At 49.1% G+C, this 1,147,176-nt stretch overlaps 4 protein-coding genes and 4 long non-coding RNA genes across 19 annotated transcripts; 4 read left to right on the plus strand and 4 right to left on the minus strand.

The window, feature by feature from the left end:
- Positions 1 to 96,716: 96,716 nt before the first annotated feature.
- Positions 96,717 to 97,391, minus strand: LOC135190191 (uncharacterized). The gene is made up of 2 exons (XR_010308447.1): positions 97,088 to 97,391; positions 96,717 to 96,950 (listed from the first exon to the last, which is right to left on the minus strand). It is a non-coding gene; the product is annotated as an uncharacterized LOC135190191 (long non-coding RNA).
- Positions 97,392 to 211,818: 114,427 nt separating this feature from the next.
- On the plus strand, positions 211,819 to 434,898 carry PAPPA (pappalysin 1). The gene is made up of 22 exons (XM_064171661.1): positions 211,819 to 212,700; positions 242,282 to 243,350; positions 275,819 to 275,964; positions 284,093 to 284,386; positions 288,465 to 288,657; positions 296,949 to 297,070; positions 305,330 to 305,837; positions 331,568 to 331,696; positions 333,281 to 333,372; positions 346,772 to 346,968; positions 369,499 to 369,612; positions 370,023 to 370,158; positions 374,263 to 374,476; positions 387,925 to 388,093; positions 396,343 to 396,526; positions 399,151 to 399,361; positions 399,960 to 400,131; positions 405,304 to 405,451; positions 408,111 to 408,220; positions 416,003 to 416,074; positions 419,848 to 419,946; positions 432,662 to 434,898. The coding sequence occupies exons 1-22, from the start codon at positions 212,304 to 212,306 to the stop codon at positions 432,767 to 432,769; spliced, it is 4,884 nt and encodes a 1,627-aa protein (XP_064027731.1). The 5' UTR covers positions 211,819 to 212,303; the 3' UTR covers positions 432,770 to 434,898.
- LOC135190347 (uncharacterized) lies at positions 398,484 to 400,220 on the minus strand. Its single transcript, XR_010308484.1, has 2 exons — positions 400,156 to 400,220; positions 398,484 to 399,301 (listed from the first exon to the last, which is right to left on the minus strand). It is a non-coding gene; the product is annotated as an uncharacterized LOC135190347 (long non-coding RNA).
- Positions 434,899 to 438,687: 3,789 nt separating the features above from the next.
- LOC135190345 (uncharacterized) lies at positions 438,688 to 445,056 on the minus strand. Its single transcript, XR_010308483.1, has 3 exons — positions 444,701 to 445,056; positions 440,689 to 440,847; positions 438,688 to 438,793 (listed from the first exon to the last, which is right to left on the minus strand). It is a non-coding gene; the product is annotated as an uncharacterized LOC135190345 (long non-coding RNA).
- A 5,374-nt stretch (positions 445,057 to 450,430) lies between these two features.
- ASTN2 (astrotactin 2) lies at positions 450,431 to 922,133 on the minus strand. Of its 10 annotated transcripts, XM_064171672.1 has the most exons (24): positions 922,074 to 922,133; positions 921,300 to 921,367; positions 838,765 to 838,952; positions 787,672 to 788,056; positions 763,308 to 763,457; positions 751,384 to 751,491; positions 730,557 to 730,703; positions 713,263 to 713,430; positions 701,449 to 701,533; positions 701,212 to 701,286; positions 699,915 to 700,052; positions 651,321 to 651,471; positions 631,531 to 631,697; positions 629,095 to 629,283; positions 604,491 to 604,615; positions 604,012 to 604,116; positions 599,670 to 599,849; positions 572,971 to 573,236; positions 561,691 to 561,824; positions 560,382 to 560,530; positions 492,983 to 493,124; positions 461,968 to 462,068; positions 459,622 to 459,805; positions 450,431 to 451,330 (listed from the first exon to the last, which is right to left on the minus strand). In XM_064171672.1, exons 3-24 carry the CDS (start codon positions 838,948 to 838,950, stop codon positions 451,093 to 451,095), a joined length of 3,573 nt encoding a protein of 1,190 aa, XP_064027742.1. In that variant the 5' UTR covers positions 838,951 to 838,952; positions 921,300 to 921,367; positions 922,074 to 922,133; the 3' UTR covers positions 450,431 to 451,092. The 10 variants fall into 10 exon arrangements, with proteins under 10 accessions (XP_064027742.1, XP_064027732.1, XP_064027737.1 ...); XM_064171662.1 differs by lacking the exon at positions 922,074 to 922,133 and having other exon boundaries at positions 921,300 to 921,726; XM_064171667.1 differs by lacking the exons at positions 838,765 to 838,952; positions 921,300 to 921,367; positions 922,074 to 922,133 and adding an exon at positions 809,777 to 810,044.
- On the plus strand, positions 573,232 to 573,931 carry LOC135190344 (uncharacterized). The gene is made up of 2 exons (XR_010308482.1): positions 573,232 to 573,410; positions 573,514 to 573,931. It is a non-coding gene; the product is annotated as an uncharacterized LOC135190344 (long non-coding RNA).
- Positions 582,456 to 590,372, plus strand: TRIM32 (tripartite motif containing 32). 3 transcript variants are annotated; one of them, XM_064171673.1, is made up of 2 exons: positions 582,456 to 582,509; positions 585,349 to 590,372. In XM_064171673.1, the coding sequence occupies exon 2, from the start codon at positions 585,410 to 585,412 to the stop codon at positions 587,351 to 587,353; it is 1,944 nt and encodes a 647-aa protein (XP_064027743.1). In that variant the 5' UTR covers positions 582,456 to 582,509; positions 585,349 to 585,409; the 3' UTR covers positions 587,354 to 590,372. The 3 variants fall into 3 exon arrangements, with proteins under 3 accessions (XP_064027743.1, XP_064027745.1, XP_064027744.1); XM_064171675.1 differs by lacking the exon at positions 582,456 to 582,509 and adding an exon at positions 582,859 to 584,514; XM_064171674.1 differs by lacking the exon at positions 582,456 to 582,509 and adding an exon at positions 584,555 to 584,892.
- A 130,144-nt stretch (positions 922,134 to 1,052,277) lies between the features above and the next one.
- TLR4 (toll like receptor 4) lies at positions 1,052,278 to 1,056,763 on the plus strand. Its single transcript, XM_064171047.1, has 3 exons — positions 1,052,278 to 1,052,400; positions 1,053,181 to 1,053,347; positions 1,054,504 to 1,056,763. Exons 1-3 carry the CDS (start codon positions 1,052,278 to 1,052,280, stop codon positions 1,056,761 to 1,056,763), a joined length of 2,550 nt encoding a protein of 849 aa, XP_064027117.1.
- Positions 1,056,764 to 1,147,176: the final 90,413 nt, after the last annotated feature.

The raw sequence follows: 1,147,176 nt of genomic DNA on the forward strand, positions 1-1,147,176 counted from the left end.
CAAAACGTCTCTTTGTTCATTATTTGTTATTGTTTCACCTGCCTTGAAATGTTAATTGTTAACTGCTTTGATTCATGGATTCCAAAGCAATTTAGTTTCAGTCGTTGCAGGCTCTCCTCCTGGCTACCAGAAAGGTTTTGAAAACCTCCCCATCAGCAAAGCCCAGCAAAGTCCCCCTGCCCCTGCTGCTGCAGTGGCAGAGAAAAATGATTGTAGAATGGTTTGGGTTGGAAGGAACCCTAAATATTAATTAGTTCCAACCCCCTCACCATGGGCAAGGAACACATTCCATTAGAGCAGGTTGCTGAAGGCCTCATCCAACCTGGTCTTGAACACCTCCAGGGAGGGGACATTAATCACCTCCTTGGGCAACCTGTGCCAGTGTCTCAGCACCCTCACTGGAAAGAATTTCTTCCTAATATTCAGTCTAAATCTCCCCTCTTCCAGCTTCAATCCATTACCTCTTATCCTATCACTACAAGCCCTTGTCAAAGGTCCTTCCCCAGCTTTCTTGTAGCCCACTTCAGGTACTGGAAGGCTGCACAAAGGTCTCCCTAGAGCCTTCTCTTCTGCAGGCTGAACGGCCCCAACTCTTTCAGGGGAGGTTCTCCAGCCCTCTGATCATCATGGCCTCCTCAGGACACACTCCAACAGTTCCATGTCCTTGTGCTGGAAGCCCCAGAACTAGACAAAGTGGTCCAGTTGGGGTCTCACAGGAGCGGAATAGAGAGGATAGAATCACCTCTCTCATCCTGCTGGTCCCACTTCTTTTGATGCAGCTCAGCATTGCAGGATATGGGCTATAGGGAAGGATGTAGGTGTAGGGAAGGTTGTCTCTGTTAAGCCATGGCCTTATGGTAGTCCTGTCCCATATTTTTCTGGCACTTTGTTATTTAGCACGCTTTCTTTGGCTTTCATCTTCCAGGAAAGAGTGGTCCAAACCTGGCTGAGGGGAAGCTGTAGCACTGTGCTGAGCAGCAGCTGAGGATCCTGCTTTCTATTCACCCTATTGAATTACACACTTGGGGATTTGCTGTACCTCAATTCATGTGGTTTGTTTTTTTTCTCATGCCGTAGCAGAAGCAACCTTAACTCAGACTAATAATTTCAGTTAAAGCAGTGAAATGTTTAGAAATGTTTGGTTTTGACAGTGGTAACATCAGCAGTAACCCTAATTTCACAGTGATGTTACCAGCAGGAGAAAGGCAGTGTGCTGGGGCTTGTTTCTGACTGCCAGAGAAGAACTTTTGTGTTTAGCTGTTGGACAAGCTTGTGCGTGATGCTCTGTAAACAAGCTTCGGTGTTAATGGGAGAGGAACAGTTCCAGAGCTCAACACAAGCCTGGCAGGGACCTGGAGATATGTCATTCAGCCTGCTGCTTCAAGACAGGATCTCTTGTACCTGGCTTACTCCTGACATACCTGCCTAATCTGCTTTTAATTTGCAGTGAGGGAATACTTGAACAGCCTGACTGAAGAGATTTTTCTCTTCCTAATATTTCACCTTAATCTCCTCCGGTTCGAATTAGTGTTGTTATTCCTTTCTTATCAACCAGGAGCAAAGAGAAAAAATGATTTCTGTTCCCTCTTGCCTAGTTGAAGATTGAGGAGAGCTTGATCTTTCCTAAGCAGGACACTCCTTGATTGTTCAGCTGTGTCTCCATCGGTTTTCTAGGTGCCTTATTTTAACTCCTTTCCTCTGAACTTGCTCAGGTTCTGTGCTTTGCTTACAATGCAGCACCAAATGCTGGATGTGGAAGCCCTGCCTGAGGCCTGAACCAATGCAGGAGAATAAATATTCATGTCTGCCAGGAATCTTTTTTTGTTTATAGGTGTTTAGCTTTGTTCCCCTCTCCTAGGAAACCCAGGCAGTCGCAGTTCAGCTCTGCTTGGCCAAGCAGAGTTGTGGGATGCTGATATCTCCCCAGTGATTCTACAAAGTTTCCAATATCATTTGAGATCAAGGAAAATCTGAGGTCACGTATGCAAAACAGAGATCCAGGGGATCCCCTAAAGCTTGGGAGTCAGTAATACTCAGTTTTGGATAGGAAATTAGTTCATTCCTTGGATGCTTATAGCAGCCCTGAACGTATTGCTGCTATGATGCTGTGTGCTTTGCCACAGCTTGCTGCAGGGGAGCTGATTTGAAGGTCAAGTGCTGCAGAGCAATTAGTTTCAAGCCAGCCCAGCCAAAGTAACTCTGACAACTCGGCACAAGAGGGTGCAATAGGTTTGTAATAAAACCTAAACACCTCTGCTGCAATGGTGCCAGTGGAGTTCTTTGCTGAGACTTCTCACAAACCTAACATCCTGTTAATTGGTGGAGTTCGAGCTGTGTGAGTTTGCCTCATTATTTTCAAGTCCTTTTGACTCTGAGTACTTCCATAATTATGGTAATTAAACTTGGTGGGTTTTTAATTATTATTTTTTTTTCAAATAATCAGTACTGTAGTTGAATTATGAGAGTGCCAAAATGAGCCTGGCAAATCATAATTTTCATTTGCTGCATTATAAATCAAAAGCAGACTTGATTTCCCAGCTTGCTGGATGTTTTGTTAACCAGATCACTCCAGCTCTCCTGAGGCCTCCTATGCCAAGAGCTGTCCCTGAACGAACAATCAGGCTTTATAAATAGCAGCCTTAACAAGAGCGTCACTGCCAGATGCTGCTGCAATAACTTAGGGACTCGTGCACAAAGGAAACTCCCTCATCTGGGGGCAGCTGGGCTCCCGGCCATTATCTAGGACATCCCCCTGCTTGTGAAATCTCAGAGAAGCTGTTAGGATGCCTGCAAATGGGGTCACAAGCACATTCCCATGTTTCTCAGATGCTGGGCTTGCCAGCAGCTCCTCCTGACATGCTTTGTGTTTACTACAGGAGTTCAAGATCCGGGTTTGATCTATTGCTTCCACTCGTGTCTTGCGTAGAAGCAGCAGTAACTCCTCTGCCTAATTAGCCCTGAGCAGAGTGTGGCTGTGCTCTGCCTTAGCACAGCCATGACTGAGCTGCCTTCTGAGGATCCCTCAATGTTTAGCAACAATTGCAAGGGGTGGTCCAGGCTCCTGCCTTCTCTGAAGAATCAAGTTCTGTTCTCAGAATCCTTTTGTGTGCCTGTTGGCACTTCCCGTGGCTGGTGACACCAGCCTTTCCCAGCAGTTAGGGTGGCTGGTGGATAACATATTCCAGTTCGTAAGTAAACAAGGATTTGTAGCATGTGTCTGCACATCTCTGATAAGGCACTATTTGAGAAGCAGTCTGCTGTGTCAGAATATAGTCAGAAATTACAAACTTCACCTTTCAGACATCTGGGAAAGGTACTAAGGACACCTTGGCACTTGTACTCCCTTGGATTGCATGAGAAGGCAGATGTCTTTCAGAACAAACTGGCAAAGACTCTCCAGAGGTGATGGAGACAAGAACCCACATAAGCTCTGATTGCCTTTGTCCCTGTTGTGTGACTTCTTCTGCACACAGCCTGTCCTTTGCTGCTGATGGTCCCAGTCCAGCCAAGCTGTGACCTGCTCAGAAGCGTCCTGTGGTAGGAAAAGAGGACTGGGAAGAATGACAGAGATGAACTCCGGTGTTGGGCAAGCCGTTTAGGGTCAGCATCAGTTCTGTCTCACAACTGAAAGATGGTTAAGTGCCATTCAAGAGCTGAGTCTTGGTTTCCCACATGTGAGGGCCATTAGGTCCTCGCAAGAGGAGGTACTTTGGGTGCAGTGACAGTGGACTCATGTAATGCTATGGATGGAAAGGAAGGGCACTGTACTTCAGTGATCAAGGGCGCTCTTCCTGAAACACTGCCTGCCTCGTGTTGGATCTTACATAAGCCTAAGGTACAAGCTGAATGTCTCCTGCTCTGTCCCACCAAAGGCTTAGAAACACAGGGCTGGAATGGGCAGAACAACCTAAACTTATCTGCTTCCATCTTTGGCTATCCCTGTGTACTAGGGATGTGTTGCAAAACAAGTTCCTCTTTCCAGAGAACTGCACATTCTGTAGTTATTTTGGTAGGGCTTTTTTCTGGTATATTTGAACGTGTTCCACGTTGCACACACTATATAATTTCATCTGTTTCCTGGCTGTGCCTCTGCTAACTTTAGTTTTCAGCTTTCTAGGTAGAGGAAGAAGGGAGGCATGGGGGAAGCCATCTCTAAAAAGGGAAGATAACGCTCTTTCACATCTGGAGCAGTCAAACAGTTTGAGGCTACCCAATTCCCAGCATGTGGCGTGCTAGGCTTCAAACATTAGAGGCACAGTGTATCCCAAGTAACTGCTGATCGTGCACCACAGGGTATGTAAACACATCACCCCATGAGTGGAAATATTTGGCTGAGGAACACTTGTTTGCAATCCTTAAATACGTGCAGCAAGCGCACCCTGTGCTAAGCAGCTTCTGTGCCTCTTTGTCTACAGGAAGTTATCAAAAGGGTGAGGAAAACAAATCTCCTTTCAGCCTTTCATCTGGAATAGGTTTATAAATATATGTGTACAACACGTCTGAAGAAAGTCTGAAGACCTTATGCGTACCCACCGGGTTCCCTGATCATTTCTGGGAAGATGCTGTCAAGAGGAATGCTGTCAACACACTTAGTCATAACCACCACGATCTGTGGACTGTTCTGCTCGGACAAACAAGAGCAGGAGTGACCAGCTGGGTCACCACAGGGCTCTGAGAACATCTTGAGTTAACAATCAAAACATTCTCTGCCTCAGCCTCTTGACCGTGTGCATCATTGATGTCTCCTGAATGGGTGGTACTTGCTATGAGAGCTGGAGCTGTTCTGAGGTGGTGACAGTGAGCTAGGTCCTGGGGACGGGATTTTCTCTCATCATTACTGTTGTGGAGTTCTGATAGGCAGTACAAATGGAGAAATTAAATTCCTGTCATTAGGCCTAAAGTAATTATTTCCAATGGAAGTGAGAGACCTTCCTGTAGTACTTCTGTACTTTAGGGGGATGATAAGAAAGACAGAATCGCAGAATGGGAAAAGACCTCTGAGATCGAGTCCAGCCATCAGCATCAGACCACCATATCCCACAGTGCCATATCCACACATTTCTTTAGCAGGGCTTGTTGTGACAGCACAAGGGTTTAAAGTAAAAGAGGGACGTTTAGACTAGACAGATGGAACAAATTGTTTATCCTGAGGATGGTGAGCTGCTGGCTCAGGTTGCCTGGAGAGGTGGTAGATGCCCCATCCCTGGAACGATTTCAGGTCAGGTTGTTTGGGGCTCTCAATAATCTGCCCTAGTTGCAGATGTCCCTCCTGACTGTAAGAGGTTTGGACTAGATGACCTTTAAAATCATAGAATCAACCAGGTTGGAAGAGACCTCCAAGATCATCCAGTCCAACCTAGCACCCAGCCCTATCCAGTCAACCAGACCATGGCACTAAGTGCCCCAGCCAGGCTTTGCTTGAACACCTCCAGAGACGGTGACTCCACCACCTTCCTGAGCAGCCCATTCCAATGGCAAATCACTCTCTCTGGGAAGAACTTCCTCCTAACATCCAGCCTATACCTTCCTTTGCACAACTTGAGACTGTGTCCCTAAACCCTTCTGTAGAGGTGACTTCAGAAACTGCAGGGCTGGCAGGTCAGGTCATGCGTAATTTAAGTCCCCATTCTTTGTTTTTTTTCTGGTGTTTCTGCCCAGTGCAGTTTGCCTGCTGCTCTGACCTGTCTTATGCATCCTGCTATGAAGAGAAATTCCTGACTGTAGTGCATGGGCTAGAGGTGTTTCACAAGGAGGATCTGTGGAAACTACTGCAAGGAGTTGGGAGCTGCTGCTATTTCCTAGTAGTAAATGACTGCAGGAGTGGGGGAAATGAAGACACTGAACTTGTAGCTTCCAGAGGCTGAAGTGTGCATTACTAAGCAGGTGTGTGTCTCTGGTCAGCACTTTTTGCTCTTGGAAGACTGGGTAGAGCAATTTCTTGATTTAGTCCAGAGCAAATGCCAGCAGAGCCTCTCTGAACTGACAGCTTTGCTTGTGTGAGTTCTGCAGCTAACACACATGCATAGGAGTGAGAAATAGGGAGCAGTGTGTTGGCAGGTCTTCTTAGCATTAAGAATTCTATATCCAGTGAATGGCATCTAACTCTTCTTCTGGCTGCCTCTGGGTTCCTGAAGTGATATACTTATTAGTTGGAAAGTTGCTAATTGGGCCCCTCAGTTCTCCAGAATTGTTGCCATGGTCTAGTGACTGTAACTTCTTTCGAATTCTCCTTGTGTTCTCCTTCATCCCTGTCTGCTCTCCCTTCAGGCTCGCACTGCTCTGTCCCTTTGATTTAGGTGTGATGTTAAGCCAATCTAGTTTAGTCTGAGCTTGCACTTTTGTGACGGGAAGCAAATGCTTGCAGTCATCCATATCTACTGGATCCAGTTTCCATCTGTCTTTGTGTGAAAGTCCATGATGTTTTTACACCATTCCTACTCACACCATGGTGCAAGATGTCCCTTTACACCTCTCTCACAAACAGCTTATGTGGTGCTGTGACCACATTTAGTGATGGTGCAGCTCTCTGAAACCATATGGAGCTAGGCTAGCCTGCCTTTGCCTGGTGAAGCTTGCTGCTCATCACATTACATCAGTGATGGAGAGGAAAAAGAAAGCCCTTTGCATTCAGACTGGAACAGCTGGCTGCAATCCTTTCCCTCCCAGTGAAACAAATCTCCTCTTTGAAGCAAACTGCTTACACTAAGCAGAAGTCTGCAGCAAATCCTTTACTCCGTGGCTGTGTGCTTGTGTTTCAGCTTCTACACCCCAGACTTGCAGAGGTCTCTTGGGGTTCTTGCTAGGCAGCAGCTATGCTGCCCCTTTGCCTTCCCTATGCATCACCAGTTCCTGTGACACTTGTTCTTCTGCCACCTGCTTTCTGTTTGAATGTGGAATTCATCCCTGGAAAAAAAAGAACATTGGATGACTGAGTCCATCCTAGTTAGGGCTCCAGTTCAGCTGCTGGCTTCAGTCTACCTGTGCAGCTGACAGATGGGACTCTTGTCATTTGCCCCTTGTGTCTGAGGAGAAGGAATTTGTTTACTAATGGATCCTCAAGCTCTACTTTTAAAGGATAAGAGGTTGGAGGTAATAAAAGGATGCTTCCCAGGCAGTGCAAGCTGTGTTTAGCTTACAGTGGTTATTTTCTGCTTGCTTCAAGCCATTCACCTATTACTTCTACTGCTCTTTAACCTAAACCCTCGACATGCAAAGCTTGACAACCCCCCTCTGGTGTTACTGCATACAGCACTCTTTGAGTACACAAAACATTCTTAGCATGTGCTAAAAATACACTGAGTACTAAAATTAAACAACTCTTCCCAGAGCATCTTCCTCATTTCTGTAGATGTAGTGCATGTCAAGCAGCGATTTAAAGGGCATCTCATTACCTTATGTTTGCTTAAAAAGAAGTGCTGAAGGCTAACATTTTGGCAGATGCTTACTATGAGTTGTGCACTTTGTACTTATGGGTTGAGTTTTTTTTTTTCTTTAGGTAATGTTGGGTTTCCATCCTATGGAAGCAATCAGACTGGAGCTTGATTTGAGCAAGAAAGGGTATCACAAATCTTGTGCAGAGCGTAAATAGAACCGAAAAGGCGAGATGTAATTTGTCAAAAGCCTCACACTAATTGCAAATGAAAATCTTTACCAATTTTTTTGTGTCCTTGCCTTTTTTGTTGGGTTTTTTTTTGTTGTTTGTTTTTTTTTTAAAGCACACAGATTGTGTAATGTCTTGCTGATGGCTGGAATTACTGTTGTCTGACGTCTGGCTGCACAGGTGGGGTAGCAAAACCGTCGATTCCTGATGGAAAGAAATGTGCGGCGAAGTCATACAAGGGCACTGCTGAAGTGCAGACTTTTCCCTTGAACTCCTCTTTACCCCCTGAATTTGAGGCACAGATGTTCCATCCATCTGAGCAGCTGAGGTGAGATGGGAGGATCTGCTTTTGTGTGGAGTATTTTGAATAGTTGGGGAATTTATGAATCATAGAATCAGTCAGCTTGGAAAAGACCTCCAAAATCATCTAGTGTGCCTCCATCCACCCACCCATCATACATCTTCTCTTTTCCCAGTCTCCCTGCCCATCTACACAGTGCTGGTGATGAGAGGGAACCCTGTCCTTTCCACTGCAAACCTCATTTTTTCATAGAATCAGCCAGGTTGGAAGAGACCTCCAAGCTCATCCAGTCCAACCTAGCAACCAGCCCTGTCCAATCAACCAGACCATGGCACTAAGTACCTCATCCAGGCTTTTCTTGAGCAACTCCAGGTACAGTGACTAATAGCTTCCAAAAGGATCCTCCACAGCATTAGGATACCTACCTGTATGCCTCTTGTCTACAGGAGGATACCAATATCCAGTGATATTAAAGTAAGAGGCAAAAGTTAAGTGGATTTAATGCAGATCTTGAAGTCTTTTCTCCAACCTGTCACCCAGCCCTGTCCAATCAACCAGACCATGGCACTAAGTGCCTCATCCAGGCTTTGCTTGAATGCCTCCAGGGGTGGTGACTCCACCACCTCTCTGGGCAGCCCATTCCAATGCCAATCACTCTCTCTGTGAAGAACTTCCTCATGAACGTATCCCAAAGCCTTTGCAATGGGTCTGGAGTGGTGTAGAAGGGAAAGAGAGAAGCCTGCAGTCAACAGAAGTTTGCTGCAGACTTTCCTGAGCTAACCCCAGTAGAGGAACAAGAGCATGAGCTGTGCTGCTGGCTGCAGTGACAGGGCATTGTAGAATGCATGAGTTTGTTTCAATGGTTTTGAGCCAAATGCTACTTTCACAGTGGATCTGGAGTATAACTTTATTTGTCTTAATGGAGACGTTTTCCAGAGCTAGAGTTGTGACGGAGAGAAGAGGTAAAAGACTGTGTGTAGAATGGGTGGGTGGTGGAAAAAATTGCTCTTTCCCCCACCCCCACCCTCCTTCTACCACACTTTTCAATAATAAACCCTCTAGACAGCAGCTTCTTGTCTGCCAGTGCAAAATGAGACAAATTAGAGGGTAGATTAACTAATTATTATAATGTCATAGTAGCAATGCCACAGTTCAAGCTGCAGAAGGCATTTCATTATCACCTCTATTCTTCAGCTACCTTTTAATTGGTGATGTATTTGTATATAAATTAAGGCAAGAAAGCCTCTAGCCTTTTGGCTTTTTATAGCCATTAAAGAAATGCTTCAGTGGGTTTTGGACTAGAAGGAAAGAAGGACCCTTTACAATGATCAGAACAGACGGTAATGCCCCACAGGGGGGACATTTGTAAGAATGGAAATTCCTCTTTAGACCTCACAGTGGAATAGGAGTTAGATACAGATCTGATAAACAAGCTATTTTAAATCTCTGTTTGGGGATATGGGAAAGTGAAATGTGCAGCTGGCAAGCGAAATATCATCATGCTTCACTTCTTAGGAACAGGGAGTCGCCAAACAAAGGGCCTTGTTGCAGTTATTCTGGTAATAACTAATATACATACCTGTATGGCTATGTATAGCTCCCTTCAGAGTACAGCTGCAGGAAGAAGCTGTGCAAGAAGATAGTTTTGGTTGTCATTTGGTTTTTGTTTTTTCTTATTCTTCTTTTGCAGTGCTTTTGGAGGTGACTGAAATCCTCCACCATTGAAAACTCAGCCTGTACTTTGGGTGTAAATGGAGTTTTGTCTCTTAATGGACACATTGCTTTGTCCTGTTTGAAAGATGCTGTGGCCTTGGACAGCATTTGTATTTATTTATGGGTTTTAGATGTTGTTTTGAATTGGAATGTAGCAAAACTGTGCTATGGTTCTGTTATTGACCTCTTCATGACAGGATGGTTTGATTTGGAAGGGACCTTAGAGATCATAGAATCATAGAATCAACCAGGTTGGAAGAGACCTCCAAGATCATCCAGTCCAACCTAGCACCCAGCCCTATCCAGTTAACTAGACCATGGCACTAAGTGCCTCATCCAGTCTTTTCTTGAACATCTCCAGGGATGGTGACTCCACCACCTCCCTGGGCAGCCCATTCCAATGCCAATCACTCTCTCTGAGAAGAACTTCCTCCTAACAGCCAGCCTATACTTCCCTTGGCACAGCTTGAGACTGTGTCCCCTTGTTCTGTTACTGGTTGCCTGGCAGAAGAGGCCACCCCCCACCTGGTTACAATCTCCTTTCAGGTAGTTGTAGACAGCAATGAGGTCACCCCTGAGCCTTCTCTTCTCCAGGCTAAACAACCAGCTCCCTCAGCCAGTTCATCCAGTTCAAACCCTTCCACCGTGGGCAGGGACACCTGCCACTAGCCCATGTTGCTCAAGGCTCATCCAGCCTGGCCTTGAACATCTCCAGGGAGAGGACATCTACAGCCTCCCTGGGCAAACTGTTCCAGTGTCTCACCACTGTCGTTGGAAAGAATTTCTCCCTAACCTCCAGCCTGAATCTCTCCTCTTCCAACTCAAAGCTGTTTCCTCTCATCCCATCACTACAAGCCCCTGTAAAAAGTCCCTTCCTGGCTTTCCTGTAGCTCACTTCAGGCTGCTCTAAGGTCTTCCTAAGGCCTTCTGTTCTCCAGGCTAAACAACCCCAACTCTTTCAGCCTGCCCCCACAGGGGAGGTTCTCCAGCCCTCTGATCACCTTCATGCTCTGCTCTGGACACACTCCAGCAGTCTGATGTCCTGCTTGTGTTGGGGGTTCCAGAACTGGACGCGGTGATCTTGGGGGGGGTCTCACAAGAGCAGAGCAGAGGGGCAAAATCTCCTCTCTCATCCTGCTGGTCACACTGTTCTTGATGCAGCCCAGGATTCGGTTTGCCTCCTGGGCTGTGTGCACACAGGCCTCATGGTCTTGCCTGTGTCCCCTCCCCAGGCCTTTCTAAATGAATTTAAGGGAAGCAGAATCTTTGGGATCTCACCTGTCTACATGTCTGTCTCTCTCCCTCTCTGCCTGTATGTTTCTAGAAACAATTATGTGTGATCATCTTGGAGCCATTAGGTTTTTCTGGAAGGTAGCTTAGATAAGTGCAGCGTGGGGAAAACCTGGGCGGAACATGACATTTCCTTTCCAACTGGAACCTCCTTGCTTGCCTTGACTCTTCCAAGAGGCTGTGCCTGTCTACGTGAGGAGAGCTGGGTGGTTTGGGCTGTCTTACTGACACACTTCTGGAGCATCTATTTGGTGAATTACCTCGGGGCAAAAGCACTGGAGGCTTGCTGAATGGGAATGAGGTCATTCTGCCCCTGTACTCTGCACTGGTTAGACCACACCTTGAGTACTGTGTTCAGTTCTGGGCCCCCCAGTTTAGGAGGGACATTGAGATGCTTGAGCGTGTCCAGAGAAGGGCGACGAGGCTGGGGAGAGGCCTTGAGCAGAGCCCTACGAGGAGAGGCTGAGGGAGCTGGGATTGGTTAGCCTGGAGAAGAGGAGGCTCAGGGGAGACCTTATTGCTGTCTACAACTACCTGAGGGTTGGTTGTGGCCAGGAGGAGGTTGCTCTCTTCTCTCAGGTGGCCAGCACCAGAACGAGAGGACACAGCCTCAGGCTGTGCCAGGGGAGATTTAGGCTGGAGGTGAGGAGAAAGTTCTTCCCTGAGAGAGTCATTGGACACTGGAATGGGTTGCCCGGGGAGGTGGTGGAGTCGCTGTCCCTGGAGCTGTTCAAGGCAGGACTGGACGTGGCACTTGGTGCCATGGTCTGGCCTTGAGCTCTGTGGTAAAGGGTTGGACTTGATGATCTGTGAGGTCTCTTCCAACCTTGCTGATACTGTGATAAAAGATGGAAGCTTCGTATTTATCAAGGGTTCCTTCTCTCTCTCAAGGCATTGGGATCTGGCTCTCTACCTGTCTGGCATGGGAGATGTGAATTGTCTTGGTAGTTCAGTGGGCACAGAACTGGTAACCCAGGTGGGCAAATAGACTTGAGGCTGCTTTAAAAACGGAGATGTTCTTGCAGGGCCTTGATGAATCCTTGCTTCTTCTCAGGAGAATAACAAAAAGCCTGTCAGCTCTGTACATGCTGTGCTTGCACTTAGAGTAAGAGCACCAGGACCCGTGCCTGCTCCTGGGGGCTTTACATTTACTGCAGTAGGAAGGACTGTTAAATTAAGTATGCAATTGATACATGTCATCCAAATCAAAACATCTTGCATGAATGTGATTAAATGAAATTCCTCAAGTATGTTCTTACCATCTGGAACAACTTTTCCATATTTTGTTGTCTCATTGACTTTTCAAAATTTAACTGAAAATGTATTTTCACTACTTTTTTTTTTTTTAACTTCTTTTCCCCTTTGGTAATGCTTAGTTTTCATCTCCACTGCACTTCTATGGAGATCTGCAAAGCATTTTGGAATTAAGCATTAAGGGGAGGGAGCTCTTCAAAGTCAGACTGCAATCCTCTTGGGTGCTGGAGGTTTTCACTGCTCTGAGAGCCCATCTCTATCTCTAGGGAAACTGACATCTCTTGGTTTTAGCCCAGGAATCCTATCCAACAAACCGTCCTGGAGTCATGTGGGAAAGACAAGGGGCAATGGGTACAAGCTGCTCTCATTTGGAATTCAGAATGAGTTTTTTTCACAATGAGAACAGTTAGAGGTTGGAATCACCTCCCAGGAGAAGCAGTGGAGTCCCCTGCGTTGGTCAGTTTAAAGACTCAGCTTGACAGGGTGCTGGGCCAGCTCATTTCAGCTGCACTGTCATGTAGAAAGGTTGGATCAGATGAATCTTGGGGTCCCTTTCAACCTTGCAGTCTATGATTCTGTGGTTCCACCGAGTTAGATAGGAAAGGATGTGTGGATAATGTGATGCCCACAGCCTGACCAGCTGATGCTACCTCAGCCTTCCAGGAGGCAGAGTGCCTTTGTTGTGGAACTGCAGTCTTCAAAGAAGCAGGAGTTAAAGCACCCCTGTTTGGGATCCATGTTGCACACTCCTTGCGTTGGACCATCCTGTTAGGGACAGCAGCCTGCCCCGGTCTGCTTCTGGGGAAACTGGGGTCAAAACAAGTTTGCTGATGACACCAAGCTGTGTGGTGCAGCAGACAGGCTGGAGGGCAGGGATCCATCCAGAGGGATCTGGACAGTTGGGCACAAGCCAACCTCATGAGGTTCAACAAGACCAAGTGCAAGGTCCTGTGGCTGGGTCGAGGCAATCCCCAGCACAAATCCAGGCTGGGCAGTGAGTGGCTGGAGAGCCCTGAGGAGAGGCACTTGGGGGTGTGCTGCTGGATGAGAAGCTCAACATGAGCCAGCAGTGTGCACTTGCAGCCCAGAAAACCAAGCAGAGCCTGGGCTGCATCAGAAGTGTGGCCAGCAGGGCCAGGGAGGTGATTCTTCCGCTCTGCTCTGCTCTGCTGAGACCCCACCTGGAGCACTGCATCCAGTTCTGGAGCCACGATTACAAGAGGGATGTGGAGATGTTGGAGAGTGTCCAGAGAAGGGCCAGGAGGATGCTCAGAGGGCTGCAGCAGCTCTGCTGTGAGCACAGACTGAAAGAGTTGGGGCTGTGCAGTCTGGAGCAGAGGAGGCTCCCAGGTGACTTTCTTGTGGCCTTCCAAGGTCTGAAGGGGGCTACAAAAAAGCTGGGGAGGGACTTTTCAGAATATCAGGGAGTGGCAGGAGTGGGGGGAATGGAGCAAAGCTGGAGGTGGGGAGAGTGAGGCTGGAGGTGAGGAGGAAGTTGTTGAGCAGGAGAGTGGTGAGAGGCTGGAATGGGTTGCCCAGGGAGGTGGTTGAGGCCCCATGGCTGGAGGTGTTTGAGGCCAGGCTGGCTGAGGCTGTGTGCAGCCTGCTCTAGGGTAGGGTGTCCCTGTCCATGGCAGGGGAGTTGGCGCTGGCTGATCCTTGTGGTCCCTTCCACACAGCCCAAACCTGGCTGATTCCATGAAAACACTGTGGGTATGAATTCAGCCTGTAAACTACAAAGGAGCACAGACATGGCTGCTCAGCTTCAGGCTTGTTAAGACAAGACTTGCTGTAAATAAGCTACTCATGAGTTCAGTGTTCTGCTTAGCAGAGAGGAAGTGCCAGAGCAGGATCTGGGAGGGTTCAGAGGCAGAGATCACTGTGCTCATTGCCTTTCAGTCACCTGTTTAAGCATGGGAATATTGACAGATCGCTGTGAATTGTGTCCCAGGGGAGATGCATGCCCCGAAGGCAAATCCTATCCTAGACTGCATCAAGATGAGTGTGGCCCGCAGGTCAAGAGAGGTGATTCTTCCCCTTTGCACTGGTGAGACCTCACCTCTAATACTGAATCCTGTGAGGAGAGGCTGAGGGAGCTGAAGTTGTTTAGCCTGGAGAAGAGGAGGCTCAGGGCAGACCTCATTGCTGTCTACAACTACCTGAAGGGAGGCTGTTGCCAGGTGGGGTTGGGCTCTTTTCCCAGGCAAGCAGCAACAGAAGAAGGGGACACAGCCTCAAGCTGTGCCAGGGCAGGTCTAGGCTGGATGTTAGGAGGAAGTTGTTGGCAGAGAGAGTGATTGGCATTGGAATGGGCTGCCCAGGGAGGTGGTGGAGTTGCCGTGCCTGGAGGTATTCAGACAAAGCCTGGATGAGGCACTTAGTGCCATGGTCTGGTTGACTGGCTAGGGCTGGGTGCTAGGTTGGACTGGATGATCTTGGAGGTCTCTTCCAACCTGGTTGATTCTCTGATTCCAGATCTGGTGTCCCCATTGTAAAAGGGACACAGCTGTTGAGGCAAGTCCAGAGCCAGGCCAAAGATTCAAAGGACTGGAGCACCTCTGCTGTGATGATAGGTTGAAGGAGCTGGGGTTGTTTAGCCTGCAGAAGAAAAGGCTCTGGGGGAACCTTAGAGCTGCCTTCCACTACCTGAAGGGATCCCACATGAAGGCTGCAAAGAGACTTCAGTAAGAGCATCTAGCAGTAGGACAAGGGGGAATGGTTTGAAGCTGGGGGAGAGTTAGACTGGATCTAAGGAAGAAGTTATTCAGTGTGAGGGTAGTGAGACTCTGGAAAAGGCTGCCCAGAGAGAGGCTATGGATGCCTCCTCCCTGGGGGCATTCAAGGCCAGGTTGGATGAGGCCTTGAGCAGCTGAATCTAGTTGTGGGGCATCCCCTGCCCCTGTGTAGTCCCTTCCATCCTAAGCCCTTCTGTGATTCTGTAAAAAACAACTGATCCAGCTGAAGCTTTTGAACCTCCAGCCTGAGGAGCTTCAAGTTGACCTGGACTTTTTGGCCACTTGATTTCATTAATGGAATTTATCAGAATATTGTTTCAATTTATTCATTTCTTTTTACTAAGTTTTGCTTTGGATTTTTTTTTCCAGTAAACCCCCAATTCCCTCCCAGTCCTGAAGCTTGCTTTGCTATGGATGCTGGCTGGGTAGACTCTGGAAATAACAAATGGAGAGACCCAGCAATCAGCCCTGTAGCAGACTGAAAATATTGAGGGATTCTATCCGGTAACATAAGTAGCTATTTATGTACTTTTTTGTGAGTCACTATTTCTGATGTGAATAAAATACAAAAATAGTAATGAGGGAAGACTAAATAAGGAGAAGTATAAGAGCTGAAAAGGAAGAATCCAAAAGTTAAGGCTCAACTGGAACTGTTTGCAATTTGCGATGTCTATGGGTTTAGGCAACTTAAACATTTAAACCACAAAGTGAGGAATGACTGGCTTGAGACTTGGCTCAGATTTGGAACCTAATGTAGCCCAGTTAACTCTTGTTTGAATTCTAGTCTTTGCCTAGCTCTGATCCTGCTGAAGGCAGTAGCAAAATCCCCATTGCTCTATGTCTCTCCATGTAAAACTGGGCCAGTGCTTGCAAGATCCTGCTGATGGTATAAATTAAAACCCCAAAAGTCTATTATTGTGTGACAGAGGGAGAAAAGACTTCAAGATTTGCATTAAATCTCCTTAACTTTTGCCTCTTTAATATCATAGAATCAGCCAGCTTGGAAGAGACCTCCAAGATCATCCAGTCCAACCTGTCTCTCAGCCCTATCCAGTCAACTAGACCATGGCACTAAGTGCCTCATCCAGTCTTTTCTTGAACACCTCCAGGGATGGCAACTCCACCACCTCCCTGGGCAGCCCATTCCAATGCCAATCACTCTCTCTGCCAACAACTTCCTCCTAACATCCAGCCTAGACCTACCCCGGCACAACTTGAGACTGTGTCTCCTTGTTCTATTGCTGGTTGCCTGAGAGAAGAGGCCATCCCCCACCTGGCTACTGGATGACAGTTGTTTTGGTATCCTCCTGTAGACAAGAGGCATACAGGTAGGTATCCTAATGCTGTGGAGGATCCTTTGGAAGCTATTAGTCACTGTCCCTGGAGTTGCTCAGGAAAAGCCTGGATGAGGTACTTAGTGCCATGGTCTGGTTGATTGGACAGGGCTGGTTGCTAGGTTGGACTGGATGAGCTTGGAGGTCTCTTCCAACCTGGCTGATTCTATGATTCTATGAAAAAATGAGGTTTGCTGTGGGAGAGGACAGGGTTCCCTCTCATCACCAGCACTGTGTAGATGGGTAGGGTGGACTGGGAAAAGAGAAGATGGGTGGATGGATGGATGGAGGCACACTGACAGATATTTAGAATCACAGAAGGGTTTAGGTTGGAAGGGACCTCAAGACTCATCCAGTTCCAACCTCCCACCTTAGCAGAGACACCTCCCACTAGAACAGGTCACTCAAAGCCTCATCCAACCTGCCCTTGAACACCTCCAGGGAGGGAGTAGCCACAACCTCCCTGGGCAAGCTGTGCCAGTGTCTCACCACCCTTACTGCAAAGAACTTCTTCCTAATATCCAGTTTAAATCTCCCCTCTGCTATTTTAAACCCATTACTCCTCATCCTGTCATTACAAGACCTTGTCAATAGTCCCTCCTCAGCTCTCCTCTAGCCCTTTGAGATACTGGAAGGCTACTTCAAGGTCTCTTTGAAGCCTTCTCTTCTCCAGGCTGCAGAGTCCCAACTCTCATAGCCTGTCCTTATAGCAGAGCTGCTGCAGCCCTCTGAGCATCTTAGTGGTCTCCTCTGGACTTGCTCCAACAGTTCCATGTACTTCTTGTGTTGGGGACTCCAGAACTGCACACAGGACTCCAGGTGGGGTCTGATGAGAACAGAGTACACAAGGAGAATCCTCTCCCTTGCCCTGCTGGCCACACTGTTCTTGCTGCAGCCCAGCACACAGTTGCTGTCTGGGCTGCACTCACACTGCAGGCTCCTGTTGAGCTTTTCATCACCCCAGACCCCCAGGTCCTGTTCCTCAGGGCTGCCCTTAGCCATTCCCCACCCAGCCTGGAGTTGTGCTTGGGCTTGCACTCACCCAGGTGCAGGACCTTACACTTGGCTTGTTGGATTTCACGAGGTTGGCCTGCTTACAATGACAAGTGGAGGGGTACGAGGTGCCACGTGGCTCTGGCTGGTGCCTCAGGCAGGGTGAACGCAGACCTGCGCCAAGGTGGTTAGAAGCTGAAGAGTGTTCAGCAGCTCATAACCATCCTAGCTGGGCAATAGAGAAGGGCTTGCTACCAAAGGCTAGGTTGTTGCCTAGTGAGGAGACATCATTTGATCACTCCTTAGTCTCTTGACTCCTGAAATTGATACATATAAGGCAAAAATTTGTTTGGCATTTTTGGCCCACTCAGCTGCTCTGACCCCAGTGGGAGTAGGGTGAGTCCTTGTGACATTCCCACTTGCAAACGTTCAAGCAACTTCCTTTCTTTTCCCTTGAGCCCTCTTAATGGTGGTAGTGCTGGAGCCATGCTGTCATGTTGTCAGCTCCCAGTTCACATTTGCAAACTTATCTCCTAGAAAACCACTTGTGTCCTATAAATAGAGATGGCCAAGAAGGGTTTGATGAAAAGTTTGTTTACAGTTTGAAGTCTCCCATTTGTGGAAAGCATTAAGCCAGTTGGAGGAGTAAGTTTTCCTGAAGTGCTACTCGTTAGGAAGTGCCCTCAGGTTGGAGTGACAGAGCTGTTGTCTTGGGAAGATGGATAAGGTGCAATTGCTTTTCTGATTAAAGCAGATTGAAGTCTCTGTTCTCAGCCATGTCAGTCACTCTCTCACCTCTCTCTAAGTCTCTTGCAGAAGCAGTGATGTGGAATGAAGCTAAATTTCAAAATGCTGGAGGGTTTAATAGAGCAGAACTGTTGTTCTCTAGCCAGTCCTCCTGCTAAGCAACTGGACTGAAGTCTGGGCAACAATAAATCTAGATAGCACAATATCTCCTTCTCTACCCTCCCATCCCTCCTGTCTAACCTAGCACCCAGCCCTGTTCAATCAACCAGACCATGGCACTAAGTGCCTCATGCAGGCTTTGCTTGAATGCCTCCGGGGATGGTGACTCCACCACCTCCCTGGGTAGCCCATTCCAATGCAAATCACTCTCTCTGTGAAGAACTTCCTCATGAACGTATCCCAAAGCCTTTGCAATGGGGCTGGAGTGGTGTAGAAGGGAAAGAGAGAAGCCTGCAGTCAACAGAAGCTTGCTGCAGACTTTCCTGAGCTAACCCCAGTAGAGGAACAAGAGCATGAGCATGGAATAGGAAAACATTGTGAAGGGCAAGATACTTATTTAAAGGCTTTAAAAACCAGGGTACTTATTTATGTTCCTAAATTTGGATGTAAGTGGCCAATGCTAAGCACTCATCTTGGAAAAACCTGGGCTCAATGGACAAGCTGTAGGTTGTCTTTTTAAAACTGCAGACAGATTAAGTGGAATTCTGTTTACCTGCCTGGAAGCCTTGGAGGAATAGGATGGCAAAGCCACAAAAGGAAAGAAATGTTCCATCATTTGCAGGGTGACATCATCCTGCAAGCCAATGAGTGATCTTCCATTTAAGAACTTGCATAAATGGCTGCTAATGGTTGCTTGGCAGACTTTGCCAAGTTGGGTCTGGATTAATGTGGTCATTGTTCTAGATTTATTATTCCTTTTTTTGGTAAAGAATGTTCTGATAAATTCAGATAGAGCAGAGGCAACACTGCTGGTGTGCAGTGCAGCTCACCCACTTGGGGTCACGTCAGGCACTGCAATTCCCCTCCTCTGTTGTGGTTTTCTTTATTGAAAGAAGAGTTTTAATCTGAGTGGGAAGAGTTCCTTTGAACCTTTAACCATTCTTAGACCTTCTAATTATTCATTGACTTAGGTACACTTGCACCTGTACCAACCTGAGCTCCTTTTGGCCGCCTGTACCAACCTGAGCTCCTTTTGGCTGCCTGTACCAACCTGAGCTCCCTTTGGTCACCTCTACCAACCTGAGCTCCCTTTGGCCACCTGCATCAAACTGAGCTCCCTTTGGCCACCTCTACCAACATGAGCTCCCTTTGGCCACCTGTATCAGGCTGAGCTCCCTTTGGCCACCTCTACCAAACTGAGCTCCCTTTCGACACCTCTACCAACACGAGCTCCCTTTGGCCACCTGTATCAGGCTGAGCTCCCTTTGGCCACCTCTACCAAGCTGAGCTCCCTTTGGCCACCTGTATCAAACTGAGCTCCCTTTTGCCACCTCTACCAACATGAGCTCCCTTTGGCCACCAGTAGGTACCAAGCTGAGCTCCCTTTGGCCACCAGGTGTACCAAGCTGTTCTCCCTTTGACCACCAGTAGGTACCAAGCTGAGCTCCCTGTGGCCACCTCTACCAAGCTCAGCTCCCTTTGGCCACCAGTAGGTACCAAGCTGAGCTCCCTTTGGCCACCTGTACCAAACTGAGCTCCTGTATCACAGTTCCCTGAAAACTTGGGTAAGTTCTAGTTCAGAATTGGATCTCAGCTTTGTGGCTTCATCCCTTTGCCAGATAATGTTAGCATTTATGAGCAACACAAGTAGCTAGAATTTCCCTGTCAGTTCCTATTATAGGATGCTGATTGTGGCTGGTTTTAACTCTGCCAGACTTGTACTGTGGAGCTGACATATTCCATACTTGTATTTGGAAGTTGCAGTTAATGTGGCTCATCTGTCTTGTTGCAAGGGAGGGAGCTGGAAAATACACTGTTTTGTTCATGTTCTCCATTTTGAACTAGTAATTTTGGAATTAGGATTTTTCCTTGTATAAGGATGTTCAGATGTCAGCTTTTTTGCTTGATGTGACGCTGTTGACTTCACCAAGAGCTAGAAGTTGGGGCTCACAGCAGATAGGTAGCTCACTGCTAAGAGGCAGACACGAGGGGGGCAAGGTCTGGTATTCCAGAACTGCAATAGTTATATCACCAAACTTCTAATGCTTGACTAAAGAGCTTTATCCTTCCTTATTTGCAATTTTCACTTGTGGACTGTAGAAGTTTGGGTAGGAATCTCTTGTAAATTGGATGCAAGATGTGAAAGCTGGAGAGGTTTTTTTGTGTTGGTGGTAGCAGAGTAACAAAAGATTTCTAGCCATTTATTCTGCATTAAAATTGAAATCTGTGATGGTTTGGGAGTTCCTTGCCACCCCACTCTTAAGAAGTCACCCAGACTAGACTCAGACAGATGGAAATTAAGGAATGAAGCTTTATATTTACAGCTTAGCACAATATGCAACCAGATATATCTGCAGCTATAGACAGAAATATACAAAGTCAAGGTAATACAGAAGCACAACAGCCCTCCCAGAAACCAAAGTCCCCAAGAGGGGCTCCCAACCACCCTTCCACCTCCTTTCCACCCCTCTACTTTATCCCAGACTTTGCCTTATGTGCAAGGTGAGTTTGAAGGGTCAGCTGGGAGGTTAGAGAGCTACACAGAAAGCAGGCCAGGGAGAAAGGTACAGGCAGAGACACGCAGCCACTGCCTTACCTATATTTATGTGCTTGTTTGATACATCTCAGCAAGCCTATGAGTGAAGCAGACATCACCATTGTTTCCTTTTCCCAAACTATAATCTAATTCTTCTCACCAAAATATTCCAGCTAGGCTGAAACTAGCACAAAATCTCTTGTTGGTTTTGCTTATTTTGGGATCTTGGATTTGTATTTTGGTGTTAGCTGTACCCACTTTACACCTCTGGTAAAGCTTGAGAATAGAGCCCTGCTTAGGACAACTCTGGTATGGACTTGAGCCCTGGGTGTGTTTACTTCTGTTCCTAGGTTGCATTGCTGAATGCAGACACTTGTGGAGATGCAAAGCAGCAGTGGAAGTAAAAACGAACTGAACTTAGTTGAACTTTCAGAAGAGAACTTAAAACTCATTTAAAATGTGACTTTGACTGTCCATGTCTGGTCTTATGTTGTTTGGATAAATGTTCCTCTCTTTAATCACAGCAGAGATCAGACACAAGTTCTTTGTATGTAAACTCATGCACAAGGGCTTAGATTGAGGGTGAAGTTAGGGGAATGATGTTCCTGGTCATAAAGCCATTAAATGAATATGTTCTGGAAGAGGATAGAAGGGAAAAAGGGATGTCCTTTGGCTGGCAGTTACCCTTCCAGCCCTGTACATTATACGAACTGCTGGCTTAGCACCACACAGCTCTTCTCCTCCACTGTCATTTCTCTGCAGTGCTCTTTAAAAGCTGAGAATAATTTATCTTAGCATATGTAAGTTTATTTTTTATGCAATTACATGTACCATCTTGTTAACTTTGTGAAAAGGTTGAGCCTATTGTCCTTAGAAAACCAAAGTGATTATCGGTGGTTTGTTTTGTTACACAATTGTTTAAATTATAATAAGTTACCATCATTGTTTCTTGAGTCCAGCTGTGTTTATGGATTAAGATCTACTGAGTCAAATATTTACAGTGTTCCAAAAATTATGAGAACATGCAGTGCTGGGGGTTTTCCATATGCTGCTTCCTTTGACTGAGAGACTTCTCCATCACACATGGAAAAGAAGCTTTGGTCCAGAGACTTGTTGGGTACTTCAGTCAGCCTGGGCCAGCACTGTCTGTCCCTCTGGTATTGGTGTGTATAGAGGCACTTTCAGGTTTCCAAGAGAGACCAGAGCTCTGGCAGTGGTGGGTGTTGAATCCTGTGGAAAACTTGACCCTGTTAAGGGGTACTGACTCAGTCCTTGGTGTCTAGCTGAAGCTAGTGGTAATTGCATCAGACTACTGTCTGATGCAGTAGAGTCTGCCCAGGCCATTCCAGTGTTCGGTATCTTCTTGATGTGGGTTACCTGCTTCAGCAAGAAGTGTGTGTGCAGAGATGTGCATTCAAGGTCTGGACTGAGACCTCTTCAGGGCGGATTAGTGTCTCTTTGTCTAGGGCAGGCCAAGAGTTGCATTTGTACTTGTGCTGTCACTATGGACCTGGTCTTTTTGATGAGAGGAACTGGCATTGTTCACACAAGCTGTGTTTCTTGCAGGGAAAGAACAAGCTTTCATGACTTGAGCTGCTCAGCTGCAGCTGAAGAGTGACTCTGTAAGGAAACAGCTCATTGAAGTCTGTGGGATTTGAGCATGTGCCTGTAAGCCTCTGTTTAATGCTGCGTTTGTGTTCAAATGCTTCCTCACGCAGGGTTTGAGGGTGCTGCTGCTGAAGCCATAAGCCAATATCAAATGGCAAGGGGATTAGGAGGAAACTCTCCCTCTCCACTAGCTGTTCTATCACTGCCTGTTGCAGAGTAGTTGTGCTTTTCCTTTGTAGCACTGAGTACCAGCTTCTGCTGACAGCAGGGTATTAAATGGTTGGGCCACTCGTTGGTCACCATGGCAATTCCTATGCTTTGGAGAGGGGAGAGGAAGGGAGGTGACAGGTCCTTGTACTTTGCTGTAAATAGAGCAGGGTGAGTTTGTTGGAAGAGCTGAATCAGATCTTGCCCTGCCCTCCTGGAATACGCCCTGTCCGGGCTGGGCTGCTGGCTGTCACCCTCTGCCATGGCTCTCCAGACTTCGACTGTGGATTTCTACAACTTACATTGAGCACAACAGACCTCATCTTCTTTTTGGCACTTTTTTTGTCTTGGCAGTGATAAGTCAGCCATCATTTTGCTGTCATCGGTAAAGCACAATCTGGTTAAGAGCAAAATTGTCATGAAAAGCAGGTGAGATGCGTGCAAGACACTGCCCCAGCATCAGTGTGGATGCTGATGGGAATAGAGTCTTGTACACCCTTCCATAGGTTGTTTATCCTTGGGCTTAGTTCCATGTCAGTTTTTAAACTGAGTAGAAGTGACCAGGAAGGTCACTTCTGTACAGCTTTTTGTGTACCAAGTCTCTTGAATTAGGTCATATGAGCACATGCTCTTACCCACAGCCCTGAGACTACAGATTCCTTCACTGCTGTCAGAAATGTTTGCTGGGTTTATTTTTTTGCATCTGTAACTCAGTCTCAAGAGTTTTTTTCAGGAACCAATCTTTTCTGACCCATTCATGTGGCAAAGCCTCAGTCATGAGCAAACCTATAGGAGCAAGATGCTCTCAACATTGGCAGGCAGATTGCTCTCTGCATGGCCTTAGTAGAGCTGCCCCAGGTCACACCCTGTTTCATAGAATCAACCAGGTTGGAAGAGACCTCCAAGCTCATCCAGTCCAACCTAGCACCCAGCCCTATCCAGTGAACTAGACCATGGCTCTAAGTGCCTCACTGAGTCTTCTCTTGAATACCTCAGTGCAGGGCACTGTCTTTCCCAGAGCTGTGTTCCTTTTGTTTTCCATGTGTGATCACCTTCCTTTCTCTCACTGCATCTCATGACATGAGTGGTGCTCTCCTCTCTACATTCCTAAGTTCACTGTGGGTGTAGATGGAGCCAGCACTCATCCAATGCCATTTAGTTGCACAAAACATTCACGAAAGATGTTGAAGCTTGAATAAAAGTAGGTTTGTGACAGCTTTTTAGCCAGGCTGCTTAAAAAGAGCAATTCTGTTGTTCTTTCTAGCATTGAAATGGGACATTGAGTTTGTAGCCAGGTGGGGTTGGGCTCTTCTCCCAGGCAACCACCAATAGAACAAGGGGACACAGTCTCAAGTTGTGCTGGGGGAAGTATAGGCTTGGATGTTAGGAGGAAGTTATTCACAGAGAGAGTGATTGGCATTGGAATGGGCTGCCCAGGGAGGTGGTGGAGTCACCGTCCCTGGAGATGTTCAAGAAAAGCCTGGCTGAGGCACTTAGTGCCATGGTCTGGTTGATTGGCCAGGGCTGGGTGTTAGGTTGGACTGGATGATGTTGGAGGTCTCTTCCAACCTGGTTGATTCTGTGATTGTCTGTTTCTTCATTCTCCCAAGTCATCAAGCCTGTGCTTAAAGTTAACGAGAGTTAAGTCTTCTCCTGACGAATGACCTCTGTAAACTCTGGAGTTTGTGGGTTTGAGGTTTTTTTACATTCTCATCTCTGCTGCACGTACTGGACCAGAAGTTATTCCCCTGTGTGCAGGCAATATCACTAATGGAGCTGTGGACGCTTTGTTTTCCTCTGCACCGTGCTGAGAACTCACCTCATTGTGTCTGCCTAATTGCAGAGTGAAATACAATCCTCCGTCTGTCTCCTTGTTGTTAATCACTGGGTCTGGATAAAAATATTAACCCAAAGTCTGAAGCAGTGTTAAGTATGAAAGCAGTATGAAGACAAAGCAAGAAAGCCATCTGTTCTCCCCTTTTCTTCCTTTGGCATATGGAGGCATGTTCCTGCTGCTCAAGTCCACGTGTTCTTCCTGAGATGTTTGTTTTCTTTTCATTTGGCCTTACTGTTAGATTTTTTTAATCACAAGAGTTTGTGTGCCTGTCTAAGTGTGAATATCAAGGTAATGATTCAATGGAAGATGGCTGAGAAAACTGATGTGCTGAGCAGCTGTGCTCTACCTGGGGGGGAGGGGAGGTTAAAAAAAAAAGGTTGATGCGCCCAAAATGTATTCAGCACCTCTGAGGCTTTGTTTATAGTGAGAGTTTGAAAAGCTGGGATTGAACGGAGGGAAAACAGCAGCAACATCTCCTTTCGAGGGTGTTGGATAGTGCTGCTAATGGTATCTCATGTTCAGAGGCTAAACTTGGGATAGTCATTTGGCTAAGGGCTATGAGCACACTGCAGATGGGTGGGTTTCTGGAGCTTTGAGACAGCAGATCTGTTTGACATTTACCACTCTATGGTTTAATACATGTCTAGAAATATTTGAGGGCTGGGGGTCAGGACGGGGGGACAGGCTCTGCTCACTGCTCCCTCTGACAGGACAAGGAGCAATGGATGGAAGCTGCAGCACAGCAGGTTCCACCTCAACACAAAGGGGAACTTCTTTACTGTGAAGGTCCCAGAGCACTAGAACAGGCTTCTCAGAGAGATTGTGGAGTCTCCTTCTCTGGAGCCTTTCAAGGCCTGTCTGGATGTGTTCCTGTGTGCCCTGAGCTAGATTGTATGGTCCTGCAGGAGGCTTGGACTCTATGATCTCTTTGGGTCCCTTCTAACCACTAACATCCTGTGAACCTGAGATGAATGGTTTGCCCATGTTGAAAAATATATAGAAATACAGAATGGTTTGGGAGGGATGTGGAGGTGCTGGAGCATGTCCAGAGAAGGGCCACGAAGATGCATAAGGATAGACTGAAAGAATTGGGGCTGTTCAGTCTGGAGAAGAGGAAGCTCCCAGGTGACCTTCTTGTGGCCTTCCAGTATCTGAAGAGGGCTACAAAAAAGCCGGGGAAGGACTTTTTAAACTCTCAGGGAGTGCCAGGACTGGGGGGAATGGAGCAAACCTGGAGGTGGGTAGGTTCAGGCTGGACATGAGGAGGAAGTTGTTGAGCATGAGAGTGGTGAGAGGCTGGAATGGGTTGCCCAGGGAGGTGGTTGAGGCCCCATGGCTGGAGGTGTTTGAGGCCAGGCTGGCTGAGGCTGTGTGCAGCCTGCTCTAGGGTAGGGTGTCCCTGGGCATGGCAAGGGGGGTTGGAACTAGATGATCTTTGTAGTCCCTTCCAACTCTGACTCATTCTGTGATTCTATGATCATCCAGTTTCAACCCCCCTGCCATGGGCAGGGACACCTCCTACTGGACCAGGTTGTCCAACCTGACTTTGAGCACTTCCAAAGCTGAAGCCTCCACCACTTATCTGGGCAGCCTGTTCCAGTGCCTCATCACCCTCATGGGGAAGAATTTCTTCCTACTAATCTGAACTGAGCCTCTTCCAGTTTGAAGCCATCACCTCTCATCCTGTTCCTACGTTTTCAATAATTTCCTAACTTTTATTTTGATATATATTTTTAACTTCAGTGTGTTGGAGTACTTGAAATAAGGAGGAGGTCCTGCTGACAGTTGGTGAGCTCTATCCTGTAGATGTATGATCATGTGTAGCTTCAGCCTTGTCAACACAGGTCAGAAACCAAACACAGCCCTACACAGAGGTGTCAGTGGAGGCAGCTGCAAGTGATGGGCAGGGTTTTCTAGTTCAGTGCTAGTGTCCTGTCTGAGTGGGTTGTAGGCCTTTTCCAGAGACAAAGGTATGTGCTGCTCTTTGTGAGCTTTTGCTTGCTAACATAGTTGTATTCAGCAGAAAAGTCTGGTGCAGTGAGAGAACAGAAGTTGGCATGAGTAAATCGTAGCGAAAGCAGAGTGCTCTTGTGAGACTCCATCTGGAGTAATGCATTCAGCACTGGAGCACCCTACCCTGCTGGTGGGAGCCCAGGGGAGGGCCACAAAGCTGATCAGAAGGCTGAAGCACCTCTCCTGTGAGGACGGGCTGAGGGAGTTTAGTCTGTTCAATCCGGAACAGAGAAGGAGCCAGGGAGACCTTATAGTACCTGAAGGGGGCTGGAGAAGAGCTGTTTGTAAGGACCTGTGGTGATAGGACAAGGGACAATGGTTTGAAAGTAGAGAAGGGTAGATTTAGGTTAGACATTAGGAAAAAGCTCTTTACTAAGAGAGTGTTGAGACACCGGAACAGGTTTCTATAAGTGCCTCATCCTTGGAAGTGTTTAAGACCAGGTTGGATGAGGCTTGGAGCAACCTGGTCTAGTGGAAGGATTCCATGCCCATGGCAGGGAGGTTGGAGCTAGATCTTTAAGTTCTCTTCCAATTCACAGTATCACAGTATCACCAAGGTTGGAAGAGACCTCACAGATCATCAAGTCCAACCCTTTACCACAGTGCCCAAGGCTAGACCATGGCACCAAGTGCCACATCCAACCTTGCCTTGAACTGCCCCAGGGACGACGACTCCACCACCTCCCCAGGCAGCCCATTCCAGTGTCCAATGACTCTCTCAGGGAAGAACTTTCTCCTCACCTCGAGCCGAAATTTCCCCTGGCGCAGCCTGAGGCTGTGTCCTCTCGTTCTGGAGCTGGCCACCTGAGAGAAGAGAGCAACCTCCTCCTGGCCACAACCACCCCTCAGGTAGTTGTAGACAGCAATAAGGTCACCCCTGAGCCTCCTCTTCTCCAGACTAACCAATCCCAGCTCCCTCAGCCTCTCCTCGTAGGGCTTGTGCTCGAGGCCTCTCACCAGCCTCATCGCCCTTCTTGTCCTGAGCCTGATCCTTGTGACAGCCAGTGTGGGCATGTGAAAGAGAAGCAGATCACACACACACAGAAACACAGAATTAACCAGCTTGGAAAAGACCATCAGGTCCAACCTAGCACCTAACCCCTTCTAATTAACTAAGCCATGGCACTAAGTGCTTCATCCAGCCTTCTCCTAAACACCTCCAGGGACAGTGACTCCACCACCTCCCTGGGCAGCCCATTCCAATGCCAATCTGTCTTGCTGTGAAGAATTTCTTCCTAAAGTCCAGCCTAAACCTGCCTTGGCACAGTTTGAGACTGTGTCCTCTTGTTCTGTCCCTGGGTGCCTGGCAGAAGAGACCAACCCCACCTGGCTACAGCCTCCCTTCAGGTAGTTATAGGCAGCAATGAGGTCTGCCCTGAGCCTCCTCTTCTGCAGGCTGCACACCCCCAGCTCCCTTAGCCTCTCCTCACAGGGCTGTGCTCCAGCCCCCTCAACAGCCTTTGTGCCCTGCTCTGGGCACGTTTAAGCACCTCAACATCTTTCTTAAATTGAGGAGCCCAGGACTGGACACAGCACTCAAGGTGTGGCCTGAGCAGTGCTGAGCACAGGGGCAGAAGGTCTTACCTGCTCCTGCTGGGCACACTACTCTTGATGCCAGCCAGGATACCATTGACTGCTGGCTCATGTTCAGTCGGCTGATCAGAGGGGTAAGCAGGGGGGAAGGTGTAAACCATCCTGATGTTGGTTAACCTCTCAGTGTTTGCCTTCCCTCAGTTGCTATAATGTCTTTCCTTTTTTTGTTGTCTTGCTTTGTTTTGTTGTTTGCATATGGTATTAGATGTAAAGTCTACTCATGTGAAATCTGCCTCTTTCATCTGGGGGATTACAGAGATAAATACCAGTTTAACACTCCAGTAATTATCTAGCACACTTTTATTTTGCTGATTAGAGCTGTGAAACTTCTGAAAGTTTGCATCAAATTTGACTTGTTCATTAAATCTCTGTCGGAACTGTGGCAGGAGTCAAAGTCTGAAGGTGACAGATGCAGCAGTTCAGTTATGCCTGCATAAAACTTGTTTGGCTTTCCTGGATGATATCAAAGTGTATGTATTTATTAAAAATAAGGATATTTTTAACCCTGATGAATGGGTGAGAAACTTTCAGCTTTAGAAACTGCTGGCTTGGAAGATTCACTTAAAACTGAGCACTAATGAGCATTATCATGCCAACTGTGCAGGGAAGATAAAAGAGGGAAAAGAAAATAACCTATAAATATCTCTGATAAGTCTTTCAAACTCCTGTTTTTATCAAGTTGTAGTGGATGAACATTTGACCAGCAGTCACTGTGAACATAAGACAGAAATAGCATTCATAGAAATGTTAGATGATAACACATCACTGGCTTCATTGTATATTTTCTGTTTCATGGTAACTACAGAGGACCAGAGTCCACAAAACAGGCTGTGCTCATACAAAAGGCACCCCTGTATAGCAAATGAACAAAATGTTCTTGGATCAAACTCCAGCTTTTTATTTTATTTTTTTTTCTTTTCTTTAAGGCCAGAAAAAGTTATTTGAATGCTCCCACAGCTTTCCTCTTCACCTCTTGTACTGTTACATCCTCTGACATCATACTGTGCTTCCAAGGAGAAGTTTATGGTGTCACGAAAAGGGCCTCAGAAGTTCAAGATGCTGTGACACTGAGAGAAAGTGTCTGTATGTTTTCAAACATTATGGAAATTGTAAGCATGCTTTCCAGAGCTGTCAGAAATCTCTGCTTTGAAAAGATGAATGTCTGTGTGGGATTAACTCCTCATGTTACACATGTACTCTGGAGTGTGTTGTTTTCTCCCACCGGTCTCTGGAGCCCAGTATCTCAAATGGAATCTGACACACCACACCAGATGCTAAATGAGGCCTTTCCAAATTGAGGTGTGTGTTTGCTGTGCTGAATGTAATCTTTCCAGACCTAGTTTGTGTAAGTCTGATGGGAGTTGTCCTGCTGTTTTGGAACAATTCACCTGGCTCGGCCAGAGCCCATCTCTGTGTTTTGGTGTTAACAAATGCATGGGGATGGGTCCCTGCTCCCACTGCCTCCACATCTGCCCCATTTGCTGTGCCTTGCTGGGGTAGCTGGAGTAGCTGGTGTAGCTAGCTGCTGTACATATGGAGCATATTTCTAGGAAACATTGCACAAACCAGTTCCAAAAAAGAGGCAGCCATAGGAAAATGATGTTAATGTTATCCCTAAAGCAGATAAAATTCATTTCATATGTTATTCCTCTTCTTTTTAAGAAAGGAGAAGCAAGTCATTATAGCAGCTGTATGTGTTATAACAAACTGGCACTGTGTATTCATAGCTAACACTAACCAGCTGATCTGTAGCAGATCCCAAGACTCTTCATAATAAGGTCTTGAAAGACAGAGTTTACCTGGATATGAGACAAGAAATGCTCTGCTAACATTGGCACTCACTAACTCAGAGTACAAATGGCAAGTCAAAATGAGCATAACCAGCTATGACAGATCCCTGGCTGGGGCAGCAGATGTCCCATACCTCATCTGGAAGGAGCGGGGCCATGAGATTGCCTAAGTTTGTGTAGTTTGAAGTACTCCTGTGGTAGATGGCACAATGTTATTAAGCCTCCTCATATTTGACATAAATTGGTCTGTGTCAAGTTTTGGGCTCCCTAGTTCAAGAGAGGCAGGGACCTGCTGGGAAGAGTCCAGCAGAGAGCCGTGAGGATGAGTGGGGGGACTTGAGCATCTCCCCTATGGAGAGATACTGAGAGCCCTGGGGCTATGTAGTCTGGAGAAGAGAAGGCTGTGAGGACACTTCATCAATGGCTACAAATATCTGAGGAGTGGGTGTCAAGTGCATGAGCCCGATCTCTTTTTGGTGATCAGCAGCAATAAGACAAGGAGCACCAGCTACAAACTGGAACAGACAAGGTTCCAACTCGACATGAGGAGAAACTTCTTTACAGTGAGGGTGACAGAACCCTGAAGCAGGCTGCCCAGAGAGGCTGTGGAGTCTCCTTCTCTGGAGACTTTCAAACCCTGCCTGGATGCATTCCTGTGCCAACTACCTTAGGGGATCTTGCTTGGCAGGGAGGTTGGACTGGATGATCTCTGGAGATCTCCTTCAACCTCTAAGGTTCTGTGATTCTATGAAGCATTTTGAGAAGCGAGTGCCCTGTAGTTCCCCTGTTGAGGTTGTCCAGAATTTCTAGGTCGAGAAGGGAGGAAGATGGATGAATATGAAAGTTTATTTTAGTTTTCAGTGTTTCTAGGCTAGCAATCAGGGCTCTGAGAAGAGACCTGCACTCTAGGGACTCATAAATACATAAAGGTTCACTAATCGCTGAGTCCAACACAGTGCCTCTGCCACGTTCAATGTGGCACTGCATGAATCTGTCTTTTGAGGCTGTCGATCTGTCTGTTATGCTGTCTTCCAGATAAAGTGCTGTTAGCACATCATTTTTTACAGCACGAGGCTTTCCCATGGCACTGACAGGTAATATATACTTGTTTCCCTGAAGAAAAGGGATCTTTTCCCTTAGCAATGACTTGCTGATTGCCTATTTATTTTCACAAATCTTCTGGTGTCAAAATATTTTGATAAAAGCCTGGCCCATATTAAATAATCAAGAAAATAATTACTGCTTCCAATTTCCTTCAATTTGGTTTTTTTTTTTGACTGTCAAACAACCTAACAAGCTTATTTTTAGATCTCAGGAATACATCTTTGCAAGGTGCTGCAGTGAGTGAGCAAAGATGGTTTGTACTCCAGGGAGGCTGGGGAATGGAGGGAAGTGGCTGGTTTCAAAGCCTGGCATGTGTGAGGATTGAAAGAGAGAGAATGCAGGGAAGGAAGAAATACTTTGTGTGCAATCCTGACCCAGCAACATTGGGTTAATGATCACAAAGTGGCAGCCAAATTGGTTAATTAGAGAATAAGTGCCTGCTGTTTGCATCTGTCTTATTAAGTCTGAAGAATAAAGCTGCTGAGGAGAGGCACTGAACGGTGCTGGAGAGCAGGGTGCTGCCTGTGGGCTGCTTTGAGAGCTGCTCTGCTGGAGCTGCTTCAGGAGCTGTTGAATGTGACTTAGAATCATAGAATCATAGAATCAACCAGGTTGGAGGAGACCTCCAAGATCATCCAGTCCAACCTAGCACCCAGCCCTAACCAATCAACTAGACCATGGCACTAAGTGCCTCAGCCAGGCTTTTCTTGAAGACCCCCAGGCACGGTGCCTCCACCACCTCCCTGGGCAGCCCATTCCAATGCCAATCACTCTCTCTGTGAAGAACTTCTTCCTAATATCCAGCCTATACCTACCCTGGCACAACTTGAGACTGTGTCCCCTTGTTCTATTGCTGGTTGCCTGGGAGAAGAGGCCACCCCCCACCTGGCTACAATGCCCCTTCAGGTAGTTGTAGACAGTAATAAGATCACCCCTGAGCCTTCTCTTCTCCAGGCTAAACAGGCCCAGCTCCCTCAACCTCTCCTCATAGGATTTGTGCTCCAAAACTTCAGTGGTTATTGTACCAAGTTGTATACAGGATCGAGCACTGAGCTGTTCAGTCTTAGTTTGATGAGCTGGGCTGAAACGTTACTGCAAAACCACTTCACTCTAACATGCAGCAGCAATTTCCTGTAGTTAGGCCGTTCACCTTGAAAATGCCAAAGTGGCAGAGGAAAGTGATGGAGAGAGGAGAGGAGTTAAGGTAAAATGGCAGATTAAGGGGTTGATGGGTTTTGGTTGTTTTATTTAAAGGAAGATGTGTGAGCTGCTTGAACGAATCTTGGGGGCAGTTCCCAAACATCTGCCAAGTGTGAAATTCCTCTTTGAACACCACTGTGGCTCTTCAGGGACCAGTAGGGTAGTTTGTGTTAAATAGCTACTGTGAGATTGGCAGGTACCATGCCTGAGTGGATGAGACTGGAGAAACTGAAGTGCTTGGGATGTATCTTTTGCTTATTTAGAATCATAGAATCAGCAAGGCTGGAAGAGACCTCCAAGCTCATCCAGTCCAACCTAGCACCCAGCCCTAGCCAGTCAACCAGACCATGGCACTAAGTGCCTCATCCAGTCCTCTCTTGAACACCTCCAGGGATGGTGACTCCACCACCTCCCTGGGCAGCCCATTCCAATGCCAATCACTCTCTCTGCCAACAACTTCCTCTTAACATCCAGCCTAGACCTCCCCTGGCACAACTTGAGGCTGTGTCCTCTTGTTCTGTTGCTGGTTTTGGTTTTTGGTTTACGTGGTTTGGGTTTTGTTTCCAGGGAGGTGGTTGAGGCCCCATCCCTGGAGGTGTTCAAGGCCAGGCTGGATGAGGCTGTGGGCAGCCTGCTCTAGGATAGGGTGTCCCTGCCCATGGCAGGGGTGTTGGACTCAGTGATCTTAGGTCCCTTCCTGTGATCCTGTATGGAAGTGGTACAGGTAGAGCATGGAAGGTTAAGATAAAGTCTGTGGAACCATTATCATGTTTCCCCTCCAGCCCTTGCATGCATGGGTTAGGATTCAGGCAGTCATTAAATATGCAGTAATATAGGTCTGGAGAGGTGGCATGGTGCAGGGGACCCCAAACCAGCATTGGTGACAGTGAACTGAGGGAAAGCAGTCCTGCTACCCACTAACAGGCAGCTGCAAAGTGAGACTGCTCTCTTAAGGCTGCTTCTTGTGATCCTTTTCCTCTCAATGTCTGAGCATTAAGTGAATTTGGAGGCCTGATATGAGCAGAAGGATATTCTGCTTCATGAGGAAGATGCTAATTCAGGGCACTTCTTTTTTTCACTGAGGCCATTAGGGACCTAGGCTAAACGACAATCTGTCTCCATTGACTTTGAATCAGGTTGTTGTATCCTACAGCTGAAACTTCCAGCCCTCTTGCAAGGATTTTGGACACTTAGTCCCCCATGGAAAATTAAAATGAGATTAGAAAAGCTCAGGCTGCTATTCTAAGTGGATTGAATCAAAAGTAGGAACAGGCTTGGGGTTTTGTTAACAATCAATTGAAACTTAATACTGCAATCACTTTCAGCATCCACAGGGAGAGAAGGCAATATCTCTGGAAACAGACAGGATTGTGTATCACAGAATTGAATATTCTGCATGGAATATTTATTGGAAAATTATTTACATTCCCCTAATTTTCCCCTACAAGTGCCTGCCCTTTTCTAGCTGGGATTGTCTTCCTAACCACATCCCTCTTTCTCAAACTGCTAATAGACCTGATAGAAGTTGTTCCTATGAAATGCTTCTCGTGGAGAAAAGAATTGTTCTTAAAGTGCATCTGACTAAAATTATGCTCAGGTTATTAGCACTTCACGTTTTGCAAATGAATTCATATCTTATCTCAAATTCTAATTGGATGTGCGTGGTTTGCTTCTTCAGCCTCTCTGAAAACATAATTCTTTTCCCAATAAAAATCAGACTCTTGCTCACTAAAGGAAAAAAAAATCAAAGGAAAATTTGAGGTAGATTATACTTTCCTGCAAAAAAAGAGATGTTTAAAGAAATAAAATAGAAAAATAGGTCTCTGTGGGCCCTTGCAAAATGCAAATATCTCTTAATGGGCAGGTTTTGCTTGGCTGTTAACTGGTTGTAGCTGTTCTCGCTTCATTTGGTTTGCATAACCATAGCCTAATTCAAACCTCTTTTTTTTGCCTAATGTTCTTTTTGTTACTGCTTCTGGGCTAGTATTTATCATTTACCTATTTCCTTGGTAGCTTCATTTCTCTTTCCTACCTGACCTACGGCTGCAGTGTGAGTGGCAATGACATCGTGCCTGGTGTCGGTCTTTGCAGCATGTCCCTGTGTGGTGGGTTGGGAACTTCCCTCCTCCTAGACCAGCTCAGATGGATTGGAAGTAAGATAAAGCTATATTTGCAGCAAAGCTAAAGTTATGACCATGGATGAGCTGCCCAGGGAGGTGGTTGAGTCACCCACCCTGGACGTGTTTAAAGGTCGTGTGGATGTGGTGCTTAGAGATATGGTTTAAGGTGAATCTTGTGGAGCAGAGGTATAGGTTGGACTTGGTGATCCTGAGGGGCTTTGCCAACCTGGATGATTCTGTGATATACAAAATACATAGAATCATAGAATGGTTTAGGTTGGAAGGGACCTCAAAGCTCATCCAGTTCCAACCCCCTGTCATAGGCAGGGACACCTCCCACTAGAACAGGTTACTCAAGGCTTCATCCAGCCTGGCACTGAACACCTCCAGGGAGGGAGCAGCCACAACCTCCCTGGGCAACCTGTGCCAGTGTCTCACCACCCTCACTGCAAAGAACAACTTCCTAACATGTAGTTCAAATCTCCCCTCTGCCATTTTAAACCCATTGCTCTTCATCCTGTCATTACAAGACCTTGTCAGTAGTCCTTCCCCAGCTGTGTTGTAGCCCCCTTCAGGCATCCAGGGACAGAACAAGGGGACACAGACTCAAGCTGTGCCAAGGCAGGTTCAGGGTGGATATTAGGAGGAAGTTCTTTGCAACAAGACAGATTGGCATTGGAATGGGCTGCGTGGGGAGGTGGTGGAGTCCCCGTCCCTGGAGGTGTTTGAAAGGAGGCTGGATGAGGCACTTGGTGCCATGGCTTAGTTAATTAGAAGGGGTTAGGTGATAGGTTGGACCTGATGGTCTTAGAGGTCTTTTCCAACCTGGTTAATTTTGTGATTCTGTGACCTTATTCATCTAGATGCAACCTCTTTGAAAAAGCTTTCATCTCCACCAGCACGGTGTGGAGGTTGAGTATACCCTTGTGTCTTCTAGCACAGGAGTGTTTTCAGTCCATCCTTACAGGCAATGATCAGAGAATCCTGCCTTCATTAAAATCCAGAAAGATTAAATCAGGGAAAGTCCAGAGAACTTTGATGGCAAACCTAAGTACTCAATTTCCAACAAATAGTCATTGTGGATTTAATTCTTGCCATATATAAACAAGGGCTCCACCAGTTGTGCTTTGATATTGGAATTAGTTTGATTTGAGATCAACCAGAACACTTGCATCCTGGCAATAGATCACTTTTATGTTGCATGTGGTTCCATTAGGAAAGATTTGATGTCACTGTTGGGGTAAAATTGCTGATTTCAATCTTGTCTGGTTTCCCTCTTTGCTCTTTGGCAAGTAGAGAAATACTTTGCTTTTCTGTGGAGTTTTCCACTGACTAACTTGGGCATCTCAGTAGTCTCTGGGAAAAAAAAAAGAAAGACTGGGAGCTGCCATCTTAATGTTCTCAGAGATAAGTGGCTTAAAGATGTGTTTTTCTCTGCTGACTTGCAGCTGCTGTGTTCATTTATCATGGGAGGCTTCTATAGGATTCAGTCTTTTAATTAAATTAATGTTGAAAAGTCCATAGAGTGGGTGCTGGACACATCGCCACGAGGCAGGATGATGTCTTTAAGGGTTTTGGCTTAAAATTTCTATGTTAAAATCATAGAATCACAGAATCATAGAATCAACCAGGTTGGAAGAGACCTCCAAGCTCATCCAGTCCAACCTAGCACCCAGCTCTGTCCAGTCAACCAGTCCATGGCACTAAGTGCCTCATCCAGGCTTTGCTTCAACACCTCCAGGGACGGTGCCTCCACCACCTCCCTGGGCAGCCCATTCCAATGCCAATCACTCTCTCTGTCAGCAACTTCCTCCTAACATCCAGCCTAGACCTCCTCTGGCACAACTTGAGACTGTGTCCCATGTTCTGTTGCTGGTTGTCTGGCAAAAGAGCCCATCCCCACCTGGCTACAACCTCCCTTCAGGTAGCTGTAGACAGAAATGAGGCCTGCCCTGAGCCTCCTTTTCTGCAGGCTGCATACCCCCAGCTCCCTCAGCCTCTCCTCACAGGGCTGAGCTCAGGCCCCTCACCAGCAGCCTTGGTGCCCTTCTCTGGACACATTCCAGTACCTCAACATCTCTCTTGAACTGAGGAACCCAGAACTGGACAGGGTTCCAGAACTAAGTACAGGGGCAGAAGAACCACCATTGTCCTGCTGGCCACACTGTTCCTGATCCAGCCCAGGATGCCATTGGCTCTCCTGCCCATCTGGGCACACTGCTGGCTCATGTTCAGCTACTATCTACCAGTACCTCCAGGTCCCTTTCTGCCTGGCTGCTCTCCAACTGCTCTGTCCCCAGCCTGTAGCACTGCTTAGGGTTGTTGTGACCTAATATTGCAGAAAAGGGCAGACCTGCAGCCCCAGCTTCTCCCAAAAACTGAGCAGAGGGGTAAATGCAGGGCAGCAGGGACAGCTGGTGAAAAGTGGTGTCATGCACTGAAATGTGGTCCCAGTTCAGCACTGCTCTGCCAGCCCCAGAAGTGCACCAGAGGCAGGCTCTCCTTCCCATGCTGTTGTATGACAGTGTCTATGTTCACGCTGATTTCTTTTTTCTCCCTCGGATTTCAAAGAGGATATAAACACTGCCAGACCCTTGTTTGTATGGCACATATGACTCCTGTGCTGTTGCTAGGATATTGGCCTGTCTGTTCTGAATGACCAAAGCTCCAATTCCTACCTCCTGCAGAAATTAACTACACATCCCAAGTGGGATCTCACCACGTTTTCCCCTGACTCACAGGCAGGAGAGGTTCTTTGGACGAGTTTGAGAGAAGTAATGTCCTGGGAGGCAATGTCCTGAGTGAAGTATTCTGGTGTTGACAATCTTTTTGTTACCATGATTCAGAGAAATCTATGTGGAATATAATTGGTTTGGATTTACATTGAAAACACAAACCTAAACTGAACTGTGAATTTCCAATCATCTTCCAGGCACTGATAACTTTTGACTCAGGCTTAGTGCTTACGTGGCCCGTTATTATCAGTGATAGGTTAAAACGTTGTGGCCCAGGACCATATTCCCTGTGATGTTTAAATAGATCACATATTTGGAGTTCTTTGCTTATACTTCTAGTCTTTCAGCAACCTTATACTTTCTGACTTCTCTCTCAAACTAAGGACAGGCAGGTTTTTTTCTCCTTCATGGGGGAATTCTGTTTTCAATCAGGTGTTGTCAGCAGCTCAGGCTTCAGGGATACTGTCAAGCGGTGCAAGATTATTGATAATTTTGTAAGAGTGACCACGCCAAAACACTGTAAATGTTTGCAGATACTCTGAGGCTGTGGCAAGAGCAGGGATAAGTGCTAACATGCCAGCAGATTCACGTGGGAGATCTGTGTTTTTTGCTTTAGTAAGTAAAGAAAACGAAAAGTCCCACGAGGAGCCATTGCTCTGAGCTCTTCCTTTCTTCCTTCAAGCCAAGTATCATGTCGTAAGGTTTGGATCTGACAGAGAACCCGAACCTTTGTGAGTACTGTGGAAGACTCTCTTGGAGCTGGGTACCTGGCAGGGGCCCATTTCTTTTCAAGTAGCTCAGTCAAGTGTTGAGACCCTGCAGCACTCATCCCTGTTGCACAGAACTCTCTGTGCAGCTGGTTTGGGGAAAACATTGCATGGAGCTCCAGACCTATTTTACACCTGTCCCTCTGATACGCCTGTGCTTCCAAGAGCCTCATCAGGCAGGCATAACTCATCCTGATGGAAATGACTTCTGCTGATATTAATTGATGACTATTCAGTGGATGAAAAGTGCTGATAAATGTGCTTTTATGTGAATGCATTGGAAAAGCTTTTACTGGCACACACCACGAGAGCTGACCCCATTCCTCACTGTAATTGACATCGATGGCCAGACTGGCAAGTTTCTCCTGTGGATTTAGGATCCATGCTGGAGTCAGGTATCTTCCAGACTTTCACCAGGGCTCCAGCTCTTAATAATTTGGTGGTTGTGGTGGGTCTTTTTTGAAAACCAGACCTTAAGCATAGTATATGTGAGGCATGGTGTGGTAATCCCCTTTCTTGTGCCAGGCAGGTTGGCTCCAGCTCTGCACCTCCCTGGCAGTAACTCTGGTGGGCTTGAATTTAGCTCTTGGAAAATGTTGTGCTGGAGAGTGAAAGAAAAGGAGTTTGGCGTTTACAGGGCCCTGAAAACAAAATGCTCCTTTTCACAGGAGGCTTTTAAGATCGGTTTGGGGGAGGGAAGCAAGGAGCTTGTTGAGAGGTAAAGGGAATATCTCATTAATGATTTACTAATGAGCTGTAAAAGTTCTGACTCTCTATAACTTTTGAGGATGGAAAATGTTTCTTGGAATGCTGCAGCCCCACAAAGGCTGGGGCAGATCCTGGCTGCCTCTGTGTAGGGTCTTTGATAGAGTCTGACTTACCTCTTTACTCCAGTCCCTTAGGCCTTAGAAAAGATTAATCACAGAGTGGTGGGAAGCACATGGAAATAGCAAAGAGATGAGAAATGAGAGCGGGAGAGAGGAGGAAAAAAGCCCCAACATGAAACACTGTTTTCTTTCTGGTTGGGCTCGGGCAGGAATAAATTGCCAATGATCTCACTTTTGAGCAATGTCAGTTTATTTGTACTGACTGAACTGACCATTTAGCAGGGGCTTCTCACTCTGAGGCCCAACAGGCTTCTCTGCTCCAGCTTACAAGGGATGAGCCCTATAATGACACAGGTTTTATGTGCAGTGCAGCAGTCAGCAGGAACTTGGTTTGAGGAGGTCCAGCCAGAGCCCAGTGCAGTTGGTGTAAAGGACACTTGGCTTCAGCCTGTCAGCTCTGTCCCTGTCAAACTGACTCAAGCTTAAAGGTAATGCTGCACAGATCCAGTCCATAGGTGGGCACAGCGTAGAGTGCTGTGGCTTATAGGGAAGGAATGAGGCAGATCAGAGCCTAACGAAATAGAGATAATTAAGTGAAATTTGACAACTCTGCAATCAAAGTTCCTGGAGTGTTAAACAGCAAGGGCTTGGAAAGGGTCCAGGAAGGGCCAGGGTATGGTACAGATTTGCCTTTCCTGCAGTTAGAGTGCTTTCCTCTGTCTTATGTCTCTAGCTTGGAAGAATTCGAGTGTGTTTCTGCAGACAATTCCTGTGGTCTTTGTTTCTCCAGTAGTAGCCAAGGAGAGTGTTGGAGTTTAAGACATGGATCCTGAAATTGATGTGGCAGGGTTCAAATCTGGGGTCTGTCAAAGACTTGTGTAGTCATCAGTGAGTCACTTCATTCTCTCTGGATGTCAAATTTCTGCCTTTGAAATGTGGTTAACAAAGCTTTTCTTCTGTCTCTTGTCAGCACAGCCTGCAACTCGCTGGGCTGGGGCCACTCCTGACCAAGTGCAGCTGAAGTGCCTCACAGAGCAAGGCTGTTGCTTTGTTCAGACCTTGGTGGTGGGGTTTTTTTTTGTTAGATTTTTTTTTTTGGATGAAACATTAAGAATAACACAAGTGGAAGGCCCTGCTTGGGTTGGCTGTGAAATTTCTGTGGCTTCCAGTTTGCAAGCAACTCTTGTCGAGTAAGCACAGCTCAGAGAGAGGCTGTGACCTCCCCAGAGCCCTGTGTGCACCTTTCCTTGCGGTGACTCTTGCCTGGGAATGGCTCTAACACCATAAATCCTCCTGCACGTGGCAGCACTCCCCTGTCCTTGCACCGTCAGGGAGAGCAGAGGCTGTATGAAGGTGCTGCACATTCACAACCTCCTCTTGCTGAGAGAAGTTGGAAGGTACCCAAGCATCTATCTAAGCAGTGTTAGCACTTTGTGTTTTCTTGGGTTTAAAGCTTGAGTGTTTAGTTAATGTCTGCACAGGTGGTTACTTACAATGACTCCCTCTGCCAAGTTACAAATCTGGAGTTTACTGGAAAGAAAACCATAAATCACAAAGTCAAAGTTTATTAATGAGTTTTTTTAGGTTGTAAATGTAAGGAAATGAGACCACTCATGCAGATGGCCATAATGTGTGCCTAGTGTGACACTTAAAAATGCCACTCAATAATTATAGACCTTGAGACTCAAAGCAATAGACAGGAGTCCCCTTTACCATTGTAGTCTGACACACCACTTGGCTTTTACAAACTGGGTATGTGCAGTCACTGTAATGACGTTTTGCAGGCATTGCAGCAGAGAAGCTCTTTACCAGCAAAGCATTATGTATTGTAACCTCAGCCCAAACTCTTCCTGAGGAAGGGCTGCCAGGCAGGGGTGTGAGATTGGTGGAAGAGGTTTCTGTGTTTGTCTCGTAACAGCCTGAGAAGTGGCACTGCAAGTAACAGTTCAAGCTGTGAGGCACCAAAGCTACCCCCAGTTCTGTGGTTCTGTCATCTTGATTCTGGGAAGAGCTAAATAACAAACACAGATCTGAGTGTCCTTCAGGCAACAGGCAATTCTTCCTCTATTTCTAAATGCAGAGATGTGAGTATTGCTTACTGTGAGTGTAACATATGCATCTATCTGCACGTTTAGTCTGGAGAAGAGAAGACTGAGAGGAGATCTCATCAGTGTGTACAAATATCTGAGGGGTGGCTGTCAAGTGGATGAAGCCAATCTCTTTTCAGTGGTCAGCAGCATTAAGACAAGGAGCAACAGATACAAACTAGAACAGATGAGGTTCCACCTCAATATGAGGAAAAACTTCTTTAGGGTGAGGGTGACAGAGCCCTGGAGCAAGCTGCCCAGAAAGTCTCCTTCTCTGGCGACTTTCAACCCCCTCCTGGATGTATTCCTGTGTGAACAACCCTAGGGGATCCTGCTTTGGTAGGGAAGTTGGTCTTGATCTCTGAAGGTCCCTTCAAACCTCTAAGGTTCTGTGACTCTTTTCCCATGACTGATTGTTCTAGAGGAGAGCTTCCCTCTTAAGAAAGGAGGGCTCGAAAGCTTGTAGGTGATGGAGTCCTGCCATGTGTTCAGCCAGATGCTGCTGCTGGGCTGCTTTAAGAACTGAGCAAGTTCTGCAGATCCTGGGACAGAGGGACCTGTAACAGGCTGGTGGAGACCCCCCTGTGCAGGTAAGTGGTGGGAGAGAGGGCAGTCAGCTTGTACCAGGCAGCCCTGTTCACCTTCCTTTGTGTAGCACCATGGAAGGAGGAGCTCAAAGCTACTGGGGATGTGTCCTCTTAGGAAATGGTGTGAAAATCATTCATCTGAAGCATCCCTGGTGTCACTGCTGCCTTGCCACTGCTGTGGTGGCAGATAGCTCCTCTAGATTTCTAGGCAGAAAAACATGGGTTTGGTTTTCTCCTGCATTCTGATATTCATGGCATCTTCACTTTAGAGTGTTATGAAAGAGAGGCAATTTAATATTCCTGTTCTGTAAGCTCCTTCTGTAGAGCTACCTGCTGCAGTGTGAGTGCAGTTGCATATCCATGGGTAGCAGGCAGTGCCGTACGTGGCTGTCAGGCCTTTGAAACCAAGGCTTAAGAGGTGCATGAGATGTGCTGAATGAGCAGAGCACGATGGCAGGATGAGCTTCTTGGGAGAATTATTGTTCATAGAGTCCTAGAACATTCAGCTTGGAAGTGACCTTTAAAGGTCTGCTTCCAACTTCCCTGCCATGGGCAGGAACACAGGTTCCTCTAGACCAGGTTGCTCAGAGCTCCATCCAGCCTGGCCTTGAATGCTTCCAGGGATGAGGCATCAACAAGTCCTCTGGGCAGCCTGTTCCAGTGTCTTGCCACCCTCGCAGTGGGGGACTTCTTCCTAGTATCTAGTCTCAGTTTGAAGCTGTTACCCCTTATCCTGTCGCTACATACTGCCTGAGGAGTACCTCCCTAGCTTTCATGTGGGCTTCCTTTAAGTGCTGAAAGGTCTCTCTGGAACCTTCTCTTCTCCAGGCTGAAGAAGCTCAACTCTCTCAGCCTAGCCTCCCCGCAGAGGGCTTCCAGCCCTGCCAGCATTGCTTTGGCCTCCTCTGGCCCTGCACTGTCTGTGCTGAGGACTCCAGAGCTGCATGGGGCGGCCTCAGCACAGCAAAGCAGAGTGTTGGTATCCTCTCCCACCACCTGCTGCCCACACTGGTGGGGATGCAGCCCAGGACATGGCTGCATCTGGGCTGGGACTGCATGGCGCTGGCACCACCACCAGCACCCCCAAGTCCTCTGCAGGGCTGTGGTATTATTGCTGATGTCTCTTCTGAAGATACAGTGCTCAGTGGCTGTGTGTCCTCACAGCCCCTAAATGCCCAGTGTGGAGTGATGACCCAGCTCCTGCACACTCCTGTAACAGCCAGGCAAACCTTGATGATCAATCAGTGAGACTTTTCTCAGTGGATGAGTTAGGAGGCAAGCAGATACCTTCCCTGCCCTGGTCAGTTTATGTCATTTAGGTATCAGAATCTACTTGAGCTTTCTCCAAGGAAAGGATGATTAAAACAGCCCCCAAGTGACACATGTTCCTCTCAGCTGCTTCACAGAGGAAGGCTCCAAGGTCTGTTGGTGAGATTGAGCTTCCTGCTGAGAAGTCAACTCAAGCTGGCTAGAGATTAAATAACACTTTTAACTGCCTGATACTGTGAAGCTTAAAAGAAGGGGGGAAAAAAGACATGCAGTGTCACCTGTGGAGTAAACCAAAGCTTGCTGAAGCCCATTGAAAGGTTTCCATTGAATTCAGCAGGTATTGGAGCAAGCTGCCAGCAGCATGCTGATATGACCTCAGGTTACAACTGTGCCAGTGCCACTAAAGGAGTTTGTTCAGGTTTGGAGCTCAGCATCTATCCCAGCAAAGGCAACTGAAAGAAAAGGGGTGGGATTGAACGTGGGGCTCATTTTGATGCTTTTAGTTTATAAACTGGATTTATCACCCCTAGCTGAAATGATTTCTCAGTGTTAGACACCTGCCCTTCCCCGTGGCCAGCTCATAAATGACACTGCTCTTTAATATAATGGTTTTAAAGGTACAAAGGCTAACTTCCAGCTGAAGCAATGTTTAGTTTGGCTTTTGTGGTTCAGACAGCTAAGGAGCTGTGGGCATGTCAGTTTGAATTTGAGCTGCAGTTCTGTGTCAGGCACCCAAAGCCAGCCTCAAGCATGTACCACTGTGCCCCCTGTACAGGGCCTCGCGCTTCAGGCAGCCCTGTACTTCAGGGAGCACTTAACATATGAAAGAATTTATTCCTGGTTTGAATTTGAGCAGCACTACAGCACATTGTGCTTTATTACAATGCTTCTGAATTGCTTTCATAATTTCCCCTGTGCCACCACCCGAATGTAATTCTTCTCCCGTGCATGCTCTGCTCTGGCTTCGCACATGGCTGGCTGCTGCAGCTCGCCTGCAGGCTGCTCTGGCCTGCCTGATGCTTGACATTCCCATATCAGCTCTCTACCAGTCTGACTAAATTGCAGTTCACGGTGGTCCTGTATGGGAACCAAGTGTGATTCTGCCCTGTAAGTGAACAGCAAGGTGAAGAGAGATGAATGCTGGGCACGAAGGCAGTGGCAGCACCTGGCAGAGGGAAACTGCAAGCTGCCGGCTGCATTCGTGCTACTGATTTTGGATTGGCCCAGGTGTTAACTGGATTGCAGGGAGAAAAAACTTTTGGTTGCCTAGAGCTCATGCCTATTCTGGCAGAGGCAGTGGGCAGCTTTCAGTACACATGTATTCCAGTTGTAATTACACATCATAAACTTAAGCAGTTCCCTCGAGGCATGGTGAGTCTTCTGTTTGAACCTCTGGAAGCAGGTTAAATGAGGAGATGAGTTTTCTTTAAAATGGAGTATTTCATAGAATCCTAGAATCAGGCAGGGTTGGAAGGGGCCACAAGGAGCAGCCAGTTCCAATCCCCTGCCATGGGCAGGGACACCCTACCCTAGAGCAGGCTGCACACAGCCTCAGCCAGCCTGGCCTTAAACACCTCCAGCCATGGGGCCTCAACCAACCACCTCCCTGGGCAACCTATTCTAGCCTCTCACCACTCTTATGCTCAACAACTTCCTCCTCATGTCCAGCCTGAACCTACCCACCTCCAGCTTCATTCCATTCCCCCCAGTCCTGTCACTCCCTGATAGCCTAAAAAGTCCCTCCCAGCTTTTTTGTAGCCCCCTTCAGATACTGGAAGGCCACAAGAAGGTCACCTGGGAGCCTCCTCTGCTCCAGCCTGCACAGCCCCAACTCTTTCAGTCTGTGCTCACAGCAGAGCTGCTGCAGCCCTCTGATTTGTCTTCTTGCTCTCTTCTCTGGAGCTGCAAAGTCCTTCAAGGTGTTAAATCTGTCAGTGAGGTTATTAGTCACATCTTGCTGCCATGAATAAATTTGGAATATTGCACAAGAAAAGTGCTCAGCATACAGACCCCATCCTCTGCTGTCATCTGAGTGGAGAAAACTGAATGCAAAGTTCCCTCTTAATAAGTCTGTCCTCATTTATCATCATTTACTGTCTTTGGAAAATGAGAGATTGTTTTTCCAACCTATTCTGCAGCATTGGGGAGACTTCTGCAGCTTTGACTCATTGTGATTATTCCCAAGTGTTGTCATCGGTTCTTCCTGTATTCATGTGAAATTGCTTTTAGCCCATGCTTGGCTCCCAAAGCTGATCATATTCAGAAGTTCTTTGAATAGGAGAGAGGGGGGAAAAAAAGCACATCCCCACTCCCTGTTTATGGTCTAAAATATACTTTGCTTCAGTCAGTGCTGCTGGGAGATGCCAAACTGAAACTTTGACAGCGTTGGATGGGGCTCTGGGGATCATTCAGTCCAAGCACCCTGCTAAAGCAGGGTCACTCACAGCAGGTTGCCCAGGACCAGTGTCCAGAAGGGTTTGGAATCTCTCCCTCTCAGGCTTCTCTTCTCCAGGCTCAACAGCCCCAAGTCTCTCACTCTGTGCTCACAGAGATGTTCCACTCCCCTCATTTTCATAGACTCTGCTGGACTCTCTCCAATAGTTCCCTACTTCTCTTGAACTCTAGGGAGCCCAGAACTGGATCAGTGCTCCAGGTGTGGCCTCACCAGGGCAGAGCAGAGTGGGAGGAGAATGTCCCTCAGCCTGCTGGCCACAGTCTTCTTAATGTACCCAGCAGACCATTGACCTTCTTGGCCATGAGCCTGCATTGCTGGCTCGTGGGGAACTTGCATTCCACCAGCACTCTTAGGTCCTTCTCCAGAGCTGCTTTCCAGCAGATGAGCCTCTCACCTGTACTGATGGTAGCATACAACTTAAGCATGAGGGGGAATTGGCTCCGTGTACCAAGTCCTGATAGAAGCTGTTACCTCTCCAGACTCAGTACAGTTAAGAACTTCAAAGTGCAACTGCTTGTTAATGCTCAGGGAGGTGTAGGGCTTGCACACTGAGCAGTCCTACTGGCAGGTGCTTTAACCTGTAGCCCCCAACACTCATTCTGCTGATGAATTACAGCTTCTGAAGTTCCCAGGCCCGTGAGATGTCACAGGATCCCCAAGCACGAGCAGCATGCCGAGACAACAGTTCCAGTATTGTGCAAAGCCCCCCATGAAAGGTGAAGTTTATTTCTGTCAGCTCAGTTTAGCTTGGAGCTTGAATGTATCTGCTGATGGCAGCCATGATGTGAGGCCACAAATAGTTCCTGCCTGTATGAGCTGGGCAGAAAAATGTGCTGTATTCTCTTCAACAAGTAAACACTGCCTTTTTACACCAGGGCTTCTCATAAAGGCTCCTTTCTCCGAGTCCCTCTCCTTCCAGATGTTTCTCCATTACCAGTACAGCAAAGAAACATCTTCATCTCTTAAGGCCACCACCAAAACATTCCCTCTGCTCATCTCTGTTCTGTTTCTCTGTACCAAGCATGCACTGTATTTTTCTTTTTAGAAAAAGAGTGTAGCTACTTCTAAGAACCTTTTCTCCCACCCTGGCTATCTTTCCCAAGCATGAGAACATTCTACCCTTTCATTTGCTCACCAGACAACGGAAACTGGCAAGGACATTTAAACCAATACAAATAAAAGCTGGGATCATCTCAGAACTGGAGGATGAGTGCATTTGCTGAGATATGTGCAGGGGTTTGGAGCACTGTGATTGAAGTCTCCAGGAATGTTAACTGAATTTTAATTTGTCAGGAACAAAATGATATGCATGGAGTGTGCTAGAGGTCAGAGGAGGGTGAGGGAGCCTGAGCTGTGCAGGGGAAATCAGTGCTCAGTGCATGCTGGATGGGTTTTTGGTTACTGCAGCTTTCAGACTCGTGCTCTGATGTTTATTGATTTGAGCAGGGGATCTCACAGTAATTAATGAAGCAGTAGTTGTCCTCCTGAAAAGCTGTGTGCTGTATGTTAGTGTTACCTCTGCTGATGTAGGACCTGCCATGGCTACAGGGGCTGGAATGGGCAAAAGTGTGTGTGTGTGATGGTTTGAGTGTTCCCCACCTCCCCCCCCCCACTATGGAAAATCACCCAGATTAGACTCAGCAGCTCTGGAAAATGAATGAAGCTTTGTATTTACAGCTTAGCACAAGATACAGATAGTTACAATCCATACAGCTATAGACAGAAATATACAAGTTAAAAAGTAATACAGAAACATAGCAGCCCTCCCAGAAACCAGAGTCCCTAGGAGAGGCTCACAACCACCCTTCCACCTTCCTCCCTCCCCTCTACCTTGCCCAAGACTTTGCCTTATGCTCAAGGTAGCTTGGAGGGTTGTCCAGGGGGTTTAGGAAGCAGATGGATTAGTCACACAGATGGCAGGTTAGGTTAAAGAGAGAAGTTCAGCCTCAGAGAGACATCAACTCTGTTATCTATATTTATGTCCTTGTTCTTATACATCTCAGCAAGCCTGTGTGTGAAGTAGACATTATCATTGTTTCCTGTTCACAGCCTGTAATCTAATTCTACTCAGCAAAGCATTCTAGCTAGGCTCCAACCAGCACAATGTGGATCCTTGGACTAGATGATAAATGGCTGCTCAGGGACCAGGTGAAGTGACACTGCTTTCCCCATCTGCCTGCTTTTCATGTATGCTTTGTGAGTGAATCATAGAATGGTTTGGGTTGGAGGACACCTTGAAGATCATCTAGTTCCAGCCTCTCTGCCATGGGCAGGGACACCTTCCACTAGACTAAGTTGCTCAAGGCCCCATCCAGCCTGACTTTGAACACATCCAGGCATGAGGCCTCCACAACTTCTTTGGACAACCTGTTCCAGTGCCTCACTACCTCATGAGGAAGAAATCTTCCTCATGTCACATCAAAATTCCACTTGGAATACATTAGCCCTTGTCCTGTCTTTGTCCATACCTTTGTCAGTTGTCCCTCTCCAACCATAAATTCCTGGGAAGTGTTTTCTTTTTGAATGGCTGTTTCTCAGAACCCCATCAGACCTTTGGTATAGCTTTGTGCAGCATTTTGTTTCCTGAAGATCTCATCAATTCTAATTCAAAAGAAGTCCATAGCCTAGCTCTGCTCAAAAGAAAATAAGGAATTGGAAGAAGGTGTTTGGGACAGCCCCAAACTTGAGCATTAATTTTTCAACAGTAGATCAGACTCAGTTCCCCTCTGTTACTTCCACATGCTGCAAGGCTGAGCAAATAACTCTAATCCAGTTCTCAAGGGCTGAAAACCTTACATGAAAAGCTCCCATGGGAGCAGCATTGAATTGCTATGTGCGAGACCACTCAGAAAGCAGGAGGCATCTGGGCTTTAGTGGAATTGGCTCTCTTGTAAGCAAGAAGCTGAGCTGTACTTGTTCTGCTCGAGCTTCTTTAGGGTCAGAACCATTCTTACAGTAGCAGGCTTTTGTTTTATACTGGTGTGAGGAGGTTGGTATGTGATCCAAAGAGGTCACCACGCTGTATCACGTAATGCCTCACTCAAGTTTTGTGAGCTTCTGTCATTCTGTGAAGTTGTCAGGAACTGTTTTGGACCACATGAGTAGCTTTGCTGAGACAAAACTAGTAGAGCTCTGTGTTGTTTGTTGTAGGTAGGTCAAGGTGAATGCTCTCTCATGAAACAGCCTTTTATGCAGCTGACCTTCAGACCTTTCTATGTAGTGCACAGCATCCTCCATAAATTACATCATCTCCTCCATTTTCAGCTCTAAGCATACAAACCTGTCACCTGGCTTGGAGCTTTCTCCTGCTGTTTTGTGCCACAGATCTCCAACTGATGGAGCAGTGAGGAGGAAGGGTCATGTGGCAAACGTGGCTCTGAACTGAGGCACAGAGATCAAGAGGAGTAAAGGGTTTGCTTCACCAGCATTGTTAAACCTTATCGACTTCTCTCACTCAGTTCTTAATCCATAAAGTGAGACTAAAAACACCTCCCTAAATGCTGGCAGAGCCAAGGGGCTGATTTCAGTATCATTTGTGAGATGTTAGAGCCCAGATCCTTGAAGTATTTCAGCATCTTTTTTCTATTTAACAGCTGCTGAATGAAGCATCTAAATAAATCAATCTCATGGTTTGGGGCTGGCTTTATTTGTGATTTTTGAGCCTTTTGGTTTGGCAAAAGCATGATAAACTCTTTTTGGACGGAGGCCACCTTTGCCTTTGAAATGCTGTGAAGCAGCAGACAAAGCTGTGCTCCTCTCTCAGTGTTCTGCAGCAATAAGGGGGCGATGGACTGGGAGCTGCGTGGAGCGGTCCAGCTGTTCCCACACAAATCCTTCATTTGGATGAAAGGAGCCTGTCGCTGTTAAAATGATAGCAGTGAATGGCAGCAGGAACACGACAGACAGATGGGTGTTCATCTAACAGCTGTAAAAGGCTGAAAAGTGGGATAAAGGCTAATTTATTCTACTTCACTTGGATTGCATTGTTGTTGCTGTTGTTTGGGGTTTTTTTTCTGAATGATTGGGTACTTGGTGATCCAGTGGCAACATAATTTCCAATTGTGAAGTGATGATGAACAATTGCCAAAGCTGTCAGGTACTGCCAGCTGGAGGACTGGCTGCTGGGAGCCTACATGCACCCAAATAACTGGGAAGTGTCTTAGTGAGACGTAGCTTCGGGACGTGGGTGCCTGCTGAAGTGCAGAAACATTTGTTGTTTCCTTCCTTTTCAAGTCTGCCTTTTTCTCATGATGTACTTGGGTGCTGAAAACAGCTTCGGTTCCCCAATCTAAAGGAGAAGATCCAGCACACAGCTATTGAGATGACTGGGAGCCAACAGTATGTGACCAAGCAAGGAGCTTCACAGAGCTGGGCTTGCTTGGCTAGGCAGAGGTGAAGCAGCTCCCTACGAGCAATCTACAGCTGCTTGTAGGGGAGTTGCTAAGATGAGGAAGATGTTAGTGCCAGATAATAAAACAAGGGGGCAGTGGCTGTAAAACAGCTATTTGGAAAGTGCAAGTTGAATATTAGGAAAATAGTTTTCACTAGAAAGGAAGTGCAGGCCTGGGACGGGTTGTCTAGACAGGCTGTGGAAGCGCCATCCTTGGAGGTTGTTGAGTCTTGGCTAGACAAAGCCGTGGCTGACCTGAGCCAAGGCTGGCAGGGGTCCCGTGTTGAGCGGGAGGCTGAGAGGTCCCTCCCAGCCAATAGTTCTGTGATAAGAGATATTGGAAGGGAAAAGCTATCTGCAAAAACACTTATTTTAATACTCAGCCTTGGACAAAACTAGTTGAGGGACAGGAATCATGAGGAAAGCATTTCTTAACTGTGTGGGGAAAAGAACAACTTAATGCAATAAAAGAAGTCCAGACACTGTGTTTTACCTCAGGCTTAGAAGTTGTGCAGCATCTCAAGCTGGAGCTATCCATTTCCATATATGTAAGCCCATACATCAGTGCATCTGTCACAGCTTTTCTTCACTTTGAGACAATTAAGCATAGATTCTATGGGTTGCTTATTCCCAGCACATTTACTGTATAAACAAAACTTGGGTTTATTATGTTTACTCATTTGGAAAGCAGAGAATACTTTGGGTGAATATTCTAAGATTTTGTTGAACTCACTTCAACATTTTTTCCTGTGTCATAATAGTTGGCTTGTCACAGCAAAGTGTAGTGATGGGGTGATTGTGGCTGAAATCAGAACCAGATACCAGAGGCTGGTTGGATTTTCTGTCAGTTTTGGCTGCTGCAAAAATTTGACTAATTGGTTGATCCTGAAGATAGAGAAAAATCTCAGCAGAAGATAAAAAAATGGGATACTTGGAGCCAGTAGTAGTTCCCATGCCTTCAGATGCTTAGAAGTTGCCAGAGCTTCCTCCTTCTCCTTGGAAAGCATGAGCTGGTGATGAGTTTGAGGAGTCATGGGGGAAACAAGCAATGAATCACAGAATTAACCAGGTAGGAAAAGGCCTCTGAGATCATCAAGTCCAACCTATCACCTAACACCTTCTAATTAACTAACCCATGGTACTAAGTGCCTAATCAAGCTCCTCTTAAACACCCCCAGGGATGGGGACTCCACCACTTCTCCGGGCAGCCCATTCCAATGCTAATCTTTCTTGCTGTGAAGAACTTCTTCCTAACATCCAACCTCAACCTGCTCTGGTGCAGCTTGAGGATGTGTCCTCTTGTTCTGTCCCTGGGTGCCTGGGAGAAGAGACCAACTCCAGCTGGCTACAATCTCTTTTCAGGTAGTTGTAGACAGCAATGAGCTCTGCCCTGAGCCTCCTCTTCTCCAGACTGCACAGTCCCAGCTTCCCTCAGCCTCTCCTCACAGGCTCCAGCTCCCTCAGCAGCCTTGGTGCCCTTCTCTGGACATGTTCAAGCACCTCAACACCTTTCTTAAATTGAGGAGCCCAGAACTGGACACAGTACTCAAGGTGTGGCCTAAGCAGTGCTGAGTACAGGGGCAGAAGGACTTCCCTAGTGCTGCTGGTCAGACCCTGTAGGACTGGTCATGTTTGCTTCTAGGCAGTGGCAGTGCTCAAGCAGATCTCCTAGGCAAGACAAATTCTACCTGATCTTGGTGCCAACGTTGTGAAGCAAAGAGGTGATATTTTTCTGCCCATAGGCTTCTTAAACTCTCCTGTGTTGAATCTTTCCAAGCTGCAGAATAAGGAATAGAGTTTAAAGATCCATGTGAAATGACAGAACTCCTGGGGCTTCGGTGGAGCAAGAATTTCAGCTGTATTTTCAATAACTGCTATCCTCTCTCCAATTTGTCTCTTGAGGGCATGCTTCTCACGCTTGCTGTGGGGAAATTACCTTGAAGGTGTTCTGCCAGAAGCCTAATTCTGGGCTGGTTCCAGTTTGCTTCGCTAATGGGTAAACGGTTGAGTTATCTTGGGAGCTTAGTCACATCAAGATACTGCTCATACCAAGCACTAATTCATTTAGTTGCATAGAAGGCTTTTGAGATGATGGCTTCATCATGAGTCAGTTATTCATTATCACATTCCTCTGACGTTACACAGCAATATTGGAACTGCCACAAGAAAACAGATGAATGATACAAGATTAGATGGACCTTGTCTATGATAATGGCTAACGTGGCATGCCTCAGACAGACACAAACAACCGGGGTGTTGCATCAGGCTGCTCATGCTAGGCAGGCTGAAGCCTTCCTCAGCCCCTGCCTGTGGTTAGCTTATATCTAGAAATGGGAAAGTGACTTTGCAGCTTGATTTCAGCTACTGGCATGGTGAAATGCCTGCTCCAAACCATGCCTAATTATTCCTTTTGAAAATCTTGTTAAGGTATTCTCTTCAATTAGCGCTTGTTTCAGTGAGCTGCATGGATTAATTAGATGTTGCATTACAAAAATAATTATGCCTTTTAACCATTTTCAGTTATTTACTTCTTTAAATGTTAGTTTTGTGAGGCAGACTGGCTTGGTGCCATGATCATTTGAGCAGAATCTAACACAGATTAATGAAGGAACTTGAAAAGCAAGCAGTAAGTCCCCCAGCATTTTGTAATTAAGCAGTTTGATTAAAAACAACTGGAACAGCTCTCTACACTGAGACACAAAGTGGAACAGCTCTCTGCACTGAGACCTCTGGAACAGCAAATATCAGAACCAGGACTGAAAGTAATTTCAGTAGCTTAATTTTTTTCTTTGGCTACCTGATAGTTTCCAAGGAGAGGCTTTTGAAGAGCAGGCATGTAGGCAGTGCAGATATTATTCCCCAACTTTCTGCTTTGCAAACACAGAATCACAGAGGGATGCAGCTGTCTTTCTTATGAAGAAGGAACTCAAATGCATGTGCTGACATGCTTCTGCAGCTCTGCAGACACAGATTGTGTCATTCATAGAAGGTGACTTTTTAATATGAGCTGAGAATTTGTGCCGTCAGCTTCAGCAGAATGCTTCTGCCTTACAGTGACGCCAGTGAGACCTAACCCAGGACCTCTGAAAGGACCTGTGCACAGATGGCTTGTGGCTATGAAAAGCTGTTGCCTGTGCTGGACTAAAGGTGTAAAATTGCTGCTGGGGTAAAACTCCAGCACTGATTTTGGGGAAACTCTGCTGATCTACACTGACTGAGAAGTTGGCTCTGAGTAAAGCTAGGCATAGTAAGTAATCTGACTCTGACTATCCCAGGGCTTCTCTGGGCTGGTTGCTGTGTGAGTGAGCAGTCCTGTAGCTGATGTGAAGAGGGCTCATCTGAAAAAGCTGATGGTGCAGCTTAGGTGCCAGATAGTGCTAAATATCATTCACCTCATGTTAAGGGCAAGTCAGGTAGAGAGAAAAAATACAGATGTGCTTCTGTCTTTGTCCTAGCATCACCTGCCTGAACCATGTTTCTGTGGAAATGTGCCTGAGATCAATTTTCTCTCATTTTCTAACCCATTTAGCTCTCTCTTTCACAGGCAGATCTTGCTTAGAATCAATAGCTCCCCACTATCAGCCCATTTGGAGTGTATTCATTTATTGGATTTTAAGAAAAGGAGAGGAAGAAAACTTGAAGAGGAAATATGGGGTTTTCTTTGGCAGTCTAGTCTGTGAAAGGCAGAGCATTTTCTTTCAGTGTTTAGCATTACTGTATTACAAAACACAGTTGAAATGATTTATGCTCCAGCTTGGCTTTTAGAAAATGTTGTAGTCTGCTGATGGATTTTTCTAACATCCCCCAGGCCTGAGACATCAAATGCTGCCTGGGCCCTTTAGTCCTCTCCTCAGGTGCATCTTCCACAGATTTGCAGCAGGTCATGAAGTCTTTGAGATCTGGTCTCTACCAAACTGTGACACTAAATGAATTCCTGAGGACATTTGACAGTGACCTGTTCCATCATTTTGCTGTTGGTCTGCAGAATGGTGGTCACCTCCTGAATTGAAAGTAGCTTCTGTGGCCTCTGTCAGGCAGCCATTCTGCTCAGCTGGCTGGGATGTAGATTTGTCAATCATTCTTGCAAACTTCAGAATTAATTTGTTAGCTTTAGCCAAGAATTGACAAGTCTCCTGTCTCCATGCTTAAAATTGGGAGGCTTGGAGGAGAAAAACAAAGTGTATAGAGGAAGCTGTGTCCTTACCAGTCAGCCTCTGCCTTTGCATTGCTGCTGTGCTGCACACCGCAGGAGAGGAGAGTGTAAAACTCCTGCACCTTGCAGCAAACTTGACTAAGTCAAACAGTTCTTTTATTGATAAGGAAAGATGTAGCTCTTTATCCATCACGACCTTCCACCTCCCAGGAAGCAGGCAGAGAACTGCCACTGGGGAGAAGCAGTCATACTTTTGATGTTGCTTGCTCTTGAGAAACCTGCAGGTAAAAAGCATGCAGGTGTTGGCTGGCATTACTCTTCTTGGAAACTCGATGTGCTTTGGCAGGAAAAGATCACAGAATCACAGAATTAACCAGCTTGGAAAAGTCCTCTAAGATCATTGAGTCCAACCTATCACCTTCTACCCCTTCTAATTAACTAAGCCATGGCATTAAGTGCCTCATCCAGCCTCCTCTTAAACACCTCCAGAGATGGTGACTCCACCACCTCCCCGGGCAGCCCATTCCAATGCCAATCACTCTTTCCATTAAGAATTTCTTCCTAACATCCAGCCTGAACCTGCCCTGGCACAGCTTGAGGCTGTGTCCTCTTGTTCTGTCCCTGAGTGCCTGGGAGAAGAGACCAACCCCACCTGCTACAACCTCCCTTCAGGTAGTTGTAGACAGCAATGAGCTCTGCCCTGAGCCTCCTCTTCTGCAGGCTGCACACCCCCAGCTCCCTCAGCCTCTCCTCACAGGGCTGAGCTCCAGGTCCCTCACCAGCCTTGCTGCCCTTCTCTGGACACATTCAAGCACCTCAACACGTCTCTGGAATTGAGTGGCCCAGAAGTGGACACAGTACTCAAGATGTGGCATATCAAACCAGCCTGCTCTTAATGTCAGTCTGTGTGAACACTTCTTCCTCTTTATGGACTTATAAACCAGCCAGCTCAACACAAGATGCATCATCCCTTTTCCCATCTGGATTATTCTTTTGCTCTATGCAGGATTGTTTGTGCCCTCCTCTTCCTCAGGAGGAAAATATGCTGATTTTCTGTCTTATTGGCCAAGTACTTGAGGAATTTGAGTGGGTATGGAACAGAGTGTTTTAAGCAGGGTGTATTTAGCCTCTTCATATACCTTTGCATGGAAGTCATTGCTTCTGCATTCAATGAATGTTTTCCATTGCATATCCATACATTGCAGAGTGTTTTAAGCAGGGTGTATTTAGCCTCTTCATATACACCTTTGCATGGAAATCATTGCTTCTGCATTCAGTGAATGTTTTCCATTGCATATCCATACACTGCAGAGTGTTTTAAGCAGGGCGTATTTAGCCTCTTCATATACACCTTTGCATGGAAGTCATTGCTTCTGCATTCAGTGAATGTTTTCCATTGCATGTCCATACATTGCCTTTCTATTCCATTGCATGTGCATGTATAAGCTACATAGGTCTATTGCAAACCAGAGAGCTTTTCTGAGCTCACAGGAAAATGCTTTGTCAGACAAAAGGATAACCAAGAGACTGCTCTCTGCAGTAAAACAAACATAAACAGCATGTACAGCTCTATTACCTGATTTCAGTGCTGTTGTTCCTGATTTGCCTGAATATAGAAACAGCAGCAGCAGGTCAGTCTATCCTCTCTCACACACTGTGAATGCTGACAGACTCCATGCTGGAGATCTGATGGACTCGGTTTTAATTGAGTAGATCCAGCAACACAGAAGAGATTTCCTATAGAGGCTAACTTCCACCACATGTGGCTCTTTTAAAGCCTTCTGTGCCATCTAAGAAGGTTGAAGAAGAAATTACTTTAATAATTAGAGTTTCTTATGTCTTTAGGAGGAAATGCATGCTTGTCTCTACAGTTCTCCTAAGTATGAACACTTGAAAGAAGCCGCTGGTACCTAGGTGCAATGCAGTGAGCTGCCCAGGAATCAGGCCAGAACTCTTATTGTAGCAGCAATGACTGAAATGGGCCAGCACAGCTCTCTCCTCAGCAGCCTTTTTCCTCGTGGAGGGGTCCAGAGAAGAGAGACACTTCTGCAACTGCTGTATGCAGAAGCCTCAAACACTTCAAGCACCAGAGGCAAAAGCCTTCCTGTTATCAGGTATCCAGCCAAGCTGCTGGAGAGGCTTTTGATGATGTCAGAGGCTCCCTGTGTGTGAGAATGGTTAGTAAAAGGTGCCTTGAGTTTGGGACCGTGTTTTTTAGCTGAACATGGTGATCTGACACAAAAATAAGTTAATTGAAGGTAAGGTAAACAGAGCTGGCAAGATAGGTTCAGTGCAGTTAATACAGGCGATCTCTTCCATCCTTGCAGAAGGGACTCTGCTCTGGAAGCAAACATAGTTTTAGTCCAGGTAGCTCAAGGGCTCATAGATCTGCTCTTTAGTAGTCCAGGTTTCAGTGCAAGGTGCACCACATGAATCTGAGAGGTTTTGTGCTTGTGTGGGACTAATCTTTGCAGGTCTTTGTTCACTGCACTTAGTAGTCAGGCAAACCTTGAGTATCTTTTCACTCATACCTCCTCTGGTGACTTTAACAGGTGTATTTTCACTGAGACCCACACGTAGAGCAGAGATTACTGTGAAGCAAATACAATCACTGTTTGCCCCCACTTTTCTCCAACATGTGCCTATCCATTGTTTTAATGTGAGTTTCTCAGAGCAGGGGTTCACCTCCTTACATTTTTTGAAAGCATCTGTGAAATAATAGATGCAAGTGTGTACAGCCAGTACAAGCTTCACCTGGTTTAGATTGCTTTTTATTTAGTGCTTTCTGCTCAGGGTGGGAACCAAGACTGGAAAACATAAAATTTCCAAACGCAAATGTTATTTCCAAGCTCCAGTACAGTGGCCCTGAACTCACAGCTCTAAAACCTCCTGTTATCCATAAAGCCCTGAGAGAGCTGAGGAATGCTGAACTGCATCTTCCTTGCATCATGTCTTTCTCTTCAGTACTGTTGCTTATGGCCCCCATAGTTTAAGGGTCAATGCATGTACATAGAGTTGTAGAATCAGCCAGGTTGGAAGAGACCTCCAAGATCATCCAGTCCAACCTAGCACCCAGCCCTAGCCAGTCAACCAGACCATGGCACTAAGTGCCTCATCCAGGCTTTTCCTGAACATCTCCAGGGATGGGGACTCCACCACCTTCCTGGGCAGCCCACTCCAATGCCAATCACTCTCTCTGCCAAGAACTTCCTCCTAACATCCAGCCTAGACCTTCCCCTGCCACAACTTGAGACTGTGTCCCCTTGTTCTGTTGCTGCTTGCCTGGGAGAAGGGCCCAACCCCACCTAGCTACAGCCTCCCTTCAGGTAGTTGTAGACAGCAATGAGGTCTGCCCTGAGCCTTCTCTTCTCCAGGCTAAACAACCCCAGCTCCCTCAGCCTCTCCTCATAGGGTTTGTGTTCCAGGCCTTTCACCAGCTTCGTCACCCTTCTCTGGACACATTCCAGCACCTCAACATCTCTCTTGAATTGAGGGGCCCAGAACTGGACACAGTACATAAGATCTGAGTCTGTGTTTGGGTGAAGGCTTCCACTGATGTGTTGTGTAAACTATCCTGGTTGGTATATTTTCCTGCACCTTGTTCACTGCATTCTGTTTGCTTTCTACCTGAGATTTAGAAAACAAACACCCCCATTACCTTGGCCCCAGATTAGTCACATTCTATGGCTCAACATGAGCAAGGGCTGCCACATCTGCCAACCTGCTTAGGTCCAGCTCACAAAGCTCACATGCAATGTTAGCAACACAAGCATGAAGTCTGCACTCATGTATTCTGATGTGATCATGAGCAATATGAATTCTGTTTTGCTGTTTATCTAGAAAACAGACTAATGTGAAGCAAAGAGGTGTCAAAAATATTGTATGGATGGCCATGATAAAGTTTGTCCCAAAACAGTAAAGTCTGCATAGGCTAGTAAGAAGTTCACCTCGTTGCTACACAGATGAAGCTGCTGAATGTGTAAAGGCTCTACTCTTAAGCATTCCCTTAAGAGCAAACAGCCCTTCCTGGGGAGGTTGGAATAATGATCCATTTAGGCTTTAATTCGGAGTTTAAATTTCACCTACATCTCTCTGCCTAGGCTATATCAAAATGCAGGCACTACTGAAATCCTCTGGAGACCCAAACAAAGATCTGAAGACCTGAATCTGAAGCCAGCCAAGAGGCAAAGGGACTCGGGAGAAATCTAGGCAGCCTGAATATGCTCTTTAGTGGCTATTCACATCTTATGTGTTCGTTAGCCAGCAACTTACATCCAAGAATGTAATATCCTCCTCCACTCTCTCCTCTCTTTCTGTCCAGTCCTACAGCCCTTATGTGAACTTTAAGTAATTCCCATCAAAGTCAGCTGGTTTGCTGAGTGGAGTTACAATCCCTCTTGGCTCTGTGTATAGTGCAGCTTTAAATCCTGGTAATAAAAGAGATTGGGAAATCTTCAGAGAATTAGCAAACCACAGGCCAAGTCCATATCCTGCTCACTGCCTCATCAGCCCTTTTCTGAAGAAAAGGTAACTCACTGTCCACTCTTCCCAAGTCCAGCAGAGAGACCTTAAAGCCTGCTACCTTTCAGCTGAAGATCTGTCTTGAGTTCCTCTTCCCTGAGGCCTCAGGATAAATTATAAAGCAACCCTCTTGTCCCAGTCCTAGTGAGGAGGTTAATAAAATACCTTCTCAAGACTGACAGTCTTTCTTGACAGCCCTCGTGGCATCCCTTTGATGCTTTCCTGACAATAGCTTCCATGGTAGTAAATGATAGCTATGCACAAAGCCTTCACTGAGAAATGAGGGCTGTAAGATTTTGCACTTACTGGCCCTAAATGCAGAAAGAGGCAATTCTAAGCCATGCACTTATCAGGCTTAGCTTGAGCAATGATTCAGGCTTCCAAGGAAGACACTACTGAAGTGGTTTTATTGCTCTAAATGGGATGAAAATTCACTTTTTATCAAAGCATCAAGACCCCTAAACAGATCTTAAGCATATACTTAATCAAGGCCTAGAAAGCAGCCTCAGTTGTTCTTTGATAGAGCTTTCTAAGTGAACCTGATGCATGCTAAACAGAAGAGGGCAAATGCCTCTTAAACACTGTAGCTGTTGCAGTTACTGTCCTGTTCCCTGAGCTGCTCTTGAACTACAGCTGGGCCTTTTCTCCTTGGATTCTGGGTGCTCTTCATGTTTGAAAGCACTGAGTTTGTAATTGTCTTGGTCTGACAGTGTGTGCTGATGGAAGCACCTTAGAGAGGAGCCCAACTGGAGTAGAGGAGAGAAGTCCCTCTCCAAAACTTCAGGGCCCTGCCAGAGAGATCTGAAACAGGGCATTATCTTTCAGGCCTTCTTTATTGATGTGTCTGAACTGCATCACTTACCTTGACCGGCTTTAAGCTAGGGGAATTGATAGCAGTGTGAATCAGTGCCTGGACCCAGTTTCTGTGACTGAAATACAGAGATGCTGTACCGGGGGATGGCAATAGGAAACTGCCAGCTCTAATGCAGCTTTCTTTTCTCCCTACTAATTGTTTTAGATAATGAGGGGGCCGGAAGCACTCATCATGTTTAAGCCTAGAGGGTTGAATCCCAGCGGAGCTGACTCAGCTGTTCATCTTTGCAAAGCGGCTAAGCTTGGTGCTGTGTGTGGCAGGAAACCAAAGCCCTGCTTCTCGTTGTGAAAGAGGGACTGCATTTAACAATGCTTAGGAAGGTGTCCCTGCCCTAACTGAAGTGGGGAAAATGGCTGTTAGAAAAGATGCATTTGCTCAGAATCACTGTTTTAACGAGCTAAAATAGAGTGGTAATGTTCACAGCGTGACAGAACCTACAGAACAAGGAGAGGGAGCTGATCCATCCTGCCTGTGCAGTTGCTGCCCAGCAGCCTCGCTGCAGAGCTGTTGATGCCCAATGTGTGCACTGTTCTGGCTTGGTAAAGCTCCTACCTCAGTTTTGCATTTCTTACAGTTGAAGGTGCTTATCTTGAATCTTACATCCATGCTGCTTTTATTGGCTTCTCTGAAATACTTGTCTTCAATTAACAGGCACTCATCATGGCACTTGGTGCCATGGTCTAGCCTTGAGCTCTGTGGTAAAGGGTTGGACTTGATGATCTGTGAGGTCTCTTCCAACCTTGGTGATACTGTGATACTGTGATTCTACCCTGGTGACGATATAGAGTCATAGAACAATTTGGGTTGGAAAGGCCCTTGAAATGTCATCTGGTCTCTAACCACTTTGCAATGAGCAGGGACATCTTCAACTAGATAAGCTTGTGTGGGAGCTTGGTTTCTCTGTGACATGCTCTTCAGGTAGCTGCTTCTGTGGTGGGGCAGAAGGATGTGCTGTGTTGTCTACAGGAGCATGTCCCACTCTATGATGTGCCTGTGTGATCTGTCATAACAGGAATGAGCTTCTTTTACACCACAGAGGAGCTGAACCAACATTGCCTTGTGCAAACTGTGAGTGAAGTCTGTGCTATCATGTGAAGGTGCACGAGTGACCATCAGCTGTACCATGGGGTGTGGTGGCACAGGGTGAGCCCTGGGAGGCTGATGGTTAGGATCCTGCATATTGTCTCTTACTGGTGCTGAGCAGGAATTTCATTTGGTGACTAAATTGGAGTGAGGAATTGTGACTGGATTGAGAAGTTAATGCTCAGGGAAGGAAATTATGTTTGGCCATACTAGTTCAAAGCTATGTTGTGTGATGATAGCTTTTGGTGGGGCAGAAGCATTGTTTTGCCCCTTCCTTGTCCACTGATACTGTCCTGGCTCACAGCAGTTTTACGGAGCCTGCAATACCTGTGTGTTAACATCTCCTAGATGCAAGGTAAAATGAGTTCTCTGTGTCTGCTCAGACATGCTCATCTCTGCAGTGCACTGGTCAAAGCCCAGAGTTTTTTCCTAGTACCTGAGAGTTTCTTTGGTATCTTTTCCTGAAGTCTTTTTTGTTTTGTTCTGTGTTGTTTCCCCAACAACTTTTACTTCCTATTTTGTAGCTGTAACTCCTTTATAGGAAGACTACAGGACCTACCTAGCAGCTATCTTTCTTAATAGGATGCTGTAGGTCAGAGGCAAAGTCCTTTCCTCTATATATTTTTGTTTACAAAGACCCCATTCTGGTTATCTTCCCTTTGCCCCTGAGTGTTGCTGTCTCATGTGTGTTTATTTTTTTCTGCATTTCCTTGAGGGACTTTGAGGAATGTGTCTGTTTTCAGTGGGGAGGGATGCCATTGTAACAAGTGTCATGTTTACCCTGGGACTCTCCTTGCTGGAAAAGGAGAATTTCCAAGGAGGAGTGGGGATGTCGTTCGGGGAATCCACTTGATCTGTCCCCACAGTTTTGTGCTTTATTTCCCTCCAGGGGGTTCTTACTCTAGTTGGAATTGCAGATTGACATAGCTGTTTGCTATTCTTAGCTGCTTTTGAGAGAAGCCAAAATGGTGGTTTCCATTAGTCATTTCCCATGCTGACCATCTAAAGGCCATGACAGGGCATACTGCTGGCCCTCAGCCCATTGCCAGCATCCAGGAACTGGGGTGGAGGATGCTCCCTACAGGCCCTACGTTAAAGGGAATTCCTTCTCAAGGGTGAAAGTTCACATTTTTCCTGGGGCTGGGGATTCATCCTGTTCTCTCATCCAGGGATTAAACTATGCTAGGCAGCTTCCTCAAGTTTGCCATGTCTGGGGCTCCCAGAGTTTGGACTCTGCTGAGCCACTGAACTGCAGTACAACATGGCCTGACACTAGGGGTAGCATCAGCTTTGGTATAGAGTCAGAGAATCAGCATGGATGTAACAGTAAGGCTAATCCAAAATCTGTATCCTTTCCCTGTTTGTTTTCTGTTCAGATTGTTTGAGGTTCACAAAACTGTGGTTAGTTATGTTTCTGTTTTCTCTGCTGCTTTGCAGATTTGCCAGCTGCCTTCGATCTTGTGGCATTCCTGGTACAAGCGGCAGGGCAGGCACTGAAAGGCAGCTTAAAGGCTGCTTGTGAACATCTTGCAGTCCAAGTTGGCAGCCAGGAGTGGCAGAAAGACTGGGTAAGTGTTTAAGTGCTTTCCTTGTGTGAACATAATGATCAGTGCTGTGTCATAAGCTGTATGGAGCATCCACCTGAGCAAACACTTTGTTGTCTGAATCAGTCTGTTCTAAAATGATAATGGCACTAATAATGACCCAAAGTTGTGTTAGCTTTTGGAGATGGTGTTTTTAAAGCAGATAATACATTGTGATAGAGAATGCTGTTGCTTAGTGGTAACTTGGCATTATTCTTTGTTCTTGCACTACTATCTATACCTTACAGCTTCAGGTGTATTTTTCTGACTTATTTATTGCTGCTTGAACTTTTTTTGTGTGTGTTCAGGAGGCCTTCAGATGAGTCACTTTAGTCATAGCTTAGTGGAATCCTTGGAATCATCTTTTATGTTCATTTAATCATAGAATCAACCAAGTTGAAAGAGATCTCCAAGCTCATCCAGTCCAACCTAGCACCCAGCCCTGAGCCTCCTCTTCTTCAGGCTGCACACCCCCAGCTCCCTCAGCCTCTCCTCACAGGGCTGTGCTCCAGGCCCCTCACCAGCTTCATTGCCCTTCTCTGGACATGTTCCAGTATCTCAATATCTCTCTTGAACTGGGGAGCCCAGAACTGGACACAGCACTCAAGGTGTGGCCTGACCATGCTGAACACAGGAACAGAATAACCTCCCGTGTCCTGTTGGTCACACTGTTCCTGATGCAGGCCAGGATGCCATTGGCTCTCCTGCCCACTTGGGCACACTGCTGGCTCATGTTCAGCTACTCGCTACCAGCACCCCCAGCTCCCTCTCTGCCTGGCTGCTTTCAGCCACTCTGTTCCCAGCCTGTAGTGCTGCTTGGGGGTTGATGTGGCCAAAGTGTAGAACCCTGCACTTGACCTTGTTCAGTCTCATCCCCTTGGCCTCTGCCCACCCATCCAGCCTACCCTCCAAAAGATCCACACCTGTGCCTAGCTTGGTGTCATCTGCAAACTTACTGATGCTGGACTCAACCCCCTGGTCCAGATCATCAATAAAGATATTGAACAGGATCAGGCCCAGCACTGATCCCTGGGGGACACTGCTAGTGACAGCTGCCAACTGGCTTTCTTGACACCAGCAAAGTGTGTTGGAGCCTAGCAGGCAGCAGTGATTGACCTACACCACAGAGAACACAAGCTGAGCTCAGCTGTGTTTTAGAGCAGGCTCCAGCCCCCCGTGCAGAGCAGACTTAGCTCTTCTGCTGCCCCGAGGTTGCTATCTGTGTGGAGAAGGTGAATCACCCCTTCAACCTCAGCACTTCCAGCAAGCTTCTGATTCGGTTGTACTCAGCTGCATATTCAGACATCTGGAGCAACTTGCTTTCTCTTTACCCACTTTAAATGCAGGAGGTTGCATTTTCAGTGTGGTATCAAACCCTTCTCTATACTGCTAGATAAGCACAAGCACGTAGGCACCAGAGTAAGATAAAGGTGAGAGCCATCAAGGGTGGCTTCTGTCTTGGTGTGCAGTTCTCTACTCTCAGCAATATCTTAGCACTGGGCAAGGAAAGCAGTGAGGGTTTTTTTTTGTCAGTGATTGTACATTCCATCGAAACAGCAAAGACATTTTGAGAGAGAGATAAAACAAAGAAGCTTGCCAAAAGAGCCCCATACTTGAAGAGATAATTTTTAGTGCTTGAGAAAGGAAGCAAATTCAATGAGAAATTGCCAGAAAGTGTCTGGAGTCCAACATGTGATTCCTCTTCCCCTTACTGCCCGTCCAGGCCTTTCTTCCTATTCATTTCATTCTCACCTGCTCTTTCTAATTCCATTTAATGGCACCATTTACCTGGAACTGTGGCTTGCTTGGCAACTTGGAGCCACAGAAACTGTTGGGTCTGCTGTTTCGCAGGCTTTAGCTGGAGCAGGCTGAAATGTGATACTCCTTGTAGAAGCGAGAGCACCACCACAGAGCAAGTTTCTTTCAGCCTGTGTGGTTCCAAGTCACCTCCGTGACTTGCAGCCTATGTGCCAGCTCTGCTGGGCTGTGAATGATGATATCCAGGGGGAAAAGTGGGATGTGAGTTTTAGCTCAGTGAAAACACTTCAGATTTTCTAGAAGTGCAGAAGAAAAGAAGTGATAAATATTTTATGTTAAAAAAAGAAAAAAGCCAGCATTGGGTGTGTTAATTTAAGTAATTTTTCGTGTAGTTAAGGCTTATTGCAGAGAGCAAAGACTTGTGGTGCTAATCTTCAGCTGGGAAAAATTAGTGTGTTTCCACAGACAAATGAATCTGCTCTGACTTCTTCCAGCTCAGCATTTGACTTACTACAAATAATGAAGCTGTGAGGTAGGGATGTAAGGCTGAAATTAGCCAAGTTGCAGCTTGGCAGGAACCTCTGCGCTGGTTTTGAGAGCCCTGAACGCTCAAGGCTCGAATTGGCCCAAACTCTCCTTGCAAACAGGATTAACAACTTAATGCCTTTCTAGTTGCTAAGTGGTGGCAGATCAGCCCTGCTCCACGTTCACAGTTGATTGTTGTTCTGCAATTACTGGGAAGCAGCTCGGAGGGGTCGAGTTCAGGCTTCGGGCCCCAATCTGTTTTCTATTGCCACCGCCCGCGGTGTGGTTGGACGTCCAAGTGAGGTGGGATCACTTCTGCTCCCTCATTGGGCAGCTCCAAGCATTTTAAGCACGACAATAATTAATCCCACACTGATGTGCTGATGGAAGCTGCAGGTGGTTGATGTTTCCCAAACCTGCATTTCTAGAGGACGTTCAAATTCCTTGGTGGTGTAGCTCTGAGGGGCTTCCACCACGGACAAGACCCCCATTGTACTTGGCTCCAAAGAGCTGTCCCCTGCTCCAGAGCATTTACAGGCCAAGTAATTTTTAATCCTATTGTTAAAACTTACAATGCATCGTGCCTTACAACTGGGTAACACAATGTTCATGAAGCAGAAACAAAGATGCACAGAGAGACACAGTGCCCACTTGAAAACCATACATCTGTCAGAAGCACTTGACCTACTTTACATTAACGACCTTCAAAGGTACTGTCACGGATATAGATTGGGAGGGGTAGGGAGGAGGGGGAAAAAAGAAGATTGCCTTTTGAGTTAGTGTTCTTAGGTCTGAAATCACTTTGCGTGCAGCCAGCTTCACGTCTGAGCCCTTCGCTTCTCACCCCCGGGATGTCCATTGAAGAAAATTATTAGCAGTGACTTTGGAGGCATGAAGCATCTTTGAAAGTCTTGGTGCTTTATAAGCTGCCGTCGCTGCTCATGCCTTCCCCGGCTGTAGGCACGGCAAATGCGGTTGTCTTTCTCCTTCCTTAGGAGCACGCAGCTTACAACTGCCACTTTATCGCCTCTTCTCCCCGCCCTGGCTGTCGTTCACTTTGTTTGCTTTGTTTAGGAGTCCCTGTGACAAACAGTTTTACTCTGGGTTTTGTGCTGAGTAGCCAACGGGGATTTCAAACTAGCCAGAAGAAAAGTGCTGCCGAGTTGCCTTGGAGAAGCTACGTGGCTGAATCGCGCTCCCCTTTATCTCTTTCCTACAAAGCTGATGGACGTAGTTACAGTTGGCACAAAGCTGCCGCGCAGCTACTGCAGCCTCAGTTTTCCCTTCTCATAGACAGAAGCAAACAGCCCCAAACTCTTCCCCTCTGCTCTGGTGAGACCCCACCTGGAGTACTACATCCAGTTCTGGAGTCACTATTGTAAGAGGGATGTGGCTGTGCTGGAGCATGTCCAGAGCGGGGCCAGGAGGATGCTCAGAGGGCTGCAGCAGCTCTGCTGTGAGCACAGACTGAAAGAGTTGGGGCTGTTGAGTCTGGAGAAGAAGAGGCTCCGAGGTGACCTTCTTGTGGTCTTCCAGTATCTGAAAGGGGCCTACAAAAAAGCTGGGGAGGGACTTTTCAGGCGATCAGGGAGTGACAGGACTGGGGGGAATGGAATGAAGCTGGAGGTGGGTAGGTTCAGGCTGGACATGAGGAGGAAGTTGTTGAGCAGGAGAGTGGTGAGAGGCTGGAATGGGTTGCCCAGGGAGGTGGTTGAGGCCCCGTGGCTGGAGGTGTTTCAGGCCAGGCTGGCTGAGGCTGTGTGCAGCCTGCTCTAGGATAGGGTGTCCCTGTCCGTGGCAGGGGGGTTGGAACTGGCTGATCCTTGTGGTCCCTTCCAACCCTGACTGATTCTAGGATTCTAAAATAAAATGGTAATTTCACAAAGATTTCTTCTTGGATTATATATATATATATATTAATTAAAGGAGAGACTTAAAGAGTGTGTCTGGAATGACTCACTTCTGGGCAATGCCATATAATCATAGAATCAACCAGGTTGGAAGAGAGCTCCAAGATCATCCAGTCCAACCCATGCCCTAGCCCTATCCAGTCAACCAAACCATGGCACTAAGTGCCATCCTCTGTAGCAAAGAAAAAGAAATCCCATTTGTTTTGTATCAAAAGTTTTTTGGCTTTTGCGTTTTCCACAGAGAAATTAATATTTTTTTTCCTCTTTTCCTCCAAAATTTTGTAAAGAGCTCTGAATGTCTTCCAGAGCTCTGCCTTAGAGATGAGGAAAACTAGATTGAGCCTCCTGAGAGCAATCTATGGTTGGGAAACTCAAAAGCATCCTTTAAGAAACAGAGGAGGTCTACTTGGTTAAATTAAATGCAGTTCTTAGGATGAGGGAATGGACTGTGCAGAGTATCTTTTTATCTGCCTTGGTTTTGTAAAGAAATGAGACAATTTAAAGCTATGCTAATCTGTCCCATTATTCTGCAGCGAAGAAAAACTGCCTTTCAGACACAAGTGTCACAGTTAACACCTCTTTATAAAAGATAAATGATAACGGAAGGGGAAAACAATTCCTGTAGTACTTTCAGCCGAGAGGAAAGCCCTTGTGGGTGAAGCAGAGGTTCTCAGAGGAAGATTGTAACAGACAATGCATCATAAAACAAACAACCACGAATGAGCAAAAGCTAAACTTAACAGAAAATCATTTCCTTTTATTTTCATTTCACTTGACTTATTTTCCCGTGGCAATCAAAATTGATGCTTCTGCCGGAATCCTCATGTTTGTGACACTCTCTTGCCATCATAAATGTACTTTTGCAAAGAGATTTAAGGACCTGCCAGAGCTCTGAAATGCCCTGTGGAGCATCTTCTGTCTTTCTCTATTGACTCTAAGGAAGAGAAACTTTCTCCAGTCCATGCTGGTTTGATGCCTCTCTTGTGCCCAGCTCTGCAGTCTTGGAGCTGAAATTTTCAAGACACCCAGTGGGGATTCCACATTTTTGGCAAGAATTGGCCATAAAAATACCTTTAGACCCATTTGATGTTTCCAGCCTTTGTGTTTCATTCTCTCTTATCTCAGCACGCAGCTGGCAATGGCAAGGGTCAGTCAGAAGGCCCAGATCCAACAAAGCACTCTGGCATATGGTTGCATTTAAACATTAAATAGCAGGGACATCAAATCATATGAAATAGGAAGAAGGATGATGTTGGTCAAAGCAATGAACCCCAGTGCTTTGGACTGGGGTGGTGGATCTGCCACAGGATCCCTGTTGGAGCTTGTAAAACACCTAACCTTGCTTGCTAATCATGCCATTTTTTTGTGTCTTTGTTTCTAGGTTATTCAGATCCAAATATTCAGGACCCTGTGAGCTTTATCAAATGAGACATTTCTAACTGTGAAAAAGCATCCAGTTGTTCAAAAGTGTCTGCAGGATTCCTCAACCCCTTCAGTTTTCTGGACAGATTAGTGGTGTAGGGAATTTGGTCTGCATCAAGAATGGTGTGGTCAGCAGGTGCAGGGAGGTCATTCTGCCCCTGTACTCTGCACTGGTTAGACCACACCTTGAGTCCTGTGTTCAGTTCTGGGCCCCCCAGTTTAGGAGGGACATTGAGATGCTTGAGCATGTCCAGAGAAGGGCGACAAGGCTGGGGAGAGGCCTTGAGCACAGCCCTACGAGGAGAGGCTGAGGGAGCTGGGATTGGTTAGCCTGGAGAAGAGGAGGCTCAGGGGAGACCTCATTGCTGTCTGCAACTACCTGAGGGGTGGTTGTGGCCAGGAGGAGGTTGCTTTCTTCTCTCAGGTGGCCAGCACCAGAACGAGAGGACACAGCCTCAGGCTGTGCCAGGGGAGATTTAGGCTGGAGGTGAGGAGAAAGTTCTTCACTGAGAGAGTCATTGGACACTGGAATGGGCTGCCCGGGGAGGTGGTGGAGTTGCCGTCCCTGGAGCTGTTCAAGGCAGGACTGGACGTGGCACTTGGTGCCATGGTCTGGCCTTGAGCCCTGTGGTAAATGGTTGGACTTGATGATCTATGAGGTCTCTTCCAGCCTTGGTGATGCTGTGATACTGTGTGATACATTTGGAGCTGGATCATGTCTACAGCCATCCCTCACAGAGAGGTGGAAGTGTGGCATGGTGAACTGCATCTGGACACCTGTTCTAGGGCCATGGTGAGCATTGGGTTTGTGGTCTGCACAGCAAGCAGCAAGCTCAACTGAGGTCAGGCCAGGCGTGGTCTTTGGAAAATAATGGACCATGTTTACTTGAACATATCCATCTGCTTTGCTCTCTGCAAGTTTCATGTGTGGTTACCAGAGAGGTGGTCTGTAGGCTGCCACTGAGGGAGTCAGAGCCTACAGAGTGTAAATGCCATTGCCTGACAATGACAACTGTAGCTAATAACTTCCTCCTCCCTTAATGCACTGCAAAAATCATAGAATCCCAGCGTGGTGGGGGTTGGAAGGGACCTCTGAAGCTCATCTAGTGCAACCTCCCAGCTAAACTAGGATCACCAAGTCCAGGATCATAATGTCCAGGCAGGTTTGAAATCTCTCTGGGAGAGACTTGACAGCCTCTCCTGCAGCCTGCACCCTCAAAGCAAAGGCAACTTTCCTTATGTCTAGGTAGAACATCTTGTGTTCTAGTTTGTGATTTTGTCCATTGTCTTGTTGCTGAGCACCACTTAGATGAGTCTGGCCCCATCCTCTTGACACCTGCCTTGTAGATACTGTAAGTATTGAGAAGATCCTGTCTCTGTTTGATCTTCTCCAGGCTAAACAGTCTCAGGTCTCTCAGCCTTTCCTCCTCACAGAGATGCTCCAATTCCCTCATCCTCCCTTTAGTTTGTGCAAGCTGAGAGGTACAATGCAAATACAGTGAGAGATTATGCAAATGTGTAAAGAGCTGTGATTTCCCCTGAGACTTTCTCAGTGCCATTTGGTGGAGAGGCTGGAATGAAGAAATACTGCTCAGCACTCTTTAGGTATGTGAGATCTGACCAATAATACATTATTAAGAGAATACCTTCTCATTTCCTAGGTATGCTGGGAAGATTGATTAGTCTTTGCCTGTAATACGCTGCGAAACTGGGAAGCATTATTTGCCATAAATGCTAAGTACTACTCTTACTGAGGCATCTGTGACTCAGTGTTAAATAAATAAAAGCCTGTGTCATTAACAACAACAGAACAAATGTGCAAGGGTTGACTCAACTGCAGATTTGCAGTTGACAAATCTGAACTGACAAAGCTCAAGTAATTAAAAGCATGAGCTGGAAAAGATCCTCAAACTTCAGAGTAGGTCTGAGACTTGCAACTCTGCAGTGCTGAGGGCTTTTAGCTTCGTATCTCAGTGTATGTTTTCCCTCCTCTTTCTTTGCAGCCAGATTGATACCTTGGCTTTTGTCTGGCCTCTTGTCTGAACACGGGGACTTCCCAGGCTCTATCAGCACAAAGTGCTTCGAAGCATTGCAAAGCGATAAGCAGGAGATATCTGCACAAGCATTTGTGTCATCTCACATACAGAACTTATACCTGGAGCAATGTTGTTTTGCATCCCTTCTCAGCTTCATTAGTCTGGAGAGTGAATGGGATGGGCTCAGGAGATAGGATTCATTCATGAAGCTTTGGTGAGCACTGAGAGAAATTCCCCCAGGAAGATGCTCTATAAAAAAACCTCTTTATGGAGTCTCTTTCTCTAGCTAGGCTAGGATTTGCAGAGAGACTAATAGACCTGGGTGGCCAAACTTCTTTGCTTATCCTGCCCCTGCTAGGAAATGTCCTGTGAGACACTGAGCAGCTGGAAAGGGCTGACCATCCTTGGGGTCATTCCAAAAGATCCACCTATTGATCATCATGTTCTGCCTTCTCTTGGCTTCCCAGAGTTCTGCACTTCTCTGCCTCCTGGTTGGTGTCCTTTACCACATCACATCAAATCATTAAGACCCAGTGGATTGTTTTTCTGTTTCAGTTCCACAGATGAACTGACAAACAGCAAAATCTGCACACTCTCTCATGGGTCTTTCTAGTGAAGAGATAAGCTCAGCATCTTAATGTGGTATTGATCTGGGCTCTCTGGAATTTGAATTTGCTTGACTTTGTGAAGTTTGCATAGGTAGGATATCTGAACATCAGATGCCTGTCAAGCTAGAGACTGGCCTGTTTGATCTGGCTAACTCATAATTAATTGAGCTGTTAATGTGAGTATTTGATAAGAACACCTCGGGGTGGGGGGAGGTTGGCACAAAAGGTGCTGGAGATGTGGAGCTTGACAGATGGATGTTCTCCAAATTTAAATCAGGTAGGTCTTAAACAATGATTTATAGCTGGTGAGAGTGGAATGTAAAGTGATGTGATATTTTCCAAGTGAAGCAGTCTGGTTTTTCTTAATCTCAGGATGTAGGATGGAAGTGATCTGAGTTGTCTGTTAGCAGCTTTCATTTCAACTGGAACAGGCTTTTCTACAGTGCTTTTTGTGCTGAGTCTCCCTAAGCGCTTTGCTGTGACAAACCACATTGCAGCTCAGTTTGTGGAGGCAACCAACACAGCAGTGATAATGGATGTAATACCTCAGTACTGGTTTAGGGGTGTGCTTTGACTTACTGGCAAACTTCACACCCCAGGAAAATTGACTGCAAGCCCTATCACTGAACTTAATCTCCAGCAATAGGTAGAGAGAATATGGAGAGCTCTTACTCTTTCCAAGTTACATCTAGAGAGATGATCAGCCAGGTGCTGTTGGGATTTCTGTAGCAGCTGTAGCAATGTGTGCTGCAGCACACTGGTGTGTTAGCCAGCCAGCTGAGCAGCTCCTCTGTAACACAAGTGGGGCTGGAGAAAGAGGATCGGTTTTCATTTATGTGGCATGTATCACTGGTGAGACTGCAGCATGCAGGGGCTGGAAATGAATGGTGTGGTCTGGCTGACTGGTTGCCTCCTTTTATTTTCTGACAGTGAAGCAGCTTTCCAACTGCAAATGGTTCTTGCTTACTTCTTTTGGTGTTAACACCCACCAGGAGTGGACCCAAACAGTGCTGTTATCACAAAGCTCTTTCTTCCTTCAAAGTTTGGACTTGCTGTTGCAGATCCCTTGTCATCCTGGGCTGTTCCAGCCTGATTTGGCTGACTCTGGCCCTTGAACCTGAGCATGTGCTGTATGAAAAGAGAGAAGAGCTGACAACCTCCACATAGACCATCTTACTGTGTGGGTGGAGGGGTCCATACAACAAGAACTTATTATCCTCTTATTACATCATCCCCAAATACTTTTAACCTCAGTTGTACTAAGATTGTACCCAGAGCTGATAGAAACACCTGTTTTAACACATTCTTGGCTTGTTTTGCTCCTCAGACTGGAAAATTCCTCTGGGGAATGAATGCATTGCTTGAGGAGGAGGGTGTAGGAAGCAGAGGTTGTGCAAGGCACAGGGAGCACTGCCTGCCTTCCCCGTGCAGGACGTTATATATAGCACTCAACGTGAAAGCCCACTGCAGGGCAGCAGGAAGGATAGAGGCTTCACTGTTGGCTTTCTGATCAAACTCATCAGCTGCTGAGCCACCAGAAATGTTCATTTACTTCATAAGCTTGCTACCTTTGTGTCTGATTGCTGTTGAAGTTAAACCAGTGCCTGCCCATGCAGTTTTGGACTTTGTGCTGTCGCTGTTCAGAGAGGATCTGAACTCACCACTGTGCCATTGTGAAGAACATGTTGAAGCTGAGTTTCGCTGCCAATGTCTTCTCAATTGCTTTTGTTCCTTCTGTCTATATCAGTAAACCAAAGGCATCAAATTCCACTACAAAGCGTGTTCTTATTTCACAGGAGGTTCTGTTAAGTGTACTCACAGTCAGGGGCACTGCTGTATGCTAAGTGAGATGAAAAGAGGTTTGGTTTTTGTATAGAATTGTGCTCCTATTCAAGTCTTAGCACTTTCAAAATTAATTTCTGGTGCTAAAAGATTGACTCCTTCCTCTCTTAGGAAAAATACTGTCTCAATAGAAGATGAAATATATCACAGAATAACTAGGTTGGGTGTAAGGAGGAACATCTGAGTGTTTCTAGTCCAACCCTCCTGCTCAGATCAGGGCCAAGCTTGAAGTCAGATGGGGCTGCTTAGGGCTTTGCACAGTAGGAGTTTAGTTAAGGATGGAGATTGCAGTCTCTCTGGGCAAATGTGTTCCAGTACTTGCTCTGAACTGTTCTTTTCTCCTCTTTGCTAGCTGCAGTGTCTCTTACTGCAACCTCTGTGTTTCCTCTTGCTCTTTGTCTGTACACCTCTAAGAAGAGCTTGGCTCCATTGTCTCATTAGTCCCCTGTTAGGTGCTTGAAGACTCTGATGAGACATCCTTTTTAGCCCCCAAGTAGAGCAAACTCCACTTTTCCCACCACTCTTCATACTTGATATGCACAGACCGTGGTCTGTGACCGTGGTAGTCATTCTCCTTTGAACTTGGTCCAGCTCAGCCTCATTTTGCTGACCTTGGTTTCCTCCCTCCCTGTAGTTATTCCTGAGACCTGTTTCTAGGTTGATGTAACTAACTTAAGGCTCTCTTCCATTCTTTCATTCTTGCTAAAGTGAGTTTCAGCTCTACTGAGATTACTTGAAAGTGGCTGTTGCTTTATGAAGGAGCTGAGAGTGGAAACAGGAGAGACAAACACAGAGGTAAATGTTCTCGAATTACAAGTTCTCATAACTCGGTGCAAGCATCACAGTGAAGCAGGCAGGAGCTTGCAGAAATCTGCTGGGGTTTTGTGTGTATCCAAACACAGATAGAGTGCTCTGGCTTCCTTGTCCCATCCTGGGGCTCAGCATCTGACATAGCTCTTAATCCAATCAGATCTAGCCCGTGCAGCTGACAGTCTTGTTTCCTCAGGCCCAGCGTGGTGGTAGCCATGCATCCTTCTCAGAGGCAACTGGGAAATAATTAAAATCTGGAAGTCATCATTCAGGCAAGGATGGGAAATATTTTCCATTTCCTAAGTAGCTGTGACAGTTTTCACTTGAGTGCTTGCTTGCTTCTGAAAGCCTTTGCTTTTCTCTTTGGCTACTCAGTGCTCATCGTTTCTCCTCAAACAAGCTCTATCCTGTGAGGAGTGCAGGCAGCACTGGCTAAGTCTATCAGAGAGGCAGGAAGGCAGCTGCCTTCTGCCCTGATTGTGCTCATCATAGAATGATAGAGTGGTTTGGGTTGGAAGGGACCTTTAAAGGTCTTCTTGTCCTGTAGTGAGCATGAACATCTTCCCCTAGATCATGTTGCCCAGAGTCCTAAACAACGTGATCTGGAGTGGTTCCAGGGATGGGACATCTACCAGCTCTCTGGGCAACCTGGTCCAGGGTCTCATCACCCTCAGTATGAAAAATGTCCTCCTTCTATTTCGTTACAATCTCTCCCCTTTAGTGTAGAGCTGTCACCTGTTGTCCTGTCACAGCAGGCCCTGCTAAAAGGTCTGTCTCCAGCTTCCTGTTCATCGCCTTTAAGTACTGGAAGGCCACCAAAAGGTATCCCTGATGATCTCTTCTTCAGGCTGAACAACTCCAGCTCATAACTGTTCTTTTATCTTCTTTCTTCCTGTAGTGTCAGTGCTGCAGAATCTGGAAGCTTTTCTCATTGTTCCTCATCCATCTCCCAGCTCTTGGATGTGATGGGTTTTTCCCTAAGCTGCTGCCAAGGGTTAGAGTAGAGAGCAGCTGACGCTGAGTTCAGAGCAGATGGAGGAAGTTTATCGAGGCATAAATGTGGCAGTTTCCAGATCTGTGAGTGTGCTCTGCTCCCTGAGCAGCTCAGCTTGTTCCCCTGCACAGCCTGGTGCATGTGTCTGAGCAGAGCCTTCCCAGCCTCGTGGTGCAGGTGACCCACACACTCAAGAGTGTTGGGTGACCTGGAACAAGAGACCTCTGCACAGACATCACCCAGGGTCTTTGCACAGCAGCTCCTCCATAAGGTGCTTAACCAGTAGGATCCCACTGAAATGATGGAACAGAACCACAAGACCTGTTTTAGGGACCTGGATCAGGTTTCTATCTATATAACCTTTTTTGTTCCTGGCTCTGCTTGCTCAGAGCGGTAGAAGGTGCTGTTGTTTTTGGAAGTGACTTTTGGTCGTGCAGAGTTGTGTGTGTGAGGAGCTGAAATACAACTGCCCCTTCCTTCAGCTGGGGGCATTTCCATCTAAGAGCTTCTTTACCTTGTTGCTGTATTGTACATTTATTTGGGGGGGTGGGGTGTTAATATTGAAGTCTGCCCAGCAGGTAGTGTTGGTGAGGGTGAGATTACACAGATATGAAATGGAGGAGTTTAAATATTTAAAGGGCACTAAATGAATTAGGTTTCATTCTCTCACTGAAGGAGCCATTCTTTGTGTTTCTCCCCACCAGTTTCTGCTACACATACATTACAGTTTCAGACTGAAGACACATAATGCATTCAGGCACACTGTTTCCAGTTTCTCCCTTTCTTCAGCCCACAGTGTCACACTTAGCTAGAAATCAATTTGTTATTACACAAATTCCTGCAGGACATAAAGCTGTCTGTGTAGCTAGCCCAATTAATTAATATTTTTGTACTGTATTTTAATCAAATGTAATAGCCAGGCTGTTAAATATGACTGCTCATCAGTATTTTACAATGGAGCTTATTTTTGATGATTAAATTATTACTGCAGTTTATCTCTTTGTGCTCTTCCACTACCTTCATGTCGAAAGGAAATGTTCTTGGTAGCAGCAGAGGAAAGCTGGGAATAGAGAGCAGGGAGCTGAAGAGTCTGCCTGAATCTTCAGTGAACAAAATAGTCCTTGGTATCAGGATCACAGGATGTGTTTGGTTCAGAGAGACCTTCAAGATCATCCAGTCCAACCTTTGAAACAGCGCTGCAAGGTCAGCACCAAATCATGTCCCTAAGCTCCAGGTCCACACACCATTTAAGCACCTCCAAGGGTGGGGACTCCACCACTGCCCTGGGCAGACCATGACAATGTTTGAGAGCCCTTCCAGTGAAAAACTGTTTCCTAACATCCAGCCTAAACCTTCCCTGGCACAGCTTGTATCCATCTCCTCTTCTCTCTGGTGACAAGCAACATGACAAGAGGCTGCCCCTTCCTCACTTCAGGCTCTTTCCCAGCAGTTGTAGAGAGCTCCTCTTGTCATGTTGCTTGTCACCAGAGAGAAGAGACTGACCCTTCCTTGTTCAGACTCCTTTCCAGTAGTTGTAGAGAGCGATGAGGTTTCCCCTCAGCTTCCTCTTCTGCAGACTGGGCAAGCCCAGCTCCCTCAGCCACTCCTCACAGGACATGTGCTCCAGCCTGAAGCTATCTGTGAGTGCTTTGGTTCCATTTGTATGTCCATCTTTGCATAGAAGCTATGTTCTAGAGTCACTTTAGAGCCATCTTAGAGATGGTTTGCTCCTTGCAGAACCAATGGAAACACCTGAGGCCTGCTCATTCTGTAGGTGACTCAAATTTACTCTGGTTTTATAGAATCATAGAATCAGTCAGGGTTGGAAGGGACCTCAAGGATCATCGAGTTCCGACACTACTCTTTTGTTACAGTATTCAAAGCATCCAGATAGTTGTGGCAAAGCAAAACATCTAAGCCCTCCAGTTGTGCCATTCCTCCTTGGCTCTTCTCAACCCTGAGATCAAGGATTGAATTTAGATGTAAATCTGCTTTGCAAGCAGAGTAGTGTGGAGAGGTGGTGGTACCAAGCTGATTATTCTCCTATTCCTGGTGGAGTAGAGAGGCTGAGACACAGTCATATAAATAAAAAGAAGGCTTATACTTTTATTGTGCATTCTCCTGCAAGACAAAACACCTGAGCTGGATAATAAAGGAAGTTCTGTCTCTCAGATCTCAAGGAGGAGAGAGAATGAGACCAAGGGATTTTATCTGGTGGTGGTGGATGATGTTAGTTGCCTGAAACAATGACAAAGCTGAATATAGAAACAAGTTCCTGGAGCTGTTTGCAGTAGCAGTTTGCATTTTAGCTACAGCTCTTAACGACCGACCCAAAGAACTTGGGAGCATTTTGGATGTGCTCAACCCATAGGCATTTGTGTACATGTGGCCAGCCAGAGGACTGCAGAAAACCAGAGCTAGAGAGAGCCTTGGTAGCTTTGGAGCCTGACCATTCACCAACTATTTTAACTTAAGAGCTATCTGGACTACTTAAGCAATAAAAATAATACAAATGCTGTCTTGACCAGCTTTGCTACCATTGTTTATTGGTTAACTGAAGCAAATATTAGGCTAAGCTACAAATATTTATGTATTGCTATTTATTTGCATGCAGACGTGCATGTACAAGAGGTTTTTTACAATTGCTTTTACCTACAGCTTCCAGCACCCCTGAGGCATTCACTAAGTTTGGGCTTGGAGGAATTCTGTGTTGATAGGCTTTGTTTTCTTACAGTCTTTCTTTTTTTCTGTTGTTCTCAGTCTTTTTTTTCTTCCATTTTATGAGTAGAGAAAGGAGGAAGAGATAGACTGAGTAAAAATAAAATAAGAGGTAGAAAGGAGAGGGAACTTATGTCTAAGTGCCTAGCAAAGAACAGTCCAGTTCAACCATATCCTCAGTGTCTCCAATGCCTTCAGCTTGCCTGTAAAAGAACAGTCCAGTTCACCCAAATCTCAGTGTCTCCAATGTCTTCAGCTTGCTTATAAAAGAACAGTCCAGTTCACCCAAATCCTCAGTGTCTTGGCCAGCAGTGTGCCCAGGTGGCCAAGAGAGCCAGTGGCATCCTGGCCTGCATCAGGAATGGTGTGGCCAGCAGGAGCAGGGAGGTCATTCTGCCCCTGTACTCTGCACTGGTCAGACCACACCTTGAGTGCTGTGTTCAGTTCTGGGCCCCCCAGTTTAGGAGGGACATTGAGATGCTTGAGCATGTCCAGAGAAGGGCAACGAGGCTGGGGAGAGGCCTTGAGCACAGCCCTGTGAGGAGAGGCTGAGGGAGCTGGGATTGGTTAGCCTGGAGAAGAGGAGGCTCAGGGGAGACCTCATTGCTGTCTGCAACTACCTGAGGGGTGGTTGTGGCCAGGAGGAGGTTGCTCTCTCTCTCAGGTGGCCAGCACCAGAACAAGAGGACACAGCCTCAGGCTGTGCCAGGGGAGATTTAGGCTGGAGGTGAGGAGAAAGTTCTTCCCTGAGAGAGTCATTGGACACTGGAATGGGCTGCCCGGGGAGGTGGTGGAGTCGCCGTCCCTGGGGCTGTTCAAGGCAGGACTGGACGTGGCACTTGGTGCCATGGTCTGGCCTTGAGCTCTGTGGTAAAGGGTTGGACTTGGTGATCTGTGAGGTCTCTTCCAACCCTGATGATACTGTGATACTGTCTCCAATGCCTTCAGCTTGCCTGTAAAAGAACAGTCCAGTTCACCCAAGTCCTCAGTGTCTCCAATGTCTCAACTTTTCCTTTTGGAAACAAAAAGCAGTTTTGACTTTCAGGAAATTTGGCGCTGGCATCTTGAAACTTTGAATGAAAGAAGTCCTGTTAAGCCTAACTTTTCATTATTATTATTTAGTCAGAAAGACCCTCTGCTGAGGAGTTTTCAAACGAAAACTACTTGAACAGGGCAGGCTTCAGCTGCTGCTTCCCCGGCATCACCTGCTGCACAGAGCTTCCCCGGCCCATGCTCTGATCAAAGGTGCTCTGGGTTAGCAGTTCAGGTCACTGCTGCTCTTCACGCCCTCCCCAAACACAGTTGCAGAGCTTGCATTAATTAAAGTGGCCTTTTTGTTGTCTGCAGAAGTGCTGTGGCTGTGCAAAGGCAGCCCGAGGGCTCTCTCTTTCCCTCTCGCAGCGAAGATTGCATAAGGATCGCTCGCACGTGGAGCCAGTGCGTGGTGTGCGGCAGCCAAATAATCATGGATTTAAGAGTCCCTCAGCACTCATTCACACGCCAGACCGTAACCGCTCTGATTTTCCCCTTTCAGCAGCTGCAATACCCAGGCACAATGGGGTGAGTTAAGGTTAAGGATGTCGTTTCAGCTTTAACTTGGAATGTCCTAGCTTTGATGGCCCCGAGCCAAATCCTTAACATTATTTTAATGTCGTTTTTCTTCTTCGTTTTATGTTTGCATACATTTAAAAACAGAGCAGGGGTTACTTATGTCACAGCTGTGCATACTTTCTAAGGCCAGTGGATAAATACTGGCTTTATGCTCCAAGAGGGAGGGTGTTTTTTTTTTGCCTAGGACCCAAAATACAAGTTGATTGAGAGCTTGGTCGGTGGGTGAGATTGGCAGCTAGTGCAAAGAGCTGCATCTCCCTTGCTTTTGGTGGAATTGGGCTGATTTAACTCTGCTCAGGATCTGGCTCTCTCTTCCTCTCAGAGCCAGAACTTTTTTTTTCTGGCTGCTTGACATATATTTTTGTTTGTATAGAGCTATCTGTGTCTTCCCACCCATTTCCTAAATCCTGTCTTTCCAGATTTTGGGTTTGATTGTACACAGATTGAATCTATTTATCTGATTCTTTATTTTTTTCTAAAGAGAAAGGAAAATATGTATTTGTTTTGAAGCCAAGCAAGTGCAGTGTGTTTTCCTTTGGTACCCAAGTGGCTTGGTTGAAATGTTGGCTGAATGAAGCGTTTCAATTTGTTTACTGGAGTCTTCCCCACCAACTTGACTAATTCTTCCTTTTCTGATCAGGATTAATGATGTGCTAAGAGGTATTCCAGTCTATTTTTCTCGTATCAAAGCGTTGAGCCAATATCTGTAGTGCGAAGTGTCAAAGTACAGGAATGCTTTAGGAAAACTTCTCAGACAAATTTCTTAGCCAAATAGTAAAATATTGTTTTGTTTTCTTTGGGATTTGTTTTGGTTGTTTTCTTTGTAACAGAATGGAGATTTTTAGGATTAATGTCTCTTCTTTGTTTTTTTTTCCTCTTACTTATCTTGTTTTCAGACTGGGCACAAGTTTCTCAACTCCTTGTTTTCTTTAGAATCAGAAAGCCTTTGAAAATCTGGAAGCCATTTTTTCTGCCAAAACAACCTGGGAGTTTAGTGAGGGAAGGTCACAGGGACCCAACAACTACAACTTTAATTAGGTACATGAAGTCGCAATGGGGAACACGAACAAGAGTGGCTCTGGTTGAGACTAAGTGCATTGTGTACCTAGATCAAAATTCAGAGAGATCAGTGGAGGGCTTTCCACTGACCTTAATAAGCTTTGGGTCAAGCCTTGGACTTGTAAAATGTAATTTATTTCTTTGGCATCCTTCTAGATGCTGTGAAGCCTTCTCATAAGCTTAGGAGCTCAGCAACAGCATATGTCCCCCATATACTGCAACATGCTCTACTGCTCCCTTCGGAGAAGCAGGAGGTTTGAATAGGATCACCAAATTGCCTAGACTGGAAAAAACCTTTGAGATCATGGAGTCCAGTCGTTGGGCTAACACTGACAAATCCGTGGCTAAACCATATTCCTAAGCACCACATCTACACAGCTCTTCAATGCCTCCAGGGATGGACATTCTATCACTTCTCTGGGCAAGCTGTTCCAATGCCTGAGAGCCCTTTCAGTAAGAAATTCTTCCTAATATCCAACACAAACTTGATGCCATTTACTCTTGTACTGTGACTTGCTAATTGCTTGAGCATTTCGACCCCCATCTCCCTCCAGTCTCCTCTCAGGGAGTTGTAGAGAACAATGAGTTCTCCCCTCAGCCTCCTTTTCTCCAGACTAAACCACCCCAGCTCCCTCAGCTGCTCCTCACCAAACCCTTCACCAGCTTCATTGCTATTCTCTGGACCTGCTCCAGCATCTCAATGTCCTTCTTGTAGTGAGTGGCTCAAAACAGAACACTCTAGATGCAGCCTCATCAGTGCTGAGTACAGGGAGACAATCACATCCTTGGTCCTACCAGCCACAGTATCGCCAGTACAGGCCAGAATGTTGCCATTTGACCCTCTTGGCCGCCTGGGCACACTCCAGCTCACGTTTGTCAGGCTATCATCATCAAGACCCCCAGGCCCCTCTCTGCTGAATGGTTTTTCAGCTACTCCCTCCCAAACCCATAGCACTGACAGAAGTTGTTGTGGCCAAAGCACAGAACTCAATGTTTGACCTTATTGAAACTCTTACAGCTGGCCTTGGCCCATCATCCAAGTCTGTCCAGTTCCCTCTGCAAGGCCTCATTGCCAATGCACAGCGCAGGTTCCACCCCAGAGCTCCTTCGTGTGGTTCCTCTCCCCCAAGGCAGAGGGAGATGAAACATTGATGGCTGTGCAGCCCCTGGGCGTAGCTGGCTGCGGAGGTGGATGCTTGTAATGCAGTCACGCTATGCCTGCCACGCACAGGCTTCTCAGGTGAGCAGTAATGCTCAGCCCAGAGACATAATTGTGGCGTTTATGGTCAGCATAATCCTGACTCAATTCCTGGCAGATGGATTTCACAGGCCTTCCCTCCCTGCCGCTGCTTGTGCAGCAGTTGCTGCCTTCCTCGGGGTGGGGGGGGAACGTTGCCTTCTGGCTTCTTCAGAAATCGGTGTTCTTATTAAAAATACATATCCTCTATTTAGTGCTGAAAGTAAGAAAAAGAGGAAGCGAGCACAAAGCTGCCAGGGGGAGAAAAGTCCTGTTCTGAGCACCAGGAGGGTTTATTCCTTGTGGCTGTTTTGTTCGCACCGGATTCCCCCTGAGCCGGGAGCGCAGAGCGGGAGGAAGCTTGCAGGCAGCTCTGCCTGCGTGCTGCGGTCCTCATCGTGTCTGCCTGTCCATGCCAGAATAGGATTTGTCTGAGCAAAGGGGGTAAGTGAGGTAAAGCTTCAAGGGGCAGTTTCCTGCTTTGTTGGAAAGAGGCAGAAAGACATTTTGTATCCTGTCAAACTGTTTGCCTTTTCTCTTTTTCCCCCCGTTGCTTTAATTGCTGCATCTTGCTTAAACACAAAGCACAGCCAAGGGGCTGCAGCCTCCCCAGAGCGGGCCCAGCGTGGTGGGGCTGGAGGCACAGACCCCTACTAGGCAGCTTTGCCTTCTCCAGTTAAGCCTATTCTGATTTCAGGGCACTGGAGGGTGTTGGCAGTGAAAATGTTTGTGCTGCCCTGGTCAGCTGAGCCCTGTTTAGTTGAGCAGTTGCCCTGCGGATGGGTGAGGAGCCGGCAGGGTGGGTGTGCTGGTTTGCCCTCTGTGTTCTAGAACATTTGAGTTCTGCTGCCCTCTCTCTCCAGTGCTCCTGAGTCTTTGTGAGCCCACCAGCAATTAGGGCAGCTTTTTCTTTGCATGATTTAGTAAACTACATCAAAACTATTTGGAGTGCTGAGCTGTGTGCTGAGAGATGAAACTCTCTATTCTGGAGGATACTGAAGCACTCACTCTGGCAAGCAGATGGAAACCTTGTTGCTTCCTAATGTGTGCATCTTTCAGTCATGTATAGTGGTCCTGGTTGTGTATTGTGAAACTGCCACAGCTTTCGTTGTCCTGGCTCACCGCATTGCTTCAAAGGTGGGTGAGTGTTGGGCTTGGATTCCTGTCATTTCTGCACATGCATCCACATTCTTGCCTGGCCCTGCAGGTGACATCTTCTGTCTCATGCACCACTTCTGCGGCTCCTTCAGAACCTGCCAGCAGCTTTCACACCTTGTGTGTGGGTCTGTGTTGCACTTGCAAGAGAAAACACAGAGGAATCATAGAATCAACCAGGTTGAAAAAGACCTCCAAGATCAGCCAGTCCAACCTAGCACCCAGCCCTATCCAGTCAACTAGACCATGGCACCAAGTGCCTCATCCAGTCAGAGCAGGTAAAGCCCAAACAATCCAGAATTAACATCGTGAAACCTTTACGTGGTTTTGCACTCTCATTACAAGGCCTTGATCTGCAATTAATTCTTCTTCCCAATAAAGGGCATTCAACAATGTCACCATTTAGCCCCAAACAAGCAAGGCTGTGTTTGGATGAACACAACTGATTAATCTGAAAAAAATCAGAATTTGGCATCCTGGCCTGCATCAGGAATGGTGTGGCCAGCAGGAGCAGGGAGGTCATTCTGCCCCTGTACCTTGAGTGCTGTGTTCAGTTCTGGGCCCCCCAGTTTAGGAGGGACATTGAGATGCTTGAGCGTGTCCAGAGAAGGGCAACGAGGCTGGGGAGAGGCCTTGAGCACAGCCCTACGAGGAGAGGCTGAGGGAGCTGGGATTGGTTAGCCTGGAGAAGAGGAGGCTCAGGGCAGACCTTATTGCTGTCTACAGCTACCTGAGGGGTGGTTGTGGCCAGGAGGAGGTTACTGTCTTCTCTCAGGTGGCCAGCACCAGAACGAGAGGACACAGCCTCAGGCTGTGCCAGGGGAGATTTAGGCTGGAGGTGAGGAGAAAGTTCTTCCCTGAGAGAGTCATTGGCCACTGGAATGGGCTGCCCGGGGAGGTGGTGGAGTCGCCGTCCCTGGAGCTGTTCAAGGCAGGACTGGACGTGGCACTTGGTGCCATGGTCTGGCCTTGAGCTCTGTGGTAAAGGGTTGGACTTGATGATCTGTGAGGTCTCTTCCAACCCTGATAATACTGTGATACTGTGAAGTAAGTTCATCTCTCACTGGCATGTTGCAAACCTCCCTCTGCAGTAACCTAGAGTAACCTAAATACCCAGGGAACTGAGGATTATTATTCTTTCCTCGGAGAATACTGCATGTTTGTTGAAAAATAAACAACTCTGCTGTACAGGTGCAGCCCACAAAGGGACAGGATCTGTGTGCAGCCTTGCAGCACAGGAGTTTACACTGACCTTGCAGGATGCAAATGGTTACTTCTCATCTATTTTAGAGCCTTGCTCTTTCTCCTGGTTTAAAGGATAAAAAAAAGCCATCAGTGATGTGAGAATCTGAATAAAAAAGTCATTGGTGATGTGAGAATGCTGCTTTTGAGTAGTGGGATCCAGTGCTAAGATTTGTGTCACTGCATTCTGATTTAGGAGGTGACTTTTGCTGTTCTGACTGATTGATTTGTATTTATTTGTTTATTTATTATTTTCCCATGGCACATGGTTTGTGGGGGTAGGAAAAGCAGTGTGTCACAGACATCAGCTGGTGGAATGACTGCTTCTCTTAGGCAAAAGAAATTCATCTCAATTTACTCAATCTCACAGCAATTTCTTTCTGAAACAGCCCCACTTGTGATGTACATGATTTTAGCTGTTAATAAAAATTGAAACTATGTCCAAAAGCTTGAAGCTGTGACTGAAAGGAAAGCTAAACCCACAGATTTCTTGGCTTAAACTCATACCCTGTAGCAGTAATGGAGTTGAATTCTCTGTGGTATAAACAAATTTCACTCAGGTAGCTTATGGAGCAAAAGTGTTTGCAATAGGTGGCTGCATAGGAGTAAATCCATGGTCTAGCCTTGAGCTCTGTGGTTAAGGGTTGGACTTGATGATCTATGAGGTCTCTTCCAACCTTGGTGATACTGTGAAATCCTGTTCTCAAGTGAACTGAGAAGTACTATCCAAAACCCATCTCCAGTGTTGTCCTTAACTTGAGGAAGCAGGACCAGGGTTGCACTGCAGATGCTTCAAACAAGGGCATTGCAAATGTCAGTTTTAGTTGTGGCTCTTTGAGGCTGCTGACCTGTGTCATGGATTAAGTCCAAAACTAACAAAATGCTGGGAAAGAGTAATCTGAGTATTTCTGACTGTGAAGAAATAGCAGCATTGTCTTGATCTGTTTACTACTGATGCTGTACTTACTGTGGCACTGCATTTGTGTGTGTTTTGTAGTGGTGGAAAGTACCAGTCACGTTAAACTGGTCAAGACAACTCTTTTTCTCAGCCTGAAATCTCATTAGATTTATGGCTGTGGAGGGGAATATTTGTCTTGATGATTGAATAAATAGCACCAGCAAACTTGCTGTCATTGTAGTCTGGATGAAAACCTCACAGTTTTCAAGAGGAGGGAAGCAGATGGACTCACCCAGAGCTGTGTCCCTTTGCATCAGCCACTGAAATGTATCACAGTCAGAAGTTCAGTGGATAGAGAAATGACTCACTTCTTTCTTTCTCTCTCTTTTTTTTTTTTCACTCACAATAAAGTCATTCAGCTGAAGTGGAGACAAGTCATATCTGATATCATATTTTTATATCTTTTTTTGCTTATTATAATTTTTTTTCAGATTGATATTGCACAGAGAAATATGAGGCATTGTTCTGAAATTAAATTTGAATCCGTATCAAGGCAATTTAATCCCACTTGGAGCTGGTGGATGAAGGAGGGAGCCTAACCTTCGGTAATTCCCTTGCTCACAGTTGGCTTTTTCTCATGCACAACAATTTAAAACCAAAATCACTTTCTCTAATGAGAGGCTATAAATTACTCCTTTAATGAGACACGTGAAGTTTGAGGAGTTGAATTCCCACATTCCTCTTATCTGCAAGCCTGGGTACCTCCAGGGGATGGGGAAGGATCCATAGTGCTGAATTTCTGTGTTATAACATCGCTCAGTATTAAGATGATTATTACAGTATCATGAAATCCCAGATGGGAATCTGGCCTTCAGTATGCTGAGTATTGTTTCCATCTAATGTGAGAGTCTTAAAATGCTTAGAATTGAAACAAGAATTGGGAGGAGAACTTGGATCTGCCCAAAACCAAAGAGCAATGTGGTGACATAGTTTCTCACAGTTCCTCCTACGCTGTTCCTACAAGTGCACTGCTTTGTGTTTCAGCAACTTCTTTTTTGTATGGATATTGACATCTACATTGCAAAAACATTCCCTTTGGAAAGGCGTGCTTCCTTCTTGCCTTAGAAAACCAACAGCTTGTGACATGGCAAAAAGATCAACAACCCAAAAGTCAGTTTTAGAATCACAGAGTGAGAGGGGTTGGACTGGACCCCTGAAGGTCATCCAGCCCTACCCCCATGTTCCATAGGCATGCAGAGGTTTGTCTGTGTGTGTACATATACACACACACACACAAATAGACAATTGTTCCATAGGCCTTCTGTAGCACAGACTTTGGTAGCTCCACAAAGAGAATCCTTCCTGCTCAGGAACAAAGCTTTTGGGGTGTCAGGAATCTTGTTCTGACTTACAGACTGGTAGGAGCTGAGAATCTAGCGCAGCCTTTGGTCAGTTATCCTCATCGTTAAGTGTCCATAATACCAAACTCAACCCTAGTTTTCCCCTGAGCTGTGTTTAGGATGTGCTTCTAGGTCTTGGCAGGTCTGGTGTTTGATCCCCAGGAGTGGCAAATGCTTTGTGGCTGGTGTAAGGGTTGAATGGGATCATCCTGGTGGAGAGCAATCTACTCTGTGTGTCCTTAGGCTCTGCATTGTGGCTGCTAACTTCTTCCTCTCGTGAGGTTGCTGTGAGTTTCTATTCTTGACCTTACCCTGCAGTATGTGTGCAAGATAGCCTGTGGGAAGGGCTGTTTGCAGCATCACCACTGTTAGTGCTCCATGCTACTGTGGCTCACCAGGCTTGGCAGGGGATTGCTCTCATCTGTGCAGGGAGCTCTCCCTTCAGAGGCTTTTGGAAGCCAGCTCAGATGGATGCTGAGCAGGGAAACCACAGGAGTTTGTGGATGGAGCCATGTAGCTGCACTATGGTTAGCAGCAGGCAGAGATGTACAGCACTGAGTAGTCACTCCCCAGGACTAGTGGCACTTGTGGCCAAAAGGAGCCTTCCAGTATCTGAAGGAGCCTACAGGAAGGCCGAGGAGGGACTCTTAACAAGGTCTTGTAATGACAGGATGAGGAGGAATGGGTTTAAACTGGCTAGAGGTGAGAGTTAAACTGGATGTTAGGAAGAAGCTCTTTGCAGTGAGGGTGGTGAGACACTGGCACAGGTTGCCCAGGGAGATTGTGGATGCCCTCCCTGGGGGTGTTCAAAGCCAGGTTGGATGAGGCCTTGAACAACCTGTTCTAGTGGGAGGTGTCCCTGCCTGTGGCAGGGTGTTGGAGCTGGATGAGCTTTGAGGTCCCTTCCAACCTAAACCATTCTATGGTTAGGAGGAGGTTCTTTACCATGAGAGTGGTGGGACAGTGGAACAGGTTGCCCAGGGAGGTAGTCGAGGCCTCATCCTTGGAGATATTCAGGGATAGGCTCGACAGGGCTCTGGGCACCCTGATCGAATGGAGGATGTCTCTGCTTGCCTCAGGGGCACTGTTGGAGGTCCCTTCCAACCTAAACCATTCAGCAAGTCTGTGTTCTTCAGTCCCAAGTAACACCAGCAGCGTATGGACTGTGGTTCCTAGGTTGTTGCTCTCTCTTGAAGAAAGGCAGCTTCACTGATGTTCTGCAGCCTGTCCACAGTATCACAGTATCACAGTATCACCAAGGTTGGAAGAGACCTCACAGATCATCAAGTCCAACCCTTTACCACAGTGCCCAAGGCTAGACCATGGCACCAAGTGCCACATCCAACCTTGCCTTGAACTGCCCCAGGGACGACGACTCCACCACCTCCCCGGGCAGCCCATTCCAGTGCCTAATGACTCTCTCAGTGAAGAACTTTCTCCTCACCTCGAGCCGAAATTTCCCCTGGCGCAGCCTGAGGCTGTGTCCTCTTGTTCTGGAGCTGGCCACCTGAGAGAAGAGAGCAACCTCCTCCTGGCCACAACCACCCTTCAGGTAGTTGTAGACAGCAATAAGGTCACCCCTGAGCCTCCTCTTCTCCAGGCTAAACAACCCCAGCTCCCTAAGCCTGTCCAGTCGCTGGTATCTCAGCAATACAAGTGAAGGAGTTAGGATATTTATGAAGCAGCCTGTGTCCCTGTGTGCCATTTCTGCTTGCAATCAAACCTTGTACTGGTCCTTTGCCAAGACCAACCCAAGGCAGAGCTGTCTCAGCAGGCTTTATGCATGTGTCTTCTTTACAGAAGATGTGTTCTCTCCCATGTAGGCTGTAATTTATGATGTATTTATACAGCACTTAGCATCGTGAAAATCCTGATCCGATTGATTTCTAGCACTGGGGCAAAAGAAACATTATGCAATAACAATCATTGTCCCTCGTTGCCTTTCAGACACTGCAAAAAAAAAATCTAAGCAGACTACATTCTTAAAAGAGGGCTAATTAAGTTGAGTTGCTGTGCACAGAGAAGCAGTGTTTCTCAAATGCCTTCAAAACCATAAAACAATCTGTGAGTAGCCAACCAAAAAAAAAAACCAACCCCAAAACCCAGTATGTCAACAATGGCCAAATCAAACAGTGATTCAGAATTGGAATTAAAGGTCATAAAACCCCTGTATGCATTCATCAGAGAGCTCTGGTATGAATATTAATAGAAGCAGAGTAGTGGAATAGATGGTTTAGCTTAATTTTAAGCATTAATTAAAGATTTATTAAAACTTCACTCTATAAATACTTTATAGCTAAAAGGCTATAATAAGGGCTAGGCTGATCAGAAGTGTTGGGCTCTTAGTGGCTGTTCTTTTGAGTTAGATCTGTCACCAGCACCACTCTAATTGGTGGGAAAATACCATTTAGGAAAGCCTATTTGCAGTGTCTCACAGAAGTATACATCCTGGGGTAAAGTCTTTGCAATACTGGGCTTGAAGATATTTGTTTAAAGGTTGACTTTTCAAGCTACTACTACAGCAGTTATCAAAATGATTTCTGCATCAAGATTCTATCCATACCATCTCCCCCCCCGCCTTAACCTAGCTCTTAAGAAATTCTTTGTGGGCTAGATTTAGTGTGAGAGATAAATGATACCTCTTCAGAAGGGATGGTTTGATGGCTAATTTGGTCCTTCTCTTTAAATCTGTGGAAAAAAAAAACAACAAACCAAAACAAAACACAAAAGAAGTGCCAAAAAACTGAGTCAAACATGTCAAGTGTTGTTTACATTTATGAATTTGCTGAAAACACAATTGAGATTGGTTTTGCAGACACTGAACATTTTTTGCTCTCTGCAGAAATATAAGCCTGAACTCTTCTTTCCTTGGCACATCAATGTCTCTGCAGATCGTTCCTTTCTGCTTCTGATGTTCATTGTTATTACAAATAGAATCACAGAATTGTTTTGGCTGGAGGAGACCTTTAAGATCATCAACTCCAAGTGTCAACTCCACAGTGGCCATTAAGCTGTGGCCCCAAGTGCTGCGTCCACACACTTTGTGAACACCTCCAGGGATGGTGACTCCATCTCCTACCTCAGCAGCCTTTCAGTAAAGATTTTCTAGTGTCCAACCTAAACCACCCCTGGTGCAACTCAAGGCCATTTCCTCTTGTTCTGTCCCCTGATACTAGGAAGAAGAAACTGGCCACTGCCTCACTCCAGCCTCCTTTTAGGGAGTTGTAGAGAGCAATGAGGGCTCCCCTCAGCCTCCTTTTCTCTGGACTAGACAAACCCAGTTCCCTCAGCTGCTCCTCACCAGACCTGTTCTCCAGATCCTTCACCAGCTTCATTGCCCTCTTCTGGACACACTCCAGCACCTCCTTTCCTTCCATATGATCTTCATGTTATGGTTTAGTGTTGATATATCAGAAAGAGAGACAACAGCCAGTTAGATAAGCCTGGGGACTAGATGGCAGTGGCCCATGAAGGTAGAGAAAACTGACCTGTGGAACAACGCTGTGTGGTAGAAAGTGCTGCTGAGGGGGCTGGGAGCCCTGCAGCACTTCTCAATGTGTCTCTGATGGAGCACCACAGACAGGCAGGTATCTGTGTTTGCAATGCTTAACAAAACAGGATTCCAGTTAGGGATTGAGGCACTGGGTGTTTGCCTAATGAAGGCAATGGACATTTCACTGTTAAGGGGGAGGAGATGGTTCATGTCAGCAGTAGGCAGCAAATGTTCTTTCCTAGCAGCTGCACTTACCAAGGCTCCTGATCAGATGGAATGACCAAATATTCCTCCCCCCCAAAATCCTGCACTATTCACTGACTCACTGTAGGGATTTCCCAGTAGCATTTCCTGATGAGCTGTGAGAATGCAAAGGGTGCAAGTGGCTGAATTTGTGTTAAGAGACGTTGTAGGGGCCAGTCCTCTGTTTCATTACAAGAACTGCTTAATAACAGTGATTCACAGCTATAAAAAGATGATTTATGGTTTCAGGTCAAAACACCTTAAAATGCATTGGATGCCTTTTTTTTTTTTTTTTTTTGGACAATATGTGATTCCAGAGCTCAAAAGCTTGCTTTAGGAAGCAAGAGATTTTTTCCATGGGGGATTACATACCCAAAAGACCTTGTGCATCTTGAAAACCTCAGCTCAGACATCTGCTGGCATATGTCTATAGCCAGGAGGAAATCTATGTTGTTTTGCCCACCTTGCACATGCACCTGAACCACAGCCAGTGGAGAACTCAGACAGGGGATGTTTGCAGAATGAACTATAGACTGGATGGTGGGAGAAGAAGTTTGAGTAGCAAGACAGTGTTCCTCTGTGGCTTCATGCTGCATGTACATGGTGCTGGAGTTTAGGAGAGATCAAAGAATGCTTTTGGTTGGAAGGGACCTTTAAAGGTCATCCAGTCCAACTCCCACTACAGCCAGCAGGGACATCTGCAACTGAAGCAGGTTGCAGACAACTTGACCTGGAATGGTTCCAGGGATGGGGCATCTCCCTGAGCAACCTGTTCTGATTATATAGAAGTTACCTTGGAAATCTGTGAAATCAAAATCCTACCTCTGGCTTGCAAAATGATCTTTACAAATATTGAGGACTTAGAATCACAGAATCATTCAGGGTTGGAAGGGATCACAAGGATCATCTAGTTCCAACTCCCCTGCCATGTACAGGGACACCCTACCCTAGAGCAGGCTGCCCACAGCCTCATCCAGCCTACCTTAAGCACCTGACCTAGTGCTAGTGTGCTGATTACATTCCAGAAGGTGCAAACTTTATTTGTGTCATGCCTCCTTTGTGGAATTTCCAATGGATTTGATAAACTTGATCTATTTTGCTGTACCTGAGGAGCTGCTGTGCTTGAGGTGGCTGCATTTCGATGGCAAAGTGCTAAGTGTGTTCCATTTGGGTCCTTCCAGATAAAAATGCCATGCAAATTTATTCTTTACATTAGACTTATTTACGTCCCAGCTGACATGATAGTAGAGGAGAAGAGGATCCTCAGGAGATGTAGATTAGTGAATGCTCATTTCTATCTGCCAAGAATCTGTCCAGGATGTCTTCAGTCATACTGTTCAAGTTGTAATCAGACAGAGGCATATCTCAGTCTCCCAAGGTCTCTTTGTCAAGCACTTGGTCTTTCATTTAAATAATTTTCTGAGTCCAGAAGAGCTTTCCTTTGCTGGCCAAAAAAGACAGTTACCTTTAAAATTGCTCACTCTTCCCTGTCTGCCCCTGCACGTTCCTATCCCCTGTGCTACTGCAGCGTGCTCTTCTGTCGAGCACAGAGCATGTTCTGTTGTGTGGAGGCTGAGACATCCTTCTGTTAGGAGGCAGACAGACAGCCTGGCAACACCCTACAGCAAGGCTGGATGTCATCCTCACCACACAGAAACAGGAGAAATCAGCTTTGTCGAGGCACTCTTCAACTTCCCTGGCTGTCTAGTCGAGATCTCCAGCACTGCAGGTGAGCCTGCAAAACACGAAGCCCCCTGAAATCCTTTACAGAGTGCTTTATTGATAGACTGTTAGGTTATACCGTTTGAGTGCAAACAAAGATCTGTGGGAACTGAAAGGTCATTTAGGCTGCAAAAGTCAGCATCTGAAACTTATGAAGAGCTCTCCCTCTTCTGCCTAAAGAGGCAGAACTGGTTTGGAAAAAAGTCAGTACAAATATTAATATCTTCATGGGCAGGAGTAATCTGGATTATTCCAAATTTCTCATGAGAAAGGCTCTGTTTTTTTATAGATCCTCTTTTATCCAACAACAAAGAATTCTAAATTATATAATAGCTGAAATTAAGCTAAATATAGAGAAAGAGACATCAAGTCAAAGCGATCTAAAGCAGAACAGGCTATCTTTAAAGTTTAAAAGGAGAGCATTCCACTTTACCCAGACCTTTTTTTCCTCCCCCCCACTCCCCTTTTCCTCATTAGCTTTTTGCTCTGTACAAACTTGCTGCAATTTCAACTTTTCAAAAAAAAAAAAAAAGTGTGACTGGTTTGGGCATCTTCAAAATCCTGCAGACTTTTTCTTCCCAGAGCTAACAGCAAGAGAGAAATCACTCCAGGTTCCTGAAAGGAGCAGATAGGACATGCCCACTGCCCTAAGTACTGCGCAACTTGAGTCCACCTTTACACAGATATAAATGGAATTATCTTCCCTCTTGCCCTTGGTGCTGTGTTTTTCATGGCTGCTGTTTCAGCCAGGTGAAGTATCAGTTCAATTAGTCCTTAAGGTTTCCTGTGGAAGTTCCTTCATTCTGAGGTCTGGTGAAAAGTTTCTGAGGCAAGAGGAGCCAGCAAAGCAGGGAGCTTGTTAGCAAAGCTGCTCTATGCTTTGGATTGATTTTGTTTTCTCTAATGGCTTGATCATAACAGTTGCACTCTAATTTTTGTACAGGGTTGTGCACATTTCAGGCAATGTAAATATATACATTGGCATGCTTATTAGCTCTGCTGTTGAAGTTAGGGATATTTGATAGTGTATAATAAAACCAAGTGGTCCTGTGTACCATTTGTCATGCTGAGCTTGGACTCATCTCTTTGTACTCCCACTCCACCCTTTCCAACTTCATTATATTCCAAATGCTCCTCCTTGCTTGGAGCAAAATCAATCCTCATTTTGCATTGGGTGGAAGAGGAGAAATGTGTGCTGGGACTTTTCTCAATGCTCAGAGCTGCATGCAGACTTAATCCTTGCTTAAACGATAAGCGTGGGGCTTCCCTGGTGGGGGGAAGCATTGTAAGACAGCTGAGGTCATGGTCGCAGCCTCAGCCCCCATCTATTAAAGTGCAGAAAGAAGTGGAAATATGAGAGGGCCCTTTCCACTTATCAGGAAGGAATACTACTGTGAATGCTGCTTCCCCGAGCTGATGTCCGCTGCAGGCTCCCTGCAGCTCTGAGAAGTGATTTTGTTCAATCATCCCTTCCTCTCAAAACAGCCTTTCTTCCTGCTAGCCCAGTTCACCTTTCCCTTGCCAAGGGAGTGGCTTCTGTCACTGGCTAGCTGCATCAGTTCTGGCCAGGTGGCAGAGGATGTATTTTTCAAACAGAGGATGAAAATCACTAGGGGAGGTTTAGGAGATTTGTACCCACAGGACCTCAGAGAGGTTAAAAACCTGTGGTTTCCTAGTTCCACTGGGAGACAGGTGCTGAGTTACTGTATAACATACTAAGGTGAGATGCCAGTGATGAAACGGAGATAGGACAATCTCCACTATAGATGCCAGAGGGCTACAGTGGTCCCCAGACTCTGTCCTGTCTTGCAGGAGTGCATGCTCCACAGCTCATGCCAATCAAGAGGGAAAAGTGCCCTAGAGATCTTCTCCCTGCCATAGTACTCCCAGTGTGGGTAGGCTTTTGGGATGTACATTGTTCTCAGAGGTGTTCTTGGCCTTCGCTCCCTTCTTTTCCTACAAAGACCAATGGCTCAAGCAAACCCTCTGAGTTTTACTCTGAAGCTCTTGAAATTATCCAGCATTGCCAAAAGAAAGGATTTGCTGACAGGCAGAATCCTATTGGCAAACCTAGGTGGATTTATGATCTTGGGTGGAAACCAATTTGAACTCTAATTTTACATGAATCTGATCCCTCTCCTGAGCCAGGCAAAACTTCATGATTCTGGCTGATTTTTCACACTCAGCTTTTGAGCACTTCTGTTCACATTTGAGCTGAAGATAGTCCCGTGGTTCTCTGCAAACCCAAACCTCAAGCCCGTGCAAATAGATACAGCTGTGCTCTCTCTCTGCTTCTTGATGTAAGTTAAATTCCTTTTTGGCTGCCTTTTCCCCAGGGGAGCATGTCAGGAGTCCTGTGTATGCTCCAGAGCATAAACTGAGTTGCATGTTTAAAGGATGTGCCACCAACTCATGTTATTATGACAGTAAGTTCAGCCAGGCTTAGTGTCAGATCCTACACTTGGCTCACGACAGCCCCATACAATGCTCCAGCCCTGGGGAAGAGTGGCTGGGAAGGATCTGGAGGTGTTGGTCTACAGCTGCCTCAATGTGAGCCAGCTTGTGCCCAGATGGCCAAGAAGACCAACAGCATCCTGGCCTGGATCAGCAACACTGTGGCCAGCAGGAGAAGGGCAGGGGTCATCCCCATATAGTTGTCACTGGTGAGGCCACACCTTGAATGCTGGGCTCAGCTTTGGGCCCCTCACTCTGAGGAGAACACTGAGGTGCTGGAGAGTGTCCAGAGAAGGGCAGAAAAGCTGATGAAGGGTCAGGAAAACAGGGATGATGAGCAGCAGCTGAGGGAGCTGGGGTGTTTAGTCTGGAGAAGAGGAGGCTGAGGGGAAATGATCTGGCTCTCTACAGCTCCCTGAAAGGAGATTGGAGCTAGGTAGGAGTCATTCTCTTCTCCTTAATAACAAGTGAAAGGACAAGAGGAAATGGCCTCAAGTGTCACCTAGGGGAAGTTTAAGTTTGGACACTGAGAGCAGTTTCTTCCCCAAAAGGATCATCAGGCCCTGGACCAGGCTGCCCAGGTAGGTGGCAAAGTCTCCATTCCTGGAGGGACTGGAAAGCTGTTCAGATGTGGTGTTGAGTGACATGGTTCAGTGGTGATCTGGCAGTACTGGGTTAATTCTTGGGCTTGATCATCTCAAAGGTCTCTTCCAACCTAAACAATTCCATGATTCTATGATAATTGTTACTATTACTAAAAGCATTGCAATGTTACCTTCCTTACTCCTCTTAGCTCTTTCCGCCACTTACCTTCAACATAAATCCTGTGCAACTAGGGGGTCAGTAATTCTATTCCAGAAGGCCTGGCAGTCTGGTGCAGTCCCCACTGACTGGAAAAGAGGAAACATAACTCTTGCTTTCAAAAAGGGTAGGAAGGAAGAGCCAGGGAACTCCAGGGCAGTCAGTCTCACCTCTGTGCCCAGTAAGATCATGGAGCAGATCTTGCAGGAGGCGCTACTAAGACAGAAGAATAGTGAAGAGGTGATTGGCTACAACCAGCATGGCTTCACCAGGGCAAAATCCTGCCTGACAAATCTGGTGGCCTTCTATGAACAGGTCACAACATGAATAGCTGAGGGGCGAGCAGCTGATGGCATTTACCTGGAGCTAAGCAAGGCCTTTGGCACTGTCCTGCACCACATCCTGGTCTCCAAACTCTCCAACACATGGGTTTGAGGGGTGGACCACTGATGGATAAAGAACTGGCTTGATGGCTGCACCCACAGAGTGGCTGCCAATGGCTCCACGTCCAAGTGGAGGCCAGTGCCAAGTGGTGTCCTTCAGGGATCAGCCCTGGATCCAGTTTTGTTCAACATCTTTGTGGGTGCCATGGACAGAGGCATTGAGTGCAGCCTCAGCAGGTTTGCTGACCACACCAAGCAGCAGGTGGTGGTGCAGCAGATACACTGGAGGGCAGGGATCCATCCAGAGGGACCTGGACAGGCTGCAGAGGTTGGCACAAGCCAAGCTCAGGAGTTTCAACAAGACCAAGGGCAAGGTCCTGCAGCTGGGTCAAGGCAATGCCAAGCACAAATGCAGGCTGGGCAGTGAGTGGCTGGAGAGCAGCCCTGAGGAGAGGGGCTTGGGGGTGCTGGTGGATGAGCTCAAGAGGAGCCAGCAGTGTACACTTGCAGCCCAGAAAGTCAACCAGAGCCTGGGCTGCATCAGGAGAAGTGTGGCCAGCAGGGCCAGGGAGGTGATTCTCCCTCCCTACTCTGCTGTGGTGAGACCCCACCTGGAATGTTGCATCCAATTCTGGTGCCACTATTACAAGAGGATGTGGAGATGCTGGAGTGTATCCAGAGAAGGGCCAGGAGGATGCTGAGAGGACTGCAGCAGCTCTGCTGTGAGGACAAACTGAAAGAGTTGGGGCTGTTGAGTCTGGAGAAGAAGAGGGTCTGAGGTGACCTTCTTGTGGCTTTCCAGTATATGAAGGGGCTTACAAAAAAGCTGGGGAGGGACTTTTTAGGCTCTCAGGGAGTGCCAGGACTAGGGAGAATGGAGCAAAGCTGGAAGTGGGGAGAATCAGAGTGGATATGAGGAGGAAGTTGTTGAGCATGAGAGTGCTGAGAGGCTGGAATGGGTTGCCCAGGGAGGTGGTTGAGGCCCCATGGCTGGAGGTGTTTAAGGCCAGGCTGCTGTAGGGTAGGGTGTCCCTGGGCATGGCAGGGGAGTTGGAACTAGGTGATCCTTGTGGTGTCTTCCAACCCTGACTTATTCTGTGATTCTAATCTTGGCTATTCTGATTTTGGAATCTGCTTCTGCTCCAGTTGCTTGCTATGAGGGTGGAAGATGACTCTGGGGTTGCCTACAGGCAGGCAGGCACAAGGGTTAAGTGGGTGCAGTCAAGTGCCCTGCAGATTTTCTGCTTGCTTCAGCCACCGTTTGTAAACAGGAATACACATAATAGGTTGGGAAATCAGCTCCAAAACAACAGGCATTGTTTGTGTGCTGAGTAACTCTAGTGATCAATTAGGATCAGGGGCAAAAAAACATGTTGTGTCCAGATGAATGCAAAACCAGAGCCTGCCCTGCCAAAAACTCCAACTGATACCTTTGGAACTGATGGAAAGTTTAGTTAACATTTTCCCCTATATTTGATTTAACTTGTGAGAGTATTTTTTTTTCATTAGTTCAGCAAACTAATGAGAAATGTTATAAAAATAATGAAATACCAAGTGAGCCTTGGCTGGGTGCCCCTCTCCCTGTGCCACAGCACTGGGCAGAGCTCAGCCCTGGGAGCTGCACCAGCTCCACGTACGCTGGGCGCAGATGGGCTTAGGCTTGATATGCTGCCATGACCTGTCAGTGTGAGTAGTTTCCTACCACCCCATCAGGATCTGTGCCAGGAAGCTCTGTCAGTTAGTGTTACAGATGAGAGACAATATACAGCGTGTCCCCTTATTAGCAGGTGATACTTGTGGTCTGACTTGTGGGGGGTGTTGAGACCCCAAAACAAGCAGTGATGTTTACTGGTGTAATGGGAGCCCACTGGTGCCTTGTAGCTATCTGGAAACTGATGAAATCAGGCTTTGGTGCACCTGGCTGTGTCCAGAACATCTACAGATAGTAAAGATACAGGTTCATGCAAGCTACTTGAGTTTCAGCTCTTTATTCCCTATAGGAAGAGGGAACAGCTCACAACATTTCTGCCCTGTCTGTAGCACCTGTGGCCTTCAGGGCTTTGCCTCTGACTTGCTCCCACGTTGTTTCACACAGGGGTTATCTTCTGCCCAAGTTATACCTGTGGCAGTTCTTTCCTAAGCTGCATTGATGACTTCAAAGCCACTCAAGGTCAGTGACCAGGCAAGGACAGCAGCAGCAGTATTGTTTGTGATCTGAGGAAAGTGCTTCAGTTGCTAAATGGATTTGAGTTGAGTTTGTTTTTTATCATCCTGAAATAACCACTGCTCAAACAATTGTAATTCTTCTGATGTCTTTCTGGAAAACATTTGGCTTGTTTGGCAGTGCAGTGTTGTGTAAATAAATATGTACCAAGCATCAAAGTCAAGGAGGGGAGGGTGAGTTCTCCAATAATTATGTAAATAAATCCACCCAGCGTGCAGTGATATTGGCTACCATGAGCATTTATATTAATCAGTGCGGACATTACTGACAAGTGAATCTATTCTGCTTCCTTCTCCTGAAGCCTTCAAAGTTAATGCTTCATTCTGCTCCTTCTTTCGCTGTAAGGGATGCAGGGGGAGGCCAAGGCTCTCAGCATCCTCTTCAGGTGTCTCTGGGAGCCTGAGACAAATCACACCTTGCATGAATAAGAGCTGCTTGGCATGAGAGAGTTTGTAAGTGTGATCCAGCTCTTAAAAAAAATCCCAAACCACATTGGGGAAAAAATAAATATGCTCATTTGCTGGAGTGACATTTATTTGTTGCTCTCATCTTGACCTCTATGGGGAGACCAGAGGACATTCAGTGACTGCAAAGTCCAAACACTTCTTGTATATATCCCCAGATGAACTTTTTCGATGCTCCATTGACAGCATCTGTAATTCAGCCAGCTTGAGTGGCTCTCCATTTCTCCTGATCCAAGGAACTCATTTGTTTGTCCAAGATTTGGCATCTACACTTAATCACAGAGAAAGTGAGGAAAAGCAGTTGCTCTTGCTGCTTCTGTGATATTTCCCCCCTGAACTATCAAGGCCTTGCAATGCATTGTAAGGAGATGGGAAACCTGCCAGTTTGGTGGCGACACAGGCAGCTTGGATTGTAGAGCTGGATCCTCGTTGAGGCTTCCACCAAACCTGGGGCTGAGAACTGGCCACCCCTGTCCCTAAGGAAAAAGAGAACATCAGTAATGTGTCAGGAGGTGAGGGTGGGCAGGAGTAAGGTGTGAGGGTATGCTTTTGGAAATCAGGGATATAATGAAGATAGCAGTTGGAAGTTTGAGCTATGGGGCAATCAACCCACTTGTTAAAGTTGTGAGGGTGGAAGCAGGGAGCAGGAGGTGGAGGAATAGGTGATTGTTTATATCTTCTACTTCGGAGTCCTGGAAAACAGGAGCTTCACTCATGACTAGGGCACACAATCATGGCAGATGAGGAAGAGTTGAGATAGTATCTTGCTGCCTTTGAATTCTTGAAGAGAGGACCTGTTGCCCTCTCGGAGATGCTCGTTGTTTCAGCACCAGAAGCAAAAACCTGGGTGACTGCAGAGAAAACAAATCAGTGGGGCAGAGAAGGAGTGGTTTGGAACCACAGAAGTCTCTGACTTGTTAGAGTTTACCCAGATTCTCTTTTTCCCTCTGCAGCTTTATAGCAGGTCCCAGTTCAGGTGTGACTGCTGATTAGATGAGACCATCTGCATTCGAGTAGGGCAAGCATAGTAAGGCATCAAACTGAAGCAGTAGTGGGAATCCTCACGTTTCTGTTTTCAGTTGATGCAGAATCATTTGAGAAAGGCTGTGCTTTATTTTCTTGATGTGAGACCAGCACACAGATTTATTCATGCTCTTGGCTCTTTTTATTGCTGGGGATGGAGATCTCTGTTTCTGTTATATCCTGGAGGCGAACGCGCAGGTGCTGCATGTGTCGTTAAAATCTGCTGTGTCTCCAATCAGTGAGATACTCAGCAAGGGTTGCATTGGTAAATTGATTAATTAGATCAATTACTTAAGACTTCCCCCCTCCCCCTGCCCCTGCTGTCACAGTATGCTTCAAATACCAGTCTTCAAAACAACATTGCCTGCGTTAGAGGTGTGAGTGATTCCTTCCCTGGTTAAAACACTTCATATTGTCAGTTTGGAACTATCTGTTCAATCCCTACTGCCTACCAAACACCTGTGGCAATGTCATAGAATCAAACAGGTTGGAAGAGACCTCCAAGATCATCATGTTTGTACGGGACAATGTATAGGTAAGCTGAAAGACTTGAGATTCACAGAATCTGCTCCTACTGCTGCTTACCACTGTTTGTTTCTGTTCCTCCTACATAGAACCATAGAATCAACCAGGTTAGAAGAGACCTCCAAGCTCATCCAGTCCAACCTAGCACCCAGCCCTGTCCAGTCAACCAGACCATGGCACTGAGTGCCTCATCCAGGCTTTGTTTGAACACCTCCAGGGACAGCAGCTCCACCATCTCCTTGGGCAGCCCATTCCAGTGCCAATCACTCTCTCTGTGAAGAATTCCCTCCTAACATCCAGCCTAGACCTCCCCTGCTACAACTTGAGACTGTGTCCCCTTGTTCTGTTGCTGGTTGCCTGGGAGCAGAGACCAACCCCACCTGGCTACATCCTCCCTTCAGGTAGTTGCAGACAGCAATGAGGTCTGCCCTGAGCCTCCTCTTCGGCAGGCTGCACACCCCCAGCTCCCTCAGCCTCTCCTCACAGGGTTTGTGATCCAGGCCCTTCACCAGCTTCGTTGCCCTTCTCTGAACACGTTCCAGTATCTCAACATCTCTCTTGAATTGCTGCATTTTACTGTGTGTGTTGTATGTAAATGAATGTATTTCTTGATTGATTATGTGCTGTTTACAAAGGTTGTAGAGGCAAAATGGGTATGGTTTATAGAGTGAAAAATCACAGCAAAACTTAAAAAGTAACTTTCAGAAAGGCAAGGTAACTGGAATAGACTTTAGGAACTGGGAGAAAAGATCTCCTGAGAGGCTGAGCTAAGGGAAAAGTGGCTTCAGGAGAGCTGGCAAACCCTTAGGGAATCTTAAGGCCACAAGTTCAAGCTATCCCATTCAGAAAGTATAGTAGGGGACTAAATTGGTTTAATCGTGAGCTCATCGTTGACCTCGAATGCAAGAAAGAAATGTGCAATAGGAGGAAACTAGGTCAGGCTCCAAGAATGAGAACAGAAGTGTAGCAGGAGCATAGGCAAAAATCAGAAAGGCCAGAGAACTAAATAAAGATAGGATGTTTGAGAGCCATTGGCAGTAACTAGACACCATTTGTATCATTGTCACAAGAGGCTGTTCTGCTATACAATAGGGAAAGCAAGCTATCAACATAGCAGCACTGGAGATAATTGTTTAATGTCTTTTCTTCATAGGAAGTTCGACACTAATTAGATGATGTCTGTAATTAGGACTAGTTACAAAGCAATGAGGTCCCAACCCTAGGTATATGAAAATGGGGTTAGAGCCAACCTGGATAATTTTGGTGATTTCAAATGGGTTGGAATGATGGATTTAATTTTAGAATGCTTAAAAGGTGATATTTCCATGCTGCAAGTGGGGTGAACTTGCAAAGGAGAGAAGCCTGCAAAAAGACTAGCACAGTGAATGTTCCCAAAAAAAGAAGAAAGAGGAGGAGTCAGGGAGCTAAAGATCCAGCAAGTTAACATTGACTTCTGGAAAAGTGCAGGAACAAGTAATCCAGCAACCTTTTTAAGCACCTAGAAGAGAAGAGGATAAAAATAGCAGGTCAAAAATGCCATCAAAGCCATCTGAACGCCCTTGTGCCATGTGGCCAACAGGTCCTGCGGACAGAGGAGCAGCAGCAGCAGAGTTGTGCATTCAGCTTTCAGTCAGGCCTTTGGCAGCATCTCAGTGATGTCATAAGTTACAGTAATGTTGTCTTTAGTCACAGTATCACAGTATTATTAGGACTGGAAGAGACCTCACAGATCATCAAGTCCAACCCTTTACCACAGAGCTCAAGGCCAGACCATGGCACCAAGTGCCACGTCCAATCCTGCCTTGAACAGCTCCAGGGACGGCGACTCCACCACCTCCCCGGGCAGCCCATTCCAGTGTCCAATGACTCTCTCAGTGAAGAACTTTCTCCTCACCTCCAGCCTAAATTTCCCCTGGCACAGCCTGAGGCTGTGTCCTCTTGTTCTGGTGCTGGCCACCTGAGAGAAGAGAGCAACCTCCTCCTGGCCACAACCACCCCTCAGGTAGTTGTAGACAGCAATAAGGTCTCCCCTGAGCCTCCTCTTCTCCAGGCTAACCAATCCCAGCTCCCTCAGCCTCTCCTCGTAGGGCTGTGCTCAAGGCCTCTCCCCAGCCTCGTTGCCCTTCTCTGGACACGCTCAAGCATCTCAATGTCCCTCCTAAACCGGGGGGCCCAGAACTGAACACAGTACTCAAGGTGTGGTCTAACCAGTGCAGAGTACAGGGGCAGAATGACCTCCCTGCTCCTGCTGGCCACACCATTCCTGATGCAGGCCAGGATGCCACTGGCTCTCTTGGCCACCTGGGCACATCTAGGATCTTAATTACTTTCAGGAGGGTCACTGTATCTTCATTAATTGCGGTGGGGATCTGGAAGGCTTACCCTAGGCTTTGCCTCCTGGTGTTTTTACTTAAAGACTTCAGTAAGTGTATAGAATGGGATCAATCCAGACCAGTCTTCAGTGCTGTCACTTGAAATAAGTCTGTTGGCTTTATGGAGTTTACAGCGGAACCATGAATGGAGATTGCTTCATGCTTAGTCCAGTAGGTGGCCTGCTCAGTGCTCCCCAGGACAGAGGAACCCCATCTCTAGGTGGTTCATGTTTGCCTTGCTGAGAGTGGGTGAAGAAAGATTCCTTGGTAGATGTAGGGAGTAGGGAATGAAACCACTCTTGGATTAAGGATCTAGGGTGACGTGGAGGTGGGAGCTCCTCCATCCAGCTTCTGCAGTGCCCTGACTTGCACTGTGGCTGAATTTAGCTTTGTGCTACCTCCCATGCCCCAGCAACCCAGAGCAACAGCCTGGTTATTCAGTCTTAAAATCAGGCCTAATTGCAAACCAGACCCAGTGGCCAAAGGACAATAAATGCCAAATATTTGTAAGAAGCCAACTTGTCCCAGGGAGGGACAGCTGCTCCTAATTTGCCTGAGAGAATCATATTTTAAAGCTTAAAAATACAATAATTTTTGTGCATAGCAGGGCAGCTACTCCCTACCCAGAAGGGTTTAGTATTTGTGTGCCTTGGCTTGCCAGCTGTGAGATGGGAAGAATACTTGTCTGCTCAAAAGGCCACTTTGAAACATGCTGAATTATTTCAAAATATATCTTTGAGGCCTTCAGAAGAAAACTGCTGAGTTGGACAAAGTTTTTAGGCACTGGATCCTGCAACAGGTTAACAGTGTCCAATCTGAATTAAGCCAAGCCTGCCAGTCCAGAGGGACCTCAACGCTTCTCCCTGCATAACACCAGGAGGTAAAGATTGTGGATGTTTCACTCAGTCTTGGACTGAAGGAGCTATTATTGGAAAGGTCTCATCTTCCTAAAGAATGAGCCTGTCTTGAGAGGCAGGAGGGGAAGGAAGAGTCCAACCGGGCTGTTGGCACAGCTTACACCTAAGGGAATTGGGCAGATCTGGAGCTGGGGCTTTATGCAGCGCACAGCTAAAGCTGTGGCTGCCATTGCTTCTCTCACAGATGGAATATCCTCTCTCAGCACCAGTTTTGGTCACTCAGGTGCTTCTACATGGGACAAATCTCATTTTGCTTAAGACATTTTACTTGTTCTTGAAAGGGGTTGTCAGCCCTTGGTGGGAAGGAGCCCTGCTGCTGCAAGCAGAGACTAATGGGCAAGCTGGAAAGTGATGCCTGTGCATGGCCCAGGTGTTCAGATGATGGCTGCATGCTTCCAGCAAATGTCAGTGCTATGGCTTGGGAATGTGGTTTGTGCCTTGGCGGCAGTCTGGCTGTGTGCTTCAGCTGCTGCTGTTGCTTCTCTGAAGGTCTGGTGTGAAAAGATTACAGGAAATGAGAGACAGGGGATCAGATGAAAACCTTCATCCCTCTCCCAAGGAGACTCCCCATCCACCTGCCTTCTGACTGGATACAGAGAGAGGATGCAGTAGACTGAAAGAGTTGGGGCTGTTCGGTCTGGAGAAGAAGAGGCTCTGAGGTGACCTTTTTGTGGCCTTCCAGTATCAGAAGGGGGCCTACAAAAAAGCTGGGCAGGGACTTTTTAGGCTGTTGGGGAGTGCCAGGACTGGGGGGAATGGAGCAAAGCTGGAGGTGGGGAGATTCAGAGTGGATGTGAGGAGGAAGTTGTTGAGCATTAGAGCGGTGAGAGGCTGCAATGAGTTGCCCAGGGAGGTGGTTGAGGCCCTGGAGGTGTTTAAGGTCAGGCTGGCTGAGGCTGTGTGCAGCCTGCTCTAGGGTAGGGTGTCCCTGCCCATGGCAGGGGGGTTGGAACTGGCTGATTCTTGTGGTCCCTTCCAACCCTGCCTGATTCTATGATTCTGTGAATTCTCCATCACTGCACCTGTGTAATCTTCCCCACATGGCACTGTGAGACACATCCAGATCAAACAGTAACTGCAGGCATCCGCAGATGAATTTGGTCCTCCTGCAGCAAGTGTTTCTCTTGCAAACGTGGTACTGGCAGCTCGGGTCAGTGACCTACGATTTTGTTTCCAATCTTGAAGCGCCTTTTAAATGTGTTCATTGTTTATAGCCACAAGGTGGCATTGCAGATTAAAGGGAAAAAAAACATTTGTTGTGTAGGGAGATGGGAGAGAAAAAACATCTACAGCCCCTCTGAAATTCTTTCCCTGTCTTGAAGATGCAGGGAAGACTTTTCCTTTCAACTCACAGGCCTCCAGTTTTGATAGCAGCGAGCACACTGTTTGTTATGTTATGATCACAAAGAGTTTCAACTGATTCAGCATCTGCAAATAGGTTTGAGCTGTTCAGAGCTGCTGCTTTGCTCTGCTCCTGCCTTAGGGGTGGGATGTGGTGTTTAGAGCTGTGAGGACGATGGTGTCATCGCACAGGCTCTTTTGTTTCAGTTTGCATCTTCAGATCCCAAAGAAAACTTGTTTTCTCCTCCTGCCTCCCCAGTCACACTTCTCTTGGTGTCTGTACAGGCTCAGTTTTGGGCTCAGTGAAAGGATGGCAAACTGCAGGGAGTGAAGCTAAACCCTCAAACAGAGGTTTGAAGCTAAATGAAGTCTTCAGGGCAATTATATGTTGACTGAGAAAGAGGAAGGTAAATGGAGAATGCAGTGGACCTTCCCTGTACTTTCCAGGTTTTACTGTGATCCAGGGCTCAGCCTTTTCCATTAAGGGTAAAAAGACTCAGATGAGGATGTTCAAAGGTGTTTGCTTCTCTGCTTGTAGAATCATAGAGTCATTTTGGTTGGAAAAGACTTCTGAGATCACCTAATGCTACCCCTGAGACCAGATCACAGTATCACAGTATCACAGTATCACCAAGGTTGGAAGAGACCTCACAGATCATCAAGTCCAACCCTTTACCACAGTGCCCAAGGCTAGACCATGGCACCAAGTGCCACATCCAACCTTGCCTTGAATCTGAGGAAATCCCTTGGGAGCCTGTCTTTCACCCAGGAAATTACACCAGCCCCCTTTCCCTGGATGTACTGACCAGTGAGATCAGAATGTGCTTCACTCTTGTTTCCTTGGTATCTTGTGAGGAGTTCCTGTCCCAGGGAGCATGTCGTTATTCTGCATGACTATAAGGGCTCACACAAAACAAGAGCCTGATTCTTGCTCAGTCCTCACTATGTTGCTGTAATTGAACTGATGTGTTGCTGAGGGCTCCTTTCAAGTCCTAACTGTTGTTATCAGCTCGAGTTGCCTTTTTGTCTGCATATACTTTCCATGTAAACCAGGAAAATTAGCTCTGCTGAAGGATGGATCTTCCCAGCAGTGGAAACAAGTGCTAAATGCAGGGAGGGAGCAGCAGGCCAGCAAAGGAAAGTGTTATCTGTTTTGGAAAGAAACTGAAGATAGTTTTTGTTTTTACCTGTGTTTTGAGGAAGCAGTGAAAGGCAGATTAAATGTTAAAAGCCAACTTTTGCTCAAAACCCACTTCAAGTGTTTGTTACGAGTTTTGCAGGTAAATGGAAGATAATTGACAGTGTTTTTTGGGCTGCCCAGGGAGGTGGTGGAGTCACCAACTCTGGATGTGTTTAAAAGTCATTTGGATGTGGTGCTCAGGGATATGGTTTAGGGTGAACCTTGTAGAATAGGGATATGGGTTGGACTTGGTGATCCTGAGGGGCTTTGCCAACCTGAATGTATCTGTGACTCTGTATTTCTCTAGGCAAGAAAAATACACTTGTTCTAACTCTTTTTCTGGGGAGGAAAAACAGTGAGAGCTTTTCATCAACCTTGCCATGCACATGACAGCAGAGAGAAATCTCATGTGTTATTGCCTGGACAATTTTCACCTGGTTGAGAAAGCTATGGCATGTAAATACAGATCCACAGACACATGCATGTATGTATAGGAGATTCTTGCTATATTAGGCTTATCTGATTCCTTTTGTGACCAGCTTTTGTCAGATCCATTCCTGAAAAAGATTCCTATTGTCTTCAGCCAGCCATCCTAGCTTCCCCTGTGTGCCTGCCTTGAGGTTTCTGCAGTGAGTGGAGAGACTTTTGCACAGAGCAGCTGTCCCCAAGCTGTGAAACTGCTTTCCTCCATGGTCCAAAAGACCATCATGAGCCAGCCACAAAAGTGTTGTTGATCTAGGTAACATGGGAAAGACTTTGTGCCAGTTCCTTGTTCTGTTACAGGCCTTGCAGCTGACTTTGCCCAACGTATTCATCTGGCTGTTTTTCTCAACAGGCACAAAGCTGCTCAGCACTTCAGACTGGACAGTTTATGTTCCTGCTCCAGCAAACACTGTCTCTTGCTATCTGTAAAGCATGGTCAGACTTGGACTGGGAGGCCCTGCTGGAATATAAACATTAAATATTTATTAAATATTGTGAATATTCTGCCAGTGACGTGTGAAGAAGCAGTTGGCATTTTGATTTATGGGACGATGGAGCACGGCAGAAATGCGTAAGGCTAATGGGAACATCCAGTTATGTTAGGGTGATTGAACAGGGAGGTGTATGGGTGCTGTGACCTCCTGGGTATAAGCCAGTTTACTAAATGATAGGGGTTAGGATGAGGCTAGCAGGAAGCCTCCTCTGACCAAGGTTATTTCATAACTGCCTACTGCAGAGTTTCACATTTACCGCTGGAGCAGCTGGTGCTGGCTCAACTCATCTGTCAGGCAGGGTGCCGAAAGAGATGTATTAGTGGACTGACCTGAACACTGAATCCCATGTTCTTGGCATTTTTTTTTTTCAGTCCCCCAAGCTGAAGGGAGAAGTGAACCCTTTGAAAAAGAAAAGTTGTACATAAAAAATTCTGTGCAGTGCACATTTCTGGATGAATGTTCAGGCCAGCATTATTTAATGCTGAAATCAAAGCTTTGGGGATTCATGGGCATCTCCAAGGCTGCTGTGATACCACAACCTGTGTCTCACCTCGTGCTTAACACAGGGCTTTTATTCACCTTGAAATTCTCTCTTGCTCTTCAATCAGTTCTGCCCTGGGAGGAGAGTGGAGGAAGGAGCAATGTGATTTAGCAGGATTGCTGGAGAGAAGCAGTTGCCAGTCCAGCTCTCCTGGAGCAGAGATCTTTATTCCAGCCATGGATGTTTGTATTCCAAGAGCTGGTCAAATAGTTTGGGACAATATGAAGGTTTTCTGGGGAAAAGTTTCTATTTACCTCCCATCTGTGTATAGCTCTTAAGTAGTCTGCATCACAGGAGAAACCCAAACTGTGCTGCGTCCTGGAAAACAACCTCCTCCACTCTGCTCTAGTGAGACCCCACCTGGAGTACTGCATCCAGTTCTGGAGCCCCTATTACAAGGGGGATGTGGAGATGCTGGAGTGTGTCCAGAGCAGGGCCAGGAGGATGCTCAGAGGGCTGCAGCAGCTCTGCTGTGAGCACAGACTGAAAGAATTGGGGCTGTTCAATCTGGAGAAGAGGAGGCTCCCAGGGGACCTTCTTTTGGCCTTCCAGTTTCTGAAGGGGGCCTACAAAAAAGCTGGGGAGGGACTCTTTAGGCTCTCAGGGAGTGCCAGGACTGGGGCGGATGGAGCAAAGCTGGAGGTGGAGAGATTCAGGCTGGCCATGAGGAGGAAGTTGTTGAGCATGAGAGTGGTGAGATCCTGGAATAGGTTGCCCAGGGAGGTAGTTGAAGCCCCATGGCTGGAGGTGTTTGAGGCCAGGCTGGCTGAGGCTGTGTGCAGCCTGCTCTAGGGTAGGGTGTCCCTGGGCATGGCAGGGGGGTAGGAATTGGATGATCTTTGTGGTCCCTTCCAACCCTGACTGATTCTATGAACTATGTGAGTATGTTTGATAGATGTAGTGTAATAAAGATGGGATCACTCCTGAGTGCTGCTGCTGAGTGGTAGCACCTTGGGGCTGTCTCAGCCTTGCTGATTTCTCATCGGATGCTTCATTAATGGGAGAGCTGGCTTTCTGCTAGAGGCCCTTGCTTGGTGGCAGAGAGGTTCAGATATGCATTCTGCTACAGAATGAAATCACAAGCTAGATTGAATTTTCCTTTTCTTTTCCAGTCTTCTTCTGCTTCCAAAAAGGAACTTTGCTGTTTTCCCTCTCCAACCCAATATGTTGTATGATGGTTGTCAGGCATTGACATAGCATGGAGAAAGCTTTATCTCAGGTGCTTTCTGTACAGCAGACAGGGCTTCAACACGTACAGATCTGAGCATTGTCATCACTCAGCTGCTGCTGCTGCTTAGTTTGAATTAGGGGCAGGAAGAAACATCTCTCTTCTCTTGCTGAACAAGTGCACCTCTGGAAATCACCTTTGGTTTTGACAGATCAGTATCTTCTTCAAAACCTTCCTAGTGTGTGTTGCTGAGTTCAAATCCTAAGGCCTTCCTCAGGAATGGCATAGAGTTTGGAGGTTTAATTTGTCCTTCAAATCTATAAGTTGCTGACACACTAGGAAGATCTGAGATGGCTGCCAACACCTAAGCACATTTTCCAAGCACAAACAGTGACTTCAGCCATAGTTAAGTTGCATGAATCAGACCATGCTGCCTTGGACAGCTCTCTTGAAGAGGAACTTTGTTTAAATTTCCCTTTATTGTACATCTGCAGTTTGTGCTTTCATATGGGAACATTTTTTTGTGTGCATCAAGGAGAGGTGAGTAAGGGAACAGTGACACACTGCTCTCACAGAAGCTCTCAGGGAATTTTCTAGAGCCTTGAGCTGCCTGTCTGGAGGGCTTTTGTGTGTGTGTTACTCCAGTCTATCCCTGTTCCTCTGGTTCTCCTATGATCACCAGAACCTGCATCCCTGTCAGTGGGTCTGAAGACACAGAGCAGCCTTCCCTGCACGGCAGAAAGCCCAGGTATTTTGAAGGTGGGTGCTGAGAAGCAGCCAGTCAATGGGAAGAACTCTATGCTATTGCTATTTTTGTTCTACCTGCTGTGTAGATGCAGAGGAATATACTCTCATCAGCTGTCAAGTTGGCAATTTCTGGTCTCAGTAGATTCACTTCAAGGTTGAAGGCAGAGCAACTACTGACCTTGATTTCTGTGGCATGAAACCAGAAGTCTCAAAGGCCCTGCTGTTGGCCACTTGAGAAGAAAGTTTGATTTCCACAGCTTGAAATGACACCAAGAGATGTGGGCATCTGTTCCTGAGGGATACTCAGCTCCTGTTGGCATTCCAGAGATGTTTCTGCTCATGCACACTCTCCTCCCTGTCAGACACTCAGCTTAGCTGGTTACCAAGTTCATGCTCAATCACTTTGGAGAGCAGAATACATTGCTCTTCACACTCATCCTTTCTGTGCAAGATTCAGATGGCTAAAAAGAATCTATTCCCTTTTGTTCCTATGGAAATTAGGGCAGACCCAGACCAGAGGTAGATCCATTTGTGTGCATGCACCTGGCTGTGAGAACATCTGGGAATGGGGCCGAGTACCACATGTAGGCAGCTCTCTTTGGGGAGCAGCAAGTTCAGTTCAGGAAGGTGAGATTAAGGGAGAAACTTTTGCATCTGTTTTGGACCACAAAAAAAATTGATATGTAAAAGAATAAAATGAATTGCTCACATTTTAGATCTCCCCCTGCCTGGCTGCCACTTTTCCTACTGCATTTTGTATAGGGGTGAAATGGAAACAAGTTTGAAGGCTCCTGACTGGTCCTTAAGAAGCTGACAGGGAATTGACAGCACAGAAATCTTGTGGTGATAGCTGAGCTGAAGAATACAAACAGTTACTGCTGAACTCAGAAGAGGTGATCTGTACCAAGGTGTGGGTCCAGCTGCAGAGCAGCATGAGATCTGTTCTTGCAGTTTTGCCTTGGGTTTGGTTCACTGCAGAATCACTGTTAGGAAATGCAAACACTCTCATGTACTTAGCTGAATTGCAGCAGTTTGTCACTGAATTGCTTTGTATTTTATACTCCACTCCCTTAGAGTGCCTTTCTGTGAAGACCTGAGGCTCCCTTGCTCCTTCTTTCCCTCACTCTTTTCACTGCTCTATTGTTGGTGGCTCGTCTGGGACAGGCAGAACTGTGTTATTCTTTGTAGTCTTGTAGCCCAGGAGGAGAATTTTTGGTGAGATAGTCAGTACCACAAACCTGGAAGCCTCCAAATAACCCTGTTTGTAAGCCAGTTATGTTGTCTTCTCATAACTTCCTAGGCCCCATGACACCCCAATACCTCCCTGAATTGATGACTGTTGGGTAAGTGGCTGTTGTTGGATGAGCTCAACCTCACTGCTCTGCCCATAGGAGTTGGTCATACATATGACTAGCTCTTGTGGTTGAGCAGGGCTCCTTCTGGAATGACCAGTGCATTAGGAGGTGATTTTCTCTTCTCTCTCTCCCTTCCCACTGACCTTCCCCAGCTTGTCCATGACTAAATATGTAGTGCTGCACACGAAAGGAAGGAATTTAGAAGTGTGTGAAGTTCTTGCAATTAAATGTCATGCAAGCCACATGTGGTTTTGTTGCTCCAAATCCAGCTCAAATAAATGGAAAAGATTACAAAATGAGAGAACAACTTGGGTCAACCTGGACAAAATATGTTTTCCTTCAGTAGCACCTAGGAGTATGTGGTGTGTTTTACCAAAGGAAGATGATAATATGGAACCCAGTCAGGGTGCTCAGGCAAGGTGTAGCTGTCAGAGGACTAAGAAAGTTGGGTAGATTTGCTTCGTGAGCCTTGCTGCTTCTGCTGCTTGAAATAGTTGCTGCTTGCTTGCTTTGGCTTGTGCTGCTGCAGAGAAGGGAATGTTTTCTGTGCCCACTGTGATGGGACAAGAAGGAATGAAGGTAGGAGTCCGAGGCGAGGTGATGGCTCAGGTTCACTAGTGGAAAATTATTATACAATCATACTATGGTTTGGGTTGGAAGGGACTTCCAAAGGAAGGAGTCTTCATGTTGAGCTCTCAGTGAGTCAAAGCTTAGGGGAATCCCAGGTCTTTAAGACTATTTGAAAGCCTCTACTACAAGAGGAGTTGTGAAGCCCCTATTACAAAGGGGATGTGGAGATGCTGGAGCATGTCCAGAGCAGAGCCAGGAGGATGCTCAGAGGGCTGCAGCAGCTCTGCTGTGAGCACAGACTGAAAGAGTTGGGGCTGTGCAGTCTGGAGAAGAGGAGGCTCTGATGTGACCTTCTTGTGGCCTTCCAGTATCTGAAGGGGTCCTACCAAAGAGCTAGGGAGGGACTTTTTAGGCTCTTGGGGAGTGCCAGGACTGGGGCGGATGGAGGTGGGGACATTCAGAGTGGACATGAGGAGGAAGTTGTTGAGCATGAGAATGGTGAGAGGCTGGAATGGGTTGCCCAGGGAGGTGGTTGAGGCCCCATCCCTGGAGGTGTTTAAGGCCAGGCTGGCTGAGCCTGTGTGCAGCCTGCTTTAGGGTAGAGTGTCCCTGCCCATGGCAGGGGATTTGAACTAGATGATCCTTGTGGTCCCTTCCAACCGTGACTGATTCTATGATTATTTCCCCTGGCTGGACCTTGCAGTGACTGAGATGTGCCCATATGGGAGATTTTATCACCCCTCCTGGGGAGATGAGTGCAGCTTCTCACTGTGCTCACTCGGATCTCTGACATTCCTCTGATCAGATCAGCTTAATCTTCCGATTAGGAAATTTTCCACTGGTTTTAATTAAGAACTACTTTACCCTGGCAGAACTATCCCACTCCTTTTGTGAGCCAAAAGCCCATGGCAAACCTGATACGGCCCTGCAGTCTTCTGCACACCGAGTCCTGAAAGGTTTGGTAGCACAGGTGATGGAGGTAGGATGTGTGCCTGTTCCTGAAAAGCTAAGGAGAATTGTTTGTGCTGGGGATCAGCAGTGCCATTGCCTTTCCCAGTCAACTGCTGCCAGCTGTGGAAGTCACGTTCCTTCCTGCCAGCCCTTCATTGTGCTTTTGCAGTAGGAAGAGGGGGGATGGAAGAAATGGGGATCTTAATTGAAAAAATAGGCCTAGGGCTTCTGGGACATAACAAAGTCAGTGGGAGTGTGTGAACAGCAATTTATTTTGTCAGTTCAAGTTACAGTCACTCTGACATGTGAAAATTGCAGATGCCAGTTTCTCAATGTGTCACTGTGACACACAGCATCCCAAATAAATAAATAATGAAACTCTGGACTTGGTTTGCAGAGCTTTGGAAAGGCCAAAGAAATGGGATATAAAAATCAGCAGATAAAGCGAGGGAGTTTTGTTTGCTGTAAGGAGCATGTTCCTAGCTCGGCCTTTCACAAGATGATCTTCACACTTCCCATTGCTTTGATCAAGTGTTCCTATCATCATCATAGGCTTCATAGAGTTTATGGCTTTCATAGCCTCTTTGGGCTTTGAAAATGGAGCTGCTTTCATGAAGAATGAGGCAAAGCAGACCTCTTCCCTTGAAACTGCAAGGGATTGGAAGGAGTGTTGCTGAAGTGTTGATCTGAGAATCATAGAATCAACCAGGTTGGAAGAGACCTCCAAGATCATCCACTCCAACCTAGCACCCAGCCCTATCCAATCAACTAGGCTCTTTGGCTGGGAGAGCTTTGCAGGAGTGTATAATGCAACACAAAAACAGGCGCAAGGAACTGTTCAAGGCAGGATTGGACGTGGCACTTGGTGCCATGGTCTAGCCTTGAGCTCTGTGGTAAAGGGTTGGACTTAGAATCATAGAATCAACCAGGCTGGAAGAGACCTCCAAGATCATCCACTCCAACCTAGCACCCAGCCCTATCCAATCAACTAGGCCATGGCACTAAGTGCCTCATCCAGGCTTTTCTTGAACACCCCTAGGGATGGTGATTCCCTGGGCAGCCCATTCCAATGCCAATCACTCCCTCTCTGAAGAACTTCCAACTCGTTAAGGCCAGGTTCCAATTAGATTACTTCTTGCCCTGACTGCTTAGGATACTTTCAAATGTTCCATTCTTATATTCTGCTCATCACTTGTAAATATCACCTTTGGTTGCATTCTGCACCTCCTGTCTTGGCTGATTTACTTTAGATGTTTTCATAGAATTGTTTCAGTTTCAAAAGATCATTTCTTGGGCACCCCCAGGGATGATGACTTCATCGCCTTCCTGGATAGCTTGTTCCAATCCCTGACCACTCTTTCAGTACAGAAATTTCCACCAATATCCATTTGATAGAGCAGTTCATCACCTTTGGCTGCACTACCATCTTGTCATGGAAAATAGGGCATGGCCTCTCAGGATCTGAAAGCCAAACTGCTCTTCTGGTGCCACCAGGGCCAAAGGTAAATTTGGTTGCCATGAAGCTGAAGATAGAGATGTGAAACGAGGGATCAGCTCCTGAAGACAGGTCAGTGAGCTCAGCCTGCACGCTTTGCAGGGCATGCTTGAATATCAAGTTCTTTTCCATGGAGAAGCATGCACTGACTTTGCATCAGTGCTCCTAGGGGAAGTGCTGCACTGCCCTCCTCACTTTAGAGAGGACCTTATCTGAGAGTAGCCAGGAGGAAAGGGACCTGGAGGTACTGGTAGATAGCTGAACATGAGCCAGCAGTGTGCCCAGGTGGTCAAGACAGCCTGTGGCATCCCAGCCTGGATCAGGAACAGTGTGGCCAGTAGGACAAGGGAGGTTATTCTGCCCCTGTACTCAACACTGGTCAGGCCACACCTTGAGTGCTGTGTCCAGTTCTGGGCTCCTCAATTCAAGAGAGATGTTGTGGTACTGGAATGTGTCCAGAGAAGGGCAGCAAGGCTGGGGAGGGGCCTGGAGCACAGCCCTGTGAGGAGAGGCTGAGGGAGCTGGGGGTGTGCAGCCTGCAGAAGAGGAGGCTCAGGGCAGACCTCATTGCTATCTACAACTACCTGGAAGGAGGCTGTAGCCAGGTAGGGTTGGTCTCTTCTGCCAGGCAAGCAGCAACAGAACACGAGGACACAATCTCAAGTTGTGCCAGGGGAAGTCTAGGCTGGATGTTAGGAGGAAGTTCTTGCCAGAGAGATTGATTGGCACTGGAATGGGCTGCCCAGGGAGATGGTGGAGTCATCATCCTTGGAGGTGTTCAAACAAAGCCTGGATGAGGCACTTAGTGCCATGGTCTAGTTGACTGGCTAGGGCTGTGTGCTAGGTTGGACTGGATGAGTTTGGAGGTCTCTTCCAACCTGGTTGATTCTATGATTCTATGTTTCTACCTGTTTCCTTGGTGGGACTATGGGAAGAAACTCTATGAATTAGAGTACATCTAAATCTTAGGACTTTTCTTGGATGTTCTTCATCCCCAGCTGCCCTGGTCACATTCTTCTGAGTTCATCCTTAGATGGACAGACTTTGAGAGAGCTGATGCAGTTACTTGAGAGACCACTTAACATGATATTAGCTCTGTGCTTGTCTATACTCTTAAAACATGCGTCATTGTACACTAATTATTAGGAGAGCTAACTGGCAAGCAAGGATGATTGCATCATTAGACACTGGAAGAGGAATAACTAATTCTACTGTTAACTCCTTTTGCAACCTTGGCTGTGGCACTGAAGATCAATTTTCTCAAAGGGGAAAAAAAAATTCCCACCTTATTCATCTTAATTTCTTGTATTGTGCAATGTCTCTATCTACATAATAGTTTGAAGGGACAGAAACTGCGTCTGCAGCACGAGCAAGGAGGAGCAAATTAAAACTGGGACCTGAAGCAAGCCTACAGTTGGCCTGCAGTAAAAATATTGATGTCAATAATAATATTTATAATAAAAACCAGTTGCAAAGAGTGTGGGAGATGAATCATAACAGAAACAGCTCAAAGAAAAGTCTGTAGCATCTCATAAGAACCTGGTTAATTCCTTGTGTCAATTTGCAAGCCTGACATCTCTCACCAAGTATTCTGGCAAGCTCCTAGCACTTCCAAGAAAAGATCTAGCAGCCAAGTTACGGCACTGACATCTCATGTTGCTTTTAGTTTATTATTATTGTTGCAAAATGCACTACTGAACACTTAGCAGTGCATCACGGAACGAAAGGCTCTGGAATTACAAATGAGGCTGTGCTGGAGTCTGTGATCCCAGAATCTTTGATATCAATATCGTTGATGCTTTCATGCTACCGGTGAATGCAAGGCGGGGGGGTGTGTGTGTGTGTGTTTAATATGGAAGTTTTGACACAATTTGGAGAAGGTAAATCTTGGTGAGAGTCTTTGTAATCTTTTTCTTGGAGAGTTCAGCCAGCTGTGAAAGCAGAGGAGTTTTGTTTGGGTTCTCCCCCCTTCAAGCTTTGCTGCTTCTTCCTCTTCTAGACCAAATGGACTTGATGATCTGTGAGGTCTCTTCCAACCCTGATGATACTGTGATACTGTGTGATACTGTGAAATGTTGCTTTTTTTATAAAGACAACCTTTTTCTGCCTCTGCTCCTACCTGCCACACTCCTGCTTTCATGCACAATATTCCACACTCCCCTGGGGCTCTGTTCCCCTTTGGTGATGCTGGCATGAAGCTGTTTTCTTGTGCTGTCTTCACAGTATCACAGTATCACCAAGGTTGGAAGAGATCATCAAGTCATCAAGCTGGTGAGGGGCCTGGAGCACAAATCCTATGAGGAGAGGTTGAGGCAGCTGGGCCTGTTTAGCCTGGAGAAGAGGAGGCTCAGGGGTGATCTTATTACTGTCTACAACTACCTGAGGGGGCATTGTAGCCAGGTGGGGTTGGCCTCTTCTCCCAGGTAGCCAGCAATAGAACAAGGGGACACAGTCTCAAGTTGTGCCAGGGTAGGTATAGGCTGGATATTAGGAAGAAGTTCTTCACAGAGAGAGTGATTTCCCATTGGAATGGGCTGCCCAGGGAGGTGGTGGAGGCACCGTCCCTGGGGGTCTTCAAGAAAAGACTGGATGAGGCACTTACTGCCATGGCCTAGTTGATTGGATAGGGCTGGGTTCTAGGTTGGACTGGATGATCTTGGAGGTCTCTTCCAGCCTGGTTGATTCTATGATTCTAAGTCCAACCCTTTACCACAGAGCTCAAGGCTAGACCATGGCACCAAGTGCCACATCCAATCCTGCCTTGAACAGCTCCTTGCGCCTGTTTTTGTGTTGCATTATACACTCCTGCAAAGCTCTCCCAGCCAAAGAGCAAAGTCATCACTTTCAATTCACAGTGTAAAGCAGTAGGGTTTGGGTTTTTTTTTTTAAACTTTGCTTAAATATTTCAGACAATGCTTTTATCAAAATGGGTCATTCTTCTCTCCGGTCAGTGTATGCTGCTGGCAGTGGCCGGTTCTAGGTGCAAGAGCTGCTGCAGTGGGCAGTAATGGATTAAATATGTCCACCATGAAATATTCTTCCTTAACTGCATTAGTTTGAAGTTTATTTTATGCCCTGATACGTGGCATTGAGCCAAAGAGACCACAACACACCTTCCTTTCCAAGGTCCGAGGGACGAAAAGTATCCCTTTACAAGAAGGGTGCTTAAGTGCTTTTCTGAATCAAAGCCTGACTCAGTGCTTTAATGTACTCTGTTCATGCTTGGAAATGGCTTATATTCCTCTGAGCAAATTTCCTTTAAAGAAGCTAAGCCTACTACAGTGTCTGAAGAATTCAATGTCACACTGAAAACTTATCCCCCAGATCTGTGTCCAAAGGGATCCTGCTTAATGGATGCTACCTATTACTTGCTGCCATGCAGCGTTCCTCATTGGAGCACTGAAACAGGCTGTTCCCTCTGCAGGCAGTGTGTCAAGTTTTCATCTGGTCGTCTGTGGTGTTTGCCATTTATATTCAAGGTTCTAGAGAAGGTCACTTCAGTGCAGCATCAATAGCACCTCTGTACCATGATCTCATACGTGTATTTGAGGCTGGCTCTGAGGCAAGAGTATGGTAGAGCTCAGCCTGCCCACTGGAAAGTTTAGGCAGCCATCTCGTGGAGCAGAATGATTTAGGGACATGTTCACCTCACTTTCAGCACAGTGGACCACACTGTCCTGTCAGAAAGTTGGAAGCAGGTGCCTGACCTGCTGGATGTGGTGTATCGTGGTTCATTTGCAGCCTTGCTGAGTGCTGTTCCTGGGCTGACTGTTGCAGCCCTCGAGGAGGACTCAGCCCCTAGTCCTGCTGGGCTATTTTAAGGCAGTGCTTCTGAGCATCTGTGTGAGCCCAGTGCTTCAATTAGCTTTTGTCTGGCTCGAACTGGTTTTGTTATCACCCTCTTTTTGCTGATAAAGCATAGAAACGTTTTTAGAGGAGATTTATTTCCTCCACCCCACCCCCACCCTGCAGGAGCCCAAGGATGGATGGGAATGAACTCTGAAATATATCAGGTGCTCAGAGTAAAAGGATTTGTCAGGATACCTGGCTCCCTGTCGGTCCTGACAAATTGCTTGGGGGCCTTGTGTCTTGGGTTCTCCATCTGCAAATCAGGGCTAATATTTATTTCCATTATATATATTAATAGCACTTAATAACTTTGAACAAGGTCGGCACTTCACTGCATTACATACTGTGCTAAGACTCGCATACATTAGCTCTGTCTCATGCCTCCCATAAAGAAGTGATGTAAGAATGCAGTGCCTGGGAGGTGCAAGGAGTGATCCATAATGCATGATGTATTCAGAGGTTCTGTCCTGTCGCTCTGGCTCATCGTGCACAGTATGGACAGGAGGAGGCTTGAGCTGGCCTGTCATAACTCAATTATCTTACTTCAGTGTTAATCCTTATGATAAGGATCCATGACTAAAGAGAGACAGGTCTGAAAAACCTCTGCAAGGTTTCACTGCTGCTGCTGCTGCTGGTGTAAACCAGCAAGAAGAAAGCAGCAATGCCCAGACATGTGTTACCTCCATCAAAGCCGACCCATGGCTTCTCTAAATGTAAGCCTCTTGCTTTCATCACTGCCTTAGGTACTAGAGTCACTTTCTAGATCACAGAATAAAAACATAGAATAGTTTGGGTTGGAAGGAACCTTTAAAGGTCATCTAGTCCAACTCCTCTGCAGTGAACAAACCCTGTGAGAAGAGGCTGAGGGACCTGGGGTTGTTTAGCCTGGAGAAGAGGAGGCTCAGGGCAGACCTCATTGCTGTCTATCTGAAGGGAGGCTGTAGCCAGATGGGGGTTGGTCTCTTCTGCCAGGCACCCAGCAACAGAACAAGGGAACACAGTCTCAAGCTGTGCTAGGGGAAGTATAGGCTGGATGTCAGGAGGAAGTTTTTCCCAGAGAGAGTGATTGACATTGGAATAGGCTGCCCAAGGAGGTGGTGGAGTTGCTGTCCCTGGAGGTGTTCAAGCAAAGCCTGGATGAGACACTTAGTGCCATGGTCTGATTCACTGGACAGGACTGGGTGCTAGATTGGACTGGATGATCTTGGAGGTCTCTTCCAACCTAGTTGATTCTATGATTCTATGATTCTGTGATTCTATGAAGAGGATTATCTTCAACTAGGTCATGGTTGCACTCCTTCACATTCAGCCCAGTGGTTCTCTGAATCAGTGAATTAGTAGACAACAGCTCTGTAAACCTACACTATGAAGTAATAAATTGTCTCCAACCACCATTAATGCATCCCAGATTTAGGGCTGCCTGACAGCCAGTGTTCTGCCATTGCCACTGTGACTTTGTTCTTTACTTCAGGCTTGAAAGCGTGGTTAAAGTTAAGCAGAATCTGGAACTTCTGGTTGTTAAATCACTGCAAGCTCCTATTGTGGACACAGTGACTCTGTGGTTGCTAATGTCCATGAAAGGGCTTTGCAGAAAGCAGTTATTCTGGTGGGACCCACACTCTTAGTTCCACTGCAGGCAAAATGAGGGACCTGTGCATGCAAAAGTGATACGTTGGCGTAGCATTGCTGACGTTATGGAGATATGACTTTGGATTTGTGATGGGATGTGGGTTTTTTGGCTCCAATAAATGGACAGTATTGATAAATGGTGTTTCTAGTATCATCATGCTCGTGTATCTGGTTTCATACTTGGAGGCAATATTTAAAGTTCAAGGTGGGAACAAAGGCAGTTGGATCACTTAACTTCGTTGGTGACCAAGAGACTGCACTCAGTCCAGTCTGCTGGACCACTTTTAGGGATGGACTGAAGTGGAGTGGGTGCTTGCCTCTGGAATAGTAAAGCAACTGCTGCTAGCACTTGAGGAGAGAGAAGTGTCCAGGCAAAACTACTAAATTATCCCTTGTAAGGCATCGAGATGGACCTGCAAAACCAGAGCTAAAGCTTTGTGTTGGACTGCAGCAAGGCTGATGGTGCCCTAATACAGATGTCAGCAGTACTGCAATGGATGAAATGGAGCAAAGTCAGAGTGTGTGAGCTCTGAAAGCAGAATGAATCTGAGATTAGCAACAATGTGTACAGAGAGCCACAGCTTGATCTTGTATGAAAAGATGTGTAAAATAATTTATGAAGTGAAGGCCTAGTTGTGAAATATTTGTTGCTGAGCTGTGATCTGCTGGAAGTTTGTTTAATGTGGAATTAGTCACATGTCTTTTAAATCAGTGGTGCTTAAAGGATCATTTGAGTTCTCCATTTCTATATAGTTTAAAATCATATAACCCCACTTTACAAAGTTTGAAAGTAAGGTGCAAGTTTAGTGAAATCAATGAAAGCAGTTGGAGAGATGCTGCCTCTTGATGTCTTGCAGTCATGCAGAGCAGCACCTGGGGGGAGGAAAAAGGAAAGTGATCCAGGGTCTTGATTTCAAGAAAGAGTCTAGACATGAAGCCACTGCATAAAAAGCTGCTGGAAATTCAAGGATTTCCTTACAAGTACTTGCATCTTTTTTTCCTGGCTTCTTCTGGAAGTTGCAGAGAGGTCCATTGATTTCTGAGAGATTCACAGTACCACATAAATTAGGTGGAAAGACTCCATGGGAAGTAGGCCAAAGGAAAAGACAGTTTTAAAATGTATTATCTATTTGACTTGTCTCCTTTATAAGTTTCTCTCCACAGCAACTTTTTCTCTGTACTTAGTGAAATCTACTTGAAGCTGCATTGCCAAAAAAGTGAGATAAACTGCCAAAAAAAGGTTGTGTTTTCATTCTCCATGAAATAATACAACAGAAGCAGTAAATACAGCAGTCCTATTACTTCAGTGTTGATGCAGTGTACTGGGAGGTCACCTCAAACAGTTCTGCCCATCTCTAAGTGTTGAGGTGACAACAGAGCAGCAGAGAAAGCAGAAGGTTCTGCAGAGCAGTTTGAGTGCTGGGTGTCTTTTAGAGCTGGTGGCTGTTTAGCTGAAGGAGCTCATGGAAATAAGGTACAGCTGTACAGTTGGTACCCACAAACAGTCCTTTGGAGCAGAGGGTTTGCTAATCACCAGTGGGATGTCTATGGCTGGTAGCAAACAGAGGCTGTCCACGGCTGATAGAAATGTCACTGTAAGTGTAACCTTTTCCTATTGACTGTTCCAGGGTTTAGGGGTGTGAATGTGGCTGCCTTCTGATGGCTCCTGTTGGCCAGCTCCCAGCTGCTTTTGGAAGATACTTATTTTTGTAACTTGCATTTATCAGGGTGGGTTAGCCAAGCCCACTGCCTTCAGTGCTTTGGCATAGGCTGTCAGAAATTATTTTAGCAATGCTCTGCCCTGGACAAAGTGCATTTACTTTTCAACCTCTGCTCTCACTTCCAAGCAGTGAGCTACTGAGGGTTTAATTTACAGTCAAACATTCAGTGGAGTTCCTATCTGCAGCTCTTTGTTGTACATTGAGTTTTTGTTTGTTGAAATCAAAGAGAAAAGGAAAGGACCATCTCCACCTAATGGCTTCTGGCTACCAGTAAATGGTGGCAATTCCACAAGGAGGTATTAAGAACAGTAGGATGTTTTCAGAGAGGTAATAAAGCTGCTGGGATTGTCACAAGGAGTGCCAACATCGTTTGAGAGAGAGAAACTTGTGGCATTTCAATCTCGGGCATCATCTCCACAAAGGTTTGGCTGCATGAGCCAAATTCTCTGCTCAGCAGTTCTGTCATTTTCCAGCACTAAAGGGCTGGGCCCATCCTCTGCAAACTGTTCAGGGGAGTATGATGGTTTGCTTTTGCTGCCAGTGGAAGTGAAAAACCAGCCCTCTACTGGGGTGAGCTGATTGACCTTTGACAGCACCTTCAGGGCTGTGAAGAAGATTTCAATGGGAAATATTCACCCTAATGTTGTTCAAAGTATGGAAGAATTTTAATCTCATCGATTCAGAGACCAAATATCCTCTCTCTGCCACTTCCCTCAGCAAGAATTTTAATCTCATCGATTCAGTGACCAAATATCCTCTCTCTGCCACTTCCCTCAGCAAAAAGTTCACTGATTTTCTGTGGCATGATTTAGGCTAACCTTTAGGATCATGTATACCTTGAAAGTAGATGTGACTACTCACTCCAGAAATGTGCATTAATTTGCTCCTTCTCCTAATAATCCCACTTGCCTCCTCTGCAGATGAATGTCACTGCAACCTCTGTGCTGCCATGCTAAAACCTGATCCCGTCACTCACTTCAAAGATGCAGTTCACTGCCAAATACCTCACCTTCATCCATCTCAATCTAAACTCAGCAAAATGACCTCTCAGAAAGTACTCTACAGAGGCACTCTTTAATCAACATCTGTTTAGAGCTTTCCCCGTTAACTTCACATTGGCAGATTGTTTTCCATAATTAGACACAGATACAACCAGCTGACATATAGAATACATATTCATTTCTCCCTCTGACTTCTTGAAGGATCTGAGTAATGCAGAAGGAACACCTAGTGCATTTAATACTAGTCTCAAGAGCTGCAGACTTGTCTAAGAGTCACTGAAGCACTTCAGGTAAAACTCTCATCTCTTGTTCACATGAGAGGCTTAGGACAGTGTGATGCTCTTGATGAACTAAGAGGCTGTATTTAGATAAAGAATGGAGAGGAACTTGAAGCTTGTGTCTCCTCATTTCCCTTCGCTGGATGGGCTCTGAGGGGCAGAAATGTTCTTTAGGGACAAGAGCATGATGACATTAATAGAGCTATCACTGTAAAGAGTTGATGGTTTTGCAATTACAGCCCCGAACAGCTACTCGGGGCTCATTGATGCTCACTGCTGTGGACTTCGCTTGATCTGCATTGTCTCAGGCCATTGGTGGAGGCTTTAGTTCAGACAAACGCTTCAACCTACGCTTAAAGTTATTCATATGTAAAATACCCCTTAAGCCCAGTCTGCTAAACATGACCTTGATCTCTTGGTGCTGCAGCTCCCCAGTGAAAAATAGAAATACGATAACAGCTTTATCAGTCTGAAAACTGCCAGCAGCCCCACGCTACTATTTCTCATGTAACATAACAAAACATATCTATAAACGTGATAGTATTTACTGGCTCGGTTCTGCCCTTTCCCTTCAGTGAAATTAAATAACAGCTGACTCCAGAGGCAGGCTGATTGATTTCAGTGAAACTAATGCTACTATTCAACGAGAGTAAAGGCAGAAGTAGCGGAGTCAGGCACCAAGCAGGTTCTGTTATTCCCCTGTTACTGCCAAGAGCTCTGGTTATTTTGAGAAAGCCTGTTCATATTTTCTCTTTCGCTCTCTCCTCCTGATCTTTTCTTTTCACCTTTCCCCAGCTTCGTAGAATAGTCTCAAAAGTTATCAATTGACTGCCAGCTTCAAAAATCTCCTATTTCTGGATTTGTCAGGTTCCTCAAGTGAGCATTTAGAGCCATTGTATCTCCAAACCATCTGCTGTTATTGAGGGGAAAAAAAAACCCAACAACCAACCAACACCTCCAAGACACTTTAGAAGCTGACAGATGACTTGAAGAAGTCTTTAGTAATTGCAGCCTCTGTTGAAATTATTGAGAACTAATAGGCTGAAATGCTTTGGAAAGTCAGGGCGTGGAAAGGTTCATTTGCATTCTGCTGCCTCCAGCCCCGTGATTTTCGACCGTCTTTAAGGTGTTATTGTTGAAGGTATCAAAGTTTGGAGGCGATTAAAACTCCGCAGTTTGTTTGCTCGTTCACAACTTGTTTGCAGACGTTTCCAGCAGAAGCAAAAGCTTCAATCCCGTTACATTGGAGGCTGAATGCCTTAGGTTTCGTTGCAAATCCTTCTGGTAGGCATCAGATATCAAACAGACAAACCAAAAGAAATGAAGCTGAAGCCAGGGTATTTTTCTTTCCCTATGGGGAAAAGGGCGTCCATTATGCAATGAATCTTTTGTAATGGTCTGGTGGCTTTGACAAAATCCATTTTAATTCATTGTCCTTTTACTTTACATAATATCCATAAAAAGGCAGAACAGAGGCTGGTGCTGCTGATCAGAACAATTAGTACAAGGCTCTTGAGTAGAGTAACGGTGCAGAAAACCCCAATCTTCTGGGACAGAGCTTTTTTAGGAGCTGTGTTCTACATGAAGGGGTAGGAATTGTCCTGCAGTCCCCCAAAGCAGTTTTCATTTGTTGTCTTCATGTCAAGGGGAAAAAACCAAGGCAACCAAAGAAGTGGCTTAGTTCCCCTTACATCGTAACTCTCAGCACATTGCAGGACACCAAGATAAATGCTACAAGACAGGTAAAGCTTAATTCTACCTTGACCCACCAGTAAAGTAAGACTCTATGAAATTGAAACAACCTTTTTAACATGAGGCTTGGAAAGAGCTGAAATGGATTCCCTTTGGGAGACTCTCCCTGGTGGTTTCATAGAGGAGTTCCAGCCAGGTGCAGGGGTGCAGCCATATGGGTGAAGTTACCAGGAGGCTTAAAGAGCTTTCAGAGTAGAGAGAAAAGTAATAAACCTGTAGTTCATACAACCTGGGTTTACTTTGTAGCACACTAGACTTCCATAGGTAAATCCCTGTGGTGCAGAGGGCACATTTCAGTGCTAAGATGATAGACAAGTTCCCACTGATTGTTACTGGGACTCTGACTCACGTTTGTCTTTGATTATTGTTACAACCACCCTGCTCTGGTATGAACCCTCCCTTGTTCACCTGTGTGCTGTGGTCTCCTCCTGTTATGTAACCCTCAGAGCAGGCTTTGAGGAGCTGTGCCGAGAGCCCCAGGATAGCTCCTGGACAGAGACAGGAGGGAGCAAGGTGCTGTGTCTGATTGAGAAAACGGCCGAGGTCTTGGTGGGAGATGCAAAGTCGTTGTGGAAGGCTCTGTGATTGGAGCAGAGGGCTGTGGTTGGTCACCTCGCTGGAGAGCAGCCCTTAATTCACACGGAGCCTCCAGAGCAGGCTTCCTCAGCGCTGACTTCCATCCTCCCGTCACGTTTGTGTCTGCACACATCAATCAGATCACTCTGCTGCTCTGTCCGTGGGGTGAACACGGGGACTGATTTCCTGCCAGCTTTTGCACAGGCTAAAGCCGAGGTGTTTGATGTGTGCAAGCCGGCAGAGCTGCGGCACGCTGCAGAGAGCAGGTCTCGGTCTCCGCAGGCTGCTTCCCTCTCTCCATCCCTGAGCCTTCATTTCCTCGGATGTCATCATTCCAGTTCGAACAGAGGGGCCAGGCTAAGCAGGCAGAAGTTTGTTTGGCTTTAAGCTCGGGCAAGTGCAGGCCTGTCCGGACATGTCCAGGGACGTTTCACCACGCAGGAGTTTCTCCAGCAAACGCAGCATGTCCCTGCCCCCTCCCCAGCCTGAAGCTGCTTGGCCCCAGTTCATTCTTCTAACCCTCAGTATTTACACAGCCTCAGTGGCTGAGTTACTCAGGGTCCAGCTGCTGCCACTCCAGTTTTCTGAAGGAAAAGGTGGAAAGCAAAAACTGCAGGAGAGCACTTCAGCTTGTCAGGCAGGACAGACAGAATCACAGAATCAGTCAGGATTGGAAAGGACCACAAGGATCATCCAGTTTCAACCCCCCTGCCATGGGCAGGGACACCCTACCCAACCTGCACAGGGACGTTTACCTCCCCCAGCCTGTTTGAAGCCACATAGGGTCTCCCAAGACCACATCCACATGGGATAACATCCTGAAGAGAGAAACAGAGGTGCCTGGAAAGGTGAGGCTGCTGCCCATGTGTGAGCAGCCACCTCTCCCCATGGAATGTCTTGGCACACAATTGCTTTGTAAAACGGATAGAAGGTGTTGTTTTTTTCCCCTGGCATCACACTTTCTGCCCAGAGAAGGACAGAAGAGAAGCAGCATGTCCAAAGATGACATGTTGCAGTCAGCACACAGGTCCTAGTGTTTTTTAGGAGCAGGAAAGAAGTTCTTAGGCTACAGGAGGACCTGCACAATGCAGTTCTTCAGTGCAAAAGAACAGTGTGAAATTGGCAGATACATCTTGTGTCTCTTAGAACTCTGTTCTAAATCTGTAATTTTCTTTTTTTTGCTTCTTTTAAAGAAGATTTTCACTGAACTTTTGATCTTGAAGTTCTCAGTTTTTGGTCTTTCAGCTTGGGGTGGAGAAGAAGAATCCTCCTCCTCAGAGGTATAATCCTTAGAAGTGGTCATTTCTTGAAAAGGAGGAGTTTTGCCCAAAAATCTTGAGGGCTTTTATCCATGAGAAGAACACCTTTAAATAATAATGCTAATCTTCCAGAGGGGAAAAAAAAAACCCAACCAAATCCTATTTTCAAGTAATACATTGGAAAAACCCCATAATATTTTAATTAAATGAAATCATAATGAAATGCAGAGGGCTTAAATAGATTGTCTGTCTAGCAGAGCTGCTAATCCGTCTCATGTTCAGTGAGCTCTGCTTCACCCAGCCTAACCATAATCTGGGCTGTGTATGTTGCTCCAGACCTACTACATCCCCAAGTATTTTTCAGAGTTAATCAAATGCAGCCTGAAATTCAAAGCAAAAGGAGAGCAGTTAAGCTGTCCATGCAAGAGGTGAATGTATTGCTTTCAGGTACAGCCTGGAAACAGATAAAAGACCTCAGATCTATAAGGAACCCTCTCAGAGTTCCTGTGACCATATGCAGTAGCTCTTGTAAGTGCACAAAGGATTGAGGTGGTTCCAGGTGCTCTGCACTTTGGTTTATGTGTCTGGGGTCTATGAGTTAATAAGGAGATGACAGAAGATCATCCATCTGTGGGCAAGCAGAGTTCAGTAGTTAGGTTTCTTTCGTGCTTGTAGGGTGCAGCTTGTCTGAAGAAATTGCCAGTTCTGCCTTGGAAATCAGCAGCATCTGATCATAGAACCATAGAGTGGTTTAGGTTGGAAGGGATCACAAAGATTATCTAGTTCCAATCCCCTGCTGTAGGCAGGGACATCTCCCACTAGAACAGGTCACTCAAGCACTCATCCAACCTGTCCTTGAACACCTCCAGGGAGGGCATCCACAACCTCCCTGGGCAACTTGTGACAGTGTTTCACCACTCTCACTGTAAAGAACTTCTTCCTAACATCTAATTTAAATCTCCTCTCTTCCAGTTAAACTCTTCATCCTGTCATTACAAGATCTTGTAAATAATCCCTCTCCAGCCCCCCTGAATCTCCATTCAAGTAGGGGAAGGCTACTCCAAAGTCTCCTCAAAGTCTTCTCCAGGCTGATAATCTAATAAGGTTGATACCATCTAATAAGCCAACTTCTTATCCAGGAATTCTAGGGTGGAAGAAGCCTTGAGCAACCTGGGCTAGTAGAAGGTATCCCTGCCCATGGCAGGTGGGTTGGAACTAGATGATATCTAAGGTCTCTTCCAGTCTAAACCATTCTATGAATCTCCATTGCCTTCACACCAACAACAGTGATTCACACCAGTTAAGAGTTTAGGCTGAGACCTCCAAATGGAGCTCAGTACCTAATTAGCTTTGAAAATCTGGGATTTTATTCCCAGGTGCTTTGCAGAACTTTGGTGATTCCTATAATTCCACTCCCACCTCAGTCTCCTCTGACCCAGCCTTATCCTTCTTTCCTATCTTGATGCCTTCAACCAGTTTCTGAACCATTTGCTCATCTCCTTGATCAAAATAATTTTTGGCCTGACTTTGAGAAGAAATTTTTTAGTCTGTATCAGAAAGACTTGGCCACTTTGGAATCCCTTCTTGAGTTTTTTTTTCTTAACTAGATTTGGAATAATTATTATTTCATAGTCAGATTTATCATAGAATCAACCAGTTTGGAAGAGACCTCCAAGATCATCCAGTCCAACCTAGCACCCAGCCCCATTACATCATCATTAGTTGTTATTAGTTGCACATAAACCTGATTGAAGTAGAAAATTGGACAGAAGCAAACCTGTTTCCTTCCAGACACAGCATTCAGAAGTCCTCCAGTCAAATTTCAGCCATTTCTAGTTAAGAGCTCATCAAATCTCACAAACCCTGCAGGGTTTCCAAGGATCTCTTGCTAATGGATACACTTACAGAAAAAAGCAAAACTCCTTAACTTGGAGTTATTTTTTTTTTCATTCAAAGTGCACTGACTGCTTTTGTCATCCTCTTCCTTTTCTTTCTGTGACATCTGTGGACAAAATGGAATTGGAGATGATTTGTTTTTCAGTTAGATGAGAAATTATATGTTGAGCACATTAACAAAGAAATTTGCTTTTCAAAATGGTTTTGGTCTCCAGCTTGTGCAAGGATTCCAGCTTGCAGACACAGTCTTATGTATACTGGTTCCAGGACAAACTCTCTTCGAGGAAAGCAGAATCCTTTGCACATCTATTTATATTATTTAGACCTCTGTTAATTTCTAAAGGAATGTTGGAATTTGGTTTTCTATTTATTTATTCGTTTCAATGGTTCTGAGTTAGTTTTGAAGCCAGGAATTATGCTTAAATTCATCTGCTCACTGTATCTGACTTGTTAGATAATACAGATCCTGCTCTTGCATTACTTTACCCCCTCATAAATCAGTCCCTGAGTCAAACCCCCTTAAAAGCATAAATGCAAACATAAAAACAACAAATGCTGGGTTAGTTAGTCCATGACTTAAAAAGGAAGGAAAGGAAATAACAAATGATAAAGAGAATGAAGGATTCAATGCCTTTTTTGGTTGCTTCTCCAAAAACCAGTTGACTGTGGTTGTATACTAATGCAGTGAGTTTTAGCAAGGGGATCATCTAAACCAGCAAAAGACTCTGCTGGCTGAAATAGAGATAATTTAGATGTTCTGCAATTCAGCAGGACCTGATGAAATCTACTCTGGAGTACTTTAGGATCTAGCTGAAACAATCCCAGAGTGATTAGAGATTATCATTCAGAGTTCACAGATGACCAAGGTGGAGTCAGAGGCCCAGGGAAGGGTAAACATAAGGTCTATTTTTAAATAAGGGGGAAATGAGAAGCAGGGGGATTATGGAACAGTAAAACTAACTTCAATACCCAGAAATTCTCTAGAATTAGCTGTTACAAGCACTCAGAGAATAAGAATTTAATAAGAACCAGTAAATATGGGTTTGTCAAGAGCAGCTCACGTCAAGCCAGTACAGTTTCTCTTCAGAGTAGATGGTCTAAAAGTGGATGTGATGTTGGGGGTTTTGGAGTGCTGTCATCCATGGCATCCTGATAGTCAGAGCAGATGAGAGCACAACTGGTTGCAAATTAAGGCTCAAATAGTAGATGTAGACATTTTCCTGTCAGGGTGGGAGGACACATCCAGTGGTGCCCATCAAGGGTCTGCCTTAGGTTGGGACATGCCCAGTACTTGATGCCATCATGCAAGACAGTCACTAGAGTGCACACTAATAAAGTTCCTGAAGGTCCTGTTGGGTGAGATCACAGCATTTTGGAAAGAAGCCTGAATGGTTTTTATGTCTGGTTATATGAAATGGATAACTTGCAATGTGATAAAACCAGGGGAAATTTAGGCTGGAGGTGAGGAGAAAGTTCTTCCCTGAGAGAGTCATTGGACACTGGAATGGGCTGCCCGGGGAGGTGGTGGAGTCGCCGTCCCCGGAGCTGTTCAAGGCAAGATTGGACGTGGCACTTGGTGCCATGGTCTGGCCTTGAGCTCTGTGGTAAAGGGTTGATGATCTATGAGGTCTCTTCCAACCTTGGTGATACTGTGATACTGTGAATTGTAGTGCTTAATGGAATAAGTGCAAGTACAGAGCGGAGCTCGAAGCAGAAAATATTTTGCAGGAGAAGCAATATTTTAAATTAAGACAATTAAGGATGCAGAGTAGTGGAAAATCATAAACTGAATGTGACAGAACACCATGAAACTGCTTCAGGAAAGACAACTTTGTGCAACAGAGAGTCTTAGTGGGACCTGTGGGTAAAGGACATGGGGGTAAATCTGTCTTCCCAAGCAACCTTCGTACAGCCTTGGCTGAGCTCTGCTTTGGTTGTGCAGTTCAAGAAAAATCTTGACAAATTGGAGAGGGACTAAAGGAGAGCCTTAGGAATGATAAGAGCTTTGGAAAATGCAACCTGTGAGGAAAGATTGAAAGAATTGGATTTGTTTAGTCTAGGGAAGGGAAGACTGACAGAACTTGATAACATTCCTCCAACATGTAAAACATTGCTAGGAAGAGAATGGTGATGAATTGTTCTTCCTAGCAGCAATGAGGAGGAGAAAAATAATTGGTGTAATTTTGAACAGAAAGGGTTTAGTTTAGATATTAGAAAAAGCTTTCTAGCTTCAAGGATATTTCAGTATTAAAATAAGCTGTGTGGGAAGGTGTTGTGGAAGCTTTTGCCTAGCTTCCATGGCAGAAGGTTACTGGATCTGCTTCTTAGGAGGTCTTTAAAAACAAGTCAGTCATCTGTTAGGAATGGCCTAGGAGTATTTTGTGCTGCTTTCTGTCTGAGGCACCAGGCTAGACTGCAGCTTTGCCTATCTCCTGCTCTTACACCTTAGTTTGTAGTAGGAAGTGCATGTAAAGGTTAGACTGAATAAAGTCTTAGCAGCTGGCAGGTAGATGGAGTGTTAGTTTGTTGTATTTTTTGGAAGGGTGATGCCCTTGTGGCCAAGAGGTGCATTAAGAAGAGTGTGTCCAGCAGATTGAAGGAGGTTCTCCTCTGCCTGTATATATGTATAAAAAGAGAGAAAAGAGAGACAGGGATCTGCCCAAGAAAGTCCAATGTAGGGCTGTGAGGATGATGAGGGGACTGGAGCACTGCCTGATGAGGAGAGGCTGAGGGACCTGGGGCTGCTTAGGCTGGAGAAGAGAAGACTGAGAGGGGACTTAATAAATGTTTATAAATGTCTGAGGGCTGGGGGTCAGGAGTGGGGGACAGGCTCTGATCACTGCTCCCTGGGATAGGACAAGCAGGAATGGATGGAAGCTGCAGCACAGGAGGTTCCAGCTCAGCACAAGGGGGAACTTCTTTACTGGAAGGGTCCCAGAGCACTGGAACAGGATCCTCAGAGAGGTTGTGGAGTCTCCTTCTCTGGAGACTTTCAAGGTCTGTCTGGATGTGTTCCTGTGTGACCTGAGCTAGATTGCATGGTCCTGCTCTGGCAAGGGGGTTGGACTGGATGATCTCTTTGTGTCCCTTTCAACCCCTGACATGCTGTGAACCTGTGATGCTAGAGATGCATGTGAGCTCTTATATCATGAATGGTTTTGCTTATCCAATATTTGTGCAAGATGACTCTTACATGTCCTACAGTAACCAAGGAACAAGGTGGATCAAGTAGATTCAGGGTTATTCTCTAGTCTATAAACTAATCAGTTGACATAACTAGGCCAGCTGCCCTTTCAGCTAAAAGATCCTTCAGAGTTTGTGCCTATCTCATCCCTGGTTATTTGGGAATAGTTGTTTCATATGATCATAGTCTTCCTCAGTGGTTGTTCTGTGATTCTCAGAATCAGAGAATTAACCAGATTGGAAGAGACCTCTAGGATCACCGAGTCCAACCTACCCCCTAACCCTTCTAATTAACTAACCCATGGCAGTAAGTGCCTCACCAGCCTCCTTTTAAACACCACCAGGGATGGTGACTCCACCACCACCTCGGGCAGCCCATTCCAATTCCAATCTCTCTTTCCATGGAGAATTTCTTCCTAACATCCAGCCTAAACCTGCCCTGGTGCAGTTTGAGACTGTGTCCTCTTGTTCTGTCTCTGGGTGCCTGGCTTCTCTGTAGCTCTGTTTTATTTTTCTTCTCCTTCATTGTGCTGTGATTAGTAGTTAGTGTGCTTAATGTGTTGTTTATGGTTGCCTGTGAGATAACTGGGACCCATTGGAAGTGCTGTGGTGATAGATAAACAACTTTGTATTCCCAAGGTCAAGTAAGAGGTAAACACTGCTTCCTGCAAGCAGAGTCCTCTCATTTTAAATCACAGATAACTTTTAGATACAGAGGTCAAGGGAGGCTGGGATTTTCAAAGTCTCTGGACACTTACAGGTTCCTAAGACTAATGAACATCTCAATGCTGAAAAAAGGATAATTCAGGATGTAGTCCTGGCTTCCTTCTTAGAATTGTGACTAGAAGAATCTAAACATTATTGTGTGCTCTTTGGCTTTCACACCCGACCCCAGAAGTCTAAAACAGATATAAATGTAGTGTAAGCACGGCTGTGGTAGATGGGATGTGAGTAAATGGAAGAGGGCTGGGTGATAGGTTGGACTAGATGATCTTGGAGGTCTCTTCCAACCTGGTTGATTCTATGATTCTATGAAAAGATGAATATATTAAACTGGTCAGCGTTTGAAATTTGATAGAATCATGGAATCATTTTGGTTGGAAGGGATCTTTAAGATCATTAAGTTCAAACATTAACACAGCACTGCCAGGTCCCACCAAACCACATCCTCAGCACCACATCTCACCACCCTTCCAGGCTTGGGGATTCCACCACTGCCACTCCTGGTGCAACCTGAAGCCATTTCCTCTTGTCCTGTCACTTATTCCCTGGGAGAAGAGATCAACACCCAATTGGCTTCAACCTCCTTACCGGTGGCTGTAGAAAGCCAGCCTCCTTTACCAGACTCTGAACAACCCCAATTCCCTCAGCTGCTGCTCACAAGACTCAGTGCTCTAGATTCTTCCCAAGCTTTGTTGCCCTTCTCTGGACCTGCTTCAGCACCTCAATGTCCATCTTGGAGTGAGGAGCCCAAACCTGAACCCAGTACTGAGTTGCAGCCTCACTGGTACTTTTGCTAAGAGATCACCCCGATGGTGAGCTGAGAAGCAGCAGAGATTGGCAGTTTTTCTGCCTTCCCAGCATGCTGCCTTCCCTTACACGATGTTGCTTTGTGTGTCTGAGCAGCAGGAAGCAATTGTCCAAGTAACAAGAGCTGAGTCCTCGCCACTGATGTGTGTTTAGCACTGGGACTGCCGTTTTTCGTGCCTTGGGAGCAGAGAAGCAGAGTTAGGTAGCCTGATGGCAGGTTTGAGGGAGGCTGCACGGTGTAGCTGGCTGCCCCAGCAGATGACCTCCACTCGGGCTGGATCAGCAGAGTCCAGATGGGATGTTTTCCAGCTGCACCGACTGGTTCCCAAATTCCAGTTTTAAGCCTGGGACCAAACCAAGTGCTGTCCAGAAGCTTTCTTGTTTGGGGTGCGTGTGTGCTTGTGTGTTGTTTTGCTGCACAGCTGCATCAACCCAGAATAACCTACCCTAACCAGGGACAGAGACTGGGTGGACCGTGGAGACCTCTGTGTCTCAGAATTGGGCTGTGCAAGCAGCAAGTCCCTGTAACATCTCACCTTCACCCTTTGCCTGGGGAACACAGAAGTTAAAAAGCCAAAGCTGAGTTGCTTTCCTGCACTGAATTTACTTATTTTACCATAGGGTAACAGGAGAGATTTTTTTCCCCCTCCCCACACACACCTTTTTTTTTCATTCTTCCCCTCCTTGCTGATCCCTTCTCCTCACCCCTCCACTGCACACACCACTTCTTCTGTGCTACAGATTATAAGTGGGGGGAGACTTCTTGAACCAGGGGCCTCCTGCTTAATGCACCAAGGATTCAGTCAGGCCAAAAATGCCTGTAGCATATGGGGAAGGAAAGGGCCAGCAGTGAGCAAGCTTGGACAGATGTGCTATAGAGGGAGTGTGGTGTTAGTTGGGGTGGAGAAAGCTCTCCACCCCCCCAGCCGTTTCAGGGGGTGGCCAATCAGGAGGAATGGACCCTTTTTAGGACCCCAACAGTGAGGGAGAGCCCCTGAGGCATTTTTGGCCGGGAGGTTGCGCGCACACACACACGGAACAGTTCAGCAGCAGTCCAATCCCCAGTGACATGGAGCTTTTTCTTAATTCAGAGCATATTTCAGGCTTCAATTTAAGGGAGGAGGGGGGAAACACCACCAAAACCCAACCCATAAACCATAAAGAATCTATTGAAACAATTGTAAGGGGAAAAAATAGAATGTGGCTGCAGCCGAAGTTGTTAGGGAGGAGATGTAGGGGAGAGATGAAAACCAAAAGGAACAATTACCCTTTTCCTCACTGGCTTCAGATCAGCATGGCAAAACACAGAGCTGTGCAGCCACCTTCCAGAAAGCCAGTGGGGTGTCTGCCCCAGAAGCAGTACTGCCCTCAGGTGAGCTTCTGCTTCACACGGGCTTGGAGGTAGAGGTGGCTCTGCTGGTTCACTCCTCTGTTCATGGCAGCAGCTCTGGTGTTTGTCAGGGTTGGTTTTCAAACAGAAGCCTGAAGCTGGCTGCTCAGGAACTCATCTTCTTGTTTGTTTGCTCTTACTCAGCATCTTCTCTGGGGGGGGGTCTCTGAGCACATCCAGCAAGAGGCTCACAAGCATTTTAGTGAAGCGAGGCTACCCGCTGAGACTCCACTTCACAGAGGCAGAAACAGCCTCTGCATACGGTCAGGTGGGTTTTAAAGGGTGCCCTGGCAGGCCTGGGAACAGCACCTACATAACCCCAACCTTGCTGCAGTGTGATCTGGCAGACAACAACTTTCTTGTTTTGTTTGCAATTAGGAATGAAGTGTCTGGAGGTTGGCATCCTCCATAAAGAGCAATTGAGTTGGTCTCAGCCCCCAAATACCTTCCAGTCTTTGCTCCCAGGGACAATTTTCCTCTAAAGGCAATTGAGATGCACATGACTCTTAGTGCAGCTTGTTCATTACTGCCAAGGACCTGCAGTGCAGGATGCGTCTCCTCAGTTAACATCTGTTTTTTGACCAAATTGCCTCAGTTTCTGTATGGGCCCACAGCTGATATAAAATGCTGAGAAATTATGACTACTTCTGTTGTTTGGGTGTTCTGATTGTTGGGATTTGGAGGGTTGGGTTTCTTTTGGTTGTTGTTAACCCTGCAGTTCATTTTGGCACAGGGAGCTGCTTTTGCTTACAGTTGTACCCAGCGTTAAAAAGAATTACTCCCAACTTAGCCCAGTGCGAGAGGAGAACAAAAAGGGGAGGTGTGTGTGTGTCTCATGAGGGGATCTTTGGCATCAGACCAACAGGAGCAGTCGGCTTTTGGAGGGGAAAGATGCATGTGCACATTAGAAGGCAACATCTGGTCCTAGGGCCATATGTTCAAATGCTGGCCTGGAGTCTGCTGCCACACAAGAGAAATGCTCCTTCGCTGCTGTCATGCTGCGGGTGGCATTGGGTCTCTGTGCTTTGGGGATGAGTGAAACGTCTGCATGGGAGGTTGAGGCACGCTGGCCCAGATTTATAGTTGTTTTTCTCTGTCAAATAAGTCAAGAAGAAAGACTTGGTGATCATAAACATCTCTTTTTTTTTCCAAATGATTCTATGCTTCTAAAGCAGGCAAACAAAGTCCAATTTTGGAAGCGAACTGGGCACCTGAGATGTTTCTGACACCCCATTTTTAAACGTTTCTTGTGCACTTAAAAGCTTAAGGACTGTGTAAGGGATCCCTTGGCTGCCTTCTGGGCTCTAATTCCAGTTCAAAGCAGTGAGAAATCTATAGGAGTTAGATGCCTGGGAGCTACTCGCCTGTTGAGGACTAGAAACAGCAGGTGAAGTGCTGCTTGTGTCTTTGACAGTGAAGAAGTAGTCTGTCACCCAACATTAATTGTCCCATCAGCCCTACAGCTTTGTTCCAAGGAGCTCCTGCCATAGTGATTTCTGACAGCATTTTGCTGCTGTGCTGTTCCAGGTCTCGGTGCTCACCAGGATCGTCCAAGGCAGATAGGAAAACTTTGATCTAAGTGCAGCAGCGAGAGTTTCCTTGGCTCTCGTGGCAGCCTTTGGGGTACCAAACAGTGCTGGTTTCATCTGCAGTTAACATTTGGATCTAGTGGCCCTGGTTTAGGACTCTAGATTCAGCTTTGCATCACCTCAGGCAATAAAATGCCTGGCTGCCTTGAAGTCTAATTACTGGGATTAAAAGGAGACAATGTGGCTTGCTGCCTTTTCCAGGGGGATGCAGGATACATGAGCTCAAAAAGACATTTTTGGTCAGTCTCTGTAGTGACATTGGAAAGCCTGAATGCAGGACAGAAAGAAACCAAAGTGCAAGGACAGGGGACTTCTTTCCCTTGTCCTTGACTTGATGTTATAGAATGAGTTGTTAATTTTTGTACTCTGCATTTCCTTGCACCTTTGGGCATATTATGCTTCTTTATGTAACTCCCTTTGGACTCTGTCTGGATTACCTGCCAGACCTCCTCAGTTTAGCTTTAACTCTGTGTTGTGTTTGTAGTACTGTGCTGAACTCTAGCTCTTGTTTTGCTTCAGCCCTGTCTTTTGCTCATTCACAGAAGTCCTGATTGTAGGGCAAGCAGGGCTGCAAGCTGAATCCTTCTGGGCAGGGAGGTGGTGGAATCACCATCCTTGGAGCTGTTTAAAGAATGTGTAGGCATGGCACTTTGGGACATGGTTTAGTGGTCATGGTGGTGTGGTCAACAGGCAGATTTGATGATCTTAGAGGTCCCAGGTAAAACAATCCTGTCATTCTGTGCTGTTGGGTAGAAGGGCTGAATGTGCCTATTAGAAGACTTCCAACATGTTTTAGTCCTGTCAGCTTTTGCCAGTGAGGTGTTACTGCACAGTGCAACCATCCTCACCTGAGGAGCTCAGTGTGACCAAGCTGTAATGGAGACCAACTTATAAGGCAATGGTGCTGCCTCTCCTTGCCAGTCCCCATCTTTTGCTCCAGCCTCACTTTCCCTTCAGTGGGGTTAAAGCTGAGCACATCGCTGCTGCCTTGGCTCTCACAGGCTTGTGGTCACAGTGCTCTCTGTAAGAGTACCTCTGTTTTCATGGTCAAATATCTGTGTGGGTAACTCCATACTTCCTTGCTGAATTCCTCTTGGAGTTTTGCTCTTATTTGTGTCTGCTCCTTGTGTGATTTACTTGGTCTTGACTGTATTTTTTTCCTCAATAGTGGTAAAAACCTGAGTCTGGGAAGGGAAAGGTTTTGGGAAGGGGTTGCAGATTGCTGCCTCTTCCCCTGTGCTCTTCATTTTCACCCACTATGAGGGAAGGGGATGGTGAGTTGACTAAACAGGCCTGGAGGAGTTTAGCAAATGCAAAATGAGTTAAAAAGCCAACACCATAGCAGGTCAAGGGCTGGATTTGGGATCTTCTGGATATCCAGATATCTGGATATGCTGGTGAAATCAAAGAACTGTAAGTTCAAGTGAGTGTTTACAGACTCCCAAATTCAGTTAATTTATGACATGTTTAATATGTTTTTACAAATGTTTGCTGTACTCAAGTAGTGACGATGCTTTATTTGGTCAGTAAAATTCCATCCTGCCTGCAGTACGCAAAGACCTGAATGTCACAAGGATGTTCTGTGTCTAAGGAAAAATATTCACTCTCATTTTAAACAGAGATTCCAAATTCTTCTGCTGCTGCTGCTGCTTTTTTTTTTTTAGTAGAAACTTAAACCTGTCACTAAAACCACCAACAGGACTTTCTAGTTCTCACTGACATTAAAGGTTATTTCTGGGTTTTTTTTTCTGGTTCCCATTCTTCTTTTCCTTTTCTTTTTTCTTTTTCCCCTCTCCTCTTTTTTTCCTTCACCCTCTTTCTTCATCATAACAAGATTGGAAATTAGTGCTGGCTTGAAGCCATGGCTGCTTCTACGAGGCCATTTAAAGTTATTGCTCTCTACTCCCTCTGGGCCAGTAGAGCGCTCAGCTGTGATCATAGAGAAGAGGAAAAAAAAAACCCCAGCAACAGAAAAATGCACCACCCCAAAATGCTAGAAATAATAATTAAAGAAAAATCAGGAGAGTCTGGAGCTGCTTTTCTGCACTCTGAGTTTTGGGTGGAAAAAAAAGTAGTGAAAGCAGCTAGAAATGCTGAAAAGCAGCTTTTTTGTACTGAGGTGCTGGGAGGGCTCTAGTGAGATCTGTGGTCCTGGACAGAACAGCGAGTCTGTTTTGCTTTGGAATGAGTTTGGGTTTCTGGCCTCTGACTTTTACATAGGAATTATCAGGAATAGTCCTACTGAAGCTGGTGAGGTTCAGCTGCTGTGCAGTTGGAGTGAGAGAAAGCTCTGAGCATCCAAGCCAGTGGGAAAGGATTTGCAGTTTCATTCCCATTCTAGTTCTCAATTTTGCAAATCATCTTATGCAGGAACTTGACCTTGAGCAAACCTTTTATTACAGCAGCATGGCTTGGACTGGGATTTGGGAAGGTGGATGTGAGATTGGTTTGTGTGGGCTAGAATTGCAGTGAAAGAGCCTGCTGTTCTAGGAAACATTGTCTGGTGAATAGAAGACTCCTTGGCTGCAAAGAGGGAGCTGCAGATGAGCAGCCATGGACAGACATGTTCACACAGTTAACCTTTCTGCGTGTTCAAGTTGGTGGCTTTTCAGTTTGTACACACATCTGAAAGACTCTGGCTTGGTCTGATAGGTATGAAAAGAGCAGATCCTGGCTTACATGGGTACTTCTAAGCCCTCACACTTCTTCTGGCTGAAGTTGAATGACCTGGTGCTGTGAAATCTATCCCCACAAGCTTTTCACTTTTGTACAGCAGTAGCTGCTGAGCAATATTTGGTCTAGTTCCTCTTGGGATATGAGTGCAGGTTTTGTTGTTGCAGACAGAAGTTTAGGAGGGAATAAAGGGAAACCTCAAGCATATTCACTTTCAGTGAAAAGGTGAAGGAGTTTTCAGGTTCTGTATGATGAGGGAGGAATGTTGTTTAATGGATGCAGACATTCTTCCAGCACCAAATATAAAACCCATGTCCTAGATCCATGAAACAGGTTGTGGGGAAGGGAAATGATGGAACTTTAAAAGCAGTGAGGCACTGGAATACTTTGGGTCCTCCTGATGTTTTCTGGCTTGTAGTAGCTCTGGGTTTTCACTCCTTTAAAAATTTCAACTTTCTAATCAGTTCTAAAATGGTTAAATGCAGTCACTGATGGAGCTACAACCCTGTCTTACTCTGGCCTGTCCAAATGGCTCCACAGTTGAGAAGCAGCTCAAGACAGGATGTGATGATTTGGTATTGTTTTGGTGTTATTTCATAGACTCATTAAGGTTGGAAAAGACCTCTAAGCACAAGTTCATCTGTCAGCCCAGCACCACCATATCCACTAAACCCCATCCCAAAAGTGCCATGTCTGCAAGATTTTTTAACACCTCCAGGGATGGTGACTGCACCACCTCCCTGGGCAGCCTGTTCCAATGCCTGACCACTCCTGCAGGAAAGAAATATTTTCCCAATACCCAAACTAAACCTCTCCTGGTGCAACTTGAGGCCATTTTCACTTGTCCTATTGCTTGCTACTCGGGAGAAAAGATCAACCCCCACCTCATTCCAACCTCCTTTTAGGTAGTTGTAGAGGGCAAGAAGGTCTCCCCTCAGCTTCATTTTCTCCAGTTGCATCACAGAACCTCACACAGATTGACACCACAGAACCTCTGAGGATTCTGATCTTGTTGACAATCCCATTCTCAATACTGTGCATATGAAGTCAGTGCTTCTCCTTGCTCCCCAAAATTTGCAGTCAATATAGGTGAGTCAAAAAGAGTCTTAAATCCACGTCTTTGGTTGACAGCAAATTCAAACTGTTCTACTTTAAGACTACTTATTCCACAGCTCAATTCAGTGCCACATCCATTTCTCAGACTGTTGTAAATGGGTCCAGGCCATCTCCACACTGAACAAAGATTTTGCCATGAATGTTAAAGTTTAGAGGACTCCTTTTTATTTCCACCCTTGGGTTTCCCATTTCTCTCATGGTCTTCAGCTGGCAGATACTGGGTAAGAAATTCCTTGTTATGAAGGGTTAAAGAATAAATAGCGGCGTGTATTCTGGGGTGCCAAACTTTTTCTTCTGCTCCTTCTCCTTTTGATTTAAAAGCTTTGTTTATCTCTCTGTAAAGTCACTGGCAGGCCATAAAGAGATATATTGCCTTGGTGCAGACAGCACAGACTCCACTCCTGGGAAAGCAATGGACTGTGAAGTTGAGTGTGTGCGTGTGTGGGCCCGCTCATAATTCAGGAAGGGTTCTCTTTTGGGAAGCTCCCAATGGATGCTGCCTGCAGCCACTTGCGGCTCCTTGTAGAAGTGGTTTTGTATCCAGGAGGGTTGGTCAGGCTCATTGCTTTTGATGTTCTCATAAACCCATCACTCCAAAGCTTGGAATCATAAGGCTATTGAACTCAGTTGTGATGGAGTGGATAAACTGCTCCCAATAGTTTTCCTTTTTACTTTATCGTTGTTTTTAATAGAGCAATAATGTCATGTCAGAGCCCGGCGTGCTCGGGCACTCCTTGAGCCAGCACTCTGCAGCCAGACTCAACAGCAGCATCTCTGCTTTGCTTCCCAGCCATTGCCAGCAGTGGAACCAGCCATTTGCTTCCCTTGACAGGAGCTCCACTGGCTTGTGTGTCTGCAAACTGTGTGTTCCCTGCACATCCCCAGCTGCTCTCCTGGGTGCTCCTGCAAGTGCAGGGAGTGGCTCTTTGGCTGGGGTGAAAGTCAGCCAAGGGCGTTTTAGTAGGAGAGATGGAGTAGGGGAATTGCTGCTGTCTGGCATTTAGACTGCAGAAACTGCTTATGTAGCTGAGCAGAGGACACTTGGGTTTAATCTTCAATGGAATTGCCTTGTAATGTCCTTTTTGCTTATCACCAGAGGAGGAATCTACTGTAGAAGAGGGCAGAGCACCAAGCGCAGCTGAACTGCTGCCAGCAGAGAGGTTATTGATTCCCTGCAAGAGGAGATGGGTAGCTGCCTCCCTCTTTTAACAGCAAGTCATGGTTTGTGGGAATCCCCTTCCTGCAGTCATGGATTTCCAAAGACCTGAAGCTGAGTTTTGAGAAGGGTGCTTGGGAAGAAGCAGACCTCTCTCTTGGAGGGTTTCCTCTGCACAGAGTAGGTTAGCAGGAGAACAGCAGATCATTGCAATCCTACTGTCTTTCTCAATACATTGAGTGACACATAGCCTAGAGGAGGCCCCTGAAGATTAGTGCCTTCACCAGTTCAGTTTATCTTTGGAAGCTCAACCACCATCTGTAGAACATGGGCCCTCAGCCTGCCACCTCCTCGTCTCCAGCAGGCCATACCCACCCTCTTTTCCCTTGTGGCTGACCCAGAAGGGGTTCCAGACTCAGTGTGCTTTCTGCAGCCCTGGGTCACTGTACTGTAAAGGCTGTTAATCAAAGGCAGTCTGTAAAGCTTGTTTGCCTGGGGAGACATCATTAGTACCTTTTTACAGTCAGGGTAAATCTGAGAATTGCCTGAAAATCTGCAGGAAATTACTTTTCAAGTGACCGATGAGATGACCTCTAATTTCCTAATGATCTAGGAAGAGTTCAAGCCCAAGTGCTTGTGTATGCAGAATGCCAAATTTATATATACAAAGCATCATAATTACTGTCATGGAGATTTACAGCTCTTTACAAATCATTAATAATCATAATAATAATATTTACCATAACTCTTTCTGGCAGATTCATTGCAATTCTCTTTGACCATCCTCGAACTACTTTTCTTACAACATCTTTCCCATTGGCATGAAAACGAAGTACACAAACCATAATTTACTGACATAAAGGGTGGCTTTAGTTGCATGTGTTTATTTGAGACCAAAACAGATATTTGCTATTGAAGTGAAAGCATAAGCATCAATGAATCAGCAGATCTCCTAAGGCACTGCCGCTTGTTCATCACACGGGCACAGAATGGTAGAGGTTGGAAGGGGTCTGTGGAGAACCCCAAATCCAATCCTTCTGCCAAAGCAGGTTCACCTAGGGCAGGTTGCCCAGGAACATGTCCAGGTGGGTTTTTAAAATCTCCAGGAGACTCCACAAGCTCTCTGGGCAGCCTGCTCCAGTGCTCTGAATCATAGAATCATGAATCAACCAGGTTGGAAGAGACCTCCAAGATCGTCCAGTCCAACCTAGCACCCAGCCCTGTCCAGTCAACAAGGCCATGGCACTAAGTGCCTCATCCAGGCTTTGCTTCAATACCTCCAGGGATGGTGACTCCACCACCTCCCTGGGCAGCCCATTCCAATGCCAATCACTCTCTCTGCCAACAACTTCCTCTTAGCATCCAGCCTAGACCTCCCTTGGCACAACTTGAGACTGTGTCCCCTTGTTCTAAGGGGAACTTCTTGAATTAAAGTTCCCCTTCAGTTCCTCTTGAACTAAATAATGGTTTGGGCTGGAAAGGGCCTTAAGATCACCTAGTTCTTCCCCCTTGCCATGAGCAGGGACACCTCCTACTAAACCAGATTGCTTAGGGCCCATCAAACCTGACCTTGAACACTGCCAGGGTTGGAGACTACAGCCTCTCTGGGCAACCTTTTCCAGTGCCTCACCACCCTCATGATGTGTGAGTCCAGAGCAGGCCACAAAGATGCTCAGAGGGCTGAAGCACCTCTCCTGTGAGGACAGCCTGCAAGAACTGGGCAGCCTGGAGAAGACTTCAAGGAGATCTTGGAGTGGCTTTCCACTATCTGAAGGGGGCCTACAGGAGGGCTGGGGAGGGACTCTTGACAAGGTCTTGTAATGACAGGATGAGGAGGAATGGGTTTAAACTGGCAGAGAGGAGATTTAAACTGGATGTTAGGAAGAAGTTCTTTGCAGTGAGGGTGGTGAGACACTGGCACAGGTTGCCCAGAGAAGTTGTGGATGCTCTCTCCCTGGAGGTGTTCAAGGCCAGGCTGGATGAGGCCTTGAGTTACCTGTCCTAGTGGGAGGTATCCTTGCCTATGGCAGGGGCTTGGAATTGGATGATCCTTGAGGTCCCTTCCAACCTAAACCATTCTGAGATTGTAAGAATTTCTTCCTAGTTTCTTCCAGTTTGAAGCCATCACCCCTCACCCTGGCACTCCCTGCCTCTCTCAAAAATCCCTCTCCAGCTCTCCTATCATCTCCTTCAACTACTGGAAGGCTGCTCTAAGGTTTCCCCAGAGCCTTCTCCAGGCTGAACAGCCCCAACTGTCTCAAACATCTTGCTGTGTTTCAGTGTGCCACTGGCAGGTGGTGTGCTCTTAAGTGCTTGTGACATGCTGGTGTGAGCCTGCTGCTCATCTAAGCTATCATTTGCAGCTTGAAGTGTAGAAAAGCTGTACACAGTAATTTGCATGAGAATCTTGCAGTCTTTTATGCCTGTTTTGGAGTGGAATATGTCAAACTTGGAAGTTTAATGTCCCGTTTAGGCTGCAGTGACTGATGTATAATTGATGGATCGAGGGGATAGCAATTTCTCCTTCTTCTAAATGCCATCATAATTATGAAATTTGGAGAAAGGGAAAAGAAAAAAATCTATGAAAACATTTTCCCATTTCCTCTGCTTTCCCACTTCTCACTATACAAAGTTAATAAGCAATTTCAGATGGGATAGGAAATAAATGCTGACATGCCATGGCATTGTTTCAGTTTGAAATGTTATGGGTTAGCATATTTCTTTACATTTCCTTATTTCTATGAGATAAAAGTATCTAAAAGGTATTTTCTTGTAGCAGATTAATGAATTTTCCTGCCAGTTTTTTTTTTAGACAGCATGCACTGTTCCTGTCCATGCCATGGGGATTGTTTTTCTTCTAGGAATTATTCTGTCCAGGTCTGGTCTTATCCATTATTAGTAATCTGACATTAGTAGACCTTTATCTTACAGCAAATACATTAATTTGAAAGGGCAGCTAAATTATTATTTATGCTTTTTGATGTTATCTATTCCAGAGGGGAAAAAAACAACAACTCAGACAATATCAACATTTTGTATCTTAGTTTCATAGGTGTTGAGTTTTTTTCAGCCAAAGCATATTTTGGTTGTACAATGATCATAAAATCATAGAATGGCTTAGGTTAGAAGGGACCTTAGAGATCATCAAGTCAAATCTCCCAGCCGTGGGCAGGGATACGTCCACTTGCTATGGTAATATCACACTTACCATGGAATTGTTTTGCTTGGGAGAGAAGAGAGAGCTTTAAGATCATTGTGTCCAGCCTTCAACATAAGACCACCATGGCCATTAGAGTCATGAGTTAGGAGGAAGTTCTTTACAGAGAGAGTGATGGAGTCTGCCCAGGGAGGTGGTGGAGTCACCATCCCTGGAGGTGTTCAGGAAAAGACTGGATGGGGCACTTAATGTCATGGTCTGGATGACTGGATAGGGGTGGGTGATAGGTTGGACTGGATGAGCTTGGAGGTCTCTTCTAACCTGGTTGATTCTATGATTAAACCATGTCCCAGGGTGCCATGTCATGTCCACATGTTTGTTAAGCATCTCCAGTGATGGTGACACCACCACCTCCCTGGGCAGCCTGTTCCAGTGCCTGAATACTTCCACTTGCTGTGGGGTAAAATAAATGCTCTGCTTAGTTGTGGAGAGGAATGCTGCCTGCTGCTTAAGGGCTGGCAAAGGTCTGGCTCCACAGTATACCAACCACTCACATCTCTGAACTCACTGGGAGCTGCGAGTAGCCTACATGAGTCAAGGTTGTGAAAACATCGAACCTCATATTGAAACAGTGCTTCAAATACATGATACAACAATTGAATCATTTGTCAGACCAACACAAGCCATGACTCTGTTCAGTGGGGCTGCATCAGACTTCCTGCTGAGGTACAACAACCTGGCTGTTAGGAGAACTTCCACAGGATGACAAACAGAAATCTCAGACACTTCTCAGCTCAGCTCTGTCTCATCAAAGTTTCACTTCTATGAGACAATTCCAAAAGCTCGTGTGTTATAATGCCAAACATTGAACTATTAGTGCCCACTGACATGGAAATGAATGGTAATAGTATTTCTCTCCCACCTGCCTTTCCTTCAATTTCATTTTATAGAGGGTGTCTCATCATTTTTTTTTTTAAGTTTAAAACCAAAAAAGGACTTAAAGAATCCTTTTTTAACAGAAAGTGCCAAGCAAGCTAAATGTGGAAGCTACTGCCAAATCTGCCTTTAATGCTTTTAAAACAAATACAGATTTACAGGCACACTCATAGCAAAGCTGTGTGCCAAAGGCCAGCGGAGCTGAAGCCATGGTTTAGCATATGTATGTGTAAAGTGGGTCTGATGAGTCACATCGTTTGATGCCCAGAGACAGAACAGATTTACATGATGTTCTTTACTGGAGATTTATACCATGCTCCTTGCTCTAACCTGATGGTTCCCGTGCTGTGTGTCCAGCAGTAGATGTGTTTGTGCAAGGCACAGGGACCTTTCTATGTTTCTTCATATAGTCTCCCTTCATTCCAGAGAGATAATTACCCCTGAAATGTGTTCTCCCTTCTCAAGTAAATTAAAGGGTTTCCCAGATGGTTTATCCTCCTGAGACCACAAGGAGTTTCCTGAGGATCTGCAAAGGTTCAGGTACACGGAGACTCCCAGCTTAGCTGTAACCTTTGAGGTCCTTCCTATTTTCATACCAACACCTATGTCATCAAGCCCATTACAGACAGATTCCTCAGATCGGAAAACCCTGCTGGTGGAAAACCTGTGCTCATCCTATGAAAAGTAAGAGGTACCATGGGGATGTTTTTGTTGTTAGTGAATCATATCTGGTAGGAGTTGTTTCTTTTTCTTGTGCCACACCACCAGCCCCCTCCCAGCCGCCTGGCCAATTGCTTTGGCTGAGGCAGCCCAGCGAAGTCCAGGGGGTGGTAATTGCTTCATTGTGTTGCTTTAAGAGGAAAGGAAAATAGCTATTACTGGGAGCAAGTGCTTCTGGGTGTTGTTTTTTTTCCCTTATTGCTGTTGTGTCTTTTACTTACAAAACATCTCCTATCCCAAAACTGGTTTTGAGACTGTTGTTCAAGTGGCAGGTTGAGAATAGGCATCTGTTGGTAAGGCAGCCCTTGGTGAAGAGAGGAAAACATTGGTTTAGAGACACACTCTTCATGTATGAATAGGAGGCTGAGCTATCACTGATTAATTTTTGCCCCAATCTCTCCATGGAAGGACACAAAGCAGCATGATTTTGTTCCTGGAAAGCATGCTGAGATTAGGTTTGATGCCTGTGTGCTTCCATCTCGTCCTCAGTTACATAAAAGTTAATGGAGACTTGACTTTTAGAATGACTGTACTCACTATAGATGTAAATACGGAATGTGGTGGTCAGCCAGTGGCTGAGATAAAGCTCTAGAAACTCAGGGTATTGCCTATAGAGAGTCTCTTCTTCCATAAACCTGTTCTGAGGAAAATGAACCAAAAAAAGCCCAGCTCCAGTAAACTGAGGTCAGAGGTGTTACTGCAGGTATCTGGAAATCTGTGACTGGAAAAGGTATTAGGTTGTGACCTGATGGTCTCTTGCTGCTGAGGCTCCAGAGGTGATTAGGAAGAAGTGATTTCACTGCTATAGGAAGGCTGCTGCCCTCATCCCTGGCTTTTTTTTCCCCCATTGAGAAGCTGAACGTGGTATTCATGGCTAAGAGAAAAAAAATGCCTCCCCACACGTACACAGCAAGTGTGATCACTGCCAGCTCCTCATCTTCAAAGACCCCTGACTGAAGCTCTGTGTGACTAAGTCCACTTAATTCCCCACCTAAGAGAAAAAAGTAGAGTTCAGAAGTTCAAGGAACTCCTTTGCTAACCACATGCTTGTGGTTGTCTGGGCTGCAGGGCAAAGAGGCTGAATTGCTCAGTGTTTCAGACCTGGTGACAGTCATGTAACATCTTCCTTCGAGGCAATGCATGGCCAGAAAGGTGGAAGGCTTCACATGCTGCTGGTAGGACCTGGCCCTCTTGGAAATGCAGTCTTAGATGTCACCTTGGTAGATGTGAACTATCTGGAAGTCTCATCCCAAGTTCTGGGAATGTTTAGCATAAGATTGTGTATTCATGGTCTTGACAGGCTCATATATAACCCTGCCTAGCATCCCCCTTTCCTCCCAACTTGTGTAACCATTAATAGCAGTAGTCTCCTATAAAGCTTGAAGTACATGGAGCATTTAAAGCTTATAACATTTATAGATTGCTACCATAGCAGGAGAATCAGGCTAATGAAAGGATTGGGTGGGTGCCCTGAATTAATATGGCCATAATCTAATTCATTTTAACTTCTTTTTTTTTTTCCTGCATATAAAACCTTCCTCTCCTCCAGCAGCACACTTAGAGCCCTATTCACAGGCTCATGGCAGATAATGGGAAGGTTTCCATGCAGGGTGAGAGTCAGGTTCCGAAGAGGAAGCCCTTGGCGAGTGCAGAGTAGAGGTGGCAGAGGGGCAGGTGTCTTTTGTAGAGGAGGAGGTCTAGGAAAGGGCAACTCAGGGTTTGAAGCGTGACTGTAGAAGAATCAGTGCCAGGAGGTGTAGATAAAGCAATGAGCTTTGAAAGAGATTCCCTCCTGTGATTTGAACTAGAGATAATAGTATTTTTTTCCTTGAGAAAATTCCATAGTCTGGAGCCTGCTTGCACCCAGAGATTGTCTTGTAAGCGACTCCTTTCCTTTTGTGACCGTACAGCATTTTGCTCTCCCTTCTCTGCCCTTGCCATTGCCTGCAGAAATTGTATTTGGGGAATTCTTCTTGCATTTATAACTCTTAAGTGCAGCAAAATGTATTTGACTGTGCTGTCTGCTTTGGCTCTTTGTTTCATCTCCATCTCCCATCTGTTCTGTTTATTTCAGCCAAAAAGGAAGGGTTATTGAGTGCTCTGTAGATCATCCCTTGGAAGCTTGGAGGGTGTGGAAGAGGGCTCAGGACCTGCAAGCAATCAGGTTGAGGAGCTGTAGGGAAAAGTGTTGATGCTGAGTGTGAGGAAGGCATGGTGCATTGTTCTGACAGGTTTTGTTGAAGTGTGTTGTTGGATCACTGAGTCCAAGAAAAGATTACAGCACGTGTCTGTGTAACAGCCAGTTCCTACTTCTGACCTCCTCATGTTCTTCTCAGAAGCTATGTATGACTTTGCCTGCAGAAGTACTTTGACAGCCTTCCCTATCTACTAGGCAGTTATGGAAAAGAACAGAATACTAACACCATAATAACATCATAAAGGACTATCAGATTCTTAGTTCTGAATCTGTGTATAGCATGCTAGGGTTTCATGGCTTCTGAGTGCTCATAAGCTAAGGGCTGGGCCTCTTCTAGGATATGGAAAATTCAGTGAAAAACAAGGCACTAAACAAAGTAATAGCTGGACACGATTGAATGAGGAGCACTGTTCTTCATGGACCTGTCCTGAACTCGTGCCCCAGCAGTTTGAAGACTGGTGTTGTGCTTGGAGTAAACTGAAAACCAAAGCTGAAGCCACTTACACTCATTAAAGAATCTGTGGCAGCATTCTGTGTGCTGGATGAGCAACACCTTGCCCTGGTCAGACACTTACTCGAGGCAGTCTATTCTATGTGTTGATTGCAGCTATTTATAACACCTTATTTAGGAGGCTATTCCATCACTTTTTTTCTCCATTGAGTCAATGAAGGGAGAGTGCATCTAAATTAAGTTTCTTTTCTCACTAGCCCTCTGGAAGTATGTTTCTTCCCTTCACTAAGTACATAAGAAGTCTAGAGAGATTAGACTCCTAATGTAGGCTCAAATAGGTATCTGAAAGTAAGTGGTGTTTACACCTCCATTCTCTGAATGTGCCCTGCAAGCCTCATTCAGATAAGATATACCTCATCTCTTCCTCCTAAATTGCTCTGTCACGTTAAAGTGTTTCCAAGGCAGCTGCACATCCATCCCCATCCCACGTGCTTCTGGGAATATCCAGATGTGCATGGGAGTGATAAAATCTGCTCTGTCTGAAGGGACTTGCAAGCAGCAAAATACTGCCTTCAACAGAGAAAGGCTTGCAGGGATTTGCATGTACAAAAGGATGAAGAAATGGATGTAGCTGAGGAAAATCATGGTTGCACCTCACATAAGGCAGTTAGCAACCACTGCCTGTAGACTTAGGACTGGATTAAAGTTTAAGTGGATGAATGCAGAGTTGTGCCACCCAGACCTCCTGCTCCCAACAAGGTGAGAGCTGGATGGTAGGTTCTGTGGGGATGGAGGAGTCTCTCTGCAAGCAAAGATGCTACAGGCATACAGAGCTCTGCAGTGTTTTCATTTCCAGGCTCTGTCTGCTCCATCCTGGATCCCACTGGCATGTGACAACACAGACATCTCTTGGAGGGCTTTCTGTGCTGCCTCAGCTGCAGGTTCTTGTGCTGTCAGCCCTGCAGACAAGGGTCCACACACATCTGCCCACTCCACCTGGTAGAAAGGTGATCCTTTGGGTCTCTAGGATGCTAGCAGTGAATACCATAATTAGCATTTGCTTTGTCAAGCCCTTGTGTAATGCTACAGAAAATACAGAGGCATGGATTTTCTACAAGGGAGAGGCTCTCAGCAAAGTGCTGTGAAGATCTGTGGGAGAATCACCATAAAAACACGATGTGCTATGGTGAAATGGGCCCACTCTGGGCTGAAACCTGCTCACTTTCCTTGTGGAAGAGCCTTGTTATGAGAGACTTCCCTCAAACAAAATATCTGCAGGCAAAGTCGATGAGATCCTACCTTTGAGGAACACCTGCAGGACCAGGCCTGTACTCACCAGGCCATTTCAGGAGCAGAGCTGCTCAGCCTGCAGATGCAACTGGTTGTTTATTCACAGAGAGGATGCTTCCATGCTTCCTGTTCTTTGCTGAGCCTTGCACCCAGAGCTTCATCAGGGAGTGTGCCTGCTGGTTTGGGCAGGAAGCATGGCATTGGAGTGGTGGGGGGACACCTGACCTGGTTGAAAGACAGCTCCTCTGACTCATCAGCTGCAAGCCAAAGGAGCTGTATGTATTTAAAGCAAAGCTCTAGTTTAAAAATTAATGATCTGCAAGGGAGAGAGAAGAAACTGCATCTCTGTAATGCAGAAAAAGGCCCTGATGACCACAGCCTGGGTCCTTTTCCAGATGATGTCATCATCAGTCGAAATAATAAATTTTTAATGATGTGGAAAGAAAAAAATAGAACTAAAAAAGGACAAAAAAAAAAAGCCCCAAAGAAAGGAGAAGGAAATACAGAAGAGGGGGGACTCTGTTTCAATGAGGAGTAAAAGTAGCTGGTGGCAACAGGGTCTAAGGAAAATATATGGTTGGGTGAGGTTTCTGCCCTGTGTAATTAGATTACCCCAAGTGTAGGAGTGTGCTGCAAAAGGCACATTGAAATGCCAGTAATTGAGTGCTCTGTGTCTTCCCCTGCCACGGAGCCCTGCAGGATGGAAATGTGGGGTGCTGGGGGTCTATAAGGCAGAGGAGCCTCCTATAAACGGGGCTGTTAATCGTAGGCAGTTGGGATTAGCAGGGAAAGTTCGGGCTCACTTCAGCCCCGGAGGCTAGGGGATATTTTCCCCTCATAAATAACAGGCCACAAGAAATGTGTTCAGATGGATTTGGCTGGGAGCTGTGCACAGTCTGTTAGCAGCGAGATGCTCGGGCTGGCTCCAGAGCACTCGCGGGGTGCTCGGTTCGAGACACGCTCGCTTGGCTTTCAAACCACCCCCTGGAAATGTGCTGCCCCTTGCTGTGAGCAGGCCAGGAGGGCTTGGGGACAGCCAGGCTCGGGGACAGCCAGCCAGGCACCAGCAGTGTGGTTTTTGAGGGGGGTCGTAGCACCACATGCTGGACTGAATGGTTTGATTTGATTTGATGTACTTTTTTTCTCGTGCGGGGAGCCCTCAGGCGTTTTCCATGAGATTCCAGCCAGAATTCCCCCTCCTCCCCAGAAAAATAAAAGCTCCAAATCAAACCTTAACTAATACTGGAATTGCACAGGATGTCAAAACAGATCTGATGTCATTTGAAGCTGTATTTTGAGTGACCCGACTTCCAGATCTTGTCTGGGGCTCGAGCCGCAGTGTGCTGTGTTCCTGTAGTGATGACCCTTTCCATGAAGAACGTAGCAGCTAAGGAGACAAGACAGCAGCTATTCCAACCTGGCAGGCAAGGGGGCTTGGCTGGCCAAAAACAACAACAAAAATTCATGTCAAAGCCATGGCCCAAAAGTGCATTTCTTGAATCTCAGTCTTGTGTTTTCCTGACTTTAAATGTTATTAACTCAAATCAGAGTTTTCAGGAAGCTATCTGAAAAGTCAGGCCCTGAGAGGAGCAGATGTGTTTCATGAGGTCTGGGGGTTTGTAATGGGAGATTTTGATGGGTTTAATAGCTAAATCTACACCTTCTCTTCAAAACTGCAAGGGACAGATTTACATCATGTTCTGTAGTGGGCTGCTCCTAATACCCTTGTTGTCAGACAGATTTACTGTAGTTGTCAAGACTGATTTGCTGTAGAAGTCAATATCTTGGCCCGCCAGTGCCTGAAGGAAGAAAGACCTGGGTCTTTAGTGCCCTAAATATTTTATCCTTGCTGTGCCATACAAACCTTGCATGGCCTTTCCAAAACAACTTCTCTTATACCCCGGTTTCTCATGAGTTAAATGGACATAACAACGCTTCTGAGAGCAGAGTGAGTGATGCTGATCAAATAAGGAGGTTTCTGGCCAAGAAGATGGATTTAAACAACAACAAAATAAAGTCTTTTTTTTTTTTCTCTACTAGGGTCTACTATGTTGTTTAAATGAATTCTTTCCTTTTTGCTGTTTTCCTTGCTCCTTAAGTAATCACTTTAATTTCCTTTCAGTTTTGTTCTGGCACACAGAAGCACAGCATTTAGACACCCTTGAGCTTTTGGGGGGTATTTGGTGTCTCTCTCTGTTGTTGCTACTACTACCTTAGCAAGAGGAAAAGGCTGAGGTTGTGGATGCTCCTTCCCTAGAGGTGTTCCAGGCCAGGTTGGATGAGGGCTTGAGTGACCTGTCCTAGTGGGAGGTGTCCCTGCCTATGGCAGGGGGTTGGAACTGGATGATCCTTGAGGTCCATTCCAACCTAAACCATTCTGTGATTCTGTGAAAAGGCACCTTGGAGCAAGCAGTGTGCCCAGGTGGCAAAGAAAGCCAATGGCATCCTGGCTTGTATTAGAAATGCTGTGTCCAGCAGGAGCAGGGAGGTGGTTGTCCCCTTGGACTCAGCTCTGGTGAGGCCACATCTCGAGTGTTGTGTTTGGTTTTGGGCACCTCAATACAAGAGGGATGTGGAGGTGCTGGAGCCAGTGCAGAAGAGGACAAGGAAGCTGGGGAAGGGCCTGGAGAATAACTCTTAGGAGGAGCAACTGAGGGAGCTGCAGATGGTTAGTTTGAAAAAGAGGAGGGTGAGGGCAGATCTCATCACTGTCTACAGCTACCTGAAGGGAGGTTGTGGAGAGGTTGGTGCTGGTCTCTTCTCGTAGGTAATTAGAGATAGAACAAGAGGGAATGGCCTCAAGCTGCAACTGGGTAGGTTTAGACTGGACATTAGGAAACTTCATTTCATAGCAAGAGTGATCAGGCGTGGGAATGGGCTACCCAGGGAGGTGGTAGCCACCATTCCTGGATGTATTCAAAGGTGGTTTGGATGTGGTGCTTGGTGATGTGGTTTAGGGTGCAGCTCATAGTGTAGGGATATTGGTTGGATTTGGTGATCCTGAGGAGCTTTTCCAACCTGGATGTTTCTGTGGTTCTGAGGGTGATGTTCACAGAGATGCTGAAGTTGACAAATTCAGCATGGGTCTTTCTACAGCTGTCTGGTGGTAGTGCAGATGATGATAACAAATATTGCCTTTACTGTCAAGTATTTTTGCTTGCCCTGGGTCCTCTGTGAGAAGTGCAGCATTTTCTGCTGGCCAGGCAGGAGGAAACCGAGCAGGACTTCAGCTCCAAAGCCTCCAACAGAAGAATGATGTGGATCTGTTGGAGGTAGCCTAGAGGAGGGCCACAAAGTTGCACCTGAAGCACCTCTCCTGTGAGGACGGGCTGCAGGAGCTGGGTCTGTTCAGCCTGCAGAAGGCTTTGTAGCAGCCTCCCAGGACCTGAAGGAGGCCTGGAGGAAGGCCTCAATGAAAGCTGCTTAGGGACTTTTTATAAGGGCATATGGTGATAGGACAAGGGGCAATGGTTTTAAACTAGACAGGGTAGATTTGGATTGGACATCAGGAACAAGTTCTTTACTATGAGGGCGTGAGACACTGGAACAGTTTGATGAGAGAAGCTGTGGTCTCCTTGCTCCTGGAAGTGTTTAAGACCAGACTGAACAAGACTTTGAGAAACCTGGTCTACTAGGAGCTGTTCCTGCCCATGGATTGGAACTAGATGATCTTTAAAGTCCCTTCTGTCTCAAACTATTCTATCCTGAAGTCACAGATATGTCTTCCACTACAATGAAGGACACATTGAGCTTTGGGTTTTACATTGGGCTAATGCCACTCTCATCTGAGTCTGCTACAATCTAAACCCCAACTCACTTTTCACTGGTCTAATACGGACACTTTTGGGCTCCTTTTTTGTGGTTAGCTCACTCAGAGTTTGCTCAGCTTGTGTGTGCTGTGTCTGTCTTTGTTTTGATGGAGCTGGGAGCTTTGTCAATGAGGAGCTTACAGGGTAAATGTTCCTCTTTCTGTACAGGGTGACAGAGTCAGTCAACGAAAAAGATGAGCAACTTGGAGAGAAAAAGACATGGAGTTGGCAGTGAAAAGTGACAGTGCAAGCTGACCCTGTCTGGTGGAAAGAAACAGTGCTGGTGGGAGGACTGGACTCACCTCGCCATTCCTTCTGTGTTCTGCACCAGCTGCACTGGAGTCTCTTTGCCAGCACTGGATGTAGAGCTGGGAGAAGCAGAGCCTGAATTGCCAGGGGCTGTCTGGATGGATACGTGTGCAGAGGAAGCGTGAGCCATCGCACCAACTATTTGGCAGTTGAGGAACTCATCTGCAGCAGCTAAGCCTTCTCTGAAATGTGAGTGATACCATTTCTCAAAACTCTGTGTAGCAAGAAATGACTGGGAGGCCAATGATTCATTCTGGGTTAATGTAAAGGTACCAGAGGGGCTAATACAAGGGAAGAAAATTGATACTGGCTTTGCAGTGTTTGTGGTGCAGAAACGTGTACAAATGTTTCCCAGGGAAAGAGAGGAACAATCTGATGCAATATTGAAAGCAGAAAAAAATACCCACCCAAACCCAAAAGCACAGCCATGGGGATCCAGGGGCTGGTGACAGTGTTTGGAGATCTGTAAATTAGTGCAGACTGCACAGGTATTTGCTTACTGCTGCACACTTCATTGCAGCTGAGAGGAAAGGGCCCTTGTGTGGAAGCTCTATGGAGAAACTTAGCTTGAACTGCAGCACTGTGATTATTGTCAAATACGCTTTGGTGTGTGGAGTTACACGAGGGACAGATTTGACCCTTTGGGATGAATTCTCTGGGGAAATTAAAACTAGCTGTAAAAGCTATATATAGTTGAAAAGCCCATGGTAACATTTTATGTGGTATGAGCCATGTTCTATTCTTTACAGAAAGCCATATCTGTAAAAAAGCAATTAGAAGTGCTTCCCTGGAAAAAAAAAGAGAGAGGCAATTGAACACAGTGAATGAACTGCAGGAATTGTACAGTTTCCAGAAAATGGTGGTAGTGAAGCATTTGTGGGATCCATAAAGTCACCATAAATTCCTAACTGAATATGGATTCACTCTCCAACTCTAAAACCACAAGATTTATTTCCTGCTGGCAGGGGAGGTGAAGTTCGCAGAGCTAGATCTGTCTGGAGCATGCCAGCAGGTGGTGGAAGCAGTGGTGTGCTCCCAAGTGTGGAATGTTCCCAACATCACCTTGATGGGTTGTGTCCTTTCAAGACAAGAAGGGAAGACAGGCCTGGGTTGGGTTTTTTTTTGTTGTTTTGATTTGGGTTTTTTTTGGTTTAAGACCTGTCTGTGCTTTCAACACACATAATTGTGTGGGTGTAGGAAGGTTTACTAGCACGCAACGTGTCCTGCTGGAAAAGGTAGTGGATACACTACTGGTTTCAGTCTGGGAGATCTAATTTTGGCTTAGGTGGTGACTTTGAAGTCACAGGAGCTCTGCGTGGTGGGGATGCTCACTGGAGATGCATGTGTTTTGTGGTACCGACCTAAACGATACAGTAAAGGTTGCTTTGTTTCCTGCCCATCAAATATCTGTTGTCCCTCAGCCCCTGGGTGCTTTGTAGACATGTCCTTCCAGGATGGGATTTAGCTGTGGATTCTGGAGAGTTTGTTGGTTTTTTTTTAACCTCTCTCAGCTTATTTCCATTGACCTGTTCCTCTGGGTCCTGGTTTCAGTGCAGTTTACTTCAGACTCTTTTGCTTTAGCTCTGCTTCTCCTGCTGCTGAACGTAAGGCTGACATCAGCTCCGCCAACCAAAGCTTTTAGTTGTTGACTGCCTGCAACAGTGATGGAAATGAGGGGTGGGAAGACCGGAGGATAAGTCACAAGTTAAGGTGAGATGAAGTAAGACAGGGAAATATGGAGTAAGACAAGGAGATACGGACTAAAAGTCAGGGCACTGAAATGGAGAAGCCTGTGGCTGCAGAAATTTGTCATGATTTGTGCCCTGTCAGAGCTGAAAGGCTGCGTGTGTCTTTTTGAAGTGATCTGCATAGCTGGGTGAACGTGATTGCCCTGATGTAGCATGTCTTCATGAGGCTTTTTGCAGCCACAGAAGCCAGAAATGCCTTTTGTTGTTGTTTCTCTTTTTTAATGAAAGCTGACGTTCTGGAGCACAAGTCAGCAGGAAATGGGGGTAAGTTTATTGGCTGTTTTGGTGGGGTCTGGAGAATAATTCTGCCTTTCTCCTGCCTTTTGTCTATTCAGACTGTAAATTCATTGGAGCAAGGGCTGCTTTCTACTGTTGTGTCTTTATAGCTCTGGCTGCAATGGATCTGCACTCTCAGCTAAACCCCTGAAGGCTTAACAAAAAGTAAATTAGGAGGATGGTATAAAAAGTTAAACGTTAAATGGTCATGGGGGTGGTTTAGTTACATGAATTAGCACCTTTAATAAAAACCCAAAACAAACAAAACAAAACAAAAACAACCCCCCCAAAACAACAACAACAACAACAACAAAGTCCTTCTGAAATCCTGGTGGGAGTTTAGCTTTGTGACAAACCTGTGTATTATCCTAGAGCATGGAGGAGGTGAGGCAGTCAGATGGTGGCTGATCCCTGCTTCGATGGAGAGGACACAGGCTGGCAAGAAGGCTGGTAAAGGGCCAGGAGAACAAGTCTTATGAGGAGCAGCTGAGGGAGCTGGGGTTAGTCTGTCCTCTTTAGGACCTGAAAGGAGATTGCAGTGAGATGGGGGTTAGTCTATTTTCTCTATTATCAAGTGACAGCACAAGAGGAAATAGGTTCAAGTTTCACCAGGGGAGATTTAGGTTCAATGTTAGGAACAATGTCTTTACCAAAATGGTAGTCAGGCATTGGCACAGGCTGGCCAGGGACATGGTGGAGTCACCATCCCTGGAAGTGTCCAAAAACCATGCAGACATGGCACTTTGGGATGTGGTTTAATGAGCATGGTGGTGTTGGGTTGACCATTGAACTTGATCTTAGAGGTCTTTTTCAACTGAAACAATTCTGTGATTCCTGTACCAAAGACTTCTCTCCACTGAGTTTGCTCTTAGCAGTGGAAAATTACTCCCTGCAGTTTCTTTCCACAGAATTCAATGATGCTTTGTGTTACACAGTGCCTTGGGCAGAGCTTTGACACCCAGGAATATATCCTGGAAAGATATAATAATTTCTCCCTCCTTCAGCTCCTGAGCAAAGGAGTCTTGCTAAGATGGGCATATGTGACAGAGTGAAGAGTGCAGCAGAGCTGAGCAAGCCTGCCGTGGTGTCAGACTGGTGCAGGATTTGTACCTTTCCTTCCTAAGAGTGCAAGTCTACAAATGGCAGCAGTTTGGGATTCAGGCTGTTGTGAGTGTGTAGCAGCTCACAAAAAAAAGGTGCAGTAGGGAAGTTCCTCCAGAACCCAGAGCACATTAGCTGTTCTACAGTGTGAGAAAGATGTTAATCCCAATGCTGCTCAGCAACCAGCCAAACCCAGGCCCTCACAGTGGCTTGTTCTGCCTGCAAACCCACAGCCTGTCCTTTGCATCCTTGTAGGTGCTCTGCCTAGAGCATTGCTGTGGGTCCATCCATAGTGCGAGCTTGTGGAAAGCTGATCTGTAGCTCTTGTAGAACTTTTTGGTGCTCAGATATTGGCAGTCCTCCTGAAAGTCAGTGGCCAGCATGTCTGTCTGCCAGTATGGCACTGGTTACTTGGAGGTGACCTGCCAGCTGTGGTGTCAGGTCAGCTGAAGACATCAGCTTGTAGGCTTTTCAGGATGAGGCAACCTTAGAATCATAGAATCATAGAATCATAGAATCAACCAGGTTGGAAGAGACCTCCAAGATCATCGAGTCCAACCTATCACCCAGCCCTAGCCAGTCAACTAGACCATGGCACTGAGTGCCGGCAAATTGTACTACTACCAAATGCCCCTGTTTGCTGGATTCTCAGTGCAGTGAGGTGGTGCACATTCCATGTTTCTGGCTACTCCTGGATAGCTCTTGGAGGCCAGAACACCCCAGCTGCATTTTAGCACTGTTTGAGTCAAGCATTTGTGTGCCTGTCTCTCTGAAGCACCCACTTCAGTGATAGATCACTCTTGTTTTCCCACTTCCAGAGCAGGCAGCTCAGCTCAGACACACCAGAGAGCCTCACTCTGAGCAAACCAGTGTCGGAGAGCCGAGCTGAGGCCAGTGGTCTATCAGCAGATCATCCAGCTTGGGATGAGGCAGGATTTGCTGTCAGCTTGGTGCCAGTGGCAGCACCACAACATTACTTGCTGTAGATTAATGTGGGAGAAGGTCTTTGCCGAGAACCCCTGCAAAACAGTTCAGTTTCAAGTGGAATTACAGTGGTCCTATTAGATAAGTATATTTTTGCCAGCTGATCCCCAACAGCACTCCCAGTGGTGGGGAAAGCTGAAAGTATTACTGTAAATACAAAAGGGAAGACATACTTGGCATCCCTTTACATTAGAGCTGGCTCAGAAGAGCGTCTGCGTAGCTGTTCCACTGCCAAGATGGATTGTAGTCAGATAGTACACATTGCAAAGGAACCAGAGCACACACTGAGATCTGTTGGGGTTTTTTTAACAATAGTTTATTTGTGTTTCAAAGGGATAGTTACAGGAATCCAGATCAATATGCTTGTCCAGAACTGTGCCTTCCTATTTTAGGGCCTGGATGAATAGGAGGTTACTTGAGTTCACATGCATATTGAGGGATCGGTGCCTCGCTAACGCAGCCTCCCGGGCTTGTTACTTTTCCTTTCTGAAAGTGAACGTGAAAGAGCTGCAAGGCTGAAGTTGCCATTGTCCTGGTTCCTGGAGTGTTAGTTTTTCCCAGTGAAGTCCTCATGGCATTGCATGTTGTGAGGCTTTTTATGCAGGGTGAGGTCTTGCCTCCGCAGGAGGCATTGGGAGCTCAGCGCTCCCCATCCAAGGCGTTTAAATAGACTCCGCTTGTACCATTTTAAGTCTCGTGTCCTGGAGCATGTTTAAGGTTTGGACCAAATCTAACACTTCTGAAAGGGAAGGAAGTTTGCCTGTTTCACTTCAACGTTCTGATGATTTTTTAATGGAAAATCATAAAAAAACCAAGGAAAAAAAAATCTTTGGCATGTCCCAGTCTGAGGTTTTGAAACCATCTCTGTGTTTTCATGGTTTGTTGGGGCAAGAAAAATGGTTGACTGATGGAGTTGGTTGAATGGGACTGAAAAAAAAGTTATGCCTGATTAGCTCTGTTTCTGAGAAGCTTTGAAATGAGTTCTCAGACAACCAAGTTGTAAGTGTTTGAGAATTAGACCCAAAATTGCTTTGAAGAATCTTGGTTTATGACCTGTTTTTTTTCCTGCAGTCATCTTGATATTAAGGGATGCAGACAAATCAGGACTTTGAATAGATAGAGGTGCTTCAGTGCTCAGGGTAAGAGAAACAGACTTTCCTATAGAGCATTTCAAGCCCTGGATTACAGACTTCACAGAGTTGTGAAGGTTTTAAGCAAGCTGCACCTGGGGTTGTGAGGGCAAAACTGCATCCATTACTTGAGCATATATGGTAGTAGCTGCTGCTGAATGGTGCTGCTCATGCTTTGAATGGTGCCACTGCGTTTCTTGTGAAGTGTAGACTCAACAAAGTCTATCAGCAGACAGGGTCACTTTCCTCTGAGTTTCAGCCTAAGGCAGCTTTCCCAACACGCTGCTCCACGCTGATCCAAGGGGGCTATCTTGACTGGTGCGTTCCAGCACAGCAGTGCCTCAGAGTTCAAGTTCTGGTGTCATCTGGCACATTTCTGCTGTCTCTGGCTCTAGTGATGACATTCTGTTACATGAAGAATTTTGGCTGGTGCATGGTGTTCTCCTTTCAGCTGTTTTGCATAGCTGAGGAGGACACCATCCTGTCTAAGTCAGTGTGGCCTGCAGCAGCATGTCTGGTCTTTGCTGTGAAAAGGGCTTCTTTAGTCTTGGCTTACTATTTTTATTCCTTCTCCTATGTGTTTGTGCACTGTCCAGCACTAAAGGTGAGGCAATCACTGGTGGTGGCATTGTTGCAGGAGCAATAAGCACTGCAGCAGTCCCAGTGGAGGGCAAGAGAAAGGAACTGTGCTTCAGCAGGGATTTCACAGCCCTCTTAATTGCATTAGAAGATGAACGATGGAGAAGATTATGAGAAGGATGTGGATTATCTCCTGCTGTGTGCCACTGGTTTTGTTGGTTTGTTTTTACCTGCATGCTATTTCTCATCAAGCCAAGAAAATAGTCCCTCACCCATTTTATTCACTGATATGAGCATCATCATAGCAACTTTTTAGGCTCTCAGGGAGTGACAAGACTAGGGGGAATGGAGCAGAGATGGAGGTGGGGAGATTCAGACTGGAGGTGAGGAGGAAGTTGTTGAGCAGGAGAGTGGTGGGAGGCTGGAATGGGTTGCCCAGGGAGGTGGTTGAGGCCCCATGGCTGGAGGTGTTTAAGGCCAGGCTGGCTGAGGCTGTGTGCAGCCTGATCTAGGGTAGGGTGTCCCTGGGCATGGCAGGGGGGTTGGAACTGGCTGATCCTTGTGGTCCCTTCCAACCCTGACTGATTCTATGATGGGATGAGGGGAGTGAGGAAGACCTAGGCATTGCAGCAATATGAGAGGAAGAAATGGTTTCAGAGGCTTTAAAAGCAGCAAAGCAAGACTTCCAGAAATACAAAAAGTAGGAACTGGCCATAACTGGGGGGTGTAATTTTATGGAAGACATCTTCCCAGATCCAGGCCACTTTAAAAAGAAAGCTTCAGCATGTTTCTGACCCCTCAGAATCAGTGTCTGGTCCACCACTGCTGTGATGAGAGGGACAGTGAGAGCATGGTCCAGGAGATGCTTGCACAATCCTTCCTGGCACTGGTTAGCACTTGAAGTCCCTTGTTGTCCTGAGCAGCACAGTAGAAAGCTCTGCACACTGACATTGTCTTGCAGCTAACTGGCTGGGAAAGGAGTTCTTCAGGGCTTACACTCCACCTCCACCCACACTTGCAGTCCCAGAGTCACTAAAGAAAGTTTTAAAATCTTCTGCCAAATGTTTGCTCAGTTAATTTTTTTAGGTCTACTTTAACCCCTGGTTTGATTCTTCATAATTGCTTTTAAAATCCATCCCTCCCTTCCCTCCCTCCCTTCCTCCCTTCCTCCCTTCCTCCCTTCCTCCCTTCCTCCCTTCCTCCCTTCCTCCCTTCCTCCCTTCCTCCCTTCCTCCCTTCCTCCCTTCCTCCCTTCCTCCCTTCCTCCCTTCCTCCCTTCCTCCCTTCCTCCCTTCCTCCCTTCCTCCCTTCCTCCCTTCCTCCCTTCCTCCCTTCCTCCCTTCCTCCCTTCCTCCCTCCCTCCCTCCCTCCCTCCCTCCCTCCCTCCCTCCCTTCCTTCCTTCCTTCCTTCCTTCCTTCCTTCCTTCCTTCCTTCCTTCCTTCCTTCCTTCCTTCCTTCCTTCCTTCCTTCCTTCCTTCCTTCCTTCCTTCCTTCCTTCCTTCCTTCCTTCCTTCCTTCCTTCCTTCCTTTTTCTTTCTCATCCTTGTCTTTCATTAAAGTTTCCCTTCTGGGGAATGATCCTTAGGAACTGGATATGAGACTCACACAGAGGCTGTCTTTGCTGTAGTCACTTTGCAACTATCAAAGATTTGTCAGGGTTGGAAGCGACCTCAAGGACCATCTAGTTCCAAACCCCCTGCCATGGGCAGGGACAACTTTCTGTTAGATCAGGTTGCCCAGAGCCACATCCAGTCTGGCTTAAAAGCATCCATGTGATGCTCTCCTCTCTGTGCACTTGTGATCTGGGAGTTTTTAGTACTTTTCGAGGGGAATCAAATCAAAGTTGGATTTCAACATCTCTTGAAGAGAGGGAAGGCACAGCACAGACTGCATTGCAGGGAAAAGTACCCACCGTGTCACTCCTTCTTATTCTTTTGGTTCTTACCACTCTTTTTGTTAGAGGACCAACTTCTCTTTGCCCCAGTACAGGTGTCAAGTTGTTGAACCAGAGGGGTGACTGAAAGTCAGAGGACTTTTTGTTCTGGCCTAATGAGATAGTCTTCTGCTACCATGTTTTTGTGCTCTGCACAGCTTTGGGAAGAAACAGCAGGCACCCACATTTCTTGTACCTCCAGTAGGATGCTGTGAGATCCACGTGTCAACTTTAGCTGTGTTTCCAGCTGAAGAGGGCAGGGAGCAGCATCAGTCTCAGCCCAAGGCATTTGCCCCCACCTTCAGGGCCTGAGAAGTGTGCTTGGGATATGCTTCCAGACCCTGCTGGGTCTCAGACGTAGAGGATCTCAGTCTGTCCCAGCAATGCTTCCCCCCACCACCAGTGAGCTAGAAGTACAGGGACTTTGATATCCAGTCAGCAGTTCTTATAGGAATTTTATAGCCTGTTCATTCATCAAGATTTTCAGTGTGTGCATGGCTGGAGAGGGATGAAAGCAACAGATTTATTCCTTCAGGAGGTGAGTTAATCCTGTTTCAGCAGTTCCTGGGCCGGGGTGGGTAGGGAGAGAGGGAGAGCTGTTGCTGTAGGTCCAAGGCAGCACTTTGTGAGGTGCATTCAGATCAGTTTCACCTCAGTGTGTGCACTGCATCGTCTTGGTTTCCTTAGGCAGATCTGCTGTTCAGCATCCCAAGAGAACTTCCAAACAAATTACCAATTAGATTTTGTGCTTTAATTAAACAGAAAGGTGGGCATGCACTCTAGCTTCATTCTGAGCCACGGCGTTAAGTAATCTCTTGAATACAGACCCAGCAAACTGGGACACTGCTCACTGCTTTGCTTCATGTATCAGTGGTTTACCTCGAAGATTTCTCTGTGAGTGGTGATTTTGGTGGTCTCCTAACATGCCCCAGAGAGATTCTGAGACCTGAAAATGGTATGGAGAGCCTTGAGCATCTGTTGAAGTCAGGGGAAGTCCTGTGTTGCAAGGGCTGGCTGGCAGACACTCAGAATCCTACAGCATCTGGGCCCTGTGTGCAAGACCTGATATTAAAGCAAGGGGCATAGCCAAATTTTGTGCCACAGAGGGGAAGCATTGGCAACATGACAGGAGCCCAAAGGTTGTGCTTCATTTGCATGTGCATTTGCATAATTGCAAATGCATGAGGTGCACATTTATAATCACTCTTGCATCTTTATCATTCTCAATAAGTATGGAGGAAAATGCTTGCTCTCGGAGTTCATCAGCAATAAAACCCTGCAGTGTCCTCGTTCTGCAATGGCAGGGAACTAGGGACACCTTGGGAGGGAGGTGTTTCATCTTTCAGTGGATGAGGCCTGCCCTTAGATCTGTCCATCATAACGTTGAACTCTGGACTAGTTCTGGGCAAGAGACTTGAACTCAGCAGGGGAAAATACTTTGAAGTCTTTATACTGGTGGGGATATTTTGAGGAGCCTGCAAAAGTTGGCACCTGGATACTGCTGAATCTCAGTGGATGTCCCACCAGCTCTTGCTCTGTTTAAAGGCTCAACAAAACCCTATGGGGCATGACCAAAGATGAGGGTAATTCTTTTGGGGTGTTCTGTGTTAAGACTTAATGGGACAGACTTAGAGTGGTGTGTTGGATGGAGCCGGTTCTAGTGATGAAGGATGCTGGGGTGAAGATTGGACTGGCTGATCCTGGTGATCCTTTCCAACCATAGCGATTCACAGTGATTAGATGTTGTGTTGAGGGATTTGGTTTAGTCAAGGACTTGTCAGTGTGAAGCTAATGATTGGACTTCATGATCTTGAAGAGCTTTTCCAATCTAAGAAACTCTGTGATTCTGTGGTTGCTCAGGATGTGCACTCTGGTATAGTCCCTGCCACAGAGACTTCCTTTCTCAAGTAGGCAGAACATAAAAAGAATTGGAGAAGGGAATGTGGAGTCAGGATTTTCCTATCAGCAAAGGGTCCTCTTTACCAGCTTGTCTTTCTTTAACTTTATAAACTAAATCTCTCTCATTCTCAAGCTTACATTTACTTTGCAGAGTTGTTCCCTCTGACACCACTCTTCTGCATTATACTACCATGGCTGCAAATTGCAGTGGTTTCAGAAGGGAGAGGGAGAGATTGCTGCAAGTGATTAAATGATGCAGTTGTCTGTTGCAGAAGAGATCTGACTGGAAGAGTCTTGATCTAGTGGACTGGCACTGTGTTCCAGCCTGGAAAGTCTGGGCTTTGCTCCTCATGTACTTCTACAGTGTTTTGTTACAGTTGGCCTGAAAGTGAGGACTCTGTTCAGCAGAAAACATTTTTTTGACTTTCTAATGTTTGTTTTCATTTTTTCTCAGATTTAAAAGTTTTAACATTGTTCAGGATGGGGAAGATGGAAGGATATGATTACATCCATCCAAAACCATCACTGTCCAGTGGCTTGGATTGAGATGACTCAGATTCAGAGCCCTTATTCTTTTTGTTTGGGCTTTGAGTCAGGTCTAGGTGGTACCTTAATCATCTTAGAGGGCATTTGGGAACTGATTCACGAATCCCATCTTGATCTTCTTTTAAAACAACAGAGTGACTGAAACTTATCACTACAGTGTTTGGTTCAACAAATCTTCATTTTCTCTGAAAACAAATAAATATCACTGGGATCTTTGCTCTTGGTATCTTCTCTGCTGTCTGGGCTGGAAGCATGGATTGTTGCCTTAACTGGTAAAGACAGGACAAGCTGTGTGTTTACTGATGCAGCATCTTGGTGTAGTATCTGTCTTGGGATATTGACTCCAGAGATTTCTCAGTCAAAAAGGAAAGCATTAATTGTTCAAGCAACAGTCTGAGGAAGGGGTCAAGCTACCTCCCAGCCTTGCTCTGTGTGACAGTCCCATGATTTTTCAACAAGGATTGCCACGTTTCAGGCACCTGCATTGCCTCAGCAGGATGAACTTGTTACTTGTTCTTGTCTGATCCACTGGATGGCTGTCAGAGATCTGGGGAAATGCTAAGCTCTTGCATAGTTATCTTTACCCTTCCAGTTCAGATGTCTGTTGTTTGTTTGATGCATTTCTAAATGTAACACATGAGAGACTGGGCAGACATTGACTGGTTTCTCTAGATCAGAGACCTCATGATTTTCTTCAATGGAACTTCACTTTACCCTTCAAATACTGTTTGTGCCTTCAGAGTCATGTTGGCTTCCATGCTTCCTTTGAAACTGTATTGATCGTGTAATTAAAGTGTCTTCTGACCAGCTCAGGAATCCAGCCAGATTGAGATGTAGGCTTTCTCAGCTGGCTTGAGAAACCTCAAGCTGTCCTTCATTTTAATCTTAACTCCCAACATGATTCTTGCAGTTACAAATCTTACAGCCCATGCCCCTCAAAGTCTTCAAGCATGCAAAATTCAGATAACTAGAAGATGTAGATGGAGCTGAGTCCCACACTGTGTTTGTTCCAGTCTTGCATTGCAACCATCTCATTTTAGTGGCAGTAGACTTCTGGCTGCAGAGCCCAAGGGGGACACAAGGAATCACTTCACAGAAGCATGGAGCTAGAATCATAGAATCAACCAGGTTGGAAGAGACCTCCAAGCTCAGCCAGTCCAACCTAGCACCCAGCCCTATCCAGTCATCTAGACCATGGCACTAAATGCCTCATCCAGTCTTTTCTTGAACACCTCCAGGGACAGTGAATCCACCACATCCCTGGGCAGCCCATTCCAATGCCAATCACTCTCTCTGTGAGGAATTTCCTCCTAACATCCAGCCTAGACCTCTCCTGGCACAACTTGAGACTGTCCCCCCTTGTTCTATTGCTGGTTGTCTGGGAGAAGAGGCCAACCCCACCTGGCTACAACCTTTGGCTTTTGCTGACCTCCAGCAAAGCAATGAATATGATCCCAGTACTCTTTGTTTAACATACAGCTGATATAAAGAAGGCAATAATCAGCATTCACTCTTAAAAACATCAGTGGTTCACTTTCTGTTGGCTGTGAATAACACCAAAGGTGCTTACACACAAAAAACCCACTTTGTAAAGGCATGAGGTTGATTGACTAAAGGAAAGAGTACTCCAGAGAGAGCCAATAAAAGTGACTGTTAACCATTCGATCTCTTCATCTCCAGTCCCTTTCACAGCTGCTGCTTCAAAGCCCTTCACAAAATTATCAATACTTTTAAAAGCTGCTCAGGACAGAGAGCATAAATTCTAGACACAGCTGAATTGTTTTGGGAAAGGCTTTCAAAAAGCTGTTTTAAGGAATAAACTACACACTAGTAACAGGAGGAGGCAAGTCAAGAGTGAATGTGAGTACACTCTGGTAGAGATCTTCCCAGCTGAGGGATATAATGCAAAAAGCCTATTGGCCAAAAGGTATTGTCCAAGACTTCTGAAGTCCAGCATTACCTATAACCATGTCCAAGCTCTTGCTGATCCAAAAGCCAATTTTTCAGCTCAGTTCTGGCTGAAATTAGATAACTCATGTAAAGATTTCAGATGGGTGAAAAAAGCCTGTTACCATGCATGCCAGAGATCATTCCTGCTGCCACATTCTGGACCAAGTGCAATTTCTTCTAATAAAAACATTGCTGGCAAAGCTGTGCATTAAGAGTTAGTGTAATCGAATCTGGATGTGAGGAAAGCATGCAAACCTGCTTCCAAGTCAGCAAGAGTTAGGCAGGATTTAATCCTCCATGTATTTTTATTATGATATAAAAAGCTGTTGTATTGGTATTTTTAATACATTTATCAAAAGGAAACTTCAAATCCAAAGGCACTTCCAAATTTCCCACTGATACAGGAATGAGTAGCTGAGACAATTCTGAAGTGAACTGAGGCAATGGGATTTTGTAATAGGAGTTTAGCTGCCAAGAGACCAATACTTGGGTTTGACTTTTAACCAGTTCACACTGGACCTGTGCAAACATTTTCCCTGAGCATTTGCTGTAGCATGAAGCTGTTTATATATATATATTTTTTTTCCCCCTCATTTTTTCTTGTTTGTGCACATTTTTCTGTTGGCATCTCATGAACATTTTAGCAACCCATAGGATCTTCTAGGATGACAAAGCCACTCACCAGCCATGCACCGGCAGCTCCCACCACAGCCAGCACCACTTACTTAGGGGGCCTAAGAATAGGAGGCAGCAGACATTTCTATTAAACCCTCTGTTTTAAAGGGCTTGGCTCTCATTTACTCCTCTAAATAAGGTCCAGATTTTCAGAAGAGCTCAATCGGCTGCGTGCTGAACACTTGTGAAAATAGAGGCTGCCTTTCACGTCTGCTCTGGGGCTCAAGGCTTTCAGAAAGCTGGCCTCAAATTTCTTGTTCTTGGACAAACAGGGGATGTTTGGGGATACCTTGGGGTTGATTGTGCCTGTGGTGTGACACCATGCAGTGTGAGTGGCCAGGCTGGTGTGACATCCTGAGGGATGCTATGCGAGGAAGTGGTAAGGGGCTTCAGATACAGGAGATGGGCATTTCATTCCCTCCTCTGCCACAGCTGGCCTTCAGGGTCTTTGGCTGAGATTTTCAGACTCTTTAATGCATGTTTGAGGGTCAAAAGGAAGTAATTCAGCTTTTGAGTCCTAAAAAAAAGGATATGTTTGAAAGAACCTGGTTTTGAGACCTAACTCTGCTCTCTTTAATATATATCCCATATCAGGCAGTGAGAGTGGAGGTCTTCACGATCACAGAATCACAGAGTGGTAGAGGTTGGAAGGCACCTTTGGAGATCATCCAGTCCATGTCCCCTACTGAAGCAGGGTCACCTAGAGCAGGTTTCACAGAACAGGTTTTGAATGACATCAGAGATGGAGACTCCATTACCTCTTCCAATGCTCAGAGCCTATTTCAGTACTTTACCACCCTCAAAGTAAAGAAGTTTATCATTGTTCAGAGTTGGTTTGCTCTGCCTTCTTGGTTGGTTTGTTTGCATTTAAAAATTCTTACCTCCTAGGGATTTGTGAGAATAAATATGTTAGTGCTGTAAAAAGTGTTTGGGAGCTAAGCAGATAGAGACAATGCAAATCCCATGGACCAATTCTGAAGCTCAATTTAGAGCAGCCTGGGGGGCATCTCACCATCTTTTTATCCCTTCTCAGTACCAATTACTTCTGAATGCTCGACAACCTGTCCTGGAGCCTGACTGTACTCCAGTGTCTTTCATCCTGAAAAATAAAAACCTAAAACTACACAGCAAATATATTACATAAACCACACAGGGATCATTTTACCCAACTTTAGAAAGCAGCTTTTGTGGGTTTGGAAAGTGTGAGGACAGCAGCCTTATGCAGGAAGCATCATTTTTAATCAGGATGCTTTCATCTGCACAGTGAAAGCCCCTTGCCAAAAGCACTCTCATCTCTGACCCCTTGTGTGGTGATATAATGTAGTTCCTCCTGGGACGTGAGAGATGCTGAGGTCAGCCTTGCCATGTAGTCTGAATTACTGATATTAAAGAGGATAATTGACATTTCTACCACCTGGTACAGTTAATAAGACAGCATCCAGATCAACTGTCTAGAGCACTGTAAAATAATTGTAAGGAGAATATAGCTCTTTAATAGCAATAAAACTATAATAAGATCCTCTAAATAGAGTTAGAAAAGTTGAAGGAACCCAATGTTAAAGCACTCTGTGTTATTGGGCTTTTTCAAAGTCCTGAAGGAAGTCCTTTGGCACACACAGGCACAAAATCAGATTTAACAACCCACCTAAATAAGCGATCAGGAGTGGGGATTTCATTTTTTCCCCCAGTCTCAGCTGTTGTAATTCAGCAGAAGTGGAGATCTGCCTTGTGCACTGCAAACCCTCCCTGCTGCCAGCCATACCTGAGCAGCGGAGTTACCAGAGGCTGGCTTTACTGGGGAAAAAAGACTGAAGACCCAAGACTCAGATGCCCCAAAGTGGCCTTTTCTTACATGACAGCCCTGTGTCTGAGTGTTTAATCAGGATGATGGAGACCCAGATTCAGTTTTCTCTTCTGCCTGGGAGAATTTGGACACTGGAATGGACTGCCCGGGGAGGTGGTGGAGTCGCCGTCCCTGGAGCTGTTCAAGGCAGGGTTGGATGTGGCACTTGGTGCCATGGTCTGGCCTTGAGCTCTGTGGTAAGGGGTTGGACTTGATGATCTGTGAGGTCTCTTCCAACCCTGATGATACTGTGATACTGTGATACTGTAATTCAGGCTGACATCTCCTTCTTTCCAGAAAGATCTCAGCCCATGGATTTGGTTGCTTCCCATTGGGTGCATTTTCCAGTGCTGCAGTTAGGTTTCCTGGTCTCTTAATAAGAATTCAGAAGTCATTGGATAAGGGAGAGGAAAAAAAAATTGAGGCCTTGTAAAAATTGCCTTTGCCAGTGGTAGGAGACCTGAGTTCCAGCCGTAACTCCAAGGTTGTTTAAGTGTTTTTCATGGAACAGCTGAGCAAGCAAAGAAGGAAAACCGGAGGAGCTTGGGAAGTTCAAAGGAACCGAGTGAGGTGCCTTTAGGGTTGACGGAAGTTTTCAGGTTGATGCTTTGAGCATAGAAATCTAAACCCAGAATCTAAATCTGAAGCTCCAAGTCCTATTTTGGTCTTGTCCTGATTGCACGCTCAAAAAAAAAAATTACCTTTGTCTTAAAAAATGTGTATGCAGCAGGCAAGAGGCATATTTTCTGTTGGATGAACTCTCCCAGGAAACCATAGTCTCTCTTGCGCAGCCACCAGGATTTTACTGGCAAATTGCACATCAATGTGTGAGGTCCCTTCGGATGCTGTATGTTGGAGGAGCTCCATGACTGATACTGCTGGTATTCATGTCTGCACCACTGCCATCTGAAGAATTTGGTCACTTAGAGCCATACAGAAGACAAAGCCATCCTATCTGCTTTTCTAACTGGCGAATCTGCTGTGGATGTCCTTAAAAATAAGGTGGGATTTTTAAGCCATTCTCTTCAAGTGTTGTTGCAAGAGGGATTTTGCAAAGCTGCCATCCCTGGCAAATCTTTGTTGATGATGGACTCCATCACCTTTCAAGTCTCTGTTTCTGCAATTATTAGAAATACTTGGGCTGGTCACTGACCGGCAAACTAAAGACAACCAACTGTTGTTGGTTGTGGAGGAGTGCAGTGTTTCAGCCACGTTTTTGCTTTGCCATTTTCATACAGCATCTGTCTTGCTCAGGAGCGTGTCCTGGTTTTAACTCTCTGCTCAACAGCAGCAGAGCAGCCGCGCTGGCCCTGCAGTCGGTGCTAGAAGTATCCCTCCTCGTTCTCCTTTGTGCGACTGAATATTTCACTTTAGCTATATATTTTCTTTTCACTAAGAAACTTGTATCTGTAGCCACACGTGCAAAACTCTCAACTGGGCTGTTTTGAATCTAGTCAAGGTCACTGGGAAAAAAAAAAAAAGATGTTTTTAAGGTGGCTAGGGCTCTCAAAAGTCCTTTTGGATTCCCCAGAAGCAAAAAAAGGAGCATTTACCCTGTAAGCCTTATAGATCAAGGACTTGAGTATCTTTCAACCTCCTAAAGCCCATGCAGACTTTAAACTGGTATTCCCAGCTCATTCGCCAAAAGAAGAGGAGGAAAATAAAACGACCTGAAAGCTTTTGCCTTGAGGTCTGCTGTATTTTAGGCCTTCTGAAGTCTGGACTCGGAATTGTTTCAATCTATGTAAATATCGGGAAATTAAATTCCATATGTCCCATGCCAGATGCTCCCAGCTGCTGCTGCTGTGTGGGGAACGGTAAGTAGACAGTTTAGCCTGGTCAGGCTGAGGAGAGGGGAGGAATAAAAAATAGAAAGGGTGGGAGGGGTAGATTGTTGCGCTGGGGTCAGGAGGGTAATGTGCACAAGCGCCTATGCCAGTGAGCTGACAAGGCAAATCACTGGACAGTCCTAAGTGCCGTGTGAGACTTCAAACTGGAAGAGCACAGCGAGAGTGTCACAGAGCCTGGCGTGAGAGCTTGACTCTAATGTGCGTTGTTTATTTTGAAGTGTATGGAAATTGCATGCATATGGCAACCAGGCAGGTTTGCAGTGCCAGCGGCTCGAGTGGGTAAATCCACCCTTGTTGTCGCCTGGGAAGAATAGCCAAGAGCAGGCATAGGTCCCTCGCCCAACCAGTGATGGCACTGGGCAGCATCCCTGCTGCTCTACGCCTGTGCTAGGCCATACCCCACCAGCGTGGTTGTCCATCAGCCCAGCTTCAGCCTTCTGACCAGGCCTTATTCCGGCCTTAGGGCAGGCTGGCAGGCTTGTTCCATAGGTCTGTTATTTATATCACAGGCCTCGCACCGTGGAAGGGGAAGCAGCAGAGCGACACAACCGCAAGTTTGAATGACCTGCTCCTAAAAAAGCACCCCCGCCCTAATGAAACTGGAGATTTAAGAATCCTCGTGGAAACTCCTGCTGCCTAAAAATAGGCAGAACCCCCTCGCACCCGCACCGGTCGCTCGCCGTGCCCCGGCTGGGCTGGAGGCGGGTGGAAGTGCCACCAGCCTGGCCTGGAGCAGCCGCTCTGCCCGGTGACGAACGTGGCGACAAGTGGCACGGGCTCTGAAAGCCAGCAGCCGTGCTCTGAAAGCCAGCAGCCGGGCTCTGAAAGCCAGCAGCCCCGCGGCTTGTCCCGGCACCGCTGCAGACGCTCAGTAAACACGAGGGAAGCCGGAGCCCTGTGGCCAGGGCACGGGAGGGCGAGGGCGAGGAGGGCCGAGGGGTTACTCAGCGTTTGCTGTCTGAGAGGTGAGAGCTGGTGTGGAAAATCCCTGCTGCTTTATTGTTCTAACCTTTATTTAAGTATAGAATCTATAACCCCTTTTCCCAGAGAGCTCAGAACAGTGGTTTCTGCCCCATCCAGCTCCTGAGGTATCGCATACTTATGTATTATTTTATGGAGCTGGTGGAGGGGGGGTCCTGGGGGGGGGGGGAAGAAAATAGCTGGAATAGCCAGTGGCAGCATGTGGAATAAACCCATGTGTGCATCCCGGGAGGAAGGTTGACTGCTGCTGGCCTGCCAAAGCCTCCGCTTGCGTTTCGTGAGGTCACCATCCTCCTCCCGCTGCTCCCTGGCATGAGGGGCTCAGGGCTGCCAACACAAACCACCATGCAGCACCCATGAGGAGGGCTCGGGGTGGGTGCTCTCATCCCCCACCATCCCATCTGGAAGGGTTATTTGCGGAGCTCACCAGCGGAGGCATATCATTAGCAGTGATATCTTCTAATGGCGTGATTGGAAAAGGAGCAGTGTGAGGGGGAGAGGGTTTCAGCTGAGTGAGGTGGTTTTCTCGGCGCTGCCAGAGCGTAGTCTGGTGAAGTCATGCTACTGAGAGGGGGTTTGCCTGGTTTGGGGATGTGGAGTCGTCTCTGATGCTGCCCATCTGAGAAAGGCAGCAGTGTTTTGGGCTCTTGTATGTCATGTCAGAGGAATCCCTTACGACATCCATTCCTGCTCCCCCTCCGTTTCCTTTCGGCATATTTTAATAGCTTACTGAAGACTTTTGCTGTAGAGTAAGCAGCAGAGAGGCCATGAGGATAGACCTTCCTTATTCTGAAGCAAACCTCCACATCTGTGGGGCAGCATTTAGCCTGAAGCAAGGCTTTTTAAAGCTATGAACGCTCACACTGTGGTAGTACCTTGAAATTCCTGTGGCCTCAGGCAGGTAGTGCTGTTCTGACTACATGGGCAAGGAAAGTAGACAAGCTGCATGCAGGGAGGTTGATCAGCTAAACTGCTGAAGGGCCTTGAGCACAAGTCCTGTGAGGAATGGCTGAGGCAGCCGAGGTTGTTTAGACTTCAGAACAGGAGGCTGATGAGAGACCTCAGTGTCCTCTACAACTACGTCAAGAGGTTGGAGCAAGGTGGGGGTCGGTCTCTTCTTGCATGCAGCAAGTGACAAGACGAGAGGAAATGGCCTTAGGTTGTGCCATGGAGATTTAGGTTGGGCATTAGGAAAAGTGTCTACACAGAAAAGGTTTTCAGGCATTGAAGAAGGCTGCCCAGGAAGGTGCCAGGAGGAGGTTGCTCTGTTCTCTCAGGTGGCCAGCACCAGAACGAGAGGACACAGCCTCAAGCTACGCCAGGGGAGATTTAGGCTGGAGGTGAGGAGAAAGTTCTTCCCTGAGAGAGTCATTGGACACTGGAATGGGCTGCCCGGGGAGGTGGTGGAGTCGCCGTCCCTGGAGCTGTTCAAGGCAGGATTGGACGTGGCACTTGGTGCCATGGTCTGGCCTTGAGCTCTGTGGTAAAGGGTTGGACTTCATGATCTATGAGGTCTCTTCCAACCTTGGTGACACTGTGACCTGTGGAGATATTTGAAAGATGTGTGGATATGGTGCTTACAGACATGGTTTAGTGGTAGTGGCTTAGTAGTAGTGGTGGGATTGGCATGATAGGTGAGCAGTTAGACTTGATAATCTCAAAGGTCTCTTCTAACTTCAGCAGTTCTGTGATTCTGTGATGTAGCTTGCTGAGGGTCACAGCAGAGCTCGGTGGCAAAGCCAAGTCTGTTCTGCTGCCAGAATGGTGCCCAGGGGCAGCTTGGGGATTTTGCATGTTTGCTATTTTCTCTGTGTTTATGCCACATGCTCCCAGTGATGAGTGCTTTGTTCTGATAGAGTGAAGTTTTTCCTCTCAAATGAGTGAATTAGTGGTTTAGACTTCATCGAAGTAGTCAAGGTGTGGGGGCTCCAGCAGAATCCCAATGGATGTACTTACCACTCACATGCCTGTTCCCCTGGTGCTTCCCTCCCCTCTCTCTGCCCAAGTATCCCTGATGTCACAGCATTTAATTCTTCATTTTCTGCATTTTGGAAAGCTTGTCCTTTTGATTATCTGATGGCTGGTCAAAAGATGCCACCTGTCTCCCACTCTTGATAAGTGGGGCTGCAGAACTCCAGAAGTGTTTGAAAATCATGGCCAGGAAGCATAAAATAAGCCTGAGTGATCCAACTGGGTTAAGCAGATCAAAATGGAATGAAGAATGTAGGTTGATTGTGCATCCACTTCACCAGAGTGGTTTTCAGAGAAATGGGGTCTGTTTGTGAGGAAAAGTTGTACTGCTGTGTTTGAAGAAGAAAAATGAAATGGTTTACAGGGAGTTGGTTATCTCAGGGTGAAACTGTAGTTTACAAAGGGCATGAAGAACTTTTCTTTCCTGAGTTTGAGCAGGTCTCTCCATGGATTCTTCCCAAGGAGGTTGTTCATATAGGCAGTGATTCTTCTTGGCCATCTGGTGTTTTACATGATAGTGGTCATCTAGGAAAGCTGTCTGCAGAGGAAGCTTTTGGAATTGTTTTGGCTCTCACCTAGGCAGAGGTATAGTTATTGGTCCCTTACTCATCCTTGCAATGGTTCAAGTTGAGGTAAAAGACTGTTCATGTTTACTGCTCACAACTTGTATTGTGTAGTAGAATATTAAAGCCTCATTGACACTACTGCTATAAGCTTCCAAAGAAAGATCACAGCAGCAGGTAACTCAGCCAGTATCTTCTGGTACAAGTTCTTAGCTCAGTCATCATTTATTATGGGAGTCATCAGAAGTGCCAAGAGAATATTGTGTACATTACCATGGACAACACAAAAAACAGGAAAGAGAAGGAGACTGCTCATCTGAACAGAAAGTGCAGAGATCCAGGAATGGAGCTGACAGATTTTGGAAGATCTCTACCTCTGTTTCCTCTACAGCTGCCCAATCTGGCATCTAAAGTATTCACAGGAGAAAGTGACTTTTCTGGGGAGTCCCTGTGTGAGCATAAGTTGCTCATAACGAGAGCGTCTTTCTGACCAGCGTCTCTAAACATGTGGAATGCTAATGGAACCTTTTTTGGCTTCTGCAGTCACATGGGATTTAGGTTTCCTTTGAAGTCCTTAGTGAAAGTTCAAGTTGGTTTTTATTTACCATAATTTATTTACCTACTTCTAACTGTGAAGAAAGGGCACTTCTACCATGATGTCAGGGGGCCAGCCTTCCTCTCTGCTCCCCTCCCACAATGTGACCATTATGTCAACATATGGCAAACATTTCTCCTATTCTGTGTTTACTCCCAGCAGTAAAAAATCAGTAAAAAAGCCAAGGGCCTTCCATAGAGAGAGGAAAACTCCACTACAACCTTCAGGACGGGAAAAGCAAATACACTTTTAACAAGAAAGTTATTGGGATGTAGCTAAATATTTCCAAGAAATAAAATAACAAAGGAGCTTGTATCCAAGAGGAGTCACATATCTTCAGAAAGCATAAGCATCATGGAAAAAAAAATCCTGAAGGATTATTATTGAAAGGTTAGCTAAAATTAAAAGCACGTTTATGTGGCCAAAGGAGGTTTTGGGCTTTAATTCATTAGCTCAGGTTTCACCTACCAGGATTCCGCCCCCGGCACGTGTAATAAGATTAGTTCATTAATCGTTGAGTCCTTGGGAATTAACATACTGGAGGTGCTTTTCTCCCCTTCTGAAAAGTCCCCCTGGATATATAAACACAGCAGTGATTTTGTTGAACGTGGGATCAGAGTTAGTCGTGCCAGGTTTGGCTTGATGAGAGTGACTGAGTCCAATAAACAAGTGAACAGTGGGAGAAATGTATTAAGAAAGAAAAAAAGCCTTGTTTTGTCTTCTCGAGTTGTACTGCAGTGTTTGGCTGAATGCAGGAGGAAATCCAGCCTATTAGCTCTTGTACAAAGAAAGAAAGAGAACGAGTTTAAAAAGGGAAATACAGAGTGGTTTGTTTTACAGAATAATTACCTTGGAAACTCTGCTCCCTACCTGCTATCCCACTAGAAAGTTGAGGACGAAAGGTCAGAAGTGACCCAAGCTGTGCAAGTCTGTGTATGGGTGCTCTGGGGCTTTGGCAGAGCCATGCAGAAACACTTCTGCCTCCCAGAGAGGTTTGTTCATCCATGCAAGGGACAGCAGCACTGTCCTAGGGCAGCACCGTCATTGCTCAAAGGGCAGGGCAGTCTGCTTGCTTCTACAGTAGAAGTCTGGAGATAGTTGGAGGGTGGAGGGAGTTGCATGGCCAGCAACCTAGGAATAGTGTTCTGGAGTCTCTTGTATTCTTCTCTTACTCAGAGTTTCAACGAGGTCAAGGCAAGATGTGGCCCAGTTCTTTTCACTGACTGAATGGGAAAGAACCACCTTTGTAACAAAGCCTTTTGAAAATCACTTGGGTCACAAAGGCATTTACCTTGTGCCATGTTGTCATGCAATTTAAACAGATTAAAAACACATTTAACAAAGTGCAAGGAAGGAAATGCCCTGATCTCAGGTGGCAAGGGTCAGCAGTGACATGAGTGATTAGGTGCCTTATTGGGTATTTGGATACGTGGTTGCTTAGTTTTGAGGTTCTGCAAGGATTTTGAAGCTGGGAACATAAGACATAAGGCTCTGGACTCGTGGGAGTTTTACCTGCCAGAGGATATTCAGCTTTCCTGTTCTTGTAATTTCTGAATCTTTTCCCCCCCCCTTCTCTTCCTCTCTGCAATCAGATAGAAGCTGTTTTGTAGCAGAGGTATATTTCATTTCTGGACCTATAGGAAAACATTCCTGGCTTTGGCAAAGGAGTCCAGGGCAGGATGATTTACGAGTAGAAGATGAAAAAGAGCTAAATATGGCTGCTTGGTTTAAAATTACTGAGTAGCTATATGATAACTATCTTCAAACACATAAATAACTAGAGAGAAACAGAAATGTCTAGTTTAAGCCAACAGAGGCAAACCTGTAGGCAATGGTAAGAAAATAAGTAAAAGCCAGGCAGAATATCAAGAGAAAATTCCTTGTACAAGGTACAACAATGCTCCAGTTGTAATAATGTCGTAAAAGTGTCCCAGTGCTACAAATATTGTGGAGAGTGCTGGGGATTTCCCGTTCATTATGCCCAGGTGGGATTAAGTAACCCAGGCAAAGGAAGGCTTGATTCAGTCATTAGCCCCTGCAAGGATCTGGAAGCAGTGCAGGAGCAAATCAGGTAAAGCTCTCGGTGCCAACGAGCAGAGGGAGACAATGACCAAAGAGAAGGTGAATGTGAAATTATCCTGTTTGGGCTCCAAGTGCAATCTGAATGGTGAATGCTCTTAATGAAAGCATGGCTGCTTTGGTAACCCAATGCCTCCATTACTATTTTAGGCTGTAATTGGAGCTAATAGCCGGAAATGGATTTGTATTTTGCTTGAATGCATTATTTATCAGTAAGAGTTTTAGGATTCATACAGGGTTGCGGTGAGAAGTGCATGATAAAGAGAGCCTCAATGGACCCAGTCAGCTACAATGTCTGAGATGGGGTTTTGGGTGTAAACCTTAAGTCCAGAACAAAGCAAGGAACAAAAAAAGAAAAGAGAATAGTTCTGTATCAATGTGGCCAAATGAGACTTTGTTGAGTAACTGCAGCAAGAAATACAGGATGAAGGTGCAGTGTTGCTGTGGGGTATAGAGCATGTAAATAAGGAAAACAGGGAGCAGGAAGACAACAGAATCTCCTGAGTGCTCCTAAATCAAGGGGACAATGCGTACAGAAGGACTGAAAAAAACCAACAATTTCAGGGTTCCCTTCCAAATAGGCTGAGCTGATGACCAGGCTCTCTAAGATCATAAAGATCCAGGGACTGTCCAGTTCCTTGGAGCAAAATCCTGTGTTTATTTCCTTAAAAGAGAAACTGTCACTACAGGATCACAGGATGTTAGAGGTTGGAAGGGACTTGCAAAGATCATCGAGTCCAACCTCACTGCCAGAGCAGGACCATAGAGTCCAGCACAGGTCAAACAGGAGCACATCCAGATGGGTCTCAAAAGTCTCCAGAGGAGACTCCACAACCTCTCTGGAGAGCCTGTTCCAGTGCTCTGTGACCCTTACAGTAAAGAAGTTCAGTGAAGGAGGATAAGTCATTTCAATCCCACCCAGGTGAATCCTGCTGAATTTGAATTCTAAGCCATCTGCTTGACAGAGAAGGACCAGTCTGGAACTTCAGGAAAGAAACACAAGAGATGTGGTTATCAAGAAGTGCTGCTAGCAGAGGGCACGGGGCTGTGAAGGAGTCACAGCAGCACGGTGGTGGAATCCCATTGTTTAGGGCTTTGTTCAAGCAATCTGGACAAGATCCTGGAAAACATCCTTGAAGACAAACCTGCACTGGCAGGGAAATAAGCTGGATGATCTAACTGGACTTCTCCACCTCCAGCTCTGATGATTTGAGCATGACTTCCCAGGAGGACAGCTGAAGCCCCTCTGCCTGAATCACTTCAGCAGCTGGGTCAGGCCCACAGCCCCTTCCACTCAAGACGGGCGTCTCCCAGCTCTGCCCACACCAGTGGGACTGCAGTTGGGAATTCTTCCATGGGTAAGGACTTGTTGCACAACCTGGCCCCTCCGCTAGGAAGTGAGCCACCCTCATGAACCATTAACCATGCACATCCTACACGCAGTTTCTATACAACCATTGCTCTTTTATCATCATTACTTACATTTTTTTGGCTGCTGCTGCTGCTTTAAAGAACAACTGAAGAAAACAAAGCGAGCTCTTCTGTGCTCTGTTTTTCTTAGTAATTGATGATTAATGGGGTAAGGCTTTGGAATCCTTGCTCCGGGATTTTCACTTTGTGTTACCCAAGTCTTCTGTTTATTCATGTTTTGTAACAGAACTAAAAAGCATTTCCTTTTAGCCCAAGGCACCTCATCAGGATTAGGCCTGGAGCAGAATATTTTGCATTCTTACGCTGCAGGAGTACCTTGATGTGGAGTTATCTTTTGTCAACTGCAGATTGAATATTCAATTACTTCTTTTTTTTTTTAGGTATTTTAGGGCCTATCTGATCAACTGACACCGAATGCAGTTCTTCTCTACACCACATTTCATGGATGTGGGTGCTCTTACAAGTTCATTAGCTGGAAGGCAGTAGATGAGGAGGAGTTTGGTTTGTGAAGCTCTGTGGGGTTGAGGGGTTGGATGCTGCTTGTGGCTGGCTAAGCTGTGCAGCAGCCTGCTCCTGCTTCACAGTTCGTGGGGCTCCCTCCTACGCTGAGCTCAGACTAGCACCTCATGCTTTTAGTCCTTGGTTTATGCAGTATCTGTGGCACAGGGGTCACCAGATCTTCCCTTGCCAGTTGGCACTTCAGCCTCTTTTGCAGACCAGTCAGGTCTATAACATTTACAAGAAACTGTGATCATACAAAATCGAAGCTCTCTTGAAACAGCAGCTGATTGCAGTAACACCCTGGTCCTTAATCTCCAGTGGGCAAAGATGACTTGGAGTAAGACATATGAAATCAAGGTAGAGCGTGTCCTGGATGCTTCTTAGTCAATGAGGAGCCCTGTGAGGAGAGGCTGAGGGAGCTGGGGGTGTGCAGCCTTCAGAAGAGGAGGCTCAGGGCAGACCTCATTGCTGTCCACAACTACCTGAAGGGAGGCTGTAGCCAGGTAAGGGTTGGTCTCTTCTGTCAGACAGCAGCAGAACAAGGGGACACAGTCTCAAGTTGTGCCAGGGGAGGTCTAGGCTTGATGTTAGGAGGAAGTTGTTGGCAGAGAGAGTGACTGGCATTGGAATGGGCTGCCCAGAGAGGTGGTGGAGTCGCTGTCCCTGGAGGTGTTCAAGACAAGACTGGCTGGGGCACTTAGTGGTCTGGTTGATTGGACAGGGCTGGGTGCTAGGTTGGACTGGCTGATCTTGGAGGTCTCTTCCAACCTGTTTGATTCTCTGATTCTATGATTGCCTCACTGATGCCACGCCACTTTGTAGAGCTTCCCTGCAATCACAATAATAAGCAGCTTTATTTAAATGTAATTGCTTTAACTGAAAATACCCTAATGCAAGGGGGGTTTTGTTCTGTCTGGTGTTTGGAAAACTCTCCATAGCTTTGAGTCACCTGTTTTGAATTTTTGAAAGGTTTGTGTCTAGTTACAGTACAGACTGTATTATTACACAGCGAGATCTTAGTCATTTCGTTCTGCTCTTGCTTCCTGGTGTAGCTTATTCACTTTGGTTTGTCTGAATAGGGAGGGAGGGAAGCTGGAGGGAGTGGGAAGGGTACACATATTGAAGGAAAGGTCCCACTACTGTTTAGAAACAGCTGGCCTTTACTTTTGTTTTAGATTATTTTTATCTCATTGGCTTAAATAATGATACAACTGTGAAAGAATGAGGAGTCCACAAAGCCACTGCTTTTCTCTAAGCCAGCTTTCCGAGTTGTTTGCCGTGCTGGAGAATCCCATTGAGTTGTAACGTCAGATCTCACCTCTCCAAATAGCTCTTCTTTTCATAGTGCATTATTTGCTTTTATTTTTATACAAAGGGATTACTTGTTCCCTTTTTATTATTATTTTTCCTTTTACGTTCCTGTGCCTGTCATGTCCTCAGAGCACTGGGTTGTTACAGTAGTGCTTGGCAGACCTTGCTAGGAACTGAGCAAAACTTCCAATCCCTTGACCTTTGGTTTTCCAAAATGAAAACTTGCAGCAGAAGTGTCTGCGTTAGGCTTAGCACCTAAACATCCAGGCTGATGCTGCACTGAACCTTCTTCTTCTCTGCTCCCCACCCTTATGTTCAGCCATGCAAGAGATCTTGAATCAGCTCCTGAACCTCCTCTTGACCCTGTGCAGGACTCTGTGTACACCATGAGTCACTTCACTAGTCAGTGAAGTTTGGCCTTGTTTTGCTGGAGTGTTGGGCAAATTACATCAGCAGGCTCTTGCCGGGACAGCTGTGATCTCTGGGCCTTCCTGGCATGGAGAGAGCAGCACTGAGATGACAGGGAGCTGATGCTGCTCAGCACAGACTGCCAGAGCAGTGTCCCTCGGGCAGCCTATGTACCTGTGGAGCTCTCTGCCACTTTGTCTTCAGGCAATGGTGAAGTTATGTTAAATGTGAAAAATAAAAGAAGATTATTAAACAAAATTGGCAGGAGAACTTCTGGGAGCTGAAGTAAGCACAGCTTTTGTCCACTCCAGGAGAAAAAGCATTGGCCAGGTACAAGGATAGGGCATAGGAAAATGGAGATGGACACATCTGTAAATGGATATGAAGAAAGGAAGCAAATTTGCTTTCAGCCTGTGCTGAACACAGCTCTGTTTGCTCGCTGCTTTTACCAACAGGGCAATGGCAGCCTTTTAACTCTCGCCCCAGCTGTGCAGGTGGCAGCGTAAGTAGCATAAACCAGAACTTGTCAAACCCAGGAATCTGGCTTGTGGAGAGCAAATTTCAGAAAGAGAGAGAGAAAGAAAAACAAAACAAAACACAAAAACACACCCAAAAAAAAAAAAACACAAAAAAAACAAAAACCCAAACCCAACACAAAACCCCTCAACCCCAAACCAAAACAAAAACACGATACCTAAACCAGACTTCCACTTCTGGGATCAGATCAAAACGACTAAAAGCCCAGAAAGATTAAAACTAAGCTCAGCTCAAATTAGTTTATTGTGTTGCATGTTTCTCGGGGCAAAAGAGTTTACTTTGGAATTAAAGCTCACTCAAAACATAGCCCTCGACTGGACATTCAGCCTGCTAATGGTTTGCAGAGGAGTTCAGGGAAGTCGACTCTAAAAAATAGATGGGTGTCGAGAGGCACCGTTGAGGTCTCTGCATTCCTCTCCACCTACCGACATGGGCTTGTTGTGCTGGGATGGTCAGAAACTCTGCAGCTGTTTGATTCCCCTGCTTAAAGAGCTCTGCACACGTTACGGCTGTCTAACACCCTGCAGTGCCCTATGGATCTTGTAACATCGACTCTGCCAGGGACCAGTCCTGCTGCTAGCATGGGAAGGAGAGAGAGGATGCTTTAGGGGGGGGCTGGAGACATGCTATGGGGAAGCATCGACAAAATGCTCTGGGTCGTTCTTCCAATTCTGCCTCCATCGCTTCTTGTGGCTGCAGGACTCTTGTGTGAGAATTTCCCCCCCAAGATTTCCCTTGTAGTATAATTTGGTAGCATTTTGTAACGTTTTGGCAGGCAGGGTGCTGGCCACAAATAATTACTGCAGAGGTGGCATGAAATTGAAATAGGAATTATGGAAATATTTGTTTCTTAACTTTCAGTAAGAGCCTTGAGGATAGTTCCTGCTTGATTCCAGCTGGGTTGAAGTTTTTTAACGTCTCTGGTTCATTCATCTTTTGAGATGAGAGAAGGGTGATGTTTCTTTATGCTGGGACATGTGAACAGGGAAAGCATGGGATGCCACAAACCACTCTGCGCTGGTCCTACCATGTTCACAGCAGATGCTGCTCAATGGGGTCCACAAGCCTTTGACAAGCTTACATCAAACGATGCTTCCAGGGGGAGGTGAAGCCAATGGTAAAACTTGGAAACTACTGTCCCAGTGCTCCCCTTCTGCAGTAGTAGAGGGTGCAGCATTCCTGTTACTCTGAGGACTGGCAAAAGACTGGAGATACTGCCAGTCTTGGGTTTCTGGTTTATGTTACTCTGAGGACTGGCAAAAGACTGGAGATACTGCCAGTCTTGGGTTTCTGGTTTATGTTACTCTGAGGACTGGCAAAAGACTGGAGATACTGCCAGTCTTGGGTTTCTGGTTTCACAGTATCACAGCGTCACCAAGGTTGGAAGAGACCTCACAGATCATCAAGTCCAACCCTTTACCACAGAGCTCAAGGCCAGACCATGGCACCAAGTGCCACGTCCAACCTTGCCTTGAACAGCTCCCGGGACGGCGACTCCACCACCTCCCCGGGCAGCCCATTCCAGTGGCCAATGACTCTCTCAGGGAAGAACTTTCTCCTCACCTCCAGCCTAAATTTCCCCTGGCGTAGCTTGAGGCTGTGTCCTCTTATTCTGATGCTGGCCACCTGAGAGGTTTATGTTACTCTGAGGACTGGCAAAAGACTGGAGATACTGCCAGTCTTGGGTTTCTGGTTTATTGATTCGTTGCTCAGGCTGTGGTCTTGGTGATAGGAAAATGTCGACAGCTATTTGTGCAGGAGCTGCTGAGTTCCTTCCACCTGCCTGCACTGAGAAGAGCATCTCTTCCAAGGTCATCTCCTGAAGACCAAGACAGTCATCCTCTTCTCTCTTTCAAGGCTGGTCAGATGGAAGAAGTGCCCTGAGATCTTCCCAGTCTGACCAACTTGTAGGGCTGGGAGATGGCAGATGAGAATGAAGGACACTATGGAGATCAGGAGGAGTAGCTGAGGTGAAGAGCTGGCTGCTTTTTTATTCTATTTCTACTGGTACAACCTCAAGCTTCTCCTTTACACCATAATATCTCCTATCTGGTCCATTTGGGGAAGGCACAGGCAGGATTACAGGGCTCTCTGGGAGCAATTAAGAAGCCACCCATGAGGTCTCTGACAGCACTTCCTCATTGCCTGCAGCAGCAAAGCTCCTTGCTGCTTCAGCTTCTCCAGGTCTGAGGAGAACCTGCCAATGCTGTCTAGCAACTAGAAGGAAGGTAAGAAGCAGGGGTTGGATGGTGAGGTGCTTGAAGACGAGTTTCTAAGAAGATCAGCAGTTTAGAGTCAATGGACAAGGTGGCAGAGCAGTGAGATGCTTGAGGAAGGGACAGCCTGCTTTTCCTCAGTTTATTTTCACATCTGACCTTTAGGTTGAGGAGCTGAATCAGTCCAATTTCTTCCATAAAGACATTGAATTTAACTGGTGCCTGGCAGTGGAAGGTTGTGTTTTTGGACTGAGGATGTGCACTGAGGGAACCTATTCATTAGTTTTGCTGATATTCTGAATATTAGTTGCTGCTATTCCTTTATGATCCTGCCTTGGTGAGCAATGTTTATGTTAGCACCCTGCTTTGATGGCATTGGATGGATTCCCCAGCAGCAGTTCCTAAGGTATGGTAAACCAAGGTGGAGCTAGCACATGATAAATAGAACCACTTGACTTTGCTATGGCCTCGAATGCCCTTGACTCTCTGCTTGCAGTCAGTTGAGTTGTGATTTGGGGTTTCTCTAGCACTAAATCTTTGATTTTATATGGAGTTTGAGGCAAGAGGGGGAAACTACTTGGTTGGGTTTGTTTGTGTTTTTCTTCTAAAGATCTGGCTCTTGGAATACCACCTAAGAGTCAGTAGATTTGCTGGTAGGTACAGCAGGGATTATTAACCCTATTTTTGCAGATGAGTGGCACTTAGTGCCATGGTCTGCTTGGTTGGATAGGGCTGGGTAATAGGTTGGACTGGATGATCTTGGAGGTCTCTTCCAACCTGGCTGATTCTATGATTCTATGACAGATTCATGGATAGATCCTCTCTAAACTATAGCTGGGATAACACAAAGCTTGATGTTCTAACCAGTGTTTTAGAAGTTTGGTGTTGTCTCCATACTTGTGCTTCTCCTAGGGACTTGGCCACAGGAAGGGCTGCATTTATTGACTGTTATGTTCAGGCCCAGTGAAAACAGAAAATCCTTAGGAATCACAAGAAATCCATCCAAGTCTCATCCATTAAGCAAAATAGTGGGGAACCAAACTGCTGATTCTTCCCGACATTACTTCTGGCAAGGTAGTCCCTGGAATCAGCCAGAAAGGATAGAAACTGGTGGACTGCAAGCTGGGAAGTGGCTCTAGTGAGTCTACAGGCAGTGAGGCTGAAATGTTTCTTTCTCCTTTACGTGTCTGTTTGCTGTTCATCCAAACTATCTCCACGTACCATATTGTGGCATCAGGTTTTATAATTCCTCATTGATTTGAGGGAGGATTTGAGTTTCCAAATCAATGGCTGAGGGTGGCTTGCAAGGGAGAGGGAAGGAAAGCCCATTTTGTGTTTGTGTAACATTTGCTGGAATTGGTTAAACAGGCACACATCAAAATAAATGCTGTAACCTTTCAATAATGTTTAGTCTCCCCAAGAATGAACATACTGTAAGTGTGTGTGTGTTAAGTATACACCATTAATAGTCTCTGTGACATTTGGGCTGGCTCCACAGGAGAGATGAAGGGCATGCACTGAAAATGGTATCAAAAGGGAAAAATAATCACCTCAAGTCACAGAAATAAAATTTGCCAGCAGTTGCAGAAATAAAAATAGATTATTTGGGTTCTCTTGATTGAATTTGATCTTTGAGATGTCGCCACCAGAGGACACAACTTAGGTCCTTTCATAGCCCAGGTTTCTTTTCTGAAGTTGTGACAGGAATGAGTCCAGAAATTCTTGGAGAAGCATCACAGATGATGGATAATTTTGGTGTAAGTTACTGATGTTACTTAAAGGCAGTAATTTTTTTCTTAAGTTCTGTCTCTCTCTGTCAAACTTTTCTGTCTCTGTTTGAAATGGTGCAGTCAGGAGCATAAATATCTAGGGACAAATTCCCACTATGGGAGACTTTTTGCCCAGCTGATTCACCATGTTAAAGGAACCCAACAGTCTGCCAGTGGAAGCACTCTACTGCTTCTGGAAGCAAGTGAATGATCACAGTCCTCTGCCTGAAAATACATGACAGCAGAGAAGGAGAGGCTGGCCTAGGTGTCAGTGTGCTAGTTTGAAGCTAGCTGGGATGTTTTAGTGAGAGGAATTAGGCTACCGGCTATGGAAAGGTGATGGTTGGACTGGATGACCTTCCAGGTCTTTTCCAACCTTCTTGATTAGGAGGGAGTTCTTCACAGAGAGAGTGATTTCCCACTGGAATGGGCTGCCCAGGGAGGTGGTGGAGGCACCGTCCCTGGAGGTCTTCAAGAACAGACTGGATGAGGCACTTGGTGCCATGGTCTGGTTGACTGGATAGGGCTGGGGGATAGGTTGGACTGGATGATCTTGGAGGTCTCTTCCAACCTGGTTGATTCCATGATTCTATTCTATGATTCTATGAAAGGAAACAATGGCAATGTCTACTGCACTCATAGGCTTGCTGAGATGTATAAAAACAAGAACATAAATATAGATACCAGAGTTGCTCTCTGGCTTTGGACTGCCTCCCTTCTCTCTCTCTAACCTGCCATCTGTGTAACTAATCTGGCTGCTTCCTAACTCCCCTGGCCAATCCTCCAAACTCACCTTGAACATAAGGCAAACTCTGGGATAAGATAGAGGGATGGGAAGAAGGTGGAAGGGTGGTTGGGAGCCCCTCCTGGGCACTCTGGTTTCTGGGAGGGCTGCTGTGTTTCTATATTACCTTTAACTTGTATATTTCTGTCTATAGCTATTGTAGCTGTCTGCTTTTATCTTGTGCTAAGCTGTAAATGTAAAGCTTTGTTCTTTAATTTCCATCCACTCAGTCTAGTCTGGGTGATTTTCACAAGTGTGAGGGGGCAGGTAGCGCCCAAACCATCACAGACAGTTAGGTAATTCCATGAAGGAACAGCAATTTTGATGAAGGTGTTGATATCCAGCCACTGAAGAGTTCTGCTAGTATCAGTGACCCTGAATACAGCCTTGGAGGAGCATCAACAGGATTTTGTTGTTGTCATTGTGGTTGGGTTTTTTTTCCTCCTTTTAAGAATCATGCTCAGTATTGTCTGCAAAACATCTCCTATCTGGTGGGTAGGGTTTTTGGATGGTGCCAGTGGTATTTTTCTGTTGGGTTGTTTTCTTATGAGTGCAGTGGCACAAGCTATTTAGTTTTATTTCCTCTAAGACTGAAGCTGAAGGTCTGAGCTGTATCTAGTTTTGCTTAGACTCCAGAAAGCTGAGTTCTTGTCTCCCTTTACCTGCCAGCGATAAAACCGGTTATTATTTCTGGACCATTGAATTAGGACTATTTAAACTGTTTGTTGGTGTACAAGGGCAGATGTGGTGCCTTGTGGTGGATCATATCATTTTACAATGAACAGATAAAGCAAGGTGAGATACCTCAACCAGGTGGGTTAATGGGGAGTTTTAACAGAACAAGAGTTCCATGTGGTGTCCTGAAAGCTCCTGAGTTCATCCAAACAGAATCACAGAATCAGTCAGGGTTGGAAGGGACCACAAGGATCAGCCAGTTCCAACCCCTCTGCCGTGCCCAGGGACACCCTACCCTAGAGCAGGCTGCACACAGCCTCAGCCAGCCTGGCCTCAAACACCTCCAGCCATGGGGCTTCAACCACCTCCCTGGGCAACCCATTCCAGTCTCTCATCACTCTCATGCTCAACAACTTCCTCCTCACCTCCACTCGGAATCTCCCCACCTCCAGCTTTGCTCCATTCCCCCCAGTCCTGTCACTCTCTGATACCCTGAAAAGTCTCTCCCAGCTTTTTTGGAGGTCCCCTTCAGACACTGGAAGGCCACAAGAAGGCCACCTTGGCACCTCCAAATTGAACAGCCCCAACTCTTTCAGTCTGTGCTCACAGCAGAGCTGCTGCAGCCCTCTGAGCATCCTCCTGGCCCTGCTCTGGACACACTCCAGCATCTCCCTCTTGTCCCAGGGGCTCCAGAACTGGATGCAGTACTCCAGGTGGGGTCATGGCTGCTTTGGACAGTCTCTAGAGATCAGGCTGCCAGGATGGCTGCAGAGCACAATTCTTTCTCAGTTTGGAGGAGGACTGCTCTGCTCTGGTGCACTGCCCAGCCCTGGGGTGTAGTTTAGGTGAATGTAGCTGTCACGAGTTTATGTAACTCCACCACATCAGCTACGCACATCTCGCATTAGCCACGAGGTTGGATTTGATGTTTTTCTGTGGCTCTTAACATAAACTGAACTGACAGAGAGGTGCTGCAGGTGAAATCTTAGGGCCTTTCTGGAACACCCCAGGCAGTAGGAGGACTGGGGAGTCAAATGCAGATCTATTAATTTTGTATCACCTTTGCGTCAGCCCTGGCCTTGGGGAATGTTCCAGGGTGGACTGGAATAGGCTGAGATGGGGGCAAATCAGGACATGGCTCAGACAGACCTGCATTTGGCTGTGGCTCTGCCAACAGATTAAGCTGGTTTTCCAAGTGATTTTATCATTGGTGTGACTCAGCATCATTAGACTTGAGAGCAATAGTGATCAGAAAGAGGACTTGGGGACCATCACTCAAAGTGTGATGGCCTATAATGTCAGAGTGGCATTCAGATGACTCATGTGGTTGCAGGTCTGTAAGCCAATGTTTTTTAAACACAGAAAGGGGGTGGATAAGCTTCTGAATTGGATTCAACCTTCCAATGGTTTGAGGTTCACCTATGACTATTTTCTAACTTAGGCAAAGGCTTAAATTTAGCAAAATAGCTTAGTGTGTAAATATGCAGCACTTTGTTTAAATATTAAGCATTGAAGTTGCAGGTTGTTTTTTTCACTTAAGCATGGAAATAGGTAACCTAACATACAGAGATGTGGAAGCCAAATCAATTTTGGGACTGGAGTGAGCTCAGCTCATTGCACTTATGATGTGTATATTGCTTGGAGCTATAACTAAAATGTTCCAGTTCTACTCTGTGCCATGGACTTGCCAATATTTGGGACAAAGGAAAAATTATTTGCAATTTTAATCTTCCACTGGTAGGAAATGAAGTTGATAATGGTTTGATTGCATTTAAATAAGTGTATTAGAGGACAACTCCCTAATTCTGTGAAGGCTTTTGTGTGTAAGCAAAACTTTTCATCCCAGGAGTAGTTGCATGAGAGAGCAGTCCTGCTGTTTTAGTATAATGTCTATATGTCCTTACAGCACTGGGGATGTGGATGTCCTCCCTCTGAAAGCCAAAGCAGGATGATATAAAGGTACAGAATTTGCCACTGTGGTGTTTGTTTGGGGATGTTTTGGAAAACAAGAAACTATTGCGTAAAGCCTTCCTCTTTGTTGAGGCTTGTGGTTTATCCTCCTCCCTCCTTCAACAATTACAGTTTCTCAAGAGCAACCTAAGAATTGTTGAGTAAAGGCTGTTTATCTGCTATGGTTTCTCCTGGGGTTGCTTTGCATTTTGGCTGTCAAAAGGATTTGGTGCTGGAAGCTGCCCTGGTTCGTTAGAGAAGCTTGCTAATGCAGGGCTTGGATGTGAATGTTCAAAAAAAGGAGAGGTCTTGTGAGGAAGTGGTAGCCTGGTTTAGCTTCACCTCAGCTGAGGGCCCAGAACTGGACACCATAGTCCAGGTGTAGCCCTACCAGGGCAGAATAGAGGGGCAGTACAACCTCTCTGGACCTACTACCCACAGCCCTTCTAATACACCCCAGGATTCCACTGGCCTTCTCAGCCACAAGAGCACATTGCTTGCTCATGGCCATCCTCTTGTCCAACAGGACCCCCTGGTCCTTTTCCCCAGAGCTGCTCTCAAACAGATCAGCCTCCAGCCTATGCCAGTCCATGGGGCTGTTCTTTCCCAGATGCAGGTCTCTACCCTTGTCCTTACTGGGCTTCATTACATTTCTTCCTGCCCAACTCTCCAGCCTGTCCAGGTCCCTCTGACTGGCAGCACAGCCTTCAGGTGTGTCAGCCAGTCCTCCCAGTTTGGTGTCACCAACAAACTTGCTGACAGTGCCCTCTGTTCCCTGATCCAGGTCGCTGATGAATATGTTGAAGTCTATTACCTCCTTGCTTGCCATACTGGTATCCAAAGAGCAATATCATTTTACAAACAAGAGCAGCAATGGCAGCCAAATGGAAACTCCTCCTCATTTATTTAAGACACCATCCAGGCCTACCCACTTCGATTACATTTGCTGCTTTTTGACCTGCTTGCTCCAGGCATTGCATGGATTTAGTAGGATTTGCCAGAGCAGACCTTCAAGCACTGCCAGCAGGAGCAAATCTGACACTGCAGTATGTGAAGCACTCAAGAGGTCTTTTCTAGCTTGATGCATTTTCCAGAGGTGCTTTTTTCTGCCTTGTATTCTTAACAAAGTACTTTCCCACAAGCTGTCATGTCTCCTGCAGTGTGATGCTCTTCCTCCAAATGCATGGATCTTTCAGTATGTGGGAATGCCCAGAATGGACTTGAATGGAGAGTGAAGCTCTGAGTCAGGGACTTGGACAGCCTTAGCACCATCTATCATTAGCTTTCCTCTAACGAGCCTGTCATTCAAATGTGTCTTGAGTTGTTGATGTCTGAAGGTTGCTGCCAGCTGATGATTGTGCAGGCATCCAGGTGGCTTCAGCTCCGTACCTGTCGGAAGCAAATAAACAAATGCTGTGGTTTTTGGCTGTTCTGGTTGTTGAACTTTTCAGCAGTTTCAGCCAAAGACTGTCTTCCAGTCACTGCCAGTTCTCAGCTGCAGGCATTTCTCAAGGCCTGAGCTTCAGGACTGGTTTGAGGCTGTGGTTATTTGGTGTTGTGTAGGGAAAGGCATCTCCACAAAAGCTGTCACTTCCCAGGAGATCAGACCTAGCCACACAAGACTACTTATTGACTGCACCTTCATAAGCCTGAAATCCAAAGACTCCTTGATAGCAATGAAGCTGGTGAGGGGCCTGGAGCACAGCCCTGTGAGAAGAGGCTGAGGGAGCTGGGGGTGTGCAGCCTGCAGAAGAGGCGGCTCAGGGCAGAGCTCATTACTGTCTACAACTACTTGAAGGGAGGTTGTAGCCAGGTGGGGTTGGTCTCTTCTGCGAGGCAACCAGCAACAGAACAAGGGGACACAGCCTCAAGTTGTGCCAGGGCTGGCTGTTAGGAGGAAGTTGTTGGCAGAGTGATTGGCATTGGAATGGGCTGCCCAGGGAGGTGGTGGAGTTGCCGTGCCTGGAGGTGTTCAAGCAAAGCCTGGATGAGGCACTTAGTGAGTGCCATGGTCTGGTTGATTAGCCAGGGCTGGGTGCTAGGTTGGACTGGCTGAGCTTGGAGGTCTCTTCCAACCTGGTTGATTCTGTGGTTCTATGAAAAGGAGGTATATGAGCCCAAGTCCAGCTCATGCAGGTTTTCCTGGAGTGTGATCCTTTATAGCTGCTTCTGCAAGGAACCTGAAAAGGTTAACCTAGCCAAACCAGGGACCATCTGGGTCAATGCCAGCTGCCATCACACACGCAACAAAACTTTGCAGCCCCTCTCCAGGGTTCAAAGTGACAGTGCAAGGTGCAGGACCCTGAGCTGGTGGCTGGGAGGGAGCGACGCACGCATGGCAGCTGTCTGGACTGCACTTATTACGTGGATAAGCAATCAGCTTCTGTCTCCAGGGCTGTCAATCTGGAACCTTTCACCAGCACTAAATTCACTTTAGAAAAATAAAATAGAGAGACAGAGAGATTAGTCAGACTTCTAAAATGCTTCAAGAAACTTTAATGTTATTATCTAAGCAGAAAGATATCCAGCAATTCCTCAGCTATTTAACATAATAGGCAGTTGCTGACAAACGACGTTATCGAGCTGTGCTCTTGAGTGAGGGAGAGTGATACAATCTTGCTTAAATTGTATTTTAACAAACATGCCTATCTAACAATTAAGCTGGAGCAATTTTATTCTAATAGATGCTTTTGCTGCTTAATATAGAAATTTACATGTTCATTTGTAGCCCCCAGAGATCACACAGCTGCCAGACTCCCAGCTGCCACCACCCCATTCCTCCCCCTACGACTGGCTCTCAGCTTTGGCTATGAGCATTTGATCTAAGGAAGCACTTTAAAATACAAATCCCACTGTTTTCTTGGCTGTGGAGCTGAGCTCGTTGAGCTGTATTTGAAGTTGGCTGTCTGCCAGCCAGACACCCTTACTCACCTAAGCTAATTTTACTCCATCTGATGGCAAAATCAGTCGTTCCCCTTCCCTCCTTATCAGAGCCCTGTTGTGTTACGTGCACTGCTGTGAAAGCCTGCAAAGGGCAATCCTCCTTGCTGTGCTTGCCCCTTCACCCTGTCCCTCCTCCTGTGACGAAGTCCAGGGGCTGTCCTGTCTGGGACCAGCTCCTTGGCCATGCTGGGCACTTTTGGGGCAGGATAAGCACCAGAAGAGGCAGTGGTTCATCAGTGAAATCCTGCCATCCGATTCACAAGGCATTTCCCAGATAAGGAGCTTACAGTGGGAGGTGGCAACAGGCAAGTTGGGCACTGGCAGCATTTTTCCATTCTCCAGTTACTCTGTAGTTCAGCCTGGGACAGCCACGAGCCTGATGTAATACGCTATGTGCTACTCCAAGGAAGTGGAGCCTGTGTCCTTCAGGCCAGCCCTTGGAAAGCTTAGGAGAAAAGAAACCCCACTCTGAATGTTTCTTACAGTCTCAGATGAGAGGAATAGGCAATGCTTTCTTTTAACTCCCCCAGGCAAATGCAGTTATTTCATCTAAAGCCCCAGAAGTAGGGTGCCCCTAGCTCAGTGTTTCATCCACGCACTTGCTTTTGACATTGATCTGTCAGAAGGCAGCAGGTAGAAATGAGCACCTGGCTAGAAAAATGGGAGCTGTGAGGGAAATGTGAAGTCAGTTACCTGTGGACTGCAATGCTGAAAGTGGCATGGTGATGTAGGTACTTGACTCCCTTTTCCTTTGGGATAAAAAGCAGAAAGCTTTTGGTCTCATCTGTTGTTGCATCTTCTGGTCCTGGTTCTGCCTTCTGCCCCAGGACAAGCCTGAATGCAGGATACTGAGCTAGATGGAGGCTGTGTCTGATCATGAGGTTATTCATATGCAAGAACCAGCAAAACTGTATCCCCAAGCAACAGCAACAAGAAAGAAGCTCAAACTTCTCTATGAATTGATTTGGCATGAATAATTCTGTAAGCTGTAGACAAAGGGACATGTTCTCCAGAAGAAATCAATTTATGTTTTCTAGGGATTTGGCCTAGAGCTTTCTTCTCTGACTTGCATACCACTGTGGCAGTTTGGTATTTGGTACAACACTGTCAAACATAATTCACTGTGGATTATCTTGTGTTATAATCAGCTGTCCATATCATAACTAGGGACCTCCAAACCTGTTATTTCCTCCCCCTCAGCCTTGCTGAGTGATAAACCTGATAGCAAGGGTGCCTGCAAGTCCTTGAAGGCCAGAGAATCTGTTCCATTTGTTTTCTCATTTAAAACAAACCCACTTTTAGTTAACCATAGTCAAGGAGGGAGGCAACACCGCTCCACTTGGCAAAAAAGGTTGTAGTAAGTGCACTTGCTGGGGAAAAAAAACCTAGTTCCTGAAAAATAGACTGAGGGTATTGTTAGCAGAACCCAATCTGAGTGGTGTTTCCTGCAAGGTGACAGGAGTGAGCTTGGTCCCCAGGTCCAGCACTGACCTTCTCTGCAAGGTGCCAGATTGCCTTTATTTATAACCAGGCCCAATTAGAAGCAGGGCGATAGAGCTGGACAGTGAGTTTGGGGGACTCCTCCCCTCCCACAGGGAAGAAGTGCATCTTCTGAAATGACTTGTGGAGGCAGTAAGTTATCCCTGGAAGAAGTGATTCCCGAGCTACTCTGAGGACAGGCAAAACACCACACTGATACATTTTCCATGAACACCTTTTCCCCAGTCTTCTGCCAACTTTCCAGAGATGAACCAAAATGCCCTTGCAGAGAACTGTCCCAGCAAACTGGGCGTTGTAAGTGGAGGTCAGCATTGGACAATTGACTACCAGAAGGTGCTTTGGACCAACCATTTAGCCAAACAGAGGTGTTAATGCAGACAACAGCGACTGCAGGATGGAGGAGGATGTCTCTGGAAAGCATCTCCCAAACCACACCCAGAGAAGGAAAGCAGAGTGTCAGATAACCAGATTCTTGGAAATATTTTCCTCTGCTTAGTGAGTGTCCAAAAACTCCTGGAAAGAGCCTCCTGCAGATCTCACATAGGAAAGATTTCAGCCTGTGGAAAAAACTCTGCTGACATTTGTCCTATGGCCTCTCGTCACTGTCACCTTGTGAAGTGCCTTCCCCTCAGGACGTGGAGGCCACCAGCTTAGATAACAATTCTTATGTAGCTGAAACAAAGCATTGTATGGAGGCATTCAGGGCTTTGAAATTAAATGCAGGTAAATTTGGTCTCCAAACTTCACATGGAGTGCAAAATTGAGTCTCTTTGTTTTGAAAAGCTGGAATTGAATCAGCTGGACTCTTTCAAAAGCTTTTGTTTTCTGCTCTTTTTCATCTCCTTTGGCCAGAACAATTAGCTTGATTTTAGAGAGCTTCAGGAGAAATTGTGAATGGCTCAGAATTTCACTTCCAGCTTAAACAGAACCCAACAAAAGCAAACCAAAACCCCAAACCTACCTTCAAATGAAAGCCCTCAGGTGTAGATGCTTCTGAGAATAGGCCATGTGAGAGGTAACAGCCAAGTGTAGGATTTTCTAGTGCTTTCAATATAAAATGCTGACTTCTATCCAGTTACTCATCAAGCTGAAACTTTTCCTTCTGGTTCATCTCTTAAAACATATGAGCCAAAGTAGTCTTCTCTTTCCAGGAACAAACTGGGAGGAAATTGGTTTGTATTACCCATTAAAATCAAACAAACAAAACCCAAACCCAAACAAACTCACAGCTGTTCCAATGTGAAACTCTCAAACTTCCACACAAAAAGATTTGACATTTGTTAATAGGAGGTGGGGGGGCTTCACTCTGCTGATGTGCATATTTCCACTCCTAGGTTTGCAGCTAATTCTGTCTCCAACTGTGCATGTTGTGTGTTTCTGGAGCCTCTGCTCAGAAGCTATCAGTGCATGGCAGAGGAAGAGACTTCTGTCCGTGCTCACGTGCCAAAAGTAGAGCTTCATTTGCTCACCAGCCCAGTTCATTCCTGGGGCAGGGATCTGTGTGCTGAGTGAGGCAGCCCAAAGTTAGCATGTGATAAAGGAGCATGTGATGGTAGTGCTGGGGACAGTGTTGTAGTGTCTGTGCATGGGGAACAAACTTTGATTGCACAGTCAAGCATAATTCAGGGATTTCCTAATCACTGGAATCTTGACGCTGCAAGCCTATGAGTTTTCTTCCATCTGTGGTGGTGTAATTCCTGGCTGATTGCAACAGATGGCTGGGGATGGTTTGAAACCATGATGTGGCAGAAAAACTGAAATAGTAAACATTTGACAGTCTTGGGTTCTGTGGCACCGTGCACTGTGTGAAGTGTCAGGGTATGATAGGAGTGTACATTTGGCACTACCTGGCTGATTTCCTAACCAATGTCAGCAAAATCTCTGCTTTGGTTTTCTTCTCTTTTGTTGGTAGCTCACAATGTGCTGCTTTCTCCTGGGCTGTGGCCAGGTAGAAGCCACTTGTCACTAAAGACTGTTAAAGCATGGCAGCTTCATGTGGGTGTGCCATCACCCTTAGGAAACAAGTTCTGTACCATGAGGGTAGTGGAACGCTGGAACAGGTTGCTTAGAGAGGTAGTTGAAGCCCCATCCCTAGAGATATTCAAAGTGAGGCTCAACAGGGCTCTGAGCAACTTGGTCTAGTTGAGGATGCCTCTGCTGACTGCAGAGGGGGTGTTGCAGATGACCTTTGGGGGTCCCTTCCAACCCAGACCCTTCTATGATTCTACACTGAGCAGAGGCAGAGCACACGAGGTCGGAAGGTACAATCAAGCCTGTCTGGCTAGCAGGGTGCAAGCTAAAGATAGGTGATGCTTGTCTGCAGAAAGGAAATGCAACTTCTCCCCCTAGCCTTTGTGAGCCTGGTGTTTTAGAGGAGATCCAAGTTACCTTTTCAGAAGGCTTTAAAGGCTGTTTTAGTGGCATTGTAGTTCAACCAGATGCAAGATGTAAATCCTAGGAAAGCTGTTCTGCCCTCCTGTGAATTTAGAGGAGTTTTGGACAGCGTAGAGCAGAGGCAGTATATTATCTGAAGTTTTGTGAGTGTCCTTTGAATAAACCTCTGAACTTCTTTGTCATTTTAAGTGATCTGAGAAAATGTCAGAGTTTACCTAATTTGATTTTTGGATAAGCCAACTGGAGAAAAATAGAGAGTGAAGATAGGGAGCAACTCCTAGCATATGCAAGAAATGTTCCTGCTCTAAAAGCTGTGACCCAGAAAATTATACTTTTTGCTTATCACTAACCAAATGTTATCTTTGTGCCTTGTTGTTCCAAAGTCTTCTAGGTAGACCCTGTACAGGTAGTAGAGGATATGAAGAAATCAGTGTCTCTAAACATTCCATAGCTGAAGGAGAATATTGCCAACATTAAAAACAAAGCCAGAGCTGCTCACAGAATGCTGGTAGGGCCAGTGGCATTAACATGATGTGCTGAACCCTTCCATGGGAAGGCAGGCAAGAAGTTTTGACTGGCCCATGCTCCAGATGTTAGGCAGTGACTGGCTGGAGAGAAATCCTGAGGAGATGGACTTGGGGGTGCTGGTAGACAAGAAGCTCAACAGGAGCCAGCAGTGTGCACTTGCAGCTCAGAAAGACAACCAGAGCCTGGGCTGCAGTAGCAGAAGTGTGGCCAGCAGCGCCAGGGAGATGATTCTCCCCCTCTGCTCTGCTCTGGTGAGACCCCACCTGGAGTGCTGCATCCAGTTCTGGAGCCCCTATGACAAGAGGGATGTGGAGATGCTGGAGAGTGTCCAGAGCAGGGCCAGGAGGATGCTCAGAGGGCTGCAGCAGCTCTGCTGTGATCACAGACTGAAAGAGTTGGGGCTGTGCAGGCTGGAGCAGAGAAGGCTCCCAGGTGACCTTCTTGTAGCCTTCCAGTATCTGAAGAGGGTCTAGAAAAAATCTGGGGAGGGACTTTTCAGGATATCAGGGAGTGACAGGACAAGGGGAATGGAGCAAAGCTGCAGGTGGGGAGATTCCGAATGGAGGTGAGGAGGAAGTTGTTGAGCATGAGAGTGGTGAGAGCCTGGACTGGGTTGCCCAGGGAGGTGATTGAGGCCCCATGGCTGAAGGTGTTTAAGGCCAGGCTGGCTGAGGCTGTGTGCAGCCTGCTCTAGGGTAGGGTGTCCCTGGGCATGGCAGGGGGGTTGGAATTGGCTGCTCCTTGTGGTCCCTTCCAGCCCTGACTGATTCTATGATCCTGTGATTCTAAGATTCCAGCTTGAGAGGCAGCACAGGGTAGCAAAAGAAGACTCGGTTAGAGACAGAGTAAGAGCTGATCTAGATGCCCACAGAAGTGTCCTGCTTGGGCTGCTATGACATTGTAGTGTGATCCTTTGGACCCTGCTTGCTGGGAATTTGATGATTTAGTGGCAGCTTTTGGGAGCTGTTTTGTTTTTCATGCCTTGTATTACCTGACAGAGCTTGCACGTCCGTAGTACTGTACTTGTGCCGCTCATTTTGCGTTTCTCTTGCATGAAAGTTTTTTCAGCACCTTCAAATAGAGTTAAAAGAAACTTTGTGCCAGCAGTACCCTCCTCCTGACACAGGGTGCAGAGCTCTCCTGATTCTCCCTGCTGCTCATAGGCCATGCTACAACTGCAGACAATGATGTTATAAACCTGACGTGATTCTCAGGATTTCTTTTTTGCACTTAATACAATCACTTGGCTTTATAATTGAGGCTGCCTGTGACATCCTTTTAATCTAGTAATGGTATAACTCTGTAACAGTCTATTTGAAATGTCAGCACTAGGGAGGGAGAGCGAGCTGGAGGGCCGGGAAATGTGCTCATCCCTAATGCAGTTATTAGTGCTGCTAAATAACTTGTTCAAAAAGAGGGAGACTCAGTTGCTGCCTGCTCGCTCAAAGGTTTTTTTTTCCCCCTACCTTGGGATCCGTTTTCAGCCTTAGTGGAGGTGTGGAAGAAGGGAAGCCAAAGCAATGACATAGCTTCTGCCTTTAGCCCTCGCTAGACAAACATCCTGTTACACCTAATATCCTCCACAGCAATCGCTTGGCTGGCCACAGCCCAGAAAACCTTCCTGCTGGTGCCAGAACCTCCTGCGTAACAAGAACAGACACTGGTGACAGCCACTTGCAAGGTGTGGCTCTGACTCAGGCTTCGTGTTTGTGCCTCTCTTCATGCACACCCACCCCAAAACATGGCCATGGAGCTGAGACTCGTGGTGCCTTCATAAACTTGGTGCTACGGCCAAGCCCAGCATCCGTTCCAGTGTTGCCATCTTCTTCTGAGCCTGTCCTGTGCTTTTTTTTTTGTTTCAGTTTCTCAGAATCATAGAAATCTTTTGGTTGGAAAAGCCCTTTAAGATCATCAAGTCCAACCATTACCTAACTCTACTGATTCTACTGCTAAACCACGTCCCTCAGCACCACATCTTTGAAACACCTCCCAAGGATGGGGATTTAACCACCTCTCTGGGAACCCTTTCAGTGATCAGGTGCCAACCTAAACCTCCCCTTTATGCAACTTGAGGGCATGTCTTCTTGTTGTATCACTTGGTACTAGCGAGAAGAGACCACCCCCAACCTGGTTCCAACCTCCTTTCAGGGAGTTGTAAGAGAAGAAGGCTTATAGATAAGTGAAGGGAGAATGTCAATAGGAAGGGGCCAGTCTGTTTTCAGTGGTGCCTTGTGGCAGGACAAAGAGCAGTGAATACAAACTAGAACACAGGAACTTCCACCCCAGAATGAAGAAAAACTTCACTGTAAGGGTGACAGAGCACAGAAGCAGAGTACCCAGAGGGGTTGTGCAGTCTCCCTCTCTAGAGACTTTCACGACTGGTCTGGACACATTTCTCTGTGACCTGCTCTAGATGATCCTGTTTTGGCAAGGATATTGGACTTGATGATCTTCAGAGGTCCCCTTCCAACCCCTACCATTCTGTGGTTCTAAGGTCTCCCCTCAGCATCCTTTTCTCTATAGCAAGCAACCACAGTTTCCTCAGCTGCTCCTCCCAAGACCTGTTCTTCACCAGTGGCCTGTCTGGAGGCCTTGGCTGGGCCTCTAATTGAAAAAGCAGATCAATGTCATTCAAAGATCATAGAATCAAGCAGGTTGGAAGAGACCTTCAAGATCATCCAGTCCAACCTATCCCCCATCCCTATCCAGTCAACTAGACCAGATGTGACTGGATGACAGTGATACAGGGCAAGGTTAGGTGATAGGTTGGACTGGATGATCTTGGAGGTCTCTTCCAACCTGCTTGATTCTATGATTGCCCCTGCCCTCTGTGTTTTACTGACAGTGGGGTTGGCAGAAGCTCTCCCTTCCCTTGTCTCCTTTGGGCTCTCCTCTGAAAACTTGAGGACAGAGTTCTTCTCATATATATATATATATATATATATATATATATATATATATATATTTTATTATTTTTCAATTGGTTGAGGAGCTCAGGAGGAAATCAGTAATGGTAGACTTGGGATTATTTTTGAACCATGTTTTATTCCCTCAGTCAACTATAATGGGACTGCAGGAGGCTTTATGATAAGCTGTAAAAACGCAGCGCTGAGTGTGGTGGTTTAATGGCCACAGGGACTTTGACAAAAGAACAGAGTTTATCTTTATGTAGCATCCTTTAAATAAAAAAAAAAAATACAAAAAACTCAGGAAATATTTTACAGGAGAAGGTAAAATAGGCACTGAATGCTTCCAGGAGCTGGGTGCTGCTTTGGAGGGAGAAAAGGTGAAGTGGTAGATAAAGGACAGGGACTGTTTGCAAGTGGGAAGGATGAGGGAAGAGAATGGAAAGTGAGAGTAATGGCAGAAAGAAAATGAATGTGGAGGAGTTGGGCAGTAGGAGAGAGGAAGGGTGCAATTACAGGATGGGAAAGGAGAGGTGAGTGTTATGTTTAGGGCTAGATGCAGAGGAACAGTTTTTGACAGGAGGGGTGAAAGTTGGTGGGAGGTGGCTGCTGAGAAGGACCAGGGCTGTGAGAGCTGGGTTGTATCTGGGCAAGACATTGACCTGACCAAATTGCTGGGTTCCTGTGCTGCTTCTGAAGGTGATGGTTGTACCCTGCTGTGTGATTTCTGGAAATGTAAGGAAACTTGATTCCAGTATTACATTCTCTGAACATGCCACTAGTTTCTGGCCAGGAACACTCTCCCCAAAGATGGTCTTTGTGCGGGGTTTGTGTAGAAAGAAAGATTGCTAAGCACAAACACCCTCAGGCAGACCAAGTGTCCAAACACCACTCTTGGAGATAAGATTATCCAAAGGTGGCACTGTCAAAGATAAGCCTTTGTGGTTTTAATCCAGAATGATTGTACAACTTCTGCAACGTGGCCTGTGATGACAAATCTCAAAGCAAGCAAGGACTCCTGTGAGCTAACAGACTGCTCTTGTGTTTGAAATGAAGCTAGAAAGTGGCTCTCATGAACCCACTGAGCACTCAGGGCATGAACACTCAGACACAAAAGCTTGGCATGTAGCAGGATCAGAAGGGCAGAAAGAGATAATGGTATCTGAAGGATGACACCTCCTGCCCTTCCCATTGAGAAAGGAATCTCCCAGCATCATTTTAACATCAGCATTCCAACAACCAATGTGAAGTCCAGCACCAGAGTATTCCTGTTGCAGGTTGTGTCCACTTCTGTTAGAAGCTCCTTATTAAGCCTTGAGAATGCTGTTCCTACTTCAAAGACCTGCTGGAACTTCAAGACATGGAGAGATATGGAGGTCTGTAGCTGTTGGTAAATAGAGATGAGAAATAATTTCCATGCCTGTGCAGACTGTAAAGGCATGGATTACTTCTATGCAGATGGAGTGCTTAGTTTAAAAGAACACTCCTGACACTACCACCACCTCTCACACATACAAATTCCCAAACAAAAACCAGGATCTCATGTCTGCAGAAGGAAATAGTGAGAGAAAATACTAAGGAGCCTGAAGGCTGAAGAGCTTTTATTCCTCTCTCTGAAGAAGAGTAGTGTAGATTTAATGGTCTCAGGAGGAGGGATAAGGAAGCTACAAGCAACAGAAGTAATTATAGTAAACTGTGCAGAAAATTAGCCTTTCTGAATGGGTTTATGTCTTGGCCATTTGTCAGTGAATAATATTAGCTTTTCCTTTAGATCTTCCCAGTCAGAGTTTCTTACAGAATGAAATCCTTGGAAGCCTGAAGCTTTCCTTAGGGTGCTTCAAGTTCCTTCCAGGTCACTGCCCTCCAGGGAGCATCATGTGGGGACACCCAGCAGGAGCCAGATGGACTGGGATGCTCTTCGTGCGAGCCTGGGATGTTGAGCTGTGGTACAGAGATGGAAGTGCCACTGTGGATTTCCAGTTGGTGCCTTTTTACCTGAGATGAACCACTGCAAAAAAACAGGAAAATATCCAGGAGAAGTGCTGTATCCCTCTGACCTGCTTCCTACCCAGCTACGTGCGTGCTGCCTACCTTAGACATTACGGCTGTAAAAGCTCATTGTCAGATCAGTTCCGCTCTTACTGAGACCAGAGAGACCAGGAGTGCGCCTTGAAAGACTCCAAAACTTGCCCCTCCCTGATGATTTGCAAAGTTTAATTTCTGTAATGGGCTCTGGTGACAGAGGCATTCACTGTTTTTCCAACAGGAATTGCTGAATGGATGAATGACTCACGCTGTAGGCGGGAGATATAATGGCAGCCTTCGATATCCTGATCTTAGGGTGGGGAGGGTGTGTGGGAGGGGAGGAACGAGGTACATTTGAAGTTAAATTATCCACCTTCCTTCCTCTTCCTCAGACAACCCCTCCTTCTCACCAAGTGTCTTCCTGGCCTGCTATCAGGATAATGCTGAAAAGAGGGAAAGGGAAGGCTGAGGGACCCTCCTGTGGGAGATGAAGTTTATAATGTATGCATTTGCCTGGAAATGCCATAAGAAATTCATATTTGTTACAGAAACAGTGGGACTGCATTAATATTTTAATATTAAATGAATATTTAATTTGAAAGCTTTGATTTGAAAGTGAAGGAGACAGCCATGACATGAACAGTGGTGCTGTTCCTGTTAAGAAATGTTAATGATTTATTGACAGTGTCGGTAGCGATAACTTTACACCGTTTCGGTTACATAATGCCTTTGAAATATCAGTGCGGTGATTACTGAGAACAAAAAGCAGGCTGGCTGCAGCAGCCCTGTGGGGAATGGCTTCTCTGAGAGAAAAGTGTCCTTTTCTCCAGAAAGAGGATCCCACCTGGTTGCTCAGAGCCAGGCTGACTCCTGTTGGGTGGTCGACAAAGCTGGTGAAAGGCCTGGAATACAAACCCTATGAGGAGAGGCTGAGGGAGCTGGGGTTGTTTAGCCTGGAGAAGAGGAGGCTCAGGGCAGAGCTCATTGCTGTCTATAACTACCTGAAGGGACATTGTAGCCAGGTGGGGGGTGGCCTCTTCTCCCAGGCAACCAGTGATAGAACAAAGGGACACAGTCTCAAGTTGTGCCGGGGAAAGTCTAGGCTGGATGTTGGGAGGAAGTTCTTCACAGAGAGAGTGATTGGCATTGGAATGGGCTGCCCAGGGAGGTGGTGGAGGCATCGTCCCTGGAGGTGTTCAAGAAGAGATTGGATGAGGCACTTGGTGCCATGGTCTAGTTGACTGGATAGGGCTGAGGGATAGGTTGGACTGGATGATCTTGGAGGTCTCTTCCAACCTGGTTGATTCTATGATTCTATGATCCTACACCAGTTTTAGCCATTTCTCTTGCCTCAAGTTGCCCCAAGCCAACCCATTGCTCTGGCAGTGGAGTAGGGCTGAACCCAGAGGGGCTGAAACCTTCCCAGAGTCAGGCTCCTCAGCTGGGTTCCCACAGTGACTCCTGCCATGGATCTTGGCACCTTTTATAGCTGAAAGTGGCCTGCTCCAGGCTGTCATAGGTTTTTTTCTGGCTGAAGATGGCTCAGGGGTATCTGTTAATTTTCATGCATTAAGTAATCTTAAACATCAGAAGCATCCTAATCACTCAAGCAGGTTTATTTTGTACATTTTAAAGGGTTGTTGAAGCTGTACCTGTAGTTTCTGGGAGCTTTCTTAGGGTTTTACTCTGAGGTGTGAAGGCAGTGAGGGAACAGAGGATATCAAACAAGTCTGATACCTCATAAGCATCTTAAATTGCAACTGAGACTGGATGTCCTTGGCTGAATGTGGCTTCAGTGAACCTGTCCTTGATGCCTACAACCTGTGTAGGCTGTGAGGACTTTTCTGCCTATACTTTTAAAACCCCCCTTGAAGACTCTTAGGAAAAGCTCTCCTCTGCTGAATAAATAGGCATGTGGAATATTTCTGTGACATGGTCTGTTACCCATTAGCTCAGAACAAGGAAAATTCATCTAAAAAATAATTAAAGAGACACTTTGGCATGGTGTCTTGAAAGCTGTACCATGCTGTAGGTTCCCAATTCCAGAAATGTGTTTCTTCTTAAGGCCAATCTTTGCTCAAAATTAAGAGAAAAATGAAACCTAAACTCACAATGTGACCCAATCTAAACAAACAGAGAGTATTTGTCTTCCTTTTTTTGTCTTTTTTTTTCTTCCTTTCCCCCCCCTCTCTCTGTTAATTTCATGCTATTGTTACAGCCAGCCTTAGTAAAAGTAAGTTAGTGGAATGAGGAAACAAGAAGCCCCTATAGGATGTGGTTTGAAGGCCTGGTTCTTGAGCATGGTAGTCTGTCTCCTTTTTCAGCTGTGTTTTTCTGATGGCAATCGTGGTGAATTTAGTCTTGGCAAAAGATGCTAGACATAGAAGGATGGAGGCTGGAACTTGGAGAATAAATGCCAGCACATGTGTTTGTCTGCTGCACCCCTCTGCACCAGTCCCTCTTCCACCTCCTGGTAGCATCAGGCAGATTCTAGGTGAGGTTTTGAAGAGTGAAGGCTCATGATAATAGAATCAGAGAGTCATTAAAGGTTGGAAAAGCTCTTTTAAATCACCAGGTCCAACCATAACCCAGCTACCAAGACCAGTCAGCTACATCATGAAGCACCACCTCTGCACATCTCTTGAACACCTGCAGGGCTGATGACTCCACCGCCTCCCTGGGCAGCCTGTTCCAATCCCTGACCACTCTTGCAGCAAAGAATCTTGTCCTGGTATCGCATCTAAACCTCCCCTGGCACAACTTGAGCCTATTCCCTCTCATCCTATTGCTAAGATGATGTCCTCCAGCAAATCACAGAATTGTTTCAGTTGGAAAAGACCTCTAGGATCATTGTCAATATAACACCACCATGGACATTAAGTGATGTCCCAAAGTGCCACATCTGTGTGGTTCTTGAGCACCTCCTTGATAACCTTGCTTACACTTGACAAGGTAGAGAAAGAGCAGGTATCACTGCAACCTGCTCAAAACCTAGCAGTTGGCAATGCAAGCATCAGCTCCTCTTCACTTTCTCTGGTATGGCTGGAAATACAGGCACCAACATGTGTAGCTCCTGATTTTGGTTGATTTGCCCCAGCCTAAGCAATGGAGCACATCACCCCACTCACCTTTGGTGAAATAGCTGCCCCCATTGCCCATGAGGTAATGGCTGCAAACCCCACGTACAGCTTTCCCATGAAATGTTGGCAACACCTTCCTGGCCACAAAGGCAGCACTGTTCTGGAGCACATGGCATTGGAAGGGCTGAGATCTTCTCAATGCTCCTATCAACGCAAGTTTGCTGACCACACCAAGCTGTGTGGTGCAGCAGACACATTAAAGGGCAAGGAGGCCAGCCAGAGGGACCTGGACAGGCTGGAGAAGTGGGCACAAGCCAACCTCAGGAGGTTCAACAAGACCAAGTGCAAGGTCCTGCATCTGAGTTGAGGCAATCCCAAGCACAAATCCAGACTGAGCAGTGAGTGGATGGAGAGCAGCCCTGAGGAGAGGCACTTGGGGGTGCTGCTGGATGAGAAGCTCAACAGGAGCCAGCAGTGTGCACTTGCAGCCCAGAAAGCTAAGCAGAGCCTGGGCTGCATCAGGAGAAGTGTGGCCAGCAGGGCCAGGGAGGGGATTCTCCCTCTCTGCTCTGCTCTGCTGAGACCCCACCTGGAGTACTGCATCCAGGTCTGGAGCTCCTGGGACAAGAGGGATGTGGAGATGCTGGAGAGTGTCCAGAGCAGGGCCAGGAGGATGCTCAGAGGGCTGCAGCAGCTCTGCTGTGAGCACAGACTGAAAGAGTTGGGGCTGTGCAGTTAAGGAGAAGAGGAGGCTCTGAGGTGACCTTCTTGTGGCTTTCCAAATCTGAAGGGGCCTACAAAGAAGATAGGGAGGGACTTCTTGATCTATCAGGGAGTGACAGGAGTGGGGGGAATGGAGCAAAGCTGGAGGTGGGGAGATTCAGGCTGGATGTGAGGAGGAAGTTGTTGAGCATGAGAGTGGTGAGAGGCTGGAATGGGTTGCCCAGGGAGGGGGCTGAGACCCCATGGCTGGAGGTGTTTAAGGCCAGGCTGGCTGAGGCTGTGGCCAGGCTGCTCTAGGGTAGGGTGTCCCTGGGCATGGCAGGGGGGTTGGAACTGGCTGATCCTTGTGGTGCCTTCCAATCCTGACTAATTAAACAAAAAGAAAAAAGAAGATTTAGTCTGTGGCCAGAAAGCCTCCCTCTTTTTTCCTAGTAACTGTCCAGTAAACTACTCTGACAACAACTCAAATCCAATCAGGTTAAAATCAGTCCAACCTTATTTTTAGCAATGAGCCCAACTGCAAAAAATTTGGTATCCTAGAAAGAGTTGCTAACCTTTCTGGGCAGTTCCTACAGCATTTCACAGCAAAGGCTATCTTCTTGTATAAATATTGTGACCTGTGGAATTTGGGGAGATTTGTGTTGCACTATAGAAATTGTACTTGAGAGAATTAACTTTGAAGTCTGTAGGTTTAAATGTTTTCTAAAAATAGCCTGGGATATATACAGGGCTTTGTGCTTCCATGCCTATTTCCTTTTGGAGCCTGTTTTAATGTATTATTTGGGGTTTTCATTTGATGCATTTTTCTTTTTTTCCCTCATTCTTTATTTTTTTTCCAAGCCTTGGTGGCAGAGGAACAAAAAGAAGCTATTTTTTGCCGCAGGAGAAAATTTTGATATTTCAATTCCAGGTGGTTTGGGGTTTTTTGTTTTTTTTTTTTGCCTCCTGAGGAATTGTCTATTTTCTTGAGATTCTTAACCAGGTCATTCACATAGTCATGGGTTTAATTACCTGCCTTAGCAGGTATCTGAGCTGCCATTTCAACAGTCCAGCCCGCTTAGCATCTGCGGTTCTGTGCAGGAGATGTGCTGGGGCAATAGGGAGCGGTTTGAAAACCAGGATGTGTGAGAGATATCCTCCAGTACAAACAAGGTTATGGGTTTCTCAGATCCAGTTCTCTGCAGCTTTTATAGCTGTCCACATGATGTTTTCTGTTTTTCTCTGCTAGTGGGCAAACAGGGCTTGACACTCAATAGTGAGCTGGACAGCATCAGAGAGCTCTGCTACATCTCACCAGAGGAGCAGGTATCACCTCCCAGAGCAAAGGGAGTTTCTGAAAATCCTGTTAAATGCATTAACAATGAGCTGGGGATAAAGTCAAAACCCCGCTTAGACCTTTCATTGAGGGTTGCCACACAACTCCAGCCGGTGGTGGGTCTTGGCTGAAAATGCATTTGTGCATTAAGGCAGCTCGAGATGGATTTCACCAGTTTAAATGCAGCTTTAGTGCAGACAAAAGCAATAGGGGGTGGCGGGGAAAGCACAGGCTGCCACCACCCTCACATATGGCACTTGTTTCCTCCAAGGTTTGCTGTCTCGTATTTGTTTCATGCAGTGACATATTAGTGCCAAATTCTTGACAGTCCCCCCCCTCAACCTGCAGCTTTTAGTGAGGGCTCTCCTCCAAATTAGTTGTGTTTTGTTGTTGGTTTTCTTCTTCCTTCTGCTTTTCATCTGCCTGGTTTCTATTTCCACGCTTTCTGTTCTTTCCTTCTCCCTTCTGTTTTATCTTGTTTGGGGTTTTTTACTGTATTTGTGGAATCTCAGTTGCACTGAGAAGCCTGGGAGGTATGAGTGGAATGTTTTGATTTAATACATCCTTGCCTGAAATTTCTTTTGACAAATCAATTAATATCTCTGGATTCTGGGCATAGAGCACTGAGGGGGGCACAGGGAGATGAAGCCACCGGGATGCAAGGCTGGTGTGAGGATGGTGAAGGGGTCAGGAAGGGAGAACTCTGGAGTCCTTGCTTCACGTACAAGGAGATGACAGATAAAGTTATGAGATTATGAGATCTTTGGAATTCTGAAGCTAAGCACATGACAGAAAGGGTGAGATAGATCTCCTGGGCAGGCAGGTGATCGCCTCGCTCTGCAGTGCCGGGTCACAGAGTCACAGAACAGTAGGGGTTGGAAAGGACGTCTGCTGTCTACAACTACCTGAGGGGTGGTTGTGGCCAGGAGGAGGTTGCTCTCTTCTCTCAGGTGGCCAGCACCAGAACAAGAGGACACAGCCTCAGGCTGCGCCAGGGGAAATTTAGGCTGGAGGTGAGGAGAAAGTTCTTCCCTGAGAGAGTCATTGGACACTGGAATGGGCTGCCCGGGGAGGTGGTGGAGTCGCCGTCCCTGGAGCTGTTCAAGGCAAGGTTGGACGTGGCACTTGGTGTCATGGTCTGGCCTTGAGCTCTGTGGTAAAGGGTTGGACTTGATGATCTGTGAGGTCTCTTCCAACCCTGATGATACTGTGATACTGTGAGATCATCTACTCCAACCTCCCTACCAAATTAAGTACACATAAACCAGGTTGCCCAAGACTGCAGCATCCAGATAGGTTTGGAATCTCTCCAGAGAAGGAGACTCCACAACTTCCCTGGGCAGCCTGCTCCAAGGCTCCAGCACCCTCACAGTAAAGAAGTTTTTTCTTTAAGTTGAAACGAAGCCTCTTGTGTTCCAGCTTGTACTCATTACCCCTTGTCCTGTCACTGGCCCCCACTGAAGAGAGTCCAGCCCCATCCTCCTAACCTCTGCCCTTTAGATTTTTATATGCATTGAAAAGATAACCTCTCCAGTCCTGCCTGCCTAGCTCTGATGCTCAGGTTTCAGGTGCAGTGTGCAGTTTGGCAGAGGTTGGCTCAGATGCTGTGCACGTTGTGTTTGGGCTGATAGGCTTCTGTCTCAGCTTGGGGCAGAAGTTAGCTTTTGCCTGCTGGTTTATGGAGTGATCTTGAGGACCAGATCTGGATGAGGATCAGATACCTCTAGAGGCTTGGGAGTGTTTGAGTCAAGGACTTGACTTGGGCTGTGTGTGCTGTGAAGACAGGACAAACTGCTCCATTCAGATCTGCTGCTGAAGGCTGCATCGGCCTGGCTGGGAGGGTTCCCCACTTGGCTCCACACCGCCTGTGCATGGGACTCTGCAGCTGTGTTTTTCAAATGCCATTCAAATGAAAGCAGAAGGGGAAATCCCATTTCTCTGGGAATAGCTCTCAAATGCAGAGAGAAGCTTTTCCTCTGAATTCTGTCTTTTGGCTTTCTTGCTGCAGAATGACACACAATGTCTTTCTCTTGATCAATTTGTTTATCATTTGCTTGATTTTCTCCTTCAATAGCAAGACACGGCAGGTTTCTCCTGCTGATCCTGTTAGTACTGGCATTGGAGCAGAACTTTGGGAAAACATTTGGGTATGTTAAGCTTTCTTGTAGATGATGCCTGTGAATACCAAAACATGGCCTGATATGTCTGAATTTTCCAGATTGTTCCTGAGCCCTGTATTTCCATCTGTCTGTCTGAGCCCTGCTCCTTGTCTTACCCTCTGCACACTTGCATGCTAGCACCAGACTTCACTACTGGTTTTCAAAGCAGCTCATGTAGCTCTTCTGATGTTATACCACGATGTGCTGACTTTGGAAGAGTTGAGAGAGCAGCAAGCAAAGCAAACCTCTCCATCCATCCATCCATCCATCCATCCATCCATCCATCCATCCATCCATCTATCCATCCCACCTCCTGAATCTACATCTCCTCCAGCAGCTAATGCCATCCTGCCTGAGGGAGCCCACCCTGCTACGTTTGCTGTGGTCCTCCTCTGGGACAGTTGATAATGACCTCTCCCTCTTTAATGTTTTGAAAGTGATGTATAGCTAGAGCAAAATGTCAGAGCAGAGCACTGGAAGACTGATGACCTCCCATGTATCTTCTGAACAGGTACCCAGCTTGGCAGAGGCCCCATGAGCCTTTCCAAGACAGCTCCCTGACCTCCCTGCAGCCATGCTATTTATCTTGTGGGGAAAACAGTAATAGGTCATAGAGCATAGTTTAGGCTCCAGAGCTTACCCAGTCCTTGACCTCTTGGCTGAGACTTGCCAGTGGGGCAGTGACTAATTAAGGGCAACTGCAGTGGTGCAGTTTGTGCTGTGGTACATGCCTCTTTGGGTGGAACCTATCTGCTAATGTGGTATCTGTTTACAAGACAGACCCCCATGTCATAAATGAGCCCTTGTCTTCTGTGTCTTTGAGTTGTTTGGCTCTCTGGTACTGTCCAGCAAGTCTTTGGTTCAGTGAAACAGTATTTTCTCCTCCCTCATCACCATCCTGATTTGGTCTTGGCTGGTATGGGAGCCTGTGCATCCCAGAAATGGATATGAGGTGGTGCCAGCAGATGTCAGGGTGGGCTTGTGGGTCCTTTCATGGGCATCTTTCTCTTGAGGTACAGACTGCAGCCAGGAAGCCCCAGCAAACAGAAAATGCTCAGAGCTGAATAAAGCAATGGCAAAGGGTCCTCCTGTAGGCCATAAACCAACTACCAGTGTTTGAAAACCATTAGGAGATGCAAATCACGGGGGCTGTTTTTCCTTCCTGCTCAGCTGACTGCTCATCTTGGTCCTCTTTCCTTCCCAACCAGATCTAATTCTTTTCCCCCAGCATTTGACCCAACCTTTGAAACACTTTTGGGTGAGATAGTTTGTGAACCCCATAATGCATCTTGTGTTTTGGAAAACCAAGGTATCTCCTCGTGCATTCTCCTGGGTTTTAGTTCCTGTTTTGTCAACTTCTCATAGTTCCTTCTCTTGTCCCCTCATTGGGCAAGAAGTGCAGAAGTGACAAAAATTGCCTTCTGTCATTCTGGGTTTCAGCATCCTGGTGTCATCTCAGTATATTACATCTCTGGGCAAACAGACATTCAAAAGGGGCAGAGGTCTCTGAGCAAGACTTTTGATTCTTGGGAAGCTCCAGGAGGGTCTGGGGAGTGTGCTGGGAGATCACTCCTGCCATGGGCACACAGGGATGGCCTTCAGCCACTCCAGTGGTGTGGGGCTGGCTGGACATGGTGCTGTGGGCACTTGCAGAGACCCAGGAGATCCTTCTTCCTCTTAGGATCCTTTACTTTAGGCTGTGATTTTGCTGCCCCCATCAGTCTGCCGGTTTAGGAACCTGCCTCTTGTGCCTGTGTGGTGCTCTCCCAGAGAGTGGGGACTTGGCCTTGCAGAAGTGAGAGGCAATGAGCCTGGCCCCATAGTCTCCTCTTGGGACCCACTGGGGCTGCTTACCTAAGCCTTGGGCATCTTCATTTGTGCATCTCAAGTCACGAGCATGCGGCCTTGGAGTGATGGTGACTGGGTACCATGTGAGGTCAGGAGGTGCTCTTCTTTTTGTGCAGAGTGAGGATTTCCTCTGAGCACCTAGAACTGTACAGTATGCAGCCCAAATGAAACTGGACTGGCTGAATTCATCAGCATTTACATGGTTCAGTTGAAGAGAAGTAGTGTGCTCCGTCGCTTACATCATCTGCTGTGCCTTCTGGCTCTCACCACAGCATTGTAGGATAGAGATCATGGCCCCACCCCCAAGAATATTTCAAGAATGTGGTGAAAAAAAACCAAAGAATATGTAACTTTTCTGGAAATGTGATATTTCATGGGTGAAATTCAAAGGATAAAGTAACCAAATTCCAGGGGAACAGGCATCCATATTGTTAGGAAATACAGCTCTCTGCAGGGCAGAATGGAGTGCTATGCCAGGTCTAAAGAAGAATTTATAGCCACTGACTGCAAACTACCTTATAAAATTACTGGTACCTTCATAAAGCCATCAGTTATATGTTTAGTCTTGATTGTCATTTATTGCACTGCTTAATTGTTCAGTAAACTTCTCTGGATTAAGTGGTGTATCTCAAATTGACACAGAGCTGGTTTATTGATGTGAATTAACAGAGTGGGTATTTTACCTGGGGGACCAGCAGTAGAAGAGTCTACTATCCACTGGTAAAGGCAATGCAGTGCTGGTGTGGTGAGTTCTGCTCAAGCTGTATGGCATGAGGAGTATGCAGACCATGGTTCTACAGAGCCCTTGCAATCAGGTTGTTAGGAGCGCAGCAGTGAAGCAGCACAGGGATCTTTAATGGTTCATCCTTGTTCAAACAGGAGGAGGAGGAGGAAGGACAGCTAGAGAAAACATTTGAAAACTGTCAAATTTACCCCAAGTCCAAATGAGTTCTTCTGTTAAATCTTCTCCCAGACAGAATGTTTGATGGATTTTTTGATGGTTGCTCTTTCAGTTATTAGCATTTCTGTATTTTCTTGGGCTCGGGAGGAGCTGTGGCTGCGTTCCACCTTACACAACCCATTTCACCATCGTGCAACCAAGTGAGTGGCTCATTCTGTCTCTTAATAAGTGCTGGACTTTATGGGCTTCACAAGCCAGAATGCCCAAATCCCTTTTTCTTTGAAGCTATTCTCAGCTCTTTGGGTTTCATTCCTCGCTGTTCTGTGGAGGCAGCGTGATTCCTATCATACCATTGTTGATTGCATAAAATATTCCCTGAATCCAACACGTTGCATTAAAATCTGGTGTCTGGGCTCTGTCTGATTCTGAACAGAGTAGCTGTTGGATTGTGTTTCAGTCATCCCCAACCCAAGCCAAGTTTGGAGAGACTTGATTGGGATATCGGTGAGGGGTAAAAACCATGCAAAGCTCTGCTGTGATTGATGGAGTTGTGCACTGTGAAGACAAATATGTACAAATACTTGCCCAAAATAGTAGGGCCTCAATTCAGCTGTAACTGGCAGACTTCTCAGCCTGACTTTCAAGAAACATTGGTTTTAATTGACCTTCTTGTGAGTAACTTGAAGAGTCAGGCTCCGCTGTTCACAAGGAGAGTTTCAAGCAGTGGAGTCTCCCATCCTATGTAAAATTAGTACTTTTTCTATATCATGAGTGATTCAAACTGACCCCCAGGGAGCCAAAAATAATGCTGTGTGACTTCCTTGCCTAATTAACACAGAACAAATGTGAAAATGTGTACATTACAGTAAATTGTGTGCTAATTGGCCTTGCAGAAGTACTAAAAATGAGGAAGAAATAGGCACATAATTTCAAACATATTTGAGAGGTTTTGCAGCCCTGCTTACAAATAGGAGGGGGAGGTGGGGAGTGGGGGGGGAAGGTCCAAATTTGACAAACCCATTATTTGTTATGATTTATTCACTCAGCTCTGGTCTTGAACCTGGGAGTTACTGGCAGCTCAAGCTAAGAGTCCTGCTGAGCATTTCTTCTTCTAATGACTGCATACAGCATGTAGCTGAATGCGATTCTTTTGGCATAATCTCACAAATATCTGTTTTAATTCCTGTCTCTGTCTCTGTATCTAGGGTTTGGTGCCTTTTTTTTTTTGCTTGTGAAAACACCTCTAGATGCAGGACAATATCCTGCTCCCTTCACTTAGGAGAATACTCCACTGGAGTTCAACAGGAGGATTATTCTCCTTGGGTAGAAACCCCTCTGCCAGAAGGCCTGTACATCACTTCAGTACTGGCTTAAGCAGGGAATAAGTGTCCATCTGTGCAGGGTAGAATTTCATCTGTTGTCAGGGAAGTTCGATCTGACCCATACACTTAAGGAATCCCAGATTTACTCACTATTCCTCAAATCACATCTCTTTTCTATTCTCTGTTGCTCAGAAGAGTTTCTGACTCACGTTTGTTTTATGCTTTTGCTGTATCTTAGAAATGAAACTGATCGAACTTTGTAGTTCGTGCACTAGAGTAAGTTCCATCTTCTACTTTCTTCTGTCTTTGCTCACTACTGAGCTTTAGGCTTTCCCTTTGTATCAAAACAACTCCAGAATTAGTTAATGAAGTCATAGTCTGATGCACTGAAGCGTTGCCTTTAGGTCGTGCTGAGACCCTTTTCTTTTGCCAGTAATATCGTAAGAGATAGAAGGTCAAGTGCGTTCAAAACAAAATCATGCAGTGCCATCAAGTTGCAATGTATCAGTCACTTTCCATGATGATTTCAGCCAAATCATAATGGCCCTCAGAGGCATTGCTGTTTCACCCAATAAGCTTTTTCCACTGGAAAAACTGGAACCCACTTTATTTAAGCTAAGGAGCCTGCTCCTCCAAATATGATGTGGGCACAGCTCCTGAGGAGTTCAGGGGAGTCGTCGAGTGGAGAAAGCAGTGTGTGTGTCCCCCTAGCAGGATGCTCCCTGGGTTAGCTCTTGTTTGAGGGTGTAGAGATCCCTGTTACATTTTTGCATTCTTTGATTTGCCCTTTACAGGTTAAAGTAGAACAATCAAGTGCAGTACCTGGCGCTGATCTTACATTGTTTCTGCTGAGCAGGCACATACACAGAAGTGTCTGTTTTGCATCTCTCTGAGTTCTTTGGGGTGTTTATGAGTATTCAGACTCTGATACAGTTTGCTTGCTCTTGATTGTTGAGAGGCTTAATGGCTCTGAGGTCTTCCATTAGAAATACTGTAGGTGTCACCAGGTTTTTGTGCCTTTCCTCTAAGCAGAGTTGTGGAGGGAAGAGCTCTGTATTGTTAGAGGAGCTGGCTGCCTGGTGCCTGATGACTTCTGGTGGAACTTTGTGGTTATAGTAGCCAACATCTCTGAAATGCCAACTGTACATTCTTGAGCATTTGCAAATTAGTAAGACACTGAGAACGCCTCTCTTGAAAGCTTTGCAAGCAGGCAGCAACTCCTTCCCATTGAAAAAACTCCCTTTTGTTAATTTTATGGGGCACGTTTTAAGCGTAAGCAGAGATAACAACCTCACACTAACAGGGCAGTCTGTGAAAGCACCCAGAGCCTAGTCCCAGGAAGCATTCCCGGGTGATTGCTGTTAGAGGTTTAGAGGAAACTGAGGTGTGACAATCATTGAGGTGGAGGTAGAAGGAGAGGGCGCTGTGGGTTTACTTGGGTCGTGGCTGAATTCGGTGTGATATAACTTAGTCCTTCTGGACTTTTTTCTGAGCGGAATAGTGGCCTGTAAAGTCAGAGTGTGCTACTGCTAAGTCATTTCCACTTACGAAGTACTTAGAAAAATCCTTTTTGTTGCCATCAGGGGGAGCTTTTGAGAGCGTTCAAGAGTGAAAAAATAAATTAAACCAAAAAATAAAAAAAAGGAGGGAGGGTTGGGGGGGGAGAAAAAGAAGGAACCGTCCCAGTTCAGAAACAGAGCTCTCCAACCCAGCAAGCAGCCAGAATCTTACCTGTGGCTACACCTATGCCAAGGAAACCAGGGGAGCTGAATTCTTTAGGCTGAAAAATTAGCAGCATGGAAACAGGATTTTTTTACTAAATCCACAAATAAAATTAATAATTAAAAATTATTATTATTATTATTAAAACAACAACAACAACAAAAAGCCAACACAACAGGAGTCTCTGGAGCATTCAGAAGCCAATCCCTGCTCTGTTGCTGCAGCTTCTGGAAGGCAAATGCTCTTCAAAAAGCTTCTCTCCTTTTAGCTCCTGATGATTCGATGGGGACCTTTGATGCAACATTTGGATTAGCTGCACACAACTGCACTGAGGGGGACCACAAAAGGGGAGCCTGGCTGATTGCATAACTTTGACAGAATAATAAGAGGAAAAGAAAGAATTAGGAAAAGAGAGAGAGTGAGAAAGAGAGAAAGAAAGAAAGCAATTAAAAGGGGAAAAAAAAAAATCTGAGACTCAAGTTTCAAGACTCTTTATGTGCTGCAGAGGAGCATAAGGTTTACCAGCAAAGTGCAACGGGGAGTCTGAGAGGAGAAATAGCTTTCTCTTTTGCCAAGAGAGGGGGGAGAAAAAGGAATGTGTGTTTTGGACTGAACTGTGAAAGAAAGCTGGGGAGACTGCAAAAACGGGGGTGCAGGATTTTTGTCACATTGACCCATTCATCTTGGTTATCTCCTTTAAAAAAATTAAATAAGAGAGAGAAGGGAAGTGATAGGGGGAAAGAGGAAGAGAGGAAAAGAAGAGGGAAAAAAGAAAGCAGCAGAAGTGTTTGAACCTCTGGAGCTATCTGCTCCTTCAGGCTGATTGATTAGTCATGATCCCTGCAGTTTTAATGGGAATCATTCAATTGGGAAGGTGGAGCACCCTGGAGTAGATTAGCATATTCTTGTTTACTCATCTTCTGAGGGGCTTTTTCTCTTTTCTTTCATTTTGTAGAGAAGAAGGGAGGGGGGGAGGTTGGGGGGAAGGAGGGGGTTGTGGCTTATGTTATAAAGGAGTCCAAAAAAATAAATAGATTAGAGCATCTTTTGGGGGGAGGGAAATCAGTGGGTCTGAGTCTTGGAGAAAGCTGTGGGGGGTTGTTTTGGTTTTTTGTTTTGGTTTTGTGTGTGTATGTGAGAGTGTGTGTGTGTGTGTGCTTTTTTTTAAGAAGAAAAAAAAAATAAAGGGAAGAAAATCCAGCAGAGAAAAGAAGAGAGAGAGGAATTCCAGCTGTGGAAGGAATAGAGGAGAAGAAGACAGATAGAGGAGGAAGAACAGAGAAATACATTTCAACCAAGAAGGAGTTTTGATTGATTTCAATTTCTATTTGTTTTAAGGGGGTGGGGGGGGAAGGAAAAAAAAATCTATAAGCAGGAAAAAAAGAAAGAAAGAAAAAGAAAAAAAGACAAGAAAAAGCAACTGAGAAGGGTTATAAAAAGAGCAAATACCAAGAAGGGTGAACAAGAGAAGAAAGTCAAGGCAAGGAGGAGCCCAAAGCTGGCAGATCGGGAGGATTTGCAGGGGAGAAGGGGGGGGGAAGATTGGAAATGCAGCTCTGGAGTTTGCTGCTGCCTCTCGCGCTGCTCCGCACAGCCCTGGCCAGCGGAGCCGAATGTGGGATGGACGAACGCTCCCGCCGGGCGCGGAGGGAGGCCCGGCCCGGCCGCCCGCTCCCCCGCGCTGCCCCGGGCACCTGTGCCACCCGCCTGGCCCGCGGCCGGCGCTCCACGCCCGGGCTGGAGCCGGGGCATGGCCCCCGCGGGAGGCGGCAGCGGGAGGTGCCGGCCGGCCAGGAGTCCCTGAGCCCGAGCAGAGCGCTCTACTTCACGGGAGACGGCGACCAGCTGCGGCTGAAGGCAGAGATCGAGCTGCCCCGAGATGCCTTCACTCTGCAAGTGTGGCTGAACGCCGAGGGAGGACAGAGATCGCCCGCTGTCATTGCAGGTGGGTAGCTGGCGTGCCTGGGGCTGCAGCATCCCTTCCACCTCCGGGGAGCCGGCGGAGCAGCCAGCTGCAGGCGTGCGTGTGTGCAGCCGGGGCGTGTGTACAGCCAGCTGAGAAGTGCATGCAGCGGAGGTGTGCGTACACCCAGCTGTGAGGAGTGTGTGACGGAGGTGTGCGTACACCGAGCTGCGATGCGTGTACACCGAGGTGCGCGTGTGTGTGTGCAACGGAGGTGTGAGTACACCAAGGTGTGCTTGTGTGTACACCGAGCTGTGTGTACACAGAGCTCCGCGTGCGTGTCACAGAGGTGTGTGTACACCAAGGAGTGCATGTGTGTACACCGAGGTGTGTGTACACTCCGCCGTGAGAGGTGTGTGTAGTTGAGGTGTGCGTCTGCGTACCCTGGGCTGTGCGTGCGTGTAGCAGAGGTGCGTGTAGACCAAGGTGCGTGTAGACCAAGGTGTTTGTACACCGAGCTGTGCTTGTGTGCCTCGCAGCATCCATCTGCCCGGCAGTGCCTGTGGGATCACTCAGGGCTGCCTCTCTCCTGCGTGCACCGGGTGAGAGACACCGGGGCTGGGCAAACTGGCTGGAAGTGTGTGCTGGCAGGAAAAGTTATGTAAACTTTTGCATAGGCAAATGGCAGCACCCTGGGTAGTTTCTTTCTGTCTTTCTGCGTGCACGGGTTAAGGAGTAGATAGGAAAGGGAGCTCTTACGGTGGGTTTTTACCTCCTTTTCTGGTTGGAAAAGTGTAAACAGAGCGTTTGAAAGTAGCTTGTCTCTGTGTGTGTGTGCAAAGCGAGGCGTGTGCCCAGCGTGTGGCTGCAGAGGAACGCACATCTCGGGTCCCTCTGCGATTTCCTGAGTTTTATCAGCTCTTAAGTGTACGTCGCCATAGCCTTTTGAGATGCAGTGCTAGCGTGTGGTTTCCAAACTGCTATAAATGAACTTTTGGCTATTGTGAAAATCTCAGATGAATCAAATGAGTTTATAAAGTTCCCAGCCCCTCAGCACTCAGTGAGGGCTGGGACCGGCACTGCAGCCAGAGGATGTCTTGAGTATTTTTGTCTTCCCCTTAGAAATGGCAAGTGTAGCACACATGATTGTAAGGTCAAATAGCCCTATAAAATCATTTAGCACTCAAAGCAGCTACCAGGCTGAGCTGTCTGAGCTGAACAATAACGAGGAATATTGCACTTTTCTGATTTAAATTTTATGAGCCCATCATGAATTTGGGTCCTTTTCTCCGCGCTCGCTTCCCCCTCCCTCCTCCCGTCACCTCCCGCCCTCTCCCCGCTTTAGTGATAAAGTGCAGCAAAGTTGTCGTGAAATCGGATACTTTTCGGAGGGTTACAAACCCTTATAAATGTCGCCACATCCATCTTTGCTCTGAAGGAAGTCATGGAAAAATGGAAATGCCCTTAAAAAAAAAATAAAAAGGGAAAAGGAAAAGAAAACAAGTCAGAAAGCGAAATGGGTATTAGGCGGTGGGGGGAGGAAGACATGTTTTACAGTTCTTTTGGCAAGGAGATTCCCTGAAAGTACAAAGTTTCCATGTCCTAGGATGCCTTAAAGAGACAGGGAGGATTTCCCCTTTCCCTTTGACTGAAGTCACTTCCTAGCAGGAGGCAGCAGATGCTTGTGCCGGTGGCACGGCGGCTGCTCCAGCCAGCTCAGCTCGATCCCGCGGCTGCTCCGCTCAGCCCAGCTCCCTCTCCCCTGCCACTCTCTCTTCCGCGGTCTTCCCTGTCCCAGCTGCCCCATCCCTGACCCGTGCGACTGTCCTCTTGCAAGAAAAGTTGCTTAGTCCCGAGGAAAGCAGAAGCAAAGATGATCTCAGCAGTGCATTTCTTTAACTTTCTCCAGTCACAGCTGTTCTGCTTGCTTGTGAGGAGGGGACGTGGGGTGTGTGTGGGTGCTGGGGTGGGCAGGAGGTGCTGAGCATGGACTAATCGCTTTTGCCCTCCATAGCACAGGCAAATGAGTAATTTCATAGGTGAAACAGGTTATTTCTTTCTTTATTTCCCTTGACTTTCTCATAGCCCTCTGATTCTTAGTCTTAACCCCTCAAGCTGAAAGTGCTTCTCTTCTAAGTTGGGAAAAGCAGAATTTGGGTTTGCACAGATCTCATCAGTGGCAAAACTGTCAGTGTGTTTTGTAGTGTGTTTAACCCAATACCTTAGCCCCCGTGTGTGTCTTTGCTGCAAGTATCTTTAATTTGTACAACAGGGAACCTAGACAAACACACACAAAGATCATTTGTAGTAAAATACTTTAATTGGATGGGGGAGGTTGGGTTGTTGCCTGTATAAAACACTTGACCCATTTTATGCATGGAAATAACATTCCACTGTGAAAAATGAAAAGAAGTGCCCCAGTTTAGCACCATGGAGCTCACAGCTCAGCTCGGGAAGACTTTGTGATTTTTACTTTATTTTTAAGCTCCCCCCTCCCCCCCACTCCACACACTCTTGAAGAGGAGCCAGGTTTGGCTCTGTGTGTAAACACCTGGAAGAGGTCCAAGAGGAACTCACTCGGAGTATCCTCTGCACACCACAGCCTCCCAGACCTGCAGCTAGCTTAGGGAGAGATTACGCTTTCCTCAATGAGGAAATCAAGGGTTCTGGCTGCCAAAACTCTTGGCTTTCTCATTTTCACTGTTTTGGGACGTGAGAGACTCAGGAGCCCTGTTCTGCCGTTGAAGCTGCATCTGTAGGACCCCACTGAAATCAAGAGCCCTTCTGGGTGTTGGAGAGGGGGATCGACACCAGGACAAATCTGCTGACTATGCCAGAAGTGAGTTTCTCCCGAACTTCCATCCCAGTTACAAATTGGGAAACTTTGTGATGTACGTATCAGAGGGAGAGGGCAGGGTTGACTGAAGAAATCTTTTATCGGAGTCCTCTGTCTTCGTCTACTTTCTACCCCCTGCCCTCGGCCTGTATTGACTGTTCCCCTTCCACCTTTCCTGGCTGCCTTCCAAGCCGTATAGGATCTCCATGTGTACCTATAGGAGAAGCCTGTTGTGTCTGTTAAAAACCTCATGCAGGACCCGAGTTGTATCAGCTTCTCTGCCTGAGCCCTGATACAACGGAGCTCTTCTGTTAATCCAGGCTACAGGAGTTTCTGTCTGGAGCCAACTCTCCTTACGTCACCCTCTGCTGCAGTATTCAATTTGTTTTCATAAATGGCTAATTTTACAGCGTGGTTAAGTGGGTTCGTCACTGTGCTGGGCCATGTCCTGTCTCTCTTTGATAGGCAGTCCTCACTGCCAGGCTCTGCCAATTTTCACGCTGGTTGGCAGCGATGTTGTTGCTGCCCTGTTTGACTTCGCTCATATCTGCTCTGGCATTTGTCAGGGAAAGCTGCTGGGGAAGGAGAAGCCTGACCCATTGATCTGCCTTACGCAAAAAGCTCAGCAGCGGTTTCGGCGCCGGGCTCGGCTCCGCCGGTGCAGCTGCCCAGCGGAGGCAGCTCCCGGCTCCTGTGGTCTTGCGTCCCCTGCCCGGGCCACATAGTTCTTGGACAACCGCTCCTTGGATGTGCGTACCTACCACACAGCACAGTACATCCCTCTTGTAAACACACACATGTGCACATGGTATTAATCATGCGAGTTTGTGCTCTTCTCCCGAGGAGCCTTTGAGTGCGTCTCCAGTTGTGGAGGAAGGAGTTAAGGTCCAGACCCCAGTCCAGAGAGATAATCCACTTGCCGTGCAAACCTGGGCGCTTCAAAGCACCGTTGACCTTGCTTCTGGTGTAATCAAAGCTATTTCACTCCTACTGTGGAAATGTAACTGCATCCTAAGAAAGGGGATCCTCTGAGTCCCTGACAGTGTGTTTTCTGGTATATGGCTCGGGAGGCTCATGTTTTCATAGCAGTGAGATGTTGACTCTTTACTGTCTGGGAGCTGAGAGGAGCGGGATGAATGATCGGCAGCGGGAGCTGGAGTAAGAAGGCGTGCCTGCTCTGAACAGTGAGAGTTATTTGTGTTGTGTTGTGGTTTGGGCTTTTTTTTCCCTGCCTGGTTTCATTCTCCTCTGTCTCTATTCCTCTGTCTGCCAACAGAGAGCATGATCCCAACTTAATAAAGCTTCATATGTAAGGGAGTGCCTATATTTTCCCAACTTCGGTCCTTGATGAACATAAAACTGCAGCAGAATCCAAAGGGAAAGAGATGCCAAAATCAGCACAGTGGAGCTCACTTAAAGCCACAGCTTTTGCATGTAAGAGGCTGAGAAACGTCTGGGTTGGAGTCCAGTAACTGGGCAATTATAAAGGGATGTAACTGACACTGCGTAGGTCTGTTGCCTCCACAGGGTTAAGAATATATGTTTACTTTGCGGGGGTTAATTTGTTTGCCTTCTGAAGATTTGGAGCCTGATACGGGTTTAATACCCTTCAGGTAGAATTGGTGAGCTGGGTCCTGGCCCCAGGGCTGATCCTTGTAGCTGATGTGCTGGGAACTTGTCCTTTTCAACAGAGAGTTTCACTGGTGTTAAAATAACAAATGCAGCACTTTGGAGTCGTCAGCAGCCTGTTACCTTTTAATTGCCTGAGTATTCTTGTTTTGGCACTAATGAAGTGCTAGAATGAAGGACTATAGGATAAGTCATAGCTAAAGCTTGTAGTTAGATTGGTTATTTAGCAACTGTCATGTGCCAGGTCCCGAGGGATCGTAGACACAATGAGCTGAAAAGAGTAACGGCTAAACAAAAGTGCCAGGAACTTGAACACCTGTCCAGATGTTTCTTCAGGGTAATAAGCCTCCAACGCACCGTTGCTGAAGGTTACAGATAGCTGTGTGGTCTTGGCTTCCCCGTGGATGGGTTCAGTGATCAGCAACCTCTTGACTATGGATCTGGAGAAAGTTTGACTAATAGCCTGCTGATACATACATCACAGGGTGACATTTACTAAATATTTGCGTTTGAACAGCACATTTCCTTCAGCATGGAGAAGTTGGGACCAGAGTAGGAGAGTGGAAAAGAGAAAGACTTTTCTTTCTAAGATTTCCAATTTTAACCAGTCTTGTTCTTTTGACCAGTGACCCAGTAGAGTCAGAACAGCACAGGAGAAGGTTGGTTGGTTGTTTTCTTAAATCACTTACATATAGGCTGCTCTGATGAACAAATTGATGATAAAAGAAAGAGGGAAATCTGACCTTGTGTGTGAAGGATGGTAAGTTTAGATTCCTAAATGATGGGTGGTCATCTCTGCAAGCATGGAGATGTGTCCCAAGCTGAGCTCTCCTCTCCAAGCGTCATTTCAGCCTAATTTACTTCAAGCTGGCCTGTTTCAGTTAGAAAAAAACCTCATGTGAGGCAGAAAGCAAGCTGAGGGGCTGGTGTTTGGAGAGAGAGCAGGAGCAGAGCTCTCCCCAGGGGTTCGTGGAGATGTCTGGAGCAGCGCGCAGCAGAGCTGCGGTGGGCGGGCCCCGCGGTGAGGGCGAGAAGAAGCCCTTGGAGAGCCTTCGCACGCAAAGCCATCACGGAAAGGCAGCCCCGCTTGGTGATTCAGATGCCTGGAAGTTATTGCATCAGGTAGAAGCTGCTCTCCAGGTCCCCACGTCACCTCCCCCTGCGACACCATGGGAGCGTTGCAGGTGGCCGAAGGGATCCTCAGGCCATGGGCAAATCAAGCAGAGGTGGAGAGGCAAAGTGAGGGATGCACTTAAAGCCCCAATCCCAGAGGTCTCACTACAGCGACTGGGAGAGGTGATGCTGGCTCCCTGGGGACCCTGCCATGAAGGTAGGTGCCACTCACCTTTCTCATGAAGAACATAACAGGTCTCTGCTTTCAAAGCCAGCCCAAGAGTTTCTTGTTACTGTTCCATGAGCTTTGTGTTCTCATTAGCCTTTGCCAAGGGAGGGAGAGATCCTTGGCTGGGTGCATCGAACAACAGAGAGCTGAACGGCTGGCAGGCACCTCCCTGGTCGCTGGGGCCTGGATAAATGCAGCAGAGCCATGGTAGCTGGGTGGAGCAGGCATTTTTGGTGGAGAAATGCCTTCTTTGGAGCCCAGGTCTGGCTCCATCAGGACGTAGGTGCCAAATTCTTTAGGTGTGTCACAAAGAAGTGCAGACATGACACTGGCTTGAGCAGCTTTAACACAAAAGTACTGCAGGACCAATAGATTCTAGGGTGGGATGTCCCTGCCCATGGCAAGGAGGTTGGAACTCAATGATCCTTGTGGCCCCTTCCAGCCCTGACTGATTCTATGATTGTATGATTCTATGATAGGTGCTCTCAAGACCTGCAGGACTAAGTAAGTGCTTTCACTTAGGGTTTTCATTGCTCAAGTTGGCCCGAGCCAGAAAAAAAAGGAGCCAAAATATAGTGGCTTTTTTTCAAAAAGACATATTGAAAAAAACAAAAACAAACCCTTCCATGACTGGGGTCAGCTGAAATGTTCCCATATAATAGTTTTGCTTCCAATTTTATCCCTTGTTTTTTCAGCCTCTCTTTTCTTTTCTGTGATAAAAATTATAGGAGCAGAAGCAGAGAAGGGACCACCTGGGTTGCCAAATTCAGTCCCCTGCAGTGTCAGGGATATAACAGCAGATAATTAGTCCAAACATTCAGAGAATATCCACTTTGTAGGTTCTGATGTAGCACAGGGCACAGAACATTTCCCAGTGCTCTACTATAAACCAAAGATTTTTAGCTCAGTCCAGGAGTCACCAGTATAATGTCAGACAGGAAAAGAGAAGGGTAGATTGACAACATCTTAAGTACCTAAAATCCAAAGAATTGGTTTAGAGAAGTGTTAAGTATGAGAAAGAAAAACATTTGCTGGCTAAAGGTATCAGCTTTCTTATTTTCAGAAAGCGAAGAACGAATCAGGTGTTTTGACAGTTACGAAACTTCAATTGAAATTTTAAGTCAGAATATATGCCAGAACTGATTCTTTCCCACAGATAGTCTGTTTTGATTAATTTCCCTTTTTCCTGAGAAAAATATTTGATCAAACATTTCCCACCCTTCTCTGGTCTTGGTCTGCGTGGCAGTTCCCGCATCCCATCACAGGGAGAGTGACCGCGTTCACTTAGTTGCGTTTTTCCTTCTTCAAATCCTATATCCCAGATTGTTCTGAAAATGCATCAGGAAAGTCTTGTTTGATTAAACACCCCCCCCCCCCCCCCCCCCCCCCCCCCACACACACCCCTTTTTCTTTCAGCTCTATCATCTTGTCTAGTATCTTTTTTCTTCATTTCACCTCTTTCTGTAGTAGCAGATTTTCATCTAATACCATCTCTACACGATCAGGTAACACCATCTCTACACAGTCAGATAATACCGGCTCTACACAGTCAGGATCTGTTGCTCTTTGTGTGTCAACTATGCAAAAGAAATTGGACTTTTCTATTTCCTAGGTTCTAGGCATTTGCTTCAGGCATTGTTCTGGGCACAGATGACTCTGCTGTCCTTTTGGTTTGTTTATTTCCCCCAAAATAAGGCTTCTAAAACTGAAGGCGTACCTTTCTTTTGACCTTGTACTTACACTGCTTCCATGGGTATTTCCCTGCCTTGAGGTAGCTGACATCTGCATAGGCTTCTTAGTTTTATTTGACTTTTCTGTGGAGGAAAAATGCCTGCTTGTTGCTTTGCTAATTTCTGCTTGTCCCTATGCTTCTCTTCATTTTCTCTGGTGTGAGCGCGCATGCACAGTACGCACAATTTCCAAAGCACCTTTGATTTTTTTCCCCAGATCAATAAGGCATTTAAACTGCAATGATCAAGGAAGAGCAGCTTGTTTATTTCTCCACATATTCCAACACAAGTGGCAGATCTTGTAAACGGCTTTGATTTGATGTTAGTGCCTTTTATAAAGCTTACTCTCCCCAAAGCCATCCATGGAGTGAAAGAACTCATTTTGTACGCACACTCGTCCATGAAGTCCAAGTACAAAGAACATGAGCACAACTCAGAAAGGCAAATTAAAAAAGAACAAGAGTGAGCAGCTTATCCCACAATATGCTTTCTGCTATCCTTGTTCATAGTGACCAGAACAATTTGCTTGATTGGGGACTGTTCAAAGTCTGTAATGTTGCCAATACCCAGTGAGGGTGCAGTATGTGTCAGAGTTAAATCTGTGGACAAACAGCAATACAGGTCAGGTTATCCCCTGGTTGAGAAGAGGGCTGCATTCAGGTCTTAGCTTTATGCAGGCAGAAGAGATTTGATTCTAAGCCTGTTCAAAATCATTAAAAGATACCATTGACTGTGACTGACTCTGGGTTGGGCTGATTTCCAGAGAGCCTTCTGCATCCCTCCTCTACAGCCTGCACCCTTCCATGACCTTTGCAGTAACATCCTTTATTTTGCTATCCTTTCTTGCTTTGGATACAAGAGAAGACAGATTGCAAAGCCCTAGCGTCAGAGAAGTTGGCCAGGGGAAGGGGACATGTTTATTTTGGTTGGTTTTGCTATACTCTGCCTCTTTAACATCTCTTTTTTGGGTTGGAAGGGTTTTTGTGTTACTTCTGTTTTAGTGTTGGTTTATTTTTTCTGAGCACAAACCTCACTGTTCAGTTTTCAAGTTTGCTGAATGATGTAAGTGTATAACTCACCTGTACAATCTCTCCACCCTCTCTTATCACCACCACAGTCTTGGTTCTTTCTCTACTATCTGGAGTCCTCGATTCCCCTGTCTTTCCTTTCTTCCTGCTCCACACAGTCTCTGGTTTCCTTCTCCCCAGCAAGCGTGTGCCATGGATAACTCTATGCTCTCTGGAGTTCTTCATCTTCTTTTGCCACAGGAGGGTGGTAACCTCTCCTCGCCATCCAAGAGTGGCCGCCAGGTTGGTGGCTTCAGCCAAGTGGTGCTGGCAGTGCTGTGGGAGCAGAGGGCATGCAGGCTGTGTGTTTGTGTGCTCACTCAGGCATATGCTCATGCATATTTTCCAGGAACTATTGATACTGTTCTGTTTAATATCCATCCTGACGGTGCACAAACAAGAGCGAGCGTTTGTTCCCACAAAGAGAGAGTAAGGGTGAAGTGAAACTGAGAAGCAGCTGGAACTGGCCTGGTGAGGCAGCATGAGAGATGTGATACCAGCTCATGAAAGCAAAAGAATCACTGTGTTCAAGAAGATGGCCACTCTCTTGTTTGCTGATCAGCTCCTGGGGGCTGGTGGGCATTTCTTGGGGCTTCCTTTTGAGTCATACTCAGGGCTCTTGTAGCTCTTCTCCTTCCTCCCTTTTGCTGTGTTTTTGGGTTGGGTTTTTTTTTTTTTCCTTTTCCTTATCTAATTTATTGTGTCTGTATTTCCTTTAAATCACTTTCCCATATGGATTTCTCTCCTCCCTCATCTTGCTGCCTAGGAGTCTTCTGTCGTCATGCAATTGGGAGAGGAGCAGTCCTGTTCTTGACACTGAGCATCAGCTGCAAGCTCCTTTCCTCCTTCATTTTCTTCCTTGCTTATTCTCTGCTGTTAGTGTTGGAAGCATATTCACAAAGATCATCCATTGGATTGAGGAAAGAGATCTTATCACCATTGTTTTGTTTGTTTTATTTAAGACAGGGAAAGAAATGGAAAGGAAAGGCTTTCCCTGTTAGCAGTGTGACTTAGTCTTCAGTGCAGTGTTTTTTGTCCTGTACTAACATATCCTACTGCTTTTGTTTTTGTTCATCATCACAGTAAGACTGCGGTTTTGTAGTCCTGATAACTGCTCCAAAACATCCTGCTGATAGTGGTGATAAGCTCCTCAGGCATGAGAAAACACTGCCCTTAAAATCAAGGAAACCAAGGAATGGAGGGATGCTCCAGTTTGTCCAAGATGTGGCAGTGGCTGGTGACAGAGTCAGAAGCACAGCCTGGCAGGTTTAACCTTCTGTTAAAGTTTTCCTTAGGCATGCTGGCTGTTCTTCCTCAGCCTGGGCTGTTCTCCCTGAGAAGTCAACACACCTGAATTCCAGTAGGATGTTCCTTCATAGCTGCTGCTGGTTTTTCACTGGGTAGTTGCTGTGCTGAGCTAATGGTGGTGATGAAGTCTTCTACTTGATGTCACACTGGGAAAGCACTGGTGACACGAAGGATAGGTTGAAGGCAGTTGACATTTGTGACACGAGCTCTTTGGAGCTGGCAGAAAATCAGATGGTCTGGAGTCTGAGCCAGACATGTAGGTGATGCTTGAATCAGCATGAGTGATTTAATTTCTCAAATGGATCAGTGTATACAACCCACAATAGGAGAAGGAAGCAGATCTCACCAAAGCCCTGCAGTTCAGAGTGCTCTTATTTCAATTGGAACACTTTGATATTCTTGGTACATCTGCATATTGATTGATATATTGACTTGCTGAAACAGCTTATAAAATATGTAAGGTGAAACTGCTTGTCTTCCTAGGAAATGCTGGAAATCTCTCTGGGTATCTCAGGTTATTGATTAAGGGCAAAAGCAACATCATAGTTAAATCCAGACCAGGTGAGAGGCTGCCAAAGGGGCTTTGCACACAGCATGTTAGTGCCCCAGACTGTTTTTTTTGGGGGGTGGAGGGAAACTATCATCTAGTACGTACCCTTATGGCTAAAGGACCAACCTTTCTGTCAGGAGGGTCAAAAGGGAGATTGTACATCACACAATCCATGTGATTTTGGTCAGAATTCAGCAGCATCCGTGCTTGTGAAGTCTGAGGTGCTGAGGTTGAAATCTGGAGCTTGCATTAATTGTGGAATCATAGAATCAAGCAGGTTGGAAGAGACCTCCAAGCTCATCCAGTCCAACCTAGCACCCAGCCCTGGCCAATCAACCAGACCATGGCACTAAGTGCCTCATCCAGGCTTTGCTTGAACACCTTCAGGGATGGCAACTCCACCACCTCCCTGGGCAGCCCATTCCAATGCCAATCACTTTCTCTGCCAACAACTTCCTCCTAACATCCAGCCTAGACCTCCCCTGGCACAACTTGAGGCTGTGTCCCCTTGTTCTATTGCTGGTTGTCTGGAAGAAGAGCCCAACCCCACCTGGCTACAGCCTCCCCTCAGGTAGTTGCAGACAGCAGTGAGCTCTGCCTTGAGCCTCCTCTTCTGCAGGCTGCACACCCCCAGCTCCCTCAGCCTCTCCTCACCAGCTATGTTGCCGTTCTCTGTACGCATTCCAGTATCTCCACATCTCTCTTCAATTGAGTGGGCCAGAACTGGACACAGTACTCAAGATGTGGCCTGTCCAGTGTTTGGTATAGGGGAAGAATAACCTCCCTTGTCCTGCTGGCCACACTGTTCCTGATCCGGGCCAGGATGCCACCTGGGCACACTGCTGTCTTACACTGCACCTGCATTCTGGGCAGAGAGAGCAGCCTCTCTGAGGCACCTTTTATCAGTGTTGCTTTAATGGGAATTATTTTCAGCATAAACTGGACATGAATTGGAAGCCTCCTGTGCTGTGGCTTATGAATGGAGATGTTGAGGGAGAAAAGGAGTACTGGGAGAAGAAGCAAATATTAACTAAATGCATTACACACACTATTTTGAAACTGTTTTGGCAGAGGGAAGGACAGGCAGCACAAGCCAGATTCTGCTGTTGAACACACCAGTGTAAACCTCGAGTAACTCCTTTGGAGAGGAAATCAGGGGGGCTGCTGCAGACCTGTGAACATGTCGAATCCGGGGCAGACCCAGAGCACTTGCAATGGGGAAAATGAACAAGCCGAGCAGAGGATGTCATGGAGAGCAACCTGGTTTCATTTGGGTGTGTAATGGTTATGGTGATGCAGTGGGAAACGTTTGTACAGTGTGGAGCTGGTTTTACTCTTTGGAGCATTTTCTTCATATACCTGTCTTAATCCCTGCAGCCTGTGAAATTAGGCCATACCCCAGCTTTACAGTGAGCCCTTTGTGTTTCTAGCAACAAACACTTCTGAACTCTACTCTCCAGTCTTGTGGCTCTAAACTTCTTCACCTCCTCCCATACTGTCCCATATCCAGCAATAATATTCCCTCCTCTGTTTATAAACAAACAGCCTCAGAGGAAGCTCACAGGAAGGAAAGTTAGTTAATGAAAATGAACCACACACTCAGGTCCAGGCTGTGGGTTGGAGCCAGCAGCATTGCTGGATGTTTCCTGCTCTGCATCTGCTTGTGAGTTTCTTTGATGAGAGAAGTCTGCCTAACTGTGCATCTCCTTCTTCTTTTCCCTTTGCCACAGAAAACATGAAAAAAGAGGGAATGATGTTACAGTCTCACTTTGCTTTGAAATCAGTGTGGACAGCCCAAGGTGGCTTCAATGAATGTGTAGAATTTCTTCTTGATAAATCCAATGGTTTTCTCTTTATTTGTTCCTCCCATTTTTTCCTCTTTTTTTTTCCTTCCTTTTCCCTCTTTTTCCCCCCCTCTTCTTTTTTCTCTTTCTTTTTTTCCTCTTTTTCCCCCTCTTTTTATTTCCTCTCTCTTTTCCCTCTCTTTTTTCCTCTCTCTTTTTTCCCCTCTCTTTTTTTCCCCTCTATTTTTCCTCTCTTTTTTTCTCCCTCTCTTTTTTCCTCTCTTTTTTTCTCCTTTTTTCCTCTCTCTTTTTTTTTCTCTCTCATTTTTCTTCTGTCTTTTTTTTTTCCAACACTAAAATGTAGATTGCTTTTGAGTTGCTCAAAGGATGTGAAAGGACTAAATTAGTCCAAATGATGATTATCCTACTGTAGTAGGATACACCTGTGTTGGACATCGCTCTCACAGAACCACCAGGTTAAGGAGGTAGGAGCAAGCAGGACCCAAGGAAGTAGATAACACAAGACTGTGTCCTTGCTGTAAGCTCTGGAGCAGGAAGCACATAGGCATGGTAATAGTGCTGTCAACTGAAAAACAGAAGGGTTTAACTTGCTCCAGAAGATCCCCAAACCCCCTTACAGCAGAGGAAAAAACTAGAAAAAAAAGAAGTCCACTTTCTTATGACTGCTCCTGGGGTGTGCCTGCAGTACTGCACTTTGGTGGTCTCAAATGGGAAGTGAGGGTAGTAGGTGTTTGTTTCTTTCCAGGAGATGCTGGGAGCCTCTAAAAAGGCTTTTTGGCTCTATAGAATGCATGGACAGATTATCCAATCAGGAAAAGTTCTGACAGTGGGGGAGGCAGCACTGGTCAGGGCTGTGGTTCCTCACTTGTGCAGAGGGGTGGAATCTGTGCAGCATTCAAGGCACCATCTCAGGCTCCCACTCTTCCATAAGGAGAGCCTTTGGAACCTGGGAATAAGAGAATTTTTACAGATGTAACAGATGTGGGAGTTGTGGCCCAGTGTTTAGTTCTAACAGCCTTGAAGATTTAGATGTATTACAAAAGGTCTCTGGTGCTGGCAGAATTACCTTAAAATGTGATGGTTTAAAACAGTCTTATCTGTTGCTTTTTGTGGAAAGAGCAATTTCTCTTACTGTACAAATATTTTCTGTCATGTAATTAATAGCCTTGTCTGTAAAGCTATCCCAGTGTGGTCTCTCCACCTCCCACCCCACAAGGGGAGGAAGGCAATCAGAAATGAGCGTTTTCTATTCCAGTGGGCACAAAGTTTATCAGTTGTTGCACAATGCCTTTGCCTGTGCAGAGATTAAATAAAGAAGGGGGCTGGGGGTGGTGGTGATGAGTGTGGACCTGATCCTGGTGAGCTTACTCCAAGAGTTCTAGAATGGCTATCAGCAGTTCCTCCAAGAAGGAAAATTGAACGATTCATTCTTGCTCTTTGAAGAGCTGGGAATTAATGAAGAGCAGAGCAGTATCTTCTGCTCTTTGCAGTGGGAAAGACTGGAATTCCCCAAAGCCCTCTTGCTAGAGATGGTCTAATCAGAGTGTTTACATCCTGTGTCTCACTGGAGGCAATGCTCAAACAGGGGTGGTCTTCAGAGATACTCTGGAGTAGCAGGGGTTTGTTTTATTTTGAACATCAGCATACCACCACTTTTGCTGTGAGATGGCCACCTCCAAACACCTGCAGGCTCCATAGAGCAGGCCAGAGAGGGAAGCAACAGCAGCTGCATCTCACAGAGACAAAATGATGCTGTGAGGGGTCTGTGTATCTCCTCCAAATGCTTCTGCTGTGTTGGGGTTTGGCAGCAAAGGTGGGATAGGAGCACATGATTATCACAGGCTCACAGGATGTCAGGGGTTGGAAGGGACCCAAAGAGATCAAGTCCAACGCTCCTGCCAGAGCAGGACCACACGATCTAGCTCAGGTCACAGAGGAGCACATCCAGACAGGCATTAGAAGTGTCCAGAGAAGAGATTCTACAACCTCTGTGGGAAGCCTGTTCCAGTGGTCTGTGACCCTTAAAGTAAAGGTTCCTTGTGTTGAGGTGGAACCTTCTGTGCTGCGGCATAATTATGGAGGAAGACACCTTGCAGTGGTAAGAAGATGAGCCCTGGACCAAACTCTGCCTCCAGTACAGATGGCAGAGGAGCCAAGGACCTTTCTGCCCCAACTGTGTATTTTGTCTCATGCTGTGAAAACCAAACTGTTGAGGTGAACAGTTTTTAGCCCTCCAGTGCTTAACAAGGCAGAAAATGGAGAGGTTTAAGATTCAGCTTGACAGGATGCTGGACCATCTCATTTAAATTCTACTGTTGCCTAGAAAGATTGGACCAGGTGATGCTTGGGGTCCTTTCCAAACTGAGAGGCCTTGAGCACAAGCCCTATGAGGAGAGGCTGAGGGAGCTGGGATTGGTTAGCCTGGAGAAGAGGAGGCTCAGGGGTGACCTTATTGCTGTCTACAACTACCTGAGGGGTGGCTGTAGCCAGGGGGAGGTTGCTTTCTTCTCTCAGGTGGCCAGCACCAGAACAAGAGGACACAGCCTCAAGCTAAGCTGGGGGAGATTTAGACTTGAGGTGAGGAGAAAGTTCTTCACTGAGAGAGTCATTGGACACTGGAATGGGCTGCCCAGGGAGGTGGTGGAGTCGCCGTCCCTGGAGCTGTTCAAGGCAGGATTGCATGTGGCACTTGGTGCCATGGTCTAGCCTTGAGCTCTGTGGTAAAGGGTTGGACTTGATGATCTATGAGGTCTCTTCCAACCTTGGTGATACTGTGATACTGTGACATTCTGTGATTGTGCGATATGAAACGGGAGTGCTGTGTTTCAGGAGACAGAGGGAAGGAGGATGAACATCTCTTGCACCTATATCAACAAACCAACACTTTACTGCACAACTCTATGTCTGCAGCGGGCCATAAACATTGACTCAGGATCTAAGCCTGTGTTCAGATCGATTTTTTGGTTTTAACCCACCCACCCACCCCCCCTCCCTTCGGTATCTTCTGGAAGTGTGTCGCAGAGGGATATTCTGCCACCTATGCCAATTGTGGCACAGGGGAGAAATTAATGTGAGAGGATATTTTATAACAATATATAGATTTATTAACTTCAATATTTCAACTCTCACAACCCCCAACCACTGAACTTTAGTATTGATATTTGTTCTACATGGTTATGAGGACATTATGGGAATATATCAAACATCAACTATTATAACAACTAGCATACATTCGAGCTATTAACAGAGAGAGTTTTCCCCGTGGCTTAATGCCACTTGGGGTCTATATACTACTTGCCCAGCAGAGTGGGCTGAAAACTGGCAGGAGGCAATAGAAATTTCAGAGGCATTAATTTACAATTCTGATTAATCAATAATCACCCTCCAGGGCTATGTCACAGCCTATGCCTAGTGTCCAGTTCTTCAGGGTCTCTGCCTGTGGACTTTGAGGCTGGAATCCTTTGGCTTCAGGGGAAATGACAGTCTCTGACCTTATGCTGCTGGATTCTTCTGGATGCTCTCTCCAGGGATAAGTAGGCAGGATGTCAGGTGCAGAGACAGGATTCCATGCAGTCTGAGCATGGGTCCAACACTGGCTACTCAGGCTGATCGAATGCAGGCAGGAAAGCAAGCAATGTGGGGGAGCAAGCACGTGAGCCTGTGTACCCCTACTTATTGAATGTGGGTAGAGAATTAATAGCCCATTGGCCACCAAAATGACCAATCAGGTTGGCAGTCAGCCAAACCTTACCGTACCAGGCAAAAGCTGCAGGCCTGGACTCCAAATATGGGAATCACATGGGCCTAGCACTAGGCAGGCACGAGCTGGGCGCGTGGGAGCTTACACAATCAGGTGTCCTGGGCAACTGACTTTATGGCCCCGGTCTGTTGTGCCCCTTTGTGCTCGTTTACCCCTGGTGCAGGCAGAGAGACATGTCCAGGCAGGGCAAGGCATAGATAAGCCTATTTTCGGACCTACAAGCCCTCCACCACAAAGTGATGCATTTCTGCTCCCCATGCAGAGGATGTGCTGTGCCTCAGCGAGGAGGATGCACGTAAGTAGGCAGCGTGGCCAACATTCTCCCAAACCCAAGCAATCCAACCAGCTGTTCAGCAGGGATGTTATTTATTGAGGGCTGCCAATGTGTTCAACACATGGTGTCCTCTGCTCTGACGAGCTCGCAGAGCCTGGCTTTTATGGGCTTTCTCTGACACTTGTCAAGCACTGGTGACAGGGCAGGCCTGAGGAGGCACAGGGGCTGTGGGAAAATTACTAGAGAAGGGCATTGCAACAAGATGTTCTGCGAGGGAAGGAAAGAGAGATGAGCTGCCAGAGAAGAAAACAGGCGGTTGCGAAGGGTAGAGGTTTCCTTTTGGCTGGTGGTTTGGGGAAGAGAGGAGAGATTTCATTCAGTGATGAATGAGTTGCTTTGGGAAAAAGAAAGGGTGTTTGTTTCAGCAGTGATGGAACTGCTGTGTGAGAGAGAGGCAAGCAAGCTCCCTCTCCTGATAAGCTGCTCATTTTGTGGCGTAGTGGTTGAAGGTGCAAAGGTGGCTCTGGGATTTTAGTTCCCGCTTTGCAGTTGCTCTGAGGTGCCTTCATCTCTGTCCTTTCCCTTTGTGAAGGTGGAATAACGATTCTCAGCAGCCCTTAGAGAGATGCTGTTTGTAAGGATGAGGTAATATCATCAGAGCAGCGCTTTGATCACGTCTGATGCTGTAAATGGCAAATGTCACTCTATTGTACCAAAAAGAGCTGCTCAGCTCAGCAGTCCTCTTAGCCAGGGTCGTGCTAGGTCCCTGCTGCACTGTGCTGCGCTGAAAGCTGAGGCTGTGGAATGCCAAAGAGACAAAAAGACAGAGGCATATCTTCACCAATCTCCTGTTTATCTGTTTGTCCCATCTTTTCTCTCTTGGCTTGTGTAAGCTCATATTCATGAGTGTCACAGGTATTTCTTTTCCCCTACTGAAAAACAGGGCTGTTGCCTGAACAATGTTGCTCTGGCCACATTCCCTCCTGTTCAGCACGAGGTGATCTTGGCTCTTTACTAGTTAATATTTTCTGTCAACAACCTGCAAGAAAACCTAAAATCAGTGCTGGTAAAATTTGCAGATGTTGCAGAGCTCAGGGAGTGGTAAACAATGACCAAAACAGGACTCTCATTTGGGTGTTTTCAGAATCTGAGAGCATGCAAACAGTAAAGCCAAATGTGAAGTCATAGATATAGGAAGATGGGCAGCAGGTCATATGTAAAGGCTGGGTGGTGGGGGAAGGGTCTTTCACCTGGAAGCTAAATGTGTAGGAGTAACTGCCCGGTGGAAGAGATAAAGCATGTCAATGTGAGCTGCCAGGGTGATGCTGTGGCCAAAGGTTTAAAGTCATCCTTGGCTATGTAAACAAGGAAGCATTGAAGAGGATCGGGGAGGTTGTGTTATCCTTGTAGTGACGCAGGAGTAGCTGCTGATGAAGTACTTGTCCTGGTCTGGTGTCCAGAGTTTAAGAAGGATGTTGTGTGAAAGAGGATTTAGAGGGGGAAAAAAAATTAACAATGACAATAATTATGTGATTTGTAGCAAGCCTTTTGCAGTGCTTGACCCAAAGAAGATTAAGAGGTGGCTTCATCATTATGATCTCTGAGTATTTGTTTGAGGAATATTAAGCTGATAATTCGAGGTTGGGAATCTAGTAGCAGATGATAGGTGTAAATCCAGTAGATGCCTACAGAGACTAAGCAGCTTCAGAACAGAGAGAAAATGGAGGAGTTTAGCCCTGAGAGTAGTCAGTCATTGAAATAACCTTTCTGAGTAGAATGATGGAACATCTGTCACCAGAACTCTAAAATACAAGTTCAGGGTTTTTCCACATCACAAGTTCTTTAAAGGAGGAGTTGATTCAGTCCCCACCCATGTTGTGTCTTGCCTGCTTCTAACATCAGGTGGGTCTGGGGTCCTCAGCTATCAATGTAAAAATAGCTGACACCAAGAGCAAAGCACAGGTAGCAGGAGGATGCTGATTTCCTTTGATTCTCCAGTGTTTGGATGGATTCTCCTTGACACTGGCAGGATATTTCTAGCTCTTTGTAGGGTCTCCTGGACGTCACTGTAGTTGAATTGTCAGGCTGACTTTCATGTGCTGCTTAGATGTTGTCACCTTTAACTAGCAACAGCTTGGCTTTCCCCCTTCAAAACAGTCCAGTGTGTCCAGCCAGTCTGAAGACAAACAGAAAAAGAAGGCTGATTTTTTTTTCTCGTTGAAGGTAGTAAAAGTTTTAATGTTGGCTTCGACCAAGCCAAGAATTTACCTTCAGATTGCAAGCTCTGGGGAGCAGAATCAGGATTTCCCTCTGGAAGCTGGAATATTGGCAGGGCCAGGGCTGTGGAGCTGTCAGAGCAGACGTTCATTAAAAACAGAAGATGTGAACGAGATAGCTTGGGGTTACTTCTGCCTCTCGTCTCCTTGCTGGGTGGTGGGTCTCAATCTCGGGGCAGAAGAGCAGTCCAGAGTGGTGGGTAGGCTGTATGCTGAAATGATGTCACTCCTGTGACTTTGGCTGAGCTGCAAACAGAAAATAAAGACCAAAGCCTCACTGAAGGTAATTAGTGTTCCGCGGCAGGATTTTGTTTCATTTGAGCCATCCCCAGCTAGAGCCTGTTCCTCAAAATCCCAGCTTAAGCCAAGTGCTCAAAATGCAGCAGTCTGCTGCCTGAAACCCATGTGCAGATGTGTGCCTGGGCTGTGCACAGAGGAGGCAGTACATGTGCATGCTGTTTTGTTAGTCTTCACTTCTTTGGTTCCAAATTTAACCAGAAGTGGAAGGGCTGAAATAACACAAGGAAGGTTGGACATATGATATTTCCTGCTGCTCAGCTAAACACAAGAATTGCCAAAAATTTTCCAAGGTAGCTTGTTTCTTTTACATTTTTCTCCCAGTTCTGCAGACTTGAGAAGGTCAATTACTTCTGAGAAGCATTTGACTTTGGCAATGCTTACGGAAAGCCAAGTAGAATTATGACCTCTTGGAGGTTTGCCCATCGCTGTCCCATCTTGTCCTTTAAGAACTAGAGGCTGAATTTTCAGCAAAGGCCTTTGGTTTAATAGGTGTGAATTTGTTTCTGTGTGCTCCTAAGCTCTTGTGAGTATCTGTGTGAGGACTGCCTTTTAGATGTCTGTCTATGTGTGCTCACAGATATCAAGTGATCACTGATATTTGCTGTGCACAAACACAGGCTCAGGTATTTCCAGGAGGAAAATCATAGCAAAACAAATGGAATTGGATTCAAACTGAGCAGAAAAATAGAGCTCTAAAATTATATACTTCTGGTTAGTATGTGGTGACTCCAGCCTATCTGGAATGCATACTCTAATAGCTATATCACGTTAGAAAGGCAGGGTTGGGTTTTTTTTTTCAGCAGGATGTTTCCTAGAAAGCAGAAATATCTCTGTGGTTTCTGTATGGGTTTGGAACTTGTATGCAAGTATGGAACAGGGAATTTGAGGCATGAAATAGTCATGATTAGAGAGAGCTTAGATCCCTTTCAAAGCGACAGCAGAAAACAGACAGGATCAGTTCCCTCCTGCCTGCTGTTGCTGTGTGCCGGTCTGGGCGTCCATGGGAGTTGGTTCTTTTAAGGTTGGTGAGCTCCTTGGTTATTTCTGTCAGGACAGAAAAGATGCAGTCGTATGGGAAAGGCAGACTCAGTGAGATAGTTGAGTCTGGATAAGATCTGAGATATTTTTACAGTAAGATACTTAATTCTCACTGCAGCCAAGACCTTGCTTGGTGTATATCAGTGTAAGTGCACTGCAACTGCTCCGTTTTGCACTCACAAAGTATCTGCCCAAGAATGTTCTCAAAATCCAATTAAATAACTAGAACTGTTTCATGTGGAAATGCCCCTCAATTACAAAGACAAGCCTAAGCTATCATGATGTGATTTTTACAGTCTCCTCGCAGGGTGCCCTAGTTTGCATTCATGGAATTTTTGGGTTTTGTTTTGTTTTTGTAATAATGTGGATGTTGGCCATCTGTCTGATCCTGCAAAGGTTGTAAGGTTGTCCCTGCTCCCCAGGTCCTCTTCCCACTCCCTCATTGATCATAATGTTTGATTTAGGTGCCACTAGATTTCCTCCTTTGTTCTCTAGCCCTAACCTACCTCCCCCCACAACCACACATGCATTGTGCAATGGTGTAAAAGCTCTTTTCTCTGCAGCTGGGAGTAGTAACTGCTCAGCTGGCTCCAGTGCTGCCCTAAAGCTGCTGTAAAGGTCAGAGACAAGGGAATTCTAAAAAGCAAAACAAGCTGTGTTGTTGTCCCCCTTTCAGTCCTGGCTGTGTATTTTGATCAGCGCCACAGCGGTCTCAGGCATAGACCTCCATTTCTTGCTGCTCCACGTTTCTGGCCATGGAAGGGGTTCTGCAGGACAGCATCCTGGGCAATTTTCCAGTAGTCTAGGGGCCTGGCTGCTCTGCAGCTGATTGACTTGCAGTGCTTGTCAGGCACAAAGCACATTGTGAAAGGAAATGCCATATTGAACTCCCAGTGAGCTGATGGGTATTGTGCACGGTCATCTGATGGCACAGATGTGCCCCTAATAATCCTTCCAGGAGAATGTTTCCTCCTGGGATGCTCTGGCCATCTGATCTGCTCTGAGGTATGCTGACCTATCTTGACCCAGTTTATGATCAATTCTCTCTCTGCTATATTCCAAAAGAAGCCAGAAATGCCACTTTATCATCTAGATTGCCTGGAAGCTGTGGTACGTACGTGTCTTTTCCTTCCGTAGCAGATACTCTGTGTTTACTCTCACCTCTTGCAAACAAGAGGGAAGCCACTCCACATTAGCATGCACAAATTTCTTTGTAGAACTTTGATAGCTAATCAGTATTTGGCTGATAGTGCAGGAAGGAGGAGGAGGAGGAGATGTGGCAGCATAGGTAATGTATGTTCTGGCCAGCACGTACATTCACCTGTGCATGCAGAGCGCCCCTTCTGCTGCTCTGCCACTGTATTTGTGTCCTTTTTTGTTGCAGGTTTGTGTGTGCATCCAGTTTTGTGTGTGTTGTGCAGGCTCCTGGGGAAGTTGGATGGTTTTCATGTGTGCCTCTTGATATGTACCCTTGTGTTTTGCAGCATCTGCTTTCAAAGTGAGAGGGCTGCTAGTGGTGGGTTTCTCTGAAGGTGAATACCTGCCTCAGCTACAATGGGGTGGTTAATCCATAACCTGGTTCTGCTGCTCAGCTGGCATAGATAAGCTTGGAAGTGGAGAGGTGTGTTAAGGTCCCTTGGAGCCAAACCAACAAGGTTACTGAGCTCTTTCCATTCCCTGGATTTGAAGGGTGCCTGAGTTTTCATAAACATTAGATTTGGTGGGCCACACTAGAATGTCTGAAACTGGTAACCCCCAACCTGAGTTCTTGTCTGAATCAATCCTGAATTAAAGCCTCCCACATTTGTGACAGACACCAGTGGTTCTCTGAAGGAATATGCTGATGGCTGCAGGGTTTATGACTTAGTAGTTTCCAGGGGAAGCCTGCCTGGACTATCTTAATACACGTGTCTGCGTGTGTTATGGTTCTCGCTGATAACATGGACACATACTGACTTTCCAAGCTTCAACCAAGAATACTCAGTTGTTTTTGAAACAAGGCAGGAGATACTGTGTAGAGATTAGAAAATCCTTACCCTTGTGCTCTGGAATGTTCCCATGGTCCCAGACTTTATAGAAGGGACCCTTGTGAAGGATGTGCTTTTTGCTATCCAACTAGAAGCCCACCTAAACCTAGTTCTTAGATCATAAACAGCCAGTTTGTTAACCAAGTACCAGTCTCCACTGGTTCTGCAGCTTTATTGTGAAATGCTTGGGGAGATCTAGATAAGAAGCCAACCTTCCCACTAGTGCTTGTTTACGCTGACACTTAGACAAAAGAGCCCTTGCAAAAGCCAGTACCCAGTCCAAGGATGACCCTGCCACAATACTACAAGGACTGAAGCTCACTGCTCTGTGCCATCTGCTTATGCAGTGTTGTGTGTTCACTTACACCTCAAAATCCCCACAGCCTAATAATTTCTTGCTAAGCCCAGCCTAGCAGGTCTTTTTGCAGTAAGCTCTTCTATACTGTTAGTGGGTGTACTCTCACAATAGGCTCAGTGAAGTGTCACTAATATGATTGTCCATGCCAGTGGCTGCTCTGTTGCAGCCTACATGATTTTGTTATCAGAAGGGAAGGATTTATGTAATGTTCATAACTAACCAGCCACTACAAATTTGTGCTTTGCTGTTTTGACTGTTCTCACCTCCCTGTTTTCAGACTTCAAGGTAGCTGTGGAGCATATGAGTGACTGGGAATTTCAGAAACAGTACAGCATGTATGTGCAATTTAATGCTTAATTGCAATGAAATAAAGAGAAGAGGAGGCTCAGGGGTGACCTCATTGCTGTCTACAACTACCTGAAGGGAGGTTGTAGCCAGATGGGGGTTGGTCTCTTCTCCCAGACAACCAGCAATAGAACAAGGGGACACAGTCTCAAGTTGTACCAGGACAGGTCTAGGCTGGATGTTAGGAGGAAGTTGTTGCCAGAGAGAGTGATTGGCATTGGAATGGGCTGCCCAAGGAGGTGGTGGAGGCTCCGTCTCTGGAGGTGTTGAAGCAAAGCCTGGATGAGGCACTTAGTGTCATGGTCTAGATGACTGGCTAGGGCTGGGTGCTAGGTTGGACTGGATGAGCTTGGAGGTCTCTTCCAACCTGGTTGATTCTATGATTCTATGATATTGCAGAGAGCCTTGGGCCAAATTCTCAACATTAAATAGGCATAGCTTTATCAGACTCTATTTCTGCACTAAGATCTTGTCTTCCACATAAAAAAAAATCTAAAACCTCTGTCTTGTCTCAGATCTGAGTCGTGTTGGATAGCTTGTAAATATCTGGTGTGAATTCAGCTAGATGGACAGCAGCAACAAAGATTCCCTTTTTGCTTTCTTTAGTACATTGCCACCTGAGTGAGGCTCAGGTGGTTTCCTTGGGCCACTCTTTGTCTCAAGGGGTGACCTCAGGAGGCCTCTTATAACGGTGCTGGAAATGATATAGACAGAGATGCTGCCTTAAGTACTCTGAACTTTGAATTATTTAACTATTGTGGAAGGAAGTGGGGGCTGGGGGAAGCATGGCAAAGGAAAGGAGAGATTATTTCTTCCCTTTGTAAAACTATATTGGGTTCAACGTCACACCATGAAATATCCAGCGCAGAACTCAAGGACTGCTCCAGTGGATCTTCGCTGACTTATCCAATTGCATGGAACATGGGGATACTTAACCCAAATCTGTCGGGTTTAATTATTTTCCTCTGGACAGATAAAAGCTTTCTATAGGTTCCTGTAGAATATTTGCTCTTTCAAGCGTTCCTCTGTGCTTTGATACTAAACGATTAAAGCATGCTAAAGAAAAAAAACAGCCCCAACCTTTAGCTCCCTGTTCTTGGGCCCCCTGACTGCAGCTTTGATTGTTGACCTAAATTCCCCTTTCATAACTGAGTCCTGTCACCTCTGGTTGGAGTCTCCCAGCCAAACAGGCACGGCCAACTTTCAGAAGTGCAGGGCACTGTTTTCCGTTCTGCCTTGCGCGGCTGTGACGGGCTCCACAGCACACCTGATGTGTTCAAAGTCAGGCTGACCTCCTGCTTCCCCTTCCCCCAGCCTCACCCTCCTGGAAAGGAAAGCATAACAAGGCTTCTTTTTTTTCCCCCCCTTTTTCTCCTTTTGCTTCCCATTGCTCAGCAAAATGAGGAAACTTCCGTCCTAGAGAATGACATTCGCAGGTAGTTCTGTGGCTGCTTAGCAGGGAGGCTGCTGCGAGCCAGACGTGAGCAGGGCGCTGAAGGGAGGGAGGGAAGGAGGGAAGGAGGGAGGGAGGTCTGGCGTCTGTTATTGATAATATTCAAGTGGATTAGAGCAGCTCGCAGGGGCTACTTCGGCCTCTCCCCTTTCAAACTCTGCCCACGGTGCTACTGATGACTCCAGCAGCTACAGCCTCTAGCTGTGAGTTCCCATTTCTCTGTGGCTGCTGCTGATAAACATCTGCTCCCGTCTCAGCCTCAGGAGCGTGGCTACGGGAGGGCCTCCGGTACTCACCCAGGACTTTGTTCCACAAGCTCAGCAGCTGATGCTGCACGCTGGGCTCCTGCTGCCAAACCCTGTCAGGCACACAGTAGTCACACGAGGATGTGATTCTATCAAGGTCCCCGGCAAAGCCCTGGGGATGTGAATTATACACTGGCTTAGGTTAGGGTCTCCTGGAAGAAGACAGGGGCACAGTTGTGTATGGGAGCAGTTGAGGATGAGTGGCCAGAGAGCAGAGATTTCACATGTCAAGCACTGACAGAGACTGTATTTCTGGTTTTCCACGTTTGGCTTTTGACCTCTGGCGTTTGATTTTCCAGCTTTCCCTGCTCTTGATGCCTAGGAATTTCCTTCTCCTATAAGGGACAAACATCACGGGGCCAGAGGGAGCCTGGTGGGCCATCAAAGGCTGTCTCTGACCATGCACACAGGAACGTGGCATCTCACACTGCTCAGGCACTCCTCTAGGGTGACTCACCCCTTTGTGGGAAGAGAAGGTTACCAGTGCCTCTTACTGGAAAGCCAGCTAGCACCTCTTCTCTTTTTTTTAGTGAAAGATAATGTTGTAAGCCCTTGGGTTTCAAGAACAGAACAGGGGAAAAACCATCCAGGCTCAGGATTTAGAAGGGCTGTCAGTGTTCTTCTCAGCTGTAGCTCCATCCCTTTCTTAGCAGCTCAGGGCAAGCAGAAGTGAGGAAAACTGTTTGCTGCTGTATGAAACTTGTACATATTTTTTTAATCTAATTGCTGTGGGGAAAACAAACATCAGTTTTATTTCACACCATTTCTTGGCTCGGAAACTTCAGGCATAGTCGCCAAATTGCGGTTTTACAGTCACTGGGCTTGAGTCTCATTTACCATGAGGCCTCTTTACACCACTCTTGGTTTGTTAAAGGATATGAAGTAGCTAAAAATGTCCTTCACCACATTATTGTAAAGCATCCTGAGTGTAAATGAGAATCTAAACTCTGTATGTTTTTTCATGTAAATGCTGGTTGCGGTCACAGCTGAACTTGGAAATTTGGAGTGTCAACCATTGTGATTTTGCTCAAGACCAGCCTTGTTTGGGGTAAAAGAGGCCTCTTCTTGTTTAAAGTGTTCTTAATTACGTCTGCAAAATAACTCATGGCCATGGAACCTTTTACTAAATTGAAGTAAATTGTGAAAACAGCAAATTATTCAGTTTTCAGAAGTTCTGGCAATTATTTCTCGTGTCCCTCTTCCAATAGCTTTGCCCTTATTAGCTGTCATAGAAGAAGTAATAAATTCTTTTATTATGACATCCCAAGTCCCAGCTGAAATTAGTTTCATTGTGCTGGGGACAAAACAGAAAAGTGACACTCCCTTAGCCAGAGGATTCTTAGTCTGCAGCCAAAAGTAAGCAAAGGATTGGAAAAGTAGGTGCAGCCTATAAGCAAAAGAAGGTCATCAAGAGCTGGTAGGACTTTGCAAGTTATAGGGAGTGTGGGTTTCTTATCCCTTTCCTCACTCTTTTTCTCCTAAGAATAAAGCAAGTCTTGCAGCTGAAGGGCTTGTGTTCAGTCCATCTTTTCATCAGGAGTTGGATGTCTGTAATAGTAAAAGTTTGAGAAAAGAATCCTGTACGTGGCACATGGATTCAGTAATGACCTCTGCCCTAAACTAGAAAATGTAAGGAAGTGGCATAGTAGACTGTTTTAGCTCAGCAGCTTTCATAGTGGCATCTTCAGCGGTGTCCCTATTGTCACTGGGTTTTTTTGTCTTTTTCTGCCCTCCTTTGGCTCTCTGTAAACCTTGAATTGGTGGCAGCTGTTTGAGCCAAACTCAAGACACGTTGCATCACATCAGGGTTTAAATGCTCAAAGGCAAGGGAGGATTGCTACTATTCTGTAGTATTCCTCCAGCAGCTCCCTCTGTTCAGCTGAGGTCAATCACTAGCATCATGCAGCACTTCAGAGAGAGAGAGGAAGATGTTCTGTAATGCTGGCCCGGAGTCTGAGTTTCCATTCCACAATAATTTATTAGTTCTTTGGGGGAATATTTCCAGCCCTGGTCAGGACAAAAAGCCAAAATCCTTGACCCTTGAAGACTGTATGGTGGACTTCCCCAGAGCGGGAGACCCCAGAAGCCTGTTCAAGGGCTTCCAGCTGTCCATCCAACAGCAGGGATCTTGGATGCCTTAAGAAACAGGTGGAGCAGCTATTGTGTGTGCGGTTGTCCTGTTATCTTGCAGGCCTTGCAGATTGGGTCACTGGGTGGCAAAGGTGGCAGGAGATGGTGTGGAGCGTGGCTAGCATGAGTTGACCTTCTGTACTCGCAATCAAAACAGCTGTGGGAGTCCCAGGGCTTCCCCCTGGCCTTGCATTGAAGCCCCACAGCTTCTCAGAGAGATGTGTTGGGACTAGCATCCCTTTTTCTGCTCTCACCATGTTGGCATTTCTTGGCAGGCAAAACAGCCTCTTGCAAAATGTCTGTCCAGCTCTGATGGTCTTACCATGATAAGTTGAGATTTTTGTAACTTATTTTGTAATGACATCTTTGGAAGAAGGATTCATCCTGCCAGATGCCTTCTCATTCACTGCAACATTATCCACCCACTGTCACCGGACAATACCCACATTTGAGCTGCATAGAAATGCAGATGTTTATATATCTGCAATGAGATGCTTTGTAAAAGTATTTATGCCATAAAGAAACCACTTTAAAAGCAGACTCCAGAAGGTCATTGATGGCTTTGGCTTTCGTAGCACAAATTTCTGAGGTAAATAGCCATCCCAGCAAACATACTTGTTTGGTTTTTTTTTTAGTGTAAATGTTTTTTTGTTTTGTTTTGTTTTTTTCCTGCTCTGCTTCTCCTCTTCTCCTTTCTCCTGATCAGAAGTAGCAGTATAAACTAGGAGCTGGTCTCCAAAAGGTTTTGAACTGAGTGCGCCCTACAGATGAATAAACACATTACCTTCTGAACCCTGGGATCTCTCTTCCAAAGGAAACAGGAAAAGGGGGAGCTCAGAGTCCCTAGCAAAATACCAGCCTGCAGGAGGAAAAAAATACCAAAAAAGAGAGAAAGAGAGAAAGAAGGAGAAAGAGAGGGAGGAAGGGAAAGAAAGACAGAAAGACAGAAAGAAAGAAAGAGAGAGAAAGAGAGAAAGAAAGAGAAAGAGAGGGAGGAAGGGAAAGAAAGACAGAAAGACAGAAAGAAAGAGAAAGAGAGAAAGAGAAAGAGAGGGAGGAAGGGAAAGAAAGAAAGAAAGAAAGAAAGAAAGAAAGAAAGAAAGAAAGAAAGAAAGAAAGAAAGAAAGAAAGAAAGAAAGAAAGAAAGAAAGAAAGAAAGAAAGAAAGAAAGAAAGAAAGAAAGAAAGAAAGAAAGAAAGAAAGACAGAAAGAAAGAAAGAAAGAAAGAAAGAAAGAAAAAAGAAATAAAGATAGAAAGAAAGAAATAAAGAGAGAGGGAGTAAGGAAAAGAAAAGAGAAGAAGGGAACAAAAGGGGGGGGGAAAGGCCTGTTTGATTTTTTTTTAACTTTCCCATGAGAAGGCTGTTTTTTACTAGCGGAGGAGGAGGAGGAGAGAGGAAGGGTGTGAAGAGAGTGGGGAAGGTAGGTGCTAGGAGAGGGGAGGGAAAATAGAGCGAATGCTCCTGTAACCTTTGCTCTGTCGATAGGAGACAAGACTGGGCTGTTAATGAGTGATTGTTAACAGATGGCTGTTGAGCAACTGAGTCAGAAGCAGAAGATGTTGTTTGGTTGTAGTGCTGGGAGGGTTAGGGTGCAGGGGTGAGGTAAGGGGATATTTAGTCTTTTCAAGAGGACTGCACTGCCAGAGATTTATGATTTCTCCTCTAGGCTTTTGGAAGTGGAGGCTTGGGGGAAGGATTGTTTTCTGCGTGCTGATAGTAGCGAGGCCGTTTGGTGCTGAAGGCTCTAACGATTGCTTTTTTCCGTTGAGGTGTGTCCCTGCAGCCCTTGGCCCTTCAGAACAGGGAGATGGAAATGCCTCTTTAGCTTGCCAAACCTCCTGTCTCAAACTGAGAAGCAGTGGGCTCTTCCCACAGCTTGGAGCTGTCTGAAGACTGCTTGAGAGAGCCATAGGTGTGGATCCACACTTTGTATGAGAGAAATCATTAGCGCCCTAATGATCAGTTCCCATAATTATATCCCTGCAGCGCACTAAATTGTTAGTAACTGTGTGAGGAGCCAGGAATCTTTCTGAATGTGTGTGTCCATCCATGCATGCTTCTTGCCCTTTTCAGCTGTGGTGCATACCTTGTTCAGTACATCCAGCATACCATTATATACTGGTTTTTACTGTGCATGAATTTGATGGTAGCCTGGACACATCCCATTCACTCCCTGGAGGATTTGTGTGCTTGTACTTACCGAGATTAGTGCAGCTGCTCAGTGCTTGTGCAGTACTTAGATGTTATGCTTATTTCTTCTCAGGGTCCAATGGTATGAGTGAGATCAGTAAGGATTAGTTCTCCAGACTTTAAAAAGCTGGTGAAGGGTCTAGAGCACAAGTCTTGTGAGAAGCAGCTGAGGGAGCTGGGGTTGTTCAGTCTGCAGGAAAGGAGGCTCAGGGAATGCCTTCTTGCTCTCTACAACTGCCTGAAAGGAGCTTGGAGGAGATAGATCTCTTCTCCCAAGGAACAAGTGGAACAAGGACAAGGGATAACATCCTCAAGCTGCCCGAAGGGAGGTTTAGGCTTGACATGAGGAATAATTTCTTCCCCAGACAGGTCATCAGCCCCTGCAACAGGCTGCCCAGGTCAGTGCTGAAGTCACTGAGGGTGTGAAAAGATGACTGGATGTGGTGCTGATGGACACTGTTTGGTAGTGAGCTGGCAGTGTTGACCTAATGGTTGAACTCAATGACCTTAAAGCTCTATTCCAACCAAAACAAGCCTATGATCACAGGGTAGTTCTTGTTTTCAACCAGCGATGTATGGCTTCTCTGAAGGTAAGAACTAAACGCACATGGCAATGTTTTGCTGGTAGGAATTTGCAGGAGTTTTGGTCTCTAGTCAGGAAAGGAGAATCCCATTTGTACACACCACTGGCAAGTCTTGACCTTTACTATCAAGTCTTAACATGACCTCCCACAGTCATCCACTGGATGATTTAGTGTCTTTACCCTAACTTTCTAACAGACGTAGGTGAGTGTGTGTATATACATAGCGAGCGCGAGAGAGATTTATACACTTTAAAGACTAATTTCTGTATTCTGTCATCCTTATTTATCCATATTTCTTTTTTGGGGGCACTTAGGACTGTATGACAAATGTTCTTACACCTCCCGTGACCGAGGATGGGTCCTGGGGATTAACACCGTCAGTGACCAGGGGAATAGAGACCCCCGCTATTTCTTCTCTCTGAAGACGGACCGTGCTCGCAAAGTAACCACCATTGCAGCACATCGCAGCTACCTCCCCAACCAGTGGGTGCACCTGGCTGCCACCTACGATGGGCACCTCATGAAACTCTATGTGAATGGTGCCCAGGTGGCCACAAGTGGAGAGCAAGTGGGCAGCGTCTTCAGTCTGCTGACCCTGAAGTGTAAGGTGCTCATGGTTGGAGGAAATGCCCTGAACCAGAACTATCGGGGTTATGTAGAGCACTTCAGCCTCTGGAGGACAGCCCGGTCTCAGGAGGAGATCTTGTTGGACATGGGCCAGGCAATTCACAGGCAGGACATGCCTCTACCTCAGCTAGTTCTTCAAGACAGTTTACTGAATGTGAAAAGCACCTGGTCTCCCATGAAGGATGGCAGCAGTCCTCAGAGCAAGTTCAGCTATCATCATGGCTATTTGCTGGATACCAGCCTGGAGCCTCCTGTCTGTGGCCAGACAGTCTGTGACAACACAGATGTCATCGCCAGCTACAACAAGCTCCCCAGCTTCCGCCGCAACAAAGTCGTTCGCTACCGTGTGGTAAACCTCTACGACGACAAGCACCAGAACCCCACCGTCAGCCGGCAGCAGATCGAGTTCCAGCACCAGCATCTAAACGAGGCTTTCAGCCGCTACAACATCACCTGGGAGCTGGAGGTGCTGGAGGTGAAGAACTCTTCCCTTCGCCACCGACTCATCCTGGCCAACTGTGACATCAGCAAGATCGGGGACGAGAACTGTGACCCTGAATGCAACCACACCTTGACCGGGTACGACGGCGGAGACTGCCGGCACGTGCGCCACACGCTCTTCAACAAGAAGAAGCAGAACGGGGTGTGTGACATGGATTGTAATTACGAGAGGTACAACTTCGACGGTGGGGAATGCTGTAACCCAGAGATCACAGAAGTCACCAAGACCTGCTTTGACCCATACTCTCCTCACAGGTAAGCAGTTTCTTAAGCCAGTTGATGATACTGATGAATGTGGCTCTGGCTATTGATCAGCACTGCTGGCTGTTGGACCCTTGTGTTGTTGCCATTGTGGGCTTTGGAGTTTGGAATTAATTTAGATTTTGGCTCATGTTGCAGTTCTCCAGATGCAATCTCACTAATGGTCTCAACAGCATCTCGCCGCTGAATTGGCATTCTCCATCTAGGCTAAAGAAAGTTAGTGCTAAAGACTGAAGCAACCGACTCCAGGAGACCTGTGAGCTGTTGGTTATGAGCAGCATATTGTGGCATTGCACAGTTTATTAACCACAGACTCTCAGGAGTGGGGATTGGATGTCACAGAAAGCTCAGATGTGTTTGGAGAGGGAAGAGCCCCGCAGGCATGGAACAGAACATGAGTCCTCTTAGGTAGGCTTTAATTCTGCAGGACTTCTTTGAAGGCAGATAGGCTATTCTATATTCTTGATGCTCTGAGTACAGCTCTCTGTAAGTGCTGTTGCGGAGGGGCAGCTGAGTCTGTGGGGTATAAGGAGGGAGATGGGTACCAGCTCTCTGGCAGTGATGTTGCCCACATTGAGTGGGGAAATGAAATCTTCTGCATCCTTTTTAAGATATAGTAGCTGGAGGTAACACCACTTCACTGCAAGTGGCAGGGCAACTGTGGGTGGATGTGAGTCTCTAGAATCCTGAGTTCCTCAGCTACAGGTTTCTTTGTGTCATAGTTTGAAGAGGGGCATCCAGTCGCAACCTGGGTTGCATCAAGATAAGTTTGGGCAGCAGATTGAGAGAGGTGATTCTGCCACTCTGCTTTGCTCTGCTGAGACTGCACTGGGGCCCTCAACACAGGAAGGACCTGAACCTGATGGACAGGGTCCAGAGGAGTACTACAAAGGTGATCAGAGGGCTGGAGTGCCTTTCCTACAAAGACAGGCTGAGAGAGTTGGGGTTGTGAATCTGTGATTGTTCAACCTGGAGAAAATCCAAGGAGACCTTACAATGATCTTCCAGTACCTGAAGGGTGCCTACAGGAGAGCTGGAGAAGGACTGTTTACAAGGGCCTGTAGCACTAGGAGAAGGTGCAATGGTTTGAAACTGGAGCAGGGTAGGTTTGGATGGAACATTAGGAAGAAGTTCTTTACTATGAGGATGATGAAGCCCTGGAACAGGTTGCTGAAGGAGGTGGTTGAGGCCCCGTCCCTGAAGGCATTCAAGCTCAGGCTTGAAGTAGCCCTGAGCAATAGGGCCAAAGTTGGGACTGCCCTTAATTATTGCAGGAGATTTCAACTAGATGACCTTTAAAGGTCCCTTCCAACCCAGTGCATTGTATGATACTGTGAATCAATCTGTCCTTGGGTAACTTGCACCAGTTGAGTATCATGTGCCTACAATTACTCCAACTTGCTTTTGGTCATCTTCAGATAAAAGTAATAAACTGTTCCCTGTGGATGAATTAGAAATATAAACACACTGGAGATGAAGGTTAAAGCTGGAATCCTGTTGTCTGTATCCCATGTTACAAGGGTTTTTTTAAGGGCAATTCATGGGGGAAAACCTCTAGATGGTCAGAACACCCTGTGCTGTCGACACTAAAGTTCAGGTTAAAAAGGGAAGTATGAGCTGTTCTGGAGTCCCTTCCATTACAGCAATTCAGGCTATATTTGTAACTTCCCTAGTAGAGAGGAGCTTTTAAATAACATTATCAGCTCTACTGGAGCTTTAAATACACATAATTAAGCTGCAGAGAAATGCTTCCTTTCCAGTTTGTTGTTTGGGGCTTTTTTTTGGTTTCTTTTTCTTTTTCTTTTTGCTTTTCTTTTTCTTTCTTTCTTTTTTTTTTTTTTAAACTCCAGTGAGGTTGTTTAAAAAAAAAAAAAAATCCTTACAGCTCAGCTTGACTCCAGTCAGTTCCCAGTGAACAAAGCTCAAACAAGGAAGGGCTTTAAATACTGATGATTGGAAATATCGAAGGGAGAAACAGCAATCTTCTAACGCCGTTCAACTGGAGAGGAACACAGCTAAGCAAATATCATCCATCCAAGGCATCATGCAAATTGGATTGGTTTAACACTGCAGCCCTGAGAACTGGAGGTGTTAGTTCTAGCAGCTCTGACAGGTTTTAGAAAGTGGCTGGAGTTTTCATTCGGTGGTACCCTTTTTGTCACTTGTTCTGCGACCAGCGTCGTTCCCACACAAAATGAAACAAGCAAAAAAAAGCCTCGTAGATGGTAGCTGACAGGATTGAAGGCTTCTCCTGAATGTTCTTCTAACAGACAGAGACGTTTCTATTTCAGATGAACTCTTTGTGCTGCACAGTTTGTATTTGCACAAGCTTGAGGAAGAAGTTTAGTTGCAAAAACCATAGATACCTTAGCACGGTGTAGTTGCTTTTCATACGCAGTGGTGTGTCCCTTTTGGGGACCTTGCAAACTTGCATTTCATGGCATTGAGCTCACAGATCTTCTAAACAGAACTACAGGATCATAGAATTCATAGAATCAATCATAGAATCAAGCAGGTTAGAAGAGACCTCCAAGATCATCCAGTCCAACCTAGCACCCAGCCCTGCCCAGTCAACCAGACCATGGCACTAAGTGCCTCATCCAGGCTTTTCTTGAACACTTCCAGGGATGGTGACTCCACCACCTCCCTGGGCAGCCCATTCCAATACCAATCACTCTCTCTGCCAACAACTTCCTCCTAACATCCAGCCTAGACCTTCCCTGCCACAACTTGAGGCTGTGTCCCCTTCTTCTGTTGCTCATTGTCTGGAAGAAGAGCCCAACCCCACCTGGCTGCAGCCTCCCTTCAGGTAGTTGTAGACAGCAATGAGCTCTGCCCTGAGCCTCTTCTTCTGCAGGCTGCACACCCCCAGCTCCCTCAGCCTCTCCTCATAGGGTTTGTACTCCAGGCCCTTCACCAGCCTTGCTGCCCTTCTCCAAACACCTTCCAGCACCTCAACATCTCTCTTGAACTGAGGAGCCCAGAACTGGATACAGCACTCAAGGTGTGTCCTGTCCAGTGTTGGGTACAGGGGCAGAATAACCTCTCTCGTCCTACTGGCCACACTGTTCCTGATACAGGCCAGGATGCCAGTGGCTCCCTTGGCCACCTGGGCACACTTCTGCCTCATTTTCAGCCTACTATCCACCAGTGTCCTCAGGTCCCTTTCTGTCTGGCTGCTCTCAGCCACTCTGTCCCTAGCCTGTAGTGCTACTTGGGGTTGTTGTAGCCAAAGTGCAGAACCCTGCACTTGGCCTTGTTCAATCTCATCCCATTGGCCTCTGCCCATCCATCCAGCCTGTCTAGGTCCCTCTGCAGGGCTCTCCTACCCTCCAACAGATCTACAGCTGCTCCTAGCTTGGTGTCATCTGCAAACTTACTGATGCTGGACTCAATCCCCTTGTCCAGATCATCAGTAAAGATGTTGAACAGGACTGAGCCCAGCACTGATCCTTGGGGCACACCACTGGTGACAGCTGCCAGCTGGATGTGGCACCATTCACCACCACTCTCTGGGCTTGGCCATCCAGCCAGTTCTTGACCCAGCACAGAGTGAATCTGTCCAAGCCTGTCTAAGGGTTGGAAGGAACTTCCAGAGCTCATCAAGGGCAGCCCCCCTGCAAAGCAGGACCATTTAAGGCAGGTCACACAGGAATGCATCCAGGTGGGTTTTGCAGAACTCTAGAGAAGGAGACTCCACAACTTCTCTGGGCAGCTTGCTCCAGGCCTCTGACACCCTCACAGTAAAAAAAAATATTTTTCTTATATTGAGATGGAATTTCCTGTGATTGAGTTTACATCCATTGCCCCTCACCCTGTCAGTGGTTATCACTGAAAAGAGCCTGGTTCCATCCTCCTGAGAACCACCCTTCAGATATTGGTAGTCCTTGATACAGTCTCCTCCCAGCCGCCTCTTCTCCAGACTGAACAGTCCCAGGTCTCTCTGTCTTTCCTTCTAAGAGAAATGCTCCAGTGCATGTTGATTTTGACATGAGAAGCATCTCCTCTTCCTGACTTATTGAATTCAGTGAAAAAGGTTTGAAGGTCTTCTTCCGCAGTGTAGAGCCTGAGAAAAATCCATCTGTCCTGCAAAGATTATTTTTGCAACAGACTTCATTTATTGTCTTTGCATGGAGATTTTAATGCAGCATTGTTCATGCAATGAAACCAAGAAGGGCAACAGAAGAGATTCCTTCTCTCTGGAGCCTCTGTTTGGTGACTGTTGTGCTTAGGTTGCACTCCTAACAAACACCATGATGGGTGTTTGCACTCAGTGTGGCAAAACAGAGCAATTAGCTCTGTGGACTTATCAGTGAGGTTTGTAAGGCTGGCAGTGCTTTGAATATTTGAGTTCAGAAACACAGGTTTAGAGCAGATGCTTTGGCAGCAAAGCTTTGATTGACTAAAAGGGTGAAGATTCAAACCCTACATCTGGCTTTGGTATTGCCCTCAACATCATCCTCTGAGAGACATTGCCATGCCAATTAGTGACTCAGTCAGAATCTGCAATTCAGTTGGCACCCTCTGGGCCCATTTTGCATCACCAGCCCCTCTTGTCATCACTTTCATTGGCAGAGTCCTTGGTCCCTTCTAGTGCAAGCCTTGCACCACATCAATGAAGACGTCTTCATTGCCACTGATTGCTCACATTTAATTCCAGGTATTTCCTCTGCCACTGTTAAGCCTAACAATAGCAGAAGAAAGGAAAAGAGCCTTCAATCTGGTGAGGAAAGGGGAGATAATGGTGAACTGGTCCCAACAAAAGTTTCATGGGGTTTATGCTGTGAAGATTCTTCACAGGCTTTCCTGGTATTGGGTTTTGTTCAGGATGCTGCTGGGTTTTGTTTCGACTACATCTACATCCATCTGCTTCTACATCTACAGCAGTTGTAGCCAGCTGTTTGCCATGCAGAGTTTATTCCTGAAATACCTCTGTCCTTTGGAGCTAACCAAAGCGTGTTCATGCTTGATTAATGCTGTTATAAACACAAACCCTATCCAGTGCCCCAAAAGAAGAGGTATCCTTTTCCAGTCACTTTTCCTCCTCCTGACTATCTCAGTCCCGGTGCATCAAGCCTCCATCCTGGGAGAAAGTAATTTTGAGACTTGACTAAATGCAACCACAGCTGTGATATCACTGAAATAATTTCAAGACAGCTTCACTCTGCATTATAAGTATGTTGAGATCCTTTTTGGCACCTTGGACAAATTGTTCTGGTACTTTCTTGCTGTCCTTCAGGCACTGTTGTGGTGCAGCTAAGGTGATTTTAATGCTGATCAGAGCAGCAGAGCTGGGTTGTTGGTTTTTTGATTTGTTTGGGTTTTTTTGGTAGTTGTTTCCAACCTCTCTTTCTGGCACCTCTCCAAAACTTATTTCCCCTCTAAGAGATGAAATTCTATGTCATAGTCAGGTAGCAGGGACGTCAGTGCATAGAGTACAGTGATATACCCATAAAGAGGCTCGCCAGAGGAGCAACATTGTTGGATGGGGACTTGGCTCAGCAGAAAAGCTGGAAACATTGTGGTACCAACTAGATCATCTTCTCTCTCTTTTAATAGCCTACAGGGAAGGAACAGGGGCCTGGTTATCATTAGCCACACAGCAGGCTTTATCCAAGAATATCTGCCTCTCTTCTTTTTATTAATTTCATGAGAGTGGGACAAAATGTATTCAGTCCCAGTACAAGACTTGCAAACAGTGTTCAGCTTTTCTTTATTTCTGCAGTTCTGGGAAATTAGAGCATGTTAAGATCATAGAGTCTGGCCAATACAAAGGGAAGGAGCAAGGATAAACACAAGGACACATTCCTCGTGTTATTTGGGATTTTACTGGTTACAAAATAGGGAAGACTTTGAGCTCATGGCACCTACCATGGTTCCTTCTCAAAAAACTTGAAACAAGCAGTGAGGAAGCATAGGAAATCATGCTCTGGAGGTGCCATTTGATGTGGCAAGTTCTTACAGCATTCTATGGTTAACTGAGCCATCCCTTTTATGTAATACTGGGCTTGCTCACCAGCCTTTACCACAGGATCGTGTGGACAGATAAGAAAACATTCCCCTTGGTGCCTTCTTAGGAAAACGCTGATGCCATTCCTGAAGCAGTAACAGCTACTGGAGTCTCTTCAAACTCCTTGGATTCATGTTGTCTGCTGAGTACTTGCTGGAAATCCCCGCAGAATAGGTGACCATGGGGACAGACTTCTTCAGCGTCCACATGCGTGCCCTGGAGTCTCTTACAACCCTTCTGCACAGCCTAAACAAGGGACAGCTGTAATTGCTCCAGAGTCTATTCACAGCAGCTGCCTGCAGACTGAAGGTGACAGCAAATCAAAGGCCTGGAGTACAACTCTTTGCTGATCCTACCCTCTTCCATATAGTATAATCATAAAATCAGTCAGGGTTGGAAGGGACCACAAGGATCATCTAGTTCCAACCTCCCTGCCATGGGCAGGGACACCCAACCCTAGATCAGGCTGGCCACAACCTCATCCATCCTGGCCTTAAACACCTCCAGGGATGGGGCCTCAACTACCTCCCTGGGCAACTCGTTCTAGGCTCTCACCACTCTCATGGTGAGTGTCCTTTTCCAACACTTGTGTTGAGCAGTTCAGCAAAGCTTAGTATTGTGTCACATTGTGGAATGGTTTGAATCAGAGGGGACCTTCAAAGCTCCTCTAGTCCAACCCGCCTGCAGTCATTAGAGACATCCTCCACTAGATGAGTTTGCTCAAACTCCCATCAAGCTGGACCTTGAATATCTCTAAGGATGAGGCCTCAACTGCCTCCTTGGGCAGCCTGTTCCAGTGATCCACCAACCCTATGTTAAAGAACTTCCTCCTAATGTCCAACCTGAATCTACTCTTCTGTAACTTCAAACCATTGCTCCTCATCCTATCTCTGCAGGCCTTTAAAAACAGTCCCTTTGCAGCCTTCTTTGTAGCCTCCTTTCAGACACTGGGTGGTTGATATTATGTCTCCCCAGAGTCTTCTCTTCTCCAGACTGAACAACCCCAGCTTCCTCAGCCTGTCCTTCTTGGAGAGGTGTTCCAGACCCTCTTCACCAGGTCCTTTTTATGTTGAGGGCACCAGAGCTGGGCACAGTACTCCAGGTGAGGTCTTACCAGAGCACCTTACCACATCACCTCACTGAAGATGAAGGGCACTGGCACACTCCAGTCAGGGGTAAATTAGCCTTTGAGTAAATGTTTGAACTATCTGTAGAACTTTCTGTTGTGGTTTTGAGCAGCAGCAGGTATGGTAGAGCCTTGGACAAGGAGCACACCATGCTGTGCCTTATGGATCACAGCAGCAGCGCTAGGAGGAGACAGATGACTAATCCACAGCCCGGGGCAGCCTTGTGCAAGTAACCCAGCAGTGGCTGCCCTTCAGGGCTCCTCCGTGGAGTCTCTCATCAGATCAGCCTCTTACCTCTTTTTTCTTCTCTTCCACTGGAAACCTTTTCATGAGGCTTCTTTGAAAATTATGGAGCACTTACTCCAGGGGAGGGAGACATACTTAATACCCACTTCTAGGGGCTAGGAAAGTTGTAAGAAGTAGTTCTTGATTCCCGGTAAAAGACTAATTTCCATCTAATCCTGGACACTAAAAAGAACAGAAGAAATGCATCAAAGCTCTTCAATTCAGGAAGCTTGAGAACTTAATCCCTGCCTGGAAGAGAGCATTGTGCAGCTCTTGAGATCAAGGATTTCTGTATTCACACAGGTATCAGGCAGACATACAGCAAATACCGGAGTTTTTGTCTAGGGATTCAGTGCTAAATGTCCAATTCCTTAATTACCAGCCCCAGGGCTGAGTAGGAGGTGGGGAGGTACCACTCTCAAAGGCGAAGCTGCTCTATCTTGGTAGTTGTCACCCAAAAGCCGATCCCAACAGGAAATCCTCTGTTCGTTCTGTTTATTCTGTCCTCTACTCCAGATGTCAGGGATGTTAATCAGCTGGGAGGAGTTGCATCTGTTCCCATGCTAGCCACTGACATTTATAAGTCTAGTATTGAATTCTGATACAGACAGGACTCGAGTACTAAGGAAACTCTTCCTTCATATACGACTGCACACCCTAGGAACAGTAGGAGCTTGCTGGATTTAGCTTGACCCGCAGTCATCTTTTCCAATAGCTTTTTTTTCTCAGGAAACATTTTTTCCCCAAGACTCATAGGACTCATGGTTTCTTTCATGGATATTATCCATTATGTAAAAAGATCACTGTCTGGTCAAACTGCAGGATGCTTGGAATGAAGACAGCCTGTAAAATCTATGGAGTAAACTGTCAGAGAGCATTAAAAACCCTTCTGAGAGACAATAGATTAAAGTGTTATTGTAGTCTCCGGTGCTAACGCAGACCCCTCTGGCTCTGGAGCCCCACATGTCAGATTGGCAGGCAGAGAGACTGCAGATTTGGGACTCAGTTTGCCTCTCTCTGCTTTGCAGCTCTGTGTCTTTCAGTGCTCTTGCCAGGCACTCTTTAAGCAAACAAGGTAAAGCTCATCCCCTGCCATCCCCTGAAAAGCAGCAGTGGGTATGAGCTGTTCTATTATCTTTGCTGATCATTCAAGCCATACTGTCTCTCACACACACACAGTTTGATCATGTCCAGCATGTCTCCTTCAGGAGCTGCAGGGCTGTGCATTCATCCCCTTGCTTTTCTCCCATACCCATTTGTGTACGACCTCTCTCCAGGTGTGGCTGTGAGGTGCCCTTTGAGCCTTTAATTAGCAGTGGCTGAAACTAAATCCAGGAGGTTGCACCTTTCATGCAGAGAAAGATGCAAAGCACAGGCAGTTTCTGTGGCAAGCTTAACCAGGTGCAATACTTAGGTTTGCAGTTCCCCCATTCTATCTTGCAGACTTCTTCTCTGTTAGGGACTTCATTCTAGTTCTTGCAAGCAGTAGCTGTTCCTTGGGGAACTACAGAGCAGCCACCTCCACTGTGCTCCACTTACAGCATCCATGAGCATGATGCATTTGGCTGTGACTCTCAGGTGGATTGCTGGAATTGGGTTGGGTTGAGGTTTTGTTTTCTTCCCTATCAATTCTTTTGGTGTTGCTGTCAGTGGAAATGTGCAGAAACCTTTCAGAAGAGATGATGGTGACTTGTGCTGTGTCACACACACAGTAGTAGGGGCCGGGAGGGACCCCTAAAGGTCATAGAGTCCCAACACCACTGCCAAGGCAGGGTCACCTAGGGAAGGTCACATAGGAACATGTCCAGGCAGGTTTTGGAAGTCTCCAGAGACTCCACCACCTCTGGGCAGCCTGTTTCAGGGTTCCATCACCCTTAAATTAAAGATGTTCCTCCTCATGTCTAGATTTGTCCTGGGGGAGTTTGCTCTGTGCCACCACACTTCAAACCCACAGCTTCACTGGTGCCTTCACATGGTGTGGTCACAGGGTTCAGGAGAAGGGGTGAGAAGGAGAAGGTGAATTTTCTTTATATAGTCTGAGGTGAAAATGTCACTGTGAGCAGAGGCCCAGCAGCTCTGCCTTTGCCCAATATCTGTGAACTTACTGCTGGGGGACGAAGCCACCCCAAAAGTGTGATTACTCAGAAGTTTCTGTAAGTAATTTGTATTTGGGAGTTATCATAGAATCATAGAGTCATCCAGGTTGGAAGAGACCTCCAAGCTCATCCAGTCTAACCTAGCATACAGCCCTGCCCAATCAACCAGACCATGGCACTAAGTGCCCCAGCCAGGCTTTTCTTCAACACTTCCAGGGATGGCGACTCCACCACCTCCCTGGGCAGCCCATTCCAATGCCAATCACTCTCTCTGACAACAACTTCCTCCTAACATCCAGCCTAGACCTCCCCTGGCACAACTTGAGACTGTGTCCCCTTGTTCTACTGCTGGGTGCCTGGCAGCAGAGCCCAACCCCACCTGGCTACAGCCTCCCTTCAGGTACTTGTAGACAGCAATGAGGTCTGCCCTGAGCCTCCTCTTCTGCAGACTGCACACCCCCAGCTCCCTCAGCCTCTCCTCACAGGGCTCTGCTCCAGGCCTCTCACCAGCTTCATCGCCCTTCTCTGGACACGTGCAAAGACCTTTATGCCACCAGGGACTTGTCTTCAGCCTCAACAGGTGTTATGAAAAGGCTGGGAAAAGAGATGCAAGTTCTGATCAGCATGCACAGGTAAATGTGCTGTGCCAGGTTTTGGTGCAGCGATGGTTTCAATGCAGCTGGCAGGCTTCAGCAGCAGAGAGGATGCCTTTACTGAAGCCAGTTACTAGTGTTAAGGAAACAAATAATAATGCTAAGAAGGGTTTAATAGCTTGAAAAGTTGTCTTTTTGGTTTTCCTCAAGTTAATCTGTTGCTCTGTTAAAGGATGAAAACAACCAAACAAAACCCCACACCATAAAAAAAATCAGAGTTCTCCCAAGAAATCATTGCTTATGATTTTTGGGTAGTCTTTCCTGTTTTCATTTGTTGGCCTGTTGGGGGATTTCAGAGGGATGAGGAGTGTGTGTCAGGGGATTTGGCTATGTATGTATGTTTAAATTTGATAGCTGGAACAAAGTGAGGAGGGGATTAACTAAATGGAAACGTGATGGAAGAGAGGAAGGTCTTGGAAAAGATTGAAGGGAAAGGATAGAGAGGTAGATCTGTAGGCAACAGATGAAGTACAGTCTGTGTCTACTGGCCCTTGTTTGAACTTCTTTGGCACTGGTTCCTGCTAGTTTAAGTCCCTGTCTGCCTCCTCCCTATTCTGTCTTCCTTCTTTCCACAAGTCAAGTCACCATTTCAGTACAAGTTCTCTCCTTCATCCAGTTTTGGGCTAGAGGAAAGCCAAGATATGGGTATCTCAGTTTCTTTTCTCCTAGCTGCAGTGGGAGGAATTAATTGTCCCTTAAACACCCCAGGATCAGAACCGTGTGGAGCTGTCCCATCACTTTTGCAGCTGTCCACCACCAAGATAAGCCTGTGCCGAGTGACTGGCGAGGGCACGACCAGTTTTAATGTAGTTGTGATGTCTTCTCCATTAGCTGTGTGTCAAGACATCCATTCAAATCATCATATAATCCCCAGAACTTTCTCTGTGTGCATGTTTGAGAAGGATGGGTGAGTATGGCTGATCAGAGGGGCTACAGAGAGTTGCTGGTAATAATATCCTCAGAGCTCTCAGGAAATGCAATGGAGCAGAACCTCCCAACAAATCTTTTAGGATTACTGAGGTATGCTGGACTCACTTCAATATTTAACATGTTCATTAAAGCTGTGTGGTAAAAAGCCATAGTCATTCTTCATCCATTAGAGCCAGATTGATTGAGAAGTAAGATGGGTATATCCCCACCCCACAACATGGAGAGTGTTTAGACCAGGAGCACAAACCACTGCTGTCAAAAGCAATTCTGTGTTGCCTTGATTGCAGCCCTTGGCAGATGCAGAGTTACAGGACCCACATACTGTGGAGGGAGATTAGGAGCACGTGCTCTGCTGGGGTCAATGAAATCCTGTCCTTCACTTTTCTTCTGAGCAGATTTGCAGGTTTGAAGTTTCTGAGGGTAACTCAACTGAAACTACCTGCTTTGCACATCGTTTCAGCACTCCAAATTAACATAAATCAGCAGGAAAGTGTTTTCAGGTTCATTACTAATGGATGAGCGTCTGCGCCATCGCAGTGCTTCTTCTCTGCTTCCAAAAGCATCAGGGTGAGCTGCACAGAGGAAACTTCTTGGAGTACTTAAATGTTTGGAGTATGAAACTCTAATAAACCTCCCAAAAGCCAGGAAATTTGGAGTGAAGGCTGAAACTCCATACCTAGTGCACCCTACTGGTCTTTGTATTTCAGAACACGTTATATTTGTTCGCTGAAATATCTCCAGGATGGAGCTCTTTAGGGTGGAGTTTCACCTTTAACTCTAAATTTCCTGGCATGTGTGAATTTGAAGTACACTCTTAACTTTTCCCCAGTGCTGTTTTTCAGTTTTAATTTCCTTTTTCTTTTAAAGGAAGGACCCTTCTAGAGGGACCCCTGCTAAAAAGAGACCTCACTGAAACCAGAACTAGAAGTTTTGGCCTAATTTGATCTTTCTGAATTTCTTCAGGAGCACTCAGTTCAGCAAACTTCTCCTGCCTTTGTTTTAAAGACTCTTGTGGCCAATCCCCCCTTGTGAAAAAGGTGGATAAAACCTACACCCTGCAGACCAGCTAATTCAGAAGGTACCCACATGTCAGAGTAGTACAGAGCAAACCTTGGAAGCATAGAAAGATCTTGATTAATTCTAGTTAAAGATCCCATCATGGCTATTCATACTTGTGAGCTGCACATTGTGGAATGGATTATTTCCATTAAGCCAATAATAATTGCAGGGGCAGCCCACGTTTGCTGTTGACACTTGTTAGGTGACATCAGTGATGGTAAAAGGGTGGAAAGGAGCCGTGGTTTGGGCTGAGAGCAGGAGCAATTACCTGCAGTGCTTTCAAAAATAATTTTGGCCCTAAGCATTGAAAAGATGTGTCATCAGTGATTGGTGTGAGGGCAGCTTCAGCAGGGTTGAATTGCAAGGCTTTGGAGAATAACATTCTTCCTGCTGCCTCGAAATGCATCTTTTCAGCTCTAGTGCCAGTAGATAATAAGGAGTAAATTCGCTTCCCGTGCGAGAACCTTGTCGTGGCCAGAAACCAAGGACTTCAGTGAGAAGCTGTGGTAGTTTGATACCCCAGCACGAGACACAGTTGGTTTTTCACATCATTCCCATCAGCTTTTCCAAGGGAATTTATTTTAGTGGAATGTCCCCGGGGAAGCTGGAGAATTGCTGAAGTGATGTGGCACAGGCTAAGTGCTGCAGCCTCAGACCAGGTGTGCTCTGAGTGCTGACATCCCAAGCCTGGTTTACAGAGGACTCCATACTCCCATTACATTTCCCTGCTGATCTTCATGGTGCCTGTGGCATTGGACACTTGGCGTGGAAGTACCTGAAACTTAGCAACCTGCGAGGGTGTTCAAGAACTTTAGATCATGACAATGAAAATTGAGAGTGAGATATGGGGAGGAGGCCTGCTGCCTGGAGCCAGGTACTTGTCTCTGACCAGCCCCTCCTTGATGGGACTGCTACCCCACAGCACTGAGAGGACGAGGAACTCCCTGTGTCCTCTGCTAAGCTGAATATTCCTCATTCTGACACATCAAGCACTTTGTCACTTTACCAGGAGACAATATTCCTCTCCTTTCACCCTTTCCACTATGGCCCCATCAACATCCTTGTGTCGCATTCCCAGCCTTGACTTTGTAATACAGATCACAGCTGGTTGGTTTGAATTTCCCTTGAGTTACCCAGGATGCTGCTGAAAGCACAGGAAGAGCAGAAACGCTTTAATCAGTTAAATCAATCACACACACACCAAAAGTAGCCTAGACCTCAAAATGCACCCCGCGACCTTCGGTACCCACGGCGGTGACGTCTTTGTCCTGTTTCTTGAAGCGCAAGGTTTTCATTGGGGCTTGGCAGAAGGGTGGAGCGAGGGAGACACGGGAGGGGGGGTTTGCAGAGTTTAAAGAAAGGCAAAAGAAAATGTCAGTGAGAAAATGGAAATAGCCTGATGTTTCTCCAGCCTGGTGCTGGAGCCGGCCTCTCTCCCCCTCTCTCGCAGGGAAGGGGCTCCTTTTCCGTTCGCTTGACTGTGGCCTTATTTAATCGGTTTGCTCTGACACGGAGCCAAGAAAGGGCTTTGCTGTGTGTGATGCTGGGTCCTGCGTGCGTTCAGGCCTCCACAGCTGTTCCCTAGCAAGGATTGGCTTTTGACTACTGAGGTATTTTTTTATAGCCACAGAGGGCAACTATTAATAGATGAGATTTACCAAAACACGGAGCTACGCAGCGTGGTGTGGAGGGGAAGAGGGAAACCTGTGTGATTTATGCCAGGAAAATTCCATGTCGGAATTAGACTGAAAGACACAGTAAAGATGAATATGCCAAGACAGGGATTTAATCTGTTTCTCAGGCCGTGCCAGCGTTTCTCCTCCATTAAGGCTCTGAAGTATGTTGCTGAATTATTTCTTCAGCATTCAAGAGCGCAAATTGCACAAAGGATAAAGATAAGACACATAGGCAGAAAACACTGCTTTTTTTTTTTCTTCCTGAGCTGCCATTAGACTGAGAAAGAAATACCAGAAGGAAGCAGAGGCATTCCTGACCCTGAAGACATTTCGGTTTGATCAGACGAGGGATTAGGGGTAAAATGTGAAGAATTCCACATTGTGTGGTAGGAACGAGCCGGTCGGGACTTTGCTGCTTTGTTTATTGATTCATTTCTAATTTCCTTGATATGATGTAATGAGACTCGTGCCCTTGTCAGCCTCACAAATTCTAGTTGCCTATCGAAGAAGACAGGTTAAGGAAGGTTCAGCAGAAAGGAATGAGGCTGTCAGTTTAAGCTTCTTTTGCAGTCAGAGCCCAGACATTGATTAAATAACAGCAAATCCAGATGATATCAATTAATAGACCCATCTCTGTAATCAGCTGCATGGGCTTTGTGCACCTTCCAAAGGCAAAGCAGCAAACTGTGTCCCCTAGATGAGACCCACTGACTATCCATAGCCTGTGGGTATCAGCATCCCCTTCGTGCTCTGCAAAGCCTTACCTTAAGCTGTTTTGCTTGCTTCACTTATTTGTTTTGTTTAATTAGAAAAGAGAGAGGGAGAGATTAACTGGTGAGCAGTTCTGAATAAATACAGACATGTGATACATTCATGTAGAGGATGTGAGTAGATGTCAAAAAGGCCTGAGTTTAATTTGCCTCACGTGAGCATCAGATCAGTAGGGATGTGTTTCCAAACCAAAGTGCTCAGGTTTGCAGAACTGGTTGAGAGCAACTGCAAACCAGCATTTCTTTGTCATCTCCTGATTTCCACGGGCATGATGATGCTCTGTTCTCTACCTTCAATCCCAACAAGTGCATATGGAGACAACCATAGGCATTCCTGAGACATACTTATAGTTACATGAACTGATATTACTTGAAATACCTGAATATGTTTGTGTGATGGTTTGGGTGTTCCCTGCCCCCCCCCTCCCCCTCCCCCTCCAATTAAGAAAATCACCCAGACTAGATCAGCACCTGAAAAGTAAAGAATGAAGCTTTATATTTACAGCTTGGCACAATATACAAGCAGAGATTCACAATACTTGCAGCTATAGACAAAAATATACAAGTTAAAAAGGTAATACAGGAACACAGCAGCCCTCCCAGAAACCAGAGTCCCCAGGAGGGGCTCCCAACCACCCTTCCTCCTCCTTTCCAGCCCTTTACCATATCCCAGACTTTGCCTTACGTTCAAGGTGAGTTTGGAGAATTGGCCAGGGGAGTTAGGAAGCAGGAGGATTGGTCATAAGACAGCAGATTAGAGAGAGAAGTGCATACAGCCAGAGCTAAAGAGCAGCTCTCTTATCTATATTTGTGTTCTTGTTTTTCTACATCTCAGCAAGCCTATGAGTGAAGTAGACATCACCTTTGTTTCCTTTCCACAGCCTGTCATCTAATTCTTCTCACCAATGCAGTTTGATCTTGGCATTTCTGATCAGAGGGGTTTATCTTGCCTATATGCTTTCTGGAAGGACTAACTCTGTGAGCTGCTGCTTTCTCCCCCACCACATAGTCTCAATGTTACAGCACTGAATGCTGAGCATAAGCATTGGCTATTTGTAGCAGTCACTCAGTTAGTTCCTTAGGGAACAGTCATGCCATCTGTTCACAGCAGGTATAGACACACAGCAGAGGCATGATTTAGAGAATTAAAGTCTTTATAATTGCTGGAGAGAAGGTAGGTGCTTCTGCAAGCATTCAGGGCACCTAGGTTAGAGGCTGAGAATAGGTATGTGAATACCAAGCACACTTTACATCAGGCTTCCCTATCACACTGCATTCCTTAACAGTCATTCAATCTTTTCTATTTTTACCTATATAATGTTGTTCCAAATGGATGTTATGCTTTCTGTCTGGACTAAGTTATATATCCCAAGCCCTTTGAAGTCTGTAGAAAGATTGAACTCCCAAAGACTTTGGTCTTTGGCTTGGATCTCTGCATCCAGAGCACAAGCGAGGTCAAGAGCCTTCCTGAGACGAAGGGCAGTAGCTCAGAGGAAAGCTCCTGCAGCACAGCACTGCACAGAGTAAGTACAAGAAGTGTTTTGGGCAAGGATTGATGGCAACAGTTCACAGCATTATGAAAATCACTTCCCTTTTGCCTCCAGCCTTTTTACCACGACTGTGTCCGTGCCAAAACCCAGAACTCACTCACTAATTCTTCCAGAATTGATCGGTCATGATAAACTCCCGAACACGGAGTAAAGCGCTTCCGTCAGACACATCAGAGTGTTTCTCCCAGTTTGCCTGAAGAAATCTGTGCCATTTGGTTCCCCCCTGCACCTACTTGGATTCAGAACACATCCAGGAGTCTCTGACCTCTTCTTCCTGCACTCAGAAGTCCTCATATGGTTTTGCTTCTGGTTGTCATAGCACGGTTTAGGTTGGAAGGGACCTCAGAGACCATCTAGTTCCTCGGAATGTCTTGTCAGGCCCAAACCTTTTGCTATCCTCCTCTTGACCAGGCACAAAGTTCTTTTTTTTATCCCTGTGGGAACTTCATTATTAGTGAGGATGAACTTCTTTAAGGATGATGGAGCACTGGAAAAAGCTGTCCCAGAGAGGTGGCGAAACCTCCACCTCTGGAGACTTTCAAAAGCCACCTGGATGTGTTCCTCTGTCACCTTCTTTAGGTGAACTTGTCTTGGCATGGGTATTGGGCTTGATCTCCAGAGATCCTTTCCAACCCCTGCCATTTTGTGATCTTGTGAACAATACCTGAAGCATTTCCAGGTTTTGATCTAGAAAAGCATCAGGAGGAGATACTCCAAAAGGTGGTTCAGGGTTGCCTTCTCTTCTCCCGCAACTAAATGAGGCAGGATGTCAGGTTTGCAAAGTTCTTGACCTGTGCCTGAGCTGGCAGCAGAGGAATTGTGGAAGTGAGGAAGTCTGTAACAGCCTCCCTCTGTCTTAGCTGGGAAGCTGCAAGACATGTGTGGACGTGGCACCTGGGATATGGTTGAGTGCTGCTGGGCTGATGGTTGGACTCAATGATCATAGAGGTCTCTTCAAACTGAAACAATTTTATCATTTTATGATTTATGCTCACAAACGTGTCCAGAGAAGGGTGATGAAGGTGGTGAGGGGCCTGGAGCTCAGCCCTGTGAAGAGAGGCTTAGGGAGCTGGGGGTGTGCAGCCTGCAGAAGAGGAGGCTCAGGGCAGAGCTCATTGCTGTCTACAGCTACCTGAAGGGAGGTTGTAGCCAGATGGGGGTTGGTCTCTTCTGCCAGGCAACCAGGGCCAGAAGAAGGGGACACAGTCTCAAGCTGTGCCAGGGGAGGCATGGGCTGGATATTCTTCATGGAGAGAGTGATTTGCCATTGGAATGGGGTGCCCAGGGAGGTGGTTGGGTTTCCATCCCTGGAGGTGTTCAATAAAGGACTGGATGAGGCACTTGGTGCCATGGTCTAGTTGATTGGCTAAGGCTGGGTGCTAGGTTGGACTGGATGATCTTGGAGATCTCTTCCAACCTTGTTGATTCTATGATTCTCCCTTCAGTAGTTGTAGACAGCAAAGAGGTCAGCCCTGAACTTCCTCTTCTGCAGGCTGCACACCCCCAGCTCCCTCAGCCTCTCCTCACAGGGCTGTGCTCCAGGCCCCTCACCAGCTTTGTCACCCTTCTCTGGACCTCAACTTCTCTCTTGAATCGAGGATCCCAGAACTGGGCAACAGTACTCAAATCCTGTGGTAGTTGTTAGCAACACCTAAACAATAAATTGCTGCAGTAAACCAGAGTGGAAGTTGATATGTGTCTGTGATATGTAGATAGGATGACAGAGGGTGGAAGTGTTGTGGGGACATTAGTCTGTGTGGCCTGTCTATAGAGGTCATACTCGTGGCAACACTTGGTCAAGAACTTTGCCACAGAGGCAAGTCAGAGCTTTCCTCTTCTTGTGTCAGTATTGGACAACGGGGACCAGAGATTTGCACTCACAGCCCCTTGCTAGAGTCCTGTGTTTGATTCTCGTGGATCCACAGGCTCATGGTGCCAAAACAGGCAATTTCTGCACTTGTATCTGAAGGCCAAATGTATGGGTATGATTTCCTATAGTTTACTGTTACATGCTGGATCAGGAGTGTACCTTTCATGAGCTGCCAGCCCAGTTTTGTAGGGCCTTGGGAAATGTGTCCTCCAGGGAATGCTTACAATCAGCCTTACGTTTTGGACTGATAGTGCCTGTTTTCTGGTACATGTGTTAGCAGATCCAGATGTGAAACAACCCAAATGTCCTTCCTTCTGCCTAATAACCTGGGCATTGGGTCTGTCTCTTGCTCATTATGTAAGGGGTAGAGGAGCTTCTCTGCTTATGTGTCCTTCAACTGAAGGAACATCTGCTCTCAGCAGCACATGTGTACGGTGGTATCTGCTTCACCTCCTAGCTCTGCAGGAGTTGTGGGTCTGCATAGGTTTGAAAATCAGAAAGTCTGAAAGGCCTTGGGGGTTTGGAAAAGGCATATTTACATCTTTCCTCCTGCTGCTTGTCTCTGGCTCAACAGAGAGAAATGAGGGGCAGGATTTTGATGTCAGGGAGTTAATTAAGTTAGCAGTATCTGTTACAGCCATTGCTGCCACATCTGTCTCCCAACAGAGCTGCTTGACAAAATAGTAATCCACTAAGTCCTGTCTCCTGCTCTTGCTTTTCCTTTCTTTTTGTCTTCAGAGTGAACAGGAGTAGAAAAAGAAAACAATGATAACACTTGATTTAGGAAATCCACAGTCCACAATATTTTCTTTCTGCAACTCTGAACTGTCATTGTTGCAGGTGTGTTGGTGGTGTTTCTTCCACATCACCTGGCAAATTGCTGTGGATTCTGGCAAAATCAAAGCTAAATGTTCTTCCATGAAATTTCTGTTTCAGAAACTGACATTTACTGTTTCCTAGTAGTCTCTTCACTACAAGGAAAGAACAAGAGGAACCTTCTATTGCAGACCTTGTGTCTGCTGCATCTTAGAATCTGACTATTCAGTTTCCTTCCTTTAAAAATGTGCTCAGGACCTCGCTTGTCGAAGATAAAGACTTCTTGCTCTGATCCATCCATATCCCTGATAAAAACAGAAAGCAGAGAGCTAGATATTAGGTCATTGTTTTAAAAGAGAGGGGGGAAATCTCATCATCTTTAGCAATGCGAGGCTCTTAATGCCAGGGCACAAGGTTTTTTGTTTCCCTGAGCTGAAATCTCCATCATCAGATGATGTTCTTTGTGATCTCACCTTGCTGTCTCCTACCCATTCCTGCAGAAGATGAATTAAGAGGGAAATTTCAATCAGGTTTTCATTTCTTTCTCAGAAAGAGGAAAACTGAGATATCCTAACCATAAGCCATTCAAAATCAGAGTGAAGCCTGCAGCAGGACCAGCTTTGTGCACAACCCTGCCAGGAGGTTAAGGAATTGAGATTTGGAAGTCCACGAGTTGTAAAAACAAAAGCAGAAGAAAAGCAGCGGCATCTCCAAAGCCAGAAGTGATGTTTTGCAAGATACATATTTGGACTGGTTATTTTGGCCCATCAACTACAGCAGTGTCTGTAATAAAACATGCTAGGTCCTTTGTGGTTATATATGATTCCAGTTTAGTTTTGTTTTTTTCGCTGATGTCGGCCCCATTCCAAGTCTCTCTTCGTTCCAATAGCAATGTATATCTCACTCCGTGGCACAGGGTTTATGTGCAGGGAGATTAGTGTCAAAAAGTGAGATGAAAGGAGCAAAGAATTTGATCTTCACTTTTTTTTCTTTTTTCTTCATCCTGCATTTTTTGGTTGCATGCTGCTTAGGGAAGATGCTAAAGGACCAATCCCTTAAAGACCCAGCTGCACACCCTGGCCGAGATGGTGCCGTGTGTCACTCTTCCACAGGAGCTGTGGCTAATTCCAACCTAGCTGCAAGTACCCCAAGGCCTCAGTGCTCCCAGCCCAGGTCTGTGTTTAGTTTCCTGAAAATCCCAAATATTCCACGGGAGGTGACCCACCAGAGCCCACCCTGGCAGGGTCCTGACCCATCCTGCCTGCCTGCTGTTGAAGGCTGAGGGCACAGGGAGATGGAGCAACAGAAGAGCGCAGTATTCCTCCTGGTAGGATGCTCCTGTGTTTTCCATGGATTTTAAAGAGGGAACAGAAAGCATTTGCCAGTACTCCAGAAGTTCCCAAACCTGGGTCACTTCAGCTGTGACATCAGGGATCATGCAGCCAGGCACTTTTTTGGGCAGGCTACAGATAGGACCTCAAGCTCAACCCCACAGCCTCTGGGATGGAGATGAGAAGACAAGGCTGGAGTTGAATATTAATTGTGGCAATTGTTAGACAAGTTTAGGACCTAGAGAGTTTCAGTGAACTTCTCCTGTAATTAAAGAAAATTCTGTGTCAGAGCCTCGAGTTTCCTCTTGATCTCTAACTTCCAGTCTGATTAACAGAGGCTGTACCTAACTCTTGACCTGATTCAAGGGAGTGATGACAGGCTGCATTCCTGGTCTCTGGTGCTTTTCATAAAAAAATCAGGTTTGTTCTGGTGACTGAACCCAAAATGTCCTTTACTTGAACTGTTGTGCAGCATTATCCGTTGGTTGTTCTTGGAAGCTTTGGGATGAGAGGTGCTATGTAAATGCCAAATATTATTAGAACGGTGGCTGCTTGCTCACTGAAGGCAGGGAGGAAAAGCTGCTCCTGAAGCCAGTGTGCTACCTTGTCCTCAGAAACAGTGAAGCTGAGGGATTCAGGAAGGATCAACTTATTGTAAGGAGCTCAGACTTTCATCTGCTGACCACTGGACCTTTGGAGATTGTAAAATGTGAGTGAAAGATTGTAAAATAACAGTGAAGGCTTGTAAAAGACTATGAGCGGCCACCAGCAGACAAGCTGAAGGGCACTGCTCATTTAAAAGAAGGGTGACCTTCTTGTGGCATTCCAGGATCTGAAGGGGGCTACAAAAAAGATGGGGAGGGACTTTTTAGGCTCTCAGGGAGTGACAGGACTGGGGGGAATGGAGCAAAGCTGGAGGTGGGGAGATTCAGGCTGGCCATGAGGAGGAAGTTGTTGAGCATGAGAATGGTGAGAGGCTGGAATGGGTTGCCCATGGAGGTGGTTGAGGCCCCATGGCTGGAGGTGTTTGAGGCCAGGCTGGCTGAGGCTGTGTGCATCCTGCTCTAGGGTAGGGTGTCCCTGGGCATGGCAGGGGGGTTGGAACTGGCTGCTCCTCGTGGTCCCTTCCAGCCCTGACTGATTCTGTGATTCTATATTGTCATAGAACACAGGTTCATAAGGTGGAGTTTCTAATCCTAGCTGGCATACTGAATGATTTTGTCACTCTGACCAAATGGTTGCATTTCTCTACCTCAGTTTTCTCCATTTGAAAGACAGAGATGATTATTCCATTTGGCTGTTTCATGGAGAGGAGGCCCACCACAAGGGTTCTTGTCCCATGCTGCTATCACTTAAGCACTCGGAGGGGATCTGGAGCAGTGCAGAGTGCTTGTGTCAGGGCTTTGACCAGTGTGGAATTTCTCCCTTCATGTTTAGGAAGCATTTTGGGGCCCAGAGGGGAAGCACTGTGGAAGTGCCAAGCAGTATAACTGATTTAAGTTAAAATAACCTATATATGTGTGTGTGTGTGTTATATATATGTGTGTGTATGTGTGTCTTCCTATATTGATTGAAATTCTCCAGTGTTCATGAATTAGGTTTACTGCAGCCAAAAAGAGGTTTGGGATAAGAGGCAAAGGGAATCTGTTTTAACAGCACTGGTTCCTGAAAATACCCTTACACCACTTCTTTATCATTTGACTTTTCTCCTTGTTACAATCATTCAGCCTATAGAGTCTGGAAAAACATCAGGGTAGCCAGGGCAGAGGGAATATCAGATGGAGATGAGGGATGGATAAGAGACAAATTACAGTGCATTTCTCATGGGTCATTTGGCTCTCATCTTGAAAAGGAGGGAGAAAACAAATCCCAAAGTAGTAAAGGAAAGGAAAAGAGACAATCAAAACAAATAAACCTGCCAGTGCTGCTGATTTCAAAGGTCTGTGAAATGTGCATCTATGCCTTTCAGAATGCTTTGCTGTTTTGAAGAGATGAATCTTGAAATGTTCCATGCTTTAATCTTGCTCACAGTCTCAGAAGTTAATTGTACAGTTCGATCACAATTCCTTTGGGTTTCTTTTTCCTTTTGTTTTCTTCCTGCAGGCTGGGCAGCCAGCATTTCTTTCCCTAGTTCCATGTTGGTTAGCTTAGCTATTTTTTATGGCTTTGGGAGGAAATGAGGCTTTTCAGGTCTTGCTGCATGAAGAAGAGGAGGCTGAGGAGAGACCTCATTACTCTCTGCAACTACCTGAAGGGAGGTTGGAGCAAGGAGGGGGCAGCCTCTTCTCCTTTGTATCATAGAAACAGTCAGGGTTGGAAGGGACCACAAGGATCAGCCAGTTCCAACCCTGCTCTAGAGCAGGCTGCCCACAGACTCATCCAGCCTGGCCTTAAACACCTCCAGGGATGGGGCCTCAACTACTTCCCTGGGCAACCCAGTCCAGCTCTCACCACTCTCATGCTGAAAAACTTCCTCTTCACTGGCCAGCCTGACTCTCCCCACCTCCAGCTTTGCTCCATTCCCCCTAGTCCTGTCACTTCCTGAAAGCCTAAAAAGTCCCTCCCCAGCTGTTTTTTGTAGCCCCCTTCAGATCCTGGAATGCCACAAGAAGGTCACCTGGAAGCCTTCTCTTCTCCAGACTGCACAGCCCCAACTCTTTCAGTCTGTCCTCATAGCAGAGCTGCTGCAGCCCTCTGAGCATCCTCCTGGCCCTTCTCTGGACACTCTTCAGCATCTCCACATTCCACTTGTCATAGGGGCTCCAGAACTGGATGCAGTACTCCAGGTGGGGACTCAGCAGAGCAGAGCAGAGGGGGAGAATCACCTCTCTGGCCCTGCTGGCCACACTTCTCCTGCTGCAGCCCAGGCTCTGCTTGGCTTTCTGGGCTGCAAGTGCACACTGCTGGCTCCTGTTGAGAACCACCTGGGGAGGTTCAGGATGGATATTAGAAAATATTTCTTCACAGAGAGGGTTTTCAGCCATTGAAATGGTCTGCCCAGGGCAGTGATGGAGTCACTGTCCTTGGAGGTGTTTAAACAGCCTGCAGACTTGGTGCTTAGGGACATGGTTTGGTGTTGGCCCTTCAGTGCCGGGTTGAGGGTGGGATTGGATGAGCTTGGAGGTCTCTTCTAGCAGGAGTGATTCTATGAGTGTACTCAAGTTGCTCCACTCTTGGATGTAGACCTTGCAAAGGAAGAAGGCTCAGTGATCACATGTTTGTGGTCTGTAGCACTGCAACTCTTTATAAACCTGTATAAAAGTTGTATAGAAAGGAGTTTACAAGAGTAGACAGTGAGAGGATGAGGAGTAATGGATTTAAACTGAAAGAAGGTGGCTTTAGATAGGGCTTTAGGAAGAAGTTCTTCACCATAGGGGGTGGTGAGGACACTGGAACAGGTTGCCTAAAGGAGCTGTGGATGGAAGTGTTCAAGACCAGATTGGAATGGGGCTGTGGAGCAACCTCCTCTAGTTGATGTCCCTGCCCATGGGAAGGAGGTTGGGACTAAGTGATCTTTAAGGTCCCTTCCAATCCAAACCATTCTATCATTCTATGCTCAAAGTCAGGTCTCTGCTATAAGAGGCAGAGAGCAAAGCCTGGGAGGATAAAGGGAGGGAACGAAGGAATCGTTTTGTGTACATTAACAGCCACTCCAAACTCTTGCCAAGAGCTCAGACAGAGCATGTTTGACATTTGAAATTTTTTTACATCATCTTTTCCCCATTCTTTTTCCCTGAGCCTCTGCTCTTTCTTATCCTGGCCAGAACCAGCAGCAAAAGTGCCGAGAAAAAAGAGAGCAAAAAAAAAAATCTGTTTTCACTGTATTTCTGAATCTCAGCCCAGGTTTGTGAAGGATTTGGCAAGGATTTGCAAACCTTTGAGAGAATCTGTGTGGAGATCTGAGGAAACCCTCCTCCCTCCTTAAAAAAAGCAAGTTGCCTTGGCCAGCAGTTGGGCAAAAATTGGTCGTTTCAACTGAGGTTTCCTTTGAGATTTTGGATTTGAACCTGAAGCTGCACTTTGAGAATCAAATGTTGCTCTGACTAACTCTAGATTTACGCTGGAGCAAATACATCACAGTCAGTGCTGATACTTGTATGCAAGCCATTGAGAACAGAAGTTGGCTCAAAGTACAATCTTACATTGACTGAACCAAAAAAGGACCCAGAGCTGAGCTTGGAGGAGCCCAACCATAAGGTTTATTGCAACCTGTTGCTGTGGTTCATCCTGTAAAGTAGATATTTCATTTACAACATCCAGAAGATACCTGTGAGGAATTGCATGAACTAAAGCTGCATCATTTGTTAGAGGTCTTTTATCAGAAGGTCAGATAGGGCTGGGCAGGACTGTGCCGTTAGGGTTCTATAGATGAGGAGACTGATTTTTGGAATTGATAGCAAATTTCCTTTATGTATGGAATGAGATTTTTCCTTGCAGTCCTGTAGATTTGTAGTGCAAAGTGTTACAGAAGAAATGTGCTTGTTTTCAGGACTGCCCTGCTGGGAAGGTAGCATTTCAGAGCAAATGGAATGAAATAGAGGACTTGACAAGTGTAAGAGTTCTCTGTGTTAGGCCAAGTCACTGCTCTCTGTCTGCATTGCAAGATAAAGGAACCCTAACCCCAAAGCTTTCTCATATTGCACATATTACAACTCTTCTTTTCTCTCTATAATGTGATTTCTTTTTCATGGGGTGAGTAAAGCCTGAGTCACTAGCATAATGATAGAATTATTTCAGTCTGGAAAGGAGGGCACCCCAGGACCAAAGAACACCCAGACTTTTGTAGCCATGTGGGATTTGATTTTGTAATATGTGTTGCTTAGGGTTGGTCTTAACTGTAGGACTGGCCACTGATGTAAAAAACCCCTTTGTCCAGCTCAAACCAGCTACCCTGAACGCATTAGCAGTGCCACAGAGCCCAGCACAGGCTGCCAAACCTACCCAAGAAGCTGGGTTTATGTTTGAACAATTATCCTCAGTGTCTTTTCTTGGATCCTTATCATTGGTGTTATTTTGGCCAAAACATTTCTCATCTCTTGTAACAGAAGATCAGATTTGGGGGCTGAAGAGGACACTGCTGCAGTGAATAAAGCAAAATTCTTTCCAAGCTGCCAAGCCTTGCATGTGCTGACAGTGCTCACAATTTATGCTTGTGGACATGACCCAGGTGACTGCCTGGTTTGGATGCAGTCAGGATTGCAGTTACACATTTGGATTTCAGGTGTGAACCCAGGCAGTGATCTGGATCTAAATTGGGACTTTTCACTTGTAGCATTCTGGCTCCACTCTATTTCAGGCTCTGTCCCAGTCACTGAAAGATTTATACCTTTATCAATAAATTATCATGACTTTTACTACACTTACACCAGTGTCTTAAATTAACACTAAACTAAATGTAGATGAGGCACACTTCCTGCTTCACATGATTTATGGCAACCTGTCTGAAATGAGGAGCAGAATTAAATTTGCCAGTTGAAGGCAGATCTTCAACATCAGGTCAGACAGAAACTTTTACTGCAGGTTTCACAGCTAAATAGGGGGTGTAGGCTGTCTTTTTGCTCTTTGGGGTTTGGTAGACCTGTAGTACTTTAGGTTAAAACAAAAAACGAAGGAGACTAAATAAAAGTTAGAAATGTTTGCAGGTCTGGAATCTCCACTGTGTACATTATATCAGATTGAAGGTGATAGACAGGACAAATGTAGCAGTTACATGACACTGATAAGCTCTCAGCATGAGGAGTCTGTCTTCTTTGGATGACTTCCCTTTGAGAAAGATATGGAGAGTGCAGGTGAGAGCATCAGGAATGACCAGAGGTCTTGAAAACACATAACCAGTGGGGACTGGCTGAAGAAGTAAGGTGATAGGTTTGGTAAAGCAGAAGGAAATAATCTAATCCCCTGGTTTGGAGAAAGGCACAACATTGTGTGCACCTGTTACAGTAAAAGAGGCTCAGGCAAACCTTCAGAAAAAAATCCTGACCCTAAAGGTATTGAAACATGGACTGCAGGATTCTGGGGCAATGGCAGAGTCCTTGTCATGTGTGGGCTGAAGTATGAGCAAGATAGAAGTTTACTTGATGGGACACGAGGACATCTCCAACAGGCAGCTTATACACTAGCATCAACACTGCACCTCCAAAAGGCAGCTTATATACCAGCATCAACACTGCACCTCCAGAAAGGCAGCCTATACACCAGCACAACACTGCATCTCCAAAAGGCAGCTTATACACCAGCATCAGCACTGCATCTCCAAAGGCAGCTTATACACCAGCATCAACACTGCATCTCCAAAGGCAGCTTATACACCAGCATCAACACTGCACCTCCAAAAGGACAACTTATACACTAGCATCAACACTGCATCTCCAAAAGGCAGCTTATACACTAGCATCAACACTGCATCTCCAGAAGGCAGCTTATACACCAGCATCAACACTGCACCTCCAAAAGGCAAGATCTGTGTCCAGGCACCCAAGACTGAGAAATCACAGGGCAAAAAGCTATATTACTCTTGTGCACAATTGCTAAATAGCCCCACTTCAGGGTCAGCTGTCAGTGCTGTTGAAGGGATGCTTCTTACCATTTTCTTCAGGAAGAATATCATTTTAGTGGCTATGGTGGTGTTGGGTTGTTGGATTTGCTGATCCTAGAGGTCATTTCCAACCTTAATGATTCTGTGATTCCGCAGTTTATCTCCAATCTGTTCCTACTATTCACTGTGGCTGTTGAAAACCTCTAGGTAGACACTGCACCCTAAAACCTTCCCCCTCCCCACCCCTCCTCATGTTGGTTGAACTAATGGGGCAGTTGATTGTTGGGTGACTGTCCACATACTGGCTGCTGTTGTCTTTGCTGCTCTAAAGAGCTGATGTCAGTCCTGGGGCCAAGCTCAGAGCTGAAGGGACAAAGGGAACATGGCTGAGACACCTCAGCCACGCCACATTGGGAACCACACCAAGATCAGTCATAGGCTGCCCGCGAGTGCTGCCAGTGCCATCCAGAAGAGCTTTCTCTCTGCCTTCTAAGCTGTATACAATGGATTAGGCTGGGCTGACAGCTTCCTGGGAGCACCAAATGAAAGCAGAGACAGAGAGTCTCATGAAGGGGAGCGAAGTACTGGGTCCTATGGTTCCAGCAGATTTCCTCTGTCCTGCCATGTGCTGGTAAAGGACAGGATACTGTGTGCCAAGAGATAAAGAGCAGACTTGGAGGCTGACTCCCCGTTGCAGAAGATGCTACTGGTTAGATTTTTTTCCCTTTTCTGTTCTTCATTTGGAGTGCTGAAATGCAGTGCTCTGTGTTCCTAGCAGACTGATGAGGCACTTGGAGCCCACACTCCACAATGAGCAGATAGCAGAGGTCCTGCTCAGCGTTTGGGTGGAGTCTTGCGAATAATCCCTTAAGTACCCTGTTTGTTTTCTTGCTGTAAAGTGACACTTGTCTCTGAAGGAAAAAAACAAAACCAAGTCAAATAGAGAATAACTCCAAGCAAACAGTAGAAAACATTTCCTAACAATAAGGGCTGGAAGGCTCCGTGTTCCTTGCAAAAACAACCAGGGCTGCAAGAGGTTGCACCCCAGCTGTGTTAGGGAAACACGGAGAAGCCACTCTCTGACCTGGCAGAAAGTGGGGGAGGAAGAGTTTCCAACCCTGCAACGAAACTGCTTGACTCCAGCCATCAAGGCTAGAGTTAATACGATTAAACCTGGTATCAGCCCAGTTTAAAAGCCATTGTCAGATGTGTTTGTAGCTAAATAGCAAGGATTGGTGGCTGGATTTGGATTTGGAGCTGAAGGCCAAAAGAAGGGAGCTCCTCACAGTGGTCCCCAGGGGCAGGTGGAGCTGCTGGATGAGGGCTTCACCTCGTTGCCCAAGATAAGTCCTGCTGTGGTGGAGCTGCAGTCCAAATGGCCAGGAAATGGGCTTGACAGAGGAGACAGGCAGGGGGATAATGGCTGATGTGACTGATGGGGCAGGCTGTGTGGGTGAGCAGGCAGTGGCGAGACACTGCTGGATGAGCTGAAGACTCCATTAGGCTGAAACTGGAGCACGGTATGGGATATGTATTACTGCCTGGGGTCTGGGGCTTGCTGGCTGAGGGCGAGCTGCTACACACTGCCGTTTCAGAGGGCTACTTACACTGCAGTGAAGGGGAAAAAAAGCATCCAAAGCTGTGCTTTGGACAAGTGAGTCGATGAAAAGATTCGGGTGGGAGTGTGCACATTGCCTGATATGATTTGGTGTCCCAAATGGCCTTAAACAGCCCATAGAATTTCTATGTCTAAACCAGATTCCAGCAGAGGAGACCTTTTATGATGCACTAATAGCCTCATTAGGCTTTCTGGAGCAAGGCAGGCTCCCAGCATCGTATGTTTTTTCCATTACAGGAATTGCACGTGTTTTGTTGTGCTTTGGGTTTTGTTTTGTTTTCCACACAGACTTGCCCTGACAGTTCCCCCATTCAGGTTTATGTTGGAGGTACCATCTCGAGCCAATGAGTTTTATGAAATATGTTGCTGGCACTCAGAGATGAGCTGCATAAAGGAAATATTCTAATGACAGTTGGAAAGGCTTTGATCCCTTTCCAGGACTGCACTCATATCTTTGAAATGTGAGTTTGGCAGTGCTGGAAAGGCTGGGCTCTTTGGCTCTCTTTGGCATGAGCCCATGTGGCAGACATTATGTCCTCTATCAGGGGACCCACATAACCTTGAGAAGTGTAAGCAATGCTCGTGGATTGCGTTGGGTCAGATAGTCTGGGCTGATAACAAAGCAGCCGCAGCAGCAGGGGGGAGTCAGCCCAGTCCAACGCAATAACCGAAAACTATTTTGACCTGGTAACTGTTGGGTCTGCTGCCTGCAGCTACATCGTTGGACATGAACTGCAAAAGTAGTTAATTTATGCCTCCTTGAGTGTAGGAATGTGGTGATGATGGATAGAGATGGGAGGTTATTAGAAACATGGGGAGGAAGGAGAGAATGGAATTCCAGCTTGGTGTTTTTATCTCTTACACACACACACACACACACAGAGCCTGGATCCTTTGCATACATACTCTTGGCTGCCTCGCATGTGTGCAGAGCCCAAGCCCTGGTTCCACACTCGCAGCTCTCCTCATGCACGCACATGCAGGCACATGTTCACATGCTTACAAGGGATCTGCCTGAGCTAATGCTGCAGCATGCTTATGTGCTGGGGCTTGCTGGCTGCTCTTGGCGAGGGGTTTGCAGTCGCTTCCTCCCAAGTACGATCTGTTTACACCGCTCCTGTACGGACCCTGTGCTGAAAATCCTCTCAGCATTCTGTCCTCACACAGTTTGATCCCCGAGGTTCCTTCCAACCTGCCGCTCTGTGGTTCTGCTCACCTGCAGACTTCTGCTGGCTAGCAGAGAAGCAGTGGTCAGGGACCTGCTAGGAAACCAAGTCCAACCGACCTTGTACAGTGCATTTGCGCCTAACAGGAGTTCAGTCTCGGCGATGCACTGGCATCACTGGCCACTTAGGTTAATGCTGCCTGCCCTGGATGCTGTCTGCTGAAACTATCTCTGCACAGAGCAGCCCTAGGTGCCGGTGCACACAGCCTTAAAGAAATGTGGGAGTGATGTGGCCCTGCACAAAGGATATAAATGGGATCGGAGTGTGCAAATAATCAGCAGCTGAGAATGAGGAAATGTTAGTTTAGCTTATTTGAAAACATAAGCATGAGGATAAAAATGGGTATCTCAGGAGGGTAGTTTGAGTATAGTCACTCCTACAGTCCAGGGGCAACAGCCACAGACTCAGTCCAGACAGTGCCTTTCCTCCCCTTCCTGCTAGGACACAAACACAACTGTCTCTATTTGGGAGGTGCACGATGCTTCTGCTTCTGTCCTTTTCTCTCTTGCACAAAGTATCACAGCACTCCCACTTGCCTTCTTGTGCTTCTCCTGGCTGCTTTTCCCTGGTACTGCCATACATACCCACATATACATTGTGCCCTTCACAGGCACCCATCCTACATCCTGTGTTCCCCCTCTGCACTTACACTTTCTGTTTGGAAATGCACACGAGCTCTGATACGTAATCTCCAACTGTTGCTCATGGATGTGTGCAAGTGTGAGCCCACGTTTGACAAAGATGTTTTCAAATGCACAAAGAGGACCTTGGAAATAGATTGTGCACACCCTCAGAACACTGGACAGATGCATGCAGAACAAGAGGCATGCATGCAGCTCTTTGAGGAGCTGAGGGGAAGATCTCTGTATTTTCCATAGATGAATTGGGAACACTGGAGAGATGAGAAATGTGTAAAGGGTCACAGCACTGACCTGTCCTTCAGGATGTCATCCACATTTGATTGGAGGATAAATGCTGTATGGAATGGAAACATACCCTTCTATTGGTGTCCCCAAAGAGCACATCTTCCTCCATGAGTCAGCGAGGGCCTGGGGACACCCAGCCATGAACTATTTTGGAGGCAATGACTTCAGCAAGTGGCAGGAGAAGCTATTGTGGAAACATGAATGTGTTTTCCATTGGGGAGTCCTCCAGGGAAGGACAGAAAGATCTTGGTGCTGAGCCAGCTCCCCTATTTTTTCTTTACCCTTCTGGGAACAAAAGCCTTGCAAAGTATGTGAGGAACCCTGCTTAGTGAATGTGATTGCCTTTGGTTTGTGAGAGCTATGTGAGCCCTGTGCACACACACACACATATGGGGAGGGAGACTTCAAAAGCAGGAATCAACCTGCTCAAGACCATCATGGTTTCCTTTCCTTATAAGCTAGTCAACCGTGCTTGACTCTGTGTGATCTCTCTGTTGCTTTCACCTGTCAAGTGAAGATAGGACAACTTATCTGTGTTTTAGATCTTGTGGTAGCACAACATTTCATTACCCAAAGACCAAGGTAAACCAAGGAGTTTACTCCTCTGCTTCACTTGCTCTTGCTTTACTCATTCTGCCCCTGTACTCTGCACTGGTTAGACCACACCTTGAGTACTGTGTTCAGTTCTGGGCCCCCCAGTTTAGGAGGGACATTGAGATGCTTGAGCGTGTCCAGAGAAGGGCAACGAGGCTGGGGAGAGGCCTTGAGCACAGCCCTACGAGGAGAGGCTGAGGGAGCTGGGATTGGTTAGCCTGGAGAAGAGGAGGCTCAGGGGAGACCTTATTGCTGTCTACAACTACCTGAGGGGTGGTTGTGGCCAGGAGGAGGTTGCTCTCTTCTCTCAGGTGGCCAGCACCAGAACAAGAGGACACAGTCTCAGGCTGTGCCAGGGGAAATTTAGGCTCGAGGTGAGGAGAAAGTTCTTCACTGAGAGAGTCATTGGATACTGGAATGGGCTGCCTGGGGAGGTGGTGGAGTCGCCCTCCCTGGAGCTGTTCAAGGCAAGGTTGGACGTGGCACTTGGTGCCACGGTCTGGCCTTGAGCTCTGTGGTGAAGGGTTGGACTTGATGATCTGTGAGGTCTCTTTCAGCTCTGGTGATACTGTGATACTGTGATACTCCCACTCAGAGCATCACAGTGCCACCGAAAAGAGCGTGGCACTGTGGTCCACCCACTGGCAAATAGCTCCTGTGCTGCAGCGTGGACAAAGTCTAAAGGACCACAAAAAAGTGCCATCAAGTTTAAGGTATTGGCTTTGCTTCCCTGCAAAGAGATTGCTCTGAGAGCTCCAGATATACCAAAATACTGCTCACCTAGGGTGGGGACCTAAGGAGCCTTGGGAATTTATGCCATGATGTGGTACCTCTCTTGCAAGGAGATCTCTTAGCGCAACTTTTCTTGCTGAAAACAGCAATTTCCAACTGACCACTCTTGTGTCATCATCTCAACACAAGTGACTGCCATTGGTGCTAAAGGAGTCACTCTGCAAGCTGGTGTTAGTTATTGGGCCAGCCTGAAGTTGTGAAACTTGTTATTGCGAAGGAAAATTGGAGGTAACAATAATAAACAGCTCAGAGGAAATGTGCAAGGTAACTGCTGATATGAAAAGATTTACTGACCATAATACCTGCTTAATTACATTCATAATGAACAGATTCCTATACTTATCTTAGGAATGTGGACAGCTTTATGTATTTACCTTGGATTCTGTGGCCTTAGTTAATCAATGGCCTGAAGTTCTTAGATTGGATTCACCCACATGAATGCAAAGTAATTGAAGTTTGGGAGTAGGTTTTGAAAGTATTTCAGGTGATTGATAGAGAGGCTATTGTGAGCTCTCTGCCTGGATTGTGGCACTTCTTCAATGCTTTGCTGCTTTCTATGTCACCTGCAGGACAAATAAGTGCTTTGCTTTTTCTGCAGAGCATACTTAGATGTCAACGAACTAAAGAACATACTCAAACTGGATGGGTCCACACACCTCAACATCTTCTTTGCCAATTCCTCTGAGGAAGAGCTGGCTGGAGTGGCAACTTGGCCCTGGGACAAGGAAGCCTTGATGCATCTAGGTGAGTGATAAAGATGTTTCTTCTGTGGAAAGCATTCTTCTGAGGGGCTAAGGAGGAAAGACAAATATGCGTTAAGCTCTGTTCTGATTTCTTATCATTCCTCTAATATATAGTCAGGGGAAAAAAAGTATTTCACGATTCCCAGATACTGGCTCAGAACCAGGAAAATATTAGGTTATAAACCCAAAGCATATTATGGTATTTGTAGATGATGTCAAGCTGAAAGTATTTCACCTTTTAAGTGAAGCTACTTTACAGGGCAATCACTCCATGGGAGCACTTTGTGAAGAAGACTGCGGGGGGATAGGTTGGGGGGATGCTTGGCAGGAGTGAGTTTTTAACCTTAGCCTGTTACATTCTGATCCTGTAGTTCGTTAACTGGTAAGTGCTCAATTAATTTTCCTCACAAAATGCAGTTAGAGTTTGTTGTTGTTTTTCTCTGCCAATGTGCAAAAGAGCAAACTGCTGAGAGATTCTATTTCTAATGTTCATTTGAGTGGAACTGGAAAGAGTTCACTACCCTGCAGATTGCCCTGCATGTTTCATAACTACGTTGCTGAGTATGGCTGCTGGAACCCAAGGATCCAGACAAAGCTGTTCAGCCTCCCAGATGACTCATTGCCCTGACACCTGCAGTGCCACTGGACTTCTGTTCCTTGAAAAATGTCAGATGAGCCTCAGAAGGTTCAGAAGGCACCAGCTGAGTCTGTATATACTCCTTCTAACTGCACAAGCCTCCCTCAGGCTGCAAGCCTCATCTGCTCATCTTATAAGAGCAGAGCTCCTCAGAAGTTTTCCAGATATTTCTCCAGCTTGTTCAGATCTTCCTAGGCTGGAAGAGAAGTCTAGTTTCAGCCAAGTTCAGTCTTTTTGAAAGGCTCTTTCAGCCAGTTTTTATATAACCCAAGCCCACATTGAGCAAAACAACAGAAAAAGAAGACATGGTAAATGCAAACCTCGATGAGGAGAGCGAAATGTGGTGTTTATTACTCTAAAGCATGCTACGAGAGCTGGGCTACAGCTCCAGCCCTCAGTCAGGAAGGCTCTTCCACATCCACAAATACATTACCCCGAGACATAGTGTTAGCATCTCTTTGTAGTCACCTGTCTCCATAGTGGGAGAGTTGCATGGTCACATCTAGCAGTTAAAGTGGCTGCCCTACTTAGTATCATGGAATCAACCAGGGTTGGAAGGGACCACCAAGGATCATCTAGTTCCAACCTCCCTGCCATGGGAAGGGGCACCCTACCCTCAATCAGGCTTCACACAGCCTCAGCCAGCCTGGCCTTAAACACCTCCAGGGATGGGGCCTCCCTGGGCAACCCATTCCAGTCTCTCACCACTCTCATGCTCAACAACTTCCTCCTCACGTCCAGTCTGAATCTCCCCACCTGCAGCTTTGCTCCATTCCCCCCAGTCCTGTCACTCCCTGATAGGCTAAAAAGTCCCTCCCCAGCTTTTTTGTAACCCACTTCAGATCCTGGAAGGCCACAATAAGGTCACCTTGGAGCCTCCTCTTCTCGAGTTAGTAGATGTTTGATTACAATGTTCAGCTCTGCAGCTGCTCTGGAAGAAGTGTGAGCAAACTTCCCTTCCCAAGGACAGTACTGACATATCCATTTGCCTGCTGAGCTGGGCTGGAGGTAAAGCCACTTCCACTCTCATTTGTCTCCATCTCTATGGGCTGGGAGCACCCAAACCTGGAGATGCTGTAAATGCCTACCAGTGAGCATTCTCCATAGCAACATCTTCTGGCAAAACCAAAGATAAACATTGCCCTCAGCTTCAACCAGCATTGACACTGCTGTGATATCTGTCACTTTCTGCTACCACAGTCCCCTGCTCCTGCACCAGACTCTCAGTAACTCTGCTTCTGATTGTGCAGGAGTGTGGATTGCCCTGTGCTCAACACTGGTCAGGCCACACCTTGAGTACTGTGTCCAGTTCTGGGCTCCTCAATTCAAGAAAGATGTTGAGATACTGGAATGTGTCCAGGGAAGGGCAGCAAAGTTGGTGAGGGGCCTGGAGCACAAACCCTGTGAGGAGAGGCTGAGGGAGCTGGGGGTGTGCAGCCTGCAGCAGAGGAGGCTCAGGGCAGAGCTCATTGCTGTCTACAACTACCTGAAGGGAGGCTGTAGCCAGGTGGGGTTGGGCTCTTCTTCCAGACAATGAGCAACAGAACAAGGGGACACAGTCTCAAGTTGTGGCAGGGGAAGTCTAGGCTGGATTTAGGAGGAATTTGTTGTCAGAGAGAGTGATTGGCATTGGAATGGGCTGCCCAGGGAGGTGCTGGAGTCACCGTGCCTGGAGGTGTTGAAGCAAAGCCTGGCTGAGGCACTTAGTGCCATGGTCTGGTTGATTGGCCAGGGCTGGGTGCTAGGTTGGACTGGAGGTCTCTTCCAACCTGATTGATTCTATGATTTATTGTTGTTAGCTCAGATGCCACTGATGGAGTGAAACAAGGCTGCAATGTAGCCAATTCTTCCCTGCAAGAGCATTTTCACAGCTTCCCCTTGGCGTTGCCATGGGAGGGAGCCGAGAACAAGGGGAGAGCTCCAGAGCACCAACAAGAACCTTCTACAAGAGGGCTGAGGCTTGCCCAATGCCCTGATGACTTCTGTCACTTCGTTAAGCTAATTGTCAACATCATGCCTAAGCAAAACAATTTAAATGCAGCTCCTGCAGTGTATTGACAGGATCCATTAGCCAAAAAAAAAAAAAAAAAGAAAAAGATCTCATGAGAGAGGGAAAAAAGAAATTAAGCCTTAGCCAAGGGTTTAAAGTTGACTTACAGTGGAAAAAAAGGTAAAAATAAATAAATAAAGGTCCTAATTTCCTGTCATAGTAGCCCGCCCAGACCTCTGCTTGCTCTGTAAGAATTCATCTTTAATAATTTTTTTTAAACTCTCTTTCTATAAATCCAATCTGTACTTCATAAAAAAAAATATGAAATATGTCCTGTGGTGCAGATCTAAAGGCTGGGCTAGAGATTGTCTGGGTGAGGGAGTTTATCTTTTCTGGAAAACTGCAATTGATTTAGGTTCCTGACAGCTGGGAAAAATATAAATTTTCAACAAAGGCAAAAAGAAAATTTCCCTCTCCAGCTGCCTCTGGGTTGTCCAATGCCAGAAGCATTTACCCAGCCCTTTACTTTGAAGGCAGGTCCTGCTGAGGAATTTCACAAATACTCCTGCCATTGGGGGAAAAAAACAAAACAACAAACCATGACTCTGGAATTATCTTTGGGAAAGAGACACCCACACAGTACAGCAGAGTCCTGTGTGGTGGAGATCAAGATCTTCACCTGGGTAGAGACCAAGCACCAGAGCATGTGGTAGGGAACATAGAATCATAGAATCAAGCAGGTTGGAAGAGAGCTTCAAGCTCATCCAGTCCAACCTAGCACCCAGCGCTGGCCAATCAACCAGACCTTGGCACTAAGTGCCTCATCCAGGCTTTTCTTGAACACCCCCAGGGATGGTGACTCCACCACCTCCCTGGGCAGCCCATTCCAATGCCAATCACTCTCTGCCAACAAATTCCTCCTAACATCCAGCCTAGACCTCCCCTGCCACAACTTAAAACTGTGTCCCCTTGTTCTGTTGCTGGTTGTCTGGGAGAAGAGCCCAACCCCACCTGGCTACAGCCTCTTTTCAGGTAGTTGTAGACAGCATAGGGATTGCAGAGCCTGTGTACTGGCAGATCTACACACAGGAATTGGGATTGCGGAGATCTGGTGTAAGGAGCAGTGCAGTGCTGTGAGAAGGGTGTGTAGGTGTGGCGTGTGCCATAGGAGGCATGGTGGTGTGGTGTGGCTGATTTTATTCCTTGCTTTCTGCCTGTATTTAAAATGTCAGTTAATTTTTTTAAATATTGTGCATTTATTTGTACATTTGCATGTGACTGCTGCCTGTGCACAGTCACACATGCCCGTGTGTCCCCCAAGTGGAGTCCCTCAGGGGTCAGACCTGGGACCAGTCTTGTTCAACATCTTTGTCAGTGCCATGGACAGAGGCATTGAGTGCAGCCTCAGTAAGTTTGCTGACCACACCAAGCTGTGTGGTGCAGCAGACAGGCTGGAGGGAAGGGATCCACCCAGAGAGACCTGGACAGGCTGGAGAGGTGGGCACAAGCCAAGCTCAGGAGGTTCAACAAGACCAAGTGCAGGATCCTGCATCGTGGTTGAGCAAATCCCAAGTACCCGTATAGGCTGGGCAGTGAGTGGCTGGAGAGCAGCCCTAAAGAGAGGGACTTGGGGGTGCTGGTGTACAAGAAGCTCAACAGGAGCCAGCAGTGTGTACTTGCAGCCCAGAAAGCCAAGCAGAGCCTGGGCTGCAGCAGGAGAAGTGTGGCCAGCAGGGCCAGGGAGGGGATTCTCCCCCTCTGCTGTGCCCTGCTGAGACTCCACCTGGAGTCCTGCATCCAGTTCTGGAGCCACTATTACAAGAGGGCTGTGGAGATGTTGGAGAGTGTCCAGAGCAGGGCCAGGAGGATGCTCAGAGGGCTGCAGCAGCTCTGCTGTGAGCACGGACTGAAAGAGTTGGGTCTGTGCAGTCTGGAGAAGAGGAGGCTCCCAGGTGACCTTCTTGTGGCCTTCCAGTATCCGAAGGTAGCCTCAAAAAACAGCTGGGGAGGGACTTTTGAGGCTCTTAGGGAGTGACAGGACTAGGGGGAATGGAGCAAAGCTGGAGGTGGGTAGGTTCAGTCTGGACAAGAGGAGGAAGTTGTTGAACATGTGAGCGGTGAGAGGCTGGAATGGGTTGCCCAGGGAGGTGGTTGAGGCCCCATGGCTGGAGGTGTTTAAGGCCAGGCTGGCTGAGGCTGTGGCCAGGCTGCTCTAGGGTAGGGTGTCCCTGGGCATGGCAGGGGGTTGGAGCTGGCTGATCCTTGTGGTCCCTTCCAACCTTGACCGATTCTATGATTTGATGTGCAAAGGGGAAGTCTTCTCCCTGTTCCTGTTTCTACATACGTCCTTGCAGGACATCCAGAGTGGTCTCTTCTCCCTCTTCAGCAGTGATACACTTTAGCCAGAGCACTGCTTGCATTTGGAGGAAAAAGTGAGCTGAGTGGGTAAACCAAAGGAGCACATCAGTCAGGGAGGTCTAGAGAATGGATTGAGCTACAGAAAGTTTAATGGATTACAGTTACTCAGAGTGAAGGAAAAGAGCCTGAAGTAGGGATGATGACAGTCTCATAAAAGCTGATGAAAGGGGAGGAGAATCTTCTGTTCTTCATATCCATGTGAGGCAAGGCTCAAAGACATGAACATAACAGACCGAAAAAACCTAACCCAGCTCAGATTAGATGTAACTTAAATCCTTGCTGCTGTAAGGATACTGGGTGCTGAAATTGATTGCTGGGGCAGTCGTGGCTTGAGGGGCTGGAAACAGATGTTAGGCTGATCTGTGAGAGTTGGTCCTGCACTGGGCCCCTCAGGTCAAGAAGGGCTTCAGGGAACTGCTTGAAAGAGTCCAGTGCAGAGCCACAAAGCTGATTAAGGGAGTGGAACATCTTCCTTATGAGGAGAGCCTGAGGGAGCTGGGGCTCTTGAGCTTGGAGAGGAGAAGCCTGAGAGGTGACCTCATTCATGATTGTAAATATGTAAAGGGCAAGTGCCAAGATGGAGCCAGGCTCTGCTGAGTGGTGTCCAACAACAGGACAAGGGGCAATGGTGGGAGGTGAGGCATAGAAAACATGAGGAGGAACTTTTTCACTGTGAGAGTGACAGGACACTGGAATAGGCTGTCTGGGGGGGTTGTGGAGTCTCCGTCTTTGGCAGTATTCAAGACCTGCTTGGGTGTGTGCCTGGGTGATCTGGTATAGGTGATCCTGCTGTGGCAGAGAGGTTGGACTGGATGAGATTTGGAGGTCCCTTCTAGCCCCTGACATTCTGTGATTCTGTGATGGTTTGAGAGCGGAATTTAGGTGACTTCCTAAGATCTTCTTGGTCTTATTTTCCCTCTAATTCCACGGCTGTTGCAACCAAGTCTCCAGGCAGATGAGAAGAAAGGAAGAAAATGCCTGTGATACATCAGAACCCAGTGATCTCATCTTCCCTGCTCTGCCATCTCTGATAAAGTTCCTCCTGCCAAAATCTTTTCTCTCCTCAATGTCACTAAATTATTAGTGTACCAAGATTTATCAGCCTGCTATAACTTTTACAAAGCAGTCTCCTGTTCTCATGGTAAGCAATATACACAAACAGTTCTAAATAAAAGGCTTGGAAAAGTTGAAGTCAACAAGCTACATAAAGAAAATATGAAGCATATCATAAATCCAGAGGTACATCTAGCTGAGCTACAAAAATAATTCTCATGATTAATTCAGTGTACTGTAAAGCCTCATTAATTTACCATTTGCTTATCTACACATTCCATAATTCATACACCACCACCAACAAAAAAAAAAATCACTGTTGGTTTTCTCTGTGCACATTTAACCACCCTGCAGTTCTCTCAGGATTAGCACATTCCAGGATTTCATGGTTTTGACACACCAGACTCCTGCATATTCTTCACTGGCCTGTGCAGTTCAGATCAAACTGGGTTTGCCTGCATATCTGAGCAGAGCTTGGCTCTGGCAGTTACTTCAAAGCATGACCCAAGCACACCCTGCAAGAACTATCCCAGCCTTGGGTGTATTCTGTTGTCTTTTTCCAGCTATTAGTGTGCAAATATTGGTGCAACTTGCTGCAGTGTTTAGGGCACATAAGAAGTTATTTGGCTTCTATTATGTCTTGAATGGGCAGAGGACAATGGGATGAGATTTAACAAGGTGAAGTGCAGGGTTCTACACTTTGGCCACAACAACCTCCAGCAGTTCTACAGGCTGGGAACAGAGTGGCTGAGAGCAGCCAGGCACAGAGGGACCTGGGGGTGCTGTGTGAGAGTTGCTGAAGATGAGGCAGCAGTGTGCCCAGGTGGGCAGGAGAGCCAATGGCATCCTGCCCTGGCTGGCTCAAGAACAGTGTGGCCAGCAGGACAAGGAGGTTCTTCTGCCCCTGTACTGAACACTGGTCAAGCCACACCTGGCGTGCTGTGTCCAGTTCTGGACTCCTCAATTCAAGAGAGATGTTGAGATACTGGAATGTGTTCAGAGAAGGGCAACAAAGCTGATGAGGGGCCTGGAGCACAGTCCTGTGAGGAGAGGCTGAGCTGGGGGGGTGCAGCCTGCAGAAGAGGAGGCTCAGGGCAGAGCTCATTGCTCTCTACAACAGCAGCAAAAGAGGTTCTGCCTCAACACAAGGGGGAACTTCTTTACTGTAAGGGTCCTAGAGCACTGGCACAGGCTGCCCAGAGAGGTTGTGGAGTCTCCTTCTCTGGAGCCTTTCAAGGCCTGTCTGGAAGTGTTCCTCTGTGATCTGTGTTAGTGTTGTCCTGCTCTGGCAGGGGGGTTGAACTCTTCCAACCCCTAACATCCTGTGAGCCTGTGATCATCAAGTCCAACTGTGGACCTAAAACAATCATGGCCGTTAAACCATGTCTGAAGGTGCCATGTCTGTGCGTCACCTCCAGGGATGGTGACTCTATCACCTCCCTGAGCAGCCTGTTCTAATGCCTGACCACTCTTGCAGCAAAGAAATTTTACCTAATCTCCAGCTTCAATCTCTCCTGACAACTTCAGGCTGTTTCCTCTCATTCTATCTCCTGATACTAAGAAGAGGCCAACCCCCACCTCCCTGCAACCTCCTCTCAGGGAGCTGTAGAGAGCACTGAGGTCTCCTCTCAGCCTCCTTTTCTCCAGGCTAAATAACCCCAGTTCCCTCAGGCACTCCTCACCAGAGCTGTTCTCCAAACCCTTCACCAGCTTCGTTGCCCTTTTCTGGACTCACTCCAGCACCTTAACGTAGTGAGGGTCCCAAAACTGAACCCAGCATTTGAGATGCAGTTGTCATTGTGATACTAGATTAAGATTTGGGCTTTGTTTCGTGCTTCCTCACCTCAGAGCCCCACATTGAGCGTGAGATCAAATCAGGCTGTGCTGTTCCTCTGAGCAGGCAATGTGCTGACTGTGCAAAGAGCAGCCTGTGCTGTAGAGGATCCAGTGAACTGCCGGTGGATCTGTCCTTATGAATGTCTTCCTTTCCCTTTCTTTTACTGTTGAAGCTCTTCTCTTTTTCCCTTGCAGGTGGCATTGTGCTGAATCCCTCCTTCTATGGCATCCCTGGCCACACGCACACGATGATCCATGAAATCGGGCACAGCCTGGGGCTCTACCATGTCTTCCGGGGAATCTCAGAGATCCTCTCCTGCAGCGATCCCTGCATGGAAACAGAGCCCTCCTTCGAGACTGGAGACCTCTGCAGTGACACCAACCCTGCCCCTAAGCACAAGCTGTGTGGAGATCCTGGGCCTGGCAATGACACCTGTGGCTTCCACACTTTCCTGAACACGCCATTCAGTAACTTCATGAGCTACGCAGGTACGTGGCTTCCCTTGGCTTGCTGGTGGTGCTTGTGGTTGGGCAAGAGCAAAGAACACCAGCACTACCTCTGATTCCTACACAGGACCTGACCAGGGATCAAACTTTTGGTTCTCTTATTCCTTTTTCCCAGTCTTCCTCAACTTTACACAGTTTCATGTGAAGACCAGGCAGAAGGTTTGGGGGAGGGAAGAAATGAGATAAGCATTAAGAAAACAGCTTCTAAAGGCTCTGCAGCAAATTTGACACCTTATTTCCCTGGAACCTGGATGCCTGAGGGCATTGAAAAACTAAAGTTTAGGGATTGTTTGCCCTCCCCCAAGGAGATATTGAATGTCAGATACGTATTGATACCACCAAGGCCGTAGAATCAGCCTGTGATAGGCAGACATGGGAGGAGACACCGCTCATGCCTCCAGGTGTCCATTCAAATTCCATGGGTATTGTTTGATTTGCAGTTGCTGTCACTCAGCTGCAATCACTCACATCTGAGTTGCATCATCAGGGTGTGAATACTAGGACAGCCCTTGAGTCAGGATTGCTCTCCTGCTCAGGGACTACCAGTGCTGTGCTGGGAGTGCAGCTATGAAGGCTCCACATCAGTGTGGTTAAACCACCCCTCCAAGAGGTATAAGACGTTTAACCAATAGCTTGATTTTGTAAGTACACTCTGCAAGCTTCTGTCGGCACAGCGGTGTTGCTGGGGAGTGCTGCTGCATGCCACTCCTTGCAACAGAGCCTCACACAAAGAAGGCATGAGCACCTGTGACCCTTGCCCATCAGACGAGGGCAGGCTGAGGCTCTTGCTGCACCCCAGCAGCTCAAGGGGAAGTTGAAGGATCCTCTGCTGTTTCCCAGAAAGAACAGGAGATACCTTGGCTCACATTTCCCCTTATTTTGGGTCAGAGGGTCTAGCTGTGATGAAGGTCTGTGACAGAGCATCTGACAGCATCAACAACATTTTAAAGGTGACCGATATGCTTCCAGCCACTGAAGGGCACCTCTGTACTCCAGGCTGAAACACAGACTGCCCACTCCAGAGGTCGTAGGAGTGCTTGTTTCTGTAATAAAACTGGAGAGGAGCAAAGTGTTTAATGTCATCTAGGGCACGGATTGCAATGATTTATAGCAGAAATGATTTATAACAGAAATGCTTCTATGCCCTCCGTGGCACCAGCTAAAAAACATGCTTAGGTTTATTTGTCTTTATTTTTCTGCTTGTTTAGAGGGTGTTTTCAGGGACAAGCACACGGAGACACACACCGAGTCAGCTCCTTGGTGTGTTGTGCACTCTTGGTGTGTGTGGTAGGACAGCATTTTACTGTCTGGTAACCACACGAATTGGCCAGGTGACAGCATCCTCCCTCCTTGGAGGTGTTAAAGGCTAGGTTAGATAAGGCCTTGAGCTACCTGTTCTAGTGGGAGGTGTCCCTGCCTATGGCAGGGGGTTGGAACTAGATGATCTTTGAGGTCCCTTCCAACCTAAACCATTCTACGATCCCTACTTGTGTCTGTGTGAGGAGGGGTGGAGAGTGGTTGTTGCAGAACGCTGAGGTCTTTTCTTCCAAAGAGAACTCCCCTTGCCAATTGTCTGGAGAGCTGAGGTGGAGAGGCAGACCACAGAGATACCTATCTGCTCTTGGGAGCTGCAGATGTGCTGATGTTCTGAGCAGAACCCCCTTTTTCTTCCCTTCCCCTCTTGAAAAATGAAGCGAAGCGACACGATAGGCATCGCTAGAGCTCATGCATGAATCTGTTTGCTTTTCTGTTGTTGCCAGTGGAATAAAAATATATCAGGATATCAAATTGCTGTTGAAATACCTTTGAAACTTCTAGGTTGAGGTCATGCAGCTTTAAACGTTGCCTGCCTTTCCTTTCTGTTTTGTTGCTTGTATACTACAGCTTGATCAGACAGTGCGTGTCTGTCTGCCTCTGTCTGCTGTCCATCTGTCCGGTTCCCCCCAGCTCTGTAGCAAAGCACTGACTGAAAGCATAACTTTTCCTTCCCTAGAACAAGTTACAATGTCCAGATGGTCTAGAAGTGTGAGGAATTGGACTTGTAAATTATTTTTACAAGTCCAAATAGCTGTGGTGTTCCCAAATAAAAAAGATAACTTGGTCTTTTTGAGGATCTTGGTGAAATCAGCAGGAATTCTGCCTCTGAATTCTGTTGGAATAATCACCCCAGCGAAGTCTGTTGAATTTCTCTACTTATTGCTTCATCCGAGGAGTCTGAACCTTTCTTGAAAGCGAGTGATCAGTGAAATACCTTTTCCCCTCACCCCTCCTCCCTTCCCCTCCCCCAGGACACAGCCTGTGCTGATGTTTGAACAGATTGAGAATGCAGGTCATCCTTCTCCTGTGCCATTGTCTCACTGCTTTGTCCTATATATATTTTATTGTTCCTTTATGATGGCTATTAAGGGCCTTTGTCTCCTTCTGGGCTTCCGTGAGGAATATTTATGGCTTTTACAGCTTGCTCAGGGATAGCCCATCGATAATTATTGAGGAAATCCAGAGATGTCCTATTGAAGCAGCTTTTTGCATGCCCACGGGGATTTGCAGGTCTTTTCAAGCGGGTGGTGTCTATCTGCTCTGCATATTTGATGAGCAGAGCCTCAGTGCTGGGTGGAATTAGGGAGAGGCACAGGAGAAGATGCGATGCGAACTGTCCTGTCCCTACTGTGGCAGGGCTGCATTTGGGGCTGTAATTTGAGCAGGATCCCAACCGAAGCTGTCTCCTTTTGCTTGCATCTCAGGGAAGATGTGGTAAGGTTTTAAATTAGCCAGCAAATTCACACTTCTCATGTTTTTTTGCTCCTTTTGAGTTCCACAGGGCACGGACTTGAAGACATCAGAGCATCTAGTAACGCACTTGCAATATTGAACTGCCAACTTAACACGCAGGCAAGCAACAGTCTGAGCAGCCTTTGGTGACCTGCATCTTCCCAGAAAAATGTATTACTTGACCTGTGCAAAGCTGTCATTGTTGTTTGTATGGCAGCAGCGTGCAGAGGTCCCATCTGGGAGTGAGCTTTCCAGGGCTGGGAACTCTGCAGGCACACGTGAAGGAACGCTCTGTCTTTTCAAGGGCTTTGCATCTGATGGGAAGAGTCCCAGAAAAATGGTTAAAGTGCTAGCATCGAGTTCTTCTTTTCTGGCTGACTTTGCATAACATATTTATTCCTTCTGTGATCTGCACAATAGAGGAATAGTCATTTTCCACTTCTTCAGGGCATTGTAGTTGTAAAGTTATAAGGCGTTCAGAGGGCACCAGATGCGTACTTGTTGCCAAATCATGGTTGGGGAAAAGAGATGAAATGAGAAATGGTTGTTTGTGGGAAACTGTCCAGCAATTTATTTTCTCCAGTTTGAATGAAAAAGAAATTTGAAGTATCAAAATCGTTCCTGAAAAGTTCAGAAAGAGGTTAGAGCCATAATGGTGATGGGAGAGGTTTTGAACAAGGAAAAAAGATATTTACAGTTCTAGTCAGAAATGACATTAAAAAAAAAAAAAAGAAAGAAGATCTCTCAGAACCTTTTAATTTGTTCATTAGGATATTTAAGGACTTGAAGAAAATGATGTCTTTACAACATTCTGTGCTCTTTTAATCTAAGAAATCCATCAGAGGACAGAGTCTGCATGAGTCTCAGTCAGTGCTTTACCCAAACACTTACTGTCCTTTCCCTCCTGTCCTCTCTCAGAGATACTCCTTCAGACATGAAACTCTTTTAAGCCCAGAGGTCCACTGGTAGCCCCAGTTCTGACCAGAAGGTGCTGCCCTGAGGCTTTCTGTTTTTCCACCTGCATGTGCCTTTGTCTTATGCAGGGGGTGAACTCTAGGTGCTTTGTGTGTATCCTGGACCAGAGGGAACCTTTAGTGATGTATTTTTAGCTTTTGTTTCCTTTCTCTTGCCTTCACAAGTGATGACTGCACTAATTTGTTCACAAGTCGTTAACTTCTGAGTGCTGCCCAGCCCAGACCTTACAAGAAGCTGCCGTTTGCTGGGACATACTTCTCTCACTTGCTCCACCTTATCTCTTGTGTGGTTGATGTGTCTTGTGTTTCAATTTCAGACGATGACTGCACCAACTCCTTCACGCCCAACCAGGTGGCCAGGATGCACTGCTACTTGGACCTGGTCTATCACAGCTGGCAGCCCACCAAGAAACCAGCTCCTGTTGCAATTGCTCCCCAGATCGTAGCTCGGACCTCCACCTCTGTTACCCTGGAGTGGTTTCCACCCATTGATGGGCACTTCTTTGAAAGGTGATCATGTGCTGCTCTGTACTTTTGCACTGAATTGAGTGGAAAGGGAGGTGGGAATAGGGAGACAACCCAAGGCCCACTCCAGGAGCACAACTTTATCATCTGCTGTGCTCAGTCTGGATTAAGGCTCTATCCTAAATTGGTTCATATTGAGGAGGTTATTGATCTGTTTTCTACTCTTCCTTTCTCAGCCTGTAGCACTCAGTCGAGGGCCATTGATTTGCCATGTAAAGGGCAAATCTTTTTCTGTATGTTATGGGAAGAATTTTCAATCAGATTCTAGTCCTGTGGTTGCTGTTCTTACTGCAGCTCACAAAGATCTGTGTGGGCTTCAGCTCTGCCTGCACATTCCCCCCTCCTCCTCTTGCGTGTTTGGAAGGGTAAAGCGAGTCTCCTTTCTACTCTCATGACAACACACAATGCTCACATGCAGTGGCATCTCATAGGACTGACAAGTGGTACAGCTAGGGAGAGGGACTGTATCCTTCCCTGAGCTACAGGTCTGAGATGGGAATTGAACAAGGCAGAGTGAAGGACCTAAACCCCTGAACATGAGGGAGTGTTATCCTGCTACACCTTGAGTCGAGCATGTAGATCAGAGTGTGTGTGTGTGTGTGTTTGTGTCTGGCAGGCAGGCAGCTACGTGGTATCAATAATGAAAAATGAAATGAATGTAATGCTCTGCACAAGAGGTGCACCACATTGCAGTTCATAGCTGGAGCAGCTCTGCCCCAGGACGACCTGAGCAACTTGGTAGCTTCATCTACACAGCACTTGGACAGGCTTGGAAAATAACTTCTTAGATGATTGACCTTCTCACACTACCATTAGCTCACCTTCCCTGTTTGCATTTCTTCTCCACTTTTTGCATTGTTATGTTACAGAGAACAAACTCAGTGTGTCTTTCAGCACTGAAGCAGTGGGTATCACAGGAGGCCGAATTTACAAGTGTATAGCACCCAGAGAGCCCACTGCTGCTGCGTTCAGTGAGAACACCTTGAAAGCCTCCATCAGGGACAGAACTCCTTCCAGCACTGCTAGGACACCATGGCCATTTCAGTGGCCAGCTTGCACTTTGTCTCAGTAGGCAGATAGCTGTTTCGTTCTGTTCAGGTAGTATTTTCCACCTTTACTGCAGGTTAATATAGGCAGGGCAATCAAATCATATTAAGAGAGGTCTTATGCTCTGAACAGCCTTTGCTTCAATTTGAGTTTTGCAACTCAATCCTTTAACTTCCTATGTGTGAAAAGGACTTAGGTAGAGTTTGAAAATGAATTCAGATCTTTTATTTTTTTTTAGCCTATAATCATTTTTAGGGAAATGAAGTTTCTCCAATTGAATTTAGATTTCAGAAGATACTTCTAGTGAGTTAAATAAATACCATCTGCCTCTTAAAACACATCGATGCAGAGTTAATTGTGATGTAACCAAATATGTCTTTATTACATATTTCTCATAACTCAATCAATATGTTCTTAATAACCCCTAGTTAGTAGCTTCTTAAATAACATACAGTGGATAGCCTGCTAAATCTAAAATTTCATAACAGAGTTATCATATGTTAAATAAATAGTGATTTTCTAGGGGAAAAAAAAAGTCCTTTGGGTATTCAGATCCCTGTGCTCAGTACTACTGAAGAGATTTAAAGAGACAGCCTCAAATAGTTCACTCCAGTTCCTTGTTAAAGTGAGATTCCCAGTGCTAACAGGTCATAGGATAGCAGGTCTATAGAAGGGTACTCTGGAGATCATCTAGTCTGACCCTCCTGCCAAAACAGGATCACCTGAGACCAGTCACACAGAAATGTGTCCAGGTGGGTTTGGAATCTTTCCAGAGAAGGAGATGCCACAGCCTCTCTGGGGGACTTACTCTAGGGTCCAGCACACTCAGAGCAAGGTTGTTACTCATCCTGTTCCATCCTCAGTTCCAGTTTGTGCCTGTTGCCCCTCATCTATCACAGAGTACCACTAAAAAGAGTCTGGCCTCATCCTTTAGCTATTGATCAACAACTAGAAGATCTCCTCTCAGTCTTCTCTTCTCCTGGATAAGCAGCCCCAGGGCTCTTAGCCTTTCTTCATTAGACAGATGTTCGAGTTCCTTCATCATCCTTGTAACCTTCTGTTGGACTCTCACTAGTATATCCCTGCTCCTCTGGAACTAGGAAGTCCAGAACTGGATACAGGACTCCAGCTGTGGTCTCATCAGGGCAGAGTAGAGTGGGAGGAGAAACTCCCCTGACCTGCTGGCTGCACTCTTCTTAATGCAACCCAGGACACCAATGGTCTTCTTGGCCACAAGGTAGAGAAATGTTGCTGTGACCATTTAAAAATGTCACTGAAATATGTAACTACTCCTGTTCTGAAACATGCCCACATTTTTGATGCATTAATCACAACGATGGTGACTAACCCTGGATTATCTGGCATGCTGAACTTCCAGTACCCATGTGTCCAGCACTGCTGGCTTAGAGATCCCTGCCTGTATCAATTGGTAAAACTGGGTCACTGTGCAAGACAAGTAGGAGGTAAAATTGGCCAAGTATAATCTTATCTGTGTGTGGGAATACTGTAAATCTTTGCAGATATTTTTACACAAAGTGCACACCATGGCCCAAATTTTACTTGCCTCCCTTGAATGAATAAACTCATTCACTTCAATGGCACTATTCATGTAAAAAACAGAAGGCTGAGACTCAGCTGCCGAGTGCCTTGGGCCTGGTTTCTCATGCACAGAGGCCCCTTCCATGCTGTTTTGACAGTGTAAAAGGGCCTTAAAAGGATGAATGGCTCTGGCTACATTAGCAAGTATTGTGGCCCAATATGAGTAGATCTCTAGTGCAAAACAGTTGTTAATGAAGACCTGACGTCAACACTGGAGGGGTTCTGGGGGATGGATTCAGCTCAGCTTTAGCCTGGCTCTGTGGCGTCAGCAGTTGGAGTGCATCAGGGGTGGTCCTGCAGCACATCTCTGCTCTGGTTTCAGGCAAAACTGGGTCCAGCTTCCATGCTCCAGAAGTGCTCCAAGTGCTGTAAGTAGGGAAGATGCAGAGTTTCACTTCAAAACTTGCTCCTGGTCCAAATTACAACACTACTGTAGCCACACTTGGTGTAGATCACATTTCTTTTAAGTTTCTTTTATTTTCTAGAGCTGTGCACAGGCAGTGACCTCTGCCTCATAAAAGTGTGCTTAATTAAAGCTGGGAAGGGAAAATTCAGGTTTGTGTTTAGAAATGTAGTTCTGGGCCAGCTCTGTCTGTGAGTGAGGTCCTGACAGGTCTGCGGTGGAAGGGAGAGGAAGTGTGGAACTAACACCCATGTGCCTTTCCCCCTGCTTAGGCAAAACCCTGACACAGGTGCCACAGTATTAGGTGCTGCTCTATTCTGACTCCCTGTCTTCTTCCCAGTTGCTGTGCTGATGAACACGTTTGCAGCTCTAGGAATTGCATGATTAGTTATGTGGATTCATATAATCAGAGAATCAGTCAGGGTTTGAAGGGAACACCTCTGATCATCCTCCTGGCCCTTCTCTGGACACCTCCCAGCACATCCATATCCCTCTTGTAACAGGGGCTTCAGAACTGGATGCAGTACTCCAGGTGGGGTCTCACCAGTGTGGAGTAGAGGGGGAGATCACTTCCCTTGCCCTGCTGGCCACACTTCTCTTGATGCAGCCCAGGCTCTAGTTGCTTTTCTGGGCTGCAGGTGCACACTGCTGGCTCATATTGAGCTTCTTGTCCACCTGCACCCCCAAGTCCCTCTTCTCAGGGCTGCTCTCCAGCCAGTCACAGCCTAGCCTACACTGGTACTTGGGATTGCCTCAACCACGATGCAGGACCTTGCACTTGGTCTTGTTCAACCTCGTGAGGTTGGCTTGTGCCCACCACACCAGCCTGTCCAGGTCCTTCTGGATGGATCCCTTCCCTCCAGCCTGTCTGCTGCACCACACAGCTTGGTGTCATCAGCAGACTTGCTGAGGGTGTACTTAATGCCACTGTCCAGAGAGTAATGACAACTCACACTTCTGGTAAATTTGGAGCTGGCTCTTCTGTGTCTTCACACCTTTGTAAGAGTAGCTACATCAGCTGTGCACAGAAGTAGAATCTTCTTCCTGACAGCCCCTACTTAGCAGTTTAGGGTGCCTATGATGTCTGTTCTGCTACTCCAGTCATTTACCTAACACATACATTTGCCAGCATGTGTTTCACCCTGAATCCAGCAGCTGGTTGAGCTTCTAAACATCTCTAGTAATCAAATACATCAAGAACCAGCATTTCTTCTTGTAGCTACTCCACACAGGATTGGAACAATTCCCACTCTCCGTCCTCCCATTAAAAAATAAGCATGAAAAATGTTGGCCTGCACGTGTAATAATATGTAATAATAAAGTAATAACAGAGCCAACAAAACAAGTGAAAACAAGTGAGGAGAAGAAAACTCTGTTCATTTCCTGATGGCACCTACCAGATGCATTCATCTGCTGTCGCTAAGCATCCATTCAGGCGCCTCCTGTTTGATATGCGTGGGCTGGATGTAAACAGTTATTGTAATAGTGCTCTGTAGCAGATCCTGCTTGGACAGAGAACCTTGAATGCATCTGCACTTCCAACTTTTCATTGAGGTGACTGCATTAATTTCCATGAATCCGATGCTATCTCATCCTTAGCAGGCAAATATTTTGGTCAGCGGTGTCCCAGATCTAGATGGCTGCACTCGATAATCGCTGGCTTAAGGCTTGCTGGAAAGTTTCAGTGCCTTGGAGGGGTGAGCACCAGTTCTGAATTTCAAGTAAGCAGGTCCAATTTAGTCTGAAAAGAAGCACTCCTTGCTGAGAGGAATGGCAGATTTTTGCTGGAGTTGAATTGCTCACTGGACCGGTGCTGGCCCTGGAGAGAATTGTCTGTTTTTTGCTAGCAATCTTTAGATTTTGAATCCACTTCCCTGCAATATTATGCTGGAGGAACAAATTCCTCCTGCACTCTGAGCTTCATCTGCTGGAGTTTCCCCAGTACTTGGCTCATTAGCAAACAGCAAAGTCTAGATTTTTCCATTAGCCTGCACTTTGGGGAGTCACGTGCACAGGTGTATAGGGTGTCAGATATGCTATCGCTCCTAATTAGTAGTGTTTTGAACCAATTTATGCTCATTTTTTCATCAGGTCTGTGGCTGCATAAGGTGTAAGGATCTGGCTTAGGTTTTCATAAGCCTGTAAATGTGATTCCAGAATTAGTTTTGACAGTCATGGCTGTCTGTAGGATTTGTGTTCAAGAGTCTGCAGACCAAACCCTCGAACCCAGGAGTCATCCCCTGTGTAACTCCTTTCAGCCAGTGGAGTTACATCAGGGTTGAGTTTGGCTCCCAAATTGGAAAAGTATAAAGAGAAAGTTTGCTCATAGCCTTTCCCACATGATGCTCCTTGTGATTTCTCTCTTACCTCCAAGTCCTTGCTGGTAAAAGGAAATGTTTGTCCATAAGCCTTACAGTTTTTTCCACCATGGCAGCCTGTGATGAAATTGTATAGCTGCTAATTTGAGTGAAAAGCAGTCCTAATTGTGGAAACTTGGCTTTCAAAGCCCTATCCTCATCCAGGACCAAGTGCTAATGCAGGAGTCTCTTTGTAGAGAAACTGAAAGATTATTATTGCAGGGACTTCCATCCTGGCTGCTGGTGGATGTGTCTGAAAAACAACAGCACTGTAATAATTCTGCATTTTGAGTCCTCAGTCCCTTGGATTCTTGACATATTTTTGCTTACATTATTTAGGCAAGCTCAGCTAGGCCCTTAAACCACTGCTGAATGGACAGCTGAGAGAGGATATAGGGAGGCAGTGCCGTAGCAATAGTGCAGGTGGGTGAAGTGAGACAGAGAGAGAAGTTATTCACACCGTGCCCAGATTGGCTCATTGCTAGTGTTACAGACCGTGCACGGAAGAGGAGGGCACCTTTGCCTCCCTCTTCTTTATTCCACCCCATTGCCACATGTTACTCTTCAGATGTTTTCAGCAGGTGCTTCCCTTTCTGCACTCTGTGAGTTCAGTCATTCACCCTCTTTGCAGGGCTGGCTGTGAGCCAGACTGAAATGGAGATGAGTTTTACTACTGATTTCATTCCAAGTGCCCCCTGTTGACAGTCTCTGCTTCCGCCTAATTAAGCCACCAGAAAGTTGAGTTTCAAATAGATCCCTGTCAACAAATAGGAGATGCTAAGCTGTGGAGCAGCTGAGCATGTGCCATCCCTCCCAGCACAAGGAAAGGAGATCTCCCAGCCTGGGACAGCTCTGATTCTAAATTTGCGATCCCAGTGTTCTTGCTAAGGATCCAGAACAACTACTGAAGGGAGGTTGTAGCCAGGTGGGGTTGGGCTCTTCTCCCAGACAACCTGCAATAGAACAAGGGGACACAGTCTCAAGTTGTGCTGGGGGAAGTACAGGCTGGATGTTAGGAGGAGGTTGTTGGCAGAGAGAGTGATTGGCATTGGAATGGGCTGCCCAGGGAGGTGATGGAGTCATCGTCCCTGGAGGTGTTGAAGCAAAGCCTGGCTGAGGTGCCTGGTCTAGTTGACTGTATAGGGCTGGGTGCTAGGTTGGGCTGGATGATCTTGGAGGTCTCTTCCAACCTGGTTGATTCTATAATTCTATGATTCTGCCTGAGGATCCCATAGAGCAATGGGAGATGGTTAAAATTTGCAGAGCTGATTATAATAATTGATGACTCAATCCATACTGACAGGGGCAGCTTGCAGAGTGCACTGTGTTACACACAAATTGTGTGCTTAGAACTTTCATCCTTTTCCTAAGTGCATTTGCTCATCAAGATAATGATTTTTTTCCCTGTCATTTTGAGTGGGCAGCTTTCCTTAAAGCAGAACAAGGACTTCTGAATATTAAGCAACTTACTGGGATGAACAACCTCACTTTCTGGATCATACAGGGTTCCAAATTTTGTGACCTCAAGGAACACAGGGCTGAACTGTGTTGCATCCCCAGCTGATATAGTTCAGCTTAATGTTACAGAAGATTAAACAGAGTTGCTCCACCTTAAACCCTGATCTTGTGAGTGAGTGTCTTAGAAAAAAATATTTGTGAATCAAAATTTAACTTTTAACTGAGATTTCCAGTTCAGCTACTTCTGCTGATAGGACTTCGTTGATATGGCTGCTATTGGATGTATTGTGTAAGTGCAGTGGACTTGGCATTGGGCAGGGAACTGCATGCCATGCCATGCCATCTGATGATGTGGAGCCATAAGGTGTTCCAGTTCAGAAAGTGCTGTCCACTGATGCCTGAGCATCAGCATCTTAAACCTCTTTTCCCTGACAAAAAGTATTAAAGACATGTCCTGTTCTGTGTCTTCATAACACAGAATCATGGGAGAAGCTTGGCTCTGAGTGTACCTGTGTGTTCCTCAGCTTCCTGCTTAAGCTATAGTGTCTCTGAATGTCTCTCTTGAAGGAAGACATTCAGGTACTGGAGTGGGTCCAGAGAGAGTCACCAAAGATGGTAAAGGACCTAGAGCACAAGTCTTGTGAGAAGCATCTGAGGGAACTGGAGTTGTCTAGCCTGGAATGAGAAAGCTCAGGGGAGACTCTACAACTCCCTGAAAGGAAATTCAGAGTCAGGTGGGGATCAGTCTCCTAACGTACAAGTGACAAGACAAGAGGAAAGATTGTTAAGTTGCACCAGAGGAGGTTTAGGTTGGACATGAGGAATAATTTCTTCCCCAACCCACCCTTTTTCCACGCTTGTAATGGTCTGGGCTCTGATACACCTCCAAAAGCAGGTCCTTAGCTATCCTTAACTGCTCTGGAGAGCAGCTCTGTCTGATGTTCTCAAGCCTAGGACTCTCCTCTAATCACTAATAAGCCCAAGGCTTTCGCATCCTGAAGACACTACAAGTTCAAGCAGTAAATCCATGGTGGAAGCAGGAATAGAGCTGAAATCTCGGGAGGACAGTTTCTCCTCTCTAACCACTAAGCAACACATAATCTCCTTTGTCAGGGTTTTGATCCAGGTGTGGTGTAGGAGGGGGGGAATAAAAAGAAAAGATAGAGCTGAGCATGATTCCAGAGGTCCCTGCTGTTCCCTGTTGGGCGGTGGACTCGCAGATGCTGTCTACACAGCCTGGTAGCTCAAACCTACAGAAGGTCGGCATCAGGGAGCGCTCTTGTCGAATGCCTTGAGAAAAGAGGTTTAAGTGGTACTGAATTCTAAGTCTTATTGCTTTTAATGCAGTTGAATAAGCAGCTCATTCAGCTGTTACTAAGTTGGTGTGTTTTCCTGTTTTCCTGGCCTCCTAGAGAAGTGGGATCAGCATGTGATCTGTGTGCGGAAGGAAGAGTCCTGGTGCAATACGCCTTCAGTGCCTCTTCCCCGATGCCCTGCGACCCCTCAGGGCACTGGAGCCCACGGGAAGCAGAAGGTGAGTCACAGGGCTGGGGGCAAAGACACGGTATGGGAGAAGAGCTGAGAGAGTTGGACTGGTTCAGTCTGAAGAGAAGGCTCCAGGGAGATCTTCTGGTGATTGTTCAGCACTTTAAAGGGTGATTTGGGAACAGATTTTGTAGACTAGGGATGATGGTTTGAAACTAAGAGGGAGATTCAGAATAGGTAGAAGGAGGACATTTTTTTAGACTGAGGATGGTGAGATACTGGCCCAGGTGACCCAGAGAGGTGGCAGATGCACCATCTCAGGAACTATTCCAGGTCAGGTTGTTTGGAGCTCTGAGCAACCTGCTCTAGTTGCAGGGGTGTTGGACTGGATGGCTTCTAAAGCTTCCTTCCCACCCAAACCTGTCCATGATTCTATGATAAGGTGGGCCAGAGCAAAAGGAGATTCACAAGGACAGATGGAAAACCTGGCAGAGTGGTTGATTACTCCTGTGTGTATTGTGAACCAAACTGGAAGACAGATGCATGCCCTGTGCCTTGTAGCAATGCCACTGCTGAAGTACCTCTGCTTTGGCCCCTGTATCCTGACCCTGCCCATGAATTAACTGAATTCCAGGAGCTGAACCTGAAGTTCAGAAGGGAGCAGAATGCCAAGAAATGCTGACCATTCACATCTGCCAGATGAATTCCTCAGGGGAGGTGTTTACTCTAGCTCCAGAAATGAAGAATTGTGTGTTATTTATTTGCCTCTGATTTCTGCTGCCTTCCCTTGCACTGGATAACAGTGAGCTGCACCAGCAGGAAGGCTGAGAGGAGATTGTCCCTTGGGCAAGCACTCTGCAGCAGGAATTCAAGTGACTACATCAAGCCCAGTCTGTTTCAGGAGGTTTTGCAAGTCATTCTTACTGCTCCTCTCAGAGCAGGTTGAGGAGAGGACAGTCTGCAGAGGTGGTTGTACAGTGCCATAGGTCTCCATCATTAACTCTCCTCCATGTGCACTTCCCATTATGTAAGTAGGTGTGATGTGGTAGAGCATATTAAGATTATACCATAGAGAGGGTACAGGTGAGAAGAGTTTGTCCTCTCCCTCCTGGCCCCCAGCCCTCAGATATTTATAAACCTTGATTTAGATCCCCTCTAAGTCTTCTCTTCACCAGACCAAACAGCCTCAGGTCTCTCAGCCTCTCCTCATCGGGCAGTGTTCCAGCCCCTTCATCATCTTCATAGTCCTGTGTTGGACTCATTCCAGTAGGTCTCTTTCTCTCTTGAACTGAGGAGCCCAAAGCTGAACACAGTATTTCAGGTGAGGTCTCACCAGGGCAGAGTAGAGGGGGAGGAGAACCTCCCTGTGCTGGCTCCCAGGTACCCTCCCTTGTGCTAAGGTCAGCATGTACAGCAAGCTGGGTCTTCCCCGCATGATGGGACAAGGTGTGTGGGCCCAGCAGAGGTTGTGGTTCTCTCTATCTCACTTTGCTGGTTTGGACATCCAAGGCCAAGGCTGTCAGGCAGAGCACAGAGCACACCTGCCCCTTGGGTGGCTGTTAATGAGGAGCTCCATCATGGGAAGCAGCACTGCAGCTATGAGTGTGGCTGGATTATTGAGCCCACAGGATTAGCAAAGGTTGGATCACTTGCAGCAGTAGTGCAGGGTGGAAGGTGGAATTTCCACTTAGCCAAGGCTTACAAGGCTTTGAAGCTTGGTTTTGTTTGGAACCAAACCTGAGGCTTTTGAAACTCTCCATAAAGGAAAATTCAAAACAAAAAGTGTTTGAGGCTGGGCAAAATATTTTGTTTAGCTCATATAATTCCTCTTTCATGCACTTCAGTGAAATGATGACATTTGAAGAGATCCCCTTTTAGCATTACAGTTTAGGGCAAAAGCAACTTTTCATATCAGAATCCACAAAGCCTTTCAAAGTGCAAAAATGAAGCCATTGCTTCCAAAAATGTCAAAACACAGTGTTCCAATCTCCTTAGAACTTTCTTCTCCTGTTCCATCATCAAATTTTGGCCAAAGAAACCCAATTTTGCCAAGTGTTCTGATTTTGAAGGAACTGTGTATCCCAGGCAGATAGGCAGCTCGGTCAGAGTTGCTCCAGCGAGCTCTGAGTTGCGAACTTCTGGATCTCACACGTCTTGCCAGGGGCATTATTCCTAGAGAAACTAAGCCACTCTAAGATTTATTACTCAGCTGCATTTTGCATTTAATTTCCTCTTCTCACAGTGTGTGCCTGCATGTTCCTAACTATGAAGGGTGCAGTCTGATCCTTATCGGTCTTGCTCGGTTGCTGTTGTGCCATTGCTCTGGAAAGAGGATTTGGGGCCGGTGGCCTCGTGCTGCATTAACAAGTTGTTTCCACTTTAGGCTGGAGATTTCTGGGGTGCATTAAGAAGAGTGTGGCCAGCAGGTCGAGGGAGGTGCTTGTTTCCCTCTGTGCTGCCCTAAAGAGGCCTCATTTGGAGTGTTGTGTCCAGTTCTGGGCTCCCCAGTTCGAGGGAGATGGAGAGCTACTGGAGAGAGTCCAATGAAGGGCTACAAGGATGATTAAGGGAATAAAGCATCTGTCTTAGGAGGAGTGGCTGAGAGAGCTGGGGCTGTTTAGCCTGGAGAGGAGCAGACTAAGAGAGGATCTTCTCAATGCTGGACTATAGCTACAGGGTGTGGGGCAAGAGGATGGGGCCAGACTCTTTTTAGTGATGCCCAGTGATAATATGAAGGATGATTGGCACAAACTGGAACCCAGGAAGTTCCATCTCAACATGAGGAAAAACTTCTTTACGGTGAGCATGATGAAGCACTGAACCAGGCTGCCCAGAGAGGTTGTGGAATCTCCTTCTCTGGAGACTTTCAAAACCTGTCTGGATGTGTTCCTCTATGACCTGCCCTAGGTGAACCTGCTCTGTCAGGGGGGTTGCACTGGATGCTCTCTCCAGAGGTCCCTTCCAATCACCATTCTGTGATTCTCTGCATGGTATTTGTTGCTGTAACTTTCTGTCATTACCACCACCTCCCTGACATTTGGGATCTCTGCCTATTTGCACTTTCTCTGAGTTACAAAGGGCACAGTTAGATCATTGTCTGGCTTCTTTAATTGTCTATCTGTGAGCACTTGAGCATGCAAGCTCTAAATTCACTCTCTGCACATAGTCATGTGTAAATCCCCACTGCTCGAATGTGTATGGAAAGTGAGCACAGAGGAGCCACAGACATGGCCAAAATGAACTCATTTCAAAATCTGAGATGACACTCATGGAAAAGGTTTTGTGGTACTTATCCAACTTCTTAACAGAAAACCACATTTCTTATGTGCTTCTGAAGCAGCTCTGAACCTCCTTGGTCTGATTTAATTTTCTGGAGGTCTCAAAGCACTGTCACACTGCACAGTTACCCCCCCAGTGGCTGGCACCAGCTGTGGTCTGGACCGTGTGTGAGCTGTGACCATTGCAAAGCACTGCAAGCAATGAGGAGTGTGTCCTTCCGAGTGCCCTGCTTTTGCCTGATCATTGCAGGGTCCAGAACTCTAGGCTAAGATAATTTGTGACTCTTTCTCAGCCACTTGTACCCCTTGGTAGGGGTTGTGGGAGGGCACTGGAGATCAGACAGTTCGGATTTACTCTTTACCTTCAGTGTAGAGCAAGAGAACTCTATCCTGTCTGGATCCCCACCAGCAACACCAGCTAGATAAACAAACCTTACAGCACCTCCACAGCTTGGTCAAAGGGGGGTTTTATATCCAAAAGGTGATTTTGGCTCAAAGCTAAGTAAGTACCTTTGCTTACTGTGCAGTATATGCATGTATCAGTCAGTTCCTACTGCCTGGCTCACTGTTGATTAAGAGCAGTGTGAGAACACAATAATATGTTTTGCTGCCTTAGGCTGCCCCAGTGCCCTTCCTTTCTAGGTGGCCATTATTTCACTGGGGATTGATTAATTCTGTTTTGACAAGTGCAATTGTCTCACCTGAACATTAGAGTCCCACTGGATGGTTCCTTTCTCTTGACCACCTAGGACATGTGGCAGATGAGTTGTAGCTGTGACAGCAGCTGCATCCCAAATGGCCTTGTACAGAATCCCAGAATCCCATCATGGTGGGGTTTGGAAAGGAGCTCTGGGAATCGTCTAAATCAGGTTCACCTAGAGCATGTTGCACAGAGTTGTGTCCAGGTGAGTGTGTCTGGTGTCACCTGTGCATACCAGTGTGCCAAGTCTCTGCCTGTGTGCCAGGTTCACAGAGGGACATCTATGCCAGCCACTTCACTTGAGAGCATGATAAAGGCTTGTACTGACACAAGCATCATAGAATCATAGAATGGGTTAGGTTGGAAGAGACCTCAAAGGTCATCCAGTTCCAACCCCCCTGACATATGCAGAGACACCTCCCACTAGAACAGGTCACTCAAGGCCTCATCCAACCTGCCCTTGAGCACCTCCAGGGAGGGAGCAGCCACAACCTCCCTGGGTAACCTGTACCAGTGTCTCACCATCCTCACTGGAAAGACCTTCCTAACATCCAGTTTAAATCTCTCCTCTGCCAGTTTAAAACCATTCCTCCTCATTCTGTCATTACAAAACCTTGTCAATAGTCCCTCCCCAGCCCTGTTGTAGCCCCCTTCAGATACTGGAAGGCCACTCCAAGGTCTCCTTGAAGCCTTCCCATCGCCAGGCTGCAGAGCCTGTGACCAGCATTTGAGGGTAGGCTCTCTCCCAGCCTAGCATCCCTGCTCTCTAACCAGGAGATGACATTTGGGTTATTCCCACAAACATTCACATTTTGTAGATTCACAACAGCCTTTTGGTTGGAAAAGACCTTTAAGATCATTGAGCCCAACCATTATCTAACTCTACCACATCTGTTGCTACAGCTTTGTTAACCATGTCCCTTGCTCTTAGGCAAGGCATAAGCTTGTGCAAGACTGTTCCATGAGCAGTCATATTGATGATGTCATAAGCCAAATGAATCTCAGAACCCAGATGCACAGGGGGAGAATAACTACTGCACCTCTTCTTTTTACATACAAATATTCTAATTTTCATAGTATTTCCTCATCTCTAGAAATCTGTTACATGGCAAAAGGTTTTCATTTTCTCCCACAGTTAAATGAATGGTTCTTGTGCAGGTCTTAGTGTTTGATGATATTTCAGGGTCTCTTTATCTCAACTTAATTGATGGTTTTAGTCTATGGATGATTACAGTCAGTCTTCCATTTTGGGGCTATGATCTGCATCACACTCCCTGGGGGCTGATGCAGGTTCTTGTAACTCCAGGGGTCACACCCTGATCTGCCAAAATGTGTGGGTTTAGTCACTATACAGAGGCTGTGAGCTGGCAGAGGTGAGTTTGCAGGAACCCACATGGAGATCACTTTTGATGGTAGCAGGCTGTGAGCCATTCATCAACTCCATTATTTCTGTCTTTGAGATGGCAGCAAAAAGATTCACAAAGCACTCTGAGATAGTCTGAATGCAGAAGAGGGCAACAAAGCTGGGGAAGGGCCTGGAGAACATATCTGCAGATGTACAACTCAAGGAGCTGGGGCTGTTTAGTTTGATAAAGAGGAGGCTAAGGGGAGCCCTTATCGCTGTCTACAGCTACCTGAAAGGAGGTTGTGAAGAGATTGGTGCTGGTCTCTTCTCAGAGGTAATCAGTGATAAAACGAGGGAATAGTCTCAAGCTGCCACTGGGTAGGTTTAGACTGGACATTAGGAAAAATATTTTCACAGTAAGAGTGATCAGGCATTGGAATCATAGAATCAACCAGTTTGGAAGAGACCTCCAAGAGAGCACCCAGCCCTGGCCAATCAACCAGACCATGGCACTAAGTGCCTCATCCAGGCTTTGCTTCAACACCTCCAGGGACAGTGACTCCACCACCTCCCTGGGCAGCCCATTCCAATGCCAATCACTCTCTCTGCCAACAACTTCCTCCTAACATCCAGCCTAGACCTCCCCTGGCACAACTTGAGGCTGTGTCCCCTTGTTCTGTTGGTGGCTGCCTGGCAGAAGAGCCCAACCCCACCTGGCTACAGCCTCCCTTCAGGTAGTTGTAGACAGTACTGAGGACTGCCCTGTACCTCCTCTTCTCCAGACTGCACACCCCCAGCTCAGCCTCTCCTCACAGGGCTGTGCTCCAGGCCCCTCACCAGCTTCGTTGCCCTTCTCTGGACACAAGGTGTGGCCTGAGCAGTGTTGAGTACAGGGGCAGAATAACCTTCCTTGTCCTACTGGCCACACTGTTTCTGATGCAGGCTCTCTTGGCTGCCTGAGCATACCGGTGGCTTAGGTTCAGCTACTCTCTTCCAGCACCCTCAGGTCCCTTTCTGCCTGGCCGCTCTCCAGCCACTCTGTCCCCAGCCTTTAGCACTGCTTGGGTTTGTTGTTATGGCCATAGTGTAAAACCCTGCACTTGGCCTTGTTAAATCTCATCCTATTGGCCTCTGCCCACCCATCCAGCCTGGCAAGGTCCCTCTGCAGAGCTCTCCTACCCTTCAGCAAATCCACACCTGCTCCTAGCTTGGTGTCATCCACAAACTTACTGATGATGGAACAAGCTGCCCAGGGAGGTGGTAGAGTCACCAATCCTGGATGCGTTTTAAAGTCATTTGGATGTGGTGCTTGGGGCTATGGTTTGGGGAGCACTTTGTAGAGTAGGGCTATGGGTTGGACTTGGTGATCCTGAGGGGCTTTGCCAGCATGAATGTTTCTGTGATTCTGTGATAGTCAGGTTAAAAGACCCCACCTTTACAGGGCTTCACTCAGGAGCTTGCTGTGAGCCTGTGAGAAAGGCATTGGCAGGCCCAGCCAAGCACAGGCGAAGGTCAGCAAGTGTTGTGAGATAATGTGAGTCCTGGGGGATGTTCACTGCTCAGTGATTACTCACAGCTCTTGTGAGCCTGCCAGGGGGGGAAAAGCCCTGAGCGTGTTAAATGGAACTCTGGCTTTCTTCAAAACATATATGGCTGCTGTGTGTTGTCTCCAGATGCTGAGCTTCATGGCATTCCTGCTGCTCTCTGGCATGCAAGGTGGAGAGGAGGGCCGTGGGTATGTGTGGGTGAGAGGGGAGTTGTGCATCTGCAGGCCGATGGTGCTGGCTGGTGGGAGAACTGCCCGAGATACCGGCAGATCAATCCTGCGTCTGCCTTCATTTGGTATGGACAGGAGAATTCCCTGTGCTGCTTATCCTTGACAGAAGAGGCACATTTCTAACACTTCATTGGATCACAGACAATAAGAATAACCTTCACACATTGCCCTTTTCTCTTCGAATTAGCAGTGATGTCCTGTTTGTCCGTGTCTGCCCCGCGCTTTATCTTGCTTGCTTTCTCAGTTACAAACAACTAAGCTCTCCTTGGTTTTTTTTCACCCTCTCTCTTCTCCATTCCTTTCCTCTCATTACTTTTCTTTATCTTTTCCCTGTCTTCTTTTCTGCATTTTGCCTGCTGCCTGTCCTGCTCGCTCCTCTTTCTTGTGATTTTTTGGGAAGAAGAGGGAATTTATGGCTCTCACTGGATTCTGTTACCAACTGTTCCACCCATCTGACCTCTCTGGATCTTGCAGATCCAGACTCCGTGCCAAATTGTAATGTTACCATAGTATTTGGGAGCCCAGCAAGCATTGTGGCTTTCATTAGTTTTTAGCAATACCTCCCATGTAGCTGAACGTAGCCAACGGCCAGAAATGTAAGAGTACAAGTGCCTGTTGTTCCACCGCAGCAAGCGCAGAGACAGTCCACACCTTAGCTTCATGTGCCTCCAAGAAAAAGGGGTCTTGCACAACGTGCTGGGTTAGCCTGTGAATGGCACTAGAGTGCCTCCACAGCACAGTGCAACAGCTCCTTGGGATCAACAAAAGCTCTTTTCTTGTCTTTGTTGAGGAGAAAAAGGTTGTGGTTTAGAGTGAGAGGCAAGGGAATAAGTAAGGGCATGGGGGTGAAGTGATGGCAAAGTGACTCTGTTTGTCAGGTAAAGTACCCGGTGGAAATGCTGGGAAATATCATTGTTTGGCTCAGGGGAAGGCAGCAGAAATTGGAAATTCAGGATCAGACACGCTGGCACAGTGTGTGCTGTGTGGTGTTCAGCCCAGCTGGGTTTGCATCCCTCACCCAGCCAGGAGACGCTGGCATTCCATTCCTTCTCTCCGTGCCGGCCATGCCTCTTCTGCTCCAGTACACAATTAGTTTCCTGGACAGATATGTTCCCATGCCACCAGCTTGTATTTCAAGACTGATGCCAGTGCTGACCCATCTTCTAACTTCTTTTGTGCTCTCTCTTTGCTTCCTTGTTTCCTTCCAGGGCACCCTGATGTTGAGCAGCCTTGTAAATCCAGCGTCAGAACATGGAGTCCCAACTCTGCAGTCAACCAACACACAGTGCCCCCAGCCTGCCCTGAGCCTCAGGGGTGCTACCTGCAGCTGGAGTTCCTTTACCCCCTGACTCCAGAGTCCCTCACAGTCTGGGTGACATTTGTTTCCCCAGACTGGGACTCCAGCGGAGCGGTGAATGACATCAAGCTGCTCACCGTCAGCGGGAAGAACATTTCCCTTGGGCCGCAGAACGTCTTCTGTGACATCCCACTGACCATAAAACTGGATGCAGGACGAGTTGGGGAGGAGGTGTATGGGATCCAGATCTACACTCTGGATGAGCACCTGGAAATCGACGCTGCCATGCTGAGCTCTGTGCCCCATAGCACCTTGTGCGCGGACTGCAAACCCATCCAGTACAAAGTGGTTCGGGACCCTCCTTTCCAGTCCGGATCTGCAGTTGTCATCTCCAACCTCAGCAGGAGATTTGTCGACATGTAAGTACTGCTTCCAGACAGCTGAATAGGCCTGGGCAGAGCAAAACAGAAAACTGCTCCTCCCAACTTGCTAATGTCCAGCATCACAACTGGTTGCTGGGGTGTTGTATCCTGGAGATGGGGGGTGGTGGGGGTAGTGGTGGAAGAGAAGGAATTTGGAGTGCTCCACAACATGGGATTTGGGAGCAGATAGACATGCCAAGTATCACCCAAAGAGGATGTTCTCAGGGATGTATTTTGGGATGTTCTCACAGGAGCACCGTGCCCAGCCTGAGATTTCATGGGTAGTTGCGGACAGATTTTCGGGCTCCTTGTGCAGAGAGGTGAAATAAATTCAGGCTTTGCTTAATCAGAAAGGATGTTGCAAACTACCTGAGCTCTGAGGTAGCTGGGGCTCTTGAGCTTGGAGAAGAGGAGACTGAGAGGTGACCTCATCAATGGTTATAAAGATGTGCAGGGTGAGTGCCAGGAGGCTGGAGTCAGGCTCTGCTGGGTGATGCCTGATGACAGCACAAGGGCCAATGGGTGGAAGCTGAGGCATAGGAAGTTTCATGTAAACATGAGGAGGATTTTTTTTCCCTGTGAGGGTGACAGAACCCTGGAACAGGCTGCCCAGGAGTATTGTGGAGTCTCCCTCTCTGGAGATACCCAAAACCTGCCTGGAAGTGTTTCAGTGTGATCTGGTTTAGGTGATCCTGCTGTGGCAGGGAGGTTGGACTGGATGAGCTTTGTAGGTCCCTTCCAGCCCCTGGCACTCTCTGATTCTGTGATAATTATTTAAGATAACCTAAATGAGGACCTCTGGAGTAATATGATCATCATTTCTTTAGAACTCTTTTGAAAGTAATATTTTGATGGAGAAGGAGAGAGCATGGCTCTCAGTGCTGGAGCGCCAATTAGGTGCTAGAGGAAGGATGCAAAAACACACTTGGAAGGATGCAAAAATGCATAAGGAAGGATGCAACAACACACTTGGAAAGATGCAAAAATACACTTGGAAAGATGCAAAAATACACTTGGAAGGGTGCAAAAACACACTTGGAAAGATACTAAAACACACTTGGAAAGATGCAAAAACACACTTGGAAGGATGCAAAAATACACTTGCACGTTTAGGTGTATAAAAGTATTTCAGGTGCTTTCATTTTCTGCTTTCACATGTCAGTAAACCAAATTGTGTTGGAGTGAGATTGTTCTGCTGTAGCAAACATGCCAAATGCACTGGTTTGTTGTAGGGACTGAGCTCCATCCCATATGCAGCTGTGTTCATCTACTCAAGGAATGCAAGATTGTTGAGGGGAGTCCAACGTCAAAATATTTAGTGATTTCAAGGAGCTGCATGATCTACCCAAAGGCATTCTGCAGCAGCAAGAAAAACATCTTTTGCATAACACGATTCCCTGGAAGTGATTCACTCATCTGTGGGAACAACATGGGAGCTCTTTTGAAAAATGAGCACCAGATAAAAGGAAACCTGCTAAGAAAACTGCACTCTAATTTAGAAAAGCTGATCTAATTAGTAGAGCTAATACCAAGGAAGCATAGATCATTATGGCCTTCTACAGCATATTTAAATATAATAAAAATGATTAATTAACAATTCAGTGATTATGAGCTACCATCCCTTTCATGGCCCAATTATCTAGCTCAGAAGATGCAAATGGGCCCTGTGGGTTGAAAAATTCAAGGTAACTAACAACAGCTATTATAAAAACAAGACCTGGGACATTGGTTGATGTTACTCATGTGCTGAAAGTTAAGCATGTGCCTAAGTGCTTTCTTGGGCTGTAGCCTCGTTCCAACAATTGCTGGCACTTACCTTGAGGTGAATATTGGCATATGGAAAACATGGGAAAGGGTGAATTTTCCCATGGTTTTGCTGTGAAAGCATCTTTGCCTGAAACCTGGCCCACTCTGCTTGGAAAATGGGACTGGTTTGCTTTGAAATACTTGCATACCTTAGCACAAGTTCCCACAGAAACAGGTCCAGTTTTGAGCTCATAGCAGAATGTGAAAAGAAAGAGCAAAGCCCAAAACACAGCTTGCACTCTGAGTTCTGTTCCCTTGTCTTCTCTTGTGATTTCCTGGGTCTCTGCTAGTTTCTAGCTAAGTGAAGTGAAAGGGTGGCTGGTAATTAGATCTGTAGCCTGGCATTAGTGACAGCTTTCTGTGCATCACTGAATAAGCAACATGGGGTAGCATTACTGTACCTGTCTGTACAGCTCATCTGGTATGTAGCCAGCTAAGAATCAGACAGGAAATTTACAGTAGTTTTTCTGGGTTCTACCTGTGACCAGTGGACAGAAATGAATGCTCCTGGAGGCTTACACAGCTCACCTAGCTCTGCCCTCCCACCTTGCTGGCCTTAGGTTGACTCTGTCTTTCCAGGGGCTGCCAGTGAGCTGTGATGAGACACTTGGAAAGCTGAAATGAAGTTTTAGTCGCTGAGGGAGAAGTCAAAGAAACAGATTTGTTTGAGCACTGTTGTTGGTTTTGAGTCAAGACCTGTGCATGCATTTGAAACGTTGAAAAGTGACTTTTTCTCCTCATAGCATATGTGCACAGCACTGCTCCGTTGCCCCTGATGATGGGGGGGGCAGGCAGGTTTGCAGGCTGATGTTGGATGCCCAAGCTGCTCTTGTCCCACACCTTGAGACACCTCCAATGTGCTGAAATTCTTATGGGATTGTGGTTATATGGTAGAGGCAAATGCAAGATGAATTTCCCAGTAGCATCTTGTGCAAAGTCTAACCACAGTAGTAGAATCATAGAATGGTCTGAGTTGGAAAGGACTTTTAAAGGTCATCTAGTCCAACTATCCTGCAGTCAGCAGAGGCATTCTCAACTAGACCAGGTTGCCCAGAGCCCTGTCAAGGCTCACTTTGAATGTCTTTAGGGATGAGGCCCCAGCCACCTCCCTGGGCAACCTGTTCTGGTGTTCTAATACTCTGTAAGCAGGCAGGAGAGATGCTGGAGTGTGTCCTGAGAAGGGCAATGACTTTGGTGAGGGGTTTGGGACACAGCCCTGTGAGGAGAGGCTGAGGGAGCTGGGGGTGTGCAGCCTGGAGAAGAGGAGGCTCAGGGCAGACCTCATTGCTGTCTACAACTCACTGAAGGGAGGCTGTAGACAGGTGGGATTGGGCTCTTCTGCCAGGCAGCTCTTCTGCCACCCAGTAACAGAACAAGAGGACACAGTCTCAAGTTGTGCCAGGGGAGGTCTAGGCTGGGTGTTAGGAGGAAGTTGTTGGCAGAGAGAGTGATTGGCATTGGAATGGGCTCCCCAGGGAGGTGGTGGAGTCTCTGTCTATGGAGGTGTTCAAGAAAAGCTTGCTTGGGGCACTTAGTGCCATGGTCTGGTTGATTGGCCAGGGCTGGGTGCTAGGTTGGACTGGCTGAGCTTGGAGATCTCTTCCAACCTGGTTGATTCTATGATTCTATGAATTCAGGAACAGAGGTGTTGGACTGTGCTGCTATGTGTCTGTATGTGTAGGGCTGTGCTCCTCTGTCTGTATGTGTAGAGCTAAATGCAGTTTCTCTTGACCTCTTCTCATCTGGCTGTTTGTCTCACTCTGTGCAGCTGGCATTCAGCATATCAGCACAACCAGGCTTTGCAGCCCCTTTATCTCCCTGTCAGCCCCAAGCCAGTTAACCCTTCCTTTGTGTTTTTGCACCTTTTCCATCCTCAATAAAATGACACCCCCAGAAATTCTGCGGAGGGTTATTTTGAAGGCAGTCACATCTCTGTACCCTTGCCTTCTCTGACCTTGATCTTCACTTTCTCTTTTTCTCCCAAAGAAAATATTTGCTTGCACTGTTATCTGTGAGCAGGATCCTTTTCCCAGGTGTGGTGATGCTGAAAGAAACATTAATTTCTTCTGCCTTTTTCCTGTCAAAGAGAGGGAAGTTCCCTTTAAGCTGAGAGGAGAGACAGCCTTTAATGGATAGCCCTTGCCTAGTCAGCACTGGGTGCTCCTCAGAGGAGAGTAAATAAGTAGAGCAGTGGAAACCTTTTATTAAGAAATGCAAAATAATGGCAGACCTCTGCTCTCAAGCTACATTTTAATCTCAGCTCTTGGCTGAAGCTGAGCCTAACAAACATTTCTAAGGGACAAGACCTTATACTTGGACCTCATGGAAACCAGGCAAGCACACTCAATTCCACTGAGCATGATCAGCCAGAGCTGCTGGTATCTGTGATACAAAATGAGAGTCAGAGCCTAGGAAGAGAGCAGAAAGCTACATAAATCAGTGGGGGAATAAAGGGAAAAAAGAAAGAGGTCAGGGCAGGTGCAGCAGCAGAACTGCTGAGTCTTCACACTGCAGGGAGTGATAAGGAAGGAGCCTCATCTGCAACTCTCAAAGTCTCAGCTCACAGTTTAATCCAAAGTTTGGGTTGTGCTCCTATGAAGAGGGCTGTACCCTGGCCCTTGTCTAGAAAGGATGTGCAAGATAGTCACAGTGGTGAACATGGCAGTTGCTTTGCCCTGACTTTGCTCTTACTGCAGCACTTCGGTGCTCACACCATTGCTGTTGGAAAGTCCCTGCTGCTCTTGCCTTTGCAGCCACTGGTGTTTCGAGAGCTTGGTGAGAAGTGAATGCCCACAGCGAGATGCCCTCCTGAGGATATACCAGGTACAGTTAGGTGCCAGTCCCCCTGGGACGGTCTGGGGTGAGCAGCCCCACGGCGCTCTCAGCAGCTGAGTGTGTGAGCGGTGAGCAGCTGGGTGTGCTGGCGAGGTCTGTGCTCTCCCCTCTGGCAGGCCATGCCGAGAGACACTGAGGTTAGTTTTGGAAAGTTGTCAGAATAACTGGAAAAGTTTCTAAGAATTGGAACTTTTCCCAACTTTTCTGCCACAGACTTTGTAGGAAACCTCAAAACGTGGTGGATGGCGATGGATTGAGTCGTCTGTGGTATTAACCTGTAGGCTTTTTCAAGACAAAGGCACTGACTGAAATAGCCTTAGAAAGAATCCCAGCATGAAGCCAGTGTGAGTTTTGGGTTTGCAGAGTTGGACATCACTGAGAAGCAAGTATGTGGTGCTGTGAAATACACAGCTGAGCCATTCCTGCACTGACCAGAGCTTTAGTACTTAGGTGATGTGTAGAGATACTGATTCCATACTTGAAAAGAAAGAGAAAAGAAAAGACTGAGAATGAAACTTACATTTTCTCATACAGAGAATATGTATTTCTACTCAGGTTTGGCTATTTTGCAGCTGTGTTCTATGGCTGTTCCTTTTCTGTTTTCTTTTGCTCAGTTGGAGGGGATCAGTTGTCACCTATCTACAGTTGTCTAAGCAAACACAATATTTTTGAGTCTTTAGCTGGAGTCTGGAGCCCCACCAGTGCTAAGACTGTAAAGTCCATGCCGTTTACTGTGCTTGCACTCCACACCTCAGGTGGTGGAGTGCAGATCACAGAATCACAGAATTAGCCAGGTTGGAAAAGGCCTCTAGGATCATCGAGTCCAGCCTATCACCTAACCCTTCTAATCAGCTAAGTGCCTCATGCAGCCTCCTCTTAAACACCTCCAGTGATGGCGACTCCACCACCTCCCTGGGCAGCCCATTCCAATGCCAATCACTCTCTCTGTGAAAGAACTTCTTCCTAGCATCATAGAATCATAGAATCATAGAATCAACCAGGTTGGAATAGACCTCCAAGATCATCCAGTCCAACCTATCACCCTGCCCTATCCAATCAACTAGACCATGGCACTAAGTGCCTCATCCAGTCTTTTCTTGAAGACCCCCAGGGATGGTGCCTCCACCACCTCCCTGGGCAGCCCATTCCAATGGGAAATCACTTGCCAGCCTAAACCTGCCCTGGTGCAGTTTGAGACTGTGCCCTCTTGTTCTGATCTCACCAGAGCTTCCTGGAGTGATGGCAGCATGACAGAGAAGTTGCCATTATCATGACTGCAGGTAGTTAGAGGGCTGCTGTGGTGTCAGTTGTGGGTTCTTAGAGTTTCGTGTCCTCCAGCACTGTACTTTACCCAAAAGAAGTGTTTGTTACTGATGTGTTTGCCATTTGTTATTGGTATCCAGTTGGAGGGCAGTGTGTGTGACTTACCAGACACTCCAGATTGAATATCACTGGTGGGGTTTGGAAGGGACCTCTGGAGATCATCCAGTCTACCCCACCATGCTAGAGCAGCATTGCCCGCAGCAGGCTGCCCAGGATCACAATATCCAGCTGGTTTGGAATCTCCTCTGGGAAGGAAACTCCACAGCATCTCTGGGCAACCTGCTTCAGGGTTCCAGCACCTCACAGGAAAGAATTCTTTCTGGATGTAGCTGAAGGAGATGGAAATCAGGTCTGAGTCTGACTAAGTGTGAAAAACTTGGTGGATTCCTACAAATATGAAGAAGCAGAGGGGATGGACAGTTGGCAGTGCAATAAGTCATTCCAGATAATTTTTGGTGTGCCTTGTAGCCCCCCACCTGCTTAGGTAGGCTGTATTTGCATGAGACAGGCCCAGCCGAGCAGAGCACTGCAAAGCTTTGACTATCACAGTGGTGCTATGTAAACCTGAGTCTCTGCTGAATGCATCACTAAAATTTCATGGCAACATCTGTCCTTGTTATGGCATTCCTTCCTTCAGCTTGAAGATCTATTTCTCTATTTTCTGAAGATCTACCAGCCAGAGGAATGTATGATCTAAAGCAGCTGAAATGAATTGCCAGATCCATCTGTCGTGAGGATAATTAACACCACATTTCCACCCAAACAAGATACAGATCACTGGGTGGATGTTCTCCTGACACTAAGAGCCGAAGCCCATATTATCACCATCCTCTGCTCACCCCTCCTCTGCAGTTACCCTGCCAAACCTCTCTTGATATGCCAGGAAGTATCAGGGAGTATCTAGGAGAGGGCGGAAATGTTAAGAAAGCACTTTACATGCCCAGATTTATCTGCAAGAGCTGCTAGGTTGTCTGTGTGACATCAGCATGCTACACATCTGGATTCCCAACAGGCCTTAGAACTCTGTGTGGTATTCCAGATGTCCTTATCCATGAATACCTACCCAGTGCCCTGGAAATGCCTTGCCTTGATGCGTGCAAGGACTTCACGTGCTCTTTTTGTACATGCATCCATTCTGCTGATGGTCCACAGGCATTTCTACGTTATAGCTCCTTTCTTCTCTACATCTACTGAGCCTAGTCACCAGTTCTGTGTTGTCTGTAGGTACTTGGACTTTAGGAGTTAAATCATAGAGTGGTTGGAAGGGACCTCAATGATCATCTGGTTCCAACCCCCTGCCATAGGCAGGGACACCTCCCACTAGAACAGGTCATTCAAGGCCTCATCCACCCTGGCCTTGAACACCTCCAGGGAAGGAGCAGCCAAAACCTCCCTGGGCAACCTGTTCCATTTCTTTATTTGCAGGAGATGTTTGCTAGTTAACCTCAAAGTGATACCTGAAAGACATTTCCATTTGAATCTCTCTTTCAGTCCAGCTTATTTCAGCTACTAGAAGTGCAGAATAGTGTCATCTCTTGTTGAGCCCAAAGTGTTTGATGCCTGATCTCACACCTTGCAGCACCATTAAAAGCATCAATTTTATAGTCTGCATCCAGGAGGTTTCTTTCCCATGATTACATAATTCTGCATATTATTTCTCTCCTGTAATATATTACAGATCCCTATCTGCAAGTTTACAGCTCATCTGCAGTGTGAATGCTTTTACCAAGCTTCAACATGAGCAGATTTTCCCTTATTCATACTTTCTTGCTCGTTCCTGAGAGCTTCCCTATCATTAGGTTGCAGAACTGAACAGGCAAAGCTATTTTGAGCTTTCCCAAGAAGCAAGCACCAAACGCCCTTGTGTCCCAGCAGATTTTTCTTGCCTCTATAACTTCCAGTTTCAAGTAGAGTGCTACACTCCTAGTTCTTGTTTAGTTCTTCATCCAGAGTTCTTGCATTAAGGATGTTTTGAGTTGTTCCTCTCTGACCTTAGTTTCCAAGGTGGATCACTGCCATGTGGTCACTGTCCAAAAACCTCCGTGTGTCAGTGAAGAGCTTCGAGTGTGTCAGAGCTGCCTGTGGTCAGTCTTGGCAATGCTGTGAAGTCTACTGTTGAACTGGTATAGGACAGTGTAGCAGTCCTGGAACTCAGTGAAGGTTCTGGGATTCTGCTAGAAATCATTGTCCATCTTCATGCCTCGCTGAGCCTTCTCTAGCCTTGGCTGTGTTGTCAGCTTCTTCCTCACATAGCCAGTATTGAGTGCCCTGTTTCATAGAGTCATGGGATAGTTCGGGTTGGAAAGGACCTTTAAACATCATCTAGTCCAACCCTCCTGGGGTCACAGGGGCATCTGCAGCTAGAGCAGATTGCTCAGAGCCTCAGACAACCTGACCTGGAACAGCTCCAGGGATGGGGCAGCTCTCACCTCTGTGGGCAATGTGGGCCAGCGTCTCACAACCCTCAGCATAAAAAAGCCTTTTCTCTAGTCTAACTCTCCCTCTTCCAGTTTAAACCCATCACCCCTTGTCCTGTCACAAGAGGCCCTGCAAAGCTGTCTGTCCCAGTCTTCCTTAGAGGCCCCTCTAAGTGTTAAAGGCTTCTGCTTAATTCTGGAAAATTCCCACAGAAAAAGAACCAAAACACAAAGGAAAATTGCCTGTCCCAGACCTTCCCTTCCAAAAATGGGAAACCAGTCATAGGCTCATCTGACCCTAACAGAGACACAGTGCTGGTGGAAAGCAGAGTCCTCCACCCAGCAGCATCTTCACCACCAACATCCCCTTCCTGAACAGCATAGCCTCATCTCTAACTTGCATGGCAGCAGTATCATGGGACTGGGCAAGGAGGCAGCAGGGATGGCTGATCCTGCTCCCTATGCCAGAAAGGGTCATGTGCACCTGCTCTGCACCAAGGGCTGGAGAAGCCAGAAAGAGCAAAACACTTCTTTTCCATCTCCTGTTCTGCATCTTTCCTTCACATACGTTGTGCTGCTGAGTAGCAAGGTGGCAGTTGTCACTATTTGTAGCTGCTGGTAGTGTGCTGAGTCTTCCACAGAGAAAACGTGGCAGGTGCCTTGTCTCAGAGAGCTCCCAGCTGTAGGTTGGAGGCTAGCAGTGTCCAGCTCTTGGGGACTCTATGGCTCCACTTGTCTGATGCGACTTGACAGCTGCAAGTCACCTTCTGATGGCTTCCCTGCTTCCTCTCTTTCTGCACTAGAGGAGCCAGGTGATGTCTGCAAAACAATGAAACCTGCTTCCTGGCCCCACACACAGAACAGATAGAGCAATTTTTTCCCCTTGCCACCCTCTGCCAAATTGCCTGAACCCTGCCCTGGAGAAGAGAAAGAACAATCTGGCAATCTGTGCCCATTCAGTAGGCAGCTTTTGTGCTAAGCTGGTGTGAAGGAGCTGTCGGTGCCAGCTGTAGTGATAGATTTGTGACTCTTCGCCGCTGCGGTTTCTTATGTAAGGCTGTAACTAAAGCTGGCACTCGACACACTCAGCAGCTCCTGTTCTGGCTCGGCTGCACATGATGCAACAGTAAGGTAGTAAGGGCAGGTCTAAACCTTTATACTTCTGTGCTCTGGAGACAAGGCAGCCCAGAGGAAGCTTTCAGCCTGTGTCTGTCTTTGAATCATAAAATCATAGAATGGTTTGGGTTGGAAGGGATCTTAATATCACAGTATCACAGTATCACACAGTATCACAGATCATCAAGTCCAACCCTTTACCACAGAGCTCAAGGCCAGACCATGGCACCAAGTGCCACGTCCAATCCTGCCTTGAACAGCTCCAGGGACGGCGACTCCACCACCTCCCCGGGCAGCCCATTCCAGTGTCCAATGACTCTCTCAGGGAAGAACTTTCTCCTCACCTCCAGCCTAAATCTCCCCTGGCGCAGCTTGAGGCTGTGTCCTCTCGTTCTGGTGCTGGCCACCTGAGAGAAGAGAGCAACCTCCTCCTGGCTACAACCTCCCCTCAGGTAGTTGTAGACAGCAATAAGGTCTGCCCTGAGCCTCCTCTTCTCAATGTCCCTTCTAATATCAACTAGTTCCAATGCCCCCACCCTGAAGGGAACACCTTCCACTAGCACAGGTTGCTCAGGGCCTCATCCAACCTGGCCTTGAACACTTCCAGGGAGGGAGCATCCACAACCTCCCTGGGCAACCTGTTCCAGTGTCTCACCACTCTCACTGTAAAGGATTTCTTCCTAATATCCAGTCTAAAACTGCCCTCCTTAAGCTTCAATCCATGCCCCTCGTTCTGTCACTATAAGCCCTTCTAAACAGTTCCTCCTCACCTTGCTTGTAAGCCTTCTTCGGGTACTGGAAGGTTTCTATATGGTCTCCTGGAGGTTTCTCTTCTCCAGGCTGAACAACCCCAACTCTTTCAGCTTGTCCTCACAGGGGAGGTGCTCCTGCCCTCTGATCATTGCCATGGCCTCTTCTGAAAACACTCCAGAAGTTTGATGTCCTCCTTGTGTTGGGGACACCAGGACTGCATGCAGTACTGCAGGTGAAGTCTCATGAGGGCAGAGTAGAGGGGCAGAATCACCTCTCTTGTCCTGCTGGTCACACTGCTTTTGGTGCTGCCCAGGATATGATTTGCCTTCTGGGCTGCAAGTGCACATTGCCAGCTCATGTTGAGTTTTTCATCAACTGGCATGAAAAGGGTGGATTGATCTGAATGACCCCCAGCTGCCTCTCAAAGAAATGGCCTAACAGCATGAGGAGAGCCAGAAAAGAAGGACTGTTTCATTTGGGGAGGGATGCTCTGCTTGGGGATTGTCCCTGCCAGCTCTGCTTCAGCCAGGGACTCCTCCCCAAAGTCTGCTGTTACATTGGATTCACAGCTCCAGTGTACCTCCTGGGCTATACATGGGGGTTGGAGAGGGATCAGATGTGCAGAATGAGACTTAACCATATGAAAGGATGCCTGGAAAAGAAAAGTGAACATTAGCAGCTGTTCCATTATTACCCAAATAGATACTATTAGAAATTGATATATTTAATCACTCCCAGCCAAGACAGAATTTGAACTCACGACCTAGATGTAGTAGCAGAGTTTTCAGCTGCAGGAAAAAAAGAATGAAGGTCAAACAGGACTTTTCCTGCTGGGCAAAATAATTTATTGCAGGTGAAACAGTCTCAGATGTGTGGTAAATTAGGGCTGTGCATTATCTCATGGACACTAATTTCTCTCTGATGTTTGCCTTCTTGTGTGCATCTTTATTTTGGGCTCTAAATAAGATAAGAAGCAGCAGAAATCTCCCAGGAATAAGAAATGTATTTTCTTTGCTCGATTGAGGAAAGAAATATTGGACAGACATGTGTTATGCAACAACTTAAAAATAACTCCCTTGTAAAACTTGGAGTGAGCCTCAAATACCGCAGAAGAGGCAGAAATGTGTTACCTGCCTTTTCACCAGCAGTGTCAGCCAGTACAGCTCTTTTTGCAGCTACTTGCACTGAACTATTGGCCTGATCATTTCCTGGGCATTTTATGTGAATACATTTTTCTAGGAAATAAATTCCAAGTCTCAGTTCAGTTTGGAGCTACACTCAAACAGGCGTGGGTTTGAAATCCATGCTGCAGCAAGACTGAAATATCCACTCTCTCCTTAATACCTTGCTGGGTACAATGACAAACAAGACAGAAGCCTTTTAGGGGTCTCATTGCGTGGTGTGCAGTGCAGTGAGCTCATGTGAGTCTAAGGCACCCGTGGTGTGCTTGCTTCACTCAGACCTGATCAGTCTAAGGCACCCATGGTGTGCTTGCTTCACTCGGACCTGATCAGTCTAAGGCACCCATGGTGTGCTTGCTTCACTTGGACCTGATCAGCCTAAGGCACCCATGGTGTGCTGTCTTCACTCAGACCTGATCAGTCTAAGGCACCCATGGTGTGCTGGCTTCACTCGGACCTGATCAGTCTAAGGCACCCATGGTGTGCTTGCTTCACTCGGACCTGATCAGCCTAAGGCACCCATGTTGTGCTGTCTTCACTTGGACCTGATCAGCCTAAGGCACCCATGTTGTGCTGTCTTCACTCAGACCTGATCAGTCTAAGGCACCCATGGTGTGCTTGCTTCACTTGGACCTGATCAGTCTAAGGCACCCCTGGTGTGCTTGCTTCACTCAGCCCTGATCAGTCTAAGGCACCCATGTTGTGCTGTCTTCACTTGGACCTGATCAGCCTAAGGCACCCATGTTGTGCTGTCTTCACTTGGACCTGATCAGCCTAAGGCACCCATGTTGTGCTGTCTTCACTCAGACCTGATCAGTCTAAGGCACCCATGGTGTGCTTGCTTCACTTGGACCTGATCAGTCTAAGGCACCCATGGTGTGCTGTCTTCACTCAGACCTGATCAGTCTAAGGCACCCATGGTGTGCTGTCTTCACTCAGACCTGATCAGCCTAAGGCACCCATGGTGTGCTGGCTTCACTCGGACCTGATCAGCCTAAGGCACCCATGGTGTGCTTGCTTCACTCGGACCTGATCAGTCTAAGGCACCCATGGTGTGCTGTCTTCACTCAGACCTGATCAGCCTAAGGCACCCGTGGTGTGCTTGCTTCACTCAGACCTGATCAGTCTAAGGCACCCATGGTATGCTTGCTTCACTCAGCCCTGATCAGTCTAAGGCACCCATGGTGTGCTTGCTTCACTCAGCCCTGATCAGTCTAAGGCACCCATGGTGTGCTTGCTTCACTTGGACCTGATCAGTCTAAGGCACCCATGGTGTGCTGGCTTCACTTGGACCTGATCAGTCTAAGGCACCCATGGTGTGCTTGCTTCACTTGGACCTGATCAGTCTAAGGCACCCATGGTGTGCTTGCTTCACTCAGCCCTGATCAGTCTAAGGCACCCATGGTGTGCTGGCTTCACTTGGACCTGATCAGTCTAAGGCACCCATGGTGTGCTTGCTTCACTTGGACCTGATCAGTCTAAGGCACCCATGGTGTGCTTGCTTCACTTGGACCTGATCAGTCTAAGGCACCCATGGTGTGCTTGCTTCACTCAGCCCTGATCAGTCTAAGGCACCCATGGTGTGCTGGCTTCACTTGGACCTGATCAGTCTAAGGCACCCATGGTGTGCTGGCTTCACTCGGACCTGATCAGTCTAAGGCACCCATGGTGTGCTGGCTTCACTCAGACCTGATCAGTCTAAGGCACCCATGGTGTGCTGGCTTCACTCAGCTCTGATCTTAATCTTTCTGCCCAGTATTGTCTTAAATGTACAGTGAGATTGGGCATCCTATTGTTAGTTACCTCTTCTCCCAAGTACCTAGTGACAGAACTAGAGCTAATGGCCTCAGACTGTGCCAGGGAAGGTTTAGGTTGGATATTAAGAAGGATTTCTCTACTAAAAGAGTGGTCAGGTACTGGAACAGGCTGCCCAGGGAGGTGGTGGAGCCACCATCCCTGAAGGTGTTTAAAAAATGAGTAGATATGGCACCCTGGGACTCGGTCTAGTGGTCATGGATGGACTTGATGAGCTTTGAGTTCTTTTCCAACCTTAATGATCCTATGATCTCCATGCTGATGCCCCAGTTCCAGCATTTTCCTGGAGCTTTTTGCGTTAGGAAGGGGTAAGGTGGAAATAAAGCTCATTTTTCTCTGCTAATTGTACCCTAGAGAGGGTGCCTGGAATTGGAGACCACTCATTATCAGCCACTACTAAAAATCCTGTCCTTGAGAGCTGAGGGCAGTAAACCAGATCATTCATTCACAGATTATTTTTTGTTTAATGTAAGACCAGTTGCAGATGTAATGACAATAGAGGAAATTAGCTCATGATGGGATTTTAGAAAGAGGCTAGTGGAAGTATATTCAGTAATGTTCAGTTATTAAACCATTAAAGATCCCAGTGGAGACCAGCTAGGAGGATTTCTCATAATCTGATGTGGCTTAAGGCAAAACACAGAGCCCCTGAGGAGGGAAATGACAAAATGTTCCTTTGGAATAGTCACTTCATCTCCTCACCCAGCCCTCCATGCTCTGTTCTGTGGCCTGAGTGACATCACGTAGACCTCTCACACACATACACACATGTAGGTAGAGATTCGTCCCCTTCTCCTAAGGAGCAGCTCCCCAGGAGTGCTGTGGCCCCCATGCCCTTACCCTCTAAAGCAGAGTTTTGGATGGGAGGGATGGCAGAGGTGAAACCAGAGAAAGCTGCAAACATTGTGTTAACTTGGGGCCCGTTCTGAACCCTACTGAAAGTGCACATAATAACCTCCACTGCCTTCAGCAGCCTTTGGGTAGTGCCTGCTCTCATGGCTCTCTTTACCATTTTGGTGGGATTACATAGAAACAGGAGGGCATTGAGTTCTCAAAGTTGGGTCTTGACTCATGCCTGTTGAAAGGAAATCCTAGAGTTTGAATCTGGATGCAGAGAAGCTGAAGAATGTTATTCTGCCAAGCTGATGGCCCTAAACTGGGGAGAGCCTTCTGCCTGCTGGGTGAGCCAAGCCTGGCAAAGAGGGTGACAACAGAAGTGGTCCCAGCCCCAGCCATGACTAGCTGAAGTGTGAAGGTTGAAGGACAGTTATTGAGGTCCCAGATCCTGTGCAGGGTTTCCATCACACATTTCTCCTACCTTAAGGTCTGAACCAGTGCTGGAACCCACATAGATGTTGCCACTGGTGGTCATGTATGGAAAAGCCATGGCACAGCTGGGATACTGTTAATGGTGTGAGTAATCAGGCAGTGCTCATCCAGAGGCATGATGCAACAGGCAGAGGTTCACCAGTGACGATGATGATGGCCTTTAAAGCAATTAACCTGCCCTAACCTGTCTGCCCATCCTGTTACTGCTTCCTCCCTGCCATGCCAGTACACCAGAGCGCAGTGCTCAGGTGCTGGATACTGGCACTGTTCCCTTAAAATCAATAGAGCAGTGCTGGCTGCCACCGGTTGGAAGTCACAGTATCACAGTATCACAGTGTCACAGTATCATCAGGGTTGGAAGAGACCTCACAGATCATCAAGTCCAACCCTTTACCACAGAACTCAAGGCCAGACCATGGCACCAAGTGCCACGTCCAGTCCTGCCTTGAACAGCTCCAGGGACGGCGACTCCACCACCTCCCCGGGCAGCCCATTCCAGTGTCCAATGACTCTCTCAGGGAAGAACTTTCTCCTCACCTCCAGCCTAAATCTCCCCTGGCACAGCCTGAGGCTGTGTCCTCTCATTCTGGTGCTGGCCACCTGAGAGAAGAGAGCAACCTCCTCCTGGCCACAACCACCCCTCAGGTAGTTGTAGACAGCAATAAGGTCTCCCCTGAGCCTCCTCTTCTCCAGGCTAACCAATCCCAGCTCCCTCAGCCTCTCCTTGTAGGGCTGTGCTCAAGGCCTCTCCCCAGCCTCGTTGCCCTTCTCTGGACACGCTCAAGCATCTCAATGTCCCTCCTAAACTGAGGGGCCCAGAACTGGACACAGCACTCAAGGTGTGGTCTAACCAGTGCAGAGTACAGGGGCAGAATGACCTCCCTGCTCCTGCTGACCACACCATTCCTGATGCAGGCCAGGATGCCACTGGCTCTCTTGGCCACCTGGGCACACTGCTGGCTCATGTTCAGAGGAGTTCTGCTTTCCATCTCTCAGATCTTCCCTTCCTCAGTCAGGCCCTGACAGCCTTTCTTCTTGTGACATCTGAGCTGCACATCGAGAAGCTCTCCCATCTCAGCTCAGGGTCTGATCACAGCAGTGAAGCAGCAAATACAACATTTTTTTGCTCCTCCTTCCTGGCTTCTAATAGCAACCAGGTGCTCCAACACTTAACCTGTGTGCTGCTATGGAATTGCCTGTCTAGTGCAACACCCAGATGAGGCCCTGAGCCTCCAGCATTGACTTCATCCTAGGACTTGTAACTCAGTTTCATTTAGATCCTCTATTTAGATCACCCACTTTAAAAATTCATCATTTTTGTTGCTGTGTAAACATGAAAGGCAGAAAATTGTCTGTTGACATTTAAGTTTTGTTCTTTTCTTTTCTTTAGACAAAACCCAAGAAATATCTTTAAGGCTTTGGCTACAACTTTTGTTTTTATTAAATGTGCTACTGTGTTTTAAATTGGTACCAGGGCAAATGCTTGGATGATGATATCAAAGCCTGCTGGAGTTAATTACTTGCATGTATTTGTATATGTTTGCTTCTCTATGGTTCTTCTTCGTTCAGAATGTTGAAGGGCCTGAGTTTCAGAGCAGAAGTGCTACAGCCAGGCATGTGGTCCTGCACCAGGGCGTCTTGCACACGCAGGGAGGAGCAAGAACACATCTTTACAACTCAGAGGAACAGATGAGCAGCTGAGTTGCAGCAGTTTAAACCTGGAGTGTTTGGCTGAGGTCTAACTAAAGTTATATGAGATTTACTGCAGTGTAAGTGAGATCAGAGCTGTAGCCTAATTGTCTGTTTTGATTTTGTGGTGATTGTGAGAGGTGGTGGCGTTTTTGGTTCATAGAAGTATCTCATGGGGCAAAGAGTGTTTTTGTTTTCCTAATAGATTTGATCTCTCAACCTTTGACTTCAATCTCAAATACACTAAGCCTACACAGTGTTGCACAAGTGGGTGAGAGGGTTGGTTTAGGTGTTAGCAGAAATACCTTCCTGATGTATTCAGAAGAGGATGCTGAGTTTGAGCACTGCCTTGGTGCCATTGCTCTGGATGTTGAGACTGGGCTTCAGCTAGCAGAGCCACCTCATGGTACACAACCTCCCCACCAAGTATTCACCTGTGATTTTCTGCTCAGATCATTGGCTGCTCTGTTGTTCCTCAGTTCAGGCTTGAGCATACATCTGCTGCACAGTGTCCACTCTCCCATCCATCCCATCAGCTGACCATTCAGTACTTTCATTACCATGTTCTGGTGTTCTTTGAAACACAGAAATCACACAACAGCCAGATGGCACAGAGCAAACTCACCACCTCTGCTGGGATCTAACACATCAGGGTAGAGAGAAAAACCTCTCCAATGCTGCTTTCCGGGCATTTATGTCTCCTGTGTCAGTTCAGTGTCTGGGAGAGAGGCTGCAGACTTGTTTTGAGGCCATTGCACCTGCCATGTGGCTTATCCAAACAGGCAGAGATCTGACTGCAGCTGGAAAAACAGCAAGAGCTGGGGATTTTTGATGTCCCTCTTTGTTTACAGCATCTCGCTCCTCCTCTCTCCTGACTTCAGAGCCAGGCAGGAATTCTCTTCATTACCTTCTGCCATGCTTCTCATGCCATTGTTATTAAAAGAAGGGAAGGGAAGGCAAGGGGCAGCATGTGTGAGAGAGGAGGTACAAGAAGAAAACAGAGGGATATCGACCTGCTGGAGTGGGTCCAGAAGAGAGCTACAAAAATGATCAGAGGGTTGGAGCACCTCTCCTGCCAAAGACAGGCTGAGAAGGTTAGGGGTGATCAGCCTGGAGAAGAGAAGGCTCCTGGGAGACCTGAGAGCAGTGTTTCAATACCTGAAGCAGACCCACAGGAAGGCTGGGGAGGGACTGTTTACAAGGCCTTGTAGTGATAGGATGAGGGGCACTGGCTTGAAATTGAAGCAGGGCAGATGTAGGTTAGACTTAAGGAGGAAGTTCTTCACAAAGAGAATCTGGAGTACCGAAACAGGTTGCCTAAAGATGTGGTTGAGGCCTCAACCCTGGAGACATTCAAGGTCTAACTTGATGGGGCACTGAGCAACCTGAGCTAGTTGAAAATGTCCCTGCTGACATTCAGGGAAGTTGAACAAGACAACCATTGATGGTTGGGTCCCTTCCAACCCAATACCTTCTATGATTCCATTAAAACACTTACATTTGTATGGTCAGTGGCAATGCAGGAGAAAGGATGGCAGCTGAGGAGCAGATCCATTGTTGTCCTAATGCCAGCTCATCCCCTGGGTTAATCTTTATCAATTACTTTTAGTACTTTTATCAATTACTTTTATCAATTACTTCAGCACCTGAGAGTGGTGAAGCCTGCAAACACCATAGTGTACCACTGAGAGGTGAATGCCAGTGCAGTTTTATGACTCAGTGAAGACTTTGCTACTCGTTGCTGGAAGCACAGTTCACTGCCCTGGACTGGGAGGCTCTAACCATTTGTGAGCAGGGCAACTGCTTCTTCACTGAGTCAGTGGATATTGAGGGAGTTCAGGACCTCTGTAAATTATGTTGAGTGTTTCAGTGTTTGTGAGCAGCATGTCAAGATGGACTGAACAGCTCCAGGCTGCAGGGGATGGGGGACAGGAGGTGGTGTAGAACTTTGGCTCCTCTCAGTGTATCTGTATTCAGTCCACCTCGAGCAGCTGACTGAAAGCATTGCAGTAAGTGAAGACATGAGGCTGCTGCTGTTTGCTGCCAGCACATTTCCTGGTTTGCTCAGTAAGGTTTCCCTGCTAGAGAAGAGCAAAGGTGACAGTCTTAGAGGGAAACAAGGACATTGCTGGCAGACCAGGGCTGTGGAGAGCTGTTCAGGATCTTGTCCTTTGGCTCAAGAGTTTGATGGCTATGTAAGGCCAAAGAAAGATGAGGCTTTCATGAGGAGCTTTGAGGTGTGGCATTTGCCTGTTTCTCACGACACTGCCTGTGACAGCCAGAACTTAACTGGGGATGCGTAGGACCTTGTCCTTAAATAACAGGACCAATGTCTGCTTCCATTGCTTTCTGGCCATGTACGTTTTCACAGGGCAGAAGCTGGGATCAGCCTTAAGGATATTTTCAATTTTGCAGGAAAAAAGTCTGCTGTTTAGAAGCTCTCCCTGCTGCCATTTCTGCTAGGAAAAAAACATATATGTCATTGGAGCAGGGAGAGAGGCATGGGATGTTTGCTTTCCCTTGGTGCTTTCAGGGCATCTCAAGCGTGTGCTGGGTCCTCAGATGCTGAAGCACTGTGATGGGCACAGAGCAGATGTGGATGGGTATGCAGCAGCCCTTGCAGGTCTGCTGGCACTCTGGGGACCTGTGTGTTGCTTCTGTAAATTCGATGATCCTTTAAACCTAGCTTGGTCTGAGTAGAAAACAGCTTCCCAGAGGTATAATCTTCCCTGCAAGTTTGCAGGAACACCCCAGCTGAAGGCAGAGGTCTCTTGCCTGGGGAACACTGCAAGCTTAACTCAACTGCCCAACCTCCCCAGTAAAAACAGGAAAATAATTAGAGGGGTTTATACCTCTTACCCTGGATCTGTCACTCTCCAGAGCAGACAGGGAAGTTGCCCTCGTGGTATTTCACACGGCACGTCCTAATTCCCCCTCTGAGCAGAGGGCTTGAGTCATTGCTTTTTAATGGGGCTGCTGCCCCACGGGCGGAAGCTGCAGCGATCAATGAGGCTTACTCACTTCTCCAAAAGGTCATTAAAAGACCATAGATATAAATTTAAAAGAGTGTTTGTTCACATCCTTGATGTTAAAGATGTTCTTCTTGCTCACTTCCTTAAGGAGCATCGTATGAAGCTGCTGTGCATTGGACCCGCCTGACAGCAGAGCAGAACAAGCACTCTGCTGCTGTTCCTGTGCTGTCAGCTCCCAGGGAAGGTGGAAGGGACAGTAAAGGGCAAAAAAAATCACACTTTTGTCACCACTTTGAGCACAGTAGTTTGGCTGACATCTCCATATACAGTCTAATATCCACCTCATAGAATCCTAAAATCATAGAATCGTGGAATCACAGAAGCATAGAATGGGCTAAGAGGGACCTCCAAGGGTCATCCAGTCCAACTCCCTCTGCAGTCAGCAGAGGCATCCTCAACTAGATCAGGTTGCCCAGAGAGCCCTGTTGAGCCTCACCCTGAATATCTCCAGGAATGGGACCACAGCCACCTCCCTGGGCAACCTGTCCCAGTGCTCCACCACACTCATAGTAAAGAACTTCTTCCTAACATCCAATCTAAATCTGCTCTTCTCTAGTTTGAAGCCATTGCCCCTTGTCCTGTCACTGCAGGCCTTGGTAAACAGTCTCCATCCTCCATGTAAACCTTCTTTAGGTACTGGAAGGCTGCTATGTGATCTCCCTTACTAGGTCTACCTTGTTGCCCTGCAACTGTATAGGAAAGAATAAATTCCTTTTTGTGTCTTTTTATTTCCCCCCCTTTGTTCCTGCATTCTTTCCTCTTTCCCTTGCTGTGGTACTGGATCACTGCCCTCAGTACTGCACATCAAGTCCCTTTAGCAGCTCTGTTTTTCCAAGATGTGGGTATTGTGAAGGAATGCTGAAACTTTCAGTTTCTGCCAATAGGATACATTTAACAGATTCAGGAGGATGTAAGCATCTCGGGTTCCAGTTGTTGAGATGTGAAATACCACATCCAGCTCAGTCAGGATTTTGCCACCAGTTCCATCAGGCCAGGGAGAGCTGGAAGCACAGTGTGTTGCATTTGAGTTTCCGAGGTGACTTTCTGGTGCTCCAATCCAAACTTCTTTCCAGCTCTGCTTGCCTCTCATCTCTGATCTCCTCTGAGAATGGCTAGTTTGCTGATGCTGTCCTGGGTGTGAAAGCCTAGGACTTCTCTGTCATCCCCAGGGTGCTGAAGGTTAAGAAGCTTCAGATTGCTCTCAACTGTACTGTCTGAAAGGGGGGCTGGAATGAGGGTGGAGAGGATTCACCCTGTGGCTGCAGCATGGGTCTGCAGATCTGGCTCCCAGTCCTGCTGTGGCTTTACAGGAACCGTGTCTCCAGGCATTTGTCTTCCCTTTCTCAACATTTTAATCGTGGACACTGTGAGCATCAATAACTTTAATAGCTATCTGGTACCCAAACTGTGTAGATGTGGTGCTGAGGGGCATGTGGTGGACTTGGCAGTGGTGGGTTAGTGGTTGGACTCACTGATGTTTAAGATCTCTTCCAGCCTCAACAATCCTGTGAGTCTAAGGGAATGCAGGCCATGCAGATTTTTTTTTCAGCTTCTCTTTTGGAGAAGAAATGGCCCTTTCACCTGCCATTAACCTGTGAGCTGTCATGGGATACCATTTCTCCAAGAGCTTTCTATGTCCGAGCAGGACTCTGCCTCCCTGACATGTGGCAGGTGGCAGGATTAGACTGAAGCTCACTGCCCCAAAGCCAGTGATCACTCCTGGCCATGTCCAAAGGGTCCTCTCCCCAGATGATGCTTTTCCTTCACCTGTTCCTATGTGATCTGCTTTAGGTGATTCTACTTTAGCAGGGCAGTTGGACTCGATGATCCCTTCTAACCCCCTGCCATTCTGTGATTCTGTGCTCCACCATCCATACACTCAACTATGCCAGACTTCTCCCCTCCCAATAACTTCCATTTCCAGTTTTCTGTCTTGCTGGCTCTCATACACCTTCATCTTCAGTCACCTAACAATTCATAAACACTGTATTCCCCCCCGGCTGTATTTAGTTCTGTGTCTTCTCCCATTATGTTCTGCCAGTTTCCCACCCTGCACATGAACAGATGTGAACTTCTCCTGTTGCCCACTTGCTTACATGTACACACAGGGACACACAAACACTCCCACCCGCTGAAACACGCTCAGGGACACACATGCTGCTGTTAGCCCAATGCCTGCCCATCCCCTCTGGGCACCAGAGGAAATCAGCATCTGAAAGCTCCCGGTTCGTACTCCAGCCCTGCGCTCTCAGAGCATCTGAAAGCAGCGTGGATTCGGTTGTTTTGTAGCTGCTACAGCTGCTCAGACTGCTCATTTGTTAACAGTCGTTTCTAAGAATTGAACCTTTCTTGTGGTTAGCAGATCCCCAGTGACAAAATCCACATTTCTGCAAGTATGTTTGTTAATCTTAAATATTTTACGAATGGTTTGGAGAAAGGACTTGAGAAATAACTGCTCCTCAATAACCAAAGCTTGCCCCTGCTTTCAGTTCATTAGGCTGCAGCAGAAACTCCCCATCCTAATAAGTGGATTTATCTGGGAGTGAAATCTAGAGGAAACCTTTAGCATTATACACCAGTGTGTGTTTGGCCACTGCACTTAATCTCTGCAATTTTACTCCTCTCCCTCTTCCCTCTCTCTCTCTCTCTCTCTCTCTTTCTCTCTTTCTCTCTCTTTCTCTCTTTTCCTTCCTTCCTTCCTTCCTTCCTTCCTTCCTTCCTTCCTTCCTTCCTTACTTCCTTCCTTCCTTCATTCCTTCATTCCTTCCTTACTTCCTTCCTTATTTCTATCTATCTTTCTTTCTCTCTGTCTTTCTCTCTTTCTTTCTCTCTTTCTTTCTCTCTTTCTTTCTCTCTTTCTTTCTCTCTTTCTTTCTCTCTTTCTTTCTCTCTTTCTTTCTCTCTTTCTTTCTCTCTTCCTTTTCTCTCTTCCCTTTCTTTCTCTCTTTCTCTATTTCTCTCTTTTTCTTTCTCTCTTTCTCTCTTTCCCTCTGTCTTTTTCTTTCTCTCTTCCTCTCTCTCTTTCTCTCTTTCTCTATTTCTCTCTTTTTCTCTCTCTTTCTCTCTTTCTCTCTTTCCCTCTGTCTTTTTCTTTCTCTCTTTCTCTCTTCCCTCCCTTCCTCGCTCCCTTCCTTCCTCCCTTTCTCTCTCTTTTTTTTCTCTCTCTCTCTTTTTTTCTCTTTCTTTCTTTCTTTCTTTCTTTCTTTCTTTCTTTCTTTCTTTCTTTCTTTCTTTCTTTCTTTCTTTCTTTCTTTCTTTCTTTCTTTCTTTCTTTCTTTCTTTCTTTCTTTCTTTCTTTCTTTCTTTCTTTCTTTCTTTCCCTCTCTCTCTCCCTCTCTCTCTCCCTCTCTCTCTCCCTCTCTCTCTCCCTCTCTCTCTCCCTCTCTCTCTCCCTCTCTCTCTCCCTCTCTCTCTCCCTCTCCCTCTCTCTCTCTCCCTCTCTCTCTCCCTCTCTCTCTCCCTCTCTCTCTCCCTCTCTCTCTCTCTCTCTTTTTCTTCAAAACAGTTGCTTTAAGCAGGTCCCAGTGTCAGAAGTTTGACATTTTTAGTAGTTAGATAATGGTTGGGCTCAATGATCTTAAAGGTCTTTTCCAACCCAAGTGATTCTGTGATTCTGTTCTGTGATTTTTCGCTTCAAAGAAGCGCTCACACCAGTATCTGAGTAGCTGTCTGCCCAGTGAGTAGCTGTCTGCCCAGTGAGTAGCTGTCTGCCCAGTCTGTAGGTGAATTAGAACAGTTTGTGCTGCCTGAATCCTCCAGCTTATCTAATAGGAGCTACAGACTATTGGTGGCTGGAGTCAGCTGGAGAAGCAGTTGTGTTTTGCTTTCATTAATAGATTCATAGAGTGGTTTGGATTGGAGAGGATATTAAATATCCAATTCCAGCACCCCTGCCATTGGCAGAGACACCTTCCACTAGATCAGGTTGCTCAAGGCCCCATCCAACCTGGCATTGAACACCTTCAGGGAGAGACCATCCATAACCTCCCTGGGCAGTGTCTCACCACTCTTACTGCAAAGATTTGCTTCCTAATATCCAGTCTAAGTCTCCCCTCCTCAAGATTCAATCCATTGCCTCTCATCCTATTACTACAAACCCTTGTAAAAAGTTCTGCTCCTGTTTCCAGTGTGATAACAAAGACCCAAATCCCAGTGCTCTTCCCATGCAGTTCTTTCAGTGACAGCTATTATGCAGGTGGAATATTCATGAGAAACAGCCTTGTTGTGAAATAGAAAGTGTGATGTTGGAGCTGAAGTCGTGGTTGTTAATTTAATGGATGTTGTGAGGCAATAGTTACTTCACAAGGTTGGAGATTTCAGTGACTGCAGCCCACTGATATCTGCTGTGGTGGCTTTGCTGCTCTGTGTAGTAGGCATATCTCACTGTAGTACACACTTCATCAATACCTGTGTTTTGACTGAGTTCCCATCACTGACAGACACGTGTATTACTGTCAGTAATTGGAGCAATATGAATGAGTAAGCAGAAGACTGGCTCGAGTTAGGGAAGAGCTGGGTTGTGTCCTGGGCTCTGCAATTACCCTGATTGATGACTTCAAGCAAATCACTTTGCCTTTGCCGCTCTGTGGCTTTACAAGTAGGTACAATGAGGAATGATGGAAATGAGCCTCTCCTTAGAACACTTTGAACTCTGATAATGTAAAACACCCTGTAAAAGAGCTAAACATTTATATTAAGCTCTTTAATATTTCTGTATTGTATATGTATATATAAAGAAAAGAAAATTCCTGGTCTACAATATCAATAACTGGTCCTGTTCAGTATCTTTACTGATGATCTGGACCAGGGGATTGAATCCAGCATCAGTAAGATTGCAGATGACACCAAGCTAGGAGCAGGTGTGGATCTTTTGGAGGGTAGGAGAGCTCTGCAGAAGGACCTTGCCAGGCTGGATGGGTGGGCAGAGGCCAATGGGATGAGATTGAACAAGGCCAAGTGAATGGCATCCTGGCCTGTATCAGTAACAATGTGGCCAGTAGGACAAGGGAGGTTATTCTTGAGGCCACATCTTGAGTACTGTGTCCAGTTCTGGGCTACGCAATTCAAGAGAGATGTTAAGATACTGGAACGTGTCCAGAGAAGAGTAACAAAGCTGGTGAGGGGCCTGGAGCACAGCCCTGTGAGGAGAGGCAGAGGGAGCTGGGGGTGTGCAGCCTGCAGAAGAGGAGGCTCAGGGTAGACCTCATTGCTGTCTGCAGCTACCTGAAGGGAGGCTGTAGCCAGGTGGGGTTGGGCTCTGCTGCCAGGCAACCAGCAACAGAACAAGGGGACACAGTCTCAAGTTGTGCTGGGGAAAGTATAGGCTGGATGTTAGGAGGAAGTTGTTGTCAGAGAGAGTGATTGGCATTGGAATGGGCTGCCCAGGGAGGTGGTGGAGTCATCATCCCTGGAAGTGTTTAAGCAAAGCCTGGCTGAGGCACTTAGTGCCATGGTCTAGTTGATTGGACAGGGATGGGGGATGGGTTGGACTGGATGAGCTTGGAGATCTCATGCAACCTGGTTGATTCTATGATTCTATGCAATTGCACAGAGTTTAAGTAATTATGACTGCATAAATATTTAGAAGTTTGCTATGTCTTCCCATGACTCTGTGTGTGAGCTCTAGGTGAGTAGTTGGATGTGATGACCTCGAAGATCTCTTCCAACCTCAACAGTTCTATGATTCTGTGGTTCCATTTCCATGCTAATACCATGATGCAATGTTGTGGATCCTATTTTTTGTGCTTTCCCTTTTAACTCTGTTGGTTTAATACCTGTATGCAAAGGAGACAACTTATTTATCTGTCTCTGAAACATCCCCAGTCCAATTCTGTCTTCAATCAATAAGAAATTCCCACTGGCCCCAGCTGCAGTTGGATTGAGCTCAGGGCTGCTGAGGACATAATGAGTGTTTGCAGGAGACTTTAAGCTCCCTGAAGACACTGAGCCACAGACCTGCAGGTGACACTGTCCCTGCCAGAGAGAGACAGGGGCAGAGTGCTAAGCACAGTGAAACGCAGGGCTGGTTTCTCAGATGCTGCAGTGCTGTCAGCTGTCAGTACCACTCTTACTGTTCCCCTGCACATGGTGAGAGCTGATACCCTGGCATGGTGTCAGTGCATTGCCAGCTCTGCAGCAGGGGTAGATGTAGGCAGCAGCACACACACACAACCGCAGAGTTCATCTACTGAATAGTCAGGAGCAGCACTGATTGCAGAGATGTGCATGGACACAGGCAGCTCTGATTGTGCTCACAAGAAGACACTCACCCAATACTGAATCCTGTCACAATGGGATAGGAATGTGCTGTGGATCTGATTGAAATACAGCTTGATTTTTTGGCAGCCAACTTCCATTTCAGTGCCTCCTTCTCTGCCCTTTGCTACTGCCTATGTTGTGCTGATACCTTAACATGTCCTCCTGCCTTGCAGGGAGCTGAGCAACAGGACCACGTACACCTACCAGGTGGTGGTTGTTTCTGGGCTGGAGGAGAGTGAGCCTTCCCCTGCGCTTGTCTACGTCTCTGGGAGTGGATACTGTGGAGATGGGATTATCCAAGTGTAAGTTTGGAGCAAACAGTCAGAGAAACCTGGGAGCATCTCCTCGGCCAGAATCCGAGACTAGAAAGGAATTGATGACCTCTGATGTCTCCTCAGTTTAGGCTGGCTCTCATCTGTAGATAATGACTCATGTGCTTGATGATTACCAGGATGATGACATTTAATTGGAACTTAGGCTCTACCATCCTGGCACCAGCAGATACAGACAGAGATGCAGATAATGGAGTCCAGACAGCAGGATCGATACCCAAGTGTGCCATATGCTGTTTGTGCTGTTTGTTTGTGTGTCCATCTCTTTATACATGCACATGAGATTTCCTACACAGAGCTGAAGTCAGCACTGGAGGAGTTCTCACAGCCTTTGGTGCTGTGCTTACACAGGAAGCCCTGTGTGCCTGGCAGCTGGTGGGCAGGGTAAAGTCCCTGCTGTATGGTGGGACAGATTTCTGGTGCAACTTCTTCTTTAGGAGGCTGGGATGCATTTGGGGGTGGCAGATATGGCCTCTTGGGGAGAGTGCTGCGAATTGCCTGTCTCCAGCCAGTTGCTCCTTCTCACTGGCTGCCAGTCTCCAGGCCACTGAAAATATGAACAATGTTAGGATTTGCTCTTCTACTCTGTTGGCCCTTAAGGCCACCTGCTTCACAGCTTCCTGGCATTAGGTAATTTAGCTATTTAAATGATGGGAGTAACAAGCAAGTGCTTAATCCAGCCAGTATTATTTTCTTCAAGTAGTGCTGATCAGCAATCACATAGTACAGGTCCATCAGATGATACACCTGGCAGCAAGTATTTGCAGGATGAGGCCCAACAGGCAGGGAAATCAAAGAGACCAATCAAACAGCGTAGGAGTCCAGGGCAGTCTTGGAGAGAGAAGTGCAGAAAGATGTATTCATTTTGCTTTCCATAACTTGTTTTCCTACTGTTATGTTTGCACATTCCTCAAGCATCACTTGTGGCTTTGCAGCAAGCATTGAACAATAGCTGAGCTGCCTCAGGAGTGAGCAGGAACCAGACTGTGTCACAGCTTGGTTGGTTGTGGCCCCACTTGCAGCTGTAGCAGCCCCTTTCTCATCTGGTTCACACTCTTCTCCCTACACGCTGCTGCAACCATGTGGGCTGGCTCAAGGCAGGATCCTATCCCTGACACCACCTGCTGCTCTCCTCCGAGTGCTTCACCTGGAATAGCCCAGCACCAGGCTTTCTGCCTTGTTATTCCCAAGCTGGGGTCACTGTCTGGCCCTTCCAGATTTAATACAAAGAGTTTCAGAGATGCTTGTTCTCTTTTTCCCCACCTGCTGAGCCGCAGCCACACCAGCCATGAAGGAAGTTGCTCATATTCTCATCAGAGAACAGCAAGTGGTATCCACATGTGCAGGAGAGAAGTAGCCAGGCAAGCCTGTGAGCCAGGAATGATGAAAGTTAGGGCTGGAGGAGAAGGGAAGAGATATTTTAAGGGTTGGCCTGAAACAAGCAGCATGCTGAGTTGGATTCCAGGGCTTTGGGGTTCTACAGAGGGGTGGCAGCAATCGTCGGGATGATGCCATTTGCCATCTGACTCTTGCATATGTGTGCCCTGCCTGCAGAGACCTGGGGGAAGAATGTGATGACATGAACAAGATGAATGGCGATGGCTGCTCCCTGTTCTGCCTCCAAGAGTTGTCCTTTAATTGCATCGGTAAGTCTGGCTCAGAGCCCTTCCACTCGCGGTGGGCAACAACTCGGCACGGAATGCAACCAAAAAATCAGCAGTTATTCCCAACATTTCCAGCTGAAGAGTTGTCATGGAAGAGGGGGAAAAAAAGTGGGATTTGTATGTTTGAAAGGCGAACATATCTTCCCAGCTTCTGGTCATTTTGATGGGAAATTGGTTCTGCTGGCTTTGAAACAGTCTGGGACTTAGGGCTAAGTCAGCCATTGTGGGGCTGCTCCAAAGCCCATTGAAGTCAGTGGGTGGCTTTCCACTGGATTCAATAGGCTTTAGATCTGGCTACGTGAGAAGACATGAACTGATTTTTTTTTTTTCCTGGTAAACAGGAGGAGGAGTGAAAGGGGAAGGGAGTGAGACCAGAGGCAAGTCCAGCTGAGGTCACACCTCCTTTGAGTTGCAAATCAATATCTGAGGATCAAAGGTCTAGCTAATCCCCTTTTTCAGAGGTGAAAACTACTTAATCAGATTTCATTTGCAAGCCTGGTTTGCTCTGATTAGCAAAACCTGTAAGCACAATGGCCGGAAGATGCTCGAGCTATCGGGGATAGCAGGGCTGCAGTTGCCAGCTTTACATATTTATTAAAGTCTCTAGGAATGCTGGGGACAGAGAAGGGAAGTGGAGACCAATTTACGTGGCACCCTCTGTGGGGTAGCCCAGTTGTGGGATTGCACTTCCCAGACAGGGCTCAGGAGATCTGGGGAAGGATGCAACCAGCAGAGCTTCTGAAACCAGAGTTAATGTTTATATAGGAGCAGCTTTTCCTCAAGAGATTTTATGAGATTGCTTATCTGGACTGACCAAGCAAATACTCTGTGAGTCCATCTAGTGATTCCATGCCTTCAGCTGAGGGCATTAGGCCTAGGGGGATGTTGGCAAGACTGAAATCTGCTCTTTTTGACCTTATGTTTTGTGCTTGGAGCAAGGTATGAAGGACCTCACAGGCACCATGTTTCTCTTGGGTGACAAGCTGGGGACTACTTGTCTCATCCTAGCAATTACATTTTTACTTCAGCACCCCATGCTTTGCAGCTTGAGGCCTCATTTGGTGCTGTGCTTGTTTCCATATTTGCATACATAAGTTGCTGTATTGAAGAGTATTTATGGTGGAGGCAAATTGTGACTATTGGTGGTCTTGAAGTTAGGTTTGTCTTTCAAGTAACTTGCTGCACTTGAGCCTCAAGCACTGAAAGATATTAGTCATAATATTTGGAAAGTGAGATAAACACTTATGCAATTGTTTTTGGGTTCTTCAAAAGTCAGATACAGTGCAAGGCTGCTTTCAGCTAAGGTTTAGGTTGGACCCATGTGGTTGCATCTGTATTGCCCTGCTTAGTGGAGAGCTGAGCTCCTTGGTCCAGACCTGTCCTTTAACCACATCTTAGCTGCGCATTAAGACATGACCCACATTCTCCTCTGTCTGTCTTCACTGGTTCTCAAGAAAACCAAGTTGTGTGGCCTGTGCAGGAGCTGCATCATGCTCTAAGCAAATCCCTGGACAGCAGTAAGTGTGAGGTATTCCAGGTCTTGGGCCATACAGTGATGTCCTACCAGGTGGGTACAGGAGCCTGCTTTATGCCTACACACACATTCGCCTCTGGGACCAGCAACAGGTTAAAAGTGTGGAAAGAAACCAGTCTGACAGCAACATGATTAGAAAACAAAGCAACTGAAACATACCCACAGACTCCTCTGCAGAGGAAGTGATTTCTCAGATTTGCATGTGGTGAAAAGGGAAGGGGAATTCCAGAGGTTAAAAGTTTGTTTGTCATGGGCTCTGCAAGGTTATGTTGAGCACAGGTCATGGACCACAAAAGCAAAGACAGTCAAACTGTTTGTGGAACAGCAAATACGGGAACTGGCTTAGGTGCATCAGATCAGCTGAATGGGTAGAAAGGTGCAGGGACACAGACCTTGCAAAGGTCCCCTCGGGTGGCTTTACAGTTGTGGTGGTGCAACTGCTGTGGTCATGATGGCCTCAGAGTGCACTCAGGGTCTGTGAGGGTAGACCAGCTGCTGCTGGTTTGGGGCCAATGCTGCCTTCAGGTCCCTGGGAAAGGGATAGGAGTAAGGGGAAAGGAACAAAGCTAGAAATGGGTAGATTCAGACTGGATGTTAGGAAGAAGTTCTTTCCCATGAGGGTGGTGAGACTCTGGAATGGGTTATTCAGGGAGGTGTTGGAAGCCCCATGCCTGGAAGTGTTTAAGGCCAGGCTGGATGAGGCTCTGGCCAGCCTGATCTAGTGTGAGGTGCCCCTGCCCATGGCAGGGGGGTTGGAACTAGATGATCCTTGTGGTCCCTTCCAGCCCTGACTGAGTCTATGATTCCAAAGGTTCTGAGGAAGTAATGCCTTTGAAACTGGTCCTGTTGACTTTCATAGTTTCTGGACCACCACCGAGGACATCAAAAGCTAGAGAGAAACTGCTGGCTAATCTTTCAGACAAAGGAGCAGTGCTGATTTGTGTTCTAACATAACAAGCATTAAAATCTCACCAGGACACATAGAAGTGTTGGGGAAGCTAGTGGCTGTGCACATTTCCTAGTAAATAATAATTAAAGACAGCAGTAATTTAGCATTCTCCACGATCTAGCAGTATCAGACCAGATCCTCTGCCTGCAGCCAAACTAAAGTCTTCTTTGAGGCTGGTGAGTTGTTTGCTTGGAAAATGCAGAGTGTTTGAGGAGCACAGAGAAATCAGTGTACTTTATGTCCATGTTTACAAGGCTAACACATGTTAGAATCCTGTAGGACAGCAAGTAATTATTGCAGACAGTGTTATTTTTGCAGTGATGTTCTTGTTGTATTATGTAGCTCTTTAGAGCCCTGGGAATCACTCCCCTTCACCAAAGAATTTCGTGAGCCTCAAACACATGTTCAGAAGCTTTGCTGAATTGGGGGCCTCAGGGTTTGATCTTGCAAATGCTTCCTTCCAGGCATGTTTCTGAACTACCACAAGGCATTCTTTAGATTTCAGCAAATCTAACCACAGCAGTGAATGCAATGCTTGTCACAAACTGTCTGCAGGATTGGGTCCCACATAGCTGAAAACAATCGCTGAACGTGTTGTTTGCAAAGGAAGGGCTGAAGGGGAATCGTCGGGGGTGGGGTTCCATAGCAGGAGGTTTGATAGCAAAGCCCAAGCCTGCGTCTTCCTTCAGAGCACAGACTGTGCAAGTCACTTTGCTTGGTAGAGGAGAAATACAACAGAGCCTGCAAACACCATCAAGCTTTCGATTTAGAGCTATGAATCACAGAATAATTTAGGTTGGAAGGACTCTCTTGAGGTCTGTAGTCCAAGGAGGGCCAACTTCAAAGTTAGATCCAGCTTCTAAGTTGGAGCACATTGCTCAGAGTTATGTCCAGCTGCGTTCTGCATATCTCCAAGGATGGAGGCAGCCTGTTCGCAGGTGTCCCTCTGCCTCTCCGGCTCCTTTTGCCTTTTAGGATCACAAAGTTTGTGCTCTTGCTTTAACTGGTCCAGCCTCCCTCGAATCAATGGCAGAAGGCTCTCCAGACACTTTGTGCTAGTGCCTGTAATAAAATTAAACTTTCTGCTTTTTTTCTTTTTCTTGGTTTTGTTTTCCCTCCTCCTTTCCTCTCTAATCAGATAACAGTGGATCAATCTGCTCTGCCATGGGAGGAGGGGCTGCGGGGGAAGGAAGGGGGAGGCAGGGAAGAAGACTGTGTGGTCTCACTGTCAGGCTGTCCTGGCCTTCTCTGAGCACAAAGCTGGGCAACAGAAACCAGATAAGATTAATAGCGTTTTCTTCCTGCAACATGCTGAAGAGTGACAGTGAGATTAATTAATTAATTAATGGAAGCATCTGGCAGCACTCCTCCTTTTGAGTTCTGCAGTACGCTTACCCTTCCCCATCCTGAATTGTTTTTGTCTCTACTTGTTTCCCCCCCCTCCGCTTTGCGTGGTGTATTTTGCACATTTCACCTTCTCTGCCCAGAATTTGATCCCACAGGGGAAGCTCCACTTTGCCACGTGCTTTGTAGGAGAGAAACAGATCACAGTCTTGTCCACTGTGGCTGCTGCACCCTTCTCCTGCCTCTTGGCTGCTTTGCTTTCACCTTGCTCTTGATTACTTCCAGGATAACTGATTGTGGTGCTTACTGCGGATCCCAGCCAAGTTGAAGCCAATGTGTGCTGTGTAAAACAGACCCCAGTTGTGAGAGTTATGATCTGCAGTTGTGGGAATCCAGAGCTTTCTAGCACTTGGTCCATTCCCACCAGAGAGTTGAGAAATGGGTGTCTAACAAGCAGCTGAGCACCTTGTCCTTGGTGTGCACTCTCCCCCACACCGCCTCTGCACACATGCATCTAGATAGATGTGAAAAGGAGAGCCGCTTTCATTTGCATTCCTTTTGTTGAGTGTGATGTGCATTATGCATTGATTTAGCTCACCAGTGCTGAAGAAAGAGAAGGATATAATAAAAAAGATGCAGAGATCAATAAAAAGGAAGGGAGGGGGAGAGAAAGCAATATGAAAAGAGATGAGTGAAGACTGATAGACACATTGAATCGCAGCTGGTAAGAAGCTTCAGAACTTAGACTAGATAGAAGGAGGAAGTTTTATGCACTCAAAATAGTGAGACACTGCCTCAGGTTGCCCAAAGCATTGTCAAAGGCCCCATCCCTGGTAAGATTCAAGGTCAGCAATCTGCTTGAGTTGCAGATGTCCTTGTTCACTGCAGGGGGTTGGATCTTAAAAGGTCCCATCCAACCCAAGCCATTCTGTGACTCTGGTTTTATCAACTCCTAAGTTTGCCTGGTAATTTATGGGGCTTTCAGTCACATTTTATTGATGTTATTGCTACACCTTCTCTGCTTACAAGGGACCCTTTACTAAAGCCTCTTTACAGCAAAACAGAGCATCATTTCTGTTGCCTTCCCCATATGAGTGTCCCACTGAAGGACCGGTGAAGACACTTGGTCTGCCCAACGTGGTTTGTTGGATCAAGGCCTCAGGGATGTAAAATACAAAGCAAAGGCACAGGGGAGAGGAGCAGAGAAAATAAATGTGTCTAGCTCTTGAGCTCACCACGTTGCCAGCATGCTTGAAGCATTAGTTGCCAGTGGTTGCTCGGGGAGAAGTTTGATTTTAATTTGACTGTGATCCTTAAACACCTTTTCTTTGGCTCCTGCTTGGCCTCAAATGTTTTTTTTTGCTGCCTCAGAAATCTGGATCAGTCCTTCTCCTCCTCAGAGGCCTCTCCCTCCAGCTGTGAGCCTTACCTTTGTGGGAGCTCTATCCTTTACCTCTCCCATTATCCATAAATTAAGCATAGCACTTTCCCCTAATCTTATTGTTTGGTGGGCTGCATTGCATTCAGGGAAATGATTAATATTCATGAGCTTGCTATCTCTGTTTGGTGCATAATCCTCTGGGGAAATTGCAGTGTTAAATGAGTGACACAAACCTAATTTTATATGTCTTTTCTTTCCTTTCTTTCTTCTTTCCTTCCCTCTCCCCCCTCCCTTTCTGACAGAGGAGTAATGTGCTTAAAATAAATTGATGGATGACCATCCATATTCATTGTGGGCATGCTTTGAGAGCATGCCTGGCTCCCATCCTCACCCCCTCCCTCCCTCATACCCCTGCCCAGGGATGGGGCTTTGACTGCCCAAACCGTGGCCCCACGCAGCAGCGAATGGCGATTTCGCCGCCTTTCACCAACGTTAAATAGGGTCTTGGCTGACCCTGCCGAGGGCTTTCAGTAGAACAACAGCATGGGAGAAACCAAGCCACCTTGCAAGAGAAACTCAGCATCTCACAGGGCATCAATAAGACTAAAGCATTGACCAAGGAGCTTGGGAAAGAGTATTGCTGTTGATAAAGAAGCTGAAGTTCTATAGCAGAATTTCATAGCAAATGGCAATGAGTTTACTGACCGAGGCTATTCAGATGTTGTTTGTGTGAATCCTTCAGCTTAAGGCAAATACTTTGAAGCTGACTGTTTCCTGCAGCTCATGGGAATGTGGCTACATGTTCTAAAATGTCTAAGCACCCATTTGGCAAGTCAGTAATCACAACATCGTCATGAAGTCTCTTAAAGTGATTTTCAGACTGTCATCATTAATAGTGCAATCTTAGCAGAGCCAGCTGAGCCACAGAGCAGAGAGAGCAGGCATCTCAGGCAGCAAAATACAAAGGACAGATGCTTTATTGTGGGGGAGAATGTGGGCTGTAGTGGTATTTGCCTGCATTTTTCCCTAGGCCAGTGATTCCAGCCCAGCCCAATCCAGCTTTGGTTTTTAGGACACAGCTACGATGAGAGCCCAGCAGAAGAATTACTGCCTTGCTTATTACACCCTCACACATTACTCTTTGTGGATCAGAGAGGCTTCCATGGCTGGCCATACATCCTTCCTTAGAGCATCCTCTGTGACTCAACAGCAACTTGCTGTGTTTAGAGGATGATGCTGAGCAGAAGACCTTCCTTTGCAATAGCATGAAAGCACATCCACAAACAAGAGCTTGTGTTCCTTGGTGAACCACTGGTGTTTTTTTTCTCCAGGGCTCCTTCCCAGCTGCCCAAGCAAGTGGGCCTGGGAAGGTGTTGGGAAGGGCCCCACTCTCCAGTCTTCCTGTAGCCACAGCATTGCTGCCCTGAGTGACAGAGACCTCAACATTTCCTTCAAATACTCTCCAAACTTAACTGATCAATCTGTGTAACTCTGAGGAGATATCAGAATATTCCCAGCACCACTTTTGTGATTTACTCAACCACCCAGGCAAGAGAAAGAAGGTTAGGTGAGAAGAGCATGCATGTAGCAGTGCTTTTAGAACATGCTGGCTGCCCAGGGTTGGAGGAAGGCCACCTTGGCTCCTGTTGGCTAGCTGCAGAGCAGATAAGGTCCTACTAACACTGCCAGTGATGGAAAATATCCTTTTGCTGAAGTGACAAAGGCTCACGTTCTTGGAGGTGAAATATCAAATTTCAGTGCTGGGCTCTGGGAGGGAGTTGTAATTGTATCTGTCTGCAGCACACAGATCAATTGCATAATTACTGTGCTCCAGCCGCTGGATCGGAGCGATGAGCTGAGCCACGCCAGACAAAGGACCAGCCCAGGAATGCATTTCCATGATGCAGCCCAATTTCCAGGGAGCAGTGCTCCACAGATGCACGATGCCTGCCCGCTGGGGTCAGGAGATGCTCAGACACCATTGTCATATTGCAGGGAAAAAAAGCCTCCTGCAAGGCCCCTGGATGTTGCACAGCAGATTGCAACACTGCGTTGCCTTCGTTTCCAAGGTGTCTGGTTTATTTCATTGGAGGAAAATGTCACAGTTTATTGATATGCAACTTCACTGGGAAAGGTCTGCCCCCAGCTCTCCCTAATGGTTTTCCTCTTTTCAAATAGGAACATCCAGGAAGGAAAATAACTCTCAAATCTTTTACCGTAGCAGGAAATATCTCTGCCTCTGGCTTCTTCAGTATTAAAGAAGAGATTAGCAGATATCCTGGAAGCAGGCCATGTTATTCACTCCTTCCCCACTGAAGCCAAAGGTGAAACTCCCATAGGAATAAATGGAGTAGGTCCTGTGATTGCTCAGCTGCTGGGTCCCTATGATCTGCAGTGCAATCATTTCTCCTTTTGGGATAGGAACCTCTGGAGAAGTTTCCTCTCCTGTGCAAACAGAAACACCAGTGCTAGAGATGCTGATCAAGTGACATGGTGGTAAAATCCAGCTTCTGCAGAAGCTGCTGACTTTGGTGAGCCTGTGAGTTTGCCCTTGCTGTTTCTGCACACCTTTGGACAGCCTGTTCAGGAGTTCAAACGTGAAACTTTCTCTGTTCCAAGAATTTGTACCTACAAACCAATGCTTCTGCATTTTTTGTGTCCCCCTCCTCCCCTTTTTGTTTTCCTCTGTATTTTTTTTTATCTTGGACACAGAGTTAAGTGACATGAAGCTTGTTATAGTTGGAAACATCCCTAAGTAAACAGCTGAGCTTAAAAATACTCTTTTTTTTTTTTCTAGCCTTTGAAAAATAGTAGTAGTTATTGCAGAAAAGAAGACTATGCTGATGCCAGTCACTGTGAGGAAGCTGGAAACAGGAAGCTGTCCCCAGTGTCTGTCCCCAGCACTTTTTGACTATGTGGCTCAGACATGAAGAGCCTGGTCAGAGGATGTGCCCTTTGCCATGAATTGGATCTCTTTATCTCTCTGATGTTTTTTAATGAGGTGGAAGGCTGCTTGCCACAGAGAAGTGTCTCTCCTGCATGTCTGTACCAGGGTTCGTTCATTTCACTGTCGTTGTTCTAGCCTTGCATCAAACAGGTACCTGGGCTGGAGACTTACCTGCTCATCCAGAGCTGGTCTGGTAGGTGCACTCAGGTACTCCCCAAATCCTCTGCTTTACCCTGTGCATCCTGTCATGTCTGAACCTCAGAAGAAGGAAGTTTGTTTCAGTACAAGAGGCTACCTTGCACTGGTCTCAGGCAGCTTAAGAAGCAAGGAGAGATGGATTTTCTGGTGCAACACACAAGAACACCAACATCATTCTCAGTCTTGAGTCAGTTTTTAAGGCTGCTCAGAGAGGTTGTAGAGTCTCCTTCTCTAGAGACTTTCAAAACCCATCTGGATGAGTTCCTGTGTGCCCCTGTCCTAGGTGAACCTGCTTTGGCAGGGGTTGGACTGGATGATCTCCAGAGGTCTCTTCCAATCCCTGTCATTCTATGATTCTGTGAACTGCAGTTATAAGCCTGCTAGGTGTTGCCTATCTGTTCCCCCAACAAATGCTGCCTCTTCTCCAGCTTGACAGCAGCTGTGGAACATCCAGGGGTACCCAAATGTCAGAGAGATCTTTGCAGAAGCAGAGACTTCTTCCCAGAGCAAGGGCAAGAAAGGGACTTTGACATGGCCCCAAGATTTTTGTGTTTTGTCAGGGAAGAGGAGCTCAGGCTGCCTGAATGAGTAGATGTTCTCTGAGTTGAGCTCAGGATCCTTCAGCACCTGCTGCCAGGTGCTCTGCCTGCAGACACTTCAGTGTTGGAGATGTACTCTCCATTTCCAGGCAACTGATTTTTAAGTCACTTTTTTTCTTGAGGACAAATCAGATTTCCTTCATGGTCCTTTCTTCCATATCTGCTTTGAAATGAGAAGTTCACAGCATTGATGAGCATAGTCCATGACTATGACCTTTACCAGGCCTTGAGAGCCTATAGACCTCTGTGGAGACAATTAGCTCCTACTACCAAGGCCCTGGATGCATTTCATGCCAGAGCAACTGAAGAGAGGATGGAAAACTCATTTTGCACTGTTATGGAAATAGAGATGTTTGCTACTGCTTCCTAGAAATGTGCCACTCCTGACACTGCCCTGTCCAGCTTTGAGCATGTAGGACTCTGGGTTCACACCACTCTGGAAAGAGAAGCAGCCTGTTAGTTTTTATTTTGTGAGAGTAAAAGTAGGATGAAGCAATCTGGTTGTTCCTCAGTTTGCTCATGAAAATGTAAAGCTCAGCCTGTAAGCTACCAAGCTCCCCCCAAGAGCATGAAAGAACCAGGAGTCAGAACTGGTGCTCAGTACCTGTGGAAGGAAGAGCCTATGCTTGTTTCTGGCAGCCCACTCCAAGATGCACCATGTTTGGCTGCTGTAGGTTGATCATAGAGTCACAGGATAGAATCACAGAATGCTTTTGATCAGAAGAGACCTTTAAAATCATTCATAAAATCAATCCAGGACAGCCAGGTTTGCCCTCAGCCTCCTTTTCTCCAGGCAGAGCAAGCACAGTTTCCTCAGTGACTCCTCAGGAAACTTGTGCTCTGGACCCTTTACCAGCTTCCCTGCCCTTCTTTGGACCTACTCCAGATGATGTTCTTGTCAGTTCACTTCACCAGCATCTGGGAAGAGCTTAAAGAAGTCCTTCTCTTTACCATCACTCATAAAGAGGAAGCATGAAAGGTTTTCCCCTCCCACCAATGCATTGCATGCTTGAGGGTGCTGTGGCAATAGCAGGACTCACACACCTTCCTTAACAGCAGAGTTGCAAAGCCACTTTTGGCACCATTTTTCAGCCAGCAGGTACCTGATCTCTCAGCCTTTATGCACAGTTCCACCCAGGCAGCAAAGCCACACAGGGCAGGGTGCAGGGACTCTGCAGGACCTGCTCAGCAGGGCTCATGACAGCACAGTTCAGTAAGACTTTGTTAATCACTGAGGCAGTCTCCATTTAATTCAGACATCTCCATCTCTCCATTCGGTTCCTCCCTCGGGTTTTGCAGACTCTGAGCAGACAGATTTATTGGGGTCTTAAGCATAATCAGGAACAAATTAGCCTCTGTTAGGATCACACACTGGCCTGGATCTCAGCTATTCAAAGGCTGCCTTCCCATCCATGTGAGTATGAATTAAGTCATTGGACTGGAGTAGAGCTTGAGTATTTTTTTATCCCAAACACATGATCTTATCAGAAGCCCATTACATTTATCATTGCATTAGGAGAGAACATTTGGAGCCAGTGCAGGAGGATGTGGCTGTATAAATGTTGTGCTTACTTCAGTGCTGGTCATGAGCATAAGTCAGAGCTCCAGGAAGGCCAGGGGAACACTGACTGAATGCATACACCTAAAATTAGGCTGTGAGGGCTGGGGTGTGTGTCTGCATCAGTGGGGTGGCTGCACTGGGGCCGTGTAAAGAGAGCACACAGGAGGTTATGTGTCAGAGCTGCTGTCAGTGTGGGGGTGTTGCCATGTTGCACTTGAGCTGTGTATCTGACTCTGCATATGTTCACAGGCTGGGGGTTGGGTCTTTTTAATATGGGAGCTATTTTCCTTCCTTCCCCCCCCCACTTTTCCAGAATTAAGCCCCTTTTTTTATAAAATGAGAAGGAAACTCTTCTTTCAAAAATACACATTTGCCTCTCTTTGGGATTTGGGGTTAAGGATTTTTGATTGCTGACCACAGTCTTTCCAGGGCTGAATATTTCTCAGAGGTTTCTGCTGAGGCTCTCACTCAAAGTGGGGCATAGTGCTCCGAGGTGGGTGAGCTGCTTAGCTTCATTCTGCTGGTTTTGGGTTCAGCAGAAAGGAGCTGAGCAAGAGATGCAGAAGGAGAAGATGAGGCAACTCTCTGTGGCCATCACAGTCCTCACTCTGCCCTTTCCTTGAGCTGGCCAGACACAGAGTGTCTGACCACACTTGTGTAGCACTGTGACAGCACGAATAATCCTGCAGGGAAAGGAGGTATATTACAGGGATGTCCAAAGTGGGGCTCCTGGGGGACGTAGAGTTCAAGCACATGTTCCCAGATGGGTCAGTACCAGATAAGGAATAGCCTTGTGTGATATTGGTGGTGCTGGCATTAAGGCTGTTGTGCAATCAGGCATGGGAGGAGGCAAGGAAGTGAGGTGATGGGGCCAGCACTGCTGAGCTGTCTTAGGGCCCATCTGCACATCCACCAAGCCCCCTCCCATTGTGGAGTAATGGGACCCCCTCCCCCCAGGGAGCCATTGTCATCTCTTGTCTGTGGAGCAGCCTCCCAAGCCCTCCTCCCTTCAAGCTCTTCGAAGTGTGTGGTATATGTTTGGTAGCTCCCAGCCATATGAAGATTTTAAGATGTGACAAGAAGGGTCAAGAAGTTTGGCCACTTAGGGAATATTTGCTCAGACAGAGGGCTGCACTCATCAGCTGAACAGCTTCCAGATTCATGCTGGTTCTTTTCACCAGCTTGGAGCAGTGGCCCAGCAGATACACAGCTCCCCAGTTCTCAGAGGTTGTGATGAAATGAAACCATAATGACATTCTTCCCTGATAGACTTCTCCATTCTCTCAAAGTCACATTCTCCTAAGGACCTGGAATTTTGCTCAGGGAAGAAGGGAGGGAAAAGGAGTGAAAGTCATTAAATAATTGAATTACAATAAACTGATTTTTTTTTTCTTTTCTTTTTTTTTCTGGCTCCTGATGGTATTTCACTGTGTAAACTCAGAGGTAAAATAAACAAGGGATTTAGTAGTTTGGAAATAGCTCAAAACTGAGCAGCCGCTGGATTTTCTGACACCTAACTCGAGTTAGTCCAACGCTACCGACAGGACCTTTCCTTGGGGATCTCTTCCATCAGTCCAGCTAGCAGCTCTGGCTAATTTCCTACCTTATATTTTTTTTTCCCTTCTCTCTCTCTTTTTTTTTTCCAGCAGGCTTATTTGCCAGACAAAAATACAACAGGCTGTCAGAACTGGATACCTCTGGGGACTGGCAATGATAATACAATACAAAATAGGATACCAACAGGTCAAAGGTTTCCATTTCACAGAGTACTCTAATGACTGAAAGTCATTATTGCTATGCAGTCTGTTTGAAAAGAGTAGATGGATCTCAGTTCAGTTTTTTAATGGGCCAGTGTTACTGAAACAACCTCAAAAATTTGGCATCTTTGTTAGCAGTCTCATTAGTGAAGCCACGGAATAAATGGGCGCAGATAATAAAGTCTTCTGCTGCTTTTGATCCTTTTCAGGTCAGATCTGAGTGGTGTTGGTTGGAGCCATGTGTGTATGTGGCAAAGCTTACCCTCACGCTACGCCTATTGTGGCTTCTCTCTGAATATCCAGGTCTGTTTGGCCCTTTGGTCACTGCAACTGTGAACTTGGCACTTCTCGCTGTCCCTGCATTCACAGTTGCTGCCTGTTGTTGTTTTTCAGCTATCTTTTGAAAACAAACAAAAAGGAACATTGTAGACCAGACCTTCTGCTGGTGTTTCTCTGTCCGAGCTGGTGGACTTGTGCCAACACCCACATTGTCTCTCTGTGTGTTTGCTATCTCTGCTTTCTCCTGTCCATCCTTTCACATGAAGATGGATGAAAATAAACAGAAACCCCTCACGTTAGGAAATATCTTGGAGGAATTGCCCAATACAAAAGTCGATTTTGTTGCTTGGTGTTTCTAAAAGCACTTTGCCATTGTTTAGGATTGGCCAACAACACTTTCACTTCCCAGGGTCCTGTCCCAGCAGATACAGGACCACTGATGGTTGTAGCCAGGTGGGGGTTGGTCTCTTCTCCCAGACAACCAGCAGTAGAACAAGGGGACACAGTCTCAAGTTGTGCTGGGGGAAGTATAGGCTGGATGCTGTTAGGAAGTTGTTGCCAGAGAGAGTGATTGGCATTGGAATGGGCTGCCCAGGGAGGTGGTGGAGTCACCATCCCTGGAGGTGTTCAAGAAAAGCCTGGATGAGGCACTTGGTGCCATGGTCTGGTTGACTGGCCAGGGCTGGGTGCTAGGTTGGACTGGATGAGCTTGGAGATCTCTTCCAACCTGGTTGATTCTGTGATTCTATGATGTTACCAGGTCCTAGGAACTCTATCGCAGATATGCATAGCCAATCCTTTGTGATTTCTGTTCTCTGCTTTCTCCTGGCAGATGAACCCAGCAGGTGCTATTTCCATGATGGTGACGGAGTCTGTGAGGAATTTGAGCAAATGACCAGCATCAAAGACTGTGGTGTTTACACTCCCAAAGGCTTCCTAGATCAGTGGGCTTCCAACGTCTCCGTCTCGCATCACAGTGACCAGCAGTGTCCAGGATGGGTGGTCATCGGTCAGCCAGCAGCAACCCAGGTAAGGAAAGCATACTGCCTTTCCTGTCCTGGGAAGTCCAGCCAGGAGCAACATTCATGAGCATAGCAGGATGGTCAGCATTCATTTGTCATGTTACTCTTGCCTGTTAACTTGCTGCTTCACCAAGGAAGGCCCTTGACAGCAGTTTCCCTCTTTCTGAGCCTGATTATTAGAGATAAGTTGAAATTCAGTTCTTATCATGCAACCCAAAACTGGTTTAGGTTGTGGCCTGCTTGATCCAGTAAGCTGTGGAGTTACCTCAGCTCTTATCACTGAAACACTAGACTAACATCACCTAAAGGGCTATCCAGGCTCTCTGCAGCTAGCATAGGGTGTCTTGTAAGGATGGGTTTTGAAGGGCAGTGCTGAATAATACAATAGAGTGTTCTTTCTTTTTTAACAGTTTTGTGTTTTCTGTCTCCCACTATCATAAAAGCAGCCTGTTGTTCTATTCTGAGAAAGGTCCTGTCCATTCCCAAAGTCATTCATCAGCTTTAACCCCTTTCCCACATGTCTCCTTTGTAGCATAAACAGCTCCTGTTACCATAACTTTACCTTTTGTCTCCCTGAATTAGATCCAAATGAGTTCAAAAAGACATTAGATAAATACCTGGAGAGCAGAGCTGTCCATCATGGAACAGCCCAGAGAAAGCTGACCAAGAAAAGCCCACACTGGTTGTCATAGGCTCATCATGCAGAGGAGCTGCCTTGTATGTTCCACTGTTGGCTAGAGACAGAACAGTAGGTTAAGTGGACTTATGGTTTGACGTAGCTACCTTGTTCTTCTGGCCTGGTTGTCTGGGAGGTGCTTGGAGTGGACAGTGTGGAGGAATGCTGTGTCACAGATACAGCAAGCAGATTTCTCTATGAATAGTAAGGGCTAAGCACTTCCAGTTGGCTTGCAGGAGAAAACATCTTTGTCCAGAAGACTTGGCCTTGTTCACATTGCACAAGTCTGTAACGAATTAATGACCAGGTCAGTATTAAAAGCACAAAGCATGGTCAGCTGGCACAGTACCAGGACAGAATCCTGAGCCCAGTATTGCCTTTTTTGTCATGGTCTCATTTATTATTTCACACTGTAAAAGCAACTTTCCCCTGGAGCCCTACCAGTGCCTTCGTAAGTCCTTTCTCATGGCAGCTGCCTGTGCAAGTACAGTCCCAAGGCCACTGTCTCCAGTTCAGGTGCTGCTTTGTGTGCCTCTCCCCCAGCTCTCTGTCCCTGTGCAAAGGCTGTGGAGAGCTGCCCTGCTTTTCTCCTGGTGCACTGGTAGGAAGGCAACCATACTATGCAGTAGGTAACATATGGTCCCGTGGTGGGACAGACACCACCAGGCACATACACAGCCGAGCACCCTGCTGTGTAGCCACAGCTCCAGCATGTTTGTTGTACCCAGATGAGACAAAGTTGTCACAGCCTTGTTTAAAAAAAAAAGGGGGGGGGGGGGGGAAAGAGGGAAAAAAAGGTTGTTTTATTTATAGGCAGAGGCACTAGCATATCACACACTGGCAGAGTGAATGGGAGCATGCCTCCTGTTATTGCCTGCCCCCTGGGGAGATAACAGTGTGCTATTTACTTCCAGCAAAAGGAATTTTTGCTTTAGCTCAGCTGGTCCCATTACACCAGTTGGAGTGCATGGGGGTTCATTGACCTTTTTAATCATATATGTTGAGAGAGTCTTTGTTTTCCCAAAGAACAAGAGAGCCTCGTGGGCTTGTGAGAGCACCTGACTTGTCGCTCCAGAGAGGTTAGGTGGGGCAGCAGGTCATCAGTCTGTTAGCCAGAGAGATGAAAATTAACCTAAGATCTCCTCTAATCGCTGCCTGTAATGATCACTGGTGTGTAAACATGTTTGGCTTCATTATCTGCACAAGCACTGAGCCTTTGGGGCTTTTTGTATTGATGAAAGGAGCACCTTTCCTCATCCAGATAGCTTTCAGAGTAGGTTGTGTGCCTGTTGGTGTTGTGCAAACTTTTCGTGTTGTTGCTGGGTAGTTTCCTGATTAATCAGAGCGGTATTTGCGTTGGCTTCTCATCAAGAATGCCATGAAAGATATGTTTGAGTGTAGTGCACAGCAACATACAGAATACATAAGCTGCCTGTTTGTTAGCCAGCCCCCTTCCTTGCCATTTCCCCAGCCCTTTCCAGGTGCTTTAAAGCATTTTAAGTATCTCCTTCATGATTTAAACTGTTTCTCAGCCTTAGATGTCTCAACACCTGTTTCTCTGTGTGACTGTTATAGCTTTGCCTAGGCTGTTTCTGATCTGTAGGCATCACAGCTTGGTTTGTTGTTGTGGGATTTCTCAGCAATCTCTGCCTGCATGCACTCGTTTGCTGGTGGAGGATTGCTTATGATAAGAGGAAATGGCCTCAAGTTACACCAGGGGAGGGTCAGGTTGGACATGAGGAACAATTTCTTCCCTAAAAGGGTTGTCAAGCCCTAGGATAGTCTGCTCAGGGCAGTGGTTGAGTCCCCATCCCTGGCAGGGTGAATTTCAAAGCCGTGGAGGTGTGGTGCAGAGGAGCATAGTTGGGGTGGTAAGACCCTGGAAGAGGTGGTGGAAGCCCCATCCCTGGAGGTGTTTAAGGCCAGGCTGGATGAGGCTCTAGACAGCCTGATCTAGTGTGAGGTGTCCCTGCCCATGCAAAGGGGTTGGAAGTAGATGATCCTTATGGTCCCTTCCAGCCTTGACTGATTCTGTGGTTTAGTGGTGACCTGGCAGTGCTGGGTTAACAGTTGCACTTGATGATCTTAAAGATCTCTTCCTACCAAAATGATTCAATGATTCTGTGATTCTTTGAGCCACGAGCCAGAGAACATTTTCTCGTTATTATACTCCTGGAACTAAGCACCCCACACCCATTTGCTGAGTTCACTCAAGACATTGCCCACTCCTGCAGAGTTGGTTGCTCCTTAGAAGTAGGTGCCATACTTACACAGTATCACAGTATCACAGTATCATCAGGGCTGGAAGAGACCTCACAGATCATCAAGTCCAACCCTTTACCACAGTGCCCAAGGCCAGACCATGGCACCAAGTGCCACGTCCAATCCTGCCTTGAACAGCTCCAGGGACGGCGACTCCACCACCTCCCCGGGCAGCCCATTCCAGTGTCCAATGACTCTCTCAGGGAAGAACTTTCTCCTCACCTCCAGCCTAAATCTCCCCTGGCGCAGCCTGAGGCTGTGTCCTCTCGTTCTGGTGCTGGCCACCTGAGAGAAGAGAGCAACCTCCTCCTGGCCACAATCACCCCTCAGGTAGTTGTAGACAGCAATAAGGTCACCCCTGAGCCTCCTCTTCTCCAGGCTAACCAATCCCAGCTCCCTCAGCCTCTCCTCGTAGGGCTGTGCTCAAGGCCTCTCCCCAGCCTTGTCGCCCTTCTCTGGACACGCTCAAGCATCTCGATGTCCCTTCTAAACTTTAAGATAGACCTTATGTGCTGGCTCCTTGCTAGTATGAGGCTGCTGAATGACAACATACTAAGGGGGGGGGGGGGGGGAGAAAAGAAGTTCACAGCATAAGATTTGTTGTGAACAACAAAATGTTTGCAAAGAGTGACGCAGTCTTGGCGAAGAGACACACGTTTGAAGAATGGAAAGGTCAAGCAGCGCCCCCCTCCCCCTTCAGCAGTCTTTCTTTCTACAGAAGCAAGGCTGATAGACAGCCACTTCTACTTTCCTGGCAGCCACCCTTCAGTGGTGATTAAGAAATATTCTCAGTGCTCACAGCTCATATTTGGAGCCAAGGAGGACCAGTCAGCAGCAGAGCAGCGGCGCGGAAATGTGAGCACCATGCAGGGTGTTTTTACTGTTTGATTTCTAACCTGACATCCTCCACAGATCTCCAGGCAGATGCTGCTCAGTACCTGTGGTCAGCCACAGGAGGCATTCAGCAGTTAGGGTTTGGCACACTCTTGGGCTGCTCTGCTCCCTGCTGCTCCTTGCCGTGGGTTTGTAAACAGCCTCTCCTCGCAGCCCACGGTGTGTGAAATACTATCGGTGCTGATGTGCTGGTTGTGCAGGGGGTTCTACAGCACTGCTTATTTCTCAGGGCCTTTCTTGTGCTAAAGATTATTGATACCAGCATTAAGTCATCAGCTGGTGTGTGCTGGCAAAGACAACAAAAAGGCAGTAGCACTGGGCAGATCTCTGCTAGCTGGAGGACAGATTCAGTAAGTATTAACAGACAGCCAAAGGGTGCTTCAGCTGATCTAGCTGTGAATGGCTGCAAGTTTTCCTGTACTGGAAGTCCCCAGAGACTTATTTCCCTGTTTGGGTTGTACCCAGCTAGGGTCAACATCTTGAAGAAGTAGGATGTGGCCTTCTGCCACCAACTTAAGTACACCTGGTTTGACAAGGCATGAGTATAAAAAGCCAGCTCCAGGTCTACTCAGACAATCTCTGCTGTGTTGTCACTGATGAAGCTGCATCAGGGGGAGTCTTAAGCAGGAGCATGTAGTGTGGATTATGTCACTGTGAAAGGTCACTGTCCTGTAGAGTTCAAGAAAGCAGTGTCTTGCAGTGGTCTTAGTCAACTCAGTCTCTCTGTTCTCACTGCACACCAATTCTGTTTTGTCACTGTTTACACTGGGTGAGCATAGTAGGTTGTAGAATCAGTCAGGGTTGGAAGGGACCACAAGGGATCATCTAGTTCTAAGCCCCCTGCCATGGACAGGGACACCCTACCCTAGAGCAGGCTGGCCAGAGTTCCATCCAGCCTGGCCTTAAACATCTCCAGGGATAAGGCCTCAATCACCTCCCTGGGCAACCCATTCCAGGCTTTCACCAATGTCATGCTCAACAACTTCCTCCTCACCTCCAGTCTGAACCTACCCAGCTTTGCTCCGTTCCCCCTAGTCCTGTCACTCCCTGATATCCTGAAAAGTCCCTCCCCAGGTTTTTTGTAGCCCCCTCCAGATACTGGAAGGCCACAAGAAGGTCCTCTGGGAGCCTCCTCTGCTCCAGACTGCACAGCCCCAACTCTTTCAGTCTGTGCTCACAGCAGAGCTGCTGCAGCCCTCTGAGCATCCTCCTGGCCCTGCTCTGGACACACTCCAGCACATGCACATCCTTCATGTAATGAGGGCTCCAGAACTGGTTGCAGTACTCCAGATGGGTTCTCAGCAGAGTGGAGCAGAGAGGGAGAATCACCTCCCTGGCCCTGCTGGCCACACTTCTGATGCAGCCCAGGATCTGGTTGGCCCTGTGGGCTGCGAGTGCACACTCCATGCTGTTGTATGTTAGTGTCTCCTGCTAGAGCAGGTTGTACTCAGCAAGAAGGATTTGGATGCTTTGCTGAAGTGTCTTTCCTAAACAGACATGCCTTTGAAGGAAGCTTCTGACAGGCCTGGCTCCATGGCTTGGGTGAGAGCAGCAGAGGCAGGCAGGTGCAGACCAACCACAGGAGGCTGGAGATGCTATTTCTCCTTTCCTCTTGTTGGTGCCAGTCCTGCTCTTGGAAAACTGTTTCATCTGCCACTTGCCTTTGGGCATTTATAATGGAGAGTTATTAAAAGGGACTAAGAGATCTTTAGGTGCCATATTTCTGACCTTTTTACTGCATCACAGCTCAAGCCTTGGAAGCTGATGGGTGCCTCGGTGAGTTAGAGGGCCAGTCTCCCAGCAGTTGTCTTTCATTGCATTTCCTCCCAGTAGTACAGAAGTAGTTTAGACCAAGTAACTGTACACACATATGTATACAGATATTTATTTTTCTTCTCTCTGTGCCATTGTTTGAGCTCAGTTTTCCCCTGTATGGAAAAAGCTGCACAGTTGGGCATAGTTAACCGTCAGGGACTCTTTCCCAAGGCTGCTGGGCACAGACACATCCCGAGATTCGTTCTTGTTCCCAGACTGTTGAACACACCCTGTTCTTCTCTGGGTACCCCACAGGGGCAGCTATGGAGTAAGAAGTTGTGGAAGAGGATTCTTATTACATACTTCCCACAAACAGAGGCCCCCTCCTGCCCCTAGTACAGTTCCTACAACTGCAGTCATCCAAACTCACCGCAACAAACCTATTCTTCCACCAGCAGCAGATAGGGGTCTAGAATCACAGTGTGTCCAAAACTGCCCACTAAAAGAAGGAGACAGGAGCAGAAAAATATCCTGAATACTAGAAGAAATAATGTGGTAGAGCAAGGGCTCCAAGAGTGGTAAGCAAATACTGTTAGAAAACTGGAGAGAAAGATGATGAAGTTCTCTGCCACGTGGTTTTATTCCCTCTAATAAATACAACGCCGAAGATAATTCCCCAAAGGTCCAGCAAAGCCAACAAAGAGTAATCTTGAACAGGAGTGGGAAAAGAGGAAACCTGCAACTTTTAATGGAGAAGCCATTCCTTTCCTTTGGGGTGATCTTGCTGAGAAGAGGGAGGGTGTCTGTCTGTCGGCTCTGCAAGTGGCCCTTTTTGAACTTCCCAATTCACAGCCAAGTCCTGTTGCTCTCCAGTGGTAAGAGTTTTGTTGTGGTTGGAGGGATACAAAAATCCCCATTTTTAATAAGATGATTTGCTTTGCAAATGTCTTTGTTATTTATAGTCGAGCCAGGCTTTGAACTACTAATGTCTGGAGGATGAGGGCAGAATCCCACTAAGAAAAAACATTAATGGAGGAACCATGAGTGATCAGAGAGCAGTTCTGGAAAAAGATGAACTGGACAGTGCAGAGGCTGACGCAAGAGAAATGGAGGTTTGCTGTACATGTCTGAGCTGATTTCCAGTACTGGCTGATCCACCAAAAGCCTTTGCCTTAGCTTACAGAGTCTCCAAGTCTAAAGTTAGTTCACGAGGGTCCAAACCTTCGTTGTTCTCTCAGCCTTCCCCCGGATGCTACAGAGCAGCCAATTTGGTGCTTTGCCTGAAGGCTGGAGAGCTGCGTCATGAGCCTGGCCCTGACCGTCAGGCAAATTCAGGCTGGAATGCTCCTTCCCTGGCTTAAGTGATGATATTTTACATGGTTTTTTTTTTCCATGTAGAGGGATTAATTAAGCCTTATCACGGCCACACTGCTTGATCTTTGTTCTATTTAATAGAGGTGGAATCTGGAGCACAGAAAGGTAAAGCTGCCGTTTGAGGATTATAAACCTCAGTATCCTTTAGAGACATTGCAGGCACTGGGCACTATTGAGGCCTGACCTCCCCAAGCCTAAGAAGTTCAGGACATCTTGAAAGAGAAATATGCATGTATTGGATAAATGGAAAACTGTTCAGGGCCTGCTGAGAGTCACTGTCTGGAAGCAGAGACCTGGAAGGGGTTTGGGGTCATTCAATCTGCATTTTAGCTCTGTCAGCCACCTCACGTCATCCCGTTTGTGAATTAATCAGTCTTTATCCTAGCACAGATTTGCTGTTTGTTCCCAGCACAAAAGAGCTGGAAAACTGTCCCACCAAGTCCTTTAAGAGCTAGAAACCCTTTTTTCCCACATGTCTTACTGACAAAAATGGATGTTGCCAAAGGAACTCCACTGGTCCTTCGTCCCACGTTTGCGCTGCTGCTTTGGCTCCTTGGAGGAGGTTGCCCATGTGAAGGGTCCACACCAAGGTGATGCTGCAAAGATATGTGCTAACATCAGTGCCGTGGCTCCTGTTCAGGAGTGAGAGCAATGTTCTGGGGAGGTCCCACACACAAATCAAATGAGAAATTTGATTTCTAGGTAGACTGGCTTAAAAAAAGATCAGTTGCAGAGAGATGGCTGAGAAAGAGCATTAGCCTTGAAGTTGATCCAGAGCTGGCTGGAGAAAAGGAAGTGCTGCCCATCACCTTGCTGCCTGCTCTCTGCTAGAAAAGACAGTGATTCCTTGCCCTACTCCCTCCATCCCCATGGCGTCCAGTGCTCCTCTGCTCCTGGCTGCAGTAAACTAGCAGACCCCATGCCTGGTGTCATAGCCTCTGGCTGATTTGTGTAAGGGGAGGACAGAGAGAACACAATGAGATGTCAGAGGAGATTCCAAGCAATTTTGCCAAACACTCAGGGGATATTTTTTCCTTTCCACTCCCCTCCCCCCTTAGTTTTTAGAATGATTTTTGAAGAGCACATATGCAAGTCATCTAAGGGGAACAGAACAGGGAGTACCAGGGGCTGGTACACTGTGTTCCCTTTGTGCACTGTAGAGAAAATAGATAAAAGAAACAAAGGATGATGCAGAGAGCAAAGCAGCCATCAGTACTCTCAGAGAGGTTCAGTCTGACCTTTTCAGAGATGAAGGTCAAACCAAAAATCCTCAGGTGCCGGAAATTGGTCTCATCTTCCTAGGACCAGGAGACGTTTACCGCTAGCAGGATTCCGTGCCATTTGTTGTTGCTAGAGGCAAGAGGAAAGGCAAGACAGGAATATTGTCTTGGATAATAACGATTATGTGCTTCTTTAGGGAGTAACTTCCCATTTTATGGTCTGCTCTGCTGTACCCCCAGCCACCCACCCAGATTACAGGCGGCAGCAGAACACAACCGGGACCCACTCCCCCCCAGCCCCCCGGCTTTGGCGAGCTGGGAAGCCGGACCCCACGACCGCGGCGGTGCTCGTTAGCATGCAATCTTCTGAAAGGAGACACCCCCCCTCCTCGGCCCTTGCCCCTCAACCTGCCACTTTCTCTGTCTGCTCTTGCTGCTGACAAGCCTTTAGATGCAGAGCATGTCCAGCCGTAAGCGTGGGATAGCTCTCCTGCATCCCATCCGGGTTGTTTGTCTTGGGTCCCTCTCCATTCAGAGCAGGGCGATTTTGCATAAGCGCAGCCACACATCTGCTTTGTTGTGCCTGAAGGGTCCTCGGCGTTTCTCATCCCACCCCGGCCGTCTTCTCCCTGCCCCCCTGGCATGTGGCTTCACCAGCTTTGGGGTGATTTTCCTGTGCAGTAGCGAATAAACCTGCCTGAAGCAGTGCCAGCTGATGGAGAGCAGCACAAAATACCCAGTCGATTATTTTGGGTAGATTAAAACAAGCGTTGGAAAGGAGAGGATGGAAACGGGTGCAAGAGTGAAGCTTAATGGCCTCTGCTAGGTAATTTGGTTTCGTGTTCTGCACAAGAAAACATGTGAAATATGTAAACAGAGCTCTCCAGGATTGCAATGGAGCTACAAAGCCACAGATAGAGAGGCAGGCAGGGTGCTGTTCCCGAGCAGAACGGAATGCCATCCCCAAAACCACACGGGCATTTCTTTAAGCTGAAAGTAAACTTTCTCATGCCAGGAACAAAGGATTTGGTTTATTTTTTTTTTTTTCTTTTAAATGCAGGATGGTCTGCACTACTTGTTCAGAGCACTGTAGTCTTAGCCCACATTTCCATGAGAGACCTTCTGTTGCGTAATGCCTGTGGGTTTGAAGGTGTTCATTTTGAGATGTCTCTAAAAGGCATGGTTTCTGGAGGATGAGGATTGCTCACCACTGTCATGAAGGCCTCGTGTCAACCACTCTGTTTCCACCTGCAAATAAGTGTTTGCTCTGGAAAGTAATCAAACAAAGTTGAGAGCTGTTTGGATACTCTCGAGCTGCTCTAGATGTCTCCTGAATTGTGCTGTCTTAGTTAGAGCTGTAGCTGCTGAGGAACCCCAAATCCATGCTAATACTGCCTGTAGAGGTGGAAGCTCACTGTTTCCTCTGGGGTCATTGCCGTGGTGAGTCTGATAGCACAACTCGATTCACCAGTTTGGTAAGGGGACTCAGCTCCCTCTGCAGCCAGAAAGAGCTTGCCCTGGGTCTAGGTTAGCACCATCACCTCAGGGGCCAGCTGAAAACTATAATATGTGCCAGCAGATGGTTGTTTTCAGGATCAGTGCTGTTGTCTGTCTGCTCAGTGGGAGAAGCCCTTGATGTTCAGGACAACATCAAGTTCTGCTTAGCCGTTTGGTCACTGGGACAAACTCTTGACACTCAGCACCTTGAGCATTGTTCCATTTTTTTGCTAGTTAAGACTTGCACCATCACTTTCAGAGAAGGCTGCTCTCTTTCCAGAGAGGAGAAGCTGAAGCACAGGGCAACCTGCTCTGGGCAAACTTGCTTTACCCTGAGGATTGGTCTAGATGATCGTAGAATCAACCAGGTTGGAAGAGACCTCCAAGCTCATCCAGTCCAACCTAGCACCCAGCCCTAGCCAATCAACCAGACCATGGCACTAAGTGCCCCAGCCAGGTTTTGCTTCAACACCTCCAGGGATGGTGACTCCACCACCTCCCTGGGCAGCCCATTCCAATGCCAATCACTCTCTCTGCCAACAACTTCCTCCTAACATCCAGCCTAGACCTCCCCTGCCACAACTTGAGACTGTGTCCCCTTCTTCTGTTGCTGGTTGCCTGGCAGAAGATACCAACCCCACCTGGCTACAACCTCCCTTCAGGTAGCTGTAGACATAAATGAGGTCTGCCCTGTGCCTTCTCTTCTGCAGGCTGCACATCCCCAGCTCCCTCAGCCTCTCCTCATAGAGTTTGTGTTCAGGCCCCTCACCAGCTTTGTCACCCTTCTTTGGACATGTTCCAGTTTCTCAACATCTCTCTTGAACTGAGGAGCCCAGAACTGGACACAGTACTCAAGGTGTGGCCAGACCAGTGTTGATCTCCAGAGATCTCTTCCAAACCCTTACCAGTCTTTGATTCTGTGACTCCTCAATTTCCATCCAAATATCTCTGATGGATCTGCCCTTATAGCAGAGCAGATCTGTTCCTGGGGCACTGTGCTGTACTCACGCTGACCCTTACCTGCTGGCAAAGGAAAATCTCACTGTATGGGAATTTAACTGTTTCCCAGTGGTTGTTTCTGGTGAGAAAGGCTGAGTCTTGCCGGGAGGGAGTTCCTCCACACCCTGTACTCCCAGTTCATCCTCCCAGAGCCTACTGCTGAGAGGCAATGAGACTGAAGGAGCCCCAAGCTTCCTTTTAGCCAATAAGAGGGCTTTAATCCCAAATGCTCCACGTGGTCTTTTGGCTTTATAGGAGTTTGATGATTATTAGATCAGCCAGGGCTGTTCTGAGGTCACAGAGAATCACAGAATCACAGCATAGTGGGGGCTGGAAGGGACCTCTGGAGATCATCTAGTCCAACTGCCCTGTTAAAGCAGAGTCACCTAGGGCAGGCCACGCAGGAATGCAACCAGGTGGGTTTTGAAAGTCTCCAGAGAGGGAGACTCCACAACCTCTCTGGGCAGCCTGCTCCAGAGCTCCAGCTCCATCAAAGTAAGATTCTTCCTCATGTTGAGGTGGAACTTCCTGGGTTGTGTTTGTATCCATTGGCCCTTGTCCTACCACTGGGCACCAGTGAAAAGAGCTGGCCTAATCTTCCTGACACCTACTCTTAAAGTATTTGTAAACATTGATCAGATGCCCTCTCAGCCTTCTTTTGTCCAGCTGAACAGCCCCAGATCTCTCAGCTCTTCCTCATAAGACAGCTGTTCTATGCCCTGAATCATCTCCTGGGAGAGCAACAGGCTTCCCCAAACACCTGCAGCTAAACTTTTGCTTGGGTGGAGATGGGCATGGGCTGCAGGAAGCAAGAGGCTGCTGCTCTACAGGCTCTCCCTGGGTGATCCAACTCCTTCAGAGGAAGGTGTTTGCATGGTGGTGAGTTTATTACCCTACAGTGTCAATGGGGAAGGCCCAGTGAAAACAGGAGGAACCTTCTGATTTGCATACCATGAGCCATGCCTTCAGGTACTAAGGAAAGCTCACTGCAGGGCTTACTCCCTGAGTGCACACTGGCGTGGGGCTGATGAGCTGAATGGGCAAAGGAAAGGCATAGTCAGCTCCCCAGGACAGCACATGGCAGCTGAATGGGCAAAGGTGCAGCCATAGTCAGCTCCCCAGGACAGCAGATGGTAGCTCAGCCCTGTTCCCCTGCTGCCACACTCCCCAGGAGCCCCACCGCAGCCTTCCCTCTTGCTGTTGAATTCAGAGCCTCTTCCCAATGTATCATCTCCCTGGATGTATCCAATTAAGGCCTGTTGACAGCCCAGAGCAGACTTATACCCTTAGGATTAGAGGCATATGTATGTCTTCATATAGGGAAGGACAACAACTGGGTGTCTGGCTGGCTGGCTGGGAGCATGGTGTGGGGAGCTGAGCAGCGTGGAGGGGAAAATGGAGCCAGGGAGAGGGAGATTTGCACCCCAAGTGCTCTGTGCATGGGGAGGGCTGTGTGTGGTTTACACAGCATGTTTACATGGCTCCTAACCCCAAACAAAGCTGCAAAACATGACTCTAACTGTGGAAACAAATGCACTGGAAGCCCCTGCACATGAGAAAGTTTTGTTCTTTAAACACACAGATGTTTCTAAATGAAAAATCACTCTTTTGACCTTTCCTTAATGTGATCATGTGGCCAGGACTGACATTAACCACTGCAGTGCTGTTTGCTTCAGCCACAGGAGGAGCTTAGCAAGCGACCTTCAGTGCTCATAGTAGCACCTGCATCTTCTCACATCTTCTGGAAGCTGCTTCTGTGCTCTCTCTGCACTTGGAGCAGTCCAGGGGAGCTGAGGTTAGGTACTGGAATATTTAGGGTCTAATCCTACTGTGTTGGAAACCAAAGCATTGTGGGGTTTGTTTTTTTTTTTTTCCTCAATAGCTGACTTAATTTTTTGTCCTCTTTGTCTCTCTTCCTATTAGAAATGTTGCCCAAGTGCTTCTAAGCATCTCTGCCCACCTCAGCCAGTGTGGTGTTCTGATGGAGAACTCCTCTCCAGACTGAAGTTCTTTAGGGCTTTGCTGTTGTTGGTTTGGGGCTTTCCCTGACCAGCTGTGTGCTTTCTTCACCCAAGCAAATTTATAGGACCAGCTTTGGGAAGGAAGGAGGGGATGATACAATCACTTTGCCTCACAGGAGTGCCAAGCAGCAGCACTGAATCCAGTGAATTGGATCCACTAATATCATGGGGTGATACAATCACTTTGCCTCACAGGAGTGCCAACCAGCAGCACTGAATCCAGTGAATTGGATCCACTAATATCATGGGATGATACAATCACTTTGCCTCACAGGAGTGCCAACCAGCATCACTGAATCCAGTGAATTGGATCTACTAATATCATGGGGGTGATACAATCACTTTGCCTCACAGGAGTGCCAAACAACTGCCCTGAATCCAGTGAGATGGATCCACTAATATCATAATCAAGGATCCTCTAATATCAGCATAAAAATATGTTTAAGAGCATCCTAAAGTGTAAACACACATTTCAGATGCTTCTAAATTACATGCTCCAGTCAAAAGGTAAAAAACCCAAACACCAAAAGCACAACAAAAAGGCACCTTTGCTCTGCTCATCAGTGGCTGATCCTTCTGGACAGGGTTGTTTTGCTATGCTGCAGCAATCTGTGGCCAGCCTTGGCCCACAGTTACGTGCAAGCTCTGCTTTAGTGGACCTTGCTGGTTCAAGTTAGAGACAGGCAGTTTGAGAACTAGAGTGAGCAGCCAACAATAATGTTCTGGCTACTGTGTTTGTTTAACCTCGCTCTCCAGTGGATGGATATACTGTCTGCTAAAGCACTTACCAGTCTATAATGTCTTCACACTTTGGTGAGCAGCAGTGTAGAAGTTGTAGACAGGAGCTTTTACTGTGGGTTGAAAGTGTCTTTCTGCTTTAATGAAGCAGATGTTTGCAAAGCTGGAGGTGCAAGGTCTTGTTTGGGCAGAGTTTCTTGGTGCTGTCTGTCTGGCAGGCTGTGTTATGCTGCCCTTTCTACTGGTAGATGTATTCGTGTGTTTGAACATAACAGCAGAATGCAATTCAGGGCTGGTTCAAAGAATGATACCTCCTAGGTGCCGGGGGTAGAAGATGCTGTCACCTACTGCCTGTCGGTGCTGGGGTAGAAGATGCTGTTGCTGCAGAGCAGCATCTTTATGTCTTTATGTCCTGCTGCTGTGTTGAAGAAGCAGCAAACATCTGATGTGAATAAACAGGAGCACATGGCAAATTGCTCAGTTACATTTGCATGTGCTTCATCCAAGACTGTGCTTTTCGTTGCTGTGCTCTTGAAGCTGCCGCTTGCTTTTGCAGCCTTCTGCGTGAGTTACCGAATGGGAAAAGGAGCTAGGACAAGTACAAATCACACTCACGAGCTCTGCTGGTGTTTACTTGTGGCCTTGTGTAAATTTGAGCTGATTATTTAAATCCCATTAGCACAGGTTTTGATTTTTTTATTTTCTCCCCTAGCTCTCTTTCTCTACTTTCTGGCCCTGGCTCAACTGATGTCTTTAGGGTGATCCTTTGAACCATGCAGAAATCATCTGCTTAGGGTTTTGTTGTAAAATCAAACCTCCATGTTGTTTTGTTTGGGTTTTTTTTTTTTTTTTCACAGGTCCAGCTAGCATCTGAGCTATTTTGATTGCACCTGGCTGGATGTCAAAGCCATTGTGGGTTTGGGATAGGGCCAGGCAGAAGTGATTTACAGTTTTTAAGGTGTACCGTGTGAAGTTTATGGCTTTCTGTGATTTTGATTTGAGCTCAACCGGTTTTAAATGAAGTTTGCTTTGAATCTGGAGATAACAGACATTCAAAGGAAAGCTCAAAGAACTCAGGTCTGCATGGCTTAGAAATAGAAATATATTGTTCATACAGACTCTTTGGAAGGGAAGTAAGTGCTTCTTTTCTTTATTATTAGAAAGCTAAAGTTAATAACACTCACTGGATCTGGGAAAATCTGGAATCTGGAAATCCCTGCAACTCTGATTTGCTTTCTTGAAACCAAACCGTCTTCTACAACAAAACAAAGTAGCCCTCACATCCCCCCACTCTTTTCTGAAGCCCAGCCCTGTGTCACATCCAGAACTCTACCCAAAGAGATTTCCCTTTGGAAAGCAGCACTATCATTTTTATTTGTGCAGCAGAAGGATTTATCATCATGTCACATTGCGAATGAACTATCGATGCGGTGTCGCATCAGCTACGGTGTTTTCAGACACATAAAGGTCACTTTCCAGTTGCTGCAAAATCCAGGCAAACTTGCAGCTGGAAATTGAGGCTCTGTGCTGAGAAAGCTGCAGTAATGTGCTTAATTGAACACTTAAGTATGCAAGGTCCAGATGTCATTAGCTGCTTCTGGTTCCATGGGAAAGTGGCTGTGCTGGGAGTGGACATAGCACCGGGCAAAGGGGCTTTTCTTTTGACCTGCATGAGATGTAATCTCCTTCCCAATCCCCCAGCCAAATCCTGTTCTTCATTATGCAAGTAAAATTGATAGATGGGATTTCCTCTTACTTTGGAGCCAACTGAATCTGGGACTAATATAGTTTCAGTGTGTTACACCAAGAGTTTTATCAGCTTCCAGTTGATAAAGCTTTTCTGTTGCTCACCTGCCTGCATACCTTTGTCCCACAGCAGGACATGCTGTAGTTTTTCATCTTGTGCCATCAAACCTTTAAGTACCCCAAAGAAAACAGGCAAAAGCACACAAATATCATGCAACTCAGGGCAGCTGTGTTATCATTCACAAAGGACAAAGTGAGGTTTGGAGCAGTTTGTGAGCATCAAGGGAAAGTTGCTGCTGAGGAAGCAGCAGCAGCAGAAGGTGGCTTTGAGAGAGGGAAGACACAACTTCCTCTTCTCTTATGCTTGTAACTTGTGCTGCTGTATCTTAGATTTGGGGTTAGATTACTTTTTAATTTGATTTTTACAATTGAATTTGTTAGTGCACATAAAAAAATTAACATATATACCCACTTGGAAAAAGTAACTTTGAATGCTCTCTTTAAGTCTTCAAGTCTAACCTGAAATGATTTAGGAGGAAGTTCTTCACAGAGAGTGATTTGTCATTGGAATGGGCTGCCCGGGGAGGTGGTGGAGACACCGTCTCTGGAGGTCTTCAAGAGAAGACTGGATGAGGCACTTAGTGCCATGGTCTGGTTGACTGGATAGGGCTGGGTGCTAGGTTGGACTGGATGAGCTTGGAGGTCTCTTCCAACCTGGTTGATTCTATGATTCTATGATTTAATGCTGACTTCCATAGTTGGCACACAACTGTTGACTCAAATCTTCCGAGGGGACAGATCTAGACCACTACTAAAGAGGATAGTCCCAAAGAATTTCTGACCAGCAGCTACAAGAAAACACTGGGCAAAATTTCTGATGTCCCTTGACATCAGCTTGAGTGCATGGATTTTGCATTTGAGCTCTGTGGGTTCCTGAGGTTTGAAATGGTCATAGAGATTTGCCATTGGAATGGGCTGCCCAGAGAGGTGGTGGAGTCACCAACCCTGGAGGTGTTGAAGCAAAGCCTGGATGAGGCACTTAGTGCCGTGGTCTGGTTGATTGGACAGGGCTGGGTCCTAGGTTGGACTGGATGCTCTTGGAGGTCTCTTCCAACCTGGTTGATTCTATGATTCTATGAAGTTGGCTGATTTGTGAGGTGTTTGTTGGAACCCAAATAGTGGCCTTTTTAATGGTTGGGTGCTCACTAATGTGTGCATTTTTTGCTGTGACTCCATCCCAGTTCGCAGCCTGAATGAGAAGAAGAGTGCAGCAGCTTTCAGAAGAGATTGGAGCTTTGTGCTGCAGTCAGCAGACTGGGTGGTGTCCATGTGACAGTCAACCAGCCTTGTAATATTGGGCAATGAACGAGCAGAAGCCTTTCTGATATTGAGCAACTGCGCCCTAATTCCTCGTCCTCATCCATGAGGGGTGACCTCACTGCTGTCTACAACTACCTGAAGGGAGGCTGTAGCCAGGTGGGGTTGGTCTCCTCTCCCAGGCAAGCAGCAACAGAACAAAGTGACATGGTCTCAAGTTGTGCCAGGGGAGGTATAGGCTGGATGTTATGAGAAGTTGTTGGCAGAGAGAGTGATTGGCATTGGAATGGGCTGCGCAGGGAGGTGCTGGAGTTGCCGTCTCTGGAGATGTTCAAGCAAAGCCTGGATGAGGCACTTAGTGCCGTGGTCTGGTTGATTGACCAGGGCTGAGTGCTAGGTTGGACTGGATGATCTTGGAGGTCTCTTCCAACCTGGTTGATTCTATGATTCTATGATCCTTTGGCAAGATTAACCTTAGGTCTGCAAGAACAGTAACATCTCTAAGAACAAAAGTCTGGGTGCCTGCCAGCCCCCACCTTTGGCAATGGAGAGAGAAAGGTTTCATCTGTAAGGGATGTGTTAAAATACTACTGATGTCCTGGCTGGGATTCTGTGGGGTGTGTTGAGTTAAATATAAATAACATTCTGCAGAGCAGTCTGCTGAGAGTTGTAGATTAATGAGGTTTCATTACTATGGTTGAATAATGTTCTTTAGCTGGATCTTCAAACAACAGAGTGTGTCCTGTTTGTGCCTCCCCAGGCTTTGTATCAGTCCATGAGTATTTCTGTGTGCTTGTACAGCCTCATTCAGGATGTTGTGTGCACCACAAAGTGATGGTTCTACACATCCTGTTCCTGCTTGTTCTGTGGTTGCTGATTTGCAAATGGGACTGGGTATTGACCATTTCATACCAAAAACTCACTGTACTGCCTGAACATGCAAGAGGCAGCAGCTCAGTACCCAGTGGGAAGGAGGGAGGGAAAGGCAACAGCATCACCTCTGGGACAGGGCAATCACTGCCACTCTTCTTCCTTAGAAGAAGGTTGCTCCCTGCTGCCCGATGGACAAGTGCTCATGATGGCCCCTCACAGCCATACTTAGTTGGAAGACACAGGCTGGAGGAAGCCCTGCAGTGGGACAACAGATGGGACTTTAGGAGCAGACAAGTCTGCACGCTGGAGGTTTGCTCAGCTTCCAGCCACCCGCGGGCATGCAGACAGACATGTCCCCTCCAACCGCGGCGTCAGCCGTGTGCCAGAGCTGAGCAGGGCAACATCCTGGTTTAAATAGCAGCTCTGCCTGCCTGCTTTATGAGCTATTTTGATGTTACAGTGTGAGAGATGAGAACCACCAGTGCATGCAAAGCCTGTAGTGTCTCAATGGGCAGGACAGAGGGGGATGGCAGCTGGTTGTATTTAACTCAGTCCTCCTTCGCACGTGTATGAGCTTCTTTGTCTTTCTACCTTGTAACGTCTGGGCACCTTTTTATGGCCAGTGGCTTTTACCCTCAAGATGTCTCTGCAATGTGGGGAAGCATTATCCTCGTCTTACAGATGAGGAGAAGCCAAGTGCTGCCCAGAAGGCTGCAGTGTGGACCATGCACTGGACAGAATCAGGTCAATAACTAGTCCTGTGCCCAGTCCACAGGACCAGCGATGCTTAATCTGTACTTTGTTTGCAACAGGAGCCCATCAACACAACCTAATGTTGCCTGAAGTCATGGGATGGCTGGGAATCATTCACAGGGGTGCCTTCCAAAATCTGGTCTTCAGTAAATCTTCCCATATTCCTTTGAAGGAAAATGCTCTGAGGATATGGGGCTGATTGCAATAGTAACTGCATTTTAGATGTGGCAAGGAACTAAGTGCTCCTGATATATCACTTTTCTCTTACTGCTGACACATTCCTTGGTCCCCTTGAGTAAGAGAAGGAAAAGAGGAGAGGCGGTTTGAAGAACATGTTGTCTCTGTGATTGACAAGAGCTTGTGTAAATCAGTCAAAGGGAATCCTCCAGGCATTCCCTCTTGTGGGAAGATCCCACAGTGCTCCCTGGCCCTGCTTGTTCTGTCTGTTGATGTTTGTGTACAGAATGTGTGGGTGGGAGATGAGCTGGATTAGAACCTCCATGAGGAAGAGACAGCAACTCTTCTAATTGAAAGCAGCTTCCTGGGGAGGGGGTATGATATGGGCTTCTAGGAAGAAGACACAAATAGTCCCCAAATACTTTGGAGAAGATACAGAGCTCCTGTGGATCTCAGTTGCTCTGTGGGTCTGAGAACCTGGATGAGACCCAGTGAGCAAAGTTGTGAGTCCTGAGCGGTGCTGTCATTCTTCAAAGCAAATACTTCAGTGTTTGGTAACACCCTGAAAGAAAAGTACATCAATCCCTCCTTCCCTCCACAGCTGTCAGGTGCTTTAGCTGCTGGTTTGCGTCACTGTAACAAACTGGAGGATGTTAGAAAAGAATTTCTCAGAAATGTGAATCTCTGTGAATCTGGAACTGTGAGGAGAGGCCACACTCTGTCTTCCAGGCCATTGGAGTTTGTAGCTTAGAAGTGGTGGTGCTGCAGTCATGAGAGCCTTCGTGGTGCTGCCTGCCATCTTCTAGGCATGCCTCAGTAGTAGAGACATGAAAGAGTCTCCCTCTCAGGCTTGGCAGGAGTGGTGTGACACTCACTAGCTGGGTAGAACTGAAAAGGGGACGTGTTAGAGATCATAGAATCCACCAGGTTGGATCCTTCCAAGATCATCCAGTGCAACCTAGTGCCCACCCATATCCAATCAGCTAGACTAAGTGCCTCATCCAGTCTTTTCTTGAACACCTCCAGGGACAGTGAGTCCACCACCTCCCTGGGCAGCCCATTCCAATGGCAAATCACTCTCTTTGGGAAGAACTTCCTCCTAACATCCAGCCTAGACCTCCCCATAGAATCATGATGACCTCCTCCTCCCTGTGAGTTTTCCTCTAGCCCTGAAGAGGTGTCCTCTGGCTGGACAACTGGATTACCTTGGAGGTCTCTTCCAACCTGCTTGATTCTGTGATTCTGTGACAAATCCCAACTCAGAGCCTGTTGGTGCTAGGGCTGTTTCTGCAGTCAGTTTGTTGTCAGAAAATCTGCAAGAACTACTTTGCCATTAGCTAAGCCTCCTGGACAGCAGCTAGTGTCACGTCATGGCTCTTGGACTTTTCCCACACTTCTCAATGATACTCTTCTCCTAAAAGAACTTTTTACCCCAGGACCGCTTTGAAACGCTTCTAGGAGAAGCAGTGGATCAGCCTCAGCAGGAGGAAACTTATCTAACCTCTTCAAACCCAAGCAGCTGACAGCCTGCACATCTCGACTGCACATGTCTCAAACACAGGTTCTTTATGAAGCACTGAGCTTTTTTTTTTGCTCATAGTCTCAGGCAGAAGCAGAAAGTGCAAGAGTTCACACAGGCACACAAATCAAACCAGGCATCTGAAAGTTATCAGAGATTTCCAACCCACCTCAGCAAGGGTTTATTTTGGGCTTGATTCAAACTTTTGGTGAAGGTCTGGGTGATTTCTTAATACAGTTTTCATTCATCCATTAAGTGGCACTTAAAATGCACCAAACGTCAGGGCTGTTGTTTCTTTTAACCACCTTTTTTGGAGCAGTGAAGCAGGAGAAGACATAAGAACAAGGACAAAAATCATATAAAAGTAATGAGACCTTTGTTCATGTCAAAGAGCTCTCTGACCATGTAAACTGCAGATGTGGGTAAGATAAATTCCCTAGCTGGAGAGGTATCAAACTAAAACCCATGCTCCCAACGAGAGACAGGGAACATGAAAATGCAAGAAGGGAGAGTTGTGAAATGGTACATGTCGAATTGCTGGCCTGGATTTCAGATGCCAAAGATAGTTTATGTAAAGCCTTGCTCTGCTGTAAAATGTAACACTATCCACTGGCTAGCCTCAGTCAAGCTTGGTCCCAGTTGTTTTAAAAAATAAATAAACTAAAAATCTTCTTCCAGCCCATTAAAGCTGATTTATGTTTTGCCCATAGATTCCTCTGCCCTGGATCTCGAGGGATTCTGATTATAGAGGTGATTACCTCACTTCTAGCCAATCTGCTTTCCCATTCCCAGGCATCCCAGACTCACCCAGACTTTGCCTGCTGAGACCAAGAGGACAGTTCCATGCAGGACACAGAACTTTGAATGGATAAAACCATCTCTGTTCAGTCTCTTCTTTTATTTTTTGTTCTAAAACTGCTTATGGGAGCAGCTTTACTGACACCACCTGACGGCTCATTTCAAGCTCTGGTCTCAGAAAGAAACCTGACACTGTTCCCATGAGTGCATGGCTCCAGTTAGCACCTAGCACAGGTGGTCTGTGTGGTCAGTCCTGGGCTCTCCTGTGGCTAGCACAACTGCTAGAGATGACTTGGCCTCTCCGGTTACGTTTGTAGCTTCATCGCTGCTGTTCTTTGGGAGCACAAAGAATTCTCTCTATGCCTGTGGCTCTGGTAATGACAGTCACTGAGTTCACCAGAGTGTTGTGAATCTTAACAGGCACCCTTCAGATGCTCTGAGAGCCTCAGCTGGAAGCATCCTTCTAGTGCAGTTGTAGTCTTTTGCATGGTGGGCATCTCCTTTCTCATGTTCGTTGGGGCAATGAAAGCTGTGATCATGCATGTTTCTGGTTTGGATCATACAATCATTAAGGTTGGGAAAGACCAATCAAATCCAATTGTCAAACCAGCACCACCATGCCCACCACACCATGTTCCTGAAGTTCCATGTCTGCATGTTTGTTGAACAGCTTCAGGGATGGGGACTCTACCACCTGCCTATTCCAATGCCTGACCACTTTTTCAGTAAATAAATTTATCCTAATATCCTCTTCTCCCAGGCAACCAGCAATAGAACAAGGGGACACAGTCTCAAGTTGTGCTGGGGAAAGTATAGGCTGGATGTTAGGAGGAAGTTGTTGGCAGAGAGAGTGATTGGCATTGGAATGGGCTGCCCAGGGAGGTGGTGGAGTCACCATCCCTGGAGGTCTTCAAGAAGAGACTGGATGAGGCACTTAGTGCCATGGTCTAGTTGACTGGATAGGGCTGGGTGCTCGGTTGGACTGGATGATCCTGGAGGTCTCTTCCAGCCTGGTTGATTCTATGATTCTATGATCCACCCTCAACCTCCCCTGGCCATTTCCTCTTGTCCTCTCATTGAAGTAGCCTCGCTGAGCAGTGTGGTGTCAGGATACATCTGTCACAGAATGACAGAATTGTCAGGGCTGGAAGGGACCTCAAGGACCATCTAGTTCTTGCAGCTTCATTTTCCCATCTCACACAATGATACTGCCTCAAGGCTCTCTGATACTTAGACATTTTTTTCTCTGAGCTCTTCCTGCTTGCCAGCACTTGGAATCCATCTGCCCATTCTTTATTGAAAAGAGCAGTTCAGTCTCAGCCCCACTGCTGCCTGCCATGGGGAGTGCTGCAGGTGCAGCGAGGTGATTCCATTCACAGAAGCTAGTTAACAAAATAAGAAAGTGCTTTGCTTAAATTGGGTTGTAGAGACAGCCCTATCCTGGCTAGACTGACTTCCAAGTTGTTTCTGTGGCCATCTGCAGCTTCCCTGGGATTACAGGAATGTGCAGGTTTAAATAGGACGCTGCTCGAGCAGTGTGGAGAGCATCTGCAGGCTGTCTGCTGGTACGTTCGGAGCCATTGCCGCTTTGACTCCAGTGGCAAGAGGCAAGGTCTGTTTTGGTGGGAGCAGAACTGTTCTGAACGCTGTCAAAGACCTTGTACCAAATAAAGAGGACACTTTGGCTCCCATCCAGCTGCTGAGAGCCTTTAGCTCATTTTCATGTTTCAGTTTCTCCTACTGAGGTGGAAGACCTGGAAACTTAACTTTCGAATACTCTTGTGGTATTTAACAGAGTCACTGTTTTCTCCACTTTCATTCTAGCTGTGCACTTGGGCTTTTTCCCTTGCTTTAAACAGTTGTAATCCTTTCTTACTGTCACCCACCTCTGGTGTGGTGCTTCTTTTTCCTCCTGCAGGTGTGTCGGACTAAGGTGATTGACCTGAACGACGGCGTCTCGCAGTATGCCTGGTACCCCTGCACGGCCAACTTCCAGTACTCCCACATCACTCAGGCTGTGTTCTGGCTGAAGGTAGGCAGTGCACGTGTCAGTCAGAGACCTCCTCTTTGCCTGCCTGCACACAGTTTCTCCAACAGACAAAATATCATGGGACAGCCCTCCCTGAGCCAAGCTTTTCCTCTCTTTGAAGTATGTTTAGTGCAGAATAGCAAAACAAAGCCTCTGAGCACTGCCTGGAGAGGCAGTGGTGAAGTCCCCTCCTGTGACAAGGCTATTGAATTTCTGAGAGGTTACAGCCTCCAGCTGCAGGGTTGCTTGACTCAAGTTTATCTAGTTTATGTAGGAGAGATTGGAATAGAAGACTTCTGTGTGACCCGGGATGGGAATTGTTATTTTAGAAGTCCTGGAGTGACTTCTGGGTTTTTTTTAAAGCCTACTACAGTTCTCCACCTCAGGATTTTTTGGGGCTTTTGTTTTCCCAGGCTTATTTTTCCCAGCCTATGGTGGCTGCAGCAGTCCTAGTTCACTTGGTCACTGATGGGACCTATTACCTGGACCAGAAGCAGGAGACCATTGGTGTGCAGCTGTTTGACACCAAAGAGCAAAGCCACGATCTTGGTAAGACTTTGTTTTGTTAAAGTCCTTCTTTACTGCTTGCTTAGTCTGTTAATACCCCATTGACAAACTGACCACTACTCCTGCTCAGTTTTTCCAGGATCAGACCTAAAACAGTGCTGGCTCAGTGTTCCAAGACCTGAGTTTCATTAGAGTTTGTTGAAAATGATGCATCATTTTCTACAGACAACTCTCCATACCTGTTCAGTATGCATTCAGAAGTGGTTAGCTCCTCTTTAGCCATTAAAATAAACACTATTTCAGTGCCTCATGCCCAGCACCTCCCTGGAGAGAGATTTACAGTGATACAGATGAACTGCTGGTAGCAGAGACAAGGGACCTACACTGGCTGGTGCAGCAAATGCTTCTGCTTCTCCAGGTGTAGTTGGTCACATCTCTAGTCCTGCTTGCAGGGAGCTTTCCATGGCTATTTAATGGCAATTTTTTTTCATGCAAAGTATTTCAGGTTTGATGAATGTCTTACACCAAGGCCCTTATGGGCTGCTTGCATGGCCTCCAGCAGATATGCCTGAGAGTGTCTGTGGATTTTCTAGCTCTGCTGAAGCACCAGGGTAGGCTGCTTTTGCTTGTACCTTGGCCACAGGTCCCTGTACCTGGGATTGATTCTGGCTGCATTAAGCTCCAGGACCAAGGAGCTCACCCTATCTTCCCACTCTAGCTGTCCTGTCCCCTTGTTTCCAACGGGGAAGAAGTCTGGCCATGCCACCCTGAGAGCAGGTTTTAAGGAAACATAATCCCCTTCCCCCAGCTTTCTGTTTTATCATATCTTTGCAATTTTGACAAGCAGAAACTCAAATGAACTTCTTACTAGTGGTGGGAAGGAGAAGAGACACACAAGTGACAGGTGCTGGATGACTGTCCAAGGTAACACATAATTTGGTGGGGCGAGGAGGAAAAGAAAGCATGTGTGGAGTCTGTTGTCCAGGAACAAACCAAAAATCAGAGCAAGTTGTGCAGGTTGAGTCAGGATAGCTCCTGGTTTGCCAGAGTCCCTGGATTAGTCATGTTCTCCTTTCACAAAACAGTGGCTGTGGCTCTTTCCCCCTGAGAAATAAATCATGGAGACACAAGTGTGCCAACACATACTTAATGTGACACTTTATAGAGACAGACAGACTGGGAGAGAAAGAGAACAAGAAAGAGGAGCAAAGAGGAAACTGAGGGTTAGGTTTTGAAATCTGTGATGAAATTGCAGCATGAGTTTGGCATGGCTCAGGCTGGTGCTTGGAGATCTTCACAGTGCCGCCTTCATCGTGGAAAAGCCTCTCAGCTTTGCAGAAGAGGCTGGCCTGGAGCAAAGGAGAAGTGTAAGTAGGCTGCTCAGCACTTGTCAGTCAGGCAATGCTCCCAGTCACTGGTCTGTCTGAGTTCTGGGTGCAGCATTAAGCCCTGTTCCTGGATATTGTGTGTGATGTGTGTGAATTGTCAGCCTGGCATGCTAGAAACTGCAGCTGAAGTGCAAACTTTGGCGTGCATTGGGTGTAGGATCGACTGCAGGTGGTCACCCAGCCTTAAGCAGAACTTAGTGGCAAACTAAAAGTTCATCCAAGAGGAAGTAATTTAAAGCCTGCTCAGTCCTCAGTGTGCTAAAGACACTCCCACGAGCAAAATGCAGTCTGCCCAGAAGTGCAGTTCACTCATAACTCATACAGCACCTTTTTGCTATGGGGAAGTTTCCCAGGAAATGGGAAATTTTTCTTTGTCTCATTAGGAGATGGAGAGGTTGGGATGGCAAACACTGAGGTGTGAGCCATTAGTTCAGAGCCATTGCAGACACCACTCTTCAGCTGCTGGGTGCTTTGCAAGAGAAGCTGAGCACTGAGTATGTGGATACAGAGCTATAGAAACAGGGGCAAGCATGGAGACAGCTCTGAGTCCTCTGCCATGGGCACCTGTGCTGTCTTGAGTGGTGTTTAGTAATGAAGGCAGGTTAGTTACATCAACCTGCCCTCTTCAGCCCCTGCTCTCCTTGTCGGGGTCAGAAAGCACCAGAAACTGCAGCATAGCTCTGAGGGTCTGTTTTGTTGTGGACACCACCTGAGCACAAGAAATGAAATTGAAGTGAATAAACAGCCTCATACCATAAGTTCTTTCTTGGCTTTCCATCAGAGAAGACAGAAACTTCCCAGGAATTTGGGAACCTGGGATTCTGAGTATTAACTGCACCTGTTTGTAAGTGAGAAACGTGCACCGTTCCACAAGGAGCTGATATCAAAAGACCTGTGGGAGGCAAATAGACAGGGAGGTTATTTCAGGGTCAGGTAAAGACCAAAACAAAAGGAGGTTTGCTCTTTTATTTTTTTTTAATTATTTTTTATTTTATTTTATTTTTTTTATTACAGGAAGATTTTTTTTTTTTAAAGTAGAGGGTGGGAGAGAGATTTTTAAAGAGAGTGGTCAGAAGTCTGTCTTAATTCACAGGAAATCACTTTCTAAGGAGAGAAATGAAAACTTTCTTATTCTTTCCCTTCTGAGTCAAGAAACTTGAACTGGGAAAAAAAAAGAAGGAAAAAAAAGAGAAGTAATAATAGAAATCCCTGAGCCAGTTAAACATGCAAATAGAATTTATTTTCATATTTGCAAGTGTATCAGAGTAGCCAAAGGGCCTGGGCCAAAGCCATTGCTGGGGGAGCTCCAGTGAAGCAAATGGAACTGGAGCCAAGCTGATCCTCGGAGCAATGCCATGGAGCCGTGGAGGCAGGGCTCTGCAGGCAGCCAGCAGGGCGAGAATCTCTCTTAATGAATTTTGAGGCCAGCTGACAGCTGTCTGTCCTTTGAGTTACCCCTGAGATGGATTGGACCCATCTGAATTCAGGTTGCTTCTACCTGGAGGTGGGAATTTATTCCTGACTGTCATTGAATGCCTTCTCTGTGGAAGAAAAGGGATTAAGGAGCCTCCTCATCCCCTCTCTGGTGCATCTGTGCACCTCAACATAGAATCACAGAATCATAGAATCACAGAATCACATAATCATAGAATCATAGAATCACATAATCATAGAATCACAGAATTACATAATCATAGAATCACAGAATCATAGAATCATAGAATCACAGAATCATAGAATCATAGAATCATAGAATCATAGAATCACAGAATCATAGAATCTCAGAATCATAGAATCATAGAATCTCAGAATCATAGAATCTCAGAATCATAGAATCAGCCAGAGTTGGAAGGGACCACAAGGAGCAGCCAGTTCCAACCCCCCTGCCATGCCCAGGGACACCCCACTCTGGATCAGGCTGTCCAGAACTTCATCCAACCTGGCCTTAAACACCTCCAGCCATGGGGCCTCAACCACCTCCCTGGGCAACCCATTCCAGGCTCTCACCACTCTCCTGCTGAACAGCTTCCTCCTCACGTCCAGCCTGAACCTCCCCACCTCCAGCTTTGCTCCATTCCCCCCAGTCCTGTCGCTACCTGAACCTCCTGAGACACTTCTGCTTTCCCAAGCACGACTCTTTTCCGCTCCAATGAGATCACCTCAGTGGCTCCATCACCTTTGCATCTCTCTCTGGGACCATCTTGGCTGTGTTGTTTTTTAGGGAAGAGTGAGGTATCCTAAGGCTACAAAACCATCAGGACAAATAAACAATCCAAAGTGGCTACGTTTAGTGCAGGGCTCAGGCAAGAGCAGCTTTGCGCTGAGCGCTAATGACATGCACGGCTCCCAACGAGCCCACGGCGCACAAAGCCACCCAGCCTGCCGGCACCATTTGATGCTTGGCATAAAGGCTCCGACTGTCCCCTCAGCCCGGTCTGACAATAGTGCGACTCCGCTTCCTCCGGGATGCTTGCTCCTGATTTAAAGGAGCACAATAGAAACGTGGTGCAAAGAAAGTGCTCTGAGAGCCTGCCGTGCTGGCGGAGAGAATGGCAGCCTTTCTTCGGCTGTCTGGAGGGATATGCTTCTCAGCTAAGCTCTGCGGAGCGATTTGGGAAGCCCCTCCAGGCAGCTTACCATAACTTTTCAGCTCTATAGGGCCATTCCTAGGGGTGAAATGCTTCTGAAGTGCCCACGGCTCCGGGAAGCAATTGTGTAAAGTCTGACCCTTCCTCTGATCTTGTCTCTCCTCTGGCAGGTGTCCACGTCCTGAGCTGCAGGAACAATCCCCTGATTATCCCCGTCATCCATGACCTCAGTCACCCTTTTTATCACACCCAGGCTGTCCTCATTAGCTTCAACTCCCAGTTTGTGGCCATCTCCGGGGTGGCCCTGCGTTCCTTCCACAACTTCGACCCCATCACCATCAGCAGCTGCCAGCGAGGACAGACCTACAGCCCCGCGGAGCAGAGGTGAGCCTGTCAGCTTGCTTCCTTCTGCCTCGCCACCCACCGCCCCCCGCACCGCCAGGGGTTAAGAGGAGGCAGGAGGGGCACAGCAGCTGAACCCTGCTGACCCTTTTGTGTGGCCAGTAAAAAACCTGCAGTGTTCTCATTGATCAGGATGGATGGGACATTTAACCCGCATGGGATACTGTTAGTGAATTATTTCCTCTTCCTTTCTCCTCCCTCCTTTATCCCAAGCTTGGAATTTGGGCCAGTTAACTCTCCATACATTCCCCCACCACAGCATCGTTTTTGTCACTCACACCCCGACTTCAATCTGAACTGCTTTGTGCTGTGAAGTGCTACAGGGACCTCCCACGGAAGCAGTTGCACAGAGACAAAGTGATGCTTGTGCCATGGTGGGGTCGGATCCTGCAAGGTGCTCAGCCCCGTGTGGCTAGTGCTTGTCCACCAGCAATCGTGGTGCCTTTACGGCTGGGTAAGGGCCCTCAGTACCTCTCTGGATCCGGCTCACGTTCTGAAAAGCTCTGTGGGACCCCCCAGGATGAAAGGTTTATGGCTACCGTTTTATTCTTGTTGTTATTACAGACACATCAATAGATCACCACCAAACCCTCTCAGTCTCTGCTTTACAGCATCCCACAGAGATTGTGACCTTTTGTGGCCTCTGGTGCGGCAGCTTCATGGATCCTTTCAGCGAGGCAGTGAAAAGAAGAGGGGAGAATTTAGCAAAAAACCCTGAAAGAATAATTTTTTCCCCTTCCTTTGTGAATTCAAAGTTGTGAGCAGTCGTCATACCGTAGCTGCAGCAATAGTAAACCCAGTTACTTGTCCCAGCAAACCTCTGCTCAGCCTCCTGAGCAAGCTGACAGGTTTTTTGTCAACGCTCTGCCTTGTTTTTAGGACCTGCTTTTTATTCCAGGAAAGGTGAGAGGGAAAGAAGAGGGAGAGGGAAGGCAAAAGGTAAAAAAGGGGAAAAAAAAAGAAAGGAAAAGGGAAAGGAAAAGAGAAAGAGAAAGAAAATTAAAAAGAAAAAGGGAAAGAGAAAGAAAAATAACAAGAACAAGAAAAAGGGAAAGGGAAAGAAAAAAAAAGGAAAGAAAAAGAAAAATGAAAAGGGAAAGAGAAAGAAAAATAACAAGAACAAGAAAAAGGGAAAGGGAAAGAAAAATAATAGGAAAAAGAAAAAGGGAATGAAAAAGAATAGGAAAAAGGGAAAGAAAAAGAAAAAATTAAAAAGAACAAGAAAAAGAGAAAGGGAAAGAGAAAGAAAATTTAAAAGAAAAAGGGAGAGGGAAAGAAAAAGAAAGAAAATTTAAAAGAAAAGGAAAAAGGGAGAGGGGAATGAAAAGAAAAAGGGAAAGAAAAAGAAAAGGAAAAAGGAAAAGAAAAATGAAAATAAAAAGAACAAGAAAAAAAGGGAGAGAGAAAAATTAAAAGAAAAAGGAAAAGAGAAAAGGGAAAGAGAAAAAGACAAATGAAAAGAAAAAGGAAAAGGGAAAAGGGAAAGAGAAAAAGACAAATGAAAAGAAAAAGGAAAAGGGAAAGAGAAAAAGACAAATGAAAAGAAAAAGGGAAAGAGAAAGAAAAATAAAAATGAAAAGAAAAAGAACAACAAAAAGGGAAAGAGAAAGAAAAAAAAATTTAAAAAAGGAAAAGAAAAGAAAAAGGAAAAAGAGGAGAAAAAAAAAAGGAGCATATCTATAGCTAAATCAATTCAGTCAGTGTGTTCTGACCTAGATTCAAGGAGTCTGATCATTCTGTGCAATAGGTTGTATAAATTCAGAGGCCCAAAGACAGCAGGATCAAGTTTCAGATGAGGAGTCTGGTTTAGGAACTTTGGCCAAATCCCAGTGAGGGAGCAGGACAGAAAAAGAGCGAGAAAGACCTACTGGAAGGAGATGGTGAGAAGCAACAGGGAGCACAGGAGCACATTCCTCCCTCTCAAGTTTTCAGTAGGAATTGAACCATTTGTTCACTTATGAAATTAGAAGTGCTCTGTGTTTAGAAAGTTATTTCCTTAATAAAAAATGTGTTCCCCTTAGGCAAAGCTGCAGTGAGCCTCTGCAGCCCAGCACAGCAACCCTCAGAAATCTCTGGGAGAGGAGTCACCCACTTGTTGCCTCTTCTTTTTCTTCTTAATGTTTTGGGTTTGGGTTTTTTGGGTGGGTTTTTTGTTGTTGTTGCTGTTGGGTTTGTTTTTCCTTGTTTTGATTTTGTGATGCACTGAACCGTCTCAGCCCCTGGCTCTCAAATACTTCCACCAGAACTTTGCTCTTTCTGACTAATGTTTTGGATCTTGCAAATTACAATGCTGGGTTGATCATAAAGTTTCCGGTGTGTGAATCCCACCTGGAGTACTGTGTCCAAGTCTGGAGCCCTCAGTATAGGAAGGACATGAATCTGGTGGAGGAGGTCCAGAGGAGGGCCATAGAAATGATCAGGAGTTGGAATACTTCTGCTACAAAGACAGGCTGAGGGAGCTGGGGTTGTTCAGCCTGGAAAAGAGGAGGCTCTGGGGAGACCTAATAGTGGCCTTCCAGTACCTGAAGGGGGCTACAAGAAGGATAGAGACTGTTTACAGAGGCCTGTGGTGAAGACACAAGGGACAAAGGCTTAAAACTAGAGAGGAGCAGATTTGGATTGGAAGTTAGAACAAGTTCTTTACCATGAGGGTGGTGGAGCACTGGGGCAGGTTGCCCAGAGAGGTGGTTGGGCCCCCATCCCTGGAGATATTCAAGGTGAGGCTTGGCAGGGCTCTGTACAGCCTGATCTAGTTGAGGATGTCCCTGCTGACTGCAGGAGAGGTTGGACTGGATGACCTTTGGAGGTCCCTTCCAACTCAGTCCGTTCTATGATTTATGTCAGTCAAGGAACTAGAAGCTCTGAGGTAGATCCCTGATCCAAAGCCAGCTGCAATCACTAGGATTTTCTTCACTGATGAGAGTGCTACAGTGGAAAATCTCCTGTTTGCTTTGTGATGGGATTGGTTTGGGTGACCACATCTGCTTTCCTTCCTAGAAGAAACTCTAAGCAGTTGAAGTATCCTATATACAGAGAATCTTCATTATGCTGTGCAGCCAGAAAGTAGGTGGCACCTCTGCTGGCACCTGCCAGCCTTTTCCTTTGTTATTCTTCCCAATTGAAAAGCATAGAAAGAGAGATTTGACATTTGTTCTTAAGCAGTTCAAAAGCTGGATGTGGATTTTCTGCCTCCCCTGCTCACTGTATCCCCATCAGACTCCCTTTGTGTGCCAGTCCCACCCTGTCATAGAATCATAGAATCAACCAGGTTGGAAGAGACCTCCAAGCTCATGCAGTCCAACCTAGCACCCAGCCCTGTCCAATCAACCAGACCATGGCACTAAGTGCCCCACCCAGGCTTTGCTTGAACCCCTCCAGAGACAGCAACTCCAGCACCTCCCTGGGCAGCCCATTCCAATGCAAATCACTCTCTCTGGCAAGAATTTCCTCCTGATATCCAGCTTAGACCTTCCCTGGCACAACTTGAGACTGTGTCCCCTTCTTCTGTTGCTGGTTGCTTGGGAGAAGAGACCAACCCCACCTGGCTACAGCCTCCCTTCAGGTAGTTGGAGGCATCAAAGAGGTCTGCCCTGAGCCTCCTCTTCTGCAGGCTGCACACCCCCTGCTCCCTCAGCCTCTTCTCACAGGACTGTGCTCTAGACCCCTCACCACCTTCATCGCCCTTCTCTGGACACAATCCAGTACCTCAGCATCTCTCTTGAATTGAGGAGCCCAGAACCATCCTTCCCTTCTCCCTTTTCCCAGCTGCTTACATTTGCCTAATAAGATTCTTAAAATGTTTATTTGATTTTTTAAGGACCTTTCCTTCCTATGTGTAAGCATCAGCTTCACCACTTTCATTTTCCTTGGGTCAACATGGATATTTTTGCCTGGCTTTTGGCTTTTCACTGCAAGAGATATTATTTCTCTCTCTTCAAGGAGAATTATTTTGGTTGGAGAGGATTTATAGCCAGATACAGACACTTCTAGGCAAGGGTGCAGGTTTTAAATATGTGAGGGAAGACAAATATATTGGCCCTTAAAAGTTAACACAGCTTTTATTTTGATGGTGAATGGATCACTCCCATGGGCTAGTGACAACTTAATAACTGAAAATAAAACATGCACTCACTCTTCTTTCTGAAAATATGTGTTGCAGTTCATATTTTAGAAGAGAGAAAGGAGCTTAAAAGTGAAATTCCCATTGAACTTTATAGGTAGTTGTCCTCAGACATCGTTAGCCCTTTTGAAAATCCATTCCAGCCTTCAGAAGAGATTTATGGAGGGGTTGAGAAAAAAAATATAACCAAAAAAAAACCCACCCCCAACTCTGTACTTTCCAGTTGTATTTTTCCAGTTGTTGTATTTCTGCTGCAGCTGACCACAGGCTCTTTTTCTTTTTGTTTTCAACAGAAGTTTACCTCTCTGCTGGGGATGTCCTGTAAAAAGAAAACCAACACCCTTTTAGTTTCACATTGCATCCTTGGAGCAGATAAAATGGCCCAGTTAGTTCTCCTCTTGCAATTCACAGCTCAAATTCTGATACTTTCATTCTTTTCTACTCATGGAGACGACAGGGAAATTGGGTGTGCAGAAGCTGAGATATAATTTCCCACCCCGCAGTCACTCGAGCAGCAGGAAAGTCTGGTTGGGGCTGCCTTTGACAAGCAGCTCCTCAGAAGTCAGGTTTTCATCTCTTTCACCACATAGGAAACATCAGCTGGGGGTTTCCCACCCTGACAAGACAGTTTTTGTAAGTGCAGCTTTCCCTCGGTGACATTTCCCTGCAGTGTTTCTTGCCTGTTCAATCCTCCATCCCCCCTGGTGCCATTTGCTCCTCTCCTGGAAACCACAGGCAGGAGGTATGGAGCTCGGGTAGACAGCCCAGTTCAGCTGCCAGAATTGTGGATTTCAGGAGTCCTCACCTTTCTGATCCCCCATTAACTCTGTGTTCATTGTGAAGATGCCTCCCCTCACCCCTGGAGAGGACTCTGGCTACCTGCAGCTCTTTGCCATGCATGCCCCACATCATGCACCTCCTTCTGCTTTCTAGTTAGAGTAGCAAAGATTTTTTCTTTCCTTTGTTCAGTTAAATCTTGGCACAGACTCACTCTTATGGATGCAGAATCGCTTGCACAGGGGAGATTTGGGGGTTACCTTCCCCTATATGTGTGTGCATCTGGCCATCGGACAACTGGGGGCACCAAAACCCAAACCTGGCCAGCATCCATCACCAGCCCTCACCTTAGTCTCCGTGAAGGGCTGCTCTTCCAGCTTCCCCCTTCACTGCCCCCAACAAGCCCCAGGGAGATGTAGCCCACTCCAGCTCTTCTCTTTGTCTCATTCTCTCCTGCTGTCATCTTCCCCAACAAGAATTGATGAAGGTAAATCTTCGCCAGCAGAACAAATACAACTGCCCTTTATAACTCCACTTATTTATACTTTTCCCTTCTAATAAGGGAGGAAAAAAGGATTTCCTCATCCCTCTTTTCTTTCTTGCTTTCTGGTGTGATTTAATGCAGCTTTCTCTTTCCTGCTTCAGCTGCCTTTCCCCTGCCCTGCGTTCTGTCATTAAGCGCAATCTCTGTCAGCTTGCTTCTGGTGAAATTAATGAATTTCTCACAGAACTGTTAATCATAGAAGCTTTGGTCCGTGACATGTGTTATAATTCAGTGGGTTTTTAACCTTCACCCCGTTTTGGTAATTGGCAGGCGGCATCATTTGGCTTTTATTAAAGTGGAAGGCGATGCGTTTGCTTTGTGCGCCTGGACAGGCTCTGGCAGGGGGACCCACAGGGCTGCTAACACCCCGGCACACGGCCCCTCGCCCAGGCTGGCAGGGTGAAGGGCCTTCAACAGCTTTATGGGTTCAAGATGGACCCCAGGCTGGCAGGGTGAAGGGCCTTCAACAGCTTTATGGGTTCAAGATGGACCCCAGGCTGGCAGGGTGAAGGGCCTTCAACAGCTTTATGGGTTCAAGATGGACCCCAGGCTGGCAGGGTGAAGGGCCTTTGAGAGCTTTATTGGTTCAATATGGACCTCCCCATGCAGGAATATCTCACAGGGCAGGATGCAGGTCCCTAGGGAGAACAGTGCCATTTGGACTGGCTGATCCTGGTGGTCCTTTCCAACCAGAGCGATTCGTAGTGATTAGATGTTGTGCTGTGGGGTTTGCTTTAGCCAACGACTTGTCAGTGTGAAACTAATGATTGGACTCAAGGAGCTTGAAGGTCATAGAATCATAGAAACAACCAGGTTGGAAGAGACCTCCAAGATCATCCAGTCCAACCTGTCCCCCAGCCCTATCCACTCAACTAGATCATGGCACTGAGTGCCTCATCCGGTCTTTTCTTGAAGACCTCCAGGGATGGCAACTCCACCACCTCCCTGGGCAGCCCATTCCAATGCCAATCACTCTCTCTGGAAAGAACTTCCTCCTAACATCCAGCCTAGACCTACCCTGGCACAACTTGAGACTGTGTCTCCTTGTTCTGTTGTTGGTTGCCTGGGAGAAGAGGCCACCCCCCCACCTGGCTACAACCTCCCTTCAGGTCTTTGCCAATCTAAGAAATTCTGTGGTTCTGTGATTCTGTGATTGCCCGGCCAGTGGTGGGAGTAGCGGTAGGATGTGCTGGCTTTAGTCTCTCCCTCCCACTGCTTACCTGGAGTCGGATCAAGTGTTTGCTCTAAACCTCTGGTTTTATCCACATTCATGACATCATCAATCTGAATTTTAAGGTTTTACTGTGACTGCTGCTGGAGTCAAACCCAGTGGCACTGTGGTGAGATCACTGAAGAGACAATAATTGATGCTACCATAATTGATGCTACTCATCTGGTTTCTGCCATGGACCAGATTTGAAGGCAAACACCTAAAAGGAAAGGGCTGGATCCTTCTGCTCAATCCTTCTTCCAGTGCCACAGTCAACACAGGTTCAACAGTCCCCACTCAGCCCCAAGGATTCAAATAGAATCATGGAATCATAGAATCAACCAGGTTGGAAGAGACCACCAAGCTCATCCAGCCCAACCCAGCACCCAGCTCTATCCAGTTAACTAGACCATGGCACTACGTGTCCCATCCAGTCTTTTCTTGAACACCTCCAGGGACAGTGACTCCACCACCTCCCTGGGCAGCCCATTCCAATGGGAAATCACTCTCTCTGTGAAGAACTTCGTCCTAACATCCAGCCTATATTCTTTGAGGTTTTGTGTTAGGACAAGGAGACCAGTGTGTTCCAGCTGAAGGAGATAAGTCCATTGCCACATTTGCAGTTCATCCTTGTTTTATTTCTAAACCAAGGAATGTGCTTTTCAAAATACTGCATATATGTTTAAGTCAGAGAGAGAGAAACTGCTGCTGCCTTTAGAGGAATCACAGAACCACAGAATGGTAGGAATTCGAGGAGACCTCTGGACATAGAATCATCTAGTCCAATCCCCCTGCCAAAGAAAGGTCACCTAGGGCAGGCCACACAGGTGAATTTTGACAGTCTTCAGAGAAGGAGTCTCCACAGCCTTTCTAGGCAGCCCACTCCAGGCAGCCCACTCCAGGGAGCCCACTCCAGGGCTCCTGCACCCTCAAAGCTTTTTCTCACATTGAGGTGGAACTTCCTGGGTTCTAGTTTGTATCTGCTGTCCTTCATCCTATACTGGGCACCACTTAAAGGAGTCTAGACCCATCTTTCCATACCCACCTTTAAGTTATTTGTGAACATTGATCAGATGTCCTCTCAGCCTTCTCTTCTCCAGGGTAAACAGCCCCAGATTCTCAGCCTTTCCTCATACCACAGATGTTCAATCCTCTTAATCATCTCTCTAGCCCTCTCTTGGACTCTTTGATTGTTCCCTCTCTCTTGAACTGAGAAGCCTAGAGCTGGACACAGCACTCCAGATGAGGCCTCAGAGGGGTAGAGTGAGTCTCTAGAGAGGAGAAGATAAACCCAGTGTAAGGATAAACCTGTTAGAAAAACACTCAGCAGGCTCCACGTGGCTGAGTTGTATGTATGGTGGTGTAGGACCATACTAAAGTATGCCTCAGATCTGCAGCCCAGGCTGGCCAGGAGTGTGGAAGAGGAAGTTACTGCTATGTACAATAGACAATGGTGTGACTCTTGTAACAAGTGTCTACCATGAGCTTTTCTGCTCATCTGTGTGCCAGAGCTATCATAAAGGAAGCAGATAATTAGGGCACTGTGTTAAGTTCTTGGAAAAGTGCTTGACCCCAGAGTTAGGAAAAGAAAAGTTTGGCTGCTGTAAGCTTTTCAGAAGAGGAAGTCCTGGATTGTTTGTATGTGTGGAAGGAAGAGTTCCACTTAATTGTTATAATTCTCTATAAACATACTAAAATGCAAATGTTTCTAGGACTGTGTCACTAAGACCCCAGTTTAGCTAAGCCCTTAGCTATTTGCTTACATCCCCCTGCAGTCAAATCTATCAGTGGGACTTAACTGTGCTTTTGAAGTTAAGCACAGATTTAAGTGCCTTGCTGAATTGTGGCCAATATTGGCACAGAGAAAGAAAGATTTAGAGGCTAATGACTGAGCTCATTTAGATTAGGGATGGGCAGAATAGATTTAAATAAAGTAAGAACTGGCTCAGAGCTTCAGCCTCCATGTGAAGCTGATTCGGTTCAGAGCTTTTCATGTTATTGACACAGTCTGTGTTAGTATTTTGATCTGTCTTCTTCACATGCTGCAGGCAATGGAATGTGTGTGAGAAGTCCACTGCTCCTTGCACTCAGCTTGGCCTGAAGATGTGATTTGCCATTGGAATGGGCTGCCCAGGGAGGTGGTGGAGTTGCTGTCCCTGGAGGTGTTCAAGCAAAGCCTGGCTGGGGCACTTAGTGCCATGGTCTGGTTGATTGGGCAGGGCTGGGTGCTAGGTTGGACTGGATGAGCTTGGAGGTCTCTTCCAACCTGGTTGATTCTATGTTCCTTTAGGAAGGAGAGCACAGCCAGGGCAAGGACAGGTGAACCCAGAGGTGGGTCTAGTGAAGTAAACACTGTCAGGGAATATTCCAGATGCCAACACTTGTTAGTTACATTTCTGTCAGTGAATCATTAGTGGTCCTTGGGTCCCTCGCATGGCTTTCATCCAGACCAGCTCACACTTGAGTAAGCAATGCCCAGGTGCATTTGGAGTGTTAGGACAGACCAGGGATGATTTTATATAGGCAGCTTTGATGAAGTCACCTAATGTGGGCTGTAAGCAGATGAGACAAGCTGCCCTATGCCAGGGATCAACATGAGCTAAAGAAGAAGTGACTTCGCTCACAGACACCCTATAGAGTTTCTTCCCCAAGGGTTGCATGGTTTCAGGAGCATGTGATGACTAACCACTGCTGAATGGCAGTGCCCTTGCAAGAGCTTCTGCAACCCACAGTTCTGCAATCTGGATGTGATGGGTGCTTTGTCTGAACTTCCTACTTAGAGATAGGAATTTCTCCCTAATTCTGCATTTACAGAACTCAGTTCAGGCTCATGACTTCAACATTCATTGGGATTTGCAGCTGACAGTAGCTGATACCAAATTGGAAGCAGTAGCTAGAGAACCAGAAATATTTAAATTGGAAACATTTGGTGGCAGTGGTTGTTTTTTTGCAAAAAGTGAATGGTTGTATTGTTTGTCACTGAAGTCATTCATATAGAGTTACAGACAGAGAGAGCTGCCCAGATGATCTGCTAACCAAGGCATAATCTGGAGCCTGGAGGGGGTGGCTAAAAATGTTCCCTGGCCATTTAAGAAGACCACAAGGGGACTTGTAAACAGAGAGAAGAACATCACAATAAGTGTTTCTTAATGCCTTTGTCTGTGGTGTTTCAGTTCTGTAGGACTTCTAAGCCCAGACATGCTCATCTGGTGTCCTGATATGAACCCAAGGAACCAGACTCTCTTTCTCCTTTACATTGGTGGAAATGAAAAGCGATGCCACTGGCTGTGGTGATGTTGCTCCAGATTTCCCTTTGTGCGAATTGCAAAGGGCTCTTCCTTCCTTCTGAAGCCATTCAAGGCTGAATTCAGTGCTCCATCACTGCAGTGTGTTGATTCACAGAAGTATTGCATGAAGTGGGTCTGCTGTGATTTCATTTTCCCAGCTTTGGTGTGAAAAGGTTTTCAGATTTTGTGGGAGTTTTGCAATGGGCAGTCAAGGCTTCCAATCTGTGCTTCTGAGAATGGCTTGGCAATGGTGCTCCTTTTTTTCCTCAATGAGTCAACTTTCTTGTCCCTGGAGCTCTGGCACAGCAGGGACTCATATTGCAGCCTCAATATTGCAGAATGGAGGGGAGCAGAGTGCTGTCCTTCACGGACATGTAAGGAGGGTTCAACAAGATGTCATTCATCATTTGCACTCTCACTCAACAGCCACATTCAGTCAGCATGTTCATTGGTGACTTACTCAACTAGCAGTGCTGTGAGGTCAGTGAGAAGGTCCCTGCTGCATTAGGGGAGCTCAGTGTGTAAGGCTGCTGGGAGGCTGCTGCCAAAATAGCAACGTCTGTGGTTCTCCCTCCTAGGTGATTCACATCAGGCATTTACAAGACACCTCATTTCCATGCAAGAGACACTAGGATGTCCACTTGTTCTTCTGCAGTCCCATCCACAGTCCTAATGATGATTGCAAAGTGAAGTCAATGGAAGTTTAAATGTGTATGTCAGGCTGTGGGTTGCCATGACTGGAAAACATGCATAAAAGCCTTGGTATGGGGTGGGAGGATCCTGTTGAAGGCATGCTCACTCTGTGTAGGTCAGCATCACCTGGAATGGCTCCCCAGGTCAAGAGAGACAGGGACTTGCTGGAGAAAGTCCAGCAGAGAGCCACAAGGATGCCTGGGGGACTTGAACATCGCCCCTATGGAAAGAGACTGAGAGCCCTGGGGTGTTTAGTCTGGAGAAGATAAGTGAGAGGAGATCTCACCAGTGTGTACAAATATCTGAGGGGCGGGTGTCAAGTGAATGGGGCCAATCTCTTTTTGGTGGTCCACAGCAATAAGACAACAAGCAACAAGTACAGACTTGAACAGAGAAGTTTTCAGATCAACATAAGTAGAAACTTCTTTACAATGAGAGTGACAGAGCACTGAAACAGACTGCCCAGAAAGATTGTGGAGTCTCCTTCCTTGGAGACCTTCAAAACCCACCTGGGTGTATTCCTGTGTGGACTGCCTTAGGGGATCCTGCTTTTGGCAAAGGGGCTGGACTGGATGATCTCTGGAGGTCCCTTCCAACCTCTGATATTCAGTGATTCTGTGATCACAGTTGTACTGCTGATAGCTAGGATGTTGTTTGCTGCATACAAGGGTATCAAGTTGGCCAAGACAGGTGGAATTCTCCTTCCTCAGTGCCATCAGCAGCAGTGGTTTGTGCACAATGAGGAAATAAGATCTTCCTGAACATAGGAATTGTTTATGGCTTGCTGCACTCCAGGGAAGGGCTGTCATTGAACAAGCAACCTTAAATTACCAGCGGCGGGCACACTGTCTGGGACAGAAAAGTGAGTGGTGGAGGTACATAATGCTGCTGTTTAATCTGATCTAGAGCTCAGTAGAGACCTGTGCAGATGTGCTTCTCTATCAGTAACAGGGGCATAACAATATCAGCCCAGGTGTCTCACAGGAGTGCCATGAAAATTAATTAGGTGATGTCTGCACAGTGCTTTGGACACAGCAAAACACCACGTACGTGCTAAGCCCTGGGCTTACCACGGTGGATGGTGGTTTGGTGGCTGTTAACCCTTTGCTCTAGCAGACAGGGGTGGCTTGCTTGTAATCTTATCTCAAAGTGTGTGTACTGATGCGTTTCTTTCCCTTCTTCCTATAGTTTTCAGTTTCAGGTTCTTCCCTGTCCACATAGATGGTGAAATAAGTGAAGGTTTTCCCTCCTCAGAGTTAGTTTAACTGTGTTTCACTTGCATCCACTGAAATTTTCAGCAGAAGCATAGCACCTTGTAGGAATCCTTAGCACTAGACATCATGTCTCTAATCCATCAAAACAACTTTGCACAGAGTTACAGAACAGTTTGGGTTGGAAGGGACCTTTGAAAGTCATCTTGTTTAACCTTGGAGTCAGCAGGGACATCTACAGCCAGAGCAGGTTGCTTAGAGCCCCAAGCAACCTGACCTGGAATGGTTCCTGGGACATGGTCTCACCACCCTTAGCATAAAATATTCTTCTTTATACCTAGTCTAAATCTCCTCTCATGCAGTAAGGCTCTCAGCCTTCTCATGCCTTTTTGCCTGAGGGACTGCCCCGTGTTCACATTTGAACATGTGCTAGAATGTTTAACTCTGCTTATCAGAGATGGTGAAAGATTTTGAGTCAAGCAGACACCTCTGTGTATAGAAAAATAAAAGACACCTCTCTTTTCACACTTTGTGCTAAATGTTACAATAACTTACCAGGGGGAGAAGAGGCCATTTCCATCCAGGGAAACGTTTTATGGATGGCAGAGCAGCAACTGGAGAGATCTGAAATGACAGCACGCTGCTGAGCTTGATAAGAGCTTATCAACACAGCTACACGGCTGATGTTTGATGCTCCTTATGAAGTGGAGTAAGATGAATGTGTTGATTTCAGTCGAGTTTCTCAAAGATAAGAATGTCTATCACAGAACCCCCTCCTGATATGGACAAAGATTTATCACTCCTGAGTTCAGCACAGATTTTAAATTGGATGGGGGGGGTAGGGACTGTTCTTGGAGGGAGTGAGCTTTTGTGGGATGGAGGGATGGGGGGATGGACAGATGGATGCATGGACTCCTACAGTAGGAGTAGGAAGGCCACAGTGTAGCTGAGTACAGCAGAAGCGTGAACAATACTGCAGAATTGGCAGGCTCTTTCCTTTTCACAGAACCACAGAATTAACCAGGTTGGAAAAGACCTTCGAGATCATCGAGTCCAGCCTGTCACCTAACACCTTCACATTAGCTAACCCATGGCACTAAGTGCCTCATCCAATCTCCTTTTACACACCTCCAGGGATGGTGACTCCACCACCTTCCTGAGCAGACCATTCCAATGCCAGTCTCTCTTTCCATGAAGAACTTCTTCCTAACATCCAGTCGAAACCTGCCCTGTCGCAGCCTGAGACTGTGTCCCTTTGTTCTGTCACTTATTGCTTGGAAGACACCAACTCCCACCTGACTATAACCTCCCTTCAGGTAGTTGTAGAGAGCAATAAGGCCTCCCCTCAGCATCCTCTTCTCCAGAGGAGGTTCTTCTTTTGCCACAAGATCTGTAGTTGGATTTCATTTGCAACACCGTTAGCGTCTTCCCTGTCCTCAGAAGGCATAACTAGGGGGCATGGTCCTTGCTGGGGAGGCCTCTGTACCTGCTGCCTGACAAATGATGAGTTTTGTCAGGCAGATGTGCTTGCTCTGGTGGTATGCATTAAATGAAGTGAATAAAAATGCCCCTTCTTGCCTTCCCCCAGCTGTGTCCACTACTCCTGCGAAGCCACCGACTGCCAGAAGCTGGAGATCGAGAACGCGCTGCTGGACTGCACCGGGGGCGGGTGGTACAACGGAGCCCAGTGCAACGTGAGCTGCAAGACTGGCTACATTCTGCAGGTCCAGCGAGATGATGAGCTCAGCAAGAGCCAGGTTTGTTCTGCTGGCTTTGTGTGACCCACGGGACAGGGATGAGCAAACCCATGTGGAGAGATTGACAGATCACCCAGCCCAGAACCCAAAATCTCAGCTCAGCCTTGGGACAAAACATTATGCAAGTACTTCTCATCAGGGTAGGAGCCATCTGACTCTGTAGGAGGAGGTACTGACAGGGAGCAAATCTTAGATATTCCCCCAAATTAGACATTTCCAAACCAAAAGATTCAAATGTGTTCAGAGCTTCTCTGATCTCACTGACTTTACTGAGCCAAACAGTGTTTCTTGGGTTGCTTTTTAGGGGGTGGGGTGTCTGGGGGTTTGCACAACCAGTTTCTGGGCAAAACGTGTCTTTTTTTTGTTCCTTGGGTTGAGGCTAACAATGTCATAACTCCTTACAATCCTCCAGCTCCCAATCTCACCCTGACACCACAGAAATGCAGGCTGTGGAGGGGGTGCAAACAGCACTTTTTGCTTCCAAAGAAAGCACCAAACATCCAGTGTGGAGGGCCAAGGTGTGCTCCCCATCTTCTCTAAGCCAGGCATCAGTAATGCAGTCCTACAAGAGCAGCAGGTCTTGATGTAGTAAGTGAATAATTGAGGAAAATCATCATTTTCTTTCAATGTAAAAAAACCCCTAATGCCAGTCCCTCACGCTGGGGGAGGTGACCAAGATGTATGAGCAGCCTGTCCCAGCCTCGGCACGCTGCTGGGAGCAGGACGTGCAGGGGATTCGGGTGCAGGGCAGGCATCCCAGCTTGCACACTCATCCCCGGTGCTGCTGGATCCCCTGAGCATGACGTGGGAGTGGTTTCCCCCATCAGCACCTTCTGACATGTTGTCAGGGCAGCTCACACACATCTGGGGCCAGGCAGGGCTCAGCAGCCTGGGCTGTGTTTGTGAAATCCTGTGTTCTTCATGAGCTCGCAGGCAGGGGGGGGACAGAGCGAAGGGGAGTGAGTCAGCCCTTTCAACTCGATTACAAAACAAATACAGGACCCTGTGAGCTGGGCCTCTTCCATCCTAATTGGCATCAGCACCAGAACCCCAGCTCCAGCTGAGCAGTTTTGCAGAACAGAAAACAAGTTCTCAAACGAGCCTGAATGGCTGAACCAGGAAACAGTTGGAAGGGATCTGTACATCAAGCATCCAAGAATCCCAAACCAAATAAAAGAGCCTAAACATGTTTCACCAGCACTGTGTTATTTACACACAAGAAGTACCTTTTGGGCAGGCTCAGCCAACTGTGCATGGTTTTGTTCTGCAGAATTTGGTTTCAGAGCCTTGATTGGACACATGTGACAGGAGCAGAGATTTTAGCACCCCTGGCTAACATGATTCACTGTCTATTACAACATGCTTCCTCTCACCCTGAGCTACCATTGCACTTCATCCTCTCTTTTTCCTGCAGATAAAGCCCCTGAGGCCAATGGCTTTGTTTTGCTCAGTGCTGTGCATTCGCTGTTCAAGTCAGGGAAGGAGGAGTGGAGCATCTTAAAGCTATCCACGTTGAGCTTGGCACATGAAACACATGGCCGAGAAGTTTGTTCTTGGGCTTTGGAGATCTTCTGAAAAGGAACAAATAGCTTATTTTACTGTTGTCTTATTTCTTTGTGTCAGGTGCTTCAAGCCAGAACTTGTGGAACTTGTAAGCAAGAAATTGATTGTCTGAGGAAGTCCAGAATCCATGGTTTGGATTCCTCATATTGTGCTGCACTGAATGGAATTGTGCTCCTTTTCTGATCACAAACAGTTGGAGAGGAGATAAAGCCTGTGGGTTGTTATCTATTGCAGAATCACAGGGGTTGGAAGGGACATCTGGACATCATCTAGTCCAACCTCTCTGCTAACTCAGGTTTGCTCAGGTCAGGTTGCAGAGGAACATGTCCAGGCAGGTTTTGAAAGTCTCCGGAGAAGGAGAGTCCACAATCTTTCTGGGCAGCCTTTCCCAGTGCTCCAACACCCTCCAAGTGAAGAAGTTTCTCTTTGAGTGAAATCTCCTGTGCTGTACTTTGCACCCACTGCCTCTTGTCCTATCACTGGCTGTCACTGAGAAGAGCCCAGCTCCATCCTTGTGACCTCTATGCTTTAGATATTTATATGCATTGAGAAGATCCCTTCTCAGGCTGCTCTTTTCCAGGCCAAAGTACTCCAATGTCTCAGCCTTTCCACATAAAACAGATGCTTGAGTCCCCTAATCATCCTCATGGCTTTCCAATGGACTCTTTCCAGTAGGTCTCTGCCCTGATGTGACCTTCTTTGTTAGCACAAGGTCCAGCAGCACACCTCTCCTCATAGTGTCCTTCATCACCTGTCTCAAAAAGTAGTCATCATTTAACTGACACTGGGGGAGGAGCTGCATGAGGAAGAGGAGGGAGGAAGGTAGCTTTGCCCATGCTGATGTTTCACACTCTTGGGTAGGAAGGAGGCTGAGGTGAGGTACAATGCCTCAAAGAGCAGAGCAGACGTCGGTGTCCCATGGCCACTGCATGCTGATGAGATGATTGACAGGCCAGTTTAGCATCTGAACCTCATTTGTCTTCTGTATTTCCCTGAAAGGCAGAAAAAAAAGGGTGAACAGGGAATTAAAAGCAAACTTTTCAAAAGCACCACAGAGATGTGGGGGCACAAGTCACATTTCAGATCAATCTCTTACATCTAAGGGGGCTTTGAAAACCACCTTAAGAGTTTCTGCACTTTCCGGCCTGTGTGTCCTCTGAAGCCACCATTTTAATCAGTCTTAGGGCAAAAAAAATCATCCACCTCTGCTCTCTGAGGAGCTCCCATTCCCAAATTCTGTTAAAACTCCATAAAATCACCAAACCCTAAAACCCATCAGTACAGCGTGCAGTAGAAGCTGTTTGCTGTTTGAAGCAGAGCTGTTTACAGCCTTGTGGGCTCAATCTCGTTCTCACATAGGGACTCGAGCAGCAGCCACACAAAAGGATTTGCACAGTGATGGAGCAAAACCCTTCTTGTATCATTCTCACAAAGAAGATCTCAGGATATTTTCATCCCCCCCACCCGATTTCTTACCACCCCCCTGACAACTCCATCTCTCTTTCTTCTCTTCTCCTCCTTTTCCCCCTTTGTCTTTCAGTGCCTTCCTCCCCCCTTGTCCTTCGCTGAAAGCCCCACTCATTCAGTTCCTTGTTGTCATCTCTCCTTGAAGCTACCACCACTGCTGCTCTGGTCAAGAGGTGTTATTTAAAACCCAGCAGCTCCCTAATGTTGTGCAAAGGCATCATCAATCATGCCAGGAAAAGAAAGCGCGGCTCATGTGGGTTCAATTAGAGGCACAGTAGTGGGCAGAAGTGGAAGAATACTTAGAGGGGAGGGCACAGCTGTTCATTTTTAAGGAGAGGAAACTTCACACGTGAGGCATCGCTTGAAGAAGGAGCCGGCTGGGATCTTGGGCAGCAGGAAAGAGACATGAATTCTCCCAGGCTGTTAAAAGTCCCAAGGAACAAATCTTTCTGGCACCAGATTTGTTTAAGTTTGCTTCCTCTTCACTGTACTGTACCCTGTATCTTTGGAGGCCCTTTATTGTGAGTTTCTTTTTACCCCTCTCTTCTCCTCCTCGCCTGCCCTCCCTCCTTGCGTAAGCCTCTTTTGGAAGGCAGGACATGAAGAGGAGCAGTTGCTGTGATGCCAGTCAAAGCAGCACAAAGTGCCCAAAGTGACAGCTAATAAACCAGATGAGAAAGCCAAGTGCTTCGTATGGGCTGCTGTGAGCTGGGTGACCTTGTCAGAGCAGACAGGCGAAACAGGCACGTGCCTTGCTCAGGCTTCGCGTGGGAGATCTGCAAAGGCAGAGGCAGATGCTGCCGCTAAGAACTGATGCTGGTGCTGAAGGTGGCATTGCTCAGGCCGAGTCAAATGGAAATCTCACTCCAGGAAGGACATTGAGATGCTGGAGCATGTGCAGAAGGGCAGCAAAGTGGCTGAAGAGTGTAGAGAACAGGTCTGGTGAGGAGCAGCTGAGGGAACTGGGAATGTTTGGAGAAAAGCAGTCTCAGAGGAAACCTTCTCACTCTTTACAGACCCCTGAAAGGAGATTGTAGCAAGGGGGAGATTGGTCTCTTATCATAGAACCATAGAATCAGCAGTAAAGATCTGTGGCTGATCCATTCCACAGGGTCTGTTTCCTTATGGATGAGCATGGGCCATGGCTCTCTCTGGGCGCAGCACCTGGTTAGAATCATAGAATCAACCCAGTTGGAAGAGACCTCCAAGATCATCCAGTCCAACCTAGCACCCAGCCCTGGCCAATCAACCAGACCATAGCACTAAGTGCCCCAGCCAGGCTTTGCTTGAACACCTCCAGGGACAGTGACTCCACCACCTCCCTGAGCAGCCAAGGAACAAGCAGTAAGAAAGAAGGAAGAAGCCTCAAGTTATGCCAGGGGAGGTTCAGTTTGTACATGAGGAGCAATTTAATCTCCAACAGCATTGTCAAGCCCTGGAACAGACTGTCCAGGGCAGTGGTGGAGTTCCCATCCCTGTAGAGTGGGAACCTGGCAGTGATGGACTTGATGATCTTAAAGGTCTCTTCTAACCAAAGCGATTCTGTTGTTCTGTGAAATGCTCCCGAGGTGCAGTGGGTTGCTGGGAAGAGACAGGCTCCTCAGCAGCCTGGGGTCCTGCCTCTGGGCACTGCAACAATTCCATCTTCAGGTAGGACATTGCGAAAGGGTGAAGCTGGAAGCTGGTGGGTGCCATCTGCAATAGTATGTGTGGCAGGACTGTCCTCTCTGCACTCAAGCAAAGCCACTGGTCGTTGTCTCCATTGTGGGCAGTGCTCTGTGCTGTGCTCTGCAGCAGAAAGGCATGTGTCATTGTCTCTTGAAGCGATGACATGATAGACATGCTCTAAAATGTGCCATTATTATGTCTGACCTTGGAAACCTCAACTTCCATCATACAAAGTGTGGAACAAATTACTGGAAACAGCTGAGAAGCCAGGGTCTTCCCCACATGGGCACAGCTTCTCTGTGTGGCAATGGCCTTGCCAGTGTGCCAGGAAGAGGAAAAGCCAGATGAGTCTAGAATGAGGTGATTCTTCTGGATCTGGTTAGTGTTTCTCTTGGGAATAGATGAGGAAAACCCCAGAGATGAAAACGTGGAGAGACTTTTTTGGGTTTGTTTTGTTTACATCAAGATCTAGAAATAAAGTGCAGTGGGAGTAGAGACCTCATGAGGAATCCCTTCCAAGGAGGGATGACCCCAGGCACATTGCATTTCCATCAGGCTGTAGTGTCCTGCAGCTTTCTGCTAACAAAGACCAAGGCTGCAGTTGAAATAGAATCACAGAAACATGCAGGTTAGCAAAGCCCCTCAGGATCACCAAGTCCAACCTAGAACCCTACTCTATAAGATTCACCTTAAACCATATCCCTAAGCACCACATCCAAATGACCCCGAAACACATCCAGGGTCGGTCTCTCCACCACCTCTCTGGGCAGCTGATTCCAGTGCCTGACAAGTGTCAGTGTGGGATAAAGGTTCCTGTCCATGTTCTGCCATGCACAGGTACTGCTTGTACAGTACACAGGTACTGGATTCTGAGTGTGTACTGTTTACTTGGTATTCTCCAGAGGTTCACCTCATGAGCAACTCTCTTGTTAGAGAAACTCCCTTGTGCACAGTGCTGTGTCTCAGCAGCCAGTATCAGCTAGCAGGGACAATGATTTATTCCCTAACTAGATCATACCAACACTAATAACTGAATCCTTAGAGTTGAATCTCCTCTCGCTGGCAAAGCTTCCCTGCTCTCAGCATGGCTCCAACATCCATCAAAAGACAGTGTAAGATCCATGTCTTTTCCATATCATTGGACAGCCCCTGACACCAATAGCTTGAGTTTACATTTTAACCTCCTGCTGTCGAGGTGCCCAGCAGCCACATTGCTGGAGTGTTATTTGATGATAGCATCTGGCAAGGGAAATGGAGACATTGCTGAATGCGGGAGCAGCTCAGCCCGGAGTGCAAGTGTGATGGGGATGCTGCTCTGTGTGTGCATTATGAAGACATGGAAATGTTCTGTATCATCCCTTCTCCTGTGGCTGGCACACCACAGCTTTCTGGAAGCACAGGCATCATCAAATCACCAACTGCCTATGGATGGGTGTGCTTTTTAGTGGTGCAGATATTCTGATAAGCAACAAAGGTAGAGCTAATAGCCACTGGGGGGCAAAAGCGTTGGGAAGGAGAACACAAAGTGTCACTTCACCTGAGCACACCAAGACTCACAGAATGTGCTACACTAAATTTGCAGAAAAGGCATTTTTTTCCATCAGCAGTGATCCCTGTTTAAATAAACTCCACAGTCTAGAAAAGGGGTTTTGTGCCCACTTGGGAAGTGTCCAGTTTCTCAGCTCTGGGACTGTTTTTTCCATTCCAAATGCAACCATATATCAAAGGGAGACAGGTCTGAACTTCTGCTGAAACCATTAGGGTGTTTTTGCAAAGAGGGAATCCAGCTCCCTTTGATGTGTGCTAGAAAAAGACCCCTCCTTTAATAAACCCGGATCAATGGCTGGCCCTGCTGATCTCCTGCGAGCCTACCAGCCCTGAGGAGAAAATTCCCTCGAGGCAGGGGAGTGCTGCTTGGTCAAATTCCTCACCAATATCTTCCCCTTCTCTTGCCTGAATTGCTCACATTTCTTTTTCTTCTCCCTTTGGTATGGAGGGAAGAGTCCCACTTTCACATTCTTCACTTCTAGTTATTAACGATGTTCTCTTTGTCATTAGAAGGTGGCTCTGTTGTTTGGTCTCTTTGCCAGTGTCTGTTTGTCTTTTGGTCACCCAGTAAATTCATCATCTTAGCTTTCACAGAATCATAGAATCAGCCAGGTTGGAAGAGACCTCCAAGATCATCCAGTCCAACCTAGCACCCAGCCCTGGTCCACTCAACCAGACCATGGCACTAAGTGCCCCAGCCAGGCTTTGCTTCAACACCTCCAGGGATGGCAACTCCACCACCTCCCTGGGCAGCCCATTCCAATGCCAATCACTCTCTCTGCCAACAACTTCCTCCTAACATCCAGCCTAGACCTGTCCTGGCACAACTTGAGACTGTGTCCCCTTCTTCTGTTGCTGGTAGCCTGGCAGAAGAGACCAATCCCCACCTGGCTACAACCTCCCTTCAGGTAGCTGTAGACAGCAATGAGATCAGCCCTGAGCCTCCTCTTCTGCAGGCTGCACACCCCCAGCTCCCTCAGCCTCTCCTCACAGGGCTGTGCTCCAGACCCCTCACCAGCTTCGTTGTCCTTCTCTGAACACCTTCCAGCACCTCAACATCTCTCGAGTCGAGTAGCCCAGAACTGGACACAGTACCTCTCCCCTTTTTCTTCTCTCTCCCCAGAGGATTTCAGTCTGCTGCTCTGTTTGGATTATTCCTCACATCCTCACATTCCTCACATCCATAGACAAGTAGTTTCTGTGTAACTATGACAGTAGAGTGACATTGGGAAGGCAGAGCACAGACACTGTCTCGGTATTCATCTCTCAGGTGCCAGGTGAATGTATGGGCAGGATGCTCCTGCGTCTGCCCATTGCAAACTCCTCCAGGAAGAAGTTTGTCTCTCAGGTGTGCATGGCACTGGGGCCAGGACAGCAGGATGCTGAGGACGTCCAGAGCCTTGGGGCTCTGCCCAGATGGTGATCTTAGACAGAAGTCTTAACAGCAGCTGTCAGTGTCTGAACACAATTTGACATGGCCTAGACCACCTCCCTTGGTACCCCAGTCCAAGGGTGACTGACGCCTCCTGGGAGAGCTTTCGATATGAATCCCAGATGGGTTCATGTCAGGTTGGCTTCAAACCCAAGAGTGGGGTTGACTGCTCAGGAGAATAGATCCCCTCGGAGTGGCTGTGTAACTGCAAAGGACAGGGACTGGGAAGAGCTGTCAGCTGCGAACAGCTCAGACTTGCCTGCTCCTTTCTGACCCCGGGGCAGAGCAGCAGCTTATCTCAGGAGGCCGTGCAGACAAGAGTTCAGACCATTTGTAGATCTTCTCTCTTCATATTGCTGCCCTTTGGTATCTCACCTCAGGGGTGCTAGAAATACATCCTGGTTCTCTGACACCGTTTCTGGTGTGGCTGTGGCAGTTTGAGTAGCTGCTGTCCAAATGATGATGGCAGTGATCAGGCCCAGTTTTGTGCAGCTCGTCAGCCAAAATAATACCTGTTATTAGACCTGAAGTGGTTTTGATCTCTCTCTTGCTGGCTGTGATGGTTTTCCAGATGGAGTCCAGCATCACCATGACTTGCATTGATGGGAAGTGGAACAAGCAGGTGACCTGTGAGCCTGTGGACTGTGGCATCCCAGACCAGTACCATGTCTACCCAGCCACCTTCAACTGCAGCGAGGGGACCACCTTTGGCAAGAAGTGCTCCTTTGCTTGCCGACCTCCTGCTCTTCTGAAAGGTATTGGAGGGTGTCTGTGCAGTGACCTGGGCATAGCTGCACAGCTAACACAGACTGTTCCTGGTGTTGTATGTTACTGTTGCTGTTGGTTTAGAATTATTCATGATATTTTAAGTATGAAGAATTATGAGACTCTGTGGGAAGGTTTATTTATGTTAGAAGTTAAGTTCCTTTGCATCTCTCTATTACCTTCCTTTGACCTTTCCTTGATCACGGCTGGCCAGGCAGTAATGACAGTGAATATTGCTTCCATACAACCAAAACATGGAAAAGTCATGGGGATAAATCAGACTGAACTCTCTCATCTTCTTTCCCTTACTTTTGCTGTTTTCTGTGTCTGTCTTCCTTCTGTGTCTCATCCATGTGTTTGGAAGGGCAGGAGAAGGCTGTCAAGTCCCATGTCCCAGTGGCACGGTCTCCCCTATCACTGTTCTTCTTAATCCATCCAAAACCTCTCTCCTTTTCCACACTCCTCTTGCTCTACCTCTGACCTTTCTCTCCTCTTATTGTTTGGGTTTTTCTACTTTTTTTTCCCCCTTCAAAATAACATACTGTGCTGCCTTCTTTCCTTTTCTCCCTCATCTTCTTCCCTGCTGCTTTTCTGCTAGCATCCCCATCATCATCTCAGCACCCTCAGCTCTTCTGCTCACTGGCACATTACCTTTTTTGCTCTGGTCCTCAGGAAACAAGAAAAAGATATCATTGTTAATTTGAAGGAACATTAGAGCCAAATTAACTCATCATCTTGCAGAGCAGTAATCTTAACTGCTGTTGTCAACTCAGGTACAAATGTTGTACAAAGAGGGTTTTTTTGTAGCTGTGTTATCACCTTTTCTGCTGGGCTTCCTTGCAGAAAAGAGGTATGGGAAGCATTTTTCATTACAGTTAAAGGATAGGTTGATTTCTTCATCGATAACCAAATTGCCTAATTCTTTTAACTCTGGCTTAGGAGGGTAACCACAAGCAAAACTACTCAAAGGAGAGATTTTTATCAAAGAACTCCCTTTTTTCTCTTCATACCCTCAGAAGGCCAGCTTCACAAAACAGTTCATTGAAAATGCCTGGAATTTTCTTTGAGGGGGTGGTGCAAACAATGCTACTTACTCATCCTGACCAACAAGAACTTCACCTGATGACTCCCCGGGGGTAGCTGGGGGAATGATAACCAACTCCCAGGTCAAGGGGGCAAGTGTGGTGTGTGGCATCACTTCACTTTTTTGTCCAGACACATTGTGAGCTGTGAGGCAAAGGCACCATTTGGTGTGCAGCCATCGGTGATGACTAATAGATGCTGCCTCTAAGCTGCTGGAGAATGGCGTTGGAATGACTCATGCCTAATTCAATCACTGACGTCATGACAGCCACTGCTGGTAATGTCACAGCTTATCAGTTGCAGTGGCAAGTATGATATCACCATGGCTGGTCTGCAGAGCTGCTGCATGAGTCAGAGCAGGGCAGCATGCTGGTGCTCCAGAAAGGAGCTGCCTTCTGCACCGAATACCTCTGCAATCATCTGCAGTTGGGCAGGGGAGAGAGAAAGCCAGGGCTGATTTAATGTGGCTTCTCTTATCTTTGTGGGTAGGGCAGGAGGGCTCCTCCACATACCTTCCTGAGCCCTCCAGAGCCTTTTGTTTTCTTCTTCTTTGAATTCCAGCCTCATGCCCTGGCTTTCTTCCTTCCCTCTCAGAGAGATGGCATTGCTCTGGGGTTAGCAGTTTGTCGGTATTATTTTGGCTAACTCCGAGGTTGGCTGACTGTTGAAAATATGCCTTGTGGGTTGAGAAGAGTTCCTGCAGCAATGCTGCAGGAGTTCCTGCAGCAATGCTGGGGGATTTCAATGGAGTATTAGGGATTTTTGAAGGGTTAGTGGCTCACAGCTGTGCTTTGTTTCTTAGGAAAAGCTTATTCCTTTTCAACATACAGTATAAAATAACAAAGAATGTGAAATACACTGAGACTAGGCTACTTTTAGCTTCACCTTCTGAAATCAAGTAGGTCATAGCAGAGGCAAATAGATCTATTGTACCTTTTACCTTTGAGGTGCTGGCCAAGAAAGCTTCCTGAGAAAAATGAGTCTCTAATGAGTATTATGAATCGTATTTATCACAGTAGTCCCCAAGGACTGAGAGTCCCCAGCTGAGAATGGCTCCTCATTGTGCTGGAGTAGTGACTCTAATACTAGCAGATGCTGCTCCAAAAGGCTCAAAATTGAAATAAAAAAAGACAGATTCAGGGAAGAGAGAGAACACAGAAACAGAGTGAAGAATGTAATGGCACCAAAGCCCCTGTTAATGCTGTTCCTTTGGAGAGGAGAGGGTTGATGTATGAAGCAAGCTTCCTTTCAGAGAAGAACAGACTAAGGAAGAGAAGCGCAGAAGATGACAAAGCCAGTGTGTTTTCCCTGTGCTATAGCATCTCCTGAAACGAGCACTGTCTGCCTGTCAGCTGAAAACAGAGTATTTAATGATTCAATGCCATTGCCTAGGAAGAGAAAATGCATAGGACATCCACAGCTGAATTTGTCAAACCAGCTGAGGTGGCTTTTGGTACATGATGGCTCCAGTGACATTCCAAGACATGCAGCCTTGCTGAACATTGGTAACTTTGCTCTCTGTTCTGCTCAGGAAACAACAGCAACTTGACCTGCATGGAGGATGGGCTGTGGTCCTTCCCAGAGGCCCTGTGTGAGCTGATGTGCCGAGCACCCTCCGTCGTCCCCAACGCGGATCTCCAGACCTCTCGTTGCCGAGAAGATAAGCACAAAGTGGGCTCCTTCTGCAAGTACAAATGCAAACCAGGTTACCATGTCCCTGGATCCTCCAGAAAAGCAAGGAAGTACGTGAGAGAGTGCTGCTATGAGTCAGTGTGATTCAGAAAGCCAGGAGTTAAAATGATTTTGGGAAAGGGATGGGCTGTTTATAACAGACTGTGTGTGCCGTGAGGAGTGTCGCTGAGCAATTCCCTCATGCAGATGGTTGTGCAGTCTCAAGGGGATTTAGGCACCTTTAGCTCACTTTAGGCTTCTTTGAACATGCTCAAAACCAGATCTTGCCTCAGAAATACCCCTTTGATATGCAGCCTGGGGAGTCCCCTTTGAACCTCTGCAGGAAAGGGTTAGCGCTATCATACACTTCTGACTCTGCACAAACCCACTTCAAACCAACCACAGCCCGCAAGCCTGGGAAGCAGTTTCTGGGAGAGGTGTCCAAGGCCAGAAGAGAAGCTTAGGCTGGGCAGCTGAGTGTTGGCTTTGCAAATAATCACTGTTTTTGCTCAGAGACCTCGTGACGCAGATTCACAACTCGTTGCCCAAGTGTTAAAAGCTGCAGCACGCCCTTCCCCTGCAACCTGCTAGCAAGAGCTCAGAGGCTGTGGAGGCTCTCGGCTGACTCAGCCACTCACTAAACAGTCTTGTTTTCTCCCGCACAAAAAGGAGAGCCTTTAAGATCCAGTGCACGCAGGACGGCACGTGGCTGCCGGGCGCCTGCGTGCCCGTCACCTGCGACCCTCCGCCTTCCAAGTTCCACGGCCTCTACCAGTGCTCCAACGGCTTCCAGTTCAACAGTGAGTGCCGGATCAAGTGCGAAGATGATGACAGCCAGGCGGTGAGTCCCTCTTAGCTGAATTACCTCAGCCCACGCTGGCGTGTTTTTATCGTGTGCTTCCCCAAGGATCTTGATCTTGGAGGGGCTGCTGAGCTCTTCTGAGACTAGAGGCAGAGAGATGGAGAGGATGACGCTCAGATGAAATAGAGGAGAAAAGCTACTGTGAACAGTCTGGAAATGTTATTTTTGAGATAGCAGCAATAGTAGCAGCTATTACCCATAGAGAGCTAGCAGTGAGTAACTTCTGTGATAGCAGCAATAGTAGCAACTATCACCCATGCAGAGCTAGCAATGAGTGACTTCTATGATAGCAGCAATAGTAGCAAATGTTAACCCACAGAGAACTAGCTGTGAGTGACTTCTATAACAGTAGCAATAGTAGCAACTATCACCCATAGAGAGCTAGCAGTGAGTGACTATGATAGCAGCAGTAGTAGTAACTGTTACCCACAGAGAACTAGCAGTAACTTCTGTGATAGCAGCAATAGTGGCAACTGTCACCCATAGAGAGCTAGCAATGACTGACTATGATAGCAGCAATAGTAGCAACTGTTACCCATAGAGAACTAGCAGTGAGTAACTTCTATGATAGCAGCAATAGTGGCAAATATCACCCATAGAGAGCTAGCAATGACTGACTATGATAGCAGCAATAGTATCAGCTGTTACCCATAGGGAACTAGCAGTGAGTAACTTCTATGATAGCAGCAATAGTGGCAACTATCACCCATAGAGAGCTAGCAATGAGTGACTATGATAGCAGCAGTAGTAGCAACTATTACCCATAGAGATCTACCAGTAACTTCTATGAAAGCAGCAACAGGAGCAACTATCACCCATAGAGAACTAGCAGTGAGTGACTTACTGTTTCCAGACAATAAGTGGCCAAACCCTCTGCCTCAGTGGCTCTGTGACCTGGCTAGAAAATGAGGAGCAATGAAGGGAGGTAAGCAGGATATGAGTTACCTGCCCTTGTGCTCTTGGTTTGTTCCACATTACCTTCCTTTTCTGTCCAGTTCCTGCTCATTATATGTATGTGAGCCATGTGATAACCTCACTTTACAGCATTACAACCACCCAGGTGAACTGTCTCTAAACTTTCCTGGGTTTCTGGCTGTGAAGGTGTCTTTTACAATCAGGAGTCAGATCCCCACCTAGCAGAAATCAGCATATTGCCTTTGACTTCCTAGCAGCTGTGCTCACTGATAGGAGAAGGTCTAGCCTGTAGTGTCTTGTTTGAAATGCTTCATTTTCCTCACCAGAGGTAATTGTAGTTTGTGGAATAAATAACTTCTCCCCAGAGTGCTGCTGCTGCTTAGTGCCCCTGGGAATAGAAAGTGGGGATGTAGATGCTGCTGCTACCACACAGAGTGCAGGGTGCAGGGAGTGCTCTCCTGAAGGCCTTTCAGTGTCATTCCAGATTCTCAGGACATACTAAAAAAGGACCATGCCTGCATCTAGGGCCAGTGATCTGAGACACCTCTGATACCTGCTCCAAATGTTAAAAAGCCAGTTGCTGGCCTATTTCCTGCCAGGCTGGCCTGGCCTCTTCATGGGGGCAACAGGCAGAGCCTCATCAGGGCACCAGGTAAAGGTTTCCTTGTGTAAGGCTTAGGTGAGGTTAAGCTCTGCGAAATGAGAAGTTGCACGTGTGGGTGCAGGTCATGTGGGAGCTCTGGGAGCAGGCAGCTATGGTTTTGTGCATCTAGCAATGAAGCTGGTGAAGAGTCAGGAGGACAGGTCTTGTGAGGAGTGGCAGATGGAACTTGCTCAGCCTGGAGAAAAGGAGGCTTAGCAGAGCCCTAACCCTCTACGAATCCCTGAAAAAAGTATTTCCTCCCAAGGAATGAGTAATAGGACAAGAAAAATCAGCCTCAAATCATGCCAGGGAAAGTTTAGGTTGGATGTTAGGAAAAATGTTTTCCCCAGAAGTGTTGGTAAGCCCTGGGACAGGCTGCTCAGAGTATTGGTAGATGTGTAGATGTACTGTGTCCAGTTCTGGAGCCCTTATTACAAGAGAGACATAGATGTGCTGGAAGGTGTCCTGAGAAGGGCTACAAGGATGATCAGAGGGCTGGAGCACCTCTCCCATGTGGAGAGACCGAGAAAGTTGGGGCTATTCAGTCTGGAGAGGAGAAGGCTTCAAGATGACCTTATTATGGCCTTTCAGTATCTTAAGAGGGCCTACAGGAAAGCTGGGGAGGGACTTTTTAGGATGTCAGGTAGTGATAGGACTGGGAGGAATGGAACAAAGCTGGAAATGGGTAGATTCAGACTGAGAGTTAGGAAGAAGTTCTTCAGCATGAGGGTGGTGAGACACTGGAACAGGTTGCCCAGGGAGGTTGGTGGAAGTCTCATCCCTGGAGGTGTTTAAGGCCAGGCTGGATGAGGCTCTGGCCAGCCTGATCTAGGGTGAGGTGTCCCTGCCCATGGCTGGGGGATTGAAACTGACTGATCCTTGTGGTCCCTTCCAACCCTGACTGATTCTAGGATTATATGATTCTGTGTGGTGCTGAGGGACATAGTTTGGTGGTGACTTGGCAGTGCTGGGTTAACAGTTGAACTTGATGATCTTAAAGGTCTCTTCCAACCAAAACTATTCTACAGCAGTATTTAACCACTTGCTCAGACTGATAGTTGTGTCTGGAGACATGTACCATGTCTGCCAGTGCCAGCAAACTGGAGCCATCAGAGTAATGGCAGCTGGTGTGATGGGTTGGTTTGTTTTCAGATGAGCTAGATGTGAAGAGGAGCAAGTAGGGGAGTCAGGGTTACAGCAATAATGAAGTGAGTTTGGGAAGCGAGAGATACAGCAATGTCTCCATTCACTCTAAAGAAGAGTGCACTGACTGTTGATCTGCAAAAGCACCTTGAGCAAAGCAGCAGATAACATCTTGAGAAAGAGATTTGCAGAGAAAGGTATTTCCAGATATCCCAGAAAATAGACTACAGCAAAAGAGGGAGGACTCCTGGCACAAGCCAGAACCACTTGAGAGGTGTTAATTATTTAAGGATTAAACCCCACTAAGTCTCTCTCAGCTATATAAGGTGATAATGCACGTTGCATCCAAGCAAGAAACCCAGCAGGGATTTTCACAAGAGATTTCACAGGTCAGGGAATGATGGACAGTATGTTACTATAGCAATGGATATCCTGGGATCTCTGAGGATGTTGCAGAGGCAGTGCGATAGTACCTTCGAGCACAGCCAGCTCCAGGAATGTAAATCAGGTTTCATGGCTCACCTTTAATAATCATGCTTGAACCCTGGCATGCAAATTGCCCTGGAAGTGCACCACAGTTGCTAAACCAGCAAATTGTGCTCAATTATCACTTAGCTATCCCTTCCTGAATTTGTCACAGGGCTGAAGGATCATTACTCAGCTGTACATATGGCATCTCTTAATCACCAGGAATGGGGTGGTCATTTGAGCCAGCACCTCCCCTGGCACCCAGAGCGAGGGTCTTCCATTACTGAGTATTGTGCACAAATCATATGAACAGTCAGATCTAAATGAATCAGTCTCTGCCAAACTGGCCCTTAGGTGAGAGTCACCAAGCTGGATCACACTCTGAGTCCATCTGGCCCATTATCTTTTCATACAATTTCCTTATTACTTCTGGCAATGGCCAGATGTCTCGAGAAGAGGAAGCAGGTCCCACACAGTAGTCTGCTGATACGACCACTTTGCATCTCACTCAATGTTGTGGTCATCCACAAAGCTGAGCAAAAAAAGCATTAGGATATTAAGGACAAGAGTAACACTGAAGGCTGCACAGTCTTCCACAACAGCTCCAGGGGCTTGTGTTGGTCATAGAATCATAGAACAGCTGGAGTTGGAAGGGACCTTAGAGATCATCTAGTTCTGTCCTCACTGCCACGGGAAGGGACACCTCCTGCTAGACCTGGTTACTCAAAGCCTCATCCAGCCTGGTCTTAAATATTTCCAGGGATGAGGCATCCACAACTTCTCTGGGAAACCTATTCCAGCGTCTCACCATCCTCACAGTAAAGATTGCTGCACTACAGGTGGTGTGGGTCATGTTGCTCCTGAGGGAAGTTCAGCAGCCCTGCTGGAGTCCCAGCATAGCTAGCTCAGTAAAGGTTCCCCAGGGATATCCAGCAGAGTCTCCCAAGAGCAGGGTGGGTTTGATGGCAGGCAGCATATCTGGCATGTAAAACCAGTGAGGAGAACCAGAGATCTTTCGTGGTTCTCCCACCCAGTGTGGTCCATGTGGATGATTTGGAGCCCAGCCACACGAGGCACCCTCCTGCTGCATGTCCCACATTCCCCCATGGCAGTTAGGCTCACAGCTCCTGCAGAACAGCTTGTGCAGAAATCCCCAGTGCCACGAGGATAGATCTGACAAGAGATTGCCTGTGCACTCCTTTGTTGTTTCTAAAGGGCATGGTATTTCCCCTCGGACTTTGGTATTCACTCTCCAATATCATACAGAGAACCTCTCCTGTAAGAAATGTCATATTCTAGTCCTTGCCCATTCCCACACCAAAGGGGTTTTTTTCCTCCTTTCCACCTGCCTCTGTGCATGCCTGTCTCAGCCTCTTCGCTTGCTGTCACTCAGGGCAGCCAAGCTCCACAGAGCACGTTCTGCCCTGCTAAGCATCCCTGCTCGTGTCCTGTTTTCCTTCCTCCTTCAGACAGCCATTGGGGATTCTTTCTTTTTTGAGGCAAAGATGATGCAACTAGTTAGAGAACGGGAAGAGGGAAAAGGTTGTCTGCACGCAACACGAACCTCTCCGCAACAGCAAAGAAGGCAAATGGGCTGACAGCACCTTTATTGCTGCTGGAGGGGTTCTCTTTTGAGGTAGAGACCTTCCAAGGGCCTCAGAAAACCATTGTCTTGCACAGAAGAGGCACCTGTGTGTTTGTGTGCAACGCAGATTGCCTTTTGTTTTATTACTCTTTAGAGGAAAACTGCTCTTTGCTCCTCAGCAGCAGCAGTCCCAGCCAGGGCTGGCAGTCCCAAGCAGGACTGGCAGTCCCAGCCAGGGCTGGTAGTCCCAACCAGGGCTGGCAGTCCCAGCTGGGGACTCTTCTGGCTCCAGAGGAACTTTTAGTCGCAGCTCAGATCTGCCCACTTCTCACTTCCCAGCCTGTCCTTGCTGGTGTTTTTGGTGACCATCGTCCTTATCTCCTGCTCTCATTCCCAGGGCCGTGGCAGCAATGTGATTCACTGCAGGAAGGATGGCACCTGGAGTGGCTCCTTTCACCTCTGCCGGGAGATGCAGGGTCAGTGCACACTGCCCACACAGCTCAACAGTCACCTGAAGCTGCAGTGCGCCGGAGGCTATGGAATAGGTGTGTGGGCATCAGCCTGGGCTTCTGCCGTGGGGGTGCAGCTTGGGTGGGAATGGGGAGCAGTGGACAGGAGATGAGGAAAAGGATAGGAGTGAGAGGGAGGAGGGAAGATGCCTGCAGTCCTTGAAGTCACCTTCTCCTATAGGCCTGTTTGCCTGAGTGAGGCTGATGCAGAAGGCTTTTCAGAGAACTGCTTTTAGGAAAGGTGAAGCTTTGAGAGGCATCATCTAGCATGCTCTGACTGCCTGTTCCTCACTGCACTTCCAGTTTCATCGTGTCTCTTCTTGGCCAGCTGGTTGGAATGGGCAGCCAGCACAGCAGACTACACCAGAGGCACATCCAGACCTCCAAATACAGGGAGAAGTTGTACCTGCGTTTGCTCTCACACTTTGGTCATGTCACACACACAAACACACACTTTTAGAAGCCAAAAGGCAGGAAGCTGATAGGGAAGAACAGCACCAGGGTAATTCAGGTCTCTCCAGAAGGAATATAAAACCAGCTGAGCATCCCTCTTGGTGTGACAGATGTTTGGGAGCTGTTGTAGGAGTCTGCTTTTCCTCTTCTTTCTGGGCTGCTTGGTCACTCTGCAATGGATGATGACTGCCTGTGCTCAGCTTTACTTTGTGTCACCCAGGCAGACAGGGGGACAGATTCCACACTGAGTTGTACACTCTATACAGTGTTTTCAACCTCTGTTTTTGAGATCTCCCTGCTGAAAGTGGTGCAGCAGGAGGCTACAGCCCACACAGACCTGTGAGGCCCCTTCCTGCAGCCCCACTCCCAGCCCCTGCCAGCCTCCCCCCCCCCCCGTTGCCCGTCCCTTTGAACTTGGAGAAATTTCCTCCTTGCGCAGCTCCCTCATTATATCGCAGCCATGCGAGGGACCACGAGCCTCCTTGTGTTCCCTCCCCGGGGAGGAGAACACGACCTGGATGAGATCACCACTCTGTAATGATGCCAATTACAGATCATATATCAAAACAATTCCCACCCGCTCCTTCCCCTAAGCGTGAGCAGCGTGGCGGAGCGCGGGAGAGCGAGCGGCCAGCGGGCTGCGGCGACTCTTAACGTGGCGAGGAGTTTTACCCTTGAGAAGAGGTTACCTCCTGGCCCAACCAAGGCTTAGTGAGGAGAGGAATACCAGTTCCTAGTTTGGAGGGGAGCATCTCAATGCTGGAAGCTGGAGGGGCTGCAGCTGTCCATGCAGTGGGCGGTTGCCAGCCTGCGGTCCTCTCCCAGCCCTTCCAGGATGGCTGTCAGCAGGGGCTGATCTCAGATGTAAGGTCTGATGGGCTCGATTCTGGGATGGGTCCACACAGCCATCATGGAGGTGAGGAACTCATGGGCCAGGTCCTCCATGAGAATGTGGCTTTTGCCAGAGAGAGAGGAAGATGTTGGTGAGGGCACAGCAGCCGTTGGCTCTTATCCTCAGCAGATGGAGACATACCACACACTTTGTTAGGCTCGCCCAGCACCACCTTTCAGGATCAGGTTGTTGGGGTTTTCTTCTTTGTTTTTGGAAGCCTGGTCAGTGTCCTTCTGAGAAGGAGCTCTCCTGCCACTCACTCATAGTGGGGCTGGTGTCAATGTGCCTCACCCAACAGATCCGTGGAGCCACTGCCATGTGTAGTGGGAAAGCATAATGAACCCCAAGCTCTCCTTGTCTTGCTGGCTTAACAGCCCAGGTCTGCTTTGCTCCTGCTGACTCCTCCATGTGGGAAGATGTGGGAAGGCAGAAGCAGGTGGGAAAAATAATAGCATCCAGCCATGGTCACTATGAATCCCACACACCTTTGGTAATTCCTCAGACACCTAATCTGCCCTTCCAGGCTGAGGTGTGTGTTGAGCCAAAGGTTCAGCTCTCCAAACCAGTGCAGAGATTAATTCCTCCCCCAGTGCTGACTGGAGTGCAGAAATCCTAATGACATGCTTGCAGCAGCTGTGCCATTCAAGAGTGATTTTCCAGGGGGGGAATGGTAATGGTCCAACACACTGGGGCTTACAGTTGTGTCACTACAGGGCTCTGGGATATTGCTGCAGAGTAGCGCAGCATGTTTTAATAAAGCAAGGACAGGATTCCCACTGGGCATGACAGTTAATCAGAGGAAAAACAGGTTTATGTGTGAACAAAGCCATCATTACCTCTCTGCGTACTTGGTGTCGGCTGTGGGACTTAGGTGATAGCTTGTCTGCAATATCATTAGTCTTGGTCACCCTCCAAAAGATTATTATTGAAGGTCTGTAAATGTGACAGATCAAACGGTAGGTTTTGGTCATGTCAGAGGTAAGAGGAGATCGACAGCCTCTGCTTAATCAGTCCTGTTGCTTGAAAGAAGGGCTGGAATGGAAAAACCTTCACATTTCCTCGGTGATCTGAAAGCACAAAACCTGACCCCCTTCTTGGAGTTAATAGCCAGAGAAATACCTAGAAATGCAGCTGGTACAAAAAGGCCCTGGAATATCTGCCACCCCCACCATCTCCTGCTGAGATGCAGGGTTGTACTCAGCAGTTCAAGTGTGCCTAGAAGATATGTGATAGTTATGCTTGACTGCTAATTGCAATTTAGGAAAAACGAGCCCTAATCCTGTCCTTCAGCTGGAAGGATGCTGAAAGGGTCAGAAGCTGCTTGCTTTATCCTCTCTGTGTTTTGTGCAGGCACGGAGTGTACCACCTCATGTCTGGATCACAGTCACGAGCCCATCCTCCTGCGCATCAACGAGACTGTGCAAGACATCCAGCACTGGATGAACCCTCAGAGAGTGAAGGTCAGAGCCTGATGAGTTCACTGGCTGTATCCCCTGGGTCCTTGTGTGCAGTGAGTGAGCAGTGTTACCTGTGGGTTGTTCAGTGAGGGGATACATGAGGAGTTCTGCCCCTTAGAAGAGAATTCCTGATTGTTGTGGTGTCTTTGCATGTTCTGGTAACATGGTGACTTTCTCTCCAAGTGGCTTTCCCTCTGTGATTTCCCAGTGAAAGTCAGTTCAAGGTAAAAGCCTCAGTTGAATGTGTTCATATCCACCCTGCACCTAAGTGGGTCTGATCTGGAAATGTGATTAGTTACTTAGGAAGATGTGATGGATGGTGAGGGAAAGGGCACCGGCCAGGTTTTATTTTCTTCCTCCCGTTCAGTGTTTTACATTCTTTGGGTGGCAGGGCTGGGTTTTTGTGTGCTGCCTTTGGATGACAAAAGAAGCTGATACAGAAGGTATTTCATTTCCCGAGCCAGCAGAGCTGGCTGAGTCCTCCCCCCGGCCCTTTGCCCGCATGTGAGAGATGCCAGCTCAGCACAGCCCCTTCCAGAGGTCACCATTTCCTCCTCCTGCCTGCTGCAAACACACAGGCAGCATTAACCACTCATAGCACTCTGTCCTGGGTGTCCTCCAGCCCTGAAGGAGATGTGTCCACCCATGTACAGTGACTTGCACGTGGCCTCACCCCTGCACACGTGTCACTTGCAGCACATAGCTGCTGTGTTTCATGCTTGTTTTTGGATACTAGTGGGAAACTCTTGGATACCAGTAGGAGGCACTTGGGTGCCAATGGGAAACACTTGAATACCAGTGGGAGACACACTCTTTCTGAACCCCCTCATGCTTAGATAGCTGCACAGATGTGCCCTCCTGCCTAGGAGTAACAAAACATATATCACCAGGTCCTTGTGCTTGTGCAGTGTTTCTGCAGGTGTAGATGCTGATCTGGACCTGCTCAAGTGCACTTCAGGACATGGTTTAATGGCCATGGTTGTGTTAGGTTGAGGATTGGACTCAATGATCTTAGACATCTTTTCCAACTGAAACTATTGTATGATTCTATGTTGGAAGATGCTGGCACACTGCATGTCACCAGGGTGCAGGCTGCTGCTGGTGTAAGCACTGCTGCCTTTTACATACTTGGCTCTGGCTTTGCTGGAGTCTGTTTTACACACTTGAACTCCGTTTAGGAGGAGAATAAGCAGCCAACACAGCCCCAGCATGTCCTGAACAGCTTTGACAGTCTATTTGATTCTCTACGTGCCTAAATGCATACCCAGGGTTTGGGATTCTTACAATCTGGCCTTGGCTGCTCCAAAAATTATCCACCACTTTACACTTTGCTATTTCACACGGAGCAACAGAATAAATGCTGGGAAGGGGTGAGAAATCTACATCCAGAAAATATGACCAGCCCACAGTGTTCTTCCCAGCTTCCCATTCACTCCAGTTGCCAAGATTATATTACTGCCTAAGCCTTGGCTTTGCCAAGTTTCTGGCATGAGACATAAAGAAAACCCCTATCTCTGTGCTAGGGACAGTTTCTCACTGGCCCATTCCTGAGTGCTCAGCTTTAAAGTGGTTTTGTAATTCATGGTGAGATAAAGTGACAGCTTCCCTCCCGTCCTCTGCTGCGCTCCTTCTTTTATTGATGTGGGCACACAGAGGGAGCTGTAACGAGTTTTATACCTGCAGGTCTCTGGAGGGCTCATTAGGCAGCAGGGAAAACAGGGTAGTAAAGGGGGAGATGAGGGAAGTGAAGGATGCAGGAGAAATCATGGTTTCCACGAGTGTAGTGGTAAATAAGACCTTTTTTTTTCCCTTATGCCCCAATGGTGAGGATCTTGCAAGAGCTTTCAGCTGTGAGCAGATACAAGTACGACCCCACAAACACTTTGTAACTGGAGAGTGAAATTTGGACTTGAAAACTTGTGTTGGGAGGTCAGGGGAGTCTTTAGGAGGCCAGCAGGATGATCCTGAGACATGCTGGAGGGGAAGCTTTTGGTAGCTGTAAAACATCCACTTTATTCGACTCTCCAGATAAGGAGATGGCAGCCCCAGGGAGCTGCTGCGCCTCGTGGGGCAACGGTGCGGGAACGGGGAGAGCCCTGGAGAGGCAGGAGTGGGATGCCTCAGGGGAAGGTCCCCATGGCAATGTGTTATGTATCATTAATAATACGTGTCTCTGTTTATGGTCAGTGACAGCTTGCTGCTGTGCCATACGGGGAAAGGGAGCAGCTGGTTGCATTTACACGGCGAGGCTTTGTGGATCTCAAAGTACTTGGATGACGCAAAGGAAACACTTTTAGTTACTTAATTCCAGGCACAAGTAGTGTACAAATGAGCCCAGTATGAGAAGCAGATAAAGGCAGGACAGATCTCTGGAGCCTACCTTGGAGAGGACAGGCATAGATAAAAGATAGGGAGAGCCAGCAAGGAAAAAAAATCCCACCCAAACCAAAAGCCAACCGCATGTAGTTGTGTGGAGCTGCTGAAGCAGCAGCTGTTGCAGAAGCAAAGTGGGAAGAAGGGAGGCACTTGATTTTTTTGGTTCTCTGGGAGTTCTGTCATGTTGGGGAAAGAAAAGGAAGGGGGGAAAAAAGTTTTCTCCTAATCAAAACGACTTTGTTGTTGTTGTGAGTGTTGGTGAACCCAAAAAATGGCAGAAAACAACATGCTGGTTTGAACCTAACAGAGAGTTTCATCTCCAGGGGTGTTTCTTAAACATTTTGTTCAAAGAAAATGGAAAGAAAAAAACTCAACCAAAACAAAAGTAAAACAAACCCCACAACCCTAGAAATTAAACATCCTCTCAAAAGAACAACAACAACGGAGAACTGGTGTTGAAAAGTGACTAAATATTACTGTGTTCTTCAGGACTGAGTTGCTTTGTTGGATCTGGACTGGCTTGATGAGGTCAGTGTGAGCAGGCAGTGCCTTCCAGATCAGTATTGTCAGCAGGAAAAAAGAAAAAGCAGCCCCAAACAGTTCACCTGGGGTCTTGTGTGTGTCTGTGATCAGAGCAACTCTCCCTGCTCCCACCAGTTCCCCTTTCCCATGTGTGTGCAAGGGGCAGTGAGCTGTTGAGGACACCTCTAGATAGAGCTGCCAAGGCTGACCCTGCGGGCAGTGGAGAGAAGAAAGTGAGATCCCTCAGAAAGACAGCTTGACAGCGATTTCCCACTGACTGCAGGGAGACAGAGCAGGCACCTCATTGCTTAGGTTGTCTGAGGGGGTGTCCTTCCCTTTGCGCTGAGCAGGAACAAGCCAAATGTAGCACTGGGACAAGGAGAAATGGTTTCAAACTAGAGCAGGGTAGGTTTAGTTTGGACATTTAAAAGAAGTTCTGTACTGTGAGGGTGGAGGAACATTGGAACAGGCTGCCCAGGGAGGTGGTGGAATCCCCAACCCTGGAGACATTCAAGGTCAGGCTTGATGGGGCTTTGAGCATCCTGATCTAGTTAGGGATGTCCTTTCATGGGGGGTGGACTAGATGACTTTTAAAGGTCTGTTCCAATCCAAAGCATTCTATGATTCTATGGGATAGCCTGGAAAGGGCCAGCAAGCCTGGATCTGCCTACCAGTGAGGCTGAGAGTAGCTGTGTCCCCTCTGCACACCTGGCCCTACTGCCAGCAATGTGTTTTCCCACACATATTGCAAGCCCTGGAACTTTGGATGTCCATAAGTCATCAATGGGAATTCTCCTTAAATACTCCTCTATTCAATTAATCTTTGCAGTTTTCTTCTTTCCTTCCCATTACCCCTTTCAGTGGGTGTGGGGCTCATCTTCCAGGCAGAGAAACTGAGCCATGAAGTTGTAAAATGTTTCACCAGTGCTGTGTCTCCTTCCTCCTGGCAGCACACTGGTTGATGCCCTCACCCTATTATAAGTCCGTGGTTAATTGTTGTGTTCCTTTAGTGCCTGAGGAGTTAGCTGAGACCAGTAGCTGCCAGTCCCTGGGCTTTAACCATGGGGAGCACTTGACCCATCTAAGGTGGAGGAGAGATCTTCACTGGCCTCCCTTGGGGGAGCCTTGAGCTCTGTGGTGGAGGGTTGGACTCGGTGATCTGTGAGGTCTCTTCCAACCCTGATGATACTATGATACTATGATACTATGAAATCTAATCCCTTCCAAAGCCCACAAACAGTTGACATCATTGCGTTAGTCCCACCATGGGAGAGAAGCGCCGTGACTGGAGGCACTGGGTCTTCCCTCACAAGGAGAAAATGACAGCTTGATTTGCTTTCTTGGCTCTTTGTTACCTACTGTGGGAGCACATCCCAGCTTCCTCTCGCTTGGCAGCAGATGGAGTCACAGCCACTGAACCGCAGATGTGGCGTTTCTGGGGTGAGGACGGGACCAAAGTCAGTAGCCCTGCCTGCGCAGCGTGGCCTGCGCGGGAGGGCAGCTGTGCTGCAGAAGCCGATGCAGGAGGGGAGCTGGGAGGGGAGCATATGTCACTGCAGCAGCTTGGGGCATGTGGCAGCACCGGCAAGGGCTGGGGCTCACAGAGACAGCAGCCAGATGGGCTTTATCCCCGTGCACCGCTTGGCACGAGGTGGATGTGGTCTTTCCATCGACATCCTTTGTTGGTCTTGTGACTCCAACCATGATGCTGCTGGATCCTGGTCATGTCATGCAGTAGTTCTGCCTGTACCCCTCCTTTCTTGCTTCTTATACATCGATCTCAGCTGCCCCATGCAGTGCCACAGGGTGGAAGTGGCTATGGAGGGCTTTGAAGATGCTGAGGGGACTGGAGCATCTCAGTGTTAAGGAAAGGATGAGAGAGCTGAGGGTGTTTAGCCTGGACCAGAGCAGCCTGAGAGAGGATCTTCTCAATGCTAATCAAGAGGTAAAGGGCAGGGGCAAGAGAGTCCAGACTCTTCTCAGTGGTGCCCAGTGACAGTACAAGGGGTAAAGACTAAAACCTGAGAGGTTCTATCTAAACATAAGGAAAATCTTAGCTGTGAGGCTGCCGGAGGCCAAAGAGGTTGTAGAGTTTCCTCTAGAGAGATTCCAAAATTTCCTGGGCATTGTGATCCTGCTGTGGATGACCCTGCTTTAACAGGGGTATAAGACTAGATGGTCTTCAGAGGTCCCTTCCAACCCCCACCACACTAGCACTCTGTATCCTTATGGCACTCATGTGCCTGCTTGCATCACAAGTGGCAGGAACTATGCCCAGCAACCCAAATCATCCCAAATTCCTCAATTTTCCAACCCAGCCTTTGCCTGTGCCCACACACCCTCTCCTCTCCCACTGCACTGCACACAGCACAGCAGCAGCCTGAGGGGATGAACAGGCTGGGGCTGGGTAGTGGGGATTCAGGGCCTGGAAAAACAGCAAGAAGAACCAGGACCATGGCTGAGGGGCATGCCTTGAGCATACTCTGCTTCCAGCTCTGGGAGTGTTAGCAGGATTGAATTACGTGGAATAGCTCCAATTGTCTCTGCTAGAAAAGTAGCATCCAAGGAGAAGGTGAAGTACCTGGAGCTAAACTATTGGCAGGTACCATTCAAGCACAGTTGGAATGTCCTACTGGTCTGCTGATTAATGTAGCACCAGGTGAAGTGGCTTTCCTATGCTATGAAGAGCTGCCTGGGGCTACACTCCCTCTGTCTGGAGGATGTCCAGCCCTAGGCTGTGCAGCCCTTGGGTCTGAGGATGACCTTGAGTGAGAGCTCCAAGGAGAACTCTGTCCCATCCAAGGTTTCACCTACCATCCATTCCTCTAAGGGAAGGTGCTGAGGATTTAATACTGGGGAGGCTGGGAAAGTGAGCAGTGCATCTTCTACAAGGGATTAACTCTCAGTTGTAAACACCCTTTCCTAAGAGCCTGCTTCAGGGCTCTTGGGCTCCTTTTGTTAGCTCCACATGCTCACACACATTCACACATATCCAGAGGTTTTGTAAATATTGATGCTTCTCACCCAGGGGAATGTGAGATGCTCTTTGGAAGTGCACTGCTGCAGATTGGCTGGCTGGCCTTGGATACGGGAGGCAAGCTCCTGTTTCTCTACTTCGGTGTGATTCTTGAGCTCAAACACTCTTGAACCGCTTCCCCTCTGCTCTCCCACTCCTCGCCTCTTGCCTGGCCTTGCTTATTTTGAAACCCAGAAAAGTTTCCTTTCTTTTCCCTCTGAAGTGCAGTAAACAGAAGAGAGGGGAGGGGGAAAGAAAATCTCTCACCGTTTGTGTGAGGCAACAGCCTGGAAATCTCCAGCTGTCCGTCAAGAGCGCTCTGGGGGAAGATCTGACACGGCAGGGCCCCCGCACCTTGCAGCCTCCCTCCCGGGGGATAAACAAGGTCCTCCCGCCGCGCCCGGCCGCCGCTGGGCTCACACAGACGGGCCCTGTGGCGAGGCAGGTGGGGCAAGCAGGGCTTGACTAATGGTGGAAAATCCGAGAGCATCGGAAAGATAAACAGCCCCAGCCAGATGGTATAAAAGTCCCTTTGCTAGAGCAGCAGGTAAGCCTCGGGTGACAGAAGCTGCAGAAACGCGCTGAGCTTCCCTTGCAGATGGATGCAGTCAGCCCCCAAACACACAGGGCTTCCCCTGGTCTTCCCCAATGCTAATCCCTTCCTTCCCCAGGCCTCCATCCAACCCCAGTCCTTGGGTGAGTGCCTCTGTGTTCACCTTGCCCAAATGAGCATCTTGCCCAAATGAACATCGTAGTGCTCCATCCGTGGACAATAATCTGAAGTGAGCATTGTACCTGATGTCCTGGCAAATGGGTGGGAGTCCTGGCTCCTAGCCCTCCATGGTCCTGAGCCAGCGTCCCCACTGAGGGGGCAAACTTCTCATCCACACTAAAAATCTAAGTTTCTGTGTGTACAGGCAAAGAAAGTGGCTGCACTTGCCACACCCTGCCAGTGGTGTGTGATCACTCAGTAGGCTGTCACCCCAAGCTAGGCACAGTGGTGTGTGATCACTCAGTAGGCTGTCACCCCAAGCCAGGCACTTCAGGCTTCCTGATAAATACAGAAATTATAAGGCTCACATAATGCAGCAGGTGGTGGTGTCCTTCCTAGGGGTTATTAGAGGACACAGCCTCAGGCTGTGCCAGGGGAAATTTAGGCTTGAGGTGAGGAGAAAGTTCTGCACTGAGAGAGTCATTGGACACTGGAATGGGCTGCCCAGGGAGGTGGTGGAGTCACCGTCCCTGGAGCTGTTCAAGGCAGGATTGGACGTGGCACTTGGTGCCATGGTCTAGCCTTGAGCTCTGTGGTAAAGGGTTGGGCTTGATGATCTGTGAGGTCTCTTCCAACCCTGATGGTACTGTGATACTGTGATTCTGAAGGCATGTAGTGGGAGGCACTTCCATTTCATATCTAAAGGATGATGCAAAAATGTATCTGAAATGCACCTTTAGCATCTTCAAGAACCTCAGATATAATGGGTAGCAAAAGAGACCAATGTTTAGCATCACTGAATAAACTCCTCAATTAATGCCTAGAATTAATTCTACTCCAGAGCAAGATAGGGAACCTGCGCCTTTGCCTTTCCCTGCCACGTTCCCCCACCATGAGTGAAATATTGGACATGACATTTAAGGAGAACCTTAAATATTATTTTAATCTCAAATGTTCTGTTATTGCAAGTGTGAAGTCCAACACTTCTTGTAAATACCTGGAGGACAGCCAGGCCCTGAGAACACAAGAGGTGTTAGTAACTGAACTTCATTGGTTAAGTACAGGAGAGCTATAGGAGCCAGCACACTGACTTTCTGTACACTGATTTCTTTGTCTTAACCTGTTGGTCTTTTTTTCTTCTTCTTCTTCTTCCCTCCAGAGCGTTGTCTGCACGGCAGGACTCAAGTGGTACCCTCACCCTTCTCTGATCCATTGTGTCAAAGGCTGCGAGGTGAGCTTTGGCGTGAGCTTAGGTGGTCTGTGCTTGCCCTCCTAAATGCTGTGGTAGCACTCACTGCAGCCACCTGGGCTCTAAATGCTGTTGTTCAAGTGGGGCAAACAGGCTTTTGCCCTTAATGTCCTGCCAAACAGACTGGGACCACCTGCATCAGTTCTGACACTCAGTGGTGGGATTGGTGGCTTTCTAGAGCCGATGGCTGGGTGACTCTCACAGGGGTTAAACAATCAGGTAGCTCAACAACATTGGTAGACCATCAAATTTCCCCAGAATCTAGGAATTTCTTGTCCTGCCAAACAGACTGGGATCACCTGCATCAATTCTGACACTCAGTGGTGGGATTGGTGGCTTTCTAGAGCCGATGGCTGGGTGATTCTCACAGGGGTTAAACAATCAGGTAGCTCAACAACATTGGTAGACCATCAAATTCTGGGAAGCTGCAAAAACCTTAATCTGTTTTTCCTTGATTTTGATATATTGTTAGAGGACCACTTCTTTCCAAGGCCAGCTAGGCTTTGGGCTTTGGTGTGTTCAGATGAACTTTAGGAAGGCCAAAGGCAGAAACGGTAGCAGTGGGCAGGCAGCCCAGCTGGACAGTGAGCAAAGCACATATCCCTTTACTGTGCATCTGAACCAGAAAAAAGAACTGGAAAAATGAAGTTACATTTGAGCTGTGATGCTTTCTTACAGGCTCCTGTGTTATCTGGAGAAAGCAATTATTTTGAAGGATGTTGTTTCTGCTGGCAACAGCCTTTGAAAAGTCTGAGAACTCTTAAGCTGCTTCCCATGGTTAAGCAGCACTGAAGCACCTCTCTCTAGGTCATGGTGCTCTTGTGGTTTCCATCATACTTGCCCCTGAAGTTTCTCACCCATGTCATCTTGGTCCTTGTGGAACCTCTGTAAGGCTGAGAAGCTTCATGCCTGTGTTAGAAGTGGGGCAGCTCACAGGCAGAGGAATAGATGCTGCTTTGTTTACAGGAACAGACAGCGGGAAAGCTGTCTTGACCCCACACCTCCTGACTTTCTGCAGCATTGACTGTGCTCTCAGCACCCAGTAACCCAATTTTACAAGCTCATTGAAGTTATTTGCCTGGAGTGGCAGAACATGGCACAGAATTCCTCAATCTGACACGAAGCTCTAGACCACATAGCTGTGCGGCGTGTGATTTGTCTTGAAGTGAAAGACAGGTTTCCTTTGCATACAAATGTCGGGCCCAAGAGGGTAATAACTCCCCAACAATGTAATAGTTTCTGTCTAGTTGTTCCCTAAATGAAAAGCATTCTGCTGTCAGTGCTGTGCCTGTCAGAAGCCATCTCCCGCGCTGCATTCATGCAGGCTGGCTGGGCGCCGCTATTCTCCGCGGAGAGCTAAAATCACATCCCCTGGCCGTTGAGAAATGCCACTCAGGTGCTGATACACCACTGGCTAGCCACTCTCCTGCTGTTTAAGGATAGTTGGTACTCAGGCAGACTTTGCAATGATGTAATAGTTTACCAGAAGCCATTATGACAGATGTGCTTTTTCTCAGCATCATCTTCCCGTCTGTCATTGCTAATTGCCAGACCCCTCCGCATCCGTAGGAACTTTCTTCTTTCCATCATGTCAGTGCACCACATCACAATCTATCATCTCAGAAGGCTTTGCCCAGACAATTGATAATGGCCTCTAGCATCATTTTTAGAGCATGATGCTTCCAGGATCCACAGACGGGCCAGAGCTTGTTCTTTGGCATGAGGATCCCAGGGGAAATGCCACCTTCACCAAGGTGCTTTTCACGACTGTGGAAACAGGGACTAGTAAGGCAGTAGGAGGTCAATGACATGGGGCCATTAGGCTGATCCAGTCCCTGGTTTATCCCTGTCCTTAGCATTCGGGAGGGTTCCCTGACCTGGAGGCTGCGAGTGGGGCACTACTGTGCTCTCGGCAGCGGTGAGAGCCCCGAGTGCTGCGGCAAGGTGATTTCTTGTCGCTCCCTAGTGGCAGGAACACAGGCTGAGGAGGTAGCCCCGCACTTCTCCGCAGCTCACTTTGGGTGTTTCAGTACTAAAACAAGGTTGTCTGGCCTGCCTGGATGGACCTCCAAAAATGCAGGATACACGTGAAGACCTATAGAGACCTCATTTTCCACAGCCAGGCCTGAAAGAAGGATTTTGGTACCCAATCAGAAGAGATGCCCTTTGCCTCATTCTTCTCCTCCAAAAGACTGCCTTGCCTACTCTGTGACAGTCAAGGGCAAGTTCTTCCACAGGCTTCTTTGACCGATTTTCCACTGTTCATAGATGTAGGGTACAGACATAGGTATGGAAAATTAAAGTCAAGCCTCTCTTGACAAGCAGGCATGGCCAGGCAGTACAGGGGAAGCATGGAGAAGCCTGCAAAACATCCTAGGAGCTTGAGCAGAGGTCAAAGTTTTGAATATGACCAGGTTGGCATGAAAGCTGTCCTCCATGCACTCCCCTCAGAGGTGTGATTATGATTCAGATGGTGTGGAGCACATTCTAGTGATCACACTGCACAGACTAGTGACCACAGTTTCTTTCTCAAGGTGATTGATGAATTTCACTCAGTAGCTGTCCACAGTGTCCTTCTGGATAATTGCCATTATCCCAGTTCTGAGCTGTGGAGCAGGGGGAAGTGAGATGTCATGGCCAAGGTCACTTGTCTGGTTGGAGAACGTGAGCACATGGTGCCTGTGCTCAGCTCAGGCCACTTCCATCTCTCTTTGTCATGTCTTTTGTGCCCTCGTTGTGCTGACACTTGCTGCCAACTATATCCTGGGCTGCATCAAAAGAAGTGTGCTCAGCAGGTAGAGGAGGGGATTCTCCACCTCTTCATTGCTGTTATGAGATGCCCCCTAGAAGAGTGTCCAGCTGTCAAGCTCCCAGCACAAGAAGGACATGGAACTGTTAGAGTGAGTCTGGAAGAGGCCACAAAGATCAGCTGGAGCACCTCTTCTCTAAAGACAGAATGAGAGTTTGGGCTGTTCAGCCTGCAGAAGAGAAGGCTGTGGGTAGATCTTCAAGTGTTTGAAGAGGGGGTACAGGAGAGCTGAAGAGGGACTTTTTACAAAGGCTTGTAGTGACAGGACAAGGAGCAATGGCTTCAAACTGGAAAAAGCTTTAGATCAGGCATTAGGAGGAAATTCTTCCCCATGAGGCTAATGAGGCACTGGAATAGGTTTCCCAAAGAAGTGGTGGAGGGTCCAATCCTGGAAGCATTCAAAGCCAATCTGGGCAGAGCCTTAAGCAAGGTAGTCTAGCAGGAGGTGTCCCTGCCCATGGCAGGGGGTTTGGAACTAGATGATCTTTAAGGTCATTTCCAACCCAGACCATTCTGTGATTCTTCAGCTAGAAGATGTGTGGTGGGAAGTGCAGCTATTAAAAGCAAGCCAGTTTTGCTGCTATACATAACCTGCTTCTCAGCCCACATAGTTTGGGAAGGTTAGCTTAAAATTATCAACAAGTGCCACAGTTTAGATGTCTTGATGCTGTCTCTGGGCCTAGGCAAATTAGTATTCCTGAAGCATCATCTTATGTGGGATGTGAAAAACCAACAAGGGCTCATTTCCCGTCCATCTAGTGTCCTTTTTTTCCCCCTCTGCCTGTCTTAAAGGGAGAGGAGAATAATTAGCTCTTGATTTTCAGGGCAGTTGCCAGTGTCACAAATTATATGGCTCCTTCATGGCTTCATGTTTTCTTTCTGACATATTGTTAGAGCTTTTATCCACGTCCATGTTCTCAGCCCTTCTCTGCTGTTCCTTTTTCAGCCTTTCATGGGGGACAACTACTGTGACTCCATCAACAACCGGGCCTTCTGCAACTATGATGGTGGGGACTGCTGTGCCTCAACAGTCAAGACCAAAAAGGTAGGGATGCTCCTTCCTCTTTTCACTGGGAATTCCTTGGAGAGTGCTGCTTTGTGCCTGGGACAGTTGTCTTTTTGCCAGAACAGGGGGAGATCCAAGGTCTCAGAAGGACTGAAGACACCAGTGCATTGCAGGCGCCAGGTTGTTGTGGTTCATTTGGAAGTTTTCTCCAGATATGCCTGGGCACTCCCCATCATAACCCACCTTAGACCTGAGAAAAGCAGGCTCTTAAATAAACTAGTCCAAGGTTTTCCTTGATTCTTACTGTAAATACACTCCAGCTGATCTATAGGCAGAGGCTGGCTGGCTCCTTCTAAAACTCTGGGGCGTATTCATCAGCAAAGCTGTACCTACTGCTCAGGAAACCTTCACCCAGAAATCTGAGAAGGGTCTATTTGCCCATTCTGATGTCCACCCTCATGCTTAAAAGGGAAATTAGAGGTTAGAAGTTATTAGGAAAAGACCAGAGAGCACAGCAAAAGCATCATCATAGGTCTGTATTGAGTCTGTGTGTACCCACAGGCACACGGCTCACTGCTGACCATCCCATCTCCACAGGGACAGAGTGGGATAGAGAAGGGTATGGAGCAGGGATGAGTGGAGGTGCAGAGACTACATAGGACAGGACCTGCAAATCTTGCAGAAGAGACAACAGGCAGAATTAGTGGCAGAGATTTATAAACCATTTAATGCAGAGAGGATGCTTGGGAAAATGGTATCCACTGTTTCTTATCACACTGCAGTGAGAGGATGAAATGGTAATTATCTGGAAGCAGGATGCAAAGTGAGGAAGTGCTTATTTGCACAATGTGTATTTGAAGGATCACAGGAGGTGTTGCTACAGAGAATTATTAAGAACAAAAACATTGGTGGAAGTTAGCTCCATCAGAGGCTGTTAAACACACTGAGCTGGATGCAGTGGCTGGCTCAGGAGTATCTAAACCACTGCCTGCCTCAGCCTGGGGAAAGACTCCTCCAAACATCCTCTTTTGACTCTGATTCTTTAACAGCCATTTCTGGCCACAGTGACAGTGGAGTGGTGGAGCTTGTGGTTTGAAGCAGCACAACCTTTTGCATGTTTCTAACTACGATGGCTGTTGAATTTGTTTCCCAAAGAAAGGAATGTGAGATCTTTACCTTATCTTCGAGTGTAGCTCAGAATGCAAATCCAGCAATGCTGAGGATTTGATGTATTTTAGTAAATGACAAAACTTGAGGGAGCTTGGCCTCAGCATATGACATCATTCAGATCACCCACTTGAGGGAGGTCCCCACTACTGCGGTGTATGTACTGAAGATCTCTCTGCAGGGAGCAGTCCTTTCTAAGACAGCTTTGGCTGGAGCCTTCTTTTACTTGGTTGAGCCAAAGATCTCTTATCAGTACAGTACTGCTGGCTGTCTCTGGCCCAGCTGGGAACACTGGGGAAGGGAAGTGGACATGTCTTGGCAAGTGGAAGAAGTTCATTTCTGCACTGGGGAAGAGGTAGATTTCCTAAATGTGGGGGGTTTTGACACATTCTCCCTTCTATTGCTGTGCTTCTTTTGCAACTGGCCCTGTGAGCCACATGCTGGGAGGAAAGCATGGGCAGGTGAGTTCTCTGCTGCCCAAGGGTGGAGTAGGGCATGGAGAGCCTATACAGAGCTCCCTGCTGAAACAACCACTGCAGAGAAGAGCAGTGTGACAGGCAGCAGCTTGTCTTCAGTGTCGTCTCCAAGAACAGATTCCTATCTCTGGCTGATTTTCCACCTCCTTGGGAGGAGCAGCCCAAGGGCAAGCACAGCTTGCTCGCTGGCCTCACAGGCCCACCAGCTGGGAGGACAGAGCTGGAAGTGCCTGGTCGCTCAGCATGGCATAGGTCTTCTCCTCCTCCAACAGCCTGCCTGGGAAACTTTATCTTGCTGCCTCCAGGCTTGAAAGCAGAGGATGAAATATCCCAAGAAGTGCCAGAGGAGTGGAAGTGAAGTGGCTGGGAGGAGACAGACCCAAACCAGCCCCAGGAGCTAAAGCACAACATGTTGCTGGAGTGGGGACAGGACTGAAATACAAGTGATGTGATTGCTGAATTGAGGGATAAGATTAAGATTTGGGAGCAGAATTTATTGCTGGGCAGGGAGTTGAGACAGAGTGGGATCTGCACCGAGCTGTGAGCAGCTACCAGCCAGGCAAGTCACGCTCACAATATCTGCTGCTTTGCTGCCACCCAGAAATGAAGTGACCACCCAAGAGGGTGAAAGCACTTTGCAGCCCAGCTGATTACTGGTTTCTGTGCTAACGCCACCCGCTGCAAAGGGAAGATGGTCAAGGGGCAGGCAGCAGGTCACACGCTGGAAGCATTTCCCCTGTGGATGTTTTGTAGCTTGTCAGAGAAAAGTCAGCTTCTGTGGACTGTACTTGGAGCTGGAGCTTTGTGAAACACCCACCCTAGAGGTCCTGGTTTGAAGGCTGAGCCACAGAGCCATTGCTTCCCCAGCATGCAGTCAGCTTCCCAAATCTTTTCCTCTTTCCCAAACATCTCAGAAGCCGAACGAGGACCTCAGGAGAAGTGAAAAAAGCGCACCGCCTTTTCTTGGACCTTCCATGTCAAAAGCAAGATGCTAAGTCCCAGTTTATTACATTTATAGGGTAAAGAGGGGAACAATAACCCACCAGTGGGGCCTCAGTGTCAGAGCCAAAGAGGTGGCCGGCAGCACCGCTCTGCCTGCAAGGCGGCCGCTGACACCTGCGGCGGCAGCCGTGGGGCCACGAGTCTCAGCTCTGCGAGCCATTTTCCCGTCGGAGGCCTTTGACTGAGACCAGATTTCAGGCCAGGCTGTTCAAATACAGCCCTTCCTTTGAAGAGGTTTATGAGTGGAGCGTTACAGGAGATATTCCAAAGGGAAAAACAATGAAAGGTGAGAGAAAAGGGAGCTGAATAAAAATACTCCGCATACCAAATCCTTCCAGCACAGTTTGCCACCTACTTAAAAAGGCACAGTTTTAAAATACACGTTGGGTGTAAAAGCCAAAAACCTGGAGGAGACATAGGGAAGGGTGAGTCCAGCTCTGTTAATTCCAATACCAGATGAGGATGTATTTTCATACGGTTGCAGAAAGAGCGAGACACTTGAAAGAGCCTGGTTTGCCCATTTATTTCAGGGTTACATACTATATGGCAGATGTGTCAGTCTTTTAAAGCCCCCTGCAAGTTTACCCATAAATGTCTAACATTTATGCAACACCTGTTTTTCTCCCCAAAACGTCACAGGGCATTTTACAAGCTTTAGATTTATCATCTTCTCACCGTTGCAACCATTGTCGAGGTGACACATGGTTCACATTTAACAGAACATAGCAACTCCGCACGTTATTTTGGGAGAGGGCTGAAGATTAACATTGCATCATGTGAAGATTCAGGAGTTAACAGTCAAGTAAGAGCCAGCTTCAGATCTTTAATGTCCACAAACTGTCAAGACTTGAGTTTCACTGCAGTCCCACTGCCCTCCCAGAGGCACTTTGAGCTGCGCGCAGTGCTGTGAGCCGGGCTGCGCGAAAGCAAAAGGATTCAGCCCGTTTTCACTTTAGTTCTGAGCCCTCTCGTTCAGTGTGAGATTTTGCACACCTCTGGTTTTGTCGCCCTGAGAACACACCAGAGACTTCCACACAGCCTTTGCTCAGGCCATGTTTTTTTGTCCCTTTTGCGTTTGAGCATTAGCAGCAAATGACCTTGTGCCTTTCTGCAGCGAGAGGGGAACAGAGCGGTGTGACTTATCTGACCGACCGCCGCCTAATCAGTGCTGCTGCTTAGATAGGGAATAATGAGTATTCACCCTGCACTGCTCACAATCAGGCTGGAGAGCTTAAAAGAAATCATTAAAGACCTCTTTTGAATGCTGCGAACAGCAACGAGTAAATGCAGTCATATTCTGGGCATAAATTTGAGGCAACTGCAGTCAGTGGAAAGGGGCACAAGAGACATTCATCAGCTTAATTATTTGTTGTGCGCTAATTGCTCAATGTCCCCTCGCAGCGGGCAAGAAGCCAGGGCTGGCACAGGGTTGATGCCACCCGAGGAAGTAGGGACACACCTCCTCTGGGGCCTGATGGAGCAGCCCACGGGAGATGGGCTGTGTGGGGAGCAGGGGCTGGTGGCGGAGTTTGTAGTTGGGGCAGAGGATGGGACTGCGTTTCTCAGCTTGCCCCACGCATGACCCAGGAGCAGCTTTAAGAGACAGGAAGGCCATTGCCGGCCAATCTCCAAGGGAGGGAAAGCTTCTGTTGTGTGTCTGGAGGGGATAAAGTCTTCCGTGAAGGACAAAGCAAAATCCCATCTCCTTTTAATCTTCCTACCCTCCTGACCCAGCACAGGTTGCCAGCTCCCTTCTGCCTGGCTGCTCTGGGAAGCTGCTTCTTGCTTTGTATCCTGCACAGATAAAAGAATATACTATTTTTCAAAACATTAAATACGTGAGGCTGCTAAAGTGAGGAAAATAAATAAGCTGGGCATAACTCTCTGTCTCTGGGCTGGCAGCCACCTGCAAGGAGCTCCTGGGGTGTGTGGCACTGCAGGGAGAGAGGCTGTGGCTGTTTGTTTCAGGAAATCTCTCTGGCTATTGTTCTCCTTCGATTTTTTTTTTTCTCTTCCCCTTCCCTTTTGCAAGTTTTCCCTGGGCAAAACTGTCTAGAAAAGCCTCACAGAAATCAGTGATGCCTCTCTTTAGGCTCTGCTGTTGTACTTTGTTCCAGACTCGGATCACAGTTTTGCTTAGTTGAAGATCCTGCACTCTGGTCCCTGCAGATTTCAATACAGAGAATTTGCTGGTTTAAATTTCCCCCAACCAAGATCATTTGCAAAGTGAACATTCCTCTGTCTTTCCTCTCTGCTTTTCCTTCTTGTCCTCAAAGGGGTAAACCTGCAGCTCCCATGAGAAAAACTCGTCTCAGTCAGTTATCACTCAGGTTTTCCCTCAACCACCTTGCCCCACAGCACTTAAGAAAGCAAAAAAGAATTATCCCTCCCCTCCAGCCTCTTGACATTTCTGCCCGACACCTTGGAGAGGAAAACCAGCAAGCGCCTTGGCGGAAAACAAATGAGGACTTGGAGTAGATAGAGGACTCTGTGTGGGATTCATCTAAAGCTTTGCTTATCTAAAAGATAGGCAACTTATCAAAACCTCTTCAGAGACTTTATGACCGAAAATTCAAGGCCTGAAGGAAGGAGCTTTGAACTGAGGGGCTGCTGCTGACTCCAGCAGGGATTTCCAAAGGCTCTCCCTGTCTCCTCAGAAAAGGGAGTCTGCTGCACTCCTCCACCTAGGATGACAGCAATAACAACCTCTTGGTATTTTGGAGCAATAAGTGCCTTCCCCCAGCTCTGCAACACAGACCTGTCTTGGAGAATCACAGGTCCTGCTGTGTTGGTAGAATAGAATCATAGAATCATAGAATCAAGCAGGTTGGAAGAGACCTCCAAGCTCATCCAGTCCAACCTAGCACCCAGCCCTATCCAGTCAACTAGACCATGGCACTAAGTGCCTCATCCAGTCCTTTCTTGAACACCTCCAGGGATGGTGACTCCAGCACCTCCCTGGGCAGCCCATTCCAATGCCAATCACTCTCTCTGACAACAACTCCCTCCTAACATCCAGCCTATACTTCCCCCAGCACAGCTTGAGACTGTGTCCCCTTGTTCTGTTGCTGGTTGTCTGGGAGAAGAGACCAATCCCCACCTGGCTACAGCCTCCCTTCAGGTAGTTGTAGACAGCAATAAGGTCACCCCTGAGCCTCCTCCTCTCCAAGCTAAACAACCCCATCTCCCTCAGCCTCTCCTCATAGGGTTTGTGTTCCAGGCCCTTCACCAGCCTTGTTGCCCTTCTCTGGACACCTTCCAGCACCTCAACATCGCTCTTGAATTGAGGATCCCAGAACTGGACACAGCACTCTAGGTGTGTCCTGTCCAGTATTGAGTACAGGGGAAGAATAACCTCCCTCGTCCTACTGGCCACACCACTCAGGCCAAGATGCCATTGGCTCTCTTGGCCACCTGGGCACACTGCTGGCTGGCAGTTTGTGCGATCAGCAGCCGAAGTGACCACTCCAGCTGAGGAAATCCTGCTTGTCCAGAAGAATTGACATTCCTGCTTCCAACAGCATGAATGTCCATGGCTGGGTGTGTTTGTCAGCTCCACAATTACCTGGTAGGATACAAAGAATAGTGGGCAAGCATGGGGGAAGGAAGGGTGCAGTGCAAAGTGTTGCTTCGTGCCTCTGGAAGCGGTGGAGCGCTGCTGCGTGCTCCAAGCACGCTGGCTCGCCCGGGCGCGTGGGTGAACTCGCTTACCCGCGAGCTGTTGGTCACAGCCTCAGTGGCTTGCCATTTGCCATGTGAGGAGAGTTTTCTGTCATGGTTGGTTGGGATGGGAGCTTGTTTTGGGGCTCAGAGCTTGGTTTCATCACCATCCAGGGAGGCTTTCCAGGCGGCAATAAATTAAAAGCAGTGATGGTAGTAACACATGTTGCCTATCCTTGAGAGAACGCTGTTGGCTTCAAGGGACGTGGGGCTTCCCACAACATACAGCGTTCCCAGGGGACGTGCTGGTGGAGGGTGTTTGCTTTGCTATCCGACCTCACTTCATTAGCAAGTGTTACAAAAACCAGCCAACAAACCTTCCCTGCTCCACCGCCAGCTATTTGGCCTCTGGGTGGTCTGGCTCCTATTAAATCTTTGGTGATTATTTAGAGTAATTACATTCATGTTTGCACAATCAGTAGCACGAGGGTAGGAAGTGCAGCTGATTGCTGAGCAACTGAGCTCCATGCGGTTTGGCAAACGGGCTCCCTCGCTCCGCTCAGCAGGCAGGCGGGGATGCGGGGATCGGTGCAGGCAGGGCTTTCCCGGGGATCCCTCCTGGCTTTGGGCCATCCTGCTTCCACCAGTTCTGGTGAGGCTGCTCCCAATTTATAGCCAGTGAAGAGAGAGGAGCATCTGTTGGGTTCAGCTGAGCTATGTCTTGTTATACCATGTCTGCTGGCTTCAGCTGGGGAAAGAGCACAAACCTTGTGAGGAGCAGCCAAGGGAACTGGGATTGTTTGGCCTGGAGAAAAGGAGGCTGAAGAGAGACCTCATTGCTCTCTACAACTCCCTGAAAGGAGGTTGGAGCCAGGTGGGAGTCAGTCTGTTCTCCCAAGGAATAGGACAAGAGGAAACGGCTTCAAGGTTTAGGTTGGACATAAGGAACAATTTTGTCCCCAAAAAGGCTGCCAATCCCTGGAACAGTCTGCCCAGGGCAGTGGTGGAGTCCCCATCCCTCAAGGGATTTAAAAGCCATGTAGGTATGATGTTGAGGGACATGGTTTAAGGACAACCTGACAGTACTGTGTTAAGGGTTGGACTTGATGATCTTAGAGATCTCTTCTGACCAAAATGACTTTGTGATTCTATTTAAAGCCCAGGTTATGGCGAGGCAGTTAACAAAAAATTCAAGCCTTTAAACCTCTCTGTTTGCATGGAGAGAAGGTTTCCTGCAAGCCCCATCTCCACTTCTCCCAGTCCCTCTGGAGCAGTGCCCTAGGTATGAACCTGCATACCAGCCCCAGAGTGAAAAGGGGACTTGTTCCGTTATCTCTGAACAGCCCTGCTGACTTAAATGCCGAAAACCACTGAGGAGACCTTTACAAGACACGTTTTTGTCCCACAAGAGCCTGCTCAGGGAACAGAATGCTGGCTGGCACTGGAGCCATGGGGGTCTCGGGTGGCTGCGACACTGCGCACAGCCTGCCACGCTTATCTCGCCACGCTGCGCTCACCCACAGCGCCTCCGTCTGCAGCGGGGCCTCTGCACTGCCAGTGAGGCTTGTCTGGGAGATTTCGCAAACACTTCAGGGCTGAAATCTAACAACAGGCTGTTTCCCAACACTTTGCAGCCCTCTTCCCATGCTTCTCCCCCTGCCTCCACCCTGGGCCCTTCTCTGGTCCAGATTCTGGCTGCCCTGGTGATCCAGCCCTAAGTGCGCTGGGTGGGAGGTACAACCAGGTCACCCTGATAGGAGCGCACATGAGGGATGAGCTCCGACCCTTGCAGAACTGTTTCCCATCCCTCCCTGCACCTGTCTGGGATTTTTTTCCTGTCAATATTCCCACCACTTCCCTATATACTGGCCTTTCTCAGCAGGGATCTGTCTTGGGATGTCACCAGCCTCTTAAGATAGGTGCTGTGCAGTGAAGGTTTGTGTCCTCTCACTCTTTCCATGACCCAGATCCCAGTTCTGCACTGCTCTGTTATGTTGTCATTCCCATAGTCAGGAGCATGACATGAAGGACAAAGGCAGATCTGTTTCCAAGAGGGTGCTTGAGCTTTATCCAAGGTCTCATCACCTAGTGTGGGACAGGATGCTTATGGCTCCCATACCTTTGTGAAGAATGGGAATATGGGTTCATGCACCGTGCAGTGCTGAGTGGTAGTGAGGTGGTCAGGATGGACATGCCCCAGACCTTGTATTTGTTACACACCAGATGTCTGTGCTAGCCTCCTGCCTAGACCATTAGCCTACTGCTGCAATTGCTCCTCTAGGTTCAGAGAAGTGTGTCTCATGCGGTGCACACTCCTGGGGTCACAGCCATGATTTAGATTGTGCCTGTTTTCTCTTGAAGGTAGACAGGTCTGTAGCCCAGTGTGGTTCAGGTGTGACCCACATCCCCCTAAGTGCTGTTGATTCGTGCCATGGCTCTGTTCTGGATTGTGTCCAGGATATGCGTGTGTGTGTGTAGGCATTGCAGGGATGCGTGTGGAGCTGCATTCTTCAGTTGTGCCGTTTCCAACCTGTTTTAGCTAGTCTGAGGAGACATCATCCTTCTTTACTGTGACACAGGCCACTGGAACAGGCTCCCCAGAGAGGTTGTGGGATCTTCTTCTCTGGAGACGTTCAAGGCCTGTCTGGATGCGTTCCTCTGTGACCTGAGCTAGAATGTATGGTCCTGCTCTGGCAGGAGAGTTGGACTGGATGATCTCTTTGGGTCCCTTCCAACCCCTGACATCCTGTGAGCCTGTGATAATCCAACCTATTTTATCAAATGACCAAGCCAGGCCCTAAGCTTCATTTTCAGCTCTGTTTTCTCTTTCCTCCTAGATATTAGCCAGGTTTTCTACAAGAGAAGATAGATGCAGGTGAAATGCAGGACTTGGTGGGTGGAAGGAATTAAAACTGCTTCTCTCCTTTTGCCTTTACAACGAGTCTATCTGGAAATTTCAGTACAGGTTGTATATTCTGTTAATGAGTTGAGCTTTCACAGACCTATTTAAAAGGGAAAGCAGCAGTTAGTCCTGGAGTATGCATATCTGGGCTCCACACCTAAATGGGCTACCATTCAGAAAAAGATGCAGCATTTGTTATTCCTAGCACATCCTGCAGCTTTGTGCCCCTGAGGGCTGTCTTTGTGTGAGCCCACAGCAATAGACAGTCCTTCTTCTACGGGGTTTTTGTGATTTCTCTGAGTTGGGTACTTGGGACAATTCTAATAGCTGCAACCCGTGGGTTAGCTTCTGTATATACCTATGGAAATCAGGCCCTTGGGGAACTCAGTTGCCTGTTGTTGTAGCTGTTGTTTAAAGTGGAAAGCCTGCAGTACTGCAAAGTGCTTGTCTAATGTGGCTGTGGATGTGCTCATTACCCATAGAAATCTCTGCCTGTTCACATAATAGAAAAGTGATCTCTGGAGCTCGCTGCCATAAGATAAAACAATTCATCTGTCTGGACAATAGCACTGTGAAAATCAAACTGCATAAAAAATCCTCTGTAAGGGACATAAAGTCAATAAAGCCTAATCTGAGCAGGAAGAAACCCTCTTACATGCAGGCTTCCCACTGCTGCCAACTGCTGCTGAGCCATGGAGCTATCTGCTCTGGGGGCCATAACTGCCCCTGAGAGAAATCTTCTGCTCTTCTGTCCATGGCTACTGTGAGGAGACCAGAGAGTTTCTAGAAGACCAGACAGAGCATGACATTTCTTCTCTGGTGGCTCCATCTCACCAGAAATTGGCTGCAGTGTAGGAGCAACATAGGCCCCTATCTGCACCTTTTGTTGAGGTTGCTTCCGGGCTGAGTACAGACTTAGTGACTTGTAAGAAAGCAAAGGGCATAAGGAGGAACTCACAAAGAGAGATGGAAATAAAGGGAATGAAGAAGGTAGATCTCTACAAGGCAACACCAAACTCACATCACAGCCTGCATGGTAGGTTAGAAGAGTGTGAGCTGGTAGTTTGGAGGGCAGTCACATGAGGCTTTCACTCTTGGCTCTCATGTTCTGCAAGTGAAATGGTAGCCATTCTAAGATCTCCATGTCTGACATCCCACTCGTGGGACAGCAGCAAAGACAAAGTGCAGTAGGATGTCAGGGCTAATTTCAGCCACTTTACTGAAATGCCTGAATGTCTCCACCTTCCCTGTGAGCCTGTGTCTGCTTTGAACGCAGGGACCACTTAATCACCTTCGTTAGACTGCTGCAGAGAAACACAGCCAAGCCAGGCTAGGAAGGGGAAAAAAGTTTGATCAAGACAAATGAAAGAATCAGATTCCCAGGTCTTGCCTCCAACCAGTAGCTTTGTTGTGCAACAGGGAGGACTTTGAAAGTCAAAATCATTGCCAAATCCAGGTCGAATTGAAAGATCCAGGATAAAAAATTAAGAGGAAAAAAAAAGCAGGAAAACTCCAGGCATACTTAAATGTTTTGTTTGAGCATTTTCTAAGTCAAGTAAGTTTTTATTTCAAAACATAACTCTTGCTCTGAAATAGTCTTTGTTATTTGTATGTCTTGGAGGAAAAGGTCAAGCTTGAAGTGCAGCAGATAATCCAAACCAAAATGTTTCCTTCTACTTGCCAAAAAGAAAGGAAAAGGCTTTTTTTTGGGTCCTTTTTTTTCTTCATGGCTTTTCTTTCCAGTCATTGAACAACTCCTCCTCAGACTCCTCCCCAGACCCCATTGTTTGCAAACTTTTCTCTTTTCCTATCTAAGAATATTCATAACAGTGTGCTAGGAGACAGTCCTGCTCTGGCTGGCTTCTGTTGGCTCAAGTGACCCTTAAGCTCCTATTGTGTTCTGCAGTTTGCAAACTTCTTCAGTTTCCAGTGACTTGAAGGTCAGCTTGTTGGGCTATGTCTTCTCTTTTACAACCACCACATTTGCACCCCTGTAGATCCAGACTATTCACTTAGCTCATGGGTCACCAAGGCCATGGCTTGAAGAAGAGTCATCACCCTACTCTACCTGGAGGGTCAGGTCTTCTGGGATTAAAGTCGAAAGCAAGGGGAGGAGGCTCTCTAAACATTGATTGGGTGATGAGTGTTGGCTATTTAACGTCTCTGTCAGCATGTCCCTGCCTCAGGCGCCCCAGTTGTGAAATAAAGCTCCCCACCCCAACGTCCCATTGCTGAGTGCATCAGGAGAAAGGCACGTTGGAGGTGGACATGCAGGGACATGCATGGAAGGTCTAGGTGGAAATGGCAGCTAGGGATTCACACACGGTGCTCGGTCCACGTTCCTAGATGTGCTGTTGCTGACACACAGGGAACAGGCAGAGCCAGGCTTCATAGCCTGGAGCAAAGTGTTTGTGAAGTGTTTATGAAACGTGTGGCAGCAGCACCAAGGGAAGCAGACGGAGTGCGCGCATGCAGCCCTCGCTGGGAATGCTTGAGCAGGTTGTGGCACTGTCCTGGAAGGAGTGTAAAGGAGAGGAATGAGGTCATTTGCTCGGTCTGTGCAGATGGGAGGAATTCTTGGGAATTCACTTTAGGGCAAGTGAGACACTGTTCCACTGCCACCCCCTTTTCTTTATCTAACTGCTCTGATGCTCTAGGCCCAAATCAGCTCCTGCTAGCCAGGCACTGCAGGCGATTGTTTCAGCTCCTTCTCATGCTCCTCCAGTCAGATCATGGAGAGATGTGTGCAGCATTCTCTCATTTGCATTCCTCTGCTATGCCTCAGTGCCCATTAGCTGCATCTCCTGCCCTTAAATACAGCAGGTATTTGGAGAAGTCTCTGCTGGAATGCAGCTTCTCTGATCTGCTAGGTAGTGTTTGTTGCAGTGCCCAAGGAATGGAAAGCAAGAACATTCATAGTCAAATGCACAAATGGACTTTGGCACAGCAGCAGCACCCAAGCCCTACTGCAAAATGATACCCTGTAGAGGAGAGATTGTGGCCAAGGAGCAGGGTTCACCAAAAAACCCAAACTGGAGGTGTGTAGGGTGGTTTGTATGGGGAGGCTGAAGCTGGGACCTGATAGATCCATTAGTGTTTGGTGAGCATTTGAGTTGGTAGTATGAGATGAGGGTGTTGGAAGTTTGCTGTCATGCAGCATTTGGACCATTCTGGGGTAAGGGTAGCTGCTGAGAAGGGGTTGGCAGGTTGGTTTATGGTGAGTACCCCAAAAAGCCCCAGGGTTGCCTGAGAGGCAACCTCAGCCAGCTCTGCTTGGTGTGAACTGTTAAGGGGAGGATCTGCTGTCCAGTAACTGCATGAGTTGAACAGGTTCTTCTTCACACTTTTCACAGCCTTTCCTATGGACAAGTCTGAGGTCTCAGTGCCCTACCAGCTCAGCACCAAAATAAAGCACTGTGAAAAATAACAGAGCTGAAAACTGGAGCTGATCTCTGAAGATACCGCTCCAGAGGCCTCATTTGTTCTCCGGGGTACTAAAGGTATGCTCCCCTCTTCATGTCCTCATGTCTTTGGTTTCCTTCTGCAGGTTACACCCTTCCCTATGTCCTGTGACTTACAAGGAGAATGTGCTTGCCGGGACCCCAACGCCCAGGAGCACAATCAGAAAGACCTTCGTGGCTTCAGCCTTGGGTAATGCCAAGCGACGTGGAATGGAAGACCACAATGCTCGAGGCAGGCTAGGAGAGACACCACATCCCTTTTGGTATCGTTTTTAACATTTAGCTGCTCAACTGGATGGCATTTCTGCACCAGGGACCCTTAGAATTCAACCAGTCTGCCTTTAATTTCTGTCCAAGGAGAACTCAAAAGTAGGGGTTTATGTATTAATTATATCTTAAATAGTGATGACAAGAAACAACCAACCAAGAGTCAAGTCGAGAAGACGTTCATGTATCAAAACAGCATGCTATGCCCACCTAATCTGAACAGTTCCTGCCTAGATTCAAGGCGAGAAACAAGCTATTTGTGTACACATATTTATAGAAATAAGTAGAGGAAGAGAGAAAGAGAGATGATGATCAACGCAAAAACACTTTCCCCTCTCCAGCACTCACAACTCAGACCATTCGTGGAAGAGGCTGTGCTCTTGGAGGACTCCAAGCTGAGCCTTTTCTGATGCTGAATGCCAAGGTATCGCATGTTCAGGGCACTGAGGTTGGGGTGGGATCTCCACAGGGCTGTGCCTCTTGGCAAGTGAGTTGCCAGATGCCCAGCCAGCTTGAGATGTGGGATGCATCTGCTCCTCACGCGAATGCTGCTTCCAGCCAGGGAGCTCAGACTGCAGTGACCTTTCTGTACAGCTCCTCCTTATTCCCCATGCCCTCAAAAAGCCAACAAAAAGTCCCCTTGTAGACTGCAAGCTGCAGCTGGGACATTTCTGTGTGGAGGTGTTGGAGGCAGGGAGTGGGGAGTCTAAGGACTGGCCTTGAGGAACGTGAATGATTGCTTCTGAGGAGCAGAGAGAGTAACTCGCGCCCGCACTTGTCATTTGAGCATGTCTGCTGCTGCTACTCCTGCTGCTACGTCCCATACAACTAGTTTCCTTACTGTGTCAGGACAGGGTGAAAAACAACCCCATGCAACCAAACAGTCTGCCTTAAAGCTTATCTACAACCTGCCTTTCAGACCCTCTGGTCTCTTCCTCAGCATTGGGGCAAGAAAACAGGATACCAGCCAGCCAAAAGAGTCTGCTTTCTGGTCTCCACCCAGCCAAGTGGTTCTCTAGACCTCCTCCACCCCTTCTTATGGTCATCTGTGCTTAACCACCACTGCATGCTCCTGTTTTCTCAGGAGAGAGGAAGAGGAGGAGGCATGTGCTATGGGGAAAGGACCACAGCAGACAGTGTTAGAATTTTGGCCACATTCATCAGTATTAAGCTGCCAGGCCAGTGGATCAGACACTTCTGATAGACCAGGAGCTTAGCTGCTTGTAATCTTCCAGAAGGAGGGGCATTAGCTACAGCAGACCTCACACTTCCCTGTCGTATAGCTCCATCCTCCTCTTTCAGCCCAGAGAGGAACATATTGTGCCAGACCCTTGAGGATTCATAGGATTCATCACATAAAGTCACTGAGATGCCCAGGGCATCTGGTGCTGCCACTGCTGCTACAACTCATCCCATGGAAATCCCAGAGATCTTTCCAGTGTGGCTTGGGCTTGTCTTCTGCTGCTGCTTCAGGCTCTTGCTAGGAAGAACACCCATCCAAAAGATCCAAGAGTGTCCTTCCAAGTGTTAAGTCTGTCTGTTCCTTGGGACTCTCCCAGCTTGTAGAAGCTACTGGGTAAAGACAGGTTGGAAAATTACTTTTCCTGCTCCTGCTTGATTGAACATTTAGGCACTGGAGCAAGGCAGAAGGGGTCATTTAGCACTTGGAGATGGCTGTAAAAATGAGTTGGAAAAGTAGAAATGGAAAACTGACAGAATTGTAGGTGTAAGGAGCCAGGCTCTTGTCACCCACTGTAGGGGGTGTTTCTATTGGACTAAATCAGAGATGAGTCTCAAGAACTAAAGTATAGAGGCCTGGAGAGGTGATTGTCATAAGAAAGTGAGGAGCTCTTGTGTGAAGCTCCTGCTTATTTCTGGAGAAGGCCTGCCTATGGGAGCTGTGCAGATGGCTCTGCTCACACTGTGTGTGGGTGTCCAGGAAAGGGAGGTGCAGTGGGATCAGAGCTCCCTCAGTGGAGTCAGACTGAATGCCCTCCAGTGTAGAGACCACTGGCATAAGCTGGACCTAGGCAAAACTTCCCCTTTTGTCCCCTGCCATCTGGGCAAAGGTTGCTTCCTTCATGCCCCTTTGCCCTCCCCTTTTTGCTGGCAGTTTGTTCATGGGCCATCCAGCCCACCTGAAGAGCTCATGACCTCAAAAACCTTTCAGACTGCCAACACATCATATCCTCAGTGCTTGAGGCATCCTGGCATGATCTCCTCCTGTACCCCACCAGGGTTTCGCCTTGGAAGGTAGCCTCAGGTCAGGTCCTGCATGCATCCCAGTGGCAGCTCAGATTGCAAGAATCCCCTTATCAGTTATGCAGCTCAGCATGGAGGAGATTCTCCACCTGCTCTTCCCACCTAGGACGCTGCCCAGGAGAACGATCTGTGTAAGCATTATTGCCACTTGCTGCTGTGGGCTCCCAGGAGCTCAGGACCGCTGAGCTTCTCTGCCCAGCCAGGGCCAGCCTTTGCTTGCTGAATTGGAGTCCTTCTCAGCTTGAAGGAGATGGTGTCCTCTTGCCAGCGCGGCCTCACACCTCAGCTTCACTCTTGAGTCCAGGGCTGACCAAACTCCTTTTCCTATGGGCAGACTTTCCATGCTGCTGTTTGATTTTTTAATCTAGCTGCCCTGTTGGCACCCTCAATCTCCAACAGGACTGACAGAACTGGGAGCAGCAGACCTTGTGCTCTGGGTCATGTCAAATCCAATGGCATTTGTTTTTTTCCACTGAGAAAAGGTCACACTGGGGCAAAGCTTTGCCCTCTGTGTTTCAGGTGCTGTCCTGTGCACCCAGAGGGATGTGAAGAAGGGAGCCATGGGACAGGGACACCTGCCCAGCTCTCTCTGCTCTGTGCTCCCACTCTAGGGCAAGGCCAGATGGATGACCTTGCAGCTTCTACCAATGTAAGGGCATTGAATGCCCAGTGGGGTCCCCAGGAAAGACTCTCCATGCAGGGAGGTGCGTGGGACAGCACTCATCACCTCCTTTCAAGACAGTGATGGAGATCAACATCAAACAAGAATCAATCATAGAATGGCCTAGGTTGGAAGTGACTTCAGAGATCATCTAGGCAGAGACTCCTCTCAACTAGACTTGGTAGCTCAAGACCTCATCCAATGTGGTCTTAAACACCTCTAGGGAGGGGACATCCACGACCTCCCTGGGTAACCTAGTCCAGATCTCACCACCCTTGTAGAAGTTTGGGAAACAGAAGAGGGTGCTCATGCTGATGAAATTTAGCTGCTCATTAAGTTCAGGTCACATTAGTGCCAAGCTCTTTTCTGTTACAGATAGAGAGCCAAGGCTGTACCCTACCTGGGGCCACCAGCCAGCCTTCTGGCTATGGGTGGTGTCCATGGCCAGCAGGAGGAAAAGCTGGCACAGAAAGTGGTGAATGGTGCGTGGTGGGGTGGGAAACTCCTATCAGCTGCTACCCCTCTCCCTCCCCACCCTCTCGCAGACAGGCTGAGCTGGTGTCCTCCTGCTTTTCTTGCACCTTCCGTTGTCCCCTCCAGGCTGAGAAAGGAGGATGGCACCAGAGGACTCTTGGAGTCGGGTTCCAGCTACCTCCCTTCTGGTTTTGGTTTCACTTGGTTGTAACTGTCGGTTATGTTCTAGGTTTTACCTGTGTTTAAACAAGCAAACAAACAAAAAAACCAAGAAAAAAAGGAAAAGGAAAAAAGGAAAAAAAAAAAAGGGGGAAAAAGAGAGAGAGGAAGAAAGAAAAAAAAGAAAACTCCATAACCAGCAAAAGTTCCTTGCTGCAACTGATTCAAGTGGGGGGGGGGGGGGGGGGGGAATGAGCAAGAAGGGAGGCTTTACAGAGAGGAAGAAAAGAATTGGTTTTGGTTTTCTTTTTAAGTCATTCAAGAAAATACTAAACAACAACAACAAAAAAAAAAAAAAAAAAAAGAAAAGGAGACAAGCAAACCCACATAATCCAGATCTGAGAAGAGCAAAGCCTATTTTTGTGTGTCTGAAAGGAAAACACTGATCCTGCCAGCTGAGTAGAGAGCTAGATACTTAAGTGTAGATTTCCCTAGAAGTACCGTGAGGTTTTATAACATTGTCTGGTTTTGTTTTCCTTGTGCTTTGTGGTAAGGCCAGGAACTGAGGCTAAGGTGGGTTTCTTCCCTCTTCCCCCCCAGTATATTGGTGTGTGGGGAGGGAGGGAGGGTGGAGTTGATGATGATTGGGGTTTTTTTGCAGATTATTTTTGTAAGTGTGTATTTGTGCTTATTTTTACATTAGCCAACTGTACATAGGCATCTAACCAGTATTTCACTGTGCTCCAGTTACTGCACAGTCTGAATCCCCAAGAGCTGCGAGAGACTGGGGATGAGGTGGGGGAGAGGAGAAAGCTGCTAAGCGAGCAGACAGGTCATTCCCAACAGCAGGAAGCACGGTGCTGACTGGCCCCTTCCCGCTCGCCAGCCTGTTGTTTCCATATGAAGCCAAGCTAGAAGACAGGAAGGGATGGGGTTTAGTCAGCCCAGGCTGGGATGCTCAGAGAGGTTTCAGAGCTGATGATTTAGCTTTTGAACTGTTTTGGATGCCATGGAAATTTCCAGCCTTTTGGCATTTCTTGCCCGTTCCTGCCATCCCCGGATGCCCCAGTGAGAGCCAATGGGCCTGTTCTTATCACTGGGAGAGCACCATATGCCTGGCTTAGCTATACTCTTGATATCTTCATGTTGTGGTCTAACTGAGCTGATTTACTTTGCATTTAGTCCATGTCCTCCCATCCTCTGGGGAAAGCCATCCCCTACTCCCAGCTGACCTTGTGTGGAGCCCTGTGTTTAGTCCACATTCCACTGGAGCACCTTGACCACTGAGTTCAGTGGGAGCACGACCAAAACATCAGCAGGAGCAATTCCAGGTGACATGAGATGTGTTTCCTTGGAGCTACAGTCAGACTGGGCAGAGGAGGGTTGGTGTTGGGCTGTTCCTGCCAGCTGGGGAAGTGGTGTTCAAACCCTGCTTGTTTCAGCAGGAGCAAAATGGGGCCAACCCAACGTTTTCTTTCCATCTCAGTTTGACAAACTGAATTTTCCCTTTTTCACCTGACCTGCACAGCCAAGATTCATGAAGAATAATAACTGCTTCCTCTGAGGCCAAAAACAAGAGCTTGGGTTGGCTTCAGGTGGTCGGTGAGGAGTCTTGGTGCTACACGTTGGTGGCATTAGTCCTGTCAGGTGAAGATACAGAGCTACCGAATCCAAGCTGTCTTTGGTTCCCATTCTGGTTTGGTCTTTTGTTATTTGTTTGTTGTTTTTCCATTGGTGAGGCCACAATTCAGCCACCAGTTTCCATCTTCTGAGTGCAACGAAGCAGGGCTTTAAACGAAACATTTCACCAGCAATTCTAAGAGGGAATCGGGACCGTTGCGGAGTTTTGCATTGTACCGCCTCTGTAATTACTTAAACCTGTCTGCAGATGATAGGCTGAATTTTGCTCCCATCAAGTCAACAGGCTTGGGTGTTTCTTTTTGTTGTTGTTGTTGTTGTTGTTGTTTGTTGTTGCTGTTGTTGTTGTTGTTGCTGTTGCTGTTGACTTCACTGGAAGCAGGATTGAGCCGTTCCTATTCTATATAAATATATATATAAATATATATATATGATATATATATAATATTATATGTGTAATATTATATATATATATATCTATCAGTGTAATATTTACAAATAAAACTGTGATCTCGTCTAGAGAAAAAAAAATGTATTCATATTACCAACTGCTCTTCCATATTTATGTATCATATTGTACCTTTTTATTATTGTTATTACGATTATTATTATGGTTATTGTTATTATTAATTATTATTATTATTATTTTGATGATGATGATGATGATGATGATGGAATCTTTCTTGGCACCTTTTGGAAGCCACGTCAACCCATTACTCCCAACGAAGTGCTGAGGATCTATTTTTCACACGGTCTACTGTAGAAAAGAGAGAGAAAAAATAAAAGAGAGAAAAAAAAAAAGGGAAAAAAAAAGAAAAAAAAAAGAAAAAAGAAGGAAAAAAAATTAAAAACAACCAAAAAAATTAAAAAAAGGGAAAAAAAAAAAGAAAGAGAAAAAAAAAAAGAAAGAAGCAAAATACAGTTCAACCTTTAATTCTGTACCTCACGCCTGTACGTTTGCTGCTCCAGTTTTATGGGTTTTGTTTCGCGTTGGTTTTGTTTTTTAACGGATCTAATTTAAGTCTCCAAGCAATATATAAAGATGTAAATAGTAAAAGCTTATTTATTAAGATTGTCATCTTCTTCTTTTTTTTTTTTTTTTTTGGTTGGTTTGGTTTGCTTTTGGTTTTCCTCCTTAATTTATATTTACACAGTGGTTCAGCTAATTTATTTTGTGTTTTTTTTTTCTTTGCCTTTCAGTTTTTTAACATTCATCTTTTTTTTTTTTCTTCTTTCTACTCTTTCTTTTTTGGGTCCTGATTTATTTTATTTTATTTTTTTAAACTTTTTTTTTCACAGAATTTCTTTATACAGTTTTGGTTTCAGTTTACTTGGTTGGTTTTGTTGGTTGGGTTTTTTTTTCCCCCCTTCCCCCTTTCCTCTTTCTTTTAATAAGCAACAACCTCCTCTGGTCTTTCAAAAAACAGGTCATGTTTCACACACAGACACACACACACACACACACTCACACACAGAGAAATACACACAAAAGAAAAGGAAAAAAAAATGTCAGATTCATCAGAAATATTTTGCCATTGTTGATTCCTATACCCTAAAGTTCTATATTATATAAATATATAATACCTTGTATGCTTAAGTATTTAACTGTGTGATTTTTTTTGTATATATATATATATATATATATATATATATATATATATATATATATATATAATCTTCATACACATGCTCACACCACATAGGAGGGTTAATGTCCCCAGAGGTTGGGAGAACAGAGAATCAGAAACACAAAACAATATAAGCTTGTATTAAAGAGTTCTGAACTGGACCCCTTTGCTCGTGCTACGTCTCCTTTGCTTTCGGTTGAACCGGCCCCGAGCATCGCTGGGTACCCCAGGGTAGGGTGTCAGTGTGGCTAGGAGGGGAGGTTCCACATCTGGCTGCACAGCTGCGCCCTGGCTACATGCTCCTGCTGACCTCCAGGGCTTTGGTTTTGGGCAAGGAGGTTGAAAAATTGTCATGTTTTGACAGAGCCCTGCTGGGAGAGAGCTGCAGCAGGTGAAGGGACTCAGCAGCGGCCAGAGCCAAGTGTCAGCCTAAGAGTCCACCTCCAGGAGTTTTGGGTCTGCCAAGCCAGTTCAGATCATAGAATCCTAGAATGGTTTAGGTTGGAAGAGACCTCGAAGATCATCTGCCAACCCCCCCCCCCCAGCTCAAGGCTTCAACTGGCGCAAGCTGGTCCATGCTGTAGGTTTTGGTGTGAGAAATGGTTGGAAATGTGGAGGTTGCTTGATTCTAATTTTAAAACATATATTAAAGTTGGGCCTCTGCTCACACTTTCCATCACATGGAGAACATGGTCATCCAGACAATGAGTCCCAGTAGCAATTTACCTACACACAGAGTTAATACCTAGGAGGGAAGGAAAGCTGACAGCTATGTGCAGCTACAGAGCAGACCATCCAAATGGTCTTTGGACGCACAGCAAACCAAACAGATAAGGCAGTGTCCAGTGGTCAGCAGATATCAGGGCTTGTGGGCTCCCCATGCCAGACCAAGTCCTTGTATGTTGTGGAGCATGAGCTCATGCATGTCTGGTGATGCAGAAGCCCCATGTCCAGTATAAACCCACCCACACATGCCATGTTATAGCTTGGCCTAGTCCTGACCCCCTCCTCAGAGCTGGCTCACCTGCAGGGAAGTTGCATGCTTGGTCTCCTGAAGAAAAAGGCTCTGCAGTCCAAAGCCATCTTTTGGTCACTGCAGTGGTGGCCACATCTCAGTTGCATGCAGAGAGACAGGTGTGCCCAGACCATAGGGCTGTCAGTCCTTGCTATTGTGTGAACTAACCTGAATTGGATTAAGAACCTTCATTACCAAAATTGTGGGTTTTGGGTGCCATGGCAGGTGTTTGTGGAGGGGAGAGTGGGCTGGAGGAGCTGCAGGTCCAGCTAAGTCTGCAGCAGCCCAGAGCTCAGCCCTGCACAGCTTGTGCAGTCAAGAGCAGCTTCCCTGGACAATTAAATCGATGATCATTAATGGCAAAGGCCTTTAGCCAGATTCTGCCCCACCAACTTCGCATATTTTCTTCTCTCTGAGGGTTTGAGCCCCCTTAGTCCCAGCCACAGTGGTCCTGCCATGTTGCCCCACTTTGCCAGTGTCACCCCTGCACCATTACTGCTTCAGTAGGACCCCCTCATACCGAGGCTACAATGCAGGACCCAGCCTGCTGCCCGCTCAGCCCTGCTGTGGCAGGCAAAGAAAGAGACTTTTTGCTGTTACACCAAGGAACCTGTATTGATCCAGCTTCCAAATGGGAATTGATTCAGCATTGACAGCTCCAGGTCTGGAGGATGCGAATGCAAGCAGGATAGGTGCCATTTAACCCTGACAGTTATTGAACCCCTGAGCCTAAAGAGAGACATTTTTAACCCAGTTAACTCCCCAAATCATGAATGATTTAACTCCCAGGAAACCCTGGTTAGCCATGGAAGCTGGGAGCATGGGCAGAGGACAGGGAAGAGGTGGACAGGGGCAGGAGTGTTAAATACCAGCTATGCTTTCCCATTTACACCTGTTCCTCTGCCTCTTCTTTATTCACCACTGGGCTGCCATGCAAATTAGCTTCAACTTGACATGGTTTCAGTACTGGCTGGTACCACCTTGGTCCCTTTTAAAACTGTGCCAGCAAGACCACAGTGTGTAAACAGCCCATGGGTTGAACAATAAATTAGTTCCACACCACACAATCCATGGGCATTTGGGGGCAATAAACTGAAGGATGGGAATAAATCAATTCTTTTTGCCAGCATAAGTCAGTCAGTCAGTCAAGAACTGGTTTGCATTTTAAGTGTCAAAGTTGACTGCATGTGTTAAGCAAGGGAGAGGCAGAAAGAGCACAAGCCAGAGCACATTCTGCTTTTGCTGCCATCCTTGTCTGTGGGCAAGGCATTATCAACAGGGTGCAAGAAAATCACCAACAGCCCTAGCAATAGAACATACAGGAGATGAACAGACCCACAAACAATGTGGGAAATGGGTTGGGTCTATGTTTATGGCCCAAGGCAATGAAAATGGTGAAGGGTCTAGAGAGCAAGTCTTATGAGGCGCAGCAGAGGGAACTGAGGTTGTTTAGCCTAGAGGAGCCTGAAAGGAGGTTGGAGTCAGTCTCTTTCCCCCAGTATCAAGAGACAGAATGAGAGGAAATTGCCTATTGTACCAGAGAAGGTTTAGGTTGGAGAGTTGAAGGTTTGGTCAGGGATTGGAACAAGCTGCCCAGAGAGTCCCCATCCCTGGAGGTGTTCCAGAAATGTGTGGCCATGGCACTTTGGGACAGAGTTTAATGGCATGGTGGTCCTAGGTAACTGACGCAGTGACCTTGGAGGTCTTTTCCAACCAAAACAACTCTGTGATTCTTTGTTGGGCTGGGCCCTGAGCAACCTGCTCTAATTGAACATGCCCCATGCTCATTACAGGGGGTGTTGGACTAGATGGCCTTTAAAGATGCCCTCCAACCCATTCCATGATTCTGTGATTCAATTGCAATACACAAATTAATGGGCTGTATGCTGAGCTATCTTTCAAGCACTAATGACATCCAGCCATAAAGCCATAAAGCCATAAAGCCAAGGACCAGCAGACAGCTTGCTCTTGTTGGGCCAGGCTGCATCTGCTGATGTCTGCTCAGCTCTGTTTCTCCTGCATCATCAATTGACATGCACAGGAAATACAACAGGTCCTACACTCAGTTCATGTGGCTGTCTGGAAATCAATCACTAAAGCAAGAGAGAGGAAAAAAAAGTAATCAATACATAGATAGACTGAGCAAGGTCTGAAGCCACTGTCCTGTGAGATAGCCACAGGGCTGGTGGCCACCAGCAAATGGTAAATCTGGCTGAGACCTAGCAATGAAGGCAGCTTTAACATCTCAGCCTGGAGGCAGTAATGCTGGTCCCCTTTTGATGTGTGGTGACCAGCCCCGGGAGTTTCATGACACACTCCAACATTACCCAGACTGGGCCACCAGCCTCTGCAAGTGGCTCCCATACTGAAATGACTGTGAAGCACTTGTGACAGCAGATGTGGCTGCTGTTGGCTGCATTAAATCAAAAGGAGCTGACTGCATTAATTATATATGAAAGCTGCAGAGAATGTTCTGAATTCATACAGAAAAGTCCTCTGCCAGCTGAAAGCCACAGCCACCAAGTATGGCTTGGTAATTATGGCAAAGGGAAAATGAAGCTGCTTGAACAACTTGGGCAAACAGAGGCTTAAAAAGACTTCTGTCTGGAATAGAAAGGAAACTGCTCACAAGAGCAGAATGAAACTTCTTCCCAGGAGCATCCAGGTGTGTGCACTGGCCACGTGCACGCTTGCTTGCACACACACAAACCCAGCAGATACTTTATGGTCCAACACTTTCTTTTCCTGGGCTTTTCCATTTTGCTTTCTCAGCCTTTCAGTTTCTCAGCTACACACCTAGGGTGGTGCATAAGGCAAGGCAGCAGTTCTCAGGCTGCAATTCTCTTTTTTGCTGCTCTTTAACTACCACAACACTGCACCGTGCCCACATTTCCCTTCAGCCCTGCATTAGAGGTGCAGCTGCCTGCATCACTCAAGTCAACAGGAGGTAATGGCCTCAAGCTGCGACTTGATAGGTTTACACTAGATATTAGGGGGAAAAAAAACTCACAGTAAGAGTGGTCAGGCATTGGAAATGAGCTGCCCAGGAAGGTGGTGGAGTCATCAACACTGGATGTGTTTAAAAGTCATTTGGATGCGGTGCTTGGTGATATGGTTCAGGGTGCACCTTGTAGAGTAGGCTTCTGGGTTGGACTTGCTGATCCTGAGGGGCTTTTCCATCCACACTCTTTCTGTGATTCAATAGCTCTGATAAAATGCAGCCAAAGTGCCAGGGGCTTAAATATTTAAGTGAGGCAATGCTGTGAAAAATAGTTTTAATGGTCTTGAGAATCTTTTGGCTGACTCCTCTTGGGCCTGGGGAAGATTATCAGTGGCTAAGAACAGCTTTCATGAAATTAGTTGTTGTTTTTTTTTGCTTAATATGTTACTCACAACTTCTTGATCACTTCTCATAAGACAAGTGAAGACCTAATCCAAACAGCCACATCTCACTTCCAGCCACTGCTTGTCTTGTTCTTAAGAAGCACACTGGGAGGATGTAAACTGTACATTGTACCTGCTGGGTAAGAGGCAGGATTAGCTGTCCAGTTTGTGTAGTGCACAAATTGAGCACAGGGCATTGCCATGCCTAAGTTAGTGTTACTACAGGGCTTTGTCCACACGAGGCACTCCCCATGATGCAGAGGTAGATTCAGACTGGATGTCTCACCACCCAGGAGGGTGGCGAGAATGCATAAATAAAGCAGTGAATGTCTCACAAGAATACAGCTCCTGCCAGCTGGGTGTTACAGCTGCATCCCTGTGTGCTTGTGCTGGGCAAGCCTGCATGGAGATCCCGGAAGGGGTTGCCCAGGGAGGTGGTGGAAGCCTCATCCCTGGAGGTGTTTAAGGCCAGGCTGGTTGAGGCTCTGGACAGCCTGATCTAGTGTGAAGTGTCCCATGGCAGGGGAGGTTGGAACTGGATGACCTTTGTGGTCCCTTCCAACCTTGATTCTATGATTCTACGAGTCTATGGTTCTATGACTTGAGCTGCCCATGCTGAACAGTCTCTAGCACTCACCTTGGCTTCTGCTCCTCCCTCAGAGAGGCTGAGAGGAAGACCTTCGTGCTCTCCACAACCTCCTGAGAAGTCTCTTTTCCCAAGGGACAAGCAACAGTACAAAAGGAAACAGCCTGAAGATGCTCCAGGAGCGGTTTAGTTTGGACATTAGGAACAATTTGATCTCCAGAGAGGTTGCCAAACCCTGGAACATGCTGCCCAGGGCAGTGGTGGAGTCCCCATGCCTGGAGTCATCTAAAGCCTGTGTAGATGTGGTGAGGGACACAGTTTAGTGGAGACCTGGCAATGATGGGTTAATGGTTGGACTTGATCATCTTAAAGGTCTCCTCCAACAAAAACAATTCTGTGATTCTTCCCCAGGCTCAGAGGCTCAGCAGAGCCAACTTCATCCAAACAAGTAAAAACTGAAAAAAAGAGGAAAAGCAGAAAGCAAACAAATAAATGAAGGAGCAAATGCAGAGCTTGACTCCAGAGGCCTTTGCTGTGGGAAGAAGCTGTCCCAAAGTGGGGTGTCATCTGCCACAGCAAGCCAAACAATCAGCCCCTCTGTGCAGCCTGCCAGCTGCAGCCCAGAGGGGATGAGGGAGGTGGGGAACAATGGCTGTGAGGACAATGGGGATTGTTCAGGCCAGCTCTGCTCCTCAGGAGGGGACAGCCCCACACAGCCCTGGAAGGAGACCTGCATCTGTCACCAGCTCTGAACTGACAAACAAGTGGCAGCTTTGAGGTGCCCTTAGTAGGGGCATGTGCCCACCAGGATGTTCAAGGGATGCTGAAAGTGGCAGTGAAAATGTTTGTTAAAAGGAACTGTGTGCACACATGCACAGTGGAGGGTGAGCAGCCTCTGCTGGGAAGCCACCTCCTGAGGCTGAGATGGACTTTACGAGGTGCTGGGGGACGCAGGGCTGGTGGGGGTAAGTCCAGGCTGAGCCATGCAGCCTGTGACACCCTGCACATCGCCACCACTGCTCTGTCAGTGCCATTACTTGCATGAGCACTCCGCAAAGGCACACGGAGGAGACTGCTCCTTTTGACCTGAATTAATCCTGAAGCTGATGGCTCCACTCAGCAGCCATTGACGCCAATTCACCTTTGCCTACTTCATGCCATTAGGCAAACAATTTCACCTTTGCAAATGCACGTGGGCAGTTTCTCTATTAAGCCTGGGTGATGGCATCTTTTTGGCCCTCTCCCCACCCACTTCTCACGTTTCATCGACCCTTTTGTGCTCTCCCCACCCAGGACAGTGTTTACCTTTGGGCTGCCCAGCAAAATTGGGGTACAGGTTGGAAGAGGAACCAGCTCCTGGGGCAGTAGTAACTTGCTTCGGAGCAGGGATCTCTTTCCCCTGAGGGAGCCAGAGGAATGGCAGGGGTGTGTGTGAGCACACACTACAGGGCACAGGTCCCTCTGCCAGCATTGCTAGGCTGTGACTACAACTGTTTATCTTGAAAGCTGGAGGGTTACCTTCTCCAAAGTTTCCAGGGAGAAAAGACAGACCCTTCCTTTCAGCTGCGTGCTGGAGGATGTGTAACCTCGATGAATTCCTCGGTTTTGTTTGGCTTGGGTGCCCTGCACCGGGTAGCATCGCTGGCCAGAGGCTCTCCTGGCTTTGATCTAGGAGCTAGGTGTGCTTCTCGACAGGTTAATGGCCGTCAAACTGTGCAGCCTTCCTGCCCAGGAGTCTAGACTCTTCCACCTGCTGTGTACATATTAGCACAGGCTCACACACAACTCGCTCTGTACACGTACCCGTGCGCCGCAGCCAGCCTCACCAAGGATGCGAAACGAAGCCCTCCAGCAGCCTTCCAAGGTAAGCAGGGAGAATTAAGCTCCTGGTCTCTGCAGTGGACACAGCTGCAGCACAGAGCCAGAAGGATACGCAGTCTGTCCTTAAAAATCATAGAATGCTTTAGGTTGGAAGGGATCTTTAAAGGACATTTAGTCCAATATCCTCCTGCAGTGAGCAGGGGTATCTTCAACTAGAGCAGGATGCCCAGAGCCCCATCCTATCTGGCATGAAATAGTTCCACCACCTCTCTGGGCAAATGTTTAACCATCCTCACTGCAAAAAGAAAAAATCTTCTTTGTATCTAGCATAGAATCATAGAATCAGCCAGGTTGGAAGAGACCTCCAAGATCATCCAGTCCAACCTAGCACCCAGCCCTGGCCAAGCAACCAGACCATGGCACTAAGTGCCCCAGCCAGGCTTTGCTTCAACACCTCCAGGGACAGCGACTCCACCACCTCCCTGGGCAGCCCATTCCAATGCCAATCACTCTCTCTGACAACAACTTCCTCCTCACATCCAGCCTAGACCTCCCCTGCCACAGCTTGAGACTGTGTCCCCTTCTTCTGTTGCTGGTTGCCTGGCAGAAGAGCCCAACCCCACCTGGCTACAGCCTCCCTTCAGGGAGATGCAGACAGTAATGAGGTCACCCCTGAGCCTCCTCTTCTGCAGGCTGCACACCCCCAGCTCCCTCAGCCTCTCCTCACAGGGCTGTGCTCCAGGCCCCTCACCAGCTTCATTGCCTTTCTCTGGACACATTCCAGTATCTCAACATCTCTCTTGAATTGAGGGGCCCAGAACTGGTCACAGCACTCAAGTACGAATCTCCTCTCTTTCAGTTTAAAGCCACCACCCCTTGTTCTGTCACAACAGGCCCTGCTAAAAAAGATTATCCCCATCTTTCTTATCATGCTTTGGGTACCAAAAGGCCTTGTGCTGCTCATGGTTTGTTCCCAGCAATCAGAGTTGAAAGTGTCCTTTCCTTTCCACTGCTACCTGCAGCAAAATGCTATGCTATGCTACGGGCTTTGCCCCACTCCCCTCAAACCCTTCCAAAGGAGGTTGCTCAGATAGATGTCCCAGGTGGAAAAAAATACCACTGAGGAGAGCTCACTAGTGGGGTGGAGATAAATATGCTGCAGGGTATCTGGCCAGCACCCTGTATTTTGGCTGGTATCTCCTATTCCTAATGCCTAGCAGCATACCCATGGTCAAAACTTCCAGTAGCAGCAGCATTATCCCCATCACACCTATGAGTGCCTCCAGCTCCAGTGGTGTTGAAGAAAACACAAGCAATTTGTCCATCAGGCTGGTCAACACCGGATCCCATCTGCCACAAAACCACAGAGCTGCTGCCCATCACACTGGGCATGAGGAGAAATGAATCACCTCTGAGCAACACCAAAATAAACCCCCGTGTTTGTAATGCACAGGGACAGGCCCATGGCTGGGGGCCAGAGCCTTGAGAAAACAGCACAGCCTCAAAGCCCCTGGAGGTGCACTCAGTGCTACATCAACAAGCCACTGGGCTGGGCCCAGCTGGCTGCTGTGCAGATGCTGCTGGCCTCAGCAGCCCCAGTGAACTGGTGGGACCTGTCCCATGGAGTGATGGAGCCACTGCCTGCTCTGCAGCTGCCAGGAAGGGAGGAACATAGAATGGTTTAGGTAGGAAGGGACCTCAAAGATCATCTAGTTACAACCCCCTGCCATAGGCAGGGACACCTCCCACTAGAACAGGTCACTCAAGGCCTCATCCAATCTAGCTTTGAACACCTCCAGGGAAAGAATCCACAATCTCCCTGGACAACCTGTGCCAGTGTCTCACCACTCTCACTGCAAAGAACTTCTTCCTCACATGTAGTTCAAATCTCCCCTCTGCCAGTTTAAACCCATTACTCCTTGTCCTGTCATTACAAGACCTTGTAAATAGTCCCTCCCCAGCCCTCCTGTAGGTTCCCTTCAGCTACTGGAAGGCTACTACTAGGTCTCCTCAAAACCTTCTCTTCTCCAGGCTGAAAAGCCCCAGCTCTCGTAGCCTGTCCTTATAGCAGAGCTGCTGCAGCCCTCTGAGCATCTTTGTGGCCTCCTCTTGACTTGCTCCAACAGTTTGATGTCCTTCCTGTGCTGGGGGCTCCAGAACTGTACATCAGTCCTGGTCAGTCTGTACCAGTAGCTCTGAAAAGAAGTTTAGGGGTTTGGCCTCCATCAGCAGCTATGCTGTGTCACAGCAGCTCAGCATAACACCCCAGTGCCACAAACCAGTGCAAGCACTGCCCAAGACACCTGCACATTTCAATGGGCACTGATCACAGAATCATAGAATCAACCAGGCTGGGAGAGACCTCCAACCTCATCCAGTCCAACCTAGCACCCAGCCCTGGCCAATTAACCAGACCATGGCACTAAGTGCCCCAGCCAGGCTTTGCTTCAACACCTCCAGGGACAGCGACTCCACCACCTCCCTGGGCAGCCCATTCCAATGCCAATCACTCTCTCTGACAACAACTTCCTCCTCACATCCAGCCTAGATCTCCCCTGGCACAGCTTGAGGCTGTGTCCCCTTGTTCTGTTGCTGGTTGCCTGGCAGAAGAGCCCAACCCCACCAGGCTACAGCCTCCCTGCAGGTAGCTGCAGACAGCAATGAGGTCTGCCCTGAGCCTCCTCTGCTGCAGGCTGCACACCCCCAGCTCCCTCAGCCTCTCCTCACAGGGCTGTGCCCCTCCCCAGCCTTGCTGCCCTTCTCTGGACACCTTCCAGCATTTCAACATCTCTGTACTGGGCACTGATGAAGCTGCATCTTGAATACTTGGTTCAGTTTTGGACCCCTCACTCCAAGAAGGACATCAAGGGGCTGACACAGGTCTAGAGAAGGGCAAGGAAGCTGGTGAAGGGTTTAGCATATAAGTCTTGCGAGGAGTGCCTGAGGGAACTGAGGTTTTTCATCTGGCCTCATGGTCCCCGTGGTCAGTGTGGTACAGGCCTCAGAGACACAGTGACCATAACCCAGATCCCTCAGCATCACTGTCCACCAGAAAGAAACATTTAGCTTCGAAAAGAAGCCCTCAGGCAATCTGCCTGCTCTGTCAAAGCAAACCTGTCTGTGAATTCCAATGAGATGTTGCCCAGGTACTGGAGGCCTCCTCACTGTGCAATATCAACGTTGCCTAAGACAAATGAAGAGACAGCACCAAAGAGAGGGCATTAAAAAGAGCAGATTGGGAGAAACGACCTGAAATACTTCAGTAGGTGCAATTCAGGCAAGCAGGTTTGGCTCAAGAAGGAAAAGGTCTCTGGCTGAACTTCTTCCACATCAAATCCTGCACCTTTGTTTGGTTTCAAAACATTTTCATTTTGAGACTCACCTCCTGCTTGTTTGCTTTTAAGTTAAAGGGTTAAATAACCTGAAAAACTAAACAAAACTATTTGCTTTGGGCTGACTAAACTGATTCATTCAGCCCACACTGTTCCCTTTTCCCTCTCCAGGTTTGTTGTTTTGCTTTAAAAGGAAAAAGCAAAAGCTTTGAGCTGATCTGATTTTTGGTTTTCATGTGTCGTCCCCCCCCCCCCCCACACACACACTTTTTGGTTTGGCCACCAGACTGTGAAGTCTATTACCCACAGGGATCTTGGGCCAGCCCAAGCCACATCTGACAGTAAAATAAACCAGATTCTCCTTGTCTTTTAGCCCCTGGCATCCTTCTTGGGCTTTCCCACACACTGCCAGCTCCCACCAGGGAGGCAGAAGACCCTGTGCACAGAAGCTGCACTTTCCCCTCCTCTTCGAGGGTCCAGCACCAGTTCCCAGATACTGCCCTCTCATTGCAGCCACATCCCAGCACAGGCACAGCTGTCGGCGATGCCTTCTCCAGTCCTCAACCTTACGGACAGCCAAGCGGCGGTGAGAAGGTGCCAGGAAGAACCACCAAGGAGGCAGCCAAGATGGACTTAATGTGAATTTTTAATGCACAGAACAAGCTGCTGGGAGCCTTGCGAAGGCAGGCGGCGTGGAGCCGGTCCCTGGCTCGCAGTGGTACCAAAGCCCAGCTTGCCTGCGCCGGCCTGGCACCAGCCTGGCTTCCCCCTCTGGGACCATCGCGGGCAGCGCGGTGTCACCGGCCACCCGCACCACCTCCTCCTGCTGTCCTCGGCCACCACGGCAGTGGGGCCCCTTACCCCACAGCTCCTGCTCCATTGCAGGGCAGGCAGGGCAGGCAGGGAGGGGGTCATCCTGTACCCAGCAGCTCCCCTCTGCCTGGCCCTGGCATCTTCTCGTCCCAGGGTTGTGGAGTGTGTAGTCCAGGAAATCCAGTAAGAAAAGATTAAAAAGGAGAGGCTTTTATGCTGAGTCAGCTTAGATGGTTTCTTTTTCCCTCTTGAAAAATTAAAAAGAAAAAAAAAAAAAAGAAAAGCAATGAAAGTCCAACTTGCTGTGGTCTCACTTCTCTGCCACCTGCGTGAGAGAGTCCTGTCTGGCCTCGCTGTCCCCTTCCACCCCCTCTGACCACCACCCGACCCCAAACCCCACCAGCCACTCAGCTCATCACGAGTCCTTGACTCCTTGGAGTTCCTTCGCCTCCCGCAGCTCCAGGCTCGCTCCTTCCCTCACCGCCCCTTGGACTCCCCGTAGGTGTTGCGCAGCATGGAGACCATCTTCTCCTCGCACGTCACTTTGGTGTCCTTTAGGATGCTGTACCAGACCATGCCGGGCGGCCGCACCTCTTCGCTGCGGCAGAACAAGTAGGGCATGGTCTCGGTGCGGCTCTGGATGTAGGCACTGCGGAGCAGGGTGGAGCAGTGGCTGCTGACCTTCTCCAGCCTCCTCAGGATCAGGTGTGCCTTCCTAGAGGGGACAGAGAGAGACAGAGTAGGGTGGGCAATGCTATGAGGAGATCTGGAGCCAGGACTGCTGAATTCCAGCACCAGCTTCACCTTGCAGCAAGAATCACAGAATCATAGAATCAACCAGGCTGGAAGAGACCTCCAAGCTCATCCAGTCCAACCTAGCACCCAGCCCTAGCCAGTCAGCCAGACCATGGCACTAAGTGCCTCATCCAGGCTGTTCTTGAACACCTCCACGGACAGTGCCTCCACCACCTCCCTGGGCAGCCCATTCCAATGCCAATCACTCTCTCTGCCAACAACTTCCTCCTCACATCCAGCCTAGACCTACCCCGGCACAACTTGAGACTGTGTCCCCTTGTTCTATTGCTGGTTGTCTGGGAGAAGAGGCCAACCCCATCTGGCTACAATGTCCCTTCAGGTAGTTGTAGACAGCAATGAGCTCTGCCCTGAGCCTCCTCTTCTCTAGGCTGCACACCCCCAGCTCCCTCAGCCTCTTCTCACTGGGCTGTGCTCCAGGCCCCTCCCCAGCATTGCTGCCCTTCTTCTGGGCACGTTCCAGCACCTCAACATCTCTCTTGAATTGAGGGGCCCAGAACTGGACACAGTACTCAAGGTGTGGCCTGACCAGTGCTGAGTACAGGGGCAGAATAACCTCCCTTGTCCTTCTGGCCTGATGCAGAAGTCACCATCCTGGCAGGAGTTCAAAAACACTGTAGAGGTGACACTCTGGGCTGTGGTTTAGTGGGCACGGAGGTGTTGGGTTGACAGTTGGACTTGATAGCCTTGGAGGTCTTGTATCCTACACCACCACAACTTGCCTTTGCCTCCATTATTTCCTTTGGCCTTCCTTACCTTCCCATTTTCATCATTTGCTCCACCACATTCCTGTGATCTCCTGGATTTTCCTAGAAACACCCAGGTTGTCCCTGCTACATACTCAGGTCTCTTTTCCAAGCAAACATTCCTGTGTGAGGAGCAGCTCAAGGATGGCAAAAAGTCCAGGAGCCAAACCTTAGGGACTGGATGATTCTAAGGAAACAGATGAGAACCATTGCCCATGACACTCCTTCCCATTTCAAATGAAGAGAAGTTCTGCTTTGCCCCAAACTTCTGCTGCCTTGGTGCCCAGAAGACACTGTCAGCCCCTGGCTGGTCACCTGGCATACTCCTGGCAGAATCAAGTGCATGTCCTGACCTCTATGCACCCTGGTGAGACCTTCGGCACCTGACTGCTCCCAACTGATGAGCCCAACCCATCCTTTGCTGTTTTCCCAAGTCTCCAGATGCCTCCTATTCCACAGCACCAGGGCAACAGGGCTGGAGGTTACTCAGGTCTGATGCAACAGAGCAGCTTGGGTGCCTTGGGGACACTGCCTGCCCTTTGCCAGATGGTTACCACCAGGTGCTCCTCAGACCCCCAGCACCTTACTGCTCCCAAATGCTGAGCTCAGCCCTCCCTTTCCTGTTTTCCCAAGTCTCCAGGAGGCAAATGGCCCAGAAGGACTGACACTAGAAGAGAGAGGAATAAAAGCACAACACATTAAGACAAAACAAAATAAACCCATTAGAAACCAAGAATCCCCCCGTGGGTGTCTGCAAAGTGCTAAATCAAACAAAGGGAGGGGAAGAGGGTTTGCTTCAGTGGGCTGAAAGTCTTAAGATCAGAGATGACTTCCTCTCCCTCTGGTGCCACAGGAAAGCTGTGGATCTGGGGCTGGGGGATTTCAAAGTTGCTGCAAGAATGCAAATTCCTGCGAAGGACACGGCAGGGGCCGCGCCGGCACTCGGCGAGGCATAAACATGGGCAGCACTTGATTGTGAAAGCCGAGCGGTGCTCCTGCCAGCCTTGGGAGCTCCAGCCACAGGCACCCAGGGATGAGCCGTCGGGAATGGGCTGCTCAGAGCCACCACGGCACCAGGGCAGAGGGCAGAGATGACGGCAGGAGGCAAAAGAGCATCCTGGTATCGCCAGCAGGCTACAGACCTCTCCCTCTGGAGCGGGAAGAGTGGATGAAAGGCTGAAGGAAACCACTGCTGCTCCGAGGCTGCGTGTGTAGAACTATCCTGCTCCTCCCCGGGGTGATGTGCTCAGGGTCGGCGTTCCAGGGGAAGGGAAGAGCACAGGGAGATGGCCCTTCCTGGGCACCTCCACTACTCCACAACTAATTTAGTTAGAGCCTCGTTAGCTACAGGCACACATAATAATGATGTCATGAGCTGTGCCCAGCTCTGACAGAAAGGCTTTACTCACACTACTCTCCACAGCCACCTGACCTTCTACAGCATCTGGTGCTCCACATCAAGGCAGGACCTGACACGCTGCCAAGAACAGGTCCTTCACTGCTGGCCACCTGCTGAAAGAAGTTATGAAAGTCCCTGATGGGATGAGATGCTTCCAGTGGCGACTGAGGGAGTGAAGCCCAGCTCAGCAGCGAAGCAAAGTCTGCAGTGTGACTGTCACTGTGGCTAATAAACTCCAATAAATCACAGTCACTGGTGCTGGAAGGGACCAAAAGGCATCACCTGTGCTGTTTCCTTGCTGGGACCAACCTGCCTTGAGGAATGTCTAACCTGTTCTTAGAGCCAGCAGCTGGCAATCCTTCGCTGGGAGGATCACCCACCCTAAGACAGGGAAATCATTTCTTACTGTCTGTGCTGATCCTCCCTTTTTCATTCAGGAAGGTCTGAGCATGCACAAGGCCCACGGGCAGCTCACAGGACACAAACTTTAATGTGAGCTGACAGTGCTGAGGAGAAGGACATGGAGCCAGCACACTCTCCTCCCCAAAAAGGGCAGCTGCCATCTCTCTAAGGCCACGGTTCCATGGGCACCCTTCTTTATAGGAAACCATCTCTATTGCCAGAAGGGAGTATTGGCCCTTCCCCAGCCCACCTGCACGTGCTTGTGCAGGTGTCTGTGGACCTGGGGGAGTTGTCCAGCCAAAGGGCAACCAAGCAACCCATGGATTTACCCTAGATTGATTCCCACTCCAGCTCAGCACAAGGTGTTTCCCAGGCATGGCAAGAAAAGAGCAATAATGATGGGCCTTAAGCCAAGCTTTAGTGGTCACCGTGACTTGGCCCTATTGACACAAGGAGTTGAGTCCTCAGCATGCACCTACACATCTGCTGATCAAGCTCTTCTCTTCCTCTCACCCCTTCTCATCATTTCACCTTTCTCTTATACTTCACAGCCTTCTTCACCCACCTCACAATTCTATCCTACACCACCACAACTTGCCTTTGCCTCCATTTTTCCTTTGGCCTTCCTTACCTTCCCATTTTCATCATTTGCTCCACCACATTCCTGTGATCTCCTGGATTTTCCTAGAAACACCCAGGTTGTCCCTGCTACATACTCAGGTCTCTTTTCCAAGCAAACATTCCTGTGTGAGGAGCAGCTCAAGGATGGCAAGAAGTCCAGGAGCCAAATCACCCAGACCATGCAGTGGAGGTGGTGCTCCTTGTGGTCTGCACACACCTCCTGCATCAGCATCGTTGCAGCTGGCCCCAGGAAAGAAGCAATGTTTAAGGGTTGAGTGCAGCACATGATGCCTTGGCCCAACAAGGCTGCTGCAAGCACACTGCACCATGGGCAAGGAGGAGACAGAATGAAAGGGATGGAGGGGGCCAGGCCCCTTGCTTTTGGTGTCCAGTGCACAAGCTCCACTTTTGATTGCCTTCACCACTTTGAGTTATGTGTTTTAGTGGGATAATGGAGTCGTGTGTAAACGTTAGATGCAGCTTTTTGCTGTCAGCTGTTCCCTCTTAGAAAACAAAAAGAAAGAAAAAAAAAAAAGTAGAGAGATGGAGAGGGGGAGGGGAGAGGAGGGGTGAAAAGGAGAGCGAGGCTTTCTGGTGGAGGCTGGGCAATAAATTACAGGAGCAGCGCTTGGGCTGCCAATTTAACACCATAAATCAAGCCCTGGGTATTACCCAAGTGCTCCCCGTGGAGGGCTGTCGGGTCAGAGCGACCACCTTTTCAAATCCTGGAAATGAAATCTTCCTAAATGCTGACCAACCCCATCCTTGCCAGCAGCGGGGATTTATTGCCTTATTAAAGGGCAGGAGCTGGGAGAGGAGGGTGCGGGAGCGAGCGGCGTGGGGAGTGAGGCTCATGCTTGCCTGTGGCCAGACCCCAAGTGCTCAGCACTCAAAGGGATGAAGCACCCCCCTTCTGCCTCACCCCACAGCCCAGATGAAGGTGCCTCACGTTGGCATGAGCTGGTGGTGCCCTCCCACCTGCCACGTGCTCATTGCAGGGGCTGTTGTTTTTAAGTTGGCGCCAGCCGGGGACTGATTTTGGTCTCCACTTATGTGATGGATTTAGGAGGTCACAGCCATGGCCATAAATGATGGAGAGGGGGATTTAAAAACAGTGATGGCTCTCGGGGGCTGCTTCCCTCTGTGGTACCTCATGGCGTGGTGAGGGAGAGGGAAGGGGAGGGGGAAGATGTCTGCTGCTGGGGCACTTTCCAAGGGCTCCTGCTTGAAGCAGTGGCCCCATTGTAAAGGACTGTAATGCAGTGATTGCAGAAGGCACAAGTCACCAAGGTCCCTGGTTGCCAGCTACAGGTCTGCCAGGATGTGCCCAAAGCTAAGAGACACATTACCTCCTGCTCTGCCCAGCCCTGCTCCTACAGGGACATTCAACCCCCAGCTTCTCTGGGAACAGTGATCACTCACCTTGATGGCTGGTGTGGGATGAAACCACAGCCAGAGCCAGCAAACCCCAGCCCTATCACACCTAGGAGGAAGCTAAAGAGAATGAAGCAGCAGGAGGAAGCAAAGAAGATAGAATACCTGGGCTGGAGGGAAGGATGAGATTCCCAGGACTGCTGCAGGGAGAGGGTGGCTGCCTGGCTGCTGTGCTCCCATATGGGGTCATTTTGTCATAAATTCAGGTTTTTCCACTTTGCTGAGAACTGACCTGGGTCTGCCAGACCCTGGTGGAAGGACAATGAGTCCAGGACTTGATGGCCTCTTATCACAGCCTCCCATCAGTACATTGCATTCTCCCTCAGTACCACAAGGCAGCTGCTCTGGAGATGAGCTGAGTCTCCTCTGGCCATCCCAGCTGCCTGCTGGTGACCTGCTCCAGCAAAGGAGAGGCTGCAAGCCCTGTGCTGATGATGACACATCCTGACCCCATTTTTGCTGGTAGGCACAAGCAGGGGCACGGGAGGAAGATTTTAACTTAATTATTTGCCCCTCCTTTTCCTAAAAGCCAGGTCCTGTTAGCAGTGCTCACAAAAATTGTCCTGAAAACACAGTAACAAGAGAAAAGAGCTGAGAAATCTCCAGTCCCTGTGTCTGGCTGCACAGATCCAAAGTCTGAACACACAGTAGCATTAAACCTTCACTGGTTTAGACAGATTCTTCTGTTTTGTTGGAACAAACTAACTCTGTGAGACTTGCTTGGTGCCTGTAGGAGGAACGAGGGGAGCAGGAAAGGGGCTGTTTGTTGTTGCTAAAGGAAACCAGCAGGATGAGGCAAGCCAGGTGCCAAGATGCTGCTGACCACAGAAAGTCCTGGTTTAGGGCCACCTATGAGCTAAGTTTTTAATGTCTCCTTAATGTAAACGGTCTGGTTGGGACATCTGGCTGTCAGTGTGTCTTCTCACAAGCAGCTGTTTGCAGTAACCTGTGGCTTTCATGGAAACTGGGCTCACGAGGACTCCAGGGTGATGTATTTATTACACGGAGGCAATCAACTTCCCTCTTGTCGCTCAGTTTTATGAGTGAACATTTACTGGGAAGCTGAGGCTCATCTGATAAACATTTCAAGGTATGAAAATGAATGTCCCCCTGGGAAGGAGCACAGTCTGTCAATTAAAATCGTGTTAGGAGATGGCCTCCCTTGGCAAACCCTCGCTCGCCTCCCGCGACGGCAGTGCCTCCGCTCCTCTGCAAGCAGACTGAGAAGCGAGGCTGGACGACAGAGCTCCGCTCTTGTCAAGAGCCTGGCACCAGCTGCCGTGGAGTTTATGGATGTTTCCCCTTGGCTGACAGTCACATATTTCTCAAGCACAGAACAGGAGCATAGGAGTGCTGCTGGGAGCTCATCTGGCTCGGGGAGGAAGAAGACAGACAGCAGCTGAATCGACCACTGACTCCAGAGGTAGCTTGGGACAGAGTCGGGCAACACGGACGATTTAAATGTCACCTTGCCAAGCTCCTGGCTTGAGGCTGGTATCAGGTTCGACTGCATCCTTCAATAAGTGTGCTGGATCTCAAGTAACAGAGGGAACAAGGATGTGTAAGAAGAGGCTGATGGTTCCCACGGATTTAGAGAGAGAGGAACAATTGAAAAGGACAAACAAGTCTGCAATGTCATCAAAGAGAGGAGGCAGAGGGAAGGATAAGAATGGCTTTGTGCCAGAGGCTAATGAACTACCAAAGATACTATAACCAAGGTCATCTCTGGAGGAGGGCAAGCCCCAGGCCAATCTGGATTTACGTCCAAGAAGGATGTAAACTGTGGTGAGGAGCTGTCATCCTGGTATTGTGGACAGATCCCCAGCCACATCCAACAAGCAGATAGGATCTAGGAGGCAGAGAAGGACAATCTTTTCCAGTTATTCATGGACTGCAGGGCTCCATTCCTCTATCTTCATCCACTCCAGCTTCTCAGAGAACAACAGGTTGGATAAGGACACTGGATGGACTATGTCTCCAAAAGCTTCAAAGAAGGTCAAGGTTATCTGAATCCTGTAAAGAATCTCAAGATCTCTAAAGGAATATGGCTACTTCTGAGCATTTCTTGCTGAGTGTTTCCCAAGGGACTGGTGATAGTTTGGCCTTTGCTGGGACACTGCCAGGACACTGCCAAGCCCCTGGAGGCATTGTAGTTCTTCGTGATCTCTTGGGATCTTACCACCCTTTCACGGTACAGTGGGGGTTTTGCAGGTGCAGTCTCTCTGGAAAGGCTGCTCTTTATATTCCCAGAACCAATCCTCTGCCAACCCTCTTCAGAAGATTAAATGTACAGTAAAGAGAACGTATCTCTACCATAAAGCTGTGTGGAGGTACCAGATGAGATACTATGAGCTCGGTGGTATCTTTGCATGGCGTCAGGGGCACCACAGGGCTAAAATTTAGGAGGACCTTTCTAGTGCCTAAAACAGCACAAATTGTTTTTCTGGGAGAAGGGGAAGGTGGAAAATGGATTTTTGGAAACATTTAGAGTTTGTATGGCAACCATATACCACTGTGAGAACAAACAAACATCCAGTCACAGAGATCAATCAATAAATAGAAGGAAATGTCCACAAAACCTACTCTTTAGAACAGCCAAGTTTACGGCACATGGATTGCTCAGTTCCTGACTCTGATGATATCAAATTGCCAAGCTACAAACAGAACTAACAACCTGTTCACCACCACCTCAGCTCTGCCCTTCCAGGGCTTCAAACTGCCTTTGGGCATGAACAACACTCCTGCAGCAGTGCCACACTCCTCCCTGATCGCATGAGGAGGTAGCAGGTGCCCAAAGTGGGCAATGTGTGGAGGAAGTTAGTCAGAATTCAGGATGGCAGAACAGTTCTGCCCCAGATGCAGAATCCATCCCACTATGCAGGGGCCAGCCTTGGAAGTCACATTATGTACCTTGACACCAATGAGCTCCACTCAACATGCCCAAGAGGGATTCTGCAGCTCCTCTTTTCCTGGCTATCTGACATCTCCAACGCTGCAGTACAGGGACGGTCTTGGTCTGTATTCCACAGACATCTCCAAGGTTTACAGCTGTCTGTACTGCAGCTCTTGACACATAATGCCTGTCACTGAGCACACCACTCAGCACACACACACCTGCTGCACTTTTGCTTCTTTCCCTCAGTCACTCTTTCCAGCCATCTACCCTCCAATTAGCCTAGAGTCCAACCTGTGGACCCTAGGGCAGCTGTGAGCTCATCTACCATGGCTCTACAGCTGAAGAAGATCTGAGTTGGTCCCTATTTACACTCTGTCCCAGGCCTAATTTACACCCTTTGGCCCTCACTCCTTAGCTTTTCCAACAACAGGAGTGACACCTGCCTGCTTCAGGCTGGTTGCCAGATGTTCCACAAACATTCATCCAAAGACCACTCAGCTGCTTATGGAAACATTCACCCAAAGACTGAGTGGGGCTTCGTTGTCCTAGGGGATTGCAGGTCAGCTTGGGGAGTGTCAAAATGGGAACCTCTCACAGCTATGAGGTGAAGGCAGTGAGGGTCACACCCACAGTGGCCAAGCAGAGGGGTGCTACAGGTGGTGAGGCAGGTGAGGACACAGAGAAGGAACAGGTACCTTGGCCCCAGCTCATCCTCACTGCGCCAGACGAAGTCTCCAAACTTCTCGTAGTGGGAGTTGTAGTGGTGCTGGACTCGGAAGAGCATGGAAGCAGAGACCTCCATCAGTGTGTTGTAGGCTGTCTGCTGCTCCTTCCCACTGGTGTAGCCGTTGTAGAGGTTGTAGATTTTGTCAGCTATCTCTGGAAAGGATCAGGGGGATGAGGTTAATGAACAGCCAGAAGGGGCTAACACAGGAGGAGAACTGAAGTCTTGGCAGGCCTGGCAGGAGGGAAGGGCATTAGGGATGGCTGCCAGCCCCTTAGAGCTGCATACAGCAGGGTTTAGTGACCCAGGGAGCATTCAGAAGCTCCTCAGGCTAATCCTGCAGAGAGTGTCCTGCATGAGCTGAGCAGCAGCAAGGACTCCAACAGTACTCCGTGAAGGAACGGGAGAAGGAGAGGAGGCTGCCAGCACAGCCCTCTCCTCCCAGGTAGGGCAGGCAAACTCTTCCCTCGTTCACCAGAGCAAAAGCAACTGTGGAGCTCTGATGCTCTGGGTAGGGAGGATACAGCAGTGCTGAAAGGGGCAATGGGTTCAGTCTGAAAGAGTGAGACTTAGACTAAAGAGCAGGAAGGCATTTTTTCCACTGAGAGCAGTGAAACACTGGCCCAGGCTGCCCACAGAAGCGGTAGATGCCCCATACCTGGAACCACTCTAAGTCAGGTTGTTTGGGGCTCTGAGCAACCTGCTCTAGTTGGAGATGTCCCTGCTCACTGTGGGGATGGACTAGATAACTTTAGAGGTCCCTTCCAACCCAAACCATTCTATGATTCTGTGATAACAGCAATGGCCAGAAACACAGCAGCACATCATCACTGCGCATCTCAGCAAGAGCAGCTCAGATGCATTAAACACGAGGGTGCACTCTCTGCTCTAGAAAAGGATCTCTTTATGGAAATGAAAAATGCACAGAATTCAATTTCCTTCCTTTTATTGTCTTCTGTTTGCTCATTTTTTTCCTGGGAATGCTTATCAATAGGACAGAACAAAGCATTCATCACAACTTTCTTTTGTATGCTGTCCAAAATAGAAAGTAAACAAGCAAAGGAAGAGGCAACTTGCAGTTGGAGGAATCTTCTTAAATTCAAAAGCAGCCAAGAGCTCTGGGGAGGAGAACAAATGGGACTGGTTTCAAAACTGGAAAATGCAAATGTAGAAAAGGGGATGGACTTTCATCCATGTTGATGTTTCAGAACTGATCCTGCTGCTACCAGCGAACATTAAACACCCAAAGCCAGCAGCATAGAATCAGAAAATCACAGAATTGTTTTGGCTGGAAAAGCCCTATAAGATCATCCAGTCCAACTGTCAACCCAACACCATCATGGCTACCAAATCATGCTCCAGAGTGCTATGTCCACACAGCTCTTGAACACCTCCAGGGATGGTGACTCCACCACCTCCCTGGGCAGCCTGTCCCAACCCCTGACCACTCCTGCAGCAAAGAAATTTTTCCCAATCTCCAACCCAAACCTCTACTGGCACAATTCCAGGCCCTTTCATCTCCTTCTATCATCTGATAGCAAGAAGAAGAGACCAACCCCTCCTCACTCCAATCACCTTTCAGGGAGTTGTAGAGAGCAATGAGGTCTCCCCTCAGCCTCCTCTTCACCTAAACAACTCTAGTTCTCTCAGTCACTCCTCACCAGCTTGTTCTCCAGACCCTTCACCAGCTTTGATGCCCTTCTCTGGACACTCTCCATGTCCTTCTGGAGTGTGAGGCCCAAAACTGGTCATAGTATTTGAGTTGTGGCCTCACCATTGCCCAGTAGAGGGGTATGATCACTTCCCTCCTGCTGGCCACACTATTGCTGATCCAGGCCAGGATTCTGTTGGCCTTCTTGGCCACCTGAGCACACTGCTGGCTCACATTCAACTGGTTGTCCATCAGCATCTCCAGGTCCTTTTCTGACGGGCACCTTTCAAGCCACTCTGTCCCAATCATCCCACGCTGCTCACTGCCCCAGCTCAGCAAGGGCTGCCTCACTCTTTTCCCAGGGGACATGTGTCAGCTGCATGTCAGCAGCTTCTGTGGCTGCAAGTGGGGAAGGATGCCATGGTGCTGCATGGCACGGGACCACGAAGCCACCAGCTGCTCAGCTGAAGTGACTTTGCTACTAGACACTCTTGCAGTTTGTCACTTCCCAGATTAATGTCCCTGTGCCCATGGGTGAATTCAGAGGAGCCTTCAAGCTGGGGAAGGAGGGACTGGAGGGGCTTGCAGGAGCACAATGAACAGAGGCAAAGCAAAATTAGCAGGAGAAGTTTTCTGTCATGGAACATGAGGTGCCTGGAGACTGACCTTCTGCCTTGCTGTCATCTACCAGCGGGCAGGCTGTCCTCAGGGTGACCGTGCTCAGCTCTGAGTGTCTCCCTCGCGTGTCCACTGCGTAGAGGGTAAATCTGGAAGGCAGGAAGGAAAAGGAAAAGAATGTCTTTAGCCCTGAGTTCCACACAGCCAGGTTGCTATGGGAGCTGGCCCTCAGGAGAGAGAGAACAATGTGGTCTGGGCTCCTATCAGCCAGTTTTGGCATCTCAAGGAGTCTTGGGAAGATCTCAAGCTTATACTAGGAGATCACCCAGGGAAAAGAGCAAGAGGCAGAGGCCACCGTGTCCCCACGTAGCATCTGCAGAGCTGCATTTCCTCTCCCCATGCCACCTCTGGGAGCCCTGTGAGGCTGCACCCTGCGGCTGCCTGACTGGGCAAGGATGCAGACATCTCTGGTTGCTTTGCCATGCTCTGATGCAAACACTCTAATGTTGTGGCATTTGCAAGCTGTGCTCCTCTCTGGCCCTCCTGAGAGCAGAGCAGGAATTCCTGCCGTGAGCAGGCTCTGTGCTGACAAGTGACAGCTCGTACATGTCCTACAAATGGCCCTTGAGGTTGTTTGCTCCTTCATTTCCCCACCAGGGTGGGGCTGGTAAACGGCTGGGAATGGTAATGTCACACTTGAAGCTAATGGGGAGCATCTGTCAGTAAAAGACAGGCTTTGTGCTGGATGGAGCATTGAACAAACAGGCTGTGGCTGCTTGGGACATCCCGGGATGATGACCTCAGGGCCCTGCTCAGAATATCAAAGCTTCAAATTGAGAATGCTCCTTCGCAGCAGGGGCGACAGTCTTCTGTCCACTCTCCCAAAAGGCATCAAGTTCTCCTTTATTCACTCTGAGCCACGCAAGGAAACTTGAGTTGGCTTTGACAAAGTGCAGAAGCTGCCTTGAATGCCTCAGGGGTCTGAGATGCCTGGTGGTGGGGTACCCAGCTCCTGAGAAAGAACACAGCCCTGCTCCTTAGCCGAAGGCAAAACCGAGCAGCTCTTGTGAGTGAGTGCAAAGAGTTCCATAAAAGCAGCTGAAGCTTAGATGGGATTGAGACCCTGAGGTATGTTTACTTAAGGAATGGTCCTGGCTTCTTAGCATCCTTTACAGGGACAGAAGCAATCCCTCCCTTTTCCTTGCCCCACACCGGAGCTCCCCCAGCCCTCCTCTCTCTCCTCCAGCTGATAAGAGCTGACATTTGCACAGCAGCAATTCCCAGCACAGGACACGTTGTCTCCCAGCAATCAGCATCAATTCTTTAACAGGGCTTGCTGTCTGAAGGGATGCCAGCAGACTGCCAAGGAACCCACTCGTGTGCAGGGACAGCTCAGAAGGCTGGGGGCACGCAGGGGATGCACACGCTGAGCTCACTCAAGGAGATGCTATTTCATTCCTTGGCATGACATCACTTTCCTTAATTTACGAGCAACGCTGCTTAGAGTGGGAGCATCTCAGGAAGGACATCCACACTGTGCAGCTTCACAAGTACCACACACAGGCTGCTCTCCCACTAAAATTAAGGGACAGCAACAGAGCAATAGGGTAAAACTGAATCCATGGCAGCCCTCCTTAACGTCAGGGCTTTGCAACTCATCCTGGTGGTGCTGCTGTTCCTCCTCCTCCCTTCAATAGATAAGGGGTTCATGGTGAGTACAGAATCTCAGAGTCCCAGCATGGTGGGGTTGGAAGGGCCCTCTGGAGATCATCCAGTCCAACCTGCTAAAGCAGGGTCACCCACAGCAGGTAGCCCAGGATCACAATATCCAGGCAGGTTTGTTTTCTCTCCAGAGAAGGAGACTCCACAACCTCTCTGAGCAGCCTTTTCCAGGGCTCCAGCACCCTCACACCAAAGAACTGTCTCCTTCTCTTCAGGTGGAACCACCTGGCTTCCAGTTTGTGCCCACTGCCTCTTGTCCTGTTATTGGGCGCCACTGAAAAGAGTCTGCCCCATTCTCTTGCTCTACCCTTTAGCTACTGATCAACATTGAGAAGAGCCCCTCTGGGGCTGCTCTTCTTTAGGCTCAACAGCTCCAGGTCCCTCAACCTTTCCTCCTCACAGAGGTGCTCCAGGCTCCTCAGCATCCTTGTAGTCTCTGCTGGACTCTCTCCAGTAGTTCCCTGTCTCTCTTGAACTGGGGAGCCAAGAACTGGACTCAGCATTCCCGATGTGGCCTCATTAGGGCAGAGTAGATGAGGAAGAATCTTCCTTGACCTGCTTGCCACACTACTTGTAATGCATTTCAAGATACCACTGGCACTCTTGTCCACAAGGGCACGCTTCTGGCTCACGGTGAACCTGCTGTCCACCAACACTCCCCAGTTAGGAGCCTTCTGCTGTGAGCAGGTAAGTTCTGTGTCCCTGCAGCATGAATCCTGCTCTGTCCAGCAACAGGGCCAGCCAGTGTTGGGTGTTCCCCAGAGGAACTCTGCAGTGGAAGAGCTGGGCAGAGACCTCACGAGTCCTGCTGCCCGTCCTGGTGCTTAGGAGGCAGTGCTCTTCTTGCTTGTCAGCAGGAACACAACAAGCAGCAAGAGGGATCAACAAGCATGTTACTGCTGCAAGCTATTGCCATTCCCACCCCGGGGTCACTTGCCTAGCCACAGCAGCTGTGTTGTTGTGTTTGCTTTTTGAAGAGGCTGAGCACAGCTAATGTGCAACCTCTGCTCTGCCCGTAGAGCTCAGTCAGCGAGGCTCCATTAGCTCTGAGGCAATCAGTGCCAGAGCACTTTCCTTGAAAAACAGCAGACTTTTATCAAAACACCATTGTAATATTGGGCAATTAGTGCCCACATCACCTATTCCATCACCAGTGGGGTCAGGAGGAAGCATCTCTGCTTGGCAGGGTGTAAAGCACATCCACCCCTTTGGGCGATGCTAAAGACCTGCCCGAGCCCTTTGGCTGCACTTTTACCCTCTCCCAGCACACACAGAAGCAAAGTCACTCATTTGCCAAGAGTAAGAGCATCTCTGCTGGTCAGGCCTGGGTTAAAAAACATGTATCAACAATCAAACTCTTCATTTCCTCATTTTGTCAGATGACATTAAAAAAGATCCACCAAACCCAACCCAAACAATCCCCAACAACAATAAACTCACCAAGCCAATTAACCAACCACCCAGAAAACAAACAAACCCCTAAACAAAATCCCCAACCAAACCAACAAAACAAAAAAAAAACAACAACACAACCCCAAACAAACCAACCAAATCAAACCAAACCCAAACCAATCCCCAACAGCAAACTCACCAAGCCAACTAATCAACCAACCAACCAAAAAGAAACCAAACAACCTAACCAAAATAAACCCAAACAACCAAATCAAACCCAAACAGTCCTCAACAACAAACCCATCAAACCAACTAATCAATTAACCAAACAAAAAACAAAACTCCCAAACAAAAACCCCAGCCAAACCAAACAAAACCCTCAACCAAACCAAACCCAAACAATCCCCAACAACAGACCCATCAAACCAACTAATCAACAAACCAGAACCCAAACAAATACCCCCAACCAAACCCAACCCAAACAATCCCCAACACCAAACCCACCAAACTAATTAATCAACCAACCAAAAACCAACCCCCTAAATAAAATCTCCAAACAAACCAAACCAAACAAAAAAAAAACAAACCCCAAACATCCAAACTAAACCAAACTAAACCAAACCCAAACAATCCCCAACAACAAACCCACCAAGCCAACTCACAGTATCATTAGGGTTGGAAGAGACCTCACAGAAACCCCCAACCAAACCAAACAAAAAAAATCCAAACAACCAAATCAAACCCAAACAATCCCCAACAACAAACTCACCAAGCCAACTAATCAACCAACAAAAACCCAAACAAAACCCCCAAACCAAATCCCAACCAAATCAAACCAAACCAAATCAATCCCCAACAACAAATCCACCAAGCCAACTCATCAACCAACCAACAAAAACCCAAACAAAACCCCCAAACCAAACCCCAACCAAATCAAACCAAACCCAATCCCCAACAAACTCACCAAGCCAACTCATCAACTAACCAACTAAAAAACAAACAAAACCCCCAAACATGCAAAACCCCCACCCAAACCAAGCAAACAAAAAAAACTCCACTCCAACCAAACCAAACCTCAGAAAACCCCAAACAAACCCAACTACTACCCCCACCCCCCCCCCCCCCCAAAAAAAACCAAACCAACTCAAACAAACCAAACACAAAGAAAGAAAGAAATTACACAAAAAAGGAAATGGAAAATCCATCAGAGCCAAAGGGACTTTGATCAGGTCACAAGTCCCTTTCCTCTCTTCCCTGAGAAAAACAACAGTAATTGCTTCACCCCACCTGGAACCAGCCTCTTTAAAGAGTCTTAGAGGGAAGCTTCTCATTTTCCTTCACTCTGAATGGGAGGTTTTGGAATCAGCACCAATAAACTGAGCTCTGGTGGAAGCTGGCAGCCCCAGCAGCATTCAGACTGCTGCACCTCTTCAGCTCCTTCCAGCGAGCGAGCTCAGAAGGTTTGAACATTAATTACAGCCCAAAAGATCACTCTGAAGCACAGCAGCATTAATAGCTCTGTTTTATCAGTGGTAAACAGAGACACCTGGAGTGAAGCATCGTGGCCCAGAGAGGCTCAGTGACACGAAGAGCTTGGAAAAGTGGGAGGTGATGGTTTCCAAGCTTGCTCTCACATCACTTGACCACTCGGCCTCTCTGCAGCAAAGCACTTTCAGGGCCAGGTAACGGCACTGTGCAGGGTGCTGCTGGGCTTGGCTGTGTTCTTTTACTCCTGGAAACTGAGGCTGCACTCAATGCCTCTGTCCATGGCACCCACAAAGATGTTGAACAAGACTGGTCCCAGGCTGATCCCTGAGGTACACCACTTGTCACTGGCCTCCACCTGGACATGGAGCCATTGGCAGCCACTCTTTGGGTGCCGCCATCAAGCCAGTTCTTTATCCACCAGTGGTTCGTGCATCAAACCCATGTGTCAGCAGCTTGGAGACCAGGATGTGGTGCAGGACAGTGCCAAAGGCCTTGCTCAGCTCCAGGTAAATGCCATCAGCTGCCTGCCCCTCAGCTATTCATGTTGTGACCTGTTCATAGAAGGCCACCAGGTTTGACAGGGAGGTGCTTGCATCCAAAAGCCATGATTACCACATGAATGGAGACAGGGCACAGATGCTGCTTCAGAGTCCAGCCTCATGCATGGAGCCACAAAATCACAGGATGATAGGGTTTGGAAGGGACCTCTGGAGATCATCAAGTTCATCCCCCCTGCCAGAGCAGGTTCACCTAGGGCAGGTTGCACATGATGGTGTCCAGATGGGGTTCAAATTACTCCAGAAATGGAAACTCCACCATTCCAGTGCTCTACCACCCTCAATTTAAAGAAGTTCCTCATCATGTTTAGAGGCATCTTCCTATGTTCAAGTTTGTGCCCATTACCTCTTGTCCTGCCACTGGGTAGCACAAGATGCTCTTGTCAGTGGGACCTGGATTGATCTTAGCTGATAAGCCTGGGCTTGATGTCTTGCTCCTGCAGTTACCAGGATGTTTGTTTTGATGGCAGGTCCAGGTCCAGTATCACGCTATGGATTGTCTCTCCCTTGGCAGACTGAGTACCACCACCCGTGATGCTGAGCAGGAAAGCACAAATCCTGACCTGGCTGAGGTTGCATCACTTTGGTGTTATGTGCACATCCTGCCATCAGCCCCTGATTGGTCACAGCTTATCCCTGCCTTCTGCACAGCCTGGGGTCTCGGAGCTCGCACGCAACCAGCACGGTGCCGCTGAGGCTGGCCCAGCGTGCTGACACTCACACATCACACCCCTGCTCTGCCAGCCCTGCTCGCCTCCTGCTCCAGCTGAAAACAATCTGGAGGCCTTCATTTAAAAGCTCTCAGTGGACCAGCTCTTGGCAGTCCCTGCCTCCTCGCTCCCTGCTGATCTCAACACCGAGGGCTCGGGGCCAGCAAGGCTTCGGCACGTGCGGACAGAGCAGCCAGGAGCAGTGCCATGGACATGGGTGGGTGTGAACATGCTGCTCACACCCAGTGCTCTGCACACCCTTGTGCTCGGGGGACCCACGAGCAAACGTCGTCCTCTCCCAGTCTTCTATCACCTTCAGTTCCCAGACACTAAGGTGAGGGACTGGCTGGAGGCAGCGTGGAGGTGAGGAGGCTGAGGGGGGGTCTGTTTGTCTTGGTACTCAGAGCAGAGCACCTACATGGTGACAGCAACAGACCTTCACCTCAGCACCTCCTGGCTGGCTGAAAGCATCAATAGATGTACACAAAGAGTTTCCCTGGAAGGCTGTTCTTGCAAGGAGCACAGGAGTGCTGCAGGGTGGAGCACAGCCACACGCCACGGGGTGTGCGTGGTCCACAGGGCTGTGCTGCCATCATGAGCTTGTACATCTCCTGCTGAGCCTCCCACCCACTTCCATTGATGGCCACGGAGCAGGAGGAGGGCTTGCCTTGCCAGCAGCAGTCTGGGCAAGCTTGGAAAGGGTGGGTGTGTTTAGCACAAGCATTCCCAATTCAGACACCATTACAATTGAAGAAGAAATCAACTCAAATCCAAAGCAGCCACTCCACAGGAGCCACAGGAATGCAGCTGAGCTTACTGGTGTCTTAGTGACTCAAAATAGCTGAGAAAGGTAAATGAAAACAACCCCCCCCCACACCAGTCTCTGAGGCAAATACCAAGCACACAATGAGCAGGGAGTGGTTTTTGGAAAGAGAGGATTTCTTGGACTATTTGTTGTGCCCTCACTTCAGGCTGATTGCTCATGCCATGCTCATGTCCATGGTGCCAGAGCATGAGGTGGGCTGAAATCCTACTATGGGACTGGCCACACTGCATCCCTCCAGAGACCCTGTTGGAAGCTGTGGGTTTAATTTCGATATTAGGGGGAAAGAAAATCCCCAGAAGGGTTGTCAAGCCCTGAAACAGGCTGCCCAGGGCAGTGGTGGAGTCCCCATCCCTGGAGAGGTTTCAAAGCTGTGAAGATGTGGTGCTGAAGGACATGATTGAGTGGTGACCTGGCAATGCTGGGTTAATGGTTGGACTCCATGACCTTAAATGTCTCTTCCAACCAAAACAATTCTGTGATTCCATGATTATTGCTAAGCTTCACAGAGCAGTGGACATCCTCGTGCCATCTCCCCAGGGCTGGCACTCTCACAAGTATTACAGCAATCAAATGCTCCTGCTAGGGCATCTGAATCCTGGCAGGAATGCAGGGCAGGGGTTGTGCTGTGGCCTCTGGCTACAGTTGTGGTGGAAGAGAAGTTTCTGAGCAGCTTGGTTCCTACTACAGCTCAGGAGAGACACTGAGGAAATTGACATCAACCTGCTACCACCATCCAGTGAATTGCTGCTCCTGCATCATACCTCTTCTGCAGAAGGACCAAGCTCTTCTGTTCTGCATTGCCATTGGTTTTCCTGCAGAGCTCACACTGAAATAAGTGAGCAGCAGAAAGTGCCATTTTAAAACAAAACATCTCTTAGAAAGCTCTCTTCACAGTTCTGCCACCCAAGAAATTACCTTTTATAACAGGGTTTCTTTTAACCATCTGTGACAATGATCTTGCTGCCCTCAGTGGGAAGAAGCAACAGGTTAGCAGCAGTGCTGCTGCCCCACCAGAGTATTGAGGCTTTGCCATTACATGCGTGCAAGAGGCTGTCAGGGAACCCTTCTCACAGCTTATGTATTTCATCTAGGACAGCAAATGCTGTGAGACTAATCTTTACCCTTCAACAAATGCCTCCTAGCAATACCAGACTGCAGCTGTCAGGTGGAGGGACACATGCACCTGCCACAACATGCCTCAGGTGTCCGATGCCTTTCGCAAGGGTCTACAACAGTGCCCCTCAAACAGTGCTGGCAGAAGGAAGAGCAGGGTCTGGTCTGCAGCATCAGAGGCTGATTGTTCAAGGAGATCTCTGGAAGTAGACAGAGACTCGGATTTCTGAGGCAGTGAGGGCAGGTGGAGCAGCTGTGGGGCTGGGGACAAGCTTGCACAGCAGTGGGTAAACTCAGCTTTGTGGCAAGCCTAGGGTTATCTGTACTGCAAGGTTAACTCTGAGCTGCAGCTGATGGCACATCCACGCCCAAAATCACTGACTTGAAAGCCTGGTGCTTCTCACGGGAGCTAGCAGGGAGGAGGGCAGGACCACCCAATGCTACTGCAGCACAGGAGTGCATGTGAGACAGTGTCACACCAACTGAGCTCATGGAGGTGTTCCGCAGCACCCACTGGATGTATCACAAACCTCTCAGCTGGCAGCAACCCTGCATGACAAGAGACAGGAACTAAAGCAGTGTCAGATGCCTTCTTACCCAGCACCTGGATCTGTCTGAGGCAGTAGGTGTTGTCTCCTGGAAGCAGGGTGGCACTGGGGAGATGATAAGAGGGAGGAGAGGCTGAGCATATCTACATGCAAGGTTGGTCTCCAGGTAGCATGAACATGGTAGCTCAGCTTCAGCTGTACCAGCTTGAGAGATGAGGAAGGGGAAAAGAAAGACCTCAAACTGTTGCAGTAAGTCCAGAGGAGGGCCACAAAGATGCTCAGAGGGCTGGAGCAGCTCTCCTATGAGGGCAGGCTACAAGGGTTAGGCAGCCTGGAGAAGAGATGGCTTCAAGGAGACCTTGTAGTAGCCTTCCAGTCTCTGAAGGAAGCCTATAGGAAGGCTGGTGGGGCACTACTTACAAGGTCTTGTAATGACAGGATGAGGAGGAACGGGTTGAAACTTGAAGAGGAGAGATTCAAACTACATTTTAGGAAGAAGTTCTTTCCAGTGAGGGTGGTGAGACACTGGCACAGCTTGCCCAGGGAGGTTGTGGCTGCTCCCTCCCTGGAGGTGTTCAAGGCCAGGTTGGATGAGGCCTTGAGTGACCTGTTCTAGTGGGAGGTGTCCCTGCCTAGGGTGGAGGGTTGGGACTGGATGGTCTCTGAGGTCCCTTCCAACCAAAACCATTCTATGATTCCATGATTCTGAGATGCTTCTCCATGACTTCTGGCAGTCTGCTGCCCCTGTGGGGCACTGAGCCATCCTACCATGCTTCTCCAGGTCTCCTAGGCTTGATTCTAAGTTAAGAGGCCACAGAGACCCAGAACCTGCTGTGGGCATGGTACAGGAGCTGGTTCCTTCAGTCCCACTGCATGCACAGCAGATGCTGCAAGCCTGAGCAAATCCACTCAGCTCTCACTCCTTGTAGCACCTGATCAATTTCCTTTTGGTTCAGATCCCTGTCGAACAAGATCCAAATAAAAGGATGAAAGGGAAATGAAAAATGCCAACAATTCCTTGATCCTGCCTGGATCCATTGCTGCCCTGCTAAAGAAATCCCTGCAGGACGTTCACCTTCCCAGCCCCAGCTGAGACGTCTCCATTGCCTGAGATTTCCCTGGAAACCCTGTCAACAAACCCCACCAGAGCAGTGGTTCCCAGTATCACCATGGCTGTGAAAGAGCCCCTTGATACACAGGCCACTTTCTGTTCCCTAGAGCCCTGCTCCTGAATGCTACCTGTGTTGGAGGGCCAAGATCCCACAAGGAGCCCCTTTGCCAGCCGGACACCTTGCAAGCAGCAGTGCCAAGGCTGCCTTAGGTGAAAATGTGTTTCACTGGAAATGAGGGGAGGGTGCCAGCCAGCCTCAGCAGGGCCATGGTTTCACACTAGAGCATGGTCACTGCTGCCTTCCTGGCCACTGCATCCCCAGGGTTCCTTCACCACCAAGGGGTTGAGAGCACCAGCAGTGTCCCACTCCATCCCCTTTTCCCTTTTCTCTGGCTTACAGATTTCCTCATTTGTCAGTCCTGCTCTGTGCAGCCCCAGGCAAGGAACAGATACTTCATCCCTCTTCTCTCGCCCTTGGTAAGGTTTCTATTTCATAAAACAGTGTGACTTGGAGGGACCTTAGAGATCATCTGGTTTCAACCCCCCTGCCATGGGCAGGGACATTAGACCAGGTTGCTCAAGGCTTCATTCCAGCTTCCAGGAATGGAGTGGCCACAGCTTCTCTGGGCAACCCATTCCAGTGTCTCATCAAGCTCAGAGTAAAGAACTTCTTCCTTATGTCAAACCTGAATCTACCCTGCTCTAGTTTCAAACCACTGCCCCTTGTCTTATCACCACATGCCCTTATCAAATGTTCTGCCCCCACCCCCAGCTTTCTTGTAGGCCCCCTTCAAGTACAGGCTGCAGTTAGATCTCTCCAGAGGCTTCTCTTCTCTAGGTTGAACAGATCCAGTTCCTCAGCCTGTCCTCACAGGAGAGGTCCTCCAGCCCTTTGATCATTTTTGTGGTCCTCCTCTGGACTCTCCAACAGATCCATGCCCTTCTTGTGTTGGAGGCTCCAGAGCTCAATGCAGTACCAGGGCTCAGCTGGTGTCTCCATTGGTGCGTGGCTCACACTCAAGGATATATCCTTTCAGGAGCAGCTTTACACAATGGATGAAGGAGGAGCAGAATAAGCTACTCTGAAGAAAGGAGCTGCACTACACAAAGCTTCTCATGGAGATAGGATGTGGATGAAAGAACAGCTCCTTGGATTGGCAACAGGACAACACACCCAAAAAAGCCATCCTGACATGAGCTAATATTAACACAGTCTGTGTTGCAACCCTGGAGCTGTAGCTTCTAGGCATACTCCAAGGAGCTAAAAGTCTTCTCTTAGCTTAAAGATGCCCAGTAGGGGTGTCCCACATGGATGGTCCTTGAAGTCTGATGGTAGAAAAAGCAGGATCACAACGGAATTACCAGTTTAGGGCAGGATGATATGTGAGGTCCATATTTCTTGTCAGTTGTGTCCTTGCTTTTGTCTTGCTGGCTGTGAGGATGAAGATGCAAAGACCTGCTTATGAAGGCAACACAACAAGAACTGTCCCAGCTCTCACAATCTTCACTGCCTATCCCAGGCCCTGGGCAAAGGTGTTCCCCACCTCTGCTCGATAAGGCCAGAGAAGGTCCCAGGAAGTGAATTCCAATGTTGTTTGGATGAGTGAGAAGCCAGAAGGAGGTGGAGCTGAGCCACTACAGGCTGGTGCTTTGGTCTCCAGTGAAGCAAAAGCATCTCATGTCAGTCTGCTGAGTGTCAGAGTTCCTGTTCTGCTGGGACTCATCAGGACATCTCAAGCAAAGCCTTTAGACAAAGGTCAAACAAGTCACCTCCAACTCACCATGCTGCTGGAACAATTCTCCCCATGTCATGGCGCAGATTGATGCCTGAGGTTGCAAACTGCAGGGGAGCATCCTGCTCTGGCTACAGAGCATCAGTGAGAGCTGCTGATGGATTGAGTTGTCCTGGGCACCACACAGCAGAGGGGGCTTTTTCCCAGGCTCTGTGTCCCATGTCCCTCAGATCCTGCTGCAGCACAGGCACCACAATGCCCATTGATGCCTCCAGCTCTCCACAAGCCCCCTGGCAATGCTCCCTCTGTTCCCGGGGTTGGGGTAACCCCAGGCAGCACCTGCATCCTCTCTGCCTCCTGTTGCAATACCTTCTGCTCTCTTAGGTGTAGCACAACCCTGCCCCTCTTCCCCAAGTACAGACACCATGAAGGCTCCAGCCCAGCTCCATGAAGGTTACATGTCTAAGGGTAGGTCATTACTCTGAGGTTTTGCTATGAATAGGTGGCTTTCAGCCTCATCTGAAAGCCTTAGTGTTGGGTGCTGGGTGGGTCTCCCAAGAGAGACACAACACTTCTCTGCCTTCCTTGGGTTACTCCTGGGACAGCTGCTGACCTCTTCCATGAAGAGACAGCAACGCTCGAGGAGCTTGCAGCTGGAGGAGATGAGAAGGCTGCTCAGAAGGAGAGAGGGAATAAATCAAACCCTTCCTCCAGCTGTGCCAAGGAGAAAGGACAGACAAGCAAGGCCTTGGTCCCCTGCAGAGAGCTCCACAATGGAAATGTTCACAGCTAACCATACCAGCTGCAAAGCGTACCAATGCTCTGCAAAGCTTGGCCATCACCAGCCCTAGGGAGGTGGGGAAGAGGAAGGTTGTGACCCCTGATAATTGGGAAACATTTGCCCCTCCCAACCTCACAGTCACTCTAAACAAGAACCAGACACTCCACAGTTTGATACTCAAGGAGAACCCCTTAGTAGGGCTTATTCTCATCCTCCTGGGGGCTTGGCTTCTATCTGGGCTGTTGGTTGAAATCCAGGCTGGTAGCAACTTCAAAAGACAATGTCATCTGAGGAGTAGTGGGTGGTCCATGTCAAGCAAGTTGATGGCTGACTGTTCTTATACAAGCCACTACAATAGGGCCTCCTGGTCGACAGTCTCAAATGAAAGGCAAAGGGCTGCACCAACTGCAGGAAGCAGAGCCTGTCCTCAGTCCCAGGGGTGGTCCTTCTGAGGCAAGGAAGTCACCTTAATAGGCTATCAAAGGCAGGTGGTTGTGCACCCCTACCAGCAGAGGCTGTTGATTGAATAATTGATCCATCCATCCATCTATCCAACCCTGATGATACTATGATACTATGATACTATGATATGTGCATCCATCTATCTATCTATGCATCTATCTATCTATGCATATCTCTCTCTCTCTCTCTCCATTGGGTTTGTCCCCAGCACCACTGGCCAGCCCCAGCTTCAGCCTCTGCACAAAACAAAGCACGACAACAATAAGGGCACACAAGGGAATGGCTCAGAGGAGGGGGATGTCTGAACTCACTGTGCTTGCACCATTCCAACAGGATCCAAAAGTGTCAGCCTCCAAGTGAGAGGCGTCTGCACCAGGCAGTGAAAATGGTAAGAGCAACCAACAGGTCCTTACGACTTCACTGTGGGCACAGTGACCGTGTAAGAGGAGAAGACTGGCAAGGTAAGGATGCTGCATGCCAGAGAGCTGTGGCAGAAGGGCATCAGCCAGGTCTGTAGTCACTGCTGCCTGTGGAATGCTCCTCAAGGCCCCCACATGGAGGGGGGAGAAGGCAAGGGGCTGGCAGCAGAAGGCAGACTCTCACAGCTCCAGCAGGCAGGCAGGGAGGGTAGGACAAGGAGCAGGGGAGGGGGGGCACTGAAACAAATAATAACCCCCAAATCCCAGTAAGCACTTTAGAATTCGTTTGAAGTGCAGAGGAGCTTTCAGGCAGGGCTATGTGCATCTCCCAGCCCGGCGTGATTTACACATTCCTTGCAAGCAGAGGAATCTTCCCTGTTTTGAAGTAAAACAGATGTTTGGGGCTTTTCTCAACTCCCCCCCACCCCCAAAATAATTTCTTTATTGAAACGCTGGCTCTACAGCCAACCACTCCTGAGCAAGAGCCCTGCCATGCCCCAGCAGATCTCTGCCCTGTTATTTTGGGAGAGCACCTTGTCACTGCTGTGTCCATGCTTTGATTGGCCGGAGCTGCACAGCAAACTCTGCTCTCCTGCAAAATGCTGCTCCAGAAGCATTGCTCCCTGCAGGTTTCTTCCCCTGCTTTTCCCTCTGTGTGGAAGGATTGCAACTCCCAGCAGCTTTTCCTCTTGTGTCTCAAACCAACACACAGATCATCAGTCCCTGCTCCACAAGCCCATGTCCTTCCTTCCTTCTACTGCTGCTCCAGGATATATTCGATAGTAGGAATCATAGAATCAACCAGGTTGGAAGAGACCTCCCTGGGGGTCTTCAAGAAAAGACTGGATGAGGCACTTAGTGCCATGGTCTAGTTGATTGGTTAGGGCTGGGTGCTAGGTTGGACTGGATGATCTTGGAGGTCTCTTCCAACCTGGTTGATTCTATGATTCTATGATCATCCAGTCCAACCTATCCCCCAGCCCTATCCAGTCAACTAGGACTTTCCTCTACACCTTAGCATCACACCTCACCCTAGTTGTGCTCTGTCCTAGCAGTGTTGGTCAAGAAGGGCAAGCCAGGCCAATCCACACGGGCAGCAGCAGCTGGCAGCAGAATGACAGCCACGCTCCTTGTGTGCCCCAGGCAAGACAACCCAGCAGCCGGGACAGCGCTGGGCAGGCAGGCTGGGACTGGGACTGTCTCTTAGTCTCAGCCCAGCTTATTTGGCCTCTGTTTTTGTCCCACGTTTTTCACCCAGGAAAGCCATCCGGGGAAGGAACTTCCCTTTTCCCGGAGGGATGCACAGCACCAAGTGCGCATCCACAAGCGCCGAGAACCAAACCGCCAGGCACAGCCATGCCCTGGCGTTTACACTCAGAAAAACAACCCCTGGCCAGCAGCAAACCCATCCGGCTCCCCCCATCTATCTTTCTCCTTTTTTTTTTGTGTCTTTTTAAACCCTGTTGTTATTCCTCAGCGCTTCGTTGGTGGCAGGGTGGGAAGGTTTTTTGTAACACATTCACGTACCGTTGGGACTCGCTCCCATTCCCGTCTGGTACAAGAGATTGCACAAGAGAGGAACAAACGGGGGTGAGGAAATGCCTGTTTATGAGAGGCAGCGCTGTCGGCGTGAGCAAGGGACCCCCCGCAAGACGGCAGGCCTGGGAGCCAGGGGAGAGTTTCCATTCTCTCCTCGCACTCCATTCATGCCCTGGTCCTGCCTGCCCGCAGGCTCCGCGACCGGCCGCGGTTCGGCGGCGTGGGGCTCGCACCCCCCATGCGCCGCCGCTGCGCTGGCTGCTGCTGGCTGGAAGGAGAGAGACGTCCTTGTCTCATGGAGATAATGACTTGCGAAAGAGCAGGGCTCTTTGCTGGTGTAGGCACTCTCTGCTTTCCTCCTGCGGCGGAGGAGCAGAGGCGTCCCCCCTGCATCACCCAGCTTCCTCCCATCTGCCCGCACCTCGCCTCTGCACACTCCCCTCGCACGGCCCTGCTGCCCAGCCTTCATGGACAGCCACCATGCAGGCTGCTACATGAACTTTCCACACCAGTGTGCCGTGCTAGTATCCTCCTGACCTGATCAGAGCCCTCTATTATCCAAACCACACTGCAGCCTGATCAGCTGCGCTCACCGGTAAATAACCTTGACTGCGGTGGTCCAGAAGAGAGAGGGATCCTGTGTCACACCCAGTAACGATTTAGGATCTTATGTCGTTTGGATGACACAGAGAAGTCTCATCCCTTGCTACTTCCCACCATCTTCTGCCCATCTTCTCCAAGACAATCCCTGCCTCACCTTACTTGGCTCTAAGTTCAGGTCACCCAGGTGAGCACTGCTCCTGCTCAGCGCTGGGGTACACACAAGCAGTGGTGCTGACCGAGCTCTGCAACCCCTGGTGGGCTGAAGAGCTCTCAGTGATCACAGAATCATAGAATGTCAGGGGCTGGAAGAGACCTCGAAAGATCATCTGGTCCAGCCCCCCTGCCAGAGCAGGATCACCCAGAGTAGATCACAATGGAACACATCCAGCTGGTTCTGGAATATCTCCAGAGAGGGAAACTCCACAACCTGCCTGGGCAGCTGGTGATGGAGTTGGTGTCTCCCCCAAACAGGTGGGGGCTTCATAAACCCAGATGCAATCATCCATGTGACCAAGCTGGGGAAGTGTGGAATGGAAGAGCAGACAGTGAGGTGGATTAGGAACCGGTTAGAAGATAGAGTTCAGAGGGTGGTGATCAATGGTGCCAGGTCCAGCTGGAGAGCTGTGACCAGTGGTGTCCCCCATGGATCAGTGCTGGGGCCAGTCCTGGTCAACATCTTCATCAATGACAGTGATGAGGGCACAGAGTGTCTGCTCAGCAGGTTTGCTCATGGCACCAAGCTGGGAGGCTTGGCTGAGACAGCTGAAGGCTGTGTGGCCATCCAGAGAGACCTGGACAGACAGAGCTGGGCACAGAGGAACCAGATGAAGTTCAACATGGACAAGTGCAGAGTCCTGCATCTGGGGAGGAATAATAAACTCCACCAGTACAGGCTGGGAGGTGACTGCTGGAAAGCAGCCCTGTGGAGAGGGACCTGGGGGTCCTGGTGGCTAACAAGTTAAGCATGGCACAGCAATGTGCCCTTGTGGCCAAGAAGGCCAAGGGAGGTTCTCCTCCCCCTCTACTCTGCCCTGCTGAGACCTCATCTTGAATACTGTGATCAGTTTTGGGCTCCCCAGGTGAAGAGGGACAGGGATTTGCTGGACAGGGTCCAGCAGAGGGCTAAGAGGATGATGAGGGGACTGGAGGGCATGGCTTATGAGGAGAGGCTGAGCGACCTGAGGCTGTTTAGTCTGGAGAAGAGAAGACTTAGAGGGGATTTGATAAATGATTATAAATATCTAAGGGCTGCCAGGAGGTGGGGGACAGGCTCTGCTCACTGCTCCCTGGGATAGGAGAAGGAGCAATGGGTGTAATTTGCAGCAAAAGAGGTTCCAGCTCAACACAAGGGGGAACTTCTTTACTGTAAAGGTCCCAGAGCACTGGCACAGGCTCCCCAGAGAGGCTGTGGGGTCTCCTTCACTGCAGACTTTCCAGGCCTGTCTGGATGTGTTCCTCTGTGATCTGTGTTAGATAGCATTGTCCTGCTCTGGCAGGGGGATTGGACTGGATGACCTCCTTGGGTCCCTTCCAACCCCTAACAACCTGTGAGCCTATGATCCATACACACAAACTACAACCCACTTGGGTCCCTCCAGCTTCTGCAAGGTCCCTGCCTGCCTGCTCTCTCTGCACACCTCAATTCCTTTATCTCTGATCTCGAGCTGCCTATTAGATGCTTTTTGCCAACATAAATATTTAATGCTGGTGAACTGCACAGGAAGGCCCTTGTGGAGTTAATGCTTCGACTCATGTTTCCACTTGGAAAACAAATTGGCGTGTGGCAGTGCAGCAGGTACAAGGCAGGGACAGAGCTGGAAGCTGGAGGTGGCCTGAGAGAGCTCAGGAGCTGCGTGGGGTGATACAGGTGGGCTTCATGCCATAGGGTGGGCTTCATGCCATGGGCTGGGCTGCACTGGGGTGGTTCTACTGCAGCAGCAATCAGGCAGGTTTGGCTAGGCAATGGAAAGAGCCACAGGGGTTTCATGGAATCACAGAACTGTTTTGGATGGAAGAGACCTTTAAGATCATCAACTTCAACTGTTAACCCAGCACTGCCAGGTCACCACTAAACCATGTCCTTCAGCACCACATGCACACAGCTTTGAAACCTCTCCAGGGATGGGTAGCACCACCTCCCTGGGCAGCCTGTTCCAGGGCTTGACAACCTTCTGGGGAAGAAGTTGTTCCTCATGTCCAGCCTAAACCTTCCTGGATGCTGTTTCCTCTTCTCCTGTCACCTGTTCCTTGGGACAAGAGGCTGCACTCTGCCTGGCTGCAGCCTCCTTTCAGGGAGTTGTAGAAAATGAGCAGCTTTCCCATGAGCCCCTTTTCTCTATGCCTAACAGCCCCAGCCACTCCAGTTGCTCCTCATGAGACATGTCACTGCAAGCTGCTGCCTGGGGATGATGCTATGGAGTACACTGATAAAGGGAACTCGAGGTGCAGCACCTTTCTGGGCTTCATCAGGATTTAGGATATTCCACTCTTTGCAGTGCTTTTGTTTGCAGCAACTTTGAGAGCCCTGTGTAAGGTCTGCTTCACATGCCAGAGGCATGGAGTGAACCATCTGCACAATCACATGCTGCTCCATGTCTGCACAGCCACAGGCACCCTCAGCACACATCTCAGCACACCTCTGCACACCCAGAGGCTGTTCAGAGCAGGATATGGTCATGATTCCACCTCAGATGGGCTACAGGTTAAGGGTTAGGGGATGGTGGGTTTATGGCTAAGGTATCTGCTTCTGCTGCTGATATGGGAAAGACCTCCAATGAAGTGAGGTGTCCCAGCCCCCCAGATCTACAGCCATAAGCAGCACAGGCAGAAATGCAGGCTGGTCCTCACCTCTACATCTCCATGCACTCAGTTCCAACACTGACAACCAGCAGCACCCATAGGGATGTGGCACTGCAAAATGGACACAAACCCAGAAGGGAGAAGCACAAGAGGCAGAGAGGGCGGAGAAGGTGACACTGGCAGTGTAGATGGTCCCCAGAGGCAGCTTGTCACTTGGGTGCTTACACCACAACCTGTGGCAGTGCTATGAAGTTTGGACTTCAGGTCCCCAGCAGTCCTGTACACACTGCATTGCTGGGGATGAGGCCAGCTGGGCAGAGGAAACATCGGATGGAGATGAGACAGACTCTTTGTTTCTGTCTTGGGCTATTTTCTGGCCATAAAGGAGGGAGGCCTGCAGTGATGCAACTCTTAGGCATTATCCCAGAGTTGCTCTGGGACTTAGCAGCTAAGCTCACAATTGAGCAAGAATAAGGTGTTACTAAGACTGGAGAACAGGCTGCCCCAGTCAAAGGCACACATCAACCCTTGCCCATGCAGGACAGATACTCCTGCAAGAAGGGAGGTGTGATGTAGGGCCAAAAGTACAACCTGTGGCAGCTGTAAGGGCTTGAAATCCTTTCCATGGTGACATAGCAAAGGCTACAGAAGAAGAGTTTTTTGTTTGAGGAAACACCAAGGGGCACCTCCCAGCATCCTCTGGCTCATGCAAGAGCCTGGCACTGGCAAGTGTGGAGCCTCCTGCGTGCACACACTCCCTGGCACAGGAAGGCCAGAAGGTCAAGATGTTGCAAGATAGAAAGAAAGTATCCCAACCTGGTGGCAGACCCTTCTGTTTGGGGTGGTGCAACGAGATTCAGAGCTGAGGCTGGCTCCATAACTGCAGGGCAAGGGGGGGAGATGTTCAGAGGAAAGAGACCTTTGTGCCCAGGACTAGGATTCTCCAGATGTAGCTCAGGTCACTGCTGCCATGCACTGCCCCGAGGCTCTCTCAGTGGAAGTCAAGAGGAGAAAGGATGGAAGACAAGCAACAGACTCTAGTTTAGGGGTATGATGGTCCAAACATGAGTTGAAGTAAGCACCCAAGGCCACCTCATTGAGTTCCCTGACTGCCCAAGCAATGGCCTTAGATGTGTGGGCAAACATCTTCCTGAATTTAGGCTCCCTTTGCATCCAGGGCGCAAGTTTCCACATCCAGCTCCCTCAGCACATCTAGTGAAGACAGGAGCCTGCCTCACAGTTCTCTCCATCCACCACCCTCTGAATAAAACCCAACCCTCAGACTTTACTATTTTAATAAACATTTAAGTTATGACATAAGCTTTGGCTCGAGGGTTTTCAGTAAAGCCAGGGTATTTGCTTCCCCCTTTTCATAACAGAAACCATATTTCTGGATAATCAAATTTATCCCATTCCTGATGAGGGAAGTGAGAGCCTGTGTGAGGTGACCAGGAGCAGCATGTATGGTGGGAGCAATCACTCTAAAACACTCAAGGCACTCAGCAGTATGAGGTGACCTTAGATTAAGGAGACCAAGCAAAGACCAAGTGCACCCTAAATCCAGCACAGAACATCACCCATGGCAAGACCCACCTCACCATGTACTTGTTACCTCTGCAACCAAGCAGCTACTCCTTGTCTTTCTCTCCCACTCTATCAGAGAATCAGAGAATTGTTTCAGATAGAAAAGACCTCTAAGATCACCGAGTCCAACCATTAACCTAAGACCACTGAGCCCACTAAACCCTGTCCCAGAGAGCTATGTCCACATATTTCTTGATCACTTCCAGGGACAGTGATTCCACCAGCTGTTGCAGCCTGTTCCAATGCCTAACCACTCTTGAAGGAAAGAAATTGTTCCTAATTTCCAAGCTAAACCTACCCTGGCACAATTTCAGGCCATTTCCTCTTGTTCTATCATCTGATAATAGGAAGAAGAGACCAACTCTCACCTCACACCAATCTCCATTCAGGGAATTGTAGAGAGCCTCCTCTTAGCCAGATTAAATAACCCCAGTCCCTCAACTGCTCTTCACCACTCCTGTCCTCCAGATCCTTCACCAGTTTCACTGCCCTTCTCTGCACAGGAAACCCAGCAAAAGCTGCAGCTCAGTTTCAACTCATCTGGTTTACAGGTTGGAAAAGTCAGGAAGAAGCAGCTACAGTGAGGTTATTTGCTAGCTTTGAGTGTCTCCATTTCACACTGACCTACTCTGGTGCAAACTCAGCTGAAATCAATGGCAGCTGTGGCTCTGCCAGTGAAGACTGAAAGGTGATGCTCTCAAAATGGAGATGTCTGCCTATGTTTGCAAGCACACATTCTGCAGCAGGGATTTGACCACCTGAGCACCACCATAACTTGAGACAGGCCATGAGGACTGTGAACCTGTGGGTTTTGTAGTCTCAGCACACACAACTGGAAAAGGTCCCAGAACGTGGGCACCCCTGACAAGTTCCACTTTAAAGCAAAAGAGTAAAGCAGCAGTAGTTAATGGAATACTTGCAGGCCATGTTCTACCACACTCCTACTCCACCACCAGAACCTAAGACTGCCTGAGGTCTAAGGGAAGAATCATAGAATGACAGAATGTCAGGGGCTGAAAGGGACCTCGAAAGCTCATCCAGTCCAACTGCCCTGCCACAGCAGGGTCACCCACAGCAGATCACACTGGAAGGCATCCAGATAGCTCTTGACTCTCCAGAGAGAGAGACTCCACAACCTCCCTGGGCAGCCTGTGCCAGTGCTCTGTCACCCTCACAGGGAAAGAAATCTTCCTCAGGTTTACATGGAACCTCCTGTGCTTCAACTTCCACCCAGTGCCCCTTGTGCTCTCACTGGGCATCACTGAGCAGAGCCTGGCTCCAGCCTCCTGGCACTCACCCCCTACATATTTATAAACATGAATGAGGTCACCCCTTAGTCATCTCCTCTCCAAGCTAAACAGCCTCAGCTCCCTCAGGCTCTCCTCATAAGGAAGATGTTCATCTTCCTTAATCATTTTTGTGGCTCTGCACTGGACTCTCTCAAGCAGCTCCCTGTCCTTGAGCTGGGGGGCCCAGAACTGAATGCAGTACTCCTACTGACTACAGTGGGGTCTGGACCAGACTCCACAAGCAAAACCAGGGCCAGCAAAGAAAAGCCAAGTTGCAAAGGAAGGAAAATGCAAGCCAGCTTCTCTTGCAGGGCAGAAACAATCTCCAAACCCAAGAATAAGTTAAAGATCACTTGAGATCTACTGGAAAACAGCTGAGTTGAGAAGCTGCCCGTGCAGGGGCTCTACCATCTGCACACCTCCCACACAACAAACTCCCTGCAGCTGAGAACTGCCTTGTCCAGGGACCTTGAGGAGAAGAAAGGGTGGTAGAGCTGGAGGAGTTGCTGTGTGCTGATAAACTCATGACCAGGAGGTGTGTGCTTCAGATGTAAGTAACAGTGTGCAACTGAGAGACACAGCTGGCGAGGGACTCTGTGCTGTTGTGGTTACAAGGAAAGGATGGAGTGGGAGGTGCTGCAGGTGTCCTTTGGAAACATGGAACAAAAGAAATGTTCAACTAGTTTTATGGACTTGCAGGTCATGTGTGAGATATATGCACATTGCTGGTCTGAGCTCAACAGAGCCAAACATTGCTTCTAGAGAGGGGCAGAAAATATGGGCAAGTGGGAATAGCTTGCCACTCATCTTTTTATTTGGATAAGCACTACCTTTGGGCCAAGTATCTCCAGCTTTTGGCACCTTGGGTCCAATCCAGAGTTTGTCTGAGCTGATTTACTCCTTGGCTTGAGGTTCAGATAAGAGCTGTGGGTGTAGTAGTAGCTGAACACCTGGGCACCAGCTCAGCTTGTCACATCCTTCCTGGGGCATACTTATGGGTATAACCAAGCTGCTTCTGCTCACTCTTTAAGGCTGTTAAAATTTGAATCATCTGCAAACATCAGACTGAGCTGCTACTGGATGTAAAGAAAACAGTCACAGGAATAGGCAGAAACTTCCCACCCAAATGTCAAGATGTTGGCTATTGAAGCACAGACCCACAGGTGGCAACTCTGAACACCATTTTGCAGAGGCAAAATCTTCCTGGGGCGTACAACAACCTTCCAGCCACAAAGCAACACACAGTGGAGGGACAATCTCCTGAAGAGAGACACGAAAACATCACCAGCACTGTACTAGGTGAGGCACCAGCTCCAAGCCAGCTACAGCCCAGCCCTGCCAGCCCAGCCTTGCACCCTGTCTGATGCCCCTTTTGCTCTCCTCTTGGCTTGGCAGCGCTGCTGTAAAGCCACGGGAGTGCCAAGCGAAGGCAGCCGTGCTGCGTCTGGCTTGGGTTGGCTCACGCACAGCCTGCTTGGATGCCTCTGCAGCACGCTTGCCCATAATTTAAATTCCAGGATCAGCATGGGCAGAGCTTGTTCTGGGCTGTGTGCACCCCAGCCAGACTGCAAGCCCGACCCGGAGCTGCAGACATGATGTAACACTGCCTCTTGGTGTCAAAGCCACGGTGCTGTCCCCTGCAAGACCAGTGAGCATCGCTCCTCACAAGCACCCAGGACGGTCTAGGACTGGGCAAAAGAAGTAATGTTGCTGCCAAATTGCCTTTGCTGGGGAAAAAAAAAACAACCAAACACCAACACACTAAAGAGAGGGGAGAATGTGAGACACCAATGCAGGCAGCAGCACTTTGAAAACAGGCCCTGGGTTCCTTGATGTGCACTCTCAGGTGCCTGGGTCCCAGGCTGCATGGCAAAACTAGGAAGAAAAGAAGTCTTATTTTTGTGTAGGAGGCATTGCTTAATCCCCATGATAAACAATTCTCCTCAGCCCTGCTTCAGGAATTCACTTAGGTGAGTTGTGAGAAAGGGTATCCCTCAGCTCTGCTCAGCTCCAGTCCACTGAAGAGCTTCAGGCATGTCACATCACCTCTCCCTGCCTCAGTTTCCTTAGCTAGGACATGGCCAAAAAGAACAAAAACATTTGCCCTCCTCTGACTCATTTCTCCCGACTCTACCTGCTTAGGTGACCAAGAAGGCCACCAGCATCCTGGTGTACATCAGCAGTAGAGCGGCCAGCAGAACTAGGATAGGGATTTTCTGCCTGTATTCAGCACTGCTGAAGCCACACCTTAAACACTGGGTTCAGTTTTGGGTCTCTTACTACAAGAAGGGCTTTGAGGTGCTAGAGCAGGTCCAGAGAAGGGCAATGAAACTGGTGAAGGGTCTAGAGCAGAGTTCTATGATTTTGTGATTCCAAGATAAAAGAAACACCCTGCCTGGGAAGGGAGAAGGTTCAAACCCCACTAAAGAACCAAACCAACATGGTCCTCAGATTTCCATCCTTCAGGACAAGGTGCTCTATACCACGGAGAACTGATGAACAAGTAAAGGACTCCAACACAGCACAGCCACAGCACAGAGCAGCTTTTGCTGGCTCAGAGGCAAATGGAAGGCAGCAAGGTCTGTACTGATATTGATAGTGCATCTCCCATACTCACTCACCCCCCACTCCTCCCCCATTAGCCAATGAGATAAGACTTGGACAGAGCTGCACCAGTGGCATTGGGTTTCTACACACTCAGAAACTGGAACGCTCTCCAAGCCCATAACTGTAAAGGGTTGGTGATAGGGGATTGATGATGTGGACAAGCTGGAGTTGCAGAGGTCCATTTGTCTACCAACAGACAGAGGCCAATCTCTTCCTCTCCACCCCATTACCATTCCCAGAAAGAATCCTATATTCACACACTCCTTCAGATGCAATATACTACACAACAACCATACCTCCTCCTTCTCCTCCTCCTTGCTTCAGCCACCTTCAGAGGAGTAATGCACTGGCCAGGTTTAGGGTTCAGGGACAAACCCAAGAATGTTATTTCAATCCAGATGTCCTGAGGAAGGGCTGGGAAGGAGCTGGCTGTAGGAAGCCACAAGGGCTGTTCTGCTTCTCTTTGTGGCCTGAGGTATGAAATAGAGAATAACCTGGTCTTTGCAGTGAAAAGGACCAAGATGCTCACATTCTTGGCCAATAGTAGGGAAGAAGGCTCCACTAAAGTCAGTGGAAAGGTGCCTGGTGACTACTGATCTGCCCCAGGGGGCTAAATACTGGTGGTAGAGACAGAGCAGAAGGATTGAGGCACAAACCCAGCCTTTAGAAGGGTGATGGCAAATGGTCAGTATAACAACACTGCAGCAGCATCTGTAGACCCTGATCTGATTGTCTCAAGCCAGGCTGCACAGAGACAGTGAGAGCTTAAACCTGAGGTCATAAAGGGGACAGGCAAACAGATGAAGATGAAAGTGAGGCTCAACAGAGCAAATGGCAAAGTTGGGCACTAACTCCAGCACCTTGAAGAAAGTATAAATGTCTTCTCTGTGGTTTTTATGTGAGTACCCTCCTGATGCTGGAAACTTCAACAAGAGCCCAACCTATCACCCTGAATGGGACATCAGCAGAAAGAGAGCCTCTGACCTCCCTGTACAGACCACCTTCCACTGGGCCAACCCACTGCAGTGTAGCACAGTTCAGCCCAGGCCTTCCTTCAGCAAGCACACATCTCAGCCAGCATATGGGCAGCCTGGTTCTAAAGCAACCCCAACGTGCTGGGGAAGAACCAGACTGCAGTTAGAGCACAGACCTTGGATTTAGCAAACACTTGTTCAACTCCTGATGTGCCTTGCATGAGCTTCCACAAGCCAGGAATGCCTGAGAAGAAACTACAGCCCGTGCAGTGCTCAGCTTCAGGAAGCTGGAAAACATGTGGGATAGAAGAGGTGGATTTGATGAGGCAGCAGAGCTCCTGTGCACACAGGGGACGCAGCCAAGGGCTGTAACAGCTGTGTTTTAACCCATGCCACCGAGCTATTTGGGGTCTGTCTCTGATTGCTGCAGTGCTCACTCGTGTGTCTTCCTGACAGAAGACCAACAATAACAATTAGCATCATATAAGGAGCAGTGGACTGCTGCCAGCATCAGCACGCTCTCGAGCACCAAGGCTTTCCACTCCACTTCTGATCCCAGCTCTGCACAAGGAAGAGGTCAGTCAACACTAATCTGCCTTGCTGTGGGCCAGCTCCTTCAGCACATTCAGCTTGCTGAACTCTCCACGCTGTGCTGGGCCCCATCCTCTTTAACATCTTCATAGATGATCTGGATGAGGGCATGGAGTCAGTCATCAGCAAGTTTGCAGATGACACTAAGCTGGGGGCAGATGTGGCTGGGTTGGAGGGCAGAAGGGCTCTGCAGCAGGACCTTGACCGCCTGCACAGATGGGCAGAGTCCAAGGGGATGGGGTTCAATAGCTCCAAGTGCAGGGTGCTGCACTTTGGCCACAGCAACCCCATGCAGAGATACAGGCTGGGGTCGGAGTGGCTGAGAGCAGCCAGACAGAGAGGGATCTGGGGGTGCTGATTGATACCTGCCTGAACATGAGCCAGCAGTGTGCCCAGGTGGCCAAGAGAGCCAGTGGCATCCTGGCCTGCATCAGGAATGGTGTGGTCAGCAGGAGCAGGGAGGTCATTCTGCTCCTGTACTCTGCACTGGTTAGACCACACCTTGAGTGCTGTGTTCAGTTCTGGGCCCCCCAGTTTAGGAGGGACATTGAGATGCTTGAGCGTGTCCAGAGAAGGGCAACGAGGCTGGGGAGAGGCCTTGAGCACAGCCCTACGAGGAGAGGCTGAGGGAGCTGGGATTGGTTAGCCTGGAGAAGAGGAGGCTCAGGGGAGACCTTATTGCTGTCTACAACTACCTGAGGGGAGGTTGTGGCCAGGAGGAGGTTGCTCTCTTCTCTCAGGTGGCCAGCACCAGAACAAGAGGACACAGCCTCAAGCTATGCCAGGGGAGATTTAGGCTGGAGGTGAGAGAGTCATTGGACACTGGAATGGGCTGCCCGGGGAGGTGGTGGAGTCGCCGTCCCTGGAGCTGTTCAAGGCAGGACTGGACGTGGCACTTGGTGCCATGGTCTGGCCTTGAGCTCTGTGGTAAAGGGTTGGACTTGATGTTCTGTGAGGTCTCTTCCAACCCTGATAATACTGTGATACTGTGATACTGTGTGATGGGTTCCTCACATTCAACACCTCACCAGAAAAAAGTCTTTTCCCTCTTAGCCCACACATGGTGACAGAAGCTAAGCCTGGCCCTGCTGCCCATGGCCTCCAGACCCTACAGGAAATGATGACAGTTGGGTAGGTCTTGGTGGTGGACAGGAGCTTTGTGGTGTCAGTCTGAGGTCTGACTGAGTCCCATTCCATCCAACGGCAGTGCCCAATCTTCACACCTTGGAAGGGGGTTTCCACCTTTCCCACACTCCTGGAATGTGCTCTCCCAGAGCCTTTGGGCTGGTTCGGGATCACCTTGGGGTAATCCTATCTGAGCCAGCAAGGAGAAGGCAAAGTCGAGGCTCCTTCTCAGCACATGAATGCACTCCAAGGAAAGGCTCTGGAAGGGATCCTGATGACTTCCATATTATTTCCAGTAAATTTTGTGCTGATTCTTGGCACAAACACCGGAAATGAATAGCCTAGGTCAGGAATGTAAATAAAGTGAAACATTGGGATTTAATCTAATCTATAATTATAGTATCTGTGGTGCAGGGAAGAAGTTGGTGAGTTTGCATTGCTGTTCCATTGAGGAGCTGGAGGGGGTTTTCGTTCCCCTTTCCAAAATCTCCCTTTTTGGCTGAGGGATATTTGGTGTCTCCTCAAGTCTCTGAACTGAACGTGCTGGGCTGGCAAAGCTGCTGTCCGGCAGCTGGTCAGGTACAGCTCAGCAAAGAGGCATCCCCAGGCAGTTGAGGAATGACAGAGAGAGAGAAGCTGAGATGGATGAGGTGGGCTGAAGGCTCAGGGAGGCTGTGGAAGACACATGGGAATCTCTTGTCTCCACAGTGCAGATTTGATTAGGTTGTGGGGTGTTGAGCTGTGTGAGGGCCATGAGCAATGTAAGCTCAATCCTCTAGGCTGAGTTTGCCCTCTCAGACACGCCAGAGCCCTTTCCTTTGACTAGTGATTGGTGCTTAGTGCATCACAAGTTCTCTATCACATCATGGGGCTCCCAAGCTCCCAAACCATCAGTCTCCTTGGGGTTAACCACTGTCCAGGCTGGCCGGTCCATGCAAGACAATCTCTTAACAGACACACGGACACCTCTCCCACTGCTTTCCTCACCCCATCCTCTTCCAGATCCACCTGAGAGGAAGCTTGACAGAGTGCTCTGGTCTAGCTGACCTCAGGGGAGAACAATCCTCTCTCCTGTGATGCCTTTTGTAGGAACTATTAAGACTTTCTTAAGAGCTTAAACCAAACCTGCCACTCTTCAAGGCCCACCCTCAGTGTCCCTGTGTGTACATGCACGAGAGCAGTCCCATGACTGCAGCATGGATCCCGTGCAGCATGGTGCCCATGCCTGGTGCACGCCAGGTAAGCAAGAGGTAAGAACAAAGACAGACCTTTTAGCACACCTGTTGTGGCAGGAGAAGGGGTAATGGTTTGAAACTAAAAGAGGGAGATTCAGAACAGAGAGAAAGAAGAAATGTTTGACACTGAGGGTGGTGAGCCACTGGCCCAGGTTGCCCAGAGAGGTGGTAGATGCCCCATCCCTGGAAGCATTCCAGGTCATGTTGGACAGAATGTTCAACTAGTTGCAGATGTCCCTGTTGACTGCAGGGGGGTTGGGCTAGATGACCTTTAAAGGTCCCTTCCAACCCAAACCAATCTGTGATTCCATGAAAAGGGCTGACAGGCAACATGTTTTCCCCAGACTGAAATTGCAAAGGACAAAGAAATTAGTTCTCCTTTTGTTAGTTTATGTTTTGAAACTACAGAAGTCTGAAAAGCAGAGGAATCAATCAGACTTTATTTGTTTGCTTGTAGAGCTTTTTGTTTTGTTTTGCTATTCAAACTCAAGCCCAGCTTTGATCTCAAGCTGGTAATGCTCCAAATTAATGGTCAACAGCAGTGTAATTGCCGTAGGTACTGCAGAAGGGACAGGATGTCCAAAACATTTACAGAGCAGAAGAGAATTTCATGATCTCACAGTCCCTCCTCTTGGTTTATGTGACATCCTCAGACCACTGAGGGTTTGTTTTTGAAGAGCTCTGATGCTGTAGCCTCTGAGTGCTCATCTAACAGCCTGGAGAAAAGCACAGGTCCCTGCCACGTGGCTCTCAACAGGATCATACCCAGGCCAGAGCTCTCCAAGACAGATATATTTCAGGGGAACAAATAAAACAAGCAGGAAAATGACCCTGTGCCCATGTTTCTGTGGCTGTAATATCTGCATGGGCTCAGAACCCAGCCATAGCCTCACATTTCACTGTCCTGGCTTTCTTTGTGCTGTGGTGCAACTGTATCACAGAATCACAGAACTGTTTTGGTTGGAAGAGACCTCCAAGATCATCCAGTCCAACTGTCAACCCAACACCACCATGGCCAGCAAACCCTGTCCCAAAGTGCCATGTTCACACAGCTCTTGAACACCTCCAGGGATGGTGACTCCACCACCTCCCTGGGCAGCCTGTCCCAACCCCTGACCACTCTTGCAGCAAAGAAATTTTTCCCAATCTCCAACCTAAACCTCTACTGGCACAATTCCAGGCCCTTTTATCTCCTTCTGTCATTTGACAACAAGAAGAAGAGACCAACCCCTACCTCACTCCAGTCACCTTTCAGGGAGTTGCAGAGAGCAATGAGGTCTCCCCTCAGCCTCCTCTTCACCAGACTAAACTATTTTGCTAATATCCAACCTAACCCTCCCCCAGTTTCAGGCCATTTCCTCTTGTTCTATCATCTGATACTAAGGAGGAGACACCAACCCCTATCTCTCTATAACCTTATTTCAGGGAGTTGTAGAGAGCAATGAGGTCTCCCTCCAGCCTCCTCTTGGCCAGACTAAATAACCCTAACTCCCTCAGCTGCTCCTCACCATCCCTGTTCTCCAGACCCTTCACCAGCTTCGTTGCTCTTCTCTGGACACAGTTCAGCACCTCAATGTTCTTCTTAGAGTGAGAGCCCAGTACTGAACCCAATACTCAGGGTGTGACCTCACTAGTGCTGAGTAGAGGGGTAAAATCACTTCCTTACTGCTGGCCACACTATTGTTGATCCAGGCCAGGATGCTGTTGGCCTTCTTGGCCACCTGAAATGCATGGACAGCTGAGCAGGTGACTACTGAATCTATGTGCCTGTGCACTGTGGAATGCACAGCTGCCAAGTGAGCACATGCTGGTTAGGCCCCAGGTTGGAGCAAAGGTGTGTGTTTGTGCTGGACAGCCCTGCAGCCATGGCAGTGTGTGCACATGGTGGACAGTGGTGTGACAGTCCACATAAGTATGGTGGGGCACACTGGGACAGATGCCAAGGAGGCTGTGATGTACTGTGTGGATATGGCACCTTTTTTTTTTGATGCTCAGCAGTGTTGGTCCATGCCCTCCAAGTGCCAATGTGAACATGTGCCCATACATGTGCCTTTCAGTGTGCACAGCCCTGGGAACGGTGTGCCAAGCTCTGCTGAGCATTAGCCAACACTCTGTGTCACCCATGGCTTGTTCCTGCAGAAGGATGTGGTCCAAAGCTCCTCAGTGCCAGGGGACAGCTGCCTGCAGCCACGGCTCCCCACAAAAACCTACTGTCCCTCATCCAGGGGCACCTTGTAGAGAGCAGGAGCTGCCCACAGCCACCCCAGGACTGCGGGCAGTGCTGGCTCTGTTTATCCCCTCCAAGGCAATGCGCTGCACGTCTGTGAAGCAGAAGCTTGGCTTTGACCAAGGAGATGACAAAATCCCGGACAAAGCCTTCTGCCTTCCACCCAGTGCTGTCCCAGCCCTCTACAGACATCAGGAATTAGATCACAGAGCCCCTGAAGCGATGGGTGAGTGCAATTATCCCTGCCCAGCAGATGGGGAAGATGATTTGCCAGCCCAGGCTGCCCAAGAGCCAGACCTTCTGGCTCCCAGCACTGTGCATTCACCTCAGCAGCAGCCTCCCCATCAAACCCAGCAGCTCTTCCCTTGCCCAGTGCCCCTGGCAGCCATGAGAGGAATGGCTGAGAGCTCACAACCAGCTGATTTTATGGGCAGCAGGTTATTAGAAAGTTCTGTGACTGCTCCAGCCTCTCCCTGGCACCTTTTCAGAGCAGCCCAGTTCCCAGAGACACTAATAACTCTATTTATGCATTATATATATTTAACAAGAAAACATTTAAAATTACTAAATGGCATCACTTGGAGCCCATTCCTGGACACAGCCCTGCGTGAGAGATGTGCAGTAAAGGCTTCTCCTCTTCAGAGGTTGTCAGCATACTGAACTGGGAGGTGGTGGAGGGGGAGGCAAAGGGAAAGTATTAATCAAGACCTTAAAAAGTTCTCGCTGACAGACCATTTGCCAGCTCTTGCTTTAAATGCTTTTGTGGTCCCATAAAAAGTTTCATTACTCACTACAAAATGTGTTTTAATTATTACAGTTGCTCTGACATTAATCCCTGGGTGTTTCTCTCTTGCTCTCTCTCTCTTCTCCATCTCCTTGCCTTATTTTTCTATTCTTTTCTCTCTTTCTGTCCTGACTGCTGATATCTCCCTCAAGACAGAGGATGCCCTGGGTAAGGAGACACACTGAAAAGCCCAGACCACCTCCAAACAATAGTGAAGGAGATGTTATTCAGATCCTGAAATGACCTGCTTGCTCTGCACACTAATTGCTCTGCAGGACTCAGACAGAAAATCCAATCCCATGTGCTCAGAGAACATCTCAGAAGAGTCCAATGAACAAGAACACCAGCATGTGACCAGCATGGTCACCCATCCCTGCAGAAGCAACTGGGTGGTGGATCAATGAGTTTGGTGTCTCTCTCATCTGCTAAATATGCCCTACTAATGCAAGCAGTGATTTAGGTAATCAACACCTATCACACTTTGGACATTTGGCTATGACAGTCCACCAGGCTTTGGCAAATGCTTCAACCTGACCACAAGCTCAGCTGATCCATGAGAGACAACCCTGCCCACCAGGCATGGACCTGCAAGCCTAGAGTACTGAACATGTGAGTAATGTCAGAGAGGTCTCCCACAGACTGCCAGTGCCTCCAGCACTGTACTGGCAGACATTGGCTTTTCATTTCAGTAGCTGAGCCTCAGAGCCAAAGCAAGAGAAAGAGTCCTATCAGTCACCCACTCTGTGGTGCAACATAGTGCTCACCAAAAAGGCCAATGACAACTAAATAACAGCATCAGAGATCTCTCTCTGTCCCCAGCACCCCCCCACACTCCTTTCCTTACTTGTACAGACCATCTGGCTCCAGGCACTTGAAAATGACAGAGTAGAGGCTGGTTTCAGGGACATCTCCATGGCTCCTACCCGCTGCCACGCAGGATGTTGCAAGGCCAGAAAGCAAATCATCTGCAAAGCTCAAGGATTCTCCTGGAGAGCAAAGAGATGAGCAAGACATCAGTACAGGTGCAAAACTGCTGCTAACCATTTAGCAAAAAACACTGCATGAACATCTTTATGCAGGACAGGAGCACAGGAACAGGCTGCTTGGAGAGTTTATGGAGTCTCCTTCTCTGGAGACTTTCAAAACCTGCCTGGATGCATTCCTGTGCAAACTACCCTGGGTGATCCTGCTTTGGCAGGGAGGTTGGACTGGATGATCTCTGCAGGTTCCTTCCAACCTCTTATATTCTGTGACTCTGTGACAGGAAACCAATGCAAAGCCTACTTGGCTGTGGATGGTAGGGATGGTCCTGAGTCTATATGGAGAGGATCACCTACAGACAAAGCAAGTTGAAAACACATCTGGACCACCATCTGCAGCACAAACCCACTGCAGAAACCAGGGCCAGTGCCAAGTCATGGCTGGGACAGTGGAAGGTCTGCTGGATTCAGGCTAATTGGACTATTCTAGCAAGAGAATTTCACAGAATCATAGTCAGGGTCGGAAGGGAGCACAAAGATCATCCAGTTCCAAAGCCCCTGCCATAGGCAGGGACACCCTACCCTAGCTCAAGCTGGCTGCTTTAGATGATTGGTTATAAAAGAAAGATAATGATAAAGTCTCTATCATTCATTGGTTTGCTAAAAGGGATTAAAAGCCAAAGTATAAACAATTTGTCCCTCTTTTGCTTCAGAGCTCTTGCTCCTTTCACTTCTCCTTTGCTCCTCTCTAATATCTTCCTCCCTAGCCCACTACAAAAGGTGCACTCACAGAGTGTACAGGCAGTGTGTGGGCTCAATTCAAACACCACACACAGGACCATCACTCAGGGGGTGCTCCAGGTCCCCAGAAGTGCTGGAAGCCTGGCTAAATAGGGTTCTTCCTGCCCTAACTGCATGCTTAGCTCTTAAAGGGGACATGGCCCTTCTCAAAAATCACCTGCCACAGGGAAATGTGTTTCTGCTAGGTTCAGTTATAAGGAAAGGAGACATCTGTAGAGCTTGGATGGAATTGCTCTCAATGTCCTGGGGCTTTTTCTGTAGAGTTTTTATTATTATGATTATTATTCAATGAAAATCAGTAGCTTTGCATTCCCTTCCACATTGCACCCTTCCAGCTCCTGGAGCTATGATTGGAGCTCCTTCAGCTGGGCTGAAGAACACTCACCTCTTTATGAGCATTTGAACTTTTAAAGGAACTAATTAAAAATGCTTTTTTTTTTTTTTCTTTCAGTCTTCAAAGCTTATTAAACACTTAGATCATGACCCAGCTGAAACTGAAAACACTCCTTTTATGAAGCTTCTTGGGCCTGATTACCCACTGCCCTGCAAACCATCTCCTTGCAGTGAGCAGCCTGTCTGGCAGGTTGAGCTCACTGCAGAGCTCAGCAGATGGAGAGAAGTGGTTCTGCCTCTCTATTCTGCTCTGAGAAGACCTCAGCTCGAGTACTGTGTCCAGGTCTGGGGCCCTCAATACAAGAAGGATGTGGACATAATGGAGTGGGTCCAGAGAAGGGCCACAAAATTGATCAGAAGGCTGGAGCACCTCTCCTACAAGGACAGGCTGAGTGTTGGGGTTGTTCAGGCTGGAGAAGAGAAGGTTTCAGGGAGACCTTAGAGCAGCCTTAGAGGGGACTATAGGAGAGCTGGAGATGGACTCTACAAGGGCATGCAGCCCTAGGACAAGGATCAGTGGGTTTAAACTAGAGCAGGGCTGAGTTAGATTGGACTTTAGGAAGAAGTTCTTCACAATGAGGGTGGTGGAGCACTGCAACAGGCTGCCCAGAGATGTGGTAGAGACCCCACCCATGAAGACATTCAAGGTCAGACTTGATGGGGCTCTGAGTGACCTAATGTAATTGGGGATGGCCCTGCAGGGGCATTGAAGTAAAGACCTTTAAAGGTCCTTTCCAACCTGACCCATTCTATGGTTCCCACTTCACATTAGCATAACCAAAAGCCCAAGGTACCAAGCAGTGAAAAAACAAAGCAGCTGCCCTGGCTGTGTCCCATTCCCACCGACAGGAATCAGAGGATGGGCTGCTGCAAATGAGAGAGCTACTCTGACAGAAGCAATCCTGGACCCAGCTTGCTGTGCTGGGACCCTGCACACGTGTAACTGTCAGGACACTGCAGCAGAAGGAGAATTCCCTTCTCAGCACTTCACTTTTCCAAAAGCAGAAGTGGCTGAGAACTACTGAAATGAAGCACAACTTTCAGTTCTTGGTACAGGCCATAAGTGGTGCAAGCAGCCTAGAACCTCTCACTGTGCAGCTGGATTACCCTGGTAGAAGCAGAAACTCCCTCCCTAGCCCTCCCCACCATAAGTGGTGCAAGCAGCCTAGAACCTCTCACTGTGCAGCTGGATTACCCAGGTAGAAGAAGAAACTCCCTCCCTAGCCCTCCCCACCATAAGTGGTGCAAGCAGCCTAGAACCTCTCACTGTGCAGCTGGATTACCCAGGTAGAAGAAGAAACTCCCTCCCTAGCCCTCCCCACCCCCAACCTGTATGTGCATCTTGTCTCAAAATACACAACTTGGTAACAAATGTCCCCCTTGGCTAGAGAAAAAGAGCAGCAATAAATTCTTTTCCTCCCTAAAGGAATCCAAGCCTTAATTACTCATTTTAATGGTCCCAGCACGACTTGTTCTTTCCAAACTTGTTTCAGGCAGCTCTGTCACTGGGCTCTGCAGTTTAACCCAGTCCCCATCCTCGGGTCTGTACCAAACCCCAAGTAAGCTCAACAGGCAGGTTGGGTTGGCAGTGCTTGGAGTCATGAGCACTGAGTGGCCTTGAGCAAGCCCTTAGCTCTGGGTTTAAACAAACCAACCAACCCTTACTGCTCACTTCCAGATTTCTGGCTCTTTTTGTAGGCTATCAGGCTGGACTGGGGAACTCCCTGTCACCAGAAGTCACTGCAAACACACACTGCTGTGACTTCAAATCCAGATGAATCACAAACATATAATGGAGAAGCAGGACCAGATGTTGGATGACTGCTGGACTCAGTGATCTTATAGCTCTTTGCCAACCAAAATGATTCTGTGAGTCTATGATTTTGCTGCTGAACAAGAGCAAGAGCTTTTAAGCCTCTTCAGATGTCAAGTAACATTTCAGCCTCTTCAGATGTCAAGTAGCCTGCCTTCTGACCAGGAAGAACTTCCACGTGAAAACAGATCACCCCAGGAGTGCCTGCTGTGGGATCTCAGTCCTTTCTCCAGAGCAGTCAGGGTTGACAAGTAGCCAATGAATGGCAGCAAAGAAAACTGCTGGGCAGAGAGTCTGTGATGAGCAACTGGAAAAGACCTAAGGGAGATCCAGACTGGCAGTCCATGGGTACAAGGAGCATCAATCAGGACATCTGTGCCAGCAGAACTAGAGATGGGATGGGAGAGAAGAACAAAGGGCTGAGACAGAGAGTGCAGAGGGTGGAATCAGATCTGAACAGACTGGAAATAGGATGGAAAATGTCACGTCCAACCTCTGAAGTCAAGTGTGCTTTAAAGCTGCACAGATAAGTATCCTAAAGGCACCCACTAACTTCTGAGGACTCATCTTTACAGAGTGTTTCTGACCCCCTGCACAGGAGGAAATGGAGCTCTGCCAGCACCATGTCAGCTTGGGTTAAGCCCAAACCCTTGCAACAAAATCCCTACAGCAAGAGGGTGCTTTGTGCTCAGTGCTGAGCCTCGGGGAAACTCTCTCCTCTCCTTGGCTCCGCTACAGTCAAACAAAAGCAAAGAGGTTGCTATGAAAATAGCTAAACAGGTGCTAGAAAAGGTGGTGAAACCTCAGCCCCAAGGCTGGGAGTCTTTCTGCACCTGTATAAGCAGCAGTGAGGCCACTGGTGGTGCCAGACTGCATGGACCATGCACCTAAGATGGGGTGGGCTAAGGGATACCCCAGGGACAGCAGAGCTCTCAATCTGCAGTGAGCGTGGGGAGCTGCTTTCTGTGCTCTCTCCAGGGTGAAGCACAGCATGTGGCAACTTTATTTCTTCATCTCACACAAGAGAAGTCTCTCTTTGTCCAGTCCACAGTGCTCTGAGAACAGCTGAAATGGAACCCTCTAAGCCTTCCCTAGGAACAGAAAAGCAGTGATTCCATTGAGACTAGGATGTGCCAGTGGGATACAACTAAGGCAACAAGCCTACAGGAAAGCTGGAGAGAGACTTTTCCTATGTGTGTCTAGAGACAGGATGGGGAGGAATGGTTTGAAGCTGAGGGAGAGTAGGTTTAGACTGGATCTTAGGAAGAAGTTCTTCAGCATGAGAGTGGTAAAACACTGGAATAGGCTGTGCAGAGTGGTTGTGGATGCCTCCTCCCCAGGGGTGTTTAAAGCCAGATTGGATGAGCATTGAGCAAACAAGTCTAGTAGAGAGGTGTCCCTGCCCATAGCAGGAGGTTGGAGTAGATGATCTCTGAGGTCCCTTCAGCTTAACCCATTCTATGATTCTGTGACTCTGATTTGCTGGCACTGCAGGAGGAGGATGGATCACTAATGCTGCTCTACCAAGTAAAAGTGGTCTTGGGATGTTGTAGCAACAGAGGAACGCTGACTTAGGTGCACAAGGTTGTGGTGAGAGATCACAGTATTGCTCATCTAGGCTTATGAGGAAGGCAGAGGGGAAGCAGAAGAGAAGGTTTCACAGGGGAATCACAGAACACAAAAGTTTTACCATATGAGAAGAGACATGAAAAGGCTGAGGAGAGATACACGTCTGTAAACACATCAATGGGGCAGCACTTAGATGGAAAAGAAATATTTAGGCTAATGGGCAGTAATGGCAAGAGGAAGTAAATTGGATATGAATAAAGGAGCTGTTCCTGAGAAGGGCAAAGAACCTAACTGTCTTCTGAGAAGGATTTGATCACTTTATAAAAGGGATTATATGGATAAGTAGCTTGTGATGGAAAGCAAAGGGGCTTGTCTTTCCTGTCTGGACTTGTGGTCTCACACACCCCACCAGCAAATATAAAGAAGGATTTCAGCCTCCCAAAGCAGCCCTGAAGCACAAACCTTGTAGACTGCTGTAGTATCTTTGCTCATGTTATTAAATTTCAGCAAGAATCCAAAGGTTCTCTGCAGAGTAAACGATAGCTGAGGAGATCATCTCTGTGGAGTAGGAGATATTTTATTGACCAGACAGCCATCTGTGTCCTTCATTAATAGCAATAAATAATTGATGTCACACTAAATAAAGCAATAAGCTGTTACAGCTATCAAGGACAAATGGCCAGCTCCTCTGAGGAGGCCTCACCTATGTTCACTTCTCCAGAGTTAAAAATCCAGACCAGCACTTGGCATCGCCACAGTAAGTGCTGTGCGCAGAGCAGAAGTCACTGCTCGCTGCACGCTGAGCAGTAACGGAGCAGCTGTGCTCAGCAAGGGGATGCTGATGCTCCCAGCTGCACACCAAATCCCTGCAAGACTCTTCCCCCTCATTTCTGTGCCACTGCCTTCCTAGGACTGGTGTACCCCAAACCATCCGATTCACACAATCACAGAATGTCAGAGGCTGGAATGGATCTTGAAAGCTCATCCAGTCCAACCCCCCTGCCAGAGCAGGATCATCTATACCAGATCACACAGGAACACGTCCAGGTGGCTTTTGAACATCTCCAAAGAGGGAGACTCCACAACACCCCTGGGCAGCCTGTTCCAGTGCCAGGAGCCTTTGAAAAATCAAACTCTGCCCTACTAATGACCATTGGGAAGCTGTTTCTCTCTCCAGGTGGCCTTTTGCTTCTCTCTGCAGTCCAGTGCCTCACTACTGGCTTGTCCCCTTCTGCAGGCACAACTGTGGGGTTTAGCACACCATCTCTTTTTTGTTTTTAAATGCATGTCATACTGGTTCTGGCACTGTGGTGAGTCAGAGCTCTCCTTAAACCAGAGCAAAACAGCAGCACACCTGCAGCTTGCAAGGGTGGGGATTAGTCCCATGTTGTGAAGCTTTACTAACTTCTGGCCACGCCAGGTCCAGCCACACCAAAGCAAGTAGATCAACCCAGTGGTGAAGCCCTTGGGGTAGCCACCTAGGATCTGACCTTGATATTTGACCTGGAGGAGGGGGAACCCCAAAACTGAGCTGCCTGTCTGCAAGGCCAAGCTGGCACTCTGCTCTCAAGCAAGCACAGTTCTACTAGGGGGAGGCTGAGATGGGCAGGAATGGAGACTGGAAATGGGTTGGAGCAGGCTCAGACTGCTCACTTGCAGCATCCAACAGTTTGAGTCTGCCTCAGTCATTCCAGCATGACCTGTGCCAGTGCCCAGCAGTTGTGGATGGCAGGCAGGATGAATCACCTATCAACCATCCCACCCAAGCCACCAAGACTTACAGCCTTGAGTTTGACCAGACTAAACAAGAGAGCGGGGCCAGGAGCCTCCAGGAGGTTAGAGGAGCAAAAGGAAGCTTTGAGACCCTCACAGGCATTCCCACACCTTCAGCCCACGTTCCTGTGCCAAGAGCAGCATGAACAAAACCCAGGCAGCGCAAACCAAAGTGGAAATGAAGACGAGAAGAGACCTCCCTGCTGCAATTCACCTTTCAGATTCCTAGAAAGAGCACAAAGTGGGAAGCAGGAAGGCATCAACATCTCTGTCTCCAAAACTTCTTTACTAGACTGGATGAAACCAACCCTGCAATGTTACCAGCCACTTTCTTCTGATTGTGGCTTCCCCCTCCCCTCTCTGTCTTTCTCCCTTTTGCTTTTTTTTTTTCAACCTGTTTTCAATTTACTCTTGTGGCATCTCTGACTGTGACCTCATTCTGGTACTTAAGGGGAGGGTTGGGGGGAGAAGAAAAAGAGAGAGAGTGTCCTTTAAAAAAAGAAATGAAAGAAATCATATTTTATTTAGCTTGGTTGGTTTTGAAGCTTTAGCAGAAGAAAGATTAACCTTTTCTGCCTAACTTAATGAAAACAAGGAGAAAGCCTGTATGGATAAATAAATATCTGTGTGGGTACGGAGCAGGCACGATCGTGTTACAGCCCCGCTGGAGCTGTAATGGGGAACAGGCGCGTTCCTGCGCCGCGGCTCCCAATTCCCCATCCATTTTCAAGGAAAGAAAAACAGAGTAGAATGTCAGAGGCCCAAGTGGGCATAAAGGAGGGAGCCCAAAGAAGGCAGATGGGGCCCAGCGAGGACCTCTGTCCCCAGCAGTGATCGCCAGAGCGATGCCAGCGAAGCAGATGGGAAGAGAGACCTTACTCTGCTTTGCTCTTGCCAGGCTCCTGAAACGAGGAAACAAATGGCATGGTTCAGCCCTCCAAGGTGGTCACCTTTTGGGGGTCCTCGTGCCACCCTCCTCTTCCTCATGGTTTCTGTGGAGGAGGAGGAGGAGGAGGTGGGAGGGGAGGTTCAAAGGAGCAAAAAGTCTTGGACCAGGTTTTTGGGTGGGTGGCTGGGGAGAAGAGGCTTGGAGGGCTGTCCCTCCACAGCGAGGTTGTACCTGGGTTTAACGTGCTTCAGATCTGGTGCTGGGTGGGGGAAGGCAGTGGCAGAGGTTTTGTCATGGGGAAGATGGGCTGATTTAAATTAGTGTAACATAACTGTAGGCGACGGAGCTGTTCCGATTTACATCAGCAGATGGTCTGTCTCGCTGCCTAGAAGATCATTAAAAGCAAACCGTCCCCACTGATCTGGGTGGAAGGATGTCAAAACCTCCTTTCCTACATGGCTTGCCAGGTTAGAAAAGAAATAAAAAGACCAAATTATTACTGAAAAAAAAAAAAGATACAAACAACCAAATAACAACCAAAAAAACCCAAACCTCTCTGCCCACATTCTAGGAGCATCCATGCATGCCAGTGTCTTGTGTCAGATGGGAGACTTAAGCCCTACACCTAAAAAAAAGCCTGCAGCCTCTGAAATAAGTTCTTGCTTGTGACTTTACTCAAAGGCACATCCTTTGGGAATCCCTTTGCCTGGGCACAGGTTGTCTAGGCTGCCACAGACAAAACAGTGGTTATTGTTCTGTGCAACTTGGGGCACTCACTCACCGACTCGCACAAAGGCACAAATTGCAGCACTTCTCTGAATGACTTCACCTTGCCTAAGGTGGGAATTTTGGGGGGAAGTTGCTTCCTGTGTGCTTCTAGACACATTAATAATGGTGAAGATCTTTCTCGGGGCTCCCCCAGTTCCTCTGCTGATGGAAGGCTGCATTTGTAGGTAGCTAAATTAAAGGAGCAATGTTTTAGCTGAGCTAAGAACAAAAGTTGCCTTTGTGTCACAAAGGTCCCTCGAATGGCTTTGCTGGTGCTCTCCAGGGCTAGAGCTTGCTGTATATGGAGTGGCCATTTGGAACAGAAGGATGGGCTGTCTCACACTGTTCTTATCACACAGTTGAACAGAAGGAAATGGTTTTCATTGGGAAGAGCTGCAATGTTCTGAAAACATGATGCACAAGGCTGACCATGAGTGTATTCTTCTTCTAGGGTCATCAGTAGGACTCACTGCTCCTTCACCTGAGCTCTCCACAGACTGCTTAGCGCAGTTCTTTCAGAGTCAGTGTCTAAGACCTCAGAAAAACTGCTTCCATTCATGTAAGAATGCATCACCTCCTCCATCTCCCCAAGGCAGAATGCTGCTGGAGGAGAGTGAGAATTAATGCATTTCATTTGGTGCCATGAGCCCTCCAGTATTTCTCAAGGTTCACTGGGTTGCTAAGGGTCAAGCACAGCCAGACACAAGCTGTGCTTGAAGCCATCCAGGCATGAGCCAATTCCAATCTCAAAGCCACGTATTCACTTTAGGATGGTTGAGAGTCCAAGTGAATTTATCTATTCCCTTGGAGTCTGTCTCAGGCCCTGCAGCATGTTAAAACAGTTACTTGATTTCAAGGCAAAGTGGGAACCCAGTTGTGCTGGGAGTTGTGCAGACAAAGCAATGACATGAGATTGGTCCTCAGATACTTCTGGTCTGGCAAAAAGATTCTGTCTTATCACCACAGATCTAGTTCTCACTCTCATCGCCACAGATCTAGTTCCCACTCTCATGCCTGCTTTCCTTTCATTTTTAGCTCTGTTTAAATTAGAGATGTCTAAATAATGGACCAGGGGTTCAGACCACTTGGTGGTCCCCAAGGCCTGTAGCCAGCAGTGTGTAGCAGATCCAGGGGACTGCATGGAGCCTTATATTCACCAGGAATCCCACCAGCACTGCTACAGCCCCACAGCCACTCTTGCACCCTATAAAGTGGTGTGTCAGCTACTTCAGAGTTGGCAACAAAACCTGTATCATGACTTCTTTCTTCTTAAATGCACAAAGCTACTGCACTCTAACAGTTCCTAGGGGAAGGAGCTACTGCTTAAAAAAGACTCCCAAATTTTGGATGCAAAGATGGCACCTAGGACCTGGGCTCCACCAATGCAGAGCACTGCAAGGTTCCATCCTCTGCTGGAATTAAGATGATTAAATTCAAAGGGGAGCAGCTTTCACTGTGAGTCCCATCAGAAGACAAATCCTGGGATGCTTCCTAAAGAAAGGCCAATGACAAGGTGATTCTGGCCAGTCCAAGTGGGTCCTGGTGATACACCCACAACATGTCTGACTTAAAAACCTCCCTAGTACACAGTGGTGTCTCATAGAAAGTAGGTGAGATCTGGCAAACAGCAGGGTCAGGGCCTTTATTTCCAGTTCTACTGAGCAGCTTCTTTATTTTCAGCTCTTTGTGACCAAATATTGCAGTAGTTTAATGCTCTGCTGGCTGACTTGCACCCAGTGGAGATCAAGCCCTACGCACATATGCAAGCAGCAGGCTAGCAGGAGGGGGAAAGAACATTTCCTAGAAAGAGACACAGTGTGCAAGTAATCACTACAACCATAATTATCTTGGGTGGTTTGTCAAATCAAATGAATGTAAACCTTTTGCTGACAAGTCATCAGCTGGCCTCTGCTTCACTTCTCCTCGCACTTACTGGCAAAGTGGAAGTTTTGCACCTCTTAGATCAGCCAATTTCTTCTATATTGCTACTGTTGTGGGACCCTGTTCCTGGTCCCTTCTTACACTTCATGGCCCAGTGCTGGAAAGTGGATCAAATCACTGCCTGTAGTGGCAACCAATTTACAGAAACTCTCCTTTGGTCCCATTTACTCTAAGCAGAGGTTATAGATGGTGATGTTGACGAATTAATGATGAGACTTTGGCCCAGTGCACTCTGAAAGGCTCAGCACACACAACTGCAGCCAGATCTGCAGCCTGGTAGCCAATGAACACTTACAAGAATTGGTCCTGATGGAGGGACCTGCGTGGAAGCAGACCTCTTATTTGGCCCTGAGATGCATTTTTGGACATTTGAGAAAGTGGGGGCAGCTCCTCAGTTCATAAAACCTCCTGGAGCTCCCTTGAAGTCAATGGAACACTAATAATTTACACTAGCTGAGTTTCTGCACCCTGGCTGTGAGCTACTTGGAACAACTACACCATAATGGATATTTCAGATCTCTTGTCTAAGATGGATAGGAGAATACCACTGCATAAGAAAAGAGAGCCTTGGTTTGCTATGATTTCCAAAGAATTATTGACCCCTATCCTGCAAACATTTACACATGTTTAGCTTTATTCATGCGAGCTGTTCCATTACGCCTGTGTGCCAGATAAACTAATGTACATGCTTCAGGGGCAAGGTTAAAACCTGTGCAAACACAGCAAGTTCTTCAGTGGTCTTGGAGAGACACTCAGATCCTCAGATCCAGACTAGAAAGCACAGCATTTGACTCTGCCTCCTTTCCTCACTCTCCATTTATCCAAGCCGGTACCACAACAGAAGCCAAATGCAGTTATCAGGATAAAAGTGAGAAAAGAATGCTGAAGGTAGTGGAACATCTCCCTCATGAAGAAGGGCTGAGGGAGCAGGGGCTCTTTAGCCTGGAGGAGACTGAGAGGTGACCTCATTCATGTTGATAAGGATAGGAAAGGCAGTGTCAGGAGGACGGAGTCAAGCTCTGGTCAGTGATGCCCAATGACTCATAGAATCATAGAATCAACCAGGTTGGAAGAGACCTCCAAGCTCATCCAGTCCAACCTAGCACCCAGCCCTGTCCAGTCAACCAGACCATGGCACTAAGTGCCTCATCCTGGCTTCTCTTGAACACCTTCAGGGATGGTGGTGACAGGACAAGGGGCAGTGGGTGCAGGCTGGAGCAGAGGAGGTTCCATGTGAACACAGAGAAAAACTTTTTCACTGTGAGGGTGACAAAACACTGGAACAGGCTGCCCAGGGAGGTTGTGGAGTCTCCTTCTCTGCAGACATTTAAAGCCTTGTCTGGACCCATCCCTGTGCAACCTGCCCTAGGTGATCCTGCTCTGGCAAGGGGGTAGGACTAGATGATCTTTCTAGGTCCTTTTCAGCACCTACTGCTTGGAGATGCTGCGAAGAAGCAATTACCTGACCCAACACAGAGAGCAGGCAATATCCACTCGCTCAGGACTAATGCACACACGAGATGACACCAGTGGTTGAACAATTTGTTCCCTGGGTTGTGGGTAAATTCACAACAGCTTTCTTAACACAGCTAATAGATCAGCCACTTATCCATTTCCCCCTAAGGAAGTTAACGTCTTTTCTTCACGGTTTTGATTCACTGAAGGCACAAGTCAGTGGAGAGGAGAAAAGAGATGAGAATCTCTTGGCCATGAGGAGTCTACTTCAGCAACTATCATCACATTAGCAGTCACTTCATCTTTTCCACTAAGACTATGAAGTGAGAGAGGATCTCCTGCACTCCTGTGCAGTCCTGCTGCTCACAGGGACAGAGCACAGCCTCTGATTTCTCAAGCCATGCTGATTTTGTCTCCTTGAGCACAAAACATGTGTCAACAAGGCACTCAACTCACAGAGACCTCAAGGTCCTTTACAAAGGCCATTAATGCCTCTGAAGGTGTGGCAGCAATTCCATCCTTCAGCCAAAACATGACCTCCATTAGGACACACACTTGAAGTGCTGGGAGAGGAGGTGGGCAAAGGAGCAAGGATGCAAAAAGAGGAAATTACTTTTTCAAGACAGTAGGCAAAAGGCAAATTTGAGGCTGTAACCCAGAGCCCCCATTTCGGATCTCTCACCAGCAATAGTTGGCTTTCATCTCTGAAAGACTATTAACCCTTTTTTATGAGTGAGCAAGCTCCAGGCTCTGAGGATACCTGCCAGAAGTGCACAGCAGGACGCTGGCACAGCAGGAATGCCTTCTGCTCTGAATTTTAAGTCATGCTTCCCAAAAACCAAGACAAATCAATCCTGGCAACCACAGGAAAGGGGAGATGTTAGTAGCCAGGACAGCTCTGATGGATGATGTCCCCTGGGAACCCACCTCATCAAAGGCTCTCTGTGGTGGGAAGAGTTGTTTGACTCCTAGGTGTCCTTGGCAAAACGAGGTATCTGGGCACACTTCCCATGCCCAGGATCACTGATCGCTCTAGGATGGTTAGCTGGAGACACGTCATCGCCAGCAACTCTGCAACGTCTTACCACTCAGATGATGAAAGACAGATTCCCAGCATGAGCACAGTAGGATTAAGCCAAGTGGGAAATGGGCTCCAGGGCTGTTCCAGCATCTGTGCTGATGAGGGAAGCCAGTGCCAGGTAGCCAACCCGGAGCTCGTACGCTGCCGTTATCACGTCCCTCCTTTCTTCAAAGCCGTAAATAGAACCCAAACATCACTTGGGGCATGTTAGAGAGATAAGATGAGTCTCTCCCATCCCCTGCAAAGCCTGAAATAGAAGCCCCCCAAGTCCCTGTGCTAAGCATCATGCACAGGGCATTGACATTTAGCAGTAGGGAAAACTACCCGAACAATGAGACCTCTCAGGTCTCTCTTCTCCCCTCCCTTCCCCTGGTCTCCTGGAAAATGTTCATAAAGTGAAATGGAAAAAAAACCCAACCCAAACCCCACCAACCAAACCCCAACCTTCCTAAGGCTGTGGAAATAACATGTAGAGGAGAAGAGTGAGTCAGGCTCTAAGTGTGCACGGGTCACCAGTCCTGAAGGCAGAGATGATTCACCAAGGCAGCAAGAACTAGAAGGTAGCAGAGATCAAAAAGAGGGTGCAGAAGAGAAGTTGAATCCAAGAACAGAAGGAGAAAATATCCTGGGATGCATGCACCTTGCCCTTTATCAAACACCACTGAGATGGAGCTGACCCAGGATGACTCACCCGACAGAGGTGAGGTTATTCCCTTGGTGCTTTGTCCACCCTTTCTTTAAGAGAAGGAAGGTGAACAAGCTGCACTATGTCAATCCATCCCCTTTCCCTCCTCTCAACTTCCATCTTCCCCTGGCTGAGATGCTCAGCTGAGCCTCCCCTTCTTGCTGTCCCTGAATCCACTGCTCCTTTCCTGCACCCATTCTCTTTGATCAGGTCAGTACTACAAGACTCTTGTTTCCCCCATAAATGCTGCATGCAAGGAGATGAGCAAAGCAGAGCCTGCTCAGGGGCACAGTGTGCTGTGGGGAGGCCCTCCTGGGACAAAAACCACATTGTCACTAGAGAAGAGGCTGTGGCTTAGGTGTCTGGGGAGAACTCTACCTGCCAGAATGCTCTCCTGCTATTCCTCCATTCACCCTTCCTCCTCCTTTTATTTAATAACCATAACAATTAAAACACACACAAAATGCTCTGGAAAACAAAGCCCTACATTAATAATTGCACTAAAATATATAACTAAAAGAAGTCCTCCCTCTCCAGTTCACAATGAGAGCTGTAAAACCTTTTTTTTTTTTTTCTGCTTGGAAAATTCTCCTGCTCAGATTTTCCTACTGTTTAATCCCTGCTTTGAGTTACACAGAATGAGTAAACACATTTTATAAGGTTCTAATTCATACCTAACCCATACAGTTTATAGCTTAACATAGTTAAATATACACAGAGAGAGTTTTTATGCAGACATATATACATACACTCATGGACACACATAAAATAGCCTTGGTCCCCTACTCCTACAAGCCTCCCAGCAGCAGGTCTGCTTGCTCCAGCATGTGCTCAGCCTGCTGTGCTGAGGTGTGAGTTAGCTGGCCTGGGGAGTAGTTTCAACTCCAGATTCCTACAGCCAGCCTCCTTTGTAATAAATAATTAGTTTCATTAAGAGAATGGTGAGATCCACTGCTCCATCTCTGGAGGACTAAGAAATGCCACTGTGTGGTAGCCCAGGAATTACTTTAGTCTATTTTCTGCCCAGGAAAGGCCCAAGGCAGGGTGGCATCAGAGGCTGGGCTGGAGGAGCCATGAGGAGCTTGGCTATCTGCAGCCATGGGCAGGTGCCAGGCAAGGATGTGCCTGTTTGAAAAGCAGCTCTCTGCTGGAAGGGACTAGAGAAAGGCTGAAGGTGGGCATTCAGGCAGGAGATGGTCTGTGGTGTGAACACAACTAGCTGCTGCTCTGCAGTAAGGTAGGCAGCCCTCACACTGAACTCCTCCAGGTGGCTGTGGGTTAGGCTCACTGCAAATGTCTTGCCCTGTGCCAATCTCTGCACCGAGCTGATGGAGAAGGAGCTCCTTCTCTGCAACAAAACTGCATCCTTCAGCTTTGCTGGAGACCACAGAGGCCAGCTGTGATGTGCTGTGGATGGTAAGGCTGAAGAGCTACCTGAACCTCAGTCTCCCACTTCAGCTGCTTGAGAAGCAGGCTGCCTGGACCATGTGCCCAGAGAAGCTCACACTGTTACCATCCCTGCTGCTCTCTCTTCATTCCTTCTGCCTGTTGTTGCTGGTAAACCCAAGATTTCACATTTTTGAGACTGGCTTGAAGACTCAGACTCTTTTTTTTAATGGGAGTGTTTTTGAGACACATTCATAGAATCATAGAATCAATCAGGTTGGAAGAGACCTCCCAGATCATCCAGTCCAACCTAGCACCCAGCCCTAGCCAGTCAACTAGACCATGGCACTAAGTGCCTCATCCAGGCTTTGCTTGAACACCTCCAGGGACGGTGCCTCCACCACCTCCCTGGGCAGCCCAATCCAATGCCAATCACTCTCTCTGTGAAGAACTTCCTCCTAACATCCAGTCTATACTTTCCTCGGCACAACTTGACACTGTGTCCCCTTGTTCTGTTGCTGGCTGCCTGGGAGAAGAGGCCAATCCCCACCTGGCTACAACCATTCTCTCCAAGGATGCAGAAAAGACCTTCAGGTGATCAAGGTGGAATCCTGGGCACCATTCAAGCCCATCCTGGGCACCATTCAAGCCCATCCTGGCCAGTTCTGCCACTTGAACTTGTCACTTGAAAGCACTGACAAAAAGCCCTTGCCCAAGCTAGCACTTTTAAGTTGCTTCCAGCCACATGAGAAGTGGGCTCCAGGCTCCATAATGCTATTTTCATTTTCCTTCTCTTCCAAGAAAATAAGCTGAGTGTTTATTTCCTGAATGCTCTGGTCAAAAGAAAGGGTAAAACTTTGCTGTGGGAGCCAGGTGGCTGCAGAGGGAAGGCAGAGGCAAATATTTGCCGAATTTGTCAATTGAGTTCTTATTCCATTTCTCTTATTAATATTTATTTAGCCATAATGTGAGGGAAACCTGCTCAGACCACAGCAATGTGGGAGATTCCACTGTTATTCTCCTTGTGCCAGTCACTGGTAGGGAGGGAGAAGAGAAAATAGAGCCAAAGCAAAAGTGTCAGGGAGTTCATCTGTGATTTAGAGAGAGTCACAGGTTTTTGTCCTGGCTTAGCAGAATCACAGAATGAATCAGGCTGAAAAGATCTTTGAGATCATTGAGTTCAACCTATCAACTACCACCTTCTAATTAACTAAACAATGGCACTAAGTGCCTTATGCAGCCTCCTCTTATACAACTCCAGGGATGGGGACTCCACCACCTCCCTGGGCAGCCCCTTCCAATGCCAATCACTCTGCCAACAACTTCCTCCTAACATCCAGCCTGAACCTGCCTCGGTGCAGCCTGAGGTTGTGTCCTCTTGTTCTGTCTTTGGGTGCCTGGCAGAAGAGACCAACTCCACCAGGCTACAGCGTCCTTTCAGGTAGTTATAGACAGCAATGAGGTCTGCCCTGAGCTTCCTCTTCTGCAGGCTGCACACCCCCAGCTCCCTTAGCCTCTCCTCACAGGGCTGTGCTCCAGGCTTCTCATCAGCCTTGGTGCCCTTCTCTGGACACCTTCCAGCACCTCAACATCTTTCTTAAATTGAGAGGCTCAGAACTAGACACAGCACTCAAGGTGTGGCCTGAGCAGTGCTGAGTACAGGGGAAAAGAAGATGGGGTGCCTTGAGAAAGTCAGGCATAGAAAACAGAATCATAGAATGGTTTGAGTTGGCAGGGACCTTAAAGATCATCTAGTTCCAACTTGGGCACGGATACCATGGGCAAGGATACCTCTCACTAGATCAGACTGCTCGAGGCATTGTCCAAGGAGGGGGCATCCACAACCTCCCTGAGCAACCTGTTCCAGCATCTCACCACCCTTGCTATCAAGACATCTGATGGGTCAAAGAGGTGGAGCATCAGCTTTCCTTGCTGATAGTCAAGGCACAAGTATAGCTTTGAAAGAGAAAATTCTCTCATTATAGAGCCCTCTCTGAGGTTTCTTTGTCTTTTAAAGGAAGGAATCATTAATGACCTGGAGACAAGGAAACAAACTGCAAACCCAGGGTTAGTAAATTGTGTGAGACCAACCTGATGTATTTCTTCAATGAGACAGTGCATTCCCTAGGCACAGGAAGCATGGTACATCCAATTTGTCTGGGCATCAGGAGCCAGCAGCCGTGACATGACATGGGTAATTATTAGGTAAGCTTGGAAAAAATGGGAATTAGCAGAAGAATTACCCAGCAGGTAAGGAACTGAGTAATGGACAGATGAAAATAGGCTGTGCTGAACAGAGAGTGATGGGAACTGAGTTCTAGCTATCAGAGCTCCTCAAAGATCAGGCTCATCATCAGTCTGATTTCTCACAGGGAATGCAGCAATGATTTCAGCAGCAATGAAGTGGAACACGACATGAGTGCACAGGAGACCAGAGGATCAGTCAACAGACATGACAAGATCTTGAAGGGTAGAGTAACCCAAGTGGAAGGAATTTCAGTACTTAAAAAGGCAAATAAACTTAAATATGGACATTAATATCATTCTTCTGTTTGTAGGAAGCTCTGCAGATGGAAATGAAGGAGGAGGAGGAGGAGGAGAAGGAGGAGGATGAGGAGAAACACCTGGATGCACTGGCTGGTCACAGCACAACCTCATGCTATTGCTGGGTGAGAGATGGAGAAAAGGAATGGGAATTCTTGGATCAGCTTAGAAAGGATCTTTCAGTTGAAAGAGAGAAGAATCAAATCCTTTGATAGCAAAAGGCTGAATGCGGAGACCCACTGCCTGAAAGGAGGTTGTAGAGAGGTGGGGTTGGTCTCCTCTCTCTCTATTACCCAGTGATAGAATGAGAGAAAATGACCTGAAATTGTTCCAGAGGAGCTTTAGGTTGGAGATTAGAAAAAAAAAATCTGTCCTGCATGAGTGGTCAGGCATTGGAATAGGTTACCCAGGGAGGTGGTAGAGTCCCCATCCCTGTGCAAAAATATGTGGACATGGCACCTGGGGACAGTGTTTGATGGCCATGGTTTGATGGTCAATGGTTGGACTTGATCTTAGAAGGCTTTTCCAACCAAAACAATTCTGTGATGGTTTGAATTGAAGAAAGCCTCCAGTCCAACCTCTTCAAAGTGGGGCCAGCACAAAGTCAGGGCATAGCTGCTCAGGGCTTTAATCAGTTGAGTTTCAAAATCTTTAGGACTCCCCCAAGAGCCACATAAGTGGTGTATAAATAATCATCACTGCCTGGTAGCAAAAATCCCACTGGACTGTGGTGTCACAGAATCACAGAATTAACCAGGTTGGAAAAGACCCTTGAGGTCATTGACTCCCACCTATCACCTAACACCTTCTAACTAACTAACCCATGGCAGCCTTCTCTTAAATATTTCCAGGGACGGGGACTCCACCACCTCCCTGGGCAGCCCATTCCTCCTAATGCCAGTTTCTTCCTAATGTCCAGCCTAAACCTGCCTTGGTGCAGTTTGAGCCTGCATCTTCTTGTCCTGTCACTGGGTGCCTGACAGAAGAGACCAACCCCACCTGGCTACACCCTCCCTTCAGATAATTGTAGACAGCAATGAGGTCTGCCCTGAGCCTCCTCTTCTGCAGGCTGCACACCCCCAGCTCCCTCAGCCTCTCCTCACAGGGCTGTGCTCCAGGCCCCTCACCAGCTTTGCTGCCCTTCTCTGGACATGTTCAAGCACCTCAACATCTCTCTTCAATTGAGGGGCCCAGAACTGGACACAGGACTGAAGGTGTGGCCTCACCAGTGCTGAGTACAGAGGCAGGACTTTCCTGGTCCTGCTGGCCACACTATTCCTGACAGAGGCCAGGATGCCATTGGCCTTCTTGGCTACCTGGGCACACTGCTGCCTTGCGTTCAGTTGCTGTCGAGCAGTACTCCCAGCTCCCTCTCTCTCTGGCTGCTCTCAGCCACTCTGTCCCCAGCCTGTAGTACAGCATGGGCTTGTGGTGGGCAAAGTGCAGAACTCAGCACTTGGCCTTGTTAAAATCACGGTGCTGGACTGTGCCCATCTGTCCAGCCTGTCCAGGTCCCTTTGCAGAGCTCTCCTGCCCTCTAACAGATCCACACATTCTCCCAACTTGGTGCCACCTGCAAACTTCCTGATGGTGGACTCCATCCCCTCAACCAGATCATCAATGAAGATATTAAACAGGACTGGGGGCAGCACTGTCCATGAGGAAAGACCTGGATGCTTTTCCACAGAGCTTCATACCCCCAGCATGTTGACTCTCCAAACTGGTCAGGAGGTAGAGGCTGTGGCTTTGTCCCCTGTTGCCCTCCACTGGATGGAAGGAAAATGTCACACTGCTGTGTCGTGCCGGGAGACAGCACATCCTAAAAGCATCTCCTCTTTCAGCCTGTGGCCTGAGAGCAGCGCGGCTGAACTCCAGCTCTGTTTTCGCTCGGGCTGCATCTGGTGCAGCGACAGCTGGGGGACATAGGTTTGCTCAAACCACAGGCAGACGAGTGGAAAGGGAAACGATATTCATATATTAATTAACATCTGGTTAGCTGTCTCATTACACGATCCAGTGTGCATGAGGGGCTTTGTTCCCTTCATATTTTATGCATTGAATGAAAACAAAGAAACAAACACTGCCCAAGTCTGTACTCGCAGCACTCCCTGACACATCAGTTTAATTAACATGGAAAGGAGGACATGACTAAACCATCAGGGCAAAGATGGTGGTGACACTGAACTGGAATTAACATCCAGCCTGATCCAAGCTGGCTGTTTTTTTCCTTTAACTGGGCTCCTCTTTACACAGAATTTCTTAGATTGGAAAAGCCCTTTCAAGCTCCTCGAGTCACAGTATCACAGTATCACCAAGGTTGGAAGAGACCTCATAGATCATCAAGTCCAACCCTTTACCACAGAGCTCAAGGCCAGACCATGGCACCAAGTGCCACGTCCAATCTTGCCTTGAACAGGTCCAGGGACGGCGACTCCACCACTTTCTAGGTTCATTCAACCTGACAATAGGTTCAGTTTTCAAATGCATCTGTCAGGTTTTTATATACATTGAATTGTTTCTGTGTGATCGATGGTTTACCTTGCAGCAAACCAGGAAAGACTCTGCACTCGTGTCAGAACTTGAAACTAGGAGAGAAAACTCATGTTCTAGGTATTTTCTTTTGTTAGTCTTTGAATCTGTTGTGACCAACAACAAAGGGATGTGTGATGGAGCAAAGCTGGAGGTGGGTAGATTCAAACTGGAGGTGAGGAGGAAGTTCTTCACCATGAGAGTGATGAGACCCTGGAATGGGTTGCCCAGAGAGGTGGTTGAGGCCCCATCCCTGGAGGTGTTTAAGGCCAGGCTAGATGAGGCTCTGGCCAGGCTACTCTAGGGTAAGGTGTCCCTGCCCATGGCAGGGGGGTTGGAACTAGATGATCCTTGTGGTCCCTCCCAACCCTGACTGATTCTATGATTTTCACACTGACAAGTCCCTGACTTGCTGAGTTGGCCTCACTTAGGTGGTGCAGGAGTGGGAAAGACATGAGCTTATACCAGTATGGTATATAGAGATCAATCCATTTGTTGAAGCTAAGCATGATCATGGAGTTTGGTACAGAGGTGTGTACTTCTGATAGCAGAACATGGGCTGTCCACACACATAGAGGCAGACCTGACCAACTACCCCCCTTAATCCCCCTTTGTGCAGCCAGCCACAACACTTGCTTGTTCCCAGGCCTAACCAGCCTGCCCCTTCTTCGAGGCCCTCTCACTTGGCTCAGTTTACAGACAGCAGCTAAACTTTCCCAGCTTCTACCCAAGGCTGCTTCCTTGCAGCTGTATCTCTTATCAGTTCTCAGCCTGTTCACTTAGCCCTGCTCAAATCCCCAGCACTGACTAGCCTGAACATGAGCCAGCAGTGTGCCCAGGTGGCCAAGAGAGCCAGTGGCATCCTGGCCTGCATCAGGAATGGTGTGGTCAGCAGGAGCAGGGAGGTCATTCTGCCCCTGTACTCTGCACTGGTTAGACCACACCTTGAGTACTGTGTTCAGTTCTGGGCCCCCAGTTTAGGAGAGACATCGAAATGCTTGAGCATGTCCAGAGAAGGGCAACGAGGCTGGGGAGAGGCCTTGAGCACAGCCCTACGAGGACAGGCTGAGGGAGCTGGGATTGGTTAGCCTGGAGAAGAGGAGGCTCAGGGGTGACCTTATTGCTGTCTGCAACTACCTGAGGGGTGGTTGTGGCCAGGAGGAGGTTGCTCTCTTCTCTCAGGTGGCCAGCACCAGAACAAGAGGACACAGCCTCAGGCTGTGCCAGGGGAGATTTAGGCTGGAGGTGAGGAGAAAGTTCTTCCCTGAGAGAGTCATTGGACACTGGAATGGGCTGCCCGGGGAGGTGGTGGAGTCGCCGTCCCTGGAGCTGTTCAAGGCAAGGTTTTACGTGGCACTTGGTGCCATGGTCTGGCCTTGAGCTCTGTGGTAAAGGGTTGGACTTGATGATCTGTGAGGTCTCTTCCAACCCTGATGATACTGTGATACCCAAACCCCTCAGCACAACATCTCAATCCTAAGAACCGTTATGGTTGGAAAGGACCACCAGCATCATCCAGTCCAACCTTCATCCCAGCATCCTTCATCACTAGACCATGGAAGGAACTCAATGCAACTGCTCACCTTTGGGTGGTCTGGTACCTGTGCTAGAAACCTCATCAGCACAGAGGAGATGAGCTCAATCTCTGAGGGGTTAATAGCTCTGAAGGGTTAATCCCACCAGCCAGAAGTTGGTGCCACCCTCAGTTTGCTATGAGAAATCGAAGGTAGATTCCTCTCCTCCTTCCTCTCCATCCTCCCCACAGACCATTCCAACCACATGAACCCTGCCCTGGGAGCATGGAGATGTGATCCAGCTCCCCCAGTTCATTTCACTGCAGCAGCTCTATGGAGGTGATTGGGCAGGGTCCCAACATCAGCAGTGATTTTATGGCTAGCATGCAGATCCCTACAACCTGCTATAGATACTTCTATCTCTTACTGCACCTCCACAAGAGGCCAGATCCATGCTCAACCACCCCAGAAGAGGACATCCATGAAAACACCTCTCCAGGCAGATCAGGTAGCATGGCCTCACACTTCCCAGCCACTGCCAGATGGTAGCACATTGGCCCAGCACTTTCTGAATGCTCAGCTCCTACAGCATTGCCAAACTTGAACTGTTTGGGTTGAAATTTTCCACACTGGATATCTGCCTTAGGCTGAATGGTTACTTGGAAAGTTTCAGATAAAACAAGTCCAGCCAATTCCAACAAGGCAGCTTGGGAAAAAAAATAGAGTTTTCTCCATGTTAAAAAACAAACCAGAACAAAACCAAACCAGACCACAACAAACAAAGGTCAAACTCCTCAAACTGAGGTACAACTTCTGTTGTGAAGCCCCAGTGTTCAGAGCAGGGACTCAGCATTTGGCAGATAGGGTTGGTTGGTCACTGTGTCAGGGTCATGGCATCATGCTTAGAAATTATATTCAAGCTGGCAGCACTGCAGGCCAGAAGCACTTGGTAGGCACACAGTCCCCAGAGAGGTGGTTTGCTTCTCCTGAGTTCCCCACCATGCTTCAGCCCCTCATAGCTCCTGCACTGGATCACACCATGTAGACATTCCTCTTGAAGGGGTAGGTGAGCATGCCCCAGCCAAAAGAATCATAGAATCATGGACTGGTTTGAATTGGAAAGTCATCTAAGATCATAATAAAGGTTCCTCCAGTGAGCAGGGACATCTTCAGCTAGATCAGGACCTGACTTTGACTGTTTGCAGAGATGGGGCAACTACTGTCTCTCTGGGCAACCTGGGAGAGGGTGACAGCACCTGCAGTGTCAAACATTTCTTCCTTCTCTCCAGTCTCAATCTCCCTCTTTCCATTTCAAACCATCACCCCTTGTGCTGTCACAACAGGTCCTGCTAAAACGTCTGTCCCTATCCTACTGGTCAGCTCCTGTAGGCACTGAAAGGCCAAAAGAAGGTCTCCTTGGAGCCTTCTCTTCTCCAGGCTGAACAACCCTAAAGACAAAGAGGCAGGTTCCCTTAGCTTTGTCACTCTTTATCCAGGGATCAAAATCCCATTTCTCAATGCTTCCCTGCTGCAGCCCAGGAGAGAGAGGCAACTCATGCACAAAGCACTGATATAAGGGAGGAAGGTCAGAGAACCCTGCACAGACTGGAGATGATGCTGGGTCTTGGATAAGGCTCTGCAAGACCACAACAGGAGAGTGCAGGGGAATGCAGGGAATTGATCCTACTGCATAAAGAAAGGCCTGAATGGAAGGGCTTCAGCCACCTTCTGCACAAGTGCACTGAGGAACACCAGTGACTGCTGCAGGGTGGGATTCAGCTTGCAGAAAGGAAAGACAGATGAAAGAAAACACAGAAATCCAGGAACAAAGTGATGCAGAAGGCTCATGGCAAACTCTGACCTATTCTGCATGAACAGGCCTTGCTGCTTTGCTTGGTTTAGTGCTTTGGGGTTTCTCCTCTATTAATTGTTTTAATTGCAAGTGGTAATGGGAACCGCACATTGCCATTTGCTCAGCAGGTAACCCCTGAGCAGGAAGCAAGGCAGCTCCTAGGCTGCCAAATAAATCACTTTGGCTGGGACATACCTCCCTTTAGCCCTCTCCCAACCATATATCTAGTCAGGCTCTTCTTTTAATCCACAGAAAGGTAAAAGTGTCTCCCTGATGGTGGTTCCTCACACCCAGATGTTAATATGAGCATTTACTGAGACGGAACCTGTGCAGCTCCACTGAGTACCATGGAGGTCTGGCCATGCAGGTTAGGGAGATGATGTTAATGATGTGTCCAGGCTTAAGGACACAGCTAAACCATCACAAAAATAACCAGTTTCATAGTGAGATTCTTCTACCCTACACATCATGGAGGAAGCACAACTGAAATGTGGATGCAGGCTGAGGACCATGAGACACCATCCCCCAGGTCTATATTTTCACCCACACAGTCTCAACTACTCTGATCAAATCCACAGCCAATACAACCACCAGCACACTTCTTACAGAGCCATGTGGACATGGGTGCATGGGAGCTCACCCTAGAGGCTAAGAGCCCATCACTCTGGCCAATGGGCATTGACCAGGCTGGAAAGCCCAGGAAAACAGCAGTGCTCAAACCAACCCTTATCTATGCTTCAAGTCTGCCATCTCAGAATGCAGATAATAAAAGTTCCTTGTCCCAGAGATGGTTACTGAGAAGAACAATCATAAGATACTATAAAATACTGATGAAACAACATCTCAGGTAGAGCAAAAGGTCAGACCTTCCTCTGCTGCAGCATCCCACTTCCCTCACTCAAACCCTCAACATCATCTAAAACCTGGGGTTGTTCAGCCTGGAGAAAAGGAGGCTCAGGGCAGAGCTCATTGCTCTCTACAACTACCTGAAAGGAGGCTGTAGCCAGGTGGGGTTGGTCTCTTCTGCCAGGCACCCAGCAGCAGAACAAGGGGACACAACCTCAGGCTGCACCAAGGCAGGTTCAGGCTGGAAGTTAGGAAGAAGTTCTTTACAGAAAGAGTGATTGGCATTGGAATGGGCTGCCTGGGGAGGTGGTGGAGTCCCCATCCCTGGAGGTGTTTAAGAGGAGGCTGCATGAGGCACTCAGTGCCATGGGTCAGTTAATTAGAAGGGTTAGGTGATAGGTTGGACTTGATGATCTCGAAAGTCTTTTCTAACATGATTAATTCTGTGATTCTGTGATCATATCTCAGTCTCCAGATTGGATTGGTACACTTGGTAGGTAAGAGCTTCTCCTTTACCTCTGCCTGCTCCACAGTCTTCAAGACTGCTTCAGTCTTCATGTCTACTACCCTCTGATCCAGCATCAGGAAATGTGCCAGCAGGAAGGAACAGAAGGAAAGCTGGAGGAGACAACTGTCATGTGAAACTCTGGCATGAATGGCGCAACTGGTTGCATGTCAGGGGGCTTGGGAAGGGGTGGTGGGAGCTGGCAGGGTGGGCAGTTGCTCAAAGGAAACCACAGAGAACTGACCAAGCACTTGAAAGATTCCTCACATACCTCCCAGATATGCCTGCGCAGTTACAAAATCCCTGCTCGGGTTGGGTGGTGGCAGGCACTTAAAAAAAAAGCACCACAAAACAACAAACAACAAACAAAAACATATAAAAAGAGGGAAAAGAAGAGAAGAGGAGGGAAAAACAACCCCCAAGCAGCCAGTCATGGGGCACACGGAGAGCTACCAGCCCTCTGCCTTAACGAGACGCCGCAGGCATTGCTGCCTTGGAATCTGGGCTATGCTTGCGGTCCAGGAGGCGACTGGTGAAGCCTTTGGTCACATTAAGCAACATTACATGATAATGCTGCAGCACTTTAAGGCTGAGGGAGAAGGAAAACAAAACAGATGACTCTGGATGGAAAGGCATTGCTGTAAACCTGGGAGGGAGAAGAACATTCCTTCGGATACTTTTTTTGGCTGGTTGTGTCCTCTCCTCCTGCCTCCCACCTCTCTCTCCCTTTCCCTCCTCCTCCTCTTGGAGAACTGGTGACAGCAATGGGGTTTTTTTTGCTTTGTTTTGGGTTTCTTTTTCTTTTTTTTTTCACTGATATTTCCATACTAAATAGAAAGGAAGAGTGTGAAAGGCCACGCGGAGTGGTGGCAGCTAGACAGTGGAATCTGCAACTGAAGGGTGGAGTTGGAGCACTGGAGAGGTGCCGGTTATTTATAGGGTATGAGAGAACACAGAAAATGTCTGGCCCCTTTAAGGCCCCTTAATCCAAACAACCAATGGGGAAAAAAAAAAAGAAAAAATAAATTAAAAAAAAAAAAAAGGAAAAAATAAGAGAAGGACAAGAAAAAAATAAAGAGGAGAAAAGGCATCTCTGAACCAGACTGCAAAGCGTGAAGGAAGCCTGGCAGGGTCCTGCCCCATCCCTCCAGCCAGACCTGGGAGCTGCAGGGCAGAAGCAGGCCTGGGCAGCAGGACCAGGGTCAGGGTGAGGAGCTTCCCTGACAGCCCCGGGACGCAGCTGCCTCCAGGGTGGGACGTGGCAGCTGTTTGAGCCATGATGGAGCAGTGCTGGGTGGGAAGCGGAGATGAGCAGCGCGCCCGAGACAACGCAGAGGGAGAAGCTGCGAGCGCTGGGAACGCGGCTGGAAATTCCCTCCTCCTGCTGGCGTTTGAGGAGCGACCAGAGAGCTCTGCGTGCTGATCCAAGTCCATGAGATGTGTGTTTCAGCAGTGTGCCCAGGTGGCCAAGAGAGCCAATGGCATCCTGGCCTGCATCAGGAGCAGTGTGGCCAGCAGGACAAGGGAGGTTATTCTGCCCCTGTACTCAGCACTGGTCAGACCACACCTTGAGTATTGTGTCCAGTTCTGGGACCCTCAATTCAAGAAGGATGTTGAGGTGCTGGAACATGTCCAGAGAAGGGCAACAAAGCTGGTGAGGGGCCTGGAGCACAAATCCTATGAGGAGAGGTTGAGGGAGCTGGGCCTGTTTAGCCTGGAGAAGAGGAGGCTCAGGGGTGATCTTATTACTGTCTACAACTACCTGAAGGGAGGCTGTAGCCAGGTGGGGGGTGGCTTCTTCTCCCAGACAAGCAGCAACAGAACAAGGGGACACAGTCTCAAGTTGTGCCAGGGTAGGTATAGGCTGGATGTTAGGAAGAAGTTCTTCACACAGAGAGTGATTTCCCATTGGAATGGGCTGCTCAGGGAGGAGGTGGAGGCACCGTCCCTGGGGGTCTTCAAGAAAAGACTGGATGAGGCACTTAGTGCCATGGTCTGGTTGATTGGATAGGGCTGTGGGATAGGTTGGACTGGGTGATCTGGGAGGTCTCTTCCAACCTGGTTGATTCTATGATTCTATGATTCTATGTGGCCACTCACTGTCCTGACTCACCCTGGGACACCAACAGTGGGGGGTCATCTCTAAGGCCTTCTCACGGTCATCTATTGCAGTGCAGCTGTGGATGCTGCTGACTGGACTCTCATCACTGCTGGCATAAGCAGGCTCTAGGCCTGGAAGACAGAAGCACAGAAACACCCAGACTGGAAAAGAGCTTTAAGATCATAAAGCCAAATCATTGGCTTAAAATTGACAGGTCCTCAACTAAACCATATCCTTAAGCACCATGTCTACACCACTCTTGAATACCTCCAGGGATGGGGACTCCACCACCTCCCTGGGCAGCCTGTTCCAATGCCTGAGAACCCTTTCAGCAAAGAGACTCTTCCATTCCAGGGTCTCACCACTCTTATGGTGAAGAACTTCATCTTCAGCCTGGATGTGAGGAGGAAGTTCCTCACCATGAGAGTGGTGAGAGCCTGGAATGGGTTGCCCAGGGAGGTGGTTGAGGCCCCATGGCTGGAGGTGTTTAAGGCCAGGCTGGATGGGGCTCTGGCCAGCCTGATCTAGAGTGTCCCTGCCCATGCAGGGGGGTGGAACTAGATAATCCTTGTGGTCCCTTCCATCCCTGACTGATTCTATGACTCTATAGTATCCAACCTAAACTTCCCTTGAACACAACCTGAGGATGTTTCCTCTTGTTCTGTCACTCACCACTTGGCCATACAAACTGACCACCTACAAACTGGCTTCTCTGGAGCCTCCTTTCAGGAAGTTATGGAGAGCAATGAGGTCTCCCCTCAGCCTCCTTTTCTGCAGACTAATCAGCTCCCTGAGCCACTCCTCGCCAGCCCTGTTCTCTAGACCCTTCACCAGCTCTGTTGCCCTTTTTGACCACATTTACAGAACCTCAATGTCCTTCTAGTAGTAAGGGGCCCAAACCAACCACAGTACTAGACACATGGCCTCATGTGAGCACAGCAACCATTTTCTTCCAGCCCTTTCCAAGGATTCCTGATAGACTGGAGGGCAGCTCAGCAACATCTTTCCTCTACAAGATGTCTTTCCAGATGAGGAGTGAGAGGGGCAGCAGTGCAGAGTGGTGCCACCCAGAGCACAGCAGTTTTGTGCTCTAAGCAAAGCTCCTTTCCCCCTCTTTCCCAAAGAAATGCATGAGGTTATGCCTATCTTTTCTAAGCAGACACCAGGGAATTGTGAAGTGGTCTGGGAGGACACTCAGCACTTGGGTGATTTAGTGCAGGACAAAGTGGAGGAATCATCAGCTTCGATGAATATACACCTGGAACCAGGGCAACTGAAGACAAACAACTCTGTGGCTAGAAAGGGGTCAGCAAAGAGACTCAAGAGCTCGAGCAGATGACAGTGACACTAAATCCTCAGGTCTTTTCACAGGCCCTGCTCTTATTCCCTCGGATCCTGTTGAACCCATGAGCCTTCACTAATAGGTTTCATTCTCCTCTGCCAGTATCAAATAACAAATGTCAGCTCTCATATGGGAGTCACTAACAACATAAAACTAAGATTTATATGGAAAGATGAAGTTCAAAAGAACAGTTACAAAACCCAGAAAGGTTTTGTTTGTACCCAAGCACACACAAATAAAATCAAAGTCAGACCACTGCTGTTCAGGATTGAGATCAACATCCCCCGTGACCTTCTCCCATCATCACTGTGATTCTGAATCCTGGACACTGGCTACAAATTAATTTGCTGAAACTGAGGAGAATGCTTCCCTGATGTGTAAATAAGAAAAAGCTCAACATGCATTAGGTAATCCCAGGCTTCAGCTGATCACTTAGCTCACACAAACTGCTTGCTAATGCTCCCTCTAGCTCTCCTTTCATAGAATCAAGGAACCACAGAATTATTTTGGCTGGAAAAGACCTCTCGAGTTCAATCACCAGCCTAAGACCACCATGACTATTAGACCACATCCCAAAGTGCCATGTCCACACAGTTTTGGAACACCTCCAGAGATGGAGACTCCACCACCTCCCTGGGCAGCCTCTTCCAACGCCTGACCACTCCTAGTATTCAATCTAAACCTGCCATTTCCTCTTGTCCTGTCAGAGATACTTGGGAGAAGAGCCCAGCTCCCACTTCTTTCTAACCTCCTTTCAGGGAGTTGTAAAGAGCAATGAGGTCTCCCCTCAGCCTCCTATTCTCCAGACTAAATGAGCCCAGTTCCCTCAGCTGCTCCTCCTAAAACTTGCTCTCCAGGCCCTCCATCAGCTTGGTTCACCTAAGATGGGAGCTGCGGAATTCTAGATCGATTCCTACCTTCCAGTCTCATGAGGAGACAGCAACATTATCATGTTAAAAGTCTTAATTGCCAATCAAAGCTGCTGGTTTAGCTTTGCTGGTGACCACACAAGCTCCTAAAACATCCCAGGCCCAGAAAAAACAGAGGCATGTAGAGGTGAAAAGACTTGGCCATGGCAAGGAGAGGCAGATCCTCCAGAGATGTAAATCATTACAGCTCCTAGGATGTCAGCACCCCAGGGAAGCTGGGTCAGCATCAAGTGGAGCAGCGAGGAAGAAGAGGGCTGAGCCTCTTCCTGCTTGATACAATGTGATTCCAGGGAACTTGGACCTCGTCTCTCCTCCTGCTCTGGACTTCAGCCACCAGCTTGTCCTGCTTGGAGAATCCATCAGCACACCTCAACCCTCGAAAACTGGGGCTTGAGCCAAGGCCCTCAAAAGGGAGCAAAGGAAGGATGGGAGAAGGAGTCCAAAAGCCTCTTTCCGCCCTAAAGGTGAGCCCTTTGGAACAGGCTTGAGTCCCACTGCTCCGCCTGGGGACGACCTGCCAGCGGCTGTTTGATATGTGGAGTGAATGAAAACGTCACCCCCACAGGCTGATGTTCCAACACCTTTCAGCACCAACTTGTCTTTTCCTTTATCTCTTTTCTTTTTTGTTTTAAAAACAGACTCTTGGGAAAGCAAGTTAGCAGACCAAGCTGCAAAGCAGAGACAGAATAGAATTGTCTTTTCCTTTTTTTTTCCTTTTGGCTTCCAACACAAGAATGCAAAGCATTGTCTCTCTGGGAGGAGAATTAACTATGGGCAAGTGTTTTGGCAAGAGAGCCACCTAGGAGAATGGAAGGCAAGGATGAGGTGGAGGATAAGGAGGGGAGTGAGAGCTGGGGGTCAGATGGATGGTTTCACCTTGTATAAATCTTGGATGGGAAAGAGGCACACAGATGGCTTTGTGTTTTAAAATGATTCTAATAAATCAGCTCCATAATCACAATCAAAATGCCCTTGTCTCTTTTTTTCCTCCTCTTCCGTGGATCACAGCCGAGTGCAAGGAGGCTGGAGTGTGCTCCCGACAAGGGAATGGCAAGGACTGAGGATGAAACCAGAGTGTGGCAAGAGAGCTAGGGGACACATGAGCAAGTGTGCAAACCAGCCTGCAGGTGTGACCACAGCTGAGTGTGGGAGCTGACCTGGCCACTCACTACCTCAGCGAGCAGAGGAAGGGATGAGCATGAGGGCTTTGCACGCTACAGGAAGGCAACTTCCAGCACAAGGCTGGGCACATCCCTGCAGGGCACTGGGCCTTTTCTAAGCAGGAAGGACCCCATACATGTAGGGAGAAGGTACAAGTGGGAGAGTGAGTCTGCAGCTATCTGTAAAGAAAGGAGCTATCCCGAGGGCAGGGGAAGGAGTGGGAAAAGGCAGGGTCTCATCTCTCCCAGGCGGAAGCAGACGTGCCGGGGAGGAATGCTGCGTCCCCGTTCCAGTGCTTGCTCTTGGCTGCGAGGAAGGTGCAGTCTCTCCTCCTTCAGCAAGAGCCACAGGGCCTAGACCACGGGGGGAGAGGAGGCTCTTGCTGTCAGGGTTTTCCATTTGGAGCTCCACGTGGCATGAAATCCCATCGGTTTCCTTGCCAGAGGGAGCCAGGTGGAGAGAACAATAAAAAGCAGAAGGCGCGGGGCGGGGCGGGATGGTCCAGAGCGGATGCAGAGGATGGAATTAATCAGCTGTCCGGGAGGAATATTAGAGCTCTTCGGCTTGTCGTCAACGCCTTCTCCTCCTTCCCAAAGACAGACACAATGAGAGACCAAGGAACATTTCCTATTGTTACAGGGGATTTGTCCACAAGGTCCAGCCCCATGTGGAAGTCATTACCGGCTGGGAGTGGTAGGTATCTTGCACAGAACATGCAGCTAGATGGGATGGGGGAGGGCAATGGGGAAAAAGTTGAGAGACCAGGGATGATGTGTCCCTGTCTCCTTGATTTAGGCATCTCTAGGGAGACTGTCACCATAGCAGCCCAGCTCCAAGTCCAGGGATCACTATGGACTGAGGTACAAAGTGTTTTGCTTAATATCACCCTTTGGACCGAGCCAAAGTTCTGAGTGCTCCTGTGAGAAGCCACCTCGGGTAGCTCGGCGCCAACAGGAATGGATCATGAATTTCACTGCTGCTACTGAAGAGGGAAGGGAGGGACAGTTACGTCAAGGCTTTCTTTTCTCTGTCTTCCACTCTCCTGAGATAGAAAACTGAAGAGTGGCTGCAGCAACAGCTGTACGAAGCATGAGGTGAAGAGCGGACCACTGCCCACCTGCACGTCCTCCCACTCCAGCAGAACTTGGCCTTCAGGATCATCCATGGAAGAACGTAATTATCCGTGGGTGAGAGCCCAGGACTGACTGATCAGAGAGAGTCAACACCTCTGTGCTCCCAGGGGAAAGCAGATCCTTTTAGACACATGTTACATCTAAGCTCAGTCGTTTCACGCTAAATCATACTTAAGTCAGCAGCAGCTCCAGAAGTGGTGATGTCAACATCCCTGGGACAGCCAGAGGAAAGGGGCACCTTAGAAATCAGTGGGAAATCAGCATCCTAACTCATTTGCTGCTATTTCCCAGTCTCCTTGCTCCTAATCTGCTGGGTACTAAATAGGATTGAGTCAAATAAATGTTGCCTTAGGTAAAACACAAACTGGTGTAGGAGAAAGCTGCCCTTCCCAGCTCCCCCCAGCTTCACTCAGGAGTTTTCCAGCTGTGAAGAAGCAGGCAGAAACAATGTCAGTCATGCCAATTAGGGTAAAAAATAATCATATGAAGCCTGTTGTGGCCATTTGGTCTGGCAGAAACCATGCAATGTGTTGCAAAGGGGGAAGCGAGAGGGCTGGGGACCAGGGCAACAAGTGATAGTCAATGGGCAGCTCAACATTACCTGCTCTGGAGAGCTGTATGGGAAGTGAGCCCAAGGGACACTCTGTGGGCCATGTGCTAAATGCCTCCTGTCACTGCAGAAATGTTTCTCTCAGGGATCTCAAGGCACTCTGAACAAGCAGCCTTTAGGCTCCCAGGAAGAGGAAGCACCACTTTCACCTCGGTGGCACGGGAGAGTCACACAGGTCTTCAGACACTCAGACTTGTTTCTGTTGGAAAAGACCTCTAAGATCATCAAGTCCAACCATCAACCCACCACAGGCACTAAACCATGTCCCAGATTGCTATGTCCACATGTTTCTGGACCATCTGCAGGGATGGTGACTCCATCACCACCCTGGGCAGCCTGTTGAGTCAGTCTCTCAGAAAATGCTCAATGTATAAACACACAAATGGAGTTGATACCGATGCTGAAGGCTGTCTAACCATAGCCCAGCTGGCTTCCTTTCACCTCGCAGAGTTTCTCTTTCACACAGTTGACTTTCGTCAAGTTTCACAGAATCAGAAGCACAGAACTGTAAAAATTGGAAGGGACCTCTAGAGATCATCGAGTGCAACCTCCCTGCCCAGGCAGGATCTAGGGTAGTTCACACAGGAATACATCCAGGTGGGTTTTGAAAGTCTCCAGAGAAGACTCAGAAGGAGATTCCACAACCTCTCTGGGCAGCCTGCTCCAGGGCTCTGTCACCCTCCCTCTAAAGAAGTTTCTCCTCATGTTGAGGTGAAATCTTCTGTTCCAGTTTGTATCCATTGCTCCTTGTCTTATTGCTGCTGACCACTGAAAAGAGATTGGCCTCAACCACTCAACAACCACCCCCCAGATCAGAGGCTCACAGGGTATTAGGGGTTGGAAGCGACCCAAGGAGATCATCCAGTCCAATCCCCCTGCCAGAGCAGGACAATCCTATCTAACACAGATCACAGAGGAACACATCCAGACAGGCCTTGAAAGTCTGCAGTGAAGGAGACCCCACAGCCTCTCTGGGGAGCCTGTGCCAGTGCTCTGGGATCCTTACAGTAAAGAAGTTCCCCCTTGTGTTGAGGCAGAACCTCTTTTGCTGCAACTTACACCCATTGCTCCTTGTCCTATCCCGGGGAGCAGTGAGCAGAGCCTGTCCCCTCCTCCTGGCCAGATATTTGCATACATTGATAAGATCTCCTCTCAGTCTTCTCTTCTCCACACTAAACAGCCCCAGGTTTCCAGTCTGTCAGCTTCTATCACTGGTTGGGGTCATGGCTTGGAGAGTTCTGATGTGCTCTGAGTAGGAAAAGGTGTCCCATCTCCAGAAGATGCAAAACCAAATCTCACAAATAGCCTTCACAAAGCTGTTAACATCTAGGTGGGAAAGGATTTGAGAAAGCAGAGCAGGCACACAGTCAAGGAGACTAAGGGAACACAGTCAATGAGACAAGCAGTGTCTTCTGGGGTTCCCAGCACACACATAGGTCTCAGCTTATACATCCCCTAACAGCACAGCAGGAGCAGACGACCATGGCTCTGAGGGCAGGCCAATAAAACAAGGACTTTCAACCACCCTCATGTGTTGTAGGACATCCAGGACAACTGTTCCCCAAAAGCCTCTTTTGCCTTCACTGCATAGCTTGCCTGCTGTAGCACAATCTCACCACACCTTACTTCTTGTCTGTGATGAGTTTAGCACATGCAGAAGCCCTCACTAAACCAAGGATGGGGCTGCAAAGATGTGCTGCTCTTTTTATCAAAAGCAAACCAAAATAAAGGGAAAAAATGACTTGTGATATGTCCACAGAAATTGTCATCAGGAGCTCAGCTCCTTTTTCTGAAGGGGATCCAGAGGAAAGCTGGAGAGACACTGTTTAGAAGGTCTTGTAGTGATAAGATGGGGGGCAATGATTTGAAACTGGAGCAGAGTAGATTTAGGCTGGACATTAGCAGGAAGCTCTTCACAATGAGAGTGGTGGAAGCCTGGGGCAGCTTGCCCAGGGATGTGATTGAGGCCCTGCTCCAAGATGAAACTTGACTGAGCAACCTTATCTAGCTGGAGATGTCCCTGCTCACCGCAGGGTGGTTGTGTCCAACCATAGCCCTAAGCACCACATCCAAATGACCCTTAAATACACCCAGGGTAGGTGACTCCACCACCTCCCTGGGCAGCTCATTCCAGTCCCTGACCACTCTTTACATGAAAATAAACTTTTTCCTAATGTCCAATCTAAACCTTCTCAGCCTCAGCTTGAGGCCAATCCCCCTTGCTCTGCCTCCAACTAACTGTGAGAGGAGACTACCACCAGCCTCTCCACAGCTTCCCTTTAGGTAGCTGTAGACATCAATGAAGCCTCCAAGCAGATGACTTTTGAGAGTCTCTTCCAACCCAATGCATTCTATGTGTTTCTATGTGATCTCCAAGGGCTTTCTTCTCAAGTGAACATGATGTCCCTCGGCACAGCACAGCAGTCAGCTGGGAACTTTTACCAGCATGAACACTGTGGTTTTTAACTTGTAAATGGTGTGAGGGTTCTCCTCTATTTATGTCCTAGAAGAACTCACTTTTACCAGCATTTATGCATCATAACACGCAGCCCAGAACCTGCAAAGTCTCCAGGCAGACACAGCTTTGTGTGTGCCTGAGATATCCTTGGCTTCAATCAGCTATTCATCCCCAGCTTGCTGAAGAGCTTGAAGCTGAACTTATGTTTTATGCATGAGGAAAAATTATTATGTAACAATAGGGTTTAAAGAGGAGTCCCAGATTCATCAGACACAAATGTGGTGCTGAAGGACATAGAATCATAGAACCATAGAATAACAGAATCATAGAATCAATCAGGTTGGAAGAGACCTCCAAGATCATCCAGCCCAAGCTAGTACCCAGCCCTGGCCAATCAACCAGACCACAGCACTAAGTGCCTCAGCCAGGCTTGGCTTCAACACCTCCAGGGATGGCGACTCCACCACCTCCCTGGGCAGCCCATTCCAATGCCAATCACTCTCTCTGACAACAACTTCCTCCTAACATCCAGCCTGAACCTGCCTTGGTGCAGCCTGAGGTTTTGTCCTCTTGTTCTGTCTTCGGGTGCCTGGCAGAAGAGACCAACCTCACCTGGCTAGAGCCTCCCTCAGGTAGTTATAGACAGCAATGAGGACTGCCCTGAGCCTTCTCTTCTCCAGGCTGCACACCCCCAGCTCCCTCAGCCTCTCCTCACAGGGTTGTGCTCCAGGCCCCTCACCAGCTTTGTTGCCCTTCTCTGGACACCTTCCAGCACCTCAGTATCTCTCTTGAATTGAGGAGCCCAGAACTGGACACAGCACTCAAGGTGTGGCCTGACCAGTGCTGAGCACAGGGGAAGAATAACCTCCCTTGTCCTGCTGGCCACACTGCTCCTGATCCAGGCCAGGATGCCATTGGCTCTCTTGGCCACCTGGGCACACTGTTGGCTCATGTTCAGCTACTATCCACCAGCACCCCCAGGTCCCTTTTTTCCTAGCTGCTCTCAGCCACTCTGTCCCCAGCCTGTAGTGCTGCATGGCTTAGCAGCAGACTTGGTAGAGTTAGAGAATGGTTGGGCTCAATGATCTTAACTTTCTTTTCCAACCAAAACGATTCTGCAATTCTCTGCTTGACTCGTGTGGTACACACAGCCTAAAACGAAAGTAGGGATGGGAGCCATAACAAAACATCATAAAAAATGGCTTTAAAGATTCCAGAGTATTGAAAATAAAAATATCTCATTGCAAATTCTCCAACTTTTGAAGCCATGGATGTGCATTCTCACACAGTCAGACTTCAAAGTAGCCCTTATCTGCTTCAAAAAACTGTGTTGTTCCAGTTAGACCTACAAAATGCAGGCAACTTACACATGGACAGAATTTATTATTGCACTATAAAAATATATATTTCCATTATTTAAATGAAATCTAAGATTAAAATCATGCTGAAACTAGTTCTGTTTGTTTGCCATATGCCTCGGGAGGGCAAACTCCTCCTGCAACTCTAATACCAATGGAAACAAAGATAAGAGCTAGGTATTGATTTCATGCAGCTCTTTTTCTCTTGACACCTTTGATTTTTTTCTCTTTTCAAACATCAACTGTTTTTTTTTTTTCCAGGCCATCTTTTGCTACCACTCTGGTACCAAAGATGATATGATGGTGGTATGGATTCGTCCTGTCTGCTGGGGAAAAGTGCATCCCCACTTCACTTGTCACCAGTGGCAATGCCAGAAGGGTTTAGCAGGACAAAATACCCAAGCATTGACTCACTGGCACCAGCACCATCTCCTACAACAGTGAAGAGGTCACACAGACATAGAATCATAGAATGGTGGGAGTTGGATGAAACCTCTGGAAGATCATCTCCTCCAGCCACTCTGCTAAGGTAGGTTTGCGTAGATCTGGTTGCATAGGAATATGTCCATGTGGGGTTTGAAATCTCCAGAGAAGGAGACTCCACAACCTCTCTGGCCAGCCTGGTCCAGTGCTCTGCCACCCTCACAGCAAAGAAGTTTCTCCTTAAATTCAAGTGAAATCTCCTCTGTTCTAGTTTGTACCTATTCCCCTTGCCCCATCACTGGCCACCCCTAGAAAGAATCCAACCCAATCCTCATGACCTCCACTCTTCAGATACTGATCAGCACTTATAAGATCTCCTCTCAGTCTGTTATTTTCCAAGCTAAAGACCCCCAGGTCTCTAAGCCACTTCTAGCAAAAGAGATGCTCCAGTCCCTTAATCATCCTCATGGCCACCATGGAGAAGTGCAGACACCCAAGCCCCCATCACCACCAACCCATGAGTCAGTGGCCTCTCAGAGCTCCTTCTGGCCCAACTGCTGCTTGCAGCAGCACCTCTCTCCCACCTCCCCTCCCGTGCTCCCCACACACACCGAGCTCTCCTCCTTGCCTCTCTCTCTCTTTCACTCTCCCACCACAGCTGGTTAAGATTATGCTGGAATTTTGTTTTTCTGTCAAGTGAATTTGGACCTGGTAAATCCCTCCCAGCCATTCCAGTGGCCTCCCAACGAACGTCGAGGCTGCATGTAATACACATGATTTAAGAAAGGTGCTGCTGGAGCTATTTCCGAGCACGTTCACCATACAAGGTTCAGGCAAGCCAAGAGGGGCTCCTGCAGCTTCCAGACACCCAGGGAGGGACGTTGAGGTTTCTGCATGAGGAATGGGTGAAAGGGCTGCCAGCACGCCATGGCAGCTGGAGGGGCTCACCTTGCAAAGACAACGCTTAAAAACTCCCAACAAACAACAAACCAACCCCAAAACACCCCAAAGGACAGCAAAACAAAACAAAAGCATCCCAGGCTTGGAGAAATCCCAACCCTTTTGTCTTGAGAGACCACAGGAGCAAACACGAAAACCCTCTGGTGAGCCAAGCCAACGGGGAGCTGCGGTGCAGAAGGAGAAGGACATGTTCTTGGCTGACCTGAGGGAGGAAGCTAAGGCCTTGTGAAAACACAGAACAAGAAATTGAGGCTCCAAGTGTGTACCTGCACACAAGTGCTTGTGCCTAGCACAGTGTATGGGAGGCTTCCAGTTTGTGCTGAGGGGCCACCAGCTCTTGCTGGTGTTTGACCCACATCTGCCTCCAACTGAAAAGCACAGCGCAGGCAAGCTCCATGTGGAGAGCAGGTGGTGGGATCTGTCCAGGAGATCTGTCCAAGCAGATCTGGAAGGTATCCAGAGAAGGGCGACAAAGCTGGTGAGGGGTCTGGAGCACAGCCCTGTGAGGAGAGGCTGAGGGAGCTGGGGGTGTGTAGCCTGCAGAAGAGGAGGCTCAGGGCAGACCTCATTGCTGTCTACAACTACCTGAAGGGAGGCTGTAGCCAGGTGGGGTTGGGCTCTTCTGCCAGGCAACCAGCAACAGAAGAAGGGGACACAGTCTCAAGCTGTAGCAGGGGAGGTCTAGGCTGGATGTTAGGAGGAAGTTGTTGACATTGGAATGGGCTGGCCAGGGAGGTGGTGGAGTGGCCATGCCTGGAGGCATTCAAGCAAAGCCTGGATGAGGCACTTAGTGCCATGGTCTGGTTGATTGGCCAGGGCTGGGTGCTAGGTTAGAGTGGATGATCTTGCTTGATTCTATTATTCTACAAAGCCCAAGAGACTCCCATAACCACCTTTGCAGTTTCAGTGGAGAATGCAAAGGGTCCCAAAATAGCTGCCACTGCCTGCAGTGAAAGGCTTGGGCCACCCCTAGTGAAGTGTAGGATCTCCCAAGAGGCCAGGCTGCAGTTATGAGCAGGCCTGGTTAGGAATACTAGGTCAAAACCAGTTGTCCAGCAAACAAAGTCCTCTTGGCTAAAAATGACAGGTTTAGAAGCAGGCATTCAGGTCAAAGAAATCTTAGGCTGGAGAAACAATTGTGAGGCAACACCTCTGATAGTGTTGAACCTGCCCCATCATGACATTTCTGGCACGCAACAATGCAACTTCAGCTTTCAAAGTGACTTTTTAAAAGGCAATCATCAGTGGTTAAAGATATTAACTTTTTTTAAAGGTCAGGAAGAGAAAAAAAAATCCCTTTCACACAACAACCCCTCTAAAATTAACCCTAAGTGGGTTTGCTGAGGGGGCAGGGAGGGGAGGTAAGGGGCTGTAAAGAGCAGGTTTGATGTAATGGAATATTTCCAGTGATTCTAGGAGGGAAAGGAGGTGAACTGTTCCCTTTGGTCATCATTAAATACATGCATACTGTGCATCCATATACATCTATATATGCACACACACCTCTTTTCCCTTCAGAAGGAACACTCAGCCCCTCTCTGGGTTTATTTAATACCTGGTTGTGCTGGGCATGCAGACACGATCCCTGTCCTGAACAATTCCCAATCCCGAAACAGCAAATCAAAGGATGAATGAGGATCTAAAGGGCAAAGAAACAGCTTCAACTCCCCACAATGGGTCAGCAGCAAACCTGCAGCCAGAATCCAAGGAGGGCTGGGTATAGCTCTCTGCATTATGCACTTGGCTGAGCAGGGGAAGGAAAAGCTATTTATAAGGTGATGACTGAACAGTCGAAGAGCTGTCTGCATGGGCTGGGTTGGATGTGAGCATGAAAGAGAGGAGAGAGATTGTGTGTGCACGCCTGCGTGCCCATAGGCACGTCGATGCCCACCTCCTGGATGGGGCACTGAAATGACCAAGAAGGAGGTGTAAAGAGAAGAAATAAAATCAAAGACTAAATCTTGGTACTAGTCCATATTTCTCTCCCCTCCCTGCCTCAAACACAGCCATAAAAACGCTAAATTAACTTTAAGGCATTTTTTTTTCTCACTTTCTCCCCTCCTTGCCCTCCCCCCCCCTTAGTCTAGCACAAGCTTCAGATGATATGGGAAGTTTTTTCATATATAAAACCCAGCTTTATGGCTTTTTTGGTTTGTTTTGTTGTTTTTCAGTGAAATGCTGGGTTATGAAAGCAAAGGAAGTCATGCTCTGGTCATAAACAGCAAGCACGCAAAGAGAAAATCATTTGGATATTAATTTTGCTAACCTGATGCCTGCATTATTGTTTTGGTGTGGGGTTTTTTGGGTTTAATATGGATCTAAACACACATATACGTGCACAACAAAGGTGCAGGACCGACCCTTGCGTGCTTGTATGCTATATCTATGTGTACTTATAAAGAATCCACTTACTGCCTGCCTTTGGTGTTTGAAAACATGCCAGTAAAAAGCCAAAATGTCAGTAAACACAGGGGATGTCGTCACTGTTTTCCCTCTTCAGGTTGGTTTCCCTGGTGTACAAAGGTCGGTTCCAGCTCCAGCATAAATTATTACTGCCTATTTGACTCATAATAACAGACCCAAATAATAACCAACACATGCTGGATGCTTTATGGATGAATAATTCCTAACCCAAAGAACTGGCAATTTAAACAGTTTAGATGGAGCAAAACTGGGAGGAAAGTCACATTGCCCAGGTTGTGTGGCAAAGGGCAGAGTAAAGCCCCTCAGTGATGCAGCTCAGAATGTTTCATGGACTGAATCACTGCAGTCAGCACCTCTGCACCTTACTGGACCCAAGGCTCCTAGGAGAAGCATCCAGGACAGCCTCATGATGGTCAAACCTCTGCTAAAACCCAGCAAGCCCTTGGATGCCTCAACTCAGCGCGGAGCTGCTGCGCTTTGAGACGGCAAGGAGGGTGCAGAGGAGCGGTGTGAACTCGGATGGATGAGGCACTGCCTGCCCTGTGCAGGACACAGTTGGGCTTTCACCCATCCCTGCCCTGCAGGGCCTGCAGTGGTTGAACATGTGGCTGGGACCCCAGCAGCCTGTGAGACGTCCTGCATCTCTGCCACACGTGATGAGCACAAGTGCAAATGCAGAGTGTTCCTACAAGCCCATCCTCAGCCTCTGCTGGCTCCATCCCTGACATGTAAATAATGACATACCATTTCCAGGGCTTTCCAGCCTATTACACTGCTCTTTGGACCTTGCCTCCCATCAGAACAGCAAACCTGTGTCCCTGTGTGACCCTCCTGGCCCAGCCAAAGCAAACCAACGTGCTATATTTGTTTTTCAAGCCCAGGCCAGGAGCGATTCCCGTAAGGCTCAGCCTGGCTTAATGGAGCTGTGTCTGTGCTGTGCCTCTAAGCCTACATTTGGCCACGGGGCCAGAGCTGCTTTTTTGCCTGGCTTGGGTAGGACGCAGTGGTGTTTGCTGAAGGTAACTCCAAAGTGAGAAGGAGCAGCAGAAAATGATGAGGCAGGGGAAGAGGAAGAAAGAAGAAGGGAGGGAAAATGAGGAAGGGCAGGTAAAGGGTGCTCCCAACCTTCCCAATGCATCGTGGCTGTTGGAAGAGAAGCTTGGCTGGACAACAGGTTTCCAGAGAGGACAGGGTTGCTGTCCCACATGAGGCATCACTGGGACCCCCTTGCCACACACAGCTGTGGCACATAGTCATGCTTGCCCCCTCTAACCTCTTGCTCAACTGCAGTGGCAGTCAGGATGTTTTTCTTGGCCAAGAAGGTGGCTGCAGTTTGGGTCAGGCTGCACTTCTGGGAGCTGGAGGATGTCACAGAGAGCATTTTGGTGCCAGGGGGCTGGTGCCATGACTCATAGTGCTGATACTTCCCCTCTCTGTGTCACAGTAGCCCTCAGGTCCCTTGTCCAAACAAAGTTGTCCCCAGGCCTGCCACAAGCTGCTGCCCTGGCAAAGCACAGTGTGGCGCATGTCAAAGCCATTACAGGGCTTCACTGCTCTTCCCCACTGTCCCCTTCCCCACAGGTCATGCTCTTGGGCCACAGCTACCTGACCTCCTTCTAAGAAGCATCCTTAGAACTGCACATACATAGCTTGAAAGACGCAGAAATCACTTCTGTGTCCTTCACCACCATATGCCTACCCTCAGCCAGTAATTTAATTCAATCACTCCAAAGACTGCTGAAAGAAATCTTACCCAAAGATAGACACATGAGAGTCTGAGCTTTTCCATCTCATCACAAAGCCCTGTCCTCTGTGCCCTGTGAAGCCTCTTCCCACCCTGCACAGTATCTGTTTTACTGTAGGTTTTTTTTTGGTCTGCATTGCAGTGAGTGGTGGATACTAAAAATGCTCCACATGCAGACCCCTTCATACAGACCCTCCCAAAATCAGGGCACAGAGGGATTTATTTTTCCAGGAGAATCCTTTTCTCAGCAGGATTTCACCATTCCCAGCACTCAGCAGAGGGACAAACAGGTTTGTCAAACCAATGCTGCCTGCAGCTGGTTAAGTTCATGGTTGTGGCCCACACTCCCAGGATCACAGGGTATTAGGGGCTGGAAGGGATCCAAGGAGATCATGGAGTCCAAGCCCCCTGCCACAGCAGGACAACACTATCTAACACAGATCATGAAGGAACACATCCAGGCAGGCCTTGGAAGTCTCCAGAGAAGGAGACTCCACAACCTCTCTGGGAAGCCCATTCCAGTGCTCTGTGACCCTTACAGTAAAGAAGTTCCTCCTCGTGTTGAAGATGCTAATTAATGGAGCTCATAGCAAGTCCCACTAATTTCATCAATGAGATCCCCCTGCAGCAGTCTCTGTGCAGACAGACACCCAGGGACCTTGTCCTGCAGCTTGCTGTGCCCAGGGTTCTGCACACCAGAGCAGAGCCAAGGAGTTAAATTGTGCTCAGCATACAAAAACCAAGTGGTTCAATTGCTGGGGGACAGAAAAAAGCTTTGAGGGGGATATGGAAGGCATGGCTGTTGGATGTAGATCTACTCGGTGCTGAAACATGCCCAGAGCAAAGCACAAGCAAGAAGAAGAGAGATTGAATCTGCAAAGCTTGGCTTAGGAGCCAGAGCAGAAGTTCTGCTTGCTCCAAGTTTGGGTGTATTTGGACCAGAAAAAGATTCAGCTCCTTAGCAAGAGAATGGCCATGAAGATTGGAGCCAGAACTAAGCTTCTAGGCAGTTTGTACTGTTTGAATTCCAGGGGTTTTGTTGGACTCAGATACACTGCTCTGTCCCTCTTCTCTGAGGAAGCAGCCACTGCAGCTTGCAGGTGAGACCCCATGGCAGCTGCACCCTCCCCACCTTCAATACAGACACTTCATCATATGGGGGAAGCAGATGAGCTTTGCATCCAGGACATAGGAGAACAATCAAATGCCATCACCATCTGGCCAGCATTCTCCAAACAAGCAAGCTCTGAGCCCAGCAAACCTCTTCAAAGTCCAGCTATAACAAGGATGAGATTCACTTTCCTCTCAACGTCCCCAAAATCAGCAAACAAGCCACCCAGAAAAACCACCACAGAAACATGCCCAGGAAACCTGTGTGCATTCATGCATCCCAGCCTCCCTTACTCATCCAGAAGGGATGATGAGCAACCTCAGGCCACAGTGCTGAGGGCTAGAGGGTTACTGCTCATCCTCACCACCCAGGCAATGGCAAGCAGAGGTTGGGAGAGCAGCTCCAGTGCCACAAGGCTGCTGAGATCCTCCATCTCTGGACAGAATGGGCAAGGGAGGAAGTTTTAATGGTAAATGTAAGATGCTTCTACTCTCTTAACAGAACACTCTCTTAGTGGATGATCTCTTAACATCACCCAGAGGGTACCAAATGACTCAGCTGCATAAAGGACCCCTTCAGCCCTAGGGAAAGAGTTCAGGCCAGCCCAGGCACATGGGATTACAAATCACTGTTTGTGCTGGGGTGCTAATTAAGAGCATTGCATCAAATTCCTGACCATGGCCACAGCCAGATGTGGGTTGTGGCTCCAAGGGAGCCATGATGCCCACAGCAGCCCAGCAAAGAGCATCTTAGAAATGCCACCTCCAACCTTGACCCCTCAGCAATGCCCAATGAGCCTGGGCATCTCCTGCAGTCATGCTGTAAACAGGGGACATCAGCTTCCAGCTGAGATGTCCTGGCATCTTTCCCCAGAGTGGCATTCATAACCTAAAATTAATTCCTCAAGCTGAAACTATGCCCCTGCCACCTACACCCTTGCTGGTCCCGCTGTGGGGGGCTGCAGGACATTGCTTGGGTATCACACAGGAGATGGTCTTGCTCTGAAAGCCTGCAGAGACACAGGCAGGGCTGCAACTCCACATTGCCACTGCCTCTTCCTGCCTACCTGCCTTGGGGAGGGAGGGAAGGAGGAGGCAATGGACTCTCATGCCCTCCAGGACCTGAGGGATGGTGAGAAGCAGCTGATGCTGCACCGCTGCCCAGTGGGCACCATGCTGGTGTGCCTGCAAGGCGAGGCAAGGCTGGAGAATGGCAGGGCTGGGGCTGCCTGAGCACACAGCGACCCAGACGGGGCCCCCTCAGCTTCCCAGCCAAGGAAGGACGCAGCAGCCCAGCTGCTTGGGCTTGGCTTCTCCTTGCATGGCAGCTGGGGGGGACAGCCAAGCACAGGGAGCAACGGGGAGCGTGTGCGTGGACGGGGGGCTGCGAACCCACTCCCCTCCTGCCTTCCCTCAGCTGGGGGGCGGAAAAAAAAGAGAGAAAGGAGGAATCAGTAATTAGAAGGTGAAATCAGGACATAAAAGGAGCAGAAAATCGTCTCAAAGGGTGCTTTTTCTTTTTAAAGTTTTCACCAAGATTTTTGCTTTTCCCCAGGGTGTCCTTTGCAAATCAGGCCTCACTGCAAAGGCTATTGGATATGACTCTGACGTCAGCAGGGAAAAGGTCCCCAGACTCCCATTAGAAAGGGGAAGAAAAAAAAAATCTCTCCTATTTTTTTTCCCCCTGACCAATTTAACCTTTTCAGAACAATAAACAGGCTGGTTACAGGAGGAAATCAAACAAGCAAGAAGGCTGTGGGCTCTGCTTGCTGCCACGAGCGAAGGCGTGTGGTGGGCAAATGCCAAGGGGCTGAGCTGGCACTGGTGGCTGGGCAGCTGCTGTGCTCCCCATCCTGCCCAGCTCAGCACTGAGGGGCCCCAGGGCAGTTGCACCATGCCCATGCACAGTGGCGATTTAACCCTTTTTAGTCTGGAAACTGAAGTGTATTTCACTACCTGAGCCACTGTGCTGGCATCATAAAGGGCTCCTGCGATGATGTGCGATGTAGGGGATGCTTTAGATGTGGACTGGGAGCAAGCAGCAGTACCCAAAGGCAGCAGTGTTTGTGGGTCTGGTGGTGATGGAGGCCACAGTGCTACACAAACCACTGAGCATCCTGCTCTGCCTTCCCCCAGCACCCATCCCACACTGGGCAGTGCCAAACCAACCTACTGCAAGCCCATCTGGCTGAAGGACCCTTTCAGAGTGAAGTGCCATGGCAGAGCACGCCCAGCCGCTCCCCAGATGCCCCTTTTTAGACCTCCCACCTATTTTGAAGGATGCTGGCTGTCAAGTTTTACATGCTCCTTGCACATGGGTGCCATATAGGAGCAGCATATGGTTACCAGCAGCTGCACACACTGGAAAGGGAGCAGCTCCTCACTGTAAAAGTAGAAACCACTACTATTTAGAGCCCTTGATCGCAATTTCAGGGAATGAGAGAGGTGTCGAAGAGGCCCTAAGGGGCCAGGCTCAATTAAGAAGGGTCCCAGCCACAGAGATTGTGCCCCAGTCTCTGGAAAATAAGGACTGTAACTTTTCAGATGGTCACACCTAAAGGCAGCAATTACAAACATGAGGCTTGGGAGCGCACAGCGCGTGGGTCAGCGCTGATGGAGCCTGGCCTGCACTGCTCGGGATGGGCTGCAGCCCAAAGGGAACATCTGCTCATCGCATGGTATTTTGGGCCTGGTTTTCCCAGCCTGGGTTGGGCAGGTCTCGGCGAGCAGATCTGGCAGGGCTGCTCATGAGAACTGGGCCACTGCCCTCCTGCAGGAACCTGAGGACAAATCGCTCCGAGGTGGGAAAGAGACTGTGAGTGGCAGATCTGGCTGGTGGAGGAGCAAGGACCAATGTCCTGGGCAGCTCTTCCATCAGCTGCCCACACAGGACCCCACTGCTGCTCAACCCCTGGCTGGGCTTGCTTTCCTGGGCGATGCTGTACTGAGTGCCCATGACTCCCTGCTCATCTTTCTGCGTGCTCCTCTGCCCCAGCAGCCCCTCTCTGTACCGTTTCCCATGCTGGCCATGCAGGGAGAAGATACTTTCTCACCTGACACTGTGGGACCCTGCTTTAAGCCCTGCCCTGTACACCCCAAAGCCACAGCACACCCATCCCATACACTCCAGGACTTTCTCCTCATGGCACCGCAGGGATGCACACTGCTTCTCCCTGCTGGAGTGCCAGAACTGTACTGGTGCTAGGTACCAGTTGCCCCGGCTCAGCTGTGCTGGCAAGCCAGAGGATGTGAGGTTTTGGCCAGACCTCCACCCAGCCACGTCTCTCCAGGGTGGAGAGGGAGGAAGCAAAGAGGCCTCTTGCTCCCGGCCCCCGAGCTTGGCTGGGCTGCACAGGGGCGTGTGTGCAGACAGGGCTCTTCCCTCTCGCCTGCCCTTCCCGTCCTGCACTTTGTGAACGTGGAGCCCACCAGCCCAGCAAGCTGCGGTTGCTGTTCCACTGCTCCACCGTCACATCTCTCCTGTGGCACTGCAACCATGCTCAGGCTGAGCCTCAGCCCTTCCCTGAGGTTTGATTGGGGTGAGCTGGTCTGGATAAGCTTTTGGACGGGCTGCAGGGACTTTTCTGGGACAGAGAGATGATAATCCCTTTGGAACAGGGCCAACATCTCTGCAGGTTCTGTCCTGGGCATCTCCTCAGCTGTCACTGAAAGCAGGGGGAGGTGGAGCTCAGCAGCAGCACAGAGAGAAGGGGTGGCTGTTGTTGTGGGGATTAGGATGCAGCCTCCTCCAATTGCCTTCCACTGCTGCCGTCCCTTCTGGCCCCAGCACAGCTCAGCACCTCCTCAAACCCCGCAGGTTTGTCAAAGGTGCTGAACTTTGTCAAAGGAGAAGGGACAGAAAACAATGTTGGGGGGAAGAGGTGCATGTAAACTCGTGGCTCCTATTGCTTGTCCCATCTCCAGCCTGCACCTTTGCAGATGTTCACCTCAGCTCCCCCTAAGCTCAGTTCTCCTCTTTCCCTTCCCCAGCCCAGCGAGGCCAGCCCAGCTCAGACGTCACCTCGATTTTACCCTGACCAGGCTGCTGGGGGGATGCCCACCCACCAGTGCCAAAAGCAGCTTTGTGCTGCACGGGATAATCCTGGGGGGTGGTGATAAAGATCTCCTCATCCCCATGGAAATTGAGCCATGTTCCTCACATACCTCCACTAATTCAATTTTACACCGTGTGAATAGACCTGCCAACCTGGTATTATTCTTTCTTCTTGAGAAGTTCTCAGCAGAGGGGTACAAGGAGCAGAGGGGAGGGCGGGGAGCATGAGGGAGGGAGGGAGGGATATGCTCCCTCCTGCCTCCCCTGAGCCTGACCTCTGCAATAAATGGTCATGCTTGGTGCTCCACAGGCACAATTCTTTACTCAAAACCTGGAGCTGAGGGTGGAGAGAAAGAGAAGTCTGAGGAAAATGCACAACTGCTTAGAAACACCTGGGGCAGGGAGCAGTGGACTTGGGATTTGGGTGAGTGTAAGAGAGAAAAGCTCCTGGAGAGCACCCTCTGAATTCTGCTAACATAGATTAGCCTGGCTGGGCTCACAGCTTGTCCCACTCTTAGTCTTCACCCCTAAGACACCCCAGTCAGGACTCCCAGCCCCTCCACCCCCTCTGCCCTGCACACAGGTCTAAGTCATCTCCTGTGCCAGGAACACCCCATCACACCTCGGTTCTGCCCTGCCCTGCTTGTGGCCTTGCCAGCTGTCATCCAGAGTCACCCCTGAGCATTGTCATGGCTGTCACCTCAACCCAAGCTGCCTTCAACCCCAGCCAGCAAAGCGGGCACACGTGGGGCTTTGGCATGCACCACCACTGTGGCTGCTGGTTCTGTGGCAGGGACCTGGGCCAGTGGGCAAGGCAAGAGGGCTGCAGAGGAGCTGTTTACACAGGCCTGCAGTGACAGGTTGAGGGGCAATGGTCTGAAATCAGAGAAGAGTAGATTTAGATTGCAAGTTAGGAACAAGTTCTTTATCATGAGGGTGGTGGAACACTGGAACAAGTTGCCCATGGAGGTAGCTGAGGCCTCATCCCTGGAGATATTCAAGGTCAGCCTCTACAAAGCTCTGAGCAACTTGATCTAGTAGAGGATGCCTCTGTTGACTGCAGAGGGGATTGGACTAGATGAACTTTGGAGATCCTTTCCAACCCCAACCACTCTGTGAGTTCTGTTGCTGACCAAATGCAACTGTTCAATCAGAGATAGAAGGAAAATGAGCCAAGACACACCAATGGCAAGACATTTTGATGAAGCTGCTAGTGAGGGTGTGTAAACCTCCTTCACTTCTCAGTCATCGGAGATAAGAGGCAGAATGAAATTAGGGAACCAACACTTAGAGTTGTTAGATATAAACACACAGAAAACAGGGAATTCTATACTGTCTGCAAGGTGAAAAAAAGCCCTACATGGAGAAGCTGAACATTGAGGGCACTTTCAATTCAATTATTTTGCATCCTATTGAAGCTTTAATGTATTTCAGACCTCCAAATGGCAGGACTTACACTAAGTAGTTGTCACATTTGCAGCCAAACTGGCTACTTGAAATGCAAATTAACAATATGCTCAGGTCTGATTTAACTTTCACATTGAATAACTTGGGCTTTTTTCCCTTCTCCCTGCCCTTTTCCTCTAATTTTGTTGCAAGATTACCCACTAGTTTTCTTTGAAAGCTTCAATTACTCTTCTGCATTCTCTACATTAGTTCCACACCGAAATCTATTTGTTTGGGATTAGTTAATACTTACCTAACTGGAAGGGTGCTGGGAGGATTGCTGGGAGTTTGCAAAGGGCTCTGGCAGTGGAAAGCACTATCTAAATGCTAAGTATTATGAAGTCAGATGAGCTATTTACTGACCCCGATCGGTAATACCCGACCCCCCCTCCAAACTGGATGCAGGAATTGAAAGAGCAGAATCCTTTCTTATTTCAGGAGAGACAAATAGCGGCAGAAGGCCAAGCCAAGGTCCACAAATAAAAGAAATCCTATAGCAATCACTTAAGGTCACAAAAGGGCTGGGTTTAGTTCTGCTATGAAGAAGCACTGAGTGAATGGCAAGCCACAAGGCAAGGAAGGTTGCAGGATGTAAAGTCATACCTTGAGGGATGTCCTCTCCAGACATTCCCAGTGCTTCCTCATCCATTACACAAACACAACACTCAAACAGCTCTTATGGCAACATCTCACAAAGTGCTTCTTCAGTTGAGAAGCAGAACAAGCTCCTCCTCTTTACAATGCTGAGTTTTACTCATGCAAAGTGACCATTTGCTGGGCAATGTTATTCAATCACTTCATCCTGCAGGAGCACTTCAAGGTCCTGAGACAGATAAGGGTATGGTTGGGAGAGGCTGCATACACACACCTGTGAGCAGACAGCTCCTGCTTCAGTGAGTCAGTTTGATGATCCCTACTGGTCTTCTCCAACTTCAGCTATTCCATCAACTACTGTCATCACCACAGTCCCACAATGGCTCTGTCCAGGCACAGATGGCAAACCCAGATGAACCCATGTCTTCAACAAATTCACTGTGACCATATCTATTGAAGTGGCAGAGAAAATCCAGGGGGGGAGAGAGAGAAATGAGACAGAGGTGCATGGGGATGAGGAGAAAAACAGCTGTCTGTACTCAGAAGAGATTGAGAAGAGCTTTGAGTGAATGTGATGAGGGGATGGAGACTGTGCAAGGATCATAGAATCAATCAGGTTGGAAGAGACCTCCAAGATCATCCAGTCCAACCCAGCACCCAGCCCTGTCCAATTAACCAGACCATGGCACTAAGTGCCTCATTCAGGCTTGGCTTGAACACCTGTCAGGAGGGCGACTCCACCACCTCCCTGGGCAGCCCATTCCAATGCCAATCACTCTCTCTGCCAACAACTTCCTCCTAACATCCAGCCTAGACCTCCCCTGGCACAACTTCACACTGTGTCCCCTTCTTCTGTTGCTGGTTGCCTGGCAGAAGAGCCCAACCCCACCTGGCTACAGCCTCCCTTCAGGTAGTTGTAGACAGCAATGAGCTCTGCCCTGAGCCTTCTCTTCTGCAGGCTGCACACCCCCAGCTCTCTCAGCCTCTCCTCACAGGGCTGTGCTCCAGCCTCTCAACAGCCTTGGTGCCTTTCTCTGGACATGTTCAAGCACCTCAGTATCTTTCTTAAATTGAGGGGCCCAGAACTGGACACAGTATTCAAGATGTGGCCTGAGCAATGTTGAGTACAGGAGAAGAATAACCTCCCTTGTCCTGCTGGCCACACTGTTCCTTGTTTAGAAGCCTGTTACACAGACAATGAAATCTGAAGTGCTGCAAAGAACCTCAGAGATATTCAAGAGGTCAAAAACAAAGGAAAAAAGTCATACATTGAGACTTTGTGGTTGAATATAGGCTGTGGGGTGGGATTTTTGTGCAGAAAGGAAACAGGACAACAAGCTTGACAGGAGGTGATGGGGACTTGCAGAAGGACAGATCAGAGGAAGGTAGTGTGGACAGCCAGAGGGGTAGGATAGTATGTGAGGAGACAGGCAAAATGGGCAGAGGTCTTGCACCTCTCAAATGAGCCACTGGACAGTGAGGAGGGTAGGGAGACAGTGAAGGGTCTAGCTGGTGACTACAAGCAGACTGTGTGCCCAAAAGCTTTTCCCCCTGCTTCCCTCTCCAGCTGCCCTAACTTCCCCTAACAAACCGCATCTCGCCAACTACTTCTCCAAAGTGGAATTCAGCAGGAAGAAAAAGAGAGCTCAAGCACCAAGAGTGGATTCTCACAAACTTAGCCTCTACCCCACGGCTGGACATTGCCACCCAGACAGGAAACCTCACCCACAACCAGCGGAAAGAGAGGAGACAGCATCCTCCAGCCCCCACGCGCTTCACCCACCAGGGACCAACTTGTCCACATTGCTCTTTTCCCTGGCCAAAACTATCCCATGAATTTGACCTTAACTTTTGTAACAGTTTGGGGGTGATGAACATGGCATTCTCGACGTAGCTACTGTTTGTGAACAAAACAAATGAGAACAGAAACAAACAAGCAGGCAGCAGGCCGCAGACTGCGCTCAGTTTCACTGTGGTTCACATTTCCAGCCCATGGTGGATGTGGTGAGGATGACAAACTGGGGTGGCCAGCGAAGCTGCTGGGGCAGGCCATGGGCAGGGCTCTGGGGCCAGAGAGGATCTGGGTGGGCACTCAGCCTGTGGGCATCCCTCCCATCCCCCAGCGCCGTTGCAAACACTAACAGGCTCTTATTCTGGAAGGGGCACCTTTGCTCTCCAGGTCTTCACCACAGTGGTACATGCTTGCCTAGAGATTCTTCTGGAAAGGCAGAGTGTTAATTTGTGAGGGTAATGGCTTGGTTCAACCTCCAGTTCTCTCGGGCAGATCTGGAGCTCTGTCCTGTCTGTCTGTCTGACTTCCCAGCTGTGCTCAAGCAGGTCCCTCCATCCCCCTTCATCTGCTCAGACATGGGGCAAGGAGTTGCTGCAACACACATCCTACCTGACACAGTGGGGCTGCCACCCCCAGAGGGACCACCAGCTCCTAACAGACACATGGCACTGGGTGGAGGACTCTTGGGAAGTGCTCTCTTAATTATTCACGATTCAAGACAAGCTTCCTAATTGGGAAAAGAAAACCTCTCACACAAGATCAGCTGCTTCAGAGGCATTTCGCTCCTAAGAGCAGAGAGAAGGGGCAGGCTCCTCCCTTTCTCTGCAAGCTCTAAGAGCATGCTGAACAGCATTTGTGGGATAATTTGGTGGTCACAGAGGACTGGGTTTTATTCCTGAATTGAAAACTGGCTATTAAACATCATTTAAAGAACAAAATAAAAATAAAACAGCAATTTCTTCTTTTATTCTCTCCCTATCATCATCATTAACCTTCTATCTGCATAACATCCCTTTGCCAAGGATCTTCAATGGAGTAATAAAATTTTAGTACTTAAACCTCAGCAGTGCTCTGGAAAGGGAGCATTCTCGTTTCAGAGAGAGGGAAACCAAGGCACCAAGAACTGAAATGACCTGCTCAAAGTCACTCTGCAAATTATGAGCCGAGCCAGGAATAGATTCCCTGAGCCCTGAACCCCGGGAGGCAGTGAGCCCACAGGTACGTGGCTCTTACAGGCCAATTAGCTTTTATGGAAACGTTTAAGGAAACATTTCCTTTCACAGACTCTGCCTGCTAATTTACTCCCAGGCTTTGTCAGCCGTGAGGAAAAGAGTCTTGATTTTAGGCTGCCGTGGAGCAATTCAGCCCTTTGCTTGAGACAAATGCGCTCTCAGCAAGCAAAGGTATCTGGCAACCCTCAGCACCCTGGTTAGAAATGGGCTGGAAAAGGTTTTATTCTGTGGGTGCCTGTCTACTAATTAAGTCTGATTGCAGAGGCTTTGTCAAAGCAGAGGGCTCTGCATGGAGACACAAGCACAGGGACTGCTGGGTGCAGAGACACGCTTTGCTTTCCGCTATGCTGCTCAGCTTAGGGCTGCTCAGCTTGGTGGGGCAGGGCTCATTTTTCACCTACATCCACAATGTCCTGAGCCCTGCTTCGGCGGGAGCTGGGAAGGAAAGGCAGGCAGGGGCAGAGGAGAGAAGGGCAAGAAGGTGGACGAGCAGGGCACGGGAGAAAAGCAGCTCCTTGTCTGCTCCACTCTCCGCTGAGCAAACGGTTAATAGGTTGCAAGGTTTCCACCATTGCAGGACAGAGCCTTTTCCTCCCCTTTCGAGTGCCCCCTGCCTTCCTCCTCCAGCGACTGGGAAGCTGTGACTGCTCTACACCGCTGACACCTCGGCTGCTCTGGAAACCCATGAACTGTTTGAGAAAGGTCAGCTGGCAGCCGCTGCATCCCTTCTGCCTTCCCAGCCCGGACAGCCTTGGGCAGTGCAGGAGCCCCCTCTGTAGGCAAAGACCCACAGTCACCAGCCTCCCCTGCTTCTTAACGGGGCTTTTGGCAGCAACCCCTCTTCATCCACCCAAACCCAAGCCCCCTACCATGGGGCCAGAGGGAGAGTGGAACGGCAGGTCTCAGCACCGGCAGGGACCAAGTCTCTGCTCCGTCACTCGCTAACAGCTAAGCCCATCACACATGACATGACCCGAGGCTGGACATCCAGCAGCACAGCTGATCTGCCATCAAAGCTGCCCATGTCTTGCCAGCTTGCTGCTGGCAGAGCAAAACAAGCACATCACTGTACAGCTCTGGGCTCCAGTACAACTCCCAGCTCCAGAGCTGCCCCTTCTCCAGCTTCTCCAAAACAGTCACCTACTTCTCCGTGGTCTCTGGCCAAACCCAAGCTCCTTGGTGCTGAACGAGCACTTTCCCAGCCTGTGTTATGGGGGCCTTGGTGTACTCCTTCACAGTACAACAGAGAGAAGCCATCCACACCCAGGGCTCCCTCATCCTCCCTCCTGCACCTCCTCATCCCAGCACTACACATCATCCAGGTGAGGCTCTCCAGCATTGCTACAGCTTTCCAAAACCACATCTTAAACCATTTGGCCCGTAAGATATGCTGCAAAATCCCCTGTCCCAGGCTCCTTCTGGGTCCAACAGTGAATGAAGAGCAGAGGAAATGGAAGAAGCCGAGGCTGAATTCCTGCCTGGATGCAAACAAGCTCTGTCCTTCCCAAAAGAGGAGTCTTTCTGGGGGTGGGAGGTTAGCAGCTGAGTCAAGGGCTTCTGGCAGTTATCAGCCACTACTCCTACAGAACAGCCTGACCACAGCTTCTCAGACAATGTGTGAATTTGCCCGTGTTTACTGCTCTCTGTCCTCACCAGCCAGAGTGTCTTCTTGCAGATGCTCAGCTTGTGTTCACTAGCCAGCCCTTCCACACCCCTCCGGCTCAGCCACACACCCAGCCTCTTTGCCAGCAGCCTCATGAGGATTTGCTAACCTAGAGCAAGAACCTCCATGTTTGGATGATTCTCTAGCTGGGACAAACACAAACTCTAACCCACTCCTGGCCCCCCAAGAAGCGCGATCACTCACACCAATGTGTGCCCCACGAAAAATGGGGTGAGGAGGGGCACGATCAGACAGGAAGACCACAAAGATCTGAAGCCAGCTTGTGGGTACCCTGCAATAACTTGATTTCTCTGGTGTCCCAGGAGCACTCCTACCCGAGATGCAGCATTACTCATTTGGAGAAGTTTCAGCATGTAACAAAAATATCTCAGGCTCAGTAATGAGGCAAGAAATCGTGCTTACGTAGCTGAGCAAGTAACATCACTCAGCCTTCCTGTGGCGAAAGAAAAACGATCGGAGAATAAATTAATCCTAATAAATGTAGGATCCTGATCAGGCAGATCAGACCAGCAGCGCGCCTGCAGGATGAGCAATTGATGAAGTCATTGCTTCAAAGGTGCCTTGATGCAATTAGTCACTTGTGAAACACGCAGCAGAGGAGAAAATCCTGCTCCTTTTGTTGAGGAGCAGGGAAACGCTCCGCGTGTCGGAGTGATTTATGGGTTACGGTGCGGCAGAATTAAGAGCGCGCGGCAATTAGGATCCTGCTCTCCGAGATGAAAGGCTGGGGTGGGGAGAGGAGTGAGGGGATGGAGGGGATGCAGAAGGGCCAGGTGAAGGCGAAACGCCAAGGCCACGTTTCTGTGCTGTTGGTTTTTTAGCAGGGGTTATTATCTCCCCTTTGCACTAATCGTGGCGGGGAGCGAGCAGGCTTCGCTGGTGCCGCTGAAGATGAACCAAGTCATTAATCACCGGCATGGGGATCCGCAATTAGAGCTGCCGGGAGTCGCAGGAGCAAGAGTCAAAGGCTCTAACAGGATTATGGACAGATCTGGATTGTTTTATGGCCCATATCAGCAGATAAAGGGCATCTGTCACATGCTGGAGGAGGTTGGCTGATGCGTTTGAGGGGCAGGGAGGAAGGCATTTCCCACTCTCAACCCTGCTGCCTGCCTTTGGTGTTCGTCGCACCTTCTGCCCGTGCTGTGCACGCAGAGAGCAGGGCAGAGGTTCACCCCAGCACCCTGTTTGTGGGGTACCCCAGGAGGAGAGGACTCAGGGTGCAGGATCAGCCCACAGCCAGGAGCTGAAGGGAGCTGGCTGACCCGGCCGAGCCGAAGCGGGGTCGGTCCCAGTGCAGCTCAGCGTGTTCCCGACGGACGCGCCAGCTGCTTGCAGCTGGAGGAGGCAGGCAGATGCTGAGCAGCCGACCCTCGCGCTGCACAGCTGGGGCGAGCAAGGAGCTCCTGTCCAGCTACCCAGCGCCTGCACTATCCCAGCCTCGCCTGGCTGAACTGGGCAGCTTTCCCGTGTCTCCCCATCACATGCCATCTCTCCAGCTCACACGCTCCCTTCTCCAGCCCTGTTCCCAACAAGTCCCAGCATGCCTCTCCACAGCCTCCTGCTTTCAGGACAAAAGGGAGCAGGAAGGCTGGGAGCTGGGGCCAGGCAGAGCTGAAGCCAAAAGTCCTCCCAGCCCCCCCGGGAGAGGAACGCGCAGTCTCTCTCTAGGTCTAGGGGCCTCAGTGCCCAATCTGAAGCAGCTATTGCTGCTGCTCTGAGCTCATCCTTGAAGACTGGAAGAAGTCTGAGAGTTTTCAAAGAAAGCTCAGCTTAACTAAAGAGACAATGCCCTCATGCCTTTATCCTCAGAAAGCAGGGTGCCAAGCTCACTGAATTGTTAAGGTTGGAAGAGACTCCTAAGATCATCAAGCCCAACCATCAAACCAACACCACCAGGGTCACTAAACTCTGTCCCAAAGTGCCATGTCCACGCATCTTTTAACATCTCCAGAGATGGTGACTCCACTTTCCTGGGCAGTCTGTTCCAATGCCTGACCACTCTTTCAGTAAAGTAAATGAAGGAGATAAAGATAGGGTTATGCTGCTGGACACCATCACTCTAACCTGAGGGTGTCTGGCAGAGGAAGCTACATCAGCTGCAGGACTGTGGTAGGACCCCCAGTGAACTGAGGATGCTGACGTGGAACAGTCCCCATGGCCACTTCACATTGTCCCCACAGGGTTTGGCACCCCTGCTGACCATGACAGCTGTGCACCAGGACAGAGCAGACCCAATGGCAACTTTGATGTCTGGGAAATAGCTGCTGCTGCTGCTGCTTGCCTTGGTCCCTCAGAGGACAGGGACATCCTGGGTTTGACACTCTCTATCCACCAAAACAACACCAAGGTTTTTTAGAGGAATGGGAAACTGAGATCTGAACATAATCAGCAGCCAAGTGTGAACTGTTGAGGACTGAGAGCAGCAGGCACAGCAAATATTGACTGTGCATGACTTTAAGACCCCCTGCTCTTAACTGGCTCTTCTGGATTTAGAGTCCTCACAGCATTTTTGGCTGTTACTGCAGAGTGCCTCAATTTCTCAGGCTGCACAGTGAGGTTGGTGAGATTTATTGATTTCCATAGACAAGATAAAGGAAAGCCAGGTATTATCTGTGACTGTGCACAAGCCCTCCCCTCACAGCATGACTGTCCTGCCTTTGGTGTCGTCATGAGTGTGCACACATCTGAGTGCTACACACAGAGCCCCTCAGCCATGGTACAGCACTCCAGACTCCACCGTCAGCCCAGGCAGGCATTGAGGGCCAGCACCATGGAAACAATAAGCAAGCCCCATTACAGCCAGCAAAATGACCAAGCAGCACAAGACTCTGAGTCTCTATGGAGTTGAAATTTAGGTCTTCTCAGTGGGACAACGTTCAGATTGGTGAGGCCAGTCACAACAACAGCCCAGCCAAAGATAGTAGAATGACTGCAGGAGCCTGGCTGCTATGTAAGAAGAGCCATTGCCATGCTCCAAGCTCCAGTCAGATATTTCCTACCCCAGTTTCATTAGAGTGAGTCATCAGACCTCCACAAAAAACCTCAGGACTTTGCTTCTGTAGTCACAATCAGAAACTTCCTTTATTAAATTAATGACCATCCTCTATCTGTCATCTCACTGTTAATAAAAAGAAATGAGAGCTGGAAGGAGCACTGCAGACCAGTGCCTGGAGCCAGGCTCGTATCAGCAGAACTTGCGTCCAGCAACGCTGCAGAGCAGTTCCTGGTCACAGCAGGAATTGGGAGGAGGTACTAACCCCCACACCAAACAAGCATGCAGCATAAACAGAGTGGGTTTCTCATTTTCAGCACCTCCTGGGATGCGGCCTAGGATGCTGCAGCATCCCAAGAGGTGTTGGAGAAGGGAAACCCACACTGAAACAACATTCCTAATTGGCAGAACTCTGCAACAGTCCTGTGGCTACAGGGATGAGCTGATCTCACTGGCTCTGACTGGACCAACAGGACATTCTTCCTCAAATGCATCTCCCACATAAGAGAGATGAAAAGTTCACTGCTCTAAATGATCCCCTCTGGGATACATTAATCCCTTTCCCAGGATTGGCAGGACATGGGCTGGCAAGGAGGAAGACTTCACTTGGTCCAAACAGCACCAGTTCAGAATATGGAGCCTCTTCTCTCTCAGGGGACCTGGAGACATGATGCCCATCTGAAATGAGAGGTTCTCTCCTCTGTGAAGAACCCCAACAGCAGGTCAGCACTACTCACCCCTCCCTCTGGCAAAGGAGAGGTCATGGTCCTGCTCTCTGGCAGAGCAGGACTTCAGGGGTAGATAATGTTCAGAGACTCTGCTGCCAGCAAAGACCAAGTCAACCTGGTGCTGGGACAGGACCGCTCCTTGACCCCACCATGCAGGCCTGATCAGTGGAAACCCAGCAGAGGAATGCTGGGGAATAGCCACTCTATCCCCATAACCCAAACTACCCACAGCAGCATTTCCTATTATGTCTCCATACCCTAATCTGACCCCCTCTGGGGTCTCCAGATTAATATCTGAGAAAGCTCACAAGCCCAATCACCCAATTACAGGGAGGAAAGGTTTATCCTATCTAAACAGCATGAAATGTAACCTAGACCCAGCTGCCCCCTCGCTCCTAAGAGCCAGCTCTCAACCCATGGCAAGCTGAACAAACTGGGAAGGGGCCACAGGGGAGATGGGGAGGGTCTCTCCCTGCTCTTATATCATATGAAACCTGCCAGAGGAGCAGCTATTTTAATTGGCAAATCCCCTGACTGAAGGTTAAATCCCCCTCCATTTTCACTTCACTTTCCTCACACCAAAGCATCACGAGGAACAGATGACATATCCCACCTTGAGCCACTGCCCAACAGGAGGAGCCCCTCATCATCTTGGTGAACAGGGAGGCAGGGGACAATGGTCCTCAGGACACACAGGGTACGCAGTCCAGCTTGGGGCCTGTACCACCATGTGCCATCTAATACAGATGTGCCTGAAGAGCAGTGTGGGTTAGAGCAGGCTTGATGCTGGCAGGGCAGAGCAGGCAATGGACAGAATCACAGCTGAGAATGACTGCAGTGTCCCCGAGGTACCTCCTGCACTGGGGCTGAGAGATTTCAAACAGGACAGAATAGGATGTCCCTAGGCAGCTTTTGTGCCTCCTTGGATCCCTTTCTTAGCCTTATTTCCTTCCAGAGGAGCGTGGAGGGACATTGTCTGGCTTCTTGGACTGCATTTCAGCCACCTGACAAAGCTGAACGCATGGGAAACCTCCACGGCAGCCAGAGGACTGGAAAGCAGATTCCCTGTCCCATTCAAGATCTCATCTCAGGCTTTGGCCAGATTGTAAGGAACATGCAAAGTCTCCAGCAAGATCCTAGCCTGGCAGGGAAGCCCAGCCTGGGCCCATCCAAAGGGCAGGCCCATGTTCTTTGCTCCATAAGCATACCCAATTTTCCTCCCACAGCAGGGCTGTCTTGCACCTCACAGATGCCCCCCAGCCTCTGTTTTCCACATGGCACAGGGCTGCATTGCCAGGCCCCAGCTTTGCAAACACAGACTGGGCTTCCCTCCGAATCCCAGCCACAACTGACTGATTGGAAAAGCCTGTTTAGTCAATAAAGGCTCCTATGAAAATGTTCCAATGAGCCACACTCACATGCCATGATCTATCCGACTGTGTTAGCAGCCTCTGCTTTTGATGCTTCCTGACAAGATGGATTTGTGGTCTTGACTTTTCCAGATCAGGAGAAACTAAATCCTACAGGATAAACTTACAGACCAATAAAAAGCTCCTCTATGACTGCCCTCCTTAACTGCTGTGTAAGAAGTTCAGAGCCTTCTTAGTCAGAAGGGAGTATCTACAGCTGTCCTTTGCCTTAAGGGAGAGGTAGCTCTGAACAGGCAGCACAAAGCTCTTGGCAAACACCATGCTCTTAAAGTGCATGACATACTCGTGGCACCATCTAGGCTGCTCCATCCTCCAGTCAGCAGGGAACAGGCAGACAGTCCCAGCTCTCCTCCCATGAAATGATGTGGGAGAAAGCAAAGAGAATGCCCAGGTCTGGCCAAAAGGTGTCTGGGTAGATAAAAATAAACCCCCTGGAACAACCATATGGAAACAGGAATTGATGAAATATTTCAGCAACTGACTCAACTCTAATTGAGAGCTGAGAACCCTCCACCTCCCTTCTGCTTTCCAGGATACAAAAATGACACTGGTAGGTGGAAATAACTCCAGCTGTCCCAGTGGGAGAGGAATCAGTACTTTGCAGTGAGTGCATTGGCCAAAACTAAGCACTTGCTTGGTGCTATTACACAACACATCCCAGGAAGCAGCTTCCAAAAACTTGACCTTCTCTTCAAAGGTTTCTTTTTGAATCAGCTTTCCTTCTGCTAACAAGTGAAGTGGATTCAGCACTCCAGCAGGGTGCTCAGGGTGTTGAAACTATCTTTGCCCATTTGCTAGTTAGAGGAGAGGCAGCAGCAATGCCAACTTCCATACAGCAGCCCTGTCCTGGCCAGGCTCCATGCACACAGGCATTTGCAGATGAAGCTCTGCTGCCTTTCCATTCCCAGCACAAGAGCAAACTAGTCCTCACTGACTGGGGGTTATGGTCAGCCAAACACATGCCCACTGAGGAACCAGCTGAGAACTGTTGGAGCAAGTCTGAAGGAGGCCAAAGAGATGACCCAAAGGCTGGAGCACCTCTGCTATGAGGATGGGCTGAGGGAGCTGGGGTTGTTTAGCCAGGAGAAGACAAGACTCCGTGGGGGACCTCAGAGCTGCCTTCCCATACTGGCAGAGATGCTACAGGAAGGCTGGAGAGGGACATTTCATAAGGATATCTAGCAACAGGACAAAGTGGAATGGCTTTAAGGTGAGGGATAGTATGTTTAGACTGAATCTAAGGAAGAAGTTCTTCAGTATGAGGGTGGACTGTGGAATAGGTTGCTCAGAGTGCTTGTGGATGCCCCTTCCCTAGAGGTGTTTAAGGCCAGGTTGGATGAGGCTTTGAGTAAACAAGTCTAGTTGAGAGGCATTCCTGCCCATGCCAGAGCGGTTGGAGTAGATGATGTCTAAGGTCTCTTCCAATCTAAACCATTCTTTATGATTCTGTGATCCACCAGGAAGGAGGAGATGAAGACAAGCAAGCAAGGAGAGTAAGACTGGCACTGGTGCATCACCAGCTCCTGACCACCATCAGGTCCTCCTCTACTTTGTTGATGTTCAATGAGCTCCTTTGAGAATGGGTCAAATGCCCAGCTCCTCCCTGAAGGAGCTCTCAATGACCCCGAGGCTGAGCACCAACCTTCCTGATCACCACCATCACTGTGCTCAGAGCAGTGGTCTGGTATCTTAGATAAGGAGGGCAGAACAACTGCTGTCCTGAAGCCAAGGCAGGCTGTGGTCTCTTTCCCAAGTCTCAGTTTGTGATCTGGCAGCTTACAAATCACAAAGAACCTACCAAGACAGCACCTACAGCAAGGCAGGTGCCACAGCTTGCTCTGTGGAGAGGGCTTTGCCTCCTCAGGGCCCTACACAGGTAGTCAATACCATCATCCACGCTTGGACTCATGAGCACCTTTAACTGGTTTAAACGTGCTTCTTTAACACCTTCCACACCTTGTGGTGTGAATGAGAACTCTGACTGTTCACAGAGGTAACCAGCTCCTGGCTGGACCTCGAGCTCTGCAGCTTTCAACTCCCACTCTCAGGTGCCTAGGCTGTTTGGAAGTCAGGACTCTGAAGATGATCTTAAGGCACATCATAAGAATATAACATGTTTGGATGGAGACTGCACCAGCTCCTTCCTGATAGGCACAGTGTCTGTGGTCTAGCCAGGTAGATGTTTCTCTTCTTCCTCCAGCCTACCACTGGTTTTCATGTGACAGTAGCAGCACAGCTTGCACACAAGGGTGTAGTGGAGGTGATGGTTGCCACAGCTTAATCTACACAGCCTTGGCCTTCCAGATATATCAGAACAATGCTCCACAGAACAGAATTAAGCTGTAATAAGGTATCTCAAGTTCGGGTTCAGAGCACAACCTGTCAGTGTACAAACCATTAAGCCTTCTGGTTTGACCTCTTTCTCTTTTGTTTATAGACATGATGCATATTCAGAGATTCCTCTAGAGAGCAGGCAGCAACATGGAAAGCACAGCCTTCATATAACCATACCCCCAACTTCATAGAATCATAGAATGTCAGGGGCTGGAAGGGACCTCCAAAGCTCATCCACTCCAACTCCCCTGCCAGAGCAGGATCACCTAGACTAGATCATACAGGAACACACCCAGGTGGGTTTTGAATATCTCCAGAGAGGGAGACTTCACAGCTCCCCTGGGCAGCCTGTTCCAGGGCTCTGTCACCCTCACAGGGAAAAAAATCCTCCTCATGTTTACATGAAACTTCCTATGCCTCAGCTTCCACCATTGCCCCCTGTCCTGTCATCAGGCATCACCCAGCAGAGCCTGGCTCCAGCCTCCTGGCACTCACCTTTACATACTTATAAACATAGATTCATAGAATCATAGAATGGTTTAGGTTGGAAGGGACCTAAGGATCATCCAGTTCCAACCCCCTGCCATAGGCAGGGACACCTCCCTCTAGAACAGGTCACTCAAGGCCTCATCCAACCTGGTCCTGAACACCTCCAGGGAGAGAGCAGCCACAACCTCCCTGGTCAACCTGTGCCAGTGTCTCACCACCCTCACTGGGAAGAACCCTTTCCTAACATCTAGTTTCAATCTCCCTTCTTCCAGTTTAAACCCATTACCCCTTACCCTGTCATTACAAGACCTTGTAAATAGTCCTTCCCCAGCCTTCCTGTAGGTCCCCTGCAGATACTGGAAGGCCACTATCAGGTCTCCTTGAAGCCTTCTCTTCTCCAGGCTGAGCATTGATGAGGTCACCTGTCAGTCTCCTCCTCTCCAAGCCCCAGCTCCCCCAGTCTCTCCTTGTAGACCAGGTACATTGTTCTACCTGGTCTATTCTCCTGACAGCCTTCCCAGCCTATCTCCTACAGCTCTTCTCCACACCACAGTCCTGTATATGGAAGGCTCTGGTACATTCCAAGCTGCCAGAATCTGCATCCTCCTGCTCTGAGGTCTACATGCTCTCCACCAAGCTCATTCAGCAGGCTGTGTTTCTGTTCTCCTTCTTTCTTTGAGAACTACAAGCTGTTCTGGATGAGGGCTACCACTGCTCATGAGCGTGATCACTGCCCAGCCAAAGAGAGCCAAGATCAGCCATCTCCTGATGTCAGGAGACACAACAAAGCTTGGGAGTCTTTGCTTAGACTTCATCTTTCCTTCTGGGATATAGCTTCTTATGCTCAGCAGCAGCACTGATGTATAAAAGCAGATGAGCAGTGGCAATGTTTGCTTGATTCAGCTAATACCCAACAATACCCCCAGCTACACTGACTCAGCTGTCAGCACACACTGAGCTGTATAAGTGGTACCACAGAAAAAGGAGGAAACCACAGTGTAAATGCCTCTGCAGGAGACAATGGACTGGGAGAGAGGTAAAGCCTCATAATTCTTTCATGATCTGCTACTAGCAACACGGAGCAAGCAGCATATTGTGGCAATGTCACATTTGCCCTCGTTGTCACCCTCAGCTGTATGTGATGCTTCATTTCTCTGCATCTCCCCAGTCCTCTGACACTGAAGCACAAGCAGGAGATGATTTCACACTCAAGGAGCACAGCTATGCATATGCTTTGCACGGGTACAAGGCTGACCACTGTGGTGGTGGGGAATGAGTAGGAGGTGCAGCATCATTCAGTGGTCTGCTTGTGGGTCCTGATAGAGGAGTAAGCACAGGGCAGAGCACAGAACTTGGGGGAACCAGGACTTGCAATCCTCTCTGCCCTTGGAGATGAGTACTACTTGATGCTGAGGGTCTTGTGCTGAGGTTAGTTCTCTACCCAGCTCTTACGACCTCAGCAAAAGCAGTTTGTCTCCGAGTCTTGGGGTTTCTTCCTTCCATCTGCTCAGCTAGGGAGAGACCATTCCCACCTTAGAGTACAAGGTCTGACTTAGCATCAGCTAAGTGATTTGAGACACTCATACCCTCAAACCACCACCTCTCTGGGCCTCCTCACCATCCTTGTGAAGCCCCCTCCAGATGTGTGCTCAGAGACCCAGCAGCTGTGGGCAGAGGGGAAGAAAGCTCTGCCAGGGACAGGAACACTGAGAAAGGGAGTGGGAAGACTCCCGAGCTACAAAGCACCACAGCAGCAGCACAGCCACCACCTCAAGGTAGGGCAGCCCCCTGCCAAGGACCTCACCCTTTAAAAAGCCTAGTCCCTTGGCTGCCAGAGCTCTGCTGTGTGCACGCTACAAACACATTCAAAGTGTTTGCTCTTTTCTTTATAAACCTTGCATTTTGCATGCTCACAGCAGCCACTCCAGCCTGCACCAGCCTTCAGCTTGGTCTGACCTCCCAGGTGGGATGCAGAGGTGGTGTTAAAGCAGGCACAGGTTTCCCTGTCCCCACTTAAGGATGTCACCCTTCTTCTTTCTAATGAGGCCTCCCACTTCAGCTCCTCAGCTTCAACACTAAAACCAGGGCAAGGATCACGGGCTCACAGGATGTAAGGGTTTGGAGGGGACCCAAAGGGATCATTGAGTCCAACCCCCTCTGCCAGAGCACAGATCACAGAGGAACACATCTAGACAGGCCTTGAAAGTCTCCAGGGAAGGAGACTCCACAACCTCCCTGGGGAGCCTGTTCCAGTGCTTTGGGACCCTTACAGGAAAGAAGTTCCCCCTTGTGTTGAGCTGAAACCTCCTGTGCTGCATCTTCCATCCATTGCTCCTTGTCCTATCCCAGGCAGCAAGTGAACAGAGCCTGATCCCCTCCACTCCTGACCCCCAGCTCTCAGAGACTTAGAAACATTGATTAAATTCCCTCTCAGTCTTCTCTGTGCTCCTACCCATCATGGGCTGGAGGCTGTGGTGCCTCCCTCACAGAACCACAGCAGGCAGTGAGGCTCAGCTTATCCAGGGGACCACCTAGGCCACAGCCACCATGATGTGCAAGAGCAATACCACAGGTCCCCCCATCTGGCACAGGCAGAGACATGGCCTGGCTACAGCAACCAGAACCAAGACATAAAAAGCACTTTGCACCACGGTCATGTTCTCCCCTCGTCCCTTCCCCCTCATCCCCTTCGGAGCTTCTTAACTTCAGAAACCTTCCTCCAGAGGAGTGTTGGAGTGACAGAAAACATTTTCCAAGCCTAATATCAGTTCCAGATGTTCACAGCCATTTCAGTTTGTACCTCACCCTGTAAAACACATTTCTCCCTCTCCCTCTCTCAAGTGCAGCGCCTGCTTGGTCCATGACATCATGGGCTGGCGGGGCTGGCCGCGCACACACACACACACACACAGAGACGCGCCTGCGCCCTCTTCCAGAGCCCCACGTTCAAACAAAGAGCATCACTCAACTACAAAGCTGTCGCACACATGGAATTATGAGTAATTTCCACCAGTTTTAACAAACAGTTGGGGATGTAATTGCTCTCCATCTTCTCCTCCGGCTCCCGGGCGGAGAGCGGCTCGCTCCCCGCGCGCTGGTGTTGAAAGCGCGGTTTGTTTCGCGCGCAGCTTCGCCTCCCCTTAGCCTCAGATGGTCCAAGGGCTGTGTTTTGCTAAGGACTGGCAATAAGCCTCTTTAAAATGCATGTACAGCTGGGGGCGGTCAATCCATGAGAGCTCCCAGCTCCTTCTGCCCTGTCCTACAGCAGCGCTGCCCTGTGTGGAGTCCAGTGGGGAGCAGAGGGGGCACACGAGAAACCAGTCTCCAGACTCCCTTCTGACTCGGCTCCAAGAAGAAGAGGTGTAAATATTTTCTGTCTTGAGGCTACATCTCCTAGTTGCAAAGCAAAGGGGAAGTCAATGGGTTCTGCAACAGTGAGAGCCCAGAAGTGTTTGCGAGGCAAAAGGATGGCAGAAAGTAGGTTAGGCAGGGGCCAGGAACCAGCTTGCCATGGGGCTGAAGAGCAGGTGGGCACAGCTCTAGCCCCAGCCAAAGTCAGGAATCTCACAATGAAATGACTACAGCTGAACCAAACCAAAATCCCTGCACAAGCACAAACAACCCACACATTAAAAACTCAAAGAGATCAAATGGATGAATGGCAGCAGCTTCAAGAGCCCTCAAACCTTGGAGAATCACCCCATCCCAGCAATTCCATGCTCCACAAATACCCATGGTGCTCCTCCCAGCATCAGGAGCAACCTGCCAGCAGCCAGGAGACTGATGGGCAAGGAAGATCTGCCAATATCCACCAAAACTCATACAGAGTTCATGCCCCACAGCTCCCTCCCAGAGCTTCCTCCTTCTGAGGCTGACTTATTGTTTCGGTGGATGCTGCTGAGATGTGCTGGAGAGGTGATGCAGCACAAGGGGTGGGTGACAGTGGTGAGAGGATACCCTTGGCAGGAGTTTTGGCTGGGTGAAGAATGGTCCCAAGCAAAGCCTTTGAGAGCTGCAGCAGTCAGCACCTCTGCAAATCTAGGCAAGATATGTGCAAGAATCAAGTCATCTGGCATTAGGGGCCTGTAGGGTAGGAAAGGAATGAAGGCAGGAATGCTCTTTGGTTATAAACAACCTGGGAAAAAAGGGGGAGATTTAGGACTGGCTTTTCTTTTTAATTGTTAATGAGGTCATTCTGTCCCAAACAGTCCTCCTCACTAGGGAGAGGGGAGGGCAGCTCCCCACAATGAATTCAGTCACCTGTCAAACACATGGCAGTCATGAAGGGAAAATAATAATAATAATAATATTAATCTGTATTTCCTACTCTGGCTACCAGGACTTCAAAAGAGAACCCCCACACTTCCCTGGTCTGGCCTCATCTGACCAATGTGTGAGCAATCTGTAATCCTCATGCAAATCAAAGCCCCTCCTTTGGTGGCTTGTTTTCTTTCTCTGGTACTGGAGGTTGCCCCCTGAGATAAAGAACAAACCCTCTGCCACGTTGGGAAACTACAAACATAACCCAGGGGCCATGGTCATATCAGGCAAGGTGTAGGAGAAAGCTCCCGAGGGAGAGGATTGATGTGTGAGCCATGAGCCAGAGCTCCTTGCAGGGGTCTCCACAAGCAGCCAGGACTGCCCAAGGTGTGAGGTTCTGGCTTTCTCCAGCATAAAAAGTCCAGGTCATGTAGCACAAAGGTTTTGGATGCAGTGGTAATAGAGGCTGCAGAAGCAGAATAGATGGGCCTAAGATGAACAGAGGGAGGGAAAGCTTCCCAGTGCTCTGCAGCAGCTCATGGCAGCAGAAGGCTTGGCTCTGAGGGTCTTACAAAATTAGCGAGGAGAAGAAAAAAGCCACCACCACAAGGTGAGTGAGCTTCCAACCAAGATCTAAGTTCTGCCTGTGTGTAACTCCCACAATAACAGAATCATCTTATATGGAAAAGGGTTTTAAGGCCATCAAGTCCAACAGTCAGCACAACACCACCATGCCTGTTACACCACAGCTGAAGTGCCATGTCCACACATTTCTTGAACATCTCCAGGAATGGTGACTCCACCACCTCCCTGGGAAGCCTATTCCAATGTCTGACCACTCTTGGAGCAAAGAAAGTTTTCTTAATATCCAACCTAAACCCTCCCTGGTGCAATCTGAGGCCATTTTCCTTTGTCCTATTACTAGTTGCTTGGGAGAAGAGAGCAACCTCCAGCTAACGCCAACCTCCTTTCAGGTACCTGTAGAGAGCAATAAAGTCTCCCCTCAATCACCTCTTATCCAGGCTTGCTCTGAATTATCTTCCCAAAAACGACTTCCCAACAGAGAAACACAGACAAACACCTCATCAGGATGGCAATGAAGCTCTTGCAAAGCTGCATGAGTGCAGTGACATTCCTCCTTCCAGCACCAACCCTGTCCCCACCTTCAGCCCAGCCAGCCACATCTCACATAAGCTGACCAGGTTCCACCTTAGAGCAAATGAGGTTACCACCCAAAGCAGGAGCTGTCACAGAGTTACTCCAGTAACAGGTAGAAACTCTCTTCCCATGTTCCCTTACTGTGGGGGAGCAGAAATTAGGTACTGCCAGCATCTGGGGTAGGAGCCTTCACACAGAGATGAATCTCTGCTTTGGTCATCAGTACTGGCTGCCCCTGACATACCACATAAGCTTCTTCAACAAACTGCATCCAAAATCCTCAAGCACAAAGCAGCAGGAGGTTCTGCCTGGCTTTCCACATGGCAGTAGCATCACTCAAGTTCTCAAGTACTAGTTTCTGAAATACATCATGGACTCAGCAAGTCAAACCCCATCCTTCATACCTCTACACCTTGCCCAGCAGCCACTGGAGCATGGCTTGAATTGCTGATGAAACCTCTGCAAGGCACACAGTCCCTAGTCCAAGCCTGAGCTGGGAACTGAACTCCAGCCCAGGCAACTTCTTCCCTTGGAGAAGTTTTGTGCTGTTTAAATGTTCTCCATAAACGTTGTAGGCTTCAAGTTACTTTGATAAATATGCAAGGCAACTTCAAGTGTCCTTTCAGAGGCTGGTGTACAATGCTGTACTCACTGAAGTAGACTAGTAAACCCTTGAGTTGCTGAGGGCTGACCTTCCTCCCACAGCCACCATCCTCCAGCATTTCAGACTGATCTGATCAGAAACTCCAGCTCAAAGCTCTCATAGTGAAAAAGGGCAAACAATTTCCTTCTGCCATGATGCATTTTTGTATTTCCCCTTCCCCTCAAATATTTATGTCTGCAGAAGCCTTCAGAAGCATTCCCTGAATGAAGCAGCTTTGATACCTTATATAACACCTTAGCTTTATGCACAGAAGCAGCAGCTCCGAGTGCTCTCTGCATCAAGACTGCCCTTGGCAGCTGCACTCACCTGTGTAGAGGTCCGTGTCTGTGTACTCATCCACCTTCTTGTGGTGCAGGACGTAGTCAGACACCTTTGTCCCAATGGCTGGCTGCACATCCAGCCACTCCAGAGAGACCACTGTGCTGGAGGGCTCCACGGTGGGGGACAGGCGCAGGCTGTGCAGGAGACAAGAAAGAAACCAAGTAAGATATTAGCTCCCTTTCTGGGGAGGAGTCCCCTTCTACAAAGAGCACAACTCCAGGCAGGGCTCACACTCATACACAGGGATGTGCACATGGACCCTCAAGGACAGGAGCACAAGGGGAGGGCAGGTAGGTGAGCATGGAAGTACTTCCAGTTGACGGCCAGTAGCGCTCAACCTACTGCAATGTGTCCTTACCTCTCCCTGCTTCTGGAAAAGCCTAGGTTGTGCCAGAACAAACATGCAACCTCAAATGTCCCATCAAAAGGAGCCTTTAGCTCCTGGGAGAACCCACAGTGTTCCCACTAGGAGACAAGGACCAGCTACCCAGAGGCAAAAGAGAAGGGGAGGATCCAGCTTAACCCTCATACAATATGGTGGGGTTGAGTCTACAGGAGGGGAGGTCCAGTCACCAGTACCAGTAAGAAAAGGCAAGGGAGGGTGGGAAGGAGGGAAGAAGGCAGCTGTGGCTTGGAATCTACTCAGCTGCACATGAGTGAGGCTGTGAGGCATGGGCAACAGTGAAAGCAGGGCAGTTGGGCAGGAGCTCCAGCCCAGCTCAAGGAATGCACGGTGATGGGTGAAGGTAGAACAGATTTGTGCTCCTGGGCATGCCAGTGCAAAGGCCTCTGCTCTTTTTGCACCAGGGTAAGTGACAACATGAAGTGTAAGGCTACAGAGAGCCCAGCCCCAAACATTTGAGCGTGTTTGTTGAACTTAGGATGGGAAACAAAACCCTTCCATGGATTTTGGCTCACTAAGGAGGTGTTCTGCTCCTTGTGGCTCACTGGAGCCAGTCTTCCTGCGTTCTCAGCTAATTCCCCATCAGTTTGCTCCTGATTTGCTCTTGCTCTGACAAGCCACAATGAATTGCACTGTAATTCCATTTCTTTCAGCATTAGAAATCCCATTCTACAAGCCCTGCTAATCAGGTGATGAAAATCTATAAGGAAACCTTCCAGGGCCACAGCTGGAGCCAGGATATCCTAAAGGCATCAGTCACACAGTGGAGTGCTGGACTGTGGCCCTGGGGCTGGGAGGTGAGAGGCAGGAGGTGCCCATGGGCTGAGCCTGAGGGACAGGGAAGGGCGCTGGGGGGCTGCGACCCGCGGGAAGGGCTGGCAGGATACGTACACGGGCGGAGGGAGAGGGCTGCAGTTGGGGAGTCCGTTCTCATCGAAGGCGCTGAGGTCACACCTGCACCAGTCCTCGATCACATCGCCTTTCCCCGAGCACCAGTATGAGCTCATCAGGGCTGCCTTGAAAGCCTGGCGTGAGAACAGAAGGCGTGAACACGTGCACCAAGGAGCGGGGAAGTCCTGCCAGCACCAGCACTGGGCTGTGTGCGGAGCTCTGGGACCGGGGAGCACACGGGAGGTCCTCCTCAGCTCTGCCCTGGACCCTCTGCATGGCCCTAGGCAAAACTCTTTGCCTCCCTGGGCTTTGGCTCCTGTGGATTGAGCGATGCTGGTTCAACCCTGGGTGCTGCTTTTGGTGTGGGGATGAGGAGTGCTGAGTGATCCTACAGAAGGGATCTCCTCTGAGCTGAAGAAATGCCAATGAAAGCCTATCTGTGACTCTGGATATCTTACTTAGGGTACCTCTATGCTGTTGCTGCGCACAGTGAAATAGGCCAGCTGGGCCTGGAGCAGGAACGGTGTGGATGGCAGCAGGGAAGTGATCATGGCCCTGCACTTAACACTGGTGAGGCCACAGCTCCAGTACTGGGTTCAGTTTTGTGCTGCTCACTGCAAGAAGGACATTGAGGTGCTGGAGCAGGTCCAGACAAGAGCAACAAAGGCTCTGGAGAACAGGGCTGGTTCAGCAGCTGAGAGAACTGGGCTTGCTTAGTCTGGAGAAGGCTTGAGGGGAGACCTCATTGCTCTGTTTGACTCCCTGAAAGAAGGTGGGAATGAGGTGGGGTTGGTCCCTTCTCCCAAGTGTCAAGTGACAGAATGAGAGGAAATGGCCTGAAATTATGCCAGGACAGGTTTCAGTCAGACATTATGAAAAAATTCTTTGCTGCAAGAGTGGTCAGGCACTGGAACAGGCTGCCCAGGGAGGTGGTGGAGTCAGCAGCCCTGGAGGCGGTGGCACTTTGCAGCGTGGTGTTGGGCTAACAGTAGGACTTGATGAGCTTAGAGGTCTTTTCCAACCCAAACAATTCCACAATCCTTCCATGTGTTCGTCCTGCAGCTGTTTCTGTTCCCTGATAAGGATAAAATTAATTCAATCACAGAATCATTTTGGTTGGAAAAGACCATTAAGATCATCAAGTCCAACTATCAAATTCCTACTTCTCCACTTCCATCCTTCTCATAGCTTAGTCATTCATCCAAGCTGCCCTGCTGCAAGCAATCTGCTCCACTTGCAGGAGGGACAGTCACAAGCACAATGGCAGCATCTGGAAGAAAAAAATCTCAATGATTCTGTGAAATACTTGCAGTGTTCCCCAGCTGGGTAGTCTCCCCTCTGCAGGCTGTCCCCAGTCTGACCAGGCACCCTCCTGACTGCTCCTAATGATGCCAGTGGATCCTCAGAACAAAAACTGTTTATCTGCTGGGGGCTGGGGCTGAAACACTTTGCATGAATTTCCAAAGCCCTCCAGGTCTGCCCCCACAGCATCCTCTCTGTGCTCATCCCACAGTCTTGGGTGCTCAGTGTCAGTGCCCTGGCTGCAGGATAGGGCATCCCTTGCTCTGTATCTCGCTGTAGTTCAGAGCTGTAAATCCTGCATGGATTTACCATGGTTTCTCCTGCTACCCTTTGCCTGTTGCAACTAATTACAGCTCCAGCTTGGCAGGCAGCATCTCTCCCTGCACACATGGCCAACGTTCAACCCAACCCTCTGAAACTACAACACCCTGCTAGAATAATCATCACACCAAAACTTCCTCCACTAAAACAGACCTCTTTGTAATGCTTTTGACCTTTCAAAGAGCACATTTTGGGGCTGAAATGCCTTCAGGGGCCTTCGTCCACGTAGGCAGTCCAGCTCCCAGAAGCACCATTCCAGCCACTCAAAGCCTCCTGCAGATGCCTGGCCCCGGTGATATCACCCACGCTGCCAAGTCACGCCTAAAGATCAATCCATGCCCTTTGAGGAGGACAGGCATGGCTCTGGTGGCTGTGGCATTCAACAGAGAACTCGAGGAAAAGCACCATCCCAGGGAGGGTTCTGAAAGGAGGAGATATAAATAGAGCCTGATGTCAGGGCTCTCATTGTCCAGCAGTTTTGTCGCTCTCCCCAAACACCCCCCAGCACTTTTATAGAGGCGCCTCAAGGCTCTTGCCTCTGAAACTTTTTTTTCTCTGCTTCCAGGCATTTACAAAATGAGACTGTTCCAGAAAGGAGGAAAAAAAAAATATATATCAATCAGCACCAAAAAGGAAGGAAAAAACATGTGAAAGGGAGAAAATGTGATGTTATTTTACTTTGTTCTTTAGAATGTAATGGAGATGCTGGGTTGGAAAGGGCATCACAAAGCAACTGAAGAGCAGGGAAGAGAGAGAGAGGAGTTTCTCTGACACTGGGTGAATGGGAACAGACACATGTCTGTGGAGAACAACAGGTCTCTACAGGATGAAACCAGCAAATGATACAGGCAGATGGATGGGGAAGCATGTGCTCTCCCTGGGAAGCAGGCTGGATCCATGTGCTGTGGATACTTGTGCATGGACATGCACTGTGGGTGAGGGCAGATGGGTGATCCATGGAACAGCTGGGAAGTCACACTGATGCCATCGTTTTGCTGTCAGCCCAACCCTTGCTGCTCTGCACGTTCCCTCCCTATCCCTTAACCCACCTCCTCTTTCACATCCCCAGAGAAGAAATCCCTTCCCAACCCATTCATGCACTTTAGCCAAATTCTGTAGGCAATTCCTTGCCTCTGTTTTGTTTTTTCTCTGCTGGTAAGTGCAGGGCTGGATGAGCAATCCCCTCTGCTCAGCCTGCCCAGCCTCACATCCGTTTTAATTAGATCCTGCAGGTACCAAGCAGTCATCTGCCTTGTGTCAACCTTCACCCAAACAAGGTTAGCTAATCGATGTGCCCTTCAATTGCACTCATTAAGGTGAGGGCACCTACACCCACTAACTGTGTTACTCAGGGCATCGCTAGCCCCCAGTGCCAGCTGCTGCCTCCCTCCCTGACGTCAGGGCCAGGCTGGGGTAACCAAGGAGCCAGGGCACACCTTCCTGTGTTTTCCAGCAGGATTCTGAGCCACTGGTTTCCAGGATTTTACAGTTAGTGCCCGGGAACAAAGGACACTGACTGGAAAATGGAGTGGGGAAGTGGCAAGAGAGAATTGATCACAGAATGCTGTGGAATGGAAGGGACCTCTAGAAGTCCAGCTCCCCTGCAGCAAGCTGCTCAGAGCCCCACCAAGCCTGACTTTGAATGTCTCCAGGGATGGGCAGCCTGTTCCAGTGTTCCATCACTCTCATTGTGAAGAACTCCTTCCCAATGTCCAATCTACATCTACCTTGCTCTAGTTTAAAACCATGATAGGGAGAAATGGGTAAGATCATGCAGAAAGTAGGGGTGGAGTTTGCTGCACAAAGATGTTCAGCATCATTTTAGGAGGCTCTACACTCACCAGCCTGCTTTCTGGGGACATGCAGTTGCTCTGCAATAATTTCAGGACAAATAGAGGGTCTCCATGAGCTTTGAGGACTCTCTGGTCCTCCCAGCCCACAAGTCAGGTACAGCTATTGCTGTATTGCATGCAGAGCCCACCCTTCCTTCCCCAGCTCCAGGTGCTGCCTGCAGTGGTAGAAGCTGCTCTTAGGCTCTGCCAGAGATCAGCAGTTGGAGTCCCTTCCTTTGCAAAGGTATCAGCTTTAACCAGCCCAGCCCCAAGGCATGCTGCAGGCCTGTGCTCCTCAAGTGGTAACCACATGAAAGCCTCTCATTCCCTTTCTCCTTCTGACAAGGTAGCCCAGGAGACATGGGACCACTCACACACACCCAAGGAACAGCAGCTGCTGCTCAAAGCAGGAGTCCAATGTCACAGGAAGACCAAGAGTAATGGACAAAGGCTGCAGTGAAGGTGCAGAGAGACATCCCATGGGCAGCTGCAGCCTTTCAGAAACTGCAGGTGGGAATACACAGCAACTTCCCTGGTCTGTGGTGGCTGAGCAACACCTTCCTTTCCTGCCATAGAATCAGAACAATAGCTTGGTTGGGAAACACTTTAAGATCATTAAGTCCAACCATAACCTAACATCTCCCTGTACACAACTGCTAGACCATATCCCTGAGCTGGTCATCCAAATGACTTTCAAACATCTCCAGGGATGGTGACTCCACCACCTCCCTGGACAACCTGTTTTAATGTCTGAGCACTCCTTCAGTAAAGACATGTTTCCTAGTATCCAGTCTAAACCTCCCCTGATGCAACTTAAGGCCTTGGAGTGAGCACCTCCAAATCTCCCATCCTTGCCTGCTGCCATGCTGGAAGAGTGCAGCAAACTCTCTCTTCACTGCCAGGTGACAGCATCTACAACAAGAAGGCCATCTCCAACATGACCATCTCCACACTGGATGCTTCACCACACTGCTCACATGAAGCTCTCAACCTGGGGAAACCCAACAACCTCTGGAAGCAGAAAGGTCTTCCCAGCAGCAGCCTTGCCTGCTGGGGATGTCAGACTGGGGGGCCCCGACACATTGTCCTGTGCTTGCCAACCACTCCCTGGGATCCCAACGCCCCTCTGTGCCCTCAGGCAATTTTATCTTTGGTTTTCAAGTATCCAAATTGTATTGTTTCCTTGTGAGTCAGGCCATTTAGTTTATGTCCTTCAGTGCCAGAGGGGAAATTTATGAGATGAGAAACTGGCTCGAAACGTTTACTTTCTAGATGACGACTCATGCCATTAGATATATAGCATTATGAATCACAGCAACAGCATCTAATTTGCTCTTAAAGGTATAATAGGTCTGACTCCCCACACCCATACACACACATCTACTGGATTGATAGTTCCCCCTTAGGATGGCTAGTTCATTTGTTTTGACACCAGCAAGACTTAGAGGACCATAAAGTCCCATCTTACCATAAGTTAAGCCTATTCATAAAGAAAATATTAGGGAAACGAATGATCAGCTAAGCACATTCATCCCACACTCAATTGCATATGGATCTTTCTCCTGTTGTTATTTGTGCTCAAGGGGAGGCCATTTGGCCCCAGTTTATGGCTTAGACACTTCTGCAACGGAATATAGAAGAACATTTCCTTTGTCCTCTGTTAGACCTGGCTGATGGAGGGAGAAAGTATTAAGTTATTTCTGACCGTGGGGTTTTTTTGCTGTTGACATCCCCAGAGAGGAAAATCATAGGCCATGAAGAAACCTTTCAGATCAGCATTTGCAGGAGTCAGCACACAATACAGGGGCTGGTGTTTCTCCAGATGGGGTACTGGAAAGGGCATGTGCTGGGTGCTTGTTCTCATCTGTGGATTCCAATGTGCTGTTCACATTTGTCCTGGCTACATTTTAGCTTTGGTGGTCGACAAAGAAACCAGAGAATTGTAGAATGAATGCTGGGTGCTTAGCTGTGAACATCTGGTCTTCTCCATGGCTGACAGGGATATGAAAATCTGGCTCAATTGTTTCTTTGAGCCTAGGTTGGTTTGTGGTTGATAAGCACACCTCAGTTTCTGGGGAAAAGAGTTAAAGAGAAAACCCAGGGAAATGGCAAAATAACCCCAAATGAGTGTGCAGGCTGGACAGAGATATGTCTGAGACATCAGAGGTGACCTAAAAGCTGATGATTTGGTAAACCTTAGGTTTTGTACTGGTTTACCCAGGTCTTTCTTTGCTTGTTTTTTGTTCTAAATGTAGAAGGAAGGGAAGAAGAATGGAAGCAGATTGGGCCATGCCATGAACAGGCTGAGCTCATGCCCAGAGACACACCAGTCAATGGAGACATTCTATCCCTTCCTCTTTGCAGGATGGAGATGGTGCCTGCACATCACTATGGCCTTCCCTCCAGCACAGGCAGATACCACCAGAGCAGGCAGAGGGCTGTCTGGTGAGGTACAGCTGGGCTCTGCTTACCAGTAAATCCTGTCACACAGCAGTGCCACTCCACATGGTGCCTGACAAAACTGAGCCACTGACTGGAGCTCCTGGACTGCTCCAAGCAGTCTGTGGAGAGCAACAGCAACACTGACTGCTCATCAAGGGAAAGAAGGCAACTATGGATCAGGATTTCACAGCCTGAACGGGATGCTGCCATGATTCACAGATTGCACTGGGTTAGAAGGGATCCTCAAAGGTCATCTTATCCAACTACTCCTGCAGTGAGCAGTGATATAGAATCATAGAATCAACCAGGTTGGAAGAGACCTCCAAGATCATCCAGTCCAACCTATCACCCAGCCCTAACCAATCAACTAGACCATGGCACTAAGTGCCTCATCCAGTCTTTTCTTGAAGACCCCCAGGGATGGTGCCTCCACCACCTCCCTGGGCAGCCCATTCCAATGGGAAATCACTCTCTCTGTGAAGAACTTCTTCCTAATATCCAGCCTATGCCTACCCTGGCATAACTTGAGACTGTGTCCCCTTGTTCTATTGCTGGTTGCCTGGGAGAAGAGGCCACCCCCCACCTGGCTACAATGCCCCTTCAGGTAGTTGTAGACAGTAATAAGATCACCCCTGAGCCTCCTCTTCTCCAGGCTAAACAGGCCCAGCTCCTTCAGCCTCTCCTCATAGGATATCTCCAACTAGATGGGGCTGCCCAGGGCTACATCAAATCTGATCTTGGATGATGGTAAGCTGGCTGGAGTAAGACATTTCTGTGCCCTTACAGTAACATCCAGAGCTGCTCACAGGAGAGAAATGTTGCTCCTTAGTCTAGACATCTCTGGGTGGAGAGGAAAAAAATAGGAGGAAAACTATGGATTTCCCAGGCCAGAGACTCTTTCCAGGATCACGCAGTTCGCGTCTGAATGTCTGCTCCAGGTTCACAGCAAAGGAGGATGAAGTTTCCCTACTGCTGTTGGCAGGTGATCTCATCCTGTGCTGCTCACACCCTCCTGCCTCCGCTGCCTGGCCCTGGGGAGCAGGATCACCAGCACTTCATCCCGGGAAGGCACAGCGGCGCTTTGCCGGAAAGGTCAGGGTGCTGGAAGGGACCCAGGGTGGGCAGCATCCTGGTTTCCATGATTTATGGGATCCGAGGGAGCAGAGGACACGGTAAAAGCTGGCAGCAGGGGAAATCAGCAGCCTTGGCGCTGCAGGAGCCTCCCGTCCCGTCCAGTCCCGCGGTGCCGGCTCTGCTCTCACACCTCAGCGCACGGCTCCAGCACCGGCGCTGCTACAATGGAGCCATTCTTCTCCTGCTCAGCCGGTGGGATGTGGGCTGGAGCTGCAGCAGGATGCTCCACAGCAGCAGGAGGAGGGCCAGCTAGCAGATACTAAACCAAAGCAAAACCAAAGAGGAAAAAAACCCCACCCCAAGCCAGCACACAAAATGCACCTCAGCACTACAAACGCCGTCCACGTTCACCCTGGCTCCTTTTCAGCTTGGGTGGAAAAAGAAATCATAGAGTCACAGACTGGCTTCAGCTGGAAGAGACCCTAAAGGTCATCTAGTTCTAACCCCCTTGCCATGGGCACAGAGACCTCTCACTAGACCAAGCTGCTCATCCAGCCTGGTCTTAAACACTTTCAGGGATGAGGCATCCACAGTGTCCCTAGGCAACCTGTTCCAGTGTCTCACCATCAGTGTCTCTTCCCAATGTCCTGTGTTCCAGTGTCTCTTCACAGGCACAGGCAGTGAAGTAGCTCTGGCTGAGAGCCCTTCCAGTGTCCCAGTCACAAGCCAGGCTCCTGCTGAGGCCAATGGGGCCAGCAGTGAGGGGGGCATACCCCCCAGTAAGGCTCCACACTGCTGACTGGCCTAGGTGAGCTGCAGGCAAATGCTGAAATGACTCAATTTTCAAATTAAACCAGGGTCCTTGGGGCCTTCTAAAAATCCAGGCTCCACATCCATTTGTCTTCTTAAATACAAACAACAGGAGTTTGAGGCCATTTCCCACCAGCAGCGAGGCTGATCTCTCCTGCCCCCCTTCCCTGAGCGCCCCACACCACCCTCCAAGCTCTTCTGCAGCTGGCTGAGCTGCTAGCAAGACAGGCTTTCTCCCTGCTTTGGATGTTTGGGGGGAAATAAACAGACCAGAAACACAGACCATGCTGCTGAACACGCCTGCCCCTTTCCTCTCCATTGCTGGCCATGGCTGCCCCATGGCCCTGCTCATGCACACCCCCATCAAAGTGCTCCCAGATGCACCAAATACTCCAGGTCTTGGTGCTGCTTCTGCACATTTGCTCCTGTAAATCCATAGTTTGCTTTGCACATAAGAAGGAAAACAGAGGCCATCAATAACTGGCAGTGTCCTGCTTCACTGTTCCTCCCTGCTGCTGGGAGGAGAAGAGATGCTCGAGCAGGACTGAGGGGACAAATCAAACCCCTGCTGATCATGCACTGAGATCATCCTGAAGCTCACAGCACAAGTGTCTCCACATAAATGCTCCCTGGGCAGCAAAAGGCTAAACCTGACTCCTAGAGCAGTTCTAAATTTCAAGCCCTTGCCTCAAAGCAAGGAGAAATCAGCATTCCCAATGACATGGAAACAAAAGAGTTTTCCAACTTACTTCACCTAATTTCCCTCTCAAAATGGTCAGTTTGAGCTGGCCTCAAATGTGCATGCATAGAAAAAAATCACAAATGAGCCCAAGGCATGGAAACTTACACTTAGAGCCTAGCAAGGTCATCAGCAAGCAGAAACAACATCAGCAACCGTGTGCTAGCTGTCAGTGCCTGACTCACTGTGCTGAGGCAGAAGGAAAGGCAAACCCACTGGAGACACTACACGAGGTGAAGTGGGAGAAATGTCTTTCCTTGTGTCCTGCCTCGTCTCTGCTGCTATATAGGAAAACTTCCAGCAAACTCTGTAGAGAGAATCACAGAACCATGGAATTGTTTTGTTTGGACAAGATCTCCAAGATTTTTGAGTCCAACCACTGACCCAACACCATCATGGCCAATAAAACATGTCACAAAGTGCCATGGCCATCTCTAGGGATGGGGACTCCAGCATCTTCCTGGGCAGCCTGTTCCAGTGCTTGACCACTCTTTCAATAAAGAATTTCTTTCCTAACACCCAACCACCCTGATGCAAGTCGAGGCTATTTCCTCTCATGTCATTGCTAGCTCTTTGGGATAGGAGACTGACCCCCCACCTTGCCCCAACCTCCTTTCAAAGAGCTGTAAAGTGTGAGAAGGTCTCTTCCTCTTCTCTAGATTGAACAAGCCCAGGTCCCTCAGCCACTCCTCATCAGACCTGTTCTCCAGACCTTTCAACAGCTCTGTTGCCCTTATCTGGACCCACTGCAGCACCTCAATGTCCTTTCTGAAGTGAAAGTCCCAGTACTCAAGGTGCAGTCTCGCTGATGCCGAGTACAGAGGAGCAGTCACTGCTCTGCTCCTGCTGGCACACTATTGCTGATACAGAAATAGCTGCTCACTGCCAGCTCTTGGTCTGCTGTTAGCATCTGTTCCAGCAGCATCCTTCACCCTGCAGCCAGCCAAATCTTTTATTCTGCCACCTCTAACCCCATCAATGCTGACGGAGAGCACTCTGGGGTGAAGGTGAGCACCCACACACAGATAGGCTCCCCAGGGATGTCCCTCCACCTATGGGTGAGCAGGTGGAAGGAGAAGGAGGAAGAAGGATGCATTGAAGGCAGCCCTCTGGAAGCCAGCTGCAGCTTCTCTTGCTTGGTTGCTTCATTGGGAGGTTGGTTGTTTGTGTGTTTGTTTGGTGGTTTTCCCAGCCTCTCAGCAGAAAGCACAATGTGGGCTCTCCTCCAGCTGCAGCTGATGGGGCCAGCCCTCTGCATGAACCAGGGGAGGGAGAGAGGGAGGGAAAGACTGAGGCTGCTGCTGGTGAAACACAGGCTGCAGCTCCACAGGACAAGGAGGCACCCCGAGTCAGCCTGGCAGGGCAGGCAGCATTAGCAGGGCTGGGAGGACAAGTAAGAAGGAGGAAGGGACCTTACAGACAGGGCCAGAGAGACAGGGAGTCATTACCATCTGGGTGCTGGGCAAGGAAAGAGAGTCAGTGGTAAAATGGGTCCATGGGGATCCCTCATATCCTGCTGGGTTCTGTTTGCTTTCACTGTCAGCCCTTTGCTGTTGACTAACCCACCCCTGGTACCCCAAAGGAAGTGTCTTCCTGCAGACTGCTGCTGAGAAGTGTCTTTTCTTCCCAAAGGGAACCAACATTCCCACTGCTCAACCTGTACCTGTAATGCCTGGGCCAAACACTACCTTGGACATGCTGAAAGTGGCATCTCAATACCTACACAAGAGCTGCCCAGCAGGAGGCATGGCTGAGGAAATTCAGGGTGAGACACAGGAAAGGCAGAAGAACCAAGGTAAGGAAGTCAGGCACAGCTGCATGGAAGAACCAGGAGGGTTGATAGACAGGAAAACAGGAGCAAGAGCAAGGGGCAGGCAAGGAGGGATAATGCCCATAAGGAAATTCAGTGCCAGAAGAAGCATGTAGAATATTTTGTCTGGATCTGGGCCTCATTCCTGGTGGTCACACCTCCACATGCTAGGATTGCCTCCTGCCCTGCAGCCCTCTGTGTCCCACTCACAGCTGCCGCTCGTTGGCTCACTCCAGGCACCTTAATCAAGTGCAGGCTCACTGCTAACAGGTGACCTTAAGCAGGTCTGACTTTTTGGGCTTGAGATTGGGGTTAGAGGGCTGTGGAGGGGGGGGTGCAGGCAGCAGTGGACCGACAAAGTGGGAAATCAATCTCCAGAGGATTAACACTGAAGTTCCTGAAGGAGGTGACGCAGCCCAGATCCAGAGAAGGGTGACCTGCAGCTTGGCTGGCTCCTCCTGGAGTAACAGTGACCTCCTGTGGCTGCGATACCGGCCCCAAGAGGCCGGGCAGACCCTTCCTCTGCACCGGCACTTTGCAAAGCCATGCTGGAGGGTTTTGGCCACCCCTTGCACAGCTACAGCTGAGATCTCAGAGCTGATCTAATGCCCGGCCCCTCAGACTCCTCTGCAGCACACCACTGCCTGCTGTGGGTGGACACTAGGAATGACCACGGTCCTGGCTGCTTATAGCTTTGCCTTCACCATCCTGGAGGCAAAGAGTCACAGGTCTATGAGGGCTGCAGGTGGTGGGCAGCAAGATCTGCCAGCTCCACTACTAACACATCCTAAAGCATTCCCCCCTCCACACACACAAACACTGCCTTGCACTAGAGCCCAGCTGGGCTGCACTGGAACCCAGCGTTTATCCAGAGACTGAGGAAGATAGACTTGAGAGGTGACCAAGGCAGAAGTACAGTGGTGGAGCTGGTCCACTGCTGGCTCACTCACCTCTCTGGTATCGTTGTCCTGGATCAGAGCATAGAGAGGCACCACTCGGTTGATCTCCAGCAGAACTGGTGTAGGACTGAGCTGCTCCTTGCCTGGGCGCCGGCACAAGTGGCAAGTGGATGGGCAACGCCCCTTCTCCTCACAGTGAATCTCCACACCTGAGATGAGGTGGTCATCAGACAACATCTGTGCTGTCAGCAGGCCTGATAAATAGGTGATGAAGGGCATGGATTTCAACTCCTTCTTGTTCCCAAGCTCAGTTGTTTCTGGTTTAGAGAGAGAGAAGGAACCAAACAACATTAAACGAATCCCAGCACAATCATCTTCCCCAAGCCAGCCTTTGCTGCAGCCAGCACAAATGCAGCTGCTGAAGGTGGAGGCCAGGTGGGAGCAGGTCATTAGAAAGGTCAAAGAGAGAAGGAGAAAAACAAGACTTGCAGGTCACTGCTTGGAATTGGGTAGAAAGTGTGAGCATTTCCAGACAAGCACTTCTAGGGTGACATGACTGATTGTGTTCTCCTTTGTCTCTTTTGTAACTTGCAGACTCATTTTCTGCCCTTCAACATGAAACAAAACCACCCAAGTTTATCTACCCTGCTGAAGAGAAACCTCTCCAGAGGGACGAGGTCAAAGAGCTGAGTGACCTCACCCCTGCCCCAGCACAAGCCCTCTCGAGTCCCTGTGGCCCTTAGCTGTCTCTTTTGGCTGACAAATTATCCAAGGAACCGAGACAGACTCAAAAGAGGCTGCAAAGAGATTGCACTGTGGGATGAAGTCCCTGGCAGAGGGGGTAAGTGGGTGCTGGAACAGACTCACTGCACAGGGACGAGATGGAGATGTTACAAAACCAAACTGTCAGCACTCTGCTCTCAGGAAATATTCAGGACTTTGAAACCCATTGTGAAACTTCCTGGTGGTCTTAACCACAAGGCAATAAACCCACAGAGCTGTACTTTGTCGTGCCTGTGTCCAAACGCTCCCTGAGGACAGGGGAAGTATCACACCTGGTGATGCCCTGAGCAAAAGAGACAGCACACCCAGCTTTATTCTGTACTCTTCTAGTTAAACTCTTTATCTACAGACACTTCTCTTGGGTTGGTCCAAGAAGGAAGGTCCAACTTTCATAACCTGGTGGTAGACCCACAGAAGTAAAGCCTTTCTCCATCTTGTGCCCAAAGGAGGTCAGAAGCATAGAATCACAGAATCTAGCACTGTAAGCTGGAATGCTGTTGCCTCTAGCAATAACTTCACAGAGTCAGAGTTATAGAATGCCAGGTTGGAAGGGACCCCAGGGATCATCTGCTACAACCTTTCTAGATGATAGTGTAGTTGAAATGAGCTGGCCCAGCATCCTGTCAAGATGCAACCATATTCATAGGGTTGAGTCAGGGTTGGAAGGGACCACAAGGAGCAGCCAGTTCCAACCCCCCTGCCATGCCCAGGGACATCCTACCCTAGAGCAGGCTGCACACAGCCTCAGCCAGCCTGGCCTTAAACACCTCCAGCCATGGGGTCTCAACCACCTCCCTGGACAACCCATTCCAGGCTCTCACCACTCTCATGCTCAGCAACTTCTTCCTCACATCCACTCTGAATCTACCCACCTCCAGCTTTGCTCCATTCCCCCCAGTCCTGTCATTCCCTGAGAGCTTAAAAAGTCCCTCCCCATCTTTTTTGTAGGCCTCTTAAGACACTGGAAGGCCACAAGAAGATCACCTGGGAGCCTCCTATTCTCCAGACTCAACAGCCCCAACTCTTTCAGTCTGTCCTCATAAAGGAGGTGCTCCTGCCCTCTGAGCATCCCAGTGGCCAGAGTTCTAAAACTGCTTCCCTTGGGAGTCAATTTCAATGTCCAAATTCAATTTATGGTAATAAATTTTCTTCTGGAGTCTTCCAGAAGAACTTCCTGGTCCCAAGAAGGGAGCTGTAGAGGAACAAGGATTATCTCAATGCCCTTGGCTTGCAGGGACATGCAGCTGATCTGGCAAGGCACTAGTCAATTAGAGATACAAGTAAACACAGTATTCACTCATGACTTTCAAAGCCCTCCAGGCTCGGACAGCCCTTCCCTGCTGTCTAGCTGTCAGGAAACACTTCTGTGTGCAGGATCAAAGCTGTCATGAGAAGAGCAAGCAAATTCCAGCCAACACATCTTTCAGTGGAATAAAAGGGGGGGACAGTTGCTCAGATTAATTAAAACAAGGCTGGGAGGAGATATCTCAACATCTAGGGAGACACTGCTGTGCACAGACATGGAAAATGAGGGCTGGAGCTGGTTCTTGGAGAGATTGTTTGCTAGAAGTGCAGCTCCAGGCAACTTCAAGCCTTGTAAGGGAAGGCCATGAAACCATGATGAACTGGGTGTCTCAGAAAGGAGCTACAAAGTGATACCATGAGGCTCTCCTTGCCTCTGAATAAGCCTAACACCTCTTAAAACACTGCTACTAAACCACATGTATAACAGAAAGATGACAATGACCCTTCTGGGCTGCAAAGTTTCTTCAACAGAGCTGAAGTAGTGATTTCAGAAATCCTCCACAGGGAAGGAAGTTTTGGAGCCATGCTTTAAGGAAGAACATGAACACAGAGGTGAAGAGAAAGTAGATTCAGTTATCTCATGATCTGCAACAGCATATCACAGGCTCACAGAATGTTAGGGGTTAGAAGGGACTCAAATGGATCATTGAGTCCAACCCCCCTGCCAGAGCAGGACCATACAATCTAGCTCAGGTCACACAGGAACATATCCAGTCAGGCCTTGAAAAGTCTCCAGAGGAGACTCCACACTTCCCTGGGGAGCCTGTTCCAGTGCTCTGTGAGCCTTACAACAAGTCCCCCCTTGTGTTGAGGTGGAACCTCCTGTGCCACAGCTTCCATCCATTGCTCCTTGTCTTGTTCCAGGCAGCAAGCGAGCAGAGCCTGTCCTCTTTCACTTACTGGTTTTCTAGCCAAGAATTACAAACCATTATCACCAGATGTCTGGATGTGTCCTTAACTCAGGCTATGGCTCAGCCTAAGCTTAGCTAAGGCTGGTGTGGAGATGTGGCACACAGCTTCAAACCTTTCTAAAAGGCTTTTTGGAAACCATTGCTCACATTGCACATAGAGATTTCCACCAACAACCTGCAAGAAGGCTTGGAGACAGCCCAGGCTGGGTGGGCACTGCTAGACCACTGCTCTAAGAGAAGGTTCCTCTCTCCTGTAGAAAACTCAGATAGACTCATAAAACCACCTGACTGGAAGAGACCTTAAGATCACTGAGTTCAGCCATAAGCTAACTTTTTCCTACTGTTAGACAAACTGTTAGACCATGACTCTAACTAATGACACAGCAAAGCCATTTCAGAAGGAGCAGACATCAAATGGAGCTGCGCAGGGCAAAGCACAGAGGTCTGCAAACAAAGTAGGGTAGAAAATTGTGAGTAGCACAGCTCCACTTCCACAGCAGCCAGGAAGATTACCCACGGAGCCTGGTGACTCATGGTAGATTTGTCAGCAGAGCAGGCTTCATAGGTAAGGTGGAAAAAGCTGTCTGCATTTAATCCTCTGCAGAACAGTCAAAGCTCCAGTTGCCCTGGGGAAAGGATTGCTTTGCAGACTGGCTTCCTGGGGAGGTTAAGGGGTTAGTGCAGCTGAGCTTACTGGGTCAGCGCGCTGGCAAGTGATCCATGGCGTCTCCTTGTGCCCAAAAGGCTCTGAGTACAACTCCAAAGTGGGAACATGAAATAGGACATGGCTCAGCAGAGGGAGACGAGCTTCACTGCCAAATTACCAGCTCTCATCCAGATGAGCACTTGGAAGTCATCAGCACTGGACAGAAATTCCTGGTAGCTTTTGTGGAATGAGCTTTGGGGGCTTAAGCACAGCCCTAACAAAATAATCACCCCACTTCTGCTATTAAAGCCTATCTAGGAGTGCCAGCTGCACGCCGTGCTTGCGAGCCAGCTCCTCCAGAGCTGGGGAGAGGCAGCGAGGAGGAACTGCAGCTCCTCATCTGCTTGTTTAAGGAGCGGAAAGCATCAGCTCCAGGTGTCTCATCCCTAGAAAGCTGGTGATTTCCTTGACAGAGAATGTGCTTCCCCATCTACCCACCCACAACACCCACCACTCAAACCATCTCACAGGGGAATCAGATCTGAGAGGTGTTTTCCCTTCAAACACATTCTTTTGTCCCTGGACCTGCCTTTGCAACTAGCCTAGGAAGAAGGTGCTGGGGTCCCTCTAGCTCGGTGTCTCCTACCTCTGAGGTGAGTTTTTGTTACCTGCTGGAAAACCTGACAGTGAACTGGAGAAGCCCCACAAATTCCTAGAGTCTGTCTTTTACTACTAGGTCGCTGCACAGTGTTTGTCAGTGCTGAGCCCCAGCTGACTGGCTTCTTCTGGAAGGAAAACACAAGAGGCCCAGCCCTGCTCCTGAGAAGTCAAAGGCAGTGCCTGCTGATGGAGAGAATCAGAACCAGCCCCTGCAACATACCCCTGCAATGCCACCTCCAGCTGCCTGTGAAGCCAACAGAAATGCTCCTGTTGTCCTCACTGCAAGCTGGGTCCAGTTCAGAGTCCAGCTTTAGCATTCAGGTCCATGTTGCACAAGCTTCTTGCAGAATGGGACAACACCCCAGGGCACTCAGATTGCTCTGGCAGAGCTCCTCCTTCACTCTTAGGATGCTCCAAGGGTCCTGTTCTGGCGGGAGGCTGAGGTTTGGCTGCCGGGGCTGCAGCAGCAGCAGCAGCAGCAGCAAGGATAGAAGGATTCCTTATCAGCCCTGACATCTGAACACACTTTCCCTACCGCTGCTGGCGACTCATTAGGATCCTGGCAACGTCTGCTTGGAAGCAGAGCACCGCGGATGTGGTTAGACGCATCAGGGCAACTTGTGAGAGTTATTAGTTTGTTTGCTTGCATGTTTGAAATATGAATTTAAACCCAAACCAACACAACAAGATGAATAAAACGGCAGCCCTCTGCCAAGCATCAAGCCTTGCTTAGAAGGGGAGGATGCGCAGAGGTAGCGCTCGCCTCTCGGGGTGTCTGGCTCCATCTCCCAGCTCCACCAGGACTTAATAACCCCACAGCATGAGGGGACTGCTGGCACAGCTTGCAGAGGTCCCTGCTCAGGATGCAGCAGTTGCAGACGCGGGGAACGGCTTCCAGCGTTATCAGCAGCACCTCCTAGTGCTCGGACAAGAGGGAGGCTCGGTAACATCGTTACTCTAACAGCAACGAAAGCATCATACCTAATTCTTTTGTAATGGAGTTTTGTCTTAGGAGCTCCCAGGAGATGAGAGGTTTCTGAGTGGTCTAGCATTATATACAGCACCTCTTCCAAGAGATCCCAAGTCATTCCAAATCTGGGAATCACTCCACTTGCCACAAGAATATAATCACATCAGGGGTAGGATGTGGTAGCTCTTCAACAGCAGAAATGCTTGGAACAAGGAGAGATGGCATCTCTCCAGCTGAAGCAACAGAGGGAATGTCAGCAGCAGACCCAGGTCAGGAACAGACCCAGCTAGGAATTCTTCCAGGCTCAGCAGGTTAACCCCACTGAAACCAACCAGCTGCTCAATGGGGGCCGATTTAGTACTTAGGTTTTGCATTTGATGCAGGGAAGAGGCAATTCTGGTCCACCTCACCTTTACATCATCCTCTAGCTGAACAGACCTAGTGCCACCATGGGCAGGACACAGGGGATTTACAGCCAATACTCATCTTCTGGCACAGGCTGCCCCTTTATTACCTGGTGGAATAATACCCTATTTGTTGGTAAATCCATTGAAAGGGAGTTAGAAAGAAAATCAATAGCTGTGTTTGCCTGAGAATTTCTCTTGCAGTAAGATATTGTCAGTGTGGTAACCAGCAGGTCTGTGAAAGGCTTGGACAGATTTAATGCTGCCCACTGTTAGTGATGGGCAAACACTGCTCGGGGCTGTGAGGAAAATGTGAGTGCAATGGCCAGAGAAGGCAGCAGAGCTCCTCTGCCACATGCAGCCATGCATGCAGTAAGTGCAGTGCCAGCCCCTGCTGCTGCCCAGGAAATGCAATACCAGCAGCAGCTCTGGCTGGGCCAAACCACACCAAGAATCAGCAAGGCAGACGTCCCTGGGGCTCCCATGTGGGCAGGGACAAGGAAAGGCTCACCTAGGAACTGCCACCTACCTTTTGGGGAACACAGCTATCCCCCAGCATGGGTAAACACATAACCTCTTATGAGGAGGAGCTGAAGGAACTGGAGAAAAGGAGGCTGAGGAGAGACTTCATTGTTCTCTACAGCTCCTTGAAAGGAGGCTGGAGCGAGGTGGGGGTAGGGCTCTTCTCCCTGGCATCAACTGATAGAATGAAAGGAAATGGTCTCAGGTTATCCAGGAGAGCTTTAGGTTGCACATGAGGGTGGTCAAGCACAGGCAGCCCGGGGCAGCGGTGGAGCTCCCATCCCTGGAGGGGTTTCAAAGCCGTGTAGGCGCGGTGCTGGGAGACATGGCTCAGCGGTAAGCTGGCAGCGCTGGGCTCCTGGTTGGACTGCATGATCTTAAAGGTCTCTTCCAGCCTAAAGGACGGGCAGGCTCTCCGACTGCAGCCTGTCCGGGAGGGATGCAGTGTGCGAGAGCAGACCCCCAGCAGGCTGCAAGCTGGGGCGTACAAGCTCGCAAGCACACACCCGTGGGACACCTCCACCGAGCCCCCGAGCAGCTGGTGGGGCACCGTGGGGCCCCGTCACGGGTGGCCGCGGGGCAGTTGTGGGCAGTGCGGTCCGTGAGGACCTGCTGCCCTCTCGTGGCACCGCGGGAGGATGGCTCCCGGGCTGGAGATCCCAGCGCCGCTCACCGCCGCTGTCACCCCACAGCCCTCCGCTCGGACCTCGGCGGCCTCAACCTTCGGGGAGCCTCACGCCTCAGAAAGAGGAATCTGGGAGCCCAAAGGTGCTATATCCTTGAATGCCAGCACCTGGTGATCTCCTGAATGCAATGGTCTGAGACCCCTCTTCTCCCCCTCTAGTGCTTGCCTCCCTTCCTCCAAGTCACCGTGGCCCCGCAGGGACACGACCACTCCCCACAATCGCTGCTGCTGGCCCCCACGGGCTGCTGTGCAGGGCTCACCTGGATAGCTGCCTCCCTCCCTGCTCCAAATAACCTGCACATTCTTTGCCCATTGGATGGTGAAGACCTACCCAGTCCTGCAGGCTAGCTGGCTACCAAGGGGTCAGGGTCACTGGTGTCCCAGGCTGAACAGTCCCCCTGCCCTTCTCTGGCATGGCACAGGGTTCTCCACACTCTGACATGCTGAGTAGCAGCATCGGCTCACTGTTATCACCTCTAACCACACCCAGAGAATCCTGTGCTTTCTCCCCAGGATGCATTAGAAGTTTATTTCCTTACTCCTTATTCCCACTGGTTTTCCTCACACTATTCACTTTCAGGTGTGGGTTCCCCCACAAAATCTGCCAGACTACCCTGCTTCAATGCTGGCATCCACTTTTATTCACTGGAAAATGCAGCAGGGGCTGAAAAAAGCATCTCCCTGGTGAGGCCAGGAACAAAAAGGGAACCCAGCATCCCCTCCCCAGGTATATCGGCATCCCCAGAGAACTGCTGGTGCTTGGGGGGATGCTCTGCTGGGGTTTGCTGCTCTGGAGCTGAACCACAGCACAAAACAGGAAACTGTAAACCCCACTCGTTTTATTTAGCAGCCCTGGTCAGGGTTGCATCTGCTGCTCATGTTGCTGATCTCTGCAGCCTCAGGTCACTGCTCAGATGGAGGTTCTTTCCAACTGAACTATCCTACTCTAAACAGAAACACACAGAAAACATACCAAAACCAGAAGGTGGCAAGAATTACTGCATTATGCTAGTGCTTTTTTTCAGTGCTGGTTGGTAGCTGCTGGAGAGAGTGAGCAAGCAGAGCTAGAAATGTGCTGCAGCTTTTGCTGCAAGGTCTGGATACAGCCAGCAGCTGCTGGCACAGTGCTGGCTGTGCTCTGCTCCTGCCTGGGCATATAGGCAGGGAGGACATACACAGGGTTAAGGGGAATGGTTAAACCCAGGGCTTGCTTCCTCCCCTGGCAGAGAACTCTTTGAACCTCTGGACCGGGACATCAGCCTTCGAGCAGGGCTGGCTGTGGGATACTGCTTAGGTACCATTGGGACCAGCAGTGCTGCTTGCAGTACCGGAGCCACGGCACTGCTGGTGTGTGAAGGACACGGCTCAGAGCTGGGCTTCTCCCTGCTTGCACAGAGCAAGTCTCAACATCTCCTGATCTGCTGTGCCATCCCATGTCACAGTAAACCCTGTCTCAGACATCATTAAAGCAGTCTCACACCAGCTGAGTGAAAGCCAAGCTGGAACAGGACCCATGTTACTGATGCCCCTTGCAACAGCACAACCTCAAGAAACATGAGGGCAGAGCAGAACCGAAGTCCAGTGGCTAAACTCCTGCCTCTGGCTACTGCTGCCAGCCTGCAGGCAGCATGAGAGCCCTTCTGACAGGCAGCGAGGTCAGAAATAAAGGCTGGAGGGATGAGGAGGAGGAGAGGGAGGAGGGAAGAGACGGGAGGGAAATGACTGATTCTATGATTAATGACTCCAGTCATTAGCTCTGTGCGGGTGTAATGAAGATGCCATCCTTTGCTACCTCCCAGGCATGAGCAGATGAGCCAAACGACCGGGCAATGCAACCTCTCCTCTGACGGAGGGCAAACCCCAGAACCACTCAGCTCTCCGTGAGCAGATAATTCCTGCCCGAGCCTCGGTAGCTGTACCGGTCGGTGGCCACCAGTACCAGGATCGGGGCCACTGTGGGGAACGAGCTGGCACCAGCGGGACGTGCCCTGAGCGAGTCCTTGCATAAGCAGCCGCAGCTGCCTATCCATCCACTGACGGTATTTATGCACATCACCCAATCAACTGATTGCATTTGCTATTCTCTACCTAAAAATAGTCCTTTTTGCTCTGGGAGCCCACGGGCTGCTCCGACGCGGTTTATGAATCGGGCTCGGAAAGCCAAATCTTCGCTGGGTGGCGCAGCCCCCGGCCCTGAGCATCCCACCCGAGCGCAGGGCAGGGGAAGGAAGGAGATGCGGGATGATGATGTGGGAAAGGCCACGGAGCAACCCGCAATGGCACACAGTGCAACATAAGCAATACGGCAAACATCTCGGGTGATTTTCTTCCACCTCTTTTAACTTGCCTTCACTGAAACACTCGCAGCAAGAGCGCTGAGAACGGGGATGCAGCCTGGGCCACCCGGGCGCTGCCTGCGCCGGCACCTCCCTGCTCCATCCCCCGTGCGACGGCAGGCCCAGGGCCAACCTGCGGGCTCGCTGCCTTCCACCACTGAGTGGAAGGGACCCCTCACCTCCCACGGCCACCCCTGCTCCCCGGTACCGGGGCCCGCTGCGGAACCCGCGGCCCCAGTGCCGGCCCTGCCTTCTGCCCCCCAGACTACATTTCCCGGCGGGCTCCGCGGCGCGGCGCACATACGTCACGGCGGCGCGGCGGCGCCGGGCAGGCTGGGACGCGGCGCGGCCCGGGAGCGGCAGGGCAGGTAGGGCGCACCCCGGGCCCGTGGCGGCGGCGCCCCCTGGCGGCGGGGTGGTGGCGGGCGGGAACCCACTCACGCACAAACCGAGCCGCGGGGACGGGGCGGCCTCGACGGGGCGGGGAGGGGGCGATGGGGCCGGGCAGGGTCGGGCAGCCCCGCCTGGGTCCCTTCCTCCGCAGAATGAGCGCTGCGGGCGTACAGACTGACGGCGTCCGAGTGGCTCTGCCCCGCCGGGCACTTCCAGGCCGCGGCTGGCACAGGCCTGGCACAGGCACCTGCTTGCCCGCAGTGTGGGGATAGTGCGGGTCAGGCCGGGGGGCGTGGGGGAGATGGGGTGGTAGGAGAAGGCTCGTTTTGCGATGAAAACGGGAGTCTGGACCGAACCGAGCGTCCGGTAAAATCGCGGGTGTCTCTGAGAGCGCCCATTGTGCTGCCCACCCAGCGCCAATGCACATCAAACTGCTTAAGTGCAGGAGAGAGGCTGCAAGCGCCAGCTTTGAGCACAAAAAGCCACATCCAACACAAAACCCCAGGGATATTGCCCTGCTGCTTTTGTAGCTTCACCGAAAAGTCTGCTAACCACCGCAGGATGAAGTCACAACACAGACTGCACAGCTTTACCCTGCTGTTTTAACCTGTTCATGTCACAAGCTCAGGATTGCAACTGGAACTGGTTGTCTGGGGGCACACCCTAACTAAAAGCAGCAGAGCGAGAAGAGAAACTACGTTTTTCCAATGTAAGGGAACCAAACTCAAGTCATTTACCGAATTGTTTAGCTCAGTCCTCACCCGAGGCGTTCTAAACACCCTGCTCTGCCTCGGAGGAGCTGCCTGGGGAGGGACTGATACGCAAGAACAAGTCGCTGTTAAGGAAACTTCCACGAAGGCACGTCCGAGCCTGAGATAAAGATGAAAGAGAGGCAATGAAAATAACCCCGTGTTGCTAAGGCACGGTCTGATAGAGTTTCTCATTGAAAGAATGTTGTACAAATTGTCTTTTCCAAAACATGAACCTAACTTAAAACTAAACAAAGTCTCCTCTGCCCTTGTTCTTTAATGCAAATGCTTGTTTTAAAGGTGGCGTTTTATGTAACTCTCTGGTGTATCTGGTGTCTGTGCTGCTCCCTCTTTCTTCTCTAAGCAAGTCTTTTGACCTATTTCCAAGGAAAACAGAAACAATGGATCTGGTAGCCCTGGTTTCACTTTTAAAAATCGTTTTCAAATACTGATTTTTCATCCCTGGGAAGAAGGTTTTTGATCTTTACAGCAGTGCCCAGACTTCTGCCTCCCCAGCTGGCATACATGCTAAGAGTAAAGGGAAGTGTATTTGGTGCCAGCAGCAGCAAGTGCCTGGACTGTCCCTGCGGCCTGGGTGTGATACTTAGGACACTGATGAGCCAAGGATCACACCCGAGCTTGATAGTGCTACACCACCAAACACCTTCCTGAAATGTGGCCTTTATGGGCGAGTGCACTGCAGCTGCTAAATGAGAATGCTGCAGGTTTTTTCCTTCTCTCTATGAACATAAAGAACTCTTCTTTGCAGTTTCTTCTTTCACTTGAGCCAACGTTAAACTAAAATACAGTGAACCTCTCTGTCTGAAAAGCTCCTGAGGATGGAGCAGGCAGACCCAGCAGGGAAGCTAAAGTGCTGCAAGCATGCAGCCATTACTCAGAAAAAGCTGTCTGTTCACATCCCTCTGTGACCATCTCTTCATTTTAAAGACTAACTACTTCCTTCTCCTCCTCTCCCCCTAGAAGAAATGTTTTCTTCCCCATTTCCTTTAACAGCTAAGCAATGCAATAGCAAAAGTATTGAAACTCAGTCTGCTGAATAATAACTTAATGATGTGAACCCTGTTCTGTTCCTTTTGAATGGATGGCTGCTTTAGCAAGAGAGCTGCTGGGATCTGCTCCCTGCTGTGAGGGATGTGAGGATGGAGAAACCTGGATTGAAGCTGAACAGCAACCAGAGTGGTAGAAAACTGAACCAGAATACAAGAATGAGGTCAACGTTGCAAGACTGAAATAAGGAGAAATTGTATGCACTTAAGCTAAGTTCAAGACTTATAGTGAACACTTGTAGTACACATTAATGAATGTCTGGAGTTGGCAGTTAACTCCTTCATTGCTAATAGCTGCTAGAGTCCTGCTGTGTTTAATTTGCATGCTGGAGCGTGATGCAGCATGGCAGAGGATAATGAAACACACTAGCCTGTGAGTTTGCAGTATCTCCTGTCGTTCCCAGAACATTGGAAGCTGTTCATTCCTTCTTGTTTCACTTTCTGGCATATGTGTGAAACCTTGACAGTTTATTTTGATTTTCTAGAAAGGCAGAGTGAAACAACCACATTTATTTTGTTCGTCTCTGATGTCACTTCTGAAGGTAGGTCTCCAGAGGTGATATATTAATGTCCTAAAGCGTTGCACCATCTGGTTCCTCTTCTGATGCGCAACATTCTGAATGCTTGGTTTAATCTCCCTGGGTTTCAGTAAATTATGTAAACTTGGAGGCTTGGCAGCAGGAGATGGGCACCATGAGGAGATGATTCAGTCATCAATATCTATTGGACTTCCTTATTGCTGCCATTACACTTCTTTGAGCTCTACTTAGACATTTTGCAAGTGAATAATTCATCGCACTAGGAGCTGCAAGTTAGTTTTGGAATCTGCCCGCTCTGAGATTAGCTATGACTAATCCATCCTTTCCAAACCTGCAACAGCTAACTGGGCATCTTTCTTTTTTTTTGCAGGGCTAGGTGATAAATCAGAAATAAATTGCATGTATATGTAACTGCTGGTGATGACATAAATCACATTTCCTTTTCCTCTTTCTGGACAGAATCGGAGCACCTTGGAATAGATGCGAGCACAGGATTCTGCTGCAGCCGCCTTGGAAAGCCATGGCTGCTGCCCCGCATCTCAACTCGGATGCACTCCGAGAGGTCCTGGAATGCCCTATTTGCATGGAGTCCTTCACTGAGGAGCACCTGAGGCCCAAGCTTCTGCACTGTGGGCACACCATCTGCAGGCAGTGCTTGGAGAAACTTCTGGCAAACAGCATCAATGGGATACGGTGCCCCTTTTGCAGCAAAATCACACGGATCACAAACTTAGCTCAGCTGACTGACAATCTCACTGTGCTGAAGATCATAGACACCACTGGACTGGGGGAAGTGATGGGTCTTCTCATGTGCAAGGTCTGTGGGAGAAGGTTGCCAAGACACTTTTGCAAGAGCTGTAGCTTGGTTTTATGTGAGCCCTGCAAGGAGACATCACACATGCCCCAAGGACACAGAGTCATTGCTATCAAAGAGGCTGCTGAGGAGCGTAGGAGGGAATTTGGGACACGACTTGCCAGACTTCGGGAGCTTATGGGTGATCTGCAGAAAAGAAAAGCATCTCTGGAAGGTGTTTCAAGGGACCTGCAATCCAGATACAAGGCAGTTCTGCAAGATTACAGCAAAGAAGAGCGCAAGATCCAGGAAGAACTGGCCAGGTCACGCAAGTTCTTCACCACCTCTTTGTCTGAGGTGGAGAAGGCAAATAATCAGGTAATGGAGGAGCAAGCTTATCTGCTGAACTTAGCAGAAGTGCAGATAATGTCTCGCTGTGACTATTTCCTTGCCAAAATAAAGCAGGGGGATATTGCCCTCTTGGAGGAGGCTGCAGACGAAGAAGAACCAGAACTCACAAACAGTCTCCCAAGAGAGCTGACTCTTCAAGAGGTTGAACTCCTTAAGGTGAGCCATGTGGGACCACTGCAGATTGGACAGGTGGTGAAGAAGCCCCGGACTGTTAACATGGAGGAATCACTCATGGAAACTGCAGCATCCTCGTCAGCATCGTTTCAGGAGCCTGACTTGGTGCAAGAAGAGGCCAGCTGCACACCGAATTCCTCACCAGCCAAGCCAAGGATGCCTGAAGCAGCCACCAGCATCCAGCAGTGTCACTTCATCAAGAAGATGGGCTCCAAGGGCAGCCTGCCAGGGATGTTTAACCTCCCCGTCAGCCTCCATGTCACCATGCAAGGTGAGGTGCTTGTGGCAGACCGAGGCAACTTCCGAATCCAAGTTTTCACCCGCAAGGGCTTTCTGAAGGAGATCCGACGGAGCCCCAGTGGAATTGACAGCTTTGTGCTGAGCTTCCTTGGAGCAGACTTGCCCAATCTGACTCCCCTTTCTGTCACCATGAACTGCCACGGCCTGATAGGTGTGACTGACAGCTATGATAACTCTGTCAAGGTCTACACCATGGACGGGCACTGCGTGGCCTGTCACCGGAGCCAGCTCAGCAAGCCCTGGGGCATCGCCGCGCTGCCTTCTGGCCAGTTCGTGGTGACCGACGTGGAAGGAGGGAAGCTCTGGTGTTTCACGGTGGATCGTGGCGTAGGGGTAGTGAAGTACAGCTGCTTGTGCAGCGCCGTGCGCCCCAAGTTTGTCACCTGTGACGCTGAAGGGACCATTTACTTCACTCAAGGGCTGGGGCTCAACCTGGAGAACCGGCAGTACGAGCACCATCTAGAGGGGGGCTTTTCGATTGGCTCTGTTGGCCCTGACGGGCAGCTGGGACGCCAGATCAGCCACTTCTTCTCTGAGAATGAGGATTTCAGGTGCATCGCTGGGATGTGTGTGGATGCCAGGGGAGACCTCATTGTGGCCGACAGCAGCCGTAGGGAAATCCTGCACTTCCCTAAGGGAGGTGGCTACAATGTCTTGATTCGGGAGGGGCTCATCTGTCCTGTTGGTATTGCCATTACCCCCAAAGGGCAGCTGCTGGTGCTGGACTGTTGGGATCATTGCATTAAGATCTACAGCTACCACCTGAGAAGATACTCCACCCCTTAAAGGCCTGTCTTTAGGTGAAGACCCTTTTTGGCAGCAGAGAGTCTTCCAGTCTCATCTCAATCTGATGGGAACCGGCATCAAGAGTTCAGAGTGGTTGTGCCATAACCAAAGTGGGTTTAGCATAGAGGCTGTCATGGTTTGTGTTTAGAAACAAAATAGCTTATGTGGTGGTGGTGGTGGTCTGCTTTTTCTTCCTCTTTTTCATATAAATCCATTCAACCATCCAAGGAAAGAACCCATCCCTCTGGAGTATGGATGCTTTGCTAAATGACTGGTCACTCCATAAACCTCACCTTCTCTCGCCACATCTCCTACACTTCCAGCTTCAACTGTTGTAACTTTCTTTGTGCCATAAACACTGATAGACTCCTCTAAATCACCTTCCCTTGGAGCACTAGAAAGCCAACCCTCTTCTCGCTGTGGTACTCACAAGGAACTGAGTAGCAGTTGCCTGGGCGGCTACCAGAGCATGCAAGTACTGATTGCAGCGCTGCCTACAGTGCAGTAGTCCTCTTAAACCACGTGGAGATGGAGCTGAGCTTTCAGACTGAGGTGGGAGGGTTTTGTCTCTGTTTTTCTGGTAATCAGGACATAGTCCCTGTCGTGCCATTTTGTCTGTTGGATGTGAAGTGAGTGCTGTGCAATCGTGGGGAGAGCGAGCTGAGCCTGGAAACTGCCCTCTGATGGCAACAGGGTTTTTATTACTACTGAGGGTTCTGTTAGGTAGAAATGGGGTAGAGAGGGAGGGGGCTAGAGAAAACAAAATAGTGAGGGGGAATCTACAGTTGATATTTACTGGTTGCTTCGTTATTAAATGTATCCTGGAAACTGTCTTTGATGTATTCTGGAAACTGTCTTTGGAAGGTATGTGTGGTACCTAAAGCTTCCTGGGGAGGGGAAAGGGTGAAGGGAGTCAAACTGGGAGACTGTAGTCAATGAGATGAAATGCAGCGTACCCTACCTTCACCTGCACTTCACTATCCTGCATTCCAGACCATTGCCTTCAGCAATGGCTTTCTACTCATCTGCACTTCTTATGTGCAAGCTACTCACTGCTGAGATGGGGAAGGGAGGGGCTCTTTCACTTTTATTTTTGTCATACTCAGAAGCTTAGCTGGTTGGTGCATTTCCTATTTTCTCTCTTTTTTTACTCTTTTTTTCCCCCTTGCACAGCAAAACACTGCATGCCTCAGATTATTTTTTTTTTGGTGGCATCAGCAGGCACCAGAGTTGATGTTCCTCACGGCTTTGGGCCAAATGAAGCACAAAACTGCAGCTGTGTGAACCAAGGCCCCCACAGTGCTACTCTCCTGGCTGATAAATGTGTACCTCAGTGTGGTGCTGCTGGCCCAGAATAGCTTATTGAAGGAAAGATGCATTTAAATAGGGCACGGTGGTAGCATGTTAATCTGCCACAGATAATAGTTACACTGCAGTGCATTTATTTGTTGCTATCAACAATGTGGCTGCAAATTTGTGGGCACGACAGACAATATAAAAGCTGATTTTATGGTGGCTGCCATGCTACAGCAAATTGTTTTTTGCTACTTGTGCTACATGTATGCAACAGGTGACTTGGATTTTATTTTGTAAGCGCCCATCTTCTTTCCCCTAGTGAAAGAGCAAAGTAAAACAGGCTTCAGAGCCTCTGCTGTTCCAGACAGTTGACAGGGTTTGCATAAAAAGTGCTGGGAGCAGATTTTGGTGCAGTTGTGTGGTTTTGCTTTTTTGACCCCTAGCCTTGTTCTGCTCAGCCAAAGTGCTGAAGAGAACCAGCACAACAAACACCCGGCTGTGTAGTGGAGGTGCCCCTCCATCAGGGCAGCTTCTTAGTTTGCTAAAATTCACTGGGGAAAGCTTGTGGAGGAAGGAGTAGGTGCTCAGATGCTAGCGTGGTACTGAGGGAGCCCAGGGAACTGACTCCCCCATCCCTCCTCAGCTGCTCGTGTGTTTGTTTGCCAAGGCTGCCAACTTGCATGTAATTATTTACATTCCCTGCCTTTCTCTTTTGGGTGGGAGGGAGCAGTTACCTATGGTGCATAACAGCAATTCTAGGGAGCTGATCTCACCTTTGATGTGTGTTTCGGGGAGCTAAGGAGTGTTACTGTGCAGTTATAACTCAAGATGTTTTTGCCAGTGTTCTGGTAATGGCAGTTCCTCTCCTACTGATCTCTTTCACACATTTCTCCTCTTTCTAAGAACTGCTGCAAGCAGGAAGCTACTGTGGACCTGAATAATTGAAGCAATATTATCTATGATAATATGTACCTCTGACGTTTTCTGTTCCAATGGATTATTTTGTTTTGCAATAAACATCACACTAGTAGCAATAACACTTCCTGGAGTGCTTGAAGGGACATAAAAACTGGTCCAGTAAACTGAGCATTTGGGTAGCCCAGCCTGTTCCTGGTTACACAGTTCAAACAAAGCATCTGTCAGCTCTTTCTCACTTAGAGAGTCAAGAAAAATAACACTACCCTGCAACGCACTGGTGGGCCAGGACACTGCGATCGGCGCCTGGGGGTGTGTGTTGCCTGCAGCTCTTCTAAGTCATGGGTTTCAGGCAGCAAAGAGAAGAAAACCTGCTGTCCCTCACCCAGGGCACACACATGTCCCCTGCAGCTCTTCTAAGTCATGGGTTTCAGGCAGCAAAGAGAAGAAAACCTGCTGTCCCTCACCCAGGGCACACACACGTCCCCTGCAGCTCTTCTAAGTCATGGGTTTCAGGCAGCAAAGAGAAGAAGAAAACCTGCTGTCCCTCACCCAGGGCACACACACATCCCCTGACAGAGCTCAACGCTGTCTGTGAGGTGGTTCTGCAGAGCTGTTTCCTGCCATCAGTGCCCCCCCACCAATGTTGTGATCGTCTGCCAAACGAGATGAAATGGAGTAGTTAAGGCTTGTGATGAAAGAGTTTGGCTTCTGCTCTCTCAACCTGGAGGAAGAGCTCGTCTGGCTGTATGTGTGTGCTTGGTTTGTAAAGATTTGTGTAATAAAGGAAAAATTGATCCAATTAAAAGCACATTGCAAAGGGCTCATTTTCTTATTAAAAACACTTCATCTCCTCCCTTTGGTGGCAGCTTGGGTTTTATGGCCAGCAGGGATTAGACTTGGGAACACAACGGCTCCAAGACCCCTTTTATGCCGTCAGGTTGCAGAGGATAAATCTGATCTCCTGGCAGGTCTTGTGTAACTCTAGCTGACAGCTCCCTCCCCACCTCATAAACAAATACTAGAGTTTCGTGCCTTAATTCAGGCTGATACTCCCACAAGGGCTGTATCTTACTTTGCACTGGAGCTGATACCTGATGTTGTAAAGGTCTGCTCCATATTCACTGGCACTGAACGCTCAGTAACAGGATGTGGAAGCCTGGCTGGAGGCTTCAGCACCCATGCCCCACTGCTGAGGTGATGTATTTGCTGGAGGTGGTGGGAGGGCTGCTGGGGGTTCACCTGTTTTTCTGCTTTGATAAAGGCTGCAAAAGGTCACATTAGAAACAGTGGATTTAAGTAGCTCTGAAAGGGAGCTAAGCAATTTGGCCCCCTAGCATTCAAAGGCATCGGCAGCATATGCAGGGTCACCCCTGGTCCTGCTGCCCAGCTGGGTTGCAAATCTGGGTGAAGATTTTTACCACTTGGGCTCATCTCAGATGACACAGATCACAGACTCCTAGAATTGTTTTGGTTGGAAAGGACCTTTAAGATCACAGAGTCCGACCATTGTGCAATTCTACAAGGTCTGGTGCTAAACAATGTCCCTCAGCACTACTTCTTATGTCTTTTAAACAACTGCAGGGATGGGGATTCAATCACCTCCCTGAGAAGCCTGTTGCAGTGTTTGAGAACCCTTTGAGATAATAAATTTCTTCTAATGTCCAACTTAAACCTCCCCTGGCGCAACCTGAGGCCATTCTCATTCTATCACTTGTTACTTGGGAGAAGACACCAACTCCCACCTCACTGCAACCACCTTTCAGAGAGTTGTAATGAACCAGAAGGTCTCCCCTCAGCCTCTTTTCCTCCAGACTAAATAGCCCCAGTTCCCTCAGCCACTCCCCATGAGAGCTGTTCACGAGACCCTTTAGCAGCTTCATTAATCTCTGGACCTGCTCCAGCACCTCAATGTCCTTCTTGGAGCGAGGACTTCAAAATTTAACCCAGTATTTCATAGAATCATAGAATCATCAACCAGGTTGGAAGAGACCTCCAAGCTCATCCAGTCCAACCTAGCACCCAGCCCTAGCCAGTCAACCAGACCATGGCACCAAGTGCCTCATCCAGGCTTTTCTTGAACACCTCCAGGGATGGCAACTCCACCACCTCCCTGGGCAGCCCATTCCAGTGCCAATCACTCTCTCTGCCAACAACTTCCTCCTGACATCCAGCCTGTACTTCCCCCAGCACAACTTGAGACTGTGTCCCCTTGTTCTATTGCTGGTTTCCTGGGAGGAGACCAACCCCACCTGGCTACAGCCTCCTTTCAGGTAGTTGTAGTTATGTTGTCAACCCTCCAGTGCCCAGTCCAGGGGGACAATCACTTCTCTGGCCCTGCTGGTCACATTGTTGAAGCAGCTCTTTAAGAAGCAGCAGTTAAAACACACAGGAGTTTGTCAAATCTAAGATGCTAGCAGAACAACTGCCCTGCCAGTGCTGATAGCCTCACCCTGCTGTTGTAAGCCGTTGCAATGTCCTAGGGCAGCAGCAGCTAAGCCATGAACATTTGTTCTGGGCAGCAGCTGACAGCCTGGGTTCCTAATAGGAGGAGGGGGAAAGGCTGTTTCTCAATCAAAGGGGGCAGAGCTACAAAAGTAAAAATCAAGCCAGATGCTTCGACCCTTTCCTATTGTATAGCTAAAGTGATTTTTCTGGGTCATTACTCAACGTGAGGATTTAAAGTTATTTCATTTTACACAACTAATTACTCTGCTTGCCTGGCAATTTTGGATTACAATGAGCAGTGCATAAGGTCAGTTAGCAGCCTGAGTCACAGCACAGATTTTAGAGCAAACACAATTTCACAGCCACCAGTTAGAATGCTGTTAGTTTTGTTTGGTTGGTTGTTGTTGGTTTTTTTTTTTCCTCTCTCTCCTCCAAACAAAATGTCAAAATCTGAGTTTTTGAAAGAAATATAATGACATAAACCACCAGCAAGCAGGAGTGTTACAGAGGTAATAGAGTGGCTGTTTATAGGAACAGATCTCAAGGACAAGGAAAATCTATACACTTCACTTCTGACCAAGCAGGTATAAGAGAAACCATTATCTCCTTTAATAGATGCAAAGCTTGCCCTACAGCTTTCTTAATGCACCTGATTGTGTCTGGGAAATGAAAACTAAAGGCTCCCGTGGACTGGTTCAATCTTAATTCTGTTACGGCACTCCCAGACCTGAAGGGAGATGAATGAGACCTTGAGAGGACAGAAGAGCTTCACAGACCCTACTCAGAAGAATATGGACTGCTGATTCAGCAGAGCTTGAGGCTGTATCTTTAATGTGGCTTGTATTTTATGAACATTCTGTGTCCAAACTGCTGAGGACACAAGACAGCATCAAAACTATCACCTCTTGAAGGTAAATGTGACCAACAATGTATGGTCCAAGAGAAGAGAAGCAAGTATTGGGGATGCTGGTGAGCAAAAAGCCTTAGGGAGTGTGATGGGACCTAGAATTATACAATGAGAACCGCCAGAACACAGCCTCTCGGTGGACTGTTTCAGTGAATAGTTATTGAGAGGGAACAGCTTTTGCAGCCGAAGCAGCCACTTGTCCCCTGCCCAACACAGCCTGGTAGCCTCAGCCAAGGGACCTCACAGAACTGCAGAATTAACCAGCTTGGAAAAGACCTTTGAGATCATCAACTCCACCCTATCAGTCAGCACCTTCTAATTAACTAACCCATGGCACCAAGTGCCTCATCCTGCCTCCTTTTAAACACCTCCAGGGACAGGGACTCCACCACCTCCCCAGGCAGCCCATTCCAATGCCAATCACTCTCTCTGCCAACAACTTCCTCCTAACATCCAGCCTAGACCTGTCCTGGCACAGCTTGAGACTGTGTCCCCTTCTTCTGTTGCTGGTTGCCTGGCAGAAGAGACCAACCCCACCGGGCTCCAGCCTCCCTTCAGGTAGTTGTAGACAGCAATGAGGTCTGCCCTGAGCCTCCTCTTCTGCAGGCTGCACACCCCCAGCTCCCTCAGCCTCTCCTCACAGGGCTGTGCTCCAGCCTCCTCACCCAGCGTTGGTGTCCTTCTCTGGACACATTCAATCACCTCAGCATCTTTCTGAAACTGAGGGGCCCAGAACTGGACACAGCACTCAACTCCCTCTAGAGATCACAGGAACTGCAAAACCAAACATTTCACTCACTGCAGACCTAAAGCAACGTACGAGTTGGGTAGAGACACCTCTGAATCTCCTTCACCCAGGCACAACACATCTTGAGCCCACCAGCAGCCCTCCCTGCTCCTCAGCTGTGCTTCTCCCAGCTCCTTGGTGGCAAGGGAAAGGAGCCCCCAGAAGCCTGCGTGCTCCTCCGTGACAGCAGCCCAGCCACACACTGTTCCTTTTCCAACTTCTTTTAGCTGGAGAACAGAATTCTCCCACACCGAGAGAGGCTCAGCTATTCTGCACCGTGTGAAGGGAGAGAATTGTCACTCCAAGCCCCTCACCTTGCTGCTGATAATGTCTCCATTTGCGCTAAGTGCCGCAGCTCTCGCAGGCGTTTGTTCTGCGCTTTGTGCATCGCGCTGGCAGCCAGCGAGTGAGAACAGCTCCTGGGGAAGTCCCACTGGGGCTGTCAGAGTTTGCTGTCAGCAGCTCTTCCTTTCCTCTAATCAAGCTCCCCACTGAGGGGCCACAAGGCAACCAGCTCTCTGATGCACCTTTAGAATCACAGAATCAACCAGGTTGGAAGAGACCTCCAAGCTCATCCAGTCCAACCTAGCACCCAGCCCTGCCCAGTCAACCAGACCATGGCATTGCTGCCCCATTCAGGCTTTGCTTCAACACCTCCAGGGACAGTGACTCCACCACCTCCCTGGGCAGCCCATTCCAATGCCAATCACTCTCTCTGTGAAGAACTTCCTCCTAACATCCAGCCTATACTTCCCCCGGCACAACTTGAGACTGTGTTTAACAGGGACTGAAGTGTGCCCTCATCTAGACTATGTCCAGCTCTGGAGTCCTCAATACAGGAATAACATGGAGCTGATGGAAGTCATGAAGGTGGTTGGAGGTTTGCAGCATGCCTCCTACAAAGACAGGCTGAGAGAGTTGGAGGAGTTCAGCCTGGAGAAGAGAAGGATGCAGGGAGACCTTCTTGTGGCATTTCACTATCTGAAGAAACTTGAGGAGGGTCCATTTAGAAGGGCTTGTAGCAACAGGATGAAGAGCAACGGTTTGAAACCAGAGGAGGGTTGATTTTATGATTCTATATCATTCTATAAGGGTAGATTTAGATTGGACATCAGGAAGAAGTTCTTTACTATGAGGGTGGTGAAACACTGGAACAGGTTTCCCAGTGAGGTAGCAGATACCCCATCCTTGGAGACATTCAAGGTCTAACTTGATGAGGCCCTGAGCAACCTGATCCACTTAGAGGTATCCCTGCTTACTGCAGAGGGGTTGGACAAGATGACCTGCAAGGGTCCCTTCCTACCCTCTGCACTCTGTTATTCTGTTCTATGGGTTTCTGATTGCTGTCTTCCCTCCTGTACATTTTGAGTCTCTTTGTGGAAGGCTGACCTCTAGCCTCTCCCTAACAGTTTTATCACTAAGCCTGGCATTATGCTGCATGGAATAGCCCAGTTTGGCTCAGCAGTCCTGCCTGTGTCCCCTCCCAGCCTCTTGGGACAGAGTGGGAAGGAGAGGAAGCCTGGATGATGTGCAAATTCTGCTCAGCAGCAGCCAAGATACTGGGGTGTTATCAGTGCTGATTTAGGCACAGATCATGTACCCTTTGTTGAAGTTCTGAAATGCCACCAGAAGGTCTCCCTGGAGCCTTCCCTTCTCCAGGCTGAACTACACCAACTCTCTCAGCCTGACCTCACAGCAGAGGGCTTTCAGCTATTCCATTATGTGGCCTCCTCTGGCACTGCTCCAACAGATCCCAGAATCACAGGAACATGCAGGTTGGCAAAGCCCCTCAGGATCACCAAGTCCAACCTATAACCCCACTCAACAAGATTCACCTTAAACCATATCCCTAAGCACCACATCCAAACCACCCTTAAACACATCCAGGGTTGGTGAATCCACCACCTCCCCAGGCAGCTCATTCCAGTCCCTGACCACTCTCTCCATGAAAAACGTTTTTCCTAATGTCCAATCTAAACCTTCCCAGCCTCAGCTTGAGGCCATTCCCCCTTGTTCTGTTTTCAGTCACCTATGAGAAGAGCCCAGCAGCAGCCTCTCCACAAGTTCCCTTCAGGTAGTTGTAGACTATCACATCTCTCCTGTGCAGAGGACTCCAGAGCTGGCCCCAGCACTGTCGGTGGGGTCTCAGGAGAGTGGAGCAGAGGGGTAGAATCCTCTCCCTTCACCTGCTGCCCAGACTGCTGGGGATCAGCCCAGGTCATGGCTGGTTCTGGGCTGTGAGCACACAGTGCTGGCTCATGTTCAGCATTTCACCCACCAGCATCCACAAGTTCTTTTCCACAGGGCTGCTCTCCAGCTATTCATCCCCCCCAGACTGAATTAACACTTAGGATTGCCCTGACCCATGTGCAGGACCTTGCAGTTGGTCTCATGGTACTTCATGACCTTCTCAAGCTTATCCAGGTGATAGCTTTCACAGGAGAAAGGGCAAAGCTTTGCATTTGTTGAGGCAGAGCAGCCTGCAAAGGCCAGCAGCGCAGCCCACCCATTCTAGCGGGGTGATGGGTCCAGACAGCAAGAAGGCACTGACTTTTTCCTGTCCCTGGTGAGAGCTGAATCATTTTCTCCTCCATTTGGCTGAAGGAGACATTCTGCAGACACCAACCCACGTCACAGGCTCCTGTGCTGGCTGCAAGCATGGCATCTGGGCCGCTCCAGCCTCGGCAGCCAGCCAGCGCCGGGTCCAGCGCTCCCCAAGGAGTCTGGCTGCCAGCAGGGTGGGTTCCTCTTGGAGCCTCTGTTTTCAATTAGGGCTCGAGGCTCAGATGGTGGCTGCACTGGCAGAAACCTCCTCCCAGGGCCCAAGGATTGATTTATGGAGTTGATTAAAATATGACAATAATCTTGTGCGAGGCTGTGAACACGCCGCAGTGTGCATTTGGATCATCTCTGGTGCCCTGCCAGTCAGCTCCAGACTCTCCTCTCCCCCTCCTCTTCTGACCTGCCTTGCTCACGAACAAATTCCAGCTCTCCCGGCCTCACTGTTGTGCTTGTTAGAGATGCTGATGCATCTGTGTGTGCTCGGAGCCGTTTGGAATCGGTCTGGCCAGTGGAGGGCAGCCCGGCAGGCCAGAGCTGTTTCTCAGTGGAAAAAGCATCCAGAACTCTCTAGCTGGAGCTATTTGTTCTGATCCTTCTTGCTGTGAAGCAAGACTGGCTCCATGTCCAAGTGGAGGCCAGTGACAAGTGGAGTCCCTCAGGGATCAGTCCTGGGACCAGTCTTGTTCAACATCTTTGTGGGTGCCACAGACAGAGGCACTGAGTGCAGCCTCAGAGTTTGCTGACCACACCAAGCTGTGTGGTGCAGCAGACTGGCCGGAGGGAAGGGATCAATCCAGAGAGACCTGGACAGGCTGGAGAGGTGGACACAAGCCAACCTCATGAGGTTCAACAAGACTAAGTGCAATGTCCTGCATCTGGGTCGAGGCAATGCCAAGCACAAATTCAGGCTGGGCAGTGAGTGGCTGGAGAGCAGCCCTGGGGATTTGGGAGTGCTGGTGGATGAGAAGCTCAACAGGAGCCAGCAGTATGCACTTGCAGCCCAGAGAGCCAACCAGAGCCTGGGCTGCAGCAGCAGAAGTGTGGCCAGCAGGGCCAGGGAGGTGATTCTCCCCCTCTGCTCTGCTCTGCTCTGCTCTGCTGAGACCCCACCTGGAGTCCTGCATCCAGTTCTGGAGCCTCTGGGACAAGAGGGCTGTGAAGATGTTGGAGTGTGTCCAGAGAAGGGCCAGGAGGATGCTCAGAGGGCTGCAGCAGCTCTGCTGTGAGGACAGACTGAAAGAGTTGGGGCTGTTGAGGCTGGAGAAGAGGAGGCTCCCAGGTGACCTTCTTGTGGCCTTCCAGTGTCTGAAGAGGGCCTACAAAAAAGCTGGGACTGGCATCAGCAAGAGTCCCTCCAAGAGCATTTTCTGACCACCGGAGAGCTAAGTACAAAATGGTCCCCTCTGCAGTACCAATAACCCCAAAGTTCAACCTCACCAAACCTACTAAAGGCACAAGCAGAGCCTCAGACTAAGAACAATGCAGAACCAGCACCTGCTGTCCAAATGCCACACGGTCAGAAGCTGATGTCCAGTCACTACATGCAAACCCCTGGGGTGTTCCCGGGGGCCCCGTGAGTGTTTTGGTGCTTTGCAGCCAGAGAGGAAGGATGCTCCAGGTGCTTTCAGCATTCCAGGGCAGCCTTGCAAGTGGCACCGTGTGGGCACAGCTCCAGGGGCACATGAGGGAGCTGGGTGAGGAACCTCAGGCAGCTGCATTCCATGGACTAAAAAGGACATGATTCTGTCAGCAAGGCACTGCTTGCCTTCAGACCCTGTGCCTCTGGGGCTTTGCAGTTGAACCACCACTTCCCTGGCTAGGAGGGAATGTGAGAGCTCAGAAATGGGAGACATTTCACCACTGAATCAAATGTTGCCACCATTCCTCTGCCCTCTGTCCCCATTACTGTGAAACAGCAGCGATGCTTGTGCCAGGCTCAGACTGCGGCATCCCATTCCCACCTGGCATCTCCAGAGAAACCCTGCTCCTGCAGTGACCACGCTGGCACCATGAAGCCACTCAGGATCTGCTCCTCACTGCCATATTTGCTCAGGGCTTGCAGAGAGTGCAGAGGAATGCTTAAGAACACCTCAAACACACAAAGACCACACCTCCTAGGAACCATGAATAACATCCCAAGCACACAAAGAACACACCTCCACAACGCTGCCTCCTGCTAAGCAGGGGCATTGCTATGGCAAACTTCACCTATCACTATTTCAAACCCAAACAAACGAGCCCAGGTTGTTCTAAGTACACTTTTCAAGATGAGCTGTGCCAGGAAGGTGAGGAAAAGATTGATCAGAAAGCAAGGGAGGTGGTGAGCAGGAGCCCACCTGCACCTGCTGCTCTCCAAACCCAGGCTGCTTTTGGCAGCGCCCACCGGGCAGGCTGCGAGTGCCTCCATGACCTCTGTTTCCATCAGCTCTATGAAACATCACAGATGTTTCTCAATAGAAAAAATATCAGAGCCAGGGAATATCCCCAGCTCCCTGGAGGAGAGAGATGAATTGGCAAATGGAAGGCCAGGGCAATAAGTGAGTTTTTATAAACATAACCTAATTGTATTACTTCAAAGTCCTGAAGTTTATTGCCCTGTTTAATGATGTGCCTCCTTATTTATGGTGTAGCACAACGAGTCTGCTATTGATTTAATACACTTCCTTAAAGACTGTCATTGTCACAAGCAATAAAACAGAGCCATTCTGACACAGCTCAATTATGTCACATCTCCATCACCCAACCCCGAGCACCCCCAGCATGCAGGGGCCATCGCAGCAGGGCCAGGAGCAGCTGGTGAGCTGGGTCACCCTGGGGAAGGGCAGAACTGGAGTGTGGCAGGAGCAGGCAGGATCACAGAATTAGAGAATGCATCATCTTAGAAGGGACCCTCAAAGTCACCTTGTCCAACAGCCCTGCAGTGAGGAGGGACACCTCTAACTAAATCAGGCTGCTCAAGGTCCCATAAGTTTGACTGAATTGTGGGGAGGCTGCTGCTGATCTCTGCTCACAGGTAACTGGAGACAGAACAAGGTGGAATGGCCTCAAGCTGAGGCTGGGGAGGTTTAGATTGGATATCAGGAAAAAGTTTTTCATGGAGAGAGTGGTCAGAGACTGGAATGAGCTGCCCAGGGAGGTGGTGGAGTCACCAACCCTGGATGTGTTTAAGGTTCTCCAAGGAGCCTCCAACACATCTCTGGGATGCATTCACCTGGCTCAGGGCTGCTGCCCAGGGTCATTTGCCACCATGCTGGGCACATGGTTTGGCACAAGTCTCCTGCCTGCATCTGCTAACTGGCATGGTGATGGTGTATGAGCTGGAACAAAGGGGTGATGGATGGAAAACAGCACGAATGATAACTGGCATTTGTGCCCCTGCCCGTTCCCACTGCGCTCCTCACCTTTCTGGTACTGGAGCCAGAGCTGCTGCTGGACCTTCTTGCTGGGGAAGTGGATGGTGCAGCTGAACTCGGAGCCATACAGAGCCTCTGCGATGTAGTGGGAGCCAAACTGCTGGATGAAGGAGAGCAGCTCCTCCCGGCTGCTGTCCTTGTTCAGGATCTTCAGGATGTTGGCAAAACCTGTGGGAGGGAGGCAGGGGATCACAGGAGGGCCAGAGCCAGGGAGAAGGAGGCCCAGAAGATGTCCTGCTTGAGATACACAAGTACATGGTACACAGTACATGGTACAAAGCTCAGTTCCTCCCCTTGCCACCACGGCCTACAAGTTCCTTTGGAATCCACAAGCTGTTCTTTGCCATGGGCTGTGGCTCTGGCATCCTTCTAGGATTCCTCTTCCTAAGAGAGTCCTCAAATCATTTTACAGGGATATGCACATGGATATGTGTGCACACACACAAAAATACTCTCCTGCCAGCTCCAGCTCAGTCTGCAGGCTGCTGGCACATCAGCAGCACTTTCCTCTGAGGATCTGTGGCCTTTCACAGAATCACAGAAACATCCAGGTTGGAAAAGCCCCTCAGGATCACCAAGTCCAACCTACAACCCCTCTCAACAAGATTCACCTTAAACCATATCCCTAAGCACACCATCCAAAAGACCTTTAAACACATCCAGGATGGATGATTCCACCACCTCCCTGGGCAGCTCATTCCAGTCTCTGACCACTCTCTCCATGAAAAACTTTTCCCTAATGTCCAATCTAAACCTCCCCAGCCTCAGCTTGAGGCCATTCCACCTTGTTCTGTCTCCAGTTACCTGTGAGAAGAGACCACAATGCCCCTTCAGGCAGTTGTAGACAGCAAAGAGGTCTGCCCTCAGCCTCCTCTTTTCTACACTAACCATCCCCAGCTCCCTCAGTCACTCCTCATAAGATTTATTCTCTAGGCCCCTTGCAGTAACCTTAACCAGAGATGCTGGCCTGGTGTAAGGTAGAATTCATCCTAGATTGCACTGCAGAACGTCCCCACTGTAAATACCCTGAGCAACTGATAGATGTTCTTTAGGATAGCTGGAGACAGCCCAGAGGGGCATCCAGGACTGGGCTGATGGCAACCCTGTGGACAGACAAGGGCTGGGGCATCTCTTGAGCAATGCTCTGCAGTGCCCATGCAGACTGCTGCCATGGGGCAAGGACACAGGTCCTCCTTACTCTATGGAACATATAGAGTCATAACACTGTTTTGCTTGGAAAACCTAAGATCAAGTCCAACTTTCAACTAACACCACCATGGCCAGGCTCAGGCTGGATCTCAGGAGGAAGTTGGTGCCAAAGAGAATGATTGGCATTGGAAAGGGCTGCCAAGGGAAGTGGTGGAGTCACCATCCCAGGAGGTGTTCAAGCAAAGCCTGGATGAGGCACTTAGGTTGTGCAGGGAGGTCATGGATGTCCCCTCCTGGAAGTGTTCAAGGCCAGGTTGGATGAGAGCTTGAGCAACCTGTTCTAGTGGGAGGTGTCCCTGCCCATAGCAGAGGAGGTGGAGTGAGATAATCTTCAAGGTGCCTTCCAACTCAAACAATTCTACAACTGCCCTCAGCCATCCCAGCTGGCATGGCAGCAGTGGCGGTGTGGAGGGCAGGAATGTGCCCAGAGAAGGGCAACAAAGCTGGTGAGGGGCCTGGAACACAACCCTGTGAGGAGAAGCTATGGGAGCTGGGGGTGTGCAGCCTGGGGAAGAGAAAGCCCAGGGCAGACCTCACTGCTGTCTGTGACTACCTGAAGGGAGGCTGTAGCCAGGTGGGGTTGGGCTCTTCTGCCAGGCAAGCAGCAACAGAGCAAGGGGACGCAGCCTCAAGTTGTGCCAGGGGAGGTCTAGGATGGATGTTAGGAGGAAGTTGTTGTCAGAGAGAGTGATTGGCATTGGAATGGGCTGCCCAGGGAGGTGGTGGAGTCACCATCCCTGGAGGTGTTCAAGCAAAGCCTGGCTGGGGCACTTAGTGCCATGGTCTGGTTGATTGGCCAGGGCTGGGTGCTAGGTTGGGCTGGATGAGCTTGGAGCTCTCTTCCAACCTGCTCGATTCTATGATTCTGTGATTTTGGAGCTGGTGCAGCCTGTCTGCACTAAATATTTTGTTTGAGGCTCTTTTTCCTTTCTTCCTTTCTTTTCCTTTCTCCATTTAAACCCAGGTTGATTTATTCAAATAAGAAAGGCTGTTTTGAAATGAAAAGGCAAAACATTTCAGGTCGCAACAAAATGTTTCAGCGTTTCTGAAACAAAAATGTGTAGCTATAAAAATGTGAAAGTGAAATGTTTTGACATCTGCAGGATCCTCCTGCCCACCCCTTCCTCATCTGTGACTCCCTGCTTTATACGACCCACATTTACAGCTGCTTTGGGTCCCTCTGAAACTGCTTTGTTCTTCAAAGGCTTGCTGGGCTTGGTACATACACAGACATCCCCACACAGAGCCTCCCCACAGTGCTGCTTCTGTAGCTTGATCTAATCCCAGTCCTCTAAAGGCAGGTGAGGGGTTGACCTGCTGGAAAGCAGCTCTGTTGAAGCAGGACTTTGGAGTGCAGGTGGACATCAAGTTCTCCATGAGCCTGCAATGTGCCCAAGAAGCCCAATGGCATCTGGAGTGCATTAACAATAGTGTGGCCAGCAGGTCAAGGAGGGTTCTCCTCCCCATCTGATCTGCCCTGGTAAGGCCTCACTCCTGTCTACAACTACCTGAAGGGAGGTTGTAGCCAGGTGGGGTTGGTCTCTTCTCCCAGACAACCAGCAATAGAACAAGGGGACACAGTATCAAGTTGTGCTGAGGGAAGTACAGGCTGGATGTTAGGAGGAAGTTGTTGTCAGAGAGAGTGATTGGCATTGGAATGGGCTGCCCAGGGAGGTGGTGGAGTCACCATCCCTGGAGGTGTTCAAGAAAAGCCTGGATGAGGCACTTGGTGCCATGGTCTGGTTGACTGGCTAGGGCTGGGTGCTAGGTTGGACTGGATGAGCTTGGAGGTCTCTTCCAACCTGCTTGATTCTATGATTCTGGTGTTCCCAGTTCAAGAGAGATGGGGAACTACTTGAGACGAGTCCAGTGGAGGCTATGAAGATACTGAAGGGCCTGGAGCATCTCTGTGAGGAGTACAGGCTGAGAGACCTGGGGGTGTTGAGCCTCGAGAAGAGCAGCCTCAGAGGGAATCTTCCCAATACTTAGCACGAGCTGAAGAGGGGCAAGAGGATGGGACCAGACTCTTTTCAGTGGTGCCCAGTGACAGGACAAGAGGCAATGGACACAAACTAGAACCCAGAAGATTCCACCTGAATATGAGGAACATCTTATTTGCTGTGAGGGTGCTGGAGCCTTGGAGTGGTCTGCCCAGGAAGGTTGTGGTGTCTCCTTCTATAGAGAGATTCCAAACCCACATAGACATTGTGACTGTGGGCAACCTGCTCTGGGTGACCCTGCTTTAGCAAGAGGATTGGACTTGATGATCTTCAGAGATCACTCTCAACCCTCCACCATGCTGGGATTCTGGGACTCCTGGTTTGTGTGACTGAGCTGCACAAGCTCCCTACCTCAGTTTCCCCCCTGTATAAAAGAGGTAAACCTCTGCCTGCCACTGCAGCAGTGCTGGGAGCACAAAGCAGTGTCTGAAGTGGGAGATGATGGTGAAATGCTGTCCTGGTTTCAGCTGGGACAGAGTTAAATTGTCTTCCTAGTAGCTGGTGCAGTGCTGTGGCATGTTTTGGATTTAGTGTGAGAGCAAAGTTGATAACATGCTGATGTTTTAGTTGTTGCTAGGTAGCTTATCCTAAATTCAGGATTTCTCAGCTTCCCTTTCTCTGCCAGCAAGGAGGTGCACAAGGAGCTGGGAGGGAGCATAGCCAGGACAGCTGACCTGAGCTAGTCAAAAGGATATTCCCTGCCACAGATCATCATGACCAGTATATAAACTGGGGAGAGTTGACCAAGAGGGGCTGATCACTTCTGGAGCATTGGTGGGCAGATAGTAAGGAACTGCATTGTGCATCTCTTGTCTTCTCCTCTCTTTCTCATTACTTTTTGTTAGATTCCTTTTCTTCTTCTTCATCATCATCATCATCATCATCATTATTATATTTTAATGACTGAACTGTTCTTATCTCAAGCCAGAGGTTTTACTTTTCTCCCCAGTTCCCTTCCCCATCCCACTGGGACAGCAAGCAGCTGAATGTTTCTTAGTTGCTGGCTGGGGTTAAACCATGACAGATGCTCAGCAAGACTATGCCTGGGGATGGAAGACCAGCACCCACCCACCTCCTTACCCATGCAAAAGCAAGACCTCCCCACTGTTACAAACCCTCACCTGCAGAGAGGGTGATGGAGCTGAGCTTCACCCTGTAGAGGTTGCTCCTGACCCGCCAGTGCTGCACCATGGGGTAGCCCATTGCCTCGTCATACTTGATGTCCCCTGCAAATGAAAAGCTGATGTTCAGTCCCTGCTGACCATGCTCTGAGGAGTTCTCAAGGCTCACACCAAGCAATTGCTCTGCTACATGCCACAGAGGTGAGAAATGAGGTGGTAGCAGGGATGGTGACCTCCTTTGAAGGTCACAGCATGGAGTCCCCAGGCAGCACCAGTGCTGGGATGGCTGAGATGCTGTGTTGGGGTAGACTCACACAGCCCATTTCTGCCCCAGGTACACAGCAGTGATACTGTGAAGGACTCCAAGATGCCAGGATTGCTGATGCTCCTCAGGGACCATGCTGGGATTGAGGGTGGGAGAAGGGGATCTGGCTCCTACGCTTGTCCCCATTGAGGCTGAGCCTGGGGGCAGCTCATACCAGTGAGAAGCTGGAGGTCAGGAAGGGGCTCTGAGAGGACACCGCGGCACTGCTCCTCCACGGGCAGGGGGATCACCAGGAGGCCATCAGCTAGCTGAGGGAAGTCCTTGATGAAGTTATTCTCCCTGCAGAGAGAAAAAGACAACTGCAAAGCAACGATGCAGGCCACGGCCTGGCAGTGGGGCTGAGCTGCCCTGGTGGCACAGGGACAGGCGGTGAGGGAGGGTGAAGGACATCTCCTCTGGGCAGAACTAACCAAGGATGGGTTTGTAGTACCCACCACAAACCACCCTAGCTCTGCAGATCTCCAAGGTGATGCTTAATGAGCTCCTTAGGGACCAAGGCTCTGTTAGCTCTCCAGCAGCACAGGACTGCTCTCAGACTGGGGACCTGGCCTCTGGTTTTGGCCTGGATTGTCTAAGTGTGGCACTGGAGAGGGGGCAGACGGCAGTGAGGAGAGAGAAACAGTTGCTACACCCCAAAACTGCCCCTTTTTACCCCTTGCAGCATCTTCCCAGTATAGAACAGTGAGCAAGCATCAGGTCAAGTCCTGATTGGGCTCCCCAAACCAGGCAGCAGCATCACCCTCACAGCCTTGATCCCAGTGACTGAGGAAAAGATACATTTAAAGGCAGACAGCAAACCCAAAAGTTTTACCAGCCAGCCACACACTTGGGCTCTTGTCTAACCTTAGCAGGCTTAATGTTGGAGAACAGGCACCTACTGAATTGTATCTAGAACAAAGATGCTGGGGAAAGGATTTGCAATGGTGAGCAGGCAGGTCCTTGGGAGACAACCTTCCCTTGGCAAGCCCAACGCCTCATGCCTGCACAAAGAAACGGGAGGGGGCACTTTAAATATTGATCTTGCTGCCAAAATATAGGCCAAGAGGCTCTGTGTCCCCTGGGTACAGAGACAAAAGGGCAGCAGAGCAGAGAAAGGGAGGTTCCTGCAAAATCAGGTCAGCCCCAGGAGCTGGGGGGAGGCTCAGGCTGCCATTTCTCTGAATGGATTTTCCTGTAAGCAGCTGCTGCTCTCACTCCTCTTCCCCACCTCTATCCCCCCATAGCCTATTGCTGAGGGTTGGGGATGATGCTCTGTCATCCCATGATCATCTCACACACGGGGACACCTTGGCCACCTCCAAGGGTCCAGCTGCAGTGAGACGCTGAGCACTTCCCTGAGGCCCTTTTGCTGCTCTTCAGACAGAATACAGCCAGTACCACCTCTAAGAGTTGTCATCAGGAGGCTGTAGCTCCATGCAACCAGCCTGGGGACACTCCCAGCCCTGAGGTGGGTGCACTGGGATGAGCAACTGCAGGTGGGAACACCTGAGTGCAACCAAGGATGGCTGCACGGGCAGCCCTGGCAGCAGGCAGCAGCCTGCCTTCATGCTGCACCCCCTTCTCAAAGCCAGCAGCACCTGCCTGCATCTCAGGAGGTTCACTTTAGGCCCTGCTGGAGAAGAAATGGTTTATGAGGGGGGAAGCCTCTCACTCAGACATGTGCTCACCAGGCCCCCACTGCTCATGCCTGGCACAGGATCCCCGTGGTGGGACAGAGCCTGGCTGCTCGGAGGGATGCAAATGGGGGACTGCAATTACTGCTGAGGCTGCGTGGGTGGTGGGCTGCAAAATGAGGCAAGTGGGTAGGGAATGCAGGAAGGAGCATGGCAGCATCTGTGCTGCTCTGCCTCAGCACAAAAGGGAGAAAAGCATCAGCACTACCAAATCCCAAAGCTCTGAGAGGTGCTGCTGCACCAGGAACACAGGACACAGCTGCACAGAGGCCACCTGCCACCCCAGGGCATGGGGACTGCCCCCTTCATGATGGGTCAGCCCTGTACCCTGCACTCAGCAGTGCACAAGGGCTAGGTGGGTCACAGCAGAGGCCTGCCCAGCCCTGCAGGACCAGGACAGAATGCCCAGGAAGAAAATGACACTGGTTGATGGCACCTTCCAAAGTGCTCTCCCATTGCCTTGGGACAGATTCAGTGGTGTCAGAGGAGCTCAGCTGCATGGGACAGAAAAAACATGGCATGGCAGACACCAGAAGACTGCATCAGCCCTGTGCCTTGCACACAGGGCAGGGAAGATGAAAAAAGTCACAGAATCACTGAACCATTTTGGCTTGAAGAGACCTTTCAGATCACCTTTAACCCAGCACTGCCAGGTCACCACTAAACCACATCCCTCAGCATCACATCTACAGGTCCCTCCAAAGACTCCACCACTTCCCTGGGCAGCATTTTCCAGGGCTTGACAAGCTTTTGGGGGAAGATGTTTCTAATCTGCCATTGGAGTGAGCTGCCCAGGGAGGTGGAGGAGTTGCTGTCTCTGGAGGTGTTCAAGCAAAGCCTGGATGAGGCACTTGGTGCCATGGTCTGGTTGATTGGCTAGAACTCGGTGCTAGGTTGGACTGGATGAGCTTGGAGGTCTCTTCCAACCTGGCTGATTCTATGACTCTAATGTCTAACCTAAACATGCCCTAGCCATTTCTTCTTGTCCCATAGCTAAGGAGCAGCATCTCCTCCTCCTGTGCAAACCCATTCTGATCATCTCCCTAACACCTGCCTATGCCATGAGCCTGCGGACCAGCTGGCATGAGCCTGGACATGAGCCCAGCTCACCTGCGGCACAGTGCAAAGGTCCAGGTGAAACAAGGGGCAAGGCAAGCCAAGGTGGGGCTGAACACACCAGCACATACCCACAACATGCTCTGGTGATGGGAGGCTGCAGCAGTACCAGGCTGGACTTCAGAAGTACTTCAGTGCTGCATGTTTGCACCAAACCCTTTGTAGGAGCACAGAGTTGTTTTGGCTGGAAAAGCCCTCTAAGGTCGAGTCCAACCATTGACCTAACACCACCATGGCCATTAAACCTGTCACAAACTGCTATGGCTGCAGGTTTCTTGAACACCTCCAGGGAAGGGGACTCCACCACCTCCCTGGGCAGCCTGTTCCAATCCCTGACCACTCTTGCAGGAAAGAATTTTTTTCCTAATCTCCAACCTAAGTTTCCCCTGGCACAATTTCAGGCCATTTCCTCTCCTATCATCTAATACTAGAGAGAAGGGACCAGCTCCACCTCCCTGCTACATCTTTTCAGGGACTTGTAGAGAGCACTGAGGTCTCTCCTCAGCCTTATCTTCTCCAGACTAAACAATCCCAGTTGCCCTAGCTGCACCTCATTCAACTTGTTCTCCATCTCCAGACCATTTGCCAGCATAGTTGCCCTTCTCTGGACCTGCTCCAGCACTTCAATGTCTTTCTTGGAGTGAGGGCTCCAAAATTGAACACAGTCTCCTTCTTCCCTTCCTCCCCACCTCCAGGGCCCTACTTTCTGCCACCCTGAAGCAGGGATGAGCTGAAGCTGTGCAGGAGGAAGTATCTAACAGCACACAGGATCTGGCCATGGCACAGTCCCCTTGCCAGCCTGCATTGTGTCAAGCCCTTGTTGTGTGGGAAGGTAAATTGGGAGGGCGGATGATGTGGACACCCATACCCACTTGTGCCAGGCAGCATGCCTGGCTGTGTGCCATGGAGCTGCAGCCAGCAGAGTGGCAGCTCCTCTGCCACTGTGCCTCATTAATAACCTTGTGGCTCACAGCACTGCTCACCGCAGAGGCACAAAGAAGAGCCTCTGCCAAGCTTTTGTGCTCTCTGGGAGCTCTGATCAAAGCTGCTGGGCTCTTTGTGAGGGGCAGGGAGACAAAGGAGGGAAGGGATGTGGCAGCATCCTTGTGCCTGTGCTGCCACACGTGTCTCCATCTGGGGCACAGCCAAGCCACCAGCATCTCCACATGGGTGCAGGGCCACATGCAAGGTTCCCACCTGGGGGTCTAGGCCATTTCCAAGAGGCACAACTATGCCTTCATGGGACCTTGTGGCTCCCTCTGATCATGAAGCCAGGTTTATTTTGATAGGATCAGGAGAGAGGCAGACAAACTCACCTGCTACCAGCACTTGCTGGCCCCATTACATCCTCCTCTGCCTCTTGTTCTGCCCTCCCAGCACTCATGTTGTTGATGCTTGCAGGACAGCGAGCACAGGGCAAGCTGCTCTCTCAAGCACCATGCACACTGAATCCACTCCTTGGCTCACATCTCTCAGATTCTGAGTGATTACACAAGGAAATGCTGCTTCTCCCAGTCCTCAGCAGCAGCTGACCCAGACTGTGTTCCTGCCCTAGGAGGGAGCTGACTTCCAGCAAAATGAGTCTTGATGCTGGGAAAGGTCAAATGGCCAAAGGCTTTAATGAGCTCTCCTGGTGGCAGGGTGGGCTAAGAAGGAAGGTAGCTGCTTGGATTAAACTGAGTTCAAAATCCTGGCTTTGATGGACAGTAACCTTGACCAAGTCATGAAACCCACCTCAGGTGACAGATACAGACAGCAGCACTCTCCATCCCAGACTGCTGGTGGGTTGAAGGCAATTAGCAGCTGCTCAGGTACCAGGAGGGGGGCTCAGGCAGCCAGAGGCTACTGTGCTGGCATCCTCCTGCCCTTCTGAAACTGCATGCACAAACTAGAGATGTTTTTTGGGGAATATGACCTTAAATAACACACCCAAGATCATGCAGTGCAGTGTAGGGCTGCATTGCTGTGCTCTGCAGGGCTGCTATCATCTTATGCAGCTGAGTGGAAGCCTTTACACAGCACCAGCATCCCACAGCACCCCTGAGTGAAAGGGGGTTTGGAGGAGCAGGAGAGCTTTGTGCAGTTGCTGGGGAGCAGCTGAAATGTTGGGGTGCTCCTGGAAGTCTAACCACATCCCTAGAGTTCACAATCCCACAGCTAAGCTACAACCACAACACCATGGCCCTCAGCACCACATCCACAAGGCAGCCTGGTCCAATTCTTGATAACCCTTTCAGTGAGGACATTTTTCCTAACACCCAACCTAAATCCCAAGTCTTGGACCATGATATGATTCTGCTGAGCTCTGGAGAACCTTATTCCCCTGTCAAGCTCCCAGTGGGATTCTGGCTGCTAGTTGTGGAAGATCAGCTGTGGACTCAGATTAATTTCATGTTCTTAGGAACATCACTGGGTGAAGGAGCAGCTTCTCCTCCTCAGCTCAGCCAGCTGTGGCTTCCTCCCTTCATGCTTCACTCCCAAAGGACACAGCCTCAAGGCTGCACACTGACCCTTTTAGGACACCTCCTCGCTCCTGCAAAGTTGGTGTGGGGCTTCCAGCCTCCACCCAGCACTGAGAGCAGACCCTGCAGTGCACTGCAGAAACTGGACAAATATATTCATGAAGGGGTAAGGGGGGGAAAAAAGGACCATCATTATCAAATGACCTCACAAGTGATTAGCTGACGCCCTGAAGCATGAGATTTAATTACCCTTATCTGAGCCAGCACAGCTACAAATGTTAATCACATCATCATCCAGGCTGCTCCTGTTCAGCACAGCCACTGTGCGAGGACCACGCTGTCTGCTGTGCCCAGCTGAGGGGACAACTTCCCCAGCAAGAATCACTTAATCTTGCTTCTTTCTGTCCTGTGATGGCTTGGGGAGAACAAGATGGATGTGAGGTTACCCAGTGCCAGGTGTTACAGACTCGCAGATTGAGCTGGGCTGCAAGAGACACTCAAAGGTCATCTTGTGCAGGCCTCCTGCAGTCAGCAGGGACACCTCCAACTAGATCAGGCTGCCCAGGGCCTCACTGACTCTGATCTTGAGTGTCTTCAGGATGAGGCCTCAACCACATCCCTTGGCAACCTGTTCCAGTAGCTCACCACCCTCATAGTGCAGAACTTCCTCCTGATGTCCAACCTAAATCTCCCCTGCTCCAGTTTCAAACCATTGCCCCTTACCTTATCACCAGAAGTTCCTCTCCAGTCTCCCTGTAGGTCCCCTTTACATATTGATATATTGCTATAAGGTCTCCCTGGAGCTTTCTCTTCCCCAGGCTGAAGAGCCTCAATTCTTTCAGCCTGTCTTCATAGGAGAGAATCCCCATCCCTCTGATCATCTTTGTGGCACTCCTCTGGATCTGCTCCAGCAGGTCCATGTCTCTCCTGTTTGGGGGACCCATAGTTGTCTACAACTACCTGAAGGGAGTCTGTAGCCAGGTAGGGTTGGGCTCTTCTGCCAGGCAAGCAGCAACAGAACAAGGGGACAGTCTCAAGTTGTGCCAGGGGAGGTCTAGGCTGGATGTTAGGAGGAAGTTCTTCATAGAGAAGAGTGATTGGCATTGGAATGGGCTGCCCAGGGAGGTGGTGGAGTCGCCGTGCCTGGAGGTGTTCAAGAAAGGGCTGGATGAGGCACTTAGTGCCATGGTCTGGTTGATTGGATAGGGCTGGGTGCTAGGTTGGACTGGATGATCTTAGAGGTCTCTTCCAACCTGTCTGATTCTATGATTCTGTGACAGTTGGATGCAGTACTCCAGGTGAGGTCTCACCAGAGCAGAGCAGCAGAAGCCATGCTTCTTTGGAGGCAGCTCAGGATACACTTGACCCAGCTCTTCCTTGGAGGAGCTTTCCTGCTACGGTGGCTGCAAGCTCACAAGAGCCCAGTCTGCATTTGTCATGGGGACATTCAGAAACAGCTTTTTAGCTTGTGGTCACCAAAAATAATGGATCTAGAGGCACTGGGAGACAGAAAAGAGGGTGTCCTGTCTCCACAGACACTTTGGACAAGGTAAGCACATCGTAAATCTCTCCCCACGTGTCTCCATGACCTCAGGCACCGCTGAATTATAAAGACTTAATGCAAACCCTCTGAAGCAGCAGTTACTTACTCCAAATCTACTGGTCATTAATTATAGCAAAGCTCCACTCCTCTGGAATGAGGCAGGATGAAAAAGCAGACACTACTCAGGTTTTGCCAGGCCCTGGAGCACCTCCAGCTCCCCCGCATTCAGCCCTAACCACTGTATGCAATGATGCACAGACAGACCAGGCTGGGAGGAGAGCACCGACCTGGAGCTGTCCCTGCCACCCAAATCTCTCTGGTGCCAACACAGCTATTGCCCCATCCAACTGTGGATCAGATCTGTCCCCACACTGCCTGTCACTCCCCATCACATGCCCAGTGGGCCCCACTGGAGCACCAGCAATAAGCAGCCTGGCAATATTCAGTAGCTGCCTCACCCTCTCGGTTCAGGGAGAATTAGCATTTAAATTGAGGTGTTTCAAGGAGTAGATCATAGCAGCGCTGGGGCTGAGATGCCTGCAGGCACACACCATGCTCCTCCAGGCTGGTGTCATGTTCCTGCACGCATGGTGCTCAGCACTGTGCCCTTCACGTTGGCTCAAAGTGAGCCCTGAAATCCTCTGTGGGGCTGGGACAAACTGGGACCCCCCTTCCCGCACCTTTCTCTCTCCATCTCTCACAGAATCACAGAAACATCCAGGTTGGCAGGATGATCCCTCAGGATCACCAAGTCCAATCTATAACCCTACTCGACAAGATTCATCTTAACCCATAACTCATGTCCCTAAGCACCACATCCAAACGACCCTTAAACATATCCAGGGTCGGCAACTTCACCCTTCAACAGAAAGGGCCCAGGGCTGGGACTGTGCACTGGTGAAGTCCTCAGCTCTGGTGATAGGGAGCTGATGGCACAGGCTCAGCCAATGCTGGTGGGACACCCTAGGCTCCATCTGCATTGCTCATCAGGCTGCAATCCCTTTCCCCTCATCCTCAACTTGGTTCAACAAGACCAAGTGCAAGGTCTTGCATCTGGGTCGGGGCAATGCCAAGCACAAATCCAGGCTGGGCAGTGAGGGGCTGGAGAGCAGCCCTGAGGAGAGGGACTTGGGGGTGCTGCTGGACGAGAAGCTCAACAGGAGCCAGCAGTGTGCACTTGCAGCCCAGAAAGCCAAGCAGAGCCTGGGCTGCAGCAGCACAAGTGTGGCCAGCAGGGCCAGGGAGGTGATTCTCCTCCTCTGCTCTGCTCTGCTGAGACCCCACCTGGAGTACTGCATCCAGTTCTAAAGCTCCTATGACAAGAGGAATGTGGAGATGCTGGAGAGTGTCCAGAGCAGAGCCATGAGGATGCTCAGAGGGCTGCAGCAGCCCTGCTGTGGGGACAGACTGAAAGAGTTGGGGCTGTGCAGTCTGGAGAAGAGGAGACTCTGAGGTGACCTTCTTGTGGCCTTCCAGGATCTGAAGGGGGCTACAAAAAGCTGGGGAGGGACTTTTTAGGCTCTCAGGGAGTGACAGAACTATGGGGAGATGGAGCAAAGTTGGAGGTGGGGAGATTCAGAATGGACATAAGGAGGAAGTTGTTGAGCAGGAGAGTGGTGAGAGGCTGGAATGGGTTGCCCAGGGAGGTGTTTGAGGCCCCATGGCTGGAGGTGTTTAAGGCCAGGCTGGCTCAGGCTGTGTGCAGCCTGCTCTAGGGTAGGGTACCCCTGCCCATGGCAGGGGAATTGGAACTGGCTGATCTTTGTGGTCCCGTCCAACCCTGACTGATTGTAGCATTCTACCACTCCAAGCCCTTGTAATAGGTCCCCCTTCAGGTACTGGGAGGCCACTCTAAGGTCTCTCTGGAGCCTCCTTCTTCTCCAGGCTGAACAGCCCCAACTCTCTCAGCCTGTCTGCACAGGGGAGGTGCTCCAGCCCTCTGATCATTCTCCCCTCCCCACTCCCCATTGCACAACCATTCATTTCTTCCAGCAAGGCACCTCCTGCGGGCGCAGTCCCGAGGTGGGCTGTGGATCTGTCCTCCTTGTCGTGCCCAGTGGGAGCAGGCTGGGCTGGAGAGCAGAGTCAAAACAAATGTGCAAAGTTACGGTTCCCACAGCAACGCCTGGCACTGTGCAGGCAGGGAAGGCTGGATTTATGCTTCAATTACGGAGTCGTGGCTCCAAAAGGAATCCCATGCAGAGCTCTGGTTTTCATCCCCTTACAGAACTTTGCAAATCTATGGATTATTCCCTTTGGGATTGAAATTTCCCCTGCTTAACCTAAGCTTAAAGGTGATTCTCTGCAAGAAGTTCTAAAAGTCAGAAAACAGCTTGAGTGACAGAGGGAGAGAAAGAGAGCAGACAGCAGACATGCTTATGGGTGGAGAAAGGGAAAAGAGCAGGGACCTGCCTCTGGCTTGCCTGTAACTCTGCCAGGAGTTGCTCCTGGAAGCAGAGAGTGAATCCCCAGGGAGGCCAGTGCAGTTTGCTGGGAGACAGTGACTTGTTGCAGGAGCTGCTATCATTAACACTCAGACCTCAGCAAGATCTTCTACCTGTGTCACAACCAGAGCCCAGAATAGGCCAATGGCAATCTCTTCCCTCTGATGGAGGCCTTTTTGTTTGATGGGCTGCTTGCTTGGACAAGCAGCAAGGAAACTGATGAAATGCAACCCAGCACATGTCTGACTCAACACTTTGCATCTTTAAGTTGCTGTCTCCTTACTACTGTCCTGCTCAAGTCACATCACCTAGGTGTATCCCTCACTTAGGTTCTCATCATCACTTATATGCTTACTGTCATTTGGGTGCTCACCATCACCCAGCACAAACCCTTCCATGCACACCTCTCTGCTCCTCTCCTCCTCCTGCAGGGACAAAGCAAGTAAGCAAGTACCCAAAACCTCTCTCCCAGGGTGGCTCTGCATTAAGTGTTTGGCTGACCTCCCCAGTGAGATAGGCAGAGGCTCCACCACTACACGTGTCTGGCTGAGTTTTGGCCTCAGCAGTCTTGTCCTGAGCCTACAGCCTGTTGGCAGGGCCAGGAGGACACATCTGAGACATATGTCCTTGACTGGAAGGTCTGGGAGATGCCTGATAGCTGATGTGGCTCTTTGCCAAGGGCTGGTGCTGCTCAGTGTCTGCCAGGGGGACCTCTGCCTTGCTCTTCATGGCTCCTTCCTGTATGACCTTCGTCATTGCTGACAGCCAAAGGGTCTGACCTTGCTGTCTTCCATAAGCTCAGCAACTTTAGACAGACAGACCTTCTGGAGCAGCTCATAGAGCTTCTGCCCACCAGGCTGTGGTCACTGTGAGATGATCTGGGAAGAGTCTCTCTGTGGGGATGTTTTTTCTATGCCTGAGTGACCCAGAGTGAGGCTGAACACCTCCTGCCAGTGATTATGTCAGTGATGAGCTGAGCCAAGGCTGTGGGATGCTCTTATGTGGTTGGTTGGGTGCCGTTAGCCATCACTTCCCAAGCATTGCTCAAGCAGTTCCATGCCTGGTGCCTTCATTAGCAGCATTTGTAATGAGGCAACAAATAGCCAAACCCCCACTGGCTGCAGAGGAGCCAGGACCACACTCTCAGACTTCTCAAGGACCTGGTGTGAGGCTGAAGACTGACTTGCATCCAGATCCTGCACAGTCTGGGCACAGCAACCTGAAGCTGGTGGTGGTTTTGGGCACTGTTCCAGTGGCAAGGTGGTGGAGTCACCATCCCTGAAGGTGTTTAAGAACAGAGTGGATGTGCCACTTGGTGGCCTGGTTTGGCCAATGCTGTGGAGTTGGGTCATAGGCTGGACTTGATGATCTCAGAGGTCTTTTCCAGCCTCAGTGATTCTGTTTCTCCACACACCAGAAGCTCTTCCAGGGAAACCTCCACCCCAGCTCCACCACCCTACTTAGCACAAGCCTTTAAACTAATATTTGCCTTTCCAGTGTCAATGCAGCCCCAGCTCTCTGCTCAGCTCACACATCCATTCTCTTTAACAGTTTGAGATCTCACACATTTGTTTTTTTTTTTCTCTTCCTAAGCTTCACTGTTAACCTTTAAGATGGAGATAAGGCATAGGAGTTTGGAAAGGAATCAGGAGAGACCTTGGAAAGGTGCCAGGAGCAGTGTTAACAGTGGGCTGCACATCATATCTCTCCAGTTCTTCTCTCCCCCCCAGGGTGATTCGGACTGCTCTCGACTACCACCGTGGTATTACAAACCCTAATGAGGTTTGGAAAATAAGAAACCCACTGCAGCGTGGGAGAAACTAATAGAAATTGTTTTGTCTTCTCTCTCTTAGTCATTAGAAGCAGAGGAAAAACAGCCACAGGCAGCGGCAGGGCTGCAGCATCACCGCACAGCTCATATGCTGGCACCCCCACAAAGTCATTCCAACGTGGCTAATGCTCCTGCTTCCCCTCTGCTCGTGCTCTGCTGTATGCCAGCAATGGGCTCCAGCTGAGCCAGCATGCCTGTGCCAGGATGGAATGAACCCAGGTGACCCCAGTGCCTGCCCAAGTCGGCCCCAGAAGATGCTTGGCTGGCCCATGTCTCTGCCCAGCAGCACACTTGCCAGCATGGACCTGGCAGCTACCCTGCAGTGAGCTGTTGTGCAGAGCTCAGTGTCCCCAGGAGTCAGGGACAGGCAGGGAAGGTGCAGGCAGCACCTGGGGAAGGCAGTGCTGGAGACATATCCATAGTGGCAGCAACCTGGCACTGTCAGGTAGCCACAGCATATGGTGAATTAGCTGGGGTTTGTGACCACATCTGCAAAGCCTTGTTTCTGTGGGCAGAGTTAATTATGGAAGCCCTGAAATGATGTGCACAGTGAGCCCAGGCATGGTGACAGCCCCTGCAGCAAGCTCATCCCTTGCCATTCTCCCAGGGAGAGCCAAGCCCTGCTCTCGGGCTCAGAGAGGTGCCTCAGGGCACCTTCCACTTTGGTCCTCTCCTCCTAGCTCTGCCAGCCATCACACCCAGGCTATGCAGCTGCCTGGTGACAAGTGGCAGCACCATCACACCTTCCAGACGTGAGTATGGGCCCAGCTGGTGCGTGGAAAGCTGAGGTGCAGGCACATGGGCTGCTCTGGACTGTGGTGGTGGAGGAATGAACTGGTACAAGTGCCCTGAACCTTCAACTCAAGCAAACTGGTATTGAAGGCAACAGCCCATGGGAGACTCCTCCTAACTCAGCTGCACTCTGGGCAGGGAGAGAGCATGACAGCAAGGGGATGGGGAGGAGGATGAATGACTTGAGTCAGACCCACCTCCTCATCCTGCATTCCTCTTCACAGCTCCAGCATCCAACCAAGTCATACTGCCCAGGAACAGGGTGTGGTGGGAAGTTTAGATCTCCTGAGTTATCTCATATGCCCTATGGGAAGGATGCAGCAGGGGCTGGGAGGGCTCTCTGCCTAACTAACCCACCACCTTAGGGCCTAACTAACAGTGCCCAAGCTCAAGCCTGGCACTTTCCTTCAGGCTTGCACAGTCACAAGTTACACTGCAACAAGCAGAGGGGCAAATCCTTCATCTCTGGAGTCATCACTTGGGATGGGAAAGAGCAAGACAAGCTTTTCTGCTGCAGTGAGGCCTGCATCCAAGCCCTGCTGTCACTGGGAGGCAGGTATGGCTCGACAGCTGGCATAGCTGCAGAGCACTCAGATATCCCTGCGCTGCTGCCTGCTCTGGACTGCATTGCCTGCAGCAAGGATAAGCTTTGCTAAGTCAGTGTCAAGCTGATATAGTCCTTGGATGGGGAATCTCCATCACCCAGCTCTGGCACTAGCAAAGAAGAGCAGTGATGGGCTGGTGTCAGCCTTATCCCTGGAGGTGCTGCTGGAGTGGTGTCCCTGGTGCAAGCAGCACAAACCCACAGCCTGTGCTGATGGTGACCACTACAGAAGTGCCCATGGCACCCTCTGTCACAGCTTGAAGTTGGGTGATTACTGCCTCAAACCCTCCTGCCTCACTCCCTTCTCTTTTCAGCTGAACACAACCCTTCTTCTCACAGAGCTCCTATGCTCCAGCAGCACCTGCACCCCACATTGGGTGAGAGGAGGAGAAGCAATTCCTCTCTGCATGGCTGTACACCACTGCAATGCTATAAAGCCAGTAAAGACCCCCTGGGATGAAAGGTACTCTATAAAGCTGAGCCATTATTATTACAAACCCAATCTCCACTGCATCTCTTCATAGTGCAGATTAACTACTCAATAAGACCAGCTCTAATTAGTAACATCAGGGATGAGAAAGGCCAGGAGGTCAGACAGCCCACTCCAAGCACTGCTCCCCACAGCACCACAGAAGAGGTGCCCTGAGATCTTGGAAAAGTGAAGGCAGTGCCAGGCACCACGAAGGAAGCAGTGCCAAGGGAAGGATGCCACCTGAATAACCATTCCTCTGCCCAACCCAGGAACAGAGCAGAGTCCTTCTGTGCAGATCCATGTCCCTTCTCTCAAACCATCATCCTTCCCTCATGCTCAAGACTTGAACAAAGATATCACCATCAGGTTTTCAAAGGGTAGACCCTGAAGACCTCACCTGAGCCCCCTGACAGCTGTGTGAGGGGAAGTGAGTGTCCCTCACGAGCTACAGGCTGGATACAGCAGGTCAGGCCTCTTTCAGGAGCAGCCTGTGTCCCAGACCAGCTCCCCAAGGGACGAGCATTCCCTGGACCCTTCACCTCCCATCTCACAAATAGCTCCCAGCTCCAGGGCCAGGAGACCTTCTCACAGACACATACACACACACCCTGCCCAGCAACATTCCCTGAGTGGCACCCAACTGCCTGCTCCCATCCTGCCATGGACCAGCACTCCTCACTGTCCGAGCAATGCTAATGCATGCACCCTTCTGCCTTCCTCCACCTCCTGCTCCCAGAAACCCAGTGGCTATCCTCATCTCCACATGTCCCCTCCTGGAAGTGTTCAAGGTCAGGTTGGATGAGAGCTTGAGCAACCTGTTCTAGTGGGAGGTGTCCCTGCCCGTAGCAGAGGAGGTGGAGCGAGAGAATCTTTAAGGTCCCTTCCAACCCAAACGATTCTATGACTCCTCTCAGCCATCCCAGCTGGCATGGCAGCACTGGTGGTGGGGAGGGCAGGAATGTGTCCAGAGAAGGGCAACAAAGCTGGTGAGGGGCCTGGAGCACAGCCCTGTGAGGAGAGGCTGAGGGAGCTGGGGGTGTGCAGCCTGCAGCAGAGGAGGCTCAGGGCAGAGCTCATTGCTGTCTGCGACTACCTGAAGGGAGGCTGTAGCCAGGTGGGGTTGGGCTCTTCTGCCAGGCAACCAGCAATAGAACAAGGGGACACAGTCTCAAGCTGTGCCAGGGGAGGTCTAGGCTGGATGTTAGGAGGAAGTTGTTGTCAGAGAGAGTGATTGGCATTGGAATGGGCTGCCCAGGGAGGTGGTGGAGTCACCATCCCTGCAGGTGTTGAAGCAAAGCCTGGCTGAGGCACTTAGTGCCATGATCTAGTTGATTGGCCAGGGCTGGGTGCTAGGTTGGACTGGATGATCTTGGAGGCCTCTTCCAACCTGTTTGATTCTATGATTCTATGAAGAGAGCTCCATGCCTGGACGCAGCCTTGCTCAGCCCAATTAGGCTGCTGGGAGACAGGCTCTGGTTCTGCTGTGTGATTAGCTGTGCAAATGCAAATCTGAAGTTCCTCTGCTGCAGCTGCTAACAAGATAATGAATATTTTCATCAGCTGCAGAGAATACAAACATCTGCACAGACACAAACGCGCTGCCAGGGCCAGGGCGGGGGGAGCAGGAGGCAGGCACATGGTGGGGGGAGCTGTTCCCTGGCATCTCCTGTTGCGGGGGCAGCAGCTCTGCCACCACCTGCTGCTCCCTGAGCAGGGCCTGTGGGTGACTCTCTGGTTCTGGTAGGTGCTGGTACCACATCCAACAGCAGTGCCTTGGCTCTGGGCTTTGCCTGTGAGAGCAGGTTTGGGGGAGCGTACCCATGGTACATGTTGGCTCTACTCCTTCACTGTCCCCCGCTGGGACTTGAGTTCCCTTTTAAAACATCAAGTCTCCCATCTGCATGGCTGCAAAGTCTGCCTACAGAGCACAGTGAAAGCTGCTTGGCTTTTCCTTGGTGTCATGCTAAAGGTGGGAGCTTGGCTGAACTTTTTAACATCCATTCATATTTCATAGAATCATAGAATGTCAGGGGCTGGAAGGGACCTCCAAAGATCATCTGGTCCAGTCCCCCTGCCAGAGCAGGATCACCCACAGCAGATCACACTGGAAGGCATCCAGACAGTTCTTGAGTATCTCCAGAGAGAGAGACTCCATAACCTCCCTGGGCAGTCTGTGCCAGTGCTCTGTCACCCTCACAGGGAAAAAATTCTTCCTCAGGTTCACATGGAACCTCCTGTGCCTCAGCTTCCACCCAGTGCCCCTTGCCCTATCACTGAGCATCACCCAGCAGAGCCTGGCTCCAGCCTCCTGGCACTCACCTGCACAGATCTATAAACATGAATGAGGTCACCTCTCAGTCTCCTCTCCAAGCTCCAAGCCCCAGCTCCCTCAGGCTCTCCTCATAAGGAAGATATTCAACTTCCTTAATGATTTTTGTGGCTCTGTGCTGGACTCTCTCAAGCAGCTCCCTGTGCTTCTTGAGCTGGGGGGGCCCAGAACTGGACACAGTACTCCAGAGGAGGCCTCGCCAGGGCAGAGTAGAGGGGCAGGAGAACCTCCCTCGACCTACTAACCACAGCCCTTCTAACTCACTCCAGAATGGCACTTGGCCTTCCTGGCCACGAGAGCACACTGCTGGCTCATGGCCATCCTTCCATCCACCAGGACACCCAAGTCCTTCTCCCCTGTTTTTGTACCAGCATGTTCTGTACCAGTCTTCACACACTGCCTGGCACTACTGGAGGGGCTGTTGAGGCCCAAGCCCTAAATCATGCATGTGCAACTGATTTGGGGCTCTGTCTGTGGTGGCACCTTCCAGCCCACGTCCCTCCAACTCCCCAGGGCTGATGCCCACACTGGGAGCAGCAGAGATCTCCAGGACCCCTCTGCCAAACAGCAGAGACCAACCCCATGTGAGGTTACCTCACTGCCAGCTCACACTGGAATGAAATACAGCAGCTCAGGAATGCAAACAGAGCAGACACAGGGCAACAGGAGCAGGAGGGGGCTGTGATGGTTGGAGGAGAAAGTTCTTCACTGAGAGAGTCATTGGACACTGGAATGGGCTGCCCGGGGAGGTGGTGGAGTCGCCGTCCCTGGAGCTGTTCAGGGCAGGATTGGACGTGGCACTTGGTGCCATGGTCTGGCCTTGAGCTCTGTGGTAAAGGGTTGACTTGATGATCTGTGAGGTCTCTTCCAACCCTGATAATACTGTGATACTGTGACTTATCTTGAAGTTGTTTTCCATAGTGATTCTGTTACTCTGTGATGGCCATGCCCATACTCACCAAGGCTGTGCTGTCCCACTCCTTAAATCCTCCCCACACCAGCTGCAGAACAAGCCTGAAACCCTTTAGTACATGAGATATCTGTCACTAACAACTCAGTGCATTTTAAACCTCATCTCTTCCAGCCAGCCTCCTGCACAGTCTTTAGGATCTGGCTGGCACTAGGCTTGCTTTTGTTTTGCTGGAAGAATGAAAACTCCCCAGGAATCCAGTGAAAAGCATGTGGCTGCAAACTGCTGGAAAGCCCAGCTGAAAGCTGCACAAGCTGTTCTGCTGCTCAGTGGGATGCCAGCTTTGAGATGGAGCCAGGCTGGTGCAAGCAGGATGTAAGAGTAACCTAACTGACGGGGTGCTGTGTTCATTGCTTAGTCATTTCTACATGAGATTGATAAAACCTCTATGCTTAGCATGGGCAGTGAGACTGTGCTCAAAAATCCATGGTCTGTGTCTATGTGCAGCCTCTTCTGGGCTCTGAAAAGGGTTGGGTAGAATGAGAGATTCATAGAATCATTTGGGTTGGGAGAGATCTTTAACATCATTATGTCCAGCCATTAAGCCAGCAAGGTTAAGTCCACCACTAAACCATGTCTCTCAGCATCACCTCTACATGGCTTTTCAGTCCTTCCAGAGATAGTGACTCCACCACTGCCCTGGGCAACCTGTTCCAGAGAGGGACAACTCTTCCAGGGAAGAAATTGTTCCTCATGCCCAATCTGGATCTCCCCCAACACAGCTTGAGGCTGTTTTCCCTTGTCTTATCACTTGTTTCCTGGGAGAAGAGACCAATCCCCACCTCACCTCAGCCTCCTTTCAGGAATTGTAGTGCCAGAAGGTCTCCCCTCAGCCTCCTGTTCCCCAGGCTCAACAATTGGGGTTCCCTCAGCCACTCCTCACAGGACCTGTTCTCCAGACCCTTCACCAGCTTTCTCTGGACATGACTCAAACTGGGCTCAAGAAAGCAGCCAGGTCTTCCACAGTGTTAGGCTGAGAAGTGGAAAAAAAAAGGGATTGAAGAAAAGTAGCTCAGATGTGAGCCTCCTGGGGGCTGCAAAGCCATTGAGTGAGACACGGCCACAAGCCAGCACCAGGACATCTCTACTCTGAAGGCAGCATCCCCAGCTGGGAGCAGACAGTGGTCCTGCACAGCACATCGTGGGAGCAGGGCAGAGAGCACAGCACCCCGCAGTAGAACAGCTCTCCACAGAGCTGCTAAACCACTAACAAGCCCCTGACCAGCTGCTGAGGACCAAGAGCTGAGGCATTAGCCTGGCTTGGAGAGACATCATTGCTTCCAACTGAGGCTTCAGAGTTGTGAGCAGGTAATAGAATTGCAGGAGCAAACAATAAAAAGAGGAATGAAATGGGAGGCAGGCAGTGGGAAAGAGCTCCATCCGTTACCCTGGACCGAAGGGGAAGAGGTAAACAAGGCACTGGGCACCGGCTGGCGCCGAGCTCGCTGGCACAGGGATAACAAACAGCACAATTACAACTTCTGTGCTCAGAGGTTGCAAAGAGAGGGGGCAAAATATGGAAAAATCGATAGTCTTAATTTAATCAGCTACAGTCAGTATGTTTGTGGTGCTGGGGAGGGGGGAGGCAGAACTATCTCTTCCTGCAAGCAACAAGCTGGGTGGCACCAGCGATGCCCCTACTCAGACTCCTGCACCCAGGTCACAGAATCCCAGCATGGTGAGGGTTGGGAGGGACCTCTGGAGATCACAGAATCACACAGAATCACCAAGTTGGAAAAGACCTCTAAGATCATTAAGTCCAACCTATCACCTAAGCTTTCTAATTAACTAAGCCATGGCACTAAGTGCTTCATCCAGCCGCCTCTTAAACACCTCTAGGGATCACAGGCTCACAGGATGTCAGGGGCTGGAAGGGATCCAAAGAGATCATCAAGCCCAACTTATCACCTAACCTTTCTAATTAACTAAACCATGGCACTAAGTGCCTCATCCAGCCTCCTCTTAAACACCTCCAGGGATCACAGGGTCACAGGACATCAGGGGTTGGAAGGGACCCAAAGTCCAACCACCCTGCCAGAGCGGGACCATAAAATCTAGCTCGGGTCACAGAGGAACACATCCAGACAGGTCTTGAAAGTCTGCAGAGGAGGAGACTCCACAACCTCTCTGGGCAGCCTGTGCCAGTTCTCTGGGACCCTTACAGTAAAGAAGTTTCCTCTTTGTGTTGAGTTGGAACCTCCTGTGCTGCATCTTGCATCCATTGCTCCTTGTCCTATCATAGGAAGCAAGTGAGCAGAGCCTGTCCCCTGCCTCCTGATGGTGACTCCACCACCTCCTAGTGTCAGTCTAGTGTCAGTCATTCTTTCCTTGAAGAACTCCTTCCTAATGTCCAGCCTAAACCCGCCCTGGTGCAGTTTGAGACAGTGTTCTCTTGTTCTGTTGCTGAGTGCCTGGGAGATCATCTAGTCCAACCCCCCCGCTAAAGCAGGGTCAGTCACCCACAGCAGGTTGCATGCTGGGATGTGATGCTGCACCTGGCTGAGCACCCATCCCAGCCCCTGGCAGCACCCACGGCTGGGAGAGCATCAGGTGCAGCTGGCACAAGGCCTCCCCGAGCGCAAAGGGGAGTGATGGAGTTGGGATGGCTCCCAAAGCAGTCCCCTATCAAGGAGGGCACCAAGCTGTCAGCTCACCCTGACAGTTTATTAAGGGCTGAGAAGCAAGGAGGGGAAGGAGTGACAGATTTAAAATTAACTTGCCAAAGTCCCCATCAATGTTATGACAATTCCCTGAGTCGGTTCAGCAACCTGGCGTGGCTGACAGCCTTAACAGAGCTGTGCAGAGCTGAGCTGGCTGCTGGGCTGGCAGTGCTGGGGGTGCACAGGCACCCATCCCTCCCCATGACATCCCTGGACACCTCGGCAGCACCAGCCAGTGCTCAGCACCACCTCCAACCCACCCTTGCCCCTCCCCAGTGCTGCAAAGAAGCAGCAGCCCTGTTGGAGAGGTGGGGACACAGGGAGCAGCATCCTCCGGGGAGTGGTCCACAGAGGGAAGATGCTTCCAGTTTGTGGGAAGGTGCTTGGCACAACAGCCCAGCAGCCTCCAGAGCTGGCCTCACTGGTTATGGACAGGGCAAAAACACCCAGTGTTCTGCAGGGTTTGGCAGACAGGAAGTGCTGACAAAAACTCTCTCCCCCTTCCACTCACCAAGCTCTATTGGCTATTTAGGGAGTCACAGAAGTGCTGTGTTATGATCAAGTCCAACCATCAACCCAGCACAGCCAGGACACCTCAGCACCACATCCACACAGCTGGTCAATCTCCCCAGGGATGGGGACTCCACCACTGCCATGGAAAAGCCTGTGCCAGGGCTTGACAACCCTTTAGGGGAAGAAATTCATGTCCAACCTAAACCTGCCCTGGCACAACTTGGGGTTCTTTCCTCTTGTCCTATCACTTGTTCCTTGGGAGAAGAGACCAACTCCCACCTGGCTCCAACCTCTTCTCCGGTAGGTGTCAAGAGCAATAACGTCTCCCCTCAGCCTCTTTTCCTCCAGGCTAAACAACTCCAACACTCAGAAACTTCCCAGACTTGCTGCATCTATGCTGGAGGGGATGAAATGAGAGCTGTGTGGATGAGCAAGGTGCTCCCCATGCCTCAGGGCTGTGCCAAGCCAGAACAAGAGCTGGGAGGAGTGGCAGAGCCAGGGATAGGGATGTGATGGTACCCTGGTTTGGGCAGACAGCTGCTCCCTGGGGAGTGCTCTACATTGTTCTGCCATCCAGTAATAATCCAGCAAGTAAAGCTGGCTCCAGGGGTAGTAATTTGGGTTTTCTCCATATTAACAGCACAAAAGCAACAGTCTGAAACTGCAAACAGCTCTTAAACAAAAATCTCTATTCCCTCGTGGCAAAGAGACAGCACAAAACGGATAAGGAATGAACAAACAACCCATTTGGAAAATAATCCCCCAGTGATTCAGGGCTGGTGCAGAGTTTGGGCTCTGCCCCACCGTGAGGCAACGGGGGAAAAATTGCTCTAATCTAGTCTGTAGTGAGCTGGATCCACCGCTGAGCCTCCTGGCTTAACCACGAGGTGTGACTGGAATAGATCAGCTCCAATCCCATCTACTTATCAACACTGCCCAGCTGAAAAGAGCCTTCTTTACAAGGGAGGGATGCCCAGGAGGAGGTGGCTCTAAATGTCCTCTTGGTTCAGTGGTGGAAGGAGTGAGGGAGGGTTCTGATCTGTGATGAAAGATCCTTCCTCTGCCCCCCCAACAATGTGCCCCATGAGGGACCACACAGGGCAAGCATCACTGGAGGAGCACTTTGATTTAAATCCTTGCAACAAAGCAGCAGCAGTGGTGCAGTCCTCCCAGCAGGAACCTACCAGTGGACATGGTGCAGTCCTCCAAAGAGAAACCTTGACTGATTCTGCCTTGTTCAGAAGGTCAGTTAAACACCCAAACCACCACAGACATAATCAGTGGTAATTAAGCCACCTCAGTACAGAAAAAAAATGCTGTCCACAGAGATTCTAATTAATGATGGCTACAACCTAAACTGCAGGGATGCTTAGGTGCTCACATCCTGCTGGGCTGTGGCTTCACTGTCACTGATGGATGGGGACAGGGTCCTGGGCACCAGTATGAATGGACATGTGAGCAGGTTGGGGCTCTGTGTAACACGACCAGTGCTAGAGTATGTATGGAGCACAGCTAGCACACACCAGCATGAACCATCCAGGCTGCTGGCCATCACTCTTGTGAGTATGTTGGTTGCAGAAGGCAGTACTGGCTTCCCCCATCCTTCCCCTGGGCATCACAATCTCCTCAGTCCTTTCATTCAGGTGCTTGGGTGATGCTGACCTCTTTGGATGAGGGAACTTAAAGAGGAAAACCAAACTTGAAGCAGCACTGACTAGAATCACAGGCTGGTGTAAGGTCTGGGGCCTCCAAAGCCTGGTGTGCTGCATGCTTGTGCCAAATAACATCTCTACTCTGCTGTCTGAACTTCCCTGCTGCACATCCCCATCCTCTTGAGCCAGACAGACAATAAAGCTGTTGGTGCTGCACCAGCTCCATCCTAGTGCCTCACCAAGGCACAGCCATCAGAAGGACAGAGGCTCTAATCAGTGCTGCAACCCACTGGGTGGCAAAGCAACTAACCCAACACTGATGGGATGGAAATATGGCTGTAACTGATAGGTGTTGCCCAGGCCAGGGTGTGTGAGGTGGCTTTGGCCAGCACAAAGGCTGCCTGCACACCACGCTGACATGCCTGGCAGATTGAGAAGATCCTATTTATTAAAGGCATTGAAGATGTGGCGCCATGGGAAGCAGACACCATTCAAAGGACTGTCACATCTGCATAGCTAAAGGAGCCCAGCAGTCATAAATCCCTCTAAAATACTCAGCCCCTTGTTCTGATAGCAGGTTCTTGCTCCTACTTCGCAGAAACAGGCTTTTAATCCCTGGTATTAGGCAGCTTCCTGCTATGTTTCAAATGCACCAAATTAAGGGCTTCTCTAACAGCTGGTGTCTTAATGCTCAGAGAGGTTCTTGAATATCTATGAAAATCAGAGGCAAATTACATCTTTTAGTTAATAATTTCTTCTCCATTAACCTTCTCCTCTTCCCTTGTTAGGAGATGATGTAATGGTGCTTCTGTGGTGTAACCCTCTGACACACTGGGCAGCCTGGCCACAGGGAAGGATGCTGCACGCAGGGAAGTGAGCCCTTCTCATCAGCTCCTGATGCTTCTGGAGCCAACTGGCTGCGTTCAAACGGGAAAGGGAGGCTGTGCTGCCCTCCCAGGCTGCTGGAAGCATTTCTGGAGCAGGCCATGCTGCCTCCCACCAGGGTCCAAGCTCTGCCCAGGCAGAGCATTGCACGCTGCAGCCTCCAACATGTGGGCTCAATTTCCAGGTTGCTTTTGTTTCAGACCTGATTTCTCCTGTCTATCACAGACCCAAAACTAGTCCCACGGCCAGCAGGAGGCACAGGAAGCTCAGTTTGTGATGGTGAGGTTGTGCAGAGGAGTGGGCTCTCACTGGGCAAAACCACTGGGAAAAAGCCTCCCATCAGTGCACACACCCCTGCCATCACCCACCCAGAGTGGCAGGAGCAGTGCCAGCTGTGAGAAGGAGGACACATCACTAACAACCCTTTTCTTTTTCAACCTGAAAACCTGTCAGCCAGAGCCCCAGGGAGTGCTCTGAGCCCTGGAAGGTGCAATCCCAACACTGCCTGTGATTTACCCTGAGAGTTAAAAAGGCTAAGGGCAACCCCAGAAGGAACCACTCCTGATCCAGCCTGGAACTGCCCAAACCTACCATCCTCAGGATGCCTTTGGGCAATGCAGGTTGAAGATTGACACTAGACAGAAAGAAGACATTTTTCACACTCAGGGTGGTGAGACATTGGTGCAGGTTCCTCATAGAGCTGGGAAATGTCCCATCCCTGGAACAATTCCAGGTCAGGTTATTTGGGGCTCTCACTAACCTGTTGTAGTTGCAGATGTCCCTGCTGACTGCAAGGGGACCTGTAAAGTCCCTTCCAATTCAAACCACTCTGATTCTGACATGAGTGAGAGAAGACCAAGACTAATCAGACCCACAGAAAACCTTGCATAGTTTTTGGCTGGAAATTAGCCCTAAGGACAGCAGTGACAAAGCAGCCCTGAGACTGCAGCCCTGAGTAAGGAAGGGGAAGGATGGCTTCCAACCCTCCTGCTTTGCAGGGCAAGCAAAGGACAGGCTACAAGTGAGATGAGGAGGAAATTTAGGCCTCTACAAAAACAGGATTGGTGCTTAGGGACTGACAAAGTGGGGTTAGACCTCATTTGGAGTGAGCCCATCCAGTTCTGGCCTATCCAGGAGACAAGCTTGGGAAGTGTAGGAAGGAGGAGCCAGGGAACTCCAGGCCAGTCAGTCTCACCTCTGTGCCCAGTAAGATCATGGAGCAGATCCTCCTGGAGGCACTACTGAGACAGAAGAATAGTGAAGAGGTGACTGGTTACAATCAGCATGGCTTCACCAAGGGCAAATCCTGCCTGACAAATCTGGCCTAGGGTAGGGTGTCCCTGCCCATGGCAGGGGGGTTGGAACTAGATGATCCCTGTGGTGCCTTCCAACCCTGACTGATTCTATGACTCTATGTTTTTGAAGCCCCAGACTTGCTCAACCCAGCAACTCATGGAAAATTTCAGCTCTGCAGCCCTGGCTCTGCTCTGATGGCCCCACTGACACTTGTAACATGGGAGGGAGGCAAATCAAAGAGCAGCCCACTGGGAAAATTGCCTTTATGTACAGTCAATCTTCACTTCCAGCAAATGCTGTGGCTCTGCTGGCTCCAAGCACTCTGCTGGCTGTGCCTTTCTGAGAGCCTTTGTCGTGGTGGAGCTCATAACTCATCTGCTGTCGAGAGAGCAAAGGTGCAGAGCTCAGCCAGCATTCACAGCCAGGAAGGCTCAGCATTCAGCTAGGGAAAAGCACCCAGAAAACCACCATGGCCAGCACTGATGAGCACCCACACCTGCAGCTAAAATCAGAGGCAGCAATGAGGTCTCAGCACCTTAATAGGAAAGAAACCTTCAGTGCACTGGCAGATGCTGGGCAAGGAAGAATTGTGTCTGGGTGGGAAGTGGTCCTCTCCTGAGCACCTTGGTTTGCACTCACTTAAAATGCAGCTGCATTCAGTGAAATGAAGATAAAGAAATAAATCAGTTCATTTGCCAGGCCTGAACTCAGCAGCTATCAGCAACATCTCCTCCATGAGCACTGCAAAGTGGGGGCAGTTCAACCCCTGCTGTCCCCACCCACGTCTGGCTCTCAGCACTCCTGATACATCTGGAAAGCAGCTCCCAAGCACCTAGAATCATGGAATCAGCCAAGTTGGAAGAGACCTCCAAGCTCATCCAGTCCAACCTAGCACCCAGCCCTGGCCAATCAACCAAACCATGGCACTAAGTGCCTCATCCAGGCTTTGCTTCAACACCTCCAGGGATGGCGACTCCACCACCTCCCTGGGCAGCCCATTCCAATGCCAATCACTCTCTCTGGCAAGAGCTTCCTCCTAAGAAGAACTCCACCTCTTGCTATCTGCTACCAGCACTCTGGTGGGGAATTTATGTCCAACTTATTCATGCTACACTCCCAGCACTGTAACTGGGGGCACTGAACAAAACCAGCTCAGACAGTCACAAACACACCCAAGGAAATGCTCTTCCATGCTACATGCAATCAAACGGCAGAACTCATTGCAGGATATGGTGGAGGTGAAAGAAATCAGTGCTCAGAAAGAGAAGAGGCAACCCCACCAAGAACAGCCCACAGGAAGTGATCAAACACTCATAGGACAAGAGGCACAGCAGCCCAGGAGGGTCCTATGCTGCCTGCAGGAAGGATAAGCAGGTAGGAAGGCTACAGATGTTTGTCATCCTCTTGCTCTCTTCCCCTAGTAAACATATCAGAGCTGTTGGCTCTGTTCCAACAGACCTTGGTCCCATCTCACCATCCCAATGTTCCCAAGACTAGGAGCAGAACCAGGCCATACCTGAAACTCATCTGGAACACCTGCCCTTGGTTGACATGCTGGCTCCTGTTGTTATAGCCATGAAGCATCTCCCCAAAGAGTGTGTCGTTGAACTTGGCATCCGACTTCAGGCACTTAGGGCCCTCGCAGATGTCAGACAGCATCAGGCAGGACTTCCCATCCGGGGCCAGTTTGTACTCCTCCACGCACCTGCAGAGCACCACGAGCTATATCAGATGGGCCAGGCACAGAGCATGCCAGCCCATGAGCTCTGGCATGGGATAAGCTTCTACCAAACCCAACCAAGCATCATCAATAGTGGCTGCCTGGGAAGGTATAGAGGTGGTACAGAGGTTACAGAGTCCAGATCCTCTGCAGTGGATTGGTTGGGCAATGAGCAAATGAGCTGCTCACCCTACACCCATCCTTTCTGCAGCAGCACAACTCTGTCTGCCTGTGGCCATGCTCTCCTGCCTGGAACCTGCCCTGTGGTGAAGAGTGGAGCTGAGCCCTTTGGGCATCTGCTGCTCAACCACCCCCACCAGTCTCTGCTTGCCCAGTACTCCTTAACACTGCTGTGGTGCAGACACAAATGTTCCCCAGGCAAGAGTGAAGTAAAATTGGACTTCTGCCCCTTTTTCCACCCAGTAGTGCTCTCCTGCAAGGAGACCAACCCTTTGCTCCTTGGTCCCACTTTCGAGCTGCTTGTGGGTAAGATGCTCAAGGTCATCTTCAGCAGACACTATGGGAAACTGAGGCAGGCAGCAGGGATGTGATTTAATGACAGACACTGGAAACAGCAGTTGGATATGGAATCAGAGTCACAGAATTACTTAGGTTGGAAGAGACTCTTATAACTGAGTCCAACCATTAATCTAACCTTACCATGTCCACCACTAAACCATGTCCCTAAGTGCCACAGCTTTTATACGCTCATCCTGCCTCCCCTCCTCCTTCCTTCAGCCTCTTCCTCAGCACTGCAGCTCCCAGGAACCTCCTTTCCCTGCCTGTCCCTTTCTCCTTGCAGCCACAGTGCTCTGTTGTCATCAACCCCACCTCCATCCAGGCTTGCTCCCCCCTCCATTCCTCTATCACTTTTTGCTCCCCCCTCCATTCCTCTATTACTTTTTGCTCCCCCCTCCATTCCTCTATCACTTTTTGCTCTCCCCTCCATTCCTCTATCACTTTTTGCTCTCCCCTCCATTCCTCTATCACTTTTTCCCTGCCGCAAGCGGAACTCCCATCGGTCTGTTGTGCTTTTCCTTGCCTGCTCCCAAAGTGCAGATCTGCCTTGAAAAGGGATTATGGAAAAAGGGGGAGGAAAAAAAAAGTGAAAAGAGTCCCTGTCCTTGGGGATGGGAAATTGAAATGCAGATCTGCTGTGTGGGTGTGGATGGAGACCATGGAATGTCTCAAGATTTTCTAGACCCTTCCCTGAAAGGTTGTTTGTGCCTGTGTGGATTTCCACCGCTTTTGCAGGCACAGCAGAGGCAATGTGCTCCTGCCTCAGTGACTCAACTGCTCTGTGCTGCTAAACAACAATTCAAAAAGAAGTTGAGGGTGGGGAGAGAAGCAAAAAAACAAAAAAAAAATCATAACAAACTCAAAACCTCAGCAAAAAAGGGAAAAGAAAGAAGCTGACACAGGCAATGCTCCCTGGGCTGCTCTTGTCTGGGGAGCAGCAAGAGGCTTGGGCTGCATGAGGCACAGCATCATGACTCCATGGGTGCTCCTCAGGGTTACTGACAGGAATTTGCTTCCCTTCTCACTTGTGGGCATTTCCTGCCCAAAAGAGCATCTTTTTCCCTCCTTCACCCCAGTCATTCCCACTACGACATGAAGCAAGCTCCTCATGTGCCCAGAAGCGTGACCCAGGCGAGGGATGCAATATGCAGACAGCCCTGGGGCCAGGCATGGGACAGGGCAAGCAAAGGCTGACTGCAGCTGTGCAGCACAAAGCCAGATAATCACCAAGCTCCTCTCGAACATGCTGCAGCCAGGGAGATTTTCCCAAGAGAACACACTAAATTGTGTAGGATTATAGGATCCTGGCCAAAATCGGGGATGAAACTCTATTTTAAGAGAGGCACAGAGGAGGCAAAAAGCAATAAAGTAGTATTTTTTTAAACAGATCCTCCACCTTCCCCCTCCAATACACAATGTACAATTTCTGAGTCCCTCCAGGGTGAGTCACAGATCAGGCTGCACTGTGTCACAGTGGAGGAGAGGAGGAGGAAGGTGCATCTGCTCACACTGCTCCTTGCACTCCCCCCTATGCTTTTTGCCTGCAGGCAAAGCAGGTGCCTCAGTTCCTGCTGGGAGCCAGCTCCATAAACAGCCTTTTCTCGGGCACACCAGCTTGGGGGTGGGTGGCACAGGAGGGCTGACAGGGATGGAAAAGGGCACAGGTTATTGATCTGCTAGTGGGAGATGCAGGAGTGTTGGGGGGGGACTCACCCGCAGAACATGAAGATGGTGCTGGATGTGGGGTCGTGGGGCAGAGGGAGGGTCTGCTGCAGACAGAGCTGCTCACAGCCACCGTTGAAGCCATCTGAGCAGTCAATCCCTTTGGAGTAGTCGTAACAACCGGTGCCATCCTTCATGGGTCGGAGGTCCTCGGGGCACTGCAGTGAGAGATGGGACGTGGTAAGGTCACCCACCCTGGAGACACAGCCCCTCTCAGGGCACAGCCCACCTGAGAACTCTGAGTTAGAGTCACAGAATTAGTCAAGGTTGAAAGGGACCACAAGGATCATCCAGCTCCAATCCCCCTGCTACAGGCAGGGACACCTCACACTAGATCAGGCTGTCTAGAGCCTCATCCAATCTGGCCTTAAACACCTCCAGCCATGCCGCTTCCACCACCTCCCTGGGCAACCCATTCCAGTGTCTCACCACCCTCATGGTGAAGAACTTATTCCTAACATCCTGTTTGCCTTGAGTGCTGAATGGAGCAGCCCCAAGGGCCCTGCACCACTTCACACAGTCTTTGGGGAAGGGGCAAGGACCAGGAGAAAAAGACCATGCTGCAAAAGCTTTGTTCCACATCATGCCTCTGGAGAAGGTGAAATCTTCAAGGCAGCAAAGTTACACAGTGATGAAGCCTCAAGTCAGTGTGGGATGAAGGGTGCCAACCTGCTGTGGAACATGCTGCAGCAATCCTCTATATTTATTCCCTGGTCCTCTCAGATATAGAAAGGTCTGGTGCAACCCAGAAAAAAAACACCTCAACACCTAGGACCAACTCAGTAAATCTTCTCAGAGCTTGGGAGTAAACCCAGGAAAGCATCTCAAACCACACCAGGCAGGCCAGCAAGCATGGTTTGGGCACCAGAGAATCTTAGTATCTTTAAGGTTGGAAAGGACCTTTAAAATCATCAAGTCCTACCATAACTCAACTACCATGGCCACTAAACTATAGCCTGAGCTGTCATGTCAAACACTCCAGGGATGGTGACTCCACCACCTCCCTGGGCAGTCTGTTCCAATGCCAATCACTCCTTCAGTAATGACATTTTACCTACTATCCAACCTAAACCTCCCCTGGCACAACTTCAGCCCAATTCCTCTCGTCCTGTCATTAGAATCACAGAGTCAACCAGGTTGGAAGAGACCTCCAAGATCAGCCAGACCAACCTAGCACCCAGCCCTATTCAGTCAACCAGACCATGGCACTAAGTGCCTCATCCAGGCTTTGCTTGAACACCTCCAGGGATGGCAACTCCACCACCTCCCTGAGCAGCCTATTCCAATGCCAATCACTCTCTCTAGCAACAACTTCCTCCTAACATCCAGCCTAGACTTCCCCCAGCACAACTTGAGACTGTGTCCCCTTGTTCTATTGCTGGTTGCCTGGGAGAAGAGACCAACCCCCACCTCACTGCAACCTCCTGTCAGGGAGATATAGAGAGCAAAGAGGTCTGTGCTCAGTTGGACTGGATGATCTTGGAGGTTTCTTCCAACCTGGTTGATTCTATGATTCTAAACAACTCCAGTTGCCTCAGCTGCTCCTCACACAACCTGCCCTCCAAACCCCTCACCAGCCGTATTGCTCTTCTCTGGAGAGGTTCCAGGACTTCAATTTCTTTCTTATATGTGGCACCCAGAACTGAACACAGAACTCAAGCTGTGTACCTTGCTGCCTTGCATGGGAGGAGGCAGCTGCAGGCAAGATCAGCCCACAGTGGGGGCAGGACTGAGGGAGGACAGGATCACAGCCCACGCTCATCACTTTCCCACAGCCAAGGGAACAATTCACATAAGCTGGAGATCTGGGTTTTAATTCCAGTTCCCCAGCTGGCTTTCCTTGTCCCAAAAGATAAAAGCCAGCAGGCAGCAAATGCCATCAATAAATTGTCACCCAGATTAAAGCTCTCTTCTCCTCCGCTCGTGTTCCACAGCCCTTCTCTCCAAACACACAGGCACACAAACAACAACAAAAAGGCCAGGCCTTGAGAAAAGAAATAAATCTTGCCTAGGAGCAGCTTGCAATTAAAAATGCATTATGGAATTTCTTGAAGATGAGTTAGACTGGAGCTTGCACAGGTAGAGATGAAGGCAGGTTATAAATGGCCTCTGTCAAGCAGAAGAAAGGTTATAAAAGCACTCTGCTTCGTGCTTAAAAAAAGAAAATCCATTTTCCAGGGGAGCAAAATGCTGTACATATTAATAAAAGTTCAGGAGACTCTGGACCCTGGACCCTGAGCTCGCTGATGCCAGCAGGAGATGAGCTGCTGAGCCCTACTTGCTCTTGGCTGCTCAAGAAGTGAGCTGCTCACGGGCAGAAAGCTGCTTTAGGGAGTGCTGGCCCAGCCTGCCCAAGTGATGAGAAGTTCCTCACCACCTCCTAGAAACACTGTGCTCTTTCCCTACAGCAGCAGCAAGCTGCTTCTGCCCCATCTGCAGCAAATGTAATGTCTCAGGCAATCCTGTGCCTGATGTCCACCAGACATGCCCCTAGCTCCTGTGCCCTCAGCTCTGGGCTGCCCAGGGAGGTGGTGGAGTTGCTGTCCCTGGAGGTGTTCAGAAAAAGCCTGGATGAGGCTCTTAGTGCCATGGTCTGGTTGATTGGCCAGGGCTGGGTGCTAGGTGGGACTGGATGAGCTTGGAAGTCTCTTCCAACCTGCTTGCTTCTATGACCTTGCAAACATCAGCATCCTCCTTATAAGTATCAAATAAGGTGGGAAGGGGAGGAAGGGGACTTTGTGAGGCACAAGACTTCTCCAGCCAAAAGATATTAGGACAAGGATTGATGATTTTAAAACAAGAGAGGGAGATTTAGGCTAGAGCAAAGGAAGACTTTTTTGCACTGAGACCCTGGCTCAGGTTGCTCAGGAAAATGGGAGATGACTTATCCCTGGAACCATTCCAGGTCAGGTTGTCCGGGGCTCTGAGCAACCAGCTGTAGCTGTCCCTGATGACTGCAGAGGAGCTGGACTAGATGACCTTGAAAGATCCTTTCTAACCTAAACCATTCTATGATTCTACAACATGGCTTGGAGAAGCCACAGCTCTCAGGATAAAGCAGATAACCTTGGATGCTTCCTGCCTGGAATTCAATGCTGGCAGCGAAGGGCTCTGGAACAGGATGCTGCCCAACTTTGCAGGGCAGGCAGGGCACAGGCAGGGCCCCACAGAGGTAGCTTGGGGCACAGTAGCCCTGCTTACTCAAGAAGCAGCAGAAGACTTGAGAGCAGGCAGCTCTCTAGCTGCACAGAGAGCATAAACATGAAGGAGGAGAGGAGGCCCAGAACAATCTGTGCTTTTCACTGCCAAGCTGCCTGGAAGACAGGGCCAGGATATGTATGTTTGTGAATCTGCAGATACAACACTCATCTCCTGTGGTCTCCTCCGTGTCTGCCAGCCCCAGCACAAGAACAAGAGCTCTGCAAGCTGGCAGGAATGTGTCTCCCTGGAGGACACAAGAGCTGTCTGCAAACAGCATCTTTGCTCCGTGGCACCGCATCTGCCTCTCTGCTTCTCTCCCCAGGCCAGTGGGGATAGGGAGCTCTGGGACTCTGCCCATGTCCCCTCTGGAGCTCCTGAGGGACCTTTCAGGGTGCTGAAAACAATTGGATGGGACCTTAAGTCATCAGGAGTTACAGGATCACAGCCAGGGCTCAGTCACAGCTTTTCTGAGCTGTCACTTGGGACTCTCGCGTTGGCACTGATCTGTGTGCTGAGCTCAGCATCTTCTCCTGCCCACAGCAGAAACTGATGCCACTTTCTTCAGGACTGAGTGAGCAGGTCCCCAGAGCCCTCCCTCACTTAGCCCCCACTTTGCTTGAGGCCATCCTTGGGATATTCCTCCAGTCTGGGCTTTCAATCACCGCAGAACGTGTTTCCTTTCTGTTTGTAATTACACATCCTAATAAGCACTAATTATGGCATGTGCAAAAGCAAGGACCCCTCCCCTCTCACCTATCCCCAGCTCAGAGACAGCTCTTCAGCAAGCTGCAGTGTTGCAGCTCTCCAGGGACAGAAAGCTTTGGAAGCCAACAACACAATGATGGGAGGTGTCCCTGCTTAGTGGGGCTAGAGCGGATAAAGATGGCAAGGACAGCGAGCTGGGGTAACAGTGAGCTCTGCCATCAGTGCCAGCCAGCAAAACCAACTGGCAGATGGCAGGAGAGGCAACACCAAGCCCCTGTGCAGGGCAATGGGACAAGAGGAAGTGGCCTCGAGTTGCACCAGGGGAGGTTTAGGTTGGACATGAGGAATGATTTCTTCCTCAAAAGGATTGTCAAACCCTGTGCCAGGCTGTCCAGGGCAGAGGCTGAATCCCCATTCCTTGAGGGGTTTCAGAGCCATGGAGGTGTGGTGCAGAGGGACATGGTTTAGTGGTGACCTGGCAGTGCTGGGTTAATGGTTGGACTCAATGATCCTAAACATCTCTTCCAACAAAAACAGTTGTGTGATTCTGTGCAAAGCAAATCCCATTCGGGTGCAGCTATGTCCTTACCCACGGGAGTCAGAAATGACCCAGGAGAAAGCTCAGTTCTGTGCCAAAGCTCTGGTCTGGGCTCTCAGGCAGGCTCCCCAAACCAACTTCTTGCTCTACCTTCACTGGGCTTTCCTAAAGGCCCAGATCTGTTGTTGGTGACATTGATCTGTCTGGCTCGGGCAGCAGAGTACCAATAATTACGGTGAGTTATAATCAATCCTCCATCAATTCAGCTGCAGCTCAATTTGTGAGCTGCCTTGGCAGTGACACAGGGTGGGGGTGGGAGAATGATTAGAAAATCAATGAGCTACTCAGTCAATAACTCTGTCTGGGCAATCATGGGTGACACGTCTCTCCCTGATGGGAGAGATGTGGTGCCTCATCAAGCCCCAGCCAACCACTTCTGCACATCCCTTGCCCAGATATGGGATGGATCCACTTATCCAGGGAGGCAAAGGGAACCCTACAAATGGCTAGTCAGCAAGTCAATAGAAAAAGCTCTTTGTGGTTTGTCACATTAGACCCTCACTGCTCAGGAACTCATTTCATACTCTCAGACCATCCTTATTCCTAGAATCATAGAATGGCTTGGGTTGGAAGGGGTCTTAAAGCTCATCCAGTTGCAACCCCCTGCCATAGGCAGGGACACCTCTCACTAGAACAGGTTGCTCAAGGCCTCATCCAACCTGGTTCTTGAACACTTCCAGGGAGGGAGCATCCATGACCTTCCTAGGCAACCTGTTCTGGTGTCTCACCACTCTCACTGGAAAGAATTTCTTCCTAATCTCCAGCCTAAATCCCCCATCCTCAGGCTTCAATCCACTCCTTCTCATCCTATCACTACCAGCCCTTATAACAAGTCCCTCCCCAGCCTTCCTGTAGCCCTCTTCAGGTACTGGAAGGCCACTATAATGTGTCCTTCATTCATGGACATGACAAGCAAAACCTTCTTGGAGCTTAAGAAGAGAGTCTGGTATGTAATCCATGCTATGGAGAGGAAAAGGAAGGTAGATGGAGACTCCAGCTCGTGGTCTGCTCTGAAAAGCCAGGAAGAAGATGTTGCCATACAACTTTATCACAGAATCAACCAGGTTGGAAGAGACCTTCAAGCTCATCCAGTCCAACCTAGCACCCAGCCCTACCCAATCAGCTAGACCATGGCACTAAGTGCCCCATCCAGGCTTTGTTTGAACACTTCCAGGGACAGTGACTCCACCACCTCCCCAGGCAGCCCATTCCAGTGGCAAATGACTCTCTCACTCTGTGATTGCACTGCCTTGCAAAGCCATCCCATCGACGCAGGAGTGATTTGGCTGCTCTGTGGCCACAGCCAGATCTGAAAATTGCTGTTGGGATTGGAAAAGAAAACTTCACTTTCTTGTCATCTTGTGCATTAGCAGAGATAGCACAGACCCTGCAAGCTGTTGATAGCTTTGTGAAGGAGGAACCACTGCAGCTCGCTGCGGTTTGGCTGCTGGCACAGCTGGGCACCGTTGTCCCCTCCAAGACACACAAACAGAGAACCCAGGTCTTGACTTTTGTCACTGCAGTCAGTAAATGGACCCTGAGTACATGAGGGGAATGGACATGCTGGATAAGAAGGTGCTATTTTTACCTGGGGCTTGGAGCAGTCTGCCTTTTTCCCTTTTAAATGACATCTCCAAGGTGACACGGAGTGGCAGAGCTGACAGGACTTGCTGCCACCCCTGGGAGGCCATCACAGCTGGCCACTTTCCAATGCACAGGGCTGTGGTTTGGAACCAAATGGGATGCCCTTGCCCACCACTGTCACCTGGGCACCGTGTGTGATGCCACTCAGCCACCTGCCACCAGGACTCAGCACAGCTTCTCCACACCCCTCCTGCACCATCCTCAGCACGGCCAGAGCAAATACAGGGAGAAGGATCATCTCCATAGCATTATTGAGGCTGGAACAGACCTCTGACATCACCAAGTCCAGCCTACAACCTAACACCACCACATCAACTGGACTGTTTCACTAAGTGCCACATCCAATCTTGCCTTACACATCTCCAGGGATGACAGCAACTTCATCACCTCCCTGGGCAGTCCATTCCAGTCTACCCTTCCCATGAGAAAGTGCTTCCTAACATCCAATCTACACCTCCCCTGGTGCAACTTCAGGCCATGCCCTCTCATCTTGTCACAAGCTGCCTGGGAAAAGAGCCCAACTCCCACCTTACTACACCTTCCCTTTAGGTAGTTGTAGAGTGTGATAAGGTCCCCTTTTGATCTTCTCTTTTCTGGGCTAAACAACCCCAGGTCCCTCAGCTTCTCCTCCCAAGACTTTCCCAGGGGAAAGAAAGCAGACATCTTCCAAGGAAACCCTTGCAAGAGTGTGTCTTAGGAAAGTAAGGATCCAGAGGAGACCCTGTTCACACTAAGGCAAAGATGGAGTCTTTGCTCACTTTCTCATTTACAAAGCTCATTAGCAGCAGGACAGGTGAGGGGGTCACTGGAAGTAAAAGCAGAGTCTCATTACAGATGTGGATGCTCTGGATGAGAGAACACCAGCAGCCTGCCAGGGCTTCTCAGCTCAGCTCCTCTCTTCTGATGTTAAGGGTTTTTGCTAGAAGAATATTTACTGAAGTGTTTCTGCAGAGAGCAAGCTGCTCTTTGTAGCAGTCTGCTCTGCTTTCTCAACAAGAGCAGCCTTTTGGCCAGAGATTTCTCCTGTGCCAGGGTGTGGAGGGCAACGCTCTGGGCACAGATGAGCCCAGCTCCTCAAAGCCACACAGAGAAGCTGGCACCAATCCCCTGCCCCTGGTGTCACTCTGTTTACCACACAGTCACATCTGAATGGGTCTGAAGGCGAGACTCAAGACCATGACCCCGGGCCCAGTGCCACTTCCCCAGATTACATCCCCAGCAGCACTGGCCTGAGGCTGCAAAAAGGCTGGTGGCTCAGGGCTGCAGAGGCACTGAGTGTGATGTCCAAAAGGCTCTAATGACTCCAGTTTGTTTACAGGCATCTTCCCTCCTCACCAAGGAACCTCTTCAGCATGAGACAAAAACATTAATCTGAGAGACTGCTGAGGTACAAGCAAGTGCCAGCATTTTAATGAGCTCCAAACTATGCACTGGCATGTATTTTATTTGCTTGTTAGAGCTCAGAAATGATACAAATGCAGTAAACTCCTCTGTGTCCATAGATTTATATTCAGACAATCTCTATATTCACTCAATGACTTATTCTGCCTTCTCTTTCTTGGCCCAGGAGGCTCCCAGTGAGCAAAGCTCCTCAGCAGCAGCAGGACCAAAGTTTGGCTGTGCTCAGCCCACCTCTGTGGCTGAGATTTCTCTCTCCTCTCCTAATATTTTGGGAAAACAGGCCAAAAAGCTGGCTGCTGAAGTGGCAGCCTGTCTCCAGGGCCACTCCTGCCTCACCTCCTCAGGGCAGTGATGTCCTCACCCCCACCCCAGCTGCAGCAAACCCCCCCCTCCCTGACACCCCGCTGCGGGGGAGCATCCTTCCCAGAGGGAAGCATTAGGGCTGTTTTCTGAAATAACAGTCATTATCTTCCCACTCTTTTTCCCTTCCCTCCTTTTCCCCTGCTTCCTTTTCCCTTTCAAGATCATCAATCATTATTTTAGCCTCAGAAAATCAAACCCATCTGTCTTGCAGGCTCCCCAGCAGATGCTGGGATAGCTCACGCTCCTCCGCTTGGTAGGATACCAGGCTGGGGGCACTATGGAGGACACCAAAGCTCTAGGCAGCACCTCCTTGCCTCCAGCCACCACACAACTCTTACAGGGACCCTTCTGGGCAAGTCAACAATGTTTGCAATTCAAAATGGGATGGGCTTGTTTCAAGCAGCTGGTGGGATGTACACAGACCTAAGTGTTCAGAGCTTCTGCAGCAAAGAAATCAATCTAGTGGAAACCTTCCAGCTGCTTCCCTTCCAGAAGTCACTCACAGCCCTTTCTGGGGTGTGCTGGCATCTCCTGACCACTGGGCCACTTCCCTTCCTAGCCACACCTCCAAAAACCTTCAGGAGACCAAAATTTCAGGTTCTGACCCACGTAAAATCCAGGGTACAGCCCTGCCACACTATATGCCAAAGCCCAAAGACCCCACCCAGCTGTGACCACAACATATAAGGCATCCCAGTGCTGGGGAGCAAGGAGACAAGGACTGGGCCAGCCAAGTCCTCTGAGGAATATCACTGAAAAAGCCAATAATGAAGAAAAACATAAAATCATAGACTCATGGAATAGTAGGGGTTGGAAGGGACCTATGGAGATCATCTTGTCCAACTCCCCTGCTAACACAGGCCTGTTTTGATAAGGTTGTACAGGAACATATCCAGGAGGGTTTTGAAAGTCTCCAGAGAAGGAGACTCCACAACCTCTCTGGGCAGCCTACTCCCGTGCTCCAGCACCATCAAAGTATGGAATTTCCTCTTTAAGCTCAAGTGAAACCTCCTGTGTTCTAGTTTGTACCCACTGCCTCATGTCCTATCACTGACCAGCACTGAGAAGATCTCAGCCCCATCCTTGTAACCTACACCCTTTAGACACTTGTATGCATGGAGCTATTACCACCCAAACCTCCACTTCCCAGCACAGCTGACACCTCCAGTTCACCTCAGTGCTTTCTGAGCCAAGAGGGATGTGGAGATGCTGGAAAGTGTCCAGAGCAGGGCCATGAGGATGCTCAGAGACTGCAGCAGCTCTGCTATGAGGACAGACTGAAAGAGTTGGGGCTGTGCAGGCTGGAGAAGAGGAGGCTCTGAGGTGACCTTCTTGTGGCCTTCCAGCATCTGAAGGGGGCTACAAAAAAGCTGGGGAGGGACTTCTTAGGCTCTCAGGGAGTGACAGGACTGGGGGCAATGGAGCAAAGCTGGAGGTGGAGAGGTTCAGGCTGGAGGTGAGGAGGAAGTTGTTGAGCATGAGAGTGGTGAGAGCCTGGAATGGGTTGCTCAGGGAGGTGGTTGAGGCCCCATGGCTGGAGGTGTTTAAGGCCAGGCTGGCTGAGGCTGTGTGCAGCCTGCTCTAGGGTAGGGTGTCCCTGGGCATGGCAAGGGGGCTGGAACTGGCTGCTCCTTGTGGTCCCTTCCAACCCTGATTGATGCTATGAATATGGTTGCAGCTTTAGGATGTCCCCACCCATGTCAGGGGGCTGGAACGAGATGATCCTTGTGGTCCCTTTCAACCCTGACTGATTCTATTCCACTTGCTTTGAAACGTGGCCACCACTTCCCAGCATGGTGATGTGGTAGTTTTAAGGCTTATTGGAAAATTTCAATAAGAGAAATTGGACTTTTCCTGAAAGTTCAGGAAATTAAGAGCATTGGAAAGGAAATAATAATAATAATGATAAGAACAATAAAAATCTCAATCATTCATTGGTTTGCTAATCAGTATAAAAAGCCAATGTCTGAACCACTTTTCTCTCTTGGCTTTTTTGGCACTGGCTCTGTCACTGTTCCTTCACTCCTCTCTGACTCCTCCATTAACCTTTTCCAGATTAAGAGGTGAGCCTTGTTGGTTCTTCTGTCTGGGGGGGAGAGAGAGAGTGGCCTTGGCCCCATTTGGGTTTTGATTTGTCTAGGGTGGGGAGATTTGATTTCTGTACTATTTTTAAATCATATCTAATTGTAAATACAGGCAAATATATTATAGAATCACAGAATCAACCAGGCTGGAAGAGACTTCTAAGCTCATCCAGTCCAACCTAGCACCCAGCCCTATTCAATCAACTAAGTGCCATTAAGTGCCTCATCCAGGCTTTGCTTGAACACCTATAGAGAAACACAGAACCACAGAATACAAAGGGACCTCCAAAGCTCACCCAGTCCAACTCCCCTGCCAGAGCAGGATCACCCAGAGCAGATCACACAGGAACACATCCAGGCAGGTCTTAAACATCTCCAGAGAGGGAGATTACACAAAACCCCTGGGCAGCCTGTTCCAGTGCTCTGTGACCCTCACAGAGAAACAAACCCTCCTCGTGTTTACATGAAACTTCCTGTGCCTCAGCTTCCACCACTGCCCCTTGTGCTGGCACTGGGCATCACTAAGAATATATATGCTCATCCATTCAGCTTTGCTGTAAAATGTACCTTACTTCCAAACCCTCTGAGCTGGTCTGGTAAATGTTAATTTGGGTGTTGGGGGGGGATTTCCTAAACCTATCACAGGTGACAACTCCTTTGGTAGCACTGACAGCAAAGGCAGGTGGGTGGTGGGCTCCCTGCCTGCCCCTCTGCTCGCGGCCACATCCAGCTATGGATCTCAGAGGCTTTGCCCATCCTTTGCTTCTCTGCCCAGGGAGGTGGTGGAGTTGCTGTCCCTGAAGGTGTTCAAGAAAAGACTGGATGAGGCTCTTAGTGCCATGGTGTAGTTGATTGGCTAAGTAGGTTGGACTGGAGGAGCTTGGACGTCTCTTCCAACCTGGTTGATTCTATGATTCTTTCAAACCCCACTGGCATCACAGGGGTTTGAGATAAACCCAAAGCCACAGGCTCCTTGGGAGGAGGTGGGACAGAGGAGGGCATGCTGTTGAGCTGAGGGGTTCTGCTTCCAACCATAACAAACATGAGGACTCATCTTCTGCTTCAAGGAGCCAGCTAAACTTTAAAGGGATTAGGAGAGAAAGGTTTCCCCCTCCCCTCCCTCCCCTGCATGTGCATCTCCACCGTAATTAGTGAGGTGTCTCCTAAGGCTGGCAAGGATGAGGTTTTATTTTCCAATGAACAATTGTCTGTCAGAAAAATGCAGACTTGATGAAGCTTAAGTGCTTTGTGGGATTCCATCTCGAAATTCATTGGGAGATTTAGGAGAGCATTTCCTTTTGACAAGGCTGAAATGTTTTGGTGCCCCACTGCCTCGTTTTGTTTTTATTTCAGGCTACACAACATCAAACTCCAGATGATAGTGCTGGAATGAAACACTTCCTCCTCCTTCAGAGAAAGGAGATGTTTGGAATTTTCACATATGGGAAGGATTTCTGCACAGCAGTTTGGGTTGAAAGTCGCAGATTCGCCTCACCAAAGCATGTCAGCTCTCAGCATCATCCACTTGCTGCTGAAGAACCTCCCCACAGTCCCCAAGCCAACCCCTGGGTGACTTAGAATCATAGAATCAGTCAGGGTTGGAAGGGACCACAAGGATCATCTAGTTCCAAAACCCTGCCATGCCCAGGGACACCCTACCCTAGAGCAGGCTGCACACAGCCTCAGCCAGCCTGGCCTCAAACACCTCCAGCCATGGGGCCTCAACCACCTCCCTGGGCAACCCATTCCAGCCTCTCACCACTCTCCTGCTCAACAACTTCCTCCTCACGTCCAGCCTGAACCTCCCCACCTCAAGCTTTGCTCCATTCCCCCCAGTCCTGTCATTCCCTGACAGCCTAAAAAGTCCCTCCCCAGCTTTTTTGTAGCCCCCTTCAGATCCTGGAAGGCCAGAAGAAGGTCACCTCAGAGCCTCCTCTGCTCCAGCCTGCACAGCCCCAACTCTTTCAGTCTGTGCTCACAGCAGAGCTGCTGCAGCCCTCTGAACATCCTCATGGCTCTGCTCTGGACACACTCCAGCATCTCCACATCCCTCTTGTAATAGGGGCTCCAGAACTGAATGCAGTACTCCAGGTGGGGTCTCAGCAGAGCGCAGCAGAGGGGGAGAATCACCTCCCTGGCCCTGCTGGCCACACTTCTGCTGCTGCAGCCCAGGCTCTGCATGGCTTTCTGGGCTGCAAGTGCACACTGCTGGCTCAACTTCTGCTGGAAGGAGGAGGCTGAGGCAGTAGCCACTGTCCTGCTCTTTGATTTCTAATCTCATTTCCAATTCTGCTCTCTGCTGAGCCAGCCAAACTCCCTCCTGCCTGACAGGCTGACCCTGTGCTCCTGGAGAGGAGCAGTTCACATTGTCCTTCAAGGCAAACCATATTTTTTTTCAGTCAGATTAGAAATAAACCTGTGCTAGAGAGCAGGGAGATGGTGATGATCAGCAATATTTCATGTCTGAAGGACAGCAGCACTCATTGCCTGGGCTAGGTAGGCTTCTCCTTCCTACCTCTTGTCAACACCTCTCTGAAGGTGGGACAGATCCTGGAGCACAGCCATGCTGTGAGCCCTTCCACAGTCATAGAATCATAGAACAGTCATAGAATCATAGAATGATTAGGTGGCAAAAGGCTTTTAAGACCATCAAGACCAACCATTAGCCTAGCACTGCCAATTCACCACTAAACCACATCCCTCTGCACCACATCTACACATCTCAAGTCCCTCCAGCGATGGGGACTGCACCACCTCCCTGGGCAGCCTTGGCAACCATTTCAAGGCAGAGTTATTTTCCTAATACTTGCAATATTTTGGCCTCCTTGGCACCAACTGCATTTTTCTGATTTAAAAGACTAACTCACCAACAGCTGTAGGCATTGCAGATGTTGCAGAACCATCAGACCACACCACCTGCACCCACCTGCTGCTATAGCAGTGCAGTGAAGCTGCTCACACAGCACAGAAACAAGGGGCCTTATTCTGCTCCTGCCTTGGCCCAGGACCCCCAGCTGCCTTATTGATCACCAGCTGAGCAGCTCATGCTCTCCTGCTTCTCCAAAAGGTCTTTAAGATGATGAAACTCCATTCCAAGAGGCACTATGTGGCTCAAACATGCACCTTCACATCTGTACCTGCCCCTGACAGCTTCCACAGCAATGCTGAGGATGCCCAGCATGGACTGAAGGGCCAATTGATCACCTCCTCACCCAGCTCATCTGCTAAGACCAAATCTTGTTTTCATTGGGAACAAAAAAAATCCTCATTCCTCTTATTTCCCTGGAACTGCAATTCTGCCCTTCCAGGGCTTGCAAGCTGGCATGGCTATGGGGCAGCAAAAATGAGTGATCTCCACGCCCCACCTTCGCCCTGGGTGGAGGAGAGAACTCCTGGCATCAGTGAGCAAAGCAAAGCTGAGAGACAGGTGGGGAAACCTGAACTGAAGTCACATTGCGGGTGTTTCCTTCAGTCCCTCAGGGTCTATTCACAGGTTTTCATCTTGAATTATAAATCATCAACACACGAGGGTTAAGCTCTTTTCCTCCTTCAGCATCCTCCCTCCAGACTGAGCAGCTAACACCATGTTGGTGGAAGGGATCAGCAATATCTTCCTTTGCTGGCAACAGCCTGACTTCCCCTCCAGCAGAGGTTCTCCTGGTTTGCTGTGATCCCTACAAGATGGTACAAAACACACACTGGATTCAACCTGCAGAGCTGAACCACCACAGAACTCCAGCATCCCAGCATGGTGTGGGCTGGAAATGAACTCCAGTGATCATCGAGTCCAACCCCTTTGCCAGAGCAGGGTCAGCCATGGCAGGCTGCCCAGGATCACAATGTCCAGGGGGCTTTGGAATCTCTCCACAACCTCTCTGGGCATGCAGCGCCAGGGCTCCATCACCTTCACACCAAAGGATTTTCTCCTCATGTTCAATGGAACATTTTGGGCTCCAATTTGTGCCCTTTGGCCCTTGTCCTGCCACCGAACATCAGTGAGAAAAGCCTGGCCCCATCCTCTCAAGCCTCACCTTTCACTCTTGCTGAGCATTGAGCAAATCCCTTTTAAGAACAGATTTAGAGAAGCTCTCTGGGATTAGGTTTTCTTGGGAGAAATGTCCATGGCTTCACCCAGTTCAAGGATGCAACAAGGAAAAGCAGCATGCAGGCAAGTTCTCTAGAGCGTGGAGACTCCTATTACAATGCACAGCAGTGCTCAAAGAGAGGCTCCAGTCAGCAAAGCCAAAGACTTAACAAGGTTGCAGCTGCTACTCCTGAGAACTACCCAAATAAAATAAGGCCTCCGATAAGAAAAAACCCACAGAAAACCTTTATGCACTAATGCCATCTACTGGGTACAGGTAAAACAACAGAAAAGCCAAGAGGTGAGGAGCAAAAAGTGTCCCCTGGCAAGTGTGGGATGAAAGCTGAGCAGCTGTCACCCTGCTTCAGAGTCCTTGGGGTCTTCCAAGGTGTCACCTGTCCCGGGTTAGGGTGGATCCCTCCCCCGGTAGAATAAACTCATCACAACATGGATTGTTTTTTGGAAAGTCAGGGGAAAATGAAATTGTATTTCTTACAGTTTAAATGTAAGAGTATAAGGAGAAATAAACCACTAGAGAAATAGAGTAACCTTCAGGAAGCTGGGGAAGGGGTCATGTAGCAGTGAAACAGCAAAGCAGCAGCAGTCAAAACAGCAGCAGGGGAAGAGAGAATCATAGAATCAACCACGTTGGAAGAGACCTCCAACATCATCCAGTCCAACCTATCCCCCAGCCCTATCCAGTCAACTAGACCATGGCACTAAGTGCCTCAGCCAGGCTTTGCTTCAACACCTCCAGGGACAGAGACTCCACCACCTCCCTGGGCAGCCCATTCCAATGCCAATCACTCTCTCTGACAACAACTTCCTCCTGACTTCCAGCCTAGACCTCCCTGGCACAACTTGAGGCTGTGTCCCCTTTTTCTGTTGCTGCTTGCTTGGCAGAAGAGTCCAACCCCACCTGGCTACAGCCTCCCTTCAGGTAGTTGTAGACAGCAATGAGGTCTGCCCTGAGCCTCCTCTTCTGCAGGCTGCACACCCCCAGCTCCCTCAGCCTCTCCTCACAGGGTTTGTGTTCCTGCCTAGCAGTGGGCATAACTGAAGCAACAGAAGCAGCAAGGGGAAGGTACAAGCTGTGCTTCTAGACACTAAGCTCTTGATGCTCCAATGAAATGATATTAACTTATCCATTGTTGCCATTCTATGACCTGTCCCTAGAATACTCTCCTCTCCCCTATGTCTGAGCTAGAAACCCAGCTCAAACAGCCACATACCTTGCAGACAGGACCTTAACTAAACAAAGCCACATCCTCTTTTCTCCTTGATAAGCCCAAGGAGACCATCCTTCAGAGAGACTCCACCACCAGCTGCAAGCAAACCACCCTTGACATTTTAACCAAGCCCTTTTAAGGCCAAACAATTAGGTAATGGCAGAGCCCAGCTGCTAAAAGCCCTGAGATAAATTCATCCCCAGCCCATGACCATTTACTGGAAGCTGTACAAAGGGCACGAAGGAGCTGCTAACAGATGATGATTATGCATTGGAGGAATAAGAAATCTTAGAGATTTGTGCTGTTGCTAGCTTGAGCTGCTAGGCTCCAGCTCTGCTGTGTATTAATTGCTTACAAGGCCACATGTATATTTTATGCTCAGTACCTGCCTGGAACGTTTGTTGGCTTTAGCCTTGATTGATGAACCACTGATTATATACTTCTGTGGGCCTGGGCAAATTAATAAACTGTTGACTGGTAAAGATTAACAACATGTCATGATTTGTGAAATAGCACATGGGGTACTGCTGGAGCAGGCCTGGTGCTAAAATTAGGATGTGAACGCTCCCTGAACTCCATAAAAAGGGGAGAGCTTAATTAAATTACATCCTGATGTTGCCCACAGCACTCACCAAATTGGCAGGTGGAGTTCACAGCAGTTCGGCTTCAGAACTAACTGACATTGATCCTTCAGGTGCCTTCCAGCCTGGCATTCTATGGTGTTGTGACATCCTGCAGCTTTGCAGCAAATAATCCCATCCCTGCGTGCCCTGGGAGGGCAGCTCACACCCAGCAGGCTACCAGAGGAGAGGATGTATAGCCCAGTCCAGAGAGTGGTGCAGAAAGCGCTGCAAGGTTGCATGTCAGGGATCTGGTGAGCTCCAGAACTCATCTCCCATCACCTCCAACCTCGCTCAGCACAATGAACATGACTGGAATTATAGAATCACAGAATCAACCAGGTTGGAAGAGACCTCCAAGATCATCCAAACCAACCTAGCACCCAGCCCTGGCCAATCAACCAGACCATGGCACTAAGTGCCTCATTCAGTCTTGGCTTGAACACCTTCAGGGACAGCGATTCCACCACCTCCCTGGGCAGCCCATTCCAATGCCAATCACTCTCTCTGGGAAGAACTTCCTCCTAACATCCAGCCTAGGCCTCCCCTGGCACAACTTGAGACTGTGTCCTCTGTTCTGTCCCCAGCTATATTCTGTTGCTGGTTGCCTGGCAGAAGAGCCCAACCCCACCTGGCTACAGCCTCCCTTGAGGTAGCTGTAGACAGCACTGAGGTCACTCCTGACAGTCACTCCTGCTGCTTGTTCTTCCTTCCCTGCAGCTGTTTTTCTCTCTGCACAAAGCCCCAGTGTGGCTCTGCAGAGCAGGAGGCCATTCTCTCCAAGAGCCACAGATACCCACTCCTGCCTCTGTGCACACCAGCTCTGGGCTGCAAGTTATTGACAATTCCTACCTTAATATATCCTGACTTTTCAAGAGAGCCATCTCCTCCCGGTGGCATGGGGTGGGCAGGGTCCCCTTTGCTTCTGACAGTCCAGGGGGCACATTGGCATTCAGGGCAAAATAACACACTTCCAAAAACAGGAGAAACCCCCCCCACCAAAGGACTGGAAAGGCAGCTGCTCCCTGGAAAAGGCAAGGAAGGAAAACAAGCATGGGAAAAGAGAGGAGGGAAGGGAGAGGAGTCACAGGGGGGAGATGGCACCAGGTGCTGCTGGTGATACATCAGGGCTGTTGTGCTAAATGGCCTTAACAAGCAACTGGAGAAGGGGATAATGAAAATGCCACCCCCGGGACAGCAGTGCTCCAGCCTGACCTTTCCCTGCTGCTGTGTGTAAACATCTTCAATAAATAAAGAGACACTTAGCTTCTGCCTCTGCCTGGGGGCAGGCTGGGCAAGGGGGGATCTGCCCACAGGGAGACCAAGGAGAGGGGGCAGAGGGTTTTTGGGGGGCTTGGGAGCAGTGGGTGTGAGCTCTGGAGTCCCTCAAGGATCACCACCCACTGCCTGGTGGGGCCACAGGATTACAGAATGGTAGGGGCCGGATGAGACCTATGGAGATCATTGAGTGCAACCTCTTTGGCACACAGGGTGTGGCTCACCCCGGAATGCATCCAGGCAGGCTCTGAAAGTCTCCAGAGAAGGAAAGTCCAAAACCTCTCTGGGCAGCCTGCTCCAGGACTCCTGCACCCTTACAGTAAAGAAGTTTCTCCTTATATTGAGGTGGAACTTCCTGGGTTCCAGTTTGTGTCCATTGCCCCTGATCCTACCACAGGGCACCTGAAAAGAGCCTGGCCCCACCTTCCTGACAGCCTCCTTCAGATATTTGTAAACATTAATAAGATCCCTTCTCAGCCTTCTTTTCTGCAGATTAAACAGCCCCAGGTCTCAGTCTTCCCTCATCAGACAGATGCTCCAGTACCCTCAGCATCCTCACAGCCCTCCGTTGGACACTTTCTAGTATGTCCCTGTCCTCCTTGAACTGGGAAGCCCAGAATTAGACACAATACTTCAGATGAGCTCTCCTAAGGACAGAGTAGAGGGGCAGCAGAACCTCCCTTGACCTTCTGGTCACACTATTCTTAATGCATAGAGATGGCTTTTACAGCAGCCAGACACAAAGGGATGCTTCAGGTTTCCCTCACCTTCCCAAGGCTCTGCTCCCACACCTCCATATGTTCTGCCAGACTTGCACAAGCTCCACATACAGGGAAGTGGAGACTTTGATGTTGAGGAAGGTGACTGAGAGCTGGGAAAGGCACTGAGCTCTGCTGCTCCCACCTTAAAGAACAGCAACCCCCGCTCTGTGCATCGATAGCTGGGAAAGAGCCAGAGCTTCTGCCCAAAACAAATGGTCTAGGGCCTAAGGGGTCTTCTGGAGAGGGGACTGCAAAACCTGGGACTCAAAAGATTGTCTGAGCACATCTAGAAACCAAATCTCTGAGGTTATCAGAAGGGCCAAGAGTGGGAGAGGATGGGGAGATGCTTCACCTTTTCCCACACTGGGAAGGAGAAGGCAGGAGAAAAAGTGAGATTGACTGCAGCCTGACAAGCATGAAAGTGACCATCAGCCTCCAGCTGACTTCTCTTTTGCTCATCTGAGCCCCTGGGCTCCTTCAGCCCCATGTGATTTATGGTGAAAGCCCCAGGGGAGTGGGAGCACTCCAGCAGCACACACACTCCCCATTGGCCATATCTCCGAGGACAGAGCAGTCACTGTCCCACTCCATTTACCCCCAGAAGAGATGGCAGCCCGGGGTGTGCTGGTTTGAGGCTAATTGGACTATTTTAATGAGAGAAATCAGATCACTGGCTGTGAAAAGAAAGTAATAGTGATGTCTCTATCACCCATTTGTTCTGCTGAGACACATTAAAACAAGAACACAAAAAAGATAAGTCAGTCTCTGTCTGGCTGCTGTCTGCTTTACTATCTCTGCCTGAACATACATAACTTCAACTAATCATTCTTCTTCTAACACCTCTTGCCAACCTTCCCCAGCTCTCCCTGCATGTAAGGGGGATTCTGAGATAAGAGAGGGGGTGGAAAGAAGGTGGGAGGTTGGTTTGGAGCCCTCCTTGGGCAGTCTGCTGTTCAGGAGGGGCTTTGTATCTCTGTATTACTTTTAGAATCATAGAATGACAGAATGTCAGGGGCTGGAAGGGACCTCCAAAGATCATCTGGTCCAGTCCCCCTGCCAGAGCAGGATCACCCAGAGCAGATCACACTGGAAGGCATCCAGACAGTTCTTGAGTATCTCCAGAGAGGGAGACTCCATAACCTCCCTGGGCAGCCTGTGCCAGTGCTCTGTCACCCTCACAGGGAAAAATTCTTCCTCGGGTTCACATGGAACCTCCTGTGCTTCAACTTCCACCCAGTGCCCCTTGCCCTGTCACTGAGCATCACCCAGCAGAGCCTGGCTCCAGCCTCCTGGCACTCACCTGCACAGATCTATAAACATGAATGAGATCACCTCTCAGTCTCCTCTCCAAGCTCCAAGCCCCAGCTCCCTCAGGCTCTCCTCATAAGGAAGATATTCAACTTCCTTAATGATTTTTGTGGCTCTGTGCTGGACTCTCTCAAGCAGCTCCCTGTGCTTCTTGAGCTGGGGGGGCCCAGAACTGGACACAGTACTCCAGAGGAGGCCTCGCCAGGGCAGAGTAGAGGGGCAGGAGAACCTCCCTCGACGTGCCATGGTCTAGTTGACTGGCTAGGGCTGGGGGATAGGTTGGACTGGATGATGTTGGAGGTCTCTTCCAACCTGCTTGATTCTATGACCTACTAACCACAGCCCTACTAACCCACCCCAGACTGGCACTGGCCTTCCTGGCCACGAGAGCACACTGCTGGCTCATGGCCATCCAGATTTCATTGTGTGTGTGGGCGTGCAGCCGTGCTAGGGGGTGGTGGGGAACTCCCAAACCTGCAGAGGGGCCCAGCAGCTTGGCACCTACCACGCAGCCCGTGGAGTCCACCTTGCGATCCGACACGCACTTGAAGTTGCGGCTGCAGCCGCCGTTGTTGCGCGAGCAGTCTCGCACCGGCCCGAAGGAGGACAGCAAATCGTTGATGGTTTCAAAGTAGGTGGACAGCATCGCTTCTTCCCTTGGAGAGAAAACAGTGCCGTTAGGGCCGGCTGGGAGCTGGCAGCACAGGGCACAGGCAGGGCAAACCGCGAGGAAAGCTGCTCTGGGCAAACGGTGGTGCTGCCGCGAGCGAACGGCAGCCCAAGGAGGATTCCCAAGAACATGAAATAGCAGCGCACAAAGCAAGGCTGCTGCCTGAGTCACTGCATGGCAGGGGCTGGAAGGGACTTCAGAAGCTCATCCAGTCCAACCCCCCTGCCACAGCAGGGTCACCCATGCCAGATCTTACAGGAACGCGTCCAGGTTGGTTTTGAATATCTCCAGATAGGGAGACTCCACAGCTGCCCTGGGCAGCCTATTTCAAGGCTCTGTCACCCTCACAGGGGAAAATAATCCTTATCATGTTTACATGAAACTTCCTATGCCTCAGCTTCTACCCAGTGCCCCCTGTCCTGTCATCAGGCATCACTCAGCAGAGCCTGGCTGCAGCCTCCTGGCACTCACCCTGCACATCTTTATAACCACTGATGAGGTCACCTCTCAGTCTCCTCTTCTCCCAGCAGCACAGCCCCAGCTCCCTCAGGCTCTCCACATGAGAGAGATGTTCCCTTCCCTTAATCATCTTTCTGTCTCTAATCCTTGATGAAACCAAGCAGATATGGGGTTTCTAAGGCACTATCTACCTTTTTCATGCAGGTTGACAACCAAGAGATACTTCATTAGTAGCCTGGGGCCGGGTGTGAATCCAACCCTACACTAGGCAGCAGAGGATCCACAACGGTGAAATCCCTCCTGAGCATTTCACAGCTGAGCCAAGCCTCCCTGAGCACCTACACCTCAGCCAGCAGCTGGAGACACTGCTAAAGCTGGGAAGCCTTCCAGAACTTGGCCTTGGATTTGCAGGGATGTGGAAGCTCATCCCAGAATTGCAGAATGATGGGGGTTGGAAGGGACCTCTGGAGGTTGAGTCCAATCCTCCTGTCAGGGCAGGGTCACTTGGAGCAGGTTGCACATGATGGTGTCCAGGTGGGTTTTGAATGACTTCAGCAATTAAGATTCTACCACCTCTATGGGCAGCCTGTTCCAATGCTCTACCATCCTCAATTTAAAGAAGATCATTCTCATGTTTAGGTGGAACTTCTTCTGTTCAGGTTTGTGCCCATTACCTCTTGTTCCACCACTGGGCACCACTGAAAAAGGCCTGGCCCCATCCTCCCGACATTTACCCTTCAAGTATTTAGGGGCATTGATAAGATCCTCCCTCAGTCTTCCCTTCTCTAGGGTAAAGAGCCCCAGTTCCCTCAGCCTCTCTTCACAAGACAGTTGTTCTAGTCCCCAAATTATCTTTGTACTCTCTCAAGCAGTTCCCTTGAACAGTTCTTCTTGAACTGGGGAGCCCAGAACCAGACACAGTACTCCAGATGTGACCTCACCAGACCTCATCCCTGGAGACAAGGACACAGTGATGGATGCTCTCCACTGCACTGCTCCAGCTCATGCTGGCTCTGCAAAGTGCTGAGCACGGCTGTGCTCTGACATCTCTCTCTTAAGCAAGTGAGAAGCATAAAACCCTCCAAATTCAGAGGCCATGGAAAGCCTTGGGCAGCTTCCAGCCCTGTCTTTCTGCTGTCTCTCACAGCGGATTTTTCCTGGGACAAAGAATTCAGACACTTTGTTTTCTGCTGAGGTCCTACAAAGGGAGCACAGATGCTTATTGAGAGCTCTAAGCATCTCCAAGGTACTTACCATCAAGGCACACTTTAAATATCAACAGATACCTGTAACCCTTCTTGGCCTAGGGATCCTGTCCCCTTCTGACTGACAGGAGAAGGACAAAGCAGCCTCATAACAACATAGAATTGTTAAGGTTGGAAAAGGACCTTTATGATCACCGAGTCCAACCTTCTATCCAACACCTCTATGACCACTAGACCATGTCACAGCTGCTTGTTTTTCAACACCTGATTTACTTGAGGTCACACAACAGGTCATTGATGGGGATGAACTTTGCCTTCACAGGCTATTTATTAGCTCCTGATACACAGCAGGCTGCAAATAAACACTCACCCTTCTGACCCTAAAATACCAAGCCAGTGGCAGGAGTCACTGTGGGGGTTATCACTCTTTAATATCTCCCCTGCTTTCCCATCAGCACCTAAAAAGTCACATAAAGACTCAATTCCCAGTGCTAGCTTCCCTTTTTCAGAGATTTTTAACCTGAAAAACTCTGTTTGGTAACAGAACAGTGAGGGAATGGACTGAAGCTTGAGGAGAGGAGATTGAGAGTGGAGATTAGGAAGAAAATCTATGCAGTGAGGGTGGTGAAAGACTGGAACAGGTTGCCCAGGGAGGTTATGGATGCACCCTCCCTGGAGGTGTTCAAGGTCAGGCTGAATGGAGCCTTGAGCAACCTGGTCCAGTAGAAGGTGTCCCTGCCCATGGCAGAGGGTTGGAACTAGGTGATCTTCAAAGTCCCTTCCAAATCAAACCATTCTATGCTTCTATGATCCTATGACTATCCAGCAGCCCTTGCAGACCATGAGGCTGCTGTCTGGACCCAAGCACTGCATTATCCATCAGCAGAGGGCCCCTGTGCACACCCGGTCACACTGCTGCACACAGCCCTGCCAATGCCAAATGCTCACAGAAGTCATGAGTCAGGCACTAAAAAGAATAAGAACAATAATAAAAGAAATATATTTCTAATGAGACTGACATCCAAATGATGGGATTTTTAAAATAAATCAGCCACTGGCTGCTGGTTTGATTTATTTCCCCCCCTCCACCTCAGTTTGCTTTCTGCTGCCTTTGCCTTTAGGGTGTGAGTGAGCTATTCCCTGCAAACTTGAGGAGTAGAAAGTACCCAGAGAGTAAAGCTGACAAAACAAAGTCCTGTGCAGTAATTAAGTCATGATTCTGCAGATTCTGCATTTTCAGGCAACCACAGAATTCCAGAAGCTGGCACATTCCCCATGGAAAACACCACAAACACACTCAGAACTGGCAAACTGCCACTTGGAGGGAAGCTTCTTTGCTACCACTCATTGGGGTGGATGAGTTGCCCCAGCACCAGAGTAACTCCATGCCCTCCACATTGCCTCCAACTGCACTGCTGCTCCTTGCAGCAAATTCATCCCTGCATTGCTCCCTTTCACCCCAATTAATGCTTCCCAATTAACTTTTTCCCTCTTGGTAATCATGCTTCTGATATTTGCCTTTTCTTGGCCCATCTCCTAGATTTTCCAGCATATTTGGAGCTCAATCTCCCTCTGTCCTCTCTTGGTTGTGTTTCAAATATCTTTAGAGGCCCTTTTCTATTAGCACTCTGTTCCCACCAGAATTTGCAGCTCCTCTGAAATGAAGGAGTGAGAAAGGCAGAATATATTAGATCAGGGTATGTATTTCTGCTGGAGAGATGGAGGGACAGAAAGGGCATATTATTTACTAACCCAATCCACTGTTTATTAATGGAGGGAGAATTAGTTTTTAAACCCCCCAATAAACCATGACAACTCCACCACTACCCACCTGGAAAGCTCAGCCCCATCTGGTACTCCCAAGGGCTGGGCTGCAAGGAAAACTGTGCCCTTGTCCTCCCTCCTGCCTTTTCCATTTGGCCATCAACTAGCCAGACCCTGCTGCAGTTCCCATGTCCCTGAAGGCAGACAGTGAGGGGCTACAGCTGCTTTGGGTGGTGGAAAGGAGACCCTGGGGCTGGATCCTTGGCTGGGGTAGCTCTGGAGAGCTGGGATGCTGCTGGCAAAAGCCAGCTTATCCCACATGTGCTCCTGGACTGAGGTTCACAGGCAGCTTGTCACACCTAAGTGAATCCTGGAAGCACAATAAACCTTCTGCTCTTAGGAGAGTGATGGATCACAGAATTCCAGCACAGTGGGTGTTGGAAGAGACCTCTGAAGATCCAAACTCCCAACTAAAGGAGGATCACCTAGAGCAAGATGCACAGGATCACAATATCCAGGTTTGGAGTCTCTGCAGAGAAGGAGCAGCCTGCTCCAGGACTCCAGCACCTTGAGAGCAGAGTTTTCTCCTCTTTTTGTGACAGAGCCTCTTGACTTCCAGTTTGTGCCCATCTCCCAGTGCCCTATCTTTGGAAAGAGTCCCCCATCCTCTTGAGCTCTGTAGGTGTCAACATGCACTGATAAGGTTCCCAGATGGCAGATACTTCATCAGTAGCCTGAAGCTGTGTGGGAATCCAGCCCCATGCTAGATAGCAGTGAATCCACAACAGTGAAACTCCTCCTGAACATTGAACAACGAAGAGGTGAGGACCTTGATCTCTGAAATCATGCCTGGTGTAATGGATGACCCTCAACAAAGCGTGGGCAGGGGCTGCTGAGCCACAATGAGCCACTGAGCTTATTCAAATATTAACCCTGCTGGAAAGTGGGACAGCAGAGCTGGGGAGGGGTCCAAATGTCACTTGAGAGAGGAGCAGGGTGAAAGCACTGCCTGAGGATGGAGGGAGCCTGCTTGGCCACTGCTTCTGCATGGGCCACCCTTGGATTAGAGGAGCAGGGCTTCGGTGTGATACCCTGACCAAGGGGGTAGCACCACAGGGGAGGCTGACACTGACCTGGGAGCAAACTGCTCCTGTCTGACTTCAGAGGGTCTGGTGGAGCCAAGCTCTTTGGCACTGCCAGCCTCAGCAGCTCATTTTCAGTTTGGAAGGGGAAGAGCAGTAATTAATTACTCATCTCCTGCAGGAGCTGGGTGACACACAGCACGAAGTGACCTTTGCCTGTCCCTTCCTGCCTTCTGGATGGGACCACAGCCCCCAAATCCCTTAGCCAGCCCTGGAGAGCAGGCAGTGCCAAGGCAGGGGATGCTTGAGGATCAGTGGTAACATCTGGCCAGCGTTGCACAGTGCTCACCAGGGCAGCTGTTCCCTGCCCAGTGCCCAGGCATGCCAGATCAGACGAGGGATGAGTCACTTTCCCTGCAGTAAGGAGCTGCCTGCAAAGGAACAGCTTTTCTCTCTTGCCTTCCACCTCCCCAGACTGAATGTCACCGAGGAACACCCAGATCTCTTCTGACAGGGCAGGATGGAGAAGAGAGGCTCCACGGTTTGTGTTGTGCCCGGAGCACAGTGGAGAGCCAGAGGAAGCTGCTGGACCCTGGCAGAACCCAGGTGTTTAAACCTTAGGGACCAAGCAGGGCTCAGCACCTGGTGTACTGGCAGGACAGGGCAATTCCCCACTGCCTTGAAGCTAATGCCAGGTCCTAGCAAAAACAACATTTTGGAGCAACCAGCCTGATTTCTGGTGCCAGATTCTTTCTGCAAGCAGCATAGGCCTATCTATGAGCACAAGCAGATTCACAGATTACATCAGGTTGGAAGGGACACTCAAAGGTCATCTTGTCCAACCCTCCTGCAGTGAGCAGGGACACCTCCAACTAGATCAGGCTGCACAGGGACATATCAAGTCTGATCCTGAATATCTCCAGGGATGAGGCCTCCCTGGGCAGCCTGTTCCAGTATTTCACCACCCTCATTGTGAAGAACTCCCTCAGGATGTCCAACCAAAATCAGCCCTGCTTCAGGTACAAACCATTGCACATGCTCTCTAACTTTCCAGCCTTCCCAAGGACACAGCAGATGAGCAGATGAGACACCTGCAAGTGGAAGGTGCTCCCCTCCCTACCAGGACCATTTCCATACCAGCACCAGTATAAACCACTTGTCTCACACCTTGCACTGCCACCGATGGTCAGCCTGGTGCATGGCAGCTCCCTAACTAGTGCCCACCGCAGCACCCACCCTCTTCCAGCACTGTGCCACTTCCCATCAGCCTCATTTGCCTTGATTCCCTCAAGGAGAGTCTTCTCCATCCTCCTCCTGTACTGCAGGTCCTCATTAACGAAGCAGATCCAGTGACAAATAACGCTGAGGGTTATTTATTCATGAAATACCAACACCAAGCAATTCTCAAAGCCTCCCAAGGACTCATCTCAGAATAAGCTCCCGAGCTTCGCAGTGGCTCTTCTCTCAGCTCATCCTGGAAGGGGATTAGTGGGTGTTATCCAACTCAGCTGCCCCTTTTTATTGCCTGCTAATGGTTAGAGGATTTGGGGCCTTATAAAGTTAGCCATCGCTGAGAAAAACAAAGAAAAGGCTGTGAGCTGGGGACTAAGCCAGTGCTGCTCTACCATCTGCTCCCTGGGCTGTGTCTGGGGGGGAGATTTAGGGTACACGAATTTCTAGAGACAGGGCTTGCTAGCAGCAGAAGGCATGATGCTGTGTCACCTGCAGCTTCATCACAAAGAAGGGAATGCTACAAAGTGGGGACCTAAAACCACCCAGCACAACCCAGACAGGATGCCTCATGTCCAGCACCTTGCACTGCTCCCTAATTCCCTTGGCAAGACTCAGGAGGGAACTCCAGGACTGATGCAACAATTTACACCTGGATTCTGCATTTTTCATCCCAACAACTGCTTGCTTGAGCAGTTTTGATCAGGTCTGGCCACAAAACTTCCTTGCTACAAGCCTTGAGAAAGAGTTGCTCTGTTCACTGCTGAGAGCCCACCAGAGAGGTGTCCTCCTGGACAGAGTTTCTTCCCTTTTCCCATTATGACCAGACAGGGCTTAAACCTGGACACCCTCTGCCTTCCACCCTTCTTCCCTGCCCCATCAGGTCTTCTCATCAGAGCTGGCTTCACCTGGAGGGATGCTCACTCTCTGCCTCATGGGTGCTTACACTGGAGCCACGGCTCCTTCATCCTTCTAGCCCTTAAATGTGCTGAGGGCTCAAGCAGAGCACCCACACCTCTGAGGCAGCTTTCAGGAGGAGCAGAGTGCCTGCTTTGGAGGAAAACACCTCTGAGGAGTCTCCAACCACAGCCCCAAACCTGCAACCGCTGAAATCCTCATCTGTGTAGCTTATTCCCCAAGCCCAGCAAATGCTGTCTGAGCACCACCTGCGTTCCCACTATTCCACTCCTATCTTCCTCTGCTCCTTTTCTCCTCTTCCTCACATCTCTTTTCCCCCCACTAAAGCCCTGCTTTCCTCTGCTAGTCCAGCCAGTGCTGAAATCATTACCGAGGTTGCTGAACTCCTCCTTGAGTTTCAGAGTAAACTGCTCGAAGATATTAATGGGGTCAGTGGAAGCAGGAACCTGCGTGAGCCTTTTCGCCGTGCGGATCATTCTGCTTCTGCTTTGTCTGCAGCTCCATGGCTTGGAAACTTCTCTACCAGCCATGAATTGCAAATGCTGGGTGGAAGATGGTGAGCCAGGAAGGGCAGCTCTCAGCTCCAAGCTTGAAATATCAAATTGGAGGGGGAATTACAGGCAGTAGCAGAAGCAAAACTAACCCAGCCCTTGATCCCTGGCTTCCTGCACTGCAGCACTTGGGCTTGTTAAGGTTCAGCATGTTCACAAAACAGCCAGTCAAAGCCAGCTCAGAAGGCAGGTACAAAGGGTCTGCCTGCCTGCTGGACATGTGTACCCCAGCTGGGCATGTGCTGCAAACTCATCACCACTTTGCTAATAAAAACATTACATATAACCAATAAACCCCCAGATTAGGAGCACAGAATGCACTGGGTTGGAAGAGACCTCTAGAGGCCATCTAGTCCTACCCCCTGCAGTAAGCTGGGACATTACTAAGCAGATCAGATTGCCCAGAGCCCTACCAAGTTTCACCTTGAATGTCTCCAGGGGCAGGGCAGTGTTCCAGTGTTTCACCATCTTTACAGTAATGGACTTCTTACTAATGTCCAATCTCAGCCTACCCTGCTCTAGTTTAAAACCACTGTCCCTTGTCCTAGTGCCACAAGCCTTTGTAAAAAGCCCCTCCCCAGCTTTCTTGTACTGGAAAACCACCACAAGGTCACAGAATCACAGACTGTCTCAGACTGGCAAAGCCCTTCAAGCTCCTCGAGTCCAATCCTTAGTTTCACACTGACAAGTCCTTCACTAACCCAAGTCCCTCAGCACAACATCTCATCACTAGGAATCACTACGGTTGGAAAGGACCACCAGGATCACCCAGTCCAACCTTCATCCCAGCAGCCTTTATCATTAGACCAGAGCCTCAGGCACCACATCCACTCTTCTTTTAAACACCTCCAGGGATGGTGACTCCACCACCTCCCTGGGCAGCCTGTTCCACTGCCTACCTGCTCAGGAAAGAACTTCCTCCCAACATCCAACCTAAACCTCCCCTGACACAACTTGAGGCCATTTCCTCTTGTCCTATCATTAGTAACGGGGGAGAAGAGACCAGCTCCAGCCTCATCACAATCTCCTTTTAGGTAGTTGTAGAGGGCAATGAGGTCCTCTCTCAGCCTCCTCTTCTCCAGACTAAACAGCCCCAGCTCCCTCAGCTGCTCCTCATAGCTCATGTTTGCCAGAACTCTCCCCAGCCTCATCGCCCTTCTCTGCACTGCTCCAGCACCTCTAGGTCACCCTTTAGCCTTCACTTGGCTGAACCTCAGCTCTCTCAGCCTATCTTTGCAGGAGAGATACTCCAGTCCCCTGGACCCACTCCAGCAGGTCCATGTCCTTCTTGTGTGGAGGGCTCAGAGCTGGACACAGCACTGCAGGTGAAGTCTCAAATTGCACTGGCAAAGCCCAGCATTCCAAAGTGAACAGCCAGCACATAGGGGCTGAGATCCTGGCTGTGAGCACACACCCCCTGGGGCTCCTATCTGCCACCACCTGCACCCTCTGCCCCACTCTCAGCACTTCCTGCTCACCTGCAAAGGCAGAGCCATCCCTTCCCCTGGGGCTTTCTCTTCCAGGGACTCACAGCCCCCAGCATCTCCTGAACCTCAGTTTATAATCACAGCTTTTGTGCTCTGGGTGTTATTTTCTTCACACTTAAGACAGGGAACCAAGGCAACAAGAGCTGAGGATCAAAGGTGCTCACCACTGTTGGATGTCCAACTGGAGATGCTGTCAAAGTTATTTTTAGTACTTTTTAGCACATCCCACGCTCACAGCACAATTCCAGCTGGGTTTGATAGCAGCCCAGGCTCTGCTGCTTTGTACAGAGGGCCATTCACTTTCAACACCCAAATGATGATGGACGTGCAATAAATGGTCACTTGAGAAAAGTGCTCTTCGATTGAAAAGCAACTAACTATGTTTTCTCCAGGATTTCAACCCTTTCCTTTTTCATTCTGCTTCCAACCAGAGGCCATTCCTATCTGCAGCCACCACATCATTTACCAGATCCATGGTGAATGCAGCAACCATCTCCTGCAGCACTGAGCCATGAGCTGTCTCCCACAGAGTCCATCTGCAGGTGGAACGAGCTGGGATGCTCTGGAAGAGGTAACCTCTAGCCCTGGTGCTGAAGGAGACTGTGTTCAGTTTTGGGCCACTCGCTACAGAAAGGACATTGAGGTGCTGGAGTGACCCCAAAAAAGGGCAATGAAGCTGGTGAGGGGTCCTAAACACAAGTTCTATGAGAAGCACCTAAGGGAGCTGGAGTTGCTCAGCCTGCAAGAGGCTGAGAACTTACAGCTCTAACAAGTACCTGAAAGGAGGCTGGAGCAAGGTGGGGGCCAAATTCTTCTCCCAGGATGAGAAGAAACAGCCTCAAGTTGCACCAGGGGAGGTTTAGGTTGGACATTAGGAAAATATTTTTTCACTGAAAGGGTCACCTGGCATCAGAAGAGGCTGCCCAGGGAGGGTGGTGGAGTCACCATCCTTGGAGGTGTTCAAGAACTGTGTGGACATGGCACTTGAGGACATGGCTTAATGGCCATGGTGGTGTTGGGTTGATGGTTGGACTTGAGGATCTTAGAGGCTTTTTCCAGCCAAACCAATTCTATGATTCATGATCCCACAACTAAGATGTCATAGATGAAATAAACATGACAGTTTGGATTCCAAGTGGCTTTCCCCCTGTTTCAGGAAAGCAACACAGTTGCCACTTCAACCTTTGCAAGTCACCAGATCACAGGATCACAAGATCACAGGATATTAAGGGTTGGAAGGGACCCAAGGAGATCATTGAGTCCAAGCCCCTGCCAGAGCAGGACCACACAACCTAGCACAGATCACAGAGGAACACATCCAGACAGGCCTTGAAAGGCTCCAGAGAAGGAGACTCCACAACCTCTCTGGGGAGCCTGTTCCAGTGCTCTGGGACCCTTACAGGAAAGAAGTTCCCCCTTGTGTTGAGCTGGAACCTCCTGTGCTGCAACTTCCATCCCTTGCTCCTTGTCCTATCAGAGCGAGCAGTGAGCAGAGCCTGTCCCCCCCTCCTGACCCCCAGCCCTCAGATATTTATAAACATTGATTAAATCCCCTCTCAGTCTTCTCTTCTCCAGAATAAACAGCCCCAGGTCCCTCAGCCTCTCCTCACTGGGCAGTGCTCCAGTCCCCTCATCATCCTCCTAGCCATCTGCAGGACCCTCTCTAGCAGATCCCTGTCCCTCTTAAACTGGGGAGCCCAAAGCTGAACACACAGGCAGTGATGACTCAACTGCCAACCAGGAGGTTCGAGGAGAGGTGCACAAGCCTAAGTGGGGATGACTGGACAGTAGGAAGTAGCTTCAGGAGGAAATTCTTTATGATGAGAGTGGTGAAACACTGGAATGGGTTGCTCAGAAAGGTGGTAGAGGTCCCATCCCTGGAGACATTCAAGGTCAAACTTGATGAGGCCCTGAGCAACCTGATCTAGCTGGAGATGTCTCTGCTCACTGCAGGGGAGATGGGCAAGATGGTCTCCAAGGGTCTCCTCCAACCCAGTGCATTCTGTGACTCTATAGAGCCTGGCCAGTAAGGGCACTGGGAATTATGCTGCTGTGATCCTATAGAGCCTGGCCAGTAAGGGCACTGGGAATGATGCTGCTGTGACTCTATAGAGCCTGGCCAGTAAGGGCACTGGGAATTATGCTGCTGTGACTCTATAGAGCCTGGCCAGTAAGGGCACTGGGAATTATGCTGCTGTGACTCTATAGAGCCTGGCCAGTAAGGGCACTGGGAATTATGCTGCTGTGACTCTATAGAGCCTGGCCAGTAAGGGCACTGGGAATGATGCTGCTGTGACTCTATAGAGCCTGGCCAGTAAGGGCACTGGGAATTATGCTGCTGTGATTCTATAGAGCCTGGCCAGTAAGGGCACTGGGAATTATGCTGCTGTGACTCTATAGAGCCTGGCCAGTAAGGGCACTGGGAATTATGCTGCTGTGACTCTATAGAGCCTGGCCAGTAAGGGCACTGGGAATTATGCTGCTGTGACTCTATGGAGCCTGGCCAGTAAGGGCACTGGGAATTATGCTACCAGTGTCTCTGTGGCTTCTAATTAATTCCCAATTCAGCAGGTGGCAGTTCCTGTGTGATGATGGTACTGTGGGGATCCTTTTGTGTGTCAAGACCTCAACAGCAAAATGCAGGATGGGATGGCACAGGAGCTTGAAGCACAGCATTTTCTCTCAGTAGGAGAGAAAACCCACACTAAGCACGTGGGGAGACAAGCTGGGAGGAGATGCAGCACTGCCAAGCATCATAGACTAGAATCAGAGAATCACAAAAGTTAGAGAAGACCTCCAAGGTCACGTCCAACTGCCAACCCAACACCACTATGCTCACTAAACCACATCCCAGAGTGCCATGTCCACACATTTTTGATCACATCCAGGGACAGTGACTCCACCACTTCCCTAGGCAGCCTGTGCCAATGCTTTAACACATCCCACCCCAACGTGTTACAGTAAAAGGGATGGACACTGCCCCAGATCTTCACTACTCTGTGTTCATTTAGGATACAGTTTTCCCAGCCACTCTAGAGGTCTCATGCTTTGTCCTCCTGATTTACATCCTTTTGCAGCCTCAGCAGCCACATCCTGGCTGGTGGCAGGGCTTCAGCTCTGCCATACTGCACAAAGGAACTATATCTACGCCTGCACATCTTCCACCAGCCCCTCATTACCTTCATTAAGGGTAATTCATCAAGGTGAGGATGTGAGTCTCCTTGTTCCAAAGACGTCCAGCACTGAAAAATCTACTTCCCCTCCTTCCATGCACCTACAGAACTCCAGCTCCCTGCTGCTATTACCACAAGTGCTCCTAACACCTCAGCTAATGTCTCCAGCTTCAAAGGAATCCATTTCCCTCTGCCGACTGTAGCCAGAGCCAGATGTACCTAATTCAGTTTTATTAACTTCAGTTATTAAGTTACAAAGAACACAAAGTTATCTGAGATGACCCTGACCCATCTCTTTTTTTTTCTTCTCCCCACTCTGTTATTCCTCCAAACTTCATCTGCAAAGAGAAGCTCTCTAATGTGACATCTCCAAGCCCAAACCAGAAGCTCAGGAAAAGCACAGCCTCAACATCTTGCCAAATTAACCCACACAAAAGGACAGCATTTTAGACCAGCAGGGACAGGCAGCTCCAGGCTCAGCAAGGAGCTAGTGGGCAACCTCCCACTGCTGCAGCTACCAACAAACAAAGGGGTTCTAGGCTGCTCCAATTAATAACTGAATGGGAGTGGAATCTGCTTGTTCAACACAGACTTAGCAGCACTAGCATGTATTAATTGCTAGCCACTGCATGCTAATTAACTGGCAAAGAGGTTTAGCTAGCAAAATGGATCATGCTGTTGGCACAGGGGTTAGCAGGAAAGGCAGTGATGCATCATTAAAAATACATACATGAAGGAGGAGAGGGTCCAGCAGAGGGCTGCGAGGATGATGAGGGGACTGGAGGGCATGGCTTATGAGGAGAGGCTGAGGGACTTGGGATTTTTTAATCTGGAGAAGAGAAGACTGAAAAGGGATTTGATAAATGTTTATAAATACCTCAGGGCTGGCTAGGATGGGGGGGACAGGCTCTGCTCACTGCTCCCTGGGATAGGACAAGGAGCAATGGGTGTAAGTTGCAGCAAAAGAGGTTCTGCCTCAACACAAGGGGAAACTTATTTCCTGTAAGGGTCCCAGAGCACTGGAACAGGCTCCCCAGAGAGGTTGTGGAGTCTCCTTCTCTGGAGACTTTCAAGGCCTGTCTGGATGTGTTCCTCTGTGATCTGTGTTATTGTCCTGCTCTGGCAGGGGGGTTGGATTCAATGATCTCCTTGGGTCCCTTCCAACCCCTAACATCCTTTGAGCCTGTGATTATCAAATGATTTCTCTCTGCTATTTAATATTTGCACTGGCAATTAATATTGCACTGGCACTCAGCAGTTCCTTCCAGCCCATCTGTAGTGTTTATATGTCATGAAGACAGGTCCAGTCTCCTTTCAATGCTGCCCTTTGATAAGGTGAGGGACAACAGATACAAACTGGAAGCCAGGAAGTTCCACCTCAACGTTAGGAAAAATCTCTTTCCTGTGAAGGTGCTGGAGCCCTGGAGCAGGCTGCCCAGAGGAGTTGTGGAGTCTCCTTCTCTGCAGAGATTCCAAACCCACCTGGATGTGACCATGTGCAACCTGCTTTGGCAGAAGGCTTGGATTAGATGATCCCCAGAGGTCTCTTTCCAACCCCTACCATTTGATGATTCTATGACCCTCTAAAAAATGTCATTTTCAATATAGTGAACTCATAAATACATTTTGTGCTTCAGTTTGGAAGTGCAAAGCAACTGGAAGGTGTTTTATGATGCTTGGAGAGAACAGGGTGAGGATAAGGAAGCAAAAAATCTGTGCAGATGGAGAAGCAGGAGACCAGAGCGAGGAACTGTGGCTCACCACGGCCAAGCAGCCCCTGCTGGTGCTGCTGTCAAGACCTTCTGCAGCCTGCCTTGAAAGAAGCAATCCAAAAATACTCCTAACACTCCTACCAATTAAACACTGACCCTGGCACTGCACAGCTGGGCTTACCCAGAAGGATGGAGTGAAAACACACCATTACCATAGCAGGAGGAGAGAGGGATAGCAGTGGCTGGAGAAAGTGATTTGATGTTGATTAAAGCCCCAATATTGACTCCAGAACTGCATGTCATGACCAAAGGATCCAGGAGGACAAGAGAGGTCAGCCTGGTGTCAGACCCTCTGTGGGCTTCCTGCTTCTGCAGGAGCTTGGCAGGGAAGCAGCTTGGGCTCTGCTGTCATCCCTACCTTGCTTCCTGCTTGGATGTAACCCAATCCAAGGGTGCAGTCTCACCTGCCAAATCCAGAACAGCTACCAAAGCCTTCTGTGGGGGATGCCACTGTGCATCCTGCTTGGATGTAATCCCATCCAAGGGTGCAGTCTCACCAGCCAAATCCAGAACCAAAGCCCTCTGTGGGGGATGGCACTGTGCATCCTGCTTGGATGTAACCCCATCCAAAGGTACACTCTCACCAGCCAAATCCAGAACCAAAGCCCTCTGTGAGGGATGCCACTGTGCATCCTGCTTGGATGTAACCCAATCCAAGGGTGCAGTCTCACCAGCCAAATGCAGAACCAAAGCCCTCTGTGGGGGATGCCACTGTGCATCCTGCTTGGATGTAATCCTATCCAAGGATACACTCTCACCAGCCAAATGCAGAACCAAAGCCCTCTGTGAGGGATGCCACTGTGCATCCTGCTTGGATGTAACCCAATCCAAGGGTGCAGTCTCACCAGCCAAATGCAGAACCAAAGCCCTCTGTGGGGGATGCCACTGTGCATCCTGCTTGGATGTAATCCCATCCAAGGGTGCAGTCTCATCAGCCAAATCTAGAACCAAAGCCCTCTGTGGGGGATGCCACTGTGCATCCTGCTTGGATGTAATCCCATCCAAGGGTGCAGTCTCATCAGCCAAATCTAGAACCAAAGCCCTCTGTGGGGGGTGCCACATCCAGGCTATCTCCACCTGGATAGTGGGATCTCTGCTGGCAAAGGGATCCTGCAGAGCATCTGCTCTGCCAGGCAGCCCCAGAGCATGGCTCCAAGCAAAGGCCATGTTAGCAAAGCTGCAGTCACAGTGGGCACTGCAAAGCTGGTGAGACATCAGGGTCCATCAGACATCCCATGAATAGGAGTCACTGCCACACCAGGTAGGGCATGCAGAAGTATAATAGAGGAAATTCTAAAGGTTGCAATGTCAGTTGTGAAACTTAAGGAAATGTGAGAAGTAAGGTTGCCCAGGCAACCCTAATGCAGCCCCTGGCAATTAGGCACCTTGATGAAGGTGCTGATTGCAAGACCATATACAGGAGGGGTATCTGAAGGACCTGCTTCTCCCCAAACACCAAAGGTGATGGTGCTGAGGTGTGGCCAAAGTGCCTCTGGTAACTGAAGCAGTCTGGAACTTGGCATTTAGGCATTCCAAAACCCACCCTTGGGTACCTGTGAACATCTGCAGGCTTCTCAGTAGCCTACAAACAACTTCATCTGCAGCTTCTCAGCATCTTGTTTACTCTTCGTTGGAGGACACATAGTTTCTGCTTTATTGTGCTCTATTCAGATGCTGCTCTGCATGCACAATTACTCAGCTCCTCATGGGTTGCTTATCCTTTGCTCAACACCAGAAAGCAGCAGTATTTCACAACCAATAAAGTGATTAAGTTCCCAATCTCCCTGTTATCACCCCCATTTTACAGAGGGGGAGCTAAGACCCAAGCATGGTAATGTAAAAAACATCCACTACATTACATACACTGAATCTGAGACATTTAGACTTGATTTTTCCGAGTGCTTAGCATTAAATGACACTTCCCCTGCTCAAAGAACAGCTCTCATTGGCTTCAGTTGAAGATTTTACAGCTCCACATTAATGCAGATCATTCCCAGAGCAGGTTCATTGCCTGTGCTGAGCAAGGCAAAGGTGAAAAACGAGGATATGATCATGCCATTAAAGATGGTTTCATAATGCATATGCACAGAGGGGCTGCCTGAAGGCTGCTCAGCAAACTGACCCTGGCACCTCCTGGCTTTGGAGTTGTGCAAACTTGGTAATGTTTGCTGAAGAGAAGCCTCATCAGGGGGTTATTCTGAGCAGGGAGAAAGGGGAAGATGTCCAGCCTGGGAAAAGAGGACATTTTTCAGGAGCAGTACAGGATGCAGCATAGAATCATAGAATCACAACAGAGTCTAGGTTGGAAAAGACCTCTCAGATCATCAAGTTCAACTGTCAACCCAACACTGCTAAGTCCATCACTAAACCATGTCTCCCAGCACCACATCTATACAGCTTTTCAGTCCCTCCAGGATTGGGAACTCAACCACTACCATGGACAGCCTGTTCTTCAGCTTGCTATCCTCCTCTGGTGCACCTGAGATCATTTCCTCTTGTCCTGTCACTTGTTCCTTGGGAGAAGAGACTGACCTCCACCTGGCTCCAACCTCCTTTCAGGGAGCTGTAGAGACTAAGAAAGCCTCTCCTCAGCCTCCTCTTCTCCAGACTAAAGGACTCCAGTTCCCTCAGCTGCACCTCCCCAGCTCTGTGCTCCAGATCTTTCAGCAGCTTTTATGCCTTCTCTGGACCTGCTCCTCAATGCCCTTCTTGTAGTGAGTGTCAAAAACTGAACCCAGTACTCAAGCTGTGGCCTCACCAGTGCCCAGTACAGGGACACAATCACTTTCCTTTTTGCTAACCACACCTTTGCTGATCCATGACAGGATACTTTTGGCCCTCTTGGCCACCTGGGCACATTGCTGGCTCATGTTCAGCTGCTGTCAACCTGAGCCCCCAGGTCCTTTTCTGCTGAGCAGTTTCCAGCTATTCATCCCCAAGCCTCAAGTGTTCATGGGGTAGTTGTGAGCTAAGTGCAGGACCTGGCACTTGCTGAACCTAGTCTCAGCCTTTGGTGGGCAGAGCTCTCCTGAGGCAAAATGCCTTGGACAGGCTGCAAACTGCTCACTCACTACCTTCACCACCTGCTCACTCTCCTACCTGGAGAGCAAATCTTATGAAGAGCAACTGAAGGAGTTTGGGACCGTTTAGTTTGCAGAAGAGGAGGCTGAGGGGAGACCTCATCACTGTGTACAGCTACCTGAAAGGAGGTTGTGGAGAGGTTGTTGCTGGTCTCCTCTGAGAGGTAATTAGTGACAGAACAAGAGGGAATGGCCTCAAGGTTTAAACTTGACATAAGGGGGAAAAAAAAAAAACAGCAAAGGTGGTCAGACATTGGAATGGGTTGCCCAGGGAGGTAGTTGAGTCACTAACTCTGGATGTGTTAAAAGAATGTGATGCTTGGGGATATGGTCTAGGGTGCACCTTGTAGAGAAGGGTAAATAGTTTTACTTAGAATAGAGCAGAATAGAATAGAATAGAACAGAATAGAATAGAAATCAACCACATTGGAGGAGACCTCCAAGATCATCCAGTCCAACCTAGCACCCAGCCCTATCCAATCACTGCCATTGGAATGGGCTGCCCAGGGAGGTGGTGGAGTCACCATTCCTGGAGGTATTCAAGAAAAGACTGGATGAGGCACTTAGTGCCATGGTCTGGTTGATTGGACAGGGCTGGGTGCTAGGTTGGACTGGATGAGCTTGGAGGTCTCTTCCAAGCTGGTTGATTTTATGATTTTAACTAGACCATGGCACTACTTGGTGATCCTGAGCATCTTTTCCAACCCGAATGTTTCTGTGATTCTGTGATTCTTCTCTAGTCACAGCATGGCTCATTCCTCTCCCCCATTCCTCCAGGTTTTGTATTTCTGGCCAGCTGCAGCCACCCTCCTGCCTTTGGCCAGCATTTCAGAGCAGGGATGCTTGGCTGTGCTCAGGCAGGGAGGATGGATGCCGACTCTTGCTGCTGAAATCAAACACAGCTCCACGCCGTGGGCAGCCATTCCAGCTTTTCAAAAGTGCTTTTAAGGTGGCCAAATTAAGCTCTGCCTCAGTCCTCTGCTAGAGTTTTGCCTGGGGGACAAAAAGAAATCTTAGCAAAACAAGCAGGCGAGCAAAAGCCTAGACAAAAGGCCTGGGATCTCTCATCCTAAATTATTAAAGGCTGAAAACATCATGAGATGGGTCAGGCCACCCCAGTACCAGGCAGCAATCGCAGCTCTGCCTGGGCTGGCTCAAACAAAACATCAATTCAGATGGACTCTATGTGGCATGGTGGAAAATGTCACTGATCTCACTGTCCTGATGAGCTCTGGGCACCTCCCTGCTACCTCACCTGTATCCTCTCCTGACATGAACCCAACCACAGAATCAACCAGGTTGGAAGAGACTTCTAAGCTCATCCATTCCAACCTAGCACCCAGCCCTAGCCAGTCAACCAGACCATGGCACTAAGTGCCTCATCCAGGTTTTGCTTCAACACCTCCAGGGCCGGTGACTCCACCACCTCCCTGGGCAGCCCATTCCAATGCCAATCACTCTTTCTGCCAACAACTTCCTCCTAACATCCAGCCTAGACCTGTCCTGGCACAACTTGAGACTGTATCCCCTTGTTCTGTTGCTGGTTGCCTGAGAGAAGAGCCCAACCATCAGACCCCGGGAAAGAACTCAGCATCCTTGCCTCCTTGATTTTGCCCTTCCAAACAATCAGCCATCAGGAAACCAAGATTTCTGGTCACTACTTGTTCATCATGCCAAAGGCATGAGCTAAATAATATCCCAGCTAAGTCAGCTGCATGTTCTAGCCCAAAACAGCTTGGCTGTGACAGTTCCCATCTCTCCATTCTGCTTCCCCAGACTAGGAGCTGGAAATTCGCTTGCTGATGGGAAATCAGAGGGGACAGGAAGACAGAGGAGATGGAAAGACTCCAGCCTATATGCCAGCCCCATTCCCTGCTCTTGTGTCCCAGCCCCAGAGGTCACACAGCTTGTTCCCAGCCCTATGGTGGGAGAGATGCCCTAGAGTGCCCCATGGTAGGAACACTGGTACCGGGTACGGTGTGGGGGTCTGTGTCTGCCCACAGTCATCATTAAGACTTTGCAATGGTAGGCTTCAAAACCCCAACCTGGGACTCAGATCAGCATCTGCTTGGACACAAACAAGGCACTGGGAGTTTTCTTCCCTTTTGCAGCCTTCAAAGGTGTTTCAGGTGTGTTTCCTGTTCTAATGAGCTCTTCTGGATCTGACCATGTAGCAATTCATGAGGGTCACCAGGAAAAGTTGGACTTTGCATGGAAACTGGGAAAGGGAGGAGGAGGTTACCCTCTAGCTGGTTGTTTGACATTGCCCAGGCACTGGAACCAGTCACATCCCAGGCTCAACCATTTTCATTACACAGTAACTGTGGGGTTTTTATTCCACATACATCTGAAGTGCTTCGATGTGATGATGATAAACACTTTAGAAATGCCAATAGAAGATTAGACAAATAGGAAATGGTCAGGGCTGCTGGATCAGACACCCATGTCCTGATTTTTCACAGATGTTCCTATTGATCCACTGGGAAAAGACAGCACTGAGCCCTGGGAAAATGAAGATGGCAGGGATAAGGCTGGGCTGAGTGCTGGGACTCGAAATCTCTGCCCTGATAAGATGCTTGGCTGCAGGCAGAGCAGCCCATGGAGAAGTGAGCATCTGCAGAAGCTCAGCATCCTCATCCAGGGCTAGCACCAGGCTCTGCAATAAAGCTTCACCCATCTGAACTTTGCAAAAGCCATGTTTGCTAGGTGATCTGCACCAGCCTCTTGCATCCCAGGGATCACCATATCCAGTGCACCCTCCCTGCCCCTCACACACCTGGCTAAGCAAGTGTCCCACAACATGGGAAGGGAACAGATGCACGGAGAGAGCTGTAGGAGCCTTTGAGAAGCAAAAGTAGAGATTTTAGAGAACCACATCCATGAGCTGTGTTTCAGACAGCACCACAAAGCTGGGTCACTTACCAGGGGTGCATTTATGCACACCTATACATACATGCAATGCTCTGCTGCTAAACACAGCACCTGCTCTCAGCAATGCTGACTGCCTCTAAGGCAGCCAGGTGAATGTCCACAGCCAGAGGAACTGAGGCACAACTAGATAATTTACAGCTCCCTTCCAGAAGTTCTCTTTGAAGTTGGAATCCAATTACTTTTCTACCTGGGGAGAGATTTGCATTGGGATTTTCCAGCCACATGGGCAGATTTTTCCAAAGGACTCAGCTCTTATCTAGGCACCCAATGCAGAGTCTGTTCTCCAAGGTACCCAGCATCCATTAGCAGCTCCTTGGAGCCAGCACCCTCTCTAGCAAGCCACCAGTCACTGAGCCCTTCTGAGGACACCACCTCTACAGGTCTGGTCTCCAGAGGTGAGGAGCAACCCAATATAAAGCTGATTTTAGCAGGGACCCTTCTCACCCCTGCCTGAAGTTGTGGGCACCTCAGTGCATGGAGAATAAAGAAGAGTTTAAATCACTGATTGGTTTGGGTTGGAAGGGACCTTAAAGATCATCCAGTTCCAACCTCCCTTCCATGTGCAGGGACACCTTGTACTAGTCCATGTGGTTCAAAGCCTCATCCAACCTGGTCTTCACCACAGCAGGGATGTGACATTCATACCTTGTGCCAGTGTCTCACAGTGAAGAATTTCTTCCTAAGACCTAATCTACATCTCCCCTCTTTCAGTTTGAAACCATTATCCCTCATCCTGCCACTACATTCTTTGGCAGAGCCTCTCCCGGTGCATCCTGAACAAGTTTGGCCTAAGATCAGAGAGAGGCCACTTCTGGCTTGGGGGAAGTGATGGGCATCAGTGTCTGAAGGAAGGCCAAGACCACCCTGTGCAGCAGCCACAGCCCATTAGACCACCTTGGCCATGACCTAAAACTGCACCCACACTGCCAGGAGGGTTTGTCTTCTACCTCCTCTGCAAAGATCTGCCATGGTGGCAGTGAGCACTGCCTGGCCAAACCTCTAAGCAGCCATACACCACACCAAACCTGCCAACTCTTTAGGGCAGAAGCTATATTCAGACCTGCACTAGGGGCAGCCAGCTCTAATTACAGGCTTACAGGATGTTAGGGGTTGGAAGGGACCCAAAGAGATCATCGAGTCCAACCCCTCCCTGAGCAGGACAACACTATCTAACACAGATCACAGAGGAACACATCCAGACAGGCCTTGAAAGTCTCCAGAGAAGATCTCCAAAGAACCTTTCCTGAAGGCTTATGAATGCTCCAGTAGAGCAGTGAGCAGCAATACTCTCCTCATACAACCATAGACTGGGAGGGGTTGGAACAGACCTCTGGAGATCACTGAGTCTGATCCCCCTGCTGATGCAGGATCACCTAGGACAGGCCACACAGGACCATGTCCAGGTGTGTTTGGAACCTCTCCAGACAAGGAGACTCCACAAACTCTCTGGGCAGCCTGCTCCAGGGCTCCATCACCCTTAGAGAAAGGAAGATTTTCCATCCCCTTTCATACCTCTGTGGTAAACCACAGCCTGCAGCATGGTGCCTGAAAATCTCTGATCCAGGCAACAGCTGCAAAACATCACCTTCAGCATTCAGAGGAAGAACCAGAGCTTCAAATGCACAGGAAACCCTCTGAGACCAACATTTCACAAACACACAGCACCCACCAGGAAGGAGCAGGCGGCCCTGGCTGTAGCAGCCTTGCCTGTAATGAGCTGACCCTGCAGGCTTCCTCCTGGCTCTCCAGCTCGTGAGGTAATTGCTGGACGTTTTTAGCCTTGCCTGCAGCCATATCAGAGACTGAAGGCTGCTGAGCTGTGGCCAAGGCCAGGTGTGTTCAGGGGAAAAAGAAAAAAAAAAGGATAACAGCATTTAGAAAAGAAATAAAACCCAACACCACATGAAAAAGGGAGAAAGATCTGGCACTAAGCTCTCTGGCATCCGTTTTTGTCCCTGCTGAACCAAAGTGGCTGCCATCTAAGCAAATGGCAGATGACAAAAGCATTGACTTTCTGCTTGGGTCAATAAACAAGAAAAATTGAGTGGGGAGTTGAACGTGGATCAGGGAACGTCATCACTTACCTGAGGAAGAGACAGGGTTAAAGGCAGAGGGGCTGAAGCTGGGTGCAAAAAGGTCTTTCACCTGGCAGCTGAGTGCTGAGAGGCAGGAACTGTGCTAGCTCCACTGAGGCGTGGGACTGTGTGGTGGGACTGGGTCTGATGTGCTTAAAAGACCCCAGACCCAAATTCTGAGAGAAGATAGCTGGTGATTGCACTCCTGCAACTGAGCATCTCCTGCTGCCAAAGGCACTTGCCCGAGCTGCAGGCTGAGACCTGACTGCTGCTGGTCCAGAAGTGACCAGACCAACCCTGCCTCAGGTCTCAGAGATGTCTAGGACAGGATTCATCTGACTCATCCCAAGATAACAACACATCCATAGAACCACACCTGGGGCTCCTTCCAAACTCACTGACGGGGACTGACTCATTTTGGGGATGATCCCACTGCCCTAAGGTGGTCAAGGACTGCATCAAGAGCTGAGTGGTGACCTGAGCTCCATAGAACAGACCTCTGCTGTTTATAAAAGGCAGCCTGAGGGACCAGAGTTGATACAGCTCATTGTAGCTACCCTACTTCAGACCTGCCAATCAGGGCTGGTAATGGTACATGTGGGTGCAAATGCAAAGGGCTGAGCAGATTCCCTTGGCTGTTCACTATTCTCAGATTCAGGTTTCCAATGGAGCCATCATTTTGGAAGTTCTGCCTGCTCTTTGGTGGGTTATTTATTCATTCACAAGCCTATCCCCTCTCAACAATAACCCAAGGCCTGAAGCACCTCTAAAGAACAGAGAATGCAGTAAGCAAGGGCAGCAGCACACTTGCACACAAACACACATCATTTCAAAGCTTAACTCAGGGCTTCTCCTGCCTCACTTCAACATCAAGCATCCCAGAACAGACACCCTCCCTTTATCTGTAAACCTTTGCTACTGAATTATGATGCAGAACATAAGGAATATGTGCATGTATTAAAGGCAGAAGAGGCTACACCTCCCAGCAGATTCTTTCCTAAGCTTCATTTTTGGCACTGCATGTCCCACATCAAAAGCATTTAGTAGAGCTATGCTACAGCAGACATTGCAAGAGATGCATCAGGGGCCTGAGCCTGAAGGCAATGCTGTGAGCTGCAGGCAGGTGGGCATGGGGTGGGAACATCCCTCCCCTTGAGCCAGCCAGATCTCAGCCATCAAGTTGGATTCAGTTGCTGGTGTCATGGTGAAGGATATTCAGTTTGAACTGCAATCCACAGGAGTGTGGGACACGGTCGTCACTATTCCTGCCTGATTAGATCTGTCAAAACCTATCAGGGAGAAGTTTGCCTGGGAACCTGCTCTCCAGCTGCACATTTAGTAGCAGGAGATTGATGACAGGAGAAAAGGAGGAGGGAAGAAAAAAAAAAGAAGGAGATAAGAGCAGCATTTGCACACTGCAGAACCACTCTCCTTCTCCTGCCCATCACATTTCAGTCACTGCCTTTAGTTTAGTGTCCATCTTCATTAAGAAGACAAAATAGAAAGGCTTCCATGCTAATCCAAAGTCTGCCCTGAGGACTCGAGGAGGATGCCCAGAATACAATTTGCTTCCTCTGAAAGAAGACAGGCATGCAGAGGCTTGTCTCTCCATGGTGCCACCACAAAGCCCACAAACCACCTCTGCCAGGGCAGGGAGCAATGGATGAAGATGTGATGGACTGCAGGAGTATCCATCCATCCATCCATCCATCCATCCATCCATCCATCCATCCATCCACCCACCCACTCATCAGAGCCTGTGGCAACTAGTGCCTCCAGGTGGGAGGGGGAGCTGTGAGCATCACAGAGGCTCTCAGAGGAGTTGGAGAGCAAAAGAGGGATGATCCATCCTGACACCCACAGGACCCTGCTTCTCTTCACAGGGTGACCTCTCAGCCCAACCCACATCACGCTGCAGCTGCAAGAAGACCTGATGCTGCACACAAAGAGAGATGGGGGTTACCCAAAGTCTCTCAAACAGATACTCTCTTAAACTACAGTCCAATGCTCCTCTTTGATTACATACAGCAGGGCAAAAACATTGATTTTTTTTTCAGGGCAAAAAGCAGCAGCAGAAGCAAAGTCTCTGTGAATGTGACTCTTGGAAAGGGAGGGTTTGGAGGAGAGCTCAGGAGGGCTCACCAGCGAGGCCAGCCTGGGGATTTATCAGCAAGAAAAACACTGGTTCTTGCATTTGTTCCATTTCACCCAAAAAGGTTTCTCCATACGCACCTGCAAAAAGCAGGGATTACAGCAAAGTCTGTTTCTCCAAGCTCTCCTCTCGATGGAGGAGCACCACAAAGCTGAGATGCTGCTTGACTGGGCAAGGAACTGGCCCGACAGCAAGGAGCTTGCTTCCGGCATTTGGCTTAATCCACATGAGGAGACTCACATTCAACTGCAGCAACATTCACCTCTGTCTACCCCAAACCGAGCTCAGTTTAAAGGAATAAAGATGACCTCCAAACTCCCGAGGGGCTGCTCTTCCAAGGCTGTTGAGCAGAGAGCATTCCCAGCAATAAAGCCCTGAGCAAGGGCTGGCATTTTGGGATCAGCTGCAGACTCGGGTGGTGAATCACGGCACGACCGCAGGCAACTGGCAGGATGCTCCAGACTCCTCATCAGTAAAACAGGGACACCAACAGCTACCTACCTCCCACCGTGCTGCAAGTTAATTACTGCTCCTTTGAGTTGTGAAGATGAAAAGCAGCCTACAACTGCAAAGTATTGTTTTATTATTACCATGAATGAAGCCTCCGCTCGTTCCACCAGAGTGCACCTTAAAGCAGCACTACTGTAGCTGCTAGGAACTGGCCCCAGCAGCTCTACTACCATTGGCATTCACAGGGCTTTGGCTGTAGACTTGCACATAAGACCTTTCACAGAACACTATGGCTGGAAAAGACCTTCAAGATCATCAAGTGCAGCCACTATCTAACTTTACCAAGGTCACTACTACACCACATCCTTGAGCATCGTGTCTAGAAAGCCTTTGGATACAACTGGGGATGGTGATTCAACCACTTTCCTGAGCATCCTGTTCCAGTCTTTGAGAACCCTTTTGGTATAGAAGCTTTCCTTAATGTCCAATCTAAACTTCCCATGGTGTCATTTGATGCAATTTCCTCTTTTCCTAACAATTGTGACTTGGAAGAAGAGACCAACATTCACCTCTCTGCAACTTCCTTTCAAGGAGTTGTAGAGAGCAATGAGATCTCCCCTCAGCCTCCTCTTCTCCAGACTAAACAACTCCAGTTCCCTCAGCTACTCCTCACCAGAGCTGTTCTCCAGACCTTTCACCAGCTTCATTGTCCTTCTCTGGACCAGCTCCAGCACCTCAGCCTCTTATACAGCAACATCCAAAATGAATCTCAGTAGTCTTAGATGTGAAAACACTGAAGATGTTGGGGCAGAAGAAAGGGAAGGAGAACAAACAGCCTTAAAGGTCATCTAGTTTCACTCCCCCTGCCATGGACAGGGACAACTTCCAGCAGAACTGGTTGCCAAAGGCTCAACGCAACCTGGCCTTTAACACTTTCAGGGATGAAGCATGCAGAGCTTTTTTGGGCAACCTGTTCCCTTGTCTTGTCACCCTCACAGAAAAGAATTTCTTCCAAATATCTAATCTAAAACTCCCCTCTTTCAGTTTAAAACTGTTACCCCTTGTCCTGTCACTACAGCCCCTGACAAAGACTCCCCTCTCCAGCTTTCTTGTCAGCCTCTTTAAGTACTAAAAGGCTGCAATAAGGTCTCCCTGGAGCCTTCTCTTCTCCAGGCTGAAGAATTGCAACTCTGTCCTCATGGGGAAGGCTCTCCAGCCCTCTAATCATTTTCATGACCTCCTCTGGACCTCCTTGAGTAGGTTCACAGCAAAAGAAAATTCAGATTCTGGATCAAATATTTCAGGCAAGTCACTTTTTGTACCTGCTTTCCCTGCATTATTTAACAGAGAGCCAACATGATTTCCTTTACTCCATCGTTTATCAACAGTCCTGGCTCACTGGAGAGGGCCCCAAAGACTGGAAGCTGGCTAATGTGATGCCCATCCATGGGGACACAGTCTCAAGTTGTGGCAGGGGAGGTCTAGGCTGGATGTGAGGAGGAAGTTGTTGGCAGAGAGAGTGATTGGCATTGGAATGGGCTGCCCAGGGAGGTGGTGGAGATGCTGTGCCTGGAGGTGTTGAAGCAAAACCTGGATGAGGCACTTAGTGCCATGGTCTGATCAATTGGCCAGGGTTGGGTGCTAGGTTGGACTGGATGAGCTTGGAGCTCTCTTCCAACCTGGTTGATTCTATTCTATTCTACTCATTATTCTGACTTCCAAGTGGTCAGGTGGCCACTGTGGACACCCTGATCCTAACTAACACCTTTGTCCTTATTCCAGGTCTACCTACAGTTTGGGTCAAGGCTTGTGACTGCCTGTCAGTAAGAGCTTTGTGGTGCCCCCTGTGGAGCTTTCCACCAATCCTCTCACCAGCTGCAAGAGATCTTGAAGGTCTCTTCCAACCTGGTTGTTTCTATGATTCTATGATCTTGCATTTCTTTAACCATCACTTCCCTCAGCAGACCCTAATCCTTTGATGTCTACACAGCACCTGGCACTCTGCTATCCTGCCCTTCACACAACCTCCCTAAGCCCCAGCAATGCAACCCCAACCTGTTGGAGCAGCTCTCCATCTCCCTAGGCACTGCCTCTTCCCCTTCTCCAGGCCACCTCCACCATGCCCAGCTGAAGGAGTCAGATGCCTGCAGCACAATGGTGGCCACACCACTCCTGCCAGGTACCTTTCATGTTTAATTCAGAGGCTGGTTTAGTTAATCTATTTTTTAATAATTCATCCCTTCCATCTTAATTTTGGTAGTTGTTGAAAATCCCTAATAAAACATTTAGGGGCTCTTTTACTGAAGCAATGGCATGATTTACTTGATGGAATCCAGCCTTTGATGTCCCCTCTTAATTCCCTCTCTCCCACCGTGCCTCGATCCTGTTTATCGCTGCGCCGGAGGTAAGAGGCTCTTGTCGAGTTTTGTAGCACTTAGATGCCTGGTCAGTGTTAATAATTCAGCTGCCCCACATGGCTTGGACAAGCCTTGTAGCACATCAGCCTCTTCATTTAATCACTGGCTCCCTCTGCCCGTTCTGGATCTGGGCATCAGCTGGGAGCAACACAGAGGGAGCAGGAGGAGCATCCCAAGCAACGCGGGGCAGATGCGTGAGCGAAATAGCAGAGGTGCCAACGACGTCGTTGGAAGGATATACAAACCCCTTTCACTGGGGCTGTATTTCATCCTCTACTGCTGGAATGGAGCAACATGCTGGGTTTTTGCATCAGTAATTGGGGAAGAACAGATGGTGGAGGCACAGTTGGATGTAATACAGCCATTAAAATAATCTATACGGCTTGTAACTCTCCAGCATGTGAGGAAGAGGAGGGACTGCCTGCGCCTCAGAGCCTACCCAGCTCACAAGATGAGTGGGAACAGCTTTTGGGTGGTGGTTGGGATATTTTCTGGGTTGGTTTGATGGGTTTTGCTATTTCCCTTCTCTTGGGATTCTCCTCTTGAAGTGATTTGAGGAGCCAACATTTGAAGAGCTGGCAGATGAATCAGAGCTGCTTCTGCTGGGAATTTCACTCCTGTGAGCCCAGTCTTATAGAGAGGGTGGTGAAACACTGGAATGGGTTGCCCAGGGAGGTTGTGGCTGCTCCCTCCCTGGAGGTGTTCAAGGCCAGGTTGGATGAGGCCTTGAGTGACCTGTTCTAGTGGGAGGTGTCCCTGTCTCTGCCTATGGCAGGGGGTTGGAATTGGATGATCTTTGAGGTGCCTTCCAACATTAACCATTCTATGATTCTATGGGCACATTGTCCCCCCAGTTCAACCAGTTCAAGCAACTGCTGGCTCTACATCCACCTGCATACATAAAATAGGGCCTTTACAAGAGCTTATGGTAGGTGTCCAGTTCTGGGCTCCTCAATTCAAGAGAGATGTTGAGATACTGAAACGTGTCCAGAGAAGGATGACAAAGCTGGTGAAAGGCCTGGAACACAAACCCTATGAGGAGAGGCTGAAGGAGCTGGGGGTGTGCAGCCTGCAGAAGAGGAGGCTCAGGGCAGACCTCAGTGCCCTCTACAACTACCTGAAAGGAGGCTGTAGCTAGGTTGGGGGCTTGGGCCTTTCAGCCAGGCAATCAGCAACAGAACAAGGGGACACAGACTCAAGTTGTGCCAGGACAGGTCTAGGCTGGATGTTAGGAGGAAGTTGTTGGCAGAGAGAGTGATTGGCATTGGAATGGGCTGCCCAGGGAGGTGGTGGAGTCACCATCCCTGGAGATGTTCAAGCAAAGCGTGGATGGGGCACTTAGTGCCATGGTCTGGTTGACTGGATAGGGCTGGGTGCTAGGTTGGACTGGATGAGCTTGGAGATCTCTTCCAACCTGCTTGATTCTATGACAAGAGGGATTGGATTGAAACTTGAGGAAAGGAGATTTAGATTGGAGATTACAAAAAATTCTTTACAGTGAGTGGTGAGACACTGGAACAGGCTGCCCAGGGAGAATGTGGATGCCCTCTCCCTAGAGGTGTTCAAGGCCAGGTTGGATGAGCAATCTGGGCTAGCAAAAGGTGTTCCTACCCATGACAGAGGCAGTTGGGACTAGATGGTCTTTAAGGTCCCTTCCAACCCAACCCATTCTGTGACTCTATGAATCTATGAAAAAACAGCAGCAGAAAGACCCAAGCACTTCAGGCAGGTGATGGTGGAGGTTTCTGTAAGCTGACTTAAAATTCAAATGGGAGAAAGAACTATGCAAACAACCTCCCACTGATTCCTGAAAACTGAAACCTCTCAAGGGCATGCACTGGCTTTGCCATCACCTCTGTCACCTGCATATCTGAGGAGAAAGAAAATTGCCCAGAGAAGGCCAGATTTAGCCAAATGGTGTCCTTGATCTGCATGATTCAGGCTACAGAAGCCACAGCCTCTGAAACACTGACCTCTACCCCCTCCAAACACCCCAGCCATCAGTGTTGGCTGGTACCTCCTGATGGGTGAGAGCTTTTTCTGCACAAACATACTAAAGAAAAGGTCCTATTTTGATATAAAATGGAAGAAAAATGTCTGAAATCTCAAAAAACACCCACTGGAAGCAGCAATCCTTTCAGGCCCAGAGGCCAGCATCCCTATCTTGACTTATAGAGGGAAGAAGGAATGGGAATTTCCTGACTGAGGACACATGAAACCCAAGTTGCCTGGGCACCATGCTTGCTGCAACCAGTGCTCCAGGCTGGACCCGATGAGTACCTTAGACAGAAACCTCCTTGTTGGGCTTCAAATCTTCCCTGCAATCACACCAGTAAGTACCTCCCCAAATCCTCACCCTCAGCCCTGAGCGCAGGGGAGCTGGCAGGATGCTACTCTGACATCTGGCTTTGCTTTATGAAGCTGTAAATACATTTTTTTAACAGGCTGGTGGCAAGGAAGGCATGCTTTCAGGCTCTACAGCATCCAAAATTAACTGTGAATCTTTTCAAAGGGGGTAAAGGGGTGGAGGAAGGGGGGAACACGAGCCTGAAACCTGCAGAATATGAAAGCCTTGAAAGAAACTGCCAAAACCACCCTGCATAGCTGCCTTCTGGCTCTCACAAAGAGATTAAAAACCTGAGCAGCATCAGGCTAAAGCAGACGTCACAGAGGCCACCCTGGGCCACGCTCATGCTCAGATAAGACTCTTCTTATTCTCCTGGAGACAGCTCAGCCTTTGTCAAGGCACAGCCCTGCCCCACTCCTCCCATTGCCCACCACACCTGGGAGCAGACATGCGAGATGCCACTGCCTGGGGTGACCAGGAGCTCCCTGCAGCTGTGTGCTACTTTGAGCCTAGCTGGGAAATCTTGGTGGGAAGAATTAGATTATAGGCTGTGAAAAGGAAACAAAGGTGATGTCTGCTTCACTCATAGACCTGCTGAGATGTGTAAGATGTATATATTGAGATATTGGAATGTGTCCAGAGAAGGGCAACAAAGCTGGTGAGAGGCCTGGAACACAAACCCTATGAGGAGAGGCTGAGGGGGCTGGGGGTGTGCAGCCTGCAGAAGAGGAGGCTCAGGGCAGACCTCATTACTGTCTGCAACTACATGAAAGAGGGTTGTAGCCAGGTGGGGTTGGTCTCTTCTGCCATGCAATCAGCAACAGAAGAAGGGGACACAGTCTCAGGTTGTGCTGGGGCAGATCTAGGCTGGATGTGAGGAGGAAGTTGTTGGCAGAGAGAGTGATTGGCATTGGAATGGGCTGCCCAGGGAGGTGGTGGAGTCACCGTCCCAGGAGGTGTTCAAGCAAAGCCTGGATAAGGCACTTATTGCCATGGTCTGGTTGACTGGCTAGGGCTGGGTGCTAGGTTGGATTGGATGACCTTGGAGGTGTCTTCCAGCCTGGTTGATTCTATGATTCATCCTCTTTCAGCTCCTCATCCTCCCTCAGCATCTCACCCTCCTTCACGTGCCAGAGCGTTAAACCTGACTCGCCTTTGTTAGCCCCAACACAGCTCTCCAACACCTAATTTGACTAACCCTTTGGTGACTAATTTAATTACCCCAGCCCACAAACTGACAGACAGCTGTTAAAAATGGTTATTGCATTATTAATACGCTCCAGTAATTTCCCATTAAAAGTATACTGTTAATAATCCCCCCCCCCCAGCCCCCCCAGTATTTCTTCCCTCTTAATTAGTCTATTTAAAACTTTGAAGGAATAGTCTCTTTATGGTAAATGGGAACGTTGAGCAAATTACATTTTTGATTGAGTACTTCTGTGATAGGCCAGCAAATAAGACCGTTGAGTTGTTAATTATTGTCAGAGTTTCACACGATGCCTGCTAATGAGGCAGTCAATCTTCTCTGCCATTCCCAGAATATTAATGGAGGCTTTTGGTATTGATTTTGTCACCAGGAGAAGGCAGGAACCCTTCCTTCTTCAGTGGCTCCAGGGAGAGCAGAGGGAGCTCTGCAAGTGGAAAGGGAATGAGCTGCCCAGAGAGGTGATGGAGTCGCCACCCGTGGATGTGTATAAGGGTGGTTTGGATGTGGTGCTTAGGGATGTGGTTTAAGGTGAATCTTGTAGAGGAGGGTTATAGGTTGGACTTGGTGATCCTGAGGGGCTTGGCCAACTGGGATGTTTCTGTGATTCTGTGACATGGAGGGAACCAAAGACCTTTGGGATGGGCTGCATCAAAGAGGGCAGGAAGCTGGTTGGAGCACGAGAAGCTCTTGGATTTGGCTTGCACACATCATGGACTCAATGGGGAAGGTGGCAGAGCCTCATGGATGTCACCCCCAGTGATGAACATCGATGCACAGCAGCCACACCCAGAGGGGATGGCAGTGGAAGACGGTTTGCTCTTACCAGACACACTGGTCTCTGTTCCCTGTTGACTAATGTATAACACATTCCCCTCTTATCTTTCTGGGATAAAAAGACTTTGTACTATTTAAGGATGAGGAAATGCCTGAAGTGCCTGGACTTCAACAGGCAGCTTGATAGAATGACGCAGAGAAGTTCCTAGCAAGCAGCCATGGGTAAAGATTGACACGAAACTGTGAGGTGGCCTAGAGATGGTACAAAAAACAGCTTTGAGTGGTGCTGGAAGACTTGACAAGGAGCCTTCAGGATCTGTCAAGCCCTTTGAGGACTGATCCTACTTGGTATTTGAAGCAGAGGATGGAGGTTTTGGCAGCAAAGTCTGTCTGTGTCAGTTGCAGGACTTAAACACTGTTCCTCTCCAGGCTCCCACTGCCCAGCTTAGGAAGCAAGAGCAAGGCTTGTGGGGCCATGCCCACTGCAATCCCCAATGCCAAAGCCAAACTGTCTTGGCCAAGCCAGAGCTAAGCCTACTGATAAAAAAGTCCTGATGTTGTAGAATGCTGGAATTGGTTTGGTTGCTAAAGACCTCTACAATTTTTGAGTCTAACTGTTAACCCAGCACTGCCAAGGCCAGCATGAACCCAGGTCCCTCAGCACCACATCTACACTGCTTGGAAATCCCTCCAGGGATGGGGACTCCACCACTGCCCTGGGAAGCCTGTTTCAAGGCTTGACAGCCCATCTGGGGAAGAAACTGTTCCTCATGTCCAACCTAAACTTCCCCTGGTACAACTTTAGGCTGAAGAGGAGGCTGAGGGGAGACCTCACAGCTCTCAAACACTGCCTGAAGGCAGGCTGGAGTGAGGAGGGGGCAGCCTCTTCTCCTCGGTAACAAGTGATAGGAAATGACTGCAGGCTGTGCCAGAGAAGGTTCAGCTTGGTATTAGGACATATTTCTTCACTGCAAGGGTTCTCAAACACTGGAATTGTCTGCCCAGGGCAGTGGTGGAGTCACCATCCCTGGAGGTGTTTAAGCAGCCTGTGCAGCTGGAGCTTAGGAACATGGTTTAGTGTTGACCCTCCAGTGCTGGTTGAGGGGTGGACTGGATGATCTTGGAGGTCACTTCCAAACAGATATATTCTGTGATGTCACTTCAGGCCATCCTGTCTTAAGCCTGAGGAGGGCAGATTTAGACTGGAGATATGGATGAAATTCTTTAGCATGAGGGTGGTGAGACACTGGAACAGGTTGCCCAGGGAGGCTGCTGATGACCCCCCTCTGGAGGTGTTCAAAGGCAGGTTGAATGAGGACTTGAGCAACCTGGACTGGTGGAAGATGTACCTCTGCCTATGGCAGAGGGTTGGGACAAGATGATCTTTAAGGTCTCTTCTGAGCCAACCCATTCTATGAATCTTCAGTTTTGGCCCTTATGTGTTTGACATACATGGGCTGAAAAAAAGGAAAAGCAGCCATGTGGACTGAGCTGAATAAAGAGAGTTCTCCCTGCAAAAGCTCAGTGCATATTTACACAGCAACTTGCCTCTAATTCGCAGCTTCTTCATTGATGTCACTTTAAGCCCTTTGCAGTAGCGGAGAAGTATTAGCTGGTGTTTAATTGTGTGCTGCTGGGTTCAGCATGGCTCCCCACCAGCTGCTCCTGGGAGACAGCCCCATGGCAGTGCTGGGATGGATGTGGAAGGCAGTGACAGCTCAGACACAGCATGGCTCCCCACCAGCTGCTCCTGGGAGACAGCCCCATGGCAGTGCTGGGACGGATGTGGAAGGCAGTGACAGTGGCAGCTCAGACACAGCCAGTAGCCAGGAGGGTGAGCAGCACCAGGGGACACTATCCAAGCCTCAGTCAGTTTTGCCTCACACCTGCTGGCACGGAATGACCTGAGGCTATGTGATAGGATGAAGAGAAATGATAGAATGAGAGGAAATGTCCTCAAATTGCCCTGGGGGATGTTTGCTTTAGATAGCAAAAGGGTCACTGGGTACTGGAACAGTGTCCCAGGTAGTGGTGGCATCACCATCCCTAGAGGTGTTTAAAAGGTATCTGGATGAGGTGCTGAGGGACATGGTTTAACAGCTGTGCACAAGCAGATGTTAGGTTATGGCTGGACTAGACAGTCTTAAGGTCTTTCTCAATCAGTTCTCATGTAAGACCCCTTCAAGCACTTAAAGGCCACCTGAAGGTATCACACAGTATCACAGTATCACAGTATCACCAAGGTTGGAAGAGACCTCACAGATCATCAAGTCCAACCCTTTACCACAGAGCTCAAGGCCAGACCATGGCACCAAGTGCCACGTCCAATCTTGCCTTGAACAGCTCCAGGGAGGGTGACTCCACCACCTCCCCGGGCAGCCCATTCCAGTGTCCAATGACTCTCTCAGTGAAGAACTTTCTCCTCACCTCCAGCCTAAATCTCCCCTGGCACAGCCTGAGGCTGTGTCCTCTCCTTCTGGTGCTGGCCACCTGGGAGAAGAGAGCAACCTCCTCCTGGCCACAACCACCCCTCAGGTAGTTGTAGACAGCAATGAGGTCTCCCCTGAGCCTCCTCTTCTCCAGGCTAACCAATCCCAGCTCCCTCAGCCTCTCCTCGTAGGGCTGTGCTCAAGGCCTCTCCCCAGCCTTGTCGCCCTTCTCTGGACAGGCTCAAGCATCTCAATGTCCCTCCTAAACTGGGGGGCCCAGAGGCTCCAGGTCTCCCTGAAGCCTTCTCTTCTCCAGGCTGAACAACTTCAACTCTCTCAGCCTGGCCTCACAGCAGAGAGCTTCCAGCCCTTCCATCATTGCTGTGGCTCCCTTTGGCTCTGCTGTGCCGAGGACTCCAGAGTGGCCCCAGCACTGCAGGGAAGGCGCCAGCAGAGGGGCAGAATTGCCTCCCTCTGCCTGCTGCCCACGCTGCTGGGGATCAGCCCAGGAGATGGTTGGCTCTGAGCTGTGAGCACACAATGCCAGACCATAGACAGGCTCTAGAGACATTACGTACAGACCTCGTGGTCCATCAGTGCGCTCATCCCTGTCCCTCTATCCCTGTGCTGCCTTCCCTGCCCCTGGGCATCGCCATCCCCAGCAGAGCTGGATGCCAAGGCCGGCACAGCCTGAGGCAGGGTGCAGCAGCTCGCCCCTAACTGCACCCATCTGCCTGATGACAAAAGGCTCTTGACTGCAGCCAATAGCACCTCATTATATCAAAACCACCGCAGGAGATGTCTAGAGCTGAACTGATTACGGCACAGTAATTCTTCAGGCACTGAAAGCAGGGCAATTCCCAAGATGGGATTCTTTTTTTGCAAGGCTTCCACCTAATTTTCTTGATGATTTCCACCCTCCCCTGCTCACTCCCCCCAGCCCTCCTTTCAAACCTCCCCAGCTTTGCATCACGCTTTGATTTAGTCTCTCAAAACAGTGTTCTGCTGAACAGACTCCGGTGCAGTGCCCACTAAAGCACCAGTGCCTGCCACACCTGCAGGCTTTGAACATGGAGCACCAGCAAAAGGTCAAGAAGGCTTCTGCTGTTCAGGCCAGCAGCCTGATTTGGGAAGACCAGGAAAAGACCTGACAGGAGATTATAAACACCTAAATTATGAAAGGAGAAGCTGAGCAAGCAGCAAGTCGGCTAAAACAGGCAACAACACAAACCCTGAGCAGAGCAGAAGCAAAGGGCAGACAGTTTGCAGCTGATCCTTAGTCTGGTCCAGCCGTGGCAAAGCACAGAAGGGCTTTTTGAGCCAGTGGGCAACGCCAGCCAAGGTGCAGCATCCCCATGTGCTCAGCTTTGCAAATCAGAGAACCACAGAATTATTTTGGTGGGAAAAGCCCTCTAAGATCATAGAGTCCAACCATCAACTCAGCACCACCACGACCACTGAACCAAAGTGCCATGTCCATACATGTCTGGAACACCTCCAGGGATCCTGACTCCACCACCTCTCTGGGCAGCCTGTTCCAATCCCCGACCACCCTCTCAGGAAAGACATTTTTCCTAATATCCAACCTAAGCCTCCTCTGGTGAAACTTGAGGTCATTTCCTCTTGTTTTATCACTTGTCACTTGAGAGAAGAGACTGGATCCCACCTGTATCCAACTTCCTTTCAAGGGGTTGTAGAGAGTGAGAAGGTCTCCCCTCTGCCTTTTTCTCCAGGCTAAACACCCCCAGTTCCCTCAGCTGCTCCTCACCAGACCTGTTCTCCAGACCCTTCACCAACTTTGCTGCCCTTCTCTGGACCTGCTCCATCACTTCAATGACCTTCTTGGAGTGAGGGCCCCAAAACTGAACAAAGTATTTGAGATGCAGCCTCACCAGCGTCCAGTACAGGGGCACAATCCCTGTCCTACTCTCTCTGGCCACACTATTTCTGATCCAGGCCAGTGTCTCTAACCTGATTTTTAAGTTGCCTTTGATCCTTTGCCTGGAGGCCAGAGGGCCAGGAAGAGTCTGCAGAGCATCTCTGCTGAATCTAGAAACTGTGTGGAATGGGAAGAACCAGCATAACATGAGGGAAGTTACTCTGAGCTGTCTGGGAAGTGCTGCAGTGGTGACTCTTTGGCTGTCCTGAGGCCAGCAGGAGGAACAGAGGGCATTTTGTCCTAATAAATCACCCTGAGAGCCATGGTGACACCCTGGAGCAGAGCAAAGGCCTAGGGGCAGCAGTGGGGCAGTGTACCGAGTCCATCGGAGCTGATGGAAACATCATCCCAGGCCTGACTGCTCAGGAGCAGGAGCTGAAACTAATGAACTTCATCTGTCTTGGGAGAGCAGAGCAGTGCTGGGTCGCTGGCTGTGACTGTGCCTGCCTGCACTGCCAGGCTGAGAGCTGCAGTGCCTGTACAGTCACTGCCTGCCCAGGGTGAGCCCTCAGCTGGAGCTTTCTCCCTTGGTTTTGTCTGGTTTGCAGAGAGCTGCCTTCACTTGTCCCTCCATGGTGGGAGCCATGCTCCTTAGCAGCAACACCTGCATCATCCCTTCCCTTAAGCAATTGAAAAACCCCATCAGACTAAACCTAGGAATCCATCCAAGAGTCCTTCCCAAGCCTGCAAGGGACAGTGACTTCTCAAGATGTCCTCAGGCAGAAGGAATAAGCCCTTCTAATCATGTCCAGAAGGTGGTTCTGGACATGGTTTAGTGGCCCTGCTGGTGTTGGGTTGATGCTCTTAGAGGTCTCTTCCAACCTTAACGATGCTATGACAGCAGCTGAGGACAGCTCCAGGAGAGAGGGCAGCAACTCAGAGCATCCTTCCCCAGGCACAGAGGAGATGTCAACCCTCCTGACACTGTTCCTCTCTGTCCCCAGCAACCCACAAGGGCAGCTCCTAGCCCCAGCATGCCAGCTGGGCAGCTGCACATTTTCTGCTGGCTGAGGTGCAGCTGAGGTGGGTCAGTTTGCTCTGACATGGGAGAGCTCTCTCAAATACTCTGCTTTACAGACTGCTCCCCAGTGCTGGCCTGGCACTGCTACATCCATCCTCAGTGACCCGACCCTTACCAAAGACACCACAGCTCCTTCTCCTGAGAGGAGGAAAAGAAGCCTGGCACCAAACCTGGCACAGGTCTCCACTATCCCAGCACCATTCTAACACACAAGAGCCCCTATCTGGGGCAGGGGATGAGCTGCTTGGTCCCTCTCCTGTCTGCACACTTCCTATTCCCCTTCACAGGCAAGAGGTGCACATAAAGGCAAAAGTGAGAAAACTCAAATAAGGGGGGAAAAAATGTAATTTGGGAGAAATAGTGCAGACAGACTCAGACTGCATGAACAGAGAGGCCAGGGGCTGAGCTTTGAACAGGCAGCTACAAAGCATGCTCTGGATGGTGCTTAACAGACAGCAGAGGCAGAGACATAAGAACAAATAACAGCATGGAGCAGAGGCCTGAGAATTCTCTTCAGTGGAGAAACTCAGGGTCTGATTTCACCACCTTGCAGCACAGCCATCAGCACAGTGGTTTAGAGCCTCTGCTTCCCTCTCCACAACCTCTATACTGTTGGCAGGATCTTGCTCCACTACAGAACCTGCTCTACATGGATCCTGCTCCACCACAGAACCTGCTCCATCATCTGTCCTGCTCCACCATGAGACCTGTTCCATTATGAGCTCTGATCAAACACAGGTTTGGCTCCACCACAAGGTCTGCTGAACCGCAGAGCCTGCTTCACCATGAGCTCTGCTCCACTACATATCCTCCTCAACATAGAATTACAGAATCATTGAGGCTGGAGAAGACCTCTGAGATCATCTAGTCCAGCCTATAACCTAACACCAGGACATCAGCTAAATCATGCCACCAAGTGCCACATCCAATCTTTTCTTAAAGACCTGCAGAGATGGTGACTCCACCACCTCCCTGGGCACTCCATTCCAGTGCCCAAACACATGGATCCTGCTCCACTATGTGCTCTCCTCCACCACAGGTCCTGCTTCATCACAAGCCCTATGCCATCACAAGCCCTGGTCAAACACAGGTCCTGCTCCACCATGGGTCCTGCTCCACCCTAAATCCTGCTCCACCACAGGCCCTGCTCCACATGGATCCTGCTCCAAAGGGGGCTGTCTGGCTGGACACACAGCTCCAGCAGCAGAGCTGGCGTAAGGGGCAGCTACAGACTCCAAACCTTCTCTGTGATGGGAGATCCCAGCTATATTAAAGGGAATCGTTCTGGGTGTGAGACAGCATTTGCATATCTGGCAAGTGTTGGGGTTTTCTTTAATTGTCTCAATCAACATATAAACAAAATCTGTTCACTCTTTGGGTTGCTTTTCCCTCCTGGGCTCTGCAGCACGACGGACAAGAGGAAGAGCAACTGCTCAGCTGCCAGCTGCTGGTGTTCTCAGTGATGGATTTGCCTATGAGCCAAGTTTATATCCACCACCCTCAAGGAATTTGTGTGTGCAGTTTTCTGGACCAGCACTGGGACCTCAGAAATGCAATGGGTTCATCCAAAGGACTGGAGCACAGAGAGCGTGAAACTCAGCATTGCCTTAGCAGGGAATATTAGAGGCTAATAACCCTAAAGAGGAAGGGCTGAAATGTCCCTTGGATTCTGGGCATGAAACATCCTGCTGATGGACCAGGAAGAGATATGCTGAGGGCAGTGAAGTCCCTGCACCCTCCCAGAGGTGCTGGGTGACCTGCATTTCAATTCAGACCCACCCTAGACACTGCCTGGATGATTTTACCTTGAGTTTTGGGATTTTTTTTTCCTTCCCTCTCTGCCCCAATTTCCCCATCACACCACTCCTGTAATTCCTCTCTCATTTTGCTGCTCACACCCTTCAGTGTTTGCTGCAAGGTTACATCTCCATTTAGTCACCCCGTAGCCGAGCGAGACATACCTGACTCTTCTAACCTGCTCTCATAAATCAAAGCAAGAGGCAGGGAGCAGGAAAAAATCCCAGTTAGCAGCCAGGATGATGCTAAGTTGACAGAAGCAGGGCAGGAGGCTGGTGGCTGCCTCTCTGTAGAGTATCTGTCCTTTCTCTCCAGAGGATGAGGCCAAAGGCTGCCTTTATCCCTGTGTTAAGCACCACGAGCTGCTTCTCCACCGCGTTTTCGTGCGGTGATGCCATGCTGGGGTGATAAGAAGCCCAGGCCAGAGTGGTGGGGGGCATTATCTACAGGGATGACTGTGTCTTGGTGATGTGCACTGTAATGAATTGCTCTCTTTGCAGGAATGAGTAAGTCGTGCCAGGTGATGCAATGATCAATTTGCTCCATCATGTGAAGCTGTCCATCCATCACTGGCACCGACAGCAAGCTCATGGCTGCTTGACAAAGGCTCTGCAGGGAGCTCCTCAGGTTCCCACTGAGGAACAGCCCAAAAAAGGGGCTTCCCCCTGCCACCTGCCCTCCAGGCTGAGGGTCCTTCCAGCACTAAGCACCCAGGAGTCATAGAATCCTGGAATGGTTTAGGTGGAAAGGGACCTTTAAAGGTCATCTAGTCCAACCTCAGTGCACTCAGCAGGGACATCTGCAACTAGAACAGATTGCTCAGAGCTCCAACTAACCTGAATTAGAATGGTTCCAGGGATGGGGAAGCTACCACCTCTCTGGGCAACCTGGGCCATGCTCTCAAAACTCCTTCCATCTAGTCTGAATCTCCCTCTTTTAGTTTAAAATCATCATCCCTTGAGCTGTCACAAAAGGCCCTGCTAAGAAGATTGTCCCCAGCCTTCCTGTAGATCCCTTTTAGTACCAAAGGGCCTGAAAATCAAAGCCCACTCTGCTCCAGAATGGAAAGAGAATGAAAAGGGGACACACACACCAAGTTTCAGTGGCATCTCCCACACCAAATGGCAAGAAGAGCAGGCAGGATGCCTTCTGCCTGCTCCTGCCCATACCCTACCAGCATGCTGTCCCCCAGCACCAGCACAGTCACCCTCTGAGCCTCAGTGGTGCTCAGTGGCAGCAGCATCACAGGGCTGCTGCTGTGACAGCATGGGCACAGCAAAGCTGTTTCACTCTTCCAGCCCTGATTCCCTTTGCCTTTTTCACAGGATCACAGAATGGTAGGGATTGGAAGGGACCTCTGGAGATCATCTAGTCTATCCCTCCTGCTAAAGCAGTATCACCTAGAGTACATCACCCAGGACCGTGTTCAGGTGGGTTTTGAATGCCTCCAGAGACAGAGACTCCACAACCTCTTTGGACATCCTGGCCCAGGGCTCTGCCACCATCAAAGAAAAGATTTTTTTTCCTTGTGTCTATGTGGAACCTCCTGTGTTCCAGTTTGTGTCCCTTGCCTCTTATCCTGTCACTGGGCACCACAGAGAAGAGTTTGGCTCCATCCCCCTGACACTCACCCCCTTAGACATTTATAAGCACTAATGAGATCCCCTCTTAATCTCTTCTTATCTACTTTCGTTTTCATCCTCCTTTGCTTCCAGGGAGCCTCACACCACAACACTCAGCACCAACTTCCTAAGTCACAAATGCCCAAATCCCTGCAAAACATCACTGCAAAATCCCCACAAGACCACAGCAGTGGCAAGAACACGGCAGGGCTGAGCCAGGAAAAGCCACAGGCAGGGAGCAAAAGCCCAGCTCCCGTCCTCAACATGGAACAGGACACATGAGGGCACAAAGCTGGGGAGCAAAGCTCTCTGCTGCTGAGAGGTCTGAAAATAAAACAACAAACAGAAGAAAAAGAAAAAAAAAATCAGTTGATTGCCAAAGTACAAAGAATTCAGAGAGCAAAAGGGGCTCACTTGGGAGCAAAACGAAGATGAATTGACAGCGAGTTCAAGAGAATTCATTCTGCCGCTGAACACTTGTCTCTCCATCAGGACATCTCAAAGGCTTGTCAAGCAAAGGCAAGGCTCTTATTTGTTTCTATGGTTGCCATAACGATAGAGCTGTATGTCATGTCAGGCAGCAGCTGAGGCTCGTGCCTCTGATTTACAGCTGCTCACCAGAAATTAGCAACTTTGCTGCAGAGGGGCTGGCAGGGTGAACCAGGACCACCGGGGGCTTGCCAGTGCCATGCTCTGCCCCCCAGGGTATCTTCCTTCGTGATCCCCTGCAGCTCGATGTGCCCCAAAATAGGCTTTTATGATTCCCCCAAGAGGTGCTTTTATGATCCCCCAAGAGATGCTTTTATGATCCCCCACAGGTGGGTGGAACTGGTGAGACCTGGAGGTCCTCCTGGTGAGCTGCTGATGGGGTAGAGCAGCATAGAGTGCCACTAGTACAGCAGTTCCTTTTCCCACAGCACAAGAGGTACCTCCTAAAGGGCTAAGAAGAAATAGGAAGGTGGCTAGGGAAGGCCAACTGAAGGTTTAAACACAAACCAGTTATTTTCTTAAACCACCTCCCACAGACTGTTGTGTTTATCATCAGGTCCTGGGAGGAACACAGGTAGGAGAGAGGAGTGGGAGCAGTGGGAGAGTGCTGTCTACAGCTACCTGAAGGGAGGCTGTAGCCAGGTGGGGTTGGGCTCTGCTGCCAGGTAACCAGCAACAGAACAAGGGGACACAGTCTCAAGTTGTGCAGGGGAGGTCCAGGCTGGATGTTAGGAGGAAGTTGTTGGCAGAGAGAGTGATTGGCATTGGAATGGGCTGCCCAGGGAGGTGGTGGAGACGCTGTCCCTGGAGGTGTTGAAGCAAAGCCTGGATGAGGCACTTAGTGCCATGGTCTGGTTGACTGGCCAGGGCTGGGTGCTAGGTTGGACTGGAAGATCTTGGAGGTCTCTTCCAACCTGCCTGATTCTATGATTCCACGAAAATAAAGAGAGGTCCTTAAAGCAAGCAAGACAAGTCGAGCCTGGCAGGTACTTTTTATCCTGATGCACAGCTGGGACTGCCTGGTCAGTCTGGGACCTGGCCTCCAGCCCAAACCAGAGGCTGCTAACATGGGGCAGAGCCTCTCAAGGCTGCTGGCCAACCTCATCTGAGCAGAGATGTCACTGTCAGCATGGCTGCCAGGATCCCAGACGTGTGATCGTGGTGCAGAGGAGCAGCCTCTGGGGTGGAGCAGGAGATGCTCAGGATGGCTGCTGATAAATTATACATACAAGTTTCATTAACTCCAAGCACTCTCGTGCTTAATTTATGATGCACAGCCCTAAAACCTCCACCACCAAGTCCTGCATGCAAACTCCTGTCCCCGTTCCAGCCCCAGCACATGTGGCAACATCTCCACTGGGATGTTTGCATGGAGACCTTTGGCTCCTGTCTGCAGGAAATTTCTCCCACGGCTTGGCTGCAGCAGCAGGAGGAGGCTTGAGCCCTTTCCTCCCCCCCAGCCAAGCACCGTGTAGAGCTTGTGGCACAGCTCAGTGGTGAAACACACAGGGAGTGTCCCTCTGGAGAGCCACAGAAATGTCTGGGCTGCAATGGACCTGGAAGACCATCAAGCCCAACCATTACCTCAGCATTGCCAAGTCAATCACTAAACCAGGTCCCTCACCACCACATCTACACCACCTGTAAATCCCTCCAGGGATGGGGACTCCACCATTGCCCTGGGGAGCCTGTTCCAGGGCTTGACAACGCTTTTGGGGAAGAAATTGTTCCTCATGTGCAACCTAAACCTCCCCTGGGGCAACCGGAGACCATTTCCTTCTGTCCTACTGCTTATTACTTGTGAGAAGAGACCAACCCCTATCCAGCTCCAACCTCCTTTCAGGGAGCTGTAGAGAGCAATGAGGTCTCCCCTCAGTCTCTTTTTCTCCAAACTAAACTCCATCCCCCTTAGCTGCTTCTCACTAGCCTTGTTCTCCAGACCTTTCACCAGCTTTGTTGCCCTTCTCTGGAGACTCTCCAGCCCCTCAATGTCCTTCCTGGAATGAGAAGCCCAAAACTGAACCCAATATTCAAAGTGGAGCCTCACCAGTGCCGCGTAGAGAGGCAGGATCACTTCCCTGGTCCTGCTGGCCACACTATTCCTGATCCAAGCCAGGATCTCGTTGGCCTTCTTGGTCACCTGGGCACACACTGGCTCATGTTCAGACAGCTGTCAACCAACACCCCCAGGTCCTTTTGTGCCAGGCAGCTTTCCAGCCACTCAGCCCCAAACCTGGAGCATTCATGGGTTTTATTGTGACCCAAGTGCAGGATCTGGCACTTGGCCTCACTGAATGTTATCCCATTGGCCTTGGCCCATCAATCCAGCTTGGCCAGATCTCTCTGTAGAGCCTTCCTACCCTCAAGCAGACCAACACACATGCAGCAGGGATTCAGTGTCTCTCTCAAGAGAGAAAGGCAGAGCCCAGTGTCCCTTCCACAGTCTTAAGCAGCTTCACAAACAGGCAAGGCCACATTTGAACCTTTAACCTTCTGAGCTGTAAAGACCTCATCACTTGTTTTCTCCAAACCAGGCTTTCTGCAATTTCCTTCCATTAAACAAGTGACCCTGCAGCCAAAAGGGGTCAGCCTAATGAAAGGTCTGGAGGAATGCAGCACGCTTGCTATTAAAGACACCGGAGCAGTACAGGTCTGAGCTGCCAGCAGAGTGTTACAGGGCAGCAAACAGGGCATGCCAGGGCCCGGGACACAGCCGTGTTGCAGCTGGTGTCAAACACACTAGGATCTGCCCCTTGGCATGGGGATGTGACTGCATCAGACCTCTAGCACTGCAGGACCACCCGTGGGAGCTGCCAGCATGAAGGGACAGCAGTGCCATCATGATCTCAGGGAATAATAGAATCAACCAGGTTGGAAGAGACCTCCAAGCTCATCCAGTCCAACCTAGCACCCAGCCCTGGCCAATCAACCAGACCATGGCACTAAGTGCCTCATCCAGGCTTTGCTTGAACACCTCCAGGCACAGCGACTCCATCACCTCCCTGGGCAGCCCATTCCAATGCCAATCACTCTCTCTGTGAAGAACTTCCTCCTAGTATCCAGCCTATGTTCCAGTATCTCCACATCTAAGGGACAGCATGTGTTGACCTCCATTGGCAGGTCTGGTACAGACTTTCAAGGCACACCTGGATGTGTTCCTGTGTGACCTGAGCTAGATTGTATGGCCCTGCTCTGGCAGGGGAGTTGGAGTCGATGGGTCCCTTCCTACCCCTAACATCCTTTGGTAGGTCATCACCTGGGCATTTGAACCATCAAAACTGTTGTGTCTCTACTCCCTTCAGAACTTCCTACACTTCTCAGTCCAAAGCAACAAAGCAAAGAGGTTGCAAGATAAATAGCTCCAAAGGCACCCTGCTCATCGGGTCAGAGCAGAGGAGGTTCTCACAGACAGCCCAACACAATGCTCTTGAGCACCAAACACAGCAATGCCCCTGCTCACTGACTGCATCCAGCCAGAGCAGCCCCAGCATTAGCTCCTCCACACCACCACCCTCCACCCAGGTGGCATCACCTCAGTTTCCACTCACCTCAGGGTGCCTGGGCCCCTGAGCTTGCAGCCTGCTCCCCGTTTGAGAAGTGTTTAAGTTCTAATGCAGAAATAAGATATTGCTTTTTGGTTTTCACTGTATCTATGGAAGCTTCCATAATTCACCATGAAATATTTATCACCACATTTATTAAAGTTTTAATAATTCAGCACCTCCTGTATGCCAGATCCCAGCACTGTGAACTTGCCTCCCTTACTCTACCTGGGTCACTCCAATATTTATACCTGGAATTCTCAGCTCAGCTGCCATTTATGAGCAGAGCAGGCAAACAGCCTGTGCTGGTTAGAGGCTAATTGGAATACTGGAATGAGGGAAATTAGATCATTGGTTGTGAAAGGAAAATAATCATAGATTCATAGAATCATAGAATCAGTCAGGGTTGGAAGGGACCACAAGGATCATCCTGCTCCAACTCCCCTGCCACAGGCAGGGACACCTCACACTAGATCAGACTGTAGAGCCTCTTGCAGCCTGGCCTTAAACACCTCCAGGGATGAGGCTTCCACCACCTCCCCGGACAACCCACTCCAGGGTCTCACCACCATCATGGTGAAGAACTTCTTCCTAACATCCTGTTTGCCCTGAGTGCTGAATGGAGCAGCTCCAAGGGCACTGCACCACTTCACACAGCCTTTGGGGAAGGAGCAAGGACCAGAAGACAAGGACCACAAAATCACAGAATCAGCCAGGTTGGCAGAGACCTCCAAGGTCATCCAGTCCAACCTAGCACCCAGCCCTATCCAGCCATCTAGACCATGGCACTAAGTGCCCCAGCCAGGCTTTGCTTCAACACCTCCAGGGATGGTGACTCCACCACCTCCCTGGGCAGCCCATTCCAATAGCAAAAGCTTTGTTTCACATCATGCCTGTGGAGAAGGTGAAACCTTCAAGGCAGCAAAGTTACACAGTGATGAAGCCTCAAGTCAGTGTGGGATGAATGGGTACCTGCTCTATAACATGCTGCAGAAACCCTCTGTATTTGTTCCCTGGTCCTCTGAGACATAGAAAAGCCTGGTGCAACCCAGAAAAAAAAATCTTAACACCTGGGACCAACTCAGTAAATCTCAGAGCCTGGGAGCAGCCCAGGAAAACATCTCAAACCATACCAGGCAGGCCAGCAAGCATGGTCTGGGCATCAGAGAATCTTAGAACCCTTCCTAACATCCAGTCTGAATCTACCCATTTCCAGCTTTGTTCCATTCCCCTTAGTCCTATAACTACCTGACAGCCTAAAAAGTCCCTCCCCAGCTTTCTTTATCTGCATCATTATCTGTATCATTTCTTGGGTTTGCCAAAAGGGATAAAAAGCCAACAAGCAAACCATTTGTCCCACTTCATTCTGGGACATTCTGCTTCTCTTTCAATCTGCTCTAATATCTCCTCACTAAAAAACTGTAGAATCAGAGAATGGTTTAGGTTGGAAGGGATCTCAAGGATCATTCAGTTCTAACCTCCACCCCCAGGTAGGGACACCTCCCACTAGAACAAGTCACTTAAGGCCTCATCCAGCCTGGCTTTGAACACCTCCAGGGAGGCAGCAGCCATATCCTCCTTGGGCAACCTGTGCCAGTGTCTCACCATCCTCACTGCAAAGTACTTCCTCCTGACATCCAGTTTCAATCTCCCCTCTGCAGGTTTAAACCCATTACTCCTTGTCCTGTCATTATAAGACCTTGTCTGTAATCCCTCCCCAGCCCTCCTGTAGCCCCATTCAGATACTGGAAGGCTACTCCAAGGTCTCCTCAAAGCCTTTTCTTCTCCAAGCTGCAGAGCCCCAACTTTCATAGCCTGCCCTCATAGCAGAGCTGCTCTGAGTGGAAGCTTTGCTGATTTTGATTGTCTGTCTGGGAAGGGAAAGAGAGAGGGGAAAGAGAGAGGGGAAAGAGAGAGGGGAAAGAGAGAGGGGAAAGAGAGAGGGGAAAGAGAGAGGGGAAAGAGAGAGGGGAAAGAGAGAGGGGAAAGAGAGAGGGGAAAGAGAGAGGGGAAAGAGAGAGGGGAAAGAGAGAGGGGAAAGAGAGAGGGGAAAGAGAGAGGGGAAAGAGAGAGGGGAAAGAGAGAGGGGAAAGAGAGAGGGGAAAGAGAGAGGGGAAAGAGAGAGGGGAAAGAGAGAGGGGAAAGAGAGAGGGGAAAGAGAGAGGGGAAAGAGAGAGGGGAAAGAGAGAGGGGAAAGAGAGAGGGGAAAGAGAGAGGGGAAAGAGAGAGGGGAAAGAGAGAGGGGAAAGAGAGAGGGGAAAGAGAGAGGGGAAAGAGAGAGGGGAAAGAGAGAGGGGAAAGAGAGAGGGGAAAGAGAGAGGGGAAAGAGAGAGGGGAAAGAGAGAGGGGAAAGAGAGAGGGGAAAGAGAGAGGGGAAAGAGAGAGGGGAAAGAGAGAGGGGAAAGAGAGAGGGGAAAGAGAGAGGGGAAAGAGAGAGGGGAAAGAGAGAGGGGAAAGAGAGAGGGGAAAGAGAGAGGGGAAAGAGAGAGGGGAAAGAGAGAGGGGAAAGAGAGAGGGGAAAGAGAGAGGGGAAAGAGAGAGGGGAAAGAGAGAGGGGAAAGAGAGAGGGGAAAGAGAGAGGGGAAAGAGAGAGGGGAAAGAGAGAGGGGAAAGAGAGAGGGGAAAGAGAGAGGGGAAAGAGAGAGGGGAAAGAGAGAGGGGAAAGAGAGAGGGGAAAGAGAGAGGGGAAAGAGAGAGGGGAAAGAGAGAGGGGAAAGAGAGAGGGGAAAGAGAGAGGGGAAAGAGAGAGGGGAAAGAGAGAGGGGAAAGAGAGAGGGGAAAGAGAGTGGGGAGCTTTGAGCCCCTTCTGGGCAGCTTCCTTTTTCCATGGGGGAGTCTGGATTCCTGTGTTACTTCTACCTGGTATTTAACTGCAAATACCTGTAACTATGCTGTGTATACATGCTTGTACACTCTGCTTTGCTGTAAACATAGCCTCTTCTTACTTCCAAGCCGCCTGAGCTGGTCTGGTAAATTTCAACTGTGTGTCGGGGAGGGGGGCTGGGGAGGGGAAGATCCTAACCCACTGCACAGCCTCTGTGTCAGAAGCTCTCCTCCCCCTTCCTGGCATTCATCCATCCCGACTGAGGCTCTTCCATGAGGAGCAGAGCCCAGAGACAATTACTGCACTGGAGCAGAAGCAAGCTTCTGAGCCTCTGCTCTTGCTAACGCACTTGTAACGAAGATGTGAGGAGGCAAGAAAGAAATAATGTTCTCCTGGCATTTGGGCTGGGAAAATATTAGCATAAAACAAGGCAACCCTTCACCTTCTCAAATGAATTGCAGTAGTCTTCTGCAGACAAGAAAAACAATGCTCCTGAGGGAGCCAAACTGTGATAGATATGAACCATCCATCTCCTTTTGCAGGAGAGGGAACAAACACTAATTAGCAACAAAAACACACTTGGAAGTGAGGATCTCCTGGATGCCAGTTGGCTCCACCATAGATTTTGTAGGCACCTGCTCCAACCACAGCCCTGCCAAGATGATGGGAATGAAGAATAGAAAACCACCACCTCATCTCTCTGGGAAAAGACAGAGGGGGCTGGAGGAACAGAAAGGTTCTTCTAATGCCCAGGAAGATAATCCACAACGGACAGGAATTCAGAGGTGAGGAAAATGTGCCTTGAGTCAACAGGAGAAGGCAATAAGAAGGAAGGGAGGCATTACAGAGTCTCCCTAGCACCCAACTGTCATATGCTCAGGCTTAATTTAATTGGGGAGAGGGAAATACACACTGAGCACCTCAGGAATTAAATCCTTCTAGCTCATAGTTAAACCCTGGTAAACCAGACAGAGAAGGACAATCACCACCACTGCTCTCCTCCCAGGTAGAGGCTGCTGCTCCCCTGCCAGCTGGAGCACAGAGGACAACCATTATGCCTGGTTCATTTTCCAGGTGACTCCCCTCCACCAGCTGCCCAGCAAACAGCCTCTCCTTTCACCAGGGTAGTTCTCCTCCTGCAAAACCCTCTTAGGTCCTGCTTCTGACCTAGGCTGTCACAAGACCTCTGTTTAAAGTACAAACTAGCCAGAACGGGGGAGCCACAGAAACGTCCAGGCATTTACTGAATGCTAGGAAGGCAAAAGCTCTTCTGGCTCTACAATATGTGGACGAGTGATCTAGGCTTTCACCAGGCTCTGACCTTGCTCCTTCACAGCAGACTAAGCAGGGCTGGGTGGGTGTGGAGTTTCTGAAAGGTGACAGCACCTCCACACTGCTAAATGCATCAATCTAAGCCACACAGTCTAACATTGGATTTAAACCAGTTTAAAACTGCCTTGCCACAGGCTCAGCACAATTTGCATGACTGGATTGGCAGATTTCAAAGGTATATACACAGGTCTGGCTTAGACCCATCAGGATCAGGATTGTCCAGAGAGCTATCACATTGGATTTCTGATCAGATGAAAATGAATCAAAATTATCATCCTGGGAATGCCTGAATCCTCCATAATATCCTGTAGAGCAGTGCAGGCACTCAGGTGTGAGGAGAACAAGAAATCTGCTTCCTACCTGACATCTGCTGGATCTTCTGTCACCAGAACATCTGTCTTGCAGCTGGCGAGAGGATTGATGGAAAGCTCCACAGGGGGCACCACAAAGCTCTTACTGACAGGCAGCCACAAGCCTTGACCCAAACTGTAGGTAGACCTGGAATAAGGATAAAGGTGTTAGATAGAAACAGGGTGTCCACAGTGGCCACCTGACCACTTGGAAGTCAGAATAATGAATAGAGTAGAATAGAATAGAATAGAATAGTATCAATCAGGTTGGAAGAACCCTCCAAGATCATCCAGTCCAACCTAGCACCCAGCCCTAGCCAGTCAATCAGACCATGGCACTAAGTGCCTCATCCAGGCTTCTCTTGAACACCTCCCGGGACAATGACTCCACCACCTCCCTGGGCAGCCCATTCCAATGCCAATCACTCTCTCTGACAACAACTTCCTCCTAACATCCAGCTTAGATCTACCCTTGCACTTAAGACTGTGTCCCCTTGTTCTGTTGCTGCTTGCCTGGCAGAAGAGCCCAACCCCACCTGGCTACAGCCTCCCTTCAGGTAGTTGTAGACAGCAATGAGCTCTGCCCTGAGCCTCCTCTTCTGCAGGCTGCACACCCCCAGCTCCCTCAGCCTCTCCTCACAGGGTTTGTGTCCCAGGCCTCTCAACAGTTTTGTTGCCCTTCTCTGGACACATTCCAGTATCTCTACAAATGGTGGCACCATGGGTTAAATGAGTAATTTGATCTTGTTCTGAAAGCTAAATGAGAACTAGCTAGAAAGCTGACACAGAGAACATTGAATCACAGAATGGTTTGGGTTGAAAGGGACCTTAAAGATCACCTAGCTCAAACCACCCCACCATGGGCAGGGACACCTTCCAATGGAACAGATTGCTCACAGGCTGATCTTGAATGCTTCTAGGGAGGGGGCACCCAGAACCTCTCTGGGTAATCTGCTCCAGTGTCACACCATGCTCACAGATGTAGGGGGCATCAAGCTCTCCTTTTCAGTCATTTCTGTGCACATTCTCCTTGCTTCTACTGAGCCATGTCTAGTCAAGGAGATGAGAGGGAAATCCTTCCCTGTCTGCAGAAGATGGACAAATCTTTCATGTTCCTCAAAGGCAAGTGACACTCATGTGTCCAATCTAGCACAACAAGACAGAGCTGGGATGGCAGCATCTAAATGGTAGCATCCACTGGGATGTCCTCACTCCTGACCATCACAGAATCACAGAGTGATAGGGGTTGGAAGGTACCTCTGAAGATCATCTAGTCCAGCCCCCAAGCTGAACATCCTCTGACTCACCTGAGTATCTTCTCAGGTGCCTGCTCTCCTGTGACCAAGTCGTATCCCCGCTCGAGTGTTGTGTAGGGCCACGGCCTGGTGGGCAGAGAAGGAAAGAGCAGATGTGGACTGTCGCTTGGCAAGGAGAGTGGCACAGCCCAGCCCTGGGTCTATGGTGCTGGCAATGGTTGGTGGGGAGGAGACCTGGGCTGCTCCCCAGTGTGGGGGCCAGGAGAGAGCAAACTCATCAGCACTCACCCTTCGCTGTGTCCCCAGTCGCTGCGCACACACAAGTGGCGATGGATAGGGTCTGGGGCGTAGCCTTCATGGCAGCTGCACTCTCCTGAAAGAGAAGAGAGGAGGCTGAGTCCTTTTTGCCCCAAAGGCACATCAGTGACCACAGTGTCAGGCTCTCCTGCCCTGATGCCCATCTCTGTTCACAGCTATTCCTAGCTCCTGCTATGGATCTGAAACTCCTCTGAAACCTCCTGGAGCTGCAGAGGAGAAGACAGAGAGGCAGAAAGCTGCAAGAAACCTGAGGCTCTTCTGGGGGGGGTTATGTGGAGTAGCACCCACAGCAGCTGGGGAGGGGACTTCATGATGCCAAATGTTTGTCCTTAACCTGTGTTCCTGTGCAGTTCTGCAGCTATCCAAGCTCAGCAAACCTCTGCACAAAGGCCTCCAAGAACCCCTCATGATCCTCAGAGAGATGAGCCCATGTGGATCTGCCCCCTGACCAGGTCCCTGTGAGCCCTGCCCACGTCCCTGGCAGAAGGGCTGGCTCTGGGGCCAATGGTTCACCCCTCATCAGGAACTGTGAGCTTGTTTGAGTACAACCACCGCCATGCATTTCCTGAGCAGGGGGATGCCTCAAACCCATCTCCTGCCCACTTTTCCTCCACCAGGATGGGATGGCACTCCCCTGCAGCCCAAACTCCTACGGGAGGATGCAGCAACCCTGAACTCCATCATCCCTCTGCAGAGGCACTCATGCTATGCCCCATCCCACCAGCCTTGTTTGCCTCCTTGCTTCCCTTTGCTCTCGGAGTGCTGGCTCACGCTGTTACACCCTTTTGACAGCAGCAGAAGACGTTTCCCACTCCACAAACCCAACTATGCTTGGCCCAAATTGATTCCACGTTTGGTAGAAATACATAACCCGGAGCAAGAAATGGCAGAATCAAAAGATTAATTGGATTTGCAGGTGGAGTTTCTGTTCCAAGCTGCTGCTGATGGGTTTTCCCCTCTTTCCAGCCTGCCTGACGTGTAGCAAGCTAAGCTGCAAACCCCAGCAGAGGTGGAGGACCTCGGGGGGGGTACCCCCATCGCAGTGATAATGCAGACTGGCAGGTACCTGTGTGCTCACTGGGATCCTAGGCAAGTCCTTAAAATGCCTCTTAGGGATTAAAGCAAAGAGCTCTACTGTCAAGGGGGGAGTCAGATGGGGGGGATTCTGCCACAGAGGTTTGTGAGCAAGAGCTGCCTGAAAAGGGGGAGGCAGCCAACAAAGAAAAGATGGGGAGCAAAGAGGTGGGGGGGGAAAGGAGACAGCTAATGATGTGCTAAAACGCAACAGCACCTTCATGAAATATTCACTGCCTTAAACACATCTAATATTAAAGATTAAATGTCCTGGGATTTGTCCTAGCAACTTGGAAGCACTGATTTATGATCTGTCAAAAGCTGCTAACCTCATGATTCATAACGGGAGCAGCAGGAACATTGCCTCTCCGAAGGGAAAGGGTTGGGGAGTGCGACGGCAGCGCTACCCCCTGCTCGGGCTCAGCCACGCCGGGGGGCTGGGGCGGGCTGGATGCGAGGCACTCTGGGTCCTAATGGCTCCATCAGTGCCTTTAAAAAAGGAGAAGTTATTTTTTCCTTGGGTGCTTAGTACGCAAGTTTCCCCAGCCCTGCTGTGGATCATTAATTCCTGGCACTTATTACATAACAAATATGTGCTCTGCAAATGAGAGACATCTCAAAGTGCTTGCGAAGCAGAGCTGGGAGTCTTGGGGCATCAGATCGAGCTCAGCTCCCTGCCACAGAAATTAGAGCAAGTTAGAGGAGGGTGGGGGGGAAAACATCTACAGAGGCTGGCATCGAGCAGCCCCAGTGCCTCCCTTCCTAAGGCTGGCTGGAGGTGCCAGGGGGGTGAGCCCCTTCCCCGTGGTGCAGGTTTCTTTTGTCTGTGGGTTTGGTTGCTGTTCCCTCCACCAGTTTGGCGTCGGAAGCAGAAACTCTATCAACCTGCAGAAATATTGATTTTATTGACTCCAAGCCCAGAGCTCCACCAGCTCCAGCCTTTATTGGGAGGTTTATTGGGAGGTTTATTTCAGTAAGTGAGAGGGCAAACGGTGGCAGCAGCCGGGGAGGAGGAGATGCAGGGCAGACAGAGCTGGGACACCAGGGAAAGCCATCCAGGGTACAGCTACCTGCACCTCACCAGGACCACTTGGGACCAGGTTTCCAGAGGTTTTCCAGGCAGATGTGCACCCCTTTGGCAGAGCTTCAGAAACTGGATAGGAAGGTTCTCAGCATGGATCTGGAGAAGTGGGGACCACCTCTTTGGGACAGATGGTTTAGGATCTATTTCTGTACCTAGAACCACAGAGAAGCCATTAAGGGGTTTCCAAAACAACTCAGCAGATCCTGCCGTGCTCTTAGAGGTTTCCCTCACCTTTTGCTCTCTCCCCATCAGCATCTACTCTGCTCCTTTGGCCCCCTGAGCTACTCTGTTATTTTCAGTCTGTCCCCATCCTCCCTGGGTGCAATGCTGAGCCTGAGAGGATGCTGAACCAAAGAGGACGCTGAGCCAGCCAAGTTAACCATCACAGACCAAGAAATACCTGCCAAAGTGCCTGAGTGGTAGGAATGGGGGTTCAGGTAACTTCCAACTCCTCTTTAGGCTAAGTGCATTTTCTCCAGACTCCACCACACTGCTAAAATGAATCAAAGCACCAAGAGCCACAGCAGTGCCTTTGCTCCGAGCTTCTAAACCCCAGGTGCTTCCAAAGGGCCACAGTCACCCCTCAGCATCACTTGGGCTAAGTCAGGATTCAGCCTGAGCTTCAAGCTCAACCACAATGACCAAGTTTTACAAACATCCACACCTGAAGCCAGCCACTTCCACAGGCCCTGCAGCATCTGCCTGCTGCAGGAGGACAAATGAATCAGGACCTGCAAACTGCTGTGACAAGGACCCGATTTCTGCAGCCACCAACCTGTGCCCTGCCCACGGTAAGAGCACAGTCTGGCATAGTCCTTCCTCTTCCTTTGGATTCCTAATCCATAAATCAGACTGGATAATCCATGGCAAATTTTGAGCTGTTCTAGCAAAAGGAAGGGTCACTGCTTGCTTGGTTTAAGTGACAGCAGGTCCCAGTTCTTGCCTCTGGAGGTCCCATGTTATATTTCCAGTGTGTTACGAAACAAACCTCTCTGTCACTGCAGAGAGAAGATGCATGAACTAGGAAATACAACACCTTAGCTCTGGCAAGAGGCTCAGAAAACACTTTTCTCATAGGACATGCAGCTATGTGGAAGGGCCAGGGGCGAGCTGAGCCCTTGGCACACAGCAGCACCCACAGAACTGCTCTCCATCCTCTCCTTCTCCTTTCTCCCCACTTACACAAAACCTCAGCACAGTCTATGCTGCCATGACTAACTAGAGGTGACATGGAGTCTCCATGCCAGTTCCTACTCTGTGAGAGCCAACCTCTGTCTGTAGCAGCAGAACATGTCCCCAGACACCACAGGTACATCTCACCTGCAGTCTCCCTCCTGTTGTGCCTTCCCCTAAGAGCCTCCTGGCAGCTCAGGCTGAAGTGCCATGCAGAGCCACACAAAGCAAGGCAGCAGGATGCTGCCTGGGCAGGATTAGGGAGTGCAGCCCATGGCACCTGGAGAAGCAGCCATGAGGCACCAGCCCACTTTGGCACCACTCCTGCCCTCAGCTGGGAAGAGGCAAAGGATCTGAAGCTCAGTCTGGATGAAGAGAGCAAACTAAGAACATGCAGACCTGGTTTCCACATGCAGACGTGAGCTTCTTCTGTCCATTTCTGAGCAAAGGGCTTCTCATGTGCCTGTGCTTCACACTGGCTTTAGTGCTGGAGCTGTGGAAGGGCAGGGCTGGCTGGAGCAGCCACGGCTTTTGGCTCAGGGTTGGCCCATGCTGAGGCTCATACCTGGTTCATGCCTGAAGGAAATTAACACAAGCCACATCCAAGCTCATCACCTCCAGTGGCACAGGCACTGGTTGACTGGCCAGGGCTGGGTGCTAGGTTGGACTGGATGATCTTGGAGGCCTCTTCCAACCTGGCTGATTCTATCATTACCATCTGCTCAGCTCCTGAGCCATGATACAAAGGAGGATCCCCTGGGGCACACATGCAAGGCTGATGCAAGCAAGCAGTGAGAGGTCCTAAAGGTAGACCAAGGGTGGTCTGCAATGCCATGGCTGTCATGGTGTCCCTGGTCTTCAAACAGCTTATGGGCATGGCTTTGGGATGTGGCTTAACGACCATGGTGGTGTTGGGTTGGACTCAATGATCTCCAAAGGCTTTTCCAACAGAAACAGTTCCATGATTCTATGCTCTTCTGGGGTGAACACTGCCCAGAGCTGACCATGGCAGGGTGAGAAGCCACCTCCTGCACCGCTAGTGGAACAGGTCAAGCCAGGGAGGTGGGTCCAGAGGTGGCTCTGTACGTCAAAACTCGTTTCTCTTCCCTCCTTGCCACAGTCTTTAGACAATCACAGAAATGCCATTACAGGAACATTAGCAGCTGCAGGATTAACGACCTTAATGGCAGAAAATGAGTCTGAAGGCAGCCCAGATAACCTTAGCTCAGCCCCTAAAAGGCCTGCATTTTGATTGCTGTTTATGTAGAACACTTCAGCCTGAAGCTAAATTAGCTTGGGACTTAACTGCCTCCTGCCCTGCTTGGTGCACAAGGCAAGCTGTGCCACCACAGGAAAAGAAATCATCTATTACATGGGGTTTGACCAAGTTATTAAACTCCATACCTTGGAGAGACAGAACCTCATCTTATAAAAGTCTAAGTCAATAAAGACACCAGGATGCTCCAGCAGTGAAAACAGCAGAAGTGCAGGAGAACAAACAAATATTACTTGACGTACAGGGAAGCTGCAAGATATTAAATTGAGCTGTGTGAGAAACTTGCTGTTTCCATAAACACAACCACATCCTGGTCACCTCCTGATTTACATGCTCAGCTCTGCACCCTCCAAATCCCCTTAACAGGTTGCCTTTCAAAAAAAATGGCTCTGTTTAAAGACGACTTTCATCTGTCTCCTGCCTGCAAGACCCCTGTCCTACCCAGACAGCAACACCATCTGTGGCTCTGGTGACAAACCAACCCATTTGGAACATGATGGAAACCCTGAGTTGTTTTTTTTCTTCCCTTCTTCTTCTTTTTTTTGATCTCCTCCTGCCAATTTCCACCAAAAAAAAAACCACCAATCCCCTTTGCTACCACATCTCATTTGGTCCTTACAAGCCTGTGCCTACTGTTTCGGGAGGTGTCATCATTGTGGATGCAAAGGAGAGGATTTTGATGGAGAAATACCTGATTTATAGCTGGAGGAAAAAAAAAACCCACGCATTTGCACCTGCTAATCAAGGTAGCTATCCATCTCATTTATGCCACTGCTCCAGCAAGCCTGACAGCACAAAATCAGAGGCTGTTTCTTCCAGCATTTGGCCCTAAGGGACCAATTCTCCAGCAGGTCTCTTCAGCGATGCCCACAGAATGTGCAAGTGAATCAGTTTTGTGCATACAAAGCAGGTAATTGTGCTCACAAATCAGGATTTGCATATGGCAGAGGAAACAGGAGCTTCTCAGAAATGCTCCTGGTGCTGCTGAGGGGGTCCAGAGAGAAAGCAACACTCCTGGATGTTACTCAGAGCATCCCAGCACATGGCAGGAGCGGCTGTGCTGGCAACAGACTCAACATCTGTCCAAAACATGGAGAGCTGACTGCAAGTCGTGACAGGGTTGTCAAACCCTCCAACAGGCTGCCCAAGTGGAGGGACTGAAAGGATCACAGAGGGAGGGAATTGATACATCACAGAATCACCTGGCTGGAAAAGATCTTAAGCTCATCAGTTCCAACCATAGCCTAATATCTGCCTGGACACAACTGTCAGATCATGGCCCTCGGCATCACATCCAGATGCCTTTTAAACACCTCCAGAGATGGTGACTCTACAACCTCCCTGGGCAGCCTGTTCAAGTGCCAAATGATCTTTCTGGTGAAGATTTTTTCTTAGCATCCAAATTAAATCTCCTCTGCTGCAACCTGAGGCCATTTCCTCTTGTCCTATCATTTGCTACGTGGGAGAAGAGGCTGGCCCCCACCTCACTGCAACCCCCTTACTGGAGGATGTGAAGATGTGGAGCTCAGGGATATGGTTTAGGAGTGACCTGGCAGTGATGGGCTAATGGTTGGAGACTTGATGATCTTAAAGGTCTTTTCCAATCTAAATGATTTGATCATTCTATGATTCTAAGCCCAAATAAAGGAGAAACCTTCCCTGTTCTTGCTTCAAGCAGCACAGTCAGCATCTACTGAGCGGATTGGGTGTTTTGGATAAACCTCTTCAGCTAAGGAGCATATCACACAGAATCACAGAGTGTCAGGGGCTGGAAGGGACCTCCAAAGCTCATCCAGTCCAACCCCCATGCCAGAGCAGGATGTCCTATACCAGATCACACAGGAACATGCCCAGACAGGTTTTGAGTATCTCCAGAGAGGGAGACTCCACAACCCCTCTGGGCAGCCTGTTCCAATGCTCTGTCACCCTCACAGGGAAAAAAAATTCCTCCTCATGCTTATATGAAACTTCCTATGCCTCAGCTTCCACCCATTGGCCCTTGTGCTGTCATCAGGCATCACCCAGCAGAGCCTGGCTCCAGCCTCCTGGCACTCACCCTGTACATCTTTATAACCATTGATGAGGTCACCTCTCAGGCTCCTCTTCTCCAAGCAGCACAGTCTCAACTCCCTCAGGCTCTCCTTGTAAGAGAGAAGTTCCATTCCCTTAACCACCTCTGTGGCTTTGTGCTGGATTCTCCAAGCAGTTCTATGTCCCTCTTGAAGTGGGGGGCCCAAGTGGATACAGTACTCCAGATACAGCCTCACCAGAGCAGAGGGGCAGAAGAACATTCTCTTGACCTACTAGCCACAGCTGATACACCCCAGAATGGCATTGGCCCCCCTGGCCACAAGAGCACTTTGCTGGCTCATGGTCAACCTTCCCCCAGCAAGGTCAAGGTACCTGTCCCATGCTACATGGCAGCATGTGCCAAGGCCACTCTGTCATCTCCACAGGGGAAGACCCTCAACAGCATCCCTTTATTTATGTATTTGCAGTCAAGTAAGACCAACCTGCTCAGCAGGGGGAGGACAGAAAGCTGTCTTTCTGCTCCTGTGCAGATGTTGGTGCTCCCACGAGCTCTGCAGTGTGGGTTTGAGATCTGTTGGGGGGCAGCAATCATTTAATTAAAGAGCAAGGCACATGGCAAAGACACCAAGGGAAGGCAAATTAAGGCCAGGCAAGCAAAAATGTATTTTGGCATTTCCTAGTGTTTGAGAGCCTCCGCTTCCAGGGCGGATTATTACTCATACTGAAGTAGCACTTGGTGGCTGGAGACATGAGTCAGCACATTGTACAGATGGATCTTGTACAAAACTCCAACTCAGAAGAGGTTTTCAAGGCTGGGAAGGGGTAACAGCTTGAGTCCAACCTAGCACCCAGCCCTAGCCAGTCAACCAGACCATGGCACTAAGTGCCCCAGCCAGGCTTTGCTGAAACTCCTCCAGGGATGGAGACTCCACCACCTCCCTGGGCAGCCCATTCCAATGCCAATCACTCTCTCTGACAACAACTTCCTCCTAACATCCAGCCTAGACCTACCCCGGCACAATTTGAGACTGTGTCCCCTTCTTCTGTTGCTGCTTGCCTGGCAGAAGAGTCCAACCCCACCTGGCTACAGCCTCCCTTTCAGGTAGTTGCAGACAGCAATGAGCTCTGCCCTGAGCCTCCTCTTCTGCAGGCTGCACCCCCCCAGCTCCCTCAGCCTCTCCTCACAGGGCTGTGCTCCAGGCCCCTCACCAGCTTCATTGCCCTTCTCTGGACACATTCCAGTATCTCAACATCGTTTTTGAATTAAGGAGCCCAGAACTGGACACAGCACTCAAGGTGTGGCCTGAGCAGTGCTGAGTACAGGGGCAGAATAACCTCCCTTGTCCTACTGCCCACACTGTTCCTGATCCAGGTCAGGATGCCATTGGCTCTCTTGGCCACCTGGGCACGCTGCTGGCTCATCTTCAGCTACTATCTACCAGCACCCTCAGGTCCCTTTCTTCCTGGCTGCTCTCAGCCACTGTCCCCAGCCTGTAGCACTGCTTGGGGTTGTTGAGAACGAGTCCTGCCCAGAAGTCTGCCAACACCTTGGTGAAAGGAAGATTCGGGACAAGGCTATATCCACACTGCCACAAAGAGCATCTGCAAGGGAAGACTGAAGTCAGATTAGCTCTAAATGTGCTGGAGGACCTCATGGCTGGCTTGGCTGCTCCTCATGGGGGAAACCTTCAAGGCTTTCACCCTCCTGCCACACCTCTGTCCACCTTCCTCATGGATGCTTAGCCCAGTCCAAGATGAGAGAGTACAGAAGAAACCCTCAGCACCCACCAGTTGGGATGCTCATAGAGATGATAAAATCCCTGACCTGAAAAGGTCGAAATCTAGGCAGGATTTATGTCCCATAGTAAAAGCACAGACCTGCCTCTCTCATGGTGATAAAAATAAATCAACCTTAAAAATAGAATGGCATTAATAAAAATAAATCTAAAAATACAGGCAGTGCATCAAGGAGTCACAGTCTGCTCCCAGCCTGGCATGGAAGCTGCTCACCAGTTAAGGGCTGCTCAACCATGATGAGCAGAAGTGGTGTGCAGGGCTATATCCTGGAGTGGGCTGTCAAGTAGGTCCTTCCAAAGGTCTAATTTTCAGTGGGTGTTTGCTAAGCTCTTGTGAAGTTTGGACCTCTTAAGGGAGTCTTAGGTTCAGTCTGTGAAAATCCACAGCCCCTCTGGCCACTCCTGCTCTATGCCAGTGGGATCTACAGGGGTAGACAGGAGAAAGAGTTTGCTTTATCCACCTGCTGGAGAGAGATAAACCCCACTGGAGATTTTGGGTGATGAATCTGAAGGCTCAGATCAAGGTTGCTCTGCCCTCACCCCCCATCACGAGTAAGCAGGGAGGATGGGAACCAGGGCTGGAGCTGTAGAGCAGCTGGTGAGGTTAGGATCCAGAGCAGAGCTCACCAGCATCGCTCCCTCCTGAGATCTGACTCATCCTGCTCCAGCGTGGGGCACCCAGCCAGAGCAGCAGAGTTGGGTCCCCTGCAGTGAGCTGGGGACACAGGGGAGCAGCAGCTGGGTCAGCACAGGACAACAGTCACTCCAGGTAAGGATTCAATAAGCATGGGGCTGGTGAGTGGCAACATGGGGCCCTTCCAGCAGGCAAGTCATTGGCTCCATACAACCTCTCCATGGTTTCTGCTGAAGGCAGAATGTTTTCTCTCCTCCTCTGAACAAGAGGACAGCTGAATGCATCTTCCCTCACTCACTGAGGTGGCTGAAACAATCCTGCTCTGTAACACCTGGGTGAGAAGAGCCTCTTCCTGCACCATCTCCATTTACCAGGGTGGCTGTTGACACCTCCCAGCCCTCCTTGGCACTGTAGGTGATACCCAGGGCTCATTTACGTGGGGAGTTCATTCTGCTGCAGTGATGCATGCCAGTGCCTCTGTGTAGGCAAGCCTTGAGGAACAGGAGTACTAAGAATAGAACATTGTCTTGACCAGGAAAGTGAATTTATGAGATCAAGTTCAGTATTTGCAGGGAGGGATGAAACCAGGGTCACTCTCCCAGCCCATGGCTTGTTCACAGCTTTGGAGGATTTCTTCCTCTCAAGATGCTGTGTATTAACAGCACCATCCACGGCAGTGGGAGGTTTAGAAAAAGCCTTCTCCTCTGTGCCACCACTCTTCACCCCCACCAGCAAAACCAGCAACCAGCATCCCTACTTGCAGCCACAAGTCTCAAACACATTTAGCAAAGGAAACTTCACTGCTAAGAGAGGGGAAAGTGGCTCACAGCGAGAGCCAGGGAGAACGTGGGAATAGAGCTTCTCTGTGAGGAGGGAGGGGCTTGAGTGCTCTTCAGATGCAGAGCATACCAGGAGCAACAGGGCCACTTGTCTCCATGCCACCAAGAAGGTTCCCACCTGAGGTGAGGCACTGGGGAGCAGGAGCAATGCTCACCACTGCCTGTGTTATAAAAACAGCACAATCTCTGACCTCCCTTCCCATGCAAGGTCCTGTCACCTATACCAGCTGAGATGTCCCTCAGGATCAGACATCACAGGTGTCAGGGGTTGGAAGGGACCCAAAGAGATCATCCAGTCCAACCCCCCTCCCAGAGCAGGACCATCCAACCTAGCTCAGGTCACAGAGCAACACATCTAGACAGGCCTTGAAAGTCTCCAGAGAAGGAGACTCCCCAACCTCTCTGGGAAGCCTGTTCCAGTGCTCTGGGACCCTTACAGTAAAAAAGTTCCTCCTTGTGGTGAGGTGGAACCTGCTGTGCTGCAGCTTGCATCCATTGCTCCTTGTCCTATGTCTCCTAAGAGCCAGTCATTGCCTGGGGTCATATACTTAGTCCCACCCATGCAGAACCTTCATTCACTAGTTGCACATTTGCTGTTTCCTCTGTTCCCAAGCTCACTGAAGACTCCAGGATCCCTGTTTGTCACCTAGGAGCACATAGGGCAGAAAGAAAGGTGACATTTCTCCTTTGCCTGGCCCTACATCTGTGAGTCCCAGGAGAGCTGGCTGCTGCTTTGCAGGGGCAGCCTTTGTGTGCAAGTAGAATGTACTCAAAGAGGTCATCTACAGGTGAGGAAAGATGCAGATACCACAGCAATCCTCACTATCAGTACAGGCTGGGGAAGGAGGTGTTAGAGAGCAGCCCTATGTAAAGGGACTTGGGGATGCTGGTGGATAAGAAGCCAGACATGAGCAGACAGTGCCATAAAACAAATCATATCTTGGGCTGCAGCTAAAGCAGTGTGGGCAGCAGAGCCAGAGAGGAGATTCTGCCACTTTGCTCTGGTGAGACCTCACCTGGAGAACTGCATCCAGTTCTAGAGCCCTCATTATAGGAAGTACATGGAACTGATGGAGCAGGTCCAGAGGAGGCCATGAAAATGATCAGAGGGTTGGAGCAGCTCTGCTGTGAGGACAGGCTGAGGGAGCTGAGGGTGTTCAGTCTAGAGAGGAGGAAGCTCCAGGGGAGTCTAATAGCAGCCTTCCAGTACCTGAAGGGGGCCTATAGGAAGGATGGAGAGAAGCTGTTTACAAATGCCTGCAGGGACAAGACAGGGGCAATGGGTTCAAGCTTGAGAAGAGCATATTTAGGTTGGATGTTAGGAACAAGTTCTTCACTATGAGGGTGGTGGAGCACTGCAACAGGTTGCCCAGGGAGCTGGTTGAGGCCCCTTCCCTGGAGACATTCAAGGTAAGGCTTGACAGGGCCCTGGGTGACCTGGTCTGGTGGGGATGTCCCTGCTGAGTGCAGGGGGGCTGGACCAGATGACCTCCTGAGGTCCCTTCTGGCCCAGCCCATTCTATGATTCTATCAGCTCCATGAGGATTCAACCTGGCTAATCATCAGGCAGGATCACCAACAGGAATCGCGATGCTTTGACGTGGAGTGGTCAAGAAAGAAAAGGGATGGAGATGGGGCAAGCTCAAGAGCTGATTTTCCAGACTGGACAGCAAAATAGCCTCAGTTAGAAGCAGAAAAGCTCCACATGCCTGCAGCTGCCACCCCTTGAAATCCCCATCCCCACACTTTGTTGTGTGACCCTGCTGGTACCTCTCCGTTCCCAACGCTACCACCAGGACAATGCAGCTGTCGAAGTACCCAGAGACAAACCTTCTCCAAGCTTTCCACAGTCTTCAGTCTTCCCCAGCCTCCCTTACCTGTCTCTTGGTCACACAGCTGCTCACAGGCATCGGTGGTCCTCTGTCCACAGAGGTCTCTCACCCAGGGGGACGTGGCATTGATCTGATAGTAGAGGGAGAGCTTGGCTGGATTAAGCCAGTCGGAGATGTCCAAGTAGCTGCCCTCGCTCACAACGAAGCTGCTGCCTGGAGAGTGGGGAAAAAAAATCAGTGTAAAAATGACAAAAATCCCAAACAAAGGTGTGGTCTGGCCCAGCAGAAAACCACTCATCCCTTCAGGAGGTGCTGTGATGTCAAGATCAGAAAAATAATACCAAGCTCACAAACACCTGGACCCAAGGAGCTCCACATGACCCTTCCTCTCCATATCAGTGGTCCCCTGCAAACAGTCCACCAGTTGGGACACTCCTCTGCCCAGACACTCCCTTATCCCTACCCTACTCAGCATCACAAGTTGGATTTGATTCCCAGATCTCAGCAGAAATGTGGATCAATGTAATAATGCTAACACATCAGATCAGAGCATCACCTGGAGAGATGGGGTTGTTCAGCCTGGAGAAGAGAGGGCTCCAGAAGACCTTAAAGGGGTCAGACAGAAAGCTTGGGACAGACATTTTAGCAGGTGCCGTTGTGACAGCACAAGGAGTGATGGGTTGAAATTAGAAGAGGGAGGTCTAGACTAGAGAGAAGGACAACATGGAGTGATGGTTTGAAATTGAAAGGTAATCTAGAGCAGAGAGAAAGACAACATGGAGTGATGGCTTGAAATTAAAAGGTGATCTAGACCAGAGAGGACAACATGGAGTGATGGTTTGAAATTAAAAGGAGATCTAGACTAAAGAGAAGGACAGCATGGAGTGATGGTTTGAAATTAAAAGGAGATCTAGACTAGAGAGAAGGACAACATGGAGTGATGGTTTGAAATCAAAAGGAGATCTAGACTAGAGAGAAGGAAAAAATGGAGTGATGGTTTGAAATCAAAAGGAGATCTAGACTAGAGAGAAGGACATTCTTGCCACTGAGGATGTTGAGACCTCTGCCCAGGTTGCCCAGAGAGGTGGTAGGTGTCTCACCCTTGGAACCATTCTGAGTCAGGTTGTCTGGGGCTCTGAGCAGCCTGCTGTAATTGCAGATGTCCCTGTTGAGTACAGGGCAGTTGGACTAAGTGACCTTGAAAAACTCCTTCTAACTCAGACCATTTCAAGATCGCTTCCCCAGCTCCCAGAGGTGGTGCCCAGGAGCCATCTGGCTGCCAGGCTCAGGACACAGCTGGGCAGTGGCTGCATGGGCCATTGCCACTTCAGTTCTAGAGCTGAAAGGGAACGAATTGGCCCAACACACAACCTCCTCTATAAGCAGGCTTGCATCAGTCCCTCACCGTCTCCCTCCTGAGGGTTCAAAGTGAATTACTGCCAGGACTCTTTTCTTACAAAATCCTGTGTTTCTTTATTTTGTGAAATGTATTTTTCCCCACTGGCATCTGGGAATATGCATCATCTAATTAGCCAAATAGATTTTCAGTTCAGCCCAATCATTTCCTTATCTAACATCTGAGGCCCAGCATCGCTTGGGGGATTCTGCAGGCACAGAGGTCCTCATTAACTCTGATCTTCAATTACATTGATTATAAGACTGCCTCCATAATAGTGCTGCACAGATCAGAGGGGAGCCAAAAACCCACTGCCATTAAGTGGTGTTTTGCAAGAGTTACTAAGGTAAAAGACCCTAAAACCAGAGAAGAAGAAGCCTTTAAAGAGGGGTGGGCAAGGAGACCTGCCAGGTCACCCAGGAACTCCCCTCCAGCCTTCCTCTAAGCACCAGGACTTGCAACCGTGGGCAAAATTTGCAACCATTGGCTGAAGAGTCAAATCCTTCTTAGCAATTGCTCAAGGATGGCAGGTCTATAGATCCAGGGTGCATTTTAATGACACTTTGGGGCTTGTATCACTTGATAAATATCTGGGACATCATTTTTCCAAGCACTGCACAAGATCTCAGCTCAGTGAAATCCAAGTGATTAAAAAAGCAGGACAAAAACTCCACGGCAGCAACCACCCCACGTGAAGCTGCTTGAACAGGAATTACTGCTTCCCTTTTGAAGAGAATCACTGATGCTGCTTTAGCAAGAAGAAGCCCTTCTAAACCTCATCCCATGCCACATTATCCATGCAGAGGATAAAGAAAAGCAAAGCTTGAAGTCAAGCATCCCAGCGAGCGACTCCATTTTCAGGCATCCTGAGATCTCAGCGCCGTACAAATCTGGGCCCTAATTTCACAGGCATTCCAATCTCCTCCACTTGTACTCTCCATACACCATCAACATATTCACAGATGCATCTCCACACTCCTAGCCAATGGAGGCTGCCAAGCTACTGCCTGTTCAAGCAAATGAAAATTAGACATCCAGGATCCAGCTGCTCTGGAGATGCGGCAAGGCAGGAGCCTGCACACCCAGGGCTGCAGGATACATCTCAATCAGGCACACACTCAGTTGCTGGGTACACTCCACAGCACCAGCAGAAAGCATTGAAAGCCTCAGCACAAAGAAGCACCTTAGAGCCAGGTAATTGTATTTCTAATTACCATTCTCTCCATGAATATTTAATGATAGCTTTAAATATCACTGATAAGTGTGGCTGGTTTGTTTTACCGAGCAGAAATGCATCATGAGCCCATTGGGAGAGCTCACTACTTACGTGTATGTGTCTATCTAGTAACCTGTCAATCTTGCTTTCCTCCTTCTTTCTCTAGCTCCCTAATAAAGAGGGAGGCTTGGGAAGCACATACATGCATTTGAAGGCTTGGCTACAGACAAATCCCTCTGCACCCAAAGACTGAAGAGCAAAATCACCAATTCTTGATTAAATCCCCACTCAATGAACCCCACTCCTAGGCAAAAAAAACACAACCCCAAAACAGGCAGTCTGAAAGCAGAAGAAAAACACTGAGGTGCTGGAGCAGCTACAGAGATGGGCAACAAAGCTGGTGAGGGGTCTGGAGAACAAGCCTCAGGAGCAGCTGAGGAGACAAAGATCGTTCAGCCTGAAGAAGATGAGGCTGAGAGGAGAACTTATTGTTCTCTACAGAGGTCAGGGAGAGGCTGACATTGGCCTCTTCTCCCAAGTGACTAACAGGATAAGAGGAAATGGCCTCAAGCTGTACCAGAGGAGGTTTAGGTTGGATATTGGGAAGAATATCTGCACTGAAAGAGTGGTCAGGCATTGGAACAGGCTGCCCAGGGAGATGGTGGAGTCACCACCCCTGGAAGTGTTAAAAAAATGAAGAGATGTGGCACTTTGGTCAGGGAGGTGTGGGGTAGAAGGATGGACTCGACCATCTCAGAGGTTTCCTCCACCATCATGCCCACTAAACCATGTTTGAAGTCCCATGTCTATGGTTTTTGAACACCCCCAGGGATGCTGACTCCACCATTGCTCTGGGAGCCTTCTTGTGGCCTTCCAGGATCTGAAAGGGGAGGGACTTTTCAGGATATCAGAGAGTGCCAGGACTGGGGGGAATGGAGCTGGAGATGGGTAGGTTCAGGTTGGACATGAGGAGGAAGTTGTTGAGCATGAGAGTGGTGAGAGCCTGGAATGGGTTGCCCAAGGAGGTGGTTGAGGCCCCATGGCTGGAGGTGTTTGAGGCCAGGCTGGCTGAGGCTGTGTGCAGCCTGCTCTAGGGTAGGGTGTCCCTGGGCATGGCAGGGGAGTTGGAACTGGCTGATCCTTGTGGTTCCTTCCAACCCTGACTGACCATGGAGTCTCCTTCTCTGGAGCCTTTCCAGGCCTGTCTGGATGTGTTCCTCTGTGATCTGTGTTAGATAGGATTGTCCTGCTCTGGCAGGGGAGTTGGACTCGATGATCTCCTTAGGTCCCTTCCAACCCCTCACATCCTGTGATCCTAAGCCTGTTCCAATGCCTGACCATCCTCCATAACCAAGTCTTACAAAGCAGCAGAAGTAAACCCATTATGAATCCAAACCCCTTGAATTCAACTTCAGGGAAAAAATGGAAGCTTTTCTGCTTCCATCTTAAGAAAGACTAAACAACAACAACAAAACCCAACCCAGACCCGAGGAAAGGAAAGGTTTTTAGTTAATTATAAACACTTTCCTTCCATCCTAGGAGAGAGGGGATAACTCCCAGCAAGGAAACCTCACACTTCTTTGAAGCTGAGTGTGTCACAGCTCAGCTGGGTAAGAGTTTGAGAGATGTTCACAGACGCTCTCATCACCTTCGCTGCCATTGAAAACGCAAACAAACAAACATCCCAACCTTGATCCCTTTAGAGCTCGCCTGAGAAAAGAAATAACAGGAAAAGCTGTTTTACAAATATTTTGAAAGCTAAAATTCTAAAGATTTCAAAGCCTCTTCACACAATTTCCCCCTCTGTGCTGTGAAAGAATCTACCGCGCAGAACGCGGTTCTCAAAAGTCACCTGCCTTAACTTCTCAAAACCACCTTGAAAAGCTCAGGAAGAGTGTGTTGAGTAGCAAATCCTTTCAGAAGCTACCAAGAACAAATGTTTTTTGAAGCATGAGCTCTTTCAAATGTCTTTAGTTTGCCAGGAACAGCTGCCAGGTTTGTTTTCATCAATGTGCAGTCTCTCAGCAGAGGGAAATCAATGAGGAGCTAAGGGGAGAGCGATGGGGAACCCAAAGGGCTTGCACCACTGAGGCAGGAGGGGACAGTGCCCTGCTCTGAATCACCCCTTGAAGACCTCAGGACCCAATGAATCACAGCTATGCCTGTAGGCAGTGTGAAGCACACCTACAGTAACTGTCCATCTACCCCAGGGAGCAGAACCCAGTAGAGAAAGTCTCTGAAGACTCCCTGAGAGAGCCTCCACTTTGCTGCCATCTGCTTCCAAGCCTGTCTCCTCCTCCCAGGTGTCCTCCTGGACACAAGTATTTGAGCTCCTCACTCAAAAGCCTGGGGAAATCAGCCTTAAATGGAGATAGGTTGTTTCTATGATTCTATATTTAGGCCTCAGAATAAAGCAACTATCAATACAGCGTCAAGGAAATGAAGCAATACAGCAACAAAACGACAGTTCTCCACCCACCAGCAGCAGCTCCTCCATTGTAGGACATGCCCCCCGAGCACTGCTGGCTTTACAAGGCATCCTACACCCTAGAGCATCATTGCAGTGCCATGGTGAAGATCAGCACACAGCAACACAAGCAGCTCCAGGAGATCCAACAGCACTCTGAGACAGGGGGGGATTGATTTGTTTGGGGTTTTGTATGTATCTGTTCCCCCCTCTCTCTTCCTTCTCCAAGGCTGATCAAAGCCAGATCAGTTAAGGCATCATCAAAAGTTCATGTCTCTCATGCTAAGGTCTCCTTCAAAGTTCAGTGGAACTGCTTAAGCCTTGACAAAAGAGGCTTGAAGTTTTGACATTTCAAAAATCATTTTCCAGAACACAACAGGATAAAACAGCTCAGAAGAGATCTCTAACAAGGGAAAAGAACAAAGCGCCCCAAAGGCAGCCACGAGGGTTTGCCTTTTCCTTTCTCTCCCTCTCTTTCTTTCCTCTCCCCAAGGAAAAAGATCAAAAAATACTATTTTTTTTTGGTAATAAAGAATTTCAATTCCTCCCTCCCTCTGCTCTTTTCTTTTTCTTGGTCTCCTTTGGTCCATTAAGTGTTTCCTGGCCAAAGAAATTCCTTTTCATTTAAAATTAGTATTTGGTGTGGAAAGCTGTGGGAGGTCATACTACAGGTTGTTATTAACGTAACTATCCCTGTGCTGTCATACAGTTCCAGTCCTGTCACAGATATTTAAACACTAGAGGAAGGATTATCCCTCTTGCTCCATTCTCCAGGCACAAAGAATTACCTTATTTGAGGGTTTGATTTCCTTAGAGATCGTTTTTGTTTCCCTTTTTACCTTGTTGAACTTGAAAGAACATGTCCCAAAGAGACAACTCCTCCCCTCTCAGCTATTCCCATCGATTAGCTTTCCTGTCCTGCTCTCAGGGAATGACAACTTCTGCTTCTTACACTGCTGTCAGAAAGTGCCAGCCAGCCAGACATTGGATATCCAGGACACACAGACACTGACCTAAGCAAGCAAACTAGACTCAGTGCAGGATTGCAGCCACAGACTAAGAGGGGCTCAGCTTTACCAAACCTCCCCTGCTCAGCACAGAACTAGGGTGGAAAAAATTGGCATCATTTAGATGCTTTGAAATCAAACTTTTAATTCCAGGTTCTAATCTGAATCCAGGGATAGTATCACACTGGGTTAAAATCCAAGCTCTCCACTTCATCTTCTTTGTGATTCATCACTTCCAGCACTTTTCTGATTCTATAAGGAGACTGAAGAGCTGAAGCAGGTCCAAAGAAGGGCAGTGAGGCTGGTGAGGGGGTCTCGAACCTAAGGTTTATGAGGAGCAGCTGAGGGACCTGGGGTTGTTCAGCCTGGAGAAAAAGAGTCTGAGGCGAGACCTACAACACCTGGAGCCAGGCTGGGAGTAGCTTTTTCTTGCAGATAAAAAGTGAAAGAACAAGGTGAAATAGCCTCGAGTTGCACCAGAGGAGCTTCAGCTTGGATATCAGGAAAAAAATCTTCACCAAAAGGGCCAACAGGTGCTAGAAAAGGCTGCCCAGGGAGCTGGTGGAGTCACCATCCCTGGAGGTCTTTAAAAGACATTTAAATGAGGTGCTGAGAGTCACAGTTTAGCAGTTGTATCATGGAATTACAGAATCACAGAATCAGTCAGGGTTGGAAGGGGCCACAAGGAGCAGCCAGTTCCAACCCCCCTGCCATGGCCAGGGACACCCTACCCTAGAGCAGGCTGCACACAGCCTCAGCCAGCCTGGCCTTAAACACCTCCAGGGACAAGGCCTCAACCACCTCCCTGAGCAACCCATTCCAGGCTCTCACCACTCTCCTGCTCAACAACTTCCTCCTCACATCCACTCTGAACCTACCAACCTGCAGCTTTGCTCCATTCCCCCCAGTCCTATCACTCCCTGAGAGCTTAAAAAGTCCCTCCCCAGCTTTTTTGTAGGCCCCCTTCAGATCCTGGAAGGCCACAAGAAGGTCACCAGGCATCATCCAGGCAGCTGTTAGGCCAGGGTTGGCCTCAGTGATCTTTTCCAAGCAGGTGATTCTATTCTCTCACAGTTTCCCAATAGATTCTCTCCTGAACAGGACTAAATGCCCAAACAGCAAGCTTTGAGAGCAGCTATTTTTAAAGCACCAAAGCCTTTTGTTTCCTCTGCCCCCAGCCAAAGCACATGCAGCTCACACCACATGCAGCATGTATTTTCAGCACACAAACCACTCACATGGCCGTGGGCAGCTCACGCCAGCGCTCCCCAACCTGCTGATGATCCAACCCAGGAACCCCCAACCCTCAGAAATGCTGTCAGCCCTGCCTGAGCTTTCTCACTCTGGCAGAGCAGAAGCAAATCAGTGGTACAAATCTGTATGTAATTATAGCTCCAACCAGAAGCATCTTTCCTGTGGGAGGAGCAGGTTACATGGTTACATTTGAATTATTAAACTGCACTTTCCTCACAATTCTGACAGCCTCTTGCTTAGCAGCCAATCTTGATTTGCACAGAATCACTGAATTAACCAGGTTGGAAAAGACTTCTGAGATTATCAAGTCCAACCTATCACCTAACCCATCTAATCATAGAATCAACCAGGTTGAAAGAGACCTCCAAGATCATCCAGTCCAACCTATCACCCAGCCCTAACCAATCAACTAGACCATGGCACTAAGTGCCTCATCCAGCCCCCTCCAAAACACCCTTCAGGGATGGTGACTCCATCACCTCCCTGGGCAGCCCATTCCAATGGTCAACCACTCTTTCTGTGAAGAAATTCTTCCTAGAACTTCTTGTTTTGCCAGGTCTAGACTTCTGGCAAGCAACACACAGATCTATCTTTGTAGAGCAGGGCAGGACTCGGCCAATTTGTCCCAAGGCCAAGTGAGATGGCATCTTCCCACTTGTGTCTGGTGGCCACGCTGCATGGAGATCTCCCACAGTGTTATTAGACAATACAGTAGTGCAGGTGCCAGTAAACAGCACATCTCTGTCCTCAGCAGGCTTCTGGGCCTGCAATGGCTGAGACTGAAATGAGGAAAAGCTTCTCATTAATCCTCTGTATCTCCCAACTGCCACGCTCCAGCCCGGGGCTCCTTCTCAGTGATGCTCTCTAGATATTGGACAAGGGTTTGGGGAAATCCAGCCTAAATCTAATCACATCAGAGAGTATGTGATGGTTAAGTGATGATAAGCTTTAAACAAACAATAAGTGTGTGTGAATGGAGATCTTTCAGCCAGCACCAAGACCAAGCATCCTCCTAAGATGGTAGAAAACACAACCAGGAGGCAGCACACATAAAGTTAACTTGCCACAGAGCTGAGGAGAGTCACCATCTGCCCTCTGAGTTGTTGCCCATCAGCACTTGGGAGCATGTGTCAATCTGTTAGAGGGCAGGAGGGCTCTGCAGACAAGCTGGACAGATGGGCACGGACCAATGCCATGAGTTTTAACAAGGTCAAGTGATGAGTTCGGCACTTTGGCCACAAGAACCCCATGCAGCACTACAGGCTGGGGACAGGGTGGCTGGAAAGCAGTCAGGCAGAGAGGGACCTGGGGGTAATGGCCAATAGCTAACTGAACAGGAGTCAGCAGTGTGCCCAGGTGGCCAAGAAGGCCAATGGCATCCTGGCCTCTATCAGGAATAGGGTGGCCAGCAGGACCAGGGAAGTCCTTCTGCCCCTGTACTCAGCACTGGTCAGGCCACACCTTGAGTGCTGTGTCCAGTTCTGGGCTCCTCAATTCAAGAGAGATGTTGAGGTGCTGGAAGGTGTCCAGAGAAGGGCAAAAAAGCTGGTGAGGGGCCTGGAGCACAGCCTTGTGAGGAGAAGCTGAGAGGTGTGCAGCCTGCAGAAGAGGAGGCTCAGGGCAGACCTCATTGCTGTCTACAACTACCTAAAAGGAGGTTATAGCCAGGTGGGGTTGGTTAATTAGAAGGGGTTAGGTGATAGGTTGGACTCGATGATCTTAGAGGTCTTTTGCAGCCTGGTTGATTCTGTGATTCAGTGCTACTCCTTAGGAGAACACTAAAGTAGCAACATTCTTAGCTATCCAGCCTCCAGCAATCCTCACTGCATGGCTGCATCACTGCTGCTGCAGGTACCCCACGAATTCTTGCTAGAAAACAAGTGTGACCAGGGCCTGACCCACCACCGTGCTGCCCGCAGGAAGGATCTCACCCTGTGCATGCAGAAGTCAATGTTTGCATCTCTCTGTCTAAGAAGGGAGTAGGTTAGCCAGTCAAAGATGTTGTGCCTTACTGCAACCTTTCCTTACCATCCCTCTGAAATCAGAGGGCAAATGGTGCTGGCAGAGGCTCAGCAGGCACTGACACATGCCACCTGCCCAGCGATGGGTGCATTCTGCCTCTCCCAGGATGCAGCAATGCCCACCTCTGAACTGGCCCCTGCTGACACCATTCAAGCATCCACACTGATCCCCTTGGATTTGCTCTGGTGAATCTTGCAAAGGAGAAAGGAAGAGGCATTTGCCTTCCTGGCAAACTGAGCTGCCCCAGCAGCCCAAAATGCTTTGGGGAAGCTGAGTTGGCTCGAGAAAGAGCTGAGCACAGGATCCCAAGCCTGTCAAAGGCACGACAAAAACACAATGTACTTCAGCCTCCCAAATCTTCATGCAAAGAGTGTTCATGCTGTAAAACAGTCTTGGAATCCCTTTGATCCACGCTGATACAGTTTATAAATTGATGTTAATATTTAGAGTTCATGTCTGGGAACGCTGCAGCCATTTGCTCACATTTTCCTGCCAGCCAAACAGGCGCGGGAGCAGGAGTGAGCTGGAATGCAGACATGGAGGTGACAGGGAGGTGACCCAGTGATTAAGAGCTGATGGAATTAAATGAAATCTGCAAAGCTGTCCCAAAAACACAGCCAGCTTACCAGAAACACACAGGGGCCAGGTCAGCCAGACCTGGCAACCAGTCTCCAACAGGAAAATATTGCTTCTGCCAAAGCCTCAACCTAGGTCTCCATATAGCAGAACAGAGACTTTTGCAGCAGAATGACCCCAGGGGAAGAAAACAGCACAGTAAAAATCTGATATCCAACCTGCAAATTCCCTCTACTGATTTTAGATGGGGCTGGTGGGCCTGGGACCAGCTGGAGAACACAGGGGACTCCAATGGCAGCATCTCCCTGGAAGCTTAGAGATGCCTTTAAGATCAGATTTCTTCCTTCATCCTTCTGGTAGAAACCTCAGATGCTTCATATGTAAATCAAAGAGTGTCTCCAGCTCTTCCTTGCTGTGGAAAGGAAGGAGGAGGCAGCCAGGCCCCCCCCTCCCGCTGCTCATTTCTCTGCAGCCACATGCACAGCACGTGTTGAGCACACAGGCAGGCAAGCGCCTGAGGACACGAGTTAATGCCTGGTCACCTCTGAGGGCTGCAGAAGATTGAGCAGGAGATGTCAAAGGCAAACAATTTAAAGCAACACATTTAATTAAAACCCAAATGAGGAGTTGTTGCGAGTCCAACAATTGGAGTCTGCAGAACTCTGTCAATCTTTGGGGAGAATTAACACAAGCTGCTAATAGCAGCATCCAATTCCAGCGGTGTCTGGGAGGAAGCAGTGGTGGGGGAAGGTAGGAAATGATCTGCAGATGAAACAATTACTGATCAGCTCTGCGACTATCACAGAATATCATTGCTCAGAGGGCCAGAGGCAGCTGCACAAAGCTTACAAGAAAAAGAAGCTCCCCCAATTCTGCTGCTTTGTCAGACACTCAAACCCAAAGCACCTTCTCCAGTGGCAGTTCCACTTCCCGCTGAACTCTTGGCTTTGCATGAGGTGGCTCTTGGGTTGCTTTCCTCCTCTCATTGCTTGCAGGGTAATGTCCACCCTGGGGGAATTCACTGTGTCTGCAGGGGGGGCTGCAGCAGAAAGAGGGTGGCTCCAAGCAGAGCCCACCACAAGGACCTGTGCACACCATGCCCCTGCTCGTCGACCTCCATCTATACCCAGCCCACACACAGTGAGGGTTCAGACAGAAGGACTGCCACATCTCCCTGGCATATGTCCCAGAAGAGGAGGGAGGAAGGCTGCAAAGGTGTCTCTGAAGTGAGAGAAACCTGCTTTATGCCCTTTGCTTTATTTCCACTGATCAAAGCAAGCCCTACAAGCCCCTCACTAAATGTAGCTCTCACTCCCTTCTGTCGGCACCGGAGGATCTTGCCAACCTCTCCCACTGAAGTATCCAGATACAAACATCCACCCACACCATATATAACCCCTTTGCAGGCAGTAAAAATGGGAAGCTTTAATTGATGCTATATTTCAAACTGTTGTGCAGCAAGGACGTTCTCCAGGCCGAGTCCTCCAGGGTCCTTTCTCCAGCCCTGCCTTCCCTGCAAGCTGCTCCCATTCCTGGATCTTTACTTTTTGAATGATTGCTTACAAGAAAGAAAAAAAAACCCAAACAACTACTGAACATACAGAGCTGAGTGGCTCACATATTCAGAAGGGGTTTTATGGCTCAGATAAAGGGGCTCTCCCCTTTCCTCCCTCCTTTGACACTGTTAAAGGGCCCTTTAAATGATGCAAAGCATTTCCATAGTCTCATAAAAGCCACTACAAGTCTTTCTATAAACCTAAGCTGGCTCCAAAATCACAATGATGCCTTCTGCTCAATACAGACAGGGCTTGCCCCCAAACAAACAATCACAGCATGGTTTGGGTTGGAAGGGACCCTTCAATGCCATCTAGTCCAACCCCATCTGCAAATACAGCAGGTTGCTCAAAGCTCTGTTCAACATCACCTGGAATGGTTCCAGGGATAGGACATCTACTACTTGTAGGCAAGTTGGACCAGGGTCTCCACACCCTCAGTGTCAACAATGTCTTCCTTTTCTCTAGTCTACATCTCCCTCTTTTAGTTTAAGCCCATCACCCCTTTCCTGTCAACAGCAGGGCCTGCTGAAAAGCCTGTCCCCAGCTGTCTTAGAAACCCCTTTAAGTACTGGAAGACCACAAAACATCTCCCCAGAGGCTTTTCATCTCCAGGCTAAACAACCCAAACTCTCTTGGCCTGGCCTCACAGCAGAGGGTTTCCAGCCCTCCCAGCATTGCTGTGGCCTCCTCTGGTCCCACTCCAACAGTTCCTTGTCTTTCCTGTGCTGAAGACTCCAGAGCTCTGCAGGGAGGGTTTCAGCAGAGGGAAGCTGAGGGGCAGAATCCCTTCCCTCCACCTGCTGCCCCAGCTGCTGGGGTTGCAGCCCTGCATGATGCCCTGGAACAGCAGAAGAGAGGCAAGCAGACTCCTACCACTGCATCCTAAGGGAAGATTCAGAAGCACTGACCCATTTCTTGAAGACTAGGGGCCTCCAGACCTGCCTTGCCAGCCGTGGCAGCACAAGGCACAACAGCTTCTGCCAGGCTCTCCTGGGTTTGGCCATTCCAGAGAATGAAGGCAGAGCTGTACAAACCAGGCAATAACTGCCCAGAGGGCAGAGGAGCAGGGTAGGGGACCTCACTGAATGAGCAAAAGGAAGAAAATTAACTGAGAGAGAAATCAGGGCGATGGAGACAGGCTGGTTATTAATATTGCTGCTGGGAATATATGCTCCCAGCCTTTGCTGCCAGCTGGCTGCTGGTCCTAGCCCTTCCCCTCCCCTTTTCTGCAACTTCAGTGGGCTCGCAGCAGAGGGAAAGCTGCTTTCCTCTGAGGCTGGAGACATTTGGTAGGGCTTTCTCCCTCCTCCTCCTTCCCCAAGGCTTTGGCTCCTGGCACCCTGGCATCTATTTAAAGAATCCTTCAAAGAGGAGTTTTCATCTGCTTGGAGAGGGATTTCTCTCAGGCTCTTTGTTTGGCTTTTCCTGCAGAGGTGTTGGTAGCTGCTCTGCTTTAAGATTTTCCTTGGCTGCTGGCATCTACTGAAGTCCTTCATTACATGAAGGCAGGAGAGGGCTCCCTTCTCCGACACGGAATGTCTCCTGTGATTGCACCATCCCTGCTTTGGCACCACACAAAATGCAAAGGAGAACAGCTTCAGGAACAGATTGTTTCAGTGCATGGCAACATCTCCACGACACGGCGCGTGCCATCAGGTGCCACGCGAGAGGATGGTTTGAGACTGATCAAAGCTCCCAGCCCTGACAAAGACATCAGCTCCACCACCACTTCACTCACATGAGGACACTCATCACAGCTCCCATTTGCACCAGGCAAGGAAAAAAAAAGGTATCAACCCAGCCAGGAGATCACCAAGAGGAGCAAGTCCTCTATTTTCAGCCTGCAGAAGAGAATATTCCAGGGGAACTTCAGAGCTGCCTTCCAGCACCTGGAGGGAGCCTCCAGGAAGGATGGAGAGGGATTTCTCACAATGGTGTCCAGAGACAAGACAAGGGATAAGGCTTTAAAGCTGAGGGAGAGTTGGTTTAGACTGCATCCGAGGAAGAAGTTCTTCAGTATGAGGGTTGTGAGAGTCTGGAGTAAGTTGTCTGGAGCCTCCTCCTTGAGGTGTTCACAGCCAGGCTGGATGAGGTCTTGAACAAAAAGGGTACCTGAGAGAGGTCTCTGCCCATGGCAAGGAGATTGGAGTAGATGAGCTTACAACTACCTGAAGGGAGGCTGTAGCCAGGTGGGGGTTGGGCTCTTCTGCCAGGCAACCAGCAACAGAAGAAGGGGACACAGTCTGAAGTTGAATGGATGTTAGGAGGAAGCTGTTGGCAGAGAAAGTGATTGGCATTGGGATGGGCTGCCCAGGGAGGTGGTGGAATCGTTATCCCTGGAGGTGTTCAAGCAAAGCCTGGATGAGGCACTTAGTGCCATGGTCTGGTTGATTGGCCAGGGCTGGGTGCTAGGTTGGACTGGATGATCTTGGAGGTCTCTTCCAACCTGGTATGATCTCTAAGGTCCCTTCCAAACTGAGCCATTCAAGGATTCTGTGATTTTCCAACAGTGAAGACTCCAAGTGCCAAGCCTCTGCAAATATGGCCAGCCATGCAATTCCTGGGGTTCATTAAAACTCCTCCCAACCCCAGCTCAGTTCCGTGAACTGCTTCACAGGATCACAGGATGTCAGGGGTTGGAAGGGATCCAAAGAAATCATCAAGTTCAATTCCCCTGCCAGAGCAGGGGCACACAATCTAGCTCAGGTCACATAGGAACACATCCAGACAGGCCTTGAAAGTCACTAGAGGAGACTCACCAACCTCTCTGGGCAGCCTGTGCCAGTGCTCTGAGACCCTTACAGCAAAGACGTTCTCCCTTGTGTTGAGGCAGAACCTCCTGTGCTGCAGCTTCTATCCATTGTTCCCTGTCCTATCCCAGGGAGCAGTGAGCAGAGCCTGCCTGCCCCCCCTCTCCTGACCTCCAGCACTCATTTATAAGCATTGATTCAATTCCTTCTCAATCTTCTCTTCTCCAGACTAAGCAGCCCCAGGTCTCTCGGCCTCTCCTCATCAGGCAGTGCTCCAGACCCCTCATCATCCTCATGGCCCTTTTAATGTTTTATAGTCATTTGCTGCCTGTTGGGTGCTGCCTTGGGATTTGCTGTTACATCAAGAGAAGGGACAACCCAAAGAGCTTTTCTCTTCCCAGGCAAGACTTTTATTGTTTTCTCTTCCCAGGACTCTGCCACCGCACCAGATGATGAGATTTCAGGAGAAGTGATAGCCACTACAAAACATCTCAGCTGCTTCCCCATGAAGAATTTTGCTGTTTCTCACAGAAGATATTAAAAAAGTTTTTGCCTTTTGCAATTATATTTTACAGTTTCATTACAAAGCTCATTTTAATTCTCCTCCAAACCTTTTTTACCAGTCCTCTTGCCACTTCCTCTTCAGAGAAGTCATTAAGTCAGGACTGGAGATCATCCCATTTCCCCCAGTTTCAAGGATATTAATCTGCTTTATTGGTGTTTCATTGTCATTTCCATCTGAGTATTCTCTGTATTTGCATAAGTTGCACTGCCAGCCCCTTCCTGCTGACACTTCCCTTCTGCAGAGCCACATCACATCTTTTATTTGCCTTTTCGAGGACAAGCCCTGTGAGGAGAGGCTGAAGGAGCTGAGGTTGTTTAGCCTGGAAAAGAAGGGGCTCAGGGCTGACTTCATTGCTGTCTACAACTACCTGAAGTGAGGCTGTAGCCAGGTGGGGTTGGGCTCTTCTGCCAGGCAACCAGCAACAGAACAAGGGGACACAGTCTCAAGTCGTGCCAGAGGAGGTCTAGGCTGGATGTTAGGGAGAAGAGAGAGTGATTGGCATTGGAATGGGCTGCCCAGGGAGGTGGTGGAGTTGCCATCCCTGGAGGTGTTGAAGCAAAGCCTGGATGAGGCACTTAGTGCCATGGTCTGGTTGATTGTCTAGGGATGGGTGTTAGGCTGGACTGGCTGAGCTTGGAGGTCTCATCCAACCTGGTTGATTCTATGATTAGGTTCATGTCAGAGGATACAGGTGAGGTATTCTATTAAAGCTCTATTCCAACCAAAAGGATTCAATGATTCTATGATTTAACTGTTTCCCCAAAATATTAACCCCTCCAGGAGCTATCCTCCATACCAGCCCCCAAAGGGAGGGGCTGCACAGGAGCTGGCCTCGCTGGGACTCCCCACAGAATCAATCAGATTGGAAGAGACTTCCAAGATCATCCAGTCCAACCTAGCACCCAGCCCTGGCCAATCAATCAGACCATGGCACTAAGTGCCTCATCCAGGCTTCTCTTGAGCTCCTCCAGGAGCGACTCCATCACTTCGCTGGGCAGCCCATTCCAATGCCAATCACTCTCTCTGCCAACAATTTCCTCCTAGTAACAAGCCCGTACCCAGCAGCAGAGAGCTGGCAGAGAATGTGTCCCCTCTGCATGCCCCAGGCAGAAGCAAGAGCACAGGAGCTGAGGAATTGGAACAGACTGAATAATTGGTCTTATCTGCTGGAAGAAAATGAAATTTGCCCTCATGTTACCAAAACTTACACTTGGTGCTCACTGCACATCATAAAGAAAAGGTCAGGGAAACACAACAAACATAAGAAGCCTGGCTGCAGAAAGCAATAAACAGTGACAGCAGCCCTCATCTAATTTTTCTGATCAGCTCTGCCTTTGCTCAAATCCCAGCAGTTTCACCCTGAGCTCCTGCAAGGGGCTGGGCTGAGCAGCTTTGCTGCTACAGGACGGGAGGATGTTTGTCTGTGCAGCTCCTGGGGCTTGTCAATGAGCTTGGAGGGAAAGAAGAATATCCATCAGATGCAGTTAATAATAATAGTAATAATCATGGTGTGTGATTGAGCTTTTGGCTTTGGGCTCTCTCCTTCTCTAGAGACATTCAAGACCTAGAATCACAGAATGGTTTGGGTTGGAAGGACCTCAAGGATCATCCAGTTCCAACTCTCTGCCACAGGCAGGGACAGGGACATCTCCCATTTGAACAGGTCACTCAAGGCCTCATCCAATCTGGCCTTGAACAGCTCCAGGGAGGGAGCAGCCACAACCTCCCTGGGCAACCTGTGCCAGTGTCTCACCACCCTCACTGAAAAGAACTTCTTCCTAACATCCAGTTTCAATCTCCCCTCTGCCAGTTTAAATCCATTAATCCTCGTCCAGTCATTACAAGACCTTGTCAATAGTCCCTTCCCAGCCTTCCCCTTCAGATCCTGGAAGGCCACTATAAGGTCTCCTTGAAGCCTTCTCTTCTCCAGGCTGCAGAGCCCTAACTCTTGTAATCTGTCCTCATAGTAGAGCTGCTGCAGCCCTCTGAGCATCTTCACATCCCTCCTCTGGATTTGCTCCAACACTTCCATGTCCTGCTCATGTTGGGGGCTCCAGAACTGCACACAGGACTCCAGGTGGGGTCTCAGGAGAGCAGAGTAAATGGGTAGAATCCCCTCCCTTGCCCTGCTGGCCACACTGTTCTTGCTGCAGCCCAGCACACAGTTGCTGTCTGGGCTGCACTCACACTACAGACTCCTGTTGAGCTTTTCGGCAGCCCAGACCCCCAGGTCCTTTTCCTCAGGGCTGCTCTCAGCCATTCCCCACCCAGCCTGGATTTGTGCTGGATGCACATGTCTGGATGCATTCCTGTGTGACCTACCCTAGGCAAGTCTGCTTTGGCAGAAGGGTTGGACTCAATGATCTCCAAATGTCCTTTCCAACCTCTACCACTGTATGATTCCCAGATGCTCCTCTGGGAAGGGCAATCCCTGCAGCCGAACGCAGCCAAGGCAATTCCCAAGGCCAGAGGTCCTCATGTTCCAAACACAGAGTGGGGCAGCAAGATCTGAGTGCCCAGAGGGTCTTACCATCTGCAATGAAGTGCTCAGGTACGTGCAGAGTCACCTTGACAGTCAGGGGGCAGGAGAGCTGCGAGCCACACACCACGGCCAGGACGCAGGAGCTGACGGCGATCAGGGTCAGCGCTGTCTTGTTGACTGGGCTCTTCATCGACCCTGCAAGGCAGAGACACAGTTGGGTGGCCGAAGGGTAAAGCTGCACCAAGGCCTTGCTTGGCTTCCTCCATGAGCTGCATGGAAGCACAACAGTCCCAACCCCAGGAACAGGCACTGGAAACAAAGACATCAGGTCAGCAGCAGATGAAGAGCCTCTGAGGTCTGCAAACTGCATCCCTCCCTGCACACCTTCTTTGGCTCGTTTGTTATCCATCCTGCTGATCCATTCACTGAGGTACATCCATCTGAGGGATTACTTTTTCCTAGGGGGTGAGGAGAAAACCTGCCTGGAATCCTGCACCAACCCTCTCTCAGGAGCCCCTGCTCCCTGGAGCTGTTCACCACCTCCACCAGCCCCTGAACAGCAAAACCTTGGCTTACTTTGCAAACTTATCAGCTCATAATAAAGAGTTAAAGCAAACCTGAGGGCTGCCTGGACTGTGTCACCGTTGACTTTGCCTGAACCCCAGGAAAAATCTACACCTGTGAATGCTGCACAGCACCCACAAGTGCCAATTATTTACACAATGTCACAGCTTCACAGGATGTTAGGGGTTGGAAGGGACCCAAAGAGATCATCCAGTCCAACCCTCCTGCCACAGCAGGACCATCCAATCTAGCTCAGGGCACACAGGAACACATCCAGACAGGTCTTGAAAGTTGCTAGGGAAGGAGACTCCATAACCTCTCTGGGGAGCCTGTGCCAGTGCTCTGGGACCCTTAGAGCAAAGTTCCCCCTTGTGTTAAGGTGGAACCTCCTGTGCTGCAGCTTCCATCCACTGCTCCCTGTCCTATCCCAGGGAGCAAGTGAGCAGAGCCTGTCCCTCCCCTCCTGACTCCCAGCCCTCAGAGATTTATAAACAAGTATTAAATCCCCTCTCAATCTTCTCCAAACTAAAACATCCCAGGTCCCTCAGCCTCTCCTCGCCAGGCAGTGCTCCAGCTCCCTAATCATCATATGTAAATCACAGGTACTCATCATATGTAAAGATTCAGCCAGCACAGAGGGGGCAGCCCCAACACCAAAATGATCTATAGAAGCAGCTGCTCTTGATGGGCAGCAGATAGCACAGAACAAGGTTGATTTCAGCAAGCACAGCAGCTCATGGCATATCCCACAAAGTATCTCTGCACACTCCAACACATGAAAGTCAGCTGCCAAAAGCAGGCACCCAGCCTGCCTGATCCTCAGAGGCCACCCACACCCTGTGCTGGTCAGACTCAGTTTGCCATCCCTTGTCTTGAAGGCCACCAGGGCTAAAGGATGACTGCAGCAAGGAATAATCCCATGAGGTTATTGTGATCCCATCACCCCATAGCTCTGTTCTAACCTGCACACTCTCTCAGGCTGGGTTGGTGATTTCTATCTTACCTGGCTGGTTTCTGAAACATTACATAAAGACCAACAAGCCAATGGGGAGCTCAAGCACCTGCAGGTGTAAAGAGGCAGGTACAAACCCACCACAAAACCCTCCTGCATTTCATTGCAGTGCTAAGATGACTGAATCAGTGCCAACAACAGTTGGGTGGGACAGAACAGCCCCAAATTCCACAGGGAAGAGGATGAAGCTGGGCAATGCAGAGTCAGCAGGAGAGGTCTGGTTGCCCTAGGGATTGGGGCACAGGCCTCCAGATGAGGCATCCTCCACTGAAGGAGATGACTAGGAGAAACTGTCCCCATGACATCCCTACCCTATCAACAGGTCCCCACTGTCCAGGAAAGGAGCAGACTTGACAGTCTACATCCTCAGCCCCTCCACCTTCAGCCTCTCCAGACACAGGGGGTGCCCCATCACTGCTCCAACTGCACTGTGCCCACCATGGCCACACAGCCCAGCACCTTGCACTCACACACTGCTCTGCTCAAAGCTAAGGACAAGACATCTTCACAGATCATAGAATCAAGCAGGTTGGAAGAGACCTCCAAGATCATCCAGTCCAACCTAGCACCCAGCCCTAGCCAATCAACCAGACCATGGCACTAAGTGCCCCAGCCAGGCTTTGCTTCAACACTTCCAGGGATGGAGACTCCACCACCTCCCTGGGCAGCCCATTCCAATGTCAATCACTCTCTATGCCAACAACTTCCTTCTAACATCCAGCCTAGACCTGTCCTGGCACAACTTGAGAAGAGAGTAACCCCATCTGGCTACAAGCTCCCTTCAGGTAGTTGTAGCCAGCAATGAGGTCACCCCTGAGCCTCCTCTTCTGCAGGCTGCACACCCCCAGCGCCCTCAGCCTCTCCTCACAGGGCTGTGCTCCAGGACCCTCACCAGCCTTGCTGCCCTTCTCTGGTCACCTTCCAGCACCTCAATATCTATCTTGAACTGAGGAGCCCAGAACTGGACACAGTACTCAAGGTGTGGCCTCACCAGTGCTGGCTCATGTTCAGCTACTATCTACCAGCACCCCCAGGTCCCTTTCTTCCTGGCTGCTCTGCAGTCACTCTGTTCCTAGTCTGTAGCACTGTTTGGGGCTGTTGTGGCCAAGAGCACACCTTGCAGAGCACTTTCTCTGGTGTTTGGAATGCGGATTAGAAGCCATTTGGACACCATGGCAATGCCAAGGAGAGGGCACAGCTCAGCAATTAACCTCAGTCACTGCACAGTCTGTTATGGTGTGGCTGAGCTGACCGAGCTCTTGGCAGACCTGAGCACATCCCTGATCAGGATTCAAGTGGGAACAGTTATTTATTTTTGGAAGTCAATCCAGCCTTTGCTCCCTAGCCCTCACCATCTCATCAGCAGAGTGAGACTTAAAGAGCAGCAGTTTGAAAATTGAACAGGAAATAGACCCAGCAAGTTGGCACTTGCACACCCCCAGCAAGGTGTACCTTTGACCAAAGCTGCTGGCAGAGATGCTGGTGCCAGGGCAGAGAGCTCCTGCTCGGCATGACCTGTGTTTTCCAGGCAGGGCAACATGTTCCATCAAAGCATCTCCTGCCAAAAAGGATAGAGCCTGCACAATGGATACTGCAACCAGCATTTGCAGGACAGGACAAGCAGCTGATCTGCTGGGAGAGGTCCCTAAAGAGACTTTATTGCAGCCTTTCAGTACTTACAGAGGCTGAGAAGGAAGCTGAGGACAGGCTTTTTTAGCAAGGCCTGCTGTGACAGGACACGGGGGGGTGGTTTGAAACTAAAAGTGGGAGATTCAGACTAGAGAAAAGGAAGAAATAACTGAGACTGAGGATGGTGAGACAGTGACCCAGGCTGCCCAAAGAGGTGGTAGATGTCCCATCTGTGGAAAGATTCCAGGTCAGGTCATTTGGGGCTCTGAATAATCTGATCTAGAGGAAGATGTCCCAAACCCCCTGGATTCAGCAGGACTAAATGATCTTTAAATGTCCCTTCCAACCCAAACCATGCTAAGGTTCTACAATTCTACAAAAATAGCTCCATCACTGTGACCAACAGGATCATAGAATCAGCAGGGTTGGAAGGGAGCACAAGGATTAGGCAGTTCCAACCCCCCTGCCATGCCCAGGGACACCCTACCCTAGGAGCAGGCTGCACACAGCCTCATCCAGCCCTCCAGCCAAGGAGCATCAACCACCTCCCTGGGCAACCCATTTTAGCCTCTCACCACTCTCATGCTCAACAACTTCCTCCTCACATCCAGCCTGAATCTCCCCACCTCCAGCTTTGCTCCATTCCCCCCACTCCTGGCACTCCCTGACAGCCTAAAAAGTCCCTCCCCAGCTTTTTTGTAGCCCACTTCAGATCCTGGAAGGCCACAAGAAGGTCACCTGGGAGCCTCCTCTGCTCCAGCCTGCACAGCCCCAACTCTTTCAGTCTGTGCTCACAGCAGAGCTGCTGCAGCCCTCTGAGCATCCTCCTGGCCCTGCTCTGGACACACTCCAGCACATTCACAGCCTTCTTGTATGCAAATAGATTATTTAATGAAGCATCTTTTACATTCCTTATTCATGCATCACCTAAACAACCTTCCCACCCCTATTTCACAGCTTTATCACTCATCTCCTGCACTCTTCACCTTGTAATCCCCTCCCCCCTTTTTTTTTTTTGGGTTATCCTCCTCAGTCTCTACTCACATCATCAGAACACTTTAGCACCTCCTTGGGAGGCAAACTCATCCTCTCTCGGAGCATACTGTGCCTGCCACAATCCCAGCCCTTGCCTGAAGTTACAACATGAGTGCAAAAATAGTCATTAAAAAAAAAAGGTTTTAAAAAGAAAAAAAAAAACCAAGGCAGGAAAAGCTCCATCAGGGTAATTGGACACAGCCAAGTACACCATAGCCCAGAGAACACTGCATCTTACCATTACAAATCACGTTTCAATCCAGAGTTTTAAAGTGCTTTGCAAATATTAAATCCCAAATCCCTTCTGATTTCAAGGAGCATTATCCCCTTTCACAAAGGGCCTGGCTCACAGGTGTGATGGCAGTTCTCACCCCTCTTCAGCCAGAGTGGAGCTGGAAGAAATCAGGAGCTCCTATCAGCCCATAGGGCTTCTTTCCTGTGCTTGAGAAAAGGGCACAGGAGTTGGAAACAGCAACAAACCCACCGCAGCTCAAGGAGCTGGAGCTTGGCTGCCCAAGGAAATGCACAATGTGCTACGAAGTCTCCTCTAACTAACTTCTTACTTCTTTCCATCACAGTGCTAATTGCTGACCTCTGGAATTGCCTGCTGCTGGCTTTAACCAACTGACCCAAAACAAGAGGTCTTCTGCTTGAGCAGAAATTGGATTTCCAGCTCAGCTCTTTATTGCTCGTGAGCAGTTTGCTGCCAGGTTTAAAGGGAGGCTGCTGGATAAGTAGATCCTCCCCTGGTACTCCAGAGGGAAGGCCATGGCTCCTGTTATTCCATCCCATTGCCTGCTCTTCAAACCACTGATGCTCCAGCAAAAGCACTCTGCTGGGGTGCAGAACACCCATTTGGAGATAAACAGCTTCATGCCAGGCCATTAGAACCACAAGCAAATGTGTTCTTAGCAAACCACTGATAACCAAACCAACTTCAGGAGGCTCAGCGTGCCTCATGCTCCTGTTCAGGGCAAGACAAACCAATCCATTCCTTCCTTGATCTGAGGAGGAGATCCAAACCCAGCCCAGTAACTCAGGCTACACCACATAAGCCACAACACCATGAACTGGAGCTCTACCTGTCTGAAACCTGCTATTTCTCTCCTCTCCTTCTCACCTCTGGGCTTTCAGGGAAGTGCTTAAAGGGCAGGTTTGCAAGCCCAGGTGCACAAACTGGTGTCAGCTTTCTTTACCAAGAGAAGGAAGCTTGGGGGGCAAATGCAAGACCTTCATAGACATTTGATGAGACTCAGAAGCTTCAGGAACCTCAGCACCCAACACAAGGCTTCATTTGGGTCTTGTGGGCTGAAAAGCCCAAGAGGAAGGTGGTGACCAGGCACTGATGGGACCAAACTCACTCCCCCAATTCCTCTACCCTAACAAATCCTTCATATACTAAGATGACCTCTGTCTAGTTTTAATTAAAGTTGTTTCTGTGCATCTTGGATGGTTGCAACAGTGAGAAGGGGTGTCTGACTGCTTAGCTGACTTGTTTGTGGGGGAGAAAATGATGGCCCAAGAGAGGCAGACTCAGGGACCCTGCAGACAAGGAGCGGACATCGCAGTGGGCACGACAAAGGATGAAGATAAAGAACAGGAAGAAATTCTTCCTTTTGAACAGGGAGAAAAAGGTGTTTCTCCTCACTCTGTGAGAGAAAAGGAGAGAAGCAGAAAGGAAAAGTCAACTGCTCTGGGTTAGGGCAGAATCACAACCAAGATGCTTCCTGCTACTGATCCCATAACAACAGCTTAATGAGGCTGGAAGAGAAGAGGAGCAGCCAAAGCTGCAGTCAGAGGGGCTCCTGCCACCACCACCTCTCCCACCCAGGACTCTTTTCTCTCCCTTAAGCAATGGTGCCAATTAGCCCAGCTCCGACCTCCTGGGGAAGATGCAGGTCCCTCTGCAGACAGCTCCAGAACAGCTTGCAAAGCACCACATTCCCCTGATGATTTCTGCACCTGCTGCAAGATGAAGATAAATTCAAAGGCAGTGGTGTAAACACTCTGCAAGCAGCCCCTCCAAATGCACCGTGTCTCCTTTGAAATATCATTTCCTTCTGCAGGTAATTACTTGCTGCTTTGTACACCTTCCCTTGCCCACCTAAAGGACAAAGAGGGATATAAAATAAACATAACCAAGACACACCCCCCCCCCCCCCCAAACAACAACATCCCAAGCTCATTTCTTTTTAATATTGGCAGTGCTGCTTGGATTTAGGAAGGGGGAGGAAGAGGAAGGGTATGTTCAGAACACGTGTGGATATACAGGCAACACAAACATCCCATGCTCTTGGTAATGTGACGTTGCTAAATCAGGCTCATAAATAGATGCTTGGGAGATTAGTCTATAAACCCCAAACAAAAATAAACTTTAATTACCCCCATCTTTGTCAGCACACAGCCCGTGGTGTTAGCCATATGTGGGTGGTAAGTGCCAAGTGCTTTGCTCTCCCCCAGAGATAACAGCAGAGTGCTGAACCTTTGGTGGCTACTCGGATATTAAACTGTGTTTTCTACCACCCTAGGAAGACAGGGCTGGGGGAAACCAAGCAGGAGAACAGTGAGTGCCTCGACTGCTTAGCAACGCGTGCTGGAGCCACCAGTGCCACCTCCTCGTGCTGTGCCACGCCACGTCACGTGCAGAGGCACCCGGCGCGGGCTGAGCGGCACCCACAGCATGCCCAGGGAGCAGTGAGCCCACTGCAGCTCGCCCTGCACCTGTGGCATCCCCACACTGCTCCCAGCAGAAGGCCTGTTGGAGGAGTTGGATGCTCCTAATGATCCTTCTTTATGTTCCAGCAGAGGCTCATTAAGGCAGTGCAAGAGCGTTTCCAGGACACCCTCACACACAGAAGCATCTCAAGGTGCTTTACAAGCAGATCATGTCAAATCAGATCAAAAGCCAATTAAAAGGAGCAGTGGTGTTGGCAGGTGGCTCTTGACATGGAGCACCTCTGTGCCAGGGAATAGTGCTGCTCACCACCACGCCCAGCCTTGTGCCAGGGCCTCCCCATCCTTTCCATGTCAGGATGGTGCCTCCTTCTGCAGTACATCAGACACAAGGGATGGGATGGGACATCCTCATTGTATCCAGACACAGCTTTTCTGCATCATGGTCCTCACCAAGGCTTTGTGAACCACTCTCAGCCACCTCCCTCAGAAGGGGAGGGATGTTGAAGCAATGAACCCCCCCAGCAGCACCTGAGCAGTGAGGTGAGATCATGAGCAGACATTTAATTGTCTATCCTCTCTTCAGCACCTGCCCTCAGCCTCTCCTCAAGCAGACACCTTCTCTATCACTGCCTTAGACAAATCCTCAGTGGAGATGTTCACATCTACAGCCTAGAACTGGGTTAGTGCTCAGGCATGAGGCTGCCTCTATAGCCTCTGAAGTGGTGGTTTTGCTCCCTCCATACCAGGGGAGAACCCTGGGGAGTCTCCTCTCACCTCCAAAAGGCACTAAGGGACAGGGGGAAGGGAGGAGGGAATACAGCTGAGCCATGCAGCAGCAGTGAGATCAGACACGCCTGGATTTGCAGAGGATTTGATCTCACTAAGCACAGGCAGAATCAGATTAACACCATTAACAGCTATGAATTATCCACTAGCAATTAGCCCAGGCTCCAGGATGGCACTGGGGGGGCTGCTGCAAAGGCAGCCCTGGGCTGTGCATCAGGGAGAGGAAGATGCCGAGGGGTGGCAAGGTCACTGCAGGGAGTTTGGGGGCAGGCTGCTGGACCCTGTGGAAAAGTGAAGGGTTGAGTTGTTGGGCTCCAGTGTGCACCACAGCCTACTGCCCTCAGCCCTCCTGCTCCTTCAGCAGCCTGAGCTTCAGCTCTTTATGTGTTCCTGGTGTTCTAATGCCTCATGTAGGGAACAAATGTATTTACTGCCTATTTATACAGCTGCCTCTGGTGCTCTCCCTTTGCTCTGAAGCGCTGAGCCTGCAGCTCACGGGAAGACGTTGCCAGCAAATCTCAGCCAGGAGGAGGATACAGGGAAGCAGAAAGGAAAAGTCCTGAGGGCTGGGCAAGGAAGAGGTAGCAAAGGGGAGGGAGGAAACAGAGATGACTGAGATGGCACAATTTGATATGCTGGACACTACTGACCCACCAGACTCCGTCACCACTAGGATCATCATCTCCAGCCCCCTCACCATCAGCCTCATCACCACCAGGGTCACACCTCCAGCTCTGTCATCACCAGGGTTACCATCTCCATAATCATGACCACCAGAGGTCACCACCTCTAGTTTTCATCACCACGAGGATCACCACCTCCAGCCCCGTACCAATCAACTCCATCCCTAACTCCAGCCGTAATACCACCAGGGTCATCATCTCTAGCTCCGCTGCCACCTCAGCGACCAGCCCTAGCCACATCACATCCCCAGAGACAACTCCTTCAGCCCCAGTTCTCCTCCGAGCAGGGTCACCTCTGGCTGATTCTCCTGCTGCCATGTCTCAGCCCTCCCCCAGCACAGCAAGGAGGGTAGGATTTGTGCAAACCCAATTCGCTCTGCTGGCGCTGCTACGAGTTTTGCATTTCTCTGGGCACGGACAATTAAAATCAATGAAGTCAGTTTGGCTTTCATGTTCTCAGCACTGAATTGGTCCAGATAAAATCACATTAAAGAAACAGTTACATATCTGAAGGCAGAGATTGCCTGCACTGGAATTTTCTCTCACACAAATCGATGGAAGCACTTCTCTCAGAATTAAGGCCTGGATCCTTTTTTTTTTCTTTTCCTCCTTCTTCTTTTCTTTTTTTTTTTGTTTTAAACTCCAAATGAGTCCCAATTTTACAATGTACAAACACAAAGGCAAATCTGAGTGGAAGGCTTCATTTTAAGGAGGAGGGAAAGCAATTTTCAATACAGTGTAACAAAAACATTATTCCTACAGGAAAGAAAAAAAGAAGAGAGCAAAAGAAGTAATCATTATCTATGAAATAGCTCCTGTTGAGTCACAGCCCAGGGAGGATTGTGCTCGGCAAGAGATGGCTTGGCCAGACAGCTGAATTGATTTTGGAGACTGGGAGAGTGCAGTGATAGAAGCCAGGCTGCCAGGGAGGGCTCAGGACCTGGTAGGAGATCTCCCAGCACCTGTCGCTGCTGGACCTCATCTCCAGCAACATTATCCATCCATGCCCTGCTTTCCCACTGCCACCCAGCAAGCAGAGCTGAGCTCCTGCCTGGCAACTGGGAATTGGGCTGGGATCTCCTATCCGCTTGTGCAGAAACAAGCAAATCATCTTTCCCTTCCTTCTGGAAGGTTGAAAGGGGATGTGATTAATATCACAGAATGGTTTGGGTTGGAAAGGACCTTAAAGATCATCCAGGTTCAACCAGCCCCTCCATGGACAAGGACACCTTCTACTAGCCCAAGCTACTCAGGTCCTCACCCAGCCTGGCCTTCAGCACCTGCAGGGAAGGGGCATCCATGGAAAGTACCTTAAAGATTAGATTATCCAGGTTCAACTATCCCCTCCATGGACAGGGACACCTTCTACTAGCTCAGGCTACTCAAGTCCTCATCCAGCCTGGCCTTGAACACTTCCAGGGAGGGGGCATCCATGGAAAGTACTTTAAAGATCATCCAGGTTCAACCATCCCCACCATGAACAGGGACACCTCCTATTAGCTCAGGCTACTCAAGTCCTCATCCAGCCTGGCCTTGAACACTTCCAGGGAGGGGGCATCCATGGAAAGTACTTTAAAGATCATCCAGGTTCAACCATCCCCTCCATGGACAGGGACACCTTCTACTAGCCCAGACTATTCAAGTCCTCATCCAGCCTTGCCTTGAGCACCTCCAGGGCGGGAGCATCGATGGTGGCTATAGGTATGGAGGTGCACACACCCCCATGCCCAGGGGCACTGAGCTTTTGGGGAGAGGGATTGCTGTGGGAAGGCAGCTGCCACACAGGAGCTGGGGAGCAGAAAGGTCCACAGCATCCTCAGGCAGCTGAACTTGGCGGGGCCACGCCGGAGATAACAGCGTTTACAGCTGTTCCTGCAGGCAGCGTGAACTCCCCCGCCTTATTTATTTATTTTCTGCTGGTATCTGATACAGCCTCAGCGAGTAATTGAGTGTTTGAGAGTGAAAAATTATCTCTCCAGCTTGGCCCTTATCTTGACAGCAAAGCAGCACTTTTAATTTAATTTTGGTCAGAGCATGTGGGTAACAAATTCCACTAATCGCTGGGCTGTCGCCCGCCGCATGGTAACGAGCCTCTTCTTTCCCAGGAAGCCCAACACAAACAGCCTGCTGGAGGGGAGCAGGAGGAGGGCAAGGGGTTGGGGATGCCTGGGAAATGAAGATGCCTTTTGGTGCTGATGCTCAGCACAGCCTTGATATGACAGGACTCGATGATCTCCTTGGGTCCCTTCCAACCCCTAACATCCTGTGAGAGGTTTCGGCTCCCAGCTGGAGCAGGAGAAGTTGGATTTCAGTATCTAAAAGGGACCTACAGGAAGGCTGGGGAGGGACTGCTTAGAAGGGCTTGCAGTGATAGGAGGAGAGGTAATGGTTTCAAACTGGAGCAGGGGAGATTTAGGTTGGTCCAGAGGAGGCCACCAAGATGCTCAGAGAGCTGCAGCAGCTCTGTTATGAGGACAGCTACAAGAGTTGGGGCTCTGCAGCCTGGAGAAGAGAAGGCTCTGAGGAGATCTTGTAGTAGCCTTCTAGTATCTGAAGGGGGCTACAAGAAGGCTGGGGAGGGACTATTGACAAGGTCTTATAATGACAGAATGAGGAGGAATGGTTTAAAACTGGCAGAGGGGAGATTGAAACTGGATGTTAGGAAAAGATTCTTTCAAGTTAGGGTGGCAAGAAACTGGCACAGGTTGTCCAGGGAAGTTGTGGATGCTCCCTCCCTTAGGGTGTCCAAGGCCAGGTTGGATGAAGCCTTGAGCGACCTGTTCTAGTGGGAAGTGTCCCTGCCTATGGCAGGGGGTTGGAGATGGATGATCTTTGAAGTCTCTTCTAACCTAAACCATTCTTTGATTCTGTGACATCAGGAGGAAGTTGTTTACTCTAACAGTGGTGAAATACTGGAACAGGTTGCTCAGGGATGTGATTGAGGCCCTAACTCTGGAGACATTTGAGGCCAGACTTGATGCAATCCTGGACAGCCTGATCTAGTTTGGAGGTGTCCCTGCTGACTGACAGACGGGTTGGACAAGATGACCTTTGAGGGTCCCTTCCTACCCAAACCACTCTTTATGCTTCAGTGACTTACAGACCAAATCCCCATTCCAGTTTTCCTGCACAACTGGAATCTAACAGGGATGGAGAGGGGCTCTGGGTGGGTTTTATTTGCTGATGCAGTGCCTGTTTGCTCTGTGAGCAAAAGAAGTCATCATGCAAAAGCACCACATTTGTTTGCTTGCTGGAAAGCCATCACCTGTGACAGAGCTCCTGATAGCTGAAAGAAGCTGGAAAGGAAAAGGATCCCTCAGCAGCACTGCAGCTCTGGGACACTGCAGAGGTCTGGAAATGGATGTACCCTGGTGCTCTGGCACATAAAGGTGAGACTTGTATTATGGAGGTATTTCATCCTCAGAGAGGTGGGGATGTTCAAGCCACATGGCACCATGGTTCTCCCCTCTGGGGTGCTTTTCCCTGACCTCACAGATAGCAGAACATTCCCACATGCCATGAACAAGTCAGGTGCACTTCAGACACCAGCACTGACCTCTCTGTCAGTCCCTGGGCAAGTGCCTGTGTGTCCCCTTCCTGGGGAAGCTGGGGCACAGCCATCTGAGCACACAAGGAGGAGACAGGATGGGGCTACCAGCACCAGCAGGAAGGGAGAATGCTCCCTGAGCACAGACAACACAGGGCACAGACAGATCCATTACTCCCTCTTGCAAGCAACCCAAATCAGCAATCAGCACGTTTACTTTATCGCCTTTTATCTCCCATTCCATTCCCAGCGGCATCTCCCCCAGTCTGAAGGCTGCTGGCTCAGCGAGCTCAACCCAGAGCAGACCCACAGGAGTCATTGCCCAAGAAGCATGGCAAAGATGGGACAACACTACCCACAGTGTTTGCTCAGCCCCAGCAAGGCCAGAGGGGGACTGGCAGAGCATGGAGAGAGGCACCCAGATTTCCTTCTGCGTTTCGTTTAGTTCCCCATGAAATAATAAGTGTCTGCTGCCTCCGGAGACAGGAGAGGATCAAAGAGAAGCTTCCTCACATGCAACAGACTCCGAATATCTAACACTCCCTTATAAAAGACCTTGTTTTAAACACCAAATACAGAGGCAGATCAAAGCTCAGCTTCTCATTTCTCTAACAGCCCTCTGAAGACTTGGCCAGGCAGCAGAGCGCACACGCGGCTGACACTGAGCCAAGCTGCAGAATTGGACCCTGCTCATTTGCCTAAACCAGCACCACGTGCCAGAGAAACTGCTGCCTGAATTGTTCATGGAGGCCCCAGGCAAGGAGCCACCCAAAATCACGTCCTGCTCACTCTGGGGTGATAGGAACCTCTCTTAGGAAGGCAGCAGGTTGCTGGGATGGGAAAGAAGCACTTAAATGAAAGCTATCAATGAAAATAGAGTGAGGCATTTCCCTTTTAACAGGCTGCAACAGAGGTGATGTCAAGAGGGTTGAAGTGACCCCAGACCCAAGGAAGTCTGGGCTCAGAGAGGTCAAGTTTGGGCTGAAGACGACACCAGAGCCTCCTTGAAGAGCAGCAGCTGCCTGAGGACAGAGTTACAGAACAGTAGGGGTTGGAAAGGACCTCTGGAGGTCATAGAATCATAGAATGTCAGGGGCTGGAAGAGACCTCCAAAGATCATCTGGTCCAGTCCCCCTGCCTGAGCAGATCACACTGGAACACATCCAGATGGTTCTTGAATATCTCCAGAGAGGAAGACTCCACAACCTCCCTGGGCAGCCTGTGCCAGTGCTCTGTCACCCTCATGGGGAAGAACATCCTCCTCAGGTTCACAAGGAACCTCCTATGCCTTAACTTCCACCCAGCGCCCCTTGTCCTGTCACTGGGCATCAATGAGAAGAGGCTGCCTCCATCCTCTTGTCACTCACCCCCCTATATATTTATAAACATCACTGAGGTCCCCCCTTAGTCTCCTCCTCTCTAGGTCATCTAGTCCAACGCAGGGCTGTGAGCAGAGTCATCCACAGCAGGTTGCCCAGGTTCACAATGCCGAGGCAGGTTTGGAATCTCTCCAGAGAAGACTTCAAAAGCTCTCTGGGCAGCCTGCTCCGGGGCTCCAGCACCTTCACACCGAAGAAGCTTTCCCTCATACTTGGCATTTGATGACAGATCCCAATTGTTTCAACAGCATCACTTGGTGCTTGCACCCAGGGCTCTGCTTTGCATCTGCGTTTCCAGCAGCTTTCTGTACCTGAACTTTCAATCTGGCTGTGGGAAGCAAGATCGGCCCCAGGGGCTTGCAGTAGCTGTGGGGACCCACTGCAGGTCCCAGGGGCTCAGAAATTGAATGTGTGGTAGGAAGGGGCAGAGGTATTCCAGGGGTTTAAGGTCAACAGGTTGTCAGGATGCCCAGCTTCTCAGAGGGTCTCAGCAGGACCTTGGCACTTTCCCTGCTCCAGTTGCCCCCAAGCCATGCAGCAGCCCAGCATTTGCCCTGCAGATGTAATGCCACTTTACCCTTCACTTACCCTTTGCAGACCTCCCAGAAAGGGCTTTAAAATAGCAGGAATGTTTCTGTGTCCTGAGGAAGCAGAGGGAGATGGGAGAGGCTCACTCATGTCTCCTTGCTCCCCACCAGTGGGCCAGAGGAGCTCATTAGCCTCACCAAGCCTGTGACAAAACAGGCAGCATAGAGTTTGGGACTCACCACACCACTGCAGGGAATGTGCCACAGCCTTGGACTTCACATACTGCTTTTTTACTGCCCTCTCATCTTCCTCTCTGTGAATTAGCCACAAGGCAAGCACTGCATGGGACCTGGGGAACTTGGGGATGCAAAGTCAGACATGAAGATGAATATCTTCTGCTGGGCAGGACACAACCACCACCCTGAGAGTAAAAGGGATGGGGCAGGAGCAGTAATAAGGTGGGTGGTGGTCTCTTCTCCCTAGTATCAAGTGGTAGAACAAGAGGAAATGGCCTGAAATTGTGCCAGTGGAGACTGGGTACTAGGAACAATTTATGGACATTGGAACAGACTGCCCAGGGAGGTGGTAGAGTCACCATCCCTGGAGACATTCAATACACATCTAGACAGGGTACTTTGGGACATGGTTTAGTGGCCAGGGCGTTGGGTTGGTGGTTGGACTTGATGACAGGAGATGCCTTTTCCAGCTAAAACAACTCTATGATTCCAAGCAAAGTAAGTGCACAGGGCTCTGCCTCCCTGCTTTGGGACTTATTTTGCTACTGATATTTTCCAGTAGAACACCAAGAGGGATCTGACTGGACACATCTCAGGAGAAGAGAGGAACTGAGTAAGTATCAAGGGTTGATATCACCTGTGGTGGGCAGCTGGGGAGATGGGTTAGCATCTCTGCAGCAGTGGCAGGTTCCCTGTCACAGACTTTAGCACTGCTGAGAGGTGTGATGACCGACAGCCTCAGAGCCAGGAGCCATCTGTGTACTGCAGCCAGCATGTGAGGAGATTCCCATGCTTCCCAGCTCTCCCAGGGGAGTGGGAAAGGGGAAAGACAGCCCTCAAAGCAAGCAGACAAACCTGTCATGAACAGGCTGCAAGAAAAAACTTCTTTCTGGCAAGTCTTGTGGAGTCAGCAATGAGGGTGAGCAGGAAGGAGCAAACCAACCATGTCTGTCCCTACAGCCTCCCAGCGTGGAGCTCCACAGGGTGTCTCTCAGGACTTGTTTCACTTGGAAAAGTAGGATAAGTCCAAGCTCCCCAAGCAGCCTTGCCATTGGCACTGACATTCAGAATGGAGGTCACTGTGACCCACCAAAAGGCAGCAGAGGACTGATGGCTGGTGTGGGCACAGGGCTGTGGCAAAGAATCACAGAATCAGTCAGGGTTGGAAGGGACCACAAGGAGCAGCCAGTTCCAACCCCCCTGCTATGGGCAGGGGCATCCTACCCTAGAGCAGGCTGCACACAGCCTCATCCAGCCTGGCCTTAAACACCTCCAGAGATGGGGCTTCAACCACCTCCCTGAGCAACCCATTCCAGGCCCTCACCACTCTCAAGCAGAACTTCCTCCTCATGTCCAGTCTGAATCTACTCATCTCCAGCTTTGCTCCAGGGGACACCTCTCTAAAGAAGGTTATGAACAGAGGACTTCATGGCATAAGCCAGCTCCCCAGAGACAACAGAGACCAGCAGTGCCTCTCTCAGCTCTAATCCCAGCAAGGGCATTGAGCACAATGGCAGACGAGGACCAAGCTGGCACAGGGAAGTCTCTGATTATTTCCTACACTCTCTGCACCTCTACCCTCTCTGGAGGCTTTCCAAAGCCAGAGGATGAAAAGTGTAAGAGGATCTCACAGACCTAAAAGCCACAAAGATGTGTGCTGTGACCACAGAAGCCAGTGCCTTGGCTGTCCCTGCTTCTGTGCCTGACCTGATCATATAAATTTCTTCATGTATTCCAGCACTAAAATCCAGACATCAACAGGTCTGCTGCTCCTCAGCTATCAGAACAAGCTCTCCCTCGCTCAATCACAGGATCATTCAGGCTGGAAAAGACCTCTGAGATCATCAAGTCCAGCCTATAACCTAACAGCAGGACATCAGCTAAACCCTGCCACCAAGTGCCACATCCAATCTTTCCTTAAAGACCTGCAGGGATGGTGACTCCACCACCCACCTGGGCACTCCATTCCAGTGCCTAATCCCCCTTCCCTGAGGAAGTGCTTCCTACATCCAAGCTTCAGACCATGCCCTCCTGTTCTGTCCTGTTACAAGTTGCCTGGGAGCAGAGCCTGACCCTACCCTGATTGGAGGCACTTAAGTTATGAAAAGTGCTCACAGGTTTTCCTTCTTAGCATGCTGGTGTCCTTAGAACAAATCAATTCCACTCTTTGGGTTTTGTCTCCTTGGTAATAAACTCAGCCCTCCAAACAAAGCATGCTGTGTCCACTGGTGTGGGGAGGAATAAAAACCAGGCTGTAACCCTCCTGGCCTGAATTACCCAGTTTAAGTCAGCCATGAGGAACAATTTCTCCTCCAAAAGGCTTATCAAAGCCTGGCCCAGGAGATTTAAATGGGATGTTAGGAAGAGGTTCTTTACAGTGAGGGTGGCGAGACACTGACACAGGTTGCCCAGGGAGGTGTTCAAGGCCAGGTTGGATGAGACCTTGAGCAACCTGTTCTAGTGGGAGGTGTCCCTGTCTATGGCAGGGGGTTGGAACTGGATGATCTTTGAGGTCCTTTCCAACCTAAACCCTGGCAGTGCAGGTTTGCTGGTTGAACTCAATGATCTTAAAGCTTTGTCTCTTCCAGCCTAAACAATTCTGTGCTTCTCCTCTAAGTCTCCTCTCCTGCAGGCTGAAATACTCAGCTATGGGAACGTCCCTCTAACGCACCTTGCCGAGGCACTATGAATCCTGTGATCTTTCTTCTACAGGAGACACACAAAGCCCACAACCACTTAACCAGCTGGCTTCATCAGAGTCAAATCAGCCTACAAGCCACCTAAGTGGAAACTTCCCATTGCATGGGCTGGGATCAATGCCTTGACAATAGCAGTAATTAGGCTCAATCCTGTAAAAACTGATTCAAGGAGAGAAACCCTGAGCGACTTCTCTCCTTGGACCTCATAACTGTCTCATGGCACCTTCAGTGACACAGAACCACGGTGAAATCGATGCAGGGGACATCATTGTTAGAATTAAGCATATCTGACGAGGCCTCCCTCTCTATTAGAGTTATGATCTCATCCAATTATGGATCTTTGCTGAACTGGTAATTATGAGTTTGGATCTGCGGCTTCCCACTAAGCTATTGCTTTGCTTCCACGAGGGAGAGGAGAGTCAATGAAACGATAATGGAAAGCTCCTTTTCAAGGACGCAGAGATAGCAAAACGTAGCTAGAGAGGAGAAACACAATGGGCACCTTCTGCAAGACAATCCCCCTGGTCAGCCACCACCAAACATGAGCATCCAGGATCTCACAGCAGCGCTCAAAGGCCGACGCAGATCTAACAGCCGGCGCTTGCCAGCCGCGCGGAGCAGCTCTTCCTTCTGAATTCCCTTCAAACCCAGCCATCAAAGCTGCCCAGGTGAACAACAGCTCATTCAAAGGAAAAGAAAGGAATTCTTCCCATTTATCCAGTCTTTTTATAGCTGCCCTACAAGGAAGCTTAAACAAACAACCCAAAGCCAAAGCATATGTCAATAAAATTGCCTTTGTAGGCAACAGCCGGCACGGGCGTGCGCAGAGAGCAGTCAGAAGGGTGCTGAGGCAGTGGGAAAGCAGAAGTTTCTCTGCTTTTCATCAAAATACAGTTTTCCACACCTTGCTCGTGCATTGTTTTCCCTTTCCCTCGAGGTAGCTGAAAAAAAATCCCCAAACTTCCATGACTTTTGCAAAGTGCTGAAGGACTTTCATACCCAGCTGGAATTTCAGAGCAACTCCTTGAATAAAAACTGCTTCAGCACCTGGGGATGTTTTCCCCCTGCACCAATGACTTCTCAGGATCATTGTTTTTGTCCCTGGGGAAAGCTTAGGCTAGCCTGACCTAGGGCAGGGTGTCCCAGCCCATGGCAGGGGGGTTGGAACTAGCTGATCCTTGTGGTCCAGTCTGATTCTGTGATTCTATGAAATGTGTGTTAGAGCAGCGGACAGTGAGGTGGTTTGAGAGCTGGGTGAAGGACAGAGCTCAGAGGGTTGTGCAGAGTCCAACTGGAGGTTTGTGGCCAGTGCTGCACCCCAGGGGTCACTGCTGGGTCCAGTCTAGTTCACCAGCTTCATCAATGGCCTGGATGGAGTGAACCCTCAGCATGTTTGCCGGTGGCACAAAACTGGGAGGAGTGGCTGACACCCCACCAAGCTCTGCTGCCATGCAGTGAAACCTAAAGAGGCTGGAGAGCTGGGCAGAGGTGAACCTCATGAAGGTCAATAAGGGCAAGTGTAAAGTCCTGCAGCTGGAGAGGAATAAACCCCTGCACCAGTACAGGTCAGGGACTGACCTGCTGAAAAGCAGCTCCATGGAGAAGAACCTGCAAGTGCTGGTGGACAGCAAGCTCCTCACGAGCCAGCACTGACAAAGAAGGTCAGTGGTACCTCAGGCTGTCAGAAAGTCAAGGGAGGTTCTCCTTGCCTTTTACTCTGCCCTGGACAGGCCACATCTGGAGTATAGTGTCCAGTTCTGGTCTTCCCAGTTCAACAGAGACAGGGAACTACCAGAGAGACTCCAACAGTGGCTACAAAGACACTGAAGTGATTGCAGCTTCTCTGTGAGGATGAAAGACTGAGAGCCCAGAGACTGTTGAACAGCCTAAGAGGGGGTCTGATTATTGTTCATCAAGAGCTAAATGGTGGGGGGCAAGAGGAAGGGGCCAGACTCTTTCCAGTGGTGCCAGTGACAGCACAGGGAGCAAGAGGAACAAACTAGAATTCAAAGGGTTTCACCTGAACATGAGGAGAAACTTCTTTGCTGTGAGGGTCCTGGAGCAGGCTGCCCAGAGAGGCTGTGGAATCTCCTACTCTGGAGAGATTCCAAACCCACCAGGACATCGGGGTCCTGGGCAACCTGCTGTGGGAGAGCCTGCTTTAGCAAATAGGTTAGACTGGATGATCCCCAGAGGTCCCTTCCAACCTCCAGCATGCTGGGACTCTGTGCTTGTTTCCATCACAGCCAATGTCACACATCATTCCTTCCCCCTCTCACACCATTTTCCCTTACCCCATCTGCGTTCATACTGCAACAGGTAACTCACTCACAAATTCTCTCCCTGCTTTTCACCAACAGCTCTTTCTAAACTTGGTGAGAATTCCTTATAGCTCTAAACCACGTGAAAAAGAGGAAAAACAAAGCCTGAATCCCCTGCCTTCCAGCAAGAACAAACACACTGCAGCCCTGTGCATGCCTGTGTTTATTCCCATGTGGAATCACCAAGCTGATCAAAAGCACTCAGGTGATTCCACATCCAAATAAAGATTCTGGCAGCTTTTACTGCAGCTCCTGATTACTGACACAAACTGGGCCAGATGTGCTGTGGCAGGAGCAGGCATTCTTCTGGTGTGCTGCTCTTTGCCCATGCCCAGATTAAGGCAGAAAACAAATGGAAGGAGCAGACCCATGGTGTAGCTTTTCAATTGCTTCCCCAGGTTGTTCTTTGCTGACAGTGATTTTTCAAATGCAGCAGGAGCAGCACTGAGGTTTGTTATGTCCTCCACAAAACAGCCTAGGCTGAAGGAGTACTGTGTCCAGCTCTGGAGCCCTCAACATAAGGACATGAAGCTGATGGAGAGGGTCCAGAGGAAGGCCAGAGAGATGATTGGAGGGCTGGAGTACCTCTCCTAGAGCACCTCTCTTACAAAGATAGGCTGAGAGAGCTGAGACTGTCAGCCTGGAAAAGAGAAGGCTCTGAGGAGACTTTATAGCAACCTTCCAGTACCTGAAGAGGGCTACAAGAAAGCTGTGGAGGGATTATTCACAAGGAGAAGGAGCAACAGCTTTAACTACATCAGGGTAGACTTAGATTGACCTTTAGGAGGAATATCTTTACTATGAGAGAGGTGGAACACTGGAACAGGTTATCCAGGGAGGTGGCAGAGGCCTCATCCTCGGAGACATTCAAGTTCAAACTTGATGTGGCTCTGAGCAACCTGATCTACTTGGGGATGTTCCTGCTGAGTGCAGAAGGATTGGACTAGATGACCTCTGGGTCCCTTCCAACCCAGTGCATTCCATGATTCTGTGAGGGTCCTTGACAAAAATGATTCAGCACAACGTGACCGAAAACGTGGACACTAATTTCACACTGTGGGTATTTCAGTTTCTCAGCTCCTCTAAGTCATTAAAAAAGCCTGAAGGGATCCCAGGCTACAAATCCCTGCCCCAGCCCTCATCTTGAATTTGTTCCTTTTAATTGCCTTTGTGCTCAGAGGAAGGCTGGAAAATTTCTGCTAGACAGATGCTTTGCATGGCAAATAAAGGTAGAGAGCAGGAGGCTGGAGCAAGGAACTGCCAAGGTGCCCATCCCTGCCAGCTGCACCTAGTGCCAGGACGATGAGGGACATCACCACCTGCCAGTGCAGCTCTAGGGAAGGGCCACAGGATGTGCAATGTATCTGACACTAGGAACTATCAACAAAACCCAGAACCTCAGCAATATCACCAGAAAATGCCACTTGTGGCTGCTGTATGGTGCTGCATCACACAAACAGAACATCTGAGGCCATCCTTACCGCTACAGAGGGCTACTGATGTCCTTACCTAGACTCAGGCAGCATCACCCAAAGAAACACTCAAGGTGCTCAACCATTTTTCCCCCCTTACACCCATGTGCCTCAGTGGTGCCAGTGCCATTCTGTACCTTTGCTGCATCACACAAACAGAACATCTGAGGCCATCCTTACCACTACAGAGGGTTACTGCTGTCCTTACCTAGACTCAGGCAGCATCACCCAAGGAAACAGTCAAGGTGCTCAACCATTTTTCCCCCCTTACACCCACGTGCCTCAGTGGTGCCAGAGCCATTCTGTACCTTTGCTGCGCCTCCGGCTGCGGTACTGCTCGGTGTAGAAGGTTAGCTGGGTTTCATCGTCTGCCTCTGAGCCAGAGTTCCCTTTGGCACGTCCAAAGCCGATCCCACCTGCAAGCAACAGAGAGGAAAACATCAGCCCTGACAGCTGAGACGCACAGAAGCAGAGGGGGCAGCTGGCAGCTCCGTAGAAGAGCTGCTGGATTTGGCCAGCAGGCAGAGCTCCCAGCCCAGGGGCTCTGCCTGGGGTCACCAGAAGCAACCAGAGACTTCTGACACTCGTGAGTTCACTGGTTCCTTACTGCCCTTGTCAAGAATCAAAAACCCATGGGGCCAATCATGCTGTGAAGGCAAGAAGCTGCTTTCTACCCCCCTGGAAGTAGACACTTAAGATGGTGAAATACTGGCACAAGTTGCCCAGAGAAGTGGTAAATGTCCCACCCCTGGAACCATTCCAGGTCAGCTTGCTTGGGGCTCTGAGCAGTTGCAGATGACCCTGCTGACTGTAGGAGGTTAGGACTGGATGACTTTGAAAGGCTCCTTCCAGCACAAAGCATTCCATGGATGTATTTGACAAACACATTGCACTGTGTTTATGGAGACAATCTCTGGAGCTGCTCTCCCCAGGGACATCTGTGGTAAGTATGGCAACGTGAGGAGCTGGATTCAAAGCAAACCCAGCAGAGACAGCAGTACACAGGGAAGGGTACTGAGGGGACACTCAGAACCCTGCTGCATGGCTTCCTCCTCTCAGCACCCACTTTGGCCTTTCCACTCTGCCAGTTCACCAAAGCATTATTTTGGTTGGAAAAGACCTTCAAGGGTCACTGAGTCTAACCATTAACCCAGCTCTACCAAGCCATATCCCCACACACCACATCTACACAGCTTTTAAACACTTCCAGGGATGGTGACTCCACCACCTCCCTGGACAGCCTGTTCCAATACCTGACAACTCTTTCAGTGATTTTTTTTCCCCTACTGTCCAGGCTAAACCTCCCCTGGTGCAATTTAAGGTCATTTCCCCTCATTCTATCACTTATTACTTAGGGGAAGAGACCCACACCCACCTCACTACAAGCTCTCTTTAGGGAGAGAGAGTGAATGCCAAGTAGCCACACCTCTGCAGTGACTGGCACTGATAGCCATAGGAAGGAGCAGGGCTGGCCCAAAGTTCAGACAGCATCTTCCTCCTGGGGCTGGAGGAGCTCAGGATGCTGGAGAAGCACTGCTCACTTCACCTGCCAGAGCCACTGTGGATGCTTAAAAATCAGTGCAGCCTGTAACTGGCAGAAGTCCTTCAATCCTTGCAGTGTTTAAAGCAAAGAGGCCTCTGGGGGTTGACAGTGGCCCTTTAAACTGCCATTAAAATATTTTACTGTTTTTAAAATCCCCTTTATTCTAGGCAGAAGCACAATTTCCTCACTTCTTGGCAGGAGAACAGAAAATGAGCAGCATCTTCTGCCCTCTAAAATCCTTAATCACAGGGATGAGAGGTGCCTGGCAGAGCCAGAGGGACACCAGGAGCTCAGCACGTGGCTCCTGCCCTCTCCATGCCCTGAACTGGCCAGGCAGTGCCCCTGGGGGTGTCTCAGCAGGGGTTAGGAAGAGGTTCTATCAGCTCTTGTCCTCCTGAATGCTGCAGGAGAGGTCGGTGCTTGCACACAGATGCAAAGCTGCACAGACGTTTAGTTGCCTGGACAGGGGGTCTGGAAGTTTACAGGCTCACACCCCCAAACCATAACCCACAACCAGCCTTTTTCAGACCCCATATCACAACCAACAGCCACTATCATGATATACACACACTCAGAGACTGTGGTTTTGAAGGGCACAGCAGAGTGGTAAAACCAATGAAGCTTATTCTCATCAGTGAGGAAAATCTTAATTAACTTCAGCTTCTAATGCAGACCCTTGGGCAAGCAGCCAGGGCTGCAGCTCTGCTCTACGTCCCCTTCTCCCATCAAGCAAGGGCTTCCCTTTTGTTCCTGGCAATGCCCAGGTCTGGGAGACAGACATCAGATAGGGGAGACTTATCACCCCGGAGGCTCAGCAGAGGAATCTCCTCTCCTTGGGGGAAGGACTTGGACACTGCTCGCACAGGCAGGGCATGGCATGTCCCTCTGCCACCCTCCCTGAGGAGAAGTCTTATGAGGAGCAGTTTAGAGAACTGGAGTTGTTCAGCCTGGAGAAGGGAAGGCTGAGAGGAGACCTCCTTGCTTCCTACAACTCCCTTAAAGGAGGCTGCAGTGAGGTGAGGGTTGGTCTTTTCCCCCTACTATTAAGAGACAGGACAAGAGGAAGCAGCCTCAAGTTGCACCAGGGCAGGTTTAGGTCGGAGATTAGGAAAAGCTTTTCTGCAGGGGTGGTCAGGCATTGGAACAGGCTGCCCAGGGAGGTGGAGGTGTCACCATCCCTGGAGGTGTCCCAAAAATGTGCAGACCTGGCACCTGGAGACATGGTTTAACAGGCATGGTGGTGCTGGCTTGTTGGTTGGACTCAATGACCTTAGAGAGCTTTTCCAACCAAAAGAAACTCTGTGATTCCATGAGCCAGACTTGGTCCCCCTTGTGCAGGCAGAAGGCTGGGGGTGGCCAGAGGCAGAAACCTCTGGAGTAAGCTCCACTCTTGCAGCCAGCAGAGGCGACCAGGCAGGCAGTGGGCAGCCGCACAGGCAGCAGCTGCTCCAGCAGCCACCAGCCCAGCCCCCTCTGGCCGCTCTGCCTTAGTTTGCAGGCTGCATCTCGGTGATGGATGGTGCTGACATGTTAAATTACTCAGGCTGGATGTCTTGGGAGAGCTGGTGACAGCGATATTGCATTTTCTGATTACCCAGCACTACGCAGGATGTATAAATACAGCAGTTGGGAGACCCAGCGCTGGCCCCCCCAGCCCGCAGCGGAAACGTCTCCTCTGACCCAACACGTGGTGGCAGAGGTCAGCCTGGAAACATGAGCCTAGGGCAAAGAAACAGCTGCCAGGGATGTGCTTTTATCCCTTCACGTTATCGAGGATGCTGGAATGTATCCTGGTGCTGGTTTTAGGGCTCGAGGAGCCAGCCTGTAAGGATGCAGCAATGCTGATCCTCAGCTGATCCCATCCTGGACCTGATGTCACGTTGAACTGGCCCCAACATCTTGCTGAAGCAGCCCTGAGTGATGCTTACACTTGGGACAATACCTCCTGCACCAGTTCCAACAGTACTGAGAGGTATGGGGCTGAGGGGTGCCCACAGCAGGGCTGGGGATGCCTATGATGTGGCCAAAGATGCTCACAGCAGAAAGCACACACAGGCAGCACCCTGGAGATGAACAGGAGGAGCCCCCAACTAACCTCAAGCAACACTGGCAGCATTCCTTTCCTCTTAAAAAACAAAACCAAAAGACAGAAACCCACCAAGTAACAGGGAAAAGATCCTGATCTCCATGACTGATCACAAAGCAGAACTGAATCAGAATCATCAAAGCTGGAAAAGACCTTCAAAATCATCAAGTCCAACCACTCAGCCTTATCCCCAAGCACCCCACCTGTGTGGCTTTTAAACACCTGCAGGGATGGTGACTCCACCACCTCCCTGGGCAGCCTGTTCCAATGCTTGACAACCATTTCAGTGGAGAAATTCGTCCTAATGTTCAGCTTAAACCTCCCCTGATGCAGCTTGAGGCCATTTCCTCTTGTTTTATCCCTAGCAGAGACCAACCCCCCCACCTCACTCCAATCTTCTTCAGGGAGCTATAGAGAGGGAGAAGCTCTCCCCTCAGCCTCCTTTCCTGCAGGCTGAACAACCCCAGTTCCCTCAGCTCCTCCCAAGCTTTGCTCTCTAGATGCTTAAATGTGAGAGGAAAGTCAAACAGCAGTGCACTGGCAAATCTCTACAGCAGCTTCCTCAAGGAGCTACACCCCCTTTACATCCAGTTTACTTCTGTTACACAGGAGTTGGAGGGAAAAAGCTTCCCCTTCTCACCTGTGTTCCCTCCTCCTGTTCCAGGCGGTGGGGCAGGAGGAGGGAGTGCAGGCACGGAAGGGGAGCTCAAGGAAGATCCTCTCACTTCTAATCCTGTTTGCAGATTTACAAGCTCGTTAATCCCTTCAAATACATCCACAGCTCAGCCCAGCGTCGGGGCAGGGCACTCAGTGTTAATTCAACAGGGAGCAAGGCAGGGTGCCAAGGCTACCACCTCTGCTCATGGTGCAATTAATGTGGGAGCAGTAAATGCTAAATGGGGAGCAAGGAAATGAAATTCAGGAGGAGTTAGAGAGGTTCTGTCATCACCAAAGAGATTTTGTTAGCTAATTGCGTATGGGATTTTTTTTTGTTAAAGGTGTGGGGTTTGTCATTAAAAGGAGAGGGGAAAGAAAGAAAATCTGATATTTGAAGCTCTAACCAAAGCCAAAATGGTTACAGAGCATCTCAGCAACAACTGTTGGATTAAAAAGGAGTAAAAATAGAGAAAGAAGTAACAGGAGTTACTTAAGAAGTATCAAGAGATACTTAATCCAAGTGAGATCTTATAATAGAACTGGGACACAACAATGATACAAGTGTTGGAACCCCTCTGCTGTGAGGCCAGGGTGAAAGAGTTGGCATTGTTCAGCCTGAAGAAGAAAAGGTTCCAAGGAGACCCTCTTGTGGCCTTTCAGGACTTAAAGAGGTCAGTAAGAAGGAAGGGGACAGAGTTTTGAGCGGGGTCTGATGTGACAGGATAAGGGGTGATGGTTTGAACTAGAAGAGGGAGATTCAGAGTTGAGAGAAGGAAGGAATTTTTGATCCTGAGGACGATGAGATCCTGGCCCTGGCTACCCAGAGAGGTGGAGATGTCCCATCCCTGGAACCATTCCAGGTCAGGTTGTCTGGGGGTCTGAGCAAACTGCTCTAGTTGCAGGTGTCCCTGCTGACTGCAGAGGTTTGGACTAGGTGACCTTTGAGGTCCCTTCTCATCTAAAGCATTCTGTGAGAGCTCCTATTTGTCCCCAGCAGTGCCACCCTGGGTGACAGCTGTCTCTGCTCATCCCCCTTCCCCACAGGCACAGTGACACTGTCAAAGCAGAAGCATTTTTTGCCTCCCTCTTCTCCAGAAAAAGGGACAAACCCTGCACAAAGCACAGTACTAAAGACCCACATCCTCCCTGCTTGGCTGTGTTTGGTTCTCTCCACCTCCACATTTGCCTGCCTTGTGTGACAGTCTCCTGGTATTCCACAAGCCCCTCTCCTCCCAGGCTCCCCAGTAAGCCCAGATAAGGAGTTTCCTCCCCACACTCCTAGCACTGCAGTAAGGTCTGTCCACCAAGGGCTGGCAGGGTGATGCAGAGCTGGACAATTAGCTAAGTGGAAATCTGCAGCTTAATTAATTTATCCCCAAAGTAGAGCCCCAGTCAACTGAAAAGCCAAATGAAAGAGAAAAGAGATGTAGTTGTAGGGAGGAAAATAAAATAGGCAAACATTTCCTTGTGAAATGGATCCAGTCAGTGCAAAAATGGGAAAGGAAAGCAAAGCCCTTTGCAGACAAAATGCTCTGCTCTGGTTTGCTGTTGTGTCAGGGACAGGTACACACACACACTGGCTTCAGCTGCTGGAAGTGCTTTCTCCTCATTGATCTTCCCTTTGCTTTCTGCCCACATCCCAGAAATCACACCTGGGCAGATGGGGCAACCACCAGAGAACGGCCCCATGGCTTCCATCATGGAAAACTGGGATCACCCTGATCCCAGCTGGCAGCCTTTGCACACCTGTGAAGAGCTCACCTAGTGAGCAGCTCAAGGGATTTTGACCTGGATCACAGAATAATTGAATCCCAGCAGGGTGGGGGTTGGAAGGGACCTGTGGAGATTCCTCTAGTCCAATGCACCTGCTAAAGCAGGTTTCCCTAGATCAGGTTGCACAGGAATTCATCAGGTAGCTTTTGAAAGTCTCCACAGAAAGAGACTCCACAGCCCCTCTGGGCAGCCTCTAAATGAATAAATGCTCCCAGATGAACCCCAAAGAAAGCCTCATCAGCAAAGTGTAATGTTTCACGGGCATCACAGGACAGATGAGCAGAGCAATGAGAAGCAAAAGTGTCCTGTAAAAGCAAAGGCCATGGGAGAGCCTAGCCAACCACATTCTCCTCCCCACCCCCTGGATGACTTTGGGTAACTTCTAGCACAGCCAAGACCTCTAAAAGACAAGAGGCTGCAGCCATGACAAACAGACAGAAGGATCTGCTCGTCCCTTAGTAATTCTCAAAGCCAGAGTGCTTTTAAAGGCCTACCCCAGGAGAGGGCACCAGTCCCTCTCTCTGCACAACCCAGCCACCCCCCAGGGCCATCCCTCTACTCTTGCACCCCTACATCCCCCCAGGCCCTTCAGCCCTTGGAGTGGGTGTGTAGAGTGATCCACAAGTCCAACCCGCATCCTGCATCCCTCTCCCTGTATCATTTCCCAGTTTGAGCTGCACTCTGATGCAGCCAGGTCAGGATGCTCCAGGTACCAGCCTGGCTGCATTTTGGGAAGCAGTAAATGCAGACCCTCTCAAACACAGCATCCTTCCCTGCCATACTGTCAGCCCTTCAGCCCTTGGAGTGGGTGGTCCATGACTCCAACCCACATCCTGCACCCCTCTCCCTGTATCATTTCCCACTTTGAGCTCTGCTCTGATTCAGCCAGGTCAGGATGCTCCAGGTACCAGCCTGGCTGCATTTTGGGAAGCAGAAATGCAGACTCTCTCAAACACAGCATCCTTCCCTGCCATACTGTCAGCCCTCAGTGGAGATCTCCTCCTTGCAGCCCACCCTTCCTGCACCTCAGCTCTTAACCATCCCCACTCTGCCTCCATTATTTATAAGCTCTAAATGTGCTTCACTCGATCAAAGTGTTTGGGGAGAAAGTTTGTATGAAAAAGGCATTAGACAAAATAAAGTTATATATATGGTAGGTGAAGTGCAGAGGGTGGTGTGAGGTTGGTTTATTTATATACTTTTTTTTCAAGTCAATCTTCTTGGCAAAATCTGACCTTTCCCAGAGCTGTTAGAAACACTTAGCCCAGAATCAGATTTAATGACGAGCAATAGGCAGCAGTTTAAAAGCACTTAGTGCAGGGAAGCAAAGAAAGGCAAAGCTTAGCCCACATTTCAGACTCAGAGAATGGTTTGGGTTATAAGGGACATTAAAGATCCAGTTCCAACCTCCTGCCATGGGCAGGGACACCTCCCACTAGCCCAGGTTGCTCAAGATTCCACCCAAACTGGCCCCAAACACCTCCAGGGTGGGAGCAGCCACAACCTTCCTGGGTGACCTGTGCCAGTGTCTCACCACCCTCGCTGGAAATAATTTCCTCCTAATCTCCAGTCTAAATCTGCTCTCCTCAAGCTTCAATCAATTCCTCCTCATCCTATAAAGCCCTTGTAAAAAGCCCCTCCCTAGCCTTCCTGTGGCCCCCTTCAGGTACTGGTAGGCTGCTCTAACGTCTCCCCCGAGCCTTCTTTCTCAGCCCCAACTCTCTCAGCCTGTTACAGGCTCACAGGATGTCAGGGGTTGGAACGGAACTGAAGAGATCATCGAGTTCGATCCCCCTGCCAGAGCAGGGCCATAAAATCTAGCTCAGGTCACACAGGAACACATCTAGACAGGATTTCAAAGTCTCCAGAGAAGACTTTGCAACCTCTTTGGGCAGCCTGTTCCAGTGCTCTGGGACCCTTACAGGAAAGAAGTTCCCCCTTGTGTTGAGCTAGAACCTCCTGTGCTGCAGCTTTCATTCACTGCTCCTTGTCCTATCTCAGGGAGCAAGTGAGCAGAGCCTGTCCCCCCCCTCCTGACCCCCAGCCCTCAGATATTTAGAAACATTGATTAGATCCTCCCTCAGTCTTCTCTTCTCCAGACTAAGCAGCCCCAGGTCTCTCAGCCTCTCCTCACCAGGCAGTGCTCCAGACCCCTAATCATCTTTGCAGCCCTCTGCTGGACTCTCTCCAGCAGACCCCCGTCCCTCTTAAACTGGGGAGCCCAAAGCTGAATGCAGTACTTAAGATGGGGTCTCACCAGTCCACATAGGGGAGGTTCTTCAGCCCTCTGATCATCTTCACAGCCTCCTCTAGACCCTATCCAGCAGTTCCATGCCCTTGGGGGCCCCAGAACTGGACACAGTACTTCAGGATGGGGTTTCACAAGAGCAAAGCAGAGTGGCAGAATCACCTCACTCGCGCTGGTCACATTTCTTTTGGCTTCTGTTGGGCAGGGGAGTCAGATTGGTGATTTTCTGGGTCGGTTTATCCCCTCCTTCTGCCACAGCAGCACTCAGAGCCCTCTCAGCGGGAACATAACAGAAAGGATCCCTTTGGCTGTGCACGGTTCCTGCAGGGAGAGCGCTCCAGCTGCAGGGCTCTGATGAGGTTAAGCATTAATTAAATCGAACTGCAAGGCAATAATTACACACAGGCATCCGTCAGGCCACCTTGTCACTACCCAGGAACAGAGCTGGATGCAAACTCCATCAGCAGAGCTGTCAGGAGGCCGTTAGGAGGAATTAAATGCATCCCAAACGGACAATTGCATTTAGGGGGAGGGAAAAAATATCCCCCCCCACAACCCTGCCAATTGCAGAGGATTAATGAGGCGAAGGGTTTGTGTTTGCAATTGGATGCAAAGTGCAGACATCCTGAGTTGTGATATCAGCCTTTAACCTTAATGTCTGATAGGACTCCAACTGCTCGCTCACCGGAGGGACAATTAAGTGCAGGCTGTAAAGCAAAGACTCCAGCACAGGAGAGGTGCAGGGAAAGGTGTGCCTGTGGCCCCGGCCATGGGCTTTGGCAGCACAAAGAGATTCAGCTTAAAAAGGGAAAAGGATGGGATGAGGCACAAAGATTTAATAAGGGAAAAGGATGGGATGGGGCACAAAGATTTAATAAGGGAAAAGGATGGGATGGGGCACAAAGATTTAATAAGGGAAAAGGATGGGATGGGGCAGCACAGAGATTTCACTTAGAAGCAGAAAAAGATGGAATGGGGCACAAAGATTTAACTTAAAAGAAGGAAAGGATGGACTGAGGCACAAAGACTTATCTCAAAAGGAGAAAAAGATGGGATGGGGCACAAAGATTCAACTTAAAAGGGGAAAAGGATGGATGGGGCACAAAGATTCAACTTAAAAGGGGAAAAGGATGGACTAGGGCACAAAGATTCAACTTAAAAGGGGAAAAGGATGGACTAGGGCACAGGTTGAACTTAAAAGGGGAAATGGATGTACTAGGGCACAAAGATTCAACTTAAAAGGGGAAAAGGATGGGATGGGGCTGTAGAGATTGAGATCTCCACTGCAGATACAGGAACTGGTGTCAGTTTTGGGGGCTGCTTATTGATTTCTCATGATTGAGCCCCTCATTCCAAGAAGGACATTGAGGTGCTGGAGTGTGTCCAGAGAAGGTCAACAAAGCTGATGAAGGGTCTGGAGAGCAGGGCTGATGAGGAGCAACTGAAGGAACTGAAGCTATTCAGTCTGGAGTAAGAGCAGGCTGAGGGGATACCTTCTCACTCTCCACAACTCCCTGAAAGGAGGTTGGAGCCATGTGAGGATGCTGAGCAATGTGTGTGGCAGTGCTGAGTAAACAGTTGGACTTGATCTCAGTGGTCTCTTCTAACTAAATGATTCCATGATTAGGACCTAAAAATCTTCTTTTCTAAGGTATGGCAGTGAGGGCTCTAAGAGGTAGAGACACTCAATGTCAGCCCCCTCCCATGTTGCACTGGACAAATAAGGCTAGACACATCTCCCCACCAACTCCGACAGCACCTGCAGCCATCTCTGGAGGAGCTGCCAGGAGGAGCAGAGACTCAAGGAAAGCACAGTAGGCTGGGCATAGACACTGACAGCACCCATCCTGCTCCTGGCACAGACAACTGAACAGCCACAGAGGCACTTTCCAAGCAATCCTTCCCTTCCAGCCATAGAATCATAGAATGCCAGCTTGGAAGGGACCTCAAGGATCATCTTGAGGTCCCTTCCAACCTAAACCCTTCTATGATTCTATCATCTAAAGGTTCAGCCTTTCTAGATAACAGTATAGTTGGCCCTTCACTAGCCATTCTACCAGAGCTGAGCCCCACAGCACAGGGGTGCAGTTAGACATCCACCACCACCACCCTGCAGCACCTCTGGGACCACTGCAGTCACCATAGCACCAGAGCAGCTTGAGATTTTGCCCTACCCTGGGGCATGCCTTGGTACAGAGCAGATGAGGGGTTGAAGTGAGGCAGGGGAAGCCTGAGGAGGTGGGAGATGAAGGGTGCATGTCCCCAGAGATGGAGGACAAGCCAGGCTGGCTCAGAGCCACACTTCACTCTCATGCAGCCAGGCATTGTGTCTCCTCCTAAGCTTGGCTGTAAGGATTAACTGACTTGCTCCATTAGTGACCAGTAAAGCCTCTTACATTAAGGCTGTTCAAAAGTGAAACAAAAATAAAACAAACAAGCAAAAAGAGGCTGGAGCAGGGAGTCAGGGAAACTCCACCAAGACTGTCACTGTGGACCTCAGAGCACCCACCCCACCCACCCACTGAAACCCAAAGATATCTGTTTGAACAACCACTAGAAAACAAACCAAATCATTTAAACCAGTTAAAGAGTCAGAACATTTTCTTCACACTAAATGAATAATTTATGGGCAGAGCTATAATAATAATAAAAAAGAAAAGCCCTCCCCAGGCCTGTACTGCAGAAAAATGTATCCAGAACAAAAGATCACATTTCAGACTCATAAATAAATGAAAACCAAAACCATCTGTAAATTAAAAGTATTTCCCTGCTCCCAGCACTGCCACAAAGAGCCACAGTGCACTGGGCAGACCACAGGCAAGGTACCTCATCAACCTTAGAGGGACCCCAACATTTCCTCCTCCTTTTCCCCAGATGGAAATCTGGACCCAAACTTTCCTCACAGCTTTGGCCAGCACCATTTCAAGCAATGACAGCAAGAGGAAGGGCAACTTCTCTCGCTGAGAGGCCACACAAGGACCAAATCCTGCTCACAGGACTGTTCCAGTCAACCTCCTCCTTTCAGGCAACCACCATACCAAGGCTACAAATCAAACTTAGGAGCCCCCAGCACACTTTTCCATGGTACAGCCTTTAGAGACATGAATGCTGCTCCCACCCTCTGTGTGGGCCTAAAAAAGTACCCAAAAATAAAGCCTTAAGCACTGGGAAAGTGAAAATAAGACAGGTCCTAGTGATGTGAGTTACAGACAGAATCAACTTTAGCCCATCCTCTGAAATAAAACCCTGCCAAGAAGGCATATTTCACTCCCAACCTCAGTCAGCCAGGCAGCTGGCAGGGACCCTGGACTTGCAGCACACCTTGATGTGTTTAAAGGTCTTGCAGATGTGGTGCCTGGGGAAACGGCTTAGTGGTGAACTTGTTAGAGTTGGGTTGACTTGGCTGGACTTGATGACCATGAAGATTTTTTCCAACCTAAATGATTCTGATTCTAGGACATCCTTGGGTGGGGATCATAGACATCAACCAGGTTGGAAGAGACCTCCAAGATCAACCTAGCTTCCAGCCCTGTCCAACCAACAGACCATGGCACTAAGTGCCCCAGCCAGGCTTTGCTTCAACACCTCCAGGGATAGAGACTCCACCACCTCCCTGGGCAGCCCATTCCAATGCCAATCACTCTGCCAACAACTTCCTGCTAACATCCAGTCTAGACCTGTCCGGGCACAACTTAAGACTGTGTCCCCTTTTTCTGTTGCTGGCTGCTTGGCAGAAGAGCCCAACCCCACCTGGCACTCCCAGGCGCCTCCCCTAGACCATGCAATGCTTCATGAGCTTTGCCTCTCCTCCCCTCACCACGGAGGAGCTCTATGGTTCCCTGAAGGGCCTTGTCTTCCTCCTCAGCCAAATTCCTCTGGAGATGGCCAAAGGCAGGGATGCAGCTGGTGACCCTGGCAGCCTTACCTCGCGGCCGGCTCCGGCGTTTCCGTCTGCCCACGGAGGTGCTGCGCAGCGCAGGCTGGAGCTGCCCGATCTCAATGGGTGTGTTGGTGCGGAAGCTCTCCTTGAACTTCTGCATCAGGGACTCCACTGTCTCCTGCGTCACCTCGGGAGCTGCAACACCAGCAAAGGCACTGTGGTTAAAAGAGGACTGAGCCACCATGTCCCCAGTGCCCATGCAACTCCTTCCTTGCAAAGGACAGCCTGAGCTGGACCCACTGCAGGTTCAGATCATAGAATCACAGAAGCAGTCAGGGTTGGAAGGGACCACAAGGAGCAGCCAGTTCCAACCCCCCTGCCATGCCCAGGGACACCCTACCCTAGAGCAGGCTGCACACAGCCTCAGCCAGCCTGGCCTTAAACACCTCCAGCCATGGGGCCTCAACCACCTCCCTGGGCAACCCATTCCAGCCTCTCACCACTCTCCTGCTCAACAGCTTCCTACTCACCTCCACTCTGAATCTTCCCATCTCCAGCTTCACTCCATTCCCCCAGTCCTGGCAGGCTCTGACAGCCTAAAATGTCCCTCCCCAGCTTTCTTGTAGGCCCCCTACAAGAAGGTCACCTCAGAGCCTCCTCTGCTCCAGCCTGCACAGCCCCAACTCCTTCAGTCTGTGCTCACGGCAGAGCTGCTGCAGCCCTCTGAGCATCCTCCTAGCCCTGCTCTGGACACACTCCAGCATCTCCACATCCCTCTTGTCCCAGGGGCTCCAGAACTGGATGCAGTACTCCAGGTGGGGTCTCAGCAGAGCGCAGCAGAGGGGGAGAATCACCTCCCTGGCCCTGCTGGCCACACTTCTGCTGCAGCCCAGGCTCTGCTTGGCTTTCTGGGCTGCAAGTGCACACTGATGGCTCCTGTTGAGCTTCTCGTCCACCAGCACCCCCAAGTCCCTCTCCTCATTGCCAAGGCAGGACAGAGCCAGAAGTCACCCTCTGAGGTCACCCAAAGGGATCCATCCCAGCACTTTCCAACTACTGCCAAAGCTACAGAATGTGGAAAACTGTGAGACTGCAAAAACTGCATTTTTTCACTCTGCTGTCCAGCATTCTGGATCATTCCTTCCCTCCTCCCTCATTTACAGCCAGGGCACTTGGAAGCATCAAGCCCTAATCCAGGTTACAGCTTGAAGGGTTCAAAACACAGAAGGGCTCTCAGCACTGAGCTGGCTTCACACTGGGCTTAACTCTGCCCCAGGAGCTTAGAGCTGAAGCCCAGGCTTGGCATCCCATTGAGGGACCCAGTAATCTCCAGCAGGCAAGTTTGGGATTATGAGGTGATGGGCAAGGTTGGGGTGGGAGCAAGGTGAATGATGGACAGCACAGCCAGACATGATCCAAACTCCAGCAGAATTCCTTGGGATCTTCCAGGGGCTGATTCAAATTGTGGACAGGAGCAGCCAAACTGAGGAATCAGCTTGCAGCTGCAACATCCCACGACACATCACAGCTTGCCAAGCAACTCCTCTCCTTGCTCTCACACAGCCCCCTCCACCCAGTAATGCCAAAACTCCTCCAGGCATGGTCATGGGAATGATGAAACCGCTCCCAGTGAGCATAGGTGGAACTAAGGATCAAAGGTTTGTTGTGCAGGCCACAAAGGTCTCCCAGGTTTAACAGATGGCTTGGCCTCTGTCAGCTCCATGAATAAACTCATTAGCAGAACACAATCCAGTTAGCTCCTGAAGCTCCCCATGCCCATATGGAACTCAGAGGGATCACCAGCCCCATAGCCACCCTGCATCCCACTGGGATAAATGATGAGTTAGCACCTTGGAGCTCCTCAGTCTGATTTGCAGCCCCCCTGCATCTCCTGCATCCAGAGACACATCACATCTGTATGGAGCTCCTCAGGCACCCAGTGAGCTCAGGGTGTGGAAGTGCTCCAGACCATGGACTCCAATTCCCTTCACAGCATGGCACAAGAGCCATTTTGGTACAAAAGGGAAGTTGGTCATGCAGGACGAGGCATTTGTAATCCTAGACAAGGACTTGACCTAAATGCAGAGTCTGCAACAGACTCCTCCAACAGCTACCCATGCCACAGGGAGGGAGAGCTCAGCCACCCTGTGCCATGGGCAGTGCTACACCAACCCATGGGGTCCTCCACTTTCCTTCTCCTCAGATCTCAAAGTGATATCCTCAGAACCCTCCCAGGGACAGGAGCCTTTAGACCATCCCCAAGGTGCTTTTCTATCCACACAGGCTACAGAGAGGATATCAGAATCTGCAGGGGCATTTGGAGAAGGAGCACTGGAGAAGAGCAGAGCAGCTTCCCGTGCCCACAGTCACAGCAGGAAGGCTTGAGAAAGTATCCACCCACCCAGAGCTGCCACACTAGGGGCTGGAAAAGAAAAACCTCTTTACTTTGAGGGTGACAGTACTGAAGCAGGCTATCCAGAGAGGTTGTGAAGTCTCATTCTCTGGAGAGACTCCAAACTGGCCTGGATGTGATCCTGGGGAACCTAAAGTGGATTACTACACTTTAGCAGGGGGATTGGACTGGATGACCTCCAGAGGCCCCTTCCAACCCCCACCATGCTGCAATTCTGTGAGGATCAAGCCCACTGCCTGTATCAGGACTGAAGCTTCCCAGCTTCAGAAGAGCAGCAGAGAGAGGGTGGCCTAAGGGACCAACTACATCTTCCAATTATTCAACCTCAGGCTCTCCCAGGCACCACAGCCCAAAGCTACAACCCCCCTGCCTTTCTGGCAGGTGCAGATGGATCCTGCAGTGCTGGATGCCTCAGCAAGCAGCATCACAGGGGAAGAAATAAAATCAAAAGCAGAGAAAGGTCTCCAAAGAGCATCTAGTCCCACCCTTGACAGCACACAGCCAACCCCTTCCTCTTGCAGGGCTCCTCTGAGGCGCCGGGGAAGGATGCTGAGGCAGCACTGTGCAGCTCAGCACCCCGGGTCTGCGGGGGGAAGCCCATCCCTGCAGCTCCTTCACCCAGGAGCAAGTGTGGCAGGGCCTCCCCAGAACAGATGGTGAGCTCTCTGCACCTCGGGGCTGCGTGGTGCACAGCGTCTGCAAGTGGAGCAGGGAGCTGGGGAACCGCACGGCTGAGCCTTATTTACTGAAAGCAGCCCAGAAGGAGAGTGCAGGAGGGGGGGAGGAGGAGGAGGAGTGGGGGGCCCTGCCTTTAGCTAGGGATGGAACACGGCAAGGTCGCAGCTCTCCCATGGTCTCTGCTTGTTGGATGGGAGAAATGGGAGCTGCAGTGAGCGTACCCCATCTGGGCACTGCACCTGGCACATCCACCCAGAGGCATCTGCTCCTGCTTGTCAGAGGAGGGGAAGCCAACAAGAAGGGGGAGAGCAGCACCTTTGCGGGAGAGGGCTCTTGTAGCCCCCGGCTATTTGTGATGATGCTACAAATACTCTAGGAGTGGGAGCAAAAAGCTGCTGCATCTCACTGCTCTGCACAGCTCCTGTGCCCCAGCACATTGTTGGCCTCTCCATGCCCCTGAGCTTGAAACTTTGGAGCAATGAAAGCAAAGAAAAACACAGAAAAGAAAAAAAAGAAAGGTGGGGGGGGGGCGGGGGGGAACCAAAGGGGAAAAAAACATAAGAAGGAGGAAAGGAAAAAAACATAAGAAGGAGGAAAGGAAAAAAACATAAGAAGGAGGAAAGGAAAAAAACATAAGAAGGAGGAAAGGAAAAAAACATAAGAAGGAGGAAAGGAAAAAAACATAAGAAGGAGGAAAGGAAAAAAACATAAGAAGGAGGAAAGTAAAAAAACATAAGAAGGAGGAAAGGAAAAAAACATAAGAAGGAGGAAAGGAAAAAAACATAAGAAGGAGGAAAGGAAAAAAACATAAGAAGGAGGAAAGGAAAAAAACATAAGAAGGAGGAAAGGAAAAAAAACATAAGAAGGAGGAAAGGAAAAAAAACATAAGAAGGAGGAAAGGAAAAAAAATAAGAAGGAAAGGAAAAAAAAATAAGAAGGAAAGGAAAAAAAATAAGAAGGAAAAAACAAACCAACCAAAACCCCCAACCCTTTGTCGATATGGTCTCAGCAAGTGGAATTTGACATGGTCAGCACAGAGAAAACTCTCACTGATGAATGAAAGGTAGCTGGGCTTCAACTGAGTGAGCAGCAGGGGTCAAGGATGAAGGAAGAACCCTTCATGCACTGCCAACTGTGACAGAAGGGAAGAAGAAGAAACCAGTGGACCATAACATAATGGGGCACAGTGCTCAGCGAGGCTGCTTGGACCCACTTGACTACAGAGGTGTCCATCACATCCACAAAGGAGACACAACTGCCACCCAGGCTTTGTAACTGGGGACTTTCCACGGTCAGCCACCTGAGCCTGGGCAGCCACAATCAGCAACACACTACTGTGCTACCATGGTGCACACAACACCCCTAATAATTTCTTTTCACTTTTGGTTAATCCTGAAGTGGTCAGGCAGCTGGACTAGATGCTTGTAGGTCACAGAATGGTCTGGGCTAGAAGGGACCTCCAAAGGTCATCTAGTCCAACCCCCCTGCAGTCAGCAGGGGCATCCTCAGGTTGCCCAGAGCCCTGTCAAGCCTCATCTTGAATGTCTCCAGGGAAGGAGACTCAATCACCTCCCTGAGCAACCTGTTCCAGTGTTCTACCACCCTGATAGTAAAGAACTTGTTCTTAACATCTGAACTAAATCTGCTCTTTTACACTTTGAAGCCATTGCCCTCATCCTGCAAGTGCAGGCTTCTGCAAACAGTCTCTTTCCAGCTTTCGTAGAGGCCCCCTTCAGGCACTGGCAGGCTGCTATCAGGTCTCCCTGAAGCCTCTCTAGACTGAACAACCCCAGCTCTCTCAGCCTGTCCTTGTAGCAGAGGTGCTCCAACCCCCTGATTCATCTTTGTGGCCCTCCTCTGGTCCCAGTCCATGAGATCCACGTCCTTCCTGTATTGAGGGCTCCAGACCTGGATGCAGTACTCCAGGTGAGGTCTCACCAGAGCAAAGTGGCAGAATCAGCTCTCTGGATCTGCTGGCAATGCATCTTTTGATGCAGGATGTGATTTGCCTTCTGGACTGCAAATTCATGTTGACTGCTCAAGTTCAGCTTCTCATCATCAGCACCCTCCCAGTCCTTTTCCAAAGGGGCTGCTCTCTATCCCCTCAGCCTGTACTGATAGCAAGGACTGTTCTGGCCCAGGTGCAGAACCCTTCCAACTGTTCTATCCTATGCACCCCAGCTTTGTTCTGCTTGCCTGCCCGAGCTGCATGTGCCAACCTAACCGTGGCTCCCAGCACTGCCCACACACTGCTCCCATCTCCTGCACGGTGCAGCCACAGCAGCAGAGCCTGAGCACAGGCTGCTCCCAGCGACAGCCGAACAGGCTGCAGCTCGAGAGGCGATGGGACCATCCTCTCCTTGAGCACAGCTTGCCAAGCTGCCTTCTCTCCCAGCCACCGTTTCCAGGAGATAAATCCACTGGGACTACTGAGCTCACAGCTTTGTCACCACGTTTTGCTTCTCCAGCTTGGCAGAGGTGGTGAGATCCACCCCAAGCTTTGGCACCACGCTATGATCTCAGTCTCACCCCAGCCTATAGTGAGAGCCTTCGGCAGCGTAACAAGCCCAGGAACGAGCTGAGGCAGAGGAAACACGAAGTTCTTCAGCCTCCACAAAAGCAGCTTCCATCTCCAGCAAGGATTTAAGGACACTGCTGAAGGTCACCATACCTTTGTAAAGAACATGACACGTTCCCAACACACACCTCCCTCCTGTCCACCCCCAGGCTCTATTTTGAAAGCCATGAGCTCTCCTTACAGCTCCCCTCTTCATTTGCACATCTCCCACAAAACAATTCATACCAAAAGCCTTTCTTTCCTCTCTGCTGGCAAAAATTGCAGTGGGAAAATATCTTAAATAGCCTAAAAATTACAACCACCAAAAAAAAAAAAAAAGGTCATCATCTGAAAGAACATGAGACAGGTTTGGGTAAAAATACATTGCAATGGAGATGGGAAACATCAGTGCTCCTTCCAGCCCTCAAGGGCCTCCCAGCACAGTCAGAAGAACCATACCTTCCCCAGACACTTTTGGCGAGGCACCAAAATTAGCATCTCACCAGCTTCAGTGGTCAGGAGGGATTTTCCAGAACACAGTCCTAAGCTTGGATCAGTGCAACTACCCACAGTCTGTACCCAAGATGCATTAGTTGTGTGTCTCCACCTCTACTGGTTGCACTTGGATGGTACCTCCACCATCTGAGGACATTCCTGAGCACAAGGAATAAGAAACTGCAAAGCTCCTTTGATTGTGCAATCTGTTATCTGGCGGCAGAGGCTGAGAATCCAGATGGAGCTGGTGGTGACAAAGCACCCCAGAGCCCTCGGAAACAAGCCCTCAACCTCACTGAGATGTTTTAGGTCTTCAGATATGGCCTTGCAAGACCCCAATGGCACAACTGAACCACATGCTGAAGAGCTGCTCTTGGCTTAAGTCAATATTCCAGCACCCCACAGACACTCAATACCCACCCTGTACCTGGCAGCCCCACTCGATGCTGTGCCAGACCCCAGTGAGGCAGAAGAAGGGCAACAGCTCCTCCCCAAACCAGGCTCAACACCTTGTGATGTTGTTGGATAGTTGGGAGAGCTGCACAGCTCCACATCTTGGATTTGCAACTTCTTAATATAGAGTCATGAGGCTTAAGGTCTGCAAAGGAGACTTCCCTGAGTCTCCCAACCTTCAGTGTTTGGCTTAAAGTTTTGATCCCTGGAGCTACAACCATCCCTCCTCACACAACATCTGCTCTCCTACAGCTGCAGGGAGAAGACTGAGAAGGCAACAGCAGCTTCTGTCAGAGCTTCCCAGGCTAGCTATTGACTGAAACGGAATTTCATCTTGAAATACAGGTTTTTAAGCATCCCTCTCTTTGATATCCAAGAGTCAGAGGGCAAGTTATTGATCCCTCAACATCATCACTGCTTAAAATGCTCCCCGAGGTTGGGAGAGAGGAGGAATCCGTGGAGCAGCTCAGGAGCGGCTCCACCAAGCGCACTGCTCCGCCACAAGCCAAGCGCTTCCCAGGAGCACATCGCACTCAATCGGGGCTTAAATGGAGAAGTTTGGGCACAATAAGAAGTCAAGGGCAGTGGGATTTTTACCTCCTCACCTATGCATCCATGGCCACGTGCAGGACACAGACCACTCTTCCCAGATGCTGAAGTCTTCTCACAGTATCACAGTATCACCAAGGTTGGAAGAGACCTCACAGATCATCAAGTCCAACCCTTTACCACAGAGCTCAAGGCCAGACCATGGCACCAAGTGCCACGTCCAGTCCTGCCTTGAACAGCTCCAGGGACGGCGACTCCACCACCTCCCCAGGCAGCCCATTCCAGTGTCCAATGACTCTCTCAGTGAAGAACTTTCTCCTCACTGAGGAGAGGCCCACCCCCTGCCCTCCCACCAACTGCTCCCAGCGTTTTCCAAGTAGCTAACCTTTTCCAGGCAGAAGGGAGGCTGCTCTCCTGGGAATCACTGACGTTGGCTCTGTTGCATTATAGCTCCATAACATGGCACATAAACATCAGGGATGTGTGATGCAGTTTAATAGCAGTCCAAGTGTTTCCCCCCACATCAAGCCCCTGAGTTTCGATCAGTTCACGTTGATGTTACTGGATCAATATTTGGGAAATTTCTATTCTAGGAAGTATTTCAAGGAATTGACTTTCCAGACCTATTTTGGACATGCATAGATATCCCAAGACTGGAAGTTTCCCACATGGTGGAAGCCCTGTTTATCACCAGCTCTAAATAATGGGTGTTTGTTGCTTTCCCAAGCATGAAATAAGCAACGGTGCTTGCTCTGAAACTGGGATGTGGACTGATTTTCAACAGTGCTGCCCTGAAGGTACTAAAGCTCCAGAAAGCAGAGAGCTTTACTAGCATAAAATTAGGTAATTACAGCAAAGCCTAAGTGATGGAGCTGGGAGAGATTTCTACAACAGCTCCACATACATATTGAATCAGGGAAAGGTTTGGCTTGGAAGGGATCATGGGATCGTATAAGTGTCAGATCTGGAAGGGACCCTGAGGCTCATCCAGCTTCAATCCCACTGCTGTGGGCAGGGACACCTCACACTAGATAAGGTTGCTCAGAGCCACATCCAGTCTGGCCTCCAGGGATGGGGCTTCGAGACCTCCCTGGCCAACATGTTCCAGTGTCTCACCACCTGTATGGTAATGGACTTCTTCCTAACATCCAATCCAAGTCTACCCACTTCCAGCTTTGCTTCATTCCCCTCAGTCCTATCACTACCTGACATCTTCAGAAGTCCCTCACCAGCTTCCCTGTAGGCCCCTTCAGATACTGGAAGGCCACAATAAGGGCTCTTTGGAGCCTTCTTTTATCCAGACTGAACAGTCCTAACTCCCTCAGTCTGTCTCCACAGCATCTCCCTCAGATCACCCTCACAGCCCTTCTCTGGACATGTTCCAGCATCTCCAGATCTTTCTTGTGACAGCAGCTCCAGAAATGGACACAGTACTCCAGGTGGGGACTCACCAGCACAGAGTAGAGGGGGAGAATCACCTCCCTCGCCCTGCTGATCACACTCCTCTTGATGCAGCCCAGGCTCTAGTTGGCTCTCTGGGTTGCAAGTGCACACTGCTGGCTCATGCTGAGTTTCTCATCCACGAGCACCTCCAGGTCCCTCTCTCCAGGGCTGCTGCCAAGCCAGTCCCTGGGGAGGTGGTGGAGTCACCATCACTGGAAGTGTTCAAGAAAAGCCTGGCTGGGGCACTTAGTGCCATGGTCTGGTTGATTGGCCAGGGCTGGGTGCTAGGTTGGACTGGATTAGCTTGGAGCTCTCTTCCAACCTGGTTGATTCTATGATTCTATATCAGTGCTTGGGATTGCCCCAACCCAAGTGCAGGACCTTGCATTAAATGATCTTAAAGATGATCTAGTTCCAACCCCACCCTGCCACGTGCGGGGACACCTGGCACTAGCCCAGGTTACTCAATGCCCCATCCAAATTGGCTTTGAACACTTGCAGGGAAGGAGCATCCACAACCTCCTTGGGAAACCTGTTTCCTGCAATGCAGACTGCTCTAAGCCATCCTAAAATGAACCCATGCAGGGCAATGTCACACATGGCACTGCTCACTCTACTGCAGTTGGCCCTCAGCCCAAGCTTTGGACACTGAGTGAGGGAAGATCATTCCTGCTCCAAGAAGCTCTGTAGTCCAGAGGGATTTGGGGATTTGAGAGCCCAGAACCATTTTGCTAACCAGCTTGTATTCCATTCTGACTTACTTTCTTTTTTTCTCCTGGCCCTTTTTGCTGAGTTTTAAAATAGAGAATGTTATACTTTATTTTTTTAACAGAGGTATTAAGAAGTAGATATTAATATATTAATAGACTATTATATCCATTAATAAATCTCTTGCTATAAAAAGATTTTTGTACATAAAAATCTGATCTCAATTGCAAATTAGAGGGGGGAGGGTAGCAGAAGAAGAGATAAAACTTCGAGACATCTCCTTTGAAGGAAACTTAACAAATGTACTTTCCTCTTTCATACATTCATGAGATGACTGCTTCCCCTCCCCGTTCTCCACCACCCTCAGCTCTGGGCTTGGAGCCAGCACAGTCCTTATCTGGTATGAGGCAGGGGGGGGAAAAAAAAGCAACACCCTGATAGAATCAGAAGTTTCAGTAGTTTAACAAATCTGGAAAAAAACCCAACGTTTTTCCTTGGTTTTTAATAAAACTTGGGGTGCATGAGAGGGCAGAGGACTGTCATAGAATCAACCAGGTTGGAAGAGACCTCCAAGCTCATCCAGCCAAACCTAGCACCCAGCCCTAGCCAATCAACTAGACCATGGCACCAAGTGCCCCAGACAGGCTTTCCTTGAACACCTCCAGGGATGGTGACTCCACCACTTCCCTGGGCAGCCCATTCCAATGCCAATCACTCTCTCTGCCAACAACTTCCTCCTAACATCCAGCCTAGACCTCCCCTGGCACAACTTGAGACTGTGTCCCCTTCTTCTGTTGCTGGGTGCCTGGAAGAAGAGACCAACCCCACCTGGGTACAGCCTACCTTCCAGGTAGTAGCAGACAGCAATGAGGTCTGCCCTGAGCCTCCTCTTCTGCAGGCTGCACACCCCCAGCTCCCTTAGCCTCTCCTCACAGGGCTGTGCTCCAGGCCCCTCACCAGCTTTGTTGCCTTTCTCTGGACACCTTCCAATCTCAACATCTCTCACGCATAGCAGATGGGGGATGAAGACCTGCACTGGTTCAGTGTCCTGCAGCTGGGACGTGAACCCAGGGGAGCAGCAGGACACCCTATGACTCCTCTGACCAGGCACCAACTTTGCTTTTCCTCTTCATTGCAAAGAAATTCTTCTTCATTTGCCACTCTTCCTCATCTACAGAGAGCAGGAAACACTCTCTGCAGCTCCTCTCCTCGCTGCAGCCTGGTGAGCTGCTCCTTAAACTGGCAAGACCTGGAGGAACCAGCAGCCCACCGTGAAGAAGGCATCCAAAGCTGGAGCCTGCAGCCATTGCCAGCCAGCACTGACTACCCTGACCCTTCTTCATCCTCTCTCCAGTCACGGCGCTCCATCGCTTCCCACCTAATTGCCTCCACTCATGTGTGCAAACCAACCATTTACTGGGAAATGCCACAGAATGTTAATTTCCTGCAGGACTGGGTAATTGCAAAACACTTCCAGGTTTGGGGTTTTGTTGTTGTTGTTTTAACTCTAGGAAATCACACAAAACGGGTAAGGGTTGTATTAACAGCATGGCTTCCAACTCCAACCACAATCACAGCCCCAGCCTCAGAGTTATTTGGCACCTCACACTTTCCCAGCCTTCCTACCTGCCCCCTTTGCCTTCCCCCCCCCCCACGCTGCCACCTTCCCATGTTGCTAATTAAGATAATGCAGTATAATTATAAACACATTGCAAAAGACCAAACACATAAGAGCCTCCCTCCAATGCTCCCTGCCTCTGCCTCACATCTTCACCTTATGTGAGCATCCTGCACAATCTGGGCTGCCACCAGCTGGGGTGGATCTGCCCAGGAGCTGGTTCTGATTGGGAAAGCCTCAGCTATTCTATGGGGCAAAGATTTGTCCTGACATCTACAAGACATTGCAGATGGGAGTTGTGCAGCCTGGAGAAGAAAAAGGTTTCAGGAAGACCTTTTTGTGGCTTTGCAGCACTTAAGGGAACCATAAAAAGATGAGGACAGACTTTGGAGCAGGGCCTGTTGTGACAGGACAAGGGATGATGGGTTTCATGGAATCAGCCAGGTTGGAAGAGACCTCCAAGATGATCCAGTCCAACCTAGCACCCAGCCCTAGCCAATCAACCAGATCATGGCACCAAGTGCCCCAGCCAGGCTTGGCTTCAACACCTCCAGGTACAGAGACTCCACCACCTCCCTGGGCAGCCCATTCCTATGCCAATCACTCTCTCTGCCAACAACTTCCTCCTAACATCCAGCCTAGACCTCCCCTGGCACAGCTTGAGACTGTGTCCCAAGGAAGGTTTTTTTTACATCAAGAGAAGTGAGACACTGACTCAGATTGCCCAGAGAGAGATGCCCCATCCCTGGAAATATTCCAGGTCAGGTTGTTTGGGGCTCTGAGCAATATGCTCTAGTTGTAGATGTTGACTGCAGTGGGGTTGGACTAGATGACCTTTAATGGTCCCTTCCAGCTCAAACCATCCTATGATCTGTCTCTTTACCCCATTTCTCCTTCTGCTTTTCACTATGGGATGGTGTCACATTACCCCACATCACATCACCAAGAACATTCAGGCCACCATAGACATCTGCTCCCCACTGTCTCCACTGCAGTAAACTTGTTCACTTCACCTTTGTTTGTGAGGCACCAGCACTTTTTTGCTTGTGCAGCAAGTGGAGAGGAGCAGGGCAGATGGGCAGGCCCTCAGCAGCAGCTAATGCTCCTCAACTTAGACAGTAATTGAAAAGTTAAATAAGAAGACTCCAGAGGAAGCTTCCTGATTTGGTGCTAATGGGAACATGAAGCAGCCTGGGCTAATGTTGCGTGGAAGAGAGTAAAGCTTGAGAGCACAGCACTGACCTCCAGCTCCCTTCTCTCCACTGCCTATCTCCTACAGCTCCACAAACCCAGAGGAATTGCCCACAGAGCCAGGCAAGGGAGGAGCAAGCCCTGTCCCCACCTGGTCAAAGAAAGGCAGCTGGGGGGATGAACATGGAGGCAGCAGCACTTTGCCACCTGTAAGGTGAATGTGAGCAAGTCCCACTGTTCCCAAGGATGGACACAGGCAGGGCAGGGCTCTGGAAACAGTGACGGACAGCAAACATCCCATGTTAGTGGGGAACATGGCACAGCAGCCTCTCTGCAGCCTCGACCACCACCCAGCTCCTTACTCAGCAGTGTGACCTCTCTGCAGCCTTAACCACCACCCAGCTCCTTACTCAGCAGTGTGGCCTCCCTGCAGCCTCAACCACCACCCAGCTCCCTGCTCAGCAGTGTGACCTCTCTGGAACCTTCATCACCACCAAGCTCCCTGATCAGCAGCGTGCTGCAGCATAAACGTTCCTCAGAAACAAGATTCCCTTCACCCTTTCCATGGACACTGTGCCATGTCACAGAGAGAACAAGAGAGAAGCATCAAGCAAGAGGAGAAGTGCAAACCATCAAACCCCAGTAAAACAATGGGGCAAAGGAGCCTCAGCCAAGCACAACAGGAAGGAACAACCACCTCCCACAGCAGGAAGCATATGGGTGCAGGCAGCAAGCAGGAAGAAAAGAGTTCAGAGACAATTTTCTGGGATGGGTGGGCAGAGACCAATGGGATGAGATTGAAGAAGGCCAAGTGCAGGGTTCTGCACTTTGGCCACAACAACCCCAAGCAGAGCTACAGGCTGGGGACAGAGTGGCTGAGAGCAGCCAGGAAGAAAGGCACCTGGGGATGCTGGTAGAGAGTAGATGAACATGAGGCAGCAGTGTGCCCAGGTGGGCAGGAGAGCCAATGGCATCCTGGGCTGTACCAGGACCAGTGTGGCCAGCAGGACAAGGGAGGTTATTCTACCCCTGTACTCAGCACTGGTCAGACCACACCTTGAGTGCTGTGTCCAGGTCTGGGCTCCTCAATTCGAGAGATGTTGAGGTGCTGGAAGGTAACCAGAGAAGAGCACTGAGGCTGGTGAGGGGCCTGGAGCACAGCCCTGTGAGGAGAGGCTGAGGGAGCTGGGGGTGTGCAGCCTGCAGAAGAGGAGGCTCAGGGCAGACCTCATTGCTGGCTACAACTACCTGAAAGGAGGCTGTAGCCAGCTGGGGCTGGTCTCTTCTCCCACACAAGCAGCAACAGAAGAAGGGGACACAGTCTCAAGTTGTGCCAGGGGAGGTCTAGGCTGGATGTTAGGAGGAAGTTGTTGGCAGAGAGAGTGATTGGCATTGGAATGGGCTGCCCAGGGAGGTGGTGGAGTCACCGTTCCTGGAGGTGTTGAAGCCAAGCCTGGATGAGGCACTTAGTGCCATGGTCTGGTTGACTGGGCAGGGCTGGGTGCTAGGTTGGACTGGATGAGCTTGGAGGTCTCTTCCAACCTGGTTGATTCTATGATTCTGTCAGGAGACGACCTAGAGCCAGAGGAGCCCTCAGAGGGCCCAGGCTATCAGAAGCAAACCACTTCCAAGCCAAGCACAGCCAGAGCCCGCAGGACTCTGCAGGTGAGCCGCAGCAAACGCTGTAACTCAGTGGGGCCGTCAGGAAGGATTGATTTGAAGCACCTTGTTAATAAGATTCCTTTCCTGCTGGTCCTTCGGGTAGGACACTGCCTAATGATAAATGGGGCTGGGAGGTGCCTGCAGACCTAATATCAGTGCAGGTGCCTGGCCTCGATTCATCTTCCTTAGGAGCCAGCTGACAAAAGGAACTGTCTCGGTGCCGTAGCCAGGTAGAACACAACCAGTGGGAAGAGGATATGGAAACAGAGCAAAGAGCTGGGGCTGCAGCTGCCCTCCCTCATCCTCACCCCATAAATCCATGAGCCTGGGACAGAAGGGTGGGGAGAACGTTGAGCAGAGCTGCAATGCTGCTATAAGCCAAGATGAAGAAGTGCTGAGCATTGTGGACAGAGACAAACCTATCACTCTCCTACAGGCAACAAGACCTGGACTGGCCTCAGCCCTGAGCCATGCGTCCCAGGGGCTGCCCAAGTGCTCAGTACATCCATACATTTCCAGCAGAAATGGGCAACATTGTGGGGTTGTTTCCCTTCACTCCAGACCCCACACCCTCTGCAGTGACACCCAGTGACAAGGCAAGGGGCAATGGGCACAAACTGGAACCCAGGAGGGGAAGGAAAACTTCTTTCCTGTAAGGGTGCCAGAGCCCTGGAACAGGCTGCCCAGAGAGATTGTGGAGTCTCCTTCTCTGAAGGGATTCCAAATACACCTGGACATTGCAATCCTGGGCAACAAGCTGTGGGTGACCCTGCTTTAGCAGGACAGTTGGACTAGATCTCCAGAAGACCTTTCCAACCCAGGATCACAGGATGTTAGAGGTTGGAAGAGACCTCCATAGATCATCGAGTCCAACCTCCCTGACATAGCAGAACCACAGAATCTAGCTCAGGCTGTAAAGGAATCACCATCATAGAATCAACCAGATTGGAAGAGACTTCCAAGCTCATCCAGTCTAACCTAGCACCCAGCCCTGTCCAATCAACCAGATCATGGTACTAAGTGCCCCAGCCAGGCTTTGCTTGAACACCTCCATGGACAACGACTCTGCCACCTCCCTGGACAGCCCATTCCAATGCCCTTCTCTGGACATGTTCCAGTATCTTAACATCTCTTTTGAATTAAGGAGCCCAGAACTGGACACAGTGCTCAAGGCGTGGCCTGCATCCAGATAGGGCTGAAAAGTCTCCAGAGAAGGAGTCTCCACAACCTCTCTATGCAGCCTGTTCCAGTGTTCTGTGACCCTTAGAGCAAAGGAGTTCTTTCTCGTGTTGAGGTGGAACTTCCTGCTCTGTAGTAATGCCTCCCCCTATGCTGGGATTCTGAGATTGTTTCTGAAGTCAGGCTGACCAGGACCAGTGGAAGATTTTTTGCTCCATGCTGACACCATGGAAAGACAGTCCTGAGCAGTGCTGAAGCTCTCCCAGGTCACAGATTGCACCAAGTTGTAAGGGACCCTCAAAGGACATCTTGTTCAATCTACCCTGCAGTAAACAGAGACATCTCCAGTTAGATTCATCTGCCCAGGGCCACATCAAGGCTGATCTGGAATGTCTGCAAGGACTGGGCCCCCACCTATTCCAGTATCTCACCACTCATTGTGCAGAACTTCCTCCTCCTGTCCAACCTAAATCTCTCCTGCTCCAGTTTCAAACCACAACCTCTCATCGTTGCACTACAGGTCCTCTGCACTGCACGTAAGACAGCTGCAGAATGCAACCCAGCAGAGAAAGGCAGGAGAGAGCAACACAATTAAGATTCACCAGGGTCTCCCAGAGGGAATAAACAGCCATTGGGGTGGGGGAGAAAAAAAAATTATCTCCAAGCTAATCCTGGTCAACAACTGGCCTACAACCCAGCTATGCCTTAAATAATGCAGAGCTTTATCAAACATTCATAGAGCTGCACAAAGTGATAAACAATGCACGCCTGGCATTTATATAAATATAGTTCCTGATGGCTTGTTTTCCTTGGACAGCCAAAACTTCACAGCTTATCTTCTGTGTGCTTCTGATTTTGCCTGGAGGAAAAGCACTTTGGACATTTGGGAAATCAGGGTTCCTGCAGATGAAACTGCTGTGACATCTCTACCAGGCATCAGCAGCCCCACAAAACTCAGTGAGAGCCCACACTGAAAGCTGCTGCTGACTTGAGGAGACACAGGTCACCCAGCTGGGGTTGGCTGGTATTTCTTCTCACAGTGGATGTCATGAAGCACTGGGGTGAGATCAGCCCTTCAAGCCTTACAGAGTGGTGATAGACTTGCAGGACTTAACAAAACTACCACCATTTGAGGCTGCTCAGCAAGACACTGGCATACTAAACCATCCCTTTTCTCATCCACTCCCTACAGCACCATTAGAAGCCACTTTTCCATCTGCTTCTTCTCCACCCCTGTCTCCTGAAATCAATGAGCAGGATATAATGAAAGGAGGAGAGCAAAATGGGAGAACAATGCCAGAAAGCCCAACCTACCAGCAGCTTTTTCTCAACAGCAACACTTGCTGTGAGCCACAAAGAACCCTGGCTGAACAGATATGTTTAAGTCTTAACTAGTCATTAATAACGTGCCAAGGGAGACACAGGACCAGAAGATGTCACTTGCCACCAGAAGATTCCCCATTCCTTCTGAACTGCTGCTGGAGGAAGGTTGAATGTGGCCATGTGGCTGTTTTCAGCGGTGCCCAGTGACAGGACAGGAGGCAGCAGGCACAAACTGGAACTCAGCAGGCTCCACCTGAGCATGAGAAACTAATTGGCTGTGAGAGTGCTGAAGCCCTGGAGCAGGCTGTCCAGAGAGGTTGTGGAGTCTCCTTCTCTGCAGAGACTCCAAACCCACCTGGGTATTGCAATCCCAGGCAACCTGATCCAGAGATCTCTTCCCATCTCTGCCATGCTGGGATTCGGTGGATGTTACTGGGAATGCCTCCTGGGCATGCTCCCACACATCCATAATGCTGCATTAGACCATTTCCTTATGGGGTGTAAGGGAGGGGGAATATGTCCCTCAGGACCACCAGGCCAAGAGCCCATCAGTCCCTCCCACTGTGCCAATGGGGACAACTGAAATTCAGGAGGGAAGCAACCAGTTTGGTATGATGAGGTGATCAAAACAAACCTAAAACTCTAGCCTGGAAGCTCTCTGTTCAGAGCTCAAGAGGCAATGAGTGCATTAATTTGGAGTGTTTATTTCTCTGGAAAGCAGAGCCTTTCCCTGGCAGCTATGGACATCTTCAAATCAACACTGAAGTCATAGTTGGCATCACCATAAAACTAAAGGACCCAACAACATATCTGCTGTAACACCTGCAATTGGGGACCCTGCACTCCTCATTAATGCACTCAAATCAGTTGGAATTAGGCAGATTGGACTTCAAGACATGTTTCATTTCCTTAATAACTGGAGACACAAGCTGAGCATGTCCTTAAATGCTTTCCTGAACTGGGACCCAATTCATACCCTGGTGGACCCTCTTTATTCCTTTAAAGCTGAAATTTGCAGCTGGGTATTCAGACAAGCATAGCAGACTTCAACAAAACCAAACCAAACCCAAACCCACTCTGCAGCAGCAGGCTTCATGGATACACATTTCCAAAGGTCTCTGCAAATCATGCAAGGAGTCAGCAGGGATTAGAGCCGGGGAAAGCTGATCACGTACAAAGAGGGTCACGATCCCATCAGGTCGCTGGAAAGAAGACAGAGCCCCAAGACACATCAGTTGCCAGCCTGATGTACTGTCCCATTTTAGCCTCCAGCCCCAGCAAATGTTAAGCCATCCTTTTATTTATTAAAGGCTCAGAAAGCCTCTGGTTAATGCTTGGGTTCAGGGTGGCCTTGCATCTGCCTACCCGAGGATGCGGCAGCTGCAGACAGTGGCTCCTAGCTCCAGCACGGGCACTAGGGATGGCTCAGGCCAGCAAAGATCTCCCTGCAGGCAGACAGCCACCAGCCTGGCCAGGCCCCAACGTCTCCTTGAGGATGCTGCAGCTTGGCTACAGCAATATCAGTCCAGTCACTTCACCTCTGTTGCCTGTGGGGTGTCCACTCCTCATCATGGAGGACACCATCATTGCCCTGCCCACTATGCAGGCATCACCTCTTGGCATCCTGTCTTTAGGCCTCACCTCCAGGACACTGAACAGCTCATGTATAACAAACAGAACTCCTAGGGCACACCTTAACTACCTGCCCTCCTCTTCCACATCTCAGCCCCCAAAAGGTCCCTTTACACAACCTCGACACCATGACACATGGCCACAGCTCTCCCTTACCTCTCTCCTCCAGAGGAGTCTTAACTGAGAAGTGAAGATGACAACTGAGATGTGAGCACTAGAACAGCTGCTCCAGCACTAGCGAGTGGCACACAAACCTGCCTCTCCTCATCACCAGGACCCTTCTCCTGCCTGCCTGCAGCTGTTACCTCAAACCTAAACCATTGGTCTCCTCTGCCAAAGCCATTCTCCTGCAGTTCTCCCAGACTGCATCACCAGAGTGGTTTTCAGGGAGGCTCTTGGGATCACAACCTGCTGACATTGCCAAGATGGTCAATGGCAAAGTGGAGCTGGATCTACATCTCCAGGTTCACTCCAGGTGCCAGAGCATATCTTTCAGGCACGCTCAACAGCTTCTTGCTATCACTACAGAGAAAAGCATCCATAGATTAAGCAGGAGAAAACTTCAGAGGTTTACCTAAGCTAACGCAGCAGGTGAAAAGAAAATCCAGGAGACATGAATTCAAGATTCTTGCACCACACCTTTGATATGCCTATGGTATTAATCATGGGTACCATCAGTAATAAGTCCTGTCTCCTGTCTAGACCTGGAGGCCATCCCCAGACTGCAGAGTCTGTGAAGCCAACACAAAAGCCTGCTTGAAAAGTTCATTTTTATTTTTTGAACATGAAAGAACCTGAGAAAATAAAGATGGGTCCTTTGTTGCAGGACTGGAATTGCAGACAGTCAATTTTCAAGTCCACAATTTATTTTCCCTTCACTTTTCACCAAGCAGAAGTCCTGCTTCTCACTGGTCCTGAAGAGAGTCAGTTTGGCAGAATCTCACTGAGGAAACCATGGGTAATTCCACACTCAGGACTTCTGCCTTCATGGACTACTTCCATCTCTGTGCACCCAGTGTGGGGGATGCAGCACTGCTACCTGCCACAAACTGACAGCCAGAGCCCTTCAAATGGCACTCAGCAATGGTTGGACTTGATCTTAAAGGTCTTTTCCAACCAAAGTGATTCTATGATGGAGAGATGCAAAGGGCTCCTGCTGCTCTGGGATGAAACCACATTGGTAAAGATGAGAGCCATGTATATTAAAAAATAAAAGCAAGTTAACAATTCCCAAAGGGCTGGAGCCTGAGGCCATCTGCTCGGGAAAGGCAGGAGAGCAGAAATCATCAGAATCATGGACTGGAAACTACCCAGAGGAGTGAGGACAGAAGCAGTGAGGACAGTGACATCACCTGCACAAATTGACCCAAATCTTAATGGCAGAACACTGCATACACAGAAGGATTGGGTTTGGACATGGGAGGCTTCTCAACAGAGACCAAGACCCCAGAGACTTCACACAGAACCATAGGACTTGGTGCCATGGTCTAGCCTTGAGCTCTGTGGTAAAGGGTTGGACTTGATGACCTGTGAGGTCTCTTCCAACCCTGATGATACTGTGATTTGAAATCCCTGAAGACCTTTAACTACCAGAGACCAGACCCCACACCAACAGCAGAGGACATGGTCCCCTTTCCACACCAGTACAAAAGGATCTCCTTGGCTCTTTAGGGCTGTTGCCTCCTTCCTCACTCCATTTCATTTTGTTATATTAACAACTCCCCCTGCTTTTCTCAAACTGCATCAGATTTTCCTTCTGCCTCACTGGTAGAGAGTAGCTGAACATGAGGCAGTAGTGTGCTCAGGCAGCCAAGAGAGCTAAAGGCATCCTGGCCTGAACCAGGAACAGTGTGGCCAGCAAGACAAGGGAGGTTCTTCTTCCCCTGTACTCAGCACTGGATAGGCCACACCTTGAGTACTGTGTCCACCCCTGGGCTCCTCAAGTCAAGAGAGATGTTGAGATACAGGAATGTGCCCAGAGAAGGGCAACAAAGCTGGTGAGGCGCCTGGAGCACAGCCCTGTGAGGAGAGGCTGAGGGAGCTGGGGGTGTGCAGCCTGCAGAAGAGGAGGCTCAGGGCAGACCTCATTACTGTCTGCAACCACCTGAAAGGAGGCTGCAGCCAGGTGGGGTTGGTCCCTTCTGCCAGGCAACCAGCAACAGAATGAGGGGACACAGTCTCAAGTTGTGTCAGGGCAGGTGTGGGCTGGATGTTAGGAGGACATTTTTGGCAAAAAGAGTGATTGGCATTGGAATGGGCTGCCCAGGGAGGTGGTGGAGTCACCATCCCTGGAGGTGTTCAAGCAAAGCCTGGATGAAGCACTTAGTGCCATGGTCTGGTTGACTGGAGAGGGCTGTGTACTAGGTTGGACTGGATGAGCTTGGAGGTCCCTTCCAACCTGGTTGATTCTATGATTCTATCTGGGCTCTGTGCAATGCCACCAGGTCAGTTTGTGCTCCTGCTGCAATTCTCATTTTGGCAGCCTTCCATTTTCCAGAGAGTTGGGGAGGATTTTTTTTTTCTTTCTTTTTTTCCCCTTTCCCCCAAGTCAAAACTGATTTTGCATAACAGTAATAATGTTAATGGCCCTGCACAGCACATCCAGATTACAACTGCAGCTAGGGAGAAATAAACATCTCATCTTTGCCCTGCTGTTTATCTACCCACAGCAGAGCCTGGTATCAGGTCAGAACCTGTAATTTCATTAACTTTATCACTCAGACACGCTTGTTGCTGGATGTCATTATTCAGCACATTGCTCCTGTGTTTTGTTTGTTCTGGGCTTCACTTCAGATGCTCCGGCACGCGCGGGAGCAGCCCTCCCATCTGCATCGCTGCAGAACGCTGCCTGAGACTTGGGGAGGTAATGTTTGGCTCACTGATCCATGTCCTGCTTGCCCAAAATCTGCAGAATGCCTGCACTACTCAAGCTCCTGAGCAGGGAATTTGCTTCCATTTTGTACGTGGCAGTCAGAGACTCACAGAATTGTTTTGGTTGGAAAAGCTCTCTAAGACCATTCGGTCAAACCATTGACCTGACACCACCGTGGTCATTAAACCATGGCCCAAAGCGCCATGTCCACACATTTCTTGAACACCTCCAGGGACAAGGACTCCACTACCTCCCTGGGCAGCCTGTTCTCATGCCTGACCACTCTTACAGGATTGATTTTTTTTCCTAATACTCAACCTAAACATCCCCTGGCACAATTTTAGGCTGCTTCCTCTTGCTCTACCACCTGGTACTTGAGAGAAGAGATCAACCCCCACCTCACTCCAACCCCCTTTCAGGGAGCTGTAGACAGACAGGTCTCCCCTCAGCCTTCTCTTCTCCACACACCCCCAGCTGCTCTTCACCGGACCTGTTCCCCCGACCCTTTCCCAAGCATCATTGCCTTTCTCTGGACATGCTCCAGCACCTCAACATCTCTCTTGAATTAAAGAGCCCAAAACTGGCCTCAGAATATGAGGTGTGGCCTCACCAGTGCCAAGTACAGAGGCACAATCAGTTCCCTCCTGCTGGCCACACTATTGCTGATCCAGACCAGCATGCTGTGGTCCTTTCCTGGCCAGCTGAGTGTACTGTTGTCAAACGGTGCCCCTAGGTCCTTCTGTGCTGGGCAACTTTCCAGACACTCTGCCCCAATCCAATTCCCTGTCCAACTCAATGCATCCAGAAACTCCATACAAGGAATAAAACCCCCACACTCTTCCTCACAGAACAGGGATCTGAGTGTATGGCACGAGATGCACAGATCCCAAATGATGGGAAGTTGCTGCCACCAGCAGAACAGACACCTGCAGATCAATCACTGCCTGGCACAGGGGGCAAGGAGCAAGCACAGGCAGGTGAAGGGCGAGCTGATATGCTCCGTCTCCATTGGATTTGCCATCCCTGGTAATTAATGCGGGGAAGTGACACTTGAAAGAGCCTCCCATGACAGCCGCAGTGACAACACCGTTTGAGGCCTGCTGACAAGTCCCAGCTGATGTCTTATCACAATGTTACACTGCAAGAGCAGCAAGGAGAGCTTTTCGCCCTTGGGTGCTGATGGATTCCCTGAGATGTGGGCACTGCTTGTCACCCAGCCCTGGTGATCACACCAAAAGCTGTCAGCTCTGACTGTGCAACCAGATACAGGGTGAAGGCTGACCCTGTCCTTAAACTAGGGCAATGCTTATCCTTGGAAATGTTTAAGACCAGCCCGGGTGAGGCTTTGAGCACCCTGGTCCAGTGGAAGGTGTCACTGTCCATGGCAAGGGCAGGGGCAAACTGGATAATCTTCAAGATCCCTTTCAACTCAAGCCATTCTGTGACTGCAGCTGGGCTTCCCTTGATGCAGCTCTCTTCAAACCACCTGTGAAACTGTGCCTGAACAGAACTGCTTTCTGGGCCCCGGGGATCTCTAGATACACAGCGTGTCTGCTCACACCAACTGCAGTTCCTCCACCCCACCTGCCACATCCCTGTGGGAATCCTGGCTGCATCTGCTGCTCACAGGCATGTCCAGCACCTCCTCAACCACTACATCTCCAAAGCGTGTGCTAACTAGGTCAGAGAGCAGAGCCCACGACCTAGAGTCATACTTGTAGTCTAGAAATCCTAGATCTGACCTACAACCACCTTGACCTTTGCAAGCCACGCTCTGACCAGCTTCAGCAGTGAGGAGCAATGAACATCTACCCTACCATAGCATGACTCCTTCAGCAAAGCCACTTCCAAGGGGCAAACATGCACATCCAGGAGGACACACACTGTGAACCAGCACAGTTTGGAAGGATCAGCCCAGGCAAGGCACAAACCTGCCTTGATCCAAGGTTCAAAGCCTGACAGCATCACGAGCTGAACTGGTGGGAGTATTTCTGAACATCTCTCACAGCCCAGGGTAGCCTTGGCCCTGCAGGCAACTTGCAGCCCCAGCTTGGGAGGATTTTTTTCACTCAGTGTGAGAAGTTCTTTATTGCCAATTCCTGAAGCCCTTGGATAGTTTAATATTCTGCCCTAGATCTTGTTTACTATTATGTTTGAAAAGGACTGAAATGCAGTTACTGCTGTCTTCCCTGCTCACACAACTCTAAATAATTTATAGAAAAGCAAAACAAAGAAGAGAATATGAAAGAATAAAAGAAGTAGCTGAGTTAAGATCTATGAAGGCTTTCATTTGCTCATTCTCACTGAGCAAAGGGCTGGGGAAACATCTCTTAACACCATGGGCCAGGCATACACAAAGGGGGATGCCAACAGGGTTGCTCAGCTCAGCACTCGAGGATGGCAGATGGACTTCTGGGCACCTCTATGTTTGTTTGAGCAATGCTAACTGTCACTGTCATAATAGCTTTGTCTAAAAGGGGCAAGAGTAAAAAGCACTTTAAAGGTGGAAGAAACACAACCTCAGCCACCACTTATGACCATCACAAGTGCAGGAACCTGATTACACACACGACGCCCCAGCTGGGCTTTCCCTGCTTCCACTGCCCAGAGCTGCGGTCTCCTCATCAGTCTGGAAGTTTCTGTCCCCACACCCCTGCCACCGTGGGTGCTCTGACAGGCACCACTCAGTTTTTACGGGAATTCCACAGGCTCACAAGAGAGCGGCAGGGATGTTCCAGCACCAGCTCAAGAGTCCCTTCCCTGCACGGAACAACCCAGCGTGTCCCTCGCTCAGCCCAGCTGCAGTCACTCAGCAATTAGCACTAATGTACTTTGTTCATTCAAATGTGCTTCCCCGTGCCGCGCAGGTGAGCAACACCAAATGGCTCCTAACGACACTGCAATAAGCAGAGGTGGGTGGTGCAGCTTGCGAGACAGGCTCGAGAAAGGCAGGCAATCAAGTGTGCGTTAGCTGAAACGCTGGGGAAAGGGCTGCAAACATTCCCCCCCCCCCCCCCCGCCCCGAGGCATGCAGTTGGCCCCCTGCAGGCCATGGTCCCTCCAGCCCCCTGCACAGGCAGGGGGACAGCACCTAAACCCTGCCTTGCTCCTCTCAGCCACACTTCTCCAAGTGCACAACCACACAGAGCTTGGAAGCTCAAATTTTGCTTGCAGGTAAGAGCTCAACTCGATAAAGAGTGGCCAGTCCAGGCTGCTTTATTCAGGCTCTTACTCTGGTCTCCTCTTACAGCTCCCGAGTGCTTCCAGGAGAGCACCAAGAGCCACCACCAGCACCTGTCACCCGCGATTTGGTCCTCTCCTACGGCACCTGAACCACCATTAAAGCACAGCCAGGGAATGCTGCAAGGTAAAGTCCTTGGAGCTGGCAGTGAGAGCTGCGGGATCACTGCTACGGTGCCTCGGGTTCCCCAGCACCATCTGAGGGTGATTCTTTCCTCAGGAAAGGCAGCAGTGGGGCAAGGTCTGCACACTACTTTGCAGACGAGTGCTAACAACTGGAGGGCCAAGTGCAGGGACTACAGAGGGGTGAGTCACCGCTTCTAGGTGACGCAGCACAGGACGGACACTCCAGCAGCGGATGGGGGGAGGGAAAGAGGAGAGAGCAAAGCCACTTACCTTTCTTTTCATAGTCAGGCTTCTCCTCGCCAGCCCGGCCCAGGCTCTCCAGCGTCCGTGTCACCTGGCTGCCGAACTCATCCTCCCTGGTGCTGGGCTCTGCCCGGCGCGGGGTCTCCTCCTCCTCCTCATCCTCGTAGTCATCCAGGATGGGGGTCTCACGGATGGGCACCCCAATGACGGAGTTGTGGGCCTGGAGGCGGGAGTTACGGAAGCTCTCCCGGGCCTGGGGGCCCAGCAGCACCGAGGGAATGTAGTGGATCTCGTGGGTGGCCTCCGTGCTGGCGCTCTTCTGCGGGATGCGGCGGCGCTTGTGCCAGCGGCGCTGGGCGTACAGAGCCACCATGAAGACCAAGAGGAGCAGCAGCAGCGCGATCAGCCCACCCTGCGGAGACAGGCAAGGGTCAGCGGAGGCACGGCGATAAAGGACGGGCCACGAGGTACGGAGAGCACGGGAGTGAGCGAGCAGACACCGTGACCGGCAGCTGCAGACCCTCCCCTGCTCCCTCCAAAGTACCTTCTCATTAACGCTTTATGAGCCACAGCTGGGTGGGGTCACGGTGCAGACACCTGCGCGGCAGGACATGAGGCACAGGTGGGGCAGAGTGCCAGAGGGAGTTTTTCAGTTGGAGACAGCACAGTGACAGCCCTGGCTCAGCTCTGCCCACTTTCCCAGGGACTTTGTTCTTACCACGCACCCCTTTGCCCCCCGTAGCCCACACCCACACCCACTGAAGTGGGCAAACTCCCCCTTCCATCCTGCATGGGGAGACGAGAAAGGAGGTAACCACATCCCACATCCCAGTTAGGAGAAAACACCTCATCAAAACAACCCAGCCACCAACCAGGGAGCAGTAAAGCCTCAGCAGAGACACACAACATCTCACACAAACAGCAGCGCTACAAACTGCACCACGCCACCAGCGCTCCCCTGGGCATGGCTATTCCAGCTCCATCATTTCTGCTGCTGATCTGCCAAAGGCTGCAACCAGACTTCAGCTGCAGACCTGGGGGACACAGCACAGCATGTTCCAGACCAAAACTTTTCACTGGAAAGCTCTCCTCTTGCCCCACATCCAAATTGTATTCAATGCAACTCCTAGCTACATCATCATATTAAAGCTATACCATAGAAAATAACTTAGCATAGGATGGTTTAGTGGGAAGGGACCTCAAAAACATCCAGTTCCTACCCCCTGCCATAGGCAGGGACACTTCCCACTAGAACAGCTGACTCAAGGCCTTATCTAACCTGATCTTGAACACCTTCAGAGAGGGAGCATCCACAACCTTCCCAAGCAACCTGTGCCAGTGTCTCACCACCCTCACTGGAAAGAATTTCTTCCTAACATCCAGTTTAAATCTCTCCTCTGCCAGTTTAAATCCATTTCTCCTCATCCTGGCATTACAAAACCTTGTAAATACTCCCTCCCCAGCCTTCCTGTAGCCCACTTCAGATACTGGAAGGCTACTGTAAGGTCTCCTTGAAGCTTTCACAGAATGCCAGGTTAGAAGGGACCCCAAGGATCATCTGGTCCAACCTTTCTACACAATTGTGCGGTTGAAATGAGCAGGTCAGAACCCTGTCAAAATAAACCTGTTCTGTCTAGGGGACTCTACTTCTTCCCCTGGGAGATGATTCCAGTGTTCACCTGTTCTCATGGGGAAACATTTCCCTCTGGAGGTGAATCAGAATCTCCCCAGTAGTAACTGGTACTCATCACCTATTGTCTTTTCACTGTTACTCCTTGTTAAAAGGGAGTCTCCTGATAGCCAGCCTTTATGTACTGGTCCATAATAATAATGTCTCCTCTAAACCTTCTCTTCTCCAGGCTGAACAAACCCAGATCTCAGCCTTTCACAGAATCACAGGAACATGCAGGTTAGCAAAGCTCCTCAGGATCACCAAGTCCAACCTATAACCCTACTCTACAAGATTCACCTTAAATCATATCCCTAAGCACCACATCCAAACCACCCTTAAACACATCCAAGGTGGTGACTCCACCACCTCCCCGGGCAGCTCATTCCAGACCCTGATCCCTTTCTCCATGAAAAACTTTTTTTCCTAATGTCCAATCTAAACCTTCCCAGCCTCATCTTGAGGCCATTCCCCCTTGTTCTGTCAAGTACCTTTGCGAAGAGACCAGCAGCAGCCTCTCCACAATGTCCCTTCAGGTAAATGGAGGCAGCAATGAGGTCTCCTCTTAGCCTCCCCTTCCTCCCCAGCTCCCTCAGTTGCTCCTCATAAGATTTATTCTGTAGGTCCCTTTTGCCTGTACAAGTCTGTTGGAGAAATTCTTGCTAGCAGAGCACGCAAGAATTGATAAACAATGAGCAACCCGTGCTGGGAATGTCCTTGAATCCATCTTGGGAGTTTAGATAGCAGGCACAGGGTAGCTTCCCCCCACATGCAGCTGCAGGGGGTGGAGTGCAGCTGCAGGTGGGCAGAGTTTAGCCAGCCCCAGAGGCTGAGCCTCAGATTGTTATGGTATGCTGACCTATTGATGCCTTACATGTAACTCTGGACCCTCTGACTGTAACCAATCTTGGTGGAGCACACCTATGGCTAGAAGTGCATATAAGTCACTGCATCACAGAAATAAAGTGGATTTGACCATCTAACCATATTGGTGACCAAAGAGTCATCTTCCCAGAGCGCTCCACCGAACGTGTTTTCCGACACAAGTCCTCTGGTCATTCTTGTGGCTCTTCTCTGGACGTCTGTGTCCATGTACATGGCCTGTCCTCCCACAGGAGCCAGGCTGGGAAGTGCCAAACGGAGCCAGCCCTGCCTCTGCCTGCTCTGCAGGTGAAATTCAGCAGCTCAGCCTGCGCAGGCAGGAGCTGAGCCTGTGCCAGCTTCCAGCCTCCTAATCTCCACGTCTCCGGAGCAGTTTCATCCCGTGGCAGACAAGCAGAGCAGAGCATGTGAATCAGGAGCAGCGTGAGCAGCTGGGGCTTTGCAGCACGACGTGGAACAAGCCAGGGCAGGGCGGGCGTTCCTTTGGCACTGGGGATGTCACAGCGCAGAGCTCCACGGAGCGCAGCGTGCGAGACCAAAGCGGAGCCTCCCCCCCGGCTCCATACAAAGCGCTCCCATGTTCCCGGAGCGCGGCTCCGGCTCGTAAACAACAGCGGCTGTAAAGAGCTGGCATCAAAAACCGCAGCTCACAGGATGACTTAGCTGGGAGACAGGCCCCAGGAGCAGAAGCAAAGGAGGGATGTTTCGCTGCGTCACCCCAGCACCGTGATTTGCTGCACAAAGGAGCTCAGGACAGCATCTCCTGCCAAGATCTTCACATCTCTCCCCCCTAAATTGGCACAAAAGGGATAAGGGATTCAGGAGGACACTGCTCAGTTTAGTTTCCATAATGCTGGAGTCCTTAGCATGAGAGTGTTAACCTGCTGGAGCAGGACCAGAGGAGGTCTGGATAGCCACAAATGACATGGGCACTGGAATACCTCTCCTGCAAGGACAGGCTGGAAGAGCTGGGACTGTTTCAGTGTTTGAAGGGGATGACAAGAAGGATGGAGACAGACTTTTAGAATCCTAGAATCAGTCAGGGTTGGAAAGGACCACAAGGAGCAGCCAGTTCCAACCCCCCTGCCATGGCCAGGGACACCCTACCCTAAAGCAGGCTGCACACAGCCTCAGCCAGCCTGGCCTCAAACACCTCCAGCCATGGGGCCTCAACCACCTCCCTGGGCAACCCATTCCAGCCTCTCACCACTCTCCTGCTCAACAACTTCCTCCTCACCTCCAGCCTGAACCTCCCCACCTGCAGCTTTGCTCCATTCCCCCTGCTCCTGTCACTCCCTGATAGCCTCAAAAGTCCCTCCCCAGCTTTTTTGTAGCCCCCTTCAGATCCTGGAAGGCCACAAGAAGGTCACCTCACAGCCTCCTCTGCTCCAGACTCAACAGCCCCAATTCTTTCAGTCTGTGCTCCCAGCAGAGCTGCTGCAGCCCTCTGAGCATCCTCATAGCTCTGCTCTGGACACACTTCAGCATCTCCACATCCTCCTTGTCCCAGGGGCTCCAGAACTGGATGCAGTGCTCCAGGTGGGGTCTCAGCAGAGCAGAGGGAGAGAATCACCTCCCTGGCCCTGCTGGCCACACTTCTCCTGCTGCAGGCCAGGCTCAGCTTGGCTTTCTGGGTTTCAAGTGCACACTGCTGGCTCCTCTTGAGCTTCTTGTCCACCAGCACCCCCAAGTCCCTCTCCTCAGGGCTGCTTTCCAGCCAGGGAGACCAGGGTCTACTGTGACAGAAGAAGGGGTGATGGCTTTTAATTACAAAAGGAAGGTTTAGACTAGAGAGAAGGAAGAAATTTTATACTGAGGGTGGTGAGACCCTGGTCTGGGTCACCCAGAGACTCGGTAGATCTCCCATCCCTGGAACCATTCCACATTCAGTTGGACTGATCTCTTAATAATTTGATCTAGTTAAAGATGTCACTTCTTGCTGCAGGGGCACTGGACTAGATGACCTCTAAGTGTCCCTTCCAATCCATTTATGATTAAAGATCTCTCTGCATGGGAAAAATTACACAAAGGCATAGAGCCACAGAGGTTACTATTGTGCCATTCCCCACCATGGCTCAGGAGTGACAAAGTTGGCTCAAGGAATCATAGAAGCACAGAATTGTTTCATCTGGAAAAGACCTCTATGATCGTCAAGTCTGTCAACTTAACCCCACCATGCCCACTAAACCATGTCCCAGAGTGCCACGTCTACACAGGTTTTGAACACTCCATCACCTCCCTGGGCAGCCTGTTCCAACACCTGACCACTCTTGCCCTAAAAAGCTGCAGGTTCCCAGTCCAGGCCCAGATCCTGCATTCTTTGAGGACGAGATGGAGATCTCCACTCTGCCAGCCACCAAGACAAACATCAGTCTCTTCCAACCTGGTTGAGCCTATGATTCTATCCCCTTTTCCACCCAGGAAAGGCTGGGGGTGCCTGTGCCAGCCCCTGCAGGGAGCACTCACAGGCTCAGAGCAGGCAACTTGGCTCTCACCACGCTCCTCTCCCTGACCCTGCACCAGCAGCTTGCCTGTTTAACCACACCACAGACACCAGGAGAGCTTCCTGGGAGGAAGGAGGGGGGGAAAAACCACCACCTCAAGGAGTCGAACTTAGGAGGCATTGGAGCCAGCCTCATTTTAATCTATTTTTTATGTTAAATTATCCAACTGAGGAAGCAGAGAGAGAGAGAGAAAGGGGAAGGAAGGGATAATATGAGGGATGCTTTATTTGACAATGTGTCATTCGGAAACTGATTATTTCTGTCTCTGAGCTTTTTAATATTCCCAAACAATGGCCGAGGCGCGCGGGGATTTGGTATTCTAAGGCTGGATTTATAATACTCTGTTCTGCAGTGATAAGAACATGGGCCTTTAATCCTCTGAGCTGTGAACATGCATATTCTCCCACCTAATGTCCTTCCCACCACGCTCCCCTGTGCCCAGCCCTGGCCAAGAGGGAGCTTGCCAGGTGCAGGAGGGTTGCTGAGAGCTGCAGAAGAGTGGGAAGAGGAGGATGAGGGAGAAGAGAGGTGGTGGGGACAGCTATGAAATGTGTTCAGAGAAGGGCCACGAGGATGATAAGAGGGCTGGAGCACCTGAGGACAGACAGAGGGAGTTGGGGCTGGTCAGTCTGGAGAGGAGAAGGCTCCAAGATGACCTTATTGTGACCTTTCAGTATCTCAAGTGGCCTACAAAAATGCTGAGGAGGGATGCCCTAGGGACTCCCTGATAGGACTGGGGGGAATGGAACAAAGCTAGATTCAGGCTGGATCTTAGGAAGTTCTTCACCATGAGGGTGGTAAGACCCTGGAACAGGTTTCCCAGGGAGGTGGTGGAAGCCTCATCCCTGGAGATCATAGAATCAGCCAGGTTGGAAGAGACCTCCAAGATCGTCCAGCCCAACCTAGCACCCAGCCCTAGCCAATCAACCAGACCATGGCACTAAGTGCCTCATCCAGGCTTTGCTTCAACACCTCCAGGCACAGCAACTCCACCACCTCCCTGGGCAGCTCATTCCAATGCCAATCACTCTCTCTGCCAACAACTTCCTCCTAATGTCCAGCTTAGATCTGCCCTGGCACAACTTGAGACTGTGTCCCCTTGTTCTGTTGCTGACTGCCTGGCAGAAGAGACCAACACCACCTGGCCAACATCCTCCCTTCTTCAGGTAGTTGTAGACAGCAGATGTTTAAGGTCAGGCTGGATGAGGCTCTAGACAGCTGGATCTAGTGCGAAGGGGAGTTGGAACTGGATGATCCTTGTGGTCCCTTCCAACCCTGATAGATTCCATGTGCATGCAGAACTGCAGGGCTCACAACACTGGAACAAACGTGTCCTGCAAATCTGCCCTGCAGTTCTTTTCCAGCTAGAAAGCAGCAAGGAAATTCATGAGATTCAATGAGGCCATCCTCAAGGTCTTGCACCTGGGCTGAGGCAATCCCCAATATTAACTCATACTGGGGAATGAAGGGATGAAGCCTAGCCCTAAGGAGAAGGGCTTGAAGGTGCTGGTGTGTGAGAAACTGGACATGACCCAGCAATGTGTGCTCGCAGCCCAGAAGCCAACCATATCCTGGGCTGATCCCCAGAAGCATGGGGAGCAGGTGCAGGGAGGGGATTGTGCCTCTCTGCTCCACTCTGCTAAGTGCTTACCTGCAGTACTGGGGCCAGATTTGGAGTCCTCGGCACAGGAAGGATGTGAACCTGTTGGAGGGAGGCCAGAGGAGGCCACAACAATGATCTAAGGGCTGGAACCCCTCTGGTGTGAGGTTGGGCTGCAAGACTTGGGGTTGTTCAGCCTGGAGAAGAGAAGGCTCCAGGGAGACCTCCTGGGCACTTTTCAGTACTTAAAAGGGCCAATACGAAAGATGGTGACAGACATTTAATCAGAGCCTGTTGTGACAGGACAAGAGGTGAGGATTCTAAACCAAAAGAGGAAAATTTAGACTAGAAAGAAAGTCTCTAGACTGGGGTTGGTGAGACACTGGCCTAGGCTGGTGGGAGGTGGTAGATGCCCCATCCCTGGAATCATTCCAGGCCAGGTTGTTAGGGGCTCTGAGCAACCTGATCTAGTTGCAGATGTCCCTGCTGACTGCAAGGGGGTTGGACTAGATGGCATTGAAAGTTCCCTTCCAACCCAAAACATTTTGTGATTCTAAAATTATTTGAAGCACAGAAGAAAAACTGATGGAAAAAAAAACACCACCTCAAAGCCCAGGAGACTGGGCTCTCACATAAATTATGAAGGCTGCCAAGCTGCCAGCCTGGAGAGCATTCACTGTTTGGGCATCTGTCCGAGAAGCTGAATTTCTGAGCAGCAAGAGGAAAAATGAACATCTTCAAACACAAGCCACCACCCTTCCTTGTCTCAGTGGTGAAAGAAGACAGAGTCCTGCTGCTCCTCTGGACAAACTTCCCTGGACCAGGCTCTGGCCTTTCCCAACTCTGCCTGCTCAGTGCTGCTCCCCATAGCGATGTGGATGTGGTATAGGTCTCTGTAGGAGTCCTCCAGCCCTTCATATTCGCAGTCAAACACAGCACAACCAGAGCAGCCCAGCCATTATGAAAGCAAGCACAAATGGTCTACCAAGCACCTCCTCTGAAAGAGCTGAAACCACAGAAGGTGACAAGGTAGAGGAGAAAATAGCTTGGGTTGAGAAGACTGCTACACCAAAGCATCTCTTGTGCAGGTCAAAGCAAGACTGCTTTGCCCTGAGGGGAAAGATACTCCCAGTTCCTTTCTAACTTCGAAGCCACTGTTGCTCCCACATACCACTCCAAAACAAGCACAGGCTGACACCCAGCCTCGTCACTGCCTACCTGCTGCTGGGTGACACAGGGTGCCCTCAGCCTGGGGCTGCTGCTCTAAGCACCCTCATGGAATCATAGAATGTACTGGGTCAGAAAGAACTCTTGAAGGTCATCTCATCCAAACTCTGCTGCAGAGAGCAGGGACACTCCCAACTAGATCAGGTTGCTCAGAGCCACATCAAGCTTGACCTTGAATGTCTCCAGGGCTGTGGCCTCTGCCACATCCCTGGGCAACCTGTTCTACCATTCCATTACCCTCAAATAACTTCTTCCTAATGTCCAACCTAAATCTCACCTGCTCCAGTTTCAAACCATTGACACTCATCCTATCATCACAGGCCCTTCTAAACAGTCCTTCCTCAGCCCAGAAGAGGAGGCTCAGGGCTGACCTCATTGCTGTCTACAACTACCTGAAAGGAGGCTGTGGCCAGGTGGGGTTGGGCTCTGCTGCCAGGCAACCAGCAAAAGAACAAGGGGACACAGTCTCAAGTTGTGCCAGGACAGGTCTAGGCTGGATGTTAGGAGGAAGTTGTTGGCAGAGAGAGTGATTGGCATTGGAATGGGCTGCCCAGGGAGGTGGTGGAGTCACCATCCCTGGAGGTGTTCAAGAAAGGACTGGATGAGGCACTTAGTGCCATGGTCTAGTTGACTGGCTAGGGCTGGGTGCTAGGTTGGACTGGATGATCTTGGAGGTCTCTTCCAACCTGGTTGATTCTGCAGGCTGCACACCCCCAGCTCCCTCAAGCCTCTCCTCACAGGGCTGTGCTCCAGGCCCCTGACCAGCTTTGTTGCCCTTCTCTGGACACGTTTATGCTTCTCCCCTTCCCACATCAAACCTCTGCACCACAACAGCATCTCCCTAGGACTCCTTGGCCTTATTGCTCCTCTTCTCTTTGCTGCACCTCTCAGTTTAAATATTTCTTCTGTAAATCTTAATTAGCATGCTGTTTGCATCTTCTTTCTGATCATTAACGATGAAAAATAAGGCTGATCTCTGCAGACACTTCTCAATCTTCCCTCTCCTGCACACTGCCATTCATCATGACCTCCTCTGCACCCTGCAGAGTCTTTGCTCTCCTGGGGCCTGGGAGGACATACCCTCAGATGCACAGCAGCCCTCCAGCTTTAAAGAAACAGCGGGGCTGGGGAAAGGATCATAGAATCATTTAGGTTGGAAAAAGGCATTTAAGTGCAAGCATTAACCCAGCACTGCCAGGTCTGCACTAAACCATGTCCCTCAGCACCACATCCACACAGCTTTTAAATCATAGAATCATCGACCAGGTTGGAAGAGACCTCCAGGATCATCCAGTCCAAACTAGCACCCAGCCCTATGCAATCAACTGGAACATGGCACTAAGTGTCTCATTCAGACTTTGCTTGAATGCCTCCAGGAATGGCAACTCCACCACCTCCCTGGGCAGCCCATTCCAATGCCAATCATTCTCTCTGCCAACAACTTCCTCCTAACATCCAGCCTAGACCCTCCCCTGGCACAACTTGACACTGTGTCTCCTTGTTCTGTTGCTGCTTGCCTGGCAGCAGAGCCCAACCCCACCTGGCTACAGCCTCCCTTCAGGTAGTTGTAGACAGCAATGAGCTCTGCCCTGGGCCTCCTCTTCTGCAGGTTGCACACCCCAAGCTCCCTCAGCCTGTCCTCATAGGCTGTGCTCCAGGCCCCTCACCAGCTTTGTCACCCTTCTCTGGACACGTTCCAGCACCTCAACATCTCCCCAGGAATAGGAGCTCCACCACTGTCCTGGGAATCCTGATGCAGGCTTCGACAACCCTTTTCAAGGAGGAGCAGGCAGCAGCCCTCCTCTGTCCATGAATCACCCTCACAAAGAAGCCCATGGGAAGGAAACTGAAGCACAGCATGAGGATGAGACCAAGGACAGCCAACAAACCAGCATTAGAACCACCAAGTACAGCCCTTAGTGCAACACTACCAAGGCTGCTGCTAAGCCATGTCCCTAAGCACCATGTCTGCAGACCTTTTAAGTATCTCCAGGTTGATGATTCAACCACTGCCCTGGGCAGCCTCTTTGAGGCCTTACAAGCCTTTCAGGGTAAGCAATATTTCCTCATGTTCAGCTTAAACCTCCCCAGGCAGAACTTGAGGCCAGTCTCTCTTGTCTTGTTTGCTACTCTGGAAAACAGGCTGACCCCCACCTGGCTCCAATCTCCTTCCAGGTAGTTGTAAAGAGCCAGAAGGGTCTCCTCTCAGCCTCTGTGTTATGAGGACAGACTGAAAGAGTTGAGGCTGTTCAGAATGAAGAAAAGGAGGCTGTGAGGTGACCTTCTTGTGACCTTCTTGTATCTGAAAGGGGCCTGCAAAAAAGCTGGGGAGGGACTTTTTAGGCTCTCAGGGAATGACAGGACTGGGGGGAATGGAGCAAAGCTGCAGGTGGGGAGATTCAGAGTGGATGTGAGGAGGAAGTTGTTGAGCAGGAGAGTGGTGAGAGGCTGGAATGAGTTGCCCAGGGAGGTGGTTGAGGCCCCATGGCTGGAGGTGTTTAAGGCCAGGCTGGCTGAGGCTGTGTGCAGCCTGCTGTAGGGTAGGGTGTCCCTGGCCATGGCAGGGGGGTTGGAACTGGCTGCTCCTTGTGGTCCCTTCCAACCCTGACTGATTCTATGATTCTTCTTCTCCAGAATAAACACCTCCAGTTCCCTCACCGGATCTGTTCTCTAGACCCTTCGCCAGCTTTGCTGCCTTTCTCTGGACCTGCTCCAGCCTCTTAACGTCCTTCTTGAGAGCAAAAGCTCCAAAACTGACCCCAGGCTTCAAGCTGTGACCTCACCAGTGCAGGGGTTAGTGAGAAAGCAACGAATACCACGATGAAAAAAGTAAAACCACCTTTCACAAGAGGCTCCTGAGCGATCCGGATCCGGTCCTCATCTCGAAACCACTCAACCTCACCTCTTCATAGAAGACAGCAATGATGCAGGGTAAATCTACTACAAAATAGAGCATTTTCTCCTTGCACGCTTCAAATCCCCATCGAGCACCGCTTCTCCAAGGTGCTTAACCACATGCTTAACTTTAAATGTGTGTTTAATTCCCATCACAGTCCAGGAGACTCCAGCGCTCGCCTCAGTGCTGCGCTGAGTGGGGATGGCTGCTTGAATTGTGACCTGCAGAGAACTCACTCTGTCTCTTGCACCCCTCTCTTTCCACAGCCCTTAAAACAGCATCAAGCTCCAGAGAGGATTCACAGAATGGTTTGGGTTGGAGATTCATCCAGTTCCGAGCCCCTGACATGGGCAAGGACACCTTCCACTCAACCAGGTCACTCAAGGCGTCATTCAGCCTGGCCTTGAACACCTCCTAGCAAGGGGACATCCACAACCTCCCTTGGCAGCCTGTTCCAGTCCAGAATGAATCTGCTCCTAATCTTCAGTCTAAATCTGCCTCCCTAAAGTTTCAATCCATTCTCTCTCATCATAGAACCACAGAATAGTAGGGGCTGGAAGTGAGCTCTAGAGATCATTCAGTCCAAGCCCACTGCTAAAGTATCATAGAATCATCAACCAGGTTGGAAGAGACCTCCAAGATCATCCAGTCCAACCTAGCACAAGACCATGCCAAAAGTCACTTCTCAGCTCTCCTGTAGCCCCTTCAGCTACAGGAAGGCTTCTCTAAGGCCTTCTCTTCTCCAGGCTGAACAGTCCCAAACGCCTCAGCCTGCACCCACAGGGGAGGTTTTATGCCCCTTTGTGGCCTCCTCTGGACCCACTCCAGCAGCAATGCCAGGCTGCTGTCTTCTGTTGGTGTTATCACAACCATATCATAGAATCAGTCAGGGTTGGAAGGGACCACAAGGAGCAGCCAGTTCCAACCCCCCTGCCATGGCCAGGGACACCCTACCCTAGAGCAGGCTGCACACAGCCTCAGCCAGCCTGGCCTTAAACACCTCCAGCCATGGGGCCTCAACCACCTCCCTGGGCAACCCATTCCAGCTTCTCACCACTCTCATGGTGAAGAACTTCTTCCTCACCTCCAGCCTGAATCTCCCCAACTCCAGCTTTGCTCCATTCCTCCTAGGCCTCTCACTCCCTAAGAGCCTAAAATGTCCCTCTCCAGCTTTTTTGTAGCCCCCTTCAGATGCTGGAAGGCCACAAGAAGGTCACCTGGGAGCCTCCTCTTCTCCAGACTGAACAGCCCCAACTCTTTCAGTCTGTGCTCACAGCAGAGCTGCTGCAGCCCTCTGAGCATCCTCGTGGCTCTGGCCCAGAGCTGCCAGCACCTATGATCCACCTTCTCTGAATGGGTTTACACTGGCATAAGAGAGTCCAGGATGCAGCCCAGAGGGTTGAGAAGAAGCTTTCCCACGGGACTGCTCTGTGCAGAGCCACGATACACAGCTGCTGTGCTTGCCATGCCATACGTACACACAGGGGGCACGAATTCAACAGCATCTAGAGTCCTGCAGAGCCTAACAGAGACAGAGGAGATGAGAGTTACAGTTGCTGTGGGAACCATAACTTTAACATCTCTGACTGTCTGCCTTAAAAAAAGAACTGGCAAGTCAGACAAAAAGCCACATTCCCCCAGCATTTCATTTATTCCCTTTTAAGCCACGCTGAATTTTGGGCTGCTGTTTCATCCAAGGATGGCAGGGAAAAGGAGTGAACCTGCCAATCAGCCTTTCTGCACCCTTCAGCCATGCAGTGTGACGTTCCAGGAGCTGTTTGTTTGGATGGTCTCCCAAACACACACACAATCCTCAATCACACCCAACACGCCTGCGTCTCCCGAGCTGCTCAGCGTGCTGGGATAACAATTCAAAAGGACTCCTAATCCATTTTTATGATATGAGAGGAAACAAACAAACAAAAAAAAGAGGCATTTATTTACAGTGAACCGAAAGAGGAGGGTTGGAGGTGATTTTATGAAGCACCTGACTGCCAGCTCTCTTTCAAGCCCCAGCGCAGAGCGCGTAGATTGGGATTTTAATGGGCGCTAATCGGCTCGCCTCCATCGCTGACCCCCTAACCCCCAGCCTGCCCTCCCATAGGGAGCACTTTAAAATGCAGAAGGTCTCCTGTGGTCATGCTCATGTTTCCCTAATGTGGGCAGGATGCCTGAGTGCAAAGCTGAGACAGAAACAAAAGCTGTTTGCTTTTCCCCGAGGAGTTTCAGTTAGCAACCCCCATCCCTCCCTCCCTGCTGGAGACTCCTTGTGCATGTCTGTCCTGCTCAGCTCATCTACGCTACTGCATCCAGTTCTGGAGCACCTATTACAGGAGGGATGTGGATGTGCTGGAGCATGTCCAGAGAAGGACCATGAGGATGATCTCGGGGCTGGAGCACCTCTCCTATGAGGAGAGACTGAGGGAGTTGGGGCTGTTCAGTCTGGAGAGGAGAAGGCTCTGAGGTGGCTTTATTGTGACCTTTCAGGATCTTAAGTGGGCTACAAGAAAGCTGGGGAAGGACTTTTCAAGCTGTCAGGTAGTGATAGGATTGGAGGGAATGGAATAAAGCTAGAAATGGGTATATTCAGACTGGATGTTAGGAAGTTCTTCACCATGAGGGTGGTGGTGAGAGTCCAGAATGGCCTGCCCAGGGAGGTCATCAAAGCCCCGTCCATGGAGATGTTAAAGGCCAAGCTGGATGAGGCTCTAGACAGCCTGATCTACAGTAGGGTGTCCCTGCCCATGACAGGGGGGTTGGCACTAGAAGATCCTTGTGGTCCCTTCCAACTCTGACTTATTCTATGATCACAGTATCACAGTATCACAATATCCACACCCCAGACCAAAACTGCATTTCAGTCAAATTCCAAAGGGGAGGAAAAAAATCACTTGAGTTAAGAACAAACCACTTTGCTTTTGAAAAAGGTCACCACACACAATAAGTCTTTCCCAGCACAAAAGAGGTCTCACAAGCAACAATCACCACATGTTAGGAGAGTGCAGGCTTGTGCCAACACACAAAGCACCCTGCAGTTAAACACAGGGCTACAGGCAAGTCCCTGAAAACCAGCAAGCAGAGAACCACCAGCCATGTACATAAAGCCTTTCTCTGGGTCATCTTTAGACTAGAGCCAAAATCCTGACCACCCACAGGGACCTGGCTTGTTGGAAGAGCATCCCAGTAGTCAGTTGAGCATCTGCCAGGGGAAGGGGAAAAAAAAATTCCACTCAGTATCAGAGAACCACCAAAGAGACTGTGTGCCCCTGATACCTTCCTAAATCAAAGAAAAGAGCAACAAAGTCCTCCAAGGATCAGTCCTGTCTTGGTTTCACTGAGCTGACCAGTACCAACAGCTAGATCCACACCTGCTTTGCCTGATGCTAGTGAGGAACACATCACATCCCTGCCTCGTCTCTTCTCCCTACAGAGCTTCCCTTTTTACAGCAGAGATGGTCACCTGGGGGTTCCTCAGTCAGAACACTCCAACAGACCTGTAGATTTGCATCCAGCACCCCCACACCCTGCCTAGAGACAGTCAGTCTCTCCTGTTTGATTGCTGTCTGCACGAATCAATTCTGGGCCCCTCGATTCAAGAGAGATGTTGAGGTGCTGGAACGTATCCAGAGAAAGGCAATGAAGCTGGTGAGAGACCTGGAGCACAAACCCTGTGAGGAGAGGCTGAGGGAGCTGGGGGTGTGCAGCCTGCAGAAGAGGAGGCTCAGGGCAGACCTCATTGCTGTCTACAACTACCTGCAGGGAGGCTGTAGCCAGGTGGGGTTGGGCTCTGCTGCCAGGCAACCAGCAACAGAACAAGGGGACACAGTCTCAAGTTGTGCCAGGGCAGGTCTAGGCTGGATGTTAGGAGGAAGTTGTTGGTAGAGAGTGATTGGCATTGGAATGGGCTGCCCAGGGAGGTGGTGGAGTCACCATCCCTGGAGGTGTTCAAAAAAGCCTGAATGAGGCACTCAGCACCGTGCTCCAGTTGACTGGATAGGGCTGGGTGCTAGGTTGGACTGGATGAGCTTGGAGGTGTCTTCCAACCTGGCTGACTCTATGGGGGTTTTGTAGACTGTTCTGAGCTGTGGCCTAAGCTCTGCCCATGCAGGTGCACTATCCACCAACACTGCACCCAACTGTGCTGCTGAAGCCACAGCGCTCTGTGCTCTTCTGGTGCTGCTTTTGTCACTTTCATGCCTTACCCTCTGCCCAGGGGAGGCCACAAACATCTCCACAGCTTCTGCCTTAAGCAGAAACATCCAGAATATTAATGTTAGCATCTGATGGGAGAAGCCAACCTGATGGTCAGCTGGCCCAAGGAATGGAGCAGCATGGTATTAGTCACAGCAAGTCATCTGGAAGCGACAGGATGAATCATAGAATCATTTAGGTTGGAAGAGACTTTTTAAGAGCAGAGTTCAACTGTTAACCCAGCACTGCCAAGTCCACCACTAAACCATGTCTCTCAGCACCACACGAAGCAGGGATGCAGCTAAGCTCACTAACCAAAAGAAAAGGCTAAAACACAGAAGCTGCACAGCTTTTAGAAGCCTTTGCCTCAGGCTTATTTCAGGTCCCCTCAGCGACCACCCACAAATCTCAGCATCTCCACCACCCCAAGCTCCCCACAAAACACAGGGCAGGTCCTACCTTTGCTCCCACTCCATTTTTATCTAATGATATATAAGAGGAAATGGTTTCAAGCTGCACCAGAGGAGATTTAGGTTGGAAGAATTTCTTCCCCAAAATGGTTGTCAAGCCCTGGAACAGGCTGCCAAGTGGAGTGGCAAAGTCCTCCCCAGCAAAAGGGATTCAAAAGTTGTATAGATGTGGGGCTGAGAGACATGGGTCAATGCTGGGTTAATAGTTGAACTTGATGATCTTAAAGGTCTCTTTCCAACAAAACCATTCTAGGATTCTACACTTTGGGGTTGGAAGGGACCACAAGGATCATTCAGTTCCAACCCCACTGCCATGAGCACCCTACCCTAGAGCAAGCTGCACACAGCCTCAGCCAGCCTGGCCTTAAACACCTCCAGGGATGGGACCTCAACCACCTCCCTGGGCAACCTAGTCCAGCCTCTCACCACTCTCACGCTCAACAACTTCCTCCTCACGTCCAGCCTGACTCTCCCCACCTCCAGCTTTGCTCCATTCCCCCATTTGTCCATCAGCACCCCTAAGTGCCTCTCCTCAGGGCTGCTCTCCAGCCACTCACTGCCCAGTCTGGATTTGTGCTTGGCACTGCCTCGACCCAGGTGCAGGACCTTGCACTTGGTCTTGTTTAATCTTATAGGGTTGGCTTATGCCCACCTCTCCAGCCTGCCCAGGTCCCTCTGCATGGATCCCTTCCCTCCAGCCTGTCCACTGCACCACACAGCTTGGTGTCATCAGCAAACTTGCTGAGGCTGCACTCAATGCTCCTGTCCATGGCACCGACAGCAATGTTGAGCAAGACTGGTCCCAGGACTGATCCTTGAGGGACTCCACTTGTCACTGGCCTCCACTTGGCCATGGAGCCATTGACAGCCACTCTTTGGGTGCAGCCATCAAGCCAGCTCTTTACCCTTCCCTTCTCCCCACTCTGTTTAGACAGCAAGCGCACAAGAGCACCTCCCAGGATATGTGCACACAGCTTATCTCCCTGGCACCCAGGCAGGAGCTGGAGCCTTCCTGAGCCACCCCAGCCTGCACAGTATCCCACAGTATCACCAAGGTTGGAAGAGACCTCACAGATCATCAAGTCCAACCCTTTACCACAGAGCTCAAGGCTAGACCATGGCACCAAGTGCCACGTCCAGTCCTGCCTTGAACAGCTCCAGGGACGGCGACTCCACCACCTCCCCGGGCAGCCCATTCCAGTGTCCAATGACTCTGGACACGCTCAAGCCTTGAGTGGCAGTGACCTTGGGGCCTGCTGAAATCACAGCTATGGCAGGAGCTCCCAGGTGCTTCTCATCCTTTCCAAACAGAGGTTTAACAAACGCAAGGACTCGCATTAGCAGGATTATTACAACATCTACCAGCAGAGCATTTGCCAGCGAGCGATGAAACATAATTAAAAGTAAGGAACACTTGTCAGATAAATGAGTTACATGTTCTGCTCTTGCAAAAGTACCTTTCTTGCCTGGGTTTTTTCCCCCTACATTAGTGAGGATGCAGATAAACACAATTCTGGAAAAAAAAAAACCACCCCAACACACAACACTGCTGTTAATTCTCAGTGGATCTCACAAGCATTAGTGCGAATTAATGCTGCTCCCACTGTATATTCTGCATATATTAAAGATACATTAATCTAATAAGAGATGCACAGCTCCAGATGAGGGAACACGAACACAATTCACATTCTGCCTCCAGCCTCTGAGTGCTGGTGAGTGACATGCTGCAGCATCCTTTCTGCTCAATTAACCAGCCAGCTTCTGGGGGCCGCCACATCTCGGAGCCTTGGCCAGAAAAGGTGGCGAAACGCAGAGCAAAACTCAGCAAAGCGTTCAAGAGTGTCAAAGTCACAGAGTGGTAGGGGCTGGAAGGGACCTCCTAAAGATCACCGAGTCCAAAGCAGGATTGCCTAAAGAAGGTCACACAGGAACTCAGCCAGGCAAGTTTGCAGTCTCCACAGGAGACTTCACAACCTCTCTGGGCAGCCTGTGCCAGGGCTCCAGCACTCTCACAGTACAGAAGAGTCTCCTCATGCTCAGGCAGAACCTCCTGTGATCCATCTTCTGCCCACTGCTCCTTGTCTTACTATTGCTTTCCAGCCCTAATGCCCACTGCCCCCTGCCTTACTGCTGCGATCCAGCCCTAATGTCCACTGCCCCCTGCCTTACTGCTGCGATCCAGCCCTAATGCCCACTGCCCCCTGCCTTACTGCTGCGATCCAGCCCTAATGCCCACTGTCCCCTGCCTTACTGCTGCGATCCAGCCCTAATGCCCACTGCCCCCTGCCTTACTGCTGCGATCCAGCCCTAATGCCCACTGCCCCCTGCCTTACTGCTGCATTCCAGCCCTAATGCCCGCTGCCCCCTGCCTTACTGCTGCGATCCAGCCCTAATGCCCACTGCCCCCTGCCTTACTGCTGTGTTCCAGCCCTAATGCCCACTGCCCCCTGCCTTACTGCTGTGTTCCAGCCTATGCCCACTGCCCCATCTTACTGCTGTGTTCCAGCCTATGCCCACTGCCTTACTGCTGCGTTCTAGCCTATGCCCACTGCCCCCTGTCCTATTACTGCGTTCTAACCTATGCCCACTGCCCCCTGCCTTACTGCTGCACTCCAGCCTATGCCCTCTGCCCCCTGCCTTACTGCTGTGTTCCAGCCTATGCCCACTGCCCCTTGTCCTACTGCTGCATTTCAGCTTGTACCCATTATTTCCTGTCTTACTACTGGGCACCACTGAAAAGAGACTGGCACCTTCATCCTGTGACACCCATCCCTTGGATATTCAGCTCAACACCTCCTTCAAGCCTAACTGATGGGACAAGTCTTGGTGTGTGCTGCTGCTCACTGCAGGGTGGAGCAAAGACAGGCAAGAGACTGGAAGAGAGATTTAGAAGTTATTTATGGGGTCTCAAAATAATCTCCTAGAAGGAACCTCTAGAGGTCATCTAGGTCCAGCCCCCTTGCAGTCAGCAGGGACATTCCCAACTAGAGCAAGTTGCTCAGAGCTACATCAAAATCTGACCGTGGATCCCCTCCAGGGATGAGACCTCTGTCACTGCCCTGAGCAACCTGTTCTAGTGTTCATTCCACAACCCTCATAGCAAAGAACTCCTTCCTCACGTCCACCCTAAACCTACCCTGCTCTAGTTTAAAACACTGTCCCTTGTCCTATCACTGCCAGCCCTTAGAGTGTTCATCTCCACCTTTCTTGCAGGCCCCCTTCAGATACTGAACTGCTCTGAGAGCTCCATCCTTTATGGAGCAAGGAGTTGATGGGAAGATGCTGTTGTGCACACAGGATCCAAGCAGAAGGGACCTTTCTATTACTGGTGGGGTCTTTTTAAAGGTTTACTACTGATCTCAGTGCTAGCAGCTGCTTTGAGAAGGATCCAGCCCATCATGTAACAATTCTGCTCAACCATACTTAAAGTGTAAATACTTCTGCATAGTGAATCTCTTCCTGAAAAGCAGCAACACAAACCAGTGCTTGCTAGGAGGAGAGGGAGGGTACTCAAACACATCAAGAGAGATAAAAGCCCATAAAAGCCCCAAGCACATGTCCATGTAGCATTTGGCATCTCTGCAATCCTGGCGTCACAACCCACACCACAGCAGCCCCCCTACACTGCAGAACTTCCACTGCTACCTGGGGCACTGCATGAGAGGAAGAGAATAAAGAGTTTATCAACCTGCAGATAGGCAAGCTGAGAAATGCACAGATCCCTCCCATGCATCACAGGGCAGGCAAATCCAAGCTGTTGATTTAAAGATCAAAAAGCTCAGTAAGTCCACAAATCATCTCCTCTCCCACACCACCACAGCTATTCCCATCAGGTTATTAAGAGTCCAGTTAAGTACAGCACTTAACCATACACTTAACTCTCATTGACTTCACCAGGACTGTGCACATACATAAAATTTATTAAGTGCTTCAGGGCTTTCCTGTCTCCATGCCCAAGAGCACAGAGCTTCTCTCCTGCAGCCCTTGGTCTGATGCCTCCAAAAGACCTCAGGGCACAGTGGAAAACTAAATGTACGAGGCCATGAGTTTGCCTGCCACACAAAATGGTTTGGGTGGAAAGGCACCTTTAAAGGTCATCCACTCCAAACCCCCTGCAGTCAACAGGGACACCTGCGACTAGAGCAGGTTGCTCAGAGACCCAAACAACCTGACCTGGAGTGGTTCCAGGGATGGGGCAGGTACCACATCTTGGGCCAGCCTGGGTCAGTGTCTCACCATCCTCAGTATCAAAATTCTCTTCCTTCTCTTAGTTTAAGCCACTGGTCCTTGCCACATCACAACAGGCCCTGCTAAAAAGGGGCATCTACCTCCTCTCTGGGCAGCCTGGGCCAGTGTTTCACCACCCTCATGACAAAATATTTCTTCATTCTATCTAGCCTGAATCTCATCTCTTATTTTAAAACCATCGTCCCTTGTCACATTGCCAAAGGCCCTGCTTGACAGCTCCCACACTCACTGCTGGCACACCCCTGGGTGCACAGAACCCTCTTCTGTTCCATGGCATGTCAGACCACACTCAGTCACAGCATCAAAACCCAGCTATGTGTTCACTCAGCCCTCTTGCTGCATTGATGGAAAGCCAAGAATATCAAAGGAGGGGAACTCACCAGCTTCGTTTCACTCGCTTGTTTTCAAGAGTGCTTTGGAAAGATGAGCCCAGCTACCTCCTTGCTGGCAAGGCAGAGCTGCAAGTGGGTAGCACTGGGCATCCTGCTGCCAGGCTGGGAGGGGAAGAGCTGAGCTCGCATCTCCCAAGGAGCTCTTTGCATCCCTGAGGTGCATCCAGAGCAGCTTCAGCCCTGAAGAGCTCTGCACAGCAAGGAAACAAATTCCCATCCCAAAGCATCTTCAGCTTGAGGCTTCTGCAATTCAGGTCTCACTTTTTTAATCCATCTGGATACAGGATATCAGAGATGATGAGAGCAGAAGTGGCAGAGACAAAGGCTTCCACCTACATCTGTAGGATGCTGCAGCAGGGAGACTCTGAGCAGGCACTGAGATGCTAGCATTCCAAAAGGACATTCACCAGCACACTTTGAGGAAGGATCACTGAGTTTAACCCCAGTCTGGCTGCAAGCAGAGGGTTTGAAGCCATTGCTAGTGAGATGGGTGCATAGAGAAGCAAGGACTCCTTCCCAGCTAGAGAAAGGATGGAAGGGTACTATTATAGCCCAGCTGCACCATGATATAATGGTCCATGATGGGAGGGCTGCAGCATCCCTTCCTCATCCAAGAGAGGCTGAGGAAGTGCTGGGTTGGAGCTGGGAAAGAACTCATTTCAATTAAACACACTTGGTGTGCCAAATGAAACCAATTAATTCTCTCCATCTGAAAGCTGGATAGATAGGATAGCTGGGCAAATGGATAACAACAGGCTAATAACCCTCTCCCATCCCCAGCCCTGCCACCATCGAGTTTCTGATGCAGTGTCACCTGAGTAACTGCAGCATCTGTGAGCAATTGTGAAGTGAATTCAGACACTGACAGCAGGTGGCACTGTCCCCAGCAGCAGGTAGGGGCTGGGTGAGGAGGGTGCTTCAGAGCCAGTCTGACACCCAGTTATCTGCTTCCAGTCTTTTGACTCCCTGTAGCAGCATCAATCACAGCGTGAGCTCTGTGAGGTCCCCTCTCTGTGACATCCCATCCCTGGTCACTCACTGAGTGATCCCAGTAGGGGCTAGGTACAGCCAGCCCCAGCCACATAGTTGGTGTTCAGCTGAGGAGCAGCAACTCATTAAAACAAACAGGCTGCAAACAGGGCTCCATGCAAGGAAAGCTGCCTCCATAACCCCCAAAATCTCTTTCAGTCCCCTAAGGAAGGCTCTGTAAGGCAGTCCTGGCCATTGGGCATAGCAGTTCCCAGCTCTCCAGCCCTCTCATGTCCATTACTATCTAATCATTAACTCCACTGTCTAATTTCATCATCCTTCCCCCTCATCTTCTGCACTGTGACAGGCTCCCACCCTGCTTGGCACGGGCACAGGGTCAGAAAAATTACATGAGCATTGGAGCATCTCCACTGTGAGCACTGTCTGAGAGCTAGGGTTGGTTCAGTCTGGAGAAGAGAAGGCTCCAGGAAGACCTTCTTATGGCCTTTCAGGACATAACAGGGCCAAAAAGAAAGATGAGGACAGACTTTTTAGCAGGGCCTGTTTGGGACAGGACAAGGGGTGATGGCTTAAACTAAAAGAAGGACGTTTAGACTGGAGAGAAGGAGAAGTGTTTTGACACTGAGGGTGATGAGACACAGACTCAGGTTGCCCAGAGATATGGTAGCTGCCCCATCCCTGGAACCATTCCATGTCAGGTTGTTTGGGGCTCTAAGCAGCCTGCTCTAGTGGCATTTGGCCCTTTGCTCACTGCAGGTAGGTTGGGCTGGATGAACTTTAAAGGTCCCTTCCAACCCAATCCATTCCATGAGTCTACAATAAATGGCAGATGCACCAAGGCACAGGGGTTAGTGGGCAGGGGAGAGAGTACTGCACCTCTCCCCTGCAACAGCCCAACTCCTTTAAGCATCCCCCCACCATCCTAGGCATGGGATGGGCAGCTCCTGAAGCCATACTAAGGCTCTGCCACCAGAATCCTCAGGGAGTTAAAACAGCTGAACACAGACAAGGGAATGGCAATAAGCAGGAGAGGACAGGGCAATAAGACACAAAGCAATCCTACCTTCTTCTGTGTTCCTTGTTCCATGCAGCTCCCAAGTCCTCCTGAATCCCACCACAGCCTCACAGTCTCTGCCAAGGGGCAACCACTGGCTGGGGAACTGGTGGCAGGAACTTTTAAGTCTGCCTTTTTTCTCTTCCCATCAGTTGGGAAGTAGAAAACTCCCTTTCCACTTGGGTATTTTTGGTGTCATCTCCGAGCCAAGTCGTGTGCAGGCATGAAACAAAGACCTCAATGCCACTGCCATTTACTAATCAAATCCCCTTTGACTAATTTGACAGGCCTGGTTTGAAAAATCTAAATTTAAAGGTAAAATAAAGTTGGGTTCCACAGATAGATGTGAATCAAGATGAAATACTTCAAGCAGAACTAATAAAGACCTGCTACCTGCACCTTGGAGCTCATAAAGCACCGCTCCCAGTGCAGGCAGTGGGGAGTGCTAAGCTTGTTTGCTCACTCTCCCAGCAGTTCTGCTGAGGGACTTGAAGCTGTTCAGCCTGGAAAAGAGCACTTTGAGAGGGGATCTGATCAGCACTGACCAATAGCTAAAGGGTGGAGGTCAGAAGCATGGGGCTGGGCTCTTTTCAGTGGTGGTCAGTGATAGGATAAGAGGTAAGAGGTGCAACCACAGCACAGGAGGTTTCAGTTGAACTTAAGGAGAATCTTTAGTTTGAGGGTGGTAGAGCACTGGAGGAGGCTGCCCAGGGAGGTTGTGGAGTGATCTCTGGAGAATTACAAAACCTGCCTGGATGCTGGGATCCTGGGCAACCTGATCTAAGCAAATCTGTGTTAGCAGGGGAGTTGGACTACATCTCCAGAGGTCCCTTCCAACCCCTACCTTTCTGTGATTCTATGATCAGTTTGTCTTTAGCTTGTAAGAGGCAGGAAAACCAGCCCTGCCCTGCCTCAGCTCCACTGCACCCTGATGCCCATCTTAGGATCACAGGATGTTAGGATCTTGCCTATGTTCACAAGCACATACCTAATCCAAACTAAGCCCTAACCATGCAATGCTGTCCTCAGCCTCTGCAGAAGCAACAGCTCTGTCTGAGGGGAAAACAAGCGTGGGAGGTGAAGATGCAGCCCTGTGTTCCTGGAGAAGCTCACCTGGGCAGCCAGGTGAATGCAGGCAGTGTGGAGAGCACCCTGGGGTAGAGAGAAGCAACACAGATCTGCACAGGTTCCTCCACCTTTCAAACCCTCCCCCCTGCTCCAAACACAAAGAACTTCTTGGTCCCCAGGCGTTCTGCTGATGTCCTTAGCATCCAACCTCCTTTTATGGTTTCACCACAAAAGAGTAATTCCCCACACGGCAAAGGAAGCCAAATAAAGATCAGACTCCCTAGCAGGTTGCATAGGCAGAGCACTGGAACCTTGGTTCACCCTTTCTGGTCCATGCCTGCGTGGTTCTTGGGCAAGCCCCCAGAACAGGGAGCCCAGCACAGCCAGTGTGCAACACTGAGGTGAAAGTAACCTTCCAGGCCACGACTGGAGATCTCCTGGATGTGAAGCTCAGTGAAACCAGTGCCCCAAATGCCACTGCAGCAACAAGCTGGACAAGGGAAGTCTGTTTTCAAATCAGATGTTGAATGTGTCTTGCACAGACAAAAGAGGAGCCCTAGGGAATCAAAGCCCAGATCTAAGGGCCTCACATCAACTCTGCAATCACTGCAGCTCTCCACTACCTCAGCCTCAGGCACCCAGCATCCAGCAGGGACTGGCATGAACATGTCTCATTTTTCAAATGGCTAACTTGAAAGGAAAAGTTAAAGTGCTGAACCTTCTCTATTACTATCATTATTAAGCATCATAGAATCAGTCAGGGTTGGAAGGGACCACAAGGACCTTCTAGTTCCAACCCCCCTGCCATGGGCACAAACACCCTACCCTAGAGCAGGCTGCACACAGCATCACCCAACCTGGCCTGAAACACTTCCAGCAATGGGCCCTCAACCACCTTCCTGGGCAACCCATTCCAGCCTCTCACCACTCTCATGCTCAACAACTTCCTTCTCACCTCCACTCTGACTCTCCCCACCTCCAGCTTTGCTCCATTCCCCCCAGTCCTGGCACTTCCTGGTAGCCCAAAAAGTCCCTCCCCAGCTTTTTTGTAGCCCCCTTCAGATACTGGAAGGCCACAAGAAGGTCACCTGGGAGCCTCCTCTGCTCCAGTCTGCACAGCCCCAACTCTTTCAGTCTGTGCTCACAGCAGAGCTGCTGCAGCCCTCTGAGCATCCTCATGGCTCTGCTCTGGACACTCTCCAGCATCTCCACATCCTTCTTGTCCCAGGGGCTCCAGAACTGGATGCAGTACTCCAGGTGGGGTCCCACCTGAGCGGAGTAGAAAGGGAGAATCATCTCCCTGGCCCTGCTGGCCACACTTCTGATGCAGCCCAGGCTTTGCTTGGCTTTCTGGGCTGCAAGTGCACACTGCTGGCTCCTGTTGAGCTTCTTGTCCACCAGCACCCCCAAGCCTCTCTCCCCAGGGCTGCTCTTCAGCCACTCACTGCCCTGCCTGGACTTGTGCTTGGCAATGCCTCGACCCAGATGCAGAAACTTGCACTTGGTCTTGTTGAACCTTATAGTGTTGGTTTGTGCAGCCTGTGCAGGTCCCTCTGGATGGATCCCTGCCCTCCAGCCTGGCTGCTGCACCACACAGCTTGGTGTGGTCAGCAAACTTGCTGAGGCTGCACTCAGTGCCTCTGTCCATGGCACCCACAAAGAAGCAGCACCGGTGGTAGCCCTCCACATGCACATGCATCTGTAGCCTCTGACCAAGGAGCTGCAGGCAGCACCAGGCAATGGGAAGATGCCAGCCTTGCATTCCTGCTTCCTGCCAGGAGTGAGATATTGAAGCTAAATCCTCAGAGCAAAACATTTACAGGAAAAGGATTTCCATCAATCACTTCAAACCACCTGTTCATTTAAATCAGTCCAAACACTGTAAAAGCTATCTGAAACAGTAGGCTGGTGGGAAGCTGGGCTGAAGGCAGGGTGCCTCCAGGGAAGGGAAGTGTCTTCTGGAGGGGTTTGTAAAGCTGCTCCTTCCCAGGTCAGCTTCAGTTCAACCCAAAATCTTCATCGGACAGCACAGGCTGGAACTGCCTGCAGGGACTCGCAGAACAGGATGAAGAAACATCCAACATCAGTGACAAAAGGTTATCGATCCTGCCTGAGGGCAGAGACATGGATTTAGTGACCTCTCCAAATCCTTTCCATTCCAGAGATCCTATGGACAAGTAACCCTCATGCTGTAAAAGAGATGTGGAGATGCTGGAGCATGTCCAGAGAAGGACAACGACGATGCTCAGAGGGCCGGAGCAGCTCTGCTGTGAGGACACACTGAGGGAGTTGGGGCTGCTGACTCTGGAGAAGAGGAGGCTGTGAGGTGACCATCTTGTGGTCTGCCAGGATCTGAAGGGGGCCTACAAAAAAGCTGGGGAGGGACTTTTTAGGTTGTCAGGGAGTGCCAGGACTGGCGGGAATGGAGCAAAGCTGGAGGTGGGGAGATTCAGAGTGGATGTGAGGAGGAAGTTGTTGAGCATGAGAGTGGTGAGAGGCTGGAATGGGTTGCCCAGGGAGGTGCTTGAGGCTCCATTGCTGAAAGTGTTTAAGGCCAAGCTGTCTGAGGCTGTGTGCAGCCTGCTCTAGGGTAGGGTGTCCCTGGGCATGGCAGGGGGTTGGAACTGGCTGCTCCTTGTGGTCCCTTCCAACCCTGACTGATTCCATGATTCTTCGACTTGCAGAACAGGATGAAGAAACATCCATCACCAGTGACAAAGGGTTATTGATCCTGCCTGAGGGCAGAGAGATGGATTTAGTGACCTCTCCAAATCCTTTCCGCTCCAGAGATCCTATGGAAAAGTAACCTTCACGCTGTAAACCCCTGAGAAAGGCAGCACTCCCTGGAGCACTCCAACTGATGACAGTGCCATGGGCAAGGCAGGTGCTTGTGGAAGGCTTGGGACACTGAGAAAACAACTCCTCCACTCAACAAACCAACCCCAACTCCCCCTGCAGTCATAAACCACACCTTCCACAGCCAAACTGCTTCAGCACTGACCTGAAGAACCTGTTTGAGAATCTGACAATGAAAGACAGCAGGAAGACACTTGGGCAGCCTGCAGCAGGCAGGTGAAACTTCACTGTTACATCAACCCCCAAACCTCAGCGACCAGAGGTAGCTTTCCAGAGGGGGTTAGTGCAAGGGAAGACGTTGAAGGGTGCAAGGGTCACTCACTCCTCCACTTTGTGGTTGAGGTCTCAGTATTTGCACTGCCAGGATGTTTTCCAGCACAGAAAATCCTTTAAACCTGGAACTTGTCAGAACAAACCCATACAATTAGCCACTCCTCCACCAACTAGGAGTGGAAGGAACAAGTCCAAGGTGCAATGTAAGTCTGTATAGAAAGGAGAAGAGCAAAGAACTAGCTACAGATGGAAGTGGTTTAATTAAAATGCCTGCCAAGCCAAAGCATTCTATGTTTCTGTGAAGTCATAGTCCCCAGTTCTGTACCTTGCACCCTTCAGATTCCAGGTCAGTGAAAAAAGAGGCACACAGCTGGCTGTGTGAAGCTCATACTTCAGATGTAGACACTTACAGGCACAGCTAATATGCAACAAACACTTCTGGACACACATCAGCTTTGAGTATTTGCTTCCTGAGGAGCCCTGTGGGATGGTGAGACTCAACACCTGTGTCCAGCTATGGGGCTCTCTACACAAGAGGGACAAAGATCTGCTGAAGTATGTCCAGAGAAGGGCCACAAAGATGATCAGAAGGGTGGAGGAATTTGGGCTGTTCAGCCTAGAGATGAGAAGGCTCTGGGGAGATCTTATAACTGCATTTCAATATCTGAAGGGGAGCTACAGTAAGGCTGAAGAAAGAGACTGTTTAGAAGAGCTTGTAGTAACAGGATCATAGAACCATAGAATCAACCAGGTTGGGAAAGACCTCCAAGATCAGCCAGTCCAACCTAGCACCCAGCCCTGGCCAAGCAACCAGACCATGGCACTAAGTGCCTCATCCAGGCTTTGCTTCAACACCTCCAGGCACAGCGACTCCACCACCTCCCTGGGCAGCCCATTCCAAAGCCAATCACTCTCTCTGACAACAACTTCCTCCTAACATCCAGCCAAGACCTCCCCCAGCACAACTTGAGATTGTGTTCCCTTCTTCTGTTGCTGCTTGCCTGGCAGAAGAGCCCAACCCCACCTGGCTACAGCCTCCCTTCAGGTAGTTGTAGACAGCAATGAGGTCTGCCCTGAGTCTCCTCTTCTCCAGGCTGCACACCCCCAGCTCCCTCAGCCTCTCCTCATAGGGCTGTGCTCCAGGCCCCTCACCAGCTTTGTTGCCTTTTGCTGGGCACCTTCCAGCACCTCAACATCTCCCTTGAATTGAGGGGCAATGATCAGAAACTGCAGCAGAGATTTAGGCTGGACATCAGGAGGAAGTTCTGCACAATGAAGGTGGTGAAATACTGGAACAGGTTGCCCAGGGATGTGATTGAGGATCCATCCCTGGAGACATTCAAGATCAGACTTGATGTGGCAGCCTGATCTGCTTGGAGGTGTCACTGCTGACTGCAGGGGGATTGGAGAAGATGATCTTTGAGGTCCTTCCAAGTCAATGCAATCTGTGAAGCTGTGACCCCAAGAGCTGTGCTGCTGAGCAAGCGAGCAGGCGCGTGGGAGCTCACACCGTCTGTGCAAGGAGAAGGTCAGGGAAGCATATGGCATGCACACTGGGTGCTGGCAGGAGGATGACCTTCTCCTCTTCCTCCTCAGCAATTTTCAGGGCCTCATGCACTGTGAGCCAGGTCACCAGCTGCTTTTGCTTGAGGGAACAAGAGGAACAAGGGCATTTTTCTCCTATCAAACAGGCTTTCTCTGGCATGACACAGCTTCAAGGCTTGGGGGTTATGCGTTTTGAGTTTGCCTCAACCTTCAGTCTCAGCCCCAGAGCCCTTCTCCAGGATGGCCACATCACTGTCACACCCCTACAGAGCCTTGCATGGGCTCATGGTGAGAGACTCACAGAGACACATGAGTTGCAAGTGGGGACACAAGCACCTTTCAAATCGAGTCTGTCTGCAGAGAAGGTCAGGCTGTCTCCAGAACTAAGGGGGTTGTCACACCCTGCCCTCCAGCTTCTCTGCACATTCACCCATCCTCATGACATAGTTTTTCTCCTGCACCCAGCTCTGTTTCTCTCTTTCATTTCCACAAAGCCCAAAATCCCTTCCCAAGGTGAACTCTTGTTTTAATTGAGCATCACCATGAACTTTAGTGTAAGGGTCAGGGAGCCCTGGCACAGGCTGCCCAGAGAGGTTGTGGAGTCTCCTTCTCTGGAGACCTTCAAGGCCTGTCCGGATGTGTTCCTGTGCCCTAGATTAGGGTCCTGCTCTGGCAGGGGGTTGGACTTGATGATCTCTGTAGCACCTTGTGATCCCCACTGTAGATCACAGGATGCTAGGGGTTGGAAACAACCTCCAGAGATCATTGAATCCAACCCCCTGCCACAGCAGGACCACAGAATCCAGTCCAATCCCTAACACCCTGTGATTCTATGATCTACAGTGGGGATCACAAGAGTCCCCTTTCACCCCCCACCTTTCCCACAGAAACTCCCCTGTGCCTTTCTGTTCCTCTTGCTTTGTTGCTGCCCATGTGAAACACAAATGCTCCACAGCCTTGCCAAATGCGTTGAGAAGAGCCTGAAGGACACAAGAACAACTCTGAGAAGCAATGTTAGTATTGGTTACCACATAGGCTGCTCTCCTGACCAACATCCCAGCGCTGCTGCCAGTCACCTAAAGGACACAGAGAGCCACAATCCAGATCGAGAGCACAGCCTTGTCCCCAGCTTCTCAGCTCTAAGAACCAGCAGAGCCTGGGGACAGCCATTGCTCCAGCCCCACAGGGTCACCTCACAAATGGAAAAGCAGGGGATGAGCAGAAGCCCTGCCAACAACCCAGGGGCTCTCCCAGCTCCAGGAGAGGACCAGCTTTTTGAAGACATATGGCTCCTCTCCATACTTCATGCAACGACACCACCACGCTCCCCAATTCCAGCTGCCTAAGCAGTTTTTGCAGCTATTTCCTCTTCCTTTGCCATCATTTGGCTAATAAGATGAGCAGGTTGGGCTCATTTATTTTGGACACTGTTCGTGGGTCATTAGCAGAAAGGCTAATCATTGCCTTGGCAGAAAAGATCACTTCTGCTTCAGAGCTGGCTGCACAGCACGGGAGGGGCAGAGCGAGCAGCAGCTTGACAGAGCCTCTCAGAAATGAAAACGACACAACCCCCCCCAGTTCCACGCCTCGAGGAGTGGAATTTTCCTCTGCTGTTTCCCAAGGCACCCACTGGTAGGATGAAGCAGGCAGACTCGGTGCCCGAGGCGGCTCTGCAGAGCTCACACTTCCCTGCCACGTCCGTGCCACCCTCCGAGGGATGGAGCAGGAGCGATGCTCCTGGCGGCACCACGGCCCCGCTGCCTCCCTCACTGAGCTGCAGCAGCACGGCCTGGCGATGCTCAAGTTCTCCTCCCCCTCTCCTCTGCCCTGCTGAGACCTTGTCTTGAATGCTGTGTTCAGTTTTGGGTTCCCCAATTGAAGAGGGACAGGGATCTGCTGGACAGGGTCCAGTGGAGGGCTACGAGGATGATGAGGGGACTGGAGGGCATGGCTGATGAGGAGAGGCTGAGGGACCTGGGGCTGGAGAAGAGAAGACTGAGAGGGGATTTGATAAATGTCTATAAGTATCTGAGAGCTGCCAGCAGTGGGGGGGACAGGCTCTGCTCACTGCTCCCTGGATAGGACAAGGAGCAATGGGTGTAAGCTGCAGCACAGGAGGTTCTGCCTCAACACAAGGGGGAACTTCTTTACTGTAAGGGTCCCAGAGCACTGGCACAGGCTGCCCAGAGAGGTTGTGGAGTATCCTTCTCTGGAGCCTTTCCAGGCCTGTCTGGATGTGTTCCTTTGTGATCTGTGTTATTGTCCTGCTCCGGCAGGGAGGTTGGACTGGATGATCTCCTTGGGTCCCTTCCAACCCCTAACATCCTGTGAGCATGTGACCATCTTCTCCTCACCCACAGGCAAAGCCAGGCAAGATGCTGAAAGCCTCAAGGCACTTTTTCTGGGATAGTTGGGAGTTAGGAGAGTGTATCAGGTGTGATGCCTGCTCTGCTCCCAGCACCTGAGCGGCCAAAGCTACCTACAGGGAGGTGTTAGAGACAGTTAGAGAGGAACCTGTATTCGGTGGTGCAAGCTGGAGTGTCAGTGGGGTACTGAGCTGCCAGGCACTTGCAGAGCTGAAGCCTGAATCTGCAGGAGACAAAGCTGAGCCTTTCTGGTTTGTCTCTAAAGAGAGGAGAAAATAGTCACAGCATGGTGGGGGTTGGAAGGGACCTCTGCAGATCTTCTAGTCCAATCTGTGCTAAAGGAGGTACACCCAGGTCAGGCTGCACAGGTATACAAACAGGTTGGTTGTCTCCAGAGGAAACTCCACAACCTGTCTGGGTAGCCTGCTCCAAGGCTCCAGCACCCTCACAGTGCAGAAGTTTCCCTCATGTTGAGGTGGAACCTCCTGTGTTCCAGCTTGTACCTGCTGACTCCTGTTCTATCACTGAATAGAGCCCAGCCCCATCCTCATGACCTCCACCCTTCAGATGCTGACCAGCCTTGATAAGATCCCCTCTCAGCTTGCAATTTTCCAGCCTAAAGAGCCCAGAGCCCCCTAACACAGCCCTGCTGCCAAGCCAAGCCAAGCCAAGCCAGCCCTCAGGTTTGGCTGCTGCAAACCCACCTCTCACCAGGGGCTCTGGGAAAGGAGTTGTCCTGCAGCCATGCTGCTGAAACAGAGCCCAGGGACGGGGCTGCTGCCCACTCCTAGCACAGCAGAAGCAGCTGCTGCCTTCACCCACTGACCTGGCAAGGGCAGAAATGAGGTGTTGGGGGGGGAACAGCTGGACACAGCTCCAGCAGATCCTCAGTCAGCATGGCTCCAGCTCCTCTCCTCCAGCTTCCTCTGGCCCCAGATGTCCCAGGCATTTGTGCTGCCAGTGATGCCATGACCTTGGCCACTCTCAGCAGCATCCTTGGGGTAAATGCAGGCTGGGCCTTCCACCTCCCTGGGGAGGCTTTCGGCAGTCATCCATCAACTCCACACTTCCCCTTCTGCTCTCCCCAGCACCACAGCCAAGAACTCCCAACATGTTTGCCAGGCCAGCACTGCCAAGCACTTACACAAGGAGAGAACGAAGGGGTGGCAGAGGTTGGGAAAAGAGATGCCAGAAATTAGCTCCCTGCTTCTCCCTGGGGTGCTCCAGCTTGCCTTGAGCCATGCTGTGCTGCGGACCTTCTGGGTGTCCCCAGGGGACTGTCACACTGTGCTTCCAGGCAAAGCCCCCCCCAGCACCACTGCAGTGCCAGCAGCTCGCCAGGGAGCTCGGTGACAAAAGCAGAGCTGGGCTTGCTCTGCAGGGTCTTCTACCCAGAGAAAGGGAAGAAGAAGCTTTGGGAGCTCATTTAGAGCTCGGATTTCCTAAGCCTTTTCAGACACCCAGGGTATTGGCAGGCAGCATTACTGCCCCTGCCAGTCTCAGCAGCTATACAATGTCCTTCCCTTGGCAAGGGCAGCAGTGGGGAAAAAAATAACACACAAGAAACAAGGCCCATGTGATGGAGAGCTTGGCTGAAGGCTCCCTCCCCCTGCTGACCTGCATGCCAAGGAGGAAGAGTATGAAAAAAAGTGAAAAGTGGCCATTTAAAAAGGAAAGCAAACAAACCACACTGCTTGTTTTGCTCAGGGAAACATGGCAGAGCTGAGGGGATGGAGCTGTGGCAGCAGGTGAGCAGCCCGAGGCTTTGTTCAGTGGACAGGACAAAGCCATCACCCCTCCCATGTCCTCCAGCCAGCACGGGGAAAGCAGGGCTCCTGTAGCCTCCTTCACAGGCAGGAGGGGGAGGCTGCTTCTTGCACAGCCCTCCTGCACCCCACACTGCTGTACAGAGCCTCCAAAAGCAGGACCTCAACCTCCTGGGAAGCCACCATGCTCACCCCAGTGAGCCCACAGAGATAGGCAGTGCTGGGTGCACAGCTCTGCAGACAGGCTTGAGTGCAGGGGAGTGAAAGAGAGGGATTTTGCCTCAAAACATCCAAGAGGCAGGGCGTTGGGAAGACTCCTCTCTCCTCCCTGGCATATGCAGTGGGTCCCATGGAGGTGACCACTCTGCTGAGGATGCTGCAGCAGGAACAAGTCCACAAGTACCCAGTGCATAGAGCAAAAGCCTCTGTGGCTGGGAGCAGCAGCTTCTCAAGGCAGGACAGGATGAATCCAATGTGGAATTGTCTTTTTTGTTCTTGCATTGTGTTTTTCTTTTTCCCAAAGAAGATGAAAGGAAGGAGACAAACCATAAGAACAAGAGGACAACCACAGGCATTCATCCCAGAAGGAACTTGCATGAAGCACAAGCACACAGACTGACACCACCCCACCACCCCCAAGTCCAAGTGATTCTGTTCCAAACTGCAGGGCAGCACCTGCAAAACCACCCCAGGGTGGGCTTGCCTGAGGAGGGACACATGGCCCTCAGCCAGCCACTGAAGCAGAACAAGTGAAAGCAAGCCAGCATGGAAAGGGAGAGTGTTGGGAGGTGACATGTCAGCAGAGACACCCAGACAGCAGGCAGGGCATGGGCAGGGGATTTAAATGAGTGATTGGCAAAGAGATACAGAGCACATGGCTTTATCATTCATCTGCTCTTCCCATCCTTGTGCATCATGTTGGCAAGCTGAGCACCATGGACCTCTGCAGGTTCAGGTGCCCCATGCAACGCCTGCAAAGCCTGAGGCAGCCCTGGGAGCAAAGCAGCCTGCTCACCTGCACAGAGTTCTCCTTCCACCAAGACCTGCTCTGTTAAAGCAAGAGGAACCTGGTGGTACAACGGCCTGTGGAGCACAAAGAAGCCTAAGACCACAAGGGTCAGCACCAGCCACCCAGCCAAGGCCAGCTGGGGTGCACACAGGCAGGGCCATCCACCCTTCAAAGGGCTGCAGCTGCCAAGGTCAGTGTTTTACTCCAAACCCATCTTGGCTGGGGAGGGCACTTCCTTCCCAAGGGAACAGCTCATCCTCATGGAGAGCTCTGCCAGGTGGTGCAGGATGCAGGAGCAAGCAGCTGGGGAGGTGTATGAGGTCCAGCATGGGCTCTACAGGGACTAGAACAGCCAAATCCAAAGTAGTGGGTGAAAAAAACCTGTCCATGTCTGTGTGTCTGTCTTAACCCAGCCTCAGCCACCCCTGCAGACCACACACAGGCTATGGAAGTCCTCACACAAAACCTCATCTCTCTGCCATGAAGGGCACAGAGGAAACAGGCCAGCACACAGCCCTGCTCATGCCTCCCTTCCAAGGGGCACAGGGTCGAGAAGAATCAGCTCAGTTCACTCCTCTGGTTTGCCAAGGTTGTTCCCCAATTCCCAGGACTAAGCTGCAGCTACTAGGTCACCCTGGATGACCTCTCCTTCTCCTCACCCCCAGACAGATGGAGGATGGACCTGTCTGTGTGGCAGAGACAGCTCAAGCACACAAAGGAGAATTGAAAATATCTCCACGTTACAGCCAGTGCTGCATCATTCATCTCAGCACAGGTTATGAGCACCCCAGGGGGATATGGGGAAGGGTGGTCCTAAGCTGGTGCTGAGGATGCCCTGAGACACGGTCAAGGTATCCTTCAAACATCTGCCAGCCTAATCAGTATGCTCAGGCCCAGCCAGCATGCTCAGACCACCAATTCTCAAGATGTTTGGTGAGAAACAGGACCACTGACCAGTTGGCTGCATCAGCTCCAGAGTCTGGAAGCTGCAGGCAGTGACAGCACCAGCCCAGCTTGCAGGATACATAAGGTGGGCCCAAAAGTGGTCCCAAAAGCTTTCACAGGCAGCTTACACTCCTTCCCAACCAGGGAGAGCATGACCACATCCACATTTCCTCCCATAACCTCAGCCTAAGGGCACAAACCTTGCTTGATAACTGGACTCTGAGCCACCCAGCTGAGAGGCAGCTCACAGCTTGCTGGCTGGCTGCTGCAGGGCAAGAGGAGCCCTCAGCACTGATCCAAGCCATCCTTTAACACATCTGGAGCTACTGTCTCATTTCTGTTTGCTTCTGTAAGCCCAGCAGCAGTCACTGCTTTTGTCTGCAGTTAGCAAATGAGTCTCTTCCTTACCTAATCTCACACCAGGGATGGCTGGGAGCCACCACCCCATCCCCATGGCACTCCCCAAAACCAGCAACCCAGTATTCATCCCTGAGCATCTCCCAACTGCAAGAGGTTGCATGCAGCTGAAGGACCATTTTCTGAGGGGGCTGCAGACATACCTGAAGCCAAAAGGTTCTGAGTGGGTGTGGGGACAGCATCTAAACTGTCCCTTGGCCTGGCATTGCAACAGGCTGCCCAGGGAGGTGGTGGAGTCATCACCCCCGGGTGAATGTGACATTCTGAGACATGGTTTAATGGTCACGGTGGTGTTGGGTTGATGGTTGGACTGGATTATCTTAGAGGGCTTTGCCAGCCTTAGTAAAGGAATGTAAACCCAGCTTTGCATCCCAAGCACCCATCACAAGGAATGGTAGTGGAAGAAACAGCTGTCCTGCCCTTACCATGGCAAGGTCCCATACTGCAGTATGGGATCAGGTCCCTGGTACCCTGCTCTGTTGGCATCCCACAGAGCCCTCCCTCAGAGGTTAGTGCCTCACTGAGCCGCATCCCAGCACATGAGCTGGTCAGTGAGTTCAAATCATTAATTTCTGCAGCAGAATGAGCCTGACAGGCACGGTGCTGACATGAATAATGATGGATCTCTAGGAGAGGCCAAGCAAAACTTGCAGTTTAATCATAGCAGAGACTCCATTTGGGGCATTAACCAGCACCCTCCAGCCCCTCGTTTCCCCCACTGCAATGTCACACTGCTGATGGCTGCTGTGCCACTGCAGCTCACAGCACTTAGACAGGGCTGCCTGTCCCTTTTCTTCTGCCTTATCAAACCCACCCCAGCACCCCCCTCTGCAGAGCAAGGCTCCCAAATGGCTCCAGCGTTTGCAAAAGCAGCAGCACACTCAACACTGGGGCTGCTCACTGCTCCCCCAAGCAATCACTGCTGGCACCACCTCGTGCTCAGGAGTTTGGTGCAATGAGGAAAACCATGCCCAGGAGAGCAGGAATGCTCAGGCTTGCCTGAGGGGTGGCTGGCAATGAGTTTCCAAGCAGATATACCTCTGGGAAGTGAAGGAAAGCTATCTGACAGTGCTAATGCCTCAGCTGCTTTGCTGCCATGCCTCCTGCAGGCAGGTTTTTGGGTGGGTTGTTTATTTTTTTGCCTCCCCATCCAAACAAAACAAAACTAAAATAAATCAGTGGGCTCTCCTGCCCTAACGAGCCAGAAAGAAGCAAGCTAGAAGGGAAAACAACCACTTTCCCTGTCGCATAAAGAGCAACACAACAACTAAAATGCTAAAGCCCTGCAAGCTCCGAGTCCCCCTGCAGAGCTGGGGGCTCCCTCTCCAGCCACTGCCGTAAGGAATCCAGCCCGGCCCTGAGGAGCTCCCAGCCAGTCTGAGCAGCTCCCTTCACAAATAATTATTTTCCTGCAGTTTTAGATCATTTGGTTTTAAAAATAAGCACAATTAGTTGGCTTCCCCCCCCCCTCCACCCCCCGGCTCCTCTCCCCACACACACTTTTGCTTTGCACATCATGAACGCAAAGCTGCTGCTGCTGTCCAGGGGGATGGAGGTGGGAGGGAAGAGGAGGAGTGGGAGCAGTGACAGGTAAAAATAACCACACTTGGCCTGATGTTGCTCCCAATTAAGCCAGTGGGAATATTGCCCAACTTCCTACAGCAGCAAGATGCAGACAAGCAGGCAAAGTCCTGGGCTCTGCTAGCAGCCTTGTGATGATCGCAGAAAATCACGCTGGGATGAGCTGCTTCCCCTGATTTCATAGATCCACAGAATGCTTTCAGTGGGAAGGGACCTTAAAAATCAACTAGGTACAGCCTGACAGTGCCATGGGCAGGGACACAGAATCACAGAATGGCAGGGGCTGAGAGGGACCTCCAACGCTCACCCAGTCCAACTGCCCTGCCAGAGCAGGATCACCTACACCAGATCACACAGGAACACATCCAGGAAGGTTTAGAATATCTCCAGAGAGGGAGACTCCACAAGCCCTCTGGGCAGCCTGTTCCAGTGCTCTGCCACCCTTACACAGAAAAATTCCTCCTCATGTTTAAATGAAACTTCCTATGCCTCAGCTTCCACCCAGTGCCCCTTGTGCTGCCACTGAGCATCACCCAGCAGAGCCTGGCTGCAGCCTCCTGGCACTCACCTGCACATCTTTATAAACACGAATGAGGTCACCTCTCAGTCTCCTCTTCTTCAAGCAGCACAGTCCCAGCTCATAACAGAGATGTTCCATTCCCTTAATCATCTCTGGGGCTCTGCACTGGATTCTCTCAAGCAGTTCTATGTCTCTCTTGAAGTGGGGGTCCAGAACTGGACACAGTACTCCAGATGCAGCCTCACCAGGGCAGAGTAGAGGGCCAGGAGAACCTCTCTCGATCTACTAGCCACAGCCCTTCTAATACACCCCAGATGGCATTGGCCCTCCTGGGCACAAGAGCACATTGCTGGCTCATGGGCAACCTCCCATCAACTAGGAACCCCCATATCCTTTTTCCTTTCACTGCATTCCACTAGACCAAGCTGGTCAAGACCTCATTCAATCTAGCCTTGAACACCTCCATGCCCTCCCTAAGTAAAATGCACCAGTGTCTCATCACCCTTAGTGTTCAACACTGCAGGTGTTTCTGCACCTCCTTTACCAGGGCCAGGCCCTGGAGATGCTTGGTGAGTGACCACCAGCCCCACAGCATCAGGTCGCCTCCTCTGCTTTAGGCACAGCTATTCCATGAAAAGCTTGGCAAGGTCTTTTCAGGAATGGTTTCTCTGCTCAGACAGCTTCCCATCAGCTGAAACTAAAGTGTAAGTGGTTTTGGGGAGGATATGAAAAGCGTAGAAGAGGAGAAACATTTCATTCTGACACCTTCCTGAACAAAAAGAGCTCTGCCTTTTCACAGTCTAACGTTGCCTGGTGAAACTCAGTCCAACTTATTTTTAAATGGGGGAGAGGAAAAAAAAAAACCAACCCAACCTAATCCCAAACTGAAAGCAAACATCTTATTTTAGGAGTGGAGCCATGGGCTGTCCTAATTCAGAATAGATCTGTGGTCTGTCTGCAGGTTGGAAGGGGGTAAGTTCCCCTGTGGGTTCTCTTCCAGAAGGGACAGCAGATGACAGATGAGCACAGCTCACTGCTGCAGTCCTTTCATGGCACAGTCACTCAGCCTGTATTAGAATACTAAGAATACTTAGAATCAACCAGGTTGGAAGAGAGCTCCAAGCTCAGCCAGTCCAGCCTAGCACCCAGCCCTAGACAATCAACCAGACCATGGCACTAAGTGCCTCAGCCAGGCTTTGCTTCAACACCTCCAGGGACGGCAACTCCACCACCTCCCTGGGCAGCCCATTCCAATGCCAATCACCCTCTCTGCCAACAACTTCCTCCTAACATCCAGCCTAGACCTGCCCTGGCACAACTTGAGACTGTGTCCCCCTTGTTCTATTGCTGGTTGTTCTATTGCTGGTCTCTATTCTAGAGATAAGCAGTAATTAGATAACTTGTGCTGGTCAGCTAATTAAAACAGAATGCCTTGCCCTAGGTGGTTTGCTGTGGGGTGAGTGACTAGAACCCAACTGGTTCATCTAGATTAAATTTAACAGCAGAAGCCTTCTCTGCAGTTTGATGTAGAGAACTCTTGACTTGCTTCCTGCGGAATGGGCTGCCCAGGGAGGTGGTGGAGTCACCATCCCTGGAGGGAAAAGCCTGGCTGGGGCACTTAGTGCCACGCTCAAGTTGATTGGCTAGGGCTGGGTGCTCGGTTGGACTGGCTGAGCTTGCAGGTCTCTTCCAACCTGGTTGATTCTATGATTCTCTGATTCTATTTCCAGGGACAAATTGCTGCATGAAATTGCATTTCATCCTGTCGTTAACACTGAACTCCCAGCTCCAGGATTTGCCAAGCAAATGAAAATTCACTCTTTTTGTGGTGCTGTCATGTAAAAAAAAGTATCTTTCAAACCACCTTTAAGCTGTTCTGCATCAGGTTCATCACAGTTCACCTTTCCACGAGCCGACGCCTGGCACTGACAACATTTTCACTGATGCAAACATTTCCAACTCGCACTGAGACAAGAATAACTACTGAGAGGAGAGAGATCTGCAGGCAACACAGGGTTTGAAGGGAAATGGAAGGCTTTTCACTGCTTCCCTGAAGCCCAGCCCAGCCTTCAAGCACAAAGGCTTTCCCTTAGAGATGAAGCAGAGAAAGCAAACCCAGGGATGAGGAACACCACCCAGTGCCTGCTCCCCACATAGAATCATAGAATCAACCAGGTTGGAAGAGACCTCCAAGATCATCCAGTCCAACCTAGCACTCAGAACTGTCTTGGTTGGAAAAGCTCTCTAAGATCACTGACCTAACACCACCACGGCTGTTAAATCACAGCCCAGAGTGCCATGTCCACACCTGTCTTGAACACCTCCAAGGATGGTGACTCCCTGGGCAGCCTGTTCCAATGCCTGGCCACTCTTGCAGGAAAGACTTTTGTCCTAATCTCCAACCTAACTCTCTCATGGCACAATTTCAGGCCATTTCCTCTCATCCTATTACCTGATACTAGGGAGAAGAGACAGAAGAGACTCACACCTCATTCCAACCTCTTCTCAGGCAGTCATTGAGAGCAATCTGGTCTCCCCTCAAGCTCCTTATCTCCAGACTAAACAACCCCAACTCCCTCAGCTGTTCCTCTTAAGACTTGCTCTCTAGAACCCTTCACCAACTTTGCTGCCCTTCTCTGAACATGCCCAGGGCCAAAGCCTGTGTTGTCTCTGCAGAAAGCTGGAGATGATGCTCCTCTTATAGGGAGCTAAGGGATGTGCTGGGTGTCTCCCTGCACAGGAGACATCACTTTACACCCTGCCAGCATTCCAACCCCCCAGCTGAAGAGCATCCCAAGGTCTGCACCCCAGGAAAACTCCTTCCACCACAAACAAGTATACTGGAATCAGAGAAGCACAGCAGCCTAATCACAGAATGTGATCAGCTTGTCCAATCCTCCTGCCAGAGCCAGACTCTTCCAGGCACTTCCCTGCTCTTCTGAAAGTGAGTGGCCCAGAACTGGACACAATATTGGAGATGTGGCCATACCAGGGCAGAGCAGAGGGGGAGGAGAACCTCTCTCAACCTACTAACCACAGCCCTTCTAATACACCCCAGGATGCCACTGGCCTTCTTGGCCACAAGAGCACATTGGTGGCTCCTGGTCAACCTTCCACCCACTAGAACCCCTAGGTCCTTTTCGCCTTCACATCCAGCCACAAGCACAGCTCCCAGAGAACTCAGCTTCCACTGGAGTTTTCCCAGATTCCAGTTCTGTGACAGTTTTAAAGCCATGTGCAGCTCAGAGCCTGGCAGTTTAGAGCTGTTAGATCTTGGCTGGGAGCTGCAAAGCATTCCTGTGCTTACGTCAGTGTTTCAAAAGGTACTGATCAACCTCCCCCGGCACTTTACGCACAGGAGCAGCTTGGGGCTCCCTTGTGGAATAGCTCAGCAGCCTGGTGAGACCTGACCTACGCAGGACAATCCTCTCTCACCCCTCTGCACACCAGAAGGCAAGGCAAAGCTACCCCAAGGAAGCTTGAGTTTTCCATCTGTTTCCCCCAGCCTGAGAGAATCAGCAGTGAGAAAAGGTCAGGCCACCAGCTACGCCCCGCGGCGCCGAGGCGCAAGTGTTCCTCCCAGACAGATGGTGGGAAGGGGAAGAGCGAGGAGAAGGAGGAAAGGGAACAAGTTCAGGACAAGGATCTAGAAACAGCCAAGTCCCTGCATGCCACAGGATAAAAATGTGGCAGCAGCGTGGCAGGACCCAGCGTGGGGTGAAGGCAGAGAGGATGTTGTGCTGCGTGTCCCACCTGCAGCCACCAGCCAACATTGCTTCTGAGCTCCTCACCCTGCTTCCAAACCCTCTCTCCTGTGTTTCTTTCCTAGAAACAGAATTGTTTCCAGTGGAAAAGACCTCTCACACCAGCGAGTTCAACCATCAGCCCCACACCACCATGGCCACTAAAGCACACCCCAGAGTGCCATATCCACACATTCTTGGAGCAGCTCCAGGGATGGAGACTCCACCACCTCCCTGGGCAGCCTGTTCCAACTCCTGGCCACTCTTGCAGCAAAGAAATGCTTCCTGATATCACAGAAACAAAGAATCAATCAGGAAGACACCTCCAAGATCATCCAGCTCTACCTATCACCCAGCCCTGTCTGATCAACTGGACCATGGCACTAAGTGCCCCATCCAGTCTTTATCTGAACACCTCCCAACCTACACCTCCCCTGGGGCAGCTGAGGCCACCTCCTCTGGTTCTATCACCTGGTATTAAGGAGAACACCTACTCCTCACCACTTCAGCACCCCCCTCCCAGCTCCAGCACCCCCTAACGACACCAGCCACCTTTCCAACATCAGCTCTTTACCTTTTCCCCCTCCAGCCAGTCTCTTTTCTCAGCATGGTGAGGTTGGGAATTTTCTAAGGCTGCAGCTCCCTCCCACACATTTGATGCCATCTGCAAACAGCAAACCCCTCCCAAACTCTTCCTGCGGCTGTTTTCTCCACACCCCTCCCCCCCTCAGTACCAACTTTGATTGCTCTGGGGATGACAGAAGAAAGTTTGCTGCTCAGTTCAGATGAACTAAGAGTATTCATTCAGCCTTGCTTCATCAGAGATGCAAATCAAGCACTCCAGTTACATATTTTAGGGGGGGGGGGAGGTGAAGCTCTGCTCCAGAGAAAGCTATAAAGTGTCTCCTGTACTCACAGGAGCTAAGGTAGGAAACAGAGAGAGATTAGTGAGGAATTATTAACATAACAAGTGTCATTGTCACGACAGTGACACTTTGAAGACAAATGCCCCTGAAATGAACTCCCTAAATATATAAGAGCACATCGTTAACTACATTTAAGCCTTGGCTTATATCATCTCTGCAAAGGAGAAGAGTGTGGAAGAGGAGGGGAGGGTGAATAAAAGAGGTTATTTCTCCCAGCCTGCAAGAAGTTGCTTAGTGGCACATTATGGAAATGAAACTTGGAGCCCAAGAACGTTCCCATCCTGGAGAAGAGCAGATGAGAGGAAAAGTTTGATGTTAGCTTTTCTCCCCACCTCTGCACTGGTTCAATACTTCACTACTGTCTCCAAGGTGCTCCAGGCAGCACAGGGCAGCTAAAGGTTATTAAAGGGTCACAAGATGACAAGGGTTGGAAGGGACCCAAAGAGATCAAGTCCAAACCGCCTGCAGGACCACACAATCTAGCTCAGGTCACACAGGAACACATCCAGATGGGCCTGGAAAGGCTCCAGAGAAGGAGACTCCACAACCTCTCTGGGGAGCCTGTGCCAGTGCTCTGGGACCCTTAGAGCAAAGAAGCTCCCCCTTGTGTTGAGGCAGAACCTCCTGTGCTGCAGCTTCCATCCATTGCTCCTTGTCCTGTCCCAGGGAGCAGTGAGCAGAGCCTGTCCCCCCCCTAACCTCTAGCCTTCAGATATTTAGAAACATTTATTAGATCCCTTCTCAGGCTTCTCTTCTCCAGACTAAGCAGCCACAGGTCCCGCAGCCTTTCCTCATCAGGCAGTGCTCCAGTCCCCTCATCATCCTCATAGCCCTCTGTTGGACTTTCTTGAGCAGATCCCTGTCCTTCTTAAACCAGGGGTTACAATGGAGTTCAGCTTCCAGCTGTGCCCAAACCAGCAGTCAGCCCCCAAAACCAACAGTCTGCAAGTGCTCAGCCCCATTGCACTAGGAGCTAGACCCAGCAAAGGTCCCACCAGCCCCTTTGGTCACACCAAAGCAGCTCAGGGAAGAGCTTAGCAACACCATCAGCACTCTGGGGAAGACTGCTGAGGGGACACTGCTCTGAGCAAGGTGCAACAGCTCAGTTTGTCATGAGCAGAGAGTGTGAGCTCCCAGTCACCTCTCAGGGCTCTGAGGATGCTCAGTCCATCACGTTAGGGTCAGCACTTTCTTTTGTCTCCCCATGTATAGGGAGTGAGGATGCAATTCTCCCACAGGCAAACACTGGACCTGGCTCCTGGGGTTTTAGGGCTTTACTCTTTGGTTTCATTTTGAATAAAAGCAGCTCATTGGAGATCAATTTAGCTTTTTAATATCTTTCAGATAAGGAAATCTGCTGCAGCAGCAATTCTCTCCCTACCTTAATTAATTTCTAAACATATCACAAGCTGGAAGTGAATGTTTTATGAATCTGGTTGACCTCCTGTTGCAGAAATGATGACACAGATGCTGTGCCTTCTTCACCACCTCATTACTCATCTTACACCATTCCCCCCCCCTCAGTTGAGCTGCCTGACAAGACCTCCAATGCTGCCGTGAGCAAGACATGCTGCAAGGATTCAGGGTAAGGCTCAAACAACATTTTGAACCCATTGGAGAACTCTGCCAACCACCCCACAGGACACAGCACCATGCAAGCTGCAAACACATGGTCCTGAGTGGTATAAATTCACGGGGAAGTTTGGCACCAAGAAGGAATGTTGGGTAGGAAAACAAAGCATCACTCAAATGATTGCCAAAGCAGAGGGGAACACTGGAACTGAAGGATCACAGACTCATTTTAGTCAGAAAAGGCCTCCAAGATAAAGTCCAACCATAGAATCATAGAATCAATCAGGTTGGGAGACCTCCAAGATCATCCAGTCCAACCTAGCACCCAGCCCTGGCCAATCAACCAGAGCATGGCACTAAGTGCCTCATCCAGGCTTTGCTTCAACACCTCCAGGCACAGTGACTCCACCACCTCCCTGGGCAGCCCATTCCAGTGCCAATCACTCTCTCTGCCAACAACTTCCTCCTAACATCCAGCCTAGACCTCCCCTGGCACAACTTCATACTGTGTCCCCTTGCTCTCTCGCTGGGTGCTTGGCAGAAGAGCCCAACCCCACCTGGCTACAGCCTCCCTTCAGGTAGTTGTAGACAGCAATGAGGTCTGCCCTGAGCCTCCTCTTCTGCAGGCTGCACACCCCCAGCTCCCTCAGCCTCTCCTCACAGGCCTCTGCTCCAGGCCCCTCCCCAGCCTTGCTGCCCTTCTCCAAACACCTTCCAGCACCTCAACATCTCTCTTGAATTGAGGGGCCCAAGAACTGGACATAGCACTCCAGGTGTGGCCTGACCAATGCCGAATACAGGGCCAGAAGAACCTCCCTTGTCCTACTGGCCACACTGTTCTTGATCCAGCCCAGGATGCCATTGGCTCTGCTGACCACCTGGGCACACTGCTGGCTCAGGTTCAACTTCTCTCTACCAGCACCCCCAGCTTCCTCTCTGCCTGGCTGCTCTCAGCCACTCTGGCCCCAGCCTGTAGTGCTGCTTGGGGTTGTTGTGGCCAAACTGTAGAACCCTGCACTTGGCCTTCTTAAATCTCATCCCATTGGCCTCTGCCCATCCATCCAGCCTGTCTAGGTCCCTCTGCAGGCTTCTCCTACCCTCCAAGAGATCCACACCTGCTCCTAGCTTGGTGTCATCAGCAAACTTACTAATGCTGGACTCAGTCCCCTGGTCCAGATCATCAATAAAGATATTGAACAGGACTGTGCCCAGCACTGATCCCTGGGGCACACCACTAGTGCCAGCTGCCAGCTGGATGTGGCACCATTCACCACCACTCTCTGAGCCCAGCCTTCCAGCCAGTTCTTGACCCATATCAGAGTGAATCTGTCCCAGCCCCAAGCTGCCAGCTGTGCCATCATCACCCCAATACCAGCATGGCCATTAAACCATGTCCCAAACTACCATGTCCACATGTTTCTTGAAGAGCTCCAGGGATGGTGACTCTATCACCTCCCCGAGCAGCCTATCTCACCAACAGAAATGTCATGGCCCTTGCTGGGTAATGGCAGTTTCAGCAAGCAGACAGCAGCAACTTCCCAAACCTCACTTGTTCTTAGACACTCCTACAGTGCTTAAGAAACCAGAGAGCTGCCTCAGCCAAAAGAAACCACAGCAGGCAGGACCCACCTGCACAGCGCATGGGACCCACAGGACCCTCCCTGGCTCCACTGCAGAGAGGGATGCTAAATCAGAGTGAAACATTTAAGAGCACACTTCACAGCCAGCTCAGAGACTGATGGAACACAGCCCCAGTGGCTGATCATTAGGGAAACATCAGGATGCATGAGGAGGAGAAGAAAAAAAGGAAACTCATATAAATAAGAGCTAAAAAAACATCCACTGAGAGACCTAGAGACCAGCAGCTCACTTGTCTACTGCCACTAACAGCCAGCACAAAGTAGGCATGAAAACTGAAAAACACTAATACACAAAAGTAGGCAAGCAGCTTGATGAGGTCTGCTCACCTTTTATTCCAGACACTGAACCGCTCCCTCGCAGGGCAGTGGTGCGAGATGAAACAAGGCTTTTGCTTGTTACTGCTCTCAAAAAAGCCCACCTTGTTTCTCCTGCAGCTGGAGCAGCACAAAGCTTGTTTACACACACAGGCACGGCCCCAGCTCTCATCTCCCACAGCCAGGGATTTTCCCACAGGTTTAAGGGAGGAAAATCCATCCCTTTGCCAGCAGGATGGGATGCGGCTTTGCATCCTCTTCCCAAACCAGCATCCCAGGTACCCAAGAGGCCAGGAGGAGCTTCTGGACATGATGGCTCCACAGGAAATTCCACCACAACAGGAGGGAAATCTTTTTTTTTTCACTCTGAGGGTGCTCTGCAGCACTGGAGTAGGCTGCTGTGCTAGTCTGAGCCTAGCTAGAATGTTTTGGTGAGAAAGATAAGATCACAGGCTGTGAAAGACAAAAACAGTGGTGATGTCTACCTCACTCATAGAATCAACCAGGTTGGAAGAGACCTCCAAGATCATCCAGTCCAACCAACACCCAGCCCTATCCAGTCAACCAGACCATGGCACCAAGTGCCTCATCCACTCATAGGCTTGCTGAGAGGTATAAGAACAAGAATCCAAACATAGATAAGGGAGTTGCTGCTTCTGCTGGGGAGCTTGGAGCTGCACTTTTGTTTCTCTCTCTAGCCTCTCTGACTAATCCACTTTGCTTCCTAACCCTCCTGGTTGAACCTTCATTCTCCCTTGGGACTGGGGGAAGGTTGAGAGGGGTGGGAGAAGGTGGAAGGGCAGTTGGGAGCCCCTGCTGGGGACTCAGGTTTCTGGGAGGGCTGTTGTGCTTCTGTGTTACCTTTTACCTTGTGTATTTCTGTACATACTGTATATATCTGCCTGTATATTGTGCTAGCTGTAAATATAAGCTTCATTCAAATTCCAGAGCTGGCTGAGTCCAGTCTGGGTGATTTCCAAAGCTGGGGGAGGAGGGGCATGGAACACCCAAACCATCACAGCTGCCCAAAGAGGTTGCAGAGTGTCTTCTAGAGACTTTCAAAACCCACTTGGATGTGTTCCTGTGTGACCTGCCCTAGGTGACCTCTGGAGGTCCCTCCCAACCCTTACCATTCTCTGCATGTATGAGGTGGGTCAGTGCAGAGAGAAACCATGCCTGCCCCAGCCCTCCACTTCCCCAGCTGCCCACCAACAAACCTCCACCTCCAGCAAACACTTCTGCAAGTGGCCCCGGGTGTGAGTTTACCACGAGGCAGAGCAATAATTAAAGAGGGCCACAGGACGGTGAGGAACAACAGAAAGATAAATCTCTCCTGTTCTGTTAAATTCAGCAATTTACAAGGTTGGAATAATTAGTGGTTTAAAATGTTTTGACACAAGCAGCACCAATAATCATGATAAATCATATCAGGCATATGCCCAGATCCTTGAAGTGACAGATGACAAACAGAGCAGTGACAAGATGCTCCATCACACAGGGAATCATTGAGTTAATGGAAGAATTATTGCTTCCGAAATCCACTCCAGTCCTATTGTGGGGAACATTCCAATTTATCAAAGCCAAATGAACATTAATTGCTGCAGCCTGCTAAGTTTTCGAGCTGCTGTGACCTTCATTGAATTTTAATCCAGAACAGATAAGATTTACTTCCACACAAGAGGAAACAACACAATTAAACCCAAACGACAGCTAAGATTATGGGGGGGGGGGGGGGGGGAGGGAAGAAAAACACAACAGGCATAATGACAAAAATATTGATTTCTTTCTGCTTGACACTGTGCAAAGGGATAGGAAAAGGTAAATAAATAAAATCTAGCATTAGCATATTTGTTGCCTCTCCCCCCACTCCCTTCTTCCTCCTCTCTTTTCTTTTGGGAGACAAATTTCAGCTACTCAAGCCAAGAGGAAAGGGGTGGCAGACAGTAATGGAGACTGAATTCCCTTAACTGCAGTAATTAATGTTATGTCTCACTGGGGAGAGATTAAGAAAAAACAGTGAGGAAAGGGAAAAAAAAAAGCATAAAAATGAAGAACTATTTGGCTGTCAAAGACACCCTTGAGTTTGGGAAGAGAGGTGTGAAGGGGGTCAGAGTCAATCAGTGCTTTTGCAGGGGCAGACGGTGGCCCCAGGGGCATGGGGGCATGGATGCTGATAGCCTCTTTCCTGCCCTACTGCAGGCAAACCCATCTCAAAGCAGAAAGCCAACACACCAACAGCTGGAATCATAGAATCACACAAGGGCAGGGGCTGGAAGGGACCTCCAGAGCTCATCCAGTCTAACTCCCCCGACAGAGCAGGATCATCTAGACCAGATCACACAGGAACATATCCAAGCAGGTTTTTAATACCTCCAGAGAGGGAAACTCCACAACCCCTCTGGGCAGCCTGTTCCAATGCTCTGTCACCCTCACAGGGAAAAAAATCCTCCTCAAGCTTACATGGAACTTCCTATGCCTCAGCTTCCACCCAGTGTCCCCTGTCCTGTCATCAGGCATCACCCAGCAGAGCCTGGCTCCAGCCTCCTGGCACTCACCCTGCACACCTTTACAACCATTGATGAGGTCACCTCTCAGGCTTCTCTTCTCCAAGCAGCACAGCCCCAGCTTCCTCAGGCTCTCCTTGTAAGGGAGATGTTCCATTCCCTTCAGCATCTTTGTGGCTCTGCACTGGACTCTCTCAAGCAGTTCTATGTCTCTCTTGAAGTGGGGGGCCAAGACCTGGACAGCACTCCAGATGCAGCCACAGCAGGGCAGAGTAGAGGGGCAGGAGAACCTGTCTCGACTGGAAAGAGGAGTAAACCCAGGAGTTACACCCCTCCCGCCCTGAGTTCCCAGGCAGCACAGAGGGGATCTTGGCTTTCCAGGCAGAGCAGGAGCAACCAGCCAAATCATAAACACCCATACAAACCCAAAACAAGGCTCCCATCAGAGGGAGCTCAGCTTCGAGACACCTCCCTGTCCAAGAAAGCTTTTCTCTACATGTGGAATCAATGAGATCCCTCCAGAAGAGCTTCTGCAGCTCTCTGGAACTCAGCCTGAGGAGGAGATAGGTAAGAAGTAAGTGTTAGAGCCACTTAAAGGAGACAGAAGGAAGCACTTTGCCACGTCATGTCCTGTCCCCCAGAGCGAGATGCTGGGCTGATGATGAATAGGGCACACAGCCCTTGAATGCCAAGGCAGTGCTGGGTGGGTTGGCACTCCTCCTGTGCAGTGGGAACCATGCTTGAGGGCATGGAATAGAAGATAAAGTATTTGATGAGGTGAAAAGGAGGACACAGGGATGGATGTCCAGCTGCATCTCGAGGCAGAAGAAGGGATACGGGCAGGGTGAGTGCAAAGGAGGGCAGGAGTGGGGTACCACACAGTCCCCCACACTGGGATCCAGCAGCTGCTGAGCACAGCATGGCCAGGAAACTGGGGAGTCAGGAGGGCTCCAGTGATGGGGGTTTCTGCAATGGGATTTTGCTGGGGTCAAGGAGGAAAGTAAAGGAATGAGAAAGCAACTTGAGCAGAGCTTGGGGACTCAGGTGAAATATTTCACCCAAAAAGAAAAAAGAGTTTGCCTCTACTTCAGCTTCACAACTCCATGTGGGCTTCAGGGTGAAAAAAAAACCCAAACCCAATAAAACACACATTCATCTTCTGCTAGAAACTCCAAACTTGGCTTGGGTTCACTAGAAAAGTTAATTAATCTTCTCCCCCCCAAAAAAATCACTGGGCAAAGTTTCAAGTCTGTGCTGCAATCCAGGGAACAAAACACTCAGGGCTCCTGCCTTCTCAGGGACACATCCAGCCCAGACTCCATCCTGGATCCACATTCCTGCCTAGAAGCTAAGCTTCCATTGCAAGGAGTATCAGGATTTACAAAGAAAGTGGAATTACAGCTGATTCTGTGCAGAAGGAAGCTCTGTTTCTCTCCTGCCTTCCCTTTGTTTTTGCAGAAGGGCAGGGGAGGCTCAGAGAAGGAGCTAACTCTCACCACAAAGCCACAGATGCCCCCATGCTGTTGGCAAAGCCTATCTTCACTGGCTTCACTGGCTAACCCAGGGCTAGAGCCCAAAAACATTTCTTCTGCGGTGTGCACAGCACTGCCTTCAGCTCCAAGCCCACCAGCATCACTGCTCCTGCACTCTGAGGCACAGCAGAAGATTACTCTGGACAGAAATCATAGAATCACAGAATCAACCAGGTTGGAAGAGATCTCCAAGATCATCCAGTCCAACCTAGCACCCAGCCCTGGCCAGTCAACCAGACCATGGTACTAAGTGCCTCAGCCAGGCTTTGCTTGAACACCTCCAGGCACAGTGACTCCACCACCTCCCTGGGCAGCCCATTCCAATGCCAATCTCTCTCTCTGGCAACAACTTCCTCCTAACATCCAGCCTCACAGAAGCTCCTTTCTCTCTCCAAAGCATCCCTGCATTACAACCACCACTGATTTTAGAAGGATCAGCTCCAGCACTATCTGAGTGCCAGGACACAATCTCTCTCTGCTAAAGAAAATCCGCATTTCCAGCAGTTGCAGTAATCATCAGGATCCAGAGAGTGTCTTTGACAGCCTCAGGCCCCTTCTCCACGGCTGAGGGCTGACCACAATAGCCCAGAAATCCCACACTCAAGCCAGGCATTGAGTTTTTCACATCCCAGGCTTGGGGTTTGCTGTCTTCATTTCTTGCTTTGTCTCTCACTCATTTTTTCAGGGTCATTTTCCAAGTACACCAATTTTACCCTTTTCCCCTCCAATGCTCCCTCACACTGCCATTTTGAGCAGGACACAGAAACATTCCCTACCCAACCCATTAAAAGCTGCTGTCCCCAATCCCTCTACCTTCTGCCATCCTGCTGTCATACTGCATTTTGTCTTGCCCAACAGCCTTTATGCAAAGCCTCTTTCCATTTTCACCTGCACTCAGCGCCCAATCCAAAACCCCAGATAGGGATGCTGAAAACCACAGATTTAAGTTGCAAAAGCCAAATAGCTGCTTGTGTAAATGGCAAAATAAAGACTTTGAGCAGCCATGGTCTCTGCTCCTCCTTCCAAACTGAAGGACAGAAGCCACAGAGATGATACACAAATTCCAGGAGATGAAGGCATTCATCTTTTGCAGAGGGTTGCTGCAAGAGGAGCCCAAATCCTATAAAAGACTTTGGGCAAGTAAGTGACTTCTGTTGGAATAACTAACTTCCACTGGAATCATCTCCCAAGGGAAGCAGAGCATTCCCCTACACCAGACAGTCTGAAGACTCATTTTGACAGGGTGCTGGGGCCAGCTCATTTCAACTCTGCTGTTATCTAGAAGGGTTGGACCAGATGATCCTTGGAGAGTCCCTTCCAACCTGGCATTCTATGATTCTTTTCTACTTTTATTGATGTAAAACCATCATGTGGCAGCTAAGAGACAACACATTCAGTCCCATTTTACAGATGGAGCTCTAAAGCACAGGGGAATGATGAACCAGATCCAAAGTCAGGGAATCACCTTGTAAGATACTGAAACAATCACCTGAAAAGGCATCAGAGCACATACAAGGTCTGGTAATAAAAACCTACACAACATCCAAGGCATCTGAAGCACCTGGACCATCTTCTTACTTAAGACAGGCAAGGGAAGGATCATGCCAGAGCTCATACTCACTTGATAGGTAAAACAAAGTTTCAGAAAGCTTTGGAAATAAATGATCCCACCCAAAATCACAGAATCACAGAATCAGTCAGGGTTGGAAGGGACCACAAGGATCAGCCAGTTCCAATCCCCCTGCCATGGGCAGGGACACCTCACACTAGATCAGGCTGTCTAGAGCCTCATCCAGCTTGGCCTTAAACACCTCCAGGGATAAGGCTTCTACCACCTCCCTGGGCAACCTGTCCCAGGGTCTCACCACCCTCATGCTGAAGAACTTCTTCCTAACATCCACTCTGAATCTCTCAGTTTCCAGCTTTGTTCCATTCCCCCCAATCTTATCACTACCTGACATCCTAAAAAGACCCTCCCCAGGTTTCTTGTAGGCCCCCTTCAGATACTGGAAAGCCACAATAAGGTCACCCCAGAGCCTTCTCCTCTCCAGACTAAACAGCCTCACTCTCACCTTTGCACATGTCCAAACACAAAGCCAAGGAGAAATACCCCATTAACACACCTCACAGAGGTGGAGGAACCACAAGATGCATTGCCACTCTCTCACCAGCTTCTTCCCTACTGTCTGTTGTTTAATTTTATCTCCTGTTCTCAAAAGGCCAAACACTTTTGTTTTCCTGGGCCACTCAAACACCTCTCTCCTCTGGAGGCACAACCAAGAAGGGACACACACATCTGCAAACTGGACTCACCACCCTGCTTCTCATCATCACCCCCCTACAACAAGGTGGCTGCCAGCCCCATCCCCTCCCAGAGGGTGCTGTGTCCTCTCTGACACGACTGGCAGCTTTGACTCACCATGACTGAGATATGAAGAATGTGCATCTGCTCCTCCACGATCTCAGAAGGCTCCTGGAGGCTGGGAGGGGTTGCCCGGGAGAGCTGCTCGGCACTGCTCATGGAGACGTGGAAGTAGAGAGTGCCATTCTCCAGCCACTGCTGCTTCCAGTGCACCAGAGAAATGTCAGCCACGGTCCCAGACATCTCTGCAGGGACAAAACACAACTGAGGGTCAAAGGCAGTGTTCCCAGAAGTCACAGGATCACAGGATGCCAGGGGTTGGAAGTGACCCAAAGACATCATCGAGTTCAACCCACCTACCAGAGCTGGACCATATGATCTAGCTTGGGTCACACAGAAACACATCCAGACAGGACTGGAAAGGCTCCAGAGAGACTCCACAACCTCCCTGGGAAGCCTGTGCCAGTGCTCTGGGACTCTTAGAGTAAAGAAGCTCCCCCTTGTGTTGAGCTGGAACCTCCTGTGCTGCAGCTTCCATCCATTGCTCCTTGTCCTGTCCCAGGGAGCAGTGAGCAGAGCCTGTCCCCACTCCTGACCCCCAGCCCTCAGATATTTCGAAACATTGATTAAATCCCCTCTCAATTTTCTCTTCTCCAGACTAAACAGCCCCAGGTCCCTCAGCCTCTCCCTCACCAGGCAGTGCTCCAGACCCCTCATCATCCTCACAGCCCTCTGCTGCACCCTCTCCAGCAGATCCTTGTCCCTCTTAAACTGGAGAGCCCAAAACTGAACACAGTACTCAAGAGGAGGTCTCACCAGGGCAGAGTAGAGGGAGAGCAACGCTGAGAAACAGGACTCCTGAGTCTCACCCCTCCTGCTTCTGACCTCTAGGATGAGCTCAGGCATTGGTCTCCTATCTCCCACCACATACAAACAGCAGCAGTTGTCTTCCTTAACACAGCAGGAGGGGTCACAGGCTGCCCTGGGATTTCCAGACTCGAAAGGCAACAGCAGCAGACACTGCTGCACAAGATGCCTTTAATTTCCTGTCACTCTTCCAGCAAAAAGGCTGGAAGCAGCCCCTGCAGACCTGCAGGCAAGCCCAAGGCATGCTTGCTGCTTGGCACAGGGAGGACACTCGGTGTCCAGCGAGTCAAAACAGAGTCCCAGCATGGTGGGGCTTGGAAGAGACCTCTGGAGATCACCTGCCCCAAGCTTCCTGTTAAAGCAGAGGCCCCCACTGAATCTTGCCCAGGATCCCACTGCCCAGGGAGGTGTCACAGTATCACAGGATCACAGTATCATCAGGGTTGGAAGAGACCTCACAGATCATCAAGTCCAACCCTTTACCACAGAGCTCAAGGCCAGACCATGGCACCAAGTGCCACGTCCAGTCCTGCCTTGAACAGCTCCAGGGATGGCGACTCCACCACCTCCCCGGGCAGCCCATTCCAGTGTCCAATGACTCTCTCAGGGAAGAACTTTCTCCTCACCTCCAGCCTAAATCTCCCCTGGCACAGCCTGAGGCTGTGTCCTCTCGTTCTGGTGCTGGCCACCTGAGAGAAGAGAGCAACCTCCTCCTGGCCACAACCTCCCCTCAGGTAGTTGCAGACAGCAATAAGGTCTCCCCTGAGCCTCCTCTTCTCCAGGCTAACCAATCCCAGCTCCCTCAGCCTCTCCTCGTAGGGCTGTGCTCAAGGCCTCTCCCCAGCCTCGTTGCCCTTCTCTGGATATGCTCAAGCATCTCAATGTCCCTCCTAAACTGGGGGGGCCCAGAACTGAACACAGCACTCAAGGTGTGGTCTAACCAGTGCAGAGTACAGGGGCAGAATGACCTCCCTGCTCCTGCTGGCCACACCATTCCTGATGCAGGCCAGGATGCCACTGGCTCTCTTGGCCACCTGGGCACACTGCTGGCTCAAGGAATCTTTCCAGAGAAAGAGACTCCACAGTTGCTCTGGGCAGCCTGCTCCAGGGCTCCAGCACCCTCACACCAAAGGTCTTCCTCATGGTCAAATGGAACCCCCTGTGTTCCAGTTTGTGCCTATTGCCCCTTGTCCCGCCACTGGACACCACTGAAAAGAGTCTGTCCTCATGCTCTTGAGCCCTGTTCTTTATACATTGAGAAGATCCCCAGCAGACATCAGTCCATAGTCTGCCTGCATTTACAACAGAACCAGGCTGTGAAGTACTACTACAGCTGTGTTCCACAGGGGGGACATTCCCAGCACAGACTAAGAGGCATGAGCAAGCAGAGGTGACCAGCACACTTAATAAGCCTCCACCGACCTGAGGGGGTGCATATTTGCCAGTCCTCTGCAGCCTTCTGTCACTTTGACTTCCAGAACGATCCCCATTTACCATGTAAGCACCCTGGGAGCTGGGATTACAGCATCCCAACACACACACCCCCCCCAGCCTGCTGCAGCAGCTTCCCCTGACCGAAGGCAGCACACTGAAGTCATTGAGGGCTTGGACAATCCAAGCACCATGTAACCAAAGAGCAGCCCCAGTCCTGCAGCATCACCAGAGCCAGCAGCTCCGAGCCCCAGCGGCAGGTCCCAGCAGCAGCAGGAGCTCTGACAGCTCCACAGCTGCCTGTCAGCCTGGAAGCGGATCCCTGCGAAGAACAGATTTGGCAGCTTAGCAGCCAAATCCAAACAACAACAACAACAAAATACTAGCACAAAGCAAGCCAAAATAGCTCTCCTTCCACTCTGGGTTTTTTGGTTTGTTTGGGTGTTTTTGTTTGGTTGTTTGGTGGGTGGGGGGGTTTTTTTGGTGGTCTGTCCTGCTTTAGGAGGGGTCTGGCACCATCTGGGAGCAACAGGCTGCTCCTGCAAAGCCCTTGTGTGCTGCTTTCTTTTTGGCCTGTTCCCCCTTTTCTTTCTCTTTTCCTTTTCCCCTATTCTCCTTTTCCTTTTTTTCCTTTCCCCTATTCTCCTTTTCCTTTTTAAACTTTCCCTTATTCTCCTTTCCTCCTATTCTCCTTTCCCCATTCTCCTTTTCCTTTTTCTCCTTTCCCCATTCTCCTTTTCCTTTTTAAACTTTCCCTTATTCTCCTTTCCTCCTATTCTCCTTTCCCCATCCTCCTTTTCCTTTTTTTCCTTTCCCCTATTCTCCTTTTCCTTTTTAAACTTTCCCTTATTCTCCTTCCCTCCTATTCTCCTTTCCCCATTCTCCTTTTCCTTTTTTTCCTTTCCCCTATTCTCCTTTTCCTTTTAAAACTTTCCCCTATTCTCCTTTCCTCCTATTCTCCTTTCTCCATTCTCCTTTTCCTCTTTATTCCTTTCCCCTATTCTCCTTTCCCCCTATCCTCCTTTCCCCATTATCCTTCTCCTTTTTCTTCTTTCCCCTATTCTCCTTTCATCCTATTCTTCTCTTCATTTTTTCCCTTTTCTCTATTCTCCTTTCCTCCTATTCTCTTTTTCCTTTTTTCCTTCTTCCATATTCTCCTTTTCCTTTTTCCTTTCCCCTATTTTCCTTTCCCCCATTCTCCTTTTCCATTTTTCCTCTTTTCCTTTGCTTTCTCCCTTTATCTCTTCCTTCTCCTTTTCTTTTTCCTTCTCCTTTATTTTCCTCTCTGCTTTCTATTCTCTTTCCCTTTTTCCTGCAGAAACCCACTGGTGCTTGGCCAATGAGAGGCTGTCAGTGCATCCTGGGCTGATAGCATCCCTCTGGGTGACAGGATAGAAAACTGTGCAGGATGTCTCCCATGTTAAGGTGCAAAGCTCTTAGAGAGAAGTGAATCTTCAGGTTGCAAGAGCTCCTTCCTGTAAGAGCTGAATTTGGGCTTTGCATGAAGCCAAGCCAGAACCAGAGGGCCTGGGATTGTATCTTGGGTATCCAGGAGGCTCTGGGACACTTGAGGCTTTCCACAGAGTGAGCACTCAAAAGCCTCTCCTAGAGAAGAGATAAGACCCTTTATCCTTTCCAAGCACAGTGAATGCCTGACTTGACAGCCAGAGAAGGGATCCTATTATCATAGAATCATAGAATCAACCAGGTTGAAGAGACCTCCAAGCTCATCCAGTCCAACCTAGCACCCAGCCCTATTCAGTCAACTAGACCATGATGCAGGTGGACAGGCTCCAGCAAATGGCAACTCCTGGTAATTGACATTTTTGTCTTTTTGGGCAAGGGTATGCCCAGAATTTTCAGGCTACTTGATTTTTGACTCACCCACCTGCTGCTCCAGGTGACACCCAGGCTGAAGAGCCCAAGTTATCCACTACCTGTTTAGCTGAGGGGTTTTTTATACCCTGAAAATGCCCAATCACCTCCTCTCCTCTGCACTGCTGGCTGCTTCTCCTTGGAATGGGATGTTCATATCCAAGGAGGTGGAACCAGCAGACAGACAGGTTCTCCATCTCAGCTGAGGAGACCCTTCTATGGGTGAGATAATGGTTGGACCTGATGATCTTAAGGGTCTTTTCCAACCACAGTGACTCTGTGAAGTGACAGAATCATAGAATCAGTCAAGGCTGGAAGAGACCACAAGGATCACCTAGTTCCAACCCCCCTGCCATGGGCAGAGACACCTCACACTAGATCAGTAGGGGTGGATGCCACCATGGAAAGGCTGCATCCATGCCCCCATTGGTGCTGCTCTGAGCCTGGAGCAATGCTACAGGCTGGGGACAGAGTGGCTGCAGAGCAGCCAGGCAGAGAGGGAGCTGGGGTGCTGGTAGAGAGGAGCTGAAGATGAGCCAGCAGTGTGCCCAGGTGGGCAGGAGAGCCGATGGCATCCTGGGCTGGCTCAGGAACAGTGTGGCCAGTAGGACAAGGGAGGTTACTCTTTCCTTGTACTCAACACTGGTCAGGCCACACCTTGAGTGCTGTGTCCAGTTCTGGGCCCCTCAATTCAAGAGAGATGTTGAGGTGCTGGAAGTTGTCCAGAGAAGGGCAACAAGGCTGGTGAAGGGCCTGGAACACAAACCCTATGAGGAGAGGCTGAGGGAGCTGGGGGTGTGCAGCCTGCAGAAGAGGAAGCTCAGGGCAGAGCTCATTGCTGTCTACAACTACCTGAAGGGAGGCTGTAGCCAGGTGGGGTTGGGCTCTTCTCCCAGACAAGCAGCAACAGAACAAGGGGACACAGTCTCAAGTTGTGCCAGGGGAAGTATAGGCTGGATGTTAGGAGGAAGTTGTTGGCAGAGAGAGTGATTGGCATTGGAATGGGCTGCCCAGGGAGGTGGTGGAGTCACTGTCCCTGCAGGTGTTCAAGAGAAGACTGGATGAGGCACTTAGTTGACTGGCTAGGGCTGGGTGCTAGGTTGGACTGGATGAGCGTGGAGGTCTCTTCCAACCTGGTTGATTCTATGATTCTATGGATGTGCCATGCCTGCAAAGGAGCTGCACCCAGGAGCACTTTTACTACCTGCTCTTCCAGGCCTGAGTTCCTCCTTCCCCCCGAGCTGCCCTGCCGCGCTGAGCGGTGTGCGGATAATGCCGATAGCACTGGCTTGACGTGCACAGGCCTGTGCACAGCTGGCTTCCAGCACTGGTCAGTGGGAGTCTCTGCTGACAAATAAAAATGGAATTGAATGGAAGGGAATTGAAAGTCAAAAGGGCCCTGTAATAATTTTCGAGCGCCTGAGGCGCCGCGCTGAAGCCCTGGCATTATAAATAAGGGTAATGTACTAGAGACTGAATTGCAATCAGAGCAGCTGGAGGAGCAGGGACGTGTGTTGAGCTGCTTTAAAGGAGCGTGGAACCAGCCTGTGATCTGGAGGCAGTGCAGGCAAATCAATACCTGATGTATATGGAGACCCTAAAGCCTGTGATTAGAAAAGCTGAAGGGATGTAGGGGTGGCGCAGAAAGCTTCAGAGTCAGGAGCGAAAGAGATGTGTTGGAGCAGCCTAACCCTCTGTTTGCCTTGGTGTTTCCAGGGGCTAAGCCACAGAAGAGTTGCCTCTCTTCCCTGCTCATCCCATCTCATCTCCTGGACCACCTGTGGGTTTGGTAGGAAGAGATATTCAGGATCATCAAGTCCAACCATGTCACCACTATACCATGTGCCCTGGCACTCCAGATTTAAAAGCCCTGAGGAAGGAAGACTCCACCGCTGCCTTGGGCAGTCTGTTCCAGGGTGTAACAACCCTTTGGGGAAGCATTTTTTCCTAATACCCAAACCAAAGCTCCCCTGACACAAATCAAGACAGTTTTTCTTGTCCTGTGCCTTGTTCCTTTGCAGAAGAGACCAACCCCTCCTGCATTGCTGCATTTCACAGTAACTACATCTACCTAACATATTCTCTTTAGGAACAGCAAAGTCCAAACCGTGTTCATGAATAAAGATGGTAGAAGGACAAGAAGAATCCAGATCTCCTGGCTGAGTTGCTAACATTAACTGCAATAAATCCCAGGGCTACTCTGCAGCTGCTCTCACCCCTGTGCCTCTCCAGCCTGGCCATGGGAAGAGGCAGGTTCTCCATCCCAACTCAGGAGGCTTTCTCAGTTTTTGGCTTCCTGTTCAGCTTGGGAGCTGCCCTCACCTTCAGTCACATTGCTCTGATCATCAGGGAACCTACAGTGGCAGCTCAGCTCTTACCAAATCTCTGTGGTCCTTGAAGTGGCTGGTCCCAGGAGCATGCCCAAAACCTTGCTACTTGGTCTTTCTTCTGGGCAGTTTGAGCAAAGCTTAAAAGCAGCCAGAGACACTTTCCTGCAAATCCCAATTCCCATCCAATGAGCAAATGAGATGCAGAGAGAGTGCCCCAACCTGCCCACAGCTTTGGTGGGATGCCCCATGGGCCACCCCGAGATCAAGGCTCGCTGATGCTCTCCTCCATCCAGCACCATCCCTGGACACACATCACGTCCCAGAAGACAGGCAGAGCACAGAAGCCACCCCTGAAATGCCCTGCAGGTACAGCCCCGTGTTCCTCACAGGCAGAGGCTTTGAAAGGAGATGATCAGAGGGAGCTTGTCATCTCTTTTTCCCTCCTCTTAAGCTTCTGAGCTTCTCTGTTACTTTTTATGATCTGCAGCTGTGTTTGTGTGCAGCCCTGGGGAGCACTGCAGGGCGAGCAGGGGAGGCAGTGCAGGAGGGAAGGAGCACGTTAAAAAATGAGCAGAGAGGAAAGGGGGGGAAACAGTAACGAAGTGAGTTAAGCATTGGGATAAAACCCCCACCACACTGCCACCGAAAGACCCAAGCCCTTAGAACTGTTAAGGGCCGTTTGACTGCAGAATAGTCCCCTGGGGAGCATGGGGGAAGCCCCATTAGCAGAGTCGTTTTGGAGCTCATCTGCACAGAGCAGGCTCAGCGATTCTGCAGGGAGCAATCCTGTGCTGGCAAAGGCGCTGGGGAGAGCTCTGTGTTTATGAGTTTCTGCATAAATTTGGGTTATTAGCATAAGTGGTAGCTAGCACCGAAGAACCTATAAACTAACACTGCACTGGAGGCTGGAGCCTCAGCAGAGTCCCTGCACTGATGGCAGGAGAAGTGGAGCGGCAGGATTAGGCGGGGATGCAGGGGTAACAAGGGGAGGATGCAGTTGGCACTGATGACTTTTTGGGTGAGGGAGGAGCCTGAGTCTGAGCCTGCCGTAATAGGAAAGGGAACTGCTGAAGAGATCTCCAGCTTCTGATGAGGAAATGCCATGAGTTTTAACAAGGCCAAGTGCAGGGTTCTGCACTTTGACCACAACAACCCCAAGCATCACTACAGGATGGGGACAGAGTGGCTGAGAGCAGTCAGGCAGAGAGGGACCTGGGGGTGCTGGGAGAGAGGAGCTGAAGATGAGCCAGCAGTGTGCCCAGGTGGACAGGAGAGCTAAAGGCATCCTGGGCTGGATCAGGAGCAGTGTGGCCAGCAGGACAAGGGAGGTTCTTCTGCCCCTGTGCTCAGCACTGGTCAGGCCACACTTTGAGTGCTGTGTCCAGTTCTGGGCTCCTCAATTCAAGAGAGATGTTGAGGTGCTGGGACGTGTCCAGAGAAGGGCAGCAAGGCTGGGGAGGGGCCTGGAGCACAGCCCTGTGAGGAGAGGCTGAGGGAGCTGGGGGTGTGCAGCCTGCAGAAGAGGAAGCTCAGGGCAGACCTCATTGCTGTCTACAACTACCTGAAGGGAGGCTGTAGCCAGGTGGGGTTGGGCTCTTCTGCCAGGCAACCAGGGACAGAACAAGGAGACACAGCCTCAATGTGTTAGGTCAGGCCTAGGCTGGATGTCAGGAGGAAGAAGTTCTTCATAGAAAGACTGATTGGCATTGGAATGGACTGCCCAGGGAGGTGAGAGAGTCCCCATCCCTGGAGGTGTTTAAGAGGAGGCTGGATGAGGCACTCAGTGCCATGGGTTAGTTAACTACAAGGGTTAGGTGATAGGTTGGACTTGATGACCTTGGAGGTCTTTTCCAGCTTGGTTAATTCTGTGATTCTGTGAACACCTGAGGGAACTGGGCTTGTTTAGTCTGGAGAAGAGGAGGCTGAGGGGAGACCTCACTGCTCCCTGAAAGGAGGTTGGGGTGAGGTGGAGTTGTTCTCTTCTCCCTAGTACCAGGTGATAGGACAAGAGGAAATGGCCTGGCCATGCCAGGAGAGTTTTAGGTTGGGTACTAGGAAATATTTCTTTCCTGCAAGAGTGGTCAGGCATTAGAACAGGCTGCCCAGGGACATGGTGGAGTCATCACCCCTGGAGGTGTCCAAGAAACATGTGGACATGGCACTTTGGGACACAGTTTAATGGCCATAGTGGTGTTAGATTGATGGTTGGACTCAATGATGTTAGAGAGCTTCTCCATCCAAACCAGTTCTGTGATTCTTCTCTGCCAACAGATTAAGAGAGTGAGTTGTGCAGGTGAGCCAATGAAGTCTGTCTGCAGAGTGGCAGATCCTGCTGGGATGAAGCAGGTGGTGAGGAAAAAAGCAGGAGGAGCCTGGACACAGAGCACTGGAAACCACTCATAGGCTTCTCACCCACCACATCAAGGATTTGGTCCTTGTAGTAAAGGTGTCCAGCAGGTCCCAGGGTCTGAGCAGCACTGGGGAGCAGAGGGGAAGCACAAGGAGGATTTGGTAATCTGGGGGTGGAGAACCCTGCAGGGATGAACTGCCAGCAGCAAACCAGCTTATTTTAATAATGGCCTTCAAGAATTAAATGAAACTACAATAATCATGGCAGATTAGCAAGAACAAGCCAATTAAACACAAAACAGGCTTTGTGACACACCATGGCAGATAAGGCAGGGCTGCAGCCTCCCCAGTAACTGATGAATGCTGAAGCATTGCATAAGGTTAGGGGGAAGCAGGGGGGAGAAGGGGAATATTTCCAGCCTGGCAGCCCACCCTGGTGAAGGCAGAGGTGAAATGGTTCTCTCTGCCTGCTCTCTGCCTTCAGCAGAACAGACTGGAAGGGAGTGCAAAGGAGGGAAAGGGGGGTGGGCAGGACGGCTGGGAGCCTGAAGGCATGGAGTAACAATCCTCCAACTTTAATATCTGCTGTTTCATTGTATATTCATCATGTCAGCATAATCTGCTTTTATGGGAATCGTCTTGGTTCCCCACCAAATGCATTTAGGCCTTTTTTTTTTTTTGCTTTCAAGTTTGATTGTAATGGGAGTTGAAGACTTCAATGAAATGTTTGTACGTAGGGATCGCAGCAGCAGCGGAGGGGAAGTGGAATGAATCAGTCAGAAGGGATCTTGCTGCGATTGCTGCTGTCCCCTGCCTGCCTTCAGCTTGTCCTGTGTGGGTGACCTCCTGATGGGCACAAGGCCAGGTTGAGTGCTGAGCCCCAAGAAGGGTTTTGTTTGGATTGCTTGTTGGAAATGTGCAAATTGTGGCTGAGGGAGCTGGGGGTGTGCAGCCTGCAGAAGAGGAGGCTCAGGGCAGACCTCAGTGCTGTCTACAACTACCTGAGGGGGACATTGTAGCCAGGTGTGGGTTGGTCTCTTCTCCCAGGCAAGCAGCAACAGAACAAGAGGACACAGTCTCAAGTTGTGCCGGGGAAAGTATAGGCTGGATGTTAGGAGGAAGTTGTTGGCGGAGAGAGTGATTGGCATTGGAATGGGCTGCCCAGGGAGGTGGTGGAGTCGCTGTGCCTGGAGGTGTTCAAGAAAAGCCTGGATGAGGCACTTAGTGCCATGGTCTGGTTGACTGAATAGGGCTGGGTGCTAGGTTGGACTGGATGAGCTTGGAGGTCTCTTCCAACCTGGTTGATTCTATGATTCTATGACCCCAAAGCTCAAGGAAGGGCAGAAAAGGACAAAGTGCTTTGTGTGCTGTTATTAAGTTCAGTCTGTGGTTAGGTGCTGCTGAAAGGGTGATGGGGCTGGGGTAGAGGTGGGGCTGCCTCTAGGCTCAGCATAATGAGAGATGGAGGGTAAGTGTGGAGGAGGAAGGAGTTAGAAGCAAGTATGAAGAAGATGGAAGCAAGCAGCCCATGAGGATGGAGAGAAGGCAGCTGTGCTTGTGTTGCAGGGAAATGGACTGCTCCTCTGCTGAGGATGGAGAGCAGGTGGAGATGGAGAAATGCAGTTCCCTCTGGGCTTTGGATGGGGAGAAGGTGTCTGGCTGACTACTGGCGAGTAGGAGGATCCTCATGATCCCTCTTCCGCTTCCCTGTGATGCAGTGAGCAGGCAGAAAGGTGGCAGGGCAGGTGTTCTGTGGCCCATTTGGCTGTTTCATTTGTTTTTTTCACCCACCAAGCACTATTTGAACCTCATCTGAGAGCTGCCCTTCTGCTAGGCGCTGAGAGCTTCAATAGCTATAGACTGGAAGTGCTTTTTCCATTGCTGCCCATTGAAAAAAAAAAAAAACTTCACTGTATCTCATTCTGTTTGGGTGCAGAAATGCCCTTAATTTGCTCCCAAAGCATCTGAAAGCTCTGATAACAGGGCAATCTTGCTGCAGACTATTGCATGCTTCCTGATAGACAGGCTATCACTGCTGGAACTGCCGCGGAGATAGCCGAGTGGCAATGCGTGGCCAGCGAAACACAGGCAGGCTGATAGCTGTGTCAAGTGTATGAGGCCAAGAAACTTCCCTGGGTTTGGATACTGAAGAATTCAGCAGCTAACACAGCTTGCAAAGGTGCTTTATTTGGGGGTTGTGTTTTTTTTGTTCTCATTTGTGAGCAGTGGATCAGATGATCTGATTGAAGAGGCTGAATCTGGAGCGTTGCGTCCAGTCCCGAGCTCCACAGTTCAAGAGGGACAGGGAAGTAGTGGAGAGAGTCAAATGGAGGGGCACAGGGATGGTGAGGGGACTGCAGCATCTGTTATGAGGAGAGCTGAGAAACCTGGGGCTCTTTCACAGGATCACAGGATGCCAGGGGTAGGAAGGGATCCAAAGAGATCATCCAGTCCAACCTAAACCTGCCCTCATGCAACTTGAAGCTATTTGAGCCCTGCAGAGAGACCTTGCCATGCTGGATGGGTGGGCAGAGGCCAATGGGATGAGATTGAACAAGGCCAAGTGCAGGGTTCTGCACTTTGGCCACAAAAACTCCAAGCAGCACTACAGGCTGGGGACAGAGTGGCTGAGAGCAGCCAGGCAGAGAGGGAGCTGGGGGTGCTGGGAGAGAGAAGTTGAACCTGAGGTGGCAGTGTGCCCAGGTGGGCAGGAGAGCCAATGGCATCCTGGCCTGGATCAGGAACAGTGTGGCCAGCAGGACAAGGGAGGTTCTTCTGGCCCTGTACTCAACACTGCTCAGGCCACACCTTGAGTGCTGTGTCCACTTCTGGGTTCCTCAATTCAAGAGAGATGTTGAGGTGCTGGAAGGTGTCCAGAGAAGGGCAGCAAGGCTGGGGAGGGGCCTGGAGCACAGCCCTGTGAGGAGAGGCTGAGGGAGCTGGGGGTGTGCAGCCTGGAGAGGTATAGGCTGGATGTTAGGGGTAAGTTCTTCCCAGAGAGAGTGATTGGCATTGGAATGGGCTGCCCAGGGAGGTGGTAGAGTTGCCACCCCTGGAGGTGTTCAAGACTGGATGGGGCACTTTGTGCCTGTGGTCTAGTTGTTTGGCTAGGGCTGGGTGATAGACTAGAATAGAACAGAATCTTAGAATAGAACCAACTAGGTTGAAAGAGACCTGCAAGATCACCCAGTCCAACCTGGATCAGCTTAGAGGTCTCTTCCAACCTAGTTGATTCTATGATTCTATGATTTCCTCTTGCCTTACCCTTAGTAATTCAGGAGAAGAGACCGGCTCTCCAGAGGTATCACAGTATCATCAGGGTTGGAAGAGACCTCATAGATCATCAAGTCCAACCCTTTACCACAGAGCTCAAGGCCAGACCATGGCACCAAGTGCCACGTCCAACCTTGCCTTGAAGTGCCCCAGGGACGGCGACTCCACCACCTCCCCGGGCAGCCCATTCCAGTGTCCAATGACTCTCTCAGGGAAGAACTTTCTCCTCACCTCCAGCCTAAATCTCCCCTGGTGCAGCCTGAGGCTGTGTCCTCTTGTTCTGGTGCTGGCCACCTGAGAGAAGAGAGCAACCTCTTCCTGGCCATCAACCACCCCTCAGGTAGTTGTAGACAGCAATAAGGTCTCCCCTGAGCCTCCTCTTCTCCAGGCTAACCAATCCCAGCTCCCTCAGCCTCTCCTCGTAGGGCTGTGCTCAAGGCCTCTCCCCAGCCTCGTTGCCCTTCTCTGGACACGCTCAAGCATCTCAGTGTCCTTCCTAAACTGGGGGGCCCAGAACTGAACACAATACTCAAGGTGTGGTCTAACCAGTGCAGAGTACAGGTTAGACCTTCTGTGCAAGCTTGTGATGTCCTGGCCATGGTGGGAGTTGGGATGGGCAGGCTTCCTGCAGCACTGGCTGCAGAGGTGAAGAGCACACAGGCATTTAGAGAGGTGTGGGAAATGGTACCCAGGCTTGGCACATCAGCTGCCGCCAGAAACTGCTTCGCTGCTGGCTTTGCTTAAAATTGTGAAATGAATGTTAAATTGACGCCTCTACTTTTGGAAGAGACCTTTTGAAAATGAAACAGGCTTATCTTCAGTCTAGGCTAAAATCCAAAAAAAAAAAAAACCTGCCTCTATCTCAGAACTCCCCAGAAATGTTCTCTCTGATCCTTTTAAACATCCCATGCAAAAAATGTGTGCATGGGGGGAAAAATCTGCAGACAGATTGACCTTGGAGGTTTGGGTTTTTTTCCTCTGCTTTCCTCATGTGATGGAGCCTGTGGGAGTTGCAGCAGTGGGGCTCTGGTGGCCCCCACATCAGGTCTGTGCTGTGGGCTGGGTGATAGAACCTTCTCTCCTGAGCCCTTTTGGAAAGGTTTGCTGCAGGGATGCATGTGTGAAAATCCTCCTCTCCTGTGGGTGACTGTCCCTGAATTAAGATGGTTTTGCACCACCAGAGCCCTGTCTCTTGATACTCCTGTGGTGTTCCACAGCCTGTTTGCCTCTGTGGAAGAGTTTGTGATCTCTGTCTCAAAGCTGAGATGGTTCTTTTGCTCCTAAAAGTAGCATTTTTAATTGGACAAGGAGCTGCTGTTCAGTGCAGACCTTTGAAGTGTTGCTGGGCAGATGACTGCAATTAAGCAGCCCTGATGTTCCTCTCGTTTTGTTCCTTTACTGCTCTAGGAAAGCTTCTCCTTTATCCTCTTTGGAGGTGAAAGACACAAGCCTCATTTCATTAGCTTCCCAGTTCTTGCAAGGGCTGTCCTGCAGTGTGAGCCACAGGACTGGCTCCATTTACAAGGTGAAGAACGTGAGCAATGCCTCTTACGATCGCTTTGCTCCAGCAAGTGGCTATTGATGTTAAGGAAGAGGAGGGATTATTGGGACCAGTCTCCTAGTGATAGCAGATGTGTGTCCCATCCAAAGTGCAAACATGGGCTGTTGGTGGATCCTGTCCATGGTCAGGAGCTGGGTTTTTTTTCTTTTTTGAGTGCTCAGATGCAGAATCATAGAATTAGAAAGGCTGGTAAAGACCTCTGAGATCATCGAGTCCAACCTTTTACACAACACCTCCACGCCCATTAAACCATGTCCCAAAGTGTCACATCTACTTGTTTTTTGAACACCTCCAGGGATAGTGACTCCACCACCTCCCTGGACAGCCTGTCCCAATATCTGACCACCCTTTTAGGAAGGAAACGTTTCTAGTATCCAATCTAAACCTCCTTTGGCACAACTTCAGGCTGTTTCCTCTTGTCCTGCCATTAGTTACTCAGAAGAAGAGGCCAACACTGACCTTACTAAAACCTCCTTCAGGTAACTGTAGAGAGCAGTAAGATCTCTTCTCAGCTTCCTCTTTTTCAGGCTAAACAATCCCAGCTCCCTCAGCAGTGCAGGTGGCTCAAGTATGTCACTAGTGGCATTGGTGAGATGCTGAATCAGGAAGCTGATCCAGGCCAGGATGCCATTGGCTCCTGCCTAGATGCTATCCTGTGCAACCTGCTGTAGGTGACCAAGGGGGCTGGGCTGGGTCATCTCCAGAGGTCCCTTCCAGCTCACACCATTCTGTGCCTCTATGAGGCCATGTCTTTATCCCCACCATGGTGTCCTGGGGACATGAATTTGTGCTGGTGGTCTTTCTGGTCCTGGTCTTCTGCAGCAGGTTACACTTTCCAAACAGCAGGGAATTGAATTTGGATCTCCCATCAAGTGAGTGATTGCTGAAGATGTGGGCCCAGTGCCTAAGAGGACCTGACTTGCTTCCCACTGCTTATATTGCAGAAGGCTGTGGTGGGAGGCTGCAAGTCATCAAGCTTCCAGAGGCAAAAGGGTTTCCTCAGACACAGCTGAGAAGATCCTCACCCCTCTCTGGACTGACTCACACTGAAATGAACTGGACTCAAAGCAGCTGATCTGCTGCATGAGCATGGAGAAATCACTGGAGGGCTCAGGAAGTGGCATCTAAGCTGAGGAGACATTAAAAGCCAAAATAATAAAGCAACCAAATTTATTAGGGCTTCTTGGAGCCTGTGGGCAAAAATATTTTTTCCTCATTTAGAAGTGGGTAAGGAGGAAGCAATTTGTCAGAGATCAGAAGCAGCACAGTGGCAGAGACCAAAGCCTGAAGCAGCAGTGCCCTCACAAACACCATCAGCACCTTGGGTTGGCACAGGCAGGGTCCCTTTCCCCAGCAAGGGCAAGGGGAGGTGCAGATATGCTAGCCAAGTCCTGCAACAAGTGCTTCACCTCATGAAACAATAGTGCAGCCCCTGGGGGTGGCCAGGTCCTTCCAACACCCCCATGATGTGTGGAGGGTGCCAACTGTAGTGTGACACCCAGGGAAATACCTACAGAGCACAGTGTCACGTGGAGCCCAGTCTAAGTCAGACACAAAGAGGTCTCCAGACAGTAGTGCACTTGCCCAGAAGGTCCTCCAGCTCTGGTGGTACCTTGAGCCCACCAGTGCCACAGAGAATCACAGAAACATTGAATTGTTTCAGCTTTAAAAGCCCTTTAAGATCACTGAGTCCAATCATTCCCTAACTTTACCAAGTCTGCTGCTAAACCATGTCCCTCAGCACCACATCTCTGCATTATTTAAACACCTCTGAGGATGGGGATCCAACCACCTTTATGTGGAGCCACTTCCAGTGTTTGAGAACTCTTGCAGTGATTTCTCCCCCCTCCCCAATAATGTCCAACCTAAATCCCAGCTGGTGCAAGTTGAGGCCATTTCCTCTCATCACCAGGGAGAAGAAACCAATGCCAACCTCACTCCAACCTCCTTTCAGGGAGTTGTAGAGAGCCACAAAGGTCTCAAAATTCTTTATCTGCACAAATACTTCCTGGTTATTTATTTTCCAGCCAGGCAGAAGAGGGCCAGATTTGCTGTCACTGCAGCCCTCATGCAGCTTTGCAGAACCTCTGCCAACTCATCAGCAACCCAAACCACCACATATGGTTCCAGCCAGTTTGCCCAGTGCTCACGAACAGCTGAAATGCTTCATGAGGCTCAGCCTGGCCCTAACCCTTCCTTCCCATCCTTACCAAAAGATCTGCCACCCCATTCCAGCCCTTCATCCTTATTTTTCCATTCCAATTAAGTTCAGACCCCTCTCCATCCCCTAGCCCATTAGGAAAAGCTAAGCCATGTCCCCATTACCAGCGGGCCTGGTGTCCCCATCGTTACCACACCATGAGATCCAAAAGCAGCCTGGCTTCATGCTTGCAATCCCATTTGCTGTCCTAGGAGAGGCTTGAGGAAAGATCAGAAAGGGCCCCAAAAGAGCCACTTAGACTGGGAGAAAAGACACATGGAGCATATCCACCCCTGATCTGCATACACAAAGGTCATGGGAGAGAGGCGGAGGCAGATGAATCTCTGCAGCCTCATTAGAGGGAAAGAAACTGTTTCTGCAAATAATAATTGATTTCTAAATTTATCCCCTAATTAAATAGGTTCCCTGGCTGAATCTGCATGCAAGCTGCAAGGTGATGATTTAGTGCCTGGCTTCCTAGGGGAAGGCATCAACACATGTTTGCAAATCGTCCCTCTCCCAGGCTGCGAGGCAGGGGTGAGCATCTCCCCACGCCAGCACACCCTGAGCAGACAGGCTCCTCCTGCCACCTGGAGCTTTCAGTGAGCCAAAGCCAAGCTCTCCTCTGCACCAGGCTTAGCACAGCCACTTGCAGGTGGTTGTCACCTGTCTTAGAATAGAACCATAGAATTATTTTGCTTGAAAAGACCTTTACCATCATCAAGTCCAACCACTGACCAAGCACTTCCAAGCCCTACAAACCATGTCCTTACCTGCCATGGCTCTGGAGATATTTAAGAACTGTGGATGTGTTCCAGTGTGATCTGCTCTAGATGATCTTGCTCTTGCAGAGGGGGCTGGACCAGGTGATCTTTTGAGGGCCCTTCCAGCCCCTGACATTCACAAAATCAGAATCACAGAATCAGGCAGGGTTGGAAGGGACCACAAGGATCAGCCAGTTCCAACCCCCCTGCCATGGGCAGGGACACCCTACCCTAGACCAGGTTGCTCACAGCCTCATCCAGCCTGGCCTTGAACACCTCCAGACATAGGGCCTCAACCACCTCCCTGGGCAGCCTGTTCCAGTGCCTTCTCTCTCAGGACAGAAAATATTCCTAATATCCAACCTAAGCCTCCCCTGGGGTAGCTTGAGGCTATTTCCTCTTATCCTATTGCTCGTCCCTTTGGAGAAAAGGCCAACCCCCACCTCACTCCAACCTCCTTGCAGGGCATTGTGGAGGGCAATGAGGTCTTCCCTCAGCCTCCTGCTCTCCAGATTAAACAACCTCAGTCCCCTCAGCCACTCCTCATACCGCTTGTCCTCCAGACCCTTCACCAGTCTTGTCACTGGTGTCCGTGCTCCAACCCCACCCGCAGTCTCCCCTGGAGCAGAGCAGAGCATTCATCACAGCCAGAGGGTGCAGGTCACCCCCTGCCTAAGCAGGAGGCTGGCTGGAGGAACCTTCTGTCAGGTAGCAGCTGCAAAGCTCAGGCAGGACTGGAAATGCACTGCCTGAACTGCGCACGTCGCAAGGGCGAGAATGAGGACCATTATCTCCCAAACACGCTCTTGCTTCCTACATCAATTCCATGGCTGTTCCTGTCTAGTCACTTTGACTTCTTCCCACAGACACCATCAGCTAATAAAACCTCGAGGGACGGATCCTGGGATAAAAGCAGGCTACAAGCTCTGCAAAAATTAAACACATTTATCACTCTGTGCAGAGAGCTCCTCTCGGAGAGCAGAGAGCCCTGATGCTCTCAGACAAGCAGCAAAGGACTCTGGACAGGAGAACTCCATGCTAGCTGGAGAAGATGAGGTGCCAAACAGCCCTGCTGTTCAAGCCCACGCTGATTAACTCCTGCCACCTGGGACCAAGAGTATGGGGCTCACAGCTTGTCCATCCATAGTGCTGCTGGCTCACAGCTCTCCCCTCCCAAAAAGGGAGGCACTTGACTGCATTTGTACACCAGCTTCTGCTCAGCAGCAGCAGCAGCAACAGCTTTCATCTGCCCTCTTCCCTCCATGCCAGCTTTCCACCCCCCAGGACCATTTGTGCACCAGGTGTACTGACCTGCCTTCTTGCAGGGCTGCAGCCCCTTGGTGCTGTGGTTTGGGGATCTACAGATCTAGATCATCCTTCCTGATGTCCCACATGTTGGAGGTTGCTACTCCTGGCATGTGGTGCTTGCAAGCATGAACCAGAACTGCAATCCCAAGCACAACTCCAGGCTGAGAGGGGAATGGCTGAAGAGCAGCCCTGAGGAAAAGGATCTGGGGGTCTGGGCTGACGAAAAGCTCAACATGAGCCTGCAGTGTGAGTGCACAGCCCAGACAGCAACTGTGTGCTGGGCTGCAGCAAGAGCAGTGTGGGCAGCAGGGCAAGGGAGGGGATTCTGCCCCTTGGCTCTGCTCTCCTCAGACCACAACTGGAGTCCTGTGTGCAGTTCTGGGGCCCCCAGCACAAGAAGGACATGGAACTGCTGGAGCCAGTCCAGAGGAGGCCACAAAGGGCTGGAGCAGCTCTGCTATGAGGATAGGCTGAGGGAGTTTGAGGTCTTCAGCCTGGAGAAGAGAAAGCCTAGAGGAGACCTCGTAGTAGCCTTCCAGTATCTGAAGGGGGCCTACAGAAGGGCTGGGGAGGGACTATTGACAAGGTCTTGTAATGCCAGGATGAGGAGGAATGGGTTTAAACTGGCAGAGGGGACATTTAAACTGGATGTTAGGAAGAAATTCTTTACAGTGAGGGTGGTGAGACACTGGCACAGGTTGCCCAGAGAAGTTATGGATGCTCCCTCCCTGGACATGTTCAAAGACAGGCTGCATGAGGCCTTGAGCAACCTGTTCTAGTGGGAGGTGTCCCTGCCTATGGCAGGGGGTTGGAGCTGGATGAGCTTTGATGTCCCTTTCAACCTAAAACATTCTATGATTCTATAACTGCAGCCTGAAGATCCTTTCTGGTGTCCATCTCTGCCACACTGAACAGGAACTGAGAAGCCCTGTTTGAGGGTTTGCTCTGCTGCTCCACATGTTGGAGGTTCCTGCTCCTGGCATGTGCTGCTTGCAAGGATGAGCCATAACTGGAGCCTGGAGATGCCTTAAGGTGTCCATCTCTGCCATGCTGGACACAAAATGAGGAGCCCTGGGTTTGACTCTTGGCTCTGCCACTTAGCCCTGAGAAATTCACAGATTCAGGTATTTGTGGATCTGGTTGCCCCTGCTGGGGCTTTGGGAATGCAGAGACACAACCTGCATGTCCAGCCTGCATCACAGTGAAAGCAAGCAAACAGAGAAGCCCTTCCCACCGAGATCTAAGAATCTTTTCTGAGGTTTTAAACCTTATCCTGGTCAGTGGTAGGGGAAAAAAAGACCATTTGGAAGTTTCCCCAAGAGGAAGAATGGAAAATAAGGTCTTCATCTATTCCTTCCAGAAACAGCCAATGCAGGTGGCAACTAAAGGGTGAAAGACAAGCATCAGATATGGTCCAGCCAAGACCATGGCCATTTGCTGTCCCAGGGTGATTGAAGCACACATGGACACCTGCCCACCAGCTCACATTCCTTCCTTTGAAGAAATGCCCACAAGATGAGGTTTGCTCCCCTCCTTCCCCTGCAAAGTATTCAGAACTGGAGCATCTCCATGGTATTTTGCATTTCTCAAGACTTGTGGATGGAAATTCTCTCATTAAGTGAGTTCTCAATCAAAAACCAAAAAGCTATCAGCACTGCAGGCAGAGCTGGGGCTCTAACCTACTTCTTGCACTCCAAAATAAAACCCCCATTAGGTGGCTAAATACTGTAGGAACTGTGTCCTTCATCTCCTCGCTTTGGCTCTGCGTCTGTAGCAGAGCATCCTCCTTTATAAATTGCCTCTGAGAGCCTCAGATCTCTTCTAAAAGAAAACAGTATTATTCACAGGGTAGGGAAGAGATGCAAGACAGCTAATTAGTCCTCGTGCAACACACAGCATCTAAATGAAGCCTGAATTTTGGATCCTGGTGCTAAATTCTTCCTGGTGCCTCGCTGCTTTTTTTCTCTTCCAGGGGTGCCCTTTTTTTTTTTTGTTGTTTTGGTTACCTTAAACATCTTTAAAGGCAAAAAGAAAATTCTTTTAGGTACCAAAGCAAATTGCTAATGGAGCTCTCCACCGCTTTACCAACTTGAGCACATTAAAACTCTGTTAAAAGCAGAGTAAGATGAGTCCTTGAGGCCCTGTTCCCCAAGGATGTGTGCACATAAAGCAAGGAAAATGTGTGGTTATTAGAGTTTAGCTTTATTGTTTTCATAAAACACACTGAAGATTGTGTTTATGATTCTGGAGAAAATAAAACCCTCTCTCCAATTGTTAAAATAATGAACACAAGACACTCTGGTGACTTCTAAACAATCAAACGCTTTGGGCTCGCACAGCACCCTCTATTCTGAGCTCAGAAAAGTCTTTACAAGACTGAAAATAAGCCTGGATGGGTGGAGAATAAAGCCAGCAACTCACCTTAGAGCTGAAGGAAGCAGAATAATTCATGCAGCCATTGCATCAGCTTAAGTTACATGAACAGGATGAAAACTGTTCATGATGAAGAGGGATTGCTCAAAATTCATCACAGAAACATTTAAGAGCCACTTTTGTTGGTTTTCAGTAACATGCTAGCTCCTGACTGATCAAATCCAACTTGAAGGCCATATCTGAGCACCAGATTGATCTAAATCCACTCAAAACCAGCCAACCAATCATCAGAGGTAAAATCTTAGCCATCTTCTCTCTGCCTCCTGCACAGGTTGTTTGCAAAGCTTCTCCAGCACATTGCTCACACCTTCAGAAGGATTTTCCCTGCCCCATGTCCCTCTGAAAATCTTCTGCATCTGGCTCCAAGGAGGAATTTCCATCCAGCACTTCATCAAGTCAAACACACAGCATTGACCAAGGGACCCAACCACCTCCCTCTCTTTTGCTCTTTTGTCTCCAGCCTGGAGAAGGACAAACCAGAAGGTTTCCTTTCCGTTAAAGATCACAGAGGCTCAGTGAGGTTATGAATTATTGAATGGAGCTGTCTCTTCACTTTAACACAATGATGATGGAAGGAAAACGGGGACCACAGAGGGGCTGTGACCCCTGCACAGGAGCAGGGCAAACAGCCAAGGGGCACTATCAAGTGGGATCCTTACCCAGCTGCTTAGCATCTCTGTCCCATCCATCAGAGCCTGACACCTGTCTGGCACCACTCGTGTGGCAGGAATGGAATTCACCTTGGAAGAAGCTGAGGGAAATACATCTTTCATATCAATGACTTGGGAAGGGAAGGAAGCTCTTCAGACAGATGACCTCCTCCCTGAAAATCCTGACTGAACAAGGACCTGAGACCTTCTTGGCCATGTCTGATGGTTACCACAGGTGGGCTGCATGAGCAGTTTTGTTTGGAACTCCAGCAAAAGGAAAGACAGATGGAGCTGGGATGGAAAACACCAGTGAGGACAGAGATACTGAGAAGGTGGTGGTTGGAGCTGGGATGGAAAACACCAGTGAGGACAGAGATACTGAGAAGGTGGTGGCTGGAGCTGGGATGCAAAACACCAATGAGGACAGAGATACTGAGAAGGTGGTGGCTGAAGCAGGGATGCAAAACACCAGTGAGGACAGAGATACTGAGAAAGTGATGGCTGGAGCTGGGATGGAAAATGCCAGTGAGGACAGAGATACTGAGAAGGTGATGGCTGGAGCAGGGATGCAAAAGCCAGCAGGGACAGAGACACCGAGAAGGTGATGGCTGGAGCAGGGATGCAAAAGCCAGCAGGGACAGAGACACTGAGAAGGTGATGGCTGAAGCAGGGATGCAAAAGCCAGCAAGGACAGAGACACTGAGAAGGTGGTGGCAGATCCTTGCCTTCAGCCAGTTTTGCAGATGCTCTCTGAAAGGTATCACTGCCAGCTCTAAAACAACCTATTAGTGTGAGCCTTTGGGGCTTGTAATAAAACCCAAGCTTTTCTTTTATTCCCAGAGCCAGGTTAGACAGAAAATTAAAGGAGCAGCCTAAAAAAAGCTTTCAGTTCGATCCCTCCCTTTACACACATTTACTTGCATGCTCCTCAGAGACAGAGGTCAGCTCTGGAGCAGCAATGCCCCAGCTGCATTTATCCCCAGAACTGGCAGAGCATGCAAAAGCACTTACTGCTCCTCGGACCCACTGTGCTGATTAACATCTTCATTCCAAGCAGCACAAAAAATGAATTGAGACCTAACCACTTTCAAAGAAACACCAAATTTGATACATACTCAGATCTTCAAGTTGAGACAACACAGTGTCCAGACTGCCTAAAAGCAGGATGGAGTGAGGTGGGGGTTGGTCTCTTCTCCCTAGTATCAGGTGCTAGGACAAGAAGAAATGGTCTGAAATTGTGCCAGAGGAGGTTTGTATTAGATAGCAGGGGGAAAATTCTTTCTATAGAATGGTCAGGCATTGGAACAGGCTGCCCAGAGAGGTGGAGGAGTCACTATCCCTGGAGGTGGTCAAAAAACATGTAGACATGGCACTGTGGAACATGGTTTACAGGGTGTGGTGGTGTTAGGTCAACAGTTGGAATCAAAGCTCTTAGAGGTCTTTCCCAAGCAAAACAATTCTATGATTGTATGACTAACAGCACAGTGTCTGTACGTCCTGCTGCAGGAATATGCCCTAAATGTGATGGGAATGGAGCAGCTTCCTAGGCTCTACTTCTCTTTCTCCTGCAAACCTCTTCTGTGGGCCTCCTTCTGAAACAGGCCATAACCAGAATCAACACACTGCCCCAAAGAGATTTGAGCTTTATGAACTAAAGTCCTTCTACTTGAGAAAACCCGAGAATCAAGTTTTCCAGCAAGAGATTTGCCACTGTGGCTGCCCTTGATCATCCTGCCACAGACAATATTGCTACCTGTCCTCAGGGTCAAGATCTTCATTTAACCACCAGAAATGAAGCCCAGTGTCTTCCCAGAGAAGGCAGCAGGAGCCCTGCTAGGTTCAGTCCTGCCCTTTGCCTCCACACCACCTTACTCATCCCCTGCCCATGCTGGCTGTCAGGCTGATCACTGCCCAGCTGCTGCCTCCTGCCCACCCACTCTTCTTTTTATTTCCCCCTGGTTGTTAATGGAAAGAAATCTCTGGATCCATCTGAAATGAATTATGCTCCAGTAATTGCAGCTGCTACAGGGCAGTATTAGGTCAACCTGCCCTTTTTGTGCTGTGTCTCCAACGCTGCAGATGATGAATGGGCTCATTTCCAGCAGAGCTGGATGCCGGCAGCGCCAGGTGAAGCCCATGCGAGCCGCAGATACTCACCGCGCCAGCACCGCACCGCCGGCGCCTGCCGAGCGCTGCCTTTGATGGAACATCCAAACTCACACCACACAAACACGACTTTGGCTGGTGTTGCTTGCTACTTGCTGTCATCATCCCGCAGGTCCTCAGCACAAACAGCCTCCCTGTGCCATCCCCACATCTATCACAGTATCACAGTATCACCAAGGTTGGAAAAGACCTCACAGATCATCAAGTCCAACCCTTTACCACAGAGCTCAAGGCCAGACCATGGCACCAAGTGCCACGTCCAATCCTGCCTTGAACAGCCCCAAGGACAGCGACTCCACCACCTCCCCGGGCAGCCCATTCCAGTGTCCAATGACTCTCTCAGGGAAGAACTTTCTCCTCACCTCCAGCCTAAATCTCCCCTGGCACAGCCTGAGGCTGTGTCCTCTCGTTCTGGTGCTGGCCACCTGAGAGAAGAGAGCAACCTCCTCCTGGCCACAACCTCCCCTCAGGTAGTTGTAGACAGCAATAAGGTCTGCCCTGAGCCTCCTCTTCTCCAGGCTAACCAATCCCAGCTCCCTCAGCCTCTCCTCGTAGGGCTGTGCTCAAGGCCTCTCCCCAGCCTCGTCACCCTTCTCTGGACATGCTCAAGCATCTCAATGTCCCTCCTAAACTGGGGGGCCCAGAACTGAACACAGCACTCAAGGTGTGGTCTAACCAGTGCAGAGTACAGGGGCAGAATGACCTCCCTGCTCCTGCTGGCCACACCATTCCTGATGCAGGCCAGGATGCCACTGGCTCTCTTGGCCACCTGGGCTGCCTTTGATTGCTTCAGGTATCTCTGCAGCTCTCCCCTCAGAAAGACCTCTCCAGCCCAAAACAGAGGCTCTCCCCTCCCATCCTAACTCTGCGTTAATTACTAAGATAGGGTGGGATTGAAGACACTAATTACCACTGTAAAGTTACTCTCCTGAAGGCTGATAAGAGAAGTAATTAGAATGGACAAGCATGGATTACAGAGCTCTAAATCTCTCTCTCTTGTCAAGATAATGCTGCTGCCCAACCTCACAAACGACAAATGAGTCCGTAGGCAAACATGAAGCAGTCATGGAGATGGAACAACGAGGGCTGGACCATCACAGAGCACAGATCCTTTGTGCTGCAGCACAAGGGGATCCCTTCTCCAGCAGCTGCAGACTGGGACCTGCCTCCAAGACACAACCCCGAGGACCTCACCACAGGCACCGCACCCTGAGCTGAGTGAGAGTTCCTACTCGCACCCAGATGGGTTAACCTTGGTTGACCAACCAAGCCAATCTCAAACTCCTCCATTCCAGACTCTTCTACCTCCTCCCCACTGCAGTATGGATGGTGAATAGGAGTTGACAAACAGCCCCAATGCACCTTCCCAGCCTATGTGATGTTCCTTCAAGTCGACACACTCAGCACCTTCCCTTCCACACACTATGCTTTTGGCTACTTTGTCTTCACCTAGTCTCTTTTCACCTCCCCAGATATCAGCTGAGACAAGGAGCACAGCCAAGTCACAGATAGAAGCTGACAGCTATTCCATTGTGCTGTCATGAGACACACACCCCCTTGACATGTGGGCAAGGGTAACATTTCATGGTGTCACAGCAGTGTCTGACTACCCTGGGAATGTGACTGCTTGAAGCAAAAGCCCAAGGCCTGGGAAACCCCAAGAGGATCAACAGTGTATATATCTCCAGCCACCTTCCATTCCATGTCATTGAACTGCAGAGTGGTAGGGGTTGGAAAGGGCCTTTGGAGATCATCAAGTCCAACCCCTCTGCCAGAGCAGGATTACCTAGGATAGGTCAAACAAGAATGGGTCTTGAAAGAAGGAGACTCCACAGCCTCTCTGGGCAGCCTGCCCCAGGGCTCCAGCATCCTCACAGCACAGAAGTTTTTCTTCATGTTAAAGTGGAACTTGCTGAGTTCCAATTTGTGTCCACTGTCCCTTGTCCTATCACACAACACCACTGAAAAGTCCAATGAAGGCTACAAGGACAATTAAGGGACTGGAGCACCTCACTTATGAGGGAAGGCTGAAGGACCTGAGGCTGTTTAGCCCAGAGAACGCTGAGAGGGGACCTTATCAATGACATAGATGTCTATAAATACCTGAAGGGTGGCTGTCAGGAGGATGGAACCAGTCTCTTTCCAGTGATACTCAGTGATAGGACACAGGGCAATGGATGTAAACTCAACCACAGGAAATCCTATCTCAACTTGAGGACAAACTTCCTTACTGTGAGGGAGCTGGACCCTTGGAGCAGGCTGCCCAGAGAGGTGGAGGAGTCTCCTTCTCTGGAGATCTTCAAATCCCACCTGAATGCATTCTTGTGTGACTTGCTCTAAATGGTCCTGCTTTGCAAGGGGGTTGGACTTGGTGATCTCTGGAGGTCCCTTCCAGCCCTCAATTTTCCACACTTCCCTGGAGAAGAGGAGGCTCAGGGTGACCTCATTGCTGTCTACAACTACCTGAAGGGAGGCTGTAGCCAGCTGGGGTTGGTCTCTTCTGCTAGGCAAGCAGCAACAGAACAAGGGGACACAGTCTCAAGTTGTGCCAGGGCAGGTCTAGGCTGGATGTTAGGAGGAAGTTGTTGGCAGAGAGAGTGATTGGCATTGGAATGGGCTGCCCAGGGAGGTGGTGGAGTCGCTGTGCCTGGAGGTGTTGAAGCAAAGCCTGGATGAGGCACTAGGTGCCATGGTATAGTTTATTGGCCAGGGCTGGGTGCTAGGTTGGACTGGATGAGCTTGGAGGTCTCTTCCAATCTAGTGGATTCCACGACACTATTCCCTGATTCTGTGCCAGCTGCAGACCGCTGCCTTTGCACAGCAGGCAGCAGCGCGAGGGTCAAGCTGGGGCAGAGCTGCCAGCACCACCAAAATACATCTTCAGGCAGGCAGGCAGGAGAGTGAGCAAGCTCAGCCAAGCTCCACAGCAAGCTCACGTTCTCCTCCAGCAGCCAGAGCAGCTCCCAGGGGCATGCTCCTGCCGCAGCCGGGCGCGCCTGGCACGCATTCCTCATGCGTACAGCCAGATTATTTTCCTCTAATAATTTCAGGCACCTTGCACTGGAGCATTTAGAACTAATACATATTCTAATGTTCCCCTTCACCTGAGACACTCCAAACTTTCCTGGCTCGTTTGTCAGGGTTTTTTTAATGTCTTTCTCTCTTTTTTTGCCTAAATACCTTTTCCTCCCCTCGGGCCAGTCAAATCAGTCCAGTTAATTTTAATTTCCACAGACAAGGGAAGTCATCTCAAGGTCATTTTGGGGCTATTTTTCCCAGTTTTAAGACTGAAGAATATATTCCTTTTTTTTTTTTGCAAGCTTTGCAATTGAGGCTTCTGATGATCTGCTACATACTGAAGCGAAAAGGAACTGGCTGAGGAAGAGACAGTGATGAAGCACCCCATTGACACCCAGGTAATTAAGGAGAAACAAACATGTTTGTTGGCTGAAACAAGGGGAAAAATGATGCAAACCACTTTAGTCTAACAAGGAAGAGAAGATGGAGGGAAGGAAAAGCAGCAGCTAATGGGTTTCCATCAGAAGGGCACAAGCCTACACCTTCCCAGGGTGTGTGCATTTCAGTAGGGAGGTTGTTGGGTGCCATGGGGAGGCTCTTGTCACTTTTGAGCAGAAAGACAGTGGAAAAAAAACCCCACAAACAAACATCAAACTGCAAAACATCACCTCTGTGATGCTGGAAGCAGATCAACACCACCCAGTTGTCAAGAGGAAACAAATAAATAGAGAAACACAGAATCACAGAATGGGTTGGGTTGGAAGGGATCTATAAAGGTCATCTAGTTCAAGCCCTCCTGCAGGCAGCAGGAACACCTTCAACTCAGCGTGCTCAGAGCCTCACATAACCTGACCTGGAATGGTTCCAGGGGTGTGGAAGCTATCACCTTTTTAGGCTACCACGTAGTGAGAGGATTAGGAGGAATGGAGCAAAGCTGGAGGTGGGAAGATTCAGACTGGACATGAGGAGGAAGTTGTTCAGCATGAGAGTGGTCAGAGCCTGGAATGGGTTGCCCAGGGAGGTGGTTGAGGCCCCATCCCTGGAGGTATTTAAGGCCAGGCTGGATGAGGCTGTGTGCAGCCTGCTCTAGGGTAGGGTGTCCCAGCCCACAGCAGGGGGGTTGGAACTGGAGGATCCTTGTGGTCCCTTCAACCCTGACTGATTCTATGATGCTACCTCTCTGACCAACCTATATCTATGTCCTAAGAGAAGGAAGAAGGGAAGAAGAGTTGAAGCCTGGAGGTTTGCCATGAGACAACCTGCTCTCCTCCTGGTATTAAGGTCCAGAAAACTGTTCCCTTGGGAGACCTTATAACAATATCTGAAGAGGGCCTACAGGAAGGCTGTGGAAGGACTGTTTAGAAGACTCTGTAGCAACAGCACAAGGGGCAATGTTTTGATACTAGGGCAGGGCAGATTTACATTGGAAGTTCTTCACAGTGAGGGCAGTGGAACCCCAGAGCCATGGGTGAGTGAGACCCCATCCCTGGAGACATCCAAGGTCGAAGTCAATGGAGCGCCGAGCAACCTGATCTAGTTGGAGATGTCCCTGCTGACTGCAGGGTGGCTGCACAAGATGACCTTTGGGGGGGATCCCAACTGATTCAATGAAACTGGTGAGCCCCAGCATTAGCCCAGCTCAGAGCCAGGACCACACAGCAAGAGACAACTCTGCTGGTTAACTGCAGTGCTTGACTCCCGCAGCCAGGCAGGCGCAGGCGCCTCAGGCTGCGCTCCAAAATGTGTTTATTAAATGCTTTTAATATCGTGGTGGCAGACAGAGAAATGCAATCAAGGCTGAGACACACATCTTCCCAGGTCCGTGGGGACCACGAGGACAAGGCAGCTTTTGTTTCTTTCCCAGGGAACGATCAAGATACAGGACTCGGAGCTGAAATCACAGGGGCTCTCCAGGGGCAGCCCATGGTAATTAGTTTGCGTGCGCTGGAGGCATTTTGGTTGCAAGCCCTGATCAGGGAACCTGGCACAGACACTCAAGCTGCTGGGCAGTGAGAGCTCTGGAGATGGTGCTGAGGAGGTACAGCTGGCCTCAAGCTCTCAAAAACTGCCCTTGTCCATCAATCCTTTGCCATCTGTACTCCTGGTTGTTTTGATCTTCCCACAGACAACCATCTTCTGGAGAGAGGCAATGATAAGTAGCTTGCTCCTTAAAGCAAAACAGATCTTACTGTTCCAGAGGTGCTTCATCCTGCTCTCCCATATCCTGGGAAGTCCTGCTGGAGAACAAGTTACCCATGGCACAGCAATGTGCCCTTGTGGCCAAGAAGGCAAATGGGATCCTGGGCTGTATTAGGAAGAGTGTGTCCAGCAGATCAAGGGAGGTTCTCTTTCACCTCTACTCTGCCCTGGTGAGATCTCATCTTGAATACTGTGTCCAGTTTTGGGCTCCCCAGTTGAGGAGGGACAGGGATCTGCTGGACAGGGTCCAGTGGAGGGCTATGAAAATGATGAGGGGACTGGAGGGCATGGCTGATGAGGAGAGGCTGAGGGACCTGGGGCTTTTTAGGCTGGAAAAGAGAAGACTGAGAGGGGATTTGGTAAATGTTTCTAAGCATCTGAGGCCTGGCCAGGAGGGGGGGACAGGCTCTGCTCACTGCTCCCTGGGATAGGACAAGGAGCAATGGATGGAAGCTGCAGCAAAAGAGGTTCTGCCTCAACACAAGGGGGAACTTCTTTCCTGTAAGGGTCACAGAGCACTGGAACAGGCTGCCCAGAGAGGTTGTGGAGTCTCCTTCTCTGGAGCCTTTGCAGGCCTGTCTGGATGTGTTCCTCTGTGATCTGTGTTAGATAGGATTGTCCTGCTCTGGCAAGGGGGCTGGACTCAATGATCTCCTTGGGTTCCTTCCAACCCCTAACATCCTGTGATCCTGTCACCCAAAAGATGATGTCCCCACATCAGGCAAAGCTGACCTGGTCCCCAGTTACCAAATTATCTCTACCACGGTAGTTTTGAGACACAGGATAGAGGACAAACCCACAGCCCCCACCAGCAGCAGGGCTCAGAGGAGGAAAGAACACCAATGAGGGCAGCTCTGATCCACTAGAAACTTAAGCTCTGTTTTAGCTCTAGGCCAAGCTGGATTCAGGCTGCCTCAGAGTGGCTTGAACGGGGCAGTTCAGTACTAGAGCCTTCCTTCAATAGCAAGTCCCTTCCAGTGCTGAGCTCCCCAGCCCAAGAGAGACAGGGAACTACTGGAGACACTCCAGCAATGGCTACAAAGATGCTGAGGGCTCTGGAGCATCTCTGTGAGGAGAAAAGGCTGAGAGACCTGAGGCTGTTTAGCCTGAAAAAGAACAGCCTGAGAGGCAATCTTCTTAATGTTCAGCAAGAGTTAAAGGGCAGGGGCAAGAGGCTGGGGCCAGATGCTTCTTAGTGGTGCTCAGTGACAGGAACAGCAGCAATGTGGCATCAGGCACCCAGTGATAGAACAAGAAGACACAGTCTCAAACTGCACCAGGACAGGTTTAGGCTGGATGTTAGGAGGAAGTTCTTCACAGAGAGAGAGAGACTGGAATTGGATTGGGCTGCTAAGGGAGGTGGTGGAGTCACCGTCCCTGGAGGGGTGTAAGAGGAGGCTGGATGAGGCACTCAGTGCCATGGGTTAGTTAATTAGAAGGGTTAGGTGATAGGTTGGATTTGATGATCTTAGAGGTCTTTTCCAACCTGGTCAATTCTGTGATTCTGTAATGGGCACAAACTGGAGCCCAGGAGGTTCCACCTGAACAGGAGGAGAAACTTCTGTACCGTGAGAGTGTTGGAGCCCTGGAGCAAGCTGCCCAGAGAGGCTGCGGAGTCTCCTTCTCTGGAGAGATTCCAACCCCACCTGGGCCATTGTGAACCTGGGCAATCAGCTGTGAGCAACCCTGCTTTAGCAGTGAGGTTGGACTGGATGATCTCTAAAGGTCCCTTTCCATCATCCCTCACTGTTCTGTGTCTCCTGGTAATGGCAGAAGAGCTTGGAAACCATGAGAAGGCTGCAGCTGGCAGGGAGTGGACAGACAGTCCACAGCAGTAACATGCACACCTCCAGCTGCTCAGGTCAGGTCCTTGCAAGATGCTAATGCTGTAAGAGGACCGCTGAAGTCAGGACTATTTTCCTGCTGACTGTGAAATCAGTGGGGAAAAAAGACAAAGGGGATGGGAAAGAAGTACATTTGTCCAGATACAGCACAGCTAAAGGCAGATTGGACATTGGGGCACAGCCATGAGATTAAGTCATTTCTCTGGTTGCTGAAAGCAGTAAGTGGGAAAAAAAGAAAAGAGGGGAAAAAAACAACCTTAAAATGTTTTCCTGTGAACTTAATGTTTTGTTTGACAATTAATTAGTTCTTGAAATTGGAATTGCTTGAAACAAAGCCAACCCCCCCCCCAAGTTTGAGAAAAAGATCATTAAAGCAGTGATGGGCCAAACCCCTTTGGAAAATAAAGAAGGAAAATGCTAGAGTCAGAAAAACCTCAACTCTGCACTGGGATCTGCTTTGCCCCTGGGATACTGCAAAAGAGAGTAAGAAAAACCCTCACCCAAGCTGGGCTGTGGTGGAAGGAATGGCAGTGCCCAGAGTGTGGCTCACTTCTCACTGTGCACTGCTGCCCACCACCTCATCCATGCTTTGGTTAGGTGGCATTTGCACACCAAGATCTGAGCAAAGTGAGCTGCTAATGGCCAGCACCAGCCCCACCAGCAGCCTTCCTCCTAACAGCCAGCCTAGACCTCCCCTGCCACATCTTGAGACCGTGTCCCCTTGTTCTGTTGCTGCTTGCCTGGCAGAAGAGACCAATCCCTCCTGGCTACAACCTCCCTTCAGGTAGTTGCAGACAGCAATGAGGTCTGCCCTGAGCCTCCTCTTCTGCAGGCTGCACACCCCCAGCTCCCTCAGGCCCTCCTCACAGGGCTGTGCTCCAGGCCCCTCACCCATGTCCAGACACATTCCAGTACCTCAACATTCTCTTGAATTGAGGAGCCCAGAACTGGACACAGTTGCTGATACACTTGTCATCATCATAGGATCATAGAATGGTTTGGCTGGAAGGGACCCTAAAGATCATCACTCCAGAAGCCTGCCTAGTAAGCAAGTTATTGTCCAAGTGAATGCATGCAAAGACTTGGCTGTTTAACACTGGTACAAAGCTCCTGTCAGCTAGGGGTCAGGAGGGATTAGGTGCATGGGGGAGAGAAGATGTGGAGGTGCTCCCACTGCTAAACAAGACATCAGTGTAGTGATGAGCAATCCAAATCAAAACCCAACCCAGGACCTAGATAAGCCAGGGGAGAGACACAGCTGGGGAATCGTATTGAGAGCAAAAATAAACTGTTATGCTTACATCTGAATCCACCTTCTGTGTGGTGCTCAGTGGGCTTCAATGCTGCCACTCCTCCAACCTGCCACCACCAGGGCAGTCCCTAAACCCCCTCACTGCTGCCAGGCTGAACAGGCAAGGCAAGCTGGCCAGCTCCAAGCCCAGCAGACAGCCCTCACTGCTGCCAGCCAGCTCCTCAGCCTGGCCAAACATCCTCTTTAGAGCCAGAATGAGCTCCTCCACACCAGTGATTGCAGGAGAAACCCTAAGGCTGCTGGTGGCTGCATTCACACCCAACACAGCCAGCCAGGAACCAGAGAACTCTCCCCAGGCTTCACCTCACCGAGTTCTGCTCCTTCTGAACTGAACCTTTGCTAACAGATCTCTCCTGCCCTGTTTTTTTAAGGCAAAGGTAGCAAATAATCCCAAATTAAGAGATGTAACTTCCACTCACAGCAAACTGTCCACAGGACAAGAGGAAACAGCCTCAAGTTGCAGCAGGGGAGGTTTAGGTCGGACATGAGGAACAGTTTCTTCCCCAGGAGGGTTGTCAAGCCCTGGAACAAGCTGGCCAGGAAAGTGGTGGAGTCCCCACTCCCAAAGGGGTTTCAAAGTCAGGTAGATGTGGTGCTGAATGACACAGTTTAGTGGTGGACTTGGCAGTGCTGGGTTAATGGTTGGACTCAGTGAACTCAAAAAGTCTCTTCTGGCCAAACTGATCCTGTGACTCTATATCTCATCGGAAATAGGTCACTCTCCAATCAAAGCTGGGTCAAGCCCTGGGACTGTGCCTCCCTCCCACCAACCCAGCTCAGAGCAGGGGCTGAAGGAACAGATGTACCCAGGCAGGAGGAGCTGAAGAGGCTCCTGGTTGGCATGGAGCTGTGATGCTGCAGGGATGAGGGAGCAGCAGGGAGATAAGTACTCACTTCTGCACACGGTGCAGAGCAGGATTAGATACTTACAAATATTTTATCCGAGCTAAAGTAATTGCACCACTTGTTCTTATGAGTCAGAGCTATTTATTTTCATGCTTCAGGGCATCAGTTGATCACACCAGCTGAGGTCAGGCAGAAATTCCCATTGCTCCTGGAAGCGTTTTGCATATTGCAGGGAAGAAAGTGCCTTAGCAGAGCTACTGCAGCCTGGCACTCTCCTCATCCCAGCTCCTCTTGGGCCCCACTGGGGGCAGAGGACATGCAGCTGGAGGAACTTCACCTCAATACAACACTGGAAGCAGCCACTGCTCTCACTGGTTTAACTTCTGCTGGTGGAGAACCATATTCCATGCTCCTGCCCTGGGTGGAGCATGCTGAGGCTTTTGACTCCTTTGGGTAGCACAGGCACTTGGTGCCATGGTCTGGTTGACTGGATAGGGCTGGGTGCTAGGTTGGACTGGATGAGCTTGGAGGTCTCTTCCAACCTGGCTGATTCTATGAATGGTAGAGGCTGGATGTCTGGAGACCATCGAGTCCAACCCCCCTGGCAAAGCAGGATCACCTAGGGCAGGTCACACAGGAACACATCCAGATAGGTCTTAAAAGTCACTAGACAAAGACACTTTACAACCTCTCTGGGTAGCCTGCCCCAGGGTTTAGTCAGCCTCATATTAAAGGTCTTTCTCATGTTGAGGTGGAACTTCATGGGTTCCAGTTTGTGTCCATTGCCCCTGATCCTATCTCAGGACAGCACTGAAAAGAGCCTGGCACCTTCTTCTTGATACCCATCCTTCTATTAATAACATCTCCTCTCACCCTTCCCTTCTCCAGGCTAACCAGCCCCAGGTCTCTCAGCCTTACCTCATCAGACAGATGCTGCAGTCCCTTAATCATCCTACACTGGACTCTCTCCAGTATTTCCCTGTCCCTCTTGAACTGGGGTGCACAGAACTGGACACAATAGAATCATAGAATCAGGACACAATAGAATCATATAATCACGGAGTGGTTTAGGTTGGAAGAGACCTCAAAGATCATCCAGTGCCAACCCCCTGCCATATAGGCAGGGACACCTCCCACTAGGACAGGTTGCTCAAGGACTCATCCAACCTGGCCTTGAACACCTCCAGGGAGGTTGTGGAGCACAGAATCACCCAATGTGATCTTTGATCTTTGATCACATTGGGTGATTCTGTGTTCCTCATCCTCCCTGGGCAACCTGTGTCAGTGTTTCACCACTCTCACTGTAGAGAACTACTTCTTAACATCCAGTTTGAGTCTCCCCTCTGCCAGTTGAAACCCATTACTCCTCGTCCTGTCATTACAAGACCTTGTAAATAATCCCACCCTAGTCCCCCTGTAGCCTCCTTCAGACACAGGAAGGCTACTACAAGGTCTCCTCAAAACCTTCTCTTCTCCAGATGTAGTCTCACATCCAGCTGCACTCCATCCTCCAGGCAGCAACCACGCAGAGAGAGCAGCAGGAGGAGCATCCAAATGAGAAGGGATGGGACCAGTCATACAGGAGGTGAAAACAAAACCAATTCCTTTCAACCCTGAGCACAAGAGCCAAACTCAGGTCACTACAGCTCATTTTGGCCGCCACTGACCCCATGGCCTCTGCTGGGAGCAGACATGGATAACTGCTCATTTCTGAGTGCTTACAGATGCACAGCTCTCACTGTGCCACCACTGAGAACCCTCCCCAAACCCGACACTTGGTCAACAGTAATAAATAAAACCCATGCAGCATGCACGTGGAAGGGGCACAAAACAGCCAGAAGTATTGGATGGCAAAAAACCACCTCCCCAGCATCCCTCCCAGTACTAACTACCCAGCTTCACTAACTCAGGAGCATTTAGTAAAGGTCATGGAAAGAAACAGCCCTTGATTTCTGAGCACTGGGCATGAAATGAAGCAGCAGAGGCCAACACTCACCAAATAAAAGGTTCCCTTCACATAAACAACAGGTCAGCTGCTGCTCATGCAGCGAAACGCATGCACGAGGGGGTGGCCCAAGGGACTGCAAGGTGCTCTGCTGTAACTGGAAAGTGCACACACAAAGCTGCTCAAAGAGTACTTCACACCATGCAAACAGCTTGAAATACCTCTGGGAGCTGTGGCAGCAGAGGATCAAGCTGAAAGAACTGGGGTTGTACAGCCTGGAGAAGAGAAGGCTCCGCGGTGACCTTGGAGCTTCATTTCAATATCTGAAGGGGAGCTACAGGAAGGCTGAGGAGGGACTGTTTAGGAGGGCTTGTGGTGATAGGATGAGTGGTTTGAAACTGGAGCAGGGGAGATTTAGGTTGGACATCAGGAGGTCCCTGGAGGTGTTCAAAAAAAGACTGGATGAGGCATTTAGTGCCATGGTCTAGCTGATTGCTTAGGGCTGGGTGCTAGGTTGAACTGGATGAGCTTGGAGGTCTCTTCCAACCTGGTTGATTCCATCACATTCTGCACAATTAGAGTGGTGAAATACTGGAACAGGCTGCCCAGGGATGTGGTTGAGGTTCCAGCCCTGCAGACATTGAAGGTCAGACTCAGTGTGGCCCAGGGCAACATGACCTAGTTGGAGGTGTCACTGCTGACTGCAGGGGGGTTGGACAAGATGACCTTTGAGGGTCTCTTCCAACCTAATGCAATCTGTGAACCTGTGAATCACTCTCCTGTCCCCTTCCTTTCATAGAATAATGGAATTGTTTTGGTTGGAAAAGACCTTTAAGAACACTGAGTCCAACCATGGGCCTAACACCATCATGGCCATTAAACCACATCACAAAGTGCCTGTTTATCCTCTAACTTCATCCTTGGCTGTCCTCCCAAACAGCACCACCCTGGCTCCTCACCCCAGCTCAGGTGCTCACCCACACTTCACTGCTCCCCATCAGTAATCACACCACTGCAGCAGCAGCTCCATAACTTTAATTATAAGACACTTGCTGCTCTAATCCCTGGTTTTGACTCACTACCAGAGACTCACCCCTCCCTTTTCTCCTCCATCCTCTCACTCGGCCATTTCAGCAGTGAAGTCATGCAGATAAGGTGTTTGAACAATTAGGTATGATGAGAACACAGGCACCACTTTCACACAGCTGTCTGACTGCTGCTCCAAGGGCAGGACCACAACACCAACCTGCTCTCTGCACCAGCCTGCTCTCTGAGGCTTTGGAATTCCTTACGTCATCAGAAACAGTGTCAAGGTCATTTCTGGGAGCTTGCACTTGTTCACTTTTCAAACATGCACCAAAAAAAATACACCCAGCATTTCCAAAGCTCTGGGACACCCTCCCCTCACTGCCAGCATCCCACCTCTAGCAAAGCCCACCACAGAGGGACTCCCTCCCCTCACTGCCAGCATCCCACCTCTAGCAAAGCCCACCACAGAGGGACTCCCTCCCCTCACTGCCAGCATCCCACCTCTAGCAAAGCCCACCACAGAGGGACACCCTCCCCTCACTGCCAGCATCCCACCTCTAGCAAAGCCCACCACAGAGAGACACCCTCTCCTCACTGCCAGCATCCCACCTCTAGCAAAGCCCACCACAGAGGGACACCCTCCCCTCACTGCCAGCATCCCACCTCTAGCAAAGCCCACCACAGAGGGACACCCTCCCCTCACTGCCAGCATCCCACCTCTAGCAAAGCCCACCACAGAGGGACTGTGCCAGAAAACTGTGCCCAGGACTGCAAACTCACCCACACTCCTGCACCCAGACTACCCCACCAGCATCTTCTGAGTGCCTCTGTGAGGCTGCTGGGCTACAGAATCATAGAATCACAGAATGGGTTGAGTTGAAAGGGACCCTCCCTTCAAAGTCACCTTCTCCAACTGCCCTGCAGTCACCAGGGACATCTGCAACTAGAGCAGGCTGCTCAGAGCCCCAAACAACCTGACCTGGAATGGTTCCAGGCATGGGACACCTACCCCCCACCTAGGCAGCTTGGGCCAGGGTCTCACCTCCTTCAGTGTGAAAAAAATCCTTCATTCTCTCTAGCCTGAATCTCTTTTAGTTTGAACCCTTCACCCCTTGCCCTGTCACAAGAGGCCCTGCTGAAAAGTCTGTCTCTGGCTTTCTGATCAACCCCTTTAAGTAATGAAAGGCTGCAAAAAGGATTCCCCAGAGTCTTCTTTTTTCCAGGCTGAACAACCCAACCTGCTCACCCTTATCAGGGAGACAAGAAAGCAAACCTCTACCACTCAGAAATCAGAAGCCCCAGGTTTCACATCCAGAGAGCCTTCAGCTCAACTCCCTCAACTTCACCTCTCAGCCCCCCACCTGTCACTGGGGGTAACATTTTTTGCCTGACATGCTTTGTTATTCAGGGAGAGAAGATCCTGTAAATGCTGAATTATTATCATCAAATTAGAACACTCAGAACATTGTCTCCCTTTGGGACTCATGCTGCAGGAGAAGAGAACAGGCACCCTTAGCTGAAATGTGCCACGTTTAGCTCCATTAGACAGCGAGGATGATGCTGCTTCAGTGTTTCCTCTCTTCCTCAGCTGTCCTGGCAGAGTCTCTCTCTGACAGGTCTTCTGCTGGAGAGAACTGAACTATATTTGAAAGGTAATTTTCAAGCAAATGGGAACAGGAGTGTCAAGAGTTGTCATGATGAGATTTTTTGGAATCTCCTTCGTGTTCCAGGGGAGGGAGGGGTGGAAGGGATAAAGACATTCTGCTTTTCAGTGTTTTCAAAAGGGGATGGATCCTGACACAGCCTCCAGCCTCCCCCCAAGCTCCTGGCTCAACAGAAGCCCTCAGAAGGGAGCTTGCCAGCCCCACGCGTTCGGCTCTCTCTCGTTGTCACTTCCAGCAACAAAAATAAAGCAGATGCCAGGTGGAGCCACTTACAGCACGGGACAAGAGGGCACCCCATTGAGATGCCTACAGGGGAAGCCATCAGCCAGCCTCTTCCTGGCCCCACCACTGATAGCCGGCACTAATCAGCATCAAGTACTGAACCGTGGGGCACACATCCCCTGTCAGACACGCAGGAAACCAACCCACGCTGCTGGGACCTCTTGAAATTACAGCACACAAGCACAGAGCCAGCAGCAGCCAGTTCTTGTGCCCATAAGCCAGGGCTTGGCACTCTGTTCTTGTGCCCATGAGTCAGGGCTTGGCTCTCCCTGCATATGCCCCCTGTGCAGAGTCACAGACTGTCTCAGACTGGCAAAGCCTTTCAAGCTCCTCGAGTCCAATCCTTAGTTTCACACTGACAAGTCCTTGACTAACTCAAATCCCTCAGCACAACCTCTCATCACTAGGAGTCGTTATGGCTGCAAAGGACCACCAGGAACACACCGTCCAACCTTCATCCCAGCAGCCTTCATCACCAGACCATAGCCTCAAGCACCACATCCACTCTCCCTTTAAACCCCTCCAGGGATGGTGGCTCCACCACCTCCCTGGGCAGCCTGTTCCAGTGCCTGAGCACACGCTCAGGAAAGAACTTCCTCCCAACATCCAACCTAAACCTCCCCTGATGCAACTTGAGGCCATTTCCTCTTGTCCTGTCATTAGTAGTTCAGGAGAAGAGACCAGCTCCAGCCTCACTACAACCTCTTTTTAGGTAGTTGTGGAGGGTGGTAAGGTCCCCTCTCAGCCTCCTCTACTCCAGACTAAACAGCCCCAGCTCCCTCAGCCGCTCCTCATAGGTGATATTTGCCAGACCTCTCCCCAGCCTCCTTGCCCTTCTCTCCACCTGCCCCAACACCTCATGTCCCACAGGGCTGCTGCTGCTGTGGGCAGCCTGAAGAACCAGCACCCATCTTCTTCTTTAGGAGGAAGTTCTTCACAGAGAGAGTGATTTGCCATTGGAATGGGCTACCCAGGGAGGTGGTGGAGTTGCCATCCCTGGAGGTGTTCAAGAAAAGCCTGGATGAGGCACTTAGTGCCATGGTCTAGTTGACTGGACAGGGCTGGGTGCTAGGTTGGACTGGATGAGCTTGGAGGCCTATTCCAACCTGGTTGATTCTATGATTCTGTTCTATGATTCTCTGTCCTGCCCAGTTCAAGCTTTCATTTTGGCATCTTTGTGACCTTCAAATGTCATCTTTTTTCAGGAAAGAAGAGGAAAAGGACCAAAGCCTCCAGAGATGGACAAAGGCTAATAAATTGCTCAGGGTTGAGAAGAGAGCCAGGAGAATGATTTCTGTAGGAAGCACAGCCAGCAGGTGAAGGAATGCAGCAGCCTGCGTCCAGCTTGGCCCAGTCCCAGTATCACCACCAGCACAGCTGCTGCAACACCTGCCTGTTTCCATAACTCAAGCCAACAACCCCAGAAACCTCCCAAACAAGTAACAGGCAAAACACAACCACCTCAGGCATGCATCAGTGCAGCAAGGAGCCACCATGCAGGGGGAGACCTTGCAAGCAGCAGCCTGCAGCTCAGGCTAGGAGATTTTGCTCCTTTATCACACAACTTGCTGTCAGCTCCCTCCTATTTTTTCCCCACACAAAATTGCCCCTGTTCCCCCTCCCACAGAGAGTTTCATGCAGGAGAACCCCAGCTAGCACTGGCACTGGAAATAGCCTCACCAGTCCTCCTGGGCAGCTGGGCTTCCTGCACTCACACAGCACCTTGCCAGCACCTCTGCTCCCTGCACACCAGCCCAGCTCAGGCAGGACATCCCAACCCATCCCACAGTACTCCCAGCAGCCTCCCCTTTAGAGGTGCAAGCACAGCTGCCAGGGCAGGCTGTCCTCTCAGCCAGCTGATGGTGCAGCCTGGCTCCCTCCTCCCAACTTCTTCTGCTCTCACCTCCACGGCTTCTCCCTGGGAAGGATGACAGCAGATGATACAAGACCTTGAATTTAATTGCAGTTGGGGGAATAAAAATAAAATAATGTTGAGAATGATAAAGAATCCCTTTCATAAGCACATTATTTGTGTCTCTTTTCTAGAGAACTTGAGAGAGGTTCCTTGGGGGTTGGTTTGTGCTTTGCCATTCAGGGCCACAGCTCACGCAGCAACAGGCTCAAAGCCAGGCACTCGGTCGCCCACGAGCATGCCACCAGCACAGCACAGGAGGTGTCTGGCATCACAACCAGCCTCTGCATAGCCATGGCACAGACCTCACTTTCTCAGCTACCTGCTGGACCCTCACTTCCCAGTGCCACACCCCCTCAACCTCCTGCTTATCCTGGATGGAATGAAGGAGCAGTTTCAAAGTCTCCCTCATGAGACAGACACTGGCAGATGCTTCACAGAGATCACAGAATGGTGCTGGTTGAGAAGGACTTTAAAGGTCACCTGCTCCACCTCAACACAAGGGGGAACTTCTTTACTATAAGGGTCACAGAGCACTGGAACAGGCTCCTCAGAGAGGTTGTGGAGTCTCCTTCTCTGGACACTGTCAAAGCCCATCTGGATGCATTTGTCTATGACCTGAGCTAGACTGTATGGTCCTGCTCTGGCAGGGGGGTTGGACTCGATGATCTCTTTGGGTCCCTTCCAACCCCTAACACCCTGTAAGCCTGTGCTCCAACATCCCTGCAGTAAGCAGGGACATTCCCAATTGCACCAGGTTGATCAGAGCCACATCAAGCCTGACACTGAATCTCCAGGCATGGGGTCTCCACCACTTCCTTGGGCAACCTGTTCCAGTGTCTCATCACCTCCACAGTGAAGAACTATTTCCTAACATTCAACCTAAATTTGCCCTGCTCTAGTACAAAGCCATTGCCCCTTGTTCTAGTGCCACATGCTCTTGCAAATAGTCCCTCTCCAGCTTTCCTGCAGGCCCTGGAAGGCTTCTGTAAGGCCCTTCTGAAGCCTTCTCTTCTCCAGACTGAACTACCCCATCTCTCTCAGATAGTTTTCATAGGAAAGGTGCCCCAGCCCTCTGATCAGTTTTTTGTGATGGAAGAACGTTTCAAAACTAAAATCCCACCTCTTTTCAACCTGCACAGCTCAACCTGTCATTGTTCTTGCTGTTTTCCTTGTGCCAAAAACAAACCTCAAACAAGCAGGATTTCCCCAAGCTCTGGTGGGGGACTGGCTTCTTCTATGGACCTCCTGCTTCCAGAGAAGAAGAGGCACAATCATGCACTGGTCATAGAATCACTGAATGGTAGGGGTTGGAAGGGGCTCCTGGAGATCATAGAATCATAGAATCAACCAGGTTGGAAGAGACCTCCAAGATCATCCAGTCCAGCCTAGCACCCAGCCCTAGCCAATCAACCAGACCATGGCACTAAGTGCCTCAGCCAGGCTTGTCTTAAACACCTCCAGGCACAGTGACTCCACCACCTCCCTGGGCAGCCCATTCCAATGCCAATCACTCTCTCTGACAACAACTTCCTCCTAACACCCAGCCTTGACCTCCCCTGCCACAGCTTGAAACTGTGTCCCCTTGTTCTGTTGCTGGTTGCCTGGGAGAAGAGACCAACCCCACATGGCTACAATCTCCCTTCAGGTAATTGCAGACAGCAATGAGCTCTGCCCTGAGCCTCCTCTTCTGCAGGCTGCACACCTCCAGCTCCCTCAGCCTCTCCTCACAGGGCTGTGCTCCAGGCCCCTCACCAACTTCATCACCCTTCTCTGGACACATTCCAGTACCTCAACATCTCTGGAGCCCAGAACTGGACACTACTCAAGGTGTGGCCTGAGCAGTGTTGAGTAGAGGGGCAGAATAACCTCTCTTGTTTTAATGGCCAGATCAAGTCCAATCCCCCTGGCAAGGCAGAATCACCTAATGGATTGTCTGAGCACTGCAAGGAAGGGTCTTCCTGGTGGAGGAGGGGAGCAGAGAGGGGAAGAGGCACAAGAACAACCTCACTGGGGGGCAAAAAATGATTAAATATCTATAGATTTTAATGCATTCATTGGTTAAGTCAGGAAATGGTCCTTGCAACGAGTCTGAAGATGCCTTTCAAAGCAATTCTTAATCAGCAACCCAGGTGCAGCAAATAGGAGCTCAATAAGAGGCAGAAACCAACATGGCAAAGGGCTGAAAGTGGGGCCCTCCCCTCCTCACCCCAGCAGGGACCCCCATGGCCAGGATGGGATCTGGGAGGCTCAAATTGCTCTGCAAGAGATTTATGTCCAGAGCTTTCTAATTAAGTTTCTCCTGAACAGGATTTATTTTTGGACAGCAATTTTGCAGGAGAAAATGAAATTACACTGCTTAAGGAGAAACAAACTGCAGGTATTTCATGCTGGCCAGGAAAGAAAGAGGCCACAGCCCTTCCAAAATCTGCACAGCCTGGCCAAAGAAAGCTGCTGAGCACTCCAACCTCTGCATCACCACCACTACACCAGCTTCTTGCCTTGCTTTGGAAAAAGACCTCAACTTCAAAAGCAGAAACAACCAAAAAAGGGGGAGTGCCCAGCAAGCAACGACCCAGGTGAAGTCATTGTCCCTGGAAGCACACTGCCTGGTTTGGCACCAGGCTCCCATTATGGGAGGATGTAGCTCTGTGGTGCTTCTGACACGCATTTAAAGTTGCACCTACCCTTGCCTGAGCTGGGTCAGACCTTCTGAGTGGCACCATTTGGCCTCTGGAAACATTTCAGTGCCACCAAAGCAAAGGCATTCCAGCAGGCAGTGCCACTGCCAGTTCATGCTGAAGCTGATGGATGGCAATCCAGCCACCCCCATGCTCCATTTAGAGTCACAGAATCATTTAAGTTGGAAAAGAACCTTAAGATGATCAAGTCCAACCATTAAGCCAGCAGCACCAAGCCCACCATTAAACCATGTCCCTCAGCACCACATCTACAAAGCTTTGACACCTCTCCAGGGATGGGCACTCCACCACTGCCCTGGGCAGCATGACAACCCTTTTGGGGAAGGAATTGTTCCTCATGTCCAACCCAAAGCTGCGCTGACACAGGATGAGGTTGTTCCCTCTTCTGGTACCACACGTTTCTTGGGAGAAGAGACTAAGATCTCCCCCACTGAAACCTCTTTTCAGGGAGCTGTGGAGAGCAATTTCTGATGGTGCAGAGCTGGAAGCAGCACACCTGCCCAGCAGAATCCTAAACCTCCTGCAATTCAGCTGTAAAAAGAAAGGCAACACATCAAAGTACAATCACACTTTTAGTTCTAATTCAGCCACCTGGAAGGTACAAATTAACTATTCCTCTCTTGTCTTCCCCCCACTTCATTTGGTGAAATTATATTTTCTAAAGGGAAAACTCTGAGAAGAGTTTTGGATGCTCCTCTCTGGCTGGGAAACATCAAGCAGCCCCAGGGCTGCAAATACAACATCCCATAGTCCATTGAATCCATTAGCTTAGTTATTGAGATGAGATTAATTATTCCAGTTCAAAGGATATTTGGTTATTTTTTAATGCTTCAGCTACCCCATTTGAAAGAGCTCAGATGCTCTTGCTGTGGCTCACTGGATGAGTTACTCCTCATGGTCACTGCCAGCCTCTGAGACACAAGCAGGTGCCTCCTCCAGGTTCACAAACACAATGGCATCTCTGGAGCATCCTCTGATCCATGAGGCTTTTTCCTGCAGCCCCAGCCAGGGAGGAGAGGAGGTTGCAGACTGATGATTCTCAGAGCATAGCAGTCAGGGTGACAGAGCACTGGGGCAGGCTTCGCAGAGAGGTTGTGGAGTCTCCTTCTCTGGAGACTTTCAAGACCCACCTGGATGCATTCCTGTGTGCCCTGCCCTGAGTGATCCTGCTTTGGCAAGGAGGTTGGACTGGATGATCTCCAGAGGTCCCTGTGATGCAGTGAGTTTGGGTTTCTGCTGCTAAACTTTACCAGGAAAGGGAGGAGCGGGGCAGAAGAGGGAGGTGGGGAGCCCACAAAGCGGGGAACACAAGAAGCAGCACACATCTTGCTCCCAATTCCTCCAAACGTGACTGACTTTTTGCTCTGTTGTGACAAAGTGAAACGCCTCTGAGGAGTTCATTTCACATCTCATCCATTCTCTGAATAATGGGAAAATCCCTCTTTGTTTCTCCCAGAGAGCAGCACGCACCACGTGCGGCCGCTTCCATTAGACATAATGGAACCAGATTGTCCCAGAAGTTGTTTTCAATTGCTTGAGTGCATCCTTCATTTAGGGAAACAAGAATATATGAGCTGCTCTGCCCCAGCCCATGTGAGGACACAAGCTTTAAGCTGAAGTCAGGGCCATTTGTCTCCCAGCTTTGGCGTGAGAAGAGTCCTTCGTCTCCTCCAGCTTGGGAGGGCTTCACCAAGGGGCTCTGCCATCCTGCTGGGGAAACTCAGGCTCCTGAGTCCTGCTGCATGAGAAGCTAGACCTGAGCCAAAAGTGTGTGCCTGCAGCCCAGGTGGCCAATGGCAGCCCAGGCTGCATCAAGAGAAGCGTGGCCAGCAGATGGAGAGAGGTGATCATCGTACAGTCAGAGAACGTCAGGGGCTGGAAGGGACCTCCAAAGATCATCTGGTCCAGCCCCCCTGCCACAGCAGGATCACCCAGAGCAGATCACACTGGAATGCATCCAGACTGTTCTTGAGTATCTCCAGAGAGGGAGACTCCACAACCTCCCTGGGCAGCCTGTGCCAGTGCTCTGTCACCCTCAGGGAAAAATTCTTCCTCGGGTTCACATGGAACCTCCTGTGCCTCAGCTTCCACCCAGTGCCCCTTGCCCTGTCACTGAGCATCATTTAGAAGAGGCTGGCTCCAGCCTCCTGGCACTCACCCCTTACATATCTATAAACATGAATGAGGTCACCCCTTAGTCTCCTCCTCTCCAAGCTAAACAGCCTCAGCTTCCTCAGGCTCTCCTCATAAGGAAGGTGTTCAACCTCCTGTCACTTTGCTCCAATAAGACCTCACCTGGAGTGCTGCATCAGGCTCTGGTGCCTTCAATGCAAGGAGGACATGGACCTGACAGAGGCTCCAGAGGATGGCACTGAGGATGATTAGGAGGCTGGAACACCTCTGCTACAAGGACAGGCTGAGGAAGCTGGAGTTGTTCATCCCAGAGAAGACTCTGGGGAGACCTAATAGAGACCTTCTGGTACCTGAAAGAGCCCACAGGAAGACTGTAGAGAGACTGTTCACAAAGGCCTGCAGTGATGGGACAAGGGGCAGTGGTTTGACGTGAGAGAAGAGGAGATTTAGGATGGCCATTAGGACAAGTTATTTACCAGGAGGGTAGTGGAACACTGGAACAGGTTGCCCAGGGAGGTAGCTAAGGCCCCACTGCTGGAGATCACAGAATCACAGAAACAGACCCCCAGGATCATTAAGTCCAACTCTGCTCTACAAAGCTCCCCCTTAAATCATATCCTTAACCACCACATCCAAACAACTTTTATACACAGCCAGGGTTGGTGACTCAACCATCTTCATGGGCAGCTCATTCAAGATATTCAAGGCCAGGCTCAACGGGGCTCTAGGCAACCTGATCTCATGGAGGATGCCTCTGCTCACTGCAAGGTAGTTGGACTAGAGGACCTTTGGAGGTCCCTTCCAACCCAAACCATTCTATGAAGCCATGTGTGAAGCTGGAGGTCAAGCTGTTCTATGGCAAAGAGTCCCCTCTCTCTATGGAATTATGGAATTCCTTGGGAAATACCTCTAAGATCATCATCCAGCTGTCCACCCAACACCACCCTGGCTATTAAACCACATCCCAAAGCACCACCTCCACGCATGGTGACTCCACCACCTCCCGGGGCAGCTTATTCTAATGCCTGACCAATGTCTGCTACATTTCAAGCTTGAGTGCTCCTATCAGGCACTGAAGCCTTGAGCTGCTGAGCCACGTGCAATGTCAAGCAAGGATGCTGTGGGAGGCACCAGGGATGCTTGCTCTTCCCTGGCTCTTGACCTGGTTTCCCAGTACACTCCATGGTGCTATTATGCAGCACATAACGGTACAGCCAGAGGGCTCAGGAACACACTTGAGACTTCAATGCTAACAAAAAAAGCCTGCTCACATGCCAAGAAAGTGGATCCCCCAGGAGTGCATGTTCTAGCTAGCTGCCTACAATTTACTTTGACTTCTTGGGACCAAAGAAAGTTTGAAAGCCTTGGAGACAAACCAGGCTGCCTTAAAGACATCGTCTGTGAGAGCGACCTTGTTAGCATTGCTAACACTGCTGCTGCATTCAGAACTGATGGGCCCTAGTGGGGGGGAGAACAATGGATCACAGCAGCCAGGTTTTGAGTTTTGTTTTCTTAACTGACTGCCACCTTGAGAAAGTTCCTCTGCCCAGCATGGAAAACTAAAACAACCACCAAAAAAATCACCACAAAGCAAACAGCATCTTGAGCTTATCGCCTGCTTTTCAGCAACACTGGATTGAAGTCATTGTAATGATGCTGATCTGCTGGAGAGTAGGAAAGCTCTAAAGAGGGACAGGAACAGGCTGGATTGATGTGCTGAGATCAGCTGTATGAGGTTCAACAAGGCCGAGTGCTGTGTCCTGCACTTGGGTCACAACAAATCCATGCAACGCTCCAGGTCTGGGATGCAGTAGCTGGAAACTGCCTGGTGGAAAAGGATTTAGGGTGCTGGTTGACAGCAGCTGAAGACAAGACAGTGTGTGCCAGGTGGCCAAGAAGGCCAACAGCATCCTGGCCTGGATGAGGAACGATGTGGCCAGCAGGAACAGGGAAGTGATCCTGCCCTGTACTGGGCACTGCTAGGGACACATCTTGTGCTGGGTTGTAAGTTTTTCCCTTCCAGAAGGCACGTGATGAGAGGACAAGCAACTGACCAAACCTGTCCTCTCCCTGAGCACAGAACCACTTTCAAGCTGTCCTCTTCTACTACATATTTATTTTCTTTCCAAATTTACCTCCCCAGCCCTGAAAAGGACCAGAACAACCAAGCTGTGTGGTGCAGCAGACACATTAGAGGACAGGGATGCCATCCAGAGGGACCTGGACAGGCTGGAGAGGTGGGCACAAGCCAACATCATTAGGTTCAGCAAGAAAAAATGCAAGGTCCTGTATCTGAGTCGAGGCAATGCCAAGCACAGACCCAGGCAGGGCAGTGAGTGGCTGGAGAGCAGCCCTGAGGAGAGGGATTTGGGGGTGCTGGTGGATGAGAAGCTCAAGAGGAGCCAGCAGTGTGCACTTGCAGCCCAGAAAGCCAAGCTGAGCCTGGGCTGCAGCAGCAGAAGTGTAGCCAGCAGGGTCAGGGAGGTGATTCTCCCTCTCTGCTCTGCTCTGCTGAGACCCCACCTGGAGTCCTGCATGCAGTTCTGGAGCCCCTGGGACAAGAGGGATGTGGCGATGCTGGAGAGTGTCCAGAGAAGGGCCACGAGGATGCTGAGAGGGCTGCAGCAGCTCTGCTGGGAGGACAGACTGAAAGAGTTGGGGCTGTGCAGGATGGAGCAGAGGAGGCTCCCAGGTGACCTTCTTGTGGCCTTCCAGGATCTGAAGGGGGCTACAAAAAATCTGGGAAGGGAATTTTCAGGATGTCAGGGAGTGACAGGATTGGGGGGAATGGAGCAAAGCTGGAGGTGGGGAGATTCAGGGTGGATGTGAGGAGGAAGTTGTTGAGCAGGAGAGTGGTGAGAGGCTGGAATGGGTTGCCCAGGGAGGTGGTTGATGCCCCATCCCTGGAGGTGTTTGAGGCCAGGCTGGCTGAGGCTCTGTGTAGCCTGCTCTAGGGTAGGGTGTCCCTGGGCATGGCAGGGGGGTTGGAACTGGCTGCTCCTTGTGGTCCCTTCCCACCCTGACTGATTCTATGATTCTAACTCCATACCAACACCAGATCAGCAAACACCACCAGCAGGCACTGGGGACTGCAAGGAGAGGAATGAGACTGAGCCTCTAGGGAAGCAGCTCCTTGCTGTCCCTGTGCCCAAAGCCTTATCCCAGCCCTGTCCTAACCTCCAGATCGATGAGCTCAGGGCCACATTCAATCATCCTTTCTTCCTCCTAAAGCTGGCACCCAGCCCTCCTTCTATAGCTTCTCCTGGCTTGGTTCCAACAGCAATAGGTTTTATTATTATGCCTTACTGCCCTAATTCTCTCCACACTCCATTTTCCATTGACACATTGACCCTTTGCTGCATTTGCTAGCTCTGGGCAGGCAGGATGTCACACTCGGTCACCTGCCCACATCAAACTGGAGCAGTGGGGCAGGAGGGACATCCTGTGGTCCTGCTGCATCTGCATGGACACAGCCCTGTGGGAGAGAGGAGTGTCTGAAGGGAGTAGAAAGACCCAGAGGGGGAGGTGGTGAACAAAAGGAAAGCCAAGGAATGCAAAAATGATGCTGCACAAAGAAAAGTGAAGGGTGGAGGGAAGAGAAAGAAGAAAGCAAGAGCAGCAGCAATTCAGCTGGTGGGGTGGGAAAGAGGCTTGTGATGATACAATAGCCAAGTGGCACCTGCAGGGCTCTTGCTGCCCTGCTTCAGAGGAACTCTCCCAGCTCCAGGTCTCACCAGTGCAGCCCAGGCCCTTTCTGGCTTCTGGTGACCTTTCCACAGCCCTGCTGAGATACTCTGAGTACAGCAGGAGAGGATGAAGATGGTTTCACTTCCAGGACTGCAGAGGTTCGTTTCTACTTTCTCTTCTGGTCGTGCACAGGGAGGGGGTTGCCTTCAACTCACACATGGGATTCTCCCAAAATAAATTGCTCCTAGGAGCCTCAAAGCCAGCATTACACTTGTGAGCATTTCCTCCACCTGACTGTAAGGCAGACAGGAGGGGAGTCTGAGACCACCCTCATTTTGCCTCTACCCCAAGACACTGACACAGAACCACAGAACTCCATGGTTGGAAGAGACCTTAAGGTCATTGAGCCCAATCATAAGTTAGTATCTTCCTGTACACAGCTCGCTTAGACCACGTCTCTAAGCACCACATCCAAACACCTTTTAAACACCTCCAGGGATGATGACTCCACCACATCCCAGGGCAACCTTTTCCAGTGCCAGGTGACCCTTCCAGTGAAGATTTTTTTTTTCCTAATATCCAACCTAAAACTTCCCCTGGTGCAATTTGAGGACATCTCCTCTCATCCTACTATTATCTGGGAGAAGAGGTCAGCCCCCATATGGATTCAACCTCTTTTCAGGGAGTTGTAGAGAGCAATGAAGTCTCCCCTCATCCTCCTCTTCTTCAGGCTGAACAATCATAGAATCATAGAATGTCAGGGGCTGGAAGGGACCTCTAAAGATCATCTGGTCCAGCCCCCCTGCCAGAGCAGGTCACACTGGAACACATCCATATGGCTCTTGAATGTCTCCAGAGAAGGAGATTCCACAACCTGACCTGGGCAGCCTATTCCAGTGCTCTGTCATCCTCACAGGGAAAAACTTCATCCTCATGTTTAAATGAAAGTTCCTATGCCTCAGCTTCCACCCACTGCCCCTTGTCCTGTCACTGGGCATCACCGAGAAGAGGCTGGCTCCATCCTCCTGGCACTCATCCCTACACATTCATAACCATCAATCAGGTCATCCCTTCATTTGCTCCTGTCCAAGCTAAAAAGCCCCAGCTCCCTCAGCAGATCCTCACAGGACTCGTGTTCAAGACCTCTCACCTTCCACCCCTTCACTTGGGAGAGGGATGCAGATGCACAAGCACAGTGTCCCTAACCCACAGCTGGAGCTGGCTGTGCCCAGAAGTCACCTTACCTGCCCCCGCTGGCTTTCCCCTGCTGTCCCCACCCACTCCATCACCATTTTATTCATAGAGGGCATGCAAATACCCACTGGGGAGCAACCCTGCCAGGGGTGAGAGTGAGGGAATCGGTGCCAGCAGGGCCCAGGGGGCTCAGGGGAGGAGAAAGAGGAGGAGGAGAAAGAGGCCAGGGCTGGCTCACAGCTGCCTGCAGAACACAATGTGGAGATGGAGAATGGTCTGTGATTACAATTTGAAGGGCTTCTATGCACTGAAAGGGAACTGATTCAATTGTGCTGCAACTCGGGAGAGGCTGTCAGCAATCAGAGCCATCTCCCCACTACAATCATCGGAGGCAGGGAGCGAGAGCAGGGGAAAAGGATGGCTTAGGTGATGGCAAGGTACAGCACAGCTCATCCTGCAGCTGCGAGTCCCTTCCCCAGCAGCATCTGTCACAGGCAGCAACAGGGAACAGAGGAGATGATGGCTTTGCCCCTTTGCTCTGCACTACTGAGGCCTCACCTGGACTACTGTGTCCACGTTTTTCAAGTTTAAGAGGGACAGGGAACTACTGCAGAGAGTCCAATGGAGGCTATGAGGATGATGGAGAGAATACACACCTCTCTTCTGAGGAAAGGCAGAGAGACCTGGGGCTGTGTTTGCTGGAGAAGAGAAGGCTGAGAGGAAATCACTGTTTATGAATACCTTAAAGGTGGGTCTCAAAAAGAAGTGTGCAGTGGCTTTGCAGTGATGCCCTGGGACAGAATGAAGGGCAATGGACACAGACTGAACACAGAAAGTTCCACCTCTACATGAGCAAAACTCCCTGTATTGTGGAGGTGCTGAAGCCCTGGAGCAGGCTGCCCAGAGAGGCTGTGGAGTCTCCTTCTCTGGAGACTCTTAAAACTCACCTGCACACCTATCCAAGGTGATCCTGCTTTGGCATGTTGGTTGGACTCAACCTCTGGAGATCCTTCCCAACCCAATCATTCTGTGCTTCTGTGACTGTCTGCAAATGGTGAATGCTGGGTGCCCCACAGCCCCAGGCTCTGCCCGGGCACTAATCCTAGAGCTGAGGCACCAGCATGCCCAGAGCACTGTTCCACCCACAGACAAACTCCTCCCAGACAAAAGCCACCTATTACAGGAAGGATGGCACCAGGACACCACCACTATCCTGCTCATCTGCAGATCTCCCTGTTGACCCAGCTGAAGTGAATTTGCAGAGCCACCACTAGAGAAAATGCAGATCTCTGAAACCTGCTTGAAATCAGCAAAATGCATTATATGCACGTTGGTGGGGAGCAGCTATCCTATTATCCAAGATTATAATTGCCTCATTTGCCTATTAAAAGGATACTGTGACAATATTTAAGTTGGAATGTTTGGGTTATTTGCTAAAAAGGAAGTGGTAGCAATCAAGTGAAGATTTCAGCTGCAATACAGCCCTAGCAGTAGTGCTGATAACTCCTGCAAGCGGTAACAACCAGCTTCAATGCATTAGCCAGCATGCTTGGATGGGATGTTTCACATACATCACAGAAGCACAGAATAGTGGGGGCTGGAAGTGAGCTCTAGAGATCATCCAGTCCAAGCCCACTGCTGAAGTATCATAGAATCATCAACCAGGTTGGAAGAGACCTCCAAGATCATCCAGTCCAAAATAGCATCCGGCCCTGGCCAATCAACTTAGACCATGGCACTAAGTGCCTCATTCAGGCTTGTCTTAAACACCTCCAGGGATGGTGACTCCACCACCTCCCTGGGCAGCCCATTCCAATGCCAATCACTCTCTCTGCCAACAACTTCCTCCTAACATCCAGCCTAGACCTCCCCTGCCACAACCTGAGACTGTGCACCCTTGTTCTGTTGCTGGTTGCCTGGCAGCAGAGCCCAACCCCACCTGGTTACAGCCTCCCTTCAGGTAGTTGTAGACAGCAGTGAGGTCTGCCCTGAGCCTCCTCTTCTGCAGGCTGCACAACCCCAGCTCCCTCAGCCTCTCCTCATAGGGTTTGTGTTCCAGGCCCCTCACCAGCTTCGTCACCCTTCTCTGGACACGTTCCAGTATCTCAACATCTCTGATCCTCAATCATCCAGAGCAGTTTGCCCAGGATATGGAATCAAAGAATCATAGAATCAACCAGGTTGGAAGAGACCTCCAAGCTCATCCAGTCCAACCTAGCACCCAGCCCTAGCCAGTCAACCAGACCATGGCACTAAGTGCCTCATCCAGGCTTTTCTTGAACACCTCCAGGGATGGTGACTCCACCACCTCCCTGGGTAGCCCATTCCAATGGCAAATGTCCAGGTGGGTTTGGAATCTCCCCAGAGAAGGAGACTCCACAACCTCTCTGAGCAGCCTATTCCAGGGCTCAGCACCTTCACAATAAAGGTTTTACTCAAGTTGAGGTAAAACTTCTGTGTTGCAGTTTGCATCTGTTGCTCCTTGTTCCATCACTGGGCATCAGCTACAAGAGTCTGGTCCCATCTTCTTGACACCCACCCTTAAGGTATTTGTAAACACTGATCTGATCCCTTACAGCTCTCTCTTCTCCAGGCTAAACAGCCCCAGGTCTCTCAGCCTTTCCTCACAAGGGAGATGCTCTAATCTCTTAATCATCCTTATAGCCTCCACTGGACTCTCTCCAGCTGCTCCCACAGACAATGTGTTGATGGGTAACAGGGGCCAAACTTCCCCCTCTCTGAAAACAGAAACCTCTGAAGCATCTTTCTTCATTAGCACAGCACAAGACATAACATTTCAGCAGGAGGCTATCTCCTGGGCAGCCTGATCCACAGCCTGCCAAACGGATGCAGAAGACAAAGTCTGCCATCAGCTGATGGTTAGCTGCATGATCAAACAAAAACTCACTGAGCCCCATGGGAAAGGAAACTGGGGGGAATGTGGAGAGGCATAACATGATTCTCCCTTCTCTACAAGGTCATCTTGGAACCAATAGCTCTTCCACTCTGGAATTCCTGACCAAAATGTCCTGGGCTTTTCTCCACAAGGCTTGAGTAGCTCTGCTCCTAGGCTTTAACCCCTATTTGTAATGTACAGCCCACCCTCCTGCGCAGGGTGTGAGGTTTCTTTCCTCTTAAACAACAAAAAAATGAAATAGATTCATACATTTTCACTTGGCATTGCCCTCAGAAAATGGAAATCTGATTACTTGTTCTTTGCAATCTCAAATCACCCCTGCCAGGCCAGACACAGTGAATAAATCCTCACTTTTAGAGATACCCTCTTTGTTATAAGTGCATGATGGGACCAGCATCCCATTGACCTGATGACACCAGGAGCACTGGCTGCAGCCCCTTTGGTCTGTGTCACTGCCTCCCTGCCAGCAAGCAATCCCAGGAGGGATTAGCAGGAGGGCCCAGCAGGATGATGCATTTCCCTAGCTGAGAGCAGCCTTTGGGAGCACAGACACCAAAACTCAATTTCCTTCTCCGCTGTGGCACTGAACCTCGCAGAAAGAAGGTAGAGGATGGGGAGGAGGAGGAGGGATGCAAGAGAAGGTGGATATTTCTATTCAAAGCCATCCTTCCCAAGTCCCACTGTTCCTGAGAAATCTGGGAAGCTTGGTTATTTGTAGGAACCAGAAAAAAAGAGCAACATGCCAGCCTGCTGTATCCTTCCAGCAGCTGGAATACAGAGGACAGCTACCCTGTGAGACATACTGGAATGTGTCCAGAGAAGGGCAACAAAGCTGGTGAAAGGCCTATGAGGAGAGGCTAAGGGAGCTGTGGGTGTGCAGCCTGCAGAAGAGGAGGCTCAGGGCAGACCTCAGTGCTGTCTACGACTACCTGAAGGGAGGCTGTAGCCAGGTGGGGTTGGTCTCTTCTGCCAGGCAAGCAGCAACAGAACAAGGGGACACTGTCCCAAGTTGTGCCAGGGGAAGTATAGGAAGGATGTTAGGAGGAAGTTGTTGTCAGAGAGAGTGACTGGCATTGGAATGGGCTGCCCAAGGAGGTGGTGGAGTTGCCATCCCTGGAGGTGTTCAAGCAAAGCCTGAATGAGGCACTCAGTGCTATGATCTGGTTGACTGGACAGGGCTGGGTGCTAGGTTGGACTGGATGATCTTGGAGGTCTCTTCCAACCTGGTTGATTCTATGAACCTGGCTGTTCCCAAATGTGCTGATGGGCAGGAGAGATCCCAGCAACCTCCCAGCACAAGCCCATGCCCAACACAAGCCAACTAACTTCATTTGGGGGTTTTGTGCTCCATTTTCAGCCTGGATTTATCTAATTGAAGCTTCCAGCTACTGAATACAGTCCTGCCCAAGCCTGAAAGTGGGGAACTTTGCACTGAAGAGCTTTACTTTCCCAAATACTGACAGGTGGTCAACCTGTGCTATTTTCTCCCAAGTTATCACATCAGGAAACAGCCACAGCCATGTGCCTCCAGAATGGGCTTTGGTTTACCATGTAAGAAAGAAAAGAACTCCCAGTGCAGCACTGAGCTGTGCAGCAGCCTCTCTCCTCCCTGAACACAGAAAGACTGACCTAAGGCCACTGCCTGTGAGCAACCACCTCATCCATAGCTCTCCCCATCTCCTGGGGGTCAGCATCTTCAGGGAGAAATGTTCCTCCAGGTCAAACAGGCATGAACTATCACAGAATCATAGCATCATCAAGGTTGCAAAAGACTTCTATGATCATCAAGTACAACCATCAACAACCAACAAGTCCAACACTACCATAGAATCAACCAAGTTGGAAAAGACCTCCAAGATCATCCAGTCCAACCTAGCATCCAGCCCTGGCCAATCAACCAGACCATGGCACTAAGTGCCCCAGCCAGGCTTTGCTTGAACACCTCCAGGGATGGTGACTCCACCACCTCCCTGGGCAGCCCATTCCAATGCCAATCACTCTCTCTGCCAACAACTTCTTCCTATCAACCTAGACCTGCACTGGCACAACTTGAGACTGTGTCCCCTTGTTCTGTTGCTGGTTGTCTGGGAGACCAATCCCACCTGCGTGGGTCTTAAACTCCAGTCCTGTGAAGGGTGGCTAAGCAAACTGGGCTTGCTTAGCCTAGAGAAGAAGGTGGTAAGGGGAAATCTCGCTGGTCTCTACAACTGCCTGAAAGGAGGCTGGAGCCAGGTGAGAGCCAGCCTCTTCTCCCCAGCAATTGACAGAACAAGAGGAAACAGCCTCAAGTTGCACCAGGTTACATTCAGGTTAGATACTAGGAAAAATGTCCTCACCAATAGGGTCTCATGGCACTGGAAGAGGCTTCCTAAGTAGGTGGTGGAGTCACCGTCCCTAGAGGTGTTTAAGAGACATTTGCACGAGGTTCTTAGGGACATGGTCTAACAACTGTGCCCAGGGAAATATTAGGTTATGGATGGGCTCAATGACTTTAAGGTCTTTTCCAACCAGAAGATTCTATCATTCTGTGCCCACCACACCCTGAAGTACCAGGTCTACAGAGTTTTCTGAACACCTCCAGGAAAAGCTACATCAGAGGTAAACTAAGAGGCTTCTCTGAAGTTGTAGCTGCTTAGTGAAACTTGAGCATCCTGCCAAGCTAATTTCAGCCTCTCAGATCTGAAAAAGCTTCTTAGCTCAGGTAAAGAGTTGGACCAAACACTAACACAATTCCCACAATATCCACCAAGCTGGGGATGCTTTTTTCTCAAAGCTGTGCAAACACTAAACCAGCTACAGTACTTTTATTATTATTTTATCTTTAAAAAGCAGCAAAGCAGAGCTCCAGGACCACAGAGCTAAATACTGAACTGCAGGAGAGCAGCAGCTTCACTCAGAGTCTAATTAGGGGTCAGCCAATATAGAAAGCAGCAAAGTATAATCTGAAGAGGTCAAGGCAAGGCACCTTCCTTAAGGGGATGGTGGAAAAGAGGCATGCTAAGCAACCTGGCAGTATTATCTGCAAAAGAAAGCCTTTAAAATAGATGAAGGTGATTTAGAGGGTCTAATTTCAGCGGATTTTCAGAGAGCTTATGATAAAAGTGCTTCATGAAAGATTAAGTGAAAATAAACGGGCTACTCAGTGAGGGGCACAGCCAGGCAGGGATTACAGCTGGCTAGGCAAAAGGAAACAAAGGCAGTGCTTCCCAAATTGAAAAGAGGTTCGTGGGAGCCAACTGCATTATGGAAACGCTGTGAGAAGCAGCGAGCGAGTCGCTGTTTGCAGAGCATCTCGGGGAGCTCGGGTCTGCGGCGGCCACCGCGGCCAAGCGTCGCTGGCTGGATTCATTAGACACCCCAGGAGATGGCCAATGAAATTCTGGTTAGGTGAGTAAATGAACATATTGTGCAGGCTGAGCAGCTCGCCAGCAGAAGGAGATGCCCTGAATAACCACACTGAGCCTGTGTTTTAATTTATTTGTCTTTGATACTGCTTGATAGAGGAGACTCCGAAGGTGGATGATGAAGCTGCATCCCTGCAGTGGGGTATATTGAGAGGCCTGGTTGCTGCTGGACCAGCAGAGAATGAGATGTGCCTCAGTTGGCAGAGAGATGGCAAAGGAGATTGTAAAGCTTCTCCTTCTGAGAACAGATAAGCCAGGATGTTGGTACCCACAGGGAGCAGGGCTGCTGTCTATCAGTTCTGAACCCACTGCCTCCACTGTCTCATGGCAGCAAAGATGATGATGGTAGGGCTGCCTACAGGCATGTGGGAAGAGAAAAAACCACTCAGGCAACACCTGGAATTTAGAACAATAAAATCATCTTGTTTGGCAGAGAGATTTAAACAATTAAACTCAACCATTAACTGCCAAGTGACCACTACACCATGTCCCTCAGCACCACATCTCCATGGCTTTTCAATCCCTCCAGGGATAGAAACTCCACTGCTGCCCTGGGCAGCCTGTTCCAGAGTTTGAGAACATATCTGGGGAAGAAATCACCCCCCATATCCAATCTAAACCTCCTGTGGGACAATTTGAGGCCATTTCCTCTTGTTCTGTCACTGGTTTATAAGATAATACCAACACCCATCTGGCTCAAACCTCTTTTCAGAGAGTTGTAGAGAATGAGGTCGTCTTCCCTCAGTCTCCCTTTCTCCAGGTTAAACTAGTTCAGTTCCCCCAGAAGTCCTCCCAAGACTTCTACATCCTCCCAACAACCTGCAGCCAAAGAAAGGCATGAGTGCACAAGGAGGCAGAGACCTCATGTTCTCTGAATTAGCCAAAAGAGCTGCTCACAGCCTGGCCAGTGCTGAGATCTTTGCCTATCCAAACCCTTCATCTCCCTTTAAGGGCTGTTTCCCCCAGGTATTCCCCCTGTGATGAACTCTCCAAGAGGACACTGCCCACACACACTCTCTCCAAACTGAAGATGTGGGCTCCAGCCACAGACATGTATTTGTCTGCAAGCCCCAAGATGAAAAGCCTCTGGAGAACATCTGCAGGCAGAATCAAGAGTGGCAGACTGGTTTGGAAGCAGCCCTGGAAGCCTCTCAGCAAATATTTGACATACATTTTGGGGAGGTGTTTGGAGGGGGCTGCCAGCTCATGCAAGCAAATTAAATCGAAGAGAAGTTGGTTCAGTGCTTTTCATTAACAGCCCTGCAAAGGAGGAAAAAAAAAAAAGGAAAGAAAAAAAAAAAGTAATTGCCAAGTCTAAGGTAAAAAGGGAAAAAAAAAAGCACCAACAGTTTGCTTCATGTGAAGCTGACACAGAGTAAATCAATCAAGCTGCTCCCCTGTGACAGGGGAGGACGCATCACTGAGCAACGCTCATCACTCCCTGCTGGTGATTTCTCACCCATGCTAGGAAAGCCTTCCTGAGCCATAGCCCTGGCACCATGGCAGGCAAAGCAGCCTCTCCATCTCATCCCATCCCAGCCTTTGCAGATCCTGCAAAATGCCCTAATTGATGCACTTTGCTAACATCACCACCAGAGACAAATCAGCCTTGGGCAATTTAAGACCTTGCCATTTCTTCTGCAGTGGCCCAGGAGGATTCCACATTAGCAGCCTCCACATGCCTAACAAGGAGCTGTTCAGCTACAACTTCTGGAGGAATCCAGAAAGAGAAAACGTCCAGCTTCTCAGGGACTGTGCAGTAGGGAGCACTGAAGACATCAATCAGACAGCTAGTTGAGCTCTACAGACCTGCTATCTTGTAGCACTTCTTCTTCAGCATCTCTAGCAGCATGGAACAGTGGGAGCTCGCTTTCAACAAATCCCAGCAATGAGGCTCATTCCTCCATACAGAACAACAGCAGGGCTGAGATGCCTCATGCCTCAGCACAGCCTTTTAGCCAAGTAGTAACCATATGCACACTAACAACCACCTGCACAGCCCTCCTCCATAAGCTCCTCAATCTGCATGGCAACAAAGATGTCTTGCCCAGACACCAAGAAGGCAGAAGCATCAATGAAGATCAGGCTATTTGACTTGGGACTGGAGACCAAGCAGTCAAAGAAGGCACTGGGGAGACCTTAGAGCAGCCTTCCACTACAAGAAAGCTGGGAAGGGATTTTTTATGAAGGATTGTAGTGATAGAATGAGAGGGAATGGGTTGAAACTTGAGGGGGTGGATTTAAACTGGAGGTTGCCCAGGTAGGTTGTGGATGCCCTTTCCCTGGAGGTGTTCAAGGATGAAGCCTTGAGCAAGCTGTCCCAGTGGGAGGTATCCCTGCCCATGGCAGGGGGCTTGGAAATGGATGATCTTTACGTTTCCTTCCAACCCAAACCATTCTATGCTTCCATCAATCTATGAATCTCTGTGTATGAAATGAGCATCTCTGTAAAAGGGCTGGGAAATAATCTGCAGGCAACCTCTTCCAGTGGGAGAAACTGGTGCAGAAAGGAGGAAGTTACACCCCACACACTATCCTCAGTGCAGGCTCATCCCCAAGGCTCTGTGCCAGAGGTGCTTCTAAAACAAGCACAGATGTCATAGGGGACAAGAGTATTAGCATTTAGCCTGAATGTAGACTTCAGAGTCTGTTTATACCCCCAGAAGCATCACGGGGTACCAGCATGGAGCCCTGTGGTGGAGGCTGGGAAGAGACAGTCACTTACTGAATCTAACTGGAAGAGAGTGAAAAAGTCCAGAGGGACTCCATCAACAGGAGCATCCCAGCAGGCAGCAGGTCATGGTGTTACAACTCATGCCAGCAGATGCCCAACCTAACAAAGACACAAATGTTTTCACTAAGAGAGCAGGCAGGCATTGGAACAGGGAGGCTCAGGAGTGGCCATCTGTGGAGGTCTTCTCTTCTGCCAGGCAACCAGCAATAGAAGAAGGGGACACAGTCACAAGTTCTGCCAGGGCAGGTCTAGACTGGATGTCAGGAGGAATTTGTTGGCAGAGAGAGTGATTGGCATTGGAATGGGCTGCCCAGGGAGGTGGTGGAGTCACCACCCCTGGAGGTGCTGAAGCAAAGCCTGGATGAGGCACTTAGTGCCATGGTCTGGTTGATTGGCCAGGGCTGGGTGCTAGGCTGGACTGGATGATCTTGGAGGTCTCTTCCAACCTGGTTGATTCTATGATTTTATGATTCCAAGAAGCATGGAGATGTGGTGCTTCAGTTTAAGTGATCAGGGTAGTTGGGTTGTGGTCGAAGTCAACGATCTTAAAGGTCTTTTCCAACCTTAATGACTCTGTGACTGTACAAGATAGAAAAGCAAAGGTGCTTTGATATCTCCCTGAATCCCCCTTCCAGCCACAGTCAGCAAACCACAGCTGGGTCCAATTTACACCTCCAAGCATGTCCAGCATCAGCAAAGCCAGCCAAGGAAAAGCCACTTCAAATGGGATTTCTCCCCATTGGGGCTTTTTCTTCCCCCCTCCGGTACAAATCTATTTGAAAAGAAGATAAAGCATCTGCAGCTTGACTGAGGTTTTTATTCAGGCAGAGCTCTGGCTCAGAAATAATTGCCGTTTGCTGTAATTGGTGAGATGCAGGAAGGGACAAGATACAAGTGGAGTCTGGTGCAATTTTGGGAGATTTGTTACGCTTAGCTCGCTTCTATCAATTTCAGTGGCTCAGATGCTTATGACCTGTTGCTCAGCTTATTGTGAAAATGGCTTTTATTTACTGCACTTCCATTAAAAGATGAAATCCATGCATAGGGCTCACAGGGCAGAAAATCACAGTTTACGTCTCAGCTTATCTCCCTTCAGCGGCCTCAGCTCATTTTCGCCCTGGCTTGCTCCCAGCTGCTATAAAAAAAAGGGTAGTTCTGAGCACTCTTTGGAGTAGCCAAGGCCCCTTCTAGCCCAGAGGGCAGGAGCCACCTTCTTGTTTCAAGGGGGTGTTTAGTGCTGCAGCTGCCATGTCAAGCCTAGGCAGGGAGGATGGAGGAACAGGGATGCAGTTCAACAAGGGCAAGTGTGGAGTCACAGAATCACAGAACTTCAGAGCTTGGAAGGGATTTCCAGAGACCACCGAGTGTAACCTCCCTGCCAAGGCAGGATCCCCTAGGGTATTCACACAGGAATGCACCCAGACAGGTTTGGAAAGTCTCCAGAGAAGGAGATTCTACAACCTCTCTGGGCAGCCTGCTCCAGGGCTTTGTCACCCTCACTGTAAAGAAGTTTCTCCTCATGCTGAAGTGGAACCTTCTCTGTTCCAGGCTGTAGCTGTTGCTCCTTGGCTTATTGCTGCTGAACAGCAAAAAGAGATTGGCCCCAGCCACTTGATGCCCAACCCTCAGATACTTATATAAATTGGTAAGATCTCCTCTCAGTCTTCTTTTCTCCAGCACCTCAGTCATAGAATCATAAAATCAACCAGGTTGAAAGAGACCTCCAAGCTCATCCAGTCCAACCTAGCATCTAGCCCTGGTCAATCAACCAGACCATGGCACTAAGTGCCTCATCCAGGCTTGGCTTCAACACCTCTAGGGACAGCGACTCCACCACCTCCCTGGGCAGCCCATTCCAATGCCAATCACTCTCTCTGACAACAACTTCCTCCTAACATCCAGCCTAGACCTCCCCTGCCACAACTAGAGACTGTGTCCCCTTGTTCTGTTGCTGATTGCCTGGCAGAAGAGACCAACCCCACCTGGCTACAGCCTCCCTTCAGGTAGTTGTAGGCAGCAATGAGGTCTGCCCTGAGCCTCCTCTTCTGCAGGCTGCACACCCCCAGCTCCCTCAGCCTCTCCTCACAGGGCTGTGCTCCAGGCCCCTCACCAGCTTTATTGCCCTTCTCTGGACACCATCCAGCACCTCAACATCTCTCTTGAATTGAGAAGCCCAGAACTGGACACAGCACTCAAGGTGTGGCCTGAGCAGTGTTGAGTACAGGGCCAGAAGAACCTCCCTTGTCCTGCTGGCCACACTGTTCCTGGTAGAGGCCAGGATGCCATTGTCTCTCTTGGCCACCTGGGCACATTGCTGCCTCATGTTCCGCTACAATCTACCAGCAACCCCAAGTCAGTCTTGCACCTGAAGACCAATAACAGGTTAGGGGTTGGCCTGCTGGAAAGCAGCTCTGTGAAGAAGGATGAGGAAGTGCTGATGGTCAACAATCTCAGCATGAGCCATCAATGTGCTGGCCAAAAAGGCCAGTGGTGTTCTGTGGTGCACAAGGAAGAGTGTGGCCAGCAGGTCAAGGGAGGCTCTCCTGCCCTCCTCTACTCTTCCCTCATAAAACCAAACCTGGAACATTGTGTCCATTTCTGGGCTCCCCAGTCTGAGAGAGACAGGAATACTCTAAAAAGAGTCCAACAAAGGGCCACCAGGATGATAAGATGACTGGAGCCTCTCTCCTATGAGGAGAGGCTGAGAGAGCTGGAGCTGTTCAGCCTTTAAAAGAGAAGACTGAGAGGGGATGTTCCTGATATTTAGCAGTACCTAAAGTGTGGAGGTCATGAGGATAGAGCTGGGCTTTGTTCTGTGGTGCCCAGTGACAGGACAACAGATACAAACTGGAATAGGATGTTTTACTTGAACTTAACAAGAAACTTCTTTCCTGTGAGGGTGCTGGACCCTGGAGCAGGCTGCCTAGAGAGGTTGTGGAGTCTCCTTCTCTGGAGACATTCAAAATCCACCTGGACATCTTCCTTTGCAACCTGCTCTAGGCAAAGCTGCATTAGCAGTGAGGCTGGACTAGATGATCTCCAGAAGTCCCTTCTAGCTAGCACCACTCTGATTCTATGGATGCTGCAGCAGAGGTAAGCTCTTGGCTCCCAGGGCACAGGACACCATCAATCCTTTTGCAGCAAACATAGATCCTGCTGTGCTTGCAAATGCCCTCACAGCCCTGGCCAGCACCACTCTGCTGCCAGACCACCATCTCTCACCAGCTCTCCTGGATCTCCAGAGTTCCCCCAGATGCAGCTCCAAGCCACCCTGCACTGCAGCACAGGCATCACCAGTGCAGAAGCAGGCTCAGCACCTCCCTCTGTACCAGCTCCCTTCCAGTATTGCCAACTAATACTTTCTGCCCAGAACTGTGGCAGGTAGCTTGCCTAATCTGCATCAGCAAGAACAGGGCAAGTAGTGATAGAATGTAGGTGCCTCCTCCTGAGTTGTTTCTAGCTTTGCATGGCAGGCACCACCAGCCATGAGAAGGAGAAATGGGGCTGGGGAAGGAGGACAGGCATGCAGACACGTTCTGCCCTCCTGAGATGCCATCTGAACACCAGACACGCCAGCCAGGGTAGCTGGAGACAGTCCCCAGCACCAGCGTGGAGTTGCTAAGGTTACCTCCTCAGCTGCCTAATTAGAGAAGCTGTCACTCTCCTGAAGAGATCAGGAGATGCATGTGCATGTGGGGGAGAGGAGGGGAACTTGCAACCATGCAGATCATTTTTAGCATGCTAAAGCAGAAAGAAAAGCCCAGCTCCCAACGGGACAGTGTGGTACAGCCACGGGACCCAACGGCAGCTTGTTGAGCTGCAGGAAAACTCTCAGCTGGCAAGTGCATGGGGCAGCAGCTACCCCAGCCTGGAGGACTACTGGAGTCTGGAGTACTGTGTCCAGCTCTGGGGCCCTCAACACAAGAATGAAATGGATCAGATGGAGAGGGTCCAGAGGAGGCCACAAAAACAATCTGAGGGCTGGAAGTCCTCTGCTGTGAGGACAGGCTGAGGGAGTTTGGGGTTTTCAGCCTGGAGAAGAGAAGGTTCCAGGCAGATCTTATAGCAGCCTTTCAGTACCTGAGGTGGGGTACAGGAAAGCTGAAGATAGGCTCTGCAAGGGCTTACAGCACTAGGACAAGGGGCAATGGTTATAAACTAAATAAGGGTAGATGTAGATTGTACCTTACTAAGAAGGTTACTCTGAGGCTGGTGGAGCACTGGAACAGGTTGCCCAGGGAGAGGATGGAGGTCCCAACCCCAGAGACATTCAATATATCAGCCTTGATGGGGCTCTGAGCAACCTGATGCAGTTGCAGATGTCCCTGCTGACTGCAGCGAGGTTGGACTGGATGTCCTCTAGAGGTCTCTTCCAACCCAATGCATTCTATGATTTGATGATTCCAAGTAGCAGATTCTGGTCTGTTGGGTCAGCAGCTCACCACTCCTCCATACACCCAGCTCCTCCATTTGTGGCTTTGTGCTTCCATTGGTGTCCTTTCCTCAGCCCTCTCTGTGCCAGCAGTCTGCAGGCAGGGTGGCAGGAAAGAAACCAGGAAGGTCCATCCCTCCCTCCTACCTGCACCCTGGTAATGCCAACAGGGAGCCTCCCCTGGCTCCTCCAGCAGTAGGTGAGGAGGAGGCACGGGGAGGTGTGCTCACTCAGTCGAGGTTATTCCATGAGTAAACAGCAAAGCCAAGCAGAGAATCCCAGGATGACTCAAAAGCCTCACGCGTACTTGCACCAGCTCAATCTGCAGACTCATGCCTGCTTCCTCTGACTGCAGAACAGTAAAGATCAGAGGGAAGCTCTTCCTCCTCACCTCAACACAGCTGAAAGATGGCTTTCACCCCCTGAAACCACATCCCAGACTCCATAGACAACGCCAGGAGCTAAGCTAGGAGCATGAAACACAACAGTAAGAGATACCCTACCTTGAAGGGGCTCAGGAGATCTATTATGAAACACCCAAGCAGAGCTCATATGCCCCACAGACAGCTGCCCCTCTGTGAGACCAGCTCTGAGCACCTCCCTGCCCACTCTCAGCTCACCTCCAAGAGTAGAGGACTCTCCTCTCCATGATGTAGGGAAGCTGAGACCATGCCTATCCATGTACCCAGGTGGCCAAGAGAGCCAATGGCATCCTGGCCTCTACCAGGAACAGTGTGGCCAGCAGGACAAGGGAGGTTATTCTGCTCCTGTACTCAGCACTGGTCAGGCCACACTTTGAGTGCTGTGTCCAGTTCTGGGCATCTGAATTGAAGAGAGCTGTTGAGGTGCTGGAAGGTGCCCAAAGAAGGACAACAAAGCTGGTGAGGGGTCTGGAGCACAGCCCTGTGAGGGTAGGCTGAGGGAGCTGGGGGTGTGCAGCCTGCAGAAGAGCAGGCTCAGGGCAGACCTCATTGCTGTCTACAACTACCTGAAGGGAGGTTGTAGCCAGGTGGGGTTGGTCTCTTCTGCCAGGCAAGCAGCAACAGACCAAGGGGACACATTCTCAAGTTGTGCCAGGGGAGGTCTAGGCTGGATGTGAGGAGGAAGTTGTTGGCAGAAAGAGTGATTGGCATTGGAATGGGCTGCCCAGGGAGGTGGTGGAGTCTCCATCCCTGGAGGTGTTGAAGACTGAACGAGGCTCTTAGTGCCATGGTCTGGTTGATTGGCCAGGGCTGGGTGCTAGGTTGGACTGGATGATCTTGGAGGTCTCTTCCGACCTGGTTGATTCTATGATTCTATGGTGAACACTTCAGTATCTGCAGGGTGCCTACAAGAAAGCTGAGGAGGGGCTTTTTACAAGGGCTTGTGGTGACAGGACAAGGGGAAATGGCTGTAAGGTGGATAGAAGAGATTTAGACTGGAGATCAGGAAGCAATTCTCTACAGTGAGGGTGATGAGACACTGGCACAGGTTGCCCAGGGAGGCTGTGGATGCTCCCTCCCTGGAGGTGTTCAAAGCCAGGTCAGACAAGGTCTTGACCAAACTGGGCTAGTGGAAGACACATCTGCTCTTACCAGGGGTGCTGGAACTGGATGATTGTTAAGGTGCCTCCCAATTCAAACCATTCTACGAACGTGTGACTCGGGGGCCTGTCCCATCTGCTGGCTGGCACCCTTGGGAGACACCAGAGGAACCATCCAGCCTCTGTGGCCAGGCCTTCTAGGAACAGGAGCGGTGTTATTCCTGGATGGCAGTGCTGCTGGGGTGGGATTTTGCTGGTTCAGAAAAGTTTCAGAGCAGGAGGCTAAAAAAGCAGATGCAGCCAAAAACGCAGAGAGATCCCTGGAAGCGGAGCGCTTGCCAAGTTTCTCCCTAACGTTTCAAGACACCCACTCATCCTCCCCAAGGGCCTGTCAGACTCACATGGCAAAAAATACATGCTCCACACCCACCCAAGCCCAAAAGAAAAGACCCTGAAATAAATCTGGAATCCAGGGCTGGCAGGAAGACAAAGTTGGGGGTGGAAGAGGAATTTTTGGTGTCTATTTGCTAACGAAGGAACTGCCTGCGACAGCTCTTCTGCAGCAGACCAGGGCTCATGGCCCTGCAGCTCGCCTGGCCCCCTCAGACATCATAATAGATTGCTTTTAATTACAGGGCAGGTGCTCAGAGGCCTCTGGGCATCCGAGGGAGTGTGATGGAAACTAGAGCTTAATGGGAATTAAAAGCAGAGCATCTCCACAGGCTGCTGTGATGGTTATGGAGAGGAAAACTCCAGGAAAAGGTGGTCAGCGATGGTGGCTGCCATCCTGGTCAAGAGGAGATGGATGCAGCTGGCAAAGAGGAGGGAGGTCTGCATAGCACAGCCTCAGCAGGCACCTCAGGCTCCTTTTTGGGGCTCAAGAGGTTGCTCTGTGCAGAAGGCAACAATGAGCAGCAGGGCTGGGCCAAGGGACCGTAACTTGAGCCAGCAAGATGCAAGACTAGGATAGGGCAACTAGTTAGTGAAAGAGGCTGAGATGGAGCCCAAGATGCTGCAAGTTCCCAGACCCATCAGGCCATTCCTCCCCCTGGTAATGGTGTTCCATGACCAGCCCCTAAGCCCCAGCCAGACTGCCCAGTGACACTGAGCGAGCCACAACAGCAGGAACCAAGGAGCCACAGGGCATGGCCAAAGAGAAGCAGCCCAGAGTTGGTGCCAGAGGTGGCCATCTCCAGCCTCCCCTTGTCTCCTAGTAGTCAGAGGGCTGTTTGGTTCATCCATTCTGCAGGAGCTTGCTAAGCAGCTGTGAAAACTTTGTTTTTCACAGACCAACTCTAACCGCAGCCAGCACTGCTCGGGTCAGAAGTGGAGAGGGCATCGCTCGGGCAGCAGGGGTGGAACCAGCACATAGCCATGCTCCACCAGCATCTCCTCACCTCACACCCACCTCCTGCTGCTCCACTGATCCATCAGCTGCCTGAAGCAAGGAAGGCATCCAACACAGCAGGAGGCACCCACTGCTCCCTCCGTTGAGGCACAAGGAGCTTGCCCTGCCCAGCACAGACCAGTAACACCAAGAGGAACCATTCACTTTGCCATGCTGGGTGCAAGCTCACCTAGCACAGAATTGTTTGGACTGTTTTAAGACCATCAAGTCCAACCATCAGCTTAGCACCTCCAGGTCACCACTAAACCAAGTCACTCAGCACCACATCTACATGATTTTCTGATCTCTCCAGGGATGGGGACTCCACCACTGTCCTGGGCAGCCTGTTCCAGAGCTTGGCAACCTTTTCAGAGAAGAAACATTTCCTCATATCCAACCTAAACCTCCTGATAACTTGAGGCTGTTTTCTCTCATCCTGTCACTTGTTAGAAGAGACTAACACCCACCTGGCTCCAACCTCCTCTCAGGGAGTTGTAGAGAGTGAGAAGGTCTGCTCCCAGCCTCCTCTTCTCCAAGATGAACAACTGCACTTCTATCATCTGTTCCTCCCCAAGACCTGCTCCCCAGCCCCCTCACCAGCTTTGCTGCCCTTCTCTGGATGCTCTCCAGCACCTCAATGTCATTCTGGGAATGAAGGGCCCAAAACTGAACCCAGTATTAGAGTTGTGGACTCATCAGCACTGAATATAGAGGTACAATCACTTCCCTACTCCTGCTGGCCACACCATTGCTGAGCCAGGTCAGGATGCTGTTGGTCTTGGCCACTTGGGCACACTGCTGGCTCACGTTCAGCCACTGCCCACCAGCACCCCCAGGTCCTTTTCCACTGGGCAGCTTCTAGCCACACTTCCCTAAGCCTGGAGCACTCATGGGCTTATTGTGACCCAAGTAGAGGACCTGACACTTGGCCTTGTTAAACCTCATAAATAAACCTCATAAATAAACCTCAACCCATCGATCTCTCTCCAGATCCCTCTGTGGAGCCAAGCAGAAAGACTCAACCACCTAAGCTGGTGTCACCTGCCAACTTACTCTGGGTGCCCTTGATCCTTTCACTGATGAAGGTATTAATGAGAACTGTTCTCAGTCCTGGAGGACACAACATCTATGTGGCAGCCAAAGCCAGTAGCACCTCAAAGAGCTTTCACCAGTCTTCAAGGATGGTCCTTTTTGATTCTGGTCAGGGAAAGTCTTGTTGAGAGCTGCCTTTCTTGCAAACTTTTCTTTCTTCCTTTTCTTTCCCCCTCCCCTTACAATGTGTCAGTTTAAGATTGTAAAAATACTTTCATCTTCAAAATAGTGTCACAACTCCCCGTCAGCATTTTCATAACAATGCTGCCATTTGGGCTTCAAAACATCTTCCCAAACTTATTGTTCACACATTTGCTGAACTTTAAAGCTCAGAACTGAGGGGCTGTGATGAAACTGGAACAAGCCACTCTTTGAATAAAGACAAGTTTGCCTTTCATCTAGTGCTAATTAACAGAAGCATCCTTCTCTCTGCGCCAACCCCTGGTCAGCAGTCGGCGTGTCCATGAGACCTCAGAGAGAAGCCTCCCTCCTGGCTCACTGCAGCCCATCTGTGCACAGCACAAGCCAGCAGCCCTCTCAAGAGAGGGACTTCTCAGAGAGGCTGACATGCAAAAGAAAGATGCAGGATCCTCTCAGGAGCTGTTGTGGGATCCTTTCAGCTCGATCAGGACGCACAGATGCTTTTCACAGCCACCTTCGACAAGGCCAAGTGCAAGGTTGAGACGATCCCAAGCAGTGGCTGAAGAGCAGTCTCAAGGAGAAGGACTTCTTCAGGGAAAGCCCTATTGGAATGGGCTGCCCAGGGAAGTGGTGGAGTCATCATCCCTGGAGGTGTTTATGAGGAGGCTGGATGAGGCACTCAGTGCCATGGCTTAGTTAATTAGAAGAGTTAGGTGATAGGTTGGACTTGATGATCCTAGAGGTCTTTTCCAACATGGTTAATTCTGTGATCCTGTGACTTGGGGGTATCAGACAGCAAAAAAATCAACATGAGCTGGCAATGTGCACTGGCACAGTGCCCAGGAGGCAACCTGGGGTGCATCAAAAGAAGGCTGGTCAGCAGAATGAGGGAAGTGATTTTGCCCCTTTGCTCTGCTCTCATGAGAATCCATGTGGAGCACTGCATCCACTTCTGGTGCTGCCAGCATAAGAAGGACATGGAACTCTTGGAGCAGGTCCAGAAGAGGCCACAAAGATGTTCAGAGGGCTGGAATACCTGCCTTATGGAGACAGGCTGAGAGAGGTGCAGGTGTTCAGTCTGGAGAAGGCTCCAGGAAGACCTTAGAGCAGCCTTCCAGTACCTGAAGGGTGCTACAGGAGAGCTGGGGAAGGACTTTTGACAAGGGCTTGTAATGACAGACAAGGGGAATAGAATGAAGCCTGAGGAGGGCAGATTTAGACTGGATAACAGAAAGAAATTCTTTACAGTGAGGGTAGTGAGACACTGGAACAGGCTGCCCAGGAAGGTTGTGGATGCCTCCTCCCTAAAGGTGTTCCTCATCAAGCCTGGGCTGGATGAGGCCTGGAGCAGCCTGGTCTAGTGGAAGCAGTTGGAACTAGATGACCTTTAAGGTTTCTTCCAACCCAACCCACTCTATGAATCTATGTTCAATCAAGCACCTCATAGCAATGCAGGAACAAACCTCCACGAGATGCTTCAGGGACCTGTGCCCTGTTCCTCACCTTCTACAACCCACTGTGGTGGAAGTTCCTGGATAGGGCAGATCTTGTGAAACCACTCTCCTGGCCCAACCTTGTCCTCTAACTCAGCTCATGCCAAGAATAAAAATCTCCCTTGGAAGCTCTTTAACTGCTGCAAATATTTGCATGGAGTTGGAAGAACAAGAGCATGGAGAAAGCTGGAGACATGCTGCAGGGCCATTAGCAGCCAAATTAAAGCTGCAGCTTGCTCCTCAGCCAGGTCCACAAGATCTCTCCTCTCACCTAGGTCTCACCTGCCCTCCAGCTGCTACAGCCAAGGCAAGAAGCACCATGACATAGAACAGCTTTTCTTGAATCTCAATTTTTCTTGCACCAAACAACCTCAAGAGGAGCATATCAACACCTGCTGCTTTTCCCTTGGCTGCTTTCAGAGCAGGTTTGTCCAGAGATGACCAGAACAAGCAGTCTGGCAGCCCCACATCCATGGAAAAGCCTTGGCTCTTTAAGCCACAGCCGGAATGTCACCTTGCTTCCCAGCTCAGATCCCAGCTGCTGGCTCACATCAGCTCCCTGCAGAGAAAGGCTGCAGCACGTGGGGTGATCTGGGACACCTTTCCTGGGGAAACGACCACAAAAGTGCTCCAGGTGCAGGCTAGGTCCATGGACAAATCTGTAACACTCCTGCTGGAGAGAGGATCTGGAGACAAAGGTCTGCTAAAATATCTGGTTTCTCTGACTTGGGGCACACACTAAGCTGCCCAAGAAGCCTGCAGGGAACATGGGTTTGGGAAGGGAAAGCAGCTGGGAGATGCCATAGGAGAACCACCACCAGGTTGCTCAGCAGAGAGAAGGCTCTCATGAGGCTCACTTTCCCTTCAGCAGCCCCTACAAGCAGCCTGTCTCTCGCCCCAGCACAGTCCTCCTGCTGCCACCCCAGCTCAGCCTGGAGGAGTGCTGCAAACAGGGTTGTTTTCCTCCTGCTTTAAGTGGCTCATTGCAGGACGCTGTAAAACCCCTCATCGACAAGGAAGGGAAAGGTTTTACAGCAGCCTTTAAACCAGCCCAGGCAGCAGAGAAAACCTCCCCTGGCACACACAGTTTTGGGCAGCGAATGCACTTCTAGGGAGCAGAAGCCGAGGCCGGCAGCATCCCCACCCCTCCAGCTCCTGCATCCTGCCCAAATCCCAGCTCTTGTCCCTGTTCCCGCAGGCTGCTGGGCTGTGGCATGTGAAGGAACAGCTTGTCAGCTCAGCAGCACCGGCAGCTGCTAGAGAAGCAGAATAAAATCGAGTACAAGGAGGAGCAGCCTGTCCGTGCTGCAAACTGCTGCTCCGGCAAGACCCCCAAGCTGCCTACGAGCAGCCCCTACAGGCAACGTCCCCGACCTCCTTCCCAGCTGCCATGCCGCTGGATAATGGATTTCCTCCGGGAAACACAGTAAGGACCACAGTGCTGCTTGTCTGGAGAGAGCAAAGAACAGAAGAGGAGGAAACAGCAAGCGCCAGGATGTGATAAGATGCGAAGCAATGTAATGGAGTTTGTGTCTTCAAGCACCTCTGGATTCCTGAGCTGCATTAAAAGGCAAGGCTGCTGCCACCTAATTAAACACACTTCCAGCCCTTCTGATCCTGCTCAGAAAAACTAAAGCAAGGAACACAGAGCTGTTGATCCAGCAGAAGGCCTGCAGCTGCTGCAAAACCCACCACGAACCTCTAGTGCTTTTCTGAACATCACAGAGAAGGCTGAGTTGGAAGGGACATCAATGATCACCTAGTTCCAACCCCCCTGCTATGGGCAGGGACACCTTCCACCACATCAGGTTGCTCAAGGCCTCATCCAACCTGGCCTTGATCAGCTCCAGGGAGGGGGCATTGATGACCTCCCTGGGCAACCTGTGCCAGTGTCTCACCATCCTCACTGGAAAGAGCTTCTTTCTAATATCCAATCCAAATCTGCCCTTCTCAAACTTTAATCCACTCCCCCTCACCCTACCACTATAAGCCCCTGTAAAAAGTCCCTCCCCAGCTCTCCTACAGCCCCATTCAGGTACTGGAAGGCTGCTCTAAGGTCTCCCCAGACCCTTCTTTTCTCCTGGCTGAACAGCTCCAACTCTCACAGTCTGTCCCTATAGAGACAATTCAATCAGTACTGAAGGCTTTCAATAACCAGGATCCATGAACCTCTCTGGCAACACCACATTCCATTCCCTCTGGCTTGAGGAACCATCTTGATGGCTCCTTGATGGGCCCAGGGAAGGAGGCAAAAAGGAGCTGCAGGTGGCAATACCTGCAGTCCTCAGGGATGAGCATGAGAAGCTTTGGGGCCTCCAACACAAAGGCAAAAGGAATGAAAAGGCTGGCATGCTCTTGAGGTGTCCCACCTCCATCCCAGAGGCACCCACAGCGATTCCCACACTCAGGCATGGCAAAATAACCTCCTTCACTGCTGTGTTTTCTCCTCCTTAACTGAGGACCTCAGTCTGGCAGGCCCCACGCACCCTGGATCTCCTCTGCACCAGGATGCATTTAATGGGAACACGTAAAAGCTGCTTTTGATTTTACAGTTTGTTTATAGCACACATTTGAGGAGCTGCACAGGATGGGAAAACACATCCCATAAACAAACTGCTAAACAAAACAGGCTAAGTGTGTACCACTCCAAACAAAAATAGACTCGGGCTAACCATCACTTCAAGCATATGCCTCAGCTGACAGCTACATTTAGTGCCCCTCTTATCCCACCTCCAGTTTTGATTCTTGGGTCCTACTACCATCAACAGCAACAGTCCCTGGGGCTGCTCAAGGCAAGATTGGACGTGGCACTTGGTGCCATGGTCTAGCCTTGAGCTCTGTGGTAAAGGGTTGGACTTGATGATCTGTGAGGTCTCTTCCAATCCTAATAATACTGCGATATTGTGAACTTCAGACACCTCCCACTATCTCCACAGTTCCAGGTAAGCCAAGAGCAGATGAAAATAAACCAAAGTGGAGTTGAGGATGATCAAAGGATGACCAATGAGGCTAGGAGAAACTTCTTTCCTGCAGGAGTGGTCAGGCATTGGAGCAGGCTGCCTGGGGAAGTGGTGGAGTCAGCGTCCCTGGAGGTGCTCCAAATCCATGCAGACATGGCACTTCAGCACACGGTTTCATGGCCATGGGGGCGTTAGGTTGATGGCTGGACTCAATGATCTTCCAGGGTTTTTCCAACCAAAACAATTCTGTGATTCCAAGAGAGGGAACTGCACCACCTCTCCTCGGGTTGGAGGCAGCAGCAGCCCAGATGTTGACGGAGGCTGCACAAAGTGGACACCCCGAGAGCTGGCTCAGAGATGGCAGGGGACGCTGGGTGATGAAACACCTACACAACTATTTCAGGCAGACATTTACAGTCTCCCCACTAAGAGCTGCCCCTGTGCCCCTCAGCTGAACTCTGCCACCCTGCTTATGCCCAGCAGCAATTTCTCAAGTGCTCAGACTTCATTATCCCCTTTCTCAGGGCTGCAGGGAGGGCACATTCCCCTGCGAACGCTTTTTTCTGCCAAGATCCAAAGCTGTTGAAGCTGCGTGAAAGTAATTCCCACCCACTCCTACTGCCCCAGGAAGAATATTTCTTGGCTGGTTTTGCATAACAAACAGCTACACAGTTTTCCTTTTTCTCCTGAGGAACTCAGGCTTAGAGGGAAACACCTAGACCAAGAGCAGACTTCATAAAGTTCCCCCTGTGAGGGAGAGCTGGGGGGGGGTGGAACATGCTACCAGAGAGATTAGACTGCAGCCTCTACTGATAGCATTCAGTCACCCTGACAGGCTGCAGCACACCGAGTTTGTAAAGCTCCTTGGGAATCCTTCAAGATGAAAGGTACAGTACACCAGGCATGTATTATATCCATGGGCTTTGTTACAGCACACATTTCCTATCACGGTTTTATTGCTACAACACAAAGTTCAGCCGAAGCCCAGGGGCTCTTCAGGTGACGGATGCACCCCTACAGCCCTCCCCCCAGCTCCACAGGGGATGAAAAATGCTGGAGCCCCTGATGTGAACACTGTAGATGGAGCAGCCAACATCCTTCCACAAACAGCAGGCAAAGACCCACCTGCACAGACGAGGCCAGCGTCGTCGCTGCTGGATGTGTCTCCAACATGTCTCACTCAGACATTCCTGTCTGGTTCTCAAAACGACACTGCTGTGATCAACTCCTCTACAGCAGCCCTTTTCTTCATCCAGACCTACTGCACACCTCATGTCCCAAAGGACATTCCTGGGAACAGCCAGAGGCTCCCAGGAGTTGAATCTACCTCAGTCAAGCGGTACCTAGAACAGACACACCCCAGGAGACCCTCAACTGCCCACCTTGAGCACCTTCTGCAGACAGAAGATGATAGGAGATGTTTGTCACATCCACTGGGTGGTCCTGGGGCTGGGGAATGCCAAGCCACACCAGATCCTGAACCAGCAGAAGCCCCAGAAACACAGAAGTAAATCCCAGCATGCTGCTTTGGCTCAGGCTGGCCCTCCTTCAACCTCCTGTCCTGGGGAGGGAGGGAGGAAAGGAAACGGTTTCTACTTTTTCAAGAAGCCCAACTGATGCTTGAAATGCCACTGTGGGCACAATGTGACCATGGGCTGCCCAGGCTGGATGGCGTGGAAGGGAGGGGAAAACACAACCATCTTTTGGATCCCCCTCCCAACACATCACTCCTCCTGGGCAGCTCTCTGCCTAGGCTTCCCAAGACATTAGAGGTGGAGGAGCAAGGAGCATGATGACTTTCAGAGAAACCTGAGAGGAAGTCCCTGAAGATGTTAAAGGGTAGGATAAAGAGTTTTCTATCCTTTAATTTAAACAGATGCAAGGTGCAAAGGACAAGAAAGAAGTGTGATGGGAAGCAAAAGAAAAGAGATATACCAGCTTGTCCCAACAAGCCCCAGAGCACACAGGTGACTGCTCACACCCCACGAACCGAGGTGAAAGATCTTCCATCTCCCTCCACCTTCACAGAGCAGCCTGTGCAAGGCAGCACTGAGTAACTGAGACTGAGGAAGGAACAACTGCCAGCATCTGCCCTGGTAGCCCTTCTGAGCGGAGAGTTGCCCCACGGAGCAGAGATCACTCTGCATGCTTACTATATGAGTCATTAAGTCGGTGGCATCACCTTTTATCCTACCCCACATCGGACCCCCAGGCAGCAGAACAGCAGCACAACGAGCACGAGCAGAGAAAGGCTTTCCAGTTTCAGCACACAGATCTGGGGCTTTCTGGCTGGGGTGGGCAAGCAGCAGGTCCTGGTCCTGGGCTGCAGAGAACATGCTCTGCTCCAGCCCTCCCTCCTCCTGTACACAAATTGCCCCCATCAGCCATCACGACGTGCTGCTGACACGGGAGCTGTGCATCACCAAGCTGATGTTACTGAGCACTTGGCTAGAGGCAACAAAAAATTATTCCTTTGCTGTTGCCAGCTCCTATTTTCTGTCACTTGATCCCATATTTTAGGGATGCGCTGAGCTCCCTGGAGCGTCAATGGCTCCGGCAGCAAGGGAAGGATCTGGGCTATGGATGGCCTTGGGACAGATGCAGAGGCGACTGCAGCATCTGCAGGCATGCTCTGCAATGCCAGATCACTGCCTCGGCAGCCAGCAACCCCCCAGGGCTGGCCAGGGAGCCCAGCTAAAGGCAGCAGAGCCAAGGCAGGGCTCCTGCTGCCAGCGAGGCCACCCCTTTGTCCCACAGAGAGAGATGAGGGAGGGGAAAAGGAAAAGAACCAAAGTCTCAAAGGTACTAGCACAGCTGAGCTCTTGGTATTAGGAAAATATTCTCTCCTGCAAGAGTGGTCAGGCACAGGGAGAGGCTGCTCAGGGAGGTGGTGAGGACACCATCCCTGGAGGTGTTAAAAAGTGTGTAGAGCTGGCACGTGGGGACGTGGTTGAATGGTCATGGTGGTGCTGGGTTGGCAGCAGGGTTCAATGATCTTAGAGGGCTTTTCTAACTGTGTTCTGTGTTCATGGCTTGCAAGTAAATCTGGGCTCTCGAGGCCTTGCAACCCACTCATGTGGCCATGGGGCTGTGGGCCTCTGGGAAGGGTTGCTCACATCATCAGTTTATCCACAGGGTCTCTGGGTCTTTGCACCCCTCTGCAGGCATATCTCAGATCTCAGACTAGATGTAAGAAATTTTTGACACTGAGGGTGGGGAGACACTGGCTCAGGTTGCCCAGAGAGGTGGAAGAACATCCATACACGGAACCATGCCAGGTCAGGTTGCTTGGGACTCTGGGCAACCTGCTCTAGTTGTACATGTCCCTGCTGACTGCAAGGTTCCTTCCCAACCCAAACCAGTCTGTAACTCTACTGTTCTCATCAGACCCAGAAGCAGAGAGGTATTAGGCACCAAAACCCACAGCCTGTCCCCCAAAGCAGATTGGGCTCAGGCCTTGCCTCCACCACCTGAAGATGGGCAGGTCCTACACTCTGCTCAGCAGTGCAGCTGGCAATGCAATTTCTGCTTCATTCTGGTGTACTGGAAGAGCAGATTACAGCACAAGTAAGATACCAGGCCCAGCAGGTCCCAGCTCCCTGCAGGGAGATGCCCACCTAACCTCTGCCAGCTCATCTCCACGTGTGACCATGCACGCTGGCTCCTGCCTCCTGCTCTTTACAGGATCACTCCCATGCATATGCCTGGAGCAACACCATCAGCTCAGTAATCTTCCTAAATACAGCAGTTACCAGGTGACTGGGAAAAAATCTCTTTTACTGCTGATGCTGCTAATGGAAAATTTCTCCCCTTTCACTGCTGCTTTCAGAGCCCACTGCAGTTTCACACAGACTTTGTCTTGCACGGAGACAGGCAAGGTGGAGGCACAGGAGGAGGGGTGCAAGGCTGGTGGCCAGCAGGTAACAGGAAACAGAGGGGAACTCAGATCCCTCCCCACCAGCTGCCTCTGCCTGCAAGCACAGCCCTGGCTCCAAATCTTATCTGCCCTATCTTCTCACTGGTATTCTCAGCCCAGCCTCCTCCTGCAAGCAATATCTCCTTGCTCCCCACGTCACATGCTGGATGCCTTCAAGAGCAGTGCTTCCTGCACAACATACAGGGAAGGTGCCCAAAGGGATCAATGGGCCAAAATCACTTATTCTGTGATTTATTTTTCCCCCATCTGCCTCTTTCCTAGGAGACAACCAGAAAGCCTCACCCAGTCAGGCAGCCAAGATCACTGCTCGTCCCCATTCTGCTTCTTCAATACCATTAAGTGTCTCCATACTGTCTGGACACTGGAAACCTTAACTGCATTAGCTGAGACCCGAGCAGCAGCACAAGCATTCAATTCTTTTAAGTGGCACCATTTCTTAAGCTGGTTATGCACAAGAATCATCTCTGCTCGATGCCATTGCCCAACTCTACAGGTACTGACAGGGGCAAGGCTGGGGAGCAGCAATGCAAGACTGGCCAAGGCTCAATGTTCCCCATTTACATTGCACATTAGGGAAAATTTCTCTGTGAAAGAGTGGTCAGGCACTGGGACAGGCTGCCCAGGGAGGTGGTGGAGTCACTGTCCCTGGAGATGTTCAAAAACGTGCAGACATAGCCCAGGTGGCCATGAGAGCCAATGGCATCCTGGCCTCTACCAGGAACAGTGTGGCCAGTAGGACAAGGGAGGTTGTTCTGCCCCTGTACTCAACACTGCTCAGGCCACACCTTGAGTGCTGTGTCCAGTTCTAGGCTCCTCAAGTCAAGAGAGATGTTGAGGTGCTGGAAGGTGTCCAGAGAAGGACAATAAAGCTGGTGAGGGGCCTGGAGCACAGCCCTGTGAGGGTAGGCTGAGGGAGCTGGGGGTGTGCAGCCTGCAGAAGAGAAGGCTCAGGGCAGACCTCATTGCTGTCTGCAGCTACCTGAAGGGAGGCTGTAGCCAGGTAGGGTTGGGCTCTTCTGCCAAGCAACCAGCAACAGAAGAAGGGGACACAGTCTCAAGTTGTGCCGGGGGAGGTCTAGGCTGGATGTTAGGAGGAAGTTGTTGTCAGTGAGAGTGATTGACATTGGAATGGGCTGCCCAGGGAGGTGGTGGAGTCTCCGTCCCTGGAGGTGTTCAAGCAAAGCCTGCATGAGGCACTTAGTGCCATGGTCTGGTTGATTGGCCAGGGCTGGGTGCTAGGTTGGACTGGATGTGCTTGGAGGTCTCCTCCAATCTGCTTGATTCTATGATTCTTTTGGGGCATGGTTTAATGGCCATGATGGTGTTGGGTTGATGATTGGACCTGATGATCTTATAGGTCTGTTCCAATTTAAATGACTCTATGACTCCATGATTTAAAGTGGTGCAACCAGAGGAGAACAGTCCCAACGTGAGCTGTACTGGGGCTATTACAGATGATGAAAGGCTCCAGACAAGACATTATTCTCTTCACTTCTCCTTTCCGCCTTTGACCCTGGTCTACCTCCATGCTTTACAAGGCTTTTTAGTGCAGTGGTAGATGTTTCTCAAGCCACTTGCAACTGCTAACATGTAAGTCAAGGTAGCACAAGATCAATACCTCATTGTTCCCACAAGCAACATCCACACACTCTCTTGCTGTTCCAGCCAGCCCTGTGCCTCAACACCTGTTACACCAGGAAAGCCACAGGGCTCAGACTGGTTTCACAGCCAGTCAACATCACACTTCAGCACCTTATCACTGGGGCAGCACAAAGGCTTGTCCACCACACAGCTGGGACTCACACTTTGAGGGCTTAGGAAGGAAAAGTCAGCAAGTTTTGAAGATAACATCCACTTGTGTGGTGGCACATGGTGGCACTTGGAGGCTGCCTGCCTTCCCAGCCCCCAGGGAAAAATCCAAGCTCCCCACTTAATTCTGAAGAAAAGCACATTTTTGCTTTGCCTTCCAGCAGAAGAGCAATAAAGGTCTCTGGCACATGGACATCATGGAAAATCCTCTGCCACGCCATGGGAGGAAGGGGGAGCAGAGGAGATCCCCAGTCAGCAGCCACCTCCCACTGCTGCTCCAGCCTAGCAGTTGAGCTGCAGAAACGCAGCTCCTCTCTCCATAGTTAATCTTCTGTTGCCACTAGCTGGTCAATGCGGGTACTCTTGGAAAGCAGCAACTCCCGCAGCACAGCCTGCCACACCACTACAGATTCCCAGCTTTAACTGGGATTTTCACCCCAGAAATTACCTGAGACAGAGCTAAACCCCTTCAAGTTCACTTTCCCACCGTGCTGGACAAGTCATTGCCAGCCTTGCCTTCAGGGAGAGAAGTGGTCATCTGAGGACTAACCCGTTTTCATGGGCATTTTGTGCCCACAGCCATTCTGGCTGTTACAGAGCTCACCTCTCCTGCAGCTACAGCAGACAGATCTCCAGCTCAGGACCTGCATCACCAGTACAACCTCAACCTGAGCAGAGCTCTCCTTCCTTTCCTTTCCAGCTACAAGACCCCAGCAGCCTGGAAAGCTTCAGTAACCACATGGCTTCATACAAAGAGGGGAGGAAAAATGCTACCAGAATGATTTCTCTCTTTCCTACACCCTCCTCATGCAGCCACCCAGGCAGTCATACACACTTGTGGGTGGTTATGAAGGGAAACATTCTCCACTTTCAAGTCTACATCATCTCTGGTCCCTATCCCAAGGAGGCCACCAACATGATTCATCTTCACTGGACCACCTCACTGAGGCTTTCTGACTCTCTCACATGCCTAGCACAAGATGTGACTCTTTACCCTTTGGGTACATCCAGGAAGGAAAAAAAGGAAACCAAAATTTGATTAACCAAACCTCTGGCCAGATATGTACTGCAGCTCTTCAAGTGAAGTCTAGCAGAAGATGAGTAACTTTTGAAACCAAACTTTACTTATCAGCTTCTCTTTGCAGAGACAACTCTGGGTTTAGATGCCATGCCCTGAAGAGCAGGGCCTCACACCAGGAATGCTCTCTGTCTGCCATCCACATGATGCTGCACCAGATCTCACAGACCAATTCAAAGCAGAGGTCATCATTTCTGAATAGCAGCATCAAACAGCTTCGGTGACACCCACACTCCCCAGGCACCTTCCAGCCTCTCCACCTCACTTGGCAAAAAAAAAGAGCTGCCAACAAAAGCAAGAGTGGTGAAACACAGCTTGAGTGTTCTCAGAAGCAGCAGCAAATTCAAACAATCCACAGGGAACTAAGTGCTTTCCCTTATTTTAATGGGTTCTTACTCTACAGAGGAAAAGTTCAAGCCACAAGATGGCTTCAAGAGAAGTTAAGAAAGAAGACAAAAGAAGTGGCAGCGACCCACTGATGACATGGAGGAGCTGCACAGCTCCAAGAAGCAGGGGATGATCATCAGCCAGGCAGAGGGGCCATGGTGGGGCACCAGTAATGCAGCTGCAGGAGCAGTTTTCTGACAACCACCAAAACAAAGCACCTGGGAGCACTGCAGTCGCCCGTCAAGCGGCATCCATTAAAGCCATTTATGAGAAGTGTGTAGTAAACTGTTCTTATGTAAGCCACTACTGGGTAAGAGCAGTGGTGAAAATTTTGTCTGCCTCTTCCCTTCTCTCTCCTCTATATTTATCTGCTCACACATAGACAGAGCTCGTCGAAATTAGCTCGGAAGCTAACTGCTTCATTCCCTCAATTGCACTTCAAGCAGGCTCCGCTGCTCGTGGAGCAGCTATTGTACAGAACACATGGCTGCTGACTAAATCAAGGCACACACCTTCCTGAGACCTCATTCTACAAGAATAAAGTCAATGATAGGCTGCACTGCTTGCCAGTGTAACACTAGAAGAATTAGAGGTGTATGGGGGGGGGGAATACCGCAAAGCATCAGCTGTAGCCAAGGTTAAGGAAAGGGCAGGATGCTTTTTCAGGCAAGGGGATGCACAGCAATTCATAATGCACTGGTGGCAAAGTTGCATTTGTCATTTCCTGCCACCACTGTGCTTTGCTGGGTAATTTTATAGTAATGTAACCAGCGGGTGGGGGGAGAAACATCCTTCTTGTCTCTAATGCAAAGGGGAAAAAAAAAAAAAAGAGAACAAATATAAATCGAGGCACGGGAAATACAGGAACAAAGACAACTTGCTTAAGAAGAGACATCAGGTGAACTCGAGATGCCCATCCCTGCCTTGGCAGCAGGTCTCCTGCTGCAGCCCAGGAAGCAGGCAGCAAGGAAACAAAGTTTTCTCTCTCCGGTGTGAGAGGATGAACTCACACCCTGCTGGCCCCCATATCTGCCTGCAGGAGGTCAGGTGCTGGCTGTGCCCACGGTGGAGGCTCTGGCAGTGGAAGATCACCAGCCCCCACGCACCCCTCAGCAGGTGATAAAGTGGCTTCTGCTGTTGCTGCTGCTCCAAGCACCTCGTGGGGCCAGGGCTCAGATGTGTGGAGATTCTCTAGTGCTGCTCTCTCCTTTTGTCTCGGTCATGCAGAGGCTCCTTGAGTCCAGGCTTCCCCATGGGCAGAGATGTAACCCTGGAAGCTCTCACTTTAATGCACTTACAAAGTGAATAAAGTCTCATATTGTCAGGGAACAGAAGCTGCTGCATTTCCCCTAGAAGGAGGAAACCTTTAAAGAAAGGAGACACAGAGCACACTGTGTATGCTTTGCAGCAACCATCTCCTCAGCCTATTTTAACTTGCTCTGCCCTTAAAAAGAACCAGCAGAAGATGCAGCACTTAGGGACATGGTTTAGTGGTGGACTTGGTAGTGTAAAACAGACAGTTGGACTTGATGATCTTAAAGGTCTTTTCCAGCCTAAGTGATTCTATCATTCTAAATTTCAAAGAACTGCAGATGAGGCTCTGGCACCTGGCAGCCTTTGCTTACAGAACCTCCACCCCACTTTAGTGCAAAGGAGCTAGAAGAGGCACAGGAACCACTCCACCATCAGGAGACTCACTAAGCTGAGAGGTGCTGAGCAGGCCCAGGACTACAGACTGCCTGCTTAAACAGGCTCCACTCCACCAAGCAAGGCAACATTTTATTGCCTGCTTCCTGGCCTGGAAAGACTTTTGAGCCCTGCAGAATGAGATGGCCTCAATTTATTCCAAACATATTTCACTCCAGAGTCTGTAGTATCAGCACCACATCTCAGCTCTGTCTGCTTTATGCTCTTCTTTTATTTCTATTTTTTGAGTTTCAAAACCTTCTCCAGGCAGGGGGGTTGGAGCTAGATGATCCTTGTGGTCCCTTCCAACCCTGCCTGATTCTATGTCAGCCAGGCTGGCTGTCCTGAGGTATGTGCTTTAGGAGGTCTTCCTCCCGCTTCCTTACCCCCACGAGGTCAGAAAGTGGTCTTCCCTAGCAGCACTGAAAGAGATTTGGGAGCCCTCAACACATTTGCAGTCAGCAGGACATCAGCTCTTGCACGTCTTCCAGAGCTCAGGCAGCCACTAAACATGTTCAGCAGCACACATGAATACATACCAGCATCAGAAATCAGCCATCGACAAGGGCTAGTGAAGACTTGAGCAAAGAGCAGGCACTGTTTAAAGCAATCTGTGATCCCCTATCACCCCAAAGCCATTCAACTGACCCATTACAAGGCAGCAGCACCTCTCTGGTTCCCAACCATCAATGAACTTAGAAAGGGATGCAGGGAGAAAAAGCCACTAGAGCAAAGTCCTACTTCACTTCCCGCACCAGAAAAAAACAAGCCAGCAGAAATCCTCTAAAGCACTCGTCCAGAAAAGAGTTAACTGTGAGGAGACTCAGTTGCCACACCAGGAGACAGGGAGAAATGCAACAAATTTGAAATATCAGAGCATCCACAGCAATTCATGAGCTAGACCTTGGGGAAGGACAAGTGTTTTACCTGCTCTGGAGGCAACGTGCTGATTAATTTCAGGACTGCGATGAAGCCATCCCCACCATGGGCAAAGCTTCCATTTATCTTCCCATCTGCCTAATGCCTCTGGGTTCAGCGAAACAGGAGGGGAAGTTTTGGGGTCTTTTGTGCAGGAAGGGACGGCACAAATCCCACAGTTTTGCACAAGACATGCTGCATATTCAAGAGTAGATGCATAAGCAACAACCCGGGCGATCCAAAGAGAATACCTTAGACCAAGGCATGGTCTCTCCCTGCTACTGGCAGTCACTCACAGAGAGAGGATTTGCTAGACAAGATCCTGCCTCTGATCTATCAAGACAAATTTCTCTCCTCCAACTTGAGCTATTACTAAGCTGCACACTGAGGGTTTCTCTGCCTTCTGGTACATTTAGACCACTGTGCAATTCAGACCCAGCCGCTGAAGGACCTGCACTCTGATCTGAAAATTCCAGCCCTGAACCTTGAAACTTCTCCTTACTTTTAATCACGGTGAGGAAAACGTCCTGCCTACTGCACCAACCCTTTTGAGTCTTCACTTTTATTACCTGAAACAGCACATCTGCTTTGTTTGGGATTTTGGCAGTTGCCCAACCACGTCTAAGGAAGCCACACTGCAAAGCCTGAGCCCAAGAGGCTCCAAAAGTACCATCCACTCATTTAGCACAGGCACTTGCTACAAGAAAGCTGCACAAAAGGTAAGAATGTCAGGACCGAGAGACACAGGCAGTTTTCTACCCCAGCACACTGCCCCTAGCAAAACGTTTCACCTCCATGAGGAACGGTGAGGGACTTGCGGGAGGTGCCCACCCACACACTTGCCTGACACACGCAGGGTGAGGTGCTGGGCATCAAAACCCCGCGGTGCCCAGCAGTATCTCAGACCTTTCACATTAAGCAGGTATCTGAATTATCTTGGGTGTCAGATACCAAAAAGACCAAGAAAACATGCGGATAAAGAAGAGATCAACACAAAAACCCAAGGAGACCTGGCAGCATAAACACTGTGCTGCCCATACAGCCTTTTGAACAGATCCCTTGGGAGGGGGTCCCCAGACTGACTAAGGCACAGAAAAAGCTAAAAGTGACAAGATGCAGCTCGGGCACTTCTTGAGACAGCAGGATCCAGCACTGAGACAAAAGTACGACAACAGAATGCTGTCTACTCTCATCCTCCTCCCCACACAGGCTGAGATAGGAGGAAAGTCCGCAGGCGTTCGCCACAGCCCCAGGCGTGGAGTTGGGCGTGAAGCAAGAGCCAGCTCCGAGAATTAAGACGAAGCCTTCATAAAATTAGGCTCTAGCTTGGGCAGCCGCCTCTCCCCTTCTCCCAGGCTCGGCGGTACCTCCTCCAGGGCTAAGCCTTCAAGTTGGAGCACAAGAGGCAGCAGCCAGCACTTTACAGCCTGAGCCGGGAGGCTTCGCTCCCAGGGCTTTAGGGCTTTCACAAGGCAGTAGCCCTCAGGCCCTACTAGAAAATCTCTCCCCAGAAGGCAAATCCCCAAACAGGGTGCAGCAAGGGCAGCGGCAGGGAGCTCCGAAACACAGCCAGGCTGCCCGCGGTAAGGGACACACACACATACACACGACTCAAAAATCCCGGCGCGGCAGGCTGACAGCATCGGGGTGCTCCGCGGCCCGGGAAGGTGCTGGGGTGGCGTGGGGGTTACCGCTGGGACAGGACAAGACGCGGTGCCTACCGAGGGTGAAGAAGGGCAGCTCGGTGTTGTCCAGATCGTCCTGTACGGCGACGCGGCCGGGCAGCTCGCTGCGGACGAAGAGCAGCAAGCGGGAGTCGGCGGCGGCAGCGGCGGCAGCAGCGGGCGGCGGGGCTCCGCTCCAACTGATATCGTTCTCCCGGAGCACCGGCAGAGTGGACACCGTCACCGTCTTCACACGGCATGGACCGGGGGGTTCCCGCGACGACGCCGCCGCGCCGGGCCCGCCACCCAACATCACCGGCAGCAGCAGCAGCAGCAGTACTGGCAGCAGCAGCAGCAGCGGGGGCGGCGCGGCGGCAGCGGCGGCGAGGCGGTGGCGCGGCGACGGAGCGGCCATGCCGGGCCGGAGCCAGGCGCAGAAGAGCCGCGGCGAGGCGAGGCGAGGGGAGGCGAGCGGAGCCGGGCGCACTGAGCAGCCCCAGCCCGCCGCCGCCGCCGCCCGGCTCCGCCTCCCGCCCCGCCCGCCCCCGCCGCCGAACCGCCGCCGCGGGGACCCGCTGCCGCTCCTCGGCAGCCAGGCGACCCTGCTCTGGGAGGGGGCACGTACCGCCGCTCCCCAGAGGCCGAGAGAGCCTGCCCACAGGGGAGCTCCCGTCGCTCTCTGGTGCTCGAAGGACCCGGCCCGGGGTGCGTAACGGCTGCACTGCCCGGCGTTCGAGTGACCCTGAGCGAGACCCGCTGCACTTCCCGGTGGCCGAAGGACCCTGCCTAGAGGGGACCCTCTGTCGCTCCCCGGTGGCCAGTGGAGCTTACCTAAGGCAGTCCCGCCTCCGCTCCCCGGTGGTCGGAGATCCCTGACCAGAGAGACCCACTGCCGGTCCCCGGCTGAGCCTTCCGTGCTCTTCGCCGGCACTTTAACGCCCTGCGCTCACTCCCACCGGCCCCAGCCGCCCTTTCTCCTCCTCCCCCATAGTCCTCCTCGGCCCGACAGCCCCCACGGCCCAGCTGCCCCCTTGTCCTTCCTGGTTCCACTGCCTACGCTGCCGCTGGACTGCTCCCGCTTGCTGTTGCTCGGTGCCCGTTCCTTACCCGCAAAATCCTCTGCTCCCCTGCGGCCAGCTCATTGCTGCTCATACCTGCAGGCTACTCCTTCCTTCTAGCAACTGTAGCACGGAAATGTACTTCCTGCGAGCTTCAGCTAGTTACTGCCCTTTGCTAAGTGAGCAGGCACCTCCAGTGTCCGGGAGCACTCGATCATGGCTTGCAGTGACAAGCCTGGAGGAACCAAACTGATAACTTACAGCATATGGCTTTGACCTGGTCTTTAGCAATCAGCCTTTAGATGGGAGCCAGAGGGATAAATGCTGCTGAAGTCTGAACGCAGATGCTTGCACGAATGCCCCGGTGCCACCTGCGGGCTGGAGTCTGAGCTCAAAGACGAACCGGGTGAGCTCCGCTCTTACTGTTTGGGCTCACGGTCTGCTTTGAGCAGTGATGGAGCCAGCTGGCATTTCCAACAGGGAAGCTGGAATGGTGGGGGTTAGCTTGGAGACAAACCTGGTCCCTGTAGGCACAACAAGCACCGGTAACCCCAGTGCCACATGAACTCCTGCCCACAGCTGGGCATGACTAACGGAGCTGAGCCCAGGCAGCCTACGGTAGTTCTGAGTCAGTGACTCACAACAACAATTTCCCAGTGACTGCTAATCTACCTGATTTTATTTGTAGATGTACATACAAAAGAAGATGTCAAAACCCTAACAAAGCACACTTAATGCTCAGGCTTATATTATTTCCACAAGCTAATTAAGATCAATTCATCACATGCCTGTTGAGGCAAAACAGCCTTCTGAAATACCTAGGTCATCAGATGTTCAAACCACAACAAGGGCAGAATGGCAAAGAGCAGGAAATCCAGCAAACGAACAGCTCAAGCTTAATTCCTGGGGGCTAGTCGTTGCTCCAGAAGCAGCCCAGCTCACAGCCTGACAAGCTGCCTGCTTGTCGTCCCCCACCCCGTCCCCATAAGCATCACTGTGAGCACGTTGCTGATTTCCAGCTGAATGGAGAGAAACCAAAAAGCAAACAGGCAACTTAGCTACAAAATGTTTAAGGTGAGATTGCAGCTCTGCCTAACTGCAAGGAATGAAGTTTCAAGGCATGCTGGAAGGGAAAGGGAAAAAAAAAAGGGAAGTGCAGTCCTAAATGTCAGCTGTTGGGTAGGAAAAGTGCAAGAGTAAAGCAGGGGGGGAAAGTTTCCTTTTTTTTTCCTTTTTAACTTTTTTTGTTGTTGTTTAAATAGGAAAAAGATTGATGTAGGACTGGCTCAGGTTATTGCCAGCCCATGTAGCCATTTCCAAGTGTTAGCAGGGTGTGTGCCAATTTTTTCTTCCTAGTTTGGAGAATTCTAGGGAAGAAAAAAAAAAATATAAGAAGAGCACAGAGACAATACTGCAGAGAGACTTGAAACAGGGACAGAGTGGCCAGCAGGACAATTCTTCCCCTGTACTCAGCACTGGTCAGGCCACACCTTGAGTGCTGTGACCAGTTCTGGGCTCCTCAAGTCAAGAGAGGTGTTGAGGTGCTGGAACATGTCCAGAGAAGGGCAACAAAGCTGGTGAGGGGCCTGGAGCACAGCCCTAGGAGGAGAAGCTGAGAGAGCTGGGGGTGTGCAGAGAAAAGGAGGCTCAGGGCAGACCTTGTTGCTGTCTACAAGAACCTGAAGGGATGCTGTAGCCAGGTGGGGTTGGTCTCTTCTGCCAGACAACCAACAACAGAACAGGGGGACACAGTCTCAAGTTGTGCCGGGGGAGGTCTAGGCTGGATGTTAGGAGGAAGTTGTTGGCAGAGAGAGTGATTGGCATTGGAATGGGCTGCCCAGGGAGGTGGTGGAGTCGCCATCCCTGGAGGTGTTCAGGAAAAACCTGGATGAGGCACTTAGTGCCATGGTCTGGTTGATTGGCCAGGGCTGGGTGCTAGGTTGACTGGCTGAGCTTGGAGGTCTCTTCCAGTCTGTTTGATTCTATGATTCTAAAATGGCAGACTCTAGGCAGGGAGTCTAAAAGGTGGAGAAGATTTTTTTCTAAATGCTCTTTAGCACTGAAAATCCTGTAAAAGAAAAATATCTCTTTCTGTTTAAGGCCCCATCTCTGTTACTGAGATCTTGTAACCACTTGCTGCACCACTGTGTGTGCTTGAGCCATAAGTAGAGACTTCTGCTGTCAGGTCCCAGAGGATTTTGGTAAGGGCCTGTCCTTAGGCTAGGAATGAAATCCAGAGATAGCTTTTGCTGTCACAGCTCTGGGCAGCATGTGTGAATGGCTGAATTGGAGGGGAGGACGCAGTTTAGGTGTATCCAGATCTCTCATCTAGGATGTGCCAGCGAACAATGAGGAAAATGGTTTTTTTCAGGGTTTAGAAATAGAAAGCAACTATCAGGGGACAGGTAGAACAGGTTGCCCAGAGAGGTGACAGATGCCCCTTCCCTGGAAACATTCCAGGTCGGGTTGAACAAGTCTCTGAGCAACCTGCTCTAGTTGAAGATGCCCCTGCTGGCTGCAGAGGGGTTGGACTAGATGACCTTTAAAGGTCCCTTCCAAGCCAAAGCAGTCTATGATTCTGAGTTTTCAAATGCCTGCTCTGCTGCTGCCTCTCTGATTCTGGGCAAATCCTGAGATGTTAGAAAACAGAGCTGGGAGGGCCCTTGAGGCGTTGTCTGCTCTGTGCTCCTACCAAAAGATCTGAGCAGCTCTACTTGTACCATTCAGTCCTATTTTGCCTTCCTGCCTGTATTCATCAACTATTGCTAACAACTACCTTCTGAGAAACACACTGAAGCTTTTGCAAGTCTTCCTGTAAGAACATGGACACGGTGATGAAGGAGAATATAGAATCATAGAATAGTGTAGTTTGGGAGGGACCTCAAAGATCATCCAATTCCAATCCCTGACATAGAAACCTCACACTAGAACAGGCCACTCAAAGCCTCATCCAACCTGGCCTTGAACACCTCCCGAGAGGGAACATCCACAACCTCCCTGTGCAACCCATTCCAGCGCTTAACCACCCTCACTGTAAAGAACTTCTTCCAGCCATTGTCTTTACCTGGGTGTATTCAGCTTCACTTTAGCTCTGATCCTTCCTGGTGTAAATGCAAATCTGTGTTCTCATTGTGGGGAGAAAAGGATTGCTCCTGCTTTCTCCTTTCATACAATTGAGCTAAACACAAAACTTGACTCTTTGAAACCCACAAATATTCCCAAAGAGAAACAGCTTAGTCCTGGTACAGCCGAGGCAATGGGTTTCTATTATCCACCCCCAGCTGCATCCAACAGATGCATGAGCAGGGTGAAGCAGGTCACACACTGAGAAGGTCACACTTGTGAGCAAAGTATTTCAGGAACACTTAGAAAAGTTTGCTTAAACTTTCTGGGTTTGGACTGATTTAAGTCCATACAAACTGGAGATTTTCAGGCCAGTTGCAGAGTCCATAACCCAGATTTCTATTTCTAAATGAGGCCCATTTTTTTGGTATCTTTCTTTGCTTTTCTTCCTATTCTTCGTGGATTCAGCCTTTCCCCAGGGAAGTCAGCAGCTGCCTGACCATCAATTTCAATAGCAGCGGGGCCAAGAAACGAGCGAAAAACTGCCGCTCCTAGCAAAAACTCTGGGATGAAAATGGAAATCATCTTACAAGTGAAAAGACATTATACTGACAAGACCCATCTGGGTAGGGTGTGATGGGGTGGGCAAGGGATCTGACGGGTTGTCAGGAGACGCTGGCTCCATTCTCACCTCAGCTGCTGCCTGACTGCGCAGTTTGGGGACAAATCCCTTCTATTTTCCAGCCTTGGTGTTTATTTCCCTCTGTTACATGCAGAAGCTTGAGAAAATAATTAGTTGTTCCCATAATAATCATAAAGAGGCACTGAGGGCTGTGGCAATAGCCTCTGCAGCAGCCCCAAGTGTGGAGGTTTCAGTACAAAAAGCACAGACATTCTCGGCATGAGCTGGGGAGTCTCTCCGCTATTGAGCAGCAACAGTGGGCTGTTATCAGGTGGAACAGCCTCTAGAAGTAGGCAGAGCATATGTTGTGTGTCATGTGGACCAGGAACCCTGGCTAAGCTGAACTGTGCCTGCCTTCTGTCTGCATCTGCCTTCATCCATTCCCAGTTTTCACCTGAGTGCATTTTTTTCTTTCTCCTTTTTCTTTTTTTTTTCCAGCAGTCACTGAGACACTCTTCAATTTATTTCTTATTCCCAAGCAGAGCAACTCAGCCCCAGGGTCATCTTCTTTCATACGACAATACCCCAAGTGGGATTTAGGCAAGCCCATGATTTTGTGCCTCGGTGGAGAGAACTTTGTGCAGACATTTGGCTGGGGGGGGGAGGGGGGGAAGAATTGCTTAAAATATCTATATTATCTAAGTTTAGAAAGGAGAGAGAGAGAGAGAGAGGGAAATAAAAAGCCCTTCTCGTTTAAAGGGTCACAGATGAAGCATTCTTCACCTTTCAGCCTTCTGAGCTGGCTTTCTGGACACCCAGAACTAATGCATCTTTTATCGCCTGGCACAGAGGAGGAGGTGTTGATGGCAAAGATATCAATAGCAGCTTTCTGAAGTGGTTTTCAATTGGCCCTATTACCCCAGATATGTACATACAGCAGCAATCATTAAAAAGCACTGTGTATTTACAACACAGAGAACAATTTCTGTCTAATGCACATCGCAGCTCCTACTGCTAGCAGGCGGAGGAGAAAGTCAGTCACACAGCTATGATGTAATCAGAGGCTTCTATTCCACCCTGCAAGAGTCACAGCAGCATCAATAACTCCACTAAAGAAGTGAGAAAGGATTTTTATGTTCTGAAGGAAACGCCACGGCATTAATTTTGCTCCTAAGCGGCAGTGTACAAATGCTGGTCCGCGGCCATGTGGTGTCCAACTGTGGCCAACGACCACATTGCTCAAGCTGTGCTTTTGTCAGCTCTCACAAGCTAGGCAAGAGAGGCTGGGTCAGCAATTCAGAGAAGCACCTCCTGGGAGAGAAAGTGAGGGGATGCAGGAAGTGTCCTGTGCAATTCAGGAGGTGACGTTCTTGCTTCTAGGTTAATGGTGAACCCACAGACCCCTCGCTGTGCTCGGCGCTGCAGGAGATGTTGTCTTTCTGACGTGGCATCAAACTGGGAGCTTCCTGACCTCTTCCAGATAAGCACCCTGAAGGGACACTCTGCTAGCTTTAGCTTTAGCTTTGCTGTTTCTGCAGCCAGGAGCAGCTGAATTTCCTGCTCCCTTTTTAAACACAAGGTGTTGACTCTGCCTTTTACTGCATAGACACAAAACATCACCATGTGCTGGGAAACAGCTGCTGGATGCCATTCAGAAGGGCCTGGTGTGGTAACAGGGGCTGCAGAATACAGGCAGCTAGGAAAGACTGTTAGCATTTTGTGTTGGATTACAACTAAACAGATATTAACAGCCTTGACTTAAGGTGGGGAGGTTGGGGATCAGATAACCATCATCATGGGATCAGGGCACTTTGAGTCTTTCTCTGAGTGACTCTTTCTAACTCATCCTGGAGCACACTGAGGAGCTAAGCAGCTGTTGACAGAGAATCATTTTGGTTGGAAAAGACCCTTAAGATTGAGTCCAACCATCAGCCCAACACCTCCATGCCCACTAAACCATGTCCCAAAGTGCCATATCCACACATTTCTTGAACCCCTTCAGGGACAGTGACAACCACTTCCCTGGACAGCCTGTTCCAATGCCTCTTTCAATAAGGATTTTTTTCCTAATATCCCATCTAAACCTCCCCTTGCACAATCTGAGGCCATTTCCCTTTGTTTTACCACTTAATACTAGAGAGAACAGAGCCACCATCACTTCAACCTTTCAGATGGTTGTAGAGAGTGAGGTGGTCTCCTCTTAGCCTCCTATTCTCCAGATTAAACAACCCCAGTCCACTCAGCTGCTCCTGATAAGACTTGTTACCCATCAGCAGTAGCAGCAGCATGCTAGGCATGTTCAAGACCAGAGCCATGCTGAAAGAGGACCTCATACAACCTAAGGCACCTGTCTGCACGTCCTCTCCCCAAACAGCCTCATTGCCAGAGGGAGGCACAGACCAGCCTGGCTAATGAGTACACTTAAGAAGGAAGGGAGAGCCCAGGCACAACTGGAATGCAGCCTGTTGCTTGAGCCAAAGCCCAGGGAATGAGGCCATCCCTTCCCCTCCATCAGCACCACACAGCCACTCCATCACTGCCTGCCCTTCGACTCTCTTTCATGAGCAGCAACGCCTCCAGCATGGCTCCTCTCCTTCCCAAGATGAAAGAAACTTTAAATGCATGTAACTCTTGCACTCTACTTAATTAATCAGTTTTTGCATTACGAGTGAAACTTCTTTGATGCATGAAATATTAAGGAGCAGTGCAGGGAGGGGGAGGAGAGGGGAGAGTGATGGGGGGAGGTATTGGCTTTCACTGCCTGAGAGATGGATGGGCTAAGAGACCCAGAGGAGAAACTGCAGACTGTGAATCTGCAGCAGGACACTCTGCCCTGATAGAGTTGCCAACAAGAAAAAGATTTTCCCTGCACTTCTTGCCTCTCAAGTAGGTGTTTTTCACTCTACAGTCAAGCCCTACATGCTCAAGGTTTGCTCACACAGGCACAGGAAGGGGACAGTGCCTGATAAAAAAGTAATGAAAAATAATCTCTGGTTGATTCCATTTCTTATCTTGATGGTGGCAAGAAAATGAAGCTAAAAACCACGAGTCTTTGGTGAAAAGAAACAGCTCCATTCTGGAAAAGCCAGACAGGCTTTTAGTTAGATGAGACTCTCCCAAAGGATGTGAGAGTAGTTATCTGTGTTATGGGTTTGCAAGTGCCATGTCCACATTGAACTATGAAGGAAAGCAGGAATCAACATCAGCGTGGATATTACAGCACCTTCAAGAGTGCAGAGTGACAGTTCAGTGCCACAGAGCCAAGTGTGTAGGACAGTAGAGATCTATTCTGCTCTAAAATAGACTCAAACCCTCTTTTTCTCCCAAACCACCACACTTGATCCAACTCACTCACCAGTGTCTGAAGCAGAACCCAGGATCTCTTTGTTTTCTGCCCTGCTCCTTCACAGATGATGCATTCAAGAGCTGAGTTTGCCTCTGAAGAAACATTCATCAGATCAGATCAGCAGCAGAACAAGGGGACACAGTCTCAAGTTGTTCCAGGGGAGGTCTAGGCTGGAAGTTCACAGAGAGAGTGATTGGCATTGGAATGGGCTGCTCAGGGAGGTGGTGGAATCGCCGTCCCTGGAAGTGTTCAAGCAAGGACTGGATGGGTCACTTAGTGCCATGGTCTGGTTGATTGGACAGGGCTGGGTGCTAGGCTGGACTGGATGATCTTGGAGGTCTCCTCCAACCTGGCTGATTCTTTGATTCTATGATTCTTTGATTCTATGATTCTTTGATTCTATGATCAGATCTGCTGATACAGGATCATCAGCCCCTCCAAAGCATCACCTTCCTCCAAGCAGCCCAACTGCTGCACAGCCCAAGCCAAGCAGCCAGGTACCAAGTACTCCATAAACAAATGGTGATGGTGTAGCCTGCATTAGCTGCATCAAGGGTAACAAATGAACAAATGGGTTAATTATATCCACCACAGAATTTAATTAGACCATCTCTGTTCACTCTGCTTCAGCCAGAATCTCAATTATAAATCTTTATTTTCAAGGTTTTACAGCTTGGACATAAAAATTTGCTCTGGGCTTAAACGTGACACACAAGGTCTCCTGTTTAGGGACTGACTGCTCCAGCTCTCTTAACCAATCTTTTTGGGAAGGGTCAGGTTGAGGGACCAGATGGCTCAAGGGGAAGGTAATGAAGATGCAGGGCTTTCAGCAAGAGGTGGCTGCCTGAGACTGTGGGCAGCTTGACAGAGCCAAGGCGTTACTAAAGGCTGCTGCATGAAACCATACTCAACTCTCAACAGTCCCTGCCAGACTGGAGTCCTCCTTGCAAAATGAAACTGGGGCTCCTGCTGATTGGCAGCCTCCACATCAGCAGAGGACGAGGCTTGCAGGGGATAGAGGTTCCCCCAGCCCCCCGGCAGCCACGGCAGGGCCAGGCAGAAGCTCCACACCTGGATCCTGCACAGGGAATGTGCTTCAGGGCTATCAGGTGTGTGCTTGCTGCTCCCCCCCAGTGCAACCAGAGTCGGCCCTCTCCTCCTCCTCTTCAAAGGGCTGCTCCCAGGGGAGGAGGTGAGCTGGGTGACCTAGAGGAGCCAAAATAAAAAACCCAAACGCAGAAGACAGATTAGGAAGTGTTCCACTGTTTAAATTGTGACAATTTGGAAGGTAATTTAGGACCTGCCTTCTGTTTTCTGCAGCTGACAGTATTGAAATCCAGTACTTCTGTCTTGGTAAATGTGCTCTGAAATATTCTGATCATTGCAAAATGTCAATAGTGTTACAGGGGTGGGGGGAAACAGAACACATGTTTGCCAGCAGCAGACATCTACAGGCTCAGGTCACATCCTCATTCAGTCTGAGGTATGGCTTTCTATGGGTTTTTGTTTGTTGTTGGTTTCTTTTTTATTCCCTCATTGAGTTAATTAGTTGATTTGCTTTTCCTGCCCTGTGCCAAACCCCCACCTCCCTCTGAGGGAAAACAAAGATTGCAAGCAGGGACCAGTTCCTCAGCAGCCAGCCCTGCTGCCAAGGCTCCTCACCCTGCTAGTAAAGACTGTCACCAGGCAGTTCCCCTGCAGAAGATCTGTCTATAGGCTCAGCATATATTTTTAGGAGCACTGCAGATGCCTGTTGGTTTTCAGAGAATCACAGAATTTCTCAGGTTGGCAAAGCCCTTCAAGCTCCTCGAGTCCAATCATTAGTTTCACACTGACAAGTCCTTGACTAACCCAGATCCCTCAGCACAACATCTCATCACTAGGAATTGCTATGGTTGGAAAGGACCATCAGGATCATCCAGTCCACCCTTCATCCCAGCATCCTTCATCACTAGACCATAGTCTCAAGTGCCACATCCATTCTGCTTCTAAACCCCTCCAGGGATGGTGACTCCACCACCTCCCTGGGCAGCCAGTTCCACTGCCTGAGCACCTGCTCAATAAAGAACTTCCTCTGAACAGAGAATCATAGAATCAACCAGGTTGGAAGAGACCTCCAAGATCATCCAGTCCAACCTAGCACCCAGCCCTATCTAGTCAACTAGACCATGGCACTAAGTGCCTCAGCCAGGCTTGGCTTCAACACCTCCAGGAACTCCACCACCTCCCTGGGCAGCCCATTCCAATGCCAATCACTCTCTCTGACAACAACTTCCTCCCAACATCCAGCCTAGACCTCCCTGGCACAACTTGAGACTGTGTCCCCTTGCTCTATTGCTGCTTGCCTGACAGAAAAGACCAACCCCACCTGGCTACAACATCCTTTCAGGTAGTTGTAGAGAACAGTGAGGTCTTTCCTGAGCCTCATCTTCTCCAAACTAAACCTCCCCTGATGCAACATGAGGCCATTTCCTCTTGTCCCATCATTAGTAATTTGGGAGAAGAGACCAGCTCCAGCCTCACTACAACCTCCTTTCAGGTAGTTGTTTTCCAGAAGCTTTGCTCACCCTGGCATATCAGTGCGTTCTGCAAAGATCTTTTTCAAACCCTTACCACCAACAGAAGAAGGGGACACAGACTCAAGTTGTGCCAGGGGAAGTATAGGAAGGATGTTAGGAGGAAGTTGTTGGCAGAGAGAGTGATTGGCATTGGAATGGGCTGTCCAGGGAGGTGGTGGAGGCACCATCCCTGGAGGTGTTCAAGCAAAGCCTGGATGAGGCACTTAGTGCCGTGGTCTAGTTGACTGGCTAGGGCTGGGTGCTAGGTTGGACTGGATGATCTTGGAGGTCTCTTCCAACCTGATTGACTCTGTGATTCTATGACTCCTACTAATGTTCTCCTGCACATACTACGTGTCCTAAATACATACTCACTTGGTAAACCAGAACGAATCACTTGGGTAAGTCAGACTCTGGTATTGACTGAATGCATATTTAACCAGCAGATGACAACAGTTAGTTGTCTGGTTGGTGCACCAGAGAATTTAACCCTTAGGAACCAGCAGCATCCAGCAGGTGGCCAAATTGCCACTCAGGAGGGTATGATATATAGCGCGAATTACCGGTAATAACGGAACAGAGATATGGGATGGATTAATCAAATCAGACATTATCTCTATGGCACTCCATAAATCAAATTTGGCTCTATGCTTCTGGCCCTTATTCAATCTATGATATGGAGTAGAGATGACCTATGTGCCCAGAGCAGATGAGGGGTTTTAGTGGCTAGTTGGGAACCTGCAGTGAAATAATTAGAGCAAACAAACACTGTGGTAGTGATTTCTTCTCACTAACATCATAGAATCATAGAGTAGAATCAACCAGGTTGGAGGAGACCTCCAAGATCATCCAGTCCAACCTAGCACCCAGCCCTAGCCAGTCAACCAGACCATAGCACTAAATGCCTCGTCCAGGCTTTTCCTGAACACCTCCAGGGACAATGACTCCACCACCTCCCTGGGCAGCCCATTCCAATGCCAATCACTCTCTCTGACAACAACTTCCTCCTAACATCCAGCCTAGACCTTCCCTGGCACAACTTGAGACTGTGTCCCCTTGTTCTGTTGCTGGTTGCCTGGCAGAAGAGCCCAACCCCACCTGGCTACAGCCTCCCTTCAGGTAGTTGTAGACAGCAATGAGGTCTGCCCTGAGCCTCCTCTTCTGCAGGCTGCACACCCCCAGCTCTCTCAGCCTCTCCTCCTAGGGCTGTGCTCCAGGCCCCTCAGCAGCTTCATTGCCCTTCTCTAGACATGTTCCAGCACCTCAACATCTCTCTTGAATTGAGAGGCCCAGACCTGGTCACAGCACTCAAGGTGTGATAGGAGGAGAGGAAATGGCCTGGAATTGTGCCAGGGGAGGTTTAGGTTGGAGATTTGGAAACACTCTTTCCTGAAAGAGTGGTCAGGCATTTTGAAGCAGGCTGCCCAGGGCTGTGGTGGAGTCACTGTCCTTAAAGCTATTCAAGAAACTTCTTCCATCCCTAACCCTTACATGAGCTCTGCCTAACACCAGTCCATGCCTTGGGACCTTTGCTGCCCCAGTCAGAACTGGATTCACAGCTTTCCATGGAACAGGCTGCCTACCTTTGAATGCATTGGATGTTTTGGTGTGAGGTCTTAACAAAACTAAGAGTGACAGTGTGTTCAGAGTGAGCCTGATCCACAGCCCAAACATCAATATGCATTTACCAGAGAGAGCAGCAGGCTTTAGAAGTTCAATTTCTTTTTGACTGTCCACAAGAGATGTGAAACAAGGAGATTAAATGCCAGGAATAAACACCTATAAATAAAACTCATTATTTAAATCCATCCGAGGCAGGACATGTGTCAGGAAATCTTCTGCTCTCCTCCAGCACCTGCACAGCAGCTCTTCTGATTTTGTTTGCAGCTCCAGAGAACAGAGCATCTACCTTCACTTTGGCTGTGTGGAGACTGCCCTTAGACACTAATTACCAAAGTCCTGCCTCGACCAAGAGACTGCAGCTGAGGATTAGTTCTCCTCCCCCTCCCCACCTCCTCCTTTCTCTAAAGGACTGAAAGAGCTCATCTGCTTAAAACCTCTGACAACGCTTAGCCTGACACCCAGGTGGGAGAGGGTTAAAAAGCCTGGGATGTTCTGGATCTGAAGCCAGACAGGGGCTGCAGCAGGGACTTTGCTGGCGCCTGGCAGCGGATGCCCTCTGTTGGCATCTCTCAGAAATATGATCAGAGACACGAGCTGGTAGCTCAGATCTCTGCAGCTCGCCCACTGCTTATCCTGCACCGTGCAGAACAGCCCTTCATGCTGGGTCTAATCAAGGAGCACCAAGCCCACAGCAGCCCCTGCCCCACTGTGCCCACCTGCTCAGCCACAAGCCGTGTGCCCAGACACCAAGGGGAACATTTGCAGACCCTCTGCAAACAGCACATGCAAACAGCACACAACAGGGAGCTGCTACAACAGGGAGCTGCTACTTCAACCCTGCTGTCTGGGAGCTCTAGCACCCTACATGCTCACCTGGCCAGAGCATGTGTGGTGCTCTGGTGGATGCAGAGGCTCTGTGGTGCTGGAGCAGCAGCTTTCTGCAGGCACTCACTCTGTCAGCAGCTCTGGGAAGAACATCTGAGTTTTGCAGGCAAGCACAGAGAGCACAAGGGGAGAGGAAAGTAATAATACACAAGCAGGGTCTTGCATAAGCACTTGGCTTGCAGCCAATGGTTTTCTCCCCTAAACCTCTTTGACCACACAGATATAAACCCAAAACCTACATCAGTCACATTTCACTGCCACTACTGCCAGGCACAGCCTAAAAGTTGAGAGGTGTCCTGTGGCAAAGCTTTTTCCTGGCCCATGCACCCTGAAAAGCAAGGTCAGCTGCTGCTTCCTTGTGGACCTCATGGCCTAAGGAAGATGAAAACATCAGAAGGACCCTGGTGGGATAGATAGTTTGCATGGAGGGCTACTGGCACTGTGGCAAACCTTCTCAATCCTTCTAGAGGCCATTAAAACATTGACGGGCACAGCACCTACATGGAGAAAGGCTGTGCATGAAGAGGTGGTCTGGAGAGTTCAGCTCCACTGTGCAGGGCTGACCCACAAGGAAGAACCCACATGAGATCTTTCTAACTGGTTGTACTTTGCCTGCTGCCTGCCAGTCTACTCCAACCCTCTGACGTGCTCTGGTCGATGACTGTCAACTTCTGACCCATGCACCCACATGCCATGAGGGACTACTGCTCTTTCAGGGCTGGGGGCCAAGGGACTGTTGCAGCCCTCAGCCCATCTCACTGTACTTGAGCTGTGGAGTGGAACCAGCTGCTAAGGACCCATAGCATCTGGGAAGTTCGTAAGGACAAGGCATATTCATCATCCATTCAGGATATCAGGGAGTGGCAGGACTGGGAGCAATGGAGCAAAGCTGGAGGTGGGGAGAGTTAGAATGGAGGTGAGGAGGAAGTTGTTGAGCATGAGAGTGGTGAGAGGCTGGAATGGGTTGCCCAGGGAGGTGGTTGAGGCCCCATGGCTGGAGGTGTTTGAGGCCAAGCTGGCTGAGGCTGTGTGCAGCCTGCTCTAGGGTAGGGTGTCCCTGGGCATGGCAGGGGAGTTGGAACTGGCTGCTCCTTGTGCTCCCTTCCAACCCTGCCTGATTCTACGATGTCTCCAATTGCTGGGCTTCGCTTCAGCAACTGCTACAAGTGGCATGCACAGGGAGAGTCCCATCCTTAAAACAGCCTTTCTATGGCAGTTCAAAATCGTGCTGCTGCTCTTCACCCCATCTTGTAATGCTGCCTCAATAAAGAACAAACACAACAGTTTCTGTGAATGACTTGTGGCTGTTTTATTGCCAAGGAAAAGAAAAAGCAAACTCTGAAGCAGAGAAGATGGTAAGCAATAAATGCCGATAATTCCGGTTACGCTTCCTTCTGTACTTCTCTCTGAGGAGACTTTACAACAGAGATTATATATGGCAAGAGTGAATTTACCCTTGGAGGGGATCTAAGTACCTTTTTCCTAAAGTGAGTTGTAATCTTGTTTTAATGGTAGATAAAAAACAAGGCGCAGACATGGCTTGGCTTGTGTGTGTGTGTGGCAGGGGGGGAGTCTTCTAAATCCTGTTTTGGTATATCAGGGATAATCTAACCAGCTAGTAATAAGAGATGTGAATAATCTTAAGTAAACCCTCTGAAGCCAGTGCAAATATTTAAGTCACTTATTTAAAGAAACCATGGCAGGATCACTGAATCACAGAATGTCAGGGGCTGGAAGTGACCTCCAAAGCTTAACCAGTCCAATCGCCCTGCCACAGCAGGATCACCCAGAGCAGATCACACAGGAACACGTCCAGGTGGGTGTTAGATGTCTCCAGAGAGGCAGACTCCACAACCCCCTGGGCAGCCTGTTTCAAGGCTCTGTCACCCTCACAGGGGAAAAAATCCTCCTCATGTTTACATGAAACTTCCTATGCCTCAGCTTCCACCCATTGGCCCTTGTGCTGTCATTGGGCATCACCCAGCAGAGCCTGGCTCCAGCCTCCTGGCACTCATCTTTACATATTTATAACCATTACTGAGGTCACCTCTCAGGCTTCTCTTCTCCCAGCAGCACAGCCACATCTCCTCTGGCTCTCCTCGTAACAGAGTTGTTCCATGCCTTCATCATCATTGTAGCTTCATGGATCTGCCTTTAAGAAAGACATAGTTGAGAATATCAAAGGTCTTGTATCAGACTATCCTGCTCCATGGCATGAATTCATTTGGGCTCTGCACTCCAAGAAAATACTTCTAAGCATTTTGGTGTTTGCTGCAAAAGATCTTGATACCATGAAGTATAAAAGCATTTTTATATGCCCTTAAATCAGCTTCAAAATGCAAATATAATGTTGCAGTGGTATTTTATGGCTTCACTGCAGACTGGGCAGAGATCTTGCTGTGGCTGTCCCTTCTTGTGTGTCAGTGTGCTCAATTGCCCTGCCTGCAAACCAGACCTGAGAGGACCCTGAAGCAGAACACAGGACAAATAGAATCACGGTTTGGGTTGGAAAGGACCTTTAAAGGTCCTCTAGTCCAATCCCTCTGCAGTGAGCAGGGACATTTGCAACTAGAGCAGGTTGTTCAGAGACCCAAACAACCTGACCTGGAATGTTTCCAGGGATGTGGCATCTACCACCACTCTGAGCAACCTTGGCCAGTGTCTCACCACCTCAGTGTCAAAAATGTCTTCCTTCTATCTAGTCTAATTCTCCCCTCATAGAATCATAGAATCAAACAAGTTGGAAGAAACCTCCAAGCTCATCCAGTCCAATCTAACACTCAGCCCTGGCCAACCAACCAGATCATGGCACTAAGTGCCCCATCCAGGCTTTGCTTGAATGCCTCCAGGGATGGCGACTCCACCACCTCCCTGGGCAGCCCATTCCAATGCCAATCACTCTCTCTGACAACAACTTCCTCCTAACATCCAGCCTAGACCTGTCCTGGCACAACTTGAGACTGTGTCCCCTTGTTCTGTTGCTGGTTTCCTGGCAGAAGAGACCAACTCCACCTGGCTACAACCTCCCTTCAGGTAGTTGTAGACAGCAATGAGATCAGCCCTGAGCCTCCTCTGCTGCAGGCTGCACACCCCCAGCTCTCTAAGCCTCTCCTCACAGGGTTGTGCTCCAGGCCCCCCATCAGCTTTGTCACCCTCCTGTTCCAATACCTCAACATCTCTCTTGAGATGAACATCTCTTCAGGTAGGCAGCAATGAGGTCACCCCTGAGCCTCCTCTTCTCCAGGCTAAACACCCTCAGCTCCCTCAGCCATGTAAGGTTTTGAAACTATATGTGGCTTTCAGATGAGTTCAGACTTTCCAGACCCTACCTGACCCCATTGCTTCACGGCAAGGGTAACACAGCGTTCATCAGAAAGCAGGCTGCTGTGATCCCTTTGTTGGAGGAAGGACCTAGTCTTCAGCTCATGAATATGTAATCTGTTGGGTGCCTGTGCAGTACACTTCTAATTGCCTTTGTTCTTGCTGTGGAAAATTCTCAGAGCATCTTCAGAGTCCTCCTTTGATTCAGTCAATTTTCAGAACGGCTCTTTGAGTCTCATCAGGGTTTAATAGGAACTGAAATTCAGGTTCCAGTAAATCCAAGCAACCTTTCTTTTATGTGTAAACTTCTCCCAGCTCTCAGAATAGTCACCTTAATTTAATTAATTCTTAAAGCGTGCCTTAAACTTGAGCAGCCATTAAAGAAGTTATTGTCCTTTCACAGAGTCACAGTCTGCCTCAGACTGGCAAAGCCCTTCAAGCTCCTCGAGTCCAATCCTTAGTTTCACACTGACAAGTCCTTGACTAATCCAAGTCCCTCAGCACAACATCTCATCACTATGAATCACTGTGGTTGGAAAGGACCACCAGGATCAGCCAGTCCAACCTTCATCCCAGCAGCCTTCATCACCAGACCATAGCCTCAAGCACCACATCCACTCTCCTTTTAAACCCCTCCAGGGATGGTGACTCTACCACATCCCTGGGCAGCTTGTTCCAGTGCCAATCACTCTCTCTGGCAACAACTTCCTCCTAGCATCCAGCCTAGACCTGCCCTGGCACAACTTGAGACTGTGTCCCCTTGTTCTGTTTCTGGTTGTCTGGGAGGCCAATCCCACCTGCATGGGAACTTCCTTCCAACATCCAACCCAAACCTCCCCTGATGCAACTTGAGGCCATTTCCTCTTGTCCTGTCATTAGTGATTCAGGAGAAGAGACCAGCTCCAGCCTCACTACAACCTCCTTTTAGGCAGTTGTGGAGGGTGATAAGGTCCCCTCTCAGCCTTCTCTTCTCCAGACTAAACTGCCCCAGCTCCCTCAGCTGCTCCTCATAGGTGATGTTTGCCAGACCTCTCCCCAGCCTCATTGCCCTTCTCTGCACTGCTCCAGCACCTCAATGTCCCTCCTGTACTGTGCTGACCAAAACTGGCCACAGTACTGCTGAGTGCAGGGACATGATCCCCTCCCTGCTCCTGCTGCCCACACCATTTCCAAAGGCTTTCCCTTAACAAGGCGCTGCCAGATGCCTCTGGACAAGGACCTAATGCCCCAGTTAATAGAAACACTCTGCTCCAGGCACTGCTCCCTCCAGCAGCCCTGACTGCAGCACTGCCTGACCACGCTGGCTTAGACATAAAGCGCCCCAGCAGCCGTGTGGCAGCTGCAGCAGGGGAGGTTACTCTCTGAGTGGCTGTGCACAGCTGCAGCATCCTCTCCACGGCACATCTCGGGAGAAGCTTTGTCAGTTCAGACGTTTAAGGACTCACCCAAGCTTTGCAGCAACAGGAGGGAACATGAGTTGAACAGGAGGAACTTACATCTTCCAGAGATGGCTTTGCAGTCCCTGCTTGGCTTTTGTTTGAAGTCTTGAAAGTGTTTCCAAACCAAATTCTTTTCAGTGAGGATGACAGATCACTTCTTTTGCCTGATTTAAAGTAGATTTTATTTCATTCTTTTTTTTTTTTTTCCCTACATAGAAGTGATAGGATGAGAGGGAATGGATTGAAGCTTCAGGAGGGCAGATTTAGACGGGAGAATAGGAAGGAATTCTTTACAGTGAGGGTGGAGAGACACTGGCACAGGTTGCCCAGGGAGGTTCACAGACTGACAGAATCACAGAATCAGGCAGGGTTGGAAGGGGCCACAAGGAGCAGCCAGTTCCAATCCCCCTGCCATGCCCAGGGACACTCTACCCTAGAGCAGGCTGCCCATAGCCTCAGCCAGGCTGGCCTTAAACACCTCCAGCCATGGGGCCTCAACCACCTCCCTGGGCAACCCATTCCAGCCTCTCACCACTCTCATGCTCAACAACTTCCTCCTCACCTCCAGCCTGAACCTCCCCACCTCCATCTTTCCTCCATTCCCCCCACTCCTGGCACTCCCTGACATCCTGAAAAGTCCCTCCCCAGCTTTTCTGTAGCCCCCTTCAGATCCTGGAAGGCCACAAGAAGGTCACCTGGGTGCCTCCTCTGCTCCAGCCTACACAGCCCCAACTCTTTCAGTCTGTGCTCACAGCAGAGCTGCTGCAGCCCTCTGAGCATCCTCATGGCCCTGCTCTGGACACTCTCCAGCATCTCCACATCCCTCTTGACCCAGGGGCTCCAGAACTCGATGCAGTACTCCAGGTGGGGTCTCAGCAGAGTGAGGCAGAGGGGGAGAATCACCTCCCTGGCCCTGCTGGCCACACTTCTGCTGCTGCAGCCCAGGCTCTGCTTGGCTTTCTGGGCTGCAAGTGCACACTGCTGGCTCCTGTTGAGCTTCTCATCCAGCAGCATTCCCAAATCCCTCTCCTCAGGGCTGCTCTCAGCCACTCACTGCCCTGCCTGGATTTGTGCTTGCCATTGCCTCCATGCAGATGTGGATGTCCCCTTGCTGGAGGTGTTCAAGGCCAGGTTGGATGCAGCCTTGAGCAACCTGGGTTAGTGGAAGGTGTCCCTGCCCATGGCAGGAGGGTTGAAAGTGGCTGATCTTTAAGGTTCTTTCCAATCCAAACCATTCTATGAGCTATGGAATAAAACAACCAACCAAGCAACCAGCCAGAAAGCAGCCTGCTTTTTCTCCTATGCCTTGTGGATCAGACAACACAAGCAATGTGCTCTTGTGGCCAGGAGGGACAATGTTATCTTGGGGTGTATTAGAAGGGCTGTGGTCAAGAGAGGTTCTTCTGCCCCTCTACTCTGCCCTGGTGAGGCCACATCTGAAGTACTGTGTCCACTTTTGGGCCTCTTAGTTCAAGGAGGACATAGTATTGCTTGAGAGAATCCAGCACAGAGACACAAAGATGCTGAAGGGAATGGAGCATCTCTGTTATGAGGAGAGCCTGAGGAGCTGGGGCTGTGCTGCTTGGAGAAGAGGAGCTTGAGAGGTGACCTCATCAGTGGTTATAAAGATGTGCAGGGTGAGTGCCAGGAGGCTGGAGCCAGGCTCTGCTGGGTGATGCCTGATGACAGGACAGGGGGCAATGGTGGAAGCTGAGGCATAGGAAGTTTCATACAAACATGAGGAGGTTTTTTTCCCCTGTGAGGGTGGCAGAGCCCTGGAACAGGCTGCCCAGAGAGGTTATGGAGTCTCCCTCTCTGGAGATATTCAACACCCACCTGGATGTGTTCCTGTGTGATCTGCTCTGGGTGATCCTGCTGCGGCAAGGGGTTGCCCTGGATGATCTCTGGAGGTCCCTTCCAGCCCCTGCCATTAATTCTGTGATTTCTGTGTCCTTCCTTTTTCTGAAGGGTTTCTTTTCTCACAGTAAAACACCTCTCTGTGCTAAAATACTGTCCTAAGCACTACTCAATTTTTTTGCCTCTCTGATGAAACACTCTTGTTAGCTGTTGTGTGTTGACCAAATGCTTTCTGGCTTTACAATCTGTCACCAGCACTACATTTACAGCTTGCAATTAAGGACTTTGATTAAATATTTTACAGAAGCTGCATGTTCCAGTAGCCAAACCTTATATATTTGCTAAAATACAGCCAAAAGGAGAAGAGTATTGAAAAGGAACCAAGATTGAAAGCATAAAAATGGCCTTTAGAGACTGGGTAAGTACACACAGTGTTTTAGAGCCACGGATGTTATCTCTTTTGATGCCAGGACTTGCCCTTGGGTGACAGAAAGCAGAATCTTTCCTGGATTTCTTTAAGTGAGACTGAAAGTCTTCTTTGATCAAGCATCTCTACAAGATGGGCTGATAGTCACTGTAAGCATGCTGGATATTTTTAACATGGCATGGTTTTGATGACTTAGCATATGTTAGGATGGCATACATTATGTGTGCTCCAAGCCATTTTCTCTCTCAGTATGGATATTATGCCCTTAATTAATGTAGAAACCTCTTCTCCTTCTCTTACACAGGCTCTGAAGATTGCCAGAGGTTTCTCCTGCTTTCCACCCATAGTCTCAGGTGAGATCAAGCTCTGCCTCATGCTCACTAGCCTAGTGGCATGAGAGCAGAAAGTTCCTCACAAGCCATAAATCCTTTCCTTTCTGCATTTCATGCTGCTGAAAAGCTGATTACAAACACCCACGGTGGGTTTTGTGGTGGGATGCCAGCAGCTGGGATCAAGATTTAAGCATGGTGCAATCTGCTGGATGACCAAGGATGGCCAATTGCTACCAGGAGATCAGAGCATGGTGCAACCTGCTGGATGGCCAGAGCTGGCCAGCTGCTACCAGGAGGTCAGGGCTCCTTGGGAAGAAGGGAAGAGCCTGCTGACATCTCCAGCACAACCACAGATGGGAGGGAAGGAGACCAGCATGTTGCCTTCTCTGCTGTAGCTTGAGTAGAGCAGATGTCAAGCAACCAGGGCTCCTTCCCCGATCCTTGGCCAAGGCACCAGGGCTTGGCAGCTGTCCAAGGACACAGACAATGGGAGGCTGACTGTCTGCACACCATTTTGCACTCACTTGACATGAATCATTTTCTGCTGCCTGGCTCTTGGAAGCAGCACGGGGCTGTCTGGCACTGGTCCTACCAGCAGGCTGAGGAGCAAGGGAGAGCTGGGCCCTCTCTGCACTCCTCTCCTGGGCCTGTGCCCATCTCACAGTAGCTATTACATGCTCCTCTTTCTCTATCAAACAGTGATTCTGCAAAGGGGAAGAAAAAGTTATTTCCCCCTAGACACTCATTGAAGAAGGTCTCCAGGATGGCTCAGCTCTATGCAGACTGCTTGCAGCCTCAGACTTCCCTGTTCAGATTTTGGAGGTCCATTTGGGATGGTCCCAACAGGACTTTGCCCTCCTGCCTGCTGCTCTCTGGTGGGGATGCTGCTTTGGGGCTTGCTGCCAGAATGCTGAATGTCTTCTTCTGTGCCTCTTCACCTCCTGACCTAGAAAACCAGGAAGATGTAGCAGTCATGAGTGGTGCTGGGGGATCTCTGCCCTTATAAATAAAATACAAGACTCCAAAAGCAGCAAATGAATCCAAGGCCAAGGGTTCCTTCTCTGCTTAAACCTCCTTGTCCTCCCCATCTGGTGCTGCTGAGCAGCCAGCAGCAGCTGGGATGCTGACAAGGGTGAGAACTCAGTTATCCCACCCCAGCAGACTGTCACTGGGCCCTGGCACTCCCCTCTCCTCCTGTCAAGCCAGTGTAGGCAGCAAAAGGAAAGCCATTCCATGAAGCATTCCCCAGCCTGCCTGCTATCCCCTTGCAGTGCAGCAGCAGATGCCAGGGGCTGCGCAGGGCAGTTTCCAGTGACGCAGAGCCTGGGTATATCCTAAGCTTTATTTACACCCCCCCACCAATCCTCAGAAAGGCTGACAATCTCTTCTCCCAGGTCTCCTCTGAGCTGCCCTTCCCAGGCATTGCCTTTGGCTAAAGCTTTCAATGCAGTCCAAGGCATAAAAGAAACTGTCACTGACTTCTTCCTTCCAAACCGGTACAGGCATGCCTTGCCTTGCCCAAACTGATGGCCCACTTCCCTTCTGCTTTTCTAGATTGTGTCCTTCCTTGGGGACAAATTCTTCCAGCTTTCATCAATTCTGTTGCATTCCCTTGGTCTCCATCCCATTCTCCCAGTTCTGTCTTCCCACATGGTAACAGCTCTGGCCATGGAGCTCTGCTGTGGCATCACCGGTCCCCAAGATCGATGCACATCTTCTGCATCAGCTGTCTTCTTGTTCAGCCTGGGATGATGTCTGCCATTCTTGTACCAGCTTCATGTCACTGACTCGTGTTCATTTAGTGGAACAGAATAAACCTGAGCTCTTTTTTTCCTGATGAACTGCAGCCTAGCTCACCTGTGCAGTCCATCATCCCTGGGCATATTAGTTTCTGGCTGCCCCAGCTGAATCTCAACCTCTTATTTTTTCAGTCCATTACTCCAGTGTGTCACAGGAATGTCTGAAGAAGAGTGTCCTTGACAAATCCATGGTTACTGAGACTTTTCTTCTTGGCACCTTCTAGATAGCTGTGAGCGGTGGATCCATCTCCTGTTATCATGGACCGAAGTCAAACTGGTGGGCCAATAGTTGCCTACTTCTGCTCATGCTTCCAACACCATTTTCAAAGTTAGGCATTGTTGTGGCCTTTCAGGATCTGAAGGGGGCCTACAAAAAAGCTGGGGAGGGACATTTTAGGCTCTCAGGACTGGGAGAAATGAAGCAAAGCTGGAGGTGGGTAGGTTCAGGCTGGAGGTGAGGAGGAAGTTGTTGGGCATGAGAGTGGTGAGAGGCTGGAATGGGTTGCCCAGGGAGGTGGTTCAGGCCCCATGGCTGGAGTTGTTTAAGGCCAGGCTGGCTGAGGCTGTGTGCAGCCTGCTCCAGGTTAGGGTGTCCCTGGCCATGGCAGGGGGGTTGGAACTGGCTGATCTTTGTGGTCCTTTCCAATCCTGCCTGACTCTATGATTCTATGACCCTTTCCAATCTCCTGGTGCTTCCACAGATAACAACTAATGACTCTGAGATTTCCACAGCCACTTCTGCAGGTATCCTTGGCTTAAATTCACCAGGTTTTTGGAATATTCTTCCCAGAAGGGTTTTCTTCCTTGCCTCTGTCAGTCAGCAGCTGGCTTATCACCAGGAACAGAAGGGATTATATCCCTTGTAAGCATTTTATCCGCTTATCTGTGGATGTCCATTATCTGTCTATCATTCTCTGAATCCTCCAGAGCCCTTGCTCTCTGTGGATGTTTCATAGCACCAAGTTCCACAAGCCAGACCTTTCCTGCTGCCCAATGTTCAGTGTAATCAGAGCCAGGCTCTTCTCACACCAAAGGATGAGTGACATGGGTCACAGAAAGCAACAAGGGAAACTTCAGCTAGATACAAGGAGAAACTTTCACAAGAAGGGTGTCTGAATAGAGCTTAGATGAAGCTCCAGCACTGAAAATGCTTATACCTGAACTGCACAAGCAGCCCAGAGCAGCCTAATTCAAGTTAGACCTTCTTTGAGCAGGACCTGGACCCTTCAAAGAGCCCTTCAAGCTGTTGTTTTGTTCAGTGGTGGCTGAGGACCTCACTACATCCTTCCTTTATGGTGTCTCCTATTTAAGAGCTGTCAAGGGGAGGGTCAGCTCCTTTCACCTCCTCCTGTACCAGCTGTTCTGTGTGGCATCCAGTGCCACAGTACAGCAAGGTGCCTCTCTGTCCAGGACCCCCCCCAGTTCCACCAGCTTCTTGACTGAGAGAGACCCCTTGTCTCCATGAGGCAGGCTGCTCTTGGCTTCTACTGTAGTCTGAGGCTGGGCCACAGCTTCCAGAGTTAAAGCTGTTGTTCAGGCAGCAGTGAGTCTGTATCCAGATCCTTTCCACAGCTCCAGTGGCATGTCTATAAGACAATTGGATTTACACTTGCTGGAGGCTCTTTTTGTCTTAGAAACAGGTGCTCATACAGGCTGCTTCTACAGGAACTGGAAACAAAGACAAAAGAAGGGAGAGGACCTAAAACCATAGAATGGTAGGGACTGGAAGAGAGGCCTGGAGATCATCAATCCAACCCCTCTGCCAAAGCAGGGTCACCTAGGGCAGGAACACCTTCAGATGGTCTTGAAGATCTCCAGAGAAGGAGACTCCACAGCCTCTCTGGGCAGCCTGCTCCAGGGTTCCAGCACCCTCACAGTAAAGAAGTTTTTCCTCCTCTGGAGGTGGAACTTGCTGTGTTCTGGTTTGTGCCCATTGCCCTTTCTCCTATCACAGGGCACCAAAAGAACCTGGTCCCTTCTTCTTGACAGCCCCTTTCAGATATTTGTAAACATTAATATGATCCCTTCTCAGTCTTCTTTTCTCCAGGCTAACCAGTCCCAGGTGTCTCAGCCTTTCCTCATCAGACAGATGCTTCACTACCCTCAGCATCCTCACAGCCTTCATTGGACACTCTCTAGTATATCCCTGTTCATCTTGAACTGGGGTGCCCAGAACTGGACACAATACACCAGATGTGATCTTACTAGGCCAGAGTAGAGCAGAAGGAGAACTTGGGTAGGTCTGGACAGAAGAGTAATTCTCCAGTCTCTAAAGCTGGTTAAAATTTAAATGTCATCGCATTAAGGAAGTTGAACATCTTCCTTATGAGGAGAGCCTGAGGGAGCTGGGGCTTGGAGCTTGGAGAGGAGACTGAGAGGTGACCTCATTCATGTGTATAGATCTGTGCAGGTGAGTGCCAGGAGGCTGGAGCCAGGCTCTGCTGGGTGATGCCCAGTGACAGGGCAAGGGGCACTGGGTGGAAGCTGAGGCACAGGAGGTTCCATGTGAACCTGAGGAAGATTTTTTTCCCTGTGAGGGTGACAGAGCACTGGCACAGGGCCCAGGGAGGTTGTGAGGTCTCCCTCTCTGGAGATATTCAAGGACCAACTGGATGTGTTCCAGTGTGATCTGCTCTGGATGATCCTGCTCTGGCAAGGGGGCTGGACCAGATGATCTTTGGAGGTCCCTTTCAGCCTCTGACATCCTATGATTATGAACCTGAGCCCACTGACAAGCTTGTCCTTTCCAGAGCACTTGTCTGTTGAGGTTTCTGAGGCTGTCTGAGGGACTGAGATCCAAATCCCTGCTCTCAATCAACCTGACAGAGCTTTTCCAGCATCCAGGCCATCAGAGTGGCCTGAGCATCAGGCACTCCATAGTCCTGGATAATCTCCTGCTCTTCTGAGGTCTCTTTCCCCTTGTAAGAGGGTTTAGCCAGATATCCCTTTTGGCCAGGCGAAACCATCTTATCAGGGCAGAGATGTTTTTTGGGAAGGTTTGGTTTTTCAGAAGTTGGCTTTAAAAGAAATCATTAAAAAAGGAAAAATTAAAAAGGGAGGAGGAAGGGGGGAGGAAAAAAAGCCTCATTTCATTGCAAACTCCACTCTGGCCATTGCTGCTGGAAAGGGATCTTACACAATGGAGCCTGCTTTCTCCTGGAGTGAACTGCTTTCAGCTTGCTCGACAATAGGAGATCAGCCCCCCCCCTCCCCCCCAGTACCGAGTGATTTCTAAGTATCAGAGGATCTTAATAGGAAAGTCTTCAGCAATTGCTTGTCTGCTTTTATCTGCCATTAGATATTAGCATTCCAGACCGCAGTATTTTCCAGGTGAACCTGTGAAATAGAGCAAGGTCCTGTTGTCTACTTTTGCTGCTTCCCCTCCCACGTTTTCTTTCTACCTCTCCTCCCTTATCAGCATGATCGGGGACCTGATGAGGAACACAAGGGAGAGAAATGCCCAGGAAGGGCTGTGAAGCGAGATAATAAGAGGATCTTTGCACTCCACCACTACTTGCCTGGCCCCTTATTGACAGAGCCTCCAAGATGCTCAAAGATAGCTTTGCTGCAACTTACATTACCTTGAGATTTATTTCAGGGCAGCAGAAAAGCGAGGGGGGGAGGTGGGGTGGGGGTGGGAGTGGAGGGGATGAGGGCAAGGCGAGGGACGCTTGGAAATGTTGCTGTGGGTAGAGTGATTACAACCAGAATTTCTTGTTCACTGCAAAAAAATCTTTAGCCCCAGAAAGGATCTATCTCTGGGAGAGGTTTTTCACCATCTGATCTCTCCCCCCAAACCACCACCACCCCAAGCCTTCCTCCCTCCCCCAGCCCCTTGGCATCAGAGCATTGCAAAATGTACTTGGAAGAGCAGCGAGTTCGTTTTAACCGATAGCATTCAGCGGTTTTTACTGTGCTATTCATCCACATGACAAAGCTGAGAGGGGAGCCCATACTTCTTCCTGACTTTTTATTGCTTTTCAGCCCAGTGGGAACCAGGAGACATGGAAAAAAAAAAAAAAAAAAAAAGAAAGGTGGTTTAACCACAAAATATGTTTAAGCCTTTTTTCTTCTTCCTTGGTTTGTTTTTCCCCACCCCTGGCATAGCAAGAAAAAAAGGAAGAAGGGGGAGGTGAAAAGCAATGCTTGAGCATGTCCAGAGAAGGGTGACAAGGCTGGGGAGAGGCCTTGAGCACAGCCCTACGAGGAGAGGCTGAGGGAGCTGGGATTGGTTAGCCTGGAGAAGAGGAGGCTCAGGGGAGACCTTATTGCTGTCTGCAACTACCTGAGGGGTGGTTGTGGCCAGGAGGAGGTTGCTCTCTTCTCTCAGGTGGCCAGCACCAGAACGAGAGGACACAGCCTCAGGCTGTGCCAGGGGAGATTTAGTCTGGAGGTGAGGAGAAAGTTCTTCCCTGAGAGAGTCATTGGACACTGGAATGGGCTGCCCGGGGAGGTGGTGGAGTCGCCGTCCCTGGAGCTGTTCAAGGCAGGACTGGACGTGGCACTTGGTGCCATGGTCTGGCCTTGAGCTCTGTGCTAAAGGGTTGGACTCGATGATCTGTGAGGTCTCTTCCAACCCTGATAATACTGTGATACTGTGATACTGTGATACTGTGAAATCAGTCCCAAAATAACAGGCATGATGGCAAACCAAAACTCAACCAAAATGTTGGAGCTTCGGAGCCTGAGCCTGCACATAAAGGAGTGGCTCGAGAGCAGTCTGGAGGAGAAGGACACTCAACATGAGCTGGCAATGGTCGATGGCAGCCCAGAAAGTAGCTGTGTGCTGGGCAGCATCAAAAGCAGTGAGAGCAGCAGGACAGGGAAGGGGTTTGTGCCCTTCTGCTCTGCTCTGTTCAGACCACACCTTCAGTGCTTGCTCTGTTTAGACCACACCTTCAGGACTGCCTCCAGTTCTGGTGCCCCCAGCACAGCAATAGAACAAGGGGACACAGTCTCAAGTTGTGGCAGGGTAGGTCTAGGCTGGATGTTAGGATGAAGTTGTTGGCAGAGAGAGTGATTTGCATTGGAATGGGCTGCCCAGGGAGGTGCTGGAGTCACAGATTTATATGGAGCATTTCATTAACTACTTTGGGGTAAAAAATGAAAACTCCTACATATTATCAAAATTACAAAAAAAAATATAAAGTACTTCTTATTTGCTACTCCTGTAGTGGGAAGATCATGGAGATTTTCAGCTATTCCCAGTCAGAACAACATCAGAAGTTTTGCATGACTGCAAAGTCTTTTCTCTGTATCACTGCCTTCAAAAATTCAGCTTTAGGGGTGAACACCAAGCACTGCATTGTGCCCCCTAGAAAAGATCAACAGAGACCTTCACAACAACTGCCTGCTGCCAGGTCCAAACAACACAACTCCCCACCAGCTCTACGCTCTGCCAGAGAGTCTTTTAAGAGTTTCTTGTTCTCATAACCTCTCCTGATAAAGTGATTCACTCCAGCTGAGCCCAGACTGGCTTCAATCTCCCTCATACAAGATAAACATATTAACTCTTTCCCCACCAAGAGCCTCGATGGGTTCTCCTGGTGTGCAGTTCATTGTGTGCTAACATGCAGGTGGGGTACTGGTAGAGAGCAGCTGAACATGAGCCAGCAGTGTGCCCAGGTGGCCAAGAGAGCCAATGGCATCCTGGCCTGAATCAGGAACAGTGTGACCAGCAGGACAAGGGAGGTTATTCTGCCCCTGTACTCAGCACTGCTCAGGCCACACCTTGAGTGCTGTGTCCAGTTCTGGGCCCCTCAATTCAAGAGAGATGTTGAGGTACTGGAACATGTCCAGAGGAGGGCGACAAAGCTGGTGAGAGGCCTGGAGCACAAATCCTATGAGGAGAGGCTGAGGGAGCTGGGGGTGTGCAGCCTGCAGAAGAGAAGGCTCAGGGCAGAGCTCATTGCTGTCTACAACTACCTGAAGGGAGGCTGTAGCCAGGTGGGGTTGGTCTCTTCTGCCAGACAAGCAGCAACAGAACAAGGGGACACTGTCCCAGGTTGTGGCAGGAGAGGTCTAGGCTGGATGTGAGGAAGAAGTTGTTGTCAGAGAGAGTGATTGGCATTGGAATGGGCTGCCCAGGGAGGTGGTGGAGTTGCCATCCCTGGAGGTGTTCAAGCAAGGGCTGGATAAGGCACTTGTGCCATGGTCTGGTTGATTGACCAGGGCTGGAGAGTTAGGTTGGACTGGCTGATCTTGGAGGTCTCTTCCAACCTGTTTGATTCTATGATTGCTTGGATGGACTCATGATACCTTGTACTGCAAAGCAGCAAAAGCTGCTGATGCTTCTGCCACCTGCAACTCCTGTGATTTGCAAATGATTCTAAAGTGGGCTAAAGATGGTACAAGAGAGGACAGAAATAACTACAAGTGCAGATAGAGGAAGGAAAACCAAAACACCTAGGAAGAAAATTGGTTGCCTTTAAAAGAGAGCAAAGCCCTTCTCTGGAAATGCAGATCCATAATTAGCCACATCTACTCTCTTCTCTCAGGTGGCCAGCACCAGAACGAGAGGACACAGCCTCAGGCTGTGCCAGGGGAGATTTAGGCTGGAGGTGAGGAGAAAGTTCTTCACTGAGAGAGTCATTGGACACTGGAATGGGCTGCCCGGGGAGGTGGTGGAGTCGCCGTCCCTGGAGCTGTTCAAGACAGGACTGGACGTGGCACTTGGTGCCATGGTCTGGCCTTGAGCTCTGTGGTAAAGGGTTGGACTTAATCATCTATGAGGTCTCTTCCAATCCTAATAATACTGTGATGCTGTGATACTCAGGGGCACAAAATCATGGAGCTATGGCGTGCCAATGGCTTAGGAGTCTCAGCCATTCCGGGCAGGGAAACAGACTCTGTCCATCCCCAGTGGCACTGACTTTGCATTTCTTAAGAGGGAGAATGTAAGCAGAGGCATTAGAGCACCCTGGTCCTCAGTAAAAGTTAGCCATCCTCCTCATGATCCTCCTCACTGGCTTCCTTAGCCCCTGCTGAAACAACTCCTGCTCCAGCTGCACCAATGCCCAAGTAATGCCCATAACTCCAATGGGTCTACATCAGCTGTCATCCTCTCCATGGGCTGTCAGAGGCCAGTGTTGGACTGGTGACATGGAGAGAGGCTTCTCTATGGTCATTCTTCTCTGAATAGTTGTTTGCTCTTTGCTCCAGAGATGGAGTATCAAGCAGGGTACAACTGCTGAGTGCCTGCTGCTCCATGGAGGTGCTGAGATTGAACATAGGAAAGGAAGGTCTGTCAGCACCACACAGGTTCTTCCTTCCTTAGGAGGTGGGTGGGCAAGAGTGTTCTTATCTGCTGGGTCAGTAGTGAGGAAATGCTCACCCAGTTTAAAGCAAGACCTTTCTATACTGGTCAAATAGACCTGTGTAAAGCACAAGAGCTGGTGGGGTATCAGGTGAGCCCTGGCAGATAAAAAGGATGAATGTCTTGGGTTCAGGATACAGGAGGGGCTGGGCAGGGGAAGAGATGGTCTTGTCCAGCCTGGTGGTCTATGAGGCAACTTTAGTTTTGCTGAGTTCCCTTTTCTTTTGGCAAAAGCCCAGGTTGTTTTGCCCTGGAGCTGCCTGCAAAGTGCTGCAGGATTTAATGTGAGTGCAGTTGATGGGGTGCTATGGAAAATTAACAGTTTATTGAAATCTCAATCTAAAGCCCGTGGAGAGCAGCAGCAGGGGGTGATTTTCTAACAGTCCTACAGAGAAATACAGACTCTTCTGGAAAGCTCTTGCTTCCAAAATCTCCCATCCTCAGGGGAGACCTCAGTGCTGTCTACAACTACCTGAGGGGGACATTGTAGCCAGGTGGGGGGTGGCCTCTTCTCTCAGGCAACCAGCAACAGAACAAGAGGACACAGTCTCAAGTTGTGCCAGGGTAGGTATAGGCTGGATGTTGGGAGGAAGTTGTTGGCAGAGAGAGTGATTGGCATTGGAATGGGCTGCCCAGGGAGGTGGTGGAGTCACCATCCCTGGAGGTGTTGAAGCAAAGCCTGGATAAGGCACTTAGTGCCATGGTCTGGTTGACTGGCTAGGGCTGGGTGCTAGGTTGGACTGGATGATCTTGGAGGTCTCTTCCAACCTGGCTGATTCTGTGATCCTATAATTATCTAGCTTCATTAGTTGTGTGAGCATGAGGAGAGAAGAGATGCTTTTTGCATGTCCACTGCAGGTTCCTGCACTGGATTGATACTTGGAGACTTACAAAAAGTTTTGATCTTGATTCAGGAAAGCAAAAACCTCCTGCTGAGTAATTTCAGCCAGAAAAGCCTTGGGAGTTTTGAATACTTCTTTCTCAAAACCCCAGTACCCTGTGAGCTGGCTACAGTGCCCTTGAGCTGGTGCTCCTGCCTCCTGTCACACACAGGAGGGCTTCAAATATTCCAGCTATGGATGAACCACCCTTTGATGTTGTCTGAAGGTTGGAGGTGCTGGAGGTGACTGCTGAAGGAATCTGGCAGTTCCCACCAAAGGATGAGCTGTGTCTTAGCCAAGGTTTTGCAAAGTTCCATCAGCATTTTCCAGTGATTTCTGAGTTTTCCCCTCAAGACTCTCAATTACTTTGAGACACCAGACTTTGGGGTGAGTATTCAGCCCTCCCAGCCATTCTTGACCCCATCATGAATCACAGAATCATCCTAGTAGAACCAGCATGTAACTCTTCCAAGGCTGGTGCTAAATCATGCCTCTCAGCACCACATCTCTGCCTCTTTTCAACTCTTCCAGGTTTAGGGATTCAACCACCTCCCTGGGGAGCCTGATACAGTGAAGAAATTTCTTCTAATGCCCAACCTAAACTTCTCTTGGTGCAACTTGAGGCCACTGAAGCAACTGGAGGCACTTGTGCTCATGTGTGACCTACTCTAGGTGATCCTGCTCTGGCAGGCAAGTTGGACTGGATGGACTTGTGAAGCCAGGATGAGGAGGAATGGGTTTAAACTGGCAGAGGGGAGATTGAAACTGGATGTTAGGAAGAAGTTCTTTACAGTGACAGTAGTGAAAAACTGAAACAGGTTGCCCAAGGACTTTGTGGCTGCTCTCTCCCTGGAGGTGTTCAAGGCCAGGTTGGATGAGGACTTGAGATACCTGTTCTAGTGGGTGGTGTTCCTGCCTATGGCAGGGGGTTGGAACTGGATGAGCTTTGAGGTGCCCTCCAACCTAAGCCATTCTATGATCTTTCAATGTCCCTTCCAACCCATAACACTGTGCTGTTTTCTCTTGTCCTATCACTTGTTACTGGGGAGAAGAGACCAATTCCCATTTCACTCCAAACTCTTTTAAGGGAGTTGTAGAGAGCAATGAGGTCTCCCTTCTGCCTCCTTTTCTCCAGGCTAAATACCCCCTCAGTAAACACCCCCACAGAGGAGCAGTTTCCTCAGCTGCTCCTCACCAGCCCTGTTCTCTAGACCCTTCCCCAGTTTTGTTGTCCTTCTCTGGACCTGCCCTAGCATCTCAATGCCCTTCTTGGGGAGAGAGCTCCCAAACTGAACACAGCTCATCCACATGAGTAGGGTTTAGGCTGTGAGCAGAACAATTCCTGTGCCCAGGTTCTTTTCCTTGTCAGCCTTCAGTAAGAGCAGCTCTATGGCAGCTGATGGCCAACAGGCAGTGCTATCAAACCTTCCTGTCTAGTGAAGTACTGAACAGCAAATGTGGAAAGGCATTTGGAAAGAGCCCTGATGCTGAAAGCATTCTGAATAATCAAAGGGGCTGTTTGGGGGAAAAGCAGGTTATTTCTGCAGGATAACTTTATAATGGCACAGTGTCCCTTCAGCCGTGCCGCTGCCTTCCATTAGCAGCCAGGAGGCTCAGGAGAGCTCATCCAAGGGCTGCAGCTGAGAGGGAATTATTGATTTGTTTATTTTTTGTCACAAACAGTTATCAGGAAGCACTTGTTTCTTGTTAAACCACTGCTGTGGCAGCAATGGCTGCGAGGAGGGGAGCTGTGGTCAGTGCCAGTCACGGACAGAATGGTTTTGGTTTCCACTCCAGAGCTGCACAACCCCAAATACAGATATTACCCTTGATGCGTGTTTGGAGGGAAGGGCTACTCTGCTTTTAAGTGATGCTGAGTGTCTGAGCCCGTTGCTGACAGCCACGAGCCTTGCTTTCTGCCCAGCCTTGCCAAAAAGCTGGCTGCAGCACAAGTGAGAGCATCCTGGCATGCTTGTCCTTTGTGAGGGAAAGAAAAGAAACAAAACCAACCCTCCCCTTCCCCAGGTTGGAGAAAACGTTAAATGAAGAGCAAATTGTTCAGAGATGATCTATTTTGGCTCAGGAACCTGCTCAGAAACTTTTTTCCTACTGTCTTTTCCCCGACGCAGGCAGTGCTCTTCCAGCCTGCTTCCTAATGACCAGCATTAGTTTGCATTAGATGGATTTGGGATGATTTCTTTCTGCCTGGCTGCTAAGCCTGCAAGCAATTCAAATTCAGTTCGGCTCTCCGTGCCCCATCTGGCAGTGGCAGCTCCCCCATTTATGTTTGCTGCCTTCTCAGCTGTCCTCATCCCAGGGTGGGTTGAGCTGTCTGTGTTTTGCAGGCACACGGTGCTCCGCAGACACTTGCCAGGGCTCGCTGCACCCCAGCCTCAGCCTTTTCAAACCACTTGCTCCTGGATGCAAGGTGGGGATGAGTTAAGAAACCTGAAATTCTGAGAGCAAAGGGTTATGAATCATCAGTAATACTTACAGTGCAAGTCCCTATTCCCTCTATTTCCACTTCTTGCTATTTCTTCCCCAGGGCAACTATTCCCAGGAGCAGAAGGGCAGAACCCTGAGGTGTATCTCCAAGCAGGTAGAATCATAGATTCATAGAATCAACCAGGTTGGAAGAGACCTCCAAGCTCATCCAGTCCAACCTATCCCCCAGCCCTAGCCAGTCAACTAGACCATGGCACTGAGTGCCTCATCCAGGCTTTTCTTGAACACCTCCAGGGATGGTGCCTCCACCACCTCCCCGGGCAGCCCATTCCAATGCCAATCACTCTCTCTGTGAAGAACTTCCTCCTAACAACAAGCCAAGCCTGAATGAGAGCTATGAGAGCTCGCAGACATCTTGCACCTTGGTCTTGTCATGCCTTCAAAAACAATGGGAGTGACAGCAAACAGGGGTGGGCAATGTCCCCCTGTTCTGTGCAGGGGTGCTTCATGCTGAAGGCTCAACAGTGAATCCTACATCAAATCATAGAACAGAACCACAAAACCAGTAAGGTTGGAAAAGCTCTCTGAGGCTACCAAAGTGTCATCATCAACCCAACACCACCATGCCCAACAAATAGTGTCCCAAAGTGCCATATCCAGACATTTTTTGAACACCTCCAGGCATGGTGACTCCATCACCTCCCTGGGCAGCCTGTTCCAATGCCTGAGCACTCTTTCAGGTTAACAGATTATCTTAATATCCAATCTAAACCTCCCGTGGTGCAACTTGAGGCTGTTTCCTCTTGTCCTGTCACTAGTTCCTTGGGAGAAGAAACCATCCCCCACCCGGCTCCAGTCTCCTTTCAGGGAGATGCAGAGTATGAGGTCTCCCCCCAGCCACCTTTTCTGCAGGCTAAACAACCCCAGTTCCCTCAGCTGCTCCTCATAAGGATTGTTCTCTTGATCCTCATGTGAGAGTGTGAAGCCATCAGAACATCTGGGCAGCTGTGCTCAAGCAGTGAAGACCTGAATGCTATTTAAGCCTTTTGTTATCGAGTTATGAGTCCTCAGGAGATGCATAAGTGGCCTGCTGGGGCTGTTACCCGTGGGGTTAGAGGCTGGCTGAGCACTCACAGCCATACACATGCAGCTCCAAGCAGAGCTCTATGATGCTCATCAGCATCACTTCTGCCTCGGAGAGATCCTAGTGAAGACAAGGATGTGCAACTGGCAAGGGGGAGCAGCAGCACTCGGGGTGGGAGGGGGGTCATGATTTGGGGAAGGGAATATGCAAAAAGGGGTATAAACCAAACAGTGGTTAGTGCTGGGCAGATGCCAAGTGGCAATGTAAGAGCAGATCAAACACAGGCCGGTTAATGAGAGCACCACTCCCTGGGCCTCACCAAGGTGGGGAGAGCAGGGCTGGGCTGGGCAGCAGTCGCTGAGTGCTGTTCTGTAATTAGCTGGCAAATAGAATGTGATCTTTGGTGTAATTGCTCAGAAGAATGTCTCAGAGCCCTGATGCACGCCGAGCACTGCATCCCAGCTGCCACAGCAACTTTGCTTCCTTTTGTTTCCCCTTGCCTGTCATTTCTGATCGCATCCTTCCCAAATTTGATTGCATCATCCCCGAGCTTTAGTTGCTAGGGCAACACCACCAAGTCATTATGTGCATGAGATGAATACATTACCCCCACGGAGGACTGGCTGTCTGACCAGCCCTTTGTGACCCCCCCAGCTGAGATTCCTCTCTCTGTCCTTTTTTAAAGCAGATCCCACCATGTATAACTGGTGAGAAGCTTGTCACTGAGTTCTGTGTGAGCAGGGGGGACACAGGCAGCTGGCATTCAAAGCTTAGACAGGAAGGACCCTAACAAAGTGAGCAGCTCAACATCAGAAGTAGGGCCACCAACAAACACACTTTGCTTTTAGAGCACAGGGCTGAGACTTACACCAGGTGCAATAGCTACATCCCAGTGTCTGAAGGGGACCTACAGGAAGGCTGGGAAGGGACTGTTCAGAAGGGTTTGTGGTGATAGGACAAGGGGCAGTAGTTTGAAACTGGGACAGGGGAGATCTAGGTTGGACATTAAGAGGAATGACTGTACAATGAGAGTGGTGAAATACTGGAACAGGTTGTTCAGGGATGTGATTGAGGCCTGATCCATGGAGGCCTTCAAGATCAGATCTGATGTGGCCCTGGACAGCCTGATCTAGTCAGAGGAGCCCCTGTTGCCTGCAGGGGAGTTGGACAAGATGACTTTTGAGTCTTTCTTCCAACCCAGTGCAACCTGTGAAACTGTAAACCACCTATCCCAGACCTTTCCATGTCTGTTCTCTTGCACAAAGACAAATCCATAGTCCATGTGGGATTTGGGCAATATATACCCATTTGTGAGCAGGCACATGTGCCCTGCAGGTTGGCTCAGGGGCATTTCGAAGTCTGCTGTGGCTCTGCAGCACCACAAAGCTGCAACCTTTGGGCAGATGACAGCATATGTGCCTAACACAGCTGCCCAGATCATCCAAAGGTGATGACAGTGGTGAAAATGTCATGGAGGTGACTTCAGTGAGGGCTGCCAGAGTGCAGCTGGTCCCAGTACAGTGTGTGTGTGCTGCTTAGTAGACCAACTTTGAGCTCCAGCTGTGCCCTCTGTTCAGACATTGCTCCCCAGGCTCGTGAGATTCAACTGGGCATGTACATCAGTGCCTGATACAGCCAAAGGCTTGCTCTGGCTGTTCAGAGGAGCTTCTGGGCAGCAAATGCTAGGGAGTAGGATGTCTTCATCTTGGGGACAGAGTGGCTGAGAGCAGCTAGGCAGAAAGGCACCTGGGGGTGCTGGTAGAGAGTAGCTGAACAGGAGCCAGCAGTGTGCCCAGGTGGGCAAGAGAGCCAATGGCATCCTGGCCTGGCTCAGGAACAGTGTGGCCAGTAGGACAAGGGAGGTTATTCTGTCCCTGTACTCAGCACTGCTCAGGCCACACCTTGACTGCTGTGTCCAGCCCTGGGCTCCTCAATTCAAGAGAGATGTTGAGATACTGGAAGGTGTCCAGAGAAGGGCAGCAAGGCTGGTGAGGGGCCTGGAGCACATCTATGTGAGGAGAGGCTGAGAGAGTTGGGGGTGTGCAGCCTGCAGAAGAGGAGGCTCAGGGCAGACCTCAGTGCTGTCTACAAGTACCTGAAGGGAGGCTGTAGCCAGGTGGGGTTGGGCTCTTCTGCCAGACAACCAGCAACAGAAGAAGGGGACACAGTCTCAGGTTGTGCCGGAGGAGGTCTAGGCTGGATGTTAGGAGGAAGTTGTTGTCAGAGAGAGTGATTGGCATTGGAATGGGCTGCCCAGGGAGGTGGTGGAGTTGCTGTCCCTGGAGGCATTCAAAGCCTGGCTGGGGCACTTAGTGCCATGGTCAGGTTGATTGGCCAGGGCTGGGTGCTAGGCTGGACTGGATGATCTTGGAGGATGGACTGGATGATTCTATTCTAGTCAGGAGAACAGCATCTCTGCCAGCACTGGTCTGGCCCCTCAGTAGGTCCTGGATGCAACAAGGTTTCACATCAACCCCTACCCCAACATTTCAAATCCTTCCTCTTCCAGCACAGGCTGAAGCTTTGCTCAACAGCACTTGCAGCACATAGAATCATAGAATGGTTTAGGTTGGAAGGGACCTCAAAGTTCATCTAGTTCCAACCCCCCACCATAGGCATCTCACTGCTCCCCATCCTCAGCTTACCTGCAGGACCCTTTGGGTACTCCAACAATGGCAGAGGTAGTCTGCAGCCAGGCTCATCCTTGGAGAAACACCTCCTTTTCCACTCCACCACCTCCTAGCATCTGCTGGAGCCAGGATGGGTGTGCTCCCAGCCCCCAACAGCGCAAGGCAGAGAGATGAAAGATATTGTTTTTCAGGTGGAATAGCTTCCAAACCGCTACATTTGCAGTCAAAGTGCTGCTTGGAATGCATATGAACCACTGCCTGCAGCAATGGGAAACAAAGCCATTAAAGTTTAGATAGCAGTGTTTTTATTTTTAAGCAAATGAGTCAGCCTCCCCTCCAGCTCTGAGCTGGAGATGGAAAGAAACTTGGACAAGGAGGGGGTCAAAAAACCTTTAACCCCACCAAGATCTTGCCCAGAGGGAAGTTCAAGCAGCTCACCCATTTTATTTGCACCTAGAAGAAGTGTTTAAAGTGAAGTTGATGCCTGGATAGTGCCTTGGTTGAGTGGAGTTTTTGTTTGTTTCCCTGGATTTTAGTGATAAATAAATAGATAACAGATGTCAGGGTACTGACTGCATCTCTCTTCCCTCCCTACAGACAGAAAGCCTCAAGTTGCCTTTTCTTCTGCATCCCTGCCTGAAGGAGGTTGAGGGCCAACCTGTTTCTGTGTCTGGAAGGTGGTTTTGGGATGCTGAAGGATGCTGCAGCTTCTCCTTCCGGCTCCCTGTGAGGAAAAACAGGCTGAAGGAGGAAGAGGAAGAAGCAACCAGCCTGGTGTGTGTGTAGGGTACGTGATGTCTGTGTATGCACACAGGTGCACTCTGCCAGACCAAGGCATGGCTGCAGCCTTCTTGCTATGCATGTCCAGTGCCTTGGCATGAACTGCATCTCAACAAGACACCTACCTGCCTCTGCACCGTGGCCCAATCTATTCCTCCAGCAGTTTCACTCCTCATCCCAGCCTGTTTCCAAGGTTCCTATCCCTTTAGCATCTCTAAGATGATGTATCCAGCTGTTAAATCATGCCTGTGCTCTTGCCATCACCCTGGGCTGCTTCTGTGAGAGCTGAGAGGGCTCAGCACGCCAGCCCCAGACACTTGAGCATGTGCCTAATTCAAAGTCAAGGTTTGGGCTCTTGTGCAGAGCAAGGCAGGGAGTGCAGAGAGAGCTCAGCTGCTTGCAGGAAAAGCCCTCAAATCCAAGGAAAGTGACAAAATCACATTGCTGCCTCTCTCCACTGGTTTTCCAAGCCACATGGAAATTTATGTAAATATACAAATGAGAAACAGGCCCTGGAGCTCTGCTGAGCTGGCCAATGTGCCACCAGCACTCCTGGAGCTCTGCTGAGCTGGCCAATGTGCCACCAGCACTCCAAACCTTGGCCGTTGTTGATGCTTTAGGAGAACAGAGTGAGGGAAACGAATTCCGGCTCCAAGAGTTGTCCAGAGACACTGTTTAATTCCCCCCCACACCACCACAATGCCTCCTGTTCTGATGAAAAAACATCCCAGGCTCCCCCAGCTGCTCCAGTGAGAGTTGGCTGTTCAGCCCAGGCTCAGGCAGGCTCAGAGATCCAGGGCTCATGGCTTCCATTTGGCTATGGAGCAAGCTCCTCTGTGAGCAAGTTCCCTTTCCCACATTGTGCAGCTGAAGGCATGGGTTTGCAGACAAGATGTGCACAGGGAGGTTAAATCTCAAGCTCTCCTCATCAGTGTGTCCATTTTGACCATCTAACAGGGGTTTGGGGCCCTTCACCAGGGGGAATGGAGCGAAGCTGGAGGTGGGTAGGTTCAGGCTGGATGTGAGGAGGAAGTTCTTAAGCATGAGAGTGGTGAGAGGCTGGAATGGGCTGCCCAGGGAGGTGGTGGAGTTGCTGTCCCTGGAGGTGTTGAAGCAAAGCCTGGCTGAGGCACTTAGTGCCATGGTCTGGTTGATTGGCCAGGGCTGGGTGCTAGGTTGGACTGGATGATCTTGGAGGTCTCTTCCAACCTGTTTGATTCTATTACTTCCAACCATTCTATCATATAAAATCTAGGTGTGAGTGGCTGTGTGTGTGCCTAATTTAGTTAGATCCACTAAGTCTGAGAAAGTGGTCTCCTTGAAGCATCACCTGCTTAGAATCATAGAATTATAGAATCACAGAATCAGGCAGGGTTGGAAGGGACCACAAGGAGCAGCCAGTTCCAACCCCCCTGCCATGGCCAGGGACACCCTACCCTAGAGCAGGCTGCACACAGCCTCAGCCAGCCTGGCCTTAAACACCTCCAGCCATGGGGCTTCAACCACCTCCCTGGGCAACCCATTCCAGCCTCTCACCACTCTCCTGCTCAACAACTTCCTCCTCATGTCCTCTCTGACTCTCCCCACCTCCAGCTTTGCTCCATTCCCCCCAGTCCTGTCACTCCCTGAGAGCCTCAAAAGTCCCTCCCCAGCTTTTTTTGTAGGCCCCTTCAGATCCTAGAAGGGTCAATAAGGTCACCTCAGAGCTTCCTCTTCCCCAGACTGAACAGTCCCAACTCTTTCAGTCTGCAGCCTTCTCTTCTTATGGGAATGGCCTTTTTAACATGAGTATTATTTCTTGACAGAGCTTTGGGAGGAAAGCTGGGATCTGCAGAAGACAGAAGGAAGTTTTCTTGGGAAAAGAAGAAAAACCCAAACCCAAAAGCACTGCTGTGAATTAAAGCTGGGGGAAAAAAAAATCCTGCCAGCTCTGCAGTTTCTCTGCTCATTATTAATTATTGGAAGTTCAAACATTTTTGGCATAAGCAGTGCCACTTGTGCTTTGAACATGCATAATGCTGTGTATGTGCTAAGTCTTGTTACTATTTCAAAAGCTTTGTGTCATGAGTAAAAGATGATTTGGTTAATTGCATTCTGTCTACCAGGATCCATCCTGCAGCTTCACTGGAGTGTGGACTCCACCTTGGCTCCCTGGCTCGCACCACGTTGCTGTGCTGTGATGTGTGATGGAACATCTGCTCCCTCTTCCCCAAGGGTGCTGGGACAGGTTTCAGGGGAAGGGGCAGAGTTGGTGAGGTGATGTCACTCAGCAGAGGTCTGCTCACAGCAGCTAAAGGCAAGAGTGTTGAGGCCATAGTTGATGGAGTAGGTGGGAATGGGTTTGCTTCCCAAGGCACTCACTGCCTAGAAGTTAAAACAGGTATTTTTCTTAGTTTCAACAGAAGCTCCAAATTTAGTGTTCCAAACATTTGGCTACTCAGCAGCTTCTCTCATGCCTGGGCTGGAGGGCAAACACACCCTCATTTTGGTTGCCCTAAGGGACCATAGAATCATAGAATCAACCAGGTTGGAAGAGACCTCCAAGATCATCCAGTCCAACCTAGCACCCAGCCCTGGCCAATCAACTAGACCATGGCACTAAGTGCCTGATCCAGGCCTTGCTTCAACACCTCCAGGGACAGAGGGCACTTCTCTGGACATCCTCCCTGCTGGATTGTAGAGTGGGCTGCTGCACAACAGTAGTGGCTTCTCATGATGTGCTAAACAGATGCTGAGGTTAACAGGAGAACTCAGACTCTTTGTGCTGTTTCTCTTCAAGACACACATCCCTGCCCATTAAAGTGAGTCCTTAGCAATATAAAGTGGATATGTCTGAGCTGGTCATGATTTGCTGGTCTAGCTGTTGGCTGTGCTGTGGTCCAAGCCTTTCCCATGTTCCAGTGGAGAGCTGTGTTACACTGTGGCTGGACAGCAACTCACACTTACACCATCATTGTAAGTGCTCTTAAATATGTGATATATATTCAAGGTGGCACTGGTGGGAAATGAGCACAAGAATAGAATCATAGAATCAACCAGGTTGGAAGAGACCTCCAAGACCATCCAGTCCAACCTAGCACCCAGCTTTATTCAGTCAACCAGACCATGGCACTAAGTGCCTCATCCAGACTTTGCTTGAACACCTGCAGGGATGGTGACTCCACCACCTCCCTGGGCAGCTCATTCCAATGCCGATCAACATCTCTGACAAAAACTTCCTCCTAACATCCAGCCTAGACCTTCCCTGCCACAACTTGAGACTGTGTCCCCTTCTTCTGTTGCTGGTTGCCTGGCAGAGGAACCACCTGGCTACAGCCTTCCTTCAGGGTCCTGTGGCAGAGGCCTGAAATTGTTCCTCCTCAACAAGGAGGAAGCAAGCTTGGACAGCACTGAGCCCTAAGGATGAATAGGCTGAGTTGTTTGGTGGAAATAAGGTCCTTAACTCTTAAAGAATATTGAGCTTCCTGAAGGCTTCTCTTAGCTTGGCAGTGGGCACTGTCCCTGACAGAGACAAAGCAACGAACGCCCACCAGTATGCCTGAAGGATCTCCTGAAGTGCCTGCAAAACTGGTGAAGTTGCTGTAAAAAGAGACAGAAAAGCTTCCATCAAGAAAGAGCTCTCTCCCCAGGGTTATTTCACTTGCATGGGTGGAATCAGCAAGTTCCCACTTCAGCAAACAGCTCTTGGGAAGGGTCTGATGTTCAGCAAATGCTGAGGCACCTTCAGCTTCTCCAGAGCTTTGAGCACAGACAATTGGCATTGCTCAGCACTGTGCTGTGAACCTGGAGCTCTCCTGAACAGGGAGATTAAAGGAAAGAGAACAATTATATCTTTGTCCTTTGGCTCTGAGCAGGTTGGGAGCAGGAGCAGGTAAATGGAATTTGATTTTGAAATTTATTTATTTTTATCATAGCCACTGGGGTCTGGAGGTGGAGCTGAAAGAGGAGAGAGGATTCTACTGCTAAAAGCGACAGAATCGGCCCTCAAGGGCTCTCCAGTGGGATAGGACTAACGTGAGTCATCAGCTGTGGTGGTGAACAGGGATATTAACATACTTTTGACTGGCATCTGCTGGCATGAATGTGAACCAGGATGAAGCTGACAAATGCAGGAGTCATCAAGCCTCCTGTGCTCCAGTGCGTTACCAGCACGCGTCACGCACGCAGTTATGTGTTCGCAAGCAGAGCGTCTGCAGAGCAGTATGTCCTGTGCAGGTCTGGCTCGCCAGGCAGGACTTCTGTGCAGGGCTAAGTGCCCCACAAACAGTGGGCACCTTTGCAGGCACATTCATTTGTCAGCTGGGTGTGATGGGCACTTGCGACTGGGCAGCTGCTACGTGGAATCGATGTCCACTCTGCATTGCGCCAGGCATGTGGAGAGCACACATCTGATAGGGGTGATGTGTCCAGATCATAGAGCCATGGAATTGTCAGGGCTGAAAGGAACCTCAAAGGTCATCTAGCTCCAACCCCCATGCCATGGGCAGGGACACCTCACACTAGATCTGATTGCTCAGAGCCACATCCAGCCTGGCCTTAAATATGTCCAGAGATGGACATACTTCAGATGTCCAGAGATGTCCAAGTGCAAGGTCCTGCATCTGGGTCGAGTCAATCCCAAGCACAACTATAGGCTTGGAAGTGACTGGCTGGAAAGCAATCCTGAGGAGAGGGACTTGGGGGTGCTGGTGAGTGAAAAGCTCAACATGAGCCAGCAGTGTGCACTTGCAGCCCAGAAAGCCAAGCAGAGCCTGGGCTGCAGCAGCAGAAGTGTGGCCAGCAGGGCCAGGGAGGTGATTCTCCCTCTCTGCTCTGCTCTGCTGGTGAGACCCCACCTGGAGTCCTGCATGCAGTTCTGGAGCCCCTATTGCAGGAGGGCTGTGGAGATGCTGGAGTGTGTCCAGAGAAGGGCCATGAGGATGCTCAGAGGGCTGCAGCAGCACTGCTGTGAGGACAGACTGAAAGAGTTGGGGCTGTGCAGTCTGGAGCAGAGGAGGCTCTGAGGTGACCTTCTCGTGGCCGTCCAGGATCTGAAGGGGGCTACAAAAAAGCTGGGGAGGGACTTCTTAGGCTGTCAGGTGATTTGTACATTTGGACTTTAGGTGTTCCTTCTCCAAGTGAGTGACCACAGAGAAAAACAAAGGAAGTCCTTAAATTCACCTCAGCTCAAGTTGTCAGGTGGAGAAAGAAGACACATCTAAGCATTCCTAAATATATGGGAACAAACCTATCTTGGGGTGCAGGTTACCTGGTGCCCCAGTGCATTGGTGGATGCTGTTGAAAGCCTGTGAAACCAGGATTGAAAAAGTCAGTGTGGGGAACAGAAGCACCTAGAGGCATCCTCTGCTGAGAGCTGCTCCTTAGCCCTTGGGACAATCTCTTTTCCTTGGTAAGTTCAGCAGTTCTTTTCAGAGCAGGAAACATCACTACACACACAGAAACTTGCTATTTTACACCTTTACTGCCAGCCTGGATTTTAATCAACCAGAAAACCTCAAAATGACAAATAAACAAGAGACAGCTTTGCTATCTGAGGTTCATTAGCTCCTAGCGACCTTTTAAATCTGCAAGAAACCAAAGAGAAATGTTCAGCAAATGGGAGGGCTTTTAAGTCATTTTGGCAGTAATTTCCACCTATTCCCCAACTCCCCCTCAATAATGAATGGCATTTCTTGATTGTTTTCCCAAGGTTTGCATTTATCTGAGCAAATGCAGGCTGGAGCTTTGACCCACAATATGCAGGGGATGGGAGAAGAGTTTCCCTGGAGAAATAGTGCACACTTTGTATCTTGCAAGGTTATTTGTAGCAGACTCTCAAAGGCATCATCATCCTCATCTGGGAGGCTGCAAAAGTGAGCAAAGGGCAGTTTGCTTCACGCTTGGCACAAACACACACCAGGGAGCCATCAGCACTGTGGGCTGGAGAGGTTTGGATGTAGGTTTGTGAGGAGGAGGTAACAGCCAGTGCAGACCTGGGCTCAGGGATGCGTTCAGCATGGGAAAGCAAAGGCAGAGGAAAGCTGAACGTGGATGACACATTTTGGGTGTGCTGTCACTCTGCTCCTGGGCTATGGGAACCAGCAAGCAGAAGGCAGTGATTGTGAGCATCACCTCATGGATACAGCCAGGACAGTCCCTTCTTCACAGCAGGATTCCAGGGCCAGCTCCTCAGCAGGTGTGAATGGGACTTGCTTTTGCTCTACCTGGGGCTATCCCTCTGCATTTGGAGTTTTGCTTCCTGGCTGATGTTGAAATGTTGGGCTTTCTTGTCTGGCTGGAGCAGAGGCAGCAGATGGATCTCCTTGTAGTAGAGCATCTGTCCTCTCATCAGTCCACTTCTGCTTGAGATCTAACCGCCTTCTCCAGGTGGAATGATGACAAGAGCAGCACTGCTGGAGTGGAAAGAGAAGGGCTGTTTTAAATAAACCCACTTGAAGCCATCTTTCCTGGTCTCAAAATAGTGTTGTTCTGTTGGGATGGTAGCTGAGGAGCTACTGATTGTAGATGGAGGGCAGAGGAAGGCAGGCAAAGCATCAGCGAGAGATGAAACATTCAGAGTGGGCAGAATGAGGGGGCCCTGAGGCCATCTCTGGAAGTTGTTTTCTGTGGTTTCATGACTTATTCTGATAGGGAAGAAAAAGATTTTTCAAAGAAAAGATAGATGCTATGACATGTGTACAGTAATGTAGTCCTCCCTGACAACCTCTGTGCACTGCCTCCATTGAAGAAAGGAGTTGAAGAACTCCTGAAGGAAAGACAGAGAAGCTCAAAGATGAAATTATAGGGCAGAGAAATGGGAATTCCCTCTCCTCCTGCCACAAGAGAGCTTGTGGTGGGACCTGTCCTTCTCACGTGAATGTAGCCCCTGCTGACATCACTGGGACTTACTGGGACCTGAACTCGGTTCCATCCAGGCACTGAGGTCCACTGGCAGCATGAAGGGAGAGGAGCCCAGGGCTGATGAGTGATGAAGCCAGGAAAGGTTTACAGCACAGAGGAGCAGCTGGGAAGGATAATTTGCCATCTGTGCTAAGTGGTTTCACCCCAGTGCTTTGGTCACACCAGAATGCAGAATGGCAAAGAGACCTCATATTTATTGTGGGGAAGGGAGGGAAAGGAGGGGGAGAAACCATCTGCGGAAGGGAATTAGGCCAGTATGTGGCCTTGGAGAGCTACATCCAGAGGAGGCTGAGCTGAAAGCACCTGGCATATAGCTGGCACCTGTGAGAGCATGCAGCAGGAATGCTGAGAGCAGCTGTAGGGAGCACATGGCTCAGGCTGTGAAGGGACAGCAGGTACAGACTGATGGTGTCCAGGACCTGGAAGGGAAGAGATGTGCTGACTGTGCTTTGCTTCTATAGCTACACCGTTTGGGTTTGGCTCTCCAACATTCTGCCTTTCCTGCTGCTGCTTGGAATAGGCTACCACTGTGGAGAGCTGGAGAAGACTTTGGGGCCTAGGAGAAGAGGGAAAAGAGTTTCCTGAAAGGTGTGTAGGAGCTGGAAGTGAATAGGGATGGGCTTTGAAGTTGCCTGTAAATTTATAAGGGAAGCCCTGATTGTCTTTGATGTTTAGGTCTACCATTCCCCAGCCTCTCAGGCCTGAAGAGCAGTGAGCAAAGGACCTTCTGGGCAGAGGTTAATGCAGGGCTGGATGCCTGACAGGATAGGGCACCTTTTACTCCCAGCACCACAGTCCTGAAACAAGCCAAAGGGGGATCCAAGAAGTGTTGATAGGCTTCTTTTCTCCTGGACTGTTAATTCAAATCTGGCTCTAGGCCATTAATGTTTTCACACTATTACCTTCTAATGGCTTCTTGCTCCTGGCTCAGCTCTTGCTCGCTAAGTCCCAGCTGTGTGCAGTTAGCTGCAGCCTCCCAGTTAGCCTCTTGCTGGGAATCTCAGTCAGGATTATGACTTGTGCCCGTGTTGTGGAAACAGCTCGTGTGGAGCAGCTGCTGGCAGATCCTGCTCCTTCCAGCACTCACTCAACAGGTGTGAGGAGCTGTGGGATCAGCTGCTCCAACAGAAGGTGCACTTGTAATCCATCCCCCTCGCTGTGCCGGCTGGGGCACACGTTGCTGCTGACGAGCTCCTGACAGCTTCTGCTAAGGGAGCTGCAGCTTTCAGCTCAGACACTGGAGTCTGGCAGTGCGGAGCTCTGTGCCACCCAGAGCTGCAGCTTTGCCTCCGGGGTTCAGCCCCTGCTAGAGGAGGAGAAGTACCTGGCAGGCTCTGCTGTGCAGGGCTGTGTGTGTGGCTGTGACCCTGCTCTCTGCTCAGATGTGGGAATGCTGCTGAGAGGTGAGCAGGAAGCTGTGTTAGATATGTGTTGCAAAGTTTGATGCCTTTCCACAGAATGGCTGGGTTGGAAGGGACCCTTGAAGGTCATCTTGTCCAGCATCCTTCTCTGGAGATGTTCAAGGCCTGTCTGGATGCATTCTTCTGTGACCTGAGCTAGGTTGTATGGTCCTGCTCTGACCAGCTCCCTCTGTGGGGAGGGGGAGTGTGGACTCGATGATCTCTTTGGGTCCCTTCCAACCCCTAGCATCCTGATAAGTTGGACTGGATGATCTTGGAGGTCTCTTCCAACCTGGTTGACTCTATGATTCTATGGTCCTGTCATCCTGTGTACACCCCCTCGATGAACAGGGACATCTGCAACTATAGAATCACAGAATCAATCAGGGTCTAGATGAGGATCACCTCAAAAGGTCAGGATCATAGAATCATAGAATCATAGAATCAACCAGGTTGGAAGAGACCTCCAAGATCATCCAGTCCAACCTAGCACCCAGCCCCATCCAGTCAACTAGACCATGGCACTAAGTGCCTCATCCAGTCTTCTTCATCCAGGATCACTTAGATCAGGATCACCTCCAACTAGATCAGGATCACCTCCAACTAGATCAGAATCACCTCCAACCAGCTCAGAACCACCTCAAAGAGCTATGTAGGGTGGTGTGGCCTAACCATTCCTAGGAGGAGACACATGAGAGTGGGAAAGCATCACTCTTGACAGAGCTTGCAGTGGGATTCAGGTGTAGCTGTAGGACAGGTGGGACTGGAACTCAGCCTTGCTTGCTCTGAGGATTACACAAGAGAGTTCAACGTGCAGGTCCAGCTGACTGGTGTGAAATTAATTTAAAATTAATAAACTAAATTGGAAAGGGAAAAAAAAAAGAAAAAAAGGTCTAAAATAAAAGCAAAGCTCTAAGAGTTGGGTGGAAAATCAATTACCCAGCATGTGAAGGTGGTGGTGAGAACACTGCTCCACAGAAAGAGCAAAACTCCCTGCAATTTCAATCTATTCTTCCTGCAATTTCCCTCCCATCCCTTGTGATGTCTTAAGAGATGGAGGGTTTTCTTTCTCCAGGTTTAGATATGCTTATTGGAGCTGGAGGGTGGAGAGACCAAGAGAGAAAAAGACTGTTCCAAAGAATGTAATTAAGGTGATATTACTATGTGAATTACACATTAGATTTTGTTTAGAGCTATTATTGGCTGGAATGGCTCTGAAATTGAATTGTGCTGCAGATTCCTGGCTGATTTTAGCCACTCTCAATCACGGTCAGGGATTTGCATTAGACCTGAAGAAGAGGCGAGTGTGGATGGAGGAGGGGATCCAGCCTGGGGGGCAGGCAAGGAGGGACTCTGTAAATAATTTCTTCCCATGCAGAAGCTTTCAGGCAACAAAGAACCCATATTAGAGATTACTCTTCACCACACATCTCTAGCTGATATTCTGCTGTGAGGGCATCTTGCTGCCCTTTATCATATCTTCTCCACTAAATGGTCATTTAGAATCATAGAATCAACCAGGTTGGAAGAGACTTCCAAGATCATCCAGTCCAACCTGGAATCATAGAATCAGTCAGGGTTGGAAGGGGCCACAAGGATCATCCAGTTCCAATCTCCCTGCCATGGTCAGGGACACCATAGACCAGGGTAGTGGTGATTTGTGCTGGAGGAGTTCAGTTTTGCTCACCACAGCCTGGCTGAGATGTGGCACAGCCATTCTAAGCATTGACTTTCCCCTGCTTTCAGTCAGTACTCCTCTGAGGCGGGTTTGAACCTGGGATCAAGGAGCAAAGAGCTCATCAGTCTCCTCTCTCCTCGCTTCCATGTCCCAGTGTCCTTCTGGAGCTGCAGTGATGTGGGGAAAGGGGAACAGTATCCATGCTGTGTGCTCCCAGGCCTCCCAGCTTTGCTCTTCTGGGATATGAGAACTTCACACCCTCCAGATAGGATCCATCCTAGGGTGCTGAGAGAGCTGGCAGCTGAGCTGGCCAAGCCACTCTCCATTATTTGTCAATAGTCCTGGCTCACTGGAAAGGTCCCTGGAGACTGGAAGCTGCCAATGTGATGCCCATCCACATGAAGGGCCAGAAGAAGGAACTGGGAAATGGCAGAGCTGTCAGCCTGACCTCAGTGCCAGCAAGGGCATGGAACAGGTCATTTTGAATGTCATCACAAAGCACCTACAGGATGGCCAAGGGATCAGGCCCAGCCAGCATGGGTTTAGGAAGGGCAGGTCCTGCCTGACCAACCTGATCTCCTTTCATGATCAGGTTACCTGCCTGGTGAGTGTGGGGCAGGCTGTGGATGTAGTCTACCTGGACTGCAGCAAAGCCTTTGACACTGTCTGCCACATGAAGCTCCTGGCAAAGCTGGCAGCTGCTGGCTTGGTCAGATCCACTCTGATATGGGTCAAGAAGTGGCTGGAGGGCTGGGCCCAGAGAGTGGTGGTGAATGGTGCCACATGCAGCTGGCAGCTGTCACCAGTGGTGTGCCCCAAGGATCAGTGCTGGGCCCAGTCCTGTTCAATATCTTCATTGATGATCTGGACCAGGGGACTGAGTCCAGCATCAGTAAGTTTGTAGATGACACCAAGCTAGGAGCAGCTGTGGAGCTGTTGGCAGGAGAGCCCTGCAGAGGGACCTTGCCAGGCTGGATGGGTGGGCAGAGGCCAATGGGATGAGACTTCATAAGGCCAAGCACAGGGTTCTACACTGTGGCCACAACAACCTCAAGCAGCGCTTGAGGCTGGGGACAGAGTGGCTGAGAGCACCCAGGATGAAAGGGACCTGGGGCTGCTGGTAGAGAGGAGCTGAACAGGAGCCAGCAGTGTGCCCAGGTGGGCAGGAGAGGGATTATAGGAACAGTTTCTCACAGGGAGCAGCGTGATGGCACTCCATGGCCAAATCACCTTACAGACTGAGGAGGACACACAGCTGCTTGGGGGGCAGTGAGGTTTCACGTGGGTGTGTTTGGGATGGCATGAAGAGCACAGTGACCACCTAACCCTGCTGCTGTTACCTACATAAGGTGACAGTCATCAGTGGAGCATGGGGTGGGGATATGTCTGGCATCCCTGCCTTTGGAAAGTATGGCTTGATGCAGAGCTGAGTGGTGGGAAAAGGTAGGTCAGAAGAAGTGAAGCTGTTGTGTGTTCATATTTGTGTCCCTGTTTTGTGATTCTTGGTTCCAATATTCAGGAGTTTGTTTCTCTGCTCCCTTTTGCACCCAGCCATCAAACCCTTTGCCTGCTGCACCCAGTGCAGGGTGGTGATGAGGGTGCTGCTCATCATGGGGAGAAGTGTGCTGGCTGATGTGACACAGTGTGCCCTCTCAGTTGGCAGCTGTGTCCTGGGAGGGCTTTGGAAGAGATGCCATCTGCACAAGGGGACAGGGCAAATATTTCTCACCTCCTCTTTCCTCAAACCATCTCCCACCTGAATAAAGGTAGGGAATTGGAAGGGGATTATCTAGCAGCAGGAGAGGTGTGATCCATTCTTGCCACTGTCCATGTGTCAGGTTTGATTTTAATTTCAGATAGTGTCAGAGCCAGACTAAAGCTCTGTGGACTAGGCAGGAAAAGAGGCACATCCTTCCCACCCCCTCACTGAACTGCCAGGACAGGGGTGCTGATAGATGAGAAGCTCAACAGGAGCCAGCAGTGTGCACTTGCAGCCCAGAAAGCCAAGCAGAGCCTGGGCTGCAGCAGCAGAAGTGTGGCCAGCAGGGCCAGGGAGGTGATTCTCCCTCTCTGCTCTGCTCTGCTGAGACCCCACCTGGAGTCCTGCATCCAGTTCTGGAGCCCCTGGGACAAGAGGGATGTGGAGATGCTGGAGAGTGTCTAGAGCAGGGCCAGGAGGATGCTCAGAGGCTGCAGCAGCTCTGCTGTGAGGACAGACTGAAAGAGTTGGGGCTGTGCAGGCTGGAGAAGAGGAGGCTCTGAGGTGACCTTACAGGCAAGAAGTTCTCCTTGTGTTGAGCTGCAACCTCCTGTGCTGCAGCTTCCATCCATTGCTCCTTGTCCTATCCCAGGGAGCAGTGAGCAGAGCCTGTCCCCCACTCCTGCCCCTCAGCCCTCAGATTCATTGATTCAATCCCCTCTCAGTCTTCTCTTCTCCAGACTAAGCAGCCCCAGGTCCCTCAGCCTCTCCTCAGGCAGTGCTCCAGTCCCCTCAGCATCCTCATAGTCTTCTGCTGGACCCTCTCCAGCATATCCCTGTCCCTTTTAACACTTGGAATGGCATCATCAGACAAGGAAGGCCTTTCTATCTGCATGCATGGAGGATGTTCTGCCTTTGTTGGAAGTCATCACTTTGGTGGCTTGATGGTGTCCCCTCTTGGACTCTTCCCTACGTACACTGGGTCAGTCAGCTCTGCTGAGCTCCAGGAGCCTGCTCCACCTCCTGCTCTTGCTGTCTCTTTGTGTTTGCAGATCGATGCCCACAAAAGTGGAGCCGTTTGACTGGAGTGAGGACATTGTTGAGTGCTTTGAGATCTTTGGAGAGGCAAGGAAATGCCTGCTCCTGTCTTCTCCCCTGGGTGAACACAGCCCCAGGTTCTGCTCATCCAACATGGAAAGCAAAGTGCTGCTGACAAACAAGGGGGAAGATGGACTTTATTAAAAGCAAAAATCTCTTGAGATCTGCTCAGACACTGATAACTCTTTCTGGGGTTTCTTTGTGTTTTGAACTGTTCCTCAGTGATTGGAGGTGGTGGAGGTGAGGAAATGCTGCTCTGACAGTGATACAGTGAGCCTGGCATGGAGCTGCTTGTGTGCAGGTGGATGGCTGAGCCTGAGCTTTGTCATGACAATTAATGTGCTGGTGGACTCTCTTCATTACAGCTGTATTGAAGCAGAGACAGGGGCAGTCCAAGCTACCAGCTGGGCTTTCTCATTGGGAAAAAAAGAAGTATATTGGAAATGTGATTTAAAAATAATCAGAATAAAGGGCTGGTGCTGCTGCTCAACATGCCTCTTCAGCCCTTGCTCTTCTCTCTTCATCCTTTTTCATCTGAAACTCATCTCTGTGCAGCAGCAGCTCCCAGATCTGTTGCATGTACCAGCACAGGACCCAGGCTGGAGCAGGACATTGCCTTGGGAGGAGGTAGTCAGGCTTCTGCTGCTGGTTTAACTCTCAGCCAGCTCTCCTCTCCGTGCCTCTGTATGGAGTACAGGGATAACTGTTCCTGCCTCCTAGGAGACATGGAGGGGCAGAGAGCTCAGCTCCTGTCATAACCCCATGTGCTAGTTTGAGCCTAGCTGGGGTATTTTAGTGAGAGGAATTAGATGATAGGCTGTGAAAAGGAAGCAATGGTGGTGGCTACTGCCCTCATAGGCTTGCTGAGATGGCTAAGAACAAGAACACAAACACAGATAATGCAGTTTGCTCTCTGGCTTTGGGCTGCACTTCTCTCTCTAACCTGCCCTCTGTCTAACTAATCCTTCTGCTTCCTAACCCACCTAGATGACCCCCCAAACCCACCTTGAGTGTAAGGCAAAGTCTGGAGTAAGGTAGAGGGGTGGGAAGAAGGTGCAAGGGTGGTTGGGAGCCCCTCCTGGGGACTCTGGTTTCTGGTTTCACTATGCCTGAAAGTGTTCCAAAAATGTGTAGCCATGGCCATTCAGGACATGGTGTAGGGGCCCATGGTGGTGTTGGGTGGGCAGTTGGACTCGAGGATATTAAAGGTCTTTTCCAACTTAATGATTCTATGATGTTATGATTCTGTTCTGTGGTCCCCCTGTTGACTGGCTAGGGCTGGGTGCTAGGTTGGACTGGATGATCTTGGAGGTCTCTTCCAACCTGGTTGATTCTATGATTCTATGGTCTAGTTGACTGGCTAGGGCTGGGTGCTAGGTTGGACTGGATGAGCTTGGAGGTCTCTTCCAACCTGGTTGATTCTATGATTCCATGGTTTAGTGGGCAGGGAGAGGTTGGGTTGGTGTTTGGACTCAAAGGGCTTAGAGGGTTTTTCCAACCATCACCATTCTCTGATTCTACAGTAAGAGGGAAACTGAGGCACAGCCAAGCCCCAGCCTCCACCTCTGCCCCCCATTATCACGAAGTGGCAGGGCTGGGAGAGCAGCAGCAGCCAGAGGAGAGCTGGGAAATGCTCCTATTGATCGGGAAATGAATAATTATCAGCTGCTCCCCGTTCCAGGGCCTCGCGGTGAGCGGAAGAGCGGAAGCACTAAGCGGGATTAATAACTACTTTTCATTACTTTTAATGCAAACTATTGATTTGAAAGTGTTGTAGGGTATGACAGTTTATTACAATAAGACAATAAAACAGACTCTATGAAATAATTGAGAATAATCTCTTCCCTTTTCCTGCACGACGCGAGGACATTATGTTCTGTGCATGTGGAGACATTTATGGCAGACTCTATCCAGCAATGGCAGCTTAAGCACTCTATAAAACAGCACTTTGGAGCTGGAGTATTATAAATAATAGGCAATAAAACTGGTAAATGGGGCTTTAATTTGATTCCATTATGTCACCGAATGACAGGAAGGAGGGGGCAGAGCAGCAGCGAGGGGATGCGGCGCCGAGCAGGGTTTGGGAGCCTTGAATGCGTGGTGCTGGAGCAGACTGCAGCGGTGGCAGCGGATCAGGGGCTGCCAAACCCTAGCCTAGGTGTGGGCTTGATTCTAGCAGGTGACAGGTCTGCAGGGCTCCTCACTACAGCCAGCTCAGGAGATCACAGAGATACAGAATCATAGAATGGTAGGGGTTGGAAGGGACCTCTGGAGATCATTGAGTCCAACTACCCTGCCAAAGCAGGATCACCTGAGGCAGGGCAGGCAGGAATGCATTCAAATAGGTCTTTATGTTCTCCAGAGGAGACTTCACAACCTCTCTGGGCAGCCTACTCCAGGGCTTTGCACCCTCTCTGCAAACAAGCTTTTCCTGAAATTGAGGCAGGACTTCTTGTGTTCCAGTTCTCCTCATCCTATCACTGGGCAGCCCTGCAAAGAAATTGATCCCAGGAAGTTCTTCACAGAGAGAGTGATTGGCAATTGGAATGGGCTGCCCAGGGAGGTGGTGGAGTCTCCGTCCCTGGAGGTGTTCAAGAAAAGCCTGGATGAGGCATTTCATAGAATCAAACAGGTTGGAAGAGACCTGCAAGATCATCCAGTCCAACCTAGCACCCAGCCCTCTCCAGTCAACCAGACCATGGCACTAAGTGCCTCAGCCAGGCTTTGCTTCAACACCTCCAGGGATGGCAACTCCATCACCTCCCTGGGCAGCCCATTCCAATGCCAATCACTCTCTCTGGGAAGAACTTCCTCCTCACATCCAGCCTAGACCTCCTCTGGCACAGCTTGAGACTGTGTCCCCTTGTTCTGTTGCTGATTGCCTGGCAGAAGAGCCCAACCCCACCTGGCTACAGCCTCCCTTCAGGTAGTTGTAGACAGCAATGAGGTCTGCCCTGAGCCTTCTCTTCTCCAGGCTGCACACCCCTAGCTCCTTCAGCTTCTCCTCATAGGGTTTGTGTTCCAGGCCCCTCACCAGCTTTGTCACCCTTTTCTGGACAGGTTCCAGCACCTCAACATCTCTCTTGAATTGAGGAGCCCAGAACTGGACACAGCACTCAAGGTGTGGCCTGACCAGTGCTGAGTACAGGGGCAGAATAACTTCCCTTGTCCTGCTGGCCACACTGTTCCTGGTAGAGGCCAGGATGCCATTGGCTCTCTTGGCCACCTGAGCACCCTGCTGGCTCATCTTCAGCCTACAATCTAACAGTACTTCCAAGTCCCTTTACTGCCTAAAAAGCACCTCCCAAACTCCAGAAAAGAGGCTCAAAGGCTGTGATGCAAGAAAACACCTGGAAGGGACTGCTCTGGATGCATGGATGGGTCTCTTCCCTGAAATCCTTGTCTCGTGGACCCCAGAAGCATCAGGAAGAATGGCCTTGGGAGAGAAAAGGTGAAGGGAGTTCATCAAACCCGTTTGGATCAGCCCTGAGCCTGGAGCATGACACAAGGCTGGTCAGAACTCACATGGACCTTCCATGGCCCAGTGGGAACATGCTAAATTGCTGTGCATTGGTCCAGTTAGTGTGAAAATTGGGAAGGACTGGAAAAGACTGAACAGCCAGAACCTCAAAAGCACCAGTGGGATGGTCACATCTGCGCTGAACTCACTTGTGCTGTGGTGCTGCCAGCTGTGTTCTGAAGCCCCAGAGAGCCTCCACCAGCAAAGTGCTCCCCTGGAGATGTGCTGTAGGAGCTCCTTTCTTTTGTACCACTCCCATCTCCTCACTTTCCCAGACAGGACGTGTCCCAGACACGTCTGAAGCAGTCCCAACCTCCCCCCCCAGCACATCATTACTGCTGTGAAGACTTTTGCAGTGAGGAAGAAGCAAGCCAGAGCCACTTCTTCACTTTATTTTCAGTTCCAAAGCCCAGCTCTTCCCAGATTCTTCTGTAGAGAATCTCAGTGTCCCTGGAGATCTTCCCAGCCTTTTGTCTAAGCATGTAACCAGGCAGGACTGGTGTTTAGAGAGGGGATTATACACACAGCAGAGCAGAAGAGCCCCATCGGGGCCATCACAACCTATGTGGATCTGCTCTCTACCCAAAATAAGCAACACAAGAAGAAGCCCTGAAGTAACTTTGGTTTGTGTGTTGTGCAGGCAAGAAGGAGGTTTGGGCTGTGGCTTTCAATGGGCTTTTCTTTTGCTCTCTGCATTCCTACTTCATCGAGATGTGTATGTCCCATTCCCATGGCCCTGAATGCTGATGATATTGCAGCAGTGAGCAGCAGCCCTGGGGGCAGGGGGGGTGTGTGAGGAGCAATATCTGCTGCTTCACTCCTGAGACTTCATTCATGAGCTTGACATGGAGGAGACACTCTGCAAAGAGGGTAGGGTGCCAGAGGAGGTTTAGGTTGGATATTAGCGGAAACTTCTTCAGCAAAAGAGTTCTCAAACACTGGAACAGGGTTCCCAGGGAGGTGGTTGAATGCCCATCCTCAGGAGGTGTTTAAAAGACACAGAGCTGGGATGCTGAGGGCAGTGGTTTAGTGGGGACCTGGCAGGGGTGGGGGTAGTAGTTGGACTCGATGATCATAGTGTTACAGTGTGGGAGAGGTTGAGAGGGACCTTTGGAGATCATTGAGTCCAGCCAGCCTGCCAAGGCAGGTTCACTGAAAGAAGATCACAAAGGAATACATCCAGGTGGGTTTTGAACCCCTCCAGAGATGGAGAGATGGAGAGAGATGGAGACTCCACCATCTCTCTGGGCAGCCTCTTTCACCTCTGATCTCAAACCTCTTTTTCAACCCAAACTATTTGATGATTCTATGAGAAGCACTGGGAGAGGCAGAGCTGCTAGTTGGGACCTGCTGTGGGAAAGACCTTGGAAGGGGTGAGGGAAGGTTGGAAACCTTGGAAGGGTGGGAGAACTGCCAAAACAGGGGAGTCACACTGCAGCCACCCCCACTCACCAAGCACAGGGGAGCACAGTTCATTCTTGAGGCAAGTCCAGACAACTGGCAGCTGGGATGTGTGCAGCATGGAACAAAAAATGCAAGGTCTGAGTTTTGCCACAAAATGAAATGTGTGGGGTTTGGTTGGAAACACTCTTTACATTTTAGGTTTGGTTTTGGGAGGTTACTCAGATTATCTCAATAGAAAGAATCATAGAATCATAGAATCAACCAGGTTGGAAGAGACCTCCAAGCTCATCCAGTCCAACCTAGCACCCAGCCCTAGCCAGGCAACTAGACCATGGCACTAAGTGCCTCATCCAGCCCTTGCTTGAACACCTCCCTAGGGACAGTGACTCCACCACCTCCCTGGGCAGCCCATTCCAATGCCAATCACTCTCTCTGACAACAACTTCCTCCTAACATCCAGCCTAGACCTGTCCTGGCACAGCTTGAGACTGTGTCCCCTTGTTCTGTTGTTGGTTGTCTGGCAGCAGAGCCCAACCCCATCTGGCTACAGCCTCCCTTCAGGTAGCTGTAGAGAGCACTGAGGTCTGCCCTGAGCCTCTTCTGCAGGCTGCACACCCCCAGCTCCCTCAGCCTCTCCTCCTAGGGCTCTGCTCCAGGCCCCTCACCAGCTTTGCTGCCCTTCTCTGGACACATTCCAGCACCTCAATATCTCTCTTGAATTGAGGAGCCCAGGCCTGGACACAGAGGTATTGATTAATGGCCAGACACCCCCTATATGGGGCAGGGGAGGGCTGAGCACGGACCCTTGCATGCAGCAAAGACCCAGAGAGGGGACTGGGTGGACAAAAGGAGTTGTGTAAAATGGATGACTCTAAGGTGAGGAGATGAGAGAGGACTTTGCCAGCAGACTCAGCCAGCTTCTTTAGCTGAGAAATCAGGCTGTGAACGCAGAGAGAAGCAGGTGTGAATGCTTTTCTGCCTGCCTCAGGATGGGGTTGGGGATGGAAAGCTGGGCTGGTGTGGAGGCAGGGATATTGCTGCATTTACTGTCTCTCCTTGCGTGCTGGCTCCAGGCCACCCAGGCTGAACGCTCACAGTTTGTGCTGAAGTGTTGGAGAACTGAAGGGCCCTGAGGCTGTGCTGGCTGGTCCCTGGCATCTTGCATTTCAAATGCCCTCAAAATGATGGATTTGATGCTTCCCCTTTTATTTATTACATTTAGAGCAGTTTTGCCAGGGGGGTAGCTCAGGAGAACAGGCAACTTCTTTTGCTGAGGCTCCCAGGAGCCAGGCTGTTGTGCAGCTCATGCAGAGCAGAGGACAAGACCCCACCAGCAGCCAACTGGGCAGCTGCCTGCTGTCGCTGGGAGCACAGAGGGGAAGGCAAGGGTGAGATGGGAAGGAAAAAGCTGCCTGCTTCTGACCTGGCTAAGGAGCAGGAGGTGGCAGGGAGCGGGGATTCATCTGCTGAGCTTTCCTCCTGGCTGCCGGGCAGTTATTATCAACACCAGGCAGCTGTAAATGTTCTCTCAGTGCAGGGACCTGGGAGCTGAGAGTGCAGCTCTGCTGAGTGTGTTATTGGATTATCAGCTGATTAGAGCTGTTAAGAGTCCACTCTTGAATAATCAACATGGTGCTTTTTGGCTGCTGGCTGGTGGTGGGAGGGGGAAGGAGGCTGAGCAGCTAGCCTGGCTGCCGTTGATTTGTGGATGTTGCCACCAGCAAGTGCTGCTCAGCAGAGTCATGGTAGCCACCTTCTTCCAGCTCCAGGCCCTGCAACCTCCACAGGTGGGGCTCCTCCAGAGTGACAGGGCTCTTCCACAGTGGTGGGGTTCCTCCATACGGATGGGATTCCTCCACAGTGGTGGGATTCCTCCATAGTGATGGGGCTCCTCCACAGTGATGAGGTTTCTCCACAGTGGTGGGATTCCTCCATAGTGATGGGGCTCCTCCATAGTGGTGGGGCTCCTCCACAGTGACAGGGCTCTTCCACAGTGATGGGGCTCCTCCACAGTGATGAGGTTTCTCCACAGTGATGGGGCTCCTCCATAGTGATGGGGCTCCTCCACAGTGATGAGGTTTCTCCACAGTGGTGGGATTCCTCCATAGTGATGGGGCTCCTCCATAGTGGTGGGGCTCCTCCACAGTGACAGGGCTCTTCCACAGTGATGGGGTTCCTCCACAGTGATGAGGTTTCTCCACAGTGATGGGGTTCCTCCACAGTGACGAGGTTTCTCCACAGTGATGGGGTTCCTCCACAGTGATGAGTTTTCTCCACAGTGGTGGGGCTCCTCCACAGTGATGGGGCTCCTCCACAGTGATGGGGTTCCTCCACAGTGATGAGGTTTCTCCACAGTGATGGGGCTCCTCCACAGTGATGGGGCTCCTCCTTTTACCATGGCACAGATTTCCCATCACTGGGTTTCCTTCCAGAAGGGGTTAGGATCTAGAGAGTCTTGACACTAGTGAGATGCTCTTGAGCCTGGTAGTGTGCTGGTAACTGTGGTGGGCTTGCTACTTCAGGGTCCAAGCAAAGTCTGTAGTGTGTTGGAGACCATGGCTGTTGTGGTCTTTGAGAAGAGAGGTCTAGGTGTTGTATGTGGTGCAAGATACTTATGGTGGGCTTGGTTCATCATGGCCCAGGGCAAATATGCAGTGAGTTGGAGACCATGGCTCTCTCTTGGCTGCCTTGAAGGGAAGTTCAGGTCTTGTATGTGAAGATGGAAGAGCTGAATCCCTCTATAGAATATAATGGATGATGATAATGTGGGGATGTGGGTGTCCCACTGCTTGCAAAAGGGACTTGCTGGGCAGGGAGACTTTTCTGCTGATGTTTGTGCCAGCTTTGCAGGGCCCTGCAGTGGTGAACTGCAGTGGGTTCCTGTTGAGATAAGGTGAGACAGAGGCCCAGAGATAGAGCTAAGTTTGCAAAGATTGTGCTGGGAGCATTCTAAATGAAGACAACAGAGTGTTCCCTTCCCTCTGCCTCTCCTTTGCACTGCCACACAGCGGTGGAGCAGCAGTGATGTGCCTGCTGGCCTTTCTCTGCTTTCTTTTCTCCTTATTTCAATGTTTAAGGTTGGTTTGGTCTGCTGCTGAGTCACAGTTTCCCCTGGAGAAGTTTCCTAGAACCACACTGCAGTAAGAGTCTTCTTGCTCTCCTCTGATGTGTATTTTTGCTCCCTGGAAGTGAGTCCTTCTGGTGGTCTCTGGCTTGGAGGGCATGATTCACCAGCAGCTTCATGGGCCATGAAGATCTTCCTTTCAGTCACAGTGCTCCACACCCACTGAAACCAATGGCATGACTAAAGTCAGTAGTATGGCATCTGTGTGAGGGGAGAGTTTGGTATTGCAACTGCACCATGATACTCAGGGGTGCTGGGTGATAAGGATGGAGGAGAACCCTTTTCTTCTCTCCCACTGCCTGTCTCCAGGGAGAGCAGTATTCTCCTGTCAGAGACCTGTAGGGGTCACAGTTGGATTGTACAAGAGGCTGTGATCCTGTCCTTGGGAAAGGCAATCGGATCTCCAGGCTGCCCTCTTCTTTTGGGTCAGAAAGCTGGCAGAAGGCCAAGTGCCCACTGCCCCAAAACTCCCCCAGCTGGGCTCAGACCCCTCCTCTGATCTCTCTGTCACTAAGCCCTAGATGTTATTTACCATGGGACACATTTCTTGACTTTCCAGTGGAACCAAACATATTGCAGGCTGGAAAGAGCTGGTTTCAAGTTCATGCACCAAAGGGTGTGAAGAGCAAACATTTTCACAAGGGGATGGGGTAGGGGAGAAGGAAGAGGAGAAGCCAGATGCTAGATAAGGTGATTTGTACATGCACAGTGCAATTAGGGAAGGGAGAGTGGCCTAATTGGTAACTTGCAACTGCCAAAGAAGCTGAGGCTGAAGACCTATGCATCCAGGCTTCTTGTTGGTGGTCCAGCAAGGCTGGTGCAAAGGGGCTTTGCTTGGTGGCTGCCTAACCTGATCTGTCAAAACAGGGTTAATATAGACCTCAAAAAACAAAGTCTAGATGGCAGAACTGTGGGAACTTCAAGGTGTGGGGTCTGGTTCTTGGTAGATCTCTAGTGAACTGAGATGGAGAATGAAGAGAGCCCTTGAAACTGTGACCTGGATTCCTTTAGGATCCACACTTGTCTCTGCAACTCAGTTCTGGGGCTGGGCTTACCCATCTAAGCTTCTCTGCTCAGTGGAGCCTCCTAGGAAGGGGGAAGTCAGAGACATGCAGGGCCAAGGAGAAGCAGTGTGCTAGAAAGAGGACCTGTGCTGGGTAAAATGAGTAATCCCAAACTGGGTAATCTCAAACACAGATCCAGGCTGGGCAGTGAGTGGCTGAGAGCAACCCTGAGGAGAGGGGCTTGGGGGTGCTGGTGGAGGAGAAGCTCAACATGAGCCAGCAGTGTGCACCTGCAGCCCAGAAAGCCAAGCAGAGCCTGGGCTGCAGCAGCAGAAGTGTGGCCAGCAGGGCCAGGGAGGTGATTCTCCCTCTCTGCTCTGCTCTGCTCTGCTCTGCTCTGCTCTGCTCTGCTGAGACCCCACCTGGAGTACTGCATCCAGCTCTGGATCCCCTGGGACAAGAGGGATGTGAAGATGCTGGAGAGTGTCCAGAGAAGGGCCAGGAGGATGCTCAGAGGGCTGCAGCAGCACTGCTGTGAGCACAGACTGAAAGAATTGGGGCTGTGCAGTCTGGAGCAGAGGAGGCTCCCAAGTCACCTTCTTGTGGCCTTCCAGGATCTGAAGGGGGCTACAAAAATGCTGGGGAGGGACTTCTGAGGCTCTCAGGGAGTGCCAGGACTGGGGGGAATGGAGCAAAGCTGGAGGTGGGTAGGTTCAGAGTGGAGGTGAGGAGGAAGTTTTTCATCATGAGAGTGGTGAGAGGCTGGAATGGGTTGCCCATGGAGGTGGTTGAGGCCCCATGGCTGGAGGTGTTTCAGGCCAGGCTGGCTGAGGCTGTGTGCAGCCTGCTCTAGGATAGGGTGTCCCTGGGCATGGCAGGGGGGTTGGAACTGGCTGATCCTTGTGGTCCCTTCCAACCCTGACTGATTCTATGATTCTAAGCTCTCACTTCATATGAAAGCAGTTCTCTCAGCAGGGATTTTCTTCCACTATTACACCAAAGAGCCTGATCCTTATTCCCTCTACTGGACAACCAAAACTCTCCCTCAGATGATCCTGCCCTAGCCTCCAGCATGAGGAACAGCAGAAATAATGCCACACATCTTCATTCCCCAATGTCCCTCTGCAGACACTCACCCAGAGGAACACCTGGGCACTGCCAGGGTCCCTTCCCCACAGTGCCCAGGAAAGCAAAGCAGGATCTGGCTGTGATGCTTAGGGAGATGGACCCTTTTCACTGTCCACAATCAAACTGCCTGTAATTACATCCTTGACAGCAAAACACAGGCAGTAAACCACCCTAACACGCTGTGCTCCCTCCCTCTTCCCAGGCCCCCTCCTCCCCAGCTGCCCCTCCCCTCTAAACGCTGCATGATTTTACAGTTGATAGTTCCTTAGATTTGCCGACCTTTAAGAGCTGAACACTACATGCCTGTTGAATTTTAATCAATTTATTTTTTTCAACTGGAAATGTCAGACTTCTGTACAGAATTACTTGGTGCTGGCTGATGTGACAAAGACTCAAAGTTCAGCAGCTGAAGCCGCGGAGGAGCAGGGAGCTGCGTGCATTAGCACAGCTAATTTGCAGGATGTGAAAATCAGAGCAGGAGTGAAGGGAGCAGATATTTTTCATTAGCTTTGGTTTAGAGGGTTTGGGGACCTGCATTTATTTCATCCAGTGAACTCTGGCCTCATTAAATCCAGACGGTGGCTGGTAATGACTGGGAGGAAGAAGCTGTGGAGGCCACTAAAGGGCAGGAGGTAAAGTGAGTCTTTGGTGGAGCGTGGAGAGAACCTTGGTAGTACACCAGGACAGGGGGAGAGAAGCAGCTTCCCTTCTGCCTGCTCTGCGATACTGAGCACAGCAGAGGAGATGTGAGTTGCCCAAACTGTTTGCCAGCCTGCTCTGGTCCAGTTCATTAGTGCATGTTACATCACACACTTCACTTCCTCAAGACCTTTGGCTGCACCCTGAAGAACCTAGCAAAGCTTTCACCTGCTGTGCTAGCCCTTCTCTGCCCAAGATAGGAGATTATTAACCTTCTCATTAGCACTGAGCTTGACTGGTGTAACCTGGAAGGATTAAACATTCCTCAACTGGAGCAAAGCCAACTTCAGAGAAAGGAAGAGGCTTACTTGTAAACATAGAACCATAGAATCAAGCAGGTTGGAAGAGGCCTCCAAGATCATCCAGCACAACCTAGCACCCAGCCCTATCCAGTCAACCAGACCATGGCACTAAGTGCCCCAGCCAGGCTTTGCTTGAACACCTCCAGGGATGGTGACTCCACCACCTCCCTGGGCAGCCCATTCCAATGCCAATCACTCTCTCTGGCAAGAACTTTCTCCTAACATCCAGCCTGGACTTCCTCTGGCACATAGTCCTGCAGGCCGAGTTCTGCTGCTGGGGAAGGTCATAGAATCATAGAATCAGACAGGCTGGAAGAGACCTCCAAGCTCATCCAGTCCAACCTATCCCCCAGCCCTATCCAGTCAACTAGACCATGGCACTAAGTGCCTCATCCAGTCTTCTCTTGGACATGGCAGAGAGTACACACCAGTGAGGGACCTTATTGTCTGTACTGGGATGTTCTGGCTTTCCTTGTAAATTTGGCATCACATCTGAGAGCAGTAGCTACAGCCAGGGCAATGCTGGGGGCTGCTCTGCCTCCTTCCTGTGCAGGAATTTCTCTACCATCAGTGTCTAGGATGCTCCACAGTAGCCCTATCCTGCCTCGTCTACATCCCCATTATCAGTGGCTTCAGACACAAGTTCCCACCTTGTGGTATTCTTCTATCAGCAGCCTCTGGTGTTTCCCTCAGGTGCTGCAGTCTGTTCCAGTCCTGGGCCCCACCAAGCCCACAAACATGTTTCTGTCCTATTAATATTGAATTCCTTCTGTGGAATAGAGACTTCTCATCACACACAACCGGATGGATAAATGTTTGCTAAGGTGACAAGGATTGAGTACATTTAATCTTCCTTCCTCCTCTGTAAAAAGCTGTGCCTGCCCTTGCCTCTTGGCACAGGTACATTAAAATCAATAAGGGCCCTTGCAAGTGCATCTGTGATAAAATATGGTCTGTCCTTCCCCACTGAGCTGTAATAAGCAGCCTTTTCAAGACCATGCCCGGGTGCAGCACAAGTGATGTGGTGACTGGGTGTTGGTTCAAGGAAAGTGCCAGCAGGTTTAGTGGGTTGCACCTCGAACCCAGGTGTTCTGCCAGTGGCACAACCTATCCATAGCTGGGGCTGTAGCTTCTGGAAAGTGGCTGATTTAAAGGGTCAGTGTCCTGGGAGGGACACTGCCAGGCTGCTTTAGCTCTTGCTCTCCTCCTCCTGTTGCAGGTCTGGGAAGCTGAGTCGGATGAGCAAAGCCTTGAGGGCTAGGGGCTTAGCACCACGTGGCAGGGGTCTTCTGCTGCCCTTCAGCCTGCCTGTGGGGTCAAAGGAGGCACAAAGCTTTGCATTCCTTGGCCAGAGCAATGGTGCTGGTGCCTATTGGCCAGTTTGCTTTTTGAAATGAAGTATTTAAAGGGAGGTGGTTTAAAAACCACCTTTCTGCATTCAGCCTTTCTACCCTGAGCCTCTCTGCCTTGCTGCCATTTGTGGCTTGTGAACTGAGAATCAAGGTGGCCACATGTATGCAGCTCACACCTGCCAGCTCAGCAGCAACTCAGTTCTCTTCCCTCTGACTGGAAAGCTTTGTATTTTGCCCTGGGATCATTAGCACGAGTTTGAAAGCATCTTTGGCACAGGAGACTTACTCAGGGACCAAAAAGCATCGTGAGTTCATCTGCTGGAGTCAATGCCAAGACTCCACAAGTGTAGTTAGAAGTTTTCCTGGTTTTGCATTCCTATTTTCCAAGTTCTGATTGTTTAAAGCTGTTTAATTCTGTGCAGCTACTTCCTGACAACTGAAAGTCAAAAGAATCTCAGAGAATTTTCCTGATTTTTGGGATATGAATAATAAAAAATAATAGTCATGCAGAAAATAATATTCATAATTCATAGCTGAGTATTCATTTCCAGTCCTGATCTCAGACTTTCTCTGAAGCTTTCTGCTCTCTGAGGTAGGGGTCAAGGAACCTTTGGCCAGCCTTACAGATCCTTCATTTCTTGGAAGTAGATTTGGAGTGGAAAGCTCTCATGGGTTGACATCATCTCTTTCTAGGCAGGGATCAACCATGTTAGATAGAATAGAATCATAGAATCAGGCAGGGTTGGAAGGGACCACAAGGATTAGCCAGTTCCAACCCCTTGCCATGGCCAGGGACACTCTACCCTAGAGCAGGCTGCACACAGCCTCAGCCAGCCTGGCCTCAAACACCTCCAGCCATGGGGCCTCAACCACCTCCCTGGGCAACCCATTCCAGCCTCTCACCACTCTCATGCTCAACAACTTCCTCCTCACCTCCAGCCTGAACCTCCCCACCTCCAGCTTTGCTCCATTCCCCCCAGTCCTGGCACTCCCTGAGAGCCTCAAAAGTCCCTCCCCAGCTTTTTTTGTAGGCCTCCTTCAGATCCTGGAAGCTCACAGTTCTTAACAGGGCCAAGTCTAAAGGGCAGAGGTGTAGAAGTGAGGCACAGCAATGAAGTGCACAGGTCTGATACCCAGAAAGTGTCTGCACTATGATTTGCACCAACCTTGCTCTGAACCAGCCTGAGACTAAGACTTCAACCTGTGTTTTCCATGTCTTAGGTACCTGCTGACCATCAATACTCTGACTCATCTGAGAGAACCTGTTTGTTGTGTTCTCTCTCCCAGTTCAACCCAGAAAACATTGAGATGTCATTTTTGCCCTGAGGAGGATGAAAGGAAAAAAAAATAAGTCTTTGAATGTTGAGTTTTGCAAGGAAGGGAATTATTCCTGCTGTGCAGCTTTTTTATTTAGCTTAGAGGTCCTGCTTCTCAAATCCTCTCATAAGAAAAGCCCTCAGAGAAGACAGTGAGCCTATGGAAAGCAGCCCAGCCCAGGCTTACTAACTATTCATCAGTATTCCCTTTAAAGAAGGCAAATGTTATTATCCTCTTTGCCAAAAGGGAGTGTGAACACATCTGCTCCTCCACCCACCCTCTTGGCACCCCCTCCCAACACAGACTCCCACAAGTCACCCTCTGTCACAGCTCCACAGCCCCTTACAAATGGTTGCATTTAAGCAAGGTCTTGCTCTGCATTTCCAGCCCTCCAGTCACTCTGGTGGGTTCCTTCCCTGGCCTTTCACAGCCTCCATCTGCTTCAGGTTAAGAAAATGTCAAGCTCATTTGGAAGCTCCTTTCCCCTCCCTGCTTTGCTGTTAGTGGTCCTCTCCTTGCTGCAGGAAGCTGACATTTAGATGGCAAGCTGGGGAGGAGATAATAGCTGTTAAGTTAGACTTTGCTAATCACCAGTTATGTCCACTTGCAGAAATGAGCTAGGGTAGCCAGAGCTTATTTGCCTAAGTTCCTCTCTCTCTCTTGTTCTCCTCTCCCCTGCTTGGTCCTCTACCTTCCCATCTCATCACCACTTACTTTTTGACTGTGGCAGTAAGGTGGCATTTGATGGAAGAGAGGTCAAAAAAAAGGAAGAAGAAATCACTAGTCTCAAAGACAAGATTAGAATTGTCTGAGTTTGCTCCTCCTCCACATCCCTCCCAACTCTCCTCATCCCTTTCTAATGCAGTGGGGAAGTTGCTGAAGCCCATTGGCAGAGCCAGCAATGAGGAGGGGCTGAGTATGTGATCAGAACTGCTCCTGCTGGAGATTCTGGGATCTTCAGGGGTGAGGTAAATGCAGCAAAGGAAGCAGCTTTTACCCACTGCATTTTTCTAGTCCAAGCCACAAAAAAGGAGCTGGTGCTGGTGCACCTCTTCATCTGGGGCTGTTGGACAAGGGGATGGATCAGGTGGCATCTGGAAGTCCTGCTCAGCCCTGATTTCCTATCATTCTGCAAGGCTGACATTTAAGGATCAGATCAAGACTGGGAACAGTGGCTGGCTTCTGTGGGGCTCTACTAATCACAAGCTTGTGCAGATTTGAAAATGAGTTTTGACCAGGGCTATTGATTTCCCCCCTTGCTCTGCTGTTTCAGTGTGCATGCATATGTGTGTGTCTGCAGTTGTAACCTGAAAGGCTGGCAGGCACCGTGCCCTCCCCTTCCTGACTTCGGTGCACCTCCCCTTTGAAGCCCCGAGAAGGGACTTCATTAAGGCAAAAAAAAAATAGCAAACTGCAGCAGTCAGGAAGCACAAGAGGAGGAGAAGTAAGAAGAACTGATGAGGACAGCAAGTGTTTGAAAGCTGAAGAAGAAGAGGAGGAGCTGCGGCAGATGTTGCCAGCTGTTGCTCGGTGCGTGGGTGTCACATCAGCCCACTCATACAGCAGCAGAACAAAGCCACAAATTAAATCATTTTGCTGTGGCCTTGGTGCTGTCCTGTTTTATTTTACCTGATACCTCTCCCCGGGCCTCTTCCTGTCTTGTTCTCATAGCCTTCATCCACCAACATTGCTTCTGGCTGCTCTGTTCCATGCTCTGTCCAATGACTGTCAGCCAGCTGCAAACAACTGGCAGAGGGGAGCTGGGGAAAGGCATCTTTATTCATATGATTGACATCCTCTAAAAAACATGAAATCAATCCAGTCTGTGTGTTTTCTATACAGGAAAAAAAAAGATCTGCTACTTTTCTAGCCTCTCCCTTCTCCCTCTTTGAAATTCTCTTGTTTCCCTGCAGTGACACTTTGCTTTATCATCAGAAAGGGAGCGCTGACGGATATTCTTCCTTCTCCACGTTACACTGCTCCCTCTGTAGAGTTCTCTTCTAGCAGCCTCCAGAAGGTTTCTTTCCCTGAGATGTCAGGCTCTCAGAAGCAGCTTGACTCACCTCTTGCCACCCCTAGCCTTGCCTCTCATGACAAAAATCACATTGATGCCTGCTTTCTTTCTTTCTTTCTTTCTTTCTTTCTTTCTTTCTTTCTTTCTTTCTTTCTTTCTTTCTTTCTTTCTTTCTTTCTTTCTTTCTTTCTTTCTTTCTTTCTTTCTTTCGTCCTTCCGTCCTCCCTCCCTCCCTCCCTTCTCCACATTTGGCCAAATAATCATAGAATTGGTTTGGTGAGAAAAAGACCTCTAAGATCATCAAGTCCAACTGTTCACCTAACATCACCGTGCCCACTAAGCTACGTCCCAAAGTGCCATGGTTACAGGTTTTTTTGACACCTCCAGGGATGGGGACTCCACCATCTCCCTTGGCAGTCTGTTCCAATGTCTGACCACTCTTGCAGTAGAAACATTTTTCATAGAATCATAGACTCAACAAGGTTGGAAGAGACATCCAAGATCATCCAGTCCAACCTAGCACCCAGCCCTGTCCTGCTATCCAACCTAAACTTCCCCTGCTGCAGTTTGAGGCCATTTAATATCAGGAAGGTTTTAAAAAGGAAGTGTTTGAATATCCAGAAGTGCAAGGCCAGCTGCCTACTTAACCTTAGAATCATAGAATCAACCAGGTTGGAAGAGACCTCCAAGATCAGCCAGTCCAACCTAGCACCCAGCCCTAGCCAGGCAACCAGACCATGGCACTAAGTGCCCCATCCAGTCTTGAACGCCTCTAGGGACGGTGACTCCACCACCTCCCTGGGCAGCCCATTCCAATGCCAATCACTCTCTCTGACAACAACTTCCTCCTAACATCCAGCCTAGACCTGTCTTGGAACAACTTGAGACTGTGTCCCCTTGTTCTGTTGCTGGTTGCCTGGCAGAAGAGACCAACCCCACCTGGCTACAACCTCCCTTCATCTACTACCTCTACTTATCTGAGTTCATTACACCATCTTTGTTCTTCTCCTCATCCAGCACCTTCTCTTTCTTTGGTATCTAACACTGCTGTCTTCTGAGAGTGGACCAGTAAAATAAAATGTAGGTGATTCTTCTGCAGGACAGTTGCTTCACTTTGTGCAGCCCTTCTCTCTTTTTACCTGTGTTGGTTCCTCTGTGACCTCTCTGTCCCAATCCTTATTCCCAGTCCTGCTTCCTGAGTCAGTCAGCCCCTGGTTTGTGACCCTCCCTCCAGGAGTTGTCTGGCAGCCTTTCCAACACATGCTATTGTTCATAGCACATCAATAAAAGGATCTCGAAGCCAAATGGAAATCGAGCAGCTGCTTGAATTGCTTGAGGGGAAAGAAACCAATTCAAAGAGTTTTTTAGCATTATTATTATTTTAAGCATCCAAATGAATGCCCTGATCGATTCCAGTCCTCTTTGTTCTTTGAACCCTTCCCAGGGATCCCTGTGTGTTCCAGCTGTGGGACTGGCAGCTCTGCCTTGGAGGAAGCAAAGCACTGCTGAGAGCACCACATCTCACCCTTGAGTTCCTCCAGCCCCTCTGGAGGTATCACCTCCCTGAGCTGCTGTTCTTCCCAGGCTATGACTGTCAGAGGGTTTTGGCAGCTCCCTATAAATCCCTCTACTCTGGCTGCAAGAGGAAGAGTCCTGGGAAATTTGGTTTCTCTCTCATGAGAGCTGAGTACAGGCTGAGTCTTTATCACACTCAGGAGGCTGCAAAAATAACTTTTATGGGGAGGGGCAGAAACAAGTGGGTCACCAGAAGGGTTTCTCCTCAGCATAACAAAGTAAGCCCATGGAGTATCTGCTGCTGTGTCTAATATTGGCTTTGCATAATGTGATTAATTGATGGATTTTCAGAGCCTGGATTTTCCAGAGACTAGCACCAGACTGGACTTCAGTGCATTCGCACTTTGAAGACTCTTAACTAGAGACCCTCAGCTCCATTTTAGAGATCAATACTCTGACTAGAGCAATGCTAAGCCAGATGAACACCTCTTCAAAGCTGCATGTGCCATGCCTCACTTTATTCTCCTTCTTAGTTCCTTGACCATTGACCTTTCCAGCAGCAATCAACCTCTCTGGCCCCGTCATTATCCTTGCTGTAATGATGAAATAATAGCTTGCTGCTCCAAGCTTGCCATCAGGATTGTCCTGAGTGCAGCTGGCCTGGAATGCTGTCCAAGGGAGAGTGCCAAGGGATGAATGCACTGACCACAGAGGCATCCACAGCAGTGCCAGTGGTCCAGCTGAGCTGCCTTTCCTCTGCACAGCCCCTGGGAGCAGAGCTGCAAGCAGGCTGGCTCTCAGAGCCCTGTGTGTGTGTAGGAGAGCAGGCCCATTCTCTCCCTCACTGCTGCACCACAAAGTCACCCTGACTGTGCTTATTGGGTTTTTGTGATGGGGGGATGGATCTTCATCAGGAGACAGTCTTCCCTGGATTCATGCACTGCCCTTGCAAAGCCAGCTTCTCCTCTCCATGCTTCTGTTTACCTGCCTTATCTTCTTTTGATTTTCACTCTCTTTTTTTGTCTTATCAGTGCTGACTGCAAACCTCATCAGAGTGAGGTTGCATCCTAGAAGTATTTGCACAGTGCTTAGCATGAAGAGCTCTCCAGGTCCTACCCAGGGATCAGTACTGGGCCTGATCCTGTTCAATATCTTTATTGATGATCTGGGTGAGGGAACTGAGTCCAGCATCAGTAAGTTTGCAGATGGCACCAAGCTAGGAGCAGGTGTGGAGCTGTTGGAGGGTAGGAGAGCCCTGCAAAGGGACAATGACAGGCTGGATAGGTGGGCAGAGGCCAATGGGATGAGACTTAATAAGGCCAAGTGCAGGGTTCTACACTTTGGCCACAACAACCCCAAGCAGTGCTACAGGCTGGGGGCAGAGTGGCTGAGAGCAGCCAGGGAGAGAGGGGCCTGGGGGTTCATGTAGAGAGTAGCTGAACATGAGCCAGCAGTGTGCCCAGGTGGGCAGGAGAGCCAATGGCATCCTGGCCTGGCTCAGGAACAGTGTGGCCAGCAGGACAAGGCAGGCTATTCTTCCCCTGTACTCAGCACTGCTCAGGCCACACCTTGAGTGCTGTGTCCAGTTCTGGGCTCCTCAATTCAAGAGAGATGTTGAGGTACTGGAAGGTGTCCAGAGAAGGGCAAAAAGGCTGGTGAGGGGCCTGGAGCACAGCCCTGTGAGGAGAGGCTGAGGGAGCTGGGGATGTGCAGCCTGGAGAAGAGGACGCTCAGGGATGCTGAGGGAGGCTGTAATGAGTGGGGTTGGTCTCTTCTCCCAGGCAACCAGCAAGAGAACAAGGGGACACAGAGTGAAGTTGTGGCAGGGGAGGTCTAAGCTGGATGTTAGGAGGAAGTTGTTGGCATAGAGAGTGATTGGCATTGGAATGGGCTGCCCAGGGAGGTGGTGGAGTTATTCCTGGAGGTTCAGGAACAGACTGGCTGAGGCACTTAGTGCCATGGTCTGGTTGCCTGGCTAGGGCTGGGTGCTAGGTTGGTCTGGCTGATCTTGGAGGTCTCTTCCAACCTGACTGATTCTATGATTCCTCAATGGTGTGAGTGCTGTTCTTCCCAGGCTGTGACATTCAGAGCTTTTTGGCAATTCCTTATAAATTCCTCTCCTCTGGAGAGGAAAGCATCTGAGAAATTTGGGTTCCCTCACATGAGAGCTGCTTGACTGGAATTAGCACAAGGAACAGGACACAGGGGTACCAGACACTACCCTCCAGTCTGAACGGGGCCTTTCTGCAGAGTTCAGTGCCTGTGAGAACCTCATTTCTATCTGTTTCCAGCCTCCTAAGAGGCTGTGAAATTCAGACTCACTTCCCTGCCCATGCACTCCTTGTTTGTTTGTTATTTTAATCTTCCTCCCTGGTCTGCAGTAGGAAGAGAAAAGGCTGACTGACAGCTTAACTGTTTCAAATCAATAGAGAGAGCACTTGGAGATTAAAGCAATTTAAACAAGGTGTTTATGTGGTTTGGAGCTAAAACTGCACTTGAAGGAAACAAGCAAAAGAGCTGAAGGAAGTGGGTCAGCCACGAGGCAGGGAGAAAGTGCATGAGCAGAGGTAAGATTACAATAGGCTGGGATGGCTTTTTCATCACAAAGAGATCACTGCTTTCCATAAAGGGAGCCTAATCTCGAAATTGCTTTAGCCTCCGACTGATTGTTCCATTGATTTAAGCATGCTGGCCCTGCCCCTCTCTGGCACATCCTGCTCTCTTGCAGTCTCCACTGCTGCTGTGGAGAAAAACCCTCCCAGAGAAGCACAGTCCTCACCTAAAAGAGGTCCCCTGACTGTGTTTGGGCTGCTGGGCTGGAGAACAAAGACAAAGCCCCAGCAGTGCTGAGACTTCTGCCTCTAGCTGATGAGGAGCCTAAGGGGCAACCTTGAAGCCATCTCCAAGATCCCATTACAGTTTTTAATCAATGCAGGGGCCCTGTCCCCTTGCTAAATGGCTTGATCTCCTCCCCTTCCCAGGCTTTTAGGTAATTGCTGTAGATGAGCACTACTGCATATCAAGGAGAGCTGAGCCAGGGCTATTGATCAGTCCAAATGTGCTGTTGGCATGGTTTAGAGGAGCTTTGCTGACTTACCCCAGGGGCAGATCAGGTTTTTTAGCCAAATCAAGCTGAGTTTCCGTGGTTTTGCTGTTTTGCATAGCCCTGACGAGGTGGTAATTCAACCCTTCCTTCCCTAGACACCCCCAGCGTGATGGCAATCATTTGCCCTGGGACACGCCAGTCTTTTTCTGGTGACCACAGGAACAGTCCAGATGATTGCTTTATGCTAAGTGCTTGATTTCTGGCCAGCTGAAGTTAGGAGGGAGGGATCCCACTGAGGGAGCATCGCCACACCAGGCAGATGGGTCAGCCCTCCCTGTGTTGACTGAGAATCTAACCTTGCATGGAAGCAATCTTGCAGAAGACACACAGGCAACCTGCTGCAAAGAATTGGAAGTGGAGAGGCAACAGCTGCTTGGGGAAGCTCAATGTAAAGGGCAGGAAAATTTGGTTTGCCTGTAATTACCACATTAAGTCTGCAATAAATCTGCAGGTGTAGATCAGCAAACACCCTTTGGCCTCCAATCCAGACACAGAAGTTTATAGCTTCGGGGGCTGCCAGAGAAGACAGGAGCTCCTCAGGCCAACTCCACAGCAAACCAGACTGGCACAGAGCAATTCCTGACTTCTATCAGTCTCAGGGAGGTAATGTTAGGTCCCACTTCTTTAGCAAGGGCTCGAGAGCAGAGTGAGTGGCAAATTACTGTTTACTTTCTGTGTCACCAGAAACATGCCATGAGATTCTCCCTCTCTGGCTTCACAGGAAGAGCATCAAGTGGAAACACCTGCTCCTTTGGTAGGGGAACTGAACGTGTTTGGAAGGCCATCCACAGCAGTGCTGTACCCTGCTTGAAGTGTTTATTGTTTTCTTAGTGATAAGTGTCCAGCTGACACAGTAATTCAGATGGCACCACAAGAGCTGTCACAGCTCTGTGCAATTACAGCCTGCCTTGCAAAGGCATGCTCCATCTTCCTGGGCAGTGTGGGGCTTGCAGTGAGGCTGTGTGGATCATCAGTACTTGGTTCATCAGCAAAACGTCAGCTTTTCAGCTACCCTGCCCCATGCCACAGGCTCACAGGCTCACAGGATGTTAGGGGTTGGAGTGGACCCAAGGAGATCATCGAGTCCAACCCCTCTGCCAGAGCAGGGCAATCCTATCTAACACAGATCACAGAGGAACACATCCAGACAGGCCTGGAAAGGTTCCACAGAAGACTCCACAACCTCTCTGGGCAGCCTGTGCCAGTGCTCTGGGACCCTCACAGTCACAGTTCAGGCAGAAGCTCTTTTGCTGCAACTTACACCCATTGCTCCTTGTCCTATCCCAGGGAGCAGTGAGCAGAGCCTGTCCCCCTTCCTGGCCAACCCTCAGACACTTGTAAACATTTATCAAATCCCCTCCAAGTCTTCTCTTCTCCAGATTAAACAGCCTCAAGTCTCTCAGCCTCTCCTCATAAGCCATGCCCTCCAGTCCCTTCATCATCCTCCTAGCCCTCCACTGGACCCTGTCCAGCAGATCCCTGTCCCTCTTAATCTGGGGAGCCTAAAACTGAACACAGTATTCAAGATGAGGTCTCAGCAGGACAAAGTAGAGGTGGAGGAGACCCTCCCTCCATCTGCTGGACACACTCCTCCTAATACACCCCAGGCTCCCATTTGCCTTCTTGGCCACAAGTGCACATTGCTGTGCCATGGTAACTTGTTATCCACCAGGACCCCCAGGTCCCTCTCCACAGGGCTGCTCTCCAGCAGTCACCTCCCAGCCTGTACTGGTGGAGTTTATTATCCCTCCCCAGATGCAGGACTCTGCACTTGTCCTTGTTGAACTTCACCTGGCTCCTCTGTGCCCAGCTCTCCAATCTCTCCAGGTGGCCACACAGCCTGCAGCTGTACCAGCCAAGCTTCCCAGCCAGCAGAGCTCCTGGGCTTACTAGGAACATTCTAGGTGTAGTGAAGTTGGGTTGATAGCTGGACTTGATTTTGGAGGATTTTTCCACCTTTAATGATTGTGTGAGTGGGTCTGTACATCTTGGCATGGGACATGGCTCACGTAACTGACCATGGATGCAACAGTTCCAGGTTATCCTACCACTGAGAAAGGAATTTAGCTTCACTGCTCTGTGAACTCGCTCTGACCTCTGAGGCAGGGGTTCTCATACCTACTCACCATAGCATCATTTTGAATTGGTTTTACTGAAAGCCCTGCCTGGTGTTTGACCTCTGTCTTTTGAAATCACAGAATGTCAGGAGCTGGCAGTGACCTGAAAAGGTCATCCAGTCCAGCCCCTCTGCCAGAGCAGGATCACCTATAGCAGACCACACAGGAATGCATCCAGTTTTGAATCTCTCCAGAGAGGGAGACTCCAGAACAGACAGCTTGCTCTGCAGGGAGGGGGTGGTGGCCTATGTGTGAAGGGGCAGGACTTTCAGAGGTGTTAATTATAAGCAGTTCTGTTTAACAGGGAGGTTAGGGGCCTGAGCAAGGTGTTGGTTGCCATGTAGAGTCCAGAGACAAGCAGGTACTGACAGGGATTTGCAAGCTGTGAGGCACATGGCCTGTCACTGGTGGATGATGCCCAGCTGAAGCAGTGCCAGTTCGTGCTCCTGACACACAGGGGACACTTTTGCAGCGTCTCTGTGCTGTGCAGATGGGATTTAGCTGGGGACTTGGGGATGCACACAGGCACAGCTTGTGGGTTTACAACACCAGACCCATCTGACAAGGGGACCTGTGACTGCTGATCTGCTCAGCTGTAGCAGCAGGCAGGGAGGGCTGGGAGGAAGCTCTGCCCAAATCAGCCTAGGCAAGCACGAGAAGCACTCATGAAATGCTGGCTGTGCCCCAAACCCCCTGCTTTTCATTCCCTGGCAGATGTCAGCCATGCAGGTTGCTCAAGGGGTAGGGAAGGTTTGCAGGGAGGCAGGATAAATTTGGGGTCGATTCAGTATCAGCAAAAGCTTCTACAGAACAACCAGCCTCCCGTGGCATACTCCCCTGGTAATGGGTTGGGGAACCTGCTATAAATGGGGATGGAAAAGTGTCACGTTTGCATAGTTCCTGCCCCCCTCCTCCTGAATGGGTGCATTGTAAATCCTGAGCCTGGGCCAATGCTCCCTGCCCACCTCGCAGCTCGTGCACATACATTATTTGCCAGCTGACAGATTCAGCAGTGACAGATTAGCTGAGCTGGAAAAAGGCCATTTGGACCCTGGGAGGCTGGTGAGGCTGGCAGAGAAGACTCCAACAGCTGGCAGCAGGAGCACATGGAGCAGAGAGGTGTGCATTCCTCCTGTTGTCCCAGTGGGGTCAAAAAGCCTAAGGAAGCAAAAAGAGAACTTCAAACCACAGGGCTGGATGAAACACGTTTTACTTCAGGCCCTTAGCTCCTGACATGGCCTTTTTGGTGGCTTGAAGGCTAATCTCTCACCTAAGCCCAGGAAATGTTCTGCAGCACATTCCCACTACTTAGCATCCAACTGTGTTTCCCCGTGGGTATAGGCAGCAGGAGAGCACAGCAAGTTTTCAGCCACCCAGGGGAGCAAATAACTCACCCTGCACTGCTGCAGCACTGAGAGCCCTGTTCCCCACAGCCAGCATGCTGCCAGAGGCGTCCCTGTGGAGATGGGGGAGCTGTAGGGAGGCACAAGTGTGACTGCACAAGTTGAGAACAAAGCTAGAGAGACGTGTGAGAGCAAAGCAAGGTCAGCTCTGACACCTCTTTGTGCGGTACCAGTGGGTGCGTTTGCATTGCCAGGCGCTGATCTGTGCCAGCTTGCATCAGCTGAGCACTTGGGCCGTGGGTTTTGCGTGCTGGTGGCATACAAAATGGTTTGTGTTTTGCTGTGCTCTGCTTGTAAGAAGAGAAAGGATTGTGCTGGAGTTACAGGAAGGACATCTTTGTCAAACATGCTGAATAAATCCTGTGCCTTATTTATGAGGCTCTAATTCTCTATCAGATTAGAGCCTGACTAAAACATGAAGCTATTCCCCAGTTCCTCTCACAACTTGGAAAGCAATATCAATTTAATTCCAGGCTAATTCCATTTTTGAAGGTAAAGGCAGATGGAAAAAGCACTGAGTTCCCACGTGTGGATAATTCTTGGGAATGTCACACACCAAAATGTCTCCATTTAGCTGCATCTCAGCAGCTGAAGGTGCAGATGAACCATGAACCAAGGGAGATGGTGACTTGCCACCCAAGAAAGTGTCCCACATGCTCACTGTGTGCTTGCCACACTTTGGACCTGGGATGTCCATCTCTGATAGCCTTTGTCATTCAAATGTGAGGAGCTGTTGTGTGGACAGTGGGGTTGTGACATGGGGAATCAAATGCTGTGGTTCTCCTTGGGAGAAGGGAAACTGTGAAAGGAGCTCCTCATTTCCCAGCTCATCTGGTCTCACAGAGTGGTGAAACGGCTTGCATGGAGGCCTCTGGCTGCTCCTGCTGTGGTTTCCCTTCATGCAACTGTAGCTCTCTCCAGCTTGCTTTTTTGAAGCCCTGTGTTGCTGTACACAAGCACCAAGCTGAACACATTCCTCTCAACCCATTATTCCAGTCCTTGAGATGTCAACCAAGAAAGAGCCTCTACAAGAGGAAGACCTGTCAGTCAAAGTGCCTCCAAACCTGCATTGCCTTTCAGCTTATCTGCTGCTGACCAGACCCACCGCAGATGGAGGAGAGCTGCTTGTGTGGAATGACAAAATGATTTGGGCTGGAAGGCACCTCTGGAGATGATCTAGCCCAACCTCTTGCCAGAGCAGGTTCACCTAGAGCAGGTTGCACAAGATGAGGTACAGGCAGATTTGGAATGACTCCAGGCATGGAGACTCAACCACCTCTCTGGGCAGCCTGCTCCAGTGCCCTGCTCCCCTCAGGGTAAAGAATCACCTGTTCACTCTTAGGTGAAACTTCCTATGACCTTATTGTGCTAGTTTGAAGCTAGCCAGAATGTTTTGGTGAGAAGAATTAGATTGCAGGCTGTGAAAGGGAAACAATGGTGATGGCTACTGCACTCATAGGCTTGCTGAGATGGATAAGAACAAGAATGCAAATATAGATAACAGAGTTGCTCTCTGTCTGGGCTTTGGGCTGCATCTCTCTCTAACCTAAGCTGCTGTCTCTGTGATTAATCCATCTGCTTCCTAACCCCCCTGCCTGGCCCCCTATACTACCTTAAACATAAGGCAAGATCTTGGGTAAGGTTGAGGGGTAGGAGGAAGGTGGAAGGGTGGCTGAGAGCACCTCCTGGGGACTTAGGTTTCTGGGAGGGGAGTTGTGTTTCTTTATTACCTTTTAATTTGTCTATTTCTGTCTATAGCTGTATATGTATTGTAAATATCTGCTTATCTCCTGAGCTAAGCTGTAAATACAAAGCTTCACTCATTTTCCAGAGTGGCTGAGTCTAGTCTGGGTGATTTCCAAAGTGTGGGGGGGGTGGGTAACACCCAAATCATCACACTTGTGTCCTGGCTCCTCTGGATGATCTGTGCATCTCCAGGACTTCTCATCTTAGCAGGAGACTCTCAGGGGCAGGCAGGATGCAATGCAGTGTGCAGTCTCAGCACGATGCCACGCTGGCTATGCAGGCATTTAGAGCCTGTTCCTGGTCAGCTCTCCAGGCAAATTCAGGATGCAAATGAGGCAGCAGCAGCAGCCTTGTGCTACCTGCTTACCCCTTTGATCAATATCCAGCCCAAGACTAATGGGGCATTGGACATAGATTACCCCACCAGAATGGCACTTTGCCAGGCTTCACCATGTTAGGTGAGGCCAGGGCTTTTGCCCTCCCCTCCCACACTTGCTTCCTCCAGCACAGAAGGAGGGAGGGAACAGGGGAACACGTCTGGGCATGGCTAATCCATGTTTGCTCTATCAAGCCTACCACTACACTGTGTGTGGTTGCTGCATTTCAGAGTGCAGGCAGCAAGAGTTTCCTTAGACCAACACCAAGTGGGCTCTGAGAGCCTGCAAGGAGACACTGTGTTGTTCAGTCAACTGCCTGAGCCCATGTTCCTTGCCATGCCTCACTGCACTGGTGCACACCTGCATACATTATGGTGGCTGCCAGCAGGCAATTCCAAGGGTAATGGCAATAACCCAGTCTAACACAACTCCCCAGCAGTGTGAAAGGTGAAGGGAGGAGATGGGGAAATTTCTTTCCCAAGGCTATTCTTTCTGTGCATGCTGAAGTTTGAGATTTCCATTCCCCAATTCACAGGTATAATGACATGCTCTTAATGGCTGTAAAATTACAGAGCTCTTTTTTAACTCCAGCTGCAGCATATCACTGTCTGACTCCTGCAGCAGTGAATTATATGAACTCACCACACAGTACATCAGGTGGGGTGTGGGGGGGCTTTTTTTTTGCTTTTAACCTGTATTAAATTTGCCTAACCATTAATCTAATGGAATAAGACCATGGTTTCCATATTATGAGATAAGGCAAGAGGAGCAATAAGCTCCTTTTCATTCTAATACATGTGATTCTAGAATACTCCTGCCATTAACATTCCTCCCCAGGCTAAATGCCTTCTGAGAATTCTGGCTACATGGGATAGTCAGAGACAAAACCCCATGAAGGTCTTCAGTTGCTTTTGATTCCCTTTGGTTTGGTCTCATTTAAGCATGAACATCTTCTCCAGTGTGGAATGGCCCAGAGTATCCTATGCTGGAGTCTGAGTACATCCCAGTTTGGCCAAACCTTTTCTTCAGCAGCTGGAAGACATGGGCAGTGGCTCTTCACCTCCTGCAGAAAGTTCAAACCCCAGCTCATGAAGATTGAGTTTCTTTCCATTCTCTGAAGCAGTAGAGCTGTAGTGTGACTATCTACTCAGTGCCCTCATGCCTTGTGCTAGCTTGAGCCTAGCTGGGATGTTTTAATGAGAGGAATTAGATGATAGGCTGGGAAAAGGAAACAATGGTGGTGGCTACTGCACTCATAGGCTTGCTGAGATGGACAAGAACAAACACAAACACAGATAATGCAGTTTGCTCTCTAGCTTTTGGGCTGCACTTCTCTCTCTAACCTGCTGTCTGTCTAACCATTCTGCTTCCTAACCCCTCTGGCCAATCCTCCAAATTCACCTTGAATGTAAAGCAAAGTCTGGGGTAAGGTAGAGGGATGGGAAGAAGGTGGAAGGGTGGTTGGGAGCCCCTCCTGGGCACTCTGGTTTCTGGGAGGGCTGTTGTGCTTCTATATTACTTTTTAACCTGTATATTTCTGTCTATAGCTGTAGACATTGTAGCTATCTGCTTGTATCCTGTGCTAAGCTGTAAATGTGAAGCTTCATCCAATTTCCAGCTCAGCTGAGTCTAGTCTGGGTGATTTTTCACAAGTGTGTGTGTGTGTGGGGGTGGGTAACACCCAAACCATCACATGCCTGGAGAAACCATTGAAAGGCCCTTTGCTGTCATCATTTTGATGGTCTAATGTGATCCAGTTGGTAAAGGTTTACTTTGAGTTGAATATGATGTCCTTGCCCACGGCAGGGAGTTTGGAGTAGATGACCTCGAAGGTCCCTTCCAACCTAAGCCATTCTGTGATTCTGTTATTCTATGTTGTTAGACTGTCTTTATAAACCAGGAGCCCAGGTCCTATCCTCTATGCTTGACCATTTTGGAGAAGCAGAATTTCCAGTAGTTCTCAGAAAGAAGAGAATGACTCCACCTTCTTGTTGAAGGTGGAGTCTTGGGAAGACCATTCCTGCCATAATACTAACCCAGATGGATCTCTCCTTTTGTTTGTTGTACACTTCCTTGCTGACCCCAGAACTCTCTTATCCCGTTCCTTGGCCTTTTATCTTCTGGCCACTGCTCTGCCTCAGATCAGCAAACACCAGACTGACCTTCAATACAACCAGACCTCAGAAACTGAGCTGGGGAAGTCCAGAAAGATTGCTGCAATAATTCTACCCTCTCATTACAGAGAACTCAGACCAATCCTGAGAAGTGGGAGCTTATCCTTAGCTGCATTTCACAGGGAAGGGAAATGATTTGAACTCAAACCTCAAGGCAGAGATAGAGGCAGGAAAAGAACCTAAGAATCCTGACTTCCAGTTCCATTATAGAGCACAAGTGGGAGCCAACTGAGCGTTTCCAAGCCTCTCCAGGTGGAGGAAACACCAAGGCTGCTCTAGGAGGCCTGGCTGCTGGCCAGCTGGAGAAAGAACAGGGATGAGGTCCAGCTGAAACAAATTAAATCCTCTTATGGGAATTTCAGATGCAATTGGCTGCTTTGTGACCAAGTAAGCTAACTAAAATCCCAGGCTGGGTCTCTTTCCTGCAGCTAAGCAGGCTGTGAAGTCCAAACCAAGTCCCACAAGCACTGCCTGAGCCTCCAGAGATCATCTTTCTGGTTTGTGCCTGGCAAAACCCATCCCTTCTTGAATGAGATTAGCCTTTTTTGTTTGGTTGTTGGGTTTTTTTGTTTCCCTGTGAACTCATCTCAGTGGCACTGACAAGGGAAGCCACTAAGATGAAAATTGTTGATGTTTCAAGCCTCTTTAGAGGTTCAGTGCAAACTCTCTCCCTCTCTACACCTTCCATTTCAGTACAGTCATCTCCAGCACCAAAAATTAGTCTACACATTAGGCAAGCTCTGAGAAGCTCTATCAGGAAGCTTGCTGTCCCCTAACAGAAGTGGCCAAGAACGTGGCATGTGCCCATGATTTGCTTTTCTTGGCCCAACTCTCCTATTGTCCTTTCAGTACTGGCTTCTCTCTGACTTTGTTTATGCCATTTTCTGTCTCTCTTTCAATCTGCTTTTTATTCCCTCTCTTCTCACTCTCCCCTGCTCTCCCTGAGCCAAGCCATGACACTACTTTGTCCAGGCAGTCTGGCAAAGGGAGCTGTACAAATGGAATAAGGTGGAGTCATGGAATTTGAGCTGTTTGAGGAGACCTTAGAGTGGCCTTCCAGTATCTGAAGGGGGCCTACAGGAGGGCTGGGAAGGGACTATTTAGAAGGTCTTGTAATGACAGGACAAGGGGTAATGGGTTTAAACTGGCAGAGGGGAGATTTAAACTAGATGTTAGGAAAGGATTCTTTACAACAAGGGTGGTGAGACACTGGCACAGGTTGCCCAGGGAGGTTGTGGCTGCTCCCTCCCTGGAGGTGTTCAAGGCCAGGTTGGATGGGGCCTTGGGCAGCTTGCTCTAGTGAGAGGTGTCCCTGCCTATGGTGGGGGGTTGGAACTGAATGATCTTTGGTGTCCCTTCCAACCTAAACCATTCTATGATTCTATGACTCTGGTTCTTGGTGCTGTAATTTCAGCCTTTGGGGTCCTGGGTCCATCACCAAGCAGAGCAGCTGTGAGGCTGCAGGTACTGAGGTCAAAGTCTGACACAGATGACAACAGACTCAGGGTGAGATCCAGAAAAACAGCAGGTGGGATGCAGAAGATCTCCCTGGGGCCAGTTACTTCCACCAATATGTGTCAGTCCTTGCTTAATGCAGAGCCCAGTGGCCTGTATTTGTACAAGGTGGTGGCAAAAGGGACAAGGAAGCTGTAGTCATTCCAAGGGAGGCAGAAGCCTTCGTGGGAGAGAGAGGTGCAGGGAAATAAGAAAACACACACACGCAGCAGAGAGCTGTGTAACACTGCAGGGCACTGTGATAGCAACCAGAAGAAAGCAGATACCCAACTTGCATCCCCCTTGGGGATCAGTTTAGGCTTTGAGCATAATGATAACTGCAGCTCAGCACACCTGCCACTAGCCTAGCAGATAACCTCTTGCCATCCTCCCTTCTAGGATGTCTTGGCTAAAGGCAAGATGTAACCCTGGCAGCAGGGACACATCACACGCTTGTGCTAACCAGTGCAAGGAGATGCTACAATGCAGCTCTTGCTACAACCACCCTGCCACAGACAGGCCTCCCACTGGCACTGAAGATATGCCCCTCTTCTTTTGTCCATACACCATTTGCAGCCCTGCAAGCAGCAAACCAAACCTCTTCCCAAGTGTGGAAATGCAACCCGCAGAGTCTGATGATAGAAAGGGCAGAGCAGGGCCCTGCTCCCCCTGTTCGTTTCTAGTTTGTTTCTCTGCAAATGCCTTGAGTGTTCTGTATTTATGCCACTGTCAGAGGTGACAGACAAGGCAGTGTTGTTATTCTGCTGAGGGAGAGAAATAGAAGTGAAAATAATAACCATGTGCCTTCACTGTGGCTTGAGTCATGGAAGGAGCACAGAATAAAAGAGCTGCCGAGACCTGGTCTGCTGCCACTCTCTGTGAATTCAGAGGAGTTTGTAACATTTTAAATACCAAATGCAGTCTTCTGCAGCCTGATGAAGCCTGAGACTTCCCTGTCAAACACCCAGACATCAAGAGGCAACAGTCCTCCCTCTACATAGGTTTTGGATGTGGGTAAACACTTAGTGCTCCTGACTTGGTTGAAGGTCTCTAATCCAAGTGCTTTGGCACCTCTGGAAATACTACAGCTGGGCACTTTCCTCATCCAGCAACACAGATACTGACAGCAGTGAGCTATTTTGTCTTCTTCTGTAGACAAAGGAGAGAAACAGATACCTCTGGGGTGCAATTCATCCTGTGCTGAAGTCTAAAGCAGGTGAAATGGATCACACCCTTGACGTGCCTCTTGTGTCCATGGACTGCAAGGACAGTCTCATGCAATGAAACCAGACAGGCAACACTACAAACATGCAGGATGAAGAAAGGAGACTCTCTGGGTATTTCATAGGAAGCACTCCAAATTGAAAGCCTCCCCAGAAGGATTATTTGGGAACCTTTGCCCATCTTTGTGCAGATAGTCTGGGCCATTCTTCTCCTCTTAAGCTATTAAACACATCTGTTGCTGGGCACACAGGCTCCCAGCACATCACCTTTTCTCTAGAGGGTAGTCTCACCTCAAATGATACCACTTTTGGCTTGTGCTTCAGCTCTCCTTCACCCCACCCTTCATCCTCGCAGAGCCCTTGACAGAGACACTTGGCTGCTCTTCCACTGGCCTCATGATGGAGCCAGAGCAGCGTGTGGACACCGTGCTGTGTGCCAGGGGAGCTCACCTGCCAGGGAAGGGCAGCGAGCATCCATGCAGCTCTCTGTAATTTCTCTAATGGCTTTCTTTGGCTTGATAGATATTGAAGGAAGCTTGTTGCTGGGGCAATTTCCATGGAGAGATAATAAGAGATCATTTTCAAGAGAGCGAAACTTTAATGGCACATTCTGGTAATGAGGCAGCAAGGAGAGTAATGACCAGAGACCTCGGAGTGCGAGCACATCACCAGAGAGGGGGGAGAACTCTTAGTTCACTGCTCAAGGCAGACAGTTCAGGCCTGATCTTTGTCCTCTTGAAGTCAGCCTGGAGTTTTGCTGCTGACTGCATGGAGAGGAAGTCTAAGACTTAAGTGATGGTAATGGGGCTGGATGGCTCCACAGAGCTGCCTCAGTGAATTCACTGGGGAAGTGATAGGTTGGACTGGATGATCTTGGAGGTCTCTTCCAACCTGGTTGATTCTATGATTCTATGATTCTAAGTTGTGGCAGGGGAGGTCTAGGCTGGATGTTAGGAGGAAGCTGTTGCCAGAGAGAGTGATTGGCATTGGAATGGGCTGCCCAGGGAGATGGTGGAGTCACCATCCCTGGAGGTGTTCAAGAAAAGCCTGGCTGAGGCACTTTGTGCCATGGTCTGGTTGACTGGATAGGGCTGGGTGCTAGGTTGGACTGGATGATCTTGGAGGTCTCTTCCAACCTGCTTGATTCTGTGATTCTGTGATTCTGTGAAGCAGGAAGACATCGGTAGGGCTCAGGGGCCAAGTGCTCCAACCTTCTTCAGCAGAAGGCAGATTGGAAACATAAGTTGAAGGAGAGCTGGATGGTTCTGTGCACAAGCATGTGTTTTCCTCCTGAAAGCCACAGGAAATGTTTTGGTCTGGGTGTGTTATGGGTACAAGTCACTTCTCATTTAAACTGCAGCATTGCCTAGAAAGGTTGGAGCAGATGATCCTTAACGTGTATTCCAACTTGGAATTCCATGAGTCTGTGGTTGCATTCTTAGAAGGGAGGGAAGGATGTCTAATGGAGGGTGGAGGTCCTATCCATTTTCATAGAATCAGCCAGGTTGGGAGAGACCTCCAAGACCAGTCCAACCTAGCACCCAGCCTTGTCCAATCAGCTAGACCATGGCACTAAGTGCCTCATCCATGCTTGGCTTGAACACCTCCAGGGATGGTGACTCCACCACCTCCCTGGGCAGCCCATTCCAATGTAAATCACTCTTTATGCCAACAAATTCCTCCTAACATCCAGCCTAGACTTTCCCTGGCACAACTTGAGACTGTGTCCCCTTCTTCTGTTGCTGGTTGTCTGGGAGAAGAGCCCAACCCCACCTGGCTACAGCCTCCCTTCAGGTAGTTGCAGACAGCAATGAGCTCTGCCCTGAGCCTTCTCTTCTGCAGGCTGCACACCCCCAGCTCCCTCAGTCTCTCCTCACAGGGCTGTGCTCCAGACCTCTCACCAGCTTTGTCGCCCTGGGCTCTATATTCTCTGGTTGGCATCCTCAGAAATGCAGATTTGGAATTAAGGAAGGATGGTGGCAGCAGAGGGTTTGCAGGCAGAGATCAACAGTTCATGAACAGGGAAAAACAGTGACAAAGAAAGAAGAATGAAATCACTAATCCCCCTCAGCTTTTATATCCAGGAAGGAGCTGCACCCATTCCTTTGGCCACTTGTGTGAGAGAAAATATGGTACCTAGTATAAGCATAAATGCCACTGCTCAATTAGGAGACCAAACTGTGTCCATTCTAGACCACAGCAAAGTCACAGAGCGCAGAAGACCCCAGAGGACCTGTGTGAGCCCAAAGATACCTAGGGTCCAGGACTGCATTTTCTAGTCAGTTCTGAATCTCAGGTCAAGCTAAGAAGATTTGTGCAGGAATTAAACCTGCAAGAGAGGATGTGGATGCCCTGCCTCCACCTGGAGGCATGAAGGTGTCTCTTCACTCCTTGAATTAATCTCTGCAGCTTGGTTTTGGCTTTGCTCTTAAGAAAGGTGTTCAATCAACCATTTCTTAAGGGCAGCCAAAGCCAGTTGTTGTTTACCTCCTCTCCAAAGAAGGAAGGTGAAAGGTCTGCTTCCCTCCAGCCTCGTTAACAGTTGTTTCATTAATCACAGCTTTCCCTTCAAACCCAGAGACAATCTGTCCAATTAACATTAAAGCTCTGGCAGTCTCTGGTGACAGTGGGGAACTTTGCAGGCAGTGCTTTGACAGCCGTCGCTAATAAGTCCAACATTTCCAAAGCTGCTCACAAACAAAACAGCTCAGTTTCACCTCGTTAATACTTTACCCTCCCTGTCTGTATGGGGGCAGCCAACCTCCTTTCTAGCCTCTTGTATGAGGAAGCTCAGCAGAGCACAGGTCCCCAAATACTTCTCCCCTAGGCTTCTGCCATGTGAAGGAAGGCTGAGAGAACTGATTCTGCTCAGGCTTGAGAAGGGAAGGCTTAAGGGAGACTTTATTACCATGGAGCAGTACCTAACAGGTGGCTTCCAAGAGGATAGAGACTCTCTCTTTACAAGGAGTCCCATGGAAAAGACAAGCGGTGATGGGGACAGGTTACTGCTGGGGAGATTTTGATTGAACTCCAGAAGAAAATGTTTGCCTAAGGAACACTTAAACATTGGAATCATCTCCCAGGGGAAGTGGTGGATTCTTCTGCACTGAGGGAATGCAAGGGAATTAGGACTCAGCTTGACAAGGTGCTGGGCCAGCTCATTTGAGCTATGCTGTTGCCTAGAAAAGGTGGACAAAATGAACCTGGAGGTCCCTTCCTACAGGGCATTCTGTGATTCTGCCTTTGTTCAGCACTCTCCTGAGTTTGCCCAGACAACTCCTTTCTTCCACCACCTGTAGTGGCTCTGGGCATCACCTACCCCACTCAAGGATTCACCCAGACTAAACTCAGCTGGCTGGAAGGTAAAGAATGAAGCTTTATATTCACAGCTTAGCACAACTTACAAACATATATATACAAGATATTACAAGTATTTACAACTATATCCAAGTTAAAACTAACACAGAAATACAAGACCCCTCCCAGCAGTCAGAGTGCCCAGCAGGGGCTCCCAACCACCCTTTCATCTTCTTTCCACCCCCCTCCCTTATCTTAGAATCTCCCTTACATGGAAGGTGATCTGGCAAGGTCAGCAAGAGGTGTAAGAAGCAGAGTGATTAATTGGGAGATGTGCAGGGTCAGGCAGAAGAGTTCATACAGCAAAAGCCAGGCAGAGACTCTCTTATCCATATTTATGTCCTTGTTTTTATGTGTCTCAGCAGAATGAATGGGTAATTTAGACATCCCTAAATTTTCTTTTCACAGCCAATAATCTAATTTCGCTTGCTAAAATATTCTAATTAGCCTCAAACCACCACAACACTCAACCAAGCTTTAACACTGGGCTGCACTTGAGTGAACTGAGCTCTGCAGATCTACAGGTCTTTTATTGATGAATTGGACCAGGGGATTGAGTCCAGCATCTGTAAGTTTGCAGATGGCACCAAGCTAGGAGCAGGTGTGGAGCTGTTGGAGGGTAGGAGAGAGCCCTGCAGAGGGACCTTGCCAGGCTGGATGGGTAGAAAGAGGCCAATGGGATGAGATTTAAGAAGGCCAAGTGCAGGGTTCTGCACTTTGGCCACAACAACCCCAAGCAGCACTACAGGCTGGGGACAGAGTGTCTGGAGAGCAGCTAGGCAGAAATGGACATGAAGGTGTTGACAGACTGTAGCTGAACATGAGGCATCAGTGTGCTCAGGTGGTCAGGAGAGCCAGTGGCATCCTGGCCTGGATCAGGAACAGTGTGGCCAGCAGGACAAGGCAGGTTTTTCTTCCCCTTTGCTCAGCATTGGTCAGGCCATACCTTGAGTGCTGTGTCCAGCTCTGGGCTCCTCAATTCAAGAGAGATGTTGAGGTGCTGGAACATGTCCAGAGAAGGGTGATGAGGCTGGTGAGGGTCCTGGAGCACAGCCCTGTGAGGAGAGGCTGAGGCAGCTGGGGGTGTGCAGCCTGCAGAAGAGAAGGCTCAGGGCAGAGCTCATTGCTGTCTACAACTACCTGAAGGAAGGCTGTAGCCAGGTGGGGTTGGGCTCTGCTGCCAGGCAACCAGCAACAGAAGAAGGTCTCTTCCAACCTGGTTGATTCCATAATTCTAAGTCAGAAAGAACTAGCACGTGACAGTATAGGTCGAGCAGAAAAATGCTGACTAAAGCATTATAGGGGCCATGCCATGTGAGCAGAGAACAGCAGAAGCAGTAAAGTGTGGTGAGGAGATATCCAGCTAACTACAAGGCTCTTAGTCTAACCTTGACATGAGATTTCAAAGCGAATTTGAAAGGAGAGAACAATTAAACACCCAGAGATAAAGGGGAAATGAGATAAGATGCAACAGGGGTTTAGGAAATGTAGATTGTGTCAGCTGAACATGATAGCTTTGTTTTGATAAGATCCCTGATTTTCCAGACAAAGGAAATGCTGCTGATCTCCTTTATCTAGGCTTCAGTAAGGTATCTGATAGGTGCCACGTGGGAAATTAGTAGTGAGGCTGGAGGAAAGGAGGATTAGTAAACTGTAAGGTGAGGTGCAACTCTCTGGAGGGAATTTACCAAAAGAGTTTCTCACAGAACAGTTTTGGAACTGATCTTTTCTTCTTGTGGATGATCTTGGCAATGAAAGCAGGATCCTGAGGCTAAAACCACTCAGCAACACAGAGCTAGAAGTTTTGGCAGTGCAGAAGAGGAGAGTGCAAGTCTGAAAGAACTAAGTGACCTTGAGAATAGGAATAATTGAAATGAGAGAGAAAACAAAAAGTTTGGGATGACAGATCACGAATCTGAGGACTTCTGATAGCCTCAGATATAATACAGGAGATGATAAGCTGCAAATGATCAAGGACTGTGCGGTCTAAGTGACTGCTGGCTGACTGAGATGTCAGGCACAGAAAGGCAAATGCTATTCTTGGATATATCAGGAGGGATATTTCAGCAAATACAGACAAAAATTGGTGTCATTGACTGTGTGTCTGGATTTGTAAGGTCAAGATGGATAAGCTTAACCTTGCATGAATGTAGAGGAGGGCTGGAGGATGACATAGAAGATGAAAAACAGATGACAGAGAGGAGGGCAGAAGAGTCAGGAACAGCATGTTTAATTTGGTAAAACACAGGTTGACATGGGAGAAGCTCAAGAGAGGCAAAATGTCTCCATGAGCTGGTGGGACACAGCTCTTGCAGCAACTAGGGCACGAATGCAGTCAGAGCAGAGTCAGAAGGAAATGTTCCCTGCTGCTGGGGGAAGACACAGGGACAAAAGTAAAAGTGTTGAGGCATGAGCTTTTCCTCTCACACCTAAAATGACAAGGACTTGCTAACCCAGGAGGTCCCTGACATTCCCATGCTCCCACACAGGGTACTTCTGCTCAAATCTTTCCTAGTTTTTGGACATCTTTCTCATTCCTAATGCTCCTGAGAATCTCCAGATCACAGAAACATCCAGGATGGAAAAGACCCTCAGGATCACCAAGTCCAACTCTACAAGATTCCAGAGAGACAGTAGACCTGTGTGGGAAACTGAAGTGATGATGGCAGCAAACATAATAAAATCAGGGAAAACAGGCAACAAAATCAGGGAAAACAGATCATAGAATCATAAAATCAAGCAAGTTGGAAGAGGCCTCCAAGAGCATCCAGTCCAACCTAGCATCCAGCTCTGGCCAATCAACCAGACCATGGCACTAAGTGCCTCATCCAGGCTTGGCTTCAACACCTCCAGGGACAGTGACTCCACCACCTCCCTGAGCAGCCCATTTCAATGCCAATCACTTTCTCTGCCAACAACTTCCTCCTAACATCCAGCCTAGACCTGCCCTGGCACAACTTGAGACTGTGTCTCCTTGTTCTGTTGCTGGTTTCCTGGGAGAAGAGACCAACCCCACCTGGCTGCAGCCTCCCTTCAGGTAGTTGTAGACAGCAATGAGCTCTGCCCTGAGCCTCCTCTTCTGCAGACTGCACACCCCCAGCTCCCCAGCCTCTCTTCACAGGTCAGAAGAGTTAGCATGGTGTCAGCACATGAGCTATATGTGGGGTCCTGAGGCCCTGTGCTATCACATTTTCACTGCTCAGTGTTAGCTTTTCTTGCCACTCCCTAACAGACATCAAAAGATGAGGCTGCATTTAGCTGTCTACAGATGCCCAAAAAGGGGAAGCTGGCATTTGGAATCAGGCATGCTAATACCAGTTATTGTACCCCCTGTCTGTTGCTCCTGTATTAAAGTTATTTTTTAACCAGCATATGCTCTTCCCCTCCCCCCCCCCCCCCCATCCTTCCTCTTTCTATTTGCCTCATTTTCAGGCCTTTTGTGAAACTGGGACAAGTGCTTTTTGACAAACTGACTGGATTTGAGGAGCTCTCTGGGAAAGCTATTTACTGGGTGGCTATGAACTGGGCTTACATCTAAAGGAACTGTTAATGCTTTGTCTGGCACAGGGCTATCACACGTGTCACAGCTTTGATTATTGCTGCTTGCCATGCTGGGAGGTCAATCTGAGATGAAGAGAAGATTGAGAAACGGTCAGATTTGAGCAATCAAGGTGATACAGCTCTGGTAGAGGAAGAGGTGAAGGCTTTGGTGAGCCTGCACGTTTTTCTCCTCAGCTTTTGGATCGGCAGCACACAGGTTGTAGGCACAGTAGATGCATGGTGGGCACAAAGCTGTCTGAGGAGGTTTTTGCCAAGTTTATGCCCCTCCTGTGATAATTACATCAGCAGGTACCAGCCATTGGGGAACCTGCCAGGCCCAGAGAAAGGAAGAACCAGGAGCAGTGCATGAGGAGTTGTCAGTGAGTTGCTGCCTCTAAAAAAATGCTGATCCTTCTGTGTGCAAGGCAGTGGAGAACTGCATCATGCCTTGGACATGGGCTCTGCCTGTCTGTCTGTCCAATCTTTCTAACATACATCTTTATGTATCTTGAGCAGCTTGTCTTTTTAAACTACATTCTCCTCTGGGTGTGGGAACTCTGCTAGTTCTTTACCATGAGGGGAGTGGAACACTGGAACAGGTTGCCCAGGGAGGGAGTCGAGACCCCATCCCTGGAGATATTCAAGGTGAGGCTTGACAAGGTTCTGGGCAACTTGATCTAGCTGAGGATGCCCCTGCTGACTGCAGAGGGGTTTGGATTGGAGGTCATGATGCTATGATGCTGTGATTCTAATTATCACTGTTATTTCCCCTGTCTGCAGCTCCTGGCTCTTTTAACTCAAGTTCTTCTCACACACAACACAGAAGAGAGGCTGGTGGACAGGATTTCACTTAGGGAGAGATGATTTAGCTTTGGAGGGGACGGTGACAAGCAGTTAGGGCAGCAAATGCCACCTTTGCTCATATGCTAAGTGCTCATGCCTGAGCAGTTGCCCTAACTGCTGGTGCTTCAGTGTCCACAAAGTGGCTCACACACTCACAAGTCCCATAGTCTGTACTTGTTACAGTAGGAAACCGAGGCAGAATGAGTGAAAATGGTCCAAAGCCAAGGTTTACAACCATAAAAAGTATCCAGGAGCTGTAAGCATTTGGTGCTTAGCTCAACATGACATAGAATTTGGATTTCCTGATCCCTGAGTCTGAATAACAGGAGCATCCTTTCCCAGCTCCAACAGAGGCATCTCAGACATCACACAGGTATGTCACTGGTGGCTTCTGTGTCACCCACCCCTGCCCCTCTCCTTGCCCTGGCACCTCAGGATCTGTCCTCAGACCAAGTCTGTATGAGTAAGACAGCTCAATTAAGGCCTGAGTCATCCTTCAGCATCAGGCCTTTTCTCCCTGCCTGGGTACCAGGTTAGGAAGCCCTCTCCTCTTCCTGCAGAATCACCACGTGGGCAGGATGATGGCAAACTTCTGAGTGTCACTGTTTGTTCCCTCCAGAAAAGGTCAATACCCAGCACTTCAGGGCTGTGGCACCATGACCTTTTCAAAGCATAGACAGATGGAAGTGGCTCTGTGGAGAAAGTCCAAGGCAGGAGGGCAGCTGGCAGAAGCCTGTTTCGGTGGCAGAACACACAAGTCTCCCCCACACATGCACATTCGTGGTCAGATTCTCTGAACTGCAGCCAGTGACTTCAGTGGTGCAGTAGTGCTTGAACCAGCATCCAGTCAACCCTCTGCTCATATCTGCACGATGCTTCTCTTGTTCCTCTGCACGCTGCAAGACCACTCAACCCATTTTCTCATCGTGCTCCAAGGGTCTGGCTTTCCTCTCTCTGATGCTTCACAGGAGGGCTGTGAAATGGAGCTATGTCAGACTTCTCCACCTGGGCCATCCAGTTCAATTATCCATCAAAAGCCAACCCAGTCACAAGGCTGTAAAGCAGAGGGGCTGGCTTTAGCTGCCTGCCTGCTGTTAAGTGCCATGTATGGGGCTAGGAACTGAACTTCCAGCTAAAGCACAGTGCTGCCCCTCTCAAAAAGATGCTTTACTAATGTATTACCATGAAATGAAAATAGGAGATAAATTATGTTAGTATTTCAAAGCCTGTATATGTCTCTCCCTGTGTCAGGGTAGGAATTACCTTCCCTTTGTATCAGTACTGTGAAAACAGGGTGCAGGTGTAGGGCTCAGAAAAAAAAGAAGGCAATTATTCACTCCAGAGTCCGAGCAGCCACAATTTCCATATGACTTTTGGATGTCTTGTTTTCAAGATGAGACATGAAAGTCTTTACTAACTGCCTGAGCAGAGTGAAACACCCATCTCATAACCCTGAAGGTTTAGAGCAAGGCTCATGCTAGCATGTACAGCAGAAATGAGACTATTTCTGAGTTGGGGAGAACAGATAAAGCAGATGGGTTTAAACTGGCAAAGGGGAGATTCAAACTAGATGTTAGGAAAGGGTTCTTTACAGTGAGGGTGGTGAGACACTGGCACAGGTTGCCCTGAAGGTGTTCAAGGCCAGGTTGGATGAGGCCTTGAGTGACCTGTTCTAGTGAGAGGTGTCCCTGCCTATGGCAGGGGGTTGGAACTGGCTGATCTTTGAGCTCCCTTCCAACCTAAACCATTCTATGATTCTAAGATTTGTCCCTGTGAGAGGAAAACCTACAGCAAAACATTTGAGTTTACACTGCAGGGGATCACAGAACAGAATCATAACATCATAGAATCACTAAGGCTGGAAAAGACTTTTAACATCATCAAGTCCAACTACCCACCCAACACTACTATGGGCCACTGCACCATGTCCTGAATTGAGGATGGAACTGGATGAACTTTGAGGTCCCTTCCATCCTAAACCATTCTATGATTCTATCCTATGCTCTCCAGAGAACACAGCAGTGCTATGGTACTGGCCAAGTGAGGTGAAGCATGGGGCAGGTTTAATTTGTGTGCTACATTCTTGTTAATAAGAATCTCTAATTAAGGCATCTGGTGACAACTTAGCAGGCAGAAAAGCAAGAAAGTCAAGGAGGCTTTATTGACTTTTTCTTTCAACTCCAGCTCTCTGAATGAATCCATCACTGGAGAGAGACAGAGCCTTGTTTGTCTGAAGCTGTTTTCAGCCTTGCAGTGTAAGGTGTAGCTTTACTGTCTAGGACCTATCCCTTAAAATTAAACCTGTCATTCTTAGGAAGATGATTGCTTGAAGGGGAGATTAACCTTTATGATGTGATGATGGAAGTTGTTGTTGTTCATTTCAAGAGCCCATGAAGATTGCTGGGAGCTGGAAGTGATGGGAGCTGGACTGGAATTTGGCATCTCAGATGAAAGATGGAAATGGAGTTTGTCTTTGACGAGGCTCCACTTTCTCATATCTGATTTCATTGTGGAGTTATTATTATTTATATTTTAAATATATCTATTTAGAAGAGCCCCAAGTCTCATTTGTATGTGTGTGCAGTATCTCATGCAATAAGATCCTTAGCCCTGCCTAGGATCTTGATGTGATCCTAACTAAAAGATGGTGATTTATCAACAGCAAAGTGGTTAGTTTTGTTTGCTATGAGCTGCACATCCCCTTCCCTCCTCTTGCTGCTGGCTTGCTGAGGAAACAGACATACTGCCCACAGCCTCTTGCAGAGGGAAAGCCCTTTGACATTTCCTTGCTGTTATCTTTTCATATGGAAGACTTCAAGGCTGTGCATATCAATATTGCAAGCCCTGGCCCCTCAGATTGCACCTCCACTACCAACCAAAAAGCGCAGCACCAGCCCGTGCAGTGGCCGGAGCTGGCTGTGAACTCAGTGGGGCAGGCAACGTTTGCTGGACACCTCAACCACAGCAGATCTGAACCCTCAGAACAGGCTGGATGAGCCCAGCAAGGACATGAGTGCAGCCCTGACTGAACTGTTCTCTGTCACAGTATCACAGTATCACCAAGGCTGGAAGAGACCTCATAGATCATCAAGTCCAACCCTTTACCACAGAGCTCAAGGCCAGACCATGGCACCAAGTGCCACATCCAGTCCTGCCTGGAACAGCTCCAGGGATGGTGTCATGGAGGGTAGCAGAAGCCCTTAGCAGGCCTCCCTGCTGTGAAAGTCACAGTGTCTCACATTTTAAGCCAGAAGCATCATAAAACCAAAACAATCTTCCAGTCCCATGAGAAGTTTCCTCCCTAGAGGAGATAAAAGGTAAACATGGGCCTTGTTTTCCAACTTTCGGCCTTGGTTCTCATGCACACTGAGCACCTGCAGCTGGGCCGAGCTTGGGGTGGTCCTACAGGTTGTTTTGGTAAGGACTGTCCAATTACAGTGTCACAGTATCACCAAGGTTGGAAGAGACCTCACAGATCACAGTATCACAGTATCACAGTATCACCAAGGTTGGAAGAGACCTCACAGATCATCAAGTCCAACCCTTTACCACAGTGCCCAAGGCCAGACCATGGCACCAAGTGCCACATCCAACCTTGCCTTGAACTGCCCCAGGGACGGCGACTCCACCACCTCCCCGGGCAGCCCATTCCAGTGTCCAATGACTCTCTCAGGGAAGAACTTTCTCCTCACCTCGAGCTGAAATTTCCCCTGGCGCAGCCTGAGGGAAATTATAATTTGTGCCAATCTGTAAGAATAACGTAAAATAGCCTGGGCTGGAGGGTTACCTCTTTTGAACATTATAAATGGTGTGCCTGCCTGGATCGGGGCTTGCTTGCTTGAGCTTGCTGGTACCTGCTCCCACCTGCTCGCTCGCCTGCCTGCCTGCCTGCCTCGCTCCTGCTGCGGTGCCCTCTCGTTCCTGATCGGCCCTGCCCGACGAGGGGCTCGCAGAGGCCTGAAACCTGCTTGGGCCCGATCCTGACCAACAAAGGGACACCGCCCAAACCTCGAACCCTTCTAACCTGAGCCGCTGAATCGTGAGTAACCAAAGACAGAACTCCTCACCTAAAGACTGAGTAACTTTAAAGGCTCAAAAGAACTCTAAAGAAATCACAGACTCTCCTTTATCTGCTGTTTTCTGAACTGTTAGTCTACAACTTCAATCCTAAAAGAACTCAGGTGGGGAATTTAGTTCGGGAGGGGATCTCCGTGTTTGAGCAATGAATCACTTGAAATCCACAAGTGAGCCTTCGTGTGTTTTCCCCACAACCTCCCAAACTACCTTCCGTGACAGACAGCGACTCCACCACCTCCCCGGGCAGCCCATTCCAGTGTCCAATGACTCTCTCAGGGAAGAACTTTCTCCTCACCTCCAGCCTAAATCTCCCCTGGTGCAGCCTGAGGCTGTGTCCTCTCGTTCTGGTGCTGGCCACCTGAGAGAAGAGAGCAACCTCCTCCTGGCCACAACCACCCCTCAGGTAGTTGCAGACAGCAATAAGGTCACCCCTGAGCCTCCTCTTCTCCAGGCTAACCAATCCCAGCTCCCTCAGCCTCTCCTCGTAGGGCTGTGCTCAAGGCCTCTCCCCAGCCTCGTCGCCCTTCTCTGGACACACTCAAGCATCTCAATGTCCCTGCTAAACTGGGGGGCCCAGAATGCCACCAAAGCTGTTTCCAGGCTCTTCAATACGTGATTGATCTCCTGTAACAGGTCATGTGCAATTAACCAGCAGCTCTGCTATTAATAACTATCCCTGAGTGGATTAAATGAGTTGGTGTCTCTGGATTATTGCCTTTCTCCATCTGACACTTCTTTAGATGAATGACACGGAACAAAAAGGGAATTTTAAGAGTATATAATTGAGTGTGTATTAGGGTTCATGAAGAGATTCCTACAATAACTGTCATGTTCCACCTGACAGAGTAGCTGTTATGTGAACATGCCAAAGTACCACTTCCCTTGCTGTGATCTTTGTTCTCACTTGCTTTCCCTGCATTATCTTAAAACCTCCTTTAGCTGATGCCACTGAATGCAGCCTGAGTAATGACTTGAGTGCAAAATAAGGACAGGAATAAAGAATGAGGTGAACACTTACTGTCAGAGGCCTCAAATGGGGCACCAAAGTGAAAGGAGGCTCACTGTTTCAGAGGCAGATAGCTTCTTCCACCAGTGACAGCTTCTCTGGAAACTGGGACACATCAATTTTTATCCTGCTGGAAACTGAAGATCCAGGTGCCACTGTGCTAGGCACTGACTAACCTCTGCTCCAAAAGAGACAGTTACATCAGGCAGAGCAAACACTGGAAGGGAAATGAAGGCACTGAAAGGATGAAGTGGCTTGCTTTCTGTGTCACAGCAGGTTGGGCTGAGCCAGCAAAGGAAGCTCTCTGTACTGGACTTCTGAATATTCCACATCCTTAGCTGCAGAGTCCTGGCAGGGTCAGCCTGTTGTGTGAATGACAGTGTGAGGAAAGGTTAATTTCTCAGAAACAAAAACTTACCTGTGGTCTTGAACACAGTTTTGTGGTGGATGCAGCAAGACTGAAATCGAACCTTTCTGTGCTGGGAGTGGGCTGGCAGAGCTGTGCATCACAGTGACAGTACTGTGGGCCTGCTGCCCATGGTACCAAACAATAGCAAAGACTGCAGAGTGTTTGAGACTGTCTTGTGCCGGTGGGAGAAAGGGAAGATTTGCTCTGACACACTTAAAGGTCATGCTGTGTGTCAGTGGCTGCCTCTACCTTCTCCGGCAGAGACATTCACCTCTCTGACCTACATCTTAACGAAATATCCTGGCTTTGAGGAGTTGAAAGCCTGCTGAGATTTGGTGAGCTCAGTGTAGAAAAGGTGATCAGGTTTTCCTGCAGCCTAGGACTACAGACAATTAACACAGGCACAAACCCTTCCTCTGGCCCAGTGGCTGGTGCAAGGCTGAGCAGGGGCATAGCGGAGTTCCAGGCAGACTGTACACCTTGAGATGGTTAGCAACAAGATGCCCTTGAAGCCTTTGCAGCAGCAATCAGGCTTCATATCCTTGCATACCTGACAGCATGGAGAAAACCCCCTTTACATTCCCACTCTTCCTCCTCAACACCGCTCCAGCCATTTTCCCGTTGCTCCATTCCCATCCTATTTTGCTCTGGATTTTTCCATTCTATTTTCTCTCTCTGCCCTCCCTTTCTTTCTCCCCTTCCATCTTTCACTTAGTTTTGTCACTCAGGCACACAGAGTCACACGCTCAGTCCTTCCAGAGCCACAGATCTGCCAGAAGATCTTGAATACGGAGGGACCAAGGGATGCCCTGTCACCTCCTGCCCCTCCATGTGCCCCTGCCCTATTCCCCATCGATTCATTGCTAAGGACAGGTAACTTCAACCAGAAAGACAGATGCCACAGTTACTTTCTTCTTTTCAGCAGCTCTTTCCCCCTGCTTCTCCCTGATGGAAATCATGGGCAAGAAAAATCTATTATTACTCTCCAAATCGTATCAAATATTTATCAGGGTAATTCTCTAGTTATCACCACCGATTGCAAGCCTTAGTCACGTAGTAAATCTTGTTAGTGTCATCTCTGGGAATGTGTCTCGTCTGTCTCCTCAGCCCAGTGCTGCAGAAGCCAGCTTGCCCCAGGGGAATTTAGCTTACGTGAAAGGCAGTGGAGACGCAGGAGATGAAAGTGATCAAAGATGGGTACAGGCTTCCCAAACTCCCCTTCTCCCAGGACATCAGGTAGGATATCAGGGAGTGACAGGACTGGGGGGAATGGAGCAAAGCTGCAGGTGGGGAGGTTTGGACTGGAGGTGAGGAGGAAGTTGTTCAGCATGAGAGTGGTGAGAGGCTGGAATGGGTTGTCCAGGGAGGTGGTTGAGGTCTTGTCCCTGGAGGTGTTTAAGGCCAGGCTGGCTGAGGCTGTGTGCAGCCTGCTCCAGGGTAGGGTGTCCCTGGGCATGGCAGGGGAGTTGGAACTGGCTGCTCCTTGTGGTCCCTTCCAACCCTGCCTGATTCTAGGATTCTATGACATATGGTCCATTCAGGATAGGGCTAAGGGGAGAGCAGGAGGGTTGCATGTGGGAAGGAGACGTCTGCTGGACCACACTGGTTGGCATCTCCCTAGTGTGCCAAGTGCTGCACAGATGAGCTCATTCCTAATCAGCAACAGTTTGAAACAGGCCAGGCTCAAAAAGAGAGGTCTATTAACTTAAGTGAGTTATGCAGTGTCATATGAGAAGTCAGTGTTAGAGGCCAGACGAGAGATCAAGGTCTTTGGCTCTAAGGCTAGTGGTTTAATTACGTGATCATTCCTTTTGCAGCACTGTGGCTGGTTTGAAACAGCACTGTCCTAAGGGTCCTGTAAGTCAGGGCAACCTTGACATCTCTGCTGGCCATGCCAAGGACTCTCCCCTTCCACTCCCTGTGCAAAGGACTAGGAAATGCAGCCACTCTAGCTGGCCTTTTTTTTGCTGTTGTTGTTGTTATTGTTGGCACCAACACGGTTCCAGATTGTACCTATTTTTAAACTCTTTATTGGGTCAGATCTGGACAGCTTGGAGACTTCAGCTCTCACCCTCTTTTTACTCCTGTGCACATAACTTCTTGCTGCAAAGGGAAGAAATGAGCAGCAAATCTCCTTTGCCAGAACCAATCAATCTGGCACCTGTCATCAGCATCACAGCAGCTATAAAATATTTAATTTCTTAATGATGAATTGGCAGATTGTTTAAAAAAGACAACAAGGAAACAAAGAAAAGGAACCAGACACTCACAATCTGCACTCACACTCTCTGCCAGGCTAAGCCTTTGAAGCTGATAGCAGGAATGTGCTTTGCCATCCAAGCTACCTGAGTGAGCCGTCTATTAATAAAGCTCTGCTGGTTGCTTTGGGAAGTTCCTGCTCAGACAGTCACTGGTGTCTTGCTTGCCATCCTAGAGTTCAGTTGCTGATCCCTGATAAAACTCAGCCTTCAGAGAAGGATTTTTTTTCTCTCTGCAAACAGGAAAAGAGCACAGTGGCACAGATGGCACAGATCTTGCCTCCCTTGAGTGCTGATACACTGGCATAAATAAGGAAGAAGAATGACCAGGCTGGGGCAGAGCAAAAGTGCATCCAGCCAAGTATTTTGTCTCCAGCAATGACCAACAGTGTGTGCTCTGGGAGATGTATAAGAATAGGTCAATCACATAGTGTGTGGTTTCTCTGGCTGCCTCCAGCAATCTGCAGCCCAGGGAGCTCTTTGAGGTTTCTAGCTCTGACTGGAATATTCTTCCACGAGCTTGCCTACTCATTTTTTAAAGTCATGCAAACTTTGAGCATCCACAAAAATCTTCACTCAAGCAGACCCATAGTTCTCCTGTGTAAAGATGTAGATCTTATTTTGTTTGCAGCATATCACCTACTAATTTAACTTGATGTTCCAAGTCCTTGCATTAAAAAGACAGTGAAAAATCGTTCTCTCTTCACCTCCCATCCCTGGGACATGTTTGGCTCACAAAAGAGGGAGCAGCACAGAGATGCCTGGGCTAAGGGAGACCAGAACAGGGCATGTCAGCCTGTGTGTGCACACAGGTATCTTCTGCCTCTGGTACCTACACCTGTGAGCTTAGAGGGGACTCAGAGTCCTTACCTTTAAAAGTGCACAAGGTGATGTTGATGCAGTGGGATGGCACTGAAATCAAGACCTTCTGCTGAAGTTATATTATATATTAGAACTGTTTTGGTTGGAAAAAGACTTTTGAGGTCCAGTCCAGCCTTTCTCTAACTCTACCAAGTTTGGTGTTAAACCATATCCCTCAGCATCACATCTCTGCCACCTTTAAACACCTTCAGGCATTGGGATTCCATCTGCTCCTTGAGGACCCTGTCCCTGAGAACCCTTGCAGTGAAGGACTTCTAAAGTCCAACCTAAACCTCCCTTGGTGCAACTTGAGACCATTTCCTCTCATCACTTATTCCTGTGGATAAGAGACCCACACTGACAAAAAGCCACGTCCCTAACCCCATCTCAATTTATACTGAGTCCTATAAATACACAAAGTTGCCTGACCAAACTGTTTCTTTCACTGTAGCCCATTCTGGAGGGCTTTATTGCAAACACAGAATTTGTTTTTGTTTCTTTGCTTGTTTGATTCACTTCCAAATCCTGTTCTTGGGACCTTTTAACTGCAAGAGAGCCAGAAAGTTTCGCTGCAGCAAATGCAAACTTGTAGTCATGGCAGAAAAACCTGAAAACTGGAATTTCAAGGCTTGCAAACCCCTCCTAAACCCTGGGGATGTGAAGAGGAAGTGAGCACTCTTCACTTATCACCATTTCATTATTTTTAAATCAGTCTCATGATCTGAAGTGGTGACGCTCCTCGGTGGCGTGACCAAACCTACACTCTTCAGCTGGGCTGGGGGAGCGCACTGGGAAGTTTGGCAGACGTAAGTGGGTGGCTTGGCAGCTTGCATGCAGTGCTTTCGTGCTTCCTCCTCTGCCTCTCCTGGCAGTGTGCAGGGAATGAGGGCTCCAGCAGATAGCAGTGGTGGGATTGTGCTGCAATGGCAGCATACAGCAGATAGTGGTGGGATTGTGCTGCAATGGCAGCATACAGCAGATAGTGGTGGGATTGTGCTGCAATGGCAGTGTACAGCAGGTAGCAGTGGTGCGATTGTGCTGCAATGGCAGTGTACAGTAGGTAGCAGAGATGGGATTGTGCTGCAATGGCAGCATACAGCAGGTAGCAGTGGTGAGATTGTGCTGCAATGGCAGCGCACAGCAGGTAGCAGAGATGGGATTGTGCTGCAGTGGCAGTGTACAGCAGGTAGCAGAGATGAGATTGTGCTGCAATGGCAGTGGACAGCAGGTAGCAGTGGTGGGATTGTGCTGCAATGGCAGCAGACAGCAGGTAGCAGTGGTGGGATTGTGCTGCAATGTCAGTGTACAGCAGGTAGCAGTGGTGGGATTGTGCTGCAATGTTAGTGGACAGCAGGTAGCAGTGGTGGGATTGTGCTGCAATGTCAGTGGACAGCAGATAGCAGTGGTGGGATTGTGCTGCAATGGCAGCATACAGCAGGTAGCAGTGGTGGGATTGTGCTGCAATGGCAGCAGACAGCAGGTAGCAGTGGTGGGATTGTGCGCAATGTCAGTGTACAGCAGGTAGCAGTGGTGGGATTGTGCTGCAATGTCAGTGGACAGCAGGTAGCAGTGGTGGGATTGTGCTGCAATGGCAGCATACAGCAGGTAGCAGTGGTGGGATTGTGCTGCAATGTCAGTGTACAGCAGGTAGCAGTGGTGGGATTGTGCGCAATGTCAGTGTACAGCAGGTAGCAGTGGTGGGATTGTGCTGCAATGTCAGTGTACAGCAGGTAGCAGTGGTGGGATTGTGCTGCAATGTCAGTGTACAGCAGGTAGCAGTGGTGGGATTGTGCTGCAATGGCAGCGTACAGCAGGTAGCAGTGGTGGGATTGTGCTGCAATGGCAGTGTACAGCAGGGAGCAGTGGTGGGATTGTGCTGCAATGGCAGCGTACAGCAGGTAGCAGTGGTGGGATTGTGCTGCAATGGCAGCGTACAGCAGGTAGCAGTGGTGGGATTGTGCTGCAATGGCAGTGTACAGCAGGGAGCAGTGGTGGGATTGTGCTGCAATGGCAGTGTACAGCAGGGAGCAGTGGTGGGATTGTGCTGCAATGGCAGCATACAGCAGGTAGCAGTGGTGGGATTGTGCTGCAATGGCAGTGTACAGCAGGGAGCAGTGGTGGGATTGTGCTGCAATGGCAGCATACAGCAGGTAGCAGTGGTGGGATTGTGCTGCAATGGCAGTGTACAGCAGGGAGCAGTGGTGGGATTGTGCTGCAATGGCAGCGTACAGCAGGGAGCAGTGGTGGGATTGTGCTGCAATGGCAGTGTACAGCAGGTAGCAGTGGTGGGATTGTGCTGCAATGGCAGCGTACAGCAGGTAGCAAGGGTCATGCAGCGTCTTAGCTCAAGTTAGCAGGAGGTATCTGGCAGAGCTCTCAAGCTCTGTCTGCTCTGCGGATTTGTTTTAGCCCTCCTGCAGACATCCTGTGTAAATACGTGGGAAAAAAAGCTCTCAGTTGTACAGGGAGGGCTTAACCTGCTCTCAAGAGGGGTTAGTGCAATTAGGAGCAGTGCCCATCACCACTGGGAGGTGGCACATGATGGCAAACTGCTCTTTCAGACCCTTCCCACTGGCGTGGGTCTGCTCTGGGGTAAAACAGAGGTTCCCTCAGCTCCTGTGCAAACCAGAAAGATGCTGCCCCATGCAGCAAAGCACATTATGCTCCTAAGTGCTGGTTGCTTTGGCATGAAGTCAAAGGAGAGTACTTTTGTGTCAGTTCATTTCCCTGCTAACTCTGGATCTCTGTCTTCTGCAGATGCTGCTTAAAGAGAAGTTTGCTCTGTTGATCCTATCTCATATCTCTTTGGAGGTTTTGAATGGAAAACATCCTGCCTATCTCTAATCAAAGCTGTTTTTTCCCTGCCTCTGGGCCAGAACTCTGCAACAGGCTTGGCCCGTGCAGGAGCAGTGGATTCTGAGCAGATGTTGGGCTGCCTGCTGCCTCCCAGGCATGGGTAGAACCTGAAAACTATCCTCTTCCCACTGTGCCACCAGCTGCAAGCTCCTTGGGTATGTAAGGGGTAATTAGCAGCCGTCCAGCAGCTCCTAGCTAGGAGAGAGCTGACAGCAGCACGCTAAGTCTGAAGATGCATCTCTTTCCCATCTATTAAAATAGACACCACTGCCAGCAAAAAAAAAAATGGGAAGTGACTCAAAGTGGGGGAAGGCAAAGGGATAGGGCTGCTTGGTAGCTAGACACCCACATCAGGAGAGCATCTAAGCAAAACCGCTTGCATCCTACTGTTGTCAAAGTGATTTCAGATCAAACATATGCTTAAGAGGAGAAGGGACTGAGAGAATAGTTGGCTGCAAGAAGTTTTTGGCTCAGAGTGGTAGGAGGCACACATTAAAGGTGTCTGTGGGAAGACCAGTGGGATCCTGGGGTGTATTAAGAAGAGTGTGGCCAGCAGATCTCCTCCACCTCTACTCTGCCCTTCTGAGATCTCATCTTGAATACTGTGTCCAGTTTTGGGCTCCCAAGTTTAAGAGGGACAGGGATCTGCTGGAGAGGGTTCAGTGGAGGGCTGTGAAGATGATGAGAGGACTGGAGGGCATGGCTTATGAGGATAGGCTGAGGGACCTGGGGCTGCTTAGTCTGGAGAAGAGAAGACTCCAGAGGGGATTTGATAAATGTTTATAAGTATCTGAGGGCTGCCAGGAGTTGGGGGACAGGCTCTGCTCACTGCTCCCTGGGATAGGACAAGGAGCAATGGGTGTAATTTGCAGCAAAAGAGGTTCTGCCTCAACACAAGGGGGAACTTCTTTCCTGTAAGGGTCCCAGAGCACTGGAACAGGCTCCCCAGAGAGGCTGTGGGGTCTCCTTCTCTGGAGCCTTTCCAGGCCTGTCTGGATGTGTTCCTCTGTGATCTGTGTTAGATAGCATTGTCCTGCTCTGGCAGGGGGGTTGGACTCGATGACCTCCTTGGGTCCCTTCCAGCCCCTGACATCCTGTGAGCCTCTGATCCTGTGACAGTGTCAAGAGTGCTTTTCTAGAAGGCTTTAACAAAGAGCAGGAAGTTAACTAGATTCTGCTTCTCTTTTTCTCTTGGTACTCCAAATCAGCCCTGGACACTGGTCTGAGAGTGTCTCTCTGCCCTTGACTCTGTGCCAAGCATGCCTGGCTGGAAACCTTCATCCAGATGGAGCAGGCTGGGAAAGGTAAGGGAATGTAAAATTGGAAATAGATGAAAATGTATGAACACTTCTAATTTTGCTTATGTTTTTGCTGTCATTTAGACTGCCACAAAATGAATGTGAAATATTGTGATTTCACTTTAATAACTTTCTTCATCCATTTGCATTGGCATAAATGTTTCCTGAGTAGAAATTTTTGTCAGGCTCTGGTTGGGGCAGATCTTTTATTTTCTGATTTGCTTGCAATAAAACTCAACTTTCCCCCAAATATAGATCTATAAAAATGCCATTAAAAAGTAATCACTGAATGTGGTCAGCCAAAGCCACATAGTGCAGTGGAGGAGGCAGTCCAGCTGAGAGTTGTAGTGTGAGAAGGAATCAGGAATACATTTAAGTGAGCATCACCAAAAATAGTTACAACATTTCCAGACTAAATAATTTGCATTGTTGTTAGCTGGATTAAAAAGTCAACATTTCTGTGGAAAACAAAAAGCTTTGAGGGAGGAAGGTTCTTGTCTGAGTTTCTCAACAGGAGCATTATCCTCTGCCACCCTACCTCACCCTTCTGCTTCTCCGTGCGACTTTGTGGTGGGGTGGTGATTTCTTCCTTCACCCTCACCTTTATAGAATCATTGAAGCATGGAATCATAGAATCAGTCAGGGTTGGAAGGGACCACAAGGAGCAGCCAGTTCCAACCCTCCTGCCATGGCCAGGGACACCCTACCCTAGAGCAGGCTGCACACAGCCTCAGCCAGCCTGGCCTTAAACACCAACCCTGATGATACTGTGATACTGTGTGATACCTCCCTGGGCAACCCATTCCAGGCTCTCATCACTCTCATGCTCAACAACTTCCTCCTCATGTCCACTCTCAACCTCCCCACCTGCAGCTTTGCTCCGTTCCCCCCAGTCCTGTCACTCCCTGATGGCCTTAAAAGTCCCTCCCCAGCTTTTTTTGTAGGCCCCCTTCAGATCCTGGAAGGCCACAAGAAGGTCACATCAGAGCCTCGCCATCTCCAGACTGAACAGCCCCAACCCTTTCAGTCTGTCCTCACAGGAGAAAGCAGCTTCCCTCCAAGCCAAACCCCTCCAACCAGCCTCTTCTGTGGGCCAGTTCCATCAGCTCCAGGGATTTCACATTCCACCTCTGGGGAATGTGCAGGGGAGGCCATGGCAGAGGTATGTGCCACAGACTGGGATGAATGTGGCCAGCATCTGGGGCAGGGCTGGGATTGCAGCCATGGTGGTGGTTCCCTGTGCTTCCCTGTGGACTGCAGTGTCTGATGAGGACAAGGAAGCAGGGATGGGCCTGTAGCTTGTCCAAATTCCCATAGTCACACTTCCCCAAGGTCTACAGTGCCTGATGTGGGCAGGGAAATGGCCCCAGGTGAAATGGGGCTTGAAATGGCTGCTGAGCTCTGGGGGCTGCAGGGCACTCAGTGCCGCAGAGCTGTGGCGGGCATGGCCATGGGGTTGCTGCTCTGGAGACACAAAGGCCACCGTGACAAAGGCCAGTAAGCTGCTGGCAGACTACCAGTTCCATGCACTTGATGGAGTGCAAGAGCCAGAAGCTAGGACCATGGAGCCAGGAGTGCCCTGTGCTGTCACCGTTTCTGTCCCTGCAGGTGTCTGCTTTACAGCCCCAAGAGCGCAGGGCTGCACCTGGCCGCAGCCTCCTTTGCACAGTACCAGCCCAGAACAAACTCAGACTGGTTCCTCCTCTCATTGCTCCCCAGCCATTTCCTCCTCCTCCCCCTCCTCCTCCTCCTCCTCCTCCTCCTCCTCCTCCTCCTCCTCCTCCTCCTCCTCCTCCTCCTCCTCCTCCTCCTCCTCCTCTTTCCTCTGAGAGCTTAGTGCTCAGTGGGACAGTCACTGTCCCAGGATGTGGTGTGGGCTGGCATTTGAGGAGACTGGCAAGGGCTTTGGGCTCCAGCTCCAGATCACAGGGCACTGGAGGGCAAATCAGAGCCTTGTGATGTGCCCATCTTCTCTGCTTGGGGCAGGCTAGACCACAAACTGGGGAAATGTGGGAAAATAGGTGTGTACCCCAGGGCTGTGAGAGCCATCATCTCTCCCTGAGCCTGACAGTGCACATGGATGCACTGCCCTGCACTGCAGGGCTTCTGCCCTGAGAGGTTTGGCTATTCTTGCTTTAGGTCATTTTCCCCTTGCAGTCACTCATTTTCCCTATGCTACAGCTCATTTTCTCCTCGCAGAGTGGTCTGGAGCTTGGTCAGACTCCAGGGCATGTCTTGCTGCTTGTCTGAGGCTCAGAGGGAAGAACGGCTGGAGCTGCAGGGGGCAGGATGAATTGCCAAAGCCAGGGAGGCTGGCATCAGAGCAGTGGGAGAGAACACGAGGGCCAAGCGAGGGTTTCATCTGGAGTTGTGCCCTGGAGGTGACTAAGGGAACAGGAAAAGGCAGCAGGTTGAGCAAGGACAGTCCCTGTGAAGGGACAGGATCCCACTGACTGCAGAGGAGATGCAAACAGCTCTGGCTGCCAAGAGTGAAGGGATGCAGTGACACCAGTGGTCCTGAGTGCTGCCAGCCGTGTGCTCTGCCCTCTGCTTCGTACAGTGCAGGACTCCTCTGTGCCCAGCTCTGCCACCTGATGTTCCAGTTTCAGGTTTCATGGCATGGCAGAGCATGACAAGCTCCTGCTGCCATCACTGGTCGGGACACTTTGCAGCTGTCACCACAGTGCTTGTCAAGGCATCAAGACACTGTTTGCTGGAGTTGTTAATGAGTGATCTCTCCCATGGATTAACTTAACGTGGCACAGTGCCCACTGACAGGAGCAGAGGCCCTGCCATGGCTGGAGCAGGGTTTATTAAGCAGCAAGAAGGGGCTACTGAAAAATCTCCAGTGCAAGAAGGAGTGAAATCCCCATTTCCCACTGCATGGATCCTTTGCTGGGGTGGGGGGAGTGTCTTATTCCTAGTCCCCTCTGAGATCTCCATAGCCTTCAACAGCTCTGTTAGGTATGAAGCTGACTTCAGTCCTGTGCCCACCCACTTGGTGAGGCGGAGAGCACCAGGGCTGCCCTGGACCACCTTCTGCTGTGCTTGTGGCAGTGGTGACCACAGAACTGCCTTGGACCACCTTCTGCTGTGCATGTGGCAGTGGTGACCACAGAACTGCCCTGGACCACCTTCTGCTGTGCATGTGGCAGTGGTGACCACAGAACTGCCCTGGACCACCTTCTGCTGTGCATGTGGCAGTGGTGACCACAGAACTGCCCTGGACCACCTTCTCCTGTGCTTGTGGCAGTGGTGACCACAGAACTGCCCTGGACCACCTTCTCCTGTGCTTGTGGCAGTGGTGACCACAGAACTGCCCAGCCCTCGGCAGTCAGTGCAGGCGGCTGGGACACCCAGGGGCGTGGAGGGTTCCTCTGCCTCCTTGGTCCCTGCAAGTTTTGCACCCAGGAGCGTCTCTGCAGTGCTTACCTACAGCACATGATGGCACTGCAGGAGCGCGAAAGCACTGCCGCCTCCGCTGCAGCTCCTCTGGATTTTTAACCCCTCCCTGCAGGTGAAGCTGCTGCAGGTGCGGCTGTTTCCACGGGCAAGGTGTGGAGGGGAGGTTTGGGGGCAGCGGTGCTCACTCCTCTGCTGATCCAAACTAGGACAAAGCCTTGAGTCCGAGCTGCTGGCTGTAAGGTCACCCCACCTCCTTGGGACCAGAAGTGCAAGGTGGGGCTGAGCATCTTCCGTGGACATCTTCTCACAGTCACAGTGGATATTTTGCTGCTCACAGTTGTGTACGTAGGGGTCTCTGGTCTTGGCTTGCTTGAGACCATTCCCCTTGCTGCACAGGCCCAAACTGTCTTTCCTCAAAGAGATCAGCTGTGCTTGGCTGGGCAGGTAGGTCTAGAGAGTTGTGGGCATTAGCATCTGCGTACCAGTGTGCCCCAGAGGTCCTGAGGAAAGCTGCCCATCCCCTGGGCTCTCTCAGCCCCTGTGGCTGCTACATCACCTATCTTCACCTCCTGAGCTCAGCCAGGCAGAGAGGTGGGCATCAAACCCCCTCCTCCCTCCAGTCAGAATGAAGCCCTGCTGCAGGTCTTGCACGACAATATCCTGCTGGCTGGCAGCTGGGTGTTGGAAAAGAGAAAGCAGATTTGTTAGTCTGCTGATTCCTGAAGTTACTGATCCTGCAGCCCGAAGCCAGGGAGAGCCGTAGAGCCAAGCAGAAAGGCTGCCACGGCATTTCCATAGAGCACATGCTGGAATAATCCCTGCAGGAAAGAAAGCCTGCAAAAATACCTGGATGTGCCAATCCTGGCATTTATCTGTTCTTATCAACAAAGAGTTGGAGAGCTCTAAAAACCCAGCAAGTTCTGCCCAAAGCATTGCCAGGTCCTGTAGGTATGGCAAACAACGGGAGGTTGTCTTGAATGACCTGGTGGAGGCAATCTGGATGGTTATGCTTTTCTTCCTCTTGTTGTCCCTGTAGGAAAAAAAGTTCTCCCTAGGACTTTTCCATAATCAATAAGAAATATATCCAGGAAAGAAAGCACAGAATCAGGAGAGGAGGAAAAAAAAAACCATCTTACCTCTTCCAAGAGAGGAGAAGGACAGAGAGGGTCTGGTCGCTGTAGCATTTGTCTGTCTTTCTGGATGGAGCATTCTTTGCCTGCTATCTCTGTTGCAAAAGCAGCTGATTGATTTTCTTTCTCTTTCTTCCTCTGCACTTGTTTATTTTAATAAAGATAGATTTTATTATTTGGAGGGTTTTTTTTGTTTCAAACCTACAGCAAACTGTTCCAATGCCTCCACCCACCCTCCTGGCACTAGGCACTGATGGTTATTTTGGTGGTTGTAATTTGATTTCTTGCCTCTCCTGCTGGGCTGATGTGAGAGAAGCAATTTTTAGGGAAGTTGCTTTTTTATCTTTTCTTCTTCTTTTTTTTTTTTAATAGTACTTTTTGTTTTGTGTGGAGCAGGCAAGGTAAAAGCTGGGAGTGGTGTGGGAAGAGGGAAGAGGAGCAGCAAGGATGCATGCTCATATTCTCAGCCATAGTTTTCCTCAGCATTGCCATCTCTGATGGACAAACCCACAGTGTAGCTGAATTAATCATTTGCCCTCTGAAGACTTGCTCAGACTGGACATGAGGAGGAAGATGTTCAGCATGAGAGTGGTGAGAGCCTGGAATGGGTTGGCCAGGGAGGTGGTTGAGGGTCCATCCTTGGAGGTCATAGAATCATCATAGAATCAACTAGGTTGAAAGAGACCTCAAGCTCATCCAGTCCAACCTAGCACCCAGTCCTATCCAGTCAACCAGACCATGGCACTAAGTGCCTCAGCCAGGCTTTGCTTGAACATCTCCAGGGACGGTGACTCCACCACCTCCCTGGGCAGCCCATTCTAATGCCAATCACTCTCTCTGTGAAGGATTTCATCCTAACATCCAGCCTAGACCTCCAGGCTGGATGAGGCTCTCAGCAGCTTGATCTAGGGTAGGGTGTCCCTGCCCATGTGAAGAAGGCTGGAATTGGATGATCCATGTGGTCCCTTCCAACCCTGACTGATTCTATGACTTGAGAGTGCTTCATCTCTTTAGATATTTCTGTCTTGTTCTCGGTTTGTTGCAGTGATTCATCAGTGCTGCTCTGTGCCAATGATTTTAGGTTTGTAGCCTGAACTGTGATAATCTCCATTTTGCAAGCAGGGAAACTGAGGCACAGAGTAGTAAATTGGCCCTTTCCCCTTCATGTCACCAGGAGCAGTGTGTGTGGCACAGGCACTAAGGGCTGATTTCCAAACCCAGGATGCAGTCAGCACACACAATCTTGGCCACATCTCTAGCAGCACTCAGCTCCCAATTAAACTTAGACAAAACAAAGCTTGCACTAGTGCTGTGCAGCCAGACAGTTCTGAGCAGCAAATTCAGCTGCTCCTCAGCTCCTGGAGTTTCTTAGGGAAAAGTTGCTGTGTTTTTCTAGGAGGAATGGTTTTCTTCCTAGCCAAAAATCTGACCTTTCATTTCTGGGCACAGCATTAAAAACCTGTTAATCACTTTCCCTTCCCTGTCTTTTTAAGGAATAACATCCCTCGTTTCCCTTTTTTCTTCAGTGTTTCTGGCTTCTTGGAACAAGTCAAGCAATTGCTTCTGTTGGTATTTGAAGCTAATAGCTTTGCTAAAGTATTTTTCCTCTTTCAAGCTGTATATCAACATGTCCTGCTGCATAGTTTACATTTCCTGCTGTGGAGACAAATACTTAAATTAAAATGGAAGGGATGAAAAAAAAAATCACTCAGGAAATGAAAAAGCCTCTTTGAAAAAACTCCAAATGCAAACCCAAACCCAAAGCCAAAACCAAAATCTAACCCAAAACCAAACCCAAAACCAAACCCAAACAACTGCTAGAAGGCCTGAAAGAAGTAGAAATGGGCTGGTGAAGCCCTTTGGTAGCCAGGGTACAGCTTGCATAGGATCATAGAATCAGTCAGAGTTGGAAGGGACCACAAGGATCATCTAATTCCAACTCCCCTGCCATGGGCAGGGACACCTCACACTAGATCAGGCTGTCTAGAACCTCATCCAGCCTGGCCTTAAACACCTCCAGGGATGAGATTTCCACCACCTCCCTGGGTAACCCATTCCAGTCTCACCACCCTCATGCTGAAGAACTTCTTCCTAACATCCAGTCTGAACCTACCCATTTCTAGCTTTGTTCTCTTCCCCTCAGTCCTATCACTCCCTGGCAGCCTAAAGAGTCCCTCCCCAGCTTTCTTGTAGTTCCCTTAAGATACTGGAAGATCACAATAAGGTCACCTGGGAGCCTTATGCTCTCCTGACTGAGCAGCCCCAACTCTCAGTCTCAGCAGGAGAGGTGCTCCAGCCCTCTGCTCATCCTCATGGCCCTTCTCTGGACATGTTCCAGTACTTGTATGCACAGGTATGCAAGTATGCATACAGACTTTTAGGACTGTTTTGCTTAATGTAGGTAGAGGAGGTAGATGCTGGTGAAAACCTCATCTGCACAGAGAAACTCAGTCAAGCAACAAGAGGTCATTTCTCAAAGGGCTGGTCCACCTCCCACAGCCCCTGCTCCAGTCTGTGTGCAGGGCAGACAAGGGCTTAGTGTCAGATTGTGTCTTGAGAAAGAGAAGCAAACAGGATCTGCTGCCTCCTTTCACCCTGCCTCTTTCCTTCACTTAAGAACAGAGTGTTAAGCTAATCCCCTATGGTTGCTGTATTTCACTGTGGGACTCCTTGTGCCTTCTCCCCTCCCTTGGCTCTAGCTTGGCCCCTAGGGAAAGCACAGCAGCAGCAAACAGCAAGAGACTCCTAAATGTGCCAGGCTGGTATCAACTCCAGGGACAGATGAGAAGAATACCAAGCTGCAAGTGTGAAATTGCTGCTCAGACCTAAAGCTTTTCTCCCAAAGTCTAGTTAGGGATGGAAGGCATTGTGTCTGCTTTAGGCTGCAGGGTATAGCAGTGCAGGAGAAAGGGAGATCCCACTTGTAAGGGAGAGTGCAGTGTGAGTCTGCAGAGCTTGCCTGCATGAGAGATGGTAAAAGAACTCTCTCCTTGTACTTTTAAGCACAGGAAACAGCCTGTGAAGGGCACCCACTCAACCCACTCCAGTGTCCACTGTAGGTCGACATCCAGAAGAGATGAGCTAGTTCTCTCTACACCGTGTTGCAAGACCTTTCTGGGAAACACTCCCAATTCCCTTCACCTAAAGTGCATCCACCCACCCAGACAGACACCCTGCCTTCCCACTGGACTGCCAGGGCTTCCACTGAAGCCAGCCCTGGTGCACTACAGGCACCGTACACAGTTGGGGGACCACTGAAGCACCTTGGCATAGCCAGGGGAGGAGTAGCAGCTACCAGCCATGAATTTCATGCTCCAGCTGTAGGCTGAGAAGCAGAAGAATCTGCTTGGATGGATTAGCCAGCCTTGCAAAGGTCTTTTACTGGGCCAGGATATAGAGGAAAGAAGGTATACTGAGAGCAACACATAGCTTCCCCCTGCTAGCTGGGATTTATTTGTGTCTCACTCATTGAAGATAATGAGTGGATCACCTCAGCTGGGTGAGGTGAGCTTTCACTTGCTGCTCCAGCCCTTGAAGAGAGGAGCATATTATTCCTGTTTTTCACCAGCCTGAGCCAGCAATCGTCTCTTTGAGCTCGGATGCTGTCCCTATATAATTAAGGCTGTCAGTCAAAGTCAGACACCTAAACACTACAAACTCCATGGCTTACAAGGATTGATCACAGGACTTTATTGCTTGGCAGTCAAAGCAGCACTTTGTGGGCTTTCTTTTCCCTTGTTGGAGGAACAAAGTGTGGACTTGTGAGAGATACGTGCCTGGGAAGGTGTTTAGGTGCCTCCAGCACTCACTGGCTGTACTACCTGTGTCCACGGGTCCTGAGCTGCACCTATCCTGTTCACTGTTTCTGGTTCAGAGCTTTCCTCTGGTTTTCAGGGTATAGGTGGGACCTGCCTATGCTGGCACAGATCTTTAGTGCTTATCTACTGCCTTGATCAGCCAGAGCACCAGCAAACAGTAAGGGAAAGGCTTGACTCAGCCCAGCCACTCTCCCTGCATGAGGGTCTTGTGGGTGAGCAGAACTGGAGGGATGGAAACATGGCATCTGAAGTCTAGGCTTGTGGCTTGGGCACTCAGCCTGCATGTCTCTGTGGAAATGCTAGGTGAGGGTTTATCCTCCCTGTTATGACTGGTGTTGCCTCCAACATCCTGCAGGATGTGCATGGAGACAGCATCAACCTCACATCTGTAGTGGGGAGACTCCTTTGTGCCTTCTTCCAGTGGAGAAGCTGCAGATCTGGTTCTGTGTAGGTGAGAAAGCCTCAATGCATGCTCAGTCCTGCTCACTCACAGACAGCACTCACTGCTGTGTCCCCCTGTCCCATGGCCTGACTGAGCTGGGGCTATAGAGGAGAGGACTCTTCTGGACCCTGTCTTCATTGGAAAGACCACAAAAAAGGGAAGTACCAGAAGAGGGGAGGAGGCTTGCTTCTGTGAAATACCCACACAGCCCTGAGTGAACTCAGACTGAGATGGGGAGGACTAATAGCACTCTGCCTATCTGTAGGAAGGGGGCCTACAGGAAGGATGGAGAGAAGCTGTTTACAAAGGCCTGCACTGACAGGATGAGGGCAAAGGGTTCAAGCTTCAGAAGAGCAGATTTAGATTGGATGTTAGGAACAAGTTCTTTACTATGAGGGTGGTGCAGCACTGCAACAGGTTGGCCAGGGAGGTGGTAGAGGCCCCTTCCCTGGAGACATTCAAGATGAGGTTTGTCAGGACCCTGGGTGACCTGGTCTGGTGGGGATGTCCCTGCTGAGTGCAGGGGGCAGGACCAGATGAGCTCTAGAGGTCCCTTCCAGCCCAGCCCAGTCTACGATTCTATGACTCTAAGATTCTATAATTCTATGATTCTAAGGTTCTATAATTCTATCATTCCAAGAGTTTAAGATTCTATAATTCTGTGATTCTATGATTCTATCATTCTAAGATTCTATGGTTTTAATATTCTATCATTCTATGATTCTAATATTCTATGATTCTAAGATTCTATGATTCTAAGATTCTATAATTCTATAATTCTAAGATTCTATAATTCTATAATTCTATCATTCTAAGATTCTATAATTCTATCATTCCAAGAGTTTAAGATTCTATGATTCTATGATTCTATGATTCTAAGATTCTAAGATTCTATAATTCTAAGATTCTATAATTCTAAGATTCTATAATTCTATGATTCTATGATTCTAAGTTTCTATAATTCTAAGATTCTATAATTCTATGATTCTATGATTCCAAGATTCTAAGTTTCTATAATTCTAAGATTCTAAGATTCTATAATTCTAAGATTCTATGATTCTAAGATTCTAAGTTTCTATAATTCTAAGATTCTATGATTCTAAGATTCTATAATTCTGTGATTCTATAATTCTATGATTCTATGATTCTATCATTCTAAGATTCTAAGATTTTATGATTCTAAGATTCTGTAATTCTAACATTCTATGATTCTAAGATTCTATGATTCCAAGACTCTGTGACACACACCCATTCCCAACACATGGACAGCAGCAATGGGTGTCCAGGCTCTGGGCAAAGTATCACACACAGTATCACAGTATCATCAGGGCTGGAAGAGACCTCTGTCGTGGAACGCACCCTCCATAACAACCTCACAGATCATCAAGTCCAACCCTTTACCACAGAGCTCAAGGCTAGACCATGGCACCAAGTGCCACGTCCAACCTTGCCTTGAACAGCCCCAGGGATGGCGACTCTACCACCTCCCCAGGCAGCTCATTCCAGTATCTCCACTCACTGCATATTGGTTGTTTCCAGAGTTTCTCAAACTCTGAACCCCCCCCTGCAAACAGCCCCACCATGTGCAGCTCTTCTGTGCCCAGGCTTTGCACTCCTGGTTGCCCCCAGCAAAGTTTGGCTTCTGCAGAGATGCTTTAACTGTGCCTGGTTTGAGTGTGTTTTTGGAAGAGCAAGTCACCCTACATGTCCTTAGGGGTGTGGAAACCAGAAAAGCATCTAGAAGCTGACTTGTTTCCTAAAGTGTAAAAATCTTTTCCTTGTTTTGCCCAGCTGTAAACCGAATTTTCCCTGGTGCCCACCCAAAGTGCTGCCTCTGCAGCAAGGGCAAATGAGCATTAACTTCTTTCTAAAGTGTTCTAATATTTGCAAGCACCCCTGCAGAACCTGTACCCTGTGTGATGTGTGTGCACAGGGCTGTGGGAGGCTGGAGCAGGGTTAATGTGCTTCTGTGATACACAAATTAAATTCCTCTGTGTGTGCAGGAGGTCAGGCAGCCACCTTCTGATAAATGCTGCTGTGATCTTCACAGGATGAGGGTCCAGAGGTGGGTGTTTACCTGAGCTCTGTGGGTGTGTGTGCAGCAGCACAGAAGGAATCAGCTGATGGAAGCCTCTGTGCAGTCTGTGTAGGAGGTCCAGGACAGACCCTCTGATACAGTGCCTGTGCAAGCATATATACCTGCTTGTGACATCCCTCTGAGAGTGAATTAAACCCAGTTCTGGTTTAATACCAACACTGAAAGGCTGGTGGTTTGTCACAGAAAAAAATCACTGCTGCTTAATGACTAAGCTGCAACCAGTGCCATTTTATTTAGATGGGTGTAAATAAAGGAGGACTTTTCCCCTTCTGCATCCTAAATTCACCCTTGAGGAATACTAAGTCATCCTTGAGGATCAGGAGTGTAACACTCAGAGGGAGCTTAGCTCATGTTCTGTGTTAGCACATAACTTGGGTCACAGGATCACAGGATGTTAGGGGCTGGAAGGGACCTAAGGAGATCATGAAGTCCAACCCCCTGCCAGAGCAGGACCATAGAATATAGCACAGGTCTCACAGGAATGCATCCAGAAGGGTCTTGAAAGTCTCCAGAGAAGAAGACTCCACAATCTCTCTGGGCAGACTGTTCCAGTGCGCTGTGACCCTTACAGTAAAGAAGTTCTTTCTCATGTTGAGATAGAACTTTCTGTGCTGTAGTTCATACCCATTGGCCCTTGTCCTGTCACAGGACATAGCTGAGAAGAAGGATCTCTCTTGACACTCCACTCTTAATGTTGGGATAGCAGGTGCAGGGGAGATGCTGATGATGACTCCAGTTTTGTATGGATGTTCAGGGTCAAGGTGAAGAGCCTCTTAGGCAAGCTATTGTCCATGGTATGGAACTGATTTTGGCTTATCTTTACTTAGGCATGGATCTCTTGATTTCAGGTTGTGAAGTAACCCTGGTCAGGACTGGAGGTTGTCTCCTGCAGACACATTTATTATTATTGCTGCGAGTCTTTGCTGGCCTCAGCCCTTTGGTCTTCATACCCAAGAACCACATTGTGGTTGCATCCCACTGCATCCTGTCTGTGGGATAAAAAGATCATTCTGTGCCACTCACTGCTGTGGGGCTGTTTGATGACCCTCACAGTCCCTTGTCCCCTGTGACATCTTGAGGAGCAGCCAGATGAAGGCCATGGAGATAAATAGGACTTCTGGAACTTCAGAGCTCACTCCATTGTGGGCACAGCTGGGAGGACTGGAGTGCCAGAGAAGGGGAGCCAGGCTTTGGGGCCAGGCCAGCCTCACTGGGAGTATGGCAAGGGGCTGAGGGCTTGCCCTGCTCAGGGAGTGCCATGATCAATCCCCTCCCCTCTCAGCACTGTCAGTGTGCCATTTTACAGATTGGAGTGAGGGACTGCTGAGCCTGCAAGAGAGTGCCCTTAGCTGCTGGGGAAGGGGATGCTGCATTTGCCAGGGTGCAGCACCAAAAGGCCCCACTTAATTTTGTCTGGTGAGAGGCTCACTCAAACACAACCACTTGCAGGCTCCAAACTCTGAAAGAGGGTCTGCTTCTCTGAAAGTCTGATGGAGGTTCTCTGTAGGAGATGCTGTCATCGAGGAGAGGTCCTGTAGGGTGGTCCTTGCTGCGGTGCTGTGCCCATAGAAGATCATAGAATCAACCAGGTTGGAAGAGACCTCCAAGATCATCGAGTCCAACCTATCACCCAGCCCTATCCAATCAACTAGACCATGGCACTAAGTGCCTCATCCAGTCTTTTCTTGAAGACCCCCAGGGACGGTGCCTCCACCACCTCCCTGGGCAGCCCATTCCAATGGGAAATCACTCTCTCTGTGAAAAACTTCTTCCTAACATCCAGCCTAGACCTACCCTGGCACAACTTGAGACTGTGTCCCCTTGTTCTATTGCTGGTTACCTGGGAGAAGAGGCCAACCCCCACCTGGCTACAATGTCCCTTCAGGTAGTTGTAGACAGTAATAAGATCACCCCTGAGCCTCCTCTTCTCCAGGCTAAACAGGCCCAGTTCCCTCAACCTCTCCTCATAGGATTTGTGTTCCAGGCCCCTCACCAGCTTTGTTGCCCTTCTCTGGACATGTTCCAGCACCTCAACATCTTTCTTGAATTGAGGGGCCCAGAACTGGACACAGTACTCAAGGTGTGGCCTGACCAGTGCTGAGTACAGGGGAAGAATAACCTCCCTTGTCCTACTGGCCACACTGTTCCTGATGCAGGCCAGGATGCCATTGGCTCTCTTGGCCACCTGGGCACACTGCTGGCTCATCTTCAGCTTGCTGTCTATCAGTACCCCCAGGTCCCTTTCCTCCTGGCTGCTCTCCAGCCACTCAGTCCCCAGCCTATAGCGCTGCTTGGGGTTATTGTGGCCGAAGTGCAGAACCCTGCACTTGGCCTTGTTAAATCTCATCCCATTGGCCTCTGCCCACCCATCCAGCCTGTCCAGGTCCCTCTGCAGGGCTCTCCTACCTTCCAACAGATCAACACCTGCTCCTAGCTTGGTGTCATCTGCAAACTTACTGATGCTCCTGAGTCAGCTCCTCCAGTGCCTCTGCAGGATTCTGCATGCAGGCCCTGTGCTAATGGTGAGAAACTCAAGCAAAAATCACACTGAGCAAGTTACTTTTCCTTCTTCCCTTTTCTGACTTCTGTGCTGCTGTGATCTGGGCTAGTTGTGAAAGACAATTTGTCACTGTGGAAGGAAGTGGCAACCACCCTCCCAGCACAAAATCTGTGTGAGAAACAGCTCACCAGTAATGTGGATCCTTGGGGACTTAAAGGACTGTGCTCTGCTGTGACTTGAGGACAGGACAGACAGAGGAGTATCAGGATGAAGCAGCATTGGTGAGCCTGCAGATTCCTTACCTAGACTGGAACTGGTACTGATGGTCACTTCCAGAGTGCCTTGTGGGCATCCCACAGGGCTGCTCACAGTCTGTCACTATCTGGAGGAGCAAAAAAGTCTCACTTGAGGCCAGTGATTATCTAAAACCAAACTGCTCAAGGTCCTGGCAGTTCACGGGCCTGATGTGGTCAGGAGCTGGGAGACATGACAACATAATGACAAGCTCAAAATCTTGCATTTGTAGACCTCTCCTGAATTATCACTGATTCTCAGGCCACAATTTGAAAGCCTTTAGGAAGGGCAAGTAGGAGTTGGACCTTGTTTCTCTCTCAGAAAGTACATTGGTACTTACCAGAAATGCTCTGTGTGAAGAGAGCCTTTTCCTGGAGGGTTCATTAGCCATACCTCATTTGTTTGGGGAATTCTGTACAAAGATGAATCAGTGCCTCAGTGGCTACTGATGGGTAGCCACTGGCAGCCAGGAAAGGAAACAGAGCTATGTTCTGCTAACTGTTGCACAATGGCATCTTGACACCATTAGCAGAGAGTCATTAGGCCAGCAGAGTGATGCAATACACATGGGTGTGTAAAGCATCCTCTGAAGGACAATCAGAGAGGGAAAGATTATGGCTTGTGATGGAAGGGACCTTTAAAGGTCATCTAGTCCAACCCCTAAGATGTGCTGCTGAAGTCATCATTATGCAGCAAGGCTTTGTCACGGCTGTCATGAGCTTTGTCATGAAATGAATGAATAAATGAAGTCAGAGATGTAACTGGAACTCTGCCTCTCTCTTCTCTTGGGGATAAACAATGAAAGTATGAGTAAGTGTTCCCCAAATGTATAGAGAAAGAGGAAACACCAAAAAGGAAGAGGAATTGGGGTGGTGTTATGGAGGAGTAATTAATTAATTGTGAGATACTTTACCAGAATTAATGTTGTTTATTAATTTTGATATTCAGAACTCTCCCCACCACTAATTTTAATAATAATGAGTTCTTCACATGGCCATGGAAACATTTGACAGATAATAATCAGATCTAGTAATAACCAGCAAAAATAGAAGCATTAACTGAGCTGGAAGAGAAAGTTCCTGTGGCCAAATACTGTTTGAGGTCAATACTGCTTGCTCACCAGATGGGCTCAAGGAGCTGCTTTCTGCTTATGGCAGAAGGCAGTGGTGAATTACAAAGAGGCTTTAAATATCTACTCACCAAATATGATTTCCTGACTCGTGGGGGCTAGCTACAGCTTCAGATAGTACCCAGAATGCTTCCAGGGAATTCTGTTACTGTCTTAGAATCATAGAATCAACCAGGTTGGAAGAGACCTCTAAGTCTTCAGTCCAACCTAGCACCCAGCCCTGGCCAATCAACCAGACCATGGTCTTGTTGCCAAGGCTTTCCCCCAGGCTTCTGGGGAAAAGAGGCAGACAATTTCTGACCTGCTCCTCTGGATAATGTGTGTATCTCCAGGACTTCTCATTTTGACAGGAGACTTTCAGGGGGAGGCAGAATGCCTTGTGAGGTGCAGTCTCAGCATAACGTCACACTGGCTGTGCAGGCTGATCGTGTGGAGGCATTTAGAGCCTGTCTCTGGTAAACTCAAGACAGTGGAGTTTCTAGGCAAACAGTAAGGCAGTAAGCAATGGTGTCAGGCAACAGCAGGCATGAATAGAATGGCAGAGCACACGTTGTTTTACCTGCTCAACTCCTTTTATCAATGTAGCTGAGACTAATGGGCCTTTGGACACAGATTAGCCAATCAGAATGGCAGTTAGCCAAGCTATTAGAATCACAGAATCATAGAACCAATCAGGTTGGAAGAGACCTCCAAGATAATCCAGTCCAATTTAGCACCCAGCCCTGGCCAATCAACCAGAACTTGGCACTAAGTGCCCCACCCAGGCTTTTCTTGAACACTTCCAGGGACAGTGACTCCACCACCTTCCTGGGCAGCCCATTCCAATTGCAAATCACTCTCTCTGGCAACAGCTTCCTCCTAACACAGGCTTGCTTTACCCAAATTTGGGAAAAGCATAGTCCTTGCCTAAGGCAGGCACAAGCTAAGTGTGTGTACCTTGTTTACCACAGGATGCACACAAATCTGGGCAGGCCAGAGTGCTTAGACTCAGTGGCTCCAGGTTCTTTTGTCTTCTTTCTCATGTTTGCTTCTCCCCACAGCAGAAGGAAGGAGAGATGAAAAACATACCTGGGCAAGCCAGGACATGTATAAGCCCACTTTTGGCCTCTCAGACTTACCAGGATGGGTGGGAGGAGGCAGAAGTGGAGTGAAATGACATTTTGCTGTCAGTGCTGCCCAGAAGGTGGACTAGAAACAGCAGTAAGGGCTGTGTTTAGATGATAGGGGTCGTTTCCAAGAAGTACTTGAGTCAGCTCAGTAGCTTTCCAGAGCTTCTCATTATACAGCTTCAACTGCCCAAATCCTTGTGTCTGATACTTCTGTGACTACTCCACTCATCCCTAAACTGCTGTGTCTCCTTACTGAAGCCTTAACAATTAAGAAGAGAATGAGGAGTGACAATGTTCATGTGGTTTTCTTGCTTGGCAAACACAACATCCAGGATGCATCAGCTCACTTAATCAAATAGCTGTCTTGCAGTTCATGGCTCAGAACAGGCTTTGCAGCAGCCAGAATCTGCACCACTCCTGCACAGATTTTGGTCTGGGAAGCTGGATGGCCATTTCCAGCAATGCCAGGCAGCCCCAGCTTTACAGGGCTACATCCATTTTTAGCCTGACTTGAGAAAATGATTCAATTTCTCTGTGCCTCTCTTCCCTATCTGAAGGACAATGGTTGTGTGCCATTGCTGCCTGCCTTCTTATAACCAGGGAGGAGCCACTGGTGTGTCTGTGTGAGGTGCCTCATTCCATGGAACCAGGCTGCTGGATTGGACCATAATGTGTGTTAATGTCCTCAAGTGAGTTCATGCACATCTGGCAGCACAGAGCTGCCTCCAGGGCTGCAAACAGCTGACACTGAACCTGGACAAACTCTAGCTTTGATTCTCAGAGTAAATGATGCTCTGGTTTAAGAGCATGAGAAAGCTGTCCCTGAGAGAGTCAGCATCCTTATCTACTTCCCTGAATCAGCTCTGCCCAATCAACAGCAAGGACTCAGAGATGTATTTATGCTGTTCAAGCCTCTGGATTTCCTCTGGCTGAGGAAAATATTGCTGAAAACAAGGAATAAGGTGAGACATCTTTAATGAGAGAGAGCTGAAACCAGGTTATTTGCCATGACACATCCGATGGCTCTAATAATCATGTATCCCTCAAGTACTTAATGAGCTGCATAATGCACCTGAGACCTTATTTTTCACTAGTTAGAAAGACCCCAGTCTCAGCCACACTGGAGACAGGGAGATGGGAGTAAGTGGAAAAGGCCTGGAGAGCCTTTCTTCCTCTGAACTCTCCTGAGTCCTTCTGAGCACACAACCAGAGAAGCAGACCACAGCTAACTTAGGGATCTTCGTCATGACACTGTCTGGAGTGCATGGCCATGCCTCAGGTATCCTTCTGCCTTTCTTCTGCAGACAAAGGTAAGGTTTTGATGGCAGGCCCCTCAGGAGTAGACTGAGGACATCTCTCAGCTGTGTATTCTCAACCCATATGTCGCCTACAGACTGCCACAGCTGGGCATGTCAGGTAGGATAAGACATTGTACTGGAGGGCAGACAGCTGAGCATCAGTGTTTGGTGTTTTCCCTTGCACCTCACTGCCTCAGTGCCATGCAAGGGGGAGGAAAAACCTTGTCATTAGATTAGCTAGCTAGTGCCTTCTCCTGAAAAATGCAGACCTGCCCTATAGCCTGGTGCTTCAGGTCGGGAGCTTTGCTTCTACCCAGGGAAGGAAGACTTTCCCCCATCTCTCAGTCTTATTCTCACTCCAGTCTGCCCTGTCAGCCCTTGCTATTTTGCACTCAAATCCCTTTTTAGAGTTACACTTCTTGTTGCAGCTCCAGACTGCAGAAAACCTGGTTCTGCATCATCTAGTCCATTCCCCCCTGGTTGGGCATCGAAGTGGATGGTCTTTGGAGGTCCCTTCCAGCCCCTGACATTGTGTGGTTCTTGTGGTTCTCTAGCAGCGAGCAGCTGCGCCGTGCAAGCCCTCTCCTACGCGTTCCTTTGCTTTCCCTGTCTGCAGAGCATTACTGATAATTAGCCAGTGTAAAATGGGAGGAATTTTGGTTGGCATTCCTTAAAACACTCTGTTCTCACAGATCTCTGGCCTGAGGCTGGCTGTTATGCCCACTGCTTCTGGAGTGCAGTTTTCCCCTTCGCTGCATGATGGAGGATTATTTCATTAATGAAATCTAATGATACTTTGTCTTCAGTCCTGACGATCTTTGTGAGGGTGCTGGGAGAGCTTTAATTAACTTTAAGCCTGCCAGGCACCACGAGGATGTTTATAATCTGCAACAAATGCAGGAGCAGCTTGAAGGCCTGGGATGGTGAAATAACCTTGTCTGAGGTCAAGCACTGACTCTTGGCTGGGGTTGAGCTGAGCTGCCAAGGCTCCTGACTGCTGAAGCAACGCTGGAAAGAAGGACAAAGAAAATATCTCCGAGCCCCAAACGTTTCCCTGCTAAAATGTTTGGAAAGTGCTAAGTGGGACAGTCCAGGTGAGCAGTGTGAAAGGCTTGGATGGGCTTGGGGGACCAGAAAGCAGGTTCTGCTGCTGGGGAGCGTGGTGGCTGTGCTGCTCAGTCACAAGGCTTTTAAGGCAGTGTTTGAGTTTGTACTTGGCTGTGTTAGCTTTACGTGAGCTAAAGGCAGTCTTGTAGCACACAGGCCAGGGACAGGAATCTAATGCGTGGATTAAAAGGGAGGGCTGCCAGCAGGGAATACACACAAAGAGACATGTGGGAAAGAGAGAGGCACAGAGACCTTGTGCAATCTCTGTGGTGGGTGTGGAGTTGTTTAAAAGTGTGCTGGTTTCTTCCACATGAAGCTTTTTGATTTCCATGGGGATCTGTTTTACCAGCCCAGAGGTTGTGTGCTTCTGAGCCCTCATCTTCTGCAGCACCATTTCATAAGATGCTCCTTGTCTGAGTTTTGGGATGCTGTCCTTGCACCTCTCCTGTTTTGCATGGTTTTGGCTGTATTGAGTGTAGAAGAAGCTACTGATTCCAGCTGCAAAGGTGTTGCTGGTGTCAGCATGGTGAAAGTACAAGTCTGAAATCCTAAACAGATGTTGTCTCATTCCCCTTCCCAGACATATGCCACCACAGGAATCATTGCTTGGAACTTAGCTCTCCATATGTGCCAGGAGGTGCTCTGGGTATCCTGGTGACTGTGACAATACTGCACCAGTAGACTGATATGGGACATTCATGCCAAAAAATGTCACTCCTTCCAACTTGGGAGTTCTGCACAGGAGAGACCACTGGTCAAAACCGGGAGTCAAGCTGCTAAGGGGTCTGATAGCTGTCACTGGTGTTACCCATGGAAAGTCCTGCTGGGACATGCCAGGAAAACACTGGGACATGTTTGTTTGTTCCTTTTTCTCAGAGAGCACCTTTGATACAGATGCTGGCACCTGCAGGGTGTCTTTCATCTGTCTTTGGGCGAGGAGAGTCCTGTAAGGGGCTGCAGGAAAACCTGAGTTGAGCAGAATCCAGTGTGCTTTAGTCAGGCTGAGGGACACCCTAAGGAATAGTCTGTAACTTTGCCTGTCTTGCCCTGCAGCTCTTTCAGCTCAGTATCACCACTGAGAGGAAATGGCTGCTGAATGTGAGGGATGCTTGCTGACATTCCAACCCTTCCTTCCAGGCTCAGAACAGCCCAGGCCATGCTTTTCACTGTCTCTTCCACAGATCACAGATGATCCCAGCTTTGGCTGTGGGCTGTTCTTATTAGAACAGGTCACAGTTTGTTCTGTCTCATACGGGGTGGGAGATGAATCCCTGAGATCAAACCACTTGCTCTTTCCTCTGCTGGCCTCTGGTTTCCACTGTTATCTGCTGTGATGGAGGGTGGAGTGGTTACACAACCCTTCTGCCTTGGGAAATCACCTCCTGTTTTGTTTGCAGCCATCCTGTGCTCATCAGTTATTGGGGAAAAGCACCAAACTGAGATGCTAAGCTGGTCCCTAGCCCCTGAGAAAGGGAGGAAGTGAGGTTGAAGGTACCTGCCATAGGATTTCCCTTCCTGAGCAGATAGAAGTGAGAGAGGCACACTCTGGAAAAGAGTCAAGTTGAACACTCAGACATTTCAGTGTCTTGCTGGTTGTTGAGGAACATTAATGTCTGGAGGAACCAAGAACTGCTAATTCTGTTTGAGAATAAATGCACTCCTGGCTTCAAGGAGTTGGCACTGTCATGTGGCAAGGGGATTTCAGGTGAGGAGTCAGGACAGGTGCGAATTACCTTAGCATCTTCTCCAAGATATCTTCATGGCTTCATGACCCCATGCAATCCTCTTATTTTAGTCCCCCCCCCCTTCCACATTCTGTCCAGAGCTTTCCATGTCTCTTTCAGCTGGTTCTAAGCATAGAGCCACTCTGATAAATTTGTTTGCTGAAGATCATTGGAATTTAAGAAGCTGTCTTAAAATCTCACTTACTTGTGGCTGGCTCATGTCCACATTCCACTTCTGGGGCCAGATCTTCTAATCATCTACCACTTCCTTCCAAGATGCACCTATGTCATATTTCCCTCTCTTTACTTCTCTCATGGCTATTTTCCTCTTGGCTCTTTATCATCATTGGTTTAGCCCAGCTGTAGCCTCACCAAAATGCTGCCTCTTGGAAGCTGATGGATTTGCTGGAATGATCACTTTGCTGCAGCCTCTTCAGTCAGGTGCTCACTGAGAACTCTCCTCCTGAAGAGCTCATAGAGGGCAAACTGTAAGAGTGGGGATGGCTTAACTTGCACCAGGCCTTGTGTCTTACAGCAGCAGTGTTTAGTCTGTGAGATCTTTAGTACAGTGCCCATATAACTGCTGTTAACCACTGGGATAACTTCTGCTTTCACTCCCAATTCCTCACATCCTCTCCTTCATCGTGGTCAGGCTTTCAGGGCACTTTCTGAGCTATTTGTGTCTCTCTTTTTCCTGGGTAACTTCTCGTCTAGTATCCCAGCCCTGCCTCACAAAAGCTTTCACTAGCATGCTGTCTCTCCTGCCCTGCAAACTGCCAGTGCTCTTCGTGTTACAACCATAGAATCAGTCAGGGTTTGCAGGGACCACAAGGATCATCTAGTCCCAATCCCCCTGCCAAGGGCAGGAACACCTCACACTGTCTAGAGCCTCATCTAGCCTGGCCTTAAACACCTCCAGGGATGAGGCTTCCACCACCTCCTTGGACAATCCATCCCAGGCTCTCTCTCATCACTCTCATGCTGAAGAGCTTCTTCCTAATATCCAGTCTGAACCCATCCATTTGCAGCTTTGTTCCATTTCCCTCAGTTCTATCACTACCTGACAGTCTAAAAGGTTCCTCCCCAGCTTTCTTGTAGCCCACTTAAGATACTGAAAGGTCTCCTGGGAGCCTTCTACTCTCCAGACTGAACAGCCTCAACTCCCTCAGTGTATGCTCATAGCAGATGTGCTCCAGCCCTCTGGTCATCCTCGTGGCCCTTCTCTGGACACCTCCCAGCACATCCATATCCTTCTTATAGCTCCAGAACTGGATGCAGCACTCTAGATGGGGTCTCACCAGTGCACACTAGAGGAGGAGGATCATTTCCCTCACCCTGCTGCCCACACTTCTCCTGATGCAGTCCAGGCTCTGGTTGCTCTCTGGGCTGCAAAACCACTCTGACAGCTCATATTGAGCTTCTCGTCCACCAGCACCCCCAAATCCCTCCTCTCAGGGCTGCTCTCAAGCCAGTCACTGCCCAGCCTATATGTTCTCTATATTGCCCCCACTGTGATTCCCTTTTTGGCTAGCTTGGCCAGCCTCCTCCACAAGAACTGAAATGGTTTTGTCCTGGTTGATGCACCCAACTCACAGCCAAAGAAATTCTGACAACCCCCACCCTCCCAAGGCTCAGTTTGAGAAAGATCATTTGAAGGCTGAAAGGGGATGACCTAATCTTGGAGGTGCAAACTGAACTGAGCCTAGGAGAGGAAAAAAAAGTGTTTTAATGAATTCCTCTTTATCATCTCGACACTGGCTTCAGGTTTTTATTCTGCACATAAACAAGTCTTCACTCCCTAAATAACACATAACAGCCACACAGGTCCAGCAGACTCCAGAAATGTGGTGTTCCAAACACACACTGGGATCTGGCTCGACCACTCTTGTGGAATTTATTGCTTTGTAAGTAATGGAAATGGGCTCTCAACTACGTGGCCAATTAATATTCTGTGTTATTCTCCTGGTAGAGTAAAAAGGCATAAACATCTTAATGTCTAAAAGCTGATGTATAAAGCATGCTCTGAGCTAACCCCAGGAGGTGCTTTTCACTCTAGGTAATGCACATACAAGAACTTTGCTGAGACTTGCAGCAGCTTTGTCTGCACTTTTCTGGCACAGTTGTTGCAACATTTTCCTGTCATGTAGTGTCAAGTCATGGTGCTGAAACCACAAACAAGAGGCTCAAGAGCCTTAGCTCTGGTGACTGCCTATGGCAGTGCTCTCAGCACTTGCAGCAGGCAGGTCTGCTACACAGCTTTCTGCTCTGATCGTTAAGACCTGGCTGTTTTTCCCTTAAAAGAGGGTTCTGTAATCTCTCCAGATAGCAAATACTCCTTCGAGCTGCCTCTTGTGTCTGCCTTTCCCATTGTGTTGAAACAACGAGGCGGAGGTTTAGTGTTTAGCTATGCTGCAGTGGTGGCACAGAGTCCCCAAACGTTGCCTGTGTGCAGTTTGAAGGCTGAGGTCTGCAGTCCTCCATGCCCTACACACCTTTTGTGTTTGCTAGGTTGAATAAAACCTTGTCCTAGAGCAGGGTGATTATTACCAAGAGAACGGGAGGAAAGGAAGGGGAATAAGCAGGGATAAGGCAAAGCCACGGTAATGCAGAACATATGTAAATGAGGCTGTGAGATACCATAATGAGGATGTAATGGTGGGGGGAGAACAAGAAAGTGAGCCCTATTGTGACTTCAGCCTGAGGTGGCAAATCCACCTTTCTCAGGGTTGCAGAAGGCAGTCAGACTCCTAAGCAGAGCAGATGTCCTGCCAAGGCACCGCGGACATCCTCGCACCGATGGCAACTGAATTCCTGGCTCTGTGGCTGGCCAAGAGGTGACCATGGTTCATCCAAGGCAGAAGAGCAGGGAGCTGCTGGGCTGTTTGGCACCAGCCTGCCTCTCTCCAGGGGGGACAAGGAGCTCCACAGTCACTTGCAGCCTGTCCATGAATGCTTGGCAAGTGAGTCTGGATGCCTGCACCATCTGTGTGAAATCCTTCCAACCATTCAGATTAAACACTGACTTCAGTGAAATGTAGGGCTCCTACCTGACCTGACATAGTCCATATGGAGCAGCTGCCACAGATAGTGACTATCCTGACACTGATTAATCGCTCCTTCTAGTTGTGTGTTTGTCCCTGGTTACTTGACACAGTTCTTCCCTAATAGCTTTGGAATAGTTCTGGGGTATTCACATGACCTTGGCTTTGGGGAATAGCCCATCTGATGACACACATTACCTACTTCAGTGTAGGCTTGGCTGCTTTTCATCAAGCTAACTTGGCCACCAGCTTTTGGGTGGTTTTTTTCCCCCTTCCTCCTGTGTAAACTATTGTCTGTCCTTTTCTGCAGTGGGCAACACCTTAGCTAGGTTGCTTTCTGTCTGGTTTAGGGAGTCACCATTTGCAATGGCTGTGGCTCTGTGCTTTATAGTGTGTAGAGACTGTGATTCCACCTCTGAATTCTCATCTGTCTCTTTGCAGTCTCGACAAGCAATCTGCATTAGTGATGCTCCTTGCTTTGGAACTAGCAGTGAAATGATTTGTAGCTAGAGTCAGTTTTTGCTCAGACAGCAGTGAAGCTCTCTAACACCCCAAACTAAACACAGAGCTTCCCTCTCAGGCCGAATCTTGGTCTCTTCTCCAAAGACACAAGATCCAGAAGCAAAGGCTGAGCTTCCATCAAGTGTGAGATAATGACACCCACTTCATATGGGGAAACATCACAAGGGAGGGTTGCAGGCATCAAAGCCCTCCAGTAAGAGCCTCTTCTGATGACATCAGTCCCAGCTCCTCCATCAGCCTCTGTGCAGGGTGCATGTGGCTCAGTGCTGTCTCTACCCAGTGTCTGCCAGGTCAGTCAGGGGTTGCTGCCTCAGGTGGTGACTCACCAGTTCCAGGAAGCAGTGCATTTGTGGAATTCACAGCAAAAGGATCTTAAAGCCATTTTCAGGTTCCCTCCCTCCCCCCATTTACCCTTGTGATTTAGATGATGATTTTTTTTCCCCCCAGGAGAATGGCTGGGGAAATTCAACATGCTAATGGGAGACATTTCCTCATGCTTTTTCTATCCACTCAGCCTTCTGGGCTTGGGCAGGTGACTGTCGTGCTGAGTGTTAGGGCTGGTGATGTGCCAAGGACTCAGGAGCAGTTTACCCACCCTGAGCATAGACTCCAGCTGTGAATGGATGTGATTTAAGGTTAATTCACCACAGGTGACTGCTAAGCCAGGCTGCATCACCTGATACTGTGCTAGTTAGGATGGCACATATGACCAACGATGCAGAAACATCTGAGAGCAACACAGGGTCAGCTGGTGCAGCCTGATCCATGTCTGAGCTTCTCCTAGAGGGCTGAAACCCGGGCCCAGGATGCCCAGAGAGGTGGTAGATGCCCCATCCCTGGCACCACAGAGTCAACCAGTTTGAAAAAGACCTCTAGGATCATCGAGTCCAACCTATCACCTATCCCTTCTAATTAACTAAACCATGGCACTAAGTGCCTCATCCAGCCTCCTTTTAAACACCTAAACCTTAAATACCATTCCAGGTTAGGTTGGCTGGGGCTCTGATCAGCCTGCTCTAGTTGAAGACGTTCCTGCTCACTGCAGGAGTGAGCTAGATGAGCCTTAGAGGTCCCTAACAACCCAAACCATTCTATGATTATGGAGTGTTTTTGGAAGTTCTCCTGGTGCCCCCCATCTCTAGCTCCACACGTGCTGCACTGTGTAAGGAATGCTCTCTCCCATCTGATCCATAGCTCTGTTGTTACATGTAATCCTTTCACTTAAAACAGAACCTGCTTTCTTAAATCTGAAACAGTTCCTGCCACGTTCCTCAGCTTCCATCTGCAGATAGCCTTGAGGATCTGCTTAGGATGACTACAGAGGCAAGTACACCCTCCCTTCTGGATAACAGCTGCTCATCTACATGGTAAGCTGGGTTAGCTGTGCCCCTGAAAGCACCATAGGCAGACTCACGGGTTCACAGATTGCATCGGGTTGGATGGGACCCTCAGAGATCATCCTCTCCAATCTCCCAGCTGTGAGCAGGGGCACCTCAGATCAGGCTGCCTAGGGGCACATCAAGTCTGATCTTGAATGCCTCCAGGGATGGATTCTCAACCACATCCTCGGGCAACCTGGTACAGTATTTCAGCACTCTCACTGTGAAGAAATTCCTCCTGATGTCCAACCTAAATCTGCCTGCTCCAGTTTAAAACCACTGCCCTTCATTGTATCACCACAAGCCCTTCTATACAGTCCCTCCTCAGCCTCCAGGTGCTGAAACTCTCACCGTGCTGGCTGCCACCAGTCGTCTTGTTTCAGAGTTTAGCTAACTTCTCTTTGGCTGGAGTTTACAAAGACTTTATTTTACTGTAAGCAAGTACAAGATGTTTCATCTGTCCTGCTCTATTGTGGCCACCTTATGCTGTGTAATACTTTGCTTGAGATCAGAGAGCTGCCTGCTCTTGTGCTGCTTACATGGCAATAACATGCAGGAGAGCAAAGGCTGCCTGGCCACACGTTCTTTAGAAACACAGATTTCCCCTCACACCTCCTTCCTAAGACACCTTTGATGATCCCATCAGTAGATTGCCAGCACTGTGAATCACGTTTCTTTTGGGATGTTCTTCTTGTCACTTTCAAAGCTACCACATAAGACACTGAGTGCATCCTCAGCAAGTTTATTGATGACACCAAGCTGTGTGGTGCAGCAGACATGCTGGAAGGCAGGGATCCATCCAGAGGGACCTGGACAGGCTGGAGAAGTGAGCACAAGCCAACATCATGAAGTTCAACAAGACCAAGTGCAACGTCCTGCAGCTGGGTCGAGGCAATCCCAAGCACAAATGCAGGCTGGGCAGGGACTGGCTGGATAGCAGCCCTGAGGAGTGGGACTTGGGGGTGCTGCTGGACAAGAAGCTCAACAGGAGCCAGCAGTGTGCACTTGCAGCCCAGAAAGCCAAGCAGAGCCTGGGCTGCAGCAGCAGAAGTGTGGCCAGCAGGGCCAGGGAGGGGATTCTCCCCCTCTGCTCCACTCTGCTGAGACCCCACCTGGAGTAATGCATCCAGTTCTGAAGCCCCTGGGACAAGAGGGATGTGGAGATGCTGGAGTGTGTCCAGAGAAGGGCCATGAGGATGCTCAGAGGGCTGCAGCAGCTCTGCTGTGAGCACAGACTGAAAGAGTTAGGGCTGTGCAGGCTGGAGAAGAGGAGGAGATAACTTTCCTGTGGCCTTCCAGGATCTGAAATGGGCTACAAAAAAGCTGGGGAGGGACTTTTGAGGCTCTCAGGGAGTGACAGGACTGGGGGGAATGGAGCAAAGCTGCAGGTGGGGAGATTCAGAGTGGGTGTGAGGAGGAAGTTGTTCAGCATGAGAGTGGTGAGAGGCTGGAATGGGTTGCCCAGGGAGGTGGTTGAGGCCCCATGGCTGGAGGTGTTTGAGGCCAGGCTGACTGAGGCTGTGTGCAGCCTGCTCCAGGGTAGGGTGTCCCTGGGCATGGCAGGGGGGTTGGAACTGGCTGCTCCTTGTGGTCCCTTCCAACCCTGCCTGATTCTATGTTTCTAAGACTTTTGTTTCTTGTGAGCCCAAAGAGGCAATCACATCTCTGTTAGGGCTTTCTGCAGTCCTTGCACACTCTTGTCTGCAAGCTGAGGAATATGAAGCTAACCAACATTGACTTTCTCAACTAGTGGCTGGGCTTGATTTGCCAGCTTGCATGTTTTCTGCTTGTGCCCCATCCCTTGCAATTTCACTGTGATTTGCCCTTGAACAAATCCCAGTTGCATCATGCCACTGTCCCCTGTGATAGTAGCAGCACATTCTTTGCATGTCCTTCAAGCTCTGCTTCTCACCTGACCCCTGAGTGTGGCTGTTGGGCTGGATTTTGCCATGCTCCCACACTCTCCAGCATCTTCAGTGAGCCTCCATTGAAATGGTAATTTCTAGAGCATACTTCAGGCTCATCTCAGCTTTAGATAAAAATTAAACGTGGATTGCTTCATTCTGCATATTGAATACCAAAGATGCACTCATTTGTCCTCTCTGCAGACACATCATGCTCTGCCAATTTCCTTAATCCTGGCACAGAAGCAGGCAGCAATTGTTTCCCTTCACTTCTGATTCCATCTGTGAAAGGAAATACCTGCAATCACGAGAGGCTTTTCAGAGCAGGGATTTTGTAGAACTTGCCCCATTTCAACAAACTTTTTTTGTCTGCTGGCTTAATGGGCACTATCTACCTGCACATCAGGGTGTCACTTTCAGCTCCCATTGTGCTGCCATGTGTTTTTCAGCGTGGAGATCATCTGTTATTTTAGGATTTCCCCAGCTCTCAACAGCTTTACCAAAGAAGTCCAATCTTCCCCACACCATATTTGAAATGTTTCTAAGTGGATTGCTGACTGGACTGATGCTGCAGCTTCTATTTCATCCTAATTTTCCCAGACTTCCATGAGTAGTCATTCTTATTCCACCTACTTCTGGACTATTATCTTGCCCACACCTTGCAGTTTGACAGCTTCTCTCTCTGTGTACTGGTAAGAACACCCAGCCATCCCATGGCTGGATTGATGACTGGACTGACATTGCAATCATAGAATCAACCAGGTTGGAAGAGACCTCCAACATCATCCAGTCCAACCTAGCACCCAGCCCTAGCCAATCAACCAGACCATGACACTAAGTGCCTCATCCAGGCTTTGCTTGAACACCTCCAGGGATGGTGACTCCACCACCTCCCTCGGCAGCCCATTCCAATGTCAATCACTCTGGAAAGAACTTCCTCCTAACATCCAGCCTACTCAGCACTTCTCCATTACTTGCCAGTGTGGTGCAGTGGGGATCATGGCAGGAGTACAGAGTCAGTCTCTCCAGCCAGGGCTTTTGAATTCTGGGATCTGAGGCATGACCTTCCAGCATCTGGATTCAGAATGGCACAGAAGTTTCCTTTTAATCTATTTTTGCCAGTTTGAACTGGGGTGACTGGAGGCAAACAAGACAACTGACACACTGATGCAACCCATATTCCTTTTACTTTCTATCCACACTGTTACATCCTTTTTGACTGTTGTGTTAACAAGACAACTGACACACTGATGCAACCCATATTCCTTTTACTTTCTATCCACACTGTTACATCCTTTTTGACTGTTGTGTTAACAAGACAACTGACACACTGATGCAACCCATATTCCTCTTTAATTTCTATCCACACTATTGCTTCCTTTTTGACTGTTGTGTTAACAACTGACACACTGATACAACCCATATGCATCTTTAATTTCTATCTACATTATTACCTCCTTTTGGACTGTTGTGTTAACACAAAGACAACTGACACACTGATACGACCCATATTCCTTTTACTTTCTATCCACACTGTTACCTCCTTTTTGACTGTTGTGTTAACAAGACAGTTGACAGACTGATGCAACCCATATTCCTCTTTAATTTCTATCCACACTGTTACCTCCTTTTTGACTGTTGTGTTAACAAGACAGTTGACAGACTGATGCAACCCATATTCCTCTTTAATTTCTATCCACACTGTTACCTCCTTTTTGACTGTTGTGTTAACAACTGACACACAGATACAACCCATATGCCTCTTTAATTTCTATCTACATTATTACCTCCTTTTTGACTGTTGTGTTGACAACTGACACACTGGTACAACCCATATGCCTCTCTAATTTCTATCCACACTGTTACCTCCTTTTGGACTGTTGTGTTGACAAGACAGTTGACACACTGATACAATCCATATGCCTCTCTAATTTCTATCCACACTGTTACCTCCTTTTGGACTGTTGTGCTAACACAAAGACAACTGACACACTGATACAACCCATATGTCTCTCTAATTTCTATCCACACTGTTACCTCCTTTTTGACTGTTGTGTTAACAACTGACACACTGGTACAACCCATATGCCTCTCTAATTTCTATCCACACTGTTACCTGCTTTTTGATTGTTCTGTTACAAACATAAAACAAACAAACAAAAAAAGAAACCAAACCCCCTCCAAAATAACCAGTTGCAAACAGAGCAGTTCACTCAGAGCATGACCAGAAAAGAGTTTCACTTCCTTCCTTGTTCTCTGCAACTCTCAGTGACACGCAGTGGAAAGCAGGAGTGGTGAAACACAACACTTGGCAATTCAGGAGGTTGCTTGCTTCAAGTCCTCCAGTGACACCCATGCTGTTTTCTCCTGCATGCCTGGCCTCCTGAAAATGCCCAGGAGAGGAGCTCTTTCTCTGCGGACTTTCCTGGTGGTGCTGCAGCTGGTTCTCATCCCACCACAGCTGGCAGGCTGCCTCCTCAATCCCTGTTTGGAGGTATGTGATCTCGAAGTGAGCACAAAATCCTTCTGTTTCTCTGGTGCAACTCTTCCTTCTGCTTGGGAGATTTGTGCACTAAGCCTGTTGTGTGTTACTTGTCTTATGAAAGCCCATCTTTTTTTTTCCTAAGGCTGTTACCAAGGTAATTGAAGTATTTGAAGTAAATGCTGGTCTCAAAACCATCTGAGCACCAGAACCAGCAGCAGCAGCAGGAACCATTTCTTCTTGCTGACTCTCTGTACCTCTGGGGTTACCGCAGTACAGTTAATCTAATAGATTATATTTCCCTTGGGAGAGATCCAAGCCTTGTCTATACTTTCAGCAATATTATTTTCTCCTGGATTGTACTGGTGATTTCATCAGCACCCAACCACCCAACTGCCTTTTACAGCCTTCTACTGACCATTATTAATAACAGAGTATCTCGGGTTAGGAGCCAAGCTGAGAGCTGTTCCCGGACATGCAATGCATCCTTGCGTGTTTATTTTCCTGGCTGTCTAAAAGGCTGCTACTGCTTTATCCATAGCCTCCAGGAAGACTGCCCTGTTGTTTTCACCTACTTCAATCACCAAGAAGTGTGGCTCTTGATAGGCAGTAGGACTGGTTCTGTTAGAAGTGGGAAGGACTCTTAGCATATATCAGTTTATTTCTTAAAACTCAGGGCAGCTTATCTGGAAATTCTCTGGGTCATTCTGCTCCTGCTTTCCTGACAGTCAAATTTTCTGGCACCTCACAAAAAGCAGATATTGACCATGACTGACTCTGCCACTCTCACAGGTCGTCCCTAACAACACTTTCAGATGCACAGGGCTGAACACCTCTGGAGTTCCTGCTGAAGTCCCAAATACCACTCAGAACTTGGATCTCAGCTTCAGCAATCTCAAGTCGCTGGGGTCCAATTATTTTTCATCAGTCCCTGAACTACATCTTCTGGATCTTTCAAGGTAATGAGCTCTCTTACGAGGATATTAGTTAATCTTGCTTCACCAGCTGGGCTGCTGTGGTTGCTTGTTTTGTGGTCTGTTGGTCTTGGCTATTCTTTTTTTGTTTAGTTGGCTTTTGACTTTATTCCTGTGTCAGCTTCTCTGCGGTCAAGTGAAGTCACTGACTGCACACCCTTCGTGTAGACCTGAGTGTGACAGTCTGATCTTGTAGGTTGGGATGTGAGGAGGAAGATGTTTTACTTCCCTCTGAGCAAGAAAAAATGTCAGATTTTCCACAGCAAGGAAAAATATCTTGGCTGAGCTGTTTTTCTACTCACAGTTAGAAAAAAAAAATAAAGTGAAGGCACATTCATCTTCTAAAAGGCTGTTTTAAGGTATCAACAGATTCTCTTTTCCCTTCTCACATTATCTGGAGGAGGAGATGGGGGAGGGTTATTATCAAATCTGAATTGATGTATAATTGCCATTGACTTGAGACAACAGTTTCTGCGTGTAAATTGTTTCACTCAAAAGTGTCACTCAGTCCCATCACAGCTCCAGAGTGGCTGAGTGGTTTGTTGTAAAGCACCAGCTGGATGAGAGAATTATTTTTGCTTGAATTCATTGTGGAATTGATTTGGGTCTCAAGTTCTGCATCTCCCCAGAATAAACCATCTTTAGGTGGCCAACTCTCATTTCCACCACTCCCCTGTTTCTTTTCTCCTTTAGACACGCCAAGGTCTGGGATGTAGTCCTGCTCTGAGTTGTGAGGTTTGCCCCTGCTGCATTATGCTGGTGTCAGTAGGACAGCCCAGATGTGGCTGAGGAAGCAAGGGAGGCTGCAAGGAGTGCTGACTGATGGTCATCATGACACTGCTTTTGCATAAACAGAAAGCCAGAATTCTTCTTCCCTGAGCTTTGCTGTGCCTCTAGGTCTCTTGCTTTGCCACTGAACATGAGATCTTGGGAAGGAGGAGAAGATGAAAGGCCTGCTGCTGTGGAAGGGTTCCTTTAGCACATTCAGGAGTTCTGGCTCTGCCCAGCACAGTAAATCTAAACCAGGCCTCAGCATGAGGTTCAGTCTGAGTACACTGCACCAACACTTGATGCTGCAGCATTAGCGCCCATGAAGGGAGCAGTGCTTCATGCACCTTCATTCTCTTTCCCTGCCCAACAGGTGCCACCTGCACACAATAGAAGATAACTCCTTTGTGGATCTGCACAACCTTTCCACCTTAATTTTAACTGCCAATCCCCTGCAGTACCTGGGGCCAGCAGCCTTTGGTGGCTTAACATCTCTGAGGAAACTGGTACTGGTGGAAACCAACATAACCTCTCTGACCGACCTACCCATTGGACACTTGCACACCCTGCAGCAGCTGAACCTGGGCCACAACAGCATTGCTTCATTGAAGCTTCCCACGTATTTTACCAACCTCAGCTCTCTCAGGTACTTGAGCTTTTTCTCTAACAGGATCACCCATATCTCCAGAGGAGACCTTGATGCCCTGGAGGTCGTGAACAAGCTCAACCTCACGCTGGTGCTATCCTTGAATAATATAAAACACATAGAGCCAGGGTCCTTTGCAAGGATTCACCTTGGTGAGCTGGCTCTAAGGTCCTCTTTTGAGAACTTCAGTGTGATGCACACTTCTCTTCAAGGCCTGAGTGGTCTACAGGTCAAGAGATTAATAGTTGGAGAGTTCAGTGACATTCAGAGACTAAGCGACTTTGAGAGGGGACTCTTGAGTGGACTGTGCCAGGTACAGATGCAGGAGTTTGTCTTACACTGCTTCAGGAGCTTTGAGTATGACACAGACACTCTTTTTGACTGCATAGGCAACGTCTCCAGCATTCGGTTGGTGGACACCCTCATTGAAGAGGTGTCAGAGGTTCCTATGTTCTCTCAAGTGAAGCAGCTGGAGTGCAAGAAGTGCAGGTTTAAGGAAGTGCCTGCTGTGAAGCTGTCTCTTTTCAAGGAGCTGAGGGTGCTTCGTATCACCAAGAGCAAATACCTCAATAGCTTCCTGCAGGACTTTGAGAGCCTAAGGAACCTGGAGGTGGTGGACTTGAGTGAGAATCGCCTCTCCTTCACTGGCTGCTGCTCCCCTCAGTTTCCTGGCTGCTCCAGGTTGAAACACCTGAACCTAAGCTTCAATTCTGACATCAGCGTGAGTGGGGATTTCACCAACGTGAAGAATTTGCTGTACTTGGACTTCCAGCACACAAAGTTATTAGGTCCTGGCACCTACCCTGTCTTTCTATCCCTTCAGAAACTGCTTTACCTTGATATTTCCTACACCAAAACTCATGTCAAATCCCAGTGTGCCTTTTGTGGCCTGAACTCTCTGCGGGTGCTCAAGATGGCAGGCAACTCCTTCGAGAGCAACAAGCTGGACAACAGCTTCAAAAACCTAAGTCACCTCCACACCTTGGATATTTCAGGTTGCAAACTGGTTCACGTGGATCAAAGCACATTTGATGCCCTCTCTGAACTGAAAGAGCTGAACATCAGCAACAATAAGCTACTGACCTTTGACCCTGTGGTCTACAAGCCACTCCAAACCCTCATGGTCCTGGATTTCAGCAACAACCAGCTGAGTGTGCTGTTGGACTCAGCCCTGGAAATCTTGCCTGAGAGCCTGGTCCTGTTAGACGTCTCTCAAAACCTCTTTGATTGCTCTTGCACACACCTGAGCTTTCTGAAATGGGTCAAGGACAAGCAGCAGCTGCTGCAGAACGAGGAGCTGATGGTTTGCCACATGCCTGCACACGTGAAGAATGTCAGCCTGTCAAGCTTTGATCTCTCCTCCTGCCACATCAATCTAAGCATGGTGTCATCCTCAGTCATCATGTTGGTGACTGCAGTGGTGTTCCTCTTCCTGATTTACAAGTACTACTTTCAGCTATACTACTCGGTGGTGCTGCTCAGTGGGTGTAAGCACTCTGCAGAAAGGGGTGACACCTATGATGCATTTGTTATCCACTCCAGCAAGGACCAAGAATGGGTGATGAAAGAGCTTGTGGAACCTTTAGAAGGTGGAACCCCTCCCTTCCAGCTTTGCCTTTACTACAGGGATTTCCTACCAGGGGTACCCATTGTCACCAATATCATCCAAGAAGGCTTTCTGAGTAGCAGAAATGTCATTGCAGTCATCTCTACTGACTTTCTGGAGAGTAAGTGGTGCAGCTTCGAGTTTGACATTGCCCAGTCCTGGCAGCTGGTGGAAGGAAAGACTGGGATCATCATGATTGTGCTAGAAGAAGTGAATAAGGCCTTGCTGAGGCAGAGGCTGGGGCTGTCCCGGTACCTGAGGAGGAACACCTACCTGGAGTGGAAGAACAAGGAAATAAGCAGGCACTTCTTCTGGAGGCAGCTGACAGGAATCCTGCTCGAAGGCAAAAGATGGAATCAAGAGGAAGTAAAGCTCATGTGAAGAGAAGGAGAGATCACTTCTGTCTCACCTCCTGGGCTCAGCTGATGGCTGGTGCTCAGAAGCTGGTCCTTCTCTTGCTGCTCACAGTTGGAGGGAGTGGATGGAGGCACTGTAAAGCACTACAGAAATACCTGCCCTGCTGGTCACCCTTTCTCCAGCAGATGTGCAAGCTAAGGAGTGACAACCAGCAGGAAGAGCTGCACATACCTGAGCTCAGTGCTTATCTGTGGCTGTTAACCAGAGCTGGTCGAGCAGTCCACACAGGTCTGATAGGTTGCTGAATAGATGGACTGCTCTTACTGACATCTCTCAGCCTCTGAGCCTAGATTTGGCTGCTGGGACCATTTCCCCAGTCTCTTGGGGTCTCTCCCCAGTCTTCAGAGTCTCTTGTTTTGATTGGACCCTGGGATCTCCAGGGAAGAGCAGAGGTACAGATGCTTGCTCTAAAAATGGTGGGAAATAACAGCAAGGTTTGGATCCTGAAAGTCTTGGGTCTTTCTCCATAAGGGGAAACACCTTACAGAGGGAAATGGAGACTCAAGCAAAGCCTAGATGAGGCACTTAGTGCCATGGTCTAGCTGATTGGACAGGGCTGGGTGCTAGGTTGGACTGGATGATCTTGAAGGTCTCTTCCAACCTGGTTGATTCTATGATTCTATTCTTACAGGCCTACAGATCACCTGGCAGCCACTCAGTGAGGCTGAGCAGTTAGGTCATCAGAGGTTGCTGTTGGTGGGAAATCTCCCCAAGATGCCTATTTCAGTTTCCTTTAGAGCAAGGTCAAATATTGGAACTCCCAAATAGTTCCATCCACTGGAACTCCTATTTATAAAAAGAATACAATATTTGAGAGAGAGGTTTGAGGTTTCCTCATGGGATCCAAAAGTCATTGGGACCAGAAGGAGCTATAGAAATGCTTAAAACCCTTAAACTCAAGGAATTTCTTTGCTCCAACTGCTTCTCCTCATCCAGTATTCCTGGGAACGCTGCATGGGACTGTTTTGTGTAAGCAAGAATGAGCCTGAGCAAAGCATTTTGATGTCTACAGCCAGCCAGTTCCAGATCAAGTTTTTACTTTCTCTGGGTCAGCCACTGCTGGAAGGTGATGCAGAAGCCTCCAGCCCATGGGCTGCAATGGATATATTTAGTCTTAGTGTTGGGCTTGAGGCTGTCTAGACTGGAGAGCAGAAAACCGAGAGGGGATCTTATTAATGTTGATAAATATCTGACTAGTGGGTGCCAAGAAGACAGGGCCAGGCTCTTTTCAGTGCTGCCTGATAATAAGGCAAGGGGCAATGAATGCAAACTGGAACACAGGAGGTTCCAACTCAACATAAGGAAAAACTTCTTTACTTTGAGAGCGAAGGAGCACTGGAGCAGCCTGGCCAGAGAGGCTGTGGAGTGTCCTTCTCTGGAGACTGTCAAAATGTGCCTAGATGTGTTCCTTCATGATCAACTTTCTTTGGCAGGGGGTTTGGACTCAATGATTTCCAGAGGCCCCTTCCAATCCCTACCATTCCATGATTCTGTGATGAGAGTGAGAGTCCCTCTTCCTTCTCCCATCACACTGTGGCAGCTTCTGGTCCTTGTGGGCATCTTGAAAGGCGTTGCCAGCCTTTCCCAGGGTTCAGCTTCTGAGCTGCACGAGATAGCCACAGGATGGAAGAGTTTTGCCTTTGTTTCACTGAGAATGTACCTGACATTTTACAGGGAGAAGAGACAGAGGAGAAAAGTCTGGGTTAGCTAAACTAAACATATCTCAGCACTGCCCTAAATAAAAGAAGGGAAGTCTAAATGCCATTGAGTCATATTACAGAGCCTTCCACTGATGGGTCTAATATTGAGCAGTGCTGAGGTATTGCTCTCTATTTACAGAAGGCTTTGGTCAGGATTAATCACTGCATTACTCTAGTTTTAAACTTGCAAATCCTTCTCTAATCAATGACGTTCTACAGAGGTAAAACAGAAGCAATTGAGTGGTGCATCAGATCTGATATTTATTCAGCAGAAAGGGCCTGATCCATCTCACTTTCCTAAGCACCAGTCAGCACCATCTCCCTGGAAGCCAGTGATAAGAGAGATCAACATCCAACTGTATTTGAAAATGAGGGAGAGCTAATTCCAGGGCTTCTGCTGGCAAAAGCTGGATCACAGTTCCCTCTTGCTGAGCTGGCTCAGCAGTGTATGGGATAACACCACCAAACTCTCCCCCACCCCACCCCTCAGACCTCAGTGAGGGTTTCTGTGACTTGGGAGACAAAGCTTTAATAAAACAAAGCCCAATGCTGCCTTCAATTGCCCAGTGAGTCTGGTTTGCATCTGCTGAGCACTGTTGCAGCAAATCCCACGGTGAGGTGCTCCTCATCTCAGCCGTGAGTGACAGCTCCTGAGCCAGTGCTCAGCACCTCACCAGCAGCCCTGGCTTCTCACCCAGGAGCAGAGGCTGCTGGAGCTGGAGAGGGATGCAGCACAGCTCAAGCTTCCCTGGATTCAGGCTAGAGAACAGCAGAGAGGGCAAAGCAAATACTGGCTCAGATTTCAGCAGCTACAAGTTAAACTGTGAAAAGAAGAGGAAAAACTAAATGGGATGGGTGCTACTGCTCCTGAATCCAGCAGCACTGAAGCTGCTTTGCTCCCTCGGGCTTGCTGCGGCTCCCCTGCAAACACTTCAGGGTACAAACAATTCAGTGTACAAACAATTCAGTGTAGATGTGTTTCTGGCACAATGCACAGAGCCTTGTGATTCTGTCTATAAAGGGTGGCTGTCAGGAGGATGGAGACTCCCCTTTTACCAGTAATCACATGGAAAAGACAAAGGGTAATGGTTACAAGTTACTCCTGGGGACATTTGATCTGTCTCTTCTGCCAGGTAACCAGCAAGAGAACAAGGGGACACAGTCTCAAGTTGTGCCAGGGGAGGTCTAGGCTGGATGTCAGGAGGAAGTTCCTGCCAGAGACAGTGACTGGCATTGGAATGGGCTGCCCAGAGAGGTGGTGGAGTCACCGTCCTTGGAGGTGTTCAAGCAAAGACTGGATGAAGCTCTTAGTGCTATGGTCTGGTTGACTGGACAGGGCTGGGTGATGTCTCTCCCAACCTGGTTGATTCCATGATTCTCTGATTCTGATTTGACTCCAGAAGAAGATTTTTCACCATGAGAACAGTTAGACATTGGAATAACCTCCCAGGGGAAGCAGTGCATTTCCCTACATCAGGGAACTTGACAGGGTGCAAGACCATCTCATTTAATCTATACTATTATCTTAAAAAGTTGGACCAGATGACCCTTGAGGTCCCTTCCAACCTGGCATTCTGGGATTCTTGATTGTGTGTATAATCATGAGTTCCAAAAAGCCTGCAAGTGGGTCTGGACATTATACTGAGGGTTTAGGACAGTACTGGTTAAAAAGTGAGAGTTTCTTGAATATCACAGTGACTTCAGGAGAGCTGGAGTGATGCTGAGAGGAGGCTCCCACTTGTGCCATTTAAAAGGAAGCAAGTCACTTGTTCTTCTCTTCCTATTCAGTGTTTCCACAGCAGAGATGGATATGAGAGTTGCCCCAGGCTCTCTTACTGCCCAAGAGAGAGCACAAAACCCATCATAGCTTCTGGAGATGAGAGTGAGAAGACACAGTGAGACAGAGGCTGGAGGCTGAGGTGTTTAGAAAACAAGGGAGTTTGGAAGAGGTTCAACCTCTGCAGGCCCTGCAGTCCTGCTTCTCTCCATGTGTTCAGAGATTTCCCTTGGTCTCAGCAGTAGCTGGTGCTTTGAAGGCACAAGCTAATTTGCTTTACTGCTGAGATCTCCAGTAACCAACCCAGGATTATTTTTGTTTGCTGTATGGCACAAGGAAGCTCAGGAGGACAGGCTGGTTGGTGACATGAGTGCTTCTTGATGGGACCTAGGTGTCAAGAATAACTATGTCCATCCAAGCAGCCGTGAGCTCTGCTGGATAAGAGGCTCCTAACCATCCCCTTGGCACATCCCAAGCAGCCATGAACTTGTCCTGACAGTGCCTGTCTTTCATTCTTTGTGGTTTATGAGCCTAGGAGAAAAAAGGCTGTGAGAACAATTACATTTGTAAGTGGAGCATGCTGCCCAGAGAGGTTGTGGAGTCTCCTTCTCTGGGAAGATTCCAAACTCCCCTGAACACTGAGGTCCTGGGCAACCTGCTTCAACAAGGGTGTTGGACTAGATAATCTCCAACTCCTGCCATGCTGGGATTTTGTGATTCTTTCATTTTCACTATTTACCTAGCACAGAAAAAGTAGATTTGTTTTTTGAAGACTCCAACCAAGTTTCTCCAGTGCCACAAATGGGGCAAATATTATGGCTCAAAAAGAAATACACATAGCCCTTTCAGTTAGTCTTGGAAAGGACATTCCCAAAGGCAAACTCTGACTGTTCTCATGCCCAAGGAGGGTGTGGATGCCCCCTCCATGATGGTGTTCAAGGCCAGGCTGGATGAGGCCTTAAGCAAAGTGGTCTAGTGGAAGGTGTCCCTACCCATGAGATCCCATCCAGGCATCTTTAATGTCCTTTGCAATCCAAAGCATTCTATGGTTCTATGTTTCTATGGTTCTATGGGTCTGTGTCTCTATGGTTCTGTGATTCTGTGATTCTGTGATTCTATGGTTCTGTGATTCTATGGTTCTGTGATTCTGTGGTTCTATGGTTCTGTGGTTCTATGAGTCTGTGTCTCCATGGTTCTGTGGTTCTATGGTTCTGTGGTTCTATGGTTCTGTGTCTCCATGGCTCTGTGGTTCTATGGTTTTGTGGTTCTATGGTTCTGTGGTTCTATGAGTCTGTGTCCCCATGGTTCTATGGTTCTATGGTTCTGTGGTTCTATGGGTCTGTGTCTCCATGGTTCTATGGTTCTATGGGTCTGTGTCTCCATGGTTCTATGGTTCTGTGGTTCTATGAGTCTGTATCTCCATGGCTCTGTGGTTCTATGGTTTTGTGGTTCTATGGTTCTGTGGTTCTGAGTCTGTATCTCCATGGCTCTGTGGTTCTATGGTTTTGTAGTTCTATGGTTCTGTGGTTCTATGAGTCTGTGTCTCCATGGTTCTGTGGTTCTATGGTTCTGTGTCTCCATGGCTCTGTGGTTCTATAGTTTTGTGGTTCTATGGTTCTGTGGTTCTATGAGTCTGTGTCTCCATGGTTCAGTGGTTCTATGGCTCTGTGATTCTGTGGTTCTATGGCTCTGTGGTTCTGTGGTTCTATGGTTCTGTGTTTCTATGGGTCTGTGTCTCCAAACCTGCTGGCATGCATTTCTGTCTGAAAATGTTCACTGAGCAGCAGGTTGCTTTGATCTTATTTACTCATTTGGGTGAATAAACGATCAGCCAACCAAACCTCTGAGCAGGTCTGCACTGCATTCATCTCTCCTGTAAACAGCTGAACATGTTCCACTTATTAAAGCATCTGTTTTACCCAAGTCATAAAACCAGATGGAGATGAAACTCCAAAGGGCTGTGGCATCCAAGCTGTGTAATTTTATTTGTGAGGGGGATGTGCCCTGTGCTTCATTTGACCCATGCAGAACGCCAGTGCTGGTGAAGCTCTGGTCTTGCTTGTGTTGCAGGGGGTGATGTCCCAGAGGCAGATCGTCACGATGTGTTGGCACCATTGCCAAGGGGTGCTTTGCAGTGAGGGCTCTGAACAAAGCCAGCCCTCATTAGCACGATTGCGATCTCCACAGGGTAGCAGAGACATTATGCAAAAGCTGAAAGCAAGAGCCCTTTGCACTGCTGCCTGCCTGGGGCTGGCTGGCTGCAACAACAGCACCACCTCCCTGCTGCCTTGGCCTCCCCAGGTACCAGCACAGCCTCCCCCTGCCAGTTAAAAATCAACAGGAGAAGAAAAAACAGTTCCTCTGAACTGACTGATACTTGATAGAAGCAGGCTGAAACTTTTCTGGAGGAGTGTTTGTCCCCTGGGAAATGCTATTTTGTAGGTGGCTTATGTCATTTAATGAGGTAGCAGAGTGAATCTATGGAGCAGGAATTGCTCTAGCAGAAGTTCAGTGTTGTTTAGATGGAACTCTCTGTGTTCTGCTTGGTGCCCACTGCCTCTTGTCTTGTTGCTGGGCATCACTGAAAAGAGTCTGGCCCCATCCTGTTGATCCCCACCCTTTAGGTACTTATGTGCATTGACAAGATCCCTTCTCAGCCTTCTCTTCTCCAGATTAAACAGCCCCAGGTCTCTCAGCCTTCCCTCCTTACAGAGTCACTCCAGTTCCCTCATCATCATTGTAGCCTCTCCTGGGCCCTCTGTGCTAGTTCCCTGCCTCTCTTGAACCGAGGCACCCAAAACTGGACACACTACTCTTCACTGTGGCAGAACAGAGGAAGAGGAGAACCTCTCACAACATACTGGCCATGCTCTTCTTCATACACTCCAGAACACCATTGGTCTTCTTGGTCACAAAGATGCTATTGCTGGCTCAGGGTGAACTTGTCCACCTCTGCAAAGCTGCTTGCCAGCAGATCAGCCCCTCACTTGGACTGGTGCAGAGAATTATCCTGTGTGTGCTTCCCAGGCAGCTCCTCCTCTTGTGATCTTCTCCTGCCTCCTCATAAACCCCAGACTTGCTCTAGACCAGGCTTTTCTCACTGCCTGTAGGAGTTGCTGTCCCTGCAGGTGTTCAAGAAAAGACTGGATGAGGCACAGTGTCTAGTTGATTGCACAGGGCTGGGGGATAGGTGGGACTGGATGATCTTGGAGGTCTCTTCCAATCTGGTTGACTCTATGATTGTATTTCCAAGGTGTTTTATTTGATCACTTCAGGTTACTAATTGAACAGACACTTCTGAGGCAACATCTGCAACTATATGGGTTCAACTGAAAGCAAAAACTTAAGGTACAGAACTTCCAGAATCAATGTTGAACACTATGAGATTCCCTTTGCCCCTCTTTCCAGCCTGTCCAGGGCTCCCTGAATGGTAGCACAGCCTGAGAGGCTGCCAGCAGCTCCTCCCAGTTTTGTGTCATCAGCAAACTTGCTAAGGGTCTGCTCAGTCCTTTCGTCCAAGTCATTCATGAAGATGTTGAGCATGGGGTTGCAGTCTTGGAACAGACACTTTGTGGGGTTTGCAGGGGCTGGGAATAAGGATTTAAAATGAAAGTTAAATTGCTCCATAGGATCATTAAAAAATGCCCTCAGTCTAGGCTCATGCTCTTGTTTCTCAGAGCACCTTTTCATTTTGAGCTGTCTTTGTCTCCACTGAAAGTTTTCATGCAAACTAAGGCAACTCAGAATCACAGAATGACTACAAGTACCTGAAGGGAGGCTGTAGCCAGGTGGGGTTGGGCTCTTCTGCCAGGCAACCAGCAACAGAACAAGGGGAATCAGCCTCAAGTTGTGCTGGGGGAGGTCTAGGCTGGATGTTAGGAGGAAGTTGTTGTCAGAGAGAGTGATTGGCATTGGAATGGGCTGCCCAGGGAGGTGATGGAGTCACCATCCCTGGAGGTGTTCAAGCAAGGGCTGGATGAGGCACTTGGTGCCATGGTCTGGTTGACTGGATAGGGCTGGGTGCTAGGTTGGGCTGGATGATCTGGGAGGTCTCTTCCAACCTGGTTGATTCTATGATTCTTTCTATTGAGATAACCTGAGTAACCTCCCAAAACCAACCCCAGAATGTAAAGAGTGTTTCCAACCAAACCCCACACATTTCATTTTGTGGCAAAACTCAGACCTTGCATTTTTTTTGTTCCATGCTGCACACAGAACTTGGGACAAACCTGAAATCTCATTTCCACAGCAGCTCTTCCCCTGACCCTCTGAAAGTTAAACCTTCACCTGGCTGCATCACACACGTAGTTTGGGCAGTAAAAACCACTGAAGAATCCCCTAAATGAATTTCACTAAGTGCCTTTTGCAAACTGTCTTGAGGAGGTGCAGTTAATCAATAGCAACTGCCTGAGACTGAGAGCAATTGAACGTGGTAGGAAAGAAGCAATTCCTTAACAAGTTGTTCTTTGCCATCCGCAGCTCAGGCTGAGAATTGGGACAGAGGACAGCAAAGCATGATTTGCAGAAGAATAGCTCAGCTGCTAGCAGAGCTAACCTGCCTTAGCTTCAAGGTCATGGAGAGGGCAAAGTCAATAATCCACCAGCCTGGACCTCCCTGAACCGCTGCGAGCGCAGAAACACTGCATAATTGAGGACAGCTCTGGTAGAAGCCTTGGAAATCAAGGGTGGGGGAAAAAAAAGGAATTAAGACAAAATAAAAAAGGAAAGAGGTTGAGGCAGGATCTTTGGAGAGAGTGGAGGTGATTTAGCAGCTGTGTGAGGCTCAGCTGCTGGAGGTGGCTTGGTTGCAGGGCTCCTGGCACCAACCAACTGCCTGAAGCACCCAGAGGCAGAAGTTTTGTGCTGAGTCTCTGAGTGCTACCTTTATGCATAATGGTGATAAGAAAGTGCTTTGAAATCTCTGAAGCCTCTCACAAGTTGCTTTTTAATCTTTCTATTTTATTTTTTTTTTGCATGCCAGTGTCTATTCAAAGAGCAGCTCAGGCAGCCATGGAATAGAACAATCAGAATCAGGCAGGGTTGGAAGGGACCACAAGGAGCAGCCAGTTCCAACCCTCCTGCCACGCCCAGGGACACCCTACCCTAGAGCAGGCTGCACACAGCCTCATCTAGCCTAGCCTTAAACACCTCCAGGGATGTGGCCTCAACCACCTCCCTGGGCAACCCATTCCAGCCTCTCACCACTCTCATGATGAAAAACTTCCTCCTCACCTCCACTCTGAATCTCCCCACCTCCAGCTTTGCTCCATTCCCTCCAGTCCTGTAATTCCCTGATGGCCTTAAAAGTCCCTCCTCAGCTTTTTTGTAGGCCCTTTTCAGATCCTGGAAGGCCACAAGAAGGTGACCTCAGAGCCTCCTCTTCTCCAGCCTGCACAGCCCCAACTCTTTCAGTCTGTCCTCACAGCAGAGCTGCTGCAGCCCTCTGAGCATCCTTCTGGCCCTGCTCTGGACACACTCCAGCATCTCCACATCCCTCCTGTCCCAGGGGCTCCAGAACTGGATGCAGTATTCCAGGAGGGGTCTCACCAGCAGAGCAGAGCAGAGGGGGAGAATCACCTCCATGGCCAGATTCAGCAAGTCTTGTTGTGGGACCTGTGATGTTCTCACCTTGGTCTTTCCTTGGTGAGAGACTCTGGCTGACCCTCTTGAAACATCATATTGAGGCATCCTTAATGCCAAAAGTGCTTTGCATGTTCTCCTCCAGCTGCTGGAGGCCAGCTCAGGCTGGGCTAGCATTCACTGCCTACATTAGTCCTGTCCCCACCAATGTGTAGAAGTGGGACTGAATCACCATTTCAATATATTTAGGGATGAAACTCTTTTCTTGAGGTCTGTTATGTGCCTGCCTTCATATGTTCATTAGGGGAGCCTTAAATCCATTCTGCAGTTCTCTGGATGACCTCAGACTGCAAAAAGTGTGATTTTACCTATTACTATCACTATCAGAGAAGCCTAACAGCACTTCCCTTAATGTTCTCTTTCCTTGCTTCCCTCCACAGTCTTCTCTTTTAGGAAATGAAACTTCTGCACCTGAAAGCACATCCTAGTTTACCAGTTGCCCAAATCACAGCTCTGGGGCACCTCATGGCATTAACATGTCTCCTGTAATAGGTCTTCTACATCCAGAGTCCATGCTCCAAAGCAGCTGCTGGTTTAAGAACTGGTGCTATGAAGCAAGGACAGAAATGAACATCACAGGGGCAGCAGGCTTGTTCTGCAGGTGACACAGGTGATCCTAGCAGCCTTTGGTGCTCCAGCTGGGCCTGGTGACAGGAATGAAAGCACTTCATCATCTCTACAGGGCCACAGCCCTGGAGGGTGATGGCAGCCCAGCTCAGATCTCCATTTGTGCCTGCCAGGCTACCCAATATATAGAGGGATTGAGACAGTACATAAAAAAATATCCTCCAGATCACAATTTGCTCTTCTTCACTCTGCTTACAGCTATTCCCAAGCACAGGAGACAAATTACAGGAGGAGAGACAGCCCTAAAGCAACAGACATCTTCTTGCCTTACCTAACCCATCTACCTGAGCCCTCCCATCAACAGCACATAGTCACTTCCTCCTGTCCTGCCTGAGCCTCTCTCTCACACAGGGTCTCTGTGCTGTGAGCTGATAAGCTAAGCATGGGCTCTGTTCCCCAAAAGGCTTTAGATACCCTTTAACACCCTGCTGTACCCCTTCTTCAACAGAGGATGCTCCAGTGAAGCACACTTGAGAGGGTGTACAAAGAAGAGCACTAAGGAGAGCTTATGCAGTAGCAATTATTTATGCATTTATTAATAAGCAGTGTTCACCAAAATCTAGAGGGCTGAGGTCAAGAGGATGGGGCCAGATTTTTTTCAGTGGTGCCCAGTGACAGGGAAAATGTCCATGGGCACAAGCTGGAACCCTGAAGGTTCAGTTTGAACATGAGAGGAAAACTTCCTTGCTGTGAGCTCTGGAGCAGGTTGCTTACAGAAGCTGTGGTGTCTCCTTCTCTGGAGAGATTCTGAACCCACCCAGACACTGTGATCCTGGACAAGCTGCTCTGGGGTGAGCCTGCTTTAGCAAGAGGATAGGACCAGATGATCTCCATAGGTTCCTTCCAACCCTCACCATGCTGAGATTCTGTGAACCTGTGCTAGGGCTGGAATCAGTCTTGATCACACCTCCAAATCAGATGTGGAGCAGGGAGAGGGTCTAGGGCCCTACACTCCCAAAATCTTCCCACCACAGCTGCTCAGGAACCGTTCATGACTTCAGTGACTCGGATCCCGAGGCGAGGCAAAGGGCTTGGACCCATATCCCTCCAGCCAGAAGATGCAAACGCTGGGCAGCTCAGTGATGAGAGCACAAGCGCAGCTTCCCCTGCCTGCAGCTCCTTCCTCCCTTATCCCCGCATCTCAAGCTCCATGCAAATAACAACAGGGCATTGTTAGGCAAAAGAGATTTAATTGCAGCCTACACTCCCGGAGAGGCTAAGATAGGCTTTGCTTCGGATCTAATCGCCGCTCTTTATCTTCTCCTCCTCTCTCATCCTTTCCCTCTCCTCAAAGTTCCTCTTTTCTCTCTTTCGGCTCCCAGTCAGCAGCAAGTGACCAACCCAAAAATACACGAAAGAAGGCAGAGGTGTCCTTTTATTCCAGATTTTTTTTTTTTAACAGCCTTTAAATCCTTTGGAGTGTTGTGTCCCGCAAGAAGGATTAGCAGTAATTCCCCTGCCATCGCCTGCTTCCGACGCTCTGACAATTCGTTCTCCCGAGATCCCCTAAACCCACTGCTGAATACATTAGCCAGAGGACACGGAGAGGGCTTGAGGAGACTGGAGAGAAGAAGCACCAAGAGGAAAGTGGAGCCTAGATCAGAGCCTGTCAAAGCGGCACTTTCTGTTCCTCAGTTTCGTTTCTCCCACCTAGGGACTTCGAAACCCTTCCCAGCAGCTCTCCCCAGGCCAGCAAATCTGTGCCTCGAGTCAGAGCCTTCTGATCCCTTTCCCATCGCTGGTCCTGCTTGTGGTCACTCATGTTTTACTTTCTTTAAGGGAAATAAATGCACTGACAACAGCTCAAGGAAAAGCAACTTTCGTCCCCCAGGACCCTCTTTGCAATGCTCCTTTAGCAGTAAAGCCCTCCCTGCCAAGGTGTTTCTTCCTGCCATCCCCTCACTGACACTCTAAGTATTAAAGTAAGTGGTTAATAAGAAACCCCAGAGTCTTCCTTCTCTCTGCTTCTCCAGAAGCTGTGGCCCACAGCTTTCTGACCTGCACAGACTCAGCAAGTTTCAGTTCCCTGCCTCAAACCTGTAGCTTGCCTGGTGCTGAGCTGGGCCAGTCCTGCTCTACACTCTGCCTGTCTCTCCCACCGCTCAGTGCCCCACTGTCATTGCTGGGTAACAGCATCCATGCAATCACAGGATTGTTAAGGTTGGAAAAGACCATCCAAGATCATCAAGTCCAGCTGTCAATCTGACACCTCCATGCTCACTAAATCTTCTCTCAAGATGTTTTTTGAACATCTCCAGGGATGGAGACTCTACCACCTCCCTGAGCAGCCTGTTCCAGTGCCTGACCACTCTTGTGGAACAGACATTTTCCATAGTAGCCAATCTAAACCTTCCACGGTGCAACTTGAGGCCATTTTATCTTGTTCTTTCAGTTGATACTAGAGAGACAGACCCACACTTCACTACAACCTCCTTTCAGTTAGTTGTAGAGAGGAATAAAGTCTCTCCTCGGCCTCGGATGGGAACTGCCTGAGGTGTGTTGTTCAGAGCCCTGATGCCTGCCTGCTAGGAAGTGCCATGGCTTGAGAGCAGCTCTCTGCTCTGACCATGAAGGTGTCCATGGAGGTCTCCTCTGTTCTGGTGATGTGGTCTCAAGCTGTCTCAAGCTGTGCCAGGGGAAGGTCTAGGCTGGATGTTAGGAGGAAGTTGTTGGCAGAGAGAGTGATTGGCATTGGAATGGGCTGCCCAGGGAGGTGGAGGAGTCACCGTCCCTGGAGGTGTTGAAGCAAAGCCTGGATGAAGCACTTAGTGCCATGGTCTAGTTGACTGGAGAGGGCTGGGTGTTAGGTTGGACTGGATGATCTTGGAGGTCTCTTCCAACCTGCTTGATTCTATGATTTCCTGGCAACCTTGGGGCCATGATGCGGAGATAAGGGTGACAAGATACTGGGACTGAAGCTAGAGCCAAATGTGGAGAGTTGTTTAACCTCCTTGTTAGCTGCTCCTCTTGGAAAGAAGGGAATGTTTTCTACAGAGCCTGCTGAAAGCCAAGTGTATCATGATTCCAGAGTGACTGTCGTGATTCCAGAGTGAGCAGACAGCAAGAGAGATAGGAGCTTCCTCTTAGATTTGCCTGCTGAAGGTCCTTTACCTCAGGAAGCTGCTGAACAAAAGATGCAAAAATATAGGAGAAAGTGGTATTATTTGCTCCTTTCAAAACATGATGGGAGGCATAAAGCCATTCTAAGGGGCATCTGCAAGTCTTGCCAGCCTGGATTTGTCAGGGCAGAGTTTTCAGAGAGCTCTCTCCAATGTGACCCAGTTTCCCAGGCACAGGCACACAGCCCTGGTCATACACACCCCCACCTCCAGCCACAATCCACAACTTTAATAACTGTGTGACATACAAAGGAGATTTTGATGCAAACTAGAGCTGACAGAGGAGTCCAAGGAAGTATCTCCTTCCCTCCTCCCCCTCCCCATCTAGTGCCACACCAGGATTACAGTCAAGGTGGTTTCAACCTTCAGCAAGGACTGATGTTATTGTGGGTTCAGCTTCTAATAGCATTTAGCAAGAAGCAATAGCTCAGGGGAGGGGAAGCAAGGATTTTCTTTTCTTTCAGGGAGAATTTACTAGGGCTGTCAGGACTAAATGCATGAAGAGAATGCATATGGGGCTGCAAAAAAAAAGGGGGAGGGGGAAGGGGAGGTTTATAGTTTTGCTGCTAGTAACCACAGCACAGCTCTGAGAAAGGGTTTGCCAGCCCTGCCGTGCAGCTGATGAAACATCTGTGTGTGTGGAAGGGTGCATTGGTGGCTGTGTCACAGCAATGTGGTCACACTGGGATGAGTTTGCTGTTGTCTATGGTTTGCTGGCTGTGGGTATGGTGTGGGGAACATGCAAGTATAGTTATGTAGCAGTAGTCTCTGGTTCTGAGAACTTCCCCTCTAGGATGAGGGGATGGCTGCTCTGCTCCAGGTGATGAGCATCACTTCTCTCCCCATGATTTTAGCAGACTCTTGTATAGGTTTGTGCAGGAAGCAGACACGTGTTAACCTGAGTGGATTGCCAGGACCTCAGGGCAGGTGCTGGTTCAAAAGATGCTCCATGTTGGGTACCCAGCTAACCAGCTTGGAATGGGTTCAGGCTTCCCCAAAAGCTCACATCCTTCCACAAGTCTTCACCAGATGGTTAGATCAGGCTGATTTCAGAAAAATCCATGTCCTTAAATCAAAATGTAGAGACAAAATGTAGAGATTAAGTGCCTTAATATTGCAGTAGAAGGCTAAAGATGAATCACCTCCATCAAACCAAGGATGCATTGGAGAGGAAGGACCAACAGGCAAAACAGCCGAAGGAGATGAGTGCTGGCATGAAGTGCATCCCCTCTCGAGCTTTCCCAGGGTTTGGTCATGGTACTGAGAGCCCTTGAAGTGCTGTTTTGACCTTCATTGAGAAAACAGTCTTTTACTGTAAATAAGGTGGTGCTGCCTTTTGCTTCTCTGGAGCACTGCAAGTGGCTTGACTCAAGCTTCTGAAACCACAGGAATGAAGAAATGGGGAAGACAGCACAACCACAGAGCTCTTCTTGCAGTCCTAATTGTAGGAGCTGGCAGAAGGCAGTGGGCATAGCTCAGTAGAGATGGTGTCAAAGAGAGGAATATATAAGGAGAAGGTGCTCTTTTCTGTGCTGTGTGGTGCTGATGCAATTCCCATGGGCATTTCAGTCATGTGAACTTTAGCAGATGGTAGACACCTTTACTGGACTAGGTTGGGAGACCTTGTCAGAAATCACCCCACATCTTGAGGCTTCTAGACTGCTCCACTGAGAGATGCAGATGCTGTGGCTCTGGCAGGGACCTTCTCTGCCGGGGACTGACAGCTCTTTTGTGAAGGGCCCTGGCAGAAGGTGCACAGCCCATTCAACAGGGGTGTCTGCTGGCACTGTGGTGACATAGCCAGCTGAAGAAAACCAGCACTCACCTGCCAAGCAGGCTGTACACCTCCAGCAGGGTGGTGGCAACTTCCTATAAGAGAAATCTGGGGGGTGTCTAATTTGGGGGAGGGCCTTGTGATATGGGGAATATTTGAGGAGCCAGCATAGGGGTGTGGTGGGGAAGAGACAGTGCTCGGTGGTGAATGCAAAGCCACATCAATGAGTATGTGACACCCGCTGGAGAGTGTGTGTGTGTGTGCTGGGGAAATGCAGCCCTGAGCTCCTGTTTCTCTGCTCGCCCCTGCTGGGATGGGGACCCCTCTCTCCTCATCCCTCTAGCTGGAGGGCTGAGCACCCACCAGGCTAGGGACTCTCTCCCTTTGGGCCAAGCTATCTGAGAGCAGCCTGGTTGCTGTCAGAGCTCTGCTCAGAGCAGATGCACCAGGCCACCAAACGGGCTGCTCTCCTCTGCCTTTGCGCTGCGGATGCGGCGAGAGCTGCCTGCTTCCTTGCTGCTCCTGCATCTGATCTCCAAACACAGCGTGGGGAAGTGACAGCAATATGTGTCCCCCTGACACCCAGAGAACATCACGATATTGCTGTGAAAATGAGGCTGCTGCCGCACAGCTCAACTCTGAACCCTTCCCTCTGCGCAGCAGCTATGATTAGAATCTCATCTCGCTCAGAACGCGCAGCACCTGCAGAAGAAAATCCCACCCAGCAGCACGGAGCTATTTTTAAAGGCTCTTTTCTAACGGGCTGGGGCTGGTGAGAATCCTGCTGGTGCTGTGGAGTTCTTTCAACCCCCTTTGCAGAAGTGGATGGAGCCAGACTTGGGGAAAGCAGCTCAGAAAAAAAGAGGATGTGGCAGAATGACTTTGCCAAGCCTGAAGCCTCTGCCAGCTCTTCTCACTGAAAAGCTGAATTTCAGCATCTTCTGCCCCTGTTAATTCTTTAATGTTTTGGGTTTTTTTTAGGTTTGCTAAGTCAGTGAGATGGCTTCAGCTTGTTGGCAACTTGCTGTGTGAGACTTGTGTGCGTGGGGTACATGTCCAGACACATGAGAGGGCTCCATCTCATGGGAAACCTGGGCACAAGTGTCTCCTGTGTGTGCTCTGCTCTCCCATTCAGGGCTTTGTGTTTGGGTTGGCTTCCAGCAGCTTCTGGGCACTGCAGAGTAAGAGGTGGGGAAAACCAGTGGGGAGAGAAGACCAAAGGACAGAAAGAGTTATGCCCTTGGGATGTGGGACATGGTGAGCTGCGGGTTTTAGGCTGCCAATGCCAAAATGGCACTTGGCATCTGGTAGGTGAATGAATGGACCAAACAAGCTCCAGCAGTGTCTGGTGATGGAGAGGGAGGGTAAGTGTGGGTGGCTGGAAGCAAAGTCCCACTTGCCACTTGCTATGCTGCTCATGGATGGAGTTTTACGCTGTTCAAACATAATTTGCTCTCCCTCTCTGAATGGAACCAGAGAAGTGTATTACATTTATCTTAATAAAACAAGTCACTTTGCAGGCTGTGGAAGCCTGGCTTCCTACGGTCCTCTCCCAGGTGGGCTCTCTGGGGTCTGATAGAGCAGCCGAGCTCCTATCACATCCCAGGAGTGGGATGGAATGTGGAAGGGCGATAGGGAGAAGTGTTAATTTGGGTGTAGCCTCCCTTGTAAAGCTTGTTAGGACTTAATTCCATTGAGATGTCTCTTCTCCCATCAAAGCTGACTGCAGGCCAGCAGGCTCAGAAAGCTATTACCCACTGCCTGTGGGCCAGCAAGCCCCATCAGAGAAATCTTGTTTCCTCGGAGAGCTTCAGAAAAATAAACAGGCCTGACCTGAAATCCCTACAAATGATTTGTCATTATATCCCACAGAGTTTGACCCACATACCTGTACCTTTCATGGCTGACATTTAGCACCAGGGCTCTGTACTGTGATGGAGATCAGCATTAAGCTGAGAGAAAGGTTCTGCTTAGTATGGACCATCGACCGTGGGGCTTGCAGACCGAGCATGCAGCGTTAAATGGATGTACCCAGCCACAAAACCACTTCCCATTTTGGATAATACAGGGCCAACAGAGAGTTGAAAAATGCTCCATTTCTGTACAGAAAGACTATTTTTAAAATTGAACAGTAAGTTAGTCCTCTATTGACTTTCAATTTCCATCCTCTTACATTTCCATAGCAACTCTGGCCATTTATGCATTTATCTTTGTATTTAACTTTCCTCTTTCGAGTGGACTCAAGTGCTGCAAAAGGGTTAAACCAGCCTTTCAAATAGCTCCCTGTTTTTAAGCAATTACTTGAAAATACATATCTCTCTATATATATTTTAGGGTAAATTGACAAGTTGGTGGTTTAATGAAAACTACTGCTGGAATATTTGCCCTGAAAAACCCTTCAGGATGATAACAAGAATGAGTCACAACCTCTCCACCTCTCACCTCACCTTCTGTTATTGCTGTCTGCAGAACTCTCCTGCAGAATCTGAAGCTGCAGCTGCAAGAGTTGGGACAGTAAAATGGCTGGGTACTGGCAACACTCATGCTTGGGCAATTCTACCTCTTGTTTTTCCTTTTATCCTTCCCCCTCTCCCCCTTTCACCTCTCCCCCACTTCCCTCCCCTTTCTTTCCTTGCCTTTCCTTGCATTGCTTTTCCAACTTTAAGGTCCCCTCCAGCCCAAACCATTCTATGAATCTATGAACTTCTTGTGCTTCTGGAATTGAGGCAGAGGTGAATTCACCACAACCATCTTCAGCATAGGGTTAGAGTTTCCACCAAGAATCATAGAATCAGGCAGGTTGGAAGAGAGCTCCAAGATCACCCAGTCCAACCTAGCACCCAGCCCTAGCCAATCAACACGACCATGGCACTAAGTGCCCCAGCCAGGCTTTGTTTGAGCACCTCCAGGGATGACAACTCCACCACCTCCCTGGGCAGCCCATTCCAATGCCAATCACTCTCTCTGGGAAGTTCTGTTGCCTTGTTCTTAAGCCCACACCTGCCATGCTCCCCCTATGTAGTGTTCTTTAGCTGGAAACTCTGGTGGGTCTTTCATCCTGCCAACCTCTTGACTTTCTATTTGCAATGTCAATGTTGCTCCTCTCATCCCTCTCCCATCTGGTTGATTATTGCTTCCACTTAGTGTGGAAGGATGTCCCCAGGAAAACTAAATTGCAGCCCAGAGAAATATGAGCTATCTTTCCCTGGAGACCTGGTGACACACTTCACTTGAGTGAAGCACAAGGGAGAAGATGCTGCTGTGGGTAGTCACTTTTGCACTGTGCCTGTGTTCACCTTGGGCACTGACAAGGCAGAGCCGTTCTGCAGCAAAGCCCAAGCTAACTGACCAAGGTGCTTAAGCGCCAAAGGCAGTCTGAATGTTTTATTTTAATGGGCCTGGGAGTCTAAATCTCATTGACTTGCAAATTGACTATGCAGATCAATGCACAATGCCCTGACAAGGCAAGATGGTTTCCTACAAAAGTCCTCCTGCACATCAGCCAGGCCACTTTTGCACTGCTCCAGCAGCCTGCCTTTCAGTTCTAATCTTCTCCTACCAGGGGATTTCTGATGAGTCCCAGAACCAGCCCTTCAAGTTGTTTTGTGCAAAGATAAGCAACTGATGGAACAGATGAAACTATTTAAGTGCCTAAGTCCCATTGAAATCTGTTTCCTAACCTGCTTAGATGCATCTGAAAATCCCATTAAAGCACTTCCCTGCACCTTTAAGCACCTAAGCAACTCTGAAAAGGCATTCTCTGATCCCTAGACTCCAGAGTGTCTCCAGAGGGTTTGAGCTCACTTGCTGCTCCCTGGCTTTGTCTGCATTGTGCCCATGTCCCATGTCACCTTCCCCTTTCATTCCATCACTTCTGTTGCTCCTCTCTGAAGGACTCTAAATAATTCCTCCCCCTCCCTCACTGTTGACACCTTCTTGAGTATTTGCAGGCCGTTATTAAATCACCTCTTTACTCATCCTTTATCTGAGCTGTACATAATTAGTTCCTTTAATCTTTCCTCATAGGTCAATCCTTCTAAACCCTTAATCATCTTTATCTCCTTTTCCTGGAGCCCCTCCAATTTGCTGACAGCTTTTTTTTCCCCTCTCATTTTATTTTGCATGAAGAAGCAGCAAAACCCACAAGCTTCCAGTCTGCTGGAGTCTTGCTTTTCTTTTCAATCTGACTGGAGGCAATGTAGGGCTGTGGGTTTCATGGTAGGATCCCTCCTGTTTGTTTCTGGCCCAGCTTGGTGAACAAACTGGTGTTGGAAAGGAGTAAGCCATCTCCTGATAACCATGATTTGGCTCTGCTAGCAAGGACTGGCTCACCACACCCTGCTCAGCCCTTTTCAGGAGTGTTCCATGGAATCATCCAGACTGGAAAAGACCTTCAGGCTCATCAAATCCAACCATACTCTACTAAGTCCACCACTAGGACATACCCCCCAAGAACATCTACATGGCTTTTAAACACCTCCAGGGATGGTGACTCCACCACCTCACTGGGCAGCCTGTGCCAATGCCTCACAACCATGAAAAATCTTTTCCTAATCTCTAGCCTAAACCTCCCTTGGTGCAGGTTGAAGCCATTCCTTCTTGTTCTGTCACTAGTTACCTGGGAGAAGAGACCAACCCCCACCTCACTCCAATCTCCTTTCAGGGAGTTGTAGAGAGCAGTGAGGTCTCCCCTCAGCCTCTTTATCTCCAGACTAAAGCAGCCCAGTTCCATCAACCATTTCTCATAAGACCTTGCATGGCAGAAAGAGGAGTTAAGGTCTCCAAGTGTCTCAGATTTACTCTTCAAGTGCAGAGTGGAGCTGCTTCATAACACAACTGATCTTGGATGTGTCCAACTCCTCCTATGGATGCATGGGGCTGGCAAGTAGGCACTCTGCAAGAGGGGCAAAGAACAGGTGTCCTGGCAGCTCTGGAATGGACTGGAGGTGCTGTGCTATGAACCATCACTGGCAGCTGGTAGGAGGCATGGACTCTTGCTGCTTGCACCAGTGCCAGACACGGAGGAGCGGGGCTGTGTCGTGCCTTTCACCAAAAGCAGCTCTTTCTCACCACGTTTGGTTTCTCTACCAGATGAAGTTATCCACACTGCTATCCTGCCAGCCTCCTGCAAAGCAGATGAGCTGCAAGAGTCTAGCACTTCTTCCCCCGTGGGCCACACCACCAGCCTACTTTCCTTGGCTCTTCTTCCCATTCCCCTGCTATTTTCCACCTGCAGGAGCTCCAATCTACCTGCTCTTGCCAGGGAAGGGCTGCTGCTGGGTTCCTATCCCTGGTACTGCAATTCCAAACACTGAGAGGCTGCCAGCTCCTGCCCAGCTCCATGTCCCTACCCAGAATAGCTTGGCCTCCTTTCCTTTGCTTATAAAAATGCTCTTTCTCTGCTTTGAACGTTCTAATCTTTTTACATTATGTTTGTTATCAGTTCTTTCCTCCAAGGAGCTGCAAACCCTTCTCAACCGATATTGTCTTCACAATATTCTTGTCCAGTAGCAACAAGATAGGGAGTCTGAAACACCACAGAAAGGCTGGAAGGAAAAGCCCTGGTCCTCCAACTTGCTGGTGGTCCAAACTGTCTGAAAGTACATGGCAAGGCCCCAGAAAGAGCAGTGATCACTTTTGGTGTCCCAGGGTGTGGGGAATTCTGAATGAGCTAGCATGGGGCTGTGGTGGGGAAGAGAGTCCTTATTATGAGGGCAGAGTCACATCAGTGAGTGTATGACTCATGGTGTCCATCGTAAGTTGCCTCCAGGTTGGACTGACTGCAAACCAAAATCAAGCCATGAGAAGGTGGTAGACATTTCCAGCTCAAACCTGCCTTGCAGTGCTCCTAAAAGTCTGTTCCACAGAAGTAGGAGCTATGAGTGAGCAGCCCTGAGGAACCATCCCACTTTACAAGTCATGGAATCATAGAATCAACCAGGTTGGAAGAGACCTCCAAGCTCATCCAGTCCAACCTAGCACCCAGCCCTATCCAATCAACCAGACCATGGCACTAAGTGTCTCATCCAGGCTTTGCTTCAACACCTCCAGGCACAGTGACTCCACCACCTCCCTAGGCAGCCAATTCCAATGCCAATCACTCTCTCTGCCAACAACTTCCTCCTAGCATCCAGCCTAGACTTCCCCCAGCACAACTTGTCAATGTGTTCTGTGCAAGAGAGCACTGACTAAGCCACCACAGTCACAACTGGGATAGTTCTCTGCACAGCAATGAGGACCAGATGCTGTCTGACAAAGAACCTTGCATCTCAAGATATCCATCATTCTGCAGCGAGTTTGGCTTCCCTTTGTCTCCCCATCCCAGCAAAACTGGTGCACAATAGACATTGTGACTCCTCAGAGGAGCCTGACCTGGTTCAGTGTTTCACAAGTTGGTTATTTTGCAGACAACCTATTTTTGTGCTGTGGTTTGCATGTGAGGCTTCCTGTGACCGTGATCTGCTTCAGATACGCTGTGAGCAAAGGAAGTGGCTGTGGCTCTTGGTTGATGAAGGCTGGTGGGGTTAAACAGCAGTGACTATCTCTTGAATGACCCTAGGGGTATCCACTTGTGCCTAATGAGGAGACAAAGCTGCTTGTTTATGCATTTACTCCTGAAGATCGTGGAGGAAGCTGCTGACAGAGAAGTTTTTGCTTGACAGGGTTGTGAAATACTTGATCGATGTAGCAAGGGTCACCCTCAGCCTGAGCAATGGCTAGGAGCAAGGTGACCTTAGAGGGAAGATTAGTGAAGTGGTCAAATTGTTGTCATCCCATTCCTCTGCCTCTCCCAAGGGCTAACAGCACATTCTGAAGCACTCAGGGAGCCCAAAGCACTCACCCTTCCCCTTCCCCTGGCACCAGTAGCACACAGATGAGTCCTGCAATGCCTCCAGTACATCCCTTTGCTAGGGATTTCTGAGCCCATTCACTAAAGCTGACCATGCCTGGGACCTCCAGGCCATCTTCTAGGTTTCTTGGAGGAATGTGGGAAGATGAGATGCAGCTGCTCTGCTTGGGGTGTCCTGCATGCAGGCACACAGCTGTACAGGCATGTGCAGGGAGGCACACACTGACTGTCCCCCACAAGCACAGTGCAGGCTCTCCACGCTTGTGTGCTCTTCCAGGAGCCATGCTGCTCCTCTCTCCATTCCCCATGAAGAGGAGATGAAGACTGTCTGTGTCATATCCTCACACTGGCTTTTAAGAAGCCCCATACATCCATCTCCTGCTGCTTGAAATTGCCACAACCACTTCCATCTTCTGCCTGAGCTCTGATGTTTCCAGATGGAGCTATTAGGCTCCCTAGGAGTGCAAGTGTAAATATCTGCAGAAGTGCCACCCAAGCACTGCAGTGCAGGGCACCAGAGCTGCCTTGCTTCTGTGCAGATGCTTCTGCTGTGACTCCCTAGGGGCTCACCACCAGCAATGTTCTGCAGCAGCTCCATTACTGAGGCTTTCACTCCAGAGAAAGGAAAACAAAGTAGATGCAATTAGTGCATGGCTGGGCGGGGATGGAGCCATCCTGTCTCTGCCGCTGATGTCTCAAGTGGTTGTGGTCACCTTACTGGGCCTGGAGATGCATGTGGATGAGTAGGTGGAATTGGAGTTTGGGGTTGTCTCCTGTAGTGTGAACAGCATCCACCACTGAAAGCAGCCTAATTTTTGGTGGAACCTTTGCCACAATACTAATCATAAGCTTCTTAGTGTCTTTTATCTGCCAGTAAAGTAGCACTGTTGTGGCCCTTCCTGACATGCTTCTCCTGCACATCTCCTTCCAGGGTAGGAGCATAAGTTGTGCTGTTTCTTCCACCCCAAATGGATGCTGTGGCACTGCCAGCACTGGACTGCTGGAGGCAGCTCTCTGAAAACAAATCTGGTTTTTAGCCAGTAAAACCAACTGTGCCCATTAACTGCTTCCTGCACCACTGGGCAGCTGTGTGCTGAGGTTCCCCTCCTCCCTCACCTCCTCACCGCCTTGCAGAGACTGCCTGTTGCAAATAGTTTCTCAGAAGGGATGAAATCCCAGACTGAACTCAACTTGGTTGCAAAACTCCCAGTGACTGTAAGTCTGAATAGTGTCTTGCCTGCATTTTAAGGAACTCAGCAGGGAGAAGCCAGAAGCAGATGCCTCACTCTGGGAGTCATTTATTTGGAAGCATTCAAACTGCCTTGTTATGTTTCTCTCATGGTGCTGTTTCACAGAGCTCCTCCAACACAGCATGCAGACCTCAACACCCTCCCCTTGCTTCCATGCACCAAGGCAAAAATTGAGGTGACTGTGATTTGGTTTACACATGTAAACTAAAGCTTCTCCTGGACTGGTAATGCAGCATCCTTGTGGCAGACATAGCAGAACAATAAAATCATAGAATCAACCAGGTTGGAAGAGACCTCCAAGCTCACCCAGTCCAACCTAGCACCCAGCCCTGTCCAATCAACTAGATCATGGCACTAAGTGCTTGTTCCCAAATCACTGCTACCTAAAGCCACTTGAAATACTTCTGACCAGCCCTCCAGAAGAGGAATCCTAGACATGGCTGTTGCAAAGGGGTGAGCCCACATGGGAAAGTGTCATGTCTACCAGGATCTGCAGGAGCTCAGGGCACTTATTACAGAGTCCTCTTTCTTAAGAGTGGTAGTTTTAATAACAGTGAAGAGAGGAAATTAATCAGAGTTCTCACTTTTCCTTTTTGCAACCCGGGAAACAAATTTATTTTAACACAAAACCTACCACACTTCAGAATTACTCAGAGATTTTGTCATTAGAATGAAGACTTCTTTCCCTTCCCTTCCCTTCCCTTCCCTTCCCTTCCCTTCCCTTCCCTTCCCTTCCCTTCCCTTCCCTTCCCTTCCCTTCCCTTCCCTTCCCTTCCCTTCCCTTCCCTTCCCTTCCCTTCCCTTCCCTTCCCTTCCCTTCCCTTCCCTTCCCTTCCCTTCCCTTCCCTTCCCTTCCCTTCCCTTCCCTTCCCTTCCCTTCCCTTCCCTTCCCTTCCCTTCCCTTCCCTTCCCTTCCCTTCCCTTCCCTTCCCTTCCCTTCCCTTCCCTTCCCTTCCCTTCCCTTCCCTTCCCTTCCCTTCCCTTCCCTTCCCTTCCCTTCCCTTCCCTTCCCTTCCCTTCCCTTCCCTTCCCTTCCCTTCCCTCCCCTTCCCTCCCCTTCCCTTCCCTTCCCTTTCCCTTCCCTTTCCCTTCCCTTTCCCTTCCCTTTCCCTTCCCTTTCCCTTCCCTTTCCCTTCCCTTTCCCTTCCCTTCTCTTTCACTTTAGTTTTTCCTTTTCCTTTCCCTATTCCTTTTTATTCCTTTTCCTTTTACCTTCCCTGCCCCACGCTATGGACAGCAAAGCTCTAACTAAAACCACCAGCAGCAGCTCTGGCTTTACAAAAGCAAAAATCACCAATGAGTTCCTCAAATCCCTGTTCCCTTTGGTGAAGAACAGTAGTAATCACCCTGGGATCCACCCAGATTCCTAGAACAACTCCTTCTAGTAAATACTTCCTAATAAATATCTAACTAAGAAACTCCAAGCCTGGGAGATCTGCTAGGCAAGGGTTTGCCACCTCCTTTGGGGTATGGATGTGCAGACAGACAGAGCTGCTCTTCTCTCCTCAGACTCACACAATCCTTGCAAGAAAAGCTGGAGGATGTCTCTGCAGGGAGCACCCCCTGTGGACTGCCCCATATCAGCCAGCTCCACTCCAGATGGGCTTTGAAGCCACCTGACTCCTCAAAGTTGGACTTCTCAAAAGTCCCTTGGCTCCGTGAGTTGAAGAGAGACATTGTCACACCCTTGAGAAAATGGTCTATCACCTCATCATAGAATGTATTGGCTTGGAAAGGACCCTCCAATGTCATCTTGTCCAACCCCCCTGCAGTGAGCAGAGACATCTTTAACTAGATCAACTTGCTCAGGGCCCCATCAAGTTTGGCCTTGCATGCTAGGACTAGGAGGAATGGACAAAGCTGGAAATGGGTACATTCAGACTGGATGTTAGGAAGTTCTTCACTGTGAGGGTGGTGAGACCCAGGAATGGGCTACCCAGGGAGGTGGTGGACGCCTCATCCCTGGAGGTGTTTAAGGCCAGGCTGGATGAGGCTGTGGCCAGCCTGATCTAGTGTGAGGTGTCCCTGCCCATGGCAGGGGGGTTGGAACTGGATGATCCTTGCAGTTCCTTCCAGCCCTGACTAATTCTGTGATTCTGTGTCTCCAGGGATGGGGTTTGCACCACTGGGCAACCTGTTCCAGTCTAGTTGATGGGACAGGGCTGGGTAGTAGGTTGGGCTGGATGCTCTTGGAGGTCTCTTCCAACCTCATTGATTCTATTCTATTCTAATCTGTTCTATTCCATTCTGCTCTATTCTATTCCATGCTGTACTATGCTATTCTAAGTAATTCACTATACTCATTGTGAAGAAATTCCTCCTGCTGTCCAAATAGATATGAGAGAGAAAAATGGAGTGTACTCTTCTCTGCTCAGCCTCTCTCTATCTCTGTTTTTTTCCCCCTTTACTTTATTTACCAAAAGCACCTCCAAGGCTAATGGCATTTTCTTTGGCCGCTGGGAGCAGAGGAAGATTGAAGTCTGAAATCTGAAAGCTTTTCTTTTGCTTTTTAACAATGTTGGATCACTCTAGTTAACTCTCAGTCCCAGTTCAAAGGAGAGTTAGCAACTGCCAGGTTGGTTCTGTTTTTCTATTAGAAACAAGCAGTAAATGATTTATTTCTCATCCTGGAAGGAAACACAGAGGTTTAAAGTTCCTTGTCGTAGAATCATAGAATCAACCAGGTTGGAAGAGAGGTCAGCCAGTCCAACCTAGCACCCAGCCCTAGCCAGGCAACCAGACCATGGCACTAAGTGCCTCATCCAGGCTTTGCTTCAACACCTCCAGGGACAGTGACTCCACCACCTCCCTGGGCAGCCCATTCCAATGCCAATCACTCTCTCTGACAACAACTTCCTCCTAACATCCAGCCTAGAGCTCTCGTGGCACAAGGCTGTGTCCCCTTGTTCTGTTGCTGCTTACTTGGCAGAAGAGCCCAACCCCACCTGGCTACAGCCTCCCTTCAGGTACTTGTAGACAGCAATGAGCTCTGCCCTGAGCCTCCTCTTCTGCAGACTGCACCCCCCCAGCTCCCTCAGCCTCTCCTCACAGGGCTGTGCTCCAGGCCCTTCACCAGCTTTGTCACCCTTCTCTGGACACCTTCCAGTACCTCAACATCTCTCTTGAACTGAGGATCCCAAAACTGGACACAGCACTCAAGGTGTGGCCTGAGCAGTGATGAGTACAGGGGCAGAATAACCTCCATTGTCCTGCTGGCCACACTGTTCCTGAGCCAGGCCAGGATGCCATTGGATCTCCTGCCTATCTGGGCACACTGCTGGCTCATGTTCAACTACTCTCTCCCAGCACCCCCAGGTCCCTTTCTTCTTGGCTGCTCTCAGCCACTCTGTCCCCAACCTATAGCACTGCTCGGGGTTGTTGTGGCACTTAGCCTTGTGCAATCTCATTCTGTTAGCCTCTGCCCACCCATCCAGCCTGTCAAGGTTGCTCTTCAGGGATGTCCTACCCTCCAACAGATCCACAGCTGCTCCTAGCTTGGTGTCATCTGCAAACTTACCGATGCTGGACTCAATGCCCTCGTCCAGATCATCAATAAAGAGGTTGAACAGGACTGGGCCCAGCACTGATCCCTGGGGCACACCACTAGTGACAGCTGCCAGCTGGATGTGGCACCATTCACCATCACTCTCTGGGCCCAGCCCTCCAGCCACTTCTTGACCCATATCAGAGTGAATCTGTCCTGGTTGAAAAGTCAAAACCACTGAGACCTTAGTCTGAGCTGACAAAAAAAAAAAGAACAACCCAAACCAACAATAAAAAAACCCCATGCCTGCAACACCTCATTCAGATAATATCAAAGTGTTTCATGTGTGACCTCTTTTTCATTAAAAAAAAAAAGAGGAGAAGGTTTTCTTTATTATAATCAGCTTCAATTTCAAAACAGAGTGGCTTTGAACATCAACTTAAAGCAGGTTGTCTTAGTCTCAACTTTATTTTTTTGTCTACCCCGACAGAAGAAATTCATCAAGCCAGCTCTCTTTCTGTGGAGCACTTAAATTGAGATGAATCAGCCTCTTGCCAAACTGTAATAGATGTCTTAACACAATATTCCTGCCCAGTGAGTTTCTGGGGACAGGCATGCGTGAGGATGGCACTGCAGAGGATGGAGTCAGCCAGCAGTGTGCACTTGCAGCCCAGAAAGCCAAGCAGAGCCTGGGCTGCAGCAGCAGCAGTGTGGCTAGCAGGGCCAGGGAGGTGATTCTCCCCCTCTGCTCCACTCTGCTGAGACCTCACCTGGAGTACTGCATCCAGTTCTGGAGCCAGTTTGCTAATCCTGGCTGTTCCCATGAGGAGAGATCCTGCTCCTGTGCTTTAGCTTTTCAGGAGCAGAGAGGAACAGGGATGTGAAGGAGCAGTTTGCTAACCCTGGCTGTTTCCATGAGGAGAGATCCTGCTCCTGTGCTTTAGCTTTTCAGGAGCAGAGAGGAACAGGGATGTGAAGGAGCAGTTTGCTAACCCTGGCTGTTCCCATGAGGAGAGATTCTGCTCCTGTGCTTTAGCTTTTCAGGAGCAGAGAGGAACAGGGATGTGAAGGAGCAGTTTGCTAACCCTGGCTGTTTCCATGAGGAGAGATTCTGCTCCTGTGCTTTAGCTTTCCAGGAGCAGAGAGAATAGGGATGTGTGGGCAAACTCATCTGCTCAGGGCTAGGAGGCTGGCAGGAATTTTCTTGCCCACCAGCTGATTGCATCACTGCTTTACTTTTTAAAGTCTAAAGCACAGAACACTTGGCTAGGAGCCACTCCAAGGATTCAGTGCTAGATGGAGAGATGGCCTGATGCTCTAATCTCTGCTCTTTTTCTGACCTTCATTTGCTCCATGATCATGAGCTGTTCATGTAATCTCCCTTGGGTGTAGGTTCTCCAGGAATGGAATGAGCAGAGAGCTGGAAGAAATATCCCCAAAGTTAACCTCTCCAGCTAAATGATGGCCAAAGAGGAATGAAATTTATCACTCCTAAACCAAGTGTCCTCTGGATGTGTAGCTTGAACTTCTAGCAGAATCTGACTCATTTCTATATTATCCTCTTCCTCCAAGTTTCAGATCTCCCAGGAGTTTTTAGATCTGGTGGATCAGCTTTAGCTGTTCATGAGCTTGAATCCTGACAAAGTTGACAGGTAGGGTGAAAGACTCTTTCCCCAGAGAGCATTCCATCCAGGTGCTTCATCCTGGCCACAACAGGTTCTTCCTGGGGTTGTTTAAGCCTGGAAAAGAGGAGGCTCACTGCTGTCTACAGCTACCTGAAGGGAGGCTGTAGCCAGGTGGGGTTGGTCTCTTCTCCCAGGCAACCAGCAACAGAGCAAGGGGACACACTCTTAAGCTGTGCTGGGAGAGGTATAGGTTGGATGCTAGGAAGTTCTTGTCAGAGAGAGTGATTGGCATTGGCTGCCCAGGGAGGTGGTGGAGTCACCATCCTTTCAGGTGTTCAAGCAGAGACTGGATGAGGCACTCAGTGCCCTGGTCTAGTGATTGGCCAGGGCTGGGTGCTAGGTTGGACTGGATGATCTTGGAGGTCTCTTCCAACCTGGTTGATTCTATGATTCTGATTCTCACAGCATCTGCAAAGGGAGCTGGATCTGGGGTCAATACATGAGTTTGTAGCTCTGGGTGAATTTATGGATGAGCTGGGCAAAGTGTTTAAGAAAATAAAAATGAGATCAAAGACCCCAAAAGATTTGATGGGGAACTACTTTCCTCTGAAGAGCTGTGCTAGGAATAGTACAAAGGGTGGTCCCTGGGGAGGAGAGAAAATAGAAAGGAGAGGAAAAAGGAAGATCCTTAACAAGATGAGGCCCTAGCCTCAGCTATAGAAAAGGGTAATTTCTCAGTACAGACAGATAATAAGGATGAGAATCCAGGGAGGATGGCAGCTGGGTCTGGTGAGACTCAGCCTGGCAAGCTGACACCAGCGAAATGATTGCAAATGCTTTCCCTCTTCTCCTCATCTCCTCCTTCCCCAAAGTTTAAAGTTTACCTGTTAATTCCCTTATCAGAAGTTCGTGCTGAGAACTCTTATCTGGATTTTACAGGCAGCTCCTGGCACCAGACCAAAGTCAGAGGAAAGCATTTAATTCTTCTCCACTTGTTAAACGAAAGCAACATTATAAGGCAACAATATTGTTCTCATTAGTGGGAAGGGACTGTTAATGATGGGCACATATGTGTTTGGCTTTCAAATGAGACTTGCCATCTATCCTTGCTTCTGACTTGGTGCAGCTTAGCAGGGCTAAATCACTTTTTAAAGCTGAAAGGAATGAACCTTAATTGAGACATTAAACCCACGTTCATCTGACCTGCCCAGGACCTGCAGCCCTGCTTGCCCTGGCTTGGGCTCACACAAGCGAGTAAGAAGAGCATCCTGGAAGGCAAGTGCAGTGCTCGAGAGCATCTGAGTTTGTCCACGTTTTTCCTGCCATCTCCCCCAGCTCTCCCTATTTTTCTCTTTCGAATGTAATTGAAAAGTTGTTCTTTTAACTTTATTTATTTATCAGCTTGATACATTGGAAATTGCAGGCGCCTTCATCTCTGCATTCATTTCCTTGCTCTTTAATGTGAACCTGACTCAATTCCTCATCTCCTTCAAAGCTCTTTATTAGTTCTGCAGCATTTTCCCCCAAACCTTTCCTTTCCTTAATTTCTCCTTGGTCTCCAGCAGCAGTGGAAATAAACAGCCCAGCAGTTCAGGACCAGGCTTGGCTGGAGATGCCTGGCTGGACAGCTGAGGAGACCTCAGCTATAGAGGTGGTGACATCACCCTGAGTCTGTCATGCTCCAGGCCAAAGGCAGCCCCAAAATCACTCTTCCCGAGTTGTGCCACTGGTGAAATCACCCCTACACTGCACAGTGGAGAAGTGCATCTTCCTCCTCCCTCCACAGGGTTTGGGGGCTGTTTGCCTCCAGCTGAGTGGGGCAGCTGGGTCTCTCTGGTGCTCCCCTGTGGAATTGGCTCAGCTGGTCCCACAGCTGTGTCCCCGGACTGGGCACATTGCTGTGCTCACCTGTGTTCTGCTGTTCCCCATATTCTGGCAGGCATTTATCAGGCGTGGCTGTGACTGCATGTGGCAGTACAGAAGCACAATTAGATGTCCCACTGGTGAGGGCTGCAGTAACTAGTTGAATTATGGTGATTCCTGCAGCAGAGCAGCTGGAGTCTTACTGTCACTGCAGTGAAATTTCAGGTGTTCTAGCAGTGGCCAGCTCTGCTGCTTTGAGTGATTTTGGACAGCCACCTGGTGACCAGGGGCTACCCCACTACAGAAAGGGACATGATATTCAAGAACCATCTGGATGCATTTTGGTGTGATCTGCTCTGGGTGCTGCTGCTCTGGCAGGGGAGCTGGACCAGATGATCTTTCAAGGTCCCTTCCAGCCCCTGACATTCTATGATTCTCTGCCCCTCCTATCAGTTGTGGAGTGTCCTAAGTCATATTTGTGCCCTGCCAACCTCTTTGCTACCAAGCCTTCAGTGCCTGAATCCACAAGACTTCTCTCATGAATGATTGGCAGTTCAGCAGGGAGGACAACCAAGGAACAGACTGAGAAGAGTAGCCCAAACCCAAACCTAGAGCCCTTTATCTCCAGCTCCCTTTATGTGGAAAAGCAACGTGCATTTCTGTATCTTTCAGCTGGGTGAAACTGAGGCTTGGAGCAAGATGATCACTTCAGTGTAGCTGGGATTAGAATCATAGAATCATATTATAGAATCGACCAGGTTGGAAGCGACCTCCAAGCTCATCCAGTCCAACCTAGCACCCAGCCCTAGCCAGTCAGCTAGACCATGGCACTAAGTGCCTCATCCAGTCTTTTCTTGAACACCTCCAGGGATGGAGACTCCACCACCTCCCTGGGCAGCAAATCCAGGCTTATTTTCTATTAAATTAAACAACTCTGCCTCCCTCAGCAGGATCTGGGGTCCAGCTACAGAGCACCAAGTGGTTATTTCTGCAGACTTTCAAGCTTTAGCCCTGCCCAGCTCTTCCCAGGCACAGGGTTGAACCTGCCTGCAGAGAAAACACCCTGCTTTGGAATTGTCTGACTGGGACTTGCTTTCTTGCCTTGTCACCAAGATGTGGTGATTAAAGTGCTCAACTGTGGGGCTTGGGGCACAATGAGGGGACCCAGACACTTTGTGAGCTGTCACCTCACATGGCTGGGTGAGTCTGGTACAGAGCAGAGCTGTGATAAGGCAGCTGTGTGATGGGACATCGTGCCTCAGGTGCTGTGAAAGAGCCTGTGAACCTCTTCTGCTGAGGAAATGGCTCCTTCATTTTGTTTCTTTTGGCTTATTCTATTTTGATTTTTTATTACATTATTTTATTTCAATTTTTATTTTATTTCACTTTTTTTTTTCCACTCCACCCTCCCCAAACCTCTTTTCATCCCCTTATCTTCACCAGTAGCTAATAGATGAATGCATGTCTTGGGAAGATAAATGGACTTTTAGATCTTCAAAAGGCAAGGCAGCCTCTGAAACCAGTGTTTACAACCTCTTTGGCTGGTGACAAGGCAGGCAGGCAGTGTGACATGTCCTTCAGTTCAGCCTCCAAGGTCAGGCTGAGCTGCAAATCCTGGTGCCCAGGAACAGAGTGGATACCAGAACTCCCAGTAGCATAGCCATGGATTGCTTGGGTTTGCCTCTATCCTCTGCCAGGGCAAACCCCTCACTTCTGCTTGCTCTCTTTCTTCAGGCATTGAACAAGGGTTTTGGGACGGAGAAGGAAATAAGGAGAGAAGATGGAGCTGGGGAGAGTAAGCCAAAACTCCCCAGGATTTGGGATTGTACAGATAAAGACACTTTTGCTCAGCATTATGTCCTGGAGCTGGGCACAGCAGTTAGGAGATGGCCAGTTGCTAATGTGCAGTGCTGCTGCTGTTCTCCACCAAAGGCCAGGTTACTCCAGTTCTCACCCTCCTTGAAGATATGGACCCCAATATAGGTCTCTTGGCTGTCCCCATTATGCATCAGGCTAGTCACCCAAAGGTCCATGACCTGGCTCTAGCCTGGGTTTGCCAGGCATGCTTTAGCAGTGTGGCTGAGCCACACTCAAAGTACTGAGTGTTGCACAGGTTCACAGGATGTTAGGGATTGGAAGGGACCTAAGGAGATCATCAAGTCCATGGATCCCTTCCAACCCCTAACATCCTGTGATCCTGTGTAACATTCTACTATGAGTGTGGCTTAGCCACACAGCTAAAGCATGCCTGGCAAACTCAGGCTAGAGTCACATTACACAATGCCTGAGTCCCAAGGTGGCTTTGAAATACCCATCCCTACATCTGCCCTTCACTCCAGATCCTCCTCTAGCCATCAGCAGCCATGGTTGGCCATCCCTGGCTGATGGCTTGCCTGATGCTGCAGAAAGGAGGAGGGCTGAGGGTTTTGCAGGGTTGGGAGGAGCAGGGCTGGTGTTTACAGAGCTTAAGTGGTGGCTCCAGGGTGGGAGAAAATGTGATTCTGTTTGAGCAGTTTGCAGGCGTTTGGAAGCTCTTCCCTGTGAATTAGGGACCGAGTGAAGTCATTAAACCCAAATCAAAAGCAGCTAATCAGGAATCAGTGGGAGATCTTCCAATTAATCGCGGCTGGAGCTAGCAGAGCTGCAGTGCTGGTGGCTGGGGAAGGAGGGTGGCACCAAGGAATTAACAGGATTGCAACATCTTCTAACCACTCAGACAACCAAGGGGTCTGTGCCAGCTCAGAGGAGCACATGAGAGGACTGGAGACCTCAAAAGTATTTAGGGGGCCTCAGAAGATACCTTGGTGCCCTGGAGCTCCCTGCAGGTTCAGAAATGTACTTTGAACCATAGAATCATTTAGGTTGGAAAAGACCTTTGAGATAATCCAGTCCAGTCATTAACTCTTCTCTAACAAGTCTGCACTAAACCATATCCCCAAGCACCACATCTACTTTTAAATGCCTCCAGGGCCAATGACACCACCACATCCCTGGGCAGCCTGCTCCAATGCCTGACCACTCTTTCAGTGATTTTTTTTCCCTAGTGACCAGGCTAAATCTCTCCTACTTCCATATGAGGTCATTCCCTCTCATTCTATCACTTGTTACTTGGGAGAAAAGACCAACCCCCACCTCACTCCAGTCTCCTTTTGGGGAGTTGTAGACAGCAGTGAGATCTCCCTTCAGATTAAAGGGAGATCTACTTCCTTCAGCTGCTCCTTACCAGTCCTGTTCTCCAGATTCTTCACCAGCTTCATTGCCACCCAGCACCTCAATGTCCTTCTTGCAGTGAGCAGTTCAAAACCGAACACAGTACTTGAGGTGTGGCCTCACCAATGCAGAGAAGAGAGGGACAATCATCCCCCTGGTCCTGCTGGCCACAGTACTGACAATCTAGACCAGGATGCTGCTGGCCTTCTTGGCCACCTGGACACACACTGGCTCATCTTCAGATGCTTGTCAATCTCTACCCCCACCAGACAGTCTTCCAGCCACAAACCCCACAGTTTTTCCCAGCTGTGGTTCTGTGGGCATTCTGCTGACCTGTGATGGAGGCCTTGTAAAGGCTTCTCTGCATTTTGGAGGGGGAGAGCAGCTCTGGCGTACAGTCGTTAGCAGAGATCCATCACCCCACAGATCTTTACCTCTGAGAGTCTCCAAATGCTTTATGGATTTCATAGGTAAATGTCAGCATCCTCGCTTCAGAGGGAGCTGAGTGACATGCAGGAAGAGCCATGACATCTCAGCCTTTGCTCAGGCTTTGTCTGCAGTCCTGTGAAGGTTTAACTGCAGATGAAGTAATGGTTTACTGGATGCAAAAGTCATTTGTGGCTGTGTTGTGGTGCCCTGCAAGAGAGGGCAGGCTCAGCTCATGTGTCCCTCTCCTGCTGACTCATGGGAAGATCTCAGGTGGCATCCAGCCTCTGTGCTCACTCACTGACAGGTGGCCAAAGGCTTCCCACAGTACCTAGGTACTAATCATCTGATGGGACCATTAACAGGCCCAGTAACATCAGCACTGCCTGGTCTCCTGGATTCAGCCACGGTCGTGGTTTCGCACCATACCCTTCCAGAATCATAGATTCATAGAACCTGTTCATTTGGAAAAGACCTCTAAGATCATTGAGTCCATCCAGTGGCCCAATGCCACCATGGCTATTAAGCCATGTCCCAGAGTGCCATGTCTATACACTTCTTGAGCACCTCCCAGAGCTGGTGGCTCCACCACCTCCCTGGGCAGGCAGTTCCAATGCCTGACTCTCTATCAGTGAAAAAAATGCTTTCCTAATATCCAACCCAAGCCTCCCCTGGGGCAATTTGAGGCCATTTCTTCTCATTGTCTAGCTTTACACAACCATCTCACTACAACCTTCTTTCAGGTAGTTGTAGAGAGCAATGAGGTCTCCCCTCAGCATCTCTTTCTCCAGACTAAACAAGCCCAGTTCTAGACTTAAAGCCTTTCTCCTTCTCATCCCTGAGGTCAGCAGGCGACTTGTATCCCCTGGAAGCAGACAACGTGTGGTGTGGTGTGGAGAATTAAGGTGTATGAAGGTGCCTGGACCCCTGGACACCTCTTGTGCCAGTGAGTCAATGCCACTTTGTGCTCCTTTCTATTTAATGATAAAAGCCTCAAAGATATGGTAGACTTCTTTCAGGATTAAAAGCAGCTGGGGAAGAGCAGAGGTATTCTGCTGCTTTTGGAAATGCCCTCACTTCCCGCTCCCCACAAGCAACTCTCTTCATAAATCTTATTGTACCTATAAAATCCTTTCCTGTTCTTTAGCTCCTACTTGATTCCTTCTAACGTGACTCTTACACTGTTGCATTCAGGCTGCACTATAAAAAGAATAAAGTGCATTGTGTCTGCCCGAGCAGGGCTGTAAATCCTTGCCAGGCTGGAGTCGACACAAATTGAATTCCATCGTGCCTCTTCTTCAGAGGGTCTGCAGCCTACCCTTTGATTTGCCAGGGATGAGATGCAATTTGGTTTAACTAACTGAAGTGCACAACACAGTTGGAGGACATTAGCTGCTGAGGTTCAGGTCTGTAAGAGAATGACTTAGGTTGGAAGGGACCTCAGGTATTGGGAGGCAGGTATAAAGTCCCGCAGGAGTCTCCTCTCCTCTCCTCTCCTCTCCTCTCCTCTCCTCTCCTCTCCTCTCCTCTCCTCTCCTCTCCTCTCCTCTCCTCTCCTCTCCTCTCCTCTCCTCTCCTCTCCTCTCCTCTCCTCTCCTCTCCTCTCCTCTCCTCTCCTCTCCTCTCCTCTCCTCTCCTCTCCTCTCCTCTCCTCTCCTCTCCTCTCCTCTCCTCTCCTCTCCTCTCCTCTCCTCTCCTCTCCTCTCCTCTCCTCTCCTCTCCTCTCCTCTCCTCTCCTCTCCTCTCCTCTCCTCTCCTCTCCACAGCCTCAGCTGCCTCAGCCTGTCCTCTACAGCAGAGATGCTCCAGCCCCTTGGTCACCCATGTGGTCCTCCTCTGGACTCACTCCAACAGTTCTGTGTCCTTATGATGAGAACACCAGAACCAGATTTGATATTCACCAAATCACAGGGTGATTTGTGTGGGGAGGACCCTTCAGGAGAATCACAGAATAACAGAAGCATAGAACTGCTGAGGTTGGAAGAGACCTCTGCAATTACCAAATCCAACTGCTCTCCTTGAGCAAGATGTCACAAAGCATGGCATCCCATGGAAGATCTGATGTCACTCTCTTCCCTCCCCTGGAAGCTTGCTTCCCTGCAAAGTTTAGTTTCCTGATCTACCATCCTGTCCATCTGCTGCTTCCCTCATCATCTCTCTGACTGTGCTGTGTTATTGATTCCTGCCTTGCTCATTTTGCAGGTTTGGGAAAGGGGGAGGGATGCCTCAAGGGAAGGTCAGGCTAAATTGGCAATTTGTCTCCTCCCTGGCTTCTGCATCCCTTACTTGAGAACTCCATTGCATCCTTCTCCTTGCTGCAATTTTTCTGCCAAATGCCATTTTTGCCCTCCTCACAAGTCCCAGGAGAGCTTTATTTATGCCTGGTGGAACAAAATCAAATGGCACAAGCTGGTTCTCAGCCCACAGGAGGAAATCCATCAGCGGGGACTTCAGAGAAAGCCTTTTGTTTAATTGTGGGATCACTCATGCTCTCCTCAGTCTCTTGCTCCTCCTGGCCTCCCCTTGCCTCATGTCAGTGAGGAGTCCAGGAGATACTTCATTCTCTGCTGGTGACTGATGGCTTACCCTAGATGTTCTCTGTTCACATTCCTGCTGCTGCAAACGTCTCTTTGTTGCTCAGAATACTTAATACCTGGGAGGAGAGGCCAAAGGGTCAATCACTTCACAGTCAGTTTGAGAACAATAAATATTATCCTATGACTATTTCTGCTAAAGGAAAGGCAGTGCCCCTGATTTCTGCTTTCTTCCCCTCCTATGCAGGCAGCATTTTCTTATACTTAAAAGCAAAACAAAGACTCTAAAGGTTCCCCTGAATGAACATGACAACCCTTCTTAGCAAATCCTTCCCTGTTTACTCTCTGCTATGGCAGATGCCTCAAACTGTTGGACTTTCCTTTCCCAGAACCCACATAACACTGACTGGAAATGCATCTTGGAGTAGATTGAAGTTTGTCCTCAATGGCTCTGATTCTGGTAGGTCACCTATCACTGCCAACATGAGGGCAAAAGCAACCTTTGGGAGAGTCCCTGCAGAGGGTTGAAACCAAGACCTTTCTCTCCTCAGCAGACCTTGTTTATTAGGGTCTGGTAGCTATGAGGTGGAGAAGGTGGTCTTGTCTGGACCTCTCAAGAGTCAGATAATTGGACCATGCTGGATGGAACAAGCACATTTGGTTTCCTTGAGGTGCTGACTTATCCTAGGTGTTGATATGAGACATTAGGAAGGGAAAAGCCTGTGAGCCCAGACTCTCCAATAATTCACCTGGCTGTGTGTCTGGCCCTGAGCCCCAGGACCTCTATCCAGCTCTGCTTTGCATTTTGTGAACTGTTTCCAGAAATGCCCAATTTTCATGGGCCTGTGGCAGTGTGATGGATGACCAAGGACCATCAGCCAGGATATCTGTCTCCACCAAGGCTCTGTGAGTCAGCTATCCCATGTCTAGCTGCTACTTTTCTGTGTTAAAAGCCTCAATATTCTCCACTCAGCTCACCTTCCTGCTCTTTCCTGGTCTCCAGATCCATTAGTCTGTCTGGGTTGGTACCCATTAAACTGCTGAACATGGGCTGCTCCAAGCAATCTAATCAGTGCTACAGCTATTAAAGGCAGAAGGAGTGAGAACCTCAGCCACCAGCACAGGCTGGCTGGTACTTGGACTGAGAGTGAACTTTTGTGAGGGTTTGTCATTGTGTAGAACCACAGAGGCTGCTGTGGACAGCATTTGATTGCCATGACAGTGGTGATTAATGAACAGCTTGCTAATGTGAGCCTGCAGTGCTCCTGGATCCAGTAGCCTGAGTTCTGCAGAGTTTCCAGTACCAGGGGTCTCTGAGCCACCTCCCAAGCGCAGAAGGGCTTGTGCAATTCCTACTGACACTCACAGGGGAGGAACCTTTTCCCAACTCAGATTTACCTTAGAGCCTACCTTCTCCTAACTCAGATCTACTTTAGATTAGATTCTACCCTTTCCTGACTCAGATCTACCTTAGATTAGCTTCTCTCTTTTCCTAACTCAGATTTACCTTGGATTAGATCCTACCTTTTCCTTACTCAGATCTGTCTTAGACTAGATTCTATTTTTTCCTTACTCAGATCTGTCTTAGACTAGATTCTACCTTTTCCTGACTCAGATTTACTTTAGGCTAGATTCTACCTTTTCCTAACTCAGATTTACCTTAATTTCTACCTTTTCCTAGCTCAGATTTACCTTAGATTAGATCCTACTTTTCCTAACTCAAATTTACCTTAGGTTAGATCCTACTTTTCTTAACTCAGATTTACCTTAGATTAGATCCTACTTTTCCTAACTCAGATTTACCTTAGGTTAGATCCTACCTCTTCCTAACTCAGATCTACCTTAGACTAGATTCTACCTTTTCCTAACTCAGATTTACCTTAATTTCTACCTTTTCCTGACTCAGATCTACCTTAGACTAGATCCTACCTTTTCCTTACTCAGATTTACCTTGGATTAGATCCTACCTTTTCCTTACTCAGATCTACCTTAGACTAGATCCTACCTTTTCCTTACTCAGATCTACCTTAGACTAGATTCCACCTTTTCCTTACTCAGATTTACTTTAATTTCTGCCTTTTCCTGACTCAGATTTACCTTAGATTAGATCCTACTTTTCCTAACTCAGATCTACCTTAGACTAGATTCTACCTTTTCCTAACTCATATTTACCTTAGATTAGATCCTATCTTTTCCTAACTCAGATTTACCTTAGATTAGATCCTACTTTTCCTAACTCACATTTACCTTCAATTAGATCTCATGTTTTCTTAACTCAAATTTACCTTAGATTGGATCCCACCTTTTCCTGATTTGTTTTCCTGTTCTTTGTTCAGATCCTCTGTTAAATTCCTTTTAATGAGACATTGCAGAGGGGGATGACTTTTTCTTCACTTTGCATGTAAGGGAGAATCTGAAAGCAGGACAAAGTAGTTCAACAAATCCCAACTCTACCTTTGGATAAAGCTCAAAGGTTTTCCTGGACAGGTCTCCTGGAAAGCAGCTCTTCTAGCACCTTCTGCCCCTGGAAAAGAAAATAAATTGCTTTCTCTATTTAATTTGCTCTCGGTTCAGCAAGCAAAGTGTGGAAAATTGGCCAAGGGTTTTATTGTCACATTTAGGTCATAAAGCCCCAAAATTAAAAAAGCTATTCATCCTTTTAACTGATATAGCTCATAGTGCCCAAACATCTCAGTAACCATTGGCCTTTAGCTGGCAGTGCTTTAAAACTACTATCATGGAGCACTGAAATGAAGACGTTGGACAACTCCTCGCTTCAAAAGCTCCCAGGTAGGAATTTGCTCACTGCTGACATCCCATCCATCAAAGCTTTGTCACAGTTCCAGTAGAACAAATTGTCACATAAATCAGAAAAGATGGAGCCAGTCAAGACATGGGATCTGGCTGCAGTTAATGTGAAACTAGGAGCCTGGGTCTTGTTCCCTTGTGATCATTTAAAAAGATAAGCAGGGATTTAATTCTCCCTTTGGATAGGAAGAAATCTGTTCAGTGGATTGAAGTGACTGGAGAGTTCCCACCCCTCCTTCTGTGGCTTGTGCAGATGATTTAGTTATTTCACACTTGGCCTTTGGGAATTATTGGGATGAATCCCTTTGCACTCTGTGGAAATACATAACCCTTGAAGCCTGAAGAGCTGTTTTCCTGGCCTCCCAGATGGTGTGTGAGCTACCCGCTGGCTGGCTGGCTTCTTTCACAGCATATAGCCACAGTCCTAGGAGACTCTCACTGCACAGGATGCTAATTGCTGTGACTGCTCATTTTTTTGGGGTTTTAAGCACTGGGTTTTTTAGTATTCAGTGGTTTTCTTTCTTAACCCCCTTGCCAGGGTTGAACAGGGCTAACTGAACAGACTAAGGTTGTTCTGATAAGTAGGCACAGCTGCAGAAAAGTGGCCTTGGGAGGCTAGCAGAGAAGCTGCTCTCTGTGGCTGAGCTGTGTGAGGAGGGCAGGATGGTCAGCCCTGGGAATGGGGGAATGTCGTGGCTGGCTGTGCAAAGGGGGATTAAGGGGGGTAGTTGGTCAGGTCTGCCTCTAAGCATGTGGACAGTCCATTTCTGCTATGTGAGCTTATCAGAAGTACACTCCCCTGCACTGAATCCATTATGTAAGCACCATGCTTAGCTTCAATAAATGGACTGACCTCCTATGCACCATATTGCTATGAGTCCATGTCTTTCCCTCTCCTGCACGGCCAAAGTGAGGCCAACTTGACACTCCTTGTAAAGGGACTGCTTACAGCTAATGGGCTACTGAAAACCCTCATCTCCAGCCAGGAAAGGAGTTTTGAAAGATGAGCTGAGGGCTGTGGGATCAGGATGCACCCAGAGAACCTGGGACTGGTTTCCAGGTGCTTAAAAACCACCATTAAAGCGAGTTCTCAGACGTGACCAGTCTGAATCCATCAGGACAATTAGCTGTTAGTTTAGGAGCTTTAATGAAGACTGGAAACCTGCCTAAAAAACAGGCTACTGTTTGGTGAGTGGTCCTGGACTTTTAATTAGCACTCACTCAAGACCTCTGTGCTCTTGTGGGAGTTTGCTTCGAACGCTTTTGAGATGCCAAAATCTGGAACTTCTTTGCTTTTATTTCTTTTTGGTGGAACAGAAGTTGTCACATTTTCAGATTCAGAGCAGCCAAGAGTCTCCTCCAGCCCATTTGTAATCCCTTCATTTAGATGGAATGAAGCACTTCCTTCTGATAAGGTCAAAGCACGAAAATATGAATATATTAAAATACGTGTCAAAATGAAGGTAATCAAAATGAGAACTGGAGCAAACACTGTGGAAATAATTCACTTGGGTGGGTTTTTTTTTTCCCCCCTCCCACTATAAATTTCAGTGCTGTGGACATATCCTTATGAAATGTTTTCATGGGAAAACTCTATTTTGCTAGTAGATAGCTGCCCTGACCAAAATAATAAGATTTTGATCAACTCTTGGAGAAATACAGGCTTTGGGAGGATGATGTTTGATATTGCTTAGTGCTGCCATCAATCACAGCCCTGTGTCCAGGCTCCCTGCCTGAGGAAGCTCTGGCGATGCTGTTGCTGCTGGTGTGACTTAGAGGTCCTCAGTGACCCTCAAGCATAGGGTTTGTGTTGAGGGCTGCACAGGAGCTGCTTGAGGTACTTAGATTCAATCCATAACTTTCCTCTATCACAGCCCTGTGTCCAGGCTCCCTGCCTGAGGAAGCTCTGGCGATGCTGTTGCTGCTGGTGTGACTTAGAGGTCCTCAGTGACCCTCAAGCATAGGGTTTGTGTTGAGGGCTGCACAGGAGCTGCTTGAGGTACTTAGATTCAATCCATAACTTTCCTCTATCACAGCCCTGTGTCCAGGCTCCCTGCCTGAGGAAGCTCTGGCGATGCTGTTGCTGCTGGTGTGACTTAGAGGTCCTCAGTGACCCTTAAGCATAGGGTTTGTGTTGAGGGCTGCACAGGAGCTGCTTGAGGTACTTAGATTTAATCCACAACTTCCCTCTGGCATCTCCATAAAGATCTGCTGGTATTCTTAAACACCATTCCCAAAGGTGTGTTTGATGCCCTCTCAATGGGGTGCAACAGTTGGTCAAGAGGAGGGAATGAGGTTTCCAATGAACACCTGGAAACTGATCCAGGTTTATGGTATTTTAAATGTAGGTCTCTCCCTCATGATTCCACAGCAGTCAGCTACCCCTAAAGGTCTTTGAAAGACTCAGAGATGTGGTGCTGAGGGACATGGATTAGCATCAGACTTGGTAGGGTTAGATAATGGCTGGACTTGATGACCTTAATGGTCTTTTCAATCAAAATGATTCCCTGTCTAGTCAGGTGGGTTTTGTTTTGCTTTGTTTTGCATTTTCCCTCTTCTGTCTCCCCTTTGCCCCTCTTGGTTTGAATTCAATCTCTGTGTGCCCCAAGCCAAACAGAAATACAAACTCTTCTTCCATGCCTGCTCCCTGCCTGCTCTTTTCCAAGCCCCAGCAGCATTTCTGTGCCGCTGCTGTCTTCCACTGCAGAGGGGGGAATCTGTAAAACTTGACTCATAAAGAGAAAGAGATGAGATTTGACTCATGAAGGGAAAGAGATGGCTAGTAGGTGAAAAAAAAAGATAGATGTGTCCCCCCCCTTAAAAAACAAAGAAATATGGGCAGAAAATGAAAGAGATTTAAAGCAGCCATCAATTGGTTGCTGTTCCAGCTTTAAGAGCTGTTGAAACAACATAATAAAAGGCAATAAACGAGGGATTTATGACCTACCTGCTGGAAATAGCTCACTGCATCCATTGTGTGGGGTGAGCACAGTCTGCAAGGCTGGGAGGGATCGGCGCCTGCCCACCAAGCGTGCACACATGGCTGGGCTGGCAAAGCCTTTGCAGGGCTATGCATGTGCCCATGGCTTTGGCCTCCAAGGCTGTGCCTTCCTCTTCATCTCCATCCTTGCTCCTCAGCTCTCTAAACCCCTGTATTTATGGGCTTGGCATTTAGGTGTTTTAAAGACTGGGGTTTGCTCAGTTTGACCAGTAAGCCCAAGACGGTTTGTTGTAATCAATGGCGGCAGGCTGGAATTTTAAGGACCAGATATTTTACCACGAGGGCTGGACCCTCGAGCTAAATCTTGAAGGCAAGAAAGGTGAAAACATACAACAGTGCCTCCAGCAGCCTGGAGAAAGGCTTGTAAACTGCTGGCATCTATTTAAATTGCAGGAAAATCACCAGAGGGGGAATAATTCTGCAAAGAACAAAACCGAACCAAGAAGAAGAAAGTGAGCAACTCGACAGGGAGATTTCTAATGCCTTCTCCCAGGCTGAAACTGTCATTTTAAAGAAAAGAAAAACCCCAAACTTCCTTCCTGTCCCAAACACACAGAAGGTTGAAACTGCACAAAAACAAAGTTAGGCATCATGGGACTGTCTCAGTTAGAAAACCCCTCTAAAACCATCGACTCCAACCATCAACCTAGCACCACCATGACCATCAAAATATGTTCCCAAGTGCCAGGTTCACATTTTTTTGAACACCTCCAGGGACAGTGACTGCACCACCTCCCTGGGCAGCCCATTCCAATGCCTGACCACTCTTTTAGTAAAGAACTCGTTCCCAATAGCTTACTATGTTTCTGGAGCAGGATCTGGTGCACTGTGCCTTCTGCAGCCTTGCATGATTTAAGAACCACTGACAGAGGAGAGCTACAGCTCAGGAGATCTGAGGAGACTAAGTAGCTGGAAGATTGTCCTGTAGACATGAGGAATGGACATCTAGCCTAGAAATAGTCTTGCAGGTGAAAGTGTCCCTCCCTTACTGTAAGGGTCACAGAGCACTGGAACAGGGTCAGGAGGTGGGGCTGTTTAGCCTGGAGAAGAGGAGGCTCAGGGGTGACCTCATTGCTGTCTACAACTACCTGAAGGGAGGCTGTAGCCAGGTGGGGTTGGACTCTTCTCCCAGGCAAGCAGCAACAGAACAAGTGGCACAGTTTCAAGTTGTGCCAGGGCAGGTCTAGGCTTGATGTAGGAGGAAGTTCATCACAGAGGGAGTGATTTGCCATTGGTATGGTTCTGCTCTGGCAGCAGGGTCAGACTCAATGATCTCCTTGGGTCCCTTCCAACCTCTAACATACTGTGATCCTCCCCAGTTCTGGATGTGTGGTCTGGGGTGTTCTGTGTGTTGCTCTTCTTCGGTTCAAAGCCCTGGCACAAATGTTTCTTTTGTAGTTCTCTCTCCTCCCTTTCTTCCTCAGGAAGAGTTTTAACCTCCTGCCTGTCACTTGCTTCCCAACCACGAGGTACATGCTTTTGTTTTGCAAAATGCAGTAAATCTTGGTGGTGACGGGAGAAGCTCGGGCATATCTGATGCTGTTTGTTGTGTCGGAAGGAGGTGGAGAGAAAAGCGAGCAAGCTGAGAGGGGTAAATCAATCCACTTTATAGGGAGGGAGATGCAGCGTGGCACAACGCCGTAATCCAGTGGAGCCAGTGTGCTCCAGAGAGACAGATCTAGGACGGAGAGAGGAGGGGGAGTAGTGGGACTGCAGCAGTCCTGTGTCCCTCTTAAATCCCCAGCATGGAACAAAGCCCTTGTTAGCAAATAAGGATGGGGGAGTGATAGCAATAAGCTAAAGAAATGCTCTTAAATTCAGCTGTAATAAAAAGCTGGGAACTTGCACTCGGAGCCCTTTCATAAACACTGGGGGACAGGATTGTTCCAATCATAAAAAGCCCAATCAGAGGGACCAGCAGGCAAGAAGCTGTGGATTAATTCAGCTGCTTGAATGCCAGGCTGTGACAGAGACAGAAACTGCCTTTTCTTTCCCTGAAAGGTTTTGGATGCTCTTAAGTTGGCCAGGCTTCAGAAACAGCTCCTGTAAACAAAAGGGCAAGGAGCACAAAGGCTAAGGAGTAAATGGCTGTAGTGTGCTTGCCCTCTGAAGAGGAGAGAGCTGATCTGCCTGGCTCTGAGTGTCCCAGGGCTTTGCCACCTCTGCTACAAGCCTCTTCTTGGTGGCTCAGCCCGTGGGGATGTGCAAGAGGTTGTCTGTGCAGGATCCTCTCCCACGTCTGCGTGTAAGGATGGCAGCTCTTGAGCATTTCAGCAGGGTTATGGACTGTGTCCATCCATTCTCCTCCCTTTCACCACCTTCACAATTTCTGTCTCCATGGATGCAGCTAAAGTTCAGGGTCTGAGAGCTGCAGATTTGAAAATTGTCAGGAAAGGATCTGGGCACCTCAAAAGAAAAAAAAAAACCAACCCAAAACTTCTGTTCACTACAAATTCAAGGGGCAGGTCCTCCCTCAGCCATAAAATGTTTGAGATTGATTCAGTAATAAACTGTGGCATTTTAGGGTTGGCTTTCTAAAAGTGCTCCTGGAGACTCCAAAGGTTAAGAAGTTCTTTCTTCATAAGAAGCACAAAGAAATGGCATGATGTGAGTGCCTAGGGACTGCAAGGAAATCTCCCTTTTCTCCCCTAATCACAACACCATCAACAGGATCAGCAGAGCTGGCAACAGCCTTTGAATAGATCTTCTGGAAATTTGAGTGGGAATCTGTGCCAGACCTTTGGACACCCTGCTCTTGGAGAACACCCTGCTGCCATGGTCTAGCCTTGAGCTCTGTGATAAAAGGTTGGACTTCATGATCTGTGAGGTCTCTTCCAATCCTAATAATACTGTGATACTGTGATACTGTGATGGCTGTGGAAAGAGGGTCCTAAGGGAGAGCAGGTTCAGACTGGATCTTAAGAAGAAATTATTTAGCATGTAAGTTGGTTTGAGGCTAATTGGAATACATTAATGAGAAAAATGAGATTATAGGCTGTGAAAAAAACCCAGTGGTGATGTCTACTTCACTCATAGGCTTGCTGAGATGTATAAAAACAAGGACACAAACGCAGATAAGAAAGTGAGTTTGGTCTCCATGTTTTCTCCCTGGGCTTCTGCTGTTCTGCTTGGATCTGTGTAACCCAACTAATCATTCTGCTTCAAACCCCCCTTGCCAATCCTCCCAGCTCAATTTGCACATACAGCAGATTCTGGGATAAGAGTGAGGGGTGGAAAGAAGATGGAAGAGTGGTTGGGAGCCCCTCCTAGGGACTTTGCTTTCTGGGAGGGGTATTGTATTTCTGTACTATTTTAACTTGTCAATGTCTGTATATAGCTGTAAATGTTTGTGTGTATATACATGCCTGTGAATTGTGCCAAGCTGTAAATACAGCTTCATTCCTTAACTTCCAACTGGCTGAGTCTAGTCTGGGTGATTTCATAAGAGTGGGGGAGAGGGTAACTCCCAAACCATCACAGTATGAGGGTGTTGGGACTCTGGAACAGGCTGTAAAGAAAGTCTGTGGATGCCTCCTCCCCAGGGGTGTTCAAGACCAGGTTGAAGGAGACCTTGACCAGCTGAGTCTAGCTGATAGGTGTACCTGCCCATGGTGGGGAGGGTGGAGTAGATGATCTCTAAGCTCCCTTTTAGCCTGAGCCATTCTATGACTCTATGATCTCTCTCCTGGAGGAGCTTCCCATCCTAGGCCAGTATTTCTTCTTCCCATTTCCATCAACCTTTCCTCCCCTGCTGCCATCTTTGGGGATCTCACTCACTTCAATTCTCCACTCAATATGCACAGGCTAAGAGCAGCCATCCCAACCCTCTCTCCCAGGCCACTTGCAGCAGCCCAATTTTGAAGCGAGAAGCATGGAGTTAATGGAAATTCTGTGCATTTACAAACAAGTGTTCAGAGGGGAGAACGTGCCAATTTATCTCCTAATACAGTGGTTAACAGGAAAAAAAAAGGAAGAAGCCTTCCTTTAATTGTCTTTGGAATCCATTCTAACGATTTACCCAGGAGAGTGTTAAGATGCTGAGGCTTTTTCATTAGTAATATATCCCCCCAAACAAAATCCTTGTTAAGATAGGTTAAGGCAGTAAATAGACCATTAATTTACAGAAACATAATTAGTACCTTGCAGTTATTCATGCAAACAGTTGGATTTCTTTTGTTGTTGTTCAGTGGCAAGATTTAAAACAAACATAGAACCATCAGGTCAACAACAAAACAAAAAGAAACCCAGAGGCCAAAAAGCATCAAAAGTATTGATTTCAGCTTCAACAATAACCTTAGCTCTGCCCCAGCACCCAAACCACCGTAATTTATGCAAACAAAACCTCTTCTCCAAGTGGTAAATAATGAACACGGAAAACAGCATCTGGAGTTTTGAGCGAACATCAATACGGAGCTGTCAACCAGCTTGTGTTAAGGGCTAGAGACTATATCCCACATATCAAACTGGAAACACTGTTGGAGGCATTTCTTTTCCTAAGGGATTATTGACAACGTTCAGATTTCCAATGGAAGTGTTTATTATTTATCCCAAGGAAAACATTTAGTGTTGTTTGTTGAAGTGGCAGCAATATCTTTGCAACCTTGGCCTCGATTTGCATTGAGGAGCTGAAATCAAATGTTGTGTAGGGGCAAGAGCCTCTGCTTGAGATAGTCAAAATTAACTGTTTTCATTTGAAAAACCCTTCTCCATTCAAAATTATTTCTTATTGTTACTAATATTAGAGTATTAAAATAGTATTTGGTTAATATTAGATTATTGAAATGATATGAGATTGATATTGGAGTAGCAAATTGATGCTAGATTAATATTAGATTATTAAAATTTAAGCTGATTCCAGACTGACCAAAAGCTAATTTTATAGAATCATAGAATCAAGCACATTGGAAGAGATCTCCAAGCTCATTCAGTCCAACCTCTCAGCCTTAGACAATGAACCAGTGCCCCATGCAGGCTTTTCTTGAACACCTCCAGGGACAGCAACTCCACCACCTCCCTGGGCAGCCCATTCCAATGCCAATCACTCTCTCTGACAACAACTTCCTCCTAACATCCAGCCTATACCTACCCTGGCACAACTTGAGGCTGTGTCTCCTTGTTTTGTTGCTGGTTGTGTGGGAGAAGAGCCCAACCCCACTTGGCTATAACCTCCCTTGAGGTAGTTGTAACCAGCAATGAGCTCTGCCCTGAGCCTCCTCTTCTGCAGGCTGCACACCCCCAGCTCCCTCAGCCTCTTCTCACAGGGCTGTGCTCCAGGCCCCCCCATCAGCTTTGTCACCCTTCTCTGGACACGTTCCAGTATCTCAATATCTTGTTTCAATTGAGGAGCCCAGAACTGGACACAGTACTCAAGGTGTGGCCTGAGCAGTGCTGTGTACAGAGGTAGAATAACCTCCCTTGTCCTGCTGACCACACTGTTCCTGAGCCAGCCCAGGATGCCATTGGCTCTTTTGGCCACCTGGGCACACTGCTGGCTCATGTTCAACTACTCTCTCCCAGCACACCCAGCTCCCTCTCTGCCTGGCTGCTCTCAGCCACTCTGTCCCCAGCCTGTAGCACTGCTTGAGGTTGTTGTGGCCAAAGTGTAGAACCCTGCACTTGGCCTTGTTCAATCTAGCATAGCTTTTTAATCATTTTTATAGGATAGCTTTATAATTTTACAAGGTTATTTAATATTAGAAAGCTTGGTTTCACCTGGTCCAGCCATCAAGTTTGAGGCCAGTTTTGGCTTTTTCATGTGCATCTCATGAAGCAAAAAAATAAAAGTGTCCAGGGGTCAAGAGCTGCACCCATAGGACAGCAAAGCTACAAATCATGGGCATTGCTCAACAGGTAAAATAGCAAAATATATTAGGCAGCAGTTAATGTTGCAGTTATAAATAATAGAGAATTATCAAACTGCACAAAGGAGCAGTAATAAGGTTATTGTGTGCTGGACCGAGAAGTTCAGAGTTCAGCTGCACCATGAGACGAATGTATTATTGCTTCCCGCACCAGACCCTTTTTTGCAGCAGCCAAAGTGAAAAGAGAACAAATAAATCTCACCCAGAAGAAGGTACCAGGAGCTGTTTTAATGTCTTAAATTAACTCTCTTTGCTTGTTTGTTACTGCTGAGAACAGCGAGGTGCTGCAGAGGTGGGTAGAAAATGTCCTGCTTTCCTTACAGGAGCATCGCCAGGTGGTTTCTCTTTCAGGTATAAAAATGATCTTCCCTCCCCTCTCCTTTTTTTTTTCCCCCCTTCTTTTAATTGCCAGAACACTTTCTAGAAAAAGGTCTTGGGAAATTAAATAGTCAAGGAAATAGAATAATTTCCCAATTATTTTCTTGAATTGCTCTTCTGCTGACATTTAAAAGGAGGCCAAACTAAATCTTAGAATTATAGAATCGTAGAAGCAAGCAGATTGGAAGAGACCTCCGAGCTCAGCCAGTCCAACCTAGCACCCAGCCCTGCCCAATCTACCACACCATGGCACTAAGTGCCTCATCCAGGCTTTGCTTGTACACCTCCAGGGAGGAGTCCACAACTGGACACAGCACTCAAGGCAGCACACCTCCAGCTCCCTCAGCCTCTCCTCACAGAGTTTGTCTTCCAGGTCCCTCCCCAGCCTTGCTGCCCTTCTCTGGACACAGCACTCAAGGTGTGTCCTGACCAGTGCTGAGTACAGGGGCAGAATAACCTCCCTTGTCCTGCTAGCCACACTGCTCCTGATCCAGGCCAGGATGCCATTGGCTCTCCTGCCCACCTGGGCACACTGCTGGCTCATGTTCAGCTACTCTCTACTGTCACCCCCAGGTCCCTTTCTTCCTGGCTGCTCTCAGCCACTCTGTCCCCAGCCTGTAGCACTGCTTGGGGTTGTTGTGGCCAAAGTGTAGATTCCTGCACTTGGCCTTGTTAAATCTCATCCCATTGGCCTCTGCCCATCCATCCAGCCTGTCTTCTCTCATTAAGGCTTGTAACTCCCCATGTTGATGTTCAGTGAGACCAAAGAGCAAGGGAAGCTGAGGTAGGGAGTGGTTTCTTACTGCCTGGAAGCTACCTGAAAGGTAGCTGAATTACCTGAGAGGATGTTGGAGTGAGGTGGGAGTGGGTCTCCCTGAGAGGAAATGGACTCAAGCTGCCCCAGGGGAGGTATAAGTTAGATATTAGGAAACATTTCTTTAGTGAAAGTGGTATCAGAACAGGCTGCCAAGGGAGGTGGTGGAGTCATCACCCCTGAGCTGTTAAAAAAGCCTGTAGACATGGCACTTCAGGACATGGTTTAGAGGGTATGGTGGTGTTGGGTGAAAGGTTGGACTCAGTGATCTCAGAGGTCTTTTCCAACCTTAATGATCCTAGGATTCTGTGAAGAAGACAGCACCATCACAGCTGGACACTCCTAGGCCACAGTCCTGATGGCATTAGGGGTGACATTTGCCACTCACTTCCACCATCATGGGACCAGCAAGACACTGGCTGGGAGACCCCCAAGACAGTTGGCTGATGGAAGTGCTGGGATACAGCCTCAGCTCTGCCTTGCCTGCCTTTGTTACCTCTAATGCAGACACATTGACAGCAGGACAGACTCCTACTGAGCCAGTGCTGCAGCTTGACCCCGCAGATGGTAAAGATCTCACGAAGTCTCCGTGTGGTAGAGCTCTGCTGCAGGGTGGAGAATTTTAATAAGGACAGGAAAAAGTAGCAAGAGACAGGGAGAAAGGGATACACTGCAAAGAACCTGACCTTATTTCCTCAGTGTGTGACTAAATCACACAGCTAAAAATAGGTAAGTGATTTGCTTTGATGCTGTAGGATTTTGCTGATACCACTTTTGTTACACATATAAATATAGAGATTTAATATAATATTTCCCTTACTGCAGTGTCTTCTATTAAGGCAGTGCTGAAGTCTCAAGAGCTGCTGCCTCTGGCTGCTGCCTTAAGCTGTGAGCTACAAGTAGAGACTTCTTGGCTCTGCAACTAATATGTTGCTGGCCTGTGGGAGAATGAAAGAGAAGTTTCTTCCAGGAGGGATGTTCAGTGTCGAGCGTTGTCTGTTCCTGCTTCTCCAAGGCTGTCACTCCAAACCAAGTGTAAGTTTCCCTGCTCCTTGTTGTGAGCAGCTGCTTTGGGAAATTTTGGTTCCTGTCTCCCCCTCTTTATACTGGCTGGGGAGGACAAAACTAATCTGCCTCTGGAGGGTCTCAAGTGAATTAGGCTGGTGATATGTGGGGATAGGTGTGAGATGCCCAGGGAAGAGCATGATGAACCCACAGAAGCGATAAAGAGGAGACCAGTCGCTTTTGGTGCACCCCAGAGGCTGATACTCAGGCCAGACTGTTTCACGTCTTCGTTAGTGACCACAGAGCACCTCAGTGTGGATGCAGGTGGTACCAACCCGTAAGGAGTGTTTGACAGACCAAATGGTTGTGGCACCATTCAGTGGGACCTTGATGTGCTGAAGAAGTGAGAGCAGGAATCAGAGTTAAACAGAATCATAGAACAACCAGGTTGGAAGAGACCTCTAAGATCATCCACTCCAACCTAGCACCCAGCTCTATCCAATCAGCCAGACCATGGCACTAAGTGCCTCATCCAGTAGGCTGTTGCCTGGGGAGGAATATCCCTAGGCACCAGCACGAGGTGGCAAGCATCTTTTCAGAGGAGGACATACTACTCCTGAGTGGGCACTGGGCTGATCATGAGCCACCAACATGTCTCAGTTGCAAAGCCAGCCAATGGGCACCTGGGCACATTGAGCAGAGTATGCTCAGCAGGTGGAAGGATAAAGTCCTGATGCTGTACCCAGCTGTGGGGAGACATACCTGGATGGCAGAGCCCCAGGTCCAGCCTGCTCCAGTTGGCATCAACTGGATGAGGTGACAATGCAGAGATGCCAACTGGTCTCAGTAGTGCAATGAGTTTATTATATGGGGATTGGAGAGAAAACTGAAGAGTCCATCTGCTGTGAGCTCTTCCTCAGGGCTTTAACTCAGCCCTCCCCACACCTGAAAGCTTTTCTTCTTTTCTGACTGAGCTGTGTCGGCTCTGCAAAGCATCTGAGGCTTGAAGTGTACAAATGGAGAGAATTATTTAATACTAAACAATTATTCTGTTGCATAAAACTCTTGTATTTGATACTAGGGAGCTTATGCTGAATGCAAACTTCCAGACAGAACTGTCAGGGAGCAGGAGAAAGGAGACAGGGATTTATTTAAATTCAGAGCAGAATGTCTCACCAGCACTCATCTTTTTTCTCTCTTTTATTTCCCTCCATGCTTTCTCTTTCCTCATTCCCCTCAACTTTTCTTTCTATTTGATAAAATCTCTGGTTGCACACAAAGGTAGCAGACTCTTGGAGAAGGCTGCCCAGGGAAATGGTGGAGTCATCATCCCTGGAGGTGTTTAAAAGATGTTTGAATGAGATGTTTCTGCACATGGTCCAACAGTTGTGTAGAGGCAGATGTGGAGTTATGGTTGGATTCAATGGTCTTAAGGCCCTTTCCAACCAGGCAGTTCTATGATTCTATGACTCTTCACTTTCTAAGTGGGCTCTGAGGGTTAGCTGCAGATGGGGAAACTCAGGAAATTACTGTTCTTAGGGAACTTTGGTTTCCCAGGCTCCAAACATATCTCTGCTCTTCCTGGCTATCTGGGAAAATCCAAGAGGATGCTGCTGCTCTCCCACATCTCCTACCAACTCCTCACCTTTGGAAAAGACTGACGCAAGCTCTGGTGAACAGTGCTCCTTGCAGAGAGCTGTGTAAATAAAGGCTGTAGCTGGGGGATGCCAGGAGCTGGCAGGGCAAGGACTGCCACTCTGTCAACATAACCCTGCTCCTGACAGGCCCTGCTATGTTGAAACAATCCCTTGCCATGGCCCGAGTTTATCTCTAAGTCACTGGATTTACACTGGAGATCCGAGCAGCCTGGTAAATGTGCCACTGAGACACCGGGGCAGCATCTCTCTGCACATCCCTCTGTGTGGCTGGGGATTCTGTGTGCACAGCTCAGCCTGGCTGTGACTCTGTCCCTGCAGAGTCTGTTTGGCTCAGGGGGACTCTTAGCAACTGTAAAATGTGCAATTAACACGCCCTCCCCCCCTTTCCTACTGCACACTGTCTCATCAGGCTCCTGAGCTTAGGCAAACGCTACAGCTGCGAGGAGATGAGTGTGCTGCTTCCAGCCTGCAGCTGCCAGCCAGCCACCCGAGGACAACTACTGCTTAAAAACCAGAGCCCTTCCCTCCTCACCATGGTCAGCCCCTGCCTGCTGGCCACCTTCTGCCAGCAGATCAACCGCTAGCATCATCCCCTTGCCCGCCTCCAGCCTCCTCCTGGCACTCACTGCAGGGAGACAGAGCTCTTGCTGCCGTCCTGGTGCTGAGCCCATGCAAAAGCACTAAATTAATTTCCACAGAGCCTTTCGGTCAAGCAGCTCAAAGCTTTTTAGAGACTTTAATTGAGCCTCGGAGTTAATGAAGCCTCACTAACGGGCCTGCTGGATAAAGGAGTGTTTATTATCCCCTGTTTTACAGAGGTTGTGCAGGGAGCTGGGCAGGTTGCTGTGTTAGATTGGGTTAGGGTTGTTTTCCCCTTCAAAACTGACTGTGAAGCACAGAACGACCTGTCTTATAAAAAGAGCTATTTTCAGAGAGTTTTCTTGGTGCACAAGTTTTGTTTCCCTCTTCCTTCCATTGGTTTCCTAAAGAAATGAAGAACAAACTTCAGGGTTGAAACAAATCCTTTGTCTCCACTGAAATTTTTCATGCAAACTAAGGCAACTCTGAATCACAGAATGACTACAACCACCTGAAGGGAGGCTGTAGCCAGGTGGGGTTGGGCTCTTCTGCCAGGCAAGCAGCAACAGAACAAGGGGCACAGTCTCAAGTTGTGCCAGGGGAAGTCTAGGCTGGATGTTAGGAGGAAGTTGTTGCCAGAGAGAGTGATTGGCATTGGAATGGGCTGCCCAGGGAGGTGGTGGAGTCATCGTCCACGGAGGCATTCAGTAAAAGCCTGGATGAGGCACTTAGTGCCATGGTGTGGTTGACTGGCCAGGGCTGGATGCTAGGTTGGACTGGATGATCTTGGAGGTCTCCTCCAACCTGGTTGATTCTATGATATGATTCTATGATATTCTATGACTTTGATTGGAAAAGACCTTGAGGATCATTGAGTCCACTCATGATATACTTGCTAAGCCTGGTGTTAAACCGTGATCCTTAGCACCACATCTCTGCCTCTTTTAAACACTTCAAGGGATGGGGATTCAACCACTTCCCTGGGCAGCCTGTTCCAGTGTTTGAGAACTCTTTCAGTGAAGAAATATTTCCTAATACTCAGCCTAAACCTCCCCTGGCACAACTTGAGGCCATTTTTTCCTGTTCTATTAGTTGTTACTAGGGAGAAGACACCAAAACTCACCTGGCTCCAACCTCCTTTCAATGAGGTCTCCCTTCAGCCTTCTCTTCTCCAGTCTAAACAGTTTAACCTCAATTCCCTCAACTGCTCCTCACCAGACCTATGCTCCAGACCCTTCACCAGCTTTGTTGCCCTTCTCTGGACACACTCCAGCACCACAATGTCCTTCTTGTAGTGATGACCCCAAAACTGGACATACCAAAACTGGTATTTGAAGTGTGGCCTCACCAGTGCTGAGCCCAGGGGGACAATCACTTTCTCAGGTCCTGCTGGCCACACTGTTGCTGATCCAGGCCAGGATGATGTTGCTCTTCTGGGCCACTTGGGCCCAGCTCATGTTCAGCTGGCTGTCAATCTATACCCTTTCCACCTTCTCACTGCATGGAAAGCAGCAGTATGTCAAGAGTAGAAATCCCCTGCCTCCAGAGGTCCCTCACAAAAGAGGTCAATTCCACACAACTAAAAGCAGCACAAGCCTTCCAAAACACTTGCAGTCATGTTCCCCCAGCAGTCCCCATTCCCAGGCTTGTGCCATGATTCTTCAGCATAGCAAGTGTGTGTTCGAGGGCCTGATCCTTCCGAGTGTGTGGCACTATGGTGGTGAAGATTCAATTCCTCCTACCTCAACAACCTACATGTAATTTCTTGGTCTCTACAGCCAGGAACATGCTGTAACTGCCTAGCATTAGTCCTGACCAAATGCTGCTCCCTGACAGCCCTTGCCCAAGTGACAAGCAGCCAGTGTTCCCCATGCACCCTGACCTCCAACCATTTCAATCGCTGCTCTTGTTCTCTGTGGTTAAAGCCCAGAAAGCTTGGTTCAGAGTTGCCCTCTCTGTGCTTTTAATCTCTGCAAGGTGATGTGTGCCCTGCCTGCCCAGCTCCTGCCTCCATCCTTATCTCTCCTTGGGCCTTTGCCTAAAAACTTCTCCCCCTTGCAGCCCTGCAGCCTTGCTGTCTACATCCCCTATGTGTGTGGTAAAGGCTGCTCAGGCTGCCCAGCATTTTTCAAGTTGGAGCCTGTGGTTGACTCTCCTGAATCAGAGGGGGTAAGACACACTTCCTGCTGCCCTGGTTTTCCCTACTGGTTTCACAGTGTCACAGTATCATCAGGGTTGGAAGAGACCTCACAGATCATCAAGTCCAACCCTTTACCACAGAGCTCAAGGCCAGACCATGGCACCAAGTGCCACGTCCAGTCCTGCCTTGAACAGCTCCAGGGACGGCGACTCCACCACCTCCCCGGGCAGCCCATTCCAGTGTCCAATGACTCTCTCAGGGAAGAACTTTCTCCTCACCTCCAGCCTAAATCTCCCCTGGCACAGCCTGAGGCTGTGTCCTCTCGTTCTGGTGCTGGCCACCTGAGAGAAGAGAGCAACCTCCTCCTGGCCACAACCACCCCTCAGGTAGTTGTAGACAGCAATAAGGTCACCCCTGAGCCTCCTCTTCTCCAGGCTAACCAATCCCAGCTCCCTCAGCCTCTCCTCGTAGGGCTGTGCTCAAGGCCTCTCCCCAGCCTCGCCCTTCTCTGGACATGCTCAAGCATCTCAATGTCCCTCCTAAACTGGGGGGCCCAGAACTGAACACAGCACTCAAGGTGTGGTCTAAGCAGTGCAGAGTACAGGGGCAGAATGACCTCCCTGCTCCTGCTGACCACACCATTCCTGATGCAGGCCAGGATGCCACTGGCTCTCTTGGCCACCTGGGCACACTGCTGGCTCATGTTCAGGCGGCTATCAATCAGCACCCCCAGATCCCTCTCTGTCTGAAGTGACCTTGGCCAGCCTCCTGTTTTCTTCTTTTTCAGTCTGAGCATGAGCAGAAGGCAGCAGTGGGGTGCAATGGGCTGTCATGGGGTGAAGCTGGTCCCAGCTGAGGGCTTTGCAGTAACATACAGAGAAGTGCACAAACCACCCTGGCCTAGAAAACACACAGGAATCACAGGGAAAGGCCTTGCCACATCAAATCTTGGATTTCTCGTGTGTACCAAAACACTTGCACGGACAACACTTCTCCAGTTGTCTTTGTGGGACTTGCCAGCCTTGACCCCAGCACCACAAGGACAGCCCTGCACATAGCAGTGAGCGCTGGCTCTGCGCTGGGCAAGGGTAGGCAGGGCAGTATGAACTGAGAATTCCCAGGCTTCAGTGACTGCTCAACACTGCCTTTGGGGACATGCTGTGTTAGAGTCACCCCTCCCACCCCCATCAGATCTTCCTGACGTGGATTTCCTAGAGTCATAGAGTGGTTTGAGTTGGAAGGGACCTTAAAGATCATCTATTTCCAAGTCTTCTGCTATGAGCAGGGGCACCTTCCTTCAGACTAAGTTGCTGAAAGCTCTATCTAATGTAACCTGAAACATTTCCAGGGATGGAGCATCCACAAATTTCTCTGGGCAACCTTTATATGTATATATATAAACCACACACACACATATATATAGATAAAACGAAGTCCACTCTGCTTTCTGACTGCCCCAGGAGCAGGCAGGCTGCATCCACCACCCCACAGCTTCTCAACGCCCCCCATGCACTGCCTCAGAGTGGAGCCGGGGAGGGGATTTAGAGGGCTGCTAGTCGAATTTTGGTGGATTCAGCATGCGGTTTCCAGCTGAGCTCTGTGCGCAGCAGGTGGCGTCCCAGCTCCACGGCAGACGGACGGAGCGGCCGGGCTGCGCCGGGCTGGCGGTGCGGGGATGCGCCGGGCTGCGCCGGGCTGGCGGGGCGGGGATGCGCCGGGATGCACCGGGCTGGCGGTGCGGGGTTGCGCCGGGATGCGCCGGGCTGGCGGTGCGGGGATGCCCCGGGCTGCGCCGGGCTGGCGGGGCGGGGATGCCCCGGGCTGCGCCGGGCTGGCGGTGCGGGGATGCCCCGGGCTGCGCCGGGCTGGCGGTGCGGGGATGCGCCGGGATGCACCGGGCTGGCGGTGCGGGGATGCGCAGAGGCTCTCGCCGGTGCGCAGAGGGAGAGGAGCGGGTTCGGTTCCCTCCAGCGCCCGGGATTCCTTGCAGTGCCCCGGCTTTGCCCCCCTGGCAGCGCTGGGGTTTGCTGGACTTTGCCCTGCCTCGCAGGGAGGAGGTGCACAGCTCTGATCCGTTCTGCCAGCCCAAAGTGTCTGGGGTTCTTGCAGCTAAATCTGTCTGTACCTGCCTGGAAATCCATCACTGTGGGATGGTCAGCAATGAGGGGGCAGGCATCTTCTTTCTACAATACAGAATCACAGAACTGTTTTGGTTGTTGGAAAGGAAGTTCCAGAACATTGAGGACAGGCCAGGAGAGTTTGGGCTTTTCAGCATGGAGAAGAGAAGGCTTTAAGGAGACTTTGTAGTGGCCTTCCAGTATCAAAAGGAGGCCTAAAGGAAGGCTGGGGAGGGACTATTGACAAGGTCTTGTAATGGCAGGATGAGCAGGAATGGGTTTAAACTGGCAGAGAGGAGATTTAGACTGGATGTTAGGAGAAGTTCTTTGCAGTGAGGGTGGTAAGACACTGGCACAGCTTGCCCAGGGAGGCTGTGGCTGCTCCCTCCCTGGAGGTGTTCAAGGACAGGTTGGATGAGGCCTTGAGTGACCTGTTCTAGTGGGAGGTGTCCCTGCCTATGGCAGGACACTTTGAGTGCTGCATCCAGTTCTGGGCCCCTCATTTTAAGAAAGATGTTTGAGGAAGGTGTCCAGAGAAGGGCAGCAAGGCTGGGGAGGGGCCTGGAGCACAGCCCTGTGAGGAGAGGCTGAGGGAGCTGGGGGTGTGCAGCCTGCAGAAGAGGAGGCTCAGGGCAGAGCTCAGCACTGTCTGCAGCTACCTGAAGGGAAGTTGTGGCCAGATGGAGTTGGGCTCTGCTCCCAGGCACCCAGGGACAGAACAAGAGGACACAGCCTCAAGCTGTGCCAGGGCAGGTTCAGGCTGGATGTTAGCAAGAAATTCTTCATGGAAAGAGTGATTGGCATTGGAATGTGCTGCCCGGGGAGGTGGTGGAGTCCCCATCCCTGGAGGTGTTTAAGAGGAGGCTGCATGAGGCACTTAGTGCCATGGGTTAGCTAATTAGAAGGTGTTAGGTGATAGGTTGACCTGAATGATCTTGGAGGTCTTTTCCAACCTGGTTAATTCTGAGATTCTTTGGGGTCCCTTCCAACCTAAACTATTCTATGACTCATTGAGTCCATCTATTATGAATCCAGCACTGCCAGGTCACCACTAAACCATGTCCCTCAGTGCCACAGCTCCACAGCTTTCAAACCCCTCTCAGGGATGAGAGCTCCACCACTGCCTGTTCCAGGGCTTGGTAACCCTTGTGGAGAAGAAATGTTTCCTAATAACATAAAAGCCTCTTGAAATGATCAGTAATTTCCCAAGCTTCCTTCCTTTCATCTCCCCAGGCTTAACCCTGTCCTTGTTTCTGTCCTGGCTGTGCAGGTTGGGCCTGGAGCAGCCTGGTGATGCAGTCTTCATCTTTGGTGGTATTTTTTTCCTGCTGCTTTTAAACACTGTTGAGTTTTCAACTTCAGAAAAGCTGCAAGGACTTTGCCAGAACCACTGCAGTAGGAATTGCACTGCAACTAAATATAGAAAGGAAATTTTGGATGAAATACAGGCTTGGGTGCATTTTGGCATGAAGGCTCAGTGTTTTCCTCACAGCACTGGCTCTGTGTGGAGCAGAATATTCCCCAGGAATAGATGTGGATGGCACTTGAGGCTGGTGTTTTGAAATGTGTAGGGTAAGTTTGCATCAGCATGCGAGGATTTAGCAAGCAGAATAGAGCTGAACTCAGATTTTATCTCCTGTGAAACTCCCAGGGCTTATTTCATTCCAAAGTAGAAATAAACTTATTCTTTTTCCCCCTCAGTATAAAGAGAGAACAATCTAGAAAGAAATATTTGCATTTAGCATCATTATCATCAGCACTGAACTGGTTTGGCTTTGGCAGTTGTTAAGATAGCTCTGACACTTCCATCTTGACTTTTAGAGTCTTTTACAAGTGGTAATGTGGTAAAAGTCCAACAAAACAACAACAACAAAAAAAAAGAAGCCAAAATAAATGGCAAAGTAGAACTGCATCAAAGCAATAAAATGTAAAGTGGAGTTGCCATATTCCTGCAAGCCACTTTGCATTCACTGAATATCATCCACAGCCTGGAAAATCTTCTGTGGAGTAACTTCTGACCCAGCTGTGCTCAGATTTTCATTAGTGCTGGAAGGAGCAGCAGGTATTTGTGGTTTGCAGGTCAGGAGGAATTGCAATTTCCAGTGTTATTCCTGTTTGTATGTGAATATTAGCATATAAACACCTATGCATTTATAATTTGGGTGGGTTTTTTCCAGCTCCTCAGTTATGATTTAGCAGACACAATGCTTGGGGGATATCCTGCTGGTCAGGTGTGCAGCCCTTCCCCTAGAAGACAGCAATATTGGGTGAAGTGGAGGAGTGGGAAGCAGGCAGGGGACTGCAGGGATGCTCTGAGGATTTGCCTTGCAAAGCAAGGGGCTAGGGGAGCCCTCACTCAGCCCCTTTGCCCCCTCCACATACACAGGGTGTCCCATGGCAGACACAGCGATGCCTTTAGGCAAAGGAGTTGGTCTGAGACATGCAGATAAGGCTGGGAAGGGCCTGCCTGAGCCTTCCCGGGGAAAAGTTCTTTGAAGGAGTTTTGAGGCACTGACGCTGGTGGAAAGAGATATGAAGGACCCTGAAAATTAACCAGCTGAAGGTCTGTCCCCTGTTACCCATAAACTAATTTTACCAAGGAAGGTTCTTGTGCCTGAGGGCAATAATAACTACTCCTTGCAGGATGCAAAGGCACAGGGTGCCGTGGGATGGGCTTTGCTACCCAGACCATCTCTGCAGCTGCCAGCCAGCTCACTTTGTCTTTCCCAGGGCAACCTGACCCCTGGGAGGCACAGAAGGTACCTCAACTGCCACCATCATCACATGCTTATGAAACGAGATCCACCAAGGGTGTCTGTGAACTTGTGCATGGGCCAGTGTCCTGGAAGGCTAACAGGCCTAAAAAATGCCCTGGCTTGCCTCACCCTTCTGCCAAAAGGGGAAGCAAGGGCAGGAGGAAAACAAAGGCTTGGGCCATTATGTCCCCTCCCAAAGTGATGAACAGGTACTCACAGATGTTTGGGTACTTGGTGTCTTGCCCAAATGAGGGTATGCAAGCCCTGGGGTCACCTAATATGGTCAGGTTTGCAGATGACATTCTGACTGGTGAATCTCTGTGGACAAAGGAGCCTTGGCTACTGGAATGGGCTGCCCGGGGAGGTGATGGAGTCGCCGTCCCTGGAGCTATTCAAGGCAGGATTGGATGTGGCATGGTCTAGCCTTGAGCTCTATGGTAACAGATTGGACTTGATGATCTATGAGGTCTCTTCCAACCTTGGTGATACTGTGATACTGTGATACTGTGATACTTTACACTCAGGCAAGGAATGCAAATTGATCTAAGTTGCAAGCAGTTGTGCTGCCTCTGCCTCATGGAGCTGCCTCTGCCTCACTGCTCTTGGACAACATGTTCTGCTCTGCCTCGTGTTTCAGACCAGCTTAGCCTTGATGTTTTGGGCTTGAACTACCTGGAAACTTAAGTGCCTCAAGTTTCCCAGGAGAAGGCATTTAAGTGCCTCACGCTGTGGCAAGAAGTGCCACCACCCTGGTGCTCTCTGCACATCTGCAAGAGCTGCTGCCTGCACCTCTGCAAACCTCCATGCCAAGAGGAACCAGGATCAGGTCAGAGAACGTCTGCCGCTTTCCCAGCACCCTGGGAAGATCTGGAAGCCTCTCAAGGGGCGAGCAGTTCCAACACTCACAAATGAGCCAGAGACTACCTTGACAGTTGTACTCCAGTGCAGTGACTAGCACAGACCTGCCCTAGGACTCCAGGCTGCCTATTTGTGAGGCAAAGCTATTTTGTGGCTAAACTTTTCCAAACTTTCTGATTCTCCTAAATGAATGAATTGCCCAGAAGCATCCTTGTGAAGATTTTTCCCCACTGAATTTGAACCCAAATGTAACTAATTAGTATACAGTTGTGGGCAGAGCCTTCTGGGCACAAAATTAACTACCTATTTTATAATCCCTGCCTCGTTAATGGCCACAACTAAATCAGCCAACAAGAATTTGCCTCTGCTGCACATGTGTAAACCAGTGTGCTCCTCCCTGTGCAGCTATTTTGGAGTCTGGTTCTGCACATCCATCTCACTGGTTGGGAGTGCACCCTTCTCTGTGATGTACTTTTGGTGTATCCTCAGTTGCAGTGAGTCTGTGCAGGCTCAGCACACTTACAGCTTTCATTCCTCATTTTAAACCCCAGCTCCTCGGCTAGGTGGGATGTGCTGAGCTGTAGGTGAGGTGGCCAAGAGGAGCTTTGTCATGCCTTTGTCATCCTGGGGTCATCCCTGAAGTGGATGGGCAAGAGGCATTCCCTTTGTCACTAAGTCTCTGCTTTTCACCTTGCAATGCTGTTAATGTACAGGGAGGCTGTTGCTGCTGGTTGGCTCTCTGGGGAGGCCCAATGGGGACCTCAGGGCCACCACCACCAGCAAACCCCCCCATGGGGACTTCCTTGGGACTGCAATTCTCACCTTGTTTCTCTGCACTCTCTCCTGTACTTCTCCTGCTTAAAGACTGTGACCCAGCTGAACTCACCAGGGCTTTGATATTGAGAAACCTGGAACTGAGCACCTCACCCACTGCCTGAGTTTCCAGTGTGCAGGGCAAAAGGAGCTCAAATTGAATCAATCTGACATGGATTCCTTTGTTACAAGCTGCAAATGAGGAGACAGGATGAGGAGGGAGGAGAGAAAATCTGGGCCAAGAAGAGAGGTTGGGGTTTGCTCAGCTTCTGTGGCACAAAGAAGACTTCCTGCAGTGACTCAGCCTGCTGATAACTTTCTCTCTTGTGTGCCTTGGTTTCATAGTGCTGTGCTTTTCCTAAGCTCCTTCCCAGCCAATAGGACCAGTGAAGTTTGAAGTTTCTGCTGGTTTTAGGATGCCTGTGAATTAAGTGAGCACTCATGAAATAAGCTACTGGCTTCTAGGGTATTTTCAGCTCCTTCAGGACAGGTAACTTGGGGCCCAATTGGGAGGAATAGCTGAGAAAAGGTCAGTGTTCCTGTGTGATGTGAGATAGAGGCTGCAAGGTCCAAAGCTCTCTGGGGACTGCCTGCTTTGATGGGTTTTTACTGGAAAAAAAGTTTCTCATGTCTTGAGTCTGTTAAAGAAACAAGAAAGAGGGACAGAATGGCTGAGGAGCTCTGGAAGAAGATGTTTGCCTGGTACATAGAAGAACCTGCTCCAGACCATGGGTCTCAATTGAAAGAGGAGGAATAATGAATCTGAATGTTTCACAACTCAGCCTAAGCCTCTTTATCACCAGTACACTGGATCAGCAGCATGGATAACTCCCCCTGAAGTGTTATGAGAAAATTAAAAAGGTCTCATTATACTCCACACTGGAAACAAATAAATATCATTATTATTAATAGTATTACTTCATCCATCTCTCACAAGAGAGACTTTCTGCTTCCAACTATAGTCAAGGTTGCTTTTGCTGGAATAAGATTGGGAATTTCAGGGTCATCCCAGTCTCAGTTTATGATGCTTTGCTGCTCCCCAGAGCCTCTCAGGGTCTCTGCTTGGGGCTAGGTCCTTCATCTCAGCCTGCTCTGGAGGGACGAGCAGCTCTGAGCTACTCACACATTCCCTCTGCTTCTGTGAGAGGTGGAAATGGCTCCTAACTGTCCTTGACCTACCCCGAGAGGGTGGTTATGAAGCATAATTAATTTCAGTTTAAGAAGAGCTTTAGAGTTCCCAAGAAGAAAAATGCTGGAGAAGTGCAAGCCATGATTAATCATCATTATTATTTCTCTAAATTCCCATTTCAGCTTGGTTGGAAAACAGAGGGCATTTGTCCATGCCTAGGAAGGGAGAAAAGAGAGATTGGCCTGGCTCCCCCCTTAGCCCGTGGGGCTGCAGTCATGTCTGTGCAGTTACACCCAGTTAGCATCAGTGCATGTGGGAAGAGAATCAGACCCCATGGTTGCTTTTTCTCTCTGCTAATGGATGGTGCTAAATTGCTGCCAGTCTCTCTCCCTGAAGCGTGTGGGAGATGGTTCGGTACTCGCTGCTCCTCTCTTTCTCCCTTGTGGAGAGGTTGGGAGGTTTAATTCAATCATATTCCTAAATGGATAATCAAAGTGCAATGAAAAAAAAAAGGAAACCACACACACAAAAACAACAGCAGCAGCAACAACAAAACCCACCCCTGCACAGGTGTCTGGAAAGAATTTTGTCTGCATTGAGTTTTGATCTGGATCCGAGAAGGGCAAGACAAAACGCTGTGGTTGACACCCTTGTTCTGCTCCAGGTGCTTGGGAGGAAGCTTCTAGAGCAAAAGGTTTCCTTTGCTGGAAGGGGAGTGGTGAAAGTCCAGGTTGCACAGATTTCTGCTTTTTGGGTTCATTTGAGTTTATTTTCTCTCTCTCTCTCTCTCTGCTGTGTGAAGATGTGACCCAGTGAAGTTTTCTTTTTCAGGAGAAAGCAGCTCTCCCAGTGGAAAAGCAGGGATTTCCAAACCAACACTGTCCTCCCCCCTGACCACTGATACCCCTCTGAAAAGATGCTTCTGCCTTAGGAAGGCCACTCCCCTGAGAGGTCACAAAGCACCCAAACACTCCTCACCCTATGTGGAGTGTGTAAGCCTGAGAGGTGACGACAGGAGGACTCCAAGTGACTCACCTAAGGTCTGACAGGGACCTCTCACACAGGATCACAGGATACTGGGAGTTGGAAGGGACCCAAGGAGATCAAGTCCAACCCCCCTGCCAGAGCAGGACCACACAATCCAGCTCAGGTCACAGAGCAGCACATCCAGACAGGCCTTGAAAGTCTCCAGAGAAGGAGACTCCACAGCCTCTCTGGGCAGCCTGTGCCAGGGCTCTGGAACCCTTATAGGAAAGAAGTTACCCCTTGCATTGAGGTGAAACCTCCTGTGCTGCAACTTACACTCATTGCTCCTATCTCAGGGAGCAGAGAGCAGAGCCTGTCCTCCTGCCCCCCAGCCCTCAGATATTCATAAACATTGATTAAATCCCCTCTCAGTCTTCTCTTCTCCAGACTAAACAGTGCCAGAACCCTCAGCCTTTCCTCATCATACAGTGCTCCAGTCCCCTTGTCATCCTTATAGCTCTCCACTGGACCCTCTCCAGCAGATCCCTGTCCCTCTTAAACTGGGGAGCCCAAAACTGAACACAGTACTCAAGATGAGGTCCAACCAGGGCAGAGTAGAGGGGAAGGAGAACCTCCCTTGGTCTGCTGGACACACTCTTCCTAATACACCCCAGGCTCCCATTTGCCTTCTTGGCCACAAGGGCACATTGCTGTGCCATGGTAACTTGTTAGCCACCAGCACTCCCAGGTCCCTCTCCACAGGGCTGCTCTCCAGCAGTCACCTCCCAGCCTGTACTGCTGCAGTTTATTATCCCTCCCCAGATGCAGGACTCTGCACTTGTCCTTGCTGAACCTCATTTGGTTCCTCTGTGCCCAGCTCTGTCAGTCCAGGTCTCACTGGATGGCAGCACAGCCTTCAGCTGTCTCAGCCAAGCCTCCCATTTTGGTGGCACACACCTGCCACCCAGGATGCTCTGCCAAACACTGGCCTTGTCTAGATGCTGGGAGGCTTTCAGTTGTATTCCCATGTGAGTCTGGTTGAGCTCACAGGCAGTTTGGCTTTTGCTATAAATCAGAGATGTCTCATTTCAGTGATGGTGACACATCCCTGGCTGGGTACATGACACTTTGCTGGGGCTGGCCTGCCTGCTGGGCCACTTGGCACCATACCACATGTCTGGTCTGAGTTTTCACCTTGGGATGGCTTTATTCAGTCCCATTCTCTGGCATGGTTGGAGCACTGGGAATCCCATGACCTTCCCTCTCCCATGCCACCAAGCTCAGGCTCCAAAGGGAATAAGCAATAGATGCTTCTCCAGGGAGTTCACCTTGCTCACGTATCACCAAGAAACCAGCAAGATCCATTGTGGTGTCAGCTGACCATAAACTGATATGGTTGTTAATGCAGCTTCCCCAAGTTCATGTTTTCCCTAACTAGGAGCACCAAAATGTCAATCTGTCCTCAGGGGTACATCAGCCTCCTGAGCTGCAGTCAGTAACAAGATTAGAGGCCATGCTGGTCAGAAGTGCCATCTCTTCTGCCTCTGCTCACTCACTCACTTGCACTTATTTTTTTATTATCTGAGTTTTTTTCCTCCACTGATGTATTTTTTCCCCCTTCCTCGCTTCCTCAGTCTTCAGTGAGACAAATGTGAGCTGACAGAGAGAGAGCTTCACCTCCCCTGTCCCTGCGTGTCAGCTCTCTCCTGCTTCTTCTGCAGGCTGGCCAGCTTGCCAGCATCATCCAGGGGACAGGGGCAGCTCCTGCTCAGGTCGTGTTCCCCTTGGAAAGTCTTTCCCAGGTGAGCCCTTTCCCTGTGAGTGTGAAATAAGGTGAAAAGCTGCTCTAACTGAAATAAACCTGCAGCTAGGAGAAAGGCAAGTTTGCTGCTGGAGGCAGAAGCAGGGAGAAGAGGGGGAGACAGGGAAAAGCAGACATCTCCACCCAGCTGGGTGCTGGCTGAGGGCTTTGTGCTTGTGAGCACTGGAGAGATATGAGCCTAGTAAGGAAGAGAAACACAAACCATGCCCCTGTCCATGCAAAACACCTACAAAACTAGAAGAGGAAGGCTCACTGCTGGGGAAGTATCACAGTATCATCAGGGTTGGAAGAGACCTCATAGATCATCAAGTCCAACCCTTTACCACAGAGCTCAAGGCCAGACCATGGCACCAAGTGCCACGTCCAGTCCTGCCTTGAACAGCTCCGGGGACGGCGACTCCACCACCTCCCCAGGCAGCCCATTCCAGTAGCCAAGGCTCCTTTGACCACAGAGATTCACCAGTCAGAATGCCATCTGCAAACCTTACCATATTAGGTGACCCCAGGGCTTGCATACCCTCACTTGGGCAAGACACCAAGTATCTCCTTTTCTCGCAGGGAGCAAAGAGTGCTCAGGACGTGGTGACAGCCCCATCCAACCTGGTGAGAGGGAATGGGAGGTGAGAAGCTTTGATGCCCACAAGGGCATGTGCTTCAAGGAATACAGGTCCCTACTCTGCCCCAGCAGAACTGCTCAGCTCCTGCTGCCCGAGGAGGAGAGGGAGTGTTTGCTTCTTGTCACACTTCACTTTTAGTTTGATTTCAAGTGCCTTTTTATTAACCTGTAGTCTCCTGCTGTAGCAGGGAGCTGAGTGTTTGATTAATGGCCCCTGGAATATTATCGAGTTTGAGAGGCTGCTTAGTTGAAATTTGCACTGAATGTTGCTGGCTGAGTTTCCTTGGGGTTTTTTTGGCAGCCATTTCACACCACAGTTGCCACAGATGAAAAGAGTGCAGGTAGGGGTGAGAGAGATGGGAGCAGGATTCCTGCACCATGGACAAGAGCTTGCAACTATATAGAATGGCTTAGGTTGGAAAGGACTTAAAAGATTATCCAGTTCCAACCCCCTGCCTTAGACAGGGACACCTCCCACTAGGACAGGTTGCTCAAGGCCTCATCCAATCTGGCCTTGATCACCTCCAGGGAGGGAGCAGCCACAACCTCCCTGGGCAACCTGTGCCAGTGTCTCACCACCCTCACTGTAAAGAACTTCTTCCTAACATCCAGTTTCAATCTCCCCTCTGCCAGTTTAAATCCATTCCTCCTCATTCTGTCATTGCAAGACATTGTAAATAGTCCCTCCCTAGCCTTCCTGTAGGTCCCCTGCAGCTACTGGAAGGTTACTCTAAGGTCTCCTTGAAGCTTTCTCTTCTCCAGGCTGGAGAACCCCATCTCTTGTAGCCTGTCCTCATAGCAGAGCTGCTGCAGCTCTCTGAGCATCTTCATGGCTCTCCTCTGGACTCACTCCAACAGTTCTATGTCCTTCTTGTGTTGGGAGCTCCAGAACTGCACAGACTACTTCTGGTGGGGTCTGAGGAGAGCAGAGTAAAGGGGCAGAGTCCCCTGCTGGCCACACTGCTCTTGCTGCAGCCCAACACACAGTCGACATCTTTGCAATGTTCATCTCTGGAGGTCCCTTCCAACCCCTACCATTCTGTGACCTGCAAAGCCACCTTGGAGGTTATCTCCTGAGACAGACTCATGAAGCAATTAGTGAGCTTTGGAGTGATTGACCTTCTGCAGGCAGTGGGACTGGGGCCACAGGGACTCCAGTCCCTGAAGAGGTGACTCACAGGGAGAGAAGTGTGCCCAAAACTTATTAAACTTTCCTTGAAGTAGAAACAGTAAAAAGAATTTTTTTTTCCCTAAGAATTTATTTTCCTGACTTTTTAATACAATATTTGACCTTCCAGAGTGGGGGAATGAAGGACTTTTTATTTTCTGCCTTTAAAAATAACTTGACATTTTTCATGGAAGAAGGTGTCTGCCATCCAGAGCTCATTTGGTCTCACACCCTGCAAAGCACACTCATCCCACCAACTCTTCGCTTTTTTACCCATGAAATTCACCCATGAAATGAGGGAATTATGAAATTAGCTGTCTTGAGAACTCAGCTGGACTTGGCTCAGTCTAATAAAGATGAAGGCTCACAGTAGGCACCTGTATAAATATTTTAAAACTATCTGTGTGGTGCAGCTGGGCTCAAACCTGAAGAACTCTGATGGTGCATCTCTTACTTCGCTAACTCCTCCCTGAGCAGCAGCTCTGATGAAAGAGGGCACAGATCACAGTAGCTCCTTCTTAGTAACCCCAAATCTCAGGCTTGGAAAAACAGCACAGCCCTGGAGATAGTGCATGAGAGCAGGATCCAGCATTGCCCACTGACTGGGCTCTGAAGGTTGATTTTTGGTGCCTATTCCCCAGGTAATACACAACCTCACCATGAGATATCCAGGGGAAGCTGCAGGTGCTGCATTATTAGGATTTCTGGGCCACTTTTCAAGCTCAATTCAAGAAGGATGTTGAGGTGCTGGAACATGTTCAGAGAAGGGCAACAAAGCTGGTGAGGGGCCTGGAGCACAAATCCTATGAGGAGAGGTTGAGGGAGCTGGGCCTGTTTAGCCTGGAGAAGAGGAGGCTCAGGGGTGATCTTATTACTGTCTACAACTACCTGAAGGGGCATTGTAGCCAGGTGGGGGGTGGCCTCTTCTCCCAGACAAGCAGCAACAGAACAAGGGGACACAGTCTCAAGTTGTGCCAGGGTAGGTATAGGCTGGATGTTAGGAAGAAGTTCTTCACAGAGAGAGTGATTGGCATTGGAATGGGCTGCCCAGGGAGGTGGTGGAGGCACCGTCCCTGGGGGTCTTCAAGAAAAGCCTGGATGAGGCACTTAGTGCCATGGTCTGGTTGATTGGCTAGGGCTGGGTGCTAGGTTGGACTGGATGATCTTGGAGGTCTCTTCCAACCTGCTTGATTCTACGATTCTCTACCAGTGATGTGCATCATCCTGGAGCAGCCTTTAGTTTTTCCTCAGGCCTTTGTTTTTGTCTTTCTCCTCTCTGTCTCTTTAAGGTCGAATCTTCCCATTCCAGATGTGAACTCTGCCCAACACTTGGCAAAAAGTGGCCCTTAATTCCTAATCTTGTGCCATCAAGCCACATTTTTTTCCTGCTTCTTACAGCTTCAAAAGATCCCAGCCCAGTCCTGCCTTCCATGAACATGGCTAGTGCCTCTGACCACCACACACCATCCCCTGCCCCAGTCCCTTCCTAGGTTTGACAACCCTAAGGACAGCACAAAGACAAAGTGACATTAAAGTGACCTTGGCAATGGGGGGGTTGTAAGTAGATGGGCTGGAAGGTGAGGCATAGGAAGCTTCATGTAAACATGAGATTTTTTTCCCTGTGAGGGTGACAGAACACTGGAATAGGCTGCCCAGGGGGGCTGGGGAGTCTTCCTCTCTGGAGTCATTCAAAACCTGCCTGGATGTGTTTCTGTGTGGTCTGGTATAGGTGATCCTGCTCTGGTAGGGGGTTTGGACCACAAGATCACAAGATCACAGGATCACAGATGTCAGGGGTTGGAAGGGACCCAAAGAGATCATCATGTCCAATTCCCCTGCCAGAGCAGTACCATGCAGTCTAGCTCAAGCCACACAGGAACACATCCAGACAGGCCTTGAAAGTCTCCTTTTCTGGAGACTCCACAACCTCTCTGGGCAGCCTATGCCAGTGCTCTGGGACCCTTACAGTACCTCCTGTGCTGCAGCTTACATTCATTGCTCCTTGTCCTATCTCAGAGAGCAAGTGAGCAGAGCCTGTCCCCCCTCTCCTGACCCCCAGCCCTCAGATATTCACAATCATTGATTAAATCCCCCTTCTCTTCTCCAGACTAAACAGCCCCAGGACTCTCAGTCTCTCCACATCAGGCAGTGCTCCAGTCCCCTAATTATCTTGATAGGCCTCTGCTGCACCCTGTCCAGCAGATCCCTGTCCTCTTAAACTGGGGAGCCCAAAACTGAACACAGTACTCAAGATGAGGTCCAACCAGGGCAGAGTAGAGGGGAAGGAGAACCTCCCTTGATCTGCTGGACACACTCTTCTTAGTGCACCCCAGGACCCCATTGGCCTTCTTGGCCACAAGGGCACATTGCTGTGCCATGGGTAACTTGTTAGCCACCAGCACTCCCAGGTCCCTCTCCACAGGGCTGCTCTCCAGCAGTCACCTCCCAGCCTGGACTGCTGCAGTTTATTATTCCTCCCCAGATGCAGGACTCTGCACTTGTCCTTGCTGAACCTCATTTGGTTCCTCTGTGCCCAGCTCTGTCTGTCCAGGTCTCACTGGATGGCAGCACAGCCTTCAGCTGTCTCAGCCAAGCCTGCCAGCTTGGTGTTATCTTGCTGAACAGACACTGTCTGTCTGTCTGCCTGCCTGCCCCTCATCATTGTCATTGATGAAGATGTTGAACAGCACCTGACCCAGCATTCATCCCTGGGGAATTCCACTGGTTACAGCTCTCCAGCTGGACCTGGTACCACTGATCACTGGATGAGCTTTTGAGATCCCTTCCAGCGTCTGACATTCTGTGATTGGTGGTTTAGGCTACCATGGTGAACTTCAGAGCATCATCTCCCTTTATTCTAGCTTGTAACTACAGACTAAGAAACAAAGAGAGTCTTCTGCACTGGGCTTTGGAGAGAGGAGGAAAAAGAAAACAGCTGCTGCATCTAAGCTGGGATTTCCCAGAGTAAATATATTATAAAATTACATTAGAGCATCTTTTTAGTTGCATATAAAAGCTGGGAAATGAATATCTGCTCTGTAATTGCTGCAAAGGGCCTGAACCAGCCATTTCTATTTGCAGTTACATATTTCAATACACTTTTATTTATTTCCATTAGAGTGAATGTTCCTGTTCATGGATATTTGGAGGGATTCAGAGCTCTGTCCCAAACTGATGCTGATTTTCACCAGGTTAAAGCCACAGTCCCCCTCAATCTCAGCTGATTGCCCAGAGGAAAGAGGCAAGGAAAGTATAATAAACATTTTGGAGAGGATTGCTTTAGCTCAAACACAAATTAACTTCCTGAGAGGTTTTAGGGGACCAAGTGAGCAAGCAAACAAACAGAATCTCTGCCTCTCTCTTTAGGACATTGCTGTGGTAGTAGGCTTGATTGGGCAAACGTGGGCTTCTCCATGCCCTGGCTTGCCCAGTCGTGTTGCTCTGCTCCTCCTTCTGTGCTGGGGGAAGCAATGGTGGGAGGGGAGGGTGCAAGCCCTGACTTTGCCTAACCTGGCAAAGTGCCATTGCCATTGGCTAACTGAGGCTCAATGCTCCATTAGTCTCGGGCTGGATATTGATCAAAGGGGTAAGCAGGTAGCACAGGGCTGCTGCTGCCTCATCTGCATCCTGAATTTGCCTGGAGAGCTGACCAGGAACAGGCTCTAAATGCCTGCATGCAATCGGCCTGCATAGCCAGCGTGGCATTGTGCCAAGCCTGTACACCACATTGCATCCTGCCTGCCCCTCTGCAAGTCTCCTGTCATCATGGGAAGTCCTGGAGATACACAGATTGGCCAGAGCACCAGCTCAGAGACTACACTCCCAGCTTCCTGAGGAAAGAGCCTGGGAAGCTCCAACAGCAACCCCTCCAGCTGCTTTGGATACTCTCTGATTTACACTTTGTGATGTCATTTAGTGCCATGGTCTGGTTGATTGGCCAGGGCTGGGGGATAGGTTGGACTGGATGAGCTTGGAGGTCTCTTCCAACCTGGTTGATTCTGTGATTCTATGATTCGTGGATGCAGCCAGACCTGCTGGGTTTAAATTGAGCCCAAGTTTTACTTAACTAAATTAGGAGGTGGAGAAAACTGCTTGCACACCTTGTTCTGAAAGCTCAAAGTCAGGAAATGAGGAGGTTACACTGCTCCTATTCTTTATTTTCTTTCATTTTTTTAAATCCAGATCTGAAATAAGAATTTGTTCCTTCAGATTTTTGTTTTTTTTTAAAAGAGAGCAAGAGTTTGGTCTAGCAAGAAATCAGCTCAGTAGGGGTGTGAGAGAGACCCAGTTTTAAACTCCTGCTGTAAACCACAGTGGATATTACCTACCTTCCCTTATCCTATCAGGTTTCTGGTCCTCCTTTGGAGTTTTGAGTGGTAATTCCACCTTGAGGACATTTACTCTTGAACCTGAAACACATCTACAGAGGAAAAAATCTTGCTTTAATGCAATTTCCCATTAAGTATAAGTAATTACAGACTGACCTATTTGATGGTTTGGGCTGTGCTGTGAAATGTTGCACCCACGAACTTAGTGTTTCCCTTCAGACTTGTCCCACAAGCACCACTGAATGTATTTCCCATCCAAGATGCTCCCCATACCCATGCCTCTGGAGACAGTCCTGCTTTCTTTCCTTTTATTCTTACTTCTTAAAAATCATTATCCAGCAGTGTGCCCAGGTGGGCAGGAGAGCCAATGGCATCCTGGCCTCCATCAGGAACAGTGTGGCCAGTAGGACAAGGGAGGTTCTTCTGCCCCTGTACTCAGCACTGGTCAGGCCACACCTTGAGTGCTGTGTCCAGTTCTGGGCCCCTCAATTCAAGAGAGATGTTGAGGTACTGGAAGTTGTCCAGAGAAGGGCAACAAAGCTGGTGAGGGGCCTGGAGCACAGCCCTGTGAGGATAGGCTGAGGGAACTGGGGTTGTTTAGCCTGGAGAAGAGGAGGCTCAGGGTTGACCTCATTGCTGTCTACAACTACCTGAAGGGAGGCTGTAGCCAGGTGGGGTTGGTCTCTTTTCCTAGGCAACCAGCAATAGAATAAGGGGACACAGTCTCAAGTTGTGCCAGGGTAGGTATAGGCTGGATGTTAGGAGGAAGTTGTTGTCAGAGAGAGTGATTGGCATTGGAATGGGCTGCCCAGGGAGATGGTGGAGTAACCGTCCCTGGAGGTGTTCAAGCAAAGCCTGGCTGAGGCACTTAGTGCCATGGTCTGGTTGACTGGCTAGGGCTGGGTGCTAGGTTGGGCTGGATGATCTTGGAGGTCTCTTCCAACCTGGTTGATTCTATGATTCTATGATTATTTGTTGTGGATGCATTTCTTGCTGACAGAGGACATGATTTGATTAACATGAGCAACCCCTGCTGCCAAGAGTGTCCTTGAGCCCATCTCGGAGGCAGGAACTAAGGCGATGAAACAGCCTCCACATCCAGCTGCAAGCAGGCAGGACTGCAGGAGGCTGGCCCCATAAATGTTTGCTTTAAGCCTTAGCCTATCTGTGCCTTCTACAAGTACCAATCTTAATTAAGCTAGCTGAATATGCCTCTTCTAAGTTTGGCATAAAAGGCTCTGTATGGCCACAACAAAGGGAGGATGATCTCACCATACCAGAGTCTGCCATTGCTCTGGCTATGACCTTTCACAGGCAGTTTGTGGGCTTGTCCTGATTTGGATCTACAGGACCCTAAATGCCTCCTCAGACACACACTCCTGATACAGAATTGTGATAACTTCATTCTGCCAAACTGCCCTGTCCCATGGGAGGCATTTTAGTGATTTGTAGGATCATGGAATGGTTTGGGTTGGAAGGGACATTGAGATGCTGGAGCAGTGCAGAGAAGGGCAATGAGGCTGGGGAGAGGTCTGGCAAATATGAGCTATGAGGAGCAGCTGAGGGAGCTGGGGCTGTTTGGTCTGGAGAAGAGGAGGCTGAGAGGGGACCTTATTGCCCTCTACAATTACCTAAAAGGAGGTTGTGGTGAGGCTGGAGCTGGTCTCTTCTTCTGAATCACTAATGACAGGACAAGAGGAAATGGCCTCAAGTTGCATCAGGGGAGGTTTAGGTTGACTGTTGGGAGGAAGTTCTTTACTGAGCAGGCACTGGAACAGGCTGCCCAGGGAGGTGGTGGAGTCACCATCCCTGAAGGGGTTTAAAGAAAGAGTGAATGTGGCACTTGAGGCTATAGTCTAGTGATGAAGGCTGCTGGGATGAAGGACTGGCTGATCCTGGTGGTCCTTTCCAACCATAGTGATTCCTAGTGATGAGATGTTGTGCTGAGGGCTTTGGGTTAGTGAAGGACTTGTCAGTGTGAAACTAAGGATTGGACTCGAGGAGCTTGAAGGGCTTTGCCAGTCTGAGACAGTCTGTGATTCTGAGTATCTTAAAGATCATCCAGTTTCAACCTCTCTGCCATGAGCAGGGACATCCCCCACTAGCCCAGGTTGCTCAAAGCCTCATCTAGCCTGGTCCTAAGTCCCTTCTTCAATTCCCATCAGCCAGCTGAGCTGCAGTAACAAAATCTCTGCCTGGTGTGAGCTTGCTGCTGCCACCAAGCAGCTCTTGTGAGCTCAAACCACCTTCTGAAGCTTTGCCCACCTTTCCTTCTCAATTTAGCTAATGCATTTCACTTTGCAAGGGAGCAGGAATACCTGCAAGCCACTGTCTCTTGGAGGCTTGGTAACTTAATTGATGCACAGAATATGCCCCATTTGCTGAATTTTAATGGAGGGCTGATGTATCTTTTTTCCCCTTCTGAACTACAGAACTGGTTTTTGGGGCATCTAGAATGCAGCTGGCCAAGAAGCCAAGTGCTGAAAAAATGGAGTTCCAAAAAGAGCTTTCCTGTGTAGTTTGGGTTTTTTTTCAAGATGGTGCATGGCTGCCTGATGGTCACTCCTGCTTTTCATACAATCAATCACAGAATGGCTTGGGTTGGAAAGAACCTTAAAAATTATCTAGTTCCAACCTCCCCTCCATAATCAGGGGCAGTAGACCAGGTTGCTCAAGGCACCAGTTAATCTAGCTTTGAACACTTCCAGACCTGGCTCTGAATACTGCCAGATCTGGTGTGAACATTTCCAGATCTGGTGTGAACACTTCCAGATCTGGCTGTGAACACCAGTTTCACCCCAAAGCTATGCTTCTCCAAGCTACATGGGTGAAGCCTTCCTGCAGCCAGTGTTCCCTGCGCTTGACTTCTCCATCTCAATCATTGTCACCACCCCTAACACAGAGCATGGGAATGGTAATAATGGATTTTGCCTTGTTTACACAGAAATTTTAATCCTTAGAGACCTACACATTTGTCTGCTCCTGTGGCTGTGGGGAGGCTGAGGCTCGTTGGAGGGATGCAAGGGGGGGGAGCAGGGGCTGCTGGAGCGAGCTCAGTCCATATGTCCACAGGCATCCTGGAGACTGGTGCAATATGGAGCAGTTCAGGGTTTGATGAATGTTGTCATTAGTGTTTGTGGCACTTATAGGCTTCCATTTATCCTGAGCAACAGTGATTTATATCCAGGACATATATCCAGGTAAAAAAGTATTTTAAAAACTAAGGGAAGGGGTCTCAAAGAGCTTTAGCCTCTTCCCCTCTTCTCCTTCCCTGTAAACAAATCATGGTCCAAACCATGCAGGGGGAACACTGTGTGAGGGGCAACCTTCCCTTCCAAGCTCCTGCTCAGGCAGGTGATGGTTATAGGTCTGCAAAGGAATGGATCTTAGCAGGTGGGAAAATGAGCCTGAAGGATTTGGGGCTGCTCAGTCTGGAGCAGAGGAGGCTCCCAGGTGACCTTCTTGTGGCCTTCCAGGATCTGAAGTGGGCTAAAAGAAAGCTGGGGAGGGAAATTTTAGGCTATCAGGAAGTGCCAGGACTGGGGGGAATGGAGCAAAGGTGGAGGTGGGGAGATTCAGGGTGGATGTGAGAAGGAAGTTGTTGAGCAGAATAGTGGTGAGAGGCTGGAATGGGTTGCCCCGGGAGGTGGTTGAGGCCCCATGGCTGGAGGTGTTTGAGGCCAGAATGGCTGAGGCTGTGTGCAGCCTGCTCTAGGGTAGGGTGTCCCTGAGCATGGCAGGAAGGTTGGAACTGGCTGCTCCTTGTGGTCCCTTCCAACCCTTACTAAATCTATGATTCTATGAAACCTCACTGATCCACCTTGATGGTGGGAAAAGAAGAAGGGGAAAATAAGTGGGAGACAGGTTTGATTTTTTGGGTAAAAGCCATATTTCTGTCCTCCCTAGGCCCAGAGAGGTTTTAGCTGGCCTAAAAGAAAACTCCAAGTCAATAGCCTGATTATGACACTTGGAGAAGATGGCTTACCTACTCTTTTTTTGTGCTATATATGAATAACATTTTGAAGTGGCAAACTGATAAATTCCAGGCATTCAAAACCAAAGCTGTTATTGAACCCCAGTGGCTTTCCCCCCCCTCCCTCCTCCCCCCCTTTCTGTTCCATTTTAAGAAAAATAGACTGGTTTTGTCCTGATTTGGATGGAGAAGCTGATCTCAATCTTTCATAAAATGGGAACTCAGCTTTCTGATGAGCTCTGCCTGCCTCTGGACTCCCCAGTCAGCAGTTTAATGCCATTCCATTCATTTACACCAGTGTAAATCAGGAGTAATTGTCCTGAAATCAATGTCACTGTGATTGACCAGATTGTGAGAAGAGCTCAGCTCCCAGCTCAACCCCAGTGACAGCTACGTGGCCAGATGTATTTATTTATTTCATTTCAAGAGCTCTGTGGATACCTATCCCCCTGAAATTGGGCACTGAGCGACAATATTGAGTGCTGATTGCAGCTTGTCAGAAAATGAGGGAAGGGAGAAAAGCAATATTTGCAAAATGCTTTGAAAGGGAGTTGTTGCTGGTGTTGCTTTTCCCCCTTTTCCTTTTCCAATAGCCTTCTGGTTTTCACTGTTAACTTCCAAATGCATGCAGGAACTTCCTGCTTTCTGTTCCTGATTCCCTCCCTGCCTCTGATTGTCAGAGTGCATCTCAGCATAAAATCTACATGAGGCACCCATGGATGGAGAGGCTGCAGAAAAAGAACTTCCTCAAAGGAGATCAGAGAATCATAGAATCAACCAGGTTGGAAGAGACCTTCAAGATCATTCAGTCCAACCTAGCACCCAGCCCTGGCCAATCAACCAGACCATGGCACTAAGTGCTTCATCCAATCTTGTCTTGAACACCTCCAGGGACAGTGACTCCACCACCTCCCTGGGCAGCCCATTCCAATGCCAATCACTCTCTCTGCCAACAACTTTCTTTGAATATCCAGCCTAGACCTCTTGTGACTCAACTTGAGACTGTATCTCCTTATTTTCTTGCTGGTTGCCTGGGAGAAGAGCCCAACCCCACCTGGCTACAGCTTCTCTTCAGGTAGCTGCAGACAGCAATGAGCTCTGCCCTGAGCCTCCTCTTCTGCAGGCTGCACACCTCCAGCTCTCTGAGCCTCTCCTCACAGGGCTGTGCTCCAGGTAGTTGTAGATGTATTGCCCCATAGCTCTGTTAGGGTAGGAGCTGACCTTATTGGGTATAAACCTTTCTCCCTAGCTGGAGGCTGAAGCAAGTCATTAGTGTTCTGCTAATCTTAAAATGGTTTGAGTTTGTTTTCCTCAAAGAAACCCCACAGAGGAAGTTCCATGCCAGAGGTGAAGGCTGGAAATGGTCACTGGTGACAGTGAGATCACTCACTTTGCCAAAATATGCCATGGTTGGATTCCTCTTTGCAAGTCTGCCATCATCTGCCATCACCACATAGATGTGATGCTGAGGACCATGGTTTAACAGTAGACTTGGTAGACTCAGGTAATGGTTGGACTCGATGATCTTTTCAAACCTATGATTCTGTGATCTCTGGATGTTGCCCTTGAAGCCTGCTCCACACCATGGCCAGAGGGAGACCCAGAAGTGATAAGAAGATGTGGACACATTAGGGCAGCCCCCAAAGGGATTTGAAGCACACTCTGCATGGGACACCCATGGGACTGCTCGCAGGCAGGAGCCATCAGTCTGGTGTCCTGCACACACAGTGCTCTTTACTGCAAGTTGGCCTTGCTGCACCTCCCTTGCCCATGGTGTGCAGCATTCCCATGCTGCTGCAGGAAGTTGCATCTCACTAATGTCCTTGCCACATGCAGAGGGGATGGCTGTGGGCCTGAAAGTCTGCCCTGGGTGAAGAATTTATTAACTGCTTCTTTGCTGAGCCCTTTGCTCTTTTCCACCTCTCCCTGTCACTTTGCCTGGTGAGTGGCTGGTGAAAACTGCCACGATTTGGGTCTTCTGGGTGAGGACTTGCAGGGAGCAGGCAGGGGAAGGAGGCAGAGGGGAACATCCTCAGGGAAGGAGGACGACTTGTGTGTGTTGAACCACATGTTCTCATTTGGATTCACATTGAATATGAAAGGCAAGCAGAAACCCAATTAGTAACCTCTGAACTAGCCCTGTGTTATCTCCAGGAACACATGCCATCTGCCAGCTCCTCTGCCACCCTCTCTTCCCAGCTGAATGAAACAGGTGGTGGAGCTGGTCTCTGGGCTAGAGACATCACACAGAGACCAATATTTAATAAACAAAACACAGCCACTTCCCACCCACCTCCAAATCAGCCTCCAGTCAATGGTTACCTGTAGCCTCCTCTCTTCCCCTCAGCTCCTTCATGCTTCTCTCTCTTGTTCTGCAGTCTGGCTCAGCTCACTCTTTGGTCTTCACTGCCCCTGGAAAGGTTGAGAGTAACTCAGAGAGATCAGGAGACCTTTTGACTGCTGATGGCTGGGCTGACAAGACTTAGCTGATGCCACAGGCTGCTGTCAGCACTTCACTGTCTGCTGTGGTCAAAGAAAGCTGCCCCCAGCCAGAAAAACAGATTTCCAGGGAGAATGCAGGAAAAAACCTTTGCATTTCTGGCATCTACGCCTGCAGGATCCAGGCATTGCTGTGATGAAACCCAAGGGAGGACAGGCAGAGTTGGTCACAAATATGCTGCTGACATAAAGTGGTAGAGAAGGCACTTTTCTCTGGTGCTGACTTTGTTTTTGGACTGGATGCTGTCACTGGGGTGTCTGCAAGCCTGACATTTTGTGTAGCATGGATTCAGGCAGGGGCTAGAAGCAGCTGTGCCAGGCTGTCCTACCTGCCATGCCATGGCAGAAAAGGGAGAAAGAGGAAATGGCATAACTTGGCTACGTTGGCCTGGGTGCTGCAAATGGCTGGAGCTCCTCATCAGCCTCTGGCTGAGCTCCAAGTCTGCATCCTGCTCTTAGAGGCCCAGGGCATGGGTGGAGTGTTTGGTCACATCAAGAGCCCATCCATCACAACGAGGAGAGAGTCACCACTGTGGATGCAATGCTGAGAAGAAAATGCATGGCTACCTCCAGCAAGCTGCCTGGTGAGACAGTGAGATGGCCACACATCCCAGCTTGTCCCTTTCCAGGAATGGCCAAGGTTTGGCTGTGCTGCTTTTCTTCCCCAGCAACCTGGATAATTGTGTGTTTACAGTAAAATTGACAGATGGGAGTTCAGTGTTTCATGGAGGCAGATGGTATCAGAGGAGGGTGGGAAAAGTCTGGCAAGGAAATGCCAACCGGCTCTCCTTGTGCCAAAGCTCTAACATATGCCTGCCTTATGCAAAGCAGCTCCATTTTCCTCCAGAAAAGTTCAGGCAAGCAGAGCTGTGAATCAATAGCCCAGGTCTCCTGTCAAATGCTGCACGTGCTGAGGGTCTCTGTCTTTCCCAGCTAGAGAGAAGCCTCTGTGTGAGTGTGAGAAGAGGAAAGACATTTGAGATCTGGACCCTAGCTCCAGCTCACATGGAAGCCATAGAGGGTTGGAATAGTGCTGACCTCCTGCTAGGTTTGGATGGCTAAGGACAATCCTTAAAGTCTTTTTTCCTTCCTCCTCCCTCTTGCTCATGACTCCATCTATAGAGCAGGGTCCCTGGTTACCCTGGGTTGTGAGGCTTACCTGTGCATGACAAGTGGTGGGGAGAGAAGAGGAAAAGTTGCCTCTCTACAGAGTTGGCTTCTGAGCACTGAAGTTTGATTGCCTGCTGGACAGTCAGCATAAAGTGTACTTTGGATGTGGCCCGGGGTCACACCTGCCTACCAATATCTTGCTCCTATACCCTCAGGCTCTCAGTGATGGTTTGGGCTAGGTGAAGGAGTCCACAAACAAGTCACATTTGTAGCTACAGCCTTTACTCAATCTGTAGATCTACATATTTTCTCTTTTACTGCCCTAATGACCACTACCAGCCCCTCTCCTTCCCCTTCTTCTTTCCTGTGTCAAGTGACAAAATCTCTGAGTCCTCTGGGACAGGCACAAGGGTATTTTCCACTTCACATTACACAGTAGCTCACACAATATCAGCACAAGTACCAACATCACCAATATTAGCTCATAGTGGTGGCCTAGCATCAGGCAAAGGACATTTTGTGCAAGGCACCCTTCAAAATCCCTTCTTGCCACCAAGAAATGAGTCAGGAAAGCCAGAAACATTACCATGCCATGGACATCATCACTAGGAGCTTCTTAAATTCTACAGAGTGACATTTACCAGCCATGGACTGACCAGGACAGGGTTTAAACCTCCCCTGAAAGCAGTTGTCTCCACTGTGGCTGCTGGTGAGGTGTTCATCTTGCTGTGTGGCTCCAGGTTTTTCAGGCAGGTCAGGGAAGTCTGTTGCAGAAGGAATAGTGAGGTGAGTTGATCGATAGCAGCCAAAGAGGAGCCAGCAGTTGGGATAACTGCCCTGGTGAGGCTGCACCTGGAGTATTGTGTCGAGTTCAAAGGAGACAGGGAGCTACTGGAGAGAGTTCAAGAGAGAGACACAAAGGTGCTGAGGTGTCTGAAGCATCTCTCTTACAAGGAGAGGCTGAGGGACCTGTGGCTGTTTAGCCTAGAAAAGGGCACACTGAGAGGGAATCTTCTCAGTGATGGTCAGCAGGTAAAGGGTGAAAGTCATGAGGATGGGGCTGGGCTCTTTGCACTGATGGCTGCTGACAGGAAAAGAGGCAACAGGTACAAACTAGAAAGGAAAAACCTCTTTGCTGTAAGGGTGCCAGAGCACGGGAGCATCTGGAAAGCAGGGCTGCCAGTGTCTGAGGGACTGCTCCTGCAGTGGTACCTGCTGCCCACCTTCCTATCCAACAGCCAATTCCCTCTGGCATTTGGGCTGCCCTCAGGCACTACTTACAGCTTCTGAGCCTGGCAGCTGTTTTACAGAGAAGTGCCTGGCAGTGCTGATGAGGAGAGTTTGTTCTGTGCAGAACAAGCTGGAGCCTGCGAAGAGCAAGGGAGGGAGCAGAAGGGGACTCGGAGGAGAGCTGGAAACTCTTATATCATGTTTGACTTCTAAGGCCAGAGTCATCCTTGATGAAACTGCTGCAGTCAGCTCAGAGTAACACCCTTGACTGATGGCTGCTTCTCAGTGGGGAGGAGATGGATATCTCCCAACCAAACAAACAGCTACAGCCCAGGGACTTCTGTCTCCCTGGCTGCCTTTGGCATCCGTTGCTTACAGCAGTTCCAGTGTGGCCATCATGCTGGGCCATCTGGGAAGGATGACAACCCAGAAACAGTGACACTTGTTCACGTCACTTACCAGGACAGCAGCAATCCTGAGTTTGCTGGGGATGCCATGTCCAGCCTGTGCTGCAGCAGCGGAGGTGGGAGGCACAGCAGCAGAGGTGGGAGGCACAGCAGCGGAGGTGGGAGGCACAGCAGCGGAGGTGGGAGGCACAGTGGCACAAGCCCCAGTGCCAGCGCTGCAGAAGTCAGGATACATCCCTGCAGGATAGCAAGAGCCTCCACCCAGCTTCTGTGCCCAAAACTCTGGCTCCCACAGCACCGATGACCTATCTGTCAGTCTAATCTGCTGCTATCCATTCTGTTGTCTGTCCTTTCACCTTCTTTTCACCTCTGGCTTTCCCCTCCCTTCCTTGGTTCTCCTGTGATTGTCCTTATCTCCTAAGACCCCATTACCTGCTTTTATCTGCAAAAGTGTCTAATCTCTGCCAGCACCTGGCCCGGGGCTGGACGTGGACAGAACACATCAGCTCTACTTCTGGGGTGTTCTTTCTTTCTTTCTTTCTTTCTTTCTTTCTTTCTTTCTTTCTTTCTTTCTTTCTTTCTTTCTTTCTTTCTTTCTTTCTTTCTTTCTTTCTTTCTTTCTTTCTTTCTTTGTCGAGGTGAGAGTTTAAACTGCCTTTGGACTTTTGGTGTCCCTCTCTCTCCTGCTGTAAGTTGGCAGCGATGCTTCTGCAGCTCTGCTCTTGCAGGAAGCTGGGCCACGCACGGAGGGTGAAGAACCAGGTTGGACATGCATTGGTCACAGTCCCTGTCTGTTTGCCTGGATAAGTGTCAGCCTCTTACTCTGAAGCAGCCAACTAAGGGGGCTGGTTAAGGAAATTCCATCTGAAAGGTGGAGATGGAGAGGGACAGTGGCACAGCTTGACACCAGGATGCCAGTTCCTGCTACTCAGTGACCTTGGAGAGGATGCCTGCACTTCTCCTGCAGGCTGTTAGCACTTCGGGAGCGAGAGCAGTCTCTGGCTGCGCACATATAAAAATATCACTTAGCACAGGGTGGGCGTTCCTGCTGCTGGTAGAGTAACAGCCTGCCTCTCCCCTCCCGTCTCCATCTGAGAAGGAAGAGTGCTTCTCTGCTGTCCCTGTGCATGAAGAGCACTGAACTGTGTTCAGTTCTGGGCCCCCCAGTTTAGAAGAGACGTTGAGATGCTTGAGCGTGTCCAGAGAAGGGTGACGAGGCTGGGGAGAGGCCTTGAGCACAGCCCTACGAGGAGAGGCTGAGGGGGCTGGGATTGGTTAGCCTGGAGAAGAGGAGGCTCAGGGGAGACCTTATTGCTGTCTACAACTACCTGAGGGGAGGTTGTGGCCAGGAGGAGGTTGCTCTCTTCTCTCAGGTGGCCAGCACCAGAACAAGAGGACACAGCCTCAGGCTGCACCAGGGGAGATTTAAACTCGAGGTGAGGAGAAAGTTCTTCCCTGAGAGAGTCATTGGACACTGGAATGGGCTGCCTGGGGAGGTGGTGGAGTCGCCGTCCCTGGAGCTGTTCAAGGCAGGATTGGACGTGGCACTTGGTGCCATGGTCTGGCCTTGAGCTCTGTGGTAAAGGGTTGGACTTGATGATCTGTGAGGTCTCTTCCAACCCTGATAATACTGTGATACTGTGATACTGTGACTTGCTGCTGACTTCCATCTGAGAACGGCCTCAGACTTTTCCTTCTTTCCTTTAAGGATGGGCTGAGCACTGTTTGCCAACAGCAGGCTAAATCCTGCTGAGCGCTGGTGAGACTCTCTTTGCGTGGTGATACCTATCAAGCTGAGCAGCCCAAGTTAGCCCCACGAGTTGCCTGCTCACCACAGCTCAGCCTTTCTCCCTCTTACGCAGAGAGATCTCTAACCTGCTCCAGCAGGGGGGTTGGACAAGGTGGCCTCCAGAGGTCCCTTCCAAACCCTATCATTCGGTGATTCTGTAATGTACAGGCCAGGAGGAAAGGACATCCTGCTCATTTCTCATGCCACCATGTCTGGGTCCTCCCAGCATTTATGTTCCTTGGTTTTCTTTCAGTATCTTAAGGGGGGCAGCAAGAAAGCTGGGGAGGGACTCTTTAGGAGTTCAGGTAGTGACAGGACTGGGGGGAATGGAATAAAGCTAGAAATGGGTAGATTCAGCCTGGATGTTAGGAAGAAGTTCTTCATCATGAGGGTGGTGAGACACTGGAATGGGTTGCCCAGGGAGATGGTGGAAGCCTCATCTCTGGAGGTGTTTGAGGCCAGGCTGGATGAGGCTCTAGACAGCCTGATCTAGTGTGGGGTGTCCCTGACCATGACAGGGCAGTTGGAACTGGATGATCCTTGTGGTCCCTTTCAAGTCTGATTCCGTGATTCTATGATTCTGGTGTGTGTAATGATACTTATTATCAGGGTTGCTCAGGAGCGATTCTGCTGCTTTTAGATTGACTTTGGGTCTTCACAACTGCACTGCAGAACCCAAACAACTGCCTTCTCTATTTCTGACCCCACGAGGGATGTAGCTCAGTGAGAGTGAGACCAGAAGATGCCAGAGTTTTCCGTTCAGGGCTGCAGCTGCAGCAGCTGTCAGGAAGCCAGGCAGGAGTAAATCTGCCACTGGCAGAGGTGAAGGGTGCATGAGAGAAGGACACTATTGTTTCCTCCCCAAAAGGGGAGAAAAGAGAGAAGAGATGGAAAATTCATGTAGAGTCACCCAACAGCAGAAGCAGAGCTCTGTATGATGTACAGCACAGGAACTGTGAAAGAGTGGAGTGGGGAGGAGGCAAAAAGGATCTGAAATCTGTGGGGTGACCGAGTGTGAACTGACCCACCAAGAATCCTTTCCCTGGACAGAACGAGCCTGCTCCAACAGGACAGAAAATCTGCCCTGATGCAGCTAGGACTGAGAGGTCTCATCTGTCAGAGGGCCTGGAAATGCTAAAATGCAGGAAGAGTAAGCAAGGAGGGAGAGGAGCAGGAATATGTGAGCTAAGGAGGTGGGCAGGCAAGCCATGCTGGGGAGGAAGGTTAAAGTCATATTGATCTGTACAAGGAAAACATATTCTTGTTGCTTCTCATCCTCCTTTCAGATGATCCTACATCAAATAAGAAGAAAGGCTGTTTTCCAAGCCTGGCTTTAGAGATCTTTCCAGTGATACAGCAGATAAACAGCCGCTTGCTGACAGTGAAGGTGCCAGAGTGATTTTTTGATGATATAAGCTGGGCTGGGAGGGAGGAGGGAGAGGAGAGGTTGCTGAACATGATAAAATGTGCAGGAAGGTGATGGGCAGGGCTGGAGCCAAGGACATCAGGCTGATGGGAGATGTGGCAGCTCAGCACAAGGCAAGCACTGTGGCTGGGAATGGAATGGTCGATGCCAGGAACTGGATGTGGGTCAAATAGGGAATAGGAATGCAGGCTGCTGTGCCTGGAAATGGTTGTTTGTTTAGAAGCTTGCTGAGTAGTCATTGGGCACCCTTAATAATAACCAGGACCCCAGTTTGTTGCTGTTGGTCTGTGTCCCATCATGGCTTATTTGGCTAGAAGTTCACTCCTGAGGAATCAAATGTTCCCTGCTACTCATGGATCTCCTGCTTTCCAGGCATCTGTCACCCAGGCAGAAGGGGAACCAAAGCAAGAGCTGTGTGGGCAGCAGCTCACAGAGATGGAGGATAGTACCAGTAGTGCCCATATCCCATGGGAATTGGAGTAGGTGCTTCTTTGAAGAGAAAGAATAGCTCTGACATCTTTCCAACCACAGACTCTGGGAAAAGAAGATGCTTCTGGTGGAGCCTGACTGTATGGGCTCCCCAATTGAAGAGGGACAAGGATCTGACGGAGAGGGTCCAGCAGAGGGCTGTGAGGATGATGAGGAGACTGGAGCACTGCCTGGTGAGGAGAGGCTGAGGGATTTGGGACTATTTAGTCTGGAAAAGAGAAAACTTAGACAGAATTTGATGAATGTTTATAAGTATCTGAGGGCTGGCTAGGACGGGGGGAACAGGCTCTGCTCACTGCTCCCTGAGACAGGACAAGGAGCAATGGGTGTAAGTTGCAGGAAAAGAGGTTCTGTCTCAACACAAGGGGGAACTTCTTTCCTGTAAGGGTAACAGAGCACTGGAACAGGCTGCCCAGAGAGATTGTGAGGTCTCCTTCTCTGGAGCCTTTCCAGGCCTGTCTGGATGTGTTCCTCTGTGATCTGTGTTAGATAGCATTGTCCTGCTCTGGCAGGGGGGTTGGACTTGATGATCTCCTTGGGTTCCTTCCAAGCCCTAGCATCCTGTAAACCTGTGATCCTGTGCTCCTGTGATCCTGTGTGTGGCAGCATCTGTGTCTATGGCCGTAGCAGGCTGAGTGGTGGAAGGCAGCACCTTTAAGCATTGTGGCTCAGCACCAAATTCAGCAGCCCATCAGCACTCCAGGTGCACTCTGCCCCTCACAAGATGAATGTCTTTCATGTAACTGTTTTCCAGATGCAGCTCAATCTCAAACAAACAAGGAAAAGCATCAGGGGAAGGAAAAACTTTGAGCAGAAAGACAGAAGAAGATGGAATGATTTGCAAATGAAGTGCAAGAGCTCAGGTATGGACACGTAAAGTTCAAAGATCATTTCTGGCCCAAGATTTATGATCATTGCTAAAGCATTTAAAGTATTGATGAAAGCATCTCTGAAGAGGCAAAGGGAGTTCTCTGTTATGCACTTCTGATTAGTTCTTCAAGCAGATCCAAGTCCTACAGTAGAGACCACAAGAAAACACAAGCTCCTTACTCAGCTCTGGTCCAGACCAGGATCCTGAGCACAAACATCTTCACTTGAGGATTAGACACAAAGCATGTGACAAACCTCCTACCACTTTTTGGAATGCTTTATTCCTTGTGTAATACATGTGTTAGGTGTAGGGCAAATGATAGAGGCAGGCTTGAGTGCTCATCCCATGGCCAGAAGCCTGGGCTGTGCCTCCACTCCTCACAGTATCACAGTATCACCAAGGTTGGAAGAGACCTCATAGATCATCAAGTCCAACCCTTTACCACAGAGCTCAGTGTGGTTGGTTCCCATGATGGGCAATACACTCTGTCCCCAGAGGCATTCAAGCTGAGACTCCCTGTGGTCCTGGGCAGCCCGCTCTAGTTGGAGGTGTCCCTGCAGGGGAGTTTGGAAAAGAGGCCTTTGAGGGTCTCTCCCAACCCAAGGAATCTGTGAAGTGCTGAGTAACACACTAGGAGCAAAGGAAGGGTTTGCTGTGGAGCCCTGGGCTCCATCAGAAGCCCTGTGTTTCCTAAGTCACTCGGGCAGTTGTCTTCCTCATCCTTTGCCTCAGCAGCCCTGGCTGGTTGATGGAGCTGAGCACTTCTCTCCGTAGAGCTCTCTGAGAGATGTCCATGAAAGGCTGTGTATAACTGTGAGGTATTATTATTGCACACCTTTTGGAAAGTGCCTTGGGATGCCTTGCAATGATAAGGTGCTGCAAGGCGGAGCAGTTGTGCAGAGATAAATTCACTGTGAAATGTGTTTTGCCAGAGACATTTATGTAGCGTATCATCTGATCAAGGAACTTTGCCCAAGAAACAAATTCTCATGCCTGTATAAAGGGACTAGAATTGAACTGTTGACTCACAGGTTTGGGAGAAGACAGAGTAGGGGAAGATTTCCAGGGCCTCTAGGACTTTGAGGAGGAATATAATTAAGAAAGACATAATTGGAAAGCTAAAGCAAGCCCATCCACCCAGAGTGCTGAAACAGCAAGCCAGAGTAGCTGGTCTGAAGCTGAACTGCAAAGCAGATGGCTGAGGATTTGTAGGTCAGTAGCTCTTGGATCTGCTGGGCCAAGATGGGGTCAGAGTACCATATGGATGAAGGGCACAGAAGACAGCATATCTGAGCAAGCCATGTGCTCTGCTCCCCCAAAAAGCCTCTGATCATGCAGAAACAAGACAAACTCTCATGCAATTTATCACACATTCTCAACGGGACAATGGGTCCCAGGCTTCTTGAGACTGAGCTCAGTATAAGCTTCTGGGCCCCTCAATTCAAGAAGGATGTTGAGGTGCTGGAACATGTCCAGAGAAGGGCAACAAAGCTGGTGAGGGGCCTGGAGCACAAACCCTATGAGGAGAGGTTGAGGGAGCTGGGCCTGTTTAGCCTGGAGAAGAGGAGGCTCAGGGGTGATCTTATTACTGTCTACAACTACCTGAAGGGGCATTGTAGCCAGGTGGGGGGTGGCCTCTTCTCCCAGGCAACCAGCAACAGAACAAGGGGACACAGTCTCAAGTTGTGCCAGGGTAGGTATAGGCTGGATATTAGGAAGAAGTTCTTCACAGAGAGAGTGATTGGCATTGGAATGGGCTGCCCAGGGAGGTGGTGGAGGCACCGTCCCTGAGGGTCTTCAAGCAAAGCCTGGATGAGGCACTTAGTGCCATGGTCTGGTTGATTGGCTAGGGCTGGGTGCTAGGTTGGACTGGATGATCTGGGAGGTCTCTTCTAACCTGGTTGATTCTATGATTCTATATAACACAGCCAAGAAGGAAACAGACTCCATGAGCAATGTTCAATGGACTTCAACTCTACCCCTGCTTTGGGTTAGCCTGTGCTTGGTCCTGCAAGCTTTTGCAGTAGATTGGGTTTATAAACTGGTCTTCATGCTTGATGGGAATGTCTATGAGCCTCAGCTTGGTTTTTGGTGTGTATTTTGCTCCCTGTCTGTCACTGGGATGAGCGAATCTTGAAACAAATGGTTTGGAAGCAGGAGGGAATCCTCTCTCTTTATTTCTAATTGTTGATTTATGACTCACTAGTTAAGGATGAGAGAAGCCTCAAGCTGAGAACCCTGTCGGGGATCACTTTGACTGAGTTTGTTGCTGTTGATGCCCAAACTCATTTGATGAGCAGAGCATCAGCACAACCTTGTGATCAGTTGTAGGTCTGTAGCTAAAGCCAGAGGAGGTGGCAGAGTAGCTGCAAGTCTCCCACTCAGAAGTTGAACCCATGATCCCAAGCTGCTGCAGCTGATCTCTATTTTCCTTAAACTCTAAAGGCAGAGTCTTCAGAATTTAATTTGATTTTGATTGATTTTGTGAAACTGAAACACTTCTAAACTAATTTTCAGTATATTACTCTTGTCAACTCTTAAAGATTTTGTCAGTAAGAATTTGCTGAACAGACACAGTAATTTTGTTTCTCATTTTGGTAGATCATGCCTAAAGAGGGAAGTGGGGAGGAGGGGGTGTTATTATAGCTGCAGTTGTTGGAATATCCATTGCAATCCCTCTGCTCCTTTTCATGGGACATCCCAGAGCAATCTCTGGGAGCAGCCACTGGGAGCTCAGGGTGTACATGTGTGTGAGTAAAGCCTCACAACTGGGTTGTTAACCCACTCTCAGAGTGATTTTTAGCTTGGAGGAGAATCCATAATAAAGGCTGGGTTCTGAGAATCTTTAAGCCCAATGTCCACCACCAGGCAGCAAGAGTCCAACATTGCAGGACTAAGCCTTTGACTAGGGCTAAAGAAAAGAACAGGAAACACTGCCTGGAACACCACTCTCTGGGGACTCCTGCAACTGTCCTTCTCACTGCTGCTAACCAAGTGTGAAACGCTACCGAGTGACTTACTTGTACTCCCCCAGAATGGATGACAACATGATAAAGAAGTCACTGTGAAATGGGACACACAATCTTTAGGGAGCAAGAGAAGTGAGGAAACCTCCTGCTTGTTACAGGAGATTTTTTTTTCTCTATTTCTTTTTTTGCTATAAAAATTGTGGCACGAATTAAGACATCTTTGAGGGTCTAGATTAGTCTTCTGATGAGTTAAAGAATAAGTTGAGTGAGTTCCAGAGCCAAATAAAGGAAGGTGCAGAGCCAGGACAGAAGGAGGATGTCCAGGGCAGCACAAGAACAGGTTTATAACCATCCCTCTTTGACATCAGAGACATGCAGCACAACTTTCCATATGAAGCCTGTCCCAAGGAGGAGAAGCAGAGACATCATCTCATCAAAAGGCAGCCACTTCTGGGGTGACCCAAATATCTGTTAGGATATTAGTCCCTTGCTTATTGCCAGGAGCTATTGGAGATGGAAGGAAGGGACTGTGTTTCCAACACAGGGATATTTTCATTCCTGGCATCATTTTGCTGACCTCATCGGAGCTGGAGCTGCTCTGAGCTTGGCCTGGCTGTGTGCTGCTTTGAAGCTGGTGGTTTGCCTGGCCTCCCTCCTGCCTGCTTATCCTGTGTCCCCAGTGAGGGCTCCTCCAGCATATGCTGCTTCCCAGCGTGATGCTTGCACAATGTAATTATTTGAAGCTGTCTCCTCCAGTGCTTAGTTTTCCATTGTTATTTTGCTTCCAAGGGCCCACTTCCTCCCTCTTTTGTTTTGTTTTGTTTTCTCATCTCAAGAAATTGGGTGTATACAACAATTCCATCTCATCCCTAGGCTGTATTTGAAGCATATTGTCTATTCTCAGAACCCTCAGCTGTGTTTATGCTCCAAGCTCCAAACCTTTCTCTCCCTTTGCAAAGAGGGACCAAATCCTCCTTTTGCCTCCTACCCTGCAGAGCCACTGGCTCAGGGAAACCTTGTTCTAAATAACCATTAACCTCCCCAAAACGTGGGTCATTTCCTCTTGTAAGGACAAATTTCTCTCCATCATTTCTACAGCTCTTTATAGGTTTGTGCTTGTTCCAAACACACCTGTACACAAATCATAGAATCATAGAATCAGGCAGGGTTGGAAGGGACCACGACCACAAGGATCAGCCAGTTCCAACCCTCCTGCCACGGGCAGGGACACCCTACCCTAGAGCAGGCTGCACACAGCCTCATCCAACCTGGCCTTAAACACCTCCAGGGACAGGGCCTCAACCACCTCCCTGGGCAGCTCATTCCAGGCTCTCACCACTCTCATGCTGAACAACTTCCTCCTCATGTCCAGTCTGAACCTTTCTAGGTGTGGGCCAACAAGTTCACTATGAGAGGGAAGGTGCTTTGTGGACCACAGAAAACAAACCCAGCCTTACTCTGGGCACCAAAATACCTCCAGATTGCTCTCAAAGTCCTTATGAGATGCAGTGGAATAGGAGTGGATGCAGGTCTATCACCTCTCCTGGCAAAAAGCTCTGGGGTGGCTCTCTGTGATTCAAAGGATGAAAGAAATTGAGGAAGGACATTTGACAGTGTTTTTCAGGCAGGAGGGTCTATGGAGAAGGCTCCACTATTGGATAATCAGCAGCTCCTGCATACAAAGTTGACTCCTGCTACCCAGAGGTGGGTAATTCAGTTGTTGTTCTCCTTCCTTAGATAAACAGGTTCTGTTTGAACATGAGGTCTGACTGGGAGACCTACTAGGTGCAGCTACTCTAGTCATCCAAGGACATTCAAAGATGGGTTCCAGTGGATCTCAGGGTGTCTTTTCCTCAGGTTGTTTGGAGATCCAGTATATTGATATGGTTCTCCAGGAGATTCCCCCTTGCATCAAGCCACAATAAGAGTGCCTCAGGATCACACCAGAGCAAGAAGACCCCATGCCAACTAGTTTACTTGAGGTTAAACCAACCCTCAGCCATCTGCACTGGTGGATTTTGGATCAGACATCAGGTCATCAGGAGACAAGTGACCTTCCTGTCTGCTGCCTGGGATACCTACAGGCTCTAGGGCAAACCCATCCCCTGTGTTCATTCACTTCCCAGGTCCCACTTCTCCCTGAGGATGTTACACAGGCATCACATCACTTGGAGCAAATCCCAGCCCCTCACATTAATTCTCTCTCACATCTTGAGAGGAGTATGACAGCAGCAAACCCTCAGAGTGAATCCTAGCCCTGTATTAATTCACTCCTAGGTCCAGCTCTCTGATCTGCTGTCATTTGAAAGTGATACTAATGCCAGGTTTCCATATCCAGCATCCTGCTGTGCCTCCCGCTGCAGTCAGAGTCATGCTGGGAGAGATCAGCTCTGCTTGAGAAGGGTAAACCAAGTGCTTGATTTCAAACAGCATCAAATAAGTCAAGAAAGAGTATGTGGTAGAAGAAGAGGGAGGGAGTGAAGGAATGAATGGTTTGGAATGCTTTCCTTTGAAAAGGGTGAGTGGAGAAGAGCACAGACAGGTTTATTTCTGTCTCTAATCTCTGCCCATCTTTGTTACCCACAACATCGACTTTATTCCTCTGGTCGCCCCAGCTTGGTCTTGCAACAACAATTTCCTTGCCCCACTTGAACCTAACTATGCTTTTTACACTGCAAAGATGGTCTAATAACCCAAAGATATCTGAGCTACTCAGTTCTGAGGAATAAGGATGAGCCTGCTTGCTACAAAGCTCAGTGTGCTATCAGCCGCTGAGCCAGTTTCGTGCTCAACTGCCCACGATGCTGCAAGGTACAGAACTTGCCAGGGAGATGTAAGGTCCAGTTCACCATCAAAGTAATGGACAGTGGACAGGTTGGGGTGTGCTGTCCAGCTCTCTCACCACTTGACAGCTTCTG

The sequence above is a fragment of the Pogoniulus pusillus genome, chromosome 35, assembly GCF_015220805.1.
Source record: "Pogoniulus pusillus isolate bPogPus1 chromosome 35, bPogPus1.pri, whole genome shotgun sequence".
NCBI lineage: Eukaryota > Metazoa > Chordata > Aves > Piciformes > Lybiidae > Pogoniulus > Pogoniulus pusillus.

Excerpts from the sequence above, each read along its gene's own strand:
- TLR4 (XM_064171047.1), top strand. The coding sequence starts at position 1,052,278 with ATGCCTGGCCTCCTGAAAATGCCCAGGAGAGGAGCTCTTTCTCTGCGG. Across the intron at positions 1,052,401-1,053,180 it reads TCCTCAATCCCTGTTTGGAG|GTCGTCCCTAACAACACTTT; the intron begins GTATGTGATCTC and ends CCACTCTCACAG. Across the intron at positions 1,053,348-1,054,503 it reads CATCTTCTGGATCTTTCAAG|GTGCCACCTGCACACAATAG; the intron begins GTAATGAGCTCT and ends CCTGCCCAACAG.
- PAPPA (XM_064171661.1), top strand. The coding sequence starts at position 212,304 with ATGCAGCTCTGGAGTTTGCTGCTGCCTCTCGCGCTGCTCCGCACAGCC. Across the intron at positions 212,701-242,281 it reads ATCGCCCGCTGTCATTGCAG|GACTGTATGACAAATGTTCT; the intron begins GTGGGTAGCTGG and ends GGGGGCACTTAG. Across the intron at positions 284,387-288,464 it reads TAACTTCATGAGCTACGCAG|ACGATGACTGCACCAACTCC; the intron begins GTACGTGGCTTC and ends TTTCAATTTCAG.
- TRIM32 (XM_064171675.1), top strand. The coding sequence starts at position 584,444 with ATGGAGAAACCTGGATTGAAGCTGAACAGCAACCAGAGTGGTAGAAAA. Across the intron at positions 584,515-585,348 it reads AACCAGAATACAAGAATGAG|AATCGGAGCACCTTGGAATA; the intron begins GTCAACGTTGCA and ends CTTTCTGGACAG.
- ASTN2 (XM_064171662.1), bottom strand. The coding sequence starts at position 921,657 with ATGGCCGCTCCGTCGCCGCGCCACCGCCTCGCCGCCGCTGCCGCCGCG. Across the intron at positions 751,492-763,307 it reads ACGCCGGAGCCGGCCGCGAG|GTGGGATCGGCTTTGGACGT; the intron begins GTAAGGCTGCCA and ends TGTTGCTTGCAG. Across the intron at positions 604,117-604,490 it reads TGACCTCCAGCTTCTCACTG|GGGACATCAAGTATGACGAG; the intron begins GTATGAGCTGCC and ends TTTCATTTGCAG.